This window comes from Gasterosteus aculeatus, chromosome 7, assembly GCF_964276395.1.
Source record: "Gasterosteus aculeatus chromosome 7, fGasAcu3.hap1.1, whole genome shotgun sequence".
Classification (NCBI taxonomy): Eukaryota; Metazoa; Chordata; class Actinopteri; order Perciformes; family Gasterosteidae; genus Gasterosteus; species Gasterosteus aculeatus.
The window spans coordinates 24,728,774-25,807,277 of NC_135694.1; the positions used below are offsets into that span (position 1 = coordinate 24,728,774).

Here is a 1,078,504-nt window from a genome sequence, read left to right on the forward strand (position 1 = left end):
AGATGTTATACAACGGAGTATAGTATGAGATTGCAGATCATATGTGTCCTGGTTCCAGATCTTCTCTGGGGAGAAATGTGGTACGACAGGTTCACCTGTCCACCTTCATTTGCGGAACATATTTCCGTGGTCATTTTGATGACTCCGAAAGAAGATTACCAGCCCAGAAACTCACACACAGATCGTGGTTGTTGAAATTGTGTGACTCGATTTAAAGCCTTGATTTCTGCAATGCCGTCCATATAAAAAAAGGTACATCTATACCTATACATTAAATGTACTGCAATCTAAAATAGCAAATAGTTTAAATGATACCAAAATAGCATATTTTTTGTTGTTCCTTCACTCATTAAATCATTCCTGAAAGGTCGTAGAGTATAAACTGATATTGTTTCGTTATCTGCAGTGACGGCACCTTCAATAAACAACAATGCAATGCAGCTGTAACATATTATCTATTTGGAAATGGGGACTTTATTTATTAACAAAAAAACACCACCGTTATTTGATCCGTATCTTTCGTTTGCACGTGTTGGCAAGGAAATACTTTCAATTAAAAAAAAGAATTGCAATGCCAGTTGTTTAGTTGTTCCTTATTGTAGTAACTCCAGTTCCAGTAATCCTCCGAGGTGCAGCGTCACATCTCCGGAAGCTTCTGTTCTTCAGCTGGTAGAGTGAAGGTCTACGGCAGCCGAGACCGTTGAGAAGCATCTAAAGTCTTTCCATCACTCGGCGTTTAACGGCAAGTTCCTGCTGAGTCACACCAGGCGCCCTCAACAGGGATTTCCCTTGTTTTTCTACCCGTTTGTCTCACACACAGAGCGGGTAGAGAACACTGAGGGGCTCGTTGTATGTCTCACAGTAAATGTTGTACCTTTGCAATTCTCTCACAGCTCCTTGATCTATTCAGCCAGGAGTTAGGAATGAAAAATGGCTTTGTCTTTTTTGCCACATTTGAGTGATAGCGGTCTGCCAATTGTGAAGTACTCACAGGTGAGCCGTCATTTGCACGGACGATTAATCCTGCCGAAAGGACATTTCCTTTTTCACGCCCTGATCATTTTGTGGCATCTCTTTAATTCAAAGTGGCAGGGTGTAGTTTGGATGTGACTCATGTTCCACAATAAAAATAAAAAAAATCTCCAAACCAAACCACGTTGCTTCCGACCATAAGTATCCATATCTGTGTTGATCTTAAAAGTAATCAATTAATACTCTTGCACTTGATTGATTAAGATTCAAATCTCACATGCATTCTCAATCATCTGGGGCTTCTCAAGGATACAAATACACACACACACACACACACACACACACACACACACACACACACAAAGGTTTTGGACCTTTAAACTATCTGATCACCATGCACGGACCTACTTGACAGAGAATTAGTATAATTCCATCCGTCCCTCCTGCCACGTCGTCCCTCAAACATATCGAACACGGCGGTGTAGACGTTTAAGTGGTTAGCCTTTTTGCCCTGTACTTCCCAAACTATTTCCATTACCTTAAGGTCAGGGGCTGGGGCCGTCTGCCGGCTGCAATATTTATCAATCAAACAGGTCTGAGACAACACAGAGAAGTGGGGTGGCACAGCAAAGAGCACTTAGCCTGGATAAACAGGCAGCTAGTACCATGGATCACTGCATTGCTAAGCCTGTCACTAGGAGAGGGGCTAGAGGGGGAGAGGGAGAGAGGGGGGAGAAACTCCGGACACAGTGCTCGTGAGCATTAATGTGTATGTGTATGTGTGTGACTTGGAGTGAGGCTTTGGGGAGAAACACAGGACTGGTCAAAATGTCATCAGCGTGCCAGCTTATAGCAGCTTGAAAGGCTTAGAGTTGTGATATTTATCCTGTGGGCTTTGGCGAGGAGGTGGACTGGGAGAGAAAATATCTGTAATTTCATGGTGTCTTCGGGGGAAATTTGATTTCAGATGGCTGGCAGTTTGATAAATAGGAACTGCTGCCTGCAATCCTTTCCTAAAGGGATGGAAGAAAGGGTACAAGTCTCTTACATCTGAGTAGGTGTGAATGTGCGCGTGTGGCCACACAGAAATGGTGTGCGTGTCCATCTATGAGATGAGAAAAGCTGATCTTTTATGCATGTTGTGCGGAGTAACGCTTTAAGGCAGGACTTCTATTTTGATTGACCGGAGTGTTTTTGATTACCCGTCTGCACTGCTCTGTTTTTCATTTCAATTGTTCAAGGACAGCCCTTTTTTCCCACGAGATAAAAAGGTCAGAATTTCTTCATTTTCTTTATGTGACTGTATTTTATCATGTGCCTCCGCCAGCCGGGGCTGTCGGTTCACACGGAATTAAAACCAACATCCTCACAATCTCCCCATGAATCTTTAACTATGAAATCGTATCCTATTAATTTAATAGAGACCTCAAAAACGCAACATGCTGTACAAACAATTAGATATCCCTGCCCATCCTTTTGCTCTATCTATATTTAATGTGACTCTTCACACAGTTGAGGGGACGGACAGGGAGATAATAGGAGGGAGACGAGAATACAAAGCAGTTAAGACGATCAGAAAAAGAGAAACGAGAAAATCCTCATTCAGTTTGCACACTTTATTATAGTGGATCAGAGCCGTACATACAATAATAGCTAAGTACTGATAAACGTGGTTTTCCTTCCGTTTTTGTTTTGTTGTTTTGCAGCAGTGCAACTGTTTTTTTTTCATACATGACAAGCGATACATCAAGCTTCGGCACTCAACATTCTGTTTAACATCCCACAACCCAATTGAGTGCAACCGAGGTGTAATGTTTTTAAAGCACTCAGATGCCTGTAATTAGAGCAGGTACTGTGCAAACACTGTACGCCGACTCTGGATGAGATTCAAAGGGAGCGTGACCTTATTTCCAGCAAAAGAGGCAGTGGGAGGCAGAAAGGACGGGTTTAGAAGCTCTCAAGTAGAAACAGGTGACTCTGGTGCCCAATAGCAGATCTATTCTCCTCATCTGCCAACAGCTCCAAATACTTCTAAAAAAACGCTGCGGACGCTTGTGAAGAGGCTCTTTTTTGTAGTGAGTCTCTCACACTCTCTTGCTCAGCACATATTCATCTGTGTATTTCCCGGTGGATCCGGCTGAGGTCTTAAGTGATGCCCCATAGCATCTCACATAGCGCCACCATCATTTTTTCACCATCAGAGCTAGAAGAGCATGAGAGGCCGTGGTCACAATTGATGGGTGATTGTATGTTCGCGACATCGGGGGTCCAAACAGAACCAAACTGACACCTGCTACACCCAAAACTTAGAAACAAAATAAAGTTTTGGAAGTCAGACAAATCATTGTGGTGCCGATAGATCAGAAAGCTCCTCTATTCAATATCAGAAATGATATTGTGTTGGTTGGTGTGGACACCTTGTTGGAGACTTGTACAGACTGTTGTTTATTTTGGTCATCCCCGCCTCATCAGAATCATATTTTGGAGGTGAAAAGATCAGAGGTCGGCAAACTACTTATCCTCAAATCAATTAATTGAATGAATTTTTTATGGCTCACATGTTCAATTGCCAACACTAATTTAATGATAATCCATTGTGACATTTACTTCAGTCTGTCCAGAAAATTGCTCCTATTTATTTGCAAATTCTCTAAATGAATTCAGTGTGAAAGCATCTCATATTTCCAACATTGATACATTATTTAATATGACAATATAAAGGCTCTGTTGCAGTGACATGGTAAGCTTCCAGGTTCACATGGAGCATGATGGCACACAGGCCCCGATAACAGGTGTTCATTTTACGGACCAATCCAAACACTGGTTTGACGGACGCACGAGCCAAATACTTTCCCCTCTATTATCATTAACTTCATACGGTCTAGCATATCATTTTCGTTGCAGTAATCTCCAGGTCAGTCACCCACAAAGACTGGGTGTGAATTTGGAAAGGCACCCACATACGCACACATTTATGAGGCTTTGATGTAAGCCATCCCCATAATGATCCGGGCTTCGCTCGTCTCATTTCCTTGATTGAAGCTGTACGGCGGCATAAATAATTCATTCTCATGTATATTGCAATGTTTTGAATCATGTTTTCAGAGACCAGTTTGATTAGTCAATTCGGAACTCATGTACACCTTTGGCAAGCTGTCTGCCCTAAATATAAATCTATTTCAGATTGATCCCTCTGGGAGAGAGATGATTTTGTCTCAACATCTGCATCCAAAGATCAGATACAATGAGGCCTTAATGGGATCGGTGCAAATATCCTTTTTCGTATGGCAGTTGACATAATGTTCATGCTTTTGTTAAAGCTTTATTTAAGTTGCTAAATGATCATATAGATCGTAGGTAACTGAGAGTGAAGAAACTGCTAATACTGCCTTAATGCCCATTCAACTTGCTTTTAGGCCTTCAAAGTCCCACAATAATTGCTTTTAAAGCAGCACGATTACACAAGGTGTTAGTCTAAGTTAGTCATTCACACAAACAAGGCGGCAATTAGCCAATTAGGCTGAAGCAGTGCGTCAAGGATAAGAGGTGGAAAAATAACGGGCGTTCAATGTCTTTGCACTGCTGCGAGTCAGACGTTCATCAAAGCAAAATCAAGGATGTTCAGATCCGATTCTTTTTTAAGCCGAGGTGCAGTAGTTAGTTCAACACTCTTATATCGCTGCGTCAAATTTCCATCGGTTCTCTCTCAGGTAGCTCTTGTGACAACAGCGCACAAACACCATTCACCACCTTGTCCATCTGCTGCGAGTAGCTCTTAACGAAAAGTGAAAACATGAGATTATCAAAGCTTGCTGTCGGCACTACAACACAACAGGTTCACCTTGTGCGTCTCCACACCAACCACACAGGCATAGGTGGTGAAAGCTAAGCGTGTCTCTGGGTTCGATGCAACAAGGTCCTGTTGGTGCGCTGGTCTGGAATGCTGTCAATTAGACAAACAAGATGCCTGCTGCTTTTCTGCAGGGAGGCGGCGGCTTTCTGTGGAGCTTCCGCCGTGGTGTTCCTGTATGTGTGGGGTGGCCGCGCGGCTCCGCTCAGGTTTTTGGGGGCAGAATGGTCATTCTGTCATCACAGATGGACAGGAAAAGCCCCGGGGGGGGAATCTGAAACGCCACAGGCAAAAGTCGTTCGCATGCAGTGCGTGTGCATGTGTTTGTGCGTGCGTGTGGTATCCTAACATTTGTGTGTGGCACAACAGAGTAGCTGACAGAAGCGCTACAACCCCCCTCTCATGCAACAAATGCCATCCCTGTCTCTTTGGGTTGCCCTCCAAATCATCAGATCAGTCACACACGTATACACATAAACACACACACACACACACACCACCAGAAACAACTAGCTCTGGGACCAGAAAATATTCAGAAAAAGGCCAGTTTAGCATCACTTGAACTAATGGCTTGTTTATTTCCCATGGCGGTAAGCTGTTCTGTCCTTTGTAAAAACACAAAATGAAAAGATAACCACGTATACAAAAGTGGTGTTTTGTAATGGAAATGATGAGATAGTACTAGAATGACATGCTGCAGTCTAGTTCACAATACAACTGCATGCTGCCACATGAACTAATCTATGACCTTCCAGAACATTTGAGGTGCAGCAAGTAATACTAACAGTTTTATTGGCCATGATTTCAACACATGTTGCCAACTGTATCTGTGAAATACTTACGAGATTTGTCACGTTGGCGTCTCTTATATAAGTTTTGAAAATAGTATGACGATCAATTTGCAACTTGGCTGTCACAGCTGAAAATGAATTGGTCAAAACAACCAGACTGGAACATTCTCAACCGCGGCCTCACCCAACATGGCAGCTAAGCACGCTGCTGATTGCACCAGTTCACTGCCCTCCAGGAGCCAATGTGTGAACCTTTGTAAACTAGCTGTACAATGTCTTGGGTTTGATCAAGCGTATCATGTTCATATCCCAATTACTTCTAGTATGCAAATAACAAAACCTTCCATAATGACCTAGCTCACAGAAATGAATGTCCCACTAATGAACACACCGGTGTACGTGCAGCGAGTATCGGTTGCGACGCAGTTCTAAACAATATATGGTTAGCAAACAAGCCACTTTAACATGTTGCGGTTCCGCCGCCAGACACTTAGCCCTCCTCTCAACGGAGCTTCCAAGTTGTTGAAGGTGGAATTGAAGCTGGATCCGGGTCTGTCACGGCTGTGCTGGAGTCTGGGCTGAAGGAATTTCTGGTAAACCTGCATGATTTCACCTGACTTTGGGCCAAATCCAACCTTGCGGCGCCAATGACAAGCATTAAGGAAAACTAAATAGAAACACACAATCTTCCCGCAGATGTTCTTATTTACTTGTGTACGGCAGAGGCCTCCCGATTTAAATTGAGTCTGTTTCATAACTAGTAAAAAGTTTGTCGCAGTAACTTCAGAGAACCTGAACTCTCTTTCAGGGCAGCACGGTTTGGACAATTATGTTGGTTTTAAAAAGACTGAAAATAATTTTTCAATTCAGCTTCAACCTTGAGGCATTCAAGAACCCTTTATTTTTTTTGATGGCTCACCTTGCTAAGAGGCACCCTATTGACATGGAAATGATGGAACACTGACAAAAGAGGTTTCGCCTCGCTGAAATAGTCTCATGATATTTCTTTGTACTTCAAAGCACCAAAGCTCCACCAACTGGTCAGAATACTAACAGATAATACCAAAGTCTTTATATACTGACAAAATAAGTGGTTGTAAAGTTGCTTGACTGCAAATATAGGACTAATAAATAAGCGCTAAATTATAAACAGACACTTAAAGCAACAAACAAGTGAAACAACGCTGCTTGACGTTCATTCATGTCGCCTGTTGTGAACATGAAGGCAGAACGAGTGGTGTGAGTTCGGACTATTGGGCAGCAACAGGTCTCTCTGCTTACGGCGTTCTTGCTCTGTGGCCCAAGGACAGAGGACCCACAGGAACAACACCAGCGGCTTCCACCTGTGGGGCACTTGTCCTTAATACTGGACCACTTTCTAAATTTGCTGTAGTTAGTCTTGGGCAAAAAGGGCTGAATCGTACCCTTTAAATGTAAGTTCTTAATAACTTCAGACCTCTGCATTATGTATCATAACTACCTGCTTGATAAACGTGGATACCGGTTGATGAGTCGTGGGTCATGCCATTCAGCCAGAAATGCATACGTGAAACACACACACACACACCAACCAATGACCAATGTAGTGAGTTTTCATCTTTGTTTTGAGGAATCCGCATTACTGTTAAATTAACTCTTTTATGCTCTTTGATAAACTTAAATTTCCTCAAATTTGTTCATCCTGAATGATAGGAATCTCAGTGTCATCTCATTTCAGCAGGTCGCTGTTGTGACTGTATCTGTAACAAAACCGCTTCAAACCAATTTGGTCACACAGACGACAGATTATTTGCTGAAGAGCCCAGAAGTCGAACCTGCACTGGTCCTGGTGGCTCGCTGGAGGTTGGAACAGCAATCAAGAAACCTTTCTGTTCCTCTGTTTTTTTTGTCAAAGAAGGTAACTCAATTCAACACATGTGCTTTTCAATCTAGTTGCCATTAACGCTCAGATACAGTACTCACAAAACGTTCTTGTTGGTTAAGTTTCTAAAAGAGAAGCATTGATAGAAAGTTGTATTGCATTTTTGTGAAATCAAAATATTTTTTACAACGTTATTTATCTCACTGTAATTGTGTGTGTTGTACATCAAAGTTTGGCCCAAAAAAGCACTTGTAAATAAAAAAGAGACAAGCCAAACTGCGTTACCTCAATATTCACGTCATTTGGACAAAGCTTTAAATTCCTTGCATGCGGGAGCTGGAGCGGAGCTTGAGCAAATAGGTTTGGCTTCGAGAGGGCACTACATGCAGACGCTGTCTCAGTGTCGGCTTGATTTAAATAAGTTGCACTTGTAAGAATGTCAAACACAAAGGCAAATATGCGCTGCAGGCTCAGTTGTTATTAAACACCATTACCGTTCTTTGTTTCTTCTTCCCGTTAACAGTGCAGCACATAGAAATGCATCAACTAGTTTGACTATTTTGAGTTCACTTTTGTAGGAAAATGATCTCTGTTCTGTGTGTAAAATGATTACATGTGAATGAATGACACAATCACACCGTATGCCCAGTGCTTGTACTTTGCTATGAAACAGAAAGCAGGTCAAAAATGAATACAAATAAAACGACTCTCTACAGTTGACCTGTTGTTATCACCACTGATACATCGATCACAGTCACTATGTAGACTGTACACCTCACCATATCAATTATTACTGTAGAATCCATTTATCTGCGTTCTTTTATCCACATTACATTGTAAAAGCCCCCCCGTCTGTCTTTATTCATTCATCTATTTCTAATTTCACTTGAAAGTGTTGTTTGTTTTTCGGGACAGAGCATTTTTGGGAATATGACCACGGCCCACTCCTGAACTATGCATAGTATACAAATGGAACAACGTGGTCCACCAAAATACAATAGATGAATCAAATGATATTTACATGTATAATGCATGCTCTATCCCGAACCTAATGACGACAACCCGCTGTGACTTACCAACAGCAGCGTCGTGCGCCGCTCTGATGAACCCTTCCCTTTCTCTCCTTGAGACTGACAGCGGAAACACTCCCGCTGGCTCTTTGTCTCTTTTCCACAGGACCCCGAACGGCTCAAAAGTCACCGGATCCCCAGAGAGCATTCCTCACAACTTTGCAAACACTCCGTTTTGATGTGTTGTTTTTTTTTTGATGACGGGGTATGTTTCTGTGATCAAGGGCAGTTCGGAAGAGGACAGCAAAGGTGAGCCGATAAGCAAACACACACACACACACGCTCTCTTTGAGTTGTTTGCCAGAACACCTGTGCATCTGAAAAAGAGAGCAACACAAAGCATCTCTCTTTTTTTATTCTGCAGCCATGAGGTGACACGTCATTGTTTCCCCCTCATATTTCTCCCCTGTGAATTTTGATTCCTGCCAGAGAAAGGATGGGCCCATTGAAGTACGATACGAGAGAGGCCATTAAGCACCGGGCCGGACATCACTCTAGTGTGAAGGGCATTCTATTGATGTGCTATCCTTCAAACAAGTCAACTTTTGCAAAATATATACACATTGTGGTGTCCGTGGAATGCATGTAACTACACATCAACAACGGTTGTTCAAAACCACCAATGGTATCTACACATCAAAGACAACACATAGTAAGACAACATATAGTTGCCCTTGGAGTGACGATAAAAGGGATTCAGGATGCAATTGGCATGCAAACTATCACCACTTAAAAGGACATTCAGCCAATAAAAAGTAAAAATGAAACCACATTTTAAAATAATGTGAGTAGCTTGTTACATCCAAATAAAGTTTCAAAGAAGATAGCCGTACAACACAAACCCTGGGTCAACTTCCAGAAGCAAATCCGTTCATCAACTCCTGTGAAAAGAATGTATAATACAAAATTACAGATTTTATATTCAAACTAGTCTAGAGTAGAGTAGTCTGTACTGTAGTTCTAGTTCAACGGTATCAGTTAATAACCAATATATTGTCAATTTTCAGCCAGCTGTTTTTTGTTTTTGTTTTCATTCACAATGTTGAGTTAAAAGCAAAGTGTGTGTGTGTGTGTGTCTGTGTGTGTGTGTGTTTTGCGTATGTGAGTGTGTGTGCGTGCGTGCGTGTGCACATGTACGAGAGCAAATCCATCAGTGTAAACATATTGACCTGTCAATGGGGTGTCTGGTTCATTGTGTTGCCCTGCCAATGGAACTCTGCTCCAAATTAATCACACATGATGGGATGATTAATCTGGTTTATGTGCCTCTGTCTGTCCACCGTACCCGTCCATCTGTCCTCCGCCCTGTTTCTGCTCAGCAGCAGAGTGTCTGCTGGGAGTACTAACCAGTCTAATATCATTGACTGGGTCTGTGCTCCTGAACCACAACATAAAGGTTTAGAAGAAAATAGAGTTCAACATTGTCCCTCTAAGCTGATTATCGTCTGGTGCAGCACGATGTCATTGCAGTAAACTGTTAGTATCTTGACACTTCAGTTAGCTTCACGTTTAGCTTCCATCGTCTTACTGTGTTATTAGAATAAAACAGTGAATAGACTTACACTGAGCTATGAACGCATACTTCATAATCAGTGAAACCAATTCGTAGATGAGACTGAGTGCTGATGTTACATAAATAGGTACATAATGATAATTATTCCAAATTAAATGTTTTAACTAGAGTAGATAATTTAGTCTTTTTTCTGATTTAGCAGGTTAACACTTAAATAGCCAACCATAGCTTGCTGGATGAAATTATATTCTGTTTGGACCGGAGTCAAAATGCGCACTGCACACACAATTACTTCCCCGATTGACACTCTGCCAGTAAAATTGCTACAACCAATTTTTGCGGCCTAATTGCATATTCAGGTATGAAAGACACATTTTCTTTGACACTTTTTTGTTGTCAGTTCCCACTGCACAGCAGATAGAATTCCAGTGAGGGTGGAGCTAAGTACCACCGAATACTGAACAAGTCGTTTTTAGGCAAACAAAAAGGTTACTACTTTTGTGTGCTTATAAGACAAAATAAACCAAACAACGGTGGTTTTGTAGAAACATTTTAAATCTCAAGGTAAACACAACCTTTACATGTAACTATAATGCCGAAATGAACATCATTCTATATTTAACAAGGTTTAAAAGTAGCAATTCATACCCTAAATTCTTGTTTACAATGTTTAGTGAGATAATAAATCAAGCTTGGGGAACTTACACATCGGCTTACCTTTTCACACCCGGAGGTTGGCTGGCGCCTGGTCGAGCTACATTGATCCGTCACAAAACAAGGAGCATACAGATGGAAGGTAAATCTGTCCGTTGTGCTGCATTCACATGGAATGCTGCAGGTGGTAAATAGCAGACGAATAACACCTTCTGGACCGCACGGGATAAACAAACAAATGGTCCGCCAGAAAGGCTGCCACGGGAAAGCAAAACACACATGACGATATGTTGGGTGATGGAAGAGATGATATTATTTTCAGCTTCCCGTTTTATGTCGGTATTTCAGCATGTACGCATGTAGAATGATCTATTGATGTTGCATTGTCAACGTAAAAAGTTTGTGCATGACGGGGAGGGTTGTTTTAACTTTAAATGGCGAATCGTTTCTTCACCATGGACAAAATACTCAAGATATTTTACTTAAATAAAATGGTACACAGGTACACAGGCTAAAATATAGAATTTCAAGTAAAAGCCCTTATAATGTAAAAGTTATAAACTTTTGAAGTATTTATTAGGCAGAATAAAAATGAAAATGATATTACTGGATTACTGTAACAAACTACTGAGCTGAAGTGATATATAAGGCTTCAGACGAAGGATTCAAAACCCAGTGTAGTTTCTGTAAAACTGAATCTGTATTTTGTTACATTTTCTGTAACCTCATAACCTTCATGAACACACATGATTTACAAGCTGAACTCTTCAATTTTAAAGGTACTTAAAGGTAGGTTTCAAATCAAGTCAAATTATCAAGTTTATTCGAGGATACTCTAAATACATTTGTATGAATATGACATCATTTGAGTTGTCAAAATCAATGTGTCATGTGTCATTGTAATTGCCAATAACCACGATACAGGTTAAATAAATGTGTTTAACATAACCATTGTCTTAAGGACAAGATAGTTATACTTATGCATTATTACTGGATCATATTGCATAGATATTTCTCTGTGCATGAGAATAATTTAACAAATCAAAGTTCAAATAAAAACTGATTATAAGAATAAATGTTGTAAATTATTAAAACCGAAAAAAAAGAAGAAAAAAAAAGAAACCTAACACGGCACCTAATTATTCTCACTTACCATTCATATTTCATATATCACGTGATTTGCACGCAATCTCAAGGCGCAATGTCCTCATTTCAAATTCTGCTGACATAGCAAAAGAAAAAAAATGTTTGAAATGAAACATAAAACTCTCTCTGTAAAGACATTACAATATGGGGGGAATTTAAGTTAGAGCTGTCTCAACCTTTAGTCCTCCTCACTTTAGGTCCAGGATCCAAACCTTCCAAAGATTACGTTTGTGCTTTCTTTTACAAAACATAATGTTTCATGACAGGAGCTCACAATCATAATATCACCTCTCCACATATAAACTATACGTAATGTATTCCAACTTGTGTGCTTATAATATTCTGGTCAAATCATAATACAAATTCTATCAAAACTGTACAGTTTTTAGCGAGCTTAACAACCCGTATGCTTTTAACATTGAACTGTATTTTACAACATTGAGTGTAAGAGATCTTTGACTGACTGTGGAGCCCAAGACAAAGCAATTAAAAGTGTCTGGTATCAGGGGACTGGAACACACTCCTCTAACCTTTTATTATATCGCTTTTGTCAAAGTACATACATTAACATGAATGCGTCTGATGTAATTAACTTTTCTATTAGCTCACTGGCCTTAGAGGCAACCAATGCCACGTTCTAAAAAGGAGTTGTTCGTTCAGAGTCTGCAGTTCCAGATGACTCATTAAGCAGCCGGTCCTAATTGAAATGCAGAAAGACCTTATTGGCATATTGTCAACACAAAATTCTGATACCTTTACGCTTATGAAGCAGCCCTTCCAATTTTGTGTTAAAACATATGCAGGAGTTACTTCATTATAAGTAGTATGTAATAATCAGATCAAATGAACATTAATTCAACGCTGAATTCTTATTCACGCAGCGAAGGTTCCATCATTTTGGGCAGGACATTGTGTATTGATCAAAATATTTAGTTCTCCCTCGGTAATGTTACCAATCCATTTCAATCGATGGAGAATTGATTAACCCAGAAAAAGTATAAGATGTGTTCCAATATTTGTAATTATAAATTAGTTATTTTCCTCTATTTTTACTGTCAGTTGTTTAACTTAGGGAGATACAATCTTGATAAATGATGACGTTTTTGGAACTAATCACTAATCTAATTGTAGTTAGAAGATAATTATATATCGGATAATTATATGTCTACTGATTTTAAAAAGGCTAAGGCTACAAACGTACATTCAATGTTAAAGATTTGTCCTGATGGATTAAATTTAGTAAAAGATTTGAATCCTGTGAAAAAGGTTTTAGCATCAGCCTGATTGCAATTATCCAACTTAGCAAACACAGACCAACTATGAGTAGACATTACCCTCTGAAAACCCTCTTTGGCTCATGCAAAAGTACTATTTATCAAGGTTCGTAGTGAAGAGCTGCCTTTTTTCACACTTAGCAAGCAGAAGAGACACTGCCACATACTGACCTTTACCAACAAATGGATCTGAAGACTGCGCCGGATTTTCAGACAAAAAACAGCAAAAACCAAAGGTTGGAGGAGGTTGCATGAAATAACTTCCGGTATTTGGCTTGTTGTGTCTATTATATATACTCTGTCCCATCCCCTGTTATTGTGAACATCTCAGGAACACCTGGCTCAAACACTACAATCCACGGATGACCTGATTAGAGTTCAAAACCACTCAAGAATTATAGGATTTTTACAACCATTTTACACAAACGTCTACTGGAATAAAATGATAAAGTGAAGACTTTCAGGCCGAACGTAGAGGGAAACTGCAATTTCACTGGTTGGCACAGGTATACAAGTGAAATTGAGCCATTCTAGTTCTTTCTTTCCGTAGTTTGGGAAATAAGTGGCCAACACTTGTTGATACAGGCCTGAGGGACATAATAGCAAAGTGGTTTTCACTGTGAGCCAAATGGAGAGAGAAACGCAACTCCAGGTCAACAACATGCACATCAGAAGGTGTAAGTGCATAAGGCAGGGCACGGAATACACGACATGTCATAAAGACACACACATGCAAAAGTGCAAACACATACATTGCTTCTCCTGAAATTCACATATCTCAGCAATAGAAATGCAGACAGGTGTAAGCCAAGGCAATACCTATTTGTGGAGCTGGTCGTCCAACATTACATTACAGTTATTCCCCCTTACCAAATGTAACCTCCACACCAGACATCACAAGCTGCATTCTCCACATTTTAGCCCAGAGTCGGTTTAATTGCATAACAGAATGTCAAGTGAATTATCAAATATTTTATTATTTCTAAAACTAAAGGTCACGGATTAAATGAATGGGACGATATCTTGGAAACAAAACCTAATTTGATACTCCTTTACATATCTACATATATATATATATATATATATATATATATATATATACATACACGGTGGAGCACAATTTTATAAATAAATGTCATCAGTTGTGTGTATGGTGTTATGGATTATCTGATTAAAATTGGGTTTCATCATTGTATGTCCGCTTGGTATATCATATCATTAAAAAAATAATTTTAATGTAAAAATATCTTTCAAAGTTTGACAGGCTTCACAATCACGACTGAGTAAATAATAGTCCTACTTGTGTGAGGATCTGTTTGTGTGTCATTGTCTTCATATTGAAATTCTCTTTGCCCACATGAACTTAATCCCAGCTGTCATCTGACTGAAGCCCACTCAATGGACAAGAGGCACATTAATTTCTATTTGGTTCCTCCCTCTATTTCCCACTGTTGATACCATCATGTGTTTCACAGTCCAGGCTTGTCCCAATCTATCTCCCTTTGTCAATTTCATCCTCATCACTTGCCTTCTTCCACTTCTTCTTCTTCCTCTCTTTGTCATGGTGTTGGTAATCCTGCCATTGTAGTTGTGATCATGTTTGTATTTCTAAAATAATTGGATGAAGTGCTGCTGTCTAGACGGGATTAGCGCTTCAATTGTTAGCCATCAATCTCCTTTACAGATGACTTTACTGTGCCAGATAACTTTTTGTCAATGAAAAGAAAGAAAAAGAGAAAAAGATGGGGCTTTGGATAAAAGGATGACTTATCCAAATGTGAAAGCCACATAGCAGATGTTCTTACAAAATACAAATACTCATGTGGGTGTGTGGATTTTTGTGTCTCGGCGAGGGCTCTTACTGTACGTATGCTCAGCAAAGGAATTTAAACTGGATTTACGTTTGCTAACTGTCGGGAACTGAATAGGTGAAGAAAAAATACAACAACTCTCCTTATTCGTTAAAAGAAAGAACACTGCGAAATGGCACATTTTTCAAAAAACCTGCTGCAGCCAGAGGCCATTTATTAACCTAATGGCGACGAACCGGCAATTGGAAACAACACCATGGGATCTAAAATCAAAGTGATTCATTGAGAGAAATGTCAGTGTCTAAAATATACTGCCGCCGCTCCAAAACTGACTTGAATATAAATTGCTTGATTGACATAATAATCTACAGGGTTTTTTGTGAATCCCCCCCCCCCCCCCTCCCCCCCTCACCCCCTCTGCACCAGTATGACTTTTGTTTACCAGAGAGAGAAAACACAAGATCACAGAGCACAAACGGATAACGAGGCCGCTTCATGCTGCAAGCCTGAGGCCGCTCTGAGCCACTGGGTGGTGCAGCGCTGATAACAACCCATTAGCTGCTAAATGAGTGACCCTCCGAAAAAAAAAGGAATCCGAACAGAGCCGGCGCTGTGATGATGAAAACGGCATTCGTTCGAATCAGCAGAAGCATCACTGGTCACTCCGATCTGCCATTTTTAACCCTTTCTTCTTTCCTCTTCTGTCGCTTTATCTCATTAAAGTTGTTGTTTATCGACTTGCATGGATGCATCACTTGCTTGAAGGTCTGCTCTATAGAAGCAGCATATTATCTTTCTTGTATACTAGTTATCCTCATGGTCACTTCTGGCGAGGCGCTGACACAAGGGTTCTATATTTTAGGATTATTTGATTGTGAAGCAAAAGAGTGAAGTAAAAAAACTATCACATCACCAGCACCTTTACTTTTGCTTTTATGTTGGCTGGAGACATCAGATTGTTAACAGTTAAAAAAACAAACACTTTCCATATGATTTTATTACACGTTGCAGTGGCCCCGCTTCACGGATCCCTATTTGACCCTAAAATAAGAACTTGGTTGAGCAATAGGTTAGACCTGAGGATTTATTGAGTGGCATTTGAAATGTCATCTCCCGGCACGAGGATGGCTCTTTGCTTATAGTAATTAGATGAATATTTAACAAGCGCCATTATCTGTTCATGGCAGCCCAAAACCGCCTAAAACGACGGGCTCATTGTGTTGCTCACGGACACAATGAGGCATTACAGGTATTGTTTCGTGCTCACTCTGAAGGTGACAAACTGCCATTCACCAACTATTGATCACACTATGTTGGAAATTGCCTCCCATGGTAATTGGACACAAAACAACAACATCTATACATTTTAAATGCCATCTCCCTCTGTGAGGCTGTCTTTCTGCACTATTTCCCTTATCTCTCTCTCTCTTTCTCATTCGCCGTCATACTTGAATGTTATTGTTCAAAAAATGGTTTTGTGTCTTACGTTCTAGCTCACTGAAAGATGGTTTAGGTCTCCTGTTAGTTTGGGTCAATTGCCGTGTGCATGTTAACTAGAAATAGGTTTGGCATGTTTTCCACTTCACACTGGTTTGCCATATTATGAGTTGCAATTAGCTAATGTCTTCATAGTTTGATAGGTTTCAACAAGGATTTAATACATTTAATGTGTGTATTGATTGCTTGGGAGCATCAGAAGGGACTTTGATTCAACTCCCTAAGATCAGAGGCTGGGGCTGTTTGGAGGTGCTGTTGAGATCGAATGCATTATAGTGAATCAAGTTTGTAATATTAGTAGGGCTTCGCATTGCAGGACAAAGTACTGAGTAGTGCACAGAAATCACAGGTGCAAAAACAATATAAATTGATAAATCACCACCCCTCAGAGAGAGAGGTGAAATATAATGTAAAATAGTTTTTGAAACTAATTCCACAAATGACTTAGCTTCCGTCACAGATTGTCAGATGAGGTCGGAAAAGCCGACCTTAATGTGTTGTCCTTAAACACAGAAGCAACGGGCCACGCGCAGTTATTAGAAACCGACAGCGCTGCCCGGCTCGCTCATGTCTTCTGTCCCACGAACGGCTGTTAACAAATATGACAGCGACATGCGGTGGTATCGAGCGTGCCTAAGGTGTCCTCTGTCATGTATAACCCGACGGAAAGTTCCTGGAACAAGTAGTGTGAGGTTTGACCTCAGGGGGGCAGGATGTGTCTTCCTCTCGGGAGCATTAATGTCCAACCGTAAATGTCACGCCATGTACCTTGATACATTATACAATGTTTGATGGGGAAGTGAAATGTTACTCAGCAAAATGGACCAAGATCCTCTGGGAAGCGTAGAAGGCTTCGGTTAATTTCCCCATTACATCTTGACGTATCCTATCCCCAAGTGTAACGTTTGATTGCATCACGGGAGATGCGGAGGCCTTATTGCTATCTGTGAGAAGCGCTAGCAGACTTAATGAGATGATTACAGTTACTTATTCGATACAAAACCGTTCAGGGTGTAATTCTTTTTGACCAGACTAATGCAGTTTCCAGATTTATGGAAGTACACTAGCTTATAATTGGTCCCTGTTTGCATGGTAACCACAAGCTACTATTACAATACAGTACAGTGATGCAATTGATGCTGTCGCTTTATGTTGCTATACATTCATTTCCTAATTTGGAGGGTATCTTTTAAAAAAAGGAAAAAATTCAAAAGCTACCCTTCTTACAATGTGAATCAATACTTCTAAATTCTTCAAAAATATGGCATGAAAGAAAAATTAAAGGCAAGATACCTGTACAGCGTCTCTAAATTGGGAAACCTTTCACCCATATGTCACTAAAACATTGCATGATACTTTTAAAGGACTTGTCAATATCCAGGGTTCTTCATGGGGGGTACGTTTTAACACAGCACTGATTATACATGCAATGCAAAGACAGCATGAATTTGTTGTTGTTTTTTTATATACACTTGGAAGTATGTTGGTACATTAGTCTTTTGTTTGGGTTTACCTCTTCCTGCAATGACTTACTCTGCTTTACAGTTCACTAAAGCACACCATGGCTCACATGTCTCAAAGTGTTTAATAAATACAGGGGGGGGAAAAAGCTCCCTGCTGTTAATTTCTAAGCGTATGCATAACCTCAGTCCCCGCTTGAGTCCCGAACCATTGCCCCTGGAATTGGCATTAATTGCTTGAGAGAGGAAAGTAATTATCTCAGGTAATTATTACACTGGGTAGAGTGAGAAACTAGACAAGCCTTCTTTGTCGGTTCCCTGCGGAGTGAAGTTAAGAGAATTCTGCCTTTAACGCGTTATAATTGGAGGGGCCGGGCCCGCAAAGCCATAAGCTCTCATGGCTCAAGGGTTTAAAGCACACACACGTGTGAAGACACACACACACACACACACACACACACACACAAGACACGCCTTCACATTCATACAGTATAACGCTGACTTTTTTTGCCCTTGTGCAGGTGTGAATGACCGAGAATGACTTTGAAGTCCACATTAATAATAATCTGTCTTAATGAACAAACATACGGGATTTTATTCCGTTGTTTTGGTTTGATTTAAATACCTAATTGCTCTTCAGAGTTATTTTTTTGTCTTTGAGACCAAAATAAATAAATTAAGCTGTTACAGGGTTTTTAATTCTGAGCGATAATGTCCTTAACCATCAAACAAATAAGGCGACTGAGGGTAGCGAGAGAACTCACAAAGTATAAAAAAAAAAGGAACAAGGTTGTGTAACGACGTCTCCGGAGACGTGCCCGTGCCGCCTGCTGTGCAGCAAACATGTCAGTCATGCGCCAGGTGGTCAGTACCCTGCTAAGCGTTCATCTCTGTAAACACACACACACACACACACACACACACACACACAAAGTGGCTCAACTAAAAAGCACTCCGAAAGATTCACACATTATGTAGTTGAGACGGAAGGTGTGGACAGCCCTGATGTCCTCGTCCTCCACACTCCTGAGCTGTTATGTTCGTGCCCTTTGTGACCTCAAGCGCATGAGTCACACAGTAGAATTTTATTTGTTTTTTTATGCAAAGGGTGCTCTCGCATCTTCAGATTGCAAATGAACAATCAAACATATCGAGGTGCTAACGTCGCCACTGAAACAAATGGGACCACACATTTCGTCTGCTGTCTCTATTTTTATGGGCACAGCAAATCCAGGTTACACTTTGTTCTTTTTTACCCACAACCCAGAAGGATTCTTAAACCGACTGGAAACTCTGTGCCTCTTACAAATACTTAGACAGAGTATTCGCTGATTTTCTTGTCTCCAGGAGACTTAGCTGCAGCTCTCTGGTTGGAAATATGTTGATTAGTGAAGCACACAGTGTACATTGGAACGGAAACCCACTAACTCTTTGGCCTCCGTGGCAAATCCCATGCTGGAGGATGTGCTCAGATTGAATGAAGAAATCAATGAAAGAAAGAAAATCAAGCCAATAGTTCATCAGTTAGCTTAAATTCAAGTTGTTAAAATTGAAAGAAGCACGATGAACCAACTGAATGTTGCAAATCACCCTCCTTACTAAGACAACTCAGATGTTAATAGCTGCAGGGTGAAGGCAGCTGGGATTCAAATAGGCCATTTCCAACAAGGCTCCTGGCTGTTGCAAATGTCTTTATGTCCATATTAATGAATGTGCCTTCAATGCTGTGTACTTGATCAGAAAATCAAAATCCACTTCACCTTTGTTTTTTGGATTTTTGAAATCCCACAATCGCATTCCATTTTTGAGTGTTAATCAACGTCTAAACTGCTGAATTTAATCATGCCCACAGTCGGAAACACTCAGGTAATACAAAAGAATAGAATTATCTAAAATGTGTACCTGCTGTGGTTTGCCAGAAGCCTTCAGCATGTGGTTATTTGGTTGTTACATTTTTTTAGAGCATTAATGATTTATATTGTTTTTGTTACACAGAAAAAAATCATAACAGAGAACAGAAAATGAACCCTAGTTTAAGATAATAAGGTTTCAAAACCTTTATTATATAGAGGCTTTTACTCAAAGTACAAACAAATATCCTCTGAAAGAATGAGAACGTTTTCCTCAAGCGTGAATGGATTTACAAAACAGCTGCAGTTTTGCAGTTTTATAATGTAAAAAAAACTATGCTTCTGCATGAATAATACAAAAATAAGAGGCAAAGGCTTCCTCTGAAAAATTAAATATATTTACATTATTTTGCCCAACAAAGCTGTGCTTTGTTCGCTCTGTCACGGAGGATATTTGGTGCTGAAAAACTGAAACCTGATCAAATGTCTTTATTTAGGTCTTTTCAACAGGGTCGATGGTGGTTAGATTTCAAACATCATTTTGAATCAAAAAATGACGCCCCAGATGGATAATTAACAGAGTGCATTAACAAATTTTGCTTGCCTTAATAATGTACTTCTGGCTTTTGTCCTTTTGTGCACCTCTTATCCAGCTCGTATGACTCCTCTGTGTGGGTCATGCTTGTTGTACAGACAGGAGAGATAAAAGAGTGTAAAGGATGATAAATCTTACACAAACGATACATCAGTGAGGAGCTCTGTGACGTGCTGGTTTATTCAAGCTCTTAAGATTTTGAAAGGTAAAGCTCCTGCTCTTTTAGAGACCAATGAGGAGAAAAAAGTACTCAGCTGGGTCTGCGAGTTTACATTTGTTCTCTTGAGTTCGTTATTCAGAGCGATGGCTATAACCCACATTTTAAATAGGGCGATTCATTCCTTCATTTAGAGAAATAGAAAGAGACATTGTCAGACTCACGTCTTCAGGATAAAAATAAACCAATCTGTGTTCCAGGCTGATTAACTCTTTCAACTATAGCTTACTTGAAAATATGCAGTCTGCCATTGCAAAGGAGCCGTAATACATCTATAGTATTCATTCATGAACAATTCATTGGGCAATTTGTTAGTACGTAGTCACCCATAGTTAATCAGTCAGGATGCAAGCAAAACACCATGACAACTAGCCCTTGAAATATACAACATTTATGCTGTTACTTCTCTGCTTTATCTTCATACAGACTTTGATCTACCAATGTATGCCAAATTACACAGCCAATTTATTTCCTGATTTATTGTCTAGAGTATTTTCAAATTACTCTTCATGGGCAATGGGAAGGCTAGATTTTGATAAGTGCTCGTCTTGCTGGATTGCCCATAACTCCACCTTCGCTGATGTGCATCAAATTCCAATCAGGTAAGCATCTGCTTATAATTCACTAAACAACCCTTCATATTTACGCCGGGAAGAAAAATAAATTAAAGCTTTCAAGGATATTGCGCATTTTCTCCTTCTGCTGTTTGGGATAAAAGCTATGATTTATTCATTTCTAACCATTCTGGGCTCTAGATGGTATTCAGGCCCAGTTTTCTCTTTTTAATCAATGTTGAGACAAGCAGGAGTTGCATTTTGTAATTTTTAGCATCATCCCTGTCTGACTCGGCCTGAGTCTGTGTGTGTGTTTGTGCGTGAGTGTTTTGCACACAATTGCACACAGTTGTGTTTTCTGAGAAAGAGACGAACACATAAATGTGTCTGCGTATTTGTTGTTGCATTGTTCGCATCTTGTTATGAATCCTTTTGCACGGGACTTATTCATGTGCATCAACATGCCTGTCAGCCTGTTCTCTGCCTCTAGAGAAGGTCTCTCACCTATGTAATGTTTCCTTTTAATCATTCAATGGTTGTGAAAACGTTTTGAAGCCTAAGCGTGTGCTTTTATTCAGACAATCTTCTAGTGTGTGTACAACTGTGTTCCAGCATTTTTCACATGCATCCCCGCTCGCTGCGGCCTCCCTCCACTTGCCCCCGACTGCATTATTAAACTCGAGATAAAACTAATAAAGACGAAGCATTCAAATTTATCAGGATTCAACCACGATTTCTGCTTTTGTGAAGCATGACTTGAGTTGAGGTTCACACTGTGTCAAAGAAAAGAAAAGCACAGGGACGGATATTGGATAGCCTGGGACTTTTTCACTGATCAAGAATACCAGTAACCTGAGTGTGTGTTATTACAGGGGGCTGGGAATGGTGTGTTAATGTGTGAGTGTGCGTACGGGGATCATTGTGTTGTTAACTTGGTATTTTTTAATATGAGCTTTATATTATTCGAGTTTAACATCAATTCACTACACGGCACAATATATAAACAGTGTCACACACACATTATTTCATATCCGGCAGCAGCATGTGTTAATGTGGCTGCACCTGAGCTCTAGTGTGGGCTCAGTAGCCCACTGGGATTTTTCTTTTGTATTCTCAATTAATACCAAAGCAAGAATATTGTTCTCAGAAGCCTGCAAAGTAAAGCATAATCCAATAACTCTAAAGTGCTTTATGTCAACCACAGAACAAAGGGTTTTATTTTTCCTACATTTGGTAGTTGAATTAAATACTTTTTAATCTCAGGCAAAATGACATGCCGGATAATTAACTGATATTCTTTTTGATCAAAGAAAGCTAAAGTGAAGATACACACACACACACACAGTCATGCATTTCAATTAGGAGGAAAGGGCACAGAACTTAATGACAAGCTCAGTGATTGCTGATTATTGTCTAAAACATACACTAAAAAGTGTATATCCATTTATCTTTGGAGGTGGCTGCAGTGCCCGTGGAAACAGATTAATTTATTAATCTTGATTTGAAAAATGTAGCTGCTTACCTCAAGTCTTGCCAAATTCTCCCGTCTGATCGCTGAGAGATACGATGCCCGGATGGTTTAGTGAATGTACTTGCCTTTCATATTGCACTTTTATAATCTTCCGGCACTCAAGAGGCTTCATACTACATCCGACATTTACCCCACTCGTACGCCGAAGACAGACGTTGCCGCGCAGCCTGCTCATCGGGGATTTGAACTGATGCTCATCAATGGCACGACCTTTGGGAGAAAGTTGGGGTTCGGTACCTTGCCCGAGGGCACTTTGATATGCGGACTGCAGGAGCTGCTGATTGAGCCGCTGATTGAGCTGCTGATCTTCGGATTAGTGGACGCCTGCTCAACCCTTCTGATCCTCAGTTGCCTTGTTTTTAATTTTGTCAGCAATAGGCCCGAACAAACCCTTGTGGGTCCGACCTATTCAAGTCTGTCTAGTGGCTACAAATCTGTAATTGGGTAGGGACGATCCGGTCTGGGCTGGATTCAATTTGAAGCACAATGGCCTCTGCGTTGGCATCACTACAAACGTTTCACACTGAATAATGAAGCAGAGTACAATGTTAATTTAGGATGAGTGTCAGACCAACAATACTCACCCTAAGAGACCATTTCCATGTTAACAATAATTATGAAACAAGAGGTCGCAGGTACGATGGGGGGTTAAAAGTGTGCAGTTCTATGACATTTTCAAATGTCTTCCAAACCTTGTGTGGACTCCAAAGTTACGTTACTTTGAGTCCCCATACAGGGTGCACAGCATAACAAATGATATTCATATGGGGCATCAAGGGGATGTGACGCTTGTGTTCAGTTTTCATATCCACTTTTTACTGACTGTCAGTGTTGTAGAACACTTTCTGAAATGACTTGTTCACTCCTCCCACTGTAACACTGTGGAAGACTGTGGTGCCAGATAGTGTCTGGTTCTCCCCCTAGGTTGATTAGAGGAGTCAAGACTGGATGATGAACCATAATTGCTCCGGTCGGATAAAATACATCCTGCGGCTCTCTCTACGCGGCTCGGCTGGTTTATCTCTCTTGACCTCTGTGGATGTTAACGGTTGGATTTTCGTTACATTTATAGAGGCTGAGGTCTGCTTTCCAAATCAACATGTGGTGATAAAAAATGAATTTGACGTGTTGAATTTTTCTTTTTTATTGTGTTTTCGAACGCACTGCTCTGTGCTTTTTTTTTGGTTAGTAAGTAGTTTACTTATTCGAATGCATTTGGGGCCATTTATTTCCTTCACATTGGCTTTAGTTGCTGATACTTTTAGCGAGAGCATTCAGATTTGTATTTATCTAGTTTGAATGCATTTCTTTATAAAGGAGGTAATGTCTGCCTGAGCCCTGCTCAGTCACTCTCACTCTGTGTATTCTGTTGTGCGAGCTTCTCTTTACTTTGTCAACGTAGCCGTGTAAACCATGTCAGTGTAGGTAACCGTCCTCCGGGGGCCAGCTGCACCTCGCTCACGGGATCGGTACAGCGGATAACGTCCTGGTCGACAGCGTTATCATGGGAGAGTAGAAGAATAAAATGCATACGTGAGATTGTTACCATACTTTTAGGCACAACTAACCAACAGAAAGGAAAGCTCTCCAAAACCAGACCAAATTCTGCAACATCTCAAGTCTTTCACTTTTGTAACATTCAAAGATTTTACATCTCAACAAGAATCCACAGGCCGTAACCAAAAAAGCAATTTGGCGGAGGAATTTTCAGCCACGAGGAGGTTTAGGGTAGCAAAGTTCTGAAAGCCGATTAAAAAAACTCTGAGCCAAACAGGTTTCATATCCTGTCCTCGAGAGCATCGGGTCGTGTGTTTACCAATCACTGCGCTGCTTGTTTTGCTGAATGTGCTGTCAGCAGCCACCAGGCACGTTCGAGCAGAGCCTAACAGTCCCAGTTCATTTTGGTTTGAAGTGATACATGAAAATTATTGCGGTGTTTACTTCTAAAAATGTAGTGAACCTCTCTTCCGCTCTCCAATCGCGTTTATTCAAAGCCAGCTTATAGCTCAGGCTACCTCAAGCATGGCTGGCAAAGTACAAAACAGTGAAGTCGATCCTGGACAAAAGGACAGGTGGGAGCAGCACACACACACACACACACACACACACATATAGTGAGGTTGGGCTGGTGCTGTAAATTACAAACTGCAATTTGCTCATCGCACACACTTTCTTTAAGGACCTTCATTCGTTTTATAGATACACTGCTAATTATTTTGCTTTACCGTTACATCATAAACCTTATTCCCTACTTTATCATTATTATAAATCTAATTAAAACGTGTACCAATAGCTTTAAGACGCCTGGAAAACAATCTGTACAAGAGATTACTTTCCACGGTCTTCTGTTTTTTTTCTTCCTGTTTCTCCTAATTAGGTCCACGTACACAAGTCTTTGTAGGCAAATAGTATGTGTGTAAATGACACACGGGAAATTTATAACACCTGAATATGCTCTGCAGTGTGCAGGGCTATGTTTTTAATTAAAATGGCTTGTCATTTATTTACAGATCTTCTTGAAAAATAAGACTATTTCTTCTTGAAAAATAAGACTATTTAATTTAATGAGTATAATGAAGGCTGCAGGTGGTGGGGGCTGGAAACTAACTGGTTCTCCGCTGGCCTGCTTGTCACTGTCAAGTTCAAAAGGAAAGATTCTGAGATGTATTATTTATTGTCCCATCCATTGAATTGTCTAACTCAGTCCATCTCGAGGGTCCACATCTGTGAATCGGGTATTCTGGTTGTACATCACTTTTAACCCATGTGAGATTATACTTCTACTCTACACTAACAGATTATAAGCAGTGAAAATAGCAGTGGCTGGAATCATTTTTTACCGATTGTATCATCCTTTCTTTCCCATATATTAAAAGTAAAGTAGAACCCCACATTGGATGTCTGCATTTTACAAACTTTTTTGCTGACATACTGCTGGTTTTCCGTGGGTGGCTCACCGCAAGTGGGCTGTAAGATTGTGTTTATTGCTTTATTCATGGCATGTGGGGGCTTCGATTAATGGGTTACACTATCAGCTGCAAATTGCTTTAGTTTGAGAATACCACGGCTAGTATTAAGGTATAAGTACCTCATGCGCTGTTGTTGTAGAAGATGGTCAGTATGTGTCATTAAAACCTGTTCCTATTTTTCCACCAGGTTTAACAAATACCCTTTACTTCCACTTACCACTTACTACTATGTACCATTGGTTACTATTCCACCAATAGTACAAACTGCTTAAATTGAGTGTGATTTACAAGATAATCTTGATGCACATTGGTGTCCAAAATATGATTTCTTTTTTTTTCAATTTCGCCATGACTTAACTAAATGAGCACGTCAGACCTTTACGAGTTGAATTCACATTAGTTCCATGTATCCACTTACTGAAACGTTCAAACAACGTCGTCGTTTTGGACAAAGCCAACGGAGGTCAAAACCTGAACAATGCAGATCCTAATTCAGCCAACCCCTTCACTCCACCTGCCTGCTCTTTCCATGGTAATAACTGTAAAGGTTTATGATGCAGTGCGAGCATATGTGTGTGTGTGTGTGTGTGTGTGTGTGTGTGTGTGTGTGTGCAGGCTCATGTGTGTGCGTGTGTTTGCTCCCAGATGACCACTAAACAAAACAGAGAGCTGCAGAAATGGTAAAGATTTACTGCCGAGGCATGGGCTTTGAGGAGACATGAGTCACACAGGCACATTAAATATGGCAGTATCTCTTCTATGCGCGTGCCTCTGTCGCGGGTTCTTTTCGACTTTGTGCGTGTGGGTGCAGGCAGACCATCTTCTGTTTCCAAACATGCACACGAGTCTTAATTTAACGGCGTTCAGATCTCTTCAACAGGGATGCTTTCCTCTTATTTATCCTCCACCCTCTTTCTGGCCTACTCCCAACCCCTTGTCTTTGACACATGACCGGCAGCGGAAGTTTTTCTACAATCTTTTCCTCCCCGGCCCAAGACAGACGATCTTAGCGGCATTGTGGAGAATGGGTGAGAGAGAGGGGAAAGGGGGGTGACGAACGCGAAGGGAGGGCTGATAGATTAAGGGAGGCTTGATTTAGGAGCGGTGGAGACAGGTGGGAGCCAACGAGTGAAATGGGGCAAAGAGGGTAAGAATAGGTGAGGGGAGATGAATGGGCGTCATGAGGGAGGAATAGGTGGATACTGATAATAAGCTGCAAAAGACAAAAAGCGAGCTGGTGAGGAAGATATGGATAACAGAGTGGGCTGAAAGCATATGGGAAAAGATCAAACCCCTTTCCAAAGGACAACACTGATATATGAATACACCATTATATTATTAGAACCACATAATCACCCTACTCTGTCTCTGTCTCTTCTCCTTTATCTCAATACTCATTTTAGCCTAATATCTTCTATTTCTTCCTCTTTTTTTCCTTTCCTTTACTCCTGAGTTTCATATCGGACTGAATGTATATTGCAGAGCAGTGTATTTATGCCTGCCATTATCTGCGCTACAGTGACTGCCTGTCTATTGATAACAGTAATCAATTACACATCTGTTCACTCTTCCATTAAGCTCCAAAGCAGACATTATACAACACACTCTTCAGATACTTGCTATTTTTTGGTGCCCGGTTTAAACATATCTGCCACGTCACTATTCTCATTTAATTGTATAATTTTGCATGTTTGTTTGTTTTTTTGTGATGTATCTGTTTCTGTATCCCAGTGCCCAGAACTTGAGAGCATGTAACAAACACCACACTGTGGAAGTTAGACCTGTTTGTCATTATTATTATTAGCAGAGATATTGTTCTCCAAATATAACATTTATTGTTGAGTATAGAATCAAATACCATGCCATTGTTTTCTATCTCAACCCATTAGGTGCTAACATTGTAAAAGGGTTTGCACAGTATTGGCATAATAACTTCATAGTACCCTTTCTACCTCAATAAAGATTGTTAAATATGATCTATTGTTGTTAGTCCTGTCAACAGGACTCAACATTTCCTGCTCAGATTATGTTCCCTATTATAAAAATGAGGTCTTGGGGATAACTAATTCACTTTCACTAGGTAGACACATAGTAACCCACACATACCCACACTTGATGCACCATAACACAAAACCACTGCTATTAACAGACCATATTCTTCAGTGGTGGATTTCAAACTAAGTCGGCAAAAGTAGAGGACTAGAAGTTTGAAATTCTCTGGTCTATTAACAAAGGATCTATTTCTATAGGTGACTTTCTTCTGTGTAACCCATCGCTTAAGATTAGCGTCTTTCAATTGCAGCGGTAGTGTGAAATAATGGATTTTTCTTAGTGTGAAGGAAAGGCAACTTCAGAGCTGCTTGTGTGGGATAATAAATGTCAAACTACTAGTCAATTAGTTCTGACCAAGACCTCACTGTAGAAGAAAAGAGTAAGAAAGGGGTGATTGAGGGTCCTTTGAAAGTCCTGCATTAACACTTTTATTATTTGTCAAGGGTGAATGACAATTATTGTGTAACTATCACCTTATAATTACTATACTGACCGAAGCCAGTGAAGATCCCTATACATTTACAGCAACGTCCTTGCTTACTATCAATATGCAGTAACTGGGGGATTCTTTTAATGGCCTAGTAGTTGTAGAAGATGCAGAGTAAGGCATTAACAAGCGCTTTGTAATGACTCATAAATGCAAAATAAGCTACTAATATACGAGTAACTAGATGATAGTGACTTCAATTTACATAAAGTGTTACTCTTTTTGTACAATAGCTGCAGCATTTTACCATTTGTTATGTTCATGTACATTCAAATAAACATACCAACTGTAGGGTTGCTTGTAGTTTGGATTGGCTGTGTATGTTAATGTGGTCACAATAGACTACACTTATCTAGAGTAGTGGCTGTACAGATCCATAAACAGTTGTGGTGTTAGTGGCCATAGGTTTAGTAGGAGTAACAGTATAAGTGCATTACTGGTAGCAGGATGAGTGCACATTTTCACACAGATATGTTAATAAGTGCTTAGATTTCTGTTTTATGTAGTTTGCTGCTATTAAGGATGGATAGCACATCATAAGAAATCACTCCCTTTTCCAACAGAAGAAAGCTACATTTCCATGCTGCCTTCCTTAGGCAATGCAGCCCTGTAGGACCCGAGACAAAAGATGTAAAAGGTGGTAGTATTTTATGTATTTCATACTTCCACACATTGATAAAGTTACGTAATCATTCCAAATGGCAAATGGAAGGACTTTACCTTTTCTATTGGAACAGGTTTGCAGAATGCAGTGGTTGCTTAGTACTGTTTAAGTTTTCTGTGATGAATCCCTCCATCCCACAGTTAAGCATGTGAACTGTGTCCACTCTTCAGTGCCGACGCATGAATGCTTCGCCACTATGTAGCGAGGGTTGGGGTTGTGCATGGACATGGAATGTAGCGTGTTCAGTGTTCACGCTGGAGTTCCATTAGACATTCAATTAATTTTTTTTTAATCAATGGTAAAGTGCATTTCTGCATAAGCCTAAAGCTGTTTATGTCCCCTAACACAAACTATATCAAGGATGATCCCAACATGCAGATATACAGAGGTCAGAAAATAATTTAGTTCTTTCTGCAGATCCTGTGGTTGTTCACCTTGGAAGCAGATTAAATTGTGCCACATAGCCTGTTATTAAGTACCTATTTCTTTTCTAACCGTAACCATATGTTAAACATGATTTATTCGCTATGACCAACATCTCCCCTAAAGTTACCATGCACAGATATTCAGGAAAGCAATAATCCCGGGCTTTGCAGAACAGTCCAATATGGCTTTAAATTCGGTTCTTCCACACATTAAACCATCACTACGAGGAAGCAGGGAATTCTTCCATCCTTCTCTTTTTAAATAATTTGATTTAAAGAAATCTGATCATTCATTGCTTTTGCATCCAGAAAATCACTTTATTGCAAAACGTGATTATTTTTGGATTTAAGCTGCTATGGTAGTGAAAAAAGATTATACCTCTACTCAAAGATGTACATGCTCTAGTGAGTTTGTAACCCTTTTCCTCTGATTCGTCCTAGCTCAATGATGACGCCATGAAACTCAATTTCTATCAAAGATTCCATATGCGATCAATGAGGAGATCAGACACTACTACTGTACTTCTGTATGAGAGAATCATTATTTGAGTCTACGCCAGGCTACCATGAGCAACCTACATTACAAAGAAATAAGTGTCCACGTATTTACTCTACCCAAAGAATATTGCGTACAATTTCAATTTAATCAACAGAATTAAGTAGGTCTAAGAGAGGTTGAGCAGCTGAAATGGCTCATAGGCTTCTCTGCCTGACAATACTCACCGACATACAACGTGTCTGAGAAGAGTGCCATCAACGATAAAAAACGGAATTCAGATTGGTTTTCCGAGACCACTTGACAGTCATTCGCCAGTTAAACAGGTGGGTCCACACAGCGTCGTCCCTAATTTCAGTCGTTTTACTTCCCACAAAAACAGCTTCACTGCAGCCCTGCTCTTTTGGACTGTTGTTTGTAAAATAAAGTGTTCAAAACCTCTACATAAAGAAGCCCTCTTGTCTCTCTTAGAGTATCCTGCTGTAACAATTCCTAAAGTGGTTATAATTAAGATGAACAGAATACCTAGTCTAAGCCAACCATGCACCAGACATCCGATTTGGATGAACAAAACAGAATCTTCAAAGTAGAAGGTATTCCACCTGCTTTCAGTCTGCTCTGATATTAATAGGGCATATATTTATTTGTAATTACTGCATACTGACATTCCAGCTATGAAACACTTCTCTGAAGAGGAGAGAAGATGCAGCAACCTTTAACTTCATGCTGATTTTTTAAGGACCCTTGGCTTGATGTGCCTGCTCGGTCAAACATTACAAATCTCACAAATAACTGGAAAGGAAGGCTAATGAATTAGGCTCAATACTCAAAGCGATGGGTTTCGGTTTTGCTTAGGTGTAGAATTTATGACTGAATTTATAAATTTCATGACGCTGAACTCCTTGTCAGAGGAGCTAAAGTGACCCTGTGGTGGACAATAATGCAACTTTATTTCAGCTCATTTGTGCATATCAAGGATTTTATGTAAAAATATGTTGTTCAACATTTTTTGTCATTTGTCATTTCATCTAATCTCTGAATTGTGTTTTGTGGTTCGGAGGGCAATCTACTCCAAAGCTTTTTGTCTGCACTACAGCAAAGTTATACCAGAACCTGTCCGGTGTTAAAGCAGCAGCTGGTCCTTACTAGACACATTTTTGGTGTGTGTGTGTGTGTGTGTGTGTGTGTGTGTGTGTGTGTGTGAATAGTACAGGGAGGACCAGTAAACCCAGTGAGCCTGATGACCAGAAGGTTTGTCAGCACCCAGAAACCCTTCAAGCCCATCATCATCTGGACCCCCATCATAAACCCAAGGTTTATTGTATATTTGGCTCCAGACATGCTCACCGATAGCTCAGTCTTAAAAATAAATAAATAAAAGCAATTTGATGAGCCAGTAAAGTTGAAGGTTCCAGCAAAGAGATTACTTGGACGCTAAAGGTTGCACCCTTAAAGGTGTGTAGTAGTCTGCTGTTCAGCATTCACAGTGTGTAAAATCGCCGTGGTTACACAGCAATATTCTGACTATGTTCTGCAACACCATCTGAAACTTCCCTTTTTCTCTTTTTTTTGTATCAGCAAAAGAATGTAGTTGATTTTTCAGCATCTAAGTTGGAGCATATGCATGCTGCTATTGTACCCCATGAGCCTTGAATGGGCTTCACAGGGACAAGAGTTGATTTTGCATGTGAATCAGGCAGCTAAACCCTGTAGTCTGCGTGTGGTCAGAACTGAAAAACAATCCAACCTCTGTTGCTTTTGTCCAATTGTTGTATCCATAAAATGTCAAATAAACACTTCCATAAAATATGCAACTGAAAAGAAAAATACTATAATGCACCCTTCACTAAGCACTTAGCATTGCTGGGGGGGAGGGGGGAGAACACAATGGATTCTGAGCTCCTGCATGAAAGCACCACATTTGTGTCTCATAAATTTTGTGAAAAATGCAAAGTGTGTCTCGAATCACAGACGATGGAGGTGTGATATTTGGACCGCAATCGTACACAAACGTCTCCCACAGAGGAGTTGGATCAGGTCTAAGGATTACACACACAGGTTGATGTAGTTCGCCTTGGTTTGTGTCACTGCCCGCATTTGGGACCAACCTGGGTTGCTCACATTTGTCGATTCAAAGTTCTCACAGAAGACTTTATTCTGTTTTCCACATGTTTATTAATAATTGAAGGATCATGTCAAGATAATTGAAACTTCTCCATAGACCGCCGGTCACAGAAACTGTAAGAGGACAAACCTGTCACCTTGAAGTTACATTTATTAATAAGCAAATGCATTTTGGAGATGTGTAATGTTGTTGAATCACATTTCCCATTGTCATAATGCTAAAATGTTACATAACGAGTCCCAAAAGTTTGTACTGAGCATATTTGTTAAATCCTAACTACCACTTTTAGAACGAGACGCAATATCTATCTATGCCTTTCTATCTGTCTGTCTTTGTGTTCTTTGCATATGTCAAGAACAGTTCATCCAAACTATTTCACACTTTGCAGATATATTGCTGGGGACCCAACAGAGTGCTTTTGTCCATTTTGTTATAATTTAGACACATACTTTATATAAAAGAAAGCAAACTGCACTCTGTCCAGCAGCAGGACGGGGGCTTCAGGGCTGTACCAGCATGATGTCCACGGCGGGTGGACCGTTGCTCATTGACTGCATTTCACTCTGCAACCCATCGCTCTCCTGGAGTCACAGGAGGATCGCCGAGCGGGAGCAGAATTGAGTGTATTTCCCCCCTGTGTGACCCTGAGCAGTATGGGAAAAAATGCATTAATCGATCACCTTGTTCGCAACAGATTGAGTTGCAACTATATCTATAAATCACAGCAAAATGATTTCTTTTTTCAACATTTGCAGAGGTAGCACAGGTACACCTATTTTGTCGTCACCTTTCACAATAAAAGCCAAACACATATAAGGGAGCATTTCAATAATTTGTCACACACTGGTGTATGAAGGCTTCAAGACTGTGTTTGCAGCATTCAAGGGATTTGTTGCCACCAGGCTAATTCATTAGCCTTCCTTTCCAGTTATTTGTGAGATTTGTAATGTTTGACCGAGCAGGCACATCAAGCCAAGGGTCCTTACAAATCAGCATGAAGTTAAAGGTTGCTGCATCTTCTCTCCTCTTCAGAGAAGTGTTTCATAGCTGGAATGTCAGTATGCAGTAATTACAAATAAATATATGCCCTATTAATATCAGAGCAGACTGAAAGCAGGTGGAATACCTTCTACTTTGAAGATTCTGTTTTGTTCATCCAAATCGGATGTCTGGTGCATGGTTGGCTTAGACTAGGTATTCTGTTCATCTTAATTATAACCACTTTAGGAATTGTTAAAACAGGATACCCTAAGAGAGACAAGAGGGCTTCTTTATGTAGAGGTTTTGAACACTTTATTTTACAAACAACAGTCCAAAAGAGCAGGGCTGCAGTGAAGCTGTTTTAAATTATTTCTCTGGTGTATTGTTTACAACAATAATTCACCAACTTTAACTAAAGTGCTTAAACCGTAAAGTACATACTTTTTTTCAAGAAAGTGCTCACAATACAATCAAAATGTGCAGTGGAAAAATCTTTGAAACAACATATCAAGGGAGAAAGAATTTTTTGTATTGACTGCAATGATGTCGGTTCTCACAAAAAGCCAACTACATAGTTGTGCAAATAAACTGGAGCGATAAACAGAATAATTCTGTAAAGGAATGCTCAAGCGTATTAGATGAAAGACAAGGGCATAAGGACTAAAATGACATGGACATTTCTATATACTTATGTGAAGTCCCCTATAGTGAGCTGAAAGTTTCTGAGAATGACGTCATGTATTTTATTATCATCAGATCAATAAATGATCCAAGGTCAGCCGCAGGCAAGTGCTTGCCATGTTTAAACATTGCCAAGAACTGTCAAAACAACCCTGCAGCACCCCCAAAAGTTCAAAGCCGTCGCCTCATATTTTGTCATGAATGCAGCTCAGGAATTTGTCTTTTCTTTGTGCTTATGTTCTTGAAAACAGTGCCACTGGGGATCGGCAGGAGCAAGGCCTTTCACAAATAATGACCTTAGATCCAACCATTGTCTCAATGTGAAACAGCACAAATAAATGGATGCAGAATAAGACTTTTATGATCAGAAAGAATGGGCAGTGTCGGCCGTGAACAAACTGTTTTTTCATTTGGGCTGTAATTCATCTCGCTTGAATGTTTAAATATGTCCAATAAGGCAAACCGTTGCAGAGTACCACGACATTAAAAGACGGGCAATGATGCAATCACGGATCCACAAAATCCACAGTAATTACTTATTGGTATTTCTCAGAATTAAGTGGAATTATCCATCTGACAACCGTCAAAGGTACTAGAGATGCAGTCCTAATTATACTTTCTCCTTAAAGATGAAGGTGACGTGTCATTGACTTCAACTTTACATGTTATTTTAAGATTGGAATGCTGTAAATTTCCATGTTGCATGAATGTTAAAACATTTGTTCAGTAAATGGTGGATTTTAAATCATAGAGACTCAATTTGTCGTTTTTTTGTGTGTACTACACTATCGTTGGCAATGGAATACAGATCGCGTCAGAGACACGGCCAGCATGCCAGATCCTTTCCAGTGTGATTAACACACATTGACTATTTAAATATTTTTCTTTACAAAAAATGCTCAAAGCAAAGTAGTGGACTGTAATGTGTTGTGTGTATGCAAATGGTAGATGAAGATACATTATTTATCTATGTTTTTGACATAATATGTTGACCCTCAATTAAAGTGTTTTTGGGGGGGCGTTCTTTGAAGATACTAATTATACAACATTCTTTTTTTTGACTGATCTGATGATCAGAGATAAAGAAGTTAGTTTGAAACGTTGAAGAACATTTGTTTGCATAAGCAGTTTGCATGCCAATACCTGCATAAGGGCAGGGAGACCGGCTTTATTAAGCTTCCACAAAGACCAACATATCCTGAATGGATCATTCAGTTTGTCCAGGTGACCTTGTTTTAATAGAGGAAATACTTGGCTCATTATTATATCATATTTGGTGGCCTTTCTTGAACAGCGTTGTAACAGAATAGTACATAGATCACTTATGACTTCATAGATCACATTGACGTCATTAGTATGTTTGAGATTTTGGACGAAACTATTTTATTCACAACCAGAAAGACAATGTTTGTTTAAAAAGGGGCATGTGTGTTTGTTGTTAATATTCACTATATTCACACATAGATACCAACACGTTTATACATGTTGGTATCTATGTGTGAATATATGTATTTACGGTACATGTAGATGCATGTTTGTATGCATACAGTCAGCATGCAGAAGTATATGTACAATATATACAATATATATACTCGTTGTATTCTTTTTTTCTCTCTTTACTCAGTGTCATTTCAGTTAGTATCAAGTATCAGTAATGATGATCCGGATGCCAGTTTTTCCCAAAGGAGACAACTTTGCACCAAAACTTTTCGAGATTCGACAGAGCTACCACTCTCTTTCTTTCACGCGCATCCTCTCTTTTTCTTTCACACACACATGCGAGCACACACACACACACACACAAACACGCCTATACACACACGCATGCATGTGGGAGCTGTGGCACGTCTCCGGCGTGGGAGATTGCGCCACGCATCTGTGAATGCTTCAGTCCTGCTTTCCTCCGGTGTGCGCTCTCTCTCTCTCACACACCGTGTTGGGAATTAATGACTTCTCTGCAGCCCATCAACAGCAAAAAACACGTGGGGAGAAAACATAAGAGAAGACTGTAGCGGGAGCAACTAAGGCAGTGGAAAATAGCCTATAAATGCAGGGCCTTATGTTAGATTTCCTTGGCCACTATACTGCGTCGGAAGGGGAAGTAAAGGATGATACTAAAAGGCGACTAGAGAGCAATAGGAATGAAGGAAAGGAACAATAGGGTGGTGCTGAGTCGGTTGGTGATATTGCAGGCAGAAGTAATTTCATTTGGTCCTCCCACCAGAGAGAAGAGAGCGAGGTTTAACAATGCATGCCCTTTCCCTTCACCTTCTCATTCAAGTTAAGACACATGCTCTCATTCATGTCATCTCAATCATACACACATAAGGTGCATGTCAACGCATGAATCCAGCGCTTAAAGATAAAACAGGACATGTAGATAAAGGGTATAAAAGACTATTGAAAAATGGTTTAAAGGGAGGTATGGGATGCTACAGAGATTCCTTTCTTCATTTATGCAGCCTAAAAACATGAAAAATGACCTTTAATATATAATTCAGTTATAATTATTTCATATGGACCATTAAAAATGAAACACCACACATACATTTAAGTGCATCTACTGGCATACAAGATAAAGTAAACAGGATGTGCTCTATTTTGACCACGTCCCTCGATGAAGCCACATACCAACCCACATCCAACATAACAACTCCCATAAGGCTCTATGCATGTTTATTTTTATTCTTTAAAGTCCTTCACACAAAACGTAATTCATAAAATGACCACAAGACAGATACAAAAAGACTTGAATAGATATTGCCGCACCAGGGGAAGAGACAAAAGAGACGCCATTGTTTTAGACGTTTATAGATGAGGAGATAATTTAGGGAGATTTTCAGGGAGAATCTCATTTTCTCAGGTTGTATGCAGTGCAATCTGTTTGATCTATATCAAATAAAGTGGACAACTCTAAAAAATATATATTTTTAAAACTATTTAATCCGTTTCTCCTCACAGGCAAACTGCATCGATATGGGTGTGGAAGTTGGGGTTGTGGATGACCAAGTTAGATTGGTCTGTTTTCTTTTGTCTTGTATTGGTGTCATTTTTTACCCGCTTCCCCATTCGATGTGGCTCGAATTCCCAATTCAATATTGGTAAGCGGACAGCAGGGTGACTAAAGAAGTGTGCTGGCGGTTTGTTCGGTCTCGGAAGGCAAGCTCAGGCGAGGGAGCTCCTCTGAGTTTCCATGGCAAGGCAATTTTTTTCTTATTTTAGGACTCCATAGGCCTTTTCCTCCCAGCTCACCTGTCTCCATTCAAAATCAACCGTAACTGTGCTCCCTCGATATTACCCCATTATCTTTTCTGTCTCTTTTTACAACCCCCTGATGAGTTCATGGTCTTAAGCCTCAGCTTTACCTGCTTACTAAATACTGTTAAATGAATCTGTCCACGAGCCCTCTTTTATCTGAGCCTCCGCCCCAGGTATTTTGCGTCATTGGATAAAATGTATGAGCAAATATGATCAGAAATGTGTGACTATACAAGCTGATCAATGAAAAAAGGACTTGTTTTATTGTTATTGTCATTGGCCCACTACTTTCCTTAATCGTGCTGGTCGAGTTGAGGTGATCTTTGGCTGCTTTGGGTGAAACAAACACACAGTTAGTCTTCTATAGCTCCACCATCCTGAGTTGGATTAATTACAGAAATGACTGGACGTTGCCTCAAGTACTGGAGTTACACAGTGTTGACTTTAGCTTGCTCACATAAGAATCCATGGCACCGACACTCACAGCCAATGAGGCTAACTTGCTTAGCTTGGACAGCCTTTGGGTTGCCATCAGTCTGTTTGTCCGTCTGCTGTAATGTAGCAGTAGTAGAAGTAGACTCTAGTTTGATGTAGTCACTTCAAACTACAGTTAAACATTCAAAGTCATTCCACATTTCCCTTTTTTTTATTTCCCTTAATAAAGGAGGTACAAAATATATATATATATATATATATATATATATATATATATATATATAACATACAGTAGGAGTTATGTTTGTATGTAATTCATTTGGTAATTAATGAAGCAACACATATATCATTGTGTCATATTTTACAAAAGCTGTAAAAATGGTTGATCACCAAACAAGCGATAACAAAATGTGTTTTACTAATGATCTGGACCCAAAAACCGCAGCAGGCGCAATGAAACATGCACACGCGTGCAGGTTTGTAGGAAAGGTCTAATGTCTGAAAGCTGGATTTTCACCAGACAATCACGTCACTGTCATCAAATGGTATAATTAACGTGGCTTTTGTTGAAGAAGATGAGCTCTAAAGCCAAGCAGGGCATAGGTCAACAGTGTATTCACTCTAATGGGTTGATGGCGCCCACACACTCAGCACCATCTTTAAGTGACAGCTCATGCTGTCTGCTTTAGCGCCTTCTGGTCTGAAAAAGGTTCCTGGAGCGGATTTGGGTAAACGTGGCACCTTCAACAGTCTGCGCAGGCAGCCAGATTGGTGTGGACCAGCTGGCTGTAGCTCACACATACAAACTGAGATTGGTACTGCAAAAATAATCATAATCAATAGCAACAGAGCACTTTTTAATGAATTAGCAAGAAGAAAGAAGGATGAATTATAAATAGAGGCTTGCAAAGGCGGGCATACATTGGAATTTCCACTTCTGGTTCATAGACGACGCATTACGGGGTGTAGGAGTGCTCTGGAGGGATATGTCAGCCTTCCAAGTCCAAATCCTCATTGATCCCAAGAAGAATGAACCACTTTTGTGTTGCAACAAAATGATCCCTCTCCAACTGATGGCAGCAGTCATGAAGCCCAAAGACGACAGTAACACGTTGTTGCTAATTCTATATATCACATGACATGCAATTGCCCACTGGTGATTATTGTGTTTTTTAGTGACCTTATAGTTGTTTCTTATCAATAAAGCATTTACAAATACTTCATCATTTTTCCAAAGCATTAATTATCTCCATGAACAATGCAATGAAAGAGTGCCTGTTTCCAAATGTATCCATCTGGCAGAAAAATAAAGAGAAAGGTTGTTGTTTTGCTGAAAGACCAATAAAGAGAGAAAAACATGAATACATCCATAAGTGCGGCCATTGTCTTTTCAACACTTAATGGTCGAAGGCCGCAGGAACAGTTGGTTATGGTAGATAAAGTCTGTTTCTGGGGAAGGATTTGTTGGAGTAAATAAACAAACAGTTGGAATCACAGCAATCACACTTGGAATGATTGCCCGTCCATTTCCGAGAAGCAAAATGACGAAACACAGCATAATGTTTTTGATAAGAATCAATAAACAATTGTTGATGCACAAAATCTGCCGCAATGACATTTTAAGATGTGGATGAACAGTTCATGCAAGATGTCCACTATTTTCTTGAAGCTGTTTCCTACATAGCTGCATGGACAGTCGCGGGATGCAGTCAAAACATCTGGATCCGTAATAGCCAGGTTTCTTTTTAGCTGCCTCGAGCAGTCATTAAAAACTTGCATACGTACACACACACACACACACACACACACACACATACACACATGTGTGTATCTGTAGAAATTGAATTGCTCTTCATAGAACTCCCTTTTGGCAGGGTGTGTGAAGGTGACATTTGGGAATGAGACCATTTGGAACATTTAGCCAGGAATTAGCAGATTGAACACTCAGCTTTACCCCCACAAGCAGAAAATTCAAACTGCCAGTTATATTTTTCCTTTTGTAGGAATGGATCTGCTGCCAAATTACCCATGTTCCTACACTTACCTCTGTAGCCGTAAGATCAAATGAATTAAAACAAGCAATTGGGGGAAAAGTGCTGAGAGTCAGGTTTGGAAAATGGTATCTGCTAATTAGTCACATAGAGCCGGGGGCTTTTTAACTGTGTGAACATTTGTATGCACAGTGCAACCATACGTTTGGTTTCCAGGTCCTTCTTTAAAGTTTTAGACTGAAGAAAACATTGTCAACCAGATATTTTGGTTGTGTACAAAATGACATTGTAATGTTTTAATATTGAGTCATTGAAAATATAGCTTGGATACACATAACATATAATCCAATCGTTACGATTACTTTATACACAAATATATCTACATAGATCTGGATTAGTTTACTTTGTTCAACTTTAGTCAACAGTAAATTTTACTGCTGCTGAAATTCTTCTTACAGACATTTTAGATTGCATTGACAAAGAATTAATTCAATCGTCATTCAAAGCATTTTCTGAAAGTCCTTGCCCTGTTGTCCGCTCCGCTAATAATAAACAATCAACCACGAGCACCTCCAGTTTATTACCACGTGGGATCCATCACGTGAGAGTAGATTTGGAGGAACGTTTGATGCATCTGAAGCTGACCGCAACCAAAAACGTTTTATGTTTTTATGAGCAACCAGTTCATTCTCTAACTTTTTTGAGAAAAGTTATTCTCAATTACAGTTTTCATTTAATGAAACTGTTGTGTGCACTAATTCTAATGAATTGTCTGCACAGAGCAAAGATCCGCTGCTTTCCTTTGCTCATGTATCAGCTTCTTTTATTTGAGGAGCTGATAACTTCTCACTTTCGGCCTTTTATTTTCCCCTTCCTCTTTTCTAAATGTCAGCGGCGCCAGATCGCTGTGCCGTCGTTCCACCTCTGAACGCTCAAACGGAATTGAGGGGAGTCAAGAGGAACCGGAACAATTTGGCCTGATAGCACACCCTCTGCTCAACATTGCTAAGCGACCACCGGGAACTCAATTTTGTGAGCCTTCTCTTTCCTAGAGGCTAAAGCTGGGGAGTGAGTCTGCATGTGTGTGTGTGTGTGTGTGTGTGTCCTCATGTCTGTTCAGAAGACCCACATCTCCACTGAATCCTCCCAAAATCTGTGCAAAGTTCTGGTCTGTTGGGTTTCAGTCTACACTTGGGCTTGGTGAATGTTCACGTGTGCGCGAGCCCCCTTGTGTGCATGTTTGAGTGCACACGGCATTTGTGTGGTTCTGCATGAGTGAGAGGTCTCTGGCCGGAGTAGATACCTCAGCTGTGGACAGTCATGCTCATATTACGAATAAATGACAAATGATGAAGCACATTATTCTGGGTAGGTGTGGGTGTGTGTGTGAGTGTGTGTGTGTGTGAGTGTGTGTGTGTGTGTGTGTGTGTGTGTGTGTGTGTGCGTGTTCGTGGGTGTGTAGGTGTGTGAGAGTGAGTGACTTTGTCTCTTTTGGTCTCTGATGTAAAAATCATAATGCAAATTTTTTAAAAATATATATAGTTGTATATGTATAGTTTTATAAAACTATCGTTGATATTTCATAAATCTGCACTTGACGTATATTATATATTCGTCTTAAGATAATTAATAATGTAATTTCATGAATGACCACACTCCTTTATTAATTGTTAGCATATTACATTTGTTGATATTATACAGATTCCTACATTGCTTAACACATCCTGCACATCACGTCTTCTTTCTCCGTGCCTGAAGCACCAAATAGCTATTTCATTTTGTTTATTAACACTAAAACGTTTAATCATACAGTATCATGTCCAGAATTTCATCTTTTCGTCACCTTAATCTGTTTTTTTTCCTCATCATCACAGAGGGAGGTTGGAAAATTGAAGCATCAGGAGTCTCTTTTTAGCACTTCATCTTAGCTTTACTCCCACTGATTTGGCGTCATAGTTACCGACCGGCTCTATATGGCAATCGAACATGGAAATGTAACTTAAATGGGCTGCATAATAATTTGCGTATGCCTGCCAGGAAGCAGTTGATGTATTCAGCTCTGGCTTCTTCCATCCGAACAGGTTCTGGATCTGACTGAATCAAGTCATCTACTCTGTCCAAGCGCAGAAATAGAGGCAAGCAGACAAATAACACATTAAAAGACAGACAGAGGCAGCAACAAAAACACAAATACAGGCCAGACAAGACTACAGTGCTTTCTAATGGGCACGTCAGACTTTGCCCTTCATTTTTAATTCCGTGTAAACAAATTAAAGTCAATCCTCCTGTGATGGCCAACCCAGTTATGATGCGTTTGAATTTGTCAAAAAAAACTTGGCCAGCACAATTGAGAACACTTTCACGCCTCTCTGCAATCCGGTTTGAATATCCGAATTCTGCCGGTGCAGGTGTTGTCTCTGAAATTACTGTGGCACACAAGTTGTGTTTAACTACCAGCAAGACATAATGTGGCATTTCACAGGCAGCAAAACATGCTGGAAGAGGATTCTGACCTTTTAAAGTTCAAATTTATGAATACAATTGATACACGCAAAGGCAAACACACACACACCCACACACTTTTACTTCCGTGTGGTCTTAAACTAACATGCTCATTATTTTGATCCTGAGAGAAAATGAGCAAAAAAGGAACATGCTATATGATGTCATCTTTTTAATTAGCTCCAGCAGGGTTTCCTTTGTAATACGAACAAAACTCAAAAGTGAGTGAGAGAGAGTGAGCGACAGACAAAAGTACTGTTTCATGTTTTATATCTATTTATTTCTAGAAGACCGGGCTACGAGGGGGAATAGTGTGCGTGAGAAAGATTGCCAATTGCACGTGACAGATAACAATCGTGGATGTGAGAGAGAAGATTTGAGTGAAAAATATATTTACAATTATTCTCTGCATTGTCGAGTCTGACTCATTCATTACCAAAAAAAACCCCAAATTCACATGGAACTACATCAATAATTCAATTTCGTACCACTTTATGAGCCCAGTGAGTCAGTTAGTTTGGTCAGAAACCTGATGTGCATGTGCTATGTTCTGAAAGTTAGCATGTATAAGACATGCTGATGGAAATTTTCACTATTTTGCTCCTAGTGATCATTTTTCATTGGAGGAATGTGTCCAACAGAATTATGTTTGTGGCTGTCAATAAATGCAATAAAAAGATTTTAAAATATTTGTCATACATTTGCATATATCATTTCATCATCTTTCATCCTCCTCAGAAGATATTGCTCTGTCTGACTCACTTCTCTCAACCACAGAACTGACTATATGTGCGATTACAGAGTAGCGTGTAGGTTTGAAGGTACAGGAGTGTGGGTGCGACAGTGTAGTTGTGTACTGCATGTATGATAATGATGCTGTGAGCAAATAAGTTGTGTGTCCCGAATGGCCTGTCATGCTGGTGCAGTGATTCTCGTTACACACCTAGATCATTACGACGAACACCAAACAAGGCTGCTTTTATTTTCTTGTCCCAGTCAGGAAGGAGAAACAAGCTGAGTTAACACAGAAGACAGCAAAAGGTAAAGTCTCCACAATTCCTATTTAATGGGCTAGAAAATACAAAACCGCCAGTATGGTCTTTTAAAGCCCACTGCCAAATAGCACACAGCTTTGGATCCCCTAACAGAAGATGTTCTGTTTGTGAATACGCCCCGATGTGAACCTGACCTTAGTTACCAAGCAACACAAGCAACACATGCTTTATTTTCTGCCTCGATGCCTGGTATCTGCTACAAAATCAAAGAGTGACACTCACAAAAACATATACGCTAGCAGTACGGGCGTAAGATTCAGTGAGAGATACAGTTTGTGTCAACGAAAGTAATCAAGGAGGTGCGTCTGTGCGCTCTTTAACGCCTCTGAATGGATGTGGAATGCTGCAATCCTCATTAACAAGAGGAAAGTTCCTTTGTATTCACGGTTTGGTCTAGGAACCCTTTCCGAGTGAGTGGAACTGAAACAATCGGTGTGCCACTCTAATCTCAACACCGCTACAGAGATTTGGATCAGGCTGTGGTTGGCAGACAGTCTCCCCTTGTGGTGTGGCAGCCTGCAATGGCTCTAGTCTCTTTGGCACTTCATGGATGCCAGAATCTCAAGCAAAGGTCATTTACACTGCAGACTGCGGGGAGAGGAAAACCCAGTTGTCTGCAAGAGAGGCTGCCTGTGTCGTCGCGAAGTCATACATCCATTGTGGGCAGCAGCTACTGGGCTGTGAAGCCTTTTTCAGCTACCGGTGCGGTGTATTGGCCTCATCTCGTTTCCTTCCTCTGCCACCTGTGCAGCAGCACAGCTCACCAATGGGCTTTTTTTTTCCATTTTCCTGCTCTGTCCCGACTGAATATATGTCATTTTCCATCTTTGACACGCATACTGACTTACGCGGCGTGTGTCTTCACATGCATTCGGTGCCCAACTGCACGAAGAAACTTAGCTAAAATGAGGTTTACCAGACATAAGGTGATGAGCTCCATGCTGTTTTATTAAATAGCCCTGTTTTGATATCGCTCGGTGGTTTCATGCTAGCGGGGGATACTTTTCTGCTTGCAGGAAGCAGGCAACAGGAAAATGAAAGATGGGTGGCAGGAGAGTGTTAAAGAAAATAGAGCACTCCAAACCCTCGAACAGCCATTACACGCTTAAAGATGTCACCCCAAAAACCTCTTAACCGAAGGTTATTAAGAGATGTTCTGCATCAAAGAAAAGTGTGATCGTAATGTATCAAATTAAAATCTGTTTTTTTCTTAGCAGTCGGTTGCGTCTCCATACTGAATTTCATCACGTTTCACAAACAAATGCGTCAGACAAACTAATTAACTTGTTGAATTGTTATTTATTTGTCTTTTACCCGTTTATTTTGTGGATGGCTCTGGACAGAATTAGGTCATTTTGATTTAACACGCGTACGGACACAAATTTCCACCTAAAAGCTCGGGTGATTTACGTCACGCCCCGCCTCGTTCCATCCAAGCCAAAGTGCTCGGCCCTCCGCTTGGCAACGTGTGTCAGCCTACATTAGGTGGACCAGTGAACAATGGTCTCAGCCAGGAGCAGGTGGCGGTTACTTGAAACTCTGAAAGGTGGGTGTGTATTAGCGTCTGTGTGGGGTGGCGTACAGTACATGTGTGTGTCAAAGAAAGAGGGAAAAAGAGACTAGGTCCATCCGCCATCTGGACAATCCCAGGTGAGGCGGAAACTCAAATGTGCTGTTTCCATCAGCTCACTGACTGGCCTCTCCCCTGGATCCCAGCGCTTTTTTGGAGAGGACCCAGTGGTGGTTTGCTATGCCTCTAGTGACGGCACACACCAATTTTGGGAGTGTGAAATGAGCCATTACAAGGTGTGCAGCACCCCCTCTTAAAGTGAATTGACCCAAAATGAGATCAGCCAGCCAAGTCAGGTCAAGTTTATTTATAGTACGCTGTCCACAAACGGATCATTTACGGGAAAAAAGTAACAACTTAACAAGTGTGTGTATGTGTGTGTGTGTGTGTGTGTGTGTGTGTGTGCATGTATAGGGCCTTGTGCTTATGTGAGGAGACAAACAGGACAGCTTCTAATGACTGAAGTTCATTTTATAAATAATGCATAGGGTGTTTTTAGAAGCCATCTTACAATCAAGCCAAAGATGCAATCTAAAAGCGAGACCCCGTGTCTCTGCCCCACAAATGTGACACGAAAGATGAAACATACTGTATGTGATTACATAAACAATTTTTAGGGATTTATAACGTATTCTATTCTTATTCTATACACATACTAGGCCAACATTTTAACAAATATCACCTTATTTATTAAGCATCTAATGCCCCTCCAAAGTCTTATGATGAAAGTCTTATTATGTCCTCACATTTGCTCATTATAATCCTTGGTTAGTTGGTTATTTCATGTGTGATCACTGTAGCCCCTTTTCTTTGACTTAACAAACAGAATTCCTCAAATTTCCTGAAGGTTCTCTGTACCATATTCAAAGCGTTCATGCAAAAATAAAGATGTAAAACAATAGTGGAGTCATGGCAACCTGAGCAGGCAATGAAGTCGGTCCTTCTCTCTGTCTGTAATCCGATCATCGTGTGCTCTGTTTACTCAGTCACGCCATTGATGTGAAAGATGTCATTTTCCCAACGTAAGTCTAATGGAAAGAAATATATTTCGGGGCCTGATAGCATTACGTGGCCGATCCTGTAGTAGTGATACCTCCATTTTTTCCACTAATTTGCTTCAAAGCTTGGCGCTTTTCCTGTAAGCTTTGGATGAGTGCACCTTTTACTTGCATATTCACGTGTGAGCGCTTGCCTCAAAGGCTGGCTCGTGTTCACCTGCACTTTTACTGTGGTTACCGTTGCACTGTTAAAAATGCACATATTTCTTCCTACAGCACTGTCGTGTATGCAAAATATGCAACTGCTGTTCCTTACCCCTGTATTCAGTTTCCGAACATACAGAGAAGACATCAAGATAATCAAGGCAGACATCAGGTATACCTGAGCCTTTGTCTGTTTGTATCGCAGCTACACCGCTGACTCATCAACCCCCATGTTGTTCTATTTCACTCCTAACAGCTTTATCCAAACGGCTGTAGACTGGTTCCGCTCCCTGTCCCTTACACCTTTACACCGTTCTTATCCCATCAAATCCCACCTCACCTCTCCACCCCTCTGATTGTCCTCCGGAAAACAATTTTTTCAAAGCTCGGGCAGCTGTCAACCTTAATACTTCACAGCCCTGTGACCTGGATCATCACCATCAACAGAGCAGCAAGCAAATTCAAAATATAAGCTATCCAGTTCTTGTGGTTACTGTCGCCTCGCAGCGAGACGTTTTTTTTTTTAGTCTCCATCCGTTAACTGGTTATCTTGTTTTTAACGCCACATTGCAATGGCGTGTGGATAATTCCCCCGGCTATCGGCATCTTTAGGGTTCATAAAGGGCTCAGAATGTCTGGTACACTGCAAAAAAGGTTTCACCTTGTCTGACGTTGTGGCGGGGCTGATTGGAACGACACACGTTTGAGACCAGCGATGGATCCCTCACCATTTTCACACAAGTCCCACTCAAATGGCTGAAGCATGTTCTTGTTCTCCAGTTGCTGATGCAGATAAAAGACGAGTTTGTAGGAGATGCATTTGCACAATCCTGTTGAGCTTCCCACCTCTCCGCAGGTTTTTTGTTTTCTGAATATGTCGGTGTGTTAGTTGAAGACGTTGTGTATTATTCATTGTGCAAATGAATAACATACAACAATGATAAATGAAAGAAGATTTGACTTGAACTTTGACTATCCAGAGGGGAACGGTGCAATGGTGGCACATGGAGTAGCGAGGGCGCGCTGGGAACCTCAAAGGTTGGCAGTTTGAACCCTGGCTGCTCCATTTCCTATATTGAAGTGTCCCTGAGCAAGACGCCCAACCCCTAATTGCTCCCTGGGCAAAAACCATGGGTTAAAAATGCAGTGTAAGTCGCTTTGGACTAAAGCGCCAGCTAAATGACCTGTAATGTAATGTAACATTTGCTAGAATAATAGATAGAAAAATGCACATATATGAGATATACACATTTGCACACCTAATAAAAAACTAAAAATTGACTCACTTTTTAATTTGGTCTAAAAAAACATGATATTTTTATTTTTTTGCAGTGTGTCTCAGGAGCTAGGGCCCCTCCCACGCGCCCCGCCCCACCCCCCCCCCCCCCCCCCCCCCTCCTCCCCCTCCGCGCACCCGCCACGCTTCAGGGAAGCCACGGGCCCCGGCGATTGGTTTACCGCTCACGTCCCTCAAAAGCCGTGTGGTGGGCGGGACTCAAACAATCCACTCGCGGGTCCCCCTGCGCTGTGGATCGTGCGCCACAGCGAAACCAGCAGCGGGGCAGAGAGCAGCGCGGCGGCGGCGGCACATCAACTCATTCTCCGGAAGGACGGCGGCTCTCGCTCGAGGGGCTTCTACTCGGCTGTTGTCCCCCCCCCACCCCCATTTTTCTGTAAACTGAGCCCGACACCTTTTGCCGCTCGCGCATCCCGGCACGTTGCTTGCTCTTTTTCTTTTTTTTAGAAGAGTGAGACGCGCTTACCCAAAGCCTAACAGGCGCTGGGGGTGGAGGGGAGGGGAGGGGAGGTCGTCAAGTCAGTCGGCGTCTAAACCCCGTTTTTTTTGCCCTGCAACGCACCACAAAAAAAAGAAAAAAAGAAAGAAGACGCACTGTCCCAAGTCCACCTGGATAGCTGAGTGAAGCCGTCCGATCCGCATCGAGGTCCAGCGGGGACGAGGAGGAGAGAGAGAGACAGACAGAGAGACGAGGAGAAGTTCGCGCGCGCAACGCAAGAGACACACCGCGGAGACAGGATGAATCTCAAGAGTCATTTGATTTTCACCCTCTACACTATTTATGGGATTCTTCTGAAAGGTGAGTCCGCGGGCAAGTGGTGTGTACGGGTTTTTTATGTATGTATGTATGTGTGTGTGTGTGTGTGTGTGTGTGTGGTGTTTACGTTCCAGGCTATGCGCGCGAGATGCAGGCCAACAACGGGGCATGGTGAAGGGGCACGAGGATGCGCGGTCACACGGGGGTCCTGGCACAAAGATGCGCAGCTCTCTCTCTCTCTCTCTCTCTCTCTCTCTCTCTCTCTCTCTCTCTCTCTCTCTCTCTCATTCTCCAGCACACGCGTGCCCGTATGTCGGTTGAATGTGCGTGCGTATGCAAACGTGTGAGACAGACAGAGAGAGAGAGAGAGAGACATTCGGGATCTCTTGAACATTAATGTTCAGGAATGCGGGAATCCAGTTTTTCATCATTTTTCAGACACTCTTTAGATAAACCGACCGATGCGTCTGGAATTGTGAGTGGGAATAAAAAAACAAAACAGAAAAAACAACCCACAACAACCTCAAGAAAAACCGACCAAAAAAAGAGCCCGCAAGGAAGACACACCTCAACGCGAAGTAATCGCGCGCCTGTTTCCGACTCGCGGCACTTGGATGACTCACAGAGACTTTTTACGCACGCAAGAGTTTAATGCACTTTCTCTCACTCATTTTCATTCCACATTTCTGTGGCTGTTTTTTTTTCTTTGTGTATGTATGTGTGTGTGTGGGGGGGGGGGAGAGGGGGGTGACCTCTGTTTGCAGGTGTGGTTTCTTTCGCTGGTGCGCACATTCTCGTGGTGCGTCGTGTGTCTTTATGCATAAAGTCAAACACCTCAGGTTCATCTGCCTCTCTCCGATTGATCGTTTGCTGACGTTTGCTGACGTTTTTATTAAGATGATGGTCAATATTGTGACTGCTGTAGACTCCCATTTGGATCAATCGATGGAAACATCCTCTCCACGTGGAGACTATTTGTTCTAATTACGAGCAACACGCTCACAGTGGTGTTTTACCCAACAGAGGACTGTAAACACCAGAACATGGTGACATTTGGGGCCAAGGTCACGGCGGGTTGCGCCTGCCTGTTTGTATACGTTTCAATGTGTTTGTATTGGGTCGTGCATCAAAGTGGAGTGGTGAAAAGCGGCAGGACCCGGGGGTATTCTACGTGGGAATTTCTTAGCCCGCGCAAATACGGTTTTGTGTATTTATGTGAGAAGATAAAACTGGAATTTCTGGACCGGTACATTCAGGCTGTGTGCATCAGCGGCACGATGTTGATGGATTTACTCCCTAAACCGCTGTCGGTCTAAGAAGGAGGGCCACACGACGCCGCTTCATTCCCCTCACACGTATTTAAAGCACTTGATGTATCCGAACAAGCTCTATCAACATAAACGCCTTGGCTTTAACTGCTGTTTCCCACACAAGTAAATAAGAAATCCCCAAATGAGAGATAATTTGTGCTTGATTCCCTTGATCATTTGTTGTTGTCCCTTTTTTTTGGAAGCGCCTGTGCCTGGAGGCACATGGCGGAGCGAGCGAGGGAGAGCAGCCCTTCCTCATCCGCCAGCCTTCATTAAGGCTCCTCTGGATGAATTGATATGTAACGAGGTATCTGGCGTCTCTTACAGCTCACACCTCATGTATCGACCTGACATTATTTTCCTCTTTATTCCCACAGCGCGCACATTACGAGTGCGCGTGTGTCCTTGCGCCTGTGTTTGCATAATATTCCTGCAAGTGTGAGCCGCGTTTGTTTAGCGGACTTCTGAAGAGGCCCTACAGCAAAGACACGACGGCGGCAGAGTGCATGTCGGCCTCATTTCACGCCACGCACACACACACACACCCTCACATCAGTCCCCCTCTCTCTCTCTTCCTAACCCTGAAGAGGATAATGCCAGGCTGCTTGATTTCAACAGCCACCTCGCGCTGTGAGACCTATTATTGTATAGGTTCCACACAGCGGGCAGGCGGTCAGCCTCCTTTCCGAAATGCGGCCCATCTCGCCGCGTCGGCGCGCGCTCTGTAAATGGCAGCTGTTCCGTGCCTCTGGCCCGGCGCCAGCTGGCATCAGCCGATGCAGACGCACCGAATCTCTTGTCACAGACTAGACCTGCGCGCGGGCAAATAGTGCGAGCGGGATGAAAGTGCTGTGACGGAGGTGGTTGTTTACCAACAGCCCGGGTGGTTGAACAATATTATCCAGTGCGTCTCACGTGCCAGAAGAGGAGGAGGAAGAGGGAAAAAAAAACGGCTGTTATGCAAATGTGCCTCTTACGTAAGCGCTCGGGGCTGAGCAGCAGGCGAGGGGAGATGGAGGCAAGAGAGCCGCGGAGAAAAGAGGCCGATGTTCTCGAATAGAGGAGTCGATGATGTGGGAGGGAGAGATGTGGAGGAGGAACGTTCTCAATCCCTCCCCGGGCCGGTACTGTGTCCTGTACGCGCAGCGGTTATCGGCTGCTCGGGACGGGCCGCTCATCTGCCAGCTTCCCGGCAGGTCCTTGCTGTTGCTGACCCCTGATCTCGCTTGTCCAAACTCAAACCGCCGCTGGGTGGGATGCGTTTAACCCCCCCGCGGTGAGTCAAAGCTGCCCAGGGCCGACCCGCCATCCCTGTGTACTTCCGTCCGTCCCTCCGTTGCTTCATCCTCCCATCCTGCTGTGGAGCTTTGTGCCAAAGCAGCGTGGGAAAGCATCTGATAACAAGCGGCCTTGTGTGTGTGTGTGTGTGTGTGTGTGTTTGCAGAGCCGCTGATCACGCTGGAGAAACAAGATGTTCTCTCTTTCTCGCTCAGTCGCCTTCACCCTCCCACTCCTGTGTGTGTGTGTGTGTGTGTGTGTGTTTTTTTTGCTAGTGTGTTCACTTTCATGGTCCGGCTTTGACAGGTGACGTGTGCCGGTGCCACGAAAACGCCTTTCGATGCCGAGAATCCCCAGCAGAGCGGCCGCGGCCCAACGTGCATCGCACAGGCGCGCGGAGCCGGCTCGGCGGTGGGTTCACTGCTGCCGTGCCAAGGGATTTCCCACGATCAAAGCCGGTCTTTTGTTAGTCCAGGTGTTTAGAAGTGTGAACAGAAAGGAGGAGGAGAAGGCTGCAGGGGGACGTGGTTGGATTGGGAGCTCTCAGCTTCTCCACGGTGGAGAAATGTGCCTCCTGTGGAAACACTTCCAGTGAACCCGCCACCTGCTCCAACTCTTTCTCATATCGGGTGCACATACTTGGCGCTGCTTTTGCTTTGGAGCGTGCAGCCACGACGAGGTAAATACAGACGCTCGTGCAGCGTGTTTCGACATAGGGACGGAATGAGGCAGGAGGCCAGCGATTGTTAAGCTTTAATACACATCTCAGTCGCAGATGGCGGAGATTCACGAGCTGCAAAAGCGGAACCTTAGCGAGACGCCACGGAGGAGCGAAGAGTTTAAAGCGTTGTTTTTCGTCGCGCACAGCTCGGCTGGCGGAGCGGTCTCGTGAAATCTTTTAGGGAGCCTTTGAGTCTTTGAGGAATAGGATGCGCGCAAACTGAATGATGCAGCGGCCCGGGCCGATCGGGGCAGCGGTCCGATGGCGCTGGACACGGAAAGGTGAGAAGAGATTTTACCCAGCAAACTCCGATCCCGATGAATGATTGTACTTCCTTCCTGCTGAATATACCTGCCTTTTATGTGTGACCACACACTGACATGGAGACTTGCCCCGGGGACATTTTCCCATGCTGCGGTTCCATACATTCATTCAACCATTGTGTGTCGGTCCAACGCGTGCATCAAACCAGAGCTCTGAAGCAGTTTACTGAATCCCCCTGAATCCCGAATCCATTAAGGCCTGGCCACATTAAGAAGATAGCGATTGTCATCAACAGTATTTTATTTCAACCACAGTGATGGGGTATTATCTCCTAGAGTTCTATTTTGGTGATGCGGCGAGGTCGCTTCCTGGTTTGCAGAAACAGAAGATATGCCCAGCAGGTTTGTACTCCACAAATTGGCGTTTTTGTAGAGAATCAATGCAGATTAAATTTAGATTCATATTTTGGCATCGCGGCCGCGTTTCATGTTTCTTTAACAGAGTGGAGTTTTTAAAGCCGGCCCACAGCGAGAGAGATGAAATCCAGCCTCCCCATGGAGAACGGGGAGGAAAGGAGCCCACAGGTGGCTTCTGCGCCAACGTTTGTAACCCAAACAGACGTCCCAGTAGGTGAAAGAAGTATGCAAAATATTGAATATGAACTAACATGGCTTTTTATTAACGTGGGATTTTCTTCGATTGATTTGATTAATGCAATGAGAATGCATGCACAGATGTTCCCTTTTACATGTGGAGAGTTTACCGCATGTATTGGTCTTTTTTTATTAAAGACATTTTAGGATTCCTGTTTTGTTCAACTCCTCTGATGACCTTGATTGACAGGCAAACGTCTATGTTGCTGGTTCCTTTTGTTTGGAGTCAGCCTTCAGCGATCAGATATAATCTACCCATGCAGGTTACGCACACACACACACACACACACGCCGAGTGTGTTATTGAGTGTGAGTGCATCGGTCCGTGTGCACGCGTGCAGGCATATGTGATGTCTGTATTAGCATTGAATTCCAAAGGATTAGCGAGTGGCTAATCTGAAGTCTCCAGTCTTTGACAAGCCATGTGTCACTAATCTCAACCACTCTGGAATTAAGACACACAAACACAATCACCTTTTGGATTAAACCTCCTCACACAGAGGGTATTCATAATCCTTTGCCTCTCCGACCAGGAAAAGCTGAAAGAGTTCGAGATGAAGGAAAAATGAAAATGACCAAATGCCACAAACAACATTACTTACCACCTCTCTTTTGCTCTTGCAAATAAGCGAAGCGGTGAAGTGAGGTGATTCAACGTGCACTTTCCCTGCGCTACAGGTCCTCTTAACAACTGTTAGCCTAGATAATGTTCTTTTTATGTTGTGTGCCCTTTCATCTGACAGCTTCTTTTCATACTGTTCCCCCGAGGGCCGGCGTCTGGAGATTTGTTAATACACGTTACAGTAATCATTTTCTTCAGCCGAGATAACGACACGGACAGCCGTGGCTCTGCCGGGTCCCTCAGCTCTTCTGCCTCCAACCCCGATACCGTTTGGGGACCCTTGTTTCTTCACAGGAGCGTAATTCCGCCCCGGAAGCAAAGACGGCTCATTTTTGTTTACAGTATCGTTCTGTTTACAGCGAAAAAACACACACCCGGGCCCAAATCTACAACACAGAGGAAGCCTAGCGTATCGTTTTGTTAATGCCGCTATTTGTATGATTCTGATTCCGATATAAGCCCCTCGCTGTCCACACGCAAACGCATCTCTTTGTTTTGTCAAAGCCCTCTCACACAAGTCGTTTTTTCTCAGCGTCACAGTCCTTCGATGAATCGCCTTCATTTAGTGCTTAATCGCTTAACTTGTACTTAAACAATAAATATGGAATTATGTCATGACACTAATTGAAAAGCAGGATTTGCTGCATCCACAAAAGCAGATCTGTGCACTTGTTTTGGCATTGTGGTCTCAAAGGGAGCTAAAGCCATGGAATATAATTCCCCAGACACGTGTTCATGTTAATTGACTTTGTGTGTGTGTGTGTGTGTGCATGTGTGTAGGTTTGTGCGTTCATATTAACGCCAGAAGTCACTGTTCTTCTCCCTTGTCTAATCATCAGCTCGAGGGTCCTCGCACATCTTAATTCATTTTTTTTTTTTTAAGCTATTAAAGCTTTTGGATGGAGCCGTTTTCAAAACACTTATAATGTAGTAAAATCGTGCAATTAGAGTCCTCTGATGTTGTGTTGAACTCAATTTGAGCTTGTCTTTCCATTGTTGATGGCGCAGACCCTAAACCTGAGCCGCTTTTATCGCTCTGTTGTCCGTTCTCACATATCAGGGGGACGTGTTGGTATTGTACAGAATAATCGGGCTTCAGATCGACGCAAATGGAGGATCTCCAGGAGACGGCGTGCGTGGGTGAACAGCTTTTTGAGTGTGTGTGAAGTGGTCGCATATTATGTGTAAAGACTGGCAGTTAAACTGCAGGTGTGAAATATCATCCAATTAAGAAAGTTTCATGGTCCACACCCCTTTTAAGAGACACACACACACACACACACACACACACACACACACACACACACACACACACACACACACACACACGGCAGAGTACAGTGAACGCTTTGACCGTAACCTCAAGAGTTGCAAACTGACAGACGTGTGAAGTGGGCGTTGGGGAGGAGGTTTCTTTGAGGCTTCGCTCATTGTTCTGTCTAGTTGAGCATGAATACAGGCAGTCAAGTACATTTGCATCCGTACATACATCAACAAGTACGTTGTTAGTCACGACGGTGTCCTTGCAGCTTTACGCCTCCGAATCTTTCCATTCCTCTGACATACTTTATGTTGTCTACTTTTTTTTATTTTTTTTTATCAGCGCCTTTACGGTTTCTGTGGAGAATTATAAAAGCTCATATTGGTTCGAAGTTTGAAGTTGTGCGGCTTCCTGCGTGGAGGTTGCTGCAGGCCCGCAGGCAGAGGGAGGGGAAGATGGAGTCAAGTGAGACAATTTATAACAGTTAAAAACCAAATGAACTGAGACCCTTGGCTTGGGTGAGCGAGCGGCAGCATACATAATGAGCCTTAAGGATTTCTTCTCCACACTGTGTGTGTGTGTGTGTGTGTATCTTTCCAAGCTAACAAACACAAAGCCTCCACCATCTGTCTCTGTTTGCCACATTGCAAATCCATTATATGCTACACAACATTATCCCCCCCCACACACACCCTAAGTGAGCGCACACCCCTGAGCTCACTTCCACTCTCCTACTCAGTGGAACGGTGACAATTTGCCACCGAATACACATCTTTGTTAAAGATGCCGTGGCATGTTTCCAGCTGGATTTTAATACATATTTTCATGCTCCATTTGCGTGTTTGTAAGTTGGTGTTCAGCGTTGATGGTTTGAGGTTTTACAAGCCTGTCTGCTTGTTGCCGCCGCTTCACGTGCTGGTTTGTGTGATATTTTCTCACGGCCCCCGTTTGACCGTCACTGGACTCGACTAATCCTGGAAACATTCATCTTGGGGGATTTGGGCACACACGCACACGCACACGCACACACACACAGACGCACTGCGTGAATCTAGCTACGGTTTGGCTCAGTAGTTTTATTGCAAACTCATCTCCACTTCTAATCAAAAAGCGTCCCCAGCGCTGAACCTCCTGCTGAGAAAACAAAGAAGTTATTATGTTTTTAAATGGCCCCCAATTACGGGTAATTTCACCGCCTATCTTGAAGCTATTTGCTGTTCTCTCACTTTGCTCCGGTTGGGGAGAGCAAGCGTTGCGCTTAGCAGAAACCACAACGACACAAGTCAGACGTGCAGCAGATGCATCCAGCAGAAAGCAGGAGGGTCACCCCCCCCCCCCGGCACGTCCTCTCTGGTCCCCCCCCCCGCCCCCCCCTCATCTCTCGCCATTAGAAAGGGCAGACACAGTTTGCTCGATTTCCCCTTTATCTTCCTCATTAGTGTGGGTCTCACGGTGCACTCGATTACTCACTCCGTCACTCTGCTTTTACCCACAAGTCAAAAAGCTTCCACTGGCTGAAGTGAGTCAAAGGCTTTGCCTAGTTAGAATCCAGACGAAGAAGAAGACTCATTAGTGAGGAGTGAGTGATGCCAAAATGGTTCCCTGATATGCTGGAACTGAATATTTCAGATATGATTATGTGTGCGGTGTTTGTTTGCTTTGAAACCATTTTTCGAGCAGCCGTGTCGGTTTTGCATGCGTGATACTTTTCATTTCTAGGCTTCATCGCTTTTCGGCCCTGCCAAACAAAGCCCGGATTTACCATTGTAAATCTATAGCCCACCTAGGAGGTGCGTTTAGCACAGCTGGATCAGTTTTGATGGATCGGTTTTCCGTTGGAGCCTTTCTGTACGTCCCGGCAATCGGCAGCACTCATTTATTCTTAGATTGTTTGACGCGTCAGTTATAGCAGCTTTTTCTTCATAAATGTGTCACTGCTCCTGGTAGCTGGTAGTTTCATATTTAGATAAGAGGAGTGTCTTTCTTTGCAGAATTTGAATTACAGGAGGTGAAAACATTATGTATTATGAAGAATCACATTTCTGCAGCTGAATTAAGTAACGTTCTTTTGAGAACGTTTCTTCTTTTTTTCCCCCCGATCATCTTGATTGAATTGACACGTAATTTTTTTTTTGGGAAGTTCAACAACGAACCGGCTAATGGTAATCTCGGCCGATCCCGCCGAGGAGCGCGCTGGGCGCGACATTATCATGCTACTCTGTAGAGTCGGGATGGAAAGCGGAGGAAAAGGAACCGCAAAATTGGAAATGGAGGAGATATGAGCGTAGCAAATATTGAATTATTACAGCTTGACGCGCGAATCCTCACGCCAGTGGTCACCTTCCAATGCCCACTTCGACGAAAACACACACACACACACGCACAGTAGCAGCGGTACACACATGCACACACAGAGCTGCAGACACAAGTTAATACTGCAAAAGATCGGCCCAAAATCTCCCGGCGCGGCGGCAATAATGAGACAGTGTTAACCACAGTTTCACTGAGCTGGTAAATGGTCGACTACTCTCCAGGACTCGGCGCTGATCCTAAGCCCTTGTCGTAATGCACTAGTCACCCTAATCCCGACCTTATTAAATTGTGATCCAGAAAGGAGCCATATCTTTAAACTGTATTTCTTTTAATACAGCTGGTCCCAGCCTGTTTGAGAGGAGGTGACCTTCACGTGACTTAATCCTGCAGCCACCTTTCACCTTACAGGCATTAGGATCAAAAAGCGGAGGAAATTTGCCGTCTCTGAATGTGATTTATTTAGTTGAACACATTTATAGTGTTGTGTGTAAATAGAGCAGGATACAGACATAGCTGCCTACAGCCTGTCTGAGATCATTTCCTAGATCGCACACTATGGTAATTCAACAATAAACTCACATAGCACACATGGCAATATGTCAGGCTTCTGTCAGCAGTAAATTTACACCATTTGATGAGTGATAACAAGGCTTTTCTTAACTAAAATATCAAATGAAAAGCTGTAGCTGTTTTGATATATTTTCATGACTTTAAGGCCTGAACTGGTCTTGATGTCTTATCGTGCCTCATCTCTACTTAGCATCAGTAAGGGATAATCATGAAATTGAATAATTGCAATCTTGGTCTACTCTCTCGTGAGTGCATGCTTCTACTGTGCTGCTGGAGTGATAAAATACGCTGATTCCAAAACTTCCTCCCACTTCAGGGTTCGTAAGTAGACAAAAAGATACCACAACTTAAGTAGGTCCGTCCCACCCTACATATGGGACATTTAAATCAGTGACTCTTTCCAGTTTTTAAATTAAGCTAAATCACTGACATTATGGTGCTTTACATCTATACATAAAGAATAAATCAAGAAATACCCGACTGAATTTGATGAAATTAGGCCTTTTTAAAGTATGCCGCTGTACCAAACAGAGAGACTGCGGCATGAACTGCTTGCATTTGCTTTCATCCCTTTCCAGCTTGGTTAGAAAAAACTAATAGCATAATCCCCAAAGTCCCAGCAGTGCTCCTGATATCCAATAAGTACTTGACATTCAAAGTAGACCACCGTTGATAGAGGACATAGCAGCAAAGACAAGGCAGGAAATGCAACACGGAAAGGTGATGGTTTTGTTTTTTGAGACGTTGTGTGAGCACATACTTGAGAGATCCTGAGTTACATGGAGTAACAGGCCACTGCTCCAGTAGGGCCTCACCACAATAAGTGTGTGTGTGTGTGTGTGTGTGTGTGAGAGACGGGGTCATAAATGGGTTGAGTGCTAAGGGGGGATGGGAAAATTAGAAGGATGCAACTTGTAACAGGATCAATGGATGGAATTCTTACATCACATCTGCTTCTTCACCATACAGACAGGAACTGGAGCAGAGACAGATTAACACGGACCTTTAAAAAAAAAAGAGGAATACATTAAAGCAGTGGGAAAAAAGGAGAACCAAAAAACCAGCCATGCGTTCAAAATTGAGAAATGAGCCTTGACAATATTGTGCTCAGAACTCAAGAAATATGTCTAGTATGCACAATTTGTAACCATTTGTTATATATTCAGGCACAATCACAGAGAAACACAGTAACAACGAAGAGGCAGGTTTTCATAAGGTCCATTTTATCTGGTTCTTTGAGAAGCATCTCATTGAGCAGTCGGTTCGTACGTGTTTTTTTCTTCTGTATGTCTCTCCTTGCATTCATCCACGCTCTCTGTTCCCTATCTGGATGTTTCATTTCTCCCCCTTTTACCTTGGACACATCGCTCACCGGGGTCATCCATCTTGGCAGGGCGCTTCTCTTATGAGAATACTCCAATCGGCAGACGAGCGCCCTCGTCAGACACCATTCATTGCACTTGCATAGATATGAAAAGCGTTTCAACAAGCACCACTGAGTTTTGTGGCACATGGGCTGGCTGCATACCGATGGAAATCCACAAAATGCATCACATGGATGTCCCGTCATAATAAAAAAAAAAAGACGTTTTTAAGGTGTTAAGTTCCCTTTCCTCTGTCCTTGAAGAATTTTGACTTCAATATGTAGCTGGTTAGTTAGCCGAACATTGTAGCATATTTTCTGAATTTGATTCTCTCTGGTCGAATATATCTCCACTTTCAGTGCAATGCCTTGTGTTCAGATATGAGGGAATGTGCTGTGTAATTACATATGTTAATTGCTGCTGTATATTCAGAGCAAGAGAGCGAGGTACAGTCGTCGTTCATCCACATGCAACATATAGACAGATTACAGATGGTTGAACGGAATGTTCAGTCCGGGTGACAGTAAAAAATAAAGGATAAGTACAATCACAATTTAATGCGAGGGATGCATAGTGTTCCACAGCTGAAAAAAAGACTAAGCCTGAAAATGTTTTACTCTTGTGCCAAATAAAATAAAAAGTCCAGATGCAGATGAAGAGTTTTTCCTCCCAGCTCGCCTATTCAAATCCACCACGTCTATTGCTCCTGATGTTTTTCATTTTGCCCGATAATGTCCCTTTTTTTCCCCTCATTCCGAGTACTTTTCACATTGACTCGTAACAAACGTGTCGGCCAAAGAACCTGCAGCTCCAGACCTGCAGCTCCAGACAGTACTTTTAAATTCAATAATCTCCCCCTGATCTGTAACAAAGGGCTCTGCAGTAGATCTCCTGTGAAGCTAATGTTTTAAATGATATTTTGAGCAAATGATCTCTCACCATCATCGTTATGGTGCACGCTGACAATTCTCATCCGGCTATAATCAACATGAATTGATCCTCACCGTCTCCCGTGCCCCTGCACCTCCTCCCCTCCTGTGAAGGAGCCACCTTTTCAGAAAGTCTTGCAAAATATGAATTTCAAATCAGTCAAATGAAAATCGCACTAGACTGTTGCAAAGGTCTGTCATGGTATTACGTCGCTCTATTTGTGTTTTGGCTCCTTGTGCTGGTCGAATGGCTGCGAATGGAATTCACTGCCCCTAAAGTGGCTGGATCTTCTGCGGGCAGCCAGAGCAGAAAAACTAAATGTCTTAAAAGGAGCTTTGTCATCGTAAGCGAGTGTTCTACATCCACCGCACAATGATCTGGGCCACAAGGACACTGTCTCCGAAAATATAGAAAGCGGGTGCCTTATAGACCATGACATATCATTTCCTCCTCTCAGAATGATGCGTACAGTGCTCCGTTCCCATCAGAAGGCACCCAGGCTGTGCTGATGAATCTGTTACACAGGCTACGTCCTTTTTGTTTCATTCCGTGCCCTTTGCACTCTCTTTTGCTCTCTCTCTCTCTCTCTCTCTCTTTCATTGACTGTCTGTCTCTGGATGAAGTGAGACTTTCAGCGTCATGTATCACTGCTGGGGGCATTGCAGCTGCATAAAGGTTATGTGCATCAAAACACTGCTAAAATGCAGTATTTCTCAAGTCATTTCTGACCTAAGCATGTCCTTGTCTTTGTTGGCGCAAAATCCCTCCTAATTGGGTCAAGACATTGGTGGTTGGCGGAGGACATGTGGATGTGTCTTTTGGTACCTGACCTCTTCCTGTAGTTGAAGAGTTAATGGGTTCGACTATAGGGAGGGGCTGCGGCCGCATGCATTGCGTGATTAAAGGTAATAAAGCTTGTATGTACAACATACAAGCTTTGTAATGTACAATGTACATTATGGACGTAAGGACATTACACAGTACACACACGTATCCACTCTAAAAGCACTTTTTTAAATGTAAATTTTAAGTCTTGAGCTTTTCTTTCCTCCTCGTGTTAATTAAATCTGGAAGATGTGCAAGCAGGTGCACCAAAGTACTTTTTGTGTGTATCAGGTTGAAAGCAACGCCATACAATTAACAGTGGTACAATTCTGCCTCATTGGAATCCTGATCACAGGTGAAGTGGACACATTTAACATAACGAGATGTTAAATGTAGACAAACATCGGACAATGATCGCAAACTGTGAGATGAACGGCTGCTCACTGCCTCACATCCATCTTACTTACTCTTGGATCTGCCTCCCCGCAAGTGTGTGTGTGTGTGTGTGTGTGTGTGTGTGTGTGTGTGTGTTGTCTTTTTGCTTAGTTTCCCTGAGGGGAGACATGACTTGTTTACAGTGTCTGTAGAGACGACTAAATGAAATCACATTTCCCATCAGTCAGTGGGCTAACTGAGGCTAGCTCTTCCATTAGCTGTCTGCTCACATCTTCTTTGCGGGGAGCCAGATCGATCCATGCTCAGCCAGAGTTGGAAACCGCCGTGCGCTCACACACACACACACACACACACACGCACACACACGCACACACACACACACACACACACACATCCTCACACGCGCACAATCATGCAACCATGCAACACTTTTGCATCACTTTCTTCACTTAGTGTCCAAAAGTCAACCAACCTGCTCCTTTTTCTTTTTTTTGCAACTCTTTTGCATCTAAGCGTCTAAGTGATGAAATAGTTTTCACTTCTGCATAAAGCTTTGATACACGAGGTGATCTAATAAAGCATAATACCTTCACCACTCCACATGTATGTTGTGGGGAAGAGGAGTGTCAATCTGCTCTTTCACCATCTTTTGTGGTGCAGGAAGGAATCTGGCTGTTCCCACAGTCTTGGCAAAACCCGCTTTCCGCAAACGCTTTTCTCACTAATTCAGTTGTCCTGCCAACGGTGAGTGAAAGTGCAGAAGTGCATTATGGGCTGGTCATGCATGAGTAAAAAGGGCCCCTTTTCAATGTGTGTGTGTGTGTGTGTGTGTGTGTGTGTGTGTGTGTGTGTTTGCTGCCCTGTAGAAACCTAGTTATTATGCAGTGGTCTTGCGTGTCCCCCTGCTCCTCAGTTATCGCACACACACATATTAGCATACGCACACAAAAAAACGCACGTCGGCATTCATTCAAAACTTTCTTGTGCAGTAACTAATCACTAATTCACTGTTATTAATACACCCACTCCATCTTTCGGCACCTCTCCCCTCAAATACCATTTCCGCCCCACCATTGTTCCTCCCCTACATAAACCATCTGGAGCAGCGAGTCATTTAACAGTAAAACTCTGAGTACGATTTCGGAGCAGGTTGCCCCTTTACGTGCCAAGACAAACCTGAGTCAGTGAATGAAAACCAAAGTGTGACAATTTCCCACATGCTGCAGAGAGATCAGCTTGCTGTTGCATGAGGCGGCAGTTCACATTCAGTGTTGCGAGGATTATGGTGATACATTAGTCCAATCTGTGTTGATCTAGCAAAGCAGGAGATGAGCAGCCCGTATGTCCGGTTGTCATTTGGATGGGTTTTCTTTTTTTTTTTTTTTTTTTTAATTCACTGCGACTTCGGTCTTGTGGTTCTTGGCCGAAGATTTGGAAAACTGCAGCGTGTTTGCTTTTCCATACATTTGCTGGTGCGATCGCAGGCAACTGTCATGAGCGGAAACCTGCGCTGCCGATACCCGATTCAGCCGCACGGAGCGGTCTCCGATCTCTAAACGAAGGCACATGAAATGGCATCTTCATGTGCATTCTGAGGCAGCTGGAAAGTGTAAAACACCTGCATCTTTTCTGCAGAAATTAAATGGATATTTTATTAATATAGCACATATTTTCAAAAGTTTCACATCGTCAACATGGTCAGTTTTTGAGAAATTCTAGGTAAAGCAGAAGGATGGTCAGAAGGGCTTAATTATGATGCGATGTTAATAATTGAAAAATAACAACACTAATATTCCCATTGCCTCTCAAAATGATTTCCTTTTTCTCACACAGGGAGCTGTTGTTTTTTCTCCCCCTGGCACTGCTTACTGCTCACTGCCCGTCTTCTCTCCTCCTCCCCCTCCTGCTTACTAACATGACATGATGCAGACGCGCAGAAACGTCAGGAGCGATTACCAAGGCAGAAATTAAAGATGTACAACAAGAAGACACCTGTTCTATTTGACTGAGATGACCCGGCTCTTTTAGGCTTACCGGTGCTGACAGCGGCCTGTCACATAGCAGGTGATTACACGGAAGCAGATCATTACAGGTGATTAGGAATCATTTGAGTCCAACGCTAAGAGGGATATTACCTTTCGCTGAAGTGAAACCAGTCACCGAGCACCCTGATTTACATAAGTGATTTGTCTCATACAACCAGCCAAACACACACACACACACACACACACACACGGATCGTTTTTTTTTCATGCACCATCGTCAACCGGTGTGCGTCTGCTCTCAGCCCGCGTCAGCGTCCCGGTCACATGTGGGCGCGATGTAATCAGCGCGGCCCCTCTCTCCCTCTCTCACGCTCCCACTCTCTCGCTCACACAGCTTCAGTCGAGGTCGCGTGCAACTTGTGTGACGTGCAGAGGTGTGTTTGCTGGTGTCGCGTCGCACTCTCCAGGCCCCTCCTCTCTCTGTTCTCACCATGGTTTTCCCCATGCGTGCGTGTGCGTGCGTGTGTGGGTGTGTGTGGGTGTGGGTGCGCAATTGTAAGCGCTCAGACGTGCTGTCATTCTCCCTTTGCCACAGGCACAGTTGTGGTTTGGAGGCCGGCATTGTGCGGCTTTCTTTTAGTCACGTTCTATTTTTGTTTTTGCCGCAAATGCAGCATGACTGCTGGCCCACGGCGCGGCATAGCGCACAGTAACAGAACGCCAGCTCAGAGGATTTGTGTTGTGTCTTTGTTTACGTTTTGTTTGTGCGTCTACGTCTCCAATCACCGAAAGACCCACAGTGGCAGTGTAAACACACAACGCAGTACGAGCAGAAATCTAATTCAATTTATCTTTGCTCCTTTCGTCTCCTGTCTGCTGCGTCGTGTGGCCGCGGGTGTTACCGCTGCGTCTCGGTGATGTGGAAACTGTTGGTGGATGGTTAAATAATGACCAGCGGCGACGGAGACGGACGTTTTCGTGGCTCTCGATTTGCTGTTTTTCTCGGCCTCTCAGCATGCGGCCGGCGAGCTCTGCCGGGTCGGCTGTGGCCCCCTGACAAGCTGACCAAGCGAGCGCTGTCTGTTGGGGCCCGGGCCTATTAAATGATCAGAGACTCTGCTCCCCCGACGCTGCTCTGGCTGAGAGGCCTCAACTGCCTTCCTGGAGGCTGGCCCAGAGGTGTGTGTGTGTGTGTGTGTGTGTGCATGCCCGAACAGTGTATGTTTGAGGGCTTTTTCCCTTTTCTGAAGTCCTCCTACACAATAAATGTCAAATCAAATCAGGGGTCCTCAACGTACAGGTCGTGGACTGGTACCAGTCCGCACCACAGAAAAAAATAAAAATAAATACATATATATATTTTTTTGTCATTTAAATTTTTTTCTGAAAAATGATTTATTTTGAAAACTGACCAGATTCCTTCCTCTTGACTTATTTCACAAGCGTCACCAACCTCGGACCTCAGTTTACCTGTTTTTTGGATCGGTTTGCAAGCTGGGAGGGCTGAAACAAAGATTGAATTCGAAACCGCAATCACTCCGTTTATGTCACCGCTGGTCATTATTTGCCAGCTGCCTCCCACCACGACCTACATATGAATGCATAGAGCACACAGCAAAGGACGGAGACACTCACACGCATGCAGGGCGCCGCCGCTGCCATGTCACGTGGTGTTAGGTGTTGCTTTCACACGGCTCTTTCTTTACAATTTATCCACAGCCATTGATGTTGACTTATAGGAGCCCGACTACGCAGCGTTTACAGATCCAGGGCTTTATGAGTGATGGCATGTTCTGAATCTAATTGCTACAACCCTGTTAGGCCGTGCCCGGGAGGAGATGCCGACGATTTCCATTTCCACGACATTGGAGGTGTTACCAGGAGGGTCTTGGATCATGATCGATCAAGGGAGCACATCGCACATCACAGAGGGGGGAGTTTTATGGTTTGAGATCTTTTGCAAGAGGTTTAGTGAAAAACACATCAAATTCATCCCCTATTTGTCAAGGTTTCCAAAGCCTCCAGGGTTTCTGCCAGAAGTCAGTCATTTTTAGAATCCCTCCCAGCTCTTTATTCTCTGCCTGTTTGTTTTTTTCGTCCTCTCAGCGTCTTTGTGGTTGGAAATCATGAGTTGCTCATGGCAGACGATTCAAATAAAGTCCCCAATAACACTGCAATAAGTCATTTAAAGGCCAATTGTGTTTGCGTGTATCACTTTGCGTGTGTGTGTGTGTTATACCTCTCAGATGCAGCTTTTCAATACTTCCCTTAAGAAGATTCTTGATTTTTGAGTAGTTTCAAACGTTAATTTGACAACATGTCGATGTAGCTCAGGAGTTGCACTGCAGGTTAGTGGCACGATTGATGGTTTGATCCCTGATGCCTTCCATCAAAATGTCAAAGTGTCCATGCACAATACACTGAACCCTTCATTGCTCCAGACGTGTGAACACATACATGTAAAATACTATCAGCATTCTATTTACCATTACGTTTACTGAAGAAAGAAAATGGAATTAGCATACTAGTGAAAATGTTATTGTCTGTATTCACCAGCAAATAAGTGCACGCAATTACATGAATCAGTTCTTTAGTAAAATGTATTGTGTGTGTACATAGATGTGCATGCTCATGCTTTAGAGTGTCATTAATCAAGTGAAGTATTATTGTTTTCAGCATCTCGCCCAAGCCTCCCCATTACCATTTTAATGGCATTACTCTGCTATTAATCTGCTTACCACACAGCCACTGGTGCGACTTCTACAACTATGAACAAAGTTCTTTGATAAAAAGAAAGTGAGGAAGAAAACAAGACTATAAAGAGAGAGAGGGAACAGTAATTAAAAAGCCACTCTAATGAAAGAAAACTCATAAACAAGAAATAGTGTTGTAAGAATGGAAAAAGTGCATATGCTGCAGTCTCGAATTAGACGTGCAACAAATAAATGGATGCTCTATATTCAGCACAAGTGTGTGGCAAAATACAAAGTTAGACCCGATGCCTTCAGCCATAGCCATTATAACTGTAAATGAGTGTGTTCCCCAGAGCCTAATCGGATAACTAAATTAAAGCCGCCATCCACTTCTTGCTGTTGAGGCACTCACAAAACAGTTTTGCTTTAATGGTTTATGATGGTCTATTTGAAAGTTTGTAGCGATGCAATATTTTCTGTGCTTTCTCAAGCGTCTACGGAGGAAGTGAAGCTCAAGTCCATCATAATCGAGAGGATTTTTCTTCACCAAATGATGGGCTGATTAACCTCGGTCACCAGCTTTAATGAATCTGTGAAATTCATTTGCACGGGGCGTAAGAGGAGGACCTGCGGGCCTCCGAGCCAATGAAGGGCTAAGAAAGGCCTTTGGACGGGCACGTGCCCAATGCGCCTCTTGAATCTAAGCCCTTTGCCTCATTTCCAACACGGATAAGAACGAAATCAAGCACCAACTTCGCAATGTTGATTTTATGTTTTAAGCGTACCCCATATGCATAATAGTAAATAGGGTCTGTTATGTACTGGTTGCGCGTGGTGCTGTAAGGAAATAAAGCCCGTCCCGCTGCTCGGCCCTTTTTAAGTTGCTCCGCGGTAAGGACCTTCCCATCAGGGATTGTTAATTCTTGACTAATTATTGATGCCATGCGTTCCCAATTGGTTATTTAGTTTCGTATCGCTGCGTGAACATTTTTTGACTCACTGTTCTAAATGCTTATATAAACTCAAAGCAGTCACTCTAACCGTTCCGATGTGACCGGCTAATCTTATGGATGGAGATGCATTTCATAATATTACAAATAGTCATTTTTTTCCCTCTGTATTACTAAGAATAATATAATTATTCAGTATCATTTCATTTCATGCCCAGGGATAACGGATGGAAATGAGTTTTATGCAATCAATTAAATAAAACAGGACTTGAATGAATGAATAAAAAGTCTTTGATTACATTGCATCGCTCCAGGTTTCCAAAGGTAGTGCACCCGCTCGACTGAGCAGTAAGTTTTCCTTTAAACGCCCACTGGTGTGTTTAATATCTAATAGTAACCTTTTTGATGCCGACATGGCAGCTAGTAGACTTCATGCTTCCATAATTCTTTCATGAAGACGATATGACAAAATATGACATCCTCCGATCAATCTCCAACCTGCTAGTCAGCTCGGGTCAAATCCGTCTCCATGTAGACACGACCATTAAATGGAGTCTTTGCCTCGAGCGAGGCATAATGGAGAAGAAGATTGCGCCAGGTAATGGAGGAGAAACAGAAAGGATGCGCGAGTGAAACGATTGTGTGAATGCCTGACACGGGGTTCAGATAACGCGGGGGGGGGAGAAGATATCGCAGAAAAGTCTGACTGTCGTGGAATTTGTTTGTTGGGGGGGGCTTACATAAACGGATAAACGTTTAAACGGATAGACGGCGCCGCGCCTCCCGAATCCGAGCAGCCGTATCCCACGCGGCCGGCCCGACCCGACTTGTTTCCCCCCTCTCTCATCCTATTTCAGCACGCTTTCGCATTTGTTTCTTTTCAAGTGTCATTCTCGATACACGCACGCGAGGAGGATTCCTGAAAGTCGCATCCCGGCAGCGCGAATGTGCGGTCCAGGAAGAGAAGTCTTATTGGCTTATCTTGTGCTGAGAAGACCCGTTCACATAATCCCTAAGCAGCTGGAATCCAGAACATCCATCGCTGTCAGCCATTGTTCCCTTCAGGAAAACGGATAGTGTGTCAGTGTGTGTGTGTGTGTGCCTGAACGCACGCCCCACACCTACAGTCGACGCTGCCCCTCCTCCCCCCCTTCCACGCTTTCATACATCTTTTGTTTGTGTGTTTATGCGCGTTTCCCCAAGTGTCACTAGGAGAGAACAGCTGCGGATGGAAACATGAAAAGTACGTCTTTATTTAGATGGCGGCTGGAGGAAGAGAAGCTTCACATTTCTATTGTAAAATTAACCAAAAGAGGACCGAGCTCGTTGTTGTCGGTAATCCAACTATTTCCATTTCAAAAGCAGAGCTAAGTGGCTGTGATAGACACACAAAAGCGGCCCATTACCACCGTCATTTTGTGCCTGCTGGATCACAGGACCATGTTCACCATGGGAAGTCTGTGTGTTCGGGGGGGCGGGGGGCAAACTTTGCCTGGTTCCATAGATGCAGTTGTGAACACTTGGTTGGGCATTGTCTGTGCGGTTGTGGTTCTCCGTTTGGGTTTGGTGGGTGGGGCCTGAGGGTTTTGGGTTGGGGGGGGGGGGAGGGGTCAGCGCGTCACACTGTTTCACGAGCTGAGTGTTCTGCCATATGCAAATGAGGCCCTTTGCTGGCCTTCATACATTAGCGTTAGTGAGCGTTTGCATAATAGCGGAGAGGATGTTTGAGAGGAAAAAAAGTCATTCCTTTTGAAAAATGAAAAATGGTTTTCACTGCGTGAACATGGCGGTCAACATATTTTCTGATAACGCTATTATCAGCCTATCGCAAAAAGAAAGAAACTCATCAAATTTATCTATAACTTTGTTTATTGTGCGTTTTATCTCTTTTATCGGCAATTATTTTACACCCCAGGTAAGCAGAGCGAGAGAAGCTTCAACTGCAGTCGTACAAAAGATTACAATTTTTCTATCAGATAAACCGTAACTCCTGCAAAGTAAAGGTGCCCGTTCGGTCCCCAGCAAACTTGTGTGTTCATGAGGTTGATAAATGACATAGACTACGTGATCATGATTGACACGATGTGTCACATTCACATTTTCAGTATCACGGTACTCTGTTGTTCAAAAAGCGAAATGATATCGCACAGCGCGTCTGTTCTGCGTGCATGTTGACGCGTGCGCTCCAGGGTGTTTACAATCCGGCTTTTTTTTTTTTCTCCAATCAGCTTTCCACAAACCAAGCTGTTCTCCAGAGATCAAAGCGCCTACCTCTCCCCGGCTTGCTTGTGGATCAGGTCGTGAGATTCCAGCATGCACACACCCCCCCCCCCCCCTGCTCCTTTATCTGTGCATGGCACTCTCTGTCTCTGATGCTCCATCCATTATTCTCTGTCCGTGTTGCTGCTGCAGTTCCGTTCTTTTGTCGCCGATACCATTTGGGGTAAAATGGACTGAAAAGCAAAATATATGTTCAGATAAACAAATCAAATGTCCTGCTATTGCACATTGCCGCCTCTTCCTTTTGCGTCTCTCAGGAGTTGGCTGATTGCGAGTCGAAGTAAACAGAAAAGTAGATTGTTTGGAAATGAAATGTGTTGCTGTATACTGAAAGGTGTTTGGACACTTGGTAAATATAATTGCGTGGGGCCATTTACATCATACTATACAAACAACTAGCAATGAGGGGGGGAGGGGGGGGGTAAAGGGATGGATGGCGAGCCATGTGAATTGTCTGTAAGAATCTGGGAATGTCCTTTACAGATGTAGAGATGCACTCACTCGTTCTACTTCACCCTTGCGGGGGGACCCAAGGGAGCGTTGGGATGAAATTGGTGCAATTTGGACACGTGAGAGTGCTAATAATCTGAGAGGCAGTTGGGGGTTCGAACGCGTTGTCTGCGTCGGGGAGCGACCCACTTTCGCTGCTGGATGCTCACAACCATACTACCCCCCCCCCCTCCCCACCCCCCCGAGCGATGACCAGTTTTCCATAAGACCGCGAGCAAAACGACTGCAAATGGCACCGAGCGGCTCAGGCGGTCTACCTCAAGGACATTTCAACATGCGGACAGTAGGAGCCGGGAATCACGCTGGCAACCTTGCGGTTAAGGGAAAAGGGAAATGGACTGTACTTGTGTAGCACTTTCCTGGTCCTCCGACCTCAAGGCACTTTAACGGCCCATGTCATCATTCACCCATTCGCACACTAATGGAAGGGGGCCGCCGCGCAAGGTACCACACGCCCAGCCGAACTTTAACTAACACTCATACCCATTCACACACCACAGGCTAGCAATCTGTGTTTAGTGTCCTGCCCCAAGGACAAGGACCCACGCTCCTCTAATTGAAGGACCCCCACTGGGCCACAGCCGCTCCCAACTGGCAACAGGCCCCCCAGACGGATGTACCAGGCGATCGATCCACGCCGACTCAAACAGGACGGTACCAGACTCACAAAATCATACTTTTTTATTGCATAACACGTTTTTCATCTGGAAAGTGTTCATGTTGTGTTCATTCATAAAACAGTATAAACTAAATGTATGTACTTTGTGTGTGTGTGTGTGTGTGTGTGTGTGTGTCGGGGGGGTCAGCCAACAGTCGGGGAAGCTTGTTAGCCACAGATGAATGTTCAGAGTGTAGTTTTTCACGGGATTGGATATCGACAAAGGCATCATCCTCTGGGCCATAAGTAGACACACACACACATATATAAAATAGATAATATATGTGATGTGAGGACATTCGAACATCATTGGTAGAAAAGGATGGATTGCATCAGAGATTGACCTGATCTTCCATCTGTTCCTACTCTGCCGTCTGATTGTCCTTATTTTTGCGTCCATTCCTTTTTATATCACCTTTCTTTCGTCACTCACCCACTGACGCTGTAGGTGATTGTGCGCTTTTTGTTTTAAAGCCCCTTTGTTGCCTGCTGCTAAAAGCTGTTCCCCTGAAGGTGCAACAGTACAGGAACCTGCAACCAGCGAGCCCGTCCTTTCCCTCCACTCGCACAATTCTCACCTCCCTTTTTCTCATTGAGTCTTCCCGCTGCTTCCTCCGCTCCTCTTTTTCCGTTCCCATCCCTACCTCACCGTTTCACTTTCACCTTGAGCCACTGCCTGCTGGGGAGGCGTATGCAAGATCCCATAGTACAGACTTCACACAGGATGAACACGCGCACAGTCACCAAACTGACAAAAAAGGGTTAAAGATGAGAAAAATAAATGAGCATAGTTGTCTTTGACTCACACAAACCATGATTTGGTTCCAGAGCGATGAAGCAACGTCATGCGGTCTAATGTTTGCATATTTGTCATTGCGCTGAGGCAAAACATGACGCAGAATACTGGTGAGCTGGAAACAAACAAGGTATTTGGTTGTTTTTCTCAGGAAACCTGGAAATGTCGTTTTGCTCAGTAAGTCAGATTTAAAAAAAATGGAGGACTCTGAAGAGCTCTCCATCGCTGACTCCACCAAAGCAAGCGCGCTGTATATCGACCCTATTTTCCGTCCGTCGGCGGCGTCGTGGTTTTTTTTGTCAGATTTACCACACGGAAACTTAAAGCATCCACACCGATTTCCCCTCAGAACCAAGTGTTGTTTAAACTATTTGCTCCTTTTGTTTATGTTTTTATTTTCCCAAATGAATCCATAGTTAAATGATTCAGTAGTGGCTTGGTGGTTTGAGAGAACATCCTTGATGTGTTTTAGGATACTATATTTAGTTTCAGGAGTTTTGCACAGCAGCATATCCATATTTTTAAGTTAAAGTATGTTCATCTGCTGCACTCAATTCACTTCAAAGCCCTCTGACAGGCTGGGATTTCCCAAAGTACATACTGACCCGGTGTCTTGACAGCCGCGGAAAATAGTTCATTTGCCTTTTTTCACGTTGTTTAAACTAGCGGGGGATGAGTTCATCACAGCTGCAGTAAACGCACCTCCAGAGGAGTTTATCCACCAGATCTAAAACTAAAGTGTGAGATCACAGAGGCCATCAGGTAGCACAAAGGCAACTAGCTGTCACAGTCTGCGCTGAGGCCGAGGTATTCTTCATAACAATGCAGTTCAAAGAACAACGTTGTGCTGTGTGTGTGTGTGTGTGTGTGTTAACTGAGAATCCTTTAATCCCACATGGCCCGCCACATATTGTGACAGGGGCTGTCCCCTCCCACACCTTTTGATTTTGTGTGGGAAACGATAATTATTTCACCTTTCACTTGAAATTCATTATCAGAGGGGGGAGAGAGAGAGAGACAGGTAAATGACAGGTAATTGCTTTTCACAGTCAACACCATTCTTCCTCCAATATCGCAAAGCGGAGCGGGGAGATGTGAGGGAGGAGAAAAAGAGCTGCTGGGGGGGGAAGCGAGACAGAGACAGAGTGGGAGGAATGAGAAGGAAGGGCTAATTTCCATAATGAAAAGGTAATAATTTGCGGTGTTGGAGTCAGTTTCAGTCCGGCGTCTGTGGCGTTTCAGCTCCTCTCCTCGAGGTCATTGTGCGCCACCACTCATGCATACTAATTCATTAACAAAACCTCGCCCACATGGCTTGCCCCTTCTTAAGAATGTCGCTTTCACCTTCCCGCCTCCTTCTCATCTTTCCAATTCCATTTACCCCCAATCCCTTCCCCGCCACACCTGGCTTCCCGCCTTTCTCTTCCTCCACCGCATTATATATATATATATATATATATATATAATTTTTTTTTCTCCCGCTCCTTCCAAGGAACCCACACGGTTGTAATGAATAGTCACGTGAATTCTATCCAATCGAGCGTTCCCTCTTCGTTCGTTGTTCGTTGTCAATTCTTATATTGTAGAGGCCTCCACTTTCTCTCCTCTCGCACAAGTACACACACGCACACACACACACACACACACGCGCACATGCACGCGCGTGCCCCACCCTCCACCCGGCTACATGAATGATTTAGGAGCATGCACATTGACTATCTGCCACCTGCCTTGGGCTCTGCTCGGGCCCACCTAGCGGCTGCTGGCCCTGCATGTTAATTCCTCCTGGATAGCGACTCGCATGTTAACACGGAGTGGGACACTGAGGGTAGCTGACCGAGTGACGAGGCGCTGACACCGCGGAGCCCTGCTGCCGTTTTATGGGGCTGAGATAAGATATCAAGGAAGTTTTCTTCTCTTGTAGCATTCGCGCACGTCCAGCTGATTTAACAGAGGGATCGATTGAGCCGTATAAAGACAACCATTGAATGCTTTTAAACGTGCATGATCTTGAAAAGGGTCGCGGGGCCCAAAAAGCGCTCGCGGAATGGTGCGGCGCTGTCGGGCGAGAGGAAAAACATAGCGACTGTCACAGTAATGGGCGGAAGAGAGGTTTGATCCCCTCGCTACACTAACCCTCTTTTTAGCAAATGCTTTCAGCCAGCAGCGTCTACGGCTGCTGCTGTTGCTATGTGACTGAAAGGAAGCACGTTTGAAGGGCGCTTCCCTTTGGCTGGCGAGAAGTTTCACTTTCAGACGCTGCGGCGAGCCCTAATCACATGCTACCCTCGCCGCACAGCGGCAGTGCGTCCTTTGTGGAACAACAAGAAGTTCTTGTCCTGTCGGCTCATACGGAGTAACAGCGAGTCGCGGAAGGAGAACATGACGTGCACGGGGGGGGTTAAAGGGTACGGCCCTTCTGGATGCTGTGTGGGAAGCGTCGAGTTCTCCGTAATACTGGCCGTGATGCGTTGAGCGAGGTAATCATTTCAGAAAAGCCACAATTTAAATGCTTCAAACTCTACCTGATCCACTTTAGCATTGTTTAGAATCCACTCTGACTTGTGGGTCAATAGTAGAAGCTTTGAAGAGTGAACTTTCATCTCGCTCATTTTTCAAAGCATCCTAAATATCATCTTGCAGTCAAATTGTTATTTTTCCTTGGTTTGTACATGCTTGTGTGATTGCTGCTAGTTTCCGAGCTGGGACAGCAAAGGGAGGTCATTGAAATTCAACATATGTGTACGGTCACTTTCTTCCCATTAATTTTGGTTTCCAACTCACTTGGTTTTCTAAATAGAATTAATTCTTTTTCAATATATAAACATGCGCTCGAAGAATATTAATGTCTAACTTGCAGCCAATCTTTAAAAGGGTGAATACATTGCAGGTTTGAGAAAAAGATGGTTTGCTGAAATTTAATTGGCTTTATAAATATTAAAGCTGGCATCATTTCAAAGAGATGTCTGCCATATTTAGTGATGAATGGGGTTTTGGTAGTGGAGGCCCACACAACAACATCCTATATTTTACTACATGGCAACTGTGTGTGGATGAATCAACGTTGACCTTCTAGAAAACGACTCTCGTACCAGCACTGTAATTAAAAGAAACAACAAAACTCAGAATTTGTGCCTAAAACATGAAAAACCTGCTCTCTCTACACAGTTTTGCGCTTTGATTTATTGATACATTTCTGTTCCGTAAGTGAGATTGTAGTCAATGCATAACTGTGTAACAGGATTAATCCAGCTGGGTTGCATATCTCTTCCCACTATCTCCCACTGGCAAGGCTGAGTGTGTCGAGCTGAAGAGGCTGTCTGTGGGTGGGCGACATATTCTACACAACTACAGGGGGATTTTATAGAGTCTGGCAACCGCTACAAATGGACGCAGGCGGGCGGCTCCCCGTCCTTTATCCACCGTCCGTCGACCGCCTGGGCTTGTCACTAGTGAAGTGGGAACAAAGACGAGAGCAGCTAAGGGATCGGTTTGATCTCGTTTGGACGACACATGTGTTCATTACGCACGTTGTCGGATTCTGCACAACGGGTTGATGCTCAAGGTGTGCACGAGGTTGGCTGGCTCGTCAAAAACACGCACTCGACTGAATATTCTCCGTCGCTAATGTGGGTGCGTGCTCTCCTCCTCATCTGAAGCGCACAGACGCATCTGCGTCAACACTCGGCCTACCTCAGGTGAACTCGGCGTCTACGGCGACGCAGTGTGAGCGTAGCCGACGAGGGGCCGTGATGTCATGCGACGACTGCGGTGAACACGAACCGAGCCCACCTTCAGATCCCGTAGGGCCCGACGCTGTGAGTAATAAAGGCGCGCGGCTAATTAGGGACGATTAATCGACTAATTGTTGGTTCGCAAAAAAATATTTAAAAAAAATGTGTCATGTTATTCATCAACCATTTTTACAACGAACTTTAAAGCGTTGGTGCTTAAAACCAAAAGGGATATCTAACAGCTAGAGGAGCCGCCCCAATGCGACGCTCCGGGTGTGCTCATTAGCATTCATAGTCCTGGTTTCTGTCATCAAGCGAACCCCTAATTATTATTATTAGTATATCTTTTTGCATTCAAGGCTGTCAATTGGAAAGATCCTACAAGGCGGGGGGGAGTGTGGGGGGGGGGGGCACAATAGTGCCGCTCGCTCCTCAATTAACCCCGGACGTGCAATCACCTTCTAAGAGGAACACGTGAAATGCCGGTGGACAGAATCTTGTTTACTGCGAGCGCCCGAGAGGCAGAGTAAGGGAGAGTGAGGGAGAGTGAGGGAGAGTGAGGGAGAGAGGGGGGGGAGAGAGGGGCCGAATGTTTTCCCGTTGGTCACTGAGGCGTGGATAAATATTCTACTTGTTACGATAAGTGGAAGGGACAGAGGTTGTCTGAGCATTGCTCCCCTCTCTGCAGTGGTTTGTGGGAGGGATGTTCAGTCAGCAGGGGGGGGGGCAGGTTTCTTTTGTTCCGGCGTCAACTGTCAGTTTACAAACTACCAGCCCAAAATGAGAATTTATGTGAAAAAGCAGGTCGTCCCTGCATTTTTGCATCATTTCTAATTCAAAGTGAACATTTAAGGCGACCGGCCCTTTCTTACCTTTACAACAATCTCCTCTTTGCCGTGTCTACTTCTATTAGGGGCTGTGGTTATTATTTAACCCAGCGTCCATCTGTGAGCCTGTTAGCACACTCGGGAGGAAATTAACGAAAGGGTTGGGCGGCTTTCTTTGTCCCCCCACTAAGCCTGCACAAATAAGCCTAAAAGAAACCATGCAATAGTCACGTACAGGGGGATACATGAATAACGCTCCTCTACACCTTTTCTGACAGTAAATTGAATATAAAAAACCACCCTAAGGAAAAGATAGGGTCATTATAAAATTGAATAAACAAATTATGATGTGTCTTTCCACCTCGCTCCAAAACATGATGGGCATGTTTGCGCGGTAATATCTTGAGTGCAATATTCTTTGTGTATCAGACCTTAAAAAAAACTGGGCCTATAGAGTTTGCAAATGACGCACAATTTGCGGTGCAATCCCCCCCCTGTGCATCCCATCGAGGCGGGAGCCGCTCTGCTGGCTTCTCTGCCTCCCCCAGCCAGCACGCCGCCGGTGACCGTTCCACTGCGGCATCCACAAGTTCCCCCGTTGTGCAGCGAACACGAGCATCGCTAAGTCCTCTGACGACCTCCGACTCGGTGCATGGAGCCGCGCTGGTGTCACTGTGGTGTGTCGCGCTGCAGACGAACGGCCGCGAGCGGCTCTCTTGTCGGACGCGGGGACGTGGAAGCCAACGCGTCGTGTGTCTCTCTCTCTCTCTCTCTCCATCGCTGCACGCGTTTGGAGCTCGGTTGAGGCTACAGGCAGTCTTTCTCCACAGGGAACTCTAAAGGAGAGAATCACACAGAAACGCTCCGCTAAACACCCTTGAATACAAATATGTTACGCAGCACACTACACGGAATTCCCTCCACAGCTTGTTTACCGACTTATAACAATTTAAGGGTTACAAGTGGAGGACGAACTCTGGACCTCCACAAAGACGGAGCCGCGGGGTGTTTTTTTCTTCTTCACGCTGTATTAGTTATGTAAATCTGCTGCAAAACCATTATGCGTCGAATGCACAAAGACGCGGTTTCAATATGCGTGTCTCTAAAGGATGTCCGCTACACTTTAACTGGGGGCGGAGGCGGTGCGACGTTGGAAGGAGTGCGTGCGTCCCGTTGCGTCGAGCAGTTGCTCTGCCAGTTGGTGGACAGACAGACTGGAGCAAAGGGCACTCTGGGGACAGCGGACACTTTCCCCTTGCCCCCCCCCCCTCTCAAACCGCCCCCCCCAACCCCGCCCGCCGCTCGGGTTATGGATGAGGGGATTGAGCACACGGCCGGGGGGCCGACTGACACCTGGGTCCCCCTGAGAGAGTCTGCTTCTCATCTGGTCACTTTGTTTCACTCTCTATCTCCTAATGCCCTGTGGGCCTTTTCTAAAGGCCACTTCTACATCGGTATCCGTTGTTTCACTTCTTTCACATTGGCAGTTTTCATTTTTGATGTGCGATCACATGCAAAAATGGAAAAGTGCTCAGATCCGGGCCGGCCGTGGAATGCAGATAATTGCAAATACCAAAGGTAGAGGTTGTCAAAAAGAAAAGGCAACGTTTCGACAAACTCAAGAGAGAGTGTCGTAGGTGCAAGAACCAACACTGCGCACTTTCACATATTCTGTATCTCTCACATTGTCTCTGACAAAACACTTGCTGCCGTAATGATGTGCACATCCTGTGATGACAGCGCCTGCGTCTGCTTTAGCAGCACACTGTATACGCGGCGCTAACACGAACCCTGAGGACGAGGCCGCTGTGTCTGTAATAACGGCGTCCTCGGCGGGGTTGAACCTGCGAGCTGCCGATGGCAGAACAACACATTTCATGTGCGGCTCCGACTGATTGTTACCTCTGGCCAATGTTCTCGTGTTAAGCAGGGATGAAACATTGATGCTAAAAGGAGGCGCAGCCTTGATTGGAGCAGATGTGACATGTTTGTCAAATGACCTACTTCTGTCCCTATTATGAATTAATATTGTATGACAAAGACTGGGGCGGCCAATGAATGATACATGTCGGGGGGGGCTACGTTCGCGCAGAGGGAAAACAAAGGTTATGTGGAAATAAATGTGTATTTCACAGTTTCATCTGTGTGCTGCGTATACAAATAACAAATCCCAGTGCATGTGTCATAGAGAGATTGCATTAACCTAGAGAATATACAAACACACTAAAAACGGGGGATAGTGACCCAAACACCACCCGCCAAGCCTGAGTGCTAATGGCTCTTTAATTGGGTGAGTGTTTGCAGGGAGGTAGCTGTAGACAGATGTTATCTGGCCCTTCTCTCTGTAGGAGGTGAGAGTGGGGCTCTAATGGTCTGTGCATATGGAACCAGGAGTTGTGGCCTGGAATGGCGGGGGTGGGGGTGGGGGGGGGTGGAGGGGGACACAGCTTGCTGATCCGGACCCTTCGGCTACTTAATGCTGAATTAGTTAGCGTGGGAAGGTTGTCGAACGAGGAAAGAATAATTTCCACATTTTTTATTACAGGCAAATATATATGATTCTTACGTACGTCCGTCTTGGCCCCCGCCCTCGTTTTGTTTCTTCTCAGTGACTCCCTTTTCACCCCCCCCTCCATCCCCCCCCGTCTTTGTCTCTCCACTCTTTCTGCATCTTAGTGGCTCCCTCTGGCTCAGTGAGGCACAACTGTCGTGAGAGATCACATTCTCTTGACCTTGCTCCAGGAGTTCTGATATATTTCATCTCTCATCGATTTTCTATCCTCTGCCATTTTTTTTATCGCCCACTCCCTCCCTTTCATTGCCGTCTCTCTTCCTCTCCACAGAATCATTTTCATCTCTCATCCCATACAAACATACTAACAGAACCTCTATCAAAAAAAATATATAGAATGGGGGGGAAAAAGCGAGAAAGCCCGGGGATCGGACCAGATCGTATATTCCATCAGTGTGAACTATGAGAAGATGTTTGGAAACAAATAGAAAAATACAGGGATGCTAGCAAAGTAAAAGTGGGTGGACTCGATACACACATTTACGCAGGTGCCATAACACACATACAGAAAAACACAGTGTGGGCCCAACTTACAAATCACCCATTCACAATAAAAGCAGCTCTCCACTCTGAGGTCTATAAACGCGTCGGTTCCTCTACCTGTGAAAAGAAGGACGGGACACAAAACCACTTCTATCACCTTTATCACTTCTTGCCCTCGATGCTCCCGCTAATGTGTTTTCACTAACGCAGCCTGTCCCATTAGCAACCCGCGCTGTTGCGGTCCGCAGGGTCAGCTCCCCCCCCCCCCCCCCCCCGTGTGGCCAAGTGGGCGGGGTTCAGGGTCATCGCTGCGCGGGCAGCATTGGCGTCGTGCCGTCCACGGGGGTGACCTGGCTCCCGACCTGCAATCCCCCCCTCCATCCGCCACACCTCCCGACAGCGGCTGTTTGTCGCTTTGTGCACCCAACCTCTGCTGTCAGTCACCCCCCCCCCCCCCCACGCACCTCGTTAAGGTCGAGGAGTATGAGGATCAGCGTTGGATGTAAGATGACAAAACAAAGAGACACCTCGCACAGGAATACAGCGGCCTGACTGTCTCCCGCGCCAGCTCGTGTCATCGCAGACAGTGACACACATCGCCGCAGTCAGCAGCTCCCCCGGTGCAGGACCCCCCCCCCCCCCCCCCCCCCACACCTCCCGGTCAAAGACATGAGTAATTCATTTCTGGGGAGGTTGGCGCAAACTCGGCGGCACCAACAGACTCCCTGTTGATTCGTGGGCTTGATTCAAAACGGGGTTATGCAACATATCGCTCCATCCTCCTCGCCAGCATAACCCATTAATCTCTTAATTTAGCCGTCAACAAAATTGGGTAACTACGTCTGCACATGGATGTGCTTACGTAATCGGATGAATTCATGCTGCCTGGGTGTTTATTATTAGCGAGATGGAGACATGGAGACTTTTTTATTGCAACTATGTTTAGCAGAAATTAAAAAGCGGCTCTTACATAAGTCTCTGATTCATTGTGTTATGACAATGTTTTTTACTGTTGTCCTCATTTTGTTCTTCTTGTTTTTTTGTTCTGGTGTTTTTGCTTTGTTGACCTGTAATGTGCCCGTCTCTCTTATTGTGTGTGTGTGTGTGTGTGTGTGTGTGTGTGTGTGTGTGTATGTTTATGCTCTGCCCTTGTGTCCGCTCATGAGTTTGTCCAACCTGAACTAATAGTTTATTTAGTTATTTTGACCAATAGAAAAATCCATCCATCCAGGGTTCATTCTGTTTCATGTGTTTTATATTTTTCATACTAATATTTCTTTGTAATGGAATTCATGTTGGCATACGAGGAGTGAAAGATGCTCTCTGTGTGCTGATGATCCATCGTGCATGTGGGCAGCCCCAAATCAGGGAGATAAAATATATATATATATATATATACATTCAATTTTTACCCAGACTACAGGGAGATTTGTTTAAGGAGTAAAATACAAACAGTGTCCCTGCAATTCATTCTGGTTCAATGGGCAGGTGCCACACCTGGAGTACAAAGAGGACAGTCTTCACTTAATGTCTATGTGCAGTTTTCTGTAGATCTGTAGACACTTTAATATCTGGTCAGAAAGCCTGCCATCTTCTGATTATAGGCCAGTTGGAGAAACATGAGGAGCTCCAGCGCTGCGCTGCAGATGTCACAGGCGGCGACTAACAGGCTGACAACTTGACCTGCAGACATGTACTTTCCTAAGTGGAATTCTGTTCCTCATAATGTCATATTCGAAGAAAAATCTGTTCTTAAGAAAACCCATTAATACATATTTCCAAGATATTCAGCGGCTGCCCCCAAGAATTAGTCTAATAGAATTTGAATATGGATTTTTTTTCTTTAAAGCCATTTTGGAAGCAAACATACCTTGACTAATAACTTAATTAATATTCGATGAGTTTCATATTCCTAGTGGATGTTTTTACCAACATTTTACTGGAATATTTCCAGACCTTTTTAAAAAGGTTGAAGCGAACTTGTTTATTGCTTTAGGGGACGTTTTTTATTTTATTTCCGTTTAATGAGGTAAGCCATAGCTCAACTAAACCTTGTGTTATCGATCAATGCAGAGGCTCCTTTGTCGAGAGACGTGGATTCTACTAGCCCAGCTCTTGACTGAATTATCAAGACCTTTACAAGTACTCCTTTGAATTAGACGGTATACAAAGCTCTTGCTACTATAAGCTGGCGTGATGTCTTGCTTTACATTTCATTGCGAATAACAACTGTAGAAGGATGTGTGTTGTTGGCAGTCATTTTGTCCAAATAATTAACTTCTATTTTATTAGCATTATGTAAAGCAATGTTTTAGTGTTTGTTTCTGCAGTTTCTTTCAGTGTGTCCATCAGGGATGTTGTGCAAAATTAATAGGTGTGTTATTTATCATCATCACCACTATGTTTTATAGCCATGCTTGGAATACGTGCGATGGGATTTTACTCCTCATCACATACGGTAACACTAGTGAATATTTGACCTTTAACAAAAATATCAATACCAAATGTTTAGCATGTTTCCACCACATGGTACCAAAGGAACCTTGGCAAGTTCCCTTTTATGGATCACTTTCTCTGTATGGTCTCTGTGGCCTTACCTGACCCTGTCCATCTCATCAGAGGGAGGGGAGGACATGCCGGGAAGCTTGAACTTCTGTGTATTTTCACGGTTGACTGGACAAAACCTGAGTCTACTTCTCCCTGTGGAATATGAGAGGATTGTAAAGTGCAGGCCATGACAACCTATTCCCTGTGTGCTCCTGGTTGGCCTCTCGTGGACCGCCAGTTCCACAGTCGACATTTACATACAACTTACTAGGCTCTTCGAAAAGAAATGTAAGGCTTAAGGCATTGACTGACATCTTAGAATGAGCTGTCTTTAACATTCTGAAAATAACAAAGTAACAACCTGCCATTTGCTATGTTAAGATGTGGTGGAGTAATGGCTAGAGAACATAGTCCCTCACTGTGTTTTTCTTATACGAGCTTCTTCCTTGCTTTCATGACACGGGGGCATATTGGTCCATGCTCTCAGGTGATGGTTCAAACAGATAACACCGTTCCGGCCATCAGCGCCAACGTGGCGCCCTAACCGTAGGGTGAGATAAACCCTTTTGGAGTTTGCACTGTGAGCTTTAAGCCTCTATCTGACGGCTAACACGTCGAGGGCCATGGAGAGAAAATCCCAACGCTCCGAATCTGGGATTGTGCACCTTTAAACTTCAAGCGAAAAAAAAACTCCACGTTGTGTGATTGTGTAATGCAACATACTGTATGCAATATGGTTCCTTTGTAAACTGTGTTGTCTCGCCGTTGCAGTATCAACAGCTTATTTCTTTGACCCTGACCCCTCTTGTTTTCCTTTCCTCTTCCCGTCACAGGTGAGTTCCCGGACCCTGGGTGCATGATTCATGGTTGTGAGAAGTACTGGGTTGCTCGTCACAGTAGGCACTAATTTTACCTTTCATTTTTTTCTCCAGTTCTTAGATCCACTTAGTGAATTTACTGCGTTTCTTGCAGGCATCTGCACTCAACTTCCATGAGTAATGGCCGATTATAGTTGTTGGCACTGCACTATATTATCATTAGGCATGTGCTCTGTGCACGGGCGTTGCTCAAGAGTGCTGTCCATGGTGCTGAAAACAAATCCATGGACGCCAATACATTTGTGCTCAGTTGTGTAACAGGTCTATTGTGTACGCAAGAATCTGTGGGAGCATGTGGCAGTGTTTCCTTGTCCATCTTTGCAGTGTGTGTGTGTGTGTGTGTGTGTGCGCGTGCGTGTGTAGCTCCATTATCTCTGCGTCTGAACTGTTTTCCCGTCCCATGCATCATCCACCCCCGTCTGTCTCCATGTCAGGCCTGATAACAGCTCCTATTGCCCACAGAGATGACTAATCAATAACACACAACCATGGGAACAACAGCTTGCTCTTCACATGCACGCACGCACACACACAAACGCACACTTTCTAAGGTGGAAATATTGTCTCTCTCTCCGCAAACAATGCATTGACTCCTGTAGGCTGACAGAGAATCTGTTGTTTTCTGATTTTAGGATATCTGGAAGACTGGAAGACGCACACTTCCACACACACACACACACTACCGCCACAATATTGCTATGCTGAACCGTAACACACACACATATATATATATATATATATATATATATATATATATATATATTATATGTATGCATGGTCTCATTCACACAACCACACAATCCGCCGATAGAGCCACAATCGTTCATGGTTTATCAGCCTGACAGTATCACTGTGTGGCGCTGAGGATCTCTCTGTTTTTTTACAGAGAATCTTCCGTTTCTTTCTCCTTGCATCACGCTCACCATTTGTTCTGTTGCCTTCTTATCTATTCATGTTCTTCACTTTAATACTCTCCTAGTACGAGGCCTGTCGACTTCTGTGGAAGCTAAATCAGCGCCTCAGCTGAGTGGGACTGCTCACTGATTTCACTTGATTCGCTGCCCCTCACCTTCAATCAGCGTCCCAGCCGGCCACAGTGGAATAACACGGGGTAGTTGACAATAAATGCATAAAAAGCCTTAGAAGGTACCGACGAAGCACTTTAGCTTCTTGCCCTTTCTTTTTATAGCCTCTTTTCTTCTACCTCTCAGCAAGGTGTAATTCCCATAGACAGTGCGTCCTGTATAAAGGCTTTATGCGCTGTCCCGCACCCCCCCCGAGGTGCCATCCTGACCCGATACCTCATGCTTCATTCACTCGTCTTTCTGCTTCCTTCCCTTCCTCTCATCCTCCTCTCACTCTCTGTTGGCCGCTCGCTCTCCCTCCCTCCGGTGGCCAGAAGGCTTTAATCAAGTTTTTTCTTCTTTTTTTTTTATTCAAGTCAATTAAAAGTGCAGGCTGAGCTATAGACCAAACAAGTCTGCATAGTCCCCTTTCTCCTCGGGCTGCCTTGTTATGTATTCAATCCACTCTTTATGTCACTAAATAGCTGAGAAAACACAGGGTGTGTACTTTCATTTCATATGTGTCATTAAACTGTTTTGACATTGTTTACCGGGTAATTTATCTTTCTCTATGAGGCCTTCCCTTCCCCCAAAAAGAAATCCCATTTAAATGGTAATTCATACTTCCATTAAGTTGTGGCCTTTGTGAATACCATACAGAAGTTGCTCTATTCCTCCCGTCTGCCTCAGCAGGCATGTGAGGTATGATTGTTTACCCCCAAAAAGCCAAATATTCCTCAAACCGAAACAGCAGCTCTGCTATCTTCACTTCCTAGTGCGCTCGTATTCTCATTTAGCTTCAGATTTTGTCAGCCTGTGAGGGAAATGAGTGATGCGGCTAAGTTCATAGGGACAATTCCAGATGATGGGGCGTGATGACTATCTGTTGATACGTAATAACTGCAATGAGAGGATACATGAAGGTTTGAATGAACTGGTCCACTTCCCCGGGCGAGTTTTGGGGAACAAATCGGCATGCGGATGTTGACACAAAATGCTCCACGAGTCACCACTTGAATGTTTTCTCTCCCTTGTTTACCGAATCGCAATTTGGTTGGTGCGACGTAGAGACACAGTGAAGGTGATTCTTTTTCGATGCAAACGAGAAAATGAGATTTGCAGCATTCATCAAGGAAAAGCGGGCTAGATGGTTCATGATGACTGTGGGGTTCATTTTCTTTAAATGCCTTAATCAGCAAACTATTTGGAAGGATCTCTGAAAGGACTTTTGGCCTCTTTGTGTGTGTGTGTGCGCACACACACTTACGCACACACGGTCATACAGCGTCTCACCATGAAGTTTTTTGGATTCAAGAGAATTTGAGTTCTGCACAACTTCTCAGTAAATGCTGTTTCCGCCTTCCTACTCTTTTAAAAAAAGAATTCTATTTAACATGGCGCGTATCTTTGTGAGCCGGCGACGTCCAGTTGACAGCTCAAACACTCGTATCATCGTTGCCCACTTTCACACCAAGAGAGGAATACTGAACAGAATAAACCTATGAAGCTCTCAGTGTTGTGATGAAACACTTTAGCCCCTCGGAGGATTCAAGCCCTCGCGTTATTGTCCCCAAACCGCCCACGTTCCCTCGCGGCGCAGTGTGCTTTTTTTATTTTTTATTTCCCTCACCAACAGATGATAGTGGTGGATGCAGGCGCTGAAGGAATGATGGAGGATAGAAAACATGACGGATGAGAGACGGTTGTGGTCACACAGAGTGGAGGAGGGTGCCAGCCTGTGAGATGCTGTATGTATTGTGACATGTATGTGAGAACCTGCAAGGAGTTTTCAAGTAAATCTGATATAATGTGTTAACAAGCAATTTGACGTCATGATTGACACGAGGAGAACAGCGGTTCTCTTCAGTGACATTATAATGTGTTTAGGCCCTGTTCAGCAAAAATGAAAGTTGGGAAAAAGTGAATTCTAACGTTATCATAATGTGTGTATGTGTAATCTCCAAAAATGTCGTGTTTGTGAGAAACTTGAAAAATTCTAGTTGTTATTGTTGTTATGACAACTACATAAACGTATATTGGAAAGGAACTTCTAACCAGTTTTTATATGTAGTTCTACCCAACTGTAGACCCAACTGTTAAAAGTAAAAGGATGGCGTTCAGAATGTACTTCCTGAGCCTTGAGATCCTTTTTTAGGTTGTGGCAAAAAAACTGTCTTGAGCCAATCAGCAAACTGATCTCAATCTGCCAACATACATCAGCAAATATCAACAATTTGCATCGGCAACAAAAAACATGATCAGAGAGCTTTGAAAGTTAAAATATGAACCAATTCTTGACCATTTATATTGCAGTGTTTTTAAAAGCACACTTTTAATGAATGCCTAAACGGAATTATGGCTGGCAATGCTGTTGTGTCATTATATGTATTCAAACCATGATGAAGACGTAATGGATTTGCAGTATGTGTCACTTAGATGCATGGTTGTGTGGGAAAGTAAACACCAGTTACAAATCGATTGCTTCACTTCCAATAAGCCAAACGGTAATGAATGACTCACGGAAAGCAACACTGGCCAGCTAACCTTGAGGTGTGGACATTTACCACTGCTATCTACAAGGCTGATTGGTACCCTTTCATTATTTAAAGGGTTCGCAACGGGAGCAGGAAATGCCACAACCAACTTGGGGAAGATAACTCATGTTGCCTATGGACTGCAGAGCAGGATAATGCATCAATACCTGTATCAATACCAGCTCCAGCTGCTCAGCTGTAAGCAGCAGGGTTAATAAAATGTACCTGGCTGGTTGTTAAACATCTTCTTAGCTCACAAATAGACTCATTTGGTGAGCCCTTTGTTCTCTCTCGTCGTACGGAACCCGTTCCCTTTATGCCTGCTCGATGAATTGGCGTTATCACGTTCACTGCTAGAAAGGTCTGACATCCATTGCGCCAGAGCAAATGACGAAAATAAATGTTGCAGGACTCTGTGATGTGGCCAAAATATCTGTTCCCAGTATCACATCGGCTATTTGATATTTTAATACTATCACAAAAATGAATATCACAATTTAGCTTGATAAATGGTGTGCGTGAAATAACTCCATGGTTGTGTCCAGTCTAAGTGAAATGCCTGACAAATACAAATCACTCTCTATTTCTCATTTAATTAAGGATGTTAGTGCAACAGCTTCAATTGCTACTACACATGGAAAAAATTTACACAGATGGTAATATTCATACACACAAATACAGAGTAATTAGATTAAAGCACTAAGTTGAATTCCCACGTTTTTATTTGACAACAAGATAAACATTTCATATGAGCAATATATGAATATACAGAGATTGAACAGCAACAACTTTCTTGCTGCTGATATAATTATGCAGTGAAGCGTACTCAGTGAATTGTTAAAAGGAAATAATCTTGCAAATCTGTTAACACTGTATGGACACTGTATGGACCTCAGAGATTAGGGAGGAACTGAAGGTTGCCAGAGGTAGTCTAGTTTTTAAATTGTATTAAACTTAATGGTGGCATACGATTTCATCACAATATTGAAGAAAGATTTGTTATCACATTGAACCACCCACCATGATTCAGGGCCGTACCTGCAGCCTTTAATGCCATAATATGTTATGATGTCAAAAAGCAAACAGGCAACACTTGTTTCTTGACATTGTGGCTGTTGTTATTTATTTAGACGTATGTTGGTTCTGGGCGGCAGGGCTTTTAAATAATTGTCTGTACCTGGAAGATAAGATGTTCGTAAAACGTCTCCATGAATAAGACACCAGATTTTATCCTTTCTTCGTTCAGGTTGCTGCTTTCCGACGTACCTGATGATGTTTTGCTTCATGTTCCTGTCGGTAATCATTTGCAAGATGGAACATCATTGTTTTCAACCTCCAAATGAGGTTTCTGATTGGAAGCTCTCCACAGGTCATGCCGCAGAAGATTGTTGCATTACATCCTGTTTACTGGTGAACTTCTCTGCACTCATTTTAATTGCTTCGGATGAGAACACCGGCACAATAACTCAAATGTAAATGAAGGCATTCTTGCGCTGGTAAAACAAAGGAAACATTTATGAGGAAAGTTGACAGGGGGAGTCATTCTGATTGTGAATAAACATTTCTGCTGAGCTATCCAAACCAACCAGACTATTGACACCGGAAAAATCTGAAAAATAAAAGCACATCAAAGGCAGTGGTTGGATGACATGGATAACGATATAAATATACAGCATCGTTTTGGCAGATCTGTCCACAGCGTCTATGATGTTGGACTGTTAAATGAGTTCAGAGAACAAATGTTTGCTAATCAAACTAATACTCTGACACAACGGATAACATCCTGTAAGACCACACGTGTATATTAAGTTCCAAGTCCAAAATGTCAAGAACCTGGGACCTGCTTTGCCTGACTAATCAATTGAATTATAAATAATCCCTCTAAATGGAGTGAGCATTTTAAAGGCCAGATTCCAAGCCCCTGCTATTACATCTGTGTGAGATTCAGTCTATTCAAAGTTTTAATCATGAACATTTCCTGAATTATAACTTGAATAATAGGGAAATATTAAATACATAATGTGGTAATTCTCTATTAGAACAGTCTGATCCTTCTATCCGTCTGTCCATCTGCACTGTGCAACTATTCAGCCTTCATCTTTCTTCTTTCAAATCGCTCTGTTTCCATGGTTACTGAAGACTCGTAAGAGGCAGGTTAGAAGTAGGATATGCACTTTGAGTTTTCTCTACTCTTAAAATCCTTAACTGAATTGTCCTCCATTTAAGTGATGCCAGGACAGCCTCTAAGGGAGGACGGCGGGTGCTTTTCCTGACGCGCTTTCATTGTCACGACAGGAACACGGCGAATGTGAGAGAGGCTCGCTCTTTTCTTTACCTGGCTTTTTGTTCAGCTCGGCTGTTTTACACGGCATCATGAAAGTGGCTTGCTGTACAAGCACTGCGGACTGCACTCGATGGCGTGGCCTCTTTTTGTTTACAGGGCAGTAAGAAGCTGGCAGTGCAACAACTAGTGAAAACAATAAGGAAATGCAGCTAGTCTTGGTCTTAGCTTTTGTTTGTATTATACTCCATGCATTCTGCTGGGGGAAAAGTGCACACCTGACCCAGTTCAGAATTGTTGTAGCAATTCTAATTTTAAATCGCTATACTCAAATAAAATAAAAGTTTTCTCACAGGGGAATGAAGCTAATAATTTACACACTGCATTTCATTGTTGCAGCTACTTGTCACCATATAGCATCAATCGATTTTTGTCTTCATTCGTTTGAGTCTTGAGGGACATGTCGGCTTTATTACTATCAAGTAACACCCCCCCTCTCCCACTGGAGAGATGTCAAATCCTCCCCCCTCAGCTTTTGGAATGACACCCTTGTTATTTACCGTCTCTCACTTCTCCCACAGCCGTCGTCATTACAAGATGTCTGGATCCCTTTCACAAATATCAATTCTTTGCTCACGCTAAAGCCTCTGAGGTTCCTCAGTAGGCTCTTTTCTTTAGCTGTGATCTGGTTTGTGTCTGACCTATTAGATCACAAGTTTATTCATTGGTTTACTGCACGAAAAGCTCTTGTTGTTGGCGAGTATCCTGCCATTTGACCGGGCAGTGGTATTGAATAGCCCTCTTTCACTCAACCACTGAAATACGATTTGATCCGTCACAGAGAACCAATTGATACGTTTTCACAGTTCTTTCACGGTCAAAAGGCCTGCCACGTGTCTTATGTGTGAGGTCGACAGTTCCAGTTTTCAAGTCGATAGCTGAAGGTAGACAAACTTAGAAGGTCAGCTCAAGTATATATTTTTTCATAGGGTGCATTTTAAAACATCCGAAGCGCTCCGTAAATTTTACAGTTTCATTACAAACAAGGAGATTTTGAAATGAATGGTTCACTTCACCATCCTCATAAATCCTCTCATGCCCTTCACAAACACAGCAACACGCATTTCCCTCTTCGCTCCAAGCGGAGTCTTGGCCCAGTATATGCTGGGACGCGCACAGACCGGATACCTTTGTCAACTCACCTCAGCAGGATGTAATGATATTGATGACAGGAAGTCATCATCGAGGACATGTAACGCAGCAGGAAATGTCTTAGGTGAAACATGTCTCCTCTCCTGCTCATCAATTCTTTAGCAACCTGCTGTCACCTCACTCCCACCCTTGCTCTTCTTGCATTTATCTCTCTCCCTCTTCCCCCCATTTGTCACAGTATAGTTGTGTGTAGCAAAGGCAAGTACTCTAGATGCGTAATTTGATTTAACTCCTTGTATTATCTTTGAAAGTTAAGATATTTGGAGGTGAAACCCTTGCTCTCAGACTGCAGGTGGGGGTGAAAGCGCCAGCAGACTCTCATCCAACAGGGTAGTGAGAGACAAAGTTAACAGCTTTTGGTCGGTCGACCGTTAGACCAAGGGGAAGTACGGACTCTGTGTTCATCTTTGATTGTTAGATAAGAAGTAAACTTCAGCAGGAATTAACGTGGTTGATGTAAGAATTCTTTGACGCTTGTGTTGCGTATCAGGATGACAAAATGTTGACTTGCTTCTGCTTTGATTTGCTGGATCGCACAAAGGTCCCAGAGTGAAGGCCAGAAGAAAATCATGCAGTTGGATATCAGTTTGACTTTGAATAAAAAATGATTAGTAGAACTACAACAGACCTGGCAGAATCAGCAGGTTGACGGTAAACATTTTCTCCCGGTAATATGATCTGTTATCTCATATCTTGCCACTGCAAAGGTATAATGCAGTCGCCCACAACATTTAATGTAATACGTATGCGATCTTGGTTGCCAGATCCCCTCTGCTTGCAGGCAGCCTTACATTGTGATTGGACACCGGCCAAAAAGCAGCCTGCACAGTGTGTTCATAGTTGTGAAAAGTAGTTCTCACAGGCTAGAACCGTTATGAGACACACACACCCACACACACACACACGTACACACACACACACGTAACATTCAGCCCAGCGTTACTGAAAAGAGTGAGCTCCGCCCACCTGCCACTGCTAAGTCCTCTCATCCCTAGTGGAGACGTCTCTGTACAGCTGCAGCACACTTGCAGCTGAGCTAACCTGTTGGGGCATTGGATGCATCCTTAGAACCAGCCAATAAAAATGATGTTTTTCTCTCATTTCAGCTAGAGTAAGTAAATACAGGCTGCACCTGCCATATGCTTTTATTGACTGTGCTACCTCTCCACCTGCTCCCCTGCTTTGCATATGAAATACATGAAAAATGGCTTAGGCATCATCAACAGCATACGTATAAAGAAGTGTGCTTGACTGCAAGGGGTGTGTGTGTGATGTTTTTATCTTACCTGGGTGGAATAGCCCAGTTCAGATCATATTTTAATGGTGCTCGGAGGGGGTTTATACTGGTGTCCACTCTGGTTGGCTGAGCATCGTGTCTGCGTACTGTACCTCTCCGTGGTTGGTGATGCTGGTCATGTTGAAGTACACTTCAGCACAAATCACATCTACTCTTTTCCATTCAACCTAATTATCATTTTATTAAATCTGTTGCCGTCTGACAGGTAAAATAAAAAAGATCCATACGTCTTTTCTCTTTCTCAGTATGTGTCCGTGTCTCCCACCGAGCCGAGGAGAGTCTCGCTGTTCGGCTAAATCTACTAGTGAATTAGCAGCTTTACAGCCTGGCAGGGGCCTCATTAGAAATGTATTAGTGCTGTTGTCAGTAACCCAACACACTCTGTTTAAATGTCTATAACTGTGTTTGTGAGATAGATTATGAGTGTGTGTGTGTGTGTGTGTGTGGTTTAATTAGAGCTGAGTAAATTTAGTGCAGTAGTGATTTAATAGAGAAACTGAACACGATGAATTTTCTGAACCGCAGACTAATGTTTGGTAGGCAGTGCCTGATGGGCAGCTGTGTGTGTGTGTGTGTGTGTGTGTGTGTGTGTGATGTTTTACAATAGTCTCCAAGTTTCCTGATTATATTTCAAACGTGTAATAATAACTCAAAACTCCAAAACACTCTTCAATTTTAAAACCGCAAATTCTGTCTGGGCATGCTCCTCCGCGGTAACTAGTTTCAAGCCCGTGCCTGTGCAGCCACTCCTTTTCCATAACTTTTTGTCCAGAAGCTTGCAAGTCACCACAGAAGAATTTTAGTTTTTCTTAAAGCTGCAAGTGCTGTTTAATCCCCTGCTTAGTTCAGATTCTGAGGACGTCTCCCCAGTGTTTGGCATGAGTCTCTCCCGCTAAATATACTAGACAAAGCAAACAGCAATTGCCGTAAAAAGGATTTAGAAGATGCATCGGGGAGAAAGTGGTGTTTTGCATTCTTTGGAGGGTTTTAACCTTAATCCGACCCATGCGTGTGACATTCAAGGTCCCTTCTGCTCGGCGTGACCCCAGAATTCCTGTGATTTATCAGTGTGAAACTTCCTGTTTTTCACTCGGATTAAAGTTCTGTTACTAATGAAGCGTATCAAGACATGAGGGCAGTAAACAAATGCACGGGGAAAAGGAAACATATTGCTTGATTTGACGTATCCTTTCAATTGGATGTGAATATTTAGTGAAGATTTTTCTTTTCATGTTTTAATACTAAATATTTCACACATGTATTAACTGAGAATTTAGCAATGAAAAAAGAAACTAAACACTGGCTTTAGTATTTCAATTTTTTTTTTACTTACAAAGGATGTCTCAGGTATTTTGAAGTGCTGTCGACGAGCAGCGAAACACTCGGTGGACTAAAAAGTGAGGATATTGACAAAGACTAAAGTCTTTGGCTGCTGACAGAGTTAATTGAAGCAGCACTTCCACAGACACTGAGACCTAAATGAACCGAGGCTTCTAGACGCAGTGCAACATTCTGCTGGCTTCTTTATCCAGTGCATGTACACACGGCTAGACATGCAGTCCCTTCTCAGACATAAAGCGCACACTCTCATGGGGAAATGACCGTTATACAGTCGCAGTTATGATTGAACAAAGCACAATGTAAATTTAAAACAATCACAATCATTTTCGCAAATGTTTTTTATGCTCAGTTTGCTCAGAACTGTCACGTTGACTGAGACAGTATGGCATTTAACATATAGTTGTTGTTACACATTGAACACCTTTTCATGTGCAGCTGTGCTCCGGTGACATCGATGTCTGGTGGGGTCACAGCTGCAGCAGGTCTACTGCATCCGGCGTTGTAGCTGGTTGTAGTCCGAGGAACGAGCTCGCAACTTTCAATCGGGGAAGAAAGGGACACACTGCTTTTCAACCTGGTGTTAAGTTACTCTATGAATAATTTAATCATTTTCTTTTATCGCAGCATTTCTAAACCCGGAATGCATTTTACCATCAAATCGTTTTTCTCTACCAAGCGAGGGTAGAATAACACGGCTATTTGTCTTGTGAACTATCTTAACGCTCAAGCCTTTTGCTGAAAAAGTAGCGGAGTGAAAGAGGAAAAAGGCTAAATGTAATATGATGAATACCTCAGGCCCCCACTGTAGGCCTTGAGTTGAATACAACGGCAGAAGCTTTCTCCTCTACAACAAACACTGATGGAGACCTTTGGTAAAAAGCTAATCTATTGCGGTTATGTAATAAAATACATTTTAGAATGAAATAATGACGACTGAAATAGTATTTCACAGCATTGATTAAGGGGTCGCATTGATAACAGCGCCAATGTTGGCAGGAGTCAAGAAGGTAAAAATATGAAGGGTTGAATAATATAAATAATAAATAAATGTATATATAAAAAATAAATAAACATTTTTACATTTTTCTAAAATTGAAGTCAATGGTCTGATTGGTGCTACGTCGAATAAAAAGGTGTGAAGAATTGATTTGTTGTGAGATTAATGTCAAATAGTGCGTAACGTAAAAGACTGACAGTCTCCCTGCATGCGCGTGTGTGTGCGTGTGCTTATATTATTTAGCATGCCATGCATACATCATCATGATCTGTTTACACACTTGACATGACAACCAGTCATTGTTCTCTACTTTTTCTTCTTTGTGAAGCTCAAAACAAACTGGACCCCAAGGCTCAGAATGAGTAAAGCAATTTGTGAAGCGCAGCGTCCTCCCCGGTCTCATGCCGGTATTAAACTTTGAGTTGTCTTAGTGTGCCTTTATCATCTCGGGCATTTACAAGCAGCGACACAGCTTTTCTGGGGTTACGCCCGGACAAAAACACGTCTTCAGACATTTCGCTCTTTACTTGAGCAGATAAGGGTGTGTGTCCTGTCCAAATATTCATTACCAAGTTTTTAACAAAACGGGAAGATAGTGGCTGAGCTCCGAGGGATCTGGTACTGCGGGGGCATCCATTAACGCGGCGGCGTGTTTTAACCACGGTCACCCTCAGGATGTGCTCCTCCGCAGAGACCGTGTGTTTGCTCACGAGGACTTCAAGTCAATCCACAGAGGAGCTAATGTGTTTACTGAAGAGAAGCTACTATTTCCCACCCGCTAAAGATGGTTTTGTTCACCGAGGTGAGCCGGACTGCCTAATGTCAGGTTTTATGCCGATGACCCGAGCTAATGAGCAGGCCCTCGGTTTGGCACAAAAGCTATAGTGAGGAATCTTAAGGCTCCCTCTTTGTGCATCATTAGTTTTTGCTGTTGCCTGATTGGAGCAGATGAGCCTGGGCTTTGCTTTTGGCTTCATAACAGGCCTCATTACCCCTCCGGTCTCTGTCCGCGCTCGCCTTAGTTCCCCCGTCTCGCTCTATGTAAGCCTTTTGAATACAAGAAATGCCATTTTTACGGATTTATTAGACTTGTCATTTATACGTTGGCACAATAGCTGCAAATACAGTGAAATATAATTACTTTGAAAAAAAGGACAAAACGTAGCCTCCTTCATAATTTGGAGCTGCCAATGATGACAGACGCCGAACGGCGTCTCAACGTTTCACAAAAACGACCGGATCTCATCCGCCCACTCAGAGCAGAAATATAGACACATGAAGCCATTCTTTCCCAATAAACACACTCTCCACCTCCCCTCCGCCCGCCTCCATGACGTCTACCCGCCGTCCAGCTGCAAACGGCCTCTCCTTCACAGGGAGGGGGGGGGGGGGGGGGGGTGACCGTACGGCTGTGTGTACATTTAAATGTTAAGAATACAGTGTTTTCTGTTCTATTGTTCTATTAAACAGTATCAGTGGTTCCACAGGCAACATCATGTGATGTGTAAATGGAGTAACTATTGTTTTTCTCATTCTCTGCTCTTCTACCTCTTGTCTCTCCAGGTAAGCCAATGATCTGTCGTGAAAGATTCTTTGAAGCGCCTCATTTGTGAGTAACGGAAAACACACGTTTCTTTGTGCAAGTGGTGACAAGTGGACAGTGTTTTTTTTAAGTCTGTTAGAGGAGGACATTATTCTATTTGAATTTTTTTCCAGAACCTCAATGCTATTCAGGCAGCTCAAGCTCTAGTTCCACTTTTTCTTCGCTCCTATGAAACATTTCAAAGCAGGTCTGTCCAAATATTGCAAGGAAGCTTCTTTTTTTCCCAAGCGATTCTGGCAGTTTTTCTCGCCAAGAGCCATCGTGGAGAGTCCATTTCAGTTCTTTGAACATGGGTTAAACCAGAGGAGATAACCAAACCATATTTTACAGCACACAGTTTGACATCTCAGCAGCAAATAAACCCTCAGAAACCCTCCGAGGCCTTTCCTGCATTTCTGTTGCTTCCGATGTTATTTTAAAGCGAGGGATAAGTAGTGCGCTGACCGCACCATTCTCTCCTGGTGTGTTTCAAAGGATCCATTTGCCTGTTCCTGGAGCTACACTTCTACTCTACAGGCTCTTGCCGTCGATGACGTGGCTCAAATCAAATCATTTCATTTCAAATCACGCTGCACATTAAAGGTTGTCCAGGGGTTTGTATTTCCGCCAAGTTAAATCTACATTGAAATTTGTATAATGCGTGGTTAGAAGGTGACAATTATCTGAAGCTGTGCTGAACAGTAGGTGGCAGTTTGAATGTGAGCTTTTAATGAGTGCCCGTCTCTTCAGATGCCATGCTAATCAGCTCTTTAAAAAACGATTATCAAAAATACATTATGTTAACTATTTACGCCAAATGCATTTCTTGACACATTACGCCATTGAGGACGGACGGCAACGCTTCCTCTGCGGTGTTCATGGCGTCCATTGGTTAGAATTCAAACTGGACGACAGAAATCGGCACAGAAGCGTCATGTGAGCACATTTGATGGCGCTTATTGCACAAGTTACACGGTTCTTCAAGGTTCTTTTTTGATGGCCATTTCTTATGTCTTCAGTACATGCTGTTCTTCCTTGCAAGTCACTGAAGTCTATTTTCTGATATCAGCTCTTCCTTTTGTTGCCACCATTTTGGTACAATTGCGTTTTTTTCAGTTTTAGTTTGAGGCGTGATGTGAGAACTCATTAAACTTTGAATCCTGAAAGCTTATGTGTAGCAGTCAGATTACACCTTGTTTAAACATTAACTGATCATATTCATTATAGTCACATTCTGCTTGTCAGTAAGTCGTACATCTTGAACCAAATTGTTATTTTCTTGCACATACAGCACTGCAGCACATCTTATCTCAGCAGATATAAAAGAAAATTCTGCAACACTAAAACTGAAAGATAGCAACATCACTTCTTTTTCAGACTGACTTCTTAAGGATGATATAAAGATAATTCATCAAACACATTTATTGTATCAACACTTTGCTCTGGCACCTACATTTATTCTTTCAAATACACAATTTTGCCCTTTAATTTCCACGTTGTATCTGGTCTCCACCCCCCCCCCCCCCCCCCTTCCTTAAAGCCAGTTTCATGAAGCTGCTGGACTGAACCTAACCAGCCTCATTCTACCCTTCAGTTCTCCACCCGGACCTCACCCGAGCCGTCCCTCCCAATGACCTCTTCTTTTTATAGGGACACTTAGGCAACCAAGCAATCCCACAAACAGGGAGCATTTCGCTTGCACACACATACACACACACACACACACACACACACGCAGAGACAGTGGGGCCGGCGCGTGCTCTGACACCATCGCAGCCGTCTGAAAAACATTAAGCACTCAGTCGTTTGATCATGCAGAGTAAGGCCGACTACAGGAATAGTAACAAATGAACCCTCGGCAAAAGTGAAACTGTTGTCCCATCTCTGGGTGCTTTTATTGGATCCTACAGCACACAAACCCACCATCCAACGTCCCAAAAAAGAGGCTGTACTGCGGTGAAACTGCTTCAGCAAACCGCACACATCTGGTCTGCATTCGCGAGGCGTTTCTCATCTGCAGTTGAGACCACCCTTCTGGTTTCTCTCAAGTGGCTACTGGAGTCATAAACCACTGGTTTGGCTCATCATAAAATGAAAATAAAAGAGGGGAAAAAAAAGAATTACTATGCAATGCATTAACACAGCAGGTCCAAATGGGTTCTAAAGCGTCATCTTTATTTTGCCCGATTGTGTGTATCTCCACGTGGGCTCAGGGAACTGGCCTTGTTGTAGAGATTTTATGATGTGCTAGAGCCCAGTGTTCTTCTTTGATCGTCACATGGTTTGATTTAAAGGCTTGGATAGACCTGTGTAGCATTCATATATGTGCAAGGAGTCAAACACTATTCTGTTTTTCAGTTTTATCACACAATCAATGAACGCACTTGAAAGGTGTAAAATCCTATCACCTTTCTTTGCAACTTCCTCTTCCTTCCCTCTTCTTTCATGTGATCTGCCACATTCCAGGATATAAACAACCTCCAAACTCGCTGAGGACCGGCCTAGGGTTCCTGTTCCAGCCTGCCACATCTGATTGGGAACACAAACACACACACACGCAGAGGAGAACACTTCACAAACACGCACAACCCTCAGGTCATTGAAAGGACCTATGAAGCAGTTGGCTTCTCTGTTCTCCATGAAAAAACGAAATAGAACCAAACCTGTGACTGGGCTGGCGAACACAGAGGAGGCGGCAGGAACAACAAAAAGAAACAGTTTTAAAATAAACTTCATTATTTGGCCTGCTCTGTTGGAGAAAGCGACAGACTGAAGTCATATCCCAACTCAAAAAGGCGACAAATTCACTCAGTTTTAATGAAATGTAAATTTAGCCTAACAGTCGAATACGCTCAGATGTCGATGCGCAAATTAAGAGCGGCTCATTAAAAGTTGTGGGCCACGCTGAAATCAGTATGTAGATCAAGAGACATTGTCATACTTCCAATCCATAAGTCTTTTTCTTCCTGACGTCTGTTAGCATCTACACTTTTGAATCCCAGTTTCCTCTGGACTAGATCAGTATGTGTGTTTGTGTGTTGCTGTGTACACGGGGTTAACCGGAGGAGAGAGAAAGGAGGCCACACAGTGTGTATGGACGCGGCCTTGTTTCTGTTATTGTATCTCTGAGGTTAACCTCGAGCTGCAGGAAGGAGCCAGCCATAACACAGCTCACAAAACCCACCATACCATGTGTGCTGCTCTGATGGCCGACACAGATGTGGTCAGTACTGGTGCCCGGGAGCAGCATGGAGCCACGCGGCAGGATGGCGTAGCTGGAGAGTGACGGATCTGTTTTTTTTATTTTTTTTAAAGGTTGCAGATCTGAACCCATCTTCACTTCAGTTGAAATTATTCGCAAAAAAAAACCCCAAGAAAAACTACATTGGCTGGAGCGTCAGCATTCAGTACCGGCGGCGTGACTCTGATCCATGATGCAATCCGAACTTTGAGCTTCGTGATGCATCGCACGGCGCTCACAGTGCGACACCCCGCCCAGTCACCTGCCAGCTCTTCCAGTTTCATTCAATTCACCTAAGCTTTACTGTCATGAATAGAGACGACCCGAAAACATTCCACTAGCAAAACATTTATGCATTGATTTTGAATGTCTATCATAAAGATATGAAAAGAAAAACAAAAGATCAGGTAGAATATATCAACGATTCGGTGACATGTATTTCTCACAAATAAAATATTCACCACAAGACAAGACAGGGAGCTGGCAGCTTATTAAGATGCAAGGAAAAGGAATATGTTATTATACGAGACCTTTTGGAAAAGAGTTGAATAATTGGAAGATATGTGTTGTACATTACAATAAAAAATATCTCTTAAGATTATAAGAGATATTCACCCTGTCAGATGTTCTCTATTTCACATTGACTTTCCGTATGTGTTCACTTGAAACACGGAGCTGTGTGATGTAAAGTTGGTTTTAGCTTCTTTGTTGTCATGAGAACTTGGTTGCCTAATTTCTCTGTATATAAAAATCATTGTGATTTTATATCCGAAGGGGGCACAGAGCCTATTTCTCCACTTGTTTATTTTCCAGTAAGGCTCTTGAATGTGTCCCAGAAGAGTTGCTGGAGATAAAAGTACCCTTTTTGGTGGATGTTAGATTGAGTAGGAGGGAACCCGTGGTCTGGGTGTCTTGGCTTTGTTCAGGCTAAATATAGGCTTGAGAAACACCACAAATTGAAGGCCTAGCCTCTATATTAGATCATTCTGGGGCCCACTGGCCTACAAAGATGCATTAATGAGAAACACTACACACGCATGCACACACTTTTGTCTAACTCACATACATATTGAGCTGAGGATTGGAAAAGATGCTGCGATACATAAGACAAGAGGATTAACTGAGCTTTGTTATTTTAAAGGAGTAGATCTAAAGTATAATATTACTCTTGATCTTTTCGCATGGTGTTTGTTGCACAGCGTAAATATCACTCAGCCTCCAGTTCTCAGACTGCCTGATACTCTTGACTTTGACTCAGACATCAGAGTTTTGTTTTAATTGCATATTAACGCTGCATCTCTTGATCATTTTAGTTTTAAACGAACAACCCCCCCCCACCGTGAAGTGTCCCGATATCAATATCACAGGCAGTGTGTTCCATGTGCACCGACCCCAAGATCAAACACAGCGCTGATATGAGTTTGACCTGAAGGGGGCAGGTACTCTCTCGGGAAGATTTACTCTGGACCGAGTGAGAGCCAATAAACACTCCATTCAAACAGAGCAATGACACGGAACAGGCGGATATGTGTGTGTGTGTGTGTGTGTGTTCAGCCCCGTGCTGCATGTGCCCCTTCACTCTGGGTCCAACGCATCCTGTGACACTCCAAGATCAGAGAAGCAAGAAATTGGCACTTGTGAGCCCCATTTAGCAGGCTTTGATGTAAAATAATGGTGGAGGTTAAGGGATGTCTTACGGGTGGAGAAACTGATCGAAAGTTAAACAATTGTCCTCAACCATAACAGCAGAAGGGTGAGTTGTTTTTTCAATTGATTTTTATCCGAGTGCGGTTTCGTGAATCGTTAAGGGGAGGGGGGGAGAGGTGGGGGTCGGGGGGGGGGGTTCTGTCCTCTGTCCAACCAGAGTCCACATTCGCCCCACGTGGAGAGTGGAGGTGCAGGATTGAGGCTGAAAGGTTGATTGCATTAGTGACTTCTATCAGGATTCATTTGAGAGATGGTTTAGAAACAAAGAGATGGTTTTTGAACTCTCAGAGTGACCTTGACATTTAGGTGTCCAAGCAATCTTACCTATTGGGATGTGTGTGTTTGTTTGTGTGTGTGTGTGTGTGTGTGTGTTGTCTGCAGTAGATCCCCAAGAGCATAAAGTGAAAAAGAACAGGAAGAGTACAGCTTTTTCCCTTGTTTTTGGCGGCTTTTCTTCTCCCCTCTCTCACTCTCTGATTGCAACGTTCATTAATTAATAATGCACCAGAGTACAAATAGTGCATCGGATACAGTTTCCTAAAAGATATGATTCGGCAAACAGAATCCTAAAAAGTGCAGTTCGAGGAGAAGGGATTGACATGAGACAGGGAGAGGGAGAACTAGATCAAACAGTAAGATGGGGTAGGGAAAATATTCACTCACAGATGCATAGATACACGCATAAATGCACACGCAAATGCACGCATGCACACCCTGGGGGCACACGCATGAGAGGCTTCCCACGAGCGCAGGTAGTCAGACACCATCAAGGGAACGGGAGCCAGTGAACAACGGATGTGAAGCAAATAAAAAAAGACAGTGAATTTTACTTTTATTCAGCTCATCTGGACTGGAAAAAAAGTGTATTGCGTATTCCTTTGTTGTACCATTTTTCCGGTTTCCTTTTTTTACATCTTTCCAATTTGTGATTTGCACGATTTCAACTTTGCTGTTTTTTACTCTTCAAAAAAATATAATTTAGCATTCAGGAAGGTCTCTGCATATTGTATTAAAGAACAAAGTCTGCAATTTCGTCGGCTCTCATGTATTTCTTTTTGTTTTTGGGTGGTTTTCCACGAGAACAAATCTTTTGATTTTAATTCATGCCTTTTTAATGTCTTCTATGAAGGAGTGAAGGGAAGGACTCACTAGTTGCTCTCCACCGCTGAGGTCGGGACAAGCATTGCATTGCAACACGTGTACACAAACTAACGTATTTTGCACCTCTGCAAGTTCGATCAGAGCAGGGATTAAAGGTAGCTGCTGTTTGAATGCAATGTTCTCACTTCTATTGTCAACCCTGGATGGGCTTGCGTGTTATTAACATTAATATAGGCCTGTCTTTGTCCTCTGCGTTCCTTGCAAATAGATTTTTTTTGCTTGCGCTTTTCAATTCACTAAGGTGCCTAAGGTAGTGTGACTAATCTGGCTCTTTTTTTCCCCTTCTGAAAACATTTCTGTTATTCTCCTCTCGTCAAAGTGAGCGGGTATATGTGTGTTGACCTTTTGCACAAACCATTCTTCATTCAAATGACCTTGTATTGACCCGGATCCTGTCAGCTTTATCTGGAGTGCTGAATCCACAGCCTTTTATTTTCTCATCCACTCTGCGTTCTTTAATGTTGTCAATTCCCCGGCTCCTGTTCTCTTTATTCCCATCACTTCTATATAGTTTTCGGGATATCTAGTTGCAAAATCGTATGTTTTCGGCTTTACCACATTGCTGCAGAGCACTTACGCCTACCAAGTGGCAATTTAAAAAAAATAGGCCCTTATTCTTTCTCCCTGACTTTGTCCTTGACACCCGTCCTAAATAAACCAGTGTCCACTCCTCGGGAGATGAAAGACAGCTCACTCCCTCCCTCCTTTCTGTTCTCCGGTCTCTCCCGTGCTATCACCCCCCCCGCTGGGCTAGACATCTGACAGATGTTGAAAACACAAATGAATTAATTTTGACTGTGTGGGTGTTTGTGGCTGCACACACACATACGCGCTCGCGTCCTTTTAGCCAGCGTGCAACGTGTGATGGCGCGTACACCTGCTGCATTTACACATTGTCTGCCTCTCTCAGCCTCCAATATGCTGCTGAGCTGTAAGCCGGGTGTGATGATCCTGTCACGGGTGGCCAGCTGGCTCTCGACCGTCTGCTTGTCGGGATGCTAACACGTTACCATTTGGGGGACAACATAGACGTCTCTGGTCCCTCCTTCCTTGCCCGCTACTGTGTGGGCACAGTGAAGCTCTGTCGGGCCCCCTTTTGATGATATAGCGCCCCCCCAGTTTGGGAACCACTGGTGCAGCTGAACTTGGCGGTAATCAACTAGTAACTTTAGTGGTCGCATTGTAGGTGTGTTGTTTTTCTGTACAGTATGTGCAGTATGTTTTTATGACCCTCTCTGTCTGTTGTTTTTGTCTCTGCTGCACCAATCCCAGTACCTTTTTCCCAAACCTACACTGTCTTTGTTACCTCCATCTCATCTCCTCCACGTTCACTTTATCCCCATCCAGTGGTTCTTTCCCTCCGATGTGTTTTCTCACCTCTCCTTCACAACCCCATGTCACATTTTTCCTACTCTGCTCACTCATCTCTTCCATTAATGTATTCTAGTCTCTCTTATTGTTACAGTTTTCATATTGCACGATAATTGCAGTACTATGCTATAGTATGATGAATATTCCATATTTCAGACGCGCACAGTGGCTGAATTGCAGAGAAGCATTAGGGACCATTAAGGTTTCTGCAGTTCAACAGAGAATGATGGAGTCACTCTGACACCTTCAATGGAGAAATGAGGTGAGAGGTACGACCGAGGGGAGTAAATATGAGATGAAAATGAAGAGAGCAAATTAAATAAAATATAGAAAAACCTATTCTAATACCAAATAGAAAGGTCGAGCTGCTGCTGCATTATTACAGTGTGGTAAAAGTACACATGTGATTTCAGATGAATGATGGTAAACTGGCTGAAAGGATAAAAAAGTGACATTGTGAGCAGTTAGAACAAAGTGGTGTGTGTGTGTGTGTGTGTGTGTGTGTTTGTTTGGGTGGAGTAGCCATTGCTCCAAATGCATTTCAGTGGTTATTCTGTTACTTATTAATTTTGACTTTCAAACATGCGATGTGTCTCTGGCAGCTCTGTTTATACGCACCAAAAATCAAGTAATGCTGTTGAACTGCACTGCGGTTCAACAGCATTATTAGCATATTTTTAAAATATAAATGAAATATGTGCAACATCGAGCATGTTCCACATCTTTACTGTATGTCCGGTTACATACAATCAACTTGGTACTATATGTGTGAAGGAGAGCGAGTGGCACAAAGAAAGTGATCTATCTAATTATACTTACAGCCTCATAGACGTGCGTGGTGCTCGGCCAAAGAGTAGAAGTCGCTCAGCTCATGCCTGGTACCCACACATATATTTTAATTTTGCTGCTCCCTGTCAGACTCGCCGGACTAACACATGATCAATATGGGCAGACGTCCATGTAATCACGACAGATTGGATTTCTCTGAGCATGAAACTCGTGACGTGCGGCGGGAGGATTGTGACATGTTTAGCAGGACATTAGGACTGTTCTCATTTAACAGCGTTTCGCTGTTTCCAGAAAATGTTTACCTACATCTAAAGTTCAGCTCATCCATGCAAGTCAATCCTTTTTGTGGTCTATTTGCAGCGTTCTTGCATCTGCTCAGTAGTGTATGTGTATATGTAATATGCTGGGAATACATTAGTGTTTGTCCCTTCCGTCCATACCTTTGGAAAGAACCGTGTCAGATAGGAGATCAAAGTGCCCTAACAAGCTAATCAGCATTAACGGAGTCTTCTCTTGACTTTGTCGCCCCATCTCTCTGTCACATCTCACACATTCCAGGCCTTGTGTGTGTGTGTATGTGTAGGAAGTGTGCATATTTGCTCTGCGTCACGTAACCTTTATTGCTAGTGAAGCATTCAATTTAATCTGCTCCATGCATCGCCTTGGTTTATTCCCCGCACAGAAAAGCATTCTTCATGGGGATAAATATACGCTGCTCTTCGTAGGAAAGACGTGTGTTTTTTCCTCTAATGGGTTGAGGGATTGATGGACACAGCTGGAAGACCTAGAAAATACGACACCATGGTTACTGTGGCTACAAGCGACCCGTCTTTGTTGTTCAACTGTTTTCAATTAGATGGAGTGAAGAGAAATTCTCAGTATTAAATCTTAGAGAAACCCTGAATAAATATGCATGTCGGACAACATCGAATTGGTATAGAAGTTGTATGTTTAAAGTATCTATGTGAATAGTGCAATTTAATGATGGGCTGAAATCATTAAAGTGTCGGCCTGTTATGTCAACAACGATCCCTATGAGAGATACAGACAAGGTTCACAAGGTCTTTAATTACCTTTCTCATTAATTACCAAAAGTCAGGTCAAGTTCCGCTGATTTGAATGAGTTTGAATAAGGTGAGAGACCCCTCAAACAGAGACAGCATCCAATGCTGCTGTTAGGTACGTCTGCAAATGCACAAACGTTGGAGAAATCCACACTGAATTCAGATTCTGCAAACCAACTTCATTGCTGAATATCATTACGTCGTGTTGGTTTATGTTACATCCACAGCTGGGACGAATCGGAGAACCTTTGGTGTGAGACATCAGTAAAACTCATGGTGTGGAAACAGTTGATCAGTGATTCACAAAGTGGAGTTCAGGGACTTCCAGTGGTCTGTGGCACTTTGCTATGAATAAACATTTTTGTGGTAGCATAAAAACTACAGATGGGATGACATTTGCACCAATAAAAAACCCAATTCTGTCAATGTCTCAAACCAACTTCAGCTATGGAATTCTACAAACTCTAATATTATTGTGAAGAATAAAACCAACCTGTCATAAACGGGTAACTTCACATCCCAATGAAAATGTTCTAAAGGAAGCTCAATTACTACATGCTTTGTGTAACAACTCTTAGGATTTGTGGAGAATAGTGATTCAAGCATTCACTGAAAGTCAGTTTTAGGCCTGTAATATTAAATGTCTCGCTACTCTTCCTTTTTTGAAAGCTTTCATTAATTACTGCTCTCAAGTTGAGTCCATAAGATATTTTAATAAAACGACCCTCTCTTTCTGAAAGAATACAATTGATATTATAATACTATAATACAGAACTAGTGAGCAATGGAACAGAGCACCAGATGGGAATGTTCAACCAAAGGCAAGTTCGTACTAGTGCATCGGTTTTTCCACCACGGGCCACGAGGCCGCAGGCTTCAGCTGAGACGACCCCCGGGATCTGGATGACACATGAGGAGAGGTGAAAAGATATGAGATGTACGATAAATGCCCCAGGAACAAACAGTAAGACGCTGGAATCAATTCTGCGGCGCGCGAGGACGCGGTGAAGAGAGGTCCGCACCGGGGGAACCGCCGAGGAGTCTAACAGCAGCTCTGTGAGCCAGAAGCAGACGCGATGCAGCACGGTGACTAATGGCCAAATAAGGAGGCTGGGCGAGAGGAAATATTTGGCGATAATAACTTTCTTGAGATCATGAGGCAATAATCAGTAGAATCAATCTTTCCTGTGGGGAAAAACCTCAAATACGGCCCATGTTGAATGACTGCATCAGTCAATGTGGCATCACAATGAATTTGCACACCTGTGTGATACCAGCCCGAGCCGTGGTGAATTGAAACAAATTCTGCAGCGGTGCAGCTCCACTAAGCCGACCTGTTTTTGTTGTGTTGAGTTTGATGATCCAACAGAAAATGCAACATTCCCGTTGCTGACAAGCAAACATCCCTGAATAACTCAAGCAAAGTGTTTGCCAATCAACACGAGGTAGCGCCAGTAAAAACATGCAGATTATTTCCTCTGTTTGAGTGGACTCCAGCAGGCACTTTTGATGATGTGTTGGCACAGTGTGCGTTTACGCACCGACTAACAAACAAGTCACACTTGTTTGTAGTTTAAAAGAAGCGCAAATCTGATTTCATATGTCAGTCACAAGCGCCCAGTGACAGTGATGTTCAAGGCACAGATCTGTTCTTCAGGATGTCAAATCGCGCCGCCGTGTGTAAAGGATCAAGCGGTAAAGTCCAGTCAAAGTCACTTGAGGTTTTCTGACTATTCCGTTTTTTTTGTTAATGATTTTGATATAGATTTCCATTCAAACTAACAAATCTTCATTGGTCACTGCATTTCAGCCACTGTGCTGTATACTTATTTATATAGAATGTTTATTATGCTATAAAATAGGATTGCAGAAATCAGATTGACAATTTGCATTACTATGTTAGTAATGTATTAAAAAGTAAAGCTGGTGCTGGAATTCATTAATGGAAACCTCTACGTTAAATGTTAGCATAAAAGTGACAATATGTGTTTTTATTATTAATAAATTTTGTCACAAAATCACTAAAGAAGAAGGAACTCCTCTAAAACGCATCCAAAGCCTTAGATATGTCATATTCAAGGATTCATGTTGGTTACTTCAGTAAACATGAGCACAATCATTCTGTCTGCATACTTTAAACCCAAATGTTACAATGAACACTTAAAACAAACGAGTACTCTGCATGTTGTTCCCTATGTGAGGGCAAGACATACATTTCAAAAGAGCAAAGAGATGAAGATGAATCCAAAACAAACGTTCAACATATTACTGTGGCTGAGCAGATGTGTGCGTGTGTTGAAAAGAGGCACAGCGTCTGAGCTCCATCTACTATTCTGTAATGCGGAAGGTAATTCTTATCGAATGAATACGCGAGGGATGAGAAAGTGGAGCGCTACAGCAAAGATAATGTTAATTATACAGATTATACTCAATACATCCCCACTTTTTATTACTTTCGGATTGTTCCGTGGAAGCAGTTCATGCGCCTTTCATAATGTCATCCGTCAAGTGTCGCTGCTTGCTTTTTATTACCTGCTGTGCCACATTAGCGCGTCCCGGCGTACAGAAGCAGCTTAGCGCTGCGCATTTAACGATTTACCATCTTTGTGTTGAGCTCCGGTTGTTCACCAAGAGCCGCGCAGGTTCACAATGGTTCCCGGGGTAAAAAAAAAAAAAAAAAAAAAGGGCAAAGGCAGGGGGTCGCGGGAAGCCGCATACTCATTAAGAAGACGAGATGCTGAGGGGAGGCGGGCGGAGGCCACGCGTCAGCCGCTCTGCCAGACAGCGGAGGTTCACCTCGGCACCCCGCCGAGAGGGGCGGCGAGAGACGGCTCGCTGTTCCCCTGTCACAGCTCCCCGGCGGGGGGGGGGCGCCGTGTGTCAGCCACCTTAATTACTACGCCTCATCCCCGCAAAGATTAATGATGCCGCTGTTCTCCCACTATTTCTCATTTTATCTGCTCATTTACATCCCGCCGTGTGTATACTGTAGGTGTGTGTGTGTGTGTGTCAGCCACACTGATGCCCCTCCTCTGTGTTATTCATTTTGATCTGCGATTCCCACTTAAAATAAAGTGGAACGCTGTGAAAATATAGCCCGCTGTAAAGCTCATTGGTTTTTATACTCACCTGTTGCTCACAGAGCTCTTTGTTTCTGGCTGTTTTGTGTGTGCGTTCACGTTCCATCATTGTTTCACACGGCTCGTCTCTCTCTCTCTCTCTCTCAACGTGCTTGTAGTCGCCGACTGCATTGTAGTACAATCCGCTTGTGTTTGTTAAAAGTCCTTTACAAGGTGAATTATCGGGGCTTAACCTCGGCTACAACTAAGGATACATCGTATTAACTGAATGGACCTGAATGGACCTTCAGACACAACGTTTGGGCGGAGAACGAAAAAAGAAAAACCACCATGTGGAAGGTCGAGAAGGCCGTCCTGCCTCTGCTCGCTTTATGTATTATTTATCTTGGGACTTTATCTTACTTCCGAGCCCCTTCATGCACACGTCATGACCCTGCAGTCAGATCACGCGTCTGCTTCAGACGCCAGTAAACTGCAACACAGTTAAGGGACGCCGCCCCCACCGTGTAATCGTTCATTTTAATGGGGATCAAGAGTCGGGTCTCCTTCAAACTGGCTACCTTTGTTCGCCCGTCTGAACGCGTGGCATATCAGCCGATCCCTTCTGTGTCGATCCCCCAGCGTTACGTAGTCATTTAAATCATTGTTCGGCTGTGAATGGCTGCGATAATTAGCCCCCGATTATCACGCGCAACCGCAATATTTGCCTTTGTCATCTCAGCCAGGGTTCATCCTTCTGAATAATGTCACAAATATAAACTAAATGTGGAAATAGTTGGGCAAGATACTTCCAGCCAAATCACAGTCATTAATAGCAATTTATTCCCCACCTCTTGTCTTTCATACACTTTTTGCATAATCGAGCTGTCATCATGGGCAGGATGTGAGGTAGAACGGGGAAGTCAAAAAAAGAAGGATAAACAGAGCTGAAACCTCAGGGAAAGTGTCTTCATCTTCAATTTTCTCTGCACAATAACTAAGAGCGACTGCGTGGAGTCTGTCAGGGATTTGAGAAGTGTTTGTGCAGTGTGTGTGTGGTTGTGCGTGCGGGGGGGGGGGGGGGGAGCAGTCGTTACGACTGGCTAACAATACGTTTTAAAGAGTCGTGTACATAGGAATTACAGTCAGATAGTCAGATGGACGGCTCAAGAGGACATTTGATGATAGGAAAAGCTCAAAACGCAGCCAGGAGAGAATATTAAAAGAAAGACCAAAGAAGACCGTTGTGTATTGTGCTTTTTAATAATTCCTATTGTCTGATTATCTCAAGCACCAAATGAGATGGATCAGCGGGCTAATTGATTAAAGAGTCGTTCATTTACATCATAATGTGACAGGGAAAAAATTTCTAAAAGAAATACTACCTCGTGTGACAGCGGATGGATGATGATAGGCGACTTAATTGCCGGGTAATTACGGCGAGCAGAAGAATATTACGGTTTATTGCATTCAGGTTTCCACTTCTTTTCCCAAGATTACATTCTTGATTAGGTTTTTTTGTGCTTCAGCTCGTATTGTGAGGTATAGACTTGTAGACTAGTGACAGCCTTGCATAAGTGGCCACGGGGATCCGGTGCTTTTACTCTGACTGTCATTCAAAGTTTCTCACTTATCGTTATGAGACTTCCCGTATTGCGAATTACTAGCATTCACTTTGTAAAGCAGCAACTGATCCAGATCTTTGGGAACATGTCAGCAGTCCAAGTCTGGTCTAATAAAAAAGAAAGGAGCCGCAAGCTCAAATTATAATGAAATCTATCTAAAACAATGTCAAAGTAAATATTCATTTTTGTCATACACCTGCACATAATCAGTTATTGGATATTAGAAGTGCTTCCCGGGTGGTTATTAGTCACAGCTTAGCGGCCTGGAACGGACACATGCTACAGAAATTAACCCGGAGACTTTTATGCACAACAACAACGGTCAAATGGGTTTAACATTGCTTGTTGATGGAGTGTAGATGGAGGGTTGTTTGTGGTACGTCTGCTTGTGTGGGTGCGTACCATACATATTTTGTGACCGAAGAAAGGAGGAACATGAATATACAAAAGTAAAATCTTAGTTTTAAATGAATCCAGTCCAATGAAATGCAAGTTTAATTTGAAAATCAAGCATATGATAATATGATGGAATTACATGACAACAATGTGATATGATGATCTGTGCATTGCAGAAGTTGAAGTTAAGTCCTGTATCAAGTTTTAGTACACATTTTAAATACCCTGCCATCACTTAACCTTGTAAAAGACTTTACAATCCACTATGAGGTCCCTTAAGAACCAATGAGCTTATGGCTGCAGTAAGTATCCTACCCCCTGTATTACGCTTCCAATATTCTTGTGGAAATTGGACAAGATATTTCCAACTAACCTTGGATTAAAAAAGGGCTGAGGAGGTAGAGGCAGTAACAGATAGCAGTATTAATCACAAGACAACCTCCCCAACCCTCCCATCACCTCCTACACACACACACACACACACACACACTCACTATCTAACTAAAGCTTCAGCCACATACATGAACTCCCTGCCAGACATAACCAATCATTCTATCCAAGGCAATGAGATCCCTGATGAGCAGCATCAATAGCAATCATGGGATTCGCCATGACGGTGATGGATTTTAAGGCCTTTTTGCCCTCATTACAGGCCAGTCTGATAGCTTAGCTAAACTCATATTTACCTAGCTGAACAACATTACCACCAGTATATTTGGGGCTATGTCTGTATAAGTACAGTTCCTCTCAATTGTTTTATTCTCAGGAATTTCTTTTTTGTTTCAATGTTTTTTTGACTCTAGCTCATTGCCCTGTTTTTATTGCCAAGGCAGCTGATTGTATAATGCCAGAACTGAGCCCAGTGTATGTAATGCATAATGAAAGGCAGACTGTTGGCTGTTATTGCAGTTACTTGGCGTCACGTCTGTAGTGCATTGCACTTTAAAGTCAATTTCCTCTCAGCTCACATATGGATTTTAAGGCATTTGAACTGTCGGCCGTTTTACTGTCATTACTTAGGAAATATTATTTAATCTCAACACTTCTACAGTGCTAGTGTTGGAATTATAGAACATGCAGCTATGCCCAAGTAAAACTGCCCATATTCTTTTAGAAGCAGCATAATTTGCAGTTCAGTTGCAGCAACTGAATAACAGATTTTAACGTTGATTCAAATGGCGACACACGCTTGACAAAGGGAAAATGATATCCCAACAATTTATGCAGTCTCATCACATACATAACTATTATAACCCTTATCAATGATAAAATAGTTATCTATAGCTAAAGATGAATGTTTTGTAGAACAGCAGATTTTGCCGTATTCTCTCTTGCCCAACAGAAAGAGCTTTGAGTTTAGTCCACTAACGCGTATTTTAGTTTTAGGCCAATTCAAAGTACGTAGAGGTCTTTTACTCGGAAGGGCGTGGAAATCATCCTAAAGTCAGTCAGTAAAAGCTTAAACCAAAGAGCGTGTCGCTAGGGGGAAATGCTGCAAGGCAACGAACACACGGGGAACAAACGAGGAACAAATGGGGAACAAACGGGGAACAAACGGGTTGCCGTTGGCAGAAGGAAGAACAAGGGGCAGGTGATTGAACGCAGGTGTAGTGAATGAGAAATCAGGAGGAACATCACAGGAACTGAAATGACCGGAAAAGTGAGGGACCAAAAATAAAACGCAAACACACGCAGGGTTAACGGGAGGTTATGAGAACATGTGTCTCCGGGGAAATATCTAGCATCGACTTAGCTGTGTGGACAAGGCAACTACTCGTAACCTGACCACAAAGGCATCACAAGGATTCAGCATAGTGTATAATGCTGAAACAAATATCAATGCGTTATGTTTGCTGCCCAAATTGAAGCACTGATCAATGTTACCAGAACATGAAGGGAAAGATGCTTTGTTAACCTAGCTAGCAATTTGTTCTAGTATAGTGAGACGGGCTGGGCGGACGCTCTGTTTCCAGTGGTGCAGGTCAGAGGAAACTGGTGACTTCTTTGAGCACTTTGCAGAGATGTCAGAAATGCTCTCGAGAGCCACTGAGTGAGATAATGGGAATATGAAAACGAGGGAAGAAACGCAAGCGTGATTATGACAATAAAGATGGCGTCGTGGCTTTCAGGTAATATCAGGTAAAGGTTACAGGAAGTGACGAGGTGTGACTGTCATTGTCACGGTTTACATTTTACAATAAAAGTTCAGGACGAGTCACAGAGTTGCCTGTAAAATATGCTAAAAATAAACACATGGTAATACAATTTTTCGCGTATGCCTACATGAGGTGATCTAAAAGTTGTTCTCAGCTATTGAACGTTGAATGTATTTCAAAGAATCATTTTTTCAACCTGATATGGTTGCAGTAATGAGTGGTAACATAAAGCGAGCTATGCTGGGAGGGCTGAGGATGCAACGACACCTTTACCAGGTGGAGGAAGAGTGTTGATTGTATCTGAAGGTCAGTCTTAACTGTTGGGTAAACAAACACAATCCCGCAGTGCAGGAGGGTGTCTATGAGTGCGTGTCTGTGCGCGTGCGTGTGGTATCAAGGGCATTGTAACCTTTGTTATCACAGTACACAAATAAAAGCATTAGCGTGCAAACATTATCCTAATTGGTCATTTGGTTCCTTTTTCCCCCCAGGTCAGCCCTACAGATTCATTTATGCGCTGCAGTAAAGCCCCTGGGACCATGCTCAGTTCGTCTCCTGCAGAGTGGGGGCTCGTGCACCCACACATATGGAGCTTTGTACGTCTGTGAACACACGTGGTACTAATTGATCTCATAGATTTTAACAATCAGACGTTAGATTCGTGGTATGCTACAAACACACCAACCGTAGTCTTGGATTTGTATTTTGTGTCTGAAAACGTATGTTTTGCATGAGTGAGTCCATTAGGAATCCAACCCCAATCCTCACGTCTTAAGCTATGTAGTTCCAGCCTTTTTGTGGATAGCATATGGGTCCATTATCTCTCATTGGGTGCAGGAGGATCATCCTCTAGCCATTAGGTGAGTGTTTCAATTCCCAGTTCCTATTGTGCTCATGTGTCTGAGCAAGACGTTGGATCCAATGTTGCTCCCTGGGCACTTTAAAGCCTTCTAAGCATATTAAAAGCAGTAGCAGAAGTATTGAGCGAGGAGAGGAACTTTCCCTTGACGGTAGAAAGATAAAGGAATAATAGCATATCATTATTTTATAGAAAACAATTAGACAAACATAAAAGGAAAAAAAAACGATAAAGAGGCTTAAAGAAATACAAGAGTTTGAAGAGAGTTAGAAGGGGAAGAGAAAGCAAGTTTATTACAGGCTGCCATAGACTGTCGTGCTGTTGTTTCCAAGGAAACGGCTATGCTGCGCGTGTGGAGGTTGCTGTAACCCCTGAATTCTCAGGCATTACGTTTTGCTATGGGCTGAAATTGGTTGGGATATAACAGGATAACATCTAATCTCTCCAATTAGATCCATCGGGGAGCTTCCCACTGTTTGGGTGTCTGCGTGTATGAGCTTGCCTGCTTGTGTGTATGCACGTGTGGGGAGGGTTCTGGGAAGTTGCCAGTGTGTGTGTGTGTGACGGTCTGTCCTGCACAATGGGACATTTTGTCACAGGCATGGTTTGTATATCAAAGCAAAATGCATCATCCACTAATTGCAATGCATTAGACAAGACAATGCCATCTTATCGTGGTCTTTGGGAAATGGACGTGTTCTCCCCCTCTAACCAGAATGTGAGCGTTTCCTGTCCTTTTCTCACACTCTTCAATAGCCATCTAAGTGCATACTCAATACTCTTAACGTTAGCATACATAATGTATAATTATCTACGCTCAGCGCTCCTGTGCCGCACTTCAACCGATTTCCAGTCTTATTCTCCTCTATCCTCTTTCCATCTGTCCTCGGGGCACAAAATGTGTTCCTCTCATCTTTTGCAAGGCTTAATTCTCTGTTTTTCCCCTCCGTCCATCAATCTCCCACTCCCTGTGCCCATTGCAACGCCACGCACCGGGATGTGTTTCAAGCAAATACTTACCTAATCGCTCTGTGATATTTCAGTATACTAAGGGATTTGTTCATCATAGGAGAGAATTCTCTTCAGATCAAACGGGAAGCAACATGACTCAAAATGGAAATCTTTCTGAACACTAAGAACTGCTTACTTTTATTTCTATTGTAATCCTACAAATGTTGTTTACGATCCAACCGATCAACATCACGCTGACACATCGCTGCACGCGGTATTCTGAGCAAGCATCAAAATGTTTTTAAATGTTGTCTGAAAAATAATGATATCATTATAGTGAACAGTTTTTAGAATGCATTGTGCCTCATGATTACTTGTAAAATCTGCACAATGCAAATGAGAGTGTAAGCTGAAGCTACAGGCTATTGCTGTGGCCTGATATCATCTTTGACTGGAAGGGGTGGGACACTGTGTCTGACTGTCGCTCAAACATGATACGATGTCACTTGACTGATTTTAATGAGCCTTGAGAGGAAGATGGACTCAAGCATGGTGACTTAAACCGATGTGCCCTAATAGATCGGATGGAGATCTGAAAGGCCCTAATACTGTTGGTATGATTGATGCTTTTTTACACATATATAGTAGCTGTCCTAAGGCAGGTGGGTGCATATATATATACATATGTATGTATTTACATATATCTGTGACTGCTAACAACACCATCTATTTCCATTAGATGCCGATTGATCGGTGATAACGATTGAACTAGAAAGCTTAATTATCCTTCTGTGTGTAAACATGAATCAACACGTGAGATGGTAATCATCGTTCGCTTCTTTATACCCCTTTCATTATCAAAATGCACTTGCAAAACTTGAGCATGTAAAATGAAAGTGTTGGAATAATGAAAAAAAAGATCTCAAATGGGGATGATGGCATAAAATGAAATCCGAGCAGCCAGGGATGGGAAGAAATCTGTCGGCAGCTGTCAGAGATGGTTAAAGATGCACTTATTAAAAAAAAAAAAAAAACAGCACATGTAGGAACATTCTAGATAATTAGCAAGTTAAATTCCTTGTCGTTGAGATTTATATAAAAAATAAATGTCCTGCATTAAAAAATGACGGACTGAGCTATCCGTATTATCAACCCCAGCAGTCGATCTGGTGAATCACTCATTAGTTGTTTGAGCAGCGTGAAGCAGTGTGATGGAAAAGCTATTCTGACGTTTTTGTTGTGCGCGTGCCTGGATCTCTGCTATCACAAAAGTGTATGATCTTTCCAGAGAAAGAAGCCGCTGTCTGATTGGAGTATACGGCACGGGCAAAGAAAGAAAGCAAATGAGAGCTTTCTCTCGCTTCCATCTAACACCAGCTACCAACAACAGTCGTATCAGATCAGCCTGACTGGGGTCACATCTGTACGGATGTGCCATCTTTTTTTACATTCGTTTTCAAAATGCCATGAAAAAAAGAATGAAAAGAATTCAAGGATTATGTTCCAGGCTTCAAGTTATTTTTCCCTCCTGGTAACTCTCCCTTTCCTGTATAGCTCCACGACCTTTTAGCGCGGGCTAATCGCAGTTTGCCCGTCTGGCTGCCGGATCTTAATCCACTGACTCTCTTTATTCTTCATTCAATCTCTTTATTCAACACTTAAAGACCCACACTAATCTTTATCCAACAAATGTTACATACTGGGCCCACTATCTTGCGCTTGTTCGCTTTATCTGCAAACACACATGTGCAAACATTTGCCTCTTTTTGCATAGCATATACATTTTCTCACCAAGCTGAACCTGTTGTGGGTAGAATTAGCACTAAACAAATAGCAATGAATCTGCTCAAGATAACAATGGTATATAAAACGTTTGTCTCTCGTTTGAGGAAATATCGTATATTTGAGCGGAAGTGGATAAAAACTTGTTCAAGAAACCATAAATACACTTTATTTTCAACACCCGCGCATACGTTTTCAAGATGGGGTTAAGAAATGTGTGCGCGTGTAAATAATTCATCAACCTTCTTATCACGTAACACCAGAGATAAGAGAGCCGGCTTCTGGATCAACATGCTGCAGCACACTGCTGCTCGCACATTGGAAGAGCTAGAACGAGGTTCAGAGGTCTGTTCGCTAAGCGGGTCTGTTGCATTTGTGCTGTAGAACAAAAAGCTGCTCTGTGGCTGTGTGTGTGTGTGGCTGTGTGTGTGTGTGTGTGTGTGTGTTGCGACAGCAGGTGGGTGAGGAGAGTCTTCTGTGAGTGTTGGGCTGTGAAGCAGCTGCCCGAGACGATGTCTCTGACGAAGATGGATGAGACGGCTGCACGAGGCGCTGTCCACTAGCAAGGGCGCACACACACGCTGCCCCGAAGCAAGGAAACACAAACACATTCACGCACACGTGTATCTCTCTCCCCCTCCCCGCGTCTCACAGGCGTTTTTTTTCCGTGCAGCAGAAATGCAGAATCTCAGAAGGTAGCCCCCCCCCCCCCCCTCCCTCCGTCCTCTCCATCGCCCCCCTGTGCCGCCGTACTGCTGAACTGGCAAGTGGAATGAATGGCTGCTCTGAGATTAGCTAAATCTGAAAATCCTAATGCCACGCTTGTCTCCGCCAGCTGACACGGGACCAGACTCTCGCTGACATAAACAATGTGTTGACACAAACACACACAGGCACAGACGCACTGAGCCGGCCCTTCAGCAAACATGCTGTGTTTCCTAAAAAGATGGCATATTCATTGGACTTCTCTTCTTTTCTTACTCAACTACAATGTCGCCCTCCGGTCATCGGTCAAGCACTTTGATATAAGCTGCACACGTACTCTAAGACCCAGACAGGGACACAAACCAGTGCTACGTCATTTCGCTTTAGTTTCTTTGTAAAATGAAGTCCAACATTTCTGCATCAGGTTTTTTTATTTTATTATTATTTTTTATTTAGTTTATTTTCTTTTTGTGGGAAAGGATGTTGGAATGTAGCTTGACAGGTAGACAAATGAAAGGGGGCAGACGTAGAGACAAGAGAGAGCAAAAAGTGAGGCTAAGGCCAGCGGTACTCACACACTCACACACACACACACACACACACACGGTCTTCCTCAGTAACACTCTGCACACACACAAAGTGGGGAGCTGTCGCCTGTCACTGCCACTCACTTAGTCACAGAGGCGTGGACAGCCACCTTGTACAGAGTGCGTTTATATACAGAGGGAAGGCGAGGACAGAGAGACACCTTGGGGGCGGCAGGTGCACAGAGACAACGGGTGAGGGAGCAAAACACATGGCAGCAGTTTCAAGAGATAGTTCCAGAGTGGGCAGGTTCGACGCTTTTGACGGAGAGAAACAAGGTCGCCAATCGAGGAAAAGGCTTCTAGGAAGCGTGCGTGTTTCTTCATGTGGATGCTCCGCTTCATTTTCTAACTTCATCGCTTACTGTTTTGTGAAGCGGGTGGTCGGTCGTCACAATCCCTTCACTGCTCAGTTCTTAAAAGAGATTTATACAGTGTTTGTTGTCAACACAGGGCAAGTGGTGTATTTAATTCCGCTCGACTAATTGTGTGCACTCTTCATTTCCACAAAACCATTTCCCAAAGCGTATCCCACCATTTTTTTTGTACCTACCTTTTGAAGCAGGCGATTGTTTATTTTCATGCCACTGGAAATCCACACAAAAGGACCAATTGCTTAGATGTGGTGATTGGTTGCTGCTCGGATTCGTGCAATCGCTATGCGGTGTCTCATAGTGATTGTTGTCTGCAAGGTGGTCACAAAACAGAAGTATATAAACCTTGTTGTTAGACCGAGTCAATTTCCTGAGTTATAGTTTGAGTACATCTCCATTTATGAACACGCTGCTTATTAGGGCCTTGGATTGTGTTGACCTTTGAGCTCTTCATTACTGTAGATTTTATACGATAAAGGTCGGGTCGCCTCCCTTGATTGAGACACATAATAACCATCGCCTTGGAACTCCGCATTGCACTGTGGCAGCGGAAGAAAATACCTCGTCTCTAATACCCTGTGTGCTGCCCCATTTCTTTTTGTGTTCGTGTGTTGCTACGTCTCCGCCGCTTGCAAACCTGTTGGCTCGCATTGTCGCCGCCCTCCTCTCCGCTTACATCCACCAGCCGATGTGACGCAAGGCCGCCTTGTAGTGCCTGCTGTCTGTTTACTCCCATTCAGGGGATTCACTTGAGAGGCCACAGCTCAAATAAATTCACTCAACAGCCACCGCTCAGTAGGGACCTCTCTATCCTTTCCCCGCTCACTTGCTCATTCTCTCTCCACGCCTCCACCTCCCTGCCCACTCCTCTACTCGTTTTCTGCATCTCTTTGTCCGTCTTCTTTCAATTCTGCTTCTCTCCCTCTCTCTTTCCATCACTAGTGCCGGTCTGTCGTCTGTCTTTCTGTTTTTTCTCCTTTCAAACTGGAGCCGCAGCAGAGCGATCGCCCAGCTTCACGCGCAACAGTGGCGCCGCGGAACTTTAAAAAAAAATAGGGTGACTTAAAGCAATGTCATGTGTCGCGGTGTGACGGTGTTTCCGCGGCGGACACATGTGGCAGGAGTGCAAATGTTGGCGGGGTATAAAGATGGTTCATCTCTTTGCAGAATCCAATGTTTTTTGAACATTGATTATTCAGTACGTTCCTAAAAGCATGTATATATATATATATTTTTTTTTAAAGGCACATACCACGCATGCATATGCAGCAGGCTCACGGATGTACACACATGTGGACATACAGACAACTGATCTCGGGTTTCTCCTCTCCAGAGGGAGCATGAATAAAACAGGAGTGCAGAGACTTTGGTGAGGAGCAGTGAGAGACAGCGAGAACTCGCCGTGCTCTCTGCAGCAGCGTGTTCGTGCCACAATCTCTGTCAACAATTACGGAAGGAACTTGGACGCTGTCAAAAAAAACACACACTCCTTTTGCTAACCTGGTACAAATATATGCAACTCTATAACACAATTGACAAACTTAAATGTATTTTTACGTTTCAGAGGACACTAAAAGAAAATCCTTTTTATTTTTCCATAATTCAAAGATGCTATAATTCCAAATGATGTGGTGACATTGACTTCTGATCATCTTTTACCCAACTTAATCAGTCCCAACATATACATATATCAAGATGTAATAACATAACATTGAAAGCAAAGTATCCCGTTCTGTAAATAGCACCATATTCCCTTTACAATTATCTATCAGAAATTCAATTCTGTGCCTTTTCTCCTGAATAATATTGATATCAACCCACTGAAACCAAGTCTGTGTGTGTGTGTGTGTGTGTCTGTGTGTATGGGAATGTGTGTAGACTCTCTCTCGCTTTGCTGGTCTCTGAATCAATACCTCAAAATCCCCAGGGTTTCTTTGCCGTGCTAGTGAAGCAGTTATGAATTCTGAAGACTCAGCTGACTGAACCTCTGACCCTGAAAATCGCCCACTGAAAAGAAATGAATGCAGCCACTGTGTTATTTCAGTCTGTAAACAAATGGAATGTGGAATGTGAAAAAAAGGGCAATGCCTTTCAGTGCTTTTAATATTTGATTCTCCTGAAGGTCTGAAAAAGAACCTCATTCCACGGCGGGATATCCGCTACTTGACTGATGGCAAAAGATACAAAATAAACTGGTAGTCGTTTTAAAGCAGTGCTGGTGGCTTAAATCCTTTTCTAAGGAAGGCTTTCATGCCTTGATTCTTCAGACTAAATGATGTTGGCATCCGAAGGTTGTTTTTAAAATCCATCTTAGCAACTTTGCTTTCAAAATAAGTCTTTGTGTTTTAGGTTGCAATAGTTATGCAGGAAGAGATCTCTTAGGCTTCATTAGATCTGGACAATGGGTTCATCTTAGCGTGATGTTCCATGGAATCACAGTTGTGTCTCCTTACTGCAGCATCCACACAGATTTATTCGTGGTCGTTTTGGACTTTGAAGAAAACAAATGAGCTTTACCTTCTAAGTATGAGTCAATACAGTACACTGTTCCGTCAGGCTGGTTCACCCGTATCATTTATGAAATCAGCTCATATGATGTAACCATTTTGTGTGTGTGTTTTGTCTGTGCTCGAGTGTGTGCGTGCAGCTTGGCTCGCCAGTTTGTCGGATAAGAGGAGCGGTGGGAGGCCCATGAAAGCTTAATGTGCAGCTCCATATTTAAAAGCAAGTGCATTAGGGGGGTTCTGTGCCCCCGTCAGCCGCCTGCAGCCCCCCGATGAAACCACCGCTCCAAACCAGCTCGCTCCACCTCTGTCGCAGCCAGGGCTCGCAGTCGGGACTGAATGAGTGTGCGTTTAGTTGGAAATGTCCTCTCAATAGCTCAGCACAAGCAATGGCAGCACAAGTGAGCCAATATGTTGCTGACATCGAGCAGAGCAACCGGGCGACAGTGGTGCTTTTCTCTGAGTTTCATTTGATACAGCTATGGAACGCTAGCAATCGTATGATTCAATCAAATGAAATGAAATTAATATCTGGTGTTTATTTGAATGGATATTTTCAACGGACCCACGCGGGTTATAGGTTTCAGTTCTTAAAAGCGACCCTACGTCATTTTCAAAGTGCCAATTACTGAGGTCTGGAGTGGCAGCCACAGGAGAATCAGAAAAGCTCCAACGTAATGGAAAAGTGGCAAAAGAGCAGGACTCCATAATACTGTTTACACGGCGAATATTACTCGCTCATACGAGACCAGGCTGCAGCATCGAAACCCCTGATCATGTTGAACTGACGTTTCACATTTATGTTTTCAGCTGAATTGAATATTTGACCCGGCATCATATGAACAGATTTAGAATACAGTACTTCTCACTGATTTTTGCTGCAGTTAAAGTTCTTCTATCCCGTGTTCTGACCCCTTCACAATGTACTTGACTTTATTACATTCAGTGTTAATGGACAGAGCAACAATCAAAAGCTAATTGTGCCGTGACAGCAGGAGTCCACATTTCTCTGGGAGAAGAACCGCATGAGATCTTATGGCAGCTTTCAATTATCAGACAAAAGCCTACAGAGGCTTCCGGTTGGGATTTTCTCTCATGACAAATGTATTTCTAGCATAAATGTTGAATCAGAACAAAGGGGTGAACCTATAAAAGAAAAAATCCCCTTGCACTCTGCTGTCGAGGGCTTGACTTTAAAATCTGATATTTATTGCTGTATTTGAGACACTTTTCATGCCTCGTGATGACAACCATGAAGCGAATTAAAAAGAAGCGATCAATACATTGTACACGCATGGACACGCGTACTGTTGGATTCAACTTTCTCTTTTTTGGTGTGAGCTCTATTTCAATCATTTATGTTTAACATGAGCTTCGTACTTTGTATTTACACTATACCCTTGTTAGTTCGCTGTGGTGGTATAGAATAGAATAGATAGTATATAATATATATAACACATAGCTGTGAATTGGTCCTTATTCACTTTGCTGCAGAAGGCAGAAACACATTTATGTGTTAATGTTTTCTACAGTGATAAATCTGGGGACAGCAACTGTCTACTGTACCTCCCACCCCTTATAAAGGATGATTAAATAGCCTCGTCTCATGTTGTGATCCTTTTCCCTGTTGGTCCTCTGTTCGTTTTGGGTATTGTTGTTGTTTTGAAAAAAGCCCAGTTGGGGTAACAGCGGGATTCCAAAGCCTGTTTGATGGGACTCTGTTCCCCCGTCGTGAGACCCTTTTTGTAGACGCTTTGTCCACCTGGTGGTGTAAGGTCTGGATTACCGGCGGCTTTTGTTCCAGCGGATGGTGCATAAAGGTTTTGCACTAGTTTGCGCTTGTCTTCCCCCTGTGTTTATCTTATTCTTTTTAGAGCGGCTGCGTAGTTCAGAAAGGTCAGTGTGTTGTTCCACGTCGCTTCTCTTTTTGGATGCGATGTAGGGACATGCTGAGGCGACGCCTGCTCCACCCAGATGACCCCCTGCCCCAAAGCACCAATGGAATAACTGTGTCTATTTCGTTAAACCTGGTCTGTAGGTGTGCACCAAATTGTACATCGACATCAGTATACAGCCCCAAATGCACGAGGCAGCATGGTAGTACAACACCCCCCCCCCACCCTCCACCCCCTCCAGGGGTGAGGATTCAGTAGTTTACACACCTGCAGAATACAAACACAGCCTCGAGCATCATTGTGTTCACATAATAGTTTGAAAGGAGGATTGAGGCGTGCCACATCCGTTGTCTTTATCTCGGCCGTTCTCAGACAGCTCAGTCCAATTCAAAGGACATTACGGCACCCAAAAGAGATCAACGTTAACAGATTCCCCACCGCTCGATTAAATTGGTGTGCTGCAACACTTCTACCTCTTAACGGGAGCCAATGAATGTGTTTTAAGACGAGTTCAATCCAACGTGCCTCTGCTAGACGGGTCAACTGTCTTCTTTTTTTGTGCTCGTAGAAAAAAAAAATCCCTTTTTTTATGCATCCTTGCCTTCCTCTAAAAGTAAATGTTCTTTCTGTGCGCCGTTTGAATTTTTGATCGGAGTTTTTCCGAGAGTAGCTGATGCGGAGTTGACCCGTGCTGTGTTTTTGCTCTGCGTGGTGGTGCACAAACTCTTTCTAATGTAGAGTACCTCAAGGCCTGTGCCTTGCTTACCGATGTTGTCTTTGCAGTAGGAAAAAAACCCCAGCAGTCTTACTGCAGAGGATGTAAAATGACTAACAACACATAGCAAAGAAGAAAAAAGATACCACATGTATTTTTGGAAATACATATACTAAAAAAGTGCCAGTTTTGCCTCTGTGGCATGGATGCACTTTCTCTTTACATCAGACTGCGGATGTCTCCAATCATTTGTAAGGATAGAAATCAGGGCAGATTCTTGCATATTTGGGTGGATCCGTGTCAGCTATAATATAACCGGCACATCAGAATCCGCTGCTCTCTCTCTCTGCTGCCGTCGACAGTTTAGTGTTGCAGTGCACGGCTCTCCTTGAGGACGGTGGGTTCCACTGTGAAAAGGGAAAAAAATCTGCGACTGACTGTGGAGAAAAGGGTTGGTAACATGCACGTATCCGCAGCGTTCTGATCGTAACAAAGCGGCGGTCTGTACTCTTCGTCTGAGCAAATATTCAGGGAGCAGCTTTTCCCGCTCGCTCTCACTGTTAATTAGAATGAACTCCGTGAGGATGTTGATGGCGGGCTGTGTTTCTGTAGTACTCACGACTCCCAACAGAACGATGCACCCTCTTGCATATTGTTTCACATCTACAAGAGTTGTATTCTCCCAGTTGGAACCTCCGTTTCCATCAAATCAGATATTTCAGCTGGCCAGCTTTGTAGATTTGAACCAGGATCTTTTAGTGTTTGGATCGAGATTCTTCCGTGAGATACGGTGAGCCGGCATTTGTTTGTTGCAACCGTGTCCAACACATGTTTAGCTAAATATAAATGTTGTATATACAACATTTTAATGGAATAAGTATATTTGGAAAGAGCTTTTAGTCACACTTTCCACTCTATTCACTTGTGTGAGCACAATGCTTAATACTGCTTCTCACTCCTTTCTCCATCTCTGCCCTATTATGTACTTCACTGCATTTTACGGGGAAGGAAGAACTAATTGCATTTCTTAAGTATGAATTACTCAAAATTATCTTTCTCTTTTGTTTTTCTTTAATCACCCTCTTAATTTGTTTTTAATATGTGCCTTTTACACCGGACGTCTCTGCGATGATGATTTTTAACGTGGTGATTAAGACCAATAATGTGTATTATCTCCATCTCTTTCCCCCTGCCTGGGTGTGTGCGTGCGTGCGTGTCTCACGAGTGGAGCATTAGCCTCTCGCTCATCACTTCCCCGGTCCTGCATCATAGTCTCCCAATTACCGAGAGTCAGCGTGGTTCAATGCAGAACAAAGGCTTATTTGAGGAATGTCACAAGCTAATTTGTGACATGTGGGTAGGTCTTTGAAATGATATCACACATAGGCTGTTTGGTGACATGAAGGAATCAAGCTGGGAGGAAACAGCACTCCACTTTGATCTCATTAGCAGCCTTTGCTTCACTCTGCTTCTACTGCACGTCGGAGCTGGACTCGCTGTTTATCAGCTAAAAGAGGTCACGAAGAGGAGAGGATGCTGAGCCAAACCGAGGAGCCCTTCACTTGAAACCGGTTATTATGAGAGACATGGATTTATTTTTTTATGTTTCCAGTATTACAAAAAGAATTAAAAGCAGCACAACATCAATGGGTGATTTTAAAGCAATGGAATAGCTTCCCCCCCAATACAGCATGTCGACAACGAAGGGAGGGCTATTTCTGGGTTCACCCCACCCCCATTTATACCTCACTGCAACCCCAAGATAATCATTTATCACATTTCTTCTTCCTTCCTGTATCTTTGTGACAAACTTTGTCAGTCTATGCAAAGTGCCAATCAGCCACTTTTCACAGCCTCCTGGTTGGTGTTCATTGTGCTGCTGTAACTATAGTGACGAACGTGGTGATTTCACAGAATAAAATAAAGTCACTCTGCCTTTGTCAGAAAGGTGCCATTTACTTTAACTGCTGCCAATTACCGGAAATGTCAGTGTTTGTCTGACACTAAACGCTTCGTCTAATAATCCCCAGCTAGCAGACACTGCAGACCCACATTTGTGTTCACATGCTGAACTGATATTTCGCCACATGCTGCCTATTGTATGAATGGGAGATGGGAGTATTACAAGGTGGGAATACACACTAAGCTCCAGATCTTTCTGTTTGGGCGGGGGGGGGCTGGGCTTGTATTTCTAAGCCCCCTCCCATCAATAACCCATCTTTCTTATCCCTCACTCCCATGTGATCCTAAACGCTTTCTCGTTCAGCTAATTGCAATGTTGTTTGGCCTCGACCTCGCTGCATGACCCACGTGACTCATGCACAGGCACACGCGCACTGTACACACACGCCTCTGGCATCGCAACGGTCGTCTTCCCCTCGCTTTGGATCTCTGGGCTGTGACCCCTTGACCCCTGTTCCCTAGCTGCTGTATTGTTTGGTGGCTCTCTGTTGTGCGCGGGTCGCTGCAGGTTTCCCGGACACGGTAAATAAAACATCCTACCGCCGGTGATGAAATATTGAACAGACGAGGAAGCACAGAAGATGCTTGTCTTGTCTGAGGTGTGAGGGGGTGTAGGGGAGGTGGGGGGGGGGGGGGGGCAGAGGGGTTGTGGATGCAGAAAATGGAGAGGAAAAAGCGCCATGGTTAGGGGTGAATCTGAGTGACAATATTGGTGAAAGCACATCCCCATAGAGATTCCAGTGGGGAGAAAATGTACTACAAGAGAAGAAAGCTGGGGAGGAAATGGAAACTGATAATGGACTGCAGGCAGAGCCGCTTCATCTTCCCCTTTTTTCCCTTTTTGTCTCCCACACTCCACAATGTGTGCATGCACTGCGCACAAGAAAGGAGGTGAATGCAGGTCTTGGTTGCTTTTCAACTTGAGATGTGTACTGGTCCCTTTATTTGTTCATTCATTAAAATCTTGCTGAGTCACTTTCCAGAAGCCGTACGCAGCCTCACACTATCTCACACCCATTGTCACGTCAACAGTACCACATGCCCGCGTGGCTGCAGTAGGAGCAAGAACACAACACAGCTCTCATTTCCCACATGCAAACAAAAAGGGGGGGCGGCTGGCTTTTATTCAGGCTGTAAACACAGTTGCTCGCTTTGTGTGCTCATAAATTCCATGCCCAAAAAAGGTGCTCGTCACGGTAGATAATGGGACAACATTTTTCTTTGTCCCCTTTCAACCGACAGTTTTTATTCTAGATTGTGAACAGTGTTTGTGCGTCAGGTTCACAGTTTGTATACCATGTTGGATCCAACATTTACAGTGAATAATTTAATGCTCTGTTCATTTGTTTGCATGTTTACATTATGTGTTTTTGGAGAGTGCACTGATAAGCATTTATTCTCACGGTACTTTTTGCTTCAGTCCCCCCCCCAGATATACTGTAGCTCCAGAACATTGTGCTTTATGTACATATATGCAAAAATATCTCCTGCATGCAGACTGACACAAACAAAGTTAAAAAGTGTAGTAAAAGAGCAAATATAATGTGGCGGTTCCCCTGATGTGTCCAAATATGTCATTTCACCAACCCCCTCCTGTGTACCGTGACAGCGCCACCGACACTAATTGCTACTTTTCAGCTTGTAATCACAAAGGGAAATCGGACGTTTAACAAACCTTAAATCAAATGCCTCAGTTATTTGGATTGCCAATCATCAGGTGCAGATGGGATAGTAAAAACACTCACTGTATGTCCAAAAAGTCCATTGGGATGTTTGTGCAAAAGCAACAGGCGTGAGAGGAAGAAAATACGCTTCTATGTCTGAGCATATGTCCCCTGTATGAAGGTCTATCTTCAGAGGAAAGTGCATTGGACCGCTTTGTACCCGCTGAGATAAATAAAGGTCATACACATCAACTCACAGTACAAGTACTGCCAGCCTACTGCCAGGTGTGTGTGTGCGCACGTCCATGTAGTGTACCACTTCTTACAAATGGCAAAACAAAGGTTTGTTTTGGTCCAGCATTGAATTGGATGGTTTTCAGTGAAGTGAAGCACTCTTAATAAAATACATGATGTAATCCATCCAACTCAGTAAATACACATTTAAGTGATTGACTTTATTAACATGAATGTTACATTTATAATGTAACATTTTATTATTCTAAATAATTTAAAATGGCGTGAATACAATACTTAAAAGTTGGCTAAGTGAAATAGGATACATATCTTTGACAGTTGATACATCTTAAGTTTTATTTTATTATATCTAATATTTAGTAATGGTTTTCTGGTTGAATAGTATAAATGGCAATTAAATCAGAAAAGATGGAAAACAATTTGCTGAGACACCAAGAGCTACATTAAAAGGTATTTACACAAAAAATGGATAAATGTAAAAATAATCAACATTTTGACCTAACTAGTGATTTTATTGATTCTCCTTGCAGTTTTTTTCTAATAATGGCTGGTCAAGGCCCTCTTCAAATATAGCCCCTAGGCACATTTTCAATACTGTCCTCTTCTTCATTTATTGTATTCCAGCCTTTTTATTTTTACAAATCACTGTGTATTTTATGAATGACTGAAAGTCTCATTTCATCACTGCAAATCATGTTTCCCCACGCCTTCATTACACCAAGTCTTTTAGGATTGTAATTGCATGAACTCCTGATGTGATTAGGTGGCTGCTTTATACCAGCCACTAATGTCAGCATCGGCTGTAATGAGAGGTAATGATGCTGGATTTGATGTTGCCAGACAGAAGGACATGAATCAGAGGATTAATGTTCTCATCCGAGCCATTAACCATGAGGAGAAGTTAACCGAGGAGAATCAACGGACACATCCTCACGTCGAACAAAAGGGCAGCGCTGTCCAAATTGAAAGCGATTTCGTCATCGCTTCATCAAAGCTCGGTGTTCCACCCAAACCTCTTTTTTCGAGAACACTGGAACTTGAGATGTGCCGTTTAAATCGCATCACATCATCATCGATCACATCAACACCGACCAAATCTTCAATTTAATTGATTCTCTTTAGCTTGGCTTAGATATTGGCAGACTGCTGCCTTGAAAGTCACTGCAAAGCATGAATGAGAATTCCAACAGACGAGCCATCTGTGCACCAAACTCAGGTCCAACAATCAAAAAGTGCTCACGCAATCTTTTGTTGGTTCACATTTTCCGCACCGGTGCAGCATCCCACACATCGACGTCGGATGTAAGACATCAGTCTTCATCATAGGAAGCGATTTCCTCCTCGAGTCTCCGTGCTCTCGTTACGTAAAGAGGGAAGATTGATGCGGTACGACTGCTGCTACCACGCTACCTTCGTCCTGTGTATTATTCATCCTTATTGGCTGATTAATGGTGTGATTATTACTGAAGATAAGTGAATGCAATGCAGATATACTTGCGTGCAGTTTCAACTATCAACAAAGCACTTTGGAAAGTGTGACATGTGGTTGAAAACCATGAAAAATAATCAACCGTATTCCGAGTCGTTAACCAACATCTTGTTTACCAACTGTGTGCGTAGGGATCCAAAAAGGATCCAAAAATTCTGACATTCTAACTTCTAAAAAAGTGAATCAGACATCACTTGTAAATATTCATTTTTTAGTTTTCATGCTCTGATTACAGAAGCGAATAGGAAACAAAACATTGTGGCAATATTTAATTTAGTTCATACTTTTTTTCTGCTCGAAATAACAGGAAAAAAAGAAAAAAAAACAATAAGCTTGCAACTGCGTTTGTTTCTGGAGTGTGCAGATTACTTCGTTATTATCGGCGATAAGTTCTACTGCAGTTAACGCATCGGCGAATTATGAAAAAGCAAACAAGCAAATATTGCTTTTTGCACAATGCACACACAGATGCTCCCACAAACTCACACATTAAAGCATCTGGTGGTTATATTGCGTTTGCTTTTTAAATGACTAACAGCTGTCCCCTGGTTGATTTCTAATTAGAAAGCTATTGATTACACTCAATTCCAAACTTCCACTTTAGGCCTGATGAGCAAACACAACAGATGTTCAAAAACATCAATACGCGAGTCATTATTTCACAAATGGCATATAGTCACTTTACATCTGTATATTCACAGGTTTATGACCCTATTTCAAAACACTTAGTTATATTAATGACGTCTAGCCACTCCAATTCTTTGATTCATCCCATTTCGATTTGAATGTCTTAATATTTTGAACTGTTCATTAGGGAAAAGCAATTTTAATATACTATCATTGGAAAATTTAATCAGCATTATTGGTACTAGATGATGTTACTCCATGAACAAGATTTATTAACAAATCCTACAACTCTCCAACTACGGCCTGAGGTGAGGTCAAACCTCCAGTAAGAGATCACTTTTGATGATCAACGTCGATTTACAGGTTTTAACAGCTATTAAACGCCTCAGGCTCAACAATGCGTTTCAGCCGAGGGGGCTCCAGCCGTGTCCCGGACCCTGAGGTTCGGGCTGCAGTGGCTGCCTAACAATTTAGAGCTGTTTTAGTTTTTTTCCCCCTGTCCTTTGAGCATTGTGTCTTTATGTTAGCTCGTCTTCCTAACTGAGGACGCAGGCAAACAACGTGAGGCAGAATAAAGCTTCCAAATCTAAAGCGTCGCGTGTCCGGCTCCCCCCCCCCCCCCCCCGCCAGCGCCTGTTGTTGCTGGAAGTAATGTCCGGCTTCATTCTATTTGTCCAGTCCCGTCGATTTAGTCAATTGGTCCTCTTCCCTCTTAGCTGATAATGACAAATGGTGAATTGACTGTCTCTGACATTTGAAAAACAAAACAAAAAAAAGACACACTCAAACACACAAACTAACACCTCGTCACTAGTGCGTAATTCCGGTTTAAGAGCCAATACACCCACAACGACGTTACCAGTGAAGTGGGAATAAATTTGGCCGGAGGAAATGAAGTCGAGGTGTAGAAAAACAGATAGAATTACTTATTTTTTGTCAAAATAAGATGTATAGGTGAAGATTTTTTTTTTTTGTTAATTGGCTCGTCAAAAAAAAAAAAGTTATTTGAATCGCTTTAAACTAGCGTCATCATTCATTCTCTTGTGTCTGTGCGTGAGTGTGTGACATCACACACAGCAACCCCTCGCTAAACCCCTCTTATCCTTCCTCCAGGGGCAAAGCTTAGTGTAAACAAAGGGAGAGAACCAAAAGAAAAGGGAGAGGCAGAGTGGATTATCTTCCCTCTCCTCTTGAATCCAGGGGAGATCAGCGAGTCATTTACACATCATAATTCATTTAAAATGTAATATTCCCCAAAAATCTAATGGACTCCAACACAACAGCTGTTGCATGGCTTATGACGCACTCCAGCGAAAGCAGCCCATCAAGTCTGGAGTGTCGCTGCAGTTCGGCTTCTCTGATTTTGAGCTCGTCCGCTCGGTGCGGCCGAGAAGAATGATGTGCGCTTTTCTCCTCTTTCTTTCTTTCTGCTTCAATCCTGGGCTTCTCTTTATGTTGCTCTAATGAGAGACGAGAGGGATTTGGGTTGTGTTTATAGGTTCGTACTTCTTTCCTAAAGAGCCAGGTCCTTTGATGGACGCAGTCATAGGTCTACGCGGCTTTTGGCTCTAATTGTGTCTTTTCATTTTGCCAAACATACAATTCATGTCCTCTTAGCAAATTGTGTGGACAATAATCTTAATTTCTTCTTTCTTCCATCCCTCATGTCTACTCCCTGCCGACCTGACTGTTACCTGACCCCTGTTGTTCCATCACCATCACCAGGTAAGCACACAATTTCCTGTCCTCTGACAAAAGTCTTATCTGACTTTTCCTCCCCTCTTACACATACGGCTTATTTGCCTAGAAGGTTACTGAGCATTAGAGAGGCTTCTAATATTACATGCAGTCCTCAGAAGGGAAGAGGTTGGTCAAAATGATATTACTCTCACAATATATCAAAGAAGGTTCATTTGTAATGTTTCAGATGTACACTTTATGCCTTAGTGACGAAAATGTCATGTTTCTATTGTACCGAGATAAAACGTCAAGAGCCAATCCACTTGTGAATCCCTGCCTTCCTTAATAGCACATTTGGACCGGTGAGAATCATCAACAGAATTTAAATGGGACGTCATGGGTAGCTGCTGAGCGAAATGCTGCACCTATTTCACTAATCCGCTCTTAAAGCTACATCTCCTTTCTCATTAATCCCTCACTTCCCCTTGAGTGGATTTCTACGCAGTCATGAGGAAGCCTCTAAATAACATCTGGTGATGGCTTCAGAAGTCGAATAACGAGTAAAATATCGTACCCAGCTGGTGTGCGATCTCTCACGTGATCTAACGGAACACCGGCAAAGAGAGCACCAATATTCCCGGACCAGGCTGCACAGAGGAGATGGAGGAGATGGAGGATATGTTCGTAGCAGCACTCCCAAGCCGCAAGACCCGCAAAGCCGGCTTTATTAAAACGTGGCCAGAAAAAGACATTGCTTAAAAGAACAGTCCAAATGAGTTTTCTATGTTTGCTGTAAAAATGGAATTAATAATACTCCGTTAGATCATGTGACATTTTAATCGCACCAAGTGGACTTGTGAACTAATTATGTGTACCGAAGGTAATCATATCTGCTTTGTAGCAAAGTGGTTGAATACATGTGCACAGACAACTTTGCAGTTGCTGTTTTCTTTGGGGGGGTTTTTAAACACATGTTTTACTACTTTGCGTCGGCCCATTAGATAAAAGCCCCCTAAAAATGCATTTTAATTCCAGGTCTTATTGCAAAGTATGAATCTTATCTGCCGAAGGGGGATTGAATAATTTTCCAAAGTGGCGCATGTTTAAAACCGAGTGTGCACTTTAATGATGTTGAGTGCATTGTCGTGGACACGTGCAGAAACTCTTCTAGCAAGTCTCCAACGCACCAATTACTTACTAACTCGCATACTCGGTCAGCGCATTGTATACATATACTAATGTCCTATAGCAAATTCGGTGTAACGTCAGCAGGTGGTTGCGGTTTAGAGAGCGATGTTTGTTATTTATTATTAACACCCATGGTTTTGTATGCTAGAGAGGTTGAAATGAGCTATTAGCAGTGCAGAGAGTCTTTTACATAATGGCAACAATTGGTCAGTGACATGTTTGAAAGAGAGATGTAACCTATGAATAAAAGAGGCGAGAGATCAAACTTGATAAAATTAATGTCAACATGACATAGAATTTTGATTAAATGCATCAAAAAGAGCCTTTTTTGTTTTGTTAATAAATAACAAGAAATTTGGACTGCATTCATCATAGCCCAGTAGGTCTGCATACAAATAAGCACAAATGTGTTTGCTCATTATCTCTAGCCTATTTAAGCTATTTAAGCTGTGTGCAAGTGCCAATAGGTTGCACCCACAGGAAATAAAACGAGCAAGGAAACAAATCATTGCTAAATGTTTAATAGGGCTGAAAACTAAGCCTGTGAGTATGCTCAGAGTGTCAAGCACTAGCAATTAAATCTGTAGACCTTTTCAGCAAAAACTGTTGTTCTCCATATACTGTGTGAACAGACTGAGAGGAAAAGCAGAGGCCCCCGAGCAGCAGCTACTCCAGCATCTGTTTAGTTTTGTGGAGAAGGGTCGTAGTCAGGCAGGAGTGAGAGGTCAGAGGGAAGCTTTCAGGGGTCAAGCCACGCTTGGTGGCTGCAGTAAAATATCGGTAATGGCCAATAATAAACAGAGAACATATAAGGTCCCTGCTATTGTCAGCAGAACGCTCAATACTACATCATTCGAATGGCATCCCAAATGGACAATGTCTGCCACTGTCTCTAAGCGACTACGGTAAGAAAAGCAACCAGCCTTTTTCCAATTTAACTACCCGAGGCCTGGAGAAATACACCAAGTGCACCTCATAAGATCTTACCATCCCCGCCAATATAATTCAGCCCAATGAAAAAGTCTAATATTAGTCGCGTGCTGCCAGTTTAACTGGCTTTCTTTACGGTTGGAAGGGACCAGCATGTGACGAGCTAAGCAGTAAATTACCCACCTGCACTTCTTCCACCAACGTAGGCGTGGATTCACAATCATTAGATGCGAGGGAGTCTTCACGATGTTTGTCACCCTCACATCATTACATAATGAAACACACTTGATGATGACACATTCACATCAGTCCATACTTCTGAGAGATGGTGTTCATGTGAGTGCACATTCATGCAAACACTCACATTATGCGCGCTCCTACACACGCATACTCACATACTGCAAGTCACACAGAGCCATCTGTGCAGTGTAAAGCACAGGCCCAAAGTCACTAATCTTAATATCCAATGTCTTCTCGTACGTGGCCTTCATTGCACTCCAAACATCCCGGTACTTGACGTGACTATATTGCAGTGATCCATGGAAACGGAAAATCTACAGTAGTTAACGGGAATTCTCTGTACTTTACGGTTTAAACCTAAAGGCTTTGTTTGGGGCTACCTTGCTTTTCTGCAAGAGTGGACATTGTCTACATAATAGAGAGTAAACAAAAACCACCCTTTCACATGAAGTGGCTAAAAAGTTATTTGATATAAATCTCCAAAAGAAATCGGTAAAAGGGAACCAATTAGGAAAATGGTATCAAATTAACAATTGTATTATTAAAAAGTATCTGTCACGTCTCTTAGCAGCAGCACTTCCACACAAGTAGTGGAGCCTATTGGGCTGATCCACTTTTTAAATGTAACATCAGCAGAATGTGCTAAAAGGAAACAAGCAGTGTAAAAAAACAAAACATTTTTGCTTGACTAGCATGATGCTGGTTAACCATTCATTTAGTGTAATATTTGATGTTCCTGGTTTTCCCCGTATTGACATTTAGAGGATAGCATATTGGATATATGGTCAGCACACAGTAGGATGCTGCTTAATTCAGCATCTAACCAACGGCTGCCAGACCCGGGTCCCTCATTACCCATCAGCCCATTTGCCAGCTGCCTCATCATTACCCATCTCCCATGCGGCCCCTGTCACTCAAAATGCCTGGGAAGAAGCTGGAAAGTCAATTAATGTGTGTTGTATGCAAACATGTCTTTCTGCCTGTCTTTCTCCTGTGTGTGTTTGTGTGTGTGTGTGTGTGTGTGTGCAATGCAGCAAGAGGAGTTTGTTCAGTTGAACATTATCTGTTTAGCCCTGAAGGTTATGGAGCTCTGAGCCATTTTTTGAAGATTCGGGTCCAACGCAGCATGCTGAGTTGTGTTTACATAGACATCGTATCCAAGCACACTTTCTATTTCCCTTCTCTCACTGTACGCATAGCAACCGACTATCAAAGCCCTCCGCACGATTCTTTAAACGTTTGAATGCGTCTGGCACATTCCAATGCCACTTTTCTACCATATGATTATTCTGTATTTTGAGGTTGCCGATTGACTCATTGTAAGGGAGAATTAGGACTGAGACTGCAGAGGAATAAAATGACACCCACTGGAATAATGAATTAATTAAGAGACAAATCAGTGCTCTTAAATTGAAGACATAATTAACATATGTCCAATTGTATGATGGGGGCTAATATTGGTTCCTCTATAGGTTATCTACTGCTTGAAGTAGCATAATCTTTAATTCTAACTGGAACTTGATTCAGCACAACTTTTTGTGCAGCTTAGTTTTGTTTGTTGAAGAAACTGTACTCCCATGGCATCAGCATGCATGGTGATGCTCTGCTGCAGTGCTTCTGTCGCTGCAGATGAACCAGCCTTTAGTTGGCCGCAGGGAGTCAATGTTCTGAAAGGGAAAGCCTTCACACTGCTGCCTAGAAGCAGTCTTTACTCACTATAGAATAATCCATTAACCTTTCATATCCTTATTTATTGAGATGATTTCAATAATCTCAACGTTAGTTATCTCAACATTTCTGCTGGAAATGTGCAGTATGGTTTCAATGTTCACATTACCATCATCGTTACTGTTCCGCCGCAAACTAAAGACACACCTCTTCCGACTCTACCCCGACTAAAAAACTCTACACGAATTCCAGCACTTAAATTGTACATATAATGGCTCCTATCTAAATCAAGTTCTAAATCGACTTATTTGATGAAATTGCACTTTCTTTCTGGGTTTGTATCCTCATGGTTGAAATGCACTTATTCTAAGTCGCTTTGAATAAAAGCGTCAGCTATATGACCTGTAATGTAATTACTCTTTAACATGTTTTGCTATGATGGTCAACAGTTGAGTCAGTGTATTATTCACATCACATGTGTCACATGATATTTTATCATTGAGTCTTGATATAATGTCAGGGATATTCAAGAGAAAAGTATGCAAAGCACATTCCCAAGAATAGGGCCGCCCAGTACATTTAAGCCTCAGATATTTTGTGACCAGATGTTTTTGCCAATTGGCTCCCATTTCTAAGTAGCCGGTGTACCGATTTCAAATTCAGTGGGAGGTGTAGCTTGAATTTCTCAGGTCTAACGTGTTGGACGAGGATGAAATGTGTGTGGGTAGTGGAGTGTTTACATCATCCGAAAATGTCAAAACGGATGATACTGAAGTAAAGGCAAATGAACAGATGATAAGAAGTGTAGGGGCTGAAAAGAGAGGAAGAGAGAGAAAGTTTTTTTTTTTTTTCCAGTGCCAGATGGAAGAGCAGTTGGCACCTCTTGTCATTACTGTGGGGATAGATTTTCCTCTAACGCGTCCACATACACATACTATCACACAAACAAACACGCACTCACATGCAGAGCTACCTCCCGCCAGCCCAAACCACCTGCCCGGCACCTGGTCATCAAAGCGGGACCAAGGACGGCTCTCATCTTTAGCGGAGGGAGAAGGGATTAGAGCATCGGAGGAAGCAGTGGAAAGACACCTCACCTTTTGCTCTTTTCTTATCATCAGTTTTACCGAAATCGGCTTTCCACCATCTCCGCATGTGGGCAGACGCGTGCGTTTGTGTCATACCCTCGCCACCGAGTCGCGCTGCGCCCGCGTTAAATTAAATGTGACACAGACGGGCGAAGTAGCCCCCCCCTTTGATCCAACTGGTGCAGCAGAAGGACACACCCTGACCAACACATGTCAGACAAAACTGTCGGGCACCACCAAGGATCGCTTCATGGTCTCATTGGATGTGGGCCAGGGCGTGAATCCAGAGGGACTCACACTTTATAGGGACGGCACCATGGACAGGAACACAGCTGAATTAGATGGATTTAAAGAGTTCCAGAGCATAAGGTGCATGATTGTGTAGAAGGCTGCACAACGCACACTTCTGAATGAATTATTTCTGCAAGCGTGAACTCTTGTTTCTCTTTGCTTGTTGAGCTGAGAATCTCCTCTCCAGATATTTGAAGGGGGACAGTCTCAGTCAGAGCTGAACAAAATGCACCAATCAAACTGCACCCGGCCTCATTGTCTGACGGCTATGTCACTCAATCGGAAGCAGACAACAACATTAACTCGGCAAGCATTCAGAATTGTCTGATGTACAACAACATAGAGAACATAATTATCTGTGCTCGAGTGTCAGTTGCTGTCTCATCTTTTGCTTTTACTGTGAAAAGATATTTCGTAAGTGTTATCTTTGCCAGAACAGCCTTTGTGCGTACACATAAAGGACTGCATTGTCTCTCTCAGCATTTGATGAGTATTTTCTTGAGGTCAGAAGCGGGATATATGGGACTGACCTGATGTGGAGAAAAGAAAATTAACTGATGTAGACCTGACACACATTCATCTTCTCAGTCAGTCAATTTTAGATAATGTCCGTCTCAAACAAAAGCATCGGACAAATCATTGTCTATTTGGCTCATTTATAATAAGGATGTGCACATGAATATATCATTGAGGCTTATAGGCGCATTTTAATTCTCCATTTGCATAAAGTCTATCCACCTTTCTCTATTTGAATGCCCGACTCAACCTCTTATTCCACAGTAAACATGTCTATCATTTCAGGGAGAGTCTTCTTCTTGGGGCACAAGGGTTCGTCAAACAGGACTCAAATCTATGTGGAGTACCGGTACATTGTTTTTGTGGTTTTTGTTTTTACTAAAAGTTGAAGGGCACCTTATGATTTATGCCTCAGACGTAGGATATATGTGATGTTGTATTGCCTTTGAAGTAACTGTAACAAATACTTCCTCAGCCATGGACACACACACACACACACACACACACACACACACACACACACACACACACACACACACACACACACACACACACACACACACACACATATAGTAATGACAGCTTTTCTTTTCTATATACAAAGCCAAAAGGCATCAGTGCAACACATATAATACCCTACAAGTGACACATGTATCCAAATGATATTAAAATCACCTGCATTAGACAGCACAGGTGTCCACGACACTTTGTGTACTCTGTGTGTGAGAGGTGCCAGCCGTGTGCGGTTGTGGCATCAAGGCTTTCGTCGGGCCTCTGGGCAGGTTGGGTGATGTATCATTTATAAGGATACACTGACCTAAAGGTCACACTTTTTGCCACAGCGCCCAAAACGCCAAGATTTCATTCTCATTAAATTACTATTGATACTTGTGCCTGCGTTGTGAATTAATTCACACTTGTATTTACACACCACTATCATGTCTTTATTATGAGGTGATGCATTAAAGTGCATATGTCCTAATGGCGTACTCTGGGCTATTTCTTTATGATGCCATATAGTAGACTTGAAATATAATGTTCATTAAGATATACAATACTACAGTTGGTTCTAAATGTGGCGAAGGGTAGAAGGAAATCATTCTGCTACCACACTAATGTCTTCAGAGATTATGCTCCTGTTTTATAGCGGTGCTTACACCAAACCATCTCCAACCAGCCCAGGTTACTCAGGCTTTGACACCTAATGAGAACAATGACCTTGTGTTCCATTCGGATGGGCACATCTGTCCTCTACAGACATCTATCTTTAAAAATGTCCTCATTTTCTCGTTCTTTTTCGTCTTTTTTTATTTCCAGCGTTGTCGATGTTTTTAGTCATCCATTCATCTCTCTCTCTCTTTATCTCTCTCTCTCTCCTTCTTTATCTCTCTCTCTCTCTCTCTCTCTCTCTCTCCTCGTGGTGTATTCCATTGGGATCTGCACAGGCATCCTAAATACAATTACAGTCTGCGGCAGAATGGAGAGGGTCCTCTGGGATCCCTAGAAATAGGAAATGGTCAGGAGGGTTGGACTGAGGAGGGAACAACAAATCCCTAATTCAATTGGCTGAACCTTGGCAACAAGCCCCTGGCGACTCTTACTGTGGAATCAGTGGAATCAAACAATGCGGCTCTAACCTCGCAAACACACACTGACAAATTGACGCAAATACATCCCATTTTACCTTTTCCTTAGCGTTGGGTTTTCCCCCATTTCCTTCCTTTTCCACGCACACTCAGGACACTGACAAATATACTGAGAGGACTGTGTGTTGAGTGAGAATAACAAAATCAACCTGGAATGGAATATTTTAATCCATATTTTCGGTGTCCATTTGCAAGCCAGAGAAAAGGCCAGGCAGCATGCACGCATACACCGAAGCAGGCACAACTAATGTAGATTAATCTCTTTTTTGATGGTTTTTTTTTGGTTTGAAATATAAGCAAAAGTTTGTCCCCTTAGCTGCTCAGTCACATAATATCTCCAAAAACCAGGTTTTTGAAATACAAACTCTGCCTGCAACTATCTAACTATGACTACAAATGCCATCATCATGGAATCACAATCTTATTCTTTGGTCAATGACCTGAAGACAAAAAAACTAAAGCTTTAAAATATTAGCAAATGACTGGAAGTATTTGTCTTGTTGCTCTGTGTAAGCCATGACTTGTTAGACTTTGCTTGTATTCACCTATTTGCAAAGATGTATTTTCAATACTTACTGGCTGAATACTTCCGAAATAAACACAATTTCACAGTGTTTTGTAACCACAGCAGAAGGGGGGGGTGGGGATTCAAAACATAGAACAATCTGTCGTCCAAGCTTTACAAAAAATAAGGTGCCTAAAAATACTCTAGTTTATATGAATTTATTTATTGCATCGTATCATGTTATTTTCCATCCTGTCCTTCGGCCGTGCATCTTTTGCCTGGTGCTCCTCTCACTTCCTCCCACTCTCCTGCAGTAAGCCTCTATTCTCAACTGTGGCCGCCTCTGCTGCTCCAACGCTTGTGTGAATAGCAGCATTAGGCCCCATACCCCTGATAATTGGAACAAAGTGGGGAATCGATGCTGGGGGCACACACATACACATACACACACATTTGTAACAATATAAACAATCACATTTCCACACAAACACGCTCGCCGATGGATTCGCATGCACAGCGACCACTGGAATCAATACAACTCAGAGACAGGATTTTCCTCTGCGTTTTACAATGCATTCTGTGCAACGGATGAAACAATGACTAAAACGTTTCTTGTTGTTGCTTCCTTTTTTGTGTGGTCTCATGAAGTGTCCTTTATCTCTGGCCAGTAACCTGCAGCTCACCAAGGCAGTTAAGCATCAAACACAAACACTAAAGCGAACTACTGAAAGGTGGTTGCATTTTCCTGTTTGAGGTGTATGTTGAATATTTCTGCTAAATGTTGCCATTCGGACACATTGTAGCGCTTACCTCATACGTTTACCCACATCTACTTTTTATGGGCTACTGCAGAGCATTCACCTGTGTAGTCCAATTTTATTTTACCACCATCTGGCACTACACACAGCCAACAATGTCAGTGATGGACAGAAATGGTTTGAGGGATCGTGAATGTGCCTCTCTTTTGATAAATGCCCCTCCACACATATATGTGTGTGTGTGTGTGTGTGCGCGCGCAAAATAAATGTTTTGTCTCTCGTGGAGTTTCTCCTAAGGGACGACAGAGCAGCCGAGTGAGACTAACAGGCGAGTCTAAGTGGAAGTGTGCTGATGGGTCTAAGTGGAAGTGTGCTGATGTAGGACGTTACTACATCCTGTTGGAGAAGGAAAGACATTTGATCATGGCCTCCAGTCGTCCTTCTTTCAAGACAGCGCTATAAATGTCTTTGCAGACGGTCAATGTCTGCCTCTACAGTGGCTCTAATTGTCTGTTCAGTGCGGGAGAATCACAATGACGTTTGTTTTCCCTCGACTATGTGAAGACCATGTTGAACAGAACAAAGAATGCATTGAACTTTTTCTTCGCCTGAACTTTTGCACTTTGTAATTCAGCCGTTGTGTTACTTTATTTTACTTTTTACGTGTATTGCTTTGCTCTGCATCGGCAGCTTTATCATCCATTACTTACCAACAAAGGAAATAATGGTGTATAGTTTCTATAACTGCAAAGAAAATGCTGACTTTCCTTCGTTTCATTTCCACCTTTGTATCGGCCATTAGACACGTGAACAGTAACTGGATATTTCAGTTGGTTGTCAATCTAATTAAATAGATCCATGCCACAGGGTGTAGGCTAAGTGAAGAAGACTGAGAAAGACAAAGGGCAGACAAAAGACATTAACTTGGTAATTGATTTTTCTACACTCCAGGAAATATTACCTTCTCATTTAACTGTTAAATCAAGTTCGGCTGCTGGCAAAATGTAACCAAATTTAATAACAGATTGTTACCGGCATGGAGGTACTTTTTATAATAAGCATACTTAGATTTCATTTTCATATGCTGTAAGTTGGAAAGATCAAACCTGAGAAGACGCCAGCAATAAAATCGGGCTTTCTTGTTCTTGAAATTTGAATTTCTTAATACTAAAGGTTTATCACATAAAATTCAAAACCTTAAAATGCTGCTTTCCTTTGCTTTTAAAAGACTTAATTATCCAAATATTTAGTTATTGTTAAACCGTTGGATTAAATCAATCTGTATGTATTTTCAAATAATTGAATGTTTTAAATAGATTATGCTGCAAGTATTTGGTATTGCCTAGCCGGTTACCAGAGGGTAATAGTATTTTAAAATATAACACGAATTAGAACCTTGTTTTAAGTTGGTCACCTGCTCTTTGTGTTTTATGAAAGAAAGAAATGTCAAAAACTTTTGTCATGTTTCTATTTCACAGCTCATTTATGCATGCAATTTGCTCCGGCCTTTGTTTCCTTTGTATTATAGAGTAATTTGGCTAATTCTGAGATCATTTAGCAAAGTGCAGGAAAATGTCAACTAATTCAAACATTTCACCACATTAAGCACTTCGTTCCCTGCATATTTTCCATTATTTTTTTGAGGTCAAAGGATGTTTTATTCTTGTTTTGTGCTCTTTTTACTGAGCGTATGTAATAGCAGTAATGATATTAAAGGGTTCTGAATCTTTGTAATGTAACACCTGCTAGTGTAATTAATCCAAATCATCTCTGCTTGAGATTTTTGCTCAAAGCTTAAGTCTGCCCTCATATTAAGGAACGTCACAGCACGTATATGTGTGCATGTGTCAGGATTAAACCTATGGGGTCTGATCAGTTTCATCAACAAATGCACACAGAAGGATTCTGGGATATATGACTGACAGTAAACCTATTCGAAACCTATTTTGGATGAACACACGAGTAGATATTGTTTAGTTAATTCATGGAAATTAACAAAGATATATAGGTGAAATTATGTTAAGATCTTTATGACAAGATATTTCGTTTGTCATTAATTACATTTCAAAGTGTCATTAATTTCAAAACCCCTTTAATTTTTTTGATATACGAATGACAATATATGATTTATAGTCCTTCTGTTTACATTCATACAATCGACCGGAGATGGTGAAATTCACAAATCACTTCACTGATCTCCACCAGTGATAATTGAACTACACTCCATTATCTATAGCTGAATTTACACAAGGCCTTGTTTGTACGTTCACACACTCACACGCTGTTTTTTCCTTAATGCCTCCTCACATCACATCCAACACTGAAGTGCTGTTTGTGTCTTGAATTGATCTAATGGAAGTAGTTATTCTTAAAACACACTCAGCATGACATAATTAAACAAATAAACAGCTCTATTAAGCAATCCAATTTACTTATCTCCTGCAGTAAGTGCATTAGAATCTTGGAGTATTAAGATAGACAGAAAGGCCTGGAATGTAATTGTTGACAGCTCTATTGAAAGTGGGGGTCAAACCATGACTATCCAGCACCTTACCGCATACGGTTTTACTTTTTTTCTGGAATGATTGTCTTGATTGTCCACATACCATCAAATAAATAAGTGTGGATTGCACACAGTCCCCTAGTGAATATGTGGTAATGAGATGCTATACAGTTCTTTTTAAATAACCCCACGATGTGTGTGAAAGGAGGGTGAAAATCTCCAACTTTAACTCCAAATAATATAGCTGAAGTGTAGCTTTCCCTGGACCGCAGGGAGTGGTGAGCTCTTGACAGTATCACACCTCACCTCACCATCTCAATGTGTCTCCTGATGACCGGGGCGCTGTAGCGATAGCCGTCCGGCTTCGTCCCCACGACCGCCGATTCGCCGGAGTTGACAGGTGTGATTGTACCAACTGAATTCCTGCCTCAGAGGCATAAAAAAAAAAAAAAACATACCCATTCATCGAATCTCAATGGACTGTTCCTCTCGAGCATTATATATGCGGTGGCCTTTTTCCCCGAGTTACCAACTGACAATCACCGCTTACCACTCATCTATGAGAGCATAGGCGCGTGTCAGGGAAGTGACATTTGAATGGCCTCCTCACTCACCGCGTGGTGTTGAGGTGTCAATACCTTTGTCTGGCGCTGACAGAAAGTCGGCTGTGATGGATATGACATCGCAGCTCCTTGACATTATTGCTCCCATTGAGAGGTGCGTAGGAGGCCACGCCCACAGGACGTGTGTCTCTTGTCTGTCCGTTTCGCACACACCTCCCCGCCTCCCTTGTGCACACGATCGTGCACGCGCAGACTGAGCATAAAAGGCATGAAGCCGAATGGCATGATCCTTCAATGATCCATCGAGTTGCTCAGCAGCGATGGCGTGCTGACCGTTAACTGGGCGAGGAGACCATCTTTGAGATGGTAATGCCGCCGCTCTTCGTTTAGCGCGTAGCCAACTGCTAATCAGCCGTGTTTGTTGGAGAGAGGAGGGCAGCGAGAGAGGGGACCATTAAGGCTTTTCAAACAATTCACACAGAGAATCTTCCTCATTATTTGTGCGGGTAACCAATCATAATTTAGCCCGAGCCAATCTTTTTTCTGTTGTTGTTGGGGATCTCATGGAATGCAGTGGGTGCTCAGTATTTATGTAAACATACAAGCAATGAACAACACCGACCATTAGACAATAACTGGAGCACAATTACTGGGTAGCTGGTGGCGGCGCGTTCCAGCCAAAGGTGCAACTACAAAGAAAGGTGTTTTTTTATTTACGTTTTTGAAAATGACCCAACCCTGGCTAACCTGAAATAGAGGGAGAGGTTTTTATATCTTTACAATAAATTGTGAGCTTAATGTATGGTCAATTGCATATGGCATTACCGAATAGTTTGAAGCTTAATACATAATGATATTTGGCCTCTAACTACTAATATTAGGCACAGCTCTAAAACGAGTCATCGATAGCCTCTGCTCTTGTGTTTCACCGAGTGGGTTGGAGATGACGGAGTCTGCACCCGTTGCATAATCATTAATTCACTCAAATTTAAAAGTTTAAATCAGCATTTGTTGACGTTCAAATATTCCAAAACAACATTTTCCCTGCGGTCAAAAACCTGTCGAGTCAAGCTTGGCGCTCACAAACGGAGGCAGGAGGGATATTCATTAAATTATAGTTGCAGGTAACTCATTTGATACGATGATTTGATCATGTATTATATATCTGGAATGTGTTCTCCTTCTTTCAAAAACATGGATAAATCTAAAAAAAATAAATGTATTACAGGAATCGTAATTATACTGCTCGTAAAAATACATTTTCAGTGATTTTCATACTCGCTGCTTATGTGGTTCTGTAGCATCTGTTTGTGTGTGGGAGGTTTCCACCACTCTAATACCAATACACATAATAAAGTAGTACAGTAATATTGTTCTTATACAGTATATCCTACTACAAATGCTCTCCGTCTGATGTCACTGGCTCACATTGTCGACCAATGCAGATCCTCCTGCGGGGCCACGAGAGCAGCCAGAACACGTTTGTGACCCTGAACACGGCAGCACATGCATGCCCACACAAATGTTCAACATGGTGCATTGGGAAGTTTGGGCACATTGTGCGATGCACTGTGATGTTGGGGGTGGACGTGTAACAGATGGCGCCAGCTATCTCCCAGGATAGTAATGTTCAATTATCTGTGTCCAATTTACACTTTCGTAATGGGTGAGAAAGACAAGGAGGGAGGAATGGGAGAGCGAGAGAGAGTTGATTAAAATGAAAGCTATGAAACACAGGGAACATGGTAACAATGACAGGAATGTGAAGTTATTCGTTCGTAATAATAAGCCATGTTATGTGCATTATCCTGCAGAGGCTGCATCACGTTGTAGCACAGCTGTGTCCACCTCCTCCCTTTCCCTCCCCCCATCTGTCCTTGCACAGCTCCCAATGGGCTGCAGCCTGTGGATAGATTTAATAGGAGCACGTTGAGGTCAACTTTAATTTGATGGGGGTGGGAGCAAACAAGTCACCATTTCATTTATCTATTTTGTTCAATTGTAACACTCCGAAAGAATTAGTTCCTGTTCAATTTGTTTAAAACTGACCCAGATGAGTTCATATTTGTCTTCGGTAATTGGACATGGTTTTTCTTTTGTTCTTCTGCAAATTTAAGCTGAGGCATGAAATGGAATTTGTCCATGTTTTCTAGCCTTTGAAGGTTAACAGTGTGAGGCCAGGTGTGGCCTTTATTTTAATTTATCTGGTATAAAAGCACAAATATTCTTTATTCTGCCCACAAGACAACATTTTACCAAATGGAATCTAATAAATAAAACTGTCAGAAGAAATACAGAATTAAACAGGGAATCACTCATTTTGTCTGAACAGTTGGGTGGTTTAAAAATACCAATGCAACACTAAACCATGCAGGTCACTTCCAAACAAACTCCCATCACAAGGACAACGCGGCATGACTCCCGCCAGGTTAGCCCGGCAGGAGGCAAGCGCACCCACGCCATCACACAAAACAGGACAAAACAGATGGAGTGGGAGGAGGAACCTTGCAGAACGCCGACTAACATCAATAATATAAATCAAATGGACAGGTAAAATAAGACAAATGGTATCACTGCAATCAATAAATAGCCGTTTCAACAATATTATACTTATATTTTTTGGGGGGCAAACACATTTGTCACTTTGAGTTTTAATGAATTAATTACCACACCTAACACTGGACTTGCCTGTAGACGGGTCAACATCTTCAAAATAGCGCACAGCACTTGCAGCACCAGACTGATGGATGGATACAAATTAAACATAAAAGCATTAGTGCACTTTATTTTTTAACTTTTTTATTTTTATCTTTTGATTCTATTTCCCCCTGGCCCATAGCCTTCTATTTCACACTGTAGAGGACAGGACTGTGAAACAACATGGCTGAAAAATGTTCACTTTGTATGGAGTATATTGCACACGCCCTGGAGAAGCGAACAAAGAGGATTGGAGTGGAGGATCCTTTTAGGGGGCCTCGCCGACCTGGTTAGCGTGAGTCGGTTTAACTCCCGCGGGAAACGCGCATGTTGACGCCCCCCTCACCTCATATCGCCACAGCAGTTTCATTAAAAAAAGAACCTACTGCGCTTCCCTGTGTCCCTTGTGCTTAGTGATATATTTTGTGCATTTATGTGAATAACCCACACACACTTGCCTGAGTTGTTCTAAAGAGAGACACTGAATAATGCAAGCTTTTGAAGTGGAATGAACGCTTTAACGCAAACGGGCCACGAAACGAACACGCAAGGTCAGCCATTTTGCGTCACCTCTTCCCCCCCTGTTGTCTTTTTCTACTTGCTCTTAGCTTCTCCACTGGTCCGCCCCATGGACAGAACAGCACCGCCGATCGCTGAAGTGTGCGTGAAAAGGAAGAGAATGCAAGACAGAGGAGAGAAAGCTATAGTCGTGGACTTGAAAGGAATTTAAATCCCCTCGTGTCTTTTGAGTCCTTTCTTCTTCCCCTCGTCCTTTATAGTTGCGGCCTCCCCTGAGACGCCGCCCACTGAGGCCGCGATGATGCCCCACGGATCGCCTACTGCCATCATTACCAAAGACCACTCGCACTGTGGCTGTCCACTCACCCACATGCTTTCACGCAAGAGGCCACGCGGCATTTCGCCTCTAAGCGAACCCATGAAGATCTTAACACACACACGCGCACACACACGCATGTGCACATACATGCAGCATTCATTAGGGGTGCAAAGCCCCGCAGGTCCCAAGCTTTCAGCCCTTCCTGTCGGAAGTCTATTCTCTTCTCGACCCCGCTGGAAATCCACAGAAACTGGATGCCCCAAATAGAATGGGAGATAAAGGTGCTGTTTTGGAACGGGGAGGTAACGGTCTGGCCATGACTGAGGCGGTGACAATCACAGGGAGCTTGCGCTGTTTGATGCCAAATGGTCCCTCGAGGGTGAAGCTCACCGGTCAGCTCCCCGTAGAGACACAGTGACCACTTTGCCAATTTACCATCATTCCGGCCTTTTCAAATGCAACACAGCACAAACATGCCTTTGTTCACTGACCTTTGAATAATTCAGCTTGAGCAAAATGCTATGACACATTTTTGATCAAAGTCTGACTATCAAGGGGAGGAGGCATTTTCCAGGCGCCGTGTTCCTCTCCACCGATGATAAAAAGCTCCCCTTCTCAACAAGATCTCAGACTAACAGAACAAATAAAGCCATATAAATTCCTCATAAATATAAAACAATTCCGAGGTTGGGATTTAAAAAAAAAAGACTACCTAATACCAAAAAAGCATTACAGCCACATATCCCCTCGCCGCGGAGGGAGGACGTATTATCTGGAAGTTTTCCCTCAAAATCTCCTGTCCCCCCTCCGCCCCCCTCCTGTGACGAATGGCTGGAGATTACAGGCTGGTGACCAGGTATACACATCCACTTCAAAGCTTTGTCTAGAGGAGGCCATTTGTTACCCCCAAGGCATCTATCACAATATAACTTCACCTTCTAAACTATTCATTTGAGGAAGCAGTGGAAACAAAAAGCATCTGCTGAGTTATAGGCTGCAGCCAGACTGTCCATCATCTGACGGCAGTACCTGTTTGACATTGTGCGCTGTGTGTGTGTGTGTGCACGTGTGTGTGTACGTGAACACGTGCGCATTTGTGTGTGTCCATCATCCTATTGCAATTGCCGGTCTGACTTTTCTTGTTGGGGAGATTCATGATTTCGATATCCCCGGGGGGTTTTGTGGAAATTGAAATGTGCTTGTGGAGCCCATGGGGAATATCTTTAATGCTTTAAATGGCAAAAATGTATGGCCATAATGTATGGGCTGTGTGTGTGTGTGTGTGTATTTCTATTCACGTGCATGTGCCCCGGATTTGTTTTTCTCGTCAGAGGGCAGGGTTTTTTTTTACGACGTGACCGTGGTCAAACCCAAAATTATTTTATCTTCTTTGCTCTCGTCTGCTCATCATTCATCCTCGCCTTTCTCCTTTACACCATCCGCTGCACAGTGATGGATGAAAACGATGCATACTATATTACCCACAGAACTGCCATGAGGGTGGATTGAAGGTCTCTGCAGGAGGGTGCTGCCATTGTCACGGTCCAGAGGGTGTCTTAGAAGGATTAATGAGATGAGTTTGGTCCTCCTGTCATGTCAGTTTTTAAGAACATACTCATGAAGAATTCATCATATGCCCAACGGAATGAGTAAAAATTTTAAGTATGAGCTGCTTCAAAATAGAAAATACTTAATAGTCCCAAGGGTCACAATTAATGTTGACTCTCCTTTTCTTTTTTTTGTCCGGAGTGCCTGCAGCATGGGACAAAGCCAATCGCTCCGATGCTTTTTGAAAGGGCCTTTATACCAAATAGAGATGGCTGCAACTGCAGATATAACGTTTAATTTAAATCTGCAGTTGGAGAGACATCTGAGAACTCCCAAACTCAAAACGTATCTCCATTAAGCCTGAAGTCCCATCCAAATTGACAGAATCCAAGTGTAGTCCAAGGCCAGGTCAAGTCTAGTTTGTTTCAAGACCAGGTCCAAAGGCTGTAGGAGAAGTCATGAGCGTCATGGCCAATAGCGTCTTCCCACTGCTGATCCACTGTTCACACAACTAAGATAGCAGCTCTTTTCAGTTAACAGACTAAATTGATAGTTTTAAAAAAAGAATACTTCAAGGAAAGTGGTCTTGAGTCCAGACTTGAGTGCCAATGCCCAATCCAGCTAAAGCCCATCTCACCATCTGTCTGTTAAATACAGTCGATAAACATGAAATATGAATTAGTGGGAAGAAGGATCAGTAGATAATTATTTGCTGTACACAATGCAGAGTGCCACATGTTCTTAATAAGGCCTGATGTGTGTGTGCGATGCTTTATTTGCTGTGCATTCTGGGAGAAACCTGTGAGACATGCAGTTGTGTAGAATTCCATGTTTCATCATATACACTGTTTCTGCTGTGTGAGTGTGCACACCCAAGAATATGTGTGTTTGTCTGTGTGAGCAGTGTACACGTGGTCCATGTTTTTTTGTTGCTGTGCTCTGACCTTTCTTGCAGAAAAGCTGTGAAGTCAAGTGACAGAGGGGCTGTAAACCAAAATGTCCTGACATTAAAACCACCAGGCTACTGGCAGCGAGCCCTCTTCCTAACGCAATAACTGTGGATTGTATTGAGACGGTTTTATAGACGCACTTTATTAGAACAGGAGGCCGTTCGGAAATCACTATTTCTCTCACATGTGAAACAAGACTAAGTAGCCAAGCTTAATGTAAGTTTTCCTCAAGTGTTTCTTTTCTAAAACTTGTTGTAAAATAGTATTGGTTTTAGAAATGAAAAACAACCTCTGACACAACGTGCCACAGAACACACGTACACATACTTACTCGTTGTGCAGCAAATGTCCATAAGGTTGAGACATATTAAGGGCAGTCATTAATCTCTATTCTACATTACAAGATGATACTTACATTTTGTTGCGATCTGAGAGGAAACCAAATAAAGTAAGAATAAAATCGAAGAATGAATTGAACAATGATTAGGTAGTAAGATTCCCTACGCATAACAAGCTTATCTTGTACAGCAGGACTTATGATGTTACACTGACTTTGATATAACCGTCTGAAAGTCACTGTAGGTCCTCGAATGCCAGAGGGAACAGAGCCGATGTAGACTTTTGTCTATTTAACATCTCGCTTCTTGTTTTTTTAATGTAATCGTTCGTCATCTAAAGATTTGTTTAGTGTGGACACGAACATTGGCAGGTTCCAGTAGCCTTGCATCTCCATTTTCCTCAGCTCCACCTTTTGATGCAAGTGATGTTCCATTCTGCTAAATTAACAAAGGCAGGATCAGGAAAAGCACATTTGCTGCCAATTAACTTGTGTCGGTATCAGGTGTGGTGGCCCCATATGTTTAATCTATTTTCAGCTCTTGTTTTCATCTCCCTCAAGCCGCGTTATATACTGCAATATAAATTTGATTGGCTGAGCAGCATCACGTGACATGTTCACCAACGCGCGCCAACTGGTCGGCGTGTACCGTGTACCGTGCAACGAGTCGTGTAAAGGTTAACAGTTTGACTTCCCGTTTAACTGTTGACTGTCCGGTCGGTCCAGGTCACGATCCATCGTCTGGGGGTCCGGACCCAGAACACCTGAATGTGACCCCCCCCCCCCCCCCCCCCCGCTTTAGTGTGCATACGTGAGGTGCTACCAGAATAAATACATTTGGAAGCTCTTCACTCTGAATCTCTGCTGTGTGTATTCGTAATCAACACACAAGTGTGTGTGTGTGTGTTTTATGGGTATTAAGCTCATGAGCAGATGATTGTACCATGGACAGGGTGTGTGTGTGTAATCGCGTTAAGGAGTGGAAATCAAATATGCTAGATTAAATGACAAAACAAACAGATGTGTGCCCCCCCCCCCCCTCCCCCAACCCCTCCCCCCGTAATGTGAGAAAACAAGGACGAGGTAGACAGATCTAATAAAGCCGGCAGTACGGTGGCAATAAGCTGAGTTAAGTAAGCTTGATTCCATCTATTAGCACTGTTTACCATCTCCTTTATTACGCTGAGATGAATTGCGGCCCTTAGCGAAAGCTGCGCTAAATCAAATAAGATTTAAATAGATTTGCTGGTAGTCGTATTTCTGCTGATGATTCTCATGAAATCCAAACAGTCACTATTGTTGGAATACATTTGGCAACGTGCATATTCCTCAACAAGCTCTTTGTACGAGGGCGTCATAAGGTGACAAAGAGGGTGTTAATGTTTTACAGCAATCTGCTGGCCGCTGGAATTTTGGTTGTAAACCAGGGGCCTGCAGTTACATTAAACATATTTCAAAGCAGCTGCTTCCGTACGAAAGATAAGCTAAACTCTCCATTACGGCACGCGACAGCTCAGAGAGCCTCGCTGCACACATCGATCTCCGTAGGCCTCTCGCTGCATGCCAGGCTCTGAATGCATCTGCCACTGTGGGAGAAAAAAAAAAGGTAGCCCCCAGGCGGCAAAGAAATGCGGAAAGGAAAAAACGCGGGGAAAAGAAAAGGGTTAAGGAGGGGAAAAGGGGAGGGGGGCGAAGAGTGAAATAACAAACTCCTGAAAGAGCATAAGTTAAAGAAGGGAGAACAGAGATGGAAAAGAACAGGAAGGATGTTTGGAATTTAAAACATGTCATCCCTGGTGACTTATACCCTTAAGGGATACTATGATCACTGCTGTGTGTGTGTGTGTGTGTGTGTGTCTATCACAGTTTGTTTGTTACGGCACTCCGCTGACGGTGACAGGGAGAGAGAAGAGCTTTTTTCTTTTGCAATGTTTTACTGCTCCACCACCATACATTCACTTTTCTGTCTTGGTGGTGTGTTTGTTTACATATTGTACACACACAAAAGGTTGGAAAATAAAATGTGTTGAATAGTTCGTAAGTGTTTTTCTTTCTGACTGTGTTACATAGTTCCAGGTTTCAGGCCACGAGGGGAAGGAAAAGATTTTTACCTGAGACGCAATGCAGTGTTGGGAAAACAACTGCTTGATCGCACGGCCAACGGAGCAACTGTCCCCACCTGATTGAACAGTGGAACCAATATTACTGCTGTTGTATTCCTGATGTGGCTCCAGTTTGCTCCACCAGCCACAGTTATTGGAACAGCGGTCCAATGAAGCACTAGATTAAAAATAAAGTTGATTCTTTGTATTGCTCGCTGCTTCACTTTGACATTATCGAAAGTCTTTTTTTTTTTTTTTTAGCAAAAAGTATAGCTTGACAGAGCTTTAAATACATTCAAACCCCCATATAGTCTTGAATTGATTTGAATGCTGCTAATGAAAAGGATGGTGGACACAATACTGATTTCATTGTGGAAATACGGCTGAATTTGATCCCATCCAGGTGCCGGCTTCTTGCTGCCTCTTAGTTCTTTAGTGCATCCTGTCCAAACAGGAGGATGGAGAGCATGTGAGAGGTGGCCATTGTGTAATCAATTTGGAGCACTCTGCTCATGGCACGGTAAAATGGGGGAATGCAAGAGTGGAATGAAAAGTGTTTTGTTCAATTTCAGCTTGCCAGGACTTACCAAACTGTTGTGTTGGTTGCCTGGTAACTGTAATACTGGACAGAAAAAGAAAAAAAAAACTCCCACCTATTTTTTCTTTGCTGCTTCTGTTCTTGCTTATATATATATATATATATATATATATATATATATATATATATATATATATATATATATATATATATAGTAGTTGCTAAAACTATACAGCCCTTTTTTCTTTTATCGGTCTTCCGTGTCCATTTTTTTTTTGTTCCATGGCCGTCGGCTGGGAGAGATCACAGAGACACACTTGTGACGAGGAACTCTGACAGCCGGGATGAAAGGCAGGAACGAAGCGAGGTCAGACTTTGCAGAGGGAATGTTTCACAAAGCCATCAGGCTCATGTAGAAGGCGGCTTTGTGACATCCGCTTCCCCCTTTCTACGTCTGACCCTCTCCCTTGTGCCCGGTGAAACAGCATCAAGGTGGGACGTTTTTTGTGTGTGTGTGTGCGCATTAATGCGTGCGGCCTCTGGAACAGAGAAGTCGTGCGGCTTTGGTTTTTCTATTTTCTTCTTCTCCAGTTTGACCAAAGAAGTGACGCAGATATCTTGATCCGGTTAGTGCTGGCATTTATCTAAGAAGCGGTGAAAGATGGACGCTACTACTTTCTGCAACCTTTTTTATTTGGACAATCTTTTTTTTTAAGGTTTTGAACCCTTTCAACTTAAAATGATGCTCTGAATCACTCTTTTTTTCCTGCACCTTGGTGATCCACGCCATAGCACAAACCAAACATAATCATCTTCCATCAGCCACTGAAAATTGAGCGTTAGGATTCGATGGCTGTCAGATATTAACAAAAAAATATGCATGTGTGTCCAGCTGTTGGTTTCTATTTCTGGATTGCTTTTCAACACTGAATGTCAGATTGTGTGCGGTCGAGTTTGCAGCCAAAATAGGAAATAATATATGTACAGTATACAGTTATATACATATATGTTATTCACAGGGAGAGTAATTTTGTTAACATGTAAAGAAAACATTAAAGAAAGCACAATATTTTTTTTTAAAACCTGCAGAGTCTCCACCTGCAGTTCCATTCTCTTTGTTCTTCCCCTCTCATTCTTTTCCTGGCACTGTCTCCCTAGAGCTGTACAGGTTTACCAGGCTCACTGGAGGCATTCCAATAGATCCATCAATTTGGCAAAGCAGTGTGTGTGAAGCATAAGAGTCATTCCCTCGGGAAAAACGCGCAAATACACCGACACGCGCACGCGCGCTAATAGACAATCGGTGTTGTTTATTTGTCTCTCTTCTGTGTTTTTACCAGCAGGACGTCTCTGAGGTGGTGCTCTGGTTGTTGGTTGTGTTGTCCGTGTTGTGCTTTCAGCCGTATTTTTCTACACGACTGTATGTCGGCCTTTACGGTTTTCACAGAGCTGTTCGTTGAACCTCCCCATATCATCATGTTCTGTGCTTCCCCTCTCTGATTACAGTGCTGTCAATCACAACCTAATAGGACCGTGTCCCAGGGTGCGCATGGACACACACACACACACACACAGACAGACAAATCATTACTCTCTGTTTGTCCACATATAATTGGAGCCATGCAGGCATCTGCTGAGAACGAGATAATCAACTGTAGAATGTTCATGATGTCTTTCATTTCCCACAAAAAAAAAAAATCAAACGAAGCACATGTTGACGTTCACTAATCCACATCATGACGTCTATACTCTACACATATCCTTATGGGGCCTCACACGCTCATTAGAAAGCACCAAGCTGCCTTGAGTGATCCAAATGATGTCATGCAACTAATTAAAAGGTGCCACACTGTAAGATCTCAATTTGCCGATGAGCCAAGATGGGACATTGTCTTCCATGGTTGAGAAATTCGAAGGGTTTTCAGCAGTCGCTATTGACATTGAGTATAGAGACGCGCTGTTCCTGCACGTGCGCGACACATACAGGCACACTGTTCTTCCCACAGTTCTCTAATCATCTGCTTTGTCTTCTGTCTGTTCTTTTTCCTCTCTATTTTTCTGGCGTCTGCCTCTTTTTGCTGTCCGTCCAACCCCCTCTTGTCTCCTTGGCTACTTCAGTGATGGCTTCAAAAGGCAAAGCTCGAGGTGAGTTGTGGCTGCATTTCCCTGCTACGCCTCATACTCAGCCTTACAAAAGTAACGTCTGTGTAGTTCAACAGGATTTTTTACTTTTGAAAAGAGAATTGACTGGAATTTCGGGTTGTTTCATTTTTTTTCAGTCGTACTTTAGATGGCAGTTTTTAAAGGGCAGCAGAGCATTTTTTAAAGGATTTAGTACTTGCCACCTTTAGTACAGAAAAAAACAGAACCCAACGTCGGCGATCCACCGGTGCTTCCTCCCACTCTCGTCGGTTCGGGTTCGCTTTCGCTTCAAGGCTGGAAGCGGGGGGGCGGGGGCGGGGGGGGGGGGGGGGGGGTACCTGGAGCTGCCCCCGCCATTCTTTCAGATGAACACGCCAAGAGACCCGCCCTCCTCTGACTCTGATTGGTTTGTTTAAGGTTAACGATAGCAGCTAGGATTACCCAATCACGGGCCGAATAGAACGAGTCTTGACATAATTCGGGGGATTATGGGATGGGATTATCTGCATGGGATGCTGCTATTGATTCAAAACGGAATGATTCCAATTTTTTAAGGGACGGGTGGCAACCCTACTAGTAGCCTACTGGTCATTTAACATCTTATTTCAGCTTTCAAAAATGCTCCATATTCAGTGTGTTGTAGTAAAAAGCTCTATCAGCTCTACGCATGTTTTCTTGTCACATGAGACCGTGGAATTCATGGGAAATCTTCAGAAAGTCTTCAGAAACGGTAGCACCACTGCAGCACTAAGCTGAGCCTGTGTTCATGCATACGCTCTTTCATGTTTGCCAGTAAATGATTTAAGCACGTGGACTCTAAAGAGCGCTCTCCGAGGTCAAAAGATGAATTATCAGGATTCAATGGTGTATTATTGCCCTTTGCCATTGCCAGACACTGGAGAGGTGGCAGCCAATCAGCATAATCCAAGTCGTCCGCATCATCAGAGGACAGAGGAAAAGGGTTTACGTGGGAAGAGATTATGTGATTTCATTCAGCCGTGTGCTTCAAACATCCCTCTTAAAACGGAGAATTCAGTCAACCACGATCATGATGTCATTCTGTTTTGTTACCGTCTATGGCTAATGAATATAGAAGGCAAAGGTCTCGAACACGCTGCCATTCCTGAGTGAGTTAAATAAAAATGATAAATATCAGCTTAGAGAGCAATTACAAACTTGGCTAGATGAACACATCAACTTGAGTTATCAAGAGATGCTGGAATGCGGTATTAATATAACCATTAATGTGAAAATAAATATACACAAAAAGTGTTCATTTGCAATTAATAGCCAATTGACATGAAAACACCGTGACCTGAAACACCCGCCCCATCTAATAAAATCAAAAATCAAATCCAGTCGACAGCTTAAACACTGTTGTCTCAAAGTTACTTTCTGTTTTCAGAAGAATCTATACTCTCTAATTCTCACCCAGCGGAGTTAAAACGGGAAGAGGCGCCACAACCTTCAGTTGTTTGTTGTTCGTTAGAAAAAGGAGGGCCGTTTACCAGGTAGATTCTTCATCACCGTGTGTAGCTGCCCGTTCTGTAATAACCGCGGTGGTCTTCTTTCATAAAACTGGTGCTTCTGTACAAATAAACAGTAAATCCATACTGCATTTCAAGCGCTTGAAGCAAAGTTTGTCATTTTTAAAAGGTTGGCCATTGTGCAGTGATACATTTGGTTTATTGCTCACATTCCTCTGCTTAAAATGCTGTGTGCCATTTCCCTCCTCCTCCTCGTCATCATCATCAGTAGTATCGATTCCCATGTTTTACTGCGTAATTAATGTAGATGATCCCTCCGGACCAGCTGCACGTGCAGTGTTTGACTGAAAGATCTCCGTCTCAGTCAGTTTTGATCCTCCTCTCTTTAAAAGCCTTCTGTGCTCAACTATCACGCTTTTCTATCTCACTGTGACGGTATAGGAAATCCATTGCTCTCCTAATAGGGGAACAAAGAATGTGTAGTTCACAGTCGAGCACATGTCTCCCTCCTGCTTCTTTCAACGTTATAATGAGGCTATTGGTAAGAAAACATAACAAGCGAGGTAAGAATTATGCCTATAAGTGGTGGATAAACCACCTCAAAGCGCCCGTTCCTCAGCATGTGGCCCTGAGAGAGAGAGAGATCCGAATGGGACTGAAGGAATCTGAGTGGTTAAGAGTATATATAGTACAGCCAATTACTCTGTACACCACAAACAATTAATCTCTCCTGTCACTGTAATATATATTTGGTTGAAGATCAAATCTGGTCTATTTTAAGAAAATGTGTGAACATAATGGCATCACTGTCAGCGATGCAGAAGAACATGAAAAAGGACCTCATTAAACACAACACAGATCCCTGCACGGGGATGTGTGGGTGGGTGTGTGTGTGTGTGTGTGTGTGTGTGTGTGTGTGTGTGTGTGTGTGTGTGTACCTGAAGCGATGCACTATATTAATACTCATTGTAGCCCAGAGCCAGTGCTGTGTTGTTCAAAGTGAGTGTCAAAGTTCAAGTCTCTGGTACAAACTAATGGTTGTGTAGTAAACAAGGGTTTGTAAAGTCTGGCATTGGGAGCCCCCTCCATCCCTAATCTGTAGCATCCAACTTGTGCCAAACTAGCTATTAGCAATGTGCTGATTCTCAGTCGAGTTCTATCTATCTGATTTATGGAACTTGATGTGTGGACTTTTAGACTTAGTCATGAAATATCCTCAAATGATATACTTAGCTGTAGTCCTGCAGGGCTTTGCTTTGAGACTAGATCTTCAGCGTCAACCCTGCCCACACTCAGAGGAGCATCACAGTTTGACACACGAGCTAAATGATAGGAGCTGTTTTTAAAACATACCACTTTCTGTTCACTGAGTCTTACAGATCTCCCCAGGGGCGAGAAGCATTTCCCAAGATCTCTCTTAGATGAATAGTATCTATCAACACATCACCAGGCACTAGAGAAGCACACTGTGGCATGTTGATTTGGGGGGATTTGACAGTTTTTGGTGGCAGAGATGATTAGTCTGATTTGCCCTCACGAATGCCGCTAGTCTGCGATCATTCTGCCGTCACCCCGTATATAAAAGTCTGAAATAAAAAGGAGCTAAGCACATTTTCCCTTCAAATCAGTTTGATGAAATTAAAAAAAAAAAATAGTCAGAGCCAAATTAAAGGGATGAAGATGTGGCGGATGGACGGGGTCAAACACACACATAACTAAGGGCTCCGCTGTAAACAGTTCACTTATTTATGTGGAATACTTCCTGTACGTTCATTCTTTGATTTGGAGAAGAAAAAAAAAACTAATCCCCAATGTTCACTTTGACCCGACATACGTAGAGTAGGTGAGGCGTTGGGAATAAGAACAGCATGTTAAATGATACAGAAAAGCCCGAAATGTGTAGACGTGACAGGCGATGCGCCTTCTGCTTTCACGAAAACTAGTGAGCCAGGAAGAGTATGTACGACTGCTGATATGGCTTTGCCTTATTTAAAGAGACGAATATCTGAATGAGACTCTGAATTTGGTATTTGTGTAAATAGGATGAACTGAAAATAACATTTAGTATAAATTGCACTGCTCACTTTCAAACAGCACTTGTGACATTAGTAAGACACACACTGTATGCAGTTACAGAGACATGCATTTATACCAGCTTATCTTTACAGCATAATTTATATGCATGTTTGCCGTATGTATACTTCACATCACACAGTGTTAGAACCAGGTCATCTTTGGCTTGAATGAGACATTCAATATACTGGTCTTTTTTTTTTACTTGCTCTGTGTTTTCACTTACCTGTCAAAATAGACACTCTTTACCCCTACCAGGATTAGCTCTCGGCTTCTTCTGCTGCCTTTTGCCAGCTGTACAAAAGCAGTGTATGAAGTATTTATGAAGCCCAGGTTTACCTCTTTCATAAAACCATGAGATGCCTGCCCTTGGCTCAGAAAGGAGAGTGAAATCCCAGGTCGTCCTGCACAAAGGAAGCTTGAACTCAGGCCGCTCGCATGCAGGCAACGGGCAGAGGTGTATATCGCTGCCCTTTAAATGCATGTGCCTGAATCAAGGGCAAAGATGGGCTACTGGGCAAATAATATCGGAGTCTGGAAAGCACTTCCGCCCCCTGGCTTGAAATTAGTATGTGGGCTTTTGTAAATTCTAATATATAAATACACATACAGCAACTCGTGTACATATCTGACTCCTAAACCACATGTAAAGCCTTTCTGTAACGTAGCGCCTTAGTGAATAACGTCGAGAGTAAAAAGAGAGAAACGTCTCTGTGCGTCGGCGTGCTTGTCTCTGTAGTGCTTTGTACATACAACAAAGTGATATCATGGGAGACATTTTTCCTGGATGTTTTGTCATCACCATAACACCGTCTGTTAACACCTTTCACGCCATCGATTGCGACTGGAAACACCCTCCCACAATCTCCAAAACCGGCCAGAAAGATGTCACTCTCCTCTCTGACAGCTCTCGGTTCCCACCGAGCCGTCCTCTCTCGGTCACCCCGCGCAACGCTTAAACAACACCTATTATCTCCGGGGGAGAAGTAGGTGATATTTTGTGGGGGGGTTTACGTCACCCCTGTGATGGCAGATCCAACAGCTTCCCGCTCTAATTACTGTATGTAAATAGCAACAGCACTGCCGTAGCTGGTGGAGGGTAATTAATTTCATATCTGCAGATCAGAAGTTAGTGTCCTGAGGTGGTTGTATCCCAGTGTCGAATACAAAGGTAGCCCCACCCTCTGCAGGGGTTGCATTCAATTTGCTCACAGCAGGAGTCTTATCGCTGTCAAAAGAGCGAGTTGAGATTCTAGTGTGCGTTTGTGTGCGAAACACACACGCGGAATCCAAAATTAACATACAGTTTACTCAGAAACACAAACAAAACCAAAAAAGTTTCATCCCTTCAGTTATCAGAACCAGAAACTCGTTATTTCTGAATTATTTGAGGTATAAACTTTGACATTCAGATGGTGTTTCCATAGAGATTGTTTGATTTAGTCTCGGTAAATGTATACATCATTAAATGCGAGATTGCTTTCACCTCGAAGTGAAGTCAATATAGCTATGCTCATTCCAAATATAACCACTCTTAATGCTTTTAATTTAGTTGTTTGTCCTTCAGTATGAAAAGCATGTACAGCGGCTGGCTTGCATCTTTTTAACTTTGCTGTTTTCCAGAAATGAAAAAAGATAAATGACTTGCAGCGCTGTAACCCTCAACCTTTGTTATTTAAGAAGACAGATATATAGCTGTGTCACCCTGGTGCTTTTAATTTGCATATGAACATGCAGTTTAATTTCGATGTGAACATTCAAGGCTTATTTTTCAGCAGTGAGGGTGTGAAATGTTGATAAATCCCATTGGAGACGCAAAGCGGATTTGGGACGAACGTTGATAGAAGGTGTGAAAAAGGTCAAAGCGAAAGAGAAGGAAACAAAACTGTCTCGTTGCATGACATGTTCCTGAGAAAAAGGAAGGAGTTTGTGTGAAAATTGTCACAGTGGGAGGGAGAGTCCCACAGCGAGAGCACGGAGTGATGATGCACTTGCCTGATATGTCACCTTCTCTCCCAGGAAGTTACCAGTAACATTTTGTGTTCCAAATTATCGGCTAAAATTGGATCTCGCCCAGAAAAAGAAAAAAAAAAGAAACCTGCTCAAATTTTTGGGTTTATTTGCTTTTTCAACATTTTGATGATGCTGTAAACCAGCAAGAATGTTGGTGGGTGATTTTTCTTGCTGAAGGACGTTGTGTACGCGGGCCGATTCACACCGGCTCTTTGGCTGATCAAACCCTCGACCTTGTATGGTTTCGCCAATCACCGGCGCCACCCTGCTGCCGGACCCTCTGACAATCACTCGGGTAACCAGCTAAGTGTCCACGGGCCACCTGCTTGACCGAAAAGACTCGAACCCGACGTCCGCATCTTGATGACGGTGCTCTTTGAGCTCTGATCGACTTGAGGTTGCCTTTAACTTGATTACTGTAACTTGAAATGTTCCTTTGTTTATCAGCTTTTCACGTGATGGTACCAACACCATGGATGTGCTAATTCTCAGGATTTTCTACCATCGACTTGTTTACAACTTGCCAGATTGTCCCACCACTTTGTTTGAGGCTTCATTGTAACAACACCAGCGTTTGCAGATATCAGAGATCTGTGATGGTTTCACATGCAATAGAAATGATGGCACCGTGAAAACGGGGACTGATTCCAATTGAAAATCAAACACAGAGTGATGAAATCCAGAGTCTGCATTCACAGAGTATTTATGTTCCTGGGCTTCAAAGGTTAATCAGAACTTTAGACTGCATCTATCCGGTTTGTAATCCTGTATTCCAAGCCCATGCATCATAGTTCTACAGCTCAGTTGAGCTCCTGTCCTGGAATAAAGGTCAGTAGCTCCAGGCTGTCCGTCTGTCTCACTGCATCTCCCTCTCTTTCCCTGCTTCTCGAATGCCTAAATAAGAAAGGTTAGTAGACTCGGCTGCTCTCGCTTGAAAGGTCACGTCGGAGACTGGACAGGAAGCATCCCGGATACTCTTATCCGTATTATTTGTTCAGTCGTTTGCTTTGGCAACAGATACCGTCCGTCTCAATGTACCCCCACGTGATGGGAATGTCTCTGCTGACAGCACAATCATCTGCTTTTGGCAGAGCAGTAATAGTTTAGTTTGGAGACACTACTTTGTGTGTAGTGGGAGGCATAAGTCCAAATAATTTTGGGGAGGAGTGGCCGGCAGTCTTGGTTATTAGCGCCGTGCCTACAGTACTGGAGGTTACTGAATGGTCCCATTAACTCCTAAGACTCAGCTCATCTCGGGAGGCAGCTGTGTGAAGGGTAGAGTGTGTGAATCTCGAGGAAATAATAATTAGCTGCTTGTTTAGAGGCAGCTGCAACCCGCGTTGCAATAGTCACAAAATCCATGCTTGCTTTGCTTTGTGGTATGGGGGACACACGTATATGTTCCAACTTTAGATGAATTAAGCAAAGCTAATTTCATTATGTCATTACTTCATAATGTCATGCACTTGAGGACGTTGTTGACCTGGCTTAGCCTTGGCATGTCAGTCAAAGCGGAGGGCAATTAAACTGTCCTCACTCTCTGTGAGCGATATATAGCCGTACTGAGCACAAGAAGGGAGGTAGGATCGAGATACATCTGGAAAAAAAAAAAGACGGAGAGAATAAGAAAATGAGAGGCAAAAGAAAAAATGGAAATGCCACCCTTCAGGGATCGACCAGAGGAGGAAACGTGGCTGAGAGAGAGAGAGAGGACCTGAGAGAATGGAATTGAGTGGATGTATGTGAACTGGAAAAGAGAGTGCAAGAAGCAGAAAGTAGGCGAAAGCTTGGAGGTGAAGTGAGCGAAGGACCTAAATTTAGACATGGAAATCAGGAGAGAACAGCTGCCTCTTTCCCTCAGGAGATACATTTAAATCAGGTCTGGGTGGCCAGTGGGGAGAATGGAAGAACCGACTCCATTGGCCAATTAGGCCCACAGAAGACTACACTGTTCTAATATAACCATCATCGGGGCCCCGTTGGCCCTCTCAGTCCCACCGGACGTGTTTGACCAGACACCAACCAAGGACTTAGTCAGAGGGAATCCCGGAATATTCTAACTGTAAAGGCATTGGTAGAAGTAGAGAAGAAAAAAGGGAAAGATAGGTAGAAAGAAACGTTGATGTATGATGTAATATGTAGCCTCCATTCTAATAAGTAAACAGGCAGGGTCAGTACTGTGTGTAATATATTTATGAATTCCTATCTCTTTTTTGCAGTGAAATGTATTATGTCTTTATTGTGGAAACATCTATACAAAGGAGCACATTAAAATTCTCTAAATATTCGGGGTTTTTTGTTTGTCAAATGCATATAGTTCAAAGAATAAAATCCGATTATATATTCATGGATGGGTTGACAATATAACAAGCATTTCGCAAACGTTACTCTATCCTCAATTACATTTTGCATGGACGCATCCACTGCAGTAATGAATTAGAATATTACACTACATCATATTGTGCAGACCCTCTGGCAAAAATCATCATTGCCACCATTCGGCATATCAGTTATCCACTGATTTCCCTTTGTGGCCAGCACAGAATATACAATTTGTTTCACACTGGGCTGTATGTTATCCAACTGCATGAGTGAGAAAAATGAGGAAAAATGTGATTTGAAAAGAGGAAGTAATAAATAGAGCGACGGCTGGCGCAGGAGAACGGTAAATCGTTGGCAGATCATGCGTCATGCAAAACTTTCATGAATAAAACATTCCTATCCTTGCATCGCTTGGATTCCCCCCCCGTTTCCCTGCTCTTCCCTCTCTATCTCTCACACGCATGATTAACCTCAGGAGGCCTTAATCAACACTGGAAATGACCCGTGCACCTTGACTTACCTCTCTCTGCATCCTCCCCCCTCCTTCACCTCACCCCTTCTCCCCTCTTAACATGTCCTTCACGGCAGGTCTGTCGGTAAGGGGGAGGAGGGTTGCCTCACCCGCTAACCCTGCAGACAAGCAGAGTTTGATGGTTTGTTTATCTCACCTGTGCAGTCATTAACAGAAGTGGGGAAGAAAAAACATTGCCAGCTTAATGAGATCTAATACACAAACCAAGTATCAAACAGAGGACTGTCATAAAAACTCAACTCCAAATATTTCTTACTTATTTATTTCAATGAATGTGTGTTTTGTTCAGCTTCATGATCCTTTCCCGGAGGGGTTTTTTGGGGGGGGGGGGGGGTGTATTAAGATGGGAGAGTTAGCTGGGGATGAATAATCGTCCTTACCTAAGCCTTTAGTCACACAGTCTTTAAAACCTGTCCCTGGGGAATAGGGACAGGGATAGATATATAGTTATTATTATGTACTTGCTCACAGCCTCCCTCACACGCACACTTACACACCCACCAAAGCATGTGCAGGCACGCACAACAGTGAGCTGTCCAGGGTTCTGAAAGCTGGCAGCTATTGATAAACTACTGGCAGTAGCGACCTGTCCGTGGTGCTGAAAACTATCTCCACATGTACTACTCACATGCAATAATAATAACCCTCGTTTCTCTCTTCAGTAGCGGGTGTTGCACACACAAGCATCCACACATGCACACTCAAGTCTACTAAAAATGTTATTTTTAATTGGTCTCCCCTGTGTAAGCTCAAGTTTCAGGGTTGGTACCGCAGGCTAAATGCCCCCTTTGTGTTCCATGTTAGGGTCCAAATTAGCACACAGTAGTGACTGGCTATCCTCGCTTTTTAATTAGGGTGTTAAACCTTTTCCGAAGCCGCAAACCAGATTTCCTCTCTTTGTCCTTCAGAGTGAGCTGTACACTTCCATGGAAAGACAAGTCCTTTCTTCTCTATTTTATGAACATCTTCATGAACCGAAAAAAAAAATCACATTTCTTTCTCGCTCATCATTGTTCATTTATTATATGATCATCTGACATGCATCAAGCCAATTGAATCGAGAAAGTAACCTTACAAATCGAGCAGTCAAACACATACCATCTCTCTAACTCTTGTATATTTCTATCTCCTCCTTTATTGGTGCATCCTCGTCTCTTTTTCACACATTTCCCTTGTGGATTATGTTACAGGCATCAGCGGTCAGTACCCACTGGTTCAGAATGTGACGGTGACAGAGGGCGGGACGGCGAACATGACTTGTCGTGTGGAGTATAATGACAACACCTCCCTCCAGTGGTCAAACCCAGCACAGCAGACCCTCTTTTTTGGGGACAAGAAAGGTGAGTTTTGTATATTGACAGACAGCAGCTGCTGCACAACAGATGCAGTCTTATAGAATAGTCCCTGTGTTGGGATTATGGGGGTTGAAAAAGTCAGGAAACACACAAAACAGTGGGATGCTTTTAGGCAGGAAAGCAACCTGAATAACCCTTTGTGTTCCTGTGTGTTTGTCGGTTGAACAAGCTGTTGTTTTTGTTGTGTCAAACCATCTTTAACATATTCCATATGTCTGTGTTTTCCTGTTGATCCTCTGTTTTCACAGAGAGTGCATTGACAGTACATATAAAAAGATACGTTCCTTTTGTCTTGGGAAAGGATTGTATGCAGCTGTTCCGATTTTTTTTTCATTCCATCCATTTATCTCATATACACCCGTCTGATAAGGAAAACAAATATTTGACTATTCGACTTGTTTTGCTGCATTACCTGCCATGAAACATTTTCAGTAGTTATGATTTCTTTGTGTGCAGTCACTTTTTAGTCTGTTTATAATGTACACTGGAAAATTAGAAACGGTTGAACAATTTGGTGTAATTGTAATTTGTTTGGAATCTAAGGCTAATACACTCAATACTTGCGCAATATACTGTTGCGCAAATCAAATAGTAACATCAGAAACAGCCTCATCCCTCTCAAAGTCAACCATCCATCCCGCAGTGCAGGTACCCTTCACTTCAACCCTGCAGTCCTTAGCTCGTGCTGCCTCCAGCACACAAAAACTCTGCTGAAAGAAATTAGTCACATGGCATCGTGCCAGTTCCAGGTTTTATCCCGACGCAGTCAAGAGTATTTTTCTTTGTGGCTTCGTGCCCTCCACGGGCCTCTTTCTCCTTCTGCTCCCAATGTAAACCAGTATTTCCTCAGCTAAGAGTAGGTTGGGCCCACAGCTTAGAGGGTCACTATACCCACCCAGAACCCGGCGCTACGGTACGGATATGACATTCTGTTTTTAGAGGGCTAGCTGGTGGGTCGTGGCAAAGCTGACGGAACTGATTAGGGCTGTCACAATAACTACTTTTTGATGTGCAATTATTGCAGCAAAATTAATGATGAACGATATTATTGTAATATTCAGACCGTTTAGTAACACTGATTAAATAATAACGATATAACAATGGAGCAGAATAATTGAAGTATGCACTTTTGAAGAACAACGAACATTATTCTTCAGAATATTTAGACATTACAATTGGAATAGGAAAGAATATATCCGAAATAAATAAAACCAGTGCAATGGACACAGAGCGGAGCGAAGCATCGGGCTTGGTTCGATGCGGTAGGGTTTGACAAAACGTGTTCCCCTGGAAAGGCATCCCAACTGTCTGTAGACGTCCCGAAAAAGAACGCTTCATAACGTAGTGGTTTTCACGCATTCCCTTCCCCTGTCGATGATCAGCTGAAATTTTGGTGATATTTATTTATATGTAAAATAAATACAATATATTGCATTTGCATTTATTGTGCGGTAAATCGATATATCGATTATCGCGAGAGGCCTATTCCCGTTGCCCCACTCGGACACCGGGATCCACGAGAAGACCACACGCGCCACTTCACAAACACATAACAAGGGAGGTGAAGGCCAGGACTGTGACGTGGTTAACACAGCCCTGTGTCAATACAAATATATCACAGTCTGTTTGTGGAGCTCAGTCGTTGCAGAAGAGTGGGGGACGTGGATTGAACTTTACCAAACCCTCCATTCTGCTCGTGATAAGATTAGGGGCGCCTTGAAGTGCCTTATTGGGCATCTCTTCTTCCATCTGCCATCTTTCACATTGAACACCGAGTGAGTTCGGTTTTGGATGCATCGGATAGATACAAACAGATGAAAGTGCACAGAGGAGCACAGCATGCTGCCGCCCCGGATATCTGCCATCACTGAAACATGGATGAGGATAAAGGTCTCCTGGAGGGCGCTCAGATGCCCTAAGGAGACCCCACTCCTCATGCAGCGTAGGCTAGTCAGCCAGATTGATGCCGTTTTGACAGCCATGTCACGAGAGCACCCTCCGTAATGAAGAAACGGCTACTTTCTTACGTTTTATGTTACACATACGAGAGACTTCAGCACACTGGTCTGCCTCGTTCTGGTGAGGCGGCGTTAAGAAAAAAACGGGATCTGGGGATGCTCTTCTCTAATGGAAAAGTAGGATGTCAGAGGGCACAGGTCACACACTCCTCGCCGATGTCTGGAGGAGCTCATTTTGAAAGATTGCTAGAAAGGCCACAACATGTTTCTCCTTTCTAAAAGCGTTTCATTAAATCGCCTACAAAAATGATTATCTTCCTCCGCAGTCGTCACGGCAGGATGAAACGGCTACAACATACGTCTCAGATAAAAAGTTTCTATAAGAGTTTGAAATTGCATAGGTTTTGAGCCTTTGCTCCACCCTCCAGCACTGAAAAGTGGAGCGTATGCCGACATAATATGTCAAGCAGAAGGGTATCGAGCGCCTTGGATACTTCGCACGACCATAGGGGGGGCCATTCACGTCCAGTAGCCAGTGCCGAAACCACATGACGGTGTCAGAATCCCGCTTTGTGTGTTAAAAAGCTGCGTCTCACACTGGGCCTGCTGGGATACCACCACTAAGGGCGGATTAATCAGTAATGTGAGTTTTAAGCGAGGACTTAAATACGCCAGCCGCGTCGTGACCGGAGCAGCGGCGAGCCTTCGCCTTATTGTCATAGCGCTTTGCGTGCCGGTGGCAGGTAAATGACGTAGAGGGAGGAGGAAGGAGGAAGGAGTTGTTGCTGCAGGGCTCCTGGGCACTGTGGAGGGGGGTGAAGCCCGCAAACAGGGAAAACCGGCTATGGAGGCAGCTTTACTCATGTCCATCTCAGTGGTCTTGATTCGTGATGTGTGGGTGAAGATGTCCAGCTCGAAAGAAATCATAGTCGCATTGGTGTATTACATTTCCTTTTTTCTGGTACGACAAGAAATTCAGTGGACTTCTTTGCGCCCACTTAGCTCTTCGGTGGTGTATATTTCGCACAGGTTTTTTTTTCGTATAGTTTTATTGCGGACCACGCTAAAGCCATTGTAACAACGGAGTACACTTGCAGACAATTAAAAAAGAACTACTGTTGACGTGGCAGCGCATAGATATGGATGGTTAAGATTTTTACAAATTACCTTGAAATGCTGTAAATTGAAGGAGACTGACTTTTTAAACTGTGTTTACTCAAACAAACAGCTGAAATGTGTGAGGTACGTTTTGCAATGTTTAACACACCATGAAATAAGCTGATTTTTTCTAATATAAAGCATATTATGAATATGGAAAAAGTTTTCTAGTTATGCTTTAACTGCCTCATCAACCTCAGACCCCACTTCTAGAGGGAAAATGGCCTGCCATTAATGTGATCTGCAGAAAAGCACTTTATGTACTGGCGACCTGCACCGTTCTGCAGAAAAAATACTTCTATTTAATGGATGCAAACCCTCGTTATCTTTCCACACATTCACAGGCTCAATTACAGCGCTCACACAAATGCATGCACATACATTGTGGATGAGGTACAACACCACCACTGTTTTAATGGCTAAAGATTACAAAGGCTGTATTCCGGGCCTTCCAAACTCTCTTTTCAGTCTCCATAAAGAGGATTCACGGGTGTTATTTTGTTGGTTCATGCCTGCTGCAGTGATTGTGCCCTGTGCGTCTTTCAGCTGTATTAGTTGAGTGTAATAGAGTTTGAATCACACTCTCTTGTAAGTGTCTGGATTAAGCACATATAGGATTTACAAAGCCTTCTTCTATAACCCGTCTGCCCGCTGGGCTGCCTTGCATCCGTGTGTGAACTGTGCATTTAAAAGTGTGTGTGTGTGTGTGTGTGTGTGTGTGTGTGTGTGTGTGTGTGTGTGTGTGTGTGTGTGTGTGTGTGTGTGTCCGTGTGCGTGTGTGCGTGCATGCGTGTATGTATTTTACAGATGCATGCAAAGCATTTCCATTTTAGACGTTCATATTTTTCCTTACAGGAAAGAGCAGCATTAAAAGGGTGCATAGAAATTCAACAGTTGATGCTCTCCACAGGTCATTCCATTTCACGCCAGGGGTCGGTCTTGGGGATTTATTTCATGTCATTTTCACCGCAGAGCTCGGAGATTGAAAATGAAAAAAAGAAGCCAAAATCTGTGTTATTATGGAAAAGCGAAAGGACACTTCTGAGTCCCCAGAATTGTGTTGCTGTTTTGGATCATTCTGCACGAGTGTGTGCTTTGGGAATTGTCTTGCTGAACGTGGCAAATTCAGATGCACACGCCGATGGGAGCAGTGGAATAGTGAGCGTTCCCAAAGTGCCACTGGCAGTGTGAGAAGCTGCGAGCGCCTCTGAGCACAGTAGGTTTGAGATGAATTGTCCTTGCTGCCTGTTGGGAAGAAGCTGAGGAATATGAGGATTAGGGAAAGCCCACAGTTCAACTCACCAACTTTTTGCATACTTTTCTTGCTTGCAATTTGTTGTATAACTTTAAAATGGAAGTGTATGCTCATGTAGAAAACGATAGGTCTATGTGACTAATCTATTGCTGTCTATTGACAGACTTATCTACGGGCAACCAACTTTCTAAAAAAATCCAGATCTATAATGTTTGTGGTCTAATTCAACAGGTTGTTGCCCGCATGTGTTGCATCTCAAAGACTGTCTGATACATCCTCTTTTAAAGTCAGCCACAGAGCATTGGCATAAACACAGTGTTTACGTATTGTTTTTTTCAAAGACAAATGCTGGAACTGAGTCAATCCCACTCCTTTGAGAAGTGCCGATTTCTGCTGCCGTTGTTGCTTCATGTCAGCGCTGAGGCTCACCTCCGCGACGTTTAGGCAGATGAAAGAGACTCCTCTTGTCTTTCGTCCTCTCGCAGGGGCTCCTATGGCTGCGAAGTTGTTTGAATTTCAATAAGTCATTGTCCCGAAAGTACCCAATTTGGTCCTTTCCATCACTAAGCACTGAGGGACTTAAGCTTCTACAGTGAGAGGGAGATGAGCGTTGGGCAATAGGGATTCTCTCCTTTATAACATTCAAAAGAGGGTAATATCTCTTTACAAAGTGCTCATTTGGTTTCATTGTAATTCAAGAACTGTTAATAGCTTTATTTCCTGGAAGGAGAAATTTTACAATGAGGCCTAATTACAATGTATTCGTCATTACCTACAAGGAAGAAAAAAAACAATGTATAATTACTTTCCAGGCTGAATTTGCTGGCCTAATTAGTGGACTCATCATGTGTGAGCAGGCCGAGGTGTGACATTGAAATAATGTATTCAACGCGGTTACTGTAATTTGCTAACCCTTTTTCATCCCATTTCTTTTCCATCACCCTCATCAATATTTTCACTCTCAACCCACAGACCTCTCTTTGCTCTGCGGATAGGTGCGCCGCACACACACACACCTTAAACGTGCGTGTGCGCCAGAGACCGACGAGCTGCGACACTTGCCGTCTCGGGAGTGGGAATAGCCGGCTTTTGATCCCTTTTCCTTTCTATCTTTGTCCCTCTGCCTTTCGATCTTTGCCAGCATCGTGGTCTCCTCATCCTTACAGTTGCTGTAAAGTATTTGCCTAATCAGCACGCGTTATGTGGACCTGAGTGCATTACAGCGTCGTGTCCAAAATGGGGCTACTGCAGCGGACAAAGCAAAGAGAGTGCAGGATGGAACATTGAGTCACGTGCTCACATTTAGCTTGATTACTAAGATCCGAGAAATGTGTTGTGCCACACGCATGTATTGGTTTATTAGTGCAATGCAGTATCGGTGGCTTTAGGATGCACGACTATGTACTATGTTGATGTTTCAAAACTTCCTGCTGTACCCGTGTTGGATATCTCATCCCACGCGGTGTCATCTGCAGATTCATTGAATCTGTTTAAACATTAAGATTAGTTTTCTGGGTGAACAGTTAACGGCAAACTGCTCGTTTCAAGTCCTCCCCCAGCGGCTAAATATGAAGCTATTTGTGTCCTCAGATGTCAAATATTCGGCTGTCTGAATCAATTTGCCGGCTGTTTGTGCTTGTGCGAGTAGGTGCTTGAGTGTGTATGTAAGTGCACATATATACGTGTGTGCATGTGAAATGTCAAGCATTCCACCTCTCCAGTATGCGCCCATGAAAAGCTTTGATGCATTCAGAATATCTGTGCCTGAGCAATTTAGCGGATAGGCTTTTAAAAGTTTTCTAAAGTAAATAACAGAGTAAGAAATGCTTGAGAGACTTTTTATTAAACAGATAGCAGAACTTTCTCTCGAAACGTAATCTTAGCAGGAAAGTTAAACTTTTGAGACAGCTGTCTTTTTTATTATTTATTTCCTGCAAGAGTGCCTCTATGAAACATCCTTTCATATCGGCCTGAAGATTGATACGGTGTTCTCTCTGATGGGGGAAAAAAAAATAAAAAATTGACTGTAAATCTCCAAAGATCCCTAACAAGTCCCCTCTTCCCGAGACAAGCACCATAAAACACGAGGGGAAGAAAAGGAGCAAGGAGGAGATGGAACACAGGCCTTGGTGGGATTAAGGGGAGGAATTAAGGAAGCATTTTATGAAAGCTTTAAGACGCAGTCATCGCCATCTCCTTTGACCTTGAGCGTTCTGCCTCGTCTTTCGTTGCCTCCTCCTTTTCTACACGCCTGTGTTTGAACGTAACGTTCAGCTTTGGATCAAATAATTACACGACTGCTTACTTTGCGCTGTATTTGGAATCTGGTGTCATATAAACGTCAGCTTTGTTTCTTCTGCTGTGAAGCAGACGAGAAGGAGACTACGTTGCCGATCGAAGCGATACGTCCCGTTATTACTGCCTTTATTAGCAGAGCTTCTTCTACTCTGTGAGCTGTAGAGAAACATACCTGAGGCAAATGGGAGTAATTAGCTCGCACTTCGTTCGTGGTTTCCGCTTCGTGGTTTCCTCTTCTGGGAGAAAGTTCTGGAGCACCTAGAAAAGAAACTGTATTTTCCAAAAGAACTCTGGGGTCTTTTTAAAAACGTGGCCCACCAAGCGCCGTCCATTTTCTTTTCGAACGCCTTACAGAGTAGTCTTTTGAAGGACGGCTGTGGTGGGTATCCGAGAAAAGACCTACGGTAGCTCGAGGGGAGAATGTGTACCAATGCAAAAACACACGGGGGTTTAGAGGGGAAAGCTGTCTCCTCACTGACCCGCTTCTCGCGAGGACTTAATGAAGGAGGGCTGGTGGACGCGTCCCACTGAACCTGGCGTGGCAGGTGGAGACTGATGAAAGGAAATGATTTCTGTCACAGAAATCTCCACATCTCCACAGGCCAATTACTGTGTGCGGAGCATGGCACATTTTACATTTTGAGAAGCTGGTGTACCTTTGCAAAGGCAGAACGGGTAATGGAGGTTGAGGTGCGGCAGAGATACAGAATATACATTAAGCTATTCAATACACATTGAATTCTGTTGCTTCTCTCTCTCCTACTTTTTATCTGCCCCCAACACACACACACACACATACGCAGAAAATCCCGAGTCTCCAGATGGGGTGTTGACAAGGAAAAGAGAACAGTCACATCCAGACACAGGCAGGAGAATATATATGTGTATATTTTGAAATGTGCACTTTTTCTCATTATATGTGTGTCACTTGAATGAGCGCACACCTGCCGAGGTGGTACACTAATACGCACTGGCCCTGGGTAGAAGAAAGCACAGGCAGAGGGGAGGCCGGCGGAGAGCCTGGCAGAGGAAAGGTCAGAAGGGAGAGAGGGTGAAGGACATAAAAGGACTTAGTGAAATGAGGGCTGGTGACTATTTGCCTATGCATGCATGCACTCTGTGAGGCTGTGCAATAATGGCATGCCTAATACACACACATCATGTTTCGTTCGCTCACCCGTTGCTTTTAATGATGGCGAGTAGCTGTGGAAAAAAAACACAAGACACGCCGCCAATGTGGGCGTGTGCGCCGGGCCACCACCGTAACGTGGATACACAAAGCCGCGGTAATGTTCAACAATTTTAGTCACAAAACCATCAGCTGTGTCATGTGATATTAACAATAACATATATTATTATTATAAATTATAGTTCTCCGTGGTTAAATGTGAAATATTGGTTTGTTTTTTGATGTAAAGGGCAATTCCTCTCCTGTATTGTGAAACTCTAGCTTTTTTTTGTTGTTGTTGTGAGACTCACAAACCAGGTTTGAACATGTTTTTGGGCCCTGTTCCATCCTGCACCATAGAGTGTAGTGATGTGAATGAATCCTTAAGCATTCACTTTTGCCAATACGTCTGATGTGTCATACTCGGATCTTGATAGCAAGATCCACATCCATCACCTGGAGCTGTGAGGCCATGGTTTTGCGGTACAAAGCAGGATGTTTAGAGAGACATGAAGTCATCCTTCCTGGAGAAAAGAAGTTGCTGAGCCCAAGGCGAGAAGAAATAGTTTGGTGGAAATTTCACGACGTGCTTGTTTTATTTGATTAAACTTTTACTCATTAATGGTCCAATGATCAAATGTAACATCACACTTTGACTATTCAACGTCTCAAATATTCTCCCAGAATATAAAATGTCACTTTGATTTAAAATAAACACAACATATGTTCTTTTTTTTGGCACTCTCTCTCCTTCTCACCTTTTCAAAGATGTGTCTTCTCATCCTTCTTCTCATCCAGTTTTTTTTGAAGATTACCCTTCGTCTCTCTGTTTCTGTCCCTTTCTCGATTCGCCGTTTTGGGAAAAGGGAGCCTTGAAACTTTGGCGCTATAGTCGTTATCCTATCGGTCATGGCTTTGTTCAGGGGAAGCTCAGCGCGGCCTCCGAGCCGATGGGTCATCAGCCTTCAAAATAAGACGGGGGATCTTCCTGTGTCCGCTGGGTTTCTGAATATGAATCTGCATTGGCGTCAGCAAACTCATAAAATTGCCTGCGTCTCAAGGTACTGTGTATTTGTTCTGCCAAAGGAAATCAAATGTATGAAGGCCATTTCTCTCTCTCTCTCGCTACTCCAGTACTTCAGCAACAAAACAGTCGCGGGTGTATTGATCATTTCTAGCAGAAATAAATCAAACTTTGATGCAGACAAGTGCTGCTTTACTATCTGTCTCTTTTTTACGTACAGGTAGAGATGCAGATAAAGGTTAGGTGAGGAAAAGATGTAGGCGTAAATTCAGTCAGTGGATACATTCTTTAATGAAAATGTGCCATTCTTTGTTGTTGTCACCAATACCACCCTCCGTTAACACGTTCAGGACCGACAGCAGCAAAGGTGTCTGAGGGACGACATCCACATACGAAACGCAAACAAGGCTTTCCTCTCGTCGATATCCAACCTTTGCCTGCCGTAAAATGAGTAAAAGTCACAAGGATTAAAGACGTTTTTCCTTAGAGGATTTGCATGATTTTTATGTGTGTGTGTGTGTGTGTGTGTGTGTGTGTGTGTGTGTGTGTGTGTGTTTGTGTGTGTGTAGAAAGTGTACAGATGACTAAATCTGGGTTTTAATGATTTTAAACAAATCAAGTTTATTTTAATGTTCATGTCCAATTTAACTAAAGTGTGACAGAAACACTATGAAACCTGGTTTCTAAGGTTTTATTAATGTGATTTAATTATTCTGTATTTTGACTTTATTTAAGCATATTTTGCTGTTATATCACTATTTCACAGTTATGCCCACTATCTTCAATTCTTTTTTAGTTTTTAAATCCACCCTTCTGGGGGGGGATCAGGGTGATCCGGCTTTTTGGCATCTAAATTATCCTCATCTTTGCCTGTAACCACTGAAACTTGCAAAAAGAACACTTAAAGCATTAAAGAAGTAGTAAATCCAGATTCTAACTCAAATGATCATCTCCATATGATTATCATTTTATAATCTTAGTTCATAAACATACAGGTGTAGAAAGAAAGTTTTGACATTACAGAATTATTAAAAGCGTTTGCTTCACCCAAATGACGTTTCAAAATCAGGTCCCTCGTCTGGTTTTGTTCTGTCTGTCTGTCCTGTGTAAAGCGTCTTTGGGTATCTAGAAAACTAAACTATCATTATTGTTGTTATTATTATGGATGTAATGTAATGTCTCAGGACATCTTAAGTTGCCCACAAAGTCAAAGAACTCTCCATCCATCCACTTGCCCTCAACAGTGGGCTGTTTGAAGGAGGGAAGAAGCAAAGAAGAGGTGCATGGCTACAGCCGGACACAGTGGATGTACTTTCTGACATTTGCCCGCTCACACTTCCTTGTCCAGAGCAAATAAGACAACAGTTGAAAAGAAGCGTGGTTTAACTTGTACACGTTCACAGCTTAGTGGAGTCGACAGAATGAGGTCTGTGGGGGCAGGAGGAGGAAGAGAAAGTGACAGAAAGCAAAAAGAGAATCCCATCCGTCTAGAATCATCTCAAGAAATCGGCTCTTCGTCTTAGTTCATTCTTTGATGAGGCAAGGTTTGCATCTGAGGGTCGCGACACACCAAATAAAGAACTACTGTATCTTCTTAACACAGGTCTCACCATTGACTGGACCGACTGCAATAACCTACATCTAATTCGTCGGTCTTGCATTGATGGTGATGTGTGCACGTACGAATGCACACACACAAATGCATTGTCACCGTTGCCAAGCCTAAAGATATGTCATGTGCTCATATCATCATGTCACGCCCGCTCAGGCTCAGCACGCAGCCCGTAGAGATAACCCGTGTTGTGAGGGACAGAACAAATGCAATAATAAACCAGAGGGAGCAGCTGTCGTTTAGCCAAAACTGATTACGACTCCACTGCCTTTTACTGTCGCTGTTTAGCGTGGCGCCGGCACAGCGAGGCTGTCCCTCCCTGGGCCGACCGAACGCCACGAGACAGCGTGCTCGCTGACATCTTTCTACAGTCGCCAGTTCCATGATCATCGCAGCAATGCGAGATCTGTGAAAACAAAACAGAGGATGCGGCTAATGTGCCAAACGCCTCCTTCAGAGTCACATCAAGGGTTGTGGACATTTACAGGCCGACACATTATAGCAGAACGTGGGTGCAAACACATTTAATGCAGCAGTTGCCATTGATTCAATCAATCAAACGTATGACAGAGATAAGTGGTAAATGGCATTTATTGTAATACTTTGAAAGTTAATGGACTGTTTATATAACCACCCAAAGGGTCATTTTTAGAGGTCTGTGTTGCATAATTGTATTATTTTGGAATCTTTGAAAGACTTTTTTTGATACTCACTGAAATCCTGAGGATGTCGAAGCACAGTTTCAGTTCTTCAGATGCCTCTTGTATCGTTTCTCACCATTCAGCCAGCCGCTCCAAACAGACTCTCTAATGGCCGTTACTCTTCAAATCTTCGGACAGAGGTCCACACAACCAGGGTGCTTTACTTCTTTTCTTTTTTTTTGATTTCCACCCAAATTAACATAAGATAAAAGTATTCTTTCATGTAGCCTCATATGAAAGAAAATATAAACACACGTGCAAAGATAATCATTAATAATCTTTTTTGCTGAACCCGGGCACACATACGCACGAGATGTTCTCTGAGTCCCTTTGATGGAGAGCTGTTCTTATTAAATACGCTTTCTAGAAAGGTGTTCTGCTTGCAAAAGGAAGGCCTGCATGAATTCTGTATCTGCGGCAAGGCCAACAGACACAGAATGGATTAACGTCATATCGCACTGAACTCTCCACATACTGTCTTTTTAGAGGAGAAGTGAGCCTTTTCGCGTGGTTTCTTTTGAATATCACAATAAACCCCTTTTGGATGCAGCGGGCGTGAATCATGTCGTGTTCAAGGTGTAGCCAACTTTTGAAAACTTGCTCCCATTGTATCACAGACATGAAGTACAAAGTCTCCTTTGAAGAACATGGAGTATCTTTCAACAAGTCATTCCAATTTCAGCAAATCCATTTCAACTCTCACATCTGGCCAAATTCTCATTTGGCCTTTTTCTCAGCCTGTTATTGCAGTATTGATTCCATTCCCGTTATGTCTTTTGGAAGATTACATTTTCATATAAGTAAAATATCTACAAGGGTTTCTACAACTATAAAGATGATACGAGTTACAATCTAAAGGTTTATCAACCTGTACATTATTATATTCGACAGGAAGTTCAGGTCCTATGTCACATTTCGGTTATATTTTGATGGTTGGTGCATTTCCTCACATCCACCCACATGTCCCCTTTCACATTTCATGGTTTTGCTGGTGCATACTGTTCCCCTTATCAATGTGTCATATTCACCCCGTCTCGTCGACCGTCTCGACCGTAGACATACGATGTAGCGAACAGACATCAAAGTTTCTATTGTTTTTTCCCTCTTTAATAACTCACTCTGTGTCTCTGTCTGTCTCTCTGTCCAGCTCTAAGGGACAACAGGATTGAACTGGTGCACGCGTCGTGGTCGGAGTTGACCATCAGCATCAACGACGTCACACTGACGGATGACGGCATGTACACCTGTTCTCTGTTCACTATGCCCGTCAGAACAGCCAAAGCCTACCTGACGGTTCTAGGTAGGTACCCAGTTCACATCAGAAACACTATTTCATTCCTCCTTCGTGTTCATGTTGAATTCACTTTTCACTTACTTATTGACATTTCTTGCGGCTGCGATAACTTCTTGGGAATTTAGTCTATTTGGAAAAACTCATGGGACATTCTAGTGCAATATTTCTGCGGATGATAAAAACGTACTATTGGGCCCTGTGGTGACGTTCATGTTGCAATCATCGCCCCTCACCAACATTGTCTCATTTCCTGCCACTGGGCTTATTATCTTGCCAATTAGTTTTCGCTAATGTTAATAGATGTCCTAGTGCACTCTAGGACCATTAGCACGCTCTCTGTGTTAACAAGCATTCAGAGAATTACAGACATTAAATGCTACGGCTCAACGAGGATATTGAGAAAATTATTTTGCAATACTGAACAATAGTTAATGGCGCAAGCCAGCAAACAGGGATATTTATTAAACATACAAATTGCTCTGTGAATGGCCTGGTTTATCTGCCAGTGTGCTGGGAACGACGATTAGATAACATTCCAATTATCTGGAAACTAAAACGAGTCACTAATTCAGATCTTTTCAACATACATTTATGAATAAATATGAAGTTGTTTATAACTATTTGCACGCACAATTTTTGAAACAATTTTTAAAAAAGATCAAAAATACATTACATGATTTGAAGTGGGAAACAATGAAATGTGAATTGTTGGGTAGGAAAAACTGTGTAACGCGACTAATGAGGCAGCGCTTTTAACTGAGGGGGGCCGTTGCTTTGCCTCCACAATGATGTCATCGTGCAGGGCTTTATCAGTAGTTAACGTGATATGAGAGCAGGGACAAGCGCTCACATGCACGAACATGCACTATGCTAAAACGCTATAAACTAAGCAAGGAGAAGATGTGATTGCAGCACACAAAGAAGCAGAGCGACTTCCATCTCTGCTCAAGTGTTACTACTCTGTAGCCTTACACAGGAAATAGTTCGCCGCAATATTAATCTCCAAGTGTCATATATTGCTCATCTAAGGGGTTGCCAAAATGATTGCACTTAATCCTGAGGGGAACATTAACATGTGCAGTTAGTGAGACGTGGAACTTGTAAAAGTCAGGGAATCAACAAAGTCGTTAGAATTCCTCCATCGGGGAGTCATGAACTTCTAGGTATTTCCGCACCAAAATGTTGGATCGACTGCCAGGCGGCGTTGCCATGCAGCTCGTACGGCGACATGACTGACTTAGGCCCCAAGTTATTTTTCTTAGGAGTAAATTTAGCTTACTTTGATTTTGGTTCTAAATATTTTCTTTAAAAAATTACCTCTCCGTACTTTATGTTTAATGCACAAATGAGCAAAGAAAGCAAACGCCCCCTCAATCTTTGACATTGACACAGGCGCATGCACACACACACGCACACACACGCAAACAGAGAGAAGGATTAGCAGCCTCGAACCATCCAAGGGGAACGTGACGGTATAAAATGAACAATGTATTCCATCTATTCTTGTTCAGTCTCTGAGTAAAGCCACAATTACTCAATAAATGCAGCACAGATCTTAGTTAGATATAGAGACGCTTCACACCCTTCAAAACCTCTGAATACAACAAACGTAGAAGAAGAGAGCAGGATTTACTCAGTTGAGGAGGGTAAGGTGCCACCGTATACTGTATTTGCCGCGCTGCAGGTTTTTCCCTCCAGCGGATGGTAAAGAGAAAACAAGAGTGTGGTAATAAACCTCACTGGAGGTGGTGAGACGGACAAGGCCACAGTCAGTCAATGGCATTGACTGACAGACCTTTCAGCCCCTCAGCCTGAGGCGGACTGATTTCTCATTGACATTAGAAGGGCAGCCACTGCACACTTAAAACACTCATTATAGGAGAAGCCAGTAATTACCATTTTGTGTACAACCTGGTGGTCCCCTCTGTGACCACAGGCCTTTGCTTACTCACATTTAAACGCACAAACACACACTCAAACACATATATACAAAAAATAAATATATATATATATTTATATATTTATTGTTTTTTAACTTACACCTTGTGCTACTTTGCTGGATATTTGACAGTTTTATATTATAGGTGCTATATTTAGAGTCAAAATCTTCTCATAAGACCATCCCAAGCAAAACTCTTTCCGCTGTATCGTAATTGCGCTCAGGCAGAAACAAATGTTTCACAAGCTGGCCAAAGAAAATCTACAAGACTTGATACCAGCAGTGCCTAATGGAATTTTTTGCAGAAAATCAATGCAATCTGGTCTGCTTTGAGCGCAAAATTCAGAGTAAATCAGAGATTAAATCATTCCCCTGATTTAATCTCCTTCATATTGGTTGATACAACGAAAGGTTTGTGAACAAATATGCTTCCTTGTCATTTGGATGAACTGACCCTTGAAGACATTCCAGTGCACCTCGGAAAAGAATCCCACCCGGAGAATTATCGGGCAGGACGCTGCTCTGTAGTCTGATCTCAAATGTTCCCGGAGGAGCGAGCGAGCTGGAGGAGAATTTACAACAAGGCATAACGATGTTATTGTTGCATAATGACGCAGCGCTGTGTGCATTCCGCCGCTGTAATTTCCCCTTTCCATCCGTCAGGTGTGCCAGAGAAGCCAGAGATCGATGGCCTGACGAAGCCGGCGTTGGAGGGCGACGACATCACTCTGACCTGCATGACTCAGGGCAGCAAGCCCGCTGCCGACCTGCGCTGGTTCAGAAATGAAAAGGAGGTGAAAGGTATGCAACTCTTGTGCCCGCATTTACATGTGCGTCACTACTTTGGGTACACGTAATCATAGGTCATGTCATCAGCGCTCTCTTAGTCGACAGTCAACAGTCTTGTTTTTTCGTCAAGTAAGATTTCTAAGTTGTTTCGTTTAAAGCTTTTGTTTCATGTTGAATAACTTGGCTGTTAGTTGACTAAGAATTAAATGTCACAGACAGACAGATTCAGTCATGGGTTTCTCCTTAGTTATTATAAATCATGAGGTTTTATAAATTGAGAATTTTCACATTAGGTTAGTTATTGTAGTTTTAAAAAGACAAAGATTCTCTGTTGCTGATGGGCATAAAATAAAACATTATTTAAGGATTTAACTTCAAACAGTCCATCAGGCGCACAATCTCCATTATGTTGTAAAACACAAAAAATATTGATTATCAAACTTCAGCATAGCTAAGACCAACACAAAGAACAAAATGTGAATTTTCCTTTTTGAATACGTTGAAAGTCTTTTCTTATAGAACTGGTTCCATGAACCTGCTGCAGCGGATCTCTCAACAATGTAGTATTTTTCCAAACAAGTTGTTTCTAATTGAGCGAATTCAGTGAGTTTCCTTCGACCTGAGACTGATACATTAACCTTCCTCGTAATCAGAGGGCAGCTCTAAATCTGACCGAGTGGAAAACCACACCTCATTTCCCTCCGGCCCCTGCTCTGTTCTACTCGATGAAGCAAGGCGTTGCCGTGTTTGAACGGGAGACAATGAGTGAAAGTGAGATAGGGACATGAAATGACGAGATGAGCTCTTTGAGGAACAGAGAAACAGATGTGGTTTTGTATCAAATAAAATGCAAAACCCAGTGGGGCAGACTGTCACAGATCATCAACACAGTAGCAGAACTTTTTTTTTTACAAAGAGCTTTATGCTGTTTCACAAAATAGATTGAAGTCGGATAACAAAATGCAAATCACCGTTTCTAATTTAAATCACTGCATGTGTGAGCAAAGCCATTCAAACCACAGATCATTTATTTTTCTGTATTAGAGCTGCCATAAACAATATTGGTTTGGAAAAGCACTGTCAAAGTCTATTAGTAACCCCAAAGATCACAGAAATCAGAGGTGACAATAACAAGCATCCAGGTGTAAATGACCAATTACATGCAGAACAGGAAGGATCACATTTAATTAATTGTAATATAGTGTTGGTCCATATTGTGAAATGGAATGATTGAACCTCTACAACAGTGCTCACACTTTTATGTTGTATAAACAATTATCTTAATATTCAACTCATTATTTGATGTTCCTGAGTCAACATTGGCTGTTTTACTAATCACCATGTTTTCCTCTTGTATTGTAATACTTTATCACTCCACTTTAAGGTTCCTAGTTGCTTTTGAATGAAAGCAACAAGAGGGAGCCTATAGAGGAATACGTACACTAATTAGCCGACTGGGTGTTTTTTCCTCACGGGGTTATTGTGTCTCTACGGGTGATTGTGTCTCCTCTCAGTGGCTTGTTAATGGGAGAACTGCTCCCTGTGAGGCACACGGAAACATAGACAGGACTTCATATTCTTTTAATTTGCCACAGAAAGATAGTCCGAGATATCCTTGGTTGTTTGAAGTGAAGGTAGTCTCAAGGGATACTCTGACTCATTAAGGTCAGATATTCTCCTCTACTTGGCACACTGCTCCCTTTCATTTGGGTTGTGTAAAATCTCATAACAATATATAATTCACTGTGACACGGTTGTCGTTGTTGTGGCTCTTCTTCTTCTTTGCCCAGAAAGGACACAAATAAAATGTTCAGGTGTTTCCCTTCTAAATTTTACTCTTTGGATTTTCTTTATAGAATTTAACATTGTTGAAAATAGTTATGAAGTTTTCTGAATGTAATGTAATTTGTCTCATCATGTTTGTCCCGAAAACAATGATATTTCACACGAATGTCTGATTAGAAGATTCTAATCAGATTATCTGTTATCTGTTTTTAGATCGTTGCCCCTCACTGAATTCACTGAAAAGGTGTGTTGGTCTGTGCCGTTACACCCTTTTTCTCACGGTACGGTTCACCAGAACTGAACAGATACGCCCAATTCAGTGCAGGTTTTGCACAGTTTCAAGCAGATATCATGGTGTCTTTCCATTTGATTAACTGTAGTTGGGGGATAATATTGAATCTGTCTCAACACATCGAGTCAGTTTGCTCCTCTGAGCTAAAAGAAAAGACAAAAGAAGAAAAACAAAAACAAAATCCCAATCGTACTCTTAACAGCAAAATGATCACCTTAAATCAAATCTCTCATCAAACCTTGGTGGTTAACCGTGTCACCATTATCTTTTTTATTACCCCATATAAATGATTGATTTCCAAGGTGAAGGACACATTGATCCCGTGATTAATACACTGCCTCTCCTGACAGGTAGTGTTTGTTTTTAATTTGCAGCTCGTCAATCAGTGTGATGTATTTGTCAGACACAATCAGGACGTATTTATTTCAGGGAAGGATTGTGATTAACTCATTTACTGATGCTGTTCGTCTTGCCACACGCTAAAATGTTTTTTTGCATTGAAAGGAAGACGTGAACGGTAAGCAGGACCCAGGCAGTGTGACCTGTTGCACACATCCCATTTGTGTGCCTGCCACTCTCCAGCTTTTTCCTCCACATTTAAAACAGCAAGACAACATAAATACACACGGAAGAATGCAAACACAAAGAGCAAAGCAGGTTAACACACATTGCAGGTATGACCGTGTAGGTGTAGCATCATCCTGACAGGATCGGGGTGTGTTCAACGTGGAAAGAAACATCTGATTTGTGGGCGGCCACTGCTAGGAATACATGACAATTGTGACATATTGGTGTGGGATCGGGGGAAATAGAGAAGATTATATTACTGGCGGAGCCGCCGGAGCAGTCCATCACCCGTTCGCATGCAGTTAACGGACACCTTACGCTAAGCGCGCGCGTGTGTGTGTGTGTGTGTGTGTGTGTGTCTGTGTGCGTGGGAGCAAAACAGACAGATGGAGGACATACGCTTGTGTGAGAGGATCCAATATTCTTATTTCTCAGCCTTTCTCTTTGTCCCCCAGATCCCCTCAGACCCCACCCAGTAATGATATATTTCTATCTCAGTTACGCGGCGTAACCCAGAGAGACCTTTGCCAATATCACCACATGTAGCACTTGTTTACACACCGCTGAACCGGAGGGAGCTGTGTGGGGGCCGAGCAAGGCAGAGATGAAATGAATATTTATTTCAAATAAGGGTGGGGGATGTTCGCTATCGGACTAGTGCCATCGTACTCCCTGACCTAAACTGTGGAGGTTATTGCTTCATCATGTTGCGCGTTAACTCAATTCCGTCGGGGCTTAGGGAAGAAAACACAAAGAGCTGATTCGAATCCGCCGCCGGCCACGTCCCTATTGCGTTGTTAGTCAAGGACAAGGAACTATTACTGCCGACGTAACGCGCGCTATTTTCAGGTCGCTGTCTGCTGTCACTCAAGTCTGCCTGCACTCTGAAGGGAGTTGAATAGTGACTGAACAACCTTTTCAAATTGTGCCGGCTATTTCTTCATTTGTGGGTAATTGCCCTTGACTACTTTAAGTGGGAACGGAATGAGTTGGCCATCATTATTCTAAGGTTTGCTCTGGAAAGAACTAGCGGGGAGAGTGAAAGGCAACAGCTACTGCAGCTCATTTCAAAGATGAGGATGTTGAAGTTGAGGAGACCGCCGCTGACATTGAGAGCACTAAAATAAGAATTAAGTTTCGGGAATTTAAAGCCGTATCCACTTAAAAGCGGAATATATTTTTCCGTCGTTTCATCAGTGTTCGACAACGCCGCACACTGCTTTAAAAGTCTGTGTTGGGACTGCGTTTCTACCATCCCGCCCCCCTGGGGGGTTGGGGGGTGGATCAATGACCATTAAAGTTGTAATTTCAAGATGGCTCCTGCATTCACAGTGGCATGAATAAAAGATGTCACACACACTCAAACACACATATTCACCCTCTACATTCTCTATACATGTGTCGCACAAGATTGTTGGTGTGTCAATGAACATCAAGGCTTTGGGCTGAAGTGAAGGAAAGTTTTTTTACATCTCGCTGGAGCAGCAACTTTAACCCTCAAACTTATCGACCACAAAATGGAGAGCAAACATATCATCAGTGTTCCACGCACTACCTCCACTTTCTTTCTTTCTTTTTGATTCACCTTGATTTAATATGACGAGGTGGAGGTGCACCTAATTCATTCTCTTTCTCTGGCATCATGAAAGTGTGTGAGCGGGTTAACGGAGTTTGACTGGAGCGCCGTGGCCAAAGAAGATAAGATCATACCGCTGCCCCCGCTGTCTCTGTTCATTAAGAGCAACATCCTGGAGGTGGAGCACCTGTCCAGTTTTAAATGCCAAGGCACCAAGACCTATCAGACCTCTCCCTTTGAGGGGCTGTAGAAAACCTGTCTCCAGGATCCACAGCAGACATTTCTTAGCTGTAAATGCTCTGAGAGTTCCATGTCAGAAAAGACATTGTGGCGGCTCTGCCAGGCACTGATAGCATAGAAACTCGACAGTGTCTGCCTGGTCGTAGTCAGCCGTCAGTTAAGTGCAGGGTCAAACTGGTACGGCAGCTCCGTAACGCTGCAGGGTACCCAGGATATGTGAGAAGATGGTGGACGGCGCTGGAGCTGGAGCCAGCTGTTCATTAGTGCACTTGTTTCAGTATTAAGCCACATCTATGGCCGTGCAGCTTCTTCTTTTTTTTGCATTGTAGATTCTAATGCAATCTTAATATTTTGATAAATAATTTTAGAGCGTCATATATTTTGCTCGTCCTCACCAACACCCAGAGGCGATTTCACAGGCAAATTGTTTTAAATCTCAGATGGGCTGCAGTATATTGAGTCAGCCGTGGAACGCCGCTGCCAGGATTAGTCAGCTGCGTCGCTGTTGTTGATAACAGATCCGCCGCGCCAGCAGTCCGCTTCCGTCTCTCTTCTCTCCGTCCCGCGTCCTCTTTTCCTGGGTCGTCGCTCTCTTACCAAATGGCATGAAAGGGTCACACTTTTACGGCTGTCATTTTCATTTCTAATCCTTCAAGGCAATGTCATGGCTCGCACCAACAATGCAGAGCTGTGAGCAGCCAAATGCTGGCAGGTTTTTTGTTGATGGAAGGTCCCACAGGTGAACATGGTGTACATTGTGTATATTTGAATATTTACAATACACCGGGATTTGGCCTTGCATTTTGTCTTTTCTAAATAATGAAGATACTAAAATACAGAATGTTTCCTCTAAAGTTTTAGAGGAATTTGAATACTACAAATCTTGACGTTGTATAAATGGGATGTCAGATTTGTTTTAAATTATATAGAAAGAATATTTTATTGTTGAAAGAATTCTGTAAAAAACTACAGTGTGTATCAAAAGGAGAATACTTTTTTGCTAAAAGTAACACCGGTATTTATCAAAATATGATTAGTATGTTTCCAACAATCAAATTCACTTCAAAATATATTTTTTGATTGACAACCATGACCTGTAATGGCAGCACGATGTCAGCTGCTCATTTCAGCTGCAGCTAAAATGTGATAAGATATTTATAGACCAATTATAGTGTATCTTCTATCAGGGCCATATGCACACACAGTCCCGCCCGCACACACAACCGTGCAGAAGCCCTGAGTGCATGCAGATTGACACATTTGAACAAAGTTCTTAATTGCTGTTAGACAACTGTTGTTCGGTTCTCAAAGTGGATCTAAAAAGCCTTGGACCAAAAAATGATTTTATTGAACTCCAATAAAGCACATTCTGTAGTATTGCATTCCTCAATCTTACAGAGACTTTTAAGAATGTAAAAAAGATTCAAAAGATTGAATAAAACATACTATAAATTAACTTTTAGAAATAATCCTGTGTTATTTTGATGAATGCCGTGCTGCAATAATAAATAGAGGAATTTATTTTTAATTTTTGGGGGGTGGGGTTTTATCCAATTTCAGGATTATCTATTGAGTTTAAGCATCAAAGTCATTACATACTTTTTCAATTTTTCATACAAAAATATAAAGGAATTTGAAACTTTAGGTAAATAAGATTACAGTCCATCTGTGTGAGGAACCTTCTGCAGACAGAACAAGACAAGTTGAGCTGATGGAAAGACAAAAGGGCAGGAAGAAGCAGTCTATGAGGACGTGGTATAGCTGATAGGAATAGTCTGAGAACGGGAGAGTGTTACAGCATCTAGAGATTTGAAAATCCAGAAAGTACCCCTCTCTTTTGTTGTCTGGGCGGATGTTGCCAGCACTGCAGACCTGTCAGTCATTCATCTCTTGGGGAGGCGGGCTCATTGCATCGGTTGAGGAGCGGGGTGGTGGGGGGGGGGGGGGGGGGCTGAGGAGAATGGTTGATTGGCAGAATGGAGAGGGAAAGGAGACAGTGGGGTAGAATGCTTGGAAAGTGGAGCAGATGAGTGCATAGCAGAGAAGGATATGGAGCGTAAATACAAACAAAGACGGCCAGCATGAGAGAGAGAGAGAGAGACTTATTTTTTTATGATGAGTACAAAGGGACATTTTACAAAGTAGGGCAACACCTGAATGAGGCAATAAGCCTGGACATCTGAATGCAGTATTACAGTATTTTTGTTCCTATTATGAAAAAAAAATCCTAAAGGAGTATGAATGAACGCTTGAGATGGTTTAAAATGGTGGCTGCTGGATGATCTGAGCAGACCAACCAGCCTCAGAGGACAACTGTTAAAAATACCTGCTTGGGCTGGTCACATATTACCAATTTAATTATCATTCCTAGAACATAAAAACAGATCCAGCGGTGGAGAGTTGTGGGAGTTGGCATGTGTGTGGTCTGCAGCAGGATGGTCATTTGTATTACACAACATCTCCTTAGCGGTTCTGAATTTAGGAGAAAATTTCACATCTACGGGGTTATTCTTGTTTTTAACAATTGGGAAGGTGATCAACAGCAAGCATTAAGGAGGTCTTCAGGGGTAAGTAGAGGATATTAGTCCACTGTCTTTCTGTTTGGTGTTTCAATTCTGGTCATTTAGACTGAGCACGTAGCACCTGAGACCAGGTACGGGCTGCTGAGCTCAAGGACAGTCAGGTGTGGAGGGTAGAAATCAGCGGGAGTCAACTAGTGGACCTTCTTGTTAAATGCACCTCTCTTCTTGCTCAGCATCGCTGCTTTCAGGAATGATGATTCATTGCGAGCCAATAAAATTATGACAACGTTAATGCGGTGGTCAAAGATCGCTGTCATGAGGGTCGGTCGTGGAACATTCTTAAACATTAGGATTATCTAAGGCCCATTTCATTGGGAATGGCAAATGTGGAAATAAAAAGGAATGATGTGCTCAAGAAGCGAGCCAAATTTCCCGACATCATGTAGACCATTTTAGTAAGCTGAGTTGGAGGATTCCTCCGATGCCTTGGCAAAGATTGGGCCGCTAATGGACATGAACTCATTGAGCTAACCCAGCTGTTTGGATGGTGTTACGCGGCGGGTGTGGTCTGGACAGCTCTGAAAGCAAGCTGTCCACATGGAGAAGACTGTGTGTAATGATTCTTTGTAACAAGGCGAGAGTTATTGTCAAAGAGCTGATTGGCCCCTGGTAATGTTTCGGTCCCAGTAGGGGTGGTTGTCCGGTGGATGGGTTGGAGGAAGAGGAAAGTGACAGTGTTAGGTGAGATTAAGGCATTTTGCAGGAGCGATGAAGCGCAGGAAGCACCTGGCAAAGATGTTAGTTAAAAAGGCCTACGATCTAAATATACACATTACATTCAAAGAGCCTCTGGCTACAAGTGAGGCAAGTGGGTTTGAGCATAGAATGGGTTTTGTGTCGTAGAGATGCCAAAGCAACACCCAGGGAGTATTGGGATGTGAGATTGTTTGTTTGTTTTAAACTCTATTATTTTGTGCTAAGTATTTTCTGTTTCTGCACAATTCCTCACAAATTCACTATAACCTCATTAACTGTGATGAAGCCATAGATGTAGGTATAAAGATACTGTGAGAAATCCTTTTAGCGTCACATGATAGGCCCCTGTCTACATGGGTAGGCCTTGTTAGGTCGGGCTGTGGTGGTAAAGCAGGGCATGTTGTGCACAGGGGAGTCACATTAATGCGGAGCCCTCACACCTTGCAAGATAAATGTGCTGCATCTGTGATAGTATGCAACTTTTCTCCAAAGGTGCCAAAGAGGTGAATGCAAGCGGGAAGACATTTACAGTACGGAGCTCTCTGCAGCTGCACGTGGACAGAAATGATGATGGAGTGGCCTACACCTGCAAAGTGGACCATGTGGCCCTCGCACAGACACCACAGCAAGCTACCGAAGTACTGGAGGTCCACTGTGAGTGCACAGACTGAGACATGCACACACTCACACACACACACACACACACACACACACACATACACACACATGGAGCGTACGGAAGAGGAAATACATTAAAGAGGAAGTTACCAAGAATGCTTTTACAGCTGCAGAATCCTGTTGGATGGGAAAGAAAGTTTAATAATGTATCATTTATAGAGAAGTCCACGTGCTGGGTTTCTATCAGGACAGTGTTCTTGTAATGACATATTGTAAACATTTGATTTTGAATATTTGTGTTAATCATTTAATCACAACATTAAGTCAATTACGGGATGTTAAGCTCAATATTTTTTATGTACATGTAATCCCGTCGTTCCTAGATGCTCCTCGTGTGCAGATCGTCCACTCCCTCGCTGTCCCCCAGGAGGGTCAGTACTTAAAGCTGGAATGCGTGTCCAAAGGAAACCCTTCGTAAGTCACTCAAATTCTGTAATGGTTTATGTCACCCTGTTAGATGACGCTTCAGAAAATAAATCACACCTCTTCTCTTTCATCATCTAACCTCCCAGGCCCGATCCTGTTATGTGGACAAAGGACGGGGGTGAACTTCCTGACCTGGACAGGATGATTGTAGAGGGGAGGGAGCTCACCTTTACTTCACTCAACAAGACGGACAATGGCACCTACCGCTGTGAAGCCGGCAACCACTTAGGGACCAGTAGTGCTGAATACGTGCTCTACGTCTATGGTGAGTTAAACGGAAAGGCTGACGTGGGTAGTGTTTCGTTTCCAAAGGTAGAGAAACTGCAAGAGGGAAAAAAAGCTGCAATGCAGGATGCGTTGAACTCCGATAATGCCACAAAAAAGGGGGGGGAAAGTATGAACCTCACAGGCACTCGCTCCAAAATCCATTGCAGAAAGAACCCAGGATTATAATACATCCTGATCTGCATACTATATCAGTGCCCGGAGTCATTAGTGGTGCCATCTCTCACAGGGAGAATAAGGGCCTTGGGTGACACAAATGCCACCAACGCCTTTCCTTAAATAAACCTGCGTCCCAGATCCTACACACAAACACACACATGCACACAGCAGGGAAATGTGTGAGGGTGGCACAATTTAGTGCTGCGTTGTCAGGAATTTCACCAGGAAGGATAAGTAATGCCTAGTAATGCCAGAGGAGGTGGGGGATAAAGGGACTCAGGGAAAACAGATAGCTCATCCTCACTTCTGTTTATCCAGTGCCATTTGTCTCCTGGCATTACGGAATAATATTTAAAAATAAGGAGAGCCGTTACGTCACTGTTTCACCGTTGGCTTTGGCAATGACTTAGGATGAAAATGCTGGTAGTTTTTGGCCAGAGACTTCATAGGACTGGAAGCAGAATACATTTTGGATCAATAGAATATTACATTAATCGTGACAAGCACTTAGGGGGTGTTTCATTTGCTCTCTGATTTAAAAGCAGATCTAATCAGACTAATAGGAGAGAAAGCTGTCTTTTCCAGTAACTTCTAGACTGTCCTTCTTATGTGCTATTTGTTCAGTTGTAACTAACTAAAAGGGGAGATAATAGAGGAGGGGACTAATGTTGAGTTTACGCTACAAGATTTTAGTGCCATTTAGAGTGCGTATTTACCTACAACTCTCTGCAGGACAGACAATCATTGCTTTCAGCATCTCGACAACCATTCTCTCCAACATATTCATTTTCTTAGTTTTCAATTTGAATGACCGTTTTAGGAAAAAAATGATCCCAGTCTTGGATGTGCTTTTGAGTCTCTCTCTGCATCACTTTTCGCAAGTGTTTCGAAGACTTGTCAGGTATTCCTCCGGGTGAAATATCATGTAATATGCATAGCCTGCATAAAAAAAGAGGATGGAGCCACCGTGACATTGCCGATTTGTTTGTTGACTATCGTTTTTAGGCTTCAAGTCTCACGTTTTAGCCATCGCCACCGGGTTCTTTTGAGCCAGAATTGACCATGTTTGGCCGAGCGGCTTGAGTTAGAGAGGGATACACATTGATACGCCTCCACTCTGATTGATAGGTTGCCATGGTGGCGATGCTCTAAAGCCAAAGCTGATTTATTCTCTAATTTACTCTAAATGAGGCGGTCATTTACAAAATGAAGAAATGAGAACTTGACTTGGCCACGGCATTCACCAAATTAAAGGCATTGACAGTAAAGCGCTCTAGTAGATCCCCGTACGGAAGAAAGGATTTAAATGTCAGAGAAATATAATCACATCCTCTAAAAGAAGGAATTTTTAATGGCGTAGAACTTTATCTTCAGCATGCAAAATTAAAAGAAGGTAAATTCAAGATCAAAAAGAAACCTTTTACAACTTTAGCTTCATCTCATCACACTATATTTTGTTTTTCACACTCATCCAAATGCTTCTGTGAAAAGACAAACGCAATGTTAGAAATTGACTACCAATATTTATATTCACTGGGTAAGACCTTATTTTTTAAAGTCAAATCTTTCATGAAGGATGTATTGAAACAAAAAGATCTGTGGGTTTCTAGGCAGAATGAACCTACAGATCAGAAGATTGCCTTTCCATGTGTGGATCTGATTACCAGAGTTTAAAGAAAACAAATCCTAATCCAGCATGTTGATTTGGCTTACCTTTATCACTTAACACCTTGAATGTTTAATTTAAAACCTTCCGCATATAACAATTCCTTCATATTTCAGCTGAATGTAACAACAATAACCAGCGCACTTAATTGAAATGATGAATTATATTCTGCAAAAAGGCAATGGGATGTGGGAGGGTCCTGTTGAAATGGCACACAGTCTGTTCCTACGCTTCATTAGTGATTACCACACCTTTTAGCCTTTCACAATTGCTGCCATAATTCTTTGAAAATACCTTTTTAATAGTTACCTTCCAATGAGGAGACGTTTTTTCTCTACTCTTTTTTTTTTTCCAAGAGACATGCACTTAGCTGCTTCGTGATTCCCGCTAAGGCTGAAATGTCACCGAGACACTGAGGACAGTTGGCCCTGAGAAAGAGTACCGCTGCCAATTAAGAGCCTCAAGCTGGCCATGAAAAGCAGAGGGACACAAACATAAAAGCCGAGGTGGTATTGTAACCTCATTAACTTTGTCACAGAATGTCTCGGTGCCATTTCTCCTGTTGCTTTAACATGTGACGGGGACAAACACGGCTCTGGAGAAAACACCGCTTGTATTGTGCTGTAGTGACAAATTAAAAAAATAAAATAGAATGACAGTGACGCCTTGGCTGCCCTCTCCTCAAATGATCCTTGCAAATACTGCACACTCCCAGTGTGGGATCGTTCCTCAAAGACAAAAACCAACACTAGCAGAGTCAAGGTTAATCCTGTTCCTATGTTACGGAGATTACCCTCATATTCAAATCACAATGATGATAAAAATCCAGAGGTGTGGTACTCCAAATATTCCTTTCCGTCATTCATCGCCGCACAGGCCTCAGGCGTTATGATTCTGGCGATGGTCCTTCCACGCCTTTGCCATTCTTGTGAATGTGATATCACAGAAAATCCTGGATGGAATCTCTATAAATCTGAGCTAATCGACGTGGACGTAAAGATGAGCCGATCCATTTACGTCGGTCAGAGGCCAAGGTCACTCTGACCTTACGCCCGTCCCCTTCTTGTGAGAGCGGTACATAAGCGGTGCAGCGGCTTGCATCAACAGCATCTCATTGTAGCTTATTTTTGTTTATGCTTTTGCACTGTGCCATGATCATGCCTTTTTGTTTCCCCTCGCTGTACGATGTCGTGACCATTGCGTTTCAAAATGTATGACTAACCCCTCATGTGAATTCATTTTTTTGTTGTTGTATTGTTTTGTATATATGTGTCTGTCGACCCCCTCCTCCTCCGCCTCCCTCCACCAGACCCCCCCACAACCCTGCCTCCATCCACCACTCCCCCCCTGCATTCCATCCCTCCAGATCCCACCCGCGCCTCAGACCGCACAGTCACTGACAGCAGAGGTACAGTACCGCCCCGCGAGTCTCCGCGGCCACCTCGGCATGCCGCTCTATATTCCCTCTTCATTTTATGTCTCTTCTATCCCGCCACCTCTCCCTCAGCTATTGCTCCGCCTGAAGCGTCGGTGTTCATGCCTCATGTTGACAGGCCAAGACGCCGAGACGCTGACATATGGAAAATATCTGATGCTAAACATTCTTCCTGGGAAGGATTTATTTTCCAATCTAGCTTTTTTTGTTTCATCTCCCTCCGGGGTTATAAACGTAACCGGTGCGTCTTTTTAATGGGCGGTGACATCGAGCGCGTCTATTGAAACGTCTCGGTTTGGTGTGTTTTTTTATTTACGAGCGTTATTCATAGTTCTCAAAGTCTCTTAGACGCACTTGGTCATTGCATTCACAAAGAGTTGAGCTGTTGAAATGCACAATCTACTGTTCCCTCGGCATTTTTAAGACTTCACTACTGCTGTGGCTCAAATGACCAACTGAAAATGTCTGACCACCGGGGTCATCATCAGGACTCCTAATAGACATAACGCCACCATGTTGGCATTGTACTACTCGTTGGTGTTCTGTGTGATGCAAACCTCAACGCATTATAATATAATTTCTACATAAACGAAAATGAAATGAGAGAGGCAAAAAATATTCCTGGTACGTTGCCCCTTGGCCACAAAAAACTGCCTCCTTGGGGGTTAAATGTCACCTCTTGGCTGAGGAAGCAGCTAAAGCTATTGTAGCATACGCAGGGATGCCAGCGACACACAATGTGCCCCCAGAGGAATGTCGGCCGCGTCTTGGACGAGGTTAGGGACACGCCGCCGAATAGCCCATTGTGTGCACGAGCCCTCCGAGGCCACGGCAGAATGTCACTCGCGCCTGTGATGGCCGCAACCCAGGAGCCCGCTGGTCGTCTCCAGAAAGATGTCCTCGACAGGGATAGAAATACTGCTGACCTGAAGTGATAAAAAGGAACAATTTAAGGGAGCTCCACAATGCTGCCAACGCAGCGGAGGGACAGTTTAGAGGAAGTCTCTCCCTTCCTCTCAGTGTAGGTCACTGAGATGGTCAAAAGGGCCCTGCAGTCATAACTTGACATTTTAGGATAATCTGGAGTCAAGTGACATGTATTATTTCTCCAAAACACAACGATTCAGCCCCAAATACAATTCAGTGTAAATTGAATAACTGTTTGAGACTCAGACGTGATTTCTTCTCTGTCCTAAATTCTCTGCATTTTTTCTGCAGTTCTCTCACGCGGCATCATTCTTTTTGATTCATGCCACTTCATTCTTCATCTGAATTACTTTTGAAGTCCCCTACAAGACATGATATCCCCTTTTCCCTTTCCGCCTTGCCTCTGCTGCTTTGCTTTCCCTCACAGCTTTAGTTTCACTTGTCTATCAACCATTTCTTCTCTCCCTGCCTGACGTCTCGCTACGTCTTGTTGGATATTCCTCTTCGGCTGTTGTTCTGTGATGTCTGTTTGTGTAGTGCAGAGACACAAGACGAGTCGAGCCCCTTACGGTATCTTCAGGGAATCTAAATATCAGACTCCTTCCCCCGTGTCCCCAGTCACAGGATACTACAATATCTGCTTTCATGTGTCTACTTGATTCATTACCAGGTCTTTTCACAGGTTTTTGGATGAAAGCAAACAACTGTTGAGCTGCACTGTCTTTAATAAAGTTGCCTTCCCCGGGGCGGATGAAATACACAGTGTAGGTTCAGCGCTGCAGCACTGTATGCTGAACATTAGCATATTATATGTCTGATGAGCTCTTTTAGGGGCACGTTTCTCTCTTCTGCCGTCTTTCATGCGCCAGCCTTTGCATTCTTCCTCCCTTGCTCTTCATCAACACACAATCGTGACAACTGAGGATGCGACTTCTTCCCACCAGAAACTGTCTGGGAGAAGATCAGAGAAGCAGAGGAGTTTTAAGCAGTTGCTATTGAAAGGAGAGAAATAACGAGGATCAGATCTCGTCACAGGACGGACTGTAGATGTAGTTTATTTTGCATTGAATGGTGAAACCTCATCAGCTATGTTCATTTGTGATCCTAGTAATTTGGCAAACCATATAAGCCTGCACATACAGGATCTGTAATAATTCTGCAAAAGTCACACCGTGAGTGTTGCTCTGTGTGTTAGTAGTGATTTTATTGTACTGCAAGGGCGGAAATTATCCCAGGAACTACATCAACTATTGAAAATGGCAATTTTAGATTACAGTATGACAAATACCCCCCTGTCAATGTAGAACCCCCCAAAAAAGATGCAAGTTTCTTTTTGTATGGATGCAGCCACCTGACCGTCGCACGCTGTCACTGGAACCTTTAGCTGAATTCATGTGAAATAATTAAACGGGGGAAGAAATCACAAAGAATGCAGATATTCCGTAGCTGGCATTACACGCAATCTGCTGGGAACGCAGTAAGCCATGTAAGTTAAAAACAAAAATGTTCCACTGCGGATATTCTATGTGTGCCGAAGCCTCGATTTCACTCCCAAAAGAACAGCTGCCGACAGCACGGACACCATCCACCCGTACCGCACAGTCATGACAAATTGGCGGTACATTGACATTTGCTCAGAGCGAACATGTTCACCCTCTGATGACTAAATCTCTCTCACCCGCATGCGTGTTCGCTGACGCCGAATGTATCACTTTTGCTTCTGTTTCCTAGAATTTCACAGCTAAGACCAGAGTTGAAATGGAGCTGCCGTTATGTTAGACGGTGACCAGATCGGTATTGGCGTGTTACTGGAGAGCTTACTGGGGTTTGAGGGACACATGAGAGGTTATGATATGGATTATTAGGCTATATATAAGATTGTTCTGCACAATCTAGGAGTGACAATGAAACGGCATTACTAGAAAGCAATGACTGAAAACATTTGTATCCCCCTGTGCACAGCTGTACAGTTCCTCTCAGGGCAGGATTTCATATTTTTCTATCTACACAAAAGCATTGGTGGGATATGAAATGTGGCAGTATTTATATGATAGGACTTATAAGATAGGACTTTAAACTGATTTTGGCAATAAGTATTAGTGGAAATACCCCAATGGGAGCTTTATTCATGCTCGCAGAAACATTAGTGGATAAATACCTCATACTATAGACTCAGCGGCTCTAATGGTAATTACAGTTCGACAACAATCCATGCCTTCAACACTTAACTGTTGACGACCTTTCGGGTGTAGTGTGCGAGATATTCCTCTGTTTCCCCTTCATATTGGATAACGCCAGGACTGATGTAGCTGCAGTCTGGGATTCACTTTATTAATGAAGTGCTGGCAGGTATGCCCAACACACACACGCACACACACACACACACACACACACACACACACACACACACACTGCAATAGCCCAGCCAGCCTTAATGGCTATAATAACTCTTTCACTAAGTATCAGAGGTCTATGCAATGTCATCACCCCCCCCCCCCCCCCCCTCCATGCCCCCATCCCCCGTGAACACCCCCCCCCCCTCCCGCATCCACCACTGCGTTGTCTAGAATTTGCCAAATGCTCTTTCATGGCTTGCAAATGTGCTTTGACCTTGTGAAGCTGGAAGGTTGAATCCGTGCACAAGGGTTTCTTTGCTGTTTTCAAATATTTACTATTCGCTTCTCATAATCAGCATTCGTGTGGCCACCCTCGGCCCCCGTAGCCTGATATTGCCGCAGAAAACGGGCCCACTGCAGAGAAGACAGCAATTATTCATGCCTGGTGTCTCTGCCTGTGGAGAGGACAGGAACACTAAAACAATACCCATCATCTACCTCCTTGCACATTAAGAGTTATCTTATAATTTGGTCCGTTCCTTGAGCGCAACGGAAGGCAGAAGTAAAGAATTGTACAAGAAACCTTAATCAAAACGCATACAATAATATGCGATATATCGCTTAATTGTCTCGAGTTGATTCCAGAGGGCCGGTTGCTATTGGAGGCTCAGTGGAATCCATAGCTATCCCGCTTGTCGTGGTTGGTACTCAAACGACAAATACAAAGGCTTTTTCTCTCTGTGAGGTGATAGTGGTGAGAAACCCAAGCATTGATTGTTCAGGGTTCAAAAGTTTCTTCTTCAATTGAGCGCTGACCTAAATGAATAGGCATTAAAACAGAACCACTCGGCTCCTTTTTTGTGGTAGTGAGACGGGAGCCAGCGGATCTGCTCCAACTTCAAAGCACTAATCTGACATAGCTGCCGGTTAGGCAGCGGTATGGACTTCGCCGAGTGATTTCCTTCCATTGGTCTGAAAATCACACTCCTGCCGTAAGCAACAACATGCCAAATGTGTTTTGGATTTAACTCTAATATTAGATATTTTCATATATTTGAAGGCTGGTAAACAGGTGAACTTTTATCCCTTTATAAAATATTATTATTTATTATATTATGATAAACATTTTTAAGCTAATTATTTTTCAGAGGTGCTCTTTCAATAAGGTGTTGGAAAAAATGCTCAGTGATTTTTTTATTTAAAATTAAACCCCCATTACACCCTCTTCTTTTTGAGATTAAACATTGGAAATAATCAAGCCATTGAACCAATTTATACAAAAATAATTGTTGAGAGATTAGCATAAGTATTAGAAATTTCATTACTTTTCAGCTGTCATGGTTAATAACATACATTTTAATGTTCAGTGACTATTGCTGTTTCAAATTATTGAGGCTTTAAAAGGGAACTTCACGGGTCACGTTTTATGTCTTTCACCCCACTTTCACCTATTTGCTGCTGTTGACCCAGTAAAAACCTTTTCTGAGAATTAAATTAGGAAGGGGACAGTTTCCACTGCTTGCAGGGAGTTGTAACTGCTTTATTGCATTGCTATTGATCTTTTTTTTAATGGGGAGAAGAGAATAGGCCATGTGATAGGCTAAAGTCGCGTATTCTTGAGAGCAGGTGTCCACGGCAACGTGTTGGTTTATGTGCTTTAGGCAGGAAGGCCGAGCTCGGGTAGCGACGTCCCCGAGGGGTGAAATGGTTAAATATCGAGCACCACGACCGTCTTCTCCCCAGTCTCCACCCTTCCTACCATAAAGCTGAGGAGCACGGGAGAAATTAAAACATAATGCAAAGGTCTCTCCACTTACTGCTGGGCAATTATTATTGATAGCCTGTCACTTTAACTCGCTTTGGGGAAGAATTATAGCAACAATTTGGAACAAAGTGTAGAACAGAAAAAGAGCAATCATTAGATCCTGAGGCCGGTGTTATGAATTAATTGTAATAGCCTTTCTATTCATTAAATCTCAATGGCAGGGGACACATTCAGCAATCTTCAAGAGGCTCTCACACACACACACACACACAGTCAAGGTAGTCTAATTCTTATTTGTTGACATTGTATTGAGTCTTTCATTCATTTTTCTCTGCCTTTCCCCCTCGGGGGGTTGTTGAGCTTGTCGTGTCAGCTTCCTCCAGGATCACTCATCTCAGCGTTGGCTAGTCCTGCTGCTCTGCTGTTGCCTCACGCGGTGCGATTCTTCCAAGCTAACTAGCAGGATAATGCAATTTATGTAACTGAAAAGCAGCAGGAATATATCTGTGATTAAGTTAGCACAAAGGGGTTACATTGGCGTCACTGGTCATCTCTCCCTGCCTTACTCTTTTGAAGAGGTTATGGATTCTGCAGAACATGAAGCTGCTTTGATGAATTGATTATCGCAGGAGACGTAATTAATTTGTATGATTAATTATCTTGCTTTGCCTATAACTTCATGCTGTTAGCCTGCTGACCACAATTTGTTTTCATTCTGAGAAGAGAGAAAGAGGTGGTTGAATATTCAAGATAGTGTCCAAGTCCATTGAATGATTAGCAGAAGTAATTTGTTTTTCAGGATCTAATTAATCCACTCTGACCCAGCAAGTAATAATGTCCAGGACACACACACACACACAAACACACACTTGTCTCAGTAGCGTCTTGTCTTTTCTGTCTTTCTAACTCTGTCTCATGCATGGGCGCGTGCATTCAAAACGCACACGTGTCTTTCAGCCCACTTCCACGGCCTCCAGGGACTCTTTCATCTTGGCAGTAGACGCAGCCTTCGATGCAGATTGGGGAAGTTCTAGTCCCAGCCAAAACATTGGGTATAATTGACTCGTCAAACAAGTGAAGCCTGCAGGCACGTCTGACAACTCAGTCCTTTACTTTCAATCCGTTGCAGGTACTTCTTTATATTGTCTCTAGCTTTAGCTAAATTATTAAAGCGGGATTCATGCAGAGTAATATGTGTCCCTTTGTGTTTATTGCTGAATCATGTAATATGCAGGGCAAAGCCGTTCGATGTAACGCATCAAGGTCTGTTTTTGGTCACAGTTATTTCCAATAATCAGACTCACCGTAGGAAACAGTCGCACGGGCTCATTCAGGAAGCGATTAAATACAGAAAAATCCCCCTTTTTATGTAACCAAGACTTGCTTTTATTTTGTTTCTACACAGTAGATTTTTTGGATTCAGTAGTGATTTCCCATTTTTGTTTTTCTCTTAGGTAACATAACATTTTACCGGTGGTTAAGAGAAAGAGAAAAACACAACATGTGGTCAGTTTGGCAGGCAATACAGACAACCCTAACGTAAAATTCTTAATGCAGATTCAGATAATCAAACAAACAGAGCTAAACCTTTCAGTGTTGAGTGCAGTAGATTACTATCTATGTGTTCATTTGTTATATCCTCAGTTATAAAAGCAACATTGAATTCAAGCCGGATGTTATCTTACATTTAAAAGACATTTGACACAGCGACACAGACAGCCTAGTTAAATACGGGTATCAGACGGGTACTCTGCGTCGGTCCAAAGCCCAGGACTCAGAACCCAAAGGGTCAGATTGGTGCATGGCCAGTGATAACCTGAATGAAGAAGGAGGCCGGCAGATATTTTATATAGACTCATCATTTCTCTCCAGCTGAGTGCTTGATGGAATATTTGAGTCCTCACTTGAATTGATAATGTTCCTGTAGCACCAAGGTCGTACATTTGGTTTCAACATGAGTGGGGATACATAAAGCAAAGGGTGCAGGGGGGGGTCTGTGGAAAATGTTTGATGTCTAACAGATCATTTCCTGCACCAATTTATGGTGCAAATGTCTTTTTTTCTGTAAAGGAAAGCACTAAGCTCAGCTCCGGGTGACCATTCAAAAGATATACATGTAATGGAACAAGCATTGCATTGCTTTCAAAATATGTATTCTCATGTAGATCAACCTTTCATTTAATGGTCTCTCTGCCTAGTCAAAACACCAAGACTGATGGACTTTTACTCCTTTTGTATGTTTGACGTCTTAAATGTGCATGACGCAGCATCAACAATAAAATTAAATCATTTTGAATTAATTTATGCACCTCTGAACAACTTACCTCATATTTCTGCTCATGTTTCATTCAACATGTACCTCATATGCGTTCTCTAATAGTCTAAGATTTTGAGTTATTTTGCTTTTACTAGAATGAAGTTATATTTATAGTTTATTTCATGAAAAACATACATACATACCCTATAAAACATATACATAAATAGAAAATTCCCACTACTATGTGTTATTGTTCACGTGAATGTTAACTTCGCCAGCTTTGATAAAGTATTCAATCGTATCTTACATCCTAAACCAAACTCTTTATTTCATCAGTACTGTCTCGCCATTTTTATCCCAGAGCGCCGGACAGTGTGTGGAGCTTCTGATGAAATTCTCACTGCAGATAGGCGTCTTATTGATAGCTGTCAGTTTAAAGCAGTCTGCATCGTTCGGATTATTAGGAAATAAACACGTAGGCCAGGAGTTCGGTGACCTCGTCGCTGGCAACAACATTCATACCAGAAGTCCGTCAACGAGCGATTCTGCGCCTCCTCCTTTCTCCTCCCGTGTCTTTGCAGAAATATTTGATGCGTTGGCTCACACATTGGTACGTCCATATGCAAACATACGCCCAAGCTTTTGTACATCATTTCCAAATTCATGTCCCACCATTTTGGTACCAATTTAGGATTAACATAGTTTGTATGGTTTTGTCAAATTTCAGTGAACTGTTCACAAAATTTGACTTTTATTTCGATGTGCAGTATGATTCACATGGGTTTTGAGGCTGTTATTATAGATTGATTATAGATCAATGCATCACATCCTCCTCTCACCGGAACCCCGTATGAAGCCAGCGTGAGGGAAACCGATCAGATGAGAAGTTAGTGGCGCGGTTTAAGAGCAGCGTTTTTGCTTCAGTCCACAGAAGCCATGAACCCCTTTAATTTATTAAACAACCGCGAGTCCCAAAGCCAGGCGACAAGGAGAGTGTTATAAATATTAGAAGAGCAGTTTGCTCTCCCACGCTCTCGTATTAAATCGCAGAGAGAAGAATGTATGTGCCCTTATTAAAAGCTAATGTGTTCTGGACCCATTAACTGTATGAACCTCCGTCTAGATCCCGTTCCACCTTGTCTTCTTTCAGTGTCGTGCTTTAACTGAAATTTTAGCCTTTTCCTGTTCGGCATTTCCTTCTCTTTTTTTTTTTCGGGGTCTTTCAGCGCTCTCGCTCTACTTTTCTCCTTCCGTAGACTAAAATACAAAAGATCACAATACACACACACCAAAATTTGTATTTACACATTAAACGTTGGGATGAATTCACGGGAGTATCCGGTTTAAAGGAATGCTACTTCCAAAATCTTCTGTATCCAATGCTCTCCACAGTTGGATCAACGTTGAACTCCTATGAGCGAGAAAGCAGAAGCAGAGATACCGTCATGTTATCCAATTTAGTCAACATTCCTCCTACTTGTTAAAACCTGCCATTACCCATCTACCTTCCCACGGACTGACCGCTCGGTCGGAGCTTCTGGGCTGTTGAGCCTGCTGATGAAGCCATGAGCTGCTCGCATTCTGGAGAAATGGGGAGCGGAGGTTGAATACAGAGGTTGAGTGAGCTTACTTCAAAGCATCAAAACAAGCAAACCACTGCTGCATTTTATTTTTTTTATCAGCCGTTCATTGACTTTGGGGAGCTTTTGATCAATGGCGTCGGTGATGCCATGTGATGGAGAAACTGTGAACGTACGCAAACAGACTTTGGTGGCTTCCTGGAGGAGCAGTAGAGCGTTTGACTTTTAGCGTGACGGAGCGGTGTACCAATCCATAGGCAGACATAAGACGGCCGCGGCTTATGCTCGCACTGGGTTGTAATGGCCAGGCTGGAGGCGCAGGAGCAGGGCGTACTTTAAAAAAAAAAAAAGCATCACCGTCCTGACACATGGAGGGGGGAACATTCCTCAACTCTCTGCTCCACTGACCAAGCGGAACTGCAGCGCCGTGAAACCAGGCCACGCGCGCGTCCGCGTGCGCCGGCGTGTGTGCTGCTACGAGGGTGCGCCGGCCCACCGAGGGGGGCGCTGAAGTGTGACGGCCTGGTCACCCGGACCGCCGAGAGTTATGGAGCGAGAGCACGCCAGCTGTTCAATTTGGCCACATGGCCCGGACAGTGAAGGCAGAAAAGGAGAATACTGAAGAGAAACGGTGTCATCGGGAGACGCGGCTGTTTGTCCAAAGCACCTTTCCATCGCCGGTGGCCTGCGCTGACACCGCCATTGTCTCGCTATCACGGGGCACACATACATAACCGGAGTGACAGGGTGACAGGGTGGTATATGATGTGCCCGGGCACTCGGAGGAGGATAATGAGATGGGTGCTAATTTCTCAGGTGTCACGGACTGATATGAATAATACAGGCCGTCCCATTACCCATATCCACCAACGCCGCCGACGCTGTCAACGTTTTTCATTCGCCTGCGGAGGGGACCATCGGTGCAATGTCCTCACTCTGAACTTAAATGACCTACTGGCCTGTACTTTGAGGAGAGGGAAAGTTGAGGTGAATTAAAGAAATCAGCTATTTTTCGAGTCAAGGGAAACCTTTGATGCAATAGGGACATCGTTTATGATGCTGCTATCATTTCCGCAGTTGGACCTGTAGCGACACCTAGTTTGTTTTTCCAACAAAAACACAGGAAGGTCTTTATTTTTTATGTTCTGTGTGATGAGTTATTTACTGCCTGCTACTCTTCCACGGCCGCCCTGGTTGGCATGTTGGGGACTCCTGCAGGACAGTCGGCCTGATCCTGAATTATTCACTTTTTCCTCTTTTCATTCTCTTTTTCCCTCATTTTTCAAGCCAAATTTACGTCTGCCTGTAGCTGCTCATTTTGTCAATGTGGTGTCCGTCTCTCTCTCTCTCTCTCTCTCCATTCTATTATTCTCAGAGAGCTGAGCAGCTCTGTTCCGAATGCATGATGTGAAAGGAGAGAGGAATGACAGCAGCTCATTAGAGTAGGAACGAGGTGGAAATAATCTTCCTTTTTCCCCTCTCGCTCTGTTTTGTATTGTCCGTCTGGCCGCTCCTCTGCCCTCACTCCGTCACCTTCGCCAACCGGCGCCTTCATCTGCTCTCTTTGTGTGTCTCTCTGTCTGTCCCCTCAGATCCCAACGCTCTGGGGCAGCACGGCACCGACCATGCCCTGATCGGAGGAGTGGTGGCCGTGGTGGTCTTTGTCACCCTGTGTTTAATCATTGTTCTGGGAAGATACCTGGCCAGGCATAAAGGTAAAACCACAGTTGGAAAAGACCCGAGGCGCATGTCCTACTTCTCCCTGCAGACATCAAAGTCCCTCCCGTTTTCACAAATTACAGGTGGTGGAGCTAACAGCAGTGACGGAAGACTTTAAGAGCTAGCGTTTGGTATTTTTTCAGCTAGAACACTATTTTCTAACGCGTTTATGTTTAATTGATTAATGGGGACAAAAAATGTGTCGACTCTTGGGCGAGAGCACGGAGGGCGGCAGCCGCTCATGGAATGCAATGTTAGTGTCCGATGTTGTAGAAAGAGTCTGATTCTGACAAACTAGTTGAAAACGACCCTTTAATGAGCTTTTAGTTACCGTTGCACCCAAACATTGGTAGCATTGATAGACACGTGTCTTCGACTCATTGGATTATTACAATTCAGAAACTTTGCCTCACTTTTACAGAATCATGTTCTGCATCACGTTGTTTGGGCGTCGACCTTTAAGTCGAGTCATTTAAGCCGTCGTTGAGAACAATAAAGTTATTTGTTCTATTTGCACGTATTGTACTCTCGTAGCCTTTCATCAGTGTGATTATGAATTGTGTAGCATTTCCGGTGTTGTCGTCAGATGTTGTTTTTCCCCCCGCGGGCTGTGAGGGCGGCTCGACGCTTGTTTGTTTTCTTGATGCAGGTTATTTTTTTTGTCTCGCGTTTCCTCAGGAACGTACTTGACAAACGAGGCCAAAGGGGCGGACGACGCGCCCGACGCCGACACAGCGATCATCAACGCCGAGGGCAACCACGCGCACGCAGAGGAGAAGAAAGAGTACTTCATTTAGACTGCAGAGGGAGCTGTGCAGCTCTCTCTCTCTCTCTCTCTTTCTCTCTTTCTCTCTCTCTGTCTCCCCCTTTTCTTCTCCATGTCTGACCACTTCCCCGCCCTGTCAACAAGGAACCAGGCAGTGCACAGACAGAGAAGTCCCTTCAGTGTTTTTTCCGATTATTGCTTCTTTTTTTTTCTTTACCTTTTACATCTGGTGTTTTCTCTTTGTTTGTTTTTTGGCAGCCGGTATTCACAGGCAGCCGGCAGTTGCTGCCGAAAGTGTCCCCCCTCCCCGTCCCCGTCCCCCTCCTCCCCCCTTTTTCCTCGTCTTTGACATAAAATGCCTGGAAGTCTGTGTAACTACCATGACTGCTTCTTACATGAGCCCTTCTGCACCCTGTTTCCCTTCAAGCAGGCATCCCAACACACACACACACACACACACATCCTCTTTGTTCACACACGCTCACAAACACATATCATATATCACATCAACACGGTGCCTAAAAATACAGACGCCATTGAACTTCTGTCAATGCCTTCATGTATCGTCTGTCGGTAGCAATGTAAATGCTTTGTAGATGGGTTCACTGGACCATCATTTCATTAGTTAGCTCACAGCTTTATACTATACATTGCGTCTTTTTGTTATTTTAATAAAACTCTTTGCTGTTTACGCCTTATACATGTCTATCACACTGAATATGCGACTTTTAGATCCACCCCCCTCCCCCCGACCCCAGGTCCCTCTAAATAGACTTGTAATTAAACAGTTGACCCGTGTAAGATAAGAAGAAGGTTTTGTGTAACACTGTAGCAAGGCTTGTCAGATAAGTGTGTTATATGATTTTCCTTATTAGAATAGGGATAATAAAGGGTGGTGTGGTATTGTTTAGAGCAGATAACACACACAGATGCTAAATGAAGCATTCCATCAAATAAACTCAACCAAGTGTATAAAACCATTTGCTAAATCTGCTGTACCTTTGTCTGTATATTCTTGCACTGCCGAAGCTGCAGTTTAGTGAAACACCAACACCTTGTGTGTCCTCTTGAGCGCTTAATAGTTTGTGATTCACATATTGGGTTCAAGTGTACAGAAATAGTTAATCTCCGCTCTCTAAAGCCTGTAAAAATTGTAATGAAATAAGTTTAGCTTTTGCTTTAATTTTTTACGTTACGTCACATTCAAATATTTTTCAGGCTTACGGACCCTTTGAAATGTAAAATTAAACGTTTAGAGTCGAGTTGGTCAAATAAGTACACAAATGATTTTCTCAATCTTATAGCGGATTTTCGTTGTCGGTTACCTTTTGTAAACTCGATGTGCTGGCAGGTTTTTACAGTGTGTTTCATACACGCTGGATTATGAACAAACATGCAGTAATATTAACATTTTATACAAATAGTGATAAGATCAATTTCACCAACGCCACATTATATATCACATTTGCAGCTCTGTGTTTTACTTTAACAAGCTTCAAGCTATTTAGTTAAATGCTTTGTATCACCAACATGTCTCCTTGCTAAATGCTCTGCTTATTTTCCTTTAGTCAGAGTCGCTTGCCATGAGCTGAACTTTGATTTCCATTTCATGGGGTCTTCAAGCAAAAAAAAAAGAAAAAGAAAATGTAAAATAGACGTGTGAGTGGTGGGTCGTGGACCTGCAGGGGCCTCCTTTCCAAAACTTAAAACTGAAGACAAATAGAGAAGCACAAAAATGTCTGAATGAGAAACTGTGTTCCTTTGGCGACATTTGCCTTGGGAATGGTTGTGCTATTCAAATGGGTAGTGGAAAGACAACAAGGCCGTCTTTCATTCAATTCATGGAGGGGAAATACAATGCATCTTTTTGAAAATGTAAGCTAAAATATGTTTTTCTTCAAAATATTGTAATAGTTTTGGTTTAAGTGGTTCAAATCTCCCTGCTGTGTATTGTGTCTGCTAAAATGTGGTTGATTGTGAAAATTGCTGTTAAATTCTGGGTTCCTACAAATTTGTATATTAGCCGCGTTATCTATTTACTTTACCTTTTCATCGAATAGTCCTTATTGAAGAACTTTTAAACAGAAGTATTTGGTTCTGGCACAAGGCATGTATATACTGGGTGAGGACAAAACTTTGGTAATCCGCATTAGCATGTTTTTGTTTGGCTCATATTTTTATTTATTTGAACTGAAGTTATTGAAGAGATAACCACAATGAAGATGTGTTTGTAACTTCATTTTGGAGAGCGGCGGCTTCCTGTGTTCGTGGCGCGCTCTGGAGGTGCTGCCGATCCGAAGGATTGGGCTTTGTGGTAGATGTGACTAACAAAACAAAAGAAAAATCTACAAAACTGAACAGAAACAACAGAAATCCTTAAAATACAAATTGGAATCGAAGAGCATCCAAGGATAAACCGCCTTCATGTCCGAGGCGTTTAAAGTTTCACGCACGCTTACACAAACATAACCTTGTGAACAACTTCTGCTTTTTTTCATATATCATTGCCATTTGTCTTTCATCAGTTTTGAGGAATTTGGCAGATTTACTCTCCCGAGCGATAAACAATGTGACGTCTGATACTAAGGAGTTAAAAGGCGAGGCACTAATCTACCAAGATGGAGCAAATTATTACCAAGGGCAATAAAATAGTGGGCCCAGCTGTCTCCCATTCAGTGGCCAATTTACAACATTATGCAAATAAGGTCAGCAAGTAAAGTCCTTCTGGAGCGTCTCCAGTGCTGCCGGAGTGAATCACAAGTTGGGAATAATTAAACCACCGATGTAGAATTTAGGTTGCATATTACATTTAAACATATTTTAAGAATGCAAAAGCTTTGTCACAATTTCCATCTTTTTTTTTTCATTTCAGAGCACTTAAACCAACCACCACATGTTTGTCTTCAGCTTCTGGGCCAAAGCACTCTAGACTTGCTCTGGTCTTTGGACATCTTCTGTATCACATACTGTACTTTTATCACATTGATGATTTGTCTTTTTTTTACTCTCTATCTAGTTTCTTGTTCTTGTGTCTTAATCGACGATGTGCCAGTCAGATTCTGCATTGCTTTAGGCCCTTATATCAACCTTAGGAATAAGAGAGTGGACAAATGGATCTGTTGATTCAGAGAAGCAGATTATTAAAGGAACACTTATGAATTATCAGGTCTGCAGTGATTAAATTAGTGTTTAGAAATTAAACAGGTGCCATTTACTGAATTATGCACTCTTACTAATTTGATGGATATTTCTTAGAAAATGTGTGTTTTACTTTTGTTTGCGTTTTTTTCTTTCTGAAAACCATATGTAAATATTTGTTTTGACATGGCAGTAATGAACTAATTTGTTGCAAGTGGCTTTTTTAATGAGTTTCTTATAACTATATATATATATATATATATATATATATATATATACAGCCTGGCACATACCATCATCAACTATTTTACAATGATAGAATTGACTATCATAGCAGACACATCATAGGCTCAGTTATTAGTCTGGATTTATATTGTCTTGTCGGTTGAAACTAAGCTTTAAAATGTTTGCGTCCTTGCTTCCCACCATGCACATGTTTGGTGAATAGATCCTCTACATCATGGGGCCTCTAATTTCAGCCTGGCGGCAAGACAGTAGCAGCGCTAATGTAGCCGCCGTGCTGTCGTCATTGGGCACTATTCCATTTAACCGATTTGCCTCTGTTTTGTCTCCTGGCTCCAAACAAACCCACTTTCTTTGACTGGCGTTGGGAAGCGTGCAGCTGAGATTGCTTATTTATGCAGATCGGGCAGTAACGTTGGCACAAAATCACTCACAATTTTGAGAAAATTCTTCGTGTTGGCGGTTGCAAATATCGGACTGATGATGTGTGACTTTCATTGATACACGCGGTGTCCCTGTATTAGCCAATACAAACACATTTTAATATACTACTAAATTACCGTCAATGTTGAACAAGTGCACTCATACAATTATGTTTTATGATCACAAGATTTCAGTGTGTACTGAAATGTAAAAATTAGCTTTAAAAAAGGACATCAGAGAAACCATGGACAAAATATGTCTGTTTCTCTCAAAGAGGGATGAGACAAGCTAATGATGCTGGTGATCATCGTAGCTCGTCCAAGCTCCCACCTGATGATTCTGCATTATATGTCCGTCCTGCTACAGCCTTTTTTACCACAACGCTCTCAATCAGGCACACACATGCTTTTTTTGCGCTAGCAATTGTCCCCAGTTTCATGAAATTTGAAGCCCATATCAACTAAAACTACAAACTCTTCATCCATTATTTTAAAAAGGGATCAATATGAAAGTAGCCTCTTTGAGACATATTCCATATTTTTTTCACATTTTGTTTTAACTTCAAGGATTTGTCCTGATCAGCAGTGATGATATAAACGACGTGGCCCCGTCCAGTCATCTCGCTCCTCATCTGACACCCGTCATGTGTTTGTACAGTTTGGTTTCAGCGCATCTCATTGTTTGTCTGCAATATTGAAACTAGAATCAATCAGCCTAGTCTCCCTATTGTCTCAACGATGACGAGTGACACAATCACACGTAGAGATGTTTTTTTTCTTATATAATTAACTTTTGTTTTGCATCTCAGGAATTTATTTCATATAGGTATTTTTTTTCATTTGTATTCTGTCTAAAAATGGGGACTTGTTGGCACTTCTCACTCTGCTTCTGTAGTCTCTGAATGCTGACACCATGTGTTTGTTGAGTTTAAGATTATCGCAATGTTAATAAAGTTATTCAGTGATTCTTCAATAATTCTGTCATCTTGCTGTCATTGGAATTCAAGACTTAGGAAACTGATTTTTGATGATTTAAAATCCTGACATTTATAAATACGCTGCAAATAATCCCAAATATCCAGAAAATTAGAAATAGTTTTTGCACACAACCTTATTTTATATGTCTAATGTTTTCTGTGTAGCAGCACACATCTTATATTTATATAATATAATATTATAATATTATATTATAATATTTATCAGTCCCCGGATGAAATTTGTTGTTAGACATTGTCACTCACAAAATACAAAATATCCACAGTGAATGTCAGGATGAGCACTAGGGACTTGGTGAAATAAGGGGTTCTCTGGGATGGTTTGATTGGATATACAGCACAGTAATAAAGGGTTTTTTCTCCCATTGGCTAAGGGATTCATTACATTTAGGTTCGTTCTGATGTGTGACATTTGTTAAATAAACCAAAACACACAAACCGAAGCATCTGTACGAGCTTCATTCTATGTTTGTCTCTCTTTGTTTTCCTTTTGGAAGCCTCTTGCGGTGAATGAGTTGAGAGACAGGCACCTATAATATGCCAACATTGCTGCTTTGGATGCAACTCTATTTGTACCATGCGTGCACAATCAAAAACAAGCAAGCAACAGGTAGAAACTTGCACAGACACATTGCTTTTCACTAACAAGAATAATTCATGGTATATGTACGTCCCCCGTCTGTGATAGTGGTGTAATGCCATTCGTTTGTCAAACAGTCTCTCAGCTGTACTTTCCAATATACGGGTGTACAAGGACCATATATATATATATATATATATATATATATATATATATATATACAGGATATACGCCTGCAGTTCTAACTGTGATATACAGTGAAAGAAATCTGTCTTTGTCAATAAAGGCAGGACAAAAGAATAACAAAAACCTATTTGATTTGTGAATTAAAGTCCATTTTACTCAAAGGGAATGCTGGTGATAAATCGGTATAGGTTTTTGTTTCAGTGAGGCAGAAGATGATGACTGAGGGGAGGAAGCAAGGCAGTAAGATGTATTGTTAGACTGAAGGAAGCAGCTGCCATCAGCCCACCTGTCTGCAATATCTGCAGCCAGAAGAGGCTCGCATCTCTGCAGCTGAGGTGTGACTCCTTCTGCTAATGAAAAATGAAGGCTGAGTGAAACACTCTTTCGGAGCAGTTTTTAGAACTAGGACGGGGACGTTATAGGATACCATACATAAATAATGTCAAGCAGATGTTTGCTGTCCTGGCAGTCCCTCAGGAACATGATGTCCCAACTTTCTCAAATGAACGTTAAGTTCTTTGTAGCATTCGTGTCCTGTTAGATGGAGCAGGAGACCAGCAGGATGGATGGAGGAGAGAGGCGGGATGACAGGCAACAATAGACGGTTGATGGATCGGACGCAACATTGTTCACTGAGCTGTCGCAGAGCTCAAACTCACCCCTGTATTTCTGTACGCCAATAAGCAACGCTTCCACCATGATGCCTCATGGCCAATCGCGTCTAGTATTGGAAAACAGTAAACAGAAAAAATACATTTTTCAGCATTAAGCAAAATGTACTTGAAAAGTAACACAAGACCGGGAGCACAGGAGCAAGCATTATGACTCCCAGAATGCACTGCTCTCACAGCAGTATGAGCTTATGAGCATAAGAACATTTGACTGTTCACATGGATCAAAGTGTCATGTTAATGTGAATGGTATCGTAATATCATAACCATGCAAGCATCTGAAAAACAAAAACACCGGAAATCAGTCCAAACTTCGTCAACTTAATAAATAAAGAAGAAAATGAGAAAATCAAAAGCCCTAAAGCGAGAGTTTAGACTTTCTCCAAACACGAGCTTTCAGAACTTGTTTTTTGCTCTGGGATATTTAACTTGCTGTGATAAATATTAGATGTCAACATTCAAAGATACGATCAATGCATTCAAATTTGTGCCATCCACTTAATCGTGCAGTTCTAAGAGAAATATTGATGGATACATTAATTTCGGGTTTGTCAGTGAAGGATGGCCCACCTCTTGGCCAAGTACCAACATGACAACATACATACATGACATCATGGAGACCTGAAATCCTGACTGAGATCAGTCATCACTGAAGCCACGCAGCTCAGGTCTCCAAGAGACCGAATAGCGTAAATGTTCACAGTTCAGGCGATGAAGCACTTTGGTGCATTTTGGTTTATCTTTCGAAAAGAAAGAAAAGAAAGTTTTAGCAAAGGGAGCGGCAATTAAAAAGAAGGACGCGGATGGATGTGCCGGGGAAAAGAGAGATTACCGATACAGTATGTCTCCATCTTTGAAGGCTGCCTCACAAAGGGCTGTTTAAGATGAATGGTGCCCCCTCCACACACACACACACACACACACACACGTCTCTCGTTAAGTGTCACTTTCTGAATGTGCCGAGCTTCACACCTGCCCAGTGCTGTCAGCCTGCCAGCTGTGAGAGCTGCAGCTGCCGTGACGATATCAGCCACTCCACATGCAAATACCTTCCTGTTCTTTAGGATGTGGATTCACTTGCCCGCATCTCTGGTTGCCTCCTTTCAGGCCTTCAGTCACTGCCAATTTGTTCCATTCGTCCATCAATCCCAATCCTTCCCTTAATCGCTCTCCCTGCGTTATATATCGCCTGCCCTCCACACGGGCCTCATAACTCATCTTGGTTTCCCTCTTCATCCCCCCTCCTCGATATCCTGCGTTGCCAGATCTCCGTTTACTCTGCGGGGTGATTAGCTTTGGAGGGATCAATCAGGGATTACAGAGATGTTAGCAGCCTTTTATGTTCTCTTATTGTGCTGGCCACAACCACCCACACAAACACACACACACCTACGCAAGATACCATCAGGGAAACGTTGATGTCTACAAGTTTTACTTTGAAGGAATTTTAACGCACATGAGCCCATGAAAGCACCGCAGACCTCAAACGGGTCTTTGACGTTTCTCGAGTTCGGGCCAAAGACCAGAGGTGATCGGGCAGGTGACCTCCAGTTAAGACTTCTTACAGGCACAGGGACCTCGTGCCAGGTAGACATGCAGTGAATGCGGACCTCTTTCATGTGCTGTGAAGGCGATATAAAATAAACTCCAGAGACAGTCCTTTAAAGGTTAGCTGCCTCCTTTCTGCAAGTGGGTGTAATGTCACCATGGCGACCATCGATCAGTCCGTGCACATTTCCGCAACACGTGAACCTGATGTCACACAGACACGGATCATCCCCGTTCCCAGTCGGCAGTGATTGGTTAAGCCAAGGCACTTTTTGACAAACACAAGAGATTCGATTTTACTCGCCATGACGCCACTGTGTTACATCCGCAAAATAGTATTTCAATAAATGTATCTTTGTCTTAAGTCATGGGGCATTAGATTATTGAATTTACCACTCGACGTTTAATGAAAAACTATACTATGACCTTTTTTGATTTATTATACAATGTGTCTTTTTGACATTTTAATAGCATGCTATGCCATACTTCTAAACGTACTGCACAATGAGTCTCCTTACTTATTACGTAGTTACTTTTGAATAATAATATAATAAGACTTCATCATTAAATTTCAGGACATTCCGTACTACCCATAATATTTAGACTTTTATATGGCTTACTATATTATACGTTTAGTACCAACTTTACATTACATATTATAACTCTTGGACATACAATATTATAACTTTTAATGACATTTTCATTACACACCATGCCATGACTTTTTTTTACAAAAGGTGTAAAGCTATTCCTTATTGGCTTATTGACATAATGTACTATGACTTTTTCCATACTTTACAATACATTTGTTTGTCATTTTATGCTACATTCTATGTGATATTTACCTACCCTTCACTTTAAATACATCCTATTTTAGTCTTTTGGACTATTTGATAATAAATTATACCATGATGTTCTTTACTTTATCGAGACATGTTGTCCTACATCATTTTGTGGCATATTTTGGCCATACTATACTATAAATGTGTATACTTCATTAATTGCTTACCCTACTATACCTACTTAAATTGAATAGCATGGCATTCCTTTGATTGCTATTTGTATCATATACTGTACAGTGACTTCTCTTATATACCTCCGTCTATACGATCCCAGAAGCAATTATAGGCCTACGTTGTTTAAAAGTTGTTCAGTGTAAAAGGTCAAAGCAGAGAAATTTAAAATACTTTTAAATCTAACAATAGTGTTGTCATCATTAATGTTTTTATTTCATCATCTGATCATTTTATCATGATATTCTGTGCAGATTTTGACGCTTTTTTTTTTTATCTGTAAATGTGGAAGAAGTTTTCCAATTGCTCATTTCATGGGGGAGAATTTTTTCTTTTTTTCATTGAAGTCGACAGTCTGGACATGGAACTGAAAGCAGCCGTGTTGCTTCAAATCTCAAGTAATGACAGCACAGAGCCAAAACTATATATGTTTCGTTCAATCACTCTGCGAAGCTCATTCTATGTGCGACACCGAGGTAGTGGAACTATTTCATGGTGGAATGAGAGCTTTATGGAGGATTGCAGATCATTAGTCGGCCTTTGGCGGGATGCCGCCGTGGTTGCAGTGATACTGCTAATTCATTTCCACCGCACAACTAATGGAGGATATAAAAGGCCTCAGGTTTGTCCATTCCGGGCTGTGCATTTAAAGGGCACAACTCCAAATGATGAGAAAGCGCAGTGTTAAATGAGAGACTTGTGGCAGTTAGAATGTGTATTGGCTCGGGTGTCTGAATGGTGGGGCCTCATTAAGTAATTTTATCACAAGCCACTGCAGCTCGGCGTGGAGGTATCGCATTCATCCCGTGAGTCTCTGTGTGTGTCACAGGCAAGGGCGCCGGATCACAATTATCTTTTACCATAAAATCAAACAGATTATATCAATTCTGCCAACTCGCTATCATATATAATTCAACTCTTGCTTGAGCTAACTCTTTCTTTAAATTCAGACTTCAACCAGGAAAAAAAACAAAAGAAAATTTAAGAATTAGGGTACACAACAGGAAAAAAAACACTTTGCATTCAAGTCAATTCAGATTTAAGACCTTGTGTCATTTTTGGAGGTGCAAGATACAATTTTGGGAGATTGCCTCTCCGCGCCTCTCAATCCTAGCTAACATCATATCTAACGTATAGCTAACGTACAAAACGACACTAACCAACAACAGCAAAAGTGCAGGCAGTGTTTAGATGAGGGGGGGGTTGACATTGTCAGCTGTATGTGCAGAGTGCAGAGTGGCACCAACGTGCATTAAAAGCATGCGCGGCCGGTCCGGTTGTGCGAGCAAGAGAGAGCTCCGATGAAAACACACACAGATGGAGAGGGACTTCTTAGTTTGCTCACTTCCAAATTCTTTTTATATGTTGGATCTGTTATTGTCGCTGTTACGGGTCCTTGCACTCATTGTATTTGAACAATGATGTTTATCTGAGCTCTGAAACCTCGGAGGCAAACACCAACTGCAGGGATGAAGAAAGGGTCGAAGAACTCGTAGCTCGGTCAGAGGTCGGGGGCAAAAGTGTGGTGATGAACCAGATGCTTTTCACTGAGCTTTCACTCCACGTGCTTCGCAATCCACTCACGCTGACCCCTGCGGCTCGGCCAGAGGTAACGATCTATGTCGAGAGAAAAGTACGATTTTACACCAAAGGTACGACACGGGGGTCAGGGTCACCTTTGAACAGATGTTGTGGCAGTGGCTGCTGCCAATGCGCCAGGGCATGGGTCGGTGTTACACAGATGCTGCAGACCAGCAGGAATAATCATGTCACTCCCTCTTTGAGTTGACTAAATGCCGCCGTCTCTTTCATGGAACCCTCTGCTTGTGAGTCATGGCGTCGCTAAAACACCCTTATTTGGGTAAAAAATGGGCTGTCAAACATCTAAATCTTGATTCTTTGCTGTCGTGTCATGTTTGTCTAACTAACTGAGGTTAGTCAACAGGCCTCTGTAGGAATCTTTCATTTCCAATTTAATTCCAATACAGTATGAAGTACAAAAAAAAAACATTTTGCACTGTGCTTAGTCAACAGAATTGAAAGATTTATTTAATGAATTGCATTTCCACAGCGAATGGGATCTTTGTTAAATTGTGCCAATGGAAAACTAATTACACAGAGCTGATTGTTTCAGGTAATCAAACCTAAATCAATTAATCATTTTGTAATAGATAAAAAATAATGTGTTGTGTTATGTAGTGAATCTCGATATTTTTTAGAGCTCAATATTTCACTCCCTTGCCGTCTTCAGCTTCCTTCTAATGGGATAGAATAGCTCTTTCTTCCCAGTAGCACGAGCAAAATTAAAGATGTGTTGATAATTAGAGGAAGTAATCCAATTATGCAGTGAAGTAGTTTCCCTTTAATAGTAAAATCACAAATTATTTTGTTCTCACATTTTCTTTGTTTTATGTGTTCCTTTCATGCTCTAATAGACACACACATTCACATTGGTATGATTTAGCCCAGCAGTGTGCTGTTTATTAAAAAATGGGCTGACTGCTGAGCTCGACACCTCCCCACTGTGTCTGAATAATAAGTATTAACACTGCTATATCCTCAATGAAAGATGCTCCAACGGAGCAGTGGAAGCTGCTTTTGGTGCGCGTGTGCCGTAGAGTACATGCATGCATTTTTTGCAAATAAATGCAGCTGAATTACGACCTTATTTGGATTAACCGTAAGACTTTTTTTGTATAGCGAGCTTTATTAATTCATGAAACTTTCATACTGTCACTCTCCCTCCCGGAGATGATTAATATGTCTGTGACATAGAAGTGATTCCTTCTGGAAAAGTGTCCACTATGAAGCTTCTCACCTATTTATCATTTATCTATGCTGTATATTTGTGTGGCATAATAAATCAATATCCATTGTACTTCCAGCTGCACATAGCTTTACTTTGTTTACTATGCACGACTTTCAGCATTAATGCAAAGAGGCACCCGAACACAGATGTAAGGTTTAAGGTTTAAAGTGTTACAAACTTTCTTTACCAAAGATGTTTGCAGGTGAGGCGGAAACACCGTTTCTGCCGTTTGGCAACATTTGTTTTGAAATTCTAACTTTCTCTGGCAAGTTGGCTGAGGAATGGCTTTAAACAAATGTTTCTCCTCCGAAAGGAGTTGAAGTATATTTTACTTCACACTTAACCGAGCTTTTTAAGTAAAAAATGCAGAGTACTAATAACCATTTGATCTAAAGAGTAATACATTACTTTCTTTTTTTTTATTCACTTAAAAAACATCACGAATCGAATCAAAGGGGCATATTTTCCTCCTTTCGGTAGGTACAGGAAGGTGTTTATGTCCTTTATGTTCTTCACAGCACCAAGACATGGCAGACATCTCTTTAAAATAACCCTGTTTGAGAACTAAATAGATGCTCATGCAAAATATAGAGAGCAAAGCAAGATTGAATAAGTGAAGGAGGGATAAAGAGATGGAAATGAATGAACGAGGTGAAGGACTAAGGAATTTATTTCCCTGATGGGGTGTCAAAATCCCTTTTCACTTATGTCCCTCTTAACCCTGAATGTGTCACTGCACGTGCACACACACACACACACACACACACACACAAGTAGGCACGCATTCACTTGAACAGGCACAGCTATTTGTTTTCTTGAGCCATCTGGTCGGAGCTTTTAAAGCCAGTTTAGTGGGCCGGTGAGCACAAACAGAAAGAGGAGGAGAGGGGAGGAAGGTGAAAACAGGGACAAGTGCTCTGAATCAAAGAAGAAAGGACCAGAATTCATTTACGGTCATCATGTCATAAACATCGACCCACCTCATCAAAAGGATATGTTTGAAAATACACATATTCACCTTCCTATCATGTGAAAGATGATAAAAACAGTACCTCTAAATGTGTAGATGTAGCCAGAACCAGCACTTGATTAGCTTAGCTTAGCACAAAGACTAGAAAAAAGCCTGTGAAGCAGCCATCATGAAAGTTTATCCTACGAGCACCTCTAAAGCTGACCAAACACACGGGATGTGTGCCTGACCATTTCTCTGCGGGCGCAGCGCATTTCTGGAGTCGCTGCTGGTTGCTCGGCAACATCACAGTGATGACGGCCAGTCTTTTAAAAGCCCCCCAAAAAACAACGTGTAGTTTTACTTGTGTGTGCGGAAGCCACGCTAATGGTACTATCTGCTAGCGCTAGCGTAGGACATAATGAATACATGAGAGGGATTTCATTTCAATGCACTTATAACTTGACGAAAAGTCTAAATGTCTTAATATTCTTTTTACTTGATCTACCTTTGATGATTGTGAAGGTTTGGAAGGTCTTTGTTTATTGGACTATCTTTCAAAGGAAAAGTAATACACCAAGACGATCCATGGACCGCTAAGGGGATGTTCATTGTTTTGAGTGCAGCTATAACGGTCAGGGTAATATCTATGTTTGCCTACAGATTATACAAATAATGAAATGGCAGGTTTTGAATTGATGTCAAAGAATTATCGATTACTGCGCTTTAATCGCTCAAGAAAGACACAAATGAGCAGCTTTATCATGGGGCCATTCAGGAGGTGTCCAATTTCCCTTCACTAGTCATTGATAAGCACTCTCTTTGCCTGTCACTCAGGACTTAGACTGATTCCCTCTCAGCCCACGAGCCCAATTTGGTCTCCACACGAATCTATCAGGCAGCGATGTTATCTGCAAGTAACCCAATATTCCTCTTACTCCTCCATCCGTCTTTCCTTGTCCCCTCCCCTTTCTCTTTCTGCCTGGTCCCTCGCCTTCGATGCTCTTGTAGCCTTCACTGTTTTCTGCCCACTGTGTTTGATCCACTGATCCCTTGGTGGAGGACCTCACAAACTAATCAACTGAAGGGGAGAACCTGACTTTGCATAAAGATCCTATCCGCAGTTGACAAGGGGTAGAGAAGAAAAATGTCTCAATCGCTTGCATATGAAGCCTGTCTGTAATGTGATGGATGAGTTGCATTTAGCTTCAGCAAACTTTTGAGACAATTCACTGATATGACTTGATTAATGGCCGAGCTGACATGCCCGCTGCAAGAAGGAGTTTCTCCTCAGATAAAACACTAAATGGCTGGTTCTGTCCATCAGCCACCTCGTGCCAGTATCAAAGAGTACCGAGCAGGCACTTCTTCTGAACCATGACGCTACTCTATGTCTTATTGAAATGACACGTATATATATATAACGTATTATATTATAATAATATATATATAATACGTTTTATTTAGGATGAAAATCAAGATGCCGTCAGAAGAAAAAAGGTACTGAATAAGTATCATAAATGCTGACTGGCTGGTGGCCCACAGGCTCAAACTGCTCTGGTAATGAGCTCCAAAGGGAAGGGAAATGTTAGAGGAGATGAAAGACAACCAAGGGGGGAGCCCAGGGACCCTGCACCTGAACAAGCATGCACCACCTGTCAGGACAAATCAGTGGACAGGATATTATAATCCTCACTTATGAAAATTAGATTTTTTTTTCTTCTTTTTTTTTAAAGCCAGGATGTCGTACGGCAAAGACTTAATTAATCAATCTCTAATGGTGAAATGTCTTCATAGCATCGAGGGACAGAATGTCCCCAGAGGTTTATGACCTGGGAGTGCGTCACGTAATACGAAGCAGATGTTAAACATAATCAGAGCTGCATCTTCATTTTAATGAAACCTTCGGGTCATAATAAGTGTCGTTAAATAGCACATGGCGCCACCAAGAATAAAAAAAAACATGAATATGGAGTGCAGGAAACTATGGAGTGCTGTCAATGGGGTCTTTAAAAAGGTGGTGTGGTAGAGCAGAAGAAATTAATTCCACGTAAATTCAAAGTCGCTCCCTTAGCGGCTGCATTCGCGCAAAACATCTTCTGACCTTTTGTCTTCGCTTCAATTTTCTAAAACAGGACAAATAGCACAGCTGTATGCCAGTCTGAACCCACGTAGTGCAGAGGTAGCGTTTGTGCAAAGAGTACAGCATGAAGAGTACAGTATCTCTTTTCCCATAAAAATGCAGAGTGTCCTCAGTCGAGGCTGCTGATGGACAACAGGCGTACAGGGAAAACTCTGAATCATGCATTTCATTAACGTTACGCTCTGCCAAGCTCTGCACATTTAGTGTCTCATTAAAGGTCTGGTTTGACATCAGGTTCGGTGGGTTATTGCGGTAGTGATCATGTGGAAAAGCTGCTACATCGACAAACTTTGTTCGTACAACAACTTTTGTCCTAACAACTTTTTGAAAAGTCTCTGGGTCTCTGTTACTGGCTTACCGCCCAGAAGCAGTGGAGTCCACCACACCACCAGCAAACACAGGCAGGATCTTTTCTCAGTAAGAGGGCTTATGAACTCTGTTATCCTGGAGACTTAACCATGACATGCTATACAACCTCTAGGGGAGTTAATCAGTTCACGAGTGTGTGAACTGACCTTTTCCTCCACAACAGAAAGAAATAGAAAAGACACACGCTGACGGGCACCACTTAATACAGATATGGTGCAAAAACTCATCTGTCTCCCTTACAACGACGTTATAATACCATCAACATCCTTCTTGCTTAATTCATAATATGATCAGTTATACTGTGTTTTTTCTTGAAATTTTTCAGCTTTGAGCTGAGAACAACAAGAACAAGTTCACTTACAGGTTAATGTATTATTTAATCCATAATGATTTAAAAGGGATTCAATATAAATCTTGCTATTCTAGCATTTGATGTATTTATTGAAATACATCAAAGAATGGAATTAGTTATTTTTTCATTCTGACGTTGTGGTTATAAATTGGAACTATTGATTTTTACTTGTTTGACTAGTTGTGTGTGTAAAGCTTTAAACGATTTCAGTAGGCAACAGCTAACGTGAAGAGCTTCTCTTTTTTATTTTTACGACGGGGTCGTCGTGGCACAGGGGTTAGAAAAGGTGTGCTGGGAAGCACGAGGTTGGTGGTTCGAGTCCAGGCTGCCTCATGTTCCATGTTGAAGTGTCCCTGAGCAAGACACCTAACCCCTAATTGCTCCCTGGGCAAAAATGTGAAAAAAGCCATGGGTTTAAAGTGTAATGTAAGTCGCTTTGGATAAAAGCGTCTGCTAAATGACCTGTAATGTAATGTAATTTTGGAAAGTTCAACCCGTTGATGCACATGTGTTATTTCTCTGTGTCAACTTTTTCAATTCCTTTGAGACACGTTAAGTAGAGGTGGCGAGTAACGGTTGCCATGTCAATCTGTTTTAATTGTATTTTCAGCTGAGTCTGTTCAGTGTGTAAGTGTGTATAATTTATTCTCAACATCACTGATAGTATCATGTTTATGTTGTATGTACATAATATTCTTATCGCTCTATTACAAATTGCTGAATGTTTCTGTTACTCTAGACTCATGATTATTCCATGCATGGCATGAACACAGAGGTGCATGGGAGGCAAAAGCCTTCTGCTTACATACGGCACAAACATATTTACATCCCCGTGCCATTAACCACCTGTCCACTCGCCCGTCCCTGTTCATATCTTCATCAACAATGCCCTCCCATGAGAACCAGCGGTGTGTCCTTAAGGTCGTTGCATTGTCGCTTGCGTAGATTGTGTAACAAACATCTATCAAACATGTCCTTGTCAAAGTCACTGTTGTTGGCCTGCCGTCATCAAACAAACAGCTGCCCTGCCTTCATTGTCTCACCTCTCTCCCTCGTCTGACTACATATATTTCTATTCTATCTTCATGGCCTTGAAGACATCCAAGCATGTCATGTTTTTTAATATCCCCTTGAGCCACCTCTAAATATTTATTAAAGGTGTGCCATCAAGATGGGCCAAAAAGAGGACCCGGCACTAGACTGCAAGCAAACACCCTTTGTTTGACTTGTGTAATAGACTTCTGCTTTAGAAGCCAAACTGCAAACGCTAGAAGAGAGCAGACATGCTCCAGCATCGTAAGGCAAAAGGACTTTTTGGCACTATACTAATTATTTTAGGACTACATTTTGGCACCCATAATAGGCCGGAAAGTGTCTGGACGCTTTCAGCAGGACACACGTCGTTGTCTTTGCATGCATCCGACCCTCGTGACGGCATTAGTGGTAACAAGGACAGTGCATCCGGCCATTTAATGGGAGAATATAATTATGCGTTCATTTGAAGGTGAGAAAGGGACCTCTTGTGTTTTTTAGCTAAAGGGGGTTTGAAAAAACATTGTCCTCTATGTGTCTCTTCTCACGTCTCTCTTTCCCATAACTCTTCACCTTATTCCTATTTCTTCCCTCTTCCCCAGTCACAGCAGCCCTCTGGCCCCTCCACCTCTCCATTTGGCTCCTGTGCGTTGTCTCCTGCTTTGTTCTCCCTCCAAGGCCCCGTCTGGCCCAGTTTATATCAGGGAGTTAATTACGTGTGTGTGTGTGTGTGTGTGTGTGTGTGTGTGTGTGCCTCTGCACCTTTGTTTGTGCATTTGGGGCGAGTAATTACTATTATTAAAAAGATACATTTACAGCAGCTTAAACGACACTGACATCAAGTTTGACAATTCCTCAAGTAAAGTTAAAAAGTGCCAGAGCAGCAAGCTTATGATTTTTATGTAAAACACACATGATGCAACGTGTATAGGAGGCATGAAAATGCAAATGCATCAGTGCAACCACATCTATAAATCAACAAGCCTGTAGCATTAGTTAAGATCAATAGAGATCACAAGGGCAAAGCATCAGACACATTTCATTTTCAGTAAGCGAATACACATTTTCATATAAACCCTTCAACGTGCCATATTTTCTGCACAACTTCTTGTTCGTCAAACTGTGTAAGTGATACACATCAATTGTGAACCGCTACACAGTTGCAATTATAAGGATCAAAGCAAGCTTGATTTTCTTCACCGACTGTAATTACCAAATTAACGCATTGGCTGCTTCCATTCTTGCAGTTTTCAGTATTCAGATCCTCATGTTTAGTAAAAAAGAATCTTTATTTGTGTAGTAAACTTGTGTAGTAAATTTGTTTCAGAAATCAAGTATTCATTAAACAAGCTGTAGGTCTCCTTCATTCTACTCAATAGATGGAATCAACACAAGAGGACACAAGGCAGCTGTATACAAAATGTGAGGAAGTCAAAGGTCTCCTATCTCTGTGTTACAAGCACCCTGTCTGGAAAAACACTGGCCTTTTATTACATATTAAGCCTCTGGTTGTCCACATGGAGGAGAACAACCATATGAGATGGTCATGACAGCGACTATCACGGCACCAACGGGAATTTTGTGGAAGGGGAAGGGTCAGTCGCAGATGGTGAAATGTATGGAAACACTGACAACAATAGTGTCACAACTACTAAAACATTGGCAACTGGTCCCATGCGAATACTTACAGTAATTATAAGTTCAAATGAATGTGTTTGTGACATTTCTGTGCAAAATGCAACACTAGTTGAGTGTGCCATCTACATTTTCAACAGTTATACAGCATCCAGGCAATTTTGGAGTTTAAAAATGTAGGGTTTTTTTGTACATATGTTTTTGGCGTTGCAAAAACATATGTATCTAAAAACATGTTTAAGTGTTCTTGGATGAGCTCTCCTTGTTGATGGACTCCCCCCCCCCCCCCCCCCGCGCCCCCCGGCTCATGCTCCTAAGCAGGTAATACCAGCCGTCGGCTCCACGGCCCTCTCTCTTAAAAAAAAGAGGCAAAAAATCAGAGAAGTCTGAGAAGTCATTTAATTGTGCAGTCCGAAACTTCTTTCAGTCCGATGAATACTAATGAGGAGACTGCAGGCGAGTCTTAGATGTGTTTTATAGCCCTCCCGATGCCTATAAAAGAAGTGAAAACGAAAAAATGATTACCTCATCTATCCATCTGTCTGACGGACATGCAAATTAGAGTGGGTCAAGGGAGGGTCACGGAGGGAGGTGAAAAATATCGCACAAAAATGAGATGATGGAAATTGTGACCTCTTCTAATCTCTAAAAACACCTCAAGCTAATTTTTTGAGTTAAAGCCTGAAGTCTGGTACGAGATCACAGCCAACACAGAGATAATTTCTCTGTCGGTATATAAAGCTGTGTGCTCTATAATTTTTGTTATGAGAACAACCCACTGAAAATGTCAGTGGGGAAATTATGTTGCAGCGATAAAAGAAGTTGGATGATTTTAAATTGATATAGAAATATGAAGAGAGGCTTTCAGCTCCTTGGAAAGAGGCCAAATTGACGACAGGTCGTATACAGTATTTAGTATTTTCCTGATACCTATATTTGTGCTATTGTGTGTGTGTAGTTCAACTAGCTGGGGGGGGGTCACTTTTATAGGCACACACCTGGTAAGAAATAGCAAAAATAAAAATGTTTCCTTTTTTTCAATAGGACACTTATATTTTGAAGACCAAATAAACAAGGGTGGGGTGTATGGTTTCAAAGGAAGGCTAAAAATACACCCAAACTTCACAATAAACCCAATTAAATTATAATTACCACACATTCACTTCCTGCCACTGACCTTTAAAATCCAAGAGCGAGCTTTGAGCGAAACCACAGATAAGGGACATCTAAGTGCATCCCTTTAACACAAAACCTTATTCACAGCCGTTACTCTCAACTTCACAAGCTCAACAAAGCCATTTGCATTGTTGAGGAATCAACTGGTCGACAGATATCTTTTGCAAAATCAGCAGTACAAAACACAGCTGGCTTGAAGGGGTATTTCCTGTAGCTTCTGCTCAATGGGATGTCTGAAGTAGAACGGTATAATGACTCAGTATATATACACATTTGGTAAAACATATAGTAGCTAATCCTGCATTGGACAAAGCATTCAGTGCAACTGATGCCTCTTGTGCAGAATATCTTAAAAATCAACACAGAGCGAGATTCATGTGCGGTTTTTGAATTATTGAGCAGTTCAAACCATTCATTTCAACTTCAAACACAAGGTCACCGTGGAAAGAAAAGCACCTAATGTGTTGCATACAGCGCAATGCGCACAACATCCCCACAATATAGTTACACAATAAAGTTGAAGGTTAAGTATGTAACCAACAACATAACGTGCGTTATTGCAGGCTCATAAAAGAATGCTTTAAGGGCGTCCTTGTTTAACTTTTACCGACAGAGGTGCAGTTTCCCTTCATAAAAAAATATCTCTCCGAATAAATCAGATAGAGATGAAGAGGACATTAACAACAAACTTGCTTTTTATTGCCTCCCTAAGTGCGTGTTGACTCGACAAGACAAAGTGCCTAAAAAGGAGAAGACGTGGGATCATTTGCATTCAAACGCTCAATTAACTGATTGATCTCAGACTAAACAAAAGGAAAAGAGTTGTACAACCTTAGTTTGAATACTCAGAGCTCTGAATATATTTTCCATTGCCATGACATTCCCGTCCCTGTACCACAGACTTCAGGTTTATATTCAGGCAAATGGAAATGATTTGACTGCTGTTTGGAATCTAGATACAGTGTGTGTTTGTGGTACAAAAGCAGAGCAGAGCGAGATTTATCCGATTGTGGTTCTGCGAGTGTTGCAGAGTGTGTTCAGAGTGTGCCTGTGCATGCTTACACGTTAGTTAATTATATATATAACATTATAACCCTGGGGAGTCTATTAAAGAGTATGGTCTGTATTGTGTTATCTGTGTGTGTGCGTGTGTGTGTGTGTGTGTGTGTGTGTGTGTGTGTGTGTGTGTGTGTGTGTGTGTTGGGGTGATGAGTGAGCTCCTCCAGATTTATTAAAATGAGCCCTTTTATCCACTTCCCTCACCTTCGGTACAAGGACTCAAATATGTGTGTGTGTGTGTGTGTGTGTGTGTGTGTGTGTGTGTGTGTGTGTGTGTGTGTGTGTGTGTGTGCTACTTAGATTCCTGGATGTTGGTTTCGTTTCCTTGCGTCAAAACAACCATCGGCGATTGTCCCCTTTACACTTTCTGTACATGTCACATTTTAAGTGGCTAAAATAAGGCAATGAAACATGCAAGGACCACTGATGGAACCCAGAAGAAGTAGCATTCAACTTGCTTCACAACAACAACCCTCCCCCCCGCCCACGGCCTTCGGTGTGACATTGGTTGTACTGTGATCCTCTGAGAGAGCGCTGTGCTATCACAGTGGGACAGCTGTGCAGCCTTGTCCCCGAAGCATGCTACCGCGGTAACACCGTGCTAATTTGACTGTCAGCACGTTCATTAGAACGCAAGCAGAAATGGGACAGTGGGACACAGACACATTCTGTTCAAGATGTCTCGTGTGGTGGGCAAGGTGCTCTCAAACACAGCACATTACAGCAACGACAGGCCCTCTTATCTTCAGTAATGCTCGGAGAAATGCTGCAAGATTCCTGGCAGACAAACAGAGGAGGACAAATCTGAATGACTACAAATCTACTCACTGCGTGTGTTTATGTGTGTGTGTGTGTGTGTGTGCATCTGAAGTTAAAAAAACATGCCCAAAGGAAAAATGTGCAAACAAAAAGATGTTTTATGTGCAATTGTCTGTTCTCTTGCGCAACTGCAACCAAACACAATGGCACGATGGGGACACAACCTATTTCTGTGTAAAAGCACGTTGGTTGAAACGTCTCCTGTGCTTAATCTTTCGTTGTTTGTTTCTTTTCGACAAACTTCCTTTGCACACTTTCACTTATTTTGCAGTCAATTAAAATGAATCGACAAACAGATGAGGGATTTGAAGGCAATGTTTTCTTTCATGAAACACAAATTAAGTTGTGATTTGCATATTCAGCCACATTGTTGAGATGGATGCTTACCGAGCTGGCTTGCGTTAACATTATTCAACAAAAGTGTAAAGACAGAACAAACAATCAGAAGTAAAGGACATCAAAATGAGATCTTCCATCATAATGTGCGACTTTGTTTTCTCTTTTTGCCAAAAGCTTATGTACTATGTGCTGGTTCGCTGACTCTTTGGTTCAACACGTATGCGTCTGTCCTTGTTTAAAACATGAAATGTAAACTGAATATGTGACAATCCCCAAAAGCACAAATCAGGTTGCCGTTAAACAGTGCGGATGTTTGTCTGAAGATTAGTAACCGTGACATCTTCTCGGAATCAGGCTGTAAAAATATGGAATGTGTCTGATGCCAAACTGGGCCCCTAAGCGCTGTTTTCTTCCTTTGTGGTCATTGGAAAGCTCAGTTTTGACTCCAGATTTCTGACAATTTGCAAATATATTATCTTCGTCCTTCTTTCCACATAAGGGCCCTTGCGAGACAAGCTCACACAGAGACTCATGAAAGGGAACGGCATCTGAAATAAACAGCATCTCGCCACCAACGTCCCTGCCGGGGTCCGTCGCTTCGGAAAAGGCAAATCAATTGCTCGAAGTATCCGATGCATTCGCCCGTTAGATGCCAAAGCAATTTTTTGCATTAAATCCGGAAGAAAAGACTACACATCACACTGCGGTGGTCTTTTCTTTTTATATAGATTCTATCAAAAAGCGATTTAAGCCTATACAACAATTAGCTTCAATGTGGTTCCTCGACCCTTTGGATCCTTTCACATAAACAACTTTCTTATGAATGTTTGCAGACGCAGTCCAGTGCGTCGTTCCCGTTATTTGGGGATGGAGGCATTCAGCGACCACTGTGCACCTCTACGTTTGAGCCCGAGGTGGCTTTACTAACTCTCTAATCTAATCACTGGCCAGTGTAGTAATGTGGTCCACAGCACAAGCCCCGGGAAACTCCCGGGCATACAAGCAATTAATTAACTTAATTACATGGTTAACTTAATTGATTACCTTGTTATTTTGCTAGCCTTGATATGGCTCCATTGCACAGTGAGATAATATAGACATAATGTGCCTCTTAGCCCACTGGCAGCGTCGGTCTCAGGTATCTAGACCCCCCCCTCCCCCCTTCCTCGCCTCCCAGCTCATTGATATACTAAAGTCTCCTTCATGTGCAGGGGCTAATTAATGTTGCATTATCATTTCATTGTCACAAGCTTCATTTGTTTTATTTATTGGCCAATAGGTGAATACATGCAGAAAATGATAAGCGGGCCGCACTGCTGACTGGTGCCAGCATGGCCGGGTCACCCTGACGTCACAGAGATAAAAGTCTGCGTATGAATCACGCTGCAGCCAATAATAGTCTCACTTTGCTGGGGATTGATAATGATAGCTCGGATATGACTTAGATCCCTTAGACACAGAAGAAAAAAAAGAAGGAGCGAGTGAGTAGTTGTGCCTGCATCCGTCAGCGCGAAGGCCGGTAAAGCCAAAGGCGTTCATCAGTGGGCCGCTGTCATATCATCCCTGCTTGTCCCGACCCTTCCCAACCCCCCCCCCCCGTTTCCACATCTCCATGATTTAGTCGCCCCCCCTCTTCCCAGGCTCACTGTCCACATCTCCCCTTCTGCTCACTGGCCTCCATTCCTTTTCTCCGTCTCACTCGCTCTCATCCGGTCCGCCGTGCGTGTGAGGGATGATTTTATTTTTCCTCCTGGAGGATATTAGTTCCCTGGCCTCACTCTTCCCTGACAGCTCCGACCTTGTTAGAACGGGAGAGTGAGACGTCCACTTTTCCAGCTTGTCAGCTAAACGGCTTTTTTACCTTTTAGTTTCACCCTTGAAGATGGATGTACATAACCACATGATCATCGGCGGGGTGATCGTTAAAAGGAGAGCTGCCAGCACTGTAACGTCTCACTTCAAAACTCCATGTGTCTTTTGTTCTTGGTTCCCAGATTCTTTTTCTGAACTTCTTTTGTATAAAATGTACACCTAATGGCTTAAAAATGGATCCACCCACCTCTGAAGCACACCTTGATTTTTACACTTCTTAGAAAAACCAATTAACATTCTCTATCATGCTCCATGGCACCATCAAATGAGCTCATTAAATACCTTTAGGATTACAAATCAAAGTAATTGGCAATCAGGATTTACCTAATTGTGTAAAAACGTCGGGGATCTGATGCTTTGTCACTTAGTTTGTGGCACTGCACCGGGTCATATCACTTGTTTATCTGCTGAGCCATTCTGATGATTGATGCAGACAAGCAGAACCAGCCTGTATCGGATTTTGATGCACTCGCTGCAGTAAATACTACGGCTGAAGCAGAGAGGGACAGGCAGTCCAGGAGCTAGAAAAAGGCTCTTTGTGAATGATGTCGGCAAAGATATCGAGGCAAACCTCATGTCATGGTTAGAAAATGACTGAGTTTTTGTTTGAGCCTTTTGATTTTTTTGTGATAACGATATACATTTTTAAGATAAAGTATATTAGTATATTAGGTATATTTAGTCAAACATTGCACACAAGTACAATTCATAGGTACCTGTACTTCTACTACATTGCAATTTTGAGTCAAATGATGCAATTATTACTTCATTACATTATCTGACAGCATCAGCTACAAGTTGTTGTAAATCAACAAATAAATTCCAACACATTACTTTGAAAGCAGAAGTGTATAAAGGAGTATATAAAGCAAAAATGCATTTTGTACAATCACCGTAGTACGAATGCAAGCGTTTCAATCCTATTGTTTCGATCATGTATGTATTGCTAACATGCTCACAATGACAATGTAAAACACACTCCAGACCAAAGTGGTTAAAATGATCAACCAACAGACTACTATGGACATCATTTTTAAAAACAGCAACTGCTCGAATTTCTGTCAGTAAAAGAAAGAAATATGAAAACCAGACCCAAATGTTGGATTTAAATGTAGAGTTTGATTCTGGTGTGCTAATTGCAGAACTTTCCTCTACTCAGTGGGCCTTCTGTAGATGTTGAATGGATATTTTACAGCCTGATGTATCTTAACACCCTGGGGCTTAGCTATGGTAACACCGACCCCTCTGAAAGAGTGTGGCCATTTAAATAGAACCGTAAATCAAATATTGCCACAGGGAATAAAAGTCCATTTCCTTAGACTCCATCACAATATATAAAGCATTTGTACAATATATGGGCATGCCGGTGGGTTTCTCTAACTTTAGGGAACAGGATGTGATTGAGGTCTGGTCGTGAACTCCCGGTGGGTCACAGTAGATCTCTACTTTTAATGACAACGACACTAACGAGGTAATTCAAAGTGAGCTAAAGCCAAAGTATCTCTATTTCCTGCATCTATTTAGCTCAAGTTCAGGAGTTAACACTCACACACACACACACACAACCTTAAATATTCAGTGGGCGCTACTGGCGTGTTTTTCCTAATTGTTCCTGGACGTGGTCATGCTCGGATTCCTTTAATACTTCCCATGTGCTGATAGACCAGAGCCCCACTTCTGGGTCGGTCGACTGAAGCTACGAACAGAGGTTTTCCTGCTAAGCGCCAATGCTATTTGTAGGCAGACTTGTGCTGCTGGTGCTCAACAGTGAACTTAGGCCGAGCTTCGGAATACTTAAACAGTCCTTTTCTATGCATTGCTCTTTCAGCTTATACATTTCATCATGGGAGAGTTGGTTCAATTTGACTTAAAGGTGAGGTTGGATTGCAACCAACCGAAGCTTCTTCTGTGCGGCAAGTCTGAAGGAGAACGTGTGAAAATGCCAAGGGGCCCCATATAGAGCCATTGTTCGGTGCGTCCTTTTCTAAGCTATTGCACAAACACGGCGAGAAGCTCCTCTTTGTATGTTGATATAAACTGATTATTATATGGTAACGAAACACCAGAATTCTTATTTTCGGGTAATTATACACTAAAGAAAACATACTTATTATATTCCATTTCTGCCAATACATCCCCTTAAATTGCACGGACTTAGTTAATCTGATGTAAAAATGTTTCATAATAAAATTATAAAATATATTTATTATGCAAAAATGCTCACTGATACAAATTCATTTTTTTAAGCGTGTTATTATGTATACATTTACCACTCATTCTTTTTAAAAAATTATATTGCATCCATTCTATTCTTTATTAACTTTCTCTTTCTTCCTCTTATTCTATAATCTTACAATATAGAATTTTCTATTTGCATCTGGTCCCAATAGCTCTGAATCACAGACCTTTGAAAGCTGCACACTCAGCCGCCTGGTCGTTGGTGTCCTCCATTGCTGCTATAACCCCACATTGGTAATAGAAAACCATAAAAGGCCTGTAAGTGATGACAGAGTAATAACATTAGATTTAAACTGTGGCAGCCCGGGCGGCCTCCTCCAGCCTTAATGACCAATACAAATGCATGTCCAGGAGGGAATATATTGCGGTCGATAATCATTGTTTATTACCTTAATTATATGAAAATGGCAAATGTTAATAAAATTGATCATTTCGCTTCTGAGTGCATTTGAAAGAATAGCCCCAATAGAATTGTAAAGTCCCCTGCTTTGGTTTAGAACAAATGATCCTGATAAATTCCCAGGATGGCATTCAACAATTTCCGATATTGATTGCATGCTTTATGTAATTTCATAGTGTGCTATATGATGGGGAACATGAGAGAGAGGCAAATAAAATGAGTGGGATTCATTTCAATAGAACTAATATCAGAGTCACACTGACAGGAACAAATACGTGTAAGTGTACAAAACACACACACACTTATTCAAAGACATTTCCAGAGCTGAGCCGCTGCCTGCAGCGTTGAGGAGTGGCGTGACTGGCATTGGACCAGCCGCCTACAAACGGCTTGGAATGTTAATAGGTTCACAAATGGGTCAGGGAGAACTAAATGGGAGCTAACTAGGTCTGGCCAACTATGAGGTGACCGAGCCTCCCACCAATCGGGTTGGAAGGCCCGTGAACTGACTGGTTGAAGTTGGCTGCTAATTAGCTTTTACCGGCGCAGCAGTCTCACGCAAGTGGGTCAGTGTGAGAGTGTAGCTTATGGAAGGTCAGCATCTCAAGCACTTTCAGGATTAAGGAAGGAGACAGGTAGTCTGACAGGTGTGTTTCAACCAAATAAATTGAACATTCATCCGCTGAGCACAAACGCTCAGTCCTGCAAAGAACATGAATCCCGGTTTGATTTGCTCTGAATAATCAAATTCCTTTCAAGTCAACCTAAGGGAAATTAAAACCTCAGTTTTGAGTTTATTCATTTATATTTGGATTTTTCAGCCATGTTTCCATGACTTCAATCACGTTGAACGGTGGCACCCATCCCAAGAAAAACCTATTGATAACCTTCCCGGTCCTTGGCTCCAATTGTCAGTCTGCAGAGGCTCCAGCATTATGACATGGAATGTATTCAACAAATTCATTTGAGTAATTAAAGATGGCACATTAATAATCCCTCTGGGACCCCTTATGAATTCGCTTCTGAAATTCATATTCATTATTTTAATGAACTGAAAATATTTTGTCTGACAAGCAAAAAGAAAGAACATGTAACAGTAAAAGTGTCGTCTTAGTAAGTCATTCCTTCCACCTAAATATACCAGAAGAAATGTTCCCTTTGTTTCACTTTATGTACATATCTACTCAAATACTAGTTTTTCTCCTCAGTCCTGTCTTGTGCTTATGCTGCCATCTTCTGGTAAAGATAGACCTACATTGTGAAAAAAAAAAAAGGCTGCACACGGCACTGTAGGTAGTGCATAACATTCGCAGCACCGCTTAATCATGCAGATAATAAGCAGTAGGTTTTGAAGCTGTCCGTGTGTCAAAACATGTGAGCGAAGGGGATTTCAGTATAAACATGTATGCCTGGAAAACAGATCAATGGCCATGAAAAAGGTCAAGGGCAGATGATGATGGATGCTCGCTGTATATATTGATGTATTTTGATGGCGATAATGAATTGCAGATGCGCACACACACACACACACACACACACACACACACACACACACACACACACACACACACACACACACACACACACACACACACACACACACACACAGCAGAGCAAATGATAGGGATTAATTCATTGATCACGCTTAATCTGTCATAATTAATTCCATAGGAACTACTGTGATGAGAGCAGACCTCCTTTAAACAGATAAATTATTCAACGTGAGGAGGCGGTGGACCCAAGACAAATGAGTGTGGCAGGCTGGAGCCGGCAGTCACAGGCGGAGGCCAATTACGTTCTTTTCCTGGAAACTAGCGCAGGTTAATTTACAGTAACGGTTATATGAAAATATCATACAAAAGTAATTGGACGCTACGGTTAAGACAACAGTTCATAAAAAGGACTTTACACTTCATTACAGTTGACTTTGAATAAAGTTATTCGTGGACATAATAAATGTCATACTTGTTCAAATATATTTCTCCAGTCAGGTTTTAATAGCGAAGAGGGAGAGATGGTCCCAGTCTGAATGAAATATTTAAAAAACTACCAATAGGTTTTCCCTTAAAGCTGTGTGTACACTTGTTCCTTTGTGTCATTAAACCTGATACTTACAGAACTAAGCCCCTGAAACAGTATTATCCTTCATAATGATCATGAGCAGATGTAAAGCGGCTAGCTTTGGCAAATATGTTTAATGGCTCATGTGCATAAAATCACATCTGGGCCCAGACGTATTAAACTGGTTCCGTGTATGCATAATAAGGTAAAAATTTGCATAAACATTACCAGACTCAGTCACAGGGAAAGTCTGAGCACTTACATTGTTCTGTCTGCGTATGGTACCATCGTGCCTGATAAGCCATTAGCATTGTTAAACAAAAACTATTTAAACCTTTAACTACAGTTGTATCAGTTTCCACATTTCCTTTGTTTTTCAGTGCTTCATCAAAGACAAACTGAATCTTTTAATGGTATTTATTCATTTTCCAGCATCGTTAACAGCTGTATACAGGCACAAGGGAGGCATTGGCATTCTGAAATTAAAATCCACCCCAAAGAAGTTCCCTTTCCAGCTTTTCACCAGGTCACGTTACCATGTCATGCTGGGATAAGGAATGTCCAGAATCAGACATGATCTCTTTACAATCCTAAATATTAGGAAATACCTTTAAAACCTTCTCTGGGAATTGCAATATTGAGACCATTTTTCATTTGTAAAATTACTATTATCATTTAAACAGGTGCTGATTTACAATTGAAGGCCTTTTTGTTTTTTCCAACTTTATGATTCAACTTACACTTGTACAACTAAAAAAAAAAGAAAATTAAAAAAATAATCAGGTCTGCAAAATGATAAAAACTGTGACTAATATTATTGAAAATCACCGGCAAGGATCTTATAATGTTGTGCATATACATCCCAGTTAAGCACTGATAAACAATTAACAGTTTATTCACTGAAATATAATTATCACTAGTTGTTACTCTACTTAATTGCCACTAATATGAAACAAGATAATGAAGCTAATTCAGTCAAACACCCCAGAGAAGGAATTTCATTGTGTGAATCCCAAACACCAGCAACCTTTACGTCGTGGGCCAACGACTGCGTTAGAAGAACGTTTCTCTGCACAGAGGACAGGTGGACTTATTGCTGGATGTGAACCATTTGTACTGCAGAAAGAGGAGAGAAAAAAAAAAAAAGAATATCAGTGTAAACAACACAATGTTCCCACATCATATCGTGTATGGTATCCGTGAGGTGGATTTATGAATGATGCCCTGCTATGAAGAATAAATCCTGCCGAAACATCATTGATCAATAATTCCTATATACAGACACACTATAGTTCGTCCCCATAGCCAAAAGTAGACACCGCAGAGAAGGCAGCGTATCTCTTCACACCCCCACCACCACACGCGCCAGTTCATATTCACACTCACCAGACACGCCGAGTGGAATTTCTTTTTGCAGGTGCGGCAGCCCTTCTTAGGTAGCGAGTAGTTGGAGCCGTGGATGACGGAGAAGCAGATCATGCAATCCTCGATTCCCTCGAAGCGTTTATCCACGTTGTTCTTCCACAGAGCCAAGCCTTCCATTATGCTGCCGTTCTGAGCAAACAAAGCCACATTTACGTTTTCAGACTCAGAAAGAACCTTTGAAGCCTTCTTGTTAGCGCTCCGATGGGTCTATAAGGTTTGCTTTGTTATTTATTATCTCCTCCGCTCTCTGCGAGGGCTGAGCCGTCATACTCAATCGTAAAAAACGTGGCGCACTAGCTTAGCCAACGGCGAATTGTTACACAGCAAAGCAGCCACTGCTGAATAAATCATTATTTTAAATAAATAAAAAGAACTGATAAGAGTATGGATAAATCCCCCCCCACTGACATCCACCCCCACTCACGTTTTGCACTAAAGAACTAGCCAACAGAACACCCGTGTTTCATATCCGTGGTGTGTTTGCACATTTACCTGATGTGTGAGGTAGGTGCTCAGCTGCAGCATCCAGTTCCTCCACTGCTGCACAGCGACTCCCACGCGCCTCCCGCTCTCCACAGTGATGGAGCCGAGAGGGCAGTTTTGTGGGAGCTGAATCACCAACTCGATGAAGATGTCATCCACGGAGTACGTTGCAATCACCTCCCGCGCCGCCGAGCGGGCCTTCACCTGAGGGGAAGCACACACACACACACACACACACACACAGTTTGCCTCCGCCATTTGAGGGGGGGGAGGAGGGGGGCGTTCAGCCTTGCAGTAAGTACACACGCAACAGAGTATTTGGTAACTCACGGTCATGCTGTCAAACATCTGAGTGCTCGTGTGGACGGACGCGATTTCCTGCGCGGAGAGAACGGGGCTGACGTATTTTATGGTGAACTTCTCCACGGCGGCGCTCACTCTCTTCTCCTGGCTGTTCCACCAGAGGCGCACCATCGCGGGCAGGTCCTGCACCGTGCTATAGTACACGCTGCAGGCCAGGTGATGGAGCTCCCACTCAACACTGTCGCCGTCTGCGGGAAAGAAATGCGCAGGTGAGGTACGGGTACTGACGTGGCGTGTGTGTGTGTGTGTGTGAGTCGTGCGTGCGAGTGCCATTTACTGTGAACAGCCAGAGACTGGCTCTCTGTAAAGAAGGTCTTGGTCTCCTTGGTCTCTGGCCCCTGGTCAGGATAGATGGGGTTCTCTGGCATCAGTTTGAAGAGGTGGAGGAGGAGCTTGTTAAGGGAGCAGCTTCTCCTGAGAAACTGGGCGTAATGGGCTCGCAGCTAGAAGTAAATGAGAGGGGGGGGGTCGACTCAAAGCCTTCATTCTTATACATCCGATTGTCAAAAACTGATCTGACGATCTGAGGAACTATCATGACTCACATGGGAGGGTGAGGATTTGAAAAAGGTGAGGAGCAGCTTCCAGGCTAACAAGTACCCCAAGATGCAGGAGTACTCCACGCTGAGAGGCTGGACCACGGCAAACTCTCCTACTTGAACCCCGGCGAGGATGCTGTCACACAGCTCCTCACAGGTGGACAGGACGGACATCAGAGACGCAGGAGGAGACCTGAGCAGAGAAAGGAAACTGAACTGCGAGGACGAGTAGAAGATGGAACTTCCTTTAGCTCTGAAGATACTGACACAATATATATATACACATACATATATTACTATTTCCTCTGTGAACTTACAGACATGGCTCATCACTATCATCATCAGACTTGCTGTTGTCTCCTTCTCCATCACACTCTGGCAGCTGAGGCATGACCCTGGATGGACAATAAGCAAATGTTTACTTTCTTTGATGTAAAAGGATCATTCCAGGCTCGGGCCGATCAGATTACAAATCAGCGACAGAAGAGATTGTCATTTTTTTGTTCAGTCAACATAAACCAGCTTACTCATCTCTAGAATCTGTGCCCTCCTGTGCATTTGGAGATATTTTTGGTGCGATAGCGCGTCGACGTGAATTTGTAATCCTCGGCTAAAAAAAACAATTCACCGTCGCTTTTTTCACACCCAGCCTCTCTGTTCTATGTGCTCCATGATAGTAGTTTACATTATACATGGGCCTGTAACAAATTGATTTTTTGAAGTTTTAAAATGAAGCTCTGAGTGTTTTCTTGCAACCTTAGAAAGGGGAGAAAAATATTTTGTGTAATTTGAAAGTTGAAGCATTTTTTGGAAATAAATAAAGCAAATAAAGATTCACTTTCAGTCCTGTGCTGCTTGGCTTGCTCGCTGTGTGCGCCTGAGATGGCATGAATATTAGATGAAATGTGGACTATTGCGCGCGATGTTTATGTTACTTATTATTGATGAATCAAATGTCAAACCGTATAAATCAAACTCACCGGTTATGGATTTGATTTGGATTGTGATACTTAACACAAGATAAGAACACTTAACAGACCACGATGCTGCCATGATACGGTCCCACTGTAATGGAGGACACTATTAAGCTTTTTGAATGTTCAAATTAAATGTTTACCCGGTCTTATAAACGTTTAACGCATCATTTTGACTTTATTGCTTGCAGAGAGCTTTAAGGTTCTCTTATTTCAAAGCTCAATCAGACACCTGGGCGATAAAAACAAACAAGCACCCAACCCTCGATCATTTCTAACGTCCTGCAGGGCCTCAAATATCATTTAACCCAGTGCTAATTCAGTTTTTGGCAGAGATGTTTTTCTCGGTTCATTAATGGAGAATCCACCAAAATACTGATACGCACTTTTAGAATAAAGTCCTTACTTTTCTAACAAGTGGTAGACAGTGATCTGCAGAGGCCTGGCCTTGAAGAGCAGCAGAGGACAGAAGGTGTTGAGCAGCGTCTGCAGGGGCTCTGGCAGGTCGGTCTTCTGGTCCGCTATGAACCGCGGCGGCAGCGAGTTCTGTTTCAGCTGCTGCACAGGCACATACGTCAGTGCCACGCCGACGGACTGCAGCACCGCCAGAGGGAAAACGGGGTCATCCGGTTCAGAGAACGCATCTGCAGTCAGACAAGGAGGACAGTGACTTTCACACTCAGGACATAAAGGTGCATGAACGTATGAATTTCAGCTCAAATCGTGTTCCGGATTGTCAACAGAGTCAAACATTAAAAAAAAACGTATTTGTATTTGGTACATTTTGTTGCGGCCTTCTCAGTAGGTGTTGACCTCAAAATAAAATCCACACACACCTGTGATACTGACAGGTAAAGGAAACAGCAGGTTGTAGATTCCTTCAACAAAGAAGTCCGTCCATTCGGCGATTAGTTCAGGCGGCAGTTTCTCCAGCACATCGGGAGGAGATGATGCAAAGAACTGGTTCAGCGCCACGATCACGGCAGCATTCTCGCACACGAACAACTGCACCCACGGGTTCCACAAGCTGCTCACATTCTCACTGGAAGTCTGAAGTTGGGAGCAAGCGAAAGAAGTCAGAGATGGAGAGAGACAACGAATGCGAGTCATAAACGAGAAATAAAACTCATTTTTGGTATTTGTTACACTCAGAAGAGTGGCATAGTGAGCGCTTTAACAATTAAAATTCCTGTTTAACCAGTTCAACCCCCGAGAGGAAGCATCAACACTGCGACGCGCGCTGTAGCCGAGAATGACCTCAAAGTGCCAGAACACTATAATATGCGCGATCAGTGTCTCACCTCCAACCAAGCCAACATGGAGCAGAGCAGGAAATCCCACTGGCCGGCCCCGAGAACGCTCGGACAATTAGTCACCAGCCAGGACAGGAAACGCATCATCTCCACAGCGAGGTTCAACTGCGGTGCCGTTGCTTTGGACAGATCACTGAAAAAGATGTGACGGACGCAGCTAGATTCAGTAGGTAGTATCAAAACTTAGATAGCGTTTCAAGAGATTAGACAAACAGGGTTGTGTGGTTCTTGTGATTACATTACCTGCTAAAGAGGAACCAATCCTCCTTGCCGCTCCTCCACTCCATCACGGTGGCCAGGATAGCCTGCAGAACCTCGTCCTCTACATGCGTGTCGGCTTTTAGGCAGCACAGCAGTACCGCTAGACACCCATACACGTCTGTGACGCACACAAACACACATTGGTTGCTTGGTCTAAATGTCCAAAATGTCCATTTATTGTCAATTGTGTGTGTGTGTGTGTAGGGGGGATTGTTTACATGCGTAAACTCACCGTCATTTTCTTGCCAGTTAATTATTCCAGCAGTTGCCAGAGCAACGAGAGTCTCTCTGTCCTCTTTGGTCATGGTGGGGCACAGCACCTGGAGCGTGCTCAGTTTGCTGTGAGACACTGGGAACAAACTGACCAAACACAGACACTGTTCAATATACAGCAGAGGTGAGTGGCCAATGTAAAAACATATGTAGTAATAAATAAAAGATGAACCTGTCTGCACTGCCGTAAAGCGTTCTCAGGGTTCCGCTGTGTGTGGCTGCCAATTTATTGGTGTGGATGTAGTTCCCTAGAGTCAGAGACCAGAGACCCCCACCCTCCACTGACCTGCAGGGTAACAACGCGCACATATTCAGTGGGTATCACAAAGCTTCTGAAGTCATTTCAAAAAGTCATTTTTCTTTTGAAGCTCCTCGCTCGTTGTCGTGACGTGCGTAGGTCACCTTGAGTAGAGTGTCTCCAGCAGGTCTTTCATTGGAACCTGGCTCTGGAGACCCAAGAGCCCCGAGTCAGTCAGCAGGCTGTGAAAGGCAGCGATGTCCCCGACCTCCTTACACCACTGCAGAGCATACAACAGTTCTGAAACTGCCAAAGAAAAGCGCGCACACACACACACATACACATACAAAGAAACATTAAAACAATCCCGTAGGTTGACTTGAACGTAACACAAATACAGAAACAGACAAAACACCAAAGTTAGAGAGTCATTCAGTTCATTCAGTCAGTGTTTGCGCACCTGTGTATTGAAGCTTCGGCAAGCGAGAATCCCAGTCGGCCTCCTTTTTGTCGCAAGGTGTGAATGCAACAGTCTGGGCCACCCTCCCCAACAGGGCACAGGCACAAAGGTGGGCAGGTGGCCGGGCTGAAACCCTCAACTTCCACATTTCCATGGAGGGTTTTTCACAAACTCCGCGGTAACAGCCGGTCAGTAAAGGAGTTTTGACCCACTGCAGACGACAGGAAAGCATTCCATGCATACCAACAAATTGCATGAATGGATGTCAAGAGTTTTGAGCGGAATCCAATAAAAGCAGAATCCAGTTCTGTGTAACAAATGCACAGTGGCAGTAGCAGTTATTTCTGATGATCTACAGACTTCAGAGTGGTTTCTATTGTTTTCAGGATGCAAGACAAAGGAATTAAGTCGGAAGCCTAGTAGAACAGCTGCTATAATCAACAACAACAACCATCCAACAACATGGATTCTCATTGGCCGAGGGCAAAAACACAACATGGTACGGGGACTTTCTTCTCTTTTTTACGATCCGTTGCTTATAGACTGGCTGGCTCACCTGAGGAGGCAGATCCTGTCTTATTCTGGTCCATTCTGTCTGACTGGGCATCAGCTGTGTGAAGAAGCGGGCGGGGAGGGGGGAATCTTTATCGCAGACGGAGATGATCGTCTCCACTAAGCTCTGCACCGCCCCTATTAGAACCTGCAAACTAAACCGCAACACGGAGAGTTAGCTAGAACCCCAACAAAGCTTGGTTAAAGATGCTTAAGATATGGTTATGTGGATTCAGGAACAATGTACAGGCCCAAATGTGGGAAGGGAATTACTGACAACCGGACTTAAGTATACATATTTAAAAAAAAGTTTTGTTACCTTTTAATATCCAGAGAAACTGTGAGTAGTTGCTTCACAACCCAAACGGCTGCCCTGTGCAGGAAACCACCTTTCTTGACCTCATATTCAGAGTGTTGAACCAATGACTGGACCCCAGCCACACACACCTTCCTCAGCTTATCCAAAAGGGAGTCTTTGTAAATGCAAGACAAATGTTTTTTTAGTATTACTAAGCTTTTCTGAAAAGAATACATGTTTGTAGACTGTGGGCGCCTCTACCTGAAAGGTGCGTGTGCGTTGGATCCTGGGCGGTGAGCTGGAAGACTGTGAGCAGCAGTTCCTCGGCAGAGAGGAGCAGAAGACAGTCTTGCACAGAAGAGAAGAAGGTGGAAGCCACGTCGCAGATGAAGCAGATGAGTGGCTCCGTGTTGCCTGCATCGGACAGACTCTTGGTCTCAGAGAGTGTGGCATGGAGCCTCTTTAATATCTTCTCCATGTACACCTCCCCTATGACAGGCCCTGCTCAGCAAACACAGATGAAAAAATGATTATCACATAGGGTCACTACTGGTATGATCCACAAATGATGTGCATCAATAGCTCCGCAGGAACAAAATGATTGCTGGTGCATGTGATGGTGTGTGTGTGTGTGTGTGTGTGTACCATTGTTGTGGTGCTGCGAGAGGACCATGCTGATGAGTGTCCAGCTGTGGTTGCTGGTGGAAGCGGTAGAAGCGGGAGCGTTTCCTCGCACGTCGCAGAGCTCCTCAGTCAATCCCAGGAGCTGCTCGCCGAGAACAGAACCCTTCAGCCAATCGTGACAGCTTATGAGCGCCTCGGGGTCCGTGCTCGCCTGACGGGACGGGCAGGAGAAAACGGATGTGTGTAACTAGATGTGCGTCGAGAGAACTCACTTTAGATCCGTGTGCAGGAGAAACATACCCTCTGGAAGATTTGCAGGATGATTCCCCACCGTAAACCCATCTAGAAACCAGAGGGGAGAGCACCGATGTCAGCAGGGAAACAACACAGCGACATCAAAGTTCAATCTAGGGCACGAGCATGAACACAACGCCTGCAATGGAAAAGACGCCGTTCGACATCCGGACACAACTTCTGGCATCTGCCTCTAGGGTTACCGTGGTGATGTGATTGAGGATGCGGGTGATCTCCTGCGGGCTGCAGCAGTGGAGCGAGCTGAAGACCATCTCCACCAAGTGCTCGGTGTCCGTGCGCTCCCTCTCGGCCAGCCACTCCACCGCCTGCTCCAGCAGGAACTGCATGGCTGGATTCTTCATGGTCAGCTCGTCCCTCTGCTCGCTGCCCGGTGTCGTTTTGTCGTCCAACTCAACCAACGTCTGATGCGAGAAGGGTTTAGGGGGGGGGGGGGGGGAGTCAATTGGATTCGTTTAATTATACATCATTTTTAAAAGATCAGGCCGTTATCAAAGACAGATGCATGCTCAGAACAACACTGGAATTTGCCCGTATGTGTAATCAGGACTTACACTGAAGACCCTGGGCGTGTGGAAAGACTGCAGCAGCAGGGAGAGGAAAACAAGGTGCCTCTCCGAGTGCTTCTCATTCACATGCACCAGGCACAGTTGGGCCAGCTGACACACCACGTCCTCGAAGTGCTGGGTCTGCAGGGACCCGAGGGGCTTCTCATTCAGCAGCTCCGCCGTCGGAACGGGCTTCTCAACACCTTCGGCCTCAACGACAGTTTTCTCATTGTTCTCTGGCTTAGAGAAACAGATCTTGACAGATTTCTTCTTCTGGGCGCGCTTCTTTTTCACCCTCTCAGGGTAGCGCATTACCTGGGAGGAGGCGAGAGCAGATTTATCTAGACGTTGGTTTTCTGTTTCACTTCTGGCACTATCGAAATAGGACATGAACGACTCCGACAGCCATATTGAGCAGCCCTGTCCTTGTAAACATGAAGAAGACCCCCCCTCTCCCAAAGTAAAAACTCACCTGCAGCAAGGTGGCTACTCCTTCCAAAGCCTGAGGATCTGCATCCTCATTGTCGGCGTAACGCACAAACAAACGACCCAGTCCCTCCCAGAAGTCTGCCAGGAGCACTTGAAAGATGTCACTGCTGTCATCAGCTTCGTCTTCATCGTCACCGCGTAGGCCGGCCTTTTTCTCCCAGGAAATAAGCAATTCAGTGACCAAAAGGAAGAGAGGACCATTTTGAAGGGAGGGGTCCCCAAGAGCCTTTTCTAGAAGCGGCAAGAGCTACGAAAAGACAAGACAACAAAAGAACGTGAGACAGATTGATGAGGCAGGCAAAACGGGGGGGGGGGGGGGGAATAGTGAGTAAATGTTTGATCCCACCTGCTGGGAAAGGAGCATGGTCCGGATCTTTTTCTGTTCCTCCTCGTCTTCTGGGCTGTGCAGTATGCAGTACCTCAAGCACTCAACAACAGAGGTCACTATAACCGCACTTTCAGAGGGACTGGTCACAGCACGTTCACTGGACAGACTGAGAGAATTAAGGGCCGAGTGTTGATTGTGATACAGGAATACATGTATTATATTTATCACTACAGCAAGGGATTATCTGATAACAATACATCTAAAGATATGACAAACGTATGCGGAAAGCACAAAGAAATGAAATTGCTGCTCGGTGCAATGAAATGTGTTCCCCTGTCATGAGTTTTATTTCCTGTTTTTTTTTCTTTTTAAAACATGTTCATGTTTTAATCTAAAAAGATTTCACTTTTTTTTTTGAGTATAGATTTCTTTTAAAATCTGATCAAAATGAATAATACATACTAATCAAATTGGCATAACATAGTCCCCTTGAAATTGGATGAATGACAATATTTAACCATCACTCTGCAGTCTGCCCATGCGCAGATAGAGCACGTTAATAAACTATTAATTGTTTGATTTTCCTACTGGATGCTGGCGCGTTATTGCAAGGGGGTGATTACATACTCAGGTATTAATTTACTCCGTTTAAATTGTAGTTTAAAATGCCACAAAGTAGGGAAAACACAGAGGTTGTAGAGACATTGTACCAACACACAAGAACAAGTTACCCTTGTATGACTGAAGAGAAGAAGGTGGTGTAGAAGTCCAAGGTCGGATCTGTGACCTGCTGGGGCAGTTTGCTGAGGAGGGGCATTAGATTAGGGTGGAGGGCCTTAGCCATGCCTTTGCCAGCCACTTTTAAAAGAGACCAAAGTTTAGGTAAGAAGCCCTTCTTAGCATTCACATGTGTCCAAGAATCCTGGAATGGTAGCAAAAAAAAATTGAATATTAGAGATCATCAAACTGCGAATCGGGGCAGCAAAGAAATAAAACGCACCGGTGTTGTTGCCTACGCATTTGTACACAATCATACCGGGATCGTAGAGACGACGTGAAGAACAGCCTCCCAGACGGGCGGCAGCACTACGGGATCCGTGTCGTCAATGCTGAGGAGAACAGCGGGGCAGAGTCGGGCTGCTTCAGCCTGCACGAGTCCTGGAGTGAACTCACACAGAGCGCACATCGTCTCAAAGAACGCCCCTCGCACCTGTGGAGAGACGGAAATATTCATTCAAAGACACGTATTATTCTACAGTACTGGTGTTTGTATTTGTTAGGGAATAATAGGGATGTTTATAATCAACTGATTATATAGAATAAAAAATAAGAAAAAAAACAATACACAGCGGAGAATCATAAAATATCAAACGCCGATAGTGGGAACAATTAATTTAAACATCTACTGCCAGATGTGCCTTCCTTTCATTCGTTTCAAGAGAGACCAGCTCCCAAAGATTCAGGTAATTTTACAACCGACTCCAAGCAGAGAGAGAACACTCAGCGACCCGAGATAAGTTCAGATCAAACTCTCATGTAAAAAAAAAAAAAAAAGTCTGATGGCTTCTTTGATGCAGGTTTTTATGTTGTTTGAACACATTTTGGGTTTGAACACTCAAGGTCGTATGATGAATATACGGAACTCAAGTGGAATTAGAGGCGAACCACGAGCCCTACTGAACGCCAGTACCTGTGGCGTCTTGTGCTTGCTGTACTTCCAGAACTTCCCAGAGTTCAGAAGATGCACCAGTCTTTCCTCCAGGGCCGTCCGGTCACTCTGGAGCAGCAGGGAGAGCAGTCTCCTCACGCCCAACAGAGAGCTGGTCACCATTCGCACATATTTGCTCTCCCTCTCCTCCTCCGTCACGCTTCTAGAGAACGAGGGGAAACCAGTGGCTCAGCGAAAGGATCCGACCGAGCGCATCCCTGTTGTTATGCACGGTGAGCGGAACACGGACACGCAGACTATCGTGGGTACGACTTACTGCGGATCGCTCAGCGTGTCGGCCGTTTCCTTCAACAAAACATCTTGAAGCACCTGCAACATCATTTAAAAGATCAAATCTATTTGAGTGGATACAAAAAGAAGAAAATCCCCTCGTCCACGAGGCCCGCTGGAACTACTCACGTTGAGGATATCGTCCTTGCAGAAGCCGATGGCCTCCGGCTGCTTGCCGGGCGAGAAAGCCGCCTGGAAGGCCTGGCACGCGGCCGAAGCTGCGGGTGTGTAAGTGTCACACTGGGACAGAATCCAGTGGCCCATCAAGCTCTTCAGAATGGGGGCCAAGCTGCGGCGCACTTTCAGCACCAGCTGCTCAAAAGCCTGTTGAGTGGCCTCCCTGATCCGGCGATCGTGGTCCTGAAAAGACATATCGGTGAAGACTAAAGTGCCAACCTCTGGTTCAGAAAAATCCCCCCCCCCCCCCCCTCACTGAGACGATACTCGACTGTGACTGTGACGTGCGAGGCAGGATGGGATCGATCAAACATGGGTGATGGTGGTTGGGAGCAATTGTTGGAGGGATAAAGGTTAAAAGTGAAGCTCACCACTGATATCTTGCAGTAAATCCTCGGCCAGTACGGCAGGACCCCTTTCACCTCTTCAGCATCCCGTTCCTGACACATGGACCCAAAGTCCTGCACCGCCTGACAAGAGACAACACCAAGACCATCACTGAGGGGTGGGGGGGGGAGAGAGACACCCTGATACACTCCGACGCACCCGATGGGGCGGAAAGGCCATTTGTTTAGATCATGCTTCCGACTCACCTTCAGTCTGGTCACGACATCCCTCTTGGAGAGTTTCCGGAGCACCAGGCGGAAGTCGGCATCTACCAGGTTGTCGATCTCCTCCGCGCCGTGGACGGCGGGGACGTAACTCAGCTCCGACGTGACCGCGGTGTCGAAGCCCACGAACCCCGGGATCGCCCCCCCGTCCCGGGTCAGCACGGCGGCGGCTCGGCCGCTACTGGACGGCTGGTGGCGGGAGAGAAACGTGTGAGGTGTGTGTGTTTTTTTTTATTGTGTAAGCTCAGTAATGACGTCAGATAGTGGCAGAAGGAGACGTGGTGTGTTTTCTGAAAACGGTTTGGACCGCGACGTGAAAAATACGCAAACTTCAAAACAACGTGACGTTAACGTGGAGACATCAGTACTCACCCGAACATTTCCTTTGGTTCGCTGTTTATTCTTACCCCCCATGGATTCACATTAAGCTTAAACGTATCCGTTTCTTCTTATCTTTTTAAATAGCAGAGCGACGCCACAGTTCGTGATAGTGTGACGGAACTGTGTGCTGCCGTAAAGCGCCGATGGACAAGCAGAGGAAGGTTTTTACGACAGCCGTCACGCGTTACGTTGCTTTACTGCCTCTTTCGGGATACAGAGCATCCCTGTGCTATGTGCATTATGGATCTTATTTTATTAATCAACCACTGTCTCTCAGGCCGTTAAACAGCTATAGTAATCCTTTTATTTTTACTTCTTCCCTATAAAATAAGTATTTGCTAATACTGCTGTTAATACACTTTTGTAATATGTGAAACTCTGGAGAAAGATACCTTATTTTAGTTAAGTGGAACGGTTGATTGAACTAGTGAACGTTAGTGAGTTAGTTTACTGAGGTTTACTGAACGTCAGAAAAAGAGGACCAACGTGGGGGGTGAGCAGTGATGTTGTCAGGGTGCTGACACAATGGAAGAAGGTAAACTAGATGTACACACAATTTATGATCACAACTAAAAAAACTATACCTTATTTTCCGTGGCCATTTCACTGTCCAGGCCTGTGAAGGGATGTCAAACCTTTAACAGGACGACCTTTTCCAATTTTCGAAGTTAGCAACTTCCCTCAGGATTGTCATTTATTTTATCAACATTTCTATTTGTTATTCATATAGTAACTTTGCTGTAACCCGAGTGTGGAAAAAATGAAATAGTAATGAAATCCTAAGGATAACGATCCCTACCGGCAGAGAACCATTGTTCTTCACCATAATTAAACTAAATGAACATGTTATTACTCACTATGTAAACTGTTGATTAAAAATGTATTAACTATGAATGTGGCATTGCAAAGGACATGTCCAGATGGGATGTTAGCCCTTTAATTTACATCTGTTGAGTAGTTATGATTCCTTGTAGATCACAAGGAATTATATTGTGGAAACCCAAGAATACCCTTGAATTGTATTAGATTAGTAATTAACACTTCATCCGCCTTTGGAAACGTTATATTTTAGAATTGGATAAAGCAATCAGCTCGCTCTACCCCTCATGACAAATGTGCTCAACATCTGTGGTTCCCCTCAAAGTGAATAAATCTTTCTCCAGTGACCTTCAGATTGTACAATATCTTGATCAGTTAAATCCTGATGACTTGATATTTACCAAGCAGGTTGTTGCTGTAAAAGTGATCTATTGTCAAATAACTTTAAAATAATCTGAATCAAGCTGCGCACAAAAAAATCAATCATGCACTTGGATTAAAAAATATTTTAATGTACACTTTTTTTTATGAATCACAAACATTTGCCGAAGATAACTGTGCAATAGTTTTAGTTATCATGTGACTATTTTCTAAACAATTCTACTTTAGTCTGAACATGGCTTCTGTTACGGAGGTCTGGTGTGTCTAAAGCTGAGTTGGTTTGAGAAATACAATGCAAGAGGTTCACAAACTGGCAGTTTGAATATATTACCAGGCATGTGAGCTGTGCAAAAAAAAAAGAAGCAAACATTTTACAGAGTTTTAATTAAATAGTTTCACATCTGTGATTAGGTCAAGATGAGCGCTGTGCAACGGCATGGTTGAATTTGCAGCAAATAGCTCAACAGTTTCACATGAAGCACAGAAGCACCTACTGCTTCCAGGGATTCATTAACTACAGAACCACTGCAACCGTTCATCACTTAGTAACTGCTGTAATGCATGCTGTTCAAACATCTTTATGGGGCAGATACGCATACTCAAAAACAGATGCGGATTGAGCAGCATGCTTTACGTGTGCAGAGGTTTCCTTTATTGCGTCAAGTTAAAAGCGTCAATCTGGCCCACTAATTCCTCATTATATGGATACTGAAACTGTTTCTGCATCATATTCTACTGAAACCAGAAGAGGAAAAGACACAAACTTCCTGATTACAATCATATACCCAGATATGAGGGCTGGGGAAGCATCCCTGTGACAGCCGGGTGGGACGAATGTAAACATCAATTTTTTTTCTCATGTAGCAAAATGATTGAAGACCAAAATAAAATAATTCTGTCCAAAAATAGTCTGCAATAAAAAGCAGACCAGTAGAAAAATTTAAGACGTATGTATACAAGTTGAGAAAACCAGGACCATGCAGCTGAATTTATGACTGTTATTTCATCTTTTAAATAAACCTTTTTATATATATATATATATATATATATATATGTGCAATGAGTCGGTGTGATTTACAAATTTCAGTAGCTATATTTACCTCATTTATGTGTCTTCAAGGTGATATTATTGGGATTTACATCACTTTATCAACAGTAAATTAGTTTTATAACCAATAGATCACCACCCCCCCCCCACCCGTTTCTTGCTGCTACCACATTGTGTATAATGTTAACTTGCTTGATTGCCATCATTATGACCAATGCTCTCGAGCATGAGATTTGGTAAAATTTGCATTTGAAAAAATGAACTAAGACAAAATCAATAAGTAACTTCTTAAAATTGTTGACTTTCCAGCACTGTGTTTCACATCATAGATCTCCATCTTCCATTGTCAACAATATAATTACACATATCATCACTAGCAAAAAGTGACAGAAATGATTGAGTAATGAGCCAAAATTCTTTCTCTGGTTAAATCAGTCAAAATCAGGGGATTCACAAAGGTTAGTGAGTTTTGCCCTGTTGTCAGAGCAACCCTCCTAACAATAATGTTATACAACCTTACTTCTGCCCTCCACATCTTAAACAGGTGATGTCACACTGCCAAAAGCAACTGGAAATTTCAGCCTATATTTCTTTCTGTGTTTTATTAGGACTTCATATCATTATAGTAAGTATTAATAGTACTATTTAGTAATAAATACTCTTGTTCATTTATTTTTACCAGTTTCATAAAGGCCTAGTAAGGTATTGTGCTTGTGTGGCACCACAATTAAATCGCACAATTGAGTCGCGTTTAGGCTCAACATCCTCGAGAACCCATCTCAGTTCACAACGCCACATCCCTTCTTCGACTTTCAGAAGGTTGTATAACATACAACCTTTCTGTTTCCTGTTGAGGTAACCCCCCTCCACCCACCTCCACCTCCCCACGACCTGGTCCCAACTCAACCGAGCTGGACGTCGCCTCCCGGTGGAAGCACCGTGGTGTATCGAGGGTCCAGTTTGGGAACAAAGCCTTTAAAGTCCCGCGAGGCTTGAGTCCCGAACACATCGAGCAGCTGTCGGTTCATCAGAGCAAATCTAGGAGCGGAAAGGGAGGATGATCTCTGTGCTGTTATGAGGAGCACAACGCTCGCCTACAGATGAACATATTTAGACCGTTGACTGTTAAATATACAGAATTTAACAACATGTGATGACGGATGTGTATCCAACAGTCAGTGTAGACCACAAGAAATACTAAATGTCATCCTTTTACTTTGTAATAGTCATTCTTAATGTTTTAACACTTGCCACAATTAAAAAGGTGTGGTATTCATTCATACCTGCCCTTTGTTAAACGCAACAGGAACTTCCAGTACGTCGGCCTGAGGTTCTGCACTTCCATCACAGCCTGTGCAAAAGTATCGAGTCAGACATTATATCCCTTCTCAACAAAAAAAGAAAGAAAGAAAATGTGTATGAAGCATTTTTTTTGTGTTACTCACAGCCTGGAAACAGATGGCAGTGGAGATGGCATAGAGGACTGTGTCTGCATGAGGAAAGTAAGGGAAGTGTCCGGCCTCAATGCCCTTGAAGTACATGGTCTAAAGAGAGTTTATGACATGTGCTGTTAATGATGAACTGGTGGAGACAGATGCATTTCAGATAAGCAGATATGGTCGGTCCGACATTAAGCTAACTTAGGAACTACTACCACATCTAACATTCCTGCAAGGTTTATGTTTGAATAATAGCAGTGACCAAATGTACACGCATGTGAATATACTTGTACACACAGGGAACGTCGAGATTGTGTTGAAAAGTACTCTTTATAAGTGAACCCGCTACACTGATATTTTACTATACGCTCTGTACGATTTGTTTTTTTCATCCTCGTGATGAGACATTAATGTTAGCCGGTATATTTTTCCAACAGAAGTAGTTTTCTTTTTTACAGTTTGAAGTGCTTCTGAGATTTTATTTTACCTCCACCAGCTTAGAGAACAGATACATGGATATTGACGTGCTTTTGTAGAAGAACATCGACATACCAGCCAGGAAGCCTTGGAAGACAGAGAGAGACAATTGAATAAACAGATTAAAAAGGATGCAAACGCAACATGCTTTATATCCTATGACCATGTGACAATGGCCTGTGCAGAAGGCCTGAACAAATACTATGTCCACAATTGTTTGGCGTAAACAGCGAGCGGGAGGAAAGAGGTCTTGATTTGGTGGCCTCCGGTTTAAGCTAATGCCAGTATTCTATCGTATACACTGATCTTAATTGGCATTACATGGCATATTTCAATGAGTCTGACTAGAAGAAAGTTAACAAGAAATTAATTATTGTAAAGGAGTACTAGGCTCGTGCTGCATTTTAGCCCACGGTCTTTAAATAGCTATTGATCTTAAAAGACTGCCTATTCCTAAGTGATGTGAACTTTAGTAATCGTTCAATTTATTATTTTATCATTTTGTCATGACATGCCACAATGTGGTTATTGTAATGTTTTACTACTACATTAAATGCCCTCCTACTCAACATGTTATGCAGCCGGTCTAACAAGGATTTCCTCTATCTGTGCGATCAATGCAATTCTTAACTGATTTAAATCAGAAATAATTTTGTTAATATCTGTCAAATACTGAAGAGAACTCTCGGCTCTGTTAATCACCAGCACGCAGCCTCTGAGACACACGGAGCACTCTTATTTACCACTTTGCTCGTGGCGCTTTGAAGCAGAAGCCGGCAGTGCTCAAATGTACACGTACGCAAATCCCAATTTGTAAATCCGTGCCTGCCCCCCCCAAAGGCCATTCTTTTTTGCATCCCTTAAGTGAAAATCAGCTGACACACGACCTGACATCAGAAGAGACGACCCGGAGGATTGCGCAACCTGGACTTTGTTTGGCCGTTTACGCAATACTGTCTCACCAGCAATCAGTGCGTGGAGTTCATCGTCAATGTTGCGCAGCCAGCGCAGCAAGCAGCTCGTTCCCTGAGAGAAAGAGAAACATTCACCAGATTACACTCTACGAAATATGCAAACCAGTCATAGAGCGCATTTTGAAGAAGAAAAAAAAAAGCCTGTACCTTATAGATACTGACGAAAGATCCTAGAAAGGCCCCTAGCTGGAAGTTCTCCTTGTTGTAGAAGAGCGATGGGAGCCGGGAAGGTTTAGTCAGCATGTGTCTGAATGCTGAAGGCACTTTAAGACAACACTGAATCAGGTAGCCAATACTGAACATCCTGACAAAGCCCTGGACAAAGGAAAAAAGGTTTATCATTTAATAATAAAACGAATCGGGGTTGTCGGGGCGCAGGGGGTAGAGAGGGTGTGCTGGGAACCACAAGGTTGGTGGTTCGAGTCCCGGCCGCCCCATGTCGAAGTGTCCCTGAGCAAGCACACCTAACCCTTAAGAGCCATGGATTAAAAGTGTAATGTAAGTCGCTTTGGATAAAAGCGTCAGCTAAATGACCTGTAATGTAATGTAAAATCAAAGAGTGTTGTTATCCATCTAACACAAGTGTCTTACCTTCACACAGTAGGATATGCAGTTGTCTTGGTAATGTTTACAACATCGGTGTCTTGGACCCTTTTTGCATCTAGAAAGCAAAACAAAAAGGTAAATACTGGGCCCTCTGCACCAATCCTGATGTCAGTGAAGTGAAGGAGTGGATCTTCTCACATGGATTGAAGCAGAGCCCTGATTTGAGCTACCAGAGTTTTGCTCCTGGAGGACGGCCTGTCTCCTGATGCCTGTGGATCCTCGGGCCCCACAGCGGCGCCCCTCTCGAGGGACCTGGCGCAGGTCTGTTCGCCGGCGACAGAGTGCGTTGGAATCTCTTCTTTTCCTACGATGAACCTGTCACGGAAAAAACGCACGCCAGCTATGTAAGCCTCATCGAGACACCGCCAGTCAATTGAAAGCCAAGCAGCCGTGGGAGAAGGAACAACTTACTTCAATGCGGAGAATGAAAATCCTTTGAGACCATCTTTACTCCTGAAGCATAAAAAAAATAATAATAATGTTCGCTCAAATATATTTTCATTTTTTTTATCAAAATCAACGCTTCGAAGTTAACTGTAGGAATCTGCTGTGCGGCTCTAACCTGAAGAAGAACATGTAGAGCGATGCAGTTATGCAGAACAAGAGCACCTAATGGGGAAAAATGGAAAAAGGCATCAGGCAATGGATCCAAAAAAACGATATAAGTAATGATTTAATGTTCATGGGGCACAATCTGTTATGAAGTTTATTTTACTATTGCAGAGTTACTCAATATTCTTCACGCTCCCTTCAGCTCACCCACACCTGCTTGTCATCTTACCTCGCCATGTTTGATGGGTTTGACAATTCCTCGTGTCACTGCCATGCGGAACAGCGTCTCAGTGGCCTGACGACGAGAGGACGCCGTCACACATACATCCATTCACGTATAACAAATAACGTATAAAAAGAACAATGCAGCTCTTACGAGATTTGTCATGTATATCGTCAACAGCCCTCTCCTGACGGGCAGGGAAAGGAGATAAACACAGATCAATAAACCCAAAATCGCAGGAGCACGTTGCATCCACACCGGATACTTAAGATGCATCCAAAAACATGTCCACTGTTGTGCACATGTTCAAAACATTAACTGGATTTGACAGTAGGAAAACTGAGAGAAACGCAGTGAGAGCAACCAGACTGGTGTCTCACCTGCTCTTGCGCTCCAGGAGGATGGCGATATAGGAGGCGGGCAGTGCCGAGCCGAACCCGGCGGACCAGGAGTAGAACCCTCCCAACAGCTTCCTGAAGAAAAGAAATATATGGAAATATCCAGTGGCATTTCTTTTTTTTTTTTTCATACAGTCAGCACATATTTTCTTTATGTTTGTGGAGATATTAGCTCAACGGCGTGTCTCTGCGGAGACATTTGGAAATGTGTGCAGCACTTTGAGCTTAAAGGAAATGCAGAAGTAGAGAAGATGAGGAACACGTTGTTCATGCTTTGATGAGCAGCGATGCCTTGCTCTACAAAGGCTTATCTTATCTCATCTGTGCAAGAAAAACGCCACGGGGCACATTTAAGACACTCCGGACACTTTGTAAAAATAAAAAAAAAAACAGCAGACCGAGATAATAATTTGTAAACATGAATCCATTTCCCACCCGGGAACAGCTGATGCTTGACAGCGTTGTGTCTGTGTTGAACTAACCTGAGGATGCAAAAGAAGACAATGTAGAGACTTCCATTGGCAGTGAGGAAAGAGGTAGACCACAAGATCTCAGGGAGAAACCTCTTCAAATAGTAATCCTTCTTCCTTCTCCTCAGGACTGCTGCTATCTGCAATGACGTCACGCAGGGTTGAGTTGGGGGCACTCGGTTGCTGAGTGACTTCCCCCCCAGTTGCGAAAACAAATGTTGTGCAATTGCATGAAACTAGCACAGCTGAAGCTGCAGTAGTAATCGACTGTTGTTCAGTATTAACGAGTGATTACACTGCGCAAACAAAAAATGGTGCGACTGTTTTACGGCATAACCGCTAACTTATCACGTTTTACAGTTATCTGTGGTGACATGTTACGTTCATTCGCAGGGATCGGGTCATGCTGGGTTGCAATGTTTTCACCCCTTTTATGCGTCGCCCGTAAGCTTTTTGAACTTCGTACCCAAATTAAAACCAGCGACGTGTCCCGCAATTAACGTTAGTGAGCTTTAGCCTCACTCGGTTTAGCTAGCTAACTTTAGCTTCAGGCTGGTTGTGTTGCTACTGTTAAGCTCGAATAGTGCACGTCGGAGGGACATATTTACCAGGTAGAGAGGGGCGTATATTTTGAAGGAGACCTCCAGAGCACCCTTGGCTATATCGACGGCAGCTTGCACACACGACGGGTCCCAGGTGTGACCGACCTCGTAGCAGCAGTGCGGTATTTTGCTGAGGGCGGCCATGTCTGAACCACTACTGACCGCCGGGGCGCCGACAGTCTACGGCGCAGACAGCCGGCAGCGCGCGCTGCTGCGCATTCACGGGGACGGGAACGCGCTCACGTAAACTAGCGGTGCACGTGCACGGCACTCCAGGGGACGACTGATAATAAATAGGTCACATTTAGGTTCATTATAAATCAATAAACATCAGATAATTGTATCTATATTGTATAATCTCCAAAGGATTAATAAAAGTTTACATGAAAATACATGTATTTGGCAATTCTGTGACTTCTTAAAATGTGACATGAGACATTAAAAGCCACAATCAGTAGTTAAAAGGAGATAGGTAGTTTAGTGACAAGATGAGAAAAAAAAGATTTGTTCTTTGCTACAAGTATTAAAAGACCTTCCCACCTGCTCACAGTGATAAATACGTAAATCTGTCTAAATCTTCAACTAAACCTGGAATCAGATTAAGCTTAATCTGACACAAGATGCTAACCATCACAAATAGAAGATAGAAGTGCGTTGAGTCCTGTTCAAGGGATGTCATGTCAATGTAGCCTCCATACTGGGATGACTACCAGTGTTTGGCAGTTGGCTGGCAGTGAAGATACACAAGAGACACAAAGTTTCATTTTTTTTTAGACTGCAACATAATTTAACAGCACGAACAGTGCAGATGTACAAATTGATTTGAGAATAGGAATCTGACAGTCTAGACTAAATTAATTAAGTAAATCACATGTAATGAAAGGTATAGGCTGGAGAATCTAAAAATCCACCAGCTATTATAGTAAATCCCATAATGAAGCGCTCGGCCGGGGCCAGACAATAAAGTAAAGCGCAGGATCATACGGAACAATGTGTTCTTTCTCTGGCCTTTCAGGAGGCACTATGGTGCTGCGAGACAAAAGAAAACGCAATCAGACCCTGGTGACAGAGAAGCACATACGAGAAAAATAACAATGCAAAACTGGGGGCTGCTTTTTTTCAGACTTTTAAACCACCCAATTATCCTGTAAAACCACTGGCAAATGAATGCATTAGAGATTTGTGGAGAGTATCATAAATAAGAAGCCTGCAGGTATCGGAATATGCTTCAACGATTTTTATAATATTGATGTATCCTACACATACTCAGCACTGGCAGAGCCATGAGTTGCACTCTCAGAGCTGGTCAACAGGTGTCAGCCTCCTCACCCCTTTGATGCAGAGAGCTTCACAGTAACACACTTATTATGAGGATGCTGGTGTGCTGAGTTTAGAACATGATCTGGGACAAATTCGCCCCAAGTAGAGTTATATTCAAACACTTCTTAATCCGTTACTAAATAATGCAGACTCTTGATTAACCCACTAAGGGGCGATTAGAAGGATTTATTTATCAGAACGAGGAGACGAAATCTCGATTTATGATTCAAAACGAAACAACAGATCTTGGCACCCCGGCTGGCAATCGTTCTTAAACTCTGGAAAAATTGACAGCCAATCTAAGCCGCCCCACGGCACCTTGTGTCTGCATTTTACATTAAGTGGACAAATTACTTTAATTTCCCACCTGGCAATTTCAATTGCCATTTTGCAATAATTAACGCTGAGGTTTTATTATCCGTGTACTGTGACACCGCAGGAGGCGGTCACAGAATCAGCCAACGCGTGCTCCTTTGCTCTAGTTTCATAAGTGCGCCGTTCCCAAAGCGCGCCGCTGTTACGCGCTCGCGGGGGGGGGGGCAGAATCAACGGAACTTTCCACTTGAACCAAAAAGCCGCCGGACTGTTCAGACCTCTGCATTGAAGCGGAGCGATCAGCTGCACACACACACACACATACACACACACACACAATCATGGCACCGAGTTTGGGTCTGTTTGTGGCTTCTTTGTTGATCCTCCTCGCCTCCGGAGCGGAAGAGAGGCGCAGCAGGGAGAGAGTTTACTATGTGGGGATCATTGAGGACTACTGGGATTACGCACCAAGCGGAAAAAACCTTCTCAACGGGCTAGACGTCGAAAATGATCCGTGAGTTGTGATGCAGTCACAGTTATTAGAAGAGGAAGCGTTTAGGTTAGAGATTGTGAGTGCACATATACTACTATGTCTAATACACACAGGGGGTGTTCGGTGTATCTGGTGAACAAAAACAACCCAAACTAAGATTGTGAGAAAGTGATATGTCATCTTGTCAGGTTGAGACGGTGTCTAGACCTCAGAAAGTCAGAAGGTGGTGTCGTGTACTTTGCTGATAGATTAGCAGACGCATTGAAAAAATGATACTTGAGTGAATTAATTATTTCATGGAGGCTACTTTTGCAACATGTAACAACGACCAGAATAATAACGAAACAGGGACAGCTGCCTCTCGTGGAAGCTGTCATTTTATATACACGTTACTAATGGTTACTGTGCTTTAAGAATAAACTAAAAGATGTAAAAATGTGCAATGAGAATTTTCTATTTAATTTGTGATGGATAGTCACGTTCACAAGTTATCTCTTTCAATCTCTGTATTTGCCAGCTGAATACCTGCAGGACATCTGAGTCCCTGATGGTTCTACGGATAAACAGCTTGTAGCTTCTTCACTTGATATCTACATATAAACACAAGCTAATACTTGTCCATTGTTATTTTGCACAATGCTGGAAACTTAACAGTCAGCATCAATGTAAAATACATACGAGCGCTAAAGAATCGGTTGCACTTAAAGCAAGCTAGTTTAGCATCAATTAATCAATGATCATTTTCTTCTCTCTATATCATATTGTCCACTTTGCTTATCATTAAATCGATGAGTGGATCATTTCTACAAAACATACTTTATGCATTTTGCGGCTCTCATTTGTAACCTTTCCACCAAAAAAAAATCTAATATCAGCCAGCATTAAACCAAGGTGTGTTTGTTTAGGTTGATGCAGTTACATTGCATTTCAAATAAAAAAGGTGAAGAGATGATTATCTAAATTCTGAGAAAACGCCACTAATACATAATCGTCAAAGCTTGTGTACTCGCCACATCAGCACTAAATTATCCTAACCGGGTGCTCCGAAAGTTTTCCTGATAAAGGAGCACCTGGTGAAATGAATGGAATTATTCTCATCCCCAGGGTTGCTTTGGTTATGGGCTGGATGTACAGAAGCAAAACTGATGGCTGCAGATCCAGAAACACGCTGTGAAAGCATTTTATGAGATTGTACAGTGTGCTAGTATGACGTCACACTTTTTGCCACATTTTTCCATTTATTACATGCACAGTTGTGCAGTTGACTTCCGTCACACAGTCAGTCTTTTGGTTTTAATGAGGCAGCTGCGCTGTTATCGCGGTGGTATCACGTTGTTTGCACGTGTGCTTCTTTCTCGTGGATTTAAAGATTGAATATATTTATCGTTTAGTTATGCTTCTTCTTTACAGATTAATTCATGTCACAACATAGGAAGAGAAAACTGCATGTCACTGTGTAACCGTGTACTCTACGATAGCCTGAACATGACCCGAGGAAATGGGATCAGGATAAGTGGCTGTCACTTTCTCCTCGTCTTCTCACACACTCTCGTCTTCCGGTTTTACCTCCTTCCTTTCTCCACTTGTATTTCAGGCATGCGTCTGTGTTCCTGCAAAGAGGACCCCATCGTATTGGCAGTGTTTATAAGAAGGCCATGTTCAGACAGTATACAGATTCCACGTACAGCAGGAAAGTCCCCCGACCGGCCTGGTTGGGCTTCCTGGGGCCGACACTGCGAGCTGAGGTCGGCGAAGTTATTGTGGTCCACCTGAAGAACTTTGCAACCAGGAGTTACTCTATGCATCCTCACGGAGTTTTCTATACGAAGGATACAGAAGGTATGAGATGACTTCTAATATTGAATAATATACCTAAGGAATTTCCTTCTAAAATGAATGACAGTTTTTCAGTTTTTGTACAGACCGTTTATGACTGTATATGTTTCAATAAGATAAGAGTTAAGTCTCACAAAGGTGCTGATTCATTCAACAAGCAGCACTAAATCTATTAAGTATTTTATTAATGCCTTATTCCTCGTGGAAATAAGGAGACATACGCTGTGCAGGTGGCAATTTAAAAAGATTTGAATCATGAAGTTCGGCCATTACTGTTCTTCAGAACAGCTGGAATAATATTAATTAGCTCAGAGGTATGCATTATTATTGCCTTCATATACAATTACAATTACAAGATTATTCCGTCAAATGGATCAAATCTTTATGGATTCTTTACACCAAATCTTTGTGTAAAGCTAGTCAGAAAAGATACGACGGACTGATGAGATGAAAGGACTAACAAATGTAATACAGACTAAATGTGAGAGTACAAAAAGGGACGTAGTTGAGTACCAATCACTGGGTAACTATTATGGTATTTTTCTACGTGTAAGTAATATGAACTTTGTAGCTCTTTGTAACGCTTATCACGGGGTAAATCTGTGCTTCTGGAATTTCCGGAATAAGTCAAGAAACAAAACTTCCTCTTTAGAAGGAATATACTGCTTTATTAAGCATTTTATCTAGATCTTTCAATGAGTCATCGAAAACATTTCTTTTAAGTAGAACCATTTTTAATAAATAGCTAAGTGGGCAGGAAGGGAGCGAGATGAAGTGATAGAGTAAAAATACAAGCCCCGTGGCATCAACACACACAGACATACAACTGGATAAATGCAGCTAATTCTCTGTTAGACCACGTGCAGTGACGGGTGTAGATTGCTACATAGGTTCATACATCACTCATACACGTAGAGGCTGAAAGTTTAACTGAGATAAGACCTGAGGAAGGAATGAGTTGAGATACCTCCATTGAGAAAATGTGCTTATCAAACCTATTTGCATTTGAATCATCAAACGAATGCATATTATGTTTTACATGATTTTTGCACAGAATTAAACAGTTAAGTAAAAGAAAGACCATGGCTTTGCATTCCAAAGACATTCTACGGACAAATCGTACAGATTTAACTGCTTTCCCAACTTTAAAAGTAAACAGAACAGTCTCAAGATAAACATCTTGTATTTATCCACCAGGGGCGCTTTATCCAGATGGGACATCAAAGAAGCTGAAGGAGGACGACTCGGTTCCTCCCGGGGGCAGCTACACCTACCGCTGGGAGGTCAAACCCGAATTTGCCCCCACAGATGACGATGCCAACTGTCTGACTTGGGCGTACCACTCTCACGTGGACGCTCCCAGGGAAGTCGCCTCGGGACTTATCGGAGCACTGCTCACCTGCAAGAAAGGTATGAATATGTGTGACTGCGTGCTATTTAATTTTGCTGATTTTTGACACGTTCATCCTGCATCTTCCTCATGTCTCATCTTTCTCTATGAGAGCAGGAGCCTTGAAGGAGACTGGTGTGAAGGCGAAGCTAGAGTCTGTCCTAGAGTCGCCCCGAATGGATGTTGACCAGGATGTCTTCCTGATGTTCTACGTGGTGGATGAAAACCTGAGTTGGTACCTGGAGGACAACATTCAGAACTGCTCTGATCCAGCTGGAGTATACCGGAAAGACCCAGACTTTGAGGAGTCAAACAAGATGCACGGTGGGAAAGATCCTTTTTACAGTTTATCCATACCGAAACCTTTGCACGTAGATAAACGTTGGTTGGTTGGTAACATAAAACAAGCAATTACAAGTTTCATGAAGTGCATGAAAGAAGGTTTAAAGTGTGTTCTCTTTGTCCTTTCCACCCCGCCTGTCTGTGTTTCTCTCTTCGTGACAGCTATCAATGGCTACATGTTTGGTAACCTGCCCGGAATCAAGTTATGCCAGGACAGCACGGTAGCCTGGCATTTGGTTGGCATGGGTAACGAGGTGGACATCCACTCCGTCTTTTTCCATGGGAATACGCTGCTGGACCGTGGCCACCGCACCGACGTCCTCAGCCTGTTCCCAGCCACGTTTGCCACGGCTCAGATGGTCCCAAAAGCGTCAGGAAAGTGGTTGGTGACCTGCCAGGTCAACGACCACTTGCAGGGTAGGGCACCTGACCTTTAACCTCTGTGCGACCTTTAACCTGTCTGCTCCAGTCATGCAGAGGAATGATGGCGTGGGGGGGGGGGGGGGTGTTTCCTTTGTGAGGGGTACGGCTTTATCATCTCGTCAAAGGGATGCTTGGCAGGACTTGTACTTTAAGGCTGAGGCCCTTCTAACTAAGGACAGAGCGAGCCGTACTTGTTAAACATTAAAGCTTCGTTATAAATAATGTTGACCCCTGTGAAATTCCTTTCCTTGGTATTAAATCAGGCTCAGAGAAGCCTTTTTTTGTTTCTCTGAGACTAAATAGATACGCTACACAAATCTCACCTTTAGTGGTTTTACCGGTTCTGTGTCCTGTTATTATCTGATGGGCTGATGATAACTGATCTCTGTCATATATCTTTTTTATAAACTATTCATTCTGACCTTTTATGTCAAGTTACAGACGTTTTTGCGAGCCTCCAAAGGCCCAGTTACACCACAAGCATTGGAGGTATTGTCCATGTAATGTTTGAGTGTGTCTCTCTTTTTACCAATTCCAGCTGGGATGCAGGCGTTCTATGAAGTGAATGCATGTGGCAGAAAAGCCGCCTATACAGGGGTGGGTGGTGTGGTGAGGAACTACTACCTGGCTGCAGAGAAAGTCCAGTGGAGCTACGGTCCCTCAGGAAGGGATCTAATTAAAAATGTGTCCCTCACTGAGACGGGCAGGTGGGTAGAACCCTTGTCAAATTAGGAGTAGCGCATTCAACCGCATCAATGGTAACGCCATTGTGAAGCAAAACCCCTGACGTTTGTACCAAGCAGAGAGCTGTGCACATGTGGATTTATGCCGGGTTTTGTACATACGTTTAGCCCGAGACATCATGTGTACTGCATAAGGTTGTTAACAAAAACATACAGTCTTACTGGCTGTCCTATTGATAGGATGTAATAGAATGTTAAGATAATGACGAAATGTCCCTTAGAACCGGACACAGAATAACATTTTTTAGCCAGGCTGATATGCGTCAGCTAATTTTTTCCTTCTAGAAAGTACAACCTCAGTAGTTGGAGAAGGGAGTAAGGAATGCTTGACTGATTAAATTATTCATTAAGGGAGGATCCTCTGAAGTAAGTTGCCTTTTATCAGTCCCGATGGCCTCAGGGCTGATGATAAGTGAACCGGTTGTTCCTGTGGTCAGGCATTTTGTGGCGTCTAGAGTTAATGATGTAGATAGTGACGCAGTGACTCATCATCACCGACGAGTCAGCAATCTGCTGCGTTTAGTGTTCTGGAAGATTAAATTAAACATCGCGGCTTTATCAAGGCCGGATATGAATTGCATGTTGGTCATCCTCTGTTCTGTTTTATCTCACAGTGCATCCGAGGTATTTTTTGGTAGAGCTGGTGGAGGGATCGGAGGGGACTACCTGAAAGTGTTATACGCAGAGTACACAGACGACACCTTTACCATCAGAAAACCATCAACCCCTTCTTCTCAACACTTAGGATTCTTAGGTAAGGCCTCTCTTTTTTTCGCAAAATTTGAGATTTCCTCTTTTGTGTCTTTCTGGTACGCTGGTGCCTTGTGTTACTCAGTTCTCTTGTCTATTTACAATGTTTCTGTATTTGTCCAGGTCCAGTGCTGAGGGCAGAGGAGGGAGACACTCTTAGAGTGACCTTCCTGAATAAAGCTGATAGAAATTATAGCATACAGCCTCATGGCCTGCACTATGACAAACACTTCCAGGCAGTCAGCTATGAAGACGGTGAGGAAGTGACCAGTTGCATTAAAATCATTAAAATAATTTGATTAACTTGGGTGGTTTGAACATTTCAGGTTGCATTTTGTATCTTAAAAGACTTAAAGACTGAAATAGATATCCCTTTGTGTCCGTTCTTCCGATTCTAGCTGTACTATTGAACAAAAGCTTAAATTATAAGTAAGGAACATTCTTTCCCGTGTGAATTCATGCTGAAAAATGTATAATAAAGTTATGAGAGCATTTGTATTTCACACTTTAGGTTAAAGCAAATTAATCACATTATAAATCCATTATTTATAATTATTTTTATTTATCCATAAATAAAAATAATTTAGGACATGTTTTTCAATGGTTTATTTTTCTGAATAAAAACTTAAACTAGAAATAAAAAACATTCTGAGGCTCACTATATAGAGATAGAGTTTAATATTACAAAGCCTATATCTCAAACTGAACAGTTGGTTATTTCATGTGTAATACTGTAGGTGTTGACAAGCCAGGATCCCACGTTGGTCCAGGAGTGAACTTCACCTACAGCTGGCAGGTGCTAGAAGGTCCGTCTTCATTGGACTCTCCCTGTATCCCCTACCTGTACTTCTCTGCAACGGATCCCGCCCTGGACACTAACTCCGGATTAGTGGGACCTCTGCTTGTGTGCAAGAAGGGAGCGCTGACGGAGAGCGGAACCCAGGTGCTGCTTTATTATCCATTCACACACACTTTGTCTCAGAGAAATGCTTGATCATTTGATCAAATCAAATGATCGCAGATCAGATGAGAACAAATGACTCTGTGCTGAAGATGATCTTGTTGATTGTGACAGTACAACAGTTTACATGTTCGGAAGGCAGGCATTGACATTTTGAATTGAAACAATGTGACATACGTTTTGCATATATCCTGTTAACGGCTATTGGAATGTACATCCGGACTGTGACCGGGGGTGCTTTGTTTTACAGAAGGGTGTGGATAAGGAGTTCTTCCTCCTGTTCTCTGTCATGGATGAAAACAAGAGCTGGTATTTGGAGGAGAATATTGAGGTGTTTGGCACGAACAGGACAAATCCTGAAGATGAAGACTTTGAGGAGAGCAATTTGATGCATGGTAATCAATGTGTTTGGCAAAGAGTGTGTCGTTTTACAAGATGTGTTTCTATTAATACTGAATATACCTCTATATCATAAATACAATCATTTCAGGGCTATTAGTTGTATTTCTTGAGTATCTTACTCTGCATTTTTCTGTTGTAATCTTCCCTTTTGATATAGCTGTAAACGGACGCATGTATGGGAACCTTCACGGGTTGGAGATGTGTGCCGGGGACAAAGTTAGTTGGTACACCTTTGGGCTGGGTACAGAAGTGGACATCCATGGTGTTTATTTTGAGGGGAACACCTTCAAGAAGCAGAGCACAACACGTGACACCGTGAGCCTTTTCCCTCACACCACTGCTACTGCCTTAATGCAGCCAAGCACTCCTGGTTAGTGACGTTACACACACACACACACACACACACACACACACGCTGTGCTGCCAATCCACAACCCCCACCTCTTTCCTCACAGACATTGTCAGAATTTGAACAGATTTATTTTTTATAAACATGCTTAGATAACATCAAGCTTACTCAACACGCAGACAATTTGCAACAAATTGCACAGCAAGAGATGCAAAGTGCAACTCGCAGGGAGCCACAGAGCAAAAAGAGGGATTTGTGTGTTTCAGCGGGAAATGCCTGCACCTTAGGTAAAGCACACTCATGTGTCCAAAAGCGTAACCACTTTTCATCCCCCTTTTCAGGCCTCTACGAGGTGAGCTGCAGAGTAACAGACCACTACTCAGCTGGCATGAGGCAGCGGTACAGAGTGAACCTGTGCCCGCAACACAAACTGAAGCCCACACACTCGGGAGGGCCGACCAAGATTGTGCAGTATTTCATTAGCGCTGAAGAAGTAGAGTGGGACTACTCCCCCAGGAGAGACTGGGAGAAGGAGAACCACAACGGCACACTAAAGAGCAGGTGTGTGAGTTAGATAATTGTAGGATGACGTATTTCTCTGTTGGAACCCGAGCCTGTGATTAGTGGTGTAAGTTATTGCTGTTTGTTAATGGAAGCAAATTGCTACATGTCTTCCAGTCCAGGCAATATATTTTTGGAGAGAGGAGGAAACAGAATTGGCTCGCGCTATAAGAAGGCGGTGTATAGAGAATACACCGATGACACCTTCACAGTTCAGGAGGAACGACGGGGCAGCCAGCTACACTTGGGAATTATGGGTACGCTTAGTGCTCCATATGATGTTTCGTTTTTTTACCAAAAAAGAATTTGAAGATTATAACTTTTTTTTTTTTCCTCTGTAGGGCCAATTATCAAAGCAGAAGTGGGAGAGCAGATAGTGATCACGTTCAAGAACAAAGCCAGTCGTCCATACTCGATTGCCCCACATGGGGTGAAGGCCAGCGGCGCTCACGTTCCCGTCCAACCTGGTGAGAATCTCTTTTTTATTTTTTTTTAAGATTAAAAATGTATTCTGTTTGTTTCTAACAATAGATTTAATGATCTCCTGCTTCCAGGCCACATACTCGAGCTGACGTGGGATGTTCCTCAAAGCTCCGGTCCAGGGGTCTCAGATCCTAACTGCATCTCTTATGCCTACTACTCCAATGTTAACTTCATTAAGGTACATATTTAATGTGTACAGTCACACGGACGCACCAGAAATCCCATTGCTGCTGTTGACAGAATGCGTAGGTTGGTGTGGATTTGTTCTTGTTCAGGATCTGTACAGTGGTCTTCTGGGGCCTCTGGTGATCTGCAGGCCTGGGACGCTGAAGCGCGGGCATGGGCCCGACCGACGGAGGGCTGACGTGGAGAAGGAGTTTGCGCTGCTCTTCATGGTGTATGATGAAAACCAGTCCTGGTACATGGAGGACAACATCCGAACGTACCTTAACGCCGACCCGGATACCTTTAATCCCGACGAAGACTTCAACGAGAGTAACCTGATGCACGGTGAGAGACAAGACGAGAGGAGGCGTGGAGATTGATAAATAAATGAAGTGAACCTTTGAGATAACTGGGTTCACCCAACAGGTAACGAATTAGGATGGGAATACGCTTTATTCGTGTTGTTATCAGAGGAAGTCCCGCTTGCGTCTGGGTGCCTCTGTCAGATGGCATGTGATGAGTGTGTGGTAATATCCGTGTGAATGTGTCTCTTGAAGGCATCAATGGTCTACTCTACGGTAACCTCCGTGGACTGGTGATGAGGGGGGGGCAGAAGGTCGACTGGTATCTACTGGGCATGGGCAACGAAGTGGACTTGCACACCGTTCACTTCCACGCTGAGACTTTTACCTACAAGGTAAGCCTGACTGCAAAGTAAATATTACACGCACAACTAATACAGATCTTACAGATGTCCAAAGTACTAAAGATCCAAATATGCACTTAATGGCTTCCTCGGTTAATAAGACGTCTTGTAACAAAGCTTAGCATTAGTATTTGATGTCAATTAAAACAATGATTTCAATTTTGTTTCATATATCTGTTCATTCTTATCTACCTAAGAGCTTGCTCATTGCCAGTTTTTGGTACATTTTGTGAAAAAAAAGCGTTGGTTTTGGTGGGGAGGTGAAGGTGGGGCATCGAGCAGTCTTATTTGCACTTTTATGTGCCTTCATCATGTCAAGTGTTGATTGTAAAGAGAAAATGTTATTCTTGAGCATGGGAATGTGTGCACGGCTTCTCTGCTATTTATTTATGTTTCGTTTTCTCTGTTCCCCTCTTTTGTGTTTTGTGTGTGTGTGTGTGTGTGTTTTGTGTGTGTTAGACGGACCGCGTGCACCGTGCAGATGTCTTTGATCTCTTCCCCGGGATTTTCCAGACTGTGGAGATGGTTGCTGGGAACCCGGGGACATGGTTTCTGCACTGTCATGTCACTGACCACATTCGTTCTGGCATGGAGACCACTTTCACCATCCTTGGTGTGTACGCATGCATCGCGATGGTGTGAATGATGTGCGCTTCAGTCTGACTTGCATGCACATGTGTGTTTACATGACGTCAGCGTGTGCATGAACTTGAACATCCATTGCAGAGAGTTTGTCACATAAGTCTCTTTCTAACTCTTTCTGGGTTGTTTTCTTTCATCTCCAGAGAGCTCCTCTCATGGTAAGAGCTATTTATTTACCAAAACTTCACACCATGCGGCCCACAACCAAAAGGTACAACAGTATATGAGTAATGTGTTGACATTTTAAATATGATTGTCACTCTTTAGTGACCTTACACTATGTTTTTTAATGCAAATATTCTAATGTCATAATGTTAATTTTCTCCCTGCAAGAATGCTTGCTTAAATGATGTAGTCTGTGACGCATTCGTTTTGTTCAGTGTTAAATTATTGTTGCTTTGCAACGCGTTTTAAGCTGATTGGTTTAAAAAGTCTTGCATTACCCTCACAAAAATAATCTATAAATGTCTACTGTTATACTAAAAAACAACTGATGATTTACTAGTAAAATTGCACATGCAATAGTTCATTAGTATACAACCGTGTTGTAGGCATGTTTCAACTTAAAGAGTTTCACATTGGCACGACCAAAAAACTACTGCCTGGAACTGTACACCAAATCTAAACATCTAACACAAATCACAATGATATTTAGTGGTGATGTGAGTTTTAAAACCCGTTCAACGACCATAAACATCTTCCTTTAACTGATTAAAGTCTGTTTGCGGCCGTAGAATACTAGAAATTCTCTTTAGTCCATATGGACACAGGTCAAACTGGGTCACCGGTTATTGAATGTTCTTTGTTTCTGTCTCTGTCCGTGATGTAATGGACGCAGAATTTTTCGTCTAACTTTATCTGTGTTTACTTAGGTAGTATTTGGTGTTGGGAAATGAAGTTGCATTCAGCTTAGACATTCCTTTAGAGCCGTGGCACTGAGATGTGCCGTGCAGTAAATAAATTCTTGACCAAGTAAACTTTGATAAGGATAAAATTGTCTCAGTGCTCCCGGCCTGGTATAAATGAGGATTACAGATTTTGGGGTAATCGTGTTACTCTGTATACATCACTTAATAAGGAATTCACATGAAAGACACACAGGTAAGGTTTTGACTCAGGTGGTGCGTTTACAAATGTCATAATGTCCATGGAAGGTTTCATTTTTTTACCCACCCCTCCCCTCCTGTGCCCGACTTTGTCTTCTCTCTGCGTCTTCCTCGTTGCAGCGACTGCATGTGAAGGCTCCTTGAAGACGCTGCTGCTCTCGCTGATTCTTGGTGTCGTGGCTGTAGGCGTGTCCTCCACTGACGAAGGACGTTATTGCACTAAAAACAAAATCACTGCCTGTTACTAATAGAGCTCATGTATGTAAATATCAAGTAAGGATCAGACCAATCACAATATAATATTTAAAATGATTAACTTTTTAAAATATTTTTCTATTTTTTCAAAAAGTTCCAATACCAAAAATATTACCCGTGTTCTGATTGTGCAATAAAGACATTTAATCAACCGCATTTTGAAATTTGTTTCGTTAATCCGTGTTTGTACCACGTACAACCACAAGGGGGGGTTAACTCCATTTCAAACAGCAAGTCATGTTGTTATTGTGTGATGACTTTTGTGTTTCTTTTATGATCACCTTTCATTTGGAGTGTTGCCGTGAACACAAACACTTATAAATTATGTCATTTATAAGTGATTTGGTGTAGTAGTTCCATTACACATCAGACTACTCAATCAGCGAAAAGCTGTGACCTCCTGCAAAATGCTGATCCATGATTCCTTTTGATAAAATGGAGGAAATAAACTAGTTGAATCACACAACGCTCGTCAATGACTGTGACGCTGATCGCTAATCAATCAGTTAATGGCTGATACTCAGACTGTCTGATTCGTTAACCTACATGTGATTGATCAAATGCCCAATCAACCTGAATGGGTTTACAGATTGATAGATTAAAAGAGAATTTGAATTCCAAAGCTTTAATCATGTGTTAATCAATGTAACAGCCCACATTAGCATATCCGTGTTTTTTCAGTGTTTGTCACTCAGAGACTGCTTTGCATATTGATTACAGTGTCACCACAGTGCATTCCATGTGATGACCTGGATAACACGTTTGACCTGATACACCCCCCACTTTAGAACATATTGGATGTCAACGTACTGACCCACCAAGAGACAAAACTAACTTAAACGATCAACAGATCCACTGTAGCACATTAGAACCTAAAAAGGACCTAATCCAATCATGCACGGTCGTTTTGTTGAATGTGTGTGTGCAACCTGAGCAGATTATTTCTCGGTAAACACCGCACACGTAAACACTTTACGCAACTACAAAAAACAAGGGAGTCCCTGCCCCAGTCCTGCTCTCCATCGATAGCCGCTATTGAGCAAGTATTGATGGGCACCACGCACCTTTATCTACTGAAGTACATTGTGTTTTAACCAGACTTTGTTTGGCTGGCTGTTGTTTTGTTCCCCCCCCCCCATTGCACAATTGCTTTTATATCATCAAACTGGTGTATTGTTCTTATTCAAACAGACTTGTTTTGCTTCACCATCAAGATGATTAAAAAAATATATTGTTTATTGGCTGATCCACTGACTCCAATTCAATATCTAGTGGTTATAGAAATATCAAAGCCAGTGCCATGTGGTTGGCCGAGGTGAAGACATCGGGCTGCCACTGGTCAGTAGGAGGCGCCGTTTGAAGACGCCCGGCTGTATAAAAGTGGCTTTTCACACATAACTGGTCATTTGAAGGCAACCGGAGTTCATCCGTTGTTTGGAGCCGGATGGTGCTGCTTCCAGCTTGGGGAGGTAAGGAAGTTTGTCATTTACTAAGTGCATTGTGGAAACATCCTATTTGATAAGACATACAGCAACAGGCTAACCCTCAATCATGATATGGTCTCTATCTTATTTGTTTTCCATGCAATATCCACCTACTTTTACACTAGTGTCTGTAGCAGATTGTGTTGTGTGTTTATGTGCGAGTGAGTGTGTGACAGAGAGAGAGGTTGGCTGTGTGAGCGGATTTGTTTCTGGTTCGTTCCTTTATGTTTTGGACGCACCGCAGTAATTGCAGAGGGAAGTTGCGGTTGGATGGGCCTGAGACATTTTAGTTGGTGTGCAGTGAGGTAGAGGGGCCGTGGTGTGAGGGAGCAGAGAGAAAGACCCATTTTTCTCCGTCCGGTCCAGGCCGGTTGGGCTTTTGGAACAAACAGCAGAATCCACCCCTGATTCTTCTCAAGTCATTAGTGCCCATGATGTGATGTAAGATCTCTGTCCCCGCCCGGCAGCAGAGTGATGTTATCATCCGTCTACTAGTAGGAGTGTTAATAATTTGCCATTCATTGCTGGCGACCTGCTTTTACTTCGTCTAATCAGGGAGACTTTCAACAAATCTGAAAAGAGTTATGAAACAAACAGGGAATGTGTCACGCCGCGGGTTCATTTCCTCAGTTGTCTTCGATTAGGTTCAAAGTTGAGTGCTTTTATCTTGTATTCCTGCAAAAGCTGAACCCTTGTGTCCGTCTGTAACTGCAGCGATAGGCTAACTATGACACCTCCCACCCTCCTCTTGTGCCGTTCTCCTCACAGATAAGTGATCAGTGATCCTTCATCCCGGGCGTCAGTCGGGGAGGCTCTCTCTCTCTGCTCCGCTTTCCTTCTCCCCCCTCTGGTGGTCCCTCTCGATACACTCTCTACTTGGCCCCTCTCTCCCTAACTTATAAGCCATCAAGCATGGCTCCCACCTTGACCACGGCGTTCGCCAGGCGCTGGTGGATGGCCGTGACTTCCATCATCGAGAATCTGCTCTTCTCCGCCGTGCTGCTGGGATGGGGATCGCTGCTCATCATGCTCAAGTCGGAAGGCTTCTACTCTTACCTTTGCAACGAAGAGGGTGAGTCACAACTGTCGAGGTCACAATACGTGTCGGCCGTTTGTTTCATTTTACTTTACACGGTTTTGTCTCAATTTGCCTTGATGGGGAAGTATTTGCTCATTTTAGGAGAAGCAAATCTGGAGAACCTGTCTTCGTGAGGTTATAGTGTTGAGCTCTTTCTTCCTGTAATGCTCTGGCATTGTGAGTCCGGTAAACGGAGGAGTTTCTATCTAGTAGATGTAATGTAGCACTGCTACCTATTTTGCCTCTTTTCCTTTCCCTGGGAAGAAAAGGAAAAGAGAGAGAGAGCAGGGACGCAATCTGAGACATTGGTCAAAAGTGAAAGAGTATAAGACACCAGACTGATTTACAGGAATCCGATGAACCAATAACGCACTAGATCAGCTGTCCCTTTGACCTCTGCTGTCCTCCTTCGTCTGCTCTTTTGTCTTACTCATTCCTCACTTTGAGCAAAGTCAGGACTGTGCTTCGTGTTTTTAACTACAAAGGGGGAATTGATGCACACAATGGCCCCAGTCAGGTCTTACAGCCGAGAAAGCGAGAGGGAATGTGTGAGATTAATCAGGCCACACTTATCCTTTGGACCTGTGGTGACACTGTGTCGTGCCCCACGTCCTAAAACTAAGCTATTGCTTCACGAGTGGACAACCTATCTATCCTACGGTCCTGATGTCGTCCTGGTTGATCTTCAGGTCTTTTCAGCATCTTGTTAGTCGTTTAACATTTGCCCATCGACCTTTAGTTACTCGAGGATATGTCCAGCCATGTCAGCCGCTACGCTGAGTGTCGGCACAGAAGCAGGCTCACCAATGAAGTAACAAATAAGGAACCGGCATTGTAGGAGACTTCCTGGAGAACTTCCGTTGCCGTCCTATCTCCCTCTGATGACGTAAGCGGGAGAGGACCGCAGCACCAGCTCAGCTCGTTTCAGGCATGTGACATGTGATAGAAGGATAGATTTAATGACCAGTTACATGGAAGTTCAAAGTCCACTGATAAAGGACAGGACGGCAGGAGAAGACTGATAGAAAAGTGATGAACAGCATAAATCAGAAAACCCGTGGGGTCAACGGTAAAAACAAGATGATTAAGCAGCGCGGATTAGGCTTTTGTGCACATTCAGCATGACATATTTGAGAACCGGTTAAAGCTGTACGTTATGTGGGTCGGTCTGCGGTCACGACTAACCAAGGAAGAGAATTTTGCACCGTCAGCGGTTCTTTAAACTCAATCCAAAATAACACCAAGTATTATTATACATACGCATGCACTTATATTGTCTGCTACCCAGAAGAGGACATTGACACTTTGTTCTCGAGCATGTCTCCGTGTCTTACACAGGAACACATGTACTCGCCTCACGTGACTACAGAGATGTCGCGTGGCAGAAACCGTAGAGGTGTTACTGTAATCCCGAAAAGTTTCAGCCCAATGTTCCCAAACCACCGCCTCCCTTTCTCCCTCACATGGCCTTTTACTGGACTTTTGCACCTTTATCTCCATGTGGGTTCTGATGATAGTGGGATTTTTATTGCCAGCTTATCACAACGTTTCTATCTTACTAATAAAATTGGTGTACCATCGCAGTCAAGTACAGTTGGCTTTCTGGGCGCTGAACATTACAGGTCTGTCGATGTTCCACATACTGTAGGTATGTAGTTATAACAAGCACATGTTCGGTGGTCATGTGGCAATGACGTGGTAATGTATCAGGAGCCTGGGAATGAGTATACTGTCAACCTCAAAAATTCATCTGTGTCAAGTACGGATACAGGTGGAATTGTTTACAGCTCCACCTTCATGGAAAAGACGAAATAAGACTTAGTTTTACCATGTTTATCTTCTCTCATCATGTTCTTCAGGCTTCAACAGTTCCAGCGCCAATCTATCCCAAAACCTAGCAACAGAGGCACCGGATGAATATGCTGAGTACTATGAGAGCGAGCATGGCTCGGTTGGTCTGGGAGACGGAGTGGAGATGAGGCCCCTGGTCCCTGTCGATGGGCCCCTGAGGATGAACGGCTGGCTGATTTGTAAAGAACAGGATGAGATGCTGAACCTGGCGTTCACGGTGGGCTCCTTCCTGCTCTCCGCCATCACGCTGCCACTGGGGGTCGTCATGGATAAATACGGGCCTCGCAAACTACGACTGCTGGGCAGGTGAGCGAATGAGAGAAGAATCCAGCTGTGAGGTTGTTTATGTGCAATCATGTGAGCCTTTGCGTTGTCTACGGAATTTCTCATTTCTTTACAAAGCAACCTGAAATTTGCAACTTAAAATTGTGATCGTCATTTATTTACAGCACGTGTTTTGGATTCTCCTGTCTACTAATTGCTTATGGATCCTACAATCCAAATGGTGAGATTTTTGACCTTTTTTTATTACTGTATTTGAAAGAATGTGCAGGTTGGTTAAAAAGAAAGTTAACATCTGTGACCTTTGCAGAACTCTCCGTCCTTATCTTCATTGCCCTGACTTTCAATGGATTTGGGGGCATGTGCATGACCTTCACCTCTCTCACGGTGAGTTTTTTTTTTTGCACGCTTACATGATCTTCTCACGCTGCAGAGCCTTTGCACTCCATGGTGTTTATAGATGTTTATCATAGATGTATATTTTTTTAGTTTTGTCTTGCTGTTTTTGCTCCTTGCCTGCACACATTGTCCCTCGCCTCTTGTCTGGCGTTTTATTTTTTGGCTTCTTTCTCTGCACTGTCAGTTCCTAGCAGGAGGAGGGGGAGGAGGGTTTATTGGGAGAGAGGGAGCTACTCGGTGCTTCATTATCACTTTCTACTGTTTCTATTATTGTGCTTCAGCAAGAATATCACAGCAACTGCTGGGTGTTGGAGTTTACATGCGCACACTGTTGTGTGCACAAAAAACACTGACTCATTTTGTGTTGTCAGGGAATCTCAAAGAGCATTGTGGTGTAAAAAGCATCAACATTGATGCAGCAGGATCAGAGATATTGTGACCTTTGTCTTTCTACTCCTTCATTTTTTTCCTTCACGTAATCTTCACCCCCGACCAATCATATACATATTTTAACATCATCACCCAGTATCACCGAAGGTTTGTAAACTCGCTTAGCTCTGTAAAAGAGATCAACAGAACCAGAGATACACAAGGACAAACCCGCTGATGCTCTCCAGGACTGGCGGGGAGAAAACCCTCACCGTTCATTTGCATTCTTTCCTTGCTGTTCTTCCTCTTCCCTTGTCATCCGTTCAGTCTTACGGGGACGCACAGAGGAGTCCTGGGCCGTACCATGGTGATATTGTTCACCAGAGAGGGCCTCGCTTCCAGTAAATCTCCCAATAAATGTCTCTGTTCCACACCCGCACAGGCTGTTGCTGTAATGTGCAAATCCCCAATGTGTTGATTGTTGCGTCTCCTTAAATCTGTCATTAGTTGTTGCCACAGGCCTGAATGTCAGTGATGAGGTAACGCACCATAATGTAGGGCTCCGTTTGTTCTTTTTTCTGGGAAGTCTTGAGAGTCTCTGCATTGAACCACATCTTCCCTGGAAACCACCATTTGTCCGATCTCCCTTTAAAACATTCTATACAATAATTTGCACGCTCTGTGTGGAGTTAACTATTAGCTTCAAGGCTGCTCCTTGACTCTTCGATCGCGACTGTGCCCTACTGGCATTCAGTGTCAGCGGAAAGGTGTGGGGTAATACTCACTGAGCGGTGACCTGAGCAGTCAGGTCACGGCTCCCTCTCTTAAGCTTGTGAATGTTCTGCCACCTAGTGTTTCACCTCTTAGCTCTGGTTTCTCTCTTCTCAAACGGGAGTAAAGCATCTAAAAAACGTCACCCCGTCTGTGCAGCGCTGCGTTTGTGTTGTGGACGGCAACCGAATATCTCTGATTTCGCTTTAAGCCGCTGCAGGAACCTTGAGAGTACAAACGGACAAAGCGGTGATGATGTCGCTTTCTCTTTCATTTTAGCTCCCTAACATGTTTGGGGACCTCCGCTCCACGTTCATCGCCTTGATGATTGGCTCCTATGCCTCCTCTGCAGTCACCTTCCCTGGTGTCAAGGTAACAAACACTGAATCTGCCTGCGTGCATCTACACTCCTGTACTGACACTTTATCTAACTAGTTTATTTTGGTCTTTCCCCATGTACATCTAATATTTTTGCCTCACCTCTCAAATGCAATGTGCAGACAAGCTCAGCTTCCGCTCTGAGCCAACACCCCTTTGATTACATTCAGATTTCATCTGTTTGTTGTCTCGTCTGTTCTTGGTGTTTATTGGTCACGGTTCTGATGTCTGCAGGTGATCTACGACCTTGGCATACCTTTCATCACTATCCTGGTGGTGTGGGCTGCATGTTCTGGTGTGGTCTTCTTGAACTGCTTCCTGAACTGGCCATTGGAGCCCTTCCCCGGACCAGAAGACATGGACTACACGTTAGTACCTCTGATAGTCACAGCGCCGTGCAGTCATAGCGGACCCTTGTACCCTGTGTATGCCCACTTATAAACAAAAGGACTTGCTAGTAAACTGTGTCCTCTTTTCCTCTGATTCCTCAGTATAAAGATCAAGTTCAGCTGGCTGGGCTTCGACCATAAAATCACAGGGAAGCAGTTCTACAACCAAGTGACCACCGTGGGACGTCGTCTAAGTGTGGGCGACAATCTGAAGCAGAAGGAGTTGGCCACCAAGGACGGAAACCAGCTCTGCCTCTCCACCACCGACCTGGAAATGGAGAAGAAAGAAGAGTGTAAGAGTACAGAATTCAACCCCCTCTTTGATCGCCTCTTTTTTCCTCTTCCCGCTCTAATGCATGTTTTTTTTTACCTTTGTTGCCCTCCCCCCTGCAGCCCAGTCATTCTTGAAAACCATCACCAGCACCATCTTCGTGCTGAGTCTGGTGACCATGTCCATCACTCAGCTCCGTCTCTTGTTCTACATGGGGGCCATGAACAGCGTTCTGGAGTCGCTCAGTGATGGAGACCTCGACAAAGGTTGGTGGCTCTGTGTTTGGTTTCGTGTGCCTGATCAAATATAAACACTTGTTAATTGTTTTATTTTGTATTCCTTTATCAAGTCGTTTCTACTGTGCTTGATGACTTGAAAGCAGCCGGACTTACACAGGTTTCAATTTAATTTTCAGTGGAAAGAATGGAAGTCGGTAAGAAAAAAAACTTGTAGAAGTAGATCACTGAGGCATTAGATTATTAACTCTCAAGTTCACTGCAGTTGGAATTTGACCTTTAGTCGTAGCTTTGCCATCACAATACTACACTTAATCCACTAACTTTGCTCCCTGGCTTTCAGATAGCTCGAGTTGTTATTTTATTAGACCTTTGTTTGACCTCGCCTGTTTGACGTATGAGTCCTTCAGCTGTCATTCAGCTTTAACCTGAAAGCAGCAGGTCCCATTTGTTGTACTCATTAACAAACTTTGGCCCTCAGCACCAACGGAGAGCATACGTCATGAGATACTAGCAGTTTCACATGACTAACTTTTGATCTCTCATTACACCGCTGGCAACAAATCCCTCAACAAGGAAATTGGCTATAATCGGCGTATCCCATTTTGTTTGGAAATAATAATTAACTGTCATTTCATAATTGTTTTCCATAGTTAATCATTTTCTTATTTATTCTCAATTCGTAGTATTCAATGAAGGTGATTTTTTAAACATTTCTCACCCTTATTTCAGTGGGTCTGTACTCTTCCATCTTCGGCGTATTGCAGCTGCTTTGCCTGATGACCACTCCTGTGATTGGTCAGATCATGGATTGGAAGCTGAAGGAATGTGATGATGGAGTGGAGGAAAAGGGGCCGTGCAGAAAGTGAGTCAAACATCAATAGCTTTTCACATTGTTGCAATGACATTTCCATGTGACGAACGCCACCAGGAAACTAACCTTTATCGTGAAATAGAGCTGCAATGCGAGTGCCTGAATAATCTGACCTCTCTTTCTGATTTTGTCAACAAGGGGGGAGACAAAGATTAAGCGCAGAGACAAAAAAACACAGAAGGTGACCAACGCCTTGCGAGCATTTGTCCTCACCAACGTCCTCTTAGTGGGATTTGGGATCACTTGTCTGGTGCCCAATCTCCCCCTGCAGGTGAGTTTTCCAAAGGCCTCCAGTGAGCCCGACTCTAGCGACCCGTTGACGGCCAATGTGATGTGACGTATTTGTGACGAGTGTGCCCTTCATCCTTTCCCGCAGATTGTGTCGTTCGTCTTGCACACTGTCGTGAGAGGATTCATTCATTCGGCGGTTGGCGGCCTCTACGCTGCTGTGTAAGTCTAAATGTACACTTAACCCCACGCTTCCAACACACACGAACCCTCCTCCTCGTCGCCTCCGTCCCCTGGATGTAGCTTCTAACTGGGAACACACCGCTTCTGTCTCTGCAGGTATCCCTCCTCACAGTTTGGCAGTCTCACCGGCATGCAGTCTCTGGTCAGCGCCGTGTTCGCTCTCCTGCAGCAACCCCTGTTTCTGGCTATGATGGGACCCTTGGAGGGAGACCCTTTCTGGGTATGAATAGACACACACACACACTCCAAAACTCACAAATCTAACCATCGAATGTGGCTGATTCTGATGTCATCCCTCAGGTCAATATTGGACTCTTTGGTCTGAGTATGCTGGGCTTCTTGCTGCCTCTCTACCTGATCTGCTACAGACGGACACTCTACAAAGAGCAGCAGCAGCGGGAGGAAAACGCTAAGATCTACCTAAAAATCAACGGGTCTGACGTCCCTGAGGCCTTCGTCTAGAGAGAGGTCAAAGCGGAGCAAAGGACAACAGAGGATAAAGAACGTTAAAGAAGAACTACTTAGAATATGGCATTTAAACCTGCTGTGTGAGTTATGTAGGTCCCCATAGAGTACACACACACACACACACACTGAAAAAGAAGATAAAATGAGGCGGTGGTTGTCGCAGAATCTGGTCAGTTGGACAATCGCTAAGTAAGAAGGCTGAAACGTGGAGGGAAAAGGAAAAAAACAAGAGGAAAGACTGTGAAAGGAAAGAGGCACAAGCCCTCTGCATCTCCCCCCCGAATCCTCAGACTTCTTTTTCTAATACCTCCTCTCTCCAAACAACATATGAGTGCAGATCTGCTGCACATAAGACTGTTTTAATATCCCACAAATGAACAGCAAAGGAGAGTTTGTTTCGCCGAAGAAACATCATCGCTGCGACAGCTTCAATACTGCTTTACGTTAACCACAAAATGACCTCACCATCATTGGAAGTCAGACATTTTCTTATATGTTGACTTCAAATCACCCCATTGTAAATCCCATAACATGGTGCAAGCTGTCTGCACTCCACAGGATTCTTTGCTAGATGGTTTAAGGTAAGTGTGAACTGCATGGCATTAATGAGCAAAAGGGAGGAGGGAAAAGCCTTATTCCAGACGTGTTAAAGAGACTTGTGAATGATTATACGGCGGGATTCTTTCTTTTCTACCAGACAAACATTTTACAGTAACTTAAGTGGCAGTTGCCTTGGATATACTGTATGGATGTTTTTCGGGTTGTATTATGAAAGAGCAAAGTCAGACCAACTGCAATATGTTTTACGGAGAGTTAAATGTTCATTTAGCTTTAGAGTATTTATTTTATTTCTTGCAGTTTTTAGTTTTTTTTTTTTATAGGTTAAGTTTACCGACAAAATGTGTTCATTTGGCAGCATTACACATATCAGTGAATATTGGTCCCCCCATCATGTTCCCCGTCCAGTGTATCAATAAATCGTCATTATTTCCTTTCTGTTCAGCACTTTGTATCCTGTTCATGCCCTTTAAAATAGTACCACTTGCAGTTTAGGCTTTTACCTTTTATTTATTTCATTTTACATTCACTTCCAATATTTGAATCGTGCTGTCATGCGTCCACTCGTACACTGTTCTTTGCATAGAGCTCCTTCTTTTGCAGATGAACACAATGTAGAGATGTTGTGTCGCACAAGTGTTCCTTTTTGAAAGTTTAAGAATTTCACAAGAATGTTCCACAAGAATTTGTGGGTGTGAACTAAGAATAGTTGATCTCCTTAAATGGTCAATCTTGTTTGTATTTTCTTTTTAATGCTCACCAGGCTAAATAAAATGACTTTATTGAAACCATATTTGTCTCACGGCTACACGCAATCACAGAAATGTGACGCTCGCATTCTGAGTGTGAAGACAAGCTCTTCCTGTTTTTTACTCTCATGAAAGCACACTTTTTTCCTTTTTATGAGTTTAAATACAAAATGAAGTTGTAAGGCCTCTGATAATAGTTAACGGTTCATACTTTTAATTTGAAGTGAAGGTGGCCTTTGGGGATTTGGGAATCAGAAAAAGTTTAAAAAAAATATATGGAACAAATATGCAGCTAAAGGAGTTTTTCACCTGAGGTCAGTTTGATGAAAAACTCCTCATTCATACATTTCAACTAGAAGATAAAGGAACTGAGACTGAGATAAGGAACTGAGACTGATTTATATTTTTAACACACTGTTTTACACCACACCTTTAGACAGACAGACAGACAGACAGATAGACAGATAGACAGATAGATAAATAGATAGATGATCCCAATCAAAAGACAGTGGAATGAGGAGCGGATGTTGGCAGGCGGATGCAGATGTGCTATAAATACAGCGGCAGTGCACCGTTACATAATTTTAGACTTACACACGCACTGTCTCACTTCCTGCTATCTCGGGGACGCGGGGCAGGATTAGGGACCTAGTGATTCCTCGTCATCGCATCACGTGCAACACGACTTCATAGGCCCGTGGGTGGTGGATGAAAACGCGCCCGGGGGACCTCCAGAGGTCCTTGAGAGAATAACAGGTCAGCTTGCGATTCCTATGTGGATCTCCGGAGGGTGACAGCAGCGATTCCATCTTATAAATCAGTCAGGCTAGATTCCAATGATCGTTTTCCAAAAGCACGACGTGTGTTTGTTGTAATGCATCACATTGTGTCGGCAATCAGTGGCAGTCCACACTCTCCAAGTGGACACGTGGGTTTGGGATGTCTGGAGGCAGAAGTCTCCGTTGGATGCGGGGGTTGAAGGGGCTTGTCGAGCTGACGCAGTGCTTGTCTGCGCCAGCGCCGGTGGTTCCCGTGTCAACTCTTTATATACTCCGATGGTGAACAGCCGCGCGCGTCTACGTCACCGTGACTGCGATGACGCAGAGGGAGGCGCACACTCTGAAGAGAAATGGACCGGAGAATCTGTCTGATGTTTTAAAATATTCTGCTGTCTCGACAGTCCTGCAAAAGATTAAAATGTGTTTTTGAGCGGGAGCGATGTGCTTTTCCCGTTACATAAATATTAGAATAATGAAAGTGGAACCTTCCTGAGGGAACTAAATCCAATTTCATCTTTGGAGAGCCATTATTGAAATAACAAATACGTTGGAACCATTCCATTTTTTTCCAATAAGCAGAATTAGACTGTTTAATCGGTTGTGCATTGAAATGTGAAGCATATTTATTCCCTCCCAGTAATTATTTGGAGGCTGTATAGACCCCCCCCCCCCTCCCACCATCTCTGTGTGTAGTCCAGGCCTCGCAGCTCTGCGCGCAACAGCACCGCCGCGCCGCGGCCCCGATCAGGAAGTGAATTTGAAGAAATAAGCGAGTGTGGTGGAGGTAGAATGACATAGAGGGGGAGAGGTGGGAGAGAAGCGAGCGGAGGAAGAAGAGACCAGCCGAGGGAGGAATCGACCCCGTTTCTGGACCTGTATCGAGCTGCTCCCCTCTTTGGATATAGGGCATAACGCACCGCCAGAAAATGCTCATTAAGGAATTGTAAGTTGCCGTGTGATATCGTGCGCGCGCGCGCGCGTGTGTGTGTGTCTGTTAGAGGATGTGCGCGCATTTATCCGTCAGGTTTCGCAGCGCTGACATTGTGGCCGGTCGCCTGACAGCGGAATCACAAGACTGCGGCCGAGGGGGTGATGTCGAAGTCCCGCATCTGCACGACTGCGCGTCCGTCATGTTTGTCGTGCACGCTACACTCACATCGCCCTTAAGAATTTACCAAATAAACGGAGAGATAATAAACCCGGCACCCGGCGCATGCATGGCTGTGCCCTTCACATTTTTTTTTTTTTTGCATCACGAGCCGTCAAGTGTAGTCGGGAGGCTATTGCATGTTGCATATGGAGAGGCTGTATAAAACAATTGACGGATGCTCTGCTGAACGGGTGGTGCTGCGGGAGAGATGGTTGGTGTTAAGCCCGCCCGATGCCTCGATCCCCACCGTGCCCGCGTCCAGCCTCGTAAGCCACCGTGGCCATGTTATTGATGCGCGCTGAAGGTGAAGCGACTGATGGAAGGAGGATTCACCTCTGGAGGAATGGAGGTGGAGAGGTGGAGAGTGCACAGTGCACAGTGAACAGCGTTGGCAAACATTTGCTGCAAATGGCGCACCAGTCGTTTCTAAAAAAAAAAATTAAAAAAAAAGTGACAGCTGGGCCGAGGGGACCGGTTGGCACATTAAGTGGGAGCGTGCGTGCAAACATAAAGATTTGGGTTATTTTCACACGTCAACCTACTTTAACGGCAGCGGGCCTCAGTGTTTCGGATCAGCGAGGCCTACTCACACCGCTGGTTATAAGAGCCAATGTATTGCAGATACATTGGAAGGTTAGACACCAGATATTAGTCGTGGTGGTGGACTTTAGACGGTATGGTTGCTTTATTGTCAGCCTCTTTAAGGAACACGTGACCCATCTGACAAAACACCCTGTTTTCAGATTTTCAATTTGCTGATGTACTATGCATTTGAATGGTTCGTTGCAATTCTATGGCAAGGTCAGAGCTGCACTTGACTGGCTCAAATGTGCAGCTATTGGCAGCTTCAGCCTAAAAATAACACTGATCTTGAATGGTATTGATCCGAGTGTGGCTAAAATGGACATAACATTAATCAACCCTCGTTATTGTCTTTTTCTTCTCACCAAATATGTGCAATCATTTAATGGTAGAAGCGGATGAGAATGATGGCATGGCTAAAGATCCAAAGTGCTTAGGGAGAGCCTGGGTCCCAGCAGTCTGCCTGGAAATTAATTAAATCGGTCACGATTAAATACTAAATGCACTTCTACATGCTGTCAACACGGCCAAACAAAGACGCTACATAACACACACACACACACACAGATGCCACCATGGGGGTCAGGAGACAGGGAATTGATTCATGTATGATTGCAGTGCATCATGTTAGTCTGTACTGATATCTGACCTAAATCACTCCAACACCTTTTCTCCTACTCCATGACCGTTAGCCGGTGTGCAGCATCAAAAAAGTGTGATGAAGTGTGTGATGACGATAATAGGGGAGTGACGATAAAAGGCAGTGAAACAGTGGAGAACAGAAAGAGAAATAGACTGAAAAGAGAAGACAGAAAAAATGAACCATGCAAGAGAGACGAGGCGTTTTTGCTTTCTGAAGAGACACCTGATCTCCCTGTCAAGACCTTTAGACGGAGGAGATAGAGAAACAGAGCGAGAGAATGTTAAGGATGACTTTAGTCCTTGTTTCACCGAAACCTATTTTGCAAGTATTCATGAGCGTTTTTTTTTAATTGAACTCGTATTAAGACACGCAAGATAGTTATTCTGAGAGATCTGTTTTTAGAACTATACTGTAACTTCAATTATTTGAATATTGTAATTCTACATAACAGACTGTCTTGCCTTCCTTGCAGCATCTGGCCTCCCATCCAATGTGGCTGCGACTCAGCCCCAGATTACATTGAATAGCAGCAAGTGGGATTATCTGAATTTGAGCATACATCACTCGGTTACAAAACAGTCCACAAAACTGCATATACTGTGTGCATTATGTGGTACAAAGGAGTTCAAGGAATGAATAGAGCTTTGAGTGGACGCTTTCAACAGCATTGTATATATACTCAGAAATATAATATTTATATATTATTCATTCCTGACATGCAATGTGTGTAAGCATATCTGTACCAAGGGTACTTGGTTAACATTACAAAAGACTATTGAAAAAGTCATTGTTGTGTCAAATCAAGTTTGAGTTCCCTGACATCGTCAATAACTTGTAACCAGCAATATTTATTTTTGGATAAAGATTTTCCAAATTGTGATTCTATTCATCATTCTATATTTTAACGAACTGAAAAACACATTATTGAAATTCTATTCCTCACCGCTTTATATATACAGAGCTTCCAAAAGAGGTTTATTACATTATATTTGCTTACACAACTCAAAGAGTTACAAATCAACGTATGAGCACATTAAATACTTTCATTCTAGATCAGCTGCTGAAAAAGTGTGTCTAATTTCTTCTGAAAATATCAATGGGTACGAAACGTGGGCGAGTTCTAGAAACAATGCCATTTAAAACACGTAGGGATTTTTAAAAAAGAATACGGCACGAGGCCAAAACAAATACAGTAAATGCAAATACTTTTGAACCAAAAAAAATATGCAGTGTTTGTTAAAAAAAGGTATAACAATATATGAGGTACATTTAACATTTGGACTTGGGAATGAAACACATACATCTGAGGCTCATTTACAAAAACAATGTAAAAGACTAAGGAAAATAAAACATTGGAGGTGCACAACAGCCATTGTCTGACGCATGTTTGTCAGGTAATTGTCGTCCGGATCTCTATCGAGCGGAACGCTTAAAGTTGTCGGTTCACGTTGTCAACATGTCACTCACAGGAGCTGACTGGGTTTACTGTTGTGTTATTTAAATTAAATCAAATGATTAATGTCGTATTTGAATGTCAATAAGGAATTCAGGAGCACAAATTTTGTTCTCTCTTTCACACATTCACTACGTTGTGCAAAAAAACGTGAGCCTGTTTTTGATTGTTAACGTATGATTATTGAGTAACCTCCCATCTTTTTCTTTCCCTGCCAGTCGAGTGATTCTTCCTATCTCTGTGGAGGAGGTAAGTTTCATTGCATTACATTTGTGTGTGTGTGTGTGTGTGTGTGTGTTTGTGTGTTTGCTAAAAAAAGCTCAAGGCTTAGCTTTTGTTATCTGGTTCTTATGTTCACTGAGAGTGAAGCACAAGTGGCTGCCATCTCTAAAAAGGCTTTTTTTTTGTGGCCTTCTGGACTTTAACATGCATTTGTATTCATGTGTCATAATACACCACATTTTGTACGTGATAAATCCAATGTTCACGTTTAGAAAAAAAGCAAGGATCAGCTCGTGAGAGAAACTCTTGATCATGTTAAAGATGGTTCCTGTCAGATGGAGCTAAGAACCAACGCACTCAGCGCAGTGTCTCATTGTCCTGTCCCTGTTCTATCCCTGTGTCCCTCTGTCCCCTGCTATCTTCATTCCATTGCCGTTTTCTCCTCAATTCGGGCGTGCATCAAAAATGAGCCACCTGAAACTACATCCGCCACTTCCTCTGCCCCCACCACCTCCACCCGCTCCTTCGTGGCCGCCCTTATGCACCCACAAGAGCGTAATCCACTTTTGGTGGAGACATTTGACTTGAGAGCTGCTTATTCGTGATTAACAAACATGCAGCTGGGTGTGAACCGGTGAAATATCTTGTGAGTGCTCAGATCTGGGCTCGTACTCGTGCATTTTCATTTGAATTGAGAGTGGAAAAAGCACAAGGCGTTGGACAGACGAACACGTCCCTCACGATTTCTTCCCCGTGCACGTGCTCGAGGCCTTACACGCTGCTCCTCATTAGCTGTGCGACTGAATGATCCCCCTACGTAACGAGGCAGGTTTCCTCTGCAGCGGTTCTGCACCATTAGATGGTGGAACAACATACTAAAAAAGATCTGACTAACATGTGACAGATGAAGCCTGAATACAGTTGAGTAACGTCCCCTGTCTATTGAACTGTGTGTGACCCCCCCTCCTCCCCCGTGCCCTTGAATCACGTCCCTTAAGAGCTTCATCTTCTCTGTCTCCGTCTCTACATCCCATCTCCCCTTTATTGCAGTCTTCTATAATTGGTCATCAAATCACACTTTTGGTCGGTTTCCTTTCTTTCAGCTCCTCTGCTTCAATTGAATTATTAAAGAAAAGCTGTGTCTTCGGTTGCGATGACTACAGATGAATCCCTTTTATCAATGTTTTGTTACGGGGTCTTAGTCCATCACTGTTACCCAGGAGGCTTTTCGTTCCTGCATTTATTTAGTCGTCAGTGACTTGAGGGAACAGTCTCTATGTTCCTCTACACTTGTCAGTCCAGAGACCATCAGGGTCACAATTATTCCTTCTTTGCTCACATTATTTGAAGGTCATTTAAATCAGCTTGGCAAAGGTTATTATGGTCATTGTCTTTTTGTCTTTCATCGGTGTTCCTGTGAAGTCATGACCTTTTAAATAAGGACCAAAAGGTCATAGTTGAAAGGAGCCGTCTCTGGCTTCGCTTTGGTCACCTTTCTAACATCATGTCCTCAGGAAGCAACAACTGATGTTGTATTTTTCAAGTTTTCAAATCTCCTCTGCGTAGTTTATGCCATGTAGGAAAATATATTTAGATATGTATTTTAATTTTATTAAAATTGATTTGTTGCAAGTTTTTTGGGCTACTGTGAATGCAAAAAGTAAAAAGACGTGTAGGCTATACATAGGAGATGATTCTATGTGAGTATTTAGGGCACAAATTCCACCATTTCCATAATCAAGCAAGTACTGACATTTCAGGACTCTATTTGAGTTAAATACCGAAGTTTTAAATGATTGAAGACATTTAAATAAACAGCACACATTTTTTCATGTTCATCACTTGTACCATACTTGTGCATGTGCTTCTCAAAAGAAGAACAGAAACATATTTCTTTTTTACAGTGACGACCTCTGTTATGCTGTGCTTATCTTTTTACATCACTGTGCGTTAATTATAATAGAATCATTTCTTTTATTTATTAATAATCGTCGTATTTTGTGCTCAATTCTCAGTTTCAAGTGGGAGCAGAAGAGCATTATCTGATCATTCTACTCAGTAATACGACGTTCTGTAAAAGTTAATTGTGATGAAACAACATTTTGTGTCTCGTCACCCTGTTTGTATTTCTTCTACACGACTACAAACCTTTCAATGTACAAATCTACTAGACTGTTTTTTAGGTTTCTCCGTGGACCTTGTTGGCCTTTTGCATTAGTTTAAAATGATGTCCCTTTACGTCCTTGTGGTTTGATTTTTACATCATCCTTCTATTGCACACAAAGAACAATGAAACATAAAGAATAACTGTAATTGATCTCCTGTGTAGACGATGTGTGGACACTACGCGTGTGTGTGATGTACGTCTGTCTGCGCTCTGGTCCAGCTTTGTGCAGAGGTTATATGGAGGATTAGAGGTGATTAAGAAACGGAGGGAGCCATTGTCCTGTGTCAAACACTCACGTGCACACTCGGGACCAGGCTGACCGGATGAGGGAGGAAGAATGGTGTGAAAACATACAGTTTGTAGTTTGAGGAAACGTTGTGGGTGCAATTTTAAAAAGTTGATGCGTAGTGAAGGCAACCAAGAGTGTGTGAGAGATCATGAGGCTTCAGGGACAAGGACAAGACTAAGTAGACATCAGGAAAAGAATCAGTGGTGAAAATAATCTACTACTTTATACTAAACGTCGTCTTCGGGATGACACATGTGGAGGAGAGCGGCTCGTGTCTTTATTGCGGTATTCTAACCACTTCATTCTCTCTGTTTTCAGTACCAGGTTGGCCAGCTGTACTCTGTAGCCGAGGCCAGTAAGAATGAGACGGGTGGAGGAGAAGGAGTGGAGGTGCTAAAAAATGAACCATACGAGAAAGATGGAGAGAAGGGACAGTACACACACAAAATCTACCATTTGCAGAGGTAAGCAGTTGTCCTCACTCAGGAAGACCACATCATTCCTCTTCCCCTCAGGCAGCATCTCTTGGCTCGCATCCATTTGTACATTTCTCAGCATCAGTCCGTATTCCACCACTTTAAAGCCCCTTTTTCCCTCCAAGTAGTTCAATGCGTTTTAGTAACTACTTTTTCAACAACAGTTCTACATAAAAGGAAAACCTTTGCTTGCTCACTCAAGAGATGGAGGAAAAGGTGTGTACGGGGAATAGAAGCCACTGCCAGCAGCCAGGTTAGCTTAGCTTAGCATACGCCCGTAGTTTAAGGTACTCTGAGCTAAATGTTAGCATGCTAACATACGATAATCACTAACGTGCTGATGGTAAGCGGTTTAATCTTTTGTTTTAATGTGTTTAACCCGCTTCCAAGCTAAGTTAAGTTAAGCGACTCACCATTATTCACACGGCATTCACACGCTTGGACCTCCTTCACCTAATCTCTCCTGAAAAAATAGATAATTGAAATATAATTTGGTACAATCTGTTCTCCGCCCCCTCCTCTGTCTTGCAGTAAAGTGCCGTCATTCGTGAGAATGTTGGCTCCGGCTTCAGCTCTCAACATCCACGAGAAAGCCTGGAACGCGTACCCATACTGTCGCACAGGTAACCCCCCCCCCCCCCCACACACACACACACACACACACACACAATAAATAAACAAAAAGTAATAAATAAATAAGAAGAAGAAGAACTGAGAGATTCGATCCACAATAAAACTAAAACAATTGCACAACGACAGAAACAGACACGAAGATCTCAAGGTCTCATCTACCGAAACCTTTAAATCTGGAGATGTTTTCAAGGCCTAAGACCTTCAAGCACACTCAGCTAACAGCTGAAGAACTACATGTTGATGCAATGCACTCACGTAAACTAGAATGTGCGTTTTCGTGTGAACACGGTTGAGTCAGATGACCGTTGTCTTCATGCCTTCTCTCTGTCTCCGCGTCTCTGTCAACTTCAAGTAGCGGTTGAATTATTAACTGCACGTCCAGTCAGAGGAGCCAGGCAACCACTCGAGCCTTTCAGGATGAGATCACGTCAGCCACTAGCAGCTGCCTGATGGCCATCTTTCATGCAAACACACGGGACAGTCAGAGAAGCAACCTGAACCTACAAAACACAAGATACTCACTGACTAACATCGCAGAACAGATCCCCCTTTTTTTCCTCCACACATTGTCCGATAGTGTAAAATGCTGTAGGTGCTGTAAATGTAAGTGTCTTAAATGTTCCTCAACTGCAATTCTCTTTTTCTCTACGTTTGCCCCTCTGCTTTCTTTCATCTGACTTTGCAGTTATCACTGTAAGTATTTTATTTCTCTTTGCACTTAGAGATTTGCATGTGCGTTGAAATAAATTATACTTTGATGCCAACAGAGGCGACACTTTCAACTGAAAATTGAGAAAGAAATTTGATCTATTTCGGCAGCAGGGATCGTCAGACACCATCGATCTGCTGTGTTCTTGTTGCCGTGTGTGTGAGAGCGGGAGACTGACCTGTGTCAATTGTGTTTGATGTTTTTTCACCCGCGTGCATTGACTGTTCCCTCGCCACTCACGATTATTTCTCTTTTCTCTGCAGAACGAGTATATGAAAGAAAACTTCCTGATCAAGATCGAGACGTGGCACAAACCGGACACGGGACACCTGGAAAATGTAATTAGCGAAAGACTGCATTGAGCTGAGGACGTGCATGCATGTATCTCAGCAGCGGGATGTTTTTTTTAGGGCTGTTTTGGGGATCTAAAAGAAAGCAGGTGGTCATTTTACACTGCTAATGGTTTAGGGTGTTTGTGGTTTACTATAAACACTTTCACACTAATTAACCATTTTCACACTACTTCAGCCGGTTTTTGTCCTCTAAATAAAAATTGCTCAATAAATACTTGTGTAGGAAATTGTAGGAGAAACTGCACAAAAAGGGCTCAACTTATTACCAGAGAAACGTGTCGCCTGTGCATGGTGGTATCACACTTGCGTATAAAATTGCTTTTACCCTGTGTCTTGTGTATGCGGGCTGCCTGTTGAGATGCGCTCTGTGCTCACTTTCAGGTACATGGTTTGGATGCAGAAACCTGGAAGAAAGTGGATGTCGTTTATATTGATATCGCGGACAGAAGCCAAGTGGATTCAAAGGTGAAAAAGTTGAACTCCAACGACCAACACTGAGACATTTAAAGGGATTTTGTAGTTTTTGTAAAAGAAAAAAAAAACTCACCCATGTTGTTTGCTCTGTTTTATCCCTGCCGCTCCATAGGACTACAAGCCAGAGGAGGATCCTTGCAGGTACAAGTCAGTGAAGACAGGACGAGGCCCTCTGGGACCAGACTGGAAGGTACGGTGCCTCGTTGTTCACTTGTTCACATTTGAAACCACTGACGTACACGATCAACATAGAACTTCTATACTCCACACTGTTCATATTTAAGGGCAGAATAATCCCACGGTACTTGTTTGTTATTATGTTTAGTCACTGCTGAAGTAATTGGACACTTGAAGAACTATACCGTGGATATACAGTACAAGCCAATGCTGTGATACATAAAAAAAGGCAGCGTTTAACTTCCATTTTCACACACTAGACGGCCGTGTTGTACTGAAAATGTTTGTGTTTTGGAATGATCAATGAGATGAATAAGAGGAGCTTGTGTGCCCTCTTGACTTTATTGGTTTTCTTGATGTCCTATGTTCTTTTTCTCTTCTTGCGCACTTATTTGCTTAAGCTGAATCTTTTTGTGTTTGGTACTCTGCCACCAAATCAATAATGCTGCATTGTTTTTACTCCATTTAAACATGTGAATTCTAGTCCAAACAGTCACTATTTCCAAATTGTGGCCCCAGGCGCCGACTGCGACTGTAGAACTAAATAAAAATAAATGTCTATATACTATGTAGCCCAGGAGTCTTTGTTTAAAAATTCCCTGTATGTATATTTGTGCACTTGCAGAAGGAACTTCCTAAGAAGACAGACTGCCCACACATGTGTGCCTACAAACTGGTCACCGTCAAATTCAAGTGGTGGGGCCTGCAAAATAAAGTGGAGAGCTTCATTCAAAAGGTGTGTTTACGGTGTGGACTGTGTGCACTTACCAGTTTATCAGTAAGTGATCAGTACAACTCTCAGGTTAGTTAGGTTAGTACTGTCTCGTTAGCTTGAGGTTACAGTGGAAAAGTACCACCCACCACGAGGCCATACATGTAGACTGCACCAGCCTCTTGGATAAACTAGGAAAAGCAGGATGGAATTAAACACTTAAATCATTTGGAGTGAAAGAAAATCTGTTTACATTACTCAAACCTCAGAATGACTTTCTCTTTATCTCATGTTTTTTTTTTACAGCAAGAGAAGCGTTTGTTCACTAATTTCCACCGTCAGCTGTTCTGCTGGATTGACAAGTGGATTGACTTGAACATGGGAGACATCCGCCGCATGGAGGAGGAGACACGCAAAGAGCTAGATGAGGTGCGTTTTTTTTTAATTTTCTTATGTCAGTAGATATATAAAACTAAAACATTAGTAATATAGTCCTGGAACAGGACAGGCTCTGAGTGTATGTGTCTACCAATGTGTGTTATCATACAGTAAAAACATATCTGTTTGTCTTTGGTGCGTCAGATGAGAGTGAAGGACCCAGTGAAAGGGATGGTGGCTCTAGAGGACTGAGGTCGTGTTGGACAGTGAATGCGGCTGCTAATCAGGTTAGAGGAACTTAACGGTTTATGTTCATGACACCTCTGGTATCTGTGATATTGACTGTCTCTCTATACAAAAATACATTATACATGTATAATTATATATGCTCATCCTTTTTTCTTTTTCTTTCAGACCAGACTACCCAGATACCAGCGGATTCACATGCTACGTCTATTCCTACTACCGCAACGTCTGACCGGCTGGTCCAAATCCCCACCCCCCACCCCTCCCCACCCCACCCTCATCCCTGGTACAATATGTTTTTTAGGGACCTGGACCCAGTGAAATCCCAGTTTTCAGATGATCTCCACCACCACATCCCGTCTCCCTTGAGCCCCATCCATATTGTTTCCCCATCTTATTAAGTGCTCTGAGGCCTCCAGTAGCACTTCAGATGAGTCCGTCTTCTCTTTTTCTCTCTCAGTGTCTAAACTACAGAGAAGGTTGTCATTTATCTCTGCAATTTAGGATTTATTTGCCTCAGATAACCCAGTGGTGTATATAGACAGTATACCATATATTGGGGAGCTGAATAATTGTATTTAAATATATATAGACTTACATTTATAAATATACATATATAAATATAAATATATAAGGACATGGTTTTTAAAAATATTTTTGTCTGTGGACGTTTGTTGTTATTTTTTTCAGAACACGTTATCTGTTCAGTGTTCAGTTATGATCCTGTGATTCTCATTATTATTTTTGGATTTGTCATGATACCTCCTACTCTCCATGTGGGACCTGCTATATGCAGTGTTTGCTCTCGTTGTTCAAACCGATGTGCAACTCTATAAACCACAGCTGTGAGGATGAGGCTGTGCTGCTAAGAGGGTTATTTTGTTTCTACTGTACTCCTGACCTGCCAGATAGTATCTTCCTTTATATGTTGAGGCATCCATTGGCTTTTCTGCTGCTTTGCGAGTTTCTGTGTGCGAGTGTGTGTGTGTGTACCTGTGTGTAGTTCTGTAGCGTTGTAAACTCATCATGGTTTCCAGCCATGTTTTTCATTTTTTACTCTCCAGATCATTTCAAGCTCATCGGCTTCAACTGGTAGGGAGTGCAGTGCAACATATACACACACACATGCTAGTGCAATAGAAAAGTGCAAAGCGACACACGTATTGGACCGGCCGTAGATGGGTCTTCACATCCTTTTAGCTGCAAACTGTGTGATTTAAACATTAGCAACCTTCATCAATACACAGCTCCTGCCGCTTGCTGTAGATAGATACATTAGTCATTGAAAGTAAAACGTTATGGGATCTGCATAAGTTGTTGCCCCGTCAGCCATTCCGTCACCTCCAGTGGATAAATGGTCTTATCCAGCAATAGCAATAACTACCATGACACGTTGGGTTCCCTTTTATCATCACAAATGTAACCTACGCTACTGTTTGCTCCTATGCGGGAAACAGTAATGCTCACGCTGAAGGTCAAGGATGGTTTAGGTGTTGATGAACTAATTATTAAATGCTGGCTTTATTGTGTTTGCCTTTGGATGAGGCAGATTTCTCTCCTACTTGAATCTGAAGCCTATTACGTGTATTGGTGTTTTTTTCGGTATTCGCATGAGTGTACACGAGTGACGTACAGTAGTGTCTTTGAAAAGATCTGATGGTGGCTGGTGAAGAAGGGAGGAAGTGATACAGCTGTGGAGTGACGTCTGTTTGGCCTCCTTTGACCTCAGTTACTCTTACTACCCGTCCTCTATTTACCTTCCCCACACACCATCTTATAGACGCGTGGAACTTTAAAGAGCGAGCAACGGATAATGACGAAACCATCAGAACGAGGATCACACACACACGCGCACATTTTGATTGAATGTTGAAGAGTATGAATAGCAGTTCCACCGAAGGGCTTTTCAAACGAAGACTGTATCAATTCCAGCTTGTAATAAAAGGCCTGCATTGGCCTAATATTTTATTTTGTTTATTTGTTATTGTTGTTTTTCCGGTCTGGAGCAGCTCAGTCTGGAAAATAAATCAGGAGAAGAATTAATAATCTGCTAAATTCAGTCTAAACTCTTATCATGACAGTGCACAGCAAATAACGATTGTGTACAGGATTGCTATAATATCTTTAAATATTGGTGATAGCACCCTGAGGTGCTCATCGAATTGTGGTGGATTTTCTGTACATTGCAGCATTTACGCCAGTCTTCCACAGCCTCTTAAATTGTGATTATAGCACACAGGTGAGAAGCATTTAAACTACTTTTTACAGGATGATATTTTACTAATGTTATTGTGTGATCATCTCTCAGCCAATTCATGTAAAATGTTTGACTTGCCAGGCATACCAAAGGCGTAAAAACGGCCACTAAACTGCTCAGGGCATTATTGGCAACCGTTTAAGCATAGAAGTTAATACCTGCTTCCTCTTGGGTGACTTATTTCATATCCCTTTATTTCTGTATGTGGGATCAAGATTTTTTAATCTTGTTACTGCGTTTATGTTGCCTCGCCTTTTAAAGAAAACGCTGGACCCGGATGTCCGACCCTTCACCTGTGTGTGTGTCCATCCAGCATCTCACTCACTGTCTGTGACGGGGGGGGCCATCAACTGAATCATGGAGATTTGTGGATGTACTGTATGTATTGACTTTGTAAATACTAAATAAAGTAATTTAGATGAACACATATATATATATATAGATCAGACTGTCCTGCCAGACCGCCACCGCGCCCTCCTGACACTCCATCCTCTTAGTCCGTCACAGACCACTCTGTACCAGTTGGGTTTTATTGTAAGGAGTTGTAGAGTTTTGATTGCTGAACTTTAATGCTGGCAAGACATTCAGAAATAGCTATAAACATTTAAAAAGAGACACTCACATATTAAAGATGATCTTGCTGCAGGTCTTTAGGGCGTAGCAGCAAAGCAGTGAAGAGCTGCGTGTGGTTTGTAATTGGAGGGGAAAAAAACACATTTACACCCCGTTCGCTATTTCCGCTCTTTCGCACGTTGTTTTTCCCCCACAGGGACCACGTTTTATTGGCAGGACAGTGTATAGATATATATTTTTGTTCCGAGTGTTGTCGTACCTCTGTTGTCGGTCTCTGAACTACACTCGCTTCTCTACGCGGAAAAGGAACATGTAACGGCAGCCTGGGTCAGTTGATTGATCCACATAATTAGCTGATGTGTCAGTCTCGGTGATAAAAAAAAAAATTAAAAAAAGACGATTAGATGTGGTTGAAAACATGCTGACACCAGGTCCACAGACCTGTGAGAGAACAGAGCGAATCTCATAGATACTGTATCTGTTGTTAGATTCCTCAATTTATAATCAGAATATGAAACCAAATGATTCCACCACCCCAAACTGTTTTAAAAAGTCTCTCTCTTGCTCTCTGTCACCCCTGTTAACTTGTCTCCCGTTTTTTCTTTTCTTTTATTGTGAATTTGTGCCTTTTTCGTCATCTTCCAATAACACTGCTGTACATTGGAGACCTAAAGAAATGAATAAAAAGAAGCAAAGCAACTGTTCACGCGTTTTGATGTGAATGTTTTTTTTTACCGTACTGGGATAAAAAAGCAAAGACCTCCTCCCTTATTTATCTGCGTCATGCATTAACCTGTGGAGCAGTTACGTGTGACTGTGTAACCTCATTAAAATGCCCAATATGTCGGTTGGCCAGTTACAGCTGCCACCTTCCCAGTGTCACGTGATTCACACGCCATGCTTTTTATGACCTGCTTTACTGAAACTATCCTCACTGATGATGGACAGACTAACTTTACTTTAGAGCATTAAAAATGAATGATTAGAAGGCAATTCATTCATCTTTTGGGCAATAAAAGGCGAGATTTGTTTTATTAGTCCAGTGTACATATATACAGAGTGGAAGACGACTGTCTTCCTCTCTATGGCTATATACACACAATACTGCACAGAGTGGAAGGGGAAAACTAATCATTTTTGGATGGCAAAGATTACTTTAATTCCTGATTATGAGGCTGCGGAGGGGGAGCGAGCTGCTAAACATTTTGTCAGATGTTTAGGAGACTTTACACAATGTGGGTCATTGTAGTTCATCTGGTATGACATTCAAAATGATCAAAATAATTAGGTAACCATGTGCTCTAAATGAAAAATTGATGTCCAACTTGCTATTTGAAATACTTTAATGTATTTTCAACTGCCAACCCGTTAATACCAGACCCTGTAAAAATCTAAACTCTCTGGGACCATTTCCCATCGCTGAACTTTCCAAAATCACTTTTGCTTTCGGTGTTGTCATTGAAATCACAGCACACCAGCAGAGCGCCGTACGCATTCCATACTGTTGGGATTATTTCTGCACATACAAAGAAGGCTTTGGTGCAACAAAATACCATGCGTCATGGTGACACTCAATAAACAGACATGTCCATTCATGAAGTAAATAATACTTTCTCCCCGGGCTGTTAACCAACCTGGGATAATAGCTTGATCCGATGTTACGCTTTAAGTCCACAGCAGGTTGAGTGAGGGAGCTTGAAGGAGAGCAGCAGAGAACAAAGTGAGGGAACCAAAAAAAAAAAAAAGAGCACAAACCGGTCAAAAAACGGGACTCAACGCAGGGAAGCAGATCCAGTCTCTTGGCTCCCCTTGTGAGACCTTCGTCGTCTGCGCTCACGGGGTCTGCGGCTTTTTCCGGACACCACAAGAAAGGCACACGGATAAAGGTACTGAAAGGATTTTTTGTCCAGCTCATATGTAAAATGGACAAATCATTTGAGGTTATTGTCATGATATTGTTGTTTTGCATCGGGGAGGAGGCAAATGTTTGTCCCGTTTCTGTCCAAGTAGAGAACTGTGTGAAGAAAACGGTTTCTGAAGAGAAATACTGAAAATGTTGAACTGGTTTTGGAAAAACATTGTAGGGACTCTTTTTTTTTTACAATTGACAATATTGTACAATTCAGCTCTAAGTGCCTGTATTTTTTACAAAAATGCATAATTTGCCTTAGAGACAAGGACCCATTAACATTGGTGAGGTCAGGTTGAGGTGGAAGCAGTTAGATGGTTAAAGCAGAGAAAACTGTAAACCACCTGTTCGCGCCAAAAAACAGACAAACCGAGTTTGCAACTGGTTTTTACTTCTCGTATTCTCGCTTCAAAAATCATAGACGGGATTTTAATACCAAAATTAGGATCATAAACTAGTGTTTAATATAGAGCTTATTTCAGCAATAGTCAAAAGAACTCTAAAAATACGTCCATCCACTCGATTTGTCAGATGACCAGAGACAAAACCCCAAAATGGATGCTGTGCAGCTCTGTGTCTGCTGCATGTGCAATTATAGTTTGAAAAACTGTTTAGAAACATTTTGGATATCAACATTGCAGGTCCTTTTGTACACAGCCTTCCTGAAGTATTTCAGCTGTATTTGCAATTGAGCTCACTCATTTAGACCCACACCCACTAAGATTAGATCATCCCACCGTCAGAGATTCATAGCACCAATGCACAAAACTCAAAAGTTATCACAATCTGTTTATTGAGTTTTACAAAATGGCTCTCAGGTAAAGTGTCTCCGTTATTAGATGTGACCTTCAGGGCATTTCCACATTAACGTGGATGAAGCTAACCGTGACTTGACAGGATTACGAAGCCATTTCAAAAATGACTTTCAGGCGTCCCTGTGAGCTCTGTTTTTACTGGGCAGTGGTGTGTGTGCTCCTTTAAACTGGCTCTCATAGAGGAAACTATAGCCTACTGGATCCTGTGTGTTTCCTCTTAGTCAGGCATACGTCTGCTTGTGTCTTCCGACAGGGGAGAAAATGAGCACTGGAAGATTACAAAGCGGTGGGAGAGACAAGTGCAGGTGAGTTCAGAATCCCAAATAAACCAAATTGTCTTCATTGACTTCAGGCATGTAGAGAGTGCAGAGAGCGGGTTTAACCCACCTGTACGGTGTTTGAGTCGCCTAACCTTTCGAAGGAGCTTTGTAACTGCAGATTCTGAGACTTTGTAGAGCTTTGTGATAAAACTTAAATAGCCTCCAATTCCTCATTTCTCCCTGGACCGGTGGACCCCCCGGTTATCCACTTAACACTTCTGCGTGCTAAAGAATGTGCCCTAAGACTCTGCATGTGACACTGTTACATCAAGTGGCAGCGAGAACTGGGGCGCCGGAGGTTTTTTATTTTGCATGGGGCAATAATGTTATAGAGTAAAATGTTTGTTAGTGAGACACAGGACAATCACAAATGTGGTTCAGTCACATAATCTCCGAAACAGGGTAACAACAATCAACAGAATGTCTGTATACAATTAATTTTAAATTATAACCGTTCATAGTTTCAGTCAATCAAACAAGGTGTTTTATGTAAGAATAAAGGTAAAACATTAAGAGAATGTAGGCTTTTTAATGCTTTAGCAACATTATAGCCACATTAAAAATAATTTAGTCATTATAACTACAGTGTATATTGTTTGGGATCTCTAAATTATTAAAGCAAATGTGTAAACAAAATCTTTTTAATCGTAGTAATTTTTACTAGAGAGACACTTTTTCCAAAACACACAACTTTATTTGGAAAACTAAACTGCATTTAAAGTTATATTATATTATCTCACCTGGCTTGTAGTTTTGAAATCTATGAAAAGCACCTAAATATGAACCAACATTTAGAACTTGCATATTTAGGACAATTCGTCTGCTATTAACTGTGCTGTAAAAGTTGTTGATCACAATTATTTAAGCTTTTGTTCTCAGAAAAAAACATGTCAAGGCTTACACGACTAAATTTAACCCCCCCTCCTCTAAACGCCCCAGGATAACCTTTCACCTACACGAGGAGAGACTGGATTAAGGCCAAAAGAAGCTAATGCTATTGTGCGCTGTTGTCCCCTCACTAATGCACGACTATAATTGCGGGGTTACATGCATTGTTCAGTGTCCTGCTGCTAATAAACCTCTTAGCAATCTGAAGGGTTTCTCAAGTCTTGCAACACCAGTCACAATGAGGATCAGACTCCAGTCCTTCTCTTCTACTGTGACGACACACACACACACGCACATGCACATTCACATGCCCGTCTCCTGCCTGCGATTACCGTCCAAATCGGACTCCCTCCTGCCCGCATTCCTCAGTCGACCCCACTGCATGACCACACGGGACTCTGCCACAGCGAGGACTGGACCGCCTGCTTTCGGGTCTGTTATACGGCCGGCTGGGAGGACCTGAGGAGAGGTTCGACTCACTAGGAATCAGTTCAAGTTGCTCACAGGGAGCTGAGCAGCGGGCCGCGTTAATGGCTACAACCGAACTGGCCAAAGAAGCTTGAGGAGAAACCAAGCCGGGGGGGGAGGGGATTTCTTCCACTGGATTTTACCTTTTTGCCCTGAAAGCACAGCTCCTTTATTTTCTATTTTAGTCATCTTTACGTAACCTTCCCGACCTTAAGGACAAACAGGTAGCAAAACTAACCCCGCAGGGATTTAAAAGATGGAGCCCTTCACAGACCTTCCACGCGTGCGCTCCGACAGCGTGAGCAGCTCAGTGTCTCAGGGCTCGAGGTCCAAGATGCTCCTCCGGCAGCGCTTGTCTCAGCTGCTGACCTGCATAGACGACATGAGCTCCGATGACGAGGCCAGCGAAGAAGTGTCCCGCACTCTGGACGAAGCCTTTCAGCTCTGCGGCCGCTTCATTCCCACAGATGCATTCAGGTCGACATGCGAACAAGCTTATTCACGTACACACAGGCAGCAAGTGTTTGGGTTTATCTATATTTCTAATCCGTTGTTAGTGGTGTCTAATTATTCAATCGAATAAATGTGGATGTTGTAAAGAGATATGATATTTATATTCTAATAACAATAATAAATAGTATTATCCATGTCCGAGGCCTCAGTGTAACTGTTCAATACTGTATTAGATGGTTGATTTTTGTCATAATCAAACACTGACAGGCTGCACATAGTGACCTGGAACGTGGCCACGGCGGAGCCCCCCGAAGACGTCACCTCTTTGCTGCAGCTGGATGTCCAGCCCCCCGCAGACCTCTACGTGATCGGGTGAGAGAAAAAACAATCTGGAATCTGGGCGCGAAGATGAAGGACGAAGGGGGAAAAAAAGATTCTAAACTGTCTGCATCGCTTTGTGTTGTTGTATGTCAGCCTGCAAGAGGTAAACGCCACACCTGTGAGGTTCATCTCCGACCTGTTAGCGGAGGACGCCTGGAGCCATGTCTTCATGGACACACTGGCACCCAGAGGCTTTGTCAAGGTGAGAGAGATGGGGGAGGGAAGAAGGGAAAATGGCAGATATAAACAGAAGTCATAAATCTATATTCATTAACACAGTGTAAATAATAGTCTTTGGAAGGCCAAGGTTGGTCTCACAAAACATAAGATTCAAGCTATCATGCAACAAATCCTCAAATACAAACAGATTTAATCATTAAACCAAAGTACTGTCCCTCATGGTGTTGCATATTTACAGAAACAGACAAAGAACACAAATGAAAGTTGATTCATAAAAAAGGATTCATAAAATGTATCTCCCTCTTTGTCTAGGTCACATCAATGAGGATGCAGGGTTTGCTGCTGCTGGTTTTCGCCAAACAATTACATCTCCCCTTCATCAGAAACATCCAGGCCACCTACACTCGGACCGGTTTCTTTGGTTACTGGGTAGGTTATCGCGATGAAAGCGCTGGTCGTCCCTGAACCGTATCAACAGCGACGCTGTTAAACTCTGCACACCAGGAATGCCGTCGGCATCAGATGCTGCAGAGTTTAAACACATTACGTAAAAGCCTATTGTGTTTGTTTAGTGGGATGTGCGACAGCTTTGACTGAATGAAACCTCTAACAAAGAACAGGACACGGGGGCAAATACTTGCTGGATTATTGGAAATCTTTATGTGGCTAAAACTAAAGTATATTTCACAGCAATAAATGAATCAATATTTTGAATATTCTTGATATTCACGAGCCCCCTCCTGTTTATCTGTGACAGGGTAATAAAGGAGGAGTGACCGTCCGTTTCTCCTTCTACGGCCACATGGTGTGCTTTCTTAACTGCCACCTAGCGGCCCACATGAACTACGCCCTGCAGCGGGTGGATGAGATCGAGTACATCCTGGAGACTCAAGACCTCGACCTCTCTGACACCCCACACGTCAGGGACCACAAGTCAGTGGTGCACACAGACAAAGCCTCTCAATCGCACACTCCGAAATATACGTTGTGTAACGGGTTAAAAAAAAAGAACAAAAGAAGCTCCATCCTTGTCTCACAGGGCGGTGTTCTGGTTTGGCGACCTGAACTTCCGCATTGCGGACCACGGCCTGCACTTCCTCCGTTCGTCCATTAACAGCGGGCGCCTTAATTTGCTGTGGAACAAAGACCAGGTGACGTGACCGAAAATGAGCACGCGCACGCACAAACAGTATCCCGCACTCACTCACTGTCTTTTGTGTGCAGCTCACCATGATGAAGAAGACGGAAGCCTTCCTGCAGGAATTTGAGGAAGGGCCGTTGAACTTCAAACCCACCTACAAGTTTGACCGTAACTCTGAAACCTACGACACCAGGTAACATGTGAAACAAACAAACATAGAACCCAAACACTCATCGCGTGTCTCATTTCTCAAACTTGTTTTCTTGTTTCCGGTTGAATTCTGCGCAGCCCTCCGAGGACATGGTTTGGTTTTACGTAAGAAGCACTGTAGGTTTTTCTGGCCCTACCTCGCACTTCCTTTATTTCCGAGCCACAGCCCCTTCTTTCTTCTCCCCGGGAGTTAAAAGTGTCTCTACACGTTACAGGTGACCCCTGAGACACACTAAACAGGAACCCAAAGCCGCCGGGGCAGGAAGCCCTTTATGCACAGGGGCTATTGGGAGCTTCTATTCGTCCCTGACACTAGCACCATGTATGTGTCCCTCTCAGAATGAGCACTGTGGTGCTGCCCCTAACCATGTACAGACCCCGGCCCCTGCAGCGCTGCAGCACCACCCTCTTCTTCCTCCTCACCTCCCTCACCTGGGGGCTGCTCTCTGTGTGGTTGGGGGCCTGGCACAGGGAGCTAGACCCGCCGAGGTGGGTGTCTCTGGGAATAAGAGCGCCCCCCCCAAACGATACAATACAGGCACCTCGAAGGTTCAATGTGCAGTACAATCCCAAAAGAACTGGAGACACTGATATAAATGAGATGGAGTGGATGTAATAACCCTCAGACACGTTCTGCTAATTCATTACCTGAGACGACTTCTTCCTCCACCCGGCACCCCTTTGTTTGTCCCTGCATAATGCATGTGTTGTTTTATAGTGAATGTGCCTCTACACAAGCTGTGATACTGTTTTTCTTTACAGCCGTTGTTTCTCCACTGCATGCTGGTATCGCACTGCATGTATGTGTGTGTGGTTTGTGTTCGTTATTGTGTCTAATATTGCTGTGTGATAATAATAGTTGTTAGATCCGTGACATATCCACAATGAGAATTAGAAACAGAGGAACTGCGTGATGCCCACTTTGCTTTGCTTTGCTTTGCTCAGTGGCAAGAAGAGGAAACCTGCCTGGACGGATCGGATCCTCTGGCGCATCAAACCCAAGACCTTCCCATCAGAGGATGAGGATGAGAAGGCGTCGACTTCTTCCGATGAAGGTGTCGATGAGTATCCACTCCTGGTCACTCAGGACAAGTACACCAGTGACATGAGCTACGGAGCCAGTGACCACAAGCCCGTCATTGCCACCTTCAGCCTGGAGGTGAGAGCAGGCTTGCGTGGATTGTCACACAAACTTCTGACACGCCGCGTTGATAAAGCTCCTTCTGTTTCCTTTTGCCTTCCCCTCCAGCTGAAGAAGTGCTTCGACACACCCCTGGTGCACGTATCTCCTCTGGGTGTGTGGAGCGCCGACCAGGAGGCCCTTCTCAACTACACCGTGCAGGAGGACTTCCTGTCCTCCACGTGGGACTGGATCGGCCTGTACAAGGTACTGGGACACAGAGGGGGCAACAAACAGTTTAGTAAAAAGAAAGATTTGAACTATTGTGTCTACTCTCCCGCAGGTGGGATTCAAAAGTGCGTTTGATTATGAAACTTTTGTCTGGGTTAGAGAGGAAGAGTTGCCAGAGATAAATGAAGTCATCCAGGTAAAGTGCAAGTGAGACATTTGAATGATGTTTAGACAATGAATGAATTTATATGAATGTGCATGTTTTGGTTACAGCTACATGTTGATAAGGACGAGATCCCTCTGCTGAGTGGACATTACGTTTTGGGTTACTACAGTACAAACATGAAAAGCATCATCGGCCTCAGTGCTGACTTCCAGGTGAGTTTGCCACATCTTATTTCATGTCAGTGACGTATTATCCGTTTTTTAAGGAGAGGATTGTGTCGAACATTCAAGGTTGTACTTCAAGAAACAAAGCAGAGTTTGTATATAATTAAACAAGACTTCAGAATTTCATTTTCATCCTAACAGTTCCATGCATTTCACTATTGTAGTAGAGGGTTTGAACAGATGTAGCTCAATTTGGAGGAGGAAGGGGACTGTTTTGTTTAAATAGCTCCTCTTTGTTTCAATCTTGCAGATCCTGGAGTCAAAGCGTGCCGTCATGGAAGGTCTCGTTCCTGAAAACATCAACGGACTCAACCAATGAGAACAAATTCACCACATTGCCAAATCATATTTCTCTACCCTGGAAATTCACAGAGCATTTATTGTGTCTTTGAAAGGCCCCAAGATCAACTTAATAATCACTACTGGATAAGCCGATTCAGTCAGTAAATAATGTCCAAAAACTTAAACTTGTTGTTTCCAACTTTGCCTTTAAGAAGTTCCCTTTAAGTCAGTTTTACGCTCGCTGAAACACTTTGTCAACGAATTTGATGTATTGCTGTAATAAGCATCCTACTTTCTCCACAGGCCTTTTTAAAGGACAAAGTCACATTTTGTTTGTAATTGTAGTGACTGCAGGTCAATACATTCCTTGGTCAAATTATATTTGAAAATACACTTTTATGTTTTGATTTGGGCTACAGTATGTTAGTGCCAGTGCAGAAGGTCATTGGGGACTGTATAGAACATTCTATGCTGATGTTGGCTGTTACTTTAATGCAGAAGGATACATCTGGTAATTGAGTTTTTTTTTAATTCATGCAATGGATTGTGGAACTCTAGTGTTTTTGGATGGAATGCTACAAATGGGAGAACAATATATAAACTATAATGGACAAATTACGTCCTCTAAGAACATTTAACATTAGATGTGGGTGTTGATGAAGACTTTAATCATACTGCATTATAACAATTGTAGTTAACACATATTTTTTATGTGTATTATGACCAACTCAAAGGCAGTGAACCGACTCCTGATTATATTGTATGTGGAATAAATTATTTATCTATCCTGCTTTAAACTTGTTAACTGTAGCGGCTCACATTAGTGCTACAGAGGATGCCTTTTTCTGTCTCAATGCAAATATGATGATTTTTCTGTCAAAGAATAACTAATTGTAAACATGGTTGTGGTATAGTGAAATTGTCTCTAGTTGATTGAGTTATCAACATCACAGCAACAGTGCACAATGATCAGCAATAACCTATATTGGAATCATGTGTTTTAATGTGGAATGACATGCATGAATTACCACATGTTGGTTGGAAAGTGTCAGGAAAAATGCCTTTAATGTCAATTTGTGAAACCCCCGGAAAATGTTTCAGATCTAATTAAAACAGAAAATTAAAAGTTGACTACGAGAGTTTATTGGCATTTGAAGTGATTCATTTGGGATTTGTGCTCAAGGAAACAGTAAAACATATTTGTATATTCGATGTTAATAATATACTAGGCCTATATCTTACAATCAACAATGACATAACTCATTGTAGAGGTAGAAATGTACAATATTGATTATAATTATAATATTTTAAAAGTATTATTATCATTACGATTGTTGTTAATATTGTTATTCTTATCATCATCATTATTATAACCATTGTTATTGTTCACTGCTCTGTAGTCATCCCGTCATCGTTCTCCCATGAATCATTGCGCGAGTCCGCTGGGCACTCGACAACGCGTTCTTGTGGTATCTCTCCTGTAAAGGCTCGTCGCTGAGTTACACGTGGGGAGTCCGAACACATTGCTATCTCACTAAAGGTAAAGTTTTCGCACTATTATGTGCCAATTCCATGTCATATAAAACTCGACACAGTTATGCTAAGAAATAGCGGCTATCTTACGGCATTTCCAATCGTTGCTGAGAGGAACGAGGGGTCTGAAATGTTCGTTAACAGCAGGCTAGCGGGGTTAGCTTGGGGCTAACTGGTTGACAGCATAGATGCTTGACGTTGGCTAGCTAAAAGTAAACCACGAAAATAGTCGACTTCTTGTGGAAGGATTTAGTCTAAAACGGTGTAATCATTTAAAACATGACCTTGCAATGCATTGCTATTTGTCGTGTTTTCTGAAGTAACGTAATTGAGTCAACGTAATGAATATTCCCTGAGGTAACGTTAGTTTACGTTTGCTAGCTGGCTATAATGTCCCCTTATTCACAAATGTGACACGTGACAACAACTCCGTCGCACGTACTTAAATTAAGTTTAACGTTACGTCTGTATTTTTAGATCCAAATCTGAGGATGGCGAGTGAGGACGTGGAGCGTCTGCTGATCCAGTTTCAGGATGAAGAAGGGGAAGTTCTGGGCTCTCCTTTCGATGTCCCTTTGGACATCACCCCGGACAAACTACAGCTGGTCTGCAATGCTCTGCTGCAGAAGGTAACCCCTTCACAACATAACAGATGTAGCGATTTGTTTATCCAGCCATCCACAACATGTTTCTCAGTGTAACATGCAGCATTCCTATACTGGAAAGGTATTGCTTTATATATTCTACGATGGCAACACCAATTGCTGTAGTCTTGACTGCTTTTCTCGCTGTTATCGTTGTAAATGTACCACGATAAATCTCATATATAAGCAATACTATCCAGGTAACCAAATGCATTCTGTTTGAACCCTTTTTTTTTAGACATTATACATTACTAAGGATACATATTGAAGATAACCATTCTAAATATATATATATATATATATATATATATATATATATATATTTTTCTCTTACTCACTGTAGGATGAGCCGGTGCCACTGGCGTTCTTTGTGCGTGGCGAGGCTGAGGTGGTGTCCAGTCTGAGACTGTGCGTGCAGGCTCTCGGGGTGGAGACGGAGCAGGTCGTGCCAGTGGTATACCAGCCTCAGGCCGTGTTCAGGGTTCGAGCTGTGGCCCGCTGTACCAGCACCCTACAGGGACACACAGAAGCTGTCATCTCGACTGCATTCAGCCCCACTGGCAAGTGAGTGACGGAAGTTCTTTGTGCTGATTTATCTGAGATTCCTTACGCCACAACAACAATTACAGGGGTGACTGTATCCTGGTTGGTCTGAACACACAAGGGGATTGTATTTAGATTTAATTCTGTTGTCCCCTTGTTTCAGATACCTGGCCAGCGGCTCAGGTGATACCACAGTACGTTTTTGGGACTTGACTACTGAGACTCCCCACCACACTGCCAGAGGTATGAAAAAAACCTTTTTACAAGCGAGTGAACTGCTATACTTCTAGATACCAACGATGATCAAGGATTCTGAACACCAATGAGATGTAATCTGCTTTATTGAAGGACACACCCATTGGGTACTGTGCATCACCTGGTCACCTGATGGCAAGAAGCTGGCTTCAGGGTGCAAGAACAGTCAGGTGAGTTGGCAGCACACAGAGTAAGGCATTTTGTTTTTGAGTTGCATCTCCTGTATACTGTATTTATTTTTGTGTGGCACTGTTTCTGTAGATCTGTCTGTGGGATCCAGCGACGGGTAAACAGATCGGAAAGACTTTGACCGGACACTCCAAGTGGATCACTTGGCTCAGCTGGGAACCTCTTCACCTGTGAGCACTCGCTTCATCAATTTATCTCATTTGGTTCTGTAAATGTGGCATATTTTACTGCTGACCTAAAATCCCACTTGGATGCGGCTTCAGGCTCTGATGGATTTCACTTGTGAAACTGCAAAATTACAACAATTGTGGGCATTTTCTTTCTTTCTTTTTTTGTAAAATGTTTGTTTTAGTGTCCTATTTTAATACCCCCTGTCACTACTAACTTGGACACTTGAATAGAAAAGAGCCATCCTTAATGTTATTAACGTCACCTGTGATCACGAGCAAGTGCAGATCTTTCTCTATTCTATCTCTATTGAACTCTCAAAACTAAAACATAGTAAGAAAACAACTCATCTTAGAACATAATCTTTTACAAAACTATTGGTCACGGACAATGTACAAGACCTTTAACCCCAGATTTGACTTCTCAAAACACTTGAGGAGAGGTGAATGTTGGGGCATATGGACAAATCCAGGTTGAAGTCCCAAAACCCACTCTGACATGCTGCTAAAGTTGTATTTTTTGAGTTGTTTACTATGGTTACAAATTGTGTGTGGTTGCTGATTTGTTTTACAACATGGAAAGACATGAATACATAGATTTATCTTTGGAAAAACAATGCGATAAGTGGTCAATGAGAAATTGCATTGAGTACCAGAGGCTTGTTGAATAGCAAATAGCATGATGCCAGGTCTCCGGAGCGTTTTACTACATGTTGTATTTTGTCCTGATTTACTTCTTCTCGGATCCTCCTCCCCCTTCAGTAACCCAGAGTGTCGGTACTTAGCCAGCAGCTCTAAGGACGGCTCAATACGTGTCTGGGACACGGTGCTGGGACGCTGTGAGAAGATCATGACCGGACACACTCAGTCAGTAACCTGTGTGAAGTGGGGAGGAGACGGACTTCTTTACACTTCCTCCCAGGACAGAACGGTGAAAGTTTGGAGAGCCAAAGACGTAAGTGTGTGTGTGCTGATGCATGCATGTGTGTGTGACGGAACTCTTTGAATATTGGTTGCTACACACCGAAATACTTGAATGTGGAGGAGAGATATGTGTGTTTATTGCTGTTTAGGGTGTACAGTGCAGGACTCTGCAGGGTCACGCCCACTGGGTGAACACCCTGGCTCTCAGCACAGACTACGTCCTGCGCACGGGAGCTTTTGAACCTGCTTCCGCCACCATCAACCCCCAGGACGTCACCGGATCGCGTGAGGATCCTCTTCTTTTAAGCATATGGGGCTAGAGGGATCATTTGGGATCTCTGAAGAAGACTTTCTGGCTGAGATGTTTCTTATGTAAGCGTTTTTCTATCCTCCCCAGTGGAAGAGCTGAAGGAGAGGGCTTTGCAGAGATATAATAAAGTTAGGGTAAGAACCGACTGTTTCCTGTGCCAACATGTTCAGGTCTTCATCTGTCATGTGCCAGTACACTGACTCGTGCTGCCGTCCTGCAGAGTTCAGCTCCAGAGCGCTTGGTGTCGGGCTCCGACGATTTCACCATGTTCCTGTGGAACCCCGCAGAAGAAAAGAAACCTCTGGCCAGGATGACTGGACACAGCGCTCTGGTCAATGAAGTGCTCTTCTCCCCCGACAGCAGGCTCATCGCGTCCGCCTCATTTGACAAGTCCATTAAAATTTGGGACGGACGCACTGGGAAGTAAGAAAGTCTCTTTTCCCCAAATTATCTGTGCAGTACTGCTGTTGTCCAGGTGATGGTGCTGTGGGCTTTAGAAGTATTTATGTATGTCCACGTTCTCAAAGGTACCTATTATCCCTGCGGGGTCACGTGGGATCCGTGTATCAAGTGGCGTGGTCGGCAGACAGCAGGCTGCTGGTCAGCGGCAGCAGTGACAGCACACTTAAAGTTTGGGACATCAAGACGGGGAAGCTGAACATGGACCTGCCCGGCCACGCTGACGAGGTAAGGATGGACGCAGGTTTGTGATAGATTTGCATTGATTGGTATCCTCGTCTCGTATCTAACTTCCTTGTTCTTTGGGCGGCCAGGTTTATGCAGTGGACTGGAGTCCCGATGGACAAAGAGTGGCCAGTGGAGGGAAAGACAAATGTCTCCGAATGTGAGTAAGATTCTGAGAAGTCGTCGTTTACCTTTTCATCATTTGGGTAAATACCAACGTTCTCTCACTCATAACCCTTTGGCCTTGTGTTGTAATTTTAGATGGAGGAGATAGCCGCATCTCGGTTCCCCTTCCTAGCTCACATCTCCTACTATCAAGAAGCGCGAGAGCTGGAGCGAAGACGGCTAGACTGTACCTAAAATCTTTGGCTTTGTTACAAAGTCTGTGAGAAAAAGGCATTGTGTGAGGGAGCTCTAACCGAGCCGTGATGCCTTCTCCAGGTCTGAAACATTCCAGCGGGAGTTAACACTGAAACAGTGTTTAGTCGAATGGGAGTTTAACACATGACACATTAAGAGCATTGCCATTAGAAGCTACATTTTAAAATGTACGTCAGTGCCGGCAACTCGAATTCAAGCGTCCGGGGCTCCAACATGTAACAAGTTTAAAGCCTTGTTTAGGTGCCTACTTGCAGAAACGACACATTCATTTCTAAATACAGAATATAATGAGATGCATACATTGAGATAAAATGATGTAGCCGCACTAGAGGAACTTTGTACTGCAGGTGGCAGGTGGAGCAGTGCGGCATTAGGTGTGGGCGTTTAATACTTTGCTCTGTGATTTTAATGCCGACCACACTCAGCGTTCCCCATCAGCCTTTAATCTTCTCTGCGGTCAGCAAAGACTCAACCTGCTCATTTCTTCTGCTGCTGTGAAGCAAAGCTTTGAACTCTCTGATTCTCCCTCTGAGAGAAAAATGAATGTTCTTCAATGAATTCATTGATGCAAATAAATATTTACATCAACCATAACACAACATGGGAATTTTTTTTAATATTATCTTACATGACCCGCTTGACCTCACATGTTGTTTGAAAAAGAAAACCACGTGTATTGTTAGCCGACTGTATTTAGGGTCCTTTAGCGTGACTGTACTACATTTAGTCAATTCAATTTAACTTAATTTTAACATATTTCTATACATATAAACTAAAACATCTTAATTTTGCGTTATTCTTTATTTACATACAGATAGATAAAAGGTATCAGTCATACATTTGAGTTTTCTCTAGTTGCTTTAAACAGTCTACTGGTGTCATTTCTTTAAGGGAGTCTTATGTTACTGCACATTTACTGGAGCCTATAATTATAGAAATGTAATTATTCCCTCAGTGTGAAGGACAAGATGAAACTGCCCCCCACCCCTCAGCCAAAGTGTCAGTGAAGCACTGCAAAAAACTAACAATGAAAGTAATAGTTCTTATGAAGAAGTGCTTATGCATATTTTCTATTCTACCTCCATCACAGGGCTTTCAATCCGTTGGATGTCTGGACTCAGGGTCACACACATGGGGTTTATCAATACGTTTATTGAAACCAGTGAATCATGTTCTGTCTACATCAGTTTCTTCAGAGGTTTTGTAAATCACAGTTTTAAGCCACATCATTTTCCGATGTCAAACCAAAGCATCTCAAACAAATCCTTCGCTGCCCGACAGCATCTTCTGAAACGTGAACGATCAAATGACGCGATGACGCTTTTGGCCTGTTCACGAAAGAGCAGCAAGGCATAAACAAAGATTCTACACACGAGAAATGTACTCGCGTTAACAAATACCAAACTGGAGAGACAAAGATTTAACACTATTTTGTTGCACTTGGTTTATAATGTAATAAACATTTGCTCCTTTGGGGAATGTTACATTGGAGATTCCGTTTGGCCACGATGGTTAAAAGGCTTTTGTGCGAGGCTTACGTGGTGCAACTATGTGAGTCCAAACCAAGCCCCGCTTAAGTACTAGTCCTTTATGTTCTCCAGTTGCTCCCTTCTCGTTCGACACGTGTAAACGCCTAGACAATAAGTGCATTCAGAGATGGCGTAACTATTTCGTCCATCGTCAACCGCTTATCCGGGGTCGTGTCGCGGGGCAACTATTCCTTCAGCGTACAAAAGGCATATGAAGCCGGTTAGCTCGAGGTAAACGAATGATGTTAAAGTGACATATCTGACGGTCTTTCGGATGAGTAAACGAATCAATGAGCATGAGAAAAGTGCACTGAAGTCATATGGCTTACTTAGTCGGACGTCCCGTCTCGTCATCTTGGGGGGGGGGGGGACAAGGGAATTCACCGGTCAGCTGTTGGAAGGGAGCATCCCTGCTGAGCGTATGAACGAGGCGTTACGGGCCAAATATTCTCAGATAAAGCTTCCTCGTGCAGCTGTAGAGGGGTGTACCACCTTCTGATGTTAATACAGTAACAATGAGGTCACTAACTTCCCTTGTTGACCATCGCTCCCTCCTCTCTGCATGTAGAGATCGTGCAACATGTGTTTCCTACAATGAGCTCAGTGGTTCTCAGGGGGGCCGGCATCTCTTAGTTAGTAGACTAATTAACTAACTTAATCATTTGTGCTTTTGTAATTCGGAGAAAATCCAAGAAACTTCTTCCCTGTTCTTCCAAGAAAATAAGTGAGCACATCGCTGGTAAACAAAAGATTAACCTAGGCGTTTTTTCTTTGTGAAACACACTCGTTTTAACAAACCGGTCAATGCGGTGGACTAATCGATAAGGACACTGGTGTCCGGTAGCCTCTCTGTCCTTTGCTCCGTATAATAAGTACTCCGTGAATCGGAAGACACGTTTATGGTTTCAGTACAAAATGTTCGCTCTGCAATGTACCGTAACAGTCACAAAAAGCTAAAGCATCAGAGCTACGTTAACATCTGCTTTAACCTCTAGTGGGAACCTTTGGTTAATAATAATATGTGCGTTTCCTCTCTACGTACACCGGTGTTTCTGGTTATAGGTCTCAAGAAAATGAGTCTATACATTTGATGATTTCGTTACTTTGTTCGACTTTGACTTAACCTGCACTTCAAAAAAAGGATCTCTTGATTCCTAAACTAAGAGAGAGAGAGAGAGAGAGAGAGAGAGCAGTAAGATGCCAAAGGGCAAGCAGCCACTCCCCTTTCCGTTATCGCTGTTTTTAGGACGCGTCCTGCCTTTGCCCGGTGTGACAGAGTGGGAACAGGTCGTGGTGACGGCTCGTCTGCTCGGGACGGAGAGTCGGCGCTCTACTGGGTCTTCCACACGTTGTTGAGTAGTTTGACCACCTCCTCGTAGATGACGAAGACTATGGCCACGTCCAAGCACACGCGGCCCAGCCTGGGAACGGTTCCTTTGTAGAACCTTTGGGGGACAAGAGCGAGAGGAGGTCAGACGGTGTGGTCTGCGGTCTTCTTTCCCAGCATGCCTCGGGTCACGTAGGGGTTACTCACGCCTGCGGGCCTTCCTGCTTCAAGATCTGAAAGGCACAATCCACTGTGTTTTTGTAGCGGTGCGCCTCCAATCCCTACAGGAGAAGAAAGAAAAGGGAGTTAGACATGACACCCGATGGCGGCTCCAATGACATCACCGCCCAGAGGGGGGGGCGGGGGGGGGGGGGGGGGGGCGTGTGGGTCCTACCTGCATCCTGGTCTTCACCACATCCAGAGGTGTATTTCCAAAAACACTGGCAGCTCCCGCCGTGGCTCCAAAAGTCGCCGTGACGATAGGCGGCATGTCTCGTCTGGGGTCGTCCCCTTAGAAGGCCAAATAATTGAAGATGGAATCCACGTGCAACGGAAAGGGAGAGGAGGAGAACTCGACATTAGAAATTTAAAAAAAAAGTCTACGTGTGGTCAAAAAAACCGGGCGATCAGATCTCGTTTCGCAGAGGGTGGGCAGGCTTTCTCACCTTTGTACCAATTGCGCAGCGTGTTCATCACGTAGAATCGGATGGCCTGATTGGTCCCTTGCTTTAGCACGGTTGCTGTCAGACCTTGATATGTCCCCCTCACACCTAAATGAGAGCAACGGATTGGGTAAGAAATGCTCCAAACTGAGAGTGTGTGTGTGTGTGAGAGCGAGTGTCATGTATTCCGTGTTGAAGCCACCCTGCCTTCCTACCCTGTTCTCTGATGATCTCACTGACTCCGTGAAAGAAGCCTCTGTAGCGAGGTCTGAGGGAACACTGGTCGTGGATCATCTTCACCTGGAGGACAGGTGGGAGGTGGGAGGGACCCAGTTTATTGTCTATTTCGATCAACGTCAAAGACATGCGCAACGGCGTCCAGCTCCACCCACCTTAAGCGTCTCCATGGGACACACGACCACGACGGCTTCCGCTATGCCTGCTCCCAAACCGCACAGCAGGCTGCTGGTGTTGTCGAGGCGCCCTGTGGCGTCTCGCATGGGGTTGCTGAGCATCTCAAACGTGCCGAACCTGACGGTGGTGGGAAGGGGCCAAATAAGCACAGAGGACCGGTCATTAGTCAACTGTTAAACTAATCTCAAGTTAACACCCCTGCCAATGTGGGATGCTACAACCCAAAAGGATGCAGCGGGAATGTGTAGTAACATTCTCTTTATTCCGTTAAGTATACTGTGATAAAAAGCTACTATATGTCAGGAGTGCAACTTCACCTCACTGCAGACTTGGGTATGGATCCATAGAGCAGGGAGCTAAGGCCTCGGTACAACCCTCTCAGCCCGTGATCTTGCACTGTCAACTTCACGCAGTCACCTGCACGCACACACAGAGCATCCACGAGTGAGTAACACACACACACACACACACACACACACACGAGAAGTCAGGCATACTCGTGCCGGTGACCTACCGATTCCTCTGTATCTCGGCGGGTTGGCTCTCCCATCCAGCTGCAGCTGGGTCTTGACATACTCTGTGGGGAAGGTGATACAGATCTCTATGCCGCCTGCGATCCCACCTGAGACAGGAAAGGACACAAACACCGCTATTAGGATTTGTTCATTCTCCGTGCAGAATTCTTCTTGAATGTGAGAGGAACGGCTCACTAATGGCAGCGTGGTGCTACGCATCATTCCTGACAATGCCAATGCAGTGTAGTTACACAGCAGTGCCTGCACAGAACTAATAGCTGAGAGCTACTCAAGGTGTATTTGCCTCTATTCAAGCAGCATTTATATTTCAAGTGAATGCAAATGAGTCCATTGTGTGCGCAGTAATAAGATTTAATGGAGAAAATGAAATGCGACATGCTGCTCGGTGCGTTTTGACCCAGTTCTGCGTGCATCGCTTTAATGGGCGACAGATTCGGATTAGGCTGCGCGGTGCAGAAACGCAACAGTCGGCCGGAGTGGGGGAGGTTTGCAAAATATTCCACCTGCGAGAATGGCCTTCCCGGGATGCGTGATTTTCCTCCCGCCGACCGAGGCGGCTGCGAGGTTTCTCCTGGCCGCGTGCGACGTCTGCTGGGCCGGCAGAGAGCGCGGCGCCGTCGCGGTGACAGCGGCGGACGGACGCTGCTGATAGAGCGCGGAGCGGGCGCGTCCCCTCCGGACGCCGCAGCCCTCGCGCGGTCCTTCGCTCACCGCGAACGGCTTCGGCAACGGGGACATTTTCGGCGGCGCCGGCCGGGTTCGGGTTTGTGGAGGTTCGTCCCGCGGCAGCGACGGTCCAATGTCAGACAATAACAACACGGGGGGCGGCGGCGGCGGCTCGGGGCGCAGCAGTATTCAAATAGAGATCAGGTGATGGGGCCGGCCATTGGCTCGCCACGCTGCCGTAATGCCACTGCTCCGTCACGTGACCATGAGGGGCTTTTTGGCGACCAATAGCGTGGAGGATGCTGGCCGTCTGATTTCTGGTCCAGAGCTCTTTGTCAAATACTATAACACGCAACAATAAGCACCAATACACCAGTATTTTCCCCTTTTATAGGGATTATAGGGGAAGTAACTGCACATTTAGGCGTAATATTACTCAGTAAACTAAATAGAATAAAGACGTTGATGAAACATATTTATGCTGGTGTGAATCAACATCATCACACATCACTCTACAATGTTCAAATCACCTTTTGGGAAAAAAAATGTTATTTATTATTTAGACTTACGAGGTTAAAATTGGTCTATTGTGTGCCTTTAAAAAGTAACGATACACTGCACATTCAACATAATGTGCATTCTAGGAAACATACGTTGCACATGTATTTGAGTTTGTGTGCCTGCACATTATAATACAATGGTTTCCTAAAATATAACCATTAAGATTTAATAATGAATAAAGAATATTGTAGTAATTAAAGAATCAAATGAATACGATCGAAACCACACAATAGCGTAATGTCGTGCCCCACGCAATCAAGACTTTGGTACATTGCTGCTGCCTCTTAATCCTCGTTTCCTTAGATAGTGCCTTTGCCATGCCAGCACGCGCGCACACACACACACACACACACACACACACACACACACACACACACACACACACACACACACACACACACACACACACAGTGTCTCCCCCAATCACCCTTTGAAAATAGGTCAGTGTTTCCACCCACACGCCCACTGAGAGAAATACTGTATGCACAAACACAGAGAGAGACACTGTACTGTAAATGAGTCATTTACTCAAACACCGGTACAGTTAATGTTGGTTTGCTATGTTGAGTTGAAGGAGGAGGAGGAGATGCAGGTAGGCCATCTGGCCTTTCTGCTCTCGTTGAGCTCCTTTGAGTCGGTCTGGCAGCATCAGAACAGTCACAGCTGCTGGGGGAGTAGAAAGCTGATGGGGAATCCTCGTTCGCGGAATCTCAGGCTGCAGATTTCAATGTTTATGATTTTGTTCACTAAGCTTGACTTGAGGGCCAAAGTTGCCCATGAGTCACCAAAAACCAACTTGATGGAGAAGATGAAGAAGTGACAGAAATCAACAAAGGCGACCGGAGGGGGTTTCATTTTATGTGAAAAGTGGTATTTTATTCATGACGTGACTTTCTGCTATTTGGGTTCACCCCCAGTATTTGAACACTAATCTCATAGCACCTCCACCTAGTGGAATACGTTCCTTGTCTGTGTCATTTATGATTTGTAAAGGTATCCCAGGCCCTTATATCTCAGCCAGCTACCGAAGGAGTTAAGCTGTTTGTGCCGGAGGGCCGTAAGCAGCTCATCTGACAGAAAGATTTAGCCCTGGCTCTGGTTGATGAGGCCGAGCTAGCAGAGCACAATGCAGGGCAGTCTGGGGTTACGAAACGTGTCCAAACAGGAGATATAGCACCAGGGACAGCAGCACGTCTGAGAATACGCCACAGACCCTAAAGGTCAAAGAATCCGGAATCAAAAACCAATCCCAATTTTTACTGTTTCCTTATTGTCTTCTGAGCTGCAGTGGAAGTGACATAAATGTGTATATATTGGTAATAATCGGCATGTGATGTACTTCATTATCCTGAAAAAAATAGGCTGTCCGTGTAGGGAGAAAGAGTACTTAATTTCACATTAACTTTTTACGCGTTTTATTTGTAATAACACATTAAAAATATATCATGAATTAAACATAAACTAAAATAAAATAAGTTAAATTTAGATGTAAACACAGTTATTTCAGAGCAGAAATTGCAAATAACCATTATGTGAGAATTATTGTCTTAATACCAAGAAGGAACAGTGTTATTTTGCCCAAACGACATTTTTGCTTTTGCCTCCTTTTATTTCTTTGGGATCCTCACCCCTTCAAACTGCAGACACTTTGCCTGTGCAGAGAGAAAGAAAACAGTCAGAGGCTCCCATTGGGGCGACATAAGCCGTGATATGTTTAGTGCAAACTGTGAGCTTGCGTGTCTTTATTTATGCCCGGTGCGTAAGTGTCTGTGCCAACCTCATGCCAACGCAGTGTGTCGGGGGGCAACCCCAAATGACAGTGAGGGCAGGTGTCTGTCTGGTCGAGCACGTCCTGACTCCTTGGCCCCCAGCAGGGTCCCTCGCTGCCCCACAGAGGGTGACAAGTAGAGTGGGAGGAACAAGCCACGCCAAAGTGAGGTCGAGGGTCTGTCTGGTAGCTCACTTTCTGGTCACTAGAGGGCGCCGGTGACAAAGGACCCGAGTCTTCCTGCAACGCAGCACAAATAGGATTCCACGACATATTTGTCAGCTCAGTTTAAAAAAATGAACTCGGCAGACGCTGTATGAATGAGCTATGCTGATTCTGCTGGGGGGTCACTCTGATAACAGCATTAGAAAACATTGTGTGTATTAAGCAGCTCTACCGAAGCGCAGATGCTTACTCCAGAAGGTGTTTCTCCTTGTCACCATGAATTTGAGTCATAATACTATATCAAATATATAAACTTGTGAATGAGATTTAAGCCACATATAGTGTTGCACGTCATGTTATGGATAATCTAAACACCTTTTGTTGCCTGTTTTATACTGCTGACTGTTTGCTGACTCACTACGCTTAAGGAGCCGTTAGTGTTAACGCAACCAAATGCGTCTTGAACCCCCATCATCTAAGGCATCCACTTTTATTGTTTTGGATCATTATGTGACAAAGGGCCTTTCCACTTCTCAATGTCTGTGGTCATCGTTGCGGTGATGGAGACCGACGACCCCTCAGTGAAACAATGTGTTTGGTCAGAGATGTCTGCACCTGTTCAGTAGTTTCAGGACGATACTCTGAGTCAAGAGACCTCCGGCAATACCAGCAGGGTTCAGACGGGCGACCTGTGAGAACGCAAAGAGAAAAGAGCTGCACCCTGTTATTGTGAAGAGCCTGTGCTGGATACACACACATTATATCGGTTGTGTGTGTGTGAGACTGACTCTGTGTGTTCAAGGGATGGGATGACACTGAAGGGGGGGTCAACTCTTCCTCTGTTGGCGTGGGGTACAAAGGGAGGCCGTGGGTGACATCCTGTGTGTTTGTGCCTATCGGTGTCTCCTGTGGTAAGCTCTCTGCATCACAGAGACATAGATCCTCCTCCACCTCCACCAAAGGCACAGAAAGCTTGAATCAACGTAGTTTTACTTTGCCCTGTTACAGTAGTCAACTGAGCTCCTGTCATGATGGTTTAAATGTACAGCAGATTTTCTGGACGCAGGTATAGTCGTCGTTTTCCCAGACAAATCTGACCTGTCTCGGCTCTACCTCTCCGTCACAGGCTTCAATCTCGGGCCGGTCATCCTCCCCTGGTTCTTGGAGGTCTTGGGGCTGGTTGCTCTGCGTCACCGTGTGACTCCGGGTAGAAGTCGTCCCACTGGGGTTGGAGAGAGAAGCAGCAGAATAATAAAACAAAAACATGTCCTCCTTACCCCCTGCCCAGAAGGTTATCAGCCAATCAATCTACAGCGGATTACACTGGTGCAGCTTCTACTGTTACACTTAAGAAGAGCCCCTGATTAGGCACAAACATTCTCTCCTTGCCTTACCTCTGGGTGATCTCTCCCTGTTCCTCCTTCTCTCCCTCCATCTCCGCTCATGTGTCTCCCTCCCAGGGTGCCGGATGTGTTATTTCTTCTTAATCCGCCGTTAGTTGACTTTTCTTTTGCTCTTGGCCTGTCCCTGTTTTATTCTCCGGTCCGCCTGCCTGTGGCGTCTCCCCTCCCTCCCTCTGTGTGTGTGTGTGTGTGTGTGTGTGTGTGAAACGGAAACTCCAGGCTTTCAATATTTGATGTGTCTGAATAGCTCACAAGCAGGTTGCTGTAAAGAGTGGTCACGTGACGACCCCGATACCTCTGCGGTTGAAGGAGGTTTTGACACAAACAAGCATGCTGAGAACAGTACCAAACACATATGTGGAAAAATTCAACTTGTAGAAAATGTCCGACAACTCCATGGAATCGCATCCTCATAGCTGCAATTTACAGATGTTGATACCAGGACTTACTTATTGACTTCATTATCAACATTACAAACCTTGTTTTTTACACTCAAAATAACACTTCAGGGTAACACACTTCACAAACATTTGATAATTTTCCTTACATCCACTTTTTTTTGTTGAATATTTTCTAATCATTAAATGGTTTAGAGCTGAAATAATTAGGCTGGTGAATTTATTATGGCGTTATGGTGCTGTGGTGGTTAACACTGTCGTCTCAGAGCAAGAAAGCCGTTTTGAAACCACTCAGTGGCCTTTCTGTGTGGAGTTTAAATGTTCTCCCCATGGCTGCGTTGGTTTTCTCCGTGTACTCCGTGTACTTCCTCCCACAGTCCAAAGACATTTTGGTCATTAGTCTCGTTGACTTGATGACTCTAAATTCCCCGTAGGTGCGTGAATGTGACCTTCCAAGGATAAGCGGTGCAGGTGTAACTCAGTGACTGAAATTGATCATTTTGTTGGCTACATCGTGTTCATCCAGAACTGCCATCTTGTGCACACAGCAGTAACACAACAGCCTTGTGAGTGACACATTCCTCCAGCAGATGGAGGAAGAACCGTTCCTTCGTGGCTCACAAACCATATGCAGACTAACAAGAGCAAAACCACAACACTTCTCCAGGGAATTTCTTCTTCTTCTTTTCCCTCTTTAACTCCCTCTTTAGTCCATTTTGTGCATCATTTATTTCATTTAGTCGCCCCTACAGTCCGGGAGCATCTCTTGCATGAATAGCCCTCTATTTCGTTCTACATTGACGTGAGTTTCCTCTATACAAACTCCACACAATCCTGTAAAATATGCTCAGCAGTATACATGAATGAAAGCCATTCTCCACCACAATGCTTAACTAAATGATGTGACTCGGGTTATAATTTCAGGGTAAGAGCTGTGGAATGTGTGTGCGTGTATGGGTGCATGTGTCGTGTGTGTTCGTCCGTCAGCGCGGATTCGTGCGTCTGTCTTGTCTCCCTGTAAATGCACGGCAGGTAAGGAGTCATTGGAGTGTTTTTCCTGTATGTGTGTGTGTGCGTGTGTGTGTTTTTTGTGGGAGGAGGGAGACGGGAACATAAGTGGCGATGACTCACCAGTCTTTTGTGACAGTGGTGCAGAGAGAGTGCTTTTCACCCATCTCTCTCCCTTGGGGCTTGCATACAAAACGAGAAATGGAGGAAGAATACAGAAGAAAAGGAGAGGAAGATTGGGTTTTAGGGAGCATTAAGGAGGAGTGGGGGGCATGGATAATTGAAGGAAAAAGGGGAGACGATGGGGACGAGGGTAGAGACCGGCATAAAGGACGGGGAGGACAAGATGAAAGGAGCGAGCGAAGATACGAGGGCTGCAGAGATCATAAACAACGGATGCGTATTCAAGGGAGAGGCCTTTTTGCAGCTCTGCTTCTGTTGTCCTAATGGCTGGTGAAAGCCTGGTTGATGAAGCATATTATGTGGCTAAGATTGTGTCCAACAATGGTTGTTTAACAATGAACAACAACAAATGGATCAAACATGGAGAGGAGAGGGACATGAAGAGGAAAAAACGGTTGGAGTCAGAAGCAACGTTGAGTGGGAGAGTTCTTCACTATCCGAGCAACTCATATCTATAGAAGATATTTTATAATCCTCTATTAATGTTTTTGCAACCACTTGGACAACTTCTTCTTTATGTTATTTTGGGAAACTAAAACTAAAACATTTTGGCCAATAGAGGTATTCATTTCTAAATGTTTGCTAGTTGTCATTTTGGTTGGATACTTTTGATAGTCATGTCTTGACTTTTCTTTATATTCTCATATCCTGCAAAACTAACCTATTCTTGTTAAAACATATGCTACTGTTACATTTCAGTAATGTAGAGAACATTTTAAACCATTGAATCAAACTATGAACTATGAAAAATAATCAAATTTATTCAATTCAATGAATTCAATTGACATCAATCTCGAGCCAATCACCAAGAGCTCGCACATGTTTTAGTAATTACAGCTGAAAAATGTAAATTGAAACATTCACACTACAAATGGCGGACACTTCTCCTTGTGGTTCTGCATCGGGCTTCTTGGTGCCACTACAGAGGAATTGGTTTGCTGACTCTTTTGGGCCTGGAGCTGGATACCTACCACATCTTGTTCCTGTGAGATTTGGATGCTTTTGGAATTATTATTTTTAATGATGGTAATGGGATCCAAAGCTTTTATCCCACACATTTATCCCAATGTGCTTGAGATTTCTAAAGGTCTATTGTGTTGCATATTTCTGAAATATGAATGTGAGAGTGTAAATAGCATCATCTCAACAATGCTCTTTTTCTCCTCCGCTTGCAGAAAGGTGCGACGGAAGACTTTTCATGAGCAACAGGGTGTGAAAATCCACTGCGGGGACCACAGTGTCAGAGCGTATGTGCTCAGCCTCATCTTCTTTATCGATGAATTCTCTCAGACATCCTATAATGTAACAAACCGACTTCACACAAGTCATTGTGTATTATTTATTGTCCGTTGCAAGCCAATGGGTGAGTCTCTCTCTCAATGAGGTTATGTACTTACTATACGATACTATTCATGTAAGTGTTTCCTATTTTATATTGTTCTCATCTTGCTTCAGATCACTCCCCTTTTCGCTGTGTTTTCCTGCCTGCCTTGATGGTGGTTTTGTTAGATGTGTCCACGGTGCTTTTACAGTGAGTTGTTGATATTTCTTTTCCTTGTTTCTGTTCTTTGGTTTTCGCTTTAAGAGACCTGCTTCATTTGGACTCTGGAAGCCTGTTAATCGATAACAAAAATCCTTCCGCTGCTTTGTCTACTGTCTGCATTTGGGTTCCTGTTTGGAACCTTTCCAACCCCAACATGATGCGCCTGACATTAAAAGTCCTACATGTAGCACATTGGCTTCATTAAACCTTTTCAATATACAGTTCAAACCAACTGGGGACAAATGCAGCAATCATCGAGCGGCGTAATTGTAAGTTCTCGCTATAGAAATATCAATAGACTGGCCTTAGGACAGCTTTACATGAAATGCCCAAAATTAACAAGAGCTCCTTCATACCCTGAAGTGTACAGTTATCATGTGCTGAATCACATGAAGTCCCACGTTGAGTCACAGCCCCAAAGACTCTCATTGGTGTCTGGTTGCCAGATGACTGGAAGGGGTTGACCCCTGTTGCTATGGATGACACTGTGCCTTCTGAATTGATTTGGTCATTACTCACTGCCGGTGTCTAAATTACCCACAGCAGCTCGTAGAGACCGACTAAAGACCCAGGACCAAGACGTAAGCCCTTGTTGTTTGAGGGCACCTCTGAAGGAGCCGATTCCTTTCTGTTCTTGTGTTAGATTTGCAGAATGGCAGATCCAACATGATAGCCGATGGATGGTGCTACCCGCGGTACGTTGTGACGTTACTGATGGTAGCGGTATTTAGCGCAACAGCTGGCAGCGTTTTGATGTTGTTTTGAGTCGTGAGTGAGTTGTACAACCTGTTTTGGTTCACCCTCGCCTGTTTTTGGACACAGCAGACAGCTGTTTTCAGTCCAACTTACAATAATTGCTTAGCACCGAAAACTAGGCAGTGAACATACAGGACCATTTAACAGCTTCGGAGCCATATTTCCCTCAGGAATGGGTGGATCCCATATCAGAGGTTATTTTGGCCCTGTGGAGGCTTTTTCAGCAATTGTTTTTAATGTTGGCACGCTCTGTCAATGAAAAGGTATTCTTGCATTTTCCACAAGCAAAATGTGCTGTCCAATTAGGGCCTTATGCTAGTAGCAGTTAATGCAGAGAGGAGGAAGCAGCAGGCTATTTACGTCTGGTAACCTTTCTAAATCAACACGCTTGATTTACCCTTTATCTTTTTACTTTCATTTTCAAATAAAAAGCCTCTAGTTCCTACTGACCCCTACTCAAGGCACCACATGAGGTGACTTTGAAACGTGAAACGAGGTGTTGTCCTGTCACAGAAATAACGGGAAAATCTAGATGTAGAATAATGATAAATTATATTATAGTAATATTAATAATTAAAGACATGTGAGTGGTGTTGATAATGTCAAACTAATACTTTCAATACCAGCAATACAGAAAACATGTGTACTTTTGTGGCTGCCAGCGGCTACCATCTTTCTGCCGATGCTAGCGTTGCTGTTTTTAATGATAATGATATCACTATAGGCACAACAAATAAACTTAATTTCCTTCTGACAATCAGTCTGTGAACATCCAGATAGATCTACTGAAGGTAGAAGCTATAATTATACATCTGCATTCATAACATTGTGTCCAAGAATCACTCAACGAGCCATCAAAGGTAACGTTGCAATCAGCTAGTAAGCAGTTTGGTGAGATGGTGTGTGCGATTTGACCGTGTTGACAGCCTGCTAATCACTGTGTTTGTGTGCTGACTGCATATGTCAGGTTTGTTTTGATGCCAAAAGGGCTGAAGCCAAAAGCACTTAAGGAATTATAGCACAAGGGCATATTGCCTTAGTGATGTGAGAGTGAAGAGGAGGTGTGGAAACAAGATATGGTCTAACATTTTTTTATTTCTTTTTTCAAACCTATCTATCAAACACCTTTCCATTGGCTGATCGGCCGGCTGGAGGCAGGGTGAACACGACTCAATCTTTATCTTGAATGCCAGAAGCTAAATTACTATACAGCTCAAAAAGAGAGGGTGTGCGTGCGCGCGTCTGCGCGTGCACGTGTGTGCGCGCACACGGCCCTGCGCAGTAAAGTGTGGAGATGGATGACTCATCCACCAATCACGTGACTCATCAATCACTGCAGTTACCATTTCCCTCCCTCCCTTCTAAATTTTTTCATTCTTTGGTTATTCCTCCCCCTTTTTTATTTCCATTCTTTTTTTCCCCTCCATTCTCATTTTTGACTGTCTTGGAATTTATTCAACACCCTCTAGGTTTTCTTAATTTTCTTAACTTCTATGAGCGACGCTGTCAATAAGCTTCAAGCGATTCTCTTCCTCTTCTGTGTTTTGGGATTTGCTACTGAAGTGTTCTTATATTTGCTTGTATACAAGTACAACATAGCACTCGCCAAAAAGCCATTAAAAAACTGAACTTTAATAAAATAATTACCTTTATTTTTTTTCATATAGCAAAACTAGTAATCATCATGCTGTTATTTACACATTGCACGGGCATATTTATTTCACACTGTACATGTTACAATGCTAAAGGTGACATCAACAACAACACTCTCCTTTTACAAGACAGATGGCTTCACTGTGGACACAGTGGCCTTCCTCCTTTTGAGATTTCTTTTTTTTAATGTTCACAGTTTATTCAGAGAAAACAACCATCTGGATTTTTCCTTTACTGTTTTATTTTTTCTCTTTTTTTGTTTATTTTTTTTTGTTCATTTTTTAAGATGCAAGTAGAAAGACGTGCATTTAACGGTTTTAAGCACAATCCCTGACTCCCCGGGCCTGAAACTTTTCAATGAAATTCTTCTGAGAAAAAAAACGTGTGTAGCCTCTTGTTGGCTTTCGGTTTAAAAAGCCGCTAAATAGATTGTGATTTCAAGTATCCTTTTTTTGGTGGGAAGCAAAGGAAAAAAAAACAAAATAATTACAGGATTCAAGAAATATGGCAAAAAGAACAATATGTGAAAAACCCCTAAAAAAAGTGAGTGAGGATGTCACTTTATCAGTAATTGGAGATGAACAATTGGGGAAGGTGAGGAAGATAAAAATGACTCCTAAAAGTTCAAGGAGTCCCAGAAGTCAAAGGTGAACTGGTGGATCCACAAATATCGAGAGAATGATAAACATTCTTTGACCACCAGGTTGGAAGTGTTTAGTGTTTTCAGTTTGTGCTTTTGGATTCCACAGGGTTTCTCTTTTAGGATCGGTTGTGATGATAATATTATGCAGTGTGATTTTTCCCTTTTAAAACCATGAGCTTGAAAGGAAAAAAATCTGAATTTTTTGAAAAACTGAAATGTCTATATGTGTTTGTTTGGCACGTTTGCAAATTGTTACAAGTTGATCCAATCGACAATAGGACAGGAAACTACAAACATCAAATAACAACAAAAAAAATACTTTCATTGAAGAATTGACAATGGCAGTGTTGTTATTTTTATATTTGAGAATTACTTTAGTTTTGTAATAAGACATACAGAATATAAAACAAGTGATATTGTAAACATGGTTCTTTGAAAATGGGCCCATTTGCTTGTGAAAGTGTCAAAAATGTGCTTATAAGTCGGTGTGTGTGTGTGTGTGTTCCCTCTGAACAATGTAAGAGATTCAGAGATTGACCTGAATGGAGGCGGACATACACCATGGTATGTTCTGTTTCAAAATGTAAACTGAGCAAGAGGCTAATGTGGTTACAGGGAGATTCAACTGGGACCGTTCATCCTCCCCCTGACCGAGAAAGTAAAAATAAAATGAGTAAAACAACATAAATCAAACATTTCACACCAAGACCCTTCAATTTCATTCAGGCTCAAAACCCGTCGCCCCCTGAATCTTACCCCCGACCCACATTCTCTTTTAGCTTTTCTCCAGCTACTGAATATCTATCCCACCTCTGGCCAGCCCGTCTGATCCGACGAATGTCCAAAAAGTCTCTCAATACATTCTACGTTTCATGTAGATCCTCTCAATAAAGTTTTCCAGCTCCTCCTCACTGTCCAACTGAGGCACCAGCCCGTCTTCCTCGTAGTCATCTCCCGGCGTGACTTGTTGATAGTAGTACGGGGGTCGCCTCCCTCTCCTGGGTGGGGTTATTGGTTTGGGCGGGGGCAGGGGTTGGTAGGTCCGTGGGTGGGGAAGGATGTAGTTAGAGATATAAGGGCTGAGCGGCAGGCGAGGCGCCGGCTGCTGCCTCCAGCCCTGTCCGCGGTTCTTACCCCCGGCCCTGTGCCTGCGCCTCGGGGGCTGGAAGTCGAGTTCCTGGGGGCCGAACGGCTGTTCTATGGAGGGAGAGGGTTTGCCATAATATTGTGCTTTGGGATATGGGAAATAAACCGGGTAGTATGCTCGATATGGCTTCTGGTAGTATGGGTAGGAGGGGAAGGCTAAAAACTGTTTCTGGGGTTTATACCAGTAGTCAAGCTGCTTCTGAGGCTTATACCAATAGTCCTTCTTATAGGACAAGACCTTGTCCTTGTGCCATTTCTTGTTGGACTTGTTGTACCTATAAGGGGCTTTCTTGGGGTTTTTCGAGGCGGTGTAGTGGTACATGGGTGGAGCAGCCAGAGGAGGAGGTACCAGAGGCCTGAAGCGCGGGGCAACAGGGTTGCTGTTGATCGGTAATTGTTGCAGCTCTTTCCTTTTCTTCTTCTTCTCCTCCACGTCGTTGATAATCTCGATCACGTCATCGGCGGGCAGGTGCAGCTTGCTGCTGATCTCGATCAGCCTGTCGATCATCTGCTGGTCGACGTCGTCTTCGTCGGCGACGACCTCCTCGGAGCGCTTGTCCTCGGCGGTGTTGCTGGCGGGGCCCAGGCTGCTTTTCTGCCGGGGTTTCATGTAGGACTGCTGCTTCCTCCCCATGTACTGCAGCAGCATGTCGGAGGCGATGTCTGCCAGCCTCTGCTCCTCCTCTCTGGCACGCTCCGCCTCCTCCTGCTGGCGAAGAACCTCCTGTTTCTCTGCTCGCGCTCTCGCCTCTTCTTGCATGTGGGAGAGGCTCTCTTCTTCTTCCTCAATCTCCTCCTGCAGCTCCTCTCCTTCATCCTCAAACTCATCCATGAAGTTGCCGGCGCCGCCGCCGCCGTCGGAGGGTCGGTTGCGGTCCTGGTTCTCCTCCCAGTGCAGCTTCTTTCCGGCTCGCGCGAGCTGAGTGTTGTATGCCTTGTAGCCCTTCAGAGGAGGCAGGATCTCATTATCTTGGAGACCCAAGTCAATGTTTTGGAAGTAGCCTCTTATTTTGCGCCGCAGAGATGGATCATCTCCCAGTGAGGGGGTCCTTGGCCTGGCGTTCTTTAGGAAACTTTCCAAACTATGACCGTCCTCCTGCTCCTCATCTTCCTCCTCCTCCTCCTCCTTGTTCACGCTATCGCCTCGCACATCCCTCCCAGACCACCCTTGATTCTCCTCTGACCTTGTGGTCTTATCTTCCTCATCCCTTTCTTTTGAGCCATCCCCCTGAGCAGCTGTCAAATGGCCTACAATTAGCTGTTCAATTGCCTTATCAGCCCCTCGCCCCTCTTCCTCCACCCCCCTCTGTCCCTCTGTCTCCCCCGTTCTTCTTTTCTCACCACCCGCGACGCCTTCAATGGAGGGCAGTTTCTGACTCTCATCCTCTTCCAAAACTCTGTCTCTACTGGCATAGATTTTTCCCTCCTCTGGGTGGTCCAGAGCCTCCAACAGCACGGCGAGCACCTGCATAGGGTCCATCCCTTTATCTGATTGGTCGTCTTGACCCGGGCCCTGGTCTAACGAACCGTTGTCAGGGCCGGAGAGGGTCAGAGGCGGGGGCGAGAGAAAGGGGCCGAGGTTGTCCTCTCTCAGGTCTGTCCGGGTGCCCCCTTCTGCCCCTCCCTCGACCCACGCAGGGGCGGTCCCAGCCAGGGGCGGAGTGACAAGGAGCAGGACCAATAGGACGAGGTGGGATGTGGAAGGGGCGTGATGACAGGTCATGACCATGCAGAACTGGCAGGAGGGAGGTTAAGCACCTGAAGAAGGAAAGGAAGGGAAGAAGGCAGAGGGAGAAGGACAAAAGACACATGAGAGAGGATTCACTGGTGTTGTAGATGGATGCATGATTACACGGAATTGGCGATATGAGCGCAGGGCATTTAAATGATAAACAGCTGTTTTAATAGGCCAGTCCTAAAATGACATATGATGATAAGATAAGACATCATTATATATATAAATAAATATGTATACCATGTAGCCACCATTCGAAAGCAATTACCACGGAGGTCTGAGAACAAAGCAGCCTCTGAACGCAACCTAATGAGCCGAGCCAAATTCAACAAAGAAAGTTGCCCGCTTCTCTCTCTCTCTCCCTCTACATTTTTTTTAAAAATCCTGTAGGTGCATGATGTAAAAATCAAAATCTAGTTAATATTTCTTATTCGCCCGGTGTTTGCCATTTAAGTGTAAATCTGAAAACACCGACCGTCTCTCGACATAAAATTGCTCATGTGTTTTAAGTGTAAGGTGGAATTTGCATGTAAGAAATTGCGCTTCGAACCTACACGTGAGCCATTTTTTTTTGCCTGAACCCAGTCAGCACCTATCCGTCGCGCGGATAAATGGATGTATGCTGTCGTGTTTCTAGTCTTCTGACACATATAGCCAAGTAAACTATTATAACAGTAAAACAAAAAATGCACGAATCGAATCCACAGTGTGAATTTCTGGCATTTCCAAAATAAATGATCTCACCTCATCCTCCAATCCAACGTAACCAGAACGCATGCACTTGCCATTTTAAGCGCAAACCCCTCTTATTTCACAGTAAAGATGTAGCACATACAAATTGATCTGCGCGGTGTCTGTGTGTTGCCTGTGGTCTTGGTAGTCCATGCCTCAACGCGATGTGACCAGGACGCCGGCACAAAGACCGCACGCACGAGGAAGCCATGCGTAAAGCTGTTGGCTGCGGTTGAGCTGTTTAACCCTGCGGTACCTGAGTGATCCATCCAAAACCGTAAATGAGCTGGATGGTACATTTTACAGGATACAGCCTTTTTTTAATGCACAGGGAACCGGGGGAAGCACTCAGTAAGTAACGCGGCTTTGTCCTTGTGCGGTGTGGGCAGGTTTCTCCTCTGTGCCACTGGTGGAATGCAGACAAGCACGCGTTTGGGCAGCACAGCGTGCAGCCACAGTTTTAACTATTTCCATTTTTTTTTTACAAACTGAATAAGGAAGGTGGAAACAGCAACAATCAAAATCCCCATAATAATGTAGCTGGCCTACCAAAGCTGGAATTTAGATTATCACTTAATTAGAATTGAAAAACAAACGATTTAATCTCTTTTACAACCTTCATAAATGGGCAATTTTGTTATATTCACATTTGAAAAATAATGACCGATTTTTCCCGTGTCTCTCGAGCAGCAGCTGCACACAGTAGTATTTCTGAGACACAATTCCACACGCGTTGTAGACGCTCGAAATGATTTCGAACATTTTCTACAGTTCTTTTGTTGTTACAATTATGCATTATTATTATTATACATATTACTGTTGTTTAAAATGACGCATAACACTGTTAATTTCTCAATGTATTAATAATTATAAAAGTAAACATTTTGGAAGATGATTGAAAATATTACTCAATGGAAAAAATGAAAAATGTTTCACACAAAAAGAAATATATTATATATGAAACCGTCGCTGCACACTCCTTAGTTAGACAACAGTTGCCCCGTTGTGGCAAAAGATGACTTCTGTTAATTAAGTTGAGATTTCTTCCACACAATCCTTTTTTTTTTACAGAAAAGAAAAATCTGAAATTATTAACGATGAGATAAATAACATTAACAATCGTTCAGCCGTATCTGATTCCGATGACAACATGACAAAATGAGATTTCGTTCCACTTACCTGGAGTCCCACTGGGGGGTGAGAAAGCGGTGAGACACAACGCGGTTAAAGCCAAGATTATTTCATGTAGATCACCTGATATATTCCCCCCCCCCCTCTCTCTCTTTCTTCAGCTTGTGGCCAACATCAAGAGAAAAAAAACAGTCTGGCGGATCTTTATTTAGTTGTGCGGTGAGTTTGTATAGCAGCAGCCCTGGTGCTAATGTACAATTTGGCGAATGTTTTCAGCCCCACTGTCAGCGCAACTTTATTGTATATACCCCTCACCGAACCACGTGATAAGCCCCCCCCACCCCTCTCCCTCCCCTCAGCTGCTGGCAGTGCTGACGTCACGTTCATTGATAAGAATGTTGGCGTGGAGATGGGACTGTGAGTCTAGGCTGGCCCCAGCTGATGAATGAACGGAAATGGCATGAATGAAATAGTACTTTTCCTCAATGAAAAAGAGAAAATTGTAGAGCTAGAGCTGGTGTGCAGCTATTTTCCTTCTTGCATGTTAAAGGTTAGTGGGTTACTTCTTCCTCCCTTGTTCCATCCTTCCTTCACCCTTTCGGCCCTCTTGATCCGGGGGGCTAGGAGTGAAAAAAAATATATGGGTGACCTCATTCACAGGCTATCAATTAGGGTCATTGAGTGACGTGCTCCGAAGAATCAATGACTTGCATCTGCGGCGGCCGACAGGAAAGTGGTGCGCACTCCAGGGGAGGATTTCTCTTGCAGCTTTGTTGTCAGGCTTTTGTCTGATCCTCTGCGGCTACATGGCTCACGGGCCACGGGGAGCAGCGCTTTGCTTCTCAATTTCTGCTCAATTTCCAGGGATTGCACAATGTTCCACCCCCTGTCTCGTAGGATTTCTGGCTGCTCTCCATCTGTCAGCAGCACATTGTACTGTTAACATACCGCACCACAAAGACACGAGCGAGTAACCATTTGTGTCCTAATCGGTACCCTTAAGAACAATTCTTCAGTGACTCACAGTGATTTAGCGCATGACTGAACGCAGGATCGTGATTCCTTGTGGTTTGCCATTGGGAAATTAACTCCCTTTGATTTTATGGGATTCAAATGGGATATTATGTGATTAGTAGAAGAACCTATCACATGTGGTTTGATGGGAGTCCGATGCAATCGTCTTCATCACAATAGGAGGTGGGACGGGGGGGTTATTGTAGCATGAATTGCATTGAAGAATCAGATGATGATGAATGTGAATATGAAATATGAAAATGATAAGTATGAACTCAACCAGGTAAGTTTGTGATATATGTGGAAACTGCGAATAACAATGCAATGGCCTTTGATAAATTGAACGTCAACTCAATAGTGACTCAATAAAAGTTCACAATTAACCATGATGCATCCAGCATTCATTTATGATTCAGTTAATCATCATGACTCATGCATTCGTTGTGCTTTGCTTAAAACTGGATTTGTACCCTTAAAGTGTTCCCACCAATCAATGCATGCAAACAGATTTTTCATAATAATATATTGTATGCTATCCAACTCTAATTCCTTGTTTATGAGTACCAAGTAAATAAGTGAAATTATGCAGCTTTGCTGAAAAGTAGAGGTGCAAAATCAAATCTTCCCGAAGGCTTTGTACTCGTCATGCCTGAAACAGGAAAATAATCAAAGGCTCCCTGAAGTAAACAACTCTCCGTTGTAGAGGGATGCTTCAGTTATATGACCCACTCATGTGAAATCACCTCCGTTCTTTTCCCAACTTTCTGCTGTGTTTATTATAAAATAAAAACCACTTCCACTGACAACCAGTGATTCACAAGGTCTGTTGTGATGGAGCATTTCGTACCTTATGGTTCAAGGGCAAGTGAGTATCCAGCTACAGTGTGTCTGATTTTGCGCTCTCTTGTAGACATCACTGGAATTCATGTGCTGGATAGTGTAGGATCAAGTTAATACACAATGTTGAATCCACGCTCATTTCCATGCACTTCATTTATCAGTGCCAAGTCTCCGCCCCGTCCTTGTGTGCCACTAAATTCAGCTGTCAGTCCTCATACAGGTTTATTTCCCACTGTATCACGGATTTCATTTCAAAGTGTGCGCGTGTCTTACTGTGTGTGTGTGCGCGTGGATGTGCACACGTTGTGATTGTGTTTTTTTTTGTCTGTGTGTGCTCGGTTAATACTTGCACTGTACGTTCGGTTAACCACAGCCAGGATTCCATATTATCAGCGTTGTTCTAAGGTTAATTGGATATTAGCTGCAGACATCACGTGAGGCCGACTTTATTCATTCATTATTGTGCGGCCTGATTCAAAATGTCACGCTCCACTGATGTGAATGTTAGATTCCTGATATTTCTTATCTGATTAGAGAAATATAAGGTGCGGATGAACAGGAATATCCACTTTGATGTCTAATTTTAACATGTAAAAGCTTATTGGGACACCGCAGCAATTACGCAGTCCTGTGTCACATGCTCACCCTCCACCGGGAAACTAAAATGGCGTTTTTATTTCCGTTTCGAAATGGGTGTCGACTGTCTCTGTGGGTGCAAATAATTGTTTTGTGTTGGCGGCCGAGATATGCACACATTAGATGAAGTAGTAATTTGTTACGATGGCTTGAGGCGGCACATGACCTCTGTTTGATTAGATTTTGTGCAAGGAACTGTTTGTTGCAGAATGCTGAGTGTTTGGTAGGTAGTCATGTCATTGTGCGTTCATGGGTGCGCGTGTCTTGTGAAATGCTTGATGGTAGCAACAGCAGCAGCAGGCTCCGGCAGCCTGGGGGGGGGGGGGGCAGATGCTGATATAACGGTGTGGCATTATCAACTGCCACTCAGCATTAGTTGGCCCCTTACACTCACTCCATGTCCGCACCCCCGCACTGACTCACACTCCGCTGCCTGCTTGGCCACTCACGTAGATTAACACGGGTACATAGTGCTTACATTTAATGGAATACACACGCTGGAGAACACACACCTCACAGTTCCATTTCTCCCTCTGTTATGCACTCTGTGCCTCTTTACCACACACACACACACACACACACACACACACACACACACACACACACACATACACACACACACACACACACATGCACAGAGGCAAACACACTCTTACTGTAATGTACATTAAATTCAACGGAACCCTCTGGAGGAGGTTGGGGCATGCTGTCACTTATGGTTCTTCCTACAAACTGCCAAGAGAAGAGGCGATGACTGCACGCGGTTGGGCTTTTGTTCCATTGAATAAGCTTTCTTTTTCATTGTTTGTATTGGGTGGAGGGCTGCAGGGTCATCAAGTGGAGCTGAAAATTGACATTTACCTAAAAAAAAAAAAGGGAGAGATGGAGAATGATGAATTTTTTCGGCCATAATTATGATAATGCGGGATTGGGATCTTTCGGCAAGTGTGCTAATGCAGCTGCCTCGCACAGTAAAGGGCCTCTACCTGGAAGTGGGAAAATGGAGCTCATGATTAACAGAAGCTTTTCTGCCCACGCAACTTTGTCAGGGGAGGGAAGGACAGGTAATTGCACCGTAAGATTCGTAAAAACACAATGCATGGCTGGGGCTTGACGGTGTGCGCGCGACCCGGGCGCTCAGACTTTAATCTACACAACAATTAGGATTATTTCCCCAGATGCATTTCAAAATTCAGTGTGCGTGTGACAATCTACATTCATTACAAAACCCACCTCTCCTCACTGAATATGTTTATAATGTTACAAGTATTATGTTGTATCCCTCCTATCCATCGGTGGATCAGCTACAGATGGACGCAGGAGTCTAAGGTTGTCAGTTTTCTTTAACACGTTCTGTAGAAAAGGACATGTTCAAAGTTAGATTACGGTCTGCTTTTTAAGTTAAGCAGCTGTGTTTACATCTGCAAAGTGAAATTGCAGAACATCACGACAGCAGTGAGATTTTAAAAGAATTAGTCGGCTTGATTCGAACGATGATGTTTGCAAATGACTTAATGTTTTCCACTGATAACTGACACGGAAATGCTTGCCCTTAATGTGGTAATAAATCACAAAGTGGTTACTAACATATCTGGATATTAAAGGGTGAAAGCAGAATATATAATGTGGTCTTTAATAACTACAAGGAGCTTTGACACCAACCGTATATCATTGTCTCAACAATGCATTATTACTCGTTACTCGCTTAATCTTTGTAAAGAGGGCACATCAACACGTTCGGTCTATTTGTACAGTACTGTTACTAATAGATTAATGTGTGCTATTGCATGCCGGGAAAAACACAGTTTAAACTGAAACAAATGTAGACGAAAGGCAAAGTATCTTTAGGAAGTTCACATACACTTCAGCGTGTGCTAGAACATTAGAACAGAAAATGGACACATTGAATAAAATGAAAGAAAAAGACTCAAATGTAAGAAAAAACAAATGTTCCCCATTTTTGTTCAGCATACATCCTCTCCGCTCGCTTCAATAATTTCCAGGCGCGGTAAAGAATACTGTCTTTGAATGAACACCATCCTCTCATAGCCAATCAGCTATCACCTTGATGAATACCGCGTCAGAAGTGATATTTGAAACTATGAGCCAGTTATGGTCGACTGAGATCTCAGGAAGCGGGTTCTGTGTGAATATGGGTGCATTATGGGGAATGTCGCCCCCACTCCTTCAACGTCTGCTCCTCTAGGGAATTATTTACCCCCTTGAATATTAGCTAGAAAATGCGCATTGCAACCTTTTTGAGAAACTGGTGGCGTCGATGACGGATGGCGTCGGAGGCCAGAAGCGGGCAATGAATTTGAGGCTGATGAGGCGACTCATATCAGAGCGTGCGACATCAGCGCTCACAATCAATCTCTTCCCTTCTCCTCTGAAGACATCTGGCACACGCATCAGCAAACACACTGTTGAAAGTGAATTGAACCCAACCCTGACAAAAAAAACCGCACGTCGGATGGTTTTAGAGGCAATGCTGCACTTTCAAGGCCTCGAGACAAGACACTTGGGCTGCAGCCAGCTGCCTTTAATGTACTAGAGTAGGACCTAGACTTTACCAGAGTAATAGCTTGCATCCACATCATTTGAAATCACTGAACCCGAGAGCAAAGATGGCAAAGCCACGGACTGAAGATGCAACGGCAAGGAACCATCCGTTCGCATATCTCTTATATAACATGAGCTTAATTTAAAAAGCCATGCAAACCTGTACCATGTATTGATGGGATTAGTGTCATGTTCAATGATGCATCAACAACATGTTTGGTTATTTTTATTGTGAAGCTGTTGATAGAGCACCTTGGATTGGAATTTTTCAAAAACATTTGTCAGCTTGAAAGAGCCTCTTTATGAGCAGAGATTTAAAAGGCTTCTCTTAAAGTTTTTCCCCCACTGGAGGGACGCACGCGTCTGTCGGCAGCCCCACGATCAACAAGTTTGAGACAAAAAGATTTCACAAAGGATCAACATATCTGTTGCTCAGCCGGCCCACCTTCCCATAAACCCATCGACTCTCATTTGTCCGTGTGCGTTGACGGCTTCCCCGCAGCGCGCCCTGCACTGTAGGCCTAATGCAAACCGGCACGCAAACACACAGGCTGCACCCCGAGGCAGACGAGCAGAAAGAAAGACGAGTCCTCCAAAACTCCTTGTTGAAATGAGAACTGTTATCGGTTATCAGCGCACCACCCGACTGGAAGGGAAGTAATTTGAAAGCCGTTTGAAACATGGTAATTTGCCAGTGTGACTCATCGCTAACACCTACAGCGACAAAACCTCTGATCCTCCAAAGGAAGCCTAGAGGAGCACAGCTCAGTGTTTCTGTATGTGTGTGTGTGTAGTAGACTAACAAACTGTTCTGAGGTTTATAGATAGAAAGCTATACAAAGATTAGCTTCGATCATATAATTATGGACGTCTTATTTAAGTGGAGATACAACACCAGTGCATAAAAAAACAATGGTTTTGCCCATTTAGGGTCGTGCCCTAAATATTTTGTCCTTCACTTCACTCCAACTTTTCTACTTGTTTATTTACTAGCCATTAATCAGCAGGCGTATGATTGAAACAGCTTAAACTGATTCAAACACATGAGAGCTACAGTGTCGAAAAGTAAAGAACATAACGGCTTCTCTCCCATCGATCATCCAGCCATCAGAAGTTTCCACTGATGGATGCCCGTTTTCAGATTTAGTGACGTTTCACAAAATGGGATTTAAAAAAACAACAGGAACTGATTTGCTGTTTGAAAGGATATCAGAATGCCGGTTAACAAAACAAACTGCCTACATTTTATTATCAGACAGGAAGCCGGGAAAAAGTCAATACAATTTGGATGTCAACTTAATAGTATTGCAGTGAAATAGGACAGGCTCACTTGAGGTGTCAGTGTGAGGGAAATTATCAGGAGTAATGCAGGGTTACGATTAGGCAGGAATGTAATCAAACCCTCTCTTGTTAATCATTATCTCTCCCTGATTCACTTTGGCCCAAGATTTATAATTTAGATATCAAGCTTCAGTGTGAGCTTAAACAAGACTTTCCATCATGGATCCATTTTAAGAACAATCCATCAAACTATAGGCCGTAATTATCCGAGGCAGATATATACGAAGCATTGGAGTTAGCAACTGGAACTAAATTGTATATTAATAATGAAAAATAATGATGTTATTACATATATGTTAACACACGTGCTTTCTCTGCCCAAATGTTTCCCCTCTGTGCTCATACTTCGACATGAGTGCTCACACTGAACACACAAACATTGATCAGCTTTTGTCCAATAAAGTCAATTCAAGGAAGACAAAAACATCCTCACAAAGGGTCTGTTCTGCCGTATTGTTTTGGTTATGTCACAGCACAGTCTGCAGTGATGAGGATGATATTGAGTCATACATTTTTATGTATTTACCAACATCCTCTCAGTTAACTTCTTCTCGATTCGGTCGTGTTTGCAGAGAAGAAGAGGCAGACGTTAATGTGCCGGAGGAAATGAGATGAAGCGAACCGGCCGCAGTTGTTGCAGTCGTCTTCACTGAGATGTGTTACATTTTTTAGGAGGTGCACGTCAAGACTGATGAAAAAAGACAAATGATTGACTTGCAAGTCATCATGACTTGGATTTGGACTCATGAACAGTGTCGGGCTCGTTTCTTTTTTACTGATTCGTTGTATCAGTGCGGTTGCTCGTTACCTTATCGTGCTGCAGCAAAAATGTCTCCCAAAGAACTCCGTAGTTATACATATTTTCTCCTGTGTTATCCACTCATCAGGCTCCTGTCCCGTGAAACCAGCAGCGTACCAGTTTCAGTCCAGGGGGCAAACACACTCACCACATTTAAGAGTAGGCTTAAGACTTTATAAGTCTCTGATCACGCTAACTCAGGCCACATGTGCTCTGAAGTAGTATCATCAATGCTGACACCATTACTGTGTTTGTTATCATTCTTATTCTTCTATATCATCTGCTGCTGTATTTATTATTAGCTTTAATTTGACATTAGTATTCTGCTAAACGCTGTTTTCTGTCATATGCATTGAACATACGTTAAATGTTTTACAGGATATCTATTGCACTTTTGTATGTTTTTCCAGTGGCGGTGTGAGTGTTACCGTACAGAGGATGGGTACAGATTGTAAAGCCCTCAGCGGCAAAATTGTGATTTGGTGCTATACAAAATACATTGAAATGAATTGAAATTGCATTGTATTTCTTTTCTTAAAAAATAAGGCGAGACGTTGTGGTCCAACAACTTGGACATTCAGTTTGGACCATTTAAAAAAAAACAACCGTCACATTCTCACCGCCGACTCTTCAAATACTGACGCTCGCTCAGCCTGTGAAAGGAAACGTCTCTCCTGGGAAGTAGGCTTGAAATACAAAACCACCCAAATAGATTAAAAAGAAGAAAAAAAACGGTGGAGATTAACTGTACTGACTGAGGACTTACGTCACTAGCAAACCAGTCCCTTGACTTGATGGTAAGACACCATCTATGGTCACGGCTGAATGAAGCGAGGTTCCTTTTCCTGTGTAGCTTTGAAGATGACGGATCGCTTGTGTTCAGGAAGTAGCAAAATTGCTATCTTTGCGTGCGTGTCCATTATAAATTGTTATCAGGAGCTCTAAGATAAGCTTCATGAGGTATTGTGGTGATGCCTGAAGAACATGCTGCTCCATGTTTGTCCTTATCAGGTGTTCGATTGTCCGGGGTGCCGGGAGGCGATGGGGTTCAAGAGGTTAATTCACTTCAATTTATTTTGCGTAGCCCAAAATTTTGAATCACTAAATATGCCTCAGAGGGCTTTAAATGTGTGCGCACGCGACGTCCTCTGTCCTGGAACCCTGATAGGAAAAAACGTCTTCATCGCTAGAGTCTGATTCAACTTCTGTCTCTGCTTTGACTCGTGTCACAGTCGTGTCAACGTTTAGAGTTAACATTGGTGGAAACACTGTTGGAAATCCTCATCTGATAAGGTTCTTAAAAATTAGCATCACAATTATAGATTGTGGGAGTCAGGTTTTGATGAAGAAATAATATCACTTTTTTTTTCAGTAATGAAAACAAACCTCAAGAAATCCTCATTTTTTGCATAAATGTTTTTGACAGGGTGTTACAGTACAAAATGTCTGGATCCTGATCTTGTTTGAATGCAGCGCTGTTTTTGGCCGGAAGCCCTGCTCAGACTTATCTGTTCATTAAACACGAAGCCGGAGAGCCAGGAGAGGGTTAGCTTAACTTTGCATAAAGACATGGCTTCAAGCCAAGACAATCATCTGTAAAACCGTGACAGAAATCACAACATCTTGTTTTCACTCACATGTTTGTGCGGATGGAACAAGGTTGTAGAATAAAAGCATTTGTTTCATGCGTTTGGAGAAAGGCAGGCCGAGTTTTCCATTTCCCCGTCTTTGTGGTAAACTAAGCTAACTGGCTGGAGAGCTTCATGTACACATTACCAGTACAAACCATCATGGCAAACCTGGCAGAAACAATAATGGAGATACTTAAATGTTAACGCATAGGCCTATTTAGGTGAATTAATTCTCAGGAGGTTTGTGGATGTGCTATTATATTTTACCTAATCTGGGAAGTTTATTACACTTTTTTACACGCAGTAAGAAAAAGTGTAGCCAGGGTAAAATCTGAGCTTTTAAGGATTCAGCAAGTAAAAGACCAAATAAAAGCTTATATCCAGCAAGCTCAGTATTCACAAAATCCATTTCCCAGATAGCGGCATACAATGAAATTTTCCATTTCTTTATCTGTCACTTCTTCCCAGAAACAGAGCAGTGTTTTCTATATGTTACTGAATGTCATGAACACTTCTCTTGTCACTCCATCTCATCACCTCCAATCATTTTCTCTGTGTCTCTGCATGTTCTATTTCCAGGTGAGTGCTCATCTCTGTGTCCATTGAAGAACCAGCTAGAGTAGCATTTGACAGAAAGCAAACAAGAGAAGGACGCCGTAACACAAATATATCGGCTTAATAGCTTTAAATAATTTAAATAGGTGTGTATTTATTATATATATATATATATACTTCAATCCGAAGAGACTTGTTGAAATTTGAACAATGCTTTATTCTAACAGGCATAATATGATATTGCAAGTTGTTTGGGGCTTGGACTCCATCCTGCCGCAGGATAGACCAGGGGCCGGGATCTCGAGCCGAGACGAGGAATATCCCCCCCTTTGGTAGTCCAGACACTGGTGGTGGTGGTAGAGCCCAAATTGCATAACTCTCCTGATATGCCAGGTTCTGCTGTAGATTGGAGGTGTCCGGGGTGGTCACCTTTGGAGCGTGCTGAAATGACATATATATATATAATTTTTTTTTATATATAAATATAAGCAATGTTTGCTTACATGCAAGCACTATTATCAGTGTTTTCTCACACTGTTAATTAACATTTGATAGTTGACTTTTAATTGAAGCCGCCGTGTTTTATTAATAACAACAGCTTGGGGATCTCCATCATTTATAAATAACCCCAAGAGCTTCATCACTTGTTACTAAAGAAAATGGTAAGCAGCCAAAGCCGTGCATAATGGGACTGCTCCATTGTTGCAATCAGGGACAAAACCATTGTTTCCACATTCATTGTGTTCCCATACATTTCCGAATCTGTGTTTTTTATTAATAGACTGGAGGAACTGGAGTTACATAATACTAAAATTGGGCAGACGAGAAAACGAGAGAATTAAATAAAAAGCAAATGTGGAATTCATGGGCACAACTACAGAACACAGGAGATAGTTAACATGATCTAACAAATATGCAGTTTCATCACTCAGGAGTTGAACTTTTGCTACATACGCTTCCTTTAAAAAAAATCTTTATGTCTGTCTGAAATATTGATGTGCGTTACGGACCATGTAGCCTATTTGTTTGGGACTTGGCATGAAAAGGCCTTTGGTCAGCTGTCTTGGCAACAGACTCTCATTGAAGCCCCTCAGTGATGTATGCTGTGTTGTGTGCATACAGAAAGGGAATCGTATGGTCCGTTGTAATTGAAACATTTTATCTTGTCCCCCATCTTGACCCGGACCGATGTCGAGCTGATAAACTCGTACCCCTTAGATTTGTTTTTATGGACTCTGATAGACATAAACCTGGAATCACTAAACGGATGGACCCGTAAAGAGACTAGAGCTACTCTGTGAAAACGTCATGCTTGACGTCAAGAAAAACAAATTTATTTGCTATTTACTATTAAAATGTTGATCCCATAGTGGTGTTTGATGAAAAAGCCAAGGGATTTCAGAAAGAGTTTCAATGTACAAACTAAAGCGTATATTTTACATTCTTGTTTTGGTGCACTCATTTCTTGAGTGTCTCAAGGTAATGTTAGCGTAGCATTTAGGATTCATTTAAGTGGGTCTATTAACTGCTCTGTTATTATCATCTTTGTCAGGAGGATCGCTCTATTGATCGCGTGTGTCCGTGAGGGATTCGGCACCTTTGTGTCCACAGCAAGTCTCCCATTTTGCTGCAGCAATAAAAAAAATTATACTTTGAGCCGATGGCTCACATCGCTGCTTGTTTTTGAGTGTTAATAGTTAAGCGTTTAAATGTTTCCTGTTCAAATGCACTTTCAAAACATAATTGTGGGTACGATCAGGGTCTGTTGATTCACAGACGTTATTCTCAATGCAACTGCTAGTAGTTTTTTCCCTGATCCTGCTGGCAACCTAACATATTAAACCAAAAAATAACCTCCTCCTCAATGGTGAGGGTATTAATAAACTCTTATATAACTTATATAGCACCTTTAAGACGGTGTGGGTTCAGCTACTTAACATAATAAATATAGTATGTTTAGTATGGTGAGACTTTGTAAGAAAATATTTTAAAATAACAAAACTTTCTTAGCGAAAATGTCACCGTATTTGTACACATACAGTAAAACCTTTGTGAGGAAATATTTAAAATTGTAGATAGCAGCTTGTGCATCCATTTACACCCGCTAGATTTATTATCAAAAAACCTTCATGAAATGACTTCAGACATTTCAGCAGCGTTGCGTGGTGTACAATAATTATTTTATTAGGGTCATAATTTTTGTCTCTGTATTAAATCTGAGAATCAATGCAGAAAGGCTCCACACCGTATGACTATTTTGTGTTACTTACAATCAGTAGGTTTCAGTCTGCACTCTAGTCCAGCCAGCCCGATGGTGACGAATATGACTCACTTAATGATTGGCTATCACAAAAATGATCAATCTTATGGACATATTTAATCCTCCCGAGCATAATGGCTCATTTAAAAGAAACAAAACGTTGTGTGTAAATTTGCAAAAGACATGTCAAACAGTCATTTCAAATACACATTGACATCTTTTTATTGTTGTGGTTATGACACAACAAGTTGACTCAATATATGATCATTCTGAACCTCTCAACTGCAGAGATGTGGTAACTTTGTGAGGATCTCTCCAAAAGGAAACAGCCGAGCCGGAACCTCCATATCAGCTTTATTGTCCAGCGATCTACTTGTCAAAGATGAGCTATTCAGAGACAGTATGGTGATGAATCCAATTGATCTCAGTTTCCGGCTGCATGCTGACAACAAACCCAGAATTACCCAAAGTTAGCTGAAAATGTGGCCTATGACGTGCAGAGGCTAATATGAAGTAATTGGGATGTCTTTTTTTCTGTAATATAGAGGAAACTGCAGGGAGCAAGTTTCCGTTTGCTCTTTGCTTGTGGCTGAAAACAGATACGCAGAAGGAGCTCTTTAGGCTTTCTTTTGAAAACATCAAACACCACTTAGCTTTCACTGCCTCATTAAGTGTGGAAATAATATATATATATATATATATATATATATATATATATATATATATATATACATTCATATATGTATAAGTGTCGAGTCAAGACAAGACACCAGGACCGCAGAGAGCCTTCACATCTTCCGCCGCAAACTAAAGACACACCTCTTCAGACTCTACCTCGACTAAAAGACTAACAAATTGTAGCACTTAAATTGTACTTATAACGCCACTCATCTATAGCAAATTGAAAATGGGATTATTTAAGGAAATTGCACTTTCTTGTTTCTTATTCTTCTGAGTTTGTACCCCTATGGTTGAATGCACTTATTGTAAGTCGCTCTGGATAAAAGCGTCAGCTAAATGACATTTAATGTAATGTATGTTTACATGTAGTGTGTTTGTAGATGTGCTTTACATGTACATTGTGTAGCATTTTGTGATATGAATCAGTATGTTTTCTATTGCGTGTGTAATAACTTAATAATAACCGGAAAAAAAGGAGCCACATTAATCTACACACAGAGCATACGGCCGTGTTTCTACAGTAGACCAGAATGGACAAACCAAACACTGACTCTTGATCGGGGCATTCACGTTTGTTCTTGTTTCCCTGTAGTTCTGCTCATGTTTGGCACTCAGGACGTTGCATTTGGTTGCAATCTTGCGCTTCATGCTGCCAAATCCCGCCCACTAGACCTCATTGGTTGTTTGATAGGCGACATCCTCATCCCAACTCGAATATCGATGGTTCCAATAGGCTTTTTGCACAGCATTGACAGAGTAGGAAATGCTCAGGTGTTACTAAGAACATTACCAATGACTGTGCCCAATAGCTAAATGGAATTCAAAATGTAATATTTTGAATGGAAGAAGAGTAGATTAAAAATAGTATGACTCATTCTTGTTTTAGGAAATTCTGCCATCATCTTGGTACAGTTTCCTGATTCCTGATTTAGTGACACTTAAAAGTGTGGAGAATTCGTACCATCAACTTTATGCGCAAACTTCTAATATTCACATATCGAACTGGAATGGAAATACATATAAATCTGCATTTTCTGACGGCAACATTCTGTAAATTTGGTGAAAATGTTCAGTAGATTTGAATGAAAACCTTGCTTGTTGTTGTTTTTAAGGTCAACACAGGAGTGCAAAGCCTGCAGGAGCACAGGCTGTCAACATGAGCCGCCAGAGGCCCAAAGGGCACAAATCACTGCCCAGCTTCCCTGATCTGTGATGAAACGAGGTAGGAAAAGCACTGCTACAATAGACAAACACACACGGACAAACAACAGGTGCACTCTGACCAGGTTACACTGGAAGATTTCTTAGAATGTCCGATTTTAAGATTAAAAAAGTATGATAATTGTAAGATTCTATCCAATATGTGGAACACCGTGACATTTTCTAAATAGCATGTTGCAAACGCACATGTAGTCACATGTAATATGGAATTAATTGGGGGGGACAGGATGTCCTCATGTGACTAGATATCATTGCTTTTGTTACCAGTGTCCACTAACCCAATAACAGCAAAGTGGTGAATGACTCTGCAGTTGAAAGAAAAAAGTTCTAGTTTCAGAGCAGTTTACCGGCAGGAGACCGAGCACATTTCAAATATAGACGTCCTGTTTTTCTAAGGGTGAGTGATTAAAGTGGAAATGACTCAGATTCACTGGGATTCTGAACAAAGCCTCAGAACAAGATGATTACTCAACGGAAGGAAAGAAGGCCGACATTTTTCAAATCCTATAATTCTAAAACTCAAATCCTGTAATGAGACATTTAATAGCTGCAAATAATAACAGTTTTTCATCAAGTACATCACCTTGTTCCATTACTCTGGCAGGCTCAGGCGGAGAGATATGTTCAAAAATATGGATATGAAGCCTAGAGGCAATGTTTCAAATCCCGTCCACAGATACTATCACCAACTGACGATGTTTACCAGACATACATGTTTAGTTTTTGTTTTTTCAAACCTCTCGTGGGCTATTTAAATTTTTTGTATTCTTCAAAGTTTGCTTTAGGCGAGGTCTAAATTCGAGCCTTAAATATTTCAGATGTTAAAATAAATGAGAGATACTCCAGTGGAGTAGAATCTAGTGCCATAACATTGAGTCATTCGCCCACTGCAATCCTCGGATTTTAAGTCATCAGTGCTCAAGCAAGGGGGGAGTTGTGTTCCCTGCATATGTCTGCAAACGGTGTCCCTGTTATCACGTGGAAAAGTTTCACGTTGCGGAGTGAGTATTAGAAGGGGGCCGTGTTGTACATTGTTTTGAATACAGATTTAAACGTCTCATTTTTGTGTTCATCCATATGTTGGAAGTAACTGTGGCTTCATCAGCGACGCTTAGCGTGCGCACGATAAAACAAGGTTATGAATGGTCCTTACGTCTTGGGAATCCCTCCCACAATTGATCCACGTGGCTTTGCAGAAGAACGCACAGCTTAGGGTATCTCTGAGCAGAATACCTTGAATGATCACGGCTCAAAGGATAATACTGCATCATCCCCCTTCAAACTGAAACAACCCATGTTGAATACAAAAAGCGTTGCACTAAAAATGTAATATTTCATCAGACAGCTGTGCTGTATATTTGTGAAGGCTCTCCCGGGGATAAAACATCTATCAGGAACAGAAGCGTTTTGGCATACATCCGCTTAGCCACATGTTTTGTGTAACTAATTGGATAACCACACCAAGTAAAGCACGAAATTGCCTTTTTTTTCCATTTATTTATTTTTTATCCCTCCTGCAGCAGTGGATGCAAGCCTCTCTGCAGGGCGTTGGTGGGGCAGAGAGGCAAACACACGTCTATGAGTCATACATCTAATATCCTCTCCCTTCCTACTCATATCATAAACACTCTGAGAGATGGAAGTCAAACGTCTTTTCTCCTTTAAGAGAGTCGAGGGTAGTGTTTTCTCATCCTTGCTCTCCGGTGCCCAACTGATTCCTTCACTTTCCCGGTCTGACACCAGGAAATGCTGCTTTGACTCCCCTTGTGCTGGCTTTAAATGATGGTAGTGTGATGGCACTAATGTGGGTAGTGTGTGTGTGTGTGTGTGTGTGTGTGTGTGTGTGTGTGTGTGTGTGTGTGTGTGTGTGTGTGTGTGTGTGTGTGTGTGTGTGCAGAGAAGATAAGAGATTAACATGAGTCAGATAATAATTCAGGACACCAGGTGGCAAATGCTTCAAATCATAGTCCCCCCCCCCCCCCCTCCCCTCCCCTGTCTCTCTCCCTCTCTCTCTCTTGCTTCTCTCACTTGTTCACAGCCTTGTCGACTCCTCTCACCGCACTGTCACTGCCGCTCATTCGCTCGCCGACGTCTCCCACCCTTTCCCACTGACACTTCCAGCCCTTCTCTTACGTCTCCCAACAACTCACCCTGTCTCTCTCTCTCTCCTCGTGATTTCGCCTCGTGTTCCCTGTCCGTCTGCAAACGTGGCAAACTCAATAACCCACCGGTTGGAGAGGTTAACGGGGGAGATAAACGGGAGCGTGTCGAATTGAGGTGGAAATTGAGCATGAACCTCAAGGAGTGTATAGATGGGGGGTGGGCAGGGGGGGACTTTGGCTTGTGTTGCTGGATAATTTAGAAAGAGTGGGACAGAGGAATGTGTAGTGAGAGGCGGAGAGGGTTGTGGAGAGGCGCGTAGAGGTGGATGGAGGCAGGGATGGAGGGATAGAAGGAGGGGTGGTGATCCTGGGGGCCTGATGACTCATGGCTGTGCTGCGGTTTGTGCGTCACTGGCGCTGGCTGGAGGAGGAGATAGTGGAGAGGTCTACGCATTTAATTACAGCCTTCCAATTTAGACACACTGTACACACACACCTACACACACACGCGCTCGCACAAAATAATATCACAAATAATTGTCTCACAAGTACACTAATTTGTGACACAAGTACAGACGTAGGTGCATGCTGGGAGCCCTCGAAAAATGTCTTAAGCATACTTGCAAACTAAATGTAACTGATTCTTTTTTTTCTATATTCCTTTTTTCTCTTTCATCGTGGATATTGATGCGATGGTGGTAACGAGCGTGTTGAGCATGCAGTCATCACACACCAGACAGACCTTGAGGCACAAAACTTATCCCCCCCCACCCTCAAAAAAAAAAGAAAAACCCCAAATACCAAATCATACCCTTTGAGCAATTGCACCACTCTGCTTGTGACTGGAATATGAAATAGACGCACAGACATGCAGAAGGACGTGCTGGACTCGCTTTGATGACGCAGTGAAGTCAACTCGTCTCTCAGATAATAATGCACGCTTGATTGTTTTCACAATGGGGTTTGAACTTTGTGACGTTCGAGTCGACCTGCTGGTTAAAGGTCATCCTCGCAAGAGCAGGATTTCAGGATTACGTCTGTTGTATTTTTTTTGGTGATTTTCTATGGTGGTGAGGTTTTGAATATCATATGCAGGGCTTGTGATTTAAAAAAATGCCACATCTCATTTGCCTTTGGAACGTGTCCCTAAATGATCTTCATAACAGCATATCCATGACAACGTGCTATTTCTTTGCTGCTTTAGAAATGACTTCTCCTTCAGTTGAGTCAAGTTCATTTAAAAAGCACTTGTAACACCTGCGGTTTCCTCAAGCGCTTGACAGTAAACAAATGACACAGAAGAAATAGAAAAAATAAAATACGAACATCTTAAATAACAGGAAATGGTGACAGAATCGGCTCCGAAACAAAACAAAAGAGAGATTGACAGCTGTATTATACGGTGTTGGCTGGGTATATTTTTGGCATCATGCACTTCCTGTGAGGAAAGTGTCTAGATATTATTTATTCACCTCGCAATCCTGAGCTAAATGTAAGCAACATATTAACTGTACAGGTCTTATAGACGGTTTTGTTAGTATTCTAAAGCAATGTTTTTGACACCGATATAGAATATTTAGAAGCATTGAAATCCATTTACAATCTATATTCAATTAGTATTGAATCTTGTATAATCAACATCCAGTTTGGGTTTTAGAGAATTTCTTTCCAAATGGATGTACTAAATCTTCTGCTGATAATTGTTTCATTTAGTGGGGGCTTTTAACTAACCTGGTAACAAACATCCCTCTACACCAGAAATGTTTTCATTTGTTTCAACATCATTTTAGGTTTTTATTGACTTGTAGTAATTTGTGCTTTATGTTTGGACGTTTTTAATGGTTTAACGCTATGTGAAGCACTTTGAATTGCCTTGTTGTTCAAATGTGCTATGAAATTGCCTTTTTTTCCTATTCACTATATTACATCTCATCATGTAGGAAGCTACATGGATACTTCATTTCCATGGCTCCTTTTGCTTGGTACATAAAAATCACATGGAAAAATAAGAGCTCCAAAATACAAAACATCCAAGAACAACGCGTGTATATCAAATAAATGAAACTCTTAATGTGAGTTCATAGAGAATTTTATTTATTTTATTTCAAAACACCATGTTCACATTAAATTGAAATGGTTTAGTTCCTATCTGTGGTCCCTTACAGCACATTTTGGTTTAATCTCTCTTTCTTTGACTTCCCTTTCCCATCCAAACACATTTCCCCCCCCTGGGTGTCAATTACCCCACTAAGAGGCTGCCAGCCTCACTCTTAAACAATAGGAGCAATCAGTTGCCCTCTCTGCCTCTCCCCCCTCAATGTGCCCCATCCCTCCACTCTTTTCCTGCAAAGTGCAGGGAGGGAGTATAATTTTTGCCAAACAACAGTGCTGGGAGTGAAATGGCAGGGGGGAGGAGAAACGAGAATCAGAGAGTGAAGAAAAAAGAGAGGGGGGGGGGGGTCACGTTGGTTCAAAGAGTCTAGAAGCCCATTTGACAAATACAAACCTGCGATGCTCGCTGTCTTAAGGCAGGAATAGCAAATAAGCATTTCTATCAACCTTGATACAGATCAAGGTTGTGTATATTCTGTGATCAAGAAGCTGATCGCAGCATATACACACATTTATACACACATTTATACACTCTGACATGCAGATTCTCAGACAAAGGCTCAAGGAAAGCCACATTTTTGCTAATGTCATTAAGTTGCATCTGTTTGTTGTTACCCCAAAAAGGTGTTCAAAGTATTAGTTCATCATTCCATTCCTTTAAAATAAAAGGAATACATAAAAAAAGACTTAACATATTGTTTTGTAGATATTTAAAATGAACAAGCAATAAGAAATGTATAGCATCCATTATTTTTTCTATTTTCTTATGTTTCTTTTTTTAATCAATTCAATGGGGGGCAGGAGGGGGCAGGGGGGGTCCAGCAGTTGTCCAGGTCTTTCAATTTAACGCCTATTTCCCTTTTCATTCATGCCTCCTATCATGAGTCGTCAGCGGCTCCGTCCCTGGGGAGGGAAATCCCAGCTGTCACTAAATAACTTTTCAGATCAAACCAATAAAGCTAATGTTCGCGGACACTGGAGGCCCTGGAGTCCATTTAACAGCTGCTCAATGCATGAGCAGCCCAGTGGCACACACACACACATATGTGTGCACAAACGCACACGCAGGTTGTTGTGGATTACTCTAAACAGGCTAATGATCTCCTCAATGGGACAACTGGGACTCTTCTGAGACCATCTTCAGCCTGAGGCCCCACAGGGACCCGGAGAGGGGCTCAGGGGTAATTACAATGCAAATGCTCTTTTTGTGTTTGTGTGTGCGTGTGTGTCTGGGGGGGACATGTGCATGTCCAAGATTAGGTTAATCTACAATCAAGCAAGTTTTGATTATGATGGATTTCAAGCAGTTTATAGAAAAAAAAGGGAAATTGATAGATGGGTGTTAAAAGATAAGCCTTTCTACACTTGAGTTTAGACCTCTTTTTTTTCAGTCGATATCACTCTGACAAAAAGCTTTTTTTAAACATATCGTAGGTGATGTTAGTGAAATGTATTACTGGATCTGGGAATAGCCATTCGACATGTCGCGTTTAGCTCATTTCAATGATCCTGCAATCAAAATATACTGAAAGTCAAAGCACCATCCCAGAAAACCAACATTAAACACAACAAAGCAACGCAATTGTGAGCAGTGCTTCCACATCTAAACCATTTGAATGAAATAATCAACTGGCTGAAACAATATTGTTTCATTTTTATTGTCCTTATAGTAGTAATAATTGTGCACTGCTTGCCTTTTTAAAGTGTTTTAGAAACACTCCCTTTCATATTAGACAAAGCTAAATCAGTTATGTGAGTTTGTGCAAGCGTTTGCTTTCTGTTTTTGTTTTACCATCTAAAGGATGGCTCATCTCCCTCTGTTCAGCACACATTCAGAATTGTCATCAAGGATTCAACATTTTAACAGCACCTGCTCACATTTGAAAAGCCGCTTTAACATTCAAAATCAGTGGCACTGGATGCAGATGACAGGGAAGCAGAGCACAAGAAATGTATGAGAGGCTAATTGAGAGGGAGAGAGGGATGGGGTAAATGGATGTATGATTGATGCAAGTTGGATGCTGGGAGTGGTGGGGGGGGGGGGGGGGGCAGAAAATGAGGTGGCAGGCACAAATTGATCCTCACCTTCTTTTTTTTTTGTCATCCTGCCTTTGTTTCGCCTCATGGCCCCTCGTCGTCATCACCATCATCATCATCATCATTATTTCCCCCACTCCCCTCACTCTTTCTTTCTTGCTCTGTCAACAGCCACTCCCCCCTCCCCTCTCCCCCCCTCCCTCCGACGCGACGATCAGATGGTAACGTGACATTATGGCTCATTATACCTGCTCTTGATGACCGGCCTGCTGATGGGGACCAACCTTCGCACGTGTACAATGTGACGAACAAAACAGTCATGAAATGTTTCCTCGTCATATCCGTGGTGTCCAGGCAGAATGGAGCGAGGTGGGGCATTGTGTATTCTGGGGATACAGGCTTGTAATACCTAAATAAAGCCCGGAAGGAAAGAGATAGCGAGAGGTTGTGAAGGAAAAAGATTGTTGCAAAGAAATGGAGCGAAAAGACAAGAATCTTATGAGGGGGAACGGTAGAAAGAGAACGGTAGAAAGAGAGCCATGAACGCTCAAGCAGCAGAAAAGCATTGTGGTCATCTGCAGTGCGATGAGTCACCTGTAGGCAACACACACACACAGACACACCCACTCTCACACACACACACACACACACACACACTTTATGCACAAACTCAAGAGCGACAGGCTTTGCAATCAGAGCCCGCAGCTGTGTTGTCACAGTGCCATATTGCCTCATAACCTGCATTTTCTGAATGTGTTTCATCGTCTAATCTGAAGCACAGTCCTGTGCAGAATGTGTGAGAAAAAAATGAAAGGTGATGGAATTTAAAAATCAAAACAAAACTACAAAATGATTCGACCTTTTCAAAGCCTTCCTGGACAAATTGAGACATCAACGTGATGATTACCTTAAGCTGTCGAACAAAATGTTAATGAAAGAGATATTTGGTCTTTGGATGGTTTACTGCCGGCATCATGGTGCTGCTCTTGTGATTAGTTGAAATCAAATCTGTGGATTAAATCAACCATCTGTAGACTGTGTATATTTTTCCTTCTGCTGCCCCTCTGCTCCTCCTATAGTTACAGTATATAGGCTTGGAAAGGCTTCTTCAAATGAGCTGTGATCCACGTGACAAAGTCATTCAGCATAATACGGACACAACAGATTTATAGTAGAATTACAAGTAATTAAATAAAATTATTAGGACTGAGCCTGTTTCAATAACTTTGGATGCTATTTTTTTCCCCAAAATAGTTGTGAGAAATTCTATTATTGGCATTTTTAAGACCGTTCAAGGCCATGATTTAATGATAAAAACTCAACTCAACTCCTACCGTCATGTTGGCCAAAATGTTAGTGACATTTTTATGTAAACGAACACGTTTATATCCACAACAGGCAATATTGAAATCTGCAAAAATTCCTTAGGCCTTGTTCATATATCATACAATTGGTCAATATAGTCTTTATTCAGAAGGGTCTAATTAAATTTGCCACAAAACATTGTTTTATTATCAATAATCTGTTAATTATTATTATGTGTTTGTATTGTTTGCAAGGGTAATTAAAATCATCTTCAAATGCCTTGTTTTGTACAATCAACGGAAAAGAAGGAACAGTTCTTAAAGGAAAATAAATCAACACAAAGAGGTCAGTAAAACACATTTTTGATATTTGCAAAGACAAAAAAATGAATTACAAAAACAGTAATAAATTCACATGCTCCTGCATTATCAAAATTATGTGACATTTTTATTGAAACGTGTGTTATTCACCCCACCAGCACACAACTGAGCTAATCAAACATAAATGTTCATGTTTTTGTAAACCAAATACTTTGAGTTTTAGTTTTAGTAAAACCAACGAGAAGAATTACGTTTAGCGAAATCAAGAAAGAAAAAACAAATTTGACTGTTTCTTAAGGAATTCAATATTGAATTTGTTGCTTTCTTCGTCGCAAATATCTGCTTCAGTCGCTATGTTTTTTTCAGAGGCAAAGGACTAGCAAAGCTGTATTTTGAACCGGCTGTTATTCTTTGGCTGTCACATAGCGCAAGGTTAGTGTAAAACAATAACAACGCTTTTTCACTGCAGCCTGGGAGGAAATGGTGTGAGCTTTCAAAGGCGACATCAGCTAATTCCCAAACTGTCAGTCTATCTCTGTGTGGTAAAACAATATTTAGCTTGATGAGTGTGAAATATCTGCCTATTGATAGCTGCCACAAAGTGTTTCCAATGACTGTGTGGGTAATTTAGAGACTAACATTAGGTTTATTTTTGCCTTCTGGAGGATAAAAATATAGAAAAGCAAAAAAAAAGAGCAGATCTTGTCATCATTCATTCTTATTCTATCTGCGTTCAACTCCCCCCTCTCTAGTTCTCCCCCCTCAGCCAGCTTCATCTCTTTTCAAGCCTCATCACCAACACACAACACCACCCCATAATTCCCCCCCCCCCCCATCCACTTTCCTGAGCAAGACCGGCTTTCAATTCAGTCAATTTGAATTAGTATCAGATGGTTGTACTGCTTTAGCTTCGCTTCCAACGGGATAAAAAAAAAAAAAAAAGGTACAACCTCCGTGTAGAGCGGGAGCTGCTGTTCGTCGGCCATCTCCTCGCACACTGCGTAACCTCGCCGGTGTGTTCTCGCTCGTGCCTTCAGATTCTCCTGGGAGAGGATCTATACCTTCCTACCACCGTGCAAGCGCTTGTGCAGAGGATACTGAGGCATTCTGTTATGCATTTTTTAAAGCATTTCATTTTGGGGAAGATTTTTTAGCCAAGCGGTTTAATGCAACTTTCGGGAGACGTGGAACATTTGGGTGTGAATGACCGCCAAGTGGCTATTGGCTGTTAGCTGTTGCCATGGTAACGGTGTAAATGAAAGACGTATTGATTTATTTATATATTTTGGGATCGACTACTGAGTTGGAAACTGTGTTTCCTTGAGAAAGGAATGAGAGGCGAGTGGAGACCGTTTAAGTTATTACTGGCCGACCCGGTCAAAAGCTTATTTTTAATAATCTGTGGTTGCGACCCTTAACTGTAATTTGGTGAAAATGCATTAACAAACATCCACAAATGAGCACCGTTTTGTAATTGCTTAAAACGCTCACCTATTTGGTTTAAAAGCAAAACAGTACACATTATTTCTGGAATTAATGAATTCATTGGATGGTTTAGATTCCAAGAAGCCCATTTGTGTCCTGTATGAAACGCAAAGATAAACATGGGCTTGGAAATGTTGTTATTGAACGAATCCCCTGGTTTGCAGAAATGTCAAATCCCAACTTTATTTTTGCTACTTGGTTGCCTCTTAACCTAACGTGTCAATCTCTTGCGGGTGAAATGGCACTTTCCTGAGTCATGAATTCCCTTCCCAGTTCTTTTATTTTTATTCATGCAGGGAATGTTGTTTGCCTCACGTTTAGTTCTGTGCGGTTAAGAGTAATGTCTGACTTGCAGCAGCTGAAATGATCAAAATGCACTTACTGTGACAGTGTCAGCGCATGAATCATAAAGGTCAGCGAGCTGAAAGCTCTGACTTTTGCCTGAACGTTGAGTTATGTTTTCAAACTGCACAATTCGGAGTGTAAAAATGTCTTTGTTTCATACTTTGATTTGAGGGAACCGGGCCTTGTGTGCTGTACATTTGCGGTTAAAATCATTTATATCTTTACTTTAGTAATAGATATGCCCCACCTCATCCTTTTTCATTTAAAGTGTAAATCCACTCGGATGAGATATAACTTTGTGTAGTTAAGACCTGGTTTTAATTTATTTTAAATCTATTTCCTTAACCAGATACTGCAGATTCGCTTGTCAAAGTTTGGAAAGAATCAATGTAAAGAGCTCAGAGACCTTCAAAGCGTCACAAGCTACTGGTATGATATGGGTAGGTACGCTCAGGTGCCCGTTTTTTTCCTATGTGAGGTCAGAACATCTCCCCCACAGCTTCACTTCCTCGGACGAGAGAAGAAAAGAAGAAAAAAAAGAAAAAAAAGCTCCCCGCAGGGGAAACCGAAAGTGAGAAGAGCGCTTTGCCTCCTCTCCAAGGTCGACCAGCTGCCACGTCCAATGAGAATCTTCAGCCCATGAGTCATCAAAACACAGAGTCACTTCCCAAGCAATTTGTTTAACATGTATGATAACGTCAGAGCTAAAACACAAAGCCGTACGTCAAAGCCTCTGGGAGGCTTTACAGTTAGTCATGCGAGATGTGCCCCCGAAAACCTGTTAACTCACGGATCTGCGACAGAGTTTCTCCTCTGCCCTTGTGGCTGTCTGTTTGTGTTTACTGCCGTGCACAAACCCGCAGCTTCATCAGGGGTGATATGGAAAGGACGGCGTGTCATGAGGGGCCGAGCAGCACGGTGCCGCATTGTTTTACAGGCTGGATGACTCATGGAAGACGAATCCCGGTTGGTGGCGTTGCCGTTGCATTAGAACAGCGCTGTTTAAATCAACAGTGGGATTATGACAAGGTCCCATGATGCCTGTTTTAGCAGGTCAAACAAGCAATTCATTAAGGCAGGATGTAACCTAATTACCCGAGAGACTCAACAGTTGCATACTGCGGTTTGTTTTTGAAGAAGATTGCCTCCTCTGTGCTGTCTTTTGTCAACCGTACTCACGAAAAATTGAATTTTTTCAAAGCATCGAGCCGTGTTCGTAGCAGCCCGTTCTCGGCGTGAGTGCAGCATCGCTGCTACTATTTAAAGTAATTTCTATATGACTCACCAAAGAAATTCAAAAGCTCATACATCATCAAAAGAGCAGACAGCTAATTCTACTCTGCTTTAGTCATGGCTGAATTACTTCTCGTGCAATATGGCCATTTTTACGCCTCAATTATTTGTCCCTTTGGACGATGTCTGGAAATTCAAATGAGGAGCTTGACATTGTGTAGATTTGAACAGAGAACGTGGTCAAGAATATGTCAACAACCGCCAACACTTCACACCTCCCACCATCTCATTCAGGTTTTAGCACATTTCAAAATGATGCTGCTCAGTAGGATTCAGCTTTCTTTGAGTGGCCGCCTTTGATTGTCTTTTCTTTTTGTCCGCCTGTACCGATAAAAGCTAAAATACACGAGATTGCCCACATACAATAGGGGCAGCTATGAATGCATTAATTTAGTTTTTTGACTTTCAGCGCACATCTCCTCCGTTCATCCCGTATGCAAACGTCAAGTGTGTGCAGGTGACAGACATAATCCCTCCTTCCCCCCCGTTCTCCCTTTCTCTTTATTTCATCCTCTGTGTCTCTTTGTGTGTGTCTCTCTCTCTCTCTCTCTCTCTCTCTCTCTCTGACCACCCTCACACACACACACACACACACACACACACACACACACACACACACACACACACACACACACACACACACACACACACACACACACACACACACACACACACACTGCCAATGTGAGATAGCCACGTCTGTGTGTCCAGTGCAGTGTGTCATGTGTGATAATGCGTGACGTGGCCGTCACGTGCCGGCGGTTTTAGGGTTCCACTTGAGGCTACTTATTGTTATCGTTTTTTAGCCATCATCATTATCAGCTGGAGCAGACGCGCCGGGTCCCTCTGCGTCATTGTTACCTCCAAAAAAACAAAAAAAACAAAAGCTCCAGCCGCCAAACGTAACCAACAAAGGAGGGAAGAGAAACACATCGAAAATAACTCCGGCGTCCCTCCCATCATCCATTCTCTCATCCGTGGCCTCCATGCACCCCCCCCCCCCCTTCCCCCTCCCTCCCTTCCCGTAGCCTCTCCACTGTCTTGCTGGGGGTTTATTTTTTTTTTCCCATCTCTATCAAACGTTCACTTCTTTTGTCTCATGTGCTCTTTCTTATTCCATCGCAGTCAATCTGTCTGCGTGACACACCGTGCCCTCATCCAGTCCCTCTGGCCGCCATTATCTAAACCACCCATCTCCTCATCTTTCCCTCAATCCCCCTCCGTCGCAGTCAGGGGGGGAAAAGCACAACCTGCACACACAGATAAATTCACACTCCGCGCACACAATGACACCGTGCTTGCAAATGGTCTCACCCCTCCCAAAACCTTCTTCCACGCGTTCACCCCCGCCCCCACCAGCACTTTCTACTCTATCCACCGCGCATCCCCCCCCGCCCCACACACACACATACATCCTAATCCTAATCACACCACCACCACCGTCATCCACCCCTTATCTCACTCCACCAAATCTGAGCTGTGACTCAAAACAATTTCCTCTCATTTGCGATTTTGACTGCCCACCCCCGCCTCCTACACCTCCATCAAAACCACCTACCCCCCCCGGCCCCCCGCCCCCACCAGTAAGCCCTCTCTCCACCTCCTCAATGCCCCATCTCTACCCATCAGGCAGCAGAGCCCCACCCAAAACGCACGTGCACACCGACGCCAACGCATACAAATGCACTTGCGTACACACACTGTGATCCGGGCGCCATTGAGAATGACGGCTCACGGCGAACACGTGGCGACTTGCCACTGTCATCCAGTGGAGCCCGAGAAGAACTGCAGTGTGACGTCACAGCGGACGACGGCGCCGCTGGTTGGTGGAATACAATTACGTGTGTGTGTGTGTGATTCTATGCGTGTAGTTGGGATGGCGGAGGGTGGGTGGGCCCGGTGGGCCTTGCTGCATCGCTGAACCAGGAAAATGAATGAGAGCCTACACTAGGTGTCACCGCTTTCCTCTCCCGCTGGCCGCCGCTAATTTCCCTTTTTTTCTGCTTTTCTCGTTTCCCTTTTGGCCCCGAAAGCCAGGAAAACAGTTGAAAGTGCAAAGATTAACCGAGTGTTTGACACCATGTTCGACATTATGTCGCAGGGGTGCTTGATGGCTCGAAAAACACCTGAGAGACAAACTAACTTTCATATCATTGGATTGAATGGATTACAAATCCATTCAAAGTTCGGATGTGCCAGAAATTTAAATCTCAACGAGAGCAAAGCGGCTCGACCCGATGGGAGGTTCTCTAAGAGTAACACCTCGCTGAGAGGTGTTACTATGGGAGGAAGAACATGATGAATTACTTCCCTTAACTAACCTGATTTCCTTTTGGCCAATCGGGGATTGAGAAAACAAGCTGTGAGTTGTGAACATCACATTAACAAATCACTTTTTAAGTTGAAATGTCAAAATTGTGAGTAAACATTTGCGTACTCTGCAGTTGATGAGAAATAGGGGTCACGTTTGTCACCACCTGGCAAATATTCACACTTAACCAAAATTTAAAATATATCAACTTTTTAATTGCTTATTGCTCCTTGATGTTCACAAGTTAGTTGCTAATGCTGTCTGGCTGTTTGTGGAAGGAAGGTTCTTCACCTCAATGTCCGGAGTTAAAAAGGGTAAAGCCCCATTACATAAGTGTGTTTACTTATAGGCATGCATTTCTACACCTTGACTGAAAACAAGTTAGCATTTTTTTACTTTGGGTAAAACTGTGACAATCTGTGACGCAGCAGAAAAGAAAAAGATTCATTCATTCATTCATTTTGTCACCATTTTAAAGGGAGGGCACGTCTTGTTGGTGGCCCGGGCTGGAGGGATCTGATTTGTAGCGATGCCCCAGCATGTATTTTGTATTTGCCCTCTCTCAAAGACAGAGATTAGGGTGCACGGACATTAACTTGGTAATTGATTATTACCCAGGTAATTGGTTATTGATTGCTCTCAGCCTTTTTGTCTGTGTCCAGGGGAAATAATGGAATTGTACGATTATTTAGTTTGGTATTGAAGACTGTTTTCTGCCAAATCTCATTTCAGAATGGAAGATTTAGCTTCAAAAGACGCAGGTGGAGGAGTAAATGGACACCCGACAACAGACAAATCGTCTTCTGCTGCTGCTCACACTGTTGAGTCACACTGCAGATCCTGCTTGAGAAGCATTAAGCTCTGGATACCTGTGGACTATAAGAACGAAACCATCCAGCTTTTCAAACTAGCGGGACCTGTGGTAAGGCTGGTAGAGGAACATCTATGTTGTTGAGGCTGATGGGACTTTACATATCTATATTTAGACTAGTTTAATGTGTAGTGAACTTATTGCCATGATACAAGTGAATTTGTCTGATGCGATAAAAAAGCCTAAATTGCTTTTACTTTTAACATGAGAATTGTGGTGTACCTTTAATTACTTTCAAATCGACACCTACCTTCTTATAACAGTAATTAACCGGATAATAAATCCAAACCACTGGGATTTATTAGAAAAAGAACAGCGATAGTGATAAAAGTGTGGCAGTATTTTAACTAAAGAGATTACATCCTTTCCCCTCGCCCTAATAAACTGCTTTAGGGTGTCACTAGCTCAGGTAACAGATAAAGAAAGTGTGATATGTTGGTGGTTAGAAACTGAAAAACGCTACATTGTCCAGAGTAACACTTTAATCCCTTAAAATGTATCATATAATATACATATATATTACATTACATGTCATTTGACTGACGCTTTTATCCAAAGCGACTTACAATAAGTGCATTCGACCATAAGGATACAAACTCAGAGGAACATACATACATCTACAGATAGCATCTACAGATGTATGTTCAATAGTCAATATACCATAGAAATAGGGTGCATTTTCTGTATCTAACTGTGGGAGGAGAAATAGTTCAGCATGTATCCGCTGTTTCGACTCCCATTGCACAAAGCCAAAGCTTGATAGATGAGAACATTTAGTCTCCTTTTGTGCAAACCTTTTGGGTGCCAAAGGCTGTCAGAAACCTACACCAGCAATCAGTAAAACTATTTTCTGGAGAAAAAAGGAAAGGAAGTAAAGACGCTTACGAATACAAAAGAGCTGCTGCAAAACCAAAGTATAACACATGTCAGCTGCCAGTGCAAAAAGGGCCTTTCTCATATGTCAAGGCCTTTTTTTTCAAGAGTTACGTTCATATTTGGTGACGTTCATTCATGCTTTTATTGTTGCGAAAATGTGGGATCATTATCTTGTTTCTCAGTTCATTTCACAGGTGATGAGCTTCCTGATCGGCTTCGTCAGCATGGTGTTCTGCGGCCACCTGGGGAAAACGGAGCTGGCGGGGGTGGCGTTAGCGAATGCGGTAAATGATCTCAGAGCAGTTTAGTTTCAGCTTTTTTTAGGGGCCTTCTGCACCAAGGCAACATTGTTCATCATTGCATTGTGTTTTCAACTCTTACTTTTCATCTACGCTTTCTGGACTGTTGTTTATTTGACTCTAATTTGATTACAGGTAATAAACGTCACAGGCATTTCCATTGGCAGTGGATTGGCGTCAGCGTGTGATACTCTCATTTCTCAGGTATTCAGCTGAATATATTTATAAAACCTGGTCAGTTCTTGTCAGTTATTACTGTGATCACACTGTGCTCTTCCAGATTGGTTTTCCTTTGAAAAATTACCCTTTTTTCTTTCACATGGGTAGGTGTTATTTTAGTTTCCACTTTTTTCTGACCACCTACTTACAGACTTATGGGAGTGGTAACCGAAAGCGCGTGGGAGTGATACTCCAAAGAGGGGTTTTGATTCTGCTTCTGGCCTGTTTCCCCTGCTGGGCCGTCCTCATTAACACTCAGCCCATTCTGCTGGCTGTCAGACAGAGCGCAGAGGTCGCCAGGTGAACCCTCTTCATTTCAAAATCTGTGCATCCCATCTATGCCACAACACAACCTGCCATCAAATGCTGCACCTACACGAATCACTAAGCATCAGGTTTATTCAGCATGATTCTTTTGGGACGTATTCACCATTTCCCGTATTTTCTCATCTACCATAAAGACTCTCCCAGCTGTATGTGAAAATCTTTATGCCGGCTCTGCCAGTGAGTTGTAAATCTATTTTGCATCTTTTGTTGCATTATTGATCTAATTAACTCAATTCATCGCCTTTTGTTGGATTCCGCAGGCTGCCTTCATGTACCAGCTGCAGGGGAGGTATCTTCAGAATCAGGTGTGGTTAATGACTGCAAGACCACTGGTGTGAAACTAAATATCTGTACAAGTTGGTCTGTAATGACATTATTTTGTATGTTAGGAAGAACGTGTGCTGTGAGACGGAAACTACCAGCAGGTGTGCCGATGTGGTGAGACGGAAAACTTCTTTTAACGGCTCGTTCCGTCTTGCAGGGCATTGTGTGGCCCACGGTGGTATCTGGAGCCGCGGGGAACATTTTAAATGTAATAATCAACTACATCTTACTCACCCATCTGGATCTGGGGGTTGCGTAAGTACATCAACGATATACATTATAGTGTACAGATTAGTAATCATCTTTAGTATTTCAAACCAGTATTAATCAGAAACAGGATTTAGCATGTTCACTAGTCGTGGAGGCTTTATTTGAGGACTTCTTTACAGGAAATAACTGAATAAATGATTTGTCTACCATTTTGTTGTCTTGATGAACATAAGTGGATCTGCAGCTGCAAATGCCATCTCCCAGTATTCCTTAGCTGTGGTCTTGTTTGTGCACATCTGTTCCAGAGGACTGCACAAAGCTACATGGGATGGTAAGTTTGCCAAATGAATCTTTAGAGGTAGAGTTTTATTTGACTGTTACTTCCTTTCGATTTGTTGTTTTGTTCGATTTGTTTGTAACTTCAGTTGTTTAATTTTCTATTTTACTCTTAACCGGACCATAATGAATGTAATATGCATTAAAGAGGACTTGCCCGCTGATATGTGTTTTTATTAAATGCCTAATATTGGCTTTCAAGACTCATTCGTGCTTCAGAAACCTGAACAAAACATGTAAGTATTGTACATTTGGGTTTGCCACAGAGGCTATTTTTCTTACTTCTTACAACAGAAAAATCCTGTTGTTTTTTGTCAAGGGATCCTGTGTGATGCTAATTTCCTGGTTAGGCCTGTGAAGAACAAGTCGGCCCTGCACCTCTTATTACAATTTGATTTCTTTTTACAATGAGGCGACCTCTAACGGTCATCAGAGAGAATGCAAATTCAGGGCACTTCCACATTGTTTTCATTTTTCAGAACTGGAGGTTGCCACCTGTATCTATCATGCACTTACAAAAAGACTCTAGTCTGTACATTACCTTTAAAATTATTTGGAATTATGTTTGTGGTCGAAGACTAGCAGATGGAAGGCAGGAAGGGGGGTCAGAGATGCGCTGAGCTGTGTTATCCCTTGAGCCCCCAAACAAGCCAGGGACCATTTAAGAGTGGGGAGGCCAGTAAAACAAGTTTTAAAAAAGGTGAGAGTATGAATCACTGCAGCCATGGCAGGTCCTTAAGCAGGAAGCCATCTGCTGCTTCACAACTGCATTTAGCAATCTGAACCCTCAAAGTCATAAACCCCCCCAAAAATAGACGCATATTTACCATATATCAGCATTTTTAACACCATATCTGGCAAGTGCAACTAGACAAAAAAAAAGATAATTCATGCTTCACCTGTGTATGTTATTAAACCAGGCCAGTGCTCTTGCTGGGGACATTAAGGTCCATTATAAATATGTGTAGAGAATCAACGTCTAACGCCTACACAATGATTTTTATGTAATTGCTTATAGTGGAAGGAGGTTAACAGAGACACATTTTTGTTCTGCTTTTAGACCTGCTTCATTAGCCTTCTATGTCATTGCAATGAACAAGCAATGGACGTGTGTGATCGCTTCAAACAATCACATACATTTAATTATTATCAGTGTTATTGGCGGGTTTGCACGGTTCCCTTTACATAGTTTATTTTAACCGTTAAAGTACCTTCATAAGTAGCCATGAACAACCTTTTGTAAACATATTTATTTGTGGCAATTTTAAGGCGAAGGAGAAAAAGAGACAATAGAGCCTACGCTCCAAATGGTAGACATGACAATGTCTCACAGTTCTTCTGTGAAATGGCAGCATAACTCGTCTACGGAGTGTGGGACATTTCATTGAATCCATCGCACCTCCCATCATCTCTTAGGCTGGTCAAGAGACTGCCTGCAGGAGTGGGGTCCTTTTCTCCGTCTGGCCATTCCCAGCATGCTGATGCTTTGTCTGGAGTGGTGGCTGTACGAGATTGCAGGGTTCCTGGCAGGCGTCATCAGCGAGGTTGAGCTGGGAGCTCAGTCCATAATTTATGAAATGGCTGCTATCGCTTACATGGTAACTTCTGTATGACCCTATATAACCTTTGTCTGGTATGTTTTGGATTAATGCAATGATATAAAATAATGTGTCTTTGTATAAAGCTTGTGTGGATACCTGACTGGTTTGATGGCCCCATTTTTCCTTTCATCCTGTCAACCACAGTTCCCGATGGGTTTCTCGTTGGCTGCCAGTGTTCGTGTTGGAAATGCTCTTGGGGCCGGAAACGCAGAGCAAGCCAAGCTATCCAGCAAGGTCTCCATCATCTGCGCATGTATGGATAAAACAAATCAAAGTCATTTCCCATGTTTGTCCATTTGAATTCATTTTTCTTTCTAATGCCCAAGGTGCTTTTATCTATTTCTAACCCTTATCTAATGGCATGCTGTCTTTCTTATACCTCATCCAGTCACTGTGTCATGTTTCATCGGAGCGTGCCTTATTGTGTCTAAGGATGTGGTTGGTTACATTTTCACTACAGAGAAGTAAGTACATAATGTGGTTTGTGGGGTTTTTTTAAATCTCAGAATCAATAACTAACAGGCAGAACCTCACACAGAGAGCTGCATTAATTAAGTGTACCAGTAATTAGTCATGTAGTAACTCCGGAAAACACAGACCCTTGACAGCAAAGTGAGCTTGGACTTTGCATGTCACTACCTGGGAGGTGAATGAGCTTTGTGCTTTGTGCTTATCGGTCTACATTTTTTGTTTTTATATCTGTATCTGCATTTTGCTTTTAGAGACATTATTCAGAGAGTGGCGGATGTCATGAAGATATACGCTTTCATTCACGTTGCGGAGGCCTTTGCGGTGAGGGCCTTTGCCACAAAAGTCCCCTGATCTCTCTGCTGGGTAAAATAAACCCGACCAGTTTGCAGAGATTTTAGATTTCTCTTTGCTTGACCCCCACAGTGTGTGACCGGCGGGATCGTCAGGGGGGCGGGCAAACAAGTGGTTGGTGCTATGTGCAACTTGGTGTGTTTCTACTTCATCGGGTTCCCCATCGGTGTGTCTTTAATGTTCCCTGTCAAAATGGGCATCATAGGTGAGGACAGATTCAATGTTCATGCAATGAGTGACATCATCATATTTCAACTGAAACTAACAGACGTTTGTGTTACAGGACTGTGGTCGGGGTTTTTACTTTGTGCTTCGCTACAGTCCGTTTTCTTTATAGTTTTCTTGTGTAAATTGAACTGGATAAAAACCACAGAAGAGGTGAGTCCCATTCTGTTCACAATTCACATATTCTGTGCCACTGCTATTGTCGAAACAAACTATGTTCGGCTTAAGCTGGTTGATTGGGTACTAACATTTTAGCCAGTTTTTTTGTGATTTAGTTTTTGTTTTAAATCTCTGAATAGGCGGTATTCAGAGCAGGAATCCGCGTTACAGAGGGAAACAAGATATTCGGGATAGAAAACAAAGGTTAACACAAGTTACTAGTTATTTTGCATTGGGCTACATATGGACATCTTCTTTCTGGGAGCGATTGCAATCACTAAGCATCTGTTTAAACCCCAACAGCCCCGGATGATGCAAACCGCCTCGGAAAGACCAGTCGATGTAATTCTTCGAGTTCGGCGAAGGGCAAAGTAATGGAAGTGCTCGAAGCAGGTCAGCAGACTTCCGATGACGTGGCTCTGTCAGTCAGGCAGCTGGTGGTACGACGCGGCCTCGCTGTGCTGCTCATGTTCATCATCCTCGCTGCTGGAGTGTGCATCAGCGAGCTGCTCATCAGAATGCTCGAATAAGACAAGTGACCATGAACTGTGTGTGCGTGCAGCACGGAAGCAAGCTGTGTGAGTCTGCCTTTGTAATGGCAAACTTCCCTACTCACACGTTTACAAAACATCGCACCATTTTTTATACATTAGTAATGGCAAAATGCATCATATAACAATGACACAAGTATCAAGTGTCTCATAACTGCATTGAATAAGTGGAATTATTGCACCCTTTTGAAAAGTTCCATCCATGTTGATAATTCCTTAACTTCCTGGGAGGATTTGTCTTTAAAATGGAATTTAGTCATTGTAATAGTGATTCTTGCTCAAATCTAAAATAAATACGTCAATCCACGTCACTTTTGCATTTCTTAATATTGACATATTCAGGGAAGTATTAATAGGAAACACAATTTATATGATACAAAATACTGTATGAGGAAGTCTCCTGTGTATAGAAACCTGGCGTGTAAGATGCTTTCCAATCAAGACTCTGACGAAATGTTCTCATTATGAAATATTTATTCTGAATGGATGCCACAATTAGAAAGAGCATGATTATATGCTATTTTAAGGCTGCAGCGCATCCGTGGATGTATGCTTTCATCATCAAAGACAGAAAAGATGCTATTTCTTTTTTGGTGTAATTTTTTCCTATCCTTTGATCTGTGTTGCCAAATTTGAAGATAATGAAAGGTCTGTACACTCACACACTGTGACGTGCTGGCCGGATGAGGACATGTCAAACTGAGTAAACCAACCAAGAGCAGTTAACAACCAGCTCCGAGCTCAACCTGGTTCAAAGCAATCTGTTAAGCAGGTTTTCTGAGCTACCTAAAAGCATTGCCTCATCAGTTTGGGAAATCAAACATTGGCGTTTGTTGGATAAGGGATTAGACTATACCTTTGCATGCTTAGGCCTTTTGTTTATTTCTATTATATCCTGGCGTTCACTCCTCAAAACACACTGTTCACTAATTTCCTTAATGCCCATGGTTAAACCAGCGGGTCTCATCTACTGGTCACATCCATTCAATAGCCACTGTCTACTTTTTAAATGAGATTGTTGTTGATAACCACGCCCCTGCACCTCCTTATCAACGCCCAGTTTTTGCAGTGTCATCAGCCTCCTCTGCCTTCCACTCTCAACAATCATCAGTCTGGACTGCACATGGAAGATTTATGTTGCCGCTGCTCAGCGCCGGCGTCCCTCGATTACAAATCTGCCAGCAGAGTTTAAGCATCAAAGGCCTTCTATCAAGACATTATCATCACACATCATCTGTTGTAATATACAATTATCTTTCCTTTATTCACTCATCCCCCCTGATTGAAAGGCTTATTCGATTTAAATGAGATGATTGATACCTCTCATATTCATGAATTATAAGACAACAGCCTGAGCCAGTTAGCTTAGCACAAAGGCGGGAAGAGAGGAGGAGCCTGGCTTTTACTAAAGGTTACAACATTCACCTGCCTCAAAGCTCACTGATTTAATTCATCCGTACTAGTAGAGTAACCATCTGCAGACTCTAACCTCACCACACAAACCTGAGCGTGGAATTGATCTTCTCATCAAACTGCTACGCCTGAAATCAAATAAACTTTAACAACAAGACAGCTTGAGACCATGTTGTCAAACCTGGTTTGTGGCCCTACTGCAAGTGTATTGCAGTAGGGCCACAGTCAGGCCCCCTTTAAGGGATTAAGGGACCTCTGAGGTTTTCATAAAAGTCTCCCCTCTCACCTGTACGAGGTCAGTACACAGTGCACAGTGCACTCTCCAAACTGACATCAGCAATGGCTTACAATAGGTTGACGTTTGCAGCATTTTGATGAAAAACATTTGTATCAGTTTATCATTATTCAACATGTAAATCAGACTTGATTCATACATTGTCCTGCCTGAGCTTCAGTCAAGCTCATCAGCGCCGACATTGTCACAGGCTCCTCGCAGAGACTGTAATCTCGGCCCTGCTCACCTCCAGATTCTGCAATCAGTGACATGCTGGGGCATCATTAACAAGAGACTGTGTAAAGATTTGCTGCCATTGTTAAACAAGAACTTGTGAAAATGACTTGAGAACTCTTATATTAACAACCTGGTTGTGTGGAGCATATGCAGCACAATAATGTACCTGAAAAGTTAGTTAAATGCTTAAATTAAATATTTCAAAACAAAACATACCTAAATCCATCATAGTTGCTTTTCACCTTTTGTTGCAGTGCATGTGTTTGGACTCGTGTCCACCACATTTTTGATCAGAGAGCTTTTTGGCTCTAAGATAAGACAAATTATTTTGTAGAAAATCCTACTTTTTCCGTAATTTTCATTTTTTAAACACTCAATTGTTGGCTAATAGTCTCATGTTGTGCAACAAAGGTTTGATCTAAAAACATATATCACGTGGTCGATGATAATTCAACGTGATCTCCAAAACCTGTTCGTAAAAATGTATACGAAAATCTTGAACATACAAATTCGTAACAATACATACGAACTGGCGGTGGTTAACCACGCCCCTTGAGTGAACAACATGGCGGACCATGTTGGATTCTTGAGTGAACGTCTCTCCGCCATGTTGGATCTTTTGAGGGGGTTAGGGTTAGTATTCTATTCTCACAAGTTAACATTGATTTCTCGTTAAAAATGCAATCATAACACGTTTATTTTACATCGTTAGAAGTGTGTTTACGGGGTGCAGGTCCCCATTCACTTTGAATAGGGTGACGTCATCAGTTGCAGTCCTTATTTATTTTGTATGTATCACTACAAATTTGTATGTTCAAGATTTTCGTATACATTTTTACGAACAGGTTTTGGAGATCAGGCTGGATAATTAGACTTATTTAAAGAACACATGTCAAAACGAGATTTAAATTTTTCACGTGCATAATATGTGTATCTTAACAAAAAACAGCAGCTAAATCATTGTTTTACCATTAATCAGTTACTAAAGTAATAGCTGAGTCTTCTGAAGGCCAACATTAACTTTCCCAACTCATAGAACTACACCTTCAATCACAAATCCAAACACTATTTGTGAGGGTTTTTCTACGTTTGGAGAGCTTTCATTAATGAACTTGAAGCTGCTGACGGCGTTCTGCAAGCACAGTTGCCCCCCCAGGTAAGGCACAGATTGTACCCGCATCCCCACTCTGGGTGTGTGACATTAGTGATATCTGTAAATGTCACTGACGTCCCTGTTTGCCCCTGTGGCGATGCAAAAATCCCAGATGGAATATGACATACGTATAGACGATGTAATAGCTTTTTCAAAATGTGTAGTTTTCAGCTTTCAGTCTAACCACCAACCAGTAGATTAATACTATGAATTAACTTATTTGTAATCAAAAAGATCTGCAATGATTTTCTTGTTACTTTACGATAACATACTTGGTATTATCAAAAAATTAACATTTAAAGCTTATAAATACACCTAAACTCACCTCCCATTAAAACACAGAGCAACTGCGTTTTATTTTATTCACATTTGAGCATAAAGCAAACATAGCAAACACAATCTTCATATCAAAGTGTTTCATGTAAACGGTCAGATTTAGTTTTTTACATGTCTGCAGTGATTACGATCTACTGGAAAGTAACGTGGATCGACTAGAAGCCAGGTGGTAATTTAACTTCATAGCGGCCAAATGACATGGAAATGGCAAATGACAACATCAAGTTTGATATTTTAGTGTAGTATACTGATTCAGACGATTAAGAAGAATGAAGTGAGACATGTGTTTTATATATATGTGCGATTTGGAAAATGGAGCTCTTGATCATTTGGTTTGCAACTATTTAATTAGGTTTCCTAGGAAACAGTTAACATATGAACAGTGATCATTGCCAAAATAGGGAGTATGACTTTACAAACTATGATGACTATTTATTACACAGCTTATGGTATAAGCTTCTCTCTAGCAGCAGCATGAGTAGCATGCCGTGCCCGCCAGTAGCACAACTGGCCTCAATAACTGCTGGTGTCACCTTTGATTCATTGCCAACATTGTTTGTATTTATTCTCTTCAACTGAACTTCAGAAGAAGAGTTCTGTATCAGACTGATACATTTCTTCATTTCTATATATTTGGTTTGGTTAGTTTAAATGCTCATTTTTATTGATTTGGGATACTATCACACGGGAATATGTTATTTTGACAATCGATCCACTGTAAAAAAAAACATCAACTTGATACTTTGTATTCAATCATAATTCATAAATCACATCGTTCCTAAAGAATAGCATCATTTGCAGTAAAAATAACATTGAAAAGAGGTTGGTAAGCAAAACAATGTCACAGAGCAAAATATAGATAAGAGGTAAGAGAAAAAATCAAAAGCTATCTGTGAACATCTGTTTCATGGTGTCCTTGGTTTGTTTTAGTCAGGGTATTTATTCAGTGTCTTTTGGTTTTCCTGTCAGCCTCTCATTTCATATCGCTTCCTGAATTTTGTGGATTTGCTGAACAGTGCGGCATTTTTTTTTCTTTTCATCAGGCTGCAGTTTTATATAATAACACCTGTTCTTCAAGTAGCCTATGCACTCAACATTATTCCTACTACGATATCCAAATTGTCAGTTTGTGAGAAGTGTGTTCAGCTGCTAGATGTCTACATTCAGAGGTCAAAGAACGCTCAGCGGCTTGGGGTCAGGTCCTGTGGGGTCAGTGTCGTCGAACTTGAGTCATTAGTCCAGTTCTGGGTAAAGTTGGTCCTGCTCTGGATGGAGGGCTCCTGTACGGGGAACGCGATGTGAAAAGCGACACCTGTGACCAAAACTAGAGCCGAAACCAAGAAGATCAGTCCACGGCGCCAGATCAGCTCAGAGACAGAAAGCGGCGCTGAAGGTTTGGTGTTTGAGGTCTTTTGTGTCCCTTCGTCTTCCCCCACAGGTCGTCCTGTATTTGTGTCGTCGGTCTCCGCCTCGTGTCCACCTTTCAGCTCCTGATCCTGGGTGCTGACTGGACCGTAGCCCCCCGCTGCAGGAGCTCTTTCACCGTCCAACTGGGCCTTCAGGGTGCACAGATTCTGCTGTTAATCATTATGTAAATGACAACCCTGACAAGGCAGAAACCCCCATTTACTATTTATTATGCACTTACTTCATCAGGACAGGAAGAGATGTCCATCGCATCACTCAGCATTGTACTAAGAGGGCGCTTTGTTATCAACACAATTTTCTTTCCAGCTCGCCGTTGAGCCTGAAAACATGATGAGGTTTATGTGAGTCATACATATATATATATATATATATATATATATATATATATATATATTATTCATATAAAAAATGGATAAGCATTCACTCACACACACAACATTACCAACACTTAATTACATTGAAATGTGTCACGGTGTGGTTCACTTCATGTTATATTTTGTAGTTTTCTGCCACTTGTGTCCCCGGGTAACTTCACTTCCTGCCTTGTCCCGTCATCCCCTGTGATCGTCTTAATAGTTTCCACCTGTGTCCAATCACCTGCACCTGCCGTGTGTCTCTTGTGTCACTTGTCGCGTCATTGTCTTTTGCCACGCATGTCCTTGTCTTTTGTCTTGGATGCCCGTAGTTTCATGCCTGAGTGTTTTTGCCCCTTGGCCTTTTGGATTCTGGATCTTGTAACTATTAAAGCCTTTTGTTTCCTGCGAGTCTGCATTTGAGTCCTGCCTTCCACCCGCACCCTGACAGAAATGTATTTATTTGTGGCTTGTTTGAGTGTGTATGTAATGTTCAGCACTAACATTTCTATTTGTCCTTGTATTGTGAGTTAGTTGAGAGGTAACTTGCAATGCTACGCAAACAAAAAGAAATTGCAACAAAACAAACATTTGAAATTCTGCCATAAGTTACAGTAGCGATTCCTAATACTAATACTCACCCTCATTCCTTTCTGGAACAGTTTATATACCATTCATTGCTTTAAAAAAACATAAGAGCATCCTACCTTTAATGTGACTTTCTTCCAGTCTAGTTTGAAGATTAGAATGAGGAAGAAACCCGTCTCCAAGAATATACATGTTAAGATACCGAGCCACAAACCTAATCAGAGACACAAAAGAAGCTTTAAAGAAGAAATATCTACTTTGTGTTCACTTCATACATTGAGATAAGAACATTGTGTAACAAGAAAAAATAGTGATATACTGTACTTAATGTTTATGAGACAACGACGAAGACGCAGCCACACTAATAGCCAATGGATAAATTCAAATGTTGACCTGATGATGGTGCTAGATGAAAAGTCAGAGGATCACCAGAGCAAAAGCATTTCATCTAAAGCCATGATTGTAATTGAGGACTGACTATTGCTGGATTAAATCTGATCAAGTTCATTTTTTACAATAGAGTAAAAGAGATTTTTTTCACAGTGTGTTTTCAGTTCATGAAATTAACTGTGGAGTTTTGGTAGCTCAAAAACGTCTTGAGTGGGTACGAGTCAGTTTGACTTAACTCCGCTTTCTCGTGTCACTGCTGGTGGCAAAAAAACATGTCGAACTCAAGGCCAAGTCAAGATTCCAAGGCCAAGCCAAGACTCAAGGTCAAGTGTTATGTCAATGTAGGCGCCGGTCTTTTGACGAAGAAGAAGAATGACATTTCTGCAGCTACTTCTACTTTGAGTTTTCATTATTATTATTTTTAACTGTCCATCTAGTGCAACAGGATTGCCATGCTGGGACCCCTGAGCCAAAAAAGGATATATATAAGAAATCCATAACTAATTTGCAGAAACATACAATAGGAAGGTTAGGAACATTACCTAATATTCTGAGCTTAGCAGCAAACATCAGAGCTATTCCCACTGGTAGACCGATGAGGTAGTAAGACACCAGGTTGGACAAGGCAGCAATTTTCTGCATTCCAGATCCCACAAGAATGCCTGAGCAGACACACTGAAAACATACAATTTAAAAAGGGCTGCATACTCGTCAACACAAGCTGAATGCAAAAGAAAACAAGAACATTCATTCTGTTACGTTATAACGTACCAGAAGAGCATCAATGAACTGCACAAATGTGTAGACTGTGAGGTTATCTGAGACAATCCCCACAATTTCTCTGCAGACAGTAAAAGAAGATCATCAAAATAAAACATAGTTGTCGTTACAAAGTGCAGGAATGAAGGTGTGTTGGTTTAAGACTCACTTATCAGATGTAAATATGTAGCCAACGACGGACTTACAGCCAGCAATGACAAAACCTTGGAACAAAGCAAGCACTCCTGCAGCAAAGACGTTACACAAAAGATAACATTTGACAGGATGTTTTGTAGGGCTGTCAACATTAATGCATTAATCTATGCGATTAATGTGGCAAAATATTTTAACGTAAGCTAGCTGCTAGGCTAAGCTAGCTGCTATGCTACTTCCATCTCAACATCTAAAGTTACCCTCCGGGACATTGGTTTAGTTTGCTAATTAACTAAGTACTATTCTATTTTTATTTTAATAAACCTGTTTAAATTAGCTTTAGCTTATGAAACTAGATTCCTCCAACGGTTGGCTTTGTTGCAGTTCAATTTCTTCCATTTAGAAGTCATTGATAGCTTGCAATGCTATGCTTTCAAAGTCTTAATTACTAGGGCTGTCAACATTGATGCATTAATCCATGCGATTAATGTGGCCTAGATTAAGGCAATAAAATATTTGAACGTAGTTAACGTTCGTTTGTTTACTTCAGGAGGGGGTGAGTAGCAAACGCACCCCTTCAAGCACTGCTATGTTAAGCTAGCTGCTAGGCTAAGCTAGCTGCTATGCTACTTTCATCTCAACATCTAACGTCTGCAGAAGACCACCACTGGGTCCCCAAAAGACTGTGGTTTGAAAACGTTCTGGCTAAATGTGGGGAGATTGTTGGCACTTCAAACACAGCTGTTAAGTGCACGAGGACGGCAGGTAGAGTCGCTAGTTCAACATGTTCCACCAGGTGTAATTCTTAGTCCAAGATGATCAAATCTGTGGAGTTTTGTGTTTAAAATAACATTAACAATTAAACAATTGTCTAAAATACACACTATTTAAAGAGATTACTCATTACTTTTAAGATTCAGTCTTTAGAAGATAACAAACATTCATTATAAACAACATTGTAACAACAACAACATTCATTAATTGCCATTAATTGAGATTAAAGAATTTCAAAATGTACAATTAATTAGTTATTTTTTTATCTTTTGACAGCCCTGGTATTTTTTCCCAGCTTTGAAATAAAACTTGCATGGTTATCACAAGTATATATTCATGTGTGTTCTTAAACAATAAAAAACAACTTTAAAGTTGCTATTTAATACACTGATCATAGCTGTGTAATTGCTAATTAGCACCGATCAATATACCAACCAATCAGAATCCAGAATTCTCTGTGTGCACGGTTTGGATTATAGTAGTTTCATGTTTGTGTTCATAAGTATAGGTTTTCATACCTGACAGAACCAGCACTACTTTGCAAGTGACTATGGCCCTGGTAGTGTTCCCGGCACCCAGAGCATTCCCAACACGCACACAGGCAGCTGCACAGACACCTAGAGGGAACTGCAAGGACCCCGTGGGGATTTCTGATGTTACAATGAGTTACACAGTTTTGGGGAACAAACTTATTCACTTTCTTTCTGATAGTTTGATGAAAATATTGATATTCCTGTGTCAAGTTTGGGTAAAATAAAACACAGGAGACAAACATCTTAAATGCTCAAAGGCCAGCAGAATATCTGGCTATGAAAAAGTCATTGTTGCCAGCCACATACCAACAAGCAAATTGCATATTTTCATTTTTGTAATCCTGAACTTTGGACAGAGCCATGCTAGCTGTTCTCCTTTAATGCTACGTTAAACTAATCGCCTTGTGGGTGTTGATCCTTACTTGACAGACTTTGTGAGTTGTGTCAACATTCTCATCTAAAGTAAATAAGATAATTTCCCAACATGCTGAGTTATTGTTAAACACTAAAATTGCAGATAAATGTACCATTGAACTCATTGGATGATGCATACCATAAATGTTATGGCTCCTATTTCCAGCAATACATGCTGGGCCGCAAGATCCACCTCTCCCAGTAGACCTAAGAGGATAAAGGTCAGATTCAGACATTTTCAAAGACGGGAAACTGCACACAGTCTGCAATTGCAAAGGTCAAATATATAAAAAAGACAAAATAATACATACGGAATACATTCCGCTATATTTTAGATTATTGATATTGAATATTGATTATTGTCCAACACCAAAATTGTATTTGATCAGGAATTTATGGTCACATAGTTGCAGTTGGTGGGGAACGACTTATGTGACAACAAAAAAATTGCTATGCCTTGATCTTGTTTTAAGTGGTTTGTTTAAAGGTGTCTCTTTGCAGTTACTCTAATGGTTCAACTATTGGTTTGTAGAAAAATAAACGTGACTTTACTGTGGTCAACTCAAAAGCATTTTAAATCTTACTGACCAGCAAGGAAACCTCCAACCTCCCAGATCCACCATTCAAAGCAGACCATGCATGTACTGGGAATAGCCAGCTTCATATAGGAGCCCCACTCCTGCAGACAGTCGGTGGACCAGCCTGCAGAAAGTTTAACACAGAAGGATTGTACTCAATGGGCCTGTAGTGGGGGACAGATTTCTGAAGACAGATTTATGAACGCAACTGCTTTTGTGCGTCATTTGCCTTTTCATCCAATCATGTATCAGCAGAAATGCAGATTTTGACATTTAATACTTCTGTGTGTACAACTCACCTCCCCATGTCTCCTGATGCAGCTTCTTCCATCGGATGTAGCCAAACAGCAGCAGGCAGATGGCAATCTGAGAGAGGCCGTTAGCTATAGCTGATCCACTGCAAACACACATGATAGAACATAATCTTGTGTTGAAGGGATGTCACGGTCTATTTTGACTCTATGCACCTCTCTCTCTCTTTCTCTCTCTCTCTAGACAACTAAGTGAAAGGACTGCACACTGAGGGGTCAAAGAAAGTCTCCAAAAAGACAGTGAATTGAGCACTCTTATAATATAAGCCTTGAGAGTTTTGAGCCGACCTGACCACAGGGACCTCATTGGTTAAGTGGACGGCCTGTTGAATCAAATGTTTGTCCAGCTGGACCAGGATCAACTCCTCTCAAAGTCCGCTCTCCTTTCCCTGCCGCCCTCTCTAAATAATATACAAAAATAATAGATATCAATGTAGTGCAGGCGCTGTTTTATTTTACAAAAAAACAAATCATCCTTAGATAGATTAAGATAAAAAAATGAGCAGTCTGACTTCCTGTTCTTTTCTTTTGGCTTCTTCTGGCTACACATTAGCTGAAACAGTGTTCAGTTGAGAGAAAGAGTAAAGCTCTGCTTTAAGCTGTCTCTAGGCATAAGTAGTATATATTAAATGTAAATGTAGAGGCAGCATTACACACTTACAGGACTCCCAACTCAAGGCCGTAGATTAAGACGTAGTTGGCCCCCACATTAAAAACGTTTGCTGCTGCTGCTGTGTACAACTGAGGCATAATGATCCCCTGGCAGACAAAAAAAAGACACGCAAACCACAATCAGCTTGTAATGGACTGAGTTAAATGCAATATTAAACTTTTGTGTTATAACTGTGTGAAAGAAAGTGATAAATATAAGGTTTTTGCATTTGCTGAGTTCAGGAGGTCAGTAAAGGTCTCATGGCGCTTGAAGCTGTTAAAGCTGTCATTCCTCATAGATACAGTACCTATGAGATCGGTGGCACACCTGGGATTGGCAGAGAGACTGAGGTGGGATGTATTTGTCCTTGTTAAGACCACGACCGTGAGCTGATTATCAAGCATGATGAGATGCTTGACAAACGTGTTTGATAACTGTAGCCTGTGTTCTGTTCACTACCAAAGTACAACACGCATGGTAATGTCTCCTAGCGAAGTCTTTGTACGACACAAATGGCACCCTCGTGGTGGCAAACAAGAAAAGGCAGATTATCATTAAGTTTATACAAATTGGGAACAAATGGGCCACTACTGCAGACACGGATCTTCTCTCTGTAAACACATTTTATCAAAATCCAGACATGAAGTGATTCTCTCTTTCTTTTTTTACCACTGTATATTTCGTAAATTTGTTTTTGGGAATCAAGGACATTGCAGTCAATTTATTGAGACAGGGCACCCATTGAAATTCAATGCAGAATAACTGCATCGGTTTCCACTTATAAACTTACTTGATTTTGTAGGTAGGAAACTTGCAGCTCGTGTAGAAACATGGCCTGTAGAGGGTAACATAGGGGAGTTTTAAAGAGTAAAACTGCCAGACCACTCAGATATAAACCAGGATTCTAAAACACAACATTGTTGCGGACTAATATTTTTGTAACGTACGAGTTGACATGCGTCCTAATAATGTGATAAAATTGTTGAATTCTACTTTCTCTCTAATCTTCTTGTTTTTTCTTTTTCAAACATAAGCTATAGTGAATTATAATGTGCTAATACATGCTGAATATTGAAGAGCACAACATGTACAGAATTAGGCAGTAAATATTTTAGTCCACATGGTTTTGGTTCAATCAACTCACTGGAACAGCTGGAATGAAGGCCAGTGCGTAGATTTGGGATATTCTGAAAGGGTTGCAAATATAAACATTTATTTAGTAGAGCAAACACACAAACAATAATTCACGGTTTGCCCAGACATACCCCCTCTGCCTGCTTTGTTGATTTATTTCATCAATATTAAATGAAAAATAAAATCTAACTACAAATACTGAAAGTCAAATGCCACAGTTGCAACCTCAGACATTTAAAAGACACACTTACCTGTAATAATACACTAAGATGCACTGTCAATATGAACAATCACGGCACTAAACCAAAGGGTGTCCCTTCTCAAACTAACATTTTGTCATCAATCGAGCATTCATAAACCAGGGATTTACCTCGCCACCTCAGTGTCTTGGTGTAACATGAGCAGCAAGTTGTGAGTATTGATGAGAAGAGCCCAACAGGGCAAACAAAACAACAGCAAGATCAATGAACTCCGTTGAAGGATTACTCCCACACGTCTCATGTTCCTACCGCCGTACGTCTACGAAACACAAAGGAGACAAAACAGTCACAAGTCAATCTGCTTGTATAGGTTGAAAATAAACTAAATAGCAGACAATGCAAATTAGAATTAGTAATTAAAACAATATAATAGTGTATGTGGTTGGCTCACCTGAGAAATTAGTGTGTCACAGGCCAGGGCGAGGCCACAGCCCGTTGAAACTGTGGTCATGTTGATGATCTGAAAGGTAAAAGGTAAAAAACATAAAAACTCCAAAAGTTTAAGTTTGACTTTAGTTATAGAAATATTACTTTTGAAATGTTTTTGGGTAATTGTCGTTTTTTGTTGATGTTCATAACTCTCGGCAATATGTGCATTATTGTATTTCCAAAACAGAATTCAATATTTAGCAAACCAAAGAGAGACTATACTAATGCTGATGTTGTGATCTCTCACATCAACAATCTGTAACTTAATTAGATATCTTATTACTCTCAATGCTATCAACCTCAATGAAATGACCTCCTTTACCTAAAAACTAAAGTTTTAAAAATTGTCCAATCGTCCATGTTGATTTGTTAGCAGGGTGTGTAAATTAGTTTTTTTTTATCTCCGCCAGGCGTAAACCTGGGGAGAGGTTAAATGTTGTGTCGTGTTGAGTGTGGACCCCTCGTCCACGGCTAATTTGTCTTCCTGCCGCAGCAGTTTGCATAATATATTTTGGGTGGCAGGTTGTGGCTGCTTGCTCAAGGACCTCTCGTCGGTGCCTTTTCAAAACACCTTTTATTTCCTGTTTTGTGCTGCCATTGACTGCCTGCTGACTCCCCACTGACTGCTCTTAAGCAGCCGCTAGTGATAACACAGCTGAGCGCACCGTCGACCTCCAGCCGCTACACTGCGGCTAGATACACAGTGGGGGGGCAGTTGGCACGGTGCTATTTTTGGGGGGACTGTGTGTTCAGCTAACAGCTAACGGGACTGACAGTGCACACACTGCTTACTTCTATTGAAAAACCTGTTTTTTACCCTCGTTTTACACTACTTTACTCTTACACTACTCAAGTCAATAGGTTTTTGAATAGTTTTTGTTTTGGACCCTGAAATAAAGGAACGTTTTACGTTCTAAAACATAGAAGGTTTGAAGTCTCTGCAAAAAGGTGGTTGCGAGCAAATGGCTAAATGAGCCTACGAAACATCCTCACGCAGACTAGTCTGCACTATAAGGGTTGCCCATGTGACATAGCAGGTGTTGATGTGATGTAAATATATGTAATTGTATGTTATTAAACTCTTCAATAATGCCAAATATATTTCGGGGCAATACCATTATCAGTATTTTTAAGTATACAAAATGATCATCCCACACAGAAAATATGTATGACATTCTAATTGGGATTAGAGAAAAGTACTGACAGTACAGAGTAACAGCAGAATTAGTACATTAAGTAATAATAAGTGGAGTTAAAATAGTACCGCTGAGGCGAGTGCATATCCAGCCAGTTCTGAATTGCCAATGTGCCCACAGAATATGCTGATAACAAATGGCAGGAGGAAGTTCAGAATCCGAGACACCACCTGTGGAGAAAAACAACATATTTGATTTCCAAACAGAATCTGTCAGGTGCAAATGATGAAATAAATGATTGCTATTAGCTGGCCTCAAACAGCTAATGCAACTCTGCAAAGAACGTTGACGTTGTTAAATCAAAAAGTTTAGACAGGTTCCCGCCCTTAAACATTATGGGCCGCCATGTCGTTTCATTTGCCTATTGTAGGCATTCAAGACTGGTTATTGATTGCATTGTTCAATTTTGGTCTGTAACAGTACACCTTTAACTGCACATATAAAGAGTGATGCTCAACCAATTGACTGAGGTCCAATGGTCAATCTAACAAGACTGCTGTGACTTTGCATTGCAGTTTCACGTATTAAGTAATTTTAGGAGGTTTTAACTGACTATGAATGACTGTCAATTAATACTTAGGACCTGCATGGATAAAAAGGAATATACACAAGATAATTGGCCATATCTATTTAGTGATTGTTAATGCTTGTCTTTGCTTCCAGCAGGTCAAATTTGGTATCACCGAGGTTCACCAGAAAATCCTTCATCTCACACTTAAGACGAGGCCTTAGGTGTGAGATGAAGATGAGGGAGCCACGCTTTCCTGAACATCAGTTCGGTTACGTGCAAAAATTCTGAACAATAGGTTTTTTACATGTAAAGAATATATTTGTACAAACAATACCAGTTAACAATATAATCTCCCCAAACCATTTATGGGACTTCATCAGGTGGAGTAAAAGTAATGTGATAAACCATCAACATGTTTGATTTGGATTCAGTACTGATGGCTAAAGGAAGGGAGAATATTCATGTTTTTTATTACAGCTGACATCTTGTCAGGTTTTTTGCTGTTATTTATTTGGGATGGTGGTCTTCACCAGTTGGTCTTCACTTATAATTCATTAAGAACCCCTGACATAGCAATCCACACTCCCCACAATCCATCGCCACTTCCTGCTGACACTTCAACTTTCCCCTACTCACCAGTGGACCTGTGAGCCGCAAGACTTGGTAGAGTTCCTCTCTGTAGACCAGTGGTACCCGACGCCTCACCCAAGCACACCGAAAAAGTTTGGAGCTGACTGCAGCCACGGCTGCGTCGTCTCCCTCGGGCCCCGTCGTCTTGGCAACTGAGACCCCATCAAGGGGCCCTGCACCCGGCAAAGGGTGCGCTGGGTCCGGGGAACCCAGCTTCTCCATTCAAACACAGAACAAGAAGTGAGAAAAGCAAAGGGACCAGGGAGGGGGAGAGAGGGAGAGTGAAGTGGGAAAAGAGTGAGTGGGGAGAGAGGCAGTAGATCTAACTAGGTTTAGAATTACATCACATACACTTCTATAAAGTTATTGATTAATATGTTGTTCGAAGGAGAGAGGTGAAAGGCTAAAGGGCGAACAAGAAAACAGCAGGGCTGCTGAATGTCTCTCAGGAAGGAGGGAATGCAGTGTGTCTCAGTATTTGAAGTGTGTTTGTATGTGTGTAATGTGTGTGTCGGCTCACTAGTAATCTGACGAAGAATGCTTGTTTGCACGGAGAACACAGAGGCTCTGATGGCATAAACTCTGCAAGCGTTGATTAATATTTAAGGACAGCAATGCTGTTTTTTGTTAACAGCTGATGTTATCTGCAAATGTACTTTGACCTCTCACTTTGCCCCTGGAGTCGGCCTCCCCCTGTACTTGTTACACACACACACTCAGTCAATTGGGTGAACATACATGCCCTCATCATTTTTATCTTATCAGAGCTCTCCGACTTCAACACTTTTTCGCCAGGTTTTTTTAACTTATGCACACAATTGATATGCAACATCTGTAAAAACAGCTGGGCAATAGCGGTCACAAGCACAGCTACCTCACACATTACAGCTGAGATTGTGTGTATGGCGAAAACAAGCGATCCCTGCATGAGCCCATTCTTTCCCCTATTGCGTATGTTGAAATTGCAACAAACTTACTCTTTGATCTGACGATATAGATTTTTTAAGCAAGTATCACGTGTGGCCAAAAACGATGCATTAAAATTCACTATTTCAAATGCAAATACATGAGCAAAGAGATTGGAGGTTTGAGGAGGGCATGAATTACCTTCTGTGCTAACTAAGGTTATGTTAGTACACACAGACACATATATATATTTATAATACGGGTACATGAAATCCAGCGTTCTGATTGGTTGAGAGTGAGTCACGGGAGGTGCATTATTAAAGCAATAAGGTACGAGAGGCTGTACTTTGTCGTCCAAAAAGGTAACAGTTCAGGGGTCTTGTAAGGCCAGACGCGCAGCAGGGGGCCGGCAACCCTCGAGTGTGATAGAATGTTTGCACAAGTGATGACCAAATCAAGGTACTGTATATTGTTTTTTATTTTAGAAAAAGTTGTACATTGTAGGTTTTGTAGGTCTCCTACTTGCATCTGAAGAAGCTTTTCCAGCTGGTCGGTGCCTCTAGTGGGTAACAGAGGGAGGACTGTTCTCTGAACCATCATGAGAACACCGGGCCTTAGTAAATACGGCTACTTTGAAAGCATTGAAAGCTATAAATTACTTCTAAATGGAAGATATTGAATTGCAACAAAGCAAACCGTTATTTGGTAATTTGGTAAGCTAAAGCTAACTTTGGTCCTCTGAACATAATGATGCTGTCGCTCTGCAAACACCACAACAGAAAAAGCCTTTTACACATGCATGCTCCACACAAAGTTGAAAGGTCACGTGTGTGGATGTTTGTTGGTGGCTGGCTGACAAATGCATCAAAAGGGATAGAAGTTGACATATCATCAATTAAGTTCATATGGCAAACTTGTTAGCATTATTAATGATTTGAAGTCACCTGGCTAATATGAATTCAATATTCACCCCCTTTAAACTCATCCTTTACAACAGGGGTCCTTGGTAGGTGGCAGCAAAGAAAGAAAGATTCATGATATTAGTCAGGCGGGTTATTAAGTGGCTTGTAATTCCAGTTTGGCATCTCTGTAACATCCTGTTATGGACCTAGATGTCTACATTCAGAGGTCAAAGAACGCTCAGCGGCTTGGGGTCAGGTCCTGTGGGGCCAGTGTCGTGGGACTTGAGTCATTAGTCCAATTCTGGGTAAAGTTGGTCCTGCTCTGGATGGAGGGCTCCTGTACGGGGAACGCGACGTGAAAAGCGACACCTGTGACCAAAACTAGAGCTGAAACCAAGAAGATCAGTCCGCGGCGCCAGATCAGCTCAGAGACAGAAAGCGGCGCTGAAGGTTTGGTGTTTGAGGTCTTTTGTGTCCCTTCGTCTTCCCCCACAGGTCGTCCTGTATTTGTGTCGTCGGCCTCCGCCTCGTGTCCACCTTTCAGCTCCTGATCCTGGGTGCTGACTGGACCGTAGCCCCCCGCTGCAGGAGCTCTTTCACCGTCCAACTGGGCCTTCAGGGTGCACAGATGCTGCTGTCAATCATTATGTAAATGACAACCCTGACAAGGCAGAAACCCCCATTTACTATTTATTATGCACTTACTTCATCAGGACAGGAAGAGATGTCCATCACCATCCCTTCACTCAGCTCTGTACTAACAGGGCGCTTTGGTATCAACGTAACTTTCTTTCCAGCTCGCCGTTGAGCCTGAAAACATGATGAGGTTCATGTGAGTCATATATATATATATATATATATATATATATATATATATATATATGAATTAGCTATTCCAAATACTAATACTCACCCTCATTCCTTTCTTGAACAGTTTGTTTACCATTCATTGCTTTAACAAAAGATACGAGCATCCTACCTTTAATGTGACTTTCTTCCAGTCTAGTTTGAAGATTAGAATGAGGAAGAAACCCGTCTCCAAGACAACACATGTTAAGATACCGAGCCACAAACCTAATTAGAGACACAAAAGAAGGTTTAAAGAAGAAAGATCTACTTTGTGTTCACTTCATACATTGACATAAGAACATTGTGTAACAAGAAAACTACCAATATACTTAATGTTTATGAGAAAGCAGACGCAGCCACACTAACAGATATTGGACAAATTCAAAGGTTGACCTGATGATGGTGCTAGATGAAAAGTCAGGGATCACCGAAGCATTAAAGCAGCGATTCCTAAAGTGTGGGCCGCGAAGGTACTGCAGGTGGGCCGCGAGAGGTCATTTACAATAAGTAAATACAGTTTTTTAATTTAAAATTTTTTAAAGTTTGAAATTAATATAAAAACATTAATGATGCGGCACATTAGTTATGTGAAACATTAGTTTATGAAGCACAAACAATTTAAACGGACAGATTAATAAAACAAAAAGGCTCTCGCTCGAAACGGCTGCTCTTGTCCGCCTGTCGTTGTTCAACAAAAGGGGCATCCTCTTGCAGTATTAAAGTAAATATACCGCATTTTCCGCACTCCAAGGCGCACTTAAATTTTCTCAAAAACGACAGTGCCTTATAATCCGGAGCGCCTTATATATGGATCAATTGGTTAATTGGTTGATCCATACTGGTTGTACACGGCGCTCAAGGCGCTCTGCCAAACATGACAAAGCTCGGTCTACGACGGCGAGATGCTGAGCGGCGCTCAAGCGCGTGAGATATGGAGCTTGTTTCAGGGCGCGTCGGAGAAACAAAGCTGCGTAGAAAGCGCGTAGAAAACTCATTCGAGCGCGAGCAGAGATTCTCCTCGCGAGCAACGAGCAAAGTTCACGTTTCGCAAGCAAGCAAACACCTCGCGCGAGACGGACTTTTGCTCGCGGATGTTTGATTTTGGTTAAATTCGTAAGGTCATTTAATCATTATGTTTTGATCAGAGTTGTGATTAAAGGTTTGGGTGGGCCGCGAAAGATTTTCCGATTTCAAATTGGGCACTGAGCACTGGGCACTGACTAAAAATAGCAGAAGGGTTATTTGAGGCATTGTGCACTGAACTACAAACATACTGCATATTAAATTAGAGCCGCCCTCATATGATCATTAGACTCTGACGTATTGTGGTAGAAACAGAATAAATTAAATCTAACCTCAAATATTCAGGTAAAATGTATTTCTAAATTGAGGACTCAAGTTAAAGCCTTAGTTTGCTGTACAAGTAAATGGAAGTGACTCACTGATCACTGACTACGGCTGGATTCAATTTGATCAAGTTCATTCTTTTTAAAACACAACCAAGTCTGTTTCCAGGTATTGAGGAGTAAACTGCATACATTATGGAAGTTATAAGTTATATAAATCATTATAAATAGCCTTAAATTATGACTTGAACCTGTGGCTGTCAGGGTCAGGCCTCCGGGTCTGAAAAGTGAAGCCAGTGTGGAAGAAAATGTTTCCCATGTCTAAAGCGCTAGTTTCAAGTCTTCTTCAATACAAAATTGTATTAATTTGGAAAATGACGAAGAATAAAGACATTTGCGGATCTACTTTGTTGATTTTTCATTATTATCATTTTCTAGTCCAACAGGATTGCCATGCTGGGACCTCAGAGCCAAAAAAGGAGCCAAGATATTCATAACTTGTTTGCAAAAACATACAATAGGAATGAATTACGAACATTACCTAATATTCTGAGTTTAGCAGCAAACATCAGAGCTATTCCCACTGGTAGACCGATGAAGTAGTAAGACACCAGGTTGGAAAAGGCAGCAATTTTCTGCATTCCAGATCCGATAAGAATGCCTGAGCAGACACACTGAAAACATACACGCATAGAAACAATTGAAAAGGGTTGCATACTCGTCAACACAAGCTCAATGAAAAGAAAAGAAGAACGTTTATTCTGTTCCGTTATAACGTACTAGAAGATCATCAAAGAACTGCACAAACGTGTAGACTGTGAGGTTATCTGAGACAATCCCCACAATTTCTCTGCAGACAGTAAAAGAAGATCATCAAAATAAAACATAGTTGTCGTTACAAAGTGCAGGAACGAAGGTGTGTTGGTTTAAGACTCACTCATCAGATGTAAATATGTAGCCAACGACGGACTTACAGCCAGCGAGGATACAACCCTGGAACACAGCAAGCACTCCTGCAGAAAGACGTGACACAAAAGATAACATTTGACAGGATGTGTGATTCACAAAATAACAAACAGCTTTGAAATAAACGTTGCATGAATCTCACAAGTATATTTTTGCATGTGTTCTTAAACAATAAAAAAAGGGATCAATGAACCTGCCAAACAATCAGAATCCAGATTTCTCTGTGTGCACGGTTTGGATTGTAGTAATTTCATGTTTGTGTTCATAAGTATAGGTTTTCATACCTGCCAGAACCAGCACTACTTTGCAAGTGACTATGGCCCTGGTAGTGTTCCCGGCACCCAGAGCATTCCCAACACGCACACAGGCAGCTCCATGGACACCCAGGGGGAACTGCAAGGACCCCGAGTTGATTTTTGATGTTACAATGAGTTACACAGTTTTGGGGAACAAACGCATTCTACATTATACTGGTTTTAATTCTACACTGAAGTAATCGCCTTGTGGATGTTGATCCTTACTTGACATACAGACTTTTCATCTATGGTAAATTAGATAATTTCCCAACATGCTGAGTTATTGTTAAATACTAAAATGCAGATAAATATCCCATTGAACTCATTGAATGATGAATACCATAAATATTATAGCTCCTATTTCCAACAACACATGCTGGGCCGCCAGATCCACCTCTCCCAGTAGACCTAAGAGGATAAAGGTCAGATTCAGACATTTTCAAAGACGGGAAACTGCACACAGTCTGCTGCTGTTTTATTAATCCATCAAAGCATATGACAAAGAGAAAGGATCTATTTGGGCATTTTTTTTCTTCATATAATTCATATTTTTGATTATTGTTTCAATGTCCAACACCTTAATTGTATTTTTGTCTTAAGTGATTAATTCAAAATTAGACACTTGTGCTTGTACCTCTCTAGCAGGTTTAAAGCAAATCAATTGAATAAAATGTGTTTGTATAAAAATCTGTCCATTAACAGATTAACATCAAAATAAACACTCAAAAGGGCATTAAATCTTTTTCAGTACTGACCAGCAAGGAAACCTCCAACCTCCCAGATCCACCATTCAAACCAGATCATGCAGGTACTAGGAATAGCCAGCTTCATATAGGAGCCCCACTCCTGCAGACAGTCGGTGGACCAGCCTGCAGAAAGTTTAACACAGAAGGATTGTACTCAATGGGCCTGTAGTGGAGGACAGATTTCTGATGCAGATTTCTGAACACAACTGCTTTTGTGCGTCATTTGCCTTTTCATCCAGTCATGTATCAGCAGAAATGCAGATTTTGACATTTAATACTTTAATACATTTAATACTGTGTGTATAACTCACCTCCCCATGTCTCCTGATGGAGCTTCTTCCATCGGATGTAGCCAAACAGCAGCAGGCAGATGGAGATGTGTGAAAGGGCGTTAGCTAAAGCTGATCCACTGCAAACACACATGATAGAACATATTTAAATAATATTGAAAGAATGTCACGGTCTAATTTGACTCTATGTCTCTAGACGACTTACAGGACTCCCAACTCGAGGCTGTAGATTAAGAAGTAGTTGGCCCCCACATTAAAAACGTTTGCTGCGGCTGCTGTGTACAACTGAGGCATAATGATCCCCTGGCAGACAAAAAAAAGACACGCAAACCACAATCAGCTATCCCATTTGTACAGCTTCTATTAAAATGGCATTAATGACATCCGTGCAACTCTGCGACAGACAAACAAATTCATCACGTAGATAGCATCCTGGTAACAAGACTAGACAAAGACAAACTTTGGCTGCCATCACTGGATCACTACAGTTATTGCAATTTCTCCTCAAGGGGGCATAGATGTCTAAATACGTTTAACAGTTTGTAAGGAACCGAGTTAAATGCAATATTAACCCTGATATAAGTGTGTTTGTAAGGAAGAAGGTGTCAATATACGGTAATGTTTTTTGCATTCAGGAGGTCAGTAAAGGTCTCATGGCGGGTGAAGCTGTTAAAGCTGTCAGATACCTATGAGATCGGTGGCACAAGTGAGGCGACCTGGGATTGGCAGAGAGACTGAGGTGGGATGTATTTGTCCTAGTTAGTCTACGACCGTGAGTAGATTGTCAAGCATGATGAGATAACGTGTTTTGGCGTACGCTACGGCCCACTGCCGCCTGTGTTCTGTTCACTACTAAAGTGCATGTGTTAATGTCTCTTAGCGAGGTCATTGTCATATTTTATTGAAAAACATAAATGTCATCATCATGGCAAAAAGTCAGATTATCATCATGGTCATAACAATTGGGTACAAATGGGCCAATACATTGATCTGCTCACATGGCTAAAGAAAGCTAGTGATTCAACATAATGACTCATAAAACTGCAGACACGGCTCTTCTCTCTGTAAACACATGATTCTCTTTTTACCACTGTTTTCCTTGGTGAAACAAGGACATTGCAGTCAATCTATTGAGACAGGGAACCGATTGGAACTCAATGCAGAAGAAAGGCTATAAACTTACTTGGTTTTGTAGGTAGGAAACTTGCAGCTCATAAAGAAACATGGCCTGTAGAGGGTAATATAGGGGGGTTTTAAAGAGTAAAACTGCCAGACTGCTCAGATATAAACTAGGATTCTGAAACACAAATTTGTTGCAGATTTTAATAGTTTTGGTTTAATCAACTCACTGGAACAGCTGGAATAAAGGCCAGTGCGTAGATTTGGGCAATTCTGAAAGGGTTGCAAACTACATTTAGTAGAGCAAACACACAAACAATAATTCACGGTTTGCCCAGACATACCCCCTCTGCCTGCTTTGTTGATTTAATTCATCAATATTACATGAAAAATAAAATCTAACTACAAATACTGGAGGTGGAAAGTCAAATGCCACAGTTGCAACCTCAGACATTTAAAAATAGCAACATGAAGATAAATGTAAGCACAACCTCAAGTACTTCTAGACACACTTACCTGTAATAATACACTAAGATGCACTGTCGATATGAACAATCACGGCACTAAACCAAAGGCTTCTCAAACTAACATTTTGTCATCAATCGAGCATTCATAAACCAGGGATTTACCTCGCCACCTCAGTGTCTTGGTGTAACATGAGCAGCAAGTTGTGAGTATTGATGAGAAGAGCCCAACAGGGCAAACAAAACAACAGCAAGATCAATGAACTCCGTTGAAGGATTACTCCCACACGTCTCATGTTCCTACCGCCGTACGTCTACAAAACACAAATGAGGCAAAACAGAAGTCAATCTGCTTGAGTAGGTTTAAAATGAACCTTTCTCTAAATAGCAAACAATACAAATTAGAACATCATAATATTAAATGTGGTTGGCTCACCTGAGAAATGAGTGTGTCACAGGCCACGTTGAGGCCATGGCCCGTTGAAGCTGTGGTCGTGTTGATGATCTGAAAGGTGAAAAGTAAAAAACATAAAAGTCTGACTTCAGTTATAAAAAGTATATATTTTTAGACAATTGTCCTTTTTTGTTTATGTTCATAACAATATGTGTATTATTGTATATCCAAAATAGAATTGAATATTTTGTTTGTGTTGACAAAGTTGTCTATGTGCATCAACAATGTGTAACCTAATGAGATGTCCTTTTACTCTCAAGCTATCAAAAGAGTTTCCAACCTCAATGAAATGACCTCCTTTAACTAAAAACTAAAATAAATAAAGTGTGTGTATTTTTTCAATCGTCCATGTTGATTTGTTAGCAGGGTGTGTAAATTAGTTTGTTTTTTTTATCTCCGCCAGGCGTAAACCTGGGGAGAGGTTAAATGTTGTGTCGTGTTGAGTGTGGACCCCTCGTCCACGGCTAATTTGTCTTCCTGCTGCAGCAGTTTGCATAATATATTTTGGGTGGCAGGTTGTGGTTGCTTGCTCAAGGACCTCTCGTCAGTGCCTTTTCAAAACACCTTTTATTTCCTGTTTTGTGCTGCCATTGACTGCCTGCTGACTCCCCACTGACTGCTCTTAAGCAGCCGCTAGTGATAACACAGCTGAGCTGAGGGGGGGGGGGGTGCTATTTTTTGGGGGACTGTGTGTTCAGCTAACAGCTAACGGGACTGCCAGTACACACACTGCTGCTCTGCAGCTTACTCTTATTGTTGTGGTTTAAACTTTCCACGAGGGTAAAACCTGTAAATAATGATTGATAAAATAAGGCCTGTGGTATACACAAGATTAAGAGATTTTAAAGGGTCGTCATAAAAATAGTAGATATTCCTCCCGTTAAAGAAGCTTTAAAGTCTCTGTTAAAAACCAAAAATCCTCACGCAGACATGGGTTCCCCATGCGACATAGCAGGTGTTGGTGTGAATATATTTTGGAATATATAATTATCAATGACAAATGTATTTGGCAGAATCTGTATTTAAAAGTACACAAAATGATCATCCGACAGAGTAAATATTTCTGATATTGTAATTCTGATTAGAGAAAAGTACTGTCAGTAGAGTAACAGCAGAAAAAAAAGTAATAACAATTAGTACATTAAGTCATAACAATTGCAGTTAAAATAGTACCGCTGAGGCGAGTGCATATCCAGCCAGTTCTGAATTGCCAATGTGCCCACAGAATATGCTGATAACAAATGGCAGGAGGAAGTTCAGAAACTGTGACGCCACCTGTAGACAGAAAACATTTTTAATTTCAAATCAGAATTGATCTATCTGGAATTTATTTATCATGTGCAACTGATGAAATAAATTATTGCTATTAGCTGGACTCAAACAGCTAATGCAACTTTGTTAAATCAAAAGGTTTAGACAGGTTCACACCCGGGTTCAACATTGTGGGCGCCATGGCATTTGATTTGCGTATTGTATTCAAGACTGGTAATTGATTGCATTGTTCAATATTGGTCTGTAATAGTATACTTGAGTCAACTAATTGACTGAGCATGTTGCAATTGGTTGTGTACGTTTCTTCTTTCTGTAACAACTGTAGCATAGTATTGTTTGTAGTAAATGTTTCTGTTTTTTCCCTCATTTTAATTTGCTTTGCTTTTTATCTCTGGCACATTAACAGCAATGTTTTATTAATGCGCATTGTACCTTATTAAATGAACCAATAAATTAAATGTAACTAATTATTGCACCAGATGGAGACAAACATGTTTGGCAAACTGTTAGCAATCTCACATCCCCGAGGGTGCAGGGACACAAAATGGATTGTTTTCTATGTCGAAAAAGTGATGTGATAACCATGGATATATGCTGTGAATGGATCGGGTTCCGTCTACATCCACGATTTGGACGAACCCTCCATCCCAACCCGCACATTCCGCTCTGCATCTGCCAAACGGCTTGTTCCTCCCTCACTGAGAGCAAAACACTCGACAAGATCACGACTCTTTGCTGTCATGGCGCCGAAATGGTGGAATGAGCTCTCTGGTGACATCAGGTCCTTGTAAAGACACACCTCTTCAGACTCTACCTTTACTAAAAAACACAAAAGAAATTGTAGCACTTATAATGGCTCTGATCTATAGCAAGTTGTAAATTGGCTTATTTGATGAAATTGCACTTTCTTGTTATTTGTTCTTGAAATGTTGAAATGCTGGTCTTCATCAGTAGGTCTACAGTTAAAATGCATTAAGAACCCCTGACACAGCAACCCAAACACCTTCTCCCCCACCTCCTGCTGACACGTCAACTTTCTCCTACTCACCAGTGGACCTGTGAGCCGTAAGACTTGATAGAGTTCCTCTCTGTAGACCAGTGGTACCAAACGCCTCACCCAAGCACACCGAAAAAGTTTGGAGCTGACTGCAGCCACGGCTGCGTCGTCTCCCTCGGGCCTCATTGTCTTGGCAACAGAGACCCCATCAAGGGGCCCTGCACCCGGCAAAGGGTGCGCTGGGTCCGGGGAACCCAGCTTCTCCATTTAAACACAGAACAAGAAGAGAAGTGAGAAAAGCAAAAGGGACAAAGGAGGCGGGGTGAAGTGGGAAAAGAGTGAGTGGAGAGAGAGGCAGAAAGTCTTTCTAGGTTTAGAATTACATCACATATACTTCACTGAAGTTATTGATTAATATGTTGTTTGCAGAAGGAGAGAGGTGAGAGACTAAGGCGCGAAAAAGAAAACTGAGCAGGGCTGCTGAATGTCTCTCAGGAAGGAGGGAATGCAGTGTGTCTCAGTATTTTAAGTGTGTTTGTATGTGTGTGTAATGTGTGTGTCGGCTCACTAGTAATCTGACAAAGAATGCTTGTTTGCACGGAGAACACAGAGGCTCTGATGGCATAAACTCTGCAAGCGTTGATTAATATTTAAGGACAGCAATGCCGTTTTTTGTTAACAGCTGATGTTATCTGCAAATGTACTTTGACCTTTCACTTTTCCCCTGGAGTCGGCCTCCTCCTGTACTTGTTACACACACACACACACACACACTCACTTGTGTGAACAAACATGCCCTCATCATTTTTAACTCATCAGATCTCTCCAACACTTATTCAACGATATCAACAGCGTTCTTTAAATGATGTGATAGATTGCGACCAAAATTTGTACGGGTGCGACTACAATGTTTCCTAGGTCGCACCGGTGCACCTGTCCTCGCATCCGCTGCCTCTCAACGAACAAAGCGTTTATTCTCCTTTGACGGAACTCACTCATGGTTGCATCATATTGTGGTCTAAACCAATCAGAGACAGAGATGCAGAGTTGCAATTGCAACAAACTTGATCTGACAATACAGATCAAAGAGGTTGTAGGTTTTCTTTTAAGCTAGTATCATGTGCTACTTTTAAAAAGTCCAAAGCTTACCATTAAAGTTCACTACATCAAATGCAAATGCATGGGGAAAGAGGTTGGTGGTTTGAGGAGGGCATAAACATTTTTAATGCTATGTCAAAATCTCAATTGGGATTTATTTTGCTTCCTTTTTGTTTTTCGAGAGCAAGTGAAGGATGTCAGATAAAATAAAGGAATGGCAGATTCAGGTTTTAAACTAGCCTTATAGTATGTGCTCGGGGTTGGGTCAGGATAGAGGGAACTGCATAAAAAAGTAGTAACAGCAATAATTCTACATGAATTTCAGTTCAATGAGAAAAACTATCTTCGATTAGTGGATTATGGGTGATCCAGATCTGTTAAACCAACCATATTTTGCCGCAATTGCAATCAGCCAATCATGTCTCTGCTGTCAAACTTAATTTTAGGCAATGTCTTTGCACCCTCCAACTCCAGTCATCACGTCCTTTCTCATCACATCTACAGCATCCTCTTTGTCCCATCACCACCACTGTAGAGTTGCAAAGGGGTTGTTTTAAAATACATTTTACCAACTTTAAATGCAGAAGTGGATATGTTTGTATTATATCTGCACTGTTTAACAAAACAAGTACTGTATATATTTTGTAAGTCTCCTACTTGCAGCTGAAGAAACGTTTCCAGCTTGGTCGGTGCCTCTAGTAGGTAACAGACTGAGGACTGTTGGAACAATCATGAGAACACCGGGCCTTAGTAAATATTAGGGCGGTCCATAGACTTTAATTTTTTTTAAATTAACTAATTAAATCGCACATTTTGAAATTCAGTTATCACGATTAATTAATGTTACAATGTTGTTTATAATGTTTGTTTTCTTCTAAAGACTAAATCTTAAAAGTAATGAGTAATCACTTTAGAAAGTGTGTATTTTAGACAATTGTTAATTGTTAATGTTATTTTAAACACAAAACTCCACACATTTGATCTTGGAGGCCGAATTACACCTGGTGGAACATGTTCAACTAGCGACTCTACCTGCACTGAAAAAAGCGTAACAAAGCTGTTGTTCATTTAATGTGTTTTTTTTCATTCCAATGAATAAAAAAAAATACTTTGCTCTATTAAACTAAACCTTTTTATTTATGGGTTAGGGTTTAATCGAATATTTTACTTTACTACAGTGTAAACTGACAGCAAGGCACCAAACTGATTTTTTTTATTTTAATCAAAGCATTTTTATTAGATTGAGTGATTCGCGCATGCGCATTTTTTAAAAAGTTCTGGCGGAAACTTATTTCCACCTCAATCTTCCATTGCAGAGGACGTTGTGAAAAATATCAGACCCCACGGCATTTTGGTAACGTTAAGGTAAGTCATTCCGATTTTTAAAGATGACTGGGCGAAAATGTTAGCCCGCAGACAAAGTGTCTGTCTTAAGTGTTTGCTTTTGTGGGCAATTAATCGTTCGGCTAGGGTTGGCGCTGGGGGGAGGGGGTTCGCCGTTCGGGAGGGAGGCGGGTGAGGTGGGAGCAGATGGCGGCAGTGTTCCAGTCGACGTTTACATTCTGAAAAGCGTATATACGGCGTTAGCGCGTAGCTAACTACCTAGCTAAAACTATATACGGCGTTAGCACGTGGCTAACTAGCTAGCTAACACTATACACGGCGTTAGCATCGTAGCTAACTATCTAGCTAACACTATACATGGCGTTAGCACGTGGCTAACTAGCTAGCTAACATTATATACGGCGTTAGCACGCGTTATTGCTTACTGTGCTGTATTTTCTCGTTTTGGTAAAGCTAAACTGACCTGTGTAATAATGAAGCAACTTTAATAATGTTTTGTCAGGTATTTTATTTCATAGGCATAGTAAATCCGATTTAAAAAGAACAGAAGGCATAATAATGTTTTGTCATTTTTAAACTGTATTAAGATGTAGTTCATGTAACATTGAGAATATCCATCATTAAAACGTTTTTTTCTCTTAATTTAAGGAGAGCTGCCACAAGATCCACTGTGTTCCTGCTGTGCAACCACCAGTTTGGAAGTCCCTCATCTTATTGTAGTAAGTTCTGAGTACAATATCATGAGTGTATTTGTGATAATTAGATCACTCTCCTAAAACCGTCCTTTCCTCTGCCTTTTTATTTTTCCTCAGTTATCCATGTATGTGGAAATGTAAACTACAGAAAAACAACAACCGTCAAACAATAAAAGAAAAGATGGCAAAGACGTTTGGATACCGTAGACAAGAAATAGTGCATAAGCATTGAAGACATGTTGACAAGATGGCCAGCACTTTTTCAGATGGAAGAGGTATGTTTTCAGATGCAAGGCACTGTAAGCCTATTTTTGAGAGGAGAGGGACTTAATATATTTGTTAATGCCAATGGTGTTCATGAGCATTCATGAAAGATGATTTTTTTTAACCTTAAAAACTTAGGTCTTTTCAGAGGAGAATTTATTTAATACACTTTTTAAAAGTTCTTTCTGCGTGCTCTGTTATTGTTTCTACAGATTAATGCTGAGTTCATGCGGGTGACAACAGTACCCTTGGAGACAAAGTTCTTAGCGCAGTTGGACAAGCACACGTCAAAACTGCTGGAGGTCATCAGGAGCAAGGGAGGGCGTGTGAAAGAGCTGACCAAGGCAACTTTGCAGGTTTTAGATGAGGTATCTATTTATGAATTGGTTCTTAATGCGATCCATAGTTGAATAGTTGGTGTGTATGTGCTTTTATTAATACCTATATTTCCTCAGACCGTGGACATTACAATTAGAAGAGAGTGCATCTTAAAATCTTTGATCTACCTGGGTGAACCTGTTCATCATCTCATTAAAGACTGCCAGGTAAGGGCATCTCCCTCACTAACACAAACAATATCTATATACCAACTTTGCTTCATCAATGATGTTCAGCATTGACATGCATTGTCATCAGGAAATGTTCTTTCCAATTGTCCTCATTTCTTGTTTTTTTGTGTGTGCAGGAAAATGAAGCAGCCATAGTAATCGTCAGTGGAAACGAGGACATTAAAATCGTCATTGACAGAACAGAGGTCCTCAGAGAGGTGCCCACAATAGCAACGGCTGTTGCTATGTTCTTCGGGCTCACCTATGTTCTCAACATAAAATATCCCAAAAATCTGCACTATACCCTTGAGTTTGTGCAAAAGGTCCTGATGAAGCTTGGTGGAAAAAAGATGTCCCCAGAAATTCATAGGCTGAGTACCCAGCTTGGCAGCCAAGAGTAGGCACAGTAGAGTTCCACTGTTAGGCCTGATTTAATGGCATTTCTACAACCAAGACTTTGTACCGTTTTATCTGGGGTTGGTGTTTGAAACACTTGCACAACTACATTTCTGCTACAGTATGGACAAAAGAATCTGCCTAAGGTTTCACAGGCACAAGTGGGTATTGTGCTGGAGAGCACTGATTTGTTTATTGCAGCATTTTCTGACCAAGAGGATCAGGAGCTACCTCACTCGTTTGCAAGTTATGGAACTGAGGACGTTCACACACATCACTTTTAATTTTAAGGAATAATTCCTCTCTGACTGTATTACATTGCATTTTCAAATGGTCACTGTTCAGTGAGAAAAATGTTCCCAAATGCTGTTGGTTTACTTGAAAATGCATGTCTTCATTACTGTTTGTGTTTGAGATGTGATGGTTGAGAAGCACTGGTTCATGTTAATACAATGAGATGTTGCTGTTGTATTTGAGGGGAAAAGACATCATTGAGAAGGACTGTTTTTAAGGTGGGACTATGTTGAAAAAAATGTTCATTCAACAATAAATGTGTTGAAAAGGAATGGCTTCTGAGTTTAAATCAAAATGTATTAAAATATCTTTTTTTAATTCAGGTCTATAAATATTAAAGTATCACTTTAAATTTTTATTTGAGACAACTTAAAAAAATAGTTTTCTCCGATATTCAAAAGTTGTTTAAATGAATTTAAAATATTCAGGTTTAACAAAGTAGATTATTTACATTAAGCAATAAAACCAATGTATTTATTTTAATTTAGGAAAATCTGAAATAATTGCTTTGGTTCAACCTTCAGAAATGGGTTTACACGAAGTTAAATATTTCAGGTCAAATCAAATTAATTATTTATATTGTATAACACTAGAATATTAGTTGTGATCGATTACCTCAATTTTTCTAATTTGAGCCAATGTTAGATTTTTTTCAGTGTGCTGTCCTCGTGCACTTTGCTCTCAGCTCTCCATCATTTGACAGCTGTGTTTGTGCCCACATTTAGCCAGAACGTTTTCAAACCACAGTCTTTTGGGGACCCAGTGGTGGTCTTCTGCAGACGTTAGCTGTTGAGATGGAAGTAGCATAGCAGCTAGCTTAGCCTAGCAGCTAGCTTAACATAGCAGTGCTTAAAGGGATGCGTTTGCTAGTCACCCCCTCCTGAAGTAAACAAACGAACGTTAACTACGTTAAAATATTTTATTGCATTAATCTAGGCCACATTAATCGCATGGGTTAATGGATTAATGTTGACAGCCTTAGTAAATGAGACTTTGAAAGCATAGTATTGCAAGCTATCAATGACTTCTAAAAGGAAGAAAACAAACAAAACAAAGCCAACCTTTGGAGGAATCTAGTTTCGTAAGCTAAAGCTAATTTAAACAGGTTTATTAAAAAAAAAAATAGAATAGTACTTAAACTAATATAAAATATATAATTGACAAAATATATTTGATATAAAACTATAATAAATGATAACATAAGGACATGCCATTAATAAATGGCCCACTTTAAGTGCCATTTGTTAACAAGTAATCCAAAAAATACAAAAGAGAATGTTTGACTTTTTAGAAAATTGGCCTGTTCATCAATTTTGTAACATTACAATCTCAGTCAGTGAAAAATAATGATGCTGTCGCTCTGCAAACAACACAACAGAGCAACAGGCCTTTGACATGCATGCTCCACACAAAGGTGAAAGGATGTGTGCGTTGGTTGGTGGCTGGCTGACAAATGCATCAAAAGGGTAAGGAGTTGACATATCATCAATTAAGTTTATATGGCAAACTTGTTGGCATTATTAATGATTTGAAGTCACCTGTGAATTCAATATTCAACCCCTTTAAACTCATCCTTTACAACAGGGGTCCTTGGTAGGTGGCAGCAAAGAAAGAAAGATTCATGATTTTAGTCAGGCGGGTTAATAAGTGTCTTGTAATTCCAGTTTTGGCATCTCTGTAACATCCTCCTCTCCTGTAACATCGACCTAGATGTCTACATTCAGAGGTCAAAGAACGCTCAGCGGCTTGGGGTCAGGTCCTGTGGGGCCAGTGTCGTGGGACTTGAGTCATTAGTCCAGTTCTGGGTAAAGTTGGTCCTGCTCTGGATGGAGGGCTCTTGTACGGGGAACGCGACGTGAAAAGCGACACCTGTGACCAAAACTAGAGCTGAAACCAAGAAGATCAGTCCGCGGCGCCAGATCAGCTCAGAGACAGAAAGCGGCGCTGAAGGTTTGGTGTTTGAGGTCTTTTGTGTCCCTTCGTCTTCCCCCACAGGTCGTCCTGTATTTGTGTCGTCGGCCTCCGCCTCGTGTCCACCTTTCAGCTCCTGATCCTGGGTGCTGACTGGACCGTAGCCCCCCGCTGCAGGAGCTCTTTCACCGTCCAACTGGGCCTTCAGGGTGCACAGATGCTGCTGTTAATCATTATGTAAATGACAACCCTGACAAGGCAGAAACCCCCATTTACTATTTATTATGCACTTACTTCATCAGGACAGGAAGAGATGTCCATCACCATCCCTTCACTCAGCTCTGTACTAACAGGGCGCTTTGGTATCAACGTAACTTTCTTTCCAGCTCGCCGTTGAGCCTGAAAACATGATGAGGTTCATGTGAGTCCATCCATCCATCCATCCATCGTCAAACCGCTTATCCTGCACACAGGGTCGCTGGAGTCCATCCCAGCCAACTTCGGGCGATAGACAGGGTACATCCTGGATTGGTCGCCAGCCAATCGCAGGGCTACACAGAGACATACAACCATTCACACTCACATTCACACATCTACGGGCAATTTAAAGTCCCCAATTAACCTGATCCCCAGAGCATGTCTGTGGACTGTGGGAGGAAGCCGGAGAACCCGGAGAGAACCCACGCAGACACGGGGAGAACATGCAGACTCCACACAGAAAGGCCACTGGGCGGAATCAAACCCAGGACCTTCTTGCTGTGAGGCAACAGTGCTAACCACCACGCCACCGTGCCGCCCTTTTCATGTGAGCCTTTTCATGTGAGTCATACATTATATATATATATATATATATATATATATTGTTAATTCATGTTTAAAAAAATGGATAAGCATTCACTCACACACAAAAAATTCATATCATATCATTCAAAATCATATTGAATGCATTTATTTGTGGCTCGTATGAGTGTGTATGTAACGTTTCTATTTGTCCTTGTTTTGTGAATTGAGAGATAACTTGCAATGCTACGCCAAAGCATTGGAAAGAAAAATGGAAAGAAAATTGCAAGAAAACAATATATTGAAATGCTGTCATTATAATTACAACAGTTTATATACCATTCATTGCTTATACAAAATATACGAGCATCCTACCTTTAATGTGACTTTCTTCCAGTTTAGTTTGAAGATTAGAATGAGGAAGAAACCCGTCTCCAAGAATATACATGTTAAGATACCGAGCCACAAACCTAATCAGAGACACAAAAGAAGCTTTAAAGAAGAAAGATCTACTTTGTGTTCACTTCATACATTGACATAAGAACATTGTGTAACAAGAAAACTACCAATATACTTAATGTTTATGAGAAAACGACTAAGACGCAGCCACACTAACAGCTATTGGACAAATTTAAAGGTTGACCTGATGATGGTGCTAGATGAAAAGTCAGGGATCACCAAAGCATTAAAGCATTTCATCTAAAGCCATCATTGTTTGTACCAAATTTCCTGACACTAAAGAACGCACTGACTAAAAAGAGCAGAAGGGTTACTTGAGGCATTGTGCACTGAACTACAAATACATTGCATTATAAATTAGCTGCCCTCATATAATTATTAAATTCTTAGGTATTGTGGTAGAACCAAAATAAATGAAATCTAACCTTAAATATTCGGGTAAAATGTATTTCGGATAGAGGATTCAAGATAAAATCAAGTTGCTGTACAAGTAAATGGAAGTGACTCACTGATCACTGACTACTGCTGGATTCAATTTGATCAAGTTCATTCTTTTTAAAACACAACCAAGTCTGTTTTCAGGTCTGGAGGAGTAAAAGTGCATACATTGTATAAGTTGTATAATGCCTTTTGTAGCTGGGGAGGGAGCTGTGACATCACTTATAAAAAACCTCAAATTATGACTCCTGAATCTGCGTCTGTCAGGATCAGGCCTCCGGGTCTGAAAAGTGAAGCCAGTGTGGAGGATCTTTGTGTATAGATTTTTCTTAATAGCCATCAGGGGGTGACTCTTCTCAAAGTACGTCAGATTATACATAAGTCGATAAGAAAATGTTCCTCATGACTAAAGCGCTAGTTTCAAGTCTTCTTCAATACAAAATGTTATTTTAATTTAGAAAATGGTTGTCCCATTTAGAGTAAAAGAGATTATAAAGCATGTTCGCTTTAGGGTGTGACAAATTTGTTGCTACTACGTCGTTTTCTGATTTCAGAGTGGTTTATGTTTTCCAATTTGAATTGTGACCTTTTTCACAATGTGTTTTCAGTTCAGTTAACTGTGGAGTTTTGGTAGCTCAAAAATGTCTACGCGTCAGTTTTACTTAACTCTTATTGTTTCACTTCTGGTGGCAGAAGTGACACAATAAGATGGCCCCAGCTCAAACGTTGAACTCAAGGCCAGTCGGTCAAGTGTTAGGTCAATGTAGGCAACAGTTTTTTTACAATGAAGAAGAATAAAGACATTTGTGGATCTACTTAGTTGTAATTTTTCATTATTATTATTCTTAACTGTCCATCTAGTCCAACAGGATTGCCATGCTAGGACCTCAGAGCCAAAAAAGGAGCAAAGATATTCATAACTTGTTTGCAGAAACATACAATAGGAAGGTTAGGAACATTACCTAATATTCTGAGCTTAGTAGCAAACATCAGAGCTATTCCCATTGGTAGACCGATGACGTAGAAAGACACCAGGTTGGACAAGGCAGCAATTTTCTGCATTCCAGATCCGATAAGAATTCCTAAGCAAACACACTGAAAACATAGACAAATAGAAACAATTGAAAAAGGGTTGCATACTCGTCAACACAAGCTCAATGCAAAAGAAAAGAAGAACGTTTATTCTGTTCTGTCAAAACGTACCAGAAGAGCATCAAAGAACTGCACAAACGTGTAGACTGTGAGGTTATCTGAGACAATCCCCACAATTTCTCTGCAGACAGTAAAAGAAGATCATCAAAATAAAACATAGTTGTCGTTACAAAGTGCAGGAACGAAGGTGTGTTGGTTTAAGACTCACTCATCAGATGTAAATATGTAGCCAACGACGGACTTACAGCCAGCGAGGATACAACCCTGGAACACAGCAAGCACTCCTGCAGAAAGACGTGACACAAAAGATAACATTTGACAGGATGTGTGATTCACAAAATAACAAACAGCTTTGAAATAAACGTTGCATGAATCTCACAAGTATATTTTTGCTTGTGTTCTTAAACAATAAAAAAAGGGATCAATGAACCTGCCAAACAATCAGAATCCAGAATTCTCTGTGTGCACGGTTTGGATTGTAGTAATTTCATGTTTGTGTTCATAAGTATAGGTTTTCATACCTGCCAGAACCAGCACTACTTTGCAAGTGACTATGGCCCTGGTAGTGTTCCCGGCACCCAGAGCATTCCCAACACGCACACAGGCAGCTGCACGGATACCCAGAGGGAACTGCAAGGACCCCATGTTGATTTTTGATGTTAAAATGAGTTACACAATTTTGGGGAACAAACGTATTCAGTGTCTTTCTGATGATTTGATGATAATATTGATATTCCGAAGCCAGGAGGCAGTCAGCTTGGCTTAAAAACAGGAAGAAGGGGGACAGCGAGCCTGCTTCTCTCCAAGTTCTCCAAGTTCAAAGGCCAGTAGAATATTTGGCTATGAAAAAGTAATTGTTGCCAGCCACATACCAACAAGCAAATTGCATATTTTCATTTTTTAATACTGAACTTTGGACAGAGCCATGCTAGCTGTTCTCCTTTAACGCTACGTTAAACTAATCGCCCCACAACTAATTGTGGGTGTTGATCCTTACATTCTCATCTAAGGTAAATAAGATAATTTCCCAACATGCTGAATGCAGATAAATGTTCCATTAAACTCATTGAATGATGCATACCATAGATATTATAATTCCTATTTCCAACAACACATGCTGGGCCGCCAGATCCACCTCTCCCAGTAGACCTAAGAGGATAAAGGTCAGATTCAGACAATTTCAAAGATGGGAAACGGCACACAGTCTGCTGCTGTTGTATTAATCCAGCAAAGGTCAAATATATGACTAAGAGAAAAGATGTATTTGGGAAGATTTCTTTCCCATATAACGCATATTTTAGATCATTTTTATTATTAATATTTTGTTTATTAAAAGTTAGCCGCTTGTATATTTACCTCTTTAGCACGTTTGCAGTAAATCAGTTCAAGATAATAATTTGTTGATTAACTCGGCAATAGCAAACAAAAGCTGTCTTTTTGCAGTTATTCTAATGGTTTAACTATTGGTTTGTAGAAAAATAAACACTCAAAATGGCTTTAAATCTTTTTCAACACTGACCAGCAAGGAAACCTCCAATCTCCCAGATCCACCAATCAAACCAGACCAAGCATGTACTGGGAATAGCCAGCTTCATATAGGAGCCCCACTCCTGCAGACAGTCGGTGGACCAGCCTGCAGAAAGTTTAACACAGAAGGATTGTACTCAATGGGCCTGTAGTGGGGGACAGATTTCTGATGCAGATTTCTGAACACAACTGCTTTTGTGCGTCATTTGCCTTTTCATCCAGTCATGTATCAGCAGAAATGCAGATTTTGAAATTTAATACTTTAATACATTTAATACTGTGTGTATAACTCACCTCCCCATGTCTCCTGATGGAGCTTCTTCCATCGGATGTAGCCAAACAGCAGCAGGCAGATGGAGATGTGAGAAAGGGCGTTAGCTAAAGCTGATCCACTGCAAACACACATGATAGAACATATTTAAATAATATTGAAAGAATGTCACGGTCTAATTTGACTCTATGTCTCTAGACGACTTACAGGACTCCCAACTCGAGGCTGTAGATTAAGAAGTAGTTGGCCCCCACATTAAAAACGTTTGCTGCGGCTGCTGTGTACAACTGAGGCATAATGATCCCCTGGCAGACAAAAAAAAGACACGCAAACCCCAATCAGCTATCCCATTTGTACAGCTTCTATTAAAACGGCATTAATGACATCCGTGCAACTCTGCGACAGACAAACAAATTCATCACGTAGATAGCATCCTGGTAACAAGACTAGACAAAGACAAACTTTGGCTGCCATCACTGGATCACTACAGTTATTGCAATTTCTCCTCAAGGGGGCATAAATGTCTAAATACGTTTAACAGTTTGTAAGGAACCGAGTTAAATGCAATATTAACCCTGATATAAGTGTGTTTGTAAGGAAGAAGGTGTCAATATACGGTAATGTTTTTTGCATTCAGGAGGTCAGTAAAGGTCTCATGGCGGGTGAAGCTGTTAAAGCGGTCAGATACCTATGAGATCGGTGGCACAAGTGAGGCGACCTGGGATTGGCAGAGAGACTGAGGTGGGATGTATTTGTCCTAGTTAGTCTACGACCGTGAGTAGATTGTCAAGCATGATGAGATAACGTGTTTTGCCGTACGCTACGGCCCACTGCCGCCTGTGTTCTGTTCACTACCAGTACAACAAGCACGGTAATGTCTCCATGTGAGGATGTTGTTAGATTTTTTGGAAAAACAAAAATGTCATCCTTACGGTGGCAAAAAAAGTAAAGTCAGATTATCATCATGGTCATAACAATTGGGCACAAATGGGCAACTACATTGATCTGCTCACATGGCTAAAGAAAGCTATTGATTCAACATAATGGACTCATAAAACTGCAGACACGGTTCTTCTCTCTGTAAACACAAAACCCGGATATGAAGTGGTTGTTTCTTTCTTATTTCCTAAATTTGGTTTGGGAAAACAAACACATTGCAGTTGATTTATTGAAAAATGGCACCCATTGAAACTCAATGCAGAAGAAGGGCTATAAACTTACTTGGTTTTGTAGGTAGGAAACTTGCAGCTCGTACAGAAACATGGCCTGTAGAGGGTAATATAGGAGAGTTTTAAAGAGTAAAACTGCCAGATCGCTCACATATAAACCAGGATTCTAAAACACACATTACATACAGAGGCTATTTCTAATGTGCTAATACCTGCAGCATAACGAAGAACATAACATATGTTGAATTAGGAAGGAAATATTTTAGTCCATATTGTTTAATCAACTCACTGGAACAGCAGGAATAAAGGCCAGTGCGTAGATTTGGGCAATTCTAAAAGGGTTGCAAACACAAACATTTGTTTAGTAGAGCAAACACACAAACAATAATTCACGGTTTGCCCAGACATAACCCTTCTTTTTGGAAATGCAATTTCTATTTACATTTAATTGCTGCTTTGTAGATTTACTTCCACAATATGAAATAAAAATAAAATCTAACTACAAGGTGGAATCACAAATTCAAATGCCAAGGCTGCAACTTCAGACATTTAAAAATAGCAACATGAAGATAAATGTAAGCACAACCTCAAGTACATCTAGACACACTTACCTGTAATAATACACTAAGATGCACTGTCGATATGAACAATCACGGCACTAAACCAAAGGGTGTCCCTTCTCAAACTAACATTTTGTCGTCAATCGAGCATTCATAAACCAGGGATTTACCTCGCCACCTCAGTGTCTTGGTGTAACATGAGCAGCAAGTTGTGAGTATTGATGAGAAGAGCCCAACAGGGCAAACAAAACAACAGCAAGATCAATGAACTCCGTTGAAGGATTACTCCCACACGTCTCATGTTCCTACCGCCGTACGTCTGCAAAACACAAATGAGACAAAATAGAAGTCGATCTGCTTGAGTAGGTTGAAAATGAACCTTTCTCTAAATAGCAAACAATTCAAATTAGAACATCATAATATTAAATGTGGTTGGCTCACCTGAGAAATGAGTGTGTCACAGGCCACGTTGAGGCCATGGCCCGTTGAAGCTGTGGTCGTGTTGATGATCTGAAAGGTGAAAAGTAAAAAACATAAAAGTCTGACTTCAGTTATAAAAAGTATATATTTTTAGACAATTGTCCTTTTTTGTTTATGTTCATAACAATATGTGTATTATTGTATTTCCAAAATAGAATTGAATATTTTGCAAACCAAAGAGAGACTAAACTAATGCTGAAGTTGTCTATGTGCATCAACAATGTGTAACCTAATGAGATGTCCTTTTACTCTCAAAAAAGCCATGGGTTAAAAATGCAATGTAAGTCGCTTTGGATAAAAAGCATCAGCTAAATGACCTGTAATGTAAATAATTAAGTAATTTTACACCACTCAAGTCAATGTGTTTTTGTTTTGGAATTCTGTTAAAAAGATAGGAAGTGACTAACTTAATTAGTACATTAAGTCAGTTAAAAGTTAAAATAGTACCGCTGAGGCGAGTGCATATCCAGCCAGTTCTGAATTGCCAATGTGCCCACAGAATATGGTGATAACAAATGACAGGAGGAAGTTCAGAAACTGAGACACCGCCTGCAGAGAGAAAACAACATTTTGAAATAAATGATTGCTATTAGCTGGACTCAAACAGCTAATGCAACTCTGCAAAGAATTGTTAAATTGTTTAAAGTTTAGGCAGGTTCACACCCAGAAACACTATGGCCGCCATGTGATTTTTATTTGCGTATTTTAGGCAAGACAGGTAATTGATTGCATTGTTCGATTTTGGTCTGTAACAGTACACTTTACGCACTGAATATAGAAACCGGATATAACAGTGCAACAGTCGGTGGCCTTTACAAATGAAACGGTAAAACCAATTGACTGAGGCCCAATGGTAGATCTAACACTAGGTAGACTTTCCATTAGTTATTTTGAGGAACTTTTAACTGAGTATAAATCAGTGTCAATTAATACTTATAACCTGACATAGCAATCCAAACACCCACCACCACCACTTCCTGCTGACACTTCAACTTTCTCCTACTCACCAGTGGACCTGTGAGCCGTAAGACTTGGTAGAGTTCCTCTCTGTAAACCAGTGGTACCAAACGCCTCACCCAAGCACACCGAAAAAGTTTGGAGCTGACTGCAGCCACGGCTGCGTCGTCTCCCTCGGGCCTCATTGTCTTGGCAACTGAGACCCCATCAAGGGGCCCTGCACCCGGCAAAGGGTGCGCTGGGTCCGGGGAACCCAGCTTCTCCATTTAAACACAGAACAAGAAGAGAAGTGAGAAAAGCAAAAGGGACAAAGGAGGCGGGGTGAAGTGGGAAAAGAGTGAGTGGAGAGAGAGGCAGAAAGTCTTTCTCGGTTTCGAATTACATCACATTCACTTCTCTGAAGTTATTGATTAATATGTTGTTTGAAGAAGGAGAGAGGTGAGAGACTAAGGCGCAAAAAAGAAAACTGAGCAGGGCTGCTGAATGTCTCTCAAGAAGGAGGGAATGCAGTGTGTCTCATTATTTGAAGTGTTTGTATGTGTGTGTAATGTGTGTGTCGGCTCACTAGTAATCTGACGAAGAATGCTTGTTTGCACGGGGAACACAGAGGCTCTGATGGCATAAACTCTGCAAGCGTTGATTAATATTTAAGGACAGCAATGCTGTTGTTTGTTAACAGCTGATGTTATCTGCAAATGTACTTTGACCTCTCACTTTTCCCCTGGAGTCGGCCTCATTCATTCCTCGTTCTTCTTTGCTATCAGTGGATTATGGGCGTTCCAGATCTGTTAAACCAATCATATTTGGCCACAATCTCCATCAGCCAATCATCTCTCTGCTGTCAAATTTAATTTTAGCCAATGTCTTTGCACCCTCCTTTACCCCATTCAACTCCAGTCATGACGTCATTCTCAGTATCACAACTTTCATCAGTTTTGTAACATTACAATCTCAATCACTAAAAAAGTGAAAATAATGATGCTTTGTGTAAGAAACACAACAGAGCCAGTCCTTTTACACATGCAACGCCACTTAAGTGATCACATGTGTGGAAGTGTGTGTTTGTTGGTGGCAAATGCATCAAAAAGGAAAGAAGTTCATCAAAGACACATCATCAAGTTGATATGGCGAACTTGTTGGTTTTAAGAAAACAAAATTATTATTTTTTCCCCCTTTCCCTTATTTTATTTTGAAAATTTGACCGAATCATCTCCCAATTACATGCGCTTTGTTCCTCTTGCCACAATTACCCCGAGCGTTTTCTTTGCCATGCGCACCCCCAGTCGGCGATCAACACCGCCACAAAGTATTTTCTAACACGAAACCGGTCCGCGAGGCAAACATGTTTGGGGACCCCTGCTATCAGCAGAATACACTTTAAATATCAGAATAAAGTACTGATCATGCAGAATAATGACAAAAACAGAACAATCGGATAATATGACACTATGTACTAGGGGTGTAACGATTCATTTTAACAACGATTCGATGGTTGCCGATTCGATTCAGTGACTTGAAATCGATTCAGTAACTTTACTGGACAGTGCCGGCAAAGTTTCTGAGATCCCTGTTGTTTCTTGTAAGGAAATCCGGTTTAAATTAATTATGGAATTATAAACAAGCAAACAAAAATTAATGGCAAATGTATTGACCTTTTATTTAAGTGACATTTTCAATGTAAACATTACACAATAACTACACAATGTTTGGATCAATTTACAGAACCCCGGATTTACAACCACATTGTAGGGTCTTTACAGCTAAACTTGGTAATTGTAACTGTGATGTTGAGTTTCGCGCTGGCGAGGGCTGAGGTGTCTGCAGAGCTGGAGTTACCTGCTGCTGCTGCTGCTGCAGCTGCAGCGGTAACGCTGCTAGAGGTGCCTGACTGTCGGCGTTGTTTAATCCCACGGCGCCTTAGTAGATGGCTGGAAAGAAGCCAAAATGTTTCCACACGCTGGATCGATAAGTTGGTTTGTAAATGTCTTGCTCGCAGTCGTCTCCTCCACGCTGTGTTTTTTTTGCTGTTCCGAGTTTCGCGCGCCTGCCGCTGCGTACTGATGACGTCACAGACAGGCAGACTTAATCGAGTAACGTTTAACGTGTCTAAAGTGCTAAAAAACACATCCATACAGTTTTTGTACTTAAATCCAATGTGCAGTTACCAAGTATCGATACAATCGACTATGTACCATTTAAATCGATTTGTAATCGCTATATGTCGTCCGGAATGCCGATTTGCGGAGCAAAGATCGATTGAGTTGGATCGCAGGAATATAAATCGATTAATCGATTCAGTGGATGAATCGTTACACCCCTACTACGTACAGTTTGCTGATGATACTTACTTTAACAGTTGACTCGAGTCAACATTGAAATCGCTTAATGCTCCATATCCACCGGTAATGGGAAAAGTTCAATAATGTTAGTCAATTTTACTTGGAGTAGACGACAGAAAGTCTGCGCTATCACACACAGAGGCCCATTGCATTATGAGCCATCTGATAACCAAGATGTTTGGGCGTCAATGTGTACAATCTATTGGTGGCAGTCACTTGGTTCTTTTCCAGAGGCCCCCCTCCTCATCCTGTTTTATTATGTTGGATATATGTAAACTACATATTGAGTAGCCTTGATGTATAACCCGTGTATCTGCCAATTCTGTCACTTGCGAGAATTATTTAATAAATGTCCTGTTTAATGATTTAATGAGGAGTTCTATCACCATTGTTTTCTTCATTCAGCTGTAAATAGTTACCGATATGCAGTACCATAAAAAGAAAAAAGCAGCACAAAAGCTATTCATTTTGAGGAATACCTGATGATTTTGCTTAAGTACTTCTTGATATATGTATTCAGTTACTTTTCACCACTTGTAACTTGTATCACAGTATCAGAGGAGAAACGGACATGTTTGAGACTGTAAGCTGACAAATGTTATAGGCTCTTATGCACTGGATATTTTTATGTCAAAAAATGCTGTTCACAACGTGTTTTATATATTGATACACACAAATCCCCCAAACATCTTTATCACATCCGGGTGTTAATAAATATACAAGTCTACCTGTCACACATACGTCCACATCATAGTTTATTTTTTCATCTTCACTGCATGTTCACTAACTCTCCTGTCATTTCAGATCCTCCCACCTCGTCACCTGATTTCCTGCACCTGGTTCTCCTCACCCTCACCTGTGGTGCCTTCCCTCGTCAGTCACTCACTATTTAAGCCAGTCACATTCTGTTGCTCACTGCCAGATTGTCTTGTGTGTTCTACCAAGTTTTCCAGCGTTTCCCGAAGCCATCCTGTTTTTCTCGATTCCGACCTCGTCTGTTCCTCGACCCCGATTTACCTGCCTGCCCCGTTTTGGATTTGTCTGCCTGTCTGTGTGCCCTCCTGATTCTGACCCTGCCTGTCCTCGTCTACGGATTACCTGCCTGCCCCTCTGGACTTGTTTGCCTCCTGACGGATCTCCCGGTTTTGACCCTGCCTGAACCTTGATTAAAACCCTCCTGTCTTGTCCATCGTGTACGAGTCGTGCATTTGGGTTCTCCCGTACTCCGGTATCAGTAACCGTGACAGTACAATCTGGCCAAACATGAACCCAGCCGACCAAGAACGTACCGAGCCCGAAACCCCGAATCCAAGCAACATGTTGCAGCGCCATGAGCAGCAGCTCCACTTCATGGCTGAGGCCATGCAGTCTATGTCGGCCCGCCATGAGAGCAGCATGGAGTCCCTCCGCGACCACCTGCGGAACCTCGCCGTGGTGACGCGTACTCCGGACGTCACCCCCGCTGCTGCCCAAGCACCCACCTCCGCTCCAATGTCCGACGCACGTCTTCCTCCACCCGAGCGTTGTTCCGGCGCTCCCGGTTCCTGTCGACCGTTCCTGGTACAGTGTTCGCTCGCCTTCGAGCTCCAGCCGTCCGCGTTTCCCACCGAGAGGTCCCGGGTAGCGTACATTGTTTCCTTGCTCACAGGGAGAGCAAGGGATTGGGGAACGGCCGAATGGGCTAAACAGACTTCTATCTGTTCCTCCGTCGCGTCGTTTTCCGAGGCGATGCAGAGGGTTTTTGACCATGCCACTCCCGGACGAGAGGCGGCCCGGGGACTGTTTGGTCTGCAGCAGGGAATACGATCCGTTTCCGACTATTCCATTGACTTTCACACCATGGCAGCGGAGAGTGACTGGAACCAAGCCTCGCTTCGCGATGCCTTCTACCACGGATTATCCAGCCGCGTAAAGGACGAATTGGCAGCTCGGGATCTCCCTGCTGGTTTAGACGAGCTGGTCGCCCTCGCCATTCGGATCGACGGCCGTCTGCGGGAGCGGAGAAGAGAGAGGGTCGCTTGCGCAGCTTCAGGATCACCGCCGCGCCAGTGGCCGGAACCGCGACGGGCACCAACCGAGGGTGGACCTTCTGAGTCTATCGCGGGGCCAGAGGCAATGCAGCTGGGACGGGCTCGACTCGCTCCGGCTGAAAGGCACCGCCGCCTGCAGGCCAACCAATGCATGTACTGCGGTCAAAGCGGTCATTATGTGAACGCTTGTCCAGTAAAAGACAGGGCTCACCAGTCAACCAGAGGGCGCTGGTGAGCCGGGAAGTTAGATTAGAAATGCCCTCTCGACCCCAAATCCATGCCCAGTTGTTTTTCCAGGATAAGAGCTACACTGTTCCGGTTCTGATTGACTCGGGTGCAGACGCCAATCTCCTCGACCAAGACCTGGCCTTCAAGATGGGGATTGAGCAAATCGCCTTGGAAAGACCCATCCGGGCCACGGCGTTGGACGGTCGGCTACTCTGCAGGGTGACTCATCAAACCACCCCGCTGCGCTTGGAGATGTCAGGTAACCACAGTGAAGCACTCACCTTTCATGTACTTCATGCACCTCAACAACCAGTCATTTTGGGGTTTCCATGGCTTAGGAGGCATAATCCGCACATTGACTGGGCTACTGGGACTATATTTGGGTGGAGCCCTCACTGTCACGCGGTTTGTTTAAAGCCAGCGTCTGCCATTAGCCGCTCCGTGTCTCCTGAGTCCCCAGATCTCACGGGCGTACCCGAGGATTACCACGATGTAAAGGAGGTGTTCAACAAGGCTCGGGCCACCTCACTACCGCCTCACCGCCCGTACGATTGTGCTATAGACCTCCTTCCGGGCACCTCGCCCCCAAGAGGGCGACTATTCTCTCTGTCGGCCCCTGAGACTAGGACTATGGAGAAGTACATCAGCGACTCCTTGGCTGCCGGTCTCATTAGACCGTCGTCATCCCCGGCCGGCGCGGGGTTCTTTTTTGTGAGCAAGAAGGACGGATCCCTGCGACCTTGTATTGATTACCGGGGACTCAATAACATCACCATCAAAAACAGGTATCCACTTCCACTCATCTCATCTGCTTTTGAGTTGCTACAAGGGGCAACCGTATTTTCCAAACTAGATCTACGCAACGCTTATCATTTGGTCAGGATCAGAGAGGGGGATGAGTGGAAGACGGCCTTCAACACTCCCAGTGGACATTATGAATATTTGGTCATGCCATTTGGCCTCACTAATGCCCCAGCTGTTTTCCAGGGGCTGGTAAACGACGTTCTCCGCGATCTGCTCAATGTCTGTGTTTTTGTCTATCTGGACGATATTTTGATTTTTTCCAAGTCTACACAGGAGCATGTGATACATGTACGGCAAGTCCTCAAGAGACTCCTTGAGAATCACCTCTTCGTTAAGGCAGAGAAATGCAGTTTCCACACCTCGGAAGTATCTTTTCTGGGCTTCGTCATCAAAGCCGGCAATATTCAGATGGACCCTGCGAAGACCAGGGCGGTGGCAGACTGGCCCCAACCCTCCACCCGCAAAGAACTGCAGCGTTTTTTGGGCTTCGCCAATTTCTATCGGCGGTTCATTCGGAACTACAGTGCTGTGGCTGCTCCTCTCACCGCTCTAACCTCCCCACAAGTGCCCTTTCAGTGGACCTCGGTAGCGGCCAGGGCATTCGGGGAATTGAAAACACGTTTTACCTCTGCCCCTATCCTTGTTTTCCCAGACCCTGCTCGCCAGTTTGTGGTGGAGGTGGATGCGTCGGACACCGGTGTAGGAGCAGTTCTCTCGCAGCGGTCGTCTACAGATCAGAAGGTTCATCCATGCGCCTTCTTCTCCCGGAAACTGTCTGCCACGGAGAGGAACTATGACATCGGGGATCGGGAGTTATTGGCGGTAAAGCTTGCACTGGAGGAGTGGAGACACTGGCTGGAGGGAGCTGACCAGCCGTTTATGGTATGGACTGACCACAAAAACTTAGAGTACATTCGCTCTGCCAAGCGGTTGAACTCCAGACAGGCAAGGTGGGCTCTATTTTTTAACCGTTTCGAGTTTACTCTAACTTACCGGCCGGGCACGAAGAATGCCAAACCTGATGCCCTGTCCCGTCAGTACCAGTCCAGGAGCTGCGTTCAGAGTCCGGAGAACATTCTCCCCCCTGAATGTGTTGTTGGGGCAGTGGCCTGGGAGGTGGAAGAGGAAGTAAAACAGTCTCATACAGCACAACCGGCACCGAGTGCCTGCCCCGATAACCTTCTGTTTGTCCCAGCGAATCTGCGCCCAAAGGTCCTGCAGTGGGGTCACTCTTCCCGCCTGGCTTGTCACCCGGGAGTGATCCGCACGCTAGCTCTGCTGAAACAACGGTTTTGGTGGCCCACCATGGAGAAGGACGCTAGAGAATTCGTCAGTGCCTGCATTATCTGCGCTCAGCATAAGCCCTCTCACAAGGCTCCATCCGGCCTTCTTCACCCCCTGCCCATCCCTCATCGTCCCTGGTCCCACATTGCCTTGGATTTTGTAACCGGCCTACCCCCATCTGACGGTAACACAGTTATTCTAACGGTAATTGATCGCTTCTCCAAGTCTGCTCAACTCATCCCTCTACCTAAGCTGCCTTCTGCTAAAGAGACAGCAGAATTGCTATTACAGAAGGTGTTCCGCCTGCATGGTCTGCCCGTCGATGTGGTCTCCGATCGGGGGCCACAATTCACTTCTCATTTTTGGTCTGAGTTTTGCAGGCTACTGGGGGCCACAGTCAGCTTATCGTCTGGATTTCACCCACAGTCCAACGGTCAGGCAGAGCGGATGAACCAGGAGATGGAGACTTCTCTACGCTGCATCTCTTCCCGCAACCCCCGCTCTTGGTCCCAGCAACTCCTATGGGTCGAGTATGCCCACAACACACTCCCCAGTTCGGCTACCGGGCTCTCACCTTTCCAATGTTCTAGAGGATACCAACCTCCGCTGTTTCCGGAGCAGGAACTGGAGGCAAGCGTCCCTTCTGTCCAGGCGTTCATTCAGCGGTGTCGGCGCACCTGGAAGCAAGCCCGCTCCACGCTCCTGCGTACCTCGGACCGGTATCAACGGTCGGCTAATAGACGTCGCACCCCGGCACCCTGCTACGTCCCGGGACAACGTGTCTGGTTGTCCGCCCGGGACCTTCCACTCAGAGTGGAGTCCAAGAAGTTGGCGGCTCGATTTGTGGGTCCCTTTCCAGTCTCCAGGGTCGTCAACCCTGCAGCAGTCAGACTCCAGTTGCCGCGGGCCATGAAGGTCCACCCCACCTTTCATGTCTCCAGGCTAAAACCTGTCCTGGAGAGTCCACTTCAACCCTCCTCCAGACCCCCTCCGCCCCCCCAGCTCATTGACGGGGGCCCAACTTACACGGTCCGGCGCCTACTCAAGTCTCGTCGACGGGGTAGGGGGCTGCAGTATCTGGTGGATTGGGAGGGATACGGCCCAGAGGAGCGCTTGTGGGTCCCGTCACGCCACATACTAGACCCTTCCCTGATCAGGGACTTCCACAGAGCACACCCGGACCAGCCCAGTGGGACGTCGAGAGCCGTCCCTAGAGGGGGGAGTTCTGTCACACATACGTCCACATCATAGTTTATTTTTCATCTTCACTGCATGTTCACTAACTCTCCTGTCATTTCAGATCCTCCCACCTCGTCACCTGATTTCCTGCACCTGGTTCTCCTCACCCTCACCTGTGGTGCCTTCCCTCGTCAGTCACTCACTATTTAAGCCAGTCACATTCTGTTGCTCACTGCCAGATTGTCTTGTGTGTTCTACCAAGTTTTCCAGCGTTTCCCGAAGCCATCCTGTTTTTCTCGATTCCGACCTCGTCTGTTCCTCGACCCCGATTTACCTGCCTGCCCCGTTTTGGATTTGTCTGCCTGTCTGTGTGCCCTCCTGATTCTGACCCTGCCTGTCCTCGTCTACGGATTACCTGCCTGCCCCTCTGGACTTGTTTGCCTCCTGACGGATCTCCCGGTTTTGACCCTGCCTGAACCTTGATTAAAACCCTCCTGTCTTGTCCATCGTGTACGAGTCGTGCATTTGGGTTCTCCCGTACTCCGGTATCAGTAACCGTGACACTACCTTTTCAAATGAATTAGAACAAGTTGTTGAAAGCCTTCAACTGCTTGTCATAAGTATAATTCAATGAGATGCACACCCAAGAAGTTTTAGTGCCATTGTAAAGAGGTCAGCCAATAAAAAAGTGCTGTTGTGTTGCTACATTTTAAGTACGTGAACAATAAAAAAGTAAAAATCAAGGTTGGGCTGATTGAAGGTTTTTTTGCAGGAACAGGGAAGAAAAATGATGAGAGTCATAGAGAAACTATGAAGGAAGTTATAAAAGTGTCCTTCAGAGCTGTGAAGTATTTAAGAGCGACGTAAGATTTGAGCAATCCTCCACATTCTCATGCTCACACACAGGGAACATAGACAAGAAATTATCATAGTCAGGTGAGTGCATCTTTAATGCTGTTATACATATCATAAGAATAAAGGCATAGAGTATTGGTACTGTGAAGACATAGTAACTCGTATTACATTAATTAACAGTCTTATCCAAAGGTACGATTCTACAGGAGATCTAACCGGCAGGTTTTTTAATATTTAGTCCTCAGAATTATAAACAAATACTCAAGAGAATATAACAATTTGGTTAATTATCTTGAGAAAAATATTCTGGTTACACATTTCTTTTGTCATATTATGATATTACAGACAGTATATTCTGATTGAATGTTAAAATTGTATAGCATAATGTGTTATGATAAAAATCTGAGATGGCAGGTTTCTTTGTCGATAAAATACCATTTTCATGACTTCTTTGATGAATTATTTTAAGGTTGTTCCACGATTTAATTGTTTTAGCCAAATAGATTTGTCCTGCAATAATTGACGTCGAAGTTATCTCTCAAGTGTTAAGTGATGTTTGGTAGCTGACACCAAACAACACTTAACACGGTGGAGGAAAACAACCGAGAATATAAAGCACCTTTGTAAAGCACCCTTCAACAACAATTCACAGTTATTTGGAAAAACAGAAAGAATAGATCAATGAAGCACAAAGATACAAATAGAATTGTCAATTTGATTAGTGAATGTTTTGGCTCCTGCACATATATTCTTTTCTGTTGCAAGTGATGAAGTTTTGTTGAACTCTATTTTAAAATAAATGCTCCTCTCCTTTAGGTTTATCCAAGAAAAAATAAAATGAAAGCGATTTTCGGACCAGTTCTTTTCCACTTGCTCCTGTTCTGTGCAGCCCCGACATTTGGTAAGCTTTTTCTGGTTTTAAAGTGTGGTTACCAAGAATTTATCTGACATTTTACCCTCTTTTGTGCTTTTGTCTAAACTGTATTCTCCCTTTTGCTAAGGTGTCCGGATCCAGTCAGTCCCAGCAGTCTCCAGTGACGGTGTTATTCAGATAGAGCTGGAACGGACCGTGTCTCTGGTTTGTCAGCTTGACGCCGGCCACGAAACTCCGGTCGACGAAGAGCTGGTGTGGTTGAGGAATGGCCAAGCCGTCAGTCTGACAGAAGGAAATAAGAAGGGTCGAAGCAGCGTGTGCGTTACACCCATCATCTATGAAGATAACGGGGCTACTTTCACCTGCCACCTGAGCAAAAACGTCACAGTTACGGCCTCAGTCACACTGAATGTCACATGTGGGTCCCTTTAAATACTTATCTCTGAAAAAAGTTAATTATTATGATATTATGGATGGCAATATCAGTTCGCTGGTCCCCACTAAAATGTTTTACAGATATTTAGGAGGAATCCCACTGACCCTAGTGATCCCTCGAATTCTCCTTAAATGCTAGCGTCAAGTCGAGATTTCGCTCGGTCCAATATTTTGGTCAAGACAAAATTTAATTTCCGTCAACCTCAAGTCTACATTCTGTTTAGGCCTGACGCGCCTGCCTAAGATGGTGACCACGTTACCCACTGAAAATCAGCATGTTCACGTTCAACCTGATCTCCAAAACCTGTTCGTAAAAATGTATACGAAAATCTTGACCACACAAATTCGTAACAATACATACGAACTGGCGGTGGTTAACCACGCCCCTTGAGTGAACAACATGGCGGACCATGTCGGATTCTTGAGTGAACGTCTCTCCGCCATGTTGGATTTTTTGAGGGGGTTAGGGTTAGTATTGTATTCTTACAATTTAACGTTTGATTTCACGTTAAAAATGCAATCATAACACGTTTATTTTACATCGTTAGACTTCACGAAGTGTGTTTACGGGGTCCAGGTCTCCATTCACTTTGAATAGGGTGACGTCATCAGTTGCAGTCCGTATTTATTTAGTATGTATCACTACGAATTTGTACGTTCAAGATTTTCGAATACATTTTTACGAACAGGTTTTGGAGATCAGGCTGTCACGTTAGCACAGCTTGCGTGGCTGTCTGTCTTTAGGCGAAAAGGTGATGATGACATCGGCTTACATGCACTATAATGTTTACCCTTGTCCTCCGTCTCTGTTAACAAGATACCCTTTTTTTAGAATACATATTCTAGGCGCCATTGCCAAACTGAGGAGTGGTTGCCATTGCTAAAGCTGCCGGCTACGAGATTCATGAATGAAGCGGCGTTTCTTTTCAGATCACCTACAGCTCTCTGGCTCGGAGGAAGTTGAAGTAGAAGAAGAGGCAGAGCTCGTCCTGCGGTGCGACAGCTGGGCCAATCCACCTGTCTCCTCTCTGTCTTGGACACTGAATGGAAGCGGGTTGATTCTCGTTGACCAATGACGGCTGCACGAGCCAGCTCAGCGCCAACCTGGTGGAGAAAGGCTGGCATGAGGGCACTTATCAGTGCATAGCGACGTCTCCCATCTACGGCGAAAGCAGCAGGCAATTCAGAGTCACAGTGACAGGTCAGTTCATGCAATCAAGTGTAATCAGCACATTGATGAGTCGGTGAGGGATGACAAAGTGGGTTGATCATTTTCCTCCTCTTTGTCCGTAGAAAAGACATTGAAGCTCCCACTGTAAAGCTAATTTAAACAGGTTCATTAAAATAAAAGTACTTAAACTAATATAAAATATATAATTGACAAAATATATTTGATATAAAACTATAATAAATGATAACATAAGGACATCTCATGCCATTAATAAATGGCCCACTTTAAGTGCCATTTGTTCACAGGTAAAATTGGCCTGTTCATCAATTTTGTAACATTACAATCTCAATCAGTGAAAAATAATGATGCTGTCGCTCTGCAAACAACACAACAGAGCAACAGGCCTTTTACGTGCATGCTCCACACAAAGGTGAAAGGATGTGTGCGTTGGTTGGTGGCTGGCTGACAAATGCATCAAAAGGGAAAGGAGTTGACATATCATCAATTAAGTTCAAATGGCAAACTTGTTGGCATTATTAATGATTGGAAGTCACCTGGCTAATGTGAATTAAATATTCACCCCCTTTAAACTCATCCTTTCCACAGGGATCCCCAACGACCGGTTCGCAGACCACTTGGTAGCGGGCCGCAGAGAAAGAAAGAAATCGGTTTCATGATTTTAGTCGGAGGATTTATTGAGTGTATGGAATTCCAGTTTAGCACCTCAGGATAAAAGACGATCCTTGTAACAGGACCTTTGGTTTTCCTGCCAGCGGCATTTTTTTCCTTCACACAATTCAAATCCACTATTCTATATCAGGTTGCAGTTTTATATAATAACACCTGTTCTTCAAGTAGCCTATGCACTCAACATTATTCCTACTAGGATATCCAAATTGTCAGTTTGTGAGAAGTGTGTTCAGCTGCTAGATGTCTACATTCAGAGGTCAAAGAACGCTCAGCGGCTTGGGGTCAGGTCCTGTGGGGTCAGTGTCGTCGAACTTGAGTCATTAGTCCAGTTCTGGGTAAAGTTGGTCCTGCTCTGGATGGAGGGCTCCTGTACGGGGAACGCGATGTGAAAAGCGACACCTGTGACCAAAACTAGAGCTGAAACCAAGAAGATCAGTCCACGGCGCCAGATCAGCTCAGAGACAGAAAGCGGCGCTGAAGGTTTGGTGTTTGAGGTCTTTTGTGTCCCTTCGTCTTCCCCCACAGGTCGTCCTGTATTTGTGTCGTCGGTCTCCGCCTCGTGTCCACCTTTCAGCTCCTGATCCTGGGTGCTGACTGGACCGTAGCCCCCCGCTGCAGGAGCTCTTTCACCGTCCAACTGGGCCTTCAGGGTGCACAGATGCTGCTGTTAATCATTATGTAAATGTCAAACCCTGACAAGGCAGAAACCCCCATTTACTATTTATTATGCACTTACTTCAGGACAGGAAGAGATGTCCATCACCATCCCTTCACTCAGCTCTGTACTAACAGGGAGCTTTGGTATCAACGTAACTTTCTTTCCAGCTCGCCGTTGAGCCTGAAAACATGATGAGGTTCATGTGAGTCATACATGTATATATATATATATATATATATATATATATATATATATATATACACATGTATATGTATATATGTATATATACACATGTATATGTATATATATATATATACATGTATGTATATATATATATATATATATTGTTAATTCATTCACTCACACACAAAAAATGACCAACACACAATCATATTGAATGCATTTATTTGTGGCTCGTATGAGTGTGTATGTAATGTTCAGCACTAACGTTTCTATTTGTCCTTGTTTTGTGAATTGAGAGATAACTTGCAATGCTACGCCAAAGCATTGGAAAGAAAAATGGAAAGAAAATTGCAAGAAAACAATATATTGAAATGCTGTCATTATAATCACAGCCAAATACTCACCCTCATTCCTTTCTGGAACAGTTTACTGTATATTCCATTCATTGCTTATACAAAATATACGAGCATCCTACCTTTAATGTGACTTTCTTCCAGTTTAGTTTGAAGATTAGAATGAGGAAGAAACCCGTCTCCAAGAATATACATGTTAAGATACCGAGCCACAAACCTAATCAGAGACACAAAAGAAGGTTTAAAGAAGAAAGATCTACTTTGTGTTCACTTCATACATTGACATAAGAACATTGTGTAACAAGAAAACTACCAATATACTTAATGTTTCTGAGAAAACGACTAAGACGCAGCCACACTAACAGCTATTGGACAAATTCAAAGGTTGACCTGATGATGGTGCTAGATGAAAAGTCAGGGATCACCAAAGCATTAAAGCATTTAATCTAAAGCCATCATTGTTTGTACCAAATGTCGTGACACTAAAGAACGCACTGACTAAAAAGCAGAAGGGTTATTTGAGGCATTGTGCACTGAACTACAAATACATTGCATTATAAATTAGCTCCCCTCATATAATTATTAAATTCTTAGGTTTTGTGGTAGAAATAAAATAAATGAAATCTCCATCCATCCATTTTCAACCGCTTATCCGGGGTCGGGTCGCGGGGCAACAGCTCCAGCAGGGGACCCCAAACCCTTTTCCCGGGCCACATCTACCAGCTCTGACTGTGGGATCCCAAGGCGTTCCCAGGCCAGTGCAGAGATATAATCTCTCCACCTAGTCCTGGGTCTTCCCCGGGGCCTCTTCCCAGCTGGCCGTGCCTGGAACACCTCCCTAGGGAGGCGCCCAGGGGGCATCCTCACCAGATGCCCAAACCACCTCAACTGGCTCTTTTCGACGCAAAGGAGCAGCGGCTCTACTCCGAGCTCCTCGCGAATGGCTGAGCTTCTCACTCTATCCCTAAGGGAGACGCCAGCCACTCTCCTGAGGAAACCCATTTTGGCCGCTTTTACCCGTGACCTAGTTCTTTCGGTCATGACCCATCTTTCATGACCATAGGTGAGGGTAGGAACGAAGATTGACCGGTAGATCGAGATCTTTGCCTTCCAGCTCAGCTCTCTTTTCGTCACAAGAGGTGCTAATCCTCATCCCGACCGCTTCACACTCGACTGCGAAACGCTCCAGTGAGAGTTGGAGGTCACAGACGGAAGATGCCATCAGGGCCACATCATCTGCAAAAAGCAGCGATGAGATCCGCAGCCCCCCGAACTGTAGACCCTCCTCCCCCCGACTACGCCTCGATATCCTGTCCATGAAAACCACAAACAAGATTGGTGACAAGGCGCAGCCCTGGCGAAGGCCAACCCCCACCGGAAACGCCTTCGACTTACTGCCGAGCACAGCTCTCGCTTTGGGCGTTCAAGGATTGGATGGCCCCAAGCAAGGACCCCCTCACCCCGTACTCCCGCAGCACCTCCCACAGTTTCTCTCGGGGGACCTGGTCATACGCCTTCTCCAAGTCCACAAAACACATGTAGTCTGGATGAGCATACTCCCAAGCCCCCTCTATGATCCTGGAAAGAGTGAAGAGCTGGTTCGTTGTTCCACGACCCGGACGAAAACCGCATTGTTCCTCTTCAATCCTTGGTTCGACTATCGACCAAACCCTCCTTTCCAGCACCTTAGAGTAGACTTTACCCGGGAGGCTGAGTAGTGTGAAACCCCTGTAATTGGCACACACTCTCTGGTCCCCCTTTTTGAAGAGGGGTACCACCACCCCGGTCTGACACTCTTTTGGCACCGTCCCAGACTTCCACGCAATGTTGAAGAGGCGTGTCATCCAAGACAACCCCCCAACACCATTGCTTTTAGCATCTCTGGACGGATCTCATCAATCCCTGGGGCTTTTTCACTGCGGAGTTGTTTGACTACCTCAGTGACCTCCACCAGGCCAATTGACGATGATCCCTCCTCTGTCTCCAGCTCCGCCTCTACCAAAGAGGGCGTAGTAGTTGGGTTCAGGAGTTCCTCAAAGTGTTCCTTCCACTGCCCGATAACCTCCTCAGTCGCGGTCAACAGGGTCCCATCCTTACTGTACACAGCTTGGATGGTTCCCCGTTTCCCCCTCCTGAGGTGCCGGATGGTCTTCCAGAAGCACTTTGGTGCCGACCGAAAGTCCTTCTCCATAGTTACCCCGAACTCCTCCCATACTCGCTGCTTTGCCTCCATCACGGCAGAGATGGAGGCAGAGCCTGTCGGTACACTGCAACTGCCTCCGGAGTCCCACCGGATATCATAACCCGGAAGGCCTCCTTCTTCAGTCGGACGGCTTCCCTAACCACCGGTGTCCACCACGGGGTTCGAGGGTTACCGCCCCTTGATGCACCTAAGACCTTGAGGCCACAACTCACTGCCGCGGCTTCAGCAATGGAGGTTTTGAACATACACCACTCTGGTTCAATGCCACCCTTGTAGCAGCGCACCCGACCCCATCGGTTTCCTCCACAGGTGGTGAGCCCATGGGGAGTAGAGTCTTGGGCTGCCGCGTCACTCCTTTGGGCTGTGCCCGGCCGGGCTCCGCGGTAAACCCAGCCACCAGACGCTCGCTGTCGGGCCCTCCATCTGGACCTGGCTCCAAATGGGGGCCCCGGGCTTCCTCCTGGCCGGGTAACTCCTTCCCTCTTCAGTTTTTTCATAGGGTCTTTTTGAACCATTCTTAGTCTAGCCCCTCGCCTGAGACCACTTTGCTAAGGGTAACCCTACCAGGAGCACAAGGCTCCCGACAACACAGCCCTCAGGGTCATAGGGACACACAAACCTCTCCACCACGATAAGGTGACGGTTCCCAGAGAAATAAATTAAATCTAACCTTAAATATTCGGGTAAAATGTATTTCGGATAGAGGATTCAAATTAAATTCAAGTGTCTGTACAAGTAAATGGAAGTGACTCACTGATCACTGAATACTGCTGGATTCAATTTGATCAAGTTCATTCTTTTTAAAACACAACCAAGTCTGTTTTCAGGTCTGGAGGAGTAAAAGTGCATACATTGTATAAGTTGTTTAATGCCTTTTTTAGCTGGGGAGGGAGCTGTGACATCACTTATAAATAACCTCAAATTATGACTCCTGAATCTGCGTCTGTCAGGATCAGGCCTCCGGGTCTGAAAAGTGAAGCCAGTGTGGAGGATCTTTGTGTATAGATTTTTCCTAATAGCCTTCAGGGGGTGACTCTTCTTGTCTTGTGACAAATTTGTTGCTACTACGTCGTTTTCTGATCTCAGAGTTGTTTATGTTTTCCAATTTGAATTGTGACCTTTTTCACAATGTGTTTTCAGTTCAGTTAACTGTGGAGTTTTGGTAGCTCAAAAATGTCTGCGCGTCAGTTTTACTTAACTCTTATTGTTTCACTTCTGGTGGCAGAAGTAACACAATAAGATGGCCCCAGCTCAAACGTTGAACTCAAGGCCAGTCGGTTTTTGACAATGAAGAAGAATAAAGACATTTGTGGATCTACGTAGTAATTTTTCATTATTATTATTCTTAACTGTCCATCTAGTCCAACAGGATTGCCATGCTAGGACCTCAGAGCCAAAAAAGGAGCCAAGATATTCATAACTTGTTTGCAGAAACATATAATAGGAAGGTTAGGAACATTACCTAATATTCTGAGCTTAGTAGCAAACATCAGAGCTATTCCCATTGGTAGACCGATGACGTAGAAAGACACCAGGTTGGACAAGGCAACAATTTTCTGCATTCCAGATCCGATAAGAATTCCTAAGCAAACACACTGAAAACATACACAAATAGAAACAATTGAAAAAGGGTTGCATACTCGTCAACACAAGCTCAATGCAAAAGAAAAGAAGAACGTTTATTCTGTTCTGTCAAAACGTACCAGAAGAGCATCAATGAACTGCAGAAATATGTAGACTGTGAGGTTATCTGAGACAATCCCCACAATTTCTCTGCAGACAGTAAAAGAAGATCATCAAAATAAAACATAGTTGTCGTTACAAAGTGCAGGAACGAAGGTGTATTGGTTTAAGACTCACTCATCAGATGTAAATATGTAGCCAACGACGGACTTACAGCCAGCGAGGATACAACCCTGGAACACAGCAAACACTCCTGCAGAAAGACGTGACACAAAAGATAACATTTGACAGGATGTGTGATTCACAAAATAACAAACAGCTTTGAAATAAACGTTGCATGAATCTCACAAGTATATTTTTGCATGTGTTCTTAAACAATAAAAAAAGGGATCAATGAACCTGCCAAACAATCAGAATCCAGAATTCTCTGTGTGCACGGTTTGGATTGTAGTAATTTCATGTTTGTGTTCATAAGTATAGGTTTTCATACCTGCCAGAACCAGCACTACTTTGCAAGTGACTATGGCCCTGGTAGTGTTCCCGGCACCCAGAGCATTCCCAACACGCACACAGGCAGCTGCACGGATACCCAGAGGGAACTGCAAGGACCCCATGTTGATTTTTGATGTTAAAATGAGTTACACAATTTTGGGAAACAAACGTATTCACTGTCTTTCTGATGATTTGATGATAATATTGATATTCCGAAGCCAGGAGGCAGTCAGCTTGGCTTAAAAACAGGAAGAAGGGGGACAGCGAGCCTGCTTCTCTCCAAGTTCTCCAAGTTCAAAGGCCAGTAGAATATCTGGCTATGAAAAAGTAATTGTTGCCAGCCACATACCAACAAGCAAATTGCATATTTTCATTTGATGCATACCATAGATATTATAATTCCTATTTCCAACAACACATGCTGGGCCGCCAGATCCACCTCTCCCAGTAGACCTAAGAGGATAAAGGTCAGATTCAGACAATTTCAAAGATGGGAAACGGCCCACAGTCTGCTGCTGTTGTATTAATCCAGCAAAGGTCAAATATATAACTAATATTTTAGATCATTTTTATTATTAATATTTTGTTTATTAAAAGTTAGCCACTTGTATATTTACCTCTTTAGCACGTATGCAGTAAATCAGTTCAAGATAATAATTTGTTGATTAACTCGGCAATAGCAAACAAAAGCTGTCTTTTTGCAGTTATTCTAATGGTTTAACTATTGGTTTGTAGAAAAATAAACACTCAAAATGGCTTTAAATCTTTTTCAACACTGACCAGCAAGGAAACCTCCAACCTCCCACATCCACCAATCAAACCAGACCAAGCATGTACTGGGAATAGCCAGCTTCATATAGGAGCCCCACTCCTGCAGACAGTCGGTGGACCAGCCTGCAGAAAGTTTAACACAGAAGGATTGTACTCAATGGGCCTGTAGTGGGGGACAGATTTCTGTTGCAGATTTCTGAACACAACTGCTTTTGTGCGTCATTTGCCTTTTCATCCAGTCATGTATCAGCAGAAATGCAGATTTTGACATTTAATACTTTAATACATTTAATACTGTGTGTATAACTCACCTCCCCATGTCTCCTGATGGAGCTTCTTCCATCGGATGTAGCCAAACAGCAGCAGGCAGATGGAGATGTGAGAAAGGGCGTTAGCTAAAGCTGATCCACTGCAAACACACATGATAGAACATATTTAAATAATATTGAAAGAATCTCACGGTCTAATTTGACTCTATGTCTCTAGACGACTTACAGGACTCCCAACTCGAGGCTGTAGATTAAGAAGTAGTTGGCCCCCACATTAAAAACGTTTGCTGCGGCTGCTGTGTACAACTGAGGCATAATGATCCCCTGGCAGACAAAAAAAAGACACGAAAACCACAATCAGCTATCCCATTTGTACAGCTTCTATTAAAACGGCATTAATGACATCCGTGCAACTCTGCGACAGACAAACAAATTCATCACGTAGATAGCATCCTGGTAACAAGACTAGACAAAGACAAACTTTGGCTGCCATCACTGGATCACTACAGTTATTGCAATTTCTCGTCAAGGGGGCATAAATGTCTAAATACGTTTAACAGTTTGTAAGGAACCGAGTTAAATGCAATATTAACCCTGATATAAGTGTGTTTGTAAGGAAGAAGGTGTCAATATCCGGTAATGTTTTTTGCATTCAGGAGGTCAGTAAAGGTCTCATGGCGGGTGAAGCTGTTAAAGCGGTCAGATACCTATGAGATCGGTGGCACAAGTGAGGCGACCTGGGATTGGCAGAGAGACTGAGGTGGGATGTATTTGTCCTAGTTAGTCTACGACCGTGAGTAGATTGTCAAGCATGATGAGATAACGTGTTTTGCCGTACGCTACGGCCCACTGCCGCCTGTGTTCTGTTCACTACCAGTACAACAAGCACGGTAATGTCTCCATGTGAGGATGTTGTTAGATTTTTTGGAAAAACAAAAATGTCATCCTTACGGTGGCAAAAAAAGTAAAGTCAGATTATCACCATGGTCATAACAATTGGGCACAAATGGGCAACTACATTGATCTGCTCACATGGCTAAAGAAAGCTATTGATTCAACATAATGGACTCATAAAACTGCAGACACGGTTCTTCTCTCTGTAAACACAAAACCCGGATATGAAGTGGTTGTTTCTTTCTTATTTCCTAAATTTGGTTTGGGAAAACAAACACATTGCAGTTGATTTATTGAAAAATGGCACCCATTGAAACTCAATGCAGAAGAAGGGCTATAAACTTACTTGGTTTTGTAGGTAGGAAACTTGCAGCTCGTACAGAAACATGGCCTGTAGAGGGTAATATAGGAGAGTTTTAAAGAGTAAAACTGCCAGATCGCTCACATATAAACCAGGATTCTAAAACACACATTACATACAGAGGCTATTTCTAATGTGCTAATACCTGCAGCATAACGAAGAACATAACATATGTTGAATTAGGAAGGAAATATTTTAGTCCATATTGTTTAATCAACTCACTGGAACAGCAGGAATAAAGGCCAGTGCGTAGATTTGGGCAATTCTGAAAGGGTTGCAAACACAAACATTTGTTTAGTAGAGCAAACACACAAACAATAATTCACGGTTTGCCCAGACATAACCCTTCTTTTTGGAAATGCAATTTCTATTTACATTTAATTGCTGCTTTGTAGATTTACTTCCACAATATGAAATAAAAATAAAATCTAACTACAAAGTGGAATCACAAATTCAAATGCCAAGGCTGCAACTTCAGACATTTAAAAATAGCAACATGAAGATAAATGTAAGCACAACCTCAAGTACTTCTAGACACACTTACCTGTAATAATACACTAAGATGCACTGTCGATGTGAACAATCGCGGCACTAAACCAAAGGCTTCTCAAACTAACATTTTGTCATCAATCGAGCATTCATAAACCAGGGATTTACCTCGCCACCTCAGTGTCTTGGTGTAACATGAGCAGAAAGTTGTGAGTATTGATGAGAAGAGCCCAAGAGGGCAAACAAAACAACAGCAAGATCAATGAACTCCGTTGAAGGATTACTCCCACACGTCTCATGTTCCTACCGCCGTACGTCTACAAAACACAAATGAGGCAAAACAGAAGTCAATCTGCTTGAGTAGGTTTAAAATGAACCTTTCTCTAAATAGCAAACAATACAAATTAGAACATCATAATATTAAATGTGGTTGGCTCACCTGAGAAATGAGTGTGTCACAGGCCACGTTGAGGCCATGGCCCGTTGAAGCTGTGGTCGTGTTGATGATCTGAAAGGTGAAAAGTAAAAAACATAAAAGTCTGACTTCAGTTATAAAAAGTATATATTTTTAGACAATTGTCCTTTTTTGTTTATGTTCATAACAATATGTGTATTATTGTATATCCAAAATAGAATTCAATATTTTGTTTGTGTTGATGAAGTTGTCTATGTGCATCAACAATGTGTAACCTAATGAGATGTCCTTTTACTCTCAAGCTATCAAAAGAGTTTCCAACCTCAATGAAATGACCTCCTTTAACTAAAAACTAAATTTAAATAAAGTGTGTGTATTTTGTCCAATCGTCCATGTTGATTTGTTAGCAGGGTGTGTAAATTTTTTTTTTTTTAATCTCCGCCAGGCGTAAACCTGGGGAGAGGTTAAATGTTGTGTCGTGTTGAGTGTGGACCCCTCGTCCACGGCTAATTTGTCTTCCTGCTGCAGCAGTTTGCATAATATATTTTGGGTGGCAGGTTGTGGCTGCTTGCTCAAGGACCTCTCGTCAGTGCCTTTTCAAAACACCTTTTATTTCCTGTTTTGTGCTGCCATTGACTGCCTGCTGACTCCCCACTGACTGCTCTTAAGCAGCCGCTAGTGATAACACAGCTGAGCGCACCGTCGACATCCAGCCGCTACACTGCGGCTAGAGTCACAGTGGGGGGGCAGTTGCTATTTTTTGGGGGACTGTGTGTTCCGCTAACAGCTAACGGGACTGCCAGTGCACCACTTTCCACGAGGGTACAGTAGAGAGAGAGGATGCTCCTAACCCTAGCTGCCAGGAACCGAAATGTTGGTAGTTCGAGCCCCGGCTGCTGTTGAAGTGTCCCTGAGCAAGACACCAACCCCTAATTGCTCCCTGGGCAAAGCTAAATGACCTGTAATGTAAATAATTAAGTAATTTTACATCACTCAAGTCAATGTGTTTTTGTTTTTGGAATTCTCTGTTAAAAAGATAGGAAGTGACTAACTTAATTAGTACATTAAGTAATAACAATTGGAGTTAAAATAGTACCGCTGAGGCGAGTGCAAATCCAGCCAGTTCTGAATTGCCAATGTGCCCACAGAATATGGTGATAACAAATGACAGGAGGAAGTTTAGAAACCGAGACACCACCTGCAGAGAGAAAACAACATTTTGAAATAAATGATTGCTATTAGCTGGACTCAAACAGCTAATGCAACTCTTCAAAGAATTGTTAAATCAAAAGGTTTAGGCAGGTTCACACCCAGAAACACTATGGCCGCCATGGGGTTTTATTTGCGTATTTTAGGCAAGATTTTGGTCTGTAACAGTACACTTTACGCACTGAATATAGAAACCGGATATAACAGTGCAACAGTCGGTGGCCTTTACAAATGAAACGGTAAAACCAATTGTGTCACGGTGTGGTTCACTTCCTGTTGTATTTTGTAGTTTTCTGCCACTCGTGTCCCCCCCCGGTTCCTGTGTTTTTGGCCTTTTGACTATTAAAGTCTTTTGTTTTCCCGAGAAGTCTGCATTTGAGTCCTGCCTCCCACCCGCATCCCTGACAAATTGAATGAGGCCCAATGGTAGATCTAACACTAGGTAGACTTTCCATTAGTTATTTTGAGGAACTTTTAACTGAGTATAAATCAGTGTCAATTAATACTTATAACCTGCCATAGAAATCCAAACACCCATTACCACGACTTCCTGCTGACACTTCAACTTTCTCCTACTCACCAGTGGACCTGTGAGCCGTAAGACTTGGTAGAGTTCCTCTCTGTAGACCAGTGGTACCAAACGCCTCACCCAAGCACACCGAAAAAGTTTGGAGCTGACTGCAGCCACGGCTGCGTCGTCTCCCTCGGGCCTCATTGTCTTGGCAACTGAGACCCCATCAAGGGGCCCTGCACCCGGCAAAGGGTGCGCTGGGTCCGGGGAACCCAGCTTCTCCATTTAAACACAGAACAAGAAGAGAAGTGAGAAAAGCAAAAGGGACAAAGGAGGCGGGGTGAAGTGGGAAAAGAGTGAGTGGAGAGAGAGGCAGAAAGTCTTTCTCGGTTTCGAATTACATCACATTTACTTCTCTGAAGTTATTGATTAATATGTTGTTTGGAGGAGAGAGGTGAGAGACTAAGGGGCGAACAAAAAAGCAGCAGGGCTGCTGAATGTATCTCAGGAAGGAGGGAATGCAGTGTGTGTTTGCATGGGGAACACAGAGGCTCTGATGGCATAAACTCTGCAAGCGTTGATTAATGTTTAAGGACAGCAATGCTGTTTTTTGTTAACAGCTGATGTTATCTGCAAATGTACTTTGACCTCTCACTTTTCCCCTGGAGTCGGCCTCCTCATGTACTTGTTACACACACACACTCACTTATGTGAACAAACGAGCTCTCCAACTTAAACACTTATTCCCCGATATCAACATGTAATCGCCATGCACACATGAAAATGTGTGCATGTTCTCCCCTAAATTGCCCGTAGGTGTGTGGATGTGAGCGTGAATGGTTGTGTGTCTCTGTGTCGGCCCTGCGATTGGCTGGCGACAAATGTACTTTGACCTTTCACTTTTCCCCTGCAGTCGGCCTCCTCATGTACTTGTTACACACACACACACTCACTTGTGTGAACAAACAAGGCCTCATCAACTTTAACTCATCAGAGCTCTCCAACTTAAACACTTATTCCCCGATATCAACAGGTAATCGCCATGCACACATGACCCTTTTGGGCGTCAATGTTTACAATCTATTGGTGGCAGTCACTTGGTTCTTTTCCAGAGGCCCCCCTCCTCATCCTGTTTTATTATGTTGGATATATGTAAACTACATATTGAGTAGCCTTGATAACCCGCATATGTGCCAATTCTGTCACTTGCGAGAATTATTTAATAAATGTCCTGTTTAATGATTTAATGAGGAGTTCTATCACCATTGTTTTCTTCATTCAGCTGTAAATAGTTACGATATGCAGTACCATAAAAAGAAAAAAGCAGCACAAAAGCTGTTCATTTTGGGGAATACCTGATGATTTTGCTTAAGTACTTCTTGATATATGTATTCAGTTACTTTTCACCACTTGTAACTTGTATCACAGTATCAGAGGAGGAACGGACATGTTTGAGACTGTAAGCTGACAAATGTTATAGGCTCTTATGCACTGGATATTTTTATGTCAAAAAATGCTGTTCACAACGTGTTTTATATATTGATACACACAGCAAATGCATATAATCCCCCAAACATCTTTATCACATCCGGGTGTTGATAAATATACAAGTCTACCTTTTCAAATGAATTAGAACAAGTTGTTGAAAGCCTTCAACTGCTTGTCATAAGTATAATTCAATGAGATGCACACCCTAGAAGTTTTAGTGCCATTGTAAAGAGGTCAGCCAATAAAAAAGTGCTGTTGTGTTGCTACATTTTAAGTACGTGAACAATAAAAAAGTAAAAATCAAGGTTGGGCTGATTGAAGGTTTTTTTGCAGGAACAGGAAAGAAAAATGATGAGAGTCATAGAGAAACTATGAAGGAAGTTATAAAAGTGTCCTTCTGAGCTGTGAAGTATTTAAGAGCGACGTAAGATTTGAGCAATCCTCCACATTCTCATGCTCACACACAGGGAACATAGACAAGAAATTATCATAGTCAGGTGAGTGCATCTTTAATGCTGTTATACATATCATAAGAATAAAGGCATAGAGTATTGGTACTGTGAAGAAATAGTAACTCGTATTACATTAATTAACAATCTTATCCAAAGGTACGATTCTACAGGAGATCTAACCGGCAGGTTTTTTAATATTTAGTCCTCAGAATTATAAACAAATACTCAAGAGAATATAACAATTTGGTTAATTATCTTGAGAAAAATATTCTGGTTACACATTTCTTTTGTCATATTATGATATTACAGACAGTATATTCTGATTGAATGTTAAAATTGTATAGCATAATGTGTTATGATAAAAATCTGAGATGGCAGGTTTCTTTGTCGATAAAATAGCATTTTCATGACTTCTTTGATGAATTATTTTAAGGTTGTTCCACGATTTAATTGTTTTAGCCAAATAGATTTGTCCTGCAAGGAAACTAAATTGGATATTTAAACCAAGGGTTAAAAAAAGGAATAATTGACGTGTTAAGTGATGTTTGGTAGCTGACACCAAACAACACTTAACACGGTGGAGGAAAACAACCGAGAATATAAAGCACCTTTGTAAAGCACCCTTCAACAACAATTCACAGTTATTTGGAAAAACAGAAAGAATAGATCAATGAAGCACAAAGATACAAATAGAATTGTCAATTTGATTAGTGAATGTTTTGGCTCCTGCACATATATTCTTTTCTGTTGCAAGTGATGAAGTTTTGTTGAACTCTATTTTAAAATAAATGCTCCTCTCCTTTAGGTTTATCCAAGAAAAAATAAAATGAAAGCGATTTTCGGACCAGTTCTTTTCCACTTACTCCTGTTCTGTGCAGCCCCGACATTTGGTAAGCTTTTTTCTGGTTTTAAAGTCTGGTTACCAAGAATTTATCTGACATTTTACCCTCTTTTGTGCTTTTGTCTAAACTGTATTCTCCCTTTTGCTAAGGTGTCCGGATCCAGTCAGTCCCAGCAGTCACCAGTGACGGTGTTATTCAGACAGAGCTGGAACGGACCGTGTCTCTGGTTTGTCAGCTTGACGCCGGCCACGAAACTCCGGTCGACGAAGAGCTGGTGTGGTTGAGGAATGGCCAAGCCGTCAGTCTGACAGAAGGAAATAAGAAGGGTCGAAGCAGCGTGTGCGTTACACCCATCATCTATGAAGATAACGGGGCTACTTTCACCTGCCACCTGAGCAAAAATGTCACAGTTACGGCCTCAGTCACACTGAATGTCACATGTGGGTCCCTTTAAATACTTATCTCTGAAAAAAGTTAATTATTATGATATTATGGATGGCAATATCAGTTTGCTGGTCCCCACTAAAATGTTTTACAGATATTTAGGAGGAATCCCACTGACCCTAGTGATCCCTCGAATTCTCCTTAAATGCTAGCGTCAAGTCGAGATTTCGCTCGGTCCAATATTTTGGTCAAGACAAAATCTAATTTCCGTCAACCTCAAGTCTACATTCTGTTTAGGTCTGACGCGCCTGCCTAAGATGGTGACCACGTTGACGCCATCAGTTGCAGTCCGTATTTATTTATTATGTATCACTACGAATTTGTAGGTTCAAGATTTTCGAATACATTTTTACGAACAGGTTTTGGAGATCAGGCTGTCACGTTAGCACAGCTTGCGTGGCTGTCTGTCTTTAGGACGAAAAGGTGATGATGACATCGGCTTACATGCACTACAATGTTTACCCTTGTCCTCCGTCTCTGTTAACAAGATACCCTTTTTTTAGAATATATATTCTAGGCGCCATTGCCACACTGAGGAGTGGTTGGCATTGCTAAAGCTGCCGGCTACGAGATTCATGAATGAAGCGGCGTTTCTTTTCAGATCACCCACAGCTCTCTGGCTCGGAGGAAGTTGAAGTAGAAGAAGAGGCAGAGCTCGTCCTGCGGTGCGACAGCTGGGCCAATCCACCTGTCTCCTCTCTGTCTTGGACACTGAATGGAAGCGTGGTGGATCTAACAGTAGGTCGATTCTCGTTGACCAATGACGGCTGCACGAGCCAGCTCAGCGCCAACCTGGTGGAGAAAGGCTTGCATGAGGGCACTTATCAGTGCATAGCGACGTCTCCCATCTACGGCGAAAGCAGCAGGCAATTCAGAGTCACAGTGACAGGTCAGTTGATGCAATCAAGTGTAATCAGCACATTGATGAGTCGGTGAGGGATGACAAAGTGGGTTGATCATTTTCCTCCTCTTTGTCCGTAGAAAAGACATTGAAGCTCCCGCTGTATCCCATAATAGCAGGAGTAGTGGTGGTGTGCCTCACCGGGCTCCTTGCTGTTGTTTCACGGTGGACTAAAATATCAAAGGTAAAAAAATGCAACACTTATTGACAGACAGCCCATGAATCAGAATTGGAAACTGTTTATTGCCAAGTGCATTACACATACAAGGGATTTTTAATTTCAAAACATAAAAAAGGAATATTTAGTAAATAATATGTTGATGAAATAAGCGTATGTTAAAACAAGCATGGGAATGACCGTGACTTGTTACAAAGTGAGCCTACTAATTCTTTCTTTCTCTCTTGACAGTGCTGCGGGTAGGGTGTCCAGGCTGACATGACCAGTACAACAACCCAAATTAGAGCATGGTGTCATCTGGCAATTTTAAACCACTTTTTGGACCTCGCGTTGACTGCTTTTACTGGAAGATTCGGCTCTGGTTTTCTCTAGTTCACCGAATAAGAGAAGCCATGAAGATATCAAAACTTAGTTTGTAGTTAATTTTGCATGCATGAGACTGTGATGAGCCATGAATTCTATCCTATTTTCCTCTTTTTTTAAGGAATATTTTGTCATTTTCTTTCACAAAATTTTTGCCTGTTGCTGTTGATTGTTGCTTCCACACTGAGCATTTGAAGAGCAATTGCACTCTCTTACAGAGTGTGTTTGTTAAATATAATAGAGAAGAACAATTGCACATTTCTGGTGTAAAACCACAAAATGCATGTTTTGCGCTGGTTGAAGAAGATAGTTCTATTACAAACTTTAAGTCCTCAAAGTTATCATTGTCCATTGTATCATCTTTAGGTTAAACCAGAAAGATCCGTAAAATGTTCAATATGACCTTCAAATAATCGTTAGACGTATTACTTTTCATATTGTGATGCACTTCTGCCTGTTTCTTGTTATCAACTTTGCAATACAATTTGCAATTGTTTTCTTGACATTGTGATCTGTAGTTGTGACATTAGCACTGAACTTTAACTTCTGACTCATCAATGTAATAAACACTTTAAAATCAGGTTATACATTTACTCTTAATGCGTCAAAAAGACAGGGATAACCATCATATGAGGGTCAAAGTCTAGACCTTTGTCTTTCACTAAGAAAAACACTTTTAACAAGTTCAAATAAAACAGATCACTGATCGTAACACATTTGACAACTTTGCAATTGCTCAGTTATTATAATTACAGTACCAACACAAGCTTGACTGAAGGTGATGATTACGAAAGAAGCTGCTTGGTTAGGCTTGCAGCTTTGAATAGTTAAATACGTACCTCGAGGGTTCTTTCCTGTATCTGGCTGTGCAGTTGTTTCCAAAAATCTGAAATAAATGATACTATAAGGCCTAATTTATAGCTTCTAAGAAATTCTCAGTTTTAATGAAATTTTGAGTTACAAAAATTATTATTAATGTTGCACAAAGCTTTGGTTTTGTTTTCTAATTTATTGTAGTATACACATGTGAGTTACAATAACATTATGAAGTTAAAGGAAAGTGGAAAAACATGCCTGATGATGCCTTTTTGAAATCACTAAAATGAAATCGGTAGACAAAGGCGTATTTTCACACGCAGGTGTGCAGGGACATCTGCTGGTGTCTTTAAAACGTACAATTAAGATGTACTGTATGTTTGTGTAAATGTGCCAATAAAGTTAAAAAAAACACACATCAGAGTGTATGAAAAATAACGTATTAGCATTGGTATTTAGAGAACAGTTTTCAATTGCTGTCAATTTATTAAAATTTGGGGTACAGAATCTTAAATGTTTCATTGTACAAAAACAAAAACGGCTCCAGCAACAACACCAATTGGCCTAAAAACTTGATGAATTGAATAAACTGTCTGGTAGGTTTTGGTAACAAAGACTGAATGTTTTATAACCTAAGATAAGCTTTATTGCTGTACTGTTGTGCGACTAAGAAGAAAGTATCCTAAATAACTGTAGGAGTAAGAAAATGGCACTGTACATTGGAAAGCTATTTTAGAAAAGGTGTGACGTTGTGATGGTGATTTTAGTGATGATAATATCTATATTATAAAGATGTATGCAATGAATCTGCAATCAAACAAAGAGAATACTAGATAAAATAAGATAATTCTTCCTTAGTCCCATGTTCCGTTGTCACACAGACATAAAAAACAAGATCAAAACAGTTATAAATATGCTGCGGTCAATTAAATGAAATGAAATATTATATATACAGACATATTAAATATTACATACAGATATTATGCATACAGAAATGACTGTTGTTGCACATGTTTTGGAGGATTTTGTGGTCTACTGCAGTCCGTTGTAATGTATTGGCATTCATTTATTCAGCTGACGACAACCACAGACTGTATGACAACAACCCCTCACGCCGAGACGTAACCGAACGTGTTACGTCACACTGGGGGCTTTGCGTGAGGGGCGTGGTGACGCGTAATGCCTGCGTGCGGTCTGCGGTCCACCGCCAAATTCAAACAGGGAGAAAGGAACAGCAGGAGCAGGCAGGTACTTTGACGCTAAGCTACCGGTGAGGCAGACGGTTACATACTTGATATTTAACGTAAGTAATTTAACGTAAAGGTGTTTTAATTAGTTAAGCCGAACTGAGCCAACGCGTTTACGTGCGATAAGCCGAATGGCGCGTTTTTTTGTTCTTAACGTTTAGTGAATGAGCAGCTTTCACGGTTAAGAGTTTGCATTGTCTTTTTTTTTTACTTCACGCAACGCTGATTGCGGTTCTTGTTTGGCGCGTTAATTACGTAACTTTCTCTGGTAGCTGTGCGCAATGTCGCTTATCGTTGACACAAGAAGATAAAAACGGGCAGAGAAAGTTATAAATCCGTATCAAACAATGGCGACACAACTTTCCCCAACGCGATGAACCGCTGAGCGAGTGATTGTTACGAGTCACTTCCCGTCAACTTTATCAGGGACAAACCGATAATAATTGTGGAGAATTTTCTTACACCAGCTAACTGTTATCTAAATGTATTGTTTTAGCTTACGGTTGTGAGTGTTAAACATGCGTATCTCTGGATAATGTCGGGAGAATAATTTAATGCCGTATGTGACCAACGTTAAGGACTTTGCTTATGTATCATTTTAATTGTAATATTGTATTATTGTTTTCATCCTCAACTAATCTATTCATTCATAAAACGCCCCTTCCTTATTTCTGAGTATGACGTATTTAAATAGATTGCTAAGTCTAACCAAAAGTATGAAACTCATAAACTTGATTCGCATTTGATAAATAACAAACATTTAAATGGTGACTTGAATAAGAATGAAACCCAATGTTCTAATTGATTATCAGAGATGTTGCAGAATGCTTAACTGCCATAACAGTAAGTCTGCCTGAGACATAAAGTTGCTGTCTAGCACGACCATTTCAAGAGCCTTATTCATAAAGCTCTTGAAATGGTTGTTTTAAAATGCTGCTACTTTTATTATGTTATAATACACACACACACACTGTTGTTGTCTTTAACCTGCGCTCCCATCTTTCAGGTAGGTCAACACTGGAATCTTCCATGATGGATGGACTAGGTAAAGCTGTGGTGGGAGTGTGGCGAGCGCACACCACCCTGGATGAGTCTGACGGTGCGGAGAGCTCCCCAGAAGCCCCCGACCGCTTCCGCAAGCTTCGCTCGTCATCTTCACTCAACTCTCTTCAAATGTCCTTGCGCAAGCGGCTCCCGCTGCGCTCCGTCCAGGCCAACTCCCTCCCGGAAAACCCAACTTCGGAAACCCAGAAGGAGCAGCCGAAGCCCAACGCGGTCCGCAAACTTACACGCAGTGCTCGGAACTCCATCACTGAAGTATATCAGGTAATATACCTGTATGGTTTTCAGTCCGTTTTTACACCCCTTCCTTTTAAATAATTTGTTCGCCGCTCATCATCCTGTGCCCGTTTCTCTCTAAAACCAGAGACTGCAGCGGACAAGAGAGTTTGCACGCGAGGAGTGTTTGGTAGCGACCCCCGGTGGGACATGCGACGAGGAGGAAGCGGCAGCATCGACTTCCCGCACCCCAAGACGCACGCCCGGACGGGGTGCGACACCCAGACGTACCCCCCGATCGGCTGCCACGCCTGGACGTACCCCTGGCTCCAGAGGAAGAAGGACTCCCGAGGCCGGCGTACGCGGGGTGAAAAGGGAAGGAGGCCGGCGGCAGCTGGTCCGCATGGCTGCTTTACAAAGTCCCTTTGCGTCCCCCAACACACAGAACCAGAGGAAGTGAGTCCTCTGTTGTTCCTGCAGGCCATGTTCATCTGCCGCTTTCATTCATGTGATAATTGTTTGTTGGTTTTTCTTCTGTTACAGAAGGTTTGACAGTGATTTGGAGTCGGTGTCCAGTGGGATCAGGAGGCTGAAACATCTGTCCAAGGCCTTTGACAACATAGTTGGCAGAGACAACAGGTAAAGTAACTTTTAGTTTACTGCGTCTTCATGGCTCTCTTCTTTCATTTTACTTTTAGTCATCATTGTTGATTTCCCTTTGATGTTTTGTCGAAGTGGCTTAAAGGGAAATCCAATTTCCGTATGTGTGAATGGAAGTGTGTGTGTGTGTGTGTGTGTTTTGTTGGTGAATGAGTGTTGTGTGTATGGTGTTGGTCCATTTTCTGTCATGCATACTTATTCTGCACAAAGGAGCCCACAGAGACTCATGATTCTCCCCGACTTCGCCCGAAGAATCTCCTTCCCCTCCCCCGCACACATTCTTCCAGGCTAGATTTGAAACTGCAACTGTTTCCGGTATTCCAACGAGGAGGGAGCAACAGGGGCGACAGCAGCGGGAGAGGAAGGGGGGCGGGTGTATGGGTGTGGGAATGGGGGCCAGATGAAATGTCAAAAATGTGCTTGAGAGGGCTTGGAGTACAGATTTACATCACTTCCTGTGTTGATGTTCAAATGGGCGGCTGTGTGTTATCAGCTGTTATGTAGCCAGCGACCTTCCCCCCTGAATGGAAGGTTTGTCCCTCGGAAATTTCAACCCAAGTGTGTTTTCCTCCTACAACAGGCAGTTCAACTATTCCACTATTCCCTAATTGAGGAGTAGGGAAGAAGGTAAATCTAAACATCTGAACATTGTGCTTCTAAAACCAGAAGAGTTGTGGAAACATGTGCTCTAAAATGTAACTCATTTTGTGGCATGAAAAGCATGGGCGCCTGAGTGTATGAAAAACGCCTCTTACCTACCGAGTAATGAAGACGATCTTCTCCATCAAACTAACACTTTCTTCCTCCTTCTCTATCCTTTCCTTACTGACTTGCTCGTTGGCCGTATCAGCTGACATGCTCTCTCCAACTTACAGGGTGTGTGCAAGTAAAGCTGTATATTTTTTTTTATTGAAATGTAAATAGACTTCACATACACCAAAATGATATGACCTCACACTACTATAAAAGTCTTTAAAAATCTTGGTACTAGGTTTACCATTTAGAAACATTGAGATAATGACCACAATTGCTTTAGTTTTTCTCATTTTGGATAGAATAAACATATAATGTCAACCCTCTTCTTCATTAAACAAATGCATTTACTTTCCACATCATTTAGGATATTCCTATGAAGAGAGAGAGAGGGGTACATCGTTGACGCCTGTGCACACTTTAATAAGTCCTTCTCTCTGCAGTACACAGGGACGTTCTGGAGGCGCCCTGATGAGAAAGTTGGATCCCAGCGGTAAACTCTGTCGCTCCAACCTCACGCGTCGAGCCTCCAACCTCTCGAACACACTCGGAAGTTGGAGCAGCACTATTCTCAAACCCAACTGAGCTGCACGTGTGTATGTAAAACACACCGGACCTCTTTTTTTGTAGCCATGTTTCACATTTATCTTTCTTGAGGTGTACGTTGTTGGTGTGAGACTGGGAGACCGTTACGTGGCAGCTTGTCTGTCTTTTTTTAATGTTAAAGTAATTATTGTCTGTTTACATGTCTCCGGTTAGCTGGTTGTGGTCCAAACATCCTCATCGTAGCTACCAAAGGGATTTCTGTGTTGTCTGTCGTCACAGCTCCTGCAGCCACGCGTCTGCGCTACATTTTCAAGTACAGATTTACATTTCTTTATTTGTATTGTCACTCTTTTCTCAGAAACCAGTTTTTACAATTATCTTTATAAGAAAAAACATTGTACTCCAGAACTAACACTAAATTGACAAATGGAATATGCATTTTCCTGTACTTCATATGTATGCAATAATGTTACTAAATTGTGTTATTCCTTTCTTATAATGTGAAGATTATTTTGTTTTTTTACACAATAGCGATGGTAGTATTTGAGTCAAGTTGTTTCCTATTTTCCTTGAGGCGGTGTTTAATGGCCTGTGAGTGACCCATGCATCAATACCATTCACGTAAATCAATTGATAAAGTAATGGGGGAAGCTGTAATGACCTGTTCCCCTGCGTCAACGATGATGATAATGTCATAAAGCCATATTCAGCAAGTTATTAATGCTGTGACTGTCAAAGAAATGCTCCCAAATTAAGCAAAGCCTTGCCGTTCCTATGTATTAGTACTGCATTTTAAGAGAAAGGAGGAAAAGAATCAAACAATAAAGCCTGTAAGCTTCAGTGATCTGGAAGTTGTGTCTTTGTTTTATTTTTTGTGTCCTCTATGTATACGACAGATGTAGTCAAAGCAATTATGCTTTTTGGGATGACTGTGCTCTGATCCATTCTAGGGAAAAAGGAACCATGGTGAATTTCTTCAAATCTGACAAATGTCTCCATGGGACAACGTAATGTGATTACATTTCACGCGTTATTGTGACATTTGACTAAAGCTAGAATATTATTTTATAGATCGATCTGGATCTTCATAAAAGGAAAGTCCATTGTAGCATGACTAGCAGGCTATTTACTTTTTTTAAATTGATAAGGATTTAGAAATTGAATCATGTAATAAAAATAATGTGATTGGGTGACATTGACTCCTATTGTTTGTATAACTGTTCGTTCACATGTGTTTCACTTATTTTAGTGGATGCAGTTGCAACTTATTCTGGCTCAACGTCATATTTAAACAGGTAACAAATAAACTACTTTATATGTAGTGTAAGCTAAACATTGTTAGGAAAAAATACAGTTCTACAAATACGGTATACAATTGTGAGGCAGCCTTCTTATACTGTGTATATTCTGTATATATGATATGCTTTTTATTCCAATTTTGCCAAAAGTAGCAATTACACAATAATAAATAATTATGTACTTTTGCAAACGAGGGACTTTTACACTTATTACCTGGTAGTTTTAGTTCTTCTAATTAACCGTGAGACGACAGCTCCCCCGAGTGGTGCGTCGCGGTCACTGCAGGTGAAACGAGAATCGCTCCGTTTGTCCCTCGTGGCTTCTCGTCCTCAATCCCACGCCTCGCTGCAGTCGCTCCTCCCCAGTCTCTCCGGCTTTGTACCACGAACTGAACCCACGCCGCAGCTACCATCTCCAAGAAACCGGGGCTGCTAAAACATCCCAAAATGGCTCTTCACGTTCCCAAAGCGCCGGGCTTCGCCCAAATGTTGAAGGATGGTGCCAAGGTGAGGTTAAATCCGTGGTTCGGATCGGTGTGGCGGCGCCTGGCGTGTGGTTGTTAACCAGCATGCTAGCTAGCTTTAGCCACCGAGTTTGCACGCACATTCACCGTCATGTGGGAGAGTTCTAGAAGGAAGCCATGCCGCTCGGATAGACAAAAATGGCTGCGTAGTTTGACTTTTTCTCTCTCGAACTTTAACGCGCTGTCTTTGTCTACAGTGTTGTAACTTTATTTGCAAGAACGTTTACCCCCTGCGACAGTCACAAGTCACACCCAGTTAGCATTGAGCTAACTGTCACAGCGGATGCTTCGATTGTCACCGCTCAGAGATGCTGATGCTTCTTCTGCGTTGGCTCACCATACACCTGCGGGCTTTGTCCAAGTAGCGTATTGTCTCGGGATGATTTTGTTTGATTCATTAACGTGTTCTTTTGCAGTAGATGGATTGCAATTCAACTCTACAAAAGGCGCGGCAGTCGAGTTACATTGTGTTTTTTGTTCCCCCTCTTGCGCAGCACTATTCAGGGCTGGAAGAGGCAGTCTTTCGTAACATCAAAGCCTGCAAGGAGCTTTCTCAGACCACTCGCACCGCCTACGGGCCCAATGGTAAGTGTCTGCCCCCCCCTCCCTCTCTCCTCCATCAGTTTCAATGAATACAATGTACATTGGTGAGACAATGAAAACAGAGAAATGGTTTTAAACTATGACATTGTGTCCTTCTAGGTATGAACAAAATGGTCATCAACCACTTGGAGAAGCTCTTTGTCACCAATGACGCAGCAACGATCCTCAGAGAGCTTGAGGTGAGGGAACCCCACATTCTCGTGCATCACGCTGCTTGCAGGAACGATTTTAAAGAGACAAAGCTTTTGAACTGTTTTTAAATGACATGTCATTTGTTCTACAGGTGCAGCATCCCGCTGCCAAAATGGTCGTAATGGCATCCCACATGCAGGAGCAGGAGGTTGGAGACGGTACAAACTTTGTGCTGGTGTTTGCTGGAGCTCTGCTGGAGCTGGCTGAGGAGCTTCTTCGCATGGGCCTGTCGGTGTCCGAGGTAAACCAATGTAGTCACTGAACATTGTTGTTGTGACAATGTGACGGCAGGGTGATAAAAGCGCTACAGTTGATTGTCTTCTTTGATACTGTGATATTAAGCATTATCGATAGGATAAAGTAAGGGTTTTTAGAGCTGAAATTGAGACCGCATTCTATAAACCATTTTTGCCGTGGCTGCATTTGCTCAGTGTGCTCTTACCTCTTGGACTTCAGGTGATTGAAGGCTATCAGAAGGCGTGCAAAAAGACTCTGGAGATCCTGTCCGACTGCGTGTGTTCCTCAGCCGAGAACCTCCACGACGTGAAGGAGGTGACCTCTCTCATCCGTACAGCCGTCATGAGTAAGCAGTATGGCAACGAAGACTTCCTCGCCAACCTCATCGCACAGGCCTGTGGTGAGTCAACACCTTTAATAATTATTGATTTGTTGTTGCAGCCCAACTGTCATATAAGTATACTACATTTTTAATTGCCAAATTATATGTTTTGTGTTGCCTCCAAGGAATATCGTTTCCGTTCTGTTAACGATTTATATTTTTTTAAATGATAAATTGCAGTTTAAAACAAAACCGCTGCAGACCACCAACCTCAAACACATGAACTGTGGGTTCAGCGGTTGGAGATGATTAACTTGGTGGTATTCATTTAGCATTTCACTGACTCTTCATATCCGTTTGTGCTTTAGTGTCCATCTTCCCAGAGTCCGGCAATTTCAATGTTGATAACGTCAGAGTGTGCAAGATCCTGGTGAGCAGTGCCCTCCATTGAATATATTTTGTCCTTGTTCGTGTGGGTCGTTTGCCTCCCAAGTTGATTTTTTTTTTTTGGTGGTGTTTTCAGGGCTGTGGCGTGACGGCGTCCTCCATGCTGCACGGCATGGTCTTCAAAAAGGAAGCCGAGGGAGACGTCACGTCGGTAAAAGATGCCAAAATCGCCGTCTTCTCCTGCCCCTTTGACTGCATGGTGACAGAGACCAAGGTAATGGATGCTCCGTCTTTAGAGAGTTCTGACCCACAACAGATGAAATCAATTGAGCTTATGTTTCATGTAACAAAAGCTGTCCACCCACTCACATTTTACCTAATATAAGAGTATGTAATCAGGACTTTCTTTTCACTCGAGATATATTTTATGTCACACATTGTGACCAAATAATATTTAGTAGCTTCAGTTTCCGCATCTTGTCATTGTGGTTGGTTCTCTGTCACAAGGTGTTAGAACCGAGCTGTCATGAAAATGTAAAAGAACGTGTTCTCCTACTGTGACAAGTCAAACTGTCTTCTGGGAAAAGAGCCTATTATAAGGACACTTTGGATTTTTGGTGCCCAAATAGTCTTTATTTTCGTCACAGGGCACAGTGCTGATAAAAAACGCAAAGGAGCTCATGGACTTCAGTAAGGGGGAGGAGGACATGATGGAGGCGCAGGTGAAGGCCATCAAGGAGTCCGGTGCCAACGTGGTGGTAACTGGGGGGAAAGTGGCTGACATGGCGCTGCATTACGCCAACAAGTACAACCTCATGGTGGTCAGGTAAGACCCGGATGACCTCTGATCATTCAAATCAGCGTTGAGTTACAATGTTAAAGTGCTACTATTACTTTTTTCCTAAATGAATTTCCTTTTTTTAAATGAATGTTCAAAATAGTCTTTGTTGTAGAATACCTTTTTAATCGCAATGTCCTAAATCACCACATCAGGCTGAGCTCCAAGTGGGACCTCAGGAGGTTATGCAAGACTCTGGGATCTATAGCACTACCCAGACTGGTGAGTGTGCTTCCTTTCAGATCAGCTGTATTGGCCACGTTAAAACGCAACATATCATATATACTGATGCTTTTTCCTTAGACGGCCCCAACGCCCGAGGAGATGGGTCACTGTGACAACGTCTACACCGCAGAGGTGGGGGACACCCAGGTGGTGGTCTTCAAGCATGGTAAATCTTTCTTTGCTGCCGGCTCAAAAGTCTTCATTTTATACCTGATATTTACTCTTTCATGCTCAACGCGTTGTCTGATCTTGCTTTGTTGCAGAGAAAGAGGACGGAGTCATCTCAACGGTGGTGATTAGAGGTTCCACGGACAACCTGATGGACGACATCGAGAGGGCTGTGGATGACGGAGTCAACACCTTCAAGGTTCTGGTCAGGGTAAGTTGAATCACTGTATGAAAGAATCTTTCAACCGTTTTCAAGTTTAAGTTACAATTTTATCATGTATACGTTTCAATATATCTCAACAGACACAGTGAGTATTGACTCATTTTTTGCCTTGGTGTTTCTGCTCATTTGTGGCTCACCGTGCACAGCCGCTACAGTTTCTGTGTTCTTCACTGTCTGCAGGACAAGCGACTGATTCCTGGAGCAGGAGCCACTGAGATCGAACTGGCCAAACAGATCACCTCGTATGGAGAGGTACGCCCATTTTAGTGCATAAAGAAGTGCACCAGATTCATAGAACGGCGCCCTGCGTGGGTTTGGATCACTGATGAATTTAACAAACATGACCGTTCTCCCCCACCCCCTCGCTCTCTGTAGTCCTGCCCGGGTCTCGAACAATATTCCATCAAGAAGTTTGCTGAAGCCTTCGAGGCTTTGCCCCGGTCGCTGGCTGAGAACTCTGGTGTGAAGGGGAGCGAGCTCATCTCCAAAATGTACTCTGCGCATCACGACGGAAACAAAAACATCGGCTTCGACATCGAGGTTTGTGCACAAGACAAGATCCGACCAAAGCGGGATGGCGTGTCAGTGTGGTTCACTGAAGATTTCACATGTCGTCATATCACAGAGAAAAGGCATTTAACAAAACGGTGTAGCTGGTTATAATGCATAATTATGCTCATTTATGTCATTTAGCTTTAGCAACTATAGCTCGAGCACGTTCAAACAGTTCATACAACTTCCGTTTTCCTGTATGCCCAAATGGAGACCTTAATCTGTGTGTGTGTGGTTCTGATGACTTGTACTGTGGATATGATGTCTTCAGGGAGAAGGCCCCGCTGTGAAAGACATGCTTGAAGCCGGCATCTTGGAGCCTCACCTGGTCAAATACTGGGGCATCAAACTGGCAACCAACGCTGCCATCACAGTACTGAGAGTGGACCAGGTGTGTGAAAAGAACTCAAACGCTCGCAACACTCACATGATTGAAATCAACTTCCAAATCATGCACAATAATTGTTTTCTTTATAAATGGAGGCGTTAATTCTTATTTCATATTGAGAACACAGTCCAGATCTCAACATTTTCAAACTTCAATACCCTTTTATTTTTTAATGTACGGTAATGGTATATATTTTGGTGTATTTTAATGAAGGGTTTGCCTTTTGACGTCTTCACCAGCTTTACATCCACATAAAGCCGATGACGTCTTACCAATTGTTTCTATCCAGTTTTACCATTATTTTTGCAGCGTTTTATATTTTAATGTAAACCCAAAGGATCTACTTCAGTTCCACAGGTCAGGTGTTTTTGGGAAGTCCTTTGTGAATTGATGGTCTCCAGGTAGTTGACGTCAGTGTGTGTGTATATATGTGCGATGCAGATCATCATGGCTAAGGCTGCAGGGGGACCCAAGGCTCCCAAGCAGAGAGGCCACTGGGACAAAGACGATTGGGACGAGGCGCCTGATAATTTTGACTCTCACCATTAGACGGCGTGCACACACATACACACACAAGCCCTCAGTCAGTAGGTCCTGGAATGCGAGTGTTTTTTTTACTCACACAGATGTGCTCACGAAACAATGAGGTCATGAAACGTTTTTTTTGCCTGTCACTACTAACGGCCACTTGAGTGTTTTTCAATAATTCCAAATGTGTCACGGACAGCCGACTAAAACTTGCACATAACGGATACAGTGTGGTTTGATGGCATGCTGCATGCGCTCATGAAGGCTGTTTATGGCAGTGGACGTCCTCCACTGAATTGTAAAATGTTGCATTTGATGTACAGGGAACATGTAAATGAGCAACTCTGTTGTCTGTCATTTTCTACTACATCACAATCGGGTGTATATGGATCTAGTCCAACTAGCTGCACAGTGAGCGATTCATTTACCCCACCTTCAAGATCAGATCAAGTGAACATTAACTAACTGCTATGGAGCTCCTGAAGTGCTGAGATTAGTTTGATCTGATGATATATTTATTCTTAATCGTTCAGCATCACTTGCATTTCTTACAGCATACGTATAGCTCATGAATACTTCATCAGCCCTTTTGACTTTGGCCCAAAGTCATTTTTAGCATGGGTTTAAGCAAATATTCCTAGTGTGTATTTGAGTTGTTTCCATGCTAACTAGTGTCAACCGTCTGAGTGTTACCCGTTACCTCACAGCCTGTTGCGTGGATCGTCTGTGCTCTTGATTTCCAGACAGAAAGGACTCACTGACTGCTGTGTTTTCTCCCTGCAGATCATCATGGCTAAACCAGCAGGGGGACCCAAACCCCCCCAGGGCAAGAAGGACTTTGATGAGGACGACTGAAACTGATGCTCCTATGACCCCCAACGCTCACACAAAACGTTTTCTACTTGTTTATTTAAAGCTCAACAGTTTGATTTATTTTGTAGAAATGACATCATATTGACTTACATGAAAGTCAAATGTACGGATGGCACTGTTCGCTTTTCTTTTTTTGTTCTATGTCCCAAATAAAAGGCCCTTGGGCTGTTACGCCTTTGTTTGGATCTTGTTTTTACTTTTAAGTCGATCTGATATGATTTGAGTCGTCTGATCGTTCAACCTGTAGGAGTAACTCGACTCTATCCTGTGAGATCACCTCCCTGTGGATAATTTATGTTTACGGTTGCCCAGTGGGTTTGCTCTTAACGTTGTGTGGAGACGGCAACACATGTGCTCATACCGGTTTATTTTCAGAACCAGTGGTGTGACGCTTGAAAACCTCCCACTACATAATACATTCGTAGTTCTATTGGTGCACGTGTTTAATTTAGTGCATGCGTTTAATTTATTCCCCGATAACAAACACATAATGCAAACAACGGGAATTGTCATGTATGTGTAAACTCGATGCCTACAGCTGTGGTCGCGGACCAGCAGGGGGCGCTGAACCTCCAGGTCGGCGGCGTCATTGGATGCGAAGGAGTGGGCGGATTTGCGCTGACGTTGCCCATGCTCGGGATTAACTTGTTTTCATGTGGCCATATCCGACGCATATTCCACCGGACAGTCCGCTCAACCCCCGGCAGATTGTGCACAAATCGCGTTATTCGGCGTCGTCTACCCTCGAGTTTGTCCGCGTCGCGCGCGCAGCCGTAGCCGGGAAGGCGCGTTGTTCGGTGCGAGGTGCCTGGATGCGGAGCAGACGTCGCTCGGGGCTGACGGTGCTGATGTCCTGTCACGGCGATGGGGGCCGACGGTAGTAAAAACCAGAAGGTGAGAGGAAGTTCCTGCTCTGCTTAAAGTGTGACGCGGGATGGAGGGGTCCTCTGTTTCCATGGTGATTTGATTCCAGGTATACCGTCGACGGCGCTTATTCTGGGCGACTGTTTACATATTTAAGCAGTCTATCGGAATAAAGTGTTATCAAGTTGCACAGTAATTTAACATTAATAGTTTATTTGGCTTGATGTTGCCTCTTAGTATTTTTCGGCCGCCTTCAAAAGTTCCTTCTAATATTTACGCGTTTACTTTGAAGACTACATCCATCACGCTTCTTGTATCGAAATCAATTTGAAATCGAACCCCGGCCACATTAAATCCCACCGTTGCTCTGCCTGTAGTCATATGTCAGGGAGATGTCGCATTGATTGCAGCTATTTCTGCACAGTGACATCCTGCGTGGTTGACTACACGCATCCTGCCCAGGGGAGGATGGGCGCGTGTGTCACTGGCTCATAGCAGACTGGATGAATAATAAGCGTTATGATTCTCTCTGTTGTTCAAACTTAAATGATAGCTGGAACGGTTAAGGGAATAACCGCTGGCCACTGCAGCTCCTTGGATGCATTTTAGTTGGTTTGCACAAGGACACACAGGGAAATAAGACTGATCGTTTTGCAAATGTAATCAACATTTAGTTGGATATAGAGATTTAAATCACACACACACACATACACACACATACTCAGTCACCTCTGTATGCAGCAAAGTTTCTGCGAAGCAAAGAAAATCATTGTCTGATTTCTCATTCAGAATACAAACCAATGGCTCCACAGCCGGATACACACTGAATTTCAACAGCAGAGGATGTTTGTATTAAACGGCTCCCCAGTGCATGTGAAGCAATGCTTACTTTCCTCGGTTAAACAGTGACTATAAATATATTTTTTTAAAGGCCAACCTTTTGTCCTGCGTAGCTTAAACCAGCACAGTTGGCTTGTGAGTTTTGGCATTATGAACATCCAAAAGGTCAAGTAAAAGAAGAAAGTTGCTTTCAGCAGTGCACGTCTGCCTTGATAAGTGTCTGTTGCATAAAACACAAGCGAACGGTCCCTCGAGTTGGCTAAAACACGACCAGCGAGGCCCTTGACATCTTCCCATATAATATATTCACAGACACAATTAATAACAACTTGCACCTGCAGCACCATCTCCTATCCAGTACCATAATGCTCCCGTGTGCATTCCTCTTCCCATTGCCCCCCCCTGCAGAGGTCCGCTGAGGGGCAGGAAGATGAGGACCTCTCATCCGGCTGGCGGGGCTTCCTCTCCAGCGTGGGCCTGTCCGTCCCAGCGGGCTTGTGTCGCCTGGCCCCACCCGCCCTGCGTCTGGGCCGGCATCGAATGCTCCAAGGAAAGGCCCCCGACATCCCGGAGCACGTGCTGAGGCTGGCGGGGGTCGGCCCGGGGATGCTGAGAGCGGAGTGGAGCCTGCCGGGGTTCATTACCATGTTCCTGCCCGAATTCCCCCACAGGGCCGTGCCTGGGCACGAACACTTTCAGGTAGACCTCAATTCCGACATGGACACGGGGGGATATGTGAGGCTCGATCTGGTTGGCTCCGTCTTTGTGTTGGCATCTCTCTCTCTCTCTTTCTGCCGCTGCCATTGCTTTTTAAATTTTTTCGCTCCCCCAGGTGTTGAGTTACATCGCCAAAGGCTCGTTTGGACCCATTCTGAAAGTGAAGGACAAGGCCAAGCAGAAAACGTATGCTGTCAAAGTGAGTCTTCTGCAGGAATCTCATATTTTAAATGTGTTTACTGGATCAAAGCCACACATGAACGGCCGGTTTATTGATTCATGAAAACAGTATGTAATTCGCCTCAAGTTAAAATATAGACAGTATGAAATTTCTTGTGTTTGACTGTTTTTAACTTCTGACTATTGAAGGCCTGTAAAATTAGCTAAAGGTTCATTTTATATACACATCACTGCAATTATATTTGTAAACTACAATAATGAAATATGTATTGTGCCACTTTAAAATCCTTGCAGTCCTGCATTTTGAGGTCTTTATCTTACCTCAGTATTTTTTTACGTCCAACAGGTAATACCTAAATCCGAGATTCTAAGACTCGGGGTGTTGGAGCAGTCAAAGGAAGAAGTTATTGTCCAGGTGGGTAAGAAAAATGGCATATTGAACATTTTCAGAAAGAAATACTTTTAGTCACCAGTATACACTTTTCATACAATGACCAATATTTTTTAACCTTAGGAGAATCTTGGAATTGTCATTGTCTATCCTAAGTGAAAGATGATGATTTTGATGATATTTTTTTGTTATTTTAATTAGCTCAAAAAGGACGCATCTGTGATGTCTATTTTAACCAGTTTCGTTTGTATTTCCCAACATGTCAATTTTGAGTCTTTGAATTTAAGCAACAACACCTTAAGTTGTAAGTAAAGTCACTTCTCTGGAAACACGTTGGACCCAGTGAGGAGAAAGCTGCAGCTCTCTTTGATTGGTGGCCAAAATTCCAATTTTTCAGTTTGATTTTGGATTTTCGCCCGCAGCGTCAGGTTCGCCACCCATTTGTCCATGACCTCCAGGACTGCTGGCAGACTCAGCGCCACCTCTACATTAGTGAGTCAGCTAGCGACGAGTGACCCGATCCAACCCAGATCCACTACCCCCCCCCCCCCCAAAAAAAAACCTCACTCCACCTTTTCTCAACCCAACACTGGTAGTCTCGTCCAGCACCTCTCCACAATCCCCGACCCGTCCCCGAGAACAAAATGACCATAAATAAATCCCCTCTCCTCCAGAGCATTTCCCCTTTTTTTCCTCCCCCAATCAGCCACTGACTCAGAAAGTGTGACCCAGTTTTGTTTGCTACCCCTCCTCCTGTGAAAAGAGAGCAAAGTTAGCCTGGGGAACAGATGTTGGACGTCGCTGCAGCTCAGCAAGAACGCATGTGCCACAATCGAAAGAGAGGACACCCATGCTTGCCTAAACAAACAAATTATCAGTGAATCATTATGATCTGGAGCGTATTTTCAGCAACTCAAGACTATTTAAAGCCACCTATTCCATTAAGTAGAAAGGGGTAATCCTTTATTTCACACACCTATGCACTATTTACCCCAACCCGCCTATTTGCTTTTTTCTTGTTATACTTCTTATGCTTGTTTGGTTTGTGGAAAAACTATATTTTTACCCTGTTCTGACTTCCAGTATACCCTGTTCTTTCCTGATTCCGTTCACCAGTGTGTGTGTGTGTGTGTGTGTATGTGTGTGTGTGTGTGTGTGTGTGTGTGTGTGTGTGTGCGTGTGTGTGTGTGTGTGTGTGTGTGTGTGCGTTCCACAGCCCCCCCCTCTCTCATTGCATGACAGAAACATGTTTTAATGCCGTCTCCCGTCCCATAGTGTGCGACTACTGCAGCACAGGAGACTTGTACACCTACTGGCAGATGATCGGTCAGTTCCCAGAGGACACCGTGCGAGTGTTTGCTGCAGAGTTGGGGTGTGCGCTCGGTGAGTACATACTACACACATGTTAGCCACCTCACTTTTGTTTTAAAATACTCTAATTAGATCAGAGGTGACTACGGGAGGGTTTTCTTAGCTGACGGTATTTAATGGGAAGTAATTATAAAGAAAGGACTCATTAAAATGGGAGTTCTCAAAGGATCTGTCACAGCAACAAAGCAGTGCCAGGGGGTTTAGATAGATTTAGATATGTCAGTAGGATTTTAAACATGTTGGTTCATTAGTCTTAAACGGTTGATCTTCTGTTCTTTTTTGCAGGTTTTCTGCACGACTTTGGGATCATTCACAGAGATGTGAAGGTTAGAGAAGTTTTGGACCAAAATGACAGACCAATTTATATTAATACATCTGATTAATGGTCTACAAAATGAAAACAAACTGATTTATTTTTAATTAAGTTGGATATTATCTTTCTTTAATTACCAAGTAAAAAGGTTATTTTTGTGCTGTGTCAAACATTCAGCCATCGGAAATTGAATCAAATCACAATCAAATGGTTTCCAAATCACAGCTTACAATAAATCATCCATTAGATACAAAATGTCAATCATACAAGTATGAATACACATCTTCTTAAGAGCAAATACTGTAGCTTAGTCTCAAATACGTTGTGCATCAAGTAACAAGAGAAGAAATGCTGTAAGCCAAAAATGATGTCCCGATCACGTTGTTTTTTTCCCATTCGTTTTCCAAGTCACTTACTGTACATGTTGCATATGCCAACAGCCAACTGAGCACTACTTATTGTTAAAAAACAATAAATCGTGTGGATAAAACATTTACAGACTGAAGGCTTTATACTATTAGTTCAGTGTCAAATCATTAACATAATGTTGTTCCATATATGTAAATGTACATTTCTCTCTATTGATGCTGTGTTGTGTCTTTTTGTACATTTATATTTAACTGAAGTAGAATTATATTGAACTGCACCAATGCAGTTTAAATAAAATACTTTCAGGCACCAGTTTACGTTTTCATAGCTTTCATTATTAAAATGGCAAACAGTTTGTGTAGAATAATAATTAATTGCTAACTTAATAATCAAAAAAAGAAATCTGAAGCACAGAAAAAATATATTTTTTACACATCATAGTTAATGTGGATGGATGTTTAATTTAGTCACTTTGTCACTGTTTTTTGCAGATGGAGAATATCCTGCTTACAGACAACGGTGAGTAAAAACCAGCAGAGAGCAGCATCGCTCCAGAGCACATCCTGACTGAACATCTGTCAGTCAATGGACATAAAGGTTCATCTGTTTAACACCGAGAGGGAAAACATACATTTGCTAAGGACATCTGAGTAAGATGTGAATATTTCAGTTTTTAATACCAGCTATAACTGCATCCGTAGTCACGTCACACACTCAAGGATGTTTTAAAAAAGGGTAAGGGTTAACGTTTATAAAATGGTCTTTTCCAGGACACCTCCGCTTGGCTGACTTTGGTTTGTCCCGTCGGCTGGAGAGAGGAGGAAGAGCTTTCACCATTTGTGGAACCATCCAGTATATGGGTGAGAAATATGTCACCTCATATGCAGAGCAACGATAAGCAGATGCCAAGCACATATCCCAAGAATGTTTTGTGTATCATTTGTAAACCCGTATCCTGCAAAATGCATTGAATGTAATGTACCAGAATATAGTGCGTGCCGTGAGCTTGAACGTGCTCTGTCTGCTCTGCAGCCCCGGAGGTGCTCAGTGGTGGCCCCTACAACCATGCAGCCGATTGGTGGTCGCTGGGTATCCTGCTTTTTTCATTGGTTACTGGGAAGGTGAGATCTCGTTGCCGGTAGGCTCGGAATGTCCTGCGTGATGAGCAGATATTACTCACAATCCTTCACCCAGTGACACACGGCTGGGGTTGTAAAAGAAGGTGGTGTAGAATATATTAGATGCTTTCTGCGTGGGTTCATTTTACATTCAGTTTAAACGACTCAGAGTGATGTAAGTTTTCATAAATCCAGTCATAAGAAGCCTTGTATTTTGCCATGTAGAGGTCTAAAATTAGGCCTTCGACTGTTTTAGACATCCTAATTTATTTCTCTCATTGTACCTCAAACTCTCCTCAGTTCCCCATGCCTCCAGAGCCAGACCACTGCAGTATGCTGAGGAAGGTGAGGTGTTTTCCCTATGAAATGCCCCTCAGCCTCAGCTCCCCACTGGCCTTGTTGATAACAGAGGTAATTACACAAAGTGCAATCACCAAACTAACCATTTGATTGCATGCACAAGCAACTACTAACCACTCAGTTGGAAGATTGCAATGATATCATGACGTACGTTTCCCTGACCAGCTTTTGTGCAAAACTCCGACCCGCCGCCTGAGGACGCTCGATCGTTTCAAGCGCCAAACCTTCTTTCGTGGAACGACCTTTGACCTCGCCTTACTGCAGCGGCAGCCTGTGGAGGTAACCAATGAATGTCCCAATGTAGCCGGTTCGGTTGTTCCAACAAAGGTCCGATGGTGATTTTTTTTGTCGTCACTGTTCAGGTGATACTGGAGCTGAGAGAGAGACCGGACCGAGCTGCCAAAGCTCGGCGAGGCCTCACTTTGTCTCTGCAGCCTCTCAAAGGTTTCGACTACGACGCCTTTCTCAGCCCTCCGTCCACGCCGGACACACAGCTAGATACCGATGCACGAAGCCACGCAGCTGTGCCGCTCCCCGGCCCCACGCTCCCCCTGCAGCCTGCTCAGGAAAAAGGCCTACGTAGCGAAGTGTTTGTTTGATTGACGGTCTACAGGTTACAGTTTCCCACATTCAGTAAAAACCCAAATACGTGTTTGTGATTTCATTTGATACAGTTCAGAATGGAATGATTCATTCGAGGAACATTTCCCGCTCGTATTGGCAAGGTTTATGTTTATGGCAACGTTTTCCTTTTTTACTTGTTTGCCTTTCTCCAACGAGCACCTTCTCAGGCCCACTGGATTTGCTCAACAGTTGTGCAAGAAAGATTGCACGATTGTTGTCTACGTACTTTTCATTTCAAGTGACTGGTCATGGCCGCCCTGTTTGCTATGATAATACTTTGCTATCAAATTCACCTCACGTGAAAAAGTTATGCTATTGAAGACAATGCACAGCTTTTCTTTCCTTTTACTTTAAGTTGTATGTGGTTTAAGTAGAAATCTTCTCAAAACTCCTCAGAGAAATTAGTGTATTTCTGAACTTCTGCCTTTATTTTCTTTGTTGCATGATTTTAAAACTACAAGATGGCGCCCGGCTGTACACATGTGAGCTGAGACTGTAAGGGTTGAATGAACAACAGTATTCGGTCATCATTTTGATAGATACAAGACTTTTTGTATTCGTGAGGCTTCCGTAATCCCAACGTCATGCACTGACTGACTGATTATATTAGGATTTTGTAAAGTATGTCTTGATGTGTACCCAGAATGCTTCACAGTCTTCTTCTTCACCAAAAATGAATATTTGTAAAGTCATATTTATACATTTTATGGATGCTATTTGATGTTAAATGTTATGGAACATTGTATTTTTGTAATAACCATTGAGCACGGATGGGATATGAATAAACTCTTACTGAACAACCGCCTGCTGATGTGGAGCTTTTGTTCATGTGAGATGGCTTAAAGAAAGAGAGTCATTGCTTCACTTCTGCTATCAGTTACGCCACGTTGTTTCAGAAAAAATATTGCATGACTACTTGTTTGGGTAAGAAAAAGTATTTGGTAATGCTGCAGTGGAAATTTACTGAAGTTGCTGTACTTTAGTTCAATTTAGTATGTAAACTTTACTGCATTGTACTTTTTACTTCCCTACATTCATCGGAAGCGTCAATTAATACTTAGTTGACGGCATCATAAGATTTAAGGCGTATAAACCACAATAAACTATACAAACGTACATGTACAGTCCTTATTAAATGTTATTTTCCCTCACGGAGCAATAGTGGTTGAAAACTAAATATCAGTGGGATAGTCTCTATAAGTCTATTCCAACCAACATGTCTAAACTAGAGAATTAGAGGTACACTGTGTGACTTGTAACATGTATTTCCATTTCCTTTTACCTATATGGTTTCATCCTATTTGGGAACCCCTTTATGAATATCTGGGTTAGTTTTCAGTCAAACCTGTAACTTGGATACCTGCCGTTTCTTCTCTGTATAACTCAAAACCCGTTCACTGCAAAATCACCAATACGCTTTTGCATCACTAATCTTCAAACTGGGAAAAAGAAAGAGCTGTAGACATTAAACATTTCAAATATCTTCCTGTTTTCTCCAAAGATGCACAATCATGCTGCATCCTCGCCCCCCACCTGAGTTGCGATGCTAACCCGCGCATGCGCGTTACCCATTAAGCGTCTCACCGTCACGTGACGCGGTGATGGTGGCTCCGCCCCGGCTCGAGCCTTTTGTAAAGGGTCACGTTGCGCTGCAGCAGTGAAACAGGAGACCGCACCGCATCCTCCGCACACAGCTCACCTGCTCTCTCTCTTCGCCCAGACACTCATCAGCAGGTAAGAATCGAGCCCGAGGACTTCTATTAAAACAAGAAGAGCAAAAAGCCTCAGACGCTTTTCGTGTGCTGTTGGTATTTACAGATTTTGATGATGACGCGATGCTGCTCTTACAGCATTAAGCTAGCTAACTTCATCTTATCCCCAGCTGGTTAGAAACCAATGTATTGGAACTGTCAGGAAAGGTGACCGTGGCTCGTACACCTGTAAGCTTTTTCAGCCTACACCTTTTTTTCACCGATTTTACCGTAGCGTCAAAATAGACCTGCAACAGGAAGGGCACAAAAGGGATGACCTTCAGAGATGAGAAAGGGAGGAGATTAGCCTGTTGCTTCTGCACCCGGTCTGAATCCTCACTTCCTGACATTCTATGGGTCTGTTCGGTGTGGATTGTGTTTTTAAACCAGGGTGGCAGCAGTGTAGGCGGCCTGTCAGTGTGTATCTGTCCCTGAGCACGTAGACCATCGTGATGTGGTGATTTGGAGGCGGGGCGACCCGAGCTTCTGCCTTCACACGTCGACACAACCAGACTTCATCTTTAAATAACAGCACTTTAACATGAATACATAATTCATTTGTGGACTTGGGCTTGAGATGACAGACAGACCATTTTTTTTTACTATTTTCTGACTTTTTTTTTAGACCAAACGATGAATAAATTGTGCTGTGGAAAATCTGCATAGCATTTAATCATCTGCATCTTATCTCTCATCGATTAATAGTCTGATTATGAAATATGAAGATATTCAGTTTACATTCAAAGATGGCTACTAAACCTGTAACAAAAGAACATTTTTTTTAAAATCAAAATGACCACCTCCCTCTGAACTGCGATGCATGCGGCCTGGTTGTCTGGTTGCTGCATGCGAAACCGTGCTGCTGGTAGCTCTGCTGGATCAAGTCCTGAGGATGGGATCGGTGCAGCCAATGTGGCGTCATGCACTGCCCCGATGGGGCAAGCACCCAGTCTGGTAACACAGTACAGCACTCCAAGCAGGCTATGTTTGCCTACAGCTTAATACTAGGAAGATGTAGTACACAAGCTTATAATGTAGACTTATGCTTGCAATAATTCCTTTAATGAGAAAACCTGTTGCAGCATGATTCCTGTAGATGTGGATTAATTTTGTTTGAGGATTCTGACTCCTGGCTCGCTTAGTGGGACTACGCAGCATCCGTTTTATATAAAAGGAATGATTGACTGCTAGTGTGATGTAATCACCCTGTTCCTTTTTTATAGAGTGAACGCTTAGAGTAGACGGAGGCACCAGATATTTGATTGCTGAGCGGTAAACAACTAAGTCTGTTCCGCAGAATGATTGCTGTGCACTGCATTTGACTGTTAACATGCATGCTAACAACCTTGAAGGGTTTTGCATGACGCCACACCGGGGAGTCTGCTGTTGCATCTTGATGTCGCAGTGCAGAACCGGGGTCTCTGAGATCGACCAACAGGCTGGACAATCACAGAGGGGCACATTGGAGAAACGGGGAAGACCGCTACATATTAACCTCCGCTATCTCCCCTCTTTTAAAGTGTAGACTACGTTTATTTAACGACCAATCCTACTAACCCAACTAAAATTGTCAAACGATGCAGCGGCGTCCTCCACACGGCAGGCTTCTTGGTCATAGGACCTGTCTGTCCCCTGACAGTCTGTGATGATGACGACATTATAAGGTTGCTGCTTCAAATCATGTCAGAGGGACCGTTTCGCTGGTGAGTAATAGGATTCTTGGATCCAGCGTCTCTGCGCTGCTGAAGGGCCCTTTAGCAAGAGGGAGCATTTAATTCCTTCCCGTATCTTAAATGAGTTTCATAGGTCATCAGAAATTAATGTTGAAAGTGTTGACACTAATGTATATCTCAAAGATATGCATATGTATGTGAGCAAAAGAAATGAACTTGACTTCAAGGTTACTCCTCACCTGGGCAACGAGTTAGCAGAGGCGATAGCCGCCCGCTAGCATCTCGTCTCCTTATCAAGGCCTTTATTACATTAAGGTCTTAAAATCTGTTGCCGTGACTCGTCATGGCGGTGCGTCCGCCAATAGCGGTTGGCATTAAATCAATATATCTTTACAGTTGGTGTTCCTCCATTTTGTTTTCAAAATGGCGGCTCCCTGTGTGACATTCCCTCGAGGCCTTTCAGAGCTGTCCCCAGCGTGGAGGGGCCAGTGGTGGTGGAGGATTTAGTTTTATTTTCAGGGTGTACAAGATTTGAAATGCCTCGATCTGGTTTGTTTCTATTCAGTCTTTGAAGCATTGACACCACTTGAAGTGTAGTGCCGCATACATAAATACCCCCCCCCCCCCCCCCATAAATAAAGAAAGCCCCCCCAGGTACTTTTGTCATCTTGTGAATATGTTAAAAATGTTTTTTAATTTATCCACCAAACCCCATAATGTGTTCAGTAGCAGAAATGTGCACAGTCTGACTATACACAGTATATCAGTATTTTGTGTCATATATTTACCTTCAAAATCCAAATTCTTATAGAAGGAAACATTTCTAGCCTTCATTTTTTTCTACATTTACAATTTGAAAAGAGGACATTTGTTTAGAGCGCATTTGGTAACTTTTCTTCGTGTCGGACTGAGCATTGCATAAAATGTCGTTATTTTGCAATGTTTCCTCAGCAGAAAACAACTCCACTTGACCTAAAGTCGGTGAGACGGTATTGTTTAAGCATGCAGGGGCTTCACAAAAGATAGCCGGTATTTGCTGAGCATGACATTTTCTCTGGCTGGCAGTGGAGCAGTGATGACCACACACTCCGTGCCTTTGGCTTGGCCTTTTACCAAGTGTAAATAGCCTCTCTTTGTCACAGGAGAGTTGCACATGCAACGTTTTTGTCCTCCTGGTTTAACTTTTCCACTCTGGGGACAGATCGTCCCCTGCAGGACTGGCCTCTTTCATTTCACCTGCACCTAGAATTGAACTTCTAGCTGTGAGCCGCTCCTGGCAGTTGCGTAGCGTTGTCTGCACGCTGTTTCCATTGGGAGGCCAGCGCGCGCGTGTGTGTGTGTGTGTGTGTGTGTGTTCTCTAAAGGCTGTTATCTCATAGCTTTAAGCTGAGGATTAACACAAAGGATATGGGGAATGTCCGACTGTGTCCTACCTCTACCAACCAGCCACCGTTTCACATCCAGTGGTCAGTTCATTTTGTGTTACAGTATACAATTGATGTTCTTTATATTGTACATTTAAAATGTTTCTCTCTACAATGACAAAATAATATTATCCTAAAATGTTATTAGTCACTAAGCTGATTCCATGTGACATCCGACAGCCAGAGTAGATGAAATGTTGAAACCGAGCTACAACCAGTGACGTCATCCTCTGGGAGCGGCTGGGCCACTGGAGAGAAGAAGTCCCAGCTTGTTCCCAGGCTGAGCCGGCCTAGAAGTGGGAGTGACGCGCTTCAGGAACGCATATAAATGGGAATTTAAAAAAACTCATCTTGCATGCTTTCAATGGCCTGACTCGGTGAGGACGGCAAAAGGTTTACAGAGAGCCGGGGGGGGTGATAACCAGACACGTCCATTAATCAAATCCAAAACATAAAAGGCTAACCCTACGTGCACAAAGAGATGAAGAAAGGAAACGTTAGTGTTGCTGAGGAGAGAGAAATGAACCGTGTATATAGGAGCCCTGTTGTATAATCACTCCCCCTCTGTCGTGTGTGTGTGTGGGTTTACGTAACTGCGTATTTACAACAGAGTGCAGATGGGACTAGGGAACAAAATAATCTGGTTGGAAGTGTTAACACCTTATTATAACGCTGCTGCTGCCACCAATATGGCCAAATAACATATCAAAGAGAATTATTTTTTTTACATATTCATATTCAACCCCAGATAATATGAAACGTTCTGTCTATTTATAGCTAACTTTTGTTTACACTCAGGAAGCACATTTTCTGCACGCGTTTCATCACGACTCACCGACACATTGGATCCTTTTGTATTGTGTGACTTACAGGCCATTCTTGTAGGACTTTTGTCCCTTTCACCCCTCCCCCCTGACCTCATTGAGAAGAGCTTAGTGCTTAGATGGAGAGTAGACGAGCACAAAAAAAACGGCCGGCGCTAGGCAGCTTTCCAGGTCGAAACAGGGAAAAATGTGACCCCTTCATGGCTTCTCTCTCTTTGTTTCAGCCGCCATGACTCACCAGTATCCCGCACTGACTCCAGAGCAGAAGAAGGAGCTGCAGGACATCGCAGAAAGGATAGTAGCTCCAGGAAAAGGCATCCTCGCAGCGGATGAATCCACCGGTAAGTGTGTGTGTGTGTGTGTATGGCTGCAAAATTAGAATCTCACCATTTAAGAGAAACATCGTCACAAAATCATCCGTCCTGGTCTACTGCTCAACGTGTCCGATTTGAGTCCTGACTGAATGCCCGTGTGTGTGTGTGTGTGTGTGTTGCTCACAGGGAGCATGGGGAAACGTTTTAGCCCCATCGGAGTTGAGAACACGGAGGAAAACAGGCGTCGCTACCGCCAGCTGCTCTTCACAGCCGACCAGCGCATCGACAACTGCATCGGAGGCGTCATCTTCTTCCACGAAACCCTCTACCAGAACACCGACGATGGCACCAACTTCTCCAAGCTCATCCGGGACCGGGGCCTTGTTGTCGGCATCAAGGTACACAAACGCTGGCAGCACACCGCAGACGAGTATTTCAGGTCGCCGGTTAAAAACACCGTCGTCTGTTTGGCTGGTAAAACTGTAAAGACTCCAACGTGTGTGTGTGTGTGTGTGAAAACACAGCCTCCTTGTCGACGTGTTTAGACGCACACACAGACCTTTGCAGATCAGGTTGTGACAACAAACCGTGTGAAAGAGCAGGTCGTGACCTACATTCAGGAAAGTTGTGTTTAGTTCAGCCGGTCAGATCAGATGCTCTGCATAACATGGTGCATGTTATGCAGAGCAACATATTTTGGGTCCGTCTGTACAGGTGGACAAAGGTGTTGTGCCCCTCGCCGGAACCAATGGAGAGACCACCACTCAGGGTATGAGCAAAAAAACACGCTCCCAAAGCCTCGCCAATGCCATGCTGTGTTTCTGACGGACAGTTTGCTGTGTGTGTGTGATGGAGCGCAGGTTTGGACGGGCTGTCCGAGCGCTGTGCGCAGTACAAGAAGGACGGCGCGGACTTCGCCAAGTGGCGCAGCGTGCTCAAGATCAGCGACACCACGCCCTCCGAGCTGGCCATCATGGAGAACGCCAACGTTCTCGCACGATATGCCAGCATCTGCCAGCAGGTTAGTGCAAGATTACTAAGGGTGTTGTTGGGTTAAATCTATTATTCCCTCTTTTTTGTTTTTAAAAAAAAATCATCTGGTATTAAATGTGGGGACTTCTCATGTCTCCTAGAATGGCATTGTTCCCATCGTGGAGCCTGAGATCCTTCCTGACGGAGAGCATGACCTGAAGCGCTGCCAGTACGTCAGTGAGAAGGTGAATTTACAGAAGACCGTACATATGACACAAGCCCGTGTAAACGTCCTGTAAGGTTTCCATTTGACATATATGTGTGTCTCTCTCTCTCTCTCTCTGTCTCTGCTAGGTCCTGGCTGCAGTGTACAAGGCGCTGTCAGACCACCACGTGTACCTGGAAGGGACTCTGCTGAAACCCAACATGGTCACAGCCGGACACTCCTGCCCCACCAAGTACAGCAGCGAGGAAATCGCCATGGCTACCGTGACCGCCCTGCGCCGCACCGTGCCTCCCGCTGTCACAGGTCAGTGACTCCATTTAGTGGGATTAAACTATATGCCATTTAAGTACATCATACTTTTCATGTATATATTCCTGTGAGGTGAAATAAAGAGAGCATTTCTGAGACTGTTATTGCTTTTTTCGTTTGTGCTTATTTAGCAGCATTATGTTCAGAAGAATAGAAACTGTTACATTTAAACAGTTTTGTATAGAACTGACCCGCTTTGCAATGACTTCAGGGTATGCCTAGCATTTAATTGGAAGGAATAAATTGGATGCATACCTGCCAAATGCTGCCTCCTTTTTGTGTATAATTAATGCCATATTCTGGAAAATTAAATGCAGGGGTAGAGCGGCTAAAATCAGGAATGAGTTGCTAAATAATTCCCGTGTTTGCTTTATTTCTGCCTTTTTTACAGGAGTGACATTCTTGTCGGGTGGCCAGTCTGAAGAAGAGGCCAGCATGAACCTTAACGCCATCAACAACTGCCCACTGGCCAAGCCCTGGGCCCTGACTTTCTCCTACGGGCGCGCCCTGCAGGCCTCCGCCCTGAACGCATGGAGAGGCCAGCCGAGCAACGAGAAGGCCGCCACCGAGGAGTTCATCAAGCGCGCGGAGGTTTGGACAAAAGCGTGAAGCGCAACGATGGTATTGTAACTTCCTGCGTGCGATGTTGTTGACAGACCTTTTTTTTTGTCTTTTGCCCCCTCAAGGCAAACGGTCTGGCCGCGCTCGGCAAGTACGAAGGTGATGGAAGTGGCGCCGCCGCAGGACAGTCCCTCTACGTGGCTAATCACGCCTACTAAACATCTGCCACATTCCACTGTGGTCCAGTTATAGTCTAATATCTGCTCTGCTTTTCCCACTCACTCCTCTGCCAATCACAGGCCTGCGCTGTCTACTGTACTTTAGAGTTGTCAGAGTCAATACAAATGACATGATTAGAAGTGTATTTAACAACATGATGTGAAACTAACATTCTAAAGGGAACAGGCTTGTTTTTTTTTTTTTTTTTAAACTAATCAAAACAGGACAATTTATGACTAACGTGGACAATATTTTGTGTCAGACGGGAAGTCACAGGCTGCTAAATTTAAACGGTAGATTGTGGTAATCAGTCAGTATTCAATTCATGCCTCTTCTTACCTGCCCCTGTCTTGCCTTCTCCCCAACACCATAAATCTTGAGCCGCTCCCAAGCAGGGAGGTGTGTGTGTGTGTGTGTGTGTGTGTGTGTGTGTGTGTCGGTGTTTCGCTTCAGTCAAAACGCAGCATTGGCTCGACCATAAAGCGCTATTTCAACATCCTGCCTGACGGGTGGACATATTGATTATTAGTGAAATCGGCATATCCATTAAGGGCCAAGAGAGCAAGACAACCAGTGAGAAAGACATTGACGTCTTGAGAACGAGTCGGTCTTTTGAGTGCTTTGTTGTACTTTCGGTAAGCCGCATCTCCAGCAGGGGTTTGTAGACCCTCACCAGGATTCATCCCAATCTAATCTTTCTGTTCACACGCCTAATAATCATCACAAAAACATATTGTATGTCTATTCTGAGTAATAATATTATATTTAAATTACATCCAGTCATTAATGTATTCAGTTGTGTGATGGTGTCGATATTACGTGATGCTTGTGTGTGTCAGCCCCCCCCTCCTGATCCCCCCAGCCTGCCCCACGGGAGACGAGATGGTTTCTAATGACATGAATGTGGACCAATTTGTGGCGTTTGAGGGGGGGGGGGGGAATCAGTTACTGCTGTGTTGGAATACTGTGATACTGTTTGTGATGTTAATATTGTTCTTGAATCACTTGTGTGTCAAATAGAGAAAAATAAACCTACAAACTAAAAAAAAATCTCTTTGTTAGTTATTAACTGAAACGTTATCCTGCAGGCCTAACACAAGAATAATGCAATAGCTTCATTGTATTACATTAATTGGGTTTCTCTCCCTATGTTCCAGCATATTTACTTCCCGTTAATTACAGTTGTGGGAGAAATATTAAGCTCATTTACACATCACAATAACCCGCCGAGGAACTTAACACTTTACTTTTCACACAATACAGCTAAACGTTACATGTTTAGCTTAAAGGTTATACGAGAAGGTCGCCAGAAATATCCTGAGATCAGCTTATTTTAAACCGCTATGGTTGTCCTGTGCAGCTTCCAGGTGCGAATGTGCACCAGCTTTCGTTTCATGACATGTTTGTCTGAAAAGGTGCAGTAGATTGCTTTCCATTAAACCTTTCCGTAAAAAGTGCACAAATTAATGTTTTGGACGAAATTATGTAAACGCTGCTCAATATATTGCCTACCTCGGCTACAGTATCATTATTAATAAGGCTCAGAATGTCTTCATACTAAACCAAGTGAGTGAAACCGCTTTTATTAATTTTCTAATTTGTGTTTATGGACAAATATGTGTTTTTTAAGCCACCGCATTCTAGTAGCCAATAATTCGTTTTGTGCGCTTGAATTGTTCACTGGGTGGGCTGACGGCTACTGTCGCAGGCGTCGTTAAAACGATTGAACGTTTCTCGCCTCTTTGGTTTATTACACGATTAACTAAATTATCTTGAATCGCAGCTATACTGTTGGTATGAAGGTAAGGTATCTGGGTCACGACTTCCTTCCGCTGTACCACACAAATGTATGTGTGGTAGTGTATGAGTGTATGAGAAGATACACGCGGGGTGAACCGCCTGTTCCGTTCGTGATTTCAGTCACATGACGTCCGTGCAGATGCATACGGATAACAAACGCACCCATTCAGCTCATTGACAGAAATGGCTACCACGGAAGTCGGTGAGTAAGTGGGGTTCACAACTGAATTATGTTTTCATTCTGTCCCTCCTTCGTAATGGCAGCACTTACACCAGTTCACGGCCGTTTGTCGGAGCATGTTTCACACGCACAGCAGTGGTAGTGACACGAGAACGAGTCTTCCTTCTCCGCGTTCACACCCTCCGAAGCTAACACTTAGCTAGCCGCGGCTGCAGCAACGATCCTCTCCCTCACGTCACTATTTGTTACCACGTTATGTCTCATGCGTTATTGGACAATTAAAAACAACAGCACTTCCTGAGAAACTTGACGAATAGAGTAAAACGCGTTATTACTCAATATTTATTCTTTACTCTGTATTCTTATATGTCTATGTAACCGAAGCAGATTACACAGCCATTTAAGGTGACTGTGTGTTGTTATACGTTTGACGCTTGACGTTACATATTTGCATCTTAACTCTTGGAGAAAGTCTCGAGTAGTCCTTCAGTCTGACATCTAGAACATTTAGTAATTTATGGAATAATCAAGTTATGTTATCATATTCTTCAATCAGGCTGCCATGGTGTGTGCATTTAACTTATGTGTCATTGACCAGCTGCTGTAAATCCGTGTTCTTGGTTAGCCCAACGTAAGTCACAAAAGTATTTGTTATATTGATATAAAAAATAAATGTGCATAGATAGAGATATTAGTATTTGGTCACAGTGGTTGTTATACAACCATAGATAAAGCAGTGTAAATGACGGTTGACAAAACATCTGTATGTAACTTACAGTGCGAGGCTCCTACATCTGTCTCACTGTCTCTGTCTGTCTGTCTCTTTCTGTCTGTCTCTCAGAGCGTAGACGAGGCCAGCTGGCGGCTCTGTCCATAGCGGTGGTGGTCATCGTCGTGGGAGTCCCTCTGTGGTGGAAAACCACTGAGACGTACCGCGCCTGGTTGCCTGTCAGTCAGATAAATGAGTTGTCCAATCTGCAGGTTTGTTCATGCTTCCTGTTATTGGTTATATGTGTATACATCATATGCATTTTATCCTCAGTGTGAAATATATGTTAATATATATATACACAACTTTTTGTTTTTGTTTTTTACATTTTCGTAGCTGCAGTTGAGTGCTGATGTGGAGGTTGTGTTTGCACGTGGAACGGTGACACCGGAGCAGCAGAAGAAGGTCCCACTCACACGGACGCAGGATGAGGAACACTCAGTGGATGGTGATTTATTCATTAGTGGATGTATTTGGTTTTACTTTTGGTTACGCAAATACAAAGACTGCGAGTTAAGATTTTTTTTCCCTCTACAGAGGACACAGCTTTACGGTACAGGTACGAGACAAGGTACCGGACAGCTACAATCATGGAGGAGGACGCCCTGGATCAGCCCACTGCTGCAGGCGAGTTGTTGTCTGCCTGTCAAATTGAGCCTTCAGCTCTTTTGTTAACTTGGTGTGGGACCACAGGACATAATTTTTCCCCTCGTTCTTCTGTTATAGAGGCAGATCTGTCTCTGCACACACTCAGCGAGAGTCCTTGTGGCTCTTTGGTCGTGTATGTGATCCCAGAGTCTTCTTCACTGCTGCCTCAGGTTAAAACTACATTAGTTTGTATTTATTCATATCATCATCATATCATTCAAACAAGCCCTCAAAACCCACCTCTTCAAACTCACTTTCAAATGCGAACCCCTACTGAGTCATTCTCCTGTTTTCTCACGGTCAATTTTTCTTTGCTTCCTCTTATCCGTTCGTTTCCCTTCCCTTAGATTTACAGTGTAAAGCGTCTTTATGTACCAAGAAAAGCACTATTAAAAAAAACTGTATTATCATATGTTAGAGATTAACTTCTAACGGTGTAAATACACTACCTCCTGCACAACTTTTAAACAGAATGATGAGTCTCTCATGAGACGCTGGAGAAGTAGTAGGTAACATACCGATCTATGCCTTCATGTCTTTTCAGGATGTGGACGTGTACATCGGTCAGCGACGGACAGCTCTGCTGCGCATCGGTGGCCAGATAAGAGTGGGCAAGACTTTAGATCTGTTACTGGCTCATCTGGAGCCTCGGATCAAGCAGGTGCTGCAGGTGATGTCTTTTAGCCACACCGACATCACCGCGGCCCTCAGCGACAGAGTCCGTCTCAGTCCTGGCAACAAAGAGAGCATCGCCGACAGTATGAGGACCTTTAAATCCAGCCCAGGTTGGTCTTCGTTTTAGCACAGCCATAGATTGGACTAAAGTGGTCTCTGCTGTCTTGCATATATTTTAACTATGAGAACTGTGTTTTATCTTCATTCTTATCTTCTTTTTAGGTTATGAGATAACATTCAGTCTGCTGAACCCAGACCCAAAGTCACACCGGCTACACTGGGACATAGAGGGTGCCGTGCAGACCTACATCCAGCCTTTGCTTACAAAACTGGCGTCTGTGGCCAACTTTAGCATTGACTCTCAGGTAATGTGTGTGAATGTGTGAATGTGCACCATTCCCTTTGGCCAGAATGATGAATGAACATTCCTTACAGACTTTGTACTACGCCATGCTCGGTGTCAATCCGCGCTTCGACAGCAGCCTCGGTGCTTACACACTCAGCCCTGACAGCCTTGCACATATGATCAACCCTGTGGAGGCCAGACTGGGTAAAAGAAAACTGCGCTCTGAATGTATTTCAAGTATGGTGTAGTCTATCCTGACGTGTTTATGTATAACTGTGTTTTTTTGCTTTTAATTCTAAGGCTCAAATGCTGCATCTTCCAACCCGGTGTTGAATTTCCTTCTGTATGTCCCAGATGCCCAACATTCACCACTTCACATACATGACAGCAAGAAACAGGAAGTGCCCACTAATGCGTTTCACTCTCCACGTTGGGGTGGAATTATGGTAAAATAATCCTAAAGCATCATTGGGGTGCAGTTGCATGAATACTCTGAATTTAAGTGATTATGTCATGTATTACAAATATTTGTCTTGGGTATGTAGTGTTTGTGTACCAAATAATTAGCCAAATAATGTCTTTTTTATAGGTTTATAATGTTGATGGTTTCTATGGACCAGAGGCTGTATTCCCTGTTGACCTCAACATCAACATGGCCAAAGTCATGGGGGTATTTCTTGCACAGCTTCGGTAAGTGGACACCTACAATACGACAGATGTCGCTTTCCATGTAAACACGAGGTAACTTTCCTGTACCACGTCCTTCCAGACTGTTGCTGGGTGTGCAGTCGCCTAACGCTCCCTCAGGCTTCCTGGTGGCGCCGTGCAGCAGGACGGGACTAGCCGACTGGGAGCTGGACCGTCTCATGTGGAGTCGGAGTGTGGAAAATGTTGCAACGGCAACCACAACCATCACATCGCTGGCACAGCTATTGGACCAAATAGGCAACATCGTTATCAATGACAACATTGCTGAACAGGTAAGACACTTGCAGTAATCAGTAGGTTTCTATTAGTTGGCTTTTTGTGTAGAAAATATGTGTAGGTGTATATAAACCCAAAATATAATATGCATGGAAGAAATGGATGCAGCAGTGTCCTCCCAATTGCACTTTATTACATTTTTCTTAGAATTAACTAGAATACTAGTTACATTGCTCTTCATGTAATGCAACGCAGCATAAACCCTTACCATATATATTTAATCAATGTGAAAAAATTCATTTAACTGCTACTTTAAACTACCACAGCAGCTTCCATTTTGATTGCAAAAGACAGGGAGGGGATGGATATGAAAAACGCTGCTGTTTATTGAGGGGGAAAAAGTATCCCTTCCTCAACATAACACTGCTTGTACGAACACAATGTCATGCCGATTACCTCAAAAGAAGTTGCCCGTTATACTAGTCTGTTATCATATTTGCATCAGTTATTTCCAACCAGTGATTGCTGTTGATGCTCCACAGGTGTCCAGCGCTGTCACGTCTCTTCAGCTGGCTGTGGCTGAGTTAGAGGCCGGGAACCTCCGCTTTGCTCTGCAGTACAGTAAAGAGGCCATCCTGGCATCAGAAAGGGCTTTCTTTGACCCTTCACTTCTCCATCTCCTCTACTTTCCAGATGACCAGAAGTTTGCTATCTACATACCTCTCTTCCTGCCAATGTGTGTTCCTATTCTTCTGTCACTGCTTAAAATAGTATCTGACGCGCGACAGAAACGCAGGGAGAAGCAAGCCAAGAAGGACTGAGCCACATAAAGGAAAGATGTGATGATCCGGTGGTCTGAACAAAAAACGTTTTATGAACCGTTTGGTTGGCGGCCTTGATATTTAGGTACAAAAGTATGCAGGAAGAATGAATCATTTGCAGCACCGGGGTGTGGAAATTACAAAACAGTCATGTGGGGTTTTTTTTGTTTCATGTAAGGAATTGTCTTTACCGTCATACCAAAATTTTAAGGAGTGGCCACCTTTGATGTGTGACACTTACTTACTATACTGGGAAGCTTGAATTGTTGTGAATATTTTATATTTGAATTCCACTTTCTATTCTAAGTTATTAACAAATAAAAAAAACTTAAGTTGTATCTCGTTCTTTCTGTGTGGTTAGCAAGAAAATAAGACTATATCATTGTATTCAGAAGGTAAAGGAATTTAAAGTAATTCTGTCCCTTAGAAATAAACATTAATTATATTTGCTAGTTCTTTTTCTAGCACTTTAAATTGCATATATGTAGTTTGTAATTCAGTATTTTCTTTCTTGTTAAAGACTGAAGATCTTTCAAGAGTATCAAGGCGCTTCAGGCGAACGAACCTCGAGGAAACATCTTTTTTCTTTTAAAAGCTAGAGCTTCTTGTTCCCTCACAGGGTGAAGGATACTTCCACCGCAGTCCTGTAGGGGGCAGTGCGCACATTTAAAGCAGGTTCTGCTCCGTTATACCACAGAAGAAGAGGGGCGCTTTGTTGGAGGAAGGCTAGGGCTCGCGGCTCCAAGTTTTAGCTCGTGTTAATTTGATTATTGTTAGATCCACTCCCGGGTTTTCCAGCTGTACCGTTAGCTGCATGGTTATTAGCTAATTTACTCACTATATATTGCATTCCGTTATCTATCCAACCACCACCCTTTCGTTTGTTCGACCCGAGGCGATCGGCTTCGCCAGTTTGCTAACTTCCTTAGCTAACTGTTATTGTTAGCTAGCTATTTCTGCGCTAATATGTCTGGCGGAGGTGTAGTTCGAGGACCAGCAGGGAGCAACGATTGTCGCATATACGTGGGGAATCTTCCCCCCGATATCCGCTCAAAGGACGTCGAAGATTTGTTTTACAAATATGGAGCTATTCGCGACATCGATCTGAAAAACCGAAGAGGAGGACCACCGTTCGCCTTCGTGCAGTTCGAGGACCCGAGGTGAGCTAATTACATTCTCCCGCCACGTCCCGGCGCTAAACCGCTAGTCCGTTTACACGTGCTTTTTTTTAACTGGTGGATTTAGAAAACATTAATCGGTAGGCAATTAATTTGCAATAAATCCTTCCTGCATGGAGGTTGAAACGTAAAAACCGCTTCACGGCGGTAATGTTAATGATTTACACTACGTGATCATTTTGGAGGGAGTATTTTGTGGGGCCATTTGCTTTATAAAGTGCCTGTGCGCATACTGAGCTTTTTTATTTATGCATGCAATATTCCGCTCCTCTTGTGTTTTGCATTTAGGTGATTTTTTTCTTTTTAACTTGTTTCCCAGGGATTCTGAGGATGCAGTCTACGGACGTGATGGCTATGACTACGATGGCTACCGCTTGCGTGTTGAGTTTCCTAGAAGTGGGCGAGGGGGAGGAGGCGGAGGAGGAGGCGGCGGCGGAGGAGGCGGGGGTGGTGGACCCATGGGACCCCAAAGGGGAAGGCATGGCCCCCCCTCTCGACGATCAGAGTACAGGGTTCTTGTGTCAGGTGCGTGAAGTGTTGTCATTTTCCACGTTTGTGCAATTTCATCAAATAATCCGATTTATAACTTGCTATAGATAAGAGCCATTATAAGTACAATTTAAGTGCTCCTATTTGTTGGCGTTTTTAGTCAAGGTAGAGCCTGAAAAGGTGTCTTTACTTGGCGGCGGAAGATGTAAATTTAGTCTCACATCTCTCCCTTTCCCCCCTCCCCAGGTCTTCCATCCAGTGGAAGCTGGCAGGACCTAAAGGATCACATGCGCGAGGCAGGTGATGTATGTTATGCGGATGTGTACCGCGATGGCACCGGGGTAGTTGAGTTTGTACGCAAAGAAGACATGTCCTACGCTGTCCGTCAGTTGGATAACACCAAGTTTCGTTCTCATGAGGTACGTATGGGGTTGCAGCCTCAAGCTAACTTAATAAGGAATCCCTGTGGGACTCCGTTTTGGATATCACATTTTTTCTCAAATGAAGAAAGCAGGAGGGAAGGTGGAGATGACTGGGCAGTAAGTAAATGCCAGTTTTATGCTGGAATGATTATTCAATGTTGCTTTGCAGTATAATTCTGTGCCTTTCATCTGTTCCTATCCGTCAATGCCTGTCTTATTTAATATATTTGGCAAAATATAATAACGTATTTTTGAATATTAAATTTCTTTTGTAAACCAGATGTTTAGTCGGTTCTTTAAGATGGTGTCCAATCGGGTTATAGCAACGTACACATGATTGACGCTCAGCTGTGCGTGTGGTTGTGTGTGTTTAGGGAGAGACCGCCTACATTCATGTGAAGGTGGACGGCCCCCGCAGCCCGAGCTACGGTCGTTCTCGCTCTCGTAGCCGAAGTCGCAGCCGTAGTCGTAGCCGAAGCCCGAGCCAAAGCAAGAGTGGGTCACGTCGCAGCAGAGGGTCCCCACGCTACTCTCCTCGCCGCTCCCGCTCCCGCACCTAAAGCCACCACAGCCGGGGCGGTGGTGTGACTCGGAGCCGGAGGGGAAATCTTCACATCACTCAACAAATCCTGTATACTCACCACGGATCATCTCATGATACCCGTTTACACTGTCTTCTTGTGTATTCCCCTTTACCCCCTCTCCTCCCTCTCACTCTCACAAGCACACTTTTTTGTTGCCGTTTTCTTGTTTAGATATAATTTTTGTCCGCGGACCCATTCTTCCTTTTCCTTTTTTTTTTTTCACCATCAGTTTTCTGATCTGTCACTCCTGCCTCTGCTTTTCTTCTGCTTGTCCTTGTACGCTTTTTTGAAGATTGAACTTCTTTTAAAGCATATACTACTGTCCTTTGACCTTCTTGTGTGTCTCTCTGTAGAGTTCAGAGGAACAGGATAGGATGGGAACAGAGGAAACAGTTCATATTAAGATAAACAGGAGGAGGAGTCAAATATGGCACCAATGGTATGATGGCTGTGCCTTGTCAACTGTGAAATCTGCATTATAAGGCTGTTTTTTTTGTTTTACATGCGCTTGACAATAGTGCTGTTGTTGAATGTTTTCAGTAGTAACACGTTCTGTATACCACTTTGTATTTGGAGACTCACAACCTTTTCTTTTTTGCTTTTGCTAGTCTTGGTCATTTACGTCTCCAACGTAAATATTAGTAGTTTGGGAATGATTCTATCGGGTGTTTCCTGTTTTTTTCCATGGAGTTAACTTCCTCGTAGATGCATTTATTGATAATTTTATTTTGGTATATTTCTGAAGGTGTGATTCTAACTTGCCTCCTTCTCTTTGGTTCTGCTGGTATTCTGAAGGTTTGGACTGGGCTCATTGTCCCCCATTCCGGAGCCGGATCAGGATTCAGGATCAGAGCAGGATTAGGATTAGGCTTCAGGATGGATACATGGATCAGGAGCATGGGAGCATTTTACCGGGAGGTGATCCTGACCCCTGGCCCTGGCCACATAACCCCGTCAAACCGGAAATAGGAAAATATTCAAACTAAATTGGCTTTCAAATAATCCAAATATTTTTTTTCTTCTCCATTTTGTGTGGGACCTCAGAGACACAATTGCTGGCGGCACTGTGACAAGCGATTTTATTTTTATTTTTCAAAATTATAAAAAAAAAAGAAGAGCTCAAAACCAGGAGGAGGGCTGGAAAGTGCAGGATGGATCCACACGCTTAAGGAGAGTGGTAAATAGTGAGCGACCATTAACAGCGGAATAGGGAGGGAAGAGGGAGGACTGGGACGCGACAAGGGAATGTGACCGTAATGTGGTTTGTATCTTTTTCTTAGGTCAGTCTTTTGCTGCGGACGATGATTTGATTGATTTTCTTAAGTATAATCTCCAGGATCCTAAAGCTTTATTCTCTTTTAATAAAAATTTCAATAACATAGGTTTGCCCTGTCTCTTTTTTCTGTCTTAATTCCTCAAAAGATCTGAAATACTTTTTGGATGACTTGGATTAACCCTATTCCTGATTGTATTTTCAATTCAGTGTTAGTTAAAAGGTGGTTTAGTAGTTTGGTAAAAGGCCCTCATTTAATCTGTAACTGGTGCCCTTTTATAAACGTATGTTTTGTATGTGGAATCAGTAGAAGTACCATTTTTCTGAACTATGAGATAATGGTCAAGCGTGGAAGCATTTTACAATCCCTGTCCCTTTAGCTAAATTTGTTTTGTGTCAGACCTCAGACGCATTCACAGATGAGTCGAGGAGTACTGTGAGTTGCAGTCCATCATTTAGACTTAAGAAAAACTAAATAGATTATCATTAGCGAGCTAAAGCAATCTATTCACTGAAATTAATTGGCATCTGTTCTGTACTGTGTGTTCCATTGAAACAAAGAACTCAAAATTAAAGCTGAGATGAAAAGTGAAAACTGCTTCAGACTCATAACTGACTAGATTGGGTTTTTGTGGGATCGTGCATTGTGTACATTTGTAAATGATTGATGCTAATGGGGAGGAAAATTACACCTTTTCAGCAGCATGGTTTTCATCTTTCATGTCTTCAAAAATTCACATAAAAACGCTTCTCATTTGTCCCCAAATTAATGGAAAAGGTCTGCCAAGGTGAAATTTAAATTATGCAAAATTGTCAATACATGAGGTGTAAACTATAAACCAGTTATGCCAATGATCCCATTACTACCTCTTAAATAATTATAAAGCTCATAGGGAGCTCCATTCTGTGTTCAAATCTGTTTTCAGAGGTTAACTAAGTTTTCATTAAAGCGTGAATAATGACAGTTTGCTTTTTTAAAGAGCTACATTACCATCATCTATAGAGGATAGAGGGGGTAATAGAAATATTTCAAAATCAAATGTGTTATTGCAATTTACACGAGAGGCACCATCTTACCACACCGTGAGAAAGAATTGATGTCTTATTTTTTGTGAAATGCTCACTGCTGTGTATTTACAACTACCAGTGTGCATATTCTACAAGATCAACATACGATCAACCTGATCATCGCTTCATAAATGGAACAGAGGCTTCGGACGGAAAGTACCCGGATGCATCTAAATGGCCGCGACGATGAGAGCTCTTTTCTGCAAAGGAAAGCTGCTTCGATGCTTCCTTTCTTATCTCTTTCAGCGTAGGATGCCCTGCAGCAGCCTTTGCCGGAGGATGCAACATAATGCCACCCCACAAATCCTTGCGTTGGCACTATTTAAAGTGGCTCTTCATTCGGCTATCAATGGAAACCAACGCTATGCTTCTTACACAGGTTCAACTGTTATATTCATATAGTCCTAAACTAATGGAATTCATGATGAGGAATATTAACAGACAATGACAATTGTTTTTGTTTTATCTTTTATTTACCTTTAACATAACTAATTTATTAGAATAACTAATGAACAGAAAGAATAGCTGTCAGCTAACAAATTATCATTTACTATAATAAAGCTCAACAGCAAAAAAGCTAGGCCTTTATACATTATTAAAATACCCCCGAAGCGTTAAAAACTACAGTATTGCACAAATACATATTTATATCGAAAAGTTCATTAATAATTCACGATTGTTTATAGTGAAGGCAACGTTGATCGTTAAGCGTGAAAACAGCAGGAATGAAATACCCCGCATTTAAGATCATGCAGGGGCCGCTTCCCTCACAGCAGCCTTACGTCAGTGACATCCGCCGTCGCGTGATATCTACGCATGTTCGTGAAAGCGTGGTCTCCATTCTCTTTCTGGGTTTCTTTTCCTTAACCCTCTTTAACACTCATTCATATCTTTCCTTTTCCCCGTGTCGTTTTCCATTGAGGTCAAGGAGAAGTGTTTAGAAATAGTCGTCAGGAGGTAATTTGGGGACCTTTTTGACCACGACAATAGACTACGGGAAGGAAGGGAGGGGACGAGGCTGAAACCGGTGCATTCTGGGGGGAAATAAGATGCAGGCAGTGTCCGCGAGTGAAAAACGCCGTCAACAGGGTGGAGGCTTCTCTCCAGCCAATCACGTGTCGGATGTGGTGTGGAGGGAGGAGTGAAAGACGCACGCTTTCTCTGGATAAATGAACGACAAACTGTGCAGCCGCCCGTAAAATACGACTCCCGACAATTTAACTTCCTTGAGAGACGGTAAGTGTTAACTTCGCGTGTAACAGCGTATATGTTATGTTGATTGATGAAACCTATTGTGCATGGTAAGGAGGTGAAAGGGAATACTGATGCGTCCTTTGCTGGCAGGCTAATCTTGCCCCGAGCCTCTTGTGTTTGTCCTGCAAAGCTGTATAAATGCTCCTTAATAATAATATTATTATTATTATTATTATTATTATTATTATTGTTGAAGTTTTAACTGAATTTTGGTTGACTGCGCAAATCGTTTTGTGTTGCTTAACTAGTAACAAATCAAAGCTGTGCAGGTGCAGATATGTATGTTACAATCATGCCAGCATCCTTCTTTGTGACCCAAAATTGACACATTGTGTGTCAGATAACAATATTGACACACTGTCTCTCAAGACTCCTTACATAGTTTGTCTTTATCCACAACAGAACTTAATGTGTAGCCTACTATTGATGGGGATTCAAGGTCTTTTGACTTAAGTTATTCAAATTCTTTAATAATCCACCTTAATGCGGCCTCAAGTCAATTAGGTTTGCTGGATCGGTACCATTCTCAACCAACTCTGAATTATTATAAAATTGTCAAATGCAGATATGTAGACTCCTGACTAGGTATAGTGACTTGTTTGCAGTTGATATCGAATTGAAAAGGCAAGGCTCCCTGTTTGCACTGGAACACGCTGGGAAATGTCCTTTTTTGATTTTGTTTTTTCTCCCCTGTAGTCAAACAGCCAAAATGACTGAGAAGAAGGCCGTGATAAAGAATGCAGACATGTCTGATGAAATGCAGCAGGACGCAGTGGACTGTGCCATGCAGGCTATGGAAAAGTACAACATTGAAAAAGATATCGCTGCGTATGTCAAAAAGGTATATTGGATGAGTATAGTTCAAAGGTGTGACGTGTTCAACTGGTTGTGAAGGGCCTTTTGATCTGCTACTAATTATAATTATTATTATCCCCCCCGAAGGAGTTTGACAAGAAGTACAACCCCACGTGGCATTGCATTGTTGGGAGGAACTTTGGCAGCTACGTGACGCACGAGACTAAGCACTTCATCTACTTCTACCTGGGCCAAGTTGCCATTCTACTGTTCAAGTCAGGTTGAAATCCAAACATGTCGTCCGAAAACTACTTTTAATTCAGCCCTTAATAGTTCTGTGCCACGCTGTTAATTTGGTACCACCTTTCTGCAGACATGCCTACCTCATGGTTTCCTGCTTGTTTCCGTCTGTTCTTGTGTGCCACCTTCAACAATATCACAACCATCGGTGGATTGCGCTTTAGTCATGCCTGGGTTGGCGATGTGCCGATCATAGTAAATGCCACTCTACATTCCAGCATTCACCCAGCGTTTTTTGCATCTGATGGACTGGTGACTCATTATTTCCGGATATTATTTTTGCTGTGCATTTTTGCACAAACCTTGTACATTGTTTCGTACGGATATGTTGTATAATAACTTATTTTTCATGGAATTGAAACATGCGACAGAGTTTTTGTTGAATTGCCTTTGATTTTCAGTGTTGACTGAATATAAATTCCAATACTGTTGCTAACAATTAATAAAGAAAACAACATGCCAAGAGGTTTTCTACATGCGTCAACATTCCTGTTTCCACTTCAGTTGTGAATCTTTACAATGTTAATGCTCTGGACTGTAATTTAATGTTTGGTATTGTAATGTTTTCAACATGTTGAGCACAAAACTGACACAGTAAATTGGTTTAAAATGTGTGTATGACTTATTCACTTCACTTGCATGTACTAAGAGCAAAAGTCTTGATTTTCTTACATTGTTGTGAACCATTTTGTATATACTGCCGTTCTTTGCAGCTACAAATAGTTTGATTTACTTCATTTCTAGAAAGAATTGTACTCCTCTAGCTACTTTACATTGAGTTAGAATTCACCTCTCAGAGTTCTGGCTTCATCAAATGATTATGACTGACGGTTTAAGCTACTTTCTAAATCCAAATGTTTCAAATTTTACAAAATTTGGTGAGCAGCAACATTAAAATGTTAAACACTTAATTTTATATTTATAGATTCAACACATCTCGTACAATGCCCATTTCTATGTGCTGCTTGACAATGGATGTATTCAGGGGAAACGATTGAATAGGTTAAAGGGGAAATTTATCATTTAAATAATTTCAATCGCTATTTTTGCGATGCTATATTCTAAAATGGTTTTTACTTTAATAAATCTCTACCTGCTGGTGAAGGAGACGGTGATGTTGTTTCACACTGGGCGGCAGTACTGAGCCTCACATTTGGATGTCGAGCTCAAAACACTCAACCACCAAACGAGTGAAAACACTTCCGGGATCCCAAAAAATATGGCGGCTCAACCCGCACCGTCGGCTGCGGGTAGCGCGAGCCGCGGCGTCGTCCCCGTGTTCCCCGCGGTGGTTCTGTCCGCGGAGGCCGCGCCGTTCACCCCGCTCGGGCCCGACGGCTGGCGGCTCGGCTCGCCTTCGGACGTGGAGAAACAGTTCTCCCGCTGCGCGGCGAAGCTTCGGGCGCTTCGAGCCGACTCCGGCCAGCTGAAGGAGGAGCTCAACCTGTTGTTGGACCAGCTTTTGTCCGAAAACTACAACAAAACTCTCGAGCCCAACGTCAACATCCGACCAGAGGTAACGGCAACTCGAGCTCTTTGACCTCAAGGTGACGGCTGCGTTTAACCGAAAACCTTTCAGTGAAAACTCAAATGATGAGGGCTAGTTAAGCCAATTGGTTTAAATCCAGGTGGTCAATTGTGAAAGTATCCTGCCAACCACATAGCAACATAGCAACCAGCCTGTATCACGATTCCCAAATCATAAGCCTTGGCAACCAGCCATGACGTAGCAACTAGCCGCCACGTGACTTGTCGGCGACACATCACGCTCACTGACAGTCGTCATGCAGCGTCCTGATAACACCCCAGCCCAATGATACCTAATGATTATGTTCAAATAATTCACCAAATAACTGAGCATGATGTGATGTTCAGTGTTTCTGCAGTGCTCAGCCTCTTTGCTATGCATTTCAGGATGTGTGCAGTCTGCTGAAACATGTCAGCTGTCTTGTGCCGCTGAGTCAAGAGCATCTAGTCATCAAACTGTGTCAGCTGGTTCATCATCTACTCAATCAGCTAAAGGTAACACATAACCTTCCTTAACAGTAGAGCTGGAACAGTATTGTGCACATATATCCTGACCAAGGATGGAACGTTAATCCCCAGAAATCTGCTGTACCTTTTTTTCCCTGCTTCTCTTCTCACTGTTTCTTAAGGTAATAATGGAAGAGCGGACCTTGGATGTATTATTAGACTATACCACCAGTGCACTGAAAGTTTGCAGTACATGGACACACTCGGATGTCCTCCTGGCACTGTCTACTATAGTGTACGGCAATGGACCGCAGTGCCACAAGGTAGAACGTTTTTACACATTTTATAAGTGTAGTGCAATGTACGACAACGGCTGAATATTTCTAATAAAGATCTTTCTTATTCATAGCATCTCCGTGACCTGCTGGGAGAAGATGGAGTCCTCCTGCGGTATAGTTCTCCATCACAGCCAAATATAGAGTTACGCCATGTTGCTCTCACCTGCATGGCCAACATCTGTCTGAGGTAGGCCTTTGCAAGCTTCTGTATTTAGCCAGTCCATTTTGTCTGTGAGTATGTTCACCCAGTCTGTAGAGACTATTCTATGCCAGAAATTGTGATCTTTATTTAAAGCTCAATCTTATAAGGTCATAAGGTAATGTCATAAATGTTTTTGCCAAAACTACTTGCTAAACATAATGGAGCATATAGTCACTAAAGAGCCAGCTATACTTACTGTACAAGGAGTTGTTAAAGATCCGGTGATGTTGCGGGTTTAAAGTCGTGCCTGTAATTGTTTCTGCGGTGGGGTGTTTCTCTCCAGGATCCCTGGTCAGGCTTCTTTGGATGATCAGTACAGAAGTGTGTCTTTTAGAGTCTTCCTGAAAACACTGCAGTCCCCCAAACCTCCCAACATTGACGAGCTCTTCTACTGCATGGTACGGAGTAGTGGTTAGTTATAAAAATTCCAATTAAGAGGGAGTGAGGGGGTTGGCGGGGAGGGGCATTTAATCATAGTTCACCCATGTCCTCACCTCACCGTCACCGCTTATGTCCTCGGTGCAGGTGATCCAAGCCGCACTGAAGGGACTCCAGTGTTGTCTCTCAGGTGGGAAATGGAAATTTGTTGGAGAGGAGCTCGGGTCTGTGCTGGCTGCACTAAAGGTGCAACATTTTCTTTTGCATTATTATTGGTTGTCCTTTTGTCCTGTTCAAAAACCAAATGTGAGTTTATATTATAATAATTGGAAACCGGTTTTTGCAGAGGCTCATGTTCCAGGGAACTCCAGGCGTGAGCGTCGAGTGGCCGACCGTGCTTTACCCGGCACCTCTTCCTCAGTATGAGGGTCTCTCTGCCCCAAAACCCGCTGAACTAGCAAAATCCTCTGAGCTACCATCAGATGCCCCTGTGTCAGGCAAAACCTCAGGAGTAAGACACGCGTAATTTATTCTGGTATAACTTTTAATAAGGCGGCATGATTTTTTGGGGTTAAAATGCTTCAAACATCTCTCCCCAGAATAAAAAGAGGAAATCCAAAGGAAAGGGGAAGAAGACCAGCTCTGAGGAGAGCAGAGTGGACGATGGAGAGGAGGATATCCGGGACACAGTGCCTGCTCTTCAGAAGGGAGGGGGAAGAGAGGGAGGCAGAGGTGAGGGAGAGTCTTTGTCTAAACCATCTGGCCCGTCTTTCTACCCGTCCTGGAAAAGAGCCAGTTCGGACTCCGAGTTTTCCGACCCAGAAGGCAGTGCACAGAGCAAATTGAGGTACTGAAAAGCGCTGCACATGTCCCTCCATGTCACCTCTATCTTTTTTTGTGCATGTATTGCTTTGTTATACTCAAGGAAAGAAAATAAACATTATACATTTTTAAAAGGATTATAAAATGGATGGATGTTTTATTCCCGCTCCTTCCAAATACTGCACGGACAAGTGAGAAATCATACTGCAGTATTTTTCTCTCTCAGACTTTACAACGGTCGTCTACGTCAGGGCGCTCTGCACTGCCTGCTAGCGGTAGTGAAAGGCGTGGAGAAGAGGACTCTGTACGGGTACTGGTCCTCCTTCATGCCAGACTCTCCTATTGGGGGGCCGCCGCCTCTCACTCTCGTAACAATCATACTAAAGGACCCTTCGCCCAAGGTACAACTCCCCGCCGTGCGCGTTGCAGTGCTCCCTGGACATTGTTGCCCGTAGCATCCACTCTCTCTCCTCTCCCACAAGGTGCGTGCGTGTGCGCTTCAGGTGTTGTCGTCCATGCTGGACGGCTCGCGTCAGTTCCTGGCTGTGGCTGAAGATACGGCGTCGCCTCGTAAGTCCTACACCCCTTTCTCCTTCTTGCTGGCTGCCGCCGTCAGAGAACTGCACCGCTCCCTCACTCTGGCTCTGCTGGCCGAGACCTCGCCTCAGACCCTCACGCAGGTCATAAAGGTACAATAACACTCCCAACTCGACTGCCCTGTGTTATGTGAAGTGGGACGGCTTAAGGTTTACTGTGCAATTTTAGCAAATATATGAAATGTAAAAGTCCTGTTAACCTGGGAACATATTTTGACAACCTGCACACATGCAGTTGGAGTTATCTGAAACAACCACGTGGTCGGACCAAAATGGAAGTGGTTCTAACGACTTGTCGCCGTCTTTCCCGCCTTGTAGTGTCTGGCCTACCTGGTGGCGAACGCTCCCTACCACCGTCTCAGGCCTGGTCTGCTCAGCCCGCTCTGGAAGCAGATGCGTCCGTATGTGCGCAACAGAGGTCTGTGTTTTGTCAGTGCTCTCAGAAAACTACACACAAACATTTATAAACGGCCAACGTAAATTTCCTACGGCTGTGAAGTCAAATATAAACAATCAATGGACTATTTGTATTATTATATTTTACATTGCTGCATGTAAACATTTATCCCAAACCCAAGTCTGAACCTCAAGATGAACACAGCATGTCTCCTTTTCAGGGAACTGGTTGGTTTTCTTTCAACAGAAATGCTCTCTCTCTCCAGATGTAAATGTCCGCGTGTCAGTCCTGACACTTTATGGCGCTCTGGTGACGACTCAAGCTCCTCTCCCAGAGGTCCAGCTCCTCCTCCAACAGCCGGAGGGCAGCAGCAGCAGCAGCAGCAGCGGCAGTGGCTCATTCACCCAACAGGACTCTGCTCTCAGCTGGAGACAACGAGACGGAATGTCTACGCCCCCCACGCCGGTCAAACCCTCCCTGCGCACCTCGCGCACACACTCCCCTCAGGTGGTTCGCACGCCGGAGGAGGCGGACAGCAGCGCTCCACCGTGGCTGCTGCAGCTCTGTCTGTCGCTGGTGACTCAGCCTAGAGAGGACCAATCAGACAGTGAGGGAGCGGGAACAGGTGCCGCTTTAGAGCCTTCCCCCGTCCGACTAGAAGCTCTACAGGTGGGAGACAGACAGAGACAAAACACAGACTTTTCTAATAGCTGAGGGTGTTTTCTTTTGTATTTTTATAATTGTGTCCTGTGTGTTTCAGGTCATGTCCCACCTAGTACGTGGCTACTTCTCGCTAGCACAAGCAAGTCTGTGTGAGATTGGGCAGGTGAGCGCACGCTGCGTTCGGGAGACGGACCCCTCCATACAACTACACGGCACAAAGGTAACGCCCTCTAGTTTTTCTTTCTCCATCTGTACCACTTATCACTATCTTATTTTCATCATGAAAACTGCATGAAGGAGCACTGATATGTATGTCACATGTGTATGCAGTTGCTAGAGGAGTTGGGCACAGGAATAATCCAGCAGTACAGAGCAGAGAACAATGAGGCCGTGAGGGTGCCCATGAGCCAAGTGAGTACAAACTGTCTTAGTACGGCATTTACACTGTATCTGGGTACACCCGTCTGGATGAATTGCTCCTCAAGTCCTATTGCTGTTTCTTTTAACAGTTTAAGACACCAAGAATGTTTTTCTCATATTTTCTAAATTCCCAGTGTTGTTGGTTGATATGACCATTGTATACTGCAGCGATTATAAACTTTTAATTTCAATGACCCTGCGTTATACAGGTGGTGGTGTTTTGGTCGGACGTTTTGAGCGGCCCGCTGAACGGAGCGCTGCAGAGTGAGCAACATCCCACGCTGCAGACCAGCGCCTGCGACGCGCTCTCCTCAATCCTGCCGCAGGCCTTTGCGCAGCTGCCTGTGAGTTCATCGCCGTTGTTTCTTCACGGCTAACGTTGAGCTTCATGGATCGGCGGGTGTGACGTTTGGTGTTGTTTTTCAAGGACAAGACCCAGCTGATGTGCGTCACCGTGCTACTGGGGTTGACCTACAGTGAGAACTATCTGGTGAAGACGGCAGCTGTCAGGGCTTTGGGAGTATACATACTGTTCCCCTGTCTCAGAGAGGTACGGACTCCGCCCGGCACAATGGGGCCGTGACATGTTTCTGGCCCTACGGGGATCTGGTAAACACATTTCTCTTTTCAGGATGTGATGTTCGTGGCTGATACGGCAAACACTATCCTCGCTGCCCTTGATGATCGGTCTCCAAACGTCCGTGCCAAAGCTGCCTGGTCGCTAGGCAACCTGACAGACACACTTATCGCTAATATGTAAGAAAAACATGGACACAAAACACTCAGAATCTCAGAACACTCAGAATCTATCTTTCTGACCGTAAAATAAAGACATCCAACATTAAAAAAAAGATGACGGCATGCAGCACTTATTCAAGATGTTAATAAAAAGGTATTTTCTCATTTGTAGAAAACCAGTATAATTGGAGTATTCAATGCATATATTATTTTTTTGTAATCGTTTCACCTCCTATCTCTTCATCAGGGAGACTGTTGGTGTGGATTTCCAAGAAGAGTTATCAGACATGCTGCTTCTCAAGATGCTGCAGGCAGCCACCCGAGCATCAGCCGACAAAGACCGGGTGAGAGCTGTCACCCTTCAACACAAACGAGCAGCGCACAAACACTCACATTTGTTACGTCTCTTGTCACATTTTGTTCTGCTAGAACAGGAGAAGATAGTTCTGTATGTGTGAGAATGTGCCGTTGTGATGTGAATGAATGCTGACTTTATTAGTACGACTGATAAAGTATGTATTTTTTGATTGTCTCTCTCTTTGCTTCCCCCCCTCCCCCCACACCTCCCAGGTAAAGTCTAATGCAGTGCGAGCAATCGGGAATCTGCTTCATTTCCTGCGTCAAAGTCAGCTGACCCGGTCTGCGTTCCAACGCCCGCTGGAGGATGCAGTTCTTGCACTGGTTAAAACCGTGCAATCAGAGGCCACTATGAAGGTCCGATGGAATGCCTGTTACGCCTTGGGGAATGCCTTCAGAAACCCGGCCCTGCCACTCGGTAAGTGTTTCGGCATCTGATTGTGTTTGCCTCCGGTATGAACATGTCAACCTGGCCTTGGGACCATGATTCCAATCAGGATTAACTTGGATAGCGTAGCTCAGTATAGTGTCTAATAAGTATGATTACGAATTAAAGTATCGTTTTTTTCTAATCATAATGAACAAAACTGGTGTATTTAAAGAATCAACTCTGAAGTGATAATTCTCAACCAGACACAGTGACTTCCTGGAATCTCCATTAAATACCTTGCAAGAACCAAATTTTACACAGTGTCCAAATGTCCAATCACATTTCCCATGTCCGACCCGTGAGGATTTTGTAACGGTGGAGAATGTCCCCAACGGCGATGGATCAGAATTAAAAGGGCTGTTTTAGCTAAAAATGAATTTCTGATTGCTTTCCTCCTCACAGACTCCGCCCCGTGGTCCTGTGATGCGTTCTCCTCCCTCTGCCACGTCGTTAGTTCCTGTAAGAACTTCAAGGTGCGAATCAAGTCAGCCGCGGCCTTGGCAATCCCTGCCAACCGCGGCTGCTACGGGGACCCGGAGCGCTTCATCTGCGTGTGGCGTTCCCTCGCTAAAGCGCTTGAGAATAGCGAAGACACAAACGACTTCTTCGAGTACCGCTACAGTGCCAGCCTGCGGCACACGCTCTCCCACGCTCTCCTGCACCTGCTCAGTGTCAGCCAGTCCCAGGACATGCCCTCCCTCGGGGCATCGCTGGCCGGGGAGGAGGGGAGGGGCATCAAAGAGCATTTGATCCGATATCTCAGAGCGGAGGAAGGAGGAGGAGAGGGGGCCGAGGGAGAGAAGGAGACAGGGGGGGACAGTTTTACGCCTCAACAGAGAGTAGGAGGTCTGCAGCGGACCCTAAACAGACTTAAGGAGTTAGAGGCCGAAGGAGAGGGGGGAGGAGACGAGGCGACAAGTAAAGAGATGGTGGTTCATTTCCTGGAGGATTTGTTAAAGACCTGTGAAGAGCTGTGAAGGATAATAACCAGCTACGGGTTTAAGAACGCTATCTGAAATCACTGAGACGGCTTCCTCAGGTTGGACATGAGAAACATCCAACCGCCGACTAACTGGTGACGGAATGCAAATTATGCACAGCGATGTCATGATGACATTCTCTTATGTACAGTTCCAGTCTCAAGTTGGGACACACACTTCTCCATTCAATGTTTTTTTTTTTTTTTTTCTACATTGTAAAATAATATCAAAACTTTGAAGGAACACATGGAATTATGTGGTAAACAAAAAAATGTTTTTATATTTTAGATTCTTAAAAGAAGCCCCCTTTTGCTTTGACAGTTTTGCAAACTCTTGGCATTTGATCAGCTAGTCACCTTTCAATTAACAGGTGTGTCAAGAGTTAATTTGTGGAATTTCATCCCTTTAATGTGTTTTAGACAATCAGTTTTGTGCAGAGACAGGGTTGGTGGTTATATACAGTTAATAGGGCTATTCGGGGAAAACCCATTGAATTATAAGGTGTGTTCAAACTTTGGACTGTTACCGCACATTAAAAGCTATTTACAAGTTTTAAATTTGTATTTATCTTTTTGCACCTGCACACATTTAGTTAAAATGTGTATTGTGAAAAGAATGACAGAATTCAGTATTAAGGCTGAATGACAACGGTTTATTGACTTTCAGTGGAATCACATTCTTATGACCATTTGTAAATGTTTAACAGATATTTGTTGCCCCAAGTAAATTAGTCAGATATAGACAAAAACATTAATAGTTTCCCTTGGAAGAAACTGAAGATACTGAACTAACAAACAAATATTTATTACTTAAACATAATTCCAAATATAAGATACAATTATCTTATCTAAGTATTAATATGTCATGATTGCTTTTTGTAGAAAAATACATAATGAATAAAAAAAATGAAACCACAAGGAAATGGCTGCTTTCATAAGGTGATATTATTTTGGTGAATCCATAAATCTGGGTTTAATTAAGGGGCACTCAGCTGAAAAAGGGGGTCCATAACTAAAAAAAAGGTTTACAACCACTGATCTAAACCATAGCCTATAGTTATTTTGAATTCTTACCACAGTTAATGAGCATTGTTGTAGGTTTGATGTGGATGCAAACCTTTTCTCTTGTCTCGTTTTATAGGCTTTATAGGGAAAATGTACAGACACTGCCCACCGGTGACTGAAAATATGTGGAAAGAATAATACATTTAAATACTATTTTCAATCTGATTCTGTAACATATATAATGTCGAAGAGTATTTTATCTGTCACGGTCAGACATGTTTCACACCGGTCGTGTTGCACGTGGCCGACAGGGGGCACTAAGGTTCAGAGCGGGAGGGAAGAGCTGCCGGTGAAGGACCCGGATGTTGACGAGTGACGCCTGTATGCGGTTCGAACACGCTGCTGCAGGAATGGACGCCTTTGAATTGTTTCGAAAACTCGGCGCTGGAGCGAAGTTTGACCTGAAGCGGTTCGGTAAAGACGCTGCTCGGTTTAAGGTAAGCGGCGCACCGCGTAGCTAACGATGTACCGGGTGGAAGATAACGATCGATTTCCAAACACGTGCCACGGTTTTAAAGTATTTCCCCTCGCCCCGATTCCCACTCGCGTGAAAGTGGGCTTCACTCATGTTTTTCCAATGTATTTTTCGGAGGCTGTGTGTTTTAAATGAAGAAATTCGCTGCCTATTGTGGTCACTCTCTCTCACACATTAATCTCACAATTAATTTTACTCTGATAGATACTAAACATGTTTTATTTCACAGGTCGCCAGATCTCAAGTAGGGGAAGCGTCCCCAGATGCCTTTTCTGGGATCGATTACTTTGGCACAGGACTAACTAGAAGATCCCAGAGTAGTTCTGTAGGACTGGATAAAGATGACGACGACGACGCTGCTGCTGCTGCTGCTGCTGCTGCTGCTGCTGCTGATGATGATGAAGAAGAATATGAAGTGGGAAGTGAAAGTGGAGCTCCGGAAGCAGGAGGAAAAAGGAAGCAACGGGATGAAGAGAAAGACGTGAGCAAAGAAAAGAAAAGAACGAAAAGCAACCAGGTTGAAGGTAAAGGATTTGGCTCTTTCCTGCTGAACTGATAATTTTACAGCTCATTAACAGCTGACTGTGGTTATGTATAGGTGGGTTGAAATGTTCACATATTTGATACATAGAAAAAAATCAGTGTGGGCATTGTTGCTAATCAGTCAGTGTTATGTGATTGACACAAAGTGTTAGTAGCTGTCCATGTCAGAGACTTACTGCTGTCTTCTGTCTGACTGAAGACACGTGGGGGAGCGGCATCACTTGGACCACCTCATTAGACGGAAAGATCTCCAACCTGCCAAGTGATGGGAAGGAGAAATCCTCACTGAAGAGGCTGAAGCACCTTCATCAGGAGAAGGTCCGTATACTGGAACAACTCGGTCCACAAGGAAACAATGAAGAGATTTGATGTGACTCTGACAAATATAAGAATCATATTAATGTTCTGAATCACTGTCCTTTTGTAAATTCATTTTCTATGTTTTGATTTAAGATCAATCGCATTCGCTCTCAACACCGTATAAACGTGCACGGCTGCGACGTTCCAGACCCTCTGTGCACGTTTGAGGAGCTCCAGGCCGAGTATAGTCTCATCCCTCGCATCCTTCAGAACCTCAAAGACGCAGGGCTCAACTCGCCGACGCCAGTACAGATGCAGGCGATACCGCTCATGATGCATGTGAGTGTAGAAGACGCACACATACACACAGTGAGTGGTTGCTAAGTAACGTACAAACGGTGGTCACCTGAGGATTTGCATGTGTCTGGTTTGTCGGCCAGGGTCGGGAGCTCCTTGCCTGCGCTCCCACCGGGTCAGGGAAGACTTTGGCTTTCTGTCTCCCGATGCTCGCACAACTGCGGCAGCCGGCGAACCTGGGCTTCCGAGCTGTGGTCATCTCCCCGACCAGAGAGCTGGCCAACCAGGTACAAAACAGACACACAGTTAACTATTGCCCACGTTCAACATTATCCTTTATCAAGATGTCCATCTTTAATTCATGACATACAGCATGTTGTTCGATATCAAGAACCGATGTGAAGAGCTTCCATGTTTGAATCCCTATTGAATACAGTGGGAGTTTCACCCACCTTTTGGGAAATGATCACACATTTGCGTGCATTTCTGACGTGGGCTTTGTCGTGTTGTGTTCAGACCTACAGAGAGCTGCTGCGCATGACGGAGGGAGTCGGATTTAGAGTTCACATCATAGACAAAGCGTCTCTGGCAGCCAAGAAGTATGGACCACAGTCCAACAAAAAATACGGTAAGAAATGACACTGGCTTTGATAGAAGAATTAAAATCTAAAAGGTGAGATGTCTTTATCTAACACCTGTTACACCCCTTACATTTTTGTAGATATACTCGTCAGCACTCCAAACAGACTCGTCTTCCTTCTCAAGCAGGATCCTCCAGCTCTCGACCTCAGCGGGTAACACTGAATATTCTGCTGTGTGCAATTGTTCTTTACCGTTTCCTGCAAATGTTGCTTGTAAACCATCAAAATGCATTTGCTTACTCTTAAAACATTTGCAAATAAAAATGTTCTTTCTTGATTGTGGTCTTTTGCCGTCGATCAGCGTGGAGTGGCTGATTGTGGACGAGTCCGATAAGCTATTTGAGGACGGAAAGACCGGCTTCAGGGAACAGCTCGCCGCAGTTTTTCTGGCGTGTTCTGGATCAAAGGTGCGCAGGGCTTTCTTCAGCGCCACATGCTCGCCTGATGTAGAGCAGTGGTGCCGTCTGAACCTCGACAACCTGGTGTCCGTCAACATTGGACGGAGGTAAAGATCCACATGTGGAGTTTCTTAATTTGATGGATTACTATAATCTTTACCCCACGTTATGAATGATTTAAAATGTATCTTCTCCTCAGAAACGCAGCCGTTGAGACGGTGGAACAGGAGCTGCTGTTTGTCGGGACGGAAAACGGCAAACTGTTGGCCATGAGGGAAATCATCCAAAAAGTAAGCACTCTGCAGAAATCTCATGTTGTTTGAAGAAAAGAAAGTTAGAGTAATTTTATAATTACATGTTCATTTTCTATGTTGACTTAGATTTTCTACATTCCTTTTTTTTTTAGGGTTTCCTGCCTCCCATGTTGGTGTTCGTGCAGTCAATAGACCGAGCGCGGGAGCTTTTCCACGAGTTGGTGTACGAAGGCATCAATGTGGACGTGATCCACGCAGACCGCACACAGCAGCAGGTACGCACAGGCGCTCCATATGTTGTACAATAGGTCCTCGCTGTGTCGCTGAAGCACAACTGTATTGTGTAACCGTCGCCTGTTGCGTTTGTGTTTCAGAGAGACAACGTCGTGCACAGTTTCAGGTCCGGAAAAATTTGGGTGTTGATCTGCACAGCTCTGCTGGCCAGAGGAATCGACTTCAAAGGAGTCAATCTCGTGCTGAATTACGACTTCCCCACCAGCGCTGTGGAGTACGTCCACCGAATTGGTTAGCTTTTATGTATTATTAATCATTTGACAATACGATCAAGCTATTGTGGGCTGAAAACCATTGACTAATCATCTGACAAATAGGCATTTATTATATTGCTAAAGATTAATCATTTATTATGTAAAAAGACTAACATGTTGGCTGGTCACAGTTCCACCGACCAAAATATTTGCTTGTTTTTTTTAAATTCATGTAATTGTCAACTGAATACTTTTTTTGGGGGGGCAAACCTGTCTTATGTATATGTTGGTTTGACATTTTACAAGCAAATGATAAAAGAAAATAATCTACCTTCATTAATAATAATAATAATAATAGTTAATTTGTAATGTAATGGTGTGTTGTCTCATGCGTGAGTGCATCAGTTCCCTTGCTAAGTATTCAATGTGCTGCTCCACAGGTCGGACTGGTAGAGCTGGCCATCAGGGAAAGGCCATCACCTTCTTCACAGAGGACGACAAGCCGCTGCTGCGCAGGTACGTGGATGTAAAACATGCAAACAATAGAATACAATACGGTCACAACACAAAATACAGGACAGAAACAACATGGACTCCAGACATTCACTACTGCAAGCTCCCAAAAGTGTGAAGTGTTTTGCAATTTAGACATTTAGAGTATGTTTGTCTTTGCATCTCTCGAACAGCATCGCTAAAGTCATACAACAAGCTGGTTGTCCTGTACCCGAGTACATGATTGGCTTAAAGAAAATAGACCGGTGAGTGAGTTTGAAGTTCCACAATAACTTGTACAATTAAGGCCTATATTTTTTGGTGATGTGATCTGTTTGGTTAATATGGTTGATTCCATCTGTATTTGTCTGTGTTAAGTAAAGTGAAGCGGAAACTTGAGAAGAAACCCCCCACAAGAACCACCATTTGCACAACTCCTCGCTTCTTAATGAAGAACAAAGGCAAAGCACCGATTAAAAGACAGAAAGGAGAGAAGCAGAAAGGGGAAAAGCGGCCTCAAGCAGCAGCAGCAGTGCAGCAGCAGCAAGGAGAGAAGAAGACAAGAGGACAGGAGCTGAAGGGAAGAAAAAAAACACAGAAAGACAACAGGAGTGAAAAGAAGAAGTTGTCTCCTAAGACGGCTTCAAATTCCCCTGGAGCCAAATTAAAAAAGTAAAGACTGTGTATCATTTGGAGAAACTCATGTGCTCATATTTTATTGTGCTATTGAAAAAGTCTAAACCAGAACCAAATGAAAGTTGGTAATATACATAAAGTCTCATTGTCTACCTGGTTTGGTTTTATACCACAGAAGGTGACTTTTTATCTAACATTAACATTATTTCAACTCTGTCTACCAGGAGAAAGGTGAAAAAAAATAGTGCGCCACAAGGGGACCAGAAGAGCGTGGAAGACTGATGAGAAGGACGTGGATTTCTTTTTTATTTACTGCAAATCTTCACATTTGTGCTTTGTATCATCAGAGTATAAAATAAACAGTTTATATATGTTTTGTTTCATTACGGTTTATTAGCTCACCTGCAACTTGTAACATACTGAACATTTGTACAAGGACTCTTCAATGTCGCTTTGGATAAAGCGTCAGCTAAATTACATGTTATGTAATAGATATTGAGGCTTTAATGACTATTCAAGGGTTACATTTAACTAACAAGCTAGACTAGTGAATACTAAACACGATGTAAATCAAACTAATCGAAGGCAGTTCTGATAAAGGTGATTAAACAAAACCCAACAATTGCATAACATTACCCTCCAGACCCACTGAACTGATTTGTGACCTAATATTTTCCATATTGACAGGATTAATTCTACTTCATATGTTAACTGACTTACTGTAGATGATTTTGCATCTTACAAATAACTTTTTTTTCATACCCATGATTGTTGTGTAGTTGGCACAAAAAAAGCTTTTGGTTTTCAAAATTAGTATTTTAGTAGAATAAAAAACCCAAAGCACTACATACTGTACTCATGTACAGTACTCCCATCTGTCAAATATATGCTATCATAGTGTTATTGATTCAACAAAATTAAATCTGGTGTTATATTTTCAAGTAGCTTTTGGAATAACTTCAACGCAAGTTGACAAGAAAAACATTTTTCTAAAAATGATTGTTACCATTAGTTATCGTTCTACATTACGGTTGCCCCACTACAAATGTGATTGAGGTAAAAGATTAGAATAATATATATAATATGTTAATCTATTTACGAATAAACTCTGATAAGATCACGTGTGAAGGCGTGGTGAGGAGGGGAGGATGAGGGGAGGATGATTCAGCCCTGCTTTCTTAACTATCGCGATACCTGTGATGTGAGATCTCGCCCATGCATTATACTGCAAGAAACCCCGTTTAGCCTTCCTTTCTCAACATGGCACCGAAGGTGAAGAAGGAAGGTTTGTCAATCTCATGATTTTGAATGAATTATTCCTATAGTTTACATTAATATATCATATAAGACAAGTCAGACGTCCCCGAAATACAATGATGGACTGAAGGTGATTTGTGTAAACGTAGTTTATTGCTCGAAACCGTCTAAAGAGGCCAAAAACCCGGACCGTCTCTCCGGCATGTTACGTTTCCTAGAACGTGATGCTACGCTAATGTTAGCTTTGACTTCTCTCACAAATCTACAATCACTATTCTCTCTGGTGTTCTATCGTAATGTGTTACTTTCACGGCTAGTTAATTCTAAGTAACACGTCGCACTAACCGTAACGTTAGATATTTTGTACGCTTATGTAGTAGCAATTTTGTGATGTTCGCATTAGCCGCGCCTCAGCTGTGTTTTAAAACGTGACTGATTAAGATGGCAGTTTTAAGTTGAAATTGGAGAACTTTTAGTTAACATTTTAAACGTTGGCAATTTCGTGAGTTATAGATTAGAGGTTAACGTAATATCTTAGTTTTTGCCGCTAGTGCTAGCCATGTGTGAGTGGAGTAAACTGCGTAACATATTCGTTGCATATTGGAAGTAATTAGTGCTCATCAGTCCCTTTCATTGATTCGATGATGCTACTCACCCATTGAAATCCCGCCGATTTAGTCGGTAGTTGCATACAGAAGGGAAACTGCGGTCACAACTTGTGAATGACATCTCTGGATGGTTGTAAAATTTGCTCCGCTCTAAATTTAATTGTCGATTCATTGTGTTCTGGAATACTCAGATTTCAGTTCGCCATGTAAAATACTATGTCATATGTAGCTTTAAACCTCTCCACGGTGATGTACCATCAAGTCACCATCTGGTGACGCATCAACAGTTACTAGACAAAGTCCAATAAAATGAATTTCTTTGTTTTTAAGCTGTCCCGGCCAAGACTGAGGCCAAGTCAAAGGCTCTGAAGGCCAAGAAGGCTGTGCTCAAGGGTGTACACAGCCAGAGGAGGAAGAAGATCAGGACTTCTCCCACCTTCCGTCGCCCTAAAACCCTTCGTCTGCGCAGGCAGCCCAAGTATCCCCGCAAGAGTGCTCCTCGCAGGAACAAGTGAGTTGCAGTGACTGCATGCTGATTTAAAAAGATTCCATCTGGTGCACATGATGTTAGATGCGATCAAAGTATGAATAAGTATGATTCCAGCTTAATAATCTACTGATGCACCGCAGATCCTTGTCTTGTATTATTTTTACGTATTAAAGGGCATATGTTATAAAATATTTGAACTGGTCTGATCGGTAGAACGGTTTTGATGATTTATTAACGTCTGGTTTTTCTGCAGGTTGGATCACTATGCCATCATAAAGTACCCCTTGACAACAGAGTCCGCCATGAAGAAGATTGAGGACAACAACACGCTTGTATTCATTGTGGATGTCAAGGCCAACAAACACCAGATCAAACACGCTGTCAAGAAGCTGTACGACATTGACGTCACCAAAGTCAACACACTCATCAGGTAGAAATCTTGAACCTGCTGTCTGGACTGATGGCAGTATTGTGCCCTGCAATTAGTTTCCTGTACTGCTATTTAATCTTGTTATAATTCAAGCCAAAACAGCAATCTGTATTTTGGCTCACTGTACTGAGTTTGTTGGAATCAGGAGTTGATGTTTCTTTCCAAACGTACATGTTTGCTTTTATTATACACATCAATTTGTTTACAAAATGGTCAACAAAGGTCCATAAATGGCTTGTTTTCTCTTGTGAACCTAAACTTAAGTTTATTTTACTTACACCTTTCATTATTCAGGCCTGATGGTGAGAAGAAAGCGTACGTTCGTCTCGCACCAGATTATGATGCGTTGGATGTTGCAAACAAGGTGAGTCTTCAATAATTCAACAGACTAAAGCAGCGACATTTTTATAAAAGTCGTGAGTACTGTGAAAGTGATTTTTTTTTTTTTTTTTATGTCAATGATTCATTCAAAGGAACCACTGATGCCATAGACTGAGGCATTCTCTGAAGATCCTAAAACTAATGTCTGCTTTTCTTTACAGATTGGCATCATCTAAACTGTGGCTGAAGAGACTTGTGGAAAAATAAATATTTGTATAAACTACAACTAATTCAATGTTGCTGTGTTTTGTGTTGTCCATTGGATTTATATCCAAGCATGATCACTTTCAAGTATTGGCGGTTTTGGTCTCCCTCACAATCCACGCCTTTTATGATGGTATTGACAAAAACCTAAGAACGCCAGCTACAGAGCACATAGTGGTGCAAAGTTTAGATTGCTTTGCTGAATGTTGACAATTTCTTGTTCAAGCAGAATTATTGGGTGTTATGACTGAGCAAATGCACCAGAACACGTCAGTATTTACTAAATGGCGTCGCAAATGTAGACTAAAAAATGTCCATTTTCTGGTATTGTGGCTCATGTTTTAAAACAATATTGATGCTGAATATTTTCATAAAATGGTGGTCTACACTACATGTTTGTCAAGCATTCATTAGTAAATATATCAATTGGATTTCGTAAAGTTTATTTTTGCAAATCAGTCAGGGATAACTGCCTAACAGGTTACAATTGACCAGAAATAACACCGGTCACGGAAAATAAATTCAACATGTTTAAATGACAACATGGATTATGATTTCATACATTTTCCATGTATTTACTGAACAAATATAACTCATTAACAGTGAGTTAATCAAGCGTTCTACAGATTAAAGTGAAAGATACGGGGGGGGTGCTCATTTAGAGACTTCTCTGGCTGATCGACCCGTTAAATACTATTAAGACCGTGCATGGAGGTTACGTTAAATAGGCATCTGAACGCTCATGTGCATCTTCATTGGTATTACTATTTCGTGAGCCTGGGTCACATTAGCAAGTGCCAGTCTTAAAGGAGTTGCATATGCCAGATGAGAAGTTATCAATACAATGGTATAATTGCCACAAGTTCCTGTGGTGTAAAGAGTTCGCCACGAGGTGGGCTCAGCTTCAAGGTGAACCAGATATTCTCCTTTTAAGTGACCAGAAGACACCATTGAGTTCTACTCAACTTTTTAATAAAAAAGGTGATCATATTGTGGTTTAAGGGTTGAATGGATACTTATGAATATCCCTAAGAGAGGGAGAGGGAGAAACAGAAAAGAAAACTAATAATAGTATCAGTAAATATAATGATAACAGAGGTAATAACAGAAATATGACTACCATTTACATCAATGGATGTCATGTCTGTCAGCTGTATATAAACCTGCACCATATTGCTTACATTCAATCACATTGCTGTGAGAACGAGGGATCCTGGTTATGAGAGGAAGGTTCGGACCGTGCCTTTAACCAGGCCTCTGCAGATGGGGCACTTCCGTAGCGACGGCGCACACTCTTTGCACACCACCAGATGTCCGCATGGGATGAAGACAATGTTGACTTCTTTATCCATACACACCTTGCAGGTACGCTCCTCCTGCAGGCGCCGCAGCTGCTCCTCCATGGGGAGGTCTGCAAAGAAATGGATTCATTAGTTTTCAACACGTGCATTCCTGCTCGTCTTATTTGCGGTTTGGCGTTCTTTGGATGTCGTCAGAGGACCCGTGGTAAACAAAACTGATAACATCAGTCTCAATCTCTACATTAAAAAAACCTCTTATGTCTCATTGCCTTAATCAGCAGTCCATACAGAAATAAATGTTGAGTAATATTTATATTTAGGGATTTTACATCAAGGGGTCAATATTAAATAAATGAAGTTACAAAATGCTTCATAGTTTCCAAACAAGCAAAAAACATTAACTTTGCAGAAAGTCTCCTAATACCTGAGAGATCTTGACTTGGTGATGCAGCTTCGTTTGATTGGGCTGAAAATGTGGAATACATTACAACATGTCTTAGTGTGGTCGAGCAGAGTATAAATACTCATTCAAAAGTAAAAGTACAAATGTATTAGCATAAAAAAATTAAAATATTTCATTAATTTAGCAGAATAGCAAAAAGTACATGAAATAGAAATACTAGACTAAAGTACAAGTACCATAAACAATAAGAGTAATATAGTAGCTAAATGTACCTAGTTAAATTCTACCACAGCTAAACCTAGGAGCTGTTGTTTACAAGAGCACAGATATTTTCATGCATCAAGCTTTAGTATTTAACTTTGAAATGTATAAAATATAATCCCAGGGGGTGTCACATAATTTGATAATATAGATTGACATACAAGGTCATCCTTTGTTAGTTAGACAGGTATGTTCAACTCCTTAGTGGTCCTTCAAATGTTTTTGACCTACCGGATGTTGCTTTGCAAACATTAAAGTGGCTTTGTGGCAGAGACGTACCCATGAGATCTCTGAGCAGGTGCACGTCGTTTTTCTGGATCCAGTTGCGAAAGACCTCGGCCGCAGCGTTCCCCTTGGTGAGAACGAGCTCTATCAGCTTGCCGTTTTGCAGCTGGGCCGACGTCTGGGCCTTCAGACCGCCATACTCATCGGGAGCTGCATGAAGAAAAAAATACTAAAAACTAAGTCATGCACTCTAAAGTAATCAATTAACGGCCCTTTCGACCAGTGGAGCTACGTAACGTTTAAAACCTGTAGTATTATTACAAGTCACTGACCGAAAAAAGGAAAGAACAGAAACTTACACAAAACGTTTTGCTCTCTTAAATGCTCCAGCACCGGCTCCACACTCTTCAGACGCTGGATCAACGTGGCCTGGTGTCTCTTCACAAAGGTGAAACCGTCTGAAACCAAAAAGGAGGAAACTAAGTCATTCATTCTCCACTGGCGCGAGAGCTGCGACGAACACAGTGTTAACATTTTCACGATAAGACGTGGCAGAGACGTCCTCATCTCAAACCCTCTGCTGTACCTGATGCCATCGCCTCTGCCACCATCTCTCGCTCCTCCTCCCTTTTCTGGTCCTCGGCACTCAGCAGGTCTAGAACCAGCTCCTGGACCGTTCTGTAGTTCTCTCCGCTGGTGAGGATCTTGCTTTGGACCGTCTGCTTGACGAGACCTCGCTCAAAGCCCATCTCTAAAGCAGACTTAATCACGGGGGTGTTCATCATGACGGCGTCCTCGGACCGCTCCTCTCCTGGGCCGAGGTGAACCACTGAGAGGAAGGGGTGTTTAACACGTCAGACTTCTCATTTCTATGATGAGGCTAAATGTCTGATTGTACACAAAAAATGTATTTCTCTTGATATGATATTGTCTCAAACTCACCAGGTGGATCAATAAACTCTCTGGAGTTGTTGTCTCCATTAGCTAAAAGCTTTTGAGAAGAAAAGACAATTGAGCAATTTTTAACGACTTGTTTAATGCCAAATGCATGAACCAGTCCCGGATTATTACGAGGCCTGCATCTACCTGCTCAAACAGCCGAGGGAAGCGAGCCTGGATCTGGTGAACAAACTCTTGTCCCTTCTCCTGAATCAGATATTCACACCTGAAATGAACCAGAGGCCCAAGAATACACACGTTTACAAATGAACAACTTATTTCAACAGACAGAAAAAAAGAAGAAATGATGCGGCAGGGTTTACCTCGGGAACCATTTAGCGTGTTCCACCCACGGATCATCTCCCGACTCCCAGCATCGTAGGCCTCCATCGCAGCAGAAACACTTGACATCATCGTTGCGGCCTTTTGGGAAAACAAAGGGCTTTCAGTATGACTCGTGGCTTAGAGGGGGTTTCGTAGAAACTGGCTTATGCCTCTGAAGATGACTGCTAGCAACCAATTTTAAAAACGTTTATTTGAATGCTGTATTCAGTATTCTAGTAGTAAGTTTCCCATCAAATGATTTCATTCAGGACTTTCCAGTTGAAGTGAGAGAAAACCTTTCTGCAGTGGACGCCCCCCAAATGGGGGAAATAACTTACGGACTTTCGGGGGGAACAATCTATGCTTTTCTCTTCGGGAAGGATCAAATTAACATATCCAGAAAAAATAAAATTCAGTTTGGAATTAAAGTGAAAATGAAACTTTAGCCTTGATTTAAGAGTTTTGGCCACTCGAATTTAAATCCAGTAAGCAGCCTCCTTCTAACCGTTACATGTGTCTAAAATAAAAGATGGTCTCTTTGATATCGTCCGTACCAACGTAGTAGAAGCCGGCTTTAGCCAGCTGGTCCGGCCTGACAGGGATGCGAGCCGGCCAGTTGACAAAAGTGAGCAGCCGCTCATCGCTCTGCTGCATGGCGGGATTAGACACATTATTGAGGGCTGCGGCTCCTGAAGACAGCTGAGAAGCCAGTCCTCCGGACGCAGACCCGGCTATTGACACGTTGTCGGTTCGGTCCCCGCGCACAAATCTGCAGTTTGGATAATGCCTCTGGTGCTCGGATACGGCTCTGTCCCCTGGCTCCCAGTTACTCAACTGCAAAAACAAACCAAAAACAAAGACTTGTTCACCAGATGCCTGTCGAAGAACTGCATGAATACAAATTCTACCAAAAATGAATGTAATTCATAAGTAATGGGTTTAGCAACACAGCAGGACTAAATAAAACAGACCAATGTAAAGGTAAGGTAAAAAATATACCTAAATAACAATAACAAATCTAAAAGGATCTTTTGAAATGTGAGTGAGAAGAGGTCACCATCAGCCTGCCATCTCAAAATCCTCTGATCCAAAGCATCTGGTAAACCCCAGTGATGGTCCAGAGATATGACAACAACTCTTCATCCATTCACTTCACGGTCCACCGATGGTACGCACCTGTCCACCGCAGCTGAAGCAGGCCACGCGGTCGCCCTGGCCCAGGTAGTAGAAGCCGGCCTTGGCGAGCTCACTTGGAGTTATGATGGAGAGAGTCCACGGGTGGAAAGAGTCCAGGCGGTCCTGCTCTTTGCGCTTGCTGGGGTTGTGGCACGTTGGTCTCTGGTGGGACATGTCCTCTACGCCCCGAGAGCTGAGCGGGCTGGAGGGCGGTGGAGCAGAGAAGCCCATGTTGAGGTAACCAACCGGCTCTTCACCTTGGCTCACTGCCGGGTTAGGAGCCGCTGGGCCCGGAGCAGAAAGCTTCAAGAAAAAGGAAAGAAAATTAAGATTCTCCTCACCTAGCTTAGTGTTAGTCGGAAAGGCAACTAGTGTAGTCAAAACTTTGTTCTATGAAATGTATCTGATATTTCTAGGAAACCTTGACAGATCTTACTGGTACGGCTGGGGCAATGCGCAGTGGGGAGAAGGCGGAGTGAGAGGAGGAGAGCAGGTTGGTAGTAGACGGGAGGCTCTGGATGAAGGAGCAGGTGGGAGACAGCTGTCTGTGCTTCTCTGTTGGACAGTCGCCGGCCTGCCAGCCCTCTGCCGTCACGTTACACCTGAAACACTGCACGCGGTCGCCCACGCCAATGTAGAACCAACCTGCCCTCGCCAGACTACGCTCCGTGACGCCCGAAGCAGGGAATCGAGCGAAGGTAGAAATGCGGAAGAGCTCTGGGAATGAAAACGATCACATTGAGACATTTCCTTCAGCATACCCGACATACCAGAAGGTTCAATACGAGAGAATCAAATAAACTTGTACCTGATGAGTTGTCGTATTGCAGGTCCGGAGGAGGCCCGTTGCGACACAAACCCATCAAAAACGGGTTGTTTTTGAGTTGAACAAGGGTTTCCATTTTGGGGTTTTAAGTTTTAGAAATTGAAGGGCAAAAGAGATGTCCTTCAAGGGAGAGGGGTTTGAGAAAACCCAAGGTCTCACTTTCCCACACATAGACTCACTCATACGGCAACATCAAATATTTAAATCGGGGGGGGAAGCAGGAGGAGGGGTTTAACTCAAAACAGAAACAGAGAAGTTAGTCAAATAGAAAGTCAAGCTTGACTAAGTGCGAAACTTGGTGAAGAAACAAAACTACCCGTCCCACGACCGCCCTCATCACATGGCCTACGTATGGACAAAGGCTATTCTTTACACCTGGATTCCTTTTGCATGTAACTAGTTCAGAGCACTACTTCTGAGCATCCCACTGCAGAAACTTCAATAGTTCTTCAGTTTGAGTCAGTTGTTTTACAGCCAACCAAAGACAACATGTGCAGTAAAGAGGATAGCCATTTTAAGTGATTAAAATGCATTTCAATATTAGTGATCAGAATATTACACAGTGGTTTCATCAGCCAGGATCTGTACACACTTTATTATATAGAAAATGTGGATCGGACATGTCCAATATATTATGAAGCCTTTCAAACATGTGATTCGTGATTATTAGTACAAACATTGTAAGCAAAATAAATCAAGCACACGCGCGCACACACACACACACACAGACACACAGACCATGGGATATATGCTCTCAATCCCCTCCCCCCATCTCGGACATCCCTTTTGTAGGCGTCTAAGCAGCCATAATCAGATACTAAAAACACAGTAAGAAAAATGTAATCCTTCTTTGTAAGGATAATGGATGTTCCTCTTTAGTTTAACAGCAGAGGATCTGTAGACATAAAGAAAAAAACAAAGTGAGAACATTGAACCTTTCCATGTGCAAAATTCTTCATGAAGGATTCGAACCAATTGAACCGCTACTCTTTAAATTGATCAAATTTGAGATAATACAGGAATCATCTTTACAATTAGCAGTGTTTTAATCCAAGCGGGTGAAGCTTCAAAATTGACTTCATCAATAAATCTGGTGCAATATGAGAAAAAAAGGTGACTAATGTTGAACGACTATTCCCTGAAGGCAAGGTAACAATGGGGTTTTGTTAGAGCAACTGTGCAAAAGCCTGATACTCATGTAACAATGACGTAAAACTGAGAAAAGCAGTAAATCCCCACATTAAGAATGCTAGAAACAGTACCCCTTTGACTTATTATTGCTTTTCCATAAAGCTGGGGGAAGTGACAGGACGGATTCTATAGAGAAAGGTCAAAATCAAGTCCCACAATGCAACCAAAATGCAATTTGGTTTCAGGTAAATGTATTCAAACTTCATGCTGCCTGTTTATAATGCAGACCGTATGTTATAAATGTTCATTCTCAATGCAAAAAATAAATAAATCACTATTACCCCCACCCCCAAAGATATTATCAGGAATTCCTCAGACTTCAGGTATTTCCAGAGCAACAAGATGAGTCATCACGTTAGCTAAAGCATACAATTATTTCCCTTAGCTCAGTAACTTTGGAGAAAGTGATTTACTTAGTGGCCATTTCATCTTGACAGACCAATAGATCATTCGGTGAAATCAACGTTCATTTCTTGGGAAAAATAGTATTCCTTACAAGTCATCCTGCTTGCATTTTTTCCAAGCAGGATGTGCCAGGTACTTTCTACGAGATAGGTGACGTAATCGTTAGGTCATTAAACAAACACTTCCGGTTTTAGCTCCGGTTACATTGTAATGTAACGCCTTTAGCTCACATTAACTAAAATTATATTCCTGCATATTAAGCACGGGGTTAGGATTAGCTCCAGTAAAGCATTGTTTAAAAACAAACACTTTCAACCTAGCTGACGTTTTTAAGTTGCCCAATGACACTCAACGCCCAACAGAAACCGGGGTTAAATATCAACGGACATTAGCTTGCTTAAGCTAACGTTGCCTGACGCCCCAAACGGCTGAGCTGCCGTGAGTCATTAGTCCGTCTGGCAGCGCATTGTTCGAGGTGACACGGAGGTGACATTATAAAAAGCCAGCCGTACATTAGTCAGACACTACTCACCTCTTCGCGAGTCGGTGCGGAAAGTCCCAACATCGACCGAGCGTTTTTAGCGAAGACGTCACACCGCCTCTTTCTACTTCCGGTTGTCTGTGGAATGAAATAAAGATTACGAACTGGAACTTAATAAGGATACATAACATATATACGTATATGGACGCATGGCGCGGGCCGTAATGCTTCTAATGCTACAACGTCTACAGCAAACTGTGAGTTATTATTCCAAACAAAACGGGACATTAATTGCATGAAACTGACTATTATGTAAAACGCAGACCAGCAAAACAAAATTCTTATTTTAGACCTGCGGAATATTTCGTAAAGATAAGTTTGGATTCATGCAGCAACGCCTGTGTGGATCTCCAGATTACACATACAACGTTATGGGATCATCAAATCCGTGTTATTCACTTTTTAATTTTATTTGATATTAAATAGAGGTTAGGAAACCTACATGAAGCTTTATAACTCCATCATACAGAAAATCGTATGCATGAATGAATAGGGATATATTTGAAAATATATAATAAACATATATTTGACTTAAGTACATGTAGCAATATCGCTCAGATAAAATACTCTATTTTAGCTAATTGTAATACAGCCAATGTCACATACTAAGCAGCATTGAAATGTTACATCAGGTGGAGGTAGTTCTTTAAAACCCATTGGATAGTTTAGTCTACACCACATATTCATATAAACTGATCACTTTTTCAAACATATATTTTGTTTGTAACATATTTGTTTTCAGATAATTGTAGAAAGGACCTAAAGTAAATGAGTAAATGAACTTGGACCATGTTAAGAGACATGTCACTCATTGAGCGAACACTGATAATAGTCACTTGTACTGTGTGAACTACACAAATGCTAACATTCTGCCTTTGACTTAGCTTCTATAAGGCTATTAAAGCTAAACTAGTAGTACAAAGAATAGACGGCATACTTACATGGAAGCTTGGATGAAGACCAGTCGAACGGGCTCGAGTCACGTAAGGCATCATTCGGTCTGTGGTTGGAATCTGAAATCCTCATTGTAGTTCCCCTGAAATGACCACGCCCCCTTTAACTGACGTGTCAATCCTACGATCTGCTTTAGATAATGGGTAAGTCACATGTCAGAAGTCTTGATTATGTGATCATTATTCTGATTAGATCTCTCTCTATCTCACTCACTCACACACCCACCTGTATTGCATCATTGTGTTCACACAGCGAATAATCCACACTAGAAACTACTATTTGCAATGTGTGTTTTAATTTTTATTAAACAGAAACTCCTTTAAAATGGTTACAGTGAGAGTAAGAAGAAATATATTGATATAAAGCACATGCATACAAAAGAAAAAATAATAAACAAGATAATAAACATATTTATAATGTAACATGTGTGTCATGCGTGCTAAGATACATAAAAGGCTAGGTAGTGTGTTGCATTATGTGTATCAACAGTGAGGTGCTCCTAGCCCATGTAGAAAAGATCAGGTGACTTGGTCATTTATTTTGGGGTGCTGGGGAAGTCTTTACCTCTAAATACCGTATTCACAAAAAGAAGACTGGTTGGAAGAAAGGCTCTCACCAATAATTAATTAGCTTCAAATACCGGTAAAATATGAAAACATAGCAAATACAACCTAGAAGATAAAAACAGATTATATACTTATAATGATATAGTGTAACTGACAGCGAATTAAATAACTCCCCTTATTGATGACTGCTTTCAGTAATACAGCCCCAGATGGCAATTACAGTTGGAACAAAACATACCAAGACCACAGCATCCCAAATAAGAAGGCTGCGTTTGTGGACAGGCACAATCGGGTCCTTGACTTATCCTGTAACTTTCCCAATAAAATCAAATTTTCAAACAGTATTTTCTTCATTCCCACTTACAAAACAGCCCTTCACGAGTGTAAAACTTGATCCGCAGACAGAGGATATTATAACTCTATAGAGAGGTAGCCAACTAATATCTTCATGGCGCTGACAGCATTCTTTAAAAATGATTCACTCATTTCTGTTAGTTTTTTTTGTGAGATTCCACTCTTGCCCATTTTTTTGCTGAAAATGATGAGAGCTAAAACCCACTAAGGAGAAATAACGTCCAGGCCCTGTGGCCTCTCTGTGGCGTCATTTCTTTAACATAATAATATCACTGCTGTACAATATCATGCAATCCAATAAAACAAATCTCCAATAAATACTACCTTTGTGAAGCTTATATGCAATGCTAAAGGGGAGAAATTAATCCAATACAACAACAAAAAACAGAGACAGGACTAACAAAACCTGGGTGTGAGAAAAAAAGCCATTTTACAGCCAGGCTGTTTAGTGTTTTAGCATGGAGTTGGGCTAATGGGAGGAATTCAGTATTTAATTGACTATGTATGTTTAGTGTGTTGGATTGCATTGACTGAAAATGTGTTGATTCACTGTAGACAGCCCGTTTATATTCTCTTTAAAAACAACCTTAAATGCACATTCATCATAGTTTTAGTACCCAAATTCATTCCTCTGAAAGTGAAAGGTTTTGAAAGAAGTTTCAAAACTGTGATCAAAACTAAAGCTTATCATCCTTCAAAGATATTCCACGGAGACTTAGAAGTGACTGATGAGGGTTTTAATACTGTTTTTTTGGCTTTTGAGCCTTTCAACTGAAAACCTGTTAGTGTTCCTAATCCTCTACTGGCCCTCCACTAGGGTGCGTCCTCCACCCCTTATGTTTCTGTACCAGTGGTATGTAGCTGTGGTAATTTTAGCTTTGATTATTTTTGGTTTCATACAACAAATGTCGAGGTAATTCAGATCATTTCTTCGATCATTTCTTTGCTACTTGTCTTGAAGCTTTTAAAGACAATATGTTTTGGACAACTACAAGCATTGAAATCACAAATTACAGGCTGCTTAGAGGTACTAGCACTAGATGTTGTTCTTCTACGCCACAAGCTACATGAGGTAACAGAGTCCATGTGGATATGATATATATTAAAACAGCTTCTATGCTATGTGTCTTGTTTTTTATTTAACTGCCACATCCAGACTTCATCAACCTGGCACTGCTTTTAAAAGTTGGCTGCAAACACTGTTACCCGAGATGGGGTAATAATAGAAATCTGTACTCTTTACCCGAGACATGGGGAGCATCATCGGGAGGTCAATGACTAAAAGTGTTGGGAAAATACGGATACTGCTTTATGCGTGTCTGTAAGACTGAGCCCAACAAGAGAAAGCCAGCAGCTTACCACCTTCTGCCAGAGTCCGGTTTTTCTTATTCCTCGGGGTGCGAGTACTGCTAGGGATCCATCACCTAGAAGTAGCATATTCTTTCACTGACGTTGTTCTGTACCACTATCGAAGCCAAGGATTCCCCAGATCTCATCAAGTCATGTCATGAAGATTTGATGTCAGACCATATTTTGGGGCCGCGGCTGGGTGTGTCTATAGCCAGGTGAGCAGGCTGTCTCTATCCATGTGCGACCCGGAGAGAACGGTCTCCATGTCCATCAGAAGGTCGGAACTGAGACCCTCCGGGATGCAAGGCATCAACTCCTCCCCCTCCGACATCGGGAGCACAGACATCGACTCCTGCACGGTCATCGAGGAGGTCTCCCCGGAGTCACCTAGGAGAAGTATGTGATCAGTATGTGTTCAGTTTGTAAATCACACAGAAAGGGTGTATGAACACGTTAAAATGCACATTTAAGTTTTTTTGATCTTCAATTTCTGATAAAAATCCACCAACATTTTTTTCCAGAGTAAAAAAAGAACACACAAGTAGTAATTTAAAATGCATATTTATGCACCACCAAGGCATCATTCGGAAGCATGTTGTAGAAGAGAGTAAAGATAATAAAGTAGCTGCAAGTCAAAGCCGTTTTTCTGTTATATCGTTTAATGTGTCCATTTGTGCATTTAATTAGCATCGCAACAGTTCACACACAGCTCCCCTCTTTTTCTCCTTGTATTCCTATTGACTCACTTAGGTTTGCGGTTGTTGTCAATTAAAATATAAATTATGTCAAATGATCTGTAACGTCTTTAGAAAAATGACTGCTGTAATATATAATATGTTTTTTTAATTACAAAAAATAAAGCTGATTGCCTTTACCACTTTCACACTGTGGGAACCCTGGCACCATCTTTCTGACATCGGTGTGTTTATGTAGGTGTGTGTGTGTGTGTGTGTGTGTTACCAGTGTCCATGTGATCCACAGAGCTCAACATGTGGTCCGATGAGCGAGGTAAGCTGCTGACACTCAGACCGCTGTCAGTGCTCTCGTTGCGAGAGTGAGCGCTGCACAAGAACACACACAAACTTAGTGATTATTTAACGCTACGATAAAAGGGATGGTACATAATATTAAACAGGCGCTCACCCATTAAGTGTGGGTTCGTGGCTGGAGGCTCTGATCCTTACATCCAGAGGAGGGACGAGCGTCTGTGCGTTCCTGTCATGGTCCATCCCACCGGGCATCTGGTTCCTTCCTCCTGCCTCCTACAGGACCGACATACAATACAAGGAGGTCTAAAACTACAGCTCTGTTCACATGAAACAAGGGTTCAATTACCGTTAAATCTGAACTAAATATGCAGCCTGAAAGCAACCAAACATCATACAATATCACAAGAAATAAATTAAATGTAGGAAAGCTTGTGTTGAGCGATTTGGAAAGCAATTCTCGGGCAGCTGCAAGCACAGTCCAAGAACTCTTTTATTTAAACTCTGACCTGTGTGATTTGCGGAGGGAGGCCTTGTTTGCATCGGAGCCTTTCCTTTTCCTGCCTTTGCTGCAGTGCCAAGCCGAGGATGCCAGATTTCATCTTCTGGGCTGCAACATCCAATTCACAGGAGAAGAACATTTATACAATCATATCAATATTTCCACGAGTTGTAACATTTGAGCAATGTCAAATATGAAAAGAAAACATCCAAACTGCGATCTTTCTTATTTTCGTTGCCAAACAACAACTTATGATGGTGGACATTGGAACAAAATTCTTCTCATTGACAATCTAGAATTGTCAATTGATGAGACACAAATTTGATAGTGTGCTACCTAGACGCGGGTCGACCCATGCGGTGGTCTTATCTATGTGATCGATGTAGTACACCTCTCCATCTGCAGTCACAGCCTTCTCCCAGCCTTCAGGCAACGGACCTGAACAGCAGTGAGAGTACACAGTGAGAAGGCGAATGGTGGATGGAGAGTAGAAAATAAAAATCTGGCCCCGGCTGATATATCATCTGCGTAGCTTTATAGAGTTTTTATAGATAGAAGTGAAGGTTAGAAGGTAAATAGCAACTGTGTTAGTGTACCAAGTACTTCCGTAGAGAGAATAAAGTAAGAATATATTATTCTACGTGTATCTTGTCTTTTTTTATACAAACTTGCTTTCATTTGTTGTTGACGTTGACTTATTTATGGCGTGGTATTGGTGAAAACAGAGGTGCTTCGGGGGTTTAAAGGATAGGTTTATCATTTTTAAAGTCAGTCTTCTTGACATGCCTCTGGTGTAAATGATTGCATCACGTTCGTCTTCTCACATTTCTCTTCAGCGGTCTATTGTTTCTGTTGTATAAATGAAAAGAATAAAGAAATGTGGGTAAACTGGTGCTATGAAGAAGTTACCCATTCAAAGATAACATTAGTCAAACAGTCTATGAAACGTATAAATCAGATTTTCATTTCAAGGGTCATCTCTCGTTTTATAATGAGGGTCTTTAAGGATTTAATCTACTTTTTTTAAATCCATACCAAGGTCACCAGAGACATAGATAAAGAACTCCTGAAAGAATCTCACCCAGCCAAGACCACTGTTGATGGAGTTGACCTATAATAAGCCCGTGTGTGCTCTCTTAGAATGAAACTGACCGGCGAGAGTGTGACGGGGGTGGAGCGATACCTGTCTCTGGGTTGGTGTTCTGTTGTTGCGTGGTGGGGGCCGGGTTGCTGAGGGAGTGGGCGTGGACCGGCGTGCCAGCGATGGGATGCTGAGCTGCAGCCGACTGAAGCTGCGACAGTCGAGGGTCGTGCCAAGTAGTCGTCTTATCCAGGTGACTGCAAACACACGACAAGTCTCAGCGTATTGGTTGAACCCCCCCCTGTGAGCCCGACGGACGAGAACCGCGAGGCTCGTTTTAACATCGGACCGGCTTTACCTGTACTACCAGTAGCTGGAGTGACAGGAGTGTGAGATGTCGGGCCGTGTGCTCCCGGAAATAAAACTGGCTGAAACCCCGCGGATGGTAAAACTAGTCGGAACATTTTCTGTTGGCATGAAACCGATTAGTTTGAGCCCCGGTCATATCTGCAATGCTGCAATTTACCTTTACTTTTTAAGTGTATCGTTTCACCAGCATAATATTCAAGAATTACACTTTCAGTCAATATAAAATTAGAGATCTAAAAAACCTCTTACTGGTGCATTTAAAACTGGTTTAATAAAGGAACTACTAACCAGTATATATATATATATATATATATATATATATATATATACATATATATATACATATATATATACATACACACACACACACACACAGACACAGACAAATCATGGGTTTATCAAGCAAATACCCTGAAATGTGCTTCCTTCAGCTTCTCAAATGTAAAGATTTACAGCTTTTGTTTGTTTATTTTTACTTACTAATTGATCCAACATTCATACTTAAACGGTCGTGCAGCCATAAAGCGGTCGAGAGCATATTGAGAAAATGAGGATCCGTCTCTTTGCATCATTCTGAGATGATGCAAAGATACAGAAACGTCACCTGCAGTGCCACAGATATGGCCTTACTTGAGGAAGTATCGTTGGCCGGTAGGCGTTTTGGCCATTTCCCAACCGTGGGGGAGTGGCACGTCGTCAGGTACGACTGTTGCTGCCGCCACATCTGCCGCTTGAGTGGAGAGCGAGTTGACTGGAAGGGAGGCAGGGGACGAGTGGGCGCGGACGTGATGAGGAGTTAGGGAGCCACACACACCTCCATCCGAACTGGCCTGACGAGAAACAGTCACGCGTTAACAACTCCCACGACGAGCCACAAAACAACTGAACCAGCCGGAAGAAAAAGGTTCAGATGGCAGCCGCCGAGAGATTGGCGTTATGCAGATCCCTGGAAATCAGTCACTTTTTTTCTGATAATGTTTCTCAATTTGAGAAATGATGATATTTGAGGCACGTCTACAAATTGAAAGACTCAAGAGTTGTTCCTGGTCATGAAACAAATAAACCAGTTAATGTGAAATACGATTGGTTGTGAAGGTAGCTTTGTTTTGTAAGGGGCAGTTGGGAGTACAGGTAAAATGTTGTTATCAGCCCAACATGTGACCTGCATGGAGAGCACAAAAATGTTCTCTCAATGTCGATTAACACACATCCAGTGTGACCCAATTATATGCCAACTCATAATCATTACCTGTCAGCAGTGGGTTTCTTGGGGAAAACCGATTCAGAAACACCTTTGATATGTCCAGCCCACAGCTGATTAAATAAGTGCTTATTCATCAAAATAATCCCTTTTTATTCAAACACATCTCAGAGTGCCACAGAGCCCATGTATCGTAATAAAAACATTGTTAAAACATTAGTTAAAACAAAGTGAAAAAATAGTGAAACTTAAGAAACGCCTTCCTGAATAAAAAGGTTTTTAGGCCGGTAAGTAATGAGCATTCGCGAAGAAATCTGGAATATTCAATATTTTGCAACTTGAACTGTTGGTGCTCTTAGAAATACAAAACAATATGTCCAAATCAAAAGATATGAAAACCTCACTCAAACGTTCAAATTCTATTTTATAGCCCAAAGAAACGCAGTAATGAAACAAATACAAAACTATCCAGCACAGCAGCCGTGCAGGAAACGCTGCCGCTGTGGAGCTTGAATTATTCACTGAGGAGCTTTATTAAGATAAGTATTGATTCTTACATTAACCGCTGGTTCTCATGATCATATTCTTTAAATTGATTATGCAGTGCATTAAATTTCATTGAGAAATTACCAGTATTTTATCACCGTTTTCACTAACTAATAATAATAAAGACAAAAATCTGCAGATTAAGCAATAACGAAAATAATCATTAATTTCAGCTCCTATTTCAAAAAGGTTGATGACTATTGATTATTATTCATACATTGTCGCTCTCTTGTATGAATACGAAATATCTTTTCCCATCATGTTTACTCTTTTTATGCCCCCCCCCCCCCCCCCCCCCCCACTAGCTACTGACACAAAGCAGGTAGTGTTTGATGGCACTACTTTCTCCGTCTCCCCGGTGCCTCCGCGGTCCACGTGAGTGGACGCAGTTCGCGGCGCGCACACCGGCGGCGATGCGTTAATGCGTAATACTTGTCTGGAGTGGCCTCGGGAGTCCGGCTGCCTGAAGAAGGAGTCCGGCAGCTTCCTCATCCTCATGGGCAGAGAGGACGGCTGCCTGGCCGACTTGTTGGGGTTCATCACGGCGCTGAACAGGGCCTCCAGCTCCGTCTGCGAGTCCCCGCGGACGTGCACGATCTGCTGCCCGACCGGAGGCGCGCCGCGGTGCGCGTCCATGTCGCCCAAAAGTTTCGGGTGTCGAAACGAAAATCTGTCGGAAAAAGTTCAAAACGAACGAGAGAAGACGGGAATTAAAACGTCGCGCTCGCTCGAACTCGATTACGGCCGAGTGCTGGAGTTGTGAGCGGATTTGTTTACACTTTTAACCCCCACCCCCTCCTCCACCCCCCATTTGAACTGTTATATGTCCTTGTCTGTGTCGAACTGTTACATCTCAAGTTAGTCAGCCGTAAAAACGAAACTCAATCGGGGTAAATAAGTCGAAAGAGGCGCAGGTTAAGCAAAAAAAAAAAGCCCAATCTCAACACGTTACAAGCCTCCCACATACCTTCAAGCAGTCGGGACGTTTCCCCCTCTCTCTCCCTCGCTCTCTCTCTCTCTCTCTCTCTCCCCCCCAGTATTCCTGCAGGAGAAATAAAACTGGAAAAATCACAGCCGGGAAAACACTCAGACGGACACCGATTCCCGATGCCCACGTTGACCTAAAAAGTCGTCTCAAGTGGAGAAAAACAAAACAAAACAAGAAAGCCCCCCCTCCTTCGCCCCCCCACACAAAAAAGTTATGGGAAACTGAGTTGGAGAGAGAAGTGATTGCAGCTCCAAACTTTTTTTTTTCTCCCATCCAGCGAGGAGTCCCAGATGCATGTGATAGCGCGGAGGGGCGGGGCCGCGGGCTGCGGCGTTTAAAGCTGCCGCAGTAGTTGCGGGAGAAATGTGTCTCTGAGCAGACAGACAGACGGACATTAACCTTCAACACGAGGCGGTCTGAGCGCGAGTTTATTGTTGTTTTGTCTGCGTCTCCAGCTTGTTTACACACACACGCGTCACTTTTGCGCACTGAAAATGCACGCACATCAGTGGTATTAAGAGCCGAATAAAATCCTCTGTGCAGTTCCCAGTTAGTGCGGGTTTTTTTTGTTTTTTTTTCTCTCCTGCTGAAGGAAAGAGGCACAGAGCCAAGTGCAGACAGAGGTGGCAAGAACAAAAATAAAAAGATGATCTCCATTGAGGAGAAATAAAGGCTTGGAAGCTTTTTTGGGGTCTGTTTTTTTAGGGGAGGGGGGGTTTGGGAAGTTGCGCTGAGAAAACATCCGCCCCTGATGAGGCCAACTCGGCCAGAGCCCGTTTGTGTGAACGCTGCTGCGCGGCCACGGCCTCCTGCCCCCTGGTGGAAAGCACGCGCAGCGCGCGCCTGAGCCCAAGAAAATAATTATTGTCCGGTGTGTTTCCAAAAACTCATCCTGTCATCGAGGGGTCCCCAGAGATAATAGAGACAGAGTGGACATGGACAATTTTACTATTCATAATAGAAACGCATGGAAGGATATTTAAAAGAGAATATACTTGTATTCTTATACAACTTTGTTTAGATTTCAACGGTTGGTTTAATATTTTTAAGAGAACTCATGATTTGGATGCCTTTTTGGGGTCTTGTGTCAACATTTTTGTTAACATGAACCTTCTAAACCCTTAACATTTTTAACTATTTGTGTTGAATTGAACTCAACCAATAATTTTATTCGAAGTTCATTCCGTGTTACAACTTGATTTCCTCTCTCTATTATTGATTAAACAAAGGATTTGTTCCCCTTCTGGCACAGTTTTTTCCCATCCTTAGGACAACATGTATATTTGTTCCACTATTGTCATTAGTTGTGAGAAATCAGGAAAAAAGGTCAACATGAGCCCAATTTTACTGTAATGCAAACCACAGTGCAGCAGATGGCACTGTACTATATTTTAACACTTGTGAATAGCTGCATTTAATGCACTGGATACAGGGCAGATGTTGCGGGGGAGATTAACTGTCTCTAATGTAACTGTGTTTTGGGCACTTTGTCTGCAAAACCACCGGGAACCACCAGACCAATGACACAAAGGTTATCAGGTCATGAACAGTTACAAAGGACAACTGGTTTAATTCAACACATAAATAGTCTCATATTCAGGCGATAAATGAGGAGCTCGGGAATCTTGAATTGGTTAGAGATGAATGTCAAAATAAAAACCACGTTGTCACTTTTGTTCAAGAAAACCAAAGAAAAATCCTAAGAAAGAAAAACTAATTGACTAATGTTTTATAGGCGGTGGTTGTTCGTATATTTTTGATTATTAAAAGGAGGAAACATGCTAATTAACTTCGGATTGACACCCAGTCTGACGCATGCAGACGATTATCTCAGCTTGTCGTACAAGGGTTATTGTTTTTGGCATATTAAAACTTCACAAGGGCAGTGAGCCATACATGATAAAGGGACATCTCATGCATAGACTGCTTTACAAGAACATGTAACATAGGACAGATGTGCCCCCCCGCTGCCCCCCGGGGCTGTGGCACCAGGCCTTTCACATTCCTCCCACTGACCACGGTGTAAATTGACACAGGTTCAGAACAACATTAAAGCTTTTCTTTGGCTCTCACGGCAACACTTTCCCAGGGACGAGACATGGCGGACCCTGACGGGAATGTGCTGTTGCTCTCTTTACTTTCCTCACAGCTTAACTGCCCAGTTAGGAAATAATGGGTCTACGTTCTGGGAGGCTGTTTTCAGATGAGTCAGTGGTCAGAAAGAGAGAGAGAGAGAGAGAGAGACAAGAGGGAGGAAACATGAGCACAAAAGGCAGAGACACCCAGAGACACCCAGAGACACCCCGCCTTCCCTGCATCTTCCTGCTATACCATTTTAAGACACAAGCAGAGACAAAGTGTTCCAACATTAAAACAAGCTGCCTTTTCCCCTTTTCCCACATCTGTTTCTCATGCCGGTGCCAGGATATAACCTGTAAAACAAAAGGGCTTGGAAATAGACACACCGAGGGGGGGGAGGCAGTCACTCCTTACCACAAATCCGGAATCAGCACATTCAGTTTGCCTACTCGTCAGAAACATTTCTAGCCTTTTATCCTCAGCCCATTTACACATTTTCAACTGCTCCTACGGGGGATGTTGTCATGGGAATTCACAAGAAAAAGGGGGAGTGACTGGTGGAGAGAGTGAGGCAGTCAGAGAGGAAGCAGGGAGAAGTTTGACAACTGAGAGGAAGGACGGATAAGACTCGGGTAGACGGGTGGACATGTGAGGGAGCAGAGCGGACTCTGAGGAAAGATAAAGCGCTAATGAAGGAGTGGCAACCGGTGGTATTCAGGAAATAATTCCAGTCAGGCAACGACAGTGACATGATGTGGACGACAACTGTCATTCTGCTGATGGTGCCTCATCTGCTTTCCTCCACTGTATGTATGATATGCATGTCATGAATGTGCCACGACTTATTGTGCTATCTTAGATATAAGATATTTCTTTTGGGCTTTGTTTCGGTCAAATTTGAACCGGCGCCAAGAAGTATTGTATTACAGATTTTTTTTTGTAGAGGAGTTGCCTGAAGAAATGCTGACGCAATCGAGGAGATCCAAGAGTTTGGAGTTAGGCATCATGGATAGCTCGTGAATCGTGATTATTTCTTTGTTTTTAACCATCATCCAAAGCGTGTATGTCTGTGTGTTAATAAAGATTGCAAAGAAAGTTGTTCTGACACGTTATAGGGATAATATGCCCCAAAATCAGGAAAACACTGTATTTGTGTGTGTGTGTGTACAAACAGTCAGAAAAACTATTGTGGTAGACACTACAAATGTGAAGTCCTGCACTCAAAATTGCACTTTAGTAAAATCAATGTTTTATCAGCAAAATGCATTCAAGCATTAAAAGAAACATTACTGTGTTGTGTCAAATAGCACCTCAATATAGTATCGGATGTATTAATGTGTGAGCAGCATGCTTGTTATGTTCTGTGCTTGGTGAGATAAATTGCTTTGCATCAAAATATGTTAAGTCAGCAGCTATTATTGTTATTACTATTTTAATTCCAGACTAAAAATACTTAAAATAAGATGGATATTGGAGAGTTAAGTTACACAAGCAAGATATACATTTAGTGGATTAAGAAGTAAAAATGTAAAGTAGCCTCGATAGAAATCGGCCAAATAAAGTACCCCTCAAAAATACTGTACAGCAAATGAGCTTCCTTATTTTTTGTTCTGGATTTAAAGACTGCAGGATATTGCAGTTGCATGTTAGAGTGTATTTTTGTAGCCCGCCAGGAGGTCTGACCTAAAACTTGATTGGTCCCCAGATAAGAGTTGCTATTTTCATGTGTGTACAGAGGAGAGCGTTGGATACGGCCGCTGGCCGGGACCTTTTGTCCTGCTCTGTGAAGTATAGGTCCCAGTTTAGCTACACTTGACATACAATATAATCTGTGGATTAAAGCTGGACTGTAGTTCCCTCTCGGTTGCCAGGACACAGGACACAGCGGTTATTTCAGCCAATCAGAATTAGTCAACGAGGACCTTTCTGATGCCGCGGTCAAAGGTCAGAAACTTCCAGGAGGGGTCAAAGGTCAGGACACATGCTCCATCCCCTGTGATATGACTGTGAAGCTGCTACAAGATGAGAAACATTCAATCTGTGGTAAGTAAGTATGTCTCTTTCCTGATGTTAGGGTTAAATATTTCATTGCCATCTGTTGTTTAGAAAGTGACGTGTGTGTGTGTGTGTGTGTGTGTGTGTGTGTGTGTAGGCCAGTTACAGCAGTCTCTGTTAGTGTTTGGACGCAGCACCCGCAAGCTGATCAGGGATGTGATGGAGGAGCAGCAGAGAGCCCTGGACATCCTCAGCAGTCAGGTAAAGTGCAGTCTTCTGTTTCCTCTCCCAGTGACGAGGTCTGCGAGCGTTTTTCATCGGCCGGCTGAATGTACAGCAGTGTTACGTTTCCAGGTTACAGAGCTGATGACCAAAGTGCAGACGCTGAGCTCTGAGGTTCAGAGAAGCAACGCTGAGCTGTACTCCGTCAAACCCGTGCAGTCCCACGGTGACTTACACACACGCTCTTGAGATGACACAGCCTTTGTTTGTACAAACTGCGCCAATTGTACACATCAATATCTTTTTGATGGTTATGAGGAATAACACTGGCGTCCTCACTCAAGTGTGCATCCTGGAGTGAACATTTCTTCCTGCTGATAAAAGAGTGTGTTTGCTTCGATTAGGCCGAGACTGCAGTGACATCAAGGACAGTCTTTTGTCCGTCGTCCCCAAGATCCCCAGTGGTATTTACATCGTCCACCCAGAGAATACGGACTCTTCTTTTGAGGTAGACGTACCTCGATACTTTAGCTATTCACATTGTGTCACTTAATCAGCAGTAAAAACAGACGCTGTGCCGCAGGTGTTCTGTGAGATGGACTACATGGGAGGCGGATGGACAGTGATGCAAAGGAGGAGCGACGGATTAGCTGACTTTAAACGAGCCTGGGCTGATTATGTCGATGGCTTCGGAAACCTTGCAGGTTGTGTGAAATCACTTTCCACGTTGACAGAAGGCAGTTTTTTCCTGATATAAGCTTTATTCCGACACTGGGAGGACGGTGAGGTGTTGAGAACGGCAAAGTGCAAAACTGCACCGGCTCGCTGCTCAAGAACATCAGCTACCGTGCAGGCACAGACCGTTTTTGAGATTATCATTAACACATATATCACATAACCTAAAGTATTACGCACAATTGTATAGTGTTCAGCATAGAATACTTACAACAACATTTGGGCTCCTGTCTTCCAGCCACAAAAGCAGTAGTGAGGTCTTTGCCTTGTGCAGGCCAGTCAATATCCACAGTAACCTAAGACAACCATCTTAATGGACCTGGTTGTGTGCGCTGCATGGAGCATTGTCATGTTCAAACTGCAAGCTGTACTTTTCATGGATTTGTTGCATGTTGACTCCAAATCTTAATTTATATGCAGCACAACATGGTAATAAAAACGGACATGAAATATTTAAATAGAAACAATATAGAAACATTTTTAAAGTATTTTATGCTGTCTCATTTAAAAATATTTCTCATTTACCAATGATATGATTAATGCACGATTTCTCTTTTATGTGTGTGTGTGTGTGTGTGTGTGTGTGTGTGTGTGTGTGTGTGTGTGTGTGTGTGTGTGTGTGTGTAGGAGAACACTGGTTGGGTCTGAAGAAGATATTTCATATAGTAAACCAGAAAGAAACTCGGTTCCAACTCCACATTGCCCTGGTGTCCAACGATGACGTGACCTCTTACGCAGCATATGATGATTTCGACATGGACAATGAAACCGAGTTCTTCAGTATACACCTGGGCAGATATGCAGGCAGCGCAGGTAAGACCTCATCATTCTAGACTGGCAAAAAGAAAAAATAATGATACACGCACTTACTATATGTTCACAATCAACCCGTGTACGTGTGCACACCCGTGAGCCGCTCTGTGCACTTCCAGGTGACGCCTTTCGCGGCTACGACCAGGATCAGAACCAAGACACGGCTCCGTTCAGCGCCTCGGACGTGGACAATGACGGCTGTAATCCCTCCTGCTCCATCGGCAACCTCACGGTGGAAAGCTGCAGCATCCGGCACAACCGGACGGGATGGTGGTTCAACCAGTGCGGCCTGGCAAACCTCAACGGCTCTCCCGAAGACGCAGAGCTGGACCCGGGGCTGAGGACGAACATAGTGTGGGACACCTGGAGACAGAATGGAGTCCCTCACGCCATCAAATCCGTCACGATGAAGATTAGGAGGATTACAACCAATAATTAACAGAGAGAAGAAGCAGAGGGACAGAGGGAGAAAGCACATATTGTAGAAGTTGCACCGCATTGTTGTAGAACCTCGTTCTAATAAAACAGATGAAAGGATCCGTTGTTTTCATTCATTCTTGAAGGATGTTTTAAGGTGATTTTGCCTTGACTTGAGGATAAATATTACTGACATTATAATGTAATATACAACATCAGCAAACAGACAAATTATAATAAAGTAGCAAACACTTTCCGTAACACAACATATATTTATTTTAGAGGGCCAACAATTTCATTAAAGGAGGAGAAACCCTAGCCGACGTTTTTAGAAGCAGCTGGTTAAATGTGTGCAGCTTATAGCTCTAAAGACAATTACACTGAATACCATCATGCAATATATTGTGTTACTGACAGAAACAGGTGGTTAAGCCTTAGCTGACTTTTGCCTATAGGGACAATTTTAGAAAAACAATAATGTAAGGTATTGATAAAAAAAAAACTCTACCAGGGAAACTGTTGGGAATCCCTTTATTCTTGTTTTACACATTTTAGTGTGAAGCATTAAAAGCAGCAGCAATACATACATGAATCTGTACTGTAACGTTGCAATGTGACTGACACCAGCAGGTGAAACTGAAGCTCCTGAAGTACCAACCCACTCCAGTAGAGGGTGCGCTCACCATGGTGTGTTCTTTAAGAATGACTTCTGTGTGTGTTATTTCCTCTGCAGCAACTCTCTGCAATGTAACCCCTGCAGGAACTGGGTTCATTTTACAATAAAAAACGCACAAATCTATAAAAATCAGACCCAAGTTGTAATAAGTCATTTTGCAATTGACTCAAATTCACCCAATCACAAAGTGTTTCATCTCTTATCAGGTTTCTACAGAAATCTTCCACTTCATCTCAATATTAGCACAGCACACAACAGAAATTGAATCTCTGAAATGCACTTCGAGATTCCAAACCAACTTCTCTGCTCAGTGGAGATGTTAACAGGTTAGATTGAATTCAACAGACTTTTCTGGTTTGCAACAACACAACGGATTAAACTAGTCGGATTGAACACACAACACCAAAACACTTGGCCTCTTTATGTTTTGGTGTTGTGTCTTGCTGGCTCTCACCTTTGCCATCAGACAATAGAGGCTCCTCTACCACTGCTCTCAGAGACGGGGAGGGTTTTGCACAAAGAGGCAGCAGAAGACCTGCACACGTCTTAACGGAGGACTTTTGTGGTCAATCCGTCGGATTCAGCCTCGTCATATGTATCCTGGCCTGCGAAGGGGCAAGATTTGAACTATCTGGGCCACGGAAGTGTGACAGAAGGTTTTACAGAAAGCCTCCCGAGAGCCACCCCCCCCTCAGAGTCAGGAGCAGTCCTTTTCACTTCTTCCTGGAAATCTGACCTGCTAACTTTCCCGGCTTAGGAGGCAGTATCAACGGTATGCAATGTCCTCACAGTCGGCTCAATCCGGCCAAACTGTTTACGACTTCCTCTCTGTCTCCAACATTGTTTGCCTCTTTCCTCTTTCCCTGCGCTCTCTGGATACAGATTTTCATCGATATACTGATTATCAGGAGCAATAATTGCAGGGATGGGACCTCCTGGAGGAGATGCCATCATGCTTTCCTCAGACTCGGTCAGAGTGGTGCTGCGGTCGTTGACCTCTTTGTCCCCAAAATGCTCAGAAAACACTTGCAGCACAGCAAAGGCCCATTTTTAGGTTCCGCTGGTACTTTTGTTGAGGGAGACATTCCGTTGTCTCGTTTGACACCTTCATGGCCGTTTAAAGGTCACAGCGCAGTGTGGGAGTCTGCACAGTTGCAGACATAAGGAAAATGTGCTTAAAAATCTGTGTATTACTGACACAGTTCTTTCCACAGTCCTGAATGCCTGTTTTTTGCAGCAAGATTTTCTTCCACAATGCGCCATCTCCTTATTTCTGCACAATTGCACACACAGAGTTGTGTTTGTGTGTGTGTGTGTGTGTGTGCGTACGCGTGCACGTGTGTGTTCGTGGGTTCATTGACCCGAGCAATATACACATACCAGACCACACAAAGAGTCCGAGCTCCTAAAATGTCTTTAACAGAATCAGACGTTTAAAGCACATTTGCAGAAAATGTCCATCCAGGTGCTTGCCCACGCATTTAAATCACATAACTGTCTACGGTTGAGTTGACAGTGTTTACGTGAAAAGGCGCGGTTCAGTTCTGTTCTGAGAAGGGCGTCTTCACAAAAACTTTCGCTGGTGACATTCATCATAGTTTACCCCGTTTCATCCTGCCATCCTCCCCATGAAACGTGACGCTGTTACGTCATGAAACCTTCCAAAGTAACTAATCTTCAGCAATCAGGGCCTTAAAAGGCAATTCTCACTGCTTCAAGCGTACATCAGAGACGCTTTATCGGGTGTTTGCAAGCCGACCTGTGGCTGTGCTGTAATGGGGCGTTCAATGTTAAATTCAGCTTGAAAACCGACAGACAATGACAAGAACACGGTGTACCATCAGAAATAATAAATACAACTATCTGTGTGAGTGTGTGTGTGTGTGTAATGGGTGCTGTGACTGATCTTTGAACTGCTGGTGACAAAATACATGTATGCAAGCTTCAATCATAGACATTAACACGCACACACACACACACACACACACATGTATGTGTGTGTGTGTATGTGTGTGTGTGTGTGTTGTGGTTGTTTTCCCACACTGGACAGAGATCATGAAAGAGGGGGAGCACACAGGAAGTATAGACTGCTGGGAATTTAAACCCCTGAGGAATCTCATCTGCGGTTCATCAGCAATCAGTTACTCCTGAACACAGCACGCACACACACACACACACACACACACACACACACACACACACACACACACACACACACACACACACACAGATAAAACTCAACATGTTCTCTAAACACTGTGGTTTAAAATAGCATTTTACAGTGTAAGCGTTAACATATTTGGCAAAGGCCAATATTTTGAGAATATTCTGCCCTCGTTTATCCACTTAATCTTTACAAATTTACCAGCATGTCAAAAGAAATCAGGAGGAAGATGCAGCCCCAAAACAGTTAAGATAAATATAGCGATATGTCACCAGTAGCCTGCTGTTATTTCATAACAATGAGCTGCCCTCCACATCTGTGTAGTTCATAAAGTCGTGTAAATAAAACGTATTGTGGGACCCGGAAGGATACATTCTTTCTCAAGGACACAGAGAAAGAGGGAGGGTGAGAGAGAGAGGGAGAGAGAGGGAGAGAGCGTTGTGCCACAGACACTTGACTCCTTCATATGGACCACAGCCCTCTATTGTTGACCACCTCCGGGATGAACCACAGGCAGACAGCTCCTCATCACAACAGCCGGCCTGCGGGTCGCACCAACTGCCCCCGGGCTCGCAGCCGCGACAACCTGCTCCTCTGCAATGACTTGGGAGAAGAAAACTGTTGCTCTGGACGATGCCTCGGGTGAGTCTTCAACTTCACATAGCTTACTCGGCCAGATGTGTGCGTACTTTACCTTCGTCTGCAGGTTTTGTTGAAATAAAAGGAGAATTAAACAATGAGACAAAATGACCTAAAAATCTCTGTAGTTAAGAAAATATTTTTTTTTTCATGGTGCACAACTGCTAAAAAAAGTTGATGGAGGTTAGAATGATGTTTTAATGTTTGGACAAATGGTTCATCAGGGCATGAAGTGGCTTTTTTGCAGCATGATGATGATGTGCAGGGTTGAAGGCATGCCATTTCAATTTCAACTTTGGCCTGTACGCTCTCTTTATTGGTTTTATTATTTACATTTTATGGCAGTTTTAATGTAGAACTGTTTAAAACTGGCAACTGTGAATACAATACTGGTTCTATAAATATAAAACTTAATTGTTTCATGTTGTAGTAAAAACAATTACATCTTACAGCCCATTCCCTGGGATCTGCACATACTTTGAAATCATGATTAAATCACATCACCCACATCTTAAGCCACTAAAAAACCGACATTTTAGCTGCAGAATGTGAAATTGAGACAAAACAAGCGGGAACAAGTAACTCATGTTGTGTTTCTAAACAGTTTTATGAGTGTGTATATAAGTTACAAGGTGGACGATAAATACTGTGTTTATGTCTCCTGACACTATGGCATTCTCGGCAGCTCTGAGCGGCAGCTCATGGCTCCTATGGGTGCTACTAAACGACGCCAGGCTCTCCGAGGTCCGGCCTACATGTTCTCTGCTCCCTCCATCAGCCCCTCAGAGGTTGAGCAGCGTTTCCTGGAGGCGGCTGAATACGGCAACATACCAGAAGTGCGGCGCATGCTTCTCCAAGTGCCCAACTTGAACGTAAACGCTGTGGACTACATGGGCCAGAACGCCCTGCAGCTGGCGGTTGCCAACGAACATCTGGAGGTGACGGAGCTGCTGCTCGGGAGAGAGGATTTGGCCAGAGTGGGAGACGCCCTCCTGTTAGCCATCAGTAGGATGCATTTATAGTTTTGTATCACACAAGTTAGATATACAACAAGCCCTACAGCTACTGATAAAATACATCTGATCTGTACACTGTGTGTGTGTGTGTGTGTGTGTGTGTGTGTGTGTGTGTGTAGGCAAAGGCTATGTTCGCATCACAGAGGCTCTGCTGTTTCACCCGGCGTTTAGAGATGCCCATCGTCTGACGGGGAGCCCCGCTCAAGCAGACATGCTGGATGACTTCTACGCCTACGACGAGGACGGGACCCGGTGAGGCGGTTAGAAGGCAGAAGCTTCACTCAAAATGAACATCTAAATGCTCTCTATCCGTCTCCCTCAGGAACATCTAGTCATACCGCACCTCCATTTCACTGATCCCTCATCCCCACAGGTTCTCTCACGACGTCACTCCGGTGATCCTCGCGGCGCACTGCCAAGAGTACGAGATAGTTCACACCCTGCTGAGTAAAGGGGCTCACATCGACCACCCTCATGACTACTTCTGCGACTGCGACTCCTGTAACTACCAGCAACAGTTTGATTCCTTCAGCCACTCGCGATCCAGGATCAACGCCTACAGAGGACTGGCCAGTCCCGCTTACCTGTCGCTGTCCAATGAGGACCCGGTGCTGGCGGCCCTGGAGCTCAGCAACGAACTGGCCATGCTGGCTAATATTGAGAAGGAATTTAAGGTAAAAATGTTCTGAAATATCTCAAAGACTTTCCCCACTCGACTCCTGTAATCCTTGTGCACATGCAGCCAGTTACTGCACTCGTGCCCTGATGAGCACCTCATCGTCAAGTTCACTAAATGATATCTGCCATGTTGCTGCCAAACCGCTGCCAGTAAACCAAGAACTATTTATGTATTTTTCAAAAAGAAGAAGCAGAAAGTGACGGGGGTCTAGATCTTGTAGTCACTATCAACATTTTGGTCCGACACAGACACATATACACTATTCTGTTGTTTGTTTGATTATAATATGTAAATGTAAATGTTTTGTTTTGAAATGATGTTGCATACCCCTGCACTGTGTTTACTGTTATGCACCATTCACCCAGTCAAATTCCTTGGATGTGTGACGTACGTGGCAATGAATAGTTCTGATTCTGATCCTAGAGGCACGATGCAATAATTACGTTTTACAAATCCAAATGCACAGCTCACACTATTTAATTATAAAGGCCACTTCCCTTGGTATTTAGGCCATTTCCTGTCTCACTATAATAACTAATACAATTTGAGGTGTGAAAACTTTTCCCAAACTCTAGAAAAGGTGTATATTACCCTCAGAAGCCAACCTGTATCTTTAAATCCATATTCCCTTTTCAAGTTTAGAAGCTCATTTTCTCCATAAAATCATGGCTTAACTTACTGGTATCTTGCTGCTGACTGATTCACCCACGCGAACCTCCCCTCACTGCGCTCGTAGAACGACTACTGCTGCCTTTCGAGCCAGTGTAAGGACTACGTGGTGGGCCTTCTGGATCTATGTCGCAGCACGGAGGAGGTGGAGGCCATACTGAGCGGAGAAACGGACTCTGAGGACAGCTATGATCTACCAGGTCGCCCCTCCCTCACACGGCTCAAATTAGCCATAAAATACGAACTCAAAAAGGTTGGTATGCCTACAAAGAGGCAATAGAAAGTCTGGGTTCCAATAAATACCAATCATCACTTTTTAAGAGTATATTTCCAACCATCCAGCAAGCCACTTCCTGTTGAGAAAATTACATTAAAAAGCGAAAAGCAACGCAGCTGTGGTAACAACTGAAAACTATTTGTCATCAACTCAAGACTTGATTTGTCCAATTTATCAGTTACCAATAACCAACAAAAATGTTAAATGTCCTCCTTTCTAAGTGTAAACCATAAAAACTCAGCTTACCTCCGGTTTTCTCTGCAATGTCTTTGCCTTGCAGTTTGTGGCACATCCGAACTGCCAGCAGCAGCTGCTCAGCATCTGGTATGAGAACATGCCCGGCCTGAGACAACAAACCACCGCCATTAAACTGCTGGTGGTGCTGGCCGTGGCTGTCGGACTTCCCGGACTGGCTGTGGCTTACTGGATCGCTCCGTGCAGCCGAGTGTGTAACGTTCCCGCTAAAAGAATCATTCCTAAAACACCAAATCCTCGCACCGGGGCTTCATCTCCTCCTTTCAACCGCTTCCCCTCTCTCTCGCTCAGGTGGGCAAAGTGATGCGAAGCCCCTTCATGAAGTTTGTGGCCCACGCGTCGTCCTTCACAATATTTCTGGGCCTTCTGATCCTGAACGCCGCCGACCGCTTCGCGGGCCCCACGCTGTTGCCGAACATGACGCACCATCATCTGCCACGAGCGCCCAAAGGGAACGCGGACCCGCTGCTGCTCTACCGCATGACCACCACGCCCTTCACGCTGATGGAGATCCTCATCATTTCGTGGGTCATCGGTGAGCATTGGACGACCCAGGCGAACGGGAGAGCCGCGGCCTCCTGCACATCCAGTCATGTGACTTGTGTCGCTGCAGGTATGATCTGGGCCGAGGTGAAGGAGATCTGGAGTCTGGGGCCGGGGGAGTACCTGGTGGAACCGTGGAACTTCCTGGACTTTGGGATGCTGGCGATCTTCCTCGCCTCCTTCAGTTGTCGCTTCACCACCCTGAGGCACGCTCAGATGGCCCAGACATATGTTCACGCGCACTGCACGACACTGACCAACGTCACGCTGCCCCCTGAGATACACTACTTTACACTAGGTGAGCCTGCTGACGCACACACACACACACACACACACTCACGGACAAACTTTAAATACCATCATTTCACTTTGTATCAACAGGTGCAGCGAGTTGAGCATATATTCCACAGAGATAACCATCTGTTGACTTTGGACTTTTAGCACAGTTGGTGTCGTTGTATTTATTGGGATCAGGGTAAATCAGATTTCAGAATAACAAGCGTTCCAAAAATCTCAGTAAAAGCTGCTCTGATCAATGGTTCAATGATTCCCCTTAAAAAAAAAAAAAAATCTCTACTTGTACCCCCTCAGTCCCAGATTACAAATGTGCGTTTTATAATGTTTGAATCCCCCAAATAATATTTTGTTGGATTCCTATCATCATAATAAGATAAACAGTCCTTTCTGTGTCCTAATATAACTAATTGTAATAATCTTGCCTTTTTAAACTAGTTTACAAAAGTACACTGATTAATTCCCAGGTTGTTTTTCTGCAGCTCGGATCTACTGGTTGCCGTCAGATCCCCAGCTGGTCTCCGAGGGCCTGTACGCGGTGGCGGTGGTGCTGAGCTTCTCTCGGATAGCTTACATCCTCCCCGCCAACGAGAGCTTCGGTCCACTGCAGATCTCCCTGGGAAGGACTGTCAAGGACATCTTCAAGTTCATGGTCATCTTCATCCTGGTCTTTCTGGCCTTCATGATTGGCATGTTCAACCTGTACTCTTATTACCTGGGGGCGAAGCAGAATGATGCCTTCACAACGTGAGATACTTTCCCTTGTTCCCACAAGCTGTTAGAGAAAAAAAATGTTTACATTCTAGTCACCACTTGTGTTGAAAAATGTTGCTATTCAGTATTTAAATTATCGTTGATGATAGATTAAATAAAATCACTGAAAGTAGGGGCCAGAAACGATAGATTGTGCACCCTCAGATTTATTGTGGAGGACCCTCATCCCTTGTTGGGAAGCACACCTTGCCATAATTATATAATAATAGATTGCCTGAATTATTTTATGCCATAAATGATTGTGCACGCAGAAGGAAAATGACCTAAAACATTGACATCTTCCATTTTCTCCCAGAGCATCTTGATCTTCTCTGTCCCAATGATTAATGGTTTGATCTTCTTCTGTGTCTGCGTCCAGCCTGGAGGAAAGCTTCAAGACGTTGTTCTGGGCTATTTTTGGACTGTCTGAGGTCAGGTCCGTCGTGATCAATAATGGGCACAAATTCATCGAAAACATCGGTTACGTCCTGTACGGGGTTTACAACGTTACCATGGTGATAGTGCTGCTCAACATGCTCATCGCCATGATTAACAGCTCTTTCCAGGAGATTGAGGTTTGTCATTTAAATACTAATCATCAGATGCGAGACACAAATGTGAAATATGAGATATTTCCTTTTTTGAGAAATAAAATACTAAAATTAAGGAAAACCACTAGGTTTAGAATCATTCAGTATATTGAGATATATTTAGGTATGTCTCTAAGCATGAACAAGCTACTAATTGTGTCTATTGTATCATGCAATCATACAAATATTTTGATATGATTTTATTCTTAATATGTGTGTTTAGTGTTGTGAATCTTCTCATTAAGACTATTCCTTTCTCATCAAACTATTCCTTTCTGACTCAAGCAGGAGTGGAGCTCATGGTGTGCGTTTATCCTCCCAACCTGTTACTACGCGCCCTTTTCGTTTCTTTAGGATGATGCCGATGTGGAGTGGAAGTTTGCTCGAGCCAAACTCTGGTTCTCCTACTTTGAGGAGGGTAGGACGCTCCCTGTGCCGTTCAACCTGGTCCCCAGTCCAAAATCTATGCTGGGAATAGCGAAGGCCATCAAGAGCCTTGTTCTGCAGCACGTGGCCGGCCACAGCAAGGAGGACACGGAGACACGGCTCAACCAGGTACATTATTACATTACATTACATGTCATTTAGCTGACGCTTTTATCCAAAGCGACTTACGATAGGTGCATTTAACCATCGGGTACAAACTCAGAAGAACAAGAAACAAGACAGTGCAATTTCCACAAATAAGCCAATTTCCAATTTGCTATAGATAGCGTTATAAGTACAATTTAAGTGCTACAATTTGTTAGTCTTTTAGTCGAGGTAGAGTCTGAAGAGGTGTGTATCCACAGCGTTTCATAAATCATAAAAGCATGATGCTGAATGGAGCTTTACGGGCAGAGCCTGAGCACCTCCCAGTGGTGTTACTGCTGCACCACACAGTTCAACACAAGTCACACTTTTGTTCAGTGAAGTTTATTTCAGCTTCATTTTCCAGCTCGGAGGAGGCAAAAATTCGGACTTTGGCTGTTCTACCAGCGCATCCAGATATCAGGTATTGTACTTCATAGGTATTGTACTAGGATATGTACTTCACAGAATTTCAGACAAAAAAACATGATTGAAAAGCGTATCCAGCATGAAGCATTTCTACACTATGACTACACTGCTACATTTATGAAATGTGACTATTATTCCTGTTAACACAGCAATAAAATAATTTTCTGCAAGAATTCATTGAAAACTTTAATGTGGGACTTTTATCTCACTTCCCCCCGCCCCCTCCCATTATAATACATTCTACATATTCTAAGAAAGTGAGTACTTTTTCCATCCCTGGTTGCAGAAGATCATGAAGCGTCTGATAAAGCGCTACATCATCAAATCTCAAGCAGACAAAGAGAGCGACGAGATCACCGAAGGTAAAATCAACTCAAAGATGCTGAAACTGAACTGGTTTCAATTGTTGTATCCATTTTGAAATATAAAAAGCTTTTTTCACATTTACATTTCTCAAACATTGCGATTATCCATTTTGAAACAAAGCATTTCCTTTTGTCTTTGTGTGTGTGTTTTACTCCAGGTGAACTGAAAGAGATCAAGCAGGACATCTCCAGCCTGCGCTACGAGCTGCTGGAGGAGAAGTCCCAGAACACGGAGACACTGGACGGACTGCTGAGGAGGCTCGGAGAGATCAGTACGCCTTCAGTGGTGCTGCCTTAAAGCTGTAGATACGGAGGGATGCTCACAAAACAGTGATAAAATTAGAGAGCAATGTAGATACAATTAAAATGTATTTTTTGTGAATTGCAGGCTTGTGCTTTCATGGTTATAATGCACACACAGTACAGAGACGTTTAGGGGACATCCCTCACTTACAGTCCATCATTCTCATTTGGACATATAACATTCACACACATGTCAAAACATTTAGTGATATGTCATTTGCAGCAAAAATAGACATGTGCCTTTTCAGAACTAACATGGAGAGCTTTCCTTGATATAAATACATCTGTTTTACACAGTGGCAATTGGTAAAACTAGGATGTATTCGAGGAAACTGTGATCAAGTAAGAAATATGAGCCACAAAAACAATGCTAACCATACACTGAATCTACAACTACCCTTTATTAAGTACAGTATTTGTCTTTTATTTAGGCAGCATGAAGAATGGCAGACAGTAGAGGGAAGGCGTTAAGGCAGGATTCAGACTTTCAGTTCATGCTGTTTAAGGCACAGTGGTGTGAACACTCTCTCTGGTCTCATAGCCTATAAGATTATTACCCAAGTAAACACATATCACTATCACTATCAGGATTGATAAGCAAAATGCTTCCTCCATGTACCTTACAGACAAATGCCATGTATGTATAGCATTCATAAAGGAGATAATAACATTGATTAAGTTACACCGCCATGTACAAATGGAGGAAAAGTCAGACAAGATTTTAACATCAACTGTATTACACACTGGTTAACAACATGGTTCGCATATCGTAGTCACAATAACATACAGCACATGCATCGTTATTATCCAGCCTTAGTTCAGTGATAGCAGTCACAGTTACACAATGAATATATTATCTCTCTGACTAGCAGCGCAGAGCTTCACTGTAGATCCCTAAAGTCTGAGATAGAGCTTTGTGTTATTGTGTTATTCAGTGGCGTGGTGATGTCGTCATCTGCTCCGTCACATGTATGTGATGTAGTTTTCCGGTATGAGGCCCGTTCTTCCGTTGTACGTCGCCTGAAGCCAACCTGGTTCCACAGACGGGTACACTGCAGACACAAACAAGGACCTTCATATGTGAATTGACCTATTTAGAGCTTATATAGTGACTCACGCTGACATCATCTAAAGCCATAAACAACTTCTAAGCACATGCTAGACTTATTATTACAAATTATAATCCAGATCCAAACAAAAAAGTAATTTAATAATGAACAACAGGATAATGTGCTAAAATAAAGCCCGACCCCATTGACAGAAAGACCTCTTTAGACCAAAGTAATCCAGCTCCAGATCACATGTTAGTACCAGGTATAAACGGGTCCAAAGTTTCCACAGGAAATGAAACTGTGTGTGTGTTTTTTTTCCTACCATTTGAGAACATCGCCCCCTGTGGAAAACTGAGCTCGTGGCTGTGCTCTGCTTCACAGGAGTAAAGAGCCTTTGCATCCCTAGTGGAAGAGAGATTTAGGAATCATCACTATGTTGTATCCTGCTTGTGCAGACTTCAATAACTTACTTAAAGACCGGAAAATGTTGCTTCTCAAACAAGCTGAAAATCGACATACCTTCCAGAGGAACACACATCTAATGCTGAGGAGAAAACCGAACTCTCTCGCTGCGGTCCTCTGGCTGATAATCTGTAACACACAAACACAAAAATTAGCTCTGCAACACAACAATACAAAATCACCACTTGGCAGTCGTAGAGTAATAGTGTCCCTTTGAAGTTAAGCCAACCAACGTGATTTACAGGGATGACGCGTCTCTGTTTACTTTTTTTTATATTCATATTTAGTAATATATATATAATATTTTGACTTTTCAAAGTTCCGCTCTTTGTCGAAATAGTTGCTTTCTCCTGGGACAAACCACCAATACATCTTGCAGACACTCACAATGACCCAGGTCTCTGGTAACCGTTGCTGGATGAGGCGGCTGCAGAGTGTTTGCCGATCACATCGGAGCCACAGCGGGTGTGTGCGGGTTTGCGTTTGTGCGTCGCCTCCAGTGGGTCCAGCGACATGAGACTCTGCACCGAGCCGTGGCAGCTTTTGTAATCTGCGATAGGAGCCACGAGAAATTAGAGCCCAACACCAACAGGGAATTGACAGACTCTCACTGTCGACACAGATCCCAGATCAATCCCAGATGTACGCACCCTCGGAAATGTGTAGGGAGGTCAGAGAGGAAGACGTGGAGAGCCGGTAGGGGAACAAAGAGGAGGAGGAGGATGAGGAGGAGGAGGCAGTCATGCAGGTTTTTCTGTCCTGCCGAGTAGGGGAGGTAGTCACTTTGGTTTCGGGGACAGTAGAGGAGGCACTGGATGCATTTCTTTGATCGACTGCATGAGCGCTCTTCGGAGAGGAGGCAGGCGGTGCTCGCTGAAGAGGTTGGCCCTCCCGCAGGGAGGAGACGCGCTCCACTGAAGGGGCCTGGATGGAGGCTGCGGACGTGGAGGCTGCGGAGGGAGGTCTCAACTCTTTTACGGATGACAAGGAAGCGGTCAAGTTTCCTTTGGCGGACAGACTCCTCTCTGTGGAGACTAAAGAGGACGTGGAGGAGGACACGGAGGAAGTCTGCTGGGCCGGAGTGAGCTCTGAGGAAGTCCGGGAAGAGGAAGGCGTAAAACGAGGGGAGGCCGCGCCGTCTGTCGGGCCTGTCCGATCCTTCCCGTTTGAGGAGTCGTGGGGCGGCGAGCAGGAGGGAGCAGCATGAGGAGACACCTGCGCCGAGGAGGACGAGTCGGGTTGGGCAGTAGGAGAGGACGGAGGCGAGGTCTGAGACAGGCCGTTCTTCTCAGAGGAGTGTGAGGACAGAGACTCCTGGCTGCCCATGGGAGTGGTGCTGGGGCTGCTACTGAAGGTGTCACCTAGAGGGAGGGATGGAAACAGGTCACATCATAGTGAGACTGAGTGATTAGTCCCTCCCACTGCCACTTTAATATTTGTGTTACAAAAAGTGTTGCAATCAAAAATTCAAATTGAGGGGTTGTAAGAGTATTAGCTGAATTATTCCCCTCAAACTAGTCATCTGATTAGAAATAACTCACTGTCGTTGTCGGCCAGGCACAGAGCCGGAGGATAGAGACGGGCCCTCCTCTTTCCAGACGACAGACAGATGGCCTTGTTCCTCCGAGGAGCCGACCGAGAGGATGGAGGCTGAGGTATTGGCACGGACAGGTCTGGGGCTTCACCAAATATCTGGCCGGAACATACAAATCCGTTAGGTGTGTGTGTGTGTGTGTGTGTGTGCGCACGTTTTTTGAGTATCTATATGTGGTCATTTGTCAGCGCACCTTGTGGTGGTTTTCAATGATAATCTCCACCACAATATTTTGAAACTTGATGTTCATCATGGCGGCCACCGTCTCCTCCTGCGACCTCATCAACGTGGGGCCGAAGATCATTCCCAGGTTGGACACGGTCATCATGTTCTGGTCATTGTGAAGGGACACTCTGCAAACACACACACACATAGTGAATCATGTGATAATTGGAAGTATGAAGATATCATGCCCCCCCAGCTAAAAGCCTATTTCTATAGGTCTAGATAAATATGACTATATAAATCCTCAAATCAAGGGGGGCATTCTCAAGGCATTGGAGAAAAAAAGACTACTATTTATTACATACTTGAGCAGGTGGTTGGTGAGGATGTCCAACATAGCTCTGTTTTTTTCTGGTAGTTTGTGTACGAGAGCATGGATTGCTCTCACTCTGTACTTCTGGTCGTCATGCTCTGTGAAACAAGGACAGAGCACAGAGGAAAGGACACGACTTAATGGCAAGGGGACGACATTCTGTGCTTCTGTTGACAGGCTACACACAGCATGCAGGGCAGTAAGAGCTCTTACTGGCAGCTTTGATGAATTCTTTATGCAGTCTGTAGGTCAGCACTGGTTCTGCCAGACACCTGCACACACATAGGAAATCATGAATTCCTAATTCATTGGTATCATTTAAAAACGTTGTACTGTATGTTACCTGAAATAGTTCTTCAGTCCGCTGGTGATGGTCTTGTTGTCCCAGGTGTCTGGATCCAGCTGCATGTCAGTAGGCGCTGTGGATGCTAGAGGAAAGTAGAAAATACTTTTTATATCCGTAGTAATGGATTTTCATGAAATATATATCCCCCATACAGGAAAATCACTGTGCAGGAGGAGGAAGGATGTTTCTTACCAAACACAGTCGTCATCAACCGCTGCACTTTGGAGTTGACTCCCCCGGTCCTGTACAGTCCCAGCGTAGTAATGCCTGTACACACATAACACACACATATGTGTTTAACATATATTCATAACACAAAAGAATAAATACTCAATATTTGAATTATTTTTCTCATGTGAACATTCAGAGGAGGAATACCTCTTGTTTCAACCAGCTCAATACACTTATTAACAAAGTTGAAGCCGGCCTTGTTGAGAAATGCTGTAAAAATAAACATATTTACATGAATATCTAATACATTGCAAGAGATTGTATATATTAATAAATATAATCCTTTGAATTAAATCAGGAATAGCATAAATCTGAATACTTACTCTCCTCCTTTTTACTGAGTAAAGAAGGCAGAGTGTAAATCTGAACAGAAGTGGCAGAAGTGATGCATGTATTAGCGTGACAGTGTGACATTTCCAACATTATTGGTAAAATCATATTTTATATCATATAAGGGTAAAAATATTCGTTACAGGTTCTTTTCCATCCATTGCCTCCATCCAGAGCCGTCTGTTTGCCTCAGATAGTGCTTGCAGGGTGATGACGCTGTGTCTGTAGGGAAAGAGTCAATTTTATTGGCCCACAATCCAACAGCAGCCACATCTCAACGTAGTCATCAGTCTCTGCGTTATTCTCCCCCTCTCTTCTCACCTCTCCACCACCTCGATGTCAAAGCAGAAGCGTTTGTCAATTGAATCGGTCTTCCTTCTGACACAAGAGCGCAGCTTGAACATCTCCGGTGTGCCGTTCGGCACGCCGTTCTGTGAACAGAGAGCAGTGTCTGCAATATGCAATTCACATGTAATCTCTACGGGAGCCACACAAACAGGGAACTTTATATATTGTAACATCAAGACAGTGTTGATTACCACTTTGTGGTCTTTTTTTCATGTTTTAACATTTCAGCAATATACTTCCTGCTTTTTGGTTTGCCTCAAAAATAAAAAATAAACATTTTAGAGATGCTGACACTAGTTTGAGGTTTGTGGTCCAATTGCATTTGTCAGCTGAATAAATAGCTACTTAATACGACACTGCTATTTGCAGAGTTTTGAAAGCTTTCTTGCTGGTGGATTCAAGTACTTGTGGGAAACAGCTGAACTAAGAACTAAGTTACCTGCTGAAAAACACATTTCCATATGACAAAAATGTAACTAATACAGGTTGACTTTTGCTGTGTATTTGAATGCTTTTAAATGGGGAAAAATCTTTTTTATGGGAAAAATCACATAAAGCGTGTAGTATTCATCTGTGCTACCAGCTTACCTGTCTGCTGGCTGGTCGCGTCTCCGTGTTGCTCATGGTGAACATCTTGGTGCTTTTTTCATAAGTACAGTAGTATCTGGTCCACACACTTCCTAATGGACCTAAAACACACAACACACATTCATTCCGGTACAATTGGGTGTGTTTAAACGCACTAAAGAGAGAAAGACACTGAGAAACAAGAAAATGGGAAGTTAGTGTAACTCACGTTTCTCCTGTATATACAGATATCCCTCCATGGTAAAGCAACTGGGAGCTTTGAAGTCTTCCTCGGCCGACCGTATCCTCTTCATCAGCCTCTCAACTTCAACACGCGTACTCTCAAAGTTGTTGCGAGCCTTAACAACATACATCACAAACGTCTCTGAAAGGTGGTTTTCTTACATATTTAAATGAAACTAAATCTTTGAAAGAGTATGAACATAATGGATTCTGGACTCCATGATAAGCTCAGTTAGTTTTCCCATTTAAGACAGGTGCTGCCTGAAGCATCAGGCACAGACTTCTACACCTTTCTCGAAATGGAAGTTCAGACCCGATCAAACAAGTGATATTAGCTCTGGTTTAGGTTCAGGGGGTGGCAGTAAACACACAAACACACACACTTACATTCTGCAGGTTGAACTGAAGCTGCTGCTTGTAGGGTTCAAACTCACTGGCCAGCTCGTAACCCTCATGGTAGAATGTAAACAATCCCTGCAGGAAGGCTAATAGCTGAAGATCAGAGGGAGAAATTGGCAGGAAAAATGTTAGCTGGAGGCCCCGGAGTGCAGAGCACAATGAGGGGATTACAGTAGTAGGATTGTCTGTCATCTGCTCAATCAGTCAAGATTGCTACAGTAGAAAAAAAAATACACAACAAAGAGTTTCCCTCTCTGTCGGGCTGCTGATATCTCCATGCAGGAAGTGCTTTTACAGCAACAGGAAGTTGTCTTTACTGATATCTATCATTAAAATGTTTTTATCACTGGCCAAACAGTGTGTGCAATGTTTATTTTTCAGAATCTGGCCTGCGCTGCTTTCCATAATCACTTCTGCATGGACTCATGGAATCAACGATATTGGCTTTCTGGGCTCCAAATGTGACTTCATAATTACCTCATTGTTTACAAGCAGCACAAAATAGCCGTATCAGCCATGTATCCCTGTGATGAAACATTGTGTTTACCCTCTACTGGTCAGAACCGCAGCACGGTTAATTGGTTCTAACATTGCATAAGGTAAGAAAGTGATCTCACCGGCTCCACAAATTCAAACTTCTTTCTCTCCTGCACTTCTTGGATCTTGAAGACGTACTGCAGCGATGCATCATAAAAAACCTGCCTGTCCTTACTCATCTGTGAATCCGCCTGCAATAAAAACAAATACAGCACCAATTTGGTACCTTTTGTTACCGAACAGTTGTTGGAGGAACTGCACGTTTTTGGGAGGCATGCAATTTACCTCGTTAAGATGTGATTCCTTCTTTTTGGAGGACAAGCTGAGGTGTTTCTCAAGAACAGAGTAGTACCTTTCTGTCTCCTTGTCAAACTGCTTCTTTCCTTCCTGGAGACATGGATGGAGAGAGGACATTAGCGTAAACAAAAGCAAACATTCTCAAATAAGATAAGTTTCACACTTGATTAAATGTCACCATCAACAGTCATTTACGCCTCGTCCAAGAGATAAAAGGACAGACACAATAATTCAGTAAAAACTAAAAATCATGTTTTATGATACTTGATTCTTATCTATGTTTGTGTGGAGCAATTCCTCAAATGCTTTAGTATTTATTTGTTTTGGAGCACAGGCGTTGGAGTACAATGACTTAATAATTAAATCAAAGTCAAATAAGAAATTAGAAAAGAAATAAGAATTCTAAACAACTTGCAAACATATTATTCAAATCAGTAAATAACTGATCAAATAGAGATATCCTGTGCTAGTTTTCTGCACAGTCCAACCAATCCAACTACCTAATGAGTAAATAAATAAAAAAATTAACATAAATATGTTAAGAAGGTATAATGTTTGCCATGTTCACCCTCTAAATTGAGCCTGCTAGCATGCTAATAAGTATTGGGAGGCACCCAGGTAATCTGGAGCAAATGCCATGGATATCTATTCAATCCATATGTGTATAGATATAAAAACAAACGGGACAAATGTCAAACTCGTGGTCAGACGTGGGTGACTAAGCAGCTTCAAACTCCCTGTGGCCAATGAATCCTTCTGGCTCAACGACATCAGCTTGAGGTTGAGCTGCTCACACGCTCCTGCTACATTCGACAGTCTTACGATCGACCCCGAGAAACTATTTGTGATTTCACTTTCAAGGTTAGTCAGCGCTGTTCTGTTTTTTGAAACACTGTCTGCTGCATGCCCCGGCTTTCTTTTTTTGGTGGGGTTCTGAGAGAAGAACAAGACCAAAGAAAAGTGAAACTGAATTCTAAGTCTTGAGAGAGCTGCTGAAACCGAACACCAGGATCACTTTGTGTTTATACTGTCTCACTGAGTTCAAATACCCCCCCACACTCCCCTCCGGCGGCCGTTCCCACGACCTTGTTACTGACACCGGACTGTGTTTGTCCGAACAAATTGGATTCTCTGACCCACCGGGTGGGAGATTGACTGGGACCAGAGCAGGACGATGTGTCCAATCATCACCTTCAGTGTTGGATGACGAACATACACAGCCAGCTTTGAAACTTAGCTTTCACCTGTTGGCCTGTTTTTTTGAAACCTAAGTTGATACTGCGTGAGGATTTTAATATCACCTGTGACTAAAACAAAAAGTAAACTGATTCAGTTACTTTGTTCAATTAATGTAATACGCTGTCGTTCAGCTTTCGGGTCTTAGAGCAGCAGAAGTACCTTAACGGCTCCAATCTGCTCCTTGCGAAACCTCTCGAGCGGTGAGATCAACACGTCATCGGCATTCTGGATCTGAGGGAGGACAAACACACAACAGTCTGTTCAAGTTGTCACAACAGCAAATAACAAAAAAAACAGCGAGGGCTTGAGTGTCGGTTTCTGAGCCAAGACAAATGTCTTGACATTTCTGCTTCACTTCAAAAAAGTGAAATACAATCCTACAACAATCCTGCTGTCCTGTATTTAAGGGATTTAGAAATATTTGAAATCAAGACAATTATATTATGTCATAGGTGCATAATACAAGTTTAGAATCATTGAAGTCAAATTCAAAACAACAAAATATGGTTTCTTTACTTACCAAGAAGTCATATTAGTGTACATACCAAGAAAAACATTAGTTTACCTCAGTTACAGTCAGTTATGGGTAGCTTATTATTCATTATGAGATTGACTTAGACATGGACTTTGCTCAAGGTTATTATACAAATCACGAAAAGCCGTGCGGAGGCTTTGTGTGCATTTAGCTGCTCAATGGAAACCATCCTCTCCACAGCACTATCAGTCGACAGAGGAGTCTGATCAGCAGGAGACTGCGCTCGCTGCCATGTAGGACTGACAGACCTTTGCACAGCACCCCCCCCCCCCTTGACTACCGGCTATGTTGGCCCTTTGCACAACCCCCCCCTTTTTTGCACAAGCCCCCACTCCTCCCTCTCCCCACCCCCAGCCTGAACTCTTAATGTATGTTTTAACTTTATTCTTTCTTTGATAAACCCTTTTTAATAGTTTAAATGTGTATATATTGTCAGGAGCTACCTGGATCTTGAATACCCCCCCGGGGATCAACAAAGTACTTCTATTCTATTCTATTCTCACAATGAAAATGTTGACATGCTGATGCAAAGAAAGTATAATATTTACCAGGTTTACCAGATTCAAAATGATTTATTAGCATTCATGTAAAAAGGACAATATTACCACAGTGTCAGGTAATAATGACATTATGATGAAAAATAACAAGGTCAAATTAATGAAAAATGAAGAAACAGACTCATGGATGTATGAATAGAATTCCATCTTGCACATGCGAATCTCAGTAGAAAAAGCTAACATTTTGGCAGCTGTGCTTACAGCATGCACGACAAACTCGTGGTTGATGTTGAGACATGAGCCAAGCAGTAAGGAAGTCCACAGAACTGTTATCTCTAGCTCTGGTGTTTATACAAAGTCTCGGCCCCCTTTAGTCATGAGTCTAAAGTCATTGTCCAACTTGATTTAAGCAGTAGACTCGAAATACCTTCCCAGCGCTGCATCGTGACTTTGCTTTCACTTCACTAGCGAAAGAAAGGTCTCTTTTCTTTGCCTGGTCCCCCTTTTCACCACATTACAATATATCAGATGAAACCGAACACTAAGTGAGGTAATAACAGTTCTCTCAGATGAACCGGTAGGTACTTCAGAGGAAACCATTTGCTGGAATCGCACTTGGACTCGATAATGACGGTATTAGTAGTGTTAAGACCAATCTGCAGCATACCATTTAAAGCATACAATTAAATTTCACACGCACGCGCACGCAGAAAGAAAGAGAGCAGACAAACACGCACATACACACACACACCAATACACACACGATCCTTTTATGGACTTTCCCAGGCAGTCAGCCCTCTGCTCAGTCTCACTGGGGAATTGGCAGAATAGGTTCCACATGGTTCTTCTGTAACCAGACCATGCACACAGCCACAAAGCCACACACACACACATACACACACATGCAGAGACAGGGGGCTGTGCATAAGCTAACGTACTATGCATATACATTGCACATGCGAGGAGGTCTGCCTGCATGCCAGACTCCAAACCCCCCCCCCCCCCCTCCTCACCGCCCTCGCCCCCCATTGTGAGCAAAAGATATTTTTCCAAATCACTATGGATGCCGCTTGCACAAAGTCCAAAGCAAATGTGTCAATCAGTCAATCAGAGGTGTTTGAAAACCTGATTTGGATCAAATGCTTGAGGAAGTCAGAGGGGTGCACCAAGTGAAGATTTAACTTTCAAATCCGAAATCCTGGAAACTATTTGCAGCGACTTTAGTGATAACGGTTTGATTTTGTTGATTAGGGTTAACTTTCACAAACTGAAATCCCACTCTCAAACGGGAAAAAGTGGATGCGACCTGTTTATCACGAGGTAGCCCCGCCCCAAAACACATGCTGCTTCACTTTAAACCATCATTTACTAGTTGAACATCTCGCTGTATTGAAGAAGACTTGAAATGTGTGATTGTGATCTCATATTTACAATGTTAACTTACATAATGTGAGAAGTACAATCCTCTTCTTATAGGCTTCTATACAACCAGAAGATTTGCCTTTACTTTTCACACGTACATAAGAAGTAAGAAGCAAGACGCCTTAAACAAAGAGAACTTCTCTTTATTACGTCTTTATGAAGCCCGTCAGAAGTCTTCTTTTCCCGAGCAAATATATATCAATCACAATCAAAAGTCCAACAATGATTGCTAGTGGACTGTTTTTCAAATAAACTACAACAAATCTAAAGAGGTTACATTTCTAATCAAATTAATTAATTAGAACAAAGCTTTACATTGTATAAAGTACAATGGAGCACATACATAGACTAAGTTGACCTATTTACTGTATAACACTCACAATTTAAAATGGCCTCTTTTCGGGGTCACAAGGGAAACAGTGTCAATGTCCTCAATTTTGAAAAATGTCTTACTTTACCAAAAAATAAAAATAAACCTGCATTCACTCTGTCACACACACACAAACACACAAATGTGTTCTTACCAGTCGTTTTCTTTCCTCTTCCATGGTGCTCAAGAGCTGAGAGAACTCCTTTAGGGACTGAGCTGGAAAATACATTTTACACCTCAAATGTGGATCATATTTAATATATTTTGCAGTCTCAACCTCCCGTTTTACAGATCGCCTTACCTATGTTGATTTCATCATCAGTCTCCGCGTCTCCAATACATTCTAGCTGAAACTCCTGCAGAGACTGAGAGAACCGTTGAACAGCGAGAGAAAGACCTGTTAAAAACAGAACGTTCAGTTAGTCATTTAAAACACCTACAAACGCCAAGTTTCCTACAGGTTTCTGCATGTCACCCACTGCCAGTTTGGTGTCAAACTCTGTTGGTAAACAAATGGTTTCACCCTGCCACAAACTCTGTTTATGGGTCCAAACAACACTTCCATAATACAGTTTAATAACACCTTTCCATTATCTAGGGTGCGTAAATACTCGCCACAACAAGGCTGCATTACTACACTTCTATAACATGCCCCTAAGGCCCGATTTAATCACGCCACAAAACTATACCAGACAATAAAACCATTAAAATGTCATTTATTTCAGTTAATAGCAGACTACTGCCTGAGGATAAGATACAGAACGTTGACCGGGTAAATGTTTGAAAAACAAAAGTGGAGTTAACATTGTTATTCTATGCAGGAAACCTAAATTCAGTGTTATTCAAAAGCCCAAGAAGTGGACCAAAGCTTTGCTGGAGCTGTAAAAGGTCTGTTTACATCAGTGCTGTTTGTAGACACAAAGAAAACAACGGCAGTACTTTTGATTTTCAGTTTGAGGACCAAAAACCTGATTTACCATCAGTACGACAAACATTTCAGTTCTGAATGTATTGTAATATAATTTTGTGGTCGAGAGCTAGCGACAGTATTCGACTGGAGGTGATCCAAAGAAACTAACAGAAAATGAAGTGGCAGTATTTAGAAAGTATTCAGCTACTGATGAGAATAAAACTGTGTTACTGCGAAACAACTATTGGCATGAATAAAATGAGGCATTGTTTGATAGATTTCTGGGGAACCAAAAGTTGTTTTGTTACCTTTTCCTGTGATGGTAGATAATAAAACAACTAATATAAATATTCAACTAGATGAGAGGGGGAATATCTGAAACCCTCGTTGATCAATTAATGGATTAGAGGACTTAAAGAATATGAAGTAACAACATTACCAGCATCTGTCTTAGGGTTTCGTACTATGTGTAAGACAAAAGCTATTTGAGGATGTCAAGCTGAGACCTAATTCTGCTTTGTCCTATTCATAACCCAAGTTTGCTCTATATTAGTTATATAAGAGCACAGACACCTCATTGTTACTTATATTGACATTTCCATTTGTATCGACAAAAAATAAACTTTATGAATGTGACCTTTGGCACTTTGAATGTTACACCTGCAGAAAAATATAATAAAATCTGTTATGACAAAATAGCTCCGACGACGGCCGAAATCCACAGCTTATTGTACCCGTCCCTGTTAGAACATTCCCGTCTCCCTGTTGCAAATGAGCAAATAGAACCTACAATGGTAAAATAAGTAACGATACCTAATAGTGTAACTACGCCGTGCTGCTCGTGAGCACCCAAACACAACTCAAAGAGCTGCAGCTAAAGTCTCTGTTTGGATCGATGGCCGCGGGTCGTCCTGTAGGCAGCACGACGCACAGCTGGATCCCCCCCCCCCCCCCCCCCCCCCCCCCCGCTACTTACTTCTGAAGGCAGATACCAGCATGTTCCCGTCCTTGATGAGGTCTTTAATAAACCTGTTGGTGCGCTCCAGCTCGATCTCATGTGACTGCAGTCGCTCTCTGAACTCCGGACTGTCCAGGAAAGAGTCGCTGAACTCCAGCGTCGGCAGACCCATCGATGAAGCGAGGCACGACGCTAGCTACCAACCGCAGGAACCCGTTACCCTCTCAGCGGGACGACGGAGAGGGACCAGTGTTTTCGAAGGGCTTTGGAGGGGGAATTGGTCAGAAGTTTCTTACCAACTCTTTCTTTTCTCATGCCTTTCCTACTCCCCCTCCTCCTCCTCAGAACCGACTTCCGGACAACACCGTCTAGCCGTCAAGCGAGCTGTACGCGCCCACCTCCCCCCCCACCGTCTTAGAAGCACTCGGTTCAAGTATGACAAGGCGTCGGCCTCCTGGCGGCTTCTCCTCGGCACGGTAAACAGCGCAGGTCGCGGAGAGCAGCAGCAGCGGAGGGAAATGCTGAAGGAATGAGCGCGGCCGGTAAACTGGGTCCGTATCCGGCTCGCGCTGAAGGCTGGTTACTATGGGAACGGGAGACTCCTGGCGGCGCGTGCGGAAATCAGTGCAAAATGTGCGAAGTTCGTCATAATATCTACAACGTCGATACAACAACAGTACGACTTATACTACTACAACTACTATTCACAATAATAATAATAGTCAATGATAATTATAATAACTTTCTATGATAATGATATTATCCGGTGACAAATATTACAGCTTGAAATAGTTTTTATTAATAGGGCGATTCCCTGAAGTGATAAAAGTGACTTTTTTATAGAAATAAAAAAATATCAAATGCAAGTGTGGATATTTTTTTATGTTTGCTAATGTGGTGTCTAATGTGTTTTTTTGCAACCCTTTGCAGAGTGATTTGTGTGTAAATGACATGTTTTATTATAAGATAAGTTGTTATCCTATCTTTTTACTAATCGGATATGTTGACGATGAATTCAAAAGTTAATCAATACACATAGCTGTAGTTTAGAAAATCTGATATTTGGTAAAAAATTATTCATGTGCAAGGAAAAAGTTCTGTGCTGAAAAGTTACAGGCTGAAACAAGCCCTCTACTGTGAAAGAAATACATTTGGGATTCACGCCAGCTGAACACTGGGAGGCACAAAGCATTGCTGAGTGCTGGCCAAATGCTCCAGGGCAACCAATGAATAGACAACATGTTTTCCTTTTTTTGACAGTGTTGTGTGAGTAACTGAGTAGAAGTAAATGTATCTAATATCATTATACTCACAGCTGCGTATTTTACTTTTATCACTAATGACATGACAATATACACATTTGAACTTGGTAAAAGGGTCAGCATGTCACCTATAGGTGGCTGAGAAGTCTCACTTGCTGTGTTCTTCAGTATTTTACACCATGACAACCGCAATAAACAAGCTTGATGTATCTCTTTATATGGCGTTGCACAGATAAACAGTAAATGTGTCCACAGTATATGGGGAAACACTGAAGAACTGAGCCACAGTTTGAATGTTTCTACATGCAAGGTAATCAATACACTCACTAACTCTCTTAAGTTCTGATTTAAGGCAAATTGTTATTTGAAATAAATTCAACATGGGATATTTTCAAGGCTTGCAAAAAATGTTCCCACTTTCTATTACAGTGCGTTCCACTTCTGATTGCACCACTCCAGCCTCAACAGCTGGTGGGCAGAACAGCACAGCCAGGAGGCAGCAGGGAAAATGTTTATCAGAAACACCAACCAACAAAACCCCCGCCGCCATCATCATTTCTTTTTGCGTAGACAAACCTGCAAGGGGGAGTCACCAACAGAAGCAGGTAAAGGTTTAGTGCTCCTCTGCCTCAGCATCCGCGTTTATCTTTTTTTAAGATTAGCCTTGAGTGAGTTGTGTATTTATGTTCAATATGTGTTGCAGAGCTGAAAACAACGATTGCAGGCAGTATGGTATTTAGTGGATATATGTGTGTGCATTCTGGAAACACGTTTTGGTTGTGTTTGTTTGACGAGGCAGAGATGAGAAAGTGAGTTTATACCTTTTTATAATTGAAATACTAATAATACATCTAATAAGGGAACACTTTTGGTTGGAATTTGTCATTTGAAATCATGCTTCATTTTTTCCAGATCTCCACTCAAGACATACATTATGGGTCATTTAATTACTGCACCCTTACCTACGTCATGTTACCCTTCAGGAGACGATATCGCCCTAAACGATCAGCAGGGCTCCCACCGGTGTCATCCCACATCCTCAAGACCAACGGGGAGAGGAAAGAGCAGCGGAGAATGTGAACCGGCTGAAGATGAGCAAGAAGGCGACCATGACCTGACAGCAGTGACAAATGAACAAGGTACGGCAGAGATGCAGTCTCAGTATCAGAAGGATTTTCCTCCTCTATCGTCCTGCCACAGGAGACGAACACCTGCCCTCCCACAACCGGACACCATCGGCATTAACCCTGCCTTCAGGTGAGAGCGACCTGGTCACTGTCACGGTCAACTAAAGCTGAATGTAGAAAGCAGCTCATCAGTGTCTGTGTGTTTTGTTTCACAGGATCGACTTTAGCACAGTGCAAAGGTACAATTTCCCGGGTTGGTCCCCGTCGGTGCCGGGAAGCGGCCTCCGTCCATCCATCTTCAAAGCGCTCGTCCTTCATACAGGATCGCGGGGGAGCTGGAGTCAACTAACTTCGGGCGGAAGACAGGCTGCACTCTGGATTGGTCGCCATTCAATTGCAGGGCGCTGAGAGCGGCCTCCTCTGCACAATCAAGCCTGAACAAATAAATGTCAAAGACAGTCATAATAACGTCAATGTTTTTCTGGCTGCACCAAATATCTAATTATGTTAAATGGCTATGAATTAGTAGTGCAAACTAATAAATATGATATTTTAAACCGATAACAAATATGCCAGTTTTGAGGGCTTTTATGTCCAATGTGTTTCTTGCATTGCTTCTGCAGTTTTGTTTTAAATAGCACTATAACTTTTGATCTTACTAATGAATACTGAAATAATTGGAACTGGAATTGAAATCCTAGGCCTGCGATGTGTTGAGTTAGCCTTTCCGCCACCACATCCAGTAGTGCGTGTCAGGGCTGGAAATGTATTCATTATTCAATCAGATCCCGTGCAGTTGCTTTGGTTTACTCAGTTACATCAGTGCCACCAATGACTCACTTTTTCTCAGTACAAGCTTTTTCCCAGAAGTAGGACTGATGAGCTAATGGGCCGTTTGCGTGTCCAGACACTGGATAAGACTTAATGAGCTGAAGCAGACCTTTAACATTTCATATTGATGACTTCAGACCAAGTTGTGGTCAGCAAGAGAAAAAACAGTCCACCCAGTGACTCATAACTAAAATACAATCTGCTGCTGGCGCAGGAATTAAAAGAGAAAATACATAGGCTACAAAAAGCAGAAATAGCTCCATTAAGTTTAAGTTTTTCCATTAAGTTTGATGCTTTTATTAATTTTGTTAACTAATGGAGTTGCTTTCAATTCATATAGGATGAATCTATATTCTATACGTCATTAGGATTTTTTGTGAACTTTACAATAGTAAAACAGCGAAATAGGAAAATAAATTGAATCATTTCTTGCAAAAACAACCCATAAAAACAATGTAGATGGATAGTTATTTTTATCTAAGAAAAAGGAAAGTGACACAATTGTGTTCATTTTGAGTTTATTTGGTTTTCTTCATTTGTGTGTTAAAAGTCAGTGATGCACCAACTCTGCCATTTTTAAGAAGTATGTAAAACATGTACGAAAGAGTTCACATTCACCTCTAACTTGCCACCTTTGAATATCGTTGTTTCAACGCGATAATTCAAATTAACTATGTCAGAAACTAAACCGCTATGAAGAGAGAACATAGAACAGATTCATCCATCTGAAGGTACTGCAAAGAATACAATAAATAACTTAGTTTCAAATCCTCCCTTTAAAACAATGAACATTGATCCACCATATCAAGAAACGCAATCAAGTGATTCATATGATCAATATAAACAACAAAGCATGCGATATGGCAGATTTCTGAGAAATACAAAAAACAACAACACAGGTCCACATTGGAGAAACGTATGTTTGGATCAACGGAGAGGGCGATACCCAAATGCAGAGAGCCCACAGCCCGGGCCAGTCGTTGTCCATGTCTGAATTTGTGTGTTTTCGTCCATGTTCCGGCACCCGATGTCGCTTTCGAGTAAAAGCATCACTTTGAACTCTTGACAACAGAAGAAAGTCATTAGTTATTGAAATGCTTTTAGTCCACAGTCCACCTCCATCCCCCAGCTCCGTGAATCCCTCCACATGATACAGGGATCTGTTCAGTGGATCGGAAGTCATTTGAATCGGTGAAATCTGCACTTTGCAGTTCAATTCAGTTTCTTTGATGTGAGCGTCATCTCCTGTCCCGGTCCCGGTCCCGGTATCTGTCTCCCTGCCTGCGGTCATCCCGCTCTCTGCCCCTCTCCCGGTCATCTCTCCTCCCTCTGCCACCCCACTCGGCCTCTCTCTGCCGGTCCCGGTCCTCCCTGTCCCTGGTCCCCTGTCGCTCCCACTCCCTACCTCTTCCTCCACCGCCGCCCCCCCGTTCCTGCAGTAGCCCGACCCCGAGGTTGATGGGTTTACGGAACGGCCTGTCCCGGCCGCCGAACCGCAGCTGCCCGGACTCCTTCTTCCCTCCCTGTCCGCCACCGAGCCGCCGGGGCACCCAGCCCTTAAGCGCCCTCTCCTGCTCAAAATCCACAAAGACTTCGTGCTGGTCGACCACCAACTTGTTGGCGTCCCGGCGGGCCCGGACCACGGACCGCTCCTCCTTGTATTCGATGAAGGCGTACCTTTTGGAGAAGCCCGTGACGATGTCCCGCACCAGCCGGAGCCTCTGGACGTCTCCGTACTTGGAGAACACTTGGTGCAGTTTGTCCTCTGTCGTCAGGGGGTTCAGTCGATACACAAACAGGGTGAGATGCGGGTCTCCAACAACGCCCTTGTTGGGTTTATAGCGGGCGGTCATAGCTCTCCATACCGCCCGGTCGTGGGGCTCCACGTCCGTGCCGTCGATGCTGCCAGCTTTCAGAGGGTCGTACACCTTCGCTATCGGAGTCCACTCGGCCATTTTTATCCACAATTAAGTTACGAAGTTCGTGTTCGGCTATACACGAGTTTACGCGACAGTTTCCACGCCGTTAGTTTTCTACATGAATCGACAATTGCAAGAGTTGCAGAGATTGTTAGGTGTTTACTCCTTCGAACATACACCGACAGAAAGCATCCCGAAGTGTGCGTCCATGAAATCCTTCCGTACCGCAACAAGTATTTCACGCTATAAAGGTTCCTACTTATACTAATTTATTTATATATATTTATATTTATTTATTATATGCAGAAGTAATAAAATAGATAGATAGATGCTAAATAGATGGATGGATGTTCTCAGATGTAAGCTCTGTAGCTGGTATAATTTCAGCCTTGGCACTGTAATTACTGGTCCAGTTTTGAAAATTATTCACAACATAAAAGTAGTTTGACAAGGCCATCCTCACTAAAAGGCCCATTTACTATGTAAACACGTGTTTAAATATCCTCAGTGTCTAATATTTTAGTAGTGGATAACATACAGTTCAACAATAAAAAATAATTGAACGTCAGCCATATTTGTGTGAATTGATTGGTTTATGTGAACACTTGTGAGTGTTCACATATGACATGTGACAAAGGCATTTCTTTACAAAAACATCATTTAATAAACAGTGAAAAACATCTGATTTCACACCACATTGACTCAATTATTACAAAATAATAATTAAGATGACGTCCCTTCACTGCTATGTACAATTATTTTTTTCTTTGTTATTGTCTCAAGGCCACTGTACAGTATCAAACAGCTTTGAAAAAGAGTCAAAGTAAATCGTTCCGTCTATTTCAAAGTATCAGTGTTGTGAAGTAGATGGGTGTAAACCACATTGGCCTTAATAGCATCGATTAGATATTCTGTCTAACTCTACCGATGAACCGTCCAACTCTTCAGCTCCGCTCCATCTGTTTGGTATTGCCATTACATGTCCTCCACGCTCCATTTGTAGGCTTCTTCCTGGACAGCCTTTTTATCGGCCATTCGAGAGTAGCGTTTCTTTTCAAAACCATTTGACCTGTGAGAGAGACTCAATTTAATATAGGGGTAAAATGGTGATAATTATATTATGCATATTCAGTAAATGTTTATAACTGCATTTCTTTTTAGATAGCAGTATTAACTACAACACTTTAGTCCCTCTTTCAACAATTCTCACGCAACAAAAACCCACAAGGACAGCACCTGTCAACTCCATCCCAGCGATAGCCTGGTAGAAGATTGAAGCGGTTGGGAGGTGGGAGTGGGCCTTTGTATCGAGGTTTGTCTGCAAAAATAAAATAAGAGTATTTACGGTTTGATTATATGTGGAAACCATTTTCGAACGGCCAACACAGGAAGAAGGTAGACAAATTTCACCATGTGAGGTATTTCGCTCCTTTTTCCGTCGGAGCATCGCAGCCATTGGATCTCCTTCTCTTTGTTGCTCTCGCAACATGCGGTCGAGATCCTCGTCATCGCGGTGACGTGCCAGAGGCTTCTGGGCTTCAACTACTGCATCCTCAAGTTTCTGCTGGTGCATCTGGCCCTGGGCCAACCTATAAACACACATCGACTTCAGTGGTGGAAACAAACCGGGACACAAAATAAGCGCACTCTGTAGTATACTCTGATGTGTGAGTGTACGCACACTTACCCTCTACCCCACTGAGCGTATTTCTCGTCCTTTGCTGCTTTTTCACCAGCTTTCCTCTTCTTTTCTTCTCTCTCAGTTTCCAAATCTCTCCTTTTGCCAGTCTTGTCTCGGAACACCGTCTGGGCATTGCGGGATTCATCTAATAATAGCAGAAAAATAGGTATAAAATGTAAGAACAGCTAAAAACTATGCCCAAATACAATTGGGAGGCAGCAAGAGCATGTTGAGAATATGAGATGGTGAGTGTGCTTTGTAGTCAATAGCTGTGAAGGAGAATCATCAAAAAAATGAAAGCCAACCTTCTAGTGGTTGGTTTTTTCTTTCGTTGCGACGGTTCTCCTCCTGCTCCTTCCTTAAAACGTCTACAGAAACCAGACCTGCCTTCCCACCAGAAAGCATCCTCGGACCCTGAGAAGAAAACAGGAAGAAGGCCGTGGGTCTGATCAACTGGACTTTGCATAAACACAGCAATTTCAGGCAAATAAGGACATATCCCTCTTTACCCACCTGGGACTGGCCAGACCTACGAGGCGGTGACAGATCTTCATCTGGGTTATTTTCACTTCGTGGCCGTCTCCTGGGAGGCGACTGGTCGGAATCAGAGCCTTGTTTTGTTTTTGAGTGCCTTCTTGGAGGAGATTGGTCAGAGTCTGAAGCTCCTCCCTTTAATCCCCTTTTCCGCGGAGGTGACTGGTCCAAATCTGAATCATGCCTGTTCTGAGCCCCCTTTCCCCGTGGCGAACGATGAGAATTAGGTGAACGATTGTTAACGGGGTTTCTTCTAGCAGGGGATGAATCTGAAAAAGAAATATTGAATTTTTTTGTTGTGTTTATACAATCAACACTTTTTTTACACCATGAATTGTGATATACAATATTATTTAAAGGATTAAGACTTTAAGAATCATTAATTACTAAGAGTCTTCTTATAATGACTTTTGTAAAACCGTAAAATTCCAGAAAAATGAAATGGATGTTTAAGCGAGCAATCACTCAAACGTAATGCACATCACTTTCCCAACTTAATATCTTTCAAATATATTTCTATAAATAAATGGTGACAAACTGCATACCAGCTTTGGAAGGTCCTTTAGTTGTTGTGTTCTCATTACCTTTCTCATCTTTACGTTGCCGAGGAGGTGAAAAGTCTGGAGAGTCATGGCGACCTCTTTTAGAGGGGGATTTGTCTGGAGAGTCATGACGAGTCCTGCTTGATGCCACAGGCTCCGATTGTTGATGATCGCTGCCTTCCACATCTTCTTCGTCTTCATTTTCGTCAGCTATTGGAAGGGGAGACTCAAAGTTAACAACGTTGTTTAGACAGAAAAAGAACAACAAATAACTACATTTACAAAAAGCAATTACCTCCAATTACTTTCCATCTATTGCTGGTCCTGAAGGCTTCCAGCTGTTTCACTTCAGCTGGTCGATCATCAATCACCTCAGCAATCTCAGCAGATAAACAAGAGATGCAATTTCAAGGTTGGTTTGGCAAATTATTTATAACGATGATACATTTTGCCATGCATGGTATCAATCTCTTTAATACCTTTGCATGGCTACGATTATATAAGTCATATACATATACACACACACACACACACACACACACACACACACACACCTGGGATAAGACGATTACAGAACGAAGGCTAATGTGATTTAGCGTTAATGAGCACTTGCTAGCAAACTAACGGCAGATGAGGTTTTAATTCTCACCACTGGCGCTTCCTCTTCGTCCTCTTCGCTCTGATCGTCCTCTACGACCATCTGTTTCCAGTCTATGTCATCGTCGACTATTTTAAGTCTTGAACAAGAGAAGTAAAAGTGAGCGAAGTACACGCACGTTTCATATAAAAGCAGCGCGAAGCAGCAGCAGCTACCGCAGTTAGCTCAACGGCTAACACACACACAACCTGCCCAAAAAGTTTGATTAAAACGTTGCCGTTGACTCACCCCTTTTCGTGAATTTTACGCCGTTTCTTTTTAAGATTCCCTTTGGCTTTTTTGGCATCTTTGTCGGCGGATAAATACCGTTTAAGGTACTCGGCTTTAGAGAGTTCTGGTACTTTGCTGCTAGTTGAAGCGGCCATCGTTATGTTGTCAGAAAGTATGGGTAGCAGCGAGGGTCAAGAAAGACAATTGTGAATCAGAAGCCTTGCTAAAAGCGAATACGCTCACTTAAACTAAGAACGCACTTAATAGGGTGGTGACAACTTCACCGCAATGAAGGGATAATAAGAGTCGTTAGGGCCAAAAAAAAGATGTCATATGATGAATCATATGTACTTGGTAGCTAGTTGGATTGTAGAATTGTCAGTCTTGAGAGTTGAACTGTATTATCTAAACTAGCTAAGAGCTGAAACGAATTCCCTGGAATACAGCTGGAAGAAAAACAGCTTTACTGTCAAAGTAATAGTATTAGCGGGGTACCAAAAGCAGAATCAGCAGTGATAGTACATAGTACAGTATTTTAAGCTTCACTTTCAGTTCAAATAGTATTAGTAGCAGCAGTAGTAATCTATTATTTACAGCAAGAGTAGTAATAGTATTTTTAGTTTACCAGTAGTTGGAGAAATATTAACAAGAGCTGAACCATTAATATAAGTAGTCGTATTAGTGGCAGTAGTGGTAGTAGGAGCAGACCTAGTAATGATAGTAATAGTAGCAAGAGTTGCAGCACTAGTATTAGTAGAAATAGCAGTAGGCAGCTGCAGTAGAAATATAACCAGAAGTAGTAGTTGTAGCAGTATTAGTTTTTTGATTTGTATATTTAGAATAAAAACCTCATTCTAAATTTGCTGTTAAGATACAGTTGTAAACTGTAAATCTGGATAAAATGCATTGCACCGTTAAGAACAATAAGAACCCACGAAACCTATTGATAGAGATATACAGTATATGTGCGTACTACATATTTCTAAAAAAAATAAGAACACTGAATTGACAACAAAACATAAATTCTTTTTAAATAGCATCCCTTTATTGAAAACAAATCCTGCAGCTTAAAAAGTAGTATTGCCATTACAAGTTACTCTGTTTATTTATACACAGATGTGTTCCTCAGCAGCAGAAAGCACATCTCTTAACATCTTTGAGTCATCTTCACTCTTTCTGGTCAGAGAGTTATGAAAACATTCTAAAGCTAATTCAATGCTCTTGGGAGGAAAACAAAAGAGAGACAGACATAATGGCGAGCTGCTGAAAATGTGGGTGTTTTTTATTGATGTTTGATCTCGACAGATGCGTGGTTAGACATGGGTAAGCCAGCACGAGTTTGCACGCCTTCATTTTTAGCTGTGTGTTTGATAGACGAAGAGCAGGAGACAAACGATCCAGGAGCAGGAGCTCTGCAGAAACACGCTCACCGCTGAACACGGGACAAGTTGATCTGCAGAGGGAGAAAAGCGTGGCGCAAATAGTTGTCAAAATGCTCGGTAACAAGTCTCCCACTCACTCATTCTCATGCTCACTGCCTTTGAGGCACAGACACAGACCACCCACCTTTCATCACATTGACTGCTGCAGCCTTCCCGGATATTTTGCACATGTAGGTGGTGTTGTGTGGGAGTTTGTCTGTGAAGCCGTTCAGGGTCATTCTGTAGCCGTGAGGCTCCAGCTCCTCCACGTAGCTTTTGTCTTTGAACTGGCCCTCTGCTGCTGAACCGGAGACGTTGGTGTTAATCAGGGACTCTGTGGTTCCAGAGGACCAGGAGAACTCGTAGCTGTTGATCTGGTTGGGCGTCGGCTTAGTCAGACAGTCTACTCTCAGGTCATAGTCGTCTTCAACACACACGGATATCAGATCGCATTCGGCTGGGATCAGCAACGCTGGAGTAAAACATGGGAGAGCATATGGAGAACGTAGAGGGGATGGGAGGGTTGAGATATATATATGTAATTTAAATTAATAATGTGTAATAATAATGAACGTAAATGTTAAAGTTTACAAGAACAATTTAAGAAGTAATTCTCACCTGCCAGCACTCCAAACACAAACAGAGAATTGATCATGATGGAAAGGCAGTCATCTAACTTTGGAAAAAAAAAGAGTAAAGAAAATAATTTAGAGGATTATTTATACAATGTAAATATTCCAAATTGAAAAGGAAACCATTCAAAACAGTTATTCTCAGCCAGCAGCTTGTGCTCTGCAGGCGGTTATTAGGTTAGTCTTGTGAGGTCATGATGTTATCTACTGTAATTTGATGTGCGTAGACAACAATAAGAAAAAGGGTCAAAACAAAACTGACAGAAAAAATACATATAAATATATTTTGGTCCAGTTAACATTTGTTTTGGCCAAACAATGTTAAGCTGATCTGATCCAAATGACTTTGATTGTCCTCTGGTGGCCTCCAGAACGTGATCTGAGCCCACCTGTAGCCCAATCCAATGACTTGGCATGATTCAAAGTGAAAGAGGGCACAGATCTTTGCTCTGTCTTGTCATTCCTCACATTTTTCCAACGCCCTTGACACATTTTTGAGATTATCTGCATCTGCAAGATCTGCATATAAATATTACACAATGAGTTTTCAATGTTAACTTATAGACTAATGTATCCACATCACTGCACATGGATCATTTCTGTGATCATGCGACATGTGCCTAAATGTTCTAGCATATTCCTTATCTCCTTAACATGACCCAAGAGCTCATATTTATTCCTCAAGCTGCAGCTGAACATCTGCGAGGAGTCTTACCTGCTGTCAGGGCTGGATGATGTAGCTGCTTTTGTCCGACCAGGGGGATAAACAGCTGGTGGCTTCAGTGAGCAGCACTGCAGAGCATCACACTCGTCTTGCCCCTCTGCAGTGCCTGACGGACAGCGGGAGGGCTGCAAAAGTCTGTCGGCATCATCATTTTCACAGACTGCGCGTTCTGACCTTGTTCCCTTTCCCCTCCTCACCGTTGTGTCATTTCTGGAGCTCAACTCATGTCCTGATTTTCCCTTTAGTTACCCTCACCGTTCTGCTTTGGAAGCCATTATTGTACATTATAAAAGAGTGGAATGGAGTTGTTATTGTGATGCACCCTGTCTAGCATGCACACAACTGTTTACTGTTAATTTATGGAGCACATTTATATCATAACTGACATTCTGTATGCACAGTAGGAACGAGCAACACAGAGTGCATCTGTCCCTGTGGAAATTTTCTAGCTCTGTCATACCAACTGACTCATGGAAAATGGCTCAGTGTTTCCACCCTGAGGCCAATAATAGGAATTCCACAAAGAAGGTAGGCTGCAGATTCACAGCATGCATCTCGAAGTGCCAGTGAGGTTCATGAGAAGGTCAGCGCTTGCTATATGTGGAGGAAAATTACCCAAATCTTTCAATGTAAGTCCAGGTCATTTAAAGTTATAAATTGCCTGAATATAGAACATGGGTAAGATATTCTCAGGAATTCATTTCATTCCCTCAATAGTACATATTATAATTGTAAAATACAAAATGAAAACAATAGGCGACGCAATTCTCCAGAAGACCACTGTTATCTCCACATTTTTGAGCTTTATCAGCTCCGAGGGCCAGCTGTTCGACATCTGCACAGATGGATTGCTCACATTTCTACAATCAGTTTGTGGCCTGAATGAGGAACTTGGTGAAACCTACACACAAAAGGGCAGAACATGTCAACTCTGATCCGACTGCATGAGTTTCAAGTTTTATGTTCCATTCCAATGTTTGAAAAGTTTGACACATTTTAGGATTCAAGGCATTAAGGAGTCATAGTACAGTTGAGGGAATGGTGTGTGTGAGTGTGTGTGTTTGTGTGTGAGTGTGTGGGTGTGTGTGTGGGGGGGGGTGTTTACAGTCACTGGGACCTAATTGTCTGGTTGTACCTATTGAGTCTGCTCATTACACCCCCCCACACACCTAATGGGCACTAGAGACAGCCGGCGAGTTTCTCAGCTCAAGGCGGGGGGGGGCTATCTCGGAAATAATCTGCCCACGTGTTAAGCTGCTTTATCCCCGCCCGAGCTTCAGCCCGACAGACCGCCGCTTCATTAGTGAACTCGGCACGAGAGTGGGAGAAAGAAAAAAAGTCACCCCGGGTGAGTTAAATTAAGTTCGATAAATCATTTGTCTGCGGATTAGAGGGGCGTGTCCCGGTCGCATAGATGGAGACCTGGACTGGACACTGACAGAAAAAGACCCGACGCGCCGAACCTGCTGCCGTGCGCTCAGTCCGGGAGGCGGGAGGCGTAAAACAAGTGCACACTGGGAATTGCATCACAGCGAGAAGCTGGCAAAGGTGCTCTGGGAATGGACGCCACCGGATTTTGGATATTCCTGATAACTGCTTGTGTTATTCCAGGTAGGTTGCACTGATTTGAATAATTTTGATGTGAGGTGTGAATCCAGGTGAAAAGATTTCATTTGTAAATCGTAACCAATCACAACGCAGGAGGTAACGTTACGTTTAGCGTAGAGATCGATCAATCCGTGGTTAAAGTTTGATGTCATTGTAGTTAAAATTGTATGCTGTTAAACCCTCTTCAACCTGCTTGAGCATGACATTTAAAAAATGTTTTATTTAGATTTAGGCTTTTATTTTGGTGGATGCACTTCTTTATTATGTATAGATTGGTTTTTACATTAGTGTTCCTTACAAAATAATCAATTTAAAGACTTTATTTGGGTACAGTAGGCTAAAATAAAAAGAATGCAACTCTATGATTAGTCACTCTTGATAAATGATAAGCATATTTTAATTGATAAATGAATCAATCATTAACAAATAATGTACTGTTGTTTTAGAGAGAACTTGCAACAACGTTTGGGTTGCAAAGCAATTATGTTGATAAATCAAGAGTTCTTATTATTACAACCAGTCTGTAAATTAAGAATCAATGATTTATAAATGATAACCAAAGCTATTAGTTTCAAATTACAAACCCCATATAAGGTCATATCAATTATTTTTTGGTGATTTTTTTCATAGTTGAAATACATTTTCAATATTCTATAACGGTTCATTCACATCAGCATCTTACAACCTGTTTTTCTTTAACTAGCATCCAATTTCATAACATCTCAAGCCCAAATAAGCTCATCCCTGACACAATACGACTTTCACACCCGACCATTGCAAAAAGTCTAAGCAGGCTGTTGCATTTTTGTCACTGTGTGTTACACAGTTGTCCAACTAAACTCGCCTTCAGCAGGTGCAGTGATGTAATCACACTAAGATGAGGTCGCCCCCGCAGATGGCATCCCCTCATTTACAGTGCTGTGTTTGTGTGTGTGTGTGTGTGTGTGTGTTTGAATGACTGTAACTCTTTCCGCATTCTAACAGGTGCAGCTGTGTAATCACACTAAGCTGGGGTCAAACATGCAGCTAGCATCTGACTTGTGGCAGTGTAATAAAGGGGGGGGGGGGGGGGATGTCATACATATTACTTGATAACAAAAGCGATTGTGGCAGCATGCGGATGCCTTTAGCTGCTGTGACATCTGCTGTGATTGCTTTTTTCACTCACTCAGTGGTAACCCCCCCCCTCTGCTGTAGTTGAGCAGTAATTTGCTGGTGTGTATGTGCTACTTCTGAATGTGAGGCTGCGCCATGTGTGGGATTGTCATGTTGAAGGACAGAGCGGTGGATTAGAGCTACACATGGAGCAGGACGGCTACAACAGCCTGATCGCTGCCAGGTGTCAGCCTGCCGACTGTTTGCTGCAGTGAGTCCGTCTTCCTCTGGATGGTGCAGGCTGCTGGGGGCTCGTCAGGCTGTCAGTGGGTGACAGACTCATGAGTCCCCAGCAGGTTGGCTCGAGCCCTTCACAGACAAATCACTGCCATGTTCCTGCACATAAATCACAGTCTTTCGGCTGCAGAAAGGACACAGAAAAGGATGACCGAGACTGACAGACAGGCACATTTTTTGCATAATCCACTGTCTGCAGCTGGAACACACAGACTCCACAAAATATAATCCAGCGCAAGCACATAGGCCTTCTGGCCTCGTGCTCTTTTGTTTTGTCTCTTTTTTTTGTGCACCCGTCCTCTCCAGATTTGGCCCTTTTGAAGTCTCTCTTCCCCTGAAGTGTCAGTCAGGCGGCTGAACGTTCTCACACAGACATTTTGTTTATTTATCTCCATCTCTTTGTGGCATTTTATTCTCCACTTATTTTCCAAAACAGACGCCGCGGCAACAGTCACTATAATCCTGTGAGCTGCACGCTGAACACTGGCCAAGTGCACACTCCACGTTCCCGCAGTGCCACTGAGATTACACACCCACACTAACACGCACACGTATCCGTGCATGTGCAGACAGATCCCAATCACAAAGAGATTATAATCAATGTAGTGGAAAAATGAGGGAATATCTTAAAAAATTGGGGAGCGCACAACCGCATCCCGAGTGAATAATAATAATAATAACAGGAACTGGCACACACTCGTATCAATCTGTCAGTTTCAGGCTGCACGTAGTTTTGCAACGGCACGGTTTTAGCGCAGGTTTTGTGCGTGTGTCAGCCTGTCTTGACCGCGCTTCAGTTTCCCCCACATGGAACCGAGTCCCAACACCAAAGACATAAACACAGTGTGTAATCCCCGATCAATCACAGATTTGAAATCCTGAAGATTAAACAGTTAATCTGTGCACTTCTGTTTCTCTCGCTCTGTTTTTTATTTTCTCGTCTGTCGCAAGTTTTTTTCAGTATCTGATTGCTGGAAGAAAATTGTATTTTGTTCAGCATTCAAAAATTGTAGTTTAATACCATAATCTTTATTTTTAGCACCACTGCAGATAATGATGGCAGCTTCATTCTTTCAGGCTGTTTTCTAGGATGTATCTTATTTGAATCTATCAGTGGCTGGAAAACTCTTGAAAACATATTTTCCTAATCTCAAAGAGGCTTTCCTGTTTAAAAAAGGGGTAAATACAACAATGATCATACTTTAATTTCTGTAGGTGTATCCGTCTCTCTGTTTAACTCTCTCACACACACACAAGAAGAGGTTAAAGTGGTTCAGCATACAGTGACAATGAGGTAGGAAGATGGAGGATATGTACTCAGGATATGAACAAAAGGACCCACTAACACGGCGTGTTGCTCTTGCTCTTTTCGAATGTAACTATGGTGCGAATGGTGCCCATTCAAGCTTGAAACAATATTCCTATTGTTTTGCTACGTTCCCATGGTCGTCTCTTGCCAGTGTGCTGCTGTTTACAGTTTGTTGTCATGGGCTGAGGTCATTTCCCATCGCCTAAACAATAGAAGAATGTCCGCATACGCAGCGGAAAAGAGGAAGGTGGGAGAGACGTGGGACCAAACGCGGTGTGAAAGGTTGTGTGTCTTTGTGATAGTGAGCTTGGCTCCTCTGTGGGTCCGGTTCTCACCTAAAGCCCCTTAATCAGCTCAGCAACTGAGCTCTGTAGGGGGGATTCCCAGTGGGATACGTGTGTGTGTGTGTCATTTATATGGTTAAGACAAAGAAAAAGACACAAGTGAAAGGACTTAATAAAGCAGGATATAAAGCAGGACTGAATAAGAGAATAAGAGATTGACTTGCGGTTTATCTGTGTTTTTCACGAGAATGCTTTTATGTTTCTTGACATTACCAGTGCATAGAAAGTGGGGGATGGGCCAGTAATGCACCACAAACAATCTCATACTAATCTCAAGACAATCTCAGGCTAAAACAGACACTGGCTGTAACTTGAAATACATCCGCAATACATATTTTTACAATTGTTCACCAAGATGTGAATCCAGAGATGTTATAATACCTTTCATTCATTTCCTGTAACACCAATTTGAAAGATTACTTCTCATTAATGTTAAAATCTCGACAACACTGATGAAAAGGTCAAATAAGGTCCTTATCCAAAGGCAGGGAGGTTGATAAACATGCACCAATATATTTGTTAAGAACGAATCTTCAAAGTATTCCCACTAAAACATTTGATAACATGGAACTGTCCATATGTATGGCAGCAAATGGACTGTCATGCAGATGCACTTTTTAATATCCTAAATGCTGTAATCTACTCACGCTGCGTGCGTTCCACACGAACACACAATCATTTGTAAAAGTGAACTCCAGCTTTAATATGAAACTACTAAAGGTATTAATAAAACAAAATGAGGCTCAGATTGTGCTGCACATTGTGTGATGGCCATCTTTTAGATAAATGATGTCAGCAGTACAAATGGGTCCTTTTAGGTCTGTATATCTAAGCTCTCGCGTGCATCCACACGACTTGCACAAATGTTGCACACCAAACACGATTTTTTTTACAGATTCATATTATCCGCGGCGAAATCTAAACTAATCTATTAAAATAGGGAATTACTATATTTTTCTAATTCTAATCTAATTGAGGTTTTGTTTTTGTGTTTTTGTGTTGTCTTTTTCCTTAAATCTGTTCTTTTCGTTCCTCAAAAGAGATTTCAAAATAAAGTCTTCCATCAGTTGAATTTGAAGTACTTTTCTTGAATACTTTTGTAGCTCATTGCAATTTAAGAAACCAGCAAAGTCATAAAGCAGTGAAGTTTTAACCGCAGAATAGACAGTATTATTTATAGCGTTTTGTTTACTTTTGTGAGAATTTTGCTTTAAGACGGCTTCAAGTAAACTACTTTTAACTTTTTATAATGTATATGTAGTTTGTAGAGAAAATTGCTGATTTCCAGTAGCTGACACCTCCTCCTATCTGGATGTTGAATTATATGAATCCACCCACAGTGTTTAGAGAGATTTGAGACCTTGATGCTTCACTGTATTTCAGAGCTTATTAGCTTCCTGTTCTTACCCAGGCCTAATCTGTGGTTGACCTTTATTTTGCTCATTGTTCAAGCATTTTATAATGTCAGGAGACATGACATCACATGATGCCAAATCTTACATTCAATCCCAAAACCCCTACATTACCAGTCACGGTCTACAAATCAGAATCTAAATGAACTTGTTGCTCCCTCCAACATGTTGTGTAGACGTATTATTTGTGTCTCTCTAGTGAAAGTAGCTAACATCTAATTCAAAGTAGTTTCTAGAATTATTTAAAGTTGAAAGAATGAATGTGTGTGAAAAATGTTGGTGCGTAGAACTGGACCAGCTGGAGGGGAATCTGCTGCTCTGAGCTTTGGTTTCATACGTTTTTTAAAATATTTTAAAAATATTTTTCTCCCATGTGACTTAAAATAAAAATAAGATTTCTAAATTCAGTGTCAGATGAAAAAGAGCACTGACCCAACAAATGAAGTTCAACAAACCTGAAAGAATGACCACAAAAACAGTTTGATATGTGACAAAAATGTTAAATGTACAATTTATTTGCTACTGGTATTACTTTTTTAAACAAGGGGACCTTAGGAGAGATAGTTTTGATGCTGTCACCACTGGTTTTATTTTAGTCCATTGCCTTTGAAAGAGACGAGAACACTGATGGACCAATCAATATCCCTCCATTAATAGCACGGGAATATTGAATTACATGATGAAGAATGAACTATAGTGCCTCATGTATCTGCTTCTTTAAAAATACAATATTTCCAAAGTGGAAATTACCCCTGAGGATGGGACATTCAGCAATATATATATATATATATATATATATATTATATGTCGAAGCAATGGTTAAGTCTGTAAAACCTTTGATAATTGAATTAACGATGGCTGGTAATTGAGTCAGTGATGTATATTTAGTGTGTGTGTGTGTGTGTGTGTGTGTGTGTGTGTGTGTGTGTGTGTGTGTGTGTGTGTGTTCAACCATGCATGTGTGAGAATGAGAGCAACCATTGTCCTGCACTGTTTAGTTCAAGGTTCCATCATTGCTCTACATCCGGCATCACAATTAACAGTAGATGCATTCTCTTTGGAGCTATCACATTAAACAGGATGTTACTCAGCGTATCAGAACGTATCTGTACTCATGTACGTCTAAGAAGCCCGCGTACAAGCTGTGGATCGGTTATAGGGCATCAGTCAGTCAGTGGGAACAGTAACCAAACAACTTATTTATACCTCACTCTAATCCACAACCTTTGACCTCAGCTCACGCTGCTGAAATCTATCACTTTTGACAGCTCGGCGCACTCTAGCAGCTCAACAAGCTGTGCTAACTGTGAACCGCTTAGACCGCGCAGGGCGGAAGCCGCCAACATTAGCGTGCTGAGCATATACCGGGGAAATAAGTGAAAGCCATGTTTTTCTTTACCTGTTGTGTTTCTTCTTAAGGAATAAATGGCCAGACTGTTGAAATGGATGATGGGAAGTGGGGCTTCGCCGGCTCAAAGGTGGATCTCCGCTGTCGGTTCATCAACAGCTTCCCACCTGTCAAAATCTCCCAGGTATTCAGCAGCCCAAATCCCTCTAGATCGGACTGAAATAATATACAGGCCATCTCAGCGCACATACACGTTTTCCCTAAATGTAATGAAATATCAGCCGGTCCCTCTAAAACACAGAGGTCACGTATAAAGCATGAGATGTGAGATCTCTTCACCAGATAAGCCCGTTTTAGCCAAATAGCTATTACATTTGCTACTACGGCTACTACACAATGACGTGATTTTCAGAGAAAGTAATGTTCATTTAAGTGAGGCATTAGAATCAAGAGGAGTCTCTTCTGAACTGAAGTGCAAGTTTGATATTCATATGTTTTTATGTCAGATAAAAAGTGTTTTTCCTTTTAAAATGGCCATTAATAATGAACAATAATTAATTTGCAATATGCAATGTAGTTAATTGCCTAAGACCACTGTCTGTTGTCATGCCTAGTATACCAGTGTCAGATGCCTAATGGTTCATATCACTTCATCCATTCTTCTTTCCCAAGGTAACATGGCAGAAGCTGGTGAACGGCACGAAGCAGAACGTGGCAATCGCCAATCCCTCCCTGGGTGTGTCCGTAGCGCCGCCATACAGGGACCGCGTTACCTTCAAGAATGCTGCAGTGAGGCGGCGAACTCCGACCCTGGAAGACACCACCATCACCTTCTCCCTGCTGCGCCTCGCCGACGAATCCACCTACATCTGTGAATACACCACCTTCCCTGCGGGGAACCGGGAAAACGCTGTAAACCTCACCGTCTACGGTAAGTTACTTACTTATACTTATTTAAGTGAAAAGTTAAATGTTATAAAAGTTATACGTGGATTGTTCTCCTCACAAATAATGGAGGAGAGTTGTTTAAGATATAACTTCATAATCCGTGGGAGTTAGACGTGGTTATAGGCATATTTTTGTTTTCTTTTTGAGGGCAATGGACCTCATTGAGCAAATAAAGAAAATATGCTTATTTGCCAAAAGGTGTAAAAATCTTATTTAAGGTCTTGACGGACATACAAAGTCTTCATTACTAGCAATGTTTTTTTAAGGACCTAAAATAGAATTTTGTATAGAAACTACTGTTGTTTCCAAAGTCAAGAATACACTTTAAAAATACTGTACATAGTTTGCAAATGGAGTTTAGAGGAGGGGAGGTTGACTGCTGTTCATATGCACTATATTTTTACGTGTCATCACCTCGTACATCCGTGGCTAAATATTATGCCATTATCACGCTTAAAAAACATACTGATACTGGATTAATGTTTGTTTTTCATTTTTGTTTCATCAGTCCGGCCAACAACTCAGATGAGTCTGTCCACACCGACGCTGGTGGCGCGTTCATCCAATCTGAAAACACCGGTGGCCACTTGCGTCTCTGCCAACGGAAAACCAGCCGGTTCCATCAGGTGCGTGGATGCTTTAATGGACAAAGTCTTTTCTCTCCCTTGAATCCCCCCTCCCCCTTAACCCCCCTTTCTAGTTTTGATAAAGCATGTGTACCCTGGTTGTTTAAACTGCAAAGCAGCCGACATTGTTGTATCTCTGTGGCCCAGATGGGAGACGAGGGTGCCGGGAGAAGTGACCACCCGAGAGTACCGGAACTCAGACGGGACCTTCACTGTTCAGAGTGACTATATTTTGGTGCCCAGCAGAGAAACACACAAGGAGACGCTCACCTGCGTCACCACCTACAACGAGGAGGTCTTCACTGACAGTGTCACCCTCGACATTCAGTGTACGTCTTTTTTTCAGACAACATTATATGGTCAGAATGCAGTAACCAATTATTTTGCACAAACATGTCAGCACTCAAACTGTACAAGTCGATTTTAAAATGTATTCCTGAAAATGCCAAAGAAATGTCATGGACATTTTCTTTTAAATTTCATTTTCTGTTATTTGTATATGTTGTTACCAGATGAGCCAGATGTTTCGGTGGACGGGTTTGATGGAAACTGGTATCTGAACCGAGAGAACGTCCAGCTGAGCTGCCAAGCTGATGCCAACCCGCCCGTCTCTCTGTATCAGTGGAGACTGTGAGTACAAAGTCTGTTTACTTACAACCAACAAGAAAACATTACGAATCAGGTTTTTCTTGATGTATTATATTGGCGTCTGTCTTCCCAGCAACTTTTGTTTGCTATTTCTGAAGCACGAATATTTACTTTTTTTCCACACAAGTGAAACAACAAACAATACAACAACTGCTGCTTGCCTTGTTTTTTGCCTCTTTGATTGAATTTCTTGCCCTTAACTCGTAGACATCTGTACTTGTGCTATGATTGCCTTCCTGCACATACAACGGGATTATTGTTATTGACAGTTTTGAATAGGCTCTGTTCTGTATCAGTTACACAACAGTTCACTTACACTGTAAGATAATTTTGTTATTGTCTCTTCTATTTTAATAATTCTATCTTGTGGAAATGGGATTAATACCGCAAGGATTTTAAAGAGTTATTGACATGAAAAAAATGTTGTCGATGTTGAACTTTTCTGTATTTTTCTGCGTGTTTCTTCAGAATTAATGGCTCCATACCAAGCAATGCAGAGATCCGAGACAACGTCCTGACCCTTAAAGGGCCGGTCACGTATGACATGCAGGGCACCTATGTGTGTGATGCAACCAACAGCATCGGGACACGATCTGGCTCTTTGGAGATCAGCATTCTAGGTATGTTTACCGTCTCTGGTCATTTGATCTGACGCTTACTGTACCCCCGAATGCTACTGTAAACAAGGAATGTGTTTGTCTGAATTCTGCGTGTGTTTTCTCCCTAGAAAAGCCTCTGCCGCAGATTGCCACTGGTGACGTCATCAGTGTAATCGCGTTGTTACTGGCTGCTGGAGTTCTCATGGGCATCACCATCACCGTCCTGGTGCTCAAAATAAGAAGTAGAAAAGGGAACTCCTCGTACGTAAACATTCGCTTATATCTCCATCGTCTCCACGGGCTTTGCATCCTCTCCCACCATCCCAGTGACCTAACTTGTGTTATCCTTGATCAGAAACGCCTCCCCGTCCAGAAAAGCTTCCCAGCAGATGAGGAAAAGACCAGTAGATGATATCCAGGTAATCTATCTGTTGTGTTTGTACTTAATTTATCACAAGTACCACACATCAGAGGGTGGTGAGTGTGGTAAACTTTAGAATTTTTTTTCTGACATTTGGTAAAATTGAGGTTGGTATTTTTCTTTGGCAGAAGAGTATGTACGCTTCTGTAGGCCAGCGGAGGCGTTTAACCTGTCAAACAATCCCAGTGGACATAGTGAGTCCATCACAAAAGCATGATGTCATCCATTGCGACCAGACTGACCTTTGTACTTTACCAATACGTAGTTTTAGCAGCTTTGTGAACAGCTCTCAAAAGGAAATTCTTAAGATCCTTGGCTAGCATATGTCTAATGTTGTGTTATACTATATTGGTTTTTGGTAATACTAAAGTGGTTTCAGTAAGGTTTAACAATAATTGCACATTGACTCTTTATGAATTTAAACTCATCCCTGATGTTTGAACATTTGTGCCCTACCAGCATATTAGTATTAAAAGAAAGTTGTAAATTGTAGACTTTAAGGTAATAAGAATAATAAAGCTGGAACTCGTCCCACCCTACCAGAAGAACATTCATTCTTTTGTATTCCTCACAGCGTCAAGAGTCTATGCAGCTCTTATTCTCGGACGAGCAGCTTGCACAGACACTCATAAAAACATTGGTCATGTGGTACCTTTAAGTACATGTACTGTATGCATGCAAGTACACATACAGAATATCTGTAATAGCCAGTTGCAGAGTTGGTTTCTAACTTGGGTGCAACGTGTCTCTCATTTCTCTGCAGCACTCAGGGCGGTTTTATGAAGAGCTCCCAAACACAGCGGACTACGTTAGCTACAGGCTTGCCTGCAACAAGGAGGACTACCCAGATCCCTACTCCCCCCCCATCAAGCCTCCTCTCTCGTTTCTGCCCCAACACCCCTACCACTCCCCTCAACCGCCCACCGCGTCCACCAGCAGCAGCGGCACCAACACGCCAAAAAACACCTTGTCTCCTCCCACCCATACCACTGCCATCTTCAAATACCCATCGGTGTCCGGCCTGTCTTCTCCTCCCCCGGGAGTGGCGGCGTACACTTTTCCCAAAGAGCAGTACGTGTGAGCCGACACCTTTTTAACAAAAACTCAAACATCTCCAGCGATTCCAGATGAAACGACCAAATGAAAACTCTTTCTTAAGAGGAGGCTGGCAAAAGTGTGGTGGACCCTGGACTATCAGGGGACGTTTCTGCACCGACTGCATTGTTGTGATCGGCTCTGGGCGTCAAAGGAATATTCAGCTGTTCTTGTTGAACTCGGAATGAACTCCAATTTTTGATTTTTTGTTTTGGCTGCTCATTTTTTGTGTTCTTTGAAAAGGAAACATTGTGAACCATGTTCTGGACGTTTAGGGTGGATGGAGGTCAAGTTAAATGTTATTTGACGGTCGGCGTAAAAAAGGATATTGCACGGATTTATTACATTTGATTGGAAGATACTCCAAGCTAAACGGATAGGATTACCTCTTGATATTTATGTGGTTTAGCCCTTATAATCCTCTATTGTAATATTTTGTAAGAAAAAAAAGAGAAAAACAAACATAATTTTCCTGCTTTGTTTTGAATACCGACTCTTCATTCTGTGTCGTACACGCATGCAACATCATATTCCTGAGGAACCGCAGACCTTTTTGGTTTTACCTTCTTTTAATACTTTTGCTGTGATGTATTTTTTGTATTGTTTATGTTTTTTTTTGGTAAAGGACAAAAATCCCAAAACATTTTTACTTACTAAAGACATTTTTGTTGAAATGTATGTTTTTATTTGTGGTATTTGTGAATTTTAGTATTCATTGACACTGATTGGATGAGACTTGAATTTTTAGCATTCAAATAAAACTTGTAACAACGCGGATTTAAGACAAGAAAAGAAAACCACTCTTCTCTTTCTTTACTAATTTGTTTTCTCAGATTCAATAGAGCAATAAGATGTTTTCTTGGACATTCACAAACTAAAAGAAAGGTCTTGTACATCTTTATTCATGAAAACAAGGTGCTTGGGATACTAGCAAGGTCGTAAATTGTGGCATGCATGGATGTTTTGGCGAAAATTGCATTGACCGTGGAGGGGTCGAGTTGCAAAATGAAAAATTGGCTCACTAACACACGCTTTGGATTAGCCCTCGATATTGGGCCAAAGCTATCTGCCTGAAATAGGGTATGTACATATGTAATGTTACAGGATGTACAAAAAACCCTTTTGGAGAAATACCGCTGTAATTTAGCAAACTCCTCCTCCTCCTATGATTGAATCATATTTGGTTTTTATGATCTTGACACTGTAGTGGGGAAAATATGTCAAAGGGTTGAATATTTACCACACCGTGTATGCGTGGCGGCACAAAACACCATTTGTCTAATCCGCTTCAAAGTCATAACATCCTGATCATGATGACATTAATATTACAATTTTGAACTTTTGTAAGATCGCCACCTAGTGGCAACAGCAAGTCATAGGTTGTGCACTTCCACATCCTCGCAGATTGAAAATCCAGCTTGATTTTGGGACCCGACCAATGCTGCGTGCAGCTTTAATTATGTTGGTGATTTCATCAGTGGCCTTTATGCGCTACTGTGTTTGTAGCAGCTAGCTTGTAGAAGCTAGGGCTCAATGGGTGGCCATTTTGGGCTAGACACAAATATCTCAACTATTCGTTGGTTGCGGTGAACATTTATCTTGTCCCAATTAGTGAATGTTAGCATGCTTACAAAACTTACCCAAAAGGGTGAAAAGGTTTATTATAGGCCTGCTAAATAATGTTAGCATCGTTGTTGCGAGCATGTCAGTATACTGTTAGCAGTGTGCTCACAGAGCTGCGATAGCATCTCTGTAGACTTCCAGTAGGTTGCAACCAGGTCCAGGTTGCACTAATTAGTCTGGATTAGAGAAAACCGTAATTCTATTAAATCTCATTTGCTACTCCCTGACCTACTCATTGCGTCACGTCACACAGTTCAACCGATGTTTCATGGATTTTGATCATATTGACTTCTAATGGTTACATATTATATGTTGAGAAAACAAACTGATAAAGAGTTAAACAGAAACTGCTCCAGTTATCCTCCAAATAATTGCTAATGTTGCTCTGTCACTGCTGGGTAAACATACATAAGCTACACAATTACAAGTCTGCCGTAATTTATATTTTATAAGGAGATGATGTGTCAGAGTTGTTTACAGCTCAGTTGTCTAACAAATCAGGTACTGCAGGTTTTGTTTTAAAGTTAAATTAGTGGTCCTCAAGCAGTGTCGTTTTCACACCATTCTTGCTTCTAGCAAGCCAAAGCATTTTCTTTTTGTCTTACAAAACTGGGATAATTTCTATTTTCCCAAGCTGCCCTTTGTGTCTGATGCTGCTTTCGTGTGCTGATGAAATCGCTAACAATGAATCCCCAAACGGCGCCAGCAAACAGTTTGCTGCAGGTTCCCTGTGCGCGGCTCTCACGGGGCGCTCACAGACTTTTCAGCCTTGATGTTCAGCTCCAGCTTCAGCTGCCAGCTCAGCATGACCGAGCTTCCCTTTCTTCACATCCTTTTTTTCTTTAGTGGAATCTTTCCATGGCACAGCAAGTGTCAAATTCAAATCCTCGGGGGAGTGTTGGAACATTGTCAGAGGGAGGAGGCGGTCGCATGGTTGACAAGAAAGTTGCTGGTTATGTCTTGCTTTCACAAACAGCCTTTTTTGCAATGAACCGACAGATCTACATGCATATGCACGTCTGTTAACTGTTTGCTCTTTACTAGATATACATGGACATACATTATTTTAAAATACAGAAGAAAATGCAGGAATATGACATTGCTATTATGGTTTTGGTGTGATTCTAATTCGGGATAAAAGTGACATCTATCTGCAACATTTGCATTTCAGTCTCTGCCAAGGGAAGGAAATTGATCTCTGTCCTTCATTCATTAATGACACACGTCTCACTTTGCATACTCATAGATCCACTTATTGATTCCTCTCCTCCTCATTTTTCACTCACATTAGAATTATTTAAAGAATAAGAGTAATTGTTAATGATTGTGAATGATGATTGACCATCGCTAAGAGACGCCAGATTTCTAAATCTATTTTAATCCTAATCCCATCAGCAGCGTTTACTCTGCTCTCTGGGCACCAAGTGACCTCTTGAATTAAAATCTGGAGACTTTCGTTCTACAACTTGCCCAAGATGGAAAGAGACCAAGATGGAAATATTTTTGTTTGTGTAACCTATAAGATCTTGTTGACCTTACAAAAACCAAGGGCAAACCTTTTTAATCCCTGCTTTTTTGTTTGCATTCACTGAAATGCGTGTAATAAACATGTTTATATCTGTATTCCCACGGTGTCACACAACACCACAGTTTGAGCAGGAGAAAATGAACACACACAATTATGAATAAATATGCATATAAGTGCATGAAAACATGGAAGGCCTTTGCAGTGGGATGTTCCTGTATTAGTTCATGTGCAAGCATGTGTGGAAGGCTAACCTGTCCACCCATGCCTCTATAATAGATGAGCTGGGTATCACTGTGTTATTCTAACCCTGCAGGAGAACGAGAGAAGAGAAGAGAGAGAAAAGAAAAATACATGCATTATTTAGCCCAAATCAGTTTAGTGAGCCTGCGTCCTTTCCTACTCTCAGTCTGATGAAGTCAGTGCCTGGAACTGGATTCTCCAAGAAACTTAGATACGATGCGACCTCGGCCGTCTGGGAGAAGCTGATAAAAAGCAGATTTTGTGGTCCGAAAAGCTTCGCCTTTTCCTTTTCTTCTTTTCTTTTTGTGAAGAGGTTGATGGACTCAGGATCGTCATGATACCATGGTTGCCCAACTGCTAGGGCTGGCCTTTTTGTTTCTAGCTTGCAGCCCCGTCCCCTCGAAGGCAGTGGGTAAGGATTGTCTTTGGATTCATACAGTTTCAGTAAAAATTGTGTTTTCATTAAACATTACTTGAATTATGACTACATACAAAATGAAGAGAGCTGCTGGGCAAAAAAGATTTAGCATTAATTGACTTTCTTTAGAATCTGTTTAAATTCTCTTGTTCAAATTTAAGATTTGAAATGTAGTACGGCATACTTGATATTGGAGGTTGATATTTAATACTGTTGATATTTAATACTGTACTGTATACTGTAGTATATAATATATATCAACAAGCTGATATCTAGGTGACCTTAATGGATACGTCAGCTAGGCTTTAAGTAGATAAATCATAAAAAATACAAAAAAACGCCTTGTTTTTCGTTTGAGGAGTGTTGTGTGGAAGTTCACTGCATTCAAAGTCATTTTGGAAGTTACAGATAAAGAGAAAGGCTGAAAAAGAAAAAGATGGTTTAATTAAATGGAAAAGGTCATTTGACTTTGAATATGAAATCCATGTATTTGTTTTGCAATCGCTTGTAACTTACAGCGTAATCAATCCTGAAACTGAACACTGGCAGGTTACTCGACACCACCATCTCTTTTCCCCCTGACACACACGCACACGTTTGCTTCTCTATGCATCTTCTCCCTCTCCCAGAGGTGCAGGTCAATCCCAACTGGGAGGTTGTGTACCAGAACACCGATGTGTACGGGGTGCTGGGAAAAGCGGTGATCCTGGAGTGCGGCACCACCTTGCCAGACATATACATATGGAGCTTCACAAAACCGGGAACCGATGCCATCAAGGCTGTGGTGTACAATTTGGGGAAAGGACAGCGGCTCCAGCAGCAGGCCCAGACGCTCGGGCAGCTCTCGGTCATCTCAAACAGTGCAGCCGTGAGCATCGAGCAACTACCCGTGGCCGCACAAGGCCTGTTCACCTGTCAGGCCTTCTATGACATAGAGCAGGAGCCCAGGGTCTTCTACTACTTTGTGTACCTCACTGTCCGAGGTAAGACTTCCGATGCTCTGAAAAAATTACCTTAAGGCGGTTAGATGGTAAAGATTCCCACATGTGTGACTTTGTCTCGAACGCAGTCCCTGTCAGCAAGCCGCACCTCCTGATGAGTGACGTATCTCCAGTGGAGGGTTCTTCGGTGTGGATGCGCTGCCATCTGGAAAACGGGACCGGGCCGATCCAGTATGCGTGGCAGCACGAGACCAGCGGCGGGAACATTTCTGCCTTTGCACTGGGCAACGCCAGTGTCATCAACGTGACCGACATCAACCGCAATCACACCGGCTGGTACCGATGTGTGGCCAGCAACGCTGTCAACAGCGAGAGCTCTGACAGGTTGTGGCTGAACACCTTCTGTGAGTATTTTCAGAAGGTAGAATTTGGGTGATGTTGAATTAAAAAACCCTCAAAGGCCAATTTAAAGCATGACAGTTGAAGCGCACAATCTTTTCGTGCTTGATGTCTCTTCTCTGTCTTTTCTTTGGCATTTGATGTGAGTAATCAATAATTACGGGGACAGGCATCTTCAGTAGGCTATGTGTCACACACAGAAAATGTCACCATGTAACATGCGTTGAATGATAACTTTGAGAAATCATTACTCACAATGTTTCATGTTTTAGTCATAGGCCAGCTTTTGTCTGATTTAAACATCCATTTGTTCTTGGCATTCAAAGGATGTTTCACTGTTTCTACTTAGGCTTGTATTTCTAAACCTGTTTTTAACCGTCCTTGTTAGAACTTGAGCTCCAGTGAGTTTAATTTGAGACACAGAAAGAGGAACATAGCTGTAGGAGATTGTGACCTCACTCATTTTCCTAAGATTTTACATGTACAGTAAAGAAATACATGTACATTACTGTACATGTATTTGCTCAACAAATTTCATTATTTTCTGCGACAGTAAATTTCAACGGAATTTCTTCTAACTCAACAAGAAATGAAAATTCCATTAATGTTGAAAAAGCATTTGACCTTTGTGTTTGCAATTAAAATCTACAAAATATCCAATTTGATGTAATTATATGTTGTTTGTCAAAAAAATTTCAGAGGGATTTAATTGATCATTTGGGGTGGTAATTAAGGATGAGCTGACAAGAAGCCTGAGTCTTTTTGTGGTTTTGATCTGCTGAACTATCCCACTTGTGGCAGACTGTAAGGAAGAGCTGAGAATACTCTCAATTGTCTCAGCGCAGAAGCAAAGCAGGAGATGGCTACTGTCAGACCTTGAGTGTGTCAATGTCCTTTTCTCCTCAGTTGGACCGGACGTCCCTCGGATAGACGTTTCTCCTTACAGCATAACAGAGCGGGGATATTCAGCCCTGGAGAGAGACACTGTCTCATTACAGTGTCAAGCCCAGTCCAACCCGGCCAGTCAGTACGTCTGGTTCTACAATGAATCCCAGATCTACACCGGGCCGCAGTTAACCATCACCAAGATCCTCCGCATGCACACTGGCGACTACGCCTGCTTGGCGCAGAACACCTACCTCAACACCCGCTCCAAAAAATCCATCAGCCTGACTGTCTACTGTGAGTGTGACCTCTGACCTCTGACTTCGGGCCGTGTGATAAGTGCTCCTTCTCCTCTGAGAGCTCCGCTCAGCCCTAACCTGCGTTCTTCTGTCTTGGTGCTGAAAATGGAGCGACAAGGTGATGATTCAGATTGGACATTTAAAGCACAAGACTAAGAAAACACAAATCCAGGGTCTGAATTTGATTTTTGTCTTCATTAACACTGAATTTCATACTTTAAACATCCCTGATCATTCCACTTTCAACTAAACCTCTCCTGCTTCCTCTGTTTTCATCATCCATACTGTATTTACTGCATTAGCTGTCATATTTTAACATCCTTATATTCACTAAGACTTCTAAACACACCCCAAAGCTTGCAAGTGAACATGCACATCCACACACTATTACAAACCCCAACTTACACACACACACAGCAGAGTGTGGAAGTGCTGCCGACCGATTCTCCGTTCGGGCCGTCGGGGAAGTTGATGGGACTCTCTGGCAGGTACCCCTCTGTGATGTCACAGCCATGGCAAGTGTCCGTTGGTTAAAGGACTGGCGCTTGTCATTCTGCTCGTATGTTTTCTTTTGCACTATAGATAATCAGTTCATGTGTATTACTTGCATCACCAAAATGAAAAATAGCAGGCGTTGGTTTTAATACACATCTTTGTCTTTCAGCGGCACGGTGGCGTGGTGGTTAGCACTGTCGCCTCACAGCAAGAAGGTCCTGGGTTCGATTCTGCCCAGAGGCCTTTCTGTGTGGAGTCTGCATGTTCTCCCCGTGTCTGCGTGGGTTCTCTCCGGGTTCTCCGGCTTCCTCCCACAGTCCAAAGACATGCTCTGGGGATCCGGTTAATTGGGGACTTTAAATTGCCTGTAGATGTGTGAATGGTTGTGTGTCTCTGTGTAGCCCTGCGATTGGCTGGCGACCAGTCCAGGATGTACCCTGTCTATTGCCCGAAGTTGGCTGGGATGGACTCCAGCCCCCCCGCGACCCTGTGTGCAGGATAAGCAGTTTGACGATGGATGGATGGATCTTTGTCTTTCAAGAAGAAAGGCATTGCAGAGCAAACTGTACATGAATAATTGGCTCAACAGATTTCTGTATTTTTATGCAAAGGCACATTTCAGTTGAATTGCTTTTAATTCCACAAGAAATTAAAACATGTTGTCTTCCATTCATGTTTTTACAAGTCATTTGGACCTGTGTGTTTGCAATTAAATCTACATCATTTATATGTTATATATTTTTGGTGAGAAAATCACTCCGTCCTTTGAGAGGGATTTAATTGATAATTTGGGGTGGTAATTAAGGACTTACTGACAAGAAGCTTGAGTCTTTTTGTGGTTTTGATTTGCTGAACTTTCCGACATATGACAAACTGTAAAGAAGAGCTGAGAATACTCTCAAATGTCTCAGCGCAGAAACAAAGCAGGAGATGGCTACTGTCAGACCTTGAGTGTGTCCATGTCCTTTTCTCCTCAGTTGGCCCGGACGTCCCTCAGATAGACGTTTCTCCTTACAGCATAACAGAGCGGGGATATTCAGCCCTGGAGGGAGACACTGTTTCATTACTGTGTGAAGCCCAGTCCAACCCGGCCAGTCAGTACGTCTGGTTCTACAACAACTCCCAGATCTACACCGGACCGCAGTTAACCATCACCAAGATCCTCCGCATGCACACTGGCGACTACGCCTGCTTGGCGCAGAACACCTACCTCAACACCCGCTCCAAAAAAAACATCAGCCTGACTGTCTACTGTGAGTGTGACCTCTGACCTCTGACTTTGGACCGTGTGATAAGTGCTCCTTCTCCCGTAACCTGCGTTCTTCTGTCTTGGTGCTGAAAATGGAGAGACGAGGTGATGATTCCGTTGGTTAAAGGACTGGTGCTTGTCATTCTACTCGTATGTTTTCTTTTGCACTATAGATAATCAGTTCATACTTGCATCACCAAAAGAAAAATAGCAGGCATTTTTTTAATACACATCTTTGTCAAAAATCACTCCGTCCTTTATTTAATTGAGAATTTGGGGTGGTAACTAAGGACTTCCTGACAAGAAGCTTGAGTCTTTTTGTGGTTTTGATTTGCTGAACTATCCCACTTGTGACAAAATGTAAAGAAGAGCTGGAAATACTGTCAATTGTCTCAACGCAGAAACAAAGCAGGAGATGGCTACTGTCAGACTCGTAGGTAACACGTCAGCATCCTACATATCTTGAGTGTCCATGTCCTTTTCTCCTCAGTTGGCCCGGACGTCCCTCAGATAGACGTTTCTCCTTACAGCATAACAGAGCGGGGATATTCAGCCCTGGAGGGAGACACTGTCTCATTACTGTGTGAAGCCCAGTCCAACCCGGCCAGTCAGTACGTCTGGTTCTACAACAACTCCCAGATCCACACCGGGCCGCAGTTAACCATCACCAAGATCCTCCGCATGCACACTGGCGACTACGCCTGCTTGGCGCAGAACACCTACCTCAACACCCGCTCCAAAAAATCCATCAGCCTGACTGTCTACTGTGAGTGTGACCTCTGACCTCTTACTTCGCACCGTGTGATAAGTGTATCTTGATAAGTGTATCTACCCTGTATCTTACCCCCGCAGACCCGCCCGACGGCAACCCCACCTGTTCTGTGGAGCCGGCTCTGAATCACACCGCTCTGAGACTTCTCTGCTCCTGGCCCGGTGGATTACCCTCCCCCTCCCTCCACTGGACAGGACCCTTGCCCTCGGAGGCGGGACAAGACGGGGCTGACACACGGCTGCAAACAAATCCATTGGCCAACACTGCCATCTTGCTGTCGTCTGAAGACCTGACTTCCAACAGCAGCCTGTATACCTGCAGGGGCTCCCACCTGGCACTCAAACAATCAACAGAGTGCAGCGCACGCACATGTGAGAGAAAGAAACAGACAGAAAAACAGGATGTTTTCCATGCTCATCGTTCACACGTCACTTAAACCTCTTCCCCCTCTCCCAGATATTCCCCCTGCGGAGCCACTGTGTTTTGCCTACGTGACCAACAATAAAGAGTATCTGATGCTATCCTGCACCTGGGACGGTGGGGCCCCAAAAGCCTTGGTGTGGTGGGAGGGCCCCGGCGTCCAGGGCAAAGGGGGGGAAGAAAACTCCAACATCCTGATCCTTCGCTACGGCACCGCCCGCGGCGGGAAACCCTACACCTGCTACGCAAAGCACCCACTTCTGGTCCAGACCAAGACCTGCAGGCTGACACTGGGTCAGTGAACATTATCAGACACAACGCAGGAAAATATCAGATATGGTTTGTTAACTAACTCATGTGTACACTGTCACCTGTAGAGGCTCCGGTGCTGCTGACGCAGCGCAGAGTTGTGTCCGTATACGAGGGGAGTGATGTTCAGCTCAACTGCAACCTGAGAGCCAACTACCTTCCTGTCAGCGAAATAACTTGGTACAACAATCAGGGCGTGGGCGTCAGAGACACCTCCAAGTATGCCCTGCTGCAAACATCTGCATGGGCCAATCTGACTGTGAGAGACACGGATGAGACTCAAGACAGCGGGGAGTACAGGTGCTCCTCTTCCAACGCAGTGGGAGGAGCAGAAATCAACGTCACTTTAGTGGTTAAGAGTAAGTTTGTATACTTCTTTTGCCTCTTACAGCCAGATGTTTTTAAAGGAGTGGTTTGATATTTGGGGAAACACAATTGATAAATATATATTTTTTAATTAATACCACAATCTAGGTCGACGTCGACGTTAGCTTAGCTTAGCATAACAGAAAATAAGGGAAAAGCCCTGCGTAGAAATTCAAAAACATCAAATTGTGGTGACAGGCGGTTAATGTAACAGATCATTTTACTGGTTGTGCTTTGTGTCTTCATCAGGGCACCCCGTGCCACCCAATGCCACCCTGGTCAACGTGATTTACAACAGCCGAATGCGCAACGAGGTGGAGCTGGAATGGCGGGTAGAGGACGAGGAAGGAGGAGGTTGGACAGGTTTCATCTTGCAGCACATTTGGGTGTCAGAAAAACCGGGAAGGAGAGGCAGCAACAATGATTCAAAGGAGGACGCGGAGGATCGGATCGGTGCGCCGGTCTGGTACTCCAACATCATCCAGGACCCGGGAGTCAGGGTTCATACGGTCGGGAAACTGACGCCGACCGTGACGTACCGGTTCCGCATTACACCTGTCAACCACCGCACCGTGGGACATCCTTCCGCAGCAAAGACTCCAGGTACAGTGACTGAATGGAGTGAGGAAAGCGTTTGGAAGGACTCTGGTGAAGACAGGTGTTCGAGTTAGGGATGATTTACATACACATGATTAAAAAAAGAGGGCAAGCATGTGATACTGTGACTTTTGGAATAGAGGACGGGTGAGTTAGGCGGTTATTCAAACATGCTCGTGTCTTGTTGTGATTAATGTTACAATGACTGTCTAACATTTTGTTTCTTTTCTTTTTTTCATTACCCACTTAGGTGAAAAAACTCAGACACAAACAACGACAGATACACATTTATTTAAACACACCTCACACTTTCCCTCACTTCCTGTTCACCTCCTTCCTTGCCCTGCTCCTCACCTTTGCTTGAACTTGAACTGTGTGCTTCTCCTTCAAAATTCGTTGTGTTCATTATATCGTTTACGGCAGGATTTTATTGCTTTAACCAAGCGAGGTGCTTGTTTGGGGCACAGACAGGATTGTAGGTCAGGTGTCAGTGTAGAATGGAGTGGTTCTCCACCCGTGTACCGCCAGGGCTTCAGTTAATCTACAACTACGCCCAGTTCAACAGGGTCAACTTTAGCAACGGTTAGATAAGCTCTCTTTAAACAGTGGCCAGAAGTGACATTTAGCTGACAGGATAACAGTAAATCCCCAAGTACAGCGTGTAAAAAAAAAAAAAAGTTAAAAATCCATGACCTGACTCAATAATGTCACATTAACTGCGACATTAACCCTAAAGATACCGGTCCTAGCAGCTGCAAAATGCCTGTTAAATTCAGCACTGGTGCGTCTTATTGCTCCCTTTTATTTGTAGGAAGAATGTTTTAAATTGTCTTTTTTTTTAAGTAATAATTTTTCAAACCAAACACATTCAGGGAAGATGGTTAATTTCACAGTACGAGGAGTAAGGGGACACGGGTTGAGAACCACTACAGGGAGCTGAAACGTGACGATGAAACAAAGTCTGTGTTTTCTCAGAGGTGGACTATTTTGCAATGTGTGACCGATGTGTTGCAGCGGAACCACGCTACAACGTGTACCCTGCTGTGATTGGAGCAGCTGTAGGCGGGATGCTCGTTGCGGCCTTCCTCACAGCGCTGCTGCTCGTGTTCATAATCCGAAACCGCAACAACAGTCCTCGTGAGTCCCACACACAATGACTTGAATGATTAAGCCGTTGTCACAATTATGTAGCATTAATGTTATGTTTCTCCTCCCAGGGCTACATGACATGCTGTTTGGTTTGTAAGTATCTGCCTTACTGTACAATACCAGGAATTACAGTGCTGTTTCTTCAAACATGTCGGTAGTTCTTTGTATAAGACATTCTTCTTCTTCTGGTGCGTCCAGGCAGCACAGCCAGTCGAGGGAAAACATCAACTTTCCAGAGGATGAAGTGGTAGGCAGGTTGGAGGGAGGAATGGAGGAGATCATGGGATCCTCTAGTCCAGGTAAGATCAGTCCAGTCAATATAAATAATTATTACAGTCACACTTCTGAAAGTGAAACTAAAGGGCTGGTCGTTCATTTTAAAACTAAACAAATCAGAACATGGTGCTTTTGTACAAATGGATGACCTCTGGCAAAAAAAGGGGCCTGCACTTCAACCCAGGTGTTTAAAATTCTGAAAACAGTGGAATTAAGTCTTGATGATGCTGGACCGTATCTTCTTCTCTTCCAGCTCCAGCCATGGCTTTACCCCGGGCAGCATCGCCCCTCAACGCCTCCCCACGCAGCGCCCCCCTCAACACCAGCCAAGCCCCGCCTCCTGGAGACGACAACGAGCCCGTCAGCGTCACCATCACCCTCAATGCTACAGGATCATAGACTAGTCGGACATATAGTATAAACTTCTTTGGTCGTAAGTTAACACAGAAGTAATAGTTCTGTTGGCAGTATTTAGCATGCGACTTTGATAACGGTTAAATGTGAGTTTTCTTGTTGATGAGACAGCACCTGCTGTTTCCTTATCTAACAATTTCATACAAAAGGCTTTTATATATTTTCATTTCAAGTTTTGGCTGACCTCAAAGCAAATCCTAAAATGACGTTTTTCTTGAGGTAGTTCTTAGTCATTATAAGCATAATCCATCAAAACACACAATGGGTTTATTTTCAATAATTTAATCAAGACTTTGTATCGCCGTGAACACAATTAGAACAAATTAAACACACACATACAACACTTGGCTTTATCCAGATGTGTGTATAGCACTAAACACTCAACCAAATGGCTGACTTAAGAAAGTGTAACATCAACAATGTCATCAAACGCTCAACCAATTCTCACAAGAATAGAAATGCCAGGAAACAAAAGAGTCTACACACAAACACAGGCTTGAAGGAGAACACATTTCAAATACCAGTGAAAAAGATAAACATCAGCAGGTTCTCCCTCCAACGTCCGTAGCAGTGTGCGTCTCTATGCAGAGGTCGCTTATACGATGGGAGGCAAAATCTTCTGAGTGCTGATGATGTCTCCAAGCTTCTGTTTTATTTTCACAAAGAGACGCTTGAACTCGAGACCGTCACCCTGGAAACAGAGTTGTGATTCATTTAGTTAACTTGTTTTGGAAAATACATATTGATCTCTTTCAGCTCTGGTACAGGTACATTTTGTTTTCATATTAAAACTCGTTACTCATAAACTCAAAAGGTGCAATCATGAGGTCGTTTGGATGAACATGTAAATCAGCAATCGGACAGTTTTGGTGACTCATCAGCTCGACATGAACCCATAGCGTGGAACTCAGAACAAAGCCTTTTATGAATAATAACTCTTTTCTCAATTCCTGTGCATTTTTGAAAATACTTGTGTGTAAATTATTTTTCCTTGCAGTTTGTCACTTGATTAATTTTACACAAATGTAAAAAAGGTAAAAAACATTTATATCAGATAACGAAAGCGTTAATAATGAAATATACTGTTAATTAACATATACTGGTATATTTATGCACTGCAGTTGTCTTATTGGGAACATTTCCCCCAAAATCCTGTTGCTTTCACTCCCGGAATGGGACAATTTTCTGCATAATCACCTTTAGAAAAGCTAAAACTCACCTTAGACAGCCTGAAGTCAAGCAGCACTCGCCGGTTCATCTCTAGCAAGTGGACTTTGAAGATGAGTTTATTATTGCGTTTGTCAAGAGTGCTCACCGTCACCTAAAGGGCAGAAGGGGGGTCCATTAGACTGCATTATGGTGTGTGTTGGCTGCGTGGTGCAGGTGGTCTTATCTCTACCCATCAACGTTTTCAACTGTAAAGCTGCACGGATCTGTACCTGTTTGGTGCAGGTGAGTTTGAAGCAGAGCGACAGGCCCTCACAGGTGTCTTTCAGCGCTGATAAGGAGACGTCGGCATTCACAGTGGTGAAGAAACGAGTCATTCTCCGCACTAATCTCTGCCACTGCGACTGCACACAGAAGAAAGAACTTTGCATTAACGCCGCCTTTTAAAAAGCAGAATTTCATAAAACCTCAATTTTATTTCTGTTGACAAACAGGGAAAAAAAAAACAATGAAAAAATGAATTACTAATTAAATGTAGCAAAGAGAATGCAAATGACCTGACTGGCTCCCGGTGTGCCGAGTAGCTGACTACCGAGCAGCATGTGTTCCGGCTTGGTTGGCTGGGAGAAGCTGACCTGGCCTTCGCTTTGGCCGATGATCAACATGGCTTCCCAGCTACCTGCCGCAAAATCAGGTTGAGAGCTGGAAAACTGCATCCTATCATCACTGCGGAGGGAGAGACGTGGTCATTACGCGCAAACACACATTTGGGTGGAAAAAAAAAAGAGACAATAACGCTCAGACCTTTTGGTGCGTGATGAGAGTCCCCCATCTGACCGAAAAAGTTTGTTTCCTATGGAGCCTGGTGGCGGCTGCTTCACACCTGTAGAGACACACAGACAGATATAGAGAGCGCGGTGAACGTGAGTACGGTGAACATTGCACCTAAAGTTAAACCGATTGTATTGTGTTCATTTTTAAAAACTTGCTTTGACTGAACCAGCGGTCTTTCTGTATGTCTGAGATTGTGATGCGTGCATCCGGACTGGCCAGCAGTAATTTGGACAACAAACCTGTAAAAATAAATGAATAAAAATAAACTTTTTGTAATCCCCAGACAATGTAAAAAACGTAGCATTTGAACGTAAAAATTGAAGTATAATTTGGGATTTACTAAGAGGCATTGGTTGTATTTTCTTCCAAGGAGGTAGGTAAGTTTTCTTTTGAAGCCAGTCTGAATATTCTTGACAGCTCTCGGTCGGCTGATCCCACGGCAACTCTGACAAAGAGGCAACACAAACACATTGACGAAAGATCGCCACACATCTAGAGCAAGAGAGTTGCTTTAGCTTCGGTTGTATCTTTACCATTGATGTAGAAAACTCAGATCACTTTTTTAGGTTGTAAATATTCTTTGTGCTAGTTGGATTGCAACGGTTTAATTCAATGTAACATAACCGTCACAATAGAGTGTGTATTGGCCCACAGAGGTCGGTAATATACCTCCAGCCAGCATGGCAGTGAGGACAATCCCACAAGCCCAGATATCGGCAGGCTGAGCTTTGTACTCTGTTTGGCTGAGAAGCTCCGGAGCCACGTACGGAAGTGTCCCACAGAGACGACTAAGGAGACGTTCTCGTCCTTTGAAACGAAACATGGTGGCCAGGCCAAAATCTGTCAGCTTCAGGTTATCTAAAAAAGGTGAAAGACAACCGCGGATGATGGTTATTATATTATGCAAACCAAAGTTATTCATTAATGGGCACCTCGGTACACACTGCGTCTCCTCACCTTTGTCATCCAGGAGAATGTTCTCTGGCTTTATGTCTCTGTGGGTGATTCCAGCATTGTGGAGGTATTCCTTTAAAAGAGAATGAGAATTTGAGACGACAGAAACGGGTGCAGAAGGTCACATCAATGAGCAGATTCGCTTCACTCACCACAGCCGCTATTAGCTGCTGGAAAAGTCTATGAGCTTCTTTCTCTACCATCCCCACATCCGGCTCTAAAATAAAAGAAATAAAACATTTAAATGACTAGATTGAGCAACATCCAAGTATAGGCTTACTAACAATATTGTATGTCATTTACACAGTTGGTGTACTTTAAATCATAATCAAAAAATACAAATGAGTTAAAGACTAAGGAATTTGCGGTTTTCTGGGAAGTAAATGTAAAATTCTTGTTTCAATGGGGATTTCAAGTATATTTTGTGGGTTTAAAAATTAATCCTTATTATTGTTGGCATGACAGTCGTCACGTTAAGGAGATGATTGGATGGTCGGGTCATGCGGGACCTTAAGAAAATATTATTACTTTTACTGGTTCAACCCGCCCAGAAAACAGCCACCTCCAGTCGTCAGTCTCACCTATTCGGTCGAACAGCTCTCCTCCGGTGCAGTACTCCAGGAACAGATACATAGTAGTACCTTCCTTTCGATGGCCAAAAAAACGAACGATGTTGGCGTGTTTGAGCATCTACCAGAACAGAAGCAAATGTGCATTAGTGCACACACACGCTAGCAAATTAACAGTTGAAATAAGTTAGAGCTGAAGGATATATGGCTACAACGTGTACACAAGTACATGTTAAATAATAACACATATTTATGTTTAGAATAAATATAATCCAACACATAGTTTAATTAATTTAACTGGGTGAGTGTTGAGCAAGTGAATAAAAAGTAATTCAGTTCAATGGACTCGTGGTGACTTGCTCAATCTACCATATATATATTTGCATATATAACTAACTAAGAAAGGCGAATGGCTTACTTTATGCACGCAGACCTCTTTCTTGACATTTTCAGCACACTCTTTAGCCTGAGACGTATCGATCACCTTCACAGCAACCGCCTCTTCTGTCTGCCTGTTCACCAGCAGCCTCACTCTGCAACCACGAAAACACAAATGAAAGATGCATTACAGAATTATAGACGGAAACAAACGCGAGGGTTTTGAAGGTGTCAGTAATGGGAAAGTCATTTTAATGTTTTGCCACATTCGAGATTATTATACCACAAGATTACGTTATTTAATATTTAATGAGTTGTCGCACATCAACGTGTGCAGATGAAGAGGAGCACTTACATACACTTTTCCGCTTTTAATTTTTTCATAATTGAATTTGTGACTTAGCAAGTTTAAAACTCTACAAGAAAGTCCAGTGATAATACGGTAGAAATATGTTTCTATACTCTTGTGTCTGTTATCTTCACTCACAAGCTGAACATTTCTGGGATTTGTTAAAGCACTGAGATACGCGCTGCTCTCAAGACTGAAAAGGTGATGAAGGCCATGTGAATCGATGATGAAAGAGGTTTCATACTCTCCATATGCTCCCTCTCCCAGCGTCTGAACAAGGTCCCAGTCCTGCACAAAAGGCACCGCCATGCTAAAAGCAGAAAGCACACACACGCATACCACACCAACGATCAGGGCTAATATTTACTCATACATATCTCACGTTAAACCCGCATGACTCACAGACACACGGTCGAGCCGTTGATTATTTCTAATATTATCTTTCACAACGTCAGCGGCGCTGTTTTAAAGCCATTAACTCACGAAACCGGAGGCGCAAGTTAAACAGAAAAAAATGTGTTCAACTCGCAGCTCAATATTTAACTCACCTGCGAAACTTTTCTCGCGCGGAAGCGTTTTCTAAATATTTGCACAGACAAACTCTTCTCATGTGTCTGCGTCTGTGACAACAGTGAATTTAGCACAAATTTGGCGCGTTGTTGTTTTGCTGGCGACAACTTCCGCCTCAGTCGTCATTTCCGCCGCCTTTTCTTCTTCGTGTGTTTTACTTCGGTCCACGTCTGGCCTGTAGTTTGTTTGCTGCGTAGTAACCTCCAGCTGCCAACGTATTTGATTGAACTTCGCCCTCAAAATACAAAATCTTCTGTTATTTTTTAACCTCCCATGCTCTCACTTGTTGTAAATAATAAATCTGCGTCTGGATCTGGGGGAAATAGGAGTTGCTAGAATTTCAATACTACAGTTTTTTCCCTATTCGTTTAACTGCTATGTAGGAAATAGCCCATCTGGCCATAATACAAAGCTTAACGAGATTTTGAGGAAAAATGCTGAGTAAAAGTGTAAAACTCAGAGGACTACATTATTATATGCCACGCAATAGTTGGATGGAACAAAAACAGATAACTTTGTAAAAGCCCCTGCCAGTGATGCAGTTTCTCCTGAGGATGGTGTCAGAGAGTCAAATTGTAAATGTCCTTGGAAGGATTAATGTGTATACTGAACACATTAAGTTAGAATTAATCTAAATACAGCTGACTTCACAACTGACACCTTGACAAAAAAATCAACCTGTATGAGAATGTGAATGCTTCTTAATTCCTTACCATCTGACCACAAAGTGATGCAAAATGACACAAAAATGAAAAACAAAACAATTATAAATATATTTTTAACATGTTTTTGTTAATCTTTCCGTTTACAATATATACATATTCAGAGTGCTTTCAGAGTGCTTTCACAAAAAGGCCATCACATTGTGCAAATAGGTCTCCTAACTGAGTAATTAGCCCAAAAGTGTGTCAACAATCAATTCCAAACAGTGCCCGCAGGTTTTGGGAAATGATGAAGCAAATGTTTGTGTTTTCCCTTGGTGTCACAACCCTTGTGTTTTTTATGCAACATGTGATAGTGTGTGTACACAATGACACAATGTGGAAAATCCATGACTAAAAAAACTGACCTACTCAAGGTCACAGAAAATTTAAGTAGTAGTATCAGTTAATACTGTGTAGTTAAATTAAATTCCCCATTTTATGTCTAATTCAGTTGAGTTGATTGAAATTAAATGTTTTAAATTCTGTCATAGGAATTGAATGTATTATGCATCGTTTGCATTGTTCATTCTGTACACATGGCATCCATTGTAGTCTGTCCATCCCGGGAGGGGGATCCCTCCTCTGACGTTCTCCCTAAGCTTTCTTCCCAGTTTCTCCCCATGGAAAGGTTTTAATTTTTTGGGGAGCTTGTCCTGTGCCGATGTGAGGGTTTCGGGGGAGAGGACTCATACTATTGATTTTCCTTTATCTATCATGAAGTTAATAAGTACTAGGGTAGTCTTTTTTATTCCAGTCCCCTTTTCTGAACATCGCTGTACGCCCTGCTAAATCTCACATTAATGTTTCTCCGTTTCAGGTTCAACATGGGATTTTCAATGCAATGGAGTCTTACTGTACTTTCATGTCTCCTCTGTATGGGTGAGCTACATTTACTTTAAAACATATATTCTTTACATTTCATTTGCTTTGTAAGAACTGTCTTTATTTTGTTGTTTTTTTGGTTATTTTGTAAAATAGTTTGAACTAATAAATACAATATGTAAATGTTCACTGTGGGAAATGTTTATATAGTATTCAAAACAATTATGTATTTTTGGTCAATAGCTTAAGAAATAACCACAATTTCACACTGCAACTGAAAACTGTTGTCAAAGTAAAAATCCAGGGGACAAATATATGCAATCATTTTTCCAGTTAAAATGTGTTCTTCTTGTATTAACATATGTTAAAGTACGTTCACTGCGTGCCCCAAAAGACTCTTTTATTTTTCAGGAGGGGAAGTTCGCTGTGATTGCACAGAGGAGGGAATACAAATTAAAGGAGGCCATTACACATTCACCAAGCAGCTAAAGAAAGGCAGCACGTTGATCTACCAGTGTCCCGACGGCTACTATCCGTACCCCCATTTAAGCCGCCTGTGCCAACCCAATGGCAGCTGGAAACCACCACCCAGAAGACCCACTCAGAAATGCAGGCGTGAGTGATGTGACGATGATGATGATGATGTTTCTCCTCAGGCTGCCTGGTTCACATGATGGCTTAAATACTTCTGTCTTGCAGTTGTTGAATGCCCTGACCCCAATGTGCTGCAGAACGGAAACATCCTGCCGTCTCTGGAGAGGTACTATGTGCACAACGAGACCACGTGCGAGTGCTACTCTGGATACACAAGGAAAGGCTCATCCAATCGTGTATGCTTACCAAATGGGAAGTGGAGCGGCTCCACGCCCATCTGTAGCCGGGACTGTAAGTCCTGAACAGCCACATATTTGGGTTTGGGATAGATCATCATTGGCAATAGTTTCACAACCCGTCTTTGGTCTTTTTTTGCTACAGCCGCAGAGAACAATTGTGCTGATCCGGGAATCCCCGCCGGCGCCTCAAGAACGGGCAACATTTTCGGAATTGGCAATACTGTGACATACAGCTGCATTGACAACCTATTGTTGGTGGGCTCTGAAGAAAGAGTGTGTCAGGAGAGTGGCCAGTGGACTGGCATAGAGCCGGCATGCTACTGTAAGACCTTTAAAAAACGCTTTGCATAACCATTTCTCCCTATTAGTAGCAGCCAATCAGCTCCACTCTACCAGTAACACTGGTGGCCTGGGGAGGGTGCAGACTTTCATGTGCCTCCTTTAATACACATTGAGTTGTCAATTCCTGTTGTGTCTCTGATGACTGGTGGAAGTCGGTACCTACATTTTCACTGCCAGGATTTAATTGTGGCAGTCGATGAGTTAGAGAATACATTTTCTTAGTGCTGTGTGTCTCCAGATGATGACCCAAAAACTTAACTGACGAGTCCTTGTGTTCACCAGTATTCACCAGGCAGACAACCCATGTTTCCAGAGGACATAACGTATCAAGTGCAGAAGATAGACTTTATAGAATAATAATATAATAGTTTAAAAAAAATGTTATATTATTTTCATGTGGCTTTTGCTTCTTGCAGACAGACACACCTATGACACTTCTTTGGAAGTTTCAGAGTCATTTGGCAGCGCGATAAGAGACAGCCTAACTGTTCTAAAGCCTTCAGGTAAGTTTCCAGACCTAATAACAATATATTTAATAGCAATGTTGTGTACTATTGTCCGGCTGTTTCTGCACATTTTGTGATCTATGACATAATACTTGAGTTTCTCTCTCTCTCTCTCTCTCTCTCTCTCTCTCTATATATATATATATATATATATATATAATATGTATGGTACAATAACAGTAAATGTTGTGGATTTTTAAGATGAAACACAGCTGGGGAGAAAAATCAGGATTGCAAAATCTGGCATACTCAACATCTACATTGGTGTGGACATTTCTGAGAGCATCGACCAGGAAGACGTCGATAAAGCAATAGATGCTATCACAGTACTTATTTCGAAGGTAAGAAACAAGCAGCTTTCCTTTGGATTACAGATGTCAGACAAGAGAGTTTTATTGAAAATGAAATGTCAATATATGTTAAAACTAAGTTTAAGTGTGTTTTTTATAAGTGAGAGCGCAATTGCTGCAGAATATGGGCTCAGTTGAAAGTACTGACTGATAATGTATGCTGGCAATGCATTTGTTGTTGAGATAATAATCTGAGTTTTGAATATGCAGTTTCATTTCTAGTTTATACATTCTTATACTGCATTAGCTTTTTGTACGTTAGTGTCATGGTACTAATTGGTTGGGGGTTTCACAATTTAAAGCCGTAAACTCTTATCATATTATGTTGAAGGCTGACAAAGTAGCCTTTTCTATTATCTGACACACTTTTTGAAGCACATTTGGTGCACTGGACCTAACATGGACAAACATCCCTCACCTTTTGGCTGCAGGCACAACGGCCCATTATAAGTAAATGCATTATGAATTACACGTCATAATCGTGACTGATGCTTCTTGGCATGAGTGCCTTGGCTTGCAGTCAGTGCACACTACAGGGTTCTCTTTCTGCTGATAAATGAATCAATGAATCAACAAAATAACAACCATAAGCAGTTTGATGCATTAGCAGCATTATTGCATTGTTATCAACGAAGACATTTCACAGCAGTTTGACAGGTTTGCATGTGTTCACAAAATAGTGTCAGAAGTTCACACACCACTAAAACCCCACCTTGTATAACTGATTTACTTTATGTTTCCACAGATTGCCTCCTTCAGCGTGACTCCAAACTATGAAATAGCCTTTTTCTCCTCCGAAGTGTTTGAAGTTGTCAAAATTCTTGATTTTCTGAATGAAGGTGGAAAGCCAAAAAACATGATAGAAGAGTTGAGAAAATTTAAAGTAGACGGTAAGACAAATATATGAAAAGGTTTTTGAAAATACTGTCTCAATACACTACTAGATCTATGGTTTACTTTGTGTGTGTGTGTTTGTCTTTTGACTCAAAGACAAAAATACAGGAACAGATCTGAACCTCCTCTTTACAACATTTGAGGAGAGAATGGCCGTCATAAAGGAACAAGTTGGAGAAAAGAATTTTGAGGAACATCGCCATGTCCTAATCGTTTTCACAGATGGTAATATCTACTCATATTAAATATTAAATTATTCCAGCAGTAAAGCTGCCCATTTCCTTTCCAGATGGCAAATTAGGGATTTAATTGTTTTAGAGGAATAGTGCAACATTTTGGATCACATGCTTATTTTCTTTCTTGCAGAAGGTTAACATTATCTCCTCAGCTTCCACACAGCAAGACATTTAATACATTTATTTCCCAATATTTTATATTATTTCTTTAATGTTCATCAATTCACTATTATAACTGCCACTACCCGTTAATTGACAATGTCTGTAACATAGAAAAAAACTATTCATGTAACATAAAATACCATTGAGGAAAGCTGAAAGAAACGATTAAATATGAATTACTGCTGCTGAACATCATTTTAACACAATAGTTTGTTTCACTGCAGGGGCTTTTAATATGGGTGGATCACCCGACCGTACCGTGCAAAAAATAAAAAACATGGTCTACCTGGATCCCACTGGTCAAAAGAAGAATGAGTCAAGAGATGAATATCTGGGTGAGCTTTTTAATTCTTCCTCATTCGGCCGCATGCTATTTTGTCAGTAACATTTTATTGCTACATAATAAGACCTCGCTGGCTGCCGCATTTTGTTTTGTTGCAGACATTTATATTTTTGCCATCGGAACGGACATCCTGGACACGGAGCTCATGTCACTCACAGCAGGAAACGATGGCAGGCATTACTTCAGAATGAAGGACATTACAAATTTAAATGAGACATTTGACGAGATAATTGGTAAGAAGTCTTTTAAAATTTAAGGAAGAATACAGCAGGGGATTTGGAAATTATATATATGTATATAAATAAATACATACATACTTAGCGCTTGTAGCAACGTCAGTGGGACGAACATGTTCATGTTCAACTCATGATGAATTGTAATAACTATACTACTTAACTTAATTCATATTAAGCGCCATCCACAAGTCGAAACTTTTATTTGTCCCGTATTTTAGCCTATGTCCACAAACCTGTAAAACTTCAAATGTGCTTAATTTCAGCTCGAAGCCACTGCGATATGTAGGCAGCAGCCTCATGCATGGCTGTGGACTTATTCCTATGAGATTAAATTGTTTGCTGACAAAATATTTGAAAAATGACATTGTGATGCTTCATTTTAACATTGAAGCTTTTCTTGATACTAAATATACTAACATGAGCAAAATTGATCAGGTTTTTCGTTTTTTTATGCAGATGAAGAACAAGTCAAGGATCTATGTGGCCTTCACAAGGAATATAAAACAGTAGATAAGGGCATTAGGAAAATGTATCCATGGTGGGCGTCCATCACCATCATGGTAAAAGCTTTAGTATTTCATTGAACTTTATAATTAAACTGTGAAATATGTGTGCATGTTATCCCAATTCTGTACATAATTTAGGCATGAGAATACCCACCGCTTGTATTTCACCACAGCAATCAGTACAATCAAAGGAAAGTACTTGAATGATGAAATTATGAAGACATATTGTGCCCAGGGACAACAAAGTGGACCCTTCAGATATAGGATTTAATTGAAAAACTGTTAAATTATGTACTGCTATGCTGTGTTGTCCATTTTGTTTTTACAGTTGTTCTCCATCACAAACTCTATTATATACACATCTGCAGAATGGAGAGAAGCAACGTTACTGCATCGGCTCTTTGGTGACCTCCAGGTTCGTCTTGACTGCCGCTCACTGCTTCAGATTTGGAGATGAAGCTGAACACGTCAAAGTCGAGATTGATGATGGAGGGAGGAGCGGTAAAGATAAATGTTTACTCATGCCACCTTTCTTTAGTCATCCGATCATAACACAATAGGTGTTACACTAGGTCCTTTGGTCATGAATATTGCCACGTTTTTGGGTCTCAACTAACCATATTTGAACAGAATGTTTCTGTAATGGATTGATGATGTCTTTTTTTACAGAGAAAACTGTTAAGTTGTTCAGATTACACCCAAACTACAATATTACTTTAAAAAAGAAGAAAGGGGTGGACGAGTTCTACGACTATGATGTGGCTCTTATCCAACTGGAGAAGGATGTTAAGATCTCAAACATCGCTAGGTGAGAATTTGTGTCCTACAAACGCTATTATTCACATTCAGAATTGATGTTACGTTGTAAATTTTACAATAAAAATCACACATGCACTGGTAAACGGATACATTTAGTCCTTGGGAAAATATTGTATTGTATTTTATGAACGAAGATTTTGTGTTAAAAGTTATTCACTTTCCTCTCCATGTTATATTGTTTGTGTCTTGTCCAGACCTATTTGCATACCTTGCACTAGTGCAACCAGTAATGCTTTACAACTGGTTGGCGATTCCACCTGCAAGCAACAAGGTGAGGGAACTTGACTTTTGCTATTTAGAAAATAGCCACAATTTTTCCTAAGGTCTCCTTTTTAGTGTTGCTACACTGTATGTTCTGTTATGGCTCATGGTCATGTAAAGGGTGGTAAATATACCACTCAAATCCCTTAGTCATTTTAAACAATTTGATTTCCGACAGAAATAAACAAAAGTAGACTGGGAAGGTTGTCAGTTAAAGTACCAATGTTGGCAGATACTATAAATTTAAATCCATTATTTGGTTGAAGGATTTTTCATAATTACAGCAACTTTTTTAAATAATTTATAATAATAATATTTTAAAAGGGATATTTAATATTCCATGTCCTAAAAGCTTGAGCTTAAAAATACATCTCCCAGGGAGGAAAAAAACACATTCCAACTAGTGATCCATACAAGATGTGTGCAACACCAAAAACATACAGGGTCATCCTTGTAATATCAAGATCTGAGATGGTTTATATTGTACCATGAAAGGACAGGAATAACATAAATATGTCAATATAGTGGCCTAGCAGTTTAATAAAAAATCTCTAAAGCCTAATGTACAATCTACTGTATATCTGTTCTCCTATTACAGAGCAGATTCTGCTCAAGACTAATCTTGAAAGGCTCAATTTCCTGAACAGGCAAGGAAATACGGTCGCTTTAAAACAGGTCTATGCCAAGATGGGTGAAAATGTAAGTTGAGCTGTGTTGTGCGCTTTCTTTATTATTCACTACAAACCTAAAAGGCACTTTGACCTTTTGTTCTTCCATCTCACCAATGCAGAGAGGTGAGTGCATCCGACATGCATTGGATGCAAAAGGCATAACAACTACCGATGTAAGGGAAGTTGTGACGGATAACTTCATATGCACTGGCGGTCAGACTCCTTTCAGAGATGATGTAGCATGCCGCGGTAGGTCCCCTGTGCAATTCCTTTACTTCAAGAGAGCTGTGTCCTGTCCCATGAACATCTCTGAGTTGAGCTAAGATAATGTTTACCCCCAGCACACATAAGAGAGGCAGCAATATCTTTTCTAATTGTGCATTAGCACATCACTAGATAACATCCCTGCAACAGTAGTGCAGACCACTTGGTGAGGCACATTATTTTGAAGAATTCAAGGTGGGTTTGGGGTTTAACCTCATGTGTCTGTTTGGACAGGTGACTCTGGAGGTGCTGTGTTCAAGGACTATGAGCGTCGCACAATACAGGTACAAAGCTAGTTTTTTTTTTCACGGTTATCGAACAGTAAATCACTCATGAATTCCACCCGGGGGCAACAGGGAAATAAAATGAAATTAATGTTCTTGTCGACTGTGTCAATTAACCAAAAGTCTCTTGCACAGGTTGCATTGGTCAGCTGGGGAAACGAGGATTTGTGCGCTTCCGGTGGTAGTGCTGAATCAAGAGCGAACTCACGAGATTTCCATATAAATCTTTTCAAAGTTATCCCTTTTCTCAAATCGATCCTTGGAAAAGTGGACCAGACGGAATACCCACCTTTGCATTTTTTGCCAAACTAAAATGTATTTTCAGACTGTAATTTGTTTTGCCATTTAAGATGTGTGTACACTGAATGTCTAAACACATTGGTTTATGTAACTTTGTTACTTCAAAATCAAAGCATACATTAAAAAAAAAGCAGAACTGCTTTTATAGCGATATTGTGCTTTTTGTATAATTTTGATATTTCAACTTTATTTTAAGTAGTCAATAAATTCACTTGACCAACCAAAAATGACATTACTGATCCATTAATAGTTCATAGATCTTCAAAAGACAACACGATGCTCATGACATTGCCTGAAATTTAATAACTACTGTTGAGGTTGTAAAAATGTTTCCCCTGCGTTGGACCATCAAAAGAAGCCAAACATTGCGCTTAACTGCTCTATAATTGATTGAGTTTAATTTGGACTAAATGTTGAACAAAACTGTGCAGATACCTTATCTCCATATCATTAAATGAACTTATTATACAATAGGTATAGAGGCAGACATGTTTTTTTTTTTCATAATTCATGTATTAACAATCATAGGTTATTTCCAAAACGGTCTTCAAAAAAATACAGAATTCAAGACTTACTACAGCACTTAATACGTTCCCTCAAAAGCTCTTTTATGGAGCAGCTCTGCTGATGGAGCAGGTCGGTGACTCAGGGCTCATTTCCAGCTCTCTGTGCAGGCAAACGCAATGCGGACACTCAGCCAGGCAGAGTGCCAGCAGAGATCATCCAAATTGAATTTAGTGAAAAGGTAAGTTATTATTCTGGTGAGTAATTAAGTTGTTTCCTTCTCTTTCTGGCTTTGACATGAAAATGAACCACATTTGACATTAATTGCTGTGTCTTTACAACCCACAAACAAACCAGGCCATTGCATTAAAAAGGATTTGTTGTGGTCAGAGCAAGTTTATGGCTTCAAATCAAATGTTATTTCACTGTGTAACTGTGATCTGTTGACAATTATGCTGTCAGGCTTTGTCTCCGGTTAAAATGTACATTAAGCAATTCCCGTTACATTTTCAAATTGGCTAAATGTCTAAAAAAAACGCTAGTGATTCATTAACATGAATATTTGGTTTCTCTGACATGACGAAAGTCCACCTTTGTGTGATTGTCTGCATGTGTGTGTGTGTGTGTGTGTGTGTGTGTGTGTGTGTGTGTGTGTGTGTGTGGAGGGGGCACTTTGGGTCAGTAATGTACTGGTTTCCCATGGGAACATTCATCTGGTCTCCCTTTAAGTAATTGGAAGAGAGGGATGAGGTCAGATGGATAAGAGGGGGAGGCAGAGACGAACGAAGACGGACTGCAAGAGGAGGAACGAATGGGAGGGGCTTAATTGAATGAAGACTTCACTTGGTCTCAGAGGCTGTAAACAAGGCGAGCATTTAAAACATTTCTTATTGAATCCCTCCGGAGGATTCTGTTACCCCTTAGTCTTCTCTTTCATTTCCAATAGCATCAAGAGCAAACGGAAACATCCACTACCCGCCTTCAATTGAAACAAAATCCGTTGACCGAATCAATTTGTTGCACCTTCAGTGATTTCTGTCCATCTGTTCTACTCAACAGCATGCATGCCTCAACCCCCCCACACATGTATTTGAAATATGTATTCTGTCATTTGTATTTGATAGGGCCGATAAATAAAAAACGTAACTTCTAACAAAGTACTTTAGAGTAGAGTGATTTTGTATCTAAAATAATCAAAATACAAAAAACTTCAGTCTTCAATTGTTTAAGTTAAACAGGTTCTCTGTCAAGGTAAAGATATTATCTGAGTGTAACAGATGTTAACTAGCTAAACGTATAATTTATGTCCAGGTCTGGCTAAAAAAGGCTGTTGTACATACAGTACATGTTGATGGTTATAAGTTACATATCAGTGGAGTAGCTAGCTACAGGGAGAGAGAGCGGGAGCTTTTATGTTCATGATAACATTATCAAGAGACGTCTGAGTTGTGCTGTATATTCTCAATGTGAACCGTTAAAATGCCTTATCAATTACTGGCAGATAAAATAGTTCACAGGCTATGACAGTAGATAAATATCCAATTTATTTTATTTAAAGGGCATTTTAGGAAAGTAGCCTTAGTTTTATTATTTTAGTTCATGGGCTGTTGTTCTATTAACTAATATACATCAAACCTGAATGCTCTGCTATACCACCAAATTAGGGGAAAACAGAAATCCAGTCAAACGGTATTTCCTTTGTTTTAAGGAAAAACACTTGCACCAGTATTTTGTATCAAGATACATTTTCATGTATTTTTGCCCATCCCTGCCTCCACCCACTCACCCTGATTCCTGATTCCAACACCAGCACACACAGCATGTTCCTGATGAAGCATCCTTCTGTTTAAACTATGGCTGATGTGTCTCTCTGCAAGCCCTAAATCAACCTCATGGCCCATTTTTTAAAATTACTACCATTAAGAACCGCATACGCACACACTTTACCCCCATTTGTTATCAGAAAAGTGTGTCTCGCTCGAATGCACTCCTGCTGATCCTGATGCTTGAATATGAAATTATAATTCAGGCATTATGTTGACAGAAAGCTCCCCTGGTAGTAATCCGTACTGTCACATAATCGATTGGATAATTAACCATTTGTACGAGCCAAGTTTCTTGTGATTTCACATTTTTTGTATTCACTTGTTCTTAATTTAACAATCTTAACAAAAAAGCTCAAACTGTTGGTTAATAAGGTTTCTGCAATCTTACGGGAGTTGGTGCAAAGATTGATATCACTTAATAAACAACCGGCAGCTGGCTAAATTAGCCAAAAATAAAGAAATGAATCCGATGGAAACAAACTGGCTCCGTCCACCATCAGTCCGAAATGAAGTAAATTCTAAGCAGACTAAACAGGTAATTGACGACTGGATTACTAAACAACCAAAAGGTTTTGGAATGTGGGTGGAAACAAGGTGGCTGGCGAGGATTCCCAGGTGAGGAAATGGCTCAGCTGGGGATGATGAGTTGAATGCAGATCAGATTAAGGTAACATGACCTGTAAGGACACGAGAGTTAGTGACTGTCAGAAGTAAAGTGAAATAAGGACAGAGCTTGTGACATTTTGTGCAAAGCTAACCAACTGCTTACTTTAGCTTGAGAGTGGTAAATTATAAAATAACTCTTAATAATGGTGGGAAACCATCAGGGACATGTCTAATTTTCTGTTGTGAATGTGTTTATCCTTAATTTTAGACTAAAGGCTTTGAAATATTGTTTGTTAACCATCAGCAACACAAATAACACAATTTTTTTCGATCTTTTTAAAGACAGATTGCTTGTATTTGGTTTTTACCTCTGATCTTTTCACTGATTTAAAGTGGGCACGGCTCTACTGGAAAAATGGGACGATGTATTGAGTGCACATCTCCACCAATCAGTATTCGGTATCATTTGAAACAATAACAGTCAAAACTAAATCCCAATACTCTTATCTTTTAGAAGAGAAACTTAATAATAATAATAATAATATAATAACAGTATTATCCCACCTCCATGATCCGTTGTTTTTACTCAAACACAATAAGTGAGCGCTGATCGAGTTACCACAGATCATTTTCATGTAACACTTTTGTAATGATATACCCAAAGCTTAAGTAACAAAGGAGACAGCAAAATCTGCCGCTTGTCAGCGTTTACGACGAGAAGCACTTGCGTGATTAGATGTCTTGCAATCGATGCAGCCTCTTCTCCCAATCATTAAATCTGCTCTTAACAGATTACAGCCCCCCTCCAAAACACGCAGTCTTTTCTCCTCCTCTTCCTGCGCCTCCTCCTGTCTCACATGCTCTCTTTTTCAGCACATACAGCAGAAGACCTGCCTCTTTAGCCCCTTTTTAGCTTTGCCTTTGAATTTCATCCTTTTTAGGGAATTTTCTTCCACCCAAAGATACAGCAGACAGCGGAATGGAAAAGACTAAACTAAAATACAAAAGGTGATGGTGAACAGCCGACAAAGATGGACCTGCTGACAATCTTCTGCCCCCTCCTGCTTTTATGTTTTGATCCGTCTGCAGCCACAAGCCTCATCACAGGTAAGCTGAACACACAAAAAACACAAAACAGCTCATAGAAATTCACTTTTGTCTCATTTGTGCATCCATCTGGGGTTCCTCCATGTCTTGCCTTCCCAACTTTATGCTTGATGTTTTATGTGGAAGCGGACATATTCGAAGCCAGAGGTAGGCAACCGACTTCTTTTAAAATAAAAACCTTTCAGTATTAAAGGCTTCCACGACAAACTCCATCTCCATTGGGTGCAGAATGTTTTTTTTTGTGTGGGTGCAGGTCAGCGTGTGTGCAAGGCGGGAAAAGGAAGGCCATGTTACAAGCTGGCTTATTTCTCTGAGCTGCGGCGGCGGCTGAACTTCGTTGAGGCAGAACTCGCCTGCAGACGGGACGGGGGGCAGCTGCTGAGCGTGGAGTCGGCCTCCGAGCAGAAGATCATAGAGCAGCTCATCACAGAGCTCCGTCCCACTGATGGAGACTTCTGGATCGGCCTCCGCCGTAACCACGGAGACGAAGAAAGCAGCTCAGACTGCTCCTCACAGTACTACTGGCTGGACGGCAGCAAGTCCACATTTAGGTGGGTGGGACGTCTAGAGGATCGATGGGTCCAACGTTCATTTTAGGTCCATGAAGTGAAATATTGAATAGAATCGTTGGTGTCTGAAAAAAAAAAAATATATAGAAAAAAGCTAAAATATATATATATATATATATATATATATATATATTTATTTATTTTTATTTTTTTTGAGAGGCAAAAAAAGATAAAAGTTGATCAAAAAATAATATGATTCTGTTCAAAAACAATCCTATTAATTGTTTTTTTTCAATCTTCAAAACAAACATCAATGAAGGATTATGATACTGTCTTTACGAATTCCAAATGAGCTATAACTTATTTTTAAATTTCTGTGCTGCGGTTTCCTATCACTTGTTGGCCAGCATATGCACAGATAACAAACTAGTGTAGGCCGATGCGTCCGAATACCTCGAAGGAACACAAGCACCGTCCAATAAATAGCAATCAGGTTTTTTTAACCTTTAGTTAACTTGACTTTTGAAAAGACTTCTTTCAGAAAAAGTGATGCGGTACTTGTGCGTTGTACATATGTGTGTGTTTGTTATAGGAAATGGCATTGGGACGAGCCATCATGCGGCTATGAGGTGTGTGTGGTAATGTATCACCAACCGTCGGCTCCTCCCGGTCTGGGAGGACTCTACATGTTCCAGTGGAACGACGACAACTGTGAAACCAAGAACAACTTCATCTGCAAATACACTGCAGGTAATGCAGACACAGTATTTCAATGTGCCTTTAATTTGAAAATATATTAATATTGCTGATTGGGATTGATTTTTCTACCCAGAGAGGCCACTGGAACCGTCCCCTTCTCCCAACTCCACTCAAACAAGTAAAATGCCACAAAATACGACGCAGAGTAGAATGTGGATACTTTGAGAAACAGTGTGATCAATATACACTGTATGTACAATGCTTCTCTTTCCAGATGTTTCCCCTTCATCCGCCCTGCCGTGGAATCCGATTGACCACAACCAGGACAGGAATACAGGTGGAGCAAGATTAATCCTAGTATACACTTCATGCAGATACCAAGTTGACAGTCACTAAATGTGGATCTCCTTGTCTGTTGTCTCTTCAAGCGCTTAACTTGATTTACATCATCATTCCCACCATTCCCCTGATACTGCTGTTACTGACAGCGATTGGAGTCTGCTGCTTCAAACTGCTAGCCAGACGGTGAGCATCTTAAACGATGTTGATCACAAAAAACATGGATATGGTTCACCAGTTAATCACAATGCTTATTCTAACATTTGTACGGTTGTCGAACACATTTCGTGCGCTTTTCTTCTGCGTGTGAGACAGAAGCAGGAAACAACAGAAATCCGAAGTGTGCCAGACAGAACCGGGCCTTTGCCCCGACGCGGCTCCAGATGACGTCTACAAAGTCATTCACTCCCAGAAGGACGACGATCTGCTCTCAGCTCGCCCGCAGACCAAGAACACCTCTTTTCTGTGCTCTTCCCCCGACACTCCGACCGGTGACTACGACAACCTGGGCGGTCGCGACACCGAGAGCGGCTTCGTGACCCTCGCCAGCACAGAGAGCGGCTTCCTCAACTTTGACCTCAACGACCTCAGCCTCGGGCGCCGTGCCACCCGTGACTTCTATAACACCAGCCTGGGCCGCTCTGGAAAGAGGGACTTGAATGCCGGCAGTCTGTGCGGCAGCGGGCACGGGGAGTTTTACGACAGGAGTCTAGGCCGCCGTACGACAAAGAGTGAGCATTACGGCAGCGGTTTGTACGCCGACCACGGGTTGTACGATGGCGGCGTCAGAGGAGGGAGTGACCTCTTTGATCAAAAAGCCAGGCCTGAAAGTCACACGGTGAAAGCCGACCTCTACCAGACGTACATCACCAACGGTAAAGAAGACGCTTACCAGACCAACCTCGGAACTTATGGAAACCGGAAATCCTACCAGGCTAATCTGGATTTCTGCAGAACCGGACTGCAGGTCGACATCGGAAGGAGATACTTCAACGAACAAGACTGGATCAACAGAGAAAACTACTGATCCTTTGACCAGCTCCTTCGTTCTGTACACAGAAGTGTACGTGTGATTGTGGACGGGGACAACAGAACTCTGCACGTACGTCAATTATTTCTTACATATAGAACAGTTAGAACATGATCTTAACATTAGAAAATCACTCCCCATAAGTTATAAAAAAAGAAATCAACGCATGTAGCTCATGTTCAAGGATCTCCAATTATCTTTATTCATGTGAAGCCATGCTGATAGTTTGGGGTTTGAATTACTCACATTTTGTCTGATTTCTACCTACAACCCAATTAAATGGAGGTGACTGGACTGAAGAAGGGCCTTCACATTGTTGGGCGAACAGTTTCTGGACAACAGTTCAGACACCACTTCAAACCAAAGTCTATTCCCCCGCTGCTGTATTGTGGAGGTCAATCATTACGTTACATTACATTACGTGTCATTTAGCAGACGCTTTTATCCAAAGCGACTTACATTACACTTTAAACCCATGGCTTTTTTCACATTTTTGCCCGGGGAGCAATTAGGGGTTAGGTGTCTTGCTCAGGGACACTTCGACATGGAACAAGGGGCACCCTGGAATCGAACCACCAACCTTGTGCTTCCCAGCACACCTTCTCTAACCCCTGCACCACGACGACCCCAATCAACACTTGGATTGGACATTAAATATCAATGGCATCGGCCTTGGGGAAACAAGTTGTACAAAGCCTTCGGTAGCACCAAAGGCAACAGACACATCAAATGACGTCGCTTGAGTCAATGTTGCCTGTTGGAGGCGTTGAGTTGCAAAGAAAAGATCTTATCGGACATATGTAGCCGTTCCTCACCTCCGTTCCTCGCACGGCGCTCCGAGATACATGGTTTGCAACGAAGGCCCCACGTGTGAAAAGTGGAGGTGGAAAAATAAAATAATATCTACTGCATTGATATCAGTAGGGTCTTCGTGTGATATTGTCTAATACAAAGTGAAGTTATTAGAGTAGTCTTTTAACTCTACCGGTCTCTGTCTCAAGGCTATAATAATTTACCTGAACCTTTCCAGGCGCCAACCTTTTCGGTCTATGTTTTTTTGCTCGAACTGCGCTTATCACAAAACGGACTGATGAGTGGCGCTCTGTAGCGGGCTGTTTGCATGTCCTTGTCACGCTGCCCCTGCCTGCCAAGTTAACTATTGATGTCCTTGAACCTTAAATCCGCTGTGCCTGAAAATACTGTTCAAATCCCACTCAAAGTTTACCTGATATAAACAGGCCGCCTCAAACAGACAAAACACACAGTAGCGCTTGAGGGAGTCGGTGTTGACTATTTTGTGAGTACTCAAGTATGTTTTCACAAGACCTTAAAAATGGTAAGATATTCAGAAACTTATTTAAAATTCCACTGTTCCAATTATTATGACGTTCTTTCTGCGGTCGAGTGGAAATGTGTCTGATTCTGTGTCTTTGCGTGCCTGCAGCCTGTACACAACAATGGCATGACACCAAAGAGAATGATACAATATAGCATCATTATTATTATTACCTATTCAGAATGTGTAATGTCTTGACGTCTCTCCTGTAAGTGAGAGTGGTTTGTATGTTTGTTACATCTTCAAATAAAATTGAATCTGCTTGTGGTGAAGAGATTTTTCTGTTCCAGTAAAATAAAAAGGAAGGTTGCATTACTAGTCAAGCATGTTTTTATTTGTCAACATTCCACGTTTAATTATTAACACACCCGCGCTCCCGTATACCTGCACTCACACAGAGCACACGATAAGATACTGTTCAGGTGCAGACAAGCAAACACAAGATTTGTTAAACTCATCATTCAGAAAAATACTTCCATTCAGGACACATTTTCAAAAGGAAGTATGAAAATAAAACACTCACTATTTGTGTGTAATGGCTCGTCTAAATACATGTAAAACCCATTCTCTCACACACACACACAACATAGTCTCATTTTTTCATGAGCCCAAAGGCAGGCGTAATGTCCTTAGAAAAGGGTCAGATTTCTTCAGATGAGTCGTACACTTGGAAACACATTCAAGTCTAAAACATTGCGCGTAAACAAATAGGATTCCGTTGTCGTTGTTGTTTTGTACCTGAGGGCAGGTCGAGGTTCAACGGTCAGCCATGAGTCCGCTTACGAGGCTGCTTTTGCTTCCGTGGTTTCAGTATGACGTAGCGCCTGTAGGTGGTATGCTGGTCTGACATAAACGGGATGTAGAGCGCTCTGAAGAGAGGAGATGACCTGAGAGACAAATTGTTTTTGTTCAGAAACTGCATCAGTCTCTCGGACAGTTCATTTTAAGTAATCTGCTCAAACATTCTGCCTAATGTTTAAGATGTTAACAAGATACTCTCCACTCTTGTCTTTTTGAAAGCTGCATATACATTAAACTCTTTTCAATGTAAGGATTAACATTTTTACAATCTTCTGAAAATTCAGGACACATGTTTATTTTTCTCGAAATTGTTCTGTATGAAAAATCACCTTGAGGCTTGGAGGAAAGGCTTAAAGGCGATAATGTTCCACTCCTCTTTGTTGGCTGAATAACGTGGCTCCAGTGGCGTCTCTTCTTCTGTATCCAGGTCCACTACGTAGTGGCACTGCCGTAAATCCATCTGCCCATGGAAGACATTTCCCAATTAAAACTACAACTACTAGTAAATACTGTGTCCACCTGTCGACACACAAGCGCGTCACTCACGTATCTGGTTGGTTCCTCCAGGTTCTGGTCGTTCATATTAGATGGGATGATCTGTGTGGCCAGAGGACCAGGCGCATATGGCTGTGGCAGCTGCCCTTTAAACTCAGACTGAATGAAGTGCAGTTGCCAGCTGCCGACGGGGAAGAGAAACCATCAGCAACCTGGAAAACAACAACGTCCCATACTTTTTTCGGACTGAGACCCGGAGACTCACTTGTGCGGTAGCAGGAAGCTGCTTGGGAAGCGGTGCCACTCTTTTCCCACACACACACTAACAGGCCGGCCTTCAGGGACCGAGTGGAGAGTCGGATCCTTGGCGATGCGATGGAACTCTGGGTACAGGTCCAGAGGGGCGTGGTACCCTAAAGACAAAAGGGAAAAAAAAGATATATTATCTTGAATGGCTTGCTTTTGTTGCTTGACAGAGTGGTGTCTGTGCGCGCACACACACACACACACACACACCTTTGAAGAGGGCGACAGAGCGAGAAAGTGACAGTGCTGAGAAGACCACGACTGCGCTCAGAGCCAACCAGTTGGAGGAGACCGTGTAGTGCTCCAGTCGGTGCCGCTGGAACAGGAAGTGGTAACATTTCTGCAAGAAATATAAACCAATCAATAACAAAACATTTTTTTCACATAGCCCAATGGGGGTTTAACAGAAGTGAAGCCCATGAATAAGGACTACCAAAAAGCAAAAATCTCAAAACTCACCTGTAGAGAAGAGAGGGCTACAGCCGCACTGAGGCATATGAGAGGGTAGATGGGAAAGAGGAAACGCTCCTCTTTATGAGGTCTGGTGAAGAAAACCAACATCCACAGATACATGGGAGACAGTGTCAGCCAGTATGGGCGGCCCAGGTTCTGCACTGCAGGAAACACGTGTGCACAAGCACGGTTAATCAACTTTGAATATTCGCCAACAGTCAAGATTAACTATTTAATTATTTATTGGTTAAGATGCAATGACTGAGCAGGACTCTGGTACATAGCCAGTAGTAGATTGTTTTCTTATAGTAACAGTTAATTAAATAGTCATTACCGCACCACTTGTCATTATGTGTACATAACATTGTATAAATGTGGTTCTGCTGTAGCGTTTCTGTCCTCACCATTGAACCTGTGTAACAGTGTCTCCATGAGAGCGGTGAGTGGCAGAGACAAAAGTGCCAAAGCAAACACCAGGTTGAAGTTCAGGACCCCATTGGCAAAGTAGAAATGCCACGGCTCTGTACCTGAAAACGTAACAACACAAAATATGTGACCTCAGCACATGAACAAGCATGTACAAATCAAGACACCTTATAGTTATAGCAAGTTATGCAAGTTACTTGAATTGGAAATCCACAGAGGTGGATGGTTAAACATTTTGTCATTTACAACACATTGCCAAATCTTTTCATGGGTCTGTTTTACTTGTGATAATGATTTAATGCCATCTAGGGTTAACTGAAAAAAGTGCAGCTTTAAATTGTCCATGCTTTCCTTTGCTCCATTCTGTCATTAAATCAATATACCAAATCAGTCAAGAAATTGCTGTTACGAAAATCCCTGAATTGAGATGGTTAATAAAATGCAGCCTCTTTGTTCTGCAGCACCAAACCGGTTGTGTAGGATGCTGAATTAGACACTGAAAACGACTTTTGTCGTAAAGCATGCTTTCCAGAATGGGAAATATCAGGTCAGAATTCCATTTTTTGCTAACACAATAAAAAAATGATACATTAATGATGTGTGAGCTTGTATATTACCATACAGGTCAGGTCCATGTGGTGTAAAGACATTATAAAGTAGAATATTAAGTGGAGCGATGACCAGTTTTCCATAAAAGAAAGAGTCTACTGCCACAAGGGGTACCTGAGAAAGACAAAAACGGCAGACAGAGGGAAAGTGAATGTCCCCATCTACATTTAGCTTTTGCAATATAAACATTGTATTACATAATTTGGGAATTGTTACAAACAAAACTATACAAAATGAACATATTTACCATGGCAATACCTATGTTATATTTTGGCAATAAGGTACGAGAGGCTGTACTTTATCGTCCAATAATGAAACAGTTCGGTGGTGTAGTTAGGCCCGACACGCAGCAAAGTGCATGTAAACAGCATCGAGTCTCCTTGCAAGATCTAGCACCATCTCATTCATTCACATCCCTCGTGACGTTCGCCTTAATTGTCCGGTTGCGAAAGCCCGAAACCCACCGATTTCTGGGATTTCTGGGATTAATTCAGGGATTGCCACCGAGCTAAAAACTGAACGGTTGCGCAAAATCTAAACTGTTACTTTAAGTGTGCAGTGATATGGAACGCTTGGGTCGATGTGAACAGGTACTGTACATTATGGCTGAATAATGCACACCCCGTGACTCAATCTCAACCAATCAGAACGCTGGATTTAATCTACCCGTATTGTAATACATTATATTCTGTACAACACATATAAAAAGAGAAAATCTGAATTTTCTGTGCTCAACCAATGTCATGTCACACACTGCAGCCGTGACATGGCAGGGAAATTAGTATACACCTTGTGCTGTGATAGGCACAATTAAACCTTTGTTGGTTTTATCTGTATTTAAGAAAATAATTCTCACCAGCAGCACAAGCAGAGCCACAGCTGACCAGGTGATGAAACTTTTCCACTGCCTTTTTAACATCAGCAAGTCAAAAGCGATGGGAATCCTGAAAATGAAATGGATGAAAGCTGTCGTAAGAATAACACATTTTGTTATTGCCATGTCTATCTGATGGAAACAGGTATTTTAGTTACCCGACAAGAACAGAGAACGGCCATCCAACGACGGCGCCAGCAGCCACACCCATGATGGCCAACGGCGTGGAGTCCTGAAACCACCCCGTCATGGCAACCAGCGTTGTGTACATGCAGAACGAGGAGGGCAGGAAAGCTGAGGAGCAAGTATCAAAGGGGAGGATGGTGCACAAACATTTATCAGCAAAAATAACCTGTGATTGACAATTTGTTAGCTCTGCAAAACCTTATTCTTTCGACCTTGACAGAGACAGGGGCATACAGTGAAAAAATATCCAGTGTGCAGATTTTAGAAATAAAAAAGCTGAGAAATATTTGGTTCCGTGGTAAGTTACTCAAAAAAGATAGATGTAAAAACAACAGAGGGCAGAGACAAAGGTGAAAAGATACATTTGCATAGGAACGGGATTAAGAAAAGTAACTAAATCCAACCAACCTGCAGACGAGCAGAACATTCCTGTGCTCAGGACAAGGAATGCCAACATTAGACGGCCTACATGCAAACCAAACTTCTTACAAACAGCCCTGTGTCACACACAAACAAACCATATGGTTAAACTGCTAAATGCGTAGACCGAAGCACTTAGGATGCCTACTTGCATTGAAGAGGATGGTAAACTCACTTGTAGAAGTAGAGTTCGCAGACACAGCAGGAGAATGCTAAAACACATCGCACAAAGTAGAACACCAACACCTGCAACACAATCATCACACAATTCTGTAAATTCTGCAAACGTGTGTGTGTGTATGTGTGATTTTATGTGTATTTTTAATGAAGGATGAATAAATATATATATATATTTTTTTTAATAGGTACAGGTGTGTAAATGATTTCCAATATAAATTATGTTCCTACAAACAGAGAACACGTTTGTCTTTTGTTTGAAATCTAAAAAAAAAGTCCTCTTACTTCAGAAGAGAACAAAGTAGGTGATTGTGTTGTCCCTTAGCTGAAGTCATTTAAAATATCAACAAATGTTCATGTGAAATCAAGTTCAGAATAAATACCTTGTTTGTCTGTAGAACGTGGGCATGCAAACAAGCAGGAAGAGCGTGTAACCATAAGTAAGCGTACGACCTGATGGCGTACAATGGAGAATATTCCCATGTTTGCATCCCGGTACCGTAGAGCAGGTAGTGCATCTGTCAAAACAGTCACCACAATAATTAAATTAACGGTTAACAAATTAAAGTTAAAGTTAAAGTAGTATCTTGGTGCAACAATAAATATATTCTGACATCGATTTAAGATCATCTTTGCAAGGGACAGAAAATGACAATTTAGGATTTCTGATGAACGGTGAGCAGTACTCACAGGCTCCCAGTAGTTGAAGGTCTCATCACAGTCTGAGATGTTGCTGAGCAAAGCCGCACAAAAACGTGCAGAGAGCAGGCATTTAAATGCTGTCGAACCTTCTGGAGCCCATACCTGCCCCCCACGACTCACTGACCTATAGAATGCAATTTAAAAAAGAAAAAACACACCAATTTGCAATTATTGTGTACTAATACAAATATATGAGCTATTACAAAGATGCACTAGAACATGTGAAATGTACCACAATGTACTTAAATAGTACTTAATTTTAAACAGTCTAATTAGCATGAAGAAACCTGATGAGCATGTAGATGTATAGTTACATTATACAGTGGCACCTACTCCACTACCAAGCAAGTTCCAGTTTTTTGCTATTAATAGTGTATTTGTCAGTTTTAAGCTTGTGGCTCTGTCCTGTTAAGACTAAGAATTTGAATTATATTTTTTTCTAAATGTATCTCCTTCATATTTAATTCTATATGTCATATTTTTCTGTTCCAATAGTGGTTTTCATACGTGTTTTAGCGCATGAGAACATACAACATTTAGCAAATGTTATGAATCCTTAATCCAAGTTGTAGTGTGTTTACAATTAGCAGATTGCTAAAGATTTACATTTTTAGAAATCCAAATAACAATCATTAAAATATGACTTTATATCAATGCCCATTATAATCACCTCCCTGATATGGATAGTTTTGTGTCTGTTCATAGTTAGTAGTAGGTGAAGTATTTACGACAATTCATAAGTATTACCAGTAACACTGATAACCTGCTTCCTCATGTTTACATCCAGCATCCAGTTAACGTTAGCTCGGTTGTTGCTATGCTACAGAGCTTTCTAATGCCACGTCATCTCACACCCCGTGCAATTTAATTCAAGGGACTTGAGCAACGTATCAATGACAACAATCCCTGATTCAAAGTGCACGTGTGTCGCCGCTGGTGGATCTTTAGTAGGTGGCAGTGTTACGGACAGCAGGGGGGAATGAATGAAGTGGACCAGGTGACCCGATCGCGTAACGTTGCTCTGATAAAACACGCAGCCAGCAACAGCCAACGCACTCAGAGGTCCTGTGAAGACATTAACCCATGTGCTGTTAAGGGGGACGTTTTCCACCGTTGCATGGTATTGTTGCAGTCATCCGGACTTGCTCAACGTGCTAGCTAGCTACTTTGACAGCCCGAGCAGCGGAAGCTAGCTAGCCGTCAGACCGGCGGGATGGAGCTCTCTGCACCGATGGATGCAGCGTCTCCGCTGCCAGCTCGTACTCACTCTTGCCGGGCCTCCGTGGTTTTACCGTCATCACCGCCTTTCTCCTCCTTCGGTGGCCGAGGTTCGGCGGGGACGTTCACGTTGCTCGCATCTTGTCTGCTGCCTCGCCGGGTTCGCTGCCGAAGCGTTTTGGCCGCCATGTTTTCCGATGAGTGCTCCCGATTCGTGGCTCGTTCATTTTCGGCGCCGTCCGGTTATTGACAGCTTTTACGAGAGCTCTCAAGTCTATTTCTATATAGGTAATATATAAATAATACATATGCATTGTTGTTACTTGTAAATAACGTATGGACTACTAGTTCCCCAAAATGATCAAACAAAACATCAAAGAGGAGTATGGCAATTTCCAGATACTAATACTACTATTACTAAATATCCGATGGAAACTGTAATTCTTCTTTACTATCGTCTAGAATAAAATATTGAACTTATTACTTAACCACATTAGTTTAACTGTTATAGTTTAATTTACGAATTAAAACATGAACAAAAACAACATTATGCAATTTACAGAAAGCACCAACCAGAAAACGTGGTTTGTGATCTCATACCTTTCCAATTAAGATAATTCTGATAACATATTTATTGAATGATACGTTAATCACAGATGCAGAGAAACACCTGTTCAATGGAAAACTACAGCGCACAATGCACCAACCACTGTAGACACTGTTCCACAATCTATATGCTTATGAAGTGCGCAGTACGTACAAACAGACAAAAAGAGCCTCAGATCCTCTTTAAGATTAAAATGTCACTACCTGATAGTGACTTGCAACCGAGAGGTAAGAAAGGTTTCTAGGTCTTTATGAAACTGCAGAGCTTGTGTGTGTGACAGAGCATGTGTGTTTGAGTGGTAGATGAGTCTGTAGCAGTAACTGGTCTGGCTGAGGTCAGGATGTGAGAACGTGTCCACGAGTTTGACTTGCTCCACGGTCCCGTGACTGGCCTCTCGGATCGCGGCGTGGAACTTCCTCTCAGCCCACGTCGGCCCTGTCCAGAAGCTAATGTCGAAGCTGAAGTGCTCGGGGAACAGGGAGAACGGTTGGAAAGGTTTCCCTGGCGGCGGGCGCAGCTCAAACTGCCGTAGAAAGCGCGGGTCGTGGGACCACAGCAGCCGCCAGTCGGGCAGCGAGAACAACAGCACGGAGAGAAGGTCCAGATTAAGGGACACGGTGACACGGACACTGCTAATGCCGTCACCTGCATTGCCTGCACACACTTTACCAACCAATCCCTTTTGCAGTGCGGTCAAACGCAGACCCCCCTGTTCGGTGACTAAGGAGACCCCGTAGGGCGCCAGCAGAGTTTCCAGCCTCTGCCCAATCAATCTGATTGGCTCACTTGCCGAGGGGAAAACCCCCCCGAGGAGGAGCTCATGAAAGGCCGGCAGATTCCAGAGGTTGACGGGCACGTTCTTAAACACTAGGCCGCTAATGCCAAACAAGCTGGGGACACCGTTACGGCCCCCAAGAGGCCCGTCCTTCTTATGTCCTTCGACCTCAACGCTTTCATTATTTCTCTCGTCCACCCCGTGCCGCGCTGCATACGCTTCCTTTTTAGTCAGAAGCTCCTCCATCTTGGAGAGCAGTGACGGACGGAGCATATAAAGGCCACTTTCCCCTTCAGGGTCAATATCAATTAAGCATGCAGAGCGTAGGCTCTCAGCTCCTTTACTCCTCACCCTGTCCACTTTATCCAAGGAGAGACGTGCCAGAGTCTCTTGTGTGTCTCTTTCTTTGTCTGTCGAGGTATCATTTTCAGATATGACGTCTTTCTGAAGCAGGTGGATCCAGTAGCAGTCTGCCGAGTCAACGTCGCAGCCGAACGCCTGCAGCTGTTTGGCTTTGAGGAGGAAGGGAACGGTCTCTGTCGTCATGGAGACAGACCACTTCTCCGCCAGTCCTTTGAGAAGAAAATCTTGCACCAACCTGACAGGGTGGACAGAACCCGAGCAGAGAAATCCCCTGATGAAAGAAGAGACGCCTGGTTATAGAACATTTTGTGTCGTGTTGGCGACTCAAACAGCACAAGAGTCTCTGTGTTACTGTACCTGAATACACAATCACTAAGCTCGGCTGGCATGTTGTACAGAACCTGGTCCCCATCAACAGCCTCCTCAACCGTTAGTATCTCAGCGGGGCTGTAGGGGAGGCTGCGAGTAAACACGTGAAGTAAACCTTTCTCCACATGAAAGCCTTTATCCTGGCTCCTGCACAACAGAAGGAACAAACCATTAGAGAGTGTCTGCACACAATCACGCACCAAAACACACAGCCAGGGACGCAAAAGGCTTTTACATATTCATACCCTGTCACACTCACCTTCACACCTTACCTGTATCCAGTGCACTTATAGCTCTGGTATTTCTCCTTTTCAAAAGGATGGACATCCTTGAGGATGAGGTGTGCCTCTGCTGCCATGGCAGCCACCTGCCAGCTGTTGTGCCACTCTCGCTTCGGTTGGTCGGCTGGCGTCCCACCCTGTCCATTGCACAAGGAAACATGGACCTCCCCGTCTTCAGACAACAGCTGCACACAACTGGAGGTATAGAAGAAAAAAAAAGGATATTCAGTACGTCGTCACGCAAGACAGACATTGGGAACTTTGTAAGTTTATAAAAGTAAGAACATAATCAGAACTGGGTAAAAGTAGAGTAAAAACGCACAAGACATTTTAAAGGGAACTGGTCTTCCAAAAATCAAGAATAGATACAGGGCTGGGCAATAGAAGGAAATTATATTGATTATATTTAGGAAGAAAAACATTGTTATTGATATTGTTATGTAGGCTTGGCCAGTGACCATTTTACAAAATATTTACGCAAAGCCATCTTACAATATTCTGATATCCCCCAAAAAGTCCAAGATGATATCTGCTATCACTGTGTTATTCATAAATTCCCCAGCCCTGAAGTGGTATTTATCTATTTAGATTACAGTCAGTATATAGAAAAAAATGCCAAGAATGACAACTAGTTTTTCTTTTTGAAATGTGTAGTTACTAAGTAGTTTGGCACGTTTTTAACTTGGAGAATAATAACCAAGTGTAAGACAATATTTTTTTAAGTTTTAAAACGCCAGTGGGAGGTTTCCAAATTCCAGAGACGCCGCTGTGAATGGGTTGAATGATAAATGGCGTTTTACCTGAGAAAGAATTTTTTCAGCAGCTCTCTGTTCTTCTTGACCCCGCTCTTTCTCCCGCAGTGAGGGAAGTTAAACACCACGCGGTGAAACAAACAGCCCCGCAGAGGCGCACTTTGCTGCAGCTTCGTGCAGTCCACCTCGAAAAGCACCAGCCCACCTGATGATTAACACACACAAGTGTACAAGAAGTGCCAGAAAAATTACAACTCGGTAGAAATGGAACACCGACAAACTACCCACCCGAGTCCCGGATCATCTCGATGTTTTCGGCTGCGCCTTCATGCCGCAGTGCGTCCTCTTGCCTCTGCGGGCAAGTGGCCGTTACGCGGGTCTCTGTCTCCGAGGACAAGGAGGCAGAAAACGAGAAGTTCCCCTCTCCCACCAGCAATATGGACCTCGAGGGAGACATGCTCAGTCCATCTGAAAAAGAGGTTGGGACACAGAAAAGATGCGTTACCTGGAGGTTGCACACTACTCCGCTGCATATAGAGCTGAGAGAGACGCGCACGGAAGCGACAATGAGCGGCTTTAGTCCGGTTCGCTGTGTTAGTAAATTAATTCCGTATCTTGTCTCCAAAGTGGCATCGGCTGAACTTTAGAAATGACAACGCGTGTACTGTTAGCTCAAATAGGCTGACCCTCTATTACCTCGGCGCTGCGGTACATGAACGCTGCCTCACCTGTAGCGGTTTGCGTTCAACACTGTGTCGCAGGTATAACAGTCCGACCGGAAACAAAAAACTAGGAACGTTGCGTTGTTTCCCTGAGGAAGATTTCAACAAGCCCACTTAGCTATTGTAATTCAATACTAGGCGGTTAAAATGTATAGATAATATTACTTTTCAGATTTTTATACATGTGAATTTATTAGCGTAATTTGACTACACAACTCCCATCGTGTTTGCAGAGGGAAGTATTTGCAGGGTGGCTCATCACATCTGGAGGAGTGGGCTATTCGCAGCATCAGTAAATCCGAGCCACAGTTATCTCGGCGTTGTTTATCAATGGGAAATTCCACCTGACAGTTCTTCTCATGTGCGATTCTCCGTTTCGCTCCGGATTTTAACGTCGCTTGATAACAGCGGAAGTAGGTAGTTGAACAACTAGCGCATTAGTGGTTTTTGCAATGCTACGGTTATGCTAGCTAACGGAACTGCTGCACCTGCACACAAACACAGCGGACAGCCATCAAACATCATTGTTGCAGTGTAACCAATTAAAATAACCAGAACTCAACATCTGAGGATACACGTCTGAATGTCTTATTTCGGATAGCATCCATTATGCCATTAGCTTCCTCTGTACCACTTTCTGAGTGTGTGCAAGGTGTTTCAATAACAGACATTTATATTGTATTGCTCTATTTGTCAAAGAATCGTTCTTCAGGGCTTGGTTAATGGTCTAGCTGTGTTCTCTTCATGTGGCGCATAATATGGCTTTAATTTGTGCAGGAACAGGTTGCAGTTAAGAAAAAACAACTGATCTTTGCATCATTGTAATTCCCTCCTTTATCTCTTTGCATCATGTAGGAAGTGTTGTGCCCACATGGGCAGTGTTCTGGCTTTGTCTTCCAGTCCGGGCCATCAAAACTGGCCTTTCTCCCCGGACCCCCCTCCTTCTCACTGGGACGCGCATCCCGCTCACTGGGACAGTCCGCCACGCTGGGAGCGGAGAGATGGCCGCCTGCCCAACCCAGGCAGCTTTCACTCTCTCCACAGGAGCTGCAAAGGTTCGCCCGGCTAAAAGGAAGCGCCGTCCACACAGCAGACGACACACAGAGAGTAGTAGAAGTATTAGTGATCTGATCTGTTTTTTCTACTTGTCTCCCCAGATGTGTTCCCTCAACAGATTGAGGGAGTCAAGATGATCCTCAACAAAACTCTGAGCAGCTTCTTCAAAGTGACTACAATTAAACAATGTTTAAAGATAGTAAGGGTGGACATTTCTTAAATGTTCTAACACAATATGCATATTTTCTTCCAGGTCAGTCATACTCTCCACCTCAGTGCTGTCAGTCCTTCGTACTATCGTTTCCACGTGGAGCATCTGCAGTCTGATGACTACAGCAAAGACAAGGTTGGGCATACATATATTACCACTACTTTGTCGTTACTTTGCTTAGCTGCATAGGACGTTGGAAAACGGAGGAAGCTACAGCGCCTCCCTTTATTTGGGAAGTTCACAGTGATTCTGCCTCATTTTTAGGATGCGCCAGCATTGATCGGGGAGATGGACTCCTCTGGCAGTCTGAATGCTCACGCTCTGCTACATCTCAACGAGCGAGTACGAGCCAGGACGGTGTTCCAGGTGAGATTTTAATGTTCTCATAATCAGACACTGTCACTGCACATGGCACCTCTCTTTACACTAAACGTTGGTCTGAAGGCTTTCGTTTATTGTGTTTTAGACCCAGCAGTCCCAGTTCGTAACGTGGCAGTTTGAAACTGAGTACAGAGGGAACGACTTTACTGCTGCTGTGACAGTAGCCAATCCTGATGTCCCCAGAGAGTCAGGTAAGAAATGGCAGGTGGGCTGATAAGAGCATCATCGGATATTAGGAAATACTTCAACCAGTCACTGTTTTTCAACAGAGCACAACGATCATCAGCAGCAAAATACATAATTGGGATGTTTGTTGTTTATCTAATCTAATATGTATTTGTGTGTTTCTCTTTGACAGTTATCCTTGTGGCACACTTTCTTCAAAGTGTGTCTTCTGGGCTGGTTTTAGGAGGGGAGCTGGTCTACCATCGGGGCCGAGCAGAGGAAGGAGGAATTCTTACTCTAGCTGGACAGTACTCCAGTGAGAGTTTTGTGTTTTATTGTGAACTTTCTTTAGACACCCCATTTATCTGACATTTCCTGATCTTTCTTACTCGACTAAGCACCAGAATTTTGCCTTTTTTCTGGCTCTCCATACAGGACCCAACTGGGTGGCAACACTAAATGCTGGGAAAGGAGGTGCCCATGCTAGCTACTATCATCGAGCCAACAAACAGGTACAGCAGAAGACACAGCGCTGTATAAACATGGCCTTTCCATGCACATTGCCAATTTTTAAATGCATGTTTTTTGCGTTCATCAGATCCAAGTTGGGGTGGAATTTGAGGCTAGTACCAGGACACAGGAGACCACGACTTCATTTGGGTACCAGATGGAGCTCCCAGAGGCCAATATGGTCTTTCGAGGTAAATTTCTTTCTCCAACTTTGAGTCAAATGTCATGAAAACTATTAATAAAGCTAGTACAGGAGGACCTTTCTGTGTTTGTGTATGCAGGCATGGTAAACAGTCGGTGCATAATAGGAGGCGTGTTGGAGAAGCGGCTGACACCGCTACCTGCCACCCTGATTATGGGCGCCTTTGTAAATCACAGAGGTGACAAGCTGCAAGTTGGCCTCGGAATCAACGTGGGATAATGATCCAATAAAGTCTGCTGGAGAGTCAAGACATCGATCCAGAGACCTGTTTCAGAGGCATCATAATGGCCCTATCGTTCAGGACATAACACTTGATCAACCTGAGTATCATGGATTGTTTGGGTGTTGAAGCTGATCGTTGGGGCTTTAACGCTACCTCTCAAAATGGAGGTGATGTTGTCTGATTGGACTAAACAGATGTGTTTCTGTCCTCCCAAAACCAAGCTAGACAATGGACACAGAAAGGGATCTGCTGTGTTCTGCAAACGGAAAAAAACAAAAGGTTTTATAATGTAAGTAAGTAGTGTTAAAGAAAGGAAAGAATATAGACTATACTGAAAAATAATTGTCATTTTCATGTTTTACCCCATTAACTATAACTATTGTCTCTCTGAACCTCCTGCTGACCACTTTATAAAGAAATAAATATACTTTTAGAAACATGAAACCTAAGGACATGCAATACCAATGCCCAAATTCACGTTACTTTCCAAATGTCCAAATACTTTTTTTTTTTTTAGATAAATCTAAAAAAGATGCGGCCGTCAGAAATGCAAAATGGATGTAGTCCTGCTCAAATGCCGGAGTGATCCTCAAAACTGTGTGTATGAGTAAGTAATTCTCCTTTGTTTGCCAGCTTATAAAACTGTGTGAGAAACTGCACATGAACAAACAACCACAAGCTCCCTGTAAGAGAAAATGCTCGCTCCATGTTCTAATGTTAGAGAACGGACTGCTGAGCCTGGACTGTACTGTATGTGAATAGATGAAGGATCTGTATGCAACCTGCACTACTCGCACTGCTTCTGGGTATTTCCAGTCCTACTTAATGAAATGTTGCATAAATATTATTTATACCTCATGTAATGTAAACATAGAGACTTGTGGAAGAGAGTGTCTTTTTGGACTTGATTTAATAAAGATGTTATTTCTATTATAGTATGTTTTTTTTTACCCTCTATTAATATTGAATACGTTGCAGCACTGTAGATGTATCAACATTTTGCGACCCAAGATCCACGAATAAATATTTTAGTATTATCAATTGGTTAAATGTCTATTTATAAAATGAAGTCACTCATAGTGACTAAACTACTACATAACTCTTTACTCGTAGAAAGGAGTTTTTTAGCCTACTTACATATTATAGTTTATAGTAAAATATAGAGCCTGATGTTTTCCTCTGCAATTATTTAAAATATATAGAATCCAATTCTTAAAATAGACATACTTTACATACATATTTGCATTTGACCACTGGGTGGTTTGTGTATTTCTGCTGTAAAGATTCTGTCTGGAAGCTAGCCATCAAAGGAGACACCGACATTGTCATTGTAAGAGTTTTCTTTTGTGTTTAAATTTGGTTAAATTTGGTTATTTTCCTCCCAACTTGCTCCCTCTCCCTCTCCCCTTGTTTCTAAAGCAGAAGTTAAGCCCCAGAATGCATGCCATTTAGTTTTTGGACATCTAATCATATCGAACGCGCTGCCTTTGTTTTTGTGTTCTGTTTAAACTCTCAATCCGAGAGACCAAGAAAATAAATAAAAGCAGCGTTAAGATGCTGTGCAAAACAACAACCATCAAATTATAAAACAATCAATTGAGATTAACAGGTTTTACACAATTTTAATATAAAATTCTGAAACATATACTATATACATACAGATATACACATGTATTCAAATAAGATGTCTGTAAACATTTGACTTGGTAACGCTGATTACACGTTAAAGTGTACATTATCTCGCTGCAGGATCTGGCAGTGGGAGGGATACATGCAGAAAACTGCTGCTCCTTTTTTCTGTCATTTTTCTTTGAAAAAGGAGAAGAATCCTTTCCCTCCTTCTCCCTTCAATCTCAAAGACTTGCTTCTCTGAAGCCCCGCTGCTTTGTTTGTCTGTCTTTCTCTTAGATTCTCCCTCTGTCTCTCCTCCTCCCTTTGCTGCACCTGTTCGTTGATCACTAGCCGCATGTCCTCCTGCAACGGGATAATAGAAAAACAATATTCCATTGGTAAACATTACTATGTATCAGAGACATCATTTCCAATGTATCGTCCCCGCGCTTACCTGCCAGACTTCCAGCTCCTGCGACAGCACCACTTTTTGTTTGATGGTGTTGAGAAGCTGCTGAGTGAGCGTTTCTTTCTCCTGACGCACGGTGGCCACTTCACTCTCTAAGGAACTGCACATTGATTTGGTGATTAGCCAAATATGTATCGCCGTGGGCCCAAAATAGGAGAGACGGATGCTGTTGTTGTATATTATTACCTGTAGCTCGGCTTTTCAGGGCTGCTGCGAAATGGCTCGATTTCTTGCTTCAAAGACGCAAGTTCTTCTCCTTGAGATTGCAGCTGCAACATGTGAAATTCAAACATATTGTAATCATCCTAATAACAATATGTTTTACTTCCAAAATAGGGAGATATCCATCCTCTGTAGCTATATGTAATTTAAAGGAGACATATTCTTTGTATTGTTGGGGTATACTAGACAATGCTTACATGCTTACACAAAAACCCATTACTTTTCATCATTATTTTTCCATTATAGCACCGGTCTTTTTAAGCCCTTATAATGAAAGGGGGGAAACCAGTAGCAACTCATACTATTTCCTCGTCTCCGGTCAATCGCCCAGCAAAGCCGTGCTTGTCAAAAGTGTTTGTGTGGTTGTATAAAGTTCAACAGACCTCTTTTTTGAGCGCTTGTATCTCTTCATTTCTTGCTTGCAGAACGGTGGAGTGAGCTAGAAGAGCCTCTTTCACCTGTTTAGCAAAAGGAGATGTACACAACAGATGAGAAATCTGTGAAATCATAACCTTATGACTTGGTGTTTTTTTGCATAACATTAGTACAAAGAGGGTATTTTGGGGGCCGGTCAGTCCCAAATTAACAAACACAGGACGTTGTGTGCGTTTGTGTGCGTGTACCTGCGATTGCTGAATTTCACTATGCAGAGACAAAGGTTGCGTTTGTGTACTGTCCAGAATGCTCTCTTCTCCCAGGTTCAGAGCTTTTTGCTGCAGAGAGCGATTCACCGTTCGCAACTCAAACGTCAATCCCTGTTCCTGCTCTATCTACGGTACAGACACACACACACAAGCACACACAAAGATACACTCATTCAAACTAGTTGTACTTCTGTCACTGATGAACAAATCATCTTTTTGCAGGAAGCATGATTCTTTCCACGCTACAGTTCATCTTTGACAACAATCCGCCTTGGGTCTTTACCTCGGCTTCTTTCTCCCTCAGTTTCGTTTGGAGCTCTGACAGCCGGTCTCTCAGCCCCTCTCTCTCGATGCGGAGCCTGTCGCTGTCCGCCTGTGAGGTTTTTAGTTGGGCCTCCATGTACGACAGGCGCCCCAGCAACACTCTGTTCTGTATGGAGTAAAAGAGAAAGGACTGAATAAACGGTGCAATGTTAGAGGCGACACTATTTTCTTGCTTTGAGATATTGCTACTTGGCACAAGTCTGTTAATCTGTTAACATTTTCCTAATATCTCCATTTATTGTGAGCAACAGAGACTTGAGACACAAGTCAGACTCAAACCCACGAGATATTTGATTTGACTATTTAAAGACTTGATCTTGATCTCGGTTTTGTGTGTATAAAACATGGATTTGAAATTCCAATTTTCAGATGCCATACGTTTTATTAGTCAGCATTCACTTGCCATCAGGGACATAAGCCTTGCTATGAGATCACAAAGCTCTTTTTGCATTCACATCGTAGTAAAATCTCATACTATTTGACCATGATTGAAATACTTTAGAACTGATTTGCTGTAAAACATTAGGAAGTGACTGGTATACCTCCGCCTGAATGTTCTCCAGTTGCGTAAAGTTGATGCTTTGGCTGAACGAGGACTCATCCTGTTCTTCTCTGAGGGAGCGAAGCTCCGTTCTCAAGGAGTGTTCCAGTGACACAGCCTAAGTGGATAGAAGGGTTGTTCAATGAGTGCCAAAGATGGGACTCCACAAACCTGTTCCTCTGCATTCTTCATGTGACACCACACACATGTCGACATTTATCACACACACACACCCATTCACAAACACTTTTCTTGTGTTTATTCTGATAGACTGAACATACTTGTGATGCCATACTTGGCTGCTTTTTCACTAGTGGTGTAAACCAACCTCTGCTAGCTGCTCCACCAAGCGTTGGTTATGATTGGCTAATTGAGTCAGCTGTGCGCCGTCGTCTTTCCGCCGGTCCCGCCCTTGGCTGTGATGTCTCTCCAGCTCAGTCCTCAAAGCTGCTAAATCTGCAGCCAGGTCTGCCTCTCTCTGCCCAGACACCAGTTCATTCATCTCCAGCCGTCTGTCCAGAACATGCTTCTCCTGCTGCAAAGCCTTAGACATTAGATGCAAAATTAACTGGCTTCAAGGACACATGGAAATATCACATGTTGAAATAACATGTCTGTATTCTTGTTACTTTGGGTGTGAAGGAAAATTGCAACAATGTGTCTCTAACAACAGCTGTAGGAGGAGACAAGATTGGATTCAGTGATTGGTGACTGGTTGTAGAAGAGCAGGATACGCCTTTATGACATCAGACAATTTGCCTTGGGATAGAAGGCAAACCACAGCTGTTATTAACCTGAGGTCGGTAAATGGAATCCAACATTATCTATTTTTATTATGAATGACCTTTGCGTACTGTGAAACATCAAGTTGACGTCAGTGGAAAATGACTGTTCATTTTTTACACCACCCACCAGGGACAGAAAGTTTCATGAATGAATGTATGCAACTTACAGGAAAAATACTTGTGATACGCAGAGATAAAAGTGAGGAAAAAGTCAGCATCAGTTGTAAATCTGTTTCTTTTTTCACTATGTTTTTGTGATGTCCTCATGCTCTTCATTATTTTTTCTTTTTATGTTTGTTATTGCTTGTAGGATATACCGCATCTTGTTGTTTTTTTTAAAATATGTTTTGGTTGATCCTCTGAGAACTGTAATTTATATCAATTACGGTGGAACAAATTGAGCCTTGATCAGATTAGTTCCACATTTATGATCATTGATTACATTACACGTCCTTCAGCTGACGCTTTTATCCAAGGCGACTTACATTGCATTTTAACCCATGGTTTTACATTTTGCCCAGGGAGCAATTATGGGTTGGGTGTCTTGCTCAGGGACACGGAGCAGCCGAGGTTCAACCAGCAACCTTGCGGTACCCGGCGCACCCTCTCTACTCCATGCCTCACCGCCAGAATCATTCAAATCCTATTTGTTTATTCATGGTAAATTTGAGCGTTCGTTTCCAAGTCACTATATGTCTTAGAAGTGTTAGAAAGTCTGTTCGATCACAAGCCAGAGAGTCTACAGTGGCTTCATCCTTACCTCCAGCTCCCTCTCTCTCTGCTCCAGAGAGGCTGCCAGCTCCTCGTTCTTCTCCAGTAAAGCCTGCCCCAGCTCTGCAGCAAGTATCAGATCCGTCTCGATCGCCCCTCCGCTGTCACTGCTGCCGGGAGAGGATGTAGATGAGGGGAGATTAAAGGAGAGTGAGACTGAGGAGGATGAGGAGAGAGGGAAGAAGGAGTCCTCCAGGCTGGGGGTCGGGAGACTGTCTTTCCTTTGGGTGAACATTGTTGACAGCTGAAGGCTTGTAGGAGTCACAAAAAAAGCATTATCCCAGGTCAAGAGCTTGATCACGCAGGTGGCAGGTGCACCACCATAAACGTTCTCTTTTGTTCCTCGATGATCTGGTCCAGAGCGGGTTGATTTTTCACTTTTGTAATCCAGGTAAGTCTCTGCCAGACAGGGACTTCACTGTGGGTCCAATTGTCTTCTTGGTATTGTTCAAATCCTGTTCTTCTCTCCTTCTTCTGTGTACAAGAAAGCCCATCAATAGCACAAACAGCCACTACCAACAGATTCTATTTACTGTCATTATGAAATTCAGGACATGTAGCATGACTCGTAACATCATCTCAGATTGCCTTTAAGGTCTTTTGTCTACAGGTACTTTTGTTACTCTGACCGAAATACCAGCTCCACTGTTATCTTTGTTCTGCTCCCCTCCCTAAATTCCAAAGGTAATGTGCTCCAATAGATCCTAAAAAAGTCTTGCTTGTTCTTCAAAATGAATTCTAGTCTTTAAAGTCCTGACGTTGTGTTGTTTATGATTTTTCCCTCAAACTACGGCTTTAAAAGCGCTGCTACCACATACTGTTCTTTCTAGTCACTGCATGATTATAGAGCTACTGTTTGGTTTAGTCTTTACAGAGCTAATGTTTGATTTAGTCTTTACAGGCACAGGTCTCGGTCTCCTCCGTCTGATAATTCTCTCTCCAATGCTGACGTCACCATCATCCATGGCACCTGTTAAAACCTCTCACAACCATTAAACTATGTCCTCTTCCGATTTAAAATAGGGAATACATTAAAATAATTAAGTCCTGTCTACTTTAACAACACATTTTTACATTATGAGAACTAACAGAACCTTTATTGGAACCTCGAAGGAAGAAAAATGAAGTCTGTCTTACCTGATAGTTCCCTGCCAACTCACACAATACAGGTATAGTCTTCCTGTTTGGGTTGTTTGTGCGTGTGTTTGTGCATGTGTGTGTGCGTGTGTGCTTGTGTAAGAGTGTGTGTTTGGGGAGTGTTTGCACAAGAGAGGCTGAGCTGGTTTCCTTGGCAGAAGAAACATACAGTATGTAAATACGGCCAGTTGCTCCACCTCTCATGAAGTAAGGGAGGTGGAGAGAGCGGGCGGGACGACCGGTGTGTCTGTGTGAAATGATTCGACGACTAGCGGTCGAACAGGGTATGAAAACACAGATTAACTCTGAGGAATGCGCTGTTACTCAATTTTACACTCCTCCCGGTGGGGATGACACAGGGTGAGATGTGGAAAGGGGGGAAGTTTAGGACACAAGCAGGGCTCTGTCTGCCCCGGCCCTCCTCCTCCTCCTCCTCACACCCCCTTCCTGTTTACCTGCTCACAGATTTGAAAGGAGCTCTGTGTGTCTTCATGTGCGAGGTAAAGGGGTGGGGAGAGTATAAAAAGGGACTGCCATCACTTTGACCATCCTTCTTTGAGACGGCAAACAGACAAGAGGGAAAATAAAAGCCCACAAGAACTTCACCAGGCGTGAAACTAGGCCATCGGATCATTAGGTGCGCTCACATACAAACATGCCCTCCAAACTGTGGCTCGTTCTTTCACTGTGGCTCGCGCTGCCAACCTCTGAAGCCGGAAGGCAGATGCCCAAACTCTCTGACAAGAAACTCTGCGCTGACTCCGACTGCAGCCGTGAGTAGCAACATCTTATCTTGGTGGTAACGTAGTGACCGCTTTATACTATAACTGTTGATGATCAAAATGACAATCCCCATGCAGAAATGTTCACTCTGCATAGAAATATGACAAAATAAATTGCAGCAGTCCTGAATGTGATGCCTCAGACTCTGTATATGATCGTGCACAGATCCCATCTTGATAGCACGTGCGCTGCAGGACTACTACCCTGGAGACTGCAGGTTCATCCCGATCAGACAGGGGCAGCTCATCTATGTCTATGGAATGCTGAGGGACAGAGGAAACCTCTTCTGGGCCGGCATTGTAAGTGAAAACAATGCTTTTGTTTTGACACCGCTCTGAAGCAAAGCGCTCTGTTGGACGTTGTGAAGGCCTCTTTCCTCCATGTGCAGCAATGCCATTGTCCACTCAAAGGACAGGTTGTATACAACTTAATTCTCCATAATCTGCTTTCAGGTACAAGACTCCTATTACGGGCAGCAGGAGGCTCGCATTGGACACTTCCCCAGCAGCATAGTGGAGGAGACTCATCCTCTCATGCCAGCCAGCACCATAGTCAAGACTACTGTAAGTGAACCCACACACACACACACATCAACAAATGTGTGCATTATATGTGACGCGTCCTCCTGAAAATACACTTCTACCAACTATACCTGAACTAGATTGCCCTTTAATAACACTTACAATGGCACTTGGTTGTGCTTTCTTGATTGTTGTCGTTCGGGTCTGTACCCTCCTGGTTGAATGCACTTATTGTAAGTCGCTTTATAAACGTGTCAGCTATATGAAAAATGAAAATGTAAAATAATTCTACTTCTCTCATTTCCAGAAATGGGACTTCTACTGTAACTGAAGTTGCCTTCAACATTAAAGAGGACACCATGGTAGTGAACTACAAGACAAGATAACGTGCTTTGAGTAACATATGACCATACATGCATAGATGATAATAGCAAGAGATGTTGCTGTCAGTAGTCACAACTAAGGTTTCAAATCAATGGCTGAAGAAAGAACCATTGCTGTTAAACGCCGAGATTTTATTTTTTGGGACTATTTTCTGTAGTACTGCATTGTGCTGTTTGTATTTGTTTGGCAGGTATCAAAAGTATTTGTCAATGTGTTAAAGTTAAATACTGTGTTTTTTAAACACAAATACACAACAATTAATGCATTTTAAGTATACACACTTCTTCTTTCGCATGATGACTTTGCATCACAATAAATTAAATTTAATAAATGGCTACCATAAAGCAGAACTGTTTAATTATATTGCAGATGATGTCTTCAGCAGGGTGATATGTGGGTTTTCAGACATAAGAATGTGGGTTTTCAGACATAAGAAGAACACAAAGCAGTCCGATGTATGAGCCTTAACATTTATTCTATTTTTTCTTGTCTGTGTTAATATGCCAGAGAGGTTTTTGCCACTACAAGGGAATAACAGGGCATACACTTGGACATCTACAATGGCATTAGCATCTCGGAGGCATGCTCCCCGCAGGACAAGGAGCCCAACGATAAAAGCTGTCTGTCTCCAAACATTAGTTCCTTCCTCGCGCACAACTTTTCCTACTACTCATTCGCCCTGCATCTTCCCACACACGTGGTCCAAGTCCTTCGGTGGCTTTCTTTTAGTAAACAGACTAAAAATCACTGCACGTGCCTCCAGAGAACTTCCTCCTCCGCACGCGTACAGAAACCAACACTGAAAGAATAAACAAAGCACAGTTGGCATCTTACTCTTAACCACTCAAACAGTACTGCGCAATGTAGATCCAATAAAGTTGGACAATTTTAGTCTAATCTTCAGCGGACCCTTTTGAAAGTCCCTTAAATTGACATTTTAGCAGTTTGCCTTCAATGAACAAATGCTACCAATTTTTTCACTAAACTGGAAAGAGCAGGTACAGTCATTATATAATTAAATAACATTTGGGAATGTCTGATGAAGATAAGGAAATACCTTTGAAAATATTATCACATACCCTCACTTTTATTTACATACATTTTTTTCGGAGAGATAGGCATGTTTAAAAGAGGGATTCTGTTGCGTTGTGATTGGGAAATTAACTTCATTTTCCTGTACCTTCACTCTAACTTCACAAAATGTGTCCAATAGACTCTTACACAAGAACAACACATTAGTCTTTGGGTTTATAGCATTGCTGTCTTTCAGAGATATTCAAATAAAACTGAGTTAGGAATTAGATACAAATGTATTAGAAGGCACTTGCACTCACAGACCACTAGACCTGCGTTCCTATTTCTCACTCTTTGTCTGCTAAACTGCCAACAAAGCTGTAAGAGGTAAATTAAAAACAGGCAGAACATGGGGTTAGTAGTAAAGCAGTGGAGTGTCAGACTCTGCTTTACATCTTCTGCTTTGGTATTCCATCCTCACAGGAAACAGGAATCGTGCGCTCTGAGCCGGTAGAGGAGCGAGGTGCCGTGATGGTAAGGATACCATCAAATGACAGACTGGATGTGACATCAGCACCTGACACGCCAGCCGGAAGCCTGTACTTCCTCAGGAACTCTCTTGACACAAAGCCGTTGTCGTCCTGGAAACAGAATTGGAGTCAGTATATGTTGGTGACTTGACACCAAACGAATGTCGTTTGACTATTTGTGGACATTTCTATATGGTGCCTCTGACCTGTCTGCCCTCATGTTTGCCGTGTATTGTGATGAACTCGTCACTGACATTGACAGACAGCTCTTCGGGTGAGAAATGCTTGACATCCAGAAGAATTACGTAGCGATCCTTTTCGATGCGCATCTATACAGACAACACAGCCGTTAGTAAAGGTTAATGGTGCATGCCTGCAGCCTGGGGTCAGCTGTGCATGAAAAACAAGTTGTTATTTGGTACAACGTTGGAGTCCTGCACCAACGCTCATTGGTGCAGGACTCATACACATGCAAAATGATACAGAGACGGCTAAGAGGTCCGTCTTTGTGACGGAATTTGTGACTTACCTCACTGTGTCCATTGTCGGGCCAGTTGAACCAGCGCAGGGGTGAAGCGCGTATCCAGGGGAAGGACCAGGGGAAGGGCCAGATTGGTGGCCAATCAGTGAGAGGTTCGGCCAAGGAGATGTCAGAGAGTCGATGTGGGAAGGCCCGTCGGTACCAAGGATACTGGATGGGGATATCCATGATGGGGTTGAAGAGGAGATGTAAAAGCAATGGGTATGAAGGCGGACTCTTGACTTTTTCTGAGATGGATGCTGCTGTGCTCCGGGCCACAGTATTTATAGGCCTCCCATCCCGGCCGGTCTCTGTCCCCATGCACACTTGCATAGTGACTCTGCCAACAGACTGATCTTTCTAGAACAATGATGTCAACGGTTTATTCTCCATTGTTTAATCTCTCACTGTGACTGGTTATCTCTCTCTCTCTCTGTGTGACTCTGTGTCTCTCTCTTCTGACGCTGGCTCAGAGTACTGCTGATGCCTCCATACTCACTACCCAGGAAATGCCCCAGTCTGGATCTGTGTGTATGGTTGTGTGTGTGTGCGTGCATGTGTTTGTTTGAGGAATAGCTGCCAGAACATTAGCCTGCAGTGCTCTGAGTGCCAGAAGCTTTAGGGTTGTGTGCAGAATGGATGTGAGGTTGAATGGGAATTGATGAGTTTGTATGGGACTGCATTAGATGACACTCTAAGCGTGTATCATTTTGCTATGAGCTCAGATGTAAAATATGAACCCCTGTCTCCTCTCCAAGTATCTAGCAGTTGTGCCAGCCGAAATTCTTTTCAGTCTCTGCTTCATCCTCCCAGTTGTGTCGTCTCCAACAGAACTACACACGCTAAATATCTTATGTTATCTGCAAGCTCTGTGGTTCTACAGATATTTTTAAGCCATCATGCAACCACTGTTGTTCCATATTACATTTTTATATATTTTGGTTTGTGTAACTACATAATGTTTTCTAACCGGGTGTTGTTCTAACCTTGTTGGTCCCTGATTTTCCTACTAAAAATGTTTAATCACGGTTGCTGTCTGCCATGCTTTTACTGTTGGTTACTATTTAAAGCTTCAATCGATTAAAACATGTTTTACTGACATGCAACTCGCAGTGACAGTATTGTTTGTTTTAAACCATCCGAATAAAACGAGTTGACAACGACAAATTGATGGTAGTTACTTTACCCTCCGTTTGTTTAGCGTCGTTGCCATGGTGATGTGCTTTACCCCGTGCACTTGGAGCGGTTAGTCGCTCCAAGTAAAAGGGTTAGTAAGTGCTTTACTCGGGTAAAATTACAGTTGTGGCCACCGAAATGGATTTACCGTTTTCATATTACGGGAATCTTGATAAAAGGAACCCAGTTGTTTCGGCCTTCGAACGGGACATCGCCTCGTTTACAACGTTGATGAGACGAGTCGCTTCTTCGAACTACCACGATAACGGCTCTCACGCTAAAGGGTAAGGGCCCGTCGTAGAGTTAGCTAACGAGCTAACCGTTAGCTAATTAAAGCCGTGATAGCTAAATTATGTTCATTCTCCACAACGTTAACGACTTTGAAGTCAGCGAAACCGTTTGCACAACAACAGCAATTGGAGCTGCGCCAGGAGAAAATTTAAGTTGAACGTATTTGTCTTCTATTTAGCTGCGTATGAGCAGTTTGTTTAATGTGGAAGGTGTATTACTGAGTAAAGTTAGCGAACGGGCTGCAGGTGCACGCGCCTCTCTGCTCAGTCTAACCTCCGTTATTAAAACAATGTTTCACAGAAAATGCTCTTCTGCTACGTCATATTTTACCTCCAGCCCAAAGCAGACTAGTCAAATGTTACGGTACAAGGAACGTTGTTTTAATTTTTATTTATTTATTCGAATGCATGTTTTGTTATAATAACGTTTGCATGTTATTTTTATTTCTGAAGGATTCAAATCTTGGTGGAGATTTGGAAAAAGTACAAACAACGACTGCCTTCGAAGTTTTACCTGGAGCGCATGTTGCAGATTGCTGACTTTCTTTTTGAAATAAAGGTAATTCACAGTAGCCTGATATATGGGGGTTCCCTGCTGTAGTCGATTGCTGTATCAGCTGCATGTCATTAAAAACGAATAAATTCCTATCTTTACAATTTTAGCTATTGTTATTCATACAACTTTAGTCAACTGCGGTCACACCAGCCTTCACTTTGTTAAACAGTGAAATCAGCTCTAATAAAACTCTAAATAAATCAATCAATATAAATTGATACATTTCTCTGTATCCCGCCTGTTTGCGGCATGTCATTATTATTGACTTATTTTAAGCTATTCACACAACAATGACAATGTTATTCACAAGGTATATTTTTCATTCTTTTATTTACTTAGAATTATTGATAATTTTTCGATGATATACAGACAGAAATATGATTATGTCCTATCACGTTCACTGGTACATGGCTCTTATTTTAAAGTCAGTTCTTACAGAACTGTAATGCCGATATGCGCACTGCACAACAACGGTTTTACTGTGTTTATCGAGGTTGCCACAGTAATAATACGGGTAATGAAAGTAACCATAGTGAGTGTCAGTGATGCTGTGTATATTAAGATTATCATGAATTTAAACACCCTTTTGGATGGAAAAGACAAATTGTTCGATTGATTAAAGGGCACACACACAATTGGCCTGTTTTGGTCTACATCAATGGGCTATTTACTCCTTTCCTTGGACCTGCACTCCGAATTCATCATTGGATCACTTGTTGCATCTATGTGTACATTTATGCCGTAGTTTTTACTTCTCCAAAAGGGAATGCTGCAATTGGCCATGGAGCTTTTAGCACAACACATATTCGCAGTTGTCATTAAGTCTTTCTTCCTTTCCCTGTTGGTCTGTAGTTGTACCAAACTGCTTTTTGGCAAGGATACAGTCTCCACCTGCAACAGTTCAACTCAGTGAAAATAACGGACATCACAGATGTGGACCACTTCATGTCCTCTTTCTTCCCAGAAGGTTTTGATACAGATGCCTTTGCCCTGAAGGTACATTGTACAACGTGTGCTTGTGTGCTGTGTGTGACATGTTTGACTATTCACAGTCTTACTGAAGTGAACAGCATGCTATGCTTGTTTTACTTTGTTGTTTTGTTTAACTCACACGTTGTGTGATTATTTATGTTTGTTGCTGAACTCTTGATATATCTACACTGTGTGAGTTGTATACATGTGTATGTGTTTCTGTAGATCCGTGCAATGCATGGCTGTGCCTTGTGTATGTTTGAGCGGGAGAAAAGGCACACTGCTCTCAGCCAGAAGGGCCTCTGTGAACTGTTGCGTGTGCTGAACTTCATCAGGATTATGATGCAGTCGTTGCAGCCACATGAGCATCTCTGCCAGCAAATATATAATGGTATGTTAGTACAACTGATATAGATTCCCCCGGTCTTTGCTTATTATCTGAAATAAAACATTTCGAAGAACAAATTGAGTTGTCAAAGTGGGATATAGGACAATAGAATCTGCCTGAAAGCGTGCTTTTTTCACCATCTAGATACAAATGGTATCAGCAATTATCCTTTTGAACAAAGAAAATAAGATTTTGTCAAGTGAAAGTAATAACCTCCCAATTTCCAATAATATGTTGATACTTCTAGTATGATAATTAATTTAATGTTTAAATTGAAGTGAGAAATTACAAGATTGTACAGTATTTGATATTTTGCTGTAGATCTAACCTCTTTCTCTTCTCCTTTTGTGATCTATGCCAGGTTCATTACTCATCTACAACATCTGCCGTTACTTGATGACTATGAATTGTAGTGCTCAGGTACTTTGAGGTGCATGATAGTTGGATAGTTGCCTCACATTATTCACTCTAAACGGAAGGGTCAAAGGGAGGAGGGTTACAATGGGGTGGGACCGACTTGTTCCAACTGTTTGATAATGAGACCCTGGCAGATCTGGAGAAAACATGACCGACTGGTTAATGTGTTTTGTGCTAATTAAGGTTTTCAGTTTTCAGTGATTAACTCTTATCTCCACATTAAATTGTGTCGTTATGTGTACAGTACTGTGACCAAAATATATGATATAACCAGACATTTCTGTGATTCATTATGTAGATATAATTGTTTGTCATGATGCTTTTTACTACAATTGGTGATTCTCCTCAGGCACTGGAGTACCTTCTATGGGCAAGCATCAGTTTGGAGCTGTCCATCACTCTGATGTCTGCTAAGTATCTACCTTTGATTGTCACACTCTACTGTGCCGTCTGCCACTGTTACTATGACAACCAGGCTGGTTCTCAGGCGGAGGTAAAAAAACACACCTCATCTGCATCCTGGCACCTACAATCTATGTAATATAATTTTGCTTATTCTCCACTTGTGGGGTGGTTTGTGTGTCTTCAAATGTTTTCAGAAATTTGCCAGGAGAGCTCTTGGAAAAATCAACGAGTTAGCAAAACTAGAGGAGCAGAATAAACTTCCTGCCTCCAGAGAGACTCACAGAGCTTACAAAGAAGCCTCTATCAAGGTACGTCACTCGTCTTATCAAAGTACACTCTTAATACTTTCACTGGGATAGAATATTACAGAGATCATTCACACATACACACGCATACAGATGGTTGCCCTCTGAACATCCTGTTGCTTTTCTTTCACTGTGTTGATGTGTTTTTCTGTTTTATCAAATTATGTCCGCTTTTCTTTTACATTTCTTTTCAGCTAGCTTCCATGATGTTCAAGCATGCAGTATTTGAGGCCAGAAGAAGACCAAAACACATCCGGAGAATTAAAAGCAAAAACACGTTGAAGGACATACCCAATGTAATAAGATCCCCTTTCCATTCATGTAATCATAATCAGTATTAAATATCAATCTTAATTGCCCTTGAATGTCTTCCTGTCTCTATTGCAGGGGCCATGGCCTTGTAATACAACAGAGCGCATACTAATGGCGCTGTTTGATAGCAGTCCAGCGCAGCTCTTGGGCATCTTAGAGACACTTTGGGACAGCACCAGACGCCCCCTACAGTCAAGGATGCCAGATGAACCAGAGCGGCAGGAGGTGACCCTGGAACTCCTGTCTGCTGGCATGAGTATATTATCTGGTTAGTAAAACAAACACATAAAACACTGCAATGATTACAGTAAGTTCAGGATCAGGAGAAAACCTACAGGTGCTGCAAACGCTGTAAGAATCCTTCATTTTAATTCAGTTTTAAAGGTGAGTGCTGCTGACTTTGTATATTGAGCAATATGCTTGTAATTTTCCTCTTTGTGAAGGAACCTCAACTACTGGTGAGTCTCTTGTGAGTCTCAGTGCACTGACACCAACATCCACACTAATGGATCTGGCCATTGCAGGTCAGTCACAAATAATTATGTAAGTAACTCTGCAGATCTTCTGGTAAAAGGGAATTGTACCTTTATTTTGAAAGGGTAAAAAGAGGATGTTTCTGCGTTTTGAATGTGAGCTTAACGGAACTTGTTACTGACAAATGTGAATTTTATTCAAAACTATTCGTTTAATGGACCCGTAACAATAATGGCAAAAAGCTCTTACGGTGGTGTTTTTACGCTGACGTTCAAGGATGGTATTGCATGGAAAGGAAGAAAATAAAGGAGTAATTTCACCAGCAGTAAGTGCCATGTCTCTTTATATGCGGGATCCGTTACAGTAAGAGCTTTACCTCGCCAGCTAACCTGCTGCATCAACGGACTATAACGGACTTTAAGGACATTTTTCACGGATATAAAAGAACGCTCGTACGGAAGAATGGAGAAGGGCAGCGGTGAAAAGAAGACGGCGACGTGGTAGGAAAGAGCAAGAAGAGGAGTTAAGGCTAGCAAAAATGGAGGGAAACGAGACTACTCGGCGCAGCAAGGATAAAGAGCAACAGATCGAAATCCTTCAAAAGGTAATTCAGGAATACAAGGAAATGATAGAAAAGGAAACCGAACAAGGTGCTGTTAGACAAGAACTAAAAGAGTCTTTGCTTAACAAAAAGGAAATGCTTGCTGAACTGTTGAACGATGACGATGAAAATGCTACAGATTTAGCTAACGTTAGACGTTCGGAACGCGCGCGAGCTCCCACGGAAAAGATGCTAGCTTATCGTAAACAAGAGCAGAGCAAACGTGCTAAAAGACTTGATAGCCTTTATGAACAGTGGAAAGCCCAAGCTCGACAAACACGGCAAGAACTAAAATCTGAACTAACAGAAAGTCGATTGGCATGTCTCGCAGACAATCTGGAAATAAGGAAAATCGAAATCATGAAAGTGTATGAAGAATTGAGAGGGTGCGGCCCGCCCGACACTGAGCTAAGGCGCAAAGTTGATGCTTGTGCTGCAGTAACAGGTGACATTATTAAAATCCTGAACGAGAGGCTAACTGGCGTAAATGGAGAATATGATGCAGAATATGAAGGACAGCGCTTGCACGAGCTACTCGAGCCTGACTATGCCCGGTCCATTTACGGCTCCTCTGCCTCAGCGCTGACTGGCAGTCATCGCTCCACACGTTCAAGTGTAGCAGCCAAGCGAGCAGAAGCAGCGGCGGAGTTAGCTGCTAAGGAGGCTGAATATAAAATGCTAACGGAGGAAGAGAGTCAACGGGAAAAGATCCGAGTTTTAGAGGAAGAGCACAGGAGGGAATTAGAAAAACACAAAGCAGAATTAGAACGGTTACAAGCTGAAAAAGACTTAAAGGCTGCCCAAGCCAGACTTGAAGTATATGACAGAGAAGTGAAAGAGGAATCTGATGCTCAGTCCTTTCAGTCATTTCAGAACCCTATTCGGAACATTCTGCCTGTCGCAATAAATTGTCCTCCTCCTACAATTGTCACTCCATCTGCTCCCATTGATGTATCCGGCCTAGCACAAGCTGTTCAGGACAGCATCGCTATTAACAGACTTCCAATGCCAGAGCCCCCAGTGTTTAATGGCAATCCCATTGACTTTGTTGAGTGGAAGGCTTCTTTTATTTCACTTATAGATAGAATGAACATTCCCACTACCGACAAGCTGCACTACCTAAGGAGATATGTAGGTGGCTCAGCTCACAAATGCCTAGAAGGGACATTCTATCGTAGTGACAGTGAAGCTTACAGCGACGCTTGGAAAAAGCTCAATCAGAGGTACGGCCAGCCATTTATCATTCAAAAGGCTTTTAGAGAAAAGTTATCCAACTGGTCAAAAATACAGTCAAAGGATGCTGAAGGATTGAGAGACTTCTCAGATTTCTTAAATGCCTGTCTGCAGGCCATACCCCATGTAAAAGGTTTAAACATCCTAAACGATTGTGAGGAAAATCAGAAGTTGGTGCGAAAACTGCCAGAGTGGCTAGCCTCACGATGGAACCGGCAAGTAACATTGCGTCTCACGGAGGGAAAGGATTTCCCTAGCTTCAAGGACTTTGCCAAGTTTATGTCTGTGGAGGCCGAAACCGCCTGCAATCCAGTCACCTCTTTCCTCGCTCTCCATCCACCTGATGGTTCTGGTCAAGAAAAGTGGAGCACAAGGGTAAGCAAAAGAAACAAAGCCAGCACCTTTAACACACAAATTGTGGTTGAAAACAGTAAGCAGACCACAACAAAGGAAAAGGTCAAGGCCCCTTGTATGCTTTGTAAGGATATCAGTCATCAGCTTTGCAAATGTCCAGACTTCATGCAAAGAAAACTGGAATACAGAAGGGCATATGTCAAAGATAACAGACTGTGTTATGGATGTCTAAAACACGGTCACAGCGCGAAGGAATGCCGACATCGGCACACATGTGACTCATGCAGAGGACGGCATCCTACATGTCTCCACGATGATGGCTACGGAAAAGTTGAAATCAAAGAATGGACAAATAGGGAAATGTCAGCGCAACACAGGGAAACGGAACCAACGTCTGCCGTTTCTCTCAATGTCACCAGTCAAGGTCAGTCAGAAAACACCTCAATGATAGTGCCAGTGTGGGTGTCAAGCGACAATAATCCATCCAGAGAAAAACTTGTGTATGCCCTGCTGGATACACAAAGTGACACAACATTCATTGAAAATGATGTAAGTAATGAACTTCAGCTGACTACTTTCCCTGTTAAACTGAAACTCACTACGATGATGGGTGAAAATATGGTCTTTAAAAGTGAACGGACATCTGGTCTGCGTGTGAGAGGTTTCAATTCTACTGTGCACATCAAACTGCCTCCTGCATACACCAAGGACTGCATTCCTGTAAACAGACAACACATACCAACACACGAAACGGCAAAAGGATGGCAGCATCTCCAAGCAATTGCAGATCAAATGCCGCCTCTTCTTAACTGTGAAGTGGGGTTACTCATAGGATACAATTGTCCAGGAGCTCTCATACCCAGGCGTGTCATAACAGGAAAGGATAACGAACCCTTTGCTATTCTCACAGACTTAGGGTGGAGTATTGTCGGCTGTTCAGCAACTCACTCTGATGCACAATTGTCAAACGGTCACTGTCACAGAGTAACTGTGAAGGAGCTGCCCGCAGTGACTCCATTGGATGCAATAAGAATGCTCGAGACTGATTTCAGAGACACTCAAGGAGATGACAATACAGTCAGTCAAGAAGATTTGATTTTTCTTGACAAATTAAAGGAAAGCATAAAAACAAACAAGCAGGGACATTACGAAATGCCCCTCCCTTTCAGAGAGAGGCCCTTCCTTCCTGATAACAAGCAACTTGCTGCTGTAAGATTAAGCCACCTGAAAAGGAAGTTCATTTTAAATGAAAGCTACAAGAATGACTACATGAACTACATGAAGGACATCATTGAGAGAGGTGATGTCGAGGAGGTATGCGATGTGGGCACTTATGGAGAAAAATGGTACATACCTCACCATGGTGTTTATCACCCCAAAAAACCTGAAAAGCTGAGAGTGGTTTTTGACTGTTCTGCAAAGTACAAGGGAAGTAGCCTCAATGAACATCTTCTCCCTGGCCCAGATATGATAAACAGTCTGACAGGTGTTCTCATTCGCTTCCGACAGCATCGCATTGCTCTGATGTGTGACATAGAAAAGATGTTTCATCAGTTCCATGTCTCAGAAAATGACCGTGATTATCTACGCTTCTTATGGTGGAAAAACAGAGACCTAAGCACACCTCCCCAGGAATTCAGGATGAAGGTCCATCTTTTTGGAGCTGTATCTTCACCGGGGTGTGCAAATTATGGATTGAAGCAGCTCGCCAAAGAACACAGTCACACACACCCATTAGGGTCACAGTTCATTGCCAGAGACTTTTATGTGGACGACGGCATCATTAGTGTAGAGTCTGCTGAAAAAGCCATTCAAATAGCAAAGGAGGCACGCGAAATGTGTGCAAATAGAGGTTTACGCCTTCACAAATTTGTGTCCAACAACATTGCCGTTTTGCAAAGCATCCCCGCAACAGAACACGCCATGGACATCAAAACAAAAGATCTCAGATTCAATGATCCAGCTTTAGAGAGAGCATTGGGGATATATTGGAACATCGAGAGCGATTGTTTCACTTTCAAAGTCTCTCCAAAGAACCAGCCCGCAACACGTCGTGGCATCCTGTCATCTGTCGCCTCCATATACGACCCGCTGGGCTTCGTAGCTCCCTTCCTCCTCAAGGGAAAGAAAATTCTCCAAGAAATGTGTCATCAAGGAACAGGATGGGATGATCCAATTCCAGAGCGGTTGAAGCCACGGTGGGAGAAATGGGAAGATGATCTTGTTAAGATGGAAGGAATACAGGTAGCTCGCTGCTATCAGCCTCCTGGCTTTGGAAAGGTGATGAAAACTGAATTACATCACTTTTCAGATGCCAGCACCACGGGCTACGGCCAATGCACATACCTGAGACTGAAGAATGAAAGAGGAGACATTCACTGTGTTCTTCTAATGGGAAAAGCGCGAGTCTCGCCGCTAAAGGTCACAACTATTCCAAGGTTAGAACTTGCCGCAGCAGTTGTCTCAGTCACAGTGAGCAATATGCTCAAAGAAGAATTAGGCTACTGTAATGTAGAAGAGTTCTTTTGGACAGACTCAAAGGTTGTATTAGGCTACATTAATAATGATGCTCGCCGTTTCCACACCTTTGTAGCAAATCGAGTGCAGAAAATCCGTCGTGGCTCAGACCCGAAGCAATGGTTCTATGTACCAACTGATGAAAACCCAGCAGACTATGCATCAAGAGGGAAAACAGTAGATGAGTTGCTCTCTTCTGATTGGTTCACCGGCCCTAGCTTTCTGTGGAAAGGAGAAATAGAAGTGCCAACAGAGGTGCTTTTGGAGCTACCTGTTGGTGACCCAGAAGTTAAAAGGGCTCAGACATTCCAGACAAAGACCTCAGAGCAAGTTGATCTTGTAGGAAGATTAAAGAAGTTTTCATGCTGGTCTCGGGCCGCCGGGGCAGTGGCGCGTCTCTTGCGGCGTGCTAGAAAGGTCAAATCGTGTGACCTTTCAACAGTCAGCGAAAGACAAAGTGCAGAACGACTTATCATCAAGGACATACAAAGCCAAGCGTACGGAGAAGAGATTAAACTATTAAAAAAGAGACATCAGCTTCCAAGACACAGCAAGCTGTATCACCTCGATGCTTTCCTGGATGCAGAGGGTGTGCTCAAGGTGGGAGGTAGGCTCAGTCGCTCACTTTTTCCTAACTCTTTTAAACATCCAACAGTCATTCCTCCAGGACATCACATGACTAATCTGATCATCGCCCACCATCATGAAACAGTAAAACATCAGGGCAAAGGCTTCACCATGAATGAAATTAGGTCCAATGGCTATTGGATCTGTGGACTCAGCAGAGCAGTCGCAACACACATCCGCCACTGTGTGACATGTCGAAGGTTGAGAAGACCAGTTGAAAGCCAAAGGATGAGTGACCTGCCTGTTGAAAGAACAGAACCCACCCCACCCTTCACTTATTGTGGGATGGACTGTTTCGGCCCCTTTTGGACAAAACAAGGGAGAAAACAAGAAAAAAGGTATGGATTGCTCCTTACCTGCTTCTGCTCTAGAGCCATTCATATTGAAATGTTGGAGGACTTGTCCACAGACACATTCATTAATGGATTGAGATGCTTTATTGCTTTAAGAGGTGCTGTACGACAAATTCAATGTGATCAAGGCACCAACTTCATGGGTGCAAAAAATGAGCTGAGTGCTACATTAAAGGAGTTGGACACGAATAGATTGAACGTATTCCTCACAGAAAAGCAGTGTGACTTTGTAATGAATGCATCTCATGCCAGCCATGCAGGTGGTGTGTGGGAAAGGCAAATCAGAACTGTCAGAAGTGTTCTTAATGCCACTCTGTTACTTGCCTCTGGTAGGCTAAATGATGCATCATTGCGCACCTTCTTTTATGAAACCATGGCTATAGTGAACAGTCGTCCGCTCACAGCTGATACCTTGGACAGCCACAACAGTTTGGTGCCATTCACTCCTAACCACTTGATCACGATGAAATCCACCACAGCCTTGCCTCCACCTGGCAAGTTTGAAAGAGAGGATCTCTATGGACGAAAGAGATGGCGTCAGGTGCAGTACCTGACAGAGCAGTTTTGGAGTAGATGGAAAAGGGAATATCTACACAATATCACAACAAGACAATGCTGGCATAGCACTAAAAGGAACCTGCAGGTTGGTGACATTGTACTGGATGCTGAGGACACTTTACCACGAAGCAAATGGAAACTCGGGACAGTCTCAGACGTCATTAAAGGCAAAGATGGACTTGTGAGACGGGCCAAAATCTTGTTTGGAGAGAAGGAGCTGAATCACAAAGGAGAGCGCACCAACAGGCCTGTTTTGGAGCGCCCTGTCCAGAAATTAGTTCTATTGTTAGAGGCTGTTTAAGCACTATTGCAGTTAAGAAATGCTATATTGTTTTCTGTGTAGTTTTAGCCCATACCTTTGAAAGGTTATTCTGTAATTTGAAATTGAGTGTTTTAAGGTTTCTATTTTGTAAAAACACTAATTTGGTGGGAGTGTAAGTAACTCTGCAGATCTTCTGGTAAAAGGGAATTGTACCTTTATTTTGAAAGGGTAAAAAGAGGATGTTTCTGCGTTTTGAATGTGAGCTTAACGGAACTTGTTACTGACAAATGTGAATTTTATTCAAAACTATTCGTTTAATGGACCCGTAACAATAATGGCAAAAAGCTCTTACGGTGGTGTTTTTACGCTGACGTTCAAGGATGGTATTGCATGGAAAGGAAGAAAATAAAGGAGTAATTTCACCAGCAGTAAGTGCCATGTCTCTTTATATGCGGGATCCGTTACAATTACATTTACAATGCTTTATGATTTGTTGAGATGTGTTTGTTTTGTAATCCTTTTGATGTAATGCAATGTCTTGTGTTGATAGGAGAGAACAAAGTACCCATCAGGTCTGCCATGCGGTTTATTAAGATCTTGTTTCGGTACAAGCAGACAGATGCTTTCACCGACCTTGCCAGAGAGATGCAGCAGGTTCTGTCTGTAAGTACAACACCAGCATCTGTGAAAAGGGGATGCATTCCACTCTTATCAGTTGTCCTTTTTGTATTCTTGTAGTTTAATGTATGCTGGCTTTCTAAATGAGCTCGACTCTGTCTTGCTTTGTCTCTCTGTGTCAGTGTGTAGAAGGTCATTCATTCGAGAAGGAAAAGCTGGAGCTCGCTTTGCTTGTCAGCTTCAATCGTTTGCTGTCTTCCCAGAGGAGCCATCCTAGACAAGACAACACAATTGATGGTAGCTATGATGAAATTGTACTATATATGAATCCGCAGACCCCTTAACCTCTATGTTGATAAATGGACCAATATAATGTGTCCACAAAGAATTCTATTAGGGATTAATTTCTCTTGCCCAAATGTTCTTAATTCTAAAACCACCTTCTGCTTTCAAGTCCTTCATTATTTGTCATTTCACATTGTTGCTAAACTGCAGTCAAATTTAAGTTTGTTAACCATTAGTTTTTCCTGTCAAACATTAGCTGACACCGCTTGTTGTTCATAATCCAGCATTTATTACATACTAATAGGGTGTTCAACACTGCCTCTGTAGCTCAACCACAAAATGTCCAACGCTGAGTTCAGGAGTTAGAATGTGCTTTTCTTATTTTATGTATCCACCAGATACACAGAAGTCTTCATTCTCGATGGGCGATGAGTTCATTGACCTGGTAGACAACCTGCACAAGTCCGTCTGTGTCTCTGCTCTTGTAAGTTGTGTTGTGTGTGCGTTTGTGTTGAGGTTGATCTACCAATCACCAGGATTTCAGTTTGAGAAAGAGTTCATTTTCAGTGTCAACACACTGTATGTGTGTGTTTTTGTAGGAGGTGCAGTCAGATGAGGATTTGGTTTTGGATGTTGTGTTATTTCTGTGGGGTGAAGTGAAGCTGGTGATTCCGAGGGATCAGCTACAAAACCTACAGTTTACACACTACCATGAGAAGGTTGATAATTATGAAAAGGTATGTATTTAAAAGGGTAGGCATTGTTTTCCTGGCTGATGGCAGCAATTTATTGTCAAGTATAAAACTTCTTCGTAGTTCTGCTAAGGTAGGGGTGCCGTGAGATAGTATTTATGATAACTGTGATATAGAAAAATGAAATACTGTTAAAAAAATTGCAGTGTGTCTTAAATCATTTTTGTTATGTTTACAGGCTCTTTTCATCTCCCTAGATTTTTTTGTAGTGTAATTAAAGAGAGAGAGAACACAACATATACAACATTAAGATGAATTTGATTGATACCAATAATATTTGATTGTTTTCAATAGAGGCTGTGATGATATCTTGATCATGAAATATTTGGGCCACAATATTTGTGTACTAAAATTTGAAAACCAATATATTAAATATTTTCTTACATTCTCCCCATTGTGTTTAAGTCAGATGTCCTGCATTTTTTCATGTGTATCTAAATTGTTTGCAGTGGCTGTGGTGTCTGTTTATGTTGTGTGAGGTGGCTCATGCCTTTGACCTGGCTGCTGTTGACTGCATAATGACGGCAGAGATGATTCAAACACTGGCTGTACTGCTTGAGAGTGCAGCTGAACGCAGTAATCAAAGTAGAGGTGAGGTTCTGCCATTTTCCTACTTCAGGACAGCTGAGACCCACAACTTTCTTACTTGATAAAAATATCACACAACAACACAAAGTTGACGATGATTTATTTTCTACCTTTATTCTCATGTCTTCTTCTAGGACCTTGTGAATCAGACTGTGAGGGTGGTAATCCAAGCTCTTTCTCTCTGCTTGAGGTATGTAAATGAATGGTCTATGCATAGCTCCAAGCGATAGGTCTTTCCACTACAAGCATTTATTATTATAAGTGAATACATATGTAATTAAAAAGCAAAAAAATCACACATATCCCACCAATTCTCTGTCTAAATTTTTTCAGAAATATATATGTGCAAATATTTTTATAAAACGTCATTCAACGTGTGTGTTTGCAGAGTTCAAGCACAGAGCTGCTTCAGAGAGTGTGTGAGGTGGTCGATAAGGGTCTTGAAGCTCTGGCAAAGGCTGTTGCTACAATGCTGCCCCAAGATCGCTCAGCAATCATTGACTCTGCCTACATGCAGGTAGTCCGTTTTAACCTATACATCACTCCATCTGGCAGGTTTGGTTTTGTGTTAGGTTCTCAGTAGAGTATTATTAGATGGAAACATTTAATAGATATTAGGGAAACAGTATGTGAGTGTACCTAAAACTTGTTTTTCTCCTATTGGTATAGAGATTTTTTCCTCTCCCACCATCTACTCCCTCCTTATTTTTTCCGACGTCATCAGAGGAGGGAAATGTGGAAAATGAAATAAGTCACAAAAAGGAAGAAATCAAAACTACGGCAGAATCCGATAACAGAACCTCTCGATACAGCCAGTCCTCACAAGCGTTCCTGCTGGCCACACACTTTCATCTAGAGCTTGTCATCATCCACCACAGGGCTTCCCTCAAGTTAGTGCAGCTGAATGCAGGTCAGACTTGCTGCCACACAGGCAAATCTGCTCATTGGTGCTTTCTGAGAGTTCATACTCAATTTTCCATTGATTCATATGGTTAAATGTCAGTGTAAGTGTTTATGCATGTTAACTAAAAAAATAACACCTAATTGTAGACATAAATAATGGTCTCTGAATGTACTTGTTGGGACTTTGTTGGTGGTGTTTAGTTGCAGAGTCTGAGCTGTTGGATCGGATCAAGAAGAACAAGGTGTCCAAAGCCATTTTTCTGATGCAGAAAGCCTTTCTGGCGTACAACACCATGGAGCCAAATCGCAGCAACCAAACCCAGAGTCTGCTAGAGGTTACACATTCACAAATATTCAAACTTGAAATAAAATGTATAAAACTTGATGTTTCCACATGCACCACAGTCATGTGCGTGTTTATCTGCAAATGTGTACATTACACTACAAAAAAGAGTAGCAAAATAGGCTTACTGAAATAAAATATTATTCAATTACACTCTATAACACAAAATAAATTGTTGTGGTTAACATGGGCTTAACTTATAGATACTTTGTTCTCAAATGCAGTTCCTTTTACTGACCGATGATTGAGGCAAGCCTTTACGAAGAGAAGTCAATATCCTACTTTTTCTTCTGTGTGCTTTTTTTCCAGGAGGCCTCCACACTAATAGAGAAGGCCGGGGTGGAAGAGAGAAAACTGTATTCCTCCACCACGCCTAAGACTCCAGCTGAAAGCAAAGATAAAAGGAAGAAGGAAAAGGAAGAAAACTCACCACCTCCCCCTATCTTGCTGTCACGCACAGACCGCTCCTTAACCTTTTCCCCAGCACCTTATAACTTGGAGGGCCAGGTGAGATTTTAATTTACTTAAAGTGTCAACTGATAAACGCATCCTCTCTTCTTTTCATTTAACAATTGTTTCTTACTTCTTTCAAGGTATGCTGGTACCAGCTCTGTGGCCGTGCAGCTGAGGGCCTCAACCAGAAAGTCCGCCTCGGAGACTGCAGCCTGCAAGGAACTGGGAATATGGTACTATATAGTGTCAACTCCAGTAGAAAACGTTTTGTCATCTTGTATGATCTGGTGTGTGCCCATAATCCCAGGTGTGATTTTGTATGTTTCCAGGTACCCGCAGTATCTGATGAGTGCGTGCTGAAAGTGGAGGGGCTGGAGCCCAACCAGAAGTATGTGTTTGCAGTAGCAGCCTACAACTGCCAGGGCGATCTTATGGGCAACACCATAGGAGGGTCAACATCTCCATTGTTGGCCTCCCTGCCGGTATCACTGCTTTACACGTGGGCTCACTTGGCACAGGTACACTACACACTAGTAAAAAAGCATGACCATTTACTCAACATATTTCTTGTGACTTTCTTCTGTCCCTTCAACATTGCTGCCCACAAAGTTGGGGAAAAAGCAGGATTAGTTTGGCTTCTTTTGATTCCTTCTTCAGGTGGCATTTCAAACAGAGCAGTATGCTGTAGCAAAGAGAGCCTGCCGAGAGCTGTGGATCCACTATACCTACACTGACCCTGGGTCCCAGGGCATACGGGACAGACTGGCTATCACAGGGTAAGAAGGAAAACATCCAGATACTTTTAGTTCAGAAAGCTGCATTTCTATGAATTTGCTAATCTCCTTTCATTCCATCTCCCTTCACTCCATCTCCTTTCACCATGCCGAAGGCTGCGTGTCGAGACCTTGCAACGCTCCTCTCCTTACTTGTGTCAGTTGGTCCTAACTTCTATCTTCATTGAGTCAGAGATCAACATTCAGCAGGAATCCCTCTATTGTGACTCATTCAGTGAGAACGGGCTGTTTATCTGGGAACAGGTAAAACAAAAAGAAGATCTGGAGAGATGTGTTCATGAACAGTGATCATGTATTCATTCAAATGGCATGACACAAAGGGTTTGTAGTTAGCATTGTTAGCAGATTCGCAGTGTGAACGTTTCTTAACATGTTTTTCTTTATTGATTTTAACGATGGTTATGTCTTTTGAATTAGCGTAAATCTAAATCTGTTATATTTGCACTTGTGTGTATGCAGGAAGCCAGACTGGCAGAGTGTGAGCGGATGTTGGTGGCCATGGACCTGGCAATGTGGCTGAATGACGGTAGTGCTGCAGTGCAAGCTGTAGTTAGCTGTTATGGCTTCCTTGCTCCTCTAATATTCCATCAGATCGCTTGCAACCCTGTTGTACAGGTACACATTACCTGATCAAAGTTTTGTCCTGCAAACAACAACTCTGATTTAACTTGAAATTGCTATAAACTGTTTGAGTTAATGCCTCTGTCTGTGTTTTGATATGCAGGTGCTAAAAAAATGTTTGACAGTTTTGGAAGAGAATGCAGGTCTTCTCAAACAGAAATTGATTGGAAACACCTCAGAGTTCTTTATGCACATGATAGCCTGCATCACCTACTACCTACCCAAGGTGTGTCTGCATGTTGATTTAAATAGTTTAAACTGTTTATGTGTTTGTACATAGACATTTCTGTGGTCTTGAAATTGTACTGTTTGGGTTTCATGCTAAAACTTGACAAAAGTTACATATATACATACATACAATTGCAGTAAGGTCTCATCCTTCTTGAGCAGGCCTTACATGTGCTCAGGGAGCATGAGATGGCTTCTGCGGTGTTGGACGGTGGTCGAAGGCTGCTCCAAGAGATCTATGAGGCTCAGCTGCAGATCAGTAGACTTACTGCCAAAGCTGTGGGTGTAAGGAATAGTGTACTTTTTATTTCATGTCTTTTAAAAAAAGTTCCTTTACAAAAGGTATTCTATACTATAATATAGAATAAACTTATTAAAGAAATATTTTTCTTCAGTGTTGCTGTATTTCTGTGTGTGTTTGTCTGTGCGTATCTAGTCTAAGACCAATAATGCTACAATCAAGGGTGAAATAAAGCTAAATCTTTGGCTTAAAGCACTGCATTGGAAGAACAAGAAAACAAACGCAACTGAAGCAGCTCTCGTGGAAGACGATGGTAACAAACAGACACACAATCTCACACATTTGTCTAATTCATTTTTTTGAATGCATGTTTGTTAAAAACCATGTCCTGTGCTGAGCTTGCAGTGTTTTTGAAATTGGAATTCAATGTTTTGTTGAAAATATGGCAGGATGGGTATTATTTCAACGAGTTGGCAACATGACAATTAACACTTGATGATACATTGAACATTGAATTGAATTCAAACTTGAAGCTGAAACTAAGAACAGTGATATAGGTGTTTTAACTAATATGCACCGTAGCGAATGTAATAATGTGCAATATCTTTTATAACAGTGGTTCTTTTCTCCTTAACTCAACGTTGTATTGGGGTTTATTCTGTAGATATTTTACGCTCACTATCTGGCGCTGAGGACCCCACCGTATTGTATGATGTGTTGTCCAAGAGCAGATTAAAAAACGCCTACGTAAAAGGTAAGGGGCACACACTTACATACTTCTTTAAAATTGATAATTAGTTTTATTCATTTATACTGGACACCTATGTTTTGTTTGTGTGTCTTTATAGTGATGAAGCTCAGACACAAGGTATATTTTATTGAGTTTGCGGCACTAATCCTGCAGAGAGCCATGGAAGAAGGCCATCCGAACCTTGTGTTAAAGTGGGGACAAACCATGTTGGAATTTTTATCCAGGTGTGCTTTGACTTTTCACCTCTTTACTGATTTAAAAGAAAAAAAAAGACACATTTCATATTTCAACTTTAATTTTATAATAATTTTGTCCTTTCATACTTCAATAATCACTGTCATTGTAAAAACCTCTAACAGTTCATTACTTTGCACTTACATATATGTAGACTGAACTGTATTAGAGAGTAGCTGTTTTATCTATGCTGACAAAAACTTGACCGTATGTCAATTATTTTATCTTTATCAGTAGGGACAGGGTGTTGGGAATGTCCAAAAAACATCTGGAGCGAAACAGTCAGACTAAAGGAAGAAGTAGTGCTCAGGCTGCAAAAGGAAATCAACCGCCAGAGGTAAAAATAGTACGCACACCAATACCCAACACATAAATGTAGAACAATTGGGATGAACATTATCCTCAACATATTTTCTATACAAAGATTTATTTCCCATTATACTTAATGCATGGACGCTTATTTATCAAGCCGCTGAGGTTTGCAGACGATGACTCTGTGGGACCATTTGAGTCTGACCTTGACAAGTGCAATTAACTATGTAAATCCATATTTATTTTAATTAAATGAAATTGAAGATAATATATATCATCTCTTTTCAAAATAAGAGCACAACTTCTAACAATGACGCAAGGAAGAAACTCCAAAAGATGCCTCACAGCATGCTCCAGAAAGTGAGAACTAACAGGTAATGTATGAGTCTCTATGTTTGTATGCAATTACATCTGTTTGTTCCACTAACCACTTGTGCACTGGACTTGTGACCGTTTGTGTAGGGAAAAGCAGGCTGTGGAGAACATGCTAACCACAATGTCGTCCGTGGTGCAACGCCACAAGAAACAGCTTGACCTGAGGAGGGTTTGCTGTGGGGAGCAAGTGTGGAAGTCTCAACTCAACTACAGCATGGCCGTAGCTCATTTAGCACTGCTTTACCAGGGCCTGGACCAGCTGCATCAGCTGCACGCAGGAGCCCTGCAGCAGAGGTTAACTTGCAAGATAGAAGGAGCTCATTTACTTCACCCTTTCTGTATTTTTCTAGCAATACATAATATGACATTTTGAACGATTGAGTGTGCATGTCTGTAATACTATGTTCTTTTTGTTCTTGTTTCAGCTACAACCAGTTAAATCCATTATTTTTCTCTCTGGCCTACACTGGTGTTCTGGTTCGGAGGAACCCACAGCAACGGAGATCGTCCAAAAATGAGCCTGTCTCAGGGAGAGACTCCTCCCTTGCCGGTATTCAGGAATGCGTGGCTACACACAAAGAGAGGAATGAAAAAGAGGGTGAGAAATCTATGAGAAACCAAAATAAAAATGGTCTTACGGTCTGTGTTTCTTCACTTGTCCCAATCATTTCATCCAGGAGTCAGAGTGGACGACTCTGTCACAGAGGAGAGTTGTGAAGAGGGAGAGGTCTCTCAAATGGTGGAACAGCAGATTGAGACACACAGATGCACTGCAGCCTTGCTGCTGGAGTCACTTAACCAAGCTGCTTTACATTTCCAAAGAGCCATGGTACTGCAAACAACTTATATTTACACATAAGTACAGAATTGTTGACATTATATGTGACCACACAGCATAAATCTTACTTATATATTTTAAATATTTTCCAGGTGTTGGCGCATCGTGGCAGCCACTGGACAACTCTAAAGTCTGTGTGTCAGACCGTGTGGGACCAAAGCTGCAGAATCACTGTCCTAGTACAGAGAGCTGCTCAGCATGCATCTCCCTCCTCCATCACACCAGACCAGCTGCAAAGCACCTTCACTACCCCACTACTAGTGCTGGCTACTGACCTAATGATGGACATGCTGAACATACTTGGGGTAGGCCCTCTAATGGCGGGGAATTAGAAAGATTGCAAGTTTAAGGTCATTTTGTGTTGGCTTTACTTTTTATAACTGCAGTTTGCTGAATGATTGCTACTGTCCCTTCAGTCTCCATCTTCTTATCTCACCAAAACATTTACAGCTACAAAGTGAACCTGACACAGTGCTGTTTATGACTGTCATCTTCATCTTTGTCCGAACTAGCTGTGGAGTTTGTATGACAGAGACTTCACTGAGGAAGAACTTGAGTCCAGTCTACACTTCTCAGCACCACTGGATAACAGAACCCAAGTGGACCTGCGCTGGGTTCGCACCCTGGTTTTGCAGACTCTGGAGCATCTCCATAACTGTGGCAAATGGGAAAGCCTGGCTCACTTTGCCTTGGTTTTCAACTCATACACACGGTGAGTAAAATTATTCATTAACCATTCAATCTTTGCATGCAGATAAGATTTAATAATACATTGAACTTGTTAAAGATTTTGGGCAGATTCTTATCATCAAAGGGGAATTTTACGTTTAGGTCAATGAAAACAAAGTATACACTCACCTTTGTAAAATATGCAACTTTGTAACTTTTAATAATATGTGTTTGTTCTTGCCTCTGTATGTCTATCCCAGGGAACGTTATGCCTTGATCATAACTCCCCTGCTAGTCCATGCTCAGAGGCGACTGCTTGAAAGAATAAGTTCTTTTGGAGGACCTACAGTCCCTCAACCACACCATATCAAGACACAGAAGGTCACTGGCAAGGAGGTGGCTTACACACACCCACATACACAACTTAAAGCATTTAATAACTTCAAAACAAAATAATACTTCTTTTTTTTTATTTGGAAAAAATATATTTTTTTAAAGAAAAAATAGTATATTGATTAACAGTGATATTGCAACCACTCATCCATTAACTGTGTTTTGGTAAATCCATTTATATACAGTATATGGAGTTCTGTTTTCTATATTTCAGGTAACCAACAGGAGCTATGCAGACACACAACTGCTCATTGGGTGTCAGCAACCGACCATTCCCAGAAAAGCAGCACTCACAAACTCCACTCCTCGTGGCACAGTTGACCTTAAAGGTTTGATCTCTAAGCAAATATTTCATTGACACAATTTGTTTGTACTTGTAAATGAATGTTGGCTGATCTACTCTGGAAATGCGTTCGTATGAGTAACGTTTTCATGCATGTTCTCTGCCTTAGGTGCAGAGATACAGCACTCCATGTCCCGTGTGTGCGTTCCTCTGGATGTAGGAGACACACTTAGCTGTTACCGCCAAGCTCTTGAGAGAAGGCCACATTGTCTTCACGTCTTTCAGCATAGTCGCTCCTTACTGCTGCAACTTCTTGCATTCACAAAGCCCAGTGAGTTTGGACTACCACACTCTCACAACAACTGTTTGAAACATACACCGTTTGAACCGTTTGCCTCTTTGCAGTCTCTGATTTCAGTCCCTTAGTAATGCCTTGTCCAAGCATCCAACCTAGAGACCTGACGGAGGAGAACTACAGTGATCCAAATGCTCTCTACACCCTCCCCATCAGCCCAGACTGCATGACGACCGTCTGTGCTGCATACTCCACCTCCATTAGTAAGAGCACACACATTACATAACGGAGGCATGGATTGGCAAGTTTTCGAGGGACACTGAGTTAGATGTGCTAAAGAGAGTACCAGCAGACTACACAACAAGAAATATAATGAAACATCTGGATAAGGTCATAAACGTCTTTCTCTCCTCCTCCTCTACACCCAATTTTTATTTAGAGTATCTCCAAGCCAACAATCAAGACTCCCTCACAGTTCTGGCACTGCATGAATTGGGAAACCTAATGTTCTACGATGGAAACACACGGTTAGAATATTTGGGCTGAGTGTGTATTTGTGTCATTTTAGGCTTTTCCCTGTAATTATACAGGCAAAGTTTGTAAGTTGAGCTTTCCACGATTTTAATTGTTTTCCTGTCTTTGTTCTATCCCCAGGGGAGCACACTTACACTGGAGTAAAGCAGTTGATTGTGCCTTACAGAGCTCAGGTGCTGTAAAGAAATGGGATGGCATGTCCTTTGGGAGTTGCTCAATGCAACAAACCCTAAAAGAAGTTGGCATTTGGGGATGTCTACAAGCTGCGGGACTCACTGCTAAGATTGCACGGTAGGTTTCAATGAGGTTAAGCATTGATTGTGGGGGGTTTTCGAGCGTGTTTCAAGCATTTTGCTCTAAAAACAACCCGCTCCTAAAGAGTGTGTTTTGATGTACAGGTATATCTTAACAGCTGATACCAGCGAGCGGACCAAGTGCTGTCTCATGTCTGCACATCTCTTTAAGGTAATATTTCCAGGGGGAGCTGAATCTGTCTCTGCTCACATACATGGTTCTTACTTGTGTGGCCAGGAGATGTTATTTGATCTGATGCCTGAATACAACTTTGTGATCTGTGTTTGTGTGCATTCATTTTGACATGCATGCGTGTGTTTGTTTGTGTGTGTGTGTGTGTGTGTGTGTACGTGTGTGTGACTCACCTCCCTAGTGTGTGCTGTGTTGCTCCCTGGCTCACCCCCAAGACGACCTCCGGTACGCTTCTCACAGCATTGGAGATGAACTGCTCCCTGGAGTTGACCTTTTCTCCGAACCCCACCGGGTTCACCTCAGCACCACTGTAACCAGCCTTAACTTCATCTGCCACTGGCTTTTCACTACAGGCTACTACATTACGGTACACACTGTCCTCATTTGCACCTGCAATACGCAAGATATAAAGTAGATTTGTTGAAACCGGTTTCTAATTTCAGCTATTGCCCATGCTAGCCCTTTATCTTCATTTTGTGGGGAGTGTGTGCAGAGATTTCCAACGCACCGTTGAGGGGAAAATACTTAAGGTCAGTATTGGTGTTGGTTCCTATATATCAGCGGTTCCCAAACTCAAGAATGCCGCCGCCCACTTTTAAATCTGAAAATCGTTTGCGGCCCACCCAAACCTTTAATCACAACTCTGATCAAATCATAAACTAGGGATGATTATATTACCTTAAGAATTTAACCGATTAAAAATATATTAACCGACAATGTATGTTTTGTGTACCATTTTCTCCAGAGCTCATGTGCCGTGTTTTCCGCACAATAAGGCGCATAAGATACTGCAGTCAAACGTTTGATGTCGGGGCGGGTGGATGGGGGGGGGGTGTGGGGAGGTGGAGACGGTGCTTTCAGGGTCCGATCGACCGCCCCCCTCGCCATCCACGCCTTAAATCTTTGGCTGCTCTCCAGCCACGCCGCCTGCATATGGCTCCTTTTGGAATAACTTATTTTCCCCAGTAAGATGGTTCAGCTACTGTAGAGAAAAGGGCACCGTCTCTCGCTCTTTAATCTCATGAAGTGCTCGGCGAGAACGACACCTTTGTTTCTCCGACGCGCCCTGAAACAAGCTCCATATCTCACGCGCTTGAGCGCCCGCTCAGCATCTCGCCGTCGTAGACCGAGCTTTGGCATGTTTGGCAGAGCGCCTTGAGCAACCAGTATGGATCAACCGATTGATCCATGTATAAGGCGCTCTGGATTATAAGGCGTACTGTCGTTTTTTGAGAAAATTAAAGGCTTTTAAGTGCGCCTTGGAGTGCGGAAAATGCGGTATATTTACTTTAATACTACAAGAGGGCGCCCCATTTGACATTGTTTTGTTTGGCGGCGCCTTTTGCTGAATAACGACAGGCGGACAAGAGCAGCCGTTTTGAGCGAGAGCCTTCTTGTTTTAATAATCTGTTCGTTTAAATTGTTTGTGCTTCATCAATTAATGTTTCACATAACTAATGTGCCGCATCATAAATATTTTGATAAACCTTTCAAAATTGAAAATTAAAATTATTTTATTTATTTATTGTAAATGACCTCTCGTGGCCCACCTGCAGTACCTTCGCGTCCCACCAGTGGGCCCACACTTTGGGAATCGCTGCTATATATAATTTTGAATGTTTCTCCTGTTGTCGTTCTGGTCGAGTTTTCAGTCTGGACTGGTGTTTTTTTTGCAGATTCGTGCCCTTACTGAACTGTGTCTGTTCACTGAAGCTGTAAAGGAGACAGTTGAGCTCACACAAAGCTCAGGGGTCCTTCTGCCCCATGGACACAACATTATCAAAAACAATCTCCAGGTAAGACTGCAAGTACCGTCTTTGTTTTTCGGCTCTTAGCTGTGTAAACTATTAGTGGTGCTGTACTTTATCTACAGTTTTAGCTACAATGTTGACCGTGTGTTTATAGTTTATAGGACTTTACTGGGGGACAGTGTACAGTATTTCTAGAAGATTGTCAAACTAATTATTTTTTCTAGTGCTGCCGAGGCACAGAATCTTTTGTTTATTTATGCCATCAATGGATTAAATATGATCTGTTGTGCTTATTGTGCAGCCTGCAAAGATGTTTTACAGCAACAAGTCTCTCCTGGAAAATTATGAGGTATTTTAAATAGAATTTAAAAACAATATTTCTATATATCTGGGGTAATTTAATTAGTACATTATTTCTGTAAAATTATCCAACATTCATTCATTCCAAGCAGCCATCCAGTGAGCTGCAGTCAGCCGCTGGATAACAGAACCCTCAATCTCCACTGATGCTGCTACACAGAGGGTTGTTTGCATGTTTAATTAAAGTTCATTAATATTGAACGGATTTAACATTGTAGGGAATTTGCGCAAACTGCACAGAATTGGGGCCCCCGGCATTACAACCAACAAGTGTGAATTAGAAGAGATGTCAAGATATGTCAAGAACAGACATACAGATTCAGGCACAATACCTAATATTAATGACACAAACATATACACGTACATTTGTACACTCTTCTCCAGCTGTAGCCCCAAACTTCTACCATGACATGTAATCCGTTATGCTGTTTCAGAGATATATTCGCTATGTTGTCAAATAAATATAGTCGATTTGGTTTGTGATTAGGCTTTGGAGGAACTTTTGAACTGTGACTTTGCTCCAGAGGTCCCATCAGTGTATGGACCCACATTGTGCCTCAGAGTCAACCTAGCTCGTATTCAACTAGTCCTGGCACTCAGTGGCACCGTACATGGCTCTCCTGTCCCAGGTATGTAAGCAACAGTACCTTCTTTTCCCTGTTATTTATGTTTTGTTTTTTTATTTGGGTCACTTGTCCTGTTTATTTTCATTTTTGATTTTGATTTCATTCTAAAATATTCACTGTAGACCAAACTGCTTGTCCTTAATACAGTGGGAATGTCTTTCAGATACGGTTGAAAGAGACGCTTCTGCGAACATAACAAGTTGTAACAACTCAAAATCTCATGAAGAGGGCAGATCGGACCCTGGAGCCTTTCGTCTAAAGACAGAAGAGCTGAAAGTGCTGACCCTTGATAAAGAAAAGGAAAATCTTGTGCCAGGAAGAATAAAGGTAAGACTTCTTCTTGATTTTTCGATAGATCTTTACTTTATTATTATTCACACCTTACCTTTCTAATGTTGTTGTGTTGACTTACTTATATCTGCCCTCTCATTTGTTGTAGTTCCTTTTACTAGAAGGAGCATCCCACTGGTTGCATTCTGTTTTGCGTCAGCTGAAACGTCAGTCCTGTAATGAAATGGAGAACCTGGAACTCTTAGTTGAGTCCAAGCTTCTAAAGGCCAATCTAAACCTGCAGCAAGGAAATGCTGCAAATAGGTACAGTGAACTTATACATCTGTTTTGTGTGTTCACATGCTTATGTTTGTGTTTCCTTACCCCCCTAATCCATTTGACATCCTTCAGTTCCAAGATGGCAATTTCAGCTTTGGTGCTACTGCAGACATGTCCAGTGATCATGAGAGGAATCCGACTTATCTCTACAAAACCTGCATCTGAGATGCCACATGCCCTGACTGGAATGGAACAGGTTTATATAATGTTTCAGAAATATCTATATTTTTTTTTTAAGACCACAGTTTATGTCATGTTCTGCAACCTGAACTGTGTTAGAAACAATACTGGACATGACAACATTATAAACAAAAGTAGCACCTGAAATGATTGACAGTATTAGCAGCTGAAAAAAAAGTTTTTATTTACTTAAAATGTGTAAATGTTTGTGTGTGCATCTGTCAATATGTGTATTATTTGGTTTACAGGGCTCTCAAGGTTGCAGTGTGTCAAAGCTGCAGTGGAGTGGAGAGTGGCCTAAGGAAGTTGAGGCCAGTGAGAGAATTGGGGTTTCTCTTTGGCTTCGGTGCCGCCTAGCCCTGGTCCACAGCCTGGCTGCACTGATTCCTGGCGCTGCTGAACCTTTCCCAGGTCCGATCAACGGCTGTGCTGTTGCACTGTTTTTTTTCTGAGAGTTGTATTGTGTGGTGATACAGTTGTACTAATATCATTAAGGTTATAAATGTCAAAACACATTTGTTATATTCCCTTTTATGCAAAGAAGTACATTACATCACATTACATTATGTTGTTTAGCTGTAGTGCATTTCAGCCATAAGGGTACAAACTCAGAAGAACACGAAACAAGTACTGGATGAACACTTGGAGGACTTCTTTGCCCTGTTTCTTTACATTCATTCCTGTAGCAAGGATTACAAATGATGCACCTGGTGTCTCCAATTACGATTATTAAATTAATTGAATTAATTGAATGAAATAAAAAGAAATGTTAATTGCAACAAATTAAAAAAATATTTGAACTTTACTATCAGCATATACTGTAGATAAGTCATTAAGTGTAGGATATTAGATGTTGAAATTATGTTTAAGACAATGTGTGAACATATTTTCTAGGTAAGAACCTTAATGAGGAAGCAGCATCGGTCTTACGGGAGGGACTTGGTGAATGTGCGCGATGGGGAGACCTGGATATTCAGGCCCTCTTGATGGTTGAAGATGCCAAATTCAAAGCAAAGAGAGGCAATACTGAAGAAAGCAAGGCAAAGCTTAAGGTAACAACACACGCACAGGCACCTTTTTTCACCTTTTGATTTTCAAACAAATACCTATGTTTTACAAAAGACCAACAGATTGCCTCAGATTCCTGTGACCCGGATTGGAACCGGGGTTGCTGCGACCACAACGCAGAGTACTAACCACTATACAAGAAAAACAATTTGCAAGTAAAAAGTACCAGAGTACTCCAAAGAAGTTGAAGGAAGGTCCAAGCTAGCCAGGAGTCGAACCTGGAATCTCCTGATTCGTAGTCAGACGCGTTATCCATTGCGCCACTAGCCCTGTATGACAACTTGGCAGAATCCAAGAGCAACTGCATTTCATACGAGAGGGCGTTGTTACCAACTGTTAAAAGTCCAGCTGAAGGGACTGGCAACTCGCAGATGCTGCCGTGACCCGGATTCGAACCGGGGTTGCTGCGACCACAACGCAGAGTACTAACCACTATACGATCACGGCTGCTTGATGATCTTAGTGTAAATTTTTTACCTATACCACATGGGTAGATCTGAACGTCAAGATTACCTCTTTTGTAAATAAATGAGGTGAGTAACGAGTAGTTTTCCACTACTGCGATTCCGTTCTTCCCACAATCTGTTTTTTCAAAGAAAACAATTTTTCGAGAAGTTGAAGGAAGGTCCGAGCTAGCCAGGAGTCGAACCTGGAATCTCCTGATTCGTAGTCAGACGCGTTATCCATTGCGCCACTAGCCCTGTATGACAACTTGGCAGAATCCAAGAGTAACTGCATTTCATACGAGAGGGCGTTGTTACCAACTGTTAAAAGTCCAGCTGAAGGGACTGGCAACTCGCAGATGCTGCCGTGACCCGGATTCGAACCGGGGTTGCTGCGACCACAACGCAGAGTACTAACCACTATACGATCACGGCTGCTTGATGAGTTTAGTGTCAATTTTTTACCTATACCACATGGGTAGATCTGAACGTCACACTTACCTCTTTTTTAAATAAATGAGGTGAGTAACGAGTAGTTTTCACTACTGCGATTGCATTCTTCTCACAATCTGTTTTTTTAAAGAAAAACGATTTGCAAGTAGAAATTTCCTGAGCACTCCAAAGAAGTTGAAGGAAGGTTCCAAGGTAGCCAGGAGTCAAACCTGGAATCTCCTGATTCGTAGTCAGACGCGTTATCCATTGCGCCACTAGCCCTGTATGACAACTTGGCAGAATCCAAGAGTAACTGCATTTCATACGAGAGGGCGTTGTTACCAACTGTTAAAAGTCCAGCTGAAGGGACTGGCAACTCGCAGATGCTGCCGTGACCCGGATTCGAACCAGGGTTGCTGCGACCACAACGCAGAGTACTGACCACTATACGATCACGGCTGCTTGATGATCTTAGTGTAAATTTTTTACCTATACCACATGGGTAGATCTGAACGTCAAGATTACCTCTTTTGTAAATAAATGAGGTGAGTAACGAGTAGTTTTCCACTACTGCGATTCCGTTCTTCCCACAATCTGTTTTTTCAAAGAAAACAATTTTTCGAGAAGTTGAAGGAAGGTCCGAGCTAGCCAGGAGTCGAACCTGGAATCTCCTGATTCGTAGTCAGACGCGTTATCCATTGCGCCACTAGCCCTTTATGACAACGTGGCAGAATCCAAGAGTAACTGCATTTCATACGAGAGGGCGTTGTTACCAACTGTTAAAAGTCCAGCTGAAGGGACTGGCAACTCGCAGATGCTGCCGTGACCCAGATTCGAACCGGGGTTGCTGCGACCACAACGCAGAGTACTGACCACTATACGATCACGGCTGCTTGATGAGTTTAGTGTCAATTTTTTACCTATACCACATGGGTAGATCTGAACGTCAAGATTACCTCTTTTGTAAATAAATGAGGTGAGTAACGAGTAGTTTTCCACTACTGCGATTCCGTTCTTCCCACAATCTGTTTTTTCAAAGAAAACAATTTTTCGAGAAGTTGAAGGAAGGTTCCGAGCTAGCCAGGAGTCGAACCTGGAATCTCCTGATTCGTAGTCAGACGCGTTATCCATTGCGCCACTAGCCCTGTATGACAACTTGGCAGAATCCAAAAGTAACTGCATTTCATACGAGAGGGCGTTGTTACCAACTGTTAAAAGTCCAGCTGAAGGGACTGGCAACTCGCAGATGCTGCCGTGACCCAGATTCGAACCGGGGTTGCTGCGACCACAACGCAGAGTACTGACCACTATACGATCACGGCTGCTTGATGATCTTAGTGTAAATTTTTTACCTATACCACATGGGTAGATCTGAACGTCAAGATTACCTCTTTTGTAAATAAATGAGGTGAGTAACGAGTAGTTTTCCACTACTGCGATTCCGTTCTTCCCACAATCTGTTTTTTCAAAGAAAACAATTTTTCGAGAAGTTGAAGGACGCTCCGAGCTAGCCAGGAGTCGAACCTGGAATCTCCTGATTCGTAGTCAGACGCATTATCCATTGCGCCACTAGCCCTGTATGACAACTTGGCAGAATCCAAGAGTAACTGCATTTCATACGAGAGGGCGTTGTTACCAACTGTTAAAAGTCCAGCTGAAGGGACTGGCAACTCGCAGATGCTGCCGTGACCCGGATTCGAACCAGGGTTGCTGCGACCACAACGCAGAGTACTAACCACTATACGATCACGGCTGCTTGATGAGTTTAGTGTCAATTTTTTACCTATACCACATGGGTAGATCTGAACGTCACACTTACCTCTTTTTTAAATAAATGAGGTGAGTAACGAGTAGTTTTCACTACTGCGATTGCATTCTTCTCACAATCTGTTTTTTTAAAGAAAAACGATTTGCAAGTAGAAATTTCCTGAGCACTCCAAAGAAGTTGAAGGAAGGTTCCAAGCTAGCCAGGAGTCAAACCTGGAATCTCCTGATTCGTAGTCAGACGCGTTATCCATTGCGCCACTAGCCCTGTATGACAACTTGGCAGAATCCAAGAGTAACTGCATTTCATACGAGAGGGCGTTGTTACCAACTGTTAAAAGTCCAGCTGAAGGGACTGGCAACTCGCAGATGCTGCCGTGACCCGGATTCGAACCGGGGTTGCTGCGACCACAACGCAGAGTACTGACCACTATACGATCACGGCTGCTTGATGATCTTAGTGTAAATTTTTTACCTATACCACATGGGTAGATCTGAACGTCAAGATTACCTCTTTTGTAAATAAATGAGGTGAGTAACGAGTAGTTTTCCACTACTGCGATTCCGTTCTTCCCACAATCTGTTTTTTCAAAGAAAACAATTTTTCGAGAAGTTGAAGGAAGGTCCGAGCTAGCCAGGAGTCGAACCTGGAATCTCCTGATTCGTAGTCAGACGCGTTATCCATTGCGCCACTAGCCCTGTATGACAACTTGGCAGAATCCAAGAGTAACTGCATTTCATACGAGAGGGCGTTGTTACCAACTGTTAAAAGTCCAGCTGAAGGGACTGGCAACTCGCAGATGCTGCCGTGACCCGGATTCGAACCAGGGTTGCTGCGACCACAACGCAGAGTACTAACCACTATACGATCACGGCTGCTTGATGAGTTTAGTGTCAATTTTTTACCTATACCACATGGGTAGATCTGAACGTCACACTTACCTCTTTTTTAAATAAATGAGGTGAGTAACGAGTAGTTTTCACTACTGCGATTGCATTCTTCTCACAATCTGTTTTTTTAAAGAAAAACGATTTGCAAGTAGAAATTTCCTGAGCACTCCAAAGAAGTTGAAGGAAGGTTCCAAGCTAGCCAGGAGTCAAACCTGGAATCTCCTGATTCGTAGTCAGACGCGTTATCCATTGCGCCACTAGCCCTGTATGACAACTTGGCAGAATCCAAGAGTAACTGCATTTCATACGAGAGGGCGTTGTTACCAACTGTTAAAAGTCCAGCTGAAGGGACTGGCAACTCGCAGATGCTGCCGTGACCCGGATTCGAACCAGGGTTGCTGCGACCACAACGCAGAGTACTGACCACTATACGATCACGGCTGCTTGATGATCTTAGTGTAAATTTTTTACCTATACCACATGGGTAGATCTGAACGTCAAGATTACCTCTTTTGTAAATAAATGAGGTGAGTAACGAGTAGTTTTCCACTACTGCGATTCCGTTCTTCCCACAATCTGTTTTTTCAAAGAAAACAATTTTTCGAGAAGTTGAAGGAAGGTCCGAGCTAGCCAGGAGTCGAACCTGGAATCTCCTGATTCGTAGTCAGACGCGTTATCCATTGCGCCACTAGCCCTTTATGACAACGTGGCAGAATCCAAGAGCAACTGCATTTCATACGAGAGGGCGTTGTTACCAACTGTTAAAAGTCCAGCTGAAGGGACTGGCAACTCGCAGATGCTGCCGTGACCCGGATTCGAACCGGGGTTGCTGCGACCACAACGCAGAGTACTAACCACTGTACGATCACGGCTGCTTGATGAGTTTAGTGTCAATTTTTTACCTATACCACATGGGTAGATCTGAACGTCACACTTACCTCTTTTTTAAATAAATGAGGTGAGTAACGAGTAGTTTTTACTACTGCGATTGCATTCTTCTCACAATCTGTTTTTTTAAAGAAAAACGATTTGCAAGTAGAAATTTCCTGAGCACTCCAAAGAAGTTGAAGGAAGGTTCCAAGCTAGCCAGGAGTCAAACATGGAATCTCCTGATTCGTAGTCAGACGCGTTATCCATTGCGCCACTAGCCCTGTATGACAACTTGGCAGAATCCAAGAGTAACTGCATTTCATACGAGAGGGCGTTGTTACCAACTGTTAAAAGTCCAGCTGAAGGGACTGGCAACTCGCAGATGCTGCCGTGACCCAGATTCGAACCGGGGTTGCTGCGACCACAACGCAGAGTACTAACCATTATACGATCACGGCTGCTTGATGATCTTAGTGTAAATTTTTTACCTATACCACATGGGTAGATCTGAACGTCAAGATTACCTCTTTTGTAAATAAATGAGGTGAGTAACGAGTAGTTTTCCACTACTGCGATTCCGTTCTTCCCACAATCTGTTTTTTCAAAGAAAACAATTTTTCGAGAAGTTGAAGGAAGGTCCGAGCTAGCCAGGAGTCGAACCTGGAATCTCCTGATTCGTAGTCAGACGCGTTATCCATTGCGCCACTAGCCCTTTATGACAACGTGGCAGAATCCAAGAGTAACTGCATTTCATACGAGAGGGCGTTGTTACCAACTGTTAAAAGTCCAGCTGAAGGGACTGGCAACTCGCAGATGCTGCCGTGACCCAGATTCGAACCGGGGTTGCTGCGACCACAACGCAGAGTACTGACCACTATACGATCACGGCTGCTTGATGAGTTTAGTGTCAATTTTTTACCTATACCACATGGGTAGATCTGAACGTCAAGATTACCTCTTTTGTAAATAAATGAGGTGAGTAACGAGTAGTTTTCCACTACTGCGATTCCGTTCTTCCCACAATCTGTTTTTTCAAAGAAAACAATTTTTCGAGAAGTTGAAGGAAGGTTCCGAGCTAGCCAGGAGTCGAACCTGGAATCTCCTGATTCGTAGTCAGACGCGTTATCCATTGCGCCACTAGCCCTGTATGACAACTTGGCAGAATCCAAAAGTAACTGCATTTCATACGAGAGGGCGTTGTTACCAACTGTTAAAAGTCCAGCTGAAGGGACTGGCAACTCGCAGATGCTGCCGTGACCCAGATTCGAACCGGGGTTGCTGCGACCACAACGCAGAGTACTGACCACTATACGATCACGGCTGCTTGATGATCTTAGTGTAAATTTTTTACCTATACCACATGGGTAGATCTGAACGTCAAGATTACCTCTTTTGTAAATAAATGAGGTGAGTAACGAGTAGTTTTCACTACTGCGATTGCATTCTTCTCACAATCTGTTTTTTTAAAGAAAAACGATTTGCAAGTAGAAATTTCCTGAGCACTCCAAAGAAGTTGAAGGAAGGTTCCAAGCTAGCCAGGAGTCAAACCTGGAATCTCCTGATTCGTAGTCAGACGCGTTATCCATTGCGCCACTAGCCCTGTATGACAACTTGGCAGAATCCAAGAGTAACTGCATTTCATACGAGAGGGCGTTGTTACCAACTGTTAAAAGTCCAGCTGAAGGGACTGGCAACTCGCAGATGCTGCCGTGACCCGGATTCGAACCGGGGTTGCTGCGACCACAACGCAGAGTACTGACCACTATACGATCACGGCTGCTTGGTGATCTTAGTGTAAATTTTTTACCTATACCACATGGGTAGATCTGAACGTCAAGATTACCTCTTTTGTAAATAAATGAGGTGAGTAACGAGTAGTTTTCCACTACTGCGATTCCGTTCTTCCCACAATCTGTTTTTTCAAAGAAAACAATTTTTCGAGAAGTTGAAGGAAGGTCCGAGCTAGCCAGGAGTCGAACCTGGAATCTCCTGATTCGTAGTCAGACGCGTTATCCATTGCGCCACTAGCCCTTTATGACAACGTGGCAGAATCCAAGAGTAACTGCATTTCATACGAGAGGGCGTTGTTACCAACTGTTAAAAGTCCAGCTGAAGGGACTGGCAACTCGCAGATGCTGCCGTGACCCAGATTCGAACCGGGGTTGCTGCGACCACAACGCAGAGTACTGACCACTATACGATCACGGCTGCTTGATGATCTTAGTGTAAATTTTTTACCTATACCACATGGGTAGATCTGAACGTCAAGATTACCTCTTTTGTAAATAAATGAGGTGAGTAACGAGTAGTTTTCCACTACTGCGATTCCGTTCTTCCCACAATCTGTTTTTTCAAAGAAAACAATTTTTCGAGAAGTTGAAGGAAGCTCCAAGCTAGCCAGGAGTCGAACCTGGAATCTCCTGATTCGTAGTCAGACGCGTTATCCATTGCGCCACTAGCCCTGTATGACAACTTGGCAGAATCCAAGAGTAACTGCATTTCATACGAGAGGGCGTTGTTACCAACTGTTAAAAGTCCAGCTGAAGGGAATGGCAACTCGCAGATGCTGCCATGACCCGGATTCGAACCGGGGTTGCTGCGACCACAACGCAGAGTACTAACCACTATACGATCACGGCTGCTTGATGAGTTTAGTGTCAATTTTTTACCTATACCACATGGGTAGATCTGAACGTCACACTTACCTCTTTTGTAAATAAATGAGGTGAGTAACGAGTAGTTTTCACTACTGCGATTGCATTCTTCTCACAATCTGTTTTTTTAAAGAAAAACGATTTGCAAGTAGAAATTTCCTGAGCACTCCAAAGAAGTTGAAGGAAGGTTCCAAGCTAGCCAGGAGTCAAACCTGGAATCTCCTGATTCGTAGTCAGACGCGTTATCCATTGCGCCACTAGCCCTGTATGACAACTTGGCAGAATCCAAGAGTAACTGCATTTCATACGAGAGGGCGTTGTTACCAACTGTTAAAAGTCCAGCTGAAGGGACTGGCAACTCGCAGATGCTGCCGTGACCCGGATTCGAACCTGGGTTGCTGCGACCACAACGCAGAGTACTGACCACTATACGATCACGGCTGCTTGATGATCTTAGTGTAAATTTTTTACCTATACCACATGGGTAGATCTGAACGTCAAGATTACCTCTTTTGTAAATAAATGAGGTGAGTAACGAGTAGTTTTCCACTACTGCGATTCCGTTCTTCCCACAATCTGTTTTTTCAAAGAAAACAATTTTTCGAGAAGTTGAAGGAAGGTCCGAGCTAGCCAGGAGTCGAACCTGGAATCTCCTGATTCGTAGTCAGACGCGTTATCCATTGCGCCACTAGCCCTTTATGACAACGTGGCAGAATCCAAGAGTAACTGCATTTCATACGAGAGGGCGTTGTTACCAACTGTTAAAAGTCCAGCTGAAGGGACTGGCAACTCGCAGATGCTGCCGTGACCCAGATTCGAACCGGGGTTGCTGCGACCACAACGCAGAGTACTGACCACTATACGATCACGGCTGCTTGATGATCTTAGTGTAAATTTTTTACCTATACCACATGGGTAGATCTGAACGTCAAGATTACCTCTTTTGTAAATAAATGAGGTGAGTAACGAGTAGTTTTCCACTACTGCGATTCCGTTCTTCCCACAATCTGTTTTTTCAAAGAAAACAATTTTTCGAGAAGTTGAAGGAAGCTCCAAGCTAGCCAGGAGTCGAACCTGGAATCTCCTGATTCGTAGTCAGACGCGTTATCCATTGCGCCACTAGCCCTGTATGACAACTTGGCAGAATCCAAGAGTAACTGCATTTCATACGAGAGGGCGTTGTTACCAACTGTTAAAAGTCCAGCTGAAGGGAATGGCAACTCGCAGATGCTGCCATGACCCGGATTCGAACCGGGGTTGCTGCGACCACAACGCAGAGTACTAACCACTATACGATCACGGCTGCTTGATGAGTTTAGTGTCAATTTTTTACCTATACCACATGGGTAGATCTGAACGTCACACTTACCTCTTTTTTAAATAAATGAGGTGAGTAACGAGTAGTTTTCACTACTGCGATTGCATTCTTCTCACAATCTGTTTTTTTAAAGAAAAACGATTTGCAAGTAGAAATTTCCTGAGCACTCCAAAGAAGTTGAAGGAAGGTTCCAAGCTAGCCAGGAGTCAAACCTGGAATCTCCTGATTCGTAGTCAGACGCGTTATCCATTGCGCCACTAGCCCTGTATGACAACTTGGCAGAATCCAAGAGTAACTGCATTTCATACGAGAGGGCGTTGTTACCAACTGTTAAAAGTCCAGCTGAAGGGACTGGCAACTCGCAGATGCTGCCGTGACCCAGATTCGAACCGGGGTTGCTGCGACCACAACGCAGAGTACTGACCACTATACGATCACGGCTGCTTGATGATCTTAGTGTAAATTTTTTACCTATACCACATGGGTAGATCTGAACGTCAAGATTACCTCTTTTGTAAATAAATGAGGTGAGTAACGAGTAGTTTTCCACTACTGCGATTCCGTTCTTCCCACAATCTGTTTTTTCAAAGAAAACAATTTTTCGAGAAGTTGAAGGAAGCTCCAAGCTAGCCAGGAGTCGAACCTGGAATCTCCTGATTCGTAGTCAGACGCGTTATCCATTGCGCCACTAGCCCTGTATGACAACTTGGCAGAATCCAAGAGTAACTGCATTTCATACGAGAGGGCGTTGTTACCAACTGTTAAAAGTCCAGCTGAAGGGACTGGCAACTCGCAGATGCTGCCGTGACCCGGATTCGAACCGGGGTTGCTGCGACCACAACGCAGAGTACTGACCACTATACGATCACGGCTGCTTGATGATCTTAGTGTCAATTTTTTACCTATACCACATGGGTAGATCTGAACGTCAAGATTACCTCTTTTGTAAATAAATGAGGTGAGTAACGAGTAGTTTTCCACTACTGCGATTCCGTTCTTCCCACAATCTGTTTTTTCAAAGAAAACAATTTTTCGAGAAGTTGAAGGAAGCTCCAAGCTAGCCAGGAGTCGAACCTGGAATCTCCTGATTCGTAGTCAGACGCGTTATCCATTGCGCCACTAGCCCTGTATGACAACTTGGCAGAATCCAAGAGTAACTGCATTTCATACGAGAGGGCGTTGTTACCAACTGTTAAAAGTCCAGCTGAAGGGACTGGCAACTCGCAGATGCTGCCGTGACCCAGATTCGAACCGGGGTTGCTGCGACCACAACGCAGAGTACTAACCACTATACGATCACGGCTGCTTGATGAGTTTAGTGTCAATTTTTTACCTATACCACATGGGTATATCTGAACGTCACACTTACCTCTTTTTTAAATAAATGAGGTGAGTAACGAGTAGTTTTCACTACTGCGATTGCATTCTTCTCACAATCTGTTTTTTTTAAAGAAAAACGATTTGCAAGTAGAAATTTCCTGAGCACTCCAAAGAAGTTGAAGGAAGGTTCCAAGCTAGCCAGGAGTCAAACCTGGAATCTCCTGATTCGTAGTCAGACGCGTTATCCATTGCGCCACTAGCCCTGTATGACAACTTGGCAGAATCCAAGAGTAACTGCATTTCATACGAGAGGGCGTTGTTACCAACTGTTAAAAGTCCAGCTGAAGGGACTGGCAACTCGCAGATGCTGCCGTGACCCAGATTCGAACCGGGGTTGCTGCGACCACAACGCAGAGTACTAACCACTATACGATCACGGCTGCTTGATGATCTTAGTGTAAATTTTTTACCTATACCACATGGGTAGATCTGAACGTCAAGATTACCTCTTTTGTAAATAAATGAGGTGAGTAACGAGTAGTTTTCCACTACTGCGATTCCGTTCTTCCCACAATCTGTTTTTTCAAAGAAAACAATTTTTCGAGAAGTTGAAGGAAGCTCCAAGCTAGCCAGGAGTCGAACCTGGAATCTCCTGATTCGTAGTCAGACGCGTTATCCATTGCGCCACTAGCCCTGTATGACAACTTGGCAGAATCCAAGAGTAACTGCATTTCATACGAGAGGGCGTTGTTACCAACTGTTAAAAGTCCAGCTGAAGGGAATGGCAACTCGCAGATGCTGCCATGACCCGGATTCGAACCGGGGTTGCTGCGACCACAACGCAGAGTACTAACCACTATACGATCACGGCTGCTTGATGAGTTTAGTGTCAATTTTTTACCTATACCACATGGGTAGATCTGAACGTCACACTTACCTCTTTTTTAAATAAATGAGGTGAGTAACGAGTAGTTTTCACTACTGCGATTGCATTCTTCTCACAATCTGTTTTTTTAAAGAAAAACGATTTGCAAGTAGAAATTTCCTGAGCACTCCAAAGAAGTTGAAGGAAGGTTCCAAGCTAGCCAGGAGTCAAACCTGGAATCTCCTGATTCGTAGTCAGACGCGTTATCCATTGCGCCACTAGCCCTGTATGACAACTTGGCAGAATCCAAGAGTAACTGCATTTCATACGAGAGGGCGTTGTTACCAACTGTTAAAAGTCCAGCTGAAGGGACTGGCAACTCGCAGATGCTGCCGTGACCCAGATTCGAACCGGGGTTGCTGCGACCACAACGCAGAGTACTGACCACTATACGATCACGGCTGCTTGATGATCTTAGTGTAAATTTTTTACCTATACCACATGGGTAGATCTGAACGTCAAGATTACCTCTTTTGTAAATAAATGAGGTGAGTAACGAGTAGTTTTCCACTACTGCGATTCCGTTCTTCCCACAATCTGTTTTTTCAAAGAAAACAATTTTTCGAGAAGTTGAAGGAAGCTCCAAGCTAGCCAGGAGTCGAACCTGGAATCTCCTGATTCGTAGTCAGACGCGTTATCCATTGCGCCACTAGCCCTGTATGACAACTTGGCAGAATCCAAGAGTAACTGCATTTCATACGAGAGGGCGTTGTTACCAACTGTTAAAAGTCCAGCTGAAGGGACTGGCAACTCGCAGATGCTGCCGTGACCCGGATTCGAACCGGGGTTGCTGCGACCACAACGCAGAGTACTGACCACTATACGATCACGGCTGCTTGATGATCTTAGTGTCAATTTTTTACCTATACCACATGGGTAGATCTGAACGTCAAGATTACCTCTTTTGTAAATAAATGAGGTGAGTAACGAGTAGTTTTCCACTACTGCGATTCCGTTCTTCCCACAATCTGTTTTTTCAAAGAAAACAATTTTTCGAGAAGTTGAAGGAAGCTCCAAGCTAGCCAGGAGTCGAACCTGGAATCTCCTGATTCGTAGTCAGACGCGTTATCCATTGCGCCACTAGCCCTGTATGACAACTTGGCAGAATCCAAGAGTAACTGCATTTCATACGAGAGGGCGTTGTTACCAACTGTTAAAAGTCCAGCTGAAGGGACTGGCAACTCGCAGATGCTGCCGTGACCCAGATTCGAACCGGGGTTGCTGCGACCACAACGCAGAGTACTAACCACTATACGATCACGGCTGCTTGATGAGTTTAGTGTCAATTTTTTACCTATACCACATGGGTATATCTGAACGTCACACTTACCTCTTTTTTAAATAAATGAGGTGAGTAACGAGTAGTTTTCACTACTGCGATTGCATTCTTCTCACAATCTGTTTTTTTTAAAGAAAAACGATTTGCAAGTAGAAATTTCCTGAGCACTCCAAAGAAGTTGAAGGAAGGTTCCAAGCTAGCCAGGAGTCAAACCTGGAATCTCCTGATTCGTAGTCAGACGCGTTATCCATTGCGCCACTAGCCCTGTATGACAACTTGGCAGAATCCAAGAGTAACTGCATTTCATACGAGAGGGCGTTGTTACCAACTGTTAAAAGTCCAGCTGAAGGGACTGGCAACTCGCAGATGCTGCCGTGACCCAGATTCGAACCGGGGTTGCTGCGACCACAACGCAGAGTACTAACCACTATACGATCACGGCTGCTTGATGATCTTAGTGTAAATTTTTTACCTATACCACATGGGTAGATCTGAACGTCAAGATTACCTCTTTTGTAAATAAATGAGGTGAGTAACGAGTAGTTTTCCACTACTGCGATTCCGTTCTTCCCACAATCTGTTTTTTCAAAGAAAACAATTTTTTGAGAAGTTGAAGGAAGGTCCGAGCTAGCCAGGAGTCGAACCTGGAATCTCCTGATTCGTAGTCAGACGCGTTATCCATTGCGCCACTAGCCCTGTATGAAAACTTGGCAGAATCCAAGAGTAACTGCATTTCATACGAGAGGGCGTTGTTACCAACTGTTAAAAGTCCAGCTGAAGGGACTGGCAACTCGCAGATGCTGCCGTGACCCGGATTCGAACCGGGGTTGCTGCGACCACAACGCAGAGTACTGACCACTATACGATCACGGCTGCTTGATGATCTTAGTGTCAATTTTTTACCTATACCACATGGGTAGATCTGAACGTCACACTTACCTCTTTTGTAAATAAATGAGGTGAGTAACGAGTAGTTTTCACTACTGCGATTGCATTCTTCTCACAATCTGTTTTTTCAAAGAAAAACGATTTGCAAGTAGAAATTTCCTGAGCACTCCAAAGAAGTTGAAGGAAGGTTCCGAGCTAGCCAGGAGTCGAACGTGGAATCTCCTGATTCGTAGTCAGACGCGTTATCCATTGCGCCACTAGCCCTGTATGACAACTTGGCAGAATCCAAGAGTAACTGCATTTCATACGAGAGGGCGTTGTTACCAACTGTTAAAAGTCCAGCTGAAGGGACTGGCAACTCGCAGATGCTGCCGTGACCCGGATTCGAACCGGGGTTGCTGCGACCACAACGCAGAGTACTAACCACTATACGATCACGGCTGCTTGATGAGTTTAGTGTCAATTTTTTACCTATACCACATGGGTAGATCTGAACGTCACACTTACCTCTTTTTTAAATAAATGAGGTGAGTAACGAGTAGTTTTCACTACTGCGATTGCATTCTTCTCACAATCTGTTTTTTTAAAGAAAAACGATTTGCAAGTAGAAATTTCCTGAGCACTCCAAAGAAGTTGAAGGAAGGTTCCAAGCTAGCCAGGAGTCAAACCCGGAATCTCCTGATTCGTAGTCAGACGCGTTATCCATTGCGCCACTAGCCCTGTATGACAACTTGGCAGAATCCAAGAGTAACTGCATTTCATACGAGAGGGCGTTGTTACCAACTGTTAAAAGTCCAGCTGAAGGGACTGGCAACTCGCAGATGCTGCCGTGACCCAGATTCGAACCGGGGTTGCTGCGACCACAACGCAGAGTACTAACCACTATACGATCACGGCTGCTTGATGATCTTAGTGTAAATTTTTTACCTATACCACATGGGTAGATCTGAACGTCAAGATTACCTCTTTTGTAAATAAATGAGGTGAGTAACGAGTAGTTTTCCACTACTGCGATTCCGTTCTTCCCACAATCTGTTTTTTCAAAGAAAACAATTTTTCGAGAAGTTGAAGGAAGGTCCGAGCTAGCCAGGAGTCGAACCTGGAATCTCCTGATTCGTAGTCAGACGCGTTATCCATTGCGCCACTAGCCCTTTATGACAACGTGGCAGAATCCAAGAGTAACTGCATTTCATACGAGAGGGCGTTGTTACCAACTGTTAAAAGTCCTCCTGAAGGGACTGGCAACTCGCAGATGCTGCCGTGACCCAGATTCGAACCGGGGTTGCTGCGACCACAACGCAGAGTACTGACCACTATACGATCACGGCTGCTTGATGAGTTTAGTGTCAATTTTTTACCTATACCACATGGGTAGATCTGAACGTCAAGATTACCTCTTTTGTAAATAAATGAGGTGAGTAACGAGTAGTTTTCCACTACTGCGATTCCGTTCTTCCCACAATCTGTTTTTTCAAAGAAAAACGATTTGCAAGTAGAAATTTCCTGAGCACTCCAAAGAAGTTGAAGGAAGGTTCCGAGCTAGCCAGGAGTCGAACCTGGAATCTCCTGATTCGTAGTCAGACGCGTTATCCATTGCGCCACTAGCCCTGTATGACAACTTGGCAGAATCCAAGAGTAACTGCATTTCATACGAGAGGGCGTTGTTACCAACTGTTAAAAGTCCAGCTGAAGGGACTGGCAACTCGCAGATGCTGCCGTGACCCAGATTCGAACCAGGGTTGCTGCGACCACAACGCAGAGTACTAACCACTATACGATCACGGCTGCTTGATGAGTTTAGTGTCAATTTTTTACCTATACCACATGGGTAGATCTGAACGTCACACTTACCTCTTTTTTAAATAAATGAGGTGAGTAACGAGTAGTTTTCACTACTGCGATTGCATTCTTCTCACAATCTGTTTTTTTAAAGAAAAACGATTTGCAAGTAGAAATTTCCTGAGCACTCCAAAGAAGTTGAAGGAAGGTTCCAAGCTAGCCAGGAGTCAAACCTGGAATCTCCTGATTCGTAGTCAGACGCGTTATCCATTGCGCCACTAGCCCTGTATGACAACTTGGCAGAATCCAAGAGTAACTGCATTTCATACGAGAGGGCGTTGTTACCAACTGTTAAAAGTCCAGCTGAAGGGACTGGCAACTCGCAGATGCTGCCGTGACCCGGATTCGAACCAGGGTTGCTGCGACCACAACGCAGAGTACTGACCACTATACGATCACGGCTGCTTGATGATCTTCGTGTAAATTTTTTACCTATACCACATGGGTAGATCTGAACGTCAAGATTACCTCTTTTGTAAATAAATGAGGTGAGTAACGAGTAGTTTTCCACTACTGCGATTCCGTTCTTCCCACAATCTGTTTTTTCAAAGAAAACAATTTTTCGAGAAGTTGAAGGAAGGTCCGAGCTAGCCAGGAGTCGAACCTGGAATCTCCTGATTCGTAGTCAGACGCGTTATCCATTGCGCCACTAGCCCTTTATGACAACGTGGCAGAATCCAAGAGCAACTGCATTTCATACGAGAGGGCGTTGTTACCAACTGTTAAAAGTCTAGCTGAAGGGACTGGCAACTCTCAGATGCTGCCGTGACCCGGATTTCGAACCGGGGTTGCTGCGACCACAACGCAGAGTACTGACCACTATACGATCACGGCTGCTTGATGATCTTAGTGTAAATTTTTTACCTATACCACATGGGTAGATCTGAACGTCAAGATTACCTCTTTTGTAAATAAATGAGGTGAGTAACGAGTAGTTTTCCACTACTGCGATTCCGTTCTTCCCACAATCTGTTTTTTCAAAGAAAACAATTTTTCGAGAAGTTGAAGGAAGGTCCGAGCTAGCCAGGAGTCGAAGCTGGAATCTCCTGATTCGTAGTCAGACGCGTTATCCATTGCGCCACTAGCCCTGTATGACAACTTGGCAGAATCCAAGAGTAACTGCATTTCATACGAGAGGGCGTTGTTACCAACTGTTAAAAGTCCAGCTGAAGGGACTGGCAACTCGCAGATGCTGCCGTGACCCGGATTCGAACCGGGGTTGCTGCGACCACAACGCAGAGTACTAACCACTGTACGATCACGGCTGCTTGATGAGTTTAGTGTCAATTTTTTACCTATACCACATGGGTAGATCTGAACGTCACACTTACCTCTTTTTTAAATAAATGAGGTGAGTAACGAGTAGTTTTCACTACTGCGATTGCATTCTTCTCACAATCTGTTTTTTTAAAGAAAAACGATTTGCAAGTAGAAATTTCCTGAGCACTCCAAAGAAGTTGAAGGAAGGTTCCAAGCTAGCCAGGAGTCAAACCTGGAATCTCCTGATTCGTAGTCAGACGCGTTATCCATTGCGCCACTAGCCCTGTATGACAACTTGGCAGAATCCAAGAGTAACTGCATTTCATACGAGAGGGCGTTGTTACCAACTGTTAAAAGTCCAGCTGAAGGGACTGGCAACTCGCAGATGCTGCCGTGACCCGGATTCGAACCGGGGTTGCTGCGACCACAACGCAGAGTACTGACCACTATACGATCACGGCTGCTTGATGATCTTAGTGTAAATTTTTTACCTATACCACATGGGTAGATCTGAACGTCAAGATTACCTCTTTTGTAAATAAATGAGGTGAGTAACGAGTAGTTTTCCACTACTGCGATTCCGTTCTTCCCACAATCTGTTTTTTCAAAGAAAACAATTTTTCGAGAAGTTGAAGGAAGGTCCGAGCTAGCCAGGAGTCGAACCTGGAATCTCCTGATTCGTAGTCAGACGCGTTATCCATTGCGCCACTAGCCCTTTATGACAACGTGGCAGAATCCAAGAGTAACTGCATTTCATACGAGAGGGCGTTGTTACCAACTGTTAAAAGTCCAGCTGAAGGGACTGGCAACTCGCAGATGCTGCCGTGACCCAGATTCGAACCGGGGTTGCTGCGACCACAACGCAGAGTACTGACCACTATACGATCACGGCTGCTTGATGATCTTAGTGTAAATTTTTTACCTACACCACATGGGTAGATCTGAACGTCAAGATTACCTCTTTTGTAAATAAATGAGGTGAGTAACGAGTAGTTTTCCACTACTGCGATTCCGTTCTTCCCACAATCTGTTTTTTCAAAGAAAACAATTTTTCGAGAAGTTGAAGGAAGCTCCAAGCTAGCCAGGAGTCGAACCTGGAATCTCCTGATTCGTAGTCAGACGCGTTATCCATTGCGCCACTAGCCCTGTATGACAACTTGGCAGAATCCAAGAGTAACTGCATTTCATACGAGAGGGCGTTGTTACCAACTGTTAAAAGTCCAGCTGAAGGGACTGGCAACTCGCAGATGCTGCCGTGACCCGGATTCGAACCGGGGTTGCTGCGACCACAACGCAGAGTACTAACCACTATACGATCACGGCTGCTTGATGAGTTTAGTGTCAATTTTTTACCTATACCACATGGGTAGATCTGAACGTCACACTTACCTCTTTTTTAAATAAATGAGGTGAGTAACGAGTAGTTTTCACTACTGCGATTGCATTCTTCTCACAATCTGTTTTTTTAAAGAAAAACGATTTGCAAGTAGAAATTTCCTGAGCACTCCAAAGAAGTTGAAGGAAGGTTCCAAGCTAGCCAGGAGTCAAACCTGGAATCTCCTGATTCGTAGTCAGACGCGTTATCCATTGCGCCACTAGCCCTGTATGACAACTTGGCAGAATCCAAGAGTAACTGCATTTCATACGAGAGGGCGTTGTTTCCAACTGTTAAAAGTCCAGCTGAAGGGACTGGCAACTCGCAGATGCTGCCGTGACCCGGATTCGAACCGGGGTTGCTGCGACCACAACGCAGAGTACTGACCACTATACGATCACGGCTGCTTGATGATCTTAGTGTAAATTTTTTACCTATACCACATGGGTAGATCTGAACGTCAAGATTACCTCTTTTGTAAATAAATGAGGTGAGTAACGAGTAGTTTTCCACTACTGCGATTCCGTTCTTCCCACAATCTGTTTTTTCAAAGAAAACAATTTTTCGAGAAGTTGAAGGAAGGTCCGAGCTAGCCAGGAGTCGAACCTGGAATCTCCTGATTCATAGTCAGACGCGTTATCCATTGCGCCACTAGCCCTTTATGACAACGTGGCAGAATCCAAGAGTAACTGCATTTCATACGAGAGGGCGTTGTTACCAACTGTTAAAAGTCCAGCTGAAGGGACTGGCAACTCGCAGATGCTGCCGTGACCCAGATTCGAACCGGGGTTGCTGCGACCACAACGCAGAGTACTGACCACTATACGATCACGGCTGCTTGATGATCTTAGTGTAAATTTTTTACCTATACCACATGGGTAGATCTGAACGTCAAGATTACCTCTTTTGTAAATAAATGAGGTGAGTAACGAGTAGTTTTCCACTACTGCGATTCCGTTCTTCCCACAATCTGTTTTTTCAAAGAAAACAATTTTTCGAGAAGTTGAAGGAAGCTCCAAGCTAGCCAGGAGTCGAACCTGGAATCTCCTGATTCGTAGTCAGACGCGTTATCCATTGCGCCACTAGCCCTGTATGACAACTTGGCAGAATCCAAGAGTAACTGCATTTCATACGAGAGGGCGTTGTTACCAACTGTTAAAAGTCCAGCTGAAGGGACTGGCAACTCGCAGATGCTGCCGTGACCCGGATTCGAACCGGGGTTGCTGCGACCACAACGAAGAGTACTAACCACTATACGATCACGGCTGCTTGATGAGTTTAGTGTCAATTTTTTACCTATACCACATGGGTAGATCTGAACGTCACACTTACCTCTTTTTTAAATAAATGAGGTGAGTAACGAGTAGTTTTCACTACTGCGATTGCATTCTTCTCACAATCTGTTTTTTTAAAGAAAAACGATTTGCAAGTAGAGATTTCCTGAGCACTCCAAAGAAGTTGAAGGAAGGTTCCAAGCTAGCCAGGAGTCAAACCTGGAATCTCCTGATTCGTAGTCAGACGCGTTATCCATTGCGCCACTAGCCCTGTATGACAACTTGGCAGAATCCAAGAGTAACTGCATTTCATACGAGAGGGCGTTGTTTCCAACTGTTAAAAGTCCAGCTGAAGGGACTGGCAACTCGCAGATGCTGCCGTGACCCGGATTCGAACCGGGGTTGCTGCGACCACAACGCAGAGTACTGACCACTATACGATCACGGCTGCTTGATGATCTTAGTGTAAATTTTTTACCTATACCACATGGGTAGATCTGAACGTCAAGATTACCTCTTTTGTAAATAAATGAGGTGAGTAACGAGTAGTTTTCCACTACTGCGATTCCGTTCTTCCCACAATCTGTTTTTTCAAAGAAAACAATTTTTCGAGAAGTTGAAGGAAGGTCCGAGCTAGCCAGGAGTCGAACCTGGAATCTCCTGATTCATAGTCAGACGCGTTATCCATTGCGCCACTAGCCCTTTATGACAACGTGGCAGAATCCAAGAGTAACTGCATTTCATACGAGAGGGCGTTGTTACCAACTGTTAAAAGTCCAGCTGAAGGGACTGGCAACTCGCAGATGCTGCCGTGACCCAGATTCGAACCGGGGTTGCTGCGACCACAACGCAGAGTACTGACCACTATACGATCACGGCTGCTTGATGATCTTAGTGTAAATTTTTTACCTATACCACATGGGTAGATCTGAACGTCAAGATTACCTCTTTTGTAAATAAATGAGGTGAGTAACGAGTAGTTTTCCACTACTGCGATTCCGTTCTTCCCACAATCTGTTTTTTCAAAGAAAACAATTTTTCGAGAAGTTGAAGGAAGCTCCAAGCTAGCCAGGAGTCGAACCTGGAATCTCCTGATTCGTAGTCAGACGCGTTATCCATTGCGCCACTAGCCCTGTATGACAACTTGGCAGAATCCAAGAGTAACTGCATTTCATACGAGAGGGCGTTGTTACCAACTGTTAAAAGTCCAGCTGAAGGGACTGGCAACTCGCAGATGCTGCCGTGACCCGGATTCGAACCGGGGTTGCTGCGACCACAACGAAGAGTACTAACCACTATACGATCACGGCTGCTTGATGAGTTTAGTGTCAATTTTTTACCTATACCACATGGGTAGATCTGAACGTCACACTTACCTCTTTTTTAAATAAATGAGGTGAGTAACGAGTAGTTTTCACTACTGCGATTGCATTCTTCTCACAATCTGTTTTTTTAAAGAAAAACGATTTGCAAGTAGAGATTTCCTGAGCACTCCAAAGAAGTTGAAGGAAGGTTCCAAGCTAGCCAGGAGTCAAACCTGGAATCTCCTGATTCGTAGTCAGACGCGTTATCCATTGCGCCACTAGCCCTGTATGACAACTTGGCAGAATCCAAGAGTAACTGCATTTCATACGAGAGGGCGTTGTTTCCAACTGTTAAAAGTCCAGCTGAAGGGACTGGCAACTCGCAGATGCTGCCGTGACCCGGATTCGAACCGGGGTTGCTGCGACCACAACGCAGAGTACTGACCACTATACGATCACGGCTGCTTGATGATCTTAGTGTAAATTTTTTACCTATACCACATGGGTAGATCTGAACGTCAAGATTACCTCTTTTGTAAATAAATGAGGTGAGTAACGAGTAGTTTTCCACTACTGCGATTCCGTTCTTCCCACAATCTGTTTTTTCAAAGAAAACAATTTTTCGAGAAGTTGAAGGAAGGTCCGAGCTAGCCAGGAGTCGAACCTGGAATCTCCTGATTCGTAGTCAGACGCGTTATCCATTGCGCCACTAGCCCTTTATGACAACGTGGCAGAATCCAAGAGTAACTGCATTTCATACGAGAGGGCGTTGTTACCAACTGTTAAAAGTCCAGCTGAAGGGACTGGCAACTCGCAGATGCTGCCGTGACCCAGATTCGAACCGGGGTTGCTGCGACCACAACGCAGAGTACTGACCACTATACGATCACGGCTGCTTGATGATCTTAGTGTAAATTTTTTACCTATACCACATGGGTAGATCTGAACGTCAAGATTACCTCTTTTGTAAATAAATGAGGTGAGTAACGAGTAGTTTTCCACTACTGCGATTCCGTTCTTCCCACAATCTGTTTTTTCAAAGAAAACAATTTTTCGAGAAGTTGAAGGAAGCTCCAAGCTAGCCAGGAGTCGAACCTGGAATCTCCTGATTCGTAGTCAGACGCGTTATCCATTGCGCCACTAGCCCTGTATGACAACTTGGCAGAATCCAAGAGTAACTGCATTTCATACGAGAGGGCGTTGTTACCAACTGTTAAAAGTCCAGCTGAAGGGACTGGCAACTCGCAGATGCTGCTGTGACCCGGATTCGAACCGGGGTTGCTGCGACCACAACGGAGAGTACTAACCACTATACGATCACGGCTGCTTGATGAGTTTAGTGTCAATTTTTTACCTATACCACATGGGTAGATCTGAACGTCACACTTACCTCTTTTGTAAATAAATGAGGTGAGTAACGAGTAGTTTTCACTACTGCGATTGCATTCTTCTCACAATCTGTTTTTTCAAAGAAAAACGATTTGCAAGTAGAAATTTCCTGAGCACTCCAAAGAAGTTGAAGGAAGGTTCCGAGCTAGCCAGGAGTCGAAGCTGGAATCTCCTGATTCGTAGTCAGACGCGTTATCCATTGCGCCACTAGCCCTGTATGACAACTTGGCAGAATCCAAGAGTAACTGCATTTCATACGAGAGGGCGTTGTTACCAACTGTTAAAAGTCCAGCTAAAGGGAATGGCAACTCGCAGATGCTGCCATGACCCGGATTCGAACCGGGGTTGCTGCGACCACAACGCAGAGTACTAACCACTATACGATCACGGCTGCTTGATGAGTTTAGTGTCAATTTTTTACCTATACCACATGGGTAGATCTGAACGTCAAACTTACCTCTTTTGTAAATAAATGAGGTGAGTAACGAGTAGTTTTCCACTACTGCGATTCCGTTCTTCCCACAATCTGTTTTTTCAAAGAAAACAATTTTTCGAGAAGTTGAAGGAAGGTCCGAGCTAGCCAGGAGTCGAACCTAGAATCTCCTGATTCGTAGTCAGACGCGTTATCCATTGCGCCACTAGCCCTTTATGACGACTTGGCAGAATCCAAGAGCAACTGCATTTCATACGAGAGGGCGTTGTTACCAACTGTTAAAAGTCTAGCTGAAGGGACTGGCAACTCGCAGATGCTGCCGTGACCCGGATTCGAACCGGGGTTGCTGCGACCACAACGCAGAGTACTGACCACTATACGATCACGGCTGCTTGATGATCTTAGTGTCAATTTTTTACCTATACCACATGGGTAGATCTGAACGTCAAGATTACCTCTTTTGTAAATAAATGAGGTGAGTAACGAGTAGTTTTCCACTACTGCGATTCCGTTCTTCCCACAATCTGTTTTTTCAAAGAAAACAATTTTTCGAGAAGTTGAAGGAAGCTCCAAGCTAGCCAGGAGTCGAACCTGGAATCTCCTGATTCGTAGTCAGACGCGTTATCCATTGCGCCACTAGCCCTGTATGACAACTTGGCAGAATCCAAGAGTAACTGCATTTCATACGAGAGGGCGTTGTTACCAACTGTTAAAAGTCCAGCTGAAGGGACTGGCAACTCGCAGATGCTGCCGTGACCCAGATTCGAACCGGGGTTGCTGCGACCACAACGCAGAGTACTAACCACTATACGATCACGGCTGCTTGATGAGTTTAGTGTCAATTTTTTACCTATACCACATGGGTATATCTGAACGTCACACTTACCTCTTTTTTAAATAAATGAGGTGAGTAACGAGTAGTTTTCACTACTGCGATTGCATTCTTCTCACAATCTGTTTTTTTTAAAGAAAAACGATTTGCAAGTAGAAATTTCCTGAGCACTCCAAAGAAGTTGAAGGAAGGTTCCAAGCTAGCCAGGAGTCAAACCTGGAATCTCCTGATTCGTAGTCAGACGCGTTATCCATTGCGCCACTAGCCCTGTATGACAACTTGGCAGAATCCAAGAGTAACTGCATTTCATACGAGAGGGCGTTGTTACCAACTGTTAAAAGTCCAGCTGAAGGGACTGGCAACTCGCAGATGCTGCCGTGACCCAGATTCGAACCGGGGTTGCTGCGACCACAACGCAGAGTACTAACCACTATACGATCACGGCTGCTTGATGATCTTAGTGTAAATTTTTTACCTATACCACATGGGTAGATCTGAACGTCAAGATTACCTCTTTTGTAAATAAATGAGGTGAGTAACGAGTAGTTTTCCACTACTGCGATTCCGTTCTTCCCACAATCTGTTTTTTCAAAGAAAACAATTTTTTGAGAAGTTGAAGGAAGGTCCGAGCTAGCCAGGAGTCGAACCTGGAATCTCCTGATTCGTAGTCAGACGCGTTATCCATTGCGCCACTAGCCCTGTATGAAAACTTGGCAGAATCCAAGAGTAACTGCATTTCATACGAGAGGGCGTTGTTACCAACTGTTAAAAGTCCAGCTGAAGGGACTGGCAACTCGCAGATGCTGCCGTGACCCGGATTCGAACCGGGGTTGCTGCGACCACAACGCAGAGTACTGACCACTATACGATCACGGCTGCTTGATGATCTTAGTGTCAATTTTTTACCTATACCACATGGGTAGATCTGAACGTCACACTTACCTCTTTTGTAAATAAATGAGGTGAGTAACGAGTAGTTTTCACTACTGCGATTGCATTCTTCTCACAATCTGTTTTTTCAAAGAAAAACGATTTGCAAGTAGAAATTTCCTGAGCACTCCAAAGAAGTTGAAGGAAGGTTCCGAGCTAGCCAGGAGTCGAACGTGGAATCTCCTGATTCGTAGTCAGACGCGTTATCCATTGCGCCACTAGCCCTGTATGACAACTTGGCAGAATCCAAGAGTAACTGCATTTCATACGAGAGGGCGTTGTTACCAACTGTTAAAAGTCCAGCTGAAGGGACTGGCAACTCGCAGATGCTGCCGTGACCCGGATTCGAACCGGGGTTGCTGCGACCACAACGCAGAGTACTAACCACTATACGATCACGGCTGCTTGATGAGTTTAGTGTCAATTTTTTACCTATACCACATGGGTAGATCTGAACGTCACACTTACCTCTTTTTTAAATAAATGAGGTGAGTAACGAGTAGTTTTCACTACTGCGATTGCATTCTTCTCACAATCTGTTTTTTTAAAGAAAAACGATTTGCAAGTAGAAATTTCCTGAGCACTCCAAAGAAGTTGAAGGAAGGTTCCAAGCTAGCCAGGAGTCAAACCCGGAATCTCCTGATTCGTAGTCAGACGCGTTATCCATTGCGCCACTAGCCCTGTATGACAACTTGGCAGAATCCAAGAGTAACTGCATTTCATACGAGAGGGCGTTGTTACCAACTGTTAAAAGTCCAGCTGAAGGGACTGGCAACTCGCAGATGCTGCCGTGACCCAGATTCGAACCGGGGTTGCTGCGACCACAACGCAGAGTACTAACCACTATACGATCACGGCTGCTTGATGATCTTAGTGTAAATTTTTTACCTATACCACATGGGTAGATCTGAACGTCAAGATTACCTCTTTTGTAAATAAATGAGGTGAGTAACGAGTAGTTTTCCACTACTGCGATTCCGTTCTTCCCACAATCTGTTTTTTCAAAGAAAACAATTTTTCGAGAAGTTGAAGGAAGGTCCGAGCTAGCCAGGAGTCGAACCTGGAATCTCCTGATTCGTAGTCAGACGCGTTATCCATTGCGCCACTAGCCCTTTATGACAACGTGGCAGAATCCAAGAGTAACTGCATTTCATACGAGAGGGCGTTGTTACCAACTGTTAAAAGTCCTCCTGAAGGGACTGGCAACTCGCAGATGCTGCCGTGACCCAGATTCGAACCGGGGTTGCTGCGACCACAACGCAGAGTACTGACCACTATACGATCACGGCTGCTTGATGAGTTTAGTGTCAATTTTTTACCTATACCACATGGGTAGATCTGAACGTCAAGATTACCTCTTTTGTAAATAAATGAGGTGAGTAACGAGTAGTTTTCCACTACTGCGATTCCGTTCTTCCCACAATCTGTTTTTTCAAAGAAAAACGATTTGCAAGTAGAAATTTCCTGAGCACTCCAAAGAAGTTGAAGGAAGGTTCCGAGCTAGCCAGGAGTCGAACCTGGAATCTCCTGATTCGTAGTCAGACGCGTTATCCATTGCGCCACTAGCCCTGTATGACAACTTGGCAGAATCCAAGAGTAACTGCATTTCATACGAGAGGGCGTTGTTACCAACTGTTAAAAGTCCAGCTGAAGGGACTGGCAACTCGCAGATGCTGCCGTGACCCAGATTCGAACCAGGGTTGCTGCGACCACAACGCAGAGTACTAACCACTATACGATCACGGCTGCTTGATGAGTTTAGTGTCAATTTTTTACCTATACCACATGGGTAGATCTGAACGTCACACTTACCTCTTTTTTAAATAAATGAGGTGAGTAACGAGTAGTTTTCACTACTGCGATTGCATTCTTCTCACAATCTGTTTTTTTAAAGAAAAACGATTTGCAAGTAGAAATTTCCTGAGCACTCCAAAGAAGTTGAAGGAAGGTTCCAAGCTAGCCAGGAGTCAAACCTGGAATCTCCTGATTCGTAGTCAGACGCGTTATCCATTGCGCCACTAGCCCTGTATGACAACTTGGCAGAATCCAAGAGTAACTGCATTTCATACGAGAGGGCGTTGTTACCAACTGTTAAAAGTCCAGCTGAAGGGACTGGCAACTCGCAGATGCTGCCGTGACCCGGATTCGAACCAGGGTTGCTGCGACCACAACGCAGAGTACTGACCACTATACGATCACGGCTGCTTGATGATCTTCGTGTAAATTTTTTACCTATACCACATGGGTAGATCTGAACGTCAAGATTACCTCTTTTGTAAATAAATGAGGTGAGTAACGAGTAGTTTTCCACTACTGCGATTCCGTTCTTCCCACAATCTGTTTTTTCAAAGAAAACAATTTTTCGAGAAGTTGAAGGAAGGTCCGAGCTAGCCAGGAGTCGAACCTGGAATCTCCTGATTCGTAGTCAGACGCGTTATCCATTGCGCCACTAGCCCTTTATGACAACGTGGCAGAATCCAAGAGCAACTGCATTTCATACGAGAGGGCGTTGTTACCAACTGTTAAAAGTCTAGCTGAAGGGACTGGCAACTCTCAGATGCTGCCGTGACCCGGATTTCGAACCGGGGTTGCTGCGACCACAACGCAGAGTACTGACCACTATACGATCACGGCTGCTTGATGATCTTAGTGTAAATTTTTTACCTATACCACATGGGTAGATCTGAACGTCAAGATTACCTCTTTTGTAAATAAATGAGGTGAGTAACGAGTAGTTTTCCACTACTGCGATTCCGTTCTGCCCACAATCTGTTTTTTCAAAGAAAACAATTTTTCGAGAAGTTGAAGGAAGGTCCGAGCTAGCCAGGAGTCGAAGCTGGAATCTCCTGATTCGTAGTCAGACGCGTTATCCATTGCGCCACTAGCCCTGTATGACAACTTGGCAGAATCCAAGAGTAACTGCATTTCATACGAGAGGGCGTTGTTACCAACTGTTAAAAGTCCAGCTGAAGGGACTGGCAACTCGCAGATGCTGCCGTGACCCGGATTCGAACCGGGGTTGCTGCGACCACAACGCAGAGTACTAACCACTGTACGATCACGGCTGCTTGATGAGTTTAGTGTCAATTTTTTACCTATACCACATGGGTAGATCTGAACGTCACACTTACCTCTTTTTTAAATAAATGAGGTGAGTAACGAGTAGTTTTCACTACTGCGATTGCATTCTTCTCACAATCTGTTTTTTTAAAGAAAAACGATTTGCAAGTAGAAATTTCCTGAGCACTCCAAAGAAGTTGAAGGAAGGTTCCAAGCTAGCCAGGAGTCAAACCTGGAATCTCCTGATTCGTAGTCAGACGCGTTATCCATTGCGCCACTAGCCCTGTATGACAACTTGGCAGAATCCAAGAGTAACTGCATTTCATACGAGAGGGCGTTGTTACCAACTGTTAAAAGTCCAGCTGAAGGGACTGGCAACTCGCAGATGCTGCCGTGACCCGGATTCGAACCGGGGTTGCTGCGACCACAACGCAGAGTACTGACCACTATACGATCACGGCTGCTTGATGATCTTAGTGTAAATTTTTTACCTATACCACATGGGTAGATCTGAACGTCAAGATTACCTATTTTGTAAATAAATGAGGTGAGTAACGAGTAGTTTTCCACTACTGCGATTCCGTTCTTCCCACAATCTGTTTTTTCAAAGAAAACAATTTTTCGAGAAGTTGAAGGAAGCTCCGAGCTAGCCAGGAGTCGAACCTGGAATCTCCTGATTCGTAGTCAGACGCGTTATCCATTGCGCCACTAGCCCTGTATGACAACTTGGCAGAATCCAAGAGTAACTGCATTTCATACGAGAGGGCGTTGTTACCAACTGTTAAAAGTCTAGCTGAAGGGACTGGCAACTCGCAGATGCTGCCGTGACCCGGATTCGAACCGGGGTTGCTGCGACCACAACGCAGAGTACTGACCACTATACGATCACGGCTGCTTGATGATCTTAGTGTAAATTTTTTACCTATACCACATGGGTAGATCTGAACGTCAAGATTACCTCTTTTGTAAATAAATGAGGTGAGTAACGAGTAGTTTTCCACTACTGCGATTCCGTTCTTCCCACAATCTGTTTTTTCAAAGAAAACAATTTTTCGAGAAGTTGAAGGAAGGTCCGAGCTAGCCAGGAGTCGAACCTGGAATCTCCTGATTCATAGTCAGACGCGTTATCCATTGCGCCACTAGCCCTTTATGACAACGTGGCAGAATCCAAGAGTAACTGCATTTCATACGAGAGGGCGTTGTTACCAACTGTTAAAAGTCCAGCTGAAGGGACTGGCAACTCGCAGATGCTGCCGTGACCCAGATTCGAACCGGGGTTGCTGCGACCACAACGCAGAGTACTGACCACTATACGATCACGGCTGCTTGATGATCTTAGTGTAAATTTTTTACCTATACCACATGGGTAGATCTGAACGTCAAGATTACCTCTTTTGTAAATAAATGAGGTGAGTAACGAGTAGTTTTCCACTACTGCGATTCCGTTCTTCCCACAATCTGTTTTTTCAAAGAAAACAATTTTTCGAGAAGTTGAAGGAAGCTCCAAGCTAGCCAGGAGTCGAACCTGGAATCTCCTGATTCGTAGTCAGACGCGTTATCCATTGCGCCACTAGCCCTGTATGACAACTTGGCAGAATCCAAGAGTAACTGCATTTCATACGAGAGGGCGTTGTTACCAACTGTTAAAAGTCCAGCTGAAGGGACTGGCAACTCGCAGATGCTGCCGTGACCCGGATTCGAACCGGGGTTGCTGCGACCACAACGAAGAGTACTAACCACTATACGATCACGGCTGCTTGATGAGTTTAGTGTCAATTTTTTACCTATACCACATGGGTAGATCTGAACGTCACACTTACCTCTTTTTTAAATAAATGAGGTGAGTAACGAGTAGTTTTCACTACTGCGATTGCATTCTTCTCACAATCTGTTTTTTTAAAGAAAAACGATTTGCAAGTAGAGATTTCCTGAGCACTCCAAAGAAGTTGAAGGAAGGTTCCAAGCTAGCCAGGAGTCAAACCTGGAATCTCCTGATTCGTAGTCAGACGCGTTATCCATTGCGCCACTAGCCCTGTATGACAACTTGGCAGAATCCAAGAGTAACTGCATTTCATACGAGAGGGCGTTGTTTCCAACTGTTAAAAGTCCAGCTGAAGGGACTGGCAACTCGCAGATGCTGCCGTGACCCGGATTCGAACCGGGGTTGCTGCGACCACAACGCAGAGTACTGACCACTATACGATCACGGCTGCTTGATGATCTTAGTGTAAATTTTTTACCTATACCACATGGGTAGATCTGAACGTCAAGATTACCTCTTTTGTAAATAAATGAGGTGAGTAACGAGTAGTTTTCCACTACTGCGATTCCGTTCTTCCCACAATCTGTTTTTTCAAAGAAAACAATTTTTCGAGAAGTTGAAGGAAGGTCCGAGCTAGCCAGGAGTCGAACCTGGAATCTCCTGATTCGTAGTCAGACGCGTTATCCATTGCGCCACTAGCCCTTTATGACAACGTGGCAGAATCCAAGAGTAACTGCATTTCATACGAGAGGGCGTTGTTACCAACTGTTAAAAGTCCAGCTGAAGGGACTGGCAACTCGCAGATGCTGCCGTGACCCAGATTCGAACCGGGGTTGCTGCGACCACAACGCAGAGTACTGACCACTATACGATCACGGCTGCTTGATGATCTTAGTGTAAATTTTTTACCTATACCACATGGGTAGATCTGAACGTCAAGATTACCTCTTTTGTAAATAAATGAGGTGAGTAACGAGTAGTTTTCCACTACTGCGATTCCGTTCTTCCCACAATCTGTTTTTTCAAAGAAAACAATTTTTCGAGAAGTTGAAGGAAGCTCCAAGCTAGCCAGGAGTCGAACCTGGAATCTCCTGATTCGTAGTCAGACGCGTTATCCATTGCGCCACTAGCCCTGTATGACAACTTGGCAGAATCCAAGAGTAACTGCATTTCATACGAGAGGGCGTTGTTACCAACTGTTAAAAGTCCAGCTGAAGGGACTGGCAACTCGCAGATGCTGCCATGACCCGGATTCGAACCGGGGTTGCTGCGACCACAACGCAGAGTACTAACCACTATACGATCACGGCTGCTTGATGAGTTTAGTGTCAATTTTTTACCTATACCACATGGGTAGATCTGAACGTCAAACTTACCTCTTTTGTAAATAAATGAGGTGAGTAACGAGTAGTTTTCCACTACTGCGATTCCGTTCTTCCCACAATCTGTTTTTTCAAAGAAAACAATTTTTCGAGAAGTTGAAGGAAGGTCCGAGCTAGCCAGGAGTCGAACCTAGAATCTCCTGATTCGTAGTCAGACGCGTTATCCATTGCGCCACTAGCCCTTTATGACGACTTGGCAGAATCCAAGAGCAACTGCATTTCATACGAGAGGGCGTTGTTACCAACTGTTAAAAGTCTAGCTGAAGGGACTGGCAACTCGCAGATGCTGCCGTGACCCGGATTTCGAACCGGGGTTGCTGCGACCACAACGCAGAGTACTGACCACTATACGATCACGGCTGCTTGATGATCTTAGTGTAAATTTTTTACCTATACCACATGGGTAGATCTGAACGTCAAGATTACCTCTTTTGTAAATAAATGAGGTGAGTAACGAGTAGTTTTCCACTACTGCGATTCCGTTCTTCCCACAATCTGTTTTTTCAAAGAAAACAATTTTTCGAGAAGTTGAAGGAAGGTCCGAGCTAGCCAGGAGTCGAACCTGGAATCTCCTGATTCGTAGTCAGACGCGTTATCCATTGCGCCACTAGCCCTGTATGACAACTTGGCAGAATCCAAGAGTAACTGCATTTCATACGAGAGGGCGTTGTTACCAACTGTTAAAAGTCCAGCTGAAGGGACTGGCAACTCGCAGATGCTGCCGTGACCCGGATTCGAACCGGGGTTGCTGCGACCACAACGCAGAGTACTAACCACTGTACGATCACGGCTGCTTGATGAGTTTAGTGTCAATTTTTTACCTATACCACATGGGTAGATCTGAACGTCACACTTACCTCTTTTTTAAATAAATGAGGTGAGTAACGAGTAGTTTTCACTACTGCGATTGCATTCTTCTCACAATCTGTTTTTTTAAAGAAAAACGATTTGCAAGTAGAAATTTCCTGAGCACTCCAAAGAAATTGAAGGAAGGTTCCAAGCTAGCCAGGAGTCAAACCTGGAATCTCCTGATTCGTAGTCAGACGCGTTATCCATTGCGCCACTAGCCCTGTATGACAACTTGGCAGAATCCAAGAGTAACTTCATTTCATACGAGAGGGCGTTGTTACCAACTGTTAAAAGTCCAGCTGAAGGGACTGGCAACTCGCAGATGCTGCCGTGACCCGGATTCGAACCGGGGTTGCTGCGACCACAACGCAGAGTACTGACCACTATACGATCACGGCTGCTTGATGATCTTAGTGTAAATTTTTTACCTATACCACATGGGTAGATCTGAACGTCAAGATTACCTCTTTTGTAAATAAATGAGGTGAGTAACGAGTAGTTTTCCACTACTGCGATTCCGTTCTTCCCACAATCTGTTTTTTCAAAGAAAACAATTTTTCGAGAAGTTGAAGGAAGCTCCGAGCTAGCCAGGAGTCGAACCTGGAATCTCCTGATTCGTAGTCAGACGCGTTATCCATTGCGCCACTACCCCTTTATGACAACTTGGCAGAATCCAAGAGTAACTGCATTTCATACGAGAGGGCGTTGTTACCAACTGTTAAAAGTCCAGCTGAAGGGACTGGCAACTCGCAGATGCTGCCGTGACCCGGATTCGAACCGGGGTTGCTGCGACCACAACGCAGAGTACTGACCACTATACGATCACGGCTGCTTGATGATCTTAGTGTCAATTTTTTACCTATACCACATGGGTAGATCTGAACGTCAAGATTACCTATTTTGTAAATAAATGAGGTGAGTAACGAGTAGTTTTCCACTACTGCGATTCCGTTCTTCCCACAATCTGTTTTTTCAAAGAAAACAATTTTTCGAGAAGTTGAAGGAAGCTCCGAGCTAGCCAGGAGTCGAACCTGGAATCTCCTGATTCGTAGTCAGACGCGTTATCCATTGCGCCACTAGCCCTGTATGACAACTTGGCAGAATCCAAGAGTAACTGCATTTCATACGAGAGGGCGTTGTTACCAACTGTTAAAAGTCTAGCTGAAGGGACTGGCAACTCGCAGATGCTGCCGTGACCCGGATTCGAACCGGGGTTGCTGCGACCACAACGCAGAGTACTAACCACTATACGATCACGGCTGCTTGATGAGTTTAGTGTCAATTTTTTACCTATACCACATGGGTAGATCTGAACGTCAAGATTACCTCTTTTGTAAATAAATGAGGTGAGTAACGAGTAGTTTTCCACTACTGCGATTCCGTTCTTCCCACAATCTGTTTTTTCAAAGAAAACAATTTTTCGAGAAGTTGAAGGAAGCTCCAAGCTAGCCAGGAGTCGAACCTGGAATCTCCTGATTCGTAGTCAGACGCGTTATCCATTGCGCCACTAGCCCTGTATGACAACTTGGCAGAATCCAAGAGTAACTGCATTTCATACGAGAGGGCGTTGTTACCAACTGTTAAAAGTCCAGCTGAAGGGACTGGCAACTCGCAGATGCTGCCGTGACCCGGATTCGAACCGGGGTTGCTGCGACCACAACGCAGAGTACTAACCACTATACGATCACGGCTGCTTGATGAGTTTAGTGTCAATTTTTTACCTATACCACATGGGTAGATCTGAACGTCACACTTACCTCTTTTGTAAATAAATGAGGTGAGTAACGAGTAGTTTTCACTACTGCGATTGCATTCTTCTCACAATCTGTTTTTTCAAAGAAAAACGATTTGCAAGTAGAAATTTCCTGAGCAAGTAGAAATTTCCTGAGCACTCCAAAGAAGTTGAAGGAAGGTTCCGAGCTAGCCAGGAGTCGAACTTGGAATCTCCTGATTCGTAGTCAGACGCGTTATCCATTGCGCCACTAGCCCTGTATGACAACTTGGCAGAATCCAAGAGTAACTGCATTTCATACGAGAGGGCGTTGTTACCAACTGTTAAAAGTCCAGCTGAAGGGACTGGCAACTCGCAGATGCTGCCGTGACCCGGATTCGAACCGGGGTTGCTGCGACCACAACGCAGAGTACTGACCACTATACGATCACGGCTGCTTGATGATCTTAGTGTCAATTTTTTACCTATACCACATGGGTAGATCTGAACGTCACACTTACCTCTTTTGTAAATAAATGAGGTGAGTAACGAGTAGTTTTCCACTACTGCGATTCCGTTATTCCCACAATCTGTTTTTTCAAAGAAAACAATTTTTCGAGAAGTTGAAGGAAGCTCCGAGCTAGCCAGGAGTCAAACCTGGAATCTCCTGATTCGTAGTCAGACGCGTTATCCATTGCGCCACTAGCCCTGTATGACAACTTGGCAGAATCCAAGAGTAACTGCATTTCATACGAGAGGGCGTTGTTACCAACTGTTAAAAGTCCAGCTAAAGGGAATGGCAACTCGCAGATGCTGCCATGACCCGGATTCGAACCGGGGTTGCTGCGACCACAACGCAGAGTACTGACCACTATACGATCACGGCTGCTTGATGATCTTAGTGTAAATTTTTTACCTATACCACATGGGTAGATCTGAACGTCAAGATTACCTCTTTTGTAAATAAATGAGGTGAGTAACGAGTAGTTTTCCACTACTGCGATTCCGTTCTTCCCACAATCTGTTTTTTCAAAGAAAACAATTTTTCGAGAAGTTGAAGGAAGGTCCGAGCTAGCCAGGAGTCGAACCTGGAATCTCCTGATTCGTAGTCAGACGCGTTATCCATTGCGCCACTAGCCCTGTATGACAACTTGGCAGAATCCAAGAGTAACTGCATTTCATACGAGAGGGCGTTGTTACCAACTGTTAAAAGTCCAGCTGAAGGGACTGGCAACTCGCAGATGCTGCCGTTACCCGGATTCGAACCGGGGTTGCTGCGACCACAACGCAGAGTACTAACCACTATACGATCACGGCTGCTTGATGAGTTTAGTGTCAATTTTTTACCTATACCACATGGGTAGATCTGAACGTCACACTTACCTCTTTTGTAAATAAATGAGGTGAGTAACGAGTAGTTTTCACTACTGCGATTGCATTCTTCTCACAATCTGTTTTTTCAAAGAAAAACGATTTGCAAGTAGAAATTTCCTGAGCACTCCAAAGAAGTTGAAGGAAGGTTCCGAGCTAGCCAGGAGTCGAACCTGGAATCTCCTGATTCGTAGTCAGACGCGTTATCCATTGCGCCACTAGCCCTGTATGACAACTTGGCAGAATCCAAGAGTAACTGCATTTCATACGAGAGGGCGTTGTTACCAACTGTTAAAAGTCCAGCTGAAGGGACTGGCAACTCGCAGATGCTGCCGTGACCCGGATTCGAACCGGGGTTGCTGCGACTACAACGCAGAGTACTGACCACTATACGATCACGGCTGCTTGATGATCTTAGTGTCAATTTTTTACCTATACCACATGGGTAGATCTGAACGTCAAGATTACCTCTTTTGTAAATAAATGAGGTGAGTAACGAGTAGTTTTCCACTACTGCGATTCCGTTCTTCCCACAATCTGTTTTTTCAAAGAAAACCATTTTTCGAGAAGTTGAAGGAAGCTCCGAGCTAGCCAGGAGTCGAACCTGGAATCTCCTGATTCGTAGTCAGACGCGTTATCCATTGCGCCACTAGCCCTGTATGACAACTTGGCAGAATCCAAGAGTAACTGCATTTCATACGAGAGGGCGTTGTTACCAACTGTTAAAAGTCCAGCTGAAGGGACTGGCAACTCGCAGATGCTGCCGTGACCCGGATTCGAACCGGGGTTGCTGCGACCACAACGCAGAGTACTAACCACTATACGATCACGGCTGCTTGATGAATTTAGTGTCAATTTTTTACCTATACCACATGGGTAGATCTGAACGTCACACTTACCTCTTTTGTAAATAAATGAGGTGAGTAACGAGTAGTTTTCACTACTGCGATTGCATTCTTCTCACAATCTGTTTTTTCAAAGAAAAACGATTTGCAAGTAGAAATTTCCTGAGCACTCCAAAGAAGTTGAAGGAAGATTCCGAGCTAGCCAGGAGTCGAACCTGGAATCTCCTGATTCGAAGTCAGACGCGTTATCCATTGCGCCACTAGCCCTGTATGACAACTTGGCAGAATCCAAGAGTAACTGCATTTCATACGAGAGGGCGTTGTTACCAACTGTTAAAAGTCCAGCTGAAGGGACTGGCAACTCGCAGATGCTGCCGTGACCCGGATTCGAACCGGGGTTGCTGCGACCACAACGCAGAGTACTAACCACTATACGATCACGGCTGCTTGATGAGTTTAGTGTCAATTTTTTACCTATACCACATGGGTAGATCTGAACGTCACACTTGCCTCTTTTGTAAATAAATGAGGTGAGTAACGAGTAGTTTTCACTACTGCGATTGCATTCTTCTCACAATCTGTTTTTTCAAAGAAAAACGATTTGCAAGTAGAAATTTCCTGAGCAAGTAGAAATTTCCTGAGCACTCCAAAGAAGTTGAAGGAAGGTTCCGAGCTAGCCAGGAGTCGAACCTGGAATCTCCTGATTCGTAGTCAGACGCGTTATCCATTGCGCCACTAGCCCTGTATGACAACTTGGCAGAATCCAAGAGTAACTGCATTTCATACGAGAGGGCGTTGTTACCAACTGTTAAAAGTCCAGCTAAAGGGAATGGCAACTCGCAGATGCTGCCATGACCCGGATTCGAACCGGGGTTGCTGCGACCACAACGCAGAGTACTAACCACTATACGATCACGGCTGCTTGATGAGTTTAGTGTCAATTTTTTACCTATACCACATGGGTAGATCTGAACGTCAAACTTACCTCTTTTGTAAATAAATGAGGTGAGTAACGAGTAGTTTTCCACTACTGCGATTCCGTTCTTCCCACAATCTGTTTTTTCAAAGAAAACAATTTTTCGAGAAGTTGAAGGAAGGTCCGAGCTAGCCAGGAGTCGAACCTAGAATCTCCTGATTCGTAGTCAGACGCGTTATCCATTGCGCCACTAGCCCTTTATGACGACTTGGCAGAATCCAAGAGCAACTGCATTTCATACGAGAGGGCGTTGTTACCAACTGTTAAAAGTCTAGCTGAAGGGACTGGCAACTCGCAGATGCTGCCGTGACCCGGATTTCGAACCGGGGTTGCTGCGACCACAACGCAGAGTACTGACCACTATACGATCACGGCTGCTTGATGATCTTAGTGTAAATTTTTTACCTATACCACATGGGTAGATCTGAACGTCAAGATTACCTCTTTTGTAAATAAATGAGGTGAGTAACGAGTAGTTTTCCACTACTGCGATTCCGTTCTTCCCACAATCTGTTTTTTCAAAGAAAACAATTTTTCGAGAAGTTGAAGGAAGGTCCGAGCTAGCCAGGAGTCGAACCTGGAATCTCCTGATTCGTAGTCAGACGCGTTATCCATTGCGCCACTAGCCCTGTATGACAACTTGGCAGAATCCAAGAGTAACTGCATTTCATACGAGAGGGCGTTGTTACCAACTGTTAAAAGTCCAGCTGAAGGGACTGGCAACTCGCAGATGCTGCCGTGACCCGGATTCGAACCGGGGTTGCTGCGACCACAACGCAGAGTACTAACCACTGTACGATCACGGCTGCTTGATGAGTTTAGTGTCAATTTTTTACCTATACCACATGGGTAGATCTGAACGTCACACTTACCTCTTTTTTAAATAAATGAGGTGAGTAACGAGTAGTTTTCACTACTGCGATTGCATTCTTCTCACAATCTGTTTTTTTAAAGAAAAACGATTTGCAAGTAGAAATTTCCTGAGCACTCCAAAGAAATTGAAGGAAGGTTCCAAGCTAGCCAGGAGTCAAACCTGGAATCTCCTGATTCGTAGTCAGACGCGTTATCCATTGCGCCACTAGCCCTGTATGACAACTTGGCAGAATCCAAGAGTAACTTCATTTCATACGAGAGGGCGTTGTTACCAACTGTTAAAAGTCCAGCTGAAGGGACTGGCAACTCGCAGATGCTGCCGTGACCCGGATTCGAACCGGGGTTGCTGCGACCACAACGCAGAGTACTGACCACTATACGATCACGGCTGCTTGATGATCTTAGTGTAAATTTTTTACCTATACCACATGGGTAGATCTGAACGTCAAGATTACCTCTTTTGTAAATAAATGAGGTGAGTAACGAGTAGTTTTCCACTACTGCGATTCCGTTCTTCCCACAATCTGTTTTTTCAAAGAAAACAATTTTTCGAGAAGTTGAAGGAAGCTCCGAGCTAGCCAGGAGTCGAACCTGGAATCTCCTGATTCGTAGTCAGACGCGTTATCCATTGCGCCACTACCCCTTTATGACAACTTGGCAGAATCCAAGAGTAACTGCATTTCATACGAGAGGGCGTTGTTACCAACTGTTAAAAGTCCAGCTGAAGGGACTGGCAACTCGCAGATGCTGCCGTGACCCGGATTCGAACCGGGGTTGCTGCGACCACAACGCAGAGTACTGACCACTATACGATCACGGCTGCTTGATGATCTTAGTGTCAATTTTTTACCTATACCACATGGGTAGATCTGAACGTCAAGATTACCTATTTTGTAAATAAATGAGGTGAGTAACGAGTAGTTTTCCACTACTGCGATTCCGTTCTTCCCACAATCTGTTTTTTCAAAGAAAACAATTTTTCGAGAAGTTGAAGGAAGCTCCGAGCTAGCCAGGAGTCGAACCTGGAATCTCCTGATTCGTAGTCAGACGCGTTATCCATTGCGCCACTAGCCCTGTATGACAACTTGGCAGAATCCAAGAGTAACTGCATTTCATACGAGAGGGCGTTGTTACCAACTGTTAAAAGTCTAGCTGAAGGGACTGGCAACTCGCAGATGCTGCCGTGACCCGGATTCGAACCGGGGTTGCTGCGACCACAACGCAGAGTACTAACCACTATACGATCACGGCTGCTTGATGAGTTTAGTGTCAATTTTTTACCTATACCACATGGGTAGATCTGAACGTCAAGATTACCTCTTTTGTAAATAAATGAGGTGAGTAACGAGTAGTTTTCCACTACTGCGATTCCGTTCTTCCCACAATCTGTTTTTTCAAAGAAAACAATTTTTCGAGAAGTTGAAGGAAGCTCCAAGCTAGCCAGGAGTCGAACCTGGAATCTCCTGATTCGTAGTCAGACGCGTTATCTATTGCGCCACTAGCCCTGTATGACAACTTGGCAGAATCCAAGAGTAACTGCATTTCATACGAGAGGGCGTTGTTACCAACTGTTAAAAGTCCAGCTGAAGGGACTGGCAACTCGCAGATGCTGCCGTGACCCGGATTCGAACCGGGGTTGCTGCGACCACAACGCAGAGTACTAACCACTATACGATCACGGCTGCTTGATGAGTTTAGTGTCAATTTTTTACCTATACCACATGGGTAGATCTGAACGTCACACTTACCTCTTTTGTAAATAAATGAGGTGAGTAACGAGTAGTTTTCACTACTGCGATTGCATTCTTCTCACAATCTGTTTTTTCAAAGAAAAACGATTTGCAAGTAGAAATTTCCTGAGCAAGTAGAAATTTCCTGAGCACTCCAAAGAAGTTGAAGGAAGGTTCCGAGCTAGCCAGGAGTCGAACTTGGAATCTCCTGATTCGTAGTCAGACGCGTTATCCATTGCGCCACTAGCCCTGTATGACAACTTGGCAGAATCCAAGAGTAACTGCATTTCATACGAGAGGGCGTTGTTACCAACTGTTAAAAGTCCAGCTGAAGGGACTGGCAACTCGCAGATGCTGCCGTGACCCGGATTCGAACCGGGGTTGCTGCGACCACAACGCAGAGTACTGACCACTATACGATCACGGCTGCTTGATGATCTTAGTGTCAATTTTTTACCTATACCACATGGGTAGATCTGAACGTCACACTTACCTCTTTTGTAAATAAATGAGGTGAGTAACGAGTAGTTTTCCACTACTGCGATTCCGTTATTCCCACAATCTGTTTTTTCAAAGAAAACAATTTTTCGAGAAGTTGAAGGAAGCTCCGAGCTAGCCAGGAGTCAAACCTGGAATCTCCTGATTCGTAGTCAGACGCGTTATCCATTGCGCCACTAGCCCTGTATGACAACTTGGCAGAATCCAAGAGTAACTGCATTTCATACGAGAGGGCGTTGTTACCAACTGTTAAAAGTCCAGCTAAAGGGAATGGCAACTCGCAGATGCTGCCATGACCCGGATTCGAACCGGGGTTGCTGCGACCACAACGCAGAGTACTGACCACTATACGATCACGGCTGCTTGATGATCTTAGTGTAAATTTTTTACCTATACCACATGGGTAGATCTGAACGTCAAGATTACCTCTTTTGTAAATAAATGAGGTGAGTAACGAGTAGTTTTCCACTACTGCGATTCCGTTCTTCCCACAATCTGTTTTTTCAAAGAAAACAATTTTTCGAGAAGTTGAAGGAAGGTCCGAGCTAGCCAGGAGTCGAACCTGGAATCTCCTGATTCGTAGTCAGACGCGTTATCCATTGCGCCACTAGCCCTGTATGACAACTTGGCAGAATCCAAGAGTAACTGCATTTCATACGAGAGGGCGTTGTTACCAACTGTTAAAAGTCCAGCTGAAGGGACTGGCAACTCGCAGATGCTGCCGTGACCCGGATTCGAACCGGGGTTGCTGCGACCACAACGCAGAGTACTAACCACTATACGATCACGGCTGCTTGATGAGTTTAGTGTCAATTTTTTACCTATACCACATGGGTAGATCTGAACGTCACACTTACCTCTTTTGTAAATAAATGAGGTGAGTAACGAGTAGTTTTCACTACTGCGATTGCATTCTTCTCACAATCTGTTTTTTCAAAGAAAAACGATTTGCAAGTAGAAATTTCCTGAGCACTCCAAAGAAGTTGAAGGAAGGTTCCGAGCTAGCCAGGAGTCGAACCTGGAATCTCCTGATTCGTAGTCAGACGCGTTATCCATTGCGCCACTAGCCCTGTATGACAACTTGGCAGAATCCAAGAGTAACTGCATTTCATACGAGAGGGCGTTGTTACCAACTGTTAAAAGTCCAGCTGAAGGGACTGGCAACTCGCAGATGCTGCCGTGACCCGGATTCGAACCGGGGTTGCTGCGACCACAACGCAGAGTACTGACCACTATACGATCACGGCTGCTTGATGATCTTAGTGTCAATTTTTTACCTATACCACATGGGTAGATCTGAACGTCAAGATTACCTCTTTTGTAAATAAATGAGGTGAGTAACGAGTAGTTTTCCACTACTGCGATTCCGTTCTTCCCACAATCTGTTTTTTCAAAGAAAACAATTTTTCGAGAAGTTGAAGGAAGCTCCGAGCTAGCCAGGAGTCGAACCTGGAATCTCCTGATTCGTAGTCAGACGCGTTATCCATTGCGCCACTAGCCCTGTATGACAAGTTGGCAGAATCCAAGAGTAACTGCATTTCATACGAGAGGGCGTTGTTACCAACTGTTAAAAGTCCAGCTGAAGGGACTGGCAACTCGCAGATGCTGCCGTGACCCGGATTCGAACCGGGGTTGCTGCGACCACAACGCAGAGTACTAACCACTATACGATCACGGCTGCTTGATGAGTTTAGTGTCAATTTTTTACCTATACCACATGGGTAGATCTGAACGTCACACTTACCTCTTTTGTAAATAAATGAGGTGAGTAACGAGTAGTTTTCACTACTGCGATTGCATTCTTCTCACAATCTGTTTTTTCAAAGAAAAACGATTTGCAAGTAGAAATTTCCTGAGCACTCCAAAGAAGTTGAAGGAAGGTTCCGAGCTAGCCAGGAGTCGAACCTGGAATCTCCTGATTCGTAGTCAGACGCGTTATCCATTGCGCCACTAGCCCTGTATGACAACTTGGCAGAATCCAAGAGTAACTGCATTTCATACGAGAGGGCGTTGTTACCAACTGTTAAAAGTCCAGCTGAAGGGACTGGCAACTCGCAGATGCTGCCGTGACCCGGATTCGAACCGGGGTTGCTGCGACCACAACGCAGAGTACTAACCACTATACGATCACGGCTGCTTGATGAGTTTAGTGTCAATTTTTTACCTATACCACATGGGTAGATCTGAACGTCACACTTACCTCTTTTGTAAATAAATGAGGTGAGTAACGAGTAGTTTTCACTACTGCGATTGCATTCTTCTCACAATCTGTTTTTTCAAAGAAAAACGATTTGCAAGTAGAAATTTCCTGAGCACTCCAAAGAAGTTGAAGGAAGGTTCCGAGCTAGCCAGGAGTCGAACCTGGAATCTCCTGATTCGTAGTCAGATGCGTTATCCATTGCGCCACTAGCCCTGTATGACAACTTGGCAGAATCCAAGAGTAACTGCATTTCATACGAGAGGGCGTTGTTACCAACTGTTAAAAGTCCAGCTGAAGGGACTGGCAACTCGCAGATGCTGCCGTGACCCGGATTCGAACCGGGGTTGCTGCGACCACAACGCAGAGTACTGACCACTATACGATCACGGCTGCTTGATGATCTTAGTGTCAATTTTTTACCTATACCACATGGGTAGATCTGAACGTCAAGATTACCTCTTTTGTAAATAAATGAGGTGAGTAACGAGTAGTTTTCCACTACTGCGATTCCGTTCTTCCCACAATCTGTTTTTTCAAAGAAAACAATTTTTCGAGAAGTTGAAGGAAGCTCCGAGCTAGCCAGGAGTCGAACCTGGAATCTCCTGATTCGTAGTCAGACGCGTTATCCATTGCGCCACTAGCCCTGTATGACAACTTGGCAGAATCCAAGAGTAACTGCATTTCATACGAGAGGGCGTTGTTACCAACTGTTAAAAGTCCAGCTGAAGGGACTGGCAACTCGCAGATGCTGCCGTGACCCGGATTCGAACCGGGGTTGCTGCGACCACAACGCAGAGTACTAACCACTATACGATCACGGCTGCTTGATGAATTTAGTGTCAATTTTTTACCTATACCACATGGGTAGATCTGAACGTCACACTTACCTCTTTTGTAAATAAATGAGGTGAGTAACGAGTAGTTTTCACTACTGCGATTGCATTCTTCTCACAATCTGTTTTTTCAAAGAAAAACGATTTGCAAGTAGAAATTTCCTGAGCACTCCAAAGAAGTTGAAGGAAGATTCCGAGCTAGCCAGGAGTCGAACCTGGAATCTCCTGATTCGAAGTCAGACGCGTTATCCATTGCGCCACTAGCCCTGTATGACAACTTGGCAGAATCCAAGAGTAACTGCATTTCATACGAGAGGGCGTTGTTACCAACTGTTAAAAGTCCAGCTGAAGGGACTGGCAACTCGCAGATGCTGCCGTGACCCGGATTCGAACCGGGGTTGCTGCGACCACAACGCAGAGTACTGACCACTATACGATCACGGCTGCTTGATGATCTTAGTGTCAATTTTTTACCTATACCACATGGGTAGATCTGAACGTCACACTTACCTCTTTTGTAAATAAATGAGGTGAGTAACGAGTAGTTTTCCACTACTGCGATTCCGTTCTTCCCACAATCAGTTTTTTCAAAGAAAACAATTTTTCAAGAAGTTGAAGGAAGCTCCGAGCTAGCCAGGAGTCAAACCTGGAATCTCCTGATTTGTAGTCAGACGTGTTATCCATTGCGCCACTAGCCCTGTATGACAACTTGGCAGAATCCAAGAGTAACTGCATTTCATACGAGAGGGCGTTGTTACCAACTGTTAAAAGTCCAGCTGAAGGGACTGGCAACTCGCAGATGCTGCCGTGACCCGGATTCGAACCGGGGTTGCTGCGACCACAACGCAGAGTACTAACCACTATACGATCACGGCTGCTTGATGAGTTTAGTGTCAATTTTTTACCTATACCACATGGGTAGATCTGAACGTCACACTTACCTCTTTTGTAAATAAATGAGGTGAGTAACGAGTAGTTTTCACTACTGCGATTGCATTCTTCTCACAATCTGTTTTTTCAAAGAAAACAATTTTTCGAGAAGTTGAAGGAAGCTCCGAGCTAGCCAGGAGTCGAACCTGGAATCTCCTGATTCGTAGTCAGACGCGTTATCCATTGCGCCACTAGCCCTGTATGACAACTTGGCAGAATCCAAGAGTAACTGCATTTCATACGAGAGGGCGTTGTTACCAACTGTTAAAAGTCCAGCTGAAGGGACTGGCAACTCGCAGATGCTGCCGTGACCCGGATTCGAACCGGGGTTGCTGCGACCACAACGCAGAGTACTGACCACTATACGATCACGGCTGCTTGATGATCTTAGTGTCAATTTTTTACCTATACCACATGGGTAGATCTGAACGTCACACTTACCTCTTTTGTAAATAAATGAGGTGAGTAACGAGTAGTTTTCCACTACTGCGATTCCGTTCTTCCCACAATCAGTTTTTTCAAAGAAAACAATTTTTCGAGAAGTTGAAGGAAGGTCCGAGCTAGCCAGGAGTCGAACCTGGAATCTCCTGATTCGTAGTCAGACGCGTTATCCATTGCGCCACTAGCCCTGTATGACAACTTGGCAGAATCCAAGAGTAACTGAATTTCATACGAGAGGGCGTTGTTACCAACTGTTAAAAGTCCAGCTGAAGGGACTGGCAACTCGCAGATGCTGCCGTGACCCGGATTCGAACCGGGGTTGCTGCGACCACAACGCAGAGTACTGACCACTATACGATCACGGCTGCTTGATGAGTTTAGTGTCAATTTTTTACCTATACCACATGGGTAGATCTGAACGTCACACTTAACTCTTTTTTAAATAAATGAGGTGAGTAACGAGTAGTTTTCACTACTGCGATTGCATTCTTCTCACAATCTGTTTTTTTAAAGAAAAACGATTTGCAAGTAGAAATTTCCTGAGCACTCCAAAGAAGTTGAAGGAAGGTTCCAAGCTAGCCAGGAGTCGAACCTGGAATCTCCTGATTCGAAGTCAGACGCGTTATCCATTGCGCCACTAGCCCTGTATGACAACTTGGCAGAATCCAAGAGTAACTGCATTTCATACGAGAGGGCGTTGTTACCAACTGTTAAAAGTCCAGCTGAAGGGACTGGCAACTCGCAGATGCTGCCGTGACCCGGATTCGAACCGGGGTTGCTGCGACCACAACGCAGAGTACTGACCACTATACGATCACGGCTGCTTGATGATCTTAGTGTCAATTTTTTACCTATACCACATGGGTAGATCTGAACGTCAAGATTACCTCTTTTGTAAATAAATGAGGTGAGTAACGAGTAGTTTTCCACTACTGCGATTCCGTTCTTCCCACAATCTGTTTTTTCAAAGAAAACCATTTTTCGAGAAGTTGAAGGAAGCTCCGAGCTAGCCAGGAGTCGAACCTGGAATCTCCTGATTCGTAGTCAGACGCGTTATCCATTGCGCCACTAGCCCTGTATGACAACTTGGCAGAATCCAAGAGTAACTGCATTTCATACGAGAGGGCGTTGTTACCAACTGTTAAAAGTCCAGCTGAAGGGACTGGCAACTCGCAGATGCTGCCGTGACCCGGATTCGAACCGGGGTTGCTGCGACCACAACGCAGAGTACTAACCACTATACGATCACGGCTGCTTGATGAATTTAGTGTCAATTTTTTACCTATACCACATGGGTAGATCTGAACGTCACACTTACCTCTTTTGTAAATAAATGAGGTGAGTAACGAGTAGTTTTCACTACTGCGATTGCATTCTTCTCACAATCTGTTTTTTCAAAGAAAACAATTTTTCGAGAAGTTGAAGGAAGCTCCGAGCTAGCCAGGAGTCGAACCTGGAATCTCCTGATTCGTAGTCAGACGCGTTATCCATTGCGCCACTACCCCGTTATGACAACTTGGCAGAATCCAAGAGTAACTGCATTTCATACGAGAGGGCGTTGTTACCAACTCTTAAAAGTCCAGCTGAAGGGACTGGCAACTCGCAGATGCTGCCGTGACCCGGATTCGAACCGGGGTTGCTGCGACCACAACGCAGAGTACTAACCACTATACGATCACGGCTGCTTGATGAGTTTAGTGTCAATTTTTTACCTATACCACATGGGTAGATCTGAACGTCACACTTACCTCTTTTGTAAATAAATGAGGTGAGTAACGAGTAGTTTTCACTACTGCGATTGCATTCTTCTCACAATCTGTTTTTTCAAAGAAAAACGATTTGCAAGTAGAAATTTCCTGAGCACTCCAAAGAAGTTGAAGGAAGGTTCCAAGCTAGCCAGGAGTCGAACCTGGAATCTCCTGATTCGTAGTCAGACGCATTATCCATTGCGCCACTAGCCCTGTATGACAACTTGGCAGAATCCAAGAGTAACTGCATTTCATACGAGAGGGCGTTGTTACCAACTGTTAAAAGTCCAGCTGAAGGGACTGGCAACTCGCAGATGCTGCCGTGACCCGGATTCGAACCGGGGTTGCTGCGACCACAACGCAGAGTACTGACCACTATACGATCACGGCTGCTTGATGATCTTAGTGTCAATTTTTTACCTATACCACATGGGTAGATCTGAACGTCACACTTACCTCTTTTGTAAATAAATGAGGTGAGTAACGAGTAGTTTTCCACTACTGCGATTCCGTTCTTCCCACAATCTGTTTTTTCAAAGAAAACAATTTTTCGAGAAGTTGAAGGAAGGTCCGAGCTAGCCAGGAGTCGAACCTGGAATCTCCTGATTCGTAGTCAGACGCGTTATCCATTGCGCCACTAGCCCTGTATGACAACTTGGCAGAATCCAAGAGTAACTGCATTTCATACGAGAGGGCGTTGTTACCAACTGTTAAAAGTCCAGCTGAAGGCACTGGCAACTCGCAGATGCTGCCGTGACCCGGATTCGAACCGGGGTTGCTGCGACCACAACGCAGAGTACTGACCACTATACGATCACGGCTGCTTGATGATCTTAGTGTCAATTTTTTACCTATACCACATGGGTAGATCTGAACGTCAAGATTACCTCTTTTGTAAATAAATGAGGTGAGTAACGAGTAGTTTTCCACTACTGCGATTCCGTTCTTCCCACAATCTGTTTTTTCAAAGAAAACCATTTTTCGAGAAGTTGAAGGAAGCTCCGAGCTAGCCAGGAGTCGAACCTGGAATCTCCTGATTCGTAGTCAGACGCGTTATCCATTGCGCCACTACCCCTTTATGACAACTTGGCAGAATCCAAGAGTAACTGCATTTCATACGAGAGCGCGTTGTTACCAACTGTTAAAAGTCCAGCTGAAGGGACTGGCAACTCGCAGATGCTGCCGTGACCCGGATTCGAACCGGGGTTGCTGCGACCACAACGCAGAGTACTAACCACTATACGATCACGGCTGCTTGATGAGTTTAGTGTCAATTTTTTACCTATACCACATGGGTAGATCTGAACGTCACACTTACCTCTTTTGTAAATAAATGAGGTGAGTAACGAGTAGTTTTCACTACTGCGATTGCATTCTTCTCACAATCTGTTTTTTCAAAGAAAAACGATTTGCAAGTAGAAATTTCCTGAGCACTCCAAAGAAGTTGAAGGAAGGTTCCGAGCTAGCCAGGAGTCGAACCTGGAATCTCCTGATTCGTAGTCAGACGCGTTATCCATTGCGCCACTAGCCCTGTATGACAACTTGGCAGAATCCAAGAGTAACTGCATTTCATACGAGAGGGCGTTGTTACCAACTGTTAAAAGTCCAGCTGAAGGCACTGGCAACTCGCAGATGCTGCCGTGACCCGGATTCGAACCGGGGTTGCTGCGACCACAACGCAGAGTACTGACCACTATACGATCACGGCTGCTTGATGATCTTAGTGTCAATTTTTTACCTATACCACATGGGTAGATCTGAACGTCAAGATTACCTCTTTTGTAAATAAATGAGGTGAGTAACGAGTAGTTTTCCACTACTGCGATTCCGTTCTTCCCACAATCTGTTTTTTCAAAGAAAACCATTTTTCGAGAAGTTGAAGGAAGCTCCGAGCTAGCCAGGAGTCGAACCTGGAATCTCCTGATTCGTAGTCAGACGCGTTATCCATTGCGCCACTACCCCTTTATGACAACTTGGCAGAATCCAAGAGTAACTGCATTTCATACGAGAGCGCGTTGTTACCAACTGTTAAAAGTCCAGCTGAAAGGACTGGCAACTCGCAGATGCTGCCGTGACCCGGATTCGAACCGGGGTTGCTGCGACCACAACGCAGAGTACTAACCACTATACGATCACAGCTGCTTGATGAATTTAGTGTCAATTTTTTACCTATACCACATGGGTAGATCTGAACGTCACACTTACCTCTTTTGTAAATAAATGAGGTGAGTAACGAGTAGTTTTCACTACTGCGATTGCATTCTTCTCACAATCTGTTTTTTCAAAGAAAAACGATTTGCAAGTAGAAATTTCCTGAGCACTCCAAAGAAGTTGAAGGAAGGTTCCGAGCTAGCCAGGAGTCGAACCTGGAATCTCCTGATTCGTAGTCAGACGCGTTATCCATTGCGCCACTAGCCCTGTATGACAACTTGGCAGAATCCAAGAGTAACTGCATTTCATACGAGAGGGCGTTGTTACCAACTGTTAAAAGTCCAGCTGAAGGGACTGGCAACTCGCAGATGCTGCCGTGACCCGGATTCGAACCGGGGTTGCTGCGACCACAACGCAGAGTACTAACCACTATACGATCACGGCTGCTTGATGAGTTTAGTGTCAATTTTTTACCTATACCACATGGGTAGATCTGAACGTCACACTTAACTCTTTTGTAAATAAATGAGGTGAGTAACGAGTAGTTTTCACTACTGCAATTGCATTCTTCTCACAATCTGTTTTTTCAAAGAAAAACGATTTGCAAGTAGAAATTTCCTGAGCACTCCAAAGAAGTTGAAGGAAGGTTCCGAGCTAGCCAGGAGTCGAACCTGGAATCTCCTGATTCGTAGTCAGACGCGTTATCCATTGCGCCACTAGCCCTGTATGACAACTTGGCAGAATCCAAGAGTAACTGCATTTCATACGAGAGGGCGTTGTTACCAACTGTTAAAAGTCCAGCTGAAGGCACTGGCAACTCGCAGATGCTGCCGTGACCCGGATTCGAACCGGAGTTGCTGCGACCACAACGCAGAGTACTGACCACTATACGATCACGGCTGCTTGATGATCTTAGTGTCAATTTTTTACCTATACCACATGGGTAGATCTGAACGTCAAGATTACCTCTTTTGTAAATAAATGAGGTGAGTAACGAGTAGTTTTCCACTACTGCGATTCCGTTCTTCCCACAATCTGTTTTTTCAAAGAAAACCATTTTTCGAGAAGTTGAAGGAAGCTCCGAGCTAGCCAGGAGTCGAACCTGGAATCTCCTGATTCGTAGTCAGACGCGTTATCCATTGCGCCACTACCCCTTTATGACAACTTGGCAGAATCCAAGAGTAACTGCATTTCATACGAGAGCGCGTTGTTACCAACTGTTAAAAGTCCAGCTGAAGGGACTGGCAACTCGCAGATGCTGCCGTGACCCGGATTCGAACCGGGGTTGCTGCGACCACAACGCAGAGTACTAACCACTATACGATCACGGCTGCTTGATGAATTTAGTGTCAATTTTTTACCTATACCACATGGGTAGATCTGAACGTCACACTTACCTCTTTTGTAAATAAATGAGGTGAGTAACGAGTAGTTTTCACTACTGCGATTGCATTCTTCTCACAATCTGTTTTTTCAAAGAAAAGCGATTTGCAAGTAGAAATTTCCTGAGCACTCCAAAGAAGTTGAAGGAAGGTTCCGAGCTAGCCAGGAGTCGAACCTGGAATCTCCTGATTCGAAGTCAGACGCGTTATCCATTGCGCCACTAGCCCTGTATGACAACTTGGCAGAATCCAAGAGTAACTGCATTTCATACGAGAGGGCGTTGTTACCAACTGTTAAAAGTCCAGCTGAAGGGACTGGCAACTCGCAGATGCTGCCGTGACCCGGATTCGAACCGGGGTTGCTGCGACCACAACGCAGAGTACTGACCACTATACGATCACGGCTGCTTGATGATCTTAGTGTCAATTTTTTACCTATACCACATGGGTAGATCTGAACGTCACACTTACCTCTTTTGTAAATAAATGAGGTGAGTAACGAGTAGTTTTCCACTACTGCGATTCCGTTCTTCCCACAATCTGTTTTTTCAAAGAAAACAATTTTTCAAGAAGTTGAAGGAAGCTCCGAGCTAGCCAGGAGTCGAACCTGGAATCTCCTGATTCGTAGTCAGACGCATTATCCATTGCGCCACTAGCCCTGTATGACAACTTGGCAGAATCCAAGAGTAACTGCATTTCATACGAGAGGGCGTTGTTACCAACTGTTAAAAGTCCAGCTGAAGGGACTGGCAACTCGCAGATGCTGCCGTGACCCGGATTCGAACCGGGGTTGCTGCGACCACAACGCAGAGTACTAACCACTATACGATCACGGCTGCTTGATGAGTTTAGTGTCAATTTTTTACCTATACCACATGGGTAGATCTGAACGTCACACTTACCTCTTTTGTAAATAAATGAGGTGAGTAACGAGTAGTTTTCACTACTGCGATTGCATTCTTCTCACAATCTGTTTTTTCAAAGAAAAACGATTTGCAAGTAGAAATTTCCTGAGCACTCCAAAGAAGTTGAAGGAAGGTTCCGAGCTAGCCAGGAGTCGAACCTGGAATCTCCTGATTCGTAGTCAGACGCGTTATCCATTGCGCCACTAGCCCTGTATGACAACTTGGCAGAATCCAAGAGTAACTGCATTTCATACGAGAGGGCGTTGTTACCAACTGTTAAAAGTCCAGCTGAAGGGACTGGCAACTCGCAGATGCTGCCGTGACCCGGATTCGAACCGGGGTTGCTGCGACCACAACGCAGAGTACTGACCACTATACGATCACGGCTGCTTGATGATCTTAGTGTCAATTTTTTACCTATACCACATGGGTAGATCTGAACGTCAAGATTACCTCTTTTGTAAATAAATGAGGTGAGTAACGAGTAGTTTTCCACTACTGCGATTCCGTTCTTCCCACAATCTGTTTTTTCAAAGAAAACAATTTTTCGAGAAGTTGAAGGAAGCTCCGAGCTAGCCAGGAGTCGAACCTGGAATCTCCTGATTCGTAGTCAGACGCGTTATCCATTGCGCCACTACCCCTTTATGACAACTTGGCAGAATCCAAGAGTAACTGCATTTCATACGAGAGCGCGTTGTTACCAACTGTTAAAAGTCCAGCTGAAGGGACTGGCAACTCGCAGATGCTGCCGTGACCCGGATTCGAACCGGGGTTGCTGCGACCACAACGCAGAGTACTAACCACTATACGATCACGGCTGCTTGATGAATTTAGTGTCAATTTTTTACCTATACCACATGGGTAGATCTGAACGTCACACTTACCTCTTTTGTAAATAAATGAGGTGAGTAACGAGTAGTTTTCACTACTGCGATTGCATTCTTCTCACAATCTGTTTTTTCAAAGAAAAGCGATTTGCAAGTAGAAATTTCCTGAGCACTCCAAAGAAGTTGAAGGAAGGTTCCGAGCTAGCCAGGAGTCGAACCTGGAATCTCCTGATTCGAAGTCAGACGCGTTATCCATTGCGCCACTAGCCCTGTATGACAACTTGGCAGAATCCAAGAGTAACTGCATTTCATACGAGAGGGCGTTGTTACCAACTGTTAAAAGTCCAGCTGAAGGGACTGGCAACTCGCAGATGCTGCCGTGACCCGGATTCGAACCGGGGTTGCTGCGACCACAACGCAGAGTACTGACCACTATACGATCACGGCTGCTTGATGATCTTAGTGTCAATTTTTTACCTATACCACATGGGTAGATCTGAACGTCACACTTACCTCTTTTGTAAATAAATGAGGTGAGTAACGAGTAGTTTTCCACTACTGCGATTCCGTTCTTCCCACAATCTGTTTTTTCAAAGAAAACAATTTTTCAAGAAGTTGAAGGAAGCTCCGAGCTAGCCAGGAGTCGAACCTGGAATCTCCTGATTCGTAGTCAGACGCATTATCCATTGCGCCACTAGCCCTGTATGACAACTTGGCAGAATCCAAGAGTAACTGCATTTCATACGAGAGGGCGTTGTTACCAACTGTTAAAAGTCCAGCTGAAGGGACTGGCAACTCGCAGATGCTGCCGTGACCCGGATTCGAACCGGGGTTGCTGCGACCACAACGCAGAGTACTAACCACTATACGATCACGGCTGCTTGATGAGTTTAGTGTCAATTTTTTACCTATACCACATGGGTAGATCTGAACGTCACACTTACCTCTTTTGTAAATAAATGAGGTGAGTAACGAGTAGTTTTCACTACTGCGATTGCATTCTTCTCACAATCTGTTTTTTCAAAGAAAAACGATTTGCAAGTAGAAATTTCCTGAGCACTCCAAAGAAGTTGAAGGAAGGTTCCGAGCTAGCCAGGAGTCGAACCTGGAATCTCCTGATTCGTAGTCAGACGCGTTATCCATTGCGCCACTAGCCCTGTATGACAACTTGGCAGAATCCAAGAGTAACTGCATTTCATACGAGAGGGCGTTGTTACCAACTGTTAAAAGTCCAGCTGAAGGGACTGGCAACTCGCAGATGCTGCCGTGACCCGGATTCGAACCGGGGTTGCTGCGACCACAACGCAGAGTACTGACCACTATACGATCACGGCTGCTTGATGATCTTAGTGTCAATTTTTTACCTATACCACATGGGTAGATCTGAACGTCAAGATTACCTCTTTTGTAAATAAATGAGGTGAGTAACGAGTAGTTTTCCACTACTGCGATTCCGTTCTTCCCACAATCTGTTTTTTCAAAGAAAACAATTTTTCGAGAAGTTGAAGGAAGCTCCGAGCTAGCCAGGAGTCGAACCTGGAATCTCCTGATTCGTAGTCAGACGCGTTATCCATTGCGCCACTACCCCTTTATGACAACTTGGCAGAATCCAAGAGTAACTGCATTTCATACGAGAGGGCGTTGTTACCAACTGTTAAAAGTCCAGCTGAAGGGACTGGCAACTCGCAGATGCTGCCGTGACCCGGATTCGAACCGGGGTTGCTGCGACCACAACGCAGAGTACTAACCACTATACGATCACGGCTGCTTGATGAATTTAGTGTCAATTTTTTACCTATACCACATGGGTAGATCTGAACGTCACACTTACCTCTTTTGTAAATAAATGAGGTGAGTAACGAGTAGTTTTCACTACTGCGATTGCATTCTTCTCACAATCTGTTTTTTCAAAGAAAAACGATTTGCAAGTAGAAATTTCCTGAGCACTCCAAAGAAGTTGAAGGAAGGTTCCGAGCTAGCCAGGAGTCGAACCTGGAATCTCCTGATTCGAAGTCAGACGCGTTATCCATTGCGCCACTAGCCCTGTATGACAACTTGGCAGAATCCAAGAGTAACTGCATTTCATACGAGAGGGCGTTGTTACCAACTGTTAAAAGTCCAGCTGAAGGGACTGGCAACTCGCAGATGCTGCCGTGACCCGGATTCGAACCGGGGTTGCTGCGACCACAACGCAGAGTATTGACCACTATACGATCACGGCTGCTTGATGATCTTAGTGTCAATTTTTTACCTATACCACATGGGTAGATCTGAACGTCACACTTACCTCTTTTGTAAATAAATGAGGTGAGTAACGAGTAGTTTTCCACTACTGCGATTCCGTTCTTCCCACAATCTGTTTTTTCAAAGAAAACAATTTTTCAAGAAGTTGAAGGAAGCTCCGAGCTAGCCAGGAGTCGAACCTGGAATCTCCTGATTCGTAGTCAGACGCGTTATCCATTGCGCCACTAGCCCTGTATGACAACTTGGCAGAATCCAAGAGTAACTGCATTTCATACGAGAGGGCGTTGTTACCAACTGTTAAAAGTCCAGCTGAAGGGACTGGCAACTCGCAGATGCTGCCGTGACCCGGATTCGAACCGGGGTTGCTGCGACCACAACGCAGAGTACTGACCACTATACGATCACGGCTGCTTGATGATCTTAGTGTCAATTTTTTACCTATACCACATGGGTAGATCTGAACGTCACACTTACCTCTTTTGTAAATAAATGAGGTGAGTAACGAGTAGTTTTCCACTACTGCGATTCCGTTCTTCCCACAATCTGTTTTTTCAAAGAAAACAATTTTTCAAGAAGTTGAAGGAAGCTCCGAGCTAGCCAGGAGTCGAACCTGGAATCTCCTGATTCGTAGTCAGACGCATTATCCATTGCGCCACTAGCCCTGTATGACAACTTGGCAGAATCCAAGAGTAACTGCATTTCATACGAGAGGGCGTTGTTACCAACTGTTAAAAGTCCAGCTGAAGGGACTGGCAACTCGCAGATGCTGCCGTGACCCGGATTCGAACCGGGGTTGCTGCGACCACAACGCAGAGTACTAACCACTATACGATCACGGCTGCTTGATGAGTTTAGTGTCAATTTTTTACCTATACCACATGGGTAGATCTGAACGTCACACTTACCTCTTTTGTAAATAAATGAGGTGAGTAACGAGTAGTTTTCACTACTGCGATTGCATTCTTCTCACAATCTGTTTTTTCAAAGAAAAACGATTTGCAAGTAGAAATTTCCTGAGCACTCCAAAGAAGTTGAAGGAAGGTTCCGAGCTAGCCAGGAGTCGAACCTGGAATCTCCTGATTCGTAGTCAGACGCGTTATCCATTGCGCCACTAGCCCTGTATGACAACTTGGCAGAATCCAAGAGTAACTGCATTTCATACGAGAGGGCGTTGTTACCAACTGTTAAAAGTCCAGCTGAAGGGACTGGCAACTCGCAGATGCTGCCGTGACCCGGATTCGAACCGGGGTTGCTGCGACCACAACGCAGAGTACTGACCACTATACGATCACGGCTGCTTGATGATCTTAGTGTCAATTTTTTACCTATACCACATGGGTAGATCTGAACGTCAAGATTACCTCTTTTGTAAATAAATGAGGTGAGTAACGAGTAGTTTTCCACTACTGCGATTCCGTTCTTCCCACAATCTGTTTTTTCAAAGAAAACAATTTTTCGAGAAGTTGAAGGAAGCTCCGAGCTAGCCAGGAGTCGAACCTGGAATCTCCTGATTCGTAGTCAGACGCGTTATCCATTGCGCCACTACCCCTTTATGACAACTTGGCAGAATCCAAGAGTAACTGCATTTCATACGAGAGGGCGTTGTTACCAACTGTTAAAAGTCCAGCTGAAGGGACTGGCAACTCGCAGATGCTGCCGTGACCCGGATTCGAACCGGGGTTGCTGCGACCACAACGCAGAGTACTAACCACTATACGATCACGGCTGCTTGATGAATTTAGTGTCAATTTTTTACCTATACCACATGGGTAGATCTGAACGTCACACTTACCTCTTTTGTAAATAAATGAGGTGAGTAACGAGTAGTTTTCACTACTGCGATTGCATTCTTCTCACAATCTGTTTTTTCAAAGAAAAACGATTTGCAAGTAGAAATTTCCTGAGCACTCCAAAGAAGTTGAAGGAAGGTTCCGAGCTAGCCAGGAGTCGAACCTGGAATCTCCTGATTCGAAGTCAGACGCGTTATCCATTGCGCCACTAGCCCTGTATGACAACTTGGCAGAATCCAAGAGTAACTGCATTTCATACGAGAGGGCGTTGTTACCAACTGTTAAAAGTCCAGCTGAAGGGACTGGCAACTCGCAGATGCTGCCGTGACCCGGATTCGAACCGGGGTTGCTGCGACCACAACGCAGAGTATTGACCACTATACGATCACGGCTGCTTGATGATCTTAGTGTCAATTTTTTACCTATACCACATGGGTAGATCTGAACGTCACACTTACCTCTTTTGTAAATAAATGAGGTGAGTAACGAGTAGTTTTCCACTACTGCGATTCCGTTCTTCCCACAATCTGTTTTTTCAAAGAAAACAATTTTTCAAGAAGTTGAAGGAAGCTCCGAGCTAGCCAGGAGTCGAACCTGGAATCTCCTGATTCGTAGTCAGACGCGTTATCCATTGCGCCACTAGCCCTGTATGACAACTTGGCAGAATCCAAGAGTAACTGCATTTCATACGAGAGGGCGTTGTTACCAACTGTTAAAAGTCCAGCTGAAGGGACTGGCAACTCGCAGATGCTGCCGTGACCCGGATTCGAACCGGGGTTGCTGCGACCACAACGCAGAGTACTAACCACTATACGATCACGGCTGCTTGATGAGTTTAGTGTCAATTTTTTACCTATACCACATGGGTAGATCTGAACGTCACACTTACCTCTTTTGTAAATAAATGAGGTGAGTAACGAGTAGTTTTCACTACTGCGATTGCATTCTTCTCACAATCTGTTTTTTCAAAGAAAAACGATTTGCAAGTAGAAATTTCCTGAGCACTCCAAAGAAGTTGAAGGAAGGTTCCGAGCTAGCCAGGAGTCGAACCTGGAATCTCCTGATTCGTAGTCAGACGCGTTATCCATTGCGCCACTAGCCCTGTATGACAACTTGGCAGAATCCAAGAGTAACTGCATTTCATACGAGAGGGCGTTGTTACCAACTGTTAAAAGTCCAGCTGAAGGGACTGGCAACTCGCAGATGCTGCCGTGACCCGGATTCGAACCGGGGTTGCTGCGACCACAACGCAGAGTACTGACCACTATACGATCACGGCTGCTTGATGATCTTAGTGTCAATTTTTTACCTATACCACATGGGTAGATCTGAACGTCAAGATTACCTCTTTTGTAAATAAATGAGGTGAGTAACGAGTAGTTTTCCACTACTGCGATTCCGTTCTTCCCACAATCTGTTTTTTCAAAGAAAACAATTTTTCGAGAAGTTGAAGGAAGCTCCGAGCTAGCCAGGAGTCGAACCTGGAATCTCCTGATTCGTAGTCAGACGCGTTATCCATTGCGCCACTACCCCTTTATGACAACTTGGCAGAATCCAAGAGTAACTGCATTTCATACGAGAGGGCGTTGTTACCAACTGTTAAAAGTCCAGCTGAAGGGACTGGCAACTCGCAGATGCTGCCGTGACCCGGATTCGAACCGGGGTTGCTGCGACCACAACGCAGAGTACTAACCACTATACGATCACGGCTGCTTGATGAGTTTAGTGTCAATTTTTTACCTATACCACATGGGTAGATCTGAACGTCACACTTACCTCTTTTTTAAATAAATGAGGTGAGTAACGAGTAGTTTTCACTACTGCGATTGCATTCTTCTCACAATCTGTTTTTTCAAAGAAAAACGATTTGCAAGTAGAAATTTCCTGAGCACTCCAAAGAAGTTGAAGGAAGGTTCCGAGCTAGCGAGGAGTCGAACCTGGAATCTCCTGATTCGAAGTCAGACGCGTTATCCATTGCGCCACTAGCCCTGTATGACAACTTGGCAGAATCCAAGAGTAACTGCATTTCATACGAGAGGGCGTTGTTACCAACTGTTAAAAGTCCAGCTGAAGGGACTGGCAACTCGCAGATGCTGCCGTGACCCGGATTCGAACCGGGGTTGCTGCGACCACAACGCAGAGTACTGACCACTATACGATCACGGCTGCTTGATGATCTTAGTGTCAATTTTTTACCTATACCACATGGGTAGATCTGAACGTCACACTTACCTCTTTTGTAAATAAATGAGGTGAGTAACGAGTAGTTTTCCACTACTGCGATTCCGTTCTTCCCACAATCTGTTTTTTCAAAGAAAACAATTTTTCGAGAAGTTGAAGGAAGCTCCGAGCTAGCCAGGAGTCGAACCTGGAATCTCCTGATTCGTAGTCAGACGCGTTATCCATTGCGCCACTAGCCCTGTATGACAACTTGGCAGAATCCAAGAGTAACTGCATTTCATACGAGAGGGCGTTGTTACCAACTGTTAAAAGTCCAGCTGAAGGGACTGGCAACTCGCAGATGCTGCCGTGACCCGGATTCGAACCGGGGTTGCTGCGACCACAACGCAGAGTACTGACCACTATACGATCACGGCTGCTTGATGATCTTAGTGTCAATTTTTTACCTATACCACATGGGTAGATCTGAACGTCAAGATTACCTCTTTTGTAAATAAATGAGGTGAGTAACGAGTAGTTTTCCACTACTGCGATTCCGTTCTTCCCACAATCTGTTTTTTCAAAGAAAACAATTTTTCGAGAAGTTGAAGGAAGCTCCGAGCTAGCCAGGAGTCGAACCTGGAATCTCCTGATTCGTAGTCAGACGCGTTATCCATTGCGCCACTACCCCTTTATGACAACTTGGCAGAATCCAAGAGTAACTGCATTTCATACGAGAGGGCGTTGTTACCAACTGTTAAAAGTCCAGCTGAAGGGACTGGCAACTCGCAGATGCTGCCGTGACCCGGATTCGAACCGGGGTTGCTGCGACCACAACGCAGAGTACTAACCACTATACGATCACGGCTGCTTGATGAGTTTAGTGTCAATTTTTTACCTATACCACATGGGTAGATCTGAACGTCACACTTACCTCTTTTGTAAATAAATGAGGTGAGTAACGAGTAGTTTTCACTACTGCGATTGCATTCTTCTCACAATCTGTTTTTTCAAAGAAAAACGATTTGCAAGTAGAAATTTCCTGAGCACTCCAAAGAAGTTGAAGGAAGGTTCCGAGCTAGCCAGCAGTCGAACCTGGAATCTCCTGATTCGAAGTCAGACGCGTTATCCATTGCGCCACTAGCCCTGTATGACAACTTGGCAGAATCCAAGAGTAACTGCATTTCATACGAGAGGGCGTTGTTACCAACTGTTAAAAGTCCAGCTGAAGGGACTGGCAACTCGCAGATGCTGCCGTGACCCGGATTCGAACCGGGGTTGCTGCGACCACAACGCAGAGTACTGACCACTATACGATCACGGCTGCTTGATGATCTTAGTGTCAATTTTTTACCTATACCACATGGGTAGATCTGAACGTCACACTTACCTCTTTTGTAAATAAATGAGGTGAGTAACGAGTAGTTTTCCACTACTGCGATTCCGTTCTTCCCACAATCTGTTTTTTCAAAGAAAACAATTTTTCAAGAAGTTGAAGGAAGCTCCGAGCTAGCCAGGAGTCGAACCTGGAATCTCCTGATTCGTAGTCAGACGCGTTATCCATTGCGCCACTAGCCCTGTATGACAACTTGGCAGAATCCAAGAGGAACTGCATTTCATACGAGAGGGCGTTGTTACCAACTGTTAAAAGTCCAGCTGAAGGGACTGGCAACTCGCAGATGCTGCCGTGACCCGGATTCGAACCGGGGTTGCTGCGACCACAACGCAGAGTACTAACCACTATACGATCACGGCTGCTTGATGAGTTTAGTGTCAATTTTTTACCTATACCACATGGGTAGATCTGAACGTCACACTTACCTCTTTTGTAAATGAATGAGGTGAGTAACGAGTAGTTTTCACTACTGCGATTGCATTCTTCTCACAATCTGTTTTTTCAAAGAAAAACGATTTGCAAGTAGAAATTTCCTGAGCACTCCAAAGAAGTTGAAGGAAGGTTCCGAGCTAGCCAGGAGTCGAACCTGGAATCTCCTGATTCGTAGTCAGACGCGTTATCCATTGCGCCACTAGCCCTGTATGACAACTTGGCAGAATCCAAGAGTAACTGCATTTCATACGAGAGGGCGTTGTTACCAACTGTTAAAAGTCCAGCTGAAGGGACTGGCAACTCGCAGATGCTGCCGTGACCCGGATTCGAACCGGGGTTGCTGCGACCACAACGCAGAGTACTGACCACTATACGATCACGGCTGCTTGATGATCTTAGTGTCAATTTTTTACCTATACCACATGGGTAGATCTGAACGTCAAGATTACCTCTTTTGTAAATAAATGAGGTGAGTAACGAGTAGTTTTCACTACTGCGATTGCATTCTTCTCACAATCTGTTTTTTCAAAGAAAAACGATTTGCAAGTAGAAATTTCCTGAGCACTCCAAAGAAGTTGAAGGAAGGTTCCGAGCTAGCCAGCAGTCGAACCTGGAATCTCCTGATTCGAAGTCAGACGCGTTATCCATTGCGCCACTAGCCCTGTATGACAACTTGGCAGAATCCAAGAGTAACTGCATTTCATACGAGAGGGCGTTGTTACCAACTGTTAAAAGTCCAGCTGAAGGGACTGGCAACTCGCAGATGCTGCCGTGACCCGGATTCGAACCGGGGTTGCTGCGACCACAACGCAGAGTACTGACCACTATACGATCACGGCTGCTTGATGATCTTAGTGTCAATTTTTTACCTATACCACATGGGTAGATCTGAACGTCACACTTACCTCTTTTGTAAATAAATGAGGTGAGTAACGAGTAGTTTTCCACTACTGCGATTCCGTTCTTCCCACAATCTGTTTTTTCAAAGAAAACAATTTTTCAAGAAGTTGAAGGAAGCTCCGAGCTAGCCAGGAGTCGAACCTGGAATCTCCTGATTCGTAGTCAGACGCGTTATCCATTGCGCCACTAGCCCTGTATGACAACTTGGCAGAATCCAAGAGGAACTGCATTTCATACGAGAGGGCGTTGTTACCAACTGTTAAAAGTCCAGCTGAAGGGACTGGCAACTCGCAGATGCTGCCGTGACCCGGATTCGAACCGGGGTTGCTGCGACCACAACGCAGAGTACTAACCACTATACGATCACGGCTGCTTGATGAGTTTAGTGTCAATTTTTTACCTATACCACATGGGTAGATCTGAACGTCACACTTACCTCTTTTGTAAATGAATGAGGTGAGTAACGAGTAGTTTTCACTACTGCGATTGCATTCTTCTCACAATCTGTTTTTTCAAAGAAAAACGATTTGCAAGTAGAAATTTCCTGAGCACTCCAAAGAAGTTGAAGGAAGGTTCCGAGCTAGCCAGGAGTCGAACCTGGAATCTCCTGATTCGTAGTCAGACGCGTTATCCATTGCGCCACTAGCCCTGTATGACAACTTGGCAGAATCCAAGAGTAACTGCATTTCATACGAGAGGGCGTTGTTACCAACTGTTAAAAGTCCAGCTGAAGGGACTGGCAACTCGCAGATGCTGCCGTGACCCGGATTCGAACCGGGGTTGCTGCGACCACAACGCAGAGTACTGACCACTATACGATCACGGCTGCTTGATGATCTTAGTGTCAATTTTTTACCTATACCACATGGGTAGATCTGAACGTCAAGATTACCTCTTTTGTAAATAAATGAGGTGAGTAACGAGTAGTTTTCCACTACTGCGATTCCGTTCTTCCCACAATCTGTTTTTTCAAAGAAAACAATTTTTCGAGAAGTTGAAGGAAGCTCCAAGCTAGCCAGGAGTCGAACCTGGAATCTCCTGATTCGTAGTCAGACGCGTTATCCATTGCGCCACTAGCCCTGTATGACAAGTTGGCAGAATCCAAGAGTAACTGCATTTCATACGAGAGGGCGTTGTTACCAACTGTTAAAAGTCCAGCTGAAGGGACTGGCAACTCGCAGATGCTGCCGTGACCCGGATTCGAACCGGGGTTGCTGCGACCACAACGCAGAGTACTAACCACTATACGATCACGGCTGCTTGATGAGTTTAGTGTCAATTTTTTACCTATACCACATGGGTAGATCTGAACGTCACACTTACCTCTTTTGTAAATAAATGAGGTGAGTAACGAGTAGTTTTCACTACTGCGATTGCATTCTTCTCACAATCTGTTTTTTCAAAGAAAACAATTTTTCGAGAAGTTGAAGGAAGGTCCGAGCTAGCCAGGAGTCGAACCTGGAATCTCCTGATTCGTAGTCAGACGCGTTATCCATTGCGCCACTAGCCCTGTATGACAACTTGGCAGAATCCAAGAGTAACTGCATTTCATACGAGAGGGCGTTGTTACCAACTGTTAAAAGTCCAGCTGAAGGGACTGGCAACTCGCAGATGCTGCCGTGACCCGGATTCGAACCGGGGTTGCTGCGACCACAACGCAGAGTACTGACCACTATACGATCACGGCTGCTTGATGATCTTAGTGTCAATTTTTTACCTATACCACATGGGTAGATCTGAACGTCAAGATTACCTCTTTTGTAAATAAATGAGGTGAGTAACGAGTAGTTTTCCACTACTGCGATTCCGTTCTTCCCACAATCTGTTTTTTCAAAGAAAACAATTTTTCGAGAAGTTGAAGGAAGCTCCGAGCTAGCCAGGAGTCGAACCTGGAATCTCCTGATTCGTAGTCAGACGCGTTATCCATTGCGCCACTACCCCTTTATGACAACTTGGCAGAATCCAAGAGTAACTGCATTTCATACGAGAGGGCGTTGTTACCAACTGTTAAAAGTCCAGCTGAAGGGACTGGCAACTCGCAGATGCTGCCGTGACCCGGATTCGAACCGGGGTTGCTGCGACCACAACGCAGAGTACTGACCACTATACGATCACGGCTGCTTGATGATCTTAGTGTCAATTTTTTACCTATACCACATGGGTAGATCTGAACGTCACACTTACCTCTTTTGTAAATAAATGAGGTGAGTAACGAGTAGTTTTCCACTACTGCGATTCCGTTCTTCCCACAATCTGTTTTTTCAAAGAAAACAATTTTTCGAGAAGTTGAAGGAAGGTCCGAGCTAGCCAGGAGTCGAACCTGGAATCTCCTGATTCGTAGTCAGACGCGTTATCCATTGCGCCACTAGCCCTGTATGACAACTTGGCAGAATCCAATAGTAACTGCATTTCATACGAGAGGGCGTTGTTACCAACTGTTAAAAGTCCAGCTGAAGGGACTGGCAACTCGCAGATGCTGCCGTGACCCGGATTCGAACCGGGGTTGCTGCGACCACAACGCAGAGTACTGACCACTATACGATCACGGCTGCTTGATGATCTTAGTGTCAATTTTTTACCTATACCACATGGGTAGATCTGAACGTCAAGATTACCTCTTTTGTAAATAAATGAGGTGAGTAACGAGTAGTTTTCCACTACTGCGATTCCGTTCTTCCCACAATCTGTTTTTTCAAAGAAAACAATTTTTCGAGAAGTTGAAGGAAGCTCCAAGCTAGCCAGGAGTCGAACCTGGAATCTCCTGATTCGTAGTCAGACGCGTTATCCATTGCGCCACTAGCCCTGTATGACAAGTTGGCAGAATCCAAGAGTAACTGCATTTCATACGAGAGGGCGTTGTTACCAACTGTTAAAAGTCCAGCTGAAGGGACTGGCAACTCGCAGATGCTGCCGTGACCCGGATTCGAACCGGGGTTGCTGCGACCACAACGCAGAGTACTAACCACTATACGATCACGGCTGCTTGATGAGTTTAGTGTCAATTTTTTACCTATACCACATGGGTAGATCTGAACGTCACACTTACCTCTTTTGTAAATAAATGAGGTGAGTAACGAGTAGTTTTCACTACTGCGATTGCATTCTTCTCACAATCTGTTTTTTCAAAGAAAACAATTTTTCGAGAAGTTGAAGGAAGGTCCGAGCTAGCCAGGAGTCGAACCTGGAATCTCCTGATTCGTAGTCAGACGCGTTATCCATTGCGCCACTACCCCTTTATGACAACTTGGCAGAATCCAAGAGTAACTGCATTTCATACGAGAGGGCGTTGTTACCAACTGTTAAAAGTCCAGCTGAAGGGACTGGCAACTCGCAGATGCTGCCGTGACCCGGATTCGAACCGGGGTTGCTGCGACCACAACGCAGAGTACTAACCACTATACGATCACGGCTGCTTGATGAGTTTAGTGTCAATTTTTTACCTATACCACATGGGTAGATCTGAACGTCACACTTACCTCTTTTGTAAATAAATGAGGTGAGTAACGAGTAGTTTTCACTACTGCGATTGCATTCTTCTCACAATCTGTTTTTTCAAAGAAAAACGATTTGCAAGTAGAAATTTCCTGAGCACTCCAAAGAAGTTGAAGGAAGGTTCCGAGCTAGCCAGCAGTCGAACCTGGAATCTCCTGATTCGAAGTCAGACGCGTTATCCATTGCGCCACTAGCCCTGTATGACAACTTGGCAGAATCCAAGAGTAACTGCATTTCATACGAGAGGGCGTTGTTACCAACTGTTAAAAGTCCAGCTGAAGGGACTGGCAACTCGCAGATGCTGCCGTGACCCGGATTCGAACCGGGGTTGCTGCGACCACAACGCAGAGTACTGACCACTATACGATCACGGCTGCTTGATGATCTTAGTGTCAATTTTTTACCTATACCACATGGGTAGATCTGAACGTCACACTTACCTCTTTTGTAAATAAATGAGGTGAGTAACGAGTAGTTTTCCACTACTGCGATTCCGTTCTTCCCACAATCTGTTTTTTCAAAGAAAACAATTTTTCGAGAAGTTGAAGGAAGCTCCGAGCTAGCCAGGAGTCGAACCTGGAATCTCCTGATTCGTAGTCAGACGCGTTATCCATTGCGCCACTAGCCCTGTATGACAACTTGGCAGAATCCAAGAGTAACTGCATTTCATACAAGAGGGCGTTGTTAACAAATGTTAAAAGTCCAGCTAAAGGGAATGGCAACTCGCAGATGCTGCCATGACCCGGATTCGAACCGGGGTTGCTGCGACCACAACGCAGAGTACTGACCACTATACGATCACGGCTGCTTGATGATCTTAGTGTAAATTTTTTACCTATACCACATGGGTAGATCTGAACGTCAAGATTACCTCTTTTGTAAATAAATGAGGTGAGTAACGAGTAGTTTTCCACTACTGCGATTCCGTTCTTCCCACAATCTGTTTTTTCAAAGAAAACAATTTTTCAAGAAGTTGAAGGAAGCTCCGAGCTAGCCAGGAGTCGAACCTGGAATCTCCTGATTCGTAGTCAGACGCGTTATCCATTGCGCCACTAGCCCTGTATGACAACTTGGCAGAATCTAAGAGTAACTGCATTTCATACGAGAGGGCGTTGTTACCAACTGTTAAAAGTCCAGCTGAAGGGACTGGCAACTCGCAGATGCTGCCGTGACCCGGATTCGAACCGGGGTTGCTGCGACCACAACGCAGAGTACTAACCACTATACGATCACGGCTGCTTGATGAGTTTAGTGTCAATTTTTTACCTATACCACATGGGTAGATCTGAACGTCACACTTAACTCTTTTGTAAATAAATGAGGTGAGTAACGAGTAGTTTTCACTACTGCGATTGCATTCTTCTCACAATCTGTTTTTTCAAAGAAAAACGATTTGCAAGTAGAAATTTCCTGAGCACTCCAAAGAAGTTGAAGGAAGGTTCCGAGCTAGCCAGGAGTCGAACCTGGAATCTCCTGATTCGTAGTCAGACGCGTTATCCATTGCGCCACTAGCCCTGTATGACAACTTGGCAGAATCCAAGAGTAACTGCATTTCATACGAGAGGGCGTTGTTACCAACTGTTAAAAGTCCAGCTGAAGGCACTGGCAACTCGCAGATGCTGCCGTGACCCGGATTCGAACCGGAGTTGCTGCGACCACAACGCAGAGTACTGACCACTATACGATCACGGCTGCTTGATGATCTTAGTGTCAATTTTTTACCTATACCACATGGGTAGATCTGAACGTCAAGATTACCTCTTTTGTAAATAAATGAGGTGAGTAACGAGTAGTTTTCCACTACTGCGATTCCGTTCTTCCCACAATCTGTTTTTTCAAAGAAAACCATTTTTCGAGAAGTTGAAGGAAGCTCCGAGCTAGCCAGGAGTCGAACCTGGAATCTCCTGATTCGTAGTCAGACGCATTATCCATTGCGCCACTACCCCTTTATGACAACTTGGCAGAATCCAAGAGTAACTGCATTTCATACGAGAGCGCGTTGTTACCAACTGTTAAAAGTCCAGCTGAAGGGACTGGCAACTCGCAGATGCTGCCGTGACCCGGATTCGAACCGGGGTTGCTGCGACCACAACGCAGAGTACTAACCACTATACGATCACGGCTGCTTGATGAATTTAGTGTCAATTTTTTACCTATACCACATGGGTAGATCTGAACGTCACACTTACCTCTTTTGTAAATAAATGAGGTGAGTAACGAGTAGTTTTCACTACTGCGATTGCATTCTTCTCACAATCTGTTTTTTCAAAGAAAAACGATTTGCAAGTAGAAATTTCCTGAGCACTCCAAAGAAGTTGAAGGAAGGTTCCGAGCTAGCCAGGAGTCGAACCTGGAATCTCCTGATTCGAAGTCAGACGCGTTATCCATTGCGCCACTAGCCCTGTATGACAACTTGGCAGAATCCAAGAGTAACTGCATTTCATACGAGAGGGCGTTGTTACCAACTGTTAAAAGTCCAGCTGAAGGGACTGGCAACTCGCAGATGCTGCCGTGACCCGGATTCGAACCGGGGTTGCTGCGACCACAACGCAGAGTACTGACCACTATACGATCACGGCTGCTTGATGATCTTAGTGTCAATTTTTTACCTATACCACATGGGTAGATCTGAACGTCACACTTACCTCTTTTGTAAATAAATGAGGTGAGTAACGAGTAGTTTTCCACTACTGCGATTCCGTTCTTCCCACAATCTGTTTTTTCAAAGAAAACAATTTTTCAAGAAGTTGAAGGAAGCTCCGAGCTAGCCAGGAGTCGAACCTGGAATCTCCTGATTCGTAGTCAGACGCGTTATCCATTGCGCCACTAGCCCTGTATGACAACTTGGCAGAATCCAAGAGGAACTGCATTTCATACGAGAGGGCGTTGTTACCAACTGTTAAAAGTCCAGCTGAAGGGACTGGCAACTCGCAGATGCTGCCGTGACCCGGATTCGAACCGGGGTTGCTGCGACCACAACGCAGAGTACTAACCACTATACGATCACGGCTGCTTGATGAGTTTAGTGTCAATTTTTTACCTATACCACATGGGTAGATCTGAACGTCACACTTACCTCTTTTGTAAATAAATGAGGTGAGTAACGAGTAGTTTTCACTACTGCGATTGCATTCTTCTCACAATCTGTTTTTTCAAAGAAAAACGATTTGCAAGTAGAAATTTCCTGAGCACTCCAAAGAAGTTGAAGGAAGGTTCCGAGCTAGCCAGGAGTCGAACCTGGAATCTCCTGATTCGTAGTCAGACGCGTTATCCATTGCGCCACTAGCCCTGTATGACAACTTGGCAGAATCCAAGAGTAACTGCATTTCATACGAGAGGGCGTTGTTACCAACTGTTAAAAGTCCAGCTGAAGGGACTGGCAACTCGCAGATGCTGCCGTGACCCGGATTCGAACCGGGGTTGCTGCGACCACAACGCAGAGTACTGACCACTATACGATCACGGCTGCTTGATGATCTTAGTGTCAATTTTTTACCTATACCACATGGGTAGATCTGAACGTCAAGATTACCTCTTTTGTAAATAAATGAGGTGAGTAACGAGTAGTTTTCCACTACTGCGATTCCGTTCTTCCCACAATCTGTTTTTTCAAAGAAAACAATTTTTCGAGAAGTTGAAGGAAGCTCCGAGCTAGCCAGGAGTCGAACCTGGAATCTCCTGATTCGTAGTCAGACGCGTTATCCATTGCGCCACTACCCCTTTATGACAACTTGGCAGAATCCAAGAGTAACTGCATTTCATACGAGAGGGCGTTGTTACCAACTGTTAAAAGTCCAGCTGAAGGGACTGGCAACTCGCAGATGCTGCCGTGACCCGGATTCGAACCGGGGTTGCTGCGACCACAACGCAGAGTACTAACCACTATACGATCACGGCTGCTTGATGAGTTTAGTGTCAATTTTTTACCTATACCACATGGGTAGATCTGAACGTCACACTTACCTCTTTTTTAAATAAATGAGGTGAGTAACGAGTAGTTTTCACTACTGCGATTGCATTCTTCTCACAATCTGTTTTTTCAAAGAAAAACGATTTGCAAGTAGAAATTTCCTGAGCACTCCAAAGAAGTTGAAGGAAGGTTCCGAGCTAGCCAGCAGTCGAACCTGGAATCTCCTGATTCGAAGTCAGACGCGTTATCCATTGCGCCACTAGCCCTGTATGACAACTTGGCAGAATCCAAGAGTAACTGCATTTCATACGAGAGGGCGTTGTTACCAACTGTTAAAAGTCCAGCTGAAGGGACTGGCAACTCGCAGATGCTGCCGTGACCCGGATTCGAACCGGGGTTGCTGCGACCACAACGCAGAGTACTGACCACTATACGATCACGGCTGCTTGATGATCTTAGTGTCAATTTTTTACCTATACCACATGGGTAGATCTGAACGTCACACTTACCTCTTTTGTAAATAAATGAGGTGAGTAACGAGTAGTTTTCCACTACTGCGATTCCGTTCTTCCCACAATCTGTTTTTTCAAAGAAAACAATTTTTCAAGAAGTTGAAGGAAGCTCCGAGCTAGCCAGGAGTCGAACCTGGAATCTCCTGATTCGTAGTCAGACGCGTTATCCATTGCGCCACTAGCCCTGTATGACAACTTGGCAGAATCCAAGAGGAACTGCATTTCATACGAGAGGGCGTTGTTACCAACTGTTAAAAGTCCAGCTGAAGGGACTGGCAACTCGCAGATGCTGCCGTGACCCGGATTCGAACCGGGGTTGCTGCGACCACAACGCAGAGTACTAACCACTATACGATCACGGCTGCTTGATGAGTTTAGTGTCAATTTTTTACCTATACCACATGGGTAGATCTGAACGTCACACTTACCTCTTTTGTAAATGAATGAGGTGAGTAACGAGTAGTTTTCACTACTGCGATTGCATTCTTCTCACAATCTGTTTTTTCAAAGAAAAACGATTTGCAAGTAGAAATTTCCTGAGCACTCCAAAGAAGTTGAAGGAAGGTTCCGAGCTAGCCAGGAGTCGAACCTGGAATCTCCTGATTCGTAGTCAGACGCGTTATCCATTGCGCCACTAGCCCTGTATGACAACTTGGCAGAATCCAAGAGTAACTGCATTTCATACGAGAGGGCGTTGTTACCAACTGTTAAAAGTCCAGCTGAAGGGACTGGCAACTCGCAGATGCTGCCGTGACCCGGATTCGAACCGGGGTTGCTGCGACCACAACGCAGAGTACTGACCACTATACGATCACGGCTGCTTGATGATCTTAGTGTCAATTTTTTACCTATACCACATGGGTAGATCTGAACGTCAAGATTACCTCTTTTGTAAATAAATGAGGTGAGTAACGAGTAGTTTTCCACTACTGCGATTCCGTTCTTCCCACAATCTGTTTTTTCAAAGAAAACAATTTTTCGAGAAGTTGAAGGAAGCTCCAAGCTAGCCAGGAGTCGAACCTGGAATCTCCTGATTCGTAGTCAGACGCGTTATCCATTGCGCCACTAGCCCTGTATGACAAGTTGGCAGAATCCAAGAGTAACTGCATTTCATACGAGAGGGCGTTGTTACCAACTGTTAAAAGTCCAGCTGAAGGGACTGGCAACTCGCAGATGCTGCCGTGACCCGGATTCGAACCGGGGTTGCTGCGACCACAACGCAGAGTACTAACCACTATACGATCACGGCTGCTTGATGAGTTTAGTGTCAATTTTTTACCTATACCACATGGGTAGATCTGAACGTCACACTTACCTCTTTTGTAAATAAATGAGGTGAGTAACGAGTAGTTTTCACTACTGCGATTGCATTCTTCTCACAATCTGTTTTTTCAAAGAAAACAATTTTTCGAGAAGTTGAAGGAAGGTCCGAGCTAGCCAGGAGTCGAACCTGGAATCTCCTGATTCGTAGTCAGACGCGTTATCCATTGCGCCACTAGCCCTGTATGACAACTTGGCAGAATCCAAGAGTAACTGCATTTCATACGAGAGGGCGTTGTTACCAACTGTTAAAAGTCCAGCTGAAGGGACTGGCAACTCGCAGATGCTGCCGTGACCCGGATTCGAACCGGGGTTGCTGCGACCACAACGCAGAGTACTGACCACTATACGATCACGGCTGCTTGATGATCTTAGTGTCAATTTTTTACCTATACCACATGGGTAGATCTGAACGTCAAGATTACCTCTTTTGTAAATAAATGAGGTGAGTAACGAGTAGTTTTCCACTACTGCGATTCCGTTCTTCCCACAATCTGTTTTTTCAAAGAAAACAATTTTTCGAGAAGTTGAAGGAAGCTCCGAGCTAGCCAGGAGTCGAACCTGGAATCTCCTGATTCGTAGTCAGACGCGTTATCCATTGCGCCACTACCCCTTTATGACAACTTGGCAGAATCCAAGAGTAACTGCATTTCATACGAGAGGGCGTTGTTACCAACTGTTAAAAGTCCAGCTGAAGGGACTGGCAACTCGCAGATGCTGCCGTGACCCGGATTCGAACCGGGGTTGCTGCGACCACAACGCAGAGTACTAACCACTATACGATCACGGCTGCTTGATGAGTTTAGTGTCAATTTTTTACCTATACCACATGGGTAGATCTGAACGTCACACTTACCTCTTTTTTAAATAAATGAGGTGAGTAACGAGTAGTTTTCACTACTGCGATTGCATTCTTCTCACAATCTGTTTTTTCAAAGAAAAACGATTTGCAAGTAGAAATTTCCTGAGCACTCCAAAGAAGTTGAAGGAAGGTTCCGAGCTAGCCAGCAGTCGAACCTGGAATCTCCTGATTCGAAGTCAGACGCGTTATCCATTGCGCCACTAGCCCTGTATGACAACTTGGCAGAATCCAAGAGTAACTGCATTTCATACGAGAGGGCGTTGTTACCAACTGTTAAAAGTCCAGCTGAAGGGACTGGCAACTCGCAGATGCTGCCGTGACCCGGATTCGAACCGGGGTTGCTGCGACCACAACGCAGAGTACTGACCACTATACGATCACGGCTGCTTGATGATCTTAGTGTCAATTTTTTACCTATACCACATGGGTAGATCTGAACGTCACACTTACCTCTTTTGTAAATAAATGAGGTGAGTAACGAGTAGTTTTCCACTACTGCGATTCCGTTCTTCCCACAATCTGTTTTTTCAAAGAAAACAATTTTTCAAGAAGTTGAAGGAAGCTCCGAGCTAGCCAGGAGTCGAACCTGGAATCTCCTGATTCGTAGTCAGACGCGTTATCCATTGCGCCACTAGCCCTGTATGACAACTTGGCAGAATCCAAGAGGAACTGCATTTCATACGAGAGGGCGTTGTTACCAACTGTTAAAAGTCCAGCTGAAGGGACTGGCAACTCGCAGATGCTGCCGTGACCCGGATTCGAACCGGGGTTGCTGCGACCACAACGCAGAGTACTAACCACTATACGATCACGGCTGCTTGATGAGTTTAGTGTCAATTTTTTACCTATACCACATGGGTAGATCTGAACGTCACACTTACCTCTTTTGTAAATGAATGAGGTGAGTAACGAGTAGTTTTCACTACTGCGATTGCATTCTTCTCACAATCTGTTTTTTCAAAGAAAAACGATTTGCAAGTAGAAATTTCCTGAGCACTCCAAAGAAGTTGAAGGAAGGTTCCGAGCTAGCCAGGAGTCGAACCTGGAATCTCCTGATTCGTAGTCAGACGCGTTATCCATTGCGCCACTAGCCCTGTATGACAACTTGGCAGAATCCAAGAGTAACTGCATTTCATACGAGAGGGCGTTGTTACCAACTGTTAAAAGTCCAGCTGAAGGGACTGGCAACTCGCAGATGCTGCCGTGACCCGGATTCGAACCGGGGTTGCTGCGACCACAACGCAGAGTACTGACCACTATACGATCACGGCTGCTTGATGATCTTAGTGTCAATTTTTTACCTATACCACATGGGTAGATCTGAACGTCAAGATTACCTCTTTTGTAAATAAATGAGGTGAGTAACGAGTAGTTTTCCACTACTGCGATTCCGTTCTTCCCACAATCTGTTTTTTCAAAGAAAACAATTTTTCGAGAAGTTGAAGGAAGCTCCAAGCTAGCCAGGAGTCGAACCTGGAATCTCCTGATTCGTAGTCAGACGCGTTATCCATTGCGCCACTAGCCCTGTATGACAAGTTGGCAGAATCCAAGAGTAACTGCATTTCATACGAGAGGGCGTTGTTACCAACTGTTAAAAGTCCAGCTGAAGGGACTGGCAACTCGCAGATGCTGCCGTGACCCGGATTCGAACCGGGGTTGCTGCGACCACAACGCAGAGTACTAACCACTATACGATCACGGCTGCTTGATGAGTTTAGTGTCAATTTTTTACCTATACCACATGGGTAGATCTGAACGTCACACTTACCTCTTTTGTAAATAAATGAGGTGAGTAACGAGTAGTTTTCACTACTGCGATTGCATTCTTCTCACAATCTGTTTTTTCAAAGAAAACAATTTTTCGAGAAGTTGAAGGAAGGTCCGAGCTAGCCAGGAGTCGAACCTGGAATCTCCTGATTCGTAGTCAGACGCGTTATCCATTGCGCCACTAGCCCTGTATGACAACTTGGCAGAATCCAAGAGTAACTGCATTTCATACGAGAGGGCGTTGTTACCAACTGTTAAAAGTCCAGCTGAAGGGACTGGCAACTCGCAGATGCTGCCGTGACCCGGATTCGAACCGGGGTTGCTGCGACCACAACGCAGAGTACTAACCACTATACGATCACGGCTGCTTGATGAGTTTAGTGTCAATTTTTTACCTATACCACATGGGTAGATCTGAACGTCACACTTACCTCTTTTGTAAATGAATGAGGTGAGTAACGAGTAGTTTTCACTACTGCGATTGCATTCTTCTCACAATCTGTTTTTTCAAAGAAAAACGATTTGCAAGTAGAAATTTCCTGAGCACTCCAAAGAAGTTGAAGGAAGGTTCCGAGCTAGCCAGGAGTCGAACCTGGAATCTCCTGATTCGTAGTCAGACGCGTTATCCATTGCGCCACTAGCCCTGTATGACAACTTGGCAGAATCCAAGAGTAACTGCATTTCATACGAGAGGGCGTTGTTACCAACTGTTAAAAGTCCAGCTGAAGGGACTGGCAACTCGCAGATGCTGCCGTGACCCGGATTCGAACCGGGGTTGCTGCGACCACAACGCAGAGTACTAACCACTATACGATCACGGCTGCTTGATGAGTTTAGTGTCAATTTTTTACCTATACCACATGGGTAGATCTGAACGTCACACTTACCTCTTTTGTAAATAAATGAGGTGAGTAACGAGTAGTTTTCACTACTGCGATTGCATTCTTCTCACAATCTGTTTTTTCAAAGAAAACAATTTTTCGAGAAGTTGAAGGAAGGTCCGAGCTAGCCAGGAGTCGAACCTGGAATCTCCTGATTCGTAGTCAGACGCGTTATCCATTGCGCCACTAGCCCTGTATGACAACTTGGCAGAATCCAAGAGTAACTGCATTTCATACGAGAGGGCGTTGTTACCAACTGTTAAAAGTCCAGCTGAAGGGACTGGCAACTCGCAGATGCTGCCGTGACCCGGATTCGAACCGGGGTTGCTGCGACCACAACGCAGAGTACTAACCACTATACGATCACGGCTGCTTGATGAGTTTAGTGTCAATTTTTTACCTATACCACATGGGTAGATCTGAACGTCACACTTACCTCTTTTGTAAATGAATGAGGTGAGTAACGAGTAGTTTTCACTACTGCGATTGCATTCTTCTCACAATCTGTTTTTTCAAAGAAAAACGATTTGCAAGTAGAAATTTCCTGAGCACTCCAAAGAAGTTGAAGGAAGGTTCCGAGCTAGCCAGGAGTCGAACCTGGAATCTCCTGATTCGTAGTCAGACGCGTTATCCATTGCGCCACTAGCCCTGTATGACAACTTGGCAGAATCCAAGAGTAACTGCATTTCATACGAGAGGGCGTTGTTACCAACTGTTAAAAGTCCAGCTGAAGGGACTGGCAACTCGCAGATGCTGCCGTGACCCGGATTCGAACCGGGGTTGCTGCGACCACAACGCAGAGTACTGACCACTATACGATCACGGCTGCTTGATGATCTTAGTGTCAATTTTTTACCTATACCACATGGGTAGATCTGAACGTCAAGATTACCTCTTTTGTAAATAAATGAGGTGAGTAACGAGTAGTTTTCCACTACTGCGATTCCGTTCTTCCCACAATCTGTTTTTTCAAAGAAAACAATTTTTCGAGAAGTTGAAGGAAGCTCCAAGCTAGCCAGGAGTCGAACCTGGAATCTCCTGATTCGTAGTCAGACGCGTTATCCATTGCGCCACTAGCCCTGTATGACAAGTTGGCAGAATCCAAGAGTAACTGCATTTCATACGAGAGGGCGTTGTTACCAACTGTTAAAAGTCCAGCTGAAGGGACTGGCAACTCGCAGATGCTGCCGTGACCCGGATTCGAACCGGGGTTGCTGCGACCACAACGCAGAGTACTAACCACTATACGATCACGGCTGCTTGATGAGTTTAGTGTCAATTTTTTACCTATACCACATGGGTAGATCTGAACGTCACACTTACCTCTTTTGTAAATAAATGAGGTGAGTAACGAGTAGTTTTCACTACTGCGATTGCATTCTTCTCACAATCTGTTTTTTCAAAGAAAACAATTTTTCGAGAAGTTGAAGGAAGGTCCGAGCTAGCCAGGAGTCGAACCTGGAATCTCCTGATTCGTAGTCAGACGCGTTATCCATTGCGCCACTAGCCCTGTATGACAACTTGGCAGAATCCAAGAGTAACTGCATTTCATACGAGAGGGCGTTGTTACCAACTGTTAAAAGTCCAGCTGAAGGGACTGGCAACTCGCAGATGCTGCCGTGACCCGGATTCGAACCGGGGTTGCTGCGACCACAACGCAGAGTACTAACCACTATACGATCACGGCTGCTTGATGAGTTTAGTGTCAATTTTTTACCTATACCACATGGGTAGATCTGAACGTCACACTTACCTCTTTTGTAAATAAATGAGGTGAGTAACGAGTAGTTTTCACTACTGCGATTGCATTCTTCTCACAATCTGTTTTTTCAAAGAAAAACGATTTGCAAGTAGAAATTTTCTGAGCACTCCAAAGAAGTTGAAGGAAGGTTCCGAGCTAGCCAGCAGTCGAACCTGGAATCTCCTGATTCGAAGTCAGACGCGTTATCCATTGCGCCACTAGCCCTGTATGACAACTTGGCAGAATCCAAGAGTAACTGCATTTCATACGAGAGGGCGTTGTTACCAACTGTTAAAAGTCCAGCTGAAGGGACTGGCAACTCGCAGATGCTGCCGTGACCCGGATTCGAACCGGGGTTGCTGCGACCACAACGCAGAGTACTGACCACTATACGATCACGGCTGCTTGATGATCTTAGTGTCAATTTTTTACCTATACCACATGGGTAGATCTGAACGTCACACTTACCTCTTTTGTAAATAAATGAGGTGAGTAACGAGTAGTTTTCCACTACTGCGATTCCGTTCTTCCCACAATCTGTTTTTTCAAAGAAAACAAATTTTCGAGAAGTTGAAGGAAGCTCCGAGCTAGCCAGGAGTCGAACCTGGAATCTCCTGATTCGTAGTCAGACGCGTTATCCATTGCGCCACTAGCCCTGTATGACAACTTGGCAGAATCCAAGAGTAACTGCATTTCATACAAGAGGGCGTTGTTAACAAATGTTAAAAGTCCAGCTAAAGGGAATGGCAACTCGCAGATGCTGCCATGACCCGGATTCGAACCGGGGTTGCTGCGACCACAACGCAGAGTACTGACCACTATACGATCACGGCTGCTTGATGATCTTAGTGTAAATTTTTTACCTATACCACATGGGTAGATCTGAACGTCAAGATTACCTCTTTTGTAAATAAATGAGGTGAGTAACGAGTAGTTTTCCACTACTGCGATTCCGTTCTTCCCACAATCTGTTTTTTCAAAGAAAACAATTTTTCAAGAAGTTGAAGGAAGCTCCGAGCTAGCCAGGAGTCGAACCTGGAATCTCCTGATTCGTAGTCAGACGCGTTATCCATTGCGCCACTAGCCCTGTATGACAACTTGGCAGAATCCAAGAGGAACTGCATTTCATACGAGAGGGCGTTGTTACCAACTGTTAAAAGTCCAGCTGAAGGGACTGGCAACTCGCAGATGCTGCCGTGACCCGGATTCGAACCGGGGTTGCTGCGACCACAACGCAGAGTACTAACCACTATACGATCACGGCTGCTTGATGAGTTTAGTGTCAATTTTTTACCTATACCACATGGGTAGATCTGAACGTCACACTTACCTCTTTTTTAAATAAATGAGGTGAGTAACGAGTAGTTTTCACTACTGCGATTGCATTCTTCTCACAATCTGTTTTTTCAAAGAAAAACGATTTGCAAGTAGAAATTTCCTGAGCACTCCAAAGAAGTTGAAGGAAGGTTCCGAGCTAGCCAGGAGTCGAACCTGGAATCTCCTGATTCGAAGTCAGACGCGTTATCCATTGCGCCACTAGCCCTGTATGACAACTTGGCAGAATCCAAGAGTAACTGCATTTCATACGAGAGGGCGTTGTTACCAACTGTTAAAAGTCCAGCTGAAGGGACTGGCAACTCGCAGATGCTGCCGTGACCCGGATTCGAACCGGGGTTGCTGCGACCACAACGCAGAGTACTGACCACTATACGATCACGGCTGCTTGATGATCTTAGTGTCAATTTTTTACCTATACCACATGGGTAGATCTGAACGTCACACTTACGTCTTTTGTAAATAAATGAGGTGAGTAACGAGTAGTTTTCCACTACTGCGATTCCGTTCTTCCCACAATCTGTTTTTTCAAAGAAAACAATTTTTCAAGAAGTTGAAGGAAGCTCCGAGCTAGCCAGGAGTCAAACCTGGAATCTCCTGATTCGTAGTCAGACGCGTTATCCATTGCGCCACTAGCCCTGTATGACAACTTGGCAGAATCCAAGAGTAACTGCATTTCATACGAGAGGGCGTTGTTACCAACTGTTAAAAGTCCAGCTGAAGGGACTGGCAACTCGCAGATGCTGCCGTGACCCGGATTCGAACCGGGGTTGCTGCGACCACAACGCAGAGTACTAACCACTATACGATCACAGCTGCTTGATGAGTTTAGTGTCAATTTTTTACCTATACCACATGGGTAGATCTGAACGTCACACTTACCTCTTTTGTAAATAAATGAGGTGAGTAACGAGTAGTTTTCACTACTGCGATTGCATTCTTCTCACAATCTGTTTTTTCAAAGAAAAACGATTTGCAAGTAGAAATTTCCTGAGCACTCCAAAGAAGTTGAAGGAAGGTTCCGAGCTAGCCAGGAGTCGAACCTGGAATCTCCTGATTCGAAGTCAGACGCGTTATCCATTGCGCCACTAGCCCTGTATGACAACTTGGCAGAATCCAAGAGTAACTGCATTTCATACGAGAGGGCGTTGTTACCAACTGTTAAAAGTCCAGCTGAAGGGACTGGCAACTCGCAGATGCTGCCGTGACCCGGATTCAAACCGGGGTTGCTGCGACCACAACGCAGAGTACTGACCACTATACGATCACGGCTGCTTGATGATCTTAGTGTCAATTTTTTACCTATACCACATGGGTAGATCTGAACGTCACACTTACCTCTTTTGTAAATAAATGAGGTGAGTAACGAGTAGTTTTCCACTACTGCGATTCCGTTCTTCCCACAATCTGTTTTTTCAAAGAAAACAATTTTTCAAGAAGTTGAAGGAAGCTCCGAGCTAGCCAGGAGTCAAACCTGGAATCTCCTGATTCGTAGTCAGACGCGTTATCCATTGCGCCACTAGCCCTGTATGACAACTTGGCAGAATCCAAGAGTAACTGCATTTCATACGAGAGGGCGTTGTTACCAACTGTTAAAAGTCCAGCTGAAGGGACTGGCAACTCGCAGATGCTGCCGTGACCCGGATTCGAACCGGGGTTGCTGCGACCACAACGCAGAGTACTAACCACTATACGATCACAGCTGCTTGATGAGTTTAGTGTCAATTTTTTACCTATACCACATGGGTAGATCTGAACGTCACACTTACCTCTTTTGTAAATAAATGAGGTGAGTAACGAGTAGTTTTCACTACTGCGATTGCATTCTTCTCACAATCTGTTTTTTCAAAGAAAAACGATTTGCAAGTAGAAATTTCCTGAGCACTCCAAAGAAGTTGAAGGAAGGTTCCGAGCTAGCCAGCAGTCGAACCTGGAATCTCCTGATTCGAAGTCAGACGCGTTATCCATTGCGCCACTAGCCCTGTATGACAACTTGGCAGAATCCAAGAGTAACTGCATTTCATACGAGAGGGCGTTGTTACCAACTGTTAAAAGTCCAGCTGAAGGGACTGGCAACTCGCAGATGCTGCCGTGACCCGGATTCGAACCGGGGTTGCTGCGACCACAACGCAGAGTACTGACCACTATACGATCACGGCTGCTTGATGATCTTAGTGTCAATTTTTTACCTATACCACATGGGTAGATCTGAACGTCAAGATTACCTCTTTTGTAAATAAATGAGGTGAGTAACGAGTAGTTTTCCACTACTGCGATTCCGTTCTTCCCACAATCTGTTTTTTCAAAGAAAACAATTTTTCGAGAAGTTGAAGGAAGCTCCGAGCTAGCCAGGAGTCGAACCTGGAATCTCCTGATTCGTAGTCAGACGCGTTATCCATTGCGCCACTAGCCCTGTATGACAACTTGGCAGAATCCAAGAGTAACTGCATTTCATACGAGAGGGCGTTGTTACCAACTGTTAAAAGTCCAGCTGAAGGGACTGGCAACTCGCAGATGCTGCCGTGACCCGGATTCGAACCGGGGTTGCTGCGACCACAACGCAGAGTACTAACCACTATACGATCACGGCTGCTTGATGAGTTTAGTGTCAATTTTTTACCTATACCACATGGGTAGATCTGAACGTCACACTTACCTCTTTTGTAAATAAATGAGGTGAGTAACGAGTAGTTTTCACTACTGCGATTGCATTCTTCTCACAATCTGTTTTTTCAAAGAAAAACGATTTGCAAGTAGAAATTTCCTGAGCACTCCAAAGAAGTTGAAGGAAGGTTCCGAGCTAGCCAGGAGTCGAACCTGGAATCTCCTGATTCGTAGTCAGACGCGTTATCCATTGCGCCACTAGCCCTGTATGACAACTTGGCAGAATCCAAGAGTAACTGCATTTCATACGAGAGGGCGTTGTTACCAACTGTTAAAAGTCCAGCTGAAGGGACTGGCAACTCGCAGATGCTGCCGTGACCCGGATTCGAACCGGGGTTGCTGCGACCACAACGCAGAGTACTGACCACTATACGATCACGGCTGCTTGATGATCTTAGTGTCAATTTTTTACCTATACCACATGGGTAGATCTGAACGTCAAGATTACCTCTTTTGTAAATAAATGAGGTGAGTAACGAGTAGTTTTCCACTACTGCGATTCCGTTCTTCCCACAATCTGTTTTTTCAAAGAAAACAATTTTTCGAGAAGTTGAAGGAAGCTCCGAGCTAGCCAGGAGTCGAACCTGGAATCTCCTGATTCGTAGTCAGACGCGTTATCCATTGCGCCACTACCCCTTTATGACAACTTGGCAGAATCCAAGAGTAACTGCATTTCATACGAGAGGGCGTTGTTACCAACTGTTAAAAGTCCAGCTGAAGGGACTGGCAACTCGCAGATGCTGCCGTGACCCGGATTCGAACCGGGGTTGCTGCGACCACAACGCAGAGTACTAACCACTATACGATCACGGCTGCTTGATGAGTTTAGTGTCAATTTTTTACCTATACCACATGGGTAGATCTGAACGTCACACTTACCTCTTTTGTAAATAAATGAGGTGAGTAACGAGTAGTTTTCACTACTGCGATTGCATTCTTCTCACAATCTGTTTTTTCAAAGAAAAACGATTTGCAAGTAGAAATTTCCTGAGCACTCCAAAGAAGTTGAAGGAAGGTTCCGAGCTAGCCAGCAGTCGAACCTGGAATCTCCTGATTCGAAGTCAGACGCGTTATCCATTGCGCCACTAGCCCTGTATGACAACTTGGCAGAATCCAAGAGTAACTGCATTTCATACGAGAGGGCGTTGTTACCAACTGTTAAAAGTCCAGCTGAAGGGACTGGCAACTCGCAGATGCTGCCGTGACCCGGATTCGAACCGGGGTTGCTGCGACCACAACGCAGAGTACTGACCACTATACGATCACGGCTGCTTGATGATCTTAGTGTCAATTTTTTACCTATACCACATGGGTAGATCTGAACGTCAAGATTACCTCTTTTGTAAATAAATGAGGTGAGTAACGAGTAGTTTTCCACTACTGCGATTCCGTTCTTCCCACAATCTGTTTTTTCAAAGAAAACAATTTTTCGAGAAGTTGAAGGAAGCTCCGAGCTAGCCAGGAGTCGAACCTGGAATCTCCTGATTCGTAGTCAGACGCGTTATCCATTGCGCCACTACCCCTTTATGACAACTTGGCAGAATCCAAGAGTAACTGCATTTCATACGAGAGGGCGTTGTTACCAACTGTTAAAAGTCCAGCTGAAGGGACTGGCAACTCGCAGATGCTGCCGTGACCCGGATTCGAACCGGGGTTGCTGCGACCACAACGCAGAGTACTAACCACTATACGATCACGGCTGCTTGATGAGTTTAGTGTCAATTTTTTACCTATACCACATGGGTAGATCTGAACGTCACACTTACCTCTTTTGTAAATAAATGAGGTGAGTAACGAGTAGTTTTCACTACTGCGATTGCATTCTTCTCACAATCTGTTTTTTCAAAGAAAAACGATTTGCAAGTAGAAATTTCCTGAGCACTCCAAAGAAGTTGAAGGAAGGTTCCGAGCTAGCCAGCAGTCGAACCTGGAATCTCCTGATTCGAAGTCAGACGCGTTATCCATTGCGCCACTAGCCCTGTATGACAACTTGGCAGAATCCAAGAGTAACTGCATTTCATACGAGAGGGCGTTGTTACCAACTGTTAAAAGTCCAGCTGAAGGGACTGGCAACTCGCAGATGCTGCCGTGACCCGGATTCGAACCGGGGTTGCTGCGACCACAACGCAGAGTACTGACCACTATACGATCACGGCTGCTTGATGATCTTAGTGTCAATTTTTTACCTATACCACATGGGTAGATCTGAACGTCAAGATTACCTCTTTTGTAAATAAATGAGGTGAGTAACGAGTAGTTTTCCACTACTGCGATTCCGTTCTTCCCACAATCTGTTTTTTCAAAGAAAACAATTTTTCGAGAAGTTGAAGGAAGCTCCGAGCTAGCCAGGAGTCGAACCTGGAATCTCCTGATTCGTAGTCAGACGCGTTATCCATTGCGCCACTACCCCTTTATGACAACTTGGCAGAATCCAAGAGTAACTGCATTTCATACGAGAGGGCGTTGTTACCAACTGTTAAAAGTCCAGCTGAAGGGACTGGCAACTCGCAGATGCTGCCGTGACCCGGATTCGAACCGGGGTTGCTGCGACCACAACGCAGAGTACTAACCACTATACGATCACGGCTGCTTGATGAGTTTAGTGTCAATTTTTTACCTATACCACATGGGTAGATCTGAACGTCACACTTACCTCTTTTGTAAATAAATGAGGTGAGTAACGAGTAGTTTTCACTACTGCGATTGCATTCTTCTCACAATCTGTTTTTTCAAAGAAAAACGATTTGCAAGTAGAAATTTCCTGAGCACTCCAAAGAAGTTGAAGGAAGGTTCCGAGCTAGCCAGCAGTCGAACCTGGAATCTCCTGATTCGAAGTCAGACGCGTTATCCATTGCGCCACTAGCCCTGTATGACAACTTGGCAGAATCCAAGAGTAACTGCATTTCATACGAGAGGGCGTTGTTACCAACTGTTAAAAGTCCAGCTGAAGGGACTGGCAACTCGCAGATGCTGCCGTGACCCGGATTCGAACCGGGGTTGCTGCGACCACAACGCAGAGTACTGACCACTATACGATCACGGCTGCTTGATGATCTTAGTGTCAATTTTTTACCTATACCACATGGGTAGATCTGAACGTCAAGATTACCTCTTTTGTAAATAAATGAGGTGAGTAACGAGTAGTTTTCCACTACTGCGATTCCGTTCTTCCCACAATCTGTTTTTTCAAAGAAAACAATTTTTCGAGAAGTTGAAGGAAGCTCCGAGCTAGCCAGGAGTCGAACCTGGAATCTCCTGATTCGTAGTCAGACGCGTTATCCATTGCGCCACTACCCCTTTATGACAACTTGGCAGAATCCAAGAGTAACTGCATTTCATACGAGAGGGCGTTGTTACCAACTGTTAAAAGTCCAGCTGAAGGGACTGGCAACTCGCAGATGCTGCCGTGACCCGGATTCGAACCGGGGTTGCTGCGACCACAACGCAGAGTACTAACCACTATACGATCACGGCTGCTTGATGAGTTTAGTGTCAATTTTTTACCTATACCACATGGGTAGATCTGAACGTCACACTTACCTCTTTTGTAAATAAATGAGGTGAGTAACGAGTAGTTTTCACTACTGCGATTGCATTCTTCTCACAATCTGTTTTTTCAAAGAAAAACGATTTGCAAGTAGAAATTTCCTGAGCACTCCAAAGAAGTTGAAGGAAGGTTCCGAGCTAGCCAGCAGTCGAACCTGGAATCTCCTGATTCGAAGTCAGACGCGTTATCCATTGCGCCACTAGCCCTGTATGACAACTTGGCAGAATCCAAGAGTAACTGCATTTCATACGAGAGGGCGTTGTTACCAACTGTTAAAAGTCCAGCTGAAGGGACTGGCAACTCGCAGATGCTGCCGTGACCCGGATTCGAACCGGGGTTGCTGCGACCACAACGCAGAGTACTAACCACTATACGATCACGGCTGCTTGATGAGTTTAGTGTCAATTTTTTACCTATACCACATGGGTAGATCTGAACGTCACACTTACCTCTTTTGTAAATAAATGAGGTGAGTAACGAGTAGTTTTCACTACTGCGATTGCATTCTTCTCACAATCTGTTTTTTCAAAGAAAAACGATTTGCAAGTAGAAATTTCCTGAGCACTCCAAAGAAGTTGAAGGAAGGTTCCGAGCTAGCCAGCAGTCGAACCTGGAATCTCCTGATTCGAAGTCAGACGCGTTATCCATTGCGCCACTAGCCCTGTATGACAACTTGGCAGAATCCAAGAGTAACTGCATTTCATACGAGAGGGCGTTGTTACCAACTGTTAAAAGTCCAGCTGAAGGGACTGGCAACTCGCAGATGCTGCCGTGACCCGGATTCGAACCGGGGTTGCTGCGACCACAACGCAGAGTACTGACCACTATACGATCACGGCTGCTTGATGATCTTAGTGTCAATTTTTTACCTATACCACATGGGTAGATCTGAACGTCACATTTACCTCTTTTGTAAATAAATGAGGTGAGTAACGAGTAGTTTTCCACTACTGCGATTCCGTTCTTCCCACAATCTGTTTTTTCAAAGAAAACAATTTTTCGAGAAGTTGAAGGAAGCTCCGAGCTAGCCAGGAGTCGAACCTGGAATCTCCTGATTCGTAGTCAGACGCGTTATCCATTGCGCCACTAGCCCTGTATGACAACTTGGCAGAATCCAAGAGTAACTGCATTTCATACGAGAGGGCGTTGTTACCAACTGTTAAAAGTCCAGCTGAAGGGACTGGCAACTCGCAGATGCTGCCGTGACCCGGATTCGAACCGGGGTTGCTGCGACCACAACGCAGAGTACTGACCACTATACGATCACGGCTGCTTGATGATCTTAGTGTCAATTTTTTACCTATACCACATGGGTAGATCTGAACGTCACACTTACCTCTTTTGTAAATAAATGAGGTGAGTAACGAGTAGTTTTCCACTACTGCGATTCCGTTCTTCCCACAATCTGTTTTTTCAAAGAAAACAATTTTTCGAGAAGTTGAAGGAAGGTCCGAGCTAGCCAGGAGTCGAACCTGGAATCTCCTGATTCGTAGTCAGACGCGTTATCCATTGCGCCACTAGCCCTGTATGACAACTTGGCAGAATCCAAGAGTAACTGCATTTCATACGAGAGGGCGTTGTTACCAACTGTTAAAAGTCCAGCTGAAGGGACTGGCAACTCGCAGATGCTGCCGTGACCCAGATTCGAACCGGGGTTGCTGCGACCACAACGCAGAGTACTAACCACTATACGATCACGGCTGCTTGATGAGTTTAGTGTCAATTTTTTACCTATACCACATGGGTAGATCTGAACGTCACACTTACCTCTTTTGTAAATAAATGAGGTGAGTAACGAGTAGTTTTCACTACTGCGATTGCATTCTTCTCACAATCTGTTTTTTCAAAGAAAAACGATTTGCAAGTAGAAATTTCCTGAGCACTCCAAAGAAGTTGAAGGAAGGTTCCGAGCTAGCCAGGAGTCGAACCTGGAATCTCCTGATTCGTAGTCAGACGCGTTATCCATTGCGCCACTAGCCCTGTATGACAACTTGGCAGAATCCAAGAGTAACTGCATTTCATACGAGAGGGCGTTGTTACCAACTGTTAAAAGTCCAGCTGAAGGGACTGGCAACTCGCAGATGCTGCCGTGACCCGGATTCGAACCGGGGTTGCTGCGACCACAACGCAGAGTACTGACCACTATACGATCACGGCTGCTTGATGATCTTAGTGTCAATTTTTTACCTATACCACATGGGTAGATCTGAACGTCAAGATTACCTCTTTTGTAAATAAATGAGGTGAGTAACGAGTAGTTTTCCACTACTGCGATTCCGTTCTTCCCACAATCTGTTTTTTCAAAGAAAACAATTTTTCGAGAAGTTGAAGGAAGCTCCGAGCTAGCCAGGAGTCGAACCTGGAATCTCCTGATTCGTAGTCAGACGCGTTATCCATTGCGCCACTACCCCTTTATGACAACTTGGCAGAATCCAAGAGTAACTGCATTTCATACGAGAGGGCGTTGTTACCAACTGTTAAAAGTCCAGCTGAAGGGACTGGCAACTCGCAGATGCTGCCGTGACCCGGATTCGAACCGGGGTTGCTGCGACCACAACGCAGAGTACTGACCACTATACGATCACGGCTGCTTGATGATCTTAGTGTAAATTTTTTACCTATACCACATGGGTAGATCTGAACGTCAAGATTACCTCTTTTGTAAATAAATGAGGTGAGTAACGAGTAGTTTTCCACTACTGCGATTCCGTTCTTCCCACAATCTGTTTTTTCAAAGAAAACAATTTTTCAAGAAGTTGAAGGAAGCTCCGAGCTAGCCAGGAGTCGAACCTGGAATCTCCTGATTCGTAGTCAGACGCGTTATCCATTGCGCCACTAGCCCTGTATGACAACTTGGCAGAATCCAAGAGTAACTGCATTTCATACGAGAGGGCGTTGTTACCAACTGTTAAAAGTCCAGCTGAAGGGACTGGCAACTCGCAGATGCTGCCGTGACCCGGATTCGAACCGGGGTTGCTGCGACCACAACGCAGAGTACTAACCACTATACGATCACAGCTGCTTGATGAGTTTAGTGTCAATTTTTTACCTATACCACATGGGTAGATCTGAACGTCACACTTACCTCTTTTGTAAATAAATGAGGTGAGTAACGAGTAGTTTTCACTACTGCCATTGCATTCTTCTCACAATCTGTTTTTTCAAAGAAAAACGATTTGCAAGTAGAAATTTCCTGAGCACTCCAAAGAAGTTGAAGGAAGGTTCCGAGCTAGCCAGGAGTCGAACCTGGAATCTCCTGATTCGAAGTCAGACGTGTTATCCATTGCGCCACTAGCCCTGTATGACAACTTGGCAGAATCCAAGAGTAACTGCATTTCATACGAGAGGGCGTTGTTACCAACTGTTAAAAGTCCAGCTGAAGGGACTGGCAACTCGCAGATGCTGCCGTGACCCGGATTCAAACCGGGGTTGCTGCGACCACAACGCAGAGTACTGACCACTATACGATCACGGCTGCTTGATGATCTTAGTGTCAATTTTTTACCTATACCACATGGGTAGATCTGAACGTCACACTTACCTCTTTTGTAAATAAATGAGGTGAGTAACGAGTAGTTTTCCACTACTGCGATTCCGTTCTTCCCACAATCTGTTTTTTCAAAGAAAACAATTTTTCAAGAAGTTGAAGGAAGCTCCGAGCTAGCCAGGAGTCAAACCTGGAATCTCCTGATTCGTAGTCAGACGCGTTATCCATTGCGCCACTAGCCCTGTATGACAACTTGGCAGAATCCAAGAGTAACTGCATTTCATACGAGAGGGCGTTGTTACCAACTGTTAAAAGTCCAGCTGAAGGGACTGGCAACTCGCAGATGCTGCCGTGACCCGGATTCGAACCGGGGTTGCTGCGACCACAACGCAGAGTACTAACCACTATACGATCACAGCTGCTTGATGAGTTTAGTGTCAATTTTTTACCTATACCACATGGGTAGATCTGAACGTCACACTTACCTCTTTTGTAAATAAATGAGGTGAGTAACGAGTAGTTTTCACTACTGCGATTGCATTCTTCTCACAATCTGTTTTTTCAAAGAAAAACGATTTGCAAGTAGAAATTTCCTGAGCACTCCAAAGAAGTTGAAGGAAGGTTCCGAGCTAGCCAGGAGTCGAACCTGGAATCTCCTGATTCGAAGTCAGACGCGTTATCCATTGCGCCACTAGCCCTGTATGACAACTTGGCAGAATCCAAGAGTAACTGCATTTCATACGAGAGGGCGTTGTTACCAACTGTTAAAAGTCCAGCTGAAGGGACTGGCAACTCGCAGATGCTGCCGTGACCCGGATTCAAACCGGGGTTGCTGCGACCACAACGCAGAGTACTGACCACTATACGATCACGGCTGCTTGATGATCTTAGTGTCAATTTTTTACCTATACCACATGGGTAGATCTGAACGTCACACTTACCTCTTTTGTAAATAAATGAGGTGAGTAACGAGTAGTTTTCCACTACTGCGATTCCGTTCTTCCCACAATCTGTTTTTTCAAAGAAAACAATTTTTCAAGAAGTTGAAGGAAGCTCCGAGCTAGCCAGGAGTCAAACCTGGAATCTCCTGATTCGTAGTCAGACGCGTTATCCATTGCGCCACTAGCCCTGTATGACAACTTGGCAGAATCCAAGAGTAACTGCATTTCATACGAGAGGGCGTTGTTACCAACTGTTAAAAGTCCAGCTGAAGGGACTGGCAACTCGCAGATGCTGCCGTGACCCGGATTCGAACCGGGGTTGCTGCGACCACAACGCAGAGTACTAACCACTATACGATCACGGCTGCTTGATGAGTTTAGTGTCAATTTTTTACCTATACCACATGGGTAGATCTGAACGTCACACTTACCTCTTTTGTAAATAAATGAGGTGAGTAACGAGTAGTTTTCACTACTGCGATTGCATTCTTCTCACAATCTGTTTTTTCAAAGAAAAACGATTTGCAAGTAGAAATTTCCTGAGCACTCCAAAGAAGTTGAAGGAAGGTTCCGAGCTAGCCAGGAGTCGAACCTGGAATCTCCTGATTCGTAGTCAGACGCGTTATCCATTGCGCCACTAGCCCTGTATGACAACTTGGCAGAATCCAAGAGTAACTGCATTTCATACGAGAGGGCGTTGTTACCAACTGTTAAAAGTCCAGCTGAAGGGACTGGCAACTCGCAGATGCTGCCGTGACCCGGATTCGAACCGGGGTTGCTGCGACCACAATGCAGAGTACTGACCACTATACGATCACGGCTGCTTGATGATCTTAGTGTCAATTTTTTACCTATACCACATGGGTAGATCTGAACGTCAAGATTACCTCTTTTGTAAATAAATGAGGTGAGTAACGAGTAGTTTTCCACTACTGCGATTCCGTTCTTCCCACAATCTGTTTTTTCAAAGAAAACAATTTTTCGAGAAGTTGAAGGAAGCTCCGAGCTAGCCAGGAGTCGAACCTGGAATCTCCTGATTCGTAGTCAGACGCGTTATCCATTGCGCCACTAGCCCTGTATGACAACTTGGCAGAATCCAAGAGTAACTGCATTTCATACGAGAGGGCGTTGTTACCAACTGTTAAAAGTCCAGCTGAAGGGACTGGCAACTCGCAGATGCTGCCGTGACCCGGATTCGAACCGGGGTTGCTGCGACCACAACGCAGAGTACTAACCACTATACGATCACGGCTGCTTGATGAGTTTAGTGTCAATTTTTTACCTATACCACATGGGTAGATCTGAACGTCACACTTACCTCTTTTGTAAATAAATGAGGTGAGTAAGGAGTAGTTTTCACTACTGCGATTGCATTCTTCTCACAATCTGTTTTTTCAAAGAAAAACGATTTGCAAGTAGAAATTTCCTGAGCACTCCAAAGAAGTTGAAGGAAGGTTCCGAGCTAGCCAGGAGTCGAACCTGGAATCTCCTGATTCGAAGTCAGACGCGTTATCCATTGCGCCACTAGCCCTGTATGACAACTTGGCAGAATCCAAGAGTAACTGCATTTCATACGAGAGGGCGTTGTTACCAACTGTTAAAAGTCCAGCTGAAGGGACTGGCAACTCGCAGATGCTGCCGTGACCCGGATTCGAACCGGGGTTGCTGCGACCACAACGCAGAGTACTGACCACTATACGATCACGGCTGCTTGATGATCTTAGTGTCAATTTTTTACCTATACCACATGGGTAGATCTGAACGTCAAGATTACCTCTTTTGTAAATAAATGAGGTGAGTAACGAGTAGTTTTCCACTACTGCGATTCCGTTCTTCCCACAATCTGTTTTTTCAAAGAAAACAATTTTTCGAGAAGTTGAAGGAAGCTCCAAGCTAGCCAGGAGTCGAACCTGGAATCTCCTGATTCGTAGTCAGACGCGTTATCCATTGCGCCACTAGCCCTGTATGACAAGTTGGCAGAATCCAAGAGTAACTGCATTTCATACGAGAGGGCGTTGTTACCAACTGTTAAAAGTCCAGCTGAAGGGACTGGCAACTCGCAGATGCTGCCGTGACCCGGATTCGAACCGGGGTTGCTGCGACCACAACGCAGAGTACTAACCACTATACGATCACGGCTGCTTGATGAGTTTAGTGTCAATTTTTTACCTATACCACATGGGTAGATCTGAACGTCACACTTACCTCTTTTGTAAATAAATGAGGTGAGTAACGAGTAGTTTTCACTACTGCGATTGCATTCTTCTCACAATCTGTTTTTTCAAAGAAAAACGATTTGCAAGTAGAAATTTCCTGAGCACTCCAAAGAAGTTGAAGGAAGGTTCCGAGCTAGCCAGGAGTCGAACCTGGAATCTCCTGATTCGAAGTCAGACGCGTTATCCATTGCGCCACTAGCCCTGTATGACAACTTGGCAGAATCCAAGAGTAACTGCATTTCATACGAGAGGGCGTTGTTACCAACTGTTAAAAGTCCAGCTGAAGGGACTGGCAACTCGCAGATGCTGCCGTGACCCGGATTCAAACCGGGGTTGCTGCGACCACAACGCAGAGTACTGACCACTATACGATCACGGCTGCTTGATGATCTTAGTGTCAATTTTTTACCTATACCACATGGGTAGATCTGAACGTCACACTTACCTCTTTTGTAAATAAATGAGGTGAGTAACGAGTAGTTTTCCACTACTGCGATTCCGTTCTTCCCACAATCTGTTTTTTCAAAGAAAACAATTTTTCAAGAAGTTGAAGGAAGCTCCGAGCTAGCCAGGAGTCAAACCTGGAATCTCCTGATTCGTAGTCAGACGCGTTATCCATTGCGCCACTAGCCCTGTATGACAACTTGGCAGAATCCAAGAGTAACTGCATTTCATACGAGAGGGCGTTGTTACCAACTGTTAAAAGTCCAGCTGAAGGGACTGGCAACTCGCAGATGCTGCCGTGACCCGGATTCGAACCGGGGTTGCTGCGACCACAACGCAGAGTACTAACCACTATACGATCACGGCTGCTTGATGAGTTTAGTGTCAATTTTTTACCTATACCACATGGGTAGATCTGAACGTCACACTTACCTCTTTTGTAAATAAATGAGGTGAGTAACGAGTAGTTTTCACTACTGCGATTGCATTCTTCTCACAATCTGTTTTTTCAAAGAAAAACGATTTGCAAGTAGAAATTTCCTGAGCACTCCAAAGAAGTTGAAGGAAGGTTCCGAGCTAGCCAGGAGTCGAACCTGGAATCTCCTGATTCGTAGTCAGACGCGTTATCCATTGCGCCACTAGCCCTGTATGACAACTTGGCAGAATCCAAGAGTAACTGCATTTCATACGAGAGGGCGTTGTTACCAACTGTTAAAAGTCCAGCTGAAGGGACTGGCAACTCGCAGATGCTGCCGTGACCCGGATTCGAACCGGGGTTGCTGCGACCACAATGCAGAGTACTGACCACTATACGATCACGGCTGCTTGATGATCTTAGTGTCAATTTTTTACCTATACCACATGGGTAGATCTGAACGTCAAGATTACCTCTTTTGTAAATAAATGAGGTGAGTAACGAGTAGTTTTCCACTACTGCGATTCCGTTCTTCCCACAATCTGTTTTTTCAAAGAAAACAATTTTTCGAGAAGTTGAAGGAAGCTCCGAGCTAGCCAGGAGTCGAACCTGGAATCTCCTGATTCGTAGTCAGACGCGTTATCCATTGCGCCACTAGCCCTGTATGACAACTTGGCAGAATCCAAGAGTAACTGCATTTCATACGAGAGGGCGTTGTTACCAACTGTTAAAAGTCCAGCTGAAGGGACTGGCAACTCGCAGATGCTGCCGTGACCCGGATTCGAACCGGGGTTGCTGCGACCACAACGCAGAGTACTAACCACTATACGATCACGGCTGCTTGATGAGTTTAGTGTCAATTTTTTACCTATACCACATGGGTAGATCTGAACGTCACACTTACCTCTTTTGTAAATAAATGAGGTGAGTAAGGAGTAGTTTTCACTACTGCGATTGCATTCTTCTCACAATCTGTTTTTTCAAAGAAAAACGATTTGCAAGTAGAAATTTCCTGAGCACTCCAAAGAAGTTGAAGGAAGGTTCCGAGCTAGCCAGGAGTCGAACCTGGAATCTCCTGATTCGAAGTCAGACGCGTTATCCATTGCGCCACTAGCCCTGTATGACAACTTGGCAGAATCCAAGAGTAACTGCATTTCATACGAGAGGGCGTTGTTACCAACTGTTAAAAGTCCAGCTGAAGGGACTGGCAACTCGCAGATGCTGCCGTGACCCGGATTCGAACCGGGGTTGCTGCGACCACAACGCAGAGTACTGACCACTATACGATCACGGCTGCTTGATGATCTTAGTGTCAATTTTTTACCTATACCACATGGGTAGATCTGAACGTCAAGATTACCTCTTTTGTAAATAAATGAGGTGAGTAACGAGTAGTTTTCCACTACTGCGATTCCGTTCTTCCCACAATCTGTTTTTTCAAAGAAAACAATTTTTCGAGAAGTTGAAGGAAGCTCCAAGCTAGCCAGGAGTCGAACCTGGAATCTCCTGATTCGTAGTCAGACGCGTTATCCATTGCGCCACTAGCCCTGTATGACAACTTGGCAGAATCCAAGAGTAACTGCATTTCATACGAGAGGGCGTTGTTACCAACTGTTAAAAGTCCAGCTGAAGGGACTGGCAACTCGCAGATGCTGCCGTGACCCGGATTCGAACCGGGGTTGCTGCGACCACAACGCAGAGTACTGACCACTATACGATCACGGCTGCTTGATGATCTTAGTGTCAATTTTTTACCTATACCACATGGGTAGATCTGAACGTCAAGATTACCTCTTTTGTAAATAAATGAGGTGAGTAACGAGTAGTTTTCCACTACTGCGATTCCGTTCTTCCCACAATCTGTTTTTTCAAAGAAAACAATTTTTCGAGAAGTTGAAGGAAGCTCCGAGCTAGCCAGGAGTCGAACCTGGAATCTCCTGATTCGTAGTCAGACGCGTTATCCATTGCGCCACTACCCCTTTATGACAACTTGGCAGAATCCAAGAGTAACTGCATTTCATACGAGAGGGCGTTGTTACCAACTGTTAAAAGTCCAGCTGAAGGGACTGGCAACTCGCAGATGCTGCCGTGACCCGGATTCGAACCGGGGTTGCTGCGACCACAACGCAGAGTACTAACCACTATACGATCACGGCTGCTTGATGAGTTTAGTGTCAATTTTTTACCTATACCACATGGGTAGATCTGAACGTCACACTTACCTCTTTTTTAAATAAATGAGGTGAGTAACGAGTAGTTTTCACTACTGCGATTGCATTCTTCTCACAATCTGTTTTTTCAAAGAAAAACGATTTGCAAGTAGAAATTTCCTGAGCACTCCAAAGAAGTTGAAGGAAGGTTCCGAGCTAGCCAGGAGTCGAACCTGGAATCTCCTGATTCGAAGTCAGACGCGTTATCCATTGCGCCACTAGCCCTGTATGACAACTTGGCAGAATCCAAGAGTAACTGCATTTCATACGAGAGGGCGTTGTTACCAACTGTTAAAAGTCCAGCTGAAGGGACTGGCAACTCGCAGATGCTGCCGTGACCCGATTTCGAACCGGGGTTGCTGCGACCACAACGCAGAGTACTGACCACTATACGATCACGGCTGCTTGATGATCTTAGTGTCAATTTTTTACCTATACCACATGGGTAGATCTGAACGTCACACTTACGTCTTTTGTAAATAAATGAGGTGAGTAACGAGTAGTTTTCCACTACTGCGATTCCGTTCTTCCCACAATCTGTTTTTTCAAAGAAAACAATTTTTCAAGAAGTTGAAGGAAGCTCCGAGCTAGCCAGGAGTCAAACCTGGAATCTCCTGATTCGTAGTCAGACGCGTTATCCATTGCGCCACTAGCCCTGTATGACAACTTGGCAGAATCCAAGAGTAACTGCATTTCATACGAGAGGGCGTTGTTACCAACTGTTAAAAGTCCAGCTGAAGGGACTGGCAACTCGCAGATGCTGCCGTGACCCGGATTCGAACCGGGGTTGCTGCGACCACAATGCCGAGTACTGACCACTATACGATCACGGCTGCTTGATGATCTTAGTGTCAATTTTTTACCTATACCACATGGGTAGATCTGAACGTCAAGATTACCTCTTTTGTAAATAAATGAGGTGAGTAACGAGTAGTTTTCCACTACTGCGATTCCGTTCTTCCCACAATCTGTTTTTTCAAAGAAAACAATTTTTCGAGAAGTTGAAGGAAGCTCCGAGCTAGCCAGGAGTCGAACCTGGAATCTCCTGATTCGTAGTCAGACGCGTTATCCATTGCGCCACTAGCCCTGTATGACAACTTGGCAGAATCCAAGAGTAACTGCATTTCATACGAGAGGGCGTTGTTACCAACTGTTAAAAGTCCAGCTGAAGGGACTGGCAACTCGCAGATGCTGCCGTGACCCGGATTCGAACCGGGGTTGCTGCGACCACAACGCAGAGTACTAACCACTATACGATCACGGCTGCTTGATGAGTTTAGTGTCAATTTTTTACCTATACCACATGGGTAGATCTGAACGTCACACTTACCTCTTTTGTAAATAAATGAGGTGAGTAACGAGTAGTTTTCACTACTGCGATTGCATTCTTCTCACAATCTGTTTTTTTAAAGAAAAACGATTTGCAAGTAGAAATTTCCTGAGCACTCCAAAGAAGTTGAAGGAAGGTTCCAAGCTAGCCAGGAGTCAAACCTGGAATCTCCTGATTCGTAGTCAGACGCGTTATCCATTGCGCCACTAGCCCTGTATGACAACTTGGCAGAATCCAAGAGTAACTGCATTTCATACGAGAGGGCGTTGTTACCAACTGTTAAAAGTCCAGCTGAAGGGACGGGCAACTCGCAGATGCTGCCGTGACCCGGATTCGAACCGGGGTTGCTGCGACCACAACGCAGAGTACTGACCACTATACGATCACGGCTGCTTGATGATCTTAGTGTAAATTTTTTACCTATACCACATGGGTAGATCTGAACGTCAAGATTACCTCTTTTGTAAATAAATGAGGTGAGTAACGAGTAGTTTTCACTACTGCGATTGCATTCTTCTCACAATCTGTTTTTTCAAAGAAAAACGATTTGCAAGTAGAAATTTCCTGAGCACTCCAAAGAAGTTGAAGGAAGGTTCCGAGCTAGCCAGCAGTCGAACCTGGAATCTCCTGATTCGAAGTCAGACGCGTTATCCATTGCGCCACTAGCCCTGTATGACAACTTGGCAGAATCCAAGAGTAACTGCATTTCATACGAGAGGGCGTTGTTACCAACTGTTAAAAGTCCAGCTGAAGGGACTGGCAACTCGCAGATGCTGCCGTGACCCGGATTCGAACCGGGGTTGCTGCGACCACAACGCAGAGTACTGACCACTATACGATCACGGCTGCTTGATGATCTTAGTGTCAATTTTTTACCTATACCACATGGGTAGATCTGAACGTCAAGATTACCTCTTTTGTAAATAAATGAGGTGAGTAACGAGTAGTTTTCCACTACTGCGATTCCGTTCTTCCCACAATCTGTTTTTTCAAAGAAAACAATTTTTCGAGAAGTTGAAGGAAGCTCCGAGCTAGCCAGGAGTCGAACCTGGAATTTCCTGATTCGTAGTCAGACGCGTTATCCATTGCGCCACTACCCCTTTATGACAACTTGGCAGAATCCAAGAGTAACTGCATTTCATACGAGAGGGCGTTGTTACCAACTGTTAAAAGTCCAGCTGAAGGGACTGGCAACTCGCAGATGCTGCCGTGACCCGGATTCGAACCGGGGTTGCTGCGACCACAACGCAGAGTACTAACCACTATACGATCACGGCTGCTTGATGAGTTTAGTGTCAATTTTTTACCTATACCACATGGGTAGATCTGAACGTCACACTTACCTCTTTTGTAAATAAATGAGGTGAGTAACGAGTAGTTTTCACTACTGCGATTGCATTCTTCTCACAATCTGTTTTTTCAAAGAAAAACGATTTGCAAGTAGAAATTTCCTGAGCACTCCAAAGAAGTTGAAGGAAGGTTCCGAGCTAGCCAGCAGTCGAACCTGGAATCTCCTGATTCGAAGTCAGACGCGTTATCCATTGCGCCACTAGCCCTGTATGACAACTTGGCAGAATCCAAGAGTAACTGCATTTCATACGAGAGGGCGTTGTTACCAACTGTTAAAAGTCCAGCTGAAGGGACTGGCAACTCGCAGATGCTGCCGTGACCCGGATTCGAACCGGGGTTGCTGCGACCACAACGCAGAGTACTGACCACTATACGATCACGGCTGCTTGATGATCTTAGTGTCAATTTTTTACCTATACCACATGGGTAGATCTGAACGTCAAGATTACCTCTTTTGTAAATAAATGAGGTGAGTAACGAGTAGTTTTCCACTACTGCGATTCCGTTCTTCCCACAATCTGTTTTTTCAAAGAAAACAATTTTTCGAGAAGTTGAAGGAAGGTCCGAGCTAGCCAGGAGTCGAACCTGGAATCTCCTGATTCGTAGTCAGACGCGTTATCCATTGCGCCACTAGCCCTGTATGACAACTTGGCAGAATCCAAGAGTAACTGCATTTCATACGAGAGGGCGTTGTTACCAACTGTTAAAAGTCCAGCTGAAGGGACTGGCAACTCGCAGATGCTGCCGTGACCCGGATTCGAACCGGGGTTGCTGCGACCACAACGCAGAGTACTAACCACTATACGATCACGGCTGCTTGATGAGTTTAGTGTCAATTTTTTACCTATACCACATGGGTAGATCTGAACGTCACACTTACCTCTTTTGTAAATAAATGAGGTGAGTAACGAGTAGTTTTCACTACTGCGATTGCATTCTTCTCACAATCTGTTTTTTCAAAGAAAAACGATTTGCAAGTAGAAATTTCCTGAGCACTCCAAAGAAGTTGAAGGAAGGTTCCGAGCTAGCCAGCAGTCGAACCTGGAATCTCCTGATTCGAAGTCAGACGCGTTATCCATTGCGCCACTAGCCCTGTATGACAACTTGGCAGAATCCAAGAGTAACTGCATTTCATACGAGAGGGCGTTGTTACCAACTGTTAAAAGTCCAGCTGAAGGGACTGGCAACTCGCAGATGCTGCCGTGACCCGGATTCGAACCGGGGTTGCTGCGACCACAACGCAGAGTACTGACCACTATACGATCACGGCTGCTTGATGATCTTAGTGTCAATTTTTTACCTATACCACATGGGTAGATCTGAACGTCACATTTACCTCTTTTGTAAATAAATGAGGTGAGTAACGAGTAGTTTTCCACTACTGCGATTCCGTTCTTCCCACAATCTGTTTTTTCAAAGAAAACAATTTTTCGAGAAGTTGAAGGAAGCTCCGAGCTAGCCAGGAGTCGAACCTGGAATCTCCTGATTCGTAGTCAGACGCGTCATCCATTGCGCCACTAGCCCTGTATGACAACTTGGCAGAATCCAAGAGTAACTGCATTTCATACGAGAGGGCGTTGTTACCAACTGTTAAAAGTCCAGCTGAAGGGACTGGCAACTCGCAGATGCTGCCGTGACCCGGATTCGAACCGGGGTTGCTGCGACCACAACGCAGAGTACTGACCACTATACGATCACGGCTGCTTGATGATCTTAGTGTCAATTTTTTACCTATACCACATGGGTAGATCTGAACGTCACACTTACCTCTTTTGTAAATAAATGAGGTGAGTAACGAGTAGTTTTCCACTACTGCGATTCCGTTCTTCCCACAATCTGTTTTTTCAAAGAAAACAATTTTTCGAGAAGTTGAAGGAAGGTCCGAGCTAGCCAGGAGTCGAACCTGGAATCTCCTGATTCGTAGTCAGACGCGTTATCCATTGCGCCACTAGCCCTGTATGACAACTTGGCAGAATCCAAGAGTAACTGCATTTCATACGAGAGGGCGTTGTTACCAACTGTTAAAAGTCCAGCTGAAGGGACTGGCAACTCGCAGATGCTGCCGTGACCCAGATTCGAACCGGGGTTGCTGCGACCACAACGCAGAGTACTAACCACTATACGATCACGGCTGCTTGATGAGTTTAGTGTCAATTTTTTACCTATACCACATGGGTAGATCTGAACGTCACACTTACCTCTTTTGTAAATAAATGAGGTGAGTAACGAGTAGTTTTCACTACTGCGATTGCATTCTTCTCACAATCTGTTTTTTCAAAGAAAAACGATTTGCAAGTAGAAATTTCCTGAGCACTCCAAAGAAGTTGAAGGAAGGTTCCGAGCTAGCCAGCAGTCGAACCTGGAATCTCCTGATTCGAAGTCAGACGCGTTATCCATTGCGCCACTAGCCCTGTATGACAACTTGGCAGAATCCAAGAGTAACTGCATTTCATACGAGAGGGCGTTGTTACCAACTGTTAAAAGTCCAGCTGAAGGGACTGGCAACTCGCAGATGCTGCCGTGACCCGGATTCGAACCGGGGTTGCTGCGACCACAACGCAGAGTACTGACCACTATACGATCACGGCTGCTTGATGATCTTAGTGTCAATTTTTTACCTATACCACATGGGTAGATCTGAACGTCACACTTACCTCTTTTGTAAATAAATGAGGTGAGTAACGAGTAGTTTCCCACTACTGCGATTCCGTTCTTCCCACAATCTGTTTTTTCAAAGAAAACAATTTTTCGAGAAGTTGAAGGAAGCTCCGAGCTAGCCAGGAGTCGAACCTGGAATCTCCTGATTCGTAGTCAGACGCGTTATCCATTGCGCCACTAGCCCTGTATGACAACTTGGCAGAATCCAAGAGTAACTGCATTTCATACAAGAGGGCGTTGTTACCAACTGTTAAAAGTCCAGCTAAAGGGAATGGCAACTCGCAGATGCTGCCATGACCCGGATTCGAACCGGGGTTGCTGCGACCACAACGCAGAGTACTGACCACTATACGATCACGGCTGCTTGATGATCTTAGTGTAAATTTTTTACCTATACCACATGGGTAGATCTGAACGTCAAGATTACCTCTTTTGTAAATAAATGAGGTGAGTAACGAGTAGTTTTCCACTACTGCGATTCCGTTCTTCCCACAATCTGTTTTTTCAAAGAAAACAATTTTTCAAGAAGTTGAAGGAAGCTCCGAGCTAGCCAGGAGTCGAACCTGGAATCTCCTGATTCGTAGTCAGACGCGTTATCCATTGCGCCACTAGCCCTGTATGACAACTTGGCAGAATCCAAGAGTAACTGCATTTCATACGAGAGGGCGTTGTTACCAACTGTTAAAAGTCCAGCTGAAGGGACTGGCAACTCGCAGATGCTGCCGTGACCCAGATTCGAACCAGGGTTGCTGCGACCACAACGCAGAGTACTGACCACTATACGATCACGGCTGCTTGATGATCTTAGTGTAAATTTTTTACCTATACCACATGGGTAGATCTGAACGTCAAGATTACCTCTTTTGTAAATAAATGAGGTGAGTAACGAGTAGTTTTCCACTACTGCGATTCCGTTCTTCCCACAATCTGTTTTTTCAAAGAAAACAATTATTCGAGAAGTTGAAGGAAGCTCCGAGCTAGCCAGGAGTCGAACCTGGAATCTCCTGATTCGTAGTCAGACGCGTTATCCATTGCGCCACTAGCCCTGTATGACAACTTGGCAGAATCCAAGAGTAACTGCATTTCATACGAGAGGGCGTTGTTACCAACTGTTAAAAGTCCAGCTGAAGGGACTGGCAACTCGCAGATGCTGCCGTGACCCAGATTCGAACCGGGGTTGCTGCGACCACAACGCAGAGTACTAACCACTATACGATCACGGCTGCTTGATGAGTTTAGTGTCAATTTTTTACCTATACCACATGGGTAGATCTGAACGTCAAACTTACCTCTTTTGTAAATAAATGAGGTGAGTAACGAGTAGTTTTCCACTACTGCGATTCCGTTCTTCCCACAATCTGTTTTTTCAAAGAAAACAATTTTTCGAGAAGTTGAAGGAAGGTCCGAGCTAGCCAGGAGTCGAACCTAGAATCTCCTGATTCGTAGTCAGACGCGTTATCCATTGCGCCACTAGCCCTTTATGACAACTTGGCAGAATCCAAGAGCAACTGCATTTCATACGAGAGGGCGTTGTTACCAACTGTTAAAAGTCTAGCTGAAGGGACTGGCAACTCTCAGATGCTGCCGTGACCCGGATTTCGAACCGGGGTTGCTGCGACCACAACGCAGAGTACTGACCACTATACGATCACGGCTGCTTGATGATCTTAGTGTAAATTTTTTACCTATACCACATGGGTAGATCTGAACGTCAAGATTACCTCTTTTGTAAATAAATGAGGTGAGTAACGAGTAGTTTTCCACTACTGCGATTCCGTTCTTCCCACAATCTGTTTTTTCAAAGAAAACAATTTTTCGAGAAGTTGAAGGAAGCTCCGAGCTAGCCAGGAGTCGAACCTGGAATCTCCTGATTCGTAGTCAGACGCGTTATCCATTGCGCCACTAGCCCTGTATGACAACTTGGCAGAATCCAAGAGTAACTGCATTTCATACAAGAGGGCGTTGTTACCAACTGTTAAAAGTCCAGCTAAAGGGAATGGCAACTCGCAGATGCTGCCATGACCCGGATTCGAACCGGGGTTGCTGCGACCACAACGCAGAGTACTGACCACTATACGATCACGGCTGCTTGATGATCTTAGTGTCAATTTTTTACCTATACCACATGGGTAGATCTGAACGTCACACTTACCTCTTTTGTAAATAAATGAGGTGAGTAACGAGTAGTTTTCCACTACTGCGATTCCGTTCTTCCCACAATCTGTTTTTTCAAAGAAAACAATTTTTCGAGAAGTTGAAGGAAGGTCCGAGCTAGCCAGGAGTCGAACCTGGAATCTCCTGATTCGTAGTCAGACGCGTTATCCATTGCGCCACTAGCCCTGTATGACAACTTGGCAGAATCCAAGAGTAACTGCATTTCATACGAGAGGGCGTTGTTACCAACTGTTAAAAGTCCAGCTGAAGGGACTGGCAACTCGCAGATGCTGCCGTGACCCAGATTCGAACCGGGGTTGCTGCGACCACAACGCAGAGTACTAACCACTATACGATCACGGCTGCTTGATGAGTTTAGTGTCAATTTTTTACCTATACCACATGGGTAGATCTGAACGTCACACTTACCTCTTTTGTAAATAAATGAGGTGAGTAACGAGTAGTTTTCACTACTGCGATTGCATTCTTCTCACAATCTGTTTTTTCAAAGAAAAACGATTTGCAAGTAGAAATTTCCTGAGCACTCCAAAGAAGTTGAAGGAAGGTTCCGAGCTAGCCAGCAGTCGAACCTGGAATCTCCTGATTCGAAGTCAGACGCGTTATCCATTGCGCCACTAGCCCTGTATGACAACTTGGCAGAATCCAAGAGTAACTGCATTTCATACGAGAGGGCGTTGTTACCAACTGTTAAAAGTCCAGCTGAAGGGACTGGCAACTCGCAGATGCTGCCGTGACCCGGATTCGAACCGGGGTTGCTGCGACCACAACGCAGAGTACTGACCACTATACGATCACGGCTGCTTGATGATCTTAGTGTCAATTTTTTACCTATACCACATGGGTAGATCTGAACGTCACACTTACCTCTTTTGTAAATAAATGAGGTGAGTAACGAGTAGTTTTCCACTACTGCGATTCCGTTCTTCCCACAATCTGTTTTTTCAAAGAAAACAATTTTTCGAGAAGTTGAAGGAAGCTCCGAGCTAGCCAGGAGTCGAACCTGGAATCTCCTGATTCGTAGTCAGACGCGTTATCCATTGCGCCACTAGCCCTGTATGACAACTTGGCAGAATCCAAGAGTAACTGCATTTCATACAAGAGGGCGTTGTTACCAACTGTTAAAAGTCCAGCTAAAGGGAATGGCAACTCGCAGATGCTGCCATGACCCGGATTCGAACCGGGGTTGCTGCGACCACAACGCAGAGTACTGACCACTATACGATCACGGCTGCTTGATGATCTTAGTGTAAATTTTTTACCTATACCACATGGGTAGATCTGAACGTCAAGATTACCTCTTTTGTAAATAAATGAGGTGAGTAACGAGTAGTTTTCCACTACTGCGATTCCGTTCTTCCCACAATCTGTTTTTTCAAAGAAAACAATTTTTCAAGAAGTTGAAGGAAGCTCCGAGCTAGCCAGGAGTCGAACCTGGAATCTCCTGATTCGTAGTCAGACGCGTTATCCATTGCGCCACTAGCCCTGTATGACAACTTGGCAGAATCCAAGAGTAACTGCATTTCATACGAGAGGGCGTTGTTACCAACTGTTAAAAGTCCAGCTGAAGGGACTGGCAACTCGCAGATGCTGCCGTGACCCAGATTCGAACCAGGGTTGCTGCGACCACAACGCAGAGTACTGACCACTATACGATCACGGCTGCTTGATGATCTTAGTGTAAATTTTTTACCTATACCACATGGGTAGATCTGAACGTCAAGATTACCTCTTTTGTAAATAAATGAGGTGAGTAACGAGTAGTTTTCCACTACTGCGATTCCGTTCTTCCCACAATCTGTTTTTTCAAAGAAAACAATTATTCGAGAAGTTGAAGGAAGCTCCGAGCTAGCCAGGAGTCGAACCTGGAATCTCCTGATTCGTAGTCAGACGCGTTATCCATTGCGCCACTAGCCCTGTATGACAACTTGGCAGAATCCAAGAGTAACTGCATTTCATACGAGAGGGCGTTGTTACCAACTGTTAAAAGTCCAGCTGAAGGGACTGGCAACTCGCAGATGCTGCCGTGACCCAGATTCGAACCGGGGTTGCTGCGACCACAACGCAGAGTACTAACCACTATACGATCACGGCTGCTTGATGAGTTTAGTGTCAATTTTTTACCTATACCACATGGGTAGATCTGAACGTCAAACTTACCTCTTTTGTAAATAAATGAGGTGAGTAACGAGTAGTTTTCCACTACTGCGATTCCGTTCTTCCCACAATCTGTTTTTTCAAAGAAAACAATTTTTCGAGAAGTTGAAGGAAGGTCCGAGCTAGCCAGGAGTCGAACCTAGAATCTCCTGATTCGTAGTCAGACGCGTTATCCATTGCGCCACTAGCCCTTTATGACAACTTGGCAGAATCCAAGAGCAACTGCATTTCATACGAGAGGGCGTTGTTACCAACTGTTAAAAGTCTAGCTGAAGGGACTGGCAACTCTCAGATGCTGCCGTGACCCGGATTTCGAACCGGGGTTGCTGCGACCACAACGCAGAGTACTGACCACTATACGATCACGGCTGCTTGATGATCTTAGTGTAAATTTTTTACCTATACCACATGGGTAGATCTGAACGTCAAGATTACCTCTTTTGTAAATAAATGAGGTGAGTAACGAGTAGTTTTCCACTACTGCGATTCCGTTCTTCCCACAATCTGTTTTTTCAAAGAAAACAATTTTTCGAGAAGTTGAAGGAAGGTCCGAGCTAGCCAGGAGTCAAACCTGGAATCTCCTGATTCGTAGTCAGACTCGTTATCCATTGCGCCACTATACCTGTATGACAACTTGGCAGAATCCAAGAGTAACTGCATTTCATACGAGAGGGCGTTGTTACCAACTGTTAAAACTCCAGCTGAAGGGACTGGCAACTCGCAGATGCTGCCGTGACCCGGATTCGAACCGGGGTTGCTGCGACCACAACGCAGAGTACTAACCACTATACGATCACGGCTGCTTGATGAGTTTAGTGTCAATTTTTTACCTATACCACATGGGTAGATCTGAACGTCACACTTACCTCTTTTTTAAATAAATGAGGTGAGTAACGAGTAGTTTTCACTACTGCGATTGCATTCTTCTCACAATCTGTTTTTTTAAAGAAAAACGATTTGCAAGTAGAAATTTCCTGAGCACTCCAAAGAAGTTGAAGGAAGGTTCCAAGCTAGCCAGGAGTCAAACCTGGAATCTCCTGATTCGTAGTCAGACGCGTTATCCATTGCGCCACTAGCCCTGTATGACAACTTGGCAGAATCCAAGAGTAACTGCATTTCATACGAGAGGGCGTTGTTACCAACTGTTAAAAGTCCAGCTGAAGGGACTGGCAACTCGCAGATGCTGCCGTGACCCGGATTCGAACCGGGGTTGCTGCGACCACAACGCAGAGTACTGACCACTATACGATCACGGCTGCTTGATGATCTTAGTGTCAATTTTTTACCTATACCACATGGGTAGATCTGAACGTCAAGATTACCTCTTTTGTAAATAAATGAGGTGAGTAACGAGTAGTTTTCCACTACTGCGATTCCGTTCTTCCCACAATCTGTTTTTTCAAAGAAAACAATTTTTCGAGAAGTTGAAGGAAGCTCCAAGCTAGCCAGGAGTCGAACCTGGAATCTCCTGATTCGTAGTCAGACGCGTTATCCATTGCGCCACTAGCCCTGTATGACAAGTTGGCAGAATCCAAGAGTAACTGCATTTCATACGAGAGGGCGTTGTTACCAACTGTTAAAAGTCCAGCTGAAGGGACTGGCAACTCGCAGATGCTGCCGTGACCCGGATTCGAACCGGGGTTGCTGCGACCACAACGCAGAGTACTAACCACTATACGATCACGGCTGCTTGATGAGTTTAGTGTCAATTTTTTACCTATACCACATGGGTAGATCTGAACGTCACACTTACCTCTTTTGTAAATAAATGAGGTGAGTAACGAGTAGTTTTCACTACTGCGATTGCATTCTTCTCACAATCTGTTTTTTCAAAGAAAACAATTTTTCGAGAAGTTGAAGGAAGGTCCGAGCTAGCCAGGAGTCGAACCTGGAATCTCCTGATTCGAAGTCAGACGCGTTATCCATTGCGCCACTACCCCTTTATGACAACTTGGCAGAATCCAAGAGTAACTGCATTTCATACGAGAGGGCGTTGTTACCAACTGTTAAAAGTCCAGCTGAAGGGACTGGCAACTCGCAGATGCTGCCGTGACCCGGATTCGAACCGGGGTTGCTGCGACCACAACGCAGAGTACTAACCACTATACGATCACGGCTGCTTGATGAGTTTAGTGTCAATTTTTTACCTATACCACATGGGTAGATCTGAACGTCACACTTACCTCTTTTGTAAATAAATGAGGTGAGTAACGAGTAGTTTTCACTACTGCGATTGCATTCTTCTCACAATCTGTTTTTTCAAAGAAAAACGATTTGCAAGTAGAAATTTCCTGAGCACTCCAAAGAAGTTGAAGGAAGGTTCCAAGCTAGCCAGGAGTCGAACCTGGAATCTCCTGATTCGTAGTCAGACGCGTTATCCATTGCGCCACTAGCCCTGTATGACAACTTGGCAGAATCCAAGAGTAACTGCATTTCATACGAGAGGGCGTTGTTACCAACTGTTAAAAGTCCAGCTGAAGGGACTGGCAACTCGCAGATGCTGCCGTGACCCGGATTCGAACCGGGGTTGCTGCGACCACAACGCAGAGTACTGACCACTATACGATCACGGCTGCTTGATGATCTTAGTGTCAATTTTTTACCTATACCACATGGGTAGATCTGAACGTCACACTTACCTCTTTTGTAAATAAATGAGGTGAGTAACGAGTAGTTTTCCACTACTGCGATTCCGTTCTTCCCACAATCTGTTTTTTCAAAGAAAACAATTTTTCGAGAAGTTGAAGGAAGGTCCGAGCTAGCCAGGAGTCGAACCTGGAATCTCCTGATTCGTAGTCAGACGCGTTATCCATTGCGCCACTAGCCCTGTATGACAACTTGGCAGAATCCAAGAGTAACTGCATTTCATACGAGAGGGCGTTGTTACCAACTGTTAAAAGTCCAGCTGAAGGGACTGGCAACTCGCAGATGCTGCCGTGACCCAGATTCGAACCGGGGTTGCTGCGACCACAACGCAGAGTACTAACCACTATACGATCACGGCTGCTTGATGAGTTTAGTGTCAATTTTTTACCTATACCACATGGGTAGATCTGAACGTCAAACTTACCTCTTTTGTAAATAAATGAGGTGAGTAACGAGTAGTTTTCCACTACTGCGATTCCGTTCTTCCCACAATCTGTTTTTTCAAAGAAAACAATTTTTCGAGAAGTTGAAGGAAGGTCCGAGCTAGCCAGGAGTCGAACCTAGAATCTCCTGATTCGTAGTCAGACGCGTTATCCATTGCGCCACTAGCCCTTTATGACAACTTGGCAGAATCCAAGAGCAACTGCATTTCATACGAGAGGGCGTTGTTACCAACTGTTAAAAGTCTAGCTGAAGGGACTGGCAACTCTCAGATGCTGCCGTGACCCGGATTTCGAACCGGGGTTGCTGCGACCACAACGCAGAGTACTGACCACTATACGATCACGGCTGCTTGATGATCTTAGTGTAAATTTTTTACCTATACCACATGGGTAGATCTGAACGTCAAGATTACCTCTTTTGTAAATAAATGAGGTGAGTAACGAGTAGTTTTCCACTACTGCGATTCCGTTCTTCCCACAATCTGTTTTTTCAAAGAAAACAATTTTTCGAGAAGTTGAAGGAAGGTCCGAGCTAGCCAGGAGTCAAACCTGGAATCTCCTGATTCGTAGTCAGACTCGTTATCCATTGCGCCACTATACCTGTATGACAACTTGGCAGAATCCAAGAGTAACTGCATTTCATACGAGAGGGCGTTGTTACCAACTGTTAAAAGTCCAGCTGAAGGGACTGGCAACTCGCAGATGCTGCCGTGACCCGGATTCGAACCGGGGTTGCTGCGACCACAACGCAGAGTACTAACCACTATACGATCACGGCTGCTTGATGAGTTTAGTGTCAATTTTTTACCTATACCACATGGGTAGATCTGAACGTCACACTTACCTCTTTTTTAAATAAATGAGGTGAGTAACGAGTAGTTTTCACTACTGCGATTGCATTCTTCTCACAATCTGTTTTTTTAAAGAAAAACGATTTGCAAGTAGAAATTTCCTGAGCACTCCAAAGAAGTTGAAGGAAGGTTCCAAGCTAGCCAGGAGTCAAACCTGGAATCTCCTGATTCGTAGTCAGACGCGTTATCCATTGCGCCACTAGCCCTGTATGACAACTTGGCAGAATCCAAGAGTAACTGCATTTCATACGAGAGGGCGTTGTTACCAACTGTTAAAAGTCCAGCTGAAGGGACGGGCAACTCGCAGATGCTGCCGTGACCCGGATTCGAACCGGGGTTGCTGCGACCACAACGCAGAGTACTGACCACTATACGATCACGGCTGCTTGATGATCTTAGTGTCAATTTTTTACCTATACCACATGGGTAGATCTGAACGTCAAGATTACCTCTTTTGTAAATAAATGAGGTGAGTAACGAGTAGTTTTCCACTACTGCGATTCCGTTCTTCCCACAATCTGTTTTTTCAAAGAAAACAATTTTTCGAGAAGTTGAAGGAAGCTCCAAGCTAGCCAGGAGTCGAACCTGGAATCTCCTGATTCGTAGTCAGACGCGTTATCCATTGCGCCACTAGCCCTGTATGACAAGTTGGCAGAATCCAAGAGTAACTGCATTTCATACGAGAGGGCGTTGTTACCAACTGTTAAAAGTCCAGCTGAAGGGACTGGCAACTCGCAGATGCTGCCGTGACCCGGATTCGAACCGGGGTTGCTGCGACCACAACGCAGAGTACTAACCACTATACGATCACGGCTGCTTGATGAGTTTAGTGTCAATTTTTTACCTATACCACATGGGTAGATCTGAACGTCACACTTACCTCTTTTGTAAATAAATGAGGTGAGTAACGAGTAGTTTTCACTACTGCGATTGCATTCTTCTCACAATCTGTTTTTTCAAAGAAAACAATTTTTCGAGAAGTTGAAGGAAGGTCCGAGCTAGCCAGGAGTCGAACCTGGAATCTCCTGATTCGTAGTCAGACGCGTTATCCATTGCGCCACTACCCCTTTATGACAACTTGGCAGAATCCAAGAGTAACTGCATTTCATACGAGAGGGCGTTGTTACCAACTGTTAAAAGTCCAGCTGAAGGGACTGGCAACTCGCAGATGCTGCCGTGACCCGGATTCGAACCGGGGTTGCTGCGACCACAACGCAGAGTACTAACCACTATACGATCACGGCTGCTTGATGAGTTTAGTGTCAATTTTTTACCTATACCACATGGGTAGATCTGAACGTCACACTTACCTCTTTTGTAAATAAATGAGGTGAGTAACGAGTAGTTTTCACTACTGCGATTGCATTCTTCTCACAATCTGTTTTTTCAAAGAAAAACGATTTGCAAGTAGAAATTTCCTGAGCACTCCAAAGAAGTTGAAGGAAGGTTCCAAGCTAGCCAGGAGTCGAACCTGGAATCTCCTGATTCGTAGTCAGACGCGTTATCCATTGCGCCACTAGCCCTGTATGACAACTTGGCAGAATCCAAGAGTAACTGCATTTCATACGAGAGGGCGTTGTTACCAACTGTTAAAAGTCCAGCTGAAGGGACTGGCAACTCGCAGATGCTGCCGTGACCCGGATTCGAACCGGGGTTGCTGCGACCACAACGCAGAGTACTGACCACTATACGATCACGGCTGCTTGATGATCTTAGTGTCAATTTTTTACCTATACCACATGGGTAGATCTGAACGTCACACTTACCTCTTTTGTAAATAAATGAGGTGAGTAACGAGTAGTTTTCCACTACTGCGATTCCGTTCTTCCCACAATCTGTTTTTTCAAAGAAAACAATTTTTCGAGAAGTTGAAGGAAGGTCCGAGCTAGCCAGGAGTCGAACCTGGAATCTCCTGATTCGTAGTCAGACGCGTTATCCATTGCGCCACTAGCCCTGTATGACAACTTGGCAGAATCCAAGAGTAACTGCATTTCATACGAGAGGGCGTTGTTACCAACTGTTAAAAGTCCAGCTGAAGGGACTGGCAACTCGCAGATGCTGCCGTGACCCGGATTCGAACCGGGGTTGCTGCGACCACAACGCAGAGTACTAACCACTATACGATCACGGCTGCTTGATGAGTTTAGTGTCAATTTTTTACCTATACCACATGGGTAGATCTGAACGTCACACTTACCTCTTTTTTAAATAAATGAGGTGAGTAACGAGTAGTTTTCACTACTGCGATTGCATTCTTCTCACAATCTGTTTTTTCAAAGAAAAACGATTTGCAAGTAGAAATTTCCTGAGCACTCCAAAGAAGTTGAAGGAAGGTTCCAAGCTAGCCAGGAGTCAAACCTGGAATCTCCTGATTCGTAGTCAGACGCGTTATCCATTGCGCCACTAGCCCTGTATGACAACTTGGCAGAATCCAAGAGTAACTGCATTTCATACGAGAGGGCGTTGTTACCAACTGTTAAAAGTCCAGCTGAAGGGACTGGCAACTCGCAGATGCTGCCGTGACCCAGATTCGAACCAGGGTTGCTGCGACCACAACGCAGAGTACTGACCACTATACGATCACGGCTGCTTGATGATCTTAGTGTCAATTTTTTACCTATACCACATGGGTAGATCTGAACGTCAAGATTACCTCTTTTGTAAATAAATGAGGTGAGTAACGAGTAGTTTTCCACTACTGCGATTCCGTTCTTCCCACAATCTGTTTTTTCAAAGAAAACAATTTTTCGAGAAGTTGAAGGAAGGTCCGAGCTAGCCAGGAGTCGAACCTGGAATCTCCTGATTCGTAGTCAGACGCGTTATCCATTGCGCCACTAGCCCTGTATGACAACTTGGCAGAATCCAAGAGTAACTGCATTTCATACGAGAGGGCGTTGTTACCAACTGTTAAAAGTCCAGCTGAAGGGACTGGCAACTCGCAGATGCTGCCGTGACCCGGATTCGAACCGGGGTTGCTGCGACCACAACGCAGAGTACTAACCACTATACGATCACGGCTGCTTGATGAGTTTAGTGTCAATTTTTTACCTATACCACATGGGTAGATCTGAACGTCACACTTACCTCTTTTGTAAATAAATGAGGTGAGTAACGAGTAGTTTTCACTACTGCGATTGCATTCTTCTCACAATCTGTTTTTTCAAAGAAAAACGATTTGCAAGTAGAAATTTCCTGAGCACTCCAAAGAAGTTGAAGGAAGGTTCCGAGCTAGCCAGCAGTCGAACCTGGAATCTCCTGATTCGAAGTCAGACGCGTTATCCATTGCGCCACTAGCCCTGTATGACAACTTGGCAGAATCCAAGAGTAACTGCATTTCATACGAGAGGGCGTTGTTACCAACTGTTAAAAGTCCAGCTGAAGGGACTGGCAACTCGCAGATGCTGCCGTGACCCGGATTCGAACCGGGGTTGCTGCGACCACAACGCAGAGTACTGACCACTATACGATCACGGCTGCTTGATGATCTTAGTGTAAATTTTTTACCTATACCACATGGGTAGATCTGAACGTCAAGATTACCTCTTTTGTAAATAAATGAGGTGAGTAACGAGTAGTTTTCCACTACTGCGATTCCGTTCTTCCCACAATCTGTTTTTTCAAAGAAAACAATTTTTCGAGAAGTTGAAGGAAGGTCCGAGCTAGCCAGGAGTCGAACCTGGAATCTCCTGATTCGTAGTCAGACGCGTTATCCATTGCGCCACTACCCCTTTATGACAACTTGGCAGAATCCAAGAGTAACTGCATTTCATACGAGAGGGCGTTGTTACCAACTGTTAAAAGTCCAGCTGAAGGGACTGGCAACTCGCAGATGCTGCCGTGACCCGGATTCGAACCGGGGTTGCTGCGACCACAACGCAGAGTACTAACCACTATACGATCACGGCTGCTTGATGAGTTTAGTGTCAATTTTTTACCTATACCACATGGGTAGATCTGAACGTCACACTTACCTCTTTTGTAAATAAATGAGGTGAGTAACGAGTAGTTTTCACTACTGCGATTGCATTCTTCTCACAATCTGTTTTTTCAAAGAAAAACGATTTGCAAGTAGAAATTTCCTGAGCACTCCAAAGAAGTTGAAGGAAGGTTCCAAGCTAGCCAGGAGTCGAACCTGGAATCTCCTGATTCGTAGTCAGACGCGTTATCCATTGCGCCACTAGCCCTGTATGACAACTTGGCAGAATCCAAGAGTAACTGCATTTCATACGAGAGGGCGTTGTTACCAACTGTTAAAAGTCCAGCTGAAGGGACTGGCAACTCGCAGATGCTGCCGTGACCCGGATTCGAACCGGGGTTGCTGCGACCACAACGCAGAGTACTGACCACTATACGATCACGGCTGCTTGATGATCTTAGTGTCAATTTTTTACCTATACCACATGGGTAGATCTGAACGTCACACTTACCTCTTTTGTAAATAAATGAGGTGAGTAACGAGTAGTTTTCCACTACTGCGATTCCGTTCTTCCCACAATCTGTTTTTTCAAAGAAAACAATTTTTCGAGAAGTTGAAGGAAGGTCCGAGCTAGCCAGGAGTCGAACCTGGAATCTCCTGATTCGTAGTCAGACGCGTTATCCATTGCGCCACTAGCCCTGTATGACAACTTGGCAGAATCCAAGAGTAACTGCATTTCATACGAGAGGGCGTTGTTACCAACTGTTAAAAGTCCAGCTGAAGGGACTGGCAACTCGCAGATGCTGCCGTGACCCGGATTCGAACCGGGGTTGCTGCGACCACAACGCAGAGTACTAACCACTATACGATCACGGCTGCTTGATGAGTTTAGTGTCAATTTTTTACCTATACCACATGGGTAGATCTGAACGTCACACTTACCTCTTTTTTAAATAAATGAGGTGAGTAACGAGTAGTTTTCACTACTGCGATTGCATTCTTCTCACAATCTGTTTTTTCAAAGAAAAACGATTTGCAAGTAGAAATTTCCTGAGCACTCCAAAGAAGTTGAAGGAAGGTTCCAAGCTAGCCAGGAGTCAAACCTGGAATCTCCTGATTCGTAGTCAGACGCGTTATCCATTGCGCCACTAGCCCTGTATGACAACTTGGCAGAATCCAAGAGTAACTGCATTTCATACGAGAGGGCGTTGTTACCAACTGTTAAAAGTCCAGCTGAAGGGACTGGCAACTCGCAGATGCTGCCGTGACCCAGATTCGAACCAGGGTTGCTGCGACCACAACGCAGAGTACTGACCACTATACGATCACGGCTGCTTGATGATCTTAGTGTCAATTTTTTACCTATACCACATGGGTAGATCTGAACGTCAAGATTACCTCTTTTGTAAATAAATGAGGTGAGTAACGAGTAGTTTTCCACTACTGCGATTCCGTTCTTCCCACAATCTGTTTTTTCAAAGAAAACAATTTTTCGAGAAGTTGAAGGAAGGTCCGAGCTAGCCAGGAGTCGAACCTGGAATCTCCTGATTCGTAGTCAGACGCGTTATCCATTGCGCCACTAGCCCTGTATGACAACTTGGCAGAATCCAAGAGTAACTGCATTTCATACGAGAGGGCGTTGTTACCAACTGTTAAAAGTCCAGCTGAAGGGACTGGCAACTCGCAGATGCTGCCGTGACCCGGATTCGAACCGGGGTTGCTGCGACCACAACGCAGAGTACTAACCACTATACGATCACGGCTGCTTGATGAGTTTAGTGTCAATTTTTTACCTATACCACATGGGTAGATCTGAACGTCACACTTACCTCTTTTGTAAATAAATGAGGTGAGTAACGAGTAGTTTTCACTACTGCGATTGCATTCTTCTCACAATCTGTTTTTTCAAAGAAAAACGATTTGCAAGTAGAAATTTCCTGAGCACTCCAAAGAAGTTGAAGGAAGGTTCCGAGCTAGCCAGCAGTCGAACCTGGAATCTCCTGATTCGAAGTCAGACGCGTTATCCATTGCGCCACTAGCCCTGTATGACAACTTGGCAGAATCCAAGAGTAACTGCATTTCATACGAGAGGGCGTTGTTACCAACTGTTAAAAGTCCAGCTGAAGGGACTGGCAACTCGCAGATGCTGCCGTGACCCGGATTCGAACCGGGGTTGCTGCGACCACAACGCAGAGTACTGACCACTATACGATCACGGCTGCTTGATGATCTTAGTGTCAATTTTTTACCTATACCACATGGGTAGATCTGAACGTCACATTTACCTCTTTTGTAAATAAATGAGGTGAGTAACGAGTAGTTTTCCACTACTGCGATTCCGTTCTTCCCACAATCTGTTTTTTCAAAGAAAACAATTTTTCGAGAAGTTGAAGGAAGCTCCGAGCTAGCCAGGAGTCGAACCTGGAATCTCCTGATTCGTAGTCAGACGCGTTATCCATTGCGCCACTAGCCCTGTATGACAACTTGGCAGAATCCAAGAGTAACTGCATTTCATACGAGAGGGCGTTGTTACCAACTGTTAAAAGTCCAGCTGAAGGGACTGGCAACTCGCAGATGCTGCCGTGACCCGGATTCGAACCGGGGTTGCTGCGACCACAACGCAGAGTACTGACCACTATACGATCACGGCTGCTTGATGATCTTAGTGTCAATTTTTTACCTATACCACATGGGTAGATCTGAACGTCACACTTACCTCTTTTGTAAATAAATGAGGTGAGTAACGAGTAGTTTTCCACTACTGCGATTCCGTTCTTCCCACAATCTGTTTTTTCAAAGAAAACAATTTTTCGAGAAGTTGAAGGAAGGTCCGAGCTAGCCAGGAGTCGAACCTGGAATCTCCTGATTCGTAGTCAGACGCGTTATCCATTGCGCCACTAGCCCTGTATGACAACTTGGCAGAATCCAAGAGTAACTGCATTTCATACGAGAGGGCGTTGTTACCAACTGTTAAAAGTCCAGCTGAAGGGACTGGCAACTCGCAGATGCTGCCGTGACCCAGATTCGAACCGGGGTTGCTGCGACCACAACGCAGAGTACTAACCACTATACGATCACGGCTGCTTGATGAGTTTAGTGTCAATTTTTTACCTATACCACATGGGTAGATCTGAACGTCACACTTACCTCTTTTGTAAATAAATGAGGTGAGTAACGAGTAGTTTTCACTACTGCGATTGCATTCTTCTCACAATCTGTTTTTTCAAAGAAAAACGATTTGCAAGTAGAAATTTCCTGAGCACTCCAAAGAAGTTGAAGGAAGGTTCCGAGCTAGCCAGCAGTCGAACCTGGAATCTCCTGATTCGAAGTCAGACGCGTTATCCATTGCGCCACTAGCCCTGTATGACAACTTGGCAGAATCCAAGAGTAACTGCATTTCATACGAGAGGGCGTTGTTACCAACTGTTAAAAGTCCAGCTGAAGGGACTGGCAACTCGCAGATGCTGCCGTGACCCGGATTCGAACCGGGGTTGCTGCGACCACAACGCAGAGTACTGACCACTATACGATCACGGCTGCTTGATGATCTTAGTGTCAATTTTTTACCTATACCACATGGGTAGATCTGAACGTCACACTTACCTCTTTTGTAAATAAATGAGGTGAGTAACGAGTAGTTTTCCACTACTGCGATTCCGTTCTTCCCACAATCTGTTTTTTCAAAGAAAACAATTTTTCGAGAAGTTGAAGGAAGCTCCGAGCTAGCCAGGAGTCGAACCTGGAATCTCCTGATTCGTAGTCAGACGCGTTATCCATTGCGCCACTAGCCCTGTATGACAACTTGGCAGAATCCAAGAGTAACTGCATTTCATACAAGAGGGCGTTGTTACCAACTGTTAAAAGTCCAGCTAAAGGGAATGGCAACTCGCAGATGCTGCCATGACCCGGATTCGAACCGGGGTTGCTGCGACCACAACGCAGAGTACTGACCACTATACGATCACGGCTGCTTGATGATCTTAGTGTAAATTTTTTACCTATACCACATGGGTAGATCTGAACGTCAAGATTACCTCTTTTGTAAATAAATGAGGTGAGTAACGAGTAGTTTTCCACTACTGCGATTCCGTTCTTCCCACAATCTGTTTTTTCAAAGAAAACAATTTTTCAAGAAGTTGAAGGAAGCTCCGAGCTAGCCAGGAGTCGAACCTGGAATCTCCTGATTCGTAGTCAGACGCGTTATCCATTGCGCCACTAGCCCTGTATGACAACTTGGCAGAATCCAAGAGTAACTGCATTTCATACGAGAGGGCGTTGTTACCAACTGTTAAAAGTCCAGCTGAAGGGACTGGCAACTCGCAGATGCTGCCGTGACCCAGATTCGAACCAGGGTTGCTGCGACCACAACGCAGAGTACTGACCACTATACGATCACGGCTGCTTGATGATCTTAGTGTCAATTTTTTACCTATACCACATGGGTAGATCTGAACGTCACACTTACCTCTTTTGTAAATAAATGAGGTGAGTAACGAGTAGTTTTCCACTACTGCGATTCCGTTCTTCCCACAATCTGTTTTTTCAAAGAAAACAATTTTTCGAGAAGTTGAAGGAAGGTCCGAGCTAGCCAGGAGTCGAACCTGGAATCTCCTGATTCGTAGTCAGACGCGTTATCCATTGCGCCACTAGCCCTGTATGACAACTTGGCAGAATCCAAGAGTAACTGCATTTCATACGAGAGGGCGTTGTTACCAACTGTTAAAAGTCCAGCTGAAGGGACTGGCAACTCGCAGATGCTGCCGTGACCCAGATTCGAACCGGGGTTGCTGCGACCACAACGCAGAGTACTAACCACTATACGATCACGGCTGCTTGATGAGTTTAGTGTCAATTTTTTACCTATACCACATGGGTAGATCTGAACGTCACACTTACCTCTTTTGTAAATAAATGAGGTGAGTAACGAGTAGTTTTCACTACTGCGATTGCATTCTTCTCACAATCTGTTTTTTCAAAGAAAAACGATTTGCAAGTAGAAATTTCCTGAGCACTCCAAAGAAGTTGAAGGAAGGTTCCGAGCTAGCCAGCAGTCGAACCTGGAATCTCCTGATTCGAAGTCAGACGCGTTATCCATTGCGCCACTAGCCCTGTATGACAACTTGGCAGAATCCAAGAGTAACTGCATTTCATACGAGAGGGCGTTGTTACCAACTGTTAAAAGTCCAGCTGAAGGGACTGGCAACTCGCAGATGCTGCCGTGACCCGGATTCGAACCGGGGTTGCTGCGACCACAACGCAGAGTACTGACCACTATACGATCACGGCTGCTTGATGATCTTAGTGTCAATTTTTTACCTATACCACATGGGTAGATCTGAACGTCACACTTACCTCTTTTGTAAATAAATGAGGTGAGTAACGAGTAGTTTTCCACTACTGCGATTCCGTTCTTCCCACAATCTGTTTTTTCAAAGAAAACAATTTTTCGAGAAGTTGAAGGAAGCTCCGAGCTAGCCAGGAGTCGAACCTGGAATCTCCTGATTCGTAGTCAGACGCGTTATCCATTGCGCCACTAGCCCTGTATGACAACTTGGCAGAATCCAAGAGTAACTGCATTTCATACAAGAGGGCGTTGTTACCAACTGTTAAAAGTCCAGCTAAAGGGAATGGCAACTCGCAGATGCTGCCATGACCCGGATTCGAACCGGGGTTGCTGCGACCACAACGCAGAGTACTGACCACTATACGATCACGGCTGCTTGATGATCTTAGTGTAAATTTTTTACCTATACCACATGGGTAGATCTGAACGTCAAGATTACCTCTTTTGTAAATAAATGAGGTGAGTAACGAGTAGTTTTCCACTACTGCGATTCCGTTCTTCCCACAATCTGTTTTTTCAAAGAAAACAATTTTTCAAGAAGTTGAAGGAAGCTCCGAGCTAGCCAGGAGTCGAACCTGGAATCTCCTGATTCGTAGTCAGACGCGTTATCCATTGCGCCACTAGCCCTGTATGACAACTTGGCAGAATCCAAGAGTAACTGCATTTCATACGAGAGGGCGTTGTTACCAACTGTTAAAAGTCCAGCTGAAGGGACTGGCAACTCGCAGATGCTGCCGTGACCCAGATTCGAACCAGGGTTGCTGCGACCACAACGCAGAGTACTGACCACTATACGATCACGGCTGCTTGATGATCTTAGTGTAAATTTTTTACCTATACCACATGGGTAGATCTGAACGTCAAGATTACCTCTTTTGTAAATAAATGAGGTGAGTAACGAGTAGTTTTCCACTACTGCGATTCCGTTCTTCCCACAATCTGTTTTTTCAAAGAAAACAATTATTCGAGAAGTTGAAGGAAGCTCCGAGCTAGCCAGGAGTCGAACCTGGAATCTCCTGATTCGTAGTCAGACGCGTTATCCATTGCGCCACTAGCCCTGTATGACAACTTGGCAGAATCCAAGAGTAACTGCATTTCATACGAGAGGGCGTTGTTACCAACTGTTAAAAGTCCAGCTGAAGGGACTGGCAACTCGCAGATGCTGCCGTGACCCAGATTCGAACCGGGGTTGCTGCGACCACAACGCAGAGTACTAACCACTATACGATCACGGCTGCTTGATGAGTTTAGTGTCAATTTTTTACCTATACCACATGGGTAGATCTGAACGTCAAACTTACCTCTTTTGTAAATAAATGAGGTGAGTAACGAGTAGTTTTCCACTACTGCGATTCCGTTCTTCCCACAATCTGTTTTTTCAAAGAAAACAATTTTTCGAGAAGTTGAAGGAAGGTCCGAGCTAGCCAGGAGTCGAACCTGGAATCTCCTGATTCGTAGTCAGACGCGTTATCCATTGCGCCACTAGCCCTGTATGACAACTTGGCAGAATCCAAGAGTAACTGCATTTCATACGAGAGGGCGTTGTTACCAACTGTTAAAAGTCCAGCTGAAGGGACTGGCAACTCGCAGATGCTGCCGTGACCCGGATTCGAACCGGGGTTGCTGCGACCACAACGCAGAGTACTAACCACTATACGATCACGGCTGCTTGATGAGTTTAGTGTCAATTTTTTACCTATACCACATGGGTAGATCTGAACGTCACACTTACCTCTTTTGTAAATAAATGAGGTGAGTAACGAGTAGTTTTCACTACTGCGATTGCATTCTTCTCACAATCTGTTTTTTCAAAGAAAAACGATTTGCAAGTAGAAATTTCCTGAGCACTCCAAAGAAGTTGAAGGAAGGTTCCGAGCTAGCCAGCAGTCGAACCTGGAATCTCCTGATTCGAAGTCAGACGCGTTATCCATTGCGCCACTAGCCCTGTATGACAACTTGGCAGAATCCAAGAGTAACTGCATTTCATACGAGAGGGCGTTGTTACCAACTGTTAAAAGTCCAGCTGAAGGGACTGGCAACTCGCAGATGCTGCCGTGACCCGGATTCGAACCGGGGTTGCTGCGACCACAACGCAGAGTACTGACCACTATACGATCACGGCTGCTTGATGATCTTAGTGTCAATTTTTTACCTATACCACATGGGTAGATCTGAACGTCACATTTACCTCTTTTGTAAATAAATGAGGTGAGTAACGAGTAGTTTTCCACTACTGCGATTCCGTTCTTCCCACAATCTGTTTTTTCAAAGAAAACAATTTTTCGAGAAGTTGAAGGAAGCTCCGAGCTAGCCAGGAGTCGAACCTGGAATCTCCTGATTTGTAGTCAGACGCGTTATCCATTGCGCCACTAGCCCTGTATGACAACTTGGCAGAATCCAAGAGTAACTGCATTTCATACGAGAGGGCGTTGTTACCAACTGTTAAAAGTCCAGCTGAAGGGACTGGCAACTCGCAGATGCTGCCGTGACCCGGATTCGAACCGGGGTTGCTGCGACCACAACGCAGAGTACTGACCACTATACGATCACGGCTGCTTGATGATCTTAGTGTCAATTTTTTACCTATACCACATGGGTAGATCTGAACGTCACACTTACCTCTTTTGTAAATAAATGAGGTGAGTAACGAGTAGTTTTCCACTACTGCGATTCCGTTCTTCCCACAATCTGTTTTTTCAAAGAAAACAATTTTTCGAGAAGTTGAAGGAAGGTCCGAGCTAGCCAGGAGTCGAACCTGGAATCTCCTGATTCGTAGTCAGACGCGTTATCCATTGCGCCACTAGCCCTGTATGACAACTTGGCAGAATCCAAGAGTAACTGCATTTCATACGAGAGGGCGTTGTTACCAACTGTTAAAAGTCCAGCTGAAGGGACTGGCAACTCGCAGATGCTGCCGTGACCCAGATTCGAACCGGGGTTGCTGCGACCACAACGCAGAGTACTAACCACTATACGATCACGGCTGCTTGATGAGTTTAGTGTCAATTTTTTACCTATACCACATGGGTAGATCTGAACGTCACACTTACCTCTTTTGTAAATAAATGAGGTGAGTAACGAGTAGTTTTCACTACTGCGATTGCATTCTTCTCACAATCTGTTTTTTCAAAGAAAAACGATTTGCAAGTAGAAATTTCCTGAGCACTCCAAAGAAGTTGAAGGAAGGTTCCGAGCTAGCCAGCAGTCGAACCTGGAATCTCCTGATTCGAAGTCAGACGCGTTATCCATTGCGCCACTAGCCCTGTATGACAACTTGGCAGAATCCAAGAGTAACTGCATTTCATACGAGAGGGCGTTGTTACCAACTGTTAAAAGTCCAGCTGAAGGGACTGGCAACTCGCAGATGCTGCCGTGACCCGGATTCGAACCGGGGTTGCTGCGACCACAACGCAGAGTACTGACCACTATACGATCACGGCTGCTTGATGATCTTAGTGTCAATTTTTTACCTATACCACATGGGTAGATCTGAACGTCACACTTACCTCTTTTGTAAATAAATGAGGTGAGTAACGAGTAGTTTTCCACTACTGCGATTCCGTTCTTCCCACAATCTGTTTTTTCAAAGAAAACAATTTTTCGAGAAGTTGAAGGAAGCTCCGAGCTAGCCAGGAGTCGAACCTGGAATCTCCTGATTCGTAGTCAGACGCGTTATCCATTGCGCCACTAGCCCTGTATGACAACTTGGCAGAATCCAAGAGTAACTGCATTTCATACAAGAGGGCGTTGTTACCAACTGTTAAAAGTCCAGCTAAAGGGACTGGCAACTCGCAGATGCTGCCGTGACCCAGATTCGAACCAGGGTTGCTGCGACCACAACGCAGAGTACTGACCACTATACGATCACGGCTGCTTGATGATCTTAGTGTAAATTTTTTACCTATACCACATGGGTAGATCTGAACGTCAAGATTACCTCTTTTGTAAATAAATGAGGTGAGTAACGAGTAGTTTTCCACTACTGCGATTCCGTTCTTCCCACAATCTGTTTTTTCAAAGAAAACAATTATTCGAGAAGTTGAAGGAAGCTCCGAGCTAGCCAGGAGTCGAACCTGGAATCTCCTGATTCGTAGTCAGACGCGTTATCCATTGCGCCACTAGCCCTGTATGACAACTTGGCAGAATCCAAGAGTAACTGCATTTCATACGAGAGGGCGTTGTTACCAACTGTTAAAAGTCCAGCTGAAGGGACTGGCAACTCGCAGATGCTGCCGTGACCCAGATTCGAACCGGGGTTGCTGCGACCACAACGCAGAGTACTAACCACTATACGATCACGGCTGCTTGATGAGTTTAGTGTCAATTTTTTACCTATACCACATGGGTAGATCTGAACGTCAAACTTACCTCTTTTGTAAATAAATGAGGTGAGTAACGAGTAGTTTTCCACTACTGCGATTCCGTTCTTCCCACAATCTGTTTTTTCAAAGAAAACAATTTTTCGAGAAGTTGAAGGAAGGTCCGAGCTAGCCAGGAGTCGAACCTAGAATCTCCTGATTCGTAGTCAGACGCGTTATCCATTGCGCCACTAGCCCTTTATGACAACTTGGCAGAATCCAAGAGCAACTGCATTTCATACGAGAGGGCGTTGTTACCAACTGTTAAAAGTCTAGCTGAAGGGACTGGCAACTCTCAGATGCTGCCGTGACCCGGATTTCGAACCGGGGTTGCTGCGACCACAACGCAGAGTACTGACCACTATACGATCACGGCTGCTTGATGATCTTAGTGTAAATTTTTTACCTATACCACATGGGTAGATCTGAACGTCAAGATTACCTCTTTTGTAAATAAATGAGGTGAGTAACGAGTAGTTTTCCACTACTGCGATTCCGTTCTTCCCACAATCTGTTTTTTCAAAGAAAACAATTTTTCGAGAAGTTGAAGGAAGGTCCGAGCTAGCCAGGAGTCAAACCTGGAATCTCCTGATTCGTAGTCAGACTCGTTATCCATTGCGCCACTATACCTGTATGACAACTTGGCAGAATCCAAGAGTAACTGCATTTCATACGAGAGGGCGTTGTTACCAACTGTTAAAAGTCCAGCTGAAGGGACTGGCAACTCGCAGATGCTGCCGTGACCCGGATTCGAACCGGGGTTGCTGCGACCACAACGCAGAGTACTAACCACTATACGATCACGGCTGCTTGATGAGTTTAGTGTCAATTTTTTACCTATACCACATGGGTAGATCTGAACGTCACACTTACCTCTTTTTTAAATAAATGAGGTGAGTAACGAGTAGTTTTCACTACTGCGATTGCATTCTTCTCACAATCTGTTTTTTTAAAGAAAAACGATTTGCAAGTAGAAATTTCCTGAGCACTCCAAAGAAGTTGAAGGAAGGTTCCAAGCTAGCCAGGAGTCAAACCTGGAATCTCCTGATTCGTAGTCAGACGCGTTATCCATTGCGCCACTAGCCCTGTATGACAACTTGGCAGAATCCAAGAGTAACTGCATTTCATACGAGAGGGCGTTGTTACCAACTGTTAAAAGTCCAGCTGAAGGGACTGGCAACTCGCAGATGCTGCCGTGACCCGGATTCGAACCGGGGTTGCTGCGACCACAACGCAGAGTACTGACCACTATACGATCACGGCTGCTTGATGATCTTAGTGTCAATTTTTTACCTATACCACATGGGTAGATCTGAACGTCAAGATTACCTCTTTTGTAAATAAATGAGGTGAGTAACGAGTAGTTTTCCACTACTGCGATTCCGTTCTTCCCACAATCTGTTTTTTCAAAGAAAACAATTTTTCGAGAAGTTGAAGGAAGCTCCAAGCTAGCCAGGAGTCGAACCTGGAATCTCCTGATTCGTAGTCAGACGCGTTATCCATTGCGCCACTAGCCCTGTATGACAAGTTGGCAGAATCCAAGAGTAACTGCATTTCATACGAGAGGGCGTTGTTACCAACTGTTAAAAGTCCAGCTGAAGGGACTGGCAACTCGCAGATGCTGCCGTGACCCGGATTCGAACCGGGGTTGCTGCGACCACAACGCAGAGTACTAACCACTATACGATCACGGCTGCTTGATGAGTTTAGTGTCAATTTTTTACCTATACCACATGGGTAGATCTGAACGTCACACTTACCTCTTTTGTAAATAAATGAGGTGAGTAACGAGTAGTTTTCACTACTGCGATTGCATTCTTCTCACAATCTGTTTTTTCAAAGAAAACAATTTTTCGAGAAGTTGAAGGAAGGTCCGAGCTAGCCAGGAGTCGAACCTGGAATCTCCTGATTCGAAGTCAGACGCGTTATCCATTGCGCCACTACCCCTTTATGACAACTTGGCAGAATCCAAGAGTAACTGCATTTCATACGAGAGGGCGTTGTTACCAACTGTTAAAAGTCCAGCTGAAGGGACTGGCAACTCGCAGATGCTGCCGTGACCCGGATTCGAACCGGGGTTGCTGCGACCACAACGCAGAGTACTAACCACTATACGATCACGGCTGCTTGATGAGTTTAGTGTCAATTTTTTACCTATACCACATGGGTAGATCTGAACGTCACACTTACCTCTTTTGTAAATAAATGAGGTGAGTAACGAGTAGTTTTCACTACTGCGATTGCATTCTTCTCACAATCTGTTTTTTCAAAGAAAAACGATTTGCAAGTAGAAATTTCCTGAGCACTCCAAAGAAGTTGAAGGAAGGTTCCAAGCTAGCCAGGAGTCGAACCTGGAATCTCCTGATTCGTAGTCAGACGCGTTATCCATTGCGCCACTAGCCCTGTATGACAACTTGGCAGAATCCAAGAGTAACTGCATTTCATACGAGAGGGCGTTGTTACCAACTGTTAAAAGTCCAGCTGAAGGGACTGGCAACTCGCAGATGCTGCCGTGACCCGGATTCGAACCGGGGTTGCTGCGACCACAACGCAGAGTACTGACCACTATACGATCACGGCTGCTTGATGATCTTAGTGTCAATTTTTTACCTATACCACATGGGTAGATCTGAACGTCACACTTACCTCTTTTGTAAATAAATGAGGTGAGTAACGAGTAGTTTTCCACTACTGCGATTCCGTTCTTCCCACAATCTGTTTTTTCAAAGAAAACAATTTTTCGAGAAGTTGAAGGAAGCTCCGAGCTAGCCAGGAGTCGAACCTGGAATCTCCTGATTCGTAGTCAGACGCGTTATCCATTGCGCCACTAGCCCTGTATGACAACTTGGCAGAATCCAAGAGTAACTGCATTTCATACGAGAGGGCGTTGTTACCAACTGTTAAAAGTCCAGCTGAAGGGACTGGCAACTCGCAGATGCTGCCGTGACCCAGATTCGAACCGGGGTTGCTGCGACCACAACGCAGAGTACTAACCACTATACGATCACGGCTGCTTGATGAGTTTAGTGTCAATTTTTTACCTATACCACATGGGTAGATCTGAACGTCAAACTTACCTCTTTTGTAAATAAATGAGGTGAGTAACGAGTAGTTTTCCACTACTGCGATTCCGTTCTTCCCACAATCTGTTTTTTCAAAGAAAACAATTTTTCGAGAAGTTGAAGGAAGGTCCGAGCTAGCCAGGAGTCGAACCTAGAATCTCCTGATTCGTAGTCAGACGCGTTATCCATTGCGCCACTAGCCCTTTATGACAACTTGGCAGAATCCAAGAGCAACTGCATTTCATACGAGAGGGCGTTGTTACCAACTGTTAAAAGTCTAGCTGAAGGGACTGGCAACTCTCAGATGCTGCCGTGACCCGGATTTCGAACCGGGGTTGCTGCGACCACAACGCAGAGTACTGACCACTATACGATCACGGCTGCTTGATGATCTTAGTGTAAATTTTTTACCTATACCACATGGGTAGATCTGAACGTCAAGATTACCTCTTTTGTAAATAAATGAGGTGAGTAACGAGTAGTTTTCCACTACTGCGATTCCGTTCTTCCCACAATCTGTTTTTTCAAAGAAAACAATTTTTCGAGAAGTTGAAGGAAGGTCCGAGCTAGCCAGGAGTCAAACCTGGAATCTCCTGATTCGTAGTCAGACTCGTTATCCATTGCGCCACTATACCTGTATGACAACTTGGCAGAATCCAAGAGTAACTGCATTTCATACGAGAGGGCGTTGTTACCAACTGTTAAAAGTCCAGCTGAAGGGACTGGCAACTCGCAGATGCTGCCGTGACCCGGATTCGAACCGGGGTTGCTGCGACCACAACGCAGAGTACTAACCACTATACGATCACGGCTGCTTGATGAGTTTAGTGTCAATTTTTTACCTATACCACATGGGTAGATCTGAACGTCACACTTACCTCTTTTTTAAATAAATGAGGTGAGTAACGAGTAGTTTTCACTACTGCGATTGCATTCTTCTCACAATCTGTTTTTTTAAAGAAAAACGATTTGCAAGTAGAAATTTCCTGAGCACTCCAAAGAAGTTGAAGGAAGGTTCCAAGCTAGCCAGGAGTCAAACCTGGAATCTCCTGATTCGTAGTCAGACGCGTTATCCATTGCGCCACTAGCCCTGTATGACAACTTGGCAGAATCCAAGAGTAACTGCATTTCATACGAGAGGGCGTTGTTACCAACTGTTAAAAGTCCAGCTGAAGGGACGGGCAACTCGCAGATGCTGCCGTGACCCGGATTCGAACCGGGGTTGCTGCGACCACAACGCAGAGTACTGACCACTATACGATCACGGCTGCTTGATGATCTTAGTGTCAATTTTTTACCTATACCACATGGGTAGATCTGAACGTCAAGATTACCTCTTTTGTAAATAAATGAGGTGAGTAACGAGTAGTTTTCCACTACTGCGATTCCGTTCTTCCCACAATCTGTTTTTTCAAAGAAAACAATTTTTCGAGAAGTTGAAGGAAGCTCCAAGCTAGCCAGGAGTCGAACCTGGAATCTCCTGATTCGTAGTCAGACGCGTTATCCATTGCGCCACTAGCCCTGTATGACAAGTTGGCAGAATCCAAGAGTAACTGCATTTCATACGAGAGGGCGTTGTTACCAACTGTTAAAAGTCCAGCTGAAGGGACTGGCAACTCGCAGATGCTGCCGTGACCCGGATTCGAACCGGGGTTGCTGCGACCACAACGCAGAGTACTAACCACTATACGATCACGGCTGCTTGATGAGTTTAGTGTCAATTTTTTACCTATACCACATGGGTAGATCTGAACGTCACACTTACCTCTTTTGTAAATAAATGAGGTGAGTAACGAGTAGTTTTCACTACTGCGATTGCATTCTTCTCACAATCTGTTTTTTCAAAGAAAACAATTTTTCGAGAAGTTGAAGGAAGGTCCGAGCTAGCCAGGAGTCGAACCTGGAATCTCCTGATTCGTAGTCAGACGCGTTATCCATTGCGCCACTACCCCTTTATGACAACTTGGCAGAATCCAAGAGTAACTGCATTTCATACGAGAGGGCGTTGTTACCAACTGTTAAAAGTCCAGCTGAAGGGACTGGCAACTCGCAGATGCTGCCGTGACCCGGATTCGAACCGGGGTTGCTGCGACCACAACGCAGAGTACTAACCACTATACGATCACGGCTGCTTGATGAGTTTAGTGTCAATTTTTTACCTATACCACATGGGTAGATCTGAACGTCACACTTACCTCTTTTGTAAATAAATGAGGTGAGTAACGAGTAGTTTTCACTACTGCGATTGCATTCTTCTCACAATCTGTTTTTTCAAAGAAAAACGATTTGCAAGTAGAAATTTCCTGAGCACTCCAAAGAAGTTGAAGGAAGGTTCCAAGCTAGCCAGGAGTCGAACCTGGAATCTCCTGATTCGTAGTCAGACGCGTTATCCATTGCGCCACTAGCCCTGTATGACAACTTGGCAGAATCCAAGAGTAACTGCATTTCATACGAGAGGGCGTTGTTACCAACTGTTAAAAGTCCAGCTGAAGGGACTGGCAACTCGCAGATGCTGCCGTGACCCGGATTCGAACCGGGGTTGCTGCGACCACAACGCAGAGTACTGACCACTATACGATCACGGCTGCTTGATGATCTTAGTGTCAATTTTTTACCTATACCACATGGGTAGATCTGAACGTCACACTTACCTCTTTTGTAAATAAATGAGGTGAGTAACGAGTAGTTTTCCACTACTGCGATTCCGTTCTTCCCACAATCTGTTTTTTCAAAGAAAACAATTTTTCGAGAAGTTGAAGGAAGGTCCGAGCTAGCCAGGAGTCGAACCTGGAATCTCCTGATTCGTAGTCAGACGCGTTATCCATTGCGCCACTAGCCCTGTATGACAACTTGGCAGAATCCAAGAGTAACTGCATTTCATACGAGAGGGCGTTGTTACCAACTGTTAAAAGTCCAGCTGAAGGGACTGGCAACTCGCAGATGCTGCCGTGACCCGGATTCGAACCGGGGTTGCTGCGACCACAACGCAGAGTACTAACCACTATACGATCACGGCTGCTTGATGAGTTTAGTGTCAATTTTTTACCTATACCACATGGGTAGATCTGAACGTCACACTTACCTCTTTTTTAAATAAATGAGGTGAGTAACGAGTAGTTTTCACTACTGCGATTGCATTCTTCTCACAATCTGTTTTTTCAAAGAAAAACGATTTGCAAGTAGAAATTTCCTGAGCACTCCAAAGAAGTTGAAGGAAGGTTCCAAGCTAGCCAGGAGTCAAACCTGGAATCTCCTGATTTGTAGTCAGACGCGTTATCCATTGCGCCACTAGCCCTGTATGACAACTTGGCAGAATCCAAGAGTAACTGCATTTCATACGAGAGGGCGTTGTTACCAACTGTTAAAAGTCCAGCTGAAGGGACTGGCAACTCGCAGATGCTGCCGTGACCCAGATTCGAACCAGGGTTGCTGCGACCACAACGCAGAGTACTGACCACTATACGATCACGGCTGCTTGATGATCTTAGTGTAAATTTTTTACCTATACCACATGGGTAGATCTGAACGTCAAGATTACCTCTTTTGTAAATAAATGAGGTGAGTAACGAGTAGTTTTCCACTACTGCGATTCCGTTCTTCCCACAATCTGTTTTTTCAAAGAAAACAATTTTTCGAGAAGTTGAAGGAAGGTCCGAGCTAGCCAGGAGTCGAACCTGGAATCTCCTGATTCGTAGTCAGACGCGTTATCCATTGCGCCACTAGCCCTGTATGACAACTTGGCAGAATCCAAGAGTAACTGCATTTCATACAAGAGGGCGTTGTTACCAACTGTTAAAAGTCCAGCTAAAGGGAATGGCAACTCGCAGATGCTGCCATGACCCGGATTCGAACCGGGGTTGCTGCGACCACAACGCAGAGTACTGACCACTATACGATCACGGCTGCTTGATGATCTTAGTGTAAATTTTTTACCTATACCACATGGGTAGATCTGAACGTCAAGATTACCTCTTTTGTAAATAAATGAGGTGAGTAACGAGTAGTTTTCCACTACTGCGATTCCGTTCTTCCCACAATCTGTTTTTTCAAAGAAAACAATTTTTCAAGAAGTTGAAGGAAGCTCCGAGCTAGCCAGGAGTCGAACCTGGAATCTCCTGATTCGTAGTCAGACGCGTTAGCCATTGCGCCACTAGCCCTGTATGACAACTTGGCAGAATCCAAGAGTAACTGCATTTCATACGAGAGGGCGTTGTTACCAACTGTTAAAAGTCCAGCTGAAGGGACTGGCAACTCGCAGATGCTGCCGTGACCCGGATTCGAACCGGGGTTGCTGCGACCACAACGCAGAGTACTGACCACTATACGATCACGGCTGCTTGATGATCTTAGTGTAAATTTTTTACCTATACCACATGGGTAGATCTGAACGTCAAGATTACCTCTTTTGTAAATAAATGAGGTGAGTAACGAGTAGTTTTCCACTACTGCGATTCCGTTCTTCCCACAATCTGTTTTTTCAAAGAAAACAATTTTTCGAGAAGTTGAAGGAAGCTCCGAGCTAGCCAGGAGTCGAACCTGGAATCTCCTGATTCGTAGTCAGACGCGTTATCCATTGCGCCACTACCCCTTTATGACAACTTGGCAGAATCCAAGAGTAACTGCATTTCATACGAGAGGGCGTTGTTACCAACTGTTAAAAGTCCAGCTGAAGGGACTGGCAACTCGCAGATGCTGCCGTGACCCGGATTCGAACCGGGGTTGCTGCGACCACAACGCAGAGTACTAACCACTATACGATCACGGCTGCTTGATGAGTTTAGTGTCAATTTTTTACCTATACCACATGGGTAGATCTGAACGTCACACTTACCTCTTTTGTAAATAAATGAGGTGAGTAACGAGTAGTTTTCACTACTGCGATTGCATTCTTCTCACAATCTGTTTTTTCAAAGAAAAACGATTTGCAAGTAGAAATTTCCTGAGCACTCCAAAGAAGTTGAAGGAAGGTTCCAAGCTAGCCAGGAGTCGAACCTGGAATCTCCTGATTCGTAGTCAGACGCGTTATCCATTGCGCCACTAGCCCTGTATGACAACTTGGCAGAATCCAAGAGTAACTGCATTTCATACGAGAGGGCGTTGTTACCAACTGTTAAAAGTCCAGCTGAAGGGACTGGCAACTCGCAGATGCTGCCGTGACCCGGATTCGAACCGGGGTTGCTGCGACCACAACGCAGAGTACTGACCACTATACGATCACGGCTGCTTGATGATCTTAGTGTCAATTTTTTACCTATACCACATGGGTAGATCTGAACGTCACACTTACCTCTTTTGTAAATAAATGAGGTGAGTAACGAGTAGTTTTCCACTACTGCGATTCCGTTCTTCCCACAATCTGTTTTTTCAAAGAAAACAATTTTTCGAGAAGTTGAAGGAAGGTCCGAGCTAGCCAGGAGTCGAACCTAGAATCTCCTGATTCGTAGTCAGACGCGTTATCCATTGCGCCACTAGCCCTTTATGACAACTTGGCAGAATCCAAGAGCAACTGCATTTCATACGAGAGGGCGTTGTTACCAACTGTTAAAAGTCTAGCTGAAGGGACTGGCAACTCTCAGATGCTGCCGTGACCCGGATTTCGAACCGGGGTTGCTGCGACCACAACGCAGAGTACTGACCACTATACGATCACGGCTGCTTGATGATCTTAGTGTAAATTTTTTACCTATACCACATGGGTAGATCTGAACGTCAAGATTACCTCTTTTTTAAATAAATGAGGTGAGTAACGAGTAGTTTTCACTACTGCGATTGCATTCTTCTCACAATCTGTTTTTTTAAAGAAAAACGATTTGCAAGTAGAAATTTCCTGAGCACTCCAAAGAAGTTGAAGGAAGGTTCCAAGCTAGCCAGGAGTCAAACCTGGAATCTCCTGATTCGTAGTCAGACGCGTTATCCATTGCGCCACTAGCCCTGTATGACAACTTGGCAGAATCCAAGAGTAACTGCATTTCATACGAGAGGGCGTTGTTACCAACTGTTAAAAGTCCAGCTGAAGGGACTGGCAACTCGCAGATGCTGCCGTGACCCAGATTCGAACCAGGGTTGCTGCGACCACAACGCAGAGTACTGACCACTATACGATCACGGCTGCTTGATGATCTTAGTGTAAATTTTTTACCTATACCACATGGGTAGATCTGAACGTCAAGATTACCTCTTTTGTAAATAAATGAGGTGAGTAACGAGTAGTTTTCCACTACTGCGATTCCGTTCTTCCCACAATCTGTTTTTTCAAAGAAAACAATTATTCGAGAAGTTGAAGGAAGCTCCGAGCTAGCCAGGAGTCAAACCTGGAATCTCCTGATTCGTAGTCAGACTCGTTATCCATTGCGCCACTATACCTGTATGACAACTTGGCAGAATCCAAGAGTAACTGCATTTCATACGAGAGGGCGTTGTTACCAACTGTTAAAAGTCCAGCTGAAGGGACTGGCAACTCGCAGATGCTGCCGTGACCCAGATTCGAACCGGGGTTGCTGCGACCACAACGCAGAGTACTAACCACTATACGATCACGGCTGCTTGATGAGTTTAGTGTCAATTTTTTACCTATACCACATGGGTAGATCTGAACGTCAAACTTACCTCTTTTGTAAATAAATGAGGTGAGTAACGAGTAGTTTTCCACTACTGCGATTCCGTTCTTCCCACAATCTGTTTTTTCAAAGAAAACAATTTTTCGAGAAGTTGAAGGAAGGTCCGAGCTAGCCAGGAGTCGAACCTAGAATCTCCTGATTCGTAGTCAGACGCGTTATCCATTGCGCCACTAGCCCTTTATGACAACTTGGCAGAATCCAAGAGCAACTGCATTTCATACGAGAGGGCGTTGTTACCAACTGTTAAAAGTCTAGCTGAAGGGACTGGCAACTCTCAGATGCTGCCGTGACCCGGATTTCGAACCGGGGTTGCTGCGACCACAACGCAGAGTACTGACCACTATACGATCACGGCTGCTTGATGATCTTAGTGTAAATTTTTTACCTATACCACATGGGTAGATCTGAACGTCAAGATTACCTCTTTTGTAAATAAATGAGGTGAGTAACGAGTAGTTTTCCACTACTGCGATTCCGTTCTTCCCACAATCTGTTTTTTCAAAGAAAACAATTTTTCGAGAAGTTGAAGGAAGGTCCGAGCTAGCCAGGAGTCAAACCTGGAATCTCCTGATTCGTAGTCAGACTCGTTATCCATTGCGCCACTATACCTGTATGACAACTTGGCAGAATCCAAGAGTAACTGCATTTCATACGAGAGGGCGTTGTTACCAACTGTTAAAAGTCCAGCTGAAGGGACTGGCAACTCGCAGATGCTGCCGTGACCCGGATTCGAACCGGGGTTGCTGCGACCACAACGCAGAGTACTAACCACTATACGATCACGGCTGCTTGATGAGTTTAGTGTCAATTTTTTACCTATACCACATGGGTAGATCTGAACGTCACACTTACCTCTTTTTTAAATAAATGAGGTGAGTAACGAGTAGTTTTCACTACTGCGATTGCATTCTTCTCACAATCTGTTTTTTTAAAGAAAAACGATTTGCAAGTAGAAATTTCCTGAGCACTCCAAAGAAGTTGAAGGAAGGTTCCAAGCTAGCCAGGAGTCAAACCTGGAATCTCCTGATTCGTAGTCAGACGCGTTATCCATTGCGCCACTAGCCCTGTATGACAACTTGGCAGAATCCAAGAGTAACTGCATTTCATACGAGAGGGCGTTGTTACCAACTGTTAAAAGTCCAGCTGAAGGGACTGGCAACTCGCAGATGCTGCCGTGACCCGGATTCGAACCGGGGTTGCTGCGACCACAACGCAGAGTACTGACCACTATACGATCACGGCTGCTTGATGATCTTAGTGTCAATTTTTTACCTATACCACATGGGTAGATCTGAACGTCAAGATTACCTCTTTTGTAAATAAATGAGGTGAGTAACGAGTAGTTTTCCACTACTGCGATTCCGTTCTTCCCACAATCTGTTTTTTCAAAGAAAACAATTTTTCGAGAAGTTGAAGGAAGCTCCAAGCTAGCCAGGAGTCGAACCTGGAATCTCCTGATTCGTAGTCAGACGCGTTATCCATTGCGCCACTAGCCCTGTATGACAAGTTGGCAGAATCCAAGAGTAACTGCATTTCATACGAGAGGGCGTTGTTACCAACTGTTAAAAGTCCAGCTGAAGGGACTGGCAACTCGCAGATGCTGCCGTGACCCGGATTCGAACCGGGGTTGCTGCGACCACAACGCAGAGTACTAACCACTATACGATCACGGCTGCTTGATGAGTTTAGTGTCAATTTTTTACCTATACCACATGGATAGATCTGAACGTCACACTTACCTCTTTTGTAAATAAATGAGGTGAGTAACGAGTAGTTTTCACTACTGCGATTGCATTCTTCTCACAATCTGTTTTTTCAAAGAAAACAATTTTTCGAGAAGTTGAAGGAAGGTCCGAGCTAGCCAGGAGTCGAACCTGGAATCTCCTGATTCGTAGTCAGACGCGTTATCCATTGCGCCACTACCCCTTTATGACAACTTGGCAGAATCCAAGAGTAACTGCATTTCATACGAGAGGGCGTTGTTACCAACTGTTAAAAGTCCAGCTGAAGGGACTGGCAACTCGCAGATGCTGCCGTGACCCGGATTCGAACCGGGGTTGCTGCGACCACAACGCAGAGTACTAACCACTATACGATCACGGCTGCTTGATGAGTTTAGTGTCAATTTTTTACCTATACCACATGGGTAGATCTGAACGTCACACTTACCTCTTTTGTAAATAAATGAGGTGAGTAACGAGTAGTTTTCACTACTGCGATTGCATTCTTCTCACAATCTGTTTTTTCAAAGAAAAACGATTTGCAAGTAGAAATTTCCTGAGCACTCCAAAGAAGTTGAAGGAAGGTTCCAAGCTAGCCAGGAGTCGAACCTGGAATCTCCTGATTCGTAGTCAGACGCGTTATCCATTGCGCCACTAGCCCTGTATGACAACTTGGCAGAATCCAAGAGTAACTGCATTTCATACGAGAGGGCGTTGTTACCAACTGTTAAAAGTCCAGCTGAAGGGACTGGCAACTCGCAGATGCTGCCGTGACCCGGATTCGAACCGGGGTTGCTGCGACCACAACGCAGAGTACTGACCACTATACGATCACGGCTGCTTGATGATCTTAGTGTCAATTTTTTACCTATACCACATGGGTAGATCTGAACGTCACACTTACCTCTTTTGTAAATAAATGAGGTGAGTAACGAGTAGTTTTCCACTACTGCGATTCCGTTCTTCCCACAATCTGTTTTTTCAAAGAAAACAATTTTTCGAGAAGTTGAAGGAAGGTCCGAGCTAGCCAGGAGTCGAACCTGGAATCTCCTGATTCGTAGTCAGACGCGTTATCCATTGCGCCACTAGCCCTGTATGACAACTTGGCAGAATCCAAGAGTAACTGCATTTCATACGAGAGGGCGTTGTTACCAACTGTTAAAAGTCCAGCTGAAGGGACTGGCAACTCGCAGATGCTGCCGTGACCCGGATTCGAACCGGGGTTGCTGCGACCACAACGCAGAGTACTAACCACTATACGATCACGGCTGCTTGATGAGTTTAGTGTCAATTTTTTACCTATACCACATGGGTAGATCTGAACGTCACACTTACCTCTTTTTTAAATAAATGAGGTGAGTAACGAGTAGTTTTCACTACTGCGATTGCATTCTTCTCACAATCTGTTTTTTCAAAGAAAAACGATTTGCAAGTAGAAATTTCCTGAGCACTCCAAAGAAGTTGAAGGAAGGTTCCAAGCTAGCCAGGAGTCAAACCTGGAATCTCCTGATTCGTAGTCAGACGCGTTATCCATTGCGCCACTAGCCCTGTATGACAACTTGGCAGAATCCAAGAATAACTGCATTTCATACGAGAGGGCGTTGTTACCAACTGTTAAAAGTCCAGCTGAAGGGACTGGCAACTCGCAGATACTGCCGTGACCCAGATTCGAACCAGGGTTGCTGCGACCACAACGCAGAGTACTGACCACTATACGATCACGGCTGCTTGATGATCTTAGTGTAAATTTTTTACCTATACCACATGGGTAGATCTGAACGTCAAGATTACCTCTTTTGTAAATAAATGAGGTGAGTAACGAGTAGTTTTCCACTACTGCGATTCCGTTCTTCCCACAATCTGTTTTTTCAAAGAAAACAATTTTTCGAGAAGTTGAAGGAAGGTCCGAGCTAGCCAGGAGTCGAACCTGGAATCTCCTGATTCGTAGTCAGACGCGTTATCCATTGCGCCACTAGCCCTGTATGACAACTTGGCAGAATCCAAGAGTAACTGCATTTCATACAAGAGGGCGTTGTTACCAACTGTTAAAAGTCCAGCTAAAGGGAATGGCAACTCGCAGATGCTGCCGTGACCCGGATTCGAACCGGGGTTGCTGCGACCACAACGCAGAGTACTGACCACTATACGATCACGGCTGCTTGATGATTTTAGTGTAAATTTTTTACCTATACCACATGGGTAGATCTGAACGTCAAGATTACCTCTTTTGTAAATAAATGAGGTGAGTAACGAGTAGTTTTCCACTACTGCGATTCCGTTCTTCCCACAATCTGTTTTTTCAAAGAAAACAATTTTTCGAGAAGTTGAAGGAAGCTCCGAGCTAGCCAGGAGTCGAACCTGGAATCTCCTGATTCGTAGTCAGACGCGTTATCCATTGCGCCACTACCCCTTTATGACAACTTGGCAGAATCCAAGAGTAACTGCATTTCATACGAGAGGGCGTTGTTACCAACTGTTAAAAGTCCAGCTGAAGGGACTGGCAACTCGCAGATGCTGCCGTGACCCGGATTCGAACCGGGGTTGCTGCGACCACAACGCAGAGTACTAACCACTATACGATCACGGCTGCTTGATGAGTTTAGTGTCAATTTTTTACCTATACCACATGGGTAGATCTGAACGTCACACTTACCTCTTTTGTAAATAAATGAGGTGAGTAACGAGTAGTTTTCACTACTGCGATTGCATTCTTCTCACAATCTGTTTTTTCAAAGAAAAACGATTTGCAAGTAGAAATTTCCTGAGCACTCCAAAGAAGTTGAAGGAAGGTTCCAAGCTAGCCAGGAGTCGAACCTGGAATCTCCTGATTCGTAGTCAGACGCGTTATCCATTGCGCCACTAGCCCTGTATGACAACTTGGCAGAATCCAAGAGTAACTGCATTTCATACGAGAGGGCGTTGTTACCAACTGTTAAAAGTCCAGCTGAAGGGACTGGCAACTCGCAGATGCTGCCGTGACCCGGATTCGAACCGGGGTTGCTGCGACCACAACGCAGAGTACTGACCACTATACGATCACGGCTGCTTGATGATCTTAGTGTCAATTTTTTACCTATACCACATGGGTAGATCTGAACGTCACACTTACCTCTTTTGTAAATAAATGAGGTGAGTAACGAGTAGTTTTCCACTACTGCGATTCCGTTCTTCCCACAATCTGTTTTTTCAAAGAAAACAATTTTTCGAGAAGTTGAAGGAAGGTCCGAGCTAGCCAGGAGTCGAACCTAGAATCTCCTGATTCGTAGTCAGACGCGTTATCCATTGCGCCACTAGCCCTTTATGACAACTTGGCAGAATCCAAGAGCAACTGCATTTCATACGAGAGGGCGTTGTTACCAACTGTTAAAAGTCTAGCTGAAGGGACTGGCAACTCTCAGATGCTGCCGTGACCCGGATTTCGAACCGGGGTTGCTGCGACCACAACGCAGAGTACTGACCACTATACGATCACGGCTGCTTGATGATCTTAGTGTAAATTTTTTACCTATACCACATGGGTAGATCTGAACGTCAAGATTACCTCTTTTTTAAATAAATGAGGTGAGTAACGAGTAGTTTTCACTACTGCGATTGCATTCTTCTCACAATCTGTTTTTTTAAAGAAAAACGATTTGCAAGTAGAAATTTCCTGAGCACTCCAAAGAAGTTGAAGGAAGGTTCCAAGCTAGCCAGGAGTCAAACCTGGAATCTCCTGATTCGTAGTCAGACGCGTTATCCATTGCGCCACTAGCCCTTTATGACAACTTGGCAGAATCCAAGAGCAACTGCATTTCATACGAGAGGGCGTTGTTACCAACTGTTAAAAGTCTAGCTGAAGGGACTGGCAACTCTCAGATGCTGCCGTGACCCGGATTTCGAACCGGGGTTGCTGCGACCACAACGCAGAGTACTGACCACTATACGATCACGGCTGCTTGATGATCTTAGTGTAAATTTTTTACCTATACCACATGGGTAGATCTGAACGTCAAGATTACCTCTTTTGTAAATAAATGAGGTGAGTAACGAGTAGTTTTCCACTACTGCGATTCCGTTCTTCCCACAATCTGTTTTTTCAAAGAAAACAATTTTTCGAGAAGTTGAAGGAAGGTCCGAGCTAGCCAGGAGTCAAACCTGGAATCTCCTGATTCGTAGTCAGACTCGTTATCCATTGCGCCACTATACCTGTATGACAACTTGGCAGAATCCAAGAGTAACTGCATTTCATACGAGAGGGCGTTGTTACCAACTGTTAAAAGTCCAGCTGAAGGGACTGGCAACTCGCAGATGCTGCCGTGACCCGGATTCGAACCGGGGTTGCTGCGACCACAACGCAGAGTACTAACCACTATACGATCACGGCTGCTTGATGAGTTTAGTGTCAATTTTTTACCTATACCACATGGGTAGATCTGAACGTCACACTTACCTCTTTTGTAAATAAATGAGGTGAGTAACGAGTAGTTTTCACTACTGCGATTGCATTCTTCTCACAATCTGTTTTTTCAAAGAAAAACGATTTGCAAGTAGAAATTTCCTGAGCACTCCAAAGAAGTTGAAGGAAGGTTCCAAGCTAGCCAGGAGTCGAACCTGGAATCTCCTGATTCGTAGTCAGACGCGTTATCCATTGCGCCACTAGCCCTGTATGACAACTTGGCAGAATCCAAGAGTAACTGCATTTCATACGAGAGGGCGTTGTTACCAACTGTTAAAAGTCCAGCTGAAGGGACTGGCAACTCGCAGATGCTGCCGTGACCCGGATTCGAACCGGGGTTGCTGCGACCACAACGCAGAGTACTGACCACTATACGATCACGGCTGCTTGATGATCTTAGTGTCAATTTTTTACCTATACCACATGGGTAGATCTGAACGTCACACTTACCTCTTTTGTAAATAAATGAGGTGAGTAACGAGTAGTTTTCCACTACTGCGATTCCGTTCTTCCCACAATCTGTTTTTTCAAAGAAAACAATTTTTCGAGAAGTTGAAGGAAGGTCCGAGCTAGCCAGGAGTCGAACCTGGAATCTCCTGATTCGTAGTCAGACGCGTTATCCATTGCGCCACTAGCCCTGTATGACAACTTGGCAGAATCCAAGAGTAACTGCATTTCATACGAGAGGGCGTTGTTACCAACTGAGAACAGAGTATTCCGTTCTTCCCACAATCTGTTTTTTCAAAGAAAACAATTTTTCGAGAAGTTGAAGGAAGCTCCGAGCTAGCCAGGAGTCGAACCTGGAATCTCCTGATTCGTAGTCAGACGCGTTATCCATTGCGCCACTAGCCCTGTATGACAACTTGGCAGAATCCAAGAGTAACTGCATTTCATACGAGAGGGCGTTGTTACCAACTGTTAAAAGTCCAGCTGAAGGGACTGGCAACTCGCAGATGCTGCCGTGACCCAGATTCGAACCGGGGTTGCTGCGACCACAACGCAGAGTACTAACCACTATACGATCACGGCTGCTTGATGAGTTTAGTGTCAATTTTTTACCTATACCACATGGGTAGATCTGAACGTCAAACTTACCTCTTTTGTAAATAAATGAGGTGAGTAACGAGTAGTTTTCCACTACTGCGATTCCGTTCTTCCCACAATCTGTTTTTTCAAAGAAAACAATTTTTCGAGAAGTTGAAGGAAGCTCCAAGCTAGCCAGGAGTCGAACCTGGAATCTCCTGATTCGTAGTCAGACGCGTTATCCATTGCGCCACTAGCCCTGTATGACAAGTTGGCAGAATCCAAGAGTAACTGCATTTCATACGAGAGGGCGTTGTTACCAACTGTTAAAAGTCCAGCTGAAGGGACTGGCAACTCGCAGATGCTGCCGTGACCCGGATTCGAACCGGGGTTGCTGCGACCACAACGCAGAGTACTAACCACTATACGATCACGGCTGCTTGATGAGTTTAGTGTCAATTTTTTACCTATACCACATGGATAGATCTGAACGTCACACTTACCTCTTTTGTAAATAAATGAGGTGAGTAACGAGTAGTTTTCACTACTGCGATTGCATTCTTCTCACAATCTGTTTTTTCAAAGAAAACAATTTTTCGAGAAGTTGAAGGAAGGTCCGAGCTAGCCAGGAGTCGAACCTGGAATCTCCTGATTCGTAGTCAGACGCGTTATCCATTGCGCCACTACCCCTTTATGACAACTTGGCAGAATCCAAGAGTAACTGCATTTCATCCGAGAGGGCGTTGTTACCAACTGTTAAAAGTCCAGCTGAAGGGACTGGCAACTCGCAGATGCTGCCGTGACCCGGATTCGAACCGGGGTTGCTGCGACCACAACGCAGAGTACTAACCACTATACGATCACGGCTGCTTGATGAGTTTAGTGTCAATTTTTTACCTATACCACATGGGTAGATCTGAACGTCACACTTACCTCTTTTGTAAATAAATGAGGTGAGTAACGAGTAGTTTTCACTACTGCGATTGCATTCTTCTCACAATCTGTTTTTTCAAAGAAAAACGATTTGCAAGTAGAAATTTCCTGAGCACTCCAAAGAAGTTGAAGGAAGGTCCAAGCTAGCCAGGAGTCGAACCTGGAATCTCCTGATTCGTAGTCAGACGCGTTATCCATTGCGCCACTAGCCCTGTATGACAACTTGGCAGAATCCAAGAGTAACTGCATTTCATACGAGAGGGCGTTGTTACCAACTGTTAAAAGTCCAGCTGAAGGGACTGGCAACTCGCAGATGCTGCCGTGACCCGGATTCGAACCGGGGTTGCTGCGACCACAACGCAGAGTACTGACCACTATACGATCACGGCTGCTTGATGATCTTAGTGTCAATTTTTTACCTATACCACATGGGTAGATCTGAACGTCACACTTACCTCTTTTGTAAATAAATGAGGTGAGTAACGAGTAGTTTTCCACTACTGCGATTCCGTTCTTCCCACAATCTGTTTTTTCAAAGAAAACAATTTTTCGAGAAGTTGAAGGAAGGTCCGAGCTAGCCAGGAGTCGAACCTGGAATCTCCTGATTCGTAGTCAGACGCGTTATCCATTGCGCCACTAGCCCTGTATGACAACTTGGCAGAATCCAAGAGTAACTGCATTTCATACGAGAGGGCGTTGTTACCAACTGTTAAAAGTCCAGCTGAAGGGACTGGCAACTCGCAGATGCTGCCGTGACCCGGATTCGAACATGGGTTGCTGCGACCACAACGCAGAGTACTAACCACTATACGATCACGGCTGCTTGATGAGTTTAGTGTCAATTTTTTACCTATACCACATGGGTAGATCTGAACGTCACACTTACCTCTTTTTTAAATAAATGAGGTGAGTAACGAGTAGTTTTCACTACTGCGATTGCATTCTTCTCACAATCTGTTTTTTTAAAGAAAAACGATTTGCAAGTAGAAATTTCCTGAGCACTCCAAAGAAGTTGAAGGAAGGTTCCAAGCTAGCCAGGAGTCAAACCTGGAATCTCCTGATTCGTAGTCAGACGCGTTATCCATTGCGCCACTAGCCCTGTATGACAACTTGGCAGAATCCAAGAGTAACTGCATTTCATACGAGAGGGCGTTGTTACCAACTGTTAAAAGTCCAGCTGAAGGGACTGGCAACTCTCAGATGCTGCCGTGACCCGGATTCGAACCGGGGTTGCTGCGACCACAACGCAGAGTACTGACCACTATACGATCACGGCTGCTTGATGATCTTAGTGTCAATTTTTTACCTATACCACATGGGTAGATCTGAACGTCAAGATTACCTCTTTTGTAAATAAATGAGGTGAGTAACGAGTAGTTTTCCACTACTGCGATTCCGTTCTTCCCACAATCTGTTTTTTCAAAGAAAACAATTTTTCGAGAAGTTGAAGGAAGCTCCGAGCTAGCCAGGAGTCGAACCTGGAATCTCCTGATTCGTAGTCAGACGCGTTATCCATTGCGCCACTAGCCCTGTATGACATCTTGGCAGAATCCAAGAGTAACTGCATTTCATACGAGAGGGCGTTGTTAACAACTGTTAAAAGTCCAGCTGAAGGGACTGGCAACTCGCAGATGCTGCCGTGACCCGGATTCGAACCGGGGTTGCTGCGACCACAACGCAGAGTACTAACCACTATACGATCACGGCTGCTTGATGAGTTTAGTGTCAATTTTTTACCTATACCACATGGGTAGATCTGAACGTCACACTTACCTCTTTTGTAAATAAATGAGGTGAGTAACGAGTAGTTTTCCACTACTGCGATTCCGTTCTTCCCACAATCTGTTTTTTCAAAGAAAACAATTTTTCGAGAAGTTGAAGGAAGCTCCAAGCTAGCCAGGAGTCGAACCTGGAATCTCCTGATTCGTAGTCAGACGCGTTATCCATTGCGCCACTAGCCCTGTATGACAAGTTGGCAGAATCCAAGAGTAACTGCATTTCATACGAGAGGGCGTTGTTACCAACTGTTAAAAGTCCAGCTGAAGGGACTGGCAACTCGCAGATGCTGCCGTGACCCGGATTCGAACCGGGGTTGCTGCGACCACAACGCAGAGTACTAACCACTATACGATCACGGCTGCTTGATGAGTTTAGTGTCAATTTTTTACCTATACCACATGGATAGATCTGAACGTCACACTTACCTCTTTTGTAAATAAATGAGGTGAGTAACGAGTAGTTTTCACTACTGCGATTGCATTCTTCTCACAATCTGTTTTTTCAAAGAAAACAATTTTTCGAGAAGTTGAAGGAAGCTCCGAGCTAGCCAGGAGTCGAACCTGGAATCTCCTGATTCGTAGTCAGACGCGTTATCCATTGCGCCACTACCCCTTTATGACAACTTGGCAGAATCCAAGAGTAACTGCATTTCATACGAGAGGGCGTTGTTACCAACTGTTAAAAGTCCAGCTGAAGGGACTGGCAACTCGCAGATGCTGCCGTGACCCGGATTCGAACCAGGGTTGCTGCGACCACAACGCAGAGTACTAACCACTATACGATCACGGCTGCTTGATGAGTTTAGTGTCAATTTTTTACCTATACCACATGGGTAGATCTGAACGTCACACTTACCTCTTTTTTAAATAAATGAGGTGAGTAACGAGTAGTTTTCACTACTGCGATTGCATTCTTCTCACAATCTGTTTTTTTAAAGAAAAACAATTTGCAAGTAGAAATTTCCTGAGCACTCCAAAGAAGTTGAAGGAAGGTTCCAAGCTAGCCAGGAGTCAAACCTGGAATCTCCTGATTCGTAGTCAGACGCGTTATCCATTGCGCCACTAGCCCTGTATGACAACTTGGCAGAATCCAAGAGTAACTGCATTTCATACGAGAGGGCGTTGTTACCAACTGTTAAAAGTCCAGCTGAAGGGACTGGCAACTCTCAGATGCTGCCGTGACCCGGATTCGAACCGGGGTTGCTGCGACCACAACGCAGAGTACTGACCACTATACGATCACGGCTGCTTGATGATCTTAGTGTCAATTTTTTACCTATACCACATGGGTAGATCTGAACGTCAAGATTACCTCTTTTGTAAATAAATGAGGTGAGTAACGAGTAGTTTTCCACTACTGCGATTCCGTTCTTCCCACAATCTGTTTTTTCAAAGAAAACAATTTTTCGAGAAGTTGAAGGAAGCTCCGAGCTAGCCAGGAGTCGAACCTGGAATCTCCTGATTCGTAGTCAGACGCGTTATCCATTGCGCCACTAGCCCTGTATGACATCTTGGCAGAATCCAAGAGTAACTGCATTTCATACGAGAGGGCGTTGTTAACAACTGTTAAAAGTCCAGCTGAAGGGACTGGCAACTCGCAGATGCTGCCGTGACCCGGATTCGAACCGGGGTTGCTGCGACCACAACGCAGAGTACTAACCACTATACGATCACGGCTGCTTGATGAGTTTAGTGTCAATTTTTTACCTATACCACATGGGTAGATCTGAACGTCACACTTACCTCTTTTGTAAATAAATGAGGTGAGTAACGAGTAGTTTTCCACTACTGCGATTCCGTTCTTCCCACAATCTGTTTTTTCAAAGAAAACAATTTTTCGAGAAGTTGAAGGAAGCTCCGAGCTAGCCAGGAGTCGAACCTGGAATCTCCTGATTCGTAGTCAGACGCGTTATCCATTGCGCCACTACCCCTTTATGACAACTTGGCAGAATCCAAGAGTAACTGCATTTCATACGAGAGGGCGTTGTTACCAACTGTTAAAAGTCCAGCTGAAGGGACTGGCAACTCGCAGATGCTGCCGTGACCCGGATTCGAACCAGGGTTGCTGCGACCACAACGCAGAGTACTAACCACTATACGATCACGGCTGCTTGATGAGTTTAGTGTCAATTTTTTACCTATACCACATGGGTAGATCTGAACGTCACACTTACCTCTTTTGTAAATAAATGAGGTGAGTAACGAGTAGTTTTCACTACTGCGATTGCATTCTTCTCACAATCTGTTTTTTCAAAGAAAAACGATTTGCAAGTAGAAATTTCCTGAGCACTCCAAAGAAGTTGAAGGAAGGTTCCGAGCTAGCCAGGAGTCGAACCTGGAATCTCCTGATTCGTAGTCAGACGCGTTATCCATTGCGCCACTAGCCCTGTATGACAACTTGGCAGAATCCAAGAGTAACTGCATTTCATACGAGAGGGCGTTGTTACCAACTGTTAAAAGTCCAGCTGAAGGGACTGGCAACTCGCAGATGCTGCCGTGACCCGGATTCGAACCGGGGATGCTGCGACCACAACGCAGAGTACTGACCACTATACGATCACGGCTGCTTGATGATCTTAGTGTCAATTTTTTACCTATACCACATGGGTAGATCTGAACGTCACACTTACCTCTTTTGTAAATAAATGAGGTGAGTAACGAGTAGTTTTCCACTACTGCGATTCCGTTCTTCCCACAATCTGTTTTTTCAAAGAAAACAATTTTTCGAGAAGTTGAAGGAAGGTCCGAGCTAGCCAGGAGTCAAACCTGGAATCTCCTGATTCGTAGTCAGACGCGTTATCCATTGCACCACTAGCCCTGTATGACAACTTGGCAGAATCCAAGAGTAACTGCATTTCATACGAGAGGGCGTTGTTACCAACTGTTAAAAGTCCAGCTGAAGGGACTGGCAACTCGCAGATGCTGCCGTGACCCGGATTCGAACCGGGGTTGCTGCGACCACAACGCAGAGTACTAACCACTATACGATCACGGCTGCTTGATGAGTTTAGTGTCAATTTTTTACCTATACCACATGGGTAGATCTGAACGTCACACTTACCTCTTTTTTAAATAAATGAGGTGAGTAACGAGTAGTTTTCACTACTGCGATTGCATTCTTCTCACAATCTGTTTTTTCAAAGAAAAACGATTTGCAAGTAGAAATTTCCTGAGCACTCCAAAGAAGTTGAAGGAAGGTTCCAAGCTAGCCAGGAGTCAAACCTGGAATCTCCTGATTCGTAGTCAGACGCGTTATCCATTGCGCCACTAGCCCTGTATGACAACTTGGCAGAATCCAAGAGTAACTGCATTTCATACGAGAGGGCGTTGTTACCAACTGTTAAAAGTCCAGCTGAAGGGACTGGCAACTCGCAGATGCTGCCGTGACCCAGATTCGAACCGGGGTTGCTGCGACCACAACGCAGAGTACTGACCACTATACGATCACGGCTGCTTGATGATCTTAGTGTAAATTTTTTACCTATACCACATGGATAGATCTGAACGTCAAGATTACCTCTTTTGTAAATAAATGAGGTGAGTAACGAGTAGTTTTCCACTACTGCAATTCCGTTCTTCCCACAATCTGTTTTTTCAAAGAAAACAATTTTTCGAGAAGTTGAAGGAAGCTCCGAGCTAGCCAGGAGTCAAACCTGGAATCTCCTGATTCGTAGTCAGACGCGTTATCCATTGCGCCACTAGCCCTGTATGACAACTTGGCAGAATCCAAGAGTAACTGCATTTCATACGAGAGGGCGTTGTTACCAACTGTTAAAAGTCCAGCTGAAGGGACTGGCAACTCGCAGATGCTGCCGTGACCCAGATTCGAACCGGGGTTGCTGCGACCACAACGCAGAGTACTAACCACTATACGATCACGGCTGCTTGATGAGTTTAGTGTCAATTTTTTACCTATACCACATGGGTAGATCTGAACGTCACACTTACCTCTTTTGTAAATAAATGAGGTGAGTAACGAGTAGTTTTCCACTACTGCGATTCCGTTCTTGCCACAATCTGTTTTTTCAAAGAAAACAATTTTTCGAGAAGTTGAAGGAAGGTCCGAGCTAGCCAGGAGTCAAACCTGGAATCTCCTGATTCGTAGTCAGACGCGTTATCCATTGCGCCACTAGCCCTGTATGACAACTTGGCAGAATCCAAGAGTAACTGCATTTCATACGAGAGGGCGTTGTTACCAACTGTTAAAAGTCCAGCTGAAGGGACTGGCAACTCGCAGATGCTGCCGTGACCCGGATTCGAACCGGGGTTGCTGCGACCACAACGCAGAGTACTAACCACTATACGATCACGGCTGCTTGATGAGTTTAGTGTCAATTTTTTACCTATACCACATGGGTAGATCTGAACGTCACACTTACCTCTTTTTTAAATAAATGAGGTGAGTAACGAGTAGTTTTCACTACTGCGATTGCATTCTTCTCACAATCTGTTTTTTCAAAGAAAAACGATTTGCAAGTAGAAATTTCCTGAGCACTCCAAAGAAGTTGAAGGAAGGTTCCAAGCTAGCCAGGAGTCAAACCTGGAATCTCCTGATTCGTAGTCAGACGCGTTATCCATTGCGCCACTAGCCCTGTATGACAACTTGGCAGAATCCAAGAGTAACTGCATTTCATACGAGAGGGCGTTGTTACCAACTGTTAAAAGTCCAGCTGAAGGGACTGGCAACTCGCAGATGCTGCCGTGACCCAGATTCGAACCGGGGTTGCTGCGACCACAACGCAGAGTACTGACCACTATACGATCACGGCTGCTTGATGATCTTAGTGTAAATTTTTTACCTATACCACATGGGTAGATCTGAACGTCAAGATTACCTCTTTTGTAAATAAATGAGGTGAGTAACGAGTAGTTTTCCACTACTGCGATTCCGTTCTTCCCACAATCTGTTTTTTCAAAGAAAACAATTTTTCGAGAAGTTGAAGGAAGCTCCGAGCTAGCCAGGAGTCAAACCTGGAATCTCCTGATTCGTAGTCAGACGCGTTATCCATTGCGCCACTAGCCCTGTATGACAACTTGGCAGAATCCAAGAGTAACTGCATTTCATACGAGAGGGCGTTGTTACCAACTGTTAAAAGTCCAGCTGAAGGGACTGGCAACACGCAGATGATGCCGTGACCCAGATTCGAACCGGGGTTGCTGCGACCACAACGCAGAGTACTAACCACTATACGATCACGGCTGCTTGATGAGTTTAGTGTCAATTTTTTACCTATACCACATGGGTAGATCTGAACGTCAAACTTACCTCTTTTGTAAATAAATGAGGTGAGTAACGAGTAGTTTTCCACTACTGCGATTCCGTTCTTCCCACAATCTGTTTTTTCAAAGAAAACAATTTTTCGAGAAGTTGAAGGAAGGTCCGAGCTAGCCAGGAGTCGAACCTAGAATCTCCTGATTCGTAGTCAGACGCGTTATCCATTGCGCCACTAGCCCTTTATGACAACTTGGCAGAATCCAAGAGCAACTGCATTTCATACGAGAGGGCGTTGTTACCAACTGTTAAAAGTCTAGCTGAAGGGACTGGCAACTCTCAGATGCTGCCGTGACCCGGATTTCGAACCGGGGTTGCTGCGACCACAACGCAGAGTACTGACCACTATACGATCACGGCTGCTTGATGATCTTAGTGTAAATTTTTTACCTATACCACATGGGTAGATCTGAACGTCAAGATTACCTCTTTTGTAAATAAATGAGGTGAGTAACGAGTAGTTTTCCACTACTGCGATTCCGTTCTTCCCACAATCTGTTTTTTCAAAGAAAACAATTTTTCGAGAAGTTGAAGGAAGGTCCGAGCTAGCCAGGAGTCAAACCTGGAATCTCCTGATTCGTAGTCAGACGCGTTATCCATTGCGCCACTACCCCTTTATGACAACTTGGCAGAATCCAAGAGTAACTGCATTTCATACGAGAGGGCGTTGTTACCAACTGTTAAAAGTCCAGCTGAAGGGACTGGCAACACGCAGATGATGCCGTGACCCAGATTCGAACCGGGGTTGCTGCGACCACAACGCAGAGTACTAACCACTATACGATCACGGCTGCTTGATGAGTTTAGTGTCAATTTTTTACCTATACCACATGGGTAGATCTGAACGTCAAACTTACCTCTTTTGTAAATAAATGAGGTGAGTAACGAGTAGTTTTCCACTACTGCGATTCCGTTCTTCCCACAATCTGTTTTTTCAAAGAAAACAATTTTTCGAGAAGTTGAAGGAAGGTCCGAGCTAGCCAGGAGTCGAACCTAGAATCTCCTGATTCGTAGTCAGACGCGTTATCCATTGCGCCACTAGCCCTTTATGACAACTTGGCAGAATCCAAGAGCAACTGCATTTCATACGAGAGGGCGTTGTTACCAACTGTTAAAAGTCTAGCTGAAGGGACTGGCAACTCTCAGATGCTGCCGTGACCCGGATTTCGAACCGGGGTTGCTGCGACCACAACGCAGAGTACTGACCACTATACGATCACGGCTGCTTGATGATCTTAGTGTAAATTTTTTACCTATACCACATGGGTAGATCTGAACGTCAAGATTACCTCTTTTGTAAATAAATGAGGTGAGTAACGAGTAGTTTTCCACTACTGCGATTCCGTTCTTCCCACAATCTGTTTTTTCAAAGAAAACAATTTTTCGAGAAGTTGAAGGAAGGTCCGAGCTAGCCAGGAGTCAAACCTGGAATCTCCTGATTCGTAGTCAGACGCGTTATCCATTGCGCCACTACCCCTTTATGACAACTTGGCAGAATCCAAGAGTAACTGCATTTCATACGAGAGGGCGTTGTTACCAACTGTTAAAAGTCCAGCTGAAGGGACTGGCAACTCGCAGATGCTGCCGTGACCCGGATTCGAACCGGGGTTGCTGCGACCACAACGCAGAGTACTAACCACTATACGATCACGGCTGCTTGATGAGTTTAGTGTCAATTTTTTACCTATACCACATGGGTAGATCTGAACGTCACACTTACCTCTTTTGTAAATAAATGAGGTGAGTAACGAGTAGTTTTCACTACTGCGATTGCATTCTTCTCACAATCTGTTTTTTCAAAGAAAAACGATTTGCAAGTAGAAATTTCCTGAGCACTCCAAAGAAGTTGAAGGAAGGTTCCGAGCTAGCCAGGAGTCGAACCTGGAATCTCCTGATTCGTAGTCAGACGCGTTATCCATTGCGCCACTAGCCCTGTATGACAACTTGGCAGAATCCAAGAGTAACTGCATTTCATACGAGAGGGCGTTGTTACCAACTGTTAAAAGTCCAGCTGAAGGGACTGGCAACTCGCAGATGCTGCCGTGACCCGGATTCGAACCGGGGTTGCTGCGACCACAACGCAGAGTACTGACCACTATACGATCACGGCTGCTTGATGATCTTAGTGTCAATTTTTTACCTATACCACATGGGTAGATCTGAACGTCAAGATTACCTCTTTTGTAAATAAATGAGGTGAGTAACGAGTAGTTTTCCACTACTGCGATTCCGTTCTTCCCACAATCTGTTTTTTCAAAGAAAACAATTTTTCGAGAAGTTGAAGGAAGCTCCGAGCTAGCCAGGAGTCGAACCTGGAATCTCCTGATTCGTAGTCAGACGCGTTATCCATTGCGCCACTACCCCTTTATGACAACTTGGCAGAATCCAAGAGTAACTGCATTTCATACGAGAGGGCGTTGTTACCAACTGTTAAAAGTCCAGCTGAAGGGACTGGCAACTCGCAGATGCTGCCGTGACCCAGATTCGAACCGGGGTTGCTGCGACCACAACGCAGAGTACTAACCACTATACGATCACGGCTGCTTGATGAGTTTAGTGTCAATTTTTTACCTATACCACATGGGTAGATCTGAACGTCAAACTTACCTCTTTTGTAAATAAATGAGGTGAGTAACGAGTAGTTTTCCACTACTGCGATTCCGTTCTTCCCACAATCTGTTTTTTCAAAGAAAACAATTTTTCGAGAAGTTGAAGGAAGGTCCGAGCTAGCCAGGAGTCGAACCTAGAATCTCCTGATTCGTAGTCAGACGCGTTATCCATTGCGCCACTAGCCCTTTATGACAACTTGGCAGAATCCAAGAGCAACTGCATTTCATACGAGAGGGCGTTGTTACCAACTGTTAAAAGTCTAGCTGAAGGGACTGGCAACTCTCAGATGCTGCCGTGACCCGGATTTCGAACCGGGGTTGCTGCGACCACAACGCAGAGTACTGACCACTATACGATCACGGCTGCTTGATGATCTTAGTGTAAATTTTTTACCTATACCACATGGGTAGATCTGAACGTCAAGATTACCTCTTTTGTAAATAAATGAGGTGAGTAACGAGTAGTTTTCCACTACTGCGATTCCGTTCTTCCCACAATCTGTTTTTTCAAAGAAAACAATTTTTCGAGAAGTTGAAGGAAGGTCCGAGCTAGCCAGGAGTCAAACCTGGAATCTCCTGATTCGTAGTCAGACGCGTTATCCATTGCGCCACTACCCCTTTATGACAACTTGGCAGAATCCAAGAGTAACTGCATTTCATACGAGAGGGCGTTGTTACCAACTGTTAAAAGTCCAGCTGAAGGGACTGGCAACTCGCAGATGCTGCCGTGACCCGGATTCGAACAGGGGTTGCTGCGACCACAACGCAGAGTACTAACCACTATACGATCACGGCTGCTTGATGATTTTAGTGTCAATTTTTTACCTATACCACATGGGTAGATCTGAACGTCACACTTACCTCTTTTGTAAATAAATGAGGTGAGTAACGAGTAGTTTTCACTACTGCGATTGCATTCTTCTCACAATCTGTTTTTTCAAAGAAAAACGATTTGCAAGTAGAAATTTCCTGAGCACTCCAAAGAAGTTGAAGGAAGGTTCCGAGCTAGCCAGGAGTCGAACCTGGAATCTCCTGATTCGTAGTCAGACGCGTTATCCATTGCGCCACTAGCCCTGTATGACAACTTGGCAGAATCCAAGAGTAACTGCATTTCATACGAGAGGGCGTTGTTACCAACTGTTAAAAGTCCAGCTGAAGGGACTGGCAACTCGCAGATGCTGCCGTGACCCGGATTCGAACCGGGGTTGCTGCGACCACAACGCAGAGTACTAACCACTATACGATCACGGCTGCTTGATGATCTTAGTGTAAATTTTTTACCTATACCACATGGGTAGATCTGAACGTCAAGATTACCTCTTTTGTAAATAAATGAGGTGAGTAACGAGTAGTTTTCCACTACTGCGATTCCGTTCTTCCCACAATCTGTTTTTTCAAAGAAAACAATTTTTCGAGAAGTTGAAGGAAGGTCCGAGCTAGCCAGGAGTCGAACCTCGAATCAGACGCGTTATCCATTGCGCCACTAGCCCTGTATGACAACTTGGCAGAATCCAAGAGCAACTGCATTTCATACGAGAGGGCGTTGTTACAAACTCTTCTTTGTTCTGTTTCCTTACGTTTTTGAGTAGGAAGCTGTTGCTTTGCTGTCCGGATGTACATTCATGCCACCAAGGTCTATAGTGACTCTGGCTCGGGCCACTTTCCTGCTCTGTGACCTGAGAGGAGTACACAGCATCCCACTTCTTGAACTGACACAGAAACTTTTGAAAAAGCAGGTACATAATCACAAAATGTATAATCACACACAACTGTTGAAAAACTTGGCAAAGCATTTAACATTAGTGCATTTATTACTCTATTCCCTTTTCTTTCAGCTGTGTGTTTTGGGTCAGAGTTGGGTATTGGATGATGGAAAAACGTTTTCTACTTCTGGACCCTTTAACATCTACCTACCTTACCTTAACCTACTGGATCAGACAACTGTGCAAATGGGTAATAACAAATTATTTGATACTTTTATGCAGTTGAATCAGGACAAAGTGTCACTAACTACATTATTAACAAACTCCCTTTCTCAATAGCAGTTTTTATCGGCTAACAATTCATGATTTGCACTTAACATTAAAGTATGGAACATATACCTAGCTACAGTACATCATTAAGATATATAATATTACACATTCAATTGAGCATATACATATATCAAACTAACAATATTGCCCTTATTAATGAGTTAGCTTCTTAGTTTGTTGACTAAGTGATCTTATTTTTTTTCTATAAAATGTTAGAAACTATTGCCATATGCTGGTCACAGTCTCAGGCCCTGTATCTTAAATTACACACAATCAAAAAGCTGAATGCATTTAGTATAATCTTGAAGAAAGGTAACAAATAAAAGTACAGTAACATCAGAGAATTTCCATTTGAATGAATTCATTGATTAATCAATTAACAGAATTGTTGCAGATTAATTTTTGTCCAATTAAATATTCCCACCTCATTAAACCCTAAATCAACAGTCAACATGCAAACAATAAACAAGGCTTATTTCGGTGGAATGGTAATATAGTTTAGTTCAAATGTATATTTTGTAGCTACTTATTTTTCAAAAGTGACAAAAAATGAGCATATAGGCCTTGTGATTGAAGAGATATTCCTGATGTATTTTGGTATACTATTGTTATTATTAATTCTTATTTTTTAAAGGGATGGCGCTTGGAGTTTGGAGGTTGACTAATTGTTTCAGCTGTGCTCTATTTTCGGAAAATTACTTTTGGCAATGTATATGCAAACTCTATATCTTGGACTGTTTCTGCAGATCAAATCCTGGATTGTAGCGGAAGGCAAATACCAATCCCTGCCCAGTCATCACAATCCAGCACCAGGCAGCATTCAAACCAGTCAGGCCAGATTGGGATAGAATCGAAAGCACCAGTTTCATCTCTGTAAATCCAAAGTAGCAGCAGTTCAGCCTCACATGCTCAGCCAGATAAGCAGAGTGGAATTGCACTCTTAATGCACTCAACGTTATGCTTTCAATCCATCTTTAGGTGACAGTCTCTTTTGACTTGATTAACGAATACAATATTTTTGTTATGTTTTTCTTTTTTATTGTTTTTGGATCCTGAAGAAGAGAAAGAATAACTTTTGTTGATTTTAGAAATAAATCGATGGTGAAATGAATAAAGTCTCTTATTGAAGCAGGGGTTTTCTGTGACTACTTGCATGTGCATATGTATTCTGATCATCTCTGGATATATATCCTGCACATAACAAACTGAAAAATATTGTGTCTCTTATTTGTTTAATGTTTTAGTTATTACATTTTTTTATTATCAATATTATAATTATAATGTTAGGCTTATATTGATAATATAAAACGGATCTTTAAACTCTTATTACAGTTTGATTGACAGAAAAGTGTAAATGTAAAGAATCCTACGGTCTGTTATGTATATTTTCAGTTACCATATGTTGTCATAGTCTATAGTGGAAATTGATGATATTGTTTTTGCAATGTACATATAATCGTCATCAATGATTTTTTTTTCTCCAATCCAACACATCTTTTTACCTGCAAGTTGTCAGTGAATGGAGACAAAATAAGAGAATGCTGAAAGCCATAGGAGTGGGAAATAAACGAGACAACTGTGGGGCATCAGGTCCTGGAGCAGCATAGAAGCCATTTGATGTTTTATGCTGTTGTATTTTGAAAAACCTGCCACCGGAAGTGACGTAGTGAGCGTGGTTAACGGTAGCTGTCTCCTGCGCTCACTCAGGCGCCCCGGTATGTTGACGTTGAGCCGGAGTACAGAAAATGCTGGTAACGGGAATATGTCCGTTGTTTCAGGCTAGTCCTGTGAGTCAATGAAGCTAGCCAACTAACGAGAGTTAACTAACTTAGTTCGGCTTAAATGGGGTTTCGAGTTAGAAGATGATCGCGTCACTTTCTAGAGGAAGTTTGCTCGATGAGGTTCTACATGGTGGCTTCAATGAGGTAACGTTTACCTACCGTTAAAATTACTCACGTTAAGTTAGTAAGCCAACGTTATCGTTAATCAATATTCAATTATCGTTAGGTCATCCATAGTGAAAAGACAGACTAAAAGGGGGACAAACTAAGAAGTAGCATAAAATGAACTAAGGTTAGCCAATTTAACGTTAGAACGAACTGTAGTTTGTTGTCAATGTTAACGTTAGTTAAGTTAATTGATCAGTTGGGACGAAAAGGGGAAAAAAAGATGGTCAACAAGCGTGAGTTTGTTTCTCAAAACGCCATACACAACATCATTTACAAAACGTTTTAATTGTTCTTTCTCCGTTGTGTTCGAAACGGGGTGCGTTTTTTGTGTTGTATCCCGGACGACGGGGTGTCACGTGACTGAACAAGACCGGTAAAGATGGAGTAGGCCCGACCGTGTGAAACACAAGAGAACCCACATCCGTTTGAACCATACTGAACCATGCAGCTCTGGGCTGAACACGGGATGATTGACATTTACAACAAAAGTAAAATTCAATCGTTAGAGGGACAATAGACTGCACCCCCACCCCCTTCCCTCAGTCCCCCTTAGCCCTGTCCAACATAATAAACAAAGGAACTCATTTGTCATGCCATGGTCTGAGCCCCCCACCACCGCTCCCATCGTTGCGTACGTGTTCCTCTGTGGTTTATTCGCTTTGTGGCTCTCTGATTGATGGATTGCAGCAGCAGCTTGCAGCCTATGTTTCCTGGGTGAACTGTCAGCTGAAGAGGAAACCCGGCCTGAAGCCTATTAAGAACCTCAGGCATGATCTGCAGGACGGGGTGGTGCTCACGCAACTCATAGAGATAGTTGGTAAATATAATCTCTTCATGCGGTGTACATATTTAGTGACATTTGAGCAATTACATAGTCATATAGTCCCATAAAAAACGTTCAAATTCAATTAGGTTTTATGTATACATAAACTATAATATCTAGTCTGGAGGTGCATCATCATTTAAAAAAAAAATAATTTAAAATCTCTTTCTCAAATCTCCTTCACACTGTCAGCAGGGGAACTGCTGGAAGGGGTCCATGTTGCTCCACAGAACAAAGAGGAAAGCAGGCAGAATGTGGCACAAGTCTTGCAGTTCATTTCCTCCAGACACATACGCATGCCACACATATCAGCAAGAGGTGAATCTCTGAATGTTTTTTTTGCTCTTTTCCTGGTGTTAATACCAAATGTTCTGTATATGTCTAGGTCATTACTAAAAGTACATACATTCTCTTTCTTTTCACAGACATAGTTGATGGTAATCTGAAATCTGTAATGAGGATAATTCTGGCGTTGGCCGCTCACTTCAAACCCTCAGCCAATCACAGGGCTGCATCTGTAAGCGGGAGGGGTTTGACCAGAGGCTTCGCCAGCCACGACCCTCTCTCCACTGTGGCACTTGCACAAGGTGCCGCTGCTGCACTGGCATCAGCACAACTTGATGCTTCGCAGCCTACACGCACCACACGTCTCCAGAGGTAGGCTGACAAGCGAGAACATTAACATGAACACAAACATCTGTCCATGTCTTTCTGTAATATCCAAACAATCTGCAGCAAGCATTTCTTAAAGACGTGTGCAGTCTTTGCTGTCCTCTGGTGGACAAACATAATACCAAAAAAGGCTGTTCTCCATTCATTCGCCATCAACTGTGCGGCAGTTCTTCGTTCTAAATGAATAACCGTTGCTTGTCTGTCTTTAAGTTGCTGGGGGTTGGATGCGGAAAAGAATGTGTGTGTTCGTGCACTGGTTAAGCAGTACGAAAGAGGAACTCCGGACGAGCCGGACAATGCCCCGCCTGGCAGGTAAATCTATTTCACAGAAGTGTGTTTTAAGCATTATAGGGCAGGTTGTTCAGCGTAATATCGTACCTTCGAAGGGAATGTAGACAACTACCCTCTTAGTGATTTCAAATGCATCATCTCAAATAAGAAACCAGTGTTCTGAAGGACAAGAGTAGTTGTGCTTTCTTTTGTTCACATGTGTCATTTCAAGCGTTTTTTTGAATACCCTGTAACACTCACAGGTTGGTCTGTAGTGCATACGCTCAGTGTGAGCTGGATCAAGTTGTGAGGTTGTGTTATTTTGAATGATGCAAGGCCAAAAAAAAGAAACAGTGAACATTGACAACTAAGGTGAGAGTTAAACCCGGCTTCAAAGTAAGTAGAATAGATGAAACAAACAAAAAAAGTATATTAATAAATTAAATACTTGCGTAAAATCAGCAATATAAATAAAGCAGTTAAGTATTTAATTTGTCCATTTCAATTGGTTGTAAGAAGTGATTTAAAAATGATGACTTATTCCGCGAGCTGGATGGGCCCTGATGGCAGCAGCACGGCCAGCTTTAACTTCCCGCTTTGCTTGAACAGCCAGAAGGGCCCCACCTGAGAATCTAAGGCGGCGAGGTGGCTCTTAAGAAGTATAATTTTACATCTGACTAATAATGAGTGTTTGGGAGAAAACAAACGAGTTCAATAATTTTTTTAGTTACTCTAATAACTCTGTTATCTTTTCAACACCGTTTTTACCAAACAGTTAAGGCACTTGATTCCACTTGATTATGTGTATTCGTACCACAGAGCAAATTACTTTATTAATCCAGACCTCACCCTGCTGTGTGTGTAATACGCTGTTGACATCTTTGAAAACCACAGGCAGATGATATAAAAACGGAAACAATCAGACTCTGTTTTCTCCAGTCACATGTCCAGTTATGCACTGTGGTGTTCTTCTTATCGTTGTACTTTTTGTGTGTGGACATGTGCCCGCCCTCGTCTTTTGATAATGATGTAAAGAGAAGTCCGTGCATTGATTCTTGGTAGAATGATAATGAGGTTTTGTTTTGGAGAGCGAGATTGAACAGAGCTCTGAGAGATGCACCGCAGTGTCTGCTGCTTCGGTTGCCATGACCAACTTGCTGGAAGGCGAAGGGCAGGGTGTGTTGACAGTTCGGAGAATCAGCAAACGTCAAGAGTTGGGGTTTTTTTGTGATACTGATGCCAGTGACATACTCGCAGGGTGAAACTTGAGCTCCTTGGAGGTATTTTATGAACAACTTAAGCCACCTTTGGGCCCAATATGGGGGGGACGCAGATTAAATGGTAAGAACAAACACTGTGAATGTTGATTCCTGAGTGTGTGAGTTGATGCTTCTTTTGCCACAACTATAACAATTCTACAGAGCTACACGCAATGTGAAAAGAGACTGTAAATGAAGTTTCCATACATAGTGTGCAGTTTGTAAGCGCTTCACTTACAAAGGATCAAGTTTGGGTTTTGGAAAAATATGTGTTATTCTTACGTTTTCTATTTTATCCCATTCTCTTATATACCGTCCACATGGAGTAAGAATATGAGTCAGAGTATTGAAAAGGGAGCATTATTAGCACTGTGTTTAACGGTTTCTATTAATATGTTGTGTATAGCGTTTGATTTTCTTTCTTGTTACCATTGAGTGCACAGACAGGGCTTCAGTTTTAAAGTTTAGTTACATGACGTATGTATACACTACATTACTACAGATATATATGTGATGCTACCCAGCAAGGTCCAAGTACTATGTAATAATATTAACATGGGGTGTAAACAGTGTTAACCCCCCCCCCCCTAGGAATAAATTGATAAATCCCTACTTTCCCCTCCATGAGCATCAGCTGCGGCAGTACACTGTCATCTCCAAGAGCTCCACCTGGCACCCACCCGGATAGAGCGCAGGAGGACCACCAACCACAGGAGAGCAGTGGTGAGTTCTATAAGGCCCCAAAGCGGCAGGGTATTTGTTCTGCGGTAGGACATGTGATAACACTGTGTCACGTGTGCGTGCAGTGGAGTCATCTCACGCTGATGCAGAGACGCCGTTGGAGGGTTCTCTTACGGAAACTTTGGAGCAGGAGGTTCAGGAGACACGTAAAATGGTGTCTGCTTTACAGGTACATGCATATTGAGTTTTCTATCTGGTAACCCTCCGTGTATTGAAAAAAATATATGTAAATTATTTTAATTTTCTGTCCCTCGCCCTGAATGTTGTGCACTGTGGGCTTCAGACAACCTACCAGCTCCTGGTTTAACTGGTTTGAGCTTTCTGAACTCGGCAACCGGACTCCAAAGTTCAAAGTGGTGTCACATGTTTCTACCCTCTTTGTTTTTTAGGCTCTGCTGCTGCATGGTTCGCTGCCTGAGGACGAGCAGGACGTGTCTTTGAGTTTAGACCAAGGCAATGCCGAAAAGCAACTGGTACTGCGACTGTTTCCATTGTAACCCTTTTTCAGTCTTTCTTTTCATTTTTTGCTTCATTGTCTACTTTGCTCCGTTTTTCCAGCTTTCTGTAATCAGCGCAGATCACATTTCTGTTTCTGGGTTTGTGTGTGTGTGTGTTCACGGGGATGTGTGCGTGACACAGGTATCAGTTTCCCTTCTCCCTCACTCCATTGTGGTTCTCACACACATCCCTTCTCTCTCTCTTTTGCCAGGTAGTCATTCACAGTCGTTTGGATCAGAGCATGGAGGAGGCTCGGGACCTTAAGGTAAATAATGTCTAATAAGTCATTTGTTTTCTTTTCACATCAATATGGTCTTGTGTTGTAAAAAAATTCACACTCAAGAGTCTGTGGTTTTGCCTTTTACTTTAGAGGGAATTGTTGCGCTGTAAGCAGGAGATGAGAAACTTGCAGGGAGTAAAGGTGAGACTGACAGGTCCGCATGTATTAACGTGATTACCCTCTGAATATGACTGTGGGTGCCGGCTTAGGTACGGACTTTGTGTGTGTTTGTAAATGTGCAGGACGCCCAGCAGCAGAGACTGTGCACTCAGGAGGCCTCGATACTGCAGATGAAGCAAGAGCTTCTCAGAGACAGCATGACGAAGGATGAGCTCAACAACCAGAACGTATAAAATCTGCTCATCTGTGCAATATTTCTTAAGTGAATGTTTAGTCTTCAGAACACTATGATAAAAAGTGTTGACAAAACTATATTCAGTAGGTACTTTATATTTTAGGCATATTTGTGAAAATGTGTTACAGGCTGAGCTCCAGTGGAAGCTGGAGGAATGTAACAGAATGTGGGGAGAATGCAAGGTGAAGTTCTCCAATCTTAGTTCAATCATCCGGATTTTCATTGACACGGCATCTGTTTTGAATTCTTGCTGAAAGACAAACCCCACATTTTCTCTTTGCTGGGCGGTGTGCAGAAGGAGATAGGACAGAAGGACAGGCTCCTGCAGCAACTCAAACACAAGCTTGAAGACAGCAAAATGAAGCAGGTAAGGGAGCGTGTGTTTAGATTTTACAGGGAGGTTAAACAAGCCACATGTTCAATTCTATGTGTGAAAATCTCAGACCTTGGAGTTAGTCATTAACTCATTCTTTTAACTTCCTCCACAGTGGCGCTTTAATTAATAATAAAACCTACTTTGAAGAGAAATGTGTAATTTTACTTCGTTCCATTTTCCCTTATTAAATTAAGTCACTTTCATGATATTTAGTTATGGATTAGATATATTTCAAGTTGTTGAATCCAGCAGGTTTATATCTTGTGTGTTTCTTTGGCAGATTGAATTGCAAAGAGAGTTGGAGCATAAAAACAGCATGGAGGTAGTAATGCTTCTTTTTTGACTCTTTCTGTTCCTAAATCCTAAAAAAGAGTTTATATGTCATCGTCACTGCATCAGTCCATGAAGCCATGAATTCAGATATACATTACACACCTTTTCCTTTTCCCAGATTCCCACCAGCGCAGTAAACAATGGGTGTTCTTACTCTGGAAATCCGTCTCCGTCTATCTCAGATGTAAGTATTATTTTTTCACTCAAAACATTGAGTTAGTCGACCTATTCATATTTTGCTAATAAATCATCACACGACTAGACCCTCACATTGTCCTAAATTATATCCCCTTGCCGTAATCAGGCCATGTGCTCTAATTTGACAAATATTGTATTGCCTTCCGGGTCATTTACGTGTGACATTTAGGATTCAAATGCAGTATTTGTGGGACAGAGCAGCGGGCAGGAAGGCCTCAACCTACACAAAGAACAACGGTGTATAGTTTTAAACACACACAGCTGTCTTCTATAATATTGTGTTTTTGTTTTCTGTCAACAGGCGGAGGAGGTTCAGCTGCTCAGGGATTCACTTCGCAGTCTGAGGAACAACTTCAGAGACCACGACCCACAGCACCACACACTGGACACCCTGGAGCAAGGCATCGTGTCGCTCATGGACAGACTGCACGTTCTGCATACACACAGGGTACGAACAGAAGCAAAAACACCGACAAATGAAAGTGTATCACATTGATTCATACTGTCAAATCGTATTAGTTGCAGTTGCTTTAGGTAAAATGTTATGATTTAAAATCACGAAAGGCTGTCAACATTTGTCCAAATACGGCAGGGGAGGGGGAAATCTCCGAGACGTAAAGGCCCACACACAGACTTGGACACCTGGCCTTGCGCAAGTTAGTTGTTTCAGACATTCTCTCCCCAAATACGCAGAAAACTTGTGCTTTTTTCTAACTATGTTTCTGCTGTCCACTTCAGAGGTGTCTCAGTCCCACAGTCTTGCCTCCACTAAAATCCTTTATTTTACTGGAAAATCACCAACACCTTCCATGATCAACATACCGAAGAGGTGCGTGTGTGTGTGTCCCCTGTTTTAAGTGTGTTGTTACTGTGAATCCGGTCATAGTCTCCATAGTCCTGCATTGCCGGCTAGCAGTTATTCATCCTTTTTACCCTATATTTAGGCCAGTGGGCCGTAGATAGAAAATACTACAATCTAAAAACATAAAAGTCACATGCCGTCAATAAGAGTGAGTCTCTTTGTAAACATTGCACAGGTTGGGTGAGGTTACTCTGAAGGATGTTAAGGCAGCCGTGGATCGAGAGGGAAACTATAGGTACCACTTCAAAGCCTTGGATCCTGAGTTCGGTACTGTGAAAGAAGAGGTAAGAGAACCCTGACTGTAATAGTGAGCTTTAGTGGTAGCCTGTTTTTTGCTGCACTCTCAAAGATGGAGGATGAAATACATTCATATGCATGTAAGTATAGTTATAAGACAAGAGCAGAGTAATCGCTTATGAAGATAGTATTCTTAATGTCTGTGCAGGTATTCTTGGATACAGCAATCATTCCAGGTTGGGAAGGAAAAATAGTGGCCTGGCTAGAAGAGGACTGTGGTGAGGAAAGGTAACGACATGCTAACTTTGCCTCTCTCTTCATCTTCCTGAGTCTCAATGGTAAACGATGCCCTTTTTTTGTGTCTTAGTCCGTTGTAGGTGCAAGCTGGGGGACACACTTTGTTTTTACTCCTGGTCACCCGGATCCAAGAGGCACATCTAGACGACTGTTCAACTATTCAATTATTAGCGAATAATAATTTGCTCAGTGCCTTAGAAAGTAAAGCTATTTCCTTATTTGCTTGTTATTGCCAGGCTGTTACTGTATTTTTGATTTAACCGTTTCTTAAGCCACTGTTATGTTGTTTCCCCTCCAGTTGAAAATGGAGGTTTGTACTGTATTTAAGAATTGGAAGAAATTGTACAAAGGCTTTTTTAATTGTTCAGTATACATTTAAATTCATTGTTCATTCAAGCACATTATTACCTGTTGGTAATATGTATTACAATTTCTCTTTCCGTAAACATACATTTCATTTAATTGTGAGTACAAATTAAATACAAACATTTAGTAAAAAATAAAATGAGCAAACACCAAACCCAGTTGTGGGTTTTAAATGTCAGTCTGTAGCTCACCAGCATGGATGGTAACAGAAATGCTCAAACTAAACGGCTGTCAGTTCAATTGAAGCGATGCTGGAATTTTGATGTTCATGCAGATATGCAGATGAACAGCACTGTTATTTTTGTTTTATTAATCACTTTTTTTGTACAATTGTGTAAAATGATTTTCACAAGTTAATAGTTCTTTTTTGTTCAAAAACTGTGACATGCTCTGCTCCTGTTAAACAAATGCTGTAGTTGGGAATTTTAGATTAGAAATCAAAAGGAGACTTTTGTACTGGAACAGTGGACCATCCCACTAAGTGTATGTGTGCATTGACTGTATATAAGATTTGTGTGTGTGTGTGTGTGTGTGTGTGTGTGAGTGACATTAGGATGTTTTCTACTCTTCTTTTGTCTTCCTATTTAGGATCAATGTGTTTGCCTTCACTAACAAGCCAACTGAAATATGCATCAGTCTACTTTTATATCGACATGTTTGAATGCCATAACTGCCTGTGCTGTAAAATGTAAAAAAAATTGTGAGATGGTTATAATATATGGTTACTGTCTGGTAAAGAAAATACCGTTAATACCGACCGATCATTTTAAATAAAGCCTGAGTTTTGTTTTTAAAAAATGATCTATTTTTTGAGTTTTACTAATAAATGTTATCGTATCTTAAAACATCCACATGAACCTTGACTTTCATCACTTCACAACATTTCACCTTAATGAAAAAACTCCAAGCTTTGTGATGCTTTTTTGAAATTTATATATTCTTTATTTCATACCACTTGGGATTGAACGAGCTCTCGTCCCCACGAAACCTGACTGACCTGCCAGAGGATTCAGTCATCACAAACCAACTCAGTCACGGGACTTACTCTGAAATTGTAACTCATTCCCAAAAGTTACCTAAGATGCCTGGACGCTCATTTAGTAACTGGGGAAGACAAAGGAAATTATGCAAACACTGACATTTGAGAAGCGAGAACAAACAACAACCAGAACCAAAATACATTACAGATCATCCATCATTCATCATCTACATTTACTGTTACTGTTAATGTTAATGGATGTCTAGTGTTTCATTGGAACCCTGTGGTTTATGATAGAACCGCAGGAAAATACAGCCCAGTCACCGTCTATACATACATTTTGGATCACTTTCTTAATTCATTCCATCTAAATTAGCATTAGCGTGAAATGCAGCATTGCTGTGGCCTTCGCCGATGGGAATATGACGTTTTACGATACGTTTACGACACCTGTTTTGAAGCTGCGGCAGGACGAGGACGGCTGCCGTAAAGCGTTGTGTTTTGGACTGAGGGAGGTCATTGGAAAGTGAGGCGTACCAACGGGCTGGCTCTCAAGGCGCAGAGACACCCAGTGCCGGGACACATCTCATGCCGGTGTAAGACAAATACATAATTCAACAGCTCTGTTCAGTGTTTCCACCGCGGCAACATGCTCCGTCTCATCCTGCGGCTCCGGCCGTCCTCCGGGCTGCGCCGCCCCCGCGCACTCCTGCTCGGGCCTGCTACGCTCAGCACCCGCTCCGTTCCCGGAACCGGTTCTCTGCAGCGGCTTCACTGCGCAGCCGGGTCCCGGGCGACGTGCCTGGCCTCCGGCTTGAGCCACAGGGCGACTCTGCTGCGGTGTCCCCCGCTGACAGGCAACCACCGGAGCGGTCGTTTCTACAGCCTGCCGCCGCACCAGAAGGTAACGGCTCCGGCGGTCCGGTTGCTAGAGCACCGGCGAACGCGGTTAAAGCTAGCATGACCTCCCTAGCTAGCAGCTAGCATCGTGGATAGCGCTGTCATGTACTGGGCGCGCTGTCACTCATGTAGAAGTACCATGCAGATTGTTGTATCAGGTTAAAGATGTACATTAGAGTTCAGGAAGTGTTTCGTTGCTATAACGTTGCCAACATATAATGTTATGTCATTAACATTAGGAGGAACTGGGTAGTGTCACTTGGCCTGTTAATGGGTTTCATATGACTTAATTACATTAAGTTTGGCTTTACCAAGGGCCCCTCTAAACCCAGTAAAATCAGCCCGGGTCCTTTTCTTGTGTGGGATAAAGGATTTCACATTACACGTTGTTGTCTGTCTTTGGTGCAGCAGGTTCTGTGTGAATAGGCACCGCTGGGGGCTTCAGTCCAAACTGAAAGGTCTACTGCAATAAGATGATAATGATAGTAACAAATACTTGAATGTTATTCAGGCTTTCACCAGATTAGTTGTCAGTCTGCATCTCACCAGTGTGTTTATGCTCAAACTGAACTGCTGACTTTTATATTAATGTAAAAATCGTTAAAATTGTGTTAACATAGCAAAACAAGACGCTGCCCCGCCCCTTTTCTCCGTACACATTTATGGTATACTAAAATTAATTCATGCAGCACTTGTATCGGCTATTCTGTCATTCTTGAATACATTTTTTTTGATATTTGGTGATCCAACAGGTCAAATATGTTCCTTAATGTCTGAACACCTGGAATGTGTTGTGTGTTCATCAGGTGGAGCTTCCCGCACTCTCGCCCACCATGCAGACGGGAACGATCGCACGTTGGGAGAAGAAGGAGGGAGAAAAAATCAGCGAGGGCGAACTTATCGCTGAGGTTAGCTCCCATTCCTGTTTGTTCCCATATTGTTGTAAGAAGTTGTCACTACACAGATTTAAAACCGTTCATTTCGTTGTAGGTGGAGACCGACAAAGCTACCGTTGGTTTTGAGATCCTAGAGGAGTGCTATATGGCAAAGATCCTGGTTCCCGAAGGGACTAGAGATGTTAACATTGGAGCTGTGATCTGCATCACCGTTGACAGGTACGTTTCTGTCCTTGGCCGATGCAAACTACCAGCTAGAAAAAAGGTTGCCTCACTAAATAGGTCCATTGTCTGATTCAAGACAACTCAAAGTCTCAAATCAAATTCTGCTCAGTATTTTATCAGCGCTGTCTGCAGAGGAGGGTGGCGAGTATAACTTGTGGAGTGCACCACGGCTGATTGGATCATACTCCACGGTTGTAGAAATCCAAGATAACATCAAATATAATTACGAAACCGAGGTTCAATAGTTTTGTGTACATCTTTGACTACTGTGCAGATATCTAGTTGTCATATGTTTTGTGTATGAAATCTTTTTAATGAACATCTTGAAGGACAAGAACGCAGCATCCGTAGACAAACTGCAAACAGCCTTTATGATGCAAGCATCAGAGGACAACCTTGTCCACATGCACCTCAATTTCTGTCTGAAATGTTGCTTTTCTTCCTCTTGGTAGCGGCAGTGACTCACTGTAACGAACCATTGATCAGCAGGCTAGTTTCTTTTATTGAGGTCCATTTATGGTGGATTTGTGTATGCAGAGGGCCATAATTTAGGCTGATTGAAGTGCACATATTTCCGCATATATCGGTAAGTTATTTTAGGATCGATAAGAGGAAATAGCGCGCTGGCTGCTGTAATGTTTTTGCAAATCAGAATCTTTTGCCGTAACATTTTCTCCATTCTGCATATGCAAACATTTAGTGTAGTCTAGATGTAGTTATGCTGAAATGTGTAATATTTGTGTGTACATTTCCCTGCAGCCCTGACCTCGTCGCGGCCTTTAAGGACGTGACGTTGGAATCTCTCCAAGCAGCCGTTGTCAGTCCTTCCCCGGTTGCCTCCACTCCTCCACCTGCTGCTGCCGCTCCCCCTGCGGCCCCGGGCAGCTCTTACCCCCCACACATGAAGGTAGGCTTGTCCTAACATAAACAACGTACAATCCGGTGTAGCGGATATGACGAGGTCATTTTGTTTACTGCATAACAGTAGTGACTTATTGACGTTACGTTTTGTTTTCTGTCAAAAAGCACAAACTTCAACCAAGATTCCCATTATTTATAAAACTGCCATGACAAAATCAAACACATTTGTCCGTTGTACTTCTTTGTCAATGTGAGCAGAAGTAGTGGCTCTATGGTGAGTTGTTGATCTGATCAACAAAATACCAAATAGCTTGCAAAAACAGAAATATTAATTTGCGGTTGTTTCTGTTTGGGAGAGGTTGTTTTCTCCCCTGCTTTATTTGACTTGTCTACCTGAGGGTTCTCATCTCATGCCCCATTCAGCCTTCCAGGTTGCCATTGTTGCTGAGTATAATAAAAACATGTTGAATCAGTTGAAGACACAATTAGATTTATGTGGGGAAAAAATGCTCATTTAATTAGAGAAGCTTTGATTTGTCAGTCCTTCCTAAAGCCGCCGTCCAGACTCAAACTGGAGAGGTCACAGTTCCATCATTTCTCCTGTTGATCAAGCCTGTGTGTGTTGCAGGTCACACTTCCCGCCCTCTCTCCCACCATGACGATGGGAACAGTGCAGCGTTGGGAGAAGAAGGTGGGAGAGAAGCTGAGTGAAGGCGATCTGCTGGCTGAGATCGAGACCGACAAGGCGACCATCGGTAAACCTCTACTGACCTGACACTTCGGCATACCTTTATCTTGAATAGCAGCCTGAAAGGAAAGTTCTCCTTGCTCAGCACGTCCCTCTCCTGCGTTTGTGATCCAGGCTTTGAGGTGCAGGAGGAGGGATACTTGGCCAAGATCATGGTGCCAGAGGGAACTCGGGATGTTCCCCTGGGAGTTCCGCTCTGCATCATCGTAGAACGAGAAAGTGACATCGCAGCGTTCAAGGATTACGTAGAGACGGGACTGACGGAGGTTTCCACACCGGCACCGGCACCGGTGAGACACTTATGTGGTCGTTGTGCCCACAGCACTCCAACAGCAACTTGAATTGACCTTGATTCGTATCGAAGATGCCTTGTACAGGCGCGACTTCCACGTTTGAACGTTTGCGTTTATGTTCCAGGCGGCAGCACCAGCTGCTGCAGCAGCGGCAGCACCACCCAGCCCAGCTACGACGCCCGCTGCCCCGGCGGCACCCAGGAAAGGTCGCGTGTTCGCCAGTCCGCTCGCCAAGAAACTCGCCGCCGAGAAAGGAATAGACCTTGCACAAGTCGGCGGTAGGTGACCAAGACGCAGGCAGGCGACCGTTATGAGATTGTTATTGGAAGAACAAGAATTATTTCGACGGTGCTGGAGAAAGCTGTGGTAAAATATTTGATACGGTGCACGTGGTGGTGTTTTCTGTTCAGGCTCCGGACCCGATGGGCGCATCACCAGGAAAGATATCGACAGCTTTGTTCCACCAAAGGCTGCACCCGTAAGCGAAGCACGCACTTTATTCTGTATCCACGGGCGATGCATGTTTCATCCTGTTGAATCATGAGCAGCATCTTCAATTTCCATTATGGATTCTTCCTATCCAGTCTTATGAATGTAGTTTAAATGTCATTTATGAAGCCAGACTCTCATTGTTTCCGTCTGCTGAGATGAAAGGCATTGCTGCCTTTTTACTGGTTTATATGACTGAATGTCTTTGGTGTTCGGACCGTTGGACAAAATATGCTTTGCAAAATCAGTTTTTACATCATTTTTATTTTTTATTTTTCCGTCCAGATGTTAAGTTACAACAAGCTAAAAGGTTTTGTGTCTACAAATCATTAAAGTATAACTTCACGTGTCCCACTGTATGTGCCACACAGAATTGTGTTAGTTCATTAAAAATGCAAATTCAATTATTTCCTTTGGCAGGCGGTAACTGCTGCTCCACCTCCAGCCGCAACTCCAGCTGCTTCTGCACCTGCTGCAGCTCCTGCTGCACCAGCTGGGACCTTCACAGACATCCCAATCAGCAACATCCGCAAGGTGAGGGTAACCACACACACACACACACACGCCTGCCTGCCTGAATTTTGGTGGTCCGTTGTGTTGGATAAGGACTTCCTCAGGTATATCTCCTGCATGGTGCTGCTGTTGTTGAAGGCTGTGAGGCGGAGCTCTGTTATTGTTGACTTTTGCTTGCACATTTTGTGCAGACCACCGGCACTCGCACATCCTTCAACACAGTTTCCTATTGAATTATGGATCCACGCTTCAGTGCAAAAATGCATCTCTCCTGCAGGTCATCGCTCAGAGGTTGATGCAGTCCAAACAGACGATTCCCCACTATTACCTGTCTGTAGATGTCAACATGGACCAAGTGCTCGAGCTTCGGAAAGATCTCAACAATGTGAGTTTTTATTTTTAAATAGATGTGTGACGGACAAAACTTAAATGTTGCCCTAAACAAAAAAAATGATTTCCTTGTGTCTCTAAAAACAACCTCGTCTCCTCTCTGCAGGAGGTGAAAGCCCAGAATATCAAGCTAAGTGTAAATGACTTTGTCATCAAAGCCAGCGCTCTGGCCTGCCTCAAGGTACCCGAGTGCAACTCCTCCTGGATGGACACGGTCATCCGCCAGTGAGTGGACCCACATAACAGGCATCACCAAAACACATGTAATAACTACAGTAAACCGGAGATCTGGTCTCTTGGTTTGATGATCTACTAAGCTTTGGCTTGCAGTCGAGAGCTGGTCATAGTCAAACCTCAATTTAGCGACAATTCATCATCATTCAAAGTATTCTAATCTAGTTAACTTGTCTCTTTTTTACGAGTCTTTAGATTTAGTCTGACATCAAAACATGTTGTGTAGTTAGTCACAGCAGCCTTTTTGGAACCAGGGATGGATGTTGGTCCCTAAAGGTGTAACGGCACTATTGTGCCAGCAGGAGGCGCTCAAAGCACAGACATTCTTTTTCCCCCAACATTTTTCAATTAAGGAAAATGTGACCTGGATAAAAAAAATCTCTGCTATCATCAGTATTGACTTTAAATGTCTCCAGGAATCACGTGGTGGACCTGAGTGTAGCTGTGAGCACAGCCAGCGGCCTCATCACGCCCATAGTCTTCAACGCCCACGTCAAAGGACTCGCCGCCATCAGCGCCGACGTCTCTGCTCTCGCTGCCAAAGCAAGAGATGGCAAACTGCAGCCGCATGAGTTCCAGGTACAGCACATAGTCTCATTCTGTTGATGAATATATATAATCTTTTTGATTTTAATTCATAAGAATTGTGGAATATATATATATATTTTTTTTTTAGATTTTCATGCAGATTTCATCAATGGAGTGAACCTGTATGTAATAGAAACTGTCCTCTTATTGTTTCCACAAGGGAGGTACCTTCACGATCTCTAATTTGGGAATGTTTGGCGTCAAGAACTTCTCCGCGATAATCAACCCCCCTCAGGCCTGCATCCTCGCCGTCGGGGGCTCCGAGAAACGGCTGATGCCCGCTGATAACGAGAAAGGGTCAGCGTCGGCCAGCACGACACCCGTATCCTCGTCGGCCATGCTGCGTGTCTTGAGTTCTAATGCGGCGTGCGTTTGGGTCCCGCAGGTTCGACGTTGCCAGCATGATGTCGGTGACGCTGAGCTGCGACCACCGGGTGGTGGACGGCGCGGTCGGCGCGCAGTGGCTCGCCGAGTTCCGCAAGTTCCTGGAGAAACCAGTCACCATGCTGTTGTGATCGGACTTAAGTGCTGTTCAACCGCAGCAACAGGCGGAGGCCCCTCGGCGAAGTGGTGCGATCGGTCCGCACCGGATCCGGATCCTCCCCGTGATTGGCCCGCCTGCTAATAGGTCACTTCCAGTTACCCTGAAGGGTGAAGAGGCAGAACTCACGCCGCTTACCTGTCTCTCTCTCTCTCTCTCTCTCCCTCTCTCTCTCTCTCTCTCTCTCTCCCTGTCTGTCTTTCACTCCCCTTCTACTCATTTGCTATTTATTGAGGCCTGTTTGAAGACACCAGAATTAGGTATGATTGATCCTAGAATATAGACCGGACATTTAAACATCAGTACTGTTTTACAAAGAGTTTTCGATCAGCGAACGTACTCATCCCAAAATGTGTGTGTGTTTGTACTCATTTTAATCTACGGTTTTGAGGGATTGTGACAGACGATGCGAAGTGGAGCTATCGGTTGGTTATCTAAAGGGTTGCAGTTATGGAAGATGGAGCTAAATATATGTAACAGTTCAGAACCACACACACAACCAAACAAACAAACATGTCCCTATTCAGTCACCACACATACAAACACACAATTGAGAGGTTTAGTGTGTTGTCCGTGGGTTGAAGCTAGAGTGTGTATATTCCTCACTGTGTGTGTGTCTATATATATAATATATATATATATATATATATATATATTATATTATATTATATATTGGTGAGTTGTTTTGGATGAAATAACAGCTGTATTGAGGCTTCACCGTATGATTTAATACCTGTACAGTCCAAAATCTTGCCAGTTTTATTTTCTAGTGTCAGACACATACTGTTGGAAACATTCTTTATCTCACTGCTGTAACGCACAAAGACTGGTGCTGGATGTTATTTGTTTCAATAAATTGGAAGAAGTAACTCTTGCCATATGCTCTAGTATTTTTTTAATCTTTATAGAACAGTCTGATCGTGTAAAATGTAACGTATTTAAAGGAAAGAAAAATAACCTTGTTGAGAGAACATTTGTAAACCTGAATAGGTCCCATGTTACTTTGCAGCTCTGACCACAAGAAACCAGCTTGAGTCCAGCCGGACTTTGATCTTTAGCTGTGATGTTTAGTCAAGCTAAATAATATTTTTCGTTTTCTGGCCTCTTTTTTGCTGCAACACTTGACTAATTGTTTTGGTTAACGGCATTAGTGAATCGCTGTTGCCAATAAGCCACGTATAACTCCATTAAAGCTCAGTCATCAAGACACAAAATAATCACAATGCTCATTTGGTTGAATCAATTTCTTCATGTTCCCATATTAGAACAGTGCATTCATAATCAATAAAAGGCACTACTCCTGTATTTCATAATATTAGGAGTTTTAATGTTGTGTAACCGACATTTCTTTGCTACTTCTAATTGTGCAACTGTTGAATTACATTTCAACGCGCTTCATACAGACACATTATCACCAAAGTAAACACTCCATCAAGTAATTGTTTGGAAATGCATCCATGCCGACAGCAGTGCGCTGCGTATGCTGCGTATCCCCCCGCGGCATCATGGGCTTTATGCCTAATAGGTAACGTTTTCTATGGAGCAGCTGCAGTAGTTTATGTGTCACTAACTAATTGGACCACAAGCCGACCCGGTGACGCTCCCCACCGCAGCAAGCGCTCGCCTCTCCTCTCTGCTTCAGCCATGGGTTCTTCTTCTGGGAGATGGATCGTCTGGACCCTGTGTGTGTGTTTCACTGCTCTGCAAAACGGTGAGTCGGTCTGCGTGCTCGTGTGTTTGTGATCTTCAGCTTTCACGCAAATTTAGGAAGGCAAGATGATAGATGTTGGTAATGTTGTACATAACTGCCGTAGCCCGAAGTACAAGAAGGATAATTGCTGCTTCTCGTCTCACATGATGATAAAACTGTTACTTGGTCGTCTTGTCAGTCTGTTGAAAACACAAAGACGGCAGACGCTGATAAACTCTGTGGTATCTGGACAGTTATGTTTGACTGAAAATTGCTACTTCTTTTGCCACTCATGCTTAAAGTGTCTGTTTTATTTGTTTTTAACAATTACAATTCAAATACTTGAAATATCCTACTAGACAAGGAAGACTGTGTACAGAAAGGGTTTTAATCATATAAAGATGCAACAAAAAAGAAGCACATTTGTTCTCATATTGAGTGATTTGAAAAGGTTCTGGTGATCCACAAGGAGACGATGCTGAGAGATGACGGCGTGTTGGTGCTCTCGTCCCAGTGAAGTGGGCTGTTGTTCCACTCAGTCGGCGATGGCTTTGGCTCACCCTCAAAGCTGTCAAGTGTAATTAACAAACTAATATGCAAGCTGAATTCCCACACAAACACACAAAAGGCCTGGGGAGGACAGGAGGGAGGAGAGGGGGGGGGGGGCTGAGGATTGTTTCAGTAATGAGGGAGGAACTGGGGGAACCAGGGAATAGAGTAGCAGAGCAAAACGTGGTGGATGGATGTGAGTGTCCCCTGAGAGGCCTGCGTGTCGGGTTTCATGTGCCACATGTCTCATTCGCGTTCGTCCTCTCCCGCCTCGTTTAATCCACACAAGCTGCGCTGAGGGTGACCATGAGGGAATCCAGCCTGGAGGTGGTTCAAGGGGACGTGGTCGTCCTGCCCTGCTCCTTCTTCACCTCCAGCCCGCTCTCCAGACTCAACGTCATCTGGACTCTGGCTCCCTCGTCCAGTCCCCAAAGCCCGATACAGGTGTGAATCAGACACGTGGCAGCCGGATCAATTTGAACAGATATTTGGAACGATAAACATCAGGTATACTTCGTTGTGACCTCCAAAAAAAACAGCTGGTAAAAACACACCATCCTGAGTAATGGAACCAGATTTTTCCCGAAGCTTGTTTTCTTTATGTGTTTATTTTAAGTTCACTTCTACAGCTTTGAATTTTGGCACCGGTACTTACACCTTCTATGAAACACAACAATCCGGTGCTATTTATCAATGACTGCCGTCCCCCAGGTGATCGTGTACGACCACGGACAGGTGATCGAAGCGCCCTCATTCACTGGCCGGGTGGGTTTTACAGGTGCGACCAGTCAAACACTTTGTACCCATCAATACAAACACCATTTTTATCTTAAGTGAAGACAGGGTAAAGAAAACACAGTCTTGTGCTGCAGGTATTCCCTGGAGTGCAGATATTGCCCTGAACGACACGCGCGTCCCGGATGCAGGTACTTACCGCTGTATGGTCACTAACCCGCCAGAGGCAGCAGATCCCGGCATCGGGGAGCTGGAGCTCAGTGTTCTGGGTGAGTGTGTCACTGGTTGTCATGTTCTGTGGGCGTGAAGCAGTTCAATGGCACTTAAACATTTGAAGTCATCTCGGCTTAAAACGCGTTCAATTAGCGTCTAATACTCATTTGCATAACTGCCCTGACTCAGTGTACTTTATTTTATGATACAAAGACGAGCATTTAATCACCTTAACGTGTGGATTTTTCATTCATTTTTCATGTGATAAACACATTTGTGTTCCCAATAACCTTTCAGGTCATCTTTTTTTCTCTATGTTCTGATAGAAAGAGCTATCAAACTATTAAACAAGTGTCAATCACAGTTGTAATTTAGAGCTAATTAGCTAATCTTAAATATATCTTAGTATACTCAAAATGCTATAAATCTGTTAAAGATCATGTCAAGTCTCCGTTGTTCTGCGTGTTGGCATCCTGACACTGCTGTGTCAATACTGCCACTAGACCCTTAGTCTAATCGGGTTATTTCATTATGTTAATTCTACAGTTTAAGGGTACACTCACAGAGAAAGAACTCTCAAAATCAACTTGCAGATCATTGTAAATAGAATTATAGACATAATATAATTTCAAAGAAAAGCAGAAAACAGTAAACTGCATTGAAATGTTGCACCAAGTCTTATTTATTAGAACTCCAATAGAGTTAAGAGTCTCATCCACTGACAACTTGTGTAGCGCCGCCGTCGCTGCCCGAGTGCCAGTGGGATGGAGACATCGGCACGGGAGGAAGTGTCACGCTGTCCTGCTCGGTGGAGGACGGTGTCCCCAGGCCAGAAATCCGCTGGGACAAAGTGAATCCAGGAGGAATCGCACTTCCCATCAACATAGAAGGTCAGTGCCACACACACACACACACACACACACACAGTCAATGGTCATCACTTAAATGACTTTAAACAATTATGGTGAATTGTTAAATATACTTATGATTTCAAAGGGACAGCGTTCAGAAGACTGGAGTTACACGTTAAACTTGACCCCCTGTTCCTGTCTAGTAAATGCCCTTTTCATTCGAACCGCACGGCTTTTTGATAACGGGCCTCGAGTCCACGGCGGGACGACCCCGATGATGACGTCATCACGCAGAACCTTCCACCGCACCGCCTGTGCTTTCTGTCTCAGGAGATCTGTCCGGCTCCGTCCAGATCGTCAACGTGTCCTCCGAGACGTCGGGCCTGTACCGCTGCTCGGCCAACAACGTCCTGGGGACGGAGAACTGCTACGTCAACGTGTCCGTGCACGCGCGTAAGAGCGCATTCACGCGCCACGAGGACTGCAGCCACCTGTTTTTGTTGTTGTCTTTCTGCTTCTCACTTTTGTGTCTCTGTGTCTCCAGCCCCGGACAGGTCCTCGGGGCTCCTGCAGGCCGTGCTGATCGCCTTGTCCATGAGCTCCGTGCTGGCGGCGCTTCTGGCGCTCGTGCTGTGGCTTCACCGCACGGGACAGGACGGGAGGGGGGAGGAGGAGGAGGAGCAGGAGGAAGAGGAAGAGTGTTACAATGAGATACGATATACTCCGTCACTGATGAAGCGTTCGTTTGTTTGACAAAAAAAAAAAAAGATGCTCTGAAACAAAATATTGTTTCATGGAGGTAATTGATTTTTGTCCTTTGATTTTTCATGCCTCTGTACAATATCAGACGTTTTGAAATAAATTCGCCTGTGTTTCCAGTATGGGTAGTATTTGACTTAAAGGATTTATATTTGTCACAAATAGTTTAAAGTATTTACAGGGAATTCTCTCTAACAGCAGCTCATTGGATATTAGTTATAAACAGTATTATATTGATTGTTCGTGTTCTTTTCAAGTTAGGATTTTTGTCATTGCACCTTTAATAGTAGAGTATATTTTTTTCACTCTTATATCACACACACACACAGAGAAAAACTAAATTTTTATAGAAGGCAAAAAATGTTGGCATGTTTACTGGCCAAAACGGTATGAAAGATGGCCAAAAGGCCAAAGATGGTCCTAAAGTTTGCATCTCTGGAAAGGGGAGACTTATAGGATCCATGGATCCCATATGTTGAAATAAACAAAGTGACCCCTCCAGAAACCTTTACCATAGTTTTCCCTCATCAAAGTGTTGATTAAGTTTGTTGAAATCTTCACAACAGCTTCAGAAAGGGAATCTGCAGATCTCAGCACCATGCAGTGGAAAGTCTCATTACCGGTGCAAAATATTAAACTGAAAATGGAATTACTCACAGCAGTTGATTTGCAAACAAGGACACAAAAAACTTTAATTTAAATAGGAGAAAAACAAAAGAAAAATCACATTAAAAAACTGTACAGAACATTGAACATCCACTTTAAGTTCTTAAATAAAAGACCTCCCCTCCTAAAATGATAAAGTAGGATGGTGTATGATACATTTTGTGCAAAATTAGATTTTTCCCAAACTGCACATTTCAACTGGAAGAGTGCCGCTCCAAAGCTTTCCCTTCTGATGAACACAAAAGGTCCATCCACAAGATAGTGTCTTAAATGTAAAATAACCCCAAATCCAATAATAAAATAGATTTGTATTTTAAATATATATTTATATAAGAAACATGCTGTACATATTTTAGGAGATTTAGAAATCCCTTTTTATTGACACCCAGATCTGCCTGTTAACTTGTGCTTTCCACACTTCCAGCAAAGAAAACACACTTTGCTCCCTGTTGCCTTGGAAACAAGACGACTGTAGCAATAAGAAAGGAAAAAAAAAAGCACTCATCAGAAAGTCTATTTTCCTGAGTCAAGGGAGTCCGAAGGTGTTTTGTGAAGGATACTGAAGCACGTTGCACCTTCTGCAGCATTAGAACAGAACTTTTCTTTAAATCCCTCCTTCCTGCGTTAGTACATTTCTTTCCAATTATAGACCCTGAGAACGCTGGCCTCCTTTCAAGTCTCCAAGAGGGGAACCCCGCTTCTAAGAGATAATCTGGGGAGAAAACGATTCATTAATAATCATTCAAGCATTGCAGACAACTGCAACGAGGGGAAACATTTAGGGACGAATTTGGTCGACTGCCGTCTTTTTGCTTCAACCCTCAAATTTTCTTTTGCTTTTTGATGTAGAGGGGGACAGAAAGAAACTCATACAGAACTGGGAAAGAAACCAAACTAAGTAATTTATCCGAAATGCTTCCAGTTATATTGTATAACAAAATTTAAAAAAGACAGCCACCGGCGAGATGATACAAATGTGATGACACCAAACACATTGAGGGAGGGGTGGAGGTGCAGTTAACAAAAGGCATATTTCCAATTCCATACATCACACCATATTGACAAACTCAGTTTAGATATCTGGGAGACAATATTAGTCAAATAAATATTCCACCTTTGCTTTCAGTATTTATTAAACTTTGTTCATTTCCAACTAAAACGCTGGATTTGACTGTTGTAGAAACAGCAGCAGTAGTTGTGGGTACACTAGTAGTAGCAGGAGATGCAGAAGCAGTAGTATAGTAACGGGGGGCCGTACTGCAGGCAAAGAACACAAAGCAGCCCGGGTCCCTTATATCGAGCGAGTAATGAGCCGAGTGGATCCGATCAGTGATCCAAAAAGCCAAAAGGAGATAAACTTGGTGCACCTTAAACACAGAGGAACTCATGATTCTTCAAGTAAAGTATTAAAATAGAGGACATTCCGCTCACCAAAAAAAAGGCTTTGAGTTTCTAACACTCCTAGGTTGTAGCTTTGTGATCAACACAATTTCCAAATCAATGGGCACCAGCTCAGTCCAGAGTCTCCCCACTCCTGCGGGTTGCTCGTCAGATTCAGGACTCTCGTCCAGGCCTGAATAGAATGTAAACTAGCGGTTAAAGCACCACGTTTTGGCTGGGACGGAAGGGAGGGTTTTTTCTTTTCTTTTTACCCCTGAAACTCGCTCCAGGACAGAACTGTTGATGTCGCCAGGCACCTCTGTAGGAAATGGAACCAGAAAACATGGATGACGTTTTGGTAGGGTGTGTTTTTTTTCCTTTTCTTGTTGAATATGTGTAATGTGCAGGGAAGGAGAAGCGGAGGCTCCACTGTGAACTGTTAAATATCGACACACAACTGCGGTCCGGTGACGACGGTAAAGTTGGGAAAAGAAAAAAACAAGGCTTATCGTGGTTTCCACATACCCTTCACTTCACATACAGCAGTAATGTGTTGGTCTTTTTTTTTGATTGGTAACGCGAAGAACAAATACTGCTGCAGAAGTCAAGTAACAGAAAGTTAGAAGCGGTTATCAATTCTCCAGTATGGAAAAGTAATCACGCCTCAAGCTAAATATTCAATATAATTGCACCGGCCTTTCACTAATGTCACCAGTAAGAGGTTTTCTACCGAGGCACCGAGTGCCTTTGTCGGGAAACAAAGTTAAGAATATCATCAGGATGAAAAGCTGACTTGTGGTTGGGCCGTTGAGCGGGTTGACGGAAAGAGCCCAGAAGGTGGCGTTGGCGAGCCGGGCCCGGTCCAGACTGCGGTGTGCTTTCATGACGAAAGCATTTCTGCAAAGCACGTCACTGTGAGTTTCCCCCAGTGCAGACTCAGCGCAGGTGCTCGAGTAAAGGCAGCTCTGTGGATTCCTCCCGGGGGGCGGGGGGGTCCCCTGCAGTCGGCAGGGTTGGATCCATCATCTGGGAAGCTCCCAGGGGATCTTGTGTCAGACTGGTGTCTTGAAAGGGCGCAGGTGGAGTTGGCTGTAAAAGATGGTTTTTGAAAAGTTCATTGCAGGAAAACCGGCACAGAAAAACACAATGAACCAAAATGTCAGAAAAAGAAAAAATAAGGATGCAGTCAATAGATAATAAATACTGCTCGCAGATTCATTTGTTGTTCATTGATTAAATGTGTCTCGTGGCATGTTGTGGAGCAGGATTGTGAATAATTGATTAAAATAACGCATTCACATTTTACCTCATCCCTAAATGAGAAACAAAATCCAGAGAAATGATCGGAGTTCGACCATAGTTTGGGAAGTTATGCTGTATTTTTTTTTAAACATGTTCTACTCTCAATGCTACATCTCCTTTTGCCAACTGGCAACCCCCCCACTGAACAGCTTCAAACCCACACTTGGCCAATGTACCCAATTCCAGCATCACAGGTAAAAAAAAAAAAAAGGAACAGCCTGCCAAATGGATCTAGAAAGCTGCTGGTCACTGCTTTGAAATAAAGTTTTTTGGTTTCCCTCCTATATGGACTGAAAAACTAAAGTGAGCCGCAAACACACCAGCAGCCCGCTCACCTGTGTGCATATGGTCTGTACCGTTCCTCCTTCCCCCTCCACTGCAGCTGGTCCGTTGAAGCCCTTCCTGCCCGAAAAGCTCCACTTGCTAAAGTGGCTCTCGTAGTGCAGCCCGCCGACCGGGCCGAGGCCGCCCCGCTGGCCCGCCCTGTGACCAGAGTTCTCCAGGAGGCTCGCCGGGCAGAAGCGCTCCGAGCCCGGCAGAGAAGGCGGAGCCACAGAGGTGCTGAAGGAGAGCTGCGAGCTGGAGAGCTGCTGGCCCAGGAGACCCTGGATGGAGGACGTTCGCTGTAGGGAGGTGAGCAGTCCCGCCTCCATCCTGCCCTCTGATTGGCTGAGCAGAGCTAATGGGAGCGGTTGAGGGTGGTGAGGCCAACTGTGGGTTGGACCTAAAGGGTTGTCTGGAACGGAAATACAATTACATTTAGACATTCATTTAATTTTACTTTAAAAAAAAAGTATAAAATCTCACTAAAACCATGCAAAGGAAGGACATGAATTGCTTCTAATACATTTGCATAATGTGAACTTATTTAGCATTGTTGAATGTTACAACAGTTAATCAACGAAAGACTAACTATTTCAGCCACTTTGTTACTGTTAATAATCCGATTGATAGAAACCTCTGTTTCTGTCAGGTCTTACCCATGGGGGGCTGGACAGCGGTAACGTGCGGCTGTGGAAGGCCGGAGGCCGGTGTACTCTGGGTGGTGTGAACGGCCGGGTTGGTGGAGATGGAGATGGAGCCGCCCCCGCAGTCAGAGTCCTCGATGTTCCCTCCGCTGTTGCAGCCGGCCCCACAGCCTTTCTGTAACCTGCAGAGGGACGAATACCACGCCGATGATGTTCCCCCCGGAGCAGCCCGACCTCGGTACCCACCCCCCACGCGTACATTTACACCACCTACCTGTCCCAGCTACTGATGAGCCAGGCGTAGATGTTGTGGGGGCTGACCGGCCCTCCCCACACGGAGCGCAGCTGGCCGTGCCCCCCGGCGTACGAGGTGGTGAGAGGGGACACGTAGATGGGGTAGCCGATGGGCTGGTCACACGAGGAGTTTATCATGTTCCTCAGGGCTTGCTTGGCGTTTTGAATGCTGCCACGCTCTGGGTTACGGTTGCGCAGGAAAACCAGCTCCTGCTGTTGCCCCGCCCACAGGCCACGCACACACTCTCTGTTCACCTGTAAGTGTGGGGGTGGGTGGGGGGGGGTAGAGGTCAGCGGGGTGCAGGGATGGAATCTTGGACAAAAAGCAAATTCATTTCATAGAAACCAAGTACTGAGAGCGGGCGCGCTGACCTTGATGACCCTGAAGCTGAGGAACCTCTTGTTCAGCATGATGATCTTGTACTCGTCGCTCCCGTCGTCCATGATGTGGCGCAACGCCAGCAGCGAGGGCATGTTTGCTAGGATGGCGCTGCGCCACACCGGGTCCCCCTCGTGAGATATCAACATCTTCTCTTCGTTGGCCGTTATGGCGTCGTACAGAACCGCAGGATCCTCATACTCGTCCGGAGATGTGAAGTGGTCCTGAGGATGAGCAGAATACAGGGTTGTTCTCAGTTCAGGGACGGCGCGGTCATCGGTCCCCCCCGGGCCTGGTTGTCCACTTCTCCTCCTACCTGATGCAATTTGAGGGACATGCGCACTCCCGGCGCCACGACTCGGTTCAGCAGGTCCATATCTGCAAACACCCATTCGTCCCTCGGAGACGTAATGCGAAAGTCTCCCTTGAAAAGTGCATGAAGGCCATAGAGGAATGGCTCCAAGCTGTCAAACAGATAAACAACAACTCCTGCATACCGGGTCGTGACGCATGGAACTTGCCAGTGAGCGATATGGTGGCGTGGCCGTACCTTGCAGACATGCTGTGGGAGGCCGTCCCCAGAGCTCGTCTGCCCAGGATGCACAGCCCGAAACACAGGTTGACAAGTGGAGAATCCCTTTCACAAGTCACCGGCTGCAACACAAGTAAGCCGTTCAGCTAAATGATCAAACATTGTACATTTTTATTCTGCAATTACTAGAGATTTTTTTTATTTCTATCAGACGACAAATTAAAAGATAATAGAATAGTCATATAATGTCTCTTTTCTACTTTAATTTTGTACAGAATGGAGACAATAAAAAACCCAAAGACTTTAGTCATCTGCAGGGCTGAAAAGAAAAACAAGCCGCTCCATTGCCTCCATTCAGTAGTAGCATCCTCCCCTGACTTAGAACCCCATAAAAAAAGTTCTCATATTTGTTTTCAGGCCCCTTTTGTGCGTACCCAACAGACATAAATGAGACCCCCGAGCTGTGTGTGATTGTAGAGTAAATGCTGGAGAGAGTCTCACCGTTTGACGCCGGCTGTTGCAGTACTGAATCCAGTCCAGGTAAATCATACAGAAAGACGAGGAGGTGATGCCAGAGGCCCTGTGGTCGTAGTCCTCATCGATGTTCAGGTTGAAAGTGGGGTCACCGTCTACGTAGTTGGATCCGAAACAGGGCCGCAGAGCCTCCTGAATGCTCTCGTTAGTCAGCCACTCGTCCATCTTAGAAGATCGACTCACGTAGTAGATGATGCTCTGTTTGAGGGAACGCACACATGAGCGAAATGTTAAAGCCTCATCAACGCATTTTAACATTGAGGCTACCAGCTACAATTTCAGTCAACATTTGTGTGTGTGCACGTGTCACGTGGCTACTGACCCAACGGTACATGTGAAAAGCAATGTGTGCAGGAATCATCAAGATCAATGGCGTACCTTGACATAATACGTGATGAGGATCTTACGGAGGTCGAACACCTGCAACATGGAGGCTGCATTGTTGTCGCTGATGCTGTAGCCCTCCAGCACATACTTGGTGGCGGCCACCTCCCAGGCCAGCCAGCGCTGTCCGAAGGCAGCGTTGAATGACAACATGTGGGGAAGGTGACCGGGTTCACAGCAGCAGCAGCCCTCGTCCTCCTCTACTCCTTCCGTGATGGCCTCTACCTCCCTCTGCTGACAGTAGGTACCTGGACGGATGCGAAACAGATCAGCTGCAGAGTGCGTCCAAGCATCGCACAGGGATCGCCCCGCCAACGTCCGTTTTCTGCCCCCTGAAACTTAACAAGGAACTGAAAATATTGCAGCACTTCTCGACCGGCTAGGACGCCTCCGTTATTGCTTTGCAGCGACTGTCTCCGGTTTGGCGCGATTGGCTCGCAGCTCCAGCCGTGTCAGCTCAACAGCCCTCCCTGCCCGGCTTTGATCTTAGGGCGTGCTGCGCCCCTCCTCGGGGACGGACGCCCTTGTTCCCAGCACGACTCACAGGGTAATCTGCTGCGATGGTAGAAACCCTTTGGCCTTGGTCTCGTTTAACATGCTGTGTGAGGCACTTAATTCACTGTTATAACAGTGAATTAATAATAATTGATATACTTAATTACACTTAAGTATTAGGAATTAAGTATATACAATATAAAGTAATTGTATAAAGCACAAGGACCTCAAATCTTGGTATTTGAGTAGCCTAAATGTACTTAAATGTGTTCCACTGATAGTGGAGCACTTCTTTACAAGAGCACACATTCGTTCATCGATCGAGCCTCTTTCATTCTGCTCAGTGCAGCGGATCAATGTATTTAACAAGTGTTTTAATGCCATCCCGGACTCCCCTTGATGTACGAGCCACCCTAAACACCAGCTATATATTCATCAACGTCTCTAGAGAATGTCGTACGACAACCTTTTTTATAGAAATACTATTGAACCCCACCAGAGCCTGACTTCCATGAACAAAATTGCCATTCTTGAGAATACTCGACAGACACCCAAATGATACTCCGTCAAACTGAGCTCGTTCTATAAGCTGCAGACATGGTCAGTCAGCCCCCCCTCCATCCATCATCCCGCACTGCTGACCTCTGAATTCGAGACCCCTCAGCTGGAAGGTGACCAGGCCGTTGCCGATCTCGACTATGTGCACCAGAGCGTTGAGGTAGTCGGAGGCGAGGATGAAGCAGTCGCCTGTGGTGTAGTTGCCCCAGCGGCCGAGCAGCAGGTCCCCACACAGGCTGTGCTGCAGAGAGCGCGTCAAGTGCTCGTAGAAAATGGAGTTCAGATTATTGTCGTCGGCCCCTTAAAGAAAGAAAAAAAGACCCTTCATAGCAACGAAACAAGCTCTCCATAGCAACAGAAGCGGAGTAAATGAGTTAGATAGAGACGAGTGTTGTGGCATACCTGGGTTGCGGTCTAACTGAGTGGCCAGTCTGGTGTTGGAATGATCAACGCGCTTGGTGCTGCAAACATTACGAAGCAACATTAGAAATGAACGTCTCCCGTTAGCAAAAAGAAAGAGAAAAACGTTGCAAACATACTTGTAGTCTCGCTCCCAGAATTTTACCGGTCTTGTGTACGAAGTGACAAACACCGCACTGCCGAGGACAGGATTGAGAGGGGTAGAAAAAATGGCGGAAAAGATGGCCTGGACGAAGAGTACAGCAGAGTCTGAAGTAGCACCAGTTAGGGATCTCTCTTATCACTTATAAAAAGGACACCAGAGGATGGAAGCAAAATAAAAATCAGAGCAGCTGGAGGATACGGGGAACAGCGAATGGCTGAGCGAAGGCATGGAAGGCAGAGCCCCAGGTGATCTGCCAGGGGGCGATGTAGGTCAACACGAAGCGCAGCTTGTACAGCAGGTCCCACATCTGAGAATTCAAAAGGGACAAACAACGTTCAACCTCAGTCTTTCTTTTAGATCAAGATGTCCGAAGTACAAAATGAACAGAATTAAACATGGTCTAATAATATCTGTAATACAATTCTAAGATGACAGCTCGTTTCTTACCTTGCTGAAGAGAATGGACATGAAGTAGTAGTCGATTAGGAAGGTCTCCGAAAAGTGTGGATAGTCAAACTGGAAGAAGAGTGCGGTGAAGCAGAGTGTGACGTACTGCTGCGACGGAGCACAGAACGATGAACGCAGCAACTTCATGCCCGCTACTGAGATGAACAGAGCTCGGCTGCTGGGGAAAAGATGGAGAGAGAGATCCGACATCAGTGACACATAGACGGGACTTTAAAAACCCAGATTCAAGCCGAATGTGCTTGAATGTTTAAAGCTACTGCAAATCAAGTGACCGTCTGCCACGTCTCTCCTGTATTTCACCTCTACAGAGACCACAGGTTACATGGTGAAGGGTGGGGAGGGGGCATACTAATGAGAGCAAACACTTTAATGCATCTTGCGCTACGGAGTTGGGTGGGGGGGCTTCACGTGTCCATTAGTTTGATGTGCTACAGATCCAACACACACAGGGCTCACGCCCCCCCAGGGAGTGGAGATGGAATAAGTATAATGTAGAAGACAGGGTGAGGAGAGGCTTACTAGATGTCCAGATCTTTGTGGTTCTGGCCCACGGTTCGAGCTTCTGACGTGAGGGAGTTGAGCACCACAGCCGGATAGATGAAATATTTCTCCACACACTGAAGCCACGCGTACAGCTTCTCGAACCACATCAGCTGAGCGGCATCTGGAGGAAAAAAAAACAAAACACACCATGTTCCGTCTTACAAATATCACACAGCTGTGAAATAAACCTGGCAGAAAGTCATTTGAAGTGAAAAATGTTTAACAAGAGGTCTATAAACTGGGTTATGTAGTCGTACCATTTCTGACATGCCGAGCATCTCAAATACAAAAAGTACAAAAAATGTCTGTTGGCCTTTTAGTTATGATTCAGTGAACCAAGGACCATTGATATGGTGGTGCTGTTGTTGTGGAGAGGCATGCGTGTGATGTTTGAAATATGCAGCCGTTCAATAGCGCACACATAATTACACCGTTTGGGGGCTGTCGCCGTCTCTGAAGCTCACTCAAAGATATTTCTGAAGAGCACTTCAACCAGAAACCTCACTGCTCTTCATTGACTCCCTTAATGTTCCAGCTGTTCATACAGGTATTGGTAGGTCTTCCACTCACCTCGGACCTCAAACTGACTGTACTCTCGAGAGCGGAGCACGGGGTGAGCCAGGCAGAACCATGGCAGCTGCTTGCGGAGTTGAGGCAGGAGATAGTGTGTGATGAAGCCCACAACTCCGGCCAGGATGTACAAGACAAAGCTGAGAGCTGGCTGTGATAATTAGCAAAAAAAGGAATATTAGCAGCTACAAAAAAAATTAAAATAAATCACTGGACACTTATTTTAGTGAATTGAGGAACGTCAAGTTGTAAATTAGCTCCAACTAACTTGAAGAGCGATGAAAACTGTGCTGGCACTGATGGCGAAGGTGATCACAGCCATAAGGGGACACATGACGAGGTCTGAATGAAGAATCTCTCTCTGCATGGAGGCAGTGAGATGGCAAGACACTGTAAAAAAAGAACTTGGCACGGTGAAACTAAGGGTGAAACTGTGGTAGTGAAGGGATCTTTACCACAGAGCTACGCAGCTTCTCCGGAAGAGGGTCCTTGATCTCCACAGGGGGTTCTTCTGGCGTTCGGTTCTCCAACTCTGGGAATAATTTAGACTTGACCAGTGACCTGATGTCAAGGGGAAAAGATAAGAGGAAATGAAATGTAAAGCTGAGGGGTAACATCACAGTTTACACAGGCGCACTTCAGTGTTGTGTTGCGTTTTGGCAGCATTCAGAGCCTTTGACATTATTGGCGTAGCGAACAAGGAGGTGAGCCGGTTTAGTAAAACAACAACAAACAAAAAAAGCCATGAGACACAGTTTCAGCTTCAAATCTATGTACACAGAGTACTGACCACAGGATGGTGGGGTCACTGCTTTGGCGGCTGAGGTGGTAGGATAAGGCCAGGAGTAGGCCACAGAACACAGAGAACAGTACTGGCACATGGGCGTCCCCCCACGGTGCCTAATGGGAAGAAACAAAACATTCAATTAGAGATTTTCCACATTGATTCCAACTAAAAACACGGGGGTGGGAGGGAAACAGATGTTCCACTTACGGTAATCGCACCGAGGCAAAATCCATACAGCAGAGACGCCACCACCATGCTGCGTATGAGGCTGAACAGAGAGGAGAGCGGGCTGGTGGTGGCTGAGGAAAGTCACAGAGAGAGGAGATGAGAACACCTGATCTGGTCTGAGGACGTTAGAACACGCTCTCCCCCCTGAACATCATCCTCGGCTCTTACCAGTTCCACCAAAAATGTGCATGTCCATCTGCTCCAGCAGACACATCACAAAAGTGTTGACCTGAGGTAGCAACCCAAACAGGAAAATGACCGGGAAACACAAGGCAAACACTGTTGGACATAAAAAGGAAAAAAAGGTTAAAAAGGCTTAAAAGAAAAAAAAGTTACACTTTTAATAACAAAGAAAAACACTAAATCAATGAGCTTTGTGTAACTTAAAACATTTTATGCACAGGATTTCTTTGGTGGTTTTAAACTTTGTGGATGGTGTTAGCAGGAGGTATCATGGCGATTTTGTTAGTTAAAAACCACTTCAATATCAAACACAGATCAAGTGTGGTGACCTGAACAATTCCTTTTTAAAAACCAACCGATGAGCATATCCCTGACGCAGAGCAGGAAATGTGCAGAGAAGAAGGTGACGCCGTAGAGGGCGAAGGGCTGCACGCTGCCGGAGCGCCCCGACAGGTCAAAGATCCAGATCATCACACAGCACAAGCAGAAGTACATCGGTCGACTGTACACGATGATCCAGTTATGGCCCTGTTTATTAACAGACAAAATAATGCTAAATAATTACAATTACGAGGGGGACACCGCACGCAAAGGGGGTGTAACCAGGACTCACGTGCATGGGTGAGGCTGCATCTGGTTGCACACTCTGAAAGAAAGAGGGTATTAGGTTTCACACCAGAAACGGTGGTGACATCACACACACACAAGTTATGTCGCATCCTGTATGATTATATTGTACAGTTTTGGAAGCATTTCCTATTTAATGTATTATGGCAAATGTCAAGTAAGATGAGGTGCGGCACCTTCAGTAAGGAGTACTGGCAGCTGGCAATGACCAGGCAGAACTGAAAAACCCAGATGTCCCTGAAGAAGTCCTGGAGCAGGAGGAGGAACCCCAGGAAGGCCACCAGGCTGGCGAGCACCACGGCGAACACGTTCTCTCCCACGCGACGGTTCCTGGTACGAGCAGACAAACAAATATTAGTGCAACTTAACAACAATGCTTTTTGTCCTACTAGCTGCTTTCTATTAATAACACATATCACAGCATTTGCTAAAGATAATTCACATAACAAACAAACCATAACTACTGGGCTAATCAACAACTTGATTAAAAAAGGCCTACGGGTTGGTTTGTTATCAGGAATAAAAGGATCACAGGGCGTATGGTCACACCTGTCCAACAAGGCCAGGAGAGCCAGTCGATCGTATCGAATCCTCAGCCACTTTCCAGGCAGCACCCAAAAGCGATAGTACTGTTTGGGTTTCGCCTTCTCCTCAATCATCAGAGTGTTTTCCTGGGACTCTTGTGGCGACTCGTGATCCAGATCAAACTGGGAAAGAAATCGGTGATTCATTAAGACAACAAGGAGAACCTGTGATTTCCTTTCAGGTAGAGAGAGAGAGTCCCGACTTATGGAGCTGAAACTCTACCGGGGAACAATGTGCCTGCTAACCTCGGGCATTTCCAGAGGCACCCTGCCCCCCCGCATGCCCTGTAAAACCACAGGCCTGGGCTGCAGCATGGAGAGGACCGGAGCCCCTTCCTGCACCTCTGTGGAGGTGAAGCTGGAGGACTGGGACTGTCTCTCCCTCTCCCTGCAAATGGGGAAAAAAGCAATGCTGATAATTTTTAGTTACTAACAGCAAATTAAGAAAAAAAATAAAGGGACCAAACTAAAACGTACTGAAAAGGGTCCTCGTACCCGCCTCCAGAAGGTCCAAACGTGTAGGACCTCTTCACTCCTGTTTAACAACAGACAGGATATATATAAATGGAAAACATACAACACGGAAATATTCCCTTATAAACTTAATGCATTAATTCAACACACACAGCAAGAGAACTTACGAACATAGCAGAAAATCTAGATGGAGTATAGGAAAATAAAAAGTAACGTATAGATACAGCAGTAGTAATGAGCATCTTTCCATGAATTTTCCTTCAGTTTCTGTCCTTGGAGGTTTCTTAAAGCCTTTTTTGCTTTTATCTGCATCTCTAACCGTTAAGAAATGGAACGGTTCATTTTCTATTCCCGGTAAAAGATTAAATCCAAAGTAAAATGTCATTGCACTTACACAAACAACTCTGACGGAAAGAAATAGTTTTACTTTCGCATCGTCATGGTGACAAGATGCCAGTAAGTCATCGAACCGGCCAGAGAATTAGTCCCGCACACAACATATAACTTTCTCATTTTTAATTTTGTTCTATTTGGAGAGAGGGCTGCTTCCCCCTGTGTTGAGTTGTTGAGCTAAACCAACGGCATTTCAAATGAACAGACTTGAGCGTGGTATCAATCATCCCATTAAACATGAAAACGAATACGCACATTTCCCCAAAATGTTTGTCCTTTAAATGCCAGCGACTCACCGCTCTCGTCGAAGAAATAGTGCACGGCCCCCTCGGTTGTGTCGTCGAAGGTGGAGGCCTCATGGATACCGCTCCGGGGCAGTAGAAGCGAGGAGGCGAACTGTAAGGCCGAGGGAAGCGTGCGGGTGCGGGAATGAGAGGAGGTGCGCGCCCGCTGGAGGTCCTGCAGGCTTTAGGGGACAGACAGCACCGGTTGAGTGACGCTGTGTAACATTTGCTATAATGCGTAACTGTGAAATGTGTTACGCCTATGCCTCCTCAATGGAAACACATTATTATTCATTACTCCAATACACTTTTTATGGTAAACCCTCTTGAATTATTTCTTATCTTAACTTCTCCATAGTATTTTAGAACCAAAGGCCGGTGCTGGGAGGCAGAAATAGCACAGAGCGTCAGATTCAAGCCTCTCTCAGGTCTGGGCAACCGACTAACCTGGGAGGGGAGCCCATGGTGGACGGGGGAGGTGTCGGGTTGCTCCCTGCATTGTGTCTCCGGCGGATGGCCTGGGTCCTCTTAACACTGCTCACTGAGTCCTGTTTGCCTCCATCCTCTGCAGCCATAGCTGGAGGGAGAGGCGGTGTGGGGGGGGGGGTTATAGTTACATCAATGCAGCGGTTGAAATTACAGCATCAACGTACAGGGTTACAGTCGAACATTGGGCAATCGCCCCATTTCGGGGTTTTACTTTTGGGTTTTACAAACGTAGTTTATGCCAAGCAGACATAGAAAAGCATCCCGAATGCCTCATTGATGAGACGGCGGGGGACCGTTCATTCAATACGATCTCATGTCGGGTTTGTTTACTTGTACCGTCAGTAAATCCGATCTAGGCTTCTGTGCCGCCACTTGACGAAAACAATCAAATTGTTGTGAACACGCAGAACTAAAACACTGTCACACCGGCTCACCTCCTCCCACGGCTCCCTCTTCCACCAGCTCTTCTGCCCGCCAACTGATCTGGTTGCCGGTCCAAGAGCCTCCAAGAGAATCCAGCCGATGATGATGGTGGTGGTGATGGTTGTGGTGGTGATGGTGATGAGCCCCCGGGAAGCCGTCGGTATGGATGGTTCGGGCCTCCAGGTCGGACTTGGAGACGGTGAGAGTGCGGGCCGGCGGGGTGGAGGCGGGGGGCATCGCGAGCAGAGCGGAGGGCGGCGCCGCCGCGTTGCCCTGGGCCCCGCCCGCCTCGTCCATGCTCAGCACCCTGGCGTGAGTCTTGGCGCTGGCCGTGCTCGAGGAGCGCTGAGCGGCGCGAGGGTGGGAGGGGCCGGCGCTCTCGGGTAACGCCCCTTCCCTCGGGGCGGGCAGTTGAGCAGCAGCCGGGTGCTGGGACGCGGCGCCGGCGTTGGCGAGGTCGGGGGAGTAGCAGGAGGTAGAGGAGCTGGAGTCGTCGTCGTCATCCGAACTGTATCGGCGCTGAGAGCCGAGGCTCGAACCGGCGCTCATGTCGCTGCCGTCGTCGTCGTCATCGTCGTCGCTGGAATCCTCAAACAAACTCTCGCTGTAGGCCTTGGCGCCCAGCCGGCTGCGCACGGGGATGTAATCTCTGTGTTGTCTGTGGCTGTGGTGGCGGCTGTAAGAGCCGCAGTCAAAACTACTGCTCCCGGCGCCGGCTCGCCGCCGCGGGGCTTTCCTCCGGCCCGGCCGGTGGCCCACGCTACTGCCGCTGGCCCGCAGCAGCTTCAAGTCTTTGGGGCGCACCACCTGCTGGGCTTGCAGGGCCGGCTGGTCGGACAGTAAAAAGGGGGTGGAGGATACGGGCAGAGCCGGCTCGGAGCACACCAGACCCAGGGCCAGCCCTGGCGGCGCCGAGTTGGCCTGCCGCGGCGGGGGGAGGGGCGGGACAGAGGCGTTTCGGTCCGAGTCGCAAACCTCCGAGCGGCCGCTGCTCGAAGGGGAAGAGTTCTGGCGAGGACGGGACCGTGCGAGGTCACAGGGGACGGGGGACAAATCCTCCCCTTCAACAAGCGTCCTGTCCAGCCCCTGGCTGAGGGAGAACTCTTTGGAAGGGGAGCGCAGCAGGACGCTGTCTGACAGGTTGTCGGTGTCACTTCCACCCTCTTCTTCCGGGTCTCCTGAGGGCTGCGGGACGCTAAAACCCGCCGCTGGCGCCGAAGCAGAAGCATGTCCGTCCGCAGGCCCGTGCTGGCTGAACGAAGGGCTTTCCAGCTGAGTGGAATCCGTTTTTTCGCTGCGGTAACTGCTGACGGTGCTCAGCGTCTCGCGGTCCGTGGTGGCTCCGCCCGCACTGAAGCAGCTGTCTGTGGATCCGGCAGCGAGCGCCACCCCACTGCGGCTGCCCGGATGCTCGGTCCCGGGCGCAAACACGACAGGGTCGAGCCCCAAACCCAACAGATTTTCACTCAGCTCCTCACTTAAGCTGCTCTTTATTAGTGGACTAAGAGGGGTATCCCCCAGGCTCTCAGATTCAGCAGATGGGCCGAAGGGAGAATAAGCCCCCAACCCGTTGTCCAATTGTTCTGGTGGCTCCTCCAACTCCTGCAACAGCTCTTTCTCGCCTCCATCTTCCTGACTGGAGGGTGAAGGGGGGATCGACAGGCAGACTCCAGGTTCTCCAAACCCGGCTGACATTCCAGATACTCCCATAAGACCTGGGAAATCCCCTCCCAGAGCAGCAGCAATGCAGGACTGAACCGCGCTGGGGGTCCCTGTACAGAAAGACGGGTCAACAAGAGAAGACTTGCGTTAAAATGCACGTCGGAGAGCAGATCAGATTCATTCATCCCGATGGGATAGTATTAAAAGCCACGCCTACACTGTAATGACCACCGTATCGGTACGCTCATGGCCGTGTTCAGAGGGTACGATGCTTGTCTATGGTCAGGGAATACTAGCAGACTTACGGACGGTGTCCTGGGACTTCTGTCGTGGGACCTCCCGGTGAGCAGACGTAACAATCCCGTTATTGCTTCCTTGTTCACGCATTAGCTCTCTGATATCTGAGGTAAGAAAGGTGAGGTCACGAACATAGTGCCGAATCAACACACGCTAAATTTAGAATTGAATTCAATATTGTAAGGACACGAACGCCAAAGGTTAATAATGACGGGAGTGCATGAGTTTAGTACAAGTATAAAACTGGCCATTCTGGGTCACAGAATGGGAACACAGAATGGGGATGCTCACTGTTGGGGCCTCTTGTATCCTCCAACTGGGGCAAGAACTCCTAAACAAGGACAAGAGGAAAAAACATACAACATCCTAAATTATTAGCACAGACACATTCATGCAGACTATGGCTTATTTTAGGTAAGAAGTTTAAAAACCATCTATTTTCAAAGAACTAGAACAAACGAAAGATGGTGATCCTCACCGACACCTGGTTCAATCCACACAGAGAGTGCTGGGAGCTGCAGCGCACCGGAGGTGTGGAGTTGACCTTCCGAAACACAGTCATCTCTACACCAACGTGACTGTCCCTGTGAAGAAGTAACACATAAGTAAAAGTGAAAGGCTTCTGCCAGTCACGCCTCATAGAGCCACCTACTTACCGGCGCCGGTTCCCATCATGAACACCCAGAACTTCATCTCCTTCCTCTGTTCTCGGGGCTTCGGCTGTGAGCGAGGCGTGCTTCTTCTCTACGATCTCCCCGAGGTCAAACATAGTGTGAAGCCGGTAGTTCACCACTTTAACGGCTGTGAAAAAGACCGCCACCGCGGCCGAGTACACGCCCGCAACCACCAAGCTGGGGGGGAGAGCCTGAGAGGGAGTGAAGAAGACGGCAAAGGAGGTTGGCTGCGGAAATTAGAAAATGCAGCTCGCTTCAAGAAGTGAGCGACTGCCGTTATTTCAATAGTGGATGGATAACTGAAACGTTGAGTATGGAATAGTGAAAGCCAATTACCATTGCTCAGGTCAACTACTGAGTGTAGAGACAACTGTAGTATGAAATAACGTCCTACCAAAGAGTATTATGAGTATTTATGAACATTTGCCCATCACCGTGTATTCCACCAGTTCGCTCTTCTCACATCAATTACTCGTGAAGCGAATGTTAGAAGTTCCTACCCTCATTGTCAGTAGTAAATAAATAACATATTTGAGATTTCCTTGGGTCTATTTTAAACTAATTTGCCGCTGTTTGGCATGAACACGGTTTTATTCTTACATGTGATGTAAATGTAAAATGCACATTAAGTAGTACATTTCATCTCCAATTCTAATGACAGTGTCAAACAGTGTGAAGAATTATGTTGGACCTGTCCGGTTGTCTGACTACTACGGAGCTCCTGAGTTCTGCCGCCACCCAGATTGTCTCATAAAGTCGGGGGGGGGGGGGGGGGGGGGGGGGGGGGGGCTGAATATGAACACAGTTCATATAACCGATGGAAACAAAAAATAATTTAGATTATTGAATTACCCTTTAAATGCCACCTCATTATGCAAAGGGGCAACATGCCTGGGACTTTTTGTGTCGTGTAGTCTCATACCGTCAGCATTTTTACAGAACTGAAAAGGTAATTATACGTTTTCAAACATTATTCTCCAAAAAGTAGGTGTGCCTGATTTCCTTGGCTCCTTTGTTTTGTTTTTTTCGGGGACAAAATCAAAATAAACCTGCTGTGAAAACATCCTTACCATGTAGAGCAGAAAGGGGAAGGCCAGGAGAAATATCCAGAGGTAGAGGTGGAAGCAGTTGGAGAAGGTGCTCTGGTGTGGGTCCACATACCAGCCTCCCGTGAGCGAAGCCCACACACCCTGCCGCAAGATCTGAAGGGCCTGGGAACCCATCTCCACCGTGGGAGGTCAACCGGGGGCCAAAACGCTCAAAACACTGTGCAGCAGTTCGAGCCACAGTGTCTCGTGTCTACGATGGCACTTCCATTGGGGGTGGCAGGTCAACCACGACGGTTTCATCAAGGACAACAGTTCTGGGTCGGAGATACGTCCACTTCAGTTGAAGTCAGGGGTCCTTTCGTATTCCTACGCCGGTGTGGGCTCTCTCCCTGCACCGCTTCTGCCCCGCTGAAGCCTGATCCGTTCTGGGTAACCAGGAGAGTGACTTTTTGGCACAATGGTAGTAACCCACTGAATGGAAGAAAAGTTCATCTGAAAGAAAGATCACAACCGGTTTGCTTCTGACATGCAGCCAACATTAAACACACTGCAAATAAACGAAGTAACTTAGAAATGCCCAGGTTCACATTTATGAAGTAGCTTTGGAGAGAAGTTTTTTTTTTTTTAATACATCATGCACAGCTGTAAAGAAGGACGCACGGACACAATGATTAGAATCTAATGAGAGTTAAGTGTCTCAATGGATGCCTTCAACACAGAATTACATAACATGACGTTATTCGCTCCATCCATCACATTTATAAAACAGGATGACAGAGCTTAAAACGCCCTGCTCGCATGTCAAGGCCAGTGCTCTGCCAGCTAACGTTAGATTAAGTTTTCTGATAGACATTAGCGAGCTAGCAGACAACTTAGCGTAGCTCACGAATACCCCCCGGTGCATTTACGATCGGCAAAGTGCGCCCCGATGCACCACCAACGCCTCCGATCCCGTCGGTTCAGCACAGAAACATGACGAGAGAGCAGCGGCACACTGTGTCCGCGCACTGGCTGACAAACGCGAACACCAGCGGGCTGTCGGTCCCCAGCTAGCTGACGCTAGGCCGGATGTACCAGCACCTCGAGCAGGGTCCGGTCCCCGTGGTTGTAGCCGGGGTCCGTTTAACGTAACCCCAGCACACAGGAGGGGGAAAACCCGAGTTAGCATAACCCGCCGATCGCTGGGTGAATGTTGGGTTGCTCGTCATCAGCTAACGCTAGCTTTTTAGATTTGATCACGTTGATTGTCCTCACATGGCAATTGTTTTTTTCCTTCTTCCCCGTTCTTATCTTTTTCTAACGTTTGCGCCGCAGCGACGCTTACAATGGGCGTTAGTTGTCCAGCTCGCCTCGTTACCCTTCTTCCGCATCCAGTCCTTGCAAAATCTCAGAGCTTTTTTCCTTCTCGAGACGCTAGCGAGCCAGGCAATCGCCTGTCCCAAAAAAAATTGAGGCTTACTTTCTGTTGTCGTTGGCTAACTTCTTGTCGCGGTGTGAAAGGCCCCTCGTCGGCGTTAAGGGGGGCAGACGTGCAGCGTGGGGGGGGGCTTCTCTCATGGTGAAGGACAGCTGCTTCTCGGCATTAAACGCTAACTACGTTAAACGGTTCCAAGAAGCTAACTTGCTAGCTCACTGGGTAGCTAGCGCGAGCTAACAACTAGTTGACACACACGCACGGACGTACGCACGCACAGTGAGCGATCAAATGGGGGAGAGAGAGAGAGAGAGATGCCCGAGGCTCTGATTGGTCGTTTACGGTGACGTCATGGGCAGGGTGTTATTCTGTTTTATTCTTTTTCAAAATGTCCTAATCATATTGTAATGCTGTTAAATTCAGAGTATACTAAAACTTCCATGTTGTTTCTGCACTTCTAATTCCATGATTGATTTCCCTGATATATATTTTCTTTTTGTATTAGGATTATTTAGGAAAAGTCCTATATGTATAGTGTACATAGTGTACATTCATATAAATATAAACAACACGTTTATATTAATAAATACACATTAATAAAATTATGTATTTGAAAATTCAAATTAGTTTAAAAAGTGAACGTTTTTTCAACGTCTATTCGTACTCGTCGAAAAGACGTGAAAACATGAAATTGAAATTCAATGTGAAATTGTTTTCGTTTGCTAACTTCTTTTTCTTCTTCTCCTTCTCCTTCCTCTTCTTCTCCTTAGCCTTCTTCTTCTTCTCCTTCTCCTTCTTCTTCTTCCTCTTCTTCTTTTCAACGTGATTTTTAAAATCGGCAATTAACTTACAAATGTTGACGTCGTTTCCTTTTAAACCTCTAAAATAATCCACGAAATAAACGTTGAAAAAAACGTCCACTTTTAAACCAATTTGCAACGTCTTTTTTCAATGTGTTTTTAACCAAAAAAATGCTCGCTGGGAACACTGAAATTTATATCTAAATGATATTCTAAAAATAGGGGTGTTTAACAAAACATAAGCTCAGAAAAAACGATAAGGCAAATACTGACACGTGACTCGGATGTTAGGGGACCAGAGGAAAGTCAGAGGGGATGCGACATATACCGGTTGTCTTATGGCCTTCTCTTGTCACAGATGTTTTGCTGAATTAGGCCCGGGACATCTCAGCAGGCTTATCATGTCCTGCAACCACTCTGCTTACAAACAAACGTCAGCGCAGATCAGACTAGACCTGAACTGACGCCACACCTCAGTTAGCCACAGGATGGTTCCCCCATCAGTCTCAGAACACGAAGGTCTAATGGGACAGCTGACCCCGCTGGCTTGAAGTACAAGCCCTCCAAATGTTTGTCTTTAGTGATAAACCTCAGCCGCTCTCACAGAGTAAATGATGGCTGCTTTAGCGAGGGCAACAAGGGCCCGTGCATCCCATCACTCTGCCGTTGAGTGACGTGGACCTCCACTTTTCTCCATCTCACAGTTCCTTGAGCTCTCAGCAGGGGGTGGTCAAACAACACCAAACATGTTACTCCTGACAAGCAAACTGACTCTCCTTTTGTATCAAAGAGATGGTTGAAGATGTTATGCAGAATGCAGATTTTTTTTTAAACTGGAAATAATGAGCAGGTAGGGAGACAAAGCAATCCAGAAGGCAGGACTAATTAAAAGATTGTAACATTTTGGGATAATGAGATATTTTGCCTTGATTTGTGCATTGTGTATACAACACACTTTGTGTTGTAAATAATACAAATGGATACTATAGTGTAATGTTTACTGGCGAAAAGGCAATTATTAAAAACTGATTCATGTAGTAGACTGAATGTACAAAATGCTGTAAACGTCATTATTGGTAAGGTATGTCTTTCTGACTAATGACTTGTTTTACATGTCAAAGCAGTTCTCCAGTAATATAACATTGCATGTTAGTAAACTGCAGAGACTGATGGAAAAGAAAGAATGAACAAAATCAATGCAACAGAGGCTATGGTGACTTTATAGTTGCCCAACATAGGTCAAGCTCTCACAGCGCTGCTTCGTCACCGCCCACCATTTAATGTGATATGTTTGTTCTCTACGCCTGGCAGACAAGCACATGTTGTTACTACAAGTGACAACACCTTTGTTAAAATGTGCTGAAATGATGTCTTAACAGCGGCTGTGGCCTGAACCTATCACACAGTGCTGTGAATCATTGGTGGCCTTATTGGGTTCATATTTTGGGTATTTCAATGTGTCCCCGTTAACCCAATAAAATATTTGTGTTTAAAATTGGAGACCTGATTTATACAGCAGCAGGTGTAAGGAGCAGCAATAACAATGAAACATTTCATAGTATAATAAAACACTGGACGTTCATGCATCACTAACACACAAGAGCTACACAGCGCCCGAGGGAGGATGAGAGAGGGGGAGAGAGAGAGAGAGAGAGAGAGAGAGAGAGAGGGAGGGATGATGATGAAACTGAGCTGTAAGACACATTTTTAAAATGCATTAAGATCTGCAATCTAATGTAAAATCCATGTTAAACACCTTAACATGCATTTTTAGCAAGGTGCAACACCTACAAAATTGCTTCATCGATAATTCATTGTGTTTCTTTTGTGCTAAAAGATTCACAACTTCCAAAGCGGAATGAAGAGAAGGCAGATAAGTACATCACATTCATTTTAGAAAGTGGTGGACGTATACCTTTATTTATACCATAATTGCACCTGCAATCCTAATTCAGTTCAATCTGAATTCCTTTGACCTTTCAATTCCTTTTTGTCCGTGTTCAATAATAAAGGGGAAAATAAAGTGTATTTTCTTTCTTGGATCTAAAAGAAAAGCAACACACAACGCAGGTGTGTACAAAGTATATAATCAGGTGTATTTTCATCTTTATCCACGTTCTGTACATATATTAAGATCCATTTCACATGAACACTATACAATAGCAATGAGTGAGGAATGGAATATTTTCTGAACGCTGAGCAGCTCATATTAAACATCACTTTCATAAAAAATAACAAGAAATCACATGTTATGAATAAGTAAATGTAGACATAATTCAACAGAGAAAATGGCTTTATATTATCAGATCCATTGAGTAACAGATTCAGCACATAAAAAAATCCACATTGCGACAAAAAAACATGTTTTTTCCATCCTTTCTCTGCATACTGTAATCTGTAAATAACATAAAATCAGAAGGTATCTGTGGCTGTCCGAGGAGTGTGCTTGTTGTCTGGATTTAAGTAAAAGGCAATCTAAAATGCAATGTGTCAAGAAGAGTGGTAACAAGATACATCAAATATCAGAGAAATATCAATACGATTCACAAACTTTCAATTATTCATCTCATAGGATAGTCTTTTAGTAACTGATATAAAATACAATACATGTTTGGCTGCTTTACAAGGAGTATCTATTTCTCAAAGATATGTTTACATTTTCTGTGTGCTTTTTGAACGATCCCAGCACAGCTTTCAGAAAGGAGATCGAGATGATCCAACCTCGGCTGAGGCAGGTCGCTCCAAGAAGATGAACCTCTGAACAAAGTTCCCCCCAAAATCCTGTGAAGTCCGGGCCGCACCTTTTTGATGTCGTTGCGCCATCGTGTGTGTGTGTGTGTGTGTGTGTGGGGGGCATCTTGCACGTTAATTTTATCCACACCTGTTCCTCTGTTTACACAATGCCTTTTCTATCCGCTAACCTCTATATGTACATTTATAAGCAATGTTTACAGAGAAATACCTTCACTGGTGTGGACTGATGTATTATCACACTGTTCATGATCAACCCCACTTTGAGTACTGACAGGCAAAACCGACATCTCACATGAATAGTGTTTCTGATTCATCTGATCCAACATACTATAACGTCCACTTCCTATTGTATATTGAGTGTTTCAATATTCCCTGTAAAAAACTGCTGTCTTCTTCTCTTGGAGAGCTAAATATCATGCTTTATGATACTGCACCAGCAACATAATACCACATCTTGTGGACGGAGGAAGAGTGACTGGGGAGTTTTAAAAGTACACAACCATAAAATGAAGACGGCAGAGATGGTGTCTTATCCAAATATGAGGGCTTTCATTTTAAGAAGTCGGATTTACTGCGCTGCTTTCTGCTTATTTACCATAAAAAGGAAATAACTGGCCTGTTCTGCTTCATATATCATAATGGGGACTTTGAGACTTGAGATAGAGCGTCACAAAGAAGTACAAAGAAAACATTTTGGCAAATCTGTCCGGATGTTCTCAGCACTTTCTTCGCTGTCCCATGCTATGTACAAAGCGGGTAAGTGGGTGAGCCTTTGACGAGCTCATCGAAGACACAAAAAAAGATACTCTTTCAAAGAATTGGTGGACACAGACAGAGCGCACATTGTGACCCGCATAATTAGTCAGATCATGTCTTGTAATTGAGGACTTAATCACAAACAGTAGCCGGGCAACCAAGACTTTCATAAAAGAAATGGGTGGAAAGCGGTTGTCGAAAGCAAGCGTTGCTCTGCGCTGTGGTTTTTTTTGTGGCCTGTGAAATTTCTCTGACGGTCGACCCGACGGAATCGAAAGCGAAACGAGTGAATCTTTACTCATCCTCTTGTCTCAGTCCACACTTCCCTCGTTTCCCTCCTTCTCAGACGTAATATTCTTTGTCCTTGTTCTTTTTGCCCTTTGTGATCGCCTTAGCCGCCGAGGCCGTCGGCGTGCTTTTGTCTTTGACCACCGCTCCGTTACCCTCCACAGCGGAGCTGTTGGCAAAACTGTTGCTCTGGTCTGCCTGGTAGGAGCCCTCGTCCCGGTTGCGGTACTTGTACATGGCATAGAGGAGGATAAGAATGCAGAGAGCGGCAGCGGCCACGATACCAACCACCATCCCCGTGGTGCTACTGGCCTCCCTGATCACCTCCACGGCACCGGGTTGGCTCTTTTCGTCAGAGGCAGTGGGGTTGGCTGTGGGCACATGGGGAAAATTGGGGGGGTAAGTTAGTCCTGGTGTGTTTCGGGAGGATGGAGGAGCAGGGGGCAGAAGCACCTGGTCGCGGGTGTTCATTTTGCCTGCGGGGATGTGGAGCTGGTCAGGGTTAGTGGTGGGAACATAAGGAGGTAAGGGGCGGGGTTTCCGGGCTCCACCCTCACCGGCGGTGGGGGGTGGAGGAAGGACTGTCCTGTCAGTGACCATCGGGGATTTGTTATTGTAAAAGTCTTCGTCGTCTGATTCCGTCAGTTCCCCAGAGCCAAAGGCTGAGACCTCCACAGGGTCACCGCAGTCCTCCTGGTCCGGGGGGCAGGAAGGGTGAGGAGGGAGTATCAGGGACTCTTTGGTGGTTTCAAGTGGGGAGAGGAGGGTTGGGGGAGGAGGGATGACAGGATAACGGGTGGCGATGGATGGGGGCTCAAGGGAATCCACTGTTATAATAGGCAACACTAATTCCCCTCCTAGAAAGGAAACAGAAAAGGTAGGAATCCTAAGTTAGAACAGCATTCAAATGTAAATTCTGCCACTAAAAACCAAAAACGAGGCACAATCAGATCATCGTGTGGAGTTTTACTGACAAATTAAACAAATATTGGCTCACAGTGATATTATTCAGAGTTAGTTACTTCGATAATCAAGATTATTTATGACATTTGGGAACACAAAGAGAAAACTAATCCAAAGCAGAATTCTTTGATTGAGATCTAAATTGTGTGGGTGCGCAGATTGATAACGTATAATATCATGAAAAAATAAGATGACACAGCAAAAACATTGAAGAGCTCACATGTTGACACAAACATAGAGGAAGAACCATGAAAGGTGGCAGCCGAATGAAGAGCATGTTAACAGGGCAGATAATGAGCAGAAGAACAGTAAATCGGTACGCCATGCAGCTGTGTGCACATCTGTAGGCAGCGGTTAAGGGACGACAAGAGAAATCACAGACAGGTTATTTTGTGCAGGAATCAGATGTATAATATTGTGGCTTCTTGAAATGAAAGAGTGTGTCCTGTTCATCAATCATTATTTGCTATAAACGTTGTATACATTTCCCTGTATAAACAACACTTTGACATTTAACTTCGATCTGACTCAGGTAATAAGTCAGTAAGTCAATAAAAAAGATTTTATTCCTTCCAATTTGGTGAATTGCCTTATATATATATATATATATATATATATATATATATATATATATATATATGATGAACTGATGCAGTTATCTCTGATTATCTCTGATTTACGCTTGACTCATCCGCTGACATTTTAATAACAATGCAGGTGCGGATGGGCGGAAACGACACTGCAACAGTTGCAGACAAAGTTTTTGAAGTTTGGGAGAATATCGGTTTACTGAATGGGAAAAATGGAGCAAAAGCGGCCTAAACGTTTTCTCGCCCAGATTCTGCATCAGCTCATGTCTGTGCATCCCTGTTTTCAAAATAGAGAAGAGGCTTGAGACTGTCACCGTGAGGAGTTAGATTCAACTGCAGTTTAGCAGTTAGCAGCTGGTGCAGCTGGTGTAAGACGTGCAGAGTAAAAAGGCTTTCTAGAGGAGGGGCAATTGGGGTTTGTATTCATTTAAATTAAACATTAAAGCTATCCAAATGATGACAGCTGAATGAACGACAGCATACACGAAACAGAAAAACATGCATGAAGTGTTTTGTCTACAATCTGGATGGATGAAAGCGTTGCTCTCGTCTTTTTTTGCCACGTTTGACGCACCTGTCCCCGGTTCACACTCTTCGAGGTCCTCATCATCACTCGGACACTCGGCCGATGCCACCAAAATATCATCAGAGTTCAGCGGCTGAAAGGAAAACAGAGAAATTGTGTTGTTTTTTCTATCACCTAAATTTGTGCTCAGTCGATTTTCCTTTTTGCAGGATGACTGTTCCTAAAAACTGCAATATGCAGCACTCTACAACTTTAATGTTTTTGCTTGTAGCAACAATCGTAAGGCTACAAATCCAAAAAGAGCTTATATGCAGCTGCTCTTTATCCTCCCGCCCTGTGGCTGACTTTATCTGTTTACAACCAAAGTACTGCTGATTAAGAGGATATTCTCAGGTGGATTAATGTTGTGCATATTTTCATTTAATTCAGACGGTCTTGGTCTTTGAAAAATAATTCATATTCATTTCGCAATGACTAATTTGTATATGATAAATAAGTAATTAGGCCTAAATTCCAGTTTAGGTTGCACAGTTGACTCCTTAACAGAGCAGGATAGTTCACAAATGTATTGCTTGGATATATTGAAAATACCGGAAGGCAATTCAAGGGAAACTGGTCAAGAGATGATTTAATGATGAAAAACAAATCTGTACGGTTTTTATAGGAGAGGCCGGAAGAGTTTCTTTAAAACCTCAAGGCTCCAAATGCAACTGCTGAAATTCTTCCAATTTGGCAGGTTTACGGCGTTGGGATTAAATCAAATGATTTGAAATGGTGCTTGCTATTGTTCATCAGCCTGGATACAATTCAAATTCAAATGCATTCAATGAAATAAAAAGCCCAATTTTCAAAGCTGTGCTATTTTGATAAGAAACATGAATGTTATTATCACTCTAATACACGTAGAAATAAAACACATTATGCAAGATCAGATATGTAGTTTGTGTCATCTCTATGTTACAAGACGACAGGTATGTCGACATCCATGTATTCCACGGATTTATGTGTAATTTACTTCTAATAAATCTAAATAAATCACATATGACACTTTACCTTTGTACAATGCTTCTGAAAACATGGACAATGTGGAATGAATGTTATCATTTGATCAGATTCCAAAGATAACCATATCCATATGTATATAGGTAATAACTGCTTGAGTCTCCAACGTGGTGTCTTTTTATTTTAAGCTTTACCAGCAACTTTTATCATGAATAGAAAAAAGAGAATAAAACACCTGAGGTGTGTCTTCCTACTAAGTCTAAATCACTTTAAAATGGATTTAAAGAATAAAGTCATCCATTCTCCAAGGTAAATTCTTAATGTCAAAGAAAAACACAACATTGCTAATTAGAAATTGCTGTTAAGATACATGCAACAAGCCAAAGCTCCCATCTGTGTGAACCAACTTAATCCGAAAACTAAGTCATAAGACCTTGTTGCTATAGTGAATCGATTGCCTTCAGTTATGGAAACATATCGAAATAACTATCACCTCCTGGAAAAGTGGCAACAACAACCCTCATCCAAATTACGAACCAGTCAACCACCAACTATCCACTTCTCTCCAGAAACACCTTGGTACTCTCTCTGACCTTCGAGATGCTCTCCCTCAGGCTGGGTGATCGCTGCCTCCGGGTGGTGGTGGTAGCCATGGTGGTGGTGGTTTCCATGATGGTGGTGGACATGTCAGACACCGCCAGCGGGGTGGCAGAAGTAGTGTCGGTGGTCAAAACGGAGAGCGAGTCGCCGACAAGACGCAGGTTCCCCTCCACCTGTACGCTGGGGTCATTTTCTGCCGCCAGTTTGAGCACCTGGAGTCCGTTGTAGTAGAGGCCTGAAATTTGACCCTGGAAGGGCCGACCCTTATCATGGCCGCCAATTTTAATGGCTGCCTGGCTGTTAAAGATGGTCAACTGTCTCCCTAAAATCAGAGAGTCGTAGAGAAAGGAAGAGGTGGAAAAAAAGGGAGAGAACGGTGGAGCAGACAGATAGAAGTTATACAGGAGAGATTCCACAAGGACATGATTTGAACCAGGGGGGTTTGCTCATTATGACATTGATATTTGGTGATTTTCTTAAAAACGTTAGACTTTAACTTTATAAGGGGAAGGTTAGTTAGCAGCAGGTTTATGGTTTATAACTTTACACGAACAGGTTGCAACCATCAGAGGAGGGTCATACATTTAGGCGCATATTTAATCATTTATTTGAGTCATTTAGGATTGTGACTCTATTTTGAAATTTGTCAGTATAGGTGTGGTAAGATAATAAGATGCTCATCTCCGGTACCAGTACTTATATAAATACTTTGATTTAAGACAAAACAGAGACTGACCGGAGGGGATGTTTTGATTTATCATTAGAGAAAAAGGAGCAGATGTTTTTCCAGGATATTTATTTATCTCTGAACTCCAGAAACAGATGGTGCGGGGATGCAAATCTCATGGCAGCTTTTTGAAGAGAAGGGTAAATGATCCAAATTGTGTCTGTCTTGCTATACATCAGACTGTGTAACCATTAATGACAATAAAAGCTAAAATGTTGCACAGCATTTAAATGGTTTTTATGCAGAATAATTACACACAGCATGTAACTAAACACATTGGTTACGAGGGACGATAACGGGTTAGACAAGGGTTATGTGATTTTAGTTATTGGTTTAAAATCTTTGTTAAGGTGCAGCTTTTCCACAAGGTTGTAAGGATGACAAAGAATAAAAGGCAAGTATGATATACCCCTTGGCATTTACATTAATTTTCACTTGAAGTCATATTGAGTTCATCAAAATTCATAGCCAATAAAAAGTCAAATTGCAACGGATGTATAACTTGATCCTTGTCAACCTTGTCTTCTGGCACTGCACCTCCTCAAGAGGAAAAGTTATTTAGTAGTTATTTCAAGGATTAATTCATTAATCAATTAATTTTTACCTTTATCGAGTAGCCACTCGTCAACTACCCGACCAAGTCTGTATGGGATTCTTTGTCTGGCAATAGCCAGTCGCTCATTATCAAAGTGTCCTTCAAAGAATTTGGAGAGACAGATTAAAGGTTAAAGTCTGCAACCTGAAAGATCACATGGTTAGAAACATTATAATGGCTAGCAAGTTTAACAAGTTATAATATTTTAACCCAGCTGGGAGTTAAAACAAACTTGTGCTTCACTTAGTGTTATCTGGTTATTATGAATAACAGCGTTAATACTAATTAGACTAATGTTTAGGCTATTTATAATGTGCTACACTAGTTAGTTATTTAGCTATTTTTTAAGCAAAGCATAATATTACGTAAATACCAGTTACAGTCAAATATAAACATATTTTATGTATTGTAAAAAAAAAGAGGTTAATTCAGATATACATAAGAAACATGAAAACATGTGCAAATCCAACAAAGACAGGAAACAGTCATTGCATTCAGACAGTGATACAATTATAGCAGAAAACAGAGTCACTGACTTTTGACTTGAGTCATTACAGACAGCCAAAGGCTTAACCCACTTCTGTTCCACAATGCATTTTAAAAATACTATAAATACTAATATATTTTTCACTTTTCAGTATTGACAATATGGCTACATCAAAAACTGGGAGCTGGAAAATCTTCAGACTATTAGTCCAGAAGTGGATAAAAATTCATCTTTGACACACAACAATTCCCTTTAGTGTTCGGAAAGGTCCTTTTCTTTTTGTTGCAAAACTGCACTGTGGAATCAGTGCAAGTGAGAAAATACTTCAGCTCTCTATTTAACACATGCAAACACAAACAAATGTAAACTACTGCAGGAAATATATTGTTTGATACAAACTTCAGCAGAAGAAATTACCCAGTTAATATTAGTTCCCTGAATACATTTAGTTCAATCTGGTCCTGACCCAGCACTGAAGAATCATCTGCTACAAGGTGTTGACTTTACTGGTAAATTGCTGTTGACATCATTTATAAATGACCGTCTATGTATTTCTACGTATTCGCTGTTTTCTATTACTGACAAAAAAAAAGCCCTGGTTATCTGACTAGCCCACATGCTATGAATGCAAATGTGGCAAAGAATAAATAATCAACCATGTTGCTGTAAAATGAATAAATTAGGATTACAGCACAACATGAAAAAGCAGACACGGTACATGACAACTAAAGTACCGTGTTTTCACTGTGAGCGTTAATGTCGAGAAGGTTTTAATTAAGAGAAGCATTTATTAAGCCTTTAGAAAACTGAAAGCGACGTCCCAGTTTCCTTTTAACCTTAAACAAACGTTTTAACCACCGTCATAAGCCGGAGGAGAACAGTTATGTTCCTTGTGCTTCTGTTCACACATGCGTCGCTCCCTTTGCAGCATGAGTATACCTGTGTGTATGATTGCTATGCGCGTCAGGCATTTATCATCAGAAGCGTTTCACATTGCGGTTTGTAGCATCACACTACATGCGACTACACACACGGCCAGCACCATTACACAATTTTTGATTTATGTACAACGGTGACATTTGTGCTTTGAGCACCAGCTGGAGGCAGATAGGGAACTTGCCCCCCCTCACTCTCCCTTCCCCTCACCCCCCTTTCCCGCTATGCCAGCTGGCGCACCTGTTCTAAATAAGGTTAATTGGTTGATTGGTTCAGAGCAGGTTAAAGCACAGCCGGTCACGATAACATTATGTTGTTGTTTTTTGGTTTATGTGAATATTAGGTATGAGTGCACAATGTTGGGTGAACTTTAAACCCTTTGGACAGAAATCTTCTGCTTGTCTTTTGCATGTTTGCCTTCGAGCCTTACCACCATGGATTACATTTATTGTAACAACTGCAGGGAAAAAAGTAAAATCCCCAAATATAATTTCCAAATATATCAGTAATAATTATATATGCGGCGTAGGATGTGGCAAAATCGTTAATGTCAACAAGAATTTATCAGCTGAGTTGATAGCTACATTCATATGTGGAACCGTCTCTTGTAGATGACAATACAATAGACTTATACGGTACTTGAACCACAATAGTATTACATTTGTTGTAAATACATCTTATAGATTGTCATAGTAAAGTCATTTTAGAGGCTTTAGAAGTTTTTATATGTTATACGACCAACTGGCAGCAGAAAGTACAGTGACTGATGAAACTCCTTCATCGTTAGATATAACTAACTAGGCAGCTGGAGACAAATGTATTAATGATGCAGTTTATGCAGTATAGCGTGTTCAGTAATGTGTGTAACAAACAGTAGATTTCACACATGCTTATTTGAGGATTTATGTTAAATAGACCATCATGCAATCCTCTTTCACTAATGCAAATGCTCCATGCCATCTCCCTACGTCTCATACAACCACGCGGCGTGTTCCGTCGGTGCTTTACCTGGTGGATAACGCTCAATGACCGGATGGTTGTCCACCTGGAGAGTGGCATTGCCACCGCTGCGTGTGAAGCGCACTACGTGGTACTTGCCGTCATTTACCATGACAGCAGGCTCATCGATGGTGATGTCGTCTGTCCCCACATTGAAGATGACACCAATTTTTCCTTGATCCTGCGGGTAAAAAACCCAACAAAGACGATATGTGATATGTTGACCAAACATTAGACATCGTATTAACTGAAAACGCGTTGGACTATAAAGTTTCCGTGTACTCCAGAGTTGTCCAGCTGGAAACCTCATGCAAAGGGTAAAATCCTATCGCTTGTGACGTGGAGAGTATGTATGATTCTCAGCAGGCAGCTCAGGTTTCCTGATGTGCATCACTCTTGACAGAATCCTTCTGCTTCCCTTTTGGTTGACCAACTCCGTGTCAGCCTCTCCTCGCTCCTGCCAACCTCCCTCACAGATCAAAGATGCCTCTCACCCTTTGGGTGCCGCTAATAAGAAACATTGCAAACAAACTGCGTGGGGTCCGTGTGCCTCCAGCCTTTGTGCATTCACCGCCCTGCAGTACAACACAAGGTGAACATGTGATGTGTGGAAACGTTGTGGGAATAAAACCAAAAAAAAATCTTTAAGATAAAATCGCATTTGAGCTGTGTTATTAATAAACTATTGGACTGCATAACCTTTGTAAATGTGTTGAAAATACAAATATAATAGGAATCCTACAGTAGGAGGCGTCTCATCATTACTGTATGACACAGAATCCATTTCCTGCGTCCGAAGGTTAGGAGGAGTAATACCAGAGGTTGAAAAACCTAATCACATTGTAACTCATGGAGGTTACGGTGTGCCTGGAGACCATCTCTCCAAAGCACAAAAGCATATTGTGCACATAGCTATAAACGTGTTAGCGTTACACAATGCTAACAAAAAGTGACCTTCAAGCTGTGTAGATAGCCTTAATCATTCAGTGGTGTTGATTTAAGGGCCAACAGTCTGCAGGTTAATATTTAAAACCTTCTCCTTCAGGCAGCTGAACGCATTTCACAGCAGTGTAAAATATATATTTATATATATAAATTCTTTACAGATGGCATTGTAACAGAAGCCGTGAACAGAAGTCATGAAGCACAAGTAAGTCTGCATTATTTATTAGCTCATCTAAACTTAAATTCGGATGATAGTTTTTAAAATTGTCCAATGCTTTAAATACTAGTTTATTAGAGTTACTGGTTGGCAGGTGACCAGCTTGTTAAACGGGGGCTCGGATGAGGGAAAATCACGTCTGTCAAATCTGTGCCGCCCCATTAGACTTGTGATTTTCTGAGGAATTGGAAACGAGCTAAATGGACTCCTTTAACAAGTGACTTGAAGGAGAGGTTAGAGCCAATTAACACACCAAGATCTTTGAATTCACTCACAACCTGTAATTCCAACCTCAGCTATTCGTTTAAGTGATTGGTTGCCTGCTCTCAGATATCTAATATCGTATTACTGACTGAAAGACTATTGGTAATAATATGGAGACAGAAATACCTTTTTTCTCAGAGGCTGCTATTGTGGGACATATAACGTGTCTCAGAGCGTTGCTCTCGCCACTAACTATAATTAAAATACTTCAAAAAACCTTTTGAATATGATATAATTACTTTGACGCGGCTGGTTTCAAGGACAGGAGTGTAAACCGTCTTGAAGAACTTGAAGATGACATTAATAACAAGCTTGAGAAATCAACCTTCAACTTATTCCACATCACAACGCAGCCTTCGCATTGAAGGTCGGGAAACAGGTCGAAGGCTCTGAATGGTATTTCCGTATTCTGTAATCACTTCAGAGTCGTCATGAACCCAGGAGGAGGCCATGTGTGACCAATTGATGGCACGCGAAGTGCGGCTGGATTATCAAATTCAAGTCAAAAAGAGGCTGAAACCCCTTCATGTCTATTGTGTGCCCACTCAGAGCTCATCACATCATACAGGGACTTAATTAGAGCCGGTATAACTGTGGGTGAGTGGGAACCAGCAATCTCACTATACTATACAAATGTATATCCACAAATCTTTCCCCTTTTTTGTATACATTATATTTATATTCCATGTCAGTAAAAAAAATCTCCCTTGGGTTTCTTTCTGATCTACATTCAGCACATTTTGAATCCCTCATCCCAAAAAGTAAACCGATGAGGATTCATTAGGAAACTGCAGGGTAGTGCTGCCGCAGGTCAAATTGAGGCCACGTCCTCTGGACAACAATTAACGTCTCCGGGGTCCAGAACACTCCTCAACCAAAGAGTTGCCTCGACTCTGCTTACTCAGTCTTCCTGCATGATTACAAAACCCCCCAAAGCACCATTTGACAGCTGGCAAAGCAACATTGCTGCAGCCCAGCTGCAAAACACAAAAGCTTGGCCTCTCCAACTCACTTTTTTCTTAATGCCCATGTGTTTGGGCTGAGAGTTAGTCAGGCGTATCGACATTGAAGGCACGCAATCATAGTTGCTTTGACATCAGCTTTGATGGAGAAAGCGTTTCACAACACCCCCCGTTTGCACTGGAGCTTTGGTGTGGGATCTCAGGCCTCAGCATTCATATAGGAGGGAAAGGACTGATAATTAAAAAGATAAGCTTGGATAAGGATTTCATTCGGCTGAGATGAAAAAAGAAGAGCAAAAATCATTATGGCATTGACCATTCTTCCATGATGCGTCACCACTGCCCACCTTATGCATCTTTAAACAGAGTGTTGAGTGGCAAGATCATGATTCATTTAAGAAGACAAACGTATCGTCCGTCTCAGTTTGCTACCAGCCAAATATCTTTCTCTTCTTTTGATACATTTACTCGACTCTTCACTGGAGCCTTGTTTCAGAAGCGGGTTTGTATGATCTATGTTCTTTGGGTTGGGACGTTGACAAGTGTGTTGTACAACGCGGTGGCTTGGAGCACCAAGACAAATTTCCCTATGGGACAATAAACTATATCATATCTTTTCATATCTTGTCATACTCAGCACAGCATAAACCTCTAAATAAAAAACTATTGTTGAATGCTATACTAACCCTTATCAGGAAAGAAGGTACTATTTGGGTTTTTCTGGGGCAGATTACTGGAAGGAAATGAAAGATAGTGATCAATAATTTAGAAAAAAATCGTACTGCTCCATGCACTGTAATATGAGCTGTTTTTTTAATTCCTTTGAACCGTTTCACAGTTCCCAAATGATCAAAGGCACATATTTTCTCAGAAATGAGTTCTATCTGAAAATACCTAGTCATTAATGTAAAAATGTATTTCAGCTCAGGGGAAAACCTGATCGCAATCACAAAATGAATATTATTTCACAGTTATAATAACCGCAGCGCGCAATCTCGTACCTGACTTATCCATCATGAATTTCTAATGAGGAATCCCAATGCGCGTGGAGCACACACGGGAGGCAGGTCGCCGTCCGCCCCTTTCAAAGGACTTCTGCTGAAATCCCCCCCGAGCATGCACCGTTACGGCCGAGTCCTCACCACCACCAAGTGCAGCCCCCGGCCCTTTGCTACATGTCGGCCTCCCTCTCCTCGGCCTTTACCGTCCGTCTCTCTCACTATCCATTAAAGCAGAAAAGCCCCCCCCCACCACCCCCTCCTTTATCCCCAAAAAGGCCTTCAAAATGAACCTATACTGCAATCAATGAGATTCACCAAAACCTCATAAGCTTACTGAGCAACTGTTACGCTGTACTTTGAAGCTCTGCGGCTTCTTTTGCTTCTCAAACCTGTTTTTCAAATTAAGCATTTAGTGATTTGTGAAAAACAGAAGCAGGAGTCTCCTTAATGTACTCTTTGCTGAAGCACTGACTAACAGTAAAAACATCATCCATGCTACTGTGAACCGGACCCTTTATCTTATTGGTTTGAATCATCAAACAGAGTATCTTGTGAATGCAATAAAATATCTATTTTCTTGAATTTATCAATTCATTTACATTTATTATGACCGTAAGGAAGTTTGTTAAGGAAGAGACTAGACCCATTTATAACATGATTTGCACATTTCAAAGGCTTTCCCGCTGTGACGGAAACCTCGATATCCCAGAAAGAAGGAGACGGGACTTCTGTTCCACGCCATTTCATTTGAAAGCCACAAATCCATGAAGCCCATAAAAGTCATATGTCATTTTTATTTGCTTTTCTATTTTCAACTTGCCTAGTGTTATTTTGACCTACTGCATCTCTCTGTCTTCACCTATTTTTTTTCCTGTCAACCTCTACCTGGATAGGCAACACGTATCGAGGACGAGTCCTTTCCGCTGCGGCCTACGTTGAATCCCAGCCGGGGCTGCATGTCATCCACTTTTCTCTCTGCCTTTCCTGTTTCGGTTCAAGCTATCGCTATCGCATAAAAAGCAGAAATGCCAAAAAATATCTTTAAAAAAAAGACATAATACACATAAATAAATGACAACTTGGGTCTCTACAAAGCAATGAAATGTGATTTTATGAAGCTTGGTTCGTGAAACCAACAGAGGCAACGTCAACACTGTCTGAACCCTTTTCGGGCCGAGCAGTAATGAGGTGTCAAAGTAGCCAATCCGTCAGGGTGCAAGGACTTGGCAGATGTTGAAAAAAACATCTTCTCAGCCGGCTTTGCATGCAGGGAGCAGTCTTTGCATTTACCAGCAACAGTCCAACGCTGGCGAGGTCGGTTTCACGCTTTTTAAACTGGAAATTCAGTTCAAATGAGACAGTGTCGAAAACATCCAGGGGATGATAATTTTGTGCTGAGCTGGTCTGGTGACTGATAAGTGCAGCAACACTTTCAAAGTAAGTCCCAGCTTCTTTTTTTAAGACAATTTTAGGCTATTGGTGTCCATAATAAACTTGCTTAGCTTTCCTCATTTGAAGGCTACACTGTGGTCACAATTAAATGAATATGAGTTCAAATCAACGTTTGGACTGGATTGGAATGGAAGATTATCAATGATGCGTGCAACGTCCCCTTTGATTCATTCAAATTATTTCATGTGTTGCACATTTGAATAACAATCCAAACCATCACGAGCGCGGCCGCAAGCTGCGCAAAATAATGAGAGGAATGATAAAGAGAGATTTTCTTTAACATTGTACATTTCTATTTCGCTTTTTTTTAAGAATAGGATTAATATGCATTTGAGATTTTATGAAGCGTTCTTAGTGATTTTAAATAAGTGACTGTGCTTTGACAACAGGTGGGATTTTAATTATTACACCACACACAGATTTTTGACCGATCTCTTTTGGTTTTCATCTCGGCACATCTGTCCTGCGGCTACACGCTGAAAAGGCTGATTTCCCTGTAGGAAAGAAACAGTTGCTGGCAGCTGCTGATGAGTCAATTGGTTTCGCTGAAAGACACACGTGTATAACATCATAAAATCAGCTCCGAAAAAATGCTGCGCCAAGTCAGAATAAATGCACATTCAAACAGCACTATAATTAAAAAATAGACCCTGGGAGGTTTATTTGCGTTAATTTAGTTTTCATTTAATTAAATAAAAAGCAGTACTTGATCACAATAACGTTTGTGACCACAAATATCTGAATTGTACTAAACTGAGGAAATACCGGATACCCTGGACCCTATTGCTCATAAATGTTGCTTTCTGATTTGCTCAGGCATTACGTGGCCAACGGGAGGAAGTGATCTAAGCGTTATCTTGTGTTTGCAGAGTGAGTGGACTAGTTTCCACTGCTCCAGTCAGCTACCCACTTCACATTGTCCTGGTTTCCAGGTGATGTAAGGATGTTGTGTTGTTGTTGTTGTGTTTTTAACAATGTTTTTCTAAGCATAAGAAAAGTAAGTAAATAAGATAATGCTTCATTGGGTCAATATTCACCGAGTAATATATCAAATAGCACAACTGAAACGACCGTAGGGGCTATTAGGGTTATTTCGGCCTTGTTCACATATAATTTGTGTGGCTGCAGGATTACATTGTAATGGATAATTGTCTTATTGGTAAATATGAAAGAAGCTTAAATTTAAACATAACTAATCTCTTTATGTTTTTCAGTATTTTCCTGATTTCTGGACTGGTGAAAAAAAAGTGGACAAATATTCATAGGATTGCTTTAAATCCCATGAATAACATCAATATACATCGGGGTTTCTTTTTTTTGTTAAATCCCTCACAGCAATGTAATTTCAAGTGTCGAGTTTATTTGTTTTGAAACTCATAGCCCCAAACCCTGCATCCAATACTTACGACGTGCAGCTGAAGATAGTCTCCGAGCCCATGGGTGCTCTCCACTCGCACCAAGATGGCATCCTTCTGCTGAGTGCTGAAGCCCACGGCTAAGCGGTCCGCTCTGGTGCTCGGTCGCTCGTTGGGCGCCCAGGTGAATGTGATAAGAGCCCCACCTTTCCCGAAGATGTACGTGGTTCCAGCTGGAGAAAGAAAAGATCCAAAATCCTAGTTATTTTTTTGTACATTTGTAAGTGTCATTCCCGGTATGAGATGAGGTTCAGATTCCTCCTCTCACCACAGTCAGCACAGCAGCACTGCAAATTCGTTTTGGCACAACAGGCTGAGAGAAAGCAGGAAGGAAGATTGATTAAGAAGATCTGCTTTAGTCTTGAATCTCAGTTAAACAGCGTAATTTACAAAGTGTGGTGAAGATGTTTTATCGTATGATGTGCACTAATTTGTGCAGATACACACAGATGCATCATGCAACATCCACATATAATGTTCTCCAATTCACTTTGATCTACAATCTTTGTATTAATCATTGATTAATGAGGCAGCATTTATTTAAACCCAAACAAAATCCATCTATTTGATTACACAGCGTTTAAGAAAAGCCATTTGCTTTTTTGTCATTTGCACAAAATTATTTGATTTATTAATATATATCTATTTTGATCAGAATTTGATCAAGTCTAGTCGCTTTAGACCACCGAAGATCTTTCAGTACCCGTAGCACACAGTCCCGTGAAACCATAGAAACGCTAAATGAGTCAACAGCTGTGAATTATATTGAAACATTGATTTTCCATCATACGTCCCCAGATTGCCTGCTAGCTTATTTATTAGTTGTTTGGCTCCAGAAGTAAAAAAACAAAAGGTTTGTTGTCAAGCTTGGTTGGATCAGTGGAAAGCTCAATATAAACGATTTGCTTTATTTTCTAGTTTTTGACGGTAACCAATTTGTTTCAGAAACTGTTCTTTGGCTTCCCTTTGTATTCAGTTATTTAATCAGTTATTGTGTCTCTCTCCGGTCATCTTTTTCTCTGTATTTATCTGCTTCTTGTTATAATCCAAGTCAGCATAACCTACCTAGATGCTGAGTAAAAAAAGGCTTTATTTGTCTAAGTAGCATCTGAAAAATTAGAACTCATCCTTGGTTTAAATCCTTGTTTATAATTCAAGGACCATAATTTGAAGTGCACACATGCTTCGTAAATAGCAATAAATAGTACCGACGTGGACGTCTGATATAACTAGTAGGCTAGACTTTTGTAATGGCTAGACTATTTTAATGGTCTCCTTGCAGGTCTCCCAAAAAAAACTGTCAGGCAGCTCCAGCTTGTTCAGAACGCTGCTGCTAGAGTTCTAACAAAGACCAAAAAATGTGAGCACATTACACCAATTCTTAAATCCTTACATTGGCCCCCAGTATGTCAGAGAATTAATTTCAAAATCCTACTGCTCACATATAAATCACTACATGGTTTAGGGCCAAAGTATATCACTGATATGCTTCCACTACATTAGCCTTCAAGATCACTAAGATCTTCTGACACCAATCTGTTAGTGATTCCCAGAGTAAATACAAATCATGGGAAAGCATCATTTAGTTACTACGCAACAAACAGCTGGAATAAACTTCCTGAAGATTTAAGACTTGCCCCAACTCTGACCACGTTTAAAACAAGACTGAAAACTTTTATGTTCAGCTTTGCCTTCTGCTAAATTTGACCTACATTGCACTTTTAACCTCTGCCTTTAATTAAACAATTTAAATAAGATTTTAATTTATAATTTTATTTGCTGTTTTTAATTGTCTTTTAATTCCTGCATTTTATTTCACTTTATTGTATGAAATGTTATGATGTGAAGCCTTATGTATAAAAAGCGCTATACAAATAAAATTGCCTTGCCTTGCCTTGCCTCTGATGAATGTGGGCCGCAGTGCTTGGTGACCTAATTCTGATTGGATTGTGTTCTTGTTCAATAAATCGATCTGTGGTCCAGGTACATTTTACAATCTCGCCATGGGAAAGGATTTTCTGTAACACTGCGCTGCATCACAAAAACCTTTGACAAATGATGCATGTTGGTGTTAATGCTTCATTCACAAGTCTTGTTGTAACTGCAGAGAATGTTGAAATCCACCCATTCTAAATTCCTTCTCTGAACAGCTTGTGAATTAGACACCCTTTCATGATGTGAACTGTCAACTCGGATTTCACATTAAATATGAATTACCAAATTCTTTCATTTGTTAAGGAGCATAAAAATCTAAGCTATGTGTTATACAATTGATACCAACGTTCTTTTCGAGTTGTTTAAATAGAGCGACTCTACTGCACTCAGATGAAAACATTACCTTAAACAATTACCTTTAATAGTACACCTCAAATGTAGTTTATTCTGGGTTTGTTTTAAAACCTGTACCCTAACCTTTTATTTTTTATTTTTTTTTAATTTAATCTCTTAAGTGAAGCCAAGAAAAACACTTCACATCAATTAACGGCGTACAAAGAATTGAGCACTGAGTATAATGGGCACTCAGCACAGAGGTTTCTTAATTAGAGGATCTAACTGATGACTTCTTCACGTTGAACACTCACTCCAAAGATTGACCGACTTTGACTTTAATTAAAAGGGCGGCATTTGTTTCAAAACAATTATTTCTCACTTATCAGTTATCTTAATTAATATCTGGTATTTGAAGTCAAATGTGAGTCGGGGACATAAGTTACATCAAGCAGTTTAATAACTGCTTTTGATTGATTTTCTTCTTTCAGTAAATGTTAGATGCATCCGGCCTCTTAATCTGCCCTCATGTCGCCTCAGTTAAATCATTTTCTTTTTGTTTGAGAGAGTCTAGACAAACAATATAATAAAACCATCCTACGGGAATATTACTTTAGCTGATAACCCATGTACCCGTGTACTGTATAGCACTTCCCAATTAACTCTCACATACAATAAAAATAATACTTTAAGTCCTAAAGACTATAATATTGCATTTAATTATTTCCTTCAACCCAATTCACAGATGTCCACCCGTGTTAGTAGATGTGGAAGCAAACCAAAAGGGCAAATAATGATGTGGTCAATCACGCTTTTCTGAGAACCAATTTCACTTCAGGTCTCATTTCAAATTTCACTTTAATTTAGCCTTGAACACCAATTTACAAAATATACTAAGGAGACTCAAATCTTGTGGACTTTTTGTACCCAATTTTGGTCGCAGACGGCCCGGTCTTGATCATTACACACACCCATCCTGCACCGCAGTGAGTAAAAACTCAACTATTAGAGAACCGGATCATTTTGATTAACGCTTACGAGCAGCTTAGCTCCATGTGTTCTGCAAAGAACAGAACACATGGATTCATAACATGTGAAGAGTTGTCAAAAGTAGATAGCAAATTTACATTTACATGTTTATGTAAACAAATAAGACAAAATTCCAGGTATGAGTGAAATGAAAAGACATCTCACAGGGAAATAATCTATTCTATAGGATTCGCCATGTGATACTGCGTGAACATCATCCGAGATGGATGCTGGCGACGGAAAACATTCCCATTGCTGCAACCTGCAAACATCATCAAGGCCAGAAGTCTAAAAATGAAAGTCTCTGGCAGACGGTCTATCTATCTTTAAAAGTTAGACATTTTCTACATGAGAAAAAAAGTGATTTCTTCCAATTTAAAGAAAAAGGGATTCCCTCGTCAAGGAAACACTCCGTGTCAGAACGATAATGAACATGGGAGCGGTGGTGTTTTGTGCAGTGCTGTGGCAATATGATCAAAGATAGAATCACAGGGTGAATCAGAGGAGACCGTCATCCTTGTATTCGGCATCACGAGTTATGGATTATTAATGCACCTGCAGGAAGCGTACGTCCATGGACAGCAGTGACTCCTGCATTAGTCGTGACGTCAAAACATTTCATCACTTTCTGCCTCTCTCTTCTCTCTCCCGCTATCTTGTCTCTTTTCTCTGTGCCAGACCTGCATCAAATAAAGCAGGCAGTAAATCGCTCTTGTTAAGATTGTAGCATAAACATCACACTTCTCTCCTTTGAGCGGTCCTACTCTCTCTCTGATATCTCGCCTATCTCACGGGAGTACCCTCTACTTCTCAACGCATCTCTGCTTGTATAATAGGGCCCCTTTGGAGTTTTCCAATTAACACATCATTATTAGTGGAGAATTCTGATAATTAATTATACTGTTTGCGTTGTTATTCTCTTGGTGACTCCCATGTCATTAATCAATATTATATAGGTGGTGCAATTGCAAGCTGAAGGGAAAAAGGTAATTATTTGCATATTTAAAGCCATTTGTTTGTTTAGTGTCCATAAAATCATGCGTCATATTGAGAATCTGCTTTTTAAAGGCATGGTGATACTGAAGCCCAAAGCTTATAATAAAGCCTCCATGGTTGGCTGTCGTGTCACAAAGGATCCCTACACAACAAATGATACAGTATGGGTTCTTTGTGTGTGCCAAGGTGCACGCTACCCACTCAAACATCTCGTCCTTTCCATTGTGCTGCTAGCCAGCTGAAAAGAACACGCTAGAGACGCTGCAACATGCTAACAGAACCGCTAATAACAACGTAGATGTGAATGGTGTTCACACAAAACATGACGTTTTGGTCCCAGAGAAGGGAGTATTAGCTCTCATAATATTATTAATCATTACTTTGAAAGGCCGAAAAATAATCACAACTCACTCAAATGGCAACTGGTATAAGCTGTAACATTATAAACACAAAGCAGTGGAGCAGTTTGCTACTCCTACACCTGTACAGGGGTTAAAGATTTGTTACGTGGGGTGGCTCTGTAAATATATATATATATATATAGGCATTTAAATACATTTACATATACAAATATATATATGTAAATTAACCTATGGTTGTAATTGGAAAAGGTTTTTCAACACAAATTTGCATAAACCTCTAAATAGTGAGCAGTTTTGCAGGATTGTCGAGTTATGGAGGAATGTTTGTAGTCTGACTCGTGGCAGCTGAGGCGCATTTATTCCATGGTCTATTAAATTCAGCTCAGTTAAATGATGGAAATGAATGATTGAGTCTAAAGCCTTACGGTCTTCAAGTTAAAATGTGATTTTTGTGTCACAGAGGTGACATCACTTTGTACAGCGAATACAGAGTGTAGAAAATCAATTGGACCAATTAAAAGGCAGCCTGAAAATCGTGTGAATCCTACATAAATCGCAGATGCAGATGCAGATGCAGATGCAGATGCAGCTGGCTCATGCCGACTTCTACTGCATTTGGCCCGAGGTGCTGGCTCTGCTTCGAACAGCAAGATGTATCCATAGTGTCAGTTCTCAAATTGAACGTCTGCAGCTCAGAGCGCATCAAACGACCCTCTTCTTCAATAATAATGTTACGCTTTTCTCCCACTCAACCTTTAGATGGCGAAATTTAACTCCAATTCAATACTGAAATATTGCCATCACTTAAATGCACCCAGATAGCTTTTATGACAAAAAACTCCCTGCAGAGTTTCGGATTGAAGACTTTTATTCAACTATTAAAAAAAACGCTGAGCTCGAGGCAATACAGCAAATTTTCTTTTGTTTGGATTCAACTGCACTGACTGTGTTACGCTGGCTGTGTGGGGAAAAGCTATCCGGCGGTGGCGTGGTCCCAAACCAGCTTAAATGTCAGACCAAGGATCAAAAAATTGAGAGACTTTTAATTAAATTGTCAGCGTATATGATGCATTACGCTACAGTGGCTCATTTTGTAATTTTTTGTTGTTGGTGTGGCTCAGAACATGTTAGAAAACCCTGGAGCATTGACATTACATTAAAAACTACTTAGTTTCGGGAGTTTATGCACAAATTAAAATAGAGTAATTTTATGTCATTGATATCAGATAAACATTTTCTACCCCCTATAGCCAAATTTGAGCTGTATAAACGGCAACACCAAATATTTTACACTTCAAAGTCTGTTTATAAGTCTTGGGAAGTACTAACACAACACAGATGTAAAAACAATTTGAATAATCCAGAGGGAGCTGTGCTAAATTTGATGAACACAATGTCCGTTAGGGCTGAAAACATTGAAATGGAGGAAAAGATTTTTTTCAGCAGGTACAGTCATCGCTGATGGAGCACTTATGTTGTCCTGTTTGTAGGCCATTTATTAACTCTCCTCTTGGCTCTCTTCTGTACTTCTGTTCTTAGAGACGACTAGATTTTCAGCACAGGATTTCACAACATGGAAACTTTACAATAAAATAGGAGGTTGTAATCTTAGTCGAATGTTCTTTGGTACAGCTCAACTTCATAAAAGCATTTAGTGAAATGAATGCAATTTTACATAAAAATAAAATTACTATGCACTGAAGCTTTGCTACATTTCCATAAAATGAGGACCAATTAGATTACTGTCTTCCCTCACAATATGGGGCCAGTGTATTTTTATTAAGATGTGAGACATGGAAGCTGCAGCTTACACTTAAATACAATAAGACAGCAGGGCCATGTTCTCTATAATTTACATACTGAAAAAAAGATGAGTTGAAAACACGATTCTTTAGGTTTTAGGTTTGAGTTTGGCCTCCGGTGCTGTTAGAGGCTGAAAGCTAAGCAAAGAAAGGAGTTGCCCCTCACTCTCATGTGCGATTTCTCTCTCTCTCTGTAAAACTCAGACCTGAGATCTGATTGGTAAAGCCACACCACAGGGGTTCCTGGGCTCTGCGCTGAGAGACGATAACAGAATTCTTTCTTTCCGGACCGACTCTCGTCGGTGAGAGGTCAAAACGACTTGTATCTGCAGTGATTTTCTTTTGTTCCGGGTTGGCATTGTTGAATGGTAGGATTAAGGATTCAGGCTCTCCAGCTTTCAGCTCTTAGGCCTCTTCAACCCCCCCCCCCCCCGCCCCTCCACCCTCCACCCCCCCCCACACGCTTTCTGGACCAAACCCTCGTCGGGGAGACCCGGTATCTCACTGCTCCCGAGAGGCCCGGCTCCCCCAGTCCTCACTGCCGGCCTACGCGGCTCAACGAGTCACAAAGAAAGCTCACTGTACCCTCTTGATCTGGCTTGCGTGTTTAATTCTGTGGTATATATATATATATATATATATATATATATATATAATAAAAAGAAGTATTGTTGGAAGTTAATCTTTTCTGTTATACAGTTTGATGGCAGAAAGCATATTTCAGTGTTGGAACTCAAACCTTCAATTTCTTGCTCTTAACTATTGAATAGCAATTATGAGACTGGATTTATTTATTTGTCCCTTTTTAGGGTGGTGGCCTGTTACTTATTTATTTAGTAAATTATTTTAGTAATTATTTATAATTCAATGATTTAGTTTCACACTGGCTATTAACCAGACATGCCCGTACAGATCCCAAAGCAGACCAGTATCAATGCCCTTATGTACTGGTGTCCATGTATTCTCCATGCAATACACCTCAGGTCCGTCATTATTGTTAATTTGAATATTAAATAACGTGTCACAATTTCACTAGTAATGATAACTTCTTTTTAGTTCAATATGACATTGTGGACAACATCTTTAAGTGATTTCTTTCCACTGTCTTCTTATTTTTTTTTTTTGATGCTTCTGTAGTTTTACAAAAACATGATTTCTTACTGAAATATTTGAACAATGTGGCAATGGTACTTTTACTCCAGTAAAGGAGAAGCCCTTGCATTTATTTTGTGTTTCGCTACATCTTTGATCCATTAAAGGAAACGTTTCCTTCTCTCCAGCTAACACTCTCCTGTCTGTTCTGCTTTGCTGGAGATCTAGAGCAGAACGGTGGTGACCTTGCTTCCAGATCTCTGCTCTTACGCTCCCTCCTTTGCCTTGTCAACCTATTTTACCCAAGACGTGTTGGCAAAACACTCAAAATGACAAGTTCCTTCAACACACACAGATGCTGTTACAGAACAGTAGAGAAGGCGAGGATGATATTCTACCGACTATAACATTCACAGGCAGCTTTTGAACACGCATGCACGCCGTGGGAGATCGTTTCTGTTCAGGGTATTTGTATCACTAGTGTGCGCGCATGTACGGTTGTTCTTGAATGTGGAAGTTATGTGTGTCTATGAAGCCCTGCCTCACTATCTTAATGTAATATGTGACCGAGAGCGAAACGGGAAGCCTCTCTCCGAAAGACCTTTCGGTGACCCTGTCCGTTTAGCTTTTCCTTCCTGCAGCTCAGAAGAACACAGTGAGACGCACTTACATGCACCGATTTAAGGACCACATCCTTTTTGTTGAATAAATATCAAATCAAAGAAAGAACGAAAACAACATTTCATCATTGGAGGAGGACAACTTATTCATTTCCTCCACTTGACACGTTTCTCTGGAAGTATTAACTGTGATTTGTCTTCCGTCAGCCAGACGGTAGTAACACCAACACGGGGGCCCTGGAGGACGGAGCGCTGCAGAGTTCAGTGTGTTCAACATGCGGGTGTGATGAAAGGTCAGCTGTGCAGCAGTCTTTCCTGCATTACATCTGAGAGTATACACAAGGTCTGAGGGTCATACTATCGTCTGGCTCTCTTGAAGTGAAGTGCTTGTTGGGGTTAGTTAAGGGAAAAAAAACACTGCTTTGAAGCAACATTGCATTTAAGAAGCACAGAATCCTAAAAAAAATGATAACAAGAAAATGATCTGAGAAAGACAGAAAGCACGCGAGTTACATGACATGTTTCAAGGTGGGAGTTAGCCTCCCCTGATATTAGAAAGACTTCACTTTTAATATTCAAATGAAGTCATTTATATATCTGGTTCAATCTTGTATAGTACTTTGTTTGGCAAAGGGAAACTCATTCCTTATTCATAACAACCCAGATACAATGCCCGAACTGTGTAGACTAAACTCAACTGAAAGAAATGCTGCATTCTTCCGTGGTTGACCTCCGATGAAGAGCAGAAAGTGCAGCATGATTTATTTTTGATATCAAAATATTTTTCAGCTACATTGGATATTTCAAATGCTGCAATGCAAACTGGGTAATTTATCTGAATTTTCACAAATCTCCAGTAGCTTGTCTGGTTTTAACAATAGTCCAAACCCAAAGAGCATATGATTCCAATAGATATACAGTAGAATGGATATAATTAGCTTTAGTGGTTTGCATTTTGGCTAATTCAGCAATTCATAAACAATCAAAATTGTTGCTGATGAATTTCCGTTAAAAATCTATTAATGGATGAATCATTGCAGCTCTAACAACTTGACATTCATATACATCTTGATGTATATATGTTTTTATGCACTCAGTTTATTTTGTGCTCATGATTTCAACCAGTTTGTCTGTGTAAAATTTCCTGCTATAGTATAATGATAGATGCCATAAACTGTTTAGGTTGGGTATTGCAGGGTAGGTGTCCTATAAATAAACACAGCCCAGCGGCCTCTAGAAGACTTTGGCTAGCTTCACACACACACACACACACACACACACACACACACACACACACACACACACACACACACACACACACACACACACACACACACACACACACACTCAAGAACACCATTTGATTTTTTATCTAAATGTTTTATAGCTTTATACCATGCATTCTATGCACTGAGTTATGGCACAGTGGACATGATTAGTACTGTCTGGACCAGTTATGTTGCAGTAAATTGAATTTCTTGCTCTGAAGCAGCTACTTCAGAACTACAGTACAAAATCTACAATAGAGGTAATTGAAAATGTATCAGTGAGTTCTTTGAAGTGTTTTCTCTATAGGCCGGTTGGATCACAGGCTGTGCTGTGCCTGTAAAAGCCTGGTCCACAATGATACGGCTGTAATAGCTCCGATGTAATTCATTACATTTTCAGTCCTTTTGCAACTGAAAAAAACTGCAGCGATGAAGAAGACACTACAAATCCATTGGGCCTCTTTTTAGGAGACAGAAAAGTGATTCAGGGAAGAAATTTCAAAGTGCAAAATATAAGGGAGCAATGAATTTGGTGTCAGCTCTTTGAAGGAGCCAATTCAAGTAGCGTGACTGTTGTAGATTATTGAGAATTTTACGATTACGTATTTTCATAATTGTATAATTCATATCCCTCTGTGGTAATCGTACATCTGCCTCGATAAAAACAGCTTATCAAGGCAGATTCTATATGAAGGTGGAAAAATCGTTATCGCTATAAATCCTGTGATCATTGTTGCATAAGTAAAAGCAGCCAGGGAAACGCAAAGAGATCATCTCCATTTCATTGCTCTCCTTGACTGTGTAAATATTTGATCGCTTTATGCCTGGTGTGACGTGACAATAATCACAGTGTACTGTAGCGATCACCTTTGACACAAAACCATCTCCCTAACAGGGAGTGCATTACGCCGCATAATAAACAGGACGGTCAGAAAGGGCTTGCAATAATAAACTAATCATGCTGTGGATGTGTTTTTGCCAGCATAGCGAATACAGCTCCACGGATGCTGTAACCTCTGGAAAAGCAACACAGTAACAGGGCAACCTCGACCGATTGCAATGACTAGATAACAGGGTTTAATGATGCACACGGGCTGCAGCAGATTGGGAGTCAGCGAAGGATCCATTATCCCACTTTATGTCACCAACGGTGGCACAGATACACAGCTAACCCCAAAAGGTTGCATACATCACATAACGAAAGGCATGCTCAAATCCAACTCTTAGGTCTTGGATACATCAGTGAGGCGGCAAACAGAAAGTTGAGACTGTTGGAGGGAAAAAGGTCTTACCGTGGCCCCCTCGGGTAAGAAAAGGCATCCTGTTGATGGCAATGGGAACGGTGCCATGCTTATTGTGAAAATGGTGGACGTGGTGCGTGGTGCTGAGACTAGAAGACACGCGCGCTGTTCCAGTCTGGATGGGGAGAAGAGTTAGCAGGGCCAACCAGAAGGCTAGTCTCGAGCAATAACTTAGGCCCATACCGAGGCTACTGCATGACCAGCTGCTCCACTGTCCGAGCACAGGGGCGGCCGCAAAGAGTCTACCCATGTGTACCAGGTCCTGGTGAGCCCAGGGCGGACTGCCCGGCCAAGCTTTGGTCTCTCGCGGTTCAACTTGTAGACCACAGGGCATGTCAGGGACGGTCTGGGCCCATTTCTTACATGATCCCTCAGTTTGGTCAACGGAGGAGGAAAAACTTAAAAGATAAGCCCCCAAAAATGGTTCGCTAGAAAGAAGTCAAAATCCGTTTAATGTTCTTGTGGTAGAAAATGAAAAGCAAGCCACCAGCTATTTTTGGTTAACATTTTGCCATGACGGGATGTTTACCGCACACACCAGTCATTCAAAACCACCCCAACGCACACGCTTCAAAAAGTGAGCCGGAGTGTATCCAAAGAAAAGATAGACATCCCCCCCAAAAAATAGAGATGAATCCAACCTGTGATTTAAAAAAGCATTTTGCTCAACCACGATATTTAGGCGTAAAAATCGGCAGGACGGCGCTTCATGTGACAAGAATTCCGATAAGAGTCTCCATCGCCCACAGGTAGAGCTTCGGGGCAGCTGAGCCTCCCCACTAACGAGAGCGCCGGTCCGCCGCAGCGGGAGACGCAGAACTGGTTCATTTCATTACGCTAAAAGGAGATAAAGATGCGCGCGAGGAAGCGATGGAGGGTGATGGAGGAACCAGCGCTTTTTTTTTGTTCCCCTTTAGCCAGGGAAAACCGAGAGAACAGAGACGGGGAGCGGGAGAGACAGGGAGGGAGGGAGGGAGGGAGAGAAGGGGGGGGGGGGGGGGGGTAGAGAGGGAGCAGTATCTGCAGCAGCGCGGTGAAAGAGAAATTCCAGAAAAAAAAAAATCTCTCAGAAACTCCTCGTTCACTCTCTCTCACACAGACGTACGGATTTGGCTTTCGGCGTGGTGGCGCGGACGCCCCCCCCCCCCCCCCCCCCCCACAAAAAAAACACACACACACACGCACGAGTGTTTCTACTTCAAACAAACGTATGACGCTTATCCTCGCGATCCACCTGCTCGGTCTAATGCAGTAAAGGCTGCTGCTGCATGCATTCTCCTCACTGCTGCTCCTTTTTTGTTGTTGTTGTTCTCCCGTCCTCCTCCGCCGCCTCCTCCTCCTCCTCCTCCTCCTCTCTCCTCCTCTCCCGTTACCTCGTCCGGCTCTGCCTCCCTGACGGTCTAACGCGACAGCAGCGTGCGCGTGTCTCCGGAGGAGGGAAGGTGATTCTTCCCGGATGAGGTGGCTCGGCCGGCAGACGCAGAGATGCTGCCGCCTCCTCCTCCTCGCAGTGCCGCAGCGAAAACGATGCTAATTAAAAAAAAGAGCCGTCGCATCATACTTGGATTCCGGGGATCTGTGAGTTTTCCAGGACAGCCGAGGAGCCCCCCCTCCCCATCCCCCCCCCAGAAATAGCAACCTAAGGCCTGGAGTTGTGGTCTAAAACGAACGCAAGAGAAAGCAGGTCTTCTGAAGGCATACTGTAGTCAGGGGCTCTGATCCAGCCAGGCACAGCATGTGCCGGTGTGAGTGTGTGTGTGTGTGTGTGTGTGTGTGCGCGTCTGTAAGAGAGAGTCTGTGAGCAAATGAGGGAGGCGGAGGGAGAGAAAAAAGGGTGGGTGAGCAATAGCAGAAGGGAGGGAGAGACAGGAAAGGCACCGCGAGAAAGAGAAAACAGGCTGCCAGCACACAGGGAGACAGTGAGGCAAGAAAATGGGCCGTGTGAATAAATACATGCTACAAATTCACAGCGCGCTGGCTCGCAGGGCCCCGGCTGGAACACGTAGGAATCATGCTGCAGAGGAGGAGCCTGATTTAGGTGAGCTGTCAGGGCTCTTTACAGAACGAACACGAGGGTATGGGTGAGGGTACGGACGTGTGCCTAACACAAAAGACTTTTTGATGATAGAAACACAAAACAAAACGACATATAAAGCGGCTCAGCCGAGGAAGCCATCGGCCACGGTGCGTTATCCATTTTCAAGAAATCAGAAGCTGGCGTTCCAAAGCAGTATCTCCCCCCGCATTGCAAACCGTTGCTTGCTCTGAGCTACGAATCAATTTGTTCCTCCGGCTGACGTGTTCACCTCGTATCTGTATACAAGTCACCCCTCCGTTAGGGAGCATGCACGACCCGGGCTGAGCGGAGCTACTCTGACAGGGCCCGGGGTGGGCAAATACGTGTGCAAGATGAAATTGGGAGTATGTATTGACACCTGAGAGGATAAACACATTGCAGGAAGCAGAGAGGGATTTGGGAGGAAAGAAACAAAGAGGGGAGCAGCGCGGCCGGAGAAAGGGAGACTGCAGTGATGTCAGCCGGATGGCGGTCGATGGAGATATCAGCTGGGATTGCCCAGTCGGTTGAAAGGACACGCGTGGAAACGGGAGGACAGGGGGGGGGGAACCATGCCGCACCACCTCTTATAGTGACAAGAAAGCAACGCCAGGCCATTACTCAGGCTGCGGTGGGGGAGTGGGGGGGGTGGGGGGCTGATAGAAGCAAGAGAACAGAGGAGGGGTGAGTGCACAACACTCGGGAATGGCAAGTGCCTTTACAGCATGTAGACATTCATGGGCCGGTATTGTGAACATAAATAAATTGAAACAAGCTGTGCGTCTCTTTTCCCCCCCATCTGCCCAACGTGAGTCACAGAGGCATTTAAATTCTTAATGCGTCTCCTCCCCTATATGTTGCTCAGTGAATCTCAACTACGGAAAGCGCATGGCGGATTACGAACACAGACAATGGCGATGATGCAGAGCCCTCGCTGGCTGCACCATGCAGACGCATCACCAGTGATGACTGCTTGCTGTGGAACGGCAAAGACGAGCCTCGACAATAATCCTCTGACGGCACGCTAGTCAGTTTTACTTCTCCTGTCAAGGCTTCGACCCGTTTAACGCAGCTTACGTAAGGGAGGTCATGACAAGAAAAGTACTAGTAATTCTCTCCAACTTCCACACAATCACGTCCAAACAAAAGCAGTATTTCATCCCCATGCAACTGGGAAGGGACTGGGTGCGAGAAGCTGTAGGAGTTGCGGTTGATTTACGGCCGAGTTATTTGGACCGTGAGGCTCTCCAGGATGCGAGCGTCTTCCCAGGCAGCGATGCTATCTGGGTGTGAGCTGTCTAGAATGAAAGGCCTGCATTAATCAATTTACGCGCTTGAGGGTTTGCTCGACACGAATAAAGCCACGCTATCTGGACAACGAGCAAGGGGGAGGCCGGCTGATTGTAACCTTGTGTTGTCCTTGGTTATTTATTAAGTTGAGCATCCCCGAGGCTCTTCCTATCAACCCTCACAAAGACAATTCTCATAAAACATGCATAAAATACATGCATTATGATGTATAGGTGATGATGAGCTTTGTTCTGGAATTGAATTGAATTTTTGTATTTTCCTACTGGCTATTTTAAACCTCGTCCACGACTCATAGAGCAGCTATGCATTACCATGATCAAATTATTACGCATGTATGGAATAATATATATTTTTGAAAACCATGAACTGAAAACCCTTCAATTCCTTTATAGAAAAAGTCAAGGGGTCGGCAAGCGACGTGATGCGAGAAGACGTGCGCAGCGTTTTAAACACTAGAGAAACCTAAATGTGTGCTGTTTGTTCTCAGGAGGATTCGTGAGAGGAGATTTTTCACAGACATCCCGTCTCGCCCGAGGGGGTAAAGTAGCAGGATTAATCATAGCACTTTCAGATTAATTACTCATAATGCAGGCATCCTCTGAAAGGCATGGCCTGCAGTTGTGATGTTTGGGTGATTTCATTAGGCTAAAAACGACAACACCTAAAATAAGCCGGGCTCAGGCGATGTACGGGAAGAAGGGAGGAAAGAAAAAAAGTAAGATTAGATTATTAAGTAGCCGAAGAGAAACAAGTGGAATCCATCACCATTTGAAATTATTATTATTATTATTATTATTATAAATATAATTATTGGTGTGTCCAGATTTCAAAAGGAGGTCAGGCACATAAAGAAAAGGTTGAGAGTGCAGGGCTTTCAAGGGGGGCCTCTGGATGCTCAACCCACACAGTGTTTTCTCCTCCAGATTCACACCTCGGGATCTCTTGCAACTTCCGTGTTGGCACTCTGCAATGACAAGACACTGCGTGTGGCAGTAGGTTGCATATTGTTGGCTGCACAAGGCGCCGTCCAAAATAGATTCCATTTGCTTGTTTAGTTGAGCTTACCAGCCTCAGCGTGTCTCCTGCCTCTTTCCATGCGGAGAAAGCCCGACCCGAAAAGAGGAAAGAGAGCAGCAGTTTCTTACATTTGAAAGATTCTATTTCTTAAAAGTTTAAGTGATTTGGATGGATGCACAAGACAAGAGCGCCAGACGAGCCGGATGAACAGTCTACCTCCCGGTCTAGCTGCAGCGTCCAAAAGTAATACCTGATCCAGGACCATCGCCAAAGAATCCATTCTCATTTTTGCTTAGTTGAAGTCCTTTCTCTTCATTCTGGAGCCTAATTTTGAGCCTGCTTGTTTAGCATGCTTTGAATATTTTAAAGGTAATGCTTTTTCGTATGCCCAATTATTATTTTGTTTAGTAAGTTCTTGTCGTTTAGTTTTAATGTAATTCTATATCTTTTACAGTTAATTTACCACAGGACTTCATATATTGATGGTTCCCCTCATGAATGATCCTGCTTTATACCCTCAGACAGAATATTTTAGGAATTAGTAGGTCAGCCATCATCAAAAGATGTGCTGTCATCTCATGCTTGACGATCAGTTTTGGTTGCTATGTTTGCCATGCCTGATTACATGAAAGTTAAAGAAAAATGTACATTAAGTTGACATATTTATTAATACATTTGTCAGCTTATACTACCATACTACTCTATAAACAAAGTATTTTTTGGAGAACAAATTATTTTCTTATTATATAATTACCGCGAAGATAATATTAGCCCAGTTTTGTTTATATTTTGGCAGCATTACCAAAAGAAAATTAGTTCAAAAGAATAATGTTTTATTTCATGTAATCCTTTTGCTGTAAAGACATAACCATATATCTAAATGCTGTTTTTGGATTGTGTAGTACTACACCAGAGGCATCATCACTGACAATACAAATATAATTTCTGTCCATCCATCAAAAGTGATCAATTCAATTCTTTGCAGAAGTTAGTGCTCATGCGGGGATTGACAAAACAAATACATCCTATTGATAATATAGAAACTTAACTAAGGTCCCAGAGGGTAAATGTAGAACAATAGGTAGTTATTGTGAGATGTTGGACACAGGCCTTGGTGCGCTTCAATATTCATTTGCAATGCAGTTACTGCAAATCAATGGTCATCCGGTCAGTTAATCGCTCTAGAAAGCAGATAGCAGAGAGGGAAAGGGAACTAGAGATCTGTAGAAGGGTACTCTAGCAACCACAGATAATACCATAGCAACCAGCCAGCAGCCTTGACAGAGGTCAGTACTGCACGGTTAACCTGTTCCACTGTTTGTTTACTGTTCGTATCGCAGTGTCTGTTTATTCAGGATGAGGGACGGGTTGAGTGTGTGGATCTTGATCCATGGTAAACTCTTCAAAAAATGTCATCGAGTTGGGGTGAAAAAAATGTTTGGTCATTGCCTATAGCAACTCCTCTAGTCACACTTTTGCTTTTTATACAAGCGACCAAGGGAATATGAAAACGTCTAACAACGTTCTCAACTAACAAAAATAGTGCCGACTGTGTATTGACGATTGTATATTAATCAGAAATAAATCAGAAATTCATACTTACATATGTCATTGATATATAAGTATCCGCATTACAGCTGCATGACTAGAAAAATGTACAAGGAACCGTATCCATAACCATAATAAATAAGTGATAACGTTAACCTAAACTGCCTCAAAATGTCTCTGGGTCGATTAGTCTTTACACAAGCAAATTAGGTTTACTTGTGTTGAAGCGTGTCGTATAAATGGACTCCCCTGGAATTGGATTTCCCAAAATCAACATGAATGTAATTATTTTTAACATGTGTTGGGAATTTGAGATCAAAGATTAGAATTTTGAAATCAATTTATACAGAGAAACAAGCAAATACACAGTAAAGGGAAAAACACATCACAGGGACCTCTTCAAATACACTTACCGCCTACCTTGTTACTCGAGGAAGGCTTTAATTAAGTGTCACCACAAAATTTGACACGCAAGGAAAAAAAACCCTTATTTGTCTACAAGTCAGCTAATTACATTGATAAAATGGCTTTGACTATTATTGCTACGCACAACACTGGAGCTGTATAAATGCCTTGTTATGCCCTGTTTCCATAAACCAATCTGCTGAATGGCAATTTCCTATGGATCGTGAGTTTTAATAGGTTACAGAAGTGGGCTGGGGAGAGTGAAGGATTAGTACATGAGCTTCTATCAGGCCACAGAGTTTCTGTGGCTGGAGGCAAAAGATGACAGTTGTGACCTAAAGAACAGAACTGCATCTCAAGTTGAAGTCTGTCAAGAGTGGATGTGTAGTCTGCAGCACATCGACTGCCAAGCGCAGTCCCTTTGTATCGACCGCACGTAAAGTTTGTATGCTTACATGTCAGTACGTTAAAGCAATAATCCAAGGGGACATTTTAGCCAGGCACACCAGTGTTCCTACACATTTGTTCCTAAATGTACCATCACAAAATGACATGCAACTCAATACTTTAAATTCAACGATCTACTACCATAATACGGCTCTCAACACGCCGACGGTCGATGCAGCAGCTGGCACATATGCTAACAATATAATAACAACATATGCTAAAAATGGTAACATGTTTTATGAGGCTACACTTCCACGAAGAAGGCGGCTGTAGAGTTTACTCCTCTATAGCTTAGAGCATATAGCGGTTGATATAGGAATATTAATCTGTATTGAGAACCTTTATGATGATACATCTACAAATGTCAGCTTTAATAGGCTAAATATCCTTTAATCCCATCTGTATTTTCTACGTTGCTCATATTTCTGTTGGATTCAACTTGATCCTTGTTATTGATGCTTTTTGGCATACGTTTGATATCATTTAACATTTCCAATGCATCTGTTAACTAAGCAAATTGTATCTGTCTTTGAAGATTCATGAGTATTTTCAGGTCGCTTTCAAAGCCTGAGTGCCAGATCGGTTCATTTTGTAATTGTACACGATTGAATTTAATCGGATACGACCCACCTCTGGGGAAGCACACGTAGAATCATTTTAGAAGTGAATAATTACTTTTTAATCCAATCCAAACAACGATTAGGCACTAAAGTTAATGAATAGAATTGTGGGTGTGCTACAGTCGCCGCTGTTGTTATTTTGGTTCAAAATAGGGTGCTGGTCCTCAGACCAAAGAGTAGCCTGGAGACAACTACAATGACAAACCCGCCTCCCTGCACTCTCTTTTACTAAATTCTTCATTACAGCGAGTTATAATTTCATCACAGACCGGGGTGAAAGTTCCGACTTCAAGAGAGCAACAGCCAGTAAACGATTTAAAAGCGAGTGTGTCACTGCGTCTGCTGAGTATTAGACTACGGCGGACTCTCAATCTGAAGGCCTCTGTCTGTGCGTCTTTCCTTTATGATGTAAACTGAATGTAACCTTTCTCCTCTCGCACAGCCCCTGCGGTAGCGACTGGGAAGCCCCGCCTCTCCCTCGGGAGCCCGCATAGAGAAGGATTCATCCACGGCTCAGCCGCTGCGTGGTTTGGGTGTCAAGAGACTCCCGCCACGTTCCCCTGCAGACCGCGGCACAGAGGGACAGTCAGAGCGCGGTGGAAGCCGTCCACTTGGTAATCAAACCTTGCATAATGGGAGTCCCAAAACTGGGCTGTGCCTTGGAGACACACTGGGGAATTTCACCCTGGAAGTGGGAGAATGAACGGAGGCGCCAAGTACCAATGTGAGACGATTTAGAAATCGTCTCGTTGTATCTCTGCACGCGCACGGCGCTCATTGTGCGCAGAGGCAGCGAGCCTCTTGGCGACTTTTAGAACATTTACTGCGGTAATTACCGGTATACGTGCTCTTTCACCTGCCGGCACATAATGTTTGCTGTCACTTGGTTAGTGACGAAGCAGTTTGAGGAAAGCATTCTTTCAATTGGCTTTTACATGCACATTATTATTAAATATCCTGTCAGATAAACTGCTAATATACAAAGGAAAATCTCCCCTCTGCTGCAAATGGATCCTCTATATTTATGACTCTCCTTCAGCTGTATATGCAGCCTCCTGACAAGCTCTTATCAAAGGAGTCTGAAAACTGCATGTGTTTAAAATGGTCATCACACAATGGTCATCAGGCTATTTCAGCAACCCAGTCTCACAGCAAAACGTGCAATAGCTACGTTGTGGAACGTTTTCTCACGCTTTTGGGGAGAAAGTGGAAGAATACTACGTTTCGTTTGCAACTAGGTCACGTGACTATTATCTCTGAAAAACACAATATTTTAAGAAAGCATCAGCATTTGTATGCATTTCGATGGCATTTCTAGCGAGAAGTTTGCATTATATTTTCATAATCTTCAATCAGAGAATGTAGAAGACCTTCCGTTTATTAGTTTCTAGTGACGTAGTTGCAAGGCAAAGTAAATGAATGGGCCGAAATAAAACGTAGCATTGTCACGATTTTGGGGAGAAAGCATGAGAATACCACGTTCCACAGCGTAGCTATTACACGTTTTGCTGTGAGACTGGGTTGCGACCCACCAGTTGAGAATCACTGTCATAGAACTTTTAAAAACAGCTGGAATCATGGTTGGATGATCGGACAGGCATATAGATGGACACAACAACCACTAATGAGCAATTCTGAAAGCAGAACATCCTCAGTGGACCAAGTAGGTGGCTGACCAAAACTCGCTGTAACTATGTCATAAACCAGAAACTAAGGTCTGCATTATTAATTCCCATAATCTCAGCTAGGAAATAGTGTAAATTGCTTTTCCACCTGAAGCATATGTTTTCTGGGGCATCTCTGAGCCACCAGCCTAAAACGCAGCGCTGTGTTAACAACTTGCTGTTGCATGCATATATTTATTTATAAATAACAAATTAATTTGAAAGGAAAGCCTTTTCTAGTATTAATGTGAATTGAACTGGCTTTCTTGCACTCCAGTTGCCTCTATGAACTTACAGGGTATCTTTAGTGTTTTGTCAGCCTGAACTCTTCTTTCCCAATTTTTAAAATTGGTCCAGTATATTGAGGGATAACGCTGCTGACGGCGGCCGCTAATGAGCTGCAACGTAATCATACCGACCTGTCAATGTACGTCCTCTCAAATAGTTGTTTTTTTTACCGACAGGCTCAGATTGTAATAAGTAAGTGACAACATTATGGAAAGGACCCCACGAGAGACATAAAACGTTTTTCCTTTTCATTTTGCAAATCCATTATACTGTCAGACTCCTATAATAACTACCAGTGTGTGGAAGAAACAACCTATATTGGTGAGCAGTGCTGAATTGCCCGATATGATTGTATTGCTGGACCAATTTCGAGAATCGTTGTCCCCATTAGTCACAAAACGCAGCAAATGCCGAAATTGAAAAATAGTTTCCCTTTAAATGGTTTCTTATTATCTAACAAATACTTAAGATTGTATAATTATTAAATAATATAACCGAAACAATATTTTACTATTACATATATACACTAAAGCTCCTTTGATTATGATTTGTGTTTTGACAAAACAAAATGACAGAAATCTACTCTCTAAAAATCACTGAAGGCACAATGATCTGTAAGTGCACAAGCTCTTACGCATCTCATTTGGCGGCACAAATTCTATTCAGCTTTATTCTTTTTACAGGAGCTGTGGAGGATGTTGACAACATAATAGTCAGTTAGTTTTAACAATGTAGTACTTTAATATGACGGGTCAAAATGTCATAAATGAGTACGGCTTTAATCACGGCTCTCACTCAATATGGGTCGATTGCAGGGCAATAAAACACACGCTTTGCAGTGAGAAATTCTCTTTAGTGAAGTTTTTTAGTGTTATTGAGTGCACCTTAGAAGACCAAAATGAGATGAGGAGGATAATTGATGACCTGCACAATCAAGTGTCTTTGTTTCAGCTGTTCAAATATGTGGTGCACAAAGGTTATACAATGACTACCAGAGTGAAAACATCCTGCAATTACCAATAAAGGACTATTTAGATGCCTGTAATAATAGTTATTCAAACGATTCTTAATAATATCATTTGTGGGATGGACATAACTAGATTAACACATACCAACGTATAATAAACTGTAACAGAATAACCTTCGACCACAGCAGGGGGAATTGCTGTTGTTTGTCAACTGGAAAAGTGTATTTCCCACTCACAGTTTCTAGTCAATGTAATTATTATGTGTAATAAGCTTAACAATACATGCAACAAATTCAACTCACAGTGCACACACCCTTTAAGAGTTATAAGAGTCAACATACTGGAATAGGATACTGACAAAAGCCAATACAACTCACTGTGCCAGTAAACAAGAGGGGCCAGTCTGACATACCTGGACTAAAAAACAGCTGCAGAGATTGCATCCTGTAATTTCCAGACCTCAGACAATGTGACTTGGGTTGGAGTCTTTGGTGTAGCAGAGTAAGGGAAGTGTGTATTAGGAAGGTTTGGATATTTCTCATAACTCTGTTAGGCAGTGTGACATTGGCAGAAGATTGAACTCCCTCTGCAGCAGTCAGTGTTTGCAGGGTGAGTCATAAGAGACCGTCGCTAATCATGAAATAACCTGTCGCCAGTTTGAGGGGAACTGGCAGTGTGGCTTGTTTTTTCCAATCTGTTAGGCATAGTTTAGCACAGCCCGGGTCTGTTTGCATGCTAATGAGCTATCAGTTTGCATTCAATTAACATAATCCGTGACGTTTCACCCAGAGGTTGTGAGAGGTCAGAGAAGTACGATCTTGTGGCTTTAAATTCTGAGCTGAGGCTCATTTGAGGAGAACCAATTACTTGTTGATGATGTAATGTTCTGGAGCTAATGAAAGTATTAAAGCACTACTTGAATGAAATACAACTTGTATTGTATCCCTTAGAATAACAAGACTAAAAGCCAACAGCCATGTGATTATTCACAGGAGGCTATTAAGTAATGCTGTAAAGAAGAACGAGTTTTTGGACCGATACATTAATCAAACTTTGGATAGAACAAAGTTTGCAAAGACCACAGAGACAATAGTTGTATGAAGTTAACTTTTTAATGATAATTAGCTAATGTAGTAAGCGATACGATAAAGCAGAGCATTTTATCTTTACAAATGTAGTTTTAAATAAAAGATTGTGCTTCAGTCATTTTTTACATTCTTTGAATATTCAGTTGAATATAATGACTGTTATGACTATTAATGTGGTTTACTAGTACTTTGGATCACGTAGTGAATCCTCACACCTATTTCTATATCAGCTTAATAGATCGTAAATAATGTTCAACACAGGTTTAAACCCACGGAAGTAATAAATAACATTCACAAAATGCTTTTGCTAGAAAAGGTCCCTTTTTGTTGTTGAAGTGATGTAAAATCTTACTCTGGTGCTCTGGGATTTAGTGTGAGGAAGATGGTGGAACAGAAACGAATACGTACGTCATCAATGTATGGCAATAAGTGACACTTAAAGGCCTGCAATATCTGAATATTGTATTAAGAGGGACACTAATAGACACAAGGTGAACAAGAACATGAGCACTTCAAACATTCCCAGCTGAACAAAAATGCATTCTGTCACTTTTTCTGTGTGGATTTCCCGCGGGGCATCGACAGAGGAGAACATTGCTGTCTAAACAACACAAACGGGTTTGGGGAACGAGGACACCGTGATCAGACTGCAGTGCTCAGGCTGTGAGTGTCTTTGTGAGGAGCACTTGGTGGATTGTAAAGGATCTAATTGATTCTCGGGGTTAGTCTTTTGCAGGTCTTGAAAAGGTAATTCATGTGTTTTCCTCACGATTCCCCCTGCGGGCCATTGGGTCTGATAATAAATATGAACATGGAGAGAACGTTTGAAACGGGGATCAGCTCGCCCATGTCAAGATACCATAAGCCCAACTGCTACTACTTATCAATCAAGACGACAGGAAATGAGAAGTCAAATGGTACATTTCATTCCACACCGAAGAGATCATTTATACTGCAATGGAAACCGAATACAACAACTAGCACTGGTTTGATTAAAGAATGCCAACCAGTTTATTCTTGGTTGATTCCCCAAAAGTGGAACTTTAAATTGCTGTGATTGCCGTACAATAACAATTTACTACAATTAACCAAATCCCAAAAGAGAGAGACATACATTTAATTTGATTATTTTGAATTAAGAAATTCCTTCACTGCTATTTTTTCTCAGGTTTTTCTGGTTTGGTAAATTAACTGTAAGTTTTATCGTATTACTTGGTCTAAGGTTACACTTATTATTATAATATAATATATTAAATTAAATTAATTTCATCCAGTAATGGTTATCTATTAATAACATTTCTCTAGTGGATAAGATTTTATTTGCTGCCCTGTTTGCCTGTTTTGCCTTTGATCATTTCTATCCTCAGTTAAACACAAACTACAAATAGAGAGAGATAGGATGGTTTCAGATTAGTAAATTGATGCTATTCCAGTAGTCAGCAGTAGCAGTAATTTATTTTTGGGCCCTACCACTGTCATTTGTCCCAAATAATTCATATGAACTCAAATCTCTTATTCACTGTCTATTCAAATTTGTATATGCACAGGTTTCTTTGCCCTTTCTTCTACATTCATTCCTTAACAGCTTAATAAACAGTATGAGTCAGGGGGTCCGTGTCACTATCAGTCTCTCATACATTTAATCAAACGTTGTTGAAAAGGCTGAAAGAAAAATCCGCTCTGATTACTGGTGGCCCTTCTTTGAAAATAACATCTTACTTAAAGTGTTGTTGGTTCCATTGTATTTTCTCTCATATGACAATTGTGCCCTTCAGAGAAAAGCCCTTAAAACACAACACATAAGAGAACAAAAAAAGTTTCTTAATGTGAGAAACAACATGGACCAAAGGGCATTACCCCCTTAGGGGCTTGACTTCTTTTCACATCTATGTAAATGTCAAACATTTTCCACCCATGCATTGAGGGCTGAAACGTTGTTAAAAGATAGTTCTCAGACATTGACCTGTAAGTTATTAAAAGTATTAAAGATGTGGCTGTGCCTGCAGATTGGGGCTCAGAGGTCCGTACGACTCACCTTGAGCAGAGGTTTGGCTGAGATGATCATTTCTGGGATACACTGTCTCTATACTGAAAGAAAAATGACAAAGCCGTGGTGGCTGAGGTAGTCGCCACGGCAACTAATGGAAAAATCTGCCCAAAAAATTGGTGTTTAAGCATGCAGGATATTATGAAAATAAGAAATGTTGTTCTGAAAATAGGCTTTGGTTCATACAACATATGGACAAAAGTCTTTGTACCAAAAGGCCAAGAATTCAAGCCAAGAATTTAAACTACACTGCAATCGTCCTATAAGGGCATTCATTTATTTACTGGATGGTTATAAAATACTGGTGAGACCACAAATTGTAAAGGCATGTTCCAAGGTGTTTATTAACTTTGATGGAGTTCTCTACTTTAATCAGTCTGAAAGCTTCTATCCATTTGTGTAATTTTCACTAATCAGGAGATCAATCTGAGGTTGGACTGTTAGTCGCTCACTTACAAGACCACGGTGCTAAAATGTCTTTGTTTGGAAAGACTAATGCACCTTATGGTGTTCAGATAGAACTTTATTAAGCTGCTGACAGGCACAAAATTCAGCTTTATATGCAGCTTTAAATCTGCATCATTACTATACGCAGTAATGATGGCTGTAGTATCGTTATGCCATCCTTAGCAAGCAGCAGGTCAAGCTCAGTCAGGACTTGAATACCCTGAAGTTAATTGTAGAGAATCGACAAAAGGTCACACCCTCTTTCGGGATGAACTCCTGCATGCATGGGGTGCATTTAAATAAAGCGGGTCTAACTGGCTTTACATTTACTATAAGATAGCAGCTCAGGCTAAAGGTTTTCAAAGGCTCAGTTCATTTGCCACAGTGTTAGTACTGTGCTGAATTTGATGTTTAAGTGGTTGGTACAATTGGATCAATTGCGCTGTGCGTACTCGCTCTTTCAAACCCAATGTTGCCTTAAAGACGCGTCTTCTCGATCCAAACCATTGCCTTCATAAGGCCCGGACTCACAGGTGTCAGGAGTCCATATCGGCTGGGCCACCAGGTTATGAACAGCAGCATGTTTTCTTGAGCCTCGGTCACGGCATGCAAGTCTGAACCACTATCCTGGATTATCCGTTTGGCCTTTGTGATACACTCATAATTGTGAATGAATCCACCTGAAATGGTCAAAGGGTTTTAACTTGTGTACAACAGACATTTTTGGCAATTCGCACGTGCATGTTTTTTTTTTTTTATCGATCTAACAAAAGCTGTAATATGTCCAAAGAAACTACAAATGCTGAGAGGAGTCAGTTAGGAAAATAACGTATGACAGAATATAAGTGAATGAACCCAAACAGCTGGTGGATGAAGTTGTAAGCAATGGAGAAATTTATATACAAGAGAACATTACAAGGGGTAATGATTCGTACATCCCACACAGGGGGGGCGGGGGGGGGGGGGCAGTTGTAAAGAGCTGTATTACAGTATAGAACCCTTTCATTATCCAAGCCTCAGCCTGCTCCTTTGGGGAAATGGAAAAGCATCGTGGTTCCAGCACAAATGAAATGGAAGCGGGATACAATGGCTGCTAACTGCTGTACGAGACAAGACGACAGCTGCTGCGTAGTACCTAATCTCCGTACCTTGCCAGCATGCCCGCAGGCCGCAGGCTCGGGTTACAGTCTGCTTCACCTCGGTGGGTATTAAACCATTCAAAGGAAGTGTTGACTTACAAATTGTTGGCGACGGTGGGTCCCACTCTGCAGATGGTTGATGGGCGTTAGCGCTGTTGTTAAGTAAAGCCTTGTCAGGTGGAATTTTCATATACTTTTCAAATATGCAGGGTGCATTTGTTGAGGGACACGCTATAGAGGCTTGTTAAGACACTGCAAAAGCGGTGGTACATAAAGTTCAAATCAGCGGGTCCCCATTGTGGCTTTAAACACTGCAATGAAACACATATTTTCAAAGCTGACAAGTTTAATTTGGGCTAAATGGAAGTGAAATAAGAATAGGAATTTTTCCTAAATACTCAATAATTACACAAATACACAAAGACATACACATTAGCACGCCAATACACACACACATAGACGCAAAAATCCATAAAGAGGTAATGAATATAAGAAAAGAATAATCTACAGCTACAGAGGTTAATCAATAATTACTACCTCCATATGTTTACAGAAAGCAGTGCTGACAATTGAGCGCAGAACATCATAATATATTTGGGTGACTTTGGTGATGAGATGACGACCTCGAGGTAATTAGCGCAGATGTTTGTGGCACTTGCTAAATTGCTTTGTGTGTATGAATTTAAATGTACTGCAGGATGAACTCAGGCATCTAGATTGCTCGATAAGTTTGCACACGTCTGCCGTCTTTCTAATGAGGTTCTAGTTATGATTAGATTGTTTAGTTAAACGGTCAAAAATCTGTACACAACAACCCGTTTTCTTTTATAATCTTGGAATGATTGGTGGCCCTGGTGGACTGGCACACAGAATAAAAAACAAAGGTGGTGGGAGATGTTTTTGTGTTTGTTTTGGGCTTTAGTGTTGGTGAGAAAATTCTAAGCAGCAGATTGTGGAATGGAGGAAACACGCTGTACTTTCGTTATACGGATGGCTACAAAACCACTGTCCTGCCTAAATATAGCTTTTTTTCACGTTATTGTCGCGGCCTCCTTTTGATTCAATGACTTTGATAATGGTTCAATGTGAAGAATGAGGCTTGCTTTTTCCTCGTTGGCCTGATGTTTTGATTTCACCTTTGATTTTGGCCGAAAATGCCATTTACCACCCGCGTGATTGAGAGTCCTCTCTTAATACTGCTGAACGAATAACCCCAAATGCTGCAACTGAACGGCTTTTCTTTTCTTCTTTTTGTTATGTATTTGTTGTTGCGTTTAATTGTTCCATGGCAGTCTTTTGAATCCTAGAATACTTCCTTGTTCCTCCCCTACAATTGCAGTGGAGATCTCGTTATTTGAAAGAACTCGTGTAGAGCAGCCCTGTAATCTTCAAGGCGGAGACTTTTGGTAAGTGAAGGCGGATCATTTGCGGGGAATAAAAACATGGCGATCTTGTTTAGAAATTCTCGTCCAAAATTAAGACACAATGACAGAACCATGCTGTTACATCATTGAAATTGACAAGATCTGTATTCAATGTCCTTCAAACAGCCAGATCATGTCTCTTTCTCTGACAACAAAATATGAATGCATATGAATGCAATATGAATAAGTGTCTGCAACACTTATTAGAAAGTGTGCTATGAAGATTTAGCCTGAGGCGGCAGTTTGAAATTCAGACTTATATGATGTGATGTGCATCAACTAAGATTGGGGTTGATCATCTAAGATCTACATTATTCCCTTTTTGAAACGTAGTTGAGAAAAGATATCAACAGCATTTTTTGATGAGGAATACAGAAGACAAAAATAACTATAGTCCTTGTTCAATTATTTCTAGTCTGCTTGCTCATGCAAAAAGCAAATAGCAGCTTGAACACCATAATAAACATTTCACCCGGGTTCAAAAAGTCTTGGCCCAGTAATTGACGTAACAGATCAAACTATTGACTTTCCGGTTAGATCAATGCATTAGCACATTTGGCTCTGTATTTACCTTTGGAACACCAGAAGCAAGAAGATTAACGAGACAACTTAATTCATTAATATCAAACTGCCGGTATGTAGGTAAGCAATTGACATTGGAGTTTATTTTGTGTCTAAGCTTAAAGGATATTGTTAGACAGTTACTGTAAGCAGAATGAAAAATGTAATAAATGTGCTTATAATATCAATGATGAGGTGTATTTTCCCAAAACAGATGCTTCTCAAAGGAAAAACATAGTAAATTCAAAATATCTCTTTCCTGCAAACATGACTTTCTGACACAGAATCACTTTCAAATGATCCATAAATAGCCCCCCTACAGAGTCCAATTTCCTTTTCCTTCTACTGCATAACAGTACATTTCAATAACAATTACCACAAAGGCACAATTCCTGCAGTTATTCCAAATGACTGCAGCAATTGAAGCTTAACTCGGCGTGGCCACTGGACCAATAAGCTTAATATTAATCTCTTGCTATTATAAGAGTGAAAAGCTTCTGGTAGAAGTCAGGCCTCTTAGTAAGAACATAGAAAATTCTATATAGCCAAGGCAGCAGTTAAAGGGTTAGCGTTTCAAAATATGGGGCCATCAACGTGTCATGTGCAATTAGCATGTCATTTCAATCCATCTCAATGAATTCACATGCATGCGCATTATTATGTAACTGCTTTTATTTGACTGTTAAAGTCAGTGTTTGAAAATATAAGACAAGGCTAAGACAGGAAGCCAATAAAGCACTTAAATGACACAGTGCTGTGAATGAGAAGTTGTCACCCACATTTGGCGGGATTCTGTTGATGGAATGGAAAAGTCAACACACGTGACCTAATATCTACGTGTGGCAAAACGTGTCATGTTTTTCAAAATTTAAAGTTTTAAGTAAAAAAAATATTTTAGTTGTGTCTTGGTATCTCATTGACTACAAATCACTTACACTTTGTATCTCTTTCGATCCTTTTACAAAATTGATTTTCCTAGCCTCGAAGTGGCAGATTTCAACGGTGACAGAATGTGGCCTCAGATCCTGTACATTTGGTTAAAATGGCCAATCGATCACAAAGAGCCTCCCATGTGATCCTGCTGTTGTCACTTGAGTAAGGCTTTGTACTCGTAAGCACAGATATTCATACAAATGAGAGGCCACTAACTGGTTTCATCTCTACATGACAAACCAACTATCCAAGATAAAAATCTCGCCAAAAGAGGCAATATTTATAAATGGCGTTTACAAGTTTAGATAAAGAGATGAAATAAAATGCATTCCTTCAACTATTGACACTGCTTTTTCTGAGCAGAATGACAGACAGGCAAACTTGTTATTTGTAATTTACAATAACATCTAGTTTAGTTGGCTGAATGTTCTTCACAAGGAATTTTACAGATATTTACAGTCAATTGAGGCGTAATACGGCTGCACTTACGGTCGCTGCAGAACGGCCCCCCGTAGGTGGTCATGGTGCAGTCACACGAGAATCCCTCCCACAGCTGCAAACACACTCCCTGGTGGTGGCAGGAGTCCTCTGTACAGGTGGTGCTGGGACCTGCAGGGTGCAGACAGCAGATTTAGCAGGTGCTTTGTCTCTTTATTTTTATGCCCCTTCACTACAATCCAAAAGGGATAAATATGTCGTACTCAGCCAGTAAATATTGCACAGTGTGTCTCCAGATATTTTTCTTTTCACAGAAATTATTAATATGTGAGTGACGTTACGACTTCGGCTCTAGAAAAGGAAGTTCAGCAACACAACTGTAGCCATTAAAAATAAGACAATTCCAGCCAAATACAATTGCTTACAGGATATTCAACCTTTGTTTCTTCACAATGCAAATAGCACTTGACTTGTTTTCTTTACAGGGGCTTACGCAAAGGAAATAAAGTAGTCCATAAAGATGTGATATGAGTTTACAGTTAATGGCGTCCTCGGCAGTGTGGAGGTTGTTTTACGGTTTCCTGCCGGTAAGGCTTACGGTCGGTGTGCATATCTATAGCTGCAGTCATTGTCTTTTTGATTCTTCAAAGAACCTTTTGTCTGTAAACCCTCTGGCGTCTTGGAGAATACTGCAGCGCTGAGAGCATAAGCGCTCTGTTCACGCTCGGCGCCGCCTGCAGAGGCTCGCATGGCAGCGCCGAGCAAAAGTGGAAAGCTTACCCTCACAAAGATTACAGGTAATGTGAAGGACTGTGTCACGAATTCTCCATCTTATTAGTTTTTCTCCTGCCTGCCTGCCTGCTTTCTTGTCAATTACCTCTACTGTCATTCCAGATCCTGTCATCAACAAGAAATCATCTCATGCCCTTCCCACCTGCAGCCCATTCCCTCATTGGACCCTCACTATTTAGGTCCCCACACTTCCACTTGTCCTCTCCCAGATTGTCTTGTGAGTATGCCAAGTTTTCCGATGACCTGATATCCCGTCCTGACTTAGCCTGCCTTTTTTGACCACAAACTCTTCTCCTGCCCCTTTTTGGATTTGTCCACCTGTCGGATTGCCATCCTGGTTCTGAACCCTGCCTATCCTCGTTTACGGATTCCCTGCCTGCCCCTCTGGATTTGTTTGCCCGTTGGACTGCTATCCCGGTTTTGACCCTGCCTGTATGAGTAAAGAACTTTAATTGGATTTCTGTCTCAGAGTTGTGCTTTTGGGTTCTAATACCTGGAACCCTTACAGGCTGTCTGACTTTGTTTGTGTCTCTGCAACTTCTTTTAAAAGAAACCTAAAACAATGAAACTATGTGCCCAATCCTATTAAAGGACTATTTGTTCAATTCATTTTACTATGTCCACCCCGCTAATACATAATGTTGTAGAGTTGATCACTCAGGCTCCAAAAAGGAAGACATTATTGATCTGGCGGACTACATGGCCTTCACCCAAATGTCAACCTCAACAACACTGGACAGTTACTGGACATGTTGACTGTGGAGGGAAACTATTACATGTAGGCGTGTTTAATCAGAAATAAAAAATACCACAGAATGTCTTCGCTGAACAATCATACTGGCGCATTCAGTTTAACACCATAACAAATGTGGTGTGATTAGTTTTCTGTGTCACTCTGAGATCCTCTGGTTTCATTTCTACCCTGATATTAGGAAGTGTGCTGCCGTCCTCACCTCCACAGCCGTGCTCCACCTCCCCCACCTTGTGAAGGGCATCAGCCAACAGGTCGGGGAGTCTTCCATTTAGGTCCACGGATGCCAGGCAGCCCTGGTATCCCTCCCGGGAGGCTATTAGCCTGGGCAGGCTGCTGTACATGCTCTTCCCAACACCACCCACGTACAGCTCCCCTGTGAGACACACGAGTGGGACAAAAGAAGATCACAATCGAGTGTATGTTGGTGTACGCCTTAAAACATTGGACGGCCACACAGACATGGTGAAGGATACAAATATTTCGTAAATGAATACATTATATAAAAATCATTAAGATGTATGAGAGTGTGTACTCTCAGTGGCCACAACATTTGGTTAAACCAATGCACTCTAATTCAATCCAACCCCGGCCTCCAATCTATGGGAAAGACTATTTTATTTGTAGAGATACTTCTTGAACATAACGCAGCCAAGTGACCTCAATTAGAAACACGAATTTGAATGTTAGCATTGACTCTGTCCGAATAAACGATTGTTGGGATAAGTTACCCTTCAAATCGAGGTTGCGGGCTCCGTTGGCGTGTTGGGTGACGGTACGGGAATCGATCTTAAGGATGTGCACGTTGTTGTTGTCCCGGGAGATCACCACACTGTGCCACTGGTTGTCATTCAGCGGCTTGTCAGAGTTTCCCTTCATAAGCGACGGACCATTTCCCAAGTCAAAAACGTAGTGGATGTACCTACAGTACAATGCAGATTCAGTCATTTTGTATTTCTCCTGTAGTACTCAACATGCCATAGGCTGTTATGTGATTATGCATGCAGTGCTCCGTTTTCTATTCTCCCTGGAACACAAATGATCGACAATGAATAAAACATTGGTAACACATTCGCAGCATAACGTGGTTGAATATGTGTGGGTACGACAGTTTGTGCTCCTGTCCCTTTAACAAAATTATTTATATTCAGCAAAACATTGTAACCTTTGTGTCTGAAAAATAATCAATAGCTCCTCTGCCAAATAGACCCTTCTATCGTTCCTCAGACGCGCCCTGCACGTAAATCCCGGCTCAGTCCGAGCGCCCTTACCCTTTGACCAGCTCCACCACGATGAAGTCGCTACCATCTCCAGAGTTGTAAAGTATCAGGCCGTCGGGACTGGTGGTTTTGAACTGGAAGAAGAGGTGCATGGAGGCGTAAGCCTGCAAAGTGGAGAAGGCCAAGTAGCTGGCTTGCGCTAGAAAAGTTACAGGATTGGCCACAATGTGCCTCATGCCGAATCGAGCATTCAGCTCGCAGTAGGAGATGTCTCCATTCTTGCACTGGTCCAGATAGAGCATCCCGTTGAAGGAGAGAGCTTGCAGATGGCCGATGAAGTTGGAAGGCATCACGGAGATGAAACGCCGCTCGGTCATGATGCCTGTTTCAATGTTACTGAACTCCAGACGGGTGTGGGCGCCAGTCATGTGACCTGAGGAATCAAAAACTGCAGCTTAGATTTCATAAACCTTTTCGACATCTGTACCTTTTACCTTGACAGCGCCTTCCTTCCTACTATATACCTTCCACTGTCACATTATCCACAGAAAGCTGCAGATTCTTCCCACGCCGCACCACCTTCACTGTGTGCCACTCATTGTCATTCAGCTTCTCGCCTACAAGGAGTACCTCTGGTCCCTTGCCTGAGAGGAGGAAAGAGTCAAGTGACAATCACACCACATCAGCTCAGTCTACACCCTTTCCACACGAAGCTCACACTTCACATTCAATTCATTCATTCACTTCCAGAAGAACTCTCACACACACACACACGGATAACTGTCAACATTCACCTGCAACCGATTACTGAATACACATGTGAAGGAGAAATCTCCTATTCATCGGATATATAGACTACATGTGTCAAATAATTTACCTACTGTAGTAGAATGATCCATGCTTTCTCTTTGTAGAGTGATTTTATCCGTGTGTCATCTGGGGAAAAATTATATGATCCAGAGCCTGGGCTCAAATCTTATGTTTCAAGATTTCTACACTATACTCTGCCTTTCTCGCTGCTTTCAAATTAGGTCACAGTGCAGAAGCTCGCCACTGCAGCACCGTCACTCCGAATCAGTGGCTATGCAACAGGCCGACGCGGCAGTTCAAAGGAGTTCTGACATCGCTTGGGAAACTAATTGGCCATGCCTAAGCTGAGTGTGCCCCCAGGGGTTTGTCTGTCTAATTGAGCTCAGGGTGTAGGAGAATTACAGGGGACGTACAGAGGGCAATAAATGGTAAAAACATCAACTGGTTTCCGAACACTGCACAGTTTTGTCCCCGGAGGAAAGAAAACTGCAACTTGAGACTGTGTCCCCCGTCCACCTGCCAAATATCGGCTACGCTCACCACACGGATTATCCTGCGATCTACTTCGATTCTGATAACAACCCACTTGCTGGAATGAGGTCAAACACAAAATCAGACATGTTTATCTTGTATTATGTTTATCTTATAATTTATCTCCATTATGAAAACAGTGGGGGACAGTGGGGACAAAGAGACCAAACCTTTTCAGCCCTTTGCTGTAGTTTAATTTGTAAGTGAGGCTATAAAGAAAACATGTTTCAGTAAATAAAGGGAAGCACTCACAGTAGAACTGACTGCACAGTATCTATATTAAATTTCAGTGATCCCGAACCATCTCCTACACCACAGCGGGATGTACAATTACTGGAATATACTGTTTTCACACAGACATCTGACTGTAAACCCTTTGAAATGCGGGTCCCTGTCAAAGTGCCTTTGCTTTGCGAGCCCAGCTTCCAGAAGCGCGAGAGCAAGCCGCACATGCAAAGAGCCGATGTCGTCGAGTTTGATTCTGAGTTCAAATTAAATTTGATTCATTTTTAATACCAGGATAACTTCAAAGGCATGGCGCAGTTATACGGGTCAGCATTGTGAGTGAGCGGAAACTTTGAACACGGGGAAGTGCATGTTAATCAAAGCATGTGGTGGTAATTTTGTAGGACAAAATCCCTCTTCTCAAAAGTGTGTTGTGTACCATTATTCCCAACATTCAACATTACAGAGAACCAACCAGGAGCAACAATTTCCCTCCCTCTGACAACTTACAAGCAGATGGGCCGTCTCTTTGAAGCTATACGCTCGCAAGATCCATCAACTGAGAAATCTGAATAAAGTCAAAAGATAATCCTCAAAGGTAGAGGCAATTCGCAAGGAGTCCACGGTGGAAGCTGTGATTCTGCAAAGAGATAACGCTCACTAAGTGATAACCATTTTAATTATCTAGGCCGTCAACTCTGCAACTCAAAACATGTAGCTTAATTTCCTGTTAACAACCATAACATCTATCAATGTGCCATCCACATAGTCAAATTGCCATCGGTCACTATTGTAGCACACATACAGCACAATTCAGCAGCACGATGGTTCATTTGGCCCACAAAGACACGCACATCCAGCACATTTAAGCTGTCGACAGTGCATGATGGTACATTGCCATCTGCTGGTGGAGAGGGCTTTTTATTATGCAGAGAGTTGAGGTGATAAAAGATATATTAAAATGATCATTTTCAAGCATATCCTAATTTATTTTGAGTGTAATGAGCCATTTAAAAAATGGCTGTAAATTGCTCTCCTTCAGGTAGGCCATTGAACTGATTTAAGGACATCAACACTATCCACACACACACACACACACACACACACACACACACACACACACACACACACGTAATGCACACAAACGACTCACCTCAATCAGAGAAAAACAATGTAATCCGTTCAATAAAATGGACTATAACTTATAGGCTCACATACTGTTCCTGCCGTTACCTGTTAAAGGTTAAAGATTCCCTTTTGCTATATATATATATATATTTGCTGCCATTCAATCATCATCTCAGGTCAACAGACCCACATGAGACAAAATTACAATACAGAGTGCAGATTATTGTTTTTCTTATCGCACGTGGTTAAAGGTTAAAATATGTTTGAGTACATAAAATGAAACATAATGACTAATGTTTAGGCTGCAAATTGAACATTAACAGTGAAACCTTTTACGCGAGATAATCGAGGAATTATTCATACATGAAGGGTGTAAACAAGCTTTTAGCCAGCACACGAATACAGAGAAAACTTTCATAAGCATTCATAAGCCTCCTCTGTAATGGATGATCTATATCGGAGGGTCATTCACCTCTCCACTGCCAATAGCTTTTATCCCTCTGCTGTGGTCTGAACCAAAAATCTAAACTGCCTGTCTCTCACTATCAGGAGAGAGCGACAATATACACCATACATGACGCTGGTGAATCCCTAAGGTATCACTCCGTTTCACAAAAGTACAGAAGAATATCTATTGTTGAGACAGAGAAAAAATCTGCCTTTGGCGTTCATCCGCCTTTTAATCACTAGGAGTATGTCTGCTTGTTTAAATGCCCTATGTCTCATGAGAATGTGATGATTCACTGTCATATTTATTTGTCATGTTGAGAGATTTCAGATATTTTATACAGTAAATTTACTGCACCCTGCTTGTTCACACTGCATTTTATAGCACATCTGGTACAGTATGCCTCTTAAAATGTTCTCTGAGTTGTAGTAAAGCAAGATTATTAGTGTCTGTTGATGCATGATGAGTAGTTAGACTAACAACCTACAAATAATATGTTCCACAACTTCATAAACTAAAATGCTGCAAAAACTGCTCACACTGACATCTAACATTTTTCCTTTTTCAGTCTTGCTTTGTACTCATATATTGGTCAGATATCAGTTTAATCTCTAAAAGAACATGAGCGCTGCCAGTGCTGCGGAATTACTCAGTAATAAAAACGGAGGGGCTCCTTTTTTTCGCAGCAGATATTTACAGATTGTTGTTGAACTGTTCCCAATTATCAGCTATGTTGGCAAATTTGTTACAAGCAAATGAATGACGCACTCATTGGAACAAATAACAGGCTTCTGTAAGTTAAATCTATCTAAATTTGATTACTAGACAGTTATGTTATAATGAAAATATGAAAATAGTTCCGAAAATGCAAATTGTATTTAAACGCACAATGAAGTCTATACTTGTTCTCATCTTTGTAATCATGCTTGTGAGATAACAGCTCCAGTCAAAAATTAGGGAAAGAAATCAAGCTCTGTTTCATGAGAGAAAAGAGCAAGAGGCATTCCATCATACCACAGTGCATGTTTTCTTAATCATGGTACAGTTAATAATCATAGGAGACACTTACTGAGATTACAGTCTATCCTGATACAATCTGGTGAGAGAGAGAGTGAGATGGTGAGGTTAAAAGAAAAAAAGAACAGCACAAAAGTGGAGAATATTTCACATCCTTCAAGGTACATTCTGCAGAAAGTTCAGTGCTTTTCAGAGCCCACCTTCCGGGGACAGGCTTGAGAGTCTAAACGGCCACTTTCCTCCCCTGTAGTGAGTATGTGTATGACATTAGGAAAAGGAACAATGAGTGAAAGGAAAAGCCTCAGCATGTGTCTGGCACTGCTATTAGAACAATAGACCAGATCAGAGCCGGGATCAATAAGGTGAAAATGGAGGTGCACCAGGAGTATTGTTCGGCTCGGATACGGCTGCTTACATTCAGATGTCTGCAAATGGATTTGACTGTTTCGGATGTTGCGACTGTTGCGAGTTCCAGGGTAACACAGTGGACATGCTGTGTGCTAAATCGCCTGAAGCAAATAAGAAAAAATGTGCTGGAGTTTGGGTATTTCAGATTTTAAAACCAGCCAAAGGAGTGCAATTCATTTTCAATAAATACATTTTCTCATGAGTTCTAATCTTTTTGTTTTTTTGGGGACGTACAGTATTGCCTCTTGCATTACATTTGTTGAGGTCAACCTAAATATATTCAGACTGTTAGTGACATTAACGTGATTGATTCATTTCCCTGACACTACTGAGAAGGTCATGCATGTGTAATTCAAAGTGTCTAAGGGCTATGCACTCTTCTGCCAATGCACCTCTACCCAAAAGTCCAAACCGTGATCTGTTTTTTACTCTTAAACTTAAACTGATGCTAACTGAAATGTCCCAGTCTACTGCTCCCACTGTAGGGCCGGTGGTTATGTGTTGTCCAAGTTAATTAAAGAGGAAAATGGCAATTTGCACAACCTGCAGCCACAATTAACTTTACACCACGAACATGAGGCAAGTCCAGATTTGAGCTCATTGTTAGAATTTACCTGTCTACCACAACTAATTCCTTCTGAGGATATCTCACATATTCACATTTCTACTCTTTAACCTCACTCATCATTGACATGTTCTGAAAAATAAAAACCAATTTATCTACTGCACATGAAGGCGTCGGTGTTAAGTCATGTGGCTGAGGTGTGCTCTCAAGCTGTCAACCATCACAGAGCAGTGGATACAGACAACCAGAGACCAGAGAGTGTGTGTGTGTGTGTGTGTGTGCGTGTGTGCGTGAGCGTGTCTGAGGCAAAAAGTGTGTGTGTCCACCCCTGGTACCCTCTACTCAGTGAAGCGAGTCCAAACTGGACCAGTAAATGTGAGGGGAGGGAACTACTATGGCCACAACGGTGGAGTGAGCGGTCTAAGCGGTAATATCTCAGAGTAATGGCGGATCTGGTCTCTGACTGCCTTCTCCTTGAACTGCAGACGAGCCGTTGAAGGGCTGAAAGAGCCGAGACGGTCAGATGAGACCTGACCACTGGATGAACTGAGAGAGAGAGAGAGAGAGAGAGAGAGAGAGGGAGAGAGAGAGAGAGAGAGAAGGTGGAAGCAGAGTATGCATACACACCTACAGTTGTTTAAAAAATTCAATCTCTTGAGTTTCATAGGTATTTCTATTAAAAATTGAAAAGATGCCCAGGATTTAAGGGCAAGCTTTTGGAAATACATTTCTGTCTTTTCAGGCACGTGGTTGTGGTTATGTATTGGAATTTTAATGACTGAGTGGGTGTCTGGCAACTATCTAACTTCCTTAAAGGTTAAACTATTTCACTCAAAGATTGACCACTTTCTCATTTCCTTCTAGAAGGAAACCCAAGTTTATTTGGAGAAAAGAGATTAAGGGGTAAATTCTTACCTTCACCCCAATCAAAATGTGTATGTCCACATTTCATTATGTTATCGCTTTGTTTTTTCATGTCATTCCCTCGATTTAAAACTGTCCATTTACTATTCAATTCACTAAACTAAGTCAATTAAAATTGCACTGAATAAATCTGACAAAACCACCATTGGTCTCTAAAAATATTACAAATAAATTCTCACAACATGCGAAAGCTTCAAGGGATGTCCTGGTCTTTTTAGGCAACTGTAGTCATTGTGTATGAAGATGACAATGGGAGAGTCAGAGGAAAAATTAATATCGAGAGAACTCCAGCTTGGTGACGCTCCCTTAAAGGTCAACTGGTATTAATTTCCCCTATTCGCCCGAGCAGCATTACCCAGGTTCACAGTGAGTTTCACTCTCCCTCCGTCCAGCTCCAGACGGAGGGTGTCTGCCGACTGTTGAGAGGTGCTGGCCATCAGCAGGCCGAAGGCCCTCTGGGACATGAAGCGGAGGGACACGTCCTCGGCCTCCGTGTGCAGCGTCCTTGGCATCACCACCTTCAGGTACATGCTGCCGTCGTAGCTCACCACGGTGGCCTCTGCGGATTTCAGGAAGAGGAAAAGCGTGACATTGAAAACCCAGAAGGGAATCACAGCGCAAAGCGCCATGTGTGGAACGAGACGTGAATTCGAGGCGTGATATCATTTTTTGGGATTGCAGTTTTCATCAGTTGCACCAGATGGCAGAAAAAGCCCGGAGCGTGTAGAGAGACAGCAGCGAGATTACAGCCGCAATCAAAATTCTGGAGGATTTCACCCCTCGCAGTGCAATACAAAAGGGATTTTTCTATATCCCTCATTCTATTAGCTTTTACTGTTAGCCAATGGATCTGTGTAATTTGGCCCCTATGAAAAACCCATCTGCATGGTAAATGCAGAGTGATTCAGGCAGAATGACTCTGTTGAGGCAGCACTGCAATTCTAATGAAACACTCATAGCGCTGGGAGACAGGAAACCTCCATAATACTGACAATTCATTAATGAATCACTATACACACACACACACACACACACACACACACACACACACACACACACACACACACACACACACACACTCACATATACTATTACAGTATATAGTCCTACTTTCAGTTGAGAGTACTCAACTCACATTTAAATAGGTATGTCGTTATTCAGTATGTAGATAATCATACCACGGTCGCAAATGAAATTATTATTGCCTGGGAGGCTATAAGGGGACATAAGGGGACTTTCCAGCAACTACTCTGCAAACTTAGTAAATAAAATACCAGCCAATGTGCTTCGCGGCGGCATTTTGAAATCACCCTCCCCCCCTCTCCACCCACTAAGAAACTCTTACCCTTCTCACAGCTCGGCCCTAGGTAGCCGGTGACATTGCAGTCACAAATGTGGCGGTTCCAGCCCTCCCTGCAGTGTCCACCGTTGGCACAGGTGTCTCTCGCACACCTGACGTGAGTCTCTCTGGTGCAGAAGCTGCTGACACCTGTAGCGCTCTGGACCTCCGCCAGCCTCCACAGGTTGCGGCTCTGCCCGTCAATGAAGAGGTCCCGCACGCAGCCCACGTAGCCGAGGTTGAGGGAGGCGGTCCACACCTCGGGGGGGAGCATGAGGGCTTGGCGATCGTCCGGTAAACCCCCGAGATACATGTCGCCGTCGAGGTCGAGGATCTCACTGCCTTCGTTAGCGGAGAAGGGGACGCTTTTGCTGTTCACAGAGATGAAGCCTGTAGAGTGGGCAGTGAGTCAATTTGTACTTATGCAACGTTTTTGTTGCAGAAAATGAAGACAGGTGTGTGTGGGATGTGATAAATGAGAAGAAACTGTGGGATTGAGGAAAAGGGCAAAGGTCCCTGCTTGTTCCAAAGAGTGTGGATTAAGAAACTGTACTGTCATTCATGCAAGGGGATTCTATGAGGCAAAACGATAAAAGTTGCTGTGGAAAACGGGAGGAAACTGCATTGTCATATGAATCTGCTACATTTATAGAAACGTCTCCAAAGAAATAGAATGAACTGCGTGTATTTTAGCATTTACTAATAAGGCAGACATTTGGTTTGTACTAATAAGGCCCAATTGGAAGTAGGCGAATGAATAATTGGCCACTTGTGAAATAAGTTGACACTGATTTCAAAATGTCATCCATAGATTACAGCATCTGAAAATATCATCGTAATTAAAACCCGATAGGCATGCTTCAGCGCGGTGAATAAAATGCAAGAGCGTGCCGATGTGACAGAATCCATGCTGGCATACGGCCGTTTCACAGCTTTTGCTCCACAGCTAACTCCGGGAAAAACGCAGTAACAGAAGCAGACAGGAGGCTTCCCCTGTCTTAACCAAGACACACAATTCTCTCACCGTTTCGCCCCCGCCTTTGAAAATCCACGTGGCACCACTCGCCATCATCAAGCCTCTTGTTGCTGGCTTTCATCTTTATGCTGCCAGAGCCCATATCCATGACCAGGTAAAGGAAGCCATCCAGCAGCTCCATGGCGAAGAAGTCGGCCCTGGGCTTCCTGTTGGGCCGCGCGCCCTGCAGGCTGCCGTGGCTGAACAGCAGCAGGCCCGCGGGCTCCGTGGTGCGGAAGTCAAAAGATATGGCGCCCGTCTTCTTTGTGTTCCACCTGGGCAATGTCAAGTAGGCGGAAGGCGTGTCGAAGGTGACCGGCTCCAGGGCTTCCACGTCCTGGCAGCTGAATTTCAGGTCACCATGGATACTGATCTTCGGGTCTTGCTGTTCAGCCAGTCGTGACAGAGCCAGTCTAAACTCGTTATTCTTGTAGACCACCTAATGATTGAGATAGATGTTGTGGTGAGATGACAGGTGGAGAAGGCAATGCATTACTGCAATGGTTGGATTTCACTAATTCATAAATATAATAATCGAAACAGTCCAGCGGCATTCGCAAGAATATGCAGAAAATGATAAATCCTCCATGAAATGTCCTGACAATTTAATTTCCAGAGATTCAATTAGACAAATGTTGAGGCCTTTGAAGAAAGAATCACATCTCGCCAAGATTGTTCCTGACTGTGTGTCCGTGCGGAGATTTAAAAAGAATATAGAACTGAACGCATTGTGTTTCAGTCAAACAAAACAAAAAAAGGTATCAACAGCTGAAATGCTTTTGACATCGGGAAATGCATTTAGATGCAAATGCAAATGAAAACATTTACGTTTTAAACATTTAGTTGAGTCACTAAGGAACGTACAATTGGTGTGAAAGTAGAATAATCTTGCATTTGAGGAGGAGGAGGACTCACAGTCATAGCACCTACACAATGGAAAATAATTATATGTGCTTATACTAAGTGAAACGGGTGGAGATCAAGTCCAAGCAGAGATGGTGGGCTGCAGAGAGGCACAACACACAATTCCATATTGAAATAGGCAAATCTAGCAGTTGTAAAAGGGCAAAAACTGCTCAGCTCACAATGCAGATACATCAGAATATTGGTAAAGAAATCTGATAATACACAGCAGACCTTCTCCCGTGTTTCAGGCATTTATTTGGTTATTTTAAAAATGCAGATCAATAAAGGAAAAAGGGAGCAACGATAGAAAGATATCCACTTACGCTACGTACAAACCCACCTGTTTATGCGGAAAGCGCTTATTGTTTTCTACTCTGTCTCTATTCCGGGTTCATCAATATGCACAGCAGGAGACTGCGATTCTTGTCTCATTTTGTAAAAGTCGTTAGTCACCCCGAGCCCATTGTTATCTGCCGGATCAGTCTGCGACCAGCCGCTGCCCGAGGTGACACTGTGTGCTGCACCGAGGACTAACAGCGGGGCTGAGAGGCGATTTGAGCCAATATCACACTTCACACCGCCTCGGTGTGACTAATTAAGCATCGAAATCAGAGGGTGAAGCTGACCATGGAGAAATGGGTGTAACAGGCCATTTTTTTAAAAGGGACGGCAGTCAATCAAGACGCCTCCAAGCGCGCCAGCAGCGACAAACGCATATCGTTTACAACAGAGAACACCGCATTGAACCGAAATACACATGTGGCAATGAAAAAAAAGGCAAAGTGTGACCTCTGCAGCGCTGTTACATAACCCAGGGGACAATACAGGAATTGGAATCCTATTTCACCAATTCAGACGCCTGTTGTATGTGACAAGGATTACAGCGTCCCGAAACGCGAGGATAAAGCTCCTCTAGTGTGGATCGACAAAACCCCGATGTCTTTTATACTCAAGTGGTGAAGAATAACAGCCGTCTGAGCATGAAGACCTTCTCTGCTGCTAACAGCCGAGAGAGCACATTCATCACAAGCAAATTGGGAACAATCTTTGAGACGTTAAAGCAGACGGAGCTAATGATGCAGTGTGCTGTCGGATATCCTGTGGGCACACACACATACTGGAGACCAATAACCTGGTGACTTGAGGACAACTGAATCGCTCCCCGCCAGTGGTTGTAGTCATGACACTGGCCCGTGAGAGGCCGTCATATTCCTGTAGCTCATGAACCTAATGGTCTCTGCACAGCAGCATTCGCATCTATTAACGTGTCACTTCTTGATCGATAGGTCATGGCCCAAACTCTCTGCAATCAACCAAAATAAAATAGATGTACCTCTAAATAGATACACAGCTTATGCAATAAATATTTCAATCGCCTTTCTTTCCTCCGTGGAATAAGATTAATACGTACGGTTGAATTCTTTTCATTTGCAGCAGAGCTTCGTTCCTGTACTTAAACCACCAAAACTCAGAGCTCAGGCTTTGACTGACCCGTCTCTGAACTTGCTTCCTGGATCTCACAGCAGAGCTGATCCCATTTGATCATTTCCGCGCCTGCCCTCGTTACTGGGACTTTTCGGGCTGGTCGGGCTGCTCCCCCTGCATGCCTACGGTACATCTGTGCGCCTGTGCACAGCATTAGGTCTAAACACCACCACCACCACCAGCTGCACCACCCACAGAGCGGAGGTTGCAGCATTGGAAGGGTGCTGGGACAATAACCTGTCCATAAATAACATCTAATTTTCATTCAGCGTATTCACACTGCAGGGTGTTTATGCAAACGCTCCATCTAAAATAATTCAGCTTCAACGCTTTGGTGCTCTGCCATGTGCTTTAATATAACTAAAACATATATACGCATTCAGTTATCAAGTTTGATAAAGAAAACTACGCAGACCATGTGTAATGTATTAGCCGAAAACACATTTTAACAACATGCTGCCAGCTCTTAGCGGCTGTACTTTAGCACGCCGAGCTTTAAGCAGAATACTAATAAATGCTAACATGCTTAAATGCTTATCTGGTGATATTTGCCAGGTTCTATGTCTTAATTTAGCTTGTTCGAATGCTCAAATTAGCTGTTGGACCGAAACAGAAAATAAAGGTGAAGCTTATCGTTCAAAAATACGTTTTAATAATTTTGACGGCGGCAATCCATCAAATAGTTCTTGACACATTTTACCTAAAACCACCAACAACATCCTCTTTATTAAAATGGCAGGGGATCAAAGTCTGTATGATTTCCCCTTTGGGCCGGCATGAATGTCTCTCCACACACCAAGGCAACCCACCCAATGGCTGCTGAGATGTTTCAGTCCAGGCCAACAGGCCGACCAATTGACTTGAATGTCCCCCCTCCCGCCCAGCGTAGTTAAGCCGCCGACGTGAAGTATTCGTCAGTAGTTTTTATGTGTGCGTGACCTTTGAAACAAAAAGTACCTATTATAGACAAGTGCAGCTGTCTGAGGTCTCGGTGCTTCCTCGTATAGATAGATAGATAGATAGATAGATAGATAGATAGATAGATAGATAGATAGATAGATACTTTATTGATCCCTCAAGAGGGAAATTTTGGTATATATACATATACATTCTGTGACTGCACAAGCTAGATGCATTGTGCTCTGAGCTTTGCAAGTGAAAGCTCGTTGTTGATTGGGTCCCAATAAGAAAATCTAAAAATTTTAAAAATAACTCACTTATAATCGGCTAATCACCAACTGTCCCCGGTATTCTAAACCTTTATAGGAGCTGCTGCTTGTTATCCTTTGTTCCAACTTGCTGCCGCTGTGACTCGCTTAGTCGGAATATTTCTTCTCTACATGACATGTCTGTTCTGTCCTTTCTGCATTGTACTCCCTGCTGAATCCCGTGCAGCTGGATTTAATGGAGATCAGGAGTGGAGCCTTATAACAGTTTAGAGGCATTTATGGAATAAATGGTCTTATATCCTTTGATGTAAGCGTCTCTGCCTAGAGAACTAATTTGTTTGTGCCGGGTTTTTGGCCCCAAGAAAAAAAATCTATATACAGCGATATGCTACTGTGACACTTTCAATTCAAAGTACTGCCTGTTGTTTGGTATTGTCTCTTTGTAATGCATCCTCGGTAAGGGAAGGCCTTCCCCTCACTTTTTATGCACTTACACCACAATGTCATTTGCTTTTCATGAGATGGCTCACTTCATAAAACATGTGTAAGGCCGGGCTGAAATTGGGCATTAATCCATTATTTACTGCTGCGTCTGAATTAATTCAAATGCTGAGTTCATCATCTTTAATTGCTTGCTCAAGATAATACATTTGACAGGTGTAGAGCTAAAAAGCCTAAAATGTGTGGAAATGCAGATGAATGATTCACACTGTGTTTCGGGCATGAGGAAGAAGCGTTTGTTTCTGCTGTGTATTAGTGCTAAGTTCTCAGAGGGATTCCCCCAGGACTCTATAAGTGCACATGCTCCGCACAGCGCATACGCAGCTGATTGTTTCTCCTTCAGACAACCTCCAACGGGAGAATCAATGCGAATGTGAGGGGTGATTTTCAATTTGCTCTGCTTGCAGGGAGGGGTATTGCTATCGAAGAAGGGTGGGATAGTATTTCCGGAGGTCCGCTGGGAGCGAGGTCAAGCTGTACTCACATCTTTCAGACAGCCCAGGAAGTTGTTGCTAACCGGCGAGCCCGGCAGGTCGGCTGTGTTCAGGCTGCCCCCTATGTAGAAGAGATCATCGGAGCCCAGCATGGTGTAGTCCTCCTGAGTGTAGCCCGTGGTGGTGAGAATCCCGTCCACTAAGATCGTTACCTTGAGGAGGGTGTCATTAAAAAATAGAAAAGACATGGAGAGATCTTAAGTCACCCAGAAAAAAAGATATCTCTTGATTAATGTATTCCTTTAAGTGATATTTTGGCTGAATACTGTTGTTGATGGGAGAGGAAAGATGGCAAGCTACATTGCATGTGTGTCGGCGGCAACAAAACAAGATCATTCCCATCAGTCTCATCAGTGCGCAGACATGAAGTACACGAATGAATGAATAGGGCTATAGGAGAAGAAATGATATGCTTGTTGCCATGACAATAAGCCTCAAGTCACCGTGTGTTCCTGCACAAAGGTAACAGCTTCCACTTTGGGGTAATCAGTGAAAACACCAAAGATTTCTTAGTGACTGAAAAGAAAATCTACAAGGAAAAGCTTATTTAAATACTGTACTTCATGTGATAAACAGAGTTTAGGTGAAGAAAATAAGCTCCAACGGGGAAGGGGATCCATCAACTAATTGTTGTAATGTTTCAGACATATCAAGTGATTTTAGAGAAAGATGTCATAATACAATCCTTTCAAATCCAGAAAGGGAAATTAAAATTCAAACATGTAAGGCAGTCACCTGGGAAATCGCTGTTATGTTGAAAGTAAGACGATAACACACAAAAGAACCATTTGACAGGGTTTGTTCAGATGTCGGTTCTGTGAAACCAGGTCCTACCTCTCCATTCATTCACTGGTACTGGCAGGTATTGATTTCTGTCTTTCTAGTGGTGATGCCCTCTGAATGCTGCTCTTGGACAATGGCAAAGCTTAGCTGTGGGTTGATGATACTGCACATCAGGAAGATACAGAAAAATCACGCCCGGCAGCCGATGCTGCTTCCTTTTTTCACCCGTCTAGAAATGTACGACCAGTTTCCTCTAACATCGTTCTGCTGGATTTCTGCACTACCGGGTTTCACACAGAGCTCATTAAAGTGAAGCATATTCCTGGTTTTTAGTGAGAAGTGGGTGCAGTATTTAGGACATTTTATATGCTTATTAGCATTGTGTGTGAGTTCAGACCCATAAATAAGTAGACCAATGTGTTTGCCCAAAACAGGAGAGCAAAAGACAGATGGAGGGGGAGACTGTCATTTTTGCCCCCCCTCCCCAAAAAAGCAGCACCGGAACTAATAAAATGTTTCCACCAGCGCTCTCTTGAGAGTTTCAGTTCCCCCATCTACATGTCAGTGTTGTAACTTATCTAAAGGGAAAGCAATTTACACAGGGATCGAATGCACGGCTGAAAGCATAAGCGACGTTGTAAGTATCGGATAGCTGCTCTTTTGGAAGCCCGGCTAAGGAAATTGATGTGGAGGAGGACGCAACTTTATATACTGCATATATATTCAGCCTAATGTGACATTTCAGAATATATTGGTGATGATGAGGGAGCTACATCTAAAATGAGTCCTAATTCTGCGCAGATAAAATCTAACTTCTAAATGCATAACACATGGCAAAGGACCCCTTTAGCTTTCAGAGGGATACTTTTTTTTGCCCACTGCTGTATATACAGTACATAAATACACCACAAATACACCACAAACACACACACAGACACAGAACTGCAGAAATGGGCAATTGTAGAGTGATTAAAGTAAAAAGTTTACCTGATTTAACGCAAATTCACATCGGGGGAGACTTTAAATGAATTTGAAAATGAAGCAGTGTGCTTTGTCCAGGGGAAAAGGGTAGTATTTAGTTAGTATTAGTGAGTATGCCACCGTAGGGCCAAGTTGTACTGGTAGAGCACGACTGTCTTCCTCTTTCCTCCATCACGTCTCTGATTCATAATTTCAATTGGATTTGTTTTTTGCGTTAAGTGACAATGTGAAAATCAGCAGGGAAATATTGTTCTGTAAAGGTTGAAAAAAAGACCAGGCTGCAGAGATTCTGTGTGCGATGGATGCGTTCAGTCTTTCAACAAGGTAAAAAGAGCTTTACGTCAGTCGATTATAAAACGACAGTGATTTCCGCCGAAGCAATTTATTTTATGAAAAAAAGAGGGCAAAGACCTGATATGAGCTTGTAATATCTACAGTGTCAGAACTTTGAAACGGGTAGAAAGGTCCATTACGGACACGGAGGAAGGTGCACGCCCGTCTAAGGCGACAGATGAACACCCACCTGCCGGAGGTTGCGCGTCACTCGGAGATCATGCCAGACGTTGTCGTTGAACTTCCCTTTGGCGGGTTCCACCAGGGCCTCAAAGGCGCCGGAGCCCAGGTTGATGACCAGCCACAGAGCGCCGTTCCTCAGAGATAGGTTGACGTAGTCAGCTGACCTCCCCGTGTGAAGCAGCAGGCCGTTCCTCTGCAGGGTCCGGAAGGACATCGTGATCTCGTCCAAACTGCTCTGAATGGGAGTCTGGGAAAGGTTGTAGCTGAAGAACTCATTGCCTTTGAAGGTGGCTACAGACTCCTCCTGCCCTGAGAGGGGAGGAGAAACATCTTAGATAATTGACTCTGTCACCAGACTTGGGTTTTACTTACCGACTTCGGTATATTCACTCCTTCAGTGACACGCTGGATAGCTAAGGCTTTGGCGAGCGAAACATGAAGAGTAGGAAATGCAAAAAGTATTATAAATATAAAATCTGCCTATATATTGTGATATATATACTCTCATCGTTAGGTCAAAATCCTGCCCGGTGCTTGCACGTTAATAACAGATGGGCCAGAGATGAATGATTCTCATTGTTAACAAATCCAATGAAATTACCAAAACCAACAATATGCTGATCCGACTGTGGAGCCAAAGCCCCGTCTGGCCAATTTCTCTATGCTGCAGACGTCTATGAAAACACAAGTGAGCTATATATAAATCTGTCAGGTCTGGGTAAACATCTAATTCACAGTCGCAGTTCAAAGAATTTCTTGGGAGATATTTTTTATCGCATAAATATAATTTCTTGGAATTCCACATATTAGCAACGTAACTTTTCACAAGCTGCATTAATGACGCTTTGAATGTGCCTCTAGTGTCAAACATCTTTACATATAAGACACAAAACCATTCTTGATGCTAGAGCTGATTCAACAGAGATGCTTTAATGATTGCACCTTGCACAAGACGAAGCTTTTTGATTTGTTTAAGGTTTTCGGCAGTAACCGCCAACACAAGATGAACGACGAACAAAATGACGAGATTTCTGAAGCGATGAAAAACTACACATTGAAGATAGATGAACAGAAAGATAGATGCATATTTCCGTTTGTCAAAAAACAGGAAAACCTGTACAATATCAATTAGGATGAGGGATTTCGGGAAATGAAAACTATTCCGTAGAAAGCTTTAAATCTTGGGACTGTGAGGTCATGCAAAAACACGAGCGCAGCAAACTGAACTGAAAACTGAACTCGACCCCAAAGCGGCAAGAGGTCACACAGCTATGCGTCAAATGTTGTTTTGTGAGCTTGCAAAGACCTCCTTTGGGATATACATTGGCCGTATTGTGTGCTGAATGACGAGACAAACGGCACCAATTCCCAATTCACGCGTTTGTCGAACTCATGGACGGGCTGTTTTGACCCCGTGCAGATGCCCCTTCTTTTGCTTCTTTATGAGATGCAGCCTCAAAGCTCCTAAACAAGCAGTTTCAAGCGTGAGAGATAAGCTGTCCCCTAAGCCTATGTTTGTTTGCACAGTAAATGTCGGCTTCTGAACTCTGGGGCCAATTTAAGCCAACAGACTCAGTGGTCCCATTGGTCTCTGTTGTTTGAGTGTACTCGCTCAACTACTGCGCAGGCAGCAACTTGCTGAGCCGTTGTTGCTGAGCTTAAATGTGGAGTTCGGCGTTCGACCGATGGCGAGGTCAAATGTAAACCACCGATCGGAGGTGCAGAGTCAGAGCAGTGAGCAATAAAGGCAACTTATATATATAGTTGAGATAAATGATTATGGGTCACCAGATGTATCATGGCCTAATTTAGCAAAGGGCTTACTGTGCATTCATCCATTGCCGTAATGTGCTGGCCACCACATCCGGCGTTGTAGTTAATGACACCTCATGCGGGGCCATTTAATATAATATTCGAGAAAGCTTTTCACATGCAGTCGGCATGAGGAGGATTTGCATCATATCCTATGGAATGGTCTTTTTTTAATTCCAAGGTTTCTACAATGGGGACGTCGACGTGGAGGTGTGTGGGTGGTTGGAGAGGCAGCGAGCAATATTGCTGCTTTCCTGAGGGGTGTCAGCAGAAACAATGTTTACCAGCTTGTGAAAAAGGTAATACTGGCTTGTGTTTGCTCTGACACAAGGATAACTCAGAGGATATGCCATCAGAGACACGGGCCGCAGTCGCTACACCAACTAAGAGAGGCTGCTGGAGCACTTTCTGCACTTTTTTTTGCAGCTGGCTGGGGGCAGAACCATCGACCTTCTACCTCGACGACTGTAAGACAACTGCGCTTAACTATGTCTGCATGCAAATACGTGCGCATGTTGGCAGAAAAAACAAGGCTCAGCGCAGCGAAGAAATGCTGCTTTTCCAATTCTCACAAATTGCTGCTTTACACTAACCCTGCGTCTCTCTCTCAGTCTTACTATACATGAGCCCTCCTCCTACCTGGTTCACCCCGTTGCTCTAAATGCAGGATACTAACGCGAGGTGGAGGGATTCCTCGGGGCGCAGATGTGGCAAACCCGCTTAAATACACAGCTACAACATATGGAGATAGCAGCAGCATCCTGGGTGCCACTTGAACGTTGGACAAGTTCACTTTAAAAATAGATAATAGCAGCTGGTGTTGCACCCCCCCCCCCCCCCTCTCCCCTCCGTGCCCATGTCCAAACAGGATTATCTGCAGAGGTACTGCTCAGAGCTACACATTAGCTGCTAACTCTCACCGCCTGATGAACATCAAACACTGGAGAAGGGAGAAGTGCTTGCCACCAGGAGGAAAGAATGATCTGGTACTACTTCCCATTAGCCCACCTGTTCCAGTCCCCGCTGCAATTACCCCGTGCTGCACTGGCTGCACCACACCAAAGTGTGCAGCGCTCATTAGCATCCAGCTTTACATCTGATTCATTTCAAAGTGGTCCAAAAGCCCGGGGCGCAGATGGCAGTTGTTGACTTGCTTCGGGGGGGCGGAGGAGTCAGTTGTCGTCTGGTTTTGCCCAAACGTAAGTCAGTTAGCGCGGGGATGTGGATGGCAGGGCATCAGTTTATCATTCGTCTGGAGGCATGGAAGTGCATAAGCACCCTCGGGTGGTCAGTAAGCTGCACCTGTGCCTCAATATTTACAGAACGTCTTTGTGTAAACACTAGTAAAGCATTATGCGGCTGAAGCCTATGCAAATATCAGCCCCTCTTGAATCCTCTGGAAGTCTTTTGAAATATTTGAATTAATTTAAAAAAATGCAAGGCGACAACTGCGGCGTGAATTTGATTTGAAATTATTTGTGACAAAATGAATCCAGATCAAATCAAACTATTCCCTTGGGTATCCCCCTCAGGCTTTATCTGGGACGTTGTCAGAGTTAATAAAAAATATTTGTCGCAACGATAAATGGCTGAATAAAACTTTGATGCCTCATGTAAATGTCATGAGGCCAGATGCACTTTACACGTTACTAATTGTCGCTGTGCCATGGCTCAGTTTACCTCGGAGGCCCATTTCTATAAATCTTCATTCAATAATCAATTATCAACTGCCTCTTATTGATGCATGAAATGGGGCAATTAAGTCTACGCCTAATTTCCTGACAGATCCCATTTTGGCCTTTAGGACACAGTTGCTTTCTACATGTTTGATATTTCCAGCGTTATTTTAAAGCAGCAGACGGCGTTAATCATTGTGCAAACAGCAGCAGCAGCATACACATACATCCAATTGCATTGTTCTGTCAGCATGCACGGCAATTAAAGTAGAAGCTTACATTAAAATTATCTTTTTGCCTTGTAAAGACTGATTACTACATCTGTACATTAACACATTTATCCCAAAGCGAGTAGCCAAAGAATCCAAGCCTTAATCTATAATGTCACAGTCCCGTATGGCCTCAAGCGACACCATTTATAGAGACTGTGAAAAACTTGTGTAATCATACTGTGAAGTATTTGCTTAAGCCTTTTCATCTACTATAAATGACCTCCATATTAGTGTTATCGGTTCTACACCAGAACATGTGTATGAGAACACCCAGGGTACCGCCACACTCTTCTCATCTTCTCCAATTTGGGTCCCATGAGAGTGGAAACAATGTAATCCACAGATGACATAAAAAACTATTTCAGCTAACATCTGCAGGGTATTCATAATGATCTCTTATAATAATTACACATATTTCAAAGCACGTAGTCGGTTGAAAATAAAAAATGAATCTCTTAATAACAGAACACGGTTCATTTGAACATGTAAAAAGGAGCTGTGGCAGTAACAAAATATGCTTTATCATTTCTAGAAAAAAGACTCGTAAGGTGTTTATTTTGTCAAAATTTGAATGAGAAAATATCTATTTTCTAGATAATAGTCTGTTGCATTTTGCTGATGAGCAAAGCGCATTCATACCAACAGAGTAGGTCATCAAAGTCACTGCGTTTGGAAGCAATACTTATTGCCATGGCGACAGGATGGAGATTTTTTGTTGCAGAAAACACAAAGCATAAATACTGGATATTAAATACTGAGCGATCTATACTGTACTACAGTATATACATACATATATATATATATATATATATATATATATATATAATAATTACCCTTTTATCGTATGTCAAAGTATTTTACTTAATTGCATTACATTAATGTTTACATACTGTATATATGCAACATACACAATATGCCTCCCACTGATCCTTTTGTATAAACCATCTGTGATTGCATTAGAAAAATAAGTACTTTCATGATACTATTTGATTTGCTTTTGTACTACAAAAAATAAGGAACGTATAACAGAAAGAGACGTCGGCATTGTATGCAAACCATGGTTTACGTTGATTATTGATACTGATTATGTTAAAATAATTATATAACTATATGTATAACTTACTCACGTTGTATTATTATGTCACATGTTGCTTTGAAAGAATGCAAATATATATATTTTTAAATAAACAGCGACATCGTCAATGCACCTGTATTTTACAAAAACGAAGTACGTTTTATCTGCAATTGGACTGCTAATACCTTATTCTTTATGTTTGACACCTGTTTATTTCCTTTCAAAACACCATTAAACCAAACCGAAGAGAGGCTATTAGCATAGATGCATTACCTTGGCGAAAAACTGCAGAGGTCAAAGGTGATGTTCCGGTAGCTCAGTCAGTGGTCAGGACAAGGGTTTGACGGACAAAGATTGAGTGAGTAGTGAGTATAACATGACAGGAAGCAAAAACGAATAGGCAAGTATATGAAAAAAGAGGAGAGGAAATATTAGTGCAGCACAGTTAACTAAAATGATTTCAGGGCAGGGGAAATGCTGTGATCAGGTGGCTGGGAAGGAGAAGCAAACCAATAGACCCCATACCTTGGCGGTTTAACATCAGGTGCGCCAGACCTTGAGGGAAAGAACAGAAAAAAGGATACGAAAACAGGAAGTTCATAAAGAGGTTCGGGAGAACAAAAGCATTGTCACAATGTTGGACTGCAGTTTGTGACAGACATCCTGGGGTAGGTACGGATGTCAAAGTTCAAACTAAAACGTAAAGGGAAAATCAAACTAAAAACAGACAGACATCTCAAGGGAGGAGAGGGAAGGCAAGGAGAGAAAAAAACATCTTGATAGGTGCAACCCTTACAGGTAGTTGCTCGCTCAGATGCTTTTTTCTAAATGGAACACACACTGTATGTTTAATTGATGGCGACAACGTTCGAGACGTACCAGATATCCATAAATCCTACTTTATGTAATATTGTAAAACTAAAGTTGACAAGTGAAACTAGTTCTGGGGCTCCATAGGCTCAGCCGCTCGTCTCTACACACTGATATTTGCATGTAAGTGGTCCGCAAATCCACTTCAGCCTGTTTAACATTCAAAATGGCAGCGTTTTGTAAAAGGGCAGAAGTGACACCGTTCCTTATCCGATAAATCTTCAGTGGCCAATGCGCTGTTTCACAGAGGATTTACCATCTAATGGAGCTCAATAGGCTTAGCTCATCCTATGATGTAACAACCATCAAGCTACCGGTCGGACAATAACGATCTGTCCCACCTAACCTTTTTAATTCTGGGGGAAAAAAAACATTATAGCTGTGAATCGAGTGTTTCACCTCGCTGACTATAAACTAGCAAAATAGCAGCCAGCCAAGACAAAAGTGCCCCCATCCCTCTCTCCATATTCTGCCAATTGGATACGGCTGTGGTTGCTGTGCAGAACGTTGGGGGCCTCCCTGCATTGACCAACACATGCAGCACTCTGGGATGCACTAGACAGCATACTTCAGCACTGCAATGAATATAACTGGAACCCAGAAAAAAGCAATAAAAAAAAACTTCCATATATCCATGAACGCAAAATGAAAATGCACTGCAGCACATCAATCACGCAATATTGCTGAGCGGTTTCAGGTGACGGTGTGTGTGAGTCCAGCTGGTCGGCCTGAGCACAATGCGGCAATCAAAGCCAAATTTGATTCACTTCTGTGTCTGCCCTCCCTAAGTCTCTCCCTCCCATGTCCCACCCTAAGAAAACACAGGCGAATACCTTAAAACGCCAGCCAGAAATGACATGGCATCCCTCGCATGCTGCTCCTGCCAAGAAGGAGACGGGGATGACACAATGCAACACTTCTGCTGAGCACAGGAGCCCCACTGTGTCAGCCAACACACACACACACACACACACACACACTTCTCATCAGCGCATCAGCATATAGACTCGTACTCGGCCACAGTTAAAGTCCCTGTTTAGTCCCTAGATGAAATCTCACTTAAGGGGTTAGGGCGGCACAAAGCTCCATCACATGTTCCACGTGTGACACCAGCTCCGTGCTGCAGCACTCGCCGTGCAGCAGACACGATCACCCTTGGGTGCCTTGCCTGCCAACGCGTATAGGCTTTTGAGACGGTGTCTCCTTGCAAAACCAGCCCCTCTCTCTCCTTCGACGAGATGCAACCACATGCGCGGCAGACAAAGAGCTGCCGTGTGCCCCCCCCTCTACGTATGGACGAGGCATAAGGAGTGTTACGTCACCCTCTCGCCAGACGTACTTTAATCTGACTGGGCGAGAGCTTATCCCGCGGGAGATTGTGTCTTCCGCACATCACTCAACAGAGCTGTGATGTTGCAGCAAGCGAACAGCGGGGGGGGGGGGGGGGGGGGGGGTCTAAAAGGGGAGCTTGTTTATAATTAACAGCAACAAAGGCACACCCAGCAGCTGGGACAGCAAGGGGAAAAACCTCATTTATATGTCTGCGTCTTTTGTCCATTTAGAGAGAATTTAGGTTCAAAATTATCCAACAAATGAGAAGAGGCAGTCCCAAAGCCATCGCTCGCTGCATCAAGTGGGGAGTGCCAAGTGTGACGCTGCACTATTTTTCGGCAGAGCTGAAGAAAGGGGCTTTGAGCCAAAGCTGCGATGGAGTCCACACCTTTGGGATCTTTGTTGAGCGCTGAGATGAGCAAAAGTGACCTGCGTCCCCGACTGATGGAGACTCCTGCCGGTGACCGAAAAGGCCAGGCAGCACTTAACAATGTGCCTCGGCCAACAAAGTCTTCCTCGAGTGTGCATTTGTCATCTGAGGATTTGAGGGAAAAGTGGAGTAGGAGGGGTGCCGTTGCTGCCATTGAATATGCTCATCCCAGCTGGCCGGGCCTCACATCCAAATCTCAGTGTGTGGAAATCCAGAGATGACGGGCTGGACCTTTAGAGTCCCATTAGAAGAGAAAGCCTGCATGAGAATAAAGCGTCGTTCCTACTAATAATCTAAGATAGCGGTTCATTTTATTAAAAAGGTTAGCACTTTGCTTTAAGGATCTTGATTTTTGAGTTTATACATGTTTAAATTAATAAAAAACAATCGACTGTCTAGGGATGTTAAGAATTAGTCAAAGTTAGTAAGGGGAGATTCTGTCAGATTCTTAAAAGAAATTGCCCATTTCATCAATTTATCTTTACCTCACCGTATAAAATTATTCAAATGTTATCATTTAAGAGTGATTTGCTAATTTATATAGATCTGAGGGTATACAATTGATTCAGTGGTGTGACTAAATACACCTTGATTTCACTTTGCTTGTGACAGTATGAACTTTTGGGAACACCAGACAAAACTGCTCTCTAAGTAACTTTAATTAAACAAAAAAAAAATGGTTGACGGACCTCTTAAATTATTAATGCAACATTAATTAGCGAGCATCTAAGAAGAAAGAGCCACTGCGCGAGGATTAAGATTTGCTAAATTTGTTTTTCCTCGCAAAGTACAGTATTATGGAGCCTGTAATGAGGGATTAGACCAAGGTCGCTGTTTCTAAAAGATGCCATCCCACCAGGACCAGCCGCGTCCTTTCTTTAAAACAGGCCTGTGCCGACCGTGTCGTTCACCTGCAGTTATTGGTGTGTCCTCCCTGCACAGGACCATCTACTGGAATCACCTCCAAAAAAAGTGTTCGTCGTCACATGAGGGTTATGTAAGATGTTCCTCCACGTTGGAGATATTTTGCTCTCTTCTGGGTCTGAGGTGGCCGTCCTTATCTCCCTTTCACAGACCTTTTTTTTCTTCTCTTCTCCCCACATCGGAGGATGCTTTGTGCATTGAAGCATGTCCCGCCGCGGCCTTCGCCTGCACGGATCGGCGGCAGCGCACGTGCTTCGCACCGCCGTTGAACTCAGAAGACTCACCTGCTGTTCCCAAGGTTTACTGCCTTAAGGCTGTTCCTCAGACAAATAATGGTAATTCCTGTCCCACATATAGCGGTATATGGGTTACCATCTCAGGGCAATAGATACTTCTATTTCCATCGATGCTAGGACATCAAAGGCGTGCTGCCGAATAGCACGAGGAGTTGTGTGAAGGATAGAAGAAAGGCATCTGGTGAGCGGGATTTTACTGTTCGGCATGGGGATTGTGTCCGTGTCCAGCGTTACTCCAATAAACCGGAACTTCAGCTTTTCTCTTACTAACAATGATTAATAGTGTAATTAATGGTGTAGGGATGAAATATATTAATCATTACTGAAGCCTACAGCCATGTACCAAAGCCACAGAGTCCTCCTTCCGTGCTGTTCAAAATACAGAATGTAAACCAAAAACACGCATTATCTCTAAGAGAATACTTCATATCATTTTAAGTACCCAAGTGTTATTGAACTGTTACCATGAGAGCCACTGTTCAGATGAAAGCATTTCGCAATCATCCTTCTACGTTCATTTTGTACACAAATGTAACGGTGGCATTATAAGTGACCAAAGTGGCAGAGGCAGGATTTCGGAGAGCAGGTGTGCATGAGGTCGGTGGATTTTGAGTCAGTAACAGTGATTTATAACGTGCAGCGGATCGGTGCACATTTCGCTGGTCTCCCGAGCCTGTTGGCTGCCCTTTCACCAGAACCAGCAGTCTTTACTGGGGAGATGGATGTCTCGCTCCGGTGCCGACTAAACAAATCTCCTTCCCCGCTTTCAATCTTCATTTCAAGTTCACTACGTGCACCTCATTAGAAACCAATCCTGTGGAATTGTGGTCAGTTAAAATGCTGCCAATAATGAGATAAATGTCTCATTTTCTGCCAAAGGAGATTTGTTTCTCTTAAGGAAACAATTCTAAATGCATCTATCAAAAAAGAAAATAATAATAATGCAATGTAATGTATAACAAAAAGTATCCAGCCGTGTTGCGCGTTTAACCACATATTTACCAGCGCATAGTGGCAGATAACGGCAGCAAAAGTAAACATTTCACAGCATCCCAGTTTAGATGGAGAAAACGTGAACTTCAGAGAGAGGAAAAACACACTAGTCATAAATAATAAAACAAAGCATGTCTGTACAGTCGCTTTTTTTTGTGAGAATACGAATGCTCTCAGTATTGTACAACTCCCACAAGGCCCGGCAGACCACTCTAGTTACCTCCGGCATACAGATTTGATATACAATGAGCGTTCAGCACATAAAGCGCTATTTCCATAGTGACCTTGTGAAGAGTGATAGTATATCGCCTCGCAGCTTAATTTGTTGGATGTCAGAACTGCAGTCCAAACCGACAATAACAAGCTGATAATAACCAAACACACTCTCACACACTGATGCTGTTGTTATAGCCTTTGCAAGAGCATCAGAGCAAAAACAAATCACGCTCATCACTATGCTCATTCCATCAAGCATTGTCTTACCTTCAACTTCTTTCTGGACAGCTGCAGAAAAGAAAGAAGAGAGGGAAACGTTAATGTGTAGCTGAACAATGGTTGGTGCATGTTGACTGGCACGAGAAAGCAGCAGAGCTTTTAAGCCAAACGTGTATTATTTTAGAGAACACATGACATCTGTTGTCAAACATCCTAAATGCCTTGTCCTCATGTTTCTTTGTCTATACATTAGGCATTTTCAAAACTCACTTAGATGACAATTTATCTCCCTCATGATCAGCAGACACAAAGCTAAAGAAAATGACACCTATTTGATCGTTAAATGTCTGGGTTGAGAACGGGCAAACATCTGTCACATTAGGAAGCCGTTACCCTCTTTGACTTGTGGAGATAATTGCTGGAGAGAGCTGGACTCTCACACTAAAGCAGCCTTTCAGTACTACCGGCATCGTTTAAAGTGGGCTTTATTGATCATCTTTTAGAGCCTAAAGAGGTTTAGACCACATACATTACTCAGAATGGAATAATAATAAGCTAATTTATTTTTTTAACCATTTGTCAGCCACTTAATGCAAACATTTTCAGTAGCATTCAGGTACATTAGCATTACGTAATGCAATTACGTACAATGTGCACCAGTGTGACCAGAATAAAGATAATTAGCTGCTGGATTATATTCATTCAAAGGAACTAGTCCCCAGAGCATGAAGCAAAAAAACACAAAAATAATGTTATTTTCCTCACCTTCATTGCAGTACCTTCCCGTGTAGCCGGTATTGATACAGTCGCAGACGACCTCTCCTTTGCTGACGGAGCACAGGCCTTTTTTGCCGCATGGAGAGTGCGTGATACATATGTACTCCAAATCACTGTGAACCGCTTGGCCGTCCAATAGCAACGGCAGGGCCTCCCCCAGCTTCAGATTGGCGATCAGGCCCCGGAACGGCGGCTCGTACTTAACAGTGCTGGACGTCAGGGCGGAGAGACGCACGTCGGGTGAGATCCCCCCTACGTAGAGGTCGCTGGCCACGACCATCTCGTTCCTCTTGGACTTCACTTCGGCCACTTTCTCCTCGTTGTCCACCACCAGCCTCGTCTCCCTGTGATCGCGGGACAGAAGGACTCTGTGCCAACGCAGGTCGTCGATCCGCGTCTCTGTGTGCAGGGAGGCCGGCTCGGCGCAGTGGATGGTGAAGCGCATGTGGAGCCTCCCGTCGGCGATTAGAAGCTCCAGGAAGTCGCAGTTCCCTCCGTCGTCCAGATAGAGCACCAGGGCTTTGCTGGTGTTGGTTTTCAGAATGAAGCTGAGCTCACCCGTTGCTTTGGCGTCCCACTGGCCGTAGCGTGTCCACTGCCCGGGGACGCCCTCATATTCCAGAGCCACGGCTGAGAGCAGCAACCCAGCTAACAACAGCAACCATGCAGCCTCGCCTGTGCACCTGCCCATGATGGCTACTATCTACAACCACTGGCTCCCTCGTGGCCTCTAATCATATGAATCCAAGGAAGCGGCAAGGAGGAAATACTATCTAGCGTCTACGCCGCTTTCGTTATCAGCACTAAAATTAGCAGGAATAAGACTGCAATTCCCACACGTAGAAAATGAGTTTCTTCAGCCTCGACTGTCTATCTTGGATCTTTTTGCCATCCCTCCATGGACGACACGTGGCAGAGCGAACAAACGGGGCACATTGCAGAACAATTTGCATCTACTTTGGGTCTCCTAGAGAGAGCGAGCGAACAACATAAGTGCTCCACGGTGCCGTGCGCTTCCTCGCCTTCGCCATCCAGTGTCTTGGCCTCCATCCAGCGCTGCTCCTGTCGGTTGTCCGTGGGTCGGCTAGGCACGCAGATCGGGTACCGCCTCCAGTCTTCTCAGCTTCCTAACATCCTAAAACATAAAAGAGGCACTGGTAGTGAATAGCTGGAGAGATTACCAACGACGGATTGCACAAATAATATTCTGCAGTGATGAGGAATGACGTGGAGTATGAATTACAAAATCAAACAAATGATTAAAATGTCAGAGGGGGAAGAGTGATGGTGGATAGAGAGGTTTAATTGTCAGGAGGATTTCAGCATTCGGCAATGCTTCACATTTTTATGAGCCATTGTTTTCTTTTTTTTTTCCAGCAACGCTTTAGCAAAGTAGTACCTCAGTTGTTGGGTCTCACTTTACGTCTTAGCGTCGAGGCGGAAGGGAAAACAGAGTGTCCCACTGGTATGCCGAGACCCAAGCTACTTTCATAAGCAAAACATCTCGTACTCCAGATGTTTTGGTACAATCCGTGGCCTCAACCAGTGGTTTTGAGCCCCTTAAGCCTTCAGTGCTCCCTGGGATCAAGCTAAGACATTACAGCTAAACAACACGTGCAAGCCAGAGGCTGGGAGTGATGAAGAGGAAGAAGTCTGTGTTAGAAACAAACAAACAAACCAACAAACAGAAAATGTAATCGCTTGTGATCACAAAAGAGGCGCCTACCAGGCCTAAGGACAGACAAAGTGTTCCATCACTCTGAAATGGGAATCTGCTCTATTTATTATCATCCTTCACAAAGGTTAAATAGTACAACTGGTAACTATTCATCGTGTTGATTTATGTCAGGGGAAAACGCGCACATTTTAAGTGAGAACATTTGTATTCAAAGGACGATGGTGGCGTTTATTTATCTTTTCATTATTAACAATTTCCCCACAGAGGGGAAAGCGAATAATGAGTGCTGCCTGTGTAGCAACAGCCTGTTATAGCTTGTGCCTCTGTGCCAATGAACTCCAGTGCCGTCCAAAACCTATTAAAAACACGTATACCGTTGTGTGATCCAATTAAGTGATCAAAACTAAATCAGCGGCTATCATCTATTACTACCATTTTTCACAAAGTTGTGGAACAACTTCGGAAGCCTATATTCCTGCGTGGTGCCATGCGTCACATATCTGAACACACTCACCATGTGTTTGACTTAGAAGACCAAAGTCACCCCGTCTTCACGAACAGGGAAAGGAATATAGATACAGTAGCAGTTTACATTCAAGTTATTGATGCACACAGATGCAATCAATCAGTTCACAATAAAACCAAAACCTGCTCCAAATAATATGTCACGCTAAAGCTCTGGGGTTTGCAAGGAACCTCAAAAACAGCTACTTTGTTCAGCAGCAATAAACAATCTTTAATCCATGTTACCTTGAGTACACTCTCCTTTATAGGCCTTTTCTGTGCCTTATAGGAGAAGAGGCATTTCCTGCAAGTTTGGCCCAATTTCATCTCTGCCACAGAGAGAAAAACAATGTGTGTTATCGTCCGCTGGGGATTCCCGCCTCTATTGGGCCTCCTGCTGATCAGGGACTACCAAAGTTGGGTTTATTCACTAAAGGTAGATGTCGCAAGAAGGAGTGCGCCGCGGCAAAATAAATCAAAGTTTCTCCTCAAACATCAGAGAGGTGCGGGGCTGTGAGAAAACGCTTCTGACGGACGGGTTTATCATGGGAATAGCTGCATCCTGAAAGGTCACGAGTAAACTGACACCCGCTTCGCAGGATGAATTGCAATTTGCCGGGGTCAGGTGCGGTGTGTGAAATGATTCTCAGAACCCGTGGCGGCTGAATATATACGAGGTTGACTTCAAGCTCGCTTTGAGTCAGACAGACAACACGTGATTGTATGTTAAAAAAAAAAAGTGGTGCTTTTCAGCTGCGTGGCTTCCCCACATCATAACGATTCTGTGGCAACTCACATTAAGACGCTCATTAAGAGACACTCATGATAATAATGATAATATACAGCGTATAAAAAATACAATATTCCGCACCACACACCATATTCTGTTTAGTTGTTGTTGCCTACATCAATACGCCAGCACTCATTATCTCAGGGATTATTAGGCAATAAAACACACCTGGAGGATGAAAGATTAAAACCCCGCTACTGATTGTGCATTTGCAGAAATCACACAGACTCAACGCTGCAGGAACTTGAAGTAAGCAGCTCTTACTCGAATCCATGACTGACATCAAACAACAGGGATCTTGATGTGATACGTTTCAGTGAACACAGCGAGAGATCTTACGACGTTGCTCTGCAAAATCAAGAGTGTAAACAGGTGAGAGAGCAAAGCAGGAGGTGTGCCATGCACTCAAAAAAACAAACTCAACACTGTTTGTGATACTGTTGAAACGATAAACACATGTGGTGTATTCATTTGACATGGCAGAGGGTTACCTGCTGTCAGCAGACTGCAGTTTGCCTCGGGCACTTACATTGTAGAAGAATGCCGCATTTTTACCCAACGTACCACATGGTCATTGTTCACCAGCTGTTTAGCTCAAGCTTCCATTAAAGGACCGGTGTGGGTTGGATGCCTCGTCGTCCTCCTGCAAGACCCAAAAAGCAATTCTAACAGGCCTTTAGAAGCTATCGTCAGCAACATTGTGTAATATGCCCGATCTACTTGAGGCACAGTTCTGTGCGTAAAGTAAAAGTTGTTCCACCCGTGTGTGTAAGGTCCAAGGGCGTGTTAGCGTCCATGTTAAGGTACTGACAACCCTTATGATACATGATAGATATTATACAGTAATAACCTCTGATGCGGAAAGGCATGGCTCCCGATTAACTCTTAAATAACTGCACAAGCTGCTACGTACCTCAAGATTGTTGCATGAACTTTAAATAGAAGCAGATGCCTCCTATTTTGCTATTTATAATCCAATATCCTGTAATTTCCATGATGAAACATGAATTTACGTTTGTATTGCCGTTGTTCGTCGGTGAACAATTTGTGTCTGATCAATCTACCTTGAGCCAAATTCGCAAACTTTTTTTCCAGATATGCTGTCATATAATTGTTCTGCTTGCTCTCGAGTTCACAAAAAGAAGTGTCTTCTAAAGTCACATCATAAACAAATTAACAAATGGAAAACCATTGAAAATAATTTTGTGTCAAACAAGGAAAAAATGTATTACCAATAATCACGGACGGAAACAGTGACTGCTGATATGCATTTTGAATGAACCAGTTCAATTTAATTTGTCCTGGTACGGAACAAAGATGAGCCTGACCCACATGCACTGAGACGTGATGCAGATTTTGGATTAGAGATTAAAGACATCAAATATAAGGGTTGCTGACTTTGTCTTCAAGCTCAAAGGCATTCTTGGAAATAATTTCTTTTATTTAATCAATATAGTGCTTCAACATTTTTTAGCCAATGCTTTCATAAATGGAAGAGCTGACTAAGACGAAAAAACTGTTTTGATTTGTTCGCTGACTCATATTGAAACATTTATGCATCTCTCTAGTTGCATGTTTTACTAATAACAATGCATAACTGGGAATAGATTTCTTCAAATAACCCGAAGACACAAATACATGCATGTTTTCCTCTGCAGTCAAGTGTGGAGTGCAGGCAAGAGTTCAGAATGGAAGTCGGCTGGTACAACGTCACCCTGCCTCCAAATCAGTGCAGAATTTATTTGCTTCTTCATATTTAATCTGTGCTACTCAGGAGACCATTGGGTACGTTCCCGTTCCCTTAATTGCATCCACGTCTTCCTCCTCTACGAACAGACATTGAGTATAAGGATAGTCATGAATATTCAATATAAAAGACCTAATGATAGTCATCAACGTAGTTGAGTAACTATTTTCTGCTTCCGAAGAACCCGATGCACGAGCAGACAGTGACCAGATTTTCAATGCTTCACCAAACCCTGAGTTCCACAGCATGTCAGTATTTTGCCTTTCAAAAGAAAAGAAAATGTAAACTTCTATTTAAGATTTGCATAGTTTGGATTTGGGATTTAAAACGAGTATGCTAATAATCTTTCCAACCATCCTTCAAAGTAACACAATAATCTTTAAAATAGACTGTGCATGTGTCAAATTTGACTGTTCTATGTATATTGTACAGTAAATGTCAATTATTTCATGAAATATTTCATGAATAATAAGCTCATTGAGGAGGGAAAAAAACCAGTTTAAGTATAAATTCTGCTGAAATTTGAAGTAGAGTATATAAATAGGATATTTATGCAAATTTAAGCAAGCGCAAAGCGGTAGGGGGGGGTTGCCACTCGGGCACCGATGGAGCCGGGGGACTTACAGCATCATTACAAAGGGTCCTCCACCCTGCAGCACCCAGGACGGAGCCACGGAGGGCTGCTCAGCTGCGTTGGGTCCCTCCCAACAAGCTGCTACCTCGGCGCGGCCCAGACGAAGCTTCGCACGCGGCTTTCTACACGCCTGTGAAGGCAGCTACTCCTTAGTGGCTGTGGCCTCAAAGAGACGTCTTATTTCCATTCATTTTTGATCTCAGGACTTGAATTGTCACATTCAAAAACACATTTATCTGCCTACATATAGATTCCCCTGTAATGTAATCAGCCACATTCAACTGTTATGAATCCAATTTGACTAATATATTTGTACCTTTTGACTAGTTTTGTTAATTTTTAGTAAGTTTGCTCAGAATTGTTGTTTTAGTTGATGCATTTTTGTGAAATTAGTATATATATGATGAAATGTAATTAGTTAGACTCCACCGAAATATGATTGCGGCGATGCTTTCTATGTTTGACCAGCTCTGTTTGTACATGTTCAAGAAGCTGTGATTTGTTTTGTTTTAATCAAATGTTGTAATCTCATCAGCACGATACTAATCATACTAGTCAACGAGCTGCCTGTATATTATTACGAGCTGTGACCCATCTACTGCTCTTACATCCACATTTCAAGGATAAAAAATTCACGATTGATCAACCAGGCTGTCTAATTCAAAAGAATTGTTCAAATTATGCCTTACGGCCTTTTACTTATAAATATGGAGGACAAAACAACAATTTGGGAGTAACTCTGCATAATTTAAAACTCTTTTCCTTGAGTGATTGAAAAAACCAAACAGTTTATGCAAAAAATAAAAGGTAAGAAAAAAAGAGAAGAAAGAGAAAAGTCATGAAGCTTCCATCTAAAATCCAGATGTTTTAAAGACTGATCTGAATGCAGAAAAGCCGTTGTGAATAGTAAATTGTTACCACTGTGCTCTGTGATGTCTGCATCCATCATGTTGCAAATAATAACTTGATGTTTTTTTTTGCAAGATTAACCGTAGATTTCAATATTGTTGAATGTTAACGCATCAAGGATACATATAAAAGTCGAGTCTGCGTTTAAAAGATTTAACAGTTTCGGTGTATTTCAAAACAACTGAACTAATCTGCACAAAAAAAATAAATCGTCAAGTCAAGCTTACTGAACTTATTGGAATGATCATTCACCGGTTTGTTACAGCATAACTCAAGTTCACACTATACTCATATCATACTAGTAAGGGTGCAATTAAATGTAACATAAAAGTGATTTGTAGCAATAACAGAATCCACCACATGAGGCTTAATTATTGTTTCCCTTTTTGGGGGAGGTCTGTGGTTTGGATGCTTTGTCCATCTTCTACCACTCTCCTGATACAAGGGTCAGCACAACGCATTATTTACACACGCAGCAAGATTACCGACCCCCACAGGGTTCGAGTCTTTAAGATAAGCTGAGCTAACTGACGTCTGGCTGGAGCGTCATAGTTCATATGGAGATGAGTGGGAAGCTAATCAGTGTTTTATACAATTCACACCCATTAAGTGCGACACATGTGTGAACAGGGCCAGCTTTTAATATGGTTTCCCCTTGAGCCGTGTGCACGTGAAACACTAAGGTGATACTACTCTTCTTCAGGTGTCACCTTGACTTTTGTTATAGCACAAAGGAAAGTGTGATTATTTGACGGAGGTCATAATAACAACATAGTGATGCGATTCCTTTGGGCATCTGCGCGGAAGTTTCCAGCTCTCAGTTCTAGTCATGAGATTTTTTCCAAAGTGCATCACGGTGTACCGACTTCAAATGTCATGTTCAAAACAACAGTCTGTTCTCTTTATGAATCTTACATTTTATTCCTTTATTCCTCCTTTTTCAGTCTTCAGTCTTTCTTTGGAGGCAACTTACTCAATCTTTGATGACGAGCTGCACTCTTCTATGTGACTTGAAACCTGAATTACTCTTAGAATACATTGTTTTTGTTCTGTAGTAGGTGGAGGTGGTTGAGCTGGAGGAGTTGTTCCATCGGCTGGTCATTTAATAAAAAAAAAAATCACATTTTTGAAACACATTTCTCAAATGAACAACACGGTCTAATAGTTGACCAAAATATGTTTATAGTATCAAATATTAAGACAACTAAAAGGATTATTTTCAGCTATTGCTAATTTTAGAGTATTTTCTTGCAGATATATACCACGTAGTACGTAGCAATACATATCATGCATTAAGAAAACAACAGTATAGCAAAAAGTAGCAGCAGAAGTAGCAATGTAATCAAAGTAGTTTGCATCAAAGGGCCAAAGAAGAGTCATATTAAAAGATGCATTCACACTATTCAACGTTTAATGCCACAAAACGAGAGACAAACTATCAGTCCGCAAACAGAGATTGCTGTTGAAGAACGTTTAAAAAGATTGCCACTTATTATACAAACGTATCGGGATTAACAGAATATCTAATCTTCTCTATCTTTAAAAGGGACATGATATCACTAATCCAATACGGGGAGAGACATCGGTATTTGGCACCAATTAGGCGTCACACTGCAGCAGCACCAGCAACGAAAAATGTCAAATCATGCTTTATACATCTACTCTCAGTCGGGTTTTTCTCTGCATATTATGTTCACTGATGTTTTGCATCTGTGCAAAATATTTTTACTTCAGCTGCAAGCTTCAGAGATATAATCACAGGCCTCATCAACATCGGCATCAGCAACATCATCGCCCCTGCCACCAGGCTGCTCTCTTCATCAACAGCACAGCCGTCATTATCCCCGTCATCATCCGCCACTTGATCCTCTTCTTGACCGTTAACTCGTATCTCTGCATCAGCTGATTTCCTTATGATTGTTGTATAATTCAAAGAGTAAACGGAAGGTAAAAGGAAAATGAGATGTTTGTACAGACACTCTCTTCACACTGTGTGCTGCACAAATTGCTTTTATCGGGGCACATGAAAGTTAGTGTATAAAAATATAGAATATATATATATATTTTTTTTTATAGATAAAAATATAGCATTTTTAGGTATTCAACAATGAACATTGTGTTGAAACTGTTTTGAACTCTGTTGAAATAATTGTAATCACGCATACAGCCATGCAGAGAAAGAAAAACAGGTTTTAACATGTGAGCAGATATGGTGCTCTTGCTTTAACCACAGACAGAAGAACTTAATTAAAGTACTGATTCCATACTGAACAGTGAGTGGATGTTTACTGACCTGGGGTTAAATGTTATCAGTGACACAGACCACTATAACAGCTGACATATTCACAAACCAGCAAACCAGGTAATTAGGTAGCTGCACAACACTGGCTACAGACATAAACATGGTTGTGTGCACACAGCACCCTCATTAGGTAAATGCACTGTAGGCGTTGTAAAGGATAAAATGCATGCACATCTGTTTGCTATAGCTGTAACACCATTTGAAACGCAATTCGGTTGGGTTACAGCTAAATGTGATTTAAACGACAAGACAGCAGGCAGGCATCCAGCACATATGGCTGAGCCCTGCAAAACGGACCTATATGCTAATCGAAGCACGAGCCCAGTCCTGCAGGATCACAGCACAACCCTTATCGTACTCAGGGGTGGAGGTCCATCGGGGGCTCATCGTTATCACCATCATTAGCGAGGGATCAGCTCTTGTACATCTATCAAGATGGAATGTATTCACTTCTAAGTCGGCGTTTGGTTACACACAGGACACGATCTTCACTGCAGAACTATTGGTCTATTTCTTTAAAAGACTGACATTGTCCGCTTTCCGCCGAATCTACTCGGTTTCAGCACGTAATGACATAAGTGGTGTGTGTGGAGCGCAATTCAGTCAGACGCTGTCAATCCGACCCAGGTGAGCCAAAGCAGAAGCGAGTGGGAGAATTCCTATCTGAGATTCTCTCTGTGAATATCGGCTACAGTGGGCTGATGTTGCAGGAAATAGCTTCGCGGCCAAACATGCGTTCCGACCCAAAGCAGCCCTGCGTTAAAACGATGAATGAGGCGGCACTGAAGGAGGAGTATTACACAAGATCCAAATGGAAAATGTTTGAGTAACAGGCTACAGCTTTTAAGGCGTCTGAGGTTTTAATAAGTTAAGACCCAATTTGTGATAATTATGAAGGCTATTTTTTTTCATTTCAAGCTGTAAAGTAAACCGCTTTTACATTACAAATATCTATCGCAAATAACTTACTACAAAGAAGCTGAAATATAATGAATACAACTAGTATCGCGTATTGTTCTGATACTGCGCTCATGTACCGGTATCATAAAACCACTCAAAAGATGCACCCAATACCTCCGTGTGCACTCTCGCGCAGCCACTTTACAAGTAAGTCTCCTCCACATCAATTACTTTAGCTGCGAGGTTGTCAGCAGTGTGTCTGCCTTGCATCCGCATCAGGGTTCCCACCAGCGCATTGCAAGCTGAGCTTTGCTCGGCTCTTTCTTTAGTTATTTGTTACAAGTTTTTAACTGGTGTCTTAATTTTAAATTTTAAAATGGAAGCGACATCATGTTGCATGTTGAAGTTGTTCAGCGTCAGAAAGTGAAAGAACTTTGATGGAAATAAAATATGTTCTCAAAGTCTGTGTTATCATTATAATGTTATTATTAAACGCTCATATTGGTGGTTTTGGTGCGATCCAAACAAAAATGAATTAAGCAATTAATTATTGTTTTAGATATACAAATAACCAACTGCTTTTGTCTCTAATTGATCGATTTCAGCTGTAAATTGTTAGGGATTTCAGCACAAAATTAAATATTTTTCCAAAAACAAAGTGTTTGTGGACCGACATACTGTATTTTCTATGATGACTCCAATGACACCAGCGTGGCTGAAAAAGTGCAGAGAATTCCCATCATCAAAACATTATTCAATAAACTAATTATTGACGTATATTTTTAATTAATAACAATGATGCTCGCCCTTGTGAGCTAAACTGTGGCAGCGTAGAAAAGTCAGTATTGAGAGCATTTATTAAGCTAATGAAGTCTGTTGAGTCCAGCGTGCTGCAGCTCACACGCAGGTAATATAGAGATGATATAAAGATGAACTCAAGCAGCCACGCAGGTGAACACACCTAAAATGAACTGTGGGCTGATTTGTGTTTTTTTAAATGCATGTACATTTAGTCTATTAAAACATACCCTGTTCAAAAAGCAGTCTAAAGGAACCACACGGTAGGGGAGTTAACATTTACAGTACACATATCAAAGGTAAATTAAGCCCCTCTGTTACTGTGACACTTCAGATATCTGCACTTCTTGCAGTGCCTCTTTAGGACCGTACAAATCATCTAAAACATGATCATCATGAAAGCAAATTATCTCCTCTTTGAATGTAATTTCTTCCCCACTCAACTCTCAAGGAACACTTCAATTGCAGCAGAGATTTTATCCTCTTCTACATTACGTATCAATGCGTCGTCTTTAAATCAGCTCCATGCGCAAAAAAAATAAGAGACAACTCCTCCGTCCTGATCGTCAGTGACATTACCGAGAGCCATTACCCACAACCACTGTATACAACTAATGATGGAAATGTTTGCCCTTGAAATCCCAGTTAATAAGCAGCTCTGCTGTGACATCCGTGATTAGATCACCCAGTGCTGTCACATCTCATCCCGAGGAGGACGCCACCAGACAAAATGGAGAGCGGGAGCAAACGAGCATCCTACCCGCTGATTCCCTTCTTTTCGCACACGTGCACATACAGAAAACTACATACAAGGGCAACGGCTCATTGAGTGGGATCACAGAGCTCCGCTAAAGACCCAAAACGGATGCTGGCCCTGATGCGGCACGGAGCCTCCTCTTTACACAGGTGGGACACACAAGGAAAAACACCTTCATAGATAAAGCGGCCTCGGGGCGAGGATGAGATGCATGCGATAGCGAATTAGCATGAATCTGTTCCCCGTGACAGACGCCTGCACACACACACACACACACACACACACACACACACACACACACACACACACACACAGGGTGAATTGAAATAAATTACTGTGCCGGTGTTTACCGCACTGCCCCCCCCCCACACACCTATGCTGCAGTCAGTTGGGCCGTCTATAAGTGTGACAAGGCCGGTTCCGGGCACAGCAGAGATTGGCGTGATGGATGTGACATCTCTTGATCCAGGCCCGGCGTGCTGCGCCTCTCGCTGATCAACTGCGTCCACGTACATCTGCCATCCGCCGCCTCCACGTGACGCGATCGGGTGTAGGAGGAAAGGAAAGCATGCAGGGCTGTGCTCTTTTCACCTCTTCTCTTAACCAGGCCCCCCCCCCCATCCTCCAACACAGAAGCTACATTTCAGTCGCATTGATATTACCCCCCCCCCCCGAAAAGATGAATGTCTGTGCTGGTGAGAGTAACGTCTGGAATGAAAGAGAAAGATTTATTGAGCGATCTGCAACTAAGATAGCGTAATACCTCGGCAGCCCCGTCAGAAGTCCCTGGCAACACATCTGATGTTTTGATTGATCTGAAGTTCAATCAAAACGTTTCAACTGGCCAAAAGTATTTAGATTTTTCTTTATTTTTTTTTTCCCGTTCAAAGTTAGTGTCGTCTGAGATTTATTCAGATACGGGGAATTATGAGGCTGACATTCAAAGTGAATATTTGACCTTCCTCCTGGCAATAGTCTTTTCATAAAATACATTTTCCTTTCCGCGTGTTTCTTCTCTTTTCATAAGATGACAGCGACGCGCCGTGCAGGAAGCCAGCTGCGCTTCTATCGTGAACATTGCAACACTCAACCAGCCAGTTATTGGAGTTGGTTTTACATCGACATTCATTACCAAAGCATAATTAGCATTTAGTGATGGAAAAAAGAAATATATGAGAATTCATAAACCCAACCCACAGCAAGGTGGAATGTAAAATACTTAATATTGTTGCAAAATATTTCAATATGCAGTAATGTGGTGGTATTTTAAGAAGAAACTGCTTCTTTCACACTCAAATAAGCTTCTCAATCGGGGCCACTTAGCTGGAATTTTTTCCGTTTACTTTAAAAGGAAGACCACCTCAAATCCAAGACGATAGACTCGTACATCTCACGGCGCAGCTCTACTGGTATTGAAGAATAAAGTCCAGATTCAAATTGATCCCGTAGTAGAGATTCTCAGTGCAATGTAGTAAGATATGAGCCTTGTTGCACTGCCGTCTCCTCAGCACTGTAACTGCATTATGTATATCCAGACAGGGCGATATTGTGTTTTATATCTCTAAGGGCACCGATTATGCTGCCTGGGCATATTTTGGTTTAACGGTGCAATTTCAGCTTCCTTTTCTCATGCTGTCACCCGGTAACAACAATGGATGAGCTGGAATACTTTACGCCTGCAATGTAATGCAACACTTCTGACGGTGCAAAAGACACCTGTAAGGAAGAGAACGGCGGCCCTGCTCTCTTTAGAGGAAGGCTTATTCACGTTTAGTGGCTTTCATCTTTATCTCATTTTTCCGTACGATATTTATTTCTAATTACAACAAAACTGTGCAATCATGTACATGAACACATGTATTACTTCTATTAATTTTGTCTTTGTTAGTACAATATCCTGTTGATGAAGAATGGCAACTAATTGGACGCGGCGGCAGATTTAGCGGGAGTTCAGTTCTGAAAGCTGTGTTGTTTCCGCTTTACACAAATGAGATATTTCCATATCAACACTGAACGTGATTTTTTTTAAAGTGGGATTGTAGGTGCGACTTTTCCACAGTCAGTGTGTTACATTAAATGGCGTTCGGCGAAGCAGACCAACGCACAGCTGTGGGCCGGTTCAGCAGCCAAACAGAATTTAGTCGACTGAAACTAAAGGAAAAATCGATTTGTGTACGCTACATTGAAAAATATTTGCCCCGCTTTTATCTTTATATATATATTTAATATCACAAACAAGCCGGGCGACGTGTCAGGTAAAGTAAGTGATTTTGCCTGAGAGGCCTGGTGTCGGAAAGGGTTCCACAATGAAGCACTTCACGGTGTCATGAGTGAGACGCATCTTCCTAATTGCACTACCAGAACTGTCCTGGTTAACTGGAATGACATTAAGAATATTTCAAGTTGAGCAGCTTTGCATCAATTAAAATAACCGGTATGAATATCTACAAGAGACTTTGTTCCTTGTTCATAATGGCTCCATTGTCTCAAGCTGGAATTTGATCTGGTACATTTTATGTCATTTACATATTCAAGAAATCAGAGTGGAAATTCTCTAAGAACATTTTGTCACCACATCGCCCAGAGTGACAGGCTCCCAAGTGGGAACCTTTGCAGAAATCTGAGTAGCATTCTGCTTACAGAAAATTATAGACCACCCTCCGTTCCATTCCACCTACGATACCACCTGTGTTGAAAATAACGGGCAATTTGAGGGATTATTATATCACCGATATCAATCAAGCATTTCGAAAACTGTATAAGCAGAGTGCCTCCTCGCGAAATGTCAGTGTCCATATCTGGACTTTTGTACTGCTTTACATCCTTCTATCTACTCTAATAAGTTTAGGGCACAATGACCCAGATTAAAACATAACCAACAGCGAGCTGCTGATGTCACAACTCCAATTATGAAGCTTGCAGCTATAAAAAATATTTGTGCGTGAGATTTCAGTTACTGAAGTATTTATTTCCCTTTGAAATATTTCACAAATAATGAAATAACCCAAACTCGCCAAAGGTGTAGAGAGACCAAGATCTCAACAGTGACCTTTTTTTTTTTTTTTTTTTTTAATTTTGTCTTGATCCAGGGACATAATCCCGGTTTGGCGGTGCAGCTGGCGTGCTACTGAGTCACGCGTCAGCCCTGATTAGAAGCAGCAGTGGTCCGCGGGCCCCCTTCCTCTGCCAGAGCCAGGAGTGGAAAAGGCCAGGGCCCCCTCTTCAGTCTGTGGGTATGACCTTGATGGGGTATGATAGAGATGAAGCGACACGATTCGCAATGCCACACAATATCTGTAACCTTCCACTTCCCCAGTATGCATGCTGGAGCCATTGAGCTGTGACACACACACACAAATCAACCCTGCCGGGTCGTTTTTTCAAAGATTCCCCATTTCAAGCTTTATGTCATCCAATCGTCCGTCCGTCTGTAAATGTAAAAGTTAAATGAGAGAAGCTTTACAAAACAATCGCTTCAGCAATTTCCATCATAGAGCCGTATTTAAAGTAACACGATGATGTACACGCTTCATTCCATTAAGTGCTGTGAAATCAGATTGCGATATGTACCGTTGTGTTAGTTGTGGCTGCAGTGAGAACATCTCCTTATTAAAAGAAACCGACGCTGACGCTACCCGAACCCTTCAGTCTCCGTGGAAGCGGCGATGGAGACGGATGTCTTGTGAGTCATACCATAGCAACAGGAGTGTGGTGGAGATGCCACTGAAGGCACCAAAGAAAATACTGAGGGGTGAGTAAAATCTTGGCAGTTTTTGTATCCTGGATCAAAATAGAGCCGATGAGAAACAAAAATACACACGTAAAGCTGAAAGACAAAGGAAGCTCGGAGGGGAAATAAAATGGAGTATAGTAAAAAAGATATAACAAAAAGCCAAGACTGTGACACACCCCGCTGTTGTATAGTGCCACCTAAAAATATCCCCCACAGCAATGCACAAAAGTCACGCTCCAAATCGTATAGGCGTTTAGCTCTTGTTTTTTAGACTTCCTTGCAGTGAGAGGACGTGCAACGGATCTAAGACACGACACCTCTGCCTTCGCCGGCCACGAGCGAAGGGGGGCCGGAAGACGGCGAGCACCAGAGGCCGAGCCGAAGAGGTCACTTCATTCTAGTCAATGGGGAATCGGAGCTTGACGCGCTCCGACCTGTTCTGTGACTACAATGGTTTCAGTTTACCTACTCAGAGAAGTCAGACACAAAATGGTCTGCGTTACGGATGCAGCGGAATTTGCAAAGCAAATATGGTCTCCTGGAGGTGCAGCAGTGTACGCATGTGAGGTGTGCACGGGCGTAGTACACAATCTTGAGCTCCTCCCCACCCCCTCCCTCCATAGACGCATTACCATTTCAAAAAGCAGGAAAAGAGGATGGGGACAAATACAAATCAAACATATCCTTGAAAAAGATTAAAACATGAAAAGTCCATGTGATGCAATCCAAGAAAAGATTAAGTAAAAGCGTCTTTCTCTGTTCTCCTCCACTTACGAAATGCAGTCTTACCAAAGACTTTTGGGGAACTGACCAATGTTTGTTTTTTTTCAGCATTTTGTATTTTGGAGTTGAACCACACCACCCCCTCAGTCGACCCTGCGGAACGGGTGCCAGATGCTTTGCTGTACGGAGGCAGCAGCACAGGACGGAGCATTCTGGACTGCAGCTTTTAAGAAACCTTACGTTGTTATCACACAGGGAGAAAACCTCATCTCACAACTTACCCTCCCGATTTTAAAGCATTTTAAGGATAACAGTTATGATGAGGGTGCTTCCTTTGTTGCAGATGATGTGGCAGCTGCTCGACTCAACTACAGTTTCACTGCTGCTTTCCTATCTTTAAACTGCACAATCCTTTGGCTGAGAACATGAAATGCCTCTCAATAATAAATAGGCTACCTTAAGCTTTTCAGAGACAAGGGCCCTGCATGCTGCGGGACTCAAAACACCACCTGAACTTCACTTTTATCAACCCGGCGTCTGGCGGAATCAAACAATAGGTTATGCAGGATGCAGGCTGCATTTCGCAGGGAGAGCCACGACTGTAGGTGCAGCCCAAAGCACCGGACATGTCTTCCGGCTTGCAATTACGCGACCCCATCCGCAACCGTGTTGAATAAAAAAAAATAAAAAAAATAAAATAAAATAATACTACCTCTCCTCCACCCACCTGAACTGACAGTAAACACCGATAACAAAGCTGTTTGGCTAAAAAAAAATGTATCTGACTGCAATAAGTGAAATGTCCTGAAGACACCTTGGGACAAGTGTCAATAATTGGTGAGCGGCGCGCGGCTCCGCGATCGCCTGAATTGGAACACGAACCATATCCCGGATCACTGACATTGAAAACACACACACGCACGCACGCACGCACGCACACACATACGCGCGTGCAGACACCGATACACGGCTTATCTTGTAGCTGTGTGCCGCAGCACGCTGTACCGATGATTACCGTGTCCGCGAGGTCGGCTGTGCGTGGGAGGTGTGCGGTGCCGTTTACCTGCGCATCACGCAGCGATCCGCCACATGGACACGGAGCCCGGCTGGGTTGATAATCCCGGCAGGAGAGACGCGAGCACAAAAGAGGAGCGAGGGTGGTGGTGGTGTTGTGGTGGTGGTGGTGTGGAGGGGTTGGAGAGAGGGGAGGGGAGGGGGTGTGCAAAAAAAAAAAAACTATATTGAGCAAAGATGAATGCGGCAGATGAATATACGCGACCTCCGTCTTCCGAGAAGGAGGCTGCTGCGCTTGTTAGATCTCGCCGTGTCGATGGAGGCGGTCGGGGAAGGGGAAGCCCACAGCTCCTGCGTGCAGACAAAGATGCTTTCTCTCCTCCAGCGGCAGAGCCGTCACCCCCCCCCCCCCCCGCCCCCCGACACTTGATGGTAATAGTTTGGTAGGTACGGCTCACATGGGTTGAGGGCGCGGTCAGCCGCCGTTGACCAATCCCGCTCCGCGTCAAAATAACAGCAGCGTTGCCACGGAGGATTAATTTAAATAAAAAAAAAAGAAAAAGACAAACTACAAAAACGCTCGCAACCTTTTGGTGGTGGAGCAGGTGTGTCGTGTTTGGATACAAGCATCGCAGAGTATAGGAGTGCCATGTTAATGTTGTTATTTTTTTTCAAGGCAGGAGGATGGGATGAAGCGGGGACACGGGTCCGGTGACCTCACCGTGCCAACCTTTGCGTCCTCGGGCAAGACGCACCAGCTGCTGGCTGTTCCAAAAACTGCGTTTTTTTCTTTTTTACTTTTTTTCAAACACGTACATGTTTGTAATGACTCGTGTTACCGGCCCGGTGGTGCGGTGAACTGCGGGCCAGTTGTCTCCGTGTGGTGGTGTGTCTTCGTGACGTGGAGCCGCTCAACAATAAGGATCACATCACAATGTCATGGAAACATTCAGAGCCCCCTGGGGTCCCCCTGGGGTCTCCCCATCACAAATAATGTCAGAGATGGGATGCTACAATGGCAGTCGAAACACTAATTCAACGTATGTGTTTGATTTTGGAAATTATACAGGGGTTTCTCTGGTGGAGATGTAAAATGGGAATCCTGAAAAGGCAAGTAACAAAAATGGTTGGAATGTATTAGTGCTGCTAAGAATGGTTTAATCTAAATTATTCATGATTCATGCACATTTCATTTCCAAAAGAAAGTCCGAATGTGTTCATTGAAGGATGCACACAAAAAAAGGAGTGAGAAGATTCAGCAATAAATACGGGGGAGGGGGGGTTTCAGGATTTAACCTCAAGTTGGACAAAAGCGACATAACATAACCCTTTTAATAAACCTGCTCATGAGGGGAGGAATCGTTAATGAGCTGCCCTGTGAGTTCACTGTCATATTTCGACTCACTCTCCTATAGAAGGTCTTTGCAATAAAGGGGTGTTGGTGAGGTGGGATATGCTGTTAAATCGTCAAAGAACATTTGACTTGACTCCCCCTTGGAGTACACCCCCCGCTAAAAGCCTGTTAAGGTGAACCGGTAAGGATCTAAGCCCCCTTGTGAGAGAGATAAAATCAAAGCCATCTAGAATCTGCGGTTGAGGAATGAAAAATGTATGTTCTGAAATGTTTCTTTTTCCTGCAAAGCGATTTACTCTGAGAGAAAAAATGGGCTTGAATACACAAATAAAACGCCTCGCTGGAAAAGAGCAAAGCGTGTCCTCAACACATCTGTCTGCCAGTCACATAACAGACACGTTGCATCGAAATCCAAACAATGTCTTCATCACAAGGCTGATTGTTTCAAACCCTCCACTGAAGAGTAAAGTTAAGATCTATTTTAGAGGTCAAACGTCCATGCATGGTTGGCTGCTTCTGCTCGGCAGAGGTCGAGTGGTTATGAATTTCCTGTCTTCACGGCGGTCATCTAAAATCTTCCGCCTCCCTTGCATTTCAATGACTGTATGCGGCTTCAGCTTTGACTGTTGGCTCTGTATTCTTGTTTGGCACGGCTTAACTAACAGTAATATGGTCTTCAGTGTATTCCGTGAACTGTAAGTTGGACTTAACATTTTGAAAGATTTTTTAAATGTAATTTTTTCCACAGCAATAAAGTCTAAAAGAGAAACGATAGTCACGCTTCCGAGACCAGACGAGATCCCAATCATCAATTAGGGGGGGGAACCCTGTTTACTTTTCACTGTCCATTGAGCGTGTGTGCTGAAGTAATGTTGCCCCCCCCGCCTGGTCCTCGGGCGGTGCACCTCCTGTCACCGACTTCATTTCACGTTGAGCAAAATGCATGGACGGCCCGGCAGCGCCACTGCGTCTAACGCGTTGCCTATACGTGCGATGAATAATGCCTTCTCCTAATGCAGCAGGAAAATGCGTTGCCATTGACTCTAGACCATTTTGTTTGTTGGTCAACGGTACAATGGCTGTCTGCTGCGTCAAGATAGCAGGGAGACAACAATGCGCCTTTCCACCCCTTGTTATAAGACGCTCACGGGTGCACCGGTGAGCACAAGCACACAAAGTGGGCGAGAAAATGACAACTGTGATGCAGTCCAGTTGGGCTGTGCACTATTTTGCACCGGGTGTAATCATGGGCCCGAAGGCTCAGTTTCATCAGGCCTTCGGTGACTCGTCCACCACATCACTACTCTGCTTTGTGCGGTTCTTGTGATACACTCGGTCGTGCAGTTTAAGTTGTTTGCTCAGTATAATTAAGCGATTCATATTCATATCAAACCAGATAACTTAATGTCAGCAGTAGTGCTGTGAAAGTAAACAGCATCTCATACTAAGTCTCGGAGTACCCAACTGACTGCAAGCTTGTTTGTGTTTGTATAAATTGCTTTGCAATAACGTGCAATAGGGATTCACGGGTCAACATTGAGGCAATATTGATGAGTTATTTATCTAAATATTGGATTGGAAGTTTTGAGTAACACTTATGTGAAGTATTATTTACACTATACCGTTTGTAAATGTTAACATGGTGTAGCATCATTTACGTACATCATGTGGCTTTCATTCCAGTATCAGCAAAATTAGCGATGGCATTTTTAGCCATTTTTAACCCATGAAATGCTGATGTATATATGTTTGGTAAGAAATGTCAGTATTAACACCGGTATTGATGGGTTTCATCACAGTGCAGTCTTATAATTGAATTTACAGTTTAAAAAGCTCACTCAGTACACCTTTAACACATTACGCAAGGTTTCCACTATGACGTTACCTAATTTACCACCAGGTGACAGTATTCCTCCTGTGTTGGCCCCATGTTGACAGGTTCACAGGGACACTAAGTGCATTATTTGACCTGAGTAGAACACATCAACCCAACAACGTTCCTATGAACCAGCTGTGATTCATTGCCACCAGCGAACCTAATGCAAATCAGATGATTGGTATTCTGCAAACACAACACACTTTTAACTCTGCACAACAGAAATCTACAGTGTGAATGCAAAGAAATCCCTTTTTCCACCATTGGAGATAACAAACAATAATTCTTATCTTGTCTGTCACTATTTGAAATCGTCACAAGGAAACTGCAGATAAAACATTTTTCCGGTGCATGAAATTTAATTGAGCAAGTTCTGATTTCACATACATATTTTAACGATGTGACTAAAGCAAATGCAATGCATCATAACAAGAAAACACGGAGGCCCAGTAACAATCGCTTGTTGCAGCCTCATCTGTTCAAATAAATGTGTGCCAAGTAGTAGGTGTAATACCTTAAGTCAATCTTTTTTAGTGAGACGTAAACAAAGATGCTTATTTGCTTCAGGCAAAGAAGAATACAAGCTTCCTCCCCCCAAGAGGCTTTGTGTAACAACGAGGATGTTTGGGAGTCAATGTGTGAATGGAGGCAAGAAGAGAATTACAGGCTGATCACCTTGAGATGCAATTGTTCGGCTGCTAGCGGCTGCACGGTGTTTGGACAGCAGCGGCGTGTTTCTGCTGATTGTCGGCATATGAGAAAACACTACAACAAAAAAGGGACGTTTAACTGGCACGCAGTCTGAACATTCGTCTGACCTTGTTCGATATGTGATGGCACGTTTTCCCTGAACCACATGCCCTGTGCCTCCTATTTTTACTTGTTAATTCGCACGTCTCATATTGATCTGACAGGGCTCATTTCCAAAGAAACGTCACGCTTTGGTTCCTCTGGAGAAAACCCCCCATGACAATCTGGATGCTGTGAAGATGAAAAATGAATTCCATTCTTTGACTCGAGAGAGCGGAATTCACCAGCTAGACAAATGCAAAAATGTATTAATAAACCTAACGGTGAGAAAGAAAGGGGAAAAGACAACGGGATCAATAAAGGAATCGAATGCTTATGAAAAGGAGGCATTGCAAAATGATGTAGGACATGGAGGTGCCAGACGTGGATTGCACCTGCAAATGTAACACATTATTCTGTGTGACAGCTTTCAGATATATTTACCACCGCGTGAGGGGAGGTTTTCGCTGTAATATCTTCATATTCTGAAGGGTACGGTACTGAGAAAAAAAAAATCTCCCCGTGCTTTTTTCTTCAGTCCCTAAAACAGAGCTGATTAGTAAATAAGATAGCCAAAATTATAACAAAATGCGTTTTTTAAAACCACAGTTTAATAAAATATCTAAATATGTTTACATGGAACACATTTGATCTCAACATTTTCAATATACATTACAGGTCACTTAGCTGATGCGTTTATCCAAAGCTTACATTACATTTTTAACCCCTGTTGCCTGGGGAGCAATTAGGGATCAGGTGTCTTGCTCAGGGGCACTTTGACATGGGGCAGCCGGGGTTCAAACCACCAACCTTGCAGTTCCCAGCACACCCTCTCTACCCCTGCGCCACGATGACCCCAATGTAATAGTTATATACAACATTATGTTTACCACACTCAAAATAAGACAGGAAATGCTGTTAGCAGCGAATCAGAGCCAAACAATTCCTACAATTAAAATGATTAAACATTCAATCTAATCTAATCTTAAATGTCAACATAGTGTGAGCAACGCAAAAGGATATGTTTTCTTCTCCATTTTACTCTGAGCTATAATTGCGCACACAGTATATTGTCTAACTGTTTTTAACGTGCATCGAAAAACAGATCCTCAAAATTCAACATTCAATCAGAAACAAAGTGAGATCCTTTTCTTAGTGAATACCGGTTTGCAGCCACCTGTCCATCAGTTACCGCTGACACCCTCTGCTAACATCTCAACACCGGCGCCTAATAGCTTGCTGTTGGACCATCAGAGCATCCATTCATATCGCAGTTAATCAACCTAACGTCCTCTAAGGAGTACATTTAAAATCAAAATTAATTAAATGTCCATGCGTCTTCCTGATAACGTGGTGAAGAGGTCATAAATAACCGTTGAATGAAAAGACAGATGCTGCGGATGAAAGCCAACGGGTCACGTGGTCGTAGTCGAGCGGCTACGCTGTCCCGACGACTCCGTTTGTTGTTGAAATTTTGCCGTCACATCAAGAATATTGTTTCTTTTTCTTTTCGCGGTTTCCATCGGGAGGAGTGTTCCTTCAGTGGGGTCCCGGAATGCTTGATGTACCATTTGACAGAACACCCAGTAGACATGTAAGAACATAATTTGCTCATCATAACGGACGAATCGGGGCCATGCCAGCTTCAATCTGTGTCATCTGTTGTGTGATGGTTTCTCGGTTCTGGGGGTCATTTGGCATGCGGGAATATTAAAAGCAGCACAACAGGAAATGGTGTAGACGGTATTTATATAATGTCTAAGTTCTAAAAATTCTTCAAATGATGCAGAAACGACCATTATGCTTTGCCAACCACCACCGGCAATCTTATTTCTATTAAGCAGTTGTGGTGTTTGACAGTAGCCCCCCCCGCTTTTTTTTTCTAATCATACAACATGGTGGCCAAAGATGCGATGTTGCTGTTCCCTGTACTTTTCCTGTCAACGTTTAACCAAAATGCAGTCCACTCCAGTACATCTCAGTATTAAAGTAACAGTCACTCTTTCATGCAGCTTTTAACTAATTCCAGTCAAAAGACAACCCCCCCCACCCCCCCGACCCCCGCCCTCAATCTTTGACAAGATAAGAATAAGCGTGTGCTGCATCCCACCGAGAACAGCTCAGTAAATAATATCTTATCTCTTCTGATGCGGTCACACTCATAGTAATAAACTAGTGTTGTCTGCCGGCTCTCGCTGACATTAACAAGATATGCCTTTCAAATATCATGGCCTTTGGGACTGGGTCACAGTCGCTATTTATAGAAGGTCAAAACTTCATGATAGTTCGGCGAGAGCGATAACCGAGAATAGAGCGACTTTAGCTGGCTGTGCCGCAGCTGCTTTTGTGTCGGCTGTTGCTGGAGGCTCTTGAACAGATGTGATCTACATAGACTGTGGATCACTGGTTTATAGCCGGTACCGGTGCTTACAGTACTTGGAAGTGATACAGAAACACTGAAATGTTAAACGTTGCAATGCTGCCGTTGGGGTTTCAGAGCAGGTTGTCCTTTCTTTTCTTTCGCAGTGCTTTGATTTTTAGTGGCAAAATTTGAAATAAAGTTGGCGAATATTGTTATTATGACGTATGTAGATGTACTGTAAATGACATCATCATCCTTTAAGTCCATGTTGTCAATCTTATATTGGTCAAAGAAGGGCTTCCAAGTTCAACCACGTGTGACATGTCTAAAAAGTTACGACGTCCCTCCTCAACAGATGCACCACCCTTCGCTTAATATGTGCTCTCTCTCCCCCACCCCCTCCTTAATATTCATAGCTGTGCCTTTAAAGTGCTGGCGCCTCTCTCGCTGTGTCCGGGCCCGGTGGCGTGTGCCTGCTGTGTTTACTGTTCACCTTCTGCCCAGAGTCAGAGCCCCCGAGCTGCTACAACCGGAGCCACCATGTCCAAACCGCTGTCCGACCACGATAGAAAGAAACAGATTTCCGTGCGAGGACTCGCCGGCGTCGAAAACATTTCGGCGTTGAAGCAAGATTTCAACAGGCATCTCCACTTTACGCTGGTCAAGGACAGAAATGTGGCCACCAGGAGGGATTACTACTTCGCCCTGGCCCACACTGTGCGGGAGCACTTGATTGGCAGGTGGATCCGAACTCAGCAGCACTACTATGAGAAAGACCCCAAAGTAAGTCACGAGAGCACCAGGAGTTATTCAACTGATAACTAACATAAAAGGCGTGCTATTCTCTCAGTATAATATCTTGTGTTTGTGATACACGCTGTACAGTTTGCCCCCACACACAAGTACTGGTTCCCACCTGCAGGACATCTGAGAAAGTCTGTTTCATTGAGCACTTATTGGCTACTCAGGAGACACCGTGCCCTAACTTCAATGTGCTACCGTGTCATGAAGTACTGCACCTATTAAACCAAAGGGCATTAATCATTTTTGTAAGAGCAGGGGTTTTATATTCCTGCACAGCACTTCCAGCAGCCTGAAGTCAGTGTAAGGTCATGGCATTTAAACTTCAACTTCTCATCACTGTGCTGGTATGCTGCCGTTCTTATAGTGTGCTGAAACGTTAAACCCCTCCGTGACCTTCTGTTCCCTTCCTGTCTGGCCATAATGCACATATCTCTTACTTGTGTCATATGAGCACATACCTCTAAGGGCACCGGGGTTCATGTACAGTGAGGCGGCGTCTCAGCGGCTGCAGTGTTAATAAATGAAGAAAAAGCAGCAATTAAAACGACAACAGGAAGCTGCAAATAAACAGCAAGAACCACTACATTATAACTGTGTATAAATAATAATGGTTGAGTAAAAAATGTATTTTCTTAGAAGGAAAAAAAAGTTCCTCACAAGATCATTATTAACTTTACTGGATAAAGAGGGTAGAAAATGTCCCTGCTCTTCTCCGCTTGCCCCGCAGGGTTACAGTTCTGAAGTTTAACTTTCAAAGCCCGTACATCTCCATCTCAGTAGGGAGACATCTACTTCTCGCATCGAGCAAGTTTTCAGATTCCGTCTAATCATGCGTGGGTGGGCTGCAGCCTCCAACTCAGATAACGTTCGACATCCCGACTGTATGTGTTGCTCCAGACCGAAAGGTCAAAGGTGGATCCCTTAAAGGTCTAAACCGAAACTTTGAGGACGGATGACATCTAAGTCCAGTCAGAGATTTCGTGTTGCATTTAAGGTTGCGAACTGCAAAGTCACTGTTAGAGCAACGGTATTTATTGATACTATTATTGTTATTGTTTTTAGGCTAACATGCATTCTTTTGGGGTAAAAAAAATGTGATATATGTTGATGAGATTAAACAAAGATAAAGTTCAATTTGTAACATGCAGTCATACCTAGTTACTAGTTACTGATGTCATAGCTCTGCCAGTCGTACTAATTATTATTCTCCACATCTATCTGTGCCACTTCACTTTGCACTTGAACTCTGTAATGAAAGGGTATCGGGCTCAGGCTGACCTTTCCAGCGACCTCTACAGGAGCTATTTTTGGCAGGGCCAAAATGTTAGTGTTATGTAACACCCGAAGCAATCTGTCCCCTAGTCCCTCCTCTCCTCTCCTCTCCTCTCCTCTGCTCCCCTGCACCCTCCCCCTCCACGAGGAGGAGAAAAAAAACTAAATGGCAAAGGCTAAACACAGGCTCAGGTGGCGTATTATCCATGCACTCCCAACCATGAAACTAAATAATTAAACAAAGATTTCCTTTATAGGAGGAGGAGGGACAGGGGGGGTGTTGTTGTGACATTTGGCATATGATCTCGTAGATTTCTACCCATCACGATACTGTGGAGATTGTTTCCTTCATCCTAATCGTACAATGAAAATCTGCTCATTCAGTTTCATTTCTCCCCTCCTCCCGACACCGTAGCGAGTGTACTACATCTCCCTTGAGTTCTACATGGGCCGCACCCTCCAGAACACCATGGTGAACCTCGCGTTGGAGAACGCCTGTGATGAGGCCATGTACCAGGTGAGGGAAAGAGCATATTCTCATTATAACTGTGAGATCCCTTTTTCCAATCATTGTAAAAAACACGAGCTCATCAGTCCGTGATGCGCTCTGTTGTTGTATAGTTGGGTTTGGACATGGAGGAGCTGGAAGACATGGAGGAGGACGCTGGTCTGGGAAATGGTGGCCTGGGACGTCTTGCTGGTGAGCAGCTTTTCATGGTCGACGAATTCAAAGAAATTTGTCCCCCGCCGACTGACTTAAATAATTCATTGCCAGGCGTTGATTTGTTTTTTTTACCTGCTGTCTCTGTTTTTTAGCCTGCTTCCTGGACTCGATGGCTTCCCTAGGTCTGGCTGGCTATGGTTACGGCATTCGCTATGAATTTGGTATCTTCAATCAAAAAATTGTCGACGGCTGGCAGGTTGGAAATGAAAGAGCACAACAACGGATGTGAAACTTTGTTGCCTTGCTACAGTCATTTAAACATCTCATTCATTAGTTAATTTTAACCTTAAATAACCTTCTGAATTTGTTTACTTCACCATTGTCATTTCCTCGTGTTCATTATTATTTTCAGTCCGGCGCGGCTCAATAGGCACTAATGAGTGTTTTTCCCTTCATTATAAATGTCCGTCATTATCCAGGTGGAGGAGGCTGATGATTGGCTGCGCTATGGCAACCCCTGGGAGAAAGCGCGCCCCGAGTACATGCGTCCTGTGCGCTTCTACGGCAGGACCGAGCATCACTCCGATGGCGTTAAATGGGTTGACACTCAGGTGAAACTATTATTTCAAGAAAAAAAATAGAGGCTTTCTGAGATGCGGCGATCTATTTACTGACGTCTTTTCCCGCGCTGGTACCGACAGGTGGTGCTGGCGTTGCCTTATGACACCCCCATCCCCGGCTACAGAAACAACGTTGTCAACACCATGAGGCTGTGGTCAGCGAAGGCTCCGTGCGACTTTAACCTTAAAGACTGTAAGTGTGTCTGTGTCGTTTTTTTTCTCCACCATGCAACAGCTGTCAAATGAGCTTTCACGTCTTTCCTCCTTGCAGTCAATGTTGGCGGCTACATTCAGGCCGTTCTGGACAGAAACCTGGCCGAGAACATCTCCCGCGTGCTGTATCCCAACGACAACGTAGGTGAAAGATGTGACTGTTTCGCCTTTTAGTCTGTCAGAGCTGCAGAAGGGAGGCCACGCTAACCTGCATCAGATGAAATAAGAAGAGATGTTAAATGCTGAACATCACATGAGCTGCACACTGCAGGGCTCCTGTTTAACGGCGTGGCTCATCTTAACTCAGAAGTCCTCGGTCTTCAGCCTGAGCCACCGTGTCTTTTATGGTGGAAATGAGAGCTGCTCGCCATGAGCCGACTCCCTGAAGGCTCGAGGAGGAGGATTTTGGAGATAACCATCTCATGTCAGGGTCTTTTAATTTGTGTCTGTAAAGTAAGAGCAGAAACAGCGGTGGACGTAACATGACAGCTTTGTTTGAATTCAGCCCAGCCAAGTGTTTCCATGCGGTTTTAAACAATGTTTAAGAAACGGCGAACAAAAGTATGGATTCCCTGATTATTTCATAAAAATGAACCCTTTTTAGCTTTTTAACATCAACAACAATAACAATCTAACCAATTGAGGATCAGACAGGATGCACTTTACCCATTTTTATATGATCATCATTTTTGAAGACTTTAAAATGGGGTTTAAAACATTAGCTAATTCGTCATTTTAATCTAACAGACAAATTGACTTTAGAATAACTCGAAGATGAACTACGGGGACAAAATGTAAGTGTATTAACTGCCTTGCGCACATTTAAAACTACAAAATTATATCATTTTACATTTCAACAAAATGTGCTATTTCCTAATTCCCGCACTTGACACGTGACTGAGCACATACCGGTTCTCCTCCACTTGCTGCCGTGTTGTGTACGTTCTGCCACATTGTATGACGTCGTATGACATTGTATTGAGATCCTGAAAGCCGGATCTGGGCCTGATACCATCAACTCAGAATAAAATAAAACACACGTGGGGGGGCAGAAATCCTTTTCTCTGACTGGACAGCAGTGAGCCACGTGTGTTCCTGGGGAACTACAGCGTGTTTAATCACGTTACATTCACCAGTTTACAACAATGACCTTCGGCTCATGATCACCAGTTTGTCTTCAAGAAGCAGACGTTTAAATCTCTCCTTAACTCTTCAGAAAGCCAGAAATTGTAAATAATGTTGACTTATTTCAAAGGGATTTGATGTCGTGCAAAACTCGTCTCGTTAAGGTTGCTGATGAATTCAGCTTTTTTAAATAATACACAATCCGGGAAGTCAGCGTTACATTTCCACACAACACACCTGCATTAGCATGCAACTGTATAATACGGGTTTTTGATGCTTTGCGATTGCAATTGCATGATAAAAAAATGTTTGCTGCAGAACAGACACGGAGATGTCTTTCTTTGTCCTCAGTTCTTTGAAGGGAAGGAGCTCCGTTTGAAGCAGGAATACTTCGTGGTGTCTGCCACCCTGCAAGACATCATCCGTCGTTTCAAGGTCTCCAAGTTTGGCTCCAGGGAAATTGCTCGCACGGACTTCAGCAAACTGCCTGACAAGGTGAAGCGGGAAAAATAAACTCCTCCACAAACTACTTTCTGTCAAAGATGAAAAGATTCCGCCTCCGATGTTTCCTCTGTGCTTTTCTTAAATTGCCTCTGTCAGTGTGTCAAGCAGGTCGTCAGTGGGTTTTTTATTGTATCTTATTGAAATGAACAGCACAAAGCCCTCCGTGCTGACGTTTAATAATGTGCTGCATGCTTAGGTCGCCATCCAGCTGAACGACACCCACCCGGCCATGGCCATTCCCGAGCTGATGAGGGTCCTGGTTGATGAGGAGAAACTCGATTGGGACACGGTGAGGAGGACACTATGTTTTGATTGGGACATCACCATTTTAGGTTTAGTTCATTTACCTCCAGCATCACTTACAAAAAAAAAGTACAGTGGTACAATATTTATTTTTATGTTGTTGTTTTTCTTGCTGGTGTCCAGGCTTGGGACATCTGCGTGCGCACCTGCGCCTACACCAACCACACCGTCCTCCCAGAAGCTCTGGAGCGCTGGCCGGTGGACCTGTTCGCTCATCTGCTGCCTCGCCACCTGGAAATCGTCTATGAGATCAACCGCCGCCATCTGGAGGCCAGTACTGCACGCTGCAACGTGCTGTCCCCTTTCAAGTGATGCGCTGCACAATGAAATGTGTATTTACGGCAGCAGATGGGTCACACAGTGTCAATGTTCCCCCGTGGTTAAGTGTCGTGATAATAAAGTCAATGATGGTACATCTGTCCTTTGATCGGCGTGGTTGGACACGACGTCGAGGAGAAGAGGGATGATGTCACAAAAAGAAGCACAACAATTCCATTTCAGATATTAGATGTGTTTATGAATGGATGGCTTGCATGTTAATCTTGCCAATGTAAAAAAGATAATGCATGTCGAGAATTTAATGTATGTACACAGTCAACGGTCATGTTGCTGCTTGTCATGTTTACTTCATTTCAAATGATCCATTTTGACTTACTTTTATACCGATGATACGAATTTACTCTTGCTTGCAAAAACAAGCGTTATTTTACTGACGGTGTTATTTTTAACTTTGCAGAAAGTTGCGGCCCGGTACCCCGGTGATAATGAGCGCCTCGGCCGCATGTCCCTCATTGAGGAATGTGGCCAGAAGAGGATCAACATGGCCCATTTGTGCATTGTGGGATCCCATGCAGTCAACGGAGTGGCACGTATACACTCCGACATCCTCAAAGCTACTGTGTATGTCCGCCAAATACCTTCTTTCCCCCCCCGTAATTATTCAAAAGAGATGAATCCCCCAAATTAGAACTACACAGTATGCGTAGTATGTGCTTTAGTTTGTGTTTCATAAATCCTGCAGGCTGCTGCACGGTGTGTGTGTGTGTGTGTGTGTTCTGACGTGTGTGGTGCTTCACTCTCTCTGCAGTTTCAAGGACTTCTATGAAATGGAGCCGCATAAGTTCCAAAACAAGACCAACGGCATCACTCCTCGCCGCTGGCTGGTCATGTGCAACGCGGGGCTGGCTGAGGTCATCGCCGAGGTCAGCCGCGTTTTAACACATACAGCGCTGTTGGATAAATGTCTTTGATTTCCTTAGTCTCCGTTTGCTGTTGACAGAGAATTGGCGAGGACTTCATTCGTGACCTCGACCAGCTGCAGCGTCTCCGCGAGTTTGTGAACGACGAGGCTTTCATTCGCGATGTCGCCAAAGTGAAGCAGGTGAAGTATTATTTGATCCCAGTTTACAGCCACGTTTATGTGTCAGCTTGGAGGGACTCGTGAATAAACGACCAGGTTTTATTACAGCTGGCAATCAATAAATCAGGTAATTACTGCCTTTTGATTATAACGTGCACAGATTATTCAATGATAGTGTCAACCTGCTGAGCCCTGTGATCGATGCCTCCATCTGCAGCGTGAACGGCCTTCTGCACAATTAGTCGGCACACATGAGTGGGCAGAATGTGTCTTGTTGTTCTTTTCGTCTGGGGTTGTTCATGACGTGATCAATTCAATGTTTTTGATGAAGTAGGAAAACAAGTTGAAGTTTGCTGTTCACCTGGAGGAGCACTACAAGGTGAAGATCAACCCCAACTCCATGTTCGACCTTCAAGTCAAGAGGATCCACGAGTACAAGCGACAGCTGCTCAACTGTCTGCACATCATCACCTACTACAACCGTAAAGGGCACATTTTCAAATTCTGATCAATGATCAAAGTGACTTTTAAGATCATTTCAGGGCAGAATCACGCACATCTTCTGATATCCCCGCCAGGCATAAAGAAGGAGCCCAACAAGCAGTGGACTCCAAGAACTGTCATGATTGGAGGAAAGGTTCGTACGGTCTAAAGACACGCGACTAACGCGGCCCAAGGCCCCCCCTCACAACTCAGCTTCAGTTCATCTGAGCACTCCTTCTCCGACTCGCAGGCCGCTCCTGGCTACCACACGGCCAAGATGATAATCCGTCTGATCACAGCCATTGGCGAGGTGGTCAACAACGATCCTGTGGTCGGAGATCGTCTTAAGGTCATCTTTCTGGAGAACTACAGAGTGACACTGGCAGAGAGAGGTAATTCCCACATCGCTGCCCTAATCCCTCTTTCCCGCTTGTTCTCCTTTTATTTTTCTCCCCCCTGCAAACGCCGCCAGTCCGATGTTTTTGAGACACAAAATCAACCCTCGACCCCCCCCTCCCTCCCTCCTTCTGTCTTTCAGTCATCCCCGCATCCGACCTGTCAGAGCAGATTTCCACAGCTGGCACTGAGGCCTCTGGCACCGGCAACATGAAGTTCATGTTGAACGGCGCTCTGACCATCGGCACCATGGACGGAGCGAACGTCGAGATGGCCGAGGAGGCCGGCGACGGCAACCTCTTCATCTTCGGCATGTTGGTTGATGACGTCGAGGCGCTTGATAAGAAAGGGTAAGGAACCATCCGTCAGGGCTTTGTATCTATCTGTAGCTCATAAAGTTGGTCCACCACGTGTTTATTCATGTTTGAGTCCCCCAAATGTTTTTTTCTACAAACTCAAACGTTATTTCACCTTTGACATAATACCACAGGAAGCAGAAGCGAGAAAAGTGTTCCTCTCTGTCTTTGTTTTTGTGCCACTACCGTGTGTATCGTCTGTGCATGTTTTTTTATGGGCAGAGAGTACCACGCCTTAATTATCAGGTTACTACAGCAACAAGTCCGTGCTTCTGTTTTTCTGAATGTACGTATTGTTTCTTTCGGTTCCACTTAGGTATCACGCTCAAGAGTACTGCAACCGCCTGCCTGAGCTTAAACAGGCTATGGACCAGATTGCTGGTGGCTTCTTCAGCCCAAAGCAGCCTGACCTGTTTAAAGAAATTGTCAACATGCTGATGCATCATGACAGGTAAAGACATATCTAACATTCCCAGCCTGAGGCGCGCACATGCGTACACGCATACAAATAAGAACGTAATTAAACTTGCGTGCCGGCGCACCGGAAAAAGAGGGACAGTAAATGCACGTTAGCATGCGGTAAACATAAGTGTACGCACGTGCATTTGCGTCACGCTAAACATTTGAGTTTCGCTCTTCCCCTCCCCCGCAGATTTAAGGTCTTTGCTGATTATGAAGACTATATCAAATGCCAGGAGAAAGTCAATGCTCTTTACAAGGTATGTTTATTAAAAACTATACATGAGCCACGCGGTTCCCAAAGGTCTGTTTTGCATTTACAGTATGATTCTATTCAGCGTAGCTTTATTATAAGTGCATCCATGCGAAAGGACTCAGGGCTACTGATCCTTTTAATTACTCATCATATTCATAATAATGAATTAACGACGTTTCTACACCACATCAGAACCCTAAGGAATGGACCAAGAAGGTGATCCACAACATTGCAGGATGTGGCAAGTTCTCTAGTGATCGCACCATCGCCCAGTACGCCCGTGAGATCTGGGGCATGGAGCCCACACTGGAGAAGCTGCCCGCCCCCGACGACAAGCAGTGAACCTTCCACATGACGGCGCCGCATCCCGACCTCCCCCCCCGGCTGGTATCACACGGCGTACGCCAACGTGAGAATTTACCTGAAGGATCCTGTGCGTCATTCAATGCTTCCTGCGTCACCGCGTTGTGTCTTACACAATCTCTTGAATCCGGATGAGTTTACGTTCAAACCTGCAGATTCGCGGGAATCAAGTAACAGTGGATAATGTAACATTGCTTTGTGAATTCATCAGTGATATTTTTTATTGAAAAATACAGACCTTTGTATTTCCACTCAAACCCATTCTGAATAAAATGAATGTTGAAAGACCATGAAAGCCTGGGTGACTTCTTCCCGTTGATCCGCACCCTGTCGTTGGTGATCAACATTACATTTGGTGTGAAGAAAACCCATTAGCATTGACAGAGATGTAAGCATGTTTCCCCTTGACTGGGTTCATGACATATCGAGGGGTGACAGTGAATTTCAGGATTACGTTTCAGAGGACCAGATCCCGGATGCAATGAAAAAAACATTTTTACCTTTTGAAGTGAGTATTGGCCAGTTCATAATGATGTTACAAACTAGTTTGAAAAAAAAAAAAAAAATGTAAAAACTATATTGAAAGTGTAATTGGTTCTACACTCAAATTCCAAAAAAATAGTAAAAACATGTTTTGGTCTGTGTGCTGACTCGGCTTTCAGATAACGTCCATCTTTAGAAAAAAGATGCACTCCTGCTGCTGATTTGCATGAAGTGGCATAACAACAGAAGACAGAAAGAGGCAAGAGTGCTTGATCCGGCCGTGGCTCCACACCCCCCCTGGATGAACACCTGCACAAGCCCGAGCTCAGCAGCAGACGGGATTCTGGCAGCGTCCCAGGCAGTAAATCCGGGAAGTTCCTAATAAGATGCCAGGTTTTCTTTTTTTGTTGCAGAATATAATGTATCCTGCCAGATACTCCACACCTAAACAATCAATCAATGTCTAGCCAATGTCTAGAGAGGTAATCATGAAATGAGGTACAACCTGACCTAGATACTAACCCAAGTGACACCTAGTATAATAATACCTATACCTATAATAATAATACCTTTTTTATTTAATTCTTTCCTAACTCGTAGTGCAATATTGAAGTGATAACTCTCCCAAACTGCACCTCAATACTTGATTATTAAATATTAAATATGATAGTGATCATAAATTCACACAAATATAATTGTTGCTCTTCAAAAGGTCTTCCACACATGACAACGGTACAATATGTAAACTTGAGGTGAATGAACAGAAGGTCTGTGACCTCTTGAGCTGGAAAATTTAGGATCAGGATCCCAGGACGTCACAAAGCGTATTTATTTAGGTGTACACAAAGTGTTCTCTCCCATCTTTCTGATCATGAGTGACAATGCTGTCTTTCCCCTGGTGTGGAGGTGACCAATGGAGAGCTTCAAAGCGTTTAAGAAATGTCCCGTTCGATGATTTCACATGTTTCCAACAACCACAAACCCCAGAAACACAGAGCACAGGACGGTGGGTAGCGGAGATGAAGGTCAGGCGGGACAAGCCGCCCCGATGCGAACAAGCCAATCGCAGAGCAGCTTGTAAGCTGGGGGGGGTTAGCAGCAGCAGTGTGACCGTAGTGCTGAAACACTTTAGTTTGTCAGATGAAACTTACAAAGTAAATGATTGCAAAATCAGACAAATAAAACATGAATTCCTTTTGAAGCGGACACGTGTTTGGTTTTGATAAACAGAAAAACACTCAGACCTGCATTGCTCCATACACATGTATGTGTTTTCCTCGGCTTGGCAGATGAAAGGTCAAAGATCCATGTGTTCACTCGGGTCTGTTTGTAACTATTAACCGAGACAGAGGCCCAAAGCTTGCAGCCGGAGTAAGTCGCTGTTGTCAGCGTTACTGCAGCGCTACCTGAGTGTTTTACTGGTATAATAAATCAGATAACTCCTCAGCATGCGTCTTTAAGTAGTTCAAAGTCCAGACACCCATCAAACATCTAACAGCTTTAGATAACGGCACAAGTAAAAGAAGAAAATGGTACAAACAGCACATTTCTACACTGTAGATTATTTGCGAGTAAAATGAGTTCTTATCCTTTAGGGATCTAAAACTTTTAGCAACGGAGTATCTCAGTTCACGGCAGTCTTTTGACACAAGAGGTATTTTCTTCCATTATCATAAAACGTTTCAGAATGTTAAGGGTTGAGGATGTTAAATTCTCTAAAATATCCCTGTCAGTTTCACTCAGGCTTCAAATGGCTCATGATCCTGGCAGCAATGTGTTAGGCGCCCCACTGAGAGCAGAGAACAGGAGGCGGAGGGACCTTTATTTTGAGCTGCAAATGTTGTGGCTGCTTTAGGTTTGTCTGCAGCTAAGTGGCCACTGAAGGCCAATTTAAAATCTATCAAACACACACAAGTACACATATCTGCCAGTTTCACAGTATTGTTTCTTTTATTCTTCCTAACACCGGCTGATGATGGCTTTAAAAACGCACACTATGTTTCACAAAAATACCAGAGGCCCAGGAAGTGTGTGTCCGTGCATCTTTTCTCATTTTAGAAATAAATGAACATGTATTCTGTTGAATGCTCGTTCTTTTGGGGCTCAAACTGTAAAACGCGCTGAAGGAGGAGATATTCAAAAGGACAAATCTCTTTCTAATTAGTCTGGCAGCTGAAAAAGCAGAAAGTTTATTGTTTCGCCTTGTTGCACCTGCAGATTCATTCTGCGCGACATCTCCCGCTGATCGTTACACGAGCGCACATTCCTCACAAGTAATCATCTGAACTCATTCCCGGAAAAGAAGTGCAGGCTGCATGTACACAGTAAAATATACACAATATACACATCAACATTTTTAACAGCTGTTCTGACTGAACTGTCATTTATTGATTACTAACTGTTGTATAACAAGAGTTATACAACAGGGGCAGTAGAAACAGGTTATGGTGTTGCAGTGCATTTGAAAAGTTGAATATTTAAAAAAACTTTTGCAACTTATGTTAATAGCTTACTCATTCTCCGCCTGCTGTTTTTGTTGGAAACCGGTAGACAACTACATATGCTTAATCATGAACAAATCAGTGGTTACAGAAAACATTAAATAAACTGACAGAAAAAAAACAAAAATCAATGATCAATGAATCAATTGATCGATGATCAATGATCTAGTCAAGGCTATTTGGGTATTGTGGTGTAATATCGGAGTGAGGAATTTTGAAAGGTCCACTTTCTGTGCGGAGAAGATTCAATCATTGCAGAGAGGACAAACAGACTGAGGAAGGTAGAACAGGCCTTCAATGTTGGTCAATGAGGGAAAGGGAAAGTTAGGTATCACGCTCCTGCTGGAGCTGTTGCCCCCACGTACCGACCCCGGATGGGCGGTTAAAGATGAGATCATTGCAAATGGGGCCGCCCGGCCCTTGTGTACGTGAGTAAGACTGTATCTCATGCACAACTTAAACAGACCATTTAAATCATGCGATGGCCCAGTCGATGACTGAAGTAGTGGAGGTAAGAGCTTTGCATCAGACTCGGACCCAGTTTGACCTTTACCCATTTCCTCCGGCAGCTGTTTGCAGATGTGACTCTTCTCATAGAGACCGAATGACCCTCCACCAGGACAACCACATTTGTCTACTCATTTGTCCAGAGGTTGGCAACTCACTTTCCCATATTTGTTTTTCGTGGACATGACTGTTTATTGCACAATTACAGAATCAAAGCCGACACAACATTTTTCCCTACGGCCTCTTCATCTAAACTAGACACGTTTATCCTTACGGTGGGGGGGGGGGGGGGGGGGGGTTGTGTGTGAGCCCTTTTTGATTATTTATTAGGGAAGGGTTTAATCTTGACACAGCAGGTCCAAAGTGCTGGGGTCGTTGTGGCGCAGGGGTTAGAGAAAGTGTGCTGGGTAGCACAAGGTTGGTGGTTCGAGTCCAGGCTGCCCCATGTTCCATGTCAAAGTGTCCCTGAGCAAGACAAAAATGATCTGTAATGTGAAGAAGCGTGTAAAGGGGACTGACTTTCTTTATATGAAAAGAGCAAAAGGGTTGCTGCAAACACATAGAGAAAATACCGTAAACCGTAACCAAGACCAACATCCTTTGAGCTTTTTTAGTCTTGTGCCTGTAGTCTTTTGGGCTGTACAAATAAAAAAATGAATTGAATTGAAATAAAATGTTGGAACATTCACATCCAAAACAGTCACACATATCTTTGCAGACAGGCAAGGGTGTATTTTTCCTTTTGCATCAACTTTCACCCTGTGCTTCATTACATAATCAATAAACAGGAGGGATTGTGTCTGAGTACAAAGAGGGAAAGAGCCGACCCTGGTTATGTCACCACACTTCATGCCGGGGCTCGCTGTCACTGAAACCCTTCAGCCAGACATTGCTCCTGTATCGGCAGGACGCTGCATTCTACCTCAGTGTTCAGAGACGTGCTAATACCTCCAGTTTACAACGCACTTATAATCCAAAGGTCTCAGGAGCTGTTGGAATTTGAGAGCCGATTACTCACTTTAACAGACTGCGGCAGAAAGACCACTCACTCTGCATGTCTTTTTGATTTTTTTAACTTTTTTAAAGGACCCCTTCATGGCAAAATTTTATCGGAATTTAAGGACATTTTTTTTTTTGTACATTTGATGAAACAAGAGAAAATTAACTCAAGGGTAAGTCTTTGAAATTTGGTATTCTGATGTAACGCCTTCAAATGCATAATACAAAAACTTTGCTTTGCTCTGTAAACTGACATTTTACTCATTACTTTTACAGATGCTAGAACGACCTACTCTGCTTTCATTTTTGCACGTCCGGTTCTGAAGGACACTATCAAGTGCGATTAACATTAAGTCACCTTGTGGGGTTCTGCTGGCACAAGACTATGACGTTTGGGGACCTCCTCGAGCAGGTGGGGAGCACAGGACGGTTCCAGATCGTGCATGTGACCCTTCTCTCCATACCGGTCTTCATGATGGCCAGTCACAACCTTCTGCAGAACTTTGTGGCCGCGGTGCCTCCTCACTTCTGCAGCGCACACACGAACCTGTCCCGGACCCGGCTGAGCCCGGAGGAAACCCTGTTGCTTACAGTGCCGCTGGACCAGAAGGGAAATCCAAAGAGCTGCCAGCGGTACGTAGCTCCCCAGTGGCACCTTACGACTAGGAATGGGACTTACGGCTCAGGGGACAATGGCACCGCTAATGGTGGGTTGGACGTTGATCTGCAGGGATGCACGGACGGATGGTCCTACAACATGACTGAGATGACCTCCACCATCATATCCGAAGTAGGATCACGTGTGCCGTCTTTTTTTTTTCTTCCCCAAGAGTAAATGTTTTCCTTGTCAAGTGTGTTGAATTATGTTACGTTTTCACCAGTGGGATTTGGTGTGTGATCAGCGCTCTCTGAAGCAAATGGGACAAACGGTCTACATGGGAGGTGTGCTTGTGGGAGCTCTTCTTTTTGGAAGTATGTCAGACAGGTAACATTTCATCGCTGCTCAAGAGGCACATCTGGCACAATCAATGTGTCCTTTAAACACATTTGTCGCACAAGACACCTTGCCTCTAAAGTATGCAGTATTGCTAAAGTAAATTACATTTTATTCAAGTCACGCAACGCGATACACACTGACCTGACTCTCTGCAAAAATACCCCTTGATCCCAGATTTGGCCGTCGCATCCTCCTCATCATTTCCAACCTGCTGATGGCGGTGGCGGGAACGTGCACGGCTTTCTCTCCCTCCTTCCCCCTTTATTGCCTGTTCCGATTTGGTTGTGGAATGGCTCTGTCCGGGATGGGGCTCAACACCTTCTCGCTCAGTAAGAGAAATCAGCCGCAATCAGTGGAGAATGGTTTCATTTGGATGCAGGCAGCGTGCGGGCGGATGTGTACTATTTGTGCAAAAAATTCTCTTGTTCTGTTGTTCTTTCATTTCAAGTTGTGGAGTGGATCCCCACTCGTATTCGAACTGGGGTGGGCACAATAACAGGTTACTGTTACACGGTGGGGCAGCTGATCCTGGCCCTCATCGCCTACTTCATCCGGGACTGGAGGTGGTTGACCCTGGCTGTGTCTTTGCCCTTCTACGTCTTCTTCCTCATCGCATGGTGAGTGGCAAAGATGCGGCGCTCAGAGAGATTTATTTTTTGCACTGTGAGCGTAAACTAAACAAAGGCCTCACGCAGGTGGTTCCATGAATCCTCAAGGTGGTTAGCTCTGAGCAATAAGCCTGAACAAGCCATCAAGAACCTCAAAAGTGTTGCCAAATTTAACGGACGGCATGAGGAGGGAGAGAAACTCACCGTTGAAGTAAGTGATGGTGGTGTGTTTGTCTGAATCCATCTATTTGTGGTTGTAATTACGTATAAAAAGCATTTTGAACAGAGACAACGGTCTTCTTCATGCATAGATGCTGCAGGAGTCCATGAAGAAAGAGATGTCTAGTATTCAGGGCTCCTACTCTGTTCTGGATCTGTTCCGCACCCCCACAATGAGGAAGATGACAGTCTGCCTCAGCGCCGTCTGGTACTTGTCCCGCCCTTGTTCAAGACTAATTCAATGACAGTTTGTATGCAGCTCGCATGAAATTGCAATGACACATCGCATGCTGTTTGTTTTCTATTTCTTTTTCAGGTTATCAACCAGCTTCGCCTACTATGGTCTTTCTATGGATCTGCAGAAGTTCGGGGTGGACATCTACTTAATCCAAGTCATCTTTGGAGCTGTCGACATCCCCGCCAAAATCATCGTGACTGTGTCTATGAGTTTAATCGGACGGCGACAATCACAAATGGGTTCTCTGATCATTGCTGGGATCACTATTTTGATCAACCTGCTGGTACCTTACGGTGCGTTAGAACACGGGAGCAGAACTTAAACACTAAACCAACGCGACAACAGCGTGATTTGATGCGTGTTTCACTCCCGCGTAGACAAGCAGACGGCGCGCACCTGTCTGGCTGTGATGGGTAAAGGTTGCCTGGCGGCCTCTTTCAACTGCTGCTTCCTTTACTCTGGAGAACTGTTCCCGACCATCATTCGGTAAGTCTTATTACATATGATACATTTAAATATAGTTTTTTATTTAGGAATTGATTTCAGTTTGAGAATGAACTTTGCTGTTGGATTTTGTGAATTGTTTTTCATTGAACAATCTCGAAAAAAGACAACGCTTCCGAGGTCTGGATGCAACTCATACGTACGTTTTATACGGAAGATAGAAAAGGTTTGACAGTTAGGCTGCAACAAATACATAATCCGCACATGGAAGCAACACATAACGGAAAAAAACACAGCAAAGAAAGGCTGTTTTCTGTGTGTTTTGTGGTCACGCGGACAGCAGAGCAAACAGGAGGTCAGAGGGTCAGATGAGTAAATCAAGATAAACACAGTCACTATCTACCGCCTGTGAGCAGAGAACAGCGAAGGATCACGAGAAACTCAATGACTTCCTCGTCACAAATGCTTGATTCTCAGAGCTTTTGGTTCTTGTTTGTGGATTATTCGGTTCCGAATAAAAGAGGCTCATAATGTTTTGATGGACTGTGTTCTATCCATTCAATAGCAATGTTTTGTCCACTGGCTTGGCTGTTATTTGCTGCCTTCTCTTGTTGACGCAAACGTGTCCTGGCAGAAGTGCTGCCGGCGGCGTGTCTTTGCCACCGTCGTACACAAACACCCGTATGAGCCAGCTTCTACTGAAATGTGACACCAGCAAACAATCCACGTTGAGCCATCGCTTCCATTTCAGTTACAAAGTCCTTAAAATGTGACGTGCCACACCAACAAATAACCCACATCCATCTTATCCACTTCGGCTTAACAGTAACTTGAACCTCCTTTGTCCCTGTCAAACATTCTTCCCATATTAATGAGTAGCATATTTACTTTATCAGCAGCACCACAAACACCGACCCAAGGGAAGCGCTTCGTCACGGCTGTTTTCTTTGTCTCTCAGTCAGAACGGCATGGGCTGGGCATCCATGATGGCGCGTGTAGGGGCCATGGTGTCCCCTATGGTGCTTCTCACCGCCGACTACATACCCTGGCTCCCAGGTCTGATCTACGGCGGAGCTCCGATTCTCAGCGGCGTGGCTGCAATGTTTCTTCCAGAAACACTTGGCTCCCCCCTTCCTGACACAATACAGGACGTGGAAGACAGGTAATTGTCTAGAAGACCGCTATTTTCTCAAGTCTCTGCCAGGTCCAACATCCAAACATCCAATCAGTTCACGGGACGGCTTTAGGTCAGGAATTTATTGTATCACCATTGAATGTATGGATTACTGCAGAAAAAAGCAGCGGCGGTTGGGAGGGAGAAACAGATTTATCCCTGTTTTCGTTTTTCTGTCATGAACACAGGGGATCCGGGAGAATCTCCAAAAAGCCACCAAAGGAAACAATGGTCCTGCAAGACACCGGGGCAAATCTTCTGAAGCCTGTTGCCTGAGGGCGTCTGGATTGTTGATGATTTATTTGCTGACATGTTATTGCAAGTTGAGTGGGTACTGCTTTTTGTTCAGCCTGTTGATTCGTTCGATAAGCGTTGGACAATTGGAGTTAAAACGTTATTATTGGACAGGTCAATTCAGTGAAATGAAAAGCTGCAGACAAACAGATCTTTGTCCGTTTGTTATACAGCAGCTTTGAGGGCTTTTAGTCTGGATTTGGATCATATTTTTAATATCTGTGTTTGTATATAAACCTTCACCGCGTCCTATGTGCTAGGCTTTCACTGGTTTATAAACAAAGATGTTTTTTCTCCAAGAGTTCTATAATGTCTTCTGCAGTTACTGCTTCTTTTTATATCTCCAGTGAACGGAAGTTCATACACCCACATTGCACTGGGACCGACTGATTGGTCACAAATGTAGCTTCATGTTTCCCACAAAGTCTGTCTCAGAAGCTCAGTAATCCATTCTGGAACAACTTGATTCGTTATAGAGACTTTATTAAACTAACAAATCTAACAATGAATATCCTCCATGACTATTTGTTCCAGGAAGGTTTAAATGTCGTTAGTCGTTGTGTTGAGCCAACAGAGCTCGGGGAGGTATCCCATGATGCAATGGGATGAGTATGGTCAATGAATCACGCTAGATGGATCAAACTTGAATGAAATCATTTAATATTTTATAAGGTGACATTAAATAAATACAATGGATAAGGAAATTAAAGGACTTTAGATTTTTTTTCACGTTTGCTCTCAAACTGCATTCGGAGAAGTGCACGCTCAGCAGCTCTTCCAGCTCATTCCCACAATCACCTATCAAGTGTGCTTCTATTAAATGAGGACATATGACTGGATACAATAGAGCACAACTCACCCATGCAAAATGGAAGGTCATCTGGTGAGTCAGGAATAATTCCTGCGGTTATGGCCCCATCTAGTGGAGAATATATGCTACTGCGAAATGATAATACTGGTGAATGAATAAAGAATCTAGATTTAATAAATGTAAATATGTAAAGTGAAATCTGCGGGCGTAGTTGCTACATTCTAAGAATACGTTTTCTAAAATGTGTCATAATACATCAGGACACTTTTACCAATACACTGGTCTTAAATGATGAACGGTTCTTAGGAAATTGTTCTGAATATCAAAAATAATCTCAGGAGACGTATAAATGTTGTAATTACCATTTAAATTCATCAGGAAATGTTACGTAATGCTCTTCTCTTTTTGTGCTCACTGTATGAGTTGAGTACAATTTGAGAGATCATGACTACCACCATTAATCTGTCCCATGCCTCCCGATCACTTATTCCCCTGCTCTTCTCCTGAGACACATTGTGTATCGTTTGCAAACATTAAGTCAATTTAAAAGATGGATTAAAGTGAACGCTTTCTACAGAAATAACTACATCGTAAAATGATATGAATAAAGATTTATTTTCTCATATGAACAGGTGGATTCATTTTTCATTTTATTTTACAATCTATGACAATCTCGCTTTTTTTTTCTAGCATATTTCAGGAATGACATGTGGGAAAGGGTCTTTTTTTTATTGCTGAATGTTAAATGAAATACACTTTCACCGACTGGAAAATAATCGTCTGCTGCTTTTTTTTTTTAACCATGCACCCATCAAACCGTGACCACAAGGACATGCAGAGGAGAGGTGTTCAAACATTTCAAGCGGGGGTGGGGTCAGGTGAGGGAGTGGGGGGTCGGGAGGTGGGGTCATAAAATCAAACAGAAGAGACTGGCGGGACGCGCCCGGCAGCATCTCGTTTAGGTGAGGGGACTGGCAAAGTGAAACCAGAGCAGCACGGTCTTCTTTTACATTTTTCAGACATACAAAATTAGACCCAGACGTGAGAAACTCAATGAGATATCTGCAAGTGAGGTGTGACCAAAGACCTTTCTATGTAACAACACCACTGTGCATTTAGCATTTAGTCGTTAGATCTGCAAATTCTACCTTTTAAAAATGTTTTGAAAACAATACCAATCGGATAATTCAGGTAGAAACTCACAACAGCGATGCAGCTATCTACTGTTCTCTCTCACTTCAAAAAGGGATTTGACGTTCTTTGAATTTCCTCTGAAATATTTACTTTCCCTTCAGTGGAGGACGGCGGGGTATAAATGTTTTACTTCTCAAATTCTCGTTTACACAATAAATTTGAAATGACTAGATCTGTCAACAAGACAAAGTAGTCCACAGTTCTATCGGAGGAAACACGGATGCTATTCGACATTACTTGGAAGAGTGCATGTAAAGTAAAGCGGTCTGAGCCAAGTGATGAAACAATTCAGTCATTCAGCAGCTGTGAGTATGTGAACAAGAAAGGCTGACAACATCAAAGATGGCTGCATAATGGCTTTAAAAAATGTAAATACGCATTTATATCATTCTAAACTACAGGCATCACATCGTTTTTTTTTCCAACACACTACAGTCACCTCTTAGAAAATGATGTAATCAATCAGCAAAATAGAAAGTTTGCATATTTTTGCATTGTATGATCCTCCACAGTTTCACAGCTACTTTGTTGATATTGTCTAGTTTGCTGTGCACTGATCTCCGCTGGGCTGCTTCCACTTGGCTCTGCCTCTCTCTGTGACGGGACGCTTCGGGGGAACCGGTAGGCTGCACGCTAACATGTAGGCCGATTTGCTTTTTAACTGAGAAACCTTAGTCTTGGGGTAGACGTTAAGCTGAGGAAGAGGGTGGATGGCGTTTACGGTGGAGGGGGTGGGGGAGGGGCGGGAGGATGCGGGGGGGCGGGGGGCGGGGGGGGGGGGGGCATGTGGAAATCCTGAGACACTGTGTGGCCTTTAAGACAAGCCACAGAAAACAGAATGGACACAGAAGGATGACGAGGCATGGGACCATGGGGCTGAGCTGAGTGAAAACAGATGCAATCTTTTTGTTTTGCCGTCACCCCTGATGGCAGGGGTCACCCTCTGCCGGGCGGCCCACTGTTTGTTGGCCTCATGACAGACTAACATGAGGGAAAGCCTGCTGGGAAATAAAAGGGGGCTTAGCTGGGCCGGGGAATGGGCAAAATAGCTTTTAGGAATATCAAGCAAGGAGCTGCATAACACACAACCCTCCAGCAGCCTTATTTCTCCACCTACGCCGGGGGACGGGCGGGGGGGCACTGTTCTGTTAAAGCACTAATTAGTGAACTTCTGCCACACTCTTTCCTCCTCTTTGCAGAGACACTAGTCGACTCCACGCGCTTGATGTCACGACGACAAACAACGGCATTCTTCTAACGATCACAAATACATGCAGGCTAACTGTGCTCTCTCACACACACACACACACACACACACACACACACACACACGCAGACACATACACACACACACACACACACAACCATACGACCTCTATCTCTACTTAGACATTAGTCACAGGGCAAAAAGAATCTACATTGTATTTATCAGATCCCAAATCATAGAGCCTACAGGCAAATCATATTAATGTAAACATACACTTTATGTTGAAGTGGTTTATATTGGGTGACACGGAAGGGGTTATGTTCCAGTAGGGCTAGACTCCTTAAAGAATACAACTTAAAACAGGAAACCAGAGAGGAAAAAAAAACATAAACGTGTATAAAAATGAGGCGTCCATATAAGAAAGGCTACAAAAACCTCCACTGGCCCTCTGGCATCGGCATACAGCAAAAGGCACCACAATATTACTCTATTTTTTAACGTTGTGAAAAAACTGGCACATCTTTTTATGCTGTAAATCAAAATGTACATATAAATAGAGTTTTCCCTATAAAAAAGTCTTTGCTGTTAACTAGTAGACAACTTTTGCTAAAATGAAAATAAATATTTCATTTGTTTAGAATATCTGTCAGTTATATAAAATAAAAATATTTCTTATAGATGCAGGTCTATACGATATTGATTTTTCTTGGTTCATTTTCACTCTTTAATGGGGTGTATTGTCCGGTTTGGAGCGTGAGTGTGTAAGTCTCGTATGCATGTTTCCATGCCCACTGTGCCGCCCCGACGAGTGAGAAGTCCGACTGTCCACCGGCCTGTAGATGGTGGAGGGCTCGGCGTTCATATTCTGCATACTGAGGAAGGGCGTGCTCTCACCGTCCTCCTCCGACTCGCTATCTGTTAGGCAGCTCCTGGACCCATAGTCCCGAGAGGCCTCATATCCACGCGGGGCCACATGGCCATTTAGTCTGGACCTCTGCCAGCGCCGGTTACCAGTCCCACTGGACCCACTTCTCTTTGGTTGCTCCCGAGAGGAGAGATACTCCTGGGTGGTCTCATAGTCTTCTTCTTTAGCCAGCCGGTAGGGGCTGGAGGGCAGGCTGCCCCTGCTGTCATTTAGATAGGTACGACGCTGTTGCCGGTACGGCTCCTGGCACTGGGCGTCGTGTAGGGGCACCTGATAGCGGCGCAACAGAGGCTGGTCATCCTCAAGAGGGTAGGGGTTGTGGACAGCAGGAGGGAGAGACATGGCATGGCTGGCATTGGGGCATGTGATCTGGAAGGTAGGCACCTGCGAGGGCAATGAGTAATGGAAATCCACCGGGGAGAGGCGGGCTGGCGTCGTCAGGGCCGACACGTATCTGTGGAGGATACAGAGGGGAGTCTGTGGTTAAGCAAAGAAGAGCAAATGACAGAAGTGAAAAAGACTGAATGAACACTGCACCTCCGGCTACTAGAAGGCTGTAAATGTGCACTAAGGAGAAAAGTATTCTCCAAACATAGATTTGATGTGGATTTGTCCTCTAGCTGAAGTAGTGTCTGGTAGCTCTCCCAGTATAGTGGCACTACTTTTAAGAATTGTCATACTTTCAAGTTAAATGTGATGAAAGTTCTATTTTTGAGATCTTCTTTCACAGGCAGAAAGGGAGAAATGACCTGGGAAAAAATGTGCTGGTAGTGCGCAAGATTGATTTCTTCCTGTCTGCTGAACGGAAATCTGTGTAATGTGGCATCCCCCAGGGATCCATTTTGGATCCACTTCTATTCTTAATATCCATGGGTTTTATGAAACGTGGGTGTCTATCGGTTGATGCTGATGATTTGCAGAAGTCAGAGTCAGAATCCAGAGACCAATTGGACAAAATGTAGAGAATTAGAGTATTACTTAGAATCACAACTTACTTAGTAGACTGACAGGAACCTGAGCCTCACACTCACTAACAATGCTCGCCCTTTTTCCATCCCGCCCACATCTTGGTTTTAACCCGAGCTTCCCAGTTTCTAACAGTTGGTTTTCCTGAGGTCGTAATAGAGAAACATAACCAACTAAACATTAACGCATAAACACTTCTGAAAAGCAACTCCTAATTCACACATCACTGATTGCGGAGGAGAATGTTTGCATCGACTGCTCGCTGCATTAAGAAACGACAACATGCCGTGTGAGAGTCAAGCCTGAGGCATTCCCACAGCACTGCTGATACAGCTGTGGCAAAAGCTGTCGCCATGATGGAAGAGGCGCTTCTAACCTGGAATGACTCAAAGGGGTTGTTGGTTATGCAATCTGGCTCTATATAACAACTTATATGGGAAGGGTCTATCCGTGCATAAATCAGCGCTGTGTGCTGACATCCTTGGTGCCTTAGAGCTCTGGTCAGTCGTTTAACGCGCTGATCCTTTTCTTTAGTTGCCAGCACTGCATAAACTTCCTGTAAAGCATATTATATTTATACCATTTCTGTTGGACACGGTCCGTCACACAGTCAGTAATTTAGGGTTAATAGTGATTCCAGAGATTTAAAACAAAGTTGAACGTGGGCCTCTGTACAAGCGGCGATAGGTGGAAAGGTCAGGGCAACCTCATCCATAGCAACCTTTAGCATGCTTTTTCAAATCTTAAACACAGGACGTTCCATAACAAGGTCAACAAAGACAGACCCTCCCCCGGCCCACACACTGAAAATGTATGCACCTTGAGTAAAACTACCAAACCAACTGTTTGAGATAAAACAGTCTCTGGACGACCCAGAGAATAGAACCTCACTTGGTTCCATCGGGGGATTGAGAGGGAGCGCTAAGAAATCGCATTTGCAAACTGGCCGTGGGATAATGTTACAGTAACTGAATGAGTTCCCGTTGAAAAGTGCTGTCCTGGCTCATTATCCCTGTCAGTTATTACTGATCTGTGTGTGTGTGTGTGTGTGTCTCGGAGCACCGCGACCGGTCGAGACAGAAGCAGCAGAGCCTCACCTGTCGCTGTGCGGAGAGTCTCCCAGCGAGTCAAAGGAGTCTCCGTACTGCAGGCCCGGCCGACGTGGGTCAGAATAGCCACAGTGTGCGGCGCGCCGGGCCCGCGCCTCCATGCACGCAGGACTGCTGCATTTACTGGTCCCCACGGATGATGACATCATACCCGGCGAGTCAGAGAGGATGCTGTCAGAATGTTCCAGGCTCCATGTCCGTTCCTCGTGTCTGAAAATTAAAAAAAAAAAAAGGTGGTAAGACGCACATCGTGTCCCAGAGTGATTCCGTTAAATGAAGGACGTCTTTTTGATAAAAGCAATCCCTGCACTTGTTTCCATAGTGTGATAAAGAGACAGAAAGAGGTTTAGACGCATCCTTACCGGTGAGTTGATGAGTGGGCTCGTGTGGAAGAGTTGTGGGATCTGGAAGAGGCGTGGCTGGCTGGGAACGATCCCTCCGTTGGATGTCGTGTGACTCGCTCAGTCGCAGGGAGATTCTTTGATATGTACTGTGTCGGGAAAAATGGATTTGGCAGACGGAAAAAAAAGCGCTTTGATTATATAACAAAGCCTATAACCATTTGGTGTACATCTGTGAGTGTGCACTTTAATATTCTAAGGAATCTTTTCAGAAACTCACGTCGACCATAGGGATTTCCTCTGGGCCTGGTCCTGGGTGATTGGGTCCGTTAGCAAGGTTACGATTGGGATGTTCTGGACACATGTTTTGTCGCAGATGATTGTGCATCTTCTTTCTCTGTTTCCTGTTGAAACAAAATTTCCTTTCACTCTTTTTGTATTTAGGTGCCTTAAGTCATAATTTCTTTCCTTGAAGTGAAAGGTAAACTATTCAAAAAGTAGAATTATAGTATATTATAATTATAGTATTATAAAACAATGTATTATCTATTATGAAAACCAATGCTGCGTGTTGCAAACAGTGCAAAAACAGCTTGTTTATACGTTTTCGTCTTGATAAAACGCATATTGAGCAGGACTTACTTGGTTTTACAGTAGGCCACCACACACACGATGCCGACCACCAGCAGCGCCACACAAATACCCGTGATTGTCAGGACTCTTTTCTGGTAGAGCTCCTCTGCCTCTGTCAACACCGCACCCACAAACACACACACACACACACACACACACACACCACAAGCACACAGTGGGAAAATAACAGGGAAAGAAATTAGTTTCTTAAAGGTGCAGGTTTGTTTCGGTCTGTAAATCTGCATTATCTTTCTGTTTTGAATAATCCCAAGTAGTATGAAGCTTCTTCGGCCCTACGCTAAAAACTCTCCTCAAGGTCAAACCTTTCCCCAAAAATAGTTACAAATACCAAAAATGCAGTTACAGCCCGTGCAGCATTAAGGCTGCATGGCTGGGGAAGAGGCTCAGCAAGAGTTGGGCTGATCTAGTCAGTAACAATCAAAAAAAGAAGTAGTTTTTAATTCAATATGACACTTTCAAAGTCTGGGACCCTTGTGGATCAATCAAATTAGGAACAGCAAAGCGTGCAGTATAACACTAATGCACACGCCATTTGAAATGTCCAATGTTGACTTGATTTGGATTTACATTTACTAGAAGTCTTCATCTGCTCGGGCATTCGGTGAACACAATGATTAGAACTTATATTTCAGTAATGAATGATACAAGTGCTTTAACATGAAATTAAAGTAAATATTAGAGTAGAGAAATGTTGACTGAAGCATTTTCCTTGACCAGAGAAGAGCTCGTGTGAGGGTGAGGCAGACTGATGATGGATCAAAGAGGTAAGGGGTTCCTAATATTATTGGTATAACTCTTTTTACATCGGCATACCAAATTGTGTCAAGTTTCTGACACTGTAAATAAATTATATTCATAAACTGTATTTAAATCCACTCGTACAAATGCATGACCTGGGAAATTACGTCTTTAGGATTTATTCCTCACTCTCAACCACGAAAGCACGTCTCTGGAAAAGGTAGCAGGAGAAACAGGAGCCAACAATGAAGGAGGATGGAAATAGCGTCAGATTAGAAAGATAGACCTTCTAATTATAGCATTGCATGCTCACATCACAGCATCTACTTCTTGAAGGATAATTCAAACCACTAACAAGTGTTATATCTCACACTCCAAAGTTACATTTTGCAATTCTAACGACGGGGTGAAAGCGAGAAACAAAATCACACATGAAGAAAAGTAAAGAGATGGTATTTCAAAAGGAAAAGACTAGTAGGAATGAGACTAAAAAGGGTCGTAACAGAGTTGACAGTTGGGAAGAGGCATCAGGTAGCTACGAAGACGATACACGATGCTTGTTACAGACGCAATAACAAACCGAAAAATCAGTCCAAAAAGAAAGATATTCTACCGTAAGTGAGAGGGAATCTCTGTTAATAGCTCTACGTTTCCATTGCACATGTATGAGGGGTGTAGGCGATCACATCCGTGTTAATAATGATGGATGAGGAGCATTGGCATCGGCTGAGGGTTTGTCGTCACAATGAGTTATGATACGATCGGCTGAGATGATATGATCAACAGTTCACACCACAGACGGAAGGGGGGCAAGTCAAAACGAAGGACTATCTATTTATTCGCTATGCTAGGCCTGAGAAGGAAAAAGGGATCGTTCCATACCCATAAATTCAATTCCAAGATGCTCTGGCATTGCAGAGGGTTGACAGTTGGAAGAAGAAAACAAAAAAAACAAAAAAAGAAAAGAAAAAAGACCAGGTTAAGAGAGTGGCACCTTCTAACATAAAGTGGAGCAAACAATAATAGGCTTTACGGCACACTGAGACAACAAACGCTTAATTGTTAGTAATTGTCAGCTGTCAGTAAAGACGAGTACACACCTGCAGCATGCAACACACACTTCAAACCACACAACACAGACCTACACGACGGAAATGTATTTTGGCCCGGGGCGTTCTTCCTGCGTGCAGTTTCTCCCTACTGTCTCAACACAGCGCCTTGGTGTGGTCGCTTTCACCGTAATTCCTCAAGTGATTGAGTTTCAGGTTTGTAGAGAAAACAAATAAAAACTCTGGAGGATAATATTAGGCACAAAGCCATGATCATTATGTATGGGGGGGGGGGGGGGGAATGAGTCATGTGCAGAGATTACTTATGTTTTCCGCTTTCTAAAAACACTACACTGTCTGTTCCCGAACACACCCATCACATGAACAGGCAAGTTAGAAGGAGTGTATTTTTCATTCACCCTGGATCTGATAGTTAGACTTTATATTATATAACAGTGAGGACAAAGGCAGCCTGCACCATCCAGCTGAGGGCACAGCACACTTTCTTTTACGTGAGTTGAAGCGAGGCAAGATGCTCTTTTAAAGCCAAACCCTGATGGCTGAGGAGGAGAAGACATCCTCTTTGGTACCTCCTGGGGATGGGAGGAGCCCCTCCACGAGAGAGGGGAGGGGGGGGGGGGTCTTTAAGTGTATGGGAGTGTGTGCGTGTATATCTGCTCTTTAAGAGAGAATTATTCTCCTTAACTGTTGTGAAATACGTTTGGCCATTAGCGATGGCCGTGTACTTTTCCAAAAAATAAACCTCACTTTAAAGCCTACATCCTGTTTAACTGTTGCTTTCATAAACCAATTTCTGACTATTTATGGACCAATTAAATGATATTAAATCATACACTTTGACAGGTTGACTGCTTTGGTGATGCCTAAAATGAAACATTACACACAGGTTCTTGATAGATCTTGGACATCAGATCTGACTGTTTTTCCCTCAGTTCTTTCATATCTTTTTAACAGGAGCAGTATGCACAATTTGGAAGCAACCGCTCTCCCTCGTAATTCGTCACGCCTAAGCTTGGTCAGGGAACGGGGAATCTCGATTCGCCTGCAACCAACCACAACGCAGAAACAACCGCGCCCTCACTGCACGCGCTCAGAGAAACTGACTGATTTTCCACAAATACACAAAAACGCAAACGGTCCAACCCAGAGCCGGTGTTTGGTTTGTCCTTTCTGGGCTCCTGTAGAACGGCAGCAGCTTATTCCAAAGGGATGACTCTTGCTTTTCACATTAATATATACACATTAGGCCTAGGTCATTGACGCAGTCGCACTGAAGTTACACACGTCACACCCACACGTCATTTCAGCACTGTGTCTTACGACTTAATGTCAGATGAAATGACTTGCAGTTAGGATGGAGTTGTTTTATCCTCATTGTACTCTGAGCCAACCTACAACAGGCAGTGAACGTGAGCTTTACAAGTCACACCACCGGGATGTGAGACTGCGTTACCTCGGGCAACTCCAAAAGCAGAGGCAGATACTAATTCAACTGTGATGTTACAGTGAATGGAAGCCTCATGGGCTTACAAAATACAGGCTTTGTATTCAATTCTATGTTATTTCTTTTCATTAACGTTATTATTATCATTCAGAGAGTGAGAGAGACGTTAAACCTTTTCCGGTCACCGCTTTCAATATCACATGAGAAACTTTACGTTCTCAGCACGTTGGGTAACAGTGGCTGGTTTCCAAATCTGACAACCTTTGAGACAAGATCTATCAAGCCGCAGTTCTTCACAAAGCTTCATCTACAATGGTGGTATAATTTTACAGTTGATGGATGGGTTTTCTGCTGTTGCCGTGTTAATGGGTGCCTGCTTGGCTTCTCTTACCCCAGCCAAGGCTCTTTGTCTCTGTCACGGCACTCTAGAGCGCCACATGCAACACTTTGCTGAGGACATCTGCTGCCAGAGCACCATTTTACATACAAAGTTAGCAACAAATACCTTTTGCAGAATGCTTTAGTGTTTACAAGAGTCCGGATGAAACTGAGGTCTTACGTTATGAGGCTGAAGAAATGTCTGCGTGCCTGTTTGTGCATGTATATTCTAGTTGAATAAATTGTGATTCACTGAAGATAACACTGACACAATGACGCTTTTGGCATTTGAAACTTAAATTAGTCAAGAATGAATGTAATTGTGTCATGTCGGCTCTTGTATGACCTACATACGCACGGATGCATGTTAAAAGGTATCGTATTTTCATAATCCTGCATTTATGGAGAAATCCTACTACACGACTGATCTTGTTGGCCCCTAACAAGCAGCTGTATATCATTGCACCACTTCAATCATTCAGACATTTGTCAAAGCTATTACTTGCTAATGCTAATTGTTCATACCTTTCTCTCTATCAGCTCCAATACGATTGGACATGGGTTTTTTTTTTGCAGCTGATTGCATGGACAAGCATCATTAGTTAGTGACACATGGTTAGGGTTTTAGTAACTATTTTGCCATTTGACTGTGTTGTTACATGCAGCTGACTTTGTGCAAATAAACTTCCACAAAGCCTCTAAATTCAGCCGCCTACTTGCTACTATCACACCAACTACCAGCGTATAATCTGAGAGTGTGCATGCAACACACTGCGAGTTAAAGGGCACACAATATCACATGCAGACCAAACACAATAACAGACTCTACTAAACTATGCCAACGTGTGCGTATGAGTCACCAGAAAGGCACAGGCGCAACTACACTATTGGGCAATAGCAGAAAACGAATGCAATCTCTCTACACCCAGCATGCACTGCATGACACAACGACAGTCCGACAGAGTGACAGAGGAGGGAATTGACATACGGTAGAAACTGGCCATAACGTAGGTTTGACAGCGATCACCAGTAAAGTCATTCGGACACCTGATGGAAAGAAACAAAGCCACAAAAAGAGAGGGAGGAAGAGGGTGGTGGGTGAGTGAGGAAGAGACAGAAAGAGAGAGAAGGGTGGAGTGAAAAGGAGAGTATGCGTAAGAAAAAGTGAAGAGGGAGGGAGGGGGGGGGGGGGAGAGAGAGAGAGAGTTAGAACAACAGGACCACTACAGACAGCAGAAGCAGAGCGTTTCCCAGGGATGACACCACCGTGTACACGGTGTAGTGCACAGCTCATTGCGTGTTGACCTGAGAGGGAGAAAGAGGAGGAGAAAGAGGAAGAAAACTGGGGGGGCGGGTGGGTGGGTGGGGGGGGGGGGGGGGAGCAGCAGGAGTCCACAGAGGCAATCCAGTGACAACTGCGTCCCTGTTCACAGCTGCTCATATCAAGTGGACATACTTTTGAAAGGATCGGGCATGAGCAGCCGCAGTGGCTCAGTCTGTAAGCATCGTGGGCCAAAGTATCCATCCCGACATCTGGGAAGGAGCAGACAAGTGTTATGAAAAGAGAAAACACAGGAAGTGATGCACACTGTAAATATTATGGGTTTAAGTTTAATATTTAAGGTTCACAGTGAAGCCATGTGGATACAGCAAGAAACCTGGTCACCTCCAAAAGATTACGCAACCGTAGTGATGGTTGTGAACACACGGTCGCATGTCAATTAGAAATAAATGAATAGTTAATAAAAACCCAAATGGACTCAGATGGCAACTTGAAAAGAAGGAAAGACACTTATACACTTCTTAACTGTTATTTTGGGAGGAAAAAAATGAGGATATAAATTGAGTTGAATATGAGTTGTAGGTATAAACATTACACTGCTTTATGATTAGAATTTAAAGGAAACCAAAAATGGAGATCCTGGTACGTGTTCATAACCTCCTAATGTGACAAATGGCCAGTACAAAAGGACAGCCAGGGAAAATGGTCAAATCAAGAAGAAAGCGAATCCTGAATTTTCCGCTCTGAAATATCAAATTCCCTGCACAGATCTCTTAAAAGTCAAAACGTGACCGGACAACTCTTTTAAAATCTGGTTTGAGGTATAAATCAAGTCAAACAAAGTTGTTGGACCTTTAGTTTGTACATATTGTTGTAACTGCACACAGACTACTGGATCTGCATCGTGGAGCGCGTCGGGCCGAACCCCATTTCCTCGCTTTAACCCCATTAAGATGAGCTGTTGGTCTTTTAGGGGCCACCGACATTCCACCCGCATTCACAACTGGACCACCAGTCCAACAAAGGTCGTTGCTTGTGATTTACAGGTTTCACACAACCCTTCCCAGGAGAACCATAACTTTCAGCATTAAATGACTTATCCTGAGCGATGGCGTTTAACTGGGGGGAAAGCACCACCTAGGCTAAGGAAACTTGGCTTAAAAGATGAAAGAAAAGTGTCACTGGGCCATTTAAAAATCAGGTGAGCGTGCAAACGTCCGCAGCTGCAAACTCTATTACCGCTCTTTTATCTTTAGTTTAAAATGAATCCCTCTCATTATTTATTACCCTATCATCAAAAAAATAAACGTTTTGGAGGAATAACCTGAAGGTGTTAGGAGACATGAAGGTGTTAGGAGACATGAAGCAGAACCTACAAATGTAGGTTCTGCTGTATACAATGTATACATTCCCTGTATTTAGAGTAGACTCTGTTAAAGCCTCAAACAGAAGCCATTTGTTAAAAGTTCTCAATGCACCTTGCTGATGATTCTGTTTTTTTCTTCTTTTAATTCCATTTTGTATTAACAACAACTTTACACTAATCTCGTTTGACTATTCTACTATTGTCACACCATGTAGACCCACATGCTAAAAACGATCTAACTAAATGTTAAGACTCAAAAAGACATTCTTATGTTGATTCTTTTTGTGAAAACGACAATCACCCTGATTTATATATTCAAATGAGGATAGATTCCTTTTTTACAAGTTAGTAATGAGAAACAAATCGTTTCTTCAGCGAGCTACGTACTGTGGGTCATATATTAACCCGACGTGTCTTTGAAACAAAATGTTTACTTGAAAGTGAAGGAGCAGGGCATTAAAGTAGGGCTAGCTGTCTGCAGGACTTGTTTAGCCGCTGAGTAATACCCACTGAAGCCTGGCCTATATTGAACGAGATGGCTGTGGGGCAACAAATCCCTGCAGGCCTTCACTACATTATCCAACTTTTCTGGACCCGCGGCCGTGAGTGAATTGGCGGCAGCGATTGAGTTATTGCTGCCTCCGATTTGTACGCGGCGTATTGAGCGGCTGCTGCAGCCACGTCCTCTTTGCTTGTCCAGCATTCTTCCTCGGGCCAATTGGACTCGGGAGCCGCGCCGATGTCTCCGGTCTATGTCCAACCAACCGGGGGACTTGTGCTATCGGGACATTTGGTGGAACAGAACATGCAACATAATCTTCGACTACGAGAGATAATGTGCATATTTTGTGTTATAGTTATACTATTGCATGACCCACATGATTAAGGGAATGACTCATTTTCGTTGGTGACTCAAATTATACATTTTGCATTAAAACATGTCTAAAATTCTCCATCGCAATTACTGAAAGCACAAGTTGACAGATTAATATTGATTTTTTTGCTTGACCTATATAGTCCAAATCCCAAAGCCAGTCTGTCTAATATGATGGATATATTAATATCTGAAGATATATAAATCTCCTGAAGATTGTGCCAAATAATGTCCCTTCACCTCGAGTCTAATCCAAACTGAAGTGAAAATAACAAAGTTAAAAAAAGGCACAGGGTCGGAGTGTTTTGTTCCTAAAAGGCAGAGATACAAGGTTGCTCCAGTGCACTTTTACACACGGGTCTTGATCCCTTCTGCCAAGGACCTCCAATGTAAGCAATGATTCTATTTACCTCAATGGGGGCCTCTAATAGGCATAAATATTTGCTCTCTACTAAACCAGTGACTCATGACATTTTGGAAAGGCTTTTCATGGGCAGCCCTCCTGTACATTAAACATGACTTAAAAGGATGAGCACACCGCCGCCTTACTACAATATTAGTGTTAAAGTACACAACAGGTGGGTAGTTAGGCTGACTGGCAGACTTTTTCTGGTGATGTGCTGCTGCTGCTGCTGCTGAAAGGAAATCAAGGGCTATCAGGGAAATAAACAGCAGAATGAAATAAATGCATAGTTGGGGATCATAAATGGGTAAAAACCACATCATGAAAGACAGAGAAAGAAAAGTTAAAAATGTAATTATGGAGTACAAAAAAGAGGAAGTTACTCACTTGCAGGAGAGCTGGTTTATACCGTGGTAGAAGTAACAGTCACCGCCATTCACACAGTAGGCCTTCTCTGTGGCGTTGCATTTTCTGGCGTGGCCGGGGACTGAAGACGGCGTTGTGGTTACTGTGAAAAGAAGAAAAGAAAAAACACATGTTTTTTTGTTGAATTCATCTTCGTTTGGTCAATTTTACTCTCTTGATGATGATGATGAATTTAGGGAAAAAACACGGAGGCATCATGATACATTATCGCACTAAGGATTTTCATTCCACGTGGCGTTGCTTGTTATTTTTATCGGAATGGCAGTCTTTTATTTCTACGAGTATTCCCGGCTTTACTCATATCATACACTTGTAAAGAACTCTTAGTTTTCATCCCCCAAAGTCATAGTGCCTCTAAGCAGTGTTGACGCTATCTCAAGAAGTTCTATGAGCAAAGATAAATATTTCCCTGACACGGCGTAGGAGTTGTTTACGCGTTGACTCAGGTCCTTGGAATTGCCCTCCATGTCATGTATCTGAACTTAATCCCCTCGCCTGAATAGATGTAATATGTGTGGGATGAAGTATGCTTATCAGGACCAAAGCGGGGAACATCTGAAGGAAGGTGCCCAGTGGCAGGATTGGGCTTGAGGAGGCAGTGAGTTTGCTCCGCGTGTCAAACGCAGTGTTGGGCAAGTTACTGAAAATGACTATTTAGTTACAGTTACTAGTTACTTCTTTTAAAGGTAATTGAATTACTTACCAGTTACTGTGTATCAAAAGTAATTAGTTACTCTGGAAAGTAACTTTTATGTCTGCATTTTAAATGTAATGAATATGAATAGTACTGAACAGTCAAACAATAAACATATTTTTTAGACCTATTTATTGTAATCAACAGGGCAACAGGGCTTCAAATCAAGCAATAGTACAAAAGTCCTTTTTAATACTTAACTTAATACAAAACAACTGACTCGACAGTTGACAGGATGCATCTCATCTTCAACATAGCGAGCAATCAATCTATTCAGCTCTGCCCGGTTTATCGGCTGCACTGCAGTCCGTGTAAAGTGGAGCCGTGGTTGTTTGCGTGGAGCGGCGCCTGCAGCATCCGCGGGGCTGCATGCGGTCCTTCGTCATGAGCGACGCGATGCTGTTTACGTGCACGTACACCGACTATTCTGTGACACACAACGTTTGGTGGCCACAACTATTTTGTGCTGACTGCTGCAGCTATTTACTTACTATTTGTCGGCCCTCCGCTTCGCGTCACAAAAGAGAGTAACGCAAGTAACAAACTCATTTCAATTTCAGTAATTGTAACTGCGTTAATATATTTTAAAAAAGACTTTGTTACATGCCCGTTACCACTAAAAGTAGAGGAATTACAGTAATGCGTTACTTTGTAACGCGTTACTCCCAACACTGGTCAAACGTCAAGACGCGATGGCAACTGCACGCCACCGTTAGCATCCTAGCAAAACGCGTCGGCGGGAACGAAGCGGATTTGAAGGCCCTCGTGTCACGCGGAATGTTGCGATAAGACACTGGCGATGGCCTTTTATTCGGGTCAAACGACCTTCCATTCGCTACGCGCCTGAAACAAGTGGATTTAAGCAGGGATGCGCTCACCAGCACACTCCTGCTTTAGCTGAAACAACACGTCCCGCGCTAGTTAACACAACAAAGCAAACAGAGGACATCCACGTGAGCTTCCCTCGTCGGTATGAGTCAGCACTTGGCGTCTCAAACAACAATATTTCAACTAAAATGAGGAATGTTATATCTTAAGTCTTATCCTAAAATAACACAAAAAAGGATGTCAACTTCCTTTTGGCGTTTCCGTTGGCATGTAGTCAGGTGGGTCTTCTGCTCTGGCACACACACACACACACACACACACACACACTCCTGTTACGGACATCCTTCGGAACAAATAACCAAGTCGTGAATCCACATCTGGTTTAATGTGAAGACACGCGCACGTTTCATGTGATACAAGTGAGTCATAAGCTGTCAGGTAATTACTCCGCTAAACATGTTTTAATGTTTTCAACACAACACAGCGCTCATCCGCGGCCACCTCAAGACATTTTCCAAAAACGGTTCCAAGTCTACCAGTTAATCAGGACAGCCTCATCGTCACACCTGACCTCTCTCCAGGAGTGCTGGCGTCGAAAGCGTCTCGTAAAAAAGATCAGACAAAGCTGTTGGCGGAGAGGGAGGGAGGGAGGGAGGCCTGAAAACATTGTCAAACCCTCCTACGCTCAAAATAGAAGCCTTGAGCAGTTTTCAACTGTAAAACCGCGCTACACAAAAGGCAAATGACGGCGCGCGGATCTCTATCTGGGGCAGCGGACCGTCCCAGGACGCAGCGGTGAGAGCGGGACAGATCGTCGGTCCTCTGCAGGGGCGGTCTGACGCGTTCGGCCCATCGGGGCTCACACACCGTTTGCGGTCCACCTGGCTCACATGTGGGCGGACTGCGGGTGGAAAACAGACGAGCCGAAGGAAACCCGCACGTAAACTTCACACAAAAAGGATCTCAAAGTCTGTTTCATTGTGCTCAACTGTTTTACCGGTTCTCATCATTTTAAATCGAAAAGATAACTTCTATGATTTCCACATGGTAATGATACTTTGACTACGAGGCTTCATGCTTCTGCTCTTTAAACATGTTCTAATCAGCCCACACCTACTTTTTTTCTGTTTTTAAGTGCACACATTCCTTTTCACAGAGGGGTTCCATGGGTAGTGATCTTTATCTCAGTGCTCAGTGATCTTAAAATGCGTTGACATTATCTTCATCGTCAGTCTCCATTACTGTGAATACACAGTCTTGAGTCTTGAGCTTGTATTTTGTTGATGACATGTTGGTCCACACATCAATATCGGATATATGTCTATAGAATAAGAAAACCACCTTTAAATACTTGGAAAAGGATTTGAAAAAAAATAATTCCACAACTTTGAACTAGGTCTAGTTGGCAGGTAACCGTATAAAAGCACGCTCGAGCAGCTCGAGTCCAAAGTGAGGGAAGACAACTAAACTGATGCACTGTCTATAAATCAGTCGGTGCACCGGCTTCCAGTTTTATAATGAACCTGTAAAACTTGACAACAGTATGTAAAAACCTGCTGAGCAGCAGTAACATGTTGCCATGGACTTTCTGTCATCTGCTACAGCAGAGATTGTCTTTATGCTTTCCTAGTGATTAATGTATTTATTTGATTCGTTTTCGGCAACAATCAAAGTCAAGATGAACTTTAGTGCATGTGTCAAACATTAATGAATGCCTTTCATCCCCCATTCATCATTGACCCGTAGCAAGTAAAGCATGACATCATCGGTTATGTTCAGCCACCCACTGACCTTGGTTAAGGGTCAGGGAAAAGACCGAAAAAAATTTTAATTAAAACATTGACATTAAAGACTTAGCGGTGATAAGTTTATGTTAACTTTTATCCAAAAACACATCTCTCCCTAAGCGCTTTTGTTCCCCTAAACTAAAAGGGAATCTTATGTTTGCGAGTTGTCCATTGTTGGTTGAATTATGTATTATCTAAGTGCCTCTTAGTCCAGTTAAGACGTAGCAATCAATTTTTGCCAAACAACAAAGAACATCATTCGGTTTCAAAATCCTTTTTTCAATGACAATATCACCTATTTTACCGACTGAAAAACTGTAACTGCTGTAATTTCTGCATTTTACACGAATGTGAAAACCTTAAAAATTATTTCTCATCCTTCCTTCACGGCTGACAAGAGTTGTTGTGACCCTGATTATTGACTCGAGTCTCTAAGAGGAAAAACCCAGAACATAAGAAGAATCCCAGACCCACCAGAGAAATCGCCGGTAGTCACTTATTACAAAACCCATACAAGGAAAGGTACATGCACTCCGTGTACCCACTGATAAAACAAGAGCAGTGTTTTCTGAGGTGATCTGACTCATCCAATACAGTGTTTACTCGGCCTGCACTACATGTTTACTTGAGATCAAAACGGATTTCAAGGCCTTCGGATTTATTACCAGGGTTAAAGGTATAAATACAAACAGCAAAGGAGCATAGGTGCGTATGGTGGGAGTGAAAAATACTATTAAGAGTTATTGCACTGGGGGGCTCACGAGATAACTTCTGGCAAGCCCTTTTGGAAATACACAATACGTTGTATTCGGTCTGAAGCGAATACATATGACAACGTCAGTCACGGAACAACCGTTATCACAGAGAATAGAGGCCCTTTTGCTTCTTTTCAACATATCGCACCGTTTCTGAGGCCCGCGATCCTTCAAAGACTCACAGTTTATGTCTCATCTCAACCCGTGTCTGACTGCATGTGGTATGTGCGGTTTTATTTGATCAAGTCTAGCAAGTTATTGTACGTGAGCAGCGTGGAGATCATATGGTGAAGCTGCTGTGAACAAACTTTCCTGTTGACAGTTGGTGTAATAACCAGTGCAGTGATTCACTACCATCTAAAGCAGCTGCTCAGAATGTGTCCAGCATGTGTCCAACAAAAACAGTACCGTCCACTGTCACTCATCAGTAATATACTATTGGTTCCTACGCGCCCCACTGTGTAATTCAAACCATTCATTTCACGAACCAATCAGGACACAGAGATCTGTCCGGTCAACAGAAGGATCGCTTCCTCCGAACAGTGTTTTTAGGTGATAATTAAAAGGGAAGGACATCAGTGGGCAGCACTCTAAAAACGGCTTCTCATTCGGAAATGAGCAGTTTTGTTGTCCTCCTCCTTCACCAGGCAGCCGAGAGACGGTAATGGCGAGGACGAGGGACGGTTGATTAGAGAGAGGCCTCCGTTTCATACCTGCCGTCCATTACCACTCGAATGCATTCTACCGCTTGCGAGAGGATTTCGAGTCGTGGGCCAGAATTACCCCAAACTCCATTAGAGTCTTTGCAGGTAACAGGGAATCCATAAAAATCATGCAAGCACAATAGGGGGACCAGAGCTGGCAGTTTTCTTGTCAAGGTTGACTCTGCTTTCCTGGCTGGATGTCAGACACAAATTCCTTTAACCCATGGAGGAGATCAGCGGCTCTGTCAAACAGAGTTTGTTTATCTGCACTGATGTGGCGAGGGATTAGTTAAGTTTGCTTGGTTGTTTTAACCTTGGGTTTCAACTTTCCACGGCCCTCCAGCCCCCCCGGGGGGGGGCTGAAGCTCAGTCGGAGTGGAAGAGGGGTTTCCTCTCGGTTAGCGAAAGCCAGTGTTTAGCCATCAGCCCTCGCCGCTGACTTTGATTAATCCTTCATGGCCCAGGAACCGAAAAGAGAAAAGATGGGGGTGCAGGCGGGACCATCTGGAAACCTTCATAAACATGCCTGTCTTTCCACGCTCTCCGAAAAGGATTCTAGGAAAATCGTAAAAAAAAATTAAAAGAGAGGTCCCCGTTGCGCTGTTCTTTTTCCTCTCGAGGCGCCGGTGGATATGCAGCAAACAGACGAGCACCGCTCACGCTGAATCCCGGCCCCCCAAATCACACACCTCAAACGCCGAATTATCCATTGAAATACATTTTTCAATTGGCCCGTCTATAGTACTGGAGTTAAACCCTCATCTATGAGAAACATTGATGATTTAAGTAAGGTTGTGTCACTTCTCCTCCGTTATCAAACAGAAAGCCATCTCAAAACATGAGACTGCACAGGAAGACGGGCCAGGCAGTTATTCTATTGGCAGTGGATTGGCTCCTTCTGGAATTTGTTACAGCTTTGTGTTTTCACTCCTAAAAGGAATGTTATCACGATAAAATGTGTAAATTATGTAACATATTTGGGAGTTTGCCGTAGTGCAAGGACACTGTGCAGACCTCTGTTCTGTCTCAGCCGGTACCTCATTTCTGCAGTGAGGAATGAAGGTCCCAAAAAATTCATCTCGACATTTTGTCTTTATACAAAGTAGACAAATTGCTGCCTGGTGTGTCAAGAGCCCAAACACAGGGGCGTCTAACTCTTTCTTTCATTGGATAATGTACAGAATTCCAACAGGGAGGACGTTTCAAAGCCATAAAAGCAGTCAGATGGGAAAGTGATGAATGTCTTGAGTACAAACCCTTCAGGAGACGCATAAAGAAAAAGCGGTTCCTGTAATGGCTCTGCCACCCGGACGCGCAGAGCTATTACAGATACAAGTCCGTTTTATGTAGCAGAAGAAGTTTAGGAGCCCCCCCGCGCCTTCCCCGCCCGACACTTGGCCGGGAATGTCCGACATGTCTCCTGTTACAGCTCAGCCTGAGATCCTTCATCTCCAGGCGAGAAGCTCGTTCACATCGCATGCGTCCCTGCCGCAGCAGGACGGCAATATGGACGAGTCTCCGATCTGACAAGACTGCCTGTCCGTGATGGAATGAGTAAATGAGATGAACAGATAACAAAAAAACACACACACAACAAATACGTGTAGTTCTTGTTCAATACGAAGATGCTGACAGCTGGTCTGATATGGTAGAAGAGGATGTAAGATGAATGTTGAGATTGTGCCTGTATGGCCATTGTAAGAGTAGTGGTGTTGAGTGGGGCATTATAGTTCTATGGAAAGTGGAGCCGGAGTAAAACTGCACCAACAACAAAGAAGGGAAATGCCTGGACTTTGTTACAAACAAACATCAATGAGCGTCTTTTCATGAAAGATTGATACTCATTGTGATATCCTTAATTGAATAATAAAAGAATACATGTTTTCCTTTTCCGATGGAGAGAGGAAACATATTTTGACAGCGGCTCAAGTCCAGACAAATGTAGCAGCAACCACAGAAACAACGGAAACAAACAAGAGGAGAGCGAGAGAAAAAAAAGATGCATACAGGAGTATTGAAGGGAAGAGGTGGGTTGAGAAAGAAGCTCTGTCGACAGGATCTTAAGTTGGAAAATGTATTTCAGCTTGCCAAATCCAACAAAAAACACGCACGCACCTACTTCCACTCATGCTGTTGGCACACCCGATCAATGGGCACATCCAGCGTATCATGCAGCATTTTGTACAGAGTTCAGAATGAGCAATAAAGATTTCATACAAATACTCAAAGAGGAATTAAATGAGTATTTACTGTAGGTAGGACTCACAAAAGAACCCATTATGAAGGGCACACTTAAAGCTTTTTTTTTTCTCAATAGAAAATTATCCACAATTCAAATACCTTCAATATGAAACAGGAACGTTAAGAAACGAACAAAATGGAGCCTGCCAGGAACATTAATCTACCACCCACTCTTCACCGAGACTGACACTGCCACAAACAGTGCGTCTTCTTTTATATGCGTGTCTCCTATTACCATTTTTCAGTCGCATAGCTGATATGCCTGGTCTTGCCTGCCTCGATCGTCTCGGCTCTGGAGTGAAATCAAAGAGCAGCCCAGTGGGCGATTTCACAACAGCTGCGGCACGAAGAAGCAACGTGCACTTAGGAGAGGCCGGGGCGTACGGCGCGGTGGCACGGAACGGCGTGGCGAGCACCAAAGTACATGGCTGCAAGGTGAGGAGGATGCAGGAGGACTTTTCAATGGCTCCTTCAGGCAGTGACACGCGCTCGGGAAGCGAGTCACAAACATCAAATCAGGCAGTGGCTCGAGTGGGAAAAAGGAAATCTAGTGTCATCTTTTGTATAAACTCCATAAACGAATAGAATATGATGTGAAAGCTCTCTCGTCTGTTCTGTCGGCGTAAAGTGATATTTACTGAAGCAGCTCAGCGATCAACACAAGGAGATCACTTTTTAAATCTGGAAAATATGTCATATTTGGGGCATAAGCACTTCATAAAGGGACTAATTGGATAAAGGCTGATTTAACTGTAAAGTGGGGTTACATTTTTATACCTTTTTTGTGTTTCCATGTTATGCTCCTTTGTAGAATTATTTCATTTCATCTTTTAGTGAAATATTACTTTGATAATATTGAACGCCACGGCATCATGTTGATTTTGTTAGTTATGATTCTGTTTAGAATAAAATAGAGCATAACGTAGGTTTGTGGTGTGGTCTGGACACACTTTCCCATTGAATTGAATGACAAAATGCGTCTGAACAGGAAACCAAATATGGGACGCTAGACGAAGCTGAACGAAGCTTGTTCGGAAAGAAAAGAATAAATCTTTGGTGGTTTTAGTGGGAAGGACGGTCACCCACAGAAATGTATGTATATAAATTTCCCCAATAAAGTTAATCTCCATGCTTCATCCACCTAAGAAAGGACAAAACCGGAGGCCTCCACCGCCCTCCTTTGCCCGTCACCATCAACAGCTGGAACTCATTTCTGAGGAAAGGCCGACTTTGCGACCTTGTACCAGATACAGAAGACGTTTTACCACAGCTCCATATTTGGGTTTGGCGCTCGCAGCTACAGTAGTGGCCAGCTGTCGGGGCTAAAGGTTTTTTCCCCCTCCGCTGTTCCCCAAAAAGCCACAACGCACGAGGCCCGCCTGTATGCGCGTGTGTGTGTGTTCGCGCCGCAGCCCTGCCTCACTCGTACCCGTGTACTGGAGGATGGGTTCACGGGGAGTGTACCTGTGGTTACAAGCGAGGCCCGTCGCATCCACAGCTAACACCTACACACCCGGGAGGAAGCGGCCTGTGTGCGCAATGCTGACGCACGCCCTACACGATCCCCGGGAGAGGACTTAGTCACCTCAACGGCGGGGGATGTGACGAGTACAGCTGAGGAAGCAGCGTGATGGAGAAATGGGGGTGAGGGGGGGGGGGGGGGGGCTTAGGATGCGAGACAGCTGTGGCAACCAAACTGTAGTACGACGCTTTCTGAGCTTACAGCGATGGAATGATAAGTATACGTCCCCCCGCCCCCCCCCCCCCTGCGCTCAGAGAAGACACACAGGATTGCTCATGTCCAATTCTGACATCTGTTTGATGTGTGTGAACAATAGTTGTCAGTGAGGCAGCGCTTTTCACCGGACCTCCTAGAAACTGATAATTATTACTTACCCACCCGATACAAGCGAGACTTTACGACTCAATTCATCATTTTTCAGCCGTAAATTGTTGCCCCCGTGTAAAGGATTAACAAGCAGAGCCTGTTTGCCGAGTTGGAGCAGAATCCTGCCCAGTCATCAACAGTTGGGGAGGGGTGGGGGGGGGGGGGGGGGGGGGGGAGACCACCAGGACAGCTGAGGGCGGCCTGAGAGGGAATCTTTTATAGTGCTGTTAAATGAAGTCTCAGATAAGTTCTGTCCCTGGGCCCTGGAAGAGTTAACAAAGCCCCGCTCACAGTAACACCTCATGTCACCTCCTGCTCACATCACTCAGCTTTTCAAGTGTAACAGCTGCTTCCTTCCACACGCATAGCGATATCCTCACTCATTCACACTGAGGGCTTAACTGTCCCACATAACACCCCCCAGATTACTGGATATCCTACGAAGTGAGATGTGATTTGCTTTTCAATGACTAACTTGTATTTTGCAAAGATTTGATTGAGGCCCCCCCCCCCCCACACACACACACACACACTTATCGCGTTGGATCGACGAGATTAAAGTGAATTAAGAGAGCGAGCGAAACGAAGACACTCTGAGAAACGTTTCATTATATTTTTAATCTTTTGCTAGTGTCTATTTCGGTGATTCTGGTAATGACAGCAGTCGGCAGCTGCCTCTTCACACCCACAATTCCACACATGCAAAAAGCTAATAACTCATGGGACGCATAACATGCGTCAAAACGCAATAACGTTACTGACATTTTGGGGGGCTGATTTGAGTCATGAGTCAACCACCTAACATTACTCATCTTCTATGACAAGAAATTTAGGTCGTAGTAAACTACACTCCTGTTGCTACATGAGAAAAGCCATCAATACACCTGAAAACTGAAAAGAATGTGCCAAATATGCTTAGAATTTAAATTAAAAAGCCCCAGGCTTAAATTATAATAAATTTAAAAAAATATATATATATACATATATATATTCTATATAAATTTGAATGCCCTTTCATAACACCCCACCAATGGCTCAGTGATGCGCGATTACGATGCTGTGGGCGTTCATCCACCGTGACGTAAACTCCTCCATCTATCTACGGAGCTTCCCAACGTGCCGGATGCTGCCCACTAATACAGAAAGGCTGCAACCATAAACAAAAACAAAGTGGTAGCGTGGGTGAAGTTACGAGTTTTTTTTCTAACTGCCTCCAGAACTAAACATTATTGTGGATGAAGATCTAAACAGAGCTGGAACTGTGACGCGCTGCAGCTGTGGTGAGTAAGACGTGATCATAACAAATAGCCTCGTTTCAGTTTGGGACATTTTAGTGAAACGGTTGTTTTTGCATTTGCTCAGATATTAAATGTAGACCTTTTCATCAAGATTATTTTTCACTACTTTGGTGTCTTGTTTGTGCTGTGGTTGGCTGCAGTAAACAGCTTTTTTTTTTTCAAAACCAACATAATTGCTCCTATTTTTAAATATTCATTCATTCAAATTCCTTGCATCATCGTTCTTTTCGAGCTGCGTTTCTTTTGGACTAAAACATCCCATTTTCTCCGCGCAGCATGAATTGGATCCTGATTTTTGTGGTCGAACCCAAACCAAATGTCAAGACCTGAGACTCTGGTGCAATCCGACGGGCCACCTCGGAGGTACGCCTGTCCAGACGCCGCGACCGAAGGTCATTTTGAAAAGAGTGGGCGTGACTAATAGCGCGGCGGCGGCTCGATCCACAGAGCCTGTCGAGCTGCTCTCCAGTGGCCTGTAAATACAGAACACTTTGCAGATGTGAGAGGTCTGCTCCTCCCATGCTGCTGCTGCTGCTGCTGCTCACCCGCACCATTCGATGGGCGCACAGATACTCCGCGTTCGGCCACCACCACAACCAGCAGTCTTTTGCGTCACTAGAAATGAGTTTATCTTGACGCTGGCTTAAAAAAACAAAAGTCACTGGCTCTACTACGCAGACTAGATGGAGACATAGAAGGAGCGAAGGAAGTTGTTGTTTATCTAGTTCAAAGTGGTACTTACCGTAATGCTTCGCTTACGTAGGACTGATAGGACGAATTACTTTAAGAAAACAACAAGGGCCGAGGGAATGTTTTGTTCTGTGTCTATTTGTGTTGGATCTTGTCCTCTGATACGTTAGATATAAATAAATGAAAATGTCTTTCCATTTCGAGGCTAAAGGTTTATTGATTCAGACTCTACAAATCATGGGTCAGAGTGTCATCGCATGAGTCAATACTTTTTCTATGAGGAATAAAGCGCACCACAGGCAATTAAACATGACTTCACTGGTCTATAGGTTCAGACGAAGTTGTCGAATCCTCGTCACCAAAGGATTTAAACAACAAAATACTTTCCACGAGGACTTCAGGGGAAAGGCTCCAACAACCAAGCTTCATTTGAAACGAATGGTTATAAACTCTTTGCAGATCATTTGTCATCTGAAGGCAAATATTTGAGGCACGATTTTTTTCATCATAATGTCTAATTGATGAGTTTGCTGCTCACTAGATGAGTAAAATGTTCTGATTCTGATTCACTCTCAGATGTTTTTCTGTTGTTGTTCTGGTTTTCTGGCTCGATAGTGACACTGTAGTGCCGAATCCCCACCAACCAGCAGCGTCCTTTGTTCTACCGAGGCCCGCGTCAACAAATATCTTTGACTAGGGATTAGTAGATTTTCTGTGGCTGAAGCATACGCAATGCACTGTGCACGTGAATTCAGCTTTTTCAACATTTTTTGATTTGATTTTTTTTCAAAGGCAAATTCAACATATGGAATGTGAGAGAACAAAAGGTCCAACCGTGGTATGTGTGACCAAGATGCAACACCTTGTGAAGTTGTACAATTTGTGTCATTTCCACTTAAGTTAAGCATCAGTTTCTTGAAAGGGTAACGTGCGTGTTTGGCTTCGGGCTGGGGAGTGAAAACATACATGTAAAGGTGAGTGCGTGTGTATGTGTGTGGGCCTGCGTGCGTGCGTGCGCAAAATTGTGGCCGGTGGGCCCCCAGCACTGACTGCTGAGGCTGGAGCAATCAAATGTTCAGCTGTGATTTCCATCAACACATTCCTGGACGCTCACACACTCTCTCTGCGGAGCTGCGCTCAGCACCCCCCAAGGATGTGACCTGCAGCCGGCAGACACATGGCTGCCTCACAAGCGCTTATCACAACACAGCAGCCCGTAGGATAATGGGGAGGCCTTAATCTGAAGCCACGTGGAGCCCAGCAAACTCGGACTCGTGTCGCTCCTTCACACTGGCCTCATAGAAAAGAGTGAATGATATACTACACCGGCTCCGCCAGAAGGCCAGCAGGTCTCGCCATGCCGGACTGATTACAGGGTAGAGGTCAGACCAAATGGACAACAAATGGTCCCCGGTCCTCTACGCTGGGGGTTGGGTGTGAGGCGGCAAACGCTGCTCTGGAAAAAAGCAGCCATTTTTACAGAAAGGGCTTTATGGATATATGAGAATTTGGGCCGGGGGTCCGACAACACTTTTTTGCCTCACGGACCGCTTTCATGTTAGACAACGTTTTTTTGCGGGCCGGTCTTGGAAGTGTGGCGGATAAACACAACGAAATAACCGGCCGACGGGGGTAAGGGAGGTAGGGGTGTGACGAACTGCTCGTAGCGAGTAGTGGGCAACGGTATGAGGTGGAAAAAAGGTGGAAAAAAGTCCACGACAATTTTCCAAAAAAAAAAAAAATCAAATGCCAAAAAAAGGATTCTTTCTGTGGTGCGGGCCGGTACCAAATGGCCCTTTGGTTGGGGACCCCGGATCTAGACCACCGGGAGACATGCACGCTGTATGCATTCTGTCACCATGCTGAGGTTGGACAAACACAGTAAGAAAGGGAGGAATGTCTTGTGGATCCAGAAAATCATTTTAAAAAATTGCTCCACTGATTGATATCACGTTTCAAAAGCAGCCCCAACAAAAGGAGACAGCGTTAAAACAAATCTTAAGGGCTGAAACATTGATACCGAGAAATTTAAACGTTCCCGGCAGCAGAACATCCAACCATCTGGCCTGAATAACTGCACAGCAAAGGGCACTGCCCGGCCGGCAAAGTGTGTTTCTCTTCTTCTGGTCAAGAGAAAAGTCCCCAAACCGCTCCAATCATTCAGCGTTATTGGCAAGCTGCATGGCTGGCATGAAGCCCAAATGGATCGCGTGCTTTAGAATGCATGAGGGGTTCACTTCGAGTTTAGCTCCAGCCTTGAACACGCGGGTTAGTTTTCCCGGCCAAGGCAATTTGCAAAGCATGCTCCATGTCTCCGCTGAAAAGGTGTTGCAAAGGCTTTGCATTCTTCTTGCTACACAAATATTGTTGGGTGGGCTGAGTAATGACCAGCTGTTATGTGTAGTATTAATAATGGGGGGCGGGGGGTGGGGGGGTGGTTGTGTTTTTGTTTTTCATGGCAAGTGGCAGCGATTCTTCGCCTCCACGTTCTCCGTTACACGACACATTTCGCAGCTATAGCTTTTCATTCAAGGAATGTTTAGGCAACTCCTATTTAATCGCACCCCCGGGGGGCTCCGTGTCAGGCACTCCTCGCGTAATGAATGTACGTCGGCTCTGAGCGGCTATGTTCAAACCGCGTTGGGTACAGCTGAAATTTCATTTGCAATGCAGACGTATGCCCTGCCCTGTTGAATCAAAAGGAGGAAGAAAAACTTTGGTGAAAACCCAACGGTGACTCAAAGCAGTGACTGGTTCAGTGCAGGAGCCCGTCTGAGCTGCTGAGCTTGTGGTGGCCTGCGTTCGCCATGTGGTGGAGCTGAGTGATGGTTTCCCAACGTCCGCCTCCACCAGAACAGACAGCGAGGCCGGCACAGCCATGTGCGACGCTCTCTCGCTCTCTCTCGCTCTCTGTGTCACTGCGAGGTCTCAGGGGCGACGCTCCCGTTTGATTTTCACTTTCTGTCCCCTGCAAGTCAGTCGGTGGGAAAGTCGATATTTCTAATGACTGCATTTTCCTCCGATTTTCCGTCCCGTTGACGATGCAGCTTGGAGCCGTGCGAGCGCGCCTTGCACAACGCAGGCGGGGAGAAAAGCCCATGATCTAGTAGCTGTAAACACACACCCGTTACAGGAGGTGCCTTGGCAACGCTAGCGAGCAATAACTGCATTCTAAAATGGGTGTGAAAGTCTCCTCTGCAACACAGCGGGCTCTTGTCTCTCGTCTTCCTCCTCTCGCTCACTGTCTCTTTCCTCTCGCTGTAACCCTCGTTCTGTAGCCGCAACGTCTTTGTCTGCTTCCTGTCATGCATTCCCTCGTTTCGTATCACCCCCCCCTGCTTTTATTCACACTATCTTCCTCGTTTTGCTCTCTCTGTCCATTTACATCTGCACCCCCTCCCCTCGCTCTCCCTCCTTAGAAGGCACACATACACGGATAATACTGCGGCTACATGCTGCAGCAGCCAGCCGTACTCCACTGCAGCCCTTCAACACAATGGTCATATGTCTTACGACCTTTTGGATGGAAACGGTGGAAATGGGCGGACGTGTCCACTGCATCCCACGTCGAGCACAAGAGCCTATTCCGCTCAAACAGATGTTTTTTTAAAACCAACCTGTTAATCACAGCCAGAGAGAGCCCATTATTTCCATAGCCGTCCTCTCTGCGAACGTTCGCATGCGTCAATCACAGCAACATGCGTGTTTGCTGATATTCCCTTCTGCTGACATGCTGTTTGTACTTTCAGTGAAGCCCTCCCCCTGCCTATGGACATACCACCCCTGCTTTGCCCTGTCTTGCCTTCTCCCGCGAAGCATGACAGAACTAGGCGTGCTGTTGTAGCTCAATGGGCCTTTTTTTTTTTTTTTTTAGAACAGGCACATTCGCACACATGCACAAACAAAAACACCTCGGGGACAGACATCTGATGATCACGGCACATGACAGGACGTACACTGATGCCATTGTCTGAGTAACCGAGAGTGACTTGAGGACAAGCAAACACATACATGAATGTGCAATAAAGTGTCGCAGAAATATACGACATCAGTGAATGTTTGGCAGCAGAACTTGTGTCGTGATCTAAATAATGTGTGCTGTAAGTGAAAACAGTGTCTAGCGTACCGTATAATTGCTCAGTCATGTTTTATCCATTACGGCTACTGTATGCCTCAGCCCATTTGTTCAGCGCTTTGAAATATTATATTCACTTTGGTATCGTTGCAACACGAGCACCTTTGATAGGGTCGTCATAGAGTTTCATGGGCCACCAGTCACGTGGTCACAAGCCGTCATTAAACACCCAGGCAGACAGGTGCTACCACCAGAGATTCCCCGACGCAGCACAAATGAACCTATCTTCCTTTAATCGCCATTAAACGTGACTTGATGGTCACCGTTTCCTTTTTCATAAATGTTCGCGCTGCGTGTCTTGGGTTTAGATCTTGGGTCACTGACACTTTGAATACAGGACGCTCACGAGTAAAATGAGTACATCAGTACACTGTTTATCACATAATCCAGCTATGAAATTCAACTGAACTTTTTTTTCATGGCGGGAAATAAAAGAGGCGATTTGAATCCCTATTTAAAAACAAGATGGATGCCTTCTGTTTATGCTTGAAACCAAACTTGGATGTTGGCAGCAGAGAGAACCTCTGTTTTTAAAAACAATGGGCCCTTTCTTCATCTGCCAAGAGCTGCCGCTCAGATAATTCTGCTCAGTTTAAGTCTGCTCACGGTAAACAATAACGCTACAGGGTGATGATGAAGGGGAGGGGGGGGGGGGGGGGGGGGGGGTAACTATGCCTGCGTGTGAATTCCGGCCACGCCTCTCGTAGAGATGTGGGACGTCCGCGATTGGTCATAGCGCCGTCAAGGTCAGCGACAACAATTGCAGCATCTCCCCCCATGGCGTTTGGAGGCATTGCCGAAATGACAAACGTGCGCTAACTCCGCTCAACATCACCGCCTCTTATCTGCGCAAACGTCGAAGTCTTGAGACATGACGTAGCGGCCCTCAAGTTCCTTTCCAGGTGAACATCCGCTTTCTGACACATGCGTGCCAGACGATCCGCCGCACGCAGTTCTCTGACCCGATAACATCGAGCGCTCCCGTGATCCGTGCAGGCAGAGGCAAAGCTCCATGAATCGTATCCGCTATGCGAGGTGTATAGCTGTGCTTTATACATATATATTTATTTATTTATGCCGGCTCCATCCACTCAGACAACAAGCCGCCCGCAGCAGTCACACCCAAAACTGCCCGCACTGCCATGAACAAACAGACCACCCTAGCAAATGGAAGCAGCTGTTATCAAAACTCCCTCATCTGCTACAGTACTTTACAAAACTTTGCGTGCACGCTCCTGCTGAACGAGCCTGTTAGATTCTATCACTCACTCTCGAGACACTTTCTTCTTCTCACAGCATTCCTCATCTTCCGTGGAGCTGCCTTTTTGCATTTCGCACCGGGGTCTACCGCTCGTGTACTCGCGTGCAGTTATGTGGCGTTTCACATTTACCAGCAGACTGCGGTGAATGGAAAAAATAAAAATAAAAAATTGAGATCACAAACATGCGTTGCGTCTGAATTCCTGTTTCGCTGATTAATGGGCCACAGGCGCATGTGTGGACAGTTGCTCTTCACGCGCGTTACCGCTGTCACACGCCTGTTGGCGATGGCTCCTTTTCATCTCTCGTTTGGCAAGAGAAAAGACGTCAGGACATCGGTTAATGTGCGCCTCTTCACTCGGGGAGTCGGTACTTACTGGTTTGGACGTTAACAGTGCTGCTGGAGTTGTCGCGTCCCAGCGGGTTTTCCATCACGCATGTGTAATTCCCAGAATCCTCCAGTTTCGCTGGGGTGATTTGGACTCTGGAGTTTTTCCTGTGGGAGACAACACTTGCACAGCTGAGTCAGGGGAATCAGGGCAGGGAGGAAATAGCCTGGGAGGGCAACAAGTGGAGTCATGGGGGACAAAGAGGCAGACAACGGGGCACGCAGCCGCATGGCAACCACTCTGTGCTGGGTAGGAGCACATCATCTCACTCTCTGGGGCCAGATCAGAAGGGGAAAAAAACGCTTACAATAAGACTGCATGGCACAAAGTCATTTAGTATTCTCTAGTATTGGTTTTACAGCCCAAGTGAATATTTTTACGTCAGTAAGAAAATTGTTTAATTGAGCTCTTTTGCTGGTGGCTATTTTCTACAAACAAATATTCCAGATATCCTCCTACATGCACTGTACTAAGAGCTCACCAGTGGTCGACTGTAGAACTACAATAAAATGAATCCTAAGCAACCCAAAAGACATTTTTCCTGCAACAAGGTAAGATATAATCCTCTATGTTTACAGTCCAGTTTAAATTAAATCCCTGAAATGTTTAGCTGCAACATGTTAGAATGTGGTGCAACAATGAACCTGCAAAGTGTTGCTGAAGATAGCAATTTGGAAAACACAGTTTCTTGCTGCCTCAGCCTCTCTGCATCTCACACGGTTTGGTTTACAGGACATCGGTGACTTGGTACTCACAGGCTGCTCCGTATTTTGATTTTTTTGCTCTTCTTCAGCTCGCTGCCGTCTTTGAACCACTTGTAGGTGGTGGCTAATGGGTTCCCTTTGGCCTCACACTTCATTACGAGCCTGCTTCCCTCACCCACTATTATTGGATTCTTCATTGGTTTTAACTTTGGAGCCGCAGCTAAAAAAGAAAGAGAAAGAGAAGCAAGTCAACGTTATTAACCGCTATAGACACAAACTTGATGAGAAGTTTGGTTTGCGCGGCTCATTTTGGCTTGTGTGTGTTGATGTTTCAGGAAAAACAGCGAGACAAAGAAGGACAGAGCGGGGGAGCCAATGGTCATCTCTAAGGACTGAGCCAAAAACTCTCTCGTGTGACCACCAGATGTTGTCACTAGAGACATTATCAACCCTGCCTCAGACTAATAAACAAGCTGAATTTCACCCCCTCTTTGCTGCTATAAAAACACCTGAAGCAATATTTAGCAAACATCCACTGGCTCGTGAGGTAACCACAAAATGATGCACAGTTAAATGGAAGTGGTAGGCATAAAAAGCCAATAAAACATTGAAGCTATAATAACTAGTTGGTTGATGAAAGCATTGAAGTTAAACACCTTTTATTATAACTGTTTATTATAATGATGAATATTCAGCAACGTTACAACTTTAATTTACTCTTGAGCTGGTTAATATCTTATAATTGTGCTTGTTTCATTGTATGTATTCAACAAGACAAAGACAAAAACAAAAGTCGAAATATGAAAAATGATCTTTGTTCAAACACACACGCGCAACACACACACACCAACAATTGCCAGCTGACAGCTGCACACATGTTTAGGAGAAGACTCATCCAGGGTGGAAGCGGGAGAGAAGGGGTGAACGAGGGTCAAACCGAGGGCTGGCCAAGATGCACCCCCCCCCCCCCCACACACACACAAACACTCTCACTCTTTATGTGTAACATCTACAATTACATGCGTATGCTAAACTAAGCAGTCCTGCAAGCTGCAGCTGCTTTGCTGCACCACCTACAGCGACAAACAAAGCATGACAAGCAAAGTGACGAGTTTACACAGGTAATAACGTCGAGGTGCACTAAAATAATCCCCCGTTGACCTGCTTTTTCACCGTCCCACTTCAGTCATCTGGTAACGGCGACATATCTGCACAGGAAAAACCCAAATGATGCCGTGTTTTGTTTTCATATCCAATTGTGGATTTAAATGGAAAGTTATATTTTTAGATTCAATTGGATATAAAACAGCATTTCCACGCATTTTCAGCTGCTGTGACGATGGGGTATGTGCCAACAGTGACCATGTGTTCGCATTTGGCGGACAGTAAATGTCATGATTCTGCATTCTGTTGTTTCATACTGATCCTTATTGTACAAGACACATAACACAATGGCTTCACATGCAAAGATCTTTATTTTTTCTGGTGTTGATTCTTGCGCTTTGCAATAAGGTGCTGTGCCTTGTGAGTAAATCTTACTTGAGACGTGATGTGGATGTTTGGTTGCGTATAGATGATTTGAGAAATACGTATGCTCTAATTGGAATCAGCTTAATTTGAACTGTCGCTCGACTATGGAGTGATTGTTGACAGCTCTTTAAATAGCTAAAAAACAGCTCAGATCAATGGGAAAAACAACTATTCCTAGTTCAACCGCATCTGTTTGTTGCTAAAAGTATTGTGTAGCTGGTAAGACTTTTATCTGTGAGCAGCTTTCTGTTGTACAATGCGAGTGATGATATTCATAGCGAAGACAAAGAGTCTCACAGAGACGTGCACTTTAATAAAGAGAAAAGTAACCTTATTGAGCACATTGTCAGGACGGTTCTTTGTGCCGCGGTTGCTCCAGCTGTTCGTTTGAGATTCTAGTGTCCCAAAAAAGGTTTGAGACAGTATAAATGATGTTTAAAAAAAGGCTGAAACCATAACATTACAGTATATATGCAGCACTAATGCAGTGTATTGCCATTTGTCTATAGCCTCAAGCAGCACCGTATACAGAACGCGACACAGCTAATGATCCAGATGTTCCACATTAAACATTTTTTGGTATTTAACCAATGCAACATAGTATATGGGACTTGCAGTTAAATACAGATCAGGCAGAAAAGTGCTCTACGGTCTGCTGATCTGGCTAATTTTCACATTAGGCCGGCTAACTGAATCAGTTGCACTGTAAGTAATGACAGAGATGTTTGATAAGCAGCTTCATCCCACATTCTCATGAGCCGCACAACGCCCCAGCGACGGCGGGTCACTCAGTCGGAGAACGGCAGGAAGGAGTTAGCACGATATAGAAAGAGGACTTTTTTTTTTTCCTCGCCTGGAGACAGTTTTTCGTCCTTGCCAAGCAAATTAATCAAACTTTGTCCTTGCCTGGAATAGTTACAGAAACACAGGACTGCACTTCTCATCAGGCCCGTGAGCCAGATGTGTAACAGGGTCTGCTCCGGCTACAGGGTAATGTTTTAATGAAGACGCAAGTCCATCAGACACTCCAGATTTCGGATCCAGATGTTTAACATTATACTGCATCAAGGTTAGTCTTTCCAGCTCCTAGTGTGCGTAACACAAAATAAATGAACAAAAACAAATCCCTCATGTCCAGAAACTTCTAAAAATGATAAAATGATGTACTGTTATAGCTTCCTCAGTGATGTATAGTAGTTTCTCATGTATCATAGCTCATACTTTGATGGGAAAAAAACTACTTGAGATGATGCATCTAAATTTCACAAATTCCACTTAGTGTTTTTCCAACAACCTAATAAAGATTTATCACCATTGGAAATAGAATAATTACTCTGAGACGAATAGTTATCTCATTTTCCATTACACTACTGGAAAAAGTGTCGGGCAGCAACGATAAACCCCCGAACAACAGCCCGATTCTCTCCTTTTGAAGCGGAGGGGCAGCTGCAGACATGGACTATAAAAAACAAATTTGAGAATAGAAGCCTAACCGGCGTGTCAACAGCTCTTGCCTTGGGTAACAGTTGGAAGCTTCAGCGGTTCAAAAACAAAGTCACTTGATGAATTAACAATGGACTGCTCGTATTATTGAGTTAACATTTCTGTTTTACTTCCAGGAGCTTAGAAAAGGAATCCGAGGCATGCCTTTGTATTTCCCCTTCGAGACAAAGTATCCCTGATTACTCCGGAGTTATGTCACTTCACTGCACGTTGTCAAAAGACAAATTACATGGCGAGACAGCCCAAAAAATGGGTTCTGCATGTGGGAATGATCTTCAGGCAGCGCGCACAAGTCACCGTAACACAACATCTGCTCAAATAGATCATTTCAATAGCTTTCAACCACAAACAATATACTTTCCCTAAATAATGATCTGCCACATTGTTTACACGTGACTGAAAGCACTACTTCTCTCCCACTAAACTCTGCAGACATGCTATAAACAGGGTTTCACTTTTGGTGAATTAGGACCAAAAGCGGCCAAATAATTAATACTTGCATCCCAGCAGCAGAACTGGTTAGCTTGGTGCATTGGACATGGTAAAACCAAAGTTGTATAAATCGCACACAGTCCGCCAAGGTTTAATATTACATAGCATTTTTTTATCCAAAGAAACAAAGTTTCTTTCCATCCCTGTCAGACAAACAGGATTCCTACTCACAATTTCTCTATTTTAGTATAAGTAAGTAATAATTGCAATTTATAAAATGTATAACAACAAGTTACCAGAATGAAGTGGAGGATGGAGAACCACCACATCTTGCAGTGCTAAAACAAAGTTTATTTTTGAGGTTTGAATCGACAACTTTCACACAATCATTTTATAGAAAGGCTTTTTCAGCACAAAATAAAATAACATTTCCTTTAAACCGCCAACAGACTCAAAATACATTACTTTTGCATAAATCTTGACTTTGAAAACATGAAATCTTATTTGAACCATCCCCCTGCTGTGCCCTTCTCACACGGCTTTCTGACCTTCATCGGGTCAAAGTATTTTTGTGGCGTTTTTGTTGTCAATGTATAAATTGATCACTTCCTCGACACATAAATAAAACTATTGTTAAGTTACAAAAGGGATATGGCCAATTTCCATCGAGTCAACTGCAGGATAGAAGAAAGGCAAAGAGATGTTTTTCATGGGTTGGTAGACGGAACCAGATGGAATAATGTGCTACACTCCAAAAGTTGCTGCGAGGGAGACTTGCTATTCTGTCTCTGCAAGATGTGTAAGCAGATGGACTCGGATACATTTTTGCCCTCTTCCTAACCCGGACTTGTGACGTTGGTCAACAGTTATTATTGTGTAACACTGCCAACTAACTTCAAAAAGAAACAAAACATGAAGAGAGGGGACCAGCGATTTCATTTCATTTGAAAAATGCTTTTATATCAAAATCTTGTCATGGTTTGTCTTTAGACATTTTCTCTCTGAACCACGTTTCAAGAGACTTCTGGTTGCTCCCCAATTAGGGGTTTTGATCAGCTACGAGGAGACTATTTAGACATTAGAGTTAAAGTTGCATTACCTGGATTCAAGAATAGTTTTCCAGTTGTTTTTTTGTACGAGCTCACGGCAACGTTGTTAGAGCAATTATATAAAAGTATGATCCTTGCTGAATTTTGATCCGTAATTATCTGAGGCGTCTTCACCTCGTCTGACTGTCTAGTGGTTTCTCTGAAAAAAACTGTTGATGAAGAATTCGAGCAGCTCTATTTCAATTATAAAAGGAGTCAGTTCATAGAAAATATGCATCTGGAATGAACTTAAAGAGCCAATTCTCTACCTGCACAACTAATTATAAGAACCTTCACTACGCACGCAAACCCAGTCAGAAAACGACATGCCGAGTTTTGTCTTGAATGTCAGAGGGATGGTGGACGTGACGCGATTACGACATCACGAACAACACAAGGAACATGTAGGTCAGGCAGACTGTACAGGGGATTTCAAAGATCCTCTTTGACAAAAAGCGGGATATACATTCATGTCGCATTGTATTGACGACAGGTTCGATGTAACGGCTGTGGTACTTTGCTCTGCTTGTCTTATTCATAAGTTTTTCTATCCCTCAGGGCTCTTGTCTCTCCAACAAGGACCCACGTTTTGGCACAGATGTCGTTGTTAGAGCCTGCAGAAGTTTTCCCTGTCAAACCCTTGGCCTGATGGATTAGAAAAGTACAAATCCGGGTGACATCATAGTCAAAGGGCAATTATAGCCGAGAAGTACTTGCTGCACAACCTCTTTTAATAACGTTCTCTGGAAAAGTACGGTACACGAGACAATACTGACTTGTTCCTGCGATGCTGACTGACATCACATACAATTATACTTTGATACATCCCCCCACAAGCCCTCCAACGTGTGCACGCTAGCACCCACAATGCAACATACAGTTAGTGACTGTAACATATTAGTATTTGCAAGGAAAATTAAGTCTATAGTTTTAACACATAATACAATGCATCTCATGTCTAGAAGCAAAAACACAAATATCTAGTGTTAAATTCTTTGTGATTTGCTTTTCCTTTACTTATTTTGCACATCAAAATATGGATACATTATCGTGTGTCCATATTTTGCTGGATGAGCACAATGTCCATGCAGAACGTTACAAGATGCACAATAGGCGCTAATCCCCATTCTTCATTTGGCTCCGTTGTTGCTCCTCAGAACACCACCAAAGAAAGCTAGTTAGCTAAAGAATCTTTTGAATCCACTCAAGAGACGACAACAAAGGTTGTAGGTTGAGGAACCTGTATCACAAACGGCTGCATTTCTGTGTCGTGATTTGGTATTTGATTGATAAACCACATCCTCAACGAAGTGACGTCATTTGTGGTCAATTACAGGCTGAAGTGGTGGTTAGAGGATGTTTAAAAGCTGCGTTTGCGTCCTCTGCACCAGCGTTAGCCTGTTGTCATCACAGCCTACTGTGAAAGCTCCATTTTACAAAAAGGTAGTGAGCATGTATTTTCACTATGGTTACCCAAGTACACACGATGACGGCAAATCTTAATCTTGAGTCATTTGACACACAATGTAACATGAAATAGCTCTGCAAAGACGGAGTTGGTTATTTTTTAAAGTATAAGTAAATGTACAGATCATAAAATCACAATTTACCTACATTTAGAGTACTGTTAGCAATGCATTGGTACAGTTCTGGTCTTCTATTGTCCAGCATGTAAACTCTGTAGTAAAATGTTTTATATCTGGAATTAAACGGATCTGCCTTGGTAATGTGTTGACAGCTCTGACAGAAAGCTGATTCAGATTGTGTTTAACAGTTTCCAGGCTCCATGCTCGTGGTAACTTGCCTTTGGATACATCTGGAAAAAAAGCTCTGGGCCTCCAATGATAATTCAACTACTTTGATAAAACAAATAATTAGAATGGCTTTCAAGGCTTGTTAAAACTGACGTTAAAAGGGTCAGTTGACAGATGAAGAACCACTGCTAACATTTTAAATGCATTGGTGAAAATCGGTCATAGCAAGTAGGGTTTATTTAGACTGTGAGAAGGGAAAATAAAGCAGAGAATGTCCGGTCACGCGGCTCTTCTCTCGGCAGCTGTGCTCATCGACTTTCAAAGACGGCAAAAAGAAACCTGTGTGCTTTTTTTCTGTCCGCTTTAGTTCAGGGACAATTTAATCCCAAGTGTTTTAAGATCACAATCAAACCTGGAACGAGGACCGGCAAATATTTACTTTTTTTTTTTTTCAAGAGTGAACACAAAAACCCACCACATGCAAAAAAAACGCAAGAGAAGCACATTTAAGCTGAAAAGAGGCTTAAGTTAAATATCTAGAAAACGCTAAGCCCACTGTTGAGGGGGGTTTATCTATTCAAAGCTGACACGGCGGGGAACAAAATGGCCACCTTCATCAAGATATGCCGTCTACGATACAGTATCCTTTCACACCAGGTATGAGCCGTCACGGAATTGTCCTTAAAGTGTCACTGAAACGGGGGCTGGGCTTCCCCGTGACCCGAGGTCAAACTGCAGTGACATGCTGCAGCTTGTAGGATCCAGCACTGAGACATTGCTGCGCTTCAATCCACCTTCACAAGTAGCTCCCAGCTAATATTCAGACAGACTTATACTGTATGCTGGGGCTGACTCACCGCTTTTTGACTAATTAAGTCGAGCAACTGTTAACAAGGTCCAAAAAGTGTGCCTATGAGATACTTTAGAACCTGCCGTGTGTGGCGGAACGTTTGTGAAAACTATGCCGTCGATCGCAAAAACCTCCTTAAAAGCACGATTGAAGCCAGTCCTTCGTTTTCAGAGAGCTTAAAAAAAAGAAAGAAAAGAAAGCAGCTTTACTTTTGGCTCCGTGGGGTCCAGAGCCGGTTTAGCTGAAACTTCAGATTTAGTTATATCATATCGTCATATCGTTTCCCTGCAATTGCAAAGTGCTGCCAAAACTAGATGTGCCCCTACAAGCTGTCAGCGTCTGAGGAGCAATCCGTGTGTCAGCCCGGCGGCAGGCTTTGACAGGCAAGGGGATACTTACTTACCAGACTTCCGTGAAACAGTTATACAAAGTTAATCTTACTTAATCATTCTCTCAAAGACTCACTCTCTCTCGTGTGTGTGTCTCTCTCTTTCGCTCACGCACGCACGCACACAAAGCAAATGTCCATAAACATGTATTTGTATGTACGCGAAATGTTGCACAAAAAAAGGCCTTTCATTTAATTTTACCTGTTGCGGACTCAAGCTCTATCTCCTTCTGTTGGTTCTGTTTCTTACCGCCCTTCTTTTTCCCTTTCTTCTCTTTCCTCCTGCTCTCCGTCATGCTGTCAGAAGAAAGTATATCCTCTCAGGAGAGGACGCGGAGAGAAGAAAAAAAAAACCAGGTAGTCCTATTGGGAACGTGTGGCAAGTGGGCACCAGCAGAATCTGAGCCTGTTACAGCGTCTCTGCTGCTATATAGACTCACACCAATCAAGTGCAGGCCAAGCTGGGAGCTAAGGAGAGGGAGGATAGAAGGGAGGGAGGGAGGGAGGGACCAAGGAAAAGAGAGAAAATAAGGAGGGAAAGGTAGGCACTCTGAAGAGGGAATACGGGGGGGAGGAGGGGGAGAAAGAGGGAGGGAGAAGCCGAGGCATTTCCCATTGCTTTAAAGCAATCAACTGTTCCCTTACTAGATCTATACGATAAGCAGAGGCTCTTGCAGGCCCTGCAGCCCCCCTCCCGGTGAGGACACAGCACAGAGTCCCCGTCCACAGAGAAATATGAGCTCTGTCCGTTAAAAAGACGGCCCTGCTCGTCCAGCCAAGTCCGTTTCTAGTTCCTGTACCCCGCCAGCATCTTTCCAATGCCTCGGACAAAAACACAGCAGCGAGACCAGTTAAGATGACCCCCCCCACCACCCCCCGCGCCGCTGACCCCACACCCCGATACTTGGGGCCGGGTCGATGTCGCCGCCCCGAAGCGCCCCACATCTGGTACCGATCTGAGCGACAGAAGCGGCGTGCGAGGTGCCACAGGTCAGATGGGAATCTGCGGCAGACAAAAAATCGCGCAGAATCATCCGTTGCTTCCCTACCTGCTTCCCTAGCTCACCTCACTTGTCTGTCAGCCCCCCCTCCCCTCCCCTCCCCCCCGCCGCCTCCCCTCTCAGCGCCGAAGGCGAGTTGCAGCTTGTCGGCGGTTGCAGCTCGCTCGTTCAGTGTCGCTGCTAGCCAGATGTCATCCATGTCCACGCAGGGGCAATAATTAGGATACACTAAAGCAAGCTTTCATCTTCTAAAACTCCAGATGATACCAGACCGTAAATCTATCAAATCCGGGGTTGTTTTTTTTTCTCTATTTTGAAAAGTGAGCGGGCATCTCAGCTTGTGTACCGTGTGCATGTCAATAGACAGTTTGAAAGCACAAAGGAGCAGGGCGAGGGGAGACTCGCATGAAGGTGGGGCAAGACGGAGCTGAAAGTGCAGCGGCAGTGACTGCAGGGAGAAAACTGCATTGAAGATTTCTAAACTTTCTAAGTGTGGCGACGGACTCCCTGCTTGGCTTTGATACAACAAGTGGATAGTCCACTCCGGATGGCTTGACACAATATGTCATGTAAACATGACTTCGACAATAACACTGCGGCCCCTTCTGTTTATCCTCATTCGACTAACGCCAAACGACATGTCGATCAAAGTATTATTTTAAGCCGCTGTTAATTTTTTGTTCTTCTTCTAATTTCATGCTGACTGAACTCGGATGTACGAAGAAAGAAAAATAGAAGGAAAAAAAAAAAAACATCGAAACTAGAGCAACGAAATGTGTAGATGAGTCATCCGCGGGGGCCCTCAGTTCGGCCCTCCGAGGAGTTTCCACGTTTCTCTGGCGTCATGGGATTGTGAAGGGGGCAGCGGCAGGGTCATGTCTTAACAGGCCAGCACACTCAACGGCCTCATTCGGGGTCAACGAAACCGAAGGGTAGTGGGGGGGGGGTCAAACCCCGAAGCCACGGATTGATACGCCTTCACGTCCGATAGGGGCCGTGCTCTCCACTCCACAGACGGATTGCTGTCTTCCCTCCTCGCGATGAGCTAGCCTGTCAGCCGAGGTAACTGGGGGCTGCCGGCGGCTGCGGTGTGCCGGAGAGACCCGTCCCTGCCTTTCCACCCCTCCACCTCCGCCCCTCACCACACCTCCCAAAGCCTCAACACTGGCTTCCTCCTCTACCGTTCAACAAGACGAGACTCGCTCTCAGGCCCGTGTCTCCCGGTGGGCGTATGTTTTATGCATGTGTCAGAAATCTGAGTATCAGTGACGTCAGGACTGAAATAGAAAAAAAAGGACGACTGTCTACGTGCGGCTCACTGTTTCCCCCCCCGACCGGCTCGTGCAAGCGTCGACGGGGGGTCTCGAAGCGGAGCCACAGAACATGCAAATGAGTCAAATGTGACAATCGGCTGACATGAGGTATGAGGGCGTACTGCACACACAGCTGTAGCATTGGGAACAAGTTAACCCTCGAGGGTTCGAGGGGTCATCAAAACGCAGCTTATGGCGTCTTCTGAACAGTGAGCGGATTCCGAAATTTGCATCACGGAGCAGCGCAGATTCCAAAGAAGCGCGAGCTCCCCGAAGACAACAGTGTCCGTCCCAGTTGGCTGTTACTTAAAACATGGATATGCTAAGAAAAATAAATAATAAAGGGCTTTTTGTTTGTCCTCGAGGTTAGGTGAAGAGCTTTGAACAAGGTACAACGAGCGTCTTAACGAAGGCCATGAAGCACCCAGACACAAATATGGTCTTGGACATGTGCATCTAAATCTCGATCTTTTCTTCTTTTTTTTTCTTCTCGTCCACTCAAAAGCATCTGCTGTTTTTCAAAAGCAGCGTGCTGGAGGTGTGTCTGGGGGGGGGGGGGCACAGTGGGCCAGTGTGGGAGGGGCATCGCTTGAGGAGCACATCCACAAAAAACAAAAATGAGGCCAAGCCCTAAAAGTTAAACTCATAAAGGTTCTACAGGCCCCATCTCTGCCTGCCTCCTATTCCCCCCCCCCCCCCCCACACACACACACACACACACATACAAAAGGGGGGGAAACAGCTCCCTCGTAACAACGGCATACCTGCACATCATCACATTGATGCCGCTCAGGGGCACAGCTGCCCTCTCGCAGGCACCACAGTTTATCTTTTGCGACGTAACGGCTAAACATCCACTAGGTTGTGTTGTTTACGTCCGTCTACCCGTTTGCCAACAAAGTGTAACGCGGTGGGTGGGGGGGTAAAAGCAGTGTAGTGCCTGCTTTCAATTGACTATCAGAAGTGGGGTAAGAGGATTTAAAGGGACAGTAGGAGGGCGGGGGGAACGATAGAGGGTTAAAAAGTGTAAAAAAAAAAAGATTTTGATGTCGTCTTGACGGACAATGACAGGCAACATTCCCACCTGCTGATATCCACCTTTCAACGAGGCACCTGCTTCAACGTGCAACGAGGTGGGACGTCGGAAAACCACGCATGCATGACTGCTTGGTGCCTTAAATAAAAAGCTGCACATCCGACAGCAGGCCAGTGTGTGTGTTGTACAGACACATGACAGAAATGTAGCCCGAGAGTCTGCGCGAAGGACTTACAGACACGACACAAATCAATGTCAGAGACATCTGGAGGGCTTTATTCTCAAGGTCGTCTGTGCCAAGGTCAACTGAGATTCCAAATCTGAGTGTTACTAATGACTCTGCTCAGCAACAGCTGAGCTCGGGAGCACAGAGGCAGAGCGAGAGAGAGAGAGAGAGAGAGACCAAATATCACATCCAGTCTCGCGTACAAAAGAGCAAACAGATGGGCGAATTAAAATCAAGCATGGCTGTTTGGTTGAAAAGCATAGAGGAAACAAGTGTTAAACAAGGAAGTGATCCTGGGTGGAAACAGCTCTTTGACGTTCCCGCAGCACATCGCTGTCACCATGGTAACCACAGTCTTAAGGGTAGCAACTAGAGTCTGCGAGAGAGATGTGGAAGGGCGGATTGAGGATGAGAAAAAAAGGGGTAGATAGACAAGAAAGGGTGTAAGTGAGAAAGCAGGAGATAATGTGTAAGAAATATTATTGAAAATTTGTTCGAGAGCGACGAAGACAGAGAGAAAAGGAGGAAAGGAGCACAGCGAGAGGGTATCTCGCTGAGCCGCTGCAGCCCGGCCACTGTATCGCTGCATAAGAGAGACGTCCACGAGTATGTCTGTGCCAAGCCTGCTGGGAGGCACTGCGGTAGCATCTCGGAGTGGGAGACACGACAAACACCAGCACTGAGCATGCTCCACTCTCAAGGCCACTGAGAAAATAAGATTTCAGCTCTTTAACCTCTTTTTCGTTTGTTCAGTTCTCCACCTCCATTCCAGTATCATGAGCACGTTACACCACCAGAAGCTTCCCCCAGACCTCAGATGATGTGTCAGATAACTGATCGATCCAATGGCAAGAGGAATCGTTGCCACTTACGGCCACGCTGACTCATATTGTGACAGGTTTGATTGGGGGCCGAGAGGAACAAGGGATGAGCATAGCAACTCATCAGCCAATGGGGCATCACACTGCAATAGCAGGCCAGAACCACGGCAGGCTCTCGCACGCACACACACACACACGTTGCCGGAAGTGATCTCCGTGCCTCCATACTCGTACGGATCGTCTTCCTTATCTGGATGGTTGCCAGAGATGCATCACAAATGACAACCATCCATTTGTGTCAGACCAGCAATTAAGCTCGAGTTGATTTATTTGATTTCACTTTCTTTCTTTTTTTTGGTGCTAGTTCTTGTTCTGCTGGCTGGCAGACAGAGCCGACCATGCTGAGACATAATTGGGTGCTTTTCAGTTTTATGAGTGAAAATTGACGCCCATTTGCGCTATCAGCAATGGTTGATTGATGATGCGTGTGGACGCGGTAGAAGCTGTGCACCTGGATGTCAATTGAAATTGTCCACTTCCACAGTGTCAAATTATTTCCTGCTTGCTGAGAACTTTGGTGACCCAACTTTGTAAAAAAAAAAAAAAGAAAAAGTTGGCATGCTACATGCTGATCCATATCTTTCCTCACTTATAACAAAGAGCCTTCACTGTAAATTAACGGTATTTTACTGGCAGCAAGGATGCCAGGAATTTACTGTTATTTTACGGTATAATAATAATATTATATTATACGTAATATATGGTATGTTGTCGTATATTGGATTACAGTTTGTTACCCTACGATTATTGTTTTTGTATTATAAAAAACAGAATGTTACTGTTTACTTATAACCGTATACTTTTGCATTTGATTCCCCACAGATTAAAGAAAGACAACCAAACTCATTTCGGTCATAGTGGTTGGAGTTTATTAGATGCCTTATTTGTAACCAAGAACAAAACATAAAATATGCCGCTGTATGCTGCTGTATACAATAATAAAAAAATGAATATGTCATAAAATTATTAGGAACAAGGTAAACCAACTGCAACAATACGCTATGGAACACTTTCAAATGACCGCAGCAAACGGACGGTGTCCTTAATCCAGTGCCCCTGTAAAACAAACCAAAATAAAATATTTAGAAACACTGTCATTGGTAAAATATTAAAATTACAAAGATGTGGAAGACAACAAGATGTAAGGAAAGAGAATGTTAATCATGCTAGGCAAATAACACTTACCAAGCAAGAGACGAGGCAATGAGAAACTCCTCCGATGTTGAACTGCACAGGTGTTCTGGATGAACTGAGACTACGAGTCTGATGTCACGTTCAGAAGCAGTCGGTCACGATTAACACTCAAATTACTTTTAGGCAATGAACACTTTGAATAATACAAATGTTTTTAATCTTTACATTCCGGCCACTGAAATGACAGCGAAGGCGGCGCATGCGATAGGGAGGGTGTGCTGTGCAGCACAAGGTCGGCGGTTCAAATCCTGGCTGCTCCCTGTGCCAAGTTGAAGTGTCCCTGAGCAAGACACCAAACCTCCAATTACTCCACATAAAATGATATCAAACCATAGGCGTTTTGGATAAAAGTGACAGCTGCATGTATAGTAATGTCCTATAAGTCAAAGTCATCTCATTATGATGACTTACAGGACCTGTTTTTCAGTGGCTGACGTGGGCTTCCATACATTAACCTACAAAAGATGTAGATGGATTGTGATTCACTGCCTTTGTATGTGTATTTCCACCACTTCATAAAATATATGTAGCATGCAGCTGAATTACGGTTGTCTGCTATTATTGTAAATTGACAGCTTTAACTGTTTACTCATGACATTGGCCGTTAACTTACAAGCAAGGGATGGAAATTTAACTGTATATTACAGTTATTATGACATACTGTAAGATACCGTTAGAAATGCACTGTAAATTTACAGCAATTTGTTACAGTCTTCCATTTGGACAATAATAGCTGCAATACCGAAATAGGAGAGAAACCTCCAATGACAGATGCTGTCTGAGGAAGACTTTGATGATCCTCTTAAACAAAAAAAAAATCTTCTTAAGGCCGTCTGATTGAATCTCATTCCCTCTGTAATTTTCCTCTTTAAAACGTATTTATTTTTCTTCCTCCTTGTCTGTCCCGCTCTCTCTCTCTCTCTCTCTCTCTCTGCATGTCTCCCTCCCTTCAGACCAAGCGTGAGATAAAGAGGTTTGTGTGACTGTGATCAGATTGACTTGAAGATAGAAGCAGATCTCCTTCCACCTCCTCATTCTGCTCTTTCTCTGCTCCTCTTACCCAGATTAAAAGACAAACAGTCTCCCACACGCTCTCACAGTTTATCAAACACACACCCACATTGAACCAGGTCTTCACGCAAACACATATGTGTGCTCTCACCAGAGAGAACAACACACGCTCGATCTAAGTGGCCTCCGGGCCGGCAAAGTATACACCGTCACACAAACACACCCCCTCAAACACGCACATACAAACACACACAGGTGCATCTACGTGTGGATGAAGCACGCGGGGCAGTGATGCGTTCGCGGACCGGATTTCCTTATACAAACCGTTCCCCTGTGTTTTGATTACAAAAGACACCGCGTCTGATTCCCGGCATTACGCCACGCTCGTGTGTTTGTTTCCTATGCGCACTCGTTTGCCATTAAAACACAAGTTTTTCTGTCGTCATTGTATATCCTGTACCAAGAGGCCACTGAGTCTGAAAAGAGAGTTTCCGATACTTCAGAAGAGCCATAGTTGTTATCTGCAGGCACAGATGGACAACGACGCTGTATCACACAATTAAGTGAGTTCATCCCTGAAAAGATTTCCCAGCTCTCACTAATTGGTTTGATCAATTCTACTGGTGAATAACTACTTAAACTGAAATTGAAATGAATCCATGATTTATTTCACCCGTTTTGCACATGTCTAAAATCCACTTCAAACTCCGGGAGTGTAAATTACAAGGGAAAACACGGGAAGGTCCTTATCAGCCCCCGCCTTGAAAAACATGTGTGCATCCGCTCTTCGCTCGGCATTCTTCACATCGAATCAAATTCCTTCTGCGCTCTGCACTTGTCCTTTATCTCCAGAATGTGCTTTTAGAGCAGCATAAACATGTCACGATGGGGACACTATGTGGAGTCTCACCCAGAGTGAAAGCAGCTTGCTTCAAATCATTTGCATTTTTTGCCTCTCATGGCTGAACTTGGGCTTATCACCAGTCTCTCTCTTATCTCAAAACAGGCCACTACGCATGTGTGGGCTTAGATCACGCCTTTGGCGGCATAAGCCCCCCGATCAAGGCGGTCTCAAACTGGGTACGCTTGATATGAGCGGCCCCGGTGGACGGTGCCAGGATGGGCTCGCGCTGTGCTAGTCGGGCCCGGCCGCCCAGGAAGCCGGATCCGCGCCCGTGTCGTCTCAGAGGGAGAGGATGAACGGGAAAAACAACCGGGGGTTCTACGGAGGAGGTTAAAGCTGTAATTGTTCTAAAGAGGCAGAACCCACCGCGGTTTGAGCGAAAGGAGGAGCAGTTTTAGCAGCTTTAGGCTAAAATCGAATACTTGAGTTGTAGCCAACAGTCTTAATTGTTGCTCAAATGGAATACATACTAACGCACATTTGTAGACGGGGGGATAACAGGTCAGCGTCAACTTGTTGACCGCAAAAAGAGACGTCCTTTGGCTGTTATGATAACTGCCTGCTTGCCATCCCGATGTCATTGGGACAACAAGGGAATGAAAAGAAACATGCCTAGACAATGCGTACCAAGACTACACATCCCGACAGATGTGATCGGGGGAAGCGGAAACGGGGCTACGGGAACTTTCTGTAACGCTGATCTATCTTTCTGGCTTTTTCGTACAACAGACCTCTGTGAGGAATTCTGCCTTCTCATTCAGGGTAAAACACCCCCAGAGTTAATGGCTATCAATATCACGAGGGAAATATATTCCTCTTTTGTCTGCATTAGCTGCAGTGAGGTGATGGTTAGTGTGGGCCAGCTGGGACACATCTCAGTTCACCCGTGCACACACACACACACACATGCACACACACACACACACACACACACACACACATTCTGCAGCTCGCTCTACGCTGCTCACTATCTTTCAACAACAAGCTGAGCGGGGACCAGACGGAAAGAGGTCCTATTTGTGCAGGAAGATAAATACACTTCTGCACCCAGTCCTGTCCCCTCCAGATTAGAGCAACACAATAATGAGCAGAAGCACTGGTGGAAGGTCAGAAAAAAGCAAGGGTAAAGGATAGAGTAACAGCCTACTACCAAAACACTCACCCACGCACACATACATGCCGGGGTAATCACCCACAGACACGCACGCTCTTTGTCTTTATTTATCAGAAATAAATATTGCCTAAATTAGCAACAGCATTTCGCCCCTCGCACTGCATGTGAGTTTGATCCTCAAGTGTTGTTGTTTGTCCTTTGCGAATATATACAAAGCCCCTGTGGGGATTTTTTTTTTCTTCTTTTTTTGCTCAATGTGATGATGCGCAGGTCGTATTCCCAAACTTCTCAGTCTGGAAAAGTTCCAGGAACCGACAGCATGCACGGGTCACTGTGGGTGTCATATAGCTGGTCATCCCGTAGCGGGATGACGATCAATCAAAATGTGTCTAAATAATCCATGTACGTACTGTAAATATCCAGGAATGTGTGGGTCGGGTTGTTTACAAGTAATTCAGTGAGTCAGCAGTGTCATAATCTTTTATCAGCTCCTCCTCTGCCTTGCGTCAAGGAAGGTATCACTCAATCGCTCAACTATGGAAGCACGTTTTCTCTCAACTATACGATAAAACAAAGCTCTGGCTCATAGTCGGAGGCCGCTTCACTGTTGAGGGAAACATCATTCTGACTTGGTCCACTTCCAAAACGCTGCAAACAAGCCATTCCGTTCTGTTTAAAGTATTTTCATGTTAAGACACACATATCAATCCACACCTACAGCATACCTGAGGAACAAACCTTGTCTCAGGATATGCGCTGTGTGTGTGTGGGGGGAAACATGGCTGGACACGTCCCTTAAACACACCAGGAGGCGCCCAGCGGGAGTGCCGGCAGCCCCTCTTTTCAACACTTCGGCACGCCGCACACAAACACAGTTGCCCTTCCCATGGTCCTTTTGTTCCCTATCGTTTCGTTGAAGTTCCTGTCATGGACACTGTCAGCTCTCTCTGGACATTTATAAAAGACAGTTATATATTTGACTTTTGGACGAACGCGCACTATTTCTTTGAGGATTACGTGGCGCTGATCGTGTTTTGAGACACTCAAAAGTAACTAAGGGAAACGTGCATATGCTTGCCGACACAGAATTATAAGCAAAAGCATAGAAATTTAGGTAATTACCCGACGAAAAACACACCCAAGCACTGGCAAGGCATCACAGACGTGGAAAGAAAAGGTTCTTCTTTACTTTTGGTTCTCTCTGAAGATATACTCGATGCCGATGCCGACAAATTGAAATGAAAGAGACCATTTCTAGTTCATAAAAGCATTGTTAAGGTAGAACATGTGGGTAAACGTTTTTTTGACAGCATGCCAGTTGCAATAAATTCTCAGTGGTTTCAGATGTTCTAATCATGACGTCAACATAACATTCTCAAATCTACCAATAAAACCAGGAGTTGACACTGTGAAGAAGTGGCCCTGGGGGCCTACGGGGGAGATGGATGCCAGAGAAGGTGAGTCTGCAGTGAAAAGGTTATCTCCTGCACCGTCCTTCGGTGTCTCGTCCCGCGACTCAACCGGACACCTCAGTGAAGGAGCCGCTGCAGCAAGGACGCCCAAACGAGCAGAAGACGAGCGGGTTTCACGCATAAATCAATTGCAACAGCATCGCCGAACACAACAAGATGCACGTCAGAAATGTAGACACGCATACTGCAGAATTGCTCCAGCTTTAACCTGTGTCCTTCATCAACAACTTTACGATTTTTGCCCCATAAATAATCTTCAGCGGTGCATGACAATGACGACGTTAAGCAGTTTAGTCAAACCTTTGACAACCTGCGTTTGAGGATCGCGGTCAACATCTATAAACCACTTTGTGGAATATTACGGAATGTGTTTATTGTAGCGCTGCGCCCACGGCTAGAAAGATCCACAGGTGAAGAAGAAAATCGAAGACGGTGAAGAAGACACAAGAAAATGTGTGCCCGCCAGCTGCACCCTCGCTCCTGGGGAGGAGCAATGGTAGGTTACCTCCACACAACATTCCAAAACTGTGTTGATCTCAACACTTGTGTGATCTTGACACTCCTAAGCCTGGTGTTAGCGGCAATTATACGGTTCATAAAAAGTATCTGTCAATTGTGCATCTGAGCTGGTGTCAGTATGAGAAATGACTAGTGTGTGAATCGGGTACTAGATTTATGCAGTTGACATGGATTGATCCGGTTCCCGGACTGATCGGGGTTAATAACGGCGCAGTGACTAGACCAAAGCCTGCGCATGGAAAAATGTAAATAAATGGCCCTGAAAGAAATGATGGGTCACATATATCTAGAACACATTTAGAGCATAAAAACAATTATTATATTTTGAATAGAAACACATTCCTGACCAGAAGAAATGGGAAATAACGTTGTATGAATGGGAGAGAATGATGGATCATTTTTTTATGGTTGCAAAATGACAAATTCATGGTCATGCTTTTTTTCTGTACATCTAAAAGTACGATTAATTCCCTTACGATTCGACTGTAAGGGGTTAATTTTGTCAACAAGCTTTAATGCTGTGCACAGAAAAAAAAACATTTTAAATATTTAATTACATGCACTGGCTGCAGCCTGTAAAAGAAAAGTATTGCAGCCCAAGATAGCTGCAAATTACTGAATGATTCAAAAGGCAGAGTAAACTTCCACTGCCTTCACGAGGCGGAGGGATGCAACGTCGTAAAGAACAGGCCAATACGAACAGTCGTATCAGGTGGGAGAAATTACAAAAAGCCCATTATAAAGCAGGTTTGTGTTGCATGTTTACGCATTTTGCCATTCATCTAGAGGGATATTTTTGTTCAATGTTAACTGGGATTTTTTTTCGTTGAACATCCAGCGTGGTTAGTTCAGTCAAAAGAGCACACAGGCTCCCAAGTATTAAAAGCACAGCAGTAACATTAGAAAGATGGCTTCCTTTTGTGAACCGAGTCCGATCCCAGTGGCAGTGACTTTCACAGCCGTTATCCTGTGCAGATCTCACAGGGGGGCTGTGGGCTTTTGAGTGTTTTTGACACAGCTCCAGACGCAGGGGCAGGGAGTCTAACAACTGCAGCGGCTTTCCCAACGGACGAGTCCCTGTTAACTTTTCGGTGTTTCTCCCGCTTCCTGATCATATACTGCCTCATTGTGGTGAACCCAACATTCTTCAGTGGGCTGGAAAGTGGAGCCCTAATTGTCGAAAAGGCCGAGGGAGAGGGTGTGAACTGTGATCAGAGGCTACAGCCAAATAACGTAACGAGTAATGTTTTGTTTGGTCAGACATTCAACGCAATTTCTTCTTTGTCAACATTGATAGCGTTAATAGTTAGTAAATAGAGGAGTGGTTAGTCAGGACAGCGTCCACAATCTAAACAAAACTATGTGAAGGATTAATGGAAAAATGTTAGTTCTGCAACTAACAAAATATATATTTGTCCTGTGTAATTTTAGTAACATGGTACAATAATGCCTATGAGATGTTTATATGAGCGGTTTTCATATCCCCACAAAAGGTAGTGCTTAAAGTCCACAAAAAAGTTTCTTAATACAAGGTATAATTCTTCATTCAGGCCTCGTGGATGCAGCTTTGGAATCACATGCAAATGGCAAATGATCTCATGGCATAATACTAATACAATTAGAGAAATAGCAAATGATCTTATGGCATTGAACTGATAACATTAGAAAAATCCAAATGCAAAATCCAAATTCTGTTTTGCTGCTTCAAAAGCAGCTTTCATCCCATTTTATGAAGTTAAACCAGAGATTATGGAGATTATTGGTTGTGACACTATGTACTAACTGTAAAACTAATCTGCATTCTAACCACCAGCCGACCCGACGGCTGTCTGATTTCCGCCAGCTGTTTGCAAGCTGTAACCAACAAACACTACTGTAGATGATACAGACGATGGTGTAATATACAAAGCACTGTTTCTGTAATCAAACACAGAAAATGATGATGTTTCTTGTAATGAGGCTGTATGTGGCCTTGGTTAATACAGGATAAGCAGTAAGTAAGATCATGGCTCCCTTGTCGTTGATATGTTCAGACTCTTACCTCACCGCTCCCCAAGAACTGACAAATATTTTAAGTTAAAAAAACGTAAATAAAAATAGTAAAAAATGTCAAAGCTTCAACTGCATGGCATTGCAGACTTCATTGTTCAATTGAGTCTTCATTGAGAGTAATCCCATTGTTCTCCATGAACCCAGGCATAGTTCTGCATTACAGCGTCCATTCGTAATCATCCAAAGCATGGAGTGTGTGAAGTAAAGGGGCACGTTAGACGGGAAAAGTGCGTTGAACATGTCTGCCACAGTGGAGTGGTTAAACCCCTCACGTAGAGCTGAACTCACGTTAAACCCCTCACAACGACTGGTAGTGTTGAAGTTGGTAGGTGGTGAAGCTGATTAAGGGAGAATTAGAAAGTGATGACAACTTAGTTCTGCGCCGTAATCAGAGCTTTTGCAAGCAAACAGTCTTATTTTCATCAGACGGGGATCTTTCTTGTGGTTGTTGCATGTAGAGTATAACCTGAGGTCTACTGCAGTCTAGTCTATAGGTTGTATCTAAAACACAATCTTTTCACTTTCCATTATGTCATTGTTTAGGAATGCAATCTGGAAAATCTCTACAAATCTCCTGTTGGAATTCCAGAACCTTTTGTTGTACGGCTCCATGAACTTTGGAGCAGTACAATACAATAACATTACAATAGGAATAAAAAAGGAATTAAACTGATTACAATCATATCAATCAAATACAACATTATCTGTTTGAGACACTAGCAGTACGAGAAGATGAATTTTATGTTTTAACATGAGCCTGTGTTTGCATAAATTTGTTGTGATCTACCTCCATCAAAAGATAATTTCCTTGTCATGGGGGTAAAAGGATACAGAGGACCCCTGCCTAAGGCCAAAAGGGTATATGCAAAGGTCTAAAGCTGACCCCGCAAAGCAGAATTCACTTACTGACTGTATCACTTATGCCACAAGTTGTATGTAGTCAGATGATAAATAGTTAGTGGTCAATAGTGTGCACAACACACTTATCTTATCGCTTATATATTCAAAGATTCAAAAGGAAACCGCTGTCTGACTTTGTAAATAGTAATAATCTCTAAAAGAGAAAAGCCAATGCACAGCGACAACAATAAAAATAAAGTAGCAGTGAGGGCATTGGTCAAATATTTAGCCCAAATACATTTGCGAAGCATCACCTGGTGTGACAGGCAAACGGATGTGGCAAAGGTGAGAGGTTGGGCTTTTAAATAAAACCTGCAGCAGTCGGGTCAATTTGAAGCTAGAGGAAGGAATCTGGTATCAAACAAAACGACCTGAGTGGGTATGAATGAGGGGAGCAATTTGCAAGATTTAGTCCCCCTGTCCTCAATTCCTAATGGCTGGCCTGCCAGGCAGCTGCTCTTACAAAAAAAAGGTTAAATCAATTGAATTACCCGAACATTAAGCCACTTTGCCTTCACCAAATGGGAGACAGACAAAGATAACGACTAATCAGTTAATGCAAAACCCCCTCGCGAGCTGAAGCCCAAATGCAGAACTTGGTAGAGAGCAAAAGAAACACTCAAAGAGATTTAATTTTGGACTTACATTCATAAAGAGACCAGAAACAAGACTCCAAATGAAGGCTAATGCTGACTTGTGTTCGCTGATTATATTAGGGAAATGCTTTCCAACACATATCTAAAGCTAACCTTTATTTGTGCCCCTTCCAAACTATTGGTATTAATCACATTTCTACATCTAACACTGCCGTTTTTGGACTTCGCTTTGACGTGCCGGCTTTAATATTAAGAAAAGCACACTGTTAGGTTGGCCCATAAAGAAAGAAACATTGGTTAGCCTGGACCAAGCTCATTACTCGTACTGATCACATCGATGGTATTTATGGACTCAGTTTTATATGCCACAGATGTCTTAAACTTCTGCCTAATTACATTTTAAAAATCCATTGAAAGTGAACAAAGGGGTTTACTGCGATCCATTGTATTTTTACACACAAACGTAGGTATTAGGTAATGCCGGCAAAATATTTTAGTTGGAGTGGTAGTAAAGTGAGAGACAGTTTAACTACAGACCAGATCCTCTTAACAATACAACCACCTGATAATTGCAGGGCCGTATTGGTTTTGACTGTACAGCAGCAGTAGATAACGCACATATAAGCACAGTGGACAGCATCTCCTCACAAAACTAAACAACAGAACTGTACAACAAGCTTCAACATGCTATTTTAATATATTAAGACAAATAATTATACTTTAGCTCCAGATAAATCCAACTGGCAGATGAACATATTAACAGTATGGTTAACTTCCAACAATTAACGGAAAAATGTGGCATCCTACGCATTATTGTTCAAATACATTTCAAATACATCCAAATTAGACATTAGGTTAAGGAATTAAGGCCTTTTCCCTGCAGTCCCAAAAACAATCTTCTTTTGAAACATACCTATATGATGGGTTAAGTTTAGGAATAGTATAATGTTTGATAAAATGTAAACCATATAAAATAAGTGCAGAAAACAAACAGCTGGTCAGCAGGTTGTCCGATGTTTGTTTCAGCCCTTCCTGTATTTTTTTCTATTTCTATTTATACACTTACATACTTACATTTTACAACCGCCTACAGATTACATGAAACTGACAACAACACTTCCAATAGCTGTAAGTGATGCATAAAGACAAAAGGAGATCTACTACATGACCCAAATCGCCCAATCATGAGTTATGTAAAAATAGTACTCCATTCATCTCAAAGATAACATGCTTTGGAAATTGGGCAGGACCCCAAACTGTGGATATTGTGGATCATAAACTTTCACCACCTGTAAACAACTGGATTGTGTTTATTTATTCATGTCACAAATAACTTGTAGATGAAACAATGATTGAGTTGATTTTTCCTGTCTTTAATTAGCCTTTTTTTCTGGTACGTTTATGTCTATTTTTGTTTTTATTTAATATGAGCACCAATGAACATATTTCAAACTCACTATACATTGAGCATTATTATTTCCTTTTTGTAATGAATCTCAACAAGATGAGAATTAAAAAAATAAGACATTTTTCAATGGACCACGAAGCCTAGAATGAGACATGAGATTGAAAGACTGACTGATTGGGGCAAATTACGAGAGGAAAATGTGAGGCCAATTACTGAAATTGTTCGTGCCCTTTCAATTTCATATGAAACAAATAGAGGAAACTGCGATGCAAAGTAGAGCGAGTAAGCTGAGACCAGGGACAAAGGTCCACATAAAGAACTCTGTGGTCTACAATAGGACCACAGAGTAGTGATACGAGTGTGCGTCCACAGCAACAGTGTTACATTTGTCTACTTCAGGGGCATAAATGGCCCTAATGAGCAATAAATAAATCTGCAGAGTGAGAAGTATGAAGGCTGTTTTAGGGCAATGTGTTACTCCTCCACTCAGATTAGCTTTTTTTCTCCGTGCACATGTGTTTGCACTGACAGAATGGTACCACTTGTCTGCACACACCCCCACACACAACATGCAAATATGTTGGTCTCTTCCATGAGGTCTGTGGATAGACAGAGACCTTAGAAACGTACCTATCATTGGTGCATCAACAGCTACAGATGACAATCCAAAGTGTGCACTGAAGAATGGGGCCACGTAACAGCCTTTAAGGTGGCTGTAAATCGGACCTCATAAAGTCCACACTCATTCTTTAAAACAAATATTTAAAAAATACATGCACCTGGATTTCATTGCGTTGCCATTTACTCTTGAAGACGATGGTGTTGTTTAATGTGACTTGTCACAAAGTAGCGCTGGAGTTCCTGGAAACACTCTTTTTTTCACATAAAGTACTGGGATGTTTACAGCCTGTACTCTACTCTCCCTTTTCTTTATCATACAATAGTGTTGCAGTTCCAGTCGGATGCAACGTGATCCACTTGAGACACCGGCAGCATGAGCAGAAAGATGCGATCGCTTCACATGAACCTGTGTTTGCGTTTTTTTCTAACAAGAGAGAAGTATTTCTTGGTGAGTTTGGCAGGAAGCTGTTTTTCGGGTAGCTGAAACACAACAACTGCATCGTCTCAAGAGCTGTACATGGAGTACGTTCAGTCGCCCTGGTTCACACACTTGGGAGCAAGTGCACAACAGGGATATAAAGGCAGGGTTGGGGGGGGGGGGGACGTCTGGGGCTGAAAGCAATATCTGAAACTTGACAAAGCTGTTAATGGAGCAGTTCACGGCCAAGACGTGGTGAACTAAAATATAGATCCAATGTTTTGGAGTTAGGGAACAAAATATTAAGGAAAGAAAACAAAAACTGAAACATTGTTGATCTTGAGTCCCTGCTGAATGAATTAACTCAAAAGGAACAAGATGTCAAGGGACTGATTGTTTATCTGTTTATCGGTCTGTCTCTTTGAGATGGCGCGATGAGGGGGGAGGTGGGTCAGAGAAGAGAAGAGGTCCCTCGACTACCCACCAGAACAACATGAACTACATTGTTGGGTGCTTTGAACTGAATAAAAAAGGATGGGGGAGGCCTGGGAAGCGGGCGCGGCCGCTCCCCCAGGTAATACAGTGGGGCAGTTTGAGCCCGTCACCGAGAAGCTAATGTGGCACAAGAATTGACGGGGGATGTTTGGACTGGTAACTGGAACTTAGCGCGTGACTTTTCAAATGCGGTGATGAGTTTAAAAACCAGAGTGAGTGAGGCAAAGTGAAGAGGAGAGGGCATCATTTGCGTCTCATGAGTGCAGGCTAAGAGGATTTAAGAGGGGGGGGGGGGCGGTACATCTTGTTCTAGACCACAATACTTAAGTGGAAGCACAACTGCCACTTGATGGTAGTAAAAGATGTTTTATTTTTTTTATGTGTGACATATTCTCTAATTGGCTCCAAAACACATCAGATTACTTCAGATCTCGCAATTTGAAGTTGTGCTGCAAGTTGACCAGCACGGGACATCACTTAGACACAAGTAAGAGAGCGGCTCTTTGACAAGCGCTATTTTATAGATCTGACACTACTAGATTATTACAAATTAGCCTGGTGAATAGCCGAGAAGACGCTCTCTGTGGCATTTGAGCGGTTTACAAGCAGCAAAACTAGTGACCAAGCGACCTGTAAGCGGCCGAACCGTGTATAATTTTTAAAATTATACTCTGTGTGAATTCACATGAACCGTAACAACAGTATACGTGTGCAGCCTACTACATCAACACCAGTGCAACAGCATGCTGCACTGTTCTTAATCAACATCCACAATGAGTATAATTTAAATACAATCATTAACAGAGGATGACACTAGCATTTAAAAATGGGCCTGGTGGGATTTTAAAATGTCAACCTAAAGAAAAGGAAAGGTTCTAAAACGCGGAGTGGGAAAGTTAATAATGTGATATGTTTCAACAATAACCCCGTGAGTTTCAGACTAGTACGCAACCACGCGCTGCGATCCATCCATCTGCCCTGAAGATTACATTACATGTCATTTAGCTGACGCTTTTATCCAAAGCGACTTACAATAAGTGCATTCAACCATAGGGGTACAAACTCAGAAGAACAAGAAACAAGAAAGTGCAATTCCCTCAAATAAGCCAATTTACAATTTGCTATAGATGAGTGGCGTTATAAGTACAATTTAAGTGCTACAATTTGTTAGTCTTTTAACGCAAGATGCATGCGTTCACATAGGATATAGGCTATGCCATAGTGTGGGGTATTAAAGCATTAGGGCAGGGTGGGAGCCTAAATATAGCCTTGGAACCCTGTCTGCTAATAGGGCAGCGGGATTTTCCACACGTGACACCGGTGCTACGGGCCGCTGTCCCTGGTCCTGAAAGTATACCAGTGACGGCGAACTGCACAATACAAGCCGCTTAAAATCTGGGAACGCACACGAAGCCTGTGAAGTAAAACGTGCACTAGAAAGTGCGTTTTGAGTACAATGCGGGTATGCAGGATGCAGATATACTTCGATACACACACACAAAACTGCAATTCCCCACAAGCAACAGTGCGAGGCGCATGTCTGATGCGGGTTGAGGAAAGAGAGAATGGGAGAGAAAAAGAGAAAGAGAGTTTGATTGATCATGTGGGCTATGGGAGTCTGCTAGAGTTGTCGAAAATTGCTGCATAGACGCCCCTTGGGCACCTATCTGAAACTCACTGACCCCCAAACCATGTCTGTGGCCAAAATAACCACAATTCACCGGCGTGGATGTGAGCAAAAAAAAAGCCGGCGCTGTTAACAGACCGCTCATCATTCTTCCGGGTTGGACTTCACCGGTAATCCACAATCACATCAACTTACCGCAGTCCTCACACAAGATCTTCCCAACATCCTTTTTTAGGTTCCTCACACTCGTGTCCCGTGGCGCAAAGGATGCTTTGAAAACCAGGGGCTCGTCAGTAGGGTCCATGAAAAAAATGTACTTGTGGTTCTTCTTCACTTTGGTGCACGGAGGCTCGGATCCAAATTCCCCCACGGCGACGAGCTGTTCTCGCTTCAGACCCCCGCTGTTCAGGGGCCAAACATCCAGCACTTTGACATTCACACGGTAGCGCTGCGCTGAGACGTTCACAGGCGTAGACTGCACCTTGCCCTCGATCACCACGGCGGATTTGTAAACCTGGTCCTGCAGGGAATTCAAACTCGGGGAGTAGCAGGCGAACGAGACCCCGATGACCAGCATGGATAAATGTACTGAATCAAGCCTCATGCCGCCTGCTTTGGCTCGGTGGTCGCTGGTCGCGTTGCGGCAGGGCTCCCTCGGCTGCGGGGCGATGGCGATGGAGCTGGGCTGAACGAAGGGACGGCGAGTAGGCTCCAGTAGCACGGCAGCGCGGCAGACCTTGCATAAGTGTCCATGCCATCGGGATCCGCTGCTTCTCCGAGGGCTTTCCAGTGGGTAAACGGCGGCTTCGGGATTGGGGTGGAAGGGGGGGGAAGGGAAGGAAAGGAGGGGGGGTGGCGAACCGCGGGATGACGCTGGTTTTCAAATCCGGTCGCTGCTTTCTGCTAATAATTAAGGCTTTGCCGGCGTGCGGCTACACGCGAGGAATTGGCGGATTCTCCACCCCCCGCGCCCCCCCCCCCCCCCGCGTTCCCCCTCCGACCCCCACCCCACCCCCCCACCGACCCCCACCTCCCACCCCCCTTATGCTGCCATGGTAGCCTTAACTGCAAGACGACGCCACTCTTATCTCTGCCCAAAAAATGCAGTGGCGGGGTGCTGCTATGATGGTGTTCCTGTATCATCTGCAGCGGAAGGGAAAAGACGCAAAAAGGCTGCAGTGAACCATGAGTGTTGTAGTCCGGTTGCAAAACATAAGCCACGTTTCATCCCAGTGAAATAAAAGAATATTTTCTGGTTCGGCAGCTACAACGCTAATACGGCGCTGTGCACCGTGTCTCTCTCTCTCTCTCTCTCTCTCTCTCTCTCTCTCTCTCTCTCTCTCTCTCTCTCTCTCTCTCTCTCTCTCTCTCTCTCTCTCTCCACCCCCAGCAGACGGAGAGAAAATGCCGATCGCAAAGTGCAAAAAAAAAAAAAAAAAAAACGCAGGACCGGAGCGCTGAGATACCGACGGACCAAAAGGCCGACCTCCTCTCTCCCGAGTCCCAGTCCGTCAGTCACTCCATGGGGCGTTGCAACGAATCACACGAAAGCCGAAAATCCAGGACCGTTTCCTCCCTCAGAATGGCATCTCACTATTGCCGAGGAATTACTCCAATGAGCAAATAGGTGGACGTTGAAAAACGCGTCCACGTGTGGTTCGGTGGGCCTAAAAAAAAATAATATGGCTGCGATGACTACGGCTGCGGAAAGAAAAGAGACTGTTTGAGTGAGTTTTGCGTCTCAGCCCATCAAGTCATGCCCCGCATTCAGCAACATTCAATGAAAGTAGCCTTCTCTGTTCCTACCAATGAGCTCTTATCTGCGAGACTATAGACACAAAATTAATTGGTCGCCATCAATAAGAATGCTTTTTGTTTTAGGTGTAATTGTAATGGTTTTGGTTCAGCCTTTGCAAAATATAATGCGGATGCAGTTGAACTGGCAGCCTTCACAAAGAGCGACATCTGCTGACCACAATCTCAGAGCAACTTTGCACAAGCTCGCTGTCGGTGTTGCGGCAAGTCAAAGGGAACAAGGACTAAATTAACAGGGCACCACGCCCGAATCCGGTCCAATAAAACACGCGTGTGTATTTAATGCAGCAGCCTCAGAACACGCTAATGTGTATACACGATCAATAAAACACACCCGCGTCGGAACTGGCCGCTCTCCGTGGTGCTGAAGTTCTATAAATCCCGCCGCTCACTTCCTTCCCAGTTGCAAAGAACGTTGCCCCAACCTGTTACCGCCAGAAGGCTTAAACTGCAGTTCCCCAACCACACCGCGGGGAGGCGCGTTTCCTCCGAGCTCTGCCCCCCTCCCTCGCTCCCCACCTTCCCGAGTCTCCAGTGCGCGTTGACATCAGAGGTGAAGAGCGTGCGGCGTTGAACTCGTGCACGTGTCGCCGTCTCACCGTGCCACGACTCCATCGTTTCCTTTCCCATTTCCCGACGAGCAGTTCGCAGAAGCGGTCCACGGTGCGGTGTCGACTCCTCGGGTCCTCTGCAACCCGCGGTTCGTGTCTCCGAGGCGCTGAACCACTGCTGACTGAGCGGCTTATTAAGGTAGGGTTTTTTTTTTATTAGGGTGCCGGGAGGTCATTGGATTCGGCTTTAATTGCATGATGTCCGGAGTCCATGCGGCGTTTGAGCGTCCTAACGTGCAAACCGAGCGATGTGTGTCCTCGTCCCTGCAGACGGGGACACACAAGACGAGCTCGAGCAAACAGGCGTGCGGCTGAAATAATAATGGAGCTGCATTTGGAGCAGCGCCACTGCATTCCGGCGTTGGGATGTAGGGCAAAAACTTTGTGAGGTGGATCCCAGCGGCAGCCTTCTTACAAACGGCGACGTTTTAAGCATGACATCCGCATGGGACGCGGCTTCGGCCTCCGATTGCAACACATTATTACTGATTAATATTCATGATACAAATGGGTTCAAAAAACAGGCTCATTGGGGATGGATTATTCGATGAAAAGGTTGTTTGAGGTGGCACTGAGACAGGGTATGCTAGTAGGTGAGATAAGGCCGAAATGTATTATGGTGAGGTTTTGGATTACAAAACTGGATTATATTATAAATGTGATGTCCAATAAACCCCAAGGGAAAGAGAGGGGGTATTAGATTTAGCTCTGGAATATGCTTACATTGGAAATCCAGATTTCATAAGAAAACACCTTAGTTAAACTAAAATAAAGTATACATTAATTACTTGTCTATTTTGCATGCATCCATGCTCTTGGTTATCACCTGCTGAGAAAAAAAAGAGCACGTCGCGTCAAGGCCATCGGCTGCTGAGGTGAGAACAAACCACTGAACAGCATGTATAAGTTAGTCATATCACTTTATAGCTGAAAATAAAAAAAAATGCTATTTCAATTTATCTCTGTACGAACAAATTAGGGCAGCATTTTAATTTTTAAGTGAAGGGTATATGCGCAGCCTGACAAGAAGGACGGTATGGAGAAAGTGTCACCAGCACGGGGACAGTATTTTCACAAGTGACTAATAAAAGGTATGTTGTGTGAAGCCTATTAAAACGTGCAAAACTGTGTGGATTGGTTCCTTATTTGGAGTACGCATGAACGCGAAATGAAACATGCTCTAATTACAATTTGAAAGCACCCACCTTCGGCATGACCACGTCACATCATCTAAATAAATTATACAAATACAAAAAAATAATTTGAATGCATTTTGTTTGGACTTTTCATACGATAATATGCCGTGTTAGTGTCCGAGGAGCTCAGCAACTACGGGTCGGCGGTCGTTTGCAGGCGGATCTCCACAGATATCCAATTAGGCCTCTCGCTCTCTCTCCTGATACGCTGCTGCGGGAAGGAAAAACAAAACTGCTGGGCAATTAACACCACTCGTCGCTTATTGCGATGGCAGCACGTCGTCAGTTGGCCTGCAGAATAATATAGACTTATTTAATAATAAAGTACCACCACCACCACCACACGCGGACATTATCTGAGGACACACATGGGGGGGAAAAGGAGTCCCCGGGCGGTAAGGCGTCATGCATCCTTTGGCTGGAGAGGCTGGGGAAACGACGGGGCTCGGGGGTTACTGTAGGCCGAAGATGGGAAATTCTGCCTACATTTTGCTTCTCGTGCGCGCGCGTGGGGTGCTCGTGCTGCAGGACGCCTGTTTGGATTATAGAGTCCATGGGCAATTTGGGATTTGACGTATTGAAACGTGTCTGAAATGACTTGAAGCCGACACAGCCGCCGTTCACTGAAGGACTTTGCTGTTCCAAAAATATGGTTTGTATGTCTTTTAATGGAGCCTGTGCGCATAATTGGCGATGTAAGTGTTGCATGAAATGTTGTTCTTAAAAACAATTTAACATGCGTTAAACGAGCCTATATCGGTCTTACTGGGCAATGCTGCACTTTATTGCCATGCCAGGAAAACACATTTGCAGTTGTGAAAGAACCTATTCTCATGAAACCGATTTTCTGGTAATTAAGCTAATAATCTACATGAATTATAATGCTTTCTATGCTGGCCTATGGCCTTCAAGTTCATAAATTAAGAGGAAGTAGTTATGCATTCATTTGCTGTGCAGGGTTGGTAGTGAATTATTTGTTGTTTAATTCGGCTACTAGCATAATACAATGCAGTTAAAATATTAAAGCAATATTTAGTGTTGGTGATCGGTTCAGATTAATTCCTGTCAGTTTAGTCTTAAAGGATTGAATACAAAACCCTTAAAATTATAATATTTATGTGTATGTATATATACCTTGACTAAAAACATTAAACAAATTGTAGCACTCAAAATTACGCTTGTAATGGCTCTTATTTATAGCAAGTTGTAGATCGGCTTATTCGATGAAATTGCACTTTCTTGTTCTTTTTGTATACTTATGGTTGAAATGCACTTATATTAAGTCGCGTTGGATAAAAGCGTCTGCTAAATGGCATGTAGTATATATTTAATTATAACAATACATTATTCTGTTCAATTCCCACAACGTCTTACTTGAGATTATATATAACGTTTCCAGACACCTGTGCTGTAAACTATCCAGTGTTCCGTTGGGTGCATAAGTATTTTGCTTTAACACGGAGGGAACAAGCTGCGTCCTTCCAGGTAACGATGAACACAATATTTTTCAGAAGCTGCTTTGACTAATTGAAACGCATTTCATCACCTTTCATCCGCTGGTTACTGGCCGCTAGTGACATCGCTCCGTATGAGAAAGCACCGCGTCTTTGCTCTGCATTAACGCCCCCCTCCTCCCCTCCTCCTCCTCCTCGCTTTAACTTTTTCTCATTTTTTTTATACCTTTCTGTGTAGATCTCGCGAGAGTTCCAGCGTTCGCGGTAGCTGGCCGTGGCTTTGCAGCAGACAGACAGAGAGGGAGAAGGCAGGCAGGCAGCATCATGGCGGACAGAGACAGTGGTAGCGAGCAGGGAGGAGCACCCACGGGCCCGGGCTTCGGCTCCATGCACCCGGCTACCGGAGGGGCGGGCTCGGCTTCCGGGCTCCAACACGAGACCCAGGAGCTGGCGTCGAAGCGGGTTGACATCCAAAACAAACGCTTCTATCTGGACGTAAAGCAGAACGCGAAAGGCCGCTTCTTGAAGATCGCCGAAGTCGGGGCCGGTGGAAACAAGAGCCGCCTCACTCTCTCCATGTCCGTGGCGGTCGAGTTCCGCGACTACTTGGGGGACTTCATCGAACACTACGCCCAGCTGGGTCCCAGCAACCCGGCGCTGGTGCAGGACGAGCCCCGGCGAGCCCTCAAGAGCGAGTTCTTGGTCCGGGAGAATCGGAAGTATTACATGGATCTGAAAGAGAACCAGAGGGGACGGTTCCTGAGGATCCGACAGACCGTTAACCGGGGGCCCGGTTTGGGATCCACGCAAGGCCAGACGATCGCTCTGCCGGCCCAGGGACTTATTGAGTTTCGTGACGCTTTGGCTAAACTTATTGACGATTACGGCGTAGAGGACGAACCCGCAGAGTTGCCCGAAGGGTCATCGTTGACTGTGGACAACAAGCGGTTTTTCTTCGACGTCGGATCCAATAAGTACGGTGTGTTCATGCGCGTGAGCGAGGTGAAGCCGACGTACCGCAACTCGATCACGGTGCCCTACAAAGTGTGGTCCAAATTCGGGAACACTTTCTGTAAATATGCCGAGGAGATGAAGAAGATCCAGGAGAAGCAGCGGGAGAAAAGGGCATGCGAGCTGCAGCAACAAGAGGAGCTGCAGGCGGACGACGACGGCGACGAGGATTGATCGTAGCGATGCCTGCAATGCAAAGAGTAATGAAAATAACAAAGAGAAATATAATTAAAAACTCTACTGTACAGAGAGAGAAATCTAAAGATTTAACTGTAATGGTTTAACTCCAAGGGAGCATCACCCTCAATATAAGAAACCTCCACAAGCTGACAGTTATGACATGTTGTCACTCATCACTGGATGTTTCCCCCACTTATCCACCATTAATACAGTAACAGGCTGCTAAACAAAGTAATAACATTATATTTGAACATTGTTTCCTACTTGACAGACAATATTGAACTGAGGTGTTTATTTCCCTTATTAATGGACAACTTTTGTACCAGTTAAAGCTATTGAAAAGAGAGAGATGGGGGGGGGGGGGGGGGGAGCAATCTGCAGTGTTCAAACGGAGTTCTTGCAGAGGACCTTTTCCCTTTTCATGTGAGCTATTGGCTTCAGCACAAATCAGAGGTTTTTCATTTTCAAAACCAAAATTCAAGAACTCTGTTAAAAGGTACTTGGCCATCGTCTTTACCTTTTTACCTGTGAGCAGAGATGTGTTTACACATAAATTATATGAGGGCTAGGACTGCTATGAAAGAGAAAGCGGCTAGATGTCATGCAGTATAAAAAGGACCACATAGAGCATTCGTTTCATTTGATGAAAATGCCTACCCATCGTGCAATATGCATTGCATACAAATCAAATATATTGAACTGGTCAATGGCTCTTGATGACGTTTGCCGGAGGCATTCAAAGAAATATTAATATTGTAACTTTTGTTTTCAGTTGGAATTATTGTCATGCAGATGGATATATTATAGACTACCTTAGTGTCTCGTTGTTAATGCAATGTGTTCATTTAAAAAAAAAAAAGGTACTAAATGTGTAAGCGATAGAGGAAATGCAGTGAAAACGTGTAGTAAATAGCTTGAATTGCAGATTACTTAACAAGACAAACACCCTACATAATGTGCTGATTAGCTTATTGGTCTGGAGAGAAAAAATAATAATCAAAAACTGAAATATTTTGTGATCTTAAGTCATAAAAGTCCAAATGGTGCCAAGTGCTGTTCCTGCATGTTACTATGCACTAAAATAGATTTCGTTGGTTTCTCCAAATTATACGCCGAAGGACTCTTCCATGTGTGTTTTATCTGCCCGTAGTGTACGAATCTCAAGTTTGAGTACCGAGTGATTTCTATCCCACGGCTTGGTGCGGTTGTAGTGGAAGTTGTCTTCGCGGCGCAATCGTTTTTTTGTGACCTTGCAAAAAGTCATCAAAAATATCGCCATCACAATGAAGGTGAACCTTCAGCAGTGGGTTGTTGAGTTCGTACGTCCCCCACAAAGTTTAACGAGCTGAAGGTGTGAACCTGTGTGGGGGGCCTCTTTGGAGACACACACACACACACATACTTTAATAGCTCCACTCCAGGTTTGTTAACCCATATATCTGCCCGGAGCTGATGAGATTATGTTCTAGTCTAATTGTAAATGTTTGGACTGCCACACGGAAAACAACTGGTTCCAAACCAGTTCAGTCGCATCTCATAGATGTGTGATAGCAGTTTTATAAACTCTGCCCGTAAAACTCCAGAGACACTGGCAACAATCGGATCGTGTCAGATTTACCTCAGCATTTGATTTAAATGACTGCTCCCATGTTTTACATTGACTGGAAACCAGCAAGCTAGACAGTCCACGACCACCTATTCCTCGGAGCCTCCGGTAGATGATACCTGGCGTGGGAGCGTCCTCTTCAGCATACGAACAACCTGGTGCCTTACACACTCCGCATGCTTACACGCTGGGCTGGTGCTTTGGATCGCACGTTTGGCTTCTCTTTAATCGTTTCCTCTCCTCTTCCCATTCGTCCCCTTGTGCGCTAGCAAACGACTCGCGGTGCTAAAAAGAGTTTTGGCACGAACCCTAATGGAAATTTCTGAACAGAATTTAACTTTTCTTTTCTGCTACCTCCCTCCGTTTTCCCAACCTCCATTACATCCCCGTTCCCAGCCATCCAGGCATCGGCCTACATGTAAACGTGGAAAGGGGGAGGGCGGGGGGGTCGGGGGTCACCCAGGTGGAAGGTGAGGCAGAGGAGTCGGCTGGGCGCGTTAGCTGAGGGGGCTGGTTGGGAAACATCAGTAGTAGCCTGAAATAATACCCAGTATTGTTGACAAGCCGGCGGTGAAATGCTCGTTCTACGGCTTGGGTAGTTATGTGTTAAGTTGTACCTCGCTCAATTAACGGGGAGCAGCAAGCATGTCTTTTTCCTTTTTTTTTCTTTTTCCTCTTAGTTTTACCTTTTCAGCGTTATTCCACGTTATTTGTAATTTTGGAATGTTTTTGCCCACAAAAAATATATCTTCTTTTTTTTCTCGGTGCAACATTTCATCACTGTGTGCAATATCGTATGTGCCAATAGTGGCAATATATGTATATCAATTAAATATATGATTACTATTTGAAAGCATGTGACGGAATTCCATGTTTATTTCTCATGAAGGAGTTGTATGCCTTTTTTTGCACTCAAAGCTCCATCCTGGAGGAAAATATAGTAAACCAAGGTCTTAACAGCGTGTTGGGTTAAGCAGTTCACAGTACTTTAACTTGAAATAGAACAATGTCACTGCAAGTACGCCTCTCTTTTAGGAAAAGACCCAACAATGGGTTGTCGAGGGTAGACAATAAACACACAATGGAGTTTTTGTGAAAAGAAACTTATTAAAAAAACAAACCTTGAAATATCCATTTTAGCTTTTGAGCTAAGAAAAGGTGCTTCAGTCGGATTCTCATTAAGGTGTATGGTGAACTGTCTTCAGTGGTTGTTTGTGTGTAGCACTTTGCTTTCCCAGGTTAATGAAATGCCTGACCAATACTTGTTTCAGATTATCTCAACAAAGAATGTCTTATTTTTACTTTAAGATGAAGTGTTTGATGCATTAAATATAATTTATGTACATTTGACAAATTTCAAAAATAAATTTAATTTACCCAATGAGGGAGAATCGACATTCAAATGTATTGCTTTTTTTTTTTTTTTGGTTTCTAGTTGGAGGAAAAGAAAAACCCTTCTCAAAATGTCCAATTCACTGAAAAGTGTTTAATTTTGATGTAGTGTTGTCCACAATGTCTGACTCTGCATTTACAATGATACTAATTATTGAAGCTTAATTTTACAGCCTTTTAAAATGCAAATGACAAGTTACTGATGACTCATGTCTTCTTAGTGATTTCTACACTAGTACTGTATGTATACTTCTGGGCTGTAAAATAAAGCATTACGTTGTTCTCTATCAACCCGACTATGACATTTGTGCTCATCCGTAGACAACGATTGCTGTTCCACGAGTTTTACTTGTTGATCTCAACTCAACATAACCGGGTCCTTTACAAGTAATTTCTGAGGTTCCTTGTGTGAAGGGATTCACGCAAGAAAAGCAGGTCAAAGTTTTATTAATACTTTTGGGTTAATAGCTCTTCGCGAGTTTGACAAGTTTCGAGTCACAAGCTAGAGTTCTCTGGCTTATTAAAGGTGAGCTGTGATAGAGGATGATGAAGGATGCTATTTGCTCATCAAGAATAAGGCAGGCGTTGTCCTGGGACCGCCGTTTCTCCTCGGCCACCTACTGCGGCAGAAAAAAACTACACTACAAAAAAAATCTTAAGTTCTAGAGGAGTTGTGTTTTGTATTTCCCACAAGCACCAACTCTCCAGAGAGGTCAGAGTGCACGGCCTGAACACGCCCCAACGCATTTCTGCAGGACATTTGTGTGTCTGGGCCTTGTGGGTAAAATCGATGGTCTCTCGGGCTCTTGGCCGTCCCACCAGCCGGGATGGGGAGGACGGGGTGAAAGCAACGAGGGAGATGTGCTGAATTGAGATGGACTCCAGTCCCGACGCCAACTCTTCACCCAAGAACCCCCACACTGAGGATTGGTCGAGGTCACCACAACTTTGAAAGCACAGTGCACTCTTTACTAGAACCCTTTTTATAAACGAGTTTTTCGGTCATGTTTTGATGCACAAAGGCAGTGATTGCTCCCAGATATATGCTGATTGCAGTAACATGGTGAACATAGAGCATCAGAGCATCGGTCTTTGTCACCCGTCTACCTTTTTGTGTACCATTATTTCAGTCGTGGGGTCGCGTAAGGTTAATAAACGCTGCCTTTGAGTGGAGGACTGTCATTTTCCTTATTCAGTGCAATGCGCAGAAGCAGCTGGATAATGACGTCATTTTTACAGGCTTCGGGGATTCTGACCGCTAGGCGGCGCCGTTTACCTACAAATGAGAGGATCAGCCGCAGAAAGCTTCAACGTGAGGATGAAATATCTCGAGGCCTTTTTTTTTCTCTTTTTTTTTACTAAGCTTCCTGAGCTTCTTTTGACCTCTACATATAATTTAGAAGCACTACATCCAAGATGGGCCACAGACGTTTGCTAGATGGCTTCAAATAAACACTCCGGAAACCCAACGTAACATTTATACCGACTCAGCTCATTTTTTTTATTGTCACAGTACCTGGCATTACTTTAAGACACCCGTCATTTACTGAGTAACGAGTAATCACATAAAGGGGAGAGAGCGTGGGGGCTGTGCCTGTCACAATGTGCCACATGCTGCACAGACCGACACAGGAAATCCTCCACAACCTCGTTGTGTTGCGTGTATTTTTAAACGCTGCAATGCATGTTGTATTCTAGATGTAGTAATCATGGCATATTCATGGTGTAATATATATGGACAAAATTGCATTATAATGATTTTCCTATTTGTGATCTATGAAGACCCACCATTGTTCTCTTAAAAGTACGTATATACTACTGAAAGTGTGTTTTACATGCACTGTTGATACAAAACACATTTAAAGAGGTGGAACCAGTTTCGTGGGTGGGAAAATGGATTGAAACGTTTATGGGCATTTCCCCCTTTTTCTTCTCTTTCACTCTCACTTTTTTTTTTTTACAACTTCTTCTAATGTCTGGGTTTCAACTTCCCGAATCGCTTTCTTCCCCTTTAACAAAATAAATAAAATAAAGCGCGTGTGTTGAAAGTATGCGGCTGATCGAGAGTAGAGAGAGAGAGAGAGAGACATAGGGCGCGAGGCGCGGAGGGAGGGAGATTATGGAATGCTGTGACGTCATCGGCCCAGTCTCGCGCACACACAAAGGCGAGGAGGACCCGTTGCCGCTCCGACTCGCTCAGCTTAGTTAGCTCACTCTGCTGCGGAGCGGCGGTCTGCACCCCACTGTGAGTACTCCAGCGATACTACACCCTTCTCTTTCAACTCCACCTTTTGTCTCCTAGCCCCCTTCCGTAGTTTGCCTTTCCCCGGAAGGGGGGAGCGGGTGAGGGGGGGGGCGCTTTCCTTCTGCGCATCCTAGGCTACAATGTGTTTAGTAGACACATCTGTATTCCAGCACACTTCTCAGTCTGAGACCGGCTTTCTCTCCCCTGCTTGTGTGGTGGCCATTGTTTAACCAGCCACTGTGATTGGAGGAGTCCGTCGCTGCTTATCGGAGGAAACCCGGCTCGTGCTGTTCGCGGCCCGAGACCCCATTTGGGTTTTTGTTTTTTTAGTTTTTTCACACCTTCTCTCTTACAACCAGAAACTGACAGCGCGGAAATGAAGCCGCTATATCATGGGAGTTTTTTTTGTTTTGTGTGTGTGTGTGTGTGTGTGTGTGTGTGTGTGTGTGTGTGTGGAGGGGGTAGCATGGGTTTGTGAAGGGATGTGTGGTGGGGAGATGGGGGAGGAGGGAGGGAGGGTCACTGTTGACAGAAACAGTCCCATTCCTTTGGAATCTCCTCCCATTCCGGGCTGCAGTCTGTCAGTTTTTAAGGCTCTTCCGTATTCATGAAGGGAGGGACGACAGAAAACAGGCTTTCTGAAGGAATGGTTCGGAAGGGAGAAGTTTCTGAACGCGAACAAAAGGTGGGATTAGGAACTAGAAAGGACACGAGAGAGAAATGCAGTAGGTAGAGCGCACCGCTTAATCTTCCAAATCTTTGTTTCTAAGTGTTTCCTGCTTTTTTGTTGTTTGTTTTTCTTCTCGTAGAAAGTCCCGAAGATGACCTCCAAAGACCAACACTGACCTCTCAGTAGGAACACAGAGAGCACATCACCGGATTGTGTGTGTGTGTGTGTGAGGATGAGCATGCATGACTGATGAGGAAGAGTTTACGGGGGGTAAACGCCAGCGATCTCAAGCCAAAGACGCTCTGAAAGTCTCCTTCCGGGCTGACATGAGACTATAAAGCCGACGCCGTCCACCTCAACAAGCTGCCGGGCCCGTGGGGGGGGGGGCAGCCCCATCCTACCTCCGAAGCGCTTCGGGTCGGGCTGGTGCCGACCTCAGCCGCCATCATGCTGCAGCAGATCTTGGACGACATGTTCATCGACCCCGATGTGCTGGACGCGCTTAACGACGACCAGAAAAAGATCCTGTTCTTGAAAATGCGGCAGGAGCAGGTACGGCGCTGGACAGAGCGGGAGGAGAAGCTGGAGAGCGAAGCGGTGGACGGCGAGCGCAAACGAACAGCGCCAAAAACAGGTAACCAGGGCAACGGGACACCTTTCTCTTTTTTTCCCCCGTTTGTCCGAGGTGTTTACTAGAAGTCCCATTTGGCAGCTTTTTCAAGTTTCCCCAAACAACAGCAGCCGGTCCACGTGAATGTGTCCGTAATGCGAGAGTTCTGTTTACACCCAAAACGTGCTAAACAATCACAGCAGATTGATGATGCCGGTGGGTTGGTGTTGACATCACACTCGACGTTCACGGCGAGGAAAGCGCAGTCTGCGGCGTTAAAGCTAAATGGGTTGAACAGGAACTCGTGAGTCGACGGCACACATGCAGCGATCAAACCAAAGCCGTAAACTCAGAAGGCCGCATGTCTCCTTCAAAGAACTGGTCTGACGGCTGTTTCAGAATCTCGCCCCTCTACATTTTTTCTCTTTTATTTGGTAGCAGGCACCAATAGAAGCGTGTGGCATAATAAATAGTTCTATTTTTAAATTCCCAAGGACGTCATGCAGAGGGACTTAAAAAAAAAAAACGAACCAGAAGTACACGACAGCGGCCGAACTTGAATATTTCTGAAAGCACGTCAAGGGCAACACTTGCAGTTGGTGCGTTCACTGTCTGTCTCGTGGTGGCTGATGAGGAAGTATCTATCAGCCGGGGTGCAGAGCAGAGACCGCAACGCCGGAGGCTGCACAGGCCCTGGGCGGGGGGGGGGGGTCACATGGCCACGGAGGAAATGGTGGATAGTTTGTGTTCTCTGTTTGAAAAAATAGGAAGTGTGTTCAACACTCGAAACAATTAGCAGGGAGCGAGACGGGAAGCAGGAAACGCGCGAGTGTTTTCGAGAAACCAGTTTGGGATTCTATCCGGCCGCCCTGGCGGGAGAGCTCACACGGCCAGTTTGTTTTTTGACGCATCTGAATGAAGCGGCTGCCTTTTACAGTAATTAGTGTTGGTGTACAGCCATGACTGCATTCTGTACACGGTATGTTGTACATTCCCTCCAGGCTCAGTTTCTGTTACCAAACCTCGGCCAATTGTGTCCGTCCATCACAGCAGGCCGAGGACAGATGTCCGGAGTCTCATCCCTTTTGTCCCCTCCTCTCAGCTGACCCGTCTCCCCTGGCAACGGGGCTGCTGTTGATGTTGTTGTTGTAGCTGTCAGATTGGGCCAATAACTTGCCTGCCCAGGTGTACTGTGACTGTCGAGTCTGTCATCCTGGTATGTCCCGTCTTACGCAACGACCCACAGGGCAGGCTGGCAAAACCAGTTCACTCTGAACGCACGTTAACCTTTTCTCAAGCTCCCTGTGAGCCCACGTCAGCAGGTAAAGTAACTTCAGTATGCTCCCGAACATGAGTCACGAAACGGGGACATTGTTTTGTGCGCCGTGGAAGTGTCTGCGCCCCTTTTGTGCTCGCACGTACAGTCATCGTCCTCAGACATCAGGCAAAATTGACAGTTTTAAGAGGAAATGAACCGGTATTGTTATCTGAGAGGTCTAGAGATGCCTAAACTACATTAGAAACATCGAGCAAAACTCACTTACCCGGTTTTCACTGTCTTCAAACAGCTTGTTTCTCAAAACTCGTTTTGACAAGAGAACGTTTGCATTATTAAGATTTCTAAACCTTTTTATAACTCCATTACTTTGTGTTTCCCAGCCAACCGCAAGAATGTGAGCTGGCTGCCCGGTCGGGATGGCGATGTGGCGGTCATCGTGATCGGGGAGCGGGATGAGCTGAACTCCAAATTCATCCACTCGGGATTCGGAGAAAAGAGTCTTCAGAACAATGCATGGTAATCTACTTGTCTAATATCACAGACAGTGAACAATAATGTGGGAAAATGAAAGGGTTTCAGCGTTGTTTACAGCCTGTGGGTGACGGGTAATCAGGGTTTTATGTCTCCTTAATCGTTACGTAGACTATGAAACACAAGTGTAGCGGATATGTGAAGATGTTTGATGTGGTCTGACTGTGTTTTGCAGCCATCAAACCATCTTGAAGAGCAGAACCACAGCACCTGTCGCAGCTGAACGAGAGAACACACAACCTGGAATTTCACTAAATCTGAAGGTGTGTGTGTATTCATTTGTCTTTGGAAAACCAAGAAACCGAATAACATCTCTCATGCCGAGTTGCTTTGTTACGTTGAACCCAACTTCCCGTGGAGACAAAAGTGTATGTTGAAAAGACCCGATCCATGTAACAAGAGAGTTTTGGGCCTCCCCCTCGCACGCTCTCTTAAGAGATTCGCCGCGTTGTCATGGTAACCCTCGTGCACGGCGAGCCGAGGCCTCATCTGGCCCGGCCGCGATGCTGAGCTCAGAGCTGCTGGCTGCTCGCAACAGTGGAACCAAGTGCTTCCTCGTGCAGATCCTAAATCAGCCACTTATCATTTTCAATGTTTCTACCTACGCGATCGGCTCACACTTGACTTCCCTGCTCGTTTGAAGTGACTCAAAGTAGAGGGGCGGGATGACGTGTCGCCTCTGGCTTCCTCTCTGACGATGCACCTTCTCTCTCCCTGCAGGGGAAGCGCGAGGAGACGAGCACCGCGCTCCCTCTGCCGGTGAGTCGGAGCCACTGCGTGTTTATGATGGAGCTTTGTCTTTTCTTTTCTTTTCTTTTTTCTTTTTTTTTGTCCGGGGCCGCATCATGGCCCGTAACACTGGTGTAATGTCTCCGTTGAACCCACAGGTGTCAGCGAGTGGACATCCGTCACCTCCAGCAGCTGAAAAGGTATTTATGAATCAAAGTACTGGTAGTCCACCTCCGCCTTACTAGTTGCTGCAATCCGTTTCGAGCGTTTACTGCTCTCAGTAAAAGCTTCTTGGCGTTAATAACGGGGCTTTTTGAAATAGGAACAGGAAATGGCGGTTTGAGCCAGCTGTCCCCTGCAGATCGTCTTTCTCCCCCCGCTCTCCGTGCTCCAGCTCGCTCTGAGCCGCCGCGCCCCTCGCAGCTGGGGGGGGCTGGCGGGGACAGCTGAACCGAACTGCCCCCCCCCCCCCCACCCACTGGCCCCATGGTCGCTGTGGCCTTGGGTTGTCTCGTGTCGGCGGGGAGGGGGGGGTGCAGTCTCCATCTTACTTTCCCTTTCCGTGTCTCCATGAGACAAGGCGGGATTTCTGGGCCGCCGCGGAACAGATGGTTGATGAACTTGATCGGGGAATTAAAACGCCACAGATCGAGAATGCGTCAGTCGCAGATGGATGGGATTGTGGGATAGTCTCTCGAGGCGCCGAAGCTCTGTTTTTTTTTTTTCTCTTCTTCTTCTTTCTCCCTCCTCTTCGCCACTGCCTCACTTCCCAATTCCTCTACCAGGCTCTCCTATTATCACCGGCCCCAACACATCCCATGCTGATGTGGCGATGAAAAACCCACACCGTAGGTTGTTTGGCATTCTGTTCTGCAGATGTATTAGTGGCTGTTGCTAGACCCCCCCCCCCCCGCCCCTGCTGCAGATTTCGCCCCCCCCGGTTGATTTGTAGAGAGGGAAGGAGCCCGAGAGAGAGTGAGATTGTTGATTAAGAAGGCGTGAGACCAGGAAGGGAGATTAGCGAAGGATGCTTGATTTCCAAGTCCCCTTGTCGTTTTCCCTCCACGCAGCCTTAAACTCTCAATCAGCGGTCGTGGCTCTGTGTGTTTCACGTTGGAGCGGTGTCGTCGGAAGACTGTAATTTGTGAATCACCTGTCCGATGATTTAATCAAACGCCGCGTTAATTCCGCTGTATGCGGATTAGCCGCCAACGCTGATCGTGCTTCCTCTCCTCCTTTTGTCCCTCAGCCAGAGCCTAAGTCGGCGAGCGTGACCAGGGAAGAGGAGCCGGCTCCCTGGCGCTCCATCTCCGCCCGGCTTCTCGGGACACCAAACGCTGTGGACGGGAGAGCGGCTTCTGCCAACCCGGCACCCGCCAACCCGGCACCCGCCAACCCGGCGCCCGCCATCTTAGCGCCCACCAACCCGGCGCCTGCCAACCCGGCGGCCGCCATCCTAGCGCCCACCAACCCGGCGCCCACCAACCCGGCGCCCACCAACCCGGCGCCCAGATGTGGCCACGCCAACCTGACGCCGACACCTTCCCCACGCGGCACCGCCCGGGTGGACTCTACGGCGACCGGGGGCGGCCTGCGCGACGGGGGGCCTCAGAAGCCCCAGGTATCCCAGAGCGGGAAAGGTGAGTGAGCACAGGCGGCGTCGCGGTGAGGGGGGGAAGGGTACACAAGGGGTCTGGGGTCACAAGAAGGAAGGTCCGCTGAAGGGGGGGGGGGGGCTGTGAGTGGGATTTGGGTTGAGTTCGTACCTCATCGGCCCAACTCACCTGCGTGTTCGGGAGTTTCCTGTAGTGTCACGTGTTAGCGAGGAAATTGTCACACTCAAACACTTGGTTGAGGCTCATGGTCGTGCAACCAGAAACCACAAAAAGACAGGATTTGGGATGTGGGCTGAAAAGAGGAATAGGAAAGTCCTCCAAACTTTATGCGGCCTACCAGCTGTGTTATCGTTAGTAAATGATAATATCTAAATATAGTCAAATCATTTAGCGTTGATTAAATAAAATACTCACCATCACCCGTCATCTAGTTTAACAACATTAGACGGTGAGGGTAAATGTTTTTGTGTTTCATCTACTTTCTTGGCCTTACACAATGTTGTCGGTGCTGTTTGGAAGCCTTCGTTGTCATTAAAGCAGTGAGAGCCGGTAACTTTAATCTAAGGGAGTGGTTGCTAAACTACCAAATTAACTTCACCCATTACATTTAGACGTGGTATTTCCATTTGTCCCAAACCAGTTGGGTGACGCATCTCTCCTTGTGTCTTTTATATGGTCTGTGTTACTTAAATGTCACTGGCCTTGTTTGCCCAGATCACCACAGACAGTAGGGACCGTTTTCCTCTGAAAACACAGATTATCCGTTGACATTAGTGTTATTGTCACTGGGTATCACGGTGTGTTGTGAAGATCATCAGTTTAAATCTTCAATTGAGATTTTTCGACTTCCTGTCTGAACACAGCCTCTAATTTCCTGAACTGATCAAACACTCGCTCACCACACACACCGTGACCCAGTTATTTAGAAAAATGCAAAGTGCACATCAGCACCATCTAGTGGACGACAGTAAAACTGTGGAAACAAAGTGCAGCAGGGTAGAAATCCTGATCTCCACAAAAAGGTCCCTCTGCTGGAAAAATGTTGATCCTACAGCACATTCCAGCTGCAAACACACACGTTGACACTTGATGGAGGTCGACTTGCTCTGAGGAGATCTAGTTGTTTTTGTTTTGACTTGAGTCCAGCATGTCACACAAGCATGCTGCTTATGTGGCTCATAAAGGTCGTCGTGGCGCAGGGGTTAGAGAAGGTGTGCTGGGAAGCACAAGGTTGTTGGTTCGATTCCAGGCTGCCCCATGTTCCACGTCGAAGTGTCCCTGAGCAAGACACCTAACCCCTAATTGCTCCCCGGGCAAAAATGTCAAAAAGCCATGGGTTTAAAAGTGTAATGTAAGTCGCTTTGGATAAAAGCGTCTGCTAAATGACCTGTAATGTAATGTAATGTAAACAATGAAACCCAAAACGATACATTCAGCATCTGCTTCAAACACGACTGGGAGAAGTTGCGATGGGTCGACGCCATTGTGTAGTTTGAAATGTGTAGAAATGATGGATCAACTATCAGCTCAATACTATCAGGGTCCAATTTTTAAAATTTAGATCCTATCCTTCAGAAAGCAGATAGCTGGATTCATTTTCAACATTTTTGGCCGGCTACTGCAGATTTTGGAGGCCGGGAAAGTCGAAACACAAGAGTGGTAAAATTCTCTTCATATCATTATTAAAATCATCTTTACAGAAGGCCGAGCACACAACATCATCATCATCATCAAATAGTGAATTCATGCTCCCCCGACATAAATCAAGTAAAAAAAACTGTTTTTGGCAGCATGGTGAGAAAGAATTACCAATTACATCAGTTTCACAGATCCAAAAAGACTAAAACCTGGATAGAACGAGAACAACAAAACACAAGTCCAATGAATCATGGTGGCACAGGCTTGTGTGTGTGTGTGTGTGTGTGTGTATGCGCGTGTGCCTGCACCCACAGTAGTGGCTTGATATGAACAGTGGGCAATGCCAGGTAAGCAAATAACAGAGAAATAAAGGAGAAGGGAAGAGGAACAGCTGGTGTGGTGGGAGTAGGAGGCGAGCCGAACGCAGTGCCGAATAAATGTGTCCTGAAAAAGAACCTACTGACAGTGTGTCTGTCCTTGACAATAACAGGAAGCTGGTCCCGACGGGGAGGAGGAGGCCGCTTTAGGATAAAGCTCGAGCCGCGGCTGTTTTCTTTTTAGAATGTAGTGATGGCAAAGATTCCTGCGTCCTGTGAGCGCACGCAACACTTAATAATCCACGTTCGCAAAACACTCATTTACACTCATGTGATCAAGTGCCCGCTGGAGATGGACTGCACCTTTTCTGGAACTCTTCCACGTTTGGTATTTCATGAAGTTGTGAGCAGGAAGAATTTCCCTTCAACCCCGAAAGGGCGTCGCTCATCTGTAGCGACGTGATCTCTCGCCCATCGAGTTTTAAAACGATGAAATGTCAACATTTACCACATCGAAATGTTTTAATCCAACCAGAAAGCGCAGCAAGTGTCACCAAGAATTATCTAGATCTTTTCAGGTTTTCAAGATTCTTCACTTCATAAATGCTGTGTAGTTGTTTTTATATCATTACCAGCTTTAAGATATTTTTGATTAGAATCTAAAAATCAATCTAAAACAAATGATCCAAATAATACGTCAAAACAGTTTTTGTAACTCGTAATTACTAATTGCATTTTCTCACTTTGGTTCTCTGTTCAGTGTTTATTACCTGAAGCGTCCTCTGTGACGCGAGGACCTTGTTTACTGTAAAGGGATCGGTGTCCTCGCTCAGCAGGAAACATGGCAGATCAAAGACAGAACCGCATACAAACCAGCCGAACCTGCTGTTTAAATCGACCCACACTTTTACAAAAAGCTCTTCTCAGATTTAAAAAAAAAGAAATCTGCAAAAACAGAAAAGACGAGCGGAGGTCACCTGACGACCCGTGTGCTGTGTTAACCCAACGAAGGCTCGTTCTCCGATAAGACAGGGAGGGTTTTAGGATGGACGCGTCACCGTGAAAGTGAGTATCACTCTCCGGCGGCGTGCGTGTGTGTGTGTGTGTTTGTGTGTGTGTGTGTGTGTGTGTGCGCGCTCGCTCATGTTTATGAACTCTTCTCTGTCGGTCGGCTTTCCTTTCCTCTCCTCTCTCTTCACCTTCAGAGGGAAGGACACACATTCCTGCGCCGCTTCCCGACTCTAGCCCTGGGCGACGCTCAGCCAGAGCTGATAAGTGACAGGGGCCCCAGCCCCCACACAGGAGCCCCCCCCCAGCCCCGTGCTTCTTTTAACACGCACACACACACCCCTCTTATCCTCCCTGCCCTTCAGTCCACAGACATGCTGCTCGGGAATTCTGCCCTGTGTCTCACTCCTGCCCCCCCCACCCCCACCCCCCCCCACACACACCTCCTCACCCAAGACCCCCCCCCGGCCAGAGACGTGGAGGTCTTTAGAGAGAGAGATTGGTCTTGGATTGGCGTCCTAGCCCGGTCAGTGACAGTGCTTCCCGCCCCCCTCCTCTTTGTCCTCCCGTACATTTACGAGTTGGACTGAGATGTGAGGAGAAGCGTTTCCAGAAAAAAAGGCCCCAAATGGGAGATTAATCAATCTCAGCGAGTGATTTAATGCAGCGATTCCATTTTCGTTTCAGTGCGTGTTTTCGCAGGTAGCTTTAATGCCGCTTTCTGCTGACACGGCGAAGAGGGCAGCCGCAGCGGAAAAACGTGGGAGCGTTTAGGCGTGTTAAGACGGGTTAGTCCGGTTACCTGTGGGGGGGTATTAGGGTTTTTACTTCCGATATCATTTATGTATTTCAACTTATACATTTGTAATATTTCTCGACAACAGTCCAAGCTCACTAGGCCAATTCTTCTCTCTCTCTCTCTCACGCTATTAAGCATTCCACTCAGACCTGCACCGAGGCTCTGAGCTCAAAAAACTCCCTGACCATGGGTGTGTGTGTGTGTGTGTGTGTGTGTGTGTGTCTGTGTGTGTCTCTGTGCGTGCCTGAATGTGTCTCAGCCTCAATTGCTGGAGCCCGTCCAAGGTTTCCGTGGTGACCACACAACACAACGAGACAATCAGAGGCGAGCCCACGCAGCGCGGCGAGAGGACATTAACACAGGAACTGCGGGTCAGGGGGCAGAGGAGGGCAGGGCAAGGCGGGGGGGAGGGGGAAGGTGGAGGGAGGTGTCATAGCCACAAAGCGAGAGAGAGAGAGAGAGAGAGCGAGAGAGACGGTAAACAACAATAAACAATAACAAGAGCTTAAAGGCAACTTTAAGGTCTCCCACTCTCATGCCTTCAAGACATCAAGAGCTTTAAAGGCTTCCCGGCCCCCGGGGGTGCCTGTGTGTGTGTGTGTGTGTGTGTGTGTGTGTGTGTGTGTGTGTGTGTGTGTGTGTGTGTGTGTGTGTGTGTGTGTGTGTGTGTGTGTGTGTGTGTGTGTGTGTGTGTGTGTGTGTGTGTGTGTGTGTGTGTGTGTGTGTGTGTGGGTTTCATGCCGCGGCGTTAGTCAGAGACGGCTCCATGCGTGACCGGCTCTATGAGCAGGACGGCGGTGCGTGTTTGTGTGTGAGCATGCACGGAGCTGAATGTAACATGAGGCCATGCGTGCGTCTTTTCAATTCAACCGTTAGAAGGTGTGTGTGTGTGTGTGTGTGCGGGAGCTTGTGTGCGTCTGCAGCCGTGCACGCGGGCGCTCTCACATATCTCCGTCCCCCGGGAAGACGCTAAAAATATGTGGCTCCTCGAGCCTTCTGGTGTCTGAGCAGCGTCTGTCTGCTCTCCGTTGCCGTCCCTGTTGCTCCCCCCCAGTCCCCTTCCCACACACCCCACTCGACTCTCCCCCCCAGTTACTCCTGTTCCCTCCATTCCTCCCGCAATTACACCCTCTACCAAAACGCAGTACCTCAGCAGGCGCGCGCACACACACACACACACCAACTACCCCCAGCTGTGTCCCTGCACCTCCAGCGAGGATGACCTCTGCTCAGCCACAGCGAATGAAAAGGAGAATGAAGCAGGTAGAAAAGTGTGAGCTGGAAAATAGCGTCGCAGTATAGACCGAAACTTGTGTGCCAGTGCGGAACGACTGGATTCCTCCATTTGCGTCGATAGCACGTGTTAAACGCGTAACTCTCATTGTTCACGGTTAATGGCGTCAAACCGGATTCCACCTGGATTCACGTGTTCCCTGAAGGTGTTTCCAGCTGCTGCTGGACTCTGCGGTTTACAGTCACCAATGTTCCCTCCGGGGGTGGGGAGAGGGGGGCAGCCCAGAAAACCGTCCCATAAACGCGCCATGAGAGAAAATGCTAATGAAGCGATGGTTGTGCACCAAAAGCCCTCCATGGAAGTCAAAATGAGGAGGCGAGGTGAATAAGTGTGTTCTGTCAGGTGGCCCCGCATACTAAGCAGATCCGACCCTCTCTTCTTCCAGATGTCGCTGCATCAGAAGCGCCTCGGAGGGCCGTCCCGGGGGGGGGCGGGTGGTCGGGGAACGCGGCGGCGGCCTGCGCGGGGCGCGGCCGGGTGGCCCAGCTGATGAAAACCTTCAGCACCGAAAGCCCCGGCGGCCCAGCGCAGACGCCGTCGCCCCCTCGCGGCGTCAAGCCCCCCCTGCCCAACAAGCCCGGCCACTTGCGTCTAAAGACCACTCCCACTGTCAGGTAATCCTCGCACGCCGCTTCACGCATCCCGGCGAATCAAACGAGGCCTCAATGAACAATGGCGGCCGCCCGAGGTGGAGCCTCAGCCGGGGGCCGGATGGGAGGAGAGACACAGGAAGGAGGGAACGGTTCACAATGGCGACATCACTCCCAAAGCACAGCAATGGGGATCCTTGAATGTTCTATTTTTCTTGCTGTATTTCTTCTTTTTTTTTTTTTTTTTTTTGTGGAAGCTTCAGTAAGTAAACACTTTTTGTGGGATTCCAAAGCAATTGATCAAAATGTGTATGTATCTTTTATTTGCAGGTAAATGATGTCTGTCGTGTGCGTTCGTTTGATATTTTTTTTTATGCTTTCCACGCAACATGCGGGAAGAGAAATGTTTTTGTTTTTTTAATGTTTTTATGTCCAATAAAGTGTGCAAACACACACACACACACACCATATTGTTTACTTACCATTATTACATTATTTTTATCGCTTCCAACACCGTTTGCATGAGCTCATATGCAGACACACGTGTGAGTGGTTCCAGGACAAAAGACTGGGCATGGGCCGGCATAATGGGGTAGAATAATGCACAGTGGGGTCTTCCTCCTCCTCCTCCTTCTTCTTGCTGTCTCCTCCTTGGGAATACTTTAGGTTTGTTTATTTGTCACAATGCAATGTATGTCTCACTCTGCCACCTGGCCGGAGCCTCGCTGCGACCTGTCGCGGGCCGGAGGCCGTGCCAAATGCATCATCGCCTGTCACTCCCAGCGGATCCAGTCAGACAGCCGCCGCCAAACTAGCCGGCTCCTCTGCGATGTTTCCTGTGCTATTTTAAAGATGCTTGGTTGTACTTTTTCCAATTTTGAAAAAAATATATATTTTCTACGGGGAGAAATGTTTTGTAATGGAATTTTTAACATTACTGCGATGTTCATTTGTAAAATGAGAGACATTTGTTATCAGGCTTTTATGGTGCAATCAAAGAAATAATAAAATTCTGTACCTTGTACACTTTGTATCTTTAGAGTACTTTTCTTGTTGTGTAGTTTTTTTTTCCAGTGTAAAACTCGAGGTCCACACGTCGGCCCCAACGCTTCTTATTACTCTGCTCCCAAGCTTTGGATTGAAATTCAAATGTTTGCCAATGCTAAAATTATATATATATATATATATATATATATTTTTTTTTTTTTTTTCAGTTACCTCAGCTAATGTTTGGCAGCAGGCTGATCTGTACCAATCAGCTCAATGGGGTGAACAAAAGCGTCACTCGTAACGTCGTAACACACACAGTAATGAAATGAGAAAGGCCCTCTGCTGCGTTACAGTGGCAGAATGATTATTAATGTATCTGCTATCAGGACACCTTTGTCCCAGGAACTATTTGCTGTCAGATGAGAGACAGATTGAGTATTAATCCCATATGTTTTACCATCAATAATGATATATCAATAATGTCACAGAGAAGAAAGTAGTCATATTACCTGTTAGAACTGTTATTAGTTAGAACAAGCTAAACAAAACCTCAATGTGCCAAAGTCAATAATCTTTTACAATTTGAGCCTTATTGAAAGGAAGTAGGACAAATACTGTATGCAGCATAGCGGTTCATCAACTTTGGGTCTTCTTTTTTTGGATGACATCCAAGTGAAACAAAATTACAACAAAAATATACTTTAAATGCTTCATTTGAAACCTGTTGGGATGGATTGAGTGTGTGTGTGTGTGTGTGTGTGTGTGTGTGTGTGTGTGTGTGTGTGTGTGTGTGTGTGTGTGTGTGTGTGAGGGAGGATAGTGTCGCTATTATGTTTAAAAAAAAGTAAAATTTTGCTTTGACTGGTAAATAAATAAAGCGCATATAGTTAACAATCAAATGGACAGAAGGATGCTTCTCCTGAAGACAAAACCAATCATATGTCCCTATAATGCAAACACACACACACACACACACTGTATGTGCTTGTGCAACACACTGCAAAATGCTGCAACACGCCCCTGTGTGACGCCGCCTGGATAACTGTTTCCCGATGAGCTCAACGATGGCCGTGGCTGTCCTCTGATGCGCGTAGACATCGTCAAAGAAGTTTCCATGAGACATCCGTGGCAAGTCCCTTGGTATGCCCCTCCCCCCACACGCACACACAAACACACACACACACTCCCCTTCATCCACCGAGGTTGGCGGCTGCTGTCGTCAGGGCCCTCCGACGGGAGATGAAAGAGAGGCTGTTGTCTCCTCGCAGGAGAGACGGACGCCTGTTTTTCTCTTCTTCTTTTTCTTTTTTTCTCTTCTCCGCCTCACTCGCTTCGCACCCACAGAAGGGGGAGTAAAAGGGGAAGAGACGAAAGAAAAGAAGAAAAAAAGGGAAAGAAAAGCTATACTGCGTGCTGTGGCGTTCCACCACACTGCCAATAACCCCCTCCGCCTCCTCGGCCACCAGCCCCATCAACCCCATCCACAGCCCCCCCCCCTCCTCTCAGTGGAGAGAGAGGAGGGAGGAGAGGGGAGGCAGTGGGGGGGGCCGGGGCCATGTGATACGGAGAGCATGCGGGCACAGCTTCACCCCCAGGCAGAATGAACGGGGGCCTGCTGTGTCTCTCCTGCATGATTAATCTGGCTGAGGGGCAGGAGGACTGCCACAGCCCTGCCTGCATTAACTCCCTACTCCCCAGGTCTGCAGGAACACACACACACACACACACACACACACACACACACACAAGGCAGCAGGAGACCCATGGTCAGACACAAGTTGATGTACACACAAGGCCAGGTGTGTGTGTGTGCGTGTGTGTGTGTAGCTAGTAAAAGACAGTGACTGCGACTGAAGTGGATTCTTATTGAGGTGTCACATTCTGGCCCCATTAAGTTTAACTGTTTACTTGCCTTTTGCCAAGGGCACCGTCTTCCCTGTTGTTTACGCACTGACACGACACCAACCGGCCTGCACGCCGCCACGCTGTAAAGAGCACGCGGCGGCGGGGTCGTTCGCTACTGTGGGTCACTCGGTAGTTCTGGGTTTTCTGTGACTCACCCTCTCTTGTGACCTCTGTCTCCCAGGCAACGTCGTGGTCGTTTGCCGGTGCCGGTCGCGTCTTTTGTGTAATTCATACGAGGCAGATGGTGCGGGAAACGCAGCTTACGCTTCAGAATTACCCCAGACAAAGAGTATCTGGCATATGATGGTCAAATTTTCAAATCGTCATGACAGCTTCTGAAAATTACACAGCGGGCCTGTCATATTGTCTCGCAGCATTACACTCAGCTAATGTCGACGGAATACCAGGAAACGATGGATACTGTAACCGCACCCGCGCGACTGGCGGGACCGTGGCCCTCCGCGGACGGCCAACGGCAAAGTTTCAGCCCCTCAGCAGGAAGCGTCGGAGGAGGAGGTGGAGACCAAGCATCAAAAGGCCGGCTAAGGGGTTAACATCCTGCAGTACGCTCCACATTAACTGGGGAGGAATGAAGTGTCAAGCATTTCGTTCACCACAGCGAGACGGTCAAACCCCCCCCACCCCGCACCCTCTCCCTCCACACGCCTCCCACAGCCGTGACCAAATTATTTTCCAGCCTCCCAAGATGTGCCTCGCTTTAGAATCAAATCTGCCGCGCGCTCCTCCCTCGTCTTCAACAATCAACGAGACTTTTTAACCAACTTGACCTCTGCGTTTGCTCGATAGATTGAACTCGTCCGAGTGCCGTCCGTGTGTTTACTTTCTCAGTTTTGAACGCCGACGCGTTAAACCGCCACGCACAGGTGGTCCGGGTTTCGTCAAAAGGCGTCAAATGGAAATATTGAACGAGCAAGCGGGGACGAGGGGAGGAAGGAAGCACGGGGACAGAGGAAGAGGACGGACGCTCGCTGATTGAGGGAATGAGTGAAAGGGGGAGTAGAATGAGAGCGAGGAGAGACGGAACAAGGGAGGGAGAGTGAAGGAGGGAGGGAGGGAGGAAGAAAATAAGCCCCACCAGTGAGCAGGCCACACAGCCCTGCCAAACTGCTTGAGAAAGAAAAAAAAAAAAAAAAGCCCCCTCTGTTTTATTTATAGTGCGCTGTATCCATGGCAACCAGAGAGGTCAGGCAAGCTGGGCCCGCGCTTCACCCTGCTCTGGGGATTAGGATTTCACAGAGGTTCTCAGATGTGAGGAAGGTGGGCTAGAGCGCCTCGCTGCTCGCCAACGCAGCCCTCCCGCCTTTCGGTGAAGTCTGGGCCCTTCGAGGGCAGAGACGAGGGAGGGGGGGCAGCTGAGAGTCATGGGAATACTGTGGGAACGGGGGTTTGTGGTGATGGGGCTGGGAGGAAGGGGACTCGCACGGAGTGGGAAACGTTTTGTTAGGTACCTTCACGATGCACGAGGGCTCGTCGGAGTTGAGTCTTTTTTTTTCGTTTCTTAAAGGCAAATCCAAAAAGGTCACGCAAGGTCACAGAAAACTTTCTCTTTTGGCGAGATACATTCGATTGTTACAAACATTAGATATTTTATGTATCAGTAATACGTTGCCATGTGAATTCAAGTGAACGAAATTGACAAAAACAAAATACCATTTTAAGTAATCATTTTTTTGTTCACTTTGCTGAGCAGTTACGAAAAAAACTCGAGCCAATTTACTTTCCCCCGCTTTTGTTGTCTTAAATTTCGAGGGCTTGTTATTTTTTCACCCCACTTCCGAAGGAGCCAAGCCAGTCGAAAATAAGTATTTGGATGCGAGAAGCAGCGAGACGTTGGGCAAAGGCGAGGGAGCTTTGAGAAGCGACGAGGAAAAGCTGATTGCCCTCCAGGAAACGCATGGTGTGACTACAGCAGAGACCTCCAGATTCCTCCTGGGGCAGAGGACGTGCGTTGCTAGGAGATGGTTGTTGGGCTGGCGTTGCCATGCGTGGATGCTGTTCCCGGCCATGCTTCGATGTGCAGGAGGACAAGGATTCAATACTCTTTCATGGAGCGTGTGTGAGAGGACCTTAAGAGCACTGGAAAAAAAAAAAGCAGGAAAAAAAAAAAGCCTGTGCATCATCAGCCTCATCAGGGACTGTGAGTAATGACTCCCCCTGTCTCTAGGGGGCACCCTCAGCACCTGAGTCACAGCACCAACACAGCCAGGTTTTTACTCCCCCGAAGCGTGACCAATCCAACATTAGTGGTCGCCAGGAAAAGATGTCACAGGCTCATGATCATTGCCGCTGCCTGGAAGGTGGTCAGTTTTTCCTCCTGGTTGGACGAGAGCAGAAAGAGCTGCAACGGAGGAGAGACATCCAAGTCGCTTGCAAATCGGCTAATGGTTATGGGATTGAGGAGTGACAAAAGAAGAAGATAGGTTGGATCAAATAAAACATTTTTAAAAAGGTGCAGGTAAATACCACACATGTGGTTCCTGTAAAGAGAGAAAGCGACCGACAGTTCAGAGATCAGGGGAACAATGATCGCACTCATCCAGATTCCCACACATAGCGGTGCATGAAATGTACACAATGTGTGGAGATAACACAGTGACAGATAAGGCAGCGCTGCATTCAATGAAGTCACCATTCAGGGGAGCGCTGACCTTGTGAATCCGGATCTCTTTAAAACGGAACAATTTGTCCAGCGTTTGAAGATCAACGTTACTTACTTCTAAAGAGTTTGTATTAAATGTACTTTTTTTAAAAGTTGATTCATGAAGGAAACCCACAGATCAAGCAACATGTCCTCCTGCAGCGGCATTCATTTACATTTTATGGCCCAGATATATTTCTATAACTTAAATGAAAATGATTTCTTGCCTCAACCATCTATGCTTTCGGCCTTTGCTTCGCTCAACACAGTACAATAGCCTAACTATTAGCTTTAATAGAAACTTAGTGGGAGGTTACAAGTGATGTCACGCTCTATGTAAGATTATATTGAGGTGGGATGTTGTGTTAGCGTCTTAGCTACAAGTATGATATCAGGACTGTCCTGAATAAATAAATAAATAAATGAATGCCATGACATACGTACGTGCAGCACGTATCTGCCGTTTTCAACGGAGGCCAACTCAAGGAAGGTTTAGCAGTTGCTGCTTTCTCTGTTTCTGAACAGGTGGTGGTAGCCGTACATTCCTGGGGCGAATCCTCTCTGGGGCACAGGAACCGACACGTTACCCCGAAGCAGCAGCAGCTTGTTTCAAATCTGCACAATAAGGTCTCTGCGGTCGGCACGAGTGCCGAAAGCCACCGCGGATGAACAAATTCAAAGCGGTTACCTGCAAAAACTGAAATACAGCAAAAACAAGGACCGCTCTCAGATGTTGTGAAAGCCAATCGGACGCAAGTACCCCTGAAAGCCTGAAGCCTCCCATTTGTGCGAAACTTTCACTTGAGTGTTTTTCTTCTCGATTGTTGTACAGAAGCTCAGAAGCGCGCTTTAGACAGAGTGACACACTTTCTATGCGTGAAGCCAAAGAAGCATTGGGGGACGAAGGAGCGGTTTCAGGTCCCAGGGGCAACAAGTTGATGCGGATCCAATTTCTGAAAAAACGCACACAAGGTCTTTTGTGCACCGAGGCTTTCTGATAAGTGGAGCCTCTCGCATCTACTCTTACTGAACACACACAGCGGCGTAGAGGCGACCCGATACAGATACTACGGGCAGCCCTGCGCTGACCCTCCGACCATCAGCTAATTTCATGGGATTCAACAAGGCAGAGTCTTTCATTTCTTTATTTATCCTCCTTCAACGTCACTCGACTAGAAACTCGTTTTACTGATTCTCTTTGTCATAACTACATGTGCTGAGGGAGAACATTGGGATATGACTAGAGGAGAAAACGATGGATGAGTAATCAATCTGGGGTTCTTGATATTGTTTTGTGTTTTTGTAGTTCATTCCACAATTCATTGAATTGCACTGTAATACGTTTACACATTTCCAATTATATTTTCATACCCATTGCATATTTACTATAGTTTTGCACAAGATGATTAGGTTTATCTAATCAAGCAGTCTAGGAGCAAATCAATCTATAAAAACACTGTGTCTTTAGAACAATCATTTACTCCTTTGTTCTTTTGGCCATTTTTTCTTTTTTCTCCATTCAAAATAGGACATTTTGTGGCTGCGACAAGCCCACTTTTTCGGCGGTAGTTTTGGCCACACTGCTCTGTGTTTTTCCTTCTGTCCGTCTCTCTCATTGGTATTGTCCTCCCATTCTGTTGATGTCTTTCTCTGTTTCGCTCATTTTTCTTCTTCCTCTCCCAGCACCGAGTAATTGGGGACTTGTGGCGGTCCGTGGCGGCGGGCGGCAGCCAGCTCTGTGAGGGGCTCAACTTGGTTCTGCTCCGGTTCTGGTGGCTGGCTGACCAGAAGCCACCCCCCCCCCCCGCCCCCCCCCCCCACTCCCCCAACCCCCTCCTCCCGCCCCCCCCCCCCCCCCCGGCTCAGGCCCGACTCCAGGACGGGCAGCCGTGGAACAGACAAAGGACTTCATTCTCTGTGGTGGTGGTGGTGGGGGGGGGGGGGGGGGGGTAAAGGGGGGTAAAGGGGGTGTAGGAGATGAGGAAAGTGAGAGAGAAAGGGGGCGGGTGGGCTCGCGAGCCCGGTGCAAGGGGTCTTATCCGCCCGGCTCAAACACATGCCACCAGCTGCTGCCCCCTTCCTGTGCTTTCATTAAAAAGCCTCCCTGTGCTCCGCTGGGTAATCCACATGCTTTGCTGCAAAAAGTGTGAGGTAAATACAGTCGGCCTACCCGTTGCTCCGCCTCGCCTCTTTCCCTCCGTGGCTCCCGCTTTCTCTCTTTCTGTGAAGTGCTTTGCCGGCCAGTGGAGAGCAGTCCATTCTCTGCATGTGTGTGTCTGTGTGTGTGTGTGTGTGTGTGTGTGCACCTGTACATGCGGCCATGGAATCTGTCAGGCTCTCGGCGTTTCCAGCACTCAGCCCGCAGCCAAGGCGAGCGTTGCCAGAGGGAGTGCCTGCAATGTAGGGCGCCCGGCAAGCTGGACGCCGGCGGAATATCAACGGCGAGCGGCAGACACTCCTCCCAGCAGCCCACCTGCTGACTTGTGTGATCCAAGTGTGAGATGGGGGGGGGGGGGGGGGGGTAGGTGGAGAGAAGGTAGTGAGTCTGTCTTAGGAGGGGGGGGAGGGGGGCTGCAGGAAATTGCCAGGTAGTTTCCAGACCCACTTCCCTGCGTTGGGTCCAATTAATCAGGGCTACATCTGTGTCGGATGGACCTCTAGCCCGAGGGGAAGGGGGGGGGGGGAGAAGAGACGTGGTTGGTGTTTCTTTGCATGCGAGTGCCTGCGTGCACGCTACCTGTGCGAGTGTAGATGGTAGTGGGGTGGCTGTGGGAGGGAGGTTTGGGGAGGGGGGGGGTTGTGCTTTGTGAGGATTGCAGGCTGTTGGTGCTGGGTTTATTCCAGCCTCGCCGTCCAAGCTACAGCCGTGGAATACCTTCTCCGGTTCGCCGTCCTTTTCTGTGTTATTCTCCTGGATTCACCCCCCCCCCCTCTTCATCACCCACATCCACTTTGCAGGATAATTCTTCCGCGCACCTGTGCAGCTCAGGGCCTGTATGTTTACTTCCTGAAGCTTTTGGCACACCTGTACCCGGTGCTACACCTCCTCCTTCTTATTTTTCTTTGTCTCCAGCCTCTTTGCAGTTCCATTCAAATGAATAACGAATGATATTAAATAATATGAGGCCAGTCGGTGCGCTTTTGCTTATTCTTAGAGTTCGATCCGGTGGGGGGCGCACAAGTGGGTTTTCCCTTCACATCTTTATTCATATTTAGCGTCTTTGCCCTGAGATCTATCGCCATCTGAATGGAACAAGATATATATATATTTAGTCCATGATGGCGTGAGTTGTCTCGGTAATTTGCTCGACCGTGTCCGTTTGACAGGATGGAGTTGTGAGCTGGTGTCATTGGAGGCCGCTAATACTTTCAAACATACACAAGCATTTTGTAACCCCCTCGAATTGACAACTTTATTTAATTCCACTGCAGTCTTTTTTTCTGCAGCTTGGGCTTCTTCTGTGCTTAAACCAAATGATTAAACATGGCTTTTCAATGTGATACAAATCATTTGCCTTCACATTATGAAACCATGAGGCCATTTCCTGTCGTGTCTCGGTGCGTGTGTGTAGCTCCCGATCCGACGCGGAGGCCTGGCATAGTGTGGCGCAGTGCAGAGTGGAGAGGAGAGACAGCTGCCCTGACAGATGCCGGGAGGCAGGACCCCACTGGGAAGCAGAGGGAGGGAGCTGGCACTGTCTCACCCCAGCGGAAACACCATAGGCTGCAGAGGAAGTGGGCAGGGGGACAAACCAGGGGCTCAGTGTGTGTGCGTGTGCGTGTTCTACTTGAAGACGACTACGCCAGTTGGTCATGTATGTATGTATGTATGTATTGCATGTCTTATGACCACACAGGACGTACAGTATATGGGTCCAACCATGCAGGTGAGCCACACACTGCACGTTGTGGCCACGTTAGTCAAACCGACAACATGAAGGAACAAGAGATCCAATCCACAACCATGGCTGACGGTGGATAACAAACAAAAACAAGTTACAAGTTCTACACAAATAAAAACGTATTAAATGCTGTTTGCTGCATCCATGACGGTATCCAATATCTATTGTACCAATGCATACGTTGGGCTTTGCAGCATAGATGGGAATTATAAAATGAAACCAACTTTAATTAAAGTTTCTCAACACATCTTTGAGGGTTAAATAAAAGCTCACAGTTATCACACAATTAATTCTTGCTCTCAGTTGTGTTTATGGGATGGACATTTGAATGGATTCGGTAAATGTTACTTTGTGGACTATTCCATGTATTCTGGAGTTACAGACTGAAAACTTTTAGATTTGAAAATACATTAAACTTTTGATCAATTCCCCGAGCACAATTGCAAAGAGTGGAATTCAGAAATCTCTATTTTCTTTCTCTCACTGTCAAAGCATCTGGTAGAGATCACAACTTAGGCTTTTGACCAATATATTTATATATATATATTTTCCTCCCGTCCATCTCCTTTTCAGAGCTGCTAACATTAGCCACTTTTCCACTTTTCCAACCACTTTCGGAATTTGTTAAAAATAAAAAATAATCTGTTAAATAATAAGACAAAAATGTAAAAGTTTTATGAAGGTGAGGTTGAAGTCTGAATCTTTATGTATAGGTTGTTATAGAAGCTGGTAGCAGCTGCAGGGAGAAAAGACTCAACACTGTAATAACACTCCGATGACACTAAATTAGAAGTATCGATGGACAATCCAGATGTAGTCATTGCAGTAATTTACATCACAGAACCATTTGCAGTTAATTGCAGTTAATTGATTTGCCTTTAGAAATGTGTCCTACGGCTATATTCTCTGCTCCCCTGCCTCCGGAAACGGCAACTAAATGGGAACAGCACACGGCGCAGAATCCGTGTGCGACGCCGCTATTCTACTGCTGCTGGCTGCATGTAAGCCCAAATGTTCGGAGGCTCTGCTTTTTTTCCTAATTTGTCATAATCCTTATGGAAATCTGCAGCTCTGACAGAAATACGGAAATATTTAATCTGTGGCGAGTGCTGGATAAGAATACAAATAGGTAGAGCGAGTTATACTCGACATTGTTTATTCAGAAGTAAAGTTGTGTTACATTAGTTTGGTTTAGTGTAATACGGGTATGTGTAAGGGACCGAAAGATGTTTCTCTCATAAAAAGAAACAATTTATCTGCAGTCCCTGCACTGTTATCCCCAACTACTAAAGCAATTAATGCAATTAATAAAACATTATATTATATACTAAATTAAATCATAGATCCAAAAATACATAGAGATTTCAATAACTATATTCAACACTAGAATCATTGCCACTCAGCCCACTATTACATGTTTTAATTAAGTGTTTCATTACAAAGCCAGAGCTGTAACTTAATGAATGCACCCGAATGCCCGTCTGTGTTTGAGAGGTTTCCCTGTCAGAAATATAAGAATTACAATGTTTCAGAGTGCTCAATGTGATTTTATAGGGAGAATTCTTCATAATGAATATACATATGTGTTATATAATGTCAGCAGAAGTGTAGCCCACTCGACTCGTTACGACACATTATTACATCCAAAAAAAACTCTACTTGATAAAGAATATAAGTAAACATGATAAATAATAACATAATAAAATGTGTCACATTCCCTGGAGACGAATGATACTGTATATTGTTAAACCATTCTGCTTACTGCTCAAACACTTTACATTAGGGCAGCAAAATGATCACGCCAAACTATCAGAAAGACAAAAACAGATGTGGAGATGACAAAATATATAGACTGCCTGTCTGGAGTGTTGAAAAGTGTCAACGTCGATGACCTTTCTGAACTACCGAGAACTACGGCCGAGAAGCATCACTTACATCTTCAAGGATCTTCTCAAGAATATTACAGTCTTCACAGAGAAGCGCGCGTCGACGTATTCGAGAGCCGCGTGTCTCCAGTGTTTCACTCCATGTCAAATTTCTTTGCCTGATTTGATAAGTGGAAACAGTGTCACGTTGTCTTTCATGCCATTCACCTATTATTATGGACAGGAATGTCGGACTTGAAAGGCGAGAGAGAGAGAGAGAGAGTCATCCAGCAAAGGGCCCTGGGTTGGACTCAACATAGGACATAAGCTCTACTAGTACGACTAAGAAGCCCAAAAAGTGTACACTACAGCTCATTATGACAAAATATTCAGAGGGACAGTGTGAATAAAAGCTCCCGCACAAGTAACACAGAATAGTACACATCACAATCCAAAAGTAAACTGTAACCACGGCCGAGTGCCTCGGGGGTCCTGCGTGCTTTCATCGAGTTGTTAAAAAAACTTGTTAAAAGAGTAGACGGGCCAGATAGCAGCAGGTGGCTCCTGTGGTCTGAGCGGCAGAGGCAGTGGCACCGCTCGTAGGCAGCTGCCTGCTCAGTGTCACCGACCAAAGACCCCCAGTACTTTGATCCAAAGCATTGATTCAACTCTTCATCTTTTCATCTTTGGTGAATTTCTTTTCTTTTACCACATACAAAAGGATATTAAAACACTTAAAATACAACTAAACATACACCCCTTTAAAATAACTGTTGATTTTGTTTAACTGTTTTCTTTCTTTTAATGTTGTTTACGCTATGTTACACAGAAATAAACACCTCCTTTTACAACAGCTAACCATGCTTGAGGAAACGGCTGCTTCACTGTGAATGTGCACGTGGTTTCCATGTTGGTGAAGGGATGTGTCCTTTTTTACGGGGTACGAGTGTTTCGGGCGCTGGAGGTCTGGTTCGCATGCTGTGTGCAGAGGACTAATGCAGCTGCGGGGCCGGCACAGTGGGAAGCGTTGCCATGGTGAGCCCGGCTGTCGACGCCACGGAGACCATTCTCGCTGTCTACGTGGCCATTGCAGCTGTCCTGGCGTGCGTCCTGAGTAACTGGGATTTTAGAGCAAAAATTCAAATAACCTACCATAACGGAACCGTGGTTTAAATTCTCAGCTGAAGCGCGAATAGGCCTACATAAAAACCAGTGGTTACTGCGCTTCCTCCTCGGAGATCAGGTCCACTGGGACCGGTACCGCGGAGGAAGAGCCCACGAGAGCAACTGTCAAAGTACAATTGGCCTGTTGTAGTCATCCGTGTGTGACGAGCCAAGAGGAATCTTATGAGGGCTTACGTTTCTCGGAGGGGCGTCAAAGAAGGCAGAGTTTGGGTCAAATATATATGAAAATATAAGGAGATAAAGTGGTGGAAATTTGGGGTTCGATGGGAAGAGTTCCAGCACCGTGTCTGAACATTAGCCTGTTAGCCGGCGCCATTAGCTTGTTAGCTCGGCTTAACACAAAGACTGGAAACAGCGGGAAAACAGCCAGCCTGTCTTCTACCAAATTGATCCTCCAGCATCTCTAACGTCAACCAATTAACACATCTAGTTTTTAAAATATAAAAACTTTAGACAGCCAGAGGTTTTCCCTCAATCCCAGTCCTACTAGTGGCTACTGGCTCTAGCATTTTAAATCTTCCATAGAGAAGACAACTGAGACTTGTGCTAGCCTTTTACAAAGCTTCCAGCCTCCACGCATGGCCTTTATCGGCAGATGGGGTTGGCTCAGATGTCATCACATCCCTCATCCGCACTGAATCGCGGATTGTCTCGTCAGCAGTGGCAGATGACCTTTTGCCCTCTGGTGTTATTAAGATCGGTGCCAAGTATGGATGGTATTTGGGATGTTATGGTCTCAGTAGAGGCGAACGCTTTAGTGCCGCATCGATGAGTGACAGCGTAATGACATTACCCTCCCCGAGCCTTTGTTTATCACCTGCAGGCGTCCACCGTGGTTCAACAGCACGAGGACGTGGTTTAACAGACACTACGTGCCGGTGAACGGCCATGATATCCTGTGTGTCTGACTGCGTACGGCACGGATGCTGAGCCCCCCCGTACACGACGTTAGAGCTGTTCCACGTGAGATCTGGCCAACCTGGCGAGATTTCAAAACATGACTCACGCTCTTTCTTCTTTGTTATCTGCAGAGGTCGTAGGCAGTGGTGTAGTCTATATTTTTGTAGTGATTGTACTGTGATTTCCCCTCCAAGCGTCCTACTCCCCTGTCCCAGAGCGAGATGGGGGGGGCATCACGCACATTCTTGGCCACTACCTCACTGCAGTCAGCCTGGGTTTCTTTGGAATGAAATTAAATACGTCCGTTAGCAAGCAAGGATCGCTAATTAGCATTAGCATCAGTTTTGGTCCCGCGGTAGACGTTATTTCTTTTATTGATGGTACGTGACGGACTGGTACTGCCTTCAGACGGGGTGGATTTATGAATGAACGTTCTGTCGCAACGATGTTACGTATCACCGCGCTTTTTTTAGTGGCTATATGGAAATCCTTGACTTCTTCTAGTGGCTATGCGCGTATACCTGCGTATCACGTAGACTACACCACTGCTTTTAGGCAGAAATCTCCTCAAAAATGGAAACATATCAACAATGTATTTATTTTACTACTATGTACATTAGCAAGCCTTTCACAAATTGAGTAACCTCATCCTAATTTGTTGATAACAGTCAACAGGTTTTTGCGCGACGTAAGGTCGTCTAGTTTGCAAGCATGCTCAAAAATGTTAAATTTAAAAATTGAATACATCAATCAGCTGGACTTGAGCGCCACATTCTATTTAGTTCTATTGTATTTAGTTTCTACTACTCTACTTTGACTTTGACTAGGTTGATATTTTCTACTAAAATCCCATACCTGAAATAAGGCTTCCACAAAAATGCGCACGGACAGACCAGACGTCTGGACGGACATCCCAAAAAACTCGGGCCACACGCAGGAATACAAATGTGCTGATTTCAAAAGATAGCAAGTTAATGGCCGAGAAGCAGAGAGAATGGCTGCCATCGGATGCGGTGCCACGCGGCCCTGAGTGACAGCGAAGGGCCTGTCGGAGGCCGTGAAAGAGGAGAGCATCAATAAGACGGGCCACACAAGGTCGCCGTGAGCCGTTATGTGTGTGAGAGCAGAACCACAAGTTCCTGGTCATTTTATTTGGCGCGTCGGACACCGTTGCTGCTCTAAAACGACGCAGAAATTCCTCGCAGTAACGTTCTCGATGACCAGTGTCAACTCGAGGAAGCTTCATCTCTGGGTCCATTTAGCTAGAGCTGCCACACACGGGAAAAGAAGTGAAGTGCCTGAGCAACTGGCCACCGAGTGAGATGCTTTCTCAGGCGTAAAGTCTGACATGGCGTCATCGCTCCCGCTACAGCTGGACTGGAACAGCCGTCGGCCGACCGCTCTTCTTCACATTCCTTTCACACGACCAAGCTTTCAAAGGCAGAAGCAGAGAGACTTTTATGTCTGATGTCCGTCACGAAATTCCCACCTTAAAGTTATCCCGGACCTGCTCACACCACGGGACTGTGGAGGAGGAGAACATGTCGCAAATGATGGCGGGTAACGGGAAGCGATGAGGCCAAGTTTCAAAATGTGACTTGCACACCAGAAGTCCAGGAAGTAATCCAGCATCGCAGGGTGTTTTTTTTATGGCAAAAGAAATTGGAAACAAAGAGGTTTGTCCCTCTTGAAATCACAGAAATGTCATACACCCTGCTGCAAGCATCAGGTAGCCTTTGTGATGCCACATTAGTGCCGCCAATTCTAATGTAAAGTTGCCCATTGTTATATGAAGGTGCATAATTTGATATATGGCCATTTTGCTGTTTCATTAGCATATTGGATATTTTATAAGACGTTGTTTTTGTCTTTTGGCAGAATGAAACATAGCCATCAGTCCCTGAACAAAAGAAAAATACAAACAAAAACAATTATTAATCAATTCTGGAAAAATACTTCCCTACCGATTTGTTTTTTCGTGAAGTTCAGGAAGCCTTTTATTGACTTCAGCTCAGGGAGGGGTTGAAGTCACTGACTGGACTCAGCATTTCATTTTTCTCACATGTCTCCATTTTTATCCGGTTGCCATTTAAGTGGTTGATGAGGAAAGTTCACCGGGGAAGAATATTTGCTACGACGTAGAGAGGCTGTGGAAATAGTTGACAACGTCAATACGGATTTACATTTAGCCCCCCGATGCAGAGACGCTGAGCGCAGCGAGCGGGCACGGACGCAAGGTGGTCGATGGAATGTCGGCAGTGAGGGAGAGTTCATCACATTAATTCTCAGTTCTTGAAAAAAGCTAATTGGTTTTCTAAAATGACTGATACTCGGATACACTGCTGCTTTTGTGCACGGCCAAAATAAACACAAACTAAAAGTTCCTCGTTGTGGCTGGTGTCTAATAGTCTATCAGAAAAGTCCATTTGCTTTCTAATTAGAGTATCATTTGGAGTGATTGTGGCGGTTTAGTAGGCTGTGTTCTAATAATTTCTAGTCTAATAAGGCGTTATAATTAATTTGACAATTAATTCAGTTTGTCTGCTTAGGACGTAACTTGTTGTGTACAAGAAAATAACATTTTTTACTACAACTTTTGTCCAAGTTGAAACCTATTACGGCTTGTTACGTCTAACTAATAAACTGCTGTGGTGCGTTAATAGACATAGTATTGCAGACTGAAACAAAAGTGTTGCAAGTTAATACAAAAGAGGGGCTAACTGGCTCCATAGCTTAGGGCTCCGGAAACTAATTTTCAAATTTACGAGAAGGTTAAACATTTTTGGCTTCATCGGCCTCTGCTGAACTCTCCCCTCCGACGCTGTATCCACTCTTTGCGCTTGTATGCTCGAGGCTACAGTTGCTATTTATCTATACCTTTATCTTGGACCAAATACTCACCTGTTCAGTTGCATTGTGGGTAATGTAAGCGCCAGGTTCTGACAAGCAAGAAGAATGCATGGAATACAAATGTGTCTGTGCGAGGCGCCATTGACGCACTTTAACTGCACGTCGCGAGTTCAACAATTTTATAGGAGTGCAATGCGAAATAGACCTTTGAGTAACGGATATAATTGGATCATGTGACGATACACGAGGGGTCAATTGTCATTCACTCATGTAAAGATAATCATTTAAGATGATGACTGATCCACCACAACGGTCCGTATCTTGGCCCTTGTTTCGAATGCAGCGCGCGTGTCTGTGTGTGTGTGTGTGTGTGTGTGTGTGAGTGTGCGCGTATTGTGTAGGCTCACAGATACCCGAGCGTTGTGTGAAAGGACAGACTGCAGCAAAAGTATTGTAGGGAACTCACACACATCTCCTCCCTGCACTCCTGGGGGAGGATCCATTCCCTTCCAAACACACACCATAGCCTAAGGGGCAGAGTGACCGCTCAAGCATCGCCTGCCTCAACACACACACACACACACACACACACATGCACGCACACACACACACGCACGCACACACTCACTGAAGCACGTTCATGTAATGCCGTTGCAACGTTCTATTCAATTGATTAGAGAATACTGAATGCCAAATGGACTGACCGCCCCATTAATGCATTAATGATTAGCAGCTAACCGAGCTGCGCAAAAGATCCGCTGGTCTCCAAACAAAGGGCGAATTTAGCTACAAGAACACACTTAATCGTTCTTTTGCATTTCAACACGCTGCACCCTACTAATTCATCAAAGTGATCCCATAACCTTCCTGCTGTCTATACGTCTTCCATGAGCAGAGCGAGGAGCCCCCATTAGCTCTGAAGCCACCCATTCTGTAAGGACACAGGCACTCACTTCACCCCCCTTCCCCGCAATCTCTCCCACTGCCCCGTTGTCGATACCTTTTCTCTTACTCTCACTTTAGCAGTTCTACTATCTCCCTCCTCTTCCGTTCCTCTTTTATTTTAAATCTTTCATAGCCGCGTGTACCTCCTCCGCTCTCTGCCTCACGTCATCCGGTCTCCTGCTCTTTTGTGGGCCTTTTCCCCGACACCTTCCCCAGCTCTTTGACATGCTCCACTTCACGTTACGACCATCACACACCACCTCCCTGTGTGTGTGTGTGTGCGCATCAAGAGTGCATGTGACCGTCGCTTTGCGGCAGGAGGTGAGTGAGAAGAAAAGAGAGGAAGAGAATGAGGAGGGAGAGTTTACGCATTTAGCCCGGGTTTGTTAATATTTAATGTGTCACAGGTTTGCAAAATTGCCTCGTGCTCAATCCTCCCTCCTTCCTCTCTCCCTCGGGCTTTCCTTTCTCCACCTCACTCCGTCTTCTCCCCACCTCCCTCGTGGCAGGGGCCTACCTCACCCTCTCCATCTCAACCCCCCACACAACGAGCAGTCTGGTGTTGCTGGGTGTTTTTTTAAGAAGAGGGAAGGGGAAATCGCCGGGACGCTCGACCGTCCAGCCGAGATGCCCACCACGACTCCCGTCTTCCTGACCTAGGCTGCGTGGGCAGTCCCGGTGATGCGCTGCCATAACGACAGGCTAGATGTCACAAACATCACCGTCGGTGAAGATTCAGCCGCTTTGCCTGGCTCCAATATGTGGCTCGTGGCACACCCCGCTGATGAGCTGCCGGCTGCCTTTCCTGTTAGATTTACACAGCGAATAATCCACGAGCGTGTCTGCATGTTTAAAAGCCCACTATCAAAACTAAATGAAAGACATTATGTCCCTTCCCCCGTCCCTCCCCTCACCGCAGCGGCCGTCACCGTGCCAGCCGTCTAACGCCTCGGGGTGGTGGACTGCGCAGGCGGCAGGTGACACGGATTTCAATAAAAGGGGATTATAGATGTGGAGACTGCAGAGAGGAGGAACAACACATTCGTACGCGCATTTCGGGGCAGGAGCATGACTGTGAATATGCAGCAGGCGCATTAAAATCGTTATTGGGGTGTTGCGATTGTGTCGCCTGTGGTTTTATTTCAGTTAAATAAATTGTGGCAAGAAGAGCGATCTCTCAGCTGTTAGAGAGTCTTACCGGCGCAGAAAACGATCTGGTTTAAAAGTGCAAACGAAAAGACTGAAACATGATAACTCAAATCACCCGATTGATCCACAACAGTGTAAAAAAACAAATGCTCTCAGTTAAACCAATTTCTGTAGATATCTTAAGTACAAGCATTGTGGAAATCGATTACAAGATGGTTGATCAAAATATAAAGCAAAAAGCTCAGCTTTCTTGTACCAGCAGCTGTATTTGATTGTTTGAGCTCATGTTTTGTAAAAATACTCATCACACCTTTAAACGAGTGACCACCGGGCGGATGTTTCGTCCGTGCTACAACGACGCTGGAAAACACACGGAGGCCAAATGACAGCAGCTTGAATGAAGAGCCTCTCAGGCTTCTCTCTTATTTGAAACCCTTTACAGCGTGTCCAATGTCAGGTGCCGGACTTATGGGTCTCAGTAGGTGGACAGAGGACCGTGGCGTGACCTGCTCAGGACAGCTGCTGACATAATGAGGCCAGTAAACAAGCATCTGCCTCCCCCACTGTAAAGTGAGCCCACTCAGACCGGGCCCTTTCTCTTCCCCTTTCTCCCTCGTTGTCAGTGGGAGCCCGGATGCTGCAAATGGTCCAACTGGGAGGGACCGTAGGCAATTAAAGAAACGCCTTTAGGATTATGGACACAATGTCACAGCAGCGTGTGCGCGCCTCGTCTTCCGGTTGGGTCAATGGCGGATGTTTAATATTATTCTTACAAAAGCGAGGAGGCGTTTCGGGATGTACACTTGTTGTTAATTGCAATGAAGCAATCTGAATTTTTTTTTGTATTTTAAACCGATCATTCGTGACGAAGCTGGGTTTGATGGTTACAAAGCAACGACCTGTAAACCAAGTGACCAATCAGCATGGTCCTTCCATGTGTTCTGGTCATTATTATGTTGACCCATTCATTATGGGTTTGTGTATTTGTTGGAATATCTGGTCCTGAGATCCACCTCTTTAGCTATAACTTCTAATTATGGTATTATTATTTTTGACATAACAAAGACACACACAGTTTTGCATTCATACACTGATAATAGATGGATTTGTAGAATTTATTGTTTTCATGAGAAGACTTTAAACATTTTAACAGCATTTTTGAGTGAGTATGTATTTTGTATTTTGTAGTGTTACAGTCCCAAATGTATCATGATTATTTTACAAGATGAGCTCAAAACTAATTTGTCTATGAATAAATATCCCTACAGTTCATTGTTTCCTTTAAAAAAAATAACTTTCCCACTCAAAACTGCCACTTCATCTCGACAGACATGAAATAAAAACAAAAAACATTTAACATTCACAATATTCCAGCATGCCCAAAGGAAAACAACCAAGTGATCACTCGTTGCTTGTAGAGCGTGAACTTTCAGTGAAAACACAGTTTAGAGCGCTGAAAAGGTGTAACATTATAAAGTTACTCCAATCGGTGAGTTGTGCTTGGATTTCGCCCCCCGTTTTTAACATGGCAGGCAGGTCACAGCCATTTCACAGCTAATCAGCACGCTAAAACATGTTTCTGAAAAATAGTCAAGGCCGTGATAGAATTTTGATTCATGTTTGATCTGCGCCGCCTAGTTTGACCGCGGTTCACAAGCTGGACGAGCAGTGATTGAAACTGCGGCGGCTCATCCTCACCTATCGACGTACCCGTGCAATAAAAAGCCGCTATTTCTTTTCCTAAAAAAGGTCATTTTAGCTGCACCGGGGGTGCGTTTGCATCACAGCTGCATGAACCGTCCCTACAGACGGTCGGCCGGGAGGACGTGATGCTTTAAAAACTGTAACATATGATCCTCACAAGATGTGACACGTGCACACCGACAAAGATCCTTTCTGATGACACAAATGACAACATCTGTGCTCGAATAGATCAGTTCTGGTTTCTGCAGGGGAAGGGTGGGGGGGGATTTATTGCTCGGTTAGACCGTAAAGGGGTTCGAGGATGTTGGCGAGGGAGGGGAAGGAGAACTGTTGAGTCTGATCCCGTACTATGAGTCATTGTTGGCAACCTGACTCCAGCCTGATTGCCTGGTTGAGCTTTTGGCTTGTTGGCGTTCTCACTACATCCTCTCCTGAGCGGCTGCTCCATGGTTCTCGTGAGGTTTCTGAGCTCCCCGTTTGATCCTCGATGCAGCGGCAGTGAAAAACACATTTGGGATCTGGCTGTTGTATCAAATTATTATGAGTATAAATAGTAATACTAACAAATAACGTAGGATGCTAGAATGATGTTTCCTCGCGCGGGAACTAGGGCTTTCAGCAGAGACTCAAAATCCAGGACCGGAGTCCCAGAACAACACCCACGGATTGAAATGTAAAGGTCAAGGTCAAACTGAACAACAAGCGTAAAGATGGCAGAGAAGTCAGAGAGAGCGACGGCGGGTCCCAACAGCCAGCGCTGAGTTACGTCACGTCCCCACGGACCTGTGAGCCGTGTGATCCAGATCAAATCGGTTCCGACATTTGTACCTTTTAATAAAAAACGTTTTATTCCCAATTTCAACGCCACCATTTAGCCGTTCCCTTTCCACAGCAGCACTTTCAAAGCGAGCGACAGGAACACGTAGAATCAAGGCTTCCGGTGCAGCTTGAAAGGATTTGTCTGTTGCTGTTAGTGAACAAAAATGAATTCCTCGGCTTAACGACGCCGCGAGCTTGGATGCGTGCTGACATTCAGGCCCCGGGCCTCCGCGTATTAATAGAGGTTGATGCCTACAATCACCCTGAAGATGGAACAATAACAAAATGTGGGCAAATACAGACACATTTCAACCCTTCTACTACATTTCTTTGGAGGAGCACTCCTTCTAATTTCGAGGTATTTTGATACATTTCATTGTGGCCATAAATGCACACATGAATGGCATGTGGGCGACGCATGCGTAATGGAACATTAATGTGACTTCTTAAGCAGAATCTCTGACAGAGAAGAGCTATGAAATAAGCTGGTAAATATGGAGGAATAAAGAACTCCAAAAAAAAGAAAGAAAAAGCTTTAAGTGTATTGAATCCGCAGCCAGAATAAGTGAGGTTTTGCAGCGTGCATCCCCGTGAATAGCGCGGGTTTTTCATTGGCCGCCACAATGACTCTGCTGTTCGGGCGGTAGAGGGAAGGTCATTCCAGCATTTGGGAGGTACGCTGTAGGGTAGCGGAGTTGGAGCTGGGCGGAATGCTAACCAGAGCAGGGAGGGCCGGGCCGGGCAGGAGAGGGAAGCAGAGCGTGGAGCCGGAGCGGCGTGCAGGGCCGCAGCGTCGCCTGGAGGCGCGGGGGCGCGGCTCCCTCGCCCCCGCCTGCGCCAGGGTTTACAATCCGTCACGAGCGACCACAGGCTGGATGGAGCGATGCACAGCGAGCGGCGAGGCCTGTCGGACGATATTTCAGCCCGACTGTGGTCGTGGGATCTAATCTCCACGAATAAAACGGAGGGTGAACACTGAGCCTCCGTTCACACAACGTCAAATGGATCAATAAGCACACAAAAACCACACACTGCAGCAGCTCCACCCCCTAATAAATATGAGAGCAAGAAGTATATGATTTCACAATGAACTCTGGGTTCATTTGCTGGAGGGCCAGATTCACGCTGCGTCATAGTTTTCAGCATGAAAAACGCTTTGTTTGAACGTATTATTGTATTCGGGCATCAAACTTCATAAAGGGCTCTTGTTTTGCGTTGTATGTTCATGAAGCCTCATTACACCAGCTGCAGTGGGGTGGAGTTGGAGCGGCGGTTTCGATCCTCGGCTCCTTTGGTGCGACACTCAACCCGACTAATCCCTACGGACAGGCAAGCGCGCTTTGCTTTAGAGGGGGTCGGGGGTCGTGGGGGGGGGGGGGGGGGGGGGTGGATGTCTGGTGTGGTATAAAAGTGATATATACAAATGCAGTTCTCTAGCATTTCATTGGGCAGTTGAAAATTAAATTCACGAGAAAGGGTTTGTTTGTTTGTTAACAAATCAAATAATGGGTAAATCAATTGATATTGCGTGTATATTATTTTACTCATTGATTTTGTCAAGGTTGTTTTACCCAATTCACCTTCTCCACTGGTGCACACAAACTCCTACCTTACAGAATGCTGTTTAGTATCGTCAGCAGTGAAACCTCCTCGACAAAGCTATTGCAGAGAGAAGCAGAAAAAAAGGGTCTATTTGATCTTAAAGGATATATCGGGGATGTCAAACTGATTCAGGAATCACAATTGGTCACTAAGATAAAGATAGAAGCTAGCGCCTACAGATCACAGCTTAAAGGTGAACCACAACATCCCGACAATCGGGACGGAAATGTAGTGTAGAGCCCGTGTAGCCAAATCTTTATATAGCTCCATCCTCAGGGCCGTAGACCTCCATTGTTTTCACAAAAACCATTAAAAAAAAACCTGAACCCCGTCTCCGCATTGGGCGCTATGTTTCTTCATCAAAATGAAGCACCGGAGACTATTTTGAATCAGTCCCACATACACCATCGTGCTGCCGTAAATACTCACTCAGGCACCAAAGCTGTGGCTGAAAATAGACCCTAAAGCGTTGTTGATTTTGGTCTTTTCATTTCTGAGAGTATATCGCCACCCTGATCCTTTGAGACTATAGGAACCCTGGAAGGCCTGAAAAACAGTAGGTAACTGGTACCTGGTTAACTGGAAAAAACAACAACTTTGGAATATAATCTACTAATACTTATTCAGAAAATTAACATTTTATGCACATTAAATGTGTGACGTGTGTGTGTGTGAGAGCAGGGTGAAAGTTCAGAAAAGCTTGGGGCCATTTCAACGTGCTTTCTTTAAAAAACTCAACCGAACACAACACACGCCAGCATCAACTACTAAGTTTTTCTGACATAACGAGATGATAAACACATTTTTCTAATTAGCATGAAACACAGGCTGGTGTTTTTTTGAAGAAGTTAAATTGTTGCTGTACAAGCTAAAGCAATTATCAAACTCTGCAGGGTTCATCCTCTGGGGACCATTAATGTCTTTGCAATAAGTCACGGCAATCCATCCTATAGTTGAGATCTTTCACCCTGGACCAAAGTGGTGGACAAAACACACTAACATTATAATCCATGGCTAAAAAAGGCCCCTCTAGACCTCGCTCTTGTTATCAGAATCAAACGATCTGGTCCACAGCAAACAAGAGAGAAGAATCAGCAATAGCCTTGGGATGCTAGCTGTACACCGCAGCTACAATTACAGTTGCCATGGCTGAAGAAAGAGAAAACCTTCATGGGTTTTTCTTTATTTTTCAGAGGAGCTGAGTGAGAGTTGCACAGACACCAGGAGAAGATCAAAAGATGCAACACAGTGTTTTCCCATTTGACCGAGACCGGGAAAAAATAAGTCGGATGGAGCAAGAGAGAGAAGAGAGAGAGGAGGCAAGATAAGACGAAGTGGAGATGGACAGACCCCGGGCGGGGACACGAAAGGGGCCGGGGTGGGTGGAGGCGGGGGAGGGTGGGGGGGGGGCATCTCATCTGGGCATAATTGGCAGCGGTTGTCAAAGGGGGCCTTTGATTTCATAGGCGGGTCCGGTGACTAAACCACTGGAGTGCAAACAGCGAGGAAAGCGCTGCGGCGGATCCGAGTCATCTGGCCGGTCACCCCTCCCCTCCCCTCCCCTCCCCTCCCCTCCCCTCTCCTCCCCTCTCCTGCCTCCCCCTCACCCCTCTGTCTCTGTCTCTGGAGACAACTGGCTCACAGCCTGTTTTTTCCTGACTGCGTGCCCCCAAGGCCGCACCGCATACCTCACACCGCTGTGGACGGGGGGGGGGATAAAAGCGGCGGAGGGAAAAGTTCTCCCGGCGTTCTGGGAAGCAGCCGACACGTCCCGGGATGTCTCGAGGAGGCCGTGAATTTGTTTCGTTTAATGCGCGCGTAGCCGCTGTGAACCTCCTGGAGAATCTGACCACAGGCCTGGGCTGCGGCGGCTTTAAGGAGACGCCTCGTGGGGGGATGGAAGAGGAGGGGGGGGGGAGGGGGGTCTTTAAAGGCGCGACGGGCCGTTTCCGAGCTGCCGGGGCGGCAAACATCAATAAAGTTAACACACATTTTAGCCAAACAATCTCATCTGCAAACACGTTGCTCACCGCATGGAAGGAAGAGCAGGAATGTGGCGGCAGAGTGGAATGGAGTCACATTCACCAGACAAGACGGACGCACAACACACAGCCGCGCAAACACGTGACACACTAGACAGCGATTGTGGGGTTTATAATTGGAGCGTGATCACGGCAGTGTTGGTGCCATCAAAGCCACTGGTCATTGGTGACAGATGGAGTAACTAGGGAAGCATGACTGTGGCTGAAGTGATATTTAGGACTATTTTGGTCAACGTCCACTGATTTTAGGACCAAAGCTTCCGTAAGGCTCTTTTACATTTAAATCAACAGAGCACTGCTTTCTTGCGCACGTTGCGCTTCATTCCTCCAACGGACAAATATTTTAAAAATCAGGGTCTTCTCTTCCTGTGAGTTTCGCCCACCTGCTCTCTGTTGTTCAAAAGCCAAAAGGCAAATCACGCAACACACAAAATATCACAATGGTCCTCTGGACAGCAGCCGGAACATTCAGGGAAGTTTCTCACAGGCAGCTTCACCCGAAAAGGGAAACCAATACATTGGAAGTCTAAGACACTTAGATTGTTGTTGTTTTTTGTCTTTGTTCGCAGAGTCACTTTTTACTAAACTCGAGATAAGAGCTTAGAGGACTGATATACAGGTCCATATATCCATAGTCATTTCAATATAGGAGCAGCAAATAATTAAATATTAGTACTAATCTAAAGATTGACAAAGAGCCCAAAATGAACGTGGAGGATCAGCGAGCCTCCTGCGTTCCCACACTCCAGTCCAAAAGGAACAGATATGCTGGTAACTGATGGAGAAGAGGTTTATAAATAAACACAAATCGATACAGATGTCTTCTCACATGAATACAAGGCCCACTTGAATCCAGTGCAGGGTGTTTGTAGTATCTTCCTTATTAAATCTTGACAGTGTTAATAAATGATGTATGAAGAACAGCACCTGAACAGAGAAAGACGTTCACTCATTTTTTAATGCTTACTCTAAGTTTTTTGCACAGCTGCCCACTGCAGAGGAGCAAATTCGAGAGGACGTTTTGAAACCACTCACAGGGTTTCTGAGTCCAGACCGATAAATACAAGGCTCAGGAATAGAAAAAAGAAGAAGAATCCTGCACCTGAAATTCCACTTGAAGTTACAACACCTGGGCCCTCGTTACCATCAGCCCCGCATTTTTAAACACGTGTGTACAAAATCAAATATAACGCTTAACTTACACTACCATAAGCATAACGTAAGGATCTATTACAGCGCTTCTGTGCAGAACTCTGCATCGTCCCTGCATGCTTCGGAACACATGCCGCGCACGCGTCTATGCGTTTCAAAAAAGAAAGAAAAGGTGCCGGCGCTCCGGAATGAAGGAGCTAAAAGGTGGAACCGGGGGAAGGTTGGTGGGGGCGTGTGGTGACGGGGGGGCGGCAGGGCGTGAGGCTGCGTCGAAGCTGTGATTAGCGCCGGCCAGGCTACGCTGGTATTGATTGGCACAGCGGAGACACTGGGCTGCCTTCCACCGCTCTCTAATGAGACGCCGTGACCTCCACCAGTCAGCAAGGTCACCCGAGCCTACTGTAATTGCACTTTCTCTAATGGCGTCAGTCACGCACGCACTCCAACCCCGGTAATGATAATTACCATTATGCCGTGGGCTCTGTGGGGGCCTTCCAATCACCCGTCACTTTGGGGAAGGGGATGTTAGTCAACTACTGCATTTGATTACGACACTGAAGCCTTTTCCTCCACCTTTTCCTGCTGCGACAGACTTCAACAGCCGCACGCTTCACCTGCACCGTTTATTTGTTCTCTCCTCTGCGTCGGATATGTTCGCCAATACTTTGACTTTCCATCCATTTTGTTTTCTGCTATGTATTGTTTGCTCCTTTATTCCCGTCTTTGTTTTTCTTCTTTCTTCCATGTGGATTATCAGTCGTGTGATGTACGACACAGCAGAGGATTTAGGTCATTTTTAACTGGAAGGTTTTTTTCTTTTCAAACCTGAGACTGGGGGGGATCTCGATCTCTTGTTTACAATTGTCCCGATTGAATGTTATGAATAAACAAATGTTATAAATCCCACTAATACCTTTATCTAACATGCACAGAGCTAAAATGCAGATTGAAGATGATTTTTGCAGTGCTGAAGTTGACTTAAAGTATGAACTAATGTGTTTAATGTGATCCTCTTTTAGTAAGTGAGGCACTTGGAGGGACTGCAGATTTCTAGGCTCCATTTACCACCACGGTGAGTAAAGTTGCTGCATCTGCAGCAAAGGGGGAGGTCAAGCGTGAGTCAGGAGGTAGAGACGACCAGGGGGGGGTCTGATGTGTGCAGACTGGAGCCGTGTCCATCCCCTGTTTAGAAGAGATTCCGCCGAGAAACCGACTGTTTCTGCCTCAACCCAGCAGTACGCAATGTTTGAATCATGCAATTATTTGGATTTTGTGTTTGCTGACCATCTTCCAAAGTATTTTACATGTGGTGTTATCAACTCATAGGCTTGAAGTAGAACAACATCAGCAAAAAATACCCATTGATGGGACATACAGCACGAGTTATTGTGTAACCAACAGACTGATTATCAATTATAAATACACATGCAGTCTGCTCCAATGCGGCCTCACAAGAATTAACCAGAAAAGAGACACAACTCGAACACACAACGTGGTGCCAGATCTTCTTTTCCTACGAACAAAATAAGAATAAAACAGTTTCAAACCAAACCAACATGGCGGCAAAGCAGAGACAGCGCAGTTTTAACACACCGCGTGGCATCGCTAGGCAACCAAGTAGTTGCTCAAGTAATCATCTGCAGAGTTAAACGGGGTGTTTCTCGCCTAAAGGACACGGCGAGATTCTCCACAATCCGCTCCAGGTCAGACTTCTGCTCTCGTTCATCCACTCGCAGCCTAACGGCCTCGGGCCTCTCTTGTCCCGGGTTCGTCCTCGCTGTCCCGGCGTCGCCCCCTGGACCTGGGCCCCCTCCGCTTCTCACATTGAAAAAGGTTGCTCATTAATTAGGAGGATGCAGGAGTATTTATCATCCATGCCCAGGTGTGATAATGCTACTGTACCTGGTCTCCGTTCTCACAGTCCGTCAGCACAGTTCAACACTAAATAGCTCTCGAATGAAAAGGAAAACATACTGATTTTGAAGATTCATTCTTACCGAAGATACAGCATTCTGACATGTTGAGGAGAGCCCAGTGATCTCAAAGGTGCTGGTTGCCACCGTCTCGCCAGGTTTTAGATGATTTCACAAACGACAGAATAGACCAGAAAATAAGTTTTTTATTTTTGCGGCGCCACCGGCATTTTTAACAGTCTAGGCAGTCTTGCCTAATCTTCACCAGCTTTGTGGTCCGTGTCCCAAGCTGTTAAATCTATTTCTGTGAAAGTACATCAACGCCCCAAAAAACTTGATTCTGATTCCTTGCATACGTGAATGCGCGCTCGTCCAACGAAGGGGATTCTGTGTCAGACTGGGGAGGGATTGGCCCAAGAAGTTGTGAAACCGGCTATTGAGTGTGATCATCGCGCACGTGCCAATCATCCGATAAACCTCACACTTTTTTTAGATTCTGTTCGTGTGCGGTGGGCTCGCCTCATGCTGTCGTTTTATATTTTCTCTCTTTCTGCTTTTCTGCTTCTGCTAGTTAAATCAGATTAATTAATTTAGGAGCCAAAGATACGGCTTGTTTGTTTATTCCCACTAGATGTTTTTTGTGAGGAGTAATGCGTTTCCAGTAGAACAATGCCAAATGGCCCTCTAGGTGTTTCCAATGGCCTGCTGTGTTTGGCTTCTGTTTGCTATTCAGTTACTATTGAGCAATCAATATCTTATTTTTTTTCCCGAATATGCATCATGCTCATTGAGATTGTTTCAGTGGAAAATAGAAGAAAATGCGTGATTGCTGAATAAATTGTTGTCATAACTTGAGTTATTCCTACTGTTAAGTCTTAGCGGGCCTCCATGTTGGACTTGCAGCTGCTGCGGGACAACGACCACAGGTTTTGGTTCCACCTCCTCAATTCATTTCGGTAAAAAGAGTGTAAGTTGTTTTGTTTATCAGCGGGGAAAACTGGTACCTTAATAGTGGAAGAACAACAAACGTCACACGGCAATTATTCCGTAGCGAATTTAGTTTAATACGAGCTGCCCCGCTAGCGCTAATGATTTATCTCTAGAACTCAGCCCGGATCTCCGATTAGTAGAGAAATAAATTAGTATCCGGGGGTCTGCCTGAATGAAGTCGGGGAAAAATATTTTGATTATTAAGGCATTACGTTGTTATATTTTCCTTAAATATATAATTTTGAGATACTTGGGGAAGCTCAAAAGGTTTTTTTAACATCCAAATGAAATGTTTTGCCTTTAAAAAAAAATTATATTTAATTTTCCCGGACTCTCATAAAATTGAAAGAGGCTCAAAGCCTTTACAGACTTCAGAGTAAGTAAGGAGATTTACCTGGCGACACAACATCGACCAACCGTATATTAAGGTACGTGGGTCATTGGACACACGCACCAACATACATCAAGAACACAGTGTTTCTGTGTAAAATAACATTTCTGTGTATGTAGGGAAGAGTGGTGCAGGAAAGCTTCTAAAGAGGCCGATCATCATCAGCAGCAGCAGCGGTGTGAACGGGCTGCAGGAATGAGTGTGAGCCACATTTCCACACCGGCTTATTGTCAGCATGATCGTAAACTGTGTACTCGTGGGTCAGCTGATCGCATGCATGACTGAATGTTCTGTCTGAACTGCTGCAACCTCCATTACTTCAGAGTTTGGACTTTTTTGACCTAATCTAGCCCCGTCCACAGGTGAATCCAACTGAGACCAGAGCCGAGAACGACGTTACTGAGGAAACCTGCTTGGCTACAGCGTTAAGTTGATATGTGCTTTATTCACAGCTTCCCGCTGAGACAAGTGGACTTTCTTTGTCTTTCTTTGAGCTCGTGAGAAAGGTGAAACGTCCTCTCTGCAGACAACGGGCCACCTCAGTCATGTGCATACCAGATGAGGGGCCAAGGCTTTACGCCGCATGGCAGAAAACGTGCGCTCTGCACCTCAGATTTACTGCTGAGTGTTTCATTTCAGCCGCTTCACTTATTTGAGAGAGAGAGAGTTCAGGGTCATAAAAACAAGGGAGGGCGAAAGAAAAAGTTTTTTAAAAAAGAAGAAAAAAAAAAGAAAAAGAAGGCCTGGGTAGGTGGTATCTAAATCAGCGAGAGCACAAAGAGGCAGGCGTCTGAGAGGTATTGACCCTCCATTGATCGCCAGAAGCTGCGCGGTGGTATTGACCAGATAGAGGAGAGACCCGGGGAGGCGGCACACAGCTCCACCGCTGAGAGAGAGAGAGAGGGAGGAAAACAACCATACACACTGCCGTACTCTGACCTTGTGGGCCATTGCTGTCCTCCAGCCCGCACCACTCTACCCCCACCTCAGACACACACAGACACGTGTGTGTGTGGGTGTGGGTGTGTGTCTGTGTGCGAGAGAGAGACCCCTGCGGAGCATGCAGAAAGCTCAGTTTTATCGAGCCTATTAGCCTCATTGAAGCTATTTCCTATCCCGCATCTTGCAAAGCTTTGCTGTAGCACGTAGCATCGGTAAACCCTGCGGCAGTCCACAGGGCCCTTAGGCTGTCTCTGGTACACACACACACACACACAAGTATGTAGAGCTGGACCTCTAAAATCCTCATGTTAGGTCAATATATTTGTTATGATCCTGACTTCATGAATTATTACCGAGATACACACTGTTAACAAAAGGCAACCACACTGATTTTCATCTTTTCCTAATCAAAGCGTGACTTTTTTCTCCACAGCACATTCCAGTGAGGAAACTAATTCAAAGATCCCTCTGCTCGACAACAGGTGCAGCGGCCATTTTCCCAGGGAAGAGGTGGCGCTTACACAGTAATTGGTAAGCAAGCATAGGTAGCGAAGAGTTGGATCGTTGATGGCGTCGATGGTTGGTTGTGGAGGTGGAGGGGGGGGCAAGTGAGGAAAGAGGTCGAAGGTGCATTCGCTATTTTGTCACGAATGGCTTTAATTCTGCTCAATAAACAAGCATTATTTATGTGTATCCACGCATTAATAAGGTGTGCATCAGCACCGCGCAGCCAGGGAAGCGAGCCCACGGCTCGAAATCCAGGAAAGTCATGGGGAGAAAAAAGCAGGGAGAGAGGAGGGGGGTCATTAAAGTGAAACCCAGGAGCCACATGGGAGGCGGAATTTTAAATGACTCCCCTTGTAGCAAGACCAGCCCAACAGAAGGACTAAACCTCTCTCCCTCCATCCATCTCCCCCTCTCCCTCCCGGAGATGCAATTAATTCGGATGGAGCGTGCCAAGTGTGCAGAGATGGAGCGTGATGCGCCCTCGCACATGCCGGAGGGAGGACCGCTGTGCATTCCCCAGAACAAATACTGATTTGGGGCTTTCGGTCCAGTGTGCCGTCACCAAACTTCAGCTCACCATTTCCACCTTGTCTTTTCACCGAGAGCTGAATTCTTCAGCACTTCTGAAAGGAATAATGAAAAGGAAATCTCCTTTCCGCCCGCACTGCCGCAGCAACACACCCCAACTTTTTACACCTTCCACGCTCACCAGCCAATCGGTTAAGAATGCTGCGGTAACCCACGTTTTGTTCAGTTGGAACATTTGTGTTTTGTGTTTTTTTTTCTTCTTTTTTTAATGCTTAAATTATGTTCCTCTGTCCGCAGAGCTGTTGGTGTCTCTTAAGGCCAGGTTAGGGGAGACTGCAGGTGGGAGAGCCAGAGGCTGTGGTGGGAGTGTGAGTCATGCCGTGGTACACAAAGCACGTAGCATGCAAAGTGCGGGAGGGAGTGTAGCTCAGGGCCAGGGAGGCCATCGATACCAGGGAAATTGATCGTAATCAACCGAGTTACGGAGGCTGAGCAGTGATTGGCCGGCGACTATCTTTCCCCTCTTCTCCTCCTACTCCCTCCTCTTCCTTTTCCCTCGCCTTCCTCCTCCATTTTACACTGATTCCTGATGCAGTTTTCACCCGGATTGAAGATAGAAAAAAGATACCAGCAGGGGAATAAAAAAACAAAAAACACACGACCGGTGGGTCTGCTTTTTTTTTTACCATCCAACCAAACAGATTATTATATTCTCCATTCGCAGATTATTCTTTTCTGCTTTGTTACTTTACTTTTTTTACTGCTACATTTCGTAGGACACAACTTGTCGGACAGAACTCATCTGCTGGATGAAACAAATCAAAAAAAGGAATTCTTAAATATCGGACGCGTCTCCTCCGCTGTGGCCCCACTGTAATTTCTCATTTGAAGACGGCAGTGCAGCTGCACCGTTAAAAACGTTGGCCCAATTATAGCATATCACCTAGCCTTATGGTTTCCATGGCTGCACGAGGCATTTTCCCGCGAGAACCACCGTGGAGAAACGAGTGTCTTATCAACCATCACCCTGGTAATAACACTCCCTCCAGCCTTTGCCGCATGTGTCAGACCTTAACGAGAACCCCAGGTGAAATCTCTCTCCCAGTCCAGCCACAGCCATTGATTTGGACTTAATCTGTTCCCACGTGTCCTCTTGTGCGTGTGCGTGTCCGTGTGTGTGTCTGTGTGGTAGAGATAGAGAGAGAGGGAGAGAGAAATAAAGGGAGACTGTGCATGTTTTGTGTCTTTTTGGAAGCATATGTGTTTATGTTTGCATGTGATTTAGTGCATTAGTAAATTTCTCGTCCTGTAGGTGTGTGTGTGTTTGTGTGTCTGGCTACACTTAAACCAATCCCCTTTGCACACTCCAAAGAGCTTTGATAAAGAATGGAGCTGTGCTTCATAATTGAACCATGGGAATTGTATGCTAGATCATATCATTGCACGGGGGATTCAGCGATACTTTTGTCAAATGATGCGCCTTTTAGACTTTGGCCGAGAATAACTAACAACAGAAAAACCCGACATCTGAAAATGACTCCCTGAGATGTACTAATAGTTTTATCACAGACTCGGAGCTGACGGCTCTGAGGCTGGAGCAGATCTCGGCGGTGGGCTCCGCAGGATCTCAGTATGCAGAGCAAATGCAAAGAACCTTTAAGCCACATATTCACTTCTCGCACAGAAGCGGTTTGCGTTCAGTTTAGAATGACATCGGGTGCATAAAGGTCATGTGTATCATGACTTCCATAATTTAGTCTCTTTAAAACATTCCAAGAGTTGAGATGCATGTTGTAATGATCATGTATAAATAAAAGATCAGACAACCACTGTGGTTGGTATAAGTGGTGCTGGGAGTTTAAATTCTCGAGATTTTGTCCGATTTAATAAAACATTCTCCTGGCTGGACGGACACAATTGACCTGAGAGTCATTGTGATTAAAACAGTTTCAACAACATTTCACCAGGTGTGTGACACAGGTAAAGCACAGTGGCTTAACCCCAGAACACCTCATTCAGCTGCTCTGAGCGACTAATGATGACACATGTTGACGAGTTGAGACCGTGTTGCATTGACTTATAATATAGTGTGGGCTATTATACACATGTACGTATATGATTGTTTGTCCATTTCAAATATTGACAGTGAGTTTGATTAATCGCATATAGCACATGAGCTATATGGAATCTGCAGTGGAGTTTGAACAGAGAAGTTTTCTCACAGCTCTTCTCAGCACAAGCTTTTATTGTGATAATGTCAATAGAATAGAAAGCCTTTGTTCTTTTTTCACTGTTAGTCACAAATTCAGTCACAATTGTCTCCCGACTGGATACAACTTATTTTGTGTTCTTTAAGGAAGTATTTAGACAGTTAGCTGACCGCTATGGTATTGATTCATCCTTAGCAGCCACGACAGCTAACACGCTAACAAGCTAACAAGCTAACTGGCCTGCCAGTTGCGAGCGGTGAACATTAACTACCTTGGCGTTAACGAAATGCTCTCACAACTCAAACGACTAAATGAAACTAAGACACAGATGGTTCCTTGGAACATCCCCACCAAAGTGAGCTTGTGCTAGCTAGGTGTCAACTTTATGCTACTATTGGAAAGCACGATGAACGCCGGGTGTTTGTTCAGGTTCAGTTGTACGTTGATTGCAAACAAACACATTTTTTGTAATATACTAGCAATTGAAAGTAATTTTGTCTCGACCGTATACACACGTGTGAGTGAGGCGCGTGGGAGGGCCGCAGTCCTGGTGGTTGAGAGAGTAAACATTTTATTCATTCATAGCCAAAGTGAGATTTGTTCTTTGTTATTTAACACATTCACCTCAATAAGAAGCCTGATCTCTCTGGGAAATTCAGAACTGTTTTAAGACGAAAAATAATATATATACACATCTGTGTGTAATATATTAACTCACTCGTGGCGGTAAGAGTTAAGTAAGTGAAATTAGACTCAACTTTTACCCCAAACTAAACCACAATACCTGGGTTTTGACCTAAACATTTTTAATTCTTGCAAAAGAAAAAAAAAGTGTTTTAGGTCCATCAAAAAAGAGTGAGTGACCAAAAGAGATGAACAGTAACTTTTACTGTATATATCAAATTTAGACAATAAACCACAAACACTACATTGACACAATAAGTTTCACACATGACGAGCATCGATCCTAATTCTTGCGGATCAAAAACCGACCTCTTGTAAAATCTTTTTAAACGTCTCTATCGGCCTATATGGTTGTTTCTAGTAGGTTAAGTAAGGTTCTGCGAAATTCTTTTGTGTCGTCAGAGTTCATTAACTTTTTTTATACTCGGATGTTAGATAAATTGAATATAGAATGCACCAATTTAAAAAGATCAATACTCAATAGGAATACCGGCTGCATTGATTTTGTGGTTCAGTGTTTCTGGCAAGCTGCAGATTATTTTCCATTAGCAGATTAGCTCTAACTTTTTTAGAAATACATGAAAACTACCTCAACATATATGTAAAATATTACTAAGACATGTATTATCAATAGAGTAGCACCTTTTAACTACTATTGCATTCCGCATCATTCATAGCACCATTTATAATTACTAAATACAACTAACTGATTTCACAGTATAAAATTGGACCAGATGTCACTACCTTTGTTGCTACAATTCTATTTCTTTCTTTTACTAATGAACCGGAGTACATATACCAATTAGATAACTAATTTTCTGGATACTTCTAGAAATTTATAAGCGTTTTCAACCAGTGCAAAATGAAGAAACTGGCAGACTGTGATGCACAGGGGAAAATGGATATTTTAACACAGTTACATCATGCATGTCATGACCTTTGTCAGTAGCTGCAGTAACTTCTTGGCAGAATATTTGGAGGGACCGAGAGAAAATTGTGTGAATCCTAATGAGACAAGCTCTCTCCCACGTGTTCCTTATAACGCAAACTTTCTCTCTGATATTCACATATAGCACATTGTTCCTCTCTGCGACTTCACGGTCATGCATTAAAAAAAGAAAGGGTCAGCGTTGAGTCTGGCCTGTGCACTCGTGTGTTTGCTCTTCCTGTTTTACAAGAAACATTCTTCCCCTCCTCAACAATTGGACTTCATCAGTTCCCCCTATCTCCCCGTTGGAGGAAGGGGGGCGGGCGAGCCGTGAAGGGGCCAGCCTGTGCAGGGGCATTTGGACGGGGGGGGGAAGGGCATGTCTGCTGGCGATGAGGGTGAGTAGATCAGTGCGGCTCAGAGTCTGTGAGGCGGTGATAAGATTCCAGGATTTTCCCAGTGTGACAGGCCTGCTCACCAAGCCGTACACCCCTCTGCGGGAAGAAAACCACCAACCACCACCTGACGCCCCCCCCCGCCCCCTTGCCTCCTCCCCCCTTCCCCCTGGGCTGTTACACCTCAGCAGGCAGAAGCCACAGTCACCTGCAACCACACCCCAAACCGAAAAATCTTAATCTCTCCCCCTTTTTTTTTTTTTTTTGGTGTCAAGTGTGAAATAAAAGTGAAATTCTACTTTCCAGTCGGGTGCCCCCACACCACACACTAGTTGTGTTGTCTCTCTCCTTCTCTCCGGCTCACTTCTCTTTCTTTATCTCTGCCTGCTCGCCCCCCCCCTCATCCCCCCTTCCTCCCTTTCCTCCCCACTCCCTCTCCCTTGGATGGCAGGTCAGGCAGTGAGCTGTGCGGGCTCAGAGGAGGTAAGGACGCCGCGGTGCACATTAATAATGAAAGGCCTCAGCCATCACCCCCCCGCCCCCCCCAACCCTAACCCAGACACACACACACACACAGAACACACTCACGCACACACTGCCCCCATCGCCATGGCGATGGAACTAGCCCAGCACTGTCACCGGAGGGGGGGATTTATACACTCGCCAACCCTCCGCTCGCCAAGCTGATCACGAGCTCGTACACAAGCCCACCAAACCGGGCCTTCCACCGTGGATATCCACTAATTAAAAACGCTCGGCGCCGCGGCTTCGGCAGGAATCTGCATCCACTTCCCCACCTGGATATGAAAGAGTGACTGTGAGAGAAAAATCACTGAGAATCCTCACTCAGCAGGAAATGGAGTTTCACTCTAGTGTTACAGACCTGAGGCATTAAAACCAGTAATTACACTGAGACCCATGTGAGATTATCTTTTTTTTTTTTTAAAGGTTCTAAATCAGCGGCGCTCTCACTTATCTACGTCTTTATCTAAACTCTACTCCATGTATGCAGAACAGATCCGGGCCTAAACTCAGCTAGACACGTTATCCAGGATTCGTCTGGATAGCCTTAATAGATCTGAGGAGAACACTTCCCATTAGTAATCCATGACTTTTAATGACGGTCTGACTCGAAATGTTATGGACTACGTTGAATATCACAAAGAGTATAAGATTATCTAGGATAAAATACAGGCTTTTTTTGGGAGGTTCCATTCGTTTTTTAAGAAACACTCCAATCAAATTGTTCTTATTCCAACATATTTTAAATTATTTCGGCTACATTTTAGCACAGCAAGGCTCCGTCAGTCATTCCGAGTCGCACCTTGTCACGCACAAGGCCGTGAGAGAAATCTCCCGGTAAAACCAAGGACAACGTGGCGATCCATACCAGCGCCCGATCTACCTTTAATGAGTTCTGCACCGTCCAATCATTAAAGAAAAGGGAATACGTTTCCCCATCCACAGTAAATGTACACTTAATGTTTCCTTTTTTGTCAAACCAGCTGTTTAAGAAAACAACACCATGCAAATAGACAAAGTGGACAAACATCAGAATTGTAAATTTTGACACAATACATGCATTCCTTTTTATTCACAAAAACCAGTCGAATTTTTCTAAACAAATACAAAGATTGGTTATTTCCAAAAGTTGTAGCTACCCAGCAACAAAAAACAAAATCATGAAAATGTAGCAAATAAACAAAAACCAACATAAAGAATCTTGTCTCAGTGCGTTCAGTAGGGTAGACTCAGAGCAAGTGCTGTCTCTTTAGTGCTGTTGCCCTGAGCAGTATTGGCACATGCTCAGAAGGGCCACGGTAACGTAAGGCTGCCAGTATCACTAAAGGAAAAGTTTGGAAATGCAGAGGCGGGCTGGTTGAGGAGACTACAGACTACAGCAGTGGCCTGGTAACGGGAGTTCTTCAGTTTACTTTGAGTTCAAAATCAACAGCGTCACAATTTTCGAAAAAAGGTTTCTTCGTCTTTCGAAGGCGACCACCAGCGATCCGTCTGAAAACCGAATCGCAAAAAACGGACATGTTTTTTTTTAAAGTAAAACAATGGTGAAGAATTACAATAATGTTTGCCATTAGCCACTAGTTTTGAAATATAGCTGTAAATTTACATTCTCTACACAAGTACTGTATCTTTCCACACATGAACAACATTAACACCAAACACAGAAAGTAGTTGATTGTCCACACTCAGTCCGTCAATGAACAGTTCCGTGTTGAAGCGACAGAAAAAAACCTGCTGGAAAAAGGACAAAAGGTACCAAAATGGAAACATAGAAAAGGGAATGAAAGTTGCCATAGATGCTTTTCTTTACATTTCATTTTTGGTTCAAGGAATAAGTAGGTGCATCCGTTACCCGATTGATTTCTTCTTTTTTTTCTGCTTTGTTATTTTTTTTTGTTATTTTTTTTTTCTAGAATTTTATTTGTTTGCCTGTTTGTTTATTAGCCAGTGTCTGTTCTGGAGACAATCCAGGAGTTGGCATTGCACTTGATGGCAGAGCTTTGGGAAGGGAGTGGAGGAGGAGTCCTACTGGAACCACCGGAACGCCGCTCCTGTAGGAAGCATCACCTTCTTGGAGAAACAGAAGACAAAGGGGGGAGGGAGGTGGGGAGCGAGGGGAGAGGGGAGAGAGACGGTTAGCGTTGTTAATGAAAAGCAGCACATTTCATTCTTCACGCCCCGACAGTGAAGCTGTCACGATGTTGCCCTCCTGCCGGTGCTTTTTTCTCTTGTTCACAAATTACGTGGTTCCATGTTTTATTATTTGCCTTCGCACGACAGGTTCACAACTAAATTTTGATTATACTCCAATTGTAGTCCGGCTGCAACTAATGATTACTGTCGTTATCGACTCTCCCGTCGCTTGTTTTTCTTTATCTTTTGTCTTTTTGACAAAAATAATAACCAGAGCGAATGTCCAGAGATATTGTGCAATAACAGGAAGAAATCTTTTCAGATTCCAGAAGGTGGAACGAGAGAATGTTTATTTCCTGTCAACGAACGACTTAAATTATTAACGCCCGACCACTAATCGATTAACTTCTATTCCTCTCTTTCTCCCTGGATGAGTCGACACACTGCATGGTGTGGCCTTAACTCCCCCCCCTCCCTCCCTCCCTCCCTCCCCCGTCATCAATCCTCAGCACCACCACAGGACCGGGGCGTCAGTCCGGGCTTCACACACAAAAAAAAAAAAAAATCCTCATATGCCACATTTATTATTTAGCCACCCCACACGCGTTTGCTCTCCTCCCGCACCGCCGCTCTGCCGTCCCTCGCTCTCCCCCGGTTATCCGCGCCTCTGATTGCGGCGCGAAAAAACGCACGCAGCTGCAGGGCCCCGCGGAGGCCTGCCAGACAGGAGATAGAGAGGCGCCCGTGACCCCTGGAGCCGCAGCGCGGGCTGGCGTCCCGCTAAGTGCAACTCGATTTCCGCGGCACGGATTTCTTCCGTTAGCCAGCTCTGCCTGGAGCGAGGCAGTAGGAACATTTATGCACCCACACACACACACACACTCACTCTCGCGTCCCAACCAATATGTATTCAAGTACAGTCGCACACCTCCACACACAGCGACACGTTAACCGACACTCACGGTACGCCCACCGAAATCACACCACAACGGGGAGACTGTTGAGCTCGAATTCTCCAACGCGACGGACCTTTTCGTGAGTGCGTTTCAGGAGAGGCTTCACTGTGGAGCCGTGCCCGCTGTGAGATACCCACACCCATGCAAACAATCACACTCATCTAATGAAAAAGGTAAACAGAGGCGGTGTGTGGCGTGTTCGTGTCACACACCATTCTCTTAAATCATTAGATTTATTCCAAAAATGTCTATCCTCAACATAATCAGATTAAATATCGCGTGCGTCTCGCACAGCTGTGGGGACCTTTTTTTTTCCGCCCACAAAGGCGTCGGAAGCAAATGTGGCGTCGGTTCCGAGAAGTTAGGTTGAAAACAAAAAGGCCTATTTGCTTTTCAGGCCCACTTAAACCATTTCTAGCCCAGCGAATAAGCGGCGCAAGGTCCTTTTGAATTCCATTGTTCATATCAGGACACGGAAGTGAGTGACAGTTGGGTTTGTGCTCCACAGGTTTCATTCGCTTTCATTTTGAACGTTATCTCCAGCTGGGTTACAAAAATGAAACATTTCCACTCGGCTAAAAAGGCTTCAAACTAAGGTAATTATTCTGGTAATTAAGCCCACACTGCTTTATTTGTTAAATGAACTCAATCAGGGGTAATCTGACAGCAAAGACACCATTCGGAGCCCACGTCCGCCATTTCGATCTCTCAAACATGTAGAGTAGATATTAGGGAAACTCTTTGTGGCTCAAATTAATATTTATAGGAACCACAAACCTGGAGGTTAACAGCCGACATATTGGCAACATCATGTTATGGTCTGTGTGTTAAGTATCTCTGGCGTGCCATCCATCTCCGTGATGACCTTTCTACAGCAGCGCTCAGCTGTTAAGGAGACAGTCAGAGGGCAGCAACATCTGGCGCCGCCACAGATGTCAAAAAACCCGGCGAGGGCTGCGCTGACAGTGACGTAAGACGCGGGCGGGAAGGGAACCGACACATCCGCTCGCATGGAGCGAAAATGCTTTTTTTCCCTGCATTATCAAACATGAGCAATCAATGGAAAAATGGCAGCGGTTCAGGAATAGAAAAGCTTCTCTCCACCAACACTGATTGCACAGGTTCAAACGGATGCAATCCGTGGATGTGAAGTGGCCAATCACTAAAATCGATGGGATGCGTTTTTTTTTGTTTTTTTTCAAACAAGGGGAGCACATTTGTCTTTTTTTGACAATTTGTGTGTAACATGCAACAAAATCAGAGGGAAGAGGCATCCTTAATTGGACTAACTGCCGTAAATATGGCTAATCTAAAGCACCATCAGTACATGTGGGATGAGGCACTGTCTGCCGCTCACGAGGAGCCGGGAAGTGAACCATTAAAGCATCTGAATCAAAACAGCGATGACCTCCAGCTGTCACAAGCGCTATCTGTCTGACTGGAGAGGTGAAGCATTATTTTCCTCGGCTGGTTTGACCATTTGATCAGAGTTCATGAGCAGTGATTGACAGCTGCGTGTGATTGGTTTGATTGGTCTGGATGAGTTTTTTTGGGCGGTTTAAAAAATCGCCAGTAGAATCACCAGTTTTTTCTTTGTTTCACAAAATACGAGAATAATTACTTTTCTTATAAGTTACCTTAAGCTGATCCAGAGGCAGTCTACGACCCGCCTCCTTCGCCTTACGTCTGTGTCTCCTCCTGTCCACTCCTACTTGTCCCCCCCGTCTGCCCAGCAACTTGCCCACACATCCACGTGTGCCGGGAAAGTGCAACCTCCCCACCCCAACAACGGAAAACAATCGTATGTTTGGGTGCGTTAGCGCCGTCTGATGACGAAGAAGCACAAGCCTTGAACACCACCGGGGGGGGATTTCATCACTAAATATATAACTCTATTAGTAGCCAGCTTATCTATTCTCAAATGCAGCCCACCCACCATTACCGCACATCCTCAACCCACGGGGACACACATGTAAAAAAAAACGAGATTGATTACAACTTCCTCACTCCGACGCTCCATCTCTCTCCCTCTGGGTGTCGAACAGCGTCGCTGAGACTGACACCACTGGAGGGGATTCATGCACCGAGCGGCAAGGAACGGCCTTCCCACTTATTTCTTCGAAATGTAGCATTCCCAGAATAAATCCAGACATCTCCAGCCAGCGAGCTGTGAGGTATAAGGCCTCGGCACGCCGACTCCCCCTCAGTTGCCAATTTTTACGCTCCTTCTTTGAGCGAGCTTTCAATGGAAGCCCGTCGACACCCTGAGAATAAGCACACTGCTGCTTTTTCAGACTGCACTTCGGTACTGAAGATGCTCACGGGATCGCGCGAACGAGGTACAACGGAGTCAAAGTCAAACGACACAGGCGTGCCGCCTTCGGGGGGCGGCGGGGACGAGTATGACGTCAACAGCGGACGGGGACGTGCAGCTCTCTCTTTGATTGGAGGGGGATGTGACACCGAGGGGGATGTTTGAGCCACAGCTGAGGCTCACTGCAGCTCACCCGAGGAGCCGCGGCGAGACCAAGACCTTTGCTTTAAGACGCCTTTAAAACACATTTCAAATGAAGAACCATAATTGGCAATATTGCATCATCTGCTTGTTGTTGACATTTGGGATTTGCTGCAGACGATGCGCTCGCATCCCTCCTGACGCGGCGCGTCCTCCCGTGAATCCCGTCCGACATTTAGCTTGTACCGACGGTGCGGCCGGGGCCGTAATCTCTGATCTAATCACCTGCTGAACAAGAGCTGTTGACTTAATAACAAAACCATTAGAGACGACTTCTAGACTGCTAATGGGAAAACGTATGAGAGCACGAGAACAAATTTGAAAAACGTTGCACTGCTGACAGAGCAGAGTTGATACTGTAGAAAATCCAGTTTGGGGCAAAGAGGCAGCAGGTTGCTGAACTTTGAAATGGTTTTCTGATTGAATGAGTCTTATTTTGTCGTAAAAACGTGTTACTTTCCAGGTCTGTTAAACATTTTGTCAGTTATTTTGCAATGCACACAAGGTGAAGACACTTTGTTTTCATAAAAGTGCAAAAGTTTACACTGTCAAAACACGTTAGAAAGAGGTCCTTGCACTAGTAACACGAACAAGACCATCAGCAGAATATTACAGAGATTACCTTGTCACAAAGATTGTATTTCATGCAGTGGGTTGTCAAGTGATTTATCGGTTTGACTCCCACTCACGCAAACGTTTCTTGCCTTTTTTCCACGGCAATCTCCCTCCTGAGACATCCAGTGTGTTTGCAGCACTGCACACACGTGTGGCTCCCAGAGGAAAAGGCACTGGATCTCTGTCAACGTAATGTCCCGTTTCATCAATGCGCCTCTTTTTACTGCAATTAATGAGACCTTGACCTTTAAAACATCCACGTCCATATCTATTGGGTGAACACAAGCGGAAAATTCAAGGACTTTATGCAAAACTGTGACGTCCGACTACTTAAGGCAATGTTCATAGTGTTTGCAAAACGACACTGATTGTGTAACGTCACCATCAGGGATGATAGAGTAGCGTTTCAATACCAAATGCATTATTCTTTAACAATATTCACCAGTCTAATTGTTTGCGTTGCCTACAGGGGCCTCGCACAAAGTGGTAATACACACTTTCAGATGTCAGGAGTTTAAAATGCGTGCGAGGTAATCACAGTGTATGATTACTAAAGCCAATGATCACACTGCTATTACACTTGGAGGCTTGGCAGTTTTATGAGACCCTGGAGTTCCTTTTATATGAGGTGGCTACTGGCAACATCAGCAGACCGACGTTTAGAGCAGCATGATGACCTATATCAACATCAACACTCATGAATATTCAAGCCCTCTTGGGTTTGGCACCAGCGGTGTGAATGACTGGGATCGGGCTAAGTGCCATGACAACATCAGTTGCAAATCATGAATTAGAATTAAATTCTTTTCTGTCGCAGACGCGGAGTCGTACCACCAACGCAGCGAGCTGACACAATTGGTGAATCATCAACGGAGACAAATGAAGCCTGTAGTTAATTCGCAACTGAACAATAGGAAAGTGGAAAAACAACATGCTGGTAGTCAGACACTTCAGTTTGATTCTCTACGTGTGAAAGTCAGCTTTCATTTTCGTCACAAATTCACGTAATCCCTGACGTTTGAATGCTTCAATTTTACACAATGCCACTTTACCATATATTATATAGTTTAAGGATTTTACATTGTTTAATGTATTGTCACTGTACAAATTGTTTTTGTGCCATTGGGGTGTGATGATACACCAATTGTACAAATCAATCTCTCCTTTAAAACCAAACCACAACATACCATAATTCTGAGGATTAAACCAGAAATGATCTTCACTGAGATGGATTGGAATACGGAAAACAACAAAACAGGTCCTCCAAATGGCACAACAAAATACATTATTTAACTGTGAACTGAAAATACATTTGTTTTTTTTATATGACAAAGGTTATTAGTGAGGTCCTAAATGTGAAGAGCAATGACAGAGGGGGTTGACCAAGGTTAGTTCAACTCTCTGCAAAACCCAAATACTCTCTCAAGTTTTTGGAATAGGGTCTGATGACATGATCTGAAGTGAACAGTTAAGAAATGCTAAATCAAATAATATGGTCCTTTAAAATATCACAGCCAATGTCTCCCCTAAATATAGGTAGTTTTTGTTAAATCTTAGGTTGGCCTAGGAAGCCTCAAGCCTTAGCAGAGAAGACAAAACAAAGTAGAATCTGAGCCTAATCCGTCGAATTGTGGAGCCGAACTCGAGTATCCATGAAGAGGTAAAGCCATTAGCGGTTTGAAACACGGATTCAGTTTGCGTCAATTAGACCGGAGGCCTCTCCGCTGGTTCACGTTCACACCATGTTATCAATTCATTACGTAATGCCAAAGTGACACCATTATCCATTGATCACAAAAGTTTATTTCCTTTGAGATGGAACATCCGCCGAAATTGATTTTGTGATTGGTCGTTCCGCCATCCCGGCCGGGGGTCAGCTGGGCCGCAGAGCGAGATGGAGGCAACGCAGAAGTTTGGAAGGACCATTTAAATGAGCGGGGAGTGTCACCGGAGAGAACGACAGCGGCAGCGGAAAAAAGTTGGGGTGGGTGGAGGGGGAGGAGGGGGGGGCCGCACTGACACCTGGTGCTCCAGATGACAGCTCCGTGGCCAGATGGACCCCGTTGCATGCACACACATGCGCAGACACATACTGTGCACACATTCCACCTTGCTGCCGCGCTTTCTTCTTCGTCACGATCGCGACAGGAGCACGAGGAGGACGCTCGTGTGACCAACCGGCGGGAGGGACGGCGTCGTGTAAACTTGAGATGTGCGTAAGCCCTCCCCTTCGCAGGGTGATTGTGTGGGCACGGTGGAGGGATTAAAGGCACCCCGTGGTGCGCGCTTACCCTGCACGTGCCCACCCTACTCCTCGCCACCTGTCATTACCCTGCTCCCCACCTTGTACTACTCCCCTTAAAGGGGAACATCTCAGGTACAATTCAGAAGATCTTCATTGTGGTTTTAGACGAGAAGCTGAAAACTGTTTTAGATAATTGCAGATTTTAGCCGAGGATGAATTTTTACTTATCTGCGCCCAAATGTCATTGTTTTTTGCGACTGCATTGAAGCTCTGTTGTAAACTAAGCTTATTTTTGGAGTCCACAATTCACACACACTTACCTCCAAAGCAGCAGAGGGTTTCTTCTTCAGTTCCTCACATTTGCGAAACTTGCAGATCTGGTGGCCCGTTTTGCGATTCCGGCAGCTGCTGCATTGCTCGCAGTTAATCCGCCGCCGGCAAGGTGGGCACATGCCGCAACGTTTTCGCTTCTTTTTACCGGAGTTGATCGCAGAGGCCAGCTCGCTCTGCGCCGGGTACTCGGCCAGGCCGGCCATGTGCAGCGCGCTGTCCGCCAGAAACACTCCAGCCGGCGTCATGATGAAAAGCCCCGGGTTGAAGGGGAAACCACCCCCTACTCCATATGGGAAGTCAACGGGACCACCTACGGCGTCCGTGACAGACGTGCCCTCCAAGTCGCTCGCCCCCGAGCCCGCGTCGCCGCTGCCAACTCCCACTCCCATGCCCCCGGGCAGGAGCATGTGCTCCATACCGGCCCGCTTTAACAACGCTGCCGCCTGGGCAAAGTGCAGCAGGCCATTCTGTCCCTCCAGAACCTGTTCGAGGGTCCGGTCCAACTTGGCTGCCGTCAGTGCGGAGACGGTGGGCTGAGGCAGCGGGGGCGGCTGAGGCTTGGCCGGGTGGCTCTTGGTCTCCCTGTTGTCCCTGTGTCCATTGCCGGTGGCGGAGGAGACCGCTGTGTACTGGGAGAGGGTACGTGACTTCTTAAGGCTCTTGCTCAGGGGCTCACTGATGATGCCGCTGCGGTTCCTGCGCTCTATAACGGGGGAGTCCTGCTTGCGGCCGCCCTGCTCCTGGTCCTCTGTCCGGCCCCCCGCCGACAGCCCGCTAGACATGGTCCAGAGCGTACGAGCCCGGGTTTTGGGGGGGGGGGGGGGGGGGGGGGGTGGGAGGGGGAGGGTGGAAAGGGGGGCGGGGGTGAGCGAGGAGTGGGAGCAAAGACCTCGTCTCGGTCCGTTTTCTGCGATTGGCGCTTGACCTCGGTGGCGCGACGGGCCCCGGGCCGACGACAGGCAGGCTTCTGCCCGCTCTACAGCTCAGCCCTCATCCACGTGGTTCCATGGGCCGTCCGGAAGCTTCACGCGGGGAGAGAGAAGAGACGGGTGTTAGTCATCAAGGATCACTGAGGCACTGGAGAGATTATCCATCGACAACCGAGGAACGTCCCCTTAAAGTGAAGTCGTAAGCAAGCGGTTGTTTAGCAGTCAAGGAGCCACATCAGCATTCATTTAGTGTTTCTGGTCACCTGTGAAGGCAGCTTTTGTATTCACTCGGTTTTAGCCCGGTTTTTGGTCTCTACCAACCCCCGAGGGAAATATAGGCTATTTATCTGCTAAATGCTCCACCGTGTTCACCAGCTAGTCTCTAATTGTGTTTGTCTGCTGTTTGATGCTGAGCAGGTAGTGTTCAGTGGGTTTTTAAAGCTTTGTCTCTGACAACAGCTTCATGGGAACGGGGGAGCGTGAAAGTGAATAGTAATAACGTTACAAATCAAGCAAACTTTTTAGCTCAGTGTTCAAAGGAAAATACATTATCCAAGTTTTTCAGTTTACCTGGCCTTCAGCGTTGATACCGTTAGAGTTAGTGACATTAGAGTTATGCAACACACACATTGGCCACTGAAAGTTTTAGTTTGTATCCTTCGAAAAACTTAAATTCATATTCAAGCACGGAAATTCCAAAAATTCCCAATCCCTCGATACCGAGCTACAAATTTTCTGGCTTTCCTGGCGCTTCTCTGATTGGTTAGCAAAGAGAAAATAATGACAAGGTCAGAAGCCTAAACGTGTTGTATCAATCAACTGAATTGTGTTGTATTAGGATAAATTGATTTTATATATTCCTGATTGAAATACTCTGTTTAACACTAAAACAGAAACAGAGAAGTCGAATATATTTTTATTAACTTTGGACGGTGTTTGATTCCTATCGTTGTAATTATTTTTCCTCCCCTTACTTTCAAAGGCCCAACCTGTAGAGCAATATCAGTTGGTAAATGAGCCGCGGGGCTTATGAAGAGGCTTCACCAGGGTAATGACAAGAGACTCCCCGCCGAACGCAGACGCGTCCATCCAGCGGCTTTCAGCGCCAGATTCCTGCGACTGCTCATGCATGAAAAGAAAAACTACGCCGCTTTTCTCCCGACCTGTCGGCGTCCACAAACAAGCGCACCACCTCCCACAGACGAGCTGAGGAAATGGCCGGGCCGATCCTTATAAGGGAAACAAAGGGAAAGGGAGGGGAAGAGGATGGAGGGGGGGGGTGGGGGGGTCCGAGGGGGGCGGCGTGGGGGGGGGGGGGGGGGTCTGTGCAGTGTGTGGAAATTGGAAGGCCAGAATTAGTGGGAGGTAAAGCTTCAAAGGCAAGAGCGCAGCCCCCACATTCTCACCAGCTCAGGGGGATGTGGCGCCAGCGAACCAGAGCCAGCGCCGCAGCCCCTCGGCCCCGCAGTCTCCCAGCTTCTCTCACTACAGCGCTGACCGGCGTCCGGTTTCCCGGAGGCATCCCCAACTATCTGCGTCTCAGCTCATTTGTGGTTGAATGCAAAGCAGCCGTGCAAATCATCAGAGTGATACATGGGAGAGGGGGGGGGGGAGGGGGGGTTCTTGTGGTATTATGGAGTATTGGGCCTGAAATGAGGTGTTTAGCGGTCAGTGGTGAATACTTCAACGTTGCCAGAGGGGATTCTTCATTGGGATTTGACTGTAACATTGACTCGAATTAGCTCTGTGGCAGCTGTGCATTTAAAGCAATATCCGAAAAGCTTCATCAACACTCTAAATTTGATAAAAGACTTGAGCTTTTAACAATTAACAAACTGGCGCATCATCAATAGCTACAATAAATGAGCTCCCCGGACCGCTTCAAAGCGGCAGAGTTGGCGATTGCTTCTCATTACGACAGTTTCAAAAATATCACGATCAGCTGGCGTAATAATTGAGCCTGGGAACAACTTCTCTGACCAGGTGACCTACTAACAAACAGACGCACTCAAAAAGCTGTCGCTGATCTTGATTTCTCACTACACAGCTTGTGTCTTCAGATAAATATGAATAATTTGATTGGTTTGTATCATGGCTGAACACATCAGGGTAACAAGATCTAATTGGGAACTTCTCTGTGCACTGTTTTAAGCTTTGTTCCAGGAAAAAAAAACGGAAATAGATGATTTTGTGTTACATTTTTACACAATAACGTCTTTTACCTGAAAGAAACAAAAACATTTCTGCCACAATGCAAATACTTAAATGCCCTTCAAAAATCAACAAACACCTAAATGTTGTTTTTCACATGTTTACGCGTCGTGTTCTTAACCCAAGACGTTTGCTGAAGTCGAACGAAGCCGTGCGCACCTACTTCAGCCTCACGCTGCCTCTGCTGTTTGTGTAATTCTGCCGTCCATCACGTGGACCCATCAGTCACACTCACATCAACATCAGCCCTGAGCGCGGCGTACAGTATTAGGCTGATCGCCTCCTCGACTTCCAGCATCAAATCCCTTCAGCGCATCATTTACAGGAGAGATTTACGTCCCTGCGTGAGCGGTTAACTAAACCACAGCTGTCTCCAGCACTGAGTGTCAATGCGATACAGCTGAAAGCGGATAATTGCTGTTTTTGAGTCCTTTAAGCATGTTGACGCATTTCCCTGTGATGTTACGGATCTAATGCTGTGGTTCACGTTAAAGAATGAATGCACGGGACCGGCAGACGGGAATAAAGGTCTGGATGTAAAATGGTCCGAATAAAGAAAACAATTCAGCAGCTTTTCCTGCATCGGCCAATGAGCTGCTGCGCCCGAGACGCATCATCGGAACATCGAAGTATCAACTGAAATAACCGGTGGCCTCTTTGTTTTGGTAAACTAAAAACTACAGCAAGAACAGCACTGTGTGTGAATGTGACTTTCTGAACTGGTTGTCTTCATAATAAGCACAAGTGGATCTTTTTTCTGACTTCTTTTTTTTTTTTTCTAACCGAATCTGAGTGGGGGACAATTCTTTATGTCTTGGTGGTCAATAGGTCATTCAGCAGAGCCGACAAAATATTGACTTGCCCGAGGAGGTGAAAGACAACGCTCTTTATGCAAATATGTATGTTGTAGTTCATTCTGTAAAAGCACTGAAGGAAAATCATGATCTGTTTTGTTGGGTCAGCTGAGTGACTTCGTGGACACTTTGTCGACTTAACTGCAGAATGTGTTTGAATATAGGTGGATGATATTTTCGTTTAATCAGCTAATAGCTTATAATTGTGTAGCTTTTTCTTTAACTTTGTTTGCAGTCTGATGGAATCAAGATTCGAAAAGAGTGGAAATGTGGTGGTTTCATCCAGATGTTCCTTCACTGTTGATGCTTTAGGAGATTGCACTCTGCTTACTTTCTTGTGCTGCCTAAAAACATTTTTATTTATAGCTGATGGTTTGCAGTTTCAGTGACCTGAGACACTCGGATTAAAGGAAATGTTTAACACTTTGGCAAATTGAAATACTTGATCTTGCAGATATTAAGACTAGACTACAGATTCAATGTCTGCACTCCGAATATAAAGAGAGGTTTAGCTTAAATTAGCTAAGAATACACTGCTCTTTTCGAAGTTAACAAAATGTCATCAGTAGCTTTAAAGATCAGTAATTAACACTTTATTTTGATCTGCAAAAAAGTGTAAAAACAACAACTTTCCGTTTAACAGGGAGTTTATAGTTCTTGGCCGTGACCAGTTGCCAGGCAACCAAAGGAAACTCAGAGGCACAAAATAGTAAACATCGGTAAAATGTCAAATGGATTTTTAGCCACCTGCTAGTAGCTAGGTACAAACATTCTGTAAATTCCGGCGAGTGGGCAAATATCTACATTTTAAAATGCACATTCTGCACACCTGAAACAAAGCTGCTCATAACACCTGCAAACATGTCAAAACAGTGTAGAGGCGTTGAATAGCTTGATTAAATATGAATTAGTAGATAAATCTGTTGGCGATTTTCCATGTGGAGCATTTACAAAAGGTTTGAGCGAGGATAATTGGTGAATTTGGGAATACTTTAATAGATAGTATTGTACACTCACAAATGATGAGCACTTCCCAACAGTGCTGCTGGGTAAAGGTTGTCAGTGATATTATGAAAGCCTGAACAGCTCATTCAACCCGTTCATGCAACTCTCGGGTTTTTAATAAAAAGGTTTGCAGGTATTTTTGTAATAAAAATTAAAAAAAACAAAATCCTCACACGATTTTTTAAAAATGTGCGCCAAGAAAATAGATGTCAGTGCAGAAAAAAGTGACAGCTGACTGATGACTTGGTTCAGTAGTACAATAGATTTGATCAATGGCTGAGGAATGAAGGATAGCATTTAGGGCGGCTGTGGGTTTGAACATGTTGGTTTTTTTTAGATCTAAACATGAGAAATAACCCAAAACTACCAGTCCGGATGTTTTTCTATCCTTAAATATTCAACACACATTTAATTGGTCCCCACTGTAGCCTGCTATTACACACACGATGACACACATTCATTCATTTAGTTTGAGGAACACACTGGAGGGAGAAACGCAATGTCTTTCAGTAAAACGTAATGAATTATTTACATGTTCTTAATCAAATAAACAAATTACCCTGCTAATCGAAGTCAGATGGGGTTGGATTGGACCTCCTCGGAGTCACTCTTAAATAAGTTTCCTTCACTGACAAAATCGGCTTCTTTTTTCTTTTCTTTTTTAATACAGTTGGAGGGAAAATATATCGTCTCGTTTCCTGCAGGGTTGGGAAGCATTTGGCCCCCGCCACACTGTGGAGCAGCTGACTTTAACACCTCCAGAGACGCGAGAATATTTAATGCATTAGTTCAGGCGATGCACGATGCGCCCCCCCCCCCCCCCCCCCCCCCTCTTCTTCTCTCCCCTCCCTCCCTCCATCCCTCCCCCCCTCCGGTCCAGACGCGCTGTCTGCGGACTCGTGTGGGTACTTACGGTGAGCTACACATTCTCTATTCCTCCCACCTCCCGTAGCGCGAGCACACGCACGCACGCACGCACGCGCTCACGCGCTCACTCGTTCACACAGACGCAGACGCACGGATAGAGGAAGCCAAAAGAAGAAAAAAAAAAAAGAGGAGGAAAAAAAGGACGAGCCTGGTGACAATAACAGGACTCACGGCTTCATCCATTGTCCGGAACCCGCTGCGTCTTCTCCCTAATGAGGCTGAATTCACACAAAAAGTTGGGAGGAGGCAAAAAAAGAAAAACAAGCACGCCGTGCACACCGTGACTCCAAATCATCCGCAAATATATGGAACACTTGGAGCAGCGATACCGGTGGCGGATTGCACAAGGGTGGGGGGGATGAAAGGGGGGGGGCGCTGTATATCTCCGGGTAGCGCAATGAAAGCTCGCGTACCTGGGAACTTTATAATGATGCCCGGAGAAAAAGAGGATTTTGACATGTGGAATGAAAACAATTTTTTTAAATGTTGTTTACGCGCACGGGAAACTGTGGATGTCGGCTGGCGGGTTGATGTTTTAGGCTTAAATAAAAAAGTTTCGATCCGCCCGTAAACAGGATGACAACCCGTCCGTTGTCAAGCCGGATAAAGCTCGTTGCTCATTTCGTTCATTACCTGGAAGCGTCAAGTTTAGTGCGCGTCGTTAACGGCTGATTCACCGTGAAGCATCGGCGCGCCGATCGGTATCTCGGTGCGACTTATTTAAATAAAATGGGAAATTGAGATTGTTTCAGGAGAGAAACAAAAACCGGACTTGTTAAATATCCTCTTTGCCAGCGTCACGGCGCTGAATCCGCGTCAACCCGTTTTAAAATCCGAAATAGGTGTCTTTTGTCCGGACTCGGCGATCCATGAGCACAGCTGCGGTACCAGCATATGGTCCGCAGTCGCGCATCGGAGGACACGCCGAACCCCCCCCCCCCCCCCCCCTTCCCGACCCCCTGGTTCACTTGATCCCATAAGAAGATGACAGCCCAACTTTCCGAAGACTTCAACAAAGTATGACCCCCTTCCTCCCCTCCGATCTCCACCCCCCCCTCCTCCCTCCCCTCCCACGTATCTGCATATTTGCAAACAATTTATTTCGCACCTACCGAAGCAGATATCCGAGCAGGGGGGCTTGGAGGGGGTGAGGGGGTGGGGGGGGGGACGGAAAGGCTCCCACAGCCCGAGCGCTCCGTCTCTCAGCCTGCCGTGCAGAATGGTGACCAAAAAAAAAAGAAAAAAGAAAAAGGGCAGAAAAAAAAGAGCTTATTCTCCGAGAACACACTCATACGGAGTGGCCGCCTGCTAGTGACAAATGTAAAAGAAGAAAAAAAAAGAAGAAATACAAATATTCTGCGTTAGTTATTTGGTAAAAAGCGTACTTTCTGTGAGGCTGAGCGCGTGGGTTCCCCCCAGCTTCCTCGGTCCTCGCGATCCCACCTCTACATCCCCGCTTGCAGAGAGGAACATGCAAACACATTTCATGGATTTTTGGAGCTTCGCGGAAAAACCGAAGTGGACTTTTTCCGTTCAGTGGGATTTCGGGACAGCTGGGGTGGGGGGGTGGAGGTGGAGGGTGGGCGTGTGTGTGTGTGTGTGGGGGGGGGGGGGGGGGTGTTGATTCCGAACACAACATAGTGCTCACAGAAGATGCCCGTAATATACCGGAATGTTACTGCATGTGCGTCATAATAATCAATAAATATACGCATGGGCTAGTTGAGCGAGTGTGGCGCAAAAACTGCATGTGTGGTTATGTTTTGTTTTCTTGTTTGTTTTTTTAATAATTAGGAATATTTGGGATACAATGTATTATTCCGTCCTATGTGTGTGTTTTCTTTTAATGCCAAAGTCTGTCGTCGTTCGGAGGAGTGATTTTTGCGAAGAGAAACGCAGGGCGGTAAAAATTTTTTAAAAAAAACACCACCCATCGATGCGTTTGGAGAGCAGAGCGCAGCGTGCGCCGCACGGACAGAAATCTTCCTCCTCCTCTTCCTCCTCCTCCTCCTCCTCCTCCTCCTCCCCCGTCGCGTCTCCTCGCGCTCAGCCCCAGAAGTCCAGTCCGCCTCTTTGGAGCGTCCTGTCTGCCTGGCAGGCGGCCAACCCAAGTGTGTGGAAATGACACCGCCAGGGCGGCAGAGATTTTCCTTCATTTCTCTCCTTCCCGATCGCAGACTGGCTGACATTGGCTAGAAAGTGGAGCAGCTCGTCAGGGACAATCAATGCGAATCGATCGAGCTGTGCGGTGGAGGCTCCAGAGCTGGACAAAAAAAAAAGACCGCGGCAGCTGAATGAAGAGAGGGAGAGAGAAAGGGAGAGAGAGAGAGAGAGAGAGGGGGGGCTCTGCAAACTCTGCCAGTAATCAACCAACCTCCCTGCAAACAAATATGCTCTCATAAACATGACACTCACTTAGTGAATGCTAAAGTGAAAACGCCACCAAATGTGTAATTACGCACGGGATTGGTGTCCCAAACGCATTAAAGATGTTCAGTTTAAACAAGTTAGTCTGTCATTTAATCACTGGCAATCGAGAATATAGTTATTATACTTTGTGTTTCATATCTATTTGGGGGGAAAATGTTTCAATTGAAAATAAAATATAGATCTATATATATATTTTCAGAACCATTTATTTTAACTGACGGGTATGTCGGTTTGGAGTGTAACTCCTTAGTCACAAAAGGAATATCACTTAAAAGGATGTTAAACCTATCCAAACATATTTTTAGTAAATAGATGTGAGAATGGGATTTCCGTTAAAAGTTTCATTATACCATTTTAAACGTTTTCGTTCTCTTAAACATACCCAATTAGGTTGTTACAAATCTTTTGGCAAACCGTCCAACTGCAGTTACGTCATCCCAACCAGGAAGTGAGTGACCAAAAGAAGCATTGCTGTGTGGTCAAATTACTCAATAATACAGTGGAGTAACAGCGCGGCAGGTCTGCTAACACCTTTTGTACTTTCAAAATCTACAATTCAATTCCTCACACACAATCCTGTCAATGTGAAAACACACAAGTTGTATGAATGCATTTTGTTGGTTTAACCAAATGTGCTCTGTGTTCGTTCCTAACGTTCCTCCAAAGGTTTTACTGGAAATGTAGAGCTGCTGTGAGTTTATTCAAAAGTTGTCAAATGTGTTTGAAACAAAGCTTTCCATCGAGTTTTATTATATCTTATCGAAGCCTATAAAATCACCGGGGCTGTTGTGAGCTGAATGCTAATCTGTTTGAAGTTTATAACGTCTACTGTCTGCGGCGTGTTAGCATGCTAACGCTTGCTAATCAGCACCAAAGAATAACGCAGGTAGTTTGTCACAGACCAAAATATGGGCTAAATTCATCCATTTTGTCGAGAGGATTGTGGTAGAAGAAAAGCCAGTAGATCGCCAACGTTATTACAAGATTTACCCCGAGGGAGGACATCAATGAGAGAATGAAATGTCTTGACGAGGTCATTTAGTTTGAACCAATCTGCTGGACAAAAGGACATTGCCATCCCAATTAGAGGGGCTCATAAAATTATGATTATGGGTATTTAAATACTTGAGCCTCATTATAAGTATTGCAAGGGGGGTCTTTTCACAAAGTTTGTGTCCGGTATCGAATCACCCCGATTGGATTGAACATATGAAGTAACCCTCAATACAACAAACAACCAACCAGGTTTTGCCATATCTGTGCTTCACCTCCGTTCTTTTTGCTTGTGAAGTTAATTCCCGTTTTTGCTTTCTTTTTGCATTTATGTTTCCATTTAGGGCTTTATACCATATCACTGTATTCATACAGTCATATTGGATCATGTAACATGGAAAGGGATCATTTTGCCTCCATAAAACACACTCTGACCACACTGTCTTTTGCGGCGTTCTCTTTTTTCTCCCGGTTGACCTTGCAAAGTCCTCTATTTCTGGTTTGAATTGGAGGTATGTTACGTTGTAGTCTGCAACCGCACGTGTCTTTCATAGGTTGAAAAGAGGGTCAAAAGAGAGAAAGCCTGAGAGAGAGAGGGAGAGTCATGCGTGGATAGATGGGTAGGAGGGAGCAGCAAGCTGTGACTCTTGGACATGTTCTGGTGGGTGCACTGAACCCCGCAGGCTGCAGCCACACTCGGCTCTTTGTTGTTTTCGTTCTGCACAGGGAGGAAGGGTACTTTCCTGAGCTGGGGAGGAGGATTAGCGTTGCATGGCCTCCATCCCCAGCTGCACACATGACCAGCGCCGAAGGAAAGCCCCTGAAGACGGCCCAGGCAGAGGTACGCCTGGGACGAAGGGAGCAAGGCGGGAACATTCATCGCCGAGCGTTAGTGAAGAACGTTGCAAGTCCAAAAGATCACTGCAACACACTTTCAACATCCATTATTTCAGAGAGACAATATTTTTATTCTTCTTCTTTAGTCAGAGTGCTTCTACGCACAAACAGACATTTACCCATCTATCTATCTATCTATCTATCTATCTATCTATCTATCTATCTATCTATCTACCTACCTACCTACCTACCTACCTACCTACCTACCTACCCATCCATCCATCCATCCATCCATCCATCCATCCATGTCCAGAGTGATTTCTAAAATCTGACATTTACAAATGTGTCCCATCTCAAACATGATGTGTGAAGCATGACATCTACTGGCAACAAACATGTCCGTGGTCTCTCCTATTGGCTAGTCTTTGGTGCCAGATGATGTCACTTCCTTTGGAATACCATAGATCGTGTGTCACCAAATTTTACCAGCTGTTGGAGTTTTCCAGTTGCTTTTCCTTCTCACAACCTCCAGGAAGTCACTGAGTTCAGAGTGAAAGGGTTCCACGACAAAACTGTATAGAAAACTACTTAAACATGTTGTTTCATCCATCAGATTCCATGTGGCTCAAACTAAGAGATACAATGTCTGTATTAGTGAGCTTTAGAGGTGTGGACACGGGTATTTCAGAGCCTTGGAGTCAGCTGCTTCCGTTTCTGGTTTCTTCCTGCTTGTGATTGTCATGCCTCCAGGCTAGTTGATGCACAGAGTGGTACCAGGCTTCGCAAACGGATTTCCGGAAAGTTAGACAATAGGCTACTCTTTTAACAAATCACTAAATCCAAATCACATTTCCTAAAGAAAAACTCTTATTTCTGGAGGTCAGTGACTTTCAGCCAATAGAATTCGAGCAGATCAGAAGAAGAAGATGGATTCTCAAGGTTTGACATGGACAAAATATAAATACATTCCCGCCCATTTTAGTTGGTGTGTTATTATTACGAGCCGAGACATACTTGTGATAATCACATGGCTCGCGCTTTAATTAATAGCTTGCGCCGTTGACGTGACTGCAAAGAACATTGACTTCGGCAAAGAATCGGGTCATTTCCTGGTGCCGTTCTCTCCCATCGAGCCGGGACCGCATGCCAGGAAGAAGGGCATTTTAAAAAAGTGGTCAAATATAACTGGCAACAGGTCATTGCCACTGGCAGAAATAATCTGAGAGCCGATTAAAGCAAATCCCATTTAGAATGAGCTTCGCACACTCTGCCACTGTGCACGTGGCAGTCTTGGCGGGGTTAGTCATTTCGGGGTATCAGTCCACGCGGGAAAATAGGGCTCAAGAATGTTGTTCATGTAAGACCACAGCACCCAAGTGAAGGAGAGATCATCAGCACAAAGTTCCTCTTTTCTTTCCTCACCACGCTGTGGTTCATCTGCTCCAGCGACACCCGCAACCTCCATGACGCACCGCTGCGTTTAGTCAGTCGGAGCCTCTCCGCTCCGCTCTGCCTAATGAGCAATACTGGCTCCATTTCTAGAGAGTTATTACTCACGCTGCCACTAATCACATTGCTCAGCCTCACCTGTCGGGAAGCAAGTGGCGCCATTGTCTTGACTGGCTGTATGAGGACATTAAAAAAAAAAACGCATGACCAAAATGCATCAACAACTGTTTAGCTTGTGCCACTAAGTAAGTAGTGTCGTTGCTTCGTCAAATGATCATGTCTCTAAATGCCAAGCGGCAAACACCGCCCCTCCCGTAGCAGTACCAAGCGACCAGCTGTTGCAGCTGTTGTTGCAGCTAAAATCGAGGTTGGGACCCCATCTAGTGGCAGATCCTTAAAGAAGCTGCCCGAGATGTTAAGAAATGAAGTAATGAGTGGGATATAGGGAAGGCGGGTGCTTTTGGGTAATAAACCAATGCCTGGAACACCTTCAAGCAGTATTCACCCTACACTGCTTGATAAGAGGTAAAATTCCAACTGGGTACCAATGTTTTGCTAAGAAAAATGTCAAACTCATGGTCAAAACATCTGCAGACTTGCAAACATAAGCCATATTGAATGAATAATCTGTGGTGTAGCAGTTGATGATGAGTGATGATACCAAGTAGATTACCAAGGAGCAGGCGGTACACTCCACTATATCCCATGTGTTTCAAGGGCTTTGGGGTGAATAGCTGGGTGTGCTGCAAAACGCCGGTAAAAGAAGTGTGCGCACGCCATGTACATCCACTTCACCGCTGAGTACAACACAGGTTGGATTGAGCATTTGCGAAAAACTTGATGCCTGTTTGCACCTTCGTTCTTAGCAACATATTTCTGCAACAAAACATCAATCTATTGGGATCTTTTGCTAAAATACGAGCACTGAAGCGATGGAGGCCTTCAATCTATTAAAAACTAATGTTCAAAAAACGGTTTACTTTAAGCCATTCAACACGTCGCAGAATCACTTGAAAACGACACGGGACTCCAGTCATTCACGGTGGTGCTGAAACTGGTAGAATATCAATTCGTATAAGTAGCTACTTTTCCACCCCAAAGAAAACCACAACTGGAGCTCTTTCAGAGCTGCTTACAATCACAGCAGTGTGCTCAAAGCTCTTATTTCCAGGAGCGATGACGAAGGATGAAAAGCCAGCGAGCATCACATGCCCTGAAACCAGTCATGCTCGCGGTTCAGACCGGTTGTCATGACTGGTTTTATGTAGGCTGATGATAGAGATCAGTGATCAGTGATCAATGAACTCAAGCAGTAATCAGCTGATTCAGTCAGGTCACGATGCAGTTACATTGTTCAGTTATTGTTTGTATTAGATGATGAGATAGCTTCTCAAACATTCAATGGATCGCTGACATGTGACTGCGTGGAAAGATGAGCCAGATTTTGATGTCTCCCCGTATCTTCCCCTCTGAACCGCAGCCGGACTGTTGAGTCGGTGCACATTTTGCTGTAGTCGTGTGCAGAGATTTCAGTTCGGAAAGACAATAACGAAAAGGGGAAGCATAACGGTATTCGGTTTGCTTCGTTCGGTTCTCCAAACCAATATTAGACTTTTTGTTCTGATTCAGTCTTACTGTTCAAAGTTAAAATCTGAGATTTTCGGTGGATTATTATCGGTAGTCTTTAAATTTAAATAAGCAAGTAGATCTGTGACATAAAATAAATGTATTGCATAAACGTTCAAATAAATGCTCTGTTAAATGTTAGGAGCAGAAAGATGTGACCGGCCTCTGTTGGTGGTCTGGAGGAACTGCAGAGGATTTTTTTATTTACATTCCTCGGCCTGCTGCAAACATGTACAGATTTTCTAACCCTAAAAAAAATGACAAGTGCGTTCATTGACTCTAAATATTTTTTCCAAGTTTCGAGTTGTGTCCT

The 1,078,504-nt window shown here is 43.5% G+C and overlaps 59 protein-coding genes, 3 long non-coding RNA genes and 562 other non-coding genes across 721 annotated transcripts; 39 read left to right on the plus strand and 585 right to left on the minus strand.

The window, feature by feature from the left end:
• Window positions 1-46,952: 46,952 nt before the first annotated feature.
• cadm2a (cell adhesion molecule 2a) lies at window positions 46,953-204,478 on the plus strand. 4 transcript variants are annotated; one of them, XM_040181280.2, is made up of 11 exons: window positions 46,953-47,635; window positions 150,961-150,987; window positions 160,602-160,751; window positions 173,088-173,240; window positions 175,837-175,974; window positions 184,193-184,354; window positions 184,702-184,792; window positions 184,891-185,069; window positions 188,224-188,322; window positions 198,807-198,929; window positions 199,612-204,478. In XM_040181280.2, exons 1-11 carry the CDS (start codon window positions 47,575-47,577, stop codon window positions 199,728-199,730), a joined length of 1,302 nt encoding a protein of 433 aa, XP_040037214.1. In that variant the 5' UTR covers window positions 46,953-47,574; the 3' UTR covers window positions 199,731-204,478. The 4 variants fall into 4 exon arrangements, with proteins under 4 accessions (XP_040037214.1, XP_040037217.1, XP_040037216.1 ...); XM_040181283.2 differs by lacking the exon at window positions 188,224-188,322; XM_040181282.2 differs by lacking the exon at window positions 150,961-150,987.
• Window positions 204,479-228,151: 23,673 nt separating this feature from the next.
• On the minus strand, window positions 228,152-240,549 carry ltn1 (listerin E3 ubiquitin protein ligase 1). Its single transcript, XM_040181125.2, has 32 exons — window positions 240,388-240,549; window positions 239,998-240,204; window positions 239,776-239,874; window positions 239,357-239,587; window positions 239,214-239,266; window positions 238,919-239,099; window positions 238,265-238,438; window positions 237,960-238,150; window positions 237,247-237,394; window positions 236,884-237,147; window positions 236,418-236,726; window positions 236,049-236,267; window positions 235,852-235,893; window positions 235,573-235,762; window positions 235,189-235,428; window positions 234,949-235,102; window positions 234,634-234,784; window positions 234,078-234,288; window positions 233,782-233,923; window positions 233,552-233,665; window positions 233,339-233,466; window positions 233,089-233,224; window positions 232,834-232,978; window positions 232,369-232,582; window positions 231,939-232,176; window positions 230,876-230,953; window positions 230,565-230,751; window positions 230,297-230,462; window positions 229,987-230,207; window positions 229,666-229,860; window positions 229,135-229,302; window positions 228,152-228,864 (listed from the first exon to the last, which is right to left on the minus strand). The coding sequence occupies exons 1-32, from the start codon at window positions 240,427-240,429 to the stop codon at window positions 228,802-228,804; spliced, it is 5,301 nt and encodes a 1,766-aa protein (XP_040037059.2). The 5' UTR covers window positions 240,430-240,549; the 3' UTR covers window positions 228,152-228,801.
• A 1,157-nt stretch (window positions 240,550-241,706) lies between these two features.
• On the minus strand, window positions 241,707-248,647 carry tmem135 (transmembrane protein 135). Its single transcript, XM_040181127.2, has 15 exons — window positions 248,392-248,647; window positions 247,796-247,923; window positions 247,296-247,388; window positions 247,069-247,102; window positions 246,922-246,987; window positions 246,703-246,749; window positions 246,552-246,593; window positions 246,279-246,455; window positions 246,126-246,195; window positions 245,682-245,849; window positions 245,523-245,586; window positions 244,571-244,647; window positions 244,090-244,188; window positions 243,928-243,995; window positions 241,707-243,682 (listed from the first exon to the last, which is right to left on the minus strand). The coding sequence occupies exons 1-15, from the start codon at window positions 248,527-248,529 to the stop codon at window positions 243,547-243,549; spliced, it is 1,407 nt and encodes a 468-aa protein (XP_040037061.2). The 5' UTR covers window positions 248,530-248,647; the 3' UTR covers window positions 241,707-243,546.
• A 1,564-nt stretch (window positions 248,648-250,211) lies between these two features.
• Window positions 250,212-261,783, plus strand: hephl1b (hephaestin-like 1b). Of its 2 annotated transcripts, none has more exons than XM_040180522.2 (20): window positions 250,212-250,534; window positions 252,108-252,352; window positions 253,547-253,759; window positions 253,857-254,063; window positions 254,244-254,498; window positions 255,043-255,211; window positions 255,862-256,001; window positions 256,121-256,252; window positions 256,735-256,940; window positions 257,209-257,353; window positions 257,518-257,730; window positions 258,051-258,270; window positions 258,388-258,527; window positions 258,612-258,737; window positions 258,825-258,931; window positions 259,029-259,263; window positions 259,476-259,615; window positions 260,084-260,237; window positions 260,410-260,477; window positions 261,493-261,783. In XM_040180522.2, the coding sequence occupies exons 1-20, from the start codon at window positions 250,362-250,364 to the stop codon at window positions 261,514-261,516; spliced, it is 3,312 nt and encodes a 1,103-aa protein (XP_040036456.2). In that variant the 5' UTR covers window positions 250,212-250,361; the 3' UTR covers window positions 261,517-261,783. The 2 variants fall into 2 exon arrangements, with proteins under 2 accessions (XP_040036456.2, XP_040036455.2); XM_040180521.2 differs by having other exon boundaries at window positions 260,410-260,424.
• A 1,138-nt stretch (window positions 261,784-262,921) lies between these two features.
• slc43a2b (solute carrier family 43 member 2b) lies at window positions 262,922-272,297 on the plus strand. 2 transcript variants are annotated; one of them, XM_040180523.2, is made up of 15 exons: window positions 262,922-263,096; window positions 263,880-264,183; window positions 266,049-266,346; window positions 266,490-266,545; window positions 266,633-266,709; window positions 268,141-268,233; window positions 268,474-268,607; window positions 268,731-268,921; window positions 269,022-269,165; window positions 269,315-269,332; window positions 269,868-270,000; window positions 270,148-270,280; window positions 270,386-270,459; window positions 270,577-270,700; window positions 270,781-272,297. In XM_040180523.2, exons 2-15 carry the CDS (start codon window positions 264,024-264,026, stop codon window positions 270,940-270,942), a joined length of 1,797 nt encoding a protein of 598 aa, XP_040036457.1. In that variant the 5' UTR covers window positions 262,922-263,096; window positions 263,880-264,023; the 3' UTR covers window positions 270,943-272,297. The 2 variants fall into 2 exon arrangements, with proteins under 2 accessions (XP_040036457.1, XP_040036458.1); XM_040180524.2 differs by lacking the exon at window positions 269,315-269,332.
• A 1,434-nt stretch (window positions 272,298-273,731) lies between these two features.
• Window positions 273,732-286,550, plus strand: pitpnab (phosphatidylinositol transfer protein, alpha b). The gene is made up of 12 exons (XM_040180525.2): window positions 273,732-273,977; window positions 277,081-277,111; window positions 279,859-280,004; window positions 280,548-280,639; window positions 281,335-281,342; window positions 281,622-281,696; window positions 282,093-282,176; window positions 282,298-282,375; window positions 282,988-283,098; window positions 283,381-283,503; window positions 283,657-283,739; window positions 283,867-286,550. Exons 1-11 carry the CDS (start codon window positions 273,961-273,963, stop codon window positions 283,702-283,704), a joined length of 813 nt encoding a protein of 270 aa, XP_040036459.1. The 5' UTR covers window positions 273,732-273,960; the 3' UTR covers window positions 283,705-283,739; window positions 283,867-286,550.
• Window positions 286,551-288,079: 1,529 nt separating this feature from the next.
• Window positions 288,080-296,442, plus strand: inpp5kb (inositol polyphosphate-5-phosphatase Kb). Of its 4 annotated transcripts, XM_040182890.2 has the most exons (14): window positions 288,080-288,414; window positions 289,506-289,557; window positions 291,649-291,753; window positions 291,856-291,964; window positions 292,255-292,371; window positions 292,700-292,875; window positions 292,982-293,093; window positions 293,167-293,276; window positions 293,372-293,398; window positions 294,239-294,452; window positions 294,543-294,680; window positions 294,757-294,840; window positions 294,918-295,022; window positions 295,285-296,442. In XM_040182890.2, exons 2-14 carry the CDS (start codon window positions 289,514-289,516, stop codon window positions 295,351-295,353), a joined length of 1,410 nt encoding a protein of 469 aa, XP_040038824.2. In that variant the 5' UTR covers window positions 288,080-288,414; window positions 289,506-289,513; the 3' UTR covers window positions 295,354-296,442. The 4 variants fall into 4 exon arrangements, with proteins under 4 accessions (XP_040038824.2, XP_040038823.2, XP_040038822.2 ...); XM_040182889.2 differs by lacking the exon at window positions 293,372-293,398; XM_040182887.2 differs by lacking the exons at window positions 288,080-288,414; window positions 289,506-289,557 and adding an exon at window positions 290,723-291,405.
• A 300-nt stretch (window positions 296,443-296,742) lies between these two features.
• Window positions 296,743-301,540, plus strand: nle1 (notchless homolog 1 (Drosophila)). Its single transcript, XM_040182167.2, has 13 exons — window positions 296,743-296,856; window positions 297,327-297,478; window positions 297,837-298,057; window positions 298,200-298,279; window positions 298,385-298,461; window positions 298,553-298,650; window positions 299,410-299,602; window positions 299,721-299,856; window positions 299,969-300,015; window positions 300,102-300,304; window positions 300,409-300,568; window positions 300,655-300,725; window positions 300,827-301,540. The coding sequence occupies exons 2-13, from the start codon at window positions 297,341-297,343 to the stop codon at window positions 300,837-300,839; spliced, it is 1,437 nt and encodes a 478-aa protein (XP_040038101.1). The 5' UTR covers window positions 296,743-296,856; window positions 297,327-297,340; the 3' UTR covers window positions 300,840-301,540.
• Window positions 301,541-302,078: 538 nt separating this feature from the next.
• On the minus strand, window positions 302,079-306,345 carry slc25a1a (solute carrier family 25 member 1a). Its single transcript, XM_040182168.2, has 9 exons — window positions 305,918-306,345; window positions 305,393-305,500; window positions 305,196-305,295; window positions 304,857-304,995; window positions 304,680-304,764; window positions 304,468-304,572; window positions 304,197-304,312; window positions 304,010-304,083; window positions 302,079-303,920 (listed from the first exon to the last, which is right to left on the minus strand). The coding sequence occupies exons 1-9, from the start codon at window positions 306,150-306,152 to the stop codon at window positions 303,806-303,808; spliced, it is 1,077 nt and encodes a 358-aa protein (XP_040038102.1). The 5' UTR covers window positions 306,153-306,345; the 3' UTR covers window positions 302,079-303,805.
• A 1,696-nt stretch (window positions 306,346-308,041) lies between these two features.
• LOC120821425 (uncharacterized) lies at window positions 308,042-310,160 on the minus strand. 2 transcript variants are annotated; one of them, XM_040179929.2, is made up of 6 exons: window positions 309,969-310,160; window positions 309,673-309,796; window positions 309,363-309,525; window positions 309,190-309,263; window positions 308,419-308,649; window positions 308,042-308,293 (listed from the first exon to the last, which is right to left on the minus strand). In XM_040179929.2, exons 1-6 carry the CDS (start codon window positions 310,007-310,009, stop codon window positions 308,249-308,251), a joined length of 678 nt encoding a protein of 225 aa, XP_040035863.2. In that variant the 5' UTR covers window positions 310,010-310,160; the 3' UTR covers window positions 308,042-308,248. The 2 variants fall into 2 exon arrangements, with proteins under 2 accessions (XP_040035863.2, XP_077962601.1); XM_078106475.1 differs by having other exon boundaries at window positions 309,688-309,796; window positions 309,969-310,156.
• A 5,335-nt stretch (window positions 310,161-315,495) lies between these two features.
• LOC120822479 (uncharacterized) lies at window positions 315,496-321,238 on the minus strand. 2 transcript variants are annotated; one of them, XM_040182203.2, is made up of 2 exons: window positions 320,954-321,238; window positions 315,496-319,065 (listed from the first exon to the last, which is right to left on the minus strand). In XM_040182203.2, the coding sequence occupies exon 2, from the start codon at window positions 319,034-319,036 to the stop codon at window positions 317,015-317,017; it is 2,022 nt and encodes a 673-aa protein (XP_040038137.2). In that variant the 5' UTR covers window positions 319,037-319,065; window positions 320,954-321,238; the 3' UTR covers window positions 315,496-317,014. The 2 variants fall into 2 exon arrangements, with proteins under 2 accessions (XP_040038137.2, XP_040038138.2); XM_040182204.2 differs by lacking the exon at window positions 320,954-321,238 and adding an exon at window positions 319,787-320,594.
• Window positions 321,239-347,619: 26,381 nt separating this feature from the next.
• Window positions 347,620-354,881, plus strand: LOC120822480 (multidrug and toxin extrusion protein 1). Of its 4 annotated transcripts, none has more exons than XM_078106653.1 (17): window positions 347,620-347,806; window positions 348,488-348,677; window positions 349,685-349,786; window positions 349,937-350,005; window positions 350,172-350,320; window positions 350,482-350,524; window positions 350,608-350,652; window positions 350,829-350,926; window positions 351,115-351,212; window positions 352,634-352,815; window positions 352,963-353,071; window positions 353,207-353,282; window positions 353,541-353,610; window positions 353,713-353,845; window positions 353,924-354,018; window positions 354,165-354,228; window positions 354,328-354,881. In XM_078106653.1, exons 2-17 carry the CDS (start codon window positions 348,489-348,491, stop codon window positions 354,552-354,554), a joined length of 1,749 nt encoding a protein of 582 aa, XP_077962779.1. In that variant the 5' UTR covers window positions 347,620-347,806; window position 348,488; the 3' UTR covers window positions 354,555-354,881. The 4 variants fall into 4 exon arrangements, with proteins under 4 accessions (XP_077962779.1, XP_077962781.1, XP_077962778.1 ...); XM_078106652.1 differs by lacking the exon at window positions 347,620-347,806 and adding an exon at window positions 348,187-348,373; XM_078106655.1 differs by lacking the exons at window positions 347,620-347,806; window positions 354,165-354,228 and adding an exon at window positions 348,155-348,373.
• A 3,116-nt stretch (window positions 354,882-357,997) lies between these two features.
• Window positions 357,998-369,549, minus strand: LOC120821972 (multidrug and toxin extrusion protein 1). The gene is made up of 17 exons (XM_078106668.1): window positions 369,088-369,549; window positions 368,009-368,110; window positions 366,707-366,775; window positions 366,426-366,574; window positions 366,066-366,108; window positions 365,712-365,756; window positions 364,931-365,028; window positions 364,258-364,355; window positions 363,969-364,082; window positions 363,520-363,587; window positions 362,952-363,060; window positions 361,676-361,751; window positions 361,519-361,588; window positions 361,290-361,422; window positions 360,477-360,571; window positions 359,637-359,735; window positions 357,998-359,544 (listed from the first exon to the last, which is right to left on the minus strand). The coding sequence occupies exons 1-17, from the start codon at window positions 369,301-369,303 to the stop codon at window positions 359,170-359,172; spliced, it is 1,959 nt and encodes a 652-aa protein (XP_077962794.1). The 5' UTR covers window positions 369,304-369,549; the 3' UTR covers window positions 357,998-359,169.
• Window positions 369,550-370,447: 898 nt separating this feature from the next.
• On the minus strand, window positions 370,448-380,051 carry LOC120821971 (multidrug and toxin extrusion protein 1). 3 transcript variants are annotated; one of them, XM_040181143.2, is made up of 17 exons: window positions 379,740-380,051; window positions 378,593-378,694; window positions 377,402-377,470; window positions 377,131-377,279; window positions 376,732-376,774; window positions 376,566-376,610; window positions 375,588-375,685; window positions 375,404-375,501; window positions 375,102-375,215; window positions 374,687-374,754; window positions 374,335-374,443; window positions 374,022-374,097; window positions 373,865-373,934; window positions 373,626-373,758; window positions 371,869-371,963; window positions 371,595-371,699; window positions 370,448-371,502 (listed from the first exon to the last, which is right to left on the minus strand). In XM_040181143.2, the coding sequence occupies exons 1-17, from the start codon at window positions 379,953-379,955 to the stop codon at window positions 371,128-371,130; spliced, it is 1,965 nt and encodes a 654-aa protein (XP_040037077.2). In that variant the 5' UTR covers window positions 379,956-380,051; the 3' UTR covers window positions 370,448-371,127. The 3 variants fall into 3 exon arrangements, with proteins under 3 accessions (XP_040037077.2, XP_077962793.1, XP_077962792.1); XM_078106667.1 differs by lacking the exon at window positions 379,740-380,051 and adding an exon at window positions 379,274-379,366; XM_078106666.1 differs by lacking the exon at window positions 378,593-378,694.
• Window positions 380,052-382,015: 1,964 nt separating this feature from the next.
• LOC120828023 (uncharacterized) lies at window positions 382,016-384,599 on the plus strand. 3 transcript variants are annotated; one of them, XM_078106669.1, is made up of 6 exons: window positions 382,016-382,151; window positions 382,779-382,849; window positions 382,943-383,100; window positions 383,302-383,457; window positions 383,545-383,634; window positions 383,775-384,599. In XM_078106669.1, the coding sequence occupies exons 3-6, from the start codon at window positions 383,062-383,064 to the stop codon at window positions 384,036-384,038; spliced, it is 549 nt and encodes a 182-aa protein (XP_077962795.1). In that variant the 5' UTR covers window positions 382,016-382,151; window positions 382,779-382,849; window positions 382,943-383,061; the 3' UTR covers window positions 384,039-384,599. The 3 variants fall into 3 exon arrangements, with proteins under 3 accessions (XP_077962795.1, XP_077962796.1, XP_077962797.1); XM_078106670.1 differs by lacking the exon at window positions 382,943-383,100; XM_078106671.1 differs by lacking the exons at window positions 382,016-382,151; window positions 382,943-383,100 and having other exon boundaries at window positions 382,715-382,849.
• A 633-nt stretch (window positions 384,600-385,232) lies between these two features.
• On the minus strand, window positions 385,233-416,809 carry LOC120821973 (multidrug and toxin extrusion protein 1). 10 transcript variants are annotated; one of them, XM_078106663.1, is made up of 18 exons: window positions 396,380-396,534; window positions 394,082-394,288; window positions 393,522-393,623; window positions 393,036-393,104; window positions 392,765-392,913; window positions 392,324-392,366; window positions 392,087-392,131; window positions 391,073-391,170; window positions 390,889-390,986; window positions 390,587-390,700; window positions 390,149-390,216; window positions 389,589-389,697; window positions 389,276-389,351; window positions 389,119-389,188; window positions 388,878-389,010; window positions 387,394-387,488; window positions 386,533-386,637; window positions 385,233-386,440 (listed from the first exon to the last, which is right to left on the minus strand). In XM_078106663.1, the coding sequence occupies exons 2-18, from the start codon at window positions 394,214-394,216 to the stop codon at window positions 386,066-386,068; spliced, it is 1,884 nt and encodes a 627-aa protein (XP_077962789.1). In that variant the 5' UTR covers window positions 394,217-394,288; window positions 396,380-396,534; the 3' UTR covers window positions 385,233-386,065. The 10 variants fall into 10 exon arrangements, with proteins under 10 accessions (XP_077962789.1, XP_077962788.1, XP_077962787.1 ...); XM_078106662.1 differs by lacking the exon at window positions 396,380-396,534 and adding an exon at window positions 395,868-396,111; XM_078106661.1 differs by lacking the exon at window positions 396,380-396,534 and adding an exon at window positions 395,868-396,110 and having other exon boundaries at window positions 394,082-394,291.
• Window positions 402,726-405,907, plus strand: LOC120821974 (transmembrane and immunoglobulin domain-containing protein 1). Its single transcript, XM_040181153.2, is given in 6 exon segments — window positions 402,726-402,831; window positions 403,567-403,651; window positions 403,752-404,042; window positions 404,990-405,116; window positions 405,118-405,260; window positions 405,837-405,907. Coding segments are annotated over 5 exon segments (696 nt in total). The 5' UTR covers window positions 402,726-402,831; window positions 403,567-403,587.
• A 1,496-nt stretch (window positions 416,810-418,305) lies between the features above and the next one.
• LOC120821975 (transmembrane and immunoglobulin domain-containing protein 1) lies at window positions 418,306-421,659 on the plus strand. Its single transcript, XM_040181154.2, has 6 exons — window positions 418,306-418,396; window positions 419,157-419,241; window positions 419,343-419,633; window positions 420,239-420,526; window positions 420,619-420,722; window positions 420,948-421,659. Exons 2-6 carry the CDS (start codon window positions 419,178-419,180, stop codon window positions 420,957-420,959), a joined length of 759 nt encoding a protein of 252 aa, XP_040037088.2. The 5' UTR covers window positions 418,306-418,396; window positions 419,157-419,177; the 3' UTR covers window positions 420,960-421,659.
• Window positions 418,394-420,343, minus strand: LOC144410357 (uncharacterized). The gene is made up of 2 exons (XR_013468371.1): window positions 420,248-420,343; window positions 418,394-419,497 (listed from the first exon to the last, which is right to left on the minus strand). It is a non-coding gene; the product is annotated as an uncharacterized LOC144410357 (long non-coding RNA).
• Window positions 421,660-423,032: 1,373 nt separating the features above from the next.
• On the plus strand, window positions 423,033-427,230 carry pimreg (PICALM interacting mitotic regulator). Of its 16 annotated transcripts, none has more exons than XM_078106685.1 (6): window positions 423,040-423,198; window positions 424,149-424,468; window positions 424,569-424,876; window positions 424,964-425,059; window positions 425,661-425,707; window positions 426,277-427,230. In XM_078106685.1, exons 2-5 carry the CDS (start codon window positions 424,172-424,174, stop codon window positions 425,686-425,688), a joined length of 729 nt encoding a protein of 242 aa, XP_077962811.1. In that variant the 5' UTR covers window positions 423,040-423,198; window positions 424,149-424,171; the 3' UTR covers window positions 425,689-425,707; window positions 426,277-427,230. The 16 variants fall into 16 exon arrangements, with proteins under 16 accessions (XP_077962802.1, XP_077962811.1, XP_077962809.1 ...); XM_078106683.1 differs by having other exon boundaries at window positions 423,040-423,165; XM_078106681.1 differs by having other exon boundaries at window positions 423,042-423,143; window positions 424,153-424,468.
• A 693-nt stretch (window positions 427,231-427,923) lies between these two features.
• Window positions 427,924-433,915, plus strand: cct8 (chaperonin containing TCP1, subunit 8 (theta)). Of its 3 annotated transcripts, none has more exons than XM_040179822.2 (16): window positions 427,924-428,184; window positions 428,696-428,786; window positions 428,904-428,983; window positions 429,088-429,237; window positions 429,453-429,633; window positions 429,924-429,985; window positions 430,079-430,216; window positions 430,590-430,768; window positions 430,936-431,002; window positions 431,084-431,171; window positions 431,269-431,384; window positions 431,577-431,648; window positions 431,772-431,936; window positions 432,220-432,339; window positions 432,778-432,923; window positions 433,648-433,915. In XM_040179822.2, exons 1-15 carry the CDS (start codon window positions 428,125-428,127, stop codon window positions 432,883-432,885), a joined length of 1,677 nt encoding a protein of 558 aa, XP_040035756.1. In that variant the 5' UTR covers window positions 427,924-428,124; the 3' UTR covers window positions 432,886-432,923; window positions 433,648-433,915. The 3 variants fall into 3 exon arrangements, with proteins under 3 accessions (XP_040035756.1, XP_040035757.1, XP_040035758.1); XM_040179823.2 differs by having other exon boundaries at window positions 432,778-432,919; XM_040179824.2 differs by lacking the exon at window positions 432,778-432,923.
• A 396-nt stretch (window positions 433,916-434,311) lies between these two features.
• Window positions 434,312-441,686, plus strand: rskrb (ribosomal protein S6 kinase related b). Its single transcript, XM_040179825.2, has 13 exons — window positions 434,312-434,631; window positions 435,850-436,140; window positions 436,274-436,357; window positions 436,685-436,753; window positions 437,152-437,221; window positions 438,005-438,112; window positions 438,386-438,426; window positions 439,274-439,301; window positions 439,553-439,642; window positions 439,815-439,903; window positions 440,201-440,311; window positions 440,426-440,539; window positions 440,623-441,686. Exons 1-13 carry the CDS (start codon window positions 434,602-434,604, stop codon window positions 440,857-440,859), a joined length of 1,362 nt encoding a protein of 453 aa, XP_040035759.2. The 5' UTR covers window positions 434,312-434,601; the 3' UTR covers window positions 440,860-441,686.
• Window positions 441,687-442,472: 786 nt separating this feature from the next.
• Window positions 442,473-450,207, plus strand: aldocb (aldolase C, fructose-bisphosphate, b). Its single transcript, XM_040179827.2, has 9 exons — window positions 442,473-442,618; window positions 446,781-446,897; window positions 447,057-447,268; window positions 447,585-447,639; window positions 447,731-447,891; window positions 448,004-448,087; window positions 448,197-448,371; window positions 448,769-448,968; window positions 449,064-450,207. Exons 2-9 carry the CDS (start codon window positions 446,786-446,788, stop codon window positions 449,154-449,156), a joined length of 1,092 nt encoding a protein of 363 aa, XP_040035761.1. The 5' UTR covers window positions 442,473-442,618; window positions 446,781-446,785; the 3' UTR covers window positions 449,157-450,207.
• An 808-nt stretch (window positions 450,208-451,015) lies between these two features.
• On the plus strand, window positions 451,016-455,659 carry pigs (phosphatidylinositol glycan anchor biosynthesis, class S). 2 transcript variants are annotated; one of them, XM_040179820.2, is made up of 12 exons: window positions 451,016-451,159; window positions 451,980-452,119; window positions 452,244-452,355; window positions 452,445-452,534; window positions 452,634-452,725; window positions 453,100-453,340; window positions 453,453-453,595; window positions 453,666-453,780; window positions 453,877-454,022; window positions 454,166-454,266; window positions 454,346-454,556; window positions 455,043-455,659. In XM_040179820.2, exons 1-12 carry the CDS (start codon window positions 451,141-451,143, stop codon window positions 455,319-455,321), a joined length of 1,689 nt encoding a protein of 562 aa, XP_040035754.2. In that variant the 5' UTR covers window positions 451,016-451,140; the 3' UTR covers window positions 455,322-455,659. The 2 variants fall into 2 exon arrangements, with proteins under 2 accessions (XP_040035754.2, XP_040035755.2); XM_040179821.2 differs by having other exon boundaries at window positions 451,036-451,159; window positions 453,931-454,022.
• Window positions 455,660-455,993: 334 nt separating this feature from the next.
• srsf1b (serine and arginine rich splicing factor 1b) lies at window positions 455,994-459,373 on the plus strand. 2 transcript variants are annotated; one of them, XR_005712531.2, is made up of 5 exons: window positions 455,994-456,481; window positions 456,819-457,024; window positions 457,235-457,407; window positions 457,785-458,433; window positions 458,790-459,373. XR_005712531.2 is itself a non-coding variant. In XM_040179829.2 (4 exons), exons 1-4 carry the CDS (start codon window positions 456,288-456,290, stop codon window positions 457,968-457,970), a joined length of 759 nt encoding a protein of 252 aa, XP_040035763.1. In that variant the 5' UTR covers window positions 455,994-456,287; the 3' UTR covers window positions 457,971-459,373. The 2 variants fall into 2 exon arrangements, 1 of the variants encoding a protein (XP_040035763.1); XM_040179829.2 differs by having other exon boundaries at window positions 457,785-459,373.
• Window positions 459,374-461,435: 2,062 nt separating this feature from the next.
• Window positions 461,436-463,298, plus strand: dynll2b (dynein, light chain, LC8-type 2b). The gene is made up of 3 exons (XM_040179836.2): window positions 461,436-461,571; window positions 462,286-462,430; window positions 462,532-463,298. Exons 2-3 carry the CDS (start codon window positions 462,299-462,301, stop codon window positions 462,667-462,669), a joined length of 270 nt encoding a protein of 89 aa, XP_040035770.1. The 5' UTR covers window positions 461,436-461,571; window positions 462,286-462,298; the 3' UTR covers window positions 462,670-463,298.
• A 568-nt stretch (window positions 463,299-463,866) lies between these two features.
• Window positions 463,867-471,536, plus strand: heatr6 (HEAT repeat containing 6). The gene is made up of 20 exons (XM_040179830.2): window positions 463,867-464,200; window positions 464,599-464,706; window positions 464,841-464,981; window positions 465,068-465,183; window positions 465,482-465,596; window positions 465,724-465,822; window positions 465,923-466,087; window positions 466,176-466,423; window positions 466,625-466,799; window positions 466,881-467,087; window positions 467,313-467,412; window positions 467,657-468,060; window positions 468,152-468,274; window positions 468,385-468,465; window positions 468,684-468,818; window positions 468,902-469,024; window positions 469,106-469,230; window positions 469,460-469,556; window positions 469,783-469,987; window positions 470,402-471,536. The coding sequence occupies exons 1-20, from the start codon at window positions 463,904-463,906 to the stop codon at window positions 470,974-470,976; spliced, it is 3,639 nt and encodes a 1,212-aa protein (XP_040035764.2). The 5' UTR covers window positions 463,867-463,903; the 3' UTR covers window positions 470,977-471,536.
• Window positions 471,537-472,265: 729 nt separating this feature from the next.
• ddx52 (DEAD (Asp-Glu-Ala-Asp) box polypeptide 52) lies at window positions 472,266-476,940 on the plus strand. Its single transcript, XM_040179831.2, has 15 exons — window positions 472,266-472,480; window positions 472,748-473,042; window positions 473,261-473,379; window positions 473,515-473,700; window positions 473,802-473,945; window positions 474,175-474,286; window positions 474,380-474,452; window positions 474,601-474,804; window positions 474,897-474,987; window positions 475,104-475,226; window positions 475,326-475,476; window positions 475,880-475,955; window positions 476,126-476,197; window positions 476,310-476,603; window positions 476,792-476,940. The coding sequence occupies exons 1-15, from the start codon at window positions 472,346-472,348 to the stop codon at window positions 476,847-476,849; spliced, it is 2,133 nt and encodes a 710-aa protein (XP_040035765.2). The 5' UTR covers window positions 472,266-472,345; the 3' UTR covers window positions 476,850-476,940.
• A 774-nt stretch (window positions 476,941-477,714) lies between these two features.
• Window positions 477,715-479,963, plus strand: rpl23a (ribosomal protein L23a). The gene is made up of 5 exons (XM_040179835.2): window positions 477,715-477,852; window positions 478,763-478,943; window positions 479,176-479,352; window positions 479,647-479,716; window positions 479,895-479,963. The coding sequence occupies exons 1-5, from the start codon at window positions 477,828-477,830 to the stop codon at window positions 479,907-479,909; spliced, it is 468 nt and encodes a 155-aa protein (XP_040035769.2). The 5' UTR covers window positions 477,715-477,827; the 3' UTR covers window positions 479,910-479,963.
• LOC120823178 (small nucleolar RNA Z17) lies at window positions 478,987-479,058 on the plus strand. The gene has a single exon (XR_005712816.1). It is a non-coding gene; the product is annotated as a small nucleolar RNA Z17 (small nucleolar RNA).
• A 924-nt stretch (window positions 479,964-480,887) lies between the features above and the next one.
• birc2 (baculoviral IAP repeat containing 2) lies at window positions 480,888-488,613 on the minus strand. The gene is made up of 14 exons (XM_040179833.2): window positions 488,471-488,613; window positions 487,521-487,607; window positions 485,375-486,287; window positions 485,003-485,283; window positions 484,567-484,869; window positions 483,945-484,224; window positions 483,390-483,489; window positions 483,214-483,292; window positions 483,070-483,118; window positions 482,714-482,956; window positions 482,487-482,585; window positions 482,182-482,337; window positions 481,663-481,704; window positions 480,888-481,348 (listed from the first exon to the last, which is right to left on the minus strand). Exons 3-14 carry the CDS (start codon window positions 485,466-485,468, stop codon window positions 481,155-481,157), a joined length of 1,920 nt encoding a protein of 639 aa, XP_040035767.1. The 5' UTR covers window positions 485,469-486,287; window positions 487,521-487,607; window positions 488,471-488,613; the 3' UTR covers window positions 480,888-481,154.
• A 148-nt stretch (window positions 488,614-488,761) lies between these two features.
• On the minus strand, window positions 488,762-497,194 carry LOC120821378 (transcriptional coactivator YAP1). 2 transcript variants are annotated; one of them, XM_078106689.1, is made up of 9 exons: window positions 496,406-496,746; window positions 495,871-496,108; window positions 494,322-494,521; window positions 493,425-493,579; window positions 492,578-492,679; window positions 492,249-492,349; window positions 491,897-492,015; window positions 491,714-491,814; window positions 488,762-491,140 (listed from the first exon to the last, which is right to left on the minus strand). In XM_078106689.1, the coding sequence occupies exons 2-9, from the start codon at window positions 496,072-496,074 to the stop codon at window positions 490,959-490,961; spliced, it is 1,164 nt and encodes a 387-aa protein (XP_077962815.1). In that variant the 5' UTR covers window positions 496,075-496,108; window positions 496,406-496,746; the 3' UTR covers window positions 488,762-490,958. The 2 variants fall into 2 exon arrangements, with proteins under 2 accessions (XP_077962815.1, XP_077962816.1); XM_078106690.1 differs by lacking the exon at window positions 492,578-492,679 and having other exon boundaries at window positions 496,406-497,194.
• A 1,834-nt stretch (window positions 497,195-499,028) lies between these two features.
• On the plus strand, window positions 499,029-502,807 carry angptl5 (angiopoietin-like 5). The gene is made up of 8 exons (XM_040182859.2): window positions 499,029-499,311; window positions 500,377-500,548; window positions 500,658-500,761; window positions 500,855-500,948; window positions 501,127-501,230; window positions 501,306-501,426; window positions 502,085-502,270; window positions 502,390-502,807. Exons 1-8 carry the CDS (start codon window positions 499,255-499,257, stop codon window positions 502,707-502,709), a joined length of 1,158 nt encoding a protein of 385 aa, XP_040038793.2. The 5' UTR covers window positions 499,029-499,254; the 3' UTR covers window positions 502,710-502,807.
• Window positions 502,808-505,911: 3,104 nt separating this feature from the next.
• On the plus strand, window positions 505,912-513,962 carry trpc6a (transient receptor potential cation channel, subfamily C, member 6a). The gene is made up of 14 exons (XM_040181951.2): window positions 505,912-506,169; window positions 506,852-507,171; window positions 507,302-507,434; window positions 507,556-507,856; window positions 508,598-508,783; window positions 509,088-509,252; window positions 509,354-509,597; window positions 509,676-509,903; window positions 510,382-510,646; window positions 511,032-511,227; window positions 511,597-511,797; window positions 512,180-512,236; window positions 512,528-512,603; window positions 512,765-513,962. Exons 1-14 carry the CDS (start codon window positions 505,994-505,996, stop codon window positions 512,902-512,904), a joined length of 2,688 nt encoding a protein of 895 aa, XP_040037885.2. The 5' UTR covers window positions 505,912-505,993; the 3' UTR covers window positions 512,905-513,962.
• On the minus strand, window positions 513,292-526,645 carry arhgap42a (Rho GTPase activating protein 42a). The gene is made up of 24 exons (XM_078106691.1): window positions 525,803-526,645; window positions 524,218-524,313; window positions 524,071-524,132; window positions 521,252-521,323; window positions 519,842-519,943; window positions 519,637-519,747; window positions 519,008-519,112; window positions 518,607-518,736; window positions 518,399-518,499; window positions 517,784-517,893; window positions 517,606-517,684; window positions 517,456-517,495; window positions 517,280-517,342; window positions 517,094-517,168; window positions 516,899-516,983; window positions 516,769-516,827; window positions 516,548-516,653; window positions 516,211-516,370; window positions 515,965-516,115; window positions 515,074-515,784; window positions 514,811-514,973; window positions 514,481-514,552; window positions 514,284-514,363; window positions 513,292-513,961 (listed from the first exon to the last, which is right to left on the minus strand). Exons 1-24 carry the CDS (start codon window positions 525,954-525,956, stop codon window positions 513,873-513,875), a joined length of 2,976 nt encoding a protein of 991 aa, XP_077962817.1. The 5' UTR covers window positions 525,957-526,645; the 3' UTR covers window positions 513,292-513,872.
• Window positions 526,322-528,741, plus strand: LOC120823152 (uncharacterized). 2 transcript variants are annotated; one of them, XR_013468373.1, is made up of 5 exons: window positions 526,322-526,460; window positions 527,302-527,356; window positions 527,476-527,651; window positions 528,030-528,303; window positions 528,389-528,735. It is a non-coding gene; the product is annotated as an uncharacterized LOC120823152 (transcript). The 2 variants fall into 2 exon arrangements; XR_013468372.1 differs by lacking the exon at window positions 526,322-526,460 and having other exon boundaries at window positions 527,217-527,356; window positions 528,389-528,741.
• A 764-nt stretch (window positions 528,742-529,505) lies between these two features.
• On the minus strand, window positions 529,506-531,397 carry snrnp35 (small nuclear ribonucleoprotein 35 (U11/U12)). The gene has a single exon (XM_040182558.2). The coding sequence runs from the start codon at window positions 530,957-530,959 to the stop codon at window positions 530,243-530,245; it is 717 nt and encodes a 238-aa protein (XP_040038492.2). The 5' UTR covers window positions 530,960-531,397; the 3' UTR covers window positions 529,506-530,242.
• Window positions 531,398-531,563: 166 nt separating this feature from the next.
• bud13 (BUD13 homolog) lies at window positions 531,564-534,784 on the minus strand. Its single transcript, XM_040182557.2, has 10 exons — window positions 534,567-534,784; window positions 534,330-534,417; window positions 533,976-534,060; window positions 533,723-533,890; window positions 533,118-533,407; window positions 532,910-533,018; window positions 532,611-532,749; window positions 532,334-532,512; window positions 532,160-532,241; window positions 531,564-531,992 (listed from the first exon to the last, which is right to left on the minus strand). The coding sequence occupies exons 1-10, from the start codon at window positions 534,701-534,703 to the stop codon at window positions 531,899-531,901; spliced, it is 1,371 nt and encodes a 456-aa protein (XP_040038491.2). The 5' UTR covers window positions 534,704-534,784; the 3' UTR covers window positions 531,564-531,898.
• A 790-nt stretch (window positions 534,785-535,574) lies between these two features.
• Window positions 535,575-537,778, minus strand: LOC144410358 (uncharacterized). The gene is made up of 4 exons (XM_078106693.1): window positions 537,317-537,778; window positions 536,588-536,645; window positions 536,115-536,441; window positions 535,575-536,001 (listed from the first exon to the last, which is right to left on the minus strand). Exons 2-4 carry the CDS (start codon window positions 536,622-536,624, stop codon window positions 535,904-535,906), a joined length of 462 nt encoding a protein of 153 aa, XP_077962819.1. The 5' UTR covers window positions 536,625-536,645; window positions 537,317-537,778; the 3' UTR covers window positions 535,575-535,903.
• A 594-nt stretch (window positions 537,779-538,372) lies between these two features.
• On the plus strand, window positions 538,373-549,872 carry nectin1a (nectin cell adhesion molecule 1a). Its single transcript, XM_040182528.2, has 10 exons — window positions 538,373-538,936; window positions 544,810-544,922; window positions 545,411-545,669; window positions 546,195-546,312; window positions 546,460-546,641; window positions 546,825-546,942; window positions 547,429-547,580; window positions 547,688-547,820; window positions 547,915-547,978; window positions 548,744-549,872. Exons 1-10 carry the CDS (start codon window positions 538,885-538,887, stop codon window positions 549,059-549,061), a joined length of 1,509 nt encoding a protein of 502 aa, XP_040038462.1. The 5' UTR covers window positions 538,373-538,884; the 3' UTR covers window positions 549,062-549,872.
• Window positions 549,873-552,693: 2,821 nt separating this feature from the next.
• Window positions 552,694-561,797, plus strand: vsig10l2 (V-set and immunoglobulin domain containing 10 like 2). Its single transcript, XM_078106696.1, has 12 exons — window positions 552,694-552,878; window positions 553,514-553,867; window positions 553,954-554,229; window positions 556,881-557,156; window positions 558,005-558,295; window positions 558,381-558,638; window positions 558,722-559,012; window positions 559,269-559,622; window positions 560,631-560,753; window positions 560,834-560,858; window positions 560,964-561,064; window positions 561,295-561,797. The coding sequence occupies exons 1-12, from the start codon at window positions 552,809-552,811 to the stop codon at window positions 561,438-561,440; spliced, it is 2,565 nt and encodes an 854-aa protein (XP_077962822.1). The 5' UTR covers window positions 552,694-552,808; the 3' UTR covers window positions 561,441-561,797.
• Window positions 556,520-557,238, minus strand: LOC144410359 (uncharacterized). The gene is made up of 2 exons (XR_013468374.1): window positions 557,175-557,238; window positions 556,520-556,945 (listed from the first exon to the last, which is right to left on the minus strand). It is a non-coding gene; the product is annotated as an uncharacterized LOC144410359 (long non-coding RNA).
• chek1 (checkpoint kinase 1) lies at window positions 561,722-566,439 on the minus strand. Of its 3 annotated transcripts, none has more exons than XM_040182529.2 (14): window positions 566,255-566,439; window positions 565,951-566,016; window positions 565,398-565,512; window positions 564,992-565,100; window positions 564,563-564,627; window positions 564,414-564,483; window positions 564,126-564,314; window positions 563,797-563,901; window positions 563,612-563,695; window positions 563,427-563,505; window positions 563,180-563,348; window positions 562,895-563,026; window positions 562,675-562,776; window positions 561,722-562,146 (listed from the first exon to the last, which is right to left on the minus strand). In XM_040182529.2, the coding sequence occupies exons 1-14, from the start codon at window positions 566,314-566,316 to the stop codon at window positions 562,051-562,053; spliced, it is 1,443 nt and encodes a 480-aa protein (XP_040038463.1). In that variant the 5' UTR covers window positions 566,317-566,439; the 3' UTR covers window positions 561,722-562,050. The 3 variants fall into 3 exon arrangements, with proteins under 3 accessions (XP_040038463.1, XP_077962821.1, XP_077962820.1); XM_078106695.1 differs by having other exon boundaries at window positions 565,845-566,016; window positions 566,255-566,388; XM_078106694.1 differs by lacking the exon at window positions 565,951-566,016 and having other exon boundaries at window positions 566,255-566,388.
• A 1,100-nt stretch (window positions 566,440-567,539) lies between these two features.
• Window positions 567,540-575,036, plus strand: LOC120821357 (complement factor B). The gene is made up of 18 exons (XM_040179799.2): window positions 567,540-567,859; window positions 568,214-568,417; window positions 568,502-568,687; window positions 568,778-568,957; window positions 569,394-569,480; window positions 569,685-569,824; window positions 570,579-570,723; window positions 570,824-570,952; window positions 571,350-571,460; window positions 571,567-571,701; window positions 572,161-572,264; window positions 572,579-572,711; window positions 572,880-573,018; window positions 573,224-573,300; window positions 573,889-573,989; window positions 574,081-574,210; window positions 574,460-574,509; window positions 574,645-575,036. Exons 1-18 carry the CDS (start codon window positions 567,781-567,783, stop codon window positions 574,819-574,821), a joined length of 2,307 nt encoding a protein of 768 aa, XP_040035733.2. The 5' UTR covers window positions 567,540-567,780; the 3' UTR covers window positions 574,822-575,036.
• Window positions 575,037-577,427: 2,391 nt separating this feature from the next.
• alg9 (ALG9 alpha-1,2-mannosyltransferase) lies at window positions 577,428-589,665 on the minus strand. The gene is made up of 16 exons (XM_040179802.2): window positions 589,482-589,665; window positions 588,203-588,338; window positions 587,896-588,030; window positions 587,511-587,581; window positions 587,324-587,412; window positions 586,888-587,023; window positions 586,712-586,799; window positions 585,864-585,969; window positions 585,225-585,347; window positions 584,827-584,981; window positions 584,578-584,707; window positions 584,327-584,474; window positions 584,113-584,242; window positions 583,896-584,026; window positions 583,504-583,652; window positions 577,428-579,486 (listed from the first exon to the last, which is right to left on the minus strand). The coding sequence occupies exons 1-15, from the start codon at window positions 589,619-589,621 to the stop codon at window positions 583,529-583,531; spliced, it is 1,842 nt and encodes a 613-aa protein (XP_040035736.1). The 5' UTR covers window positions 589,622-589,665; the 3' UTR covers window positions 577,428-579,486; window positions 583,504-583,528.
• Window positions 578,535-581,814, plus strand: layna (layilin a). Of its 2 annotated transcripts, XM_040179803.2 has the most exons (8): window positions 578,535-578,852; window positions 578,979-578,999; window positions 579,106-579,403; window positions 579,954-580,111; window positions 580,194-580,238; window positions 580,335-580,397; window positions 580,489-580,585; window positions 580,715-581,814. In XM_040179803.2, exons 1-8 carry the CDS (start codon window positions 578,777-578,779, stop codon window positions 581,424-581,426), a joined length of 1,470 nt encoding a protein of 489 aa, XP_040035737.1. In that variant the 5' UTR covers window positions 578,535-578,776; the 3' UTR covers window positions 581,427-581,814. The 2 variants fall into 2 exon arrangements, with proteins under 2 accessions (XP_040035737.1, XP_040035738.1); XM_040179804.2 differs by lacking the exon at window positions 578,979-578,999 and having other exon boundaries at window positions 580,715-581,806.
• A 260-nt stretch (window positions 589,666-589,925) lies between the features above and the next one.
• On the minus strand, window positions 589,926-591,783 carry fdxacb1 (ferredoxin-fold anticodon binding domain containing 1). The gene is made up of 2 exons (XM_040179808.2): window positions 591,535-591,783; window positions 589,926-591,448 (listed from the first exon to the last, which is right to left on the minus strand). Exons 1-2 carry the CDS (start codon window positions 591,564-591,566, stop codon window positions 590,239-590,241), a joined length of 1,242 nt encoding a protein of 413 aa, XP_040035742.2. The 5' UTR covers window positions 591,567-591,783; the 3' UTR covers window positions 589,926-590,238.
• Window positions 591,784-592,781: 998 nt separating this feature from the next.
• LOC120821362 (mitochondrial import receptor subunit TOM40B) lies at window positions 592,782-596,979 on the plus strand. 6 transcript variants are annotated; one of them, XR_013468375.1, is made up of 11 exons: window positions 592,782-593,058; window positions 594,157-594,356; window positions 594,459-594,526; window positions 594,611-594,703; window positions 594,833-594,934; window positions 595,035-595,140; window positions 595,308-595,430; window positions 595,550-595,626; window positions 595,713-595,815; window positions 595,906-596,338; window positions 596,567-596,979. XR_013468375.1 is itself a non-coding variant. In XM_040179811.2 (10 exons), exons 1-10 carry the CDS (start codon window positions 592,844-592,846, stop codon window positions 596,043-596,045), a joined length of 1,227 nt encoding a protein of 408 aa, XP_040035745.2. In that variant the 5' UTR covers window positions 592,782-592,843; the 3' UTR covers window positions 596,046-596,979. The 6 variants fall into 6 exon arrangements, 3 of the variants coding, with proteins under 3 accessions (XP_040035745.2, XP_040035746.2, XP_040035747.2); XR_013468376.1 differs by lacking the exon at window positions 592,782-593,058 and adding an exon at window positions 593,370-593,714; XR_013468377.1 differs by lacking the exon at window positions 592,782-593,058 and adding an exon at window positions 593,371-593,718.
• Window positions 596,980-597,647: 668 nt separating this feature from the next.
• Window positions 597,648-602,729, minus strand: bicdl2 (BICD family like cargo adaptor 2). 3 transcript variants are annotated; one of them, XM_040179806.2, is made up of 10 exons: window positions 602,554-602,729; window positions 601,406-601,890; window positions 600,189-600,395; window positions 599,862-599,978; window positions 599,279-599,425; window positions 598,975-599,121; window positions 598,735-598,809; window positions 598,316-598,398; window positions 598,115-598,229; window positions 597,648-598,023 (listed from the first exon to the last, which is right to left on the minus strand). In XM_040179806.2, the coding sequence occupies exons 2-10, from the start codon at window positions 601,649-601,651 to the stop codon at window positions 597,850-597,852; spliced, it is 1,311 nt and encodes a 436-aa protein (XP_040035740.2). In that variant the 5' UTR covers window positions 601,652-601,890; window positions 602,554-602,729; the 3' UTR covers window positions 597,648-597,849. The 3 variants fall into 3 exon arrangements, with proteins under 3 accessions (XP_040035740.2, XP_040035739.2, XP_040035741.2); XM_040179805.2 differs by having other exon boundaries at window positions 600,189-600,404; XM_040179807.2 differs by lacking the exon at window positions 598,975-599,121 and having other exon boundaries at window positions 600,189-600,404.
• A 193-nt stretch (window positions 602,730-602,922) lies between these two features.
• mia (MIA SH3 domain containing) lies at window positions 602,923-604,585 on the plus strand. The gene is made up of 4 exons (XM_040179815.2): window positions 602,923-603,326; window positions 603,502-603,635; window positions 603,789-603,899; window positions 604,165-604,585. The coding sequence occupies exons 1-4, from the start codon at window positions 603,209-603,211 to the stop codon at window positions 604,186-604,188; spliced, it is 387 nt and encodes a 128-aa protein (XP_040035749.1). The 5' UTR covers window positions 602,923-603,208; the 3' UTR covers window positions 604,189-604,585.
• A 112-nt stretch (window positions 604,586-604,697) lies between these two features.
• cryabb (crystallin, alpha B, b) lies at window positions 604,698-608,042 on the minus strand. The gene is made up of 4 exons (XM_040179814.2): window positions 606,315-608,042; window positions 605,992-606,114; window positions 605,709-605,896; window positions 604,698-605,040 (listed from the first exon to the last, which is right to left on the minus strand). Exons 1-4 carry the CDS (start codon window positions 606,636-606,638, stop codon window positions 604,986-604,988), a joined length of 690 nt encoding a protein of 229 aa, XP_040035748.2. The 5' UTR covers window positions 606,639-608,042; the 3' UTR covers window positions 604,698-604,985.
• On the plus strand, window positions 607,510-782,078 carry cfap54 (cilia and flagella associated 54). Of its 5 annotated transcripts, none has more exons than XM_040179797.2 (57): window positions 607,510-607,765; window positions 608,225-608,330; window positions 609,180-609,323; window positions 609,525-609,690; window positions 610,049-610,107; window positions 610,454-610,597; window positions 610,704-610,817; window positions 611,009-611,110; window positions 611,202-611,394; window positions 611,570-611,650; window positions 618,656-618,768; window positions 618,906-619,020; window positions 619,407-619,492; window positions 619,608-619,745; window positions 620,210-620,351; window positions 620,483-620,538; window positions 620,737-620,865; window positions 621,018-621,258; window positions 621,453-621,586; window positions 621,904-622,101; window positions 622,188-622,280; window positions 622,377-622,565; window positions 622,705-622,823; window positions 622,937-623,084; window positions 623,301-623,456; window positions 623,566-623,688; window positions 623,853-623,975; window positions 624,127-624,244; window positions 624,596-624,685; window positions 624,780-624,906; window positions 625,151-625,253; window positions 625,523-625,602; window positions 625,691-625,897; window positions 626,029-626,201; window positions 626,281-626,432; window positions 626,534-626,746; window positions 626,954-627,153; window positions 627,371-627,506; window positions 627,718-627,832; window positions 627,956-628,117; window positions 628,192-628,344; window positions 628,521-628,608; window positions 628,736-628,906; window positions 629,014-629,080; window positions 629,283-629,468; window positions 629,545-629,631; window positions 630,778-630,897; window positions 631,154-631,201; window positions 631,700-631,841; window positions 632,002-632,165; window positions 632,278-632,432; window positions 632,520-632,643; window positions 632,876-633,038; window positions 633,522-633,679; window positions 780,520-780,666; window positions 780,766-780,883; window positions 781,710-782,078. In XM_040179797.2, exons 1-57 carry the CDS (start codon window positions 607,620-607,622, stop codon window positions 781,838-781,840), a joined length of 7,656 nt encoding a protein of 2,551 aa, XP_040035731.2. In that variant the 5' UTR covers window positions 607,510-607,619; the 3' UTR covers window positions 781,841-782,078. The 5 variants fall into 5 exon arrangements, with proteins under 5 accessions (XP_040035731.2, XP_040035732.2, XP_077962825.1 ...); XM_040179798.2 differs by having other exon boundaries at window positions 627,371-627,491; XM_078106699.1 differs by having other exon boundaries at window positions 626,029-626,153.
• trnar-acg (transfer RNA arginine (anticodon ACG)) lies at window positions 633,893-633,965 on the minus strand. The gene has a single exon. It is a non-coding gene; the product is annotated as a tRNA-Arg (tRNA).
• trnah-gug (transfer RNA histidin (anticodon GUG)) lies at window positions 634,071-634,142 on the minus strand. The gene has a single exon. It is a non-coding gene; the product is annotated as a tRNA-His (tRNA).
• On the minus strand, window positions 634,324-634,396 carry trnar-acg (transfer RNA arginine (anticodon ACG)). Its single transcript has one exon. It is a non-coding gene; the product is annotated as a tRNA-Arg (tRNA).
• Window positions 634,502-634,573, minus strand: trnah-gug (transfer RNA histidin (anticodon GUG)). The gene has a single exon. It is a non-coding gene; the product is annotated as a tRNA-His (tRNA).
• trnah-gug (transfer RNA histidin (anticodon GUG)) lies at window positions 634,958-635,029 on the minus strand. The gene has a single exon. It is a non-coding gene; the product is annotated as a tRNA-His (tRNA).
• trnar-acg (transfer RNA arginine (anticodon ACG)) lies at window positions 635,211-635,283 on the minus strand. The gene has a single exon. It is a non-coding gene; the product is annotated as a tRNA-Arg (tRNA).
• trnar-acg (transfer RNA arginine (anticodon ACG)) lies at window positions 635,643-635,715 on the minus strand. Its single transcript has one exon. It is a non-coding gene; the product is annotated as a tRNA-Arg (tRNA).
• On the minus strand, window positions 636,074-636,146 carry trnar-acg (transfer RNA arginine (anticodon ACG)). The gene has a single exon. It is a non-coding gene; the product is annotated as a tRNA-Arg (tRNA).
• trnah-gug (transfer RNA histidin (anticodon GUG)) lies at window positions 636,252-636,323 on the minus strand. Its single transcript has one exon. It is a non-coding gene; the product is annotated as a tRNA-His (tRNA).
• On the minus strand, window positions 636,530-636,602 carry trnar-acg (transfer RNA arginine (anticodon ACG)). Its single transcript has one exon. It is a non-coding gene; the product is annotated as a tRNA-Arg (tRNA).
• On the minus strand, window positions 636,708-636,779 carry trnah-gug (transfer RNA histidin (anticodon GUG)). Its single transcript has one exon. It is a non-coding gene; the product is annotated as a tRNA-His (tRNA).
• trnar-acg (transfer RNA arginine (anticodon ACG)) lies at window positions 636,961-637,033 on the minus strand. Its single transcript has one exon. It is a non-coding gene; the product is annotated as a tRNA-Arg (tRNA).
• Window positions 637,139-637,210, minus strand: trnah-gug (transfer RNA histidin (anticodon GUG)). The gene has a single exon. It is a non-coding gene; the product is annotated as a tRNA-His (tRNA).
• trnar-acg (transfer RNA arginine (anticodon ACG)) lies at window positions 637,417-637,489 on the minus strand. The gene has a single exon. It is a non-coding gene; the product is annotated as a tRNA-Arg (tRNA).
• On the minus strand, window positions 637,595-637,666 carry trnah-gug (transfer RNA histidin (anticodon GUG)). The gene has a single exon. It is a non-coding gene; the product is annotated as a tRNA-His (tRNA).
• On the minus strand, window positions 637,848-637,920 carry trnar-acg (transfer RNA arginine (anticodon ACG)). Its single transcript has one exon. It is a non-coding gene; the product is annotated as a tRNA-Arg (tRNA).
• trnah-gug (transfer RNA histidin (anticodon GUG)) lies at window positions 638,026-638,097 on the minus strand. The gene has a single exon. It is a non-coding gene; the product is annotated as a tRNA-His (tRNA).
• On the minus strand, window positions 638,735-638,807 carry trnar-acg (transfer RNA arginine (anticodon ACG)). Its single transcript has one exon. It is a non-coding gene; the product is annotated as a tRNA-Arg (tRNA).
• Window positions 639,167-639,239, minus strand: trnar-acg (transfer RNA arginine (anticodon ACG)). Its single transcript has one exon. It is a non-coding gene; the product is annotated as a tRNA-Arg (tRNA).
• On the minus strand, window positions 639,623-639,695 carry trnar-acg (transfer RNA arginine (anticodon ACG)). Its single transcript has one exon. It is a non-coding gene; the product is annotated as a tRNA-Arg (tRNA).
• On the minus strand, window positions 639,801-639,872 carry trnah-gug (transfer RNA histidin (anticodon GUG)). The gene has a single exon. It is a non-coding gene; the product is annotated as a tRNA-His (tRNA).
• trnar-acg (transfer RNA arginine (anticodon ACG)) lies at window positions 640,054-640,126 on the minus strand. The gene has a single exon. It is a non-coding gene; the product is annotated as a tRNA-Arg (tRNA).
• Window positions 640,485-640,557, minus strand: trnar-acg (transfer RNA arginine (anticodon ACG)). The gene has a single exon. It is a non-coding gene; the product is annotated as a tRNA-Arg (tRNA).
• Window positions 640,663-640,734, minus strand: trnah-gug (transfer RNA histidin (anticodon GUG)). The gene has a single exon. It is a non-coding gene; the product is annotated as a tRNA-His (tRNA).
• Window positions 640,941-641,013, minus strand: trnar-acg (transfer RNA arginine (anticodon ACG)). Its single transcript has one exon. It is a non-coding gene; the product is annotated as a tRNA-Arg (tRNA).
• On the minus strand, window positions 641,372-641,444 carry trnar-acg (transfer RNA arginine (anticodon ACG)). The gene has a single exon. It is a non-coding gene; the product is annotated as a tRNA-Arg (tRNA).
• Window positions 641,803-641,875, minus strand: trnar-acg (transfer RNA arginine (anticodon ACG)). Its single transcript has one exon. It is a non-coding gene; the product is annotated as a tRNA-Arg (tRNA).
• trnah-gug (transfer RNA histidin (anticodon GUG)) lies at window positions 641,981-642,052 on the minus strand. Its single transcript has one exon. It is a non-coding gene; the product is annotated as a tRNA-His (tRNA).
• Window positions 642,259-642,331, minus strand: trnar-acg (transfer RNA arginine (anticodon ACG)). Its single transcript has one exon. It is a non-coding gene; the product is annotated as a tRNA-Arg (tRNA).
• On the minus strand, window positions 642,690-642,762 carry trnar-acg (transfer RNA arginine (anticodon ACG)). Its single transcript has one exon. It is a non-coding gene; the product is annotated as a tRNA-Arg (tRNA).
• trnah-gug (transfer RNA histidin (anticodon GUG)) lies at window positions 642,868-642,939 on the minus strand. Its single transcript has one exon. It is a non-coding gene; the product is annotated as a tRNA-His (tRNA).
• Window positions 643,121-643,193, minus strand: trnar-acg (transfer RNA arginine (anticodon ACG)). Its single transcript has one exon. It is a non-coding gene; the product is annotated as a tRNA-Arg (tRNA).
• On the minus strand, window positions 643,578-643,650 carry trnar-acg (transfer RNA arginine (anticodon ACG)). Its single transcript has one exon. It is a non-coding gene; the product is annotated as a tRNA-Arg (tRNA).
• trnar-acg (transfer RNA arginine (anticodon ACG)) lies at window positions 644,009-644,081 on the minus strand. The gene has a single exon. It is a non-coding gene; the product is annotated as a tRNA-Arg (tRNA).
• On the minus strand, window positions 644,187-644,258 carry trnah-gug (transfer RNA histidin (anticodon GUG)). Its single transcript has one exon. It is a non-coding gene; the product is annotated as a tRNA-His (tRNA).
• trnar-acg (transfer RNA arginine (anticodon ACG)) lies at window positions 644,465-644,537 on the minus strand. The gene has a single exon. It is a non-coding gene; the product is annotated as a tRNA-Arg (tRNA).
• On the minus strand, window positions 644,896-644,968 carry trnar-acg (transfer RNA arginine (anticodon ACG)). Its single transcript has one exon. It is a non-coding gene; the product is annotated as a tRNA-Arg (tRNA).
• On the minus strand, window positions 645,074-645,145 carry trnah-gug (transfer RNA histidin (anticodon GUG)). Its single transcript has one exon. It is a non-coding gene; the product is annotated as a tRNA-His (tRNA).
• On the minus strand, window positions 645,327-645,399 carry trnar-acg (transfer RNA arginine (anticodon ACG)). The gene has a single exon. It is a non-coding gene; the product is annotated as a tRNA-Arg (tRNA).
• On the minus strand, window positions 645,784-645,856 carry trnar-acg (transfer RNA arginine (anticodon ACG)). The gene has a single exon. It is a non-coding gene; the product is annotated as a tRNA-Arg (tRNA).
• On the minus strand, window positions 646,215-646,287 carry trnar-acg (transfer RNA arginine (anticodon ACG)). The gene has a single exon. It is a non-coding gene; the product is annotated as a tRNA-Arg (tRNA).
• Window positions 646,393-646,464, minus strand: trnah-gug (transfer RNA histidin (anticodon GUG)). The gene has a single exon. It is a non-coding gene; the product is annotated as a tRNA-His (tRNA).
• trnar-acg (transfer RNA arginine (anticodon ACG)) lies at window positions 646,671-646,743 on the minus strand. Its single transcript has one exon. It is a non-coding gene; the product is annotated as a tRNA-Arg (tRNA).
• Window positions 646,849-646,920, minus strand: trnah-gug (transfer RNA histidin (anticodon GUG)). The gene has a single exon. It is a non-coding gene; the product is annotated as a tRNA-His (tRNA).
• trnar-acg (transfer RNA arginine (anticodon ACG)) lies at window positions 647,558-647,630 on the minus strand. Its single transcript has one exon. It is a non-coding gene; the product is annotated as a tRNA-Arg (tRNA).
• On the minus strand, window positions 648,015-648,087 carry trnar-acg (transfer RNA arginine (anticodon ACG)). The gene has a single exon. It is a non-coding gene; the product is annotated as a tRNA-Arg (tRNA).
• On the minus strand, window positions 648,471-648,543 carry trnar-acg (transfer RNA arginine (anticodon ACG)). Its single transcript has one exon. It is a non-coding gene; the product is annotated as a tRNA-Arg (tRNA).
• Window positions 648,649-648,720, minus strand: trnah-gug (transfer RNA histidin (anticodon GUG)). Its single transcript has one exon. It is a non-coding gene; the product is annotated as a tRNA-His (tRNA).
• trnar-acg (transfer RNA arginine (anticodon ACG)) lies at window positions 648,902-648,974 on the minus strand. The gene has a single exon. It is a non-coding gene; the product is annotated as a tRNA-Arg (tRNA).
• trnar-acg (transfer RNA arginine (anticodon ACG)) lies at window positions 649,334-649,406 on the minus strand. Its single transcript has one exon. It is a non-coding gene; the product is annotated as a tRNA-Arg (tRNA).
• trnah-gug (transfer RNA histidin (anticodon GUG)) lies at window positions 649,512-649,583 on the minus strand. The gene has a single exon. It is a non-coding gene; the product is annotated as a tRNA-His (tRNA).
• On the minus strand, window positions 649,790-649,862 carry trnar-acg (transfer RNA arginine (anticodon ACG)). Its single transcript has one exon. It is a non-coding gene; the product is annotated as a tRNA-Arg (tRNA).
• On the minus strand, window positions 649,968-650,039 carry trnah-gug (transfer RNA histidin (anticodon GUG)). Its single transcript has one exon. It is a non-coding gene; the product is annotated as a tRNA-His (tRNA).
• On the minus strand, window positions 650,221-650,293 carry trnar-acg (transfer RNA arginine (anticodon ACG)). The gene has a single exon. It is a non-coding gene; the product is annotated as a tRNA-Arg (tRNA).
• Window positions 650,652-650,724, minus strand: trnar-acg (transfer RNA arginine (anticodon ACG)). Its single transcript has one exon. It is a non-coding gene; the product is annotated as a tRNA-Arg (tRNA).
• On the minus strand, window positions 650,830-650,901 carry trnah-gug (transfer RNA histidin (anticodon GUG)). The gene has a single exon. It is a non-coding gene; the product is annotated as a tRNA-His (tRNA).
• Window positions 651,108-651,180, minus strand: trnar-acg (transfer RNA arginine (anticodon ACG)). Its single transcript has one exon. It is a non-coding gene; the product is annotated as a tRNA-Arg (tRNA).
• On the minus strand, window positions 651,286-651,357 carry trnah-gug (transfer RNA histidin (anticodon GUG)). The gene has a single exon. It is a non-coding gene; the product is annotated as a tRNA-His (tRNA).
• Window positions 651,539-651,611, minus strand: trnah-aug (transfer RNA histidin (anticodon AUG)). Its single transcript has one exon. It is a non-coding gene; the product is annotated as a tRNA-His (tRNA).
• Window positions 651,970-652,042, minus strand: trnar-acg (transfer RNA arginine (anticodon ACG)). The gene has a single exon. It is a non-coding gene; the product is annotated as a tRNA-Arg (tRNA).
• Window positions 652,426-652,498, minus strand: trnar-acg (transfer RNA arginine (anticodon ACG)). The gene has a single exon. It is a non-coding gene; the product is annotated as a tRNA-Arg (tRNA).
• trnah-gug (transfer RNA histidin (anticodon GUG)) lies at window positions 652,604-652,675 on the minus strand. The gene has a single exon. It is a non-coding gene; the product is annotated as a tRNA-His (tRNA).
• On the minus strand, window positions 652,857-652,929 carry trnah-aug (transfer RNA histidin (anticodon AUG)). Its single transcript has one exon. It is a non-coding gene; the product is annotated as a tRNA-His (tRNA).
• trnar-acg (transfer RNA arginine (anticodon ACG)) lies at window positions 653,288-653,360 on the minus strand. Its single transcript has one exon. It is a non-coding gene; the product is annotated as a tRNA-Arg (tRNA).
• Window positions 653,744-653,816, minus strand: trnar-acg (transfer RNA arginine (anticodon ACG)). The gene has a single exon. It is a non-coding gene; the product is annotated as a tRNA-Arg (tRNA).
• Window positions 653,922-653,993, minus strand: trnah-gug (transfer RNA histidin (anticodon GUG)). Its single transcript has one exon. It is a non-coding gene; the product is annotated as a tRNA-His (tRNA).
• Window positions 654,175-654,247, minus strand: trnar-acg (transfer RNA arginine (anticodon ACG)). Its single transcript has one exon. It is a non-coding gene; the product is annotated as a tRNA-Arg (tRNA).
• On the minus strand, window positions 654,606-654,678 carry trnar-acg (transfer RNA arginine (anticodon ACG)). Its single transcript has one exon. It is a non-coding gene; the product is annotated as a tRNA-Arg (tRNA).
• On the minus strand, window positions 655,062-655,134 carry trnar-acg (transfer RNA arginine (anticodon ACG)). Its single transcript has one exon. It is a non-coding gene; the product is annotated as a tRNA-Arg (tRNA).
• On the minus strand, window positions 655,240-655,311 carry trnah-gug (transfer RNA histidin (anticodon GUG)). Its single transcript has one exon. It is a non-coding gene; the product is annotated as a tRNA-His (tRNA).
• On the minus strand, window positions 655,493-655,565 carry trnar-acg (transfer RNA arginine (anticodon ACG)). The gene has a single exon. It is a non-coding gene; the product is annotated as a tRNA-Arg (tRNA).
• trnah-gug (transfer RNA histidin (anticodon GUG)) lies at window positions 655,671-655,742 on the minus strand. The gene has a single exon. It is a non-coding gene; the product is annotated as a tRNA-His (tRNA).
• trnar-acg (transfer RNA arginine (anticodon ACG)) lies at window positions 655,924-655,996 on the minus strand. Its single transcript has one exon. It is a non-coding gene; the product is annotated as a tRNA-Arg (tRNA).
• Window positions 656,381-656,453, minus strand: trnar-acg (transfer RNA arginine (anticodon ACG)). Its single transcript has one exon. It is a non-coding gene; the product is annotated as a tRNA-Arg (tRNA).
• On the minus strand, window positions 656,812-656,884 carry trnar-acg (transfer RNA arginine (anticodon ACG)). Its single transcript has one exon. It is a non-coding gene; the product is annotated as a tRNA-Arg (tRNA).
• trnah-gug (transfer RNA histidin (anticodon GUG)) lies at window positions 656,990-657,061 on the minus strand. The gene has a single exon. It is a non-coding gene; the product is annotated as a tRNA-His (tRNA).
• Window positions 657,268-657,340, minus strand: trnar-acg (transfer RNA arginine (anticodon ACG)). The gene has a single exon. It is a non-coding gene; the product is annotated as a tRNA-Arg (tRNA).
• trnah-gug (transfer RNA histidin (anticodon GUG)) lies at window positions 657,446-657,517 on the minus strand. Its single transcript has one exon. It is a non-coding gene; the product is annotated as a tRNA-His (tRNA).
• Window positions 658,155-658,227, minus strand: trnar-acg (transfer RNA arginine (anticodon ACG)). Its single transcript has one exon. It is a non-coding gene; the product is annotated as a tRNA-Arg (tRNA).
• trnar-acg (transfer RNA arginine (anticodon ACG)) lies at window positions 658,612-658,684 on the minus strand. The gene has a single exon. It is a non-coding gene; the product is annotated as a tRNA-Arg (tRNA).
• Window positions 659,068-659,140, minus strand: trnar-acg (transfer RNA arginine (anticodon ACG)). Its single transcript has one exon. It is a non-coding gene; the product is annotated as a tRNA-Arg (tRNA).
• Window positions 659,246-659,317, minus strand: trnah-gug (transfer RNA histidin (anticodon GUG)). The gene has a single exon. It is a non-coding gene; the product is annotated as a tRNA-His (tRNA).
• Window positions 659,499-659,571, minus strand: trnar-acg (transfer RNA arginine (anticodon ACG)). Its single transcript has one exon. It is a non-coding gene; the product is annotated as a tRNA-Arg (tRNA).
• trnar-acg (transfer RNA arginine (anticodon ACG)) lies at window positions 659,931-660,003 on the minus strand. The gene has a single exon. It is a non-coding gene; the product is annotated as a tRNA-Arg (tRNA).
• Window positions 660,109-660,180, minus strand: trnah-gug (transfer RNA histidin (anticodon GUG)). The gene has a single exon. It is a non-coding gene; the product is annotated as a tRNA-His (tRNA).
• On the minus strand, window positions 660,387-660,459 carry trnar-acg (transfer RNA arginine (anticodon ACG)). The gene has a single exon. It is a non-coding gene; the product is annotated as a tRNA-Arg (tRNA).
• trnah-gug (transfer RNA histidin (anticodon GUG)) lies at window positions 660,565-660,636 on the minus strand. The gene has a single exon. It is a non-coding gene; the product is annotated as a tRNA-His (tRNA).
• Window positions 660,818-660,890, minus strand: trnar-acg (transfer RNA arginine (anticodon ACG)). Its single transcript has one exon. It is a non-coding gene; the product is annotated as a tRNA-Arg (tRNA).
• Window positions 660,996-661,067, minus strand: trnah-gug (transfer RNA histidin (anticodon GUG)). The gene has a single exon. It is a non-coding gene; the product is annotated as a tRNA-His (tRNA).
• On the minus strand, window positions 661,249-661,321 carry trnah-aug (transfer RNA histidin (anticodon AUG)). The gene has a single exon. It is a non-coding gene; the product is annotated as a tRNA-His (tRNA).
• On the minus strand, window positions 661,680-661,752 carry trnar-acg (transfer RNA arginine (anticodon ACG)). Its single transcript has one exon. It is a non-coding gene; the product is annotated as a tRNA-Arg (tRNA).
• Window positions 662,136-662,208, minus strand: trnar-acg (transfer RNA arginine (anticodon ACG)). Its single transcript has one exon. It is a non-coding gene; the product is annotated as a tRNA-Arg (tRNA).
• On the minus strand, window positions 662,314-662,385 carry trnah-gug (transfer RNA histidin (anticodon GUG)). The gene has a single exon. It is a non-coding gene; the product is annotated as a tRNA-His (tRNA).
• trnar-acg (transfer RNA arginine (anticodon ACG)) lies at window positions 662,567-662,639 on the minus strand. Its single transcript has one exon. It is a non-coding gene; the product is annotated as a tRNA-Arg (tRNA).
• On the minus strand, window positions 662,998-663,070 carry trnar-acg (transfer RNA arginine (anticodon ACG)). The gene has a single exon. It is a non-coding gene; the product is annotated as a tRNA-Arg (tRNA).
• Window positions 663,176-663,247, minus strand: trnah-gug (transfer RNA histidin (anticodon GUG)). The gene has a single exon. It is a non-coding gene; the product is annotated as a tRNA-His (tRNA).
• Window positions 663,429-663,501, minus strand: trnar-acg (transfer RNA arginine (anticodon ACG)). Its single transcript has one exon. It is a non-coding gene; the product is annotated as a tRNA-Arg (tRNA).
• Window positions 663,861-663,933, minus strand: trnar-acg (transfer RNA arginine (anticodon ACG)). Its single transcript has one exon. It is a non-coding gene; the product is annotated as a tRNA-Arg (tRNA).
• Window positions 664,039-664,110, minus strand: trnah-gug (transfer RNA histidin (anticodon GUG)). Its single transcript has one exon. It is a non-coding gene; the product is annotated as a tRNA-His (tRNA).
• On the minus strand, window positions 664,317-664,389 carry trnar-acg (transfer RNA arginine (anticodon ACG)). Its single transcript has one exon. It is a non-coding gene; the product is annotated as a tRNA-Arg (tRNA).
• Window positions 664,495-664,566, minus strand: trnah-gug (transfer RNA histidin (anticodon GUG)). Its single transcript has one exon. It is a non-coding gene; the product is annotated as a tRNA-His (tRNA).
• trnar-acg (transfer RNA arginine (anticodon ACG)) lies at window positions 664,748-664,820 on the minus strand. Its single transcript has one exon. It is a non-coding gene; the product is annotated as a tRNA-Arg (tRNA).
• Window positions 664,926-664,997, minus strand: trnah-gug (transfer RNA histidin (anticodon GUG)). The gene has a single exon. It is a non-coding gene; the product is annotated as a tRNA-His (tRNA).
• On the minus strand, window positions 665,179-665,251 carry trnar-acg (transfer RNA arginine (anticodon ACG)). Its single transcript has one exon. It is a non-coding gene; the product is annotated as a tRNA-Arg (tRNA).
• trnah-gug (transfer RNA histidin (anticodon GUG)) lies at window positions 665,357-665,428 on the minus strand. Its single transcript has one exon. It is a non-coding gene; the product is annotated as a tRNA-His (tRNA).
• trnar-acg (transfer RNA arginine (anticodon ACG)) lies at window positions 665,610-665,682 on the minus strand. The gene has a single exon. It is a non-coding gene; the product is annotated as a tRNA-Arg (tRNA).
• On the minus strand, window positions 665,788-665,859 carry trnah-gug (transfer RNA histidin (anticodon GUG)). Its single transcript has one exon. It is a non-coding gene; the product is annotated as a tRNA-His (tRNA).
• trnar-acg (transfer RNA arginine (anticodon ACG)) lies at window positions 666,085-666,157 on the minus strand. Its single transcript has one exon. It is a non-coding gene; the product is annotated as a tRNA-Arg (tRNA).
• Window positions 666,263-666,334, minus strand: trnah-gug (transfer RNA histidin (anticodon GUG)). The gene has a single exon. It is a non-coding gene; the product is annotated as a tRNA-His (tRNA).
• Window positions 666,516-666,588, minus strand: trnar-acg (transfer RNA arginine (anticodon ACG)). The gene has a single exon. It is a non-coding gene; the product is annotated as a tRNA-Arg (tRNA).
• On the minus strand, window positions 666,694-666,765 carry trnah-gug (transfer RNA histidin (anticodon GUG)). The gene has a single exon. It is a non-coding gene; the product is annotated as a tRNA-His (tRNA).
• trnar-acg (transfer RNA arginine (anticodon ACG)) lies at window positions 666,947-667,019 on the minus strand. Its single transcript has one exon. It is a non-coding gene; the product is annotated as a tRNA-Arg (tRNA).
• Window positions 667,403-667,475, minus strand: trnar-acg (transfer RNA arginine (anticodon ACG)). The gene has a single exon. It is a non-coding gene; the product is annotated as a tRNA-Arg (tRNA).
• trnar-acg (transfer RNA arginine (anticodon ACG)) lies at window positions 667,834-667,906 on the minus strand. The gene has a single exon. It is a non-coding gene; the product is annotated as a tRNA-Arg (tRNA).
• Window positions 668,012-668,083, minus strand: trnah-gug (transfer RNA histidin (anticodon GUG)). Its single transcript has one exon. It is a non-coding gene; the product is annotated as a tRNA-His (tRNA).
• trnar-ucg (transfer RNA arginine (anticodon UCG)) lies at window positions 668,290-668,362 on the minus strand. Its single transcript has one exon. It is a non-coding gene; the product is annotated as a tRNA-Arg (tRNA).
• Window positions 668,468-668,539, minus strand: trnah-gug (transfer RNA histidin (anticodon GUG)). Its single transcript has one exon. It is a non-coding gene; the product is annotated as a tRNA-His (tRNA).
• On the minus strand, window positions 668,765-668,837 carry trnar-acg (transfer RNA arginine (anticodon ACG)). Its single transcript has one exon. It is a non-coding gene; the product is annotated as a tRNA-Arg (tRNA).
• On the minus strand, window positions 668,943-669,014 carry trnah-gug (transfer RNA histidin (anticodon GUG)). The gene has a single exon. It is a non-coding gene; the product is annotated as a tRNA-His (tRNA).
• On the minus strand, window positions 669,196-669,268 carry trnar-acg (transfer RNA arginine (anticodon ACG)). The gene has a single exon. It is a non-coding gene; the product is annotated as a tRNA-Arg (tRNA).
• Window positions 669,628-669,700, minus strand: trnar-acg (transfer RNA arginine (anticodon ACG)). The gene has a single exon. It is a non-coding gene; the product is annotated as a tRNA-Arg (tRNA).
• On the minus strand, window positions 669,806-669,877 carry trnah-gug (transfer RNA histidin (anticodon GUG)). The gene has a single exon. It is a non-coding gene; the product is annotated as a tRNA-His (tRNA).
• On the minus strand, window positions 670,084-670,156 carry trnar-acg (transfer RNA arginine (anticodon ACG)). The gene has a single exon. It is a non-coding gene; the product is annotated as a tRNA-Arg (tRNA).
• On the minus strand, window positions 670,262-670,333 carry trnah-gug (transfer RNA histidin (anticodon GUG)). The gene has a single exon. It is a non-coding gene; the product is annotated as a tRNA-His (tRNA).
• trnar-acg (transfer RNA arginine (anticodon ACG)) lies at window positions 670,515-670,587 on the minus strand. Its single transcript has one exon. It is a non-coding gene; the product is annotated as a tRNA-Arg (tRNA).
• trnah-gug (transfer RNA histidin (anticodon GUG)) lies at window positions 670,693-670,764 on the minus strand. The gene has a single exon. It is a non-coding gene; the product is annotated as a tRNA-His (tRNA).
• Window positions 670,946-671,018, minus strand: trnar-acg (transfer RNA arginine (anticodon ACG)). The gene has a single exon. It is a non-coding gene; the product is annotated as a tRNA-Arg (tRNA).
• Window positions 671,124-671,195, minus strand: trnah-gug (transfer RNA histidin (anticodon GUG)). The gene has a single exon. It is a non-coding gene; the product is annotated as a tRNA-His (tRNA).
• Window positions 671,377-671,449, minus strand: trnar-acg (transfer RNA arginine (anticodon ACG)). The gene has a single exon. It is a non-coding gene; the product is annotated as a tRNA-Arg (tRNA).
• Window positions 671,555-671,626, minus strand: trnah-gug (transfer RNA histidin (anticodon GUG)). Its single transcript has one exon. It is a non-coding gene; the product is annotated as a tRNA-His (tRNA).
• On the minus strand, window positions 671,852-671,924 carry trnar-acg (transfer RNA arginine (anticodon ACG)). The gene has a single exon. It is a non-coding gene; the product is annotated as a tRNA-Arg (tRNA).
• On the minus strand, window positions 672,030-672,101 carry trnah-gug (transfer RNA histidin (anticodon GUG)). Its single transcript has one exon. It is a non-coding gene; the product is annotated as a tRNA-His (tRNA).
• Window positions 672,283-672,355, minus strand: trnar-acg (transfer RNA arginine (anticodon ACG)). The gene has a single exon. It is a non-coding gene; the product is annotated as a tRNA-Arg (tRNA).
• On the minus strand, window positions 672,461-672,532 carry trnah-gug (transfer RNA histidin (anticodon GUG)). The gene has a single exon. It is a non-coding gene; the product is annotated as a tRNA-His (tRNA).
• On the minus strand, window positions 672,714-672,786 carry trnar-acg (transfer RNA arginine (anticodon ACG)). The gene has a single exon. It is a non-coding gene; the product is annotated as a tRNA-Arg (tRNA).
• On the minus strand, window positions 672,892-672,963 carry trnah-gug (transfer RNA histidin (anticodon GUG)). Its single transcript has one exon. It is a non-coding gene; the product is annotated as a tRNA-His (tRNA).
• Window positions 673,170-673,242, minus strand: trnar-acg (transfer RNA arginine (anticodon ACG)). The gene has a single exon. It is a non-coding gene; the product is annotated as a tRNA-Arg (tRNA).
• On the minus strand, window positions 673,348-673,419 carry trnah-gug (transfer RNA histidin (anticodon GUG)). Its single transcript has one exon. It is a non-coding gene; the product is annotated as a tRNA-His (tRNA).
• On the minus strand, window positions 673,601-673,673 carry trnar-acg (transfer RNA arginine (anticodon ACG)). The gene has a single exon. It is a non-coding gene; the product is annotated as a tRNA-Arg (tRNA).
• trnah-gug (transfer RNA histidin (anticodon GUG)) lies at window positions 673,779-673,850 on the minus strand. Its single transcript has one exon. It is a non-coding gene; the product is annotated as a tRNA-His (tRNA).
• Window positions 674,057-674,129, minus strand: trnar-acg (transfer RNA arginine (anticodon ACG)). The gene has a single exon. It is a non-coding gene; the product is annotated as a tRNA-Arg (tRNA).
• trnah-gug (transfer RNA histidin (anticodon GUG)) lies at window positions 674,235-674,306 on the minus strand. Its single transcript has one exon. It is a non-coding gene; the product is annotated as a tRNA-His (tRNA).
• trnar-acg (transfer RNA arginine (anticodon ACG)) lies at window positions 674,513-674,585 on the minus strand. Its single transcript has one exon. It is a non-coding gene; the product is annotated as a tRNA-Arg (tRNA).
• On the minus strand, window positions 674,691-674,762 carry trnah-gug (transfer RNA histidin (anticodon GUG)). Its single transcript has one exon. It is a non-coding gene; the product is annotated as a tRNA-His (tRNA).
• On the minus strand, window positions 674,944-675,016 carry trnar-acg (transfer RNA arginine (anticodon ACG)). The gene has a single exon. It is a non-coding gene; the product is annotated as a tRNA-Arg (tRNA).
• trnah-gug (transfer RNA histidin (anticodon GUG)) lies at window positions 675,122-675,193 on the minus strand. The gene has a single exon. It is a non-coding gene; the product is annotated as a tRNA-His (tRNA).
• trnar-ucg (transfer RNA arginine (anticodon UCG)) lies at window positions 675,400-675,472 on the minus strand. The gene has a single exon. It is a non-coding gene; the product is annotated as a tRNA-Arg (tRNA).
• On the minus strand, window positions 675,578-675,649 carry trnah-gug (transfer RNA histidin (anticodon GUG)). Its single transcript has one exon. It is a non-coding gene; the product is annotated as a tRNA-His (tRNA).
• trnah-gug (transfer RNA histidin (anticodon GUG)) lies at window positions 676,009-676,080 on the minus strand. Its single transcript has one exon. It is a non-coding gene; the product is annotated as a tRNA-His (tRNA).
• trnar-acg (transfer RNA arginine (anticodon ACG)) lies at window positions 676,261-676,333 on the minus strand. The gene has a single exon. It is a non-coding gene; the product is annotated as a tRNA-Arg (tRNA).
• On the minus strand, window positions 676,439-676,510 carry trnah-gug (transfer RNA histidin (anticodon GUG)). Its single transcript has one exon. It is a non-coding gene; the product is annotated as a tRNA-His (tRNA).
• On the minus strand, window positions 676,692-676,764 carry trnar-acg (transfer RNA arginine (anticodon ACG)). Its single transcript has one exon. It is a non-coding gene; the product is annotated as a tRNA-Arg (tRNA).
• On the minus strand, window positions 676,870-676,941 carry trnah-gug (transfer RNA histidin (anticodon GUG)). Its single transcript has one exon. It is a non-coding gene; the product is annotated as a tRNA-His (tRNA).
• Window positions 677,148-677,220, minus strand: trnar-ucg (transfer RNA arginine (anticodon UCG)). The gene has a single exon. It is a non-coding gene; the product is annotated as a tRNA-Arg (tRNA).
• On the minus strand, window positions 677,326-677,397 carry trnah-gug (transfer RNA histidin (anticodon GUG)). Its single transcript has one exon. It is a non-coding gene; the product is annotated as a tRNA-His (tRNA).
• trnar-acg (transfer RNA arginine (anticodon ACG)) lies at window positions 677,579-677,651 on the minus strand. The gene has a single exon. It is a non-coding gene; the product is annotated as a tRNA-Arg (tRNA).
• On the minus strand, window positions 677,757-677,828 carry trnah-gug (transfer RNA histidin (anticodon GUG)). Its single transcript has one exon. It is a non-coding gene; the product is annotated as a tRNA-His (tRNA).
• Window positions 678,009-678,081, minus strand: trnar-acg (transfer RNA arginine (anticodon ACG)). The gene has a single exon. It is a non-coding gene; the product is annotated as a tRNA-Arg (tRNA).
• trnah-gug (transfer RNA histidin (anticodon GUG)) lies at window positions 678,187-678,258 on the minus strand. The gene has a single exon. It is a non-coding gene; the product is annotated as a tRNA-His (tRNA).
• trnar-acg (transfer RNA arginine (anticodon ACG)) lies at window positions 678,465-678,537 on the minus strand. Its single transcript has one exon. It is a non-coding gene; the product is annotated as a tRNA-Arg (tRNA).
• On the minus strand, window positions 678,643-678,714 carry trnah-gug (transfer RNA histidin (anticodon GUG)). The gene has a single exon. It is a non-coding gene; the product is annotated as a tRNA-His (tRNA).
• Window positions 678,896-678,968, minus strand: trnar-acg (transfer RNA arginine (anticodon ACG)). Its single transcript has one exon. It is a non-coding gene; the product is annotated as a tRNA-Arg (tRNA).
• Window positions 679,074-679,145, minus strand: trnah-gug (transfer RNA histidin (anticodon GUG)). The gene has a single exon. It is a non-coding gene; the product is annotated as a tRNA-His (tRNA).
• Window positions 679,327-679,399, minus strand: trnar-acg (transfer RNA arginine (anticodon ACG)). The gene has a single exon. It is a non-coding gene; the product is annotated as a tRNA-Arg (tRNA).
• On the minus strand, window positions 679,505-679,576 carry trnah-gug (transfer RNA histidin (anticodon GUG)). Its single transcript has one exon. It is a non-coding gene; the product is annotated as a tRNA-His (tRNA).
• On the minus strand, window positions 679,783-679,855 carry trnar-acg (transfer RNA arginine (anticodon ACG)). Its single transcript has one exon. It is a non-coding gene; the product is annotated as a tRNA-Arg (tRNA).
• trnah-gug (transfer RNA histidin (anticodon GUG)) lies at window positions 679,961-680,032 on the minus strand. The gene has a single exon. It is a non-coding gene; the product is annotated as a tRNA-His (tRNA).
• Window positions 680,214-680,286, minus strand: trnar-acg (transfer RNA arginine (anticodon ACG)). Its single transcript has one exon. It is a non-coding gene; the product is annotated as a tRNA-Arg (tRNA).
• trnah-gug (transfer RNA histidin (anticodon GUG)) lies at window positions 680,392-680,463 on the minus strand. Its single transcript has one exon. It is a non-coding gene; the product is annotated as a tRNA-His (tRNA).
• On the minus strand, window positions 680,670-680,742 carry trnar-acg (transfer RNA arginine (anticodon ACG)). The gene has a single exon. It is a non-coding gene; the product is annotated as a tRNA-Arg (tRNA).
• On the minus strand, window positions 680,848-680,919 carry trnah-gug (transfer RNA histidin (anticodon GUG)). The gene has a single exon. It is a non-coding gene; the product is annotated as a tRNA-His (tRNA).
• Window positions 681,126-681,198, minus strand: trnar-acg (transfer RNA arginine (anticodon ACG)). The gene has a single exon. It is a non-coding gene; the product is annotated as a tRNA-Arg (tRNA).
• trnar-acg (transfer RNA arginine (anticodon ACG)) lies at window positions 681,557-681,629 on the minus strand. Its single transcript has one exon. It is a non-coding gene; the product is annotated as a tRNA-Arg (tRNA).
• On the minus strand, window positions 681,735-681,806 carry trnah-gug (transfer RNA histidin (anticodon GUG)). Its single transcript has one exon. It is a non-coding gene; the product is annotated as a tRNA-His (tRNA).
• trnar-ucg (transfer RNA arginine (anticodon UCG)) lies at window positions 682,013-682,085 on the minus strand. Its single transcript has one exon. It is a non-coding gene; the product is annotated as a tRNA-Arg (tRNA).
• Window positions 682,191-682,262, minus strand: trnah-gug (transfer RNA histidin (anticodon GUG)). Its single transcript has one exon. It is a non-coding gene; the product is annotated as a tRNA-His (tRNA).
• Window positions 682,444-682,516, minus strand: trnar-acg (transfer RNA arginine (anticodon ACG)). Its single transcript has one exon. It is a non-coding gene; the product is annotated as a tRNA-Arg (tRNA).
• Window positions 682,622-682,693, minus strand: trnah-gug (transfer RNA histidin (anticodon GUG)). The gene has a single exon. It is a non-coding gene; the product is annotated as a tRNA-His (tRNA).
• trnar-acg (transfer RNA arginine (anticodon ACG)) lies at window positions 682,900-682,972 on the minus strand. Its single transcript has one exon. It is a non-coding gene; the product is annotated as a tRNA-Arg (tRNA).
• On the minus strand, window positions 683,078-683,149 carry trnah-gug (transfer RNA histidin (anticodon GUG)). The gene has a single exon. It is a non-coding gene; the product is annotated as a tRNA-His (tRNA).
• trnar-acg (transfer RNA arginine (anticodon ACG)) lies at window positions 683,331-683,403 on the minus strand. The gene has a single exon. It is a non-coding gene; the product is annotated as a tRNA-Arg (tRNA).
• On the minus strand, window positions 683,509-683,580 carry trnah-gug (transfer RNA histidin (anticodon GUG)). The gene has a single exon. It is a non-coding gene; the product is annotated as a tRNA-His (tRNA).
• On the minus strand, window positions 683,787-683,859 carry trnar-ucg (transfer RNA arginine (anticodon UCG)). The gene has a single exon. It is a non-coding gene; the product is annotated as a tRNA-Arg (tRNA).
• Window positions 683,965-684,036, minus strand: trnah-gug (transfer RNA histidin (anticodon GUG)). Its single transcript has one exon. It is a non-coding gene; the product is annotated as a tRNA-His (tRNA).
• trnar-acg (transfer RNA arginine (anticodon ACG)) lies at window positions 684,218-684,290 on the minus strand. The gene has a single exon. It is a non-coding gene; the product is annotated as a tRNA-Arg (tRNA).
• Window positions 684,396-684,467, minus strand: trnah-gug (transfer RNA histidin (anticodon GUG)). The gene has a single exon. It is a non-coding gene; the product is annotated as a tRNA-His (tRNA).
• Window positions 684,674-684,746, minus strand: trnar-acg (transfer RNA arginine (anticodon ACG)). The gene has a single exon. It is a non-coding gene; the product is annotated as a tRNA-Arg (tRNA).
• Window positions 684,852-684,923, minus strand: trnah-gug (transfer RNA histidin (anticodon GUG)). Its single transcript has one exon. It is a non-coding gene; the product is annotated as a tRNA-His (tRNA).
• trnar-acg (transfer RNA arginine (anticodon ACG)) lies at window positions 685,105-685,177 on the minus strand. Its single transcript has one exon. It is a non-coding gene; the product is annotated as a tRNA-Arg (tRNA).
• Window positions 685,283-685,354, minus strand: trnah-gug (transfer RNA histidin (anticodon GUG)). The gene has a single exon. It is a non-coding gene; the product is annotated as a tRNA-His (tRNA).
• On the minus strand, window positions 685,561-685,633 carry trnar-ucg (transfer RNA arginine (anticodon UCG)). The gene has a single exon. It is a non-coding gene; the product is annotated as a tRNA-Arg (tRNA).
• trnah-gug (transfer RNA histidin (anticodon GUG)) lies at window positions 685,739-685,810 on the minus strand. Its single transcript has one exon. It is a non-coding gene; the product is annotated as a tRNA-His (tRNA).
• Window positions 685,992-686,064, minus strand: trnar-acg (transfer RNA arginine (anticodon ACG)). The gene has a single exon. It is a non-coding gene; the product is annotated as a tRNA-Arg (tRNA).
• trnah-gug (transfer RNA histidin (anticodon GUG)) lies at window positions 686,170-686,241 on the minus strand. The gene has a single exon. It is a non-coding gene; the product is annotated as a tRNA-His (tRNA).
• Window positions 686,423-686,495, minus strand: trnar-acg (transfer RNA arginine (anticodon ACG)). The gene has a single exon. It is a non-coding gene; the product is annotated as a tRNA-Arg (tRNA).
• Window positions 686,601-686,672, minus strand: trnah-gug (transfer RNA histidin (anticodon GUG)). Its single transcript has one exon. It is a non-coding gene; the product is annotated as a tRNA-His (tRNA).
• Window positions 686,879-686,951, minus strand: trnar-acg (transfer RNA arginine (anticodon ACG)). The gene has a single exon. It is a non-coding gene; the product is annotated as a tRNA-Arg (tRNA).
• trnah-gug (transfer RNA histidin (anticodon GUG)) lies at window positions 687,057-687,128 on the minus strand. Its single transcript has one exon. It is a non-coding gene; the product is annotated as a tRNA-His (tRNA).
• Window positions 687,310-687,382, minus strand: trnar-acg (transfer RNA arginine (anticodon ACG)). The gene has a single exon. It is a non-coding gene; the product is annotated as a tRNA-Arg (tRNA).
• On the minus strand, window positions 687,488-687,559 carry trnah-gug (transfer RNA histidin (anticodon GUG)). Its single transcript has one exon. It is a non-coding gene; the product is annotated as a tRNA-His (tRNA).
• Window positions 687,766-687,838, minus strand: trnar-ucg (transfer RNA arginine (anticodon UCG)). Its single transcript has one exon. It is a non-coding gene; the product is annotated as a tRNA-Arg (tRNA).
• trnah-gug (transfer RNA histidin (anticodon GUG)) lies at window positions 687,944-688,015 on the minus strand. The gene has a single exon. It is a non-coding gene; the product is annotated as a tRNA-His (tRNA).
• Window positions 688,197-688,269, minus strand: trnar-acg (transfer RNA arginine (anticodon ACG)). Its single transcript has one exon. It is a non-coding gene; the product is annotated as a tRNA-Arg (tRNA).
• Window positions 688,375-688,446, minus strand: trnah-gug (transfer RNA histidin (anticodon GUG)). Its single transcript has one exon. It is a non-coding gene; the product is annotated as a tRNA-His (tRNA).
• Window positions 688,653-688,725, minus strand: trnar-acg (transfer RNA arginine (anticodon ACG)). The gene has a single exon. It is a non-coding gene; the product is annotated as a tRNA-Arg (tRNA).
• Window positions 688,831-688,902, minus strand: trnah-gug (transfer RNA histidin (anticodon GUG)). Its single transcript has one exon. It is a non-coding gene; the product is annotated as a tRNA-His (tRNA).
• On the minus strand, window positions 689,084-689,156 carry trnar-acg (transfer RNA arginine (anticodon ACG)). Its single transcript has one exon. It is a non-coding gene; the product is annotated as a tRNA-Arg (tRNA).
• On the minus strand, window positions 689,262-689,333 carry trnah-gug (transfer RNA histidin (anticodon GUG)). The gene has a single exon. It is a non-coding gene; the product is annotated as a tRNA-His (tRNA).
• On the minus strand, window positions 689,540-689,612 carry trnar-ucg (transfer RNA arginine (anticodon UCG)). Its single transcript has one exon. It is a non-coding gene; the product is annotated as a tRNA-Arg (tRNA).
• trnah-gug (transfer RNA histidin (anticodon GUG)) lies at window positions 689,718-689,789 on the minus strand. The gene has a single exon. It is a non-coding gene; the product is annotated as a tRNA-His (tRNA).
• On the minus strand, window positions 689,971-690,043 carry trnar-acg (transfer RNA arginine (anticodon ACG)). The gene has a single exon. It is a non-coding gene; the product is annotated as a tRNA-Arg (tRNA).
• On the minus strand, window positions 690,149-690,220 carry trnah-gug (transfer RNA histidin (anticodon GUG)). Its single transcript has one exon. It is a non-coding gene; the product is annotated as a tRNA-His (tRNA).
• trnar-acg (transfer RNA arginine (anticodon ACG)) lies at window positions 690,402-690,474 on the minus strand. The gene has a single exon. It is a non-coding gene; the product is annotated as a tRNA-Arg (tRNA).
• Window positions 690,580-690,651, minus strand: trnah-gug (transfer RNA histidin (anticodon GUG)). The gene has a single exon. It is a non-coding gene; the product is annotated as a tRNA-His (tRNA).
• On the minus strand, window positions 690,858-690,930 carry trnar-ucg (transfer RNA arginine (anticodon UCG)). The gene has a single exon. It is a non-coding gene; the product is annotated as a tRNA-Arg (tRNA).
• Window positions 691,036-691,107, minus strand: trnah-gug (transfer RNA histidin (anticodon GUG)). The gene has a single exon. It is a non-coding gene; the product is annotated as a tRNA-His (tRNA).
• Window positions 691,289-691,361, minus strand: trnar-acg (transfer RNA arginine (anticodon ACG)). The gene has a single exon. It is a non-coding gene; the product is annotated as a tRNA-Arg (tRNA).
• trnah-gug (transfer RNA histidin (anticodon GUG)) lies at window positions 691,467-691,538 on the minus strand. The gene has a single exon. It is a non-coding gene; the product is annotated as a tRNA-His (tRNA).
• Window positions 691,745-691,817, minus strand: trnar-acg (transfer RNA arginine (anticodon ACG)). The gene has a single exon. It is a non-coding gene; the product is annotated as a tRNA-Arg (tRNA).
• On the minus strand, window positions 691,923-691,994 carry trnah-gug (transfer RNA histidin (anticodon GUG)). Its single transcript has one exon. It is a non-coding gene; the product is annotated as a tRNA-His (tRNA).
• Window positions 692,201-692,273, minus strand: trnar-ucg (transfer RNA arginine (anticodon UCG)). The gene has a single exon. It is a non-coding gene; the product is annotated as a tRNA-Arg (tRNA).
• Window positions 692,379-692,450, minus strand: trnah-gug (transfer RNA histidin (anticodon GUG)). The gene has a single exon. It is a non-coding gene; the product is annotated as a tRNA-His (tRNA).
• Window positions 692,632-692,704, minus strand: trnar-acg (transfer RNA arginine (anticodon ACG)). The gene has a single exon. It is a non-coding gene; the product is annotated as a tRNA-Arg (tRNA).
• On the minus strand, window positions 692,810-692,881 carry trnah-gug (transfer RNA histidin (anticodon GUG)). Its single transcript has one exon. It is a non-coding gene; the product is annotated as a tRNA-His (tRNA).
• Window positions 693,088-693,160, minus strand: trnar-acg (transfer RNA arginine (anticodon ACG)). The gene has a single exon. It is a non-coding gene; the product is annotated as a tRNA-Arg (tRNA).
• trnah-gug (transfer RNA histidin (anticodon GUG)) lies at window positions 693,266-693,337 on the minus strand. The gene has a single exon. It is a non-coding gene; the product is annotated as a tRNA-His (tRNA).
• Window positions 693,519-693,591, minus strand: trnar-acg (transfer RNA arginine (anticodon ACG)). The gene has a single exon. It is a non-coding gene; the product is annotated as a tRNA-Arg (tRNA).
• Window positions 693,697-693,768, minus strand: trnah-gug (transfer RNA histidin (anticodon GUG)). The gene has a single exon. It is a non-coding gene; the product is annotated as a tRNA-His (tRNA).
• Window positions 693,949-694,021, minus strand: trnar-acg (transfer RNA arginine (anticodon ACG)). The gene has a single exon. It is a non-coding gene; the product is annotated as a tRNA-Arg (tRNA).
• Window positions 694,127-694,198, minus strand: trnah-gug (transfer RNA histidin (anticodon GUG)). Its single transcript has one exon. It is a non-coding gene; the product is annotated as a tRNA-His (tRNA).
• Window positions 694,380-694,452, minus strand: trnar-acg (transfer RNA arginine (anticodon ACG)). The gene has a single exon. It is a non-coding gene; the product is annotated as a tRNA-Arg (tRNA).
• On the minus strand, window positions 694,558-694,629 carry trnah-gug (transfer RNA histidin (anticodon GUG)). The gene has a single exon. It is a non-coding gene; the product is annotated as a tRNA-His (tRNA).
• On the minus strand, window positions 694,811-694,883 carry trnar-acg (transfer RNA arginine (anticodon ACG)). The gene has a single exon. It is a non-coding gene; the product is annotated as a tRNA-Arg (tRNA).
• On the minus strand, window positions 694,989-695,060 carry trnah-gug (transfer RNA histidin (anticodon GUG)). Its single transcript has one exon. It is a non-coding gene; the product is annotated as a tRNA-His (tRNA).
• trnar-acg (transfer RNA arginine (anticodon ACG)) lies at window positions 695,242-695,314 on the minus strand. The gene has a single exon. It is a non-coding gene; the product is annotated as a tRNA-Arg (tRNA).
• Window positions 695,420-695,491, minus strand: trnah-gug (transfer RNA histidin (anticodon GUG)). Its single transcript has one exon. It is a non-coding gene; the product is annotated as a tRNA-His (tRNA).
• trnar-acg (transfer RNA arginine (anticodon ACG)) lies at window positions 695,672-695,744 on the minus strand. Its single transcript has one exon. It is a non-coding gene; the product is annotated as a tRNA-Arg (tRNA).
• On the minus strand, window positions 695,850-695,921 carry trnah-gug (transfer RNA histidin (anticodon GUG)). Its single transcript has one exon. It is a non-coding gene; the product is annotated as a tRNA-His (tRNA).
• On the minus strand, window positions 696,128-696,200 carry trnar-ucg (transfer RNA arginine (anticodon UCG)). Its single transcript has one exon. It is a non-coding gene; the product is annotated as a tRNA-Arg (tRNA).
• Window positions 696,306-696,377, minus strand: trnah-gug (transfer RNA histidin (anticodon GUG)). Its single transcript has one exon. It is a non-coding gene; the product is annotated as a tRNA-His (tRNA).
• trnar-acg (transfer RNA arginine (anticodon ACG)) lies at window positions 696,559-696,631 on the minus strand. Its single transcript has one exon. It is a non-coding gene; the product is annotated as a tRNA-Arg (tRNA).
• trnah-gug (transfer RNA histidin (anticodon GUG)) lies at window positions 696,737-696,808 on the minus strand. Its single transcript has one exon. It is a non-coding gene; the product is annotated as a tRNA-His (tRNA).
• trnar-acg (transfer RNA arginine (anticodon ACG)) lies at window positions 696,990-697,062 on the minus strand. Its single transcript has one exon. It is a non-coding gene; the product is annotated as a tRNA-Arg (tRNA).
• On the minus strand, window positions 697,168-697,239 carry trnah-gug (transfer RNA histidin (anticodon GUG)). Its single transcript has one exon. It is a non-coding gene; the product is annotated as a tRNA-His (tRNA).
• trnar-acg (transfer RNA arginine (anticodon ACG)) lies at window positions 697,446-697,518 on the minus strand. Its single transcript has one exon. It is a non-coding gene; the product is annotated as a tRNA-Arg (tRNA).
• On the minus strand, window positions 698,055-698,126 carry trnah-gug (transfer RNA histidin (anticodon GUG)). The gene has a single exon. It is a non-coding gene; the product is annotated as a tRNA-His (tRNA).
• Window positions 698,333-698,405, minus strand: trnar-ucg (transfer RNA arginine (anticodon UCG)). The gene has a single exon. It is a non-coding gene; the product is annotated as a tRNA-Arg (tRNA).
• Window positions 698,511-698,582, minus strand: trnah-gug (transfer RNA histidin (anticodon GUG)). Its single transcript has one exon. It is a non-coding gene; the product is annotated as a tRNA-His (tRNA).
• trnar-acg (transfer RNA arginine (anticodon ACG)) lies at window positions 698,764-698,836 on the minus strand. Its single transcript has one exon. It is a non-coding gene; the product is annotated as a tRNA-Arg (tRNA).
• On the minus strand, window positions 698,942-699,013 carry trnah-gug (transfer RNA histidin (anticodon GUG)). Its single transcript has one exon. It is a non-coding gene; the product is annotated as a tRNA-His (tRNA).
• trnar-acg (transfer RNA arginine (anticodon ACG)) lies at window positions 699,220-699,292 on the minus strand. Its single transcript has one exon. It is a non-coding gene; the product is annotated as a tRNA-Arg (tRNA).
• On the minus strand, window positions 699,398-699,469 carry trnah-gug (transfer RNA histidin (anticodon GUG)). The gene has a single exon. It is a non-coding gene; the product is annotated as a tRNA-His (tRNA).
• trnar-acg (transfer RNA arginine (anticodon ACG)) lies at window positions 699,651-699,723 on the minus strand. The gene has a single exon. It is a non-coding gene; the product is annotated as a tRNA-Arg (tRNA).
• On the minus strand, window positions 699,829-699,900 carry trnah-gug (transfer RNA histidin (anticodon GUG)). Its single transcript has one exon. It is a non-coding gene; the product is annotated as a tRNA-His (tRNA).
• On the minus strand, window positions 700,107-700,179 carry trnar-ucg (transfer RNA arginine (anticodon UCG)). Its single transcript has one exon. It is a non-coding gene; the product is annotated as a tRNA-Arg (tRNA).
• Window positions 700,285-700,356, minus strand: trnah-gug (transfer RNA histidin (anticodon GUG)). The gene has a single exon. It is a non-coding gene; the product is annotated as a tRNA-His (tRNA).
• Window positions 700,538-700,610, minus strand: trnar-acg (transfer RNA arginine (anticodon ACG)). Its single transcript has one exon. It is a non-coding gene; the product is annotated as a tRNA-Arg (tRNA).
• On the minus strand, window positions 700,716-700,787 carry trnah-gug (transfer RNA histidin (anticodon GUG)). The gene has a single exon. It is a non-coding gene; the product is annotated as a tRNA-His (tRNA).
• On the minus strand, window positions 700,994-701,066 carry trnar-acg (transfer RNA arginine (anticodon ACG)). The gene has a single exon. It is a non-coding gene; the product is annotated as a tRNA-Arg (tRNA).
• On the minus strand, window positions 701,172-701,243 carry trnah-gug (transfer RNA histidin (anticodon GUG)). Its single transcript has one exon. It is a non-coding gene; the product is annotated as a tRNA-His (tRNA).
• Window positions 701,425-701,497, minus strand: trnar-acg (transfer RNA arginine (anticodon ACG)). Its single transcript has one exon. It is a non-coding gene; the product is annotated as a tRNA-Arg (tRNA).
• On the minus strand, window positions 701,603-701,674 carry trnah-gug (transfer RNA histidin (anticodon GUG)). The gene has a single exon. It is a non-coding gene; the product is annotated as a tRNA-His (tRNA).
• trnar-acg (transfer RNA arginine (anticodon ACG)) lies at window positions 701,855-701,927 on the minus strand. The gene has a single exon. It is a non-coding gene; the product is annotated as a tRNA-Arg (tRNA).
• Window positions 702,033-702,104, minus strand: trnah-gug (transfer RNA histidin (anticodon GUG)). Its single transcript has one exon. It is a non-coding gene; the product is annotated as a tRNA-His (tRNA).
• On the minus strand, window positions 702,286-702,358 carry trnar-acg (transfer RNA arginine (anticodon ACG)). Its single transcript has one exon. It is a non-coding gene; the product is annotated as a tRNA-Arg (tRNA).
• Window positions 702,464-702,535, minus strand: trnah-gug (transfer RNA histidin (anticodon GUG)). The gene has a single exon. It is a non-coding gene; the product is annotated as a tRNA-His (tRNA).
• trnar-ucg (transfer RNA arginine (anticodon UCG)) lies at window positions 702,742-702,814 on the minus strand. The gene has a single exon. It is a non-coding gene; the product is annotated as a tRNA-Arg (tRNA).
• Window positions 702,920-702,991, minus strand: trnah-gug (transfer RNA histidin (anticodon GUG)). The gene has a single exon. It is a non-coding gene; the product is annotated as a tRNA-His (tRNA).
• Window positions 703,173-703,245, minus strand: trnar-acg (transfer RNA arginine (anticodon ACG)). Its single transcript has one exon. It is a non-coding gene; the product is annotated as a tRNA-Arg (tRNA).
• trnah-gug (transfer RNA histidin (anticodon GUG)) lies at window positions 703,351-703,422 on the minus strand. The gene has a single exon. It is a non-coding gene; the product is annotated as a tRNA-His (tRNA).
• trnar-acg (transfer RNA arginine (anticodon ACG)) lies at window positions 703,629-703,701 on the minus strand. Its single transcript has one exon. It is a non-coding gene; the product is annotated as a tRNA-Arg (tRNA).
• Window positions 703,807-703,878, minus strand: trnah-gug (transfer RNA histidin (anticodon GUG)). Its single transcript has one exon. It is a non-coding gene; the product is annotated as a tRNA-His (tRNA).
• On the minus strand, window positions 704,060-704,132 carry trnar-acg (transfer RNA arginine (anticodon ACG)). Its single transcript has one exon. It is a non-coding gene; the product is annotated as a tRNA-Arg (tRNA).
• Window positions 704,238-704,309, minus strand: trnah-gug (transfer RNA histidin (anticodon GUG)). The gene has a single exon. It is a non-coding gene; the product is annotated as a tRNA-His (tRNA).
• On the minus strand, window positions 704,490-704,562 carry trnar-acg (transfer RNA arginine (anticodon ACG)). Its single transcript has one exon. It is a non-coding gene; the product is annotated as a tRNA-Arg (tRNA).
• Window positions 704,668-704,739, minus strand: trnah-gug (transfer RNA histidin (anticodon GUG)). The gene has a single exon. It is a non-coding gene; the product is annotated as a tRNA-His (tRNA).
• Window positions 704,946-705,018, minus strand: trnar-acg (transfer RNA arginine (anticodon ACG)). Its single transcript has one exon. It is a non-coding gene; the product is annotated as a tRNA-Arg (tRNA).
• trnah-gug (transfer RNA histidin (anticodon GUG)) lies at window positions 705,124-705,195 on the minus strand. Its single transcript has one exon. It is a non-coding gene; the product is annotated as a tRNA-His (tRNA).
• On the minus strand, window positions 705,376-705,448 carry trnar-acg (transfer RNA arginine (anticodon ACG)). Its single transcript has one exon. It is a non-coding gene; the product is annotated as a tRNA-Arg (tRNA).
• trnah-gug (transfer RNA histidin (anticodon GUG)) lies at window positions 705,554-705,625 on the minus strand. Its single transcript has one exon. It is a non-coding gene; the product is annotated as a tRNA-His (tRNA).
• trnar-acg (transfer RNA arginine (anticodon ACG)) lies at window positions 705,832-705,904 on the minus strand. Its single transcript has one exon. It is a non-coding gene; the product is annotated as a tRNA-Arg (tRNA).
• trnah-gug (transfer RNA histidin (anticodon GUG)) lies at window positions 706,010-706,081 on the minus strand. The gene has a single exon. It is a non-coding gene; the product is annotated as a tRNA-His (tRNA).
• trnar-acg (transfer RNA arginine (anticodon ACG)) lies at window positions 706,263-706,335 on the minus strand. The gene has a single exon. It is a non-coding gene; the product is annotated as a tRNA-Arg (tRNA).
• Window positions 706,441-706,512, minus strand: trnah-gug (transfer RNA histidin (anticodon GUG)). The gene has a single exon. It is a non-coding gene; the product is annotated as a tRNA-His (tRNA).
• On the minus strand, window positions 706,693-706,765 carry trnar-acg (transfer RNA arginine (anticodon ACG)). The gene has a single exon. It is a non-coding gene; the product is annotated as a tRNA-Arg (tRNA).
• Window positions 706,871-706,942, minus strand: trnah-gug (transfer RNA histidin (anticodon GUG)). The gene has a single exon. It is a non-coding gene; the product is annotated as a tRNA-His (tRNA).
• On the minus strand, window positions 707,149-707,221 carry trnar-ucg (transfer RNA arginine (anticodon UCG)). Its single transcript has one exon. It is a non-coding gene; the product is annotated as a tRNA-Arg (tRNA).
• Window positions 707,327-707,398, minus strand: trnah-gug (transfer RNA histidin (anticodon GUG)). The gene has a single exon. It is a non-coding gene; the product is annotated as a tRNA-His (tRNA).
• trnar-acg (transfer RNA arginine (anticodon ACG)) lies at window positions 707,580-707,652 on the minus strand. Its single transcript has one exon. It is a non-coding gene; the product is annotated as a tRNA-Arg (tRNA).
• Window positions 707,758-707,829, minus strand: trnah-gug (transfer RNA histidin (anticodon GUG)). The gene has a single exon. It is a non-coding gene; the product is annotated as a tRNA-His (tRNA).
• Window positions 708,011-708,083, minus strand: trnar-acg (transfer RNA arginine (anticodon ACG)). The gene has a single exon. It is a non-coding gene; the product is annotated as a tRNA-Arg (tRNA).
• On the minus strand, window positions 708,189-708,260 carry trnah-gug (transfer RNA histidin (anticodon GUG)). Its single transcript has one exon. It is a non-coding gene; the product is annotated as a tRNA-His (tRNA).
• On the minus strand, window positions 708,467-708,539 carry trnar-ucg (transfer RNA arginine (anticodon UCG)). The gene has a single exon. It is a non-coding gene; the product is annotated as a tRNA-Arg (tRNA).
• On the minus strand, window positions 708,645-708,716 carry trnah-gug (transfer RNA histidin (anticodon GUG)). Its single transcript has one exon. It is a non-coding gene; the product is annotated as a tRNA-His (tRNA).
• trnar-acg (transfer RNA arginine (anticodon ACG)) lies at window positions 708,898-708,970 on the minus strand. The gene has a single exon. It is a non-coding gene; the product is annotated as a tRNA-Arg (tRNA).
• On the minus strand, window positions 709,076-709,147 carry trnah-gug (transfer RNA histidin (anticodon GUG)). Its single transcript has one exon. It is a non-coding gene; the product is annotated as a tRNA-His (tRNA).
• trnar-ucg (transfer RNA arginine (anticodon UCG)) lies at window positions 709,354-709,426 on the minus strand. The gene has a single exon. It is a non-coding gene; the product is annotated as a tRNA-Arg (tRNA).
• On the minus strand, window positions 709,532-709,603 carry trnah-gug (transfer RNA histidin (anticodon GUG)). Its single transcript has one exon. It is a non-coding gene; the product is annotated as a tRNA-His (tRNA).
• trnar-acg (transfer RNA arginine (anticodon ACG)) lies at window positions 709,785-709,857 on the minus strand. Its single transcript has one exon. It is a non-coding gene; the product is annotated as a tRNA-Arg (tRNA).
• Window positions 709,963-710,034, minus strand: trnah-gug (transfer RNA histidin (anticodon GUG)). The gene has a single exon. It is a non-coding gene; the product is annotated as a tRNA-His (tRNA).
• trnar-ucg (transfer RNA arginine (anticodon UCG)) lies at window positions 710,241-710,313 on the minus strand. Its single transcript has one exon. It is a non-coding gene; the product is annotated as a tRNA-Arg (tRNA).
• trnah-gug (transfer RNA histidin (anticodon GUG)) lies at window positions 710,419-710,490 on the minus strand. Its single transcript has one exon. It is a non-coding gene; the product is annotated as a tRNA-His (tRNA).
• Window positions 710,672-710,744, minus strand: trnar-acg (transfer RNA arginine (anticodon ACG)). The gene has a single exon. It is a non-coding gene; the product is annotated as a tRNA-Arg (tRNA).
• Window positions 710,850-710,921, minus strand: trnah-gug (transfer RNA histidin (anticodon GUG)). Its single transcript has one exon. It is a non-coding gene; the product is annotated as a tRNA-His (tRNA).
• Window positions 711,128-711,200, minus strand: trnar-acg (transfer RNA arginine (anticodon ACG)). Its single transcript has one exon. It is a non-coding gene; the product is annotated as a tRNA-Arg (tRNA).
• On the minus strand, window positions 711,306-711,377 carry trnah-gug (transfer RNA histidin (anticodon GUG)). Its single transcript has one exon. It is a non-coding gene; the product is annotated as a tRNA-His (tRNA).
• Window positions 711,559-711,631, minus strand: trnar-acg (transfer RNA arginine (anticodon ACG)). Its single transcript has one exon. It is a non-coding gene; the product is annotated as a tRNA-Arg (tRNA).
• On the minus strand, window positions 711,737-711,808 carry trnah-gug (transfer RNA histidin (anticodon GUG)). The gene has a single exon. It is a non-coding gene; the product is annotated as a tRNA-His (tRNA).
• trnar-ucg (transfer RNA arginine (anticodon UCG)) lies at window positions 712,015-712,087 on the minus strand. Its single transcript has one exon. It is a non-coding gene; the product is annotated as a tRNA-Arg (tRNA).
• trnah-gug (transfer RNA histidin (anticodon GUG)) lies at window positions 712,193-712,264 on the minus strand. Its single transcript has one exon. It is a non-coding gene; the product is annotated as a tRNA-His (tRNA).
• Window positions 712,446-712,518, minus strand: trnar-acg (transfer RNA arginine (anticodon ACG)). Its single transcript has one exon. It is a non-coding gene; the product is annotated as a tRNA-Arg (tRNA).
• On the minus strand, window positions 712,624-712,695 carry trnah-gug (transfer RNA histidin (anticodon GUG)). Its single transcript has one exon. It is a non-coding gene; the product is annotated as a tRNA-His (tRNA).
• trnar-ucg (transfer RNA arginine (anticodon UCG)) lies at window positions 712,902-712,974 on the minus strand. Its single transcript has one exon. It is a non-coding gene; the product is annotated as a tRNA-Arg (tRNA).
• trnah-gug (transfer RNA histidin (anticodon GUG)) lies at window positions 713,080-713,151 on the minus strand. Its single transcript has one exon. It is a non-coding gene; the product is annotated as a tRNA-His (tRNA).
• On the minus strand, window positions 713,333-713,405 carry trnar-acg (transfer RNA arginine (anticodon ACG)). Its single transcript has one exon. It is a non-coding gene; the product is annotated as a tRNA-Arg (tRNA).
• trnah-gug (transfer RNA histidin (anticodon GUG)) lies at window positions 713,511-713,582 on the minus strand. Its single transcript has one exon. It is a non-coding gene; the product is annotated as a tRNA-His (tRNA).
• trnar-ucg (transfer RNA arginine (anticodon UCG)) lies at window positions 713,789-713,861 on the minus strand. The gene has a single exon. It is a non-coding gene; the product is annotated as a tRNA-Arg (tRNA).
• trnah-gug (transfer RNA histidin (anticodon GUG)) lies at window positions 713,967-714,038 on the minus strand. Its single transcript has one exon. It is a non-coding gene; the product is annotated as a tRNA-His (tRNA).
• trnar-acg (transfer RNA arginine (anticodon ACG)) lies at window positions 714,220-714,292 on the minus strand. The gene has a single exon. It is a non-coding gene; the product is annotated as a tRNA-Arg (tRNA).
• Window positions 714,398-714,469, minus strand: trnah-gug (transfer RNA histidin (anticodon GUG)). Its single transcript has one exon. It is a non-coding gene; the product is annotated as a tRNA-His (tRNA).
• On the minus strand, window positions 714,676-714,748 carry trnar-ucg (transfer RNA arginine (anticodon UCG)). Its single transcript has one exon. It is a non-coding gene; the product is annotated as a tRNA-Arg (tRNA).
• Window positions 714,854-714,925, minus strand: trnah-gug (transfer RNA histidin (anticodon GUG)). The gene has a single exon. It is a non-coding gene; the product is annotated as a tRNA-His (tRNA).
• Window positions 715,132-715,204, minus strand: trnar-ucg (transfer RNA arginine (anticodon UCG)). The gene has a single exon. It is a non-coding gene; the product is annotated as a tRNA-Arg (tRNA).
• On the minus strand, window positions 715,310-715,381 carry trnah-gug (transfer RNA histidin (anticodon GUG)). The gene has a single exon. It is a non-coding gene; the product is annotated as a tRNA-His (tRNA).
• Window positions 715,563-715,635, minus strand: trnar-acg (transfer RNA arginine (anticodon ACG)). The gene has a single exon. It is a non-coding gene; the product is annotated as a tRNA-Arg (tRNA).
• On the minus strand, window positions 715,741-715,812 carry trnah-gug (transfer RNA histidin (anticodon GUG)). The gene has a single exon. It is a non-coding gene; the product is annotated as a tRNA-His (tRNA).
• Window positions 715,994-716,066, minus strand: trnar-acg (transfer RNA arginine (anticodon ACG)). The gene has a single exon. It is a non-coding gene; the product is annotated as a tRNA-Arg (tRNA).
• On the minus strand, window positions 716,450-716,522 carry trnar-acg (transfer RNA arginine (anticodon ACG)). Its single transcript has one exon. It is a non-coding gene; the product is annotated as a tRNA-Arg (tRNA).
• On the minus strand, window positions 716,628-716,699 carry trnah-gug (transfer RNA histidin (anticodon GUG)). The gene has a single exon. It is a non-coding gene; the product is annotated as a tRNA-His (tRNA).
• On the minus strand, window positions 716,881-716,953 carry trnar-acg (transfer RNA arginine (anticodon ACG)). The gene has a single exon. It is a non-coding gene; the product is annotated as a tRNA-Arg (tRNA).
• trnah-gug (transfer RNA histidin (anticodon GUG)) lies at window positions 717,059-717,130 on the minus strand. Its single transcript has one exon. It is a non-coding gene; the product is annotated as a tRNA-His (tRNA).
• On the minus strand, window positions 717,312-717,384 carry trnar-acg (transfer RNA arginine (anticodon ACG)). Its single transcript has one exon. It is a non-coding gene; the product is annotated as a tRNA-Arg (tRNA).
• trnah-gug (transfer RNA histidin (anticodon GUG)) lies at window positions 717,490-717,561 on the minus strand. Its single transcript has one exon. It is a non-coding gene; the product is annotated as a tRNA-His (tRNA).
• trnar-ucg (transfer RNA arginine (anticodon UCG)) lies at window positions 717,768-717,840 on the minus strand. Its single transcript has one exon. It is a non-coding gene; the product is annotated as a tRNA-Arg (tRNA).
• On the minus strand, window positions 717,946-718,017 carry trnah-gug (transfer RNA histidin (anticodon GUG)). The gene has a single exon. It is a non-coding gene; the product is annotated as a tRNA-His (tRNA).
• Window positions 718,199-718,271, minus strand: trnar-acg (transfer RNA arginine (anticodon ACG)). Its single transcript has one exon. It is a non-coding gene; the product is annotated as a tRNA-Arg (tRNA).
• On the minus strand, window positions 718,377-718,448 carry trnah-gug (transfer RNA histidin (anticodon GUG)). The gene has a single exon. It is a non-coding gene; the product is annotated as a tRNA-His (tRNA).
• Window positions 718,655-718,727, minus strand: trnar-ucg (transfer RNA arginine (anticodon UCG)). Its single transcript has one exon. It is a non-coding gene; the product is annotated as a tRNA-Arg (tRNA).
• On the minus strand, window positions 718,833-718,904 carry trnah-gug (transfer RNA histidin (anticodon GUG)). Its single transcript has one exon. It is a non-coding gene; the product is annotated as a tRNA-His (tRNA).
• Window positions 719,086-719,158, minus strand: trnar-acg (transfer RNA arginine (anticodon ACG)). Its single transcript has one exon. It is a non-coding gene; the product is annotated as a tRNA-Arg (tRNA).
• Window positions 719,264-719,335, minus strand: trnah-gug (transfer RNA histidin (anticodon GUG)). The gene has a single exon. It is a non-coding gene; the product is annotated as a tRNA-His (tRNA).
• On the minus strand, window positions 719,542-719,614 carry trnar-acg (transfer RNA arginine (anticodon ACG)). The gene has a single exon. It is a non-coding gene; the product is annotated as a tRNA-Arg (tRNA).
• Window positions 719,973-720,045, minus strand: trnar-acg (transfer RNA arginine (anticodon ACG)). The gene has a single exon. It is a non-coding gene; the product is annotated as a tRNA-Arg (tRNA).
• Window positions 720,151-720,222, minus strand: trnah-gug (transfer RNA histidin (anticodon GUG)). Its single transcript has one exon. It is a non-coding gene; the product is annotated as a tRNA-His (tRNA).
• Window positions 720,429-720,501, minus strand: trnar-ucg (transfer RNA arginine (anticodon UCG)). The gene has a single exon. It is a non-coding gene; the product is annotated as a tRNA-Arg (tRNA).
• Window positions 720,607-720,678, minus strand: trnah-gug (transfer RNA histidin (anticodon GUG)). The gene has a single exon. It is a non-coding gene; the product is annotated as a tRNA-His (tRNA).
• trnar-acg (transfer RNA arginine (anticodon ACG)) lies at window positions 720,860-720,932 on the minus strand. Its single transcript has one exon. It is a non-coding gene; the product is annotated as a tRNA-Arg (tRNA).
• Window positions 721,038-721,109, minus strand: trnah-gug (transfer RNA histidin (anticodon GUG)). The gene has a single exon. It is a non-coding gene; the product is annotated as a tRNA-His (tRNA).
• Window positions 721,316-721,388, minus strand: trnar-ucg (transfer RNA arginine (anticodon UCG)). The gene has a single exon. It is a non-coding gene; the product is annotated as a tRNA-Arg (tRNA).
• On the minus strand, window positions 721,494-721,565 carry trnah-gug (transfer RNA histidin (anticodon GUG)). Its single transcript has one exon. It is a non-coding gene; the product is annotated as a tRNA-His (tRNA).
• On the minus strand, window positions 721,747-721,819 carry trnar-acg (transfer RNA arginine (anticodon ACG)). The gene has a single exon. It is a non-coding gene; the product is annotated as a tRNA-Arg (tRNA).
• trnah-gug (transfer RNA histidin (anticodon GUG)) lies at window positions 721,925-721,996 on the minus strand. The gene has a single exon. It is a non-coding gene; the product is annotated as a tRNA-His (tRNA).
• Window positions 722,203-722,275, minus strand: trnar-acg (transfer RNA arginine (anticodon ACG)). Its single transcript has one exon. It is a non-coding gene; the product is annotated as a tRNA-Arg (tRNA).
• Window positions 722,634-722,706, minus strand: trnar-acg (transfer RNA arginine (anticodon ACG)). The gene has a single exon. It is a non-coding gene; the product is annotated as a tRNA-Arg (tRNA).
• trnah-gug (transfer RNA histidin (anticodon GUG)) lies at window positions 722,812-722,883 on the minus strand. Its single transcript has one exon. It is a non-coding gene; the product is annotated as a tRNA-His (tRNA).
• On the minus strand, window positions 723,090-723,162 carry trnar-ucg (transfer RNA arginine (anticodon UCG)). Its single transcript has one exon. It is a non-coding gene; the product is annotated as a tRNA-Arg (tRNA).
• trnah-gug (transfer RNA histidin (anticodon GUG)) lies at window positions 723,268-723,339 on the minus strand. Its single transcript has one exon. It is a non-coding gene; the product is annotated as a tRNA-His (tRNA).
• trnar-acg (transfer RNA arginine (anticodon ACG)) lies at window positions 723,521-723,593 on the minus strand. Its single transcript has one exon. It is a non-coding gene; the product is annotated as a tRNA-Arg (tRNA).
• On the minus strand, window positions 723,699-723,770 carry trnah-gug (transfer RNA histidin (anticodon GUG)). The gene has a single exon. It is a non-coding gene; the product is annotated as a tRNA-His (tRNA).
• trnar-acg (transfer RNA arginine (anticodon ACG)) lies at window positions 723,952-724,024 on the minus strand. Its single transcript has one exon. It is a non-coding gene; the product is annotated as a tRNA-Arg (tRNA).
• trnah-gug (transfer RNA histidin (anticodon GUG)) lies at window positions 724,130-724,201 on the minus strand. The gene has a single exon. It is a non-coding gene; the product is annotated as a tRNA-His (tRNA).
• trnar-ucg (transfer RNA arginine (anticodon UCG)) lies at window positions 724,408-724,480 on the minus strand. The gene has a single exon. It is a non-coding gene; the product is annotated as a tRNA-Arg (tRNA).
• On the minus strand, window positions 724,839-724,911 carry trnar-acg (transfer RNA arginine (anticodon ACG)). The gene has a single exon. It is a non-coding gene; the product is annotated as a tRNA-Arg (tRNA).
• trnar-acg (transfer RNA arginine (anticodon ACG)) lies at window positions 725,270-725,342 on the minus strand. The gene has a single exon. It is a non-coding gene; the product is annotated as a tRNA-Arg (tRNA).
• trnah-gug (transfer RNA histidin (anticodon GUG)) lies at window positions 725,448-725,519 on the minus strand. The gene has a single exon. It is a non-coding gene; the product is annotated as a tRNA-His (tRNA).
• trnar-acg (transfer RNA arginine (anticodon ACG)) lies at window positions 725,726-725,798 on the minus strand. The gene has a single exon. It is a non-coding gene; the product is annotated as a tRNA-Arg (tRNA).
• Window positions 725,904-725,975, minus strand: trnah-gug (transfer RNA histidin (anticodon GUG)). Its single transcript has one exon. It is a non-coding gene; the product is annotated as a tRNA-His (tRNA).
• On the minus strand, window positions 726,182-726,254 carry trnar-ucg (transfer RNA arginine (anticodon UCG)). Its single transcript has one exon. It is a non-coding gene; the product is annotated as a tRNA-Arg (tRNA).
• Window positions 726,360-726,431, minus strand: trnah-gug (transfer RNA histidin (anticodon GUG)). The gene has a single exon. It is a non-coding gene; the product is annotated as a tRNA-His (tRNA).
• On the minus strand, window positions 726,791-726,862 carry trnah-gug (transfer RNA histidin (anticodon GUG)). The gene has a single exon. It is a non-coding gene; the product is annotated as a tRNA-His (tRNA).
• On the minus strand, window positions 727,069-727,141 carry trnar-ucg (transfer RNA arginine (anticodon UCG)). Its single transcript has one exon. It is a non-coding gene; the product is annotated as a tRNA-Arg (tRNA).
• trnah-gug (transfer RNA histidin (anticodon GUG)) lies at window positions 727,247-727,318 on the minus strand. The gene has a single exon. It is a non-coding gene; the product is annotated as a tRNA-His (tRNA).
• On the minus strand, window positions 727,500-727,572 carry trnar-acg (transfer RNA arginine (anticodon ACG)). The gene has a single exon. It is a non-coding gene; the product is annotated as a tRNA-Arg (tRNA).
• trnah-gug (transfer RNA histidin (anticodon GUG)) lies at window positions 727,678-727,749 on the minus strand. Its single transcript has one exon. It is a non-coding gene; the product is annotated as a tRNA-His (tRNA).
• Window positions 727,956-728,028, minus strand: trnar-ucg (transfer RNA arginine (anticodon UCG)). The gene has a single exon. It is a non-coding gene; the product is annotated as a tRNA-Arg (tRNA).
• Window positions 728,134-728,205, minus strand: trnah-gug (transfer RNA histidin (anticodon GUG)). The gene has a single exon. It is a non-coding gene; the product is annotated as a tRNA-His (tRNA).
• trnar-acg (transfer RNA arginine (anticodon ACG)) lies at window positions 728,387-728,459 on the minus strand. The gene has a single exon. It is a non-coding gene; the product is annotated as a tRNA-Arg (tRNA).
• trnah-gug (transfer RNA histidin (anticodon GUG)) lies at window positions 728,565-728,636 on the minus strand. The gene has a single exon. It is a non-coding gene; the product is annotated as a tRNA-His (tRNA).
• Window positions 728,818-728,890, minus strand: trnar-acg (transfer RNA arginine (anticodon ACG)). The gene has a single exon. It is a non-coding gene; the product is annotated as a tRNA-Arg (tRNA).
• trnar-ucg (transfer RNA arginine (anticodon UCG)) lies at window positions 729,274-729,346 on the minus strand. The gene has a single exon. It is a non-coding gene; the product is annotated as a tRNA-Arg (tRNA).
• trnah-gug (transfer RNA histidin (anticodon GUG)) lies at window positions 729,452-729,523 on the minus strand. Its single transcript has one exon. It is a non-coding gene; the product is annotated as a tRNA-His (tRNA).
• On the minus strand, window positions 729,705-729,777 carry trnar-acg (transfer RNA arginine (anticodon ACG)). Its single transcript has one exon. It is a non-coding gene; the product is annotated as a tRNA-Arg (tRNA).
• On the minus strand, window positions 729,883-729,954 carry trnah-gug (transfer RNA histidin (anticodon GUG)). Its single transcript has one exon. It is a non-coding gene; the product is annotated as a tRNA-His (tRNA).
• Window positions 730,136-730,208, minus strand: trnar-acg (transfer RNA arginine (anticodon ACG)). The gene has a single exon. It is a non-coding gene; the product is annotated as a tRNA-Arg (tRNA).
• On the minus strand, window positions 730,567-730,639 carry trnar-acg (transfer RNA arginine (anticodon ACG)). The gene has a single exon. It is a non-coding gene; the product is annotated as a tRNA-Arg (tRNA).
• trnar-acg (transfer RNA arginine (anticodon ACG)) lies at window positions 730,998-731,070 on the minus strand. The gene has a single exon. It is a non-coding gene; the product is annotated as a tRNA-Arg (tRNA).
• Window positions 731,430-731,502, minus strand: trnar-acg (transfer RNA arginine (anticodon ACG)). Its single transcript has one exon. It is a non-coding gene; the product is annotated as a tRNA-Arg (tRNA).
• trnah-gug (transfer RNA histidin (anticodon GUG)) lies at window positions 731,608-731,679 on the minus strand. Its single transcript has one exon. It is a non-coding gene; the product is annotated as a tRNA-His (tRNA).
• trnar-acg (transfer RNA arginine (anticodon ACG)) lies at window positions 731,861-731,933 on the minus strand. Its single transcript has one exon. It is a non-coding gene; the product is annotated as a tRNA-Arg (tRNA).
• On the minus strand, window positions 732,317-732,389 carry trnar-ucg (transfer RNA arginine (anticodon UCG)). Its single transcript has one exon. It is a non-coding gene; the product is annotated as a tRNA-Arg (tRNA).
• trnah-gug (transfer RNA histidin (anticodon GUG)) lies at window positions 732,495-732,566 on the minus strand. Its single transcript has one exon. It is a non-coding gene; the product is annotated as a tRNA-His (tRNA).
• Window positions 732,748-732,820, minus strand: trnar-acg (transfer RNA arginine (anticodon ACG)). The gene has a single exon. It is a non-coding gene; the product is annotated as a tRNA-Arg (tRNA).
• trnah-gug (transfer RNA histidin (anticodon GUG)) lies at window positions 732,926-732,997 on the minus strand. Its single transcript has one exon. It is a non-coding gene; the product is annotated as a tRNA-His (tRNA).
• Window positions 733,179-733,251, minus strand: trnar-acg (transfer RNA arginine (anticodon ACG)). The gene has a single exon. It is a non-coding gene; the product is annotated as a tRNA-Arg (tRNA).
• Window positions 733,610-733,682, minus strand: trnar-acg (transfer RNA arginine (anticodon ACG)). The gene has a single exon. It is a non-coding gene; the product is annotated as a tRNA-Arg (tRNA).
• Window positions 734,041-734,113, minus strand: trnar-acg (transfer RNA arginine (anticodon ACG)). The gene has a single exon. It is a non-coding gene; the product is annotated as a tRNA-Arg (tRNA).
• trnah-gug (transfer RNA histidin (anticodon GUG)) lies at window positions 734,651-734,722 on the minus strand. Its single transcript has one exon. It is a non-coding gene; the product is annotated as a tRNA-His (tRNA).
• Window positions 734,929-735,001, minus strand: trnar-acg (transfer RNA arginine (anticodon ACG)). The gene has a single exon. It is a non-coding gene; the product is annotated as a tRNA-Arg (tRNA).
• On the minus strand, window positions 735,107-735,178 carry trnah-gug (transfer RNA histidin (anticodon GUG)). The gene has a single exon. It is a non-coding gene; the product is annotated as a tRNA-His (tRNA).
• Window positions 735,360-735,432, minus strand: trnar-acg (transfer RNA arginine (anticodon ACG)). The gene has a single exon. It is a non-coding gene; the product is annotated as a tRNA-Arg (tRNA).
• On the minus strand, window positions 735,538-735,609 carry trnah-gug (transfer RNA histidin (anticodon GUG)). Its single transcript has one exon. It is a non-coding gene; the product is annotated as a tRNA-His (tRNA).
• trnar-ucg (transfer RNA arginine (anticodon UCG)) lies at window positions 735,790-735,862 on the minus strand. The gene has a single exon. It is a non-coding gene; the product is annotated as a tRNA-Arg (tRNA).
• trnah-gug (transfer RNA histidin (anticodon GUG)) lies at window positions 735,968-736,039 on the minus strand. The gene has a single exon. It is a non-coding gene; the product is annotated as a tRNA-His (tRNA).
• On the minus strand, window positions 736,246-736,318 carry trnar-acg (transfer RNA arginine (anticodon ACG)). Its single transcript has one exon. It is a non-coding gene; the product is annotated as a tRNA-Arg (tRNA).
• On the minus strand, window positions 736,424-736,495 carry trnah-gug (transfer RNA histidin (anticodon GUG)). The gene has a single exon. It is a non-coding gene; the product is annotated as a tRNA-His (tRNA).
• Window positions 736,677-736,749, minus strand: trnar-acg (transfer RNA arginine (anticodon ACG)). Its single transcript has one exon. It is a non-coding gene; the product is annotated as a tRNA-Arg (tRNA).
• Window positions 737,108-737,180, minus strand: trnar-acg (transfer RNA arginine (anticodon ACG)). The gene has a single exon. It is a non-coding gene; the product is annotated as a tRNA-Arg (tRNA).
• Window positions 737,718-737,789, minus strand: trnah-gug (transfer RNA histidin (anticodon GUG)). The gene has a single exon. It is a non-coding gene; the product is annotated as a tRNA-His (tRNA).
• trnar-acg (transfer RNA arginine (anticodon ACG)) lies at window positions 737,996-738,068 on the minus strand. Its single transcript has one exon. It is a non-coding gene; the product is annotated as a tRNA-Arg (tRNA).
• trnah-gug (transfer RNA histidin (anticodon GUG)) lies at window positions 738,174-738,245 on the minus strand. The gene has a single exon. It is a non-coding gene; the product is annotated as a tRNA-His (tRNA).
• Window positions 738,427-738,499, minus strand: trnar-acg (transfer RNA arginine (anticodon ACG)). The gene has a single exon. It is a non-coding gene; the product is annotated as a tRNA-Arg (tRNA).
• On the minus strand, window positions 738,605-738,676 carry trnah-gug (transfer RNA histidin (anticodon GUG)). The gene has a single exon. It is a non-coding gene; the product is annotated as a tRNA-His (tRNA).
• trnar-acg (transfer RNA arginine (anticodon ACG)) lies at window positions 738,857-738,929 on the minus strand. Its single transcript has one exon. It is a non-coding gene; the product is annotated as a tRNA-Arg (tRNA).
• trnah-gug (transfer RNA histidin (anticodon GUG)) lies at window positions 739,035-739,106 on the minus strand. Its single transcript has one exon. It is a non-coding gene; the product is annotated as a tRNA-His (tRNA).
• On the minus strand, window positions 739,313-739,385 carry trnar-acg (transfer RNA arginine (anticodon ACG)). Its single transcript has one exon. It is a non-coding gene; the product is annotated as a tRNA-Arg (tRNA).
• Window positions 739,491-739,562, minus strand: trnah-gug (transfer RNA histidin (anticodon GUG)). The gene has a single exon. It is a non-coding gene; the product is annotated as a tRNA-His (tRNA).
• trnar-acg (transfer RNA arginine (anticodon ACG)) lies at window positions 739,744-739,816 on the minus strand. The gene has a single exon. It is a non-coding gene; the product is annotated as a tRNA-Arg (tRNA).
• Window positions 739,922-739,993, minus strand: trnah-gug (transfer RNA histidin (anticodon GUG)). The gene has a single exon. It is a non-coding gene; the product is annotated as a tRNA-His (tRNA).
• Window positions 740,200-740,272, minus strand: trnar-acg (transfer RNA arginine (anticodon ACG)). Its single transcript has one exon. It is a non-coding gene; the product is annotated as a tRNA-Arg (tRNA).
• Window positions 740,631-740,703, minus strand: trnar-acg (transfer RNA arginine (anticodon ACG)). Its single transcript has one exon. It is a non-coding gene; the product is annotated as a tRNA-Arg (tRNA).
• On the minus strand, window positions 740,809-740,880 carry trnah-gug (transfer RNA histidin (anticodon GUG)). The gene has a single exon. It is a non-coding gene; the product is annotated as a tRNA-His (tRNA).
• trnar-ucg (transfer RNA arginine (anticodon UCG)) lies at window positions 741,087-741,159 on the minus strand. The gene has a single exon. It is a non-coding gene; the product is annotated as a tRNA-Arg (tRNA).
• trnah-gug (transfer RNA histidin (anticodon GUG)) lies at window positions 741,265-741,336 on the minus strand. Its single transcript has one exon. It is a non-coding gene; the product is annotated as a tRNA-His (tRNA).
• trnar-acg (transfer RNA arginine (anticodon ACG)) lies at window positions 741,518-741,590 on the minus strand. Its single transcript has one exon. It is a non-coding gene; the product is annotated as a tRNA-Arg (tRNA).
• Window positions 741,696-741,767, minus strand: trnah-gug (transfer RNA histidin (anticodon GUG)). The gene has a single exon. It is a non-coding gene; the product is annotated as a tRNA-His (tRNA).
• Window positions 741,974-742,046, minus strand: trnar-acg (transfer RNA arginine (anticodon ACG)). The gene has a single exon. It is a non-coding gene; the product is annotated as a tRNA-Arg (tRNA).
• trnah-gug (transfer RNA histidin (anticodon GUG)) lies at window positions 742,152-742,223 on the minus strand. Its single transcript has one exon. It is a non-coding gene; the product is annotated as a tRNA-His (tRNA).
• On the minus strand, window positions 742,405-742,477 carry trnar-acg (transfer RNA arginine (anticodon ACG)). The gene has a single exon. It is a non-coding gene; the product is annotated as a tRNA-Arg (tRNA).
• Window positions 742,583-742,654, minus strand: trnah-gug (transfer RNA histidin (anticodon GUG)). The gene has a single exon. It is a non-coding gene; the product is annotated as a tRNA-His (tRNA).
• trnar-acg (transfer RNA arginine (anticodon ACG)) lies at window positions 742,861-742,933 on the minus strand. The gene has a single exon. It is a non-coding gene; the product is annotated as a tRNA-Arg (tRNA).
• trnar-acg (transfer RNA arginine (anticodon ACG)) lies at window positions 743,292-743,364 on the minus strand. Its single transcript has one exon. It is a non-coding gene; the product is annotated as a tRNA-Arg (tRNA).
• On the minus strand, window positions 743,470-743,541 carry trnah-gug (transfer RNA histidin (anticodon GUG)). Its single transcript has one exon. It is a non-coding gene; the product is annotated as a tRNA-His (tRNA).
• On the minus strand, window positions 743,748-743,820 carry trnar-ucg (transfer RNA arginine (anticodon UCG)). The gene has a single exon. It is a non-coding gene; the product is annotated as a tRNA-Arg (tRNA).
• trnah-gug (transfer RNA histidin (anticodon GUG)) lies at window positions 743,926-743,997 on the minus strand. Its single transcript has one exon. It is a non-coding gene; the product is annotated as a tRNA-His (tRNA).
• trnar-acg (transfer RNA arginine (anticodon ACG)) lies at window positions 744,179-744,251 on the minus strand. Its single transcript has one exon. It is a non-coding gene; the product is annotated as a tRNA-Arg (tRNA).
• trnah-gug (transfer RNA histidin (anticodon GUG)) lies at window positions 744,357-744,428 on the minus strand. Its single transcript has one exon. It is a non-coding gene; the product is annotated as a tRNA-His (tRNA).
• Window positions 744,610-744,682, minus strand: trnar-acg (transfer RNA arginine (anticodon ACG)). The gene has a single exon. It is a non-coding gene; the product is annotated as a tRNA-Arg (tRNA).
• trnar-ucg (transfer RNA arginine (anticodon UCG)) lies at window positions 745,066-745,138 on the minus strand. The gene has a single exon. It is a non-coding gene; the product is annotated as a tRNA-Arg (tRNA).
• trnah-gug (transfer RNA histidin (anticodon GUG)) lies at window positions 745,244-745,315 on the minus strand. Its single transcript has one exon. It is a non-coding gene; the product is annotated as a tRNA-His (tRNA).
• On the minus strand, window positions 745,497-745,569 carry trnar-acg (transfer RNA arginine (anticodon ACG)). Its single transcript has one exon. It is a non-coding gene; the product is annotated as a tRNA-Arg (tRNA).
• Window positions 745,675-745,746, minus strand: trnah-gug (transfer RNA histidin (anticodon GUG)). The gene has a single exon. It is a non-coding gene; the product is annotated as a tRNA-His (tRNA).
• trnar-acg (transfer RNA arginine (anticodon ACG)) lies at window positions 745,928-746,000 on the minus strand. The gene has a single exon. It is a non-coding gene; the product is annotated as a tRNA-Arg (tRNA).
• trnar-acg (transfer RNA arginine (anticodon ACG)) lies at window positions 746,359-746,431 on the minus strand. The gene has a single exon. It is a non-coding gene; the product is annotated as a tRNA-Arg (tRNA).
• On the minus strand, window positions 746,815-746,887 carry trnar-ucg (transfer RNA arginine (anticodon UCG)). Its single transcript has one exon. It is a non-coding gene; the product is annotated as a tRNA-Arg (tRNA).
• On the minus strand, window positions 746,993-747,064 carry trnah-gug (transfer RNA histidin (anticodon GUG)). The gene has a single exon. It is a non-coding gene; the product is annotated as a tRNA-His (tRNA).
• Window positions 747,246-747,318, minus strand: trnar-acg (transfer RNA arginine (anticodon ACG)). Its single transcript has one exon. It is a non-coding gene; the product is annotated as a tRNA-Arg (tRNA).
• trnah-gug (transfer RNA histidin (anticodon GUG)) lies at window positions 747,424-747,495 on the minus strand. The gene has a single exon. It is a non-coding gene; the product is annotated as a tRNA-His (tRNA).
• On the minus strand, window positions 747,677-747,749 carry trnar-acg (transfer RNA arginine (anticodon ACG)). The gene has a single exon. It is a non-coding gene; the product is annotated as a tRNA-Arg (tRNA).
• On the minus strand, window positions 748,108-748,180 carry trnar-acg (transfer RNA arginine (anticodon ACG)). The gene has a single exon. It is a non-coding gene; the product is annotated as a tRNA-Arg (tRNA).
• On the minus strand, window positions 748,539-748,611 carry trnar-acg (transfer RNA arginine (anticodon ACG)). Its single transcript has one exon. It is a non-coding gene; the product is annotated as a tRNA-Arg (tRNA).
• Window positions 748,717-748,788, minus strand: trnah-gug (transfer RNA histidin (anticodon GUG)). Its single transcript has one exon. It is a non-coding gene; the product is annotated as a tRNA-His (tRNA).
• Window positions 748,995-749,067, minus strand: trnar-ucg (transfer RNA arginine (anticodon UCG)). The gene has a single exon. It is a non-coding gene; the product is annotated as a tRNA-Arg (tRNA).
• On the minus strand, window positions 749,173-749,244 carry trnah-gug (transfer RNA histidin (anticodon GUG)). Its single transcript has one exon. It is a non-coding gene; the product is annotated as a tRNA-His (tRNA).
• Window positions 749,426-749,498, minus strand: trnac-aca (transfer RNA cysteine (anticodon ACA)). The gene has a single exon. It is a non-coding gene; the product is annotated as a tRNA-Cys (tRNA).
• trnah-gug (transfer RNA histidin (anticodon GUG)) lies at window positions 749,604-749,675 on the minus strand. Its single transcript has one exon. It is a non-coding gene; the product is annotated as a tRNA-His (tRNA).
• Window positions 749,857-749,929, minus strand: trnar-acg (transfer RNA arginine (anticodon ACG)). The gene has a single exon. It is a non-coding gene; the product is annotated as a tRNA-Arg (tRNA).
• On the minus strand, window positions 750,313-750,385 carry trnar-ucg (transfer RNA arginine (anticodon UCG)). Its single transcript has one exon. It is a non-coding gene; the product is annotated as a tRNA-Arg (tRNA).
• On the minus strand, window positions 750,491-750,562 carry trnah-gug (transfer RNA histidin (anticodon GUG)). The gene has a single exon. It is a non-coding gene; the product is annotated as a tRNA-His (tRNA).
• trnar-acg (transfer RNA arginine (anticodon ACG)) lies at window positions 750,744-750,816 on the minus strand. The gene has a single exon. It is a non-coding gene; the product is annotated as a tRNA-Arg (tRNA).
• On the minus strand, window positions 751,175-751,247 carry trnar-acg (transfer RNA arginine (anticodon ACG)). Its single transcript has one exon. It is a non-coding gene; the product is annotated as a tRNA-Arg (tRNA).
• On the minus strand, window positions 751,606-751,678 carry trnar-acg (transfer RNA arginine (anticodon ACG)). Its single transcript has one exon. It is a non-coding gene; the product is annotated as a tRNA-Arg (tRNA).
• Window positions 752,216-752,287, minus strand: trnah-gug (transfer RNA histidin (anticodon GUG)). The gene has a single exon. It is a non-coding gene; the product is annotated as a tRNA-His (tRNA).
• trnar-acg (transfer RNA arginine (anticodon ACG)) lies at window positions 752,494-752,566 on the minus strand. Its single transcript has one exon. It is a non-coding gene; the product is annotated as a tRNA-Arg (tRNA).
• On the minus strand, window positions 752,672-752,743 carry trnah-gug (transfer RNA histidin (anticodon GUG)). Its single transcript has one exon. It is a non-coding gene; the product is annotated as a tRNA-His (tRNA).
• Window positions 752,925-752,997, minus strand: trnar-acg (transfer RNA arginine (anticodon ACG)). The gene has a single exon. It is a non-coding gene; the product is annotated as a tRNA-Arg (tRNA).
• Window positions 753,103-753,174, minus strand: trnah-gug (transfer RNA histidin (anticodon GUG)). Its single transcript has one exon. It is a non-coding gene; the product is annotated as a tRNA-His (tRNA).
• Window positions 753,355-753,427, minus strand: trnar-ucg (transfer RNA arginine (anticodon UCG)). Its single transcript has one exon. It is a non-coding gene; the product is annotated as a tRNA-Arg (tRNA).
• On the minus strand, window positions 753,533-753,604 carry trnah-gug (transfer RNA histidin (anticodon GUG)). The gene has a single exon. It is a non-coding gene; the product is annotated as a tRNA-His (tRNA).
• Window positions 753,811-753,883, minus strand: trnar-acg (transfer RNA arginine (anticodon ACG)). Its single transcript has one exon. It is a non-coding gene; the product is annotated as a tRNA-Arg (tRNA).
• Window positions 753,989-754,060, minus strand: trnah-gug (transfer RNA histidin (anticodon GUG)). Its single transcript has one exon. It is a non-coding gene; the product is annotated as a tRNA-His (tRNA).
• trnar-acg (transfer RNA arginine (anticodon ACG)) lies at window positions 754,242-754,314 on the minus strand. Its single transcript has one exon. It is a non-coding gene; the product is annotated as a tRNA-Arg (tRNA).
• Window positions 754,673-754,745, minus strand: trnar-acg (transfer RNA arginine (anticodon ACG)). The gene has a single exon. It is a non-coding gene; the product is annotated as a tRNA-Arg (tRNA).
• On the minus strand, window positions 755,283-755,354 carry trnah-gug (transfer RNA histidin (anticodon GUG)). The gene has a single exon. It is a non-coding gene; the product is annotated as a tRNA-His (tRNA).
• trnar-acg (transfer RNA arginine (anticodon ACG)) lies at window positions 755,561-755,633 on the minus strand. The gene has a single exon. It is a non-coding gene; the product is annotated as a tRNA-Arg (tRNA).
• On the minus strand, window positions 755,739-755,810 carry trnah-gug (transfer RNA histidin (anticodon GUG)). The gene has a single exon. It is a non-coding gene; the product is annotated as a tRNA-His (tRNA).
• Window positions 755,992-756,064, minus strand: trnar-acg (transfer RNA arginine (anticodon ACG)). The gene has a single exon. It is a non-coding gene; the product is annotated as a tRNA-Arg (tRNA).
• On the minus strand, window positions 756,170-756,241 carry trnah-gug (transfer RNA histidin (anticodon GUG)). Its single transcript has one exon. It is a non-coding gene; the product is annotated as a tRNA-His (tRNA).
• Window positions 756,422-756,494, minus strand: trnar-acg (transfer RNA arginine (anticodon ACG)). Its single transcript has one exon. It is a non-coding gene; the product is annotated as a tRNA-Arg (tRNA).
• On the minus strand, window positions 756,600-756,671 carry trnah-gug (transfer RNA histidin (anticodon GUG)). Its single transcript has one exon. It is a non-coding gene; the product is annotated as a tRNA-His (tRNA).
• On the minus strand, window positions 756,878-756,950 carry trnar-acg (transfer RNA arginine (anticodon ACG)). Its single transcript has one exon. It is a non-coding gene; the product is annotated as a tRNA-Arg (tRNA).
• Window positions 757,056-757,127, minus strand: trnah-gug (transfer RNA histidin (anticodon GUG)). Its single transcript has one exon. It is a non-coding gene; the product is annotated as a tRNA-His (tRNA).
• Window positions 757,309-757,381, minus strand: trnar-acg (transfer RNA arginine (anticodon ACG)). Its single transcript has one exon. It is a non-coding gene; the product is annotated as a tRNA-Arg (tRNA).
• Window positions 757,487-757,558, minus strand: trnah-gug (transfer RNA histidin (anticodon GUG)). The gene has a single exon. It is a non-coding gene; the product is annotated as a tRNA-His (tRNA).
• trnac-aca (transfer RNA cysteine (anticodon ACA)) lies at window positions 757,765-757,837 on the minus strand. Its single transcript has one exon. It is a non-coding gene; the product is annotated as a tRNA-Cys (tRNA).
• trnar-acg (transfer RNA arginine (anticodon ACG)) lies at window positions 758,196-758,268 on the minus strand. Its single transcript has one exon. It is a non-coding gene; the product is annotated as a tRNA-Arg (tRNA).
• trnah-gug (transfer RNA histidin (anticodon GUG)) lies at window positions 758,374-758,445 on the minus strand. Its single transcript has one exon. It is a non-coding gene; the product is annotated as a tRNA-His (tRNA).
• Window positions 758,627-758,699, minus strand: trnar-acg (transfer RNA arginine (anticodon ACG)). Its single transcript has one exon. It is a non-coding gene; the product is annotated as a tRNA-Arg (tRNA).
• On the minus strand, window positions 758,805-758,876 carry trnah-gug (transfer RNA histidin (anticodon GUG)). The gene has a single exon. It is a non-coding gene; the product is annotated as a tRNA-His (tRNA).
• trnar-acg (transfer RNA arginine (anticodon ACG)) lies at window positions 759,058-759,130 on the minus strand. The gene has a single exon. It is a non-coding gene; the product is annotated as a tRNA-Arg (tRNA).
• On the minus strand, window positions 759,236-759,307 carry trnah-gug (transfer RNA histidin (anticodon GUG)). Its single transcript has one exon. It is a non-coding gene; the product is annotated as a tRNA-His (tRNA).
• Window positions 759,514-759,586, minus strand: trnar-acg (transfer RNA arginine (anticodon ACG)). Its single transcript has one exon. It is a non-coding gene; the product is annotated as a tRNA-Arg (tRNA).
• trnah-gug (transfer RNA histidin (anticodon GUG)) lies at window positions 759,692-759,763 on the minus strand. Its single transcript has one exon. It is a non-coding gene; the product is annotated as a tRNA-His (tRNA).
• trnar-acg (transfer RNA arginine (anticodon ACG)) lies at window positions 759,945-760,017 on the minus strand. The gene has a single exon. It is a non-coding gene; the product is annotated as a tRNA-Arg (tRNA).
• trnar-acg (transfer RNA arginine (anticodon ACG)) lies at window positions 760,402-760,474 on the minus strand. Its single transcript has one exon. It is a non-coding gene; the product is annotated as a tRNA-Arg (tRNA).
• trnar-acg (transfer RNA arginine (anticodon ACG)) lies at window positions 761,264-761,336 on the minus strand. Its single transcript has one exon. It is a non-coding gene; the product is annotated as a tRNA-Arg (tRNA).
• Window positions 761,874-761,945, minus strand: trnah-gug (transfer RNA histidin (anticodon GUG)). Its single transcript has one exon. It is a non-coding gene; the product is annotated as a tRNA-His (tRNA).
• trnar-acg (transfer RNA arginine (anticodon ACG)) lies at window positions 762,152-762,224 on the minus strand. The gene has a single exon. It is a non-coding gene; the product is annotated as a tRNA-Arg (tRNA).
• On the minus strand, window positions 762,330-762,401 carry trnah-gug (transfer RNA histidin (anticodon GUG)). The gene has a single exon. It is a non-coding gene; the product is annotated as a tRNA-His (tRNA).
• trnar-acg (transfer RNA arginine (anticodon ACG)) lies at window positions 762,583-762,655 on the minus strand. The gene has a single exon. It is a non-coding gene; the product is annotated as a tRNA-Arg (tRNA).
• On the minus strand, window positions 762,761-762,832 carry trnah-gug (transfer RNA histidin (anticodon GUG)). The gene has a single exon. It is a non-coding gene; the product is annotated as a tRNA-His (tRNA).
• On the minus strand, window positions 763,013-763,085 carry trnar-acg (transfer RNA arginine (anticodon ACG)). The gene has a single exon. It is a non-coding gene; the product is annotated as a tRNA-Arg (tRNA).
• On the minus strand, window positions 763,191-763,262 carry trnah-gug (transfer RNA histidin (anticodon GUG)). Its single transcript has one exon. It is a non-coding gene; the product is annotated as a tRNA-His (tRNA).
• Window positions 763,469-763,541, minus strand: trnar-acg (transfer RNA arginine (anticodon ACG)). The gene has a single exon. It is a non-coding gene; the product is annotated as a tRNA-Arg (tRNA).
• On the minus strand, window positions 763,647-763,718 carry trnah-gug (transfer RNA histidin (anticodon GUG)). Its single transcript has one exon. It is a non-coding gene; the product is annotated as a tRNA-His (tRNA).
• Window positions 763,900-763,972, minus strand: trnar-acg (transfer RNA arginine (anticodon ACG)). The gene has a single exon. It is a non-coding gene; the product is annotated as a tRNA-Arg (tRNA).
• Window positions 764,078-764,149, minus strand: trnah-gug (transfer RNA histidin (anticodon GUG)). The gene has a single exon. It is a non-coding gene; the product is annotated as a tRNA-His (tRNA).
• Window positions 764,356-764,428, minus strand: trnar-acg (transfer RNA arginine (anticodon ACG)). Its single transcript has one exon. It is a non-coding gene; the product is annotated as a tRNA-Arg (tRNA).
• trnar-acg (transfer RNA arginine (anticodon ACG)) lies at window positions 764,787-764,859 on the minus strand. Its single transcript has one exon. It is a non-coding gene; the product is annotated as a tRNA-Arg (tRNA).
• trnah-gug (transfer RNA histidin (anticodon GUG)) lies at window positions 764,965-765,036 on the minus strand. Its single transcript has one exon. It is a non-coding gene; the product is annotated as a tRNA-His (tRNA).
• trnar-acg (transfer RNA arginine (anticodon ACG)) lies at window positions 765,218-765,290 on the minus strand. The gene has a single exon. It is a non-coding gene; the product is annotated as a tRNA-Arg (tRNA).
• Window positions 765,396-765,467, minus strand: trnah-gug (transfer RNA histidin (anticodon GUG)). Its single transcript has one exon. It is a non-coding gene; the product is annotated as a tRNA-His (tRNA).
• trnar-acg (transfer RNA arginine (anticodon ACG)) lies at window positions 765,674-765,746 on the minus strand. Its single transcript has one exon. It is a non-coding gene; the product is annotated as a tRNA-Arg (tRNA).
• trnah-gug (transfer RNA histidin (anticodon GUG)) lies at window positions 765,852-765,923 on the minus strand. Its single transcript has one exon. It is a non-coding gene; the product is annotated as a tRNA-His (tRNA).
• trnar-acg (transfer RNA arginine (anticodon ACG)) lies at window positions 766,105-766,177 on the minus strand. Its single transcript has one exon. It is a non-coding gene; the product is annotated as a tRNA-Arg (tRNA).
• trnar-acg (transfer RNA arginine (anticodon ACG)) lies at window positions 766,562-766,634 on the minus strand. Its single transcript has one exon. It is a non-coding gene; the product is annotated as a tRNA-Arg (tRNA).
• trnah-gug (transfer RNA histidin (anticodon GUG)) lies at window positions 767,172-767,243 on the minus strand. Its single transcript has one exon. It is a non-coding gene; the product is annotated as a tRNA-His (tRNA).
• trnar-acg (transfer RNA arginine (anticodon ACG)) lies at window positions 767,450-767,522 on the minus strand. Its single transcript has one exon. It is a non-coding gene; the product is annotated as a tRNA-Arg (tRNA).
• trnah-gug (transfer RNA histidin (anticodon GUG)) lies at window positions 767,628-767,699 on the minus strand. Its single transcript has one exon. It is a non-coding gene; the product is annotated as a tRNA-His (tRNA).
• trnar-acg (transfer RNA arginine (anticodon ACG)) lies at window positions 767,881-767,953 on the minus strand. The gene has a single exon. It is a non-coding gene; the product is annotated as a tRNA-Arg (tRNA).
• On the minus strand, window positions 768,095-768,167 carry trnar-acg (transfer RNA arginine (anticodon ACG)). Its single transcript has one exon. It is a non-coding gene; the product is annotated as a tRNA-Arg (tRNA).
• Window positions 768,526-768,598, minus strand: trnar-acg (transfer RNA arginine (anticodon ACG)). Its single transcript has one exon. It is a non-coding gene; the product is annotated as a tRNA-Arg (tRNA).
• On the minus strand, window positions 768,704-768,775 carry trnah-gug (transfer RNA histidin (anticodon GUG)). The gene has a single exon. It is a non-coding gene; the product is annotated as a tRNA-His (tRNA).
• On the minus strand, window positions 768,956-769,028 carry trnar-acg (transfer RNA arginine (anticodon ACG)). The gene has a single exon. It is a non-coding gene; the product is annotated as a tRNA-Arg (tRNA).
• On the minus strand, window positions 769,134-769,205 carry trnah-gug (transfer RNA histidin (anticodon GUG)). Its single transcript has one exon. It is a non-coding gene; the product is annotated as a tRNA-His (tRNA).
• On the minus strand, window positions 769,411-769,483 carry trnar-acg (transfer RNA arginine (anticodon ACG)). Its single transcript has one exon. It is a non-coding gene; the product is annotated as a tRNA-Arg (tRNA).
• trnah-gug (transfer RNA histidin (anticodon GUG)) lies at window positions 769,589-769,660 on the minus strand. Its single transcript has one exon. It is a non-coding gene; the product is annotated as a tRNA-His (tRNA).
• trnar-acg (transfer RNA arginine (anticodon ACG)) lies at window positions 769,842-769,914 on the minus strand. The gene has a single exon. It is a non-coding gene; the product is annotated as a tRNA-Arg (tRNA).
• On the minus strand, window positions 770,298-770,370 carry trnar-acg (transfer RNA arginine (anticodon ACG)). Its single transcript has one exon. It is a non-coding gene; the product is annotated as a tRNA-Arg (tRNA).
• On the minus strand, window positions 770,476-770,547 carry trnah-gug (transfer RNA histidin (anticodon GUG)). Its single transcript has one exon. It is a non-coding gene; the product is annotated as a tRNA-His (tRNA).
• trnar-acg (transfer RNA arginine (anticodon ACG)) lies at window positions 770,729-770,801 on the minus strand. The gene has a single exon. It is a non-coding gene; the product is annotated as a tRNA-Arg (tRNA).
• Window positions 770,907-770,978, minus strand: trnah-gug (transfer RNA histidin (anticodon GUG)). The gene has a single exon. It is a non-coding gene; the product is annotated as a tRNA-His (tRNA).
• On the minus strand, window positions 771,160-771,232 carry trnar-acg (transfer RNA arginine (anticodon ACG)). The gene has a single exon. It is a non-coding gene; the product is annotated as a tRNA-Arg (tRNA).
• trnah-gug (transfer RNA histidin (anticodon GUG)) lies at window positions 771,338-771,409 on the minus strand. Its single transcript has one exon. It is a non-coding gene; the product is annotated as a tRNA-His (tRNA).
• On the minus strand, window positions 771,590-771,662 carry trnar-acg (transfer RNA arginine (anticodon ACG)). Its single transcript has one exon. It is a non-coding gene; the product is annotated as a tRNA-Arg (tRNA).
• On the minus strand, window positions 771,768-771,839 carry trnah-gug (transfer RNA histidin (anticodon GUG)). Its single transcript has one exon. It is a non-coding gene; the product is annotated as a tRNA-His (tRNA).
• trnar-acg (transfer RNA arginine (anticodon ACG)) lies at window positions 772,046-772,118 on the minus strand. The gene has a single exon. It is a non-coding gene; the product is annotated as a tRNA-Arg (tRNA).
• Window positions 772,224-772,295, minus strand: trnah-gug (transfer RNA histidin (anticodon GUG)). Its single transcript has one exon. It is a non-coding gene; the product is annotated as a tRNA-His (tRNA).
• On the minus strand, window positions 772,477-772,549 carry trnar-acg (transfer RNA arginine (anticodon ACG)). The gene has a single exon. It is a non-coding gene; the product is annotated as a tRNA-Arg (tRNA).
• Window positions 772,655-772,726, minus strand: trnah-gug (transfer RNA histidin (anticodon GUG)). Its single transcript has one exon. It is a non-coding gene; the product is annotated as a tRNA-His (tRNA).
• trnar-acg (transfer RNA arginine (anticodon ACG)) lies at window positions 772,908-772,980 on the minus strand. The gene has a single exon. It is a non-coding gene; the product is annotated as a tRNA-Arg (tRNA).
• trnah-gug (transfer RNA histidin (anticodon GUG)) lies at window positions 773,086-773,157 on the minus strand. The gene has a single exon. It is a non-coding gene; the product is annotated as a tRNA-His (tRNA).
• Window positions 773,364-773,436, minus strand: trnar-acg (transfer RNA arginine (anticodon ACG)). The gene has a single exon. It is a non-coding gene; the product is annotated as a tRNA-Arg (tRNA).
• On the minus strand, window positions 773,542-773,613 carry trnah-gug (transfer RNA histidin (anticodon GUG)). Its single transcript has one exon. It is a non-coding gene; the product is annotated as a tRNA-His (tRNA).
• Window positions 773,795-773,867, minus strand: trnar-acg (transfer RNA arginine (anticodon ACG)). Its single transcript has one exon. It is a non-coding gene; the product is annotated as a tRNA-Arg (tRNA).
• On the minus strand, window positions 773,973-774,044 carry trnah-gug (transfer RNA histidin (anticodon GUG)). Its single transcript has one exon. It is a non-coding gene; the product is annotated as a tRNA-His (tRNA).
• trnar-acg (transfer RNA arginine (anticodon ACG)) lies at window positions 774,251-774,323 on the minus strand. The gene has a single exon. It is a non-coding gene; the product is annotated as a tRNA-Arg (tRNA).
• trnar-acg (transfer RNA arginine (anticodon ACG)) lies at window positions 774,682-774,754 on the minus strand. The gene has a single exon. It is a non-coding gene; the product is annotated as a tRNA-Arg (tRNA).
• Window positions 775,113-775,185, minus strand: trnar-acg (transfer RNA arginine (anticodon ACG)). The gene has a single exon. It is a non-coding gene; the product is annotated as a tRNA-Arg (tRNA).
• trnah-gug (transfer RNA histidin (anticodon GUG)) lies at window positions 775,291-775,362 on the minus strand. Its single transcript has one exon. It is a non-coding gene; the product is annotated as a tRNA-His (tRNA).
• Window positions 775,569-775,641, minus strand: trnar-acg (transfer RNA arginine (anticodon ACG)). Its single transcript has one exon. It is a non-coding gene; the product is annotated as a tRNA-Arg (tRNA).
• Window positions 776,000-776,072, minus strand: trnar-acg (transfer RNA arginine (anticodon ACG)). The gene has a single exon. It is a non-coding gene; the product is annotated as a tRNA-Arg (tRNA).
• Window positions 776,431-776,503, minus strand: trnar-acg (transfer RNA arginine (anticodon ACG)). The gene has a single exon. It is a non-coding gene; the product is annotated as a tRNA-Arg (tRNA).
• On the minus strand, window positions 777,294-777,366 carry trnar-acg (transfer RNA arginine (anticodon ACG)). Its single transcript has one exon. It is a non-coding gene; the product is annotated as a tRNA-Arg (tRNA).
• On the minus strand, window positions 777,904-777,975 carry trnah-gug (transfer RNA histidin (anticodon GUG)). The gene has a single exon. It is a non-coding gene; the product is annotated as a tRNA-His (tRNA).
• On the minus strand, window positions 778,182-778,254 carry trnar-acg (transfer RNA arginine (anticodon ACG)). The gene has a single exon. It is a non-coding gene; the product is annotated as a tRNA-Arg (tRNA).
• trnah-gug (transfer RNA histidin (anticodon GUG)) lies at window positions 778,360-778,431 on the minus strand. Its single transcript has one exon. It is a non-coding gene; the product is annotated as a tRNA-His (tRNA).
• trnar-acg (transfer RNA arginine (anticodon ACG)) lies at window positions 778,613-778,685 on the minus strand. Its single transcript has one exon. It is a non-coding gene; the product is annotated as a tRNA-Arg (tRNA).
• Window positions 779,044-779,116, minus strand: trnar-acg (transfer RNA arginine (anticodon ACG)). The gene has a single exon. It is a non-coding gene; the product is annotated as a tRNA-Arg (tRNA).
• Window positions 779,932-780,004, minus strand: trnar-acg (transfer RNA arginine (anticodon ACG)). Its single transcript has one exon. It is a non-coding gene; the product is annotated as a tRNA-Arg (tRNA).
• On the minus strand, window positions 780,110-780,181 carry trnah-gug (transfer RNA histidin (anticodon GUG)). The gene has a single exon. It is a non-coding gene; the product is annotated as a tRNA-His (tRNA).
• A 493-nt stretch (window positions 782,079-782,571) lies between the features above and the next one.
• On the plus strand, window positions 782,572-791,277 carry LOC120821365 (dixin-like). Of its 8 annotated transcripts, none has more exons than XM_078106701.1 (21): window positions 782,572-782,888; window positions 783,600-783,729; window positions 783,928-784,053; window positions 784,161-784,392; window positions 784,618-784,719; window positions 786,565-786,659; window positions 786,743-786,846; window positions 787,067-787,150; window positions 787,387-787,440; window positions 787,546-787,596; window positions 787,698-787,802; window positions 787,939-787,992; window positions 788,106-788,177; window positions 788,467-788,508; window positions 788,638-788,703; window positions 789,019-789,165; window positions 789,310-789,373; window positions 789,456-789,546; window positions 789,755-789,863; window positions 790,025-790,104; window positions 790,184-791,277. In XM_078106701.1, the coding sequence occupies exons 1-21, from the start codon at window positions 782,826-782,828 to the stop codon at window positions 790,191-790,193; spliced, it is 1,881 nt and encodes a 626-aa protein (XP_077962827.1). In that variant the 5' UTR covers window positions 782,572-782,825; the 3' UTR covers window positions 790,194-791,277. The 8 variants fall into 8 exon arrangements, with proteins under 8 accessions (XP_077962827.1, XP_077962830.1, XP_077962829.1 ...); XM_078106704.1 differs by having other exon boundaries at window positions 786,571-786,659; XM_078106703.1 differs by having other exon boundaries at window positions 783,931-784,053.
• A 628-nt stretch (window positions 791,278-791,905) lies between these two features.
• Window positions 791,906-799,005, plus strand: dlat (dihydrolipoamide S-acetyltransferase (E2 component of pyruvate dehydrogenase complex)). Of its 2 annotated transcripts, none has more exons than XM_040180386.2 (14): window positions 791,906-792,362; window positions 793,165-793,266; window positions 793,349-793,473; window positions 794,239-794,386; window positions 794,969-795,095; window positions 795,203-795,378; window positions 795,506-795,659; window positions 795,792-795,859; window positions 796,291-796,404; window positions 796,661-796,768; window positions 796,880-796,998; window positions 797,424-797,586; window positions 797,756-797,892; window positions 797,981-799,005. In XM_040180386.2, exons 1-14 carry the CDS (start codon window positions 792,108-792,110, stop codon window positions 798,108-798,110), a joined length of 1,926 nt encoding a protein of 641 aa, XP_040036320.1. In that variant the 5' UTR covers window positions 791,906-792,107; the 3' UTR covers window positions 798,111-799,005. The 2 variants fall into 2 exon arrangements, with proteins under 2 accessions (XP_040036320.1, XP_077962835.1); XM_078106709.1 differs by having other exon boundaries at window positions 791,907-792,362; window positions 795,203-795,372.
• A 653-nt stretch (window positions 799,006-799,658) lies between these two features.
• Window positions 799,659-803,052, plus strand: LOC120821614 (immunoglobulin superfamily member 11). The gene is made up of 7 exons (XM_040180387.2): window positions 799,659-799,847; window positions 800,665-800,819; window positions 801,087-801,153; window positions 801,248-801,379; window positions 802,058-802,213; window positions 802,505-802,627; window positions 802,719-803,052. The coding sequence occupies exons 1-7, from the start codon at window positions 799,781-799,783 to the stop codon at window positions 802,925-802,927; spliced, it is 909 nt and encodes a 302-aa protein (XP_040036321.2). The 5' UTR covers window positions 799,659-799,780; the 3' UTR covers window positions 802,928-803,052.
• Window positions 803,053-803,599: 547 nt separating this feature from the next.
• On the minus strand, window positions 803,600-822,433 carry LOC120821612 (pecanex-like protein 3). 4 transcript variants are annotated; one of them, XM_040180384.2, is made up of 36 exons: window positions 822,185-822,433; window positions 820,747-821,217; window positions 819,659-819,867; window positions 819,481-819,586; window positions 819,294-819,333; window positions 819,011-819,106; window positions 817,055-818,815; window positions 816,579-816,708; window positions 816,144-816,313; window positions 815,476-815,515; window positions 815,227-815,368; window positions 814,946-815,103; window positions 814,573-814,726; window positions 814,383-814,415; window positions 814,126-814,297; window positions 813,755-813,865; window positions 813,566-813,657; window positions 813,362-813,471; window positions 813,027-813,132; window positions 812,840-812,932; window positions 812,572-812,722; window positions 811,978-812,122; window positions 811,438-811,615; window positions 811,189-811,297; window positions 810,965-811,094; window positions 810,828-810,886; window positions 810,510-810,725; window positions 809,367-809,620; window positions 808,956-809,186; window positions 808,473-808,576; window positions 808,239-808,386; window positions 807,916-808,146; window positions 807,524-807,798; window positions 807,262-807,431; window positions 806,617-807,017; window positions 803,600-806,068 (listed from the first exon to the last, which is right to left on the minus strand). In XM_040180384.2, exons 2-36 carry the CDS (start codon window positions 820,897-820,899, stop codon window positions 805,916-805,918), a joined length of 6,831 nt encoding a protein of 2,276 aa, XP_040036318.2. In that variant the 5' UTR covers window positions 820,900-821,217; window positions 822,185-822,433; the 3' UTR covers window positions 803,600-805,915. The 4 variants fall into 4 exon arrangements, with proteins under 4 accessions (XP_040036318.2, XP_040036317.2, XP_040036315.2 ...); XM_040180383.2 differs by having other exon boundaries at window positions 811,438-811,612; window positions 815,458-815,515; XM_040180381.2 differs by having other exon boundaries at window positions 815,458-815,515.
• Window positions 822,434-824,830: 2,397 nt separating this feature from the next.
• On the minus strand, window positions 824,831-915,351 carry LOC120821566 (neurexin-2). 12 transcript variants are annotated; one of them, XM_040180260.2, is made up of 22 exons: window positions 915,212-915,331; window positions 898,446-899,592; window positions 897,729-897,749; window positions 892,926-892,955; window positions 892,674-892,685; window positions 887,573-887,874; window positions 885,276-885,437; window positions 880,740-881,169; window positions 879,722-880,105; window positions 878,732-878,935; window positions 876,532-876,558; window positions 872,845-872,964; window positions 872,372-872,753; window positions 871,832-872,022; window positions 871,303-871,476; window positions 869,609-869,728; window positions 840,410-840,591; window positions 834,172-834,343; window positions 831,750-831,839; window positions 830,412-830,740; window positions 828,865-828,949; window positions 824,831-827,594 (listed from the first exon to the last, which is right to left on the minus strand). In XM_040180260.2, exons 2-22 carry the CDS (start codon window positions 899,146-899,148, stop codon window positions 826,792-826,794), a joined length of 4,923 nt encoding a protein of 1,640 aa, XP_040036194.2. In that variant the 5' UTR covers window positions 899,149-899,592; window positions 915,212-915,331; the 3' UTR covers window positions 824,831-826,791. The 12 variants fall into 12 exon arrangements, with proteins under 12 accessions (XP_040036194.2, XP_077962839.1, XP_040036192.2 ...); XM_078106713.1 differs by having other exon boundaries at window positions 824,831-827,108; window positions 914,996-915,329; XM_040180258.2 differs by having other exon boundaries at window positions 914,996-915,329.
• A 6,389-nt stretch (window positions 915,352-921,740) lies between these two features.
• Window positions 921,741-930,800, plus strand: LOC120822908 (glycogen phosphorylase, muscle form). The gene is made up of 20 exons (XM_078106717.1): window positions 921,741-922,110; window positions 923,819-923,920; window positions 924,025-924,103; window positions 924,220-924,323; window positions 924,547-924,678; window positions 924,769-924,880; window positions 924,959-925,041; window positions 926,377-926,520; window positions 926,726-926,818; window positions 926,956-927,102; window positions 927,569-927,732; window positions 927,920-928,034; window positions 928,112-928,213; window positions 928,527-928,674; window positions 928,771-928,829; window positions 928,926-929,067; window positions 929,214-929,421; window positions 929,744-929,878; window positions 930,080-930,146; window positions 930,335-930,800. The coding sequence occupies exons 1-20, from the start codon at window positions 921,868-921,870 to the stop codon at window positions 930,482-930,484; spliced, it is 2,529 nt and encodes an 842-aa protein (XP_077962843.1). The 5' UTR covers window positions 921,741-921,867; the 3' UTR covers window positions 930,485-930,800.
• A 3,984-nt stretch (window positions 930,801-934,784) lies between these two features.
• On the plus strand, window positions 934,785-939,673 carry slc22a6l (solute carrier family 22 member 6, like). The gene is made up of 11 exons (XM_040179855.2): window positions 934,785-935,168; window positions 935,272-935,785; window positions 935,877-935,980; window positions 936,167-936,321; window positions 936,441-936,609; window positions 936,688-936,811; window positions 936,912-937,027; window positions 937,136-937,350; window positions 937,435-937,543; window positions 938,460-938,663; window positions 938,864-939,673. Exons 2-11 carry the CDS (start codon window positions 935,381-935,383, stop codon window positions 938,949-938,951), a joined length of 1,689 nt encoding a protein of 562 aa, XP_040035789.1. The 5' UTR covers window positions 934,785-935,168; window positions 935,272-935,380; the 3' UTR covers window positions 938,952-939,673.
• A 2,709-nt stretch (window positions 939,674-942,382) lies between these two features.
• Window positions 942,383-998,840, minus strand: nrg2a (neuregulin 2a). 7 transcript variants are annotated; one of them, XM_040179856.2, is made up of 11 exons: window positions 998,059-998,840; window positions 971,582-971,750; window positions 970,815-970,933; window positions 954,119-954,239; window positions 950,795-950,853; window positions 947,797-947,820; window positions 946,165-946,267; window positions 945,803-945,926; window positions 945,544-945,671; window positions 945,170-945,391; window positions 942,383-943,560 (listed from the first exon to the last, which is right to left on the minus strand). In XM_040179856.2, the coding sequence occupies exons 1-11, from the start codon at window positions 998,465-998,467 to the stop codon at window positions 942,906-942,908; spliced, it is 2,133 nt and encodes a 710-aa protein (XP_040035790.2). In that variant the 5' UTR covers window positions 998,468-998,840; the 3' UTR covers window positions 942,383-942,905. The 7 variants fall into 7 exon arrangements, with proteins under 7 accessions (XP_040035790.2, XP_077962844.1, XP_040035793.2 ...); XM_078106718.1 differs by lacking the exon at window positions 950,795-950,853 and adding an exon at window positions 951,263-951,339 and having other exon boundaries at window positions 998,059-998,838; XM_040179859.2 differs by lacking the exon at window positions 998,059-998,840 and adding an exon at window positions 979,278-979,558.
• Window positions 970,945-973,393, plus strand: LOC144410360 (uncharacterized). The gene is made up of 3 exons (XR_013468378.1): window positions 970,945-971,075; window positions 971,274-971,377; window positions 971,866-973,393. It is a non-coding gene; the product is annotated as an uncharacterized LOC144410360 (long non-coding RNA).
• Window positions 998,841-1,000,227: 1,387 nt separating the features above from the next.
• On the plus strand, window positions 1,000,228-1,007,419 carry puraa (purine-rich element binding protein Aa). Its single transcript, XM_040179865.2, has 2 exons — window positions 1,000,228-1,000,428; window positions 1,003,178-1,007,419. The coding sequence occupies exon 2, from the start codon at window positions 1,003,264-1,003,266 to the stop codon at window positions 1,004,122-1,004,124; it is 861 nt and encodes a 286-aa protein (XP_040035799.1). The 5' UTR covers window positions 1,000,228-1,000,428; window positions 1,003,178-1,003,263; the 3' UTR covers window positions 1,004,125-1,007,419.
• Window positions 1,007,420-1,009,229: 1,810 nt separating this feature from the next.
• On the plus strand, window positions 1,009,230-1,021,478 carry LOC120821392 (uncharacterized). Of its 3 annotated transcripts, none has more exons than XM_040179860.2 (8): window positions 1,009,230-1,009,373; window positions 1,010,183-1,010,677; window positions 1,012,313-1,012,448; window positions 1,012,639-1,012,726; window positions 1,013,184-1,013,222; window positions 1,013,351-1,013,392; window positions 1,014,442-1,014,832; window positions 1,020,250-1,021,478. In XM_040179860.2, the coding sequence occupies exons 2-8, from the start codon at window positions 1,010,491-1,010,493 to the stop codon at window positions 1,020,480-1,020,482; spliced, it is 1,116 nt and encodes a 371-aa protein (XP_040035794.2). In that variant the 5' UTR covers window positions 1,009,230-1,009,373; window positions 1,010,183-1,010,490; the 3' UTR covers window positions 1,020,483-1,021,478. The 3 variants fall into 3 exon arrangements, with proteins under 3 accessions (XP_040035794.2, XP_040035798.2, XP_040035795.2); XM_040179861.2 differs by having other exon boundaries at window positions 1,009,366-1,010,058; XM_040179864.2 differs by lacking the exons at window positions 1,013,184-1,013,222; window positions 1,013,351-1,013,392.
• A 35,693-nt stretch (window positions 1,021,479-1,057,171) lies between these two features.
• cxxc5a (CXXC finger protein 5a) lies at window positions 1,057,172-1,072,368 on the minus strand. 7 transcript variants are annotated; one of them, XM_040182440.2, is made up of 3 exons: window positions 1,071,969-1,072,368; window positions 1,064,918-1,065,952; window positions 1,057,172-1,058,200 (listed from the first exon to the last, which is right to left on the minus strand). In XM_040182440.2, the coding sequence occupies exons 2-3, from the start codon at window positions 1,065,710-1,065,712 to the stop codon at window positions 1,058,159-1,058,161; spliced, it is 837 nt and encodes a 278-aa protein (XP_040038374.2). In that variant the 5' UTR covers window positions 1,065,713-1,065,952; window positions 1,071,969-1,072,368; the 3' UTR covers window positions 1,057,172-1,058,158. The 7 variants fall into 7 exon arrangements, with proteins under 7 accessions (XP_040038374.2, XP_040038369.2, XP_077962848.1 ...); XM_040182435.2 differs by having other exon boundaries at window positions 1,057,172-1,058,203; window positions 1,071,969-1,072,337; XM_078106722.1 differs by having other exon boundaries at window positions 1,057,172-1,058,203; window positions 1,071,965-1,072,334.
• Between the last annotated feature and the right edge of the window lie 6,136 nt (window positions 1,072,369-1,078,504).

What these genes read in the sequence shown, in the direction of transcription:
- hephl1b (XM_040180521.2), top strand. Translation starts at nt 250,362, where the DNA reads ATGGCACCGAGTTTGGGTCTGTTTGTGGCTTCTTTGTTGATCCTCCTC. An exon ending in GGAGAGCAATTTGATGCATG is followed by an intron (nt 257,354 to 257,517) that starts GTAATCAATGTG and finishes CTTTTGATATAG; the next exon opens with CTGTAAACGGACGCATGTAT. An exon ending in AACGGCACACTAAAGAGCAG is followed by an intron (nt 258,271 to 258,387) that starts GTGTGTGAGTTA and finishes CATGTCTTCCAG; the next exon opens with TCCAGGCAATATATTTTTGG.
- vsig10l2 (XM_078106696.1), top strand. Translation starts at nt 552,809, where the DNA reads ATGGTTGCCCAACTGCTAGGGCTGGCCTTTTTGTTTCTAGCTTGCAGC. An exon ending in CGTCCCCTCGAAGGCAGTGG is followed by an intron (nt 552,879 to 553,513) that starts GTAAGGATTGTC and finishes TCCCTCTCCCAG; the next exon opens with AGGTGCAGGTCAATCCCAAC. An exon ending in TGTGTACCTCACTGTCCGAG is followed by an intron (nt 553,868 to 553,953) that starts GTAAGACTTCCG and finishes TCTCGAACGCAG; the next exon opens with TCCCTGTCAGCAAGCCGCAC.
- heatr6 (XM_040179830.2), top strand. Translation starts at nt 463,904, where the DNA reads ATGGCGGCTCAACCCGCACCGTCGGCTGCGGGTAGCGCGAGCCGCGGC. An exon ending in CCCTCACGCAGGTCATAAAG is followed by an intron (nt 467,088 to 467,312) that starts GTACAATAACAC and finishes CCCGCCTTGTAG; the next exon opens with TGTCTGGCCTACCTGGTGGC. An exon ending in GACACACTTATCGCTAATAT is followed by an intron (nt 469,231 to 469,459) that starts GTAAGAAAAACA and finishes TCTCTTCATCAG; the next exon opens with GGAGACTGTTGGTGTGGATT.
- cxxc5a (XM_040182435.2), bottom strand. Translation starts at nt 1,065,712, where the DNA reads ATGTCTAGCGGGCTGTCGGCGGGGGGCCGGACAGAGGACCAGGAGCAG. An exon ending in AACCCTCTGCTGCTTTGGAG is followed by an intron (nt 1,058,204 to 1,064,917) that starts GTAAGTGTGTGT and finishes TGTTTCTCCAAG; the next exon opens with AAGGTGATGCTTCCTACAGG.
- slc43a2b (XM_040180523.2), top strand. Translation starts at nt 264,024, where the DNA reads ATGGCTCCCACCTTGACCACGGCGTTCGCCAGGCGCTGGTGGATGGCC. An exon ending in AATGGAGAAGAAAGAAGAGT is followed by an intron (nt 268,922 to 269,021) that starts GTAAGAGTACAG and finishes TCCCCCCTGCAG; the next exon opens with CCCAGTCATTCTTGAAAACC. An exon ending in GAAAAGGGGCCGTGCAGAAA is followed by an intron (nt 270,001 to 270,147) that starts GTGAGTCAAACA and finishes TTTGTCAACAAG; the next exon opens with GGGGGAGACAAAGATTAAGC.
- LOC120821971 (XM_040181143.2), bottom strand. Translation starts at nt 379,955, where the DNA reads ATGGAGAAGCTGGGTTCCCCGGACCCAGCGCACCCTTTGCCGGGTGCA. An exon ending in TTTCCTACCTACAAAACCAA is followed by an intron (nt 375,686 to 376,565) that starts GTAAGTTTATAG and finishes TTTGTCTGCCAG; the next exon opens with GGGATCATTATGCCTCAGTT. An exon ending in AGCCTCGAGTTGGGAGTCCT is followed by an intron (nt 375,502 to 375,587) that starts GTAAGTCGTCTA and finishes GTGTGTTTGCAG; the next exon opens with TGGATCAGCTTTAGCTAACG.
- angptl5 (XM_040182859.2), top strand. Translation starts at nt 499,255, where the DNA reads ATGATGTGGACGACAACTGTCATTCTGCTGATGGTGCCTCATCTGCTT. An exon ending in TGAGAAACATTCAATCTGTG is followed by an intron (nt 500,549 to 500,657) that starts GTAAGTAAGTAT and finishes GTGTGTGTGTAG; the next exon opens with GCCAGTTACAGCAGTCTCTG. An exon ending in CAAACCCGTGCAGTCCCACG is followed by an intron (nt 500,949 to 501,126) that starts GTGACTTACACA and finishes TGCTTCGATTAG; the next exon opens with GCCGAGACTGCAGTGACATC.
- LOC120821973 (XM_078106656.1), bottom strand. Translation starts at nt 416,696, where the DNA reads ATGGAGAAGCTGGGTTCCCCGGACCCAGCGCACCCTTTGCCGGGTGCA. An exon ending in TTTCCTACCTACAAAACCAA is followed by an intron (nt 412,857 to 413,772) that starts GTAAGTTTATAG and finishes TTTGTCTGCCAG; the next exon opens with GGGATCATTATGCCTCAGTT. An exon ending in TAGGAATTATAATATCTATG is followed by an intron (nt 411,600 to 411,877) that starts GTATGCATCAAA and finishes GGGTCCTTGCAG; the next exon opens with TTCCCTCTGGGTATCCGTGC.
- LOC120821566 (XM_040180260.2), bottom strand. Translation starts at nt 899,148, where the DNA reads ATGGGCAGGTGCACAGGCGAGGCTGCATGGTTGCTGTTGTTAGCTGGG. An exon ending in AGGGCCGAGCTGTGAGAAGG is followed by an intron (nt 878,936 to 879,721) that starts GTAAGAGTTTCT and finishes TGAAATCCGCAG; the next exon opens with AGGCCACCGTGGTGAGCTAC. An exon ending in TGAGGGAGAGCATCTCGAAG is followed by an intron (nt 828,950 to 830,411) that starts GTCAGAGAGAGT and finishes TTTTCCTTTCAG; the next exon opens with CCGCTGAACTCTGATGATAT.
- rpl23a (XM_040179835.2), top strand. Translation starts at nt 477,828, where the DNA reads ATGGCACCGAAGGTGAAGAAGGAAG. An exon ending in AGTGCTCCTCGCAGGAACAA is followed by an intron (nt 478,944 to 479,175) that starts GTGAGTTGCAGT and finishes GTTTTTCTGCAG; the next exon opens with GTTGGATCACTATGCCATCA. An exon ending in AAAGTCAACACACTCATCAG is followed by an intron (nt 479,353 to 479,646) that starts GTAGAAATCTTG and finishes TTCATTATTCAG; the next exon opens with GCCTGATGGTGAGAAGAAAG.
- ltn1 (XM_040181125.2), bottom strand. Translation starts at nt 240,429, where the DNA reads ATGGGGGGTAAGAATAAACAGCGAACCAAAGGAAATGTTCGG. An exon ending in GTTTCTCTGGATATTAAAAG is followed by an intron (nt 234,785 to 234,948) that starts GTAACAAAACTT and finishes GTTGCGGTTTAG; the next exon opens with TTTGCAGGTTCTAATAGGGG. An exon ending in GCACCTACCTCACACATCAG is followed by an intron (nt 229,303 to 229,665) that starts GTAAATGTGCAA and finishes TTGTTTGCTCAG; the next exon opens with AACGGCAGCATAATGGAAGG.
- ddx52 (XM_040179831.2), top strand. Translation starts at nt 472,346, where the DNA reads ATGTTGACGAGTGACGCCTGTATGCGGTTCGAACACGCTGCTGCAGGA. An exon ending in CCAGCTCTCGACCTCAGCGG is followed by an intron (nt 474,453 to 474,600) that starts GTAACACTGAAT and finishes GCCGTCGATCAG; the next exon opens with CGTGGAGTGGCTGATTGTGG. An exon ending in GACAAGCCGCTGCTGCGCAG is followed by an intron (nt 475,956 to 476,125) that starts GTACGTGGATGT and finishes TCTCTCGAACAG; the next exon opens with CATCGCTAAAGTCATACAAC.
- aldocb (XM_040179827.2), top strand. Translation starts at nt 446,786, where the DNA reads ATGACTCACCAGTATCCCGCACTGACTCCAGAGCAGAAGAAGGAGCTG. An exon ending in CGCAGCGGATGAATCCACCG is followed by an intron (nt 446,898 to 447,056) that starts GTAAGTGTGTGT and finishes TGTTGCTCACAG; the next exon opens with GGAGCATGGGGAAACGTTTT. An exon ending in CGTGCCTCCCGCTGTCACAG is followed by an intron (nt 448,372 to 448,768) that starts GTCAGTGACTCC and finishes CCTTTTTTACAG; the next exon opens with GAGTGACATTCTTGTCGGGT.
- cfap54 (XM_040179797.2), top strand. Translation starts at nt 607,620, where the DNA reads ATGGATTTACCGTTTTCATATTACGGGAATCTTGATAAAAGGAACCCA. An exon ending in AGAGAGGAATGAAAAAGAGG is followed by an intron (nt 626,202 to 626,280) that starts GTGAGAAATCTA and finishes CATTTCATCCAG; the next exon opens with GAGTCAGAGTGGACGACTCT. An exon ending in AGAAGGTCACTGGCAAGGAG is followed by an intron (nt 627,507 to 627,717) that starts GTGGCTTACACA and finishes TCTATATTTCAG; the next exon opens with GTAACCAACAGGAGCTATGC.
- puraa (XM_040179865.2), top strand. Translation starts at nt 1,003,264, where the DNA reads ATGGCGGACAGAGACAGTGGTAGCGAGCAGGGAGGAGCACCCACGGGC.
- alg9 (XM_040179802.2), bottom strand. Translation starts at nt 589,621, where the DNA reads ATGGCGGCCAAAACGCTTCGGCAGCGAACCCGGCGAGGCAGCAGACAA. An exon ending in TGCGAACTCTACTTCTACAA is followed by an intron (nt 587,413 to 587,510) that starts GTGAGTTTACCA and finishes TGTGTGACACAG; the next exon opens with GGCTGTTTGTAAGAAGTTTG. An exon ending in ACATGGACCTGACCTGTATG is followed by an intron (nt 585,348 to 585,863) that starts GTAATATACAAG and finishes TTACGTTTTCAG; the next exon opens with GTACAGAGCCGTGGCATTTC.
- birc2 (XM_040179833.2), bottom strand. Translation starts at nt 485,468, where the DNA reads ATGGAAACCCTTGTTCAACTCAAAAACAACCCGTTTTTGATGGGTTTG. An exon ending in CACGCTAAATGGTTCCCGAG is followed by an intron (nt 483,293 to 483,389) that starts GTAAACCCTGCC and finishes GGTTCATTTCAG; the next exon opens with GTGTGAATATCTGATTCAGG. An exon ending in TCCCTCGGCTGTTTGAGCAG is followed by an intron (nt 483,119 to 483,213) that starts GTAGATGCAGGC and finishes TCTTCTCAAAAG; the next exon opens with CTTTTAGCTAATGGAGACAA.
- chek1 (XM_040182529.2), bottom strand. Translation starts at nt 566,316, where the DNA reads ATGAGAAGAGTTTGTCTGTGCAAATATTTAGAAAACGCTTCCGCGCGA. An exon ending in GCGCGAGAAAAGTTTCGCAG is followed by an intron (nt 566,017 to 566,254) that starts GTGAGTTAAATA and finishes TTCTGCTTTTAG; the next exon opens with CATGGCGGTGCCTTTTGTGC. An exon ending in AGCAGCTAATAGCGGCTGTG is followed by an intron (nt 564,484 to 564,562) that starts GTGAGTGAAGCG and finishes TCTCTTTTAAAG; the next exon opens with GAATACCTCCACAATGCTGG.
- pitpnab (XM_040180525.2), top strand. An exon ending in CTCTGGGACCAGACTGGAAG is followed by an intron (nt 282,376 to 282,987) that starts GTACGGTGCCTC and finishes GTGCACTTGCAG; the next exon opens with AAGGAACTTCCTAAGAAGAC. An exon ending in TGGAGAGCTTCATTCAAAAG is followed by an intron (nt 283,099 to 283,380) that starts GTGTGTTTACGG and finishes TTTTTTTTACAG; the next exon opens with CAAGAGAAGCGTTTGTTCAC.
- LOC144410358 (XM_078106693.1), bottom strand. Translation starts at nt 536,624, where the DNA reads ATGATCAATTCTCTGTTTGTGTTTGGAGTGCTGGCAG. An exon ending in TGTGTTTGGAGTGCTGGCAG is followed by an intron (nt 536,442 to 536,587) that starts GTGAGAATTACT and finishes GTTTTACTCCAG; the next exon opens with CGTTGCTGATCCCAGCCGAA. An exon ending in AGCAGTCAATGTGATGAAAG is followed by an intron (nt 536,002 to 536,114) that starts GTGGGTGGTCTG and finishes CTCCCTCTGCAG; the next exon opens with ATCAACTTGTCCCGTGTTCA.
- slc22a6l (XM_040179855.2), top strand. Translation starts at nt 935,381, where the DNA reads ATGACGTTTGGGGACCTCCTCGAGCAGGTGGGGAGCACAGGACGGTTC. An exon ending in CAACCTGCTGGTACCTTACG is followed by an intron (nt 937,351 to 937,434) that starts GTGCGTTAGAAC and finishes ACTCCCGCGTAG; the next exon opens with ACAAGCAGACGGCGCGCACC. An exon ending in CTGTTCCCGACCATCATTCG is followed by an intron (nt 937,544 to 938,459) that starts GTAAGTCTTATT and finishes TTTGTCTCTCAG; the next exon opens with TCAGAACGGCATGGGCTGGG.
- pimreg (XM_078106676.1), top strand. Translation starts at nt 424,172, where the DNA reads ATGATGGATGGACTAGGTAAAGCTGTGGTGGGAGTGTGGCGAGCGCAC. An exon ending in CCATCACTGAAGTATATCAG is followed by an intron (nt 424,469 to 424,568) that starts GTAATATACCTG and finishes CTCTAAAACCAG; the next exon opens with AGACTGCAGCGGACAAGAGA. An exon ending in ATAGTTGGCAGAGACAACAG is followed by an intron (nt 425,060 to 426,276) that starts GTAAAGTAACTT and finishes TTCTCTCTGCAG; the next exon opens with TACACAGGGACGTTCTGGAG.
- bud13 (XM_040182557.2), bottom strand. Translation starts at nt 534,703, where the DNA reads ATGGCCGCTTCAACTAGCAGCAAAGTACCAGAACTCTCTAAAGCCGAG. An exon ending in TAGATGGAAAGTAATTGGAG is followed by an intron (nt 533,891 to 533,975) that starts GTAATTGCTTTT and finishes CCCTTCCAATAG; the next exon opens with CTGACGAAAATGAAGACGAA. An exon ending in GTAGGTCTGGCCAGTCCCAG is followed by an intron (nt 533,019 to 533,117) that starts GTGGGTAAAGAG and finishes TTTTCTTCTCAG; the next exon opens with GGTCCGAGGATGCTTTCTGG.
- LOC120821392 (XM_040179860.2), top strand. Translation starts at nt 1,010,491, where the DNA reads ATGCTGCAGCAGATCTTGGACGACATGTTCATCGACCCCGATGTGCTG. An exon ending in GAATTTCACTAAATCTGAAG is followed by an intron (nt 1,012,727 to 1,013,183) that starts GTGTGTGTGTAT and finishes CTCTCCCTGCAG; the next exon opens with GGGAAGCGCGAGGAGACGAG. An exon ending in CACCTCCAGCAGCTGAAAAG is followed by an intron (nt 1,013,393 to 1,014,441) that starts GTATTTATGAAT and finishes TTTGTCCCTCAG; the next exon opens with CCAGAGCCTAAGTCGGCGAG.
- LOC120821365 (XM_078106701.1), top strand. Translation starts at nt 782,826, where the DNA reads ATGATCGCGTCACTTTCTAGAGGAAGTTTGCTCGATGAGGTTCTACAT. An exon ending in CCAACCACAGGAGAGCAGTG is followed by an intron (nt 786,660 to 786,742) that starts GTGAGTTCTATA and finishes GTGTGCGTGCAG; the next exon opens with TGGAGTCATCTCACGCTGAT. An exon ending in AAGACAGCAAAATGAAGCAG is followed by an intron (nt 788,178 to 788,466) that starts GTAAGGGAGCGT and finishes TTTCTTTGGCAG; the next exon opens with ATTGAATTGCAAAGAGAGTT.
- LOC120821362 (XM_040179811.2), top strand. Translation starts at nt 592,844, where the DNA reads ATGGAACACCGACAAACTACCCACCCGAGTCCCGGATCATCTCGATGT. An exon ending in ATGACTACAGCAAAGACAAG is followed by an intron (nt 594,704 to 594,832) that starts GTTGGGCATACA and finishes CCTCATTTTTAG; the next exon opens with GATGCGCCAGCATTGATCGG. An exon ending in ATCATCGAGCCAACAAACAG is followed by an intron (nt 595,627 to 595,712) that starts GTACAGCAGAAG and finishes TGCGTTCATCAG; the next exon opens with ATCCAAGTTGGGGTGGAATT.
- pigs (XM_040179820.2), top strand. An exon ending in ATGAGTTGTCCAATCTGCAG is followed by an intron (nt 452,120 to 452,243) that starts GTTTGTTCATGC and finishes ACATTTTCGTAG; the next exon opens with CTGCAGTTGAGTGCTGATGT. An exon ending in CACGTTGGGGTGGAATTATG is followed by an intron (nt 454,023 to 454,165) that starts GTAAAATAATCC and finishes TCTTTTTTATAG; the next exon opens with GTTTATAATGTTGATGGTTT.
- LOC120821357 (XM_040179799.2), top strand. Translation starts at nt 567,781, where the DNA reads ATGTTTCTCCGTTTCAGGTTCAACATGGGATTTTCAATGCAATGGAGT. An exon ending in CCTAATCGTTTTCACAGATG is followed by an intron (nt 570,953 to 571,349) that starts GTAATATCTACT and finishes GTTTCACTGCAG; the next exon opens with GGGCTTTTAATATGGGTGGA. An exon ending in GACATTTGACGAGATAATTG is followed by an intron (nt 571,702 to 572,160) that starts GTAAGAAGTCTT and finishes TTTTTTATGCAG; the next exon opens with ATGAAGAACAAGTCAAGGAT.
- mia (XM_040179815.2), top strand. Translation starts at nt 603,209, where the DNA reads ATGCCCTCCAAACTGTGGCTCGTTCTTTCACTGTGGCTCGCGCTGCCA. An exon ending in CGCTGACTCCGACTGCAGCC is followed by an intron (nt 603,327 to 603,501) that starts GTGAGTAGCAAC and finishes GATCGTGCACAG; the next exon opens with ATCCCATCTTGATAGCACGT. An exon ending in GCACCATAGTCAAGACTACT is followed by an intron (nt 603,900 to 604,164) that starts GTAAGTGAACCC and finishes TCTCATTTCCAG; the next exon opens with AAATGGGACTTCTACTGTAA.
- LOC120821425 (XM_040179929.2), bottom strand. Translation starts at nt 310,009, where the DNA reads ATGGAGGGAGAGAAGGAGGAACAGGGAGAGATCACCCAGAG. An exon ending in CAGGGAGAGATCACCCAGAG is followed by an intron (nt 309,797 to 309,968) that starts GTAAGGCAAGGA and finishes CTCCAACCCCAG; the next exon opens with TGGGACGACTTCTACCCGGA. An exon ending in GAGAGGTAGAGCCGAGACAG is followed by an intron (nt 309,526 to 309,672) that starts GTCAGATTTGTC and finishes CCTTTGGTGGAG; the next exon opens with GTGGAGGAGGATCTATGTCT.
- LOC120821972 (XM_078106668.1), bottom strand. Translation starts at nt 369,303, where the DNA reads ATGGAGAAGCTGGGTTCCCCGGACCCAGCGCACCCTTTGCCGGGTGCA. An exon ending in GGTTGGAGGTTTCCTTGCTG is followed by an intron (nt 363,588 to 363,968) that starts GTCAGTAAGATT and finishes TTATCCTCTTAG; the next exon opens with GTCTACTGGGAGAGGTGGAT. An exon ending in GGAAGAAAGTCACATTAAAG is followed by an intron (nt 359,736 to 360,476) that starts GTAGGATGCTCT and finishes TCATGTTTTCAG; the next exon opens with GCTCAACGGCGAGCTGGAAA.
- cryabb (XM_040179814.2), bottom strand. Translation starts at nt 606,638, where the DNA reads ATGCAAGTGTGCATGGGGACAGAGACCGGCCGGGATGGGAGGCCTATA. An exon ending in CCGACAATGGACACAGTGAG is followed by an intron (nt 606,115 to 606,314) that starts GTAAGTCACAAA and finishes TTGTCTGTATAG; the next exon opens with ATGCGCATCGAAAAGGATCG. An exon ending in GGAATACCAAAGCAGAAGAT is followed by an intron (nt 605,041 to 605,708) that starts GTAAAGCAGAGT and finishes TTATTCTTTCAG; the next exon opens with TGTTGGTTTCTGTACGCGTG.
- inpp5kb (XM_040182887.2), top strand. Translation starts at nt 291,185, where the DNA reads ATGGAGCCCTTCACAGACCTTCCACGCGTGCGCTCCGACAGCGTGAGC. An exon ending in TCTGAAACCTACGACACCAG is followed by an intron (nt 293,277 to 293,371) that starts GTAACATGTGAA and finishes AATTCTGCGCAG; the next exon opens with CCCTCCGAGGACATGGTTTG. An exon ending in TTGCCACCTTCAGCCTGGAG is followed by an intron (nt 294,453 to 294,542) that starts GTGAGAGCAGGC and finishes CTTCCCCTCCAG; the next exon opens with CTGAAGAAGTGCTTCGACAC.
- LOC120821378 (XM_078106689.1), bottom strand. Translation starts at nt 496,074, where the DNA reads ATGGACGCGCACCGCGGCGCGCCTCCGGTCGGGCAGCAGATCGTGCAC. An exon ending in GGCCAACGATACTTCCTCAA is followed by an intron (nt 493,580 to 494,321) that starts GTAAGGCCATAT and finishes GTGTGTTTGCAG; the next exon opens with TCACCTGGATAAGACGACTA. An exon ending in ATGGGTCGACCCGCGTCTAG is followed by an intron (nt 492,350 to 492,577) that starts GTAGCACACTAT and finishes TGGATGTTGCAG; the next exon opens with CCCAGAAGATGAAATCTGGC.
- LOC120821614 (XM_040180387.2), top strand. Translation starts at nt 799,781, where the DNA reads ATGGGTTCTTCTTCTGGGAGATGGATCGTCTGGACCCTGTGTGTGTGT. An exon ending in GTCCCCAAAGCCCGATACAG is followed by an intron (nt 800,820 to 801,086) that starts GTGTGAATCAGA and finishes GCCGTCCCCCAG; the next exon opens with GTGATCGTGTACGACCACGG. An exon ending in GCTGGAGCTCAGTGTTCTGG is followed by an intron (nt 801,380 to 802,057) that starts GTGAGTGTGTCA and finishes CAACTTGTGTAG; the next exon opens with CGCCGCCGTCGCTGCCCGAG.
- rskrb (XM_040179825.2), top strand. Translation starts at nt 434,602, where the DNA reads ATGGGGGCCGACGGTAGTAAAAACCAGAAG. An exon ending in ACGGTAGTAAAAACCAGAAG is followed by an intron (nt 434,632 to 435,849) that starts GTGAGAGGAAGT and finishes CCCCCCCTGCAG; the next exon opens with AGGTCCGCTGAGGGGCAGGA. An exon ending in TATCCTGCTTACAGACAACG is followed by an intron (nt 439,302 to 439,552) that starts GTGAGTAAAAAC and finishes GGTCTTTTCCAG; the next exon opens with GACACCTCCGCTTGGCTGAC.
- LOC120821612 (XM_040180381.2), bottom strand. Translation starts at nt 820,899, where the DNA reads ATGGGTTCCCAGGCCCTTCAGATCTTGCGGCAGGGTGTGTGGGCTTCG. An exon ending in ATGCAGCCTCACCCATGCAC is followed by an intron (nt 814,298 to 814,382) that starts GTGAGTCCTGGT and finishes GTTAATAAACAG; the next exon opens with GGCCATAACTGGATCATCGT. An exon ending in CGTCAGGGATATGCTCATCG is followed by an intron (nt 813,866 to 814,125) that starts GTTGGTTTTTAA and finishes TATGTCCAACAG; the next exon opens with TGTTTGCCTTGTGTTTCCCG.
- LOC120822479 (XM_040182203.2), bottom strand. Translation starts at nt 319,036, where the DNA reads ATGGTCATGACCTGTCATCACGCCCCTTCCACATCCCACCTCGTCCTA.
- LOC120828023 (XM_078106669.1), top strand. Translation starts at nt 383,062, where the DNA reads ATGTTGACAAGATGGCCAGCACTTTTTCAGATGGAAGAG. An exon ending in CACTTTTTCAGATGGAAGAG is followed by an intron (nt 383,101 to 383,301) that starts GTATGTTTTCAG and finishes TTGTTTCTACAG; the next exon opens with ATTAATGCTGAGTTCATGCG. An exon ending in ATCTCATTAAAGACTGCCAG is followed by an intron (nt 383,635 to 383,774) that starts GTAAGGGCATCT and finishes TTGTGTGTGCAG; the next exon opens with GAAAATGAAGCAGCCATAGT.
- srsf1b (XM_040179829.2), top strand. Translation starts at nt 456,288, where the DNA reads ATGTCTGGCGGAGGTGTAGTTCGAGGACCAGCAGGGAGCAACGATTGT. An exon ending in GTACAGGGTTCTTGTGTCAG is followed by an intron (nt 457,025 to 457,234) that starts GTGCGTGAAGTG and finishes CCCCCTCCCCAG; the next exon opens with GTCTTCCATCCAGTGGAAGC. An exon ending in CCAAGTTTCGTTCTCATGAG is followed by an intron (nt 457,408 to 457,784) that starts GTACGTATGGGG and finishes GTGTGTGTTTAG; the next exon opens with GGAGAGACCGCCTACATTCA.
- arhgap42a (XM_078106691.1), bottom strand. Translation starts at nt 525,956, where the DNA reads ATGGGTCTGCCGACGCTGGAGTTCAGCGACTCTTTCCTGGACAGTCCG. An exon ending in TGAGCTGGTTGAAACAAGAG is followed by an intron (nt 517,169 to 517,279) that starts GTATTCCTCCTC and finishes ATGTGTGTACAG; the next exon opens with GCATTACTACGCTGGGACTG. An exon ending in TACCAGAGACCTGGGTCATT is followed by an intron (nt 514,553 to 514,810) that starts GTGAGTGTCTGC and finishes TGTGTGTTACAG; the next exon opens with ATTATCAGCCAGAGGACCGC.
- nle1 (XM_040182167.2), top strand. Translation starts at nt 297,341, where the DNA reads ATGGCGAGTGAGGACGTGGAGCGTCTGCTGATCCAGTTTCAGGATGAA. An exon ending in AGCTGGGAACCTCTTCACCT is followed by an intron (nt 298,651 to 299,409) that starts GTGAGCACTCGC and finishes CTCCCCCTTCAG; the next exon opens with TAACCCAGAGTGTCGGTACT. An exon ending in CCAGGACGTCACCGGATCGC is followed by an intron (nt 299,857 to 299,968) that starts GTGAGGATCCTC and finishes TATCCTCCCCAG; the next exon opens with TGGAAGAGCTGAAGGAGAGG.
- nrg2a (XM_078106718.1), bottom strand. Translation starts at nt 998,467, where the DNA reads ATGAGGCTTGATTCAGTACATTTATCCATGCTGGTCATCGGGGTCTCG. An exon ending in GATCTTGTGTGAGGACTGCG is followed by an intron (nt 971,751 to 998,058) that starts GTAAGTTGATGT and finishes TTTCTTTTTTAG; the next exon opens with CTGCGGCTCCAAAGTTAAAA. An exon ending in GTGGCCTACTGTAAAACCAA is followed by an intron (nt 945,927 to 946,164) that starts GTAAGTCCTGCT and finishes TTGTTTCAACAG; the next exon opens with GAAACAGAGAAAGAAGATGC.
- LOC120822480 (XM_078106653.1), top strand. Translation starts at nt 348,489, where the DNA reads ATGGAAGATTTAGCTTCAAAAGACGCAGGTGGAGGAGTAAATGGACAC. An exon ending in TCTTTATGCCGGCTCTGCCA is followed by an intron (nt 350,525 to 350,607) that starts GTGAGTTGTAAA and finishes TGGATTCCGCAG; the next exon opens with GCTGCCTTCATGTACCAGCT. An exon ending in TACATTTTCACTACAGAGAA is followed by an intron (nt 353,283 to 353,540) that starts GTAAGTACATAA and finishes TTTTGCTTTTAG; the next exon opens with AGACATTATTCAGAGAGTGG.
- slc25a1a (XM_040182168.2), bottom strand. Translation starts at nt 306,152, where the DNA reads ATGTCCCCGTTGCCGAAGCCGTTCGCGGTGAGCGAAGGACCGCGCGAG. An exon ending in CGGGAAGGCCATTCTCGCAG is followed by an intron (nt 305,501 to 305,917) that starts GTGGAATATTTT and finishes TTCCTGTCTCAG; the next exon opens with GTGGGATCGCAGGCGGCATA. An exon ending in AAGCAGGAAGGCCCGCAGGC is followed by an intron (nt 303,921 to 304,009) that starts GTGAGTAACCCC and finishes TGTCCCCCAAAG; the next exon opens with GTTCTACAAAGGAACCGTTC.
- bicdl2 (XM_040179805.2), bottom strand. Translation starts at nt 601,651, where the DNA reads ATGTTCACCCAAAGGAAAGACAGTCTCCCGACCCCCAGCCTGGAGGAC. An exon ending in TGGTGGAGCAGCTAGCAGAG is followed by an intron (nt 599,979 to 600,188) that starts GTTGGTTTACAC and finishes CTATCCACTTAG; the next exon opens with GCTGTGTCACTGGAACACTC. An exon ending in AGGAGCTGGAAGTCTGGCAG is followed by an intron (nt 598,024 to 598,114) that starts GTAAGCGCGGGG and finishes ATCCCGTTGCAG; the next exon opens with GAGGACATGCGGCTAGTGAT.
- trpc6a (XM_040181951.2), top strand. Translation starts at nt 505,994, where the DNA reads ATGGACCACAGCCCTCTATTGTTGACCACCTCCGGGATGAACCACAGG. An exon ending in GATACACTACTTTACACTAG is followed by an intron (nt 509,904 to 510,381) that starts GTGAGCCTGCTG and finishes GTTTTTCTGCAG; the next exon opens with CTCGGATCTACTGGTTGCCG. An exon ending in CGGAGACACGGCTCAACCAG is followed by an intron (nt 511,798 to 512,179) that starts GTACATTATTAC and finishes TTCATTTTCCAG; the next exon opens with CTCGGAGGAGGCAAAAATTC.
- dlat (XM_040180386.2), top strand. Translation starts at nt 792,108, where the DNA reads ATGCTCCGTCTCATCCTGCGGCTCCGGCCGTCCTCCGGGCTGCGCCGC. An exon ending in CCACACCGGCACCGGCACCG is followed by an intron (nt 795,379 to 795,505) that starts GTGAGACACTTA and finishes TTTATGTTCCAG; the next exon opens with GCGGCAGCACCAGCTGCTGC. An exon ending in CCCGCTGATAACGAGAAAGG is followed by an intron (nt 797,893 to 797,980) that starts GTCAGCGTCGGC and finishes TGGGTCCCGCAG; the next exon opens with GTTCGACGTTGCCAGCATGA.
- LOC120821975 (XM_040181154.2), top strand. Translation starts at nt 419,178, where the DNA reads ATGAAAGCGATTTTCGGACCAGTTCTTTTCCACTTACTCCTGTTCTGT. An exon ending in CTGTGCAGCCCCGACATTTG is followed by an intron (nt 419,242 to 419,342) that starts GTAAGCTTTTTT and finishes CCTTTTGCTAAG; the next exon opens with GTGTCCGGATCCAGTCAGTC. An exon ending in ATTCAGAGTCACAGTGACAG is followed by an intron (nt 420,527 to 420,618) that starts GTCAGTTGATGC and finishes CTTTGTCCGTAG; the next exon opens with AAAAGACATTGAAGCTCCCG.
- tmem135 (XM_040181127.2), bottom strand. Translation starts at nt 248,529, where the DNA reads ATGGCCGCCCTCAGCAAAATACCGCACTGCTGCTACGAGGTCGGTCAC. An exon ending in GTCTTCTTTTGCATCCTCAG is followed by an intron (nt 247,389 to 247,795) that starts GTTAGTTCAACA and finishes TCTTTTCTTCAG; the next exon opens with GAAGCTGTTGGGAGGGTTCT. An exon ending in CTGCCATCTGTTTCCAGGCT is followed by an intron (nt 243,996 to 244,089) that starts GTGAGTAACACA and finishes ACTTTTGCACAG; the next exon opens with GCTGTGATGGAAGTGCAGAA.
- fdxacb1 (XM_040179808.2), bottom strand. Translation starts at nt 591,566, where the DNA reads ATGCCAGCCGAGCTTAGTGATTGTGTATTCAG. An exon ending in CTTAGTGATTGTGTATTCAG is followed by an intron (nt 591,449 to 591,534) that starts GTACAGTAACAC and finishes TTCTTTCATCAG; the next exon opens with GGGATTTCTCTGCTCGGGTT.
- cadm2a (XM_040181280.2), top strand. Translation starts at nt 47,575, where the DNA reads ATGAATCTCAAGAGTCATTTGATTTTCACCCTCTACACTATTTATGGG. An exon ending in AGCCTACCTGACGGTTCTAG is followed by an intron (nt 173,241 to 175,836) that starts GTAGGTACCCAG and finishes TCCATCCGTCAG; the next exon opens with GTGTGCCAGAGAAGCCAGAG. An exon ending in ATACCTGGCCAGGCATAAAG is followed by an intron (nt 198,930 to 199,611) that starts GTAAAACCACAG and finishes GCGTTTCCTCAG; the next exon opens with GAACGTACTTGACAAACGAG.
- cct8 (XM_040179822.2), top strand. Translation starts at nt 428,125, where the DNA reads ATGGCTCTTCACGTTCCCAAAGCGCCGGGCTTCGCCCAAATGTTGAAG. An exon ending in TGGGCCTGTCGGTGTCCGAG is followed by an intron (nt 429,238 to 429,452) that starts GTAAACCAATGT and finishes CTTGGACTTCAG; the next exon opens with GTGATTGAAGGCTATCAGAA. An exon ending in TACAACCTCATGGTGGTCAG is followed by an intron (nt 430,769 to 430,935) that starts GTAAGACCCGGA and finishes TCACCACATCAG; the next exon opens with GCTGAGCTCCAAGTGGGACC.
- LOC120822908 (XM_078106717.1), top strand. Translation starts at nt 921,868, where the DNA reads ATGTCCAAACCGCTGTCCGACCACGATAGAAAGAAACAGATTTCCGTG. An exon ending in GTGATGAGGCCATGTACCAG is followed by an intron (nt 923,921 to 924,024) that starts GTGAGGGAAAGA and finishes GTTGTTGTATAG; the next exon opens with TTGGGTTTGGACATGGAGGA. An exon ending in CATCATCACCTACTACAACC is followed by an intron (nt 928,675 to 928,770) that starts GTAAAGGGCACA and finishes TATCCCCGCCAG; the next exon opens with GCATAAAGAAGGAGCCCAAC.
- dynll2b (XM_040179836.2), top strand. Translation starts at nt 462,299, where the DNA reads ATGACTGAGAAGAAGGCCGTGATAAAGAATGCAGACATGTCTGATGAA. An exon ending in TCGCTGCGTATGTCAAAAAG is followed by an intron (nt 462,431 to 462,531) that starts GTATATTGGATG and finishes TCCCCCCCGAAG; the next exon opens with GAGTTTGACAAGAAGTACAA.
- snrnp35 (XM_040182558.2), bottom strand. Translation starts at nt 530,959, where the DNA reads ATGGCCGAGTGGACTCCGATAGCGAAGGTGTACGACCCTCTGAAAGCT.
- layna (XM_040179803.2), top strand. Translation starts at nt 578,777, where the DNA reads ATGGACCTGCTGACAATCTTCTGCCCCCTCCTGCTTTTATGTTTTGAT. An exon ending in AGCCACAAGCCTCATCACAG is followed by an intron (nt 578,853 to 578,978) that starts GTAAGCTGAACA and finishes TTTATGTGGAAG; the next exon opens with CGGACATATTCGAAGCCAGA. An exon ending in GGCAGCAAGTCCACATTTAG is followed by an intron (nt 579,404 to 579,953) that starts GTGGGTGGGACG and finishes TGTTTGTTATAG; the next exon opens with GAAATGGCATTGGGACGAGC.
- nectin1a (XM_040182528.2), top strand. Translation starts at nt 538,885, where the DNA reads ATGGACGCCACCGGATTTTGGATATTCCTGATAACTGCTTGTGTTATT. An exon ending in AACTGCTTGTGTTATTCCAG is followed by an intron (nt 538,937 to 544,809) that starts GTAGGTTGCACT and finishes TTTCTTCTTAAG; the next exon opens with GAATAAATGGCCAGACTGTT. An exon ending in AGTAGAAAAGGGAACTCCTC is followed by an intron (nt 547,821 to 547,914) that starts GTACGTAAACAT and finishes ATCCTTGATCAG; the next exon opens with AAACGCCTCCCCGTCCAGAA.